This window comes from Alligator mississippiensis, chromosome 5 (genome assembly GCF_030867095.1).
Source record: "Alligator mississippiensis isolate rAllMis1 chromosome 5, rAllMis1, whole genome shotgun sequence".
Taxonomy (NCBI): domain Eukaryota; kingdom Metazoa; phylum Chordata; order Crocodylia; family Alligatoridae; genus Alligator; species Alligator mississippiensis.
The window spans coordinates 86,207,089-87,360,521 of record NC_081828.1 but is presented as its reverse complement, the minus strand read 5'-3'; the positions used below and the strand labels follow the sequence as shown (position 1 = coordinate 87,360,521).

The window sequence follows — 1,153,433 nt, the reverse complement described above, 5'->3', positions numbered from 1 at the left end:
GTGTGCGGCGGGGCTGGAAATCTCGGGGGCCACTACTTGGTTACACCCCTGGAGACCCTAGCAGTGCGGGTGGTGACCTCCAAAGTCCTCCCGCAACTGCCAGACTGGGACCTCACCAACACGCTCGAGTGCTATGGTGTCCTCACCAGCCCCTGGCGCAGGCTTACCATGGGGAGCAGGGACCCCAAGCTCAGACAAGTCCTGTTCTTTCGGAGGCAGGCATTCATGTTCCTCACAGGTGGCACCCAGAAACTGCCTCTCTCCATGACCTTTGTGTTAGATGGGAGGTCCTATGTGGTGTATTTCTCCCATGGCTGGAATTCATGCCGCCACTGTGGCAGCAGCTCCCACCTAGCTTCCCAGTGCCCATTAGGGCAGTCAGCCAGGGCATCGGCTGATGCACCCACACAGGAGGATGGTGCATCCACCTCTCGTGTGGTACCCTCACCTTGATCTCTGCCATCTCATCCTGCCTTAGGGCTTTCCTTCAGCCCCTGCAGGGTTGGTCTACCCCTCCCTCAGGCCAATTTTGGGGCTGTTTCACCCCCCTCCCAGTCCCCCAGCGTCAGTCTGAGGGTATTTTTTAAAACCCACCACTTCAATTTAGGGCCCCCATTTCATCTACACACATATCCATCTGAAATAAGCACCATATCTTTGTTGTACAGTCTTGGTAACTCCCTGGAACCCCTGTCATAGTAACATTTTTGTTTGAGTTTGTCAATTTTTTAAAATGTTTTCACATCTTGCTTTTCATGCTGTTGAGCATCATCCACAAGATTTGGTAGCCTGGTTTTGAGTTTCCTGTTAAACAGCATTTCTGCTGGGGACAATCCATGCTCCATGGGTCATGCCCTGTAATTTAGGAATAACAGGTAAGCATCAGTGTGTGAATCTGTAGCTTTTTTCAACAATTTCATTACTATTTGTACTCCATTTTTGAGCAGATTGTGGACTGTAAGTATTTAGGATGTGAAGTGTGACGGAATCCATATTTGTTTCCATACTTTTTAAATTCAAGACAATTGAATGAGGTCTGTTGTCTATTCTCACAATCTGTGGAATCCCATGTCTAGCAAAAATTGATTTGATGCGATTTATGACATGGTTGTGCTTGCAATGCAATTTCAGGATAATGAGAGTAATCCAGCACTAATACATAACTTTTTCCTGCATATAGAGTTTCACCGGGAAGTCCCCTTCAGGGTACAGCCCCGCTGGTTCTCAGTCGGCAACATCCAGCTTCTTCTGGAGAAACCCCCCTGGGTGGCCCCCAGCTATGAAGGCCTCCTCAACTCTTAGACCAGACCAAGGGCCAGAGGAATGTGGCAGAGAGTATCCAGCAATGGTGCCCGGACCCCGCGCAGTTTGTCCACACTGCTAGTGACACAGCGAGGCTCATGCACTGGGACCCGGGCACGCGTCAACATGCCTTCCAGCTTGAGAAGCTGGTGACCCGGGTGAGGGAGGTGTGGGGCCAAGGCAAGCCCGTGAAATAGGGTAGGGCAACGATAGGCCTTCCCCTGTCTCTGCGGTTTTTGCCCAGATCTGTCACTTCTCCCGCCTGTACCCTGCCTATCCTTCCTCTCTATTCTCCTGCTTATGGCGGTTACCACAATTGCCTTGCTAAATACCAACAGCTACAGAGACCTGGTGAAGTGGACAGCCATCCTGGAGGCCTTGCAGCAAAAGTGGCTGGTGATCGCCTTCCTCCAGGAGACGCACAGCGACGTGCACCTTCAAGCTGACTGGCATGCTGCCTGGAGAGGTCACTTTTTTCTGAGCCATGACACCAACCTCAGAGCAGGAGTGGCGACCCTCCTCTCGCCGCAGCTGCAGTATGACTCAGCAGTGGTACGGGAGGTTGTCCCTGGCTGGCTGTTGACTGTCCACATCACCCTGGCACACCAGAGCTTGCTCCCCGTCAACGTCTACACACCCACAGATGGGAGAAAGAGGGTAGCATTCCTAGAGATCCTGGACAACCTCCTGCATGACACCAGTGGGAACGATGACCTGCTCCTCGTGGGCAGAGACTTCAATTGCACCGTCAATATGCTGCTAGAACAGATGGGGCCGGAGCCGCACCTGCCTTTGGCCTGCAAGCTGCGGACCACGCTGGAGGTGGTGGATCTCGTCGACGCCTGGTGGGTCCTCCACGCTGACGTGCACCAATACACCTGGGCAAAGATGAGTGCCAGTGGGATCGCCATGGCCCGCCTCAACCACCTCTACATCAGCCAGCACCATCTGCTATTACTGTGCAGCAGCCGCATCATCCCATCAGGCCTCTCGGACCACGCCCTGGTCTGCTGCGAACTGAGCCTGCCTGGAAGAGCACGCACGCGGACCCCTTACTGGTGCCTCAATATCAGCCTGCTGCAGGACACCCATTTCAGGGACTGCTTCGCCCACCTCTGGAGGAGCTGGGAGTCTGTGTAAGCTGACTACTCCTCCTGGCAGCTGTGGTGGGACATGGGGAAGATCCAGATCCGGACATTCTGCCAGCAGTATTGCCAGCTGGCGGCAAGTGAGATCCGCTGCCGCACTCAAGAGCTGGAGGAGGACATGGCAGAGCTTGAGGCAGCCCTGCTTCACATGAGCAATGACGCGGCACTCCTCGAGAGCCTCCAGTCCCGCAAGAAATGCCTGTGAGAGCTGGCAGAGGACGTGGCCTGTGATGCGCGGGTACATGCCTGCTGCCAGGAGCTGGCAGAGGCCGACGCCCCAACTGGCTTCTTCTTCAGCCTGGAGAGGTGGCAGGCTGCGGCAAAGACACTGGACCATCTCAAGACCCCAGAGGGACAGCTGCTCGTGGACCCAGGTGAAGTGCGGGGGCATGCCGTCGCCTTCTATTGGGATTTGTTTGTGGCTGAGCCCATTTGTCTGCAGGCCACTCAGCAGCTGCATCAGGACCTGCTGCACCTCAGTGCTTCACAGGTCAAGGCCCTGGAGCACGAACTCTCCCTGGCAGAGCTGGAGGCTGCTGTGGGAGGGCTTGCCTTGGGCAGGGCCCCGGGCCTTGATGGACTGCCCGTGGAATTTTACAAAGCCTTCTGGCCCCTCCTTAGGCCCAGCCTCGTCCACGTCTTCCACGAGAGCCTCGTCAACAGGACCCTGTTAACCAGCTGCCACCGGGCAGTGCTCACCTTGCTGCCCAAGAAGGGGGACCTTGGCTGCCTTAAGAACTGGTGGCCCATCTCCCTTCTGTGCACCAACTATAAGATCCTAGCCAAGGCACTGGCGAACCGTCTCCGCACCGTCATGGCCTCCATCATTGGGTCCAAGCAGAGCTACTGTGTCCCAGGCAGGACCATCCAGGACAACCTGTTTCTGCTGTGTGACCTGCTCACGGCTGCAGAGCTTTTTGGCCTGGACGTTAGCTTGGTCTCCCTGGACCAGGAGAAAGCCTTCAATTGCGTGGACCACCGGTACGTGCTCGGCACCCTTGAGGCTTTTGGCTTCGGGCCACTTTTCATCACGGTGCTCCAGGTCCTGTACCACGATGCCTCCAGCCTTCTCAAGGTGAATGGTGTGCTCTGCTCCCCATTCCCGGTGCATCACGGCATACGCCAGGGCTGCCCCCTCTCAGGCATGCTGTACACCCTGGCCATCAAACCGCTGCTGCACGCTCTGCAATGTTGCCTGACCGGCCTAGCCCTGTCACCGGCACCGGGCCCAACCACCAGCCCCCCGATCCAGCTGATGGCGTACGTGGACAACATGACAGTCTTCCTGGGCAGCCAGGAGGATGTGTGGGCCCTGGTGGACTGCCAACACACCTATGAGCTCGCTGCATCGCCCCGCATCAACTGGGGCAAGAGTAACACGCTCCTGCTTGGGACGTGGGCCAACAAACCACCTCCGGACCTGCCAGGAGGCCTTGCCTGGCACCAGGAAGGCCTCAAAGCCCTGGGAGTGTTCCTCGGGCTGCCGGCCTTTTCAGTTTGCAACTGGGAGGACCTGACAGAGGGAGTGGAGGCCCGCCTTCAGCACTGGCACTGGCACTTGCCCACCCTCTCTTACCGTGGCTGGGTCCTCATCACCAACAACCTGGAGGCGGTGACCCTGTGGCACCGCTGCGCAGTGCTGGACCCTCCACCGGAGCTACTTGAGAGACTGCAGCGGCTCCTAGTGGACTTCCTGTGGGACGGACACCACTGGCTCCCACGAGCTGTCCTCTACCTGCCCACCAGTGAGGGGGGCAAGGGCCTGATCGACCTGGCCAGCAGGGTGGCCGCCTACCGGCTGCAAGCCCTTCAGCGGCTTCTGTATGTTGAGCACCACCTCCCGTGGCGGCAGCTGGTGTGCCAATTCCTGCAGCAAGTGGGGGGCCTCGGCTTTGACCAGGAGCTGTTTATGCTGGACCTCACCTTCCTGAACGGGGCGGTCCTTCCCCTGTTCTACCACAGCATGGTGCAGGCCTGGTGGGCTGCCTTCCATCTGTCCCCAGGCCAGGCACCTGCGGTTCCCGCAACTGCTTTGGGAGCCCCTGGTCTACAACCCAGCCCTACAGCATGTGGTGCCGAGCCTGGCCTCTGCCAGCCTCATGGCTGCTCTCATCGAGGTGCACACCACCTGCCTGGGCACCTCCTGTACCCTGCTCAGTCGGACTGACTGTCACCCGAAGCCCTGGTTGCCTGGTGGCACTGCGCTCCGTCTGCACCGTGGGCTGGCTTCTATGGACCATTAGGGCCGCCTTCCCAATGGAAGCAGTGAGTGCCTGGGAAGGCTATCTCCAGGCTCACCAGACCCTCCCCACCGTGGATGCCGCAGGTGAGGCCTTCCCACCACTGCCGGTCATCCCACTGCTGCCCAGCGAGCTGGCTGAGTGGCCCAACACGCTGCTTAGGCTCCCTGTGCCCCCAACCAGCAATACGGCAATACTTTTGCCACACTGCCCCACAAGGGCCTCTACGTGTGGGTGGTGCGCACCCAGTACGCCCAGGTGCTGGCCGGCAGCCCTGACACCATGTGGCAGTGGCGCCTGGCATGGCCCGTGACCCCAGCATGGCACATGCTGTACAAGGCGCCCACCACCAAGAAGACTGGCAACCTCCAATGGCAACTAGTGCACAGTATCCTTCTTCCCAGGGGTGCTGGACAAGGACATTTTCCACGCTTTCCTCGACTGCCCCCGGCTGCAGCCGCTCTTTGCCACCCTCAGAGTGCTGCTTCAGGCACTAGGCTGGGACTTCTTGGACATCTACATCCACTCCTTCCTGTACTGGGTGACCGAGCAGGCCACAGTCAGCCTGCCTAACTTCCTGCTGGGCCAGGCCAAGATGGCCATCCTGAAGAGCTGGCGAAACCGGCTCACCAGAACTAGGATGGTCGATGCCCTGCAGCTTTTCCACCTGCTGGTGCAGACCTGCCTCTTACTTGAGTTCGAGCACACGGTCCTCCAGCGGACAGTGCCCACCTTTGAGGAATGCTTGGCCCTCGAGGGGGCATTGTGCCGAGTCGAGGCAGGATGCCTGCTCCTTGCCCTGTGACACCACCAGCTGCTCAAGGTGCAGAGACGCGTCCGGTGGGCCGAGACCTCGGACGTTGTTCACGTGGGCCAACCCCTGATGCCCTGAGGCCCCCTGGGTGTCCCCACTGGCAGAACTGTATATATGTAAATACTCCTTTTGTTCTTTGTGTTTTTGTCAAAAGTGTACGGGCAGGCCTTGCAGGCCATGAGCCAAGGCCTTGTCCATGAGGCCCAGATCTTCAGGCCAACCTGTACATAATCTGTACTGGCCCCGATTTGTCACCCTCCATGGAATAAATGCCTCTTAAAAGTCAAAGTCTCCTGCCTTTTTTCACCTTTTTAAAGCCCTCTGTCCTGAAGTAGCCCTTTCCCCCTCCCCTTCCCCCTCCCTTTGGGTTTATTTTTTTCTTTCCCCCTCTCACTGCAGCTGCTCTGCTGCTTATTCTTTTCCCTTCTTTTCCCTGCTATTTTGCTCACCTTTCTCCTCTCCCCAGTGTTTGTTTTTTTGTTTGTTTTCCAGTGTCTTTGTTCCCTGCCAACAGAGGGCTCCCCATTCCCCACCCTTATGGTTCCTTAAAGGGTTACCCCTTTTTTTTTGCTGGAATTCCTGCAGTTAGCTCACAGCACCCACTGCTGAGGCTTCTGCCTCTCTAGACCAGAGTTTTGCTCTCCAGCTTCATGCCCCTCCCTCCATTGGAGTGGAGTAGTGCACTGCTACTGTGGGAGTACTGGTAGGCTTCAAAAATGTCCTCTATGCTGCCCAGGTGAATTCAGTCCCCATCATCTTTCTCAGCTCCCCTGCTTTAGTGCATGAGGTTGTGGTAGCAGGTGTGTCTGACAGTTGTGTTTTTTGCCTTGCAACACTCTTAGACACATCAGTCCTTCAGATAGTAGCCTCAAACTTGCCTCCACTTCTCTCAGACAATGACCTCATTAGCCACCTGCACCCTTATGACATGGTTACAGGGCCAGTCTGTAGATTTCTGCTTGGCTGCAAGGTCCCAGAGCTCTGGCATGTCCTGTCCTTTAAAAGGCAGATGTTTATGCTTCTCAACAGGGAGGGTCAGGGTTTGCCCCACTCCATGTCCTTCCTGAATGATGGGCAGCATTACAAGGTCTACCTCACCACTGGGAACACCTCATGCTTTCACTGTGGTAGCAGGTCCCACCTGGATACACAGTGCCAAAGAAGAAGCCAGCTGCCCATTTAGGTGTCTAAAGGCAACATCCATTCCACAGCTCTGTACCTCCCCTACATTGCAGCCCATGCCTTGCAGATTGCATCTTTCACCCCCCTCCAACCGTGGTCCCCTCTCTGGGACCTTTGCCTCCCCATTAGGCCCTGGCTCTGCCTTCAGACCAGTCAGAATCCTGAGCCTCTTGCTCTGGTCATTTCTCACAGTGGGCCCCTGGCCCTCTGACCCCCCTCTGGGTCCTGGCCCCAGTACAGACCAGCCAAGGATAACTATGATATCTTTTATTAGATCAACTGAATTGCTAGTATCTTAGCAAGATTTCAGGTTTAAAAACCCATCTACACTTGGTGTGTCTTCTCTTCCGAGATGGAATGACTAGTAAAGGAGCCAGAGGCTGGGTTGCAGGCAAGAAAGCCAGTCAGTGAACGTGTAAATTGAGGCATCAGGGGGTGAGAGACAGGCTGGGGGTGGAAGGAAAGGGATTGAAGGGGGATGTAGCAGGTAAAAGTGGAGAGGTACCTGGGGAGTCAGAAATTGGGCAGGTTATAGTGCGTCATAAATCCAAAGTCTATATTGAGTCCATTAGCTTCTGTATCTAGGAGCTGATTCATCCTGTATCTAGGATGAAGTAAAGTTCATAGGCCCATCTTTGAAAAGGGGGTTGTAAATTCCCTTTGAGGATCAGGTCTGAGAGATTGGAGACAGAGTGGTTTTCTTGTGAGACATGTGCCCCCATAGGTAGTTGGGTATTCTTGTCTGTAATAGATTTCTGGTGTGCATTCATTCTGGTGCACAGTTGTTGCTTGGTGTCTCCTATGTATTTTCCATCAGGCATTTGGTGCACTGGATGAGATATATAACATTACTGGAGTTGCATCTGCAAGATCCAGAGTGGTAATGGCTCTGTTGTGGGGTGTTGTAATTGTGGGAATACTAGAGATATGTTGGCAGGTTTTGCATTTCTTGTCGTGGCATGGTCTGGATCCATTCGGTGTGTTTTGGGCTTGTAACAGGTATCTGCTCTGGGCCGAGCTAAATGTGGCCTGCACACCTGTTCCTGGGGCAACCGCCCACCTTCTCTCCTGCCATGCCTTGCAGTTAATTGGTTAATTGATGTTAATTAGTGGGAGGCTGCCCTTTTACTGCCCAGATGCCAGGGGACACTATCTGCGGTTCCGTTTCCTCCCCTACATCGCAGACCACGCCTCACCAATAGAATTCACTTTGTTCGGTCTGGGTCTTGTTATAATCTGGCCCCCTTTTTCTCTCTCTGGGCCCTGCGTGGCCCTGTCTTGCTCTGTCCCCTCTCCTGAGGCTTCTTAAAGTGCCGCCCCCTCTCCTGGGACTTCTCAAAGTGCCCCCCTTTCTGAGGCTGGGGTCAGTGCACCCCAAATTCTGTGCCTTGCTGGCACTGGGGTCCCCACACTGCTGTAGGTCCCCTATGAGACCTCCTCCAACCCCTAATAGCCTCACCCAAACCACCAGTATTTAAACAGCAACAAAACACAAGCCCCTGGGCTGTAACATAAATTAACTAAATTTATGCTAAAACACCATTCACGACTACCGGGGAATACTCCATCCCTCCGCAGTGTCAAGTGCTGTTCCTGCAGTCAGGCTTCCCCTATCTTCCTTGAGAGAGCTCCTTCCACCTTGGCCACTGGCAGGGAACTGCCAGCCTGGCCTCAGCCCCTGGGCTTTATATGGGACCCAGGCCCTGCCCCTTCTGGTCAGCTGACCTCCTCTGGTTGCCCTGGCAACCAGCAGCTGTGCTCATTACTCACTGTGACAGGGGGCCTCCTAGGGCCGATCTCCACGGCCCGCCCCCTGTCTGGTGGGCAACCGCCCACCTATCTCGCCTGCCATGTCTTTGATGATAATGGATTCAATTAAGATGTCAATACAGCGAGAGGCTACCCATTGTAATGCCCCGATGCCAGGGGCCGCTCTGCGGCTCCGACTTCCCCTAATACTGCAGCCCAAGCCTCGCAGATGGCATCACGGTGTTCATCTCTCTTCCGGCCCCCCATGCTGGGCCCCAGCATCTTCTAAACAGGACCCCCCTATGATCCCTCCTGATCAGGCGGCCTCTCCGCCTTCATCCGGGCTACTAGCCCCCCCGAAGCCATTTTCCCCTCTCGGGTGTGGTCCCCCCGGGACCTTCAGCTAACTGGCCCTGGCCCACCTCCAGGCCAGTTGGGACCCCAGGCCCCTGGCTCTTGGGCGTCCCTCGCGGTGGGCCCCTGGCCCTTTTGACCCTCTCTGGTGTTGGCCCCAGCATGGGCCAGTCGAGGGTACTATCTTGTTGGGTCAGGTCTCAAGTCCCTCTCTCTCTCTCTCTCTCAGGGTCTGCCCTCTGGGCCCCTCCACAACTCATGGGGTTACCCACCCAGTGGTGGGAGCTAGGGGTTAAGGCGCCCCAACCCGCCTTTCACTGGGGTGATCACTGGCCTGGCATTTCCTGGGGGCTCCCGCACCACTGAGAGCCCCACCAGACCACCCACTCCCGGCAGGGTGCAGTTTCAGGTCATGACCAGGAGCCTCCTTACCATCCCCTTGCAGCTCCCCCTTACCTCCCGGTCATTCACAGCAGCCCTACAGCCAGGCGATGTTGCTGCCTGGCCTCCAGCAGCCAGACTGCCCTGCTTATAAAGGCAGCCCTTCTCTCTAAAATGGCTGCCCTTATCAGGCACCTGGAGGCTGCCAGCTCCAGGCCCTTAAAGTGGCAGGCACACACAGTGCACTGCCACACTCACTACTAGGGCTCTTCCCCTAGCAGTTTTCTCCCTTCTTAGGAGCAGGGCACCTAAGTGCTCTGCAACAGGGCTGTAGGAAGTTTTCTTCTGGTGATGAGGTTAGCAAGGATCAGTGCTCGTTTGAATTTACAAACAACTTTTCAGGAAGGCCCTGTACACATGGGTGATTCTTGTCCACCACGCCTGCATCCTTGCCACTCATTGTGACACGACATGCCAGTGGTACCTAGTGGCACCGACACTCATGCTGACCCAACCTTCATGGCACACACTTTACAAGCTGCCCATTGGCAAAAGGACCAGTGACCTCCACTACCAGTTGCTGCATGAAATACTGGGCAATGGCACCCCCATCCACCATATGGATCCAGCTGCATTGTCGGCTTGCCCCTTTTTCCTTGGGTGCCCTTGGCTGCTGCCACTCTTTGCTATCTTTAGCACTTTGTTCAAGGCACTGGACTTGGACCTCTCAGAGGCTGCATTGTTGTTTTCCTTTCCATACTGGGCAGCTGAGGGTGGTGTCATCTGCCTGGCCAACTTTCTGCTTGGCCAGGCCAAGATGGCCATCCTCAACAGCCACAGGAATTGGCTCACTGGGGCCAGTTCTAGTGATGCCCTGCAGCTCTTTCAGTTCTTGGTCTGAGCATGCCTGTCACTGGAATTCAAACATGCCTTCCCGGTATGTTGGGCCATTCAGGGGTGCTGTGCAGCATCACGGGTGGCCGCTTGGTCCTCGCGTTGTGATACTGCTCACCCCTTCCCTGGGTACCAGCAGGGGTCTTTTAGTGGCTTGATGTCATCCCAGAATGTTTTTGTGTTTAGACTGTGAGGGCAGGCCTTGCAAGCCATATCCCCAGGCTCTGTCTGTTGTACCTGGGTCCCTCTGTGGACCATCCTTTGTTGGACTTTTACTCCTTTTTTTCCTTAATGAAACTGTATAAAAAGTTAAAGTCTGTCTGTCTGTCTTTTTTTCCTTCTTTCCATCCACAGACAAAGATGGGACATGGGCCTCATGGGCAAGGAGCACCATGCTTCTGTGGACAGAAGTGGGGTGGGCTCAGCTAGAGGGGGCAGGTGGCAGCAGCCCAGGAGGGAGACAGGAGGCTTGGGCAGGGTGGTGCTGAGAGGAGTAGCTACAGTGGGGCTTAGGTGAATTTTGGAGTGGCTATAGCTGCCCCCTAGCTCCCCCTCTCCCCCCAGCACCACCCCTGAAGAAATGACAGAAGAGCTTGGAAAATGACCCAGAAGTAGAGACATCTGAACAAGGAAACCAAACAAGACTGAACTAATAAGGATTGAGAATGCAGAGAAACTGAGAAGATCACTTTAGAGCTAAAAAGCCAACACAAAGACTAATAGAGACCTATTAAAATGTGCTTTAAATATGGGTTAAACTAAATTGCCAATTTTATTATTATATGGGGATGTTACATGTAAATTGGGGAAGATGTGTGGATACCTTTAAGAGTGTTATGTATAAGTTGTTCCACTTGCCCAGGGGTTTCAGGAGGGAATAGCAGAACTGTAGGCACAGTATTGCTTTCTGAATGAACAAGCTTTATCATTCTCTAAGCTTAACTCCTTGGTCTTTTGAGAATAATACAGTTGGTGGTATTTCTGAGGGAAGAAGAACCACCTATGTTTCAGGATAAAATATGAGATCTGGTCAATAGGTATCCATTGAAATTAGCTTCTAACATAAAGTAAAGTTGTCTGGGCTGATAACTGACATGAAAGGTTTCCTTGTGGGAAATGTAATTCACATGTATCATAGCCTAATTCTACTGTGCGGGTCTTTAACTGGCTCTTTAACTGAGCTATATCTTTCCAGATGCATCACAGCCACATGGTTTTCATGACATACTGTGGCATTCCAGGGAGAGAGTAGACCATAGTGCATCATTGCTGTGAAGACTAAAGAAGAAAAATTAAAGATAACAAAGGATAAGATGCAGTCCTGTTCTTTTCTTAGCTATCTCAGCTTGAGAAAGCAAGATAAATGCTTTGAAAAGATGAATGGGTAGAAAGAAAATCTGAGTAGATAATCTATATCTTCCTAACCACATTATAACGGCAAGAGAAAGGAGGTCTTTAAAGGACAAGTCCTTTTGCATCCAGTTGCCAGTCAGTAATATATATATAAAAATACTTTGAGGTTCAAAAAATGGCTTTATACTATTTTGGCACTAAGTTAGGAGGGACTTAAAGACAAAAGCATTAAAGAAAGCTGTAGTAAAAAATGTGCAAGAAGCCTGGGAACTTCCAAGCAGATTTACAGTGTGACCACTGTGATAACAAGTTTCACTCCTTCTGCACCCACGTTTGTATATCTACATGGACTGAAGATATAACCCCAGCATTTCATCCAACCCTTGAAGCTGCATTAAACAATAGCGGTTTTCCACAGACTAAGTAGTGGAGAGGAAGATAAATGTAGTTATTCTTTGGTTTAAATGTAGATTTTAGGACTCCAACTCAGCTGTATGAAAACTTTATTTTTTTTTAATTGCTACTTTACCAAAGCCTGAAGGTTCAGATGAAGCCTAAGTTAGATTTTTGCATGTTCTCTTTCAAGATAAAGTATATGAATCTTTTTGAACAATTGGATAAAACCACACTTCATCAAAAATCTGAAAAAGCTTTTACTTTACTATATTGCTGAATAAGAACAATTTTCAAAACCTTGAAAATTGTCACAAAATGGAATCATTGCTTTCTAGCCAGTTTTAATTCCCAAATTTGCTGATTGCAACTGTTTTTTCAGGATGTTAAAGTTCCATGGTGTCCAGTTATCTCTGTAATAGGGTGTGTTCACAAACACTGACACAAAGGATCTCAATGACAAGGAAGTAATTTCCTCTGATGATTAATTTAATTTAATACAGTATAAGCAAACTGAATTAAAGTCTGATTATTCTGAGATTTGTGGTCTAAACATATCCGTAGAGATAGCACTATTTAAAGATCTTCATAAACAGTCATCAGTTTCCAATGTCCCTGAGACAGACAGTGATAAAGAGGAATTTGTTAAAAACTCAGCACTGCACAATATATAATCTAACATCATTTCATGTAAAGAATGAGGGCAAATAAGATCAACATTAGCACAATGTATTTCGAAAAGTAGATGATAATGTATTTTAGCAAAAAAGATAAATGAACAAGAGTTCTGTGCTTTTGTGATGGTTTTGCTATTATTTGTTGTTTGTTGTTTTGTTTTGGTTTGTTTTTTATGTTTAAACAATTATCTTAAAGTGAAGAAATCAGGGAAGAATACATTTTTTTTTGGCATGGAAAAGAAAAATTTAAATCTGACAAATGTGTTCAATTATTTATGCTTATTAAAGAGAGAATGGAAAACAGGCTCACATCATGAAAATAATTATCAAAGTGAAAGAAAAAATAAAACATAAACTGGCAAAGAGCACAAAAGGCACAGATATCTGCCAGCAAGAAGAGAATTAAGAAAACAGTTAATAACAGAAAACCACCACAAATGCTGGATAAATTGACAAGTAAACCAGATCTTGTACTACAAATAACTAAAAACTTTAGTGAAATAAAAAACAGTGCCCTTTTACAATGTATAACTAGTACGGGTAACCTTGAAGAAAGGACTGAGTGCAAGACATATATGGATTGCATTTACATCCAGAAAAGCTGCATCTGGGCAGAAGCACAAGGCCGACACCAGGGCTGGCAGAAGTGCAGAACCCAAGGCAGGAAGGCAGGACTGGTGGGAATGTGGGGCCCACACTGGGGCTGAAGCTGGCGGCAGCTGCCTAAATTTTCCGTGTAACAAGAGAACAGATTAAGAATTACTTAGATAAGCTGGATGCTTTCCAGTCAGCAAGATCAAATGAGATACAGCCTAGAGTACTGATGGAATTGGTTGAGGTAATTTCAAAGGTGATCAGGAACAGCCAACATAGATTCCCTAAGAGAAGTCATCCTTGTTTCCTTCAAAGATGAATTATCTTTATTTCCTTCTATGGATGTGGGAGAGCAGTGGATGTGATAAGCCTGGACTTCAGCAAGGCTTTTGACACTGTCTCTCACACCAGTCTCATTAATAAACTAAGAAAATACAAACTAGATGAAAATACAAACTAGATGCTGTAAGGTAGAGCCCCTCTTTATATACAGGTAAAGGCGTGATAGGATCTGATGTGCAATCCACACAAGTATGCCCCCTGCTATGCCATATGTCCTTGGCAGGAGGTATGACTGTGGAATAGTATATCAGATCCAATCACTGGTGCTAGGGATCATGATCCCCCTGTAGAGGCGAGCAGCAAGTTCCTATGGATAGGAGTCCCGCTGGTGGTACTCACAGCCACAGCAGCACCCCACATGTTACTGCAGCTGGGAGTATCATGTGTTGCCATGACTGCATGCTTCCTCAGCTGTGGGACTCCCAGCCACAATAACCCCAAAGGACTCACAGCCCTGTGCACTGCCGTGGCTGTGAATCTCACAGTTGACAAGGCTCACAGTGGGGCACTTCCATGGCTGTAAGCTGTGGCACTGTCAGCCACAACAGGACATGGTGCACCCCTGTGGTTGGGAGCCCCATCAGCTGGTGAGGCTCCCAGGCACAGAGGATCACCTGGCCACATATTCAATTAACAGCATGATAAAAACAAGCCACAAAGCTATTGCACATTTTTTGTGGAATAACTTTGTGGTTTATTTCTTGTTTAATCATGCCATTAACTGATTGAACGTTTAGCTGAGTCACATCTGGTTAATCACATATTAAATATAATGTGTAGATGAGGCTGTAGATAGGTATTTGATTGGATCATCATGCTCAGTTAGCAGTCAGCGATGACTCAATGTCTAGTTGGGAAGAGGTACCACATGGGGTTCCCCCAGGGTCTGTCCTGGGTCTAGTATTGGTTTACAACTTCCTTAATTATTTAGATAATACGATTGAGTGCAAACTTAGCAAATTTGTATATGACACCAAAATGGGTGGAATTATAGACATTCTAAAAGGTAGCGCTGGGTTGCAGAATGACCTGGGATAAACTAGAGAAATGGTCAAAAATCAATCAAATGAAATTTAACAAGGACAAGTGCAACAGTGAGCCAAAAGTGTGCTCCTGTGACAAAACAACCCAACAGCATATTGGGTTGAATTAATAAGCATCTCTTGCAAATCAAAGGAACTGATTCTGCCTCTCTGTTCAGCACTGGTGAAACTTCACCTGGAGAACTGTATTTAGTTCTGGTCCTCACACTTCAGAAAAGATGTGGACAGATTAGATTGTGTCTAGCAGACTGAGGGGAGATTTGATAACTGCCCTCCAATACCTGAACATGGATTATAAAGAGGATGGAGATGGCCTTTTCTCTGTAGCTGTAGTGGATAGGACTAGGAGTAATAGTCTCAAACTGCAACACAGGAAATTTAGCATGGAGTTTATGAAGAACTATGAGGGTGATTAAGCACTGGAACAGGGTGCCTAGAGAGGCTGTAGAATCTCCATTCCTGGAAATTTTGAAGAGCAGATTAGATTAATTTAACTGTAGATATTTGTTTGGGATGGTTTAGCATGTTTGACCATGGAGCTGCACTAGGTGATCTCATGAGGTCCCTTCCAGCCCTATTTTCTTTTGATCCTACCAATAGCTGAGCAGAGTACTCTTGCAGCATCATATATTATTAATTTTTTTCTTGAGGTACTCTGAAATTAAACTGGTCTTTGACTCAGACCACAAAAGTAAATTATAAATTTACTTGGGCTTTCATTTTATGTTACTGTGGAGCTTTTCAAACATAGCTTTTCTGATTAAGTACTTGATGCTTTTTCTGTATCAAGAGAAAGCCCATTCATTTCATAATGCTATGCATTTATATGATAAAGTAATATGTAAACATGCAGCTATAATAAGGGTTACCAGTGACATCAAGAATTTTCTCTAGTATGCTTTTATATTATTGCAAAATGGAAAAACAATATGTGAATGCAGTGAAATGATGAGACAGACAAGGTTCCTTGGGTGAATTTGATGTCTTTTATTAGACCAACCCAAATAGTTGGAGAATAGTTATTAAGCAAGCTTTCGGGTTCAAAAACCCTTCGTCAGGCTAAGGAAGTTTCAGCAGTTGGTGTGTGCTCTTCCTGGATGGAATGAAAAGTAAAGAAGCCAGCGGCTGGGCTGGGGAGTCAGTTGCAGATTATAATGTATCAAAAATCCAATGTCTATGTTTAGTCCATGATCTCTAGTATCCAGGAGGTTGATGAAATGGAGCTCATAGGCTCATCTCTGGGAAGTGTTGTGTAAGTTTCCCTTGAGGATCAGGACTGAGAGATTGGAGAGAGAGATGCCGTCCTGTGAGAAATGTGCCCCCACCGGTAAATGGGTATTTCTGTCTTTGATAGATTTCCGGTGTGTGTTCGTTCTGGTGCACAGTTGTTGTTTGGTCTCTCCTACATATTTTCCATCAGGGCATTTGGTGCATTGGATGAGGTATGTTACATTTCTGGAGGTGCAGCTGTAAGATCTAAGGATGCTAATGGCTCTGTTGTGGGGTGTAGTAATTGTGGCGGTGGTGGAGATGTGTTGTCAGGTTTTACATTTCTTGAAGGAAAAATGTCTTCACTGTCCAAACCACCAAGGCCTGGAATAGAACACGTCCCCCTCCCCCAAGGTGGTGCAAGCACCTATTCTGGACACTTTCAAGAAACTTTTTGATGCCTATCTTGCTGGGATGCTTTGACCCTACTTGACTTCCTGCCTCTTGGGCAGGGGGCTGGACCCGATGATCTTATGAGGTCCCTTTCAGCCTTAATGTCTATGAAATCTATGAAATAAAAAAGAATAAATTTGCAGACATTTACTTTTTTTTAAATTAACTGTGTTTAATTGCATGGCTAACAATGATCAGGAAATCATAAATTCTCTTCCTAATATTTTATATTCCTAAAGTGCAGAGAGTCCTGGAAATACTTATCTTATCTTTGTGGAATGCCAGATAGCAAACAAGATGGCTGCTACTGTGGGACAGTAATATTGGTCATTTTTACATGTGCTTCGGTGGTGGGTGCTTTAATTAGACCAACTCCAAGAGCCATTCTAATTAAAATGTTCACAGTGTCTCATGTATCAGCATCCCCATGCTTCAGAATGGTTAAGGGGTGTTTTAAGTAAAGCTCACACCATGATTTTAAAGCGTGGAGACACTGATACACAAGATGCAGAGGCTGGCTGGAATTTGCTAATTAGCACGCTTCAACACATTTGATTAATCAAGTCTACAGGCACCCATTGATGTTAAATTAGTTAAGAAGTGTTAAAAGAAGTGTTTAAAAAAAATACATTCTGAATGACAAGCTCTACCACAGAGAGTCTGTGACAATTATACAATATTTTATTCAAAGTGAATTCCATATAACTCCATGATAGTACCAGGAGTCCAAAAAAAGTACCTAATAAGGCTGGTGATTCATAATAACTCATAATACAATATTCATAACACAACAATATCACAGGAAATCCCAGAGCTCTTTACTCAAGTAGAGATTTGGTATAAATACAAATTTTCAGCACTGAGTAGCAAGTCAGATATTAACAGGGTCCTCCAGAGCTGCTGCATATTCAAAAGCAGTGCCTGCCCTTACTACCTGGATACTGGACAGCCAAAGTGAAGGAAAGCAAAGTGAAATCCTCCTGGTGCACTGATAAATAATTATGTATCTTTCCTCTGATAATTAAAAATGTCAGCCAGAAAAAGCAAAAACTGAACTGTTGCAGAAAAAGGGCAAAGCTCTGCAAAGTCTGCACATGTGAGTGAGGTATTCATGGGCTGATTTAAGATTTTGAAAAAGGGGATGCAGATGGTGCAATAAATTATTACATAACATAATACATTTTTCTCCAGTTAAAAAAAAAAACTAGAGGCTTTCCTAAGATGCTAGGAGACTAGGGATATATGATTCAGTTTAAGAAAAAAACAAGTATAACTTTATCGGAATGTGCATTCATTTGCTACATTATATACTGTGTATAAAAAAAAATAACAAACTAGGTAAAACTAATCAAAAGATGTTGTTTCACTAGTCCCAGCATCATTAAAACAAAATATGTATCTCTTTTTCAGACTCATAAAATAAAATATAGACTTCTTGAGCATTTTGACAGTGCATCCAGTACTTCACTGAAAGTTATTTCCACCCTTGAGTCAATGTTCACCTGAGTTAATGTTTTCAGCTAGTTAGAAACAGTCTGCAGACCTGTGAAATAGAAGCTACATTACCAGTAGCATACAGAGAGAAGAATGGATAGATTAGTTAGTGGAATATCAAGATTGTTAAAAAGGAGAGGGAATGAAGACTTTGGAAGGAATGAAGTAGAGCATCATGAGCCATGAAGTCATTTGTCTATCTCACTACTGCCTGAATAGAAATGCTGCTGCCACTGCCAGGTAATTGGTTTTAAACTTTGGACCAGGAATAAAGGGGGGGAGGGGGGAGGGAACAGGGGGCAGCTGCACCCCTCCCTTCCCTCCTCCACTGTATCTGCCCTTGGAGTCATTTAACAGCAGCTGGAATGGAGGGAAGTTGAAATAACTTAACCAACTGCAACAATGTACTGGAAAGACCTTGTGAGAATAATATGGAACTGAAGTAGATAGGATGATATCCCATCTTTAATACCTCTTCAGCACAATGCAACATTCCACACCTTGCAAATCACATTCTTCTAAGAAAGAGAGAATGAAATCAATAGTCTATAGTCAGTGAAACTTTCTCATATTGTCTACCATCTTTTCCCCATGAATACCCAGTAATTTCTCAATTGCTAACCATTATTTCCAAGCTTATAAAATTAAACATGTAGGTGCACCTGTGCTTTACTGGAGCAAAAAACCTGCAAATACCTCTGTACGTGCATCTTCTGCACAAGCTCATATTCAGACAAATTGTAAAATTTCTATTTGCCAATTTTTGTGGGGCAAGGTCTAATACTTGTGTGGGCAGGTACTGGATTATTCAAAGTGTGTGTGTGTGTGTGTGTGTGTGTGTGTGTGTGTGTGTGTGCGCGCGCATGCACACACATACACAAGCAGACATGTTATTTTTTGTGTCAAACAGATGTGAATTTAAACATTTTTTTTATTTTTTAAGGGGAGGTAAGAAGTAGAATACTTTTATAAACTGTACCTACTTTGGAAATATAGAGGTGTCTATATTTTCTGTCTTTTTTTACCATATAACTTATCTGTGCTTCATGCCCTGTTAAGCATATTCCTCTTATTTGTAATTAAACATCAATGGTATTGAATTTATTGTGTAAAAATACACAATAAAACCTGAAACAGCAGTTTAATATATTATTACTTGTAAGCTGAGGCACATAACAAAAATGTATAGGAGTTTTCTCTTAAAACAAATATGCCCATAGCAGCCTGTTCCTTGCAAAATGATTTATTAAACAGAAAAAAAACCCCAAAGACTTAAAATTAAAATATTTTAAAGGGTTTAGAGACCTTGATCAAAATTTAGGTCTTTAAGGTACTAAACACAGAAAAATCCAACTGAAATCAGTGAAGGCCATGAATAGCCACCACCTTTGAAAAATGAAGTCACTCATTCCATGCCCATATATGATTAATATAGAGGTTGGCAACCTTTTGCCACTGTAGGCCACTATTTGCAACCTAACCCCTGCCCTAGGCTGCAGCCCTACACATTTCTAGCAATCAACAGATTCTGAGAAGGGAATAAATAGAAATAAGCAACATTAGAACCCTGGGGATGCCAACTCTGCTGCCCTGGTTAGAACATGCTGCCGATTCCCTGAGCTACTACTGGCTAGATCTAGTCTCTTCATTGTCCAGAACCAGCACACAGGCCATAGGTTGCCAATCTCTGATTTAGTAGTACAACCTCAGAGAGTTCTGTTTGAAGATCTTTTTCTTCTTATTCTGAAACACTTTGCTATCTGTGCAACATTCAAACTATCTGATTTTTCTTATTAACAAATATTATTTGAGTGCTTTAATTCATTAATGTCATGCATCTGCTCTCTGGAGTGACCAGTGGGCACCCCAAGGAGGAACCACCTTTACCAATCCTACCATGCCTTTGGTCTTGCAAAGAAAAAAGAGGGTTCAGTGATGTTATTGAGGGATCCCATAGGAGTTACTCATGTGGTGGTGGGTTGACTTGGGACTCCACCTCTCCTACACCCTGTCCAAACATCAACCGTAAACATTATCAAGGATGAAATTGTTACCTAGTCAATGCCAAAGGCAATTTGAAGATGTTGGTTCTGGAACTGAGCAGATGAAATCCCAACACCAGTGTTGCAGGGCACCTCGGTGCTCTGCTCCTGGAGAAGAGAAACTGCCAGGGAGAGAGCCCTGGCAGTGCCTAATGAGCACAGCTGCAAGTTGCCGGGGCGACTAATCAGAAGCAGCTGGCCAGAAGGGGGCAGGGCCTGGCCTTTGTAAAGCCCAGGGCTGAAGCCAGGCTAGCAGTTTCTCTGCCAGCAGCCTGGGAGGCAGGAGCTCTGGGAGTGAGGATGTGGAAAGGAGCCTAGCAGCAAGTACCATGGTCATACGGAGCAATGTTGTTATGGCCATAGGGCTTCGGGTTTGAGTTATAGCCAGACGGCTTGAGCTTGCATTTGTGTTACAGCCTAGGGGCTTGTGGGTTTGCTTTGACGTTGTGATATTACACCTGGAGGCTTGGGTGAGGCTGTAGGGGTTGGAGGAGGCCTCAATTATAGGGACCCCAGAGAGTGTGGGGGTGCCCTAGAGCCAAAAGGGCGCATTATTTTCATAACGCCAGGGAAGGCGCAGCTTGCACACCAGTACGGGAGTGACTGGCGGTGAGGAGCGCGGCCAGTGGGTCACAGGCACAACCGGTAGGTTGCAGACGGGGGACCGAGACCCCGGATTGCGTGCGGGGTACATAGACCCCAGCCCCAGGGAGAGGGGTGATCTGATTGAGAAGCCCCATGGGGGCACGGCGAGCCCCAAAGAGGGGGAGCGCCATAGTATATGATTGAGAAGCCCCGTGGGGGCACGGCAAGCCCCAAAGAGGGGGAGCGCCATTGTATATGATTGAGAAGCCCCGTGGGGGCATGGCGAGCCCTAGAGGGGCCATATTGAGGAGCCCAAGATGGGCATAGCAAGCCTGGCCACAGGCTAGTGCGGCAACACCCCTCAGACCGAGGCAGGGCGCTGCAGTTGCCCCTGAGAAGACAGGGAGTAGCAGCTCGATGAGCCGGGGTCAGAGAGGGTACCCGTGCAGTTGGCCGGAAAGGCCGGGGCCTGCTAGGGAGTCCCTGAGCAGGACCGCACCATCAGGAGAGTCCCTGTGAGAGGCTGGGTGTGAGAGAGAGAGCCCAGCGTGGGCTACACTTTAGAGGAGGCCCAGGAAGCGGGCGTACAGACCTAACAACGTCTATTACATCTGCGAGGCTTGGGGCGTGGTATTAGGGGCTGGTTGGAGCCACGCACAGCCCATAAGGCTGGGGTGCTTGAGTAGCACCCATCATACGGGGCGACCCACGAGGGGTCCAGGAGCTTACGTGCCCGAGGAAACACAAGGCAGCCTCCCTATTACATATTCCAGCAAGACGTGGCAGGCAAGAATGGAGGGTGCCCTCGGGCCGAAGTAGCGCGGTGAGAGGGCCTCAAGGAGAACACGGCCCTCCTAGAGGACTCCGCCGTGACAACCAGTATTCCATAATTCTAATGAGTCCTCTATCCCTGCTATCAGAATGCCCCACTCCAGGACATCAAAAGAAATTTCCAAGATGAAATTAAACAACAGTATACCCCTGAGGGTAGGATTTTCTTCCTAAATCACCAATAGGCAAGTCCCTAGGTGTATCTAAGATCATCCTCTGGGTCTAAATCTCCCCTCTTGATCAGGATTGCCCCTCTTTACTATGGCACCTTACATACATACTTCAATACAAGGAAATAAAATAGATCCAGTAGGGCAGCTGAACTTAAAATAGAAAACTAGAATACCATGGGGCAGCAGGAAAAACCAAACTGGAACTTTCTGCTGCAGTTCTTTGGCCAGGCTGAAATCCTCAGGCTCTGACATCTAGTCCTTAGGGTTCTGCCTCACAAAACAAACAAACAAACAAACAAACAGTTTACCCTTTCATGGGTCTTCCTCATTTGTGGGGTCCATCATGGAAAAAGGTCTCTGGTTCCCCCTGGGTCTGTGTGCCCTGAGTGCTGCTGGGCTCTTGGAACTTCGGACTTCACCATTTGGTGTCCCCTCTCCTCTGACCAGGTCCATTTCTTCCTATATGCTGCTGGAGCATCACGGCAATTCTGTGTCAGCAGCGGAGCATCCCCAGAGCCATAGGGAGCATTTGCTGATAAAGTGGCACAGTGGCACTGTACACCACTCCTGCCTCTTCAGCCTTGCAGGTAAGTCTGCCTGGTATCCAGCCCTTATTGGGCTATGATCAGTCAGGTTTCAGCCATGAGCTGTATCCCCTGGGGAACTTCCCAGTGGAGTTTGCTTGTCTCCCTGGGTCTCACTGCTACAATTAACAATACCATTACATAATATTTTACATTAAAGCTTAGATGATGCCAACAGATTTCAGAATGTCCTTGATGTATGGATTGTGCCTGGTTCAAGAAGGTGCTGTTTACATCATGATGAAACATCCCATTAGTACAAAGCACAGTCTTATGATATAAATTCCTGAGAATCCTTAAACATGGATGTCACCAGTGACCATCCCAAACATAGTAACAGAAATTCTCAAAATACTGTTACTACTTTTACAGTTTCATAATCAAGGTGAACCAGTACTGATTCTGTTATTTGAGTAAGCATTATTCTATTAATGCTGAACCTTGAATATTATTTGTGCTCACGCAAAATGAATCTTGCACAGGATGAATCACAAAACAAATTGAAATAAGAACTAGGAACCTCAATCAGGTCCAGATCTGGGTGTACAATAGGGGGTAAAGAATACAAAATAATTCTGTTTTTTTCATCATAATACATAGGTATTTCTTTTCAAATGCCATTTACCAACTATTCAAAGAAAACAATGCCCAGGGGCATATCCAAGGGGGTTGTGATGGTGAGCTTGCACTCCCTTTTGTTGCTGGTTTACTGCTGAGAACTGCAGTCTTGGGTGCCACATAACTGCATAGTGAGCACCCTTACCATCATTTCATAGCCCTTTTCACTGTCCTGGATCCACTACTGGTAATGCCTGTACCTCCCAAAAATTCTTTATTTGTCCTCTGTAGTTCCTGCTGTGTAACTTGGATGAATCATTACAACGAAGACAGCATTTCATATACTGATTTGCTCAAGAGATGTGCTAGTTATTTACATAAACATTTGATTTTATTGAAGCTATGAGAATTGTCATTATAGGTACAAAGTCATTTTATTACAAAGTAATTTCGATGATGGACAACACCAAGAAACCATTTTTACATGTTCCCTCAAATTTGGCCATACTGTGAATTGATGACTCTATAATGACATTTGTAAATTAAAAAAGAGGGTGTGCCACATTTAAAAAGATGTCCAAACTCCTTTAAAGAAAAGTACACTCTGTTTCCCTGTTGCTGCACGATGAATCTGTGCAATTCAGCTAATTTTAGCACATATATAAAGGTGAGTATTCCATTAAGTTGCTTGTGTGGCCTCAAGCAATCTATGTCTTTGAAGCCATCGGAATCTTGTCAGAGCAGCAGTATGCATTCCACAAGATCTTGTAACGAACATTTTGGAAAATGTCTGTGCAGTTGTTCCATATATATTGTGGTTTTGTAAACAGCACTAGTCTTAGCAAAATATTTGATTAATAACTAATAGTCCATTACTAAAATAGTTCAAATCATCTAATTTCTTTCAAAGAAATAGATTTAAAAGCATTAATTTAAAAACCAAAAAAATGTGTTTTTTAGGAAAGGATATTAAACCAAGAGTAAGGGACCCAGAATAAGGAACCAAATGCAGCCTCACAGATATGAAAAAGAGGTCATGAATTTTGATGCTATTAAATGCAAAAAAGTGAGGTAAAAACATTCACCACCTCTCTTTCTATTGGTATTTTGTTTTTGGCAGTTTAAAGTCTTTACTATTTTTTTTTATTCTGTCACTTGGCTAGAGGTAAGATCTTCGGTAAAAAACTAAAGGATGCCCGAGATTAAGAAAGATTATTTATATATATAAAATACTTCTGGGTATTTTATAGGATTGTTCAGAAAACTGCCATTTTCTTATTTCCCTGATGACACACTGGCTTGTGTGATCTGTCACAAGGGTTGTGTCTGTCATATTATGTGACATAATATAGCGAAGCTGAGAGAATGTGATATGACAACCCCCCTAATGCACTGAGTCAGTAGGGAAATTTAAAAAGTAGTACATATCATAGAACACAGTTGGCTTCATTTTTTTTAAGTGGCTTCTCTGATAAATGGTTGGGGTCCGCTGTTCATTACCTATATCTGAACAGTAAAGTCCCCTTGTAGACCTGCCTATGCCAAGCAAGTATATACTTACTAGTATGAATAGTGGCAATCAGTTGGTATTCTAGTTCTGCCTGTAATCAAATGAATGATAGACTTTTTTTGGAAGCAGGTAATTACATTCAAAGAAATGAACTACCAATGAAAAAACCAACAAGATATATTTTAAGAAAAAATGAATGTTAATATGAATGCAATGGCAACATATGAACAACAGGAGAGCAGCCCTGAAGCAGAAATAATGAATAATTTCTGGGCAATATTGTGTTGCAAAATCCATAAAGGATGAATTCAGCTTTATCAAGACAGAGATGTTCCTCACTAAAGGAACTTTTGCTCTCTGAATAAAGGATATAAACAGATTCACACTGAGAAAGCCTAAGCCTGCCTATTTGTCAACAGAACTCATCTGCAAGGAAATGAACATCAAGGCACAACCGCCATGGTTTCAGACATGGGGTATAAAAGCCTCCAGCACCAATTAAGTCTAAATATTTCTTTCACTTCAAAAGTGTTCTTGAAATACCTTAAACAGAAGGTCAGGCCCGGTTTGTGGCAGGGGGACATTCTGTGAACATGTTAACTCTATCAAGTAACCTCTACAGATTTTCACTGGAAGAGAGATGAGCTAGAAGGAAATATCTTGAAAAAGAAGTGAAGAGAACTCTTGATTGAAAAGTTACTGAGTACTGGCCATCTGTTTGGGTGGAAACAATTAAGACCTTTAAGGATTCTCTATAAAACAACATGAAGCTGTTCCACAATACCTTTTCCTGAATAAGTCCATGTACTGTACAAACACTCTTATGAATAAAGCATCCATACTTATGAACCTGAAGAAGAATGACCTGCTTTTGAAAGCTTATCTAAATCTATCCCAACCATAGAGTTGGTCCAATAAAAGATATAACACAATAATCCTTGCTTATCCATATACGCAGTTATTTATGAATAGCACACTTAAAAAATTCACATTGTACATTAATTTCAGTTACCAAAATATCTTGTATAAATGCACCCAACTTAAAATACAGCTTTCCCTTGCTTTATGCTGTACATGCATTCCTTGAAAATGGTGCATAACTCAAATTCACATAAAGGGAACCAACTTTACAATGTAACAAATATAGATACATTCCAAGACCTCAACTGTACTGACAATCAGACCCATTTCTACCATGTTTATAAGGCACGTTTGGTACTCACCAACAGCAGACAGTAGGAGATAAGATTCATAGATTGTAGAGTCAGAAGGGACCATGAAGGATCATTGTATCCGACCGCCTGCCCCAGGCAGGAAAGAGGACCAAGGTCAGATGACCCCAGTCAGGTGTCTATCTATCCTCCCTTTAAAGACCTCCAAGTTAGGTGATAGTATCACCTCTCTTGGCAGCCCGTTCCCAATTCCGGCCACCCTTACTGTGAAAAATTTCTTCCTAATGTCTAACCTGAATCTACTCTCCACTAGTTTGTACCCATTATTCCTAGTTACTCCTAGGGGTGCCCTGGTAAATAGTGCATCTCCAATTCTCTGTTATCCTACCTTGATAAACTTATAGGTAGCTACAAGGTCTCCTCTCAGACGTCTCTTGTGAAGGCTGAAGAGATCATGATCCCTCAACCTCCCCTTGTAGGGTCTTACACAGAGGCCACTAATCATATGAGTGGCTCTCCTCTGAATCGTCTCCAGATAAGATTAGGAAATAAGCTAGCAGGACACTTAGAAACCATCATGGAGATGGCAACTACAGAAACACGTGTTGCAGAAAATGAGTGAAGATCAAAGCTCCATACAGGAGACTACAGAAGAGACTGCACGTAACTCCCAAAATGTACCACAGAAAACAGCTGACTGCCAGCTTCCACCACACCAATTGCATAACAGTGAATTTACCTCACATATAATGATTTTTTGGTATAAAAAGGGATATTGCATAAGAGCAAATTCGCTCATACAGAATCCGCATAAAGCAAGGGAAACCAGTATGCAACAGGCTGAATAATTTAAAAAAAAAAATTCTTTGTAGTAAGTAGCTGAGTTAGCTGCAGTAGCAGTAGCAAGAGAGCCAAGACTGCTCATTGTTCTGTTTTTACTTCCACTTTTGTCTGGTAAGCAAAAGAAACTACTCTTACCATATTTCCTTGAACATAATGAGCACCCCAACATCTAGCAGCTGTTTATTGTAATGAAGTTGTGTGTTGTATGTAAGAAAATACATTAACTTTCCAGAATAGATAAACCCTTACACTCAAGCTAGTTAAGCCTTGTGTTTAATCATACCCCAAAAAAGAACAAATTCTTGAAAAAACAGGTTGACTGACCTGTTAGGAATATAAAGCCATACTGAGTATGATTTGTCATTCACTATGATATATATAACTATAAGATATATATATACCTGTAATATATACCTATATATTATTATATACCAATTATATTATTATATATTATTATATTATTAATATATTATTATATTATATTATTATATACCAATATATACCAATTGGTATTATACCAATTATATACCAATATATACCTATATATTATTATATACCAATATATACCTATAAGATACTGTCATAGGAATAATTTAGAACAATAAATATTAAGTGTTCTTTCAGGCTTTTACATTTGAAAACAGTTAACATATTACCCAACTTATTACCCAGCAGATGCATGACGAACAGAACCAAGGAGGTGATAATTCCCCTCTATCGGGCACTGGTCAGACCACAGTTGGAATACTGCGTGCAGTTTTGGGCACTGCACTTCAAGAGGGATGTGGATAACCTGGAGAGGGTCCAGAAAAGGGCCACTCGTATGGTTAAGGGCTTGCAGACCAAACCCTATGAGGAGAGACTAGGGCACCTGGACCTCTTCAGCCTTTGCAAGAGAAGGTTGAGAGGCGACCTTGTGGCTGCCTATAAGTTCATCATGGAGGCACAGAAGGGAATTGGTGAGGCTTTACTCACCAAGGTGCCCCTGGGGGTTACAAGAAACAATGGCCACAAGCTAGCAGAGAGCAGATTTAGACTGGACATTAGGAAGAACTTCTTCATAGTTAGAGTGGCCAAGGTCTGGAATGGGCTCCCAAGGGAGGTGGTGCTCTCCCCTACCCTGGGGGTCTTCAAGAGGGGGTTAGATAGGCATCTAGCTGGGGTCATCTAGACCCAGCACTCTTTCCTGCCTATGCAGGGGGTCGGACTCAATGATCTATTGAGGTCCCTTCCAACCCTAACATCTATGAATCTATGAACTTCTGTCATCTTCCTCAATGCTTCTATTTTTTTCATAATTAGGTAAGTATAAATTGAGAGAGATAATGTATACATTTTATGGATATATGTAAGAATAATCTAAAAGTAGTTGATAAAAAAAATACAACTCAAAACCATGAGTGTTCATTGAAGTAATTTTAACCTATAATGCAACAACTTCAGATTTAAAAGTGTATGTAACAAAGAAACCATTAGGTATTACTGAGCAACACTTAATATGCAGCACATTTTAAGACTTTCAATTTAGCAACGTTATGTTTTTCTTTCTAACTTATTGCAAACCTCAGAACACTCCTGTGAGATAGAATTCATTAATATTTATAAAGACAGTTTCAGCTTTTCATATAAAAGCTGCTACAGAACTATAAAATGGTATTATTATTTTTTGTTGATCTGTGACTTGAGAGATAGCAGACACTCAGGGTTAACTATCAGTGACATTCCACCTCAGGTTGGCCATCTACATGTAACTAGATTCATTGTGCCTGCGCAATTGCAAACAGCATGTAGTCCTGGCAGTATCTGAACATATATGCTTAGCAGAGGAAACAGTTGAGAGATCCTGCAGAGGCTTATTGACTAATGACCAATGTATTATGCTTTGCAATAATGTTAGCTATGTTTTGTGGGCTATTTACTAAAATGTATATAGAAATGTTAACTTTTCTGTAACAATGGAAGACAAGCCATCAAGCACCAGCCAGGATTTTGTCTCCTAAACTTTGGAAATTATTGAATGCATCTAACTGGTGTTCCAATAAGTTTTCTTTCTTACCTCATCATGCAAAATAAAGTATTCTCTGGAAAGAACTGCTTCCTAAATACAGCCCACCCAGAACTTTCATCCGGCCCGCAGCACCAACCAACAAATTGAGCCTCGCTCACCTCTTCCGCCCATGAGGGTAGGAGCAAGGTGCCCACGTGTATACACAGTCCCAAACGTACCCTTTTGCTTCACTCCCACCCTTGTGGGTGAAAGGTCCTGGCTGGCCAGTGTGCAGCTTCTGTGTAGGACTGCTGCTGCCACTGCTGCACCCCCAGAGACCTGCTCCACTCCCCTGGTCTCCTGCTGGCTCCAGCAGCAGGTAGGGAAAAGCAGGGCTGGGGCTGCAGCTGGGCAGTAGCACAGAGCAGGGGCTGGTAGCAGCATGGAGCCCACACCCAGGGGGCAGCAGCAGCATGGAGCTTGGATGGGTAGAGTGTGCATGTCAGGGAGATTGAGGGGTGGGGACCCCCTTACACGTCTCCCATGGTTGCAGCCCCAGCAGGTGGTGTTAGCAGCAGCCCAGGTGCTCAGGGCTCAGGTGCCCAGTGGGGTATGGCTTCAGCCAGCACTGCACATCGCAGCAAGGGGTGCAACCTCCACTGAGCCAATCGCCACTGGGCCACTCGCACACAGCCCCTGCACTCACACACCAAGGGAGGGAAGCTCCAGGTGCTGGAGCCAGCTGCCTTCCCCTCCAGCGCTGTGCAGCACTGGAGAGAAGCCCCAGGCACTGCAGCTGGCCGTCTTCCCTCCTGGGGCTCTGCTTCAGGGGAGGAAATCCCCAGGCACCTTCCTCAGATGGGGGAGGTAGCTGATTCCAGCACTTGGGGCTTCTCTCCTGCGCTGCACAGCCCCTGTGGGGAAGACGGCTGGCTCCAGCATGCGGGGGGGTTCCCTCCCATGCTGTGAGAGTTCAGGGGCTGCGCTTGAGTGGCAGGGACTACTGGCGATACAGATGGCCCAGTGGAGTTTACACCCCTCACTGTGATGTGCAACGCTGGCTGGAGCCATGCCTTGCTGGGCACCTGCTCCCTGAGTGCCCCACCTGCTGCTGCACCATAGAGGGAATGTGAGGGGTCCCTGCTCACCCGCACCCTCCCTCATACACCCACACCCTGCCCCCACAACCCCCCACATATACACAGTGCCCCAATATACCCTACACCTGTTCTACAAACACACAGCCACATCCCCTCACAACCTCCTCACACCTCCCACATCCTACCACACATCCACACCCCCTACACCCCACCATATACAGCCACCATACACGTGCCACATGCACACCACATGCATCACACACACCCCCACCAGACACACACACCACACACACTGCACCCCACCATACACCCCTCACACAATATACAAAACTAAGTATTCATTTTTGAGTTATTATGCAATCACCTCTATATATAGTATGCAAAACACAAATCATGACAAAAATATTTTCTTGTAATAAAAATAAAATATGTTATAGTAGGTGTTTGACGTTTAGCGTATGATTTGTTTTCATTTTGGTTCTAAGATGCCAACCCTCCCCACCCCCCAGGAGTATTTCTGGGGAGGCAAGGGGAGGGACCACCAGTGACAAAGGTCAGAGACTAGGGGTAGGACTTCTGGGCCCAAGATGGCAACAAGGGGGAGGGGCAACTATCAAGGGACAGTGCTACCCTTGTAGCCCTCAACACCTCACTAAAACTCATTAAGCAGCCCTCCACACAAAATAACTGGCCACCCCTGCTATAACAGGACCAATCTGAACCGTAAGAATGGAGTACTCCCACCAAAAAAGGAAAACAAAGCTGTAAGCTATCCTGAGAAATTATTATCCCTTTCTTTATATAAAGATCACCCAGGAGAAATATCGTTTTTGGCCTGAGACCAGCCAAAGGTTACAGTAGCTCTGAGGGTGCTTTAAATTTATGCAAACAAAAGATTACCTTTGAAAATGTTCTATTTCAAAAACAGAAATTTTGATCATTTTTAAATGATTCAAATATTGAATTGATTTGTCCAAATTAAATGTAATAATATTTTTAATGTTTATATTTTTTCCATTGAATGTAAATGTCAAGAGTCAGGTTGAATCCTCTTATTAGTCAGCATGATAAATGCCCCACTCCTTTCTTAGGTTGCTGATTAAATCATCCCCTTTGGCCAGTACCAGGTCCAGCAGTGTCTTGCTTCTTGTCAGCCTATAGACTTCTTGAGACAGGTAGAGCTCTTCCACGCATGGGAGGAAGCTTTGAGACTCACAGGATTTGGCTGAGTGCTCTTCCCTTAAGATGTCCGGGTAGTTGAAATCTCCCATGACAACCAATGCACCACGAGCATGCAGGATTAATTGCTTATCCTTTCAGAGAGTGATCTTCCCTGAGAATTACATGTGGAGTGTAAAAGGACTCATAAATGAGCCTAACACTGGCAGAACACCTAACTGTATTGTGTTCACAGCTACCAGAGGCAAATAACACTTCAGCCTATCTCTAGTGTTTATATGTCAACTGTTGACTTCTGAATGTTTTATTACCTGCAGTACATTTGCTGCAGTAGTTAGATACAAGTAACCAATTAATGTGGTACACTAACAACTTACCCTTGCTTGCTTTTATACACTGCAATGAGTGCATCTACATGTGCACTTTATTGTGGAGTTGGCTAATTAGCCTCACCTAGCCACATGGAGCCTGCCTAGCCAAAAGGCTCTTCAGGTTCTGCACCCTTGTGCCCCAGCCAGCCCCTCTGCTGCACTCTGCCACCACCCAGAGCCTGGGGTGACTTCCCTGAACCTGCTGCTGGCCCAGGGCTACTCCACCCTGGCTCAAAATGTTGGTGTCCCAGGCACACATGTAGATACTTTAGTTAAAGTGCCCCTGCTACCATTTTGAAATGCAAGACACTGAATACACATGATGCTCTGGGTGTTTTAATTAAAGTGGCTTCCAAGAGCTGCTCTAATTAACACCCCACCACACACACACACACACACACACACACACACACACACACACACTCCCTAGAGCACACACAAAAAATAACCCTATGTTTCTATAAACTTTGTTTCTAAGGAATGGTAATTTTCCCCCTTACAAAGAGGACACATGTTTAAAATAATCAGGTGATAGTTAAATTCAAAGCAATTTCTAAACACTTGTGGAAAATAAGGCTTTTGTAGCAAAGAAAAACTGTTGTTATAGCAAAAGTCATGGAAGCCAGCAACCTTTAACCAATCTCCTCGTTAAGTGCCTCAGCATGACTAACGCTATCAGTGTGGTGACCAAACACCAATGAACTGACTCATGGTCCAAGAAACCCCAAAACTGGGCAACATCAAAATGATAGTTTAGGAAGAACTGCTTCTTACATGAGCCTGGTTTGAAGGAATAAAATGAGTCTTTCAAAAATGTAGCTAGTATACAGAGACTTAATACTGTGAGTTAGCTGACTGTGGATGTCTCTACATGTGCAATTAATGCACGTGAATTTATTGCATAGCAAATTGATATGCAATAAAATACTCCTGGGCACAGTATCTACACATGCACCCAGATCAGGAGAAAATTGAGCCTGGGTGAAGCACTTTAGGCCAGAGCTGCTCCTGCCCTGCTCTGTCCTGAGCAGCATCCAGGGGAGCTCAAAGGGCTCATACCTACATAAAATAGACACCACTGGGCTCATGCTGGGGCTATATTACTCCTGCTACATTGGTCAGGTATGTGTTAGGTGAGGTCCATGACCAACATAACAATATTGGCCAGAAATTACTCAGTTATACCAGCTGTACCACCTTATACAGGTATCACTTGCTGTACTTGGTAGCATTGATTTTGCTCCAATGACACAAAGCAACATTTAGCTCAACTAGCAGCATCTGTGCTTAAGTGCTTTTAGTCTAGCACAGTTTGAACAGCAAGGTTCAGCTAGCAGTGTGTGCATCTGATCCAGGCTACAAACTGGAAGATATCAGCTGTTCAAGTGCTTAAAGGCAACATTTTGAAAAGCTCTAAAATTCCCAGAGTCAGGAAGAGCAGCATGAAAATTGTTAAGTTTCAACGGAGTCTTGTTTAGACACCTGGATGCCAGGTCCACTCCACAAAAAGCTGTTCTGTCCCCTGGTCCCTGGCCACACTTCTGTGGGGCCAAGTAGTCTGCAGCCTGCTCACACTACCTTCCAGAATGCTGTCCCAGGAGACTGTAGCCAGTGTGCCATGGATGCTCCTCATCCTCCCACCAGCAGTGGTGACCAGGGTACCATGTCTACAAGGTGCTCATGGACCATCTCCTCCTCTATCCCCTGCAGTAACAAGCCTGGGGAGCCAACCCATAAACCCCAGGCTTGCAACGCAACCCAAAGAACATGTACACTGCAGACAGTTTGCAACAAACCCCAACCTTCCAGAATACAACAACAGACCCCTCCAATCCCAATGCACACCACCAATACGGCATCCTCTTCCACATGAAACTATTTACAAGTGTCTTTTTGCAAGTGTTGGCAGGGGACAGAGGGGGGGAGCAGAAACCGGAGGGAAGAGCCCAGCACCTCAGCCTCTGCCACCACCACCTCAGGTCCAGACACTACAGTCAGCCTGGTGGACCAGGAGCTGGTTCAGGGGTAAGGGCAAGTGCTGTCCAGCTCACTCATCTTGCTCCTTCTCCTCCTCCAGCAGGACCCACATAGGGAGCTGGCCTCAGTACAGCCAGCTTCTGCTAAGAGGCTGCATGGAGGCAGGGTGAGCAGTATGGAAGGCAGGGGGCCTAGCCACCGGGAGGCCAGGTTCTGGAGCAGGAGCTTGGGGCCCTGGCCACTGTGTGTGGTTCTGCACTTCCTGCCACACCCAATATGGGGCCTGATGTAGGCCTGTGAGTTGCTGCCAGTGGTCAGCTGGGACTGGGGCTAGGGCCTGTGCACCAGGTGGCACAAAGAGACTGCCAGGGCCAGCACCATGTCAAGGACATGCTGATCATCCTAAGTGGCTTCCATTGCCTGACACAGAATACCACATTGCTCCTTCTGGCCCTTCACCTGCCTCTCCTGAAGGGTGAAGTGCCTCTGAAGGAGACCAAAGTACACTCGCAAGTTCTGTGAGTTGGACCAAAGTACACCTGATCCAACTTGCAGAACTTGCAGCACCAGACCCAAGTCTCCTTGAGCTGCTCCTCAGAGATAGTAACCAGTTGTTCAAGAAGAGCCATCCAGTTCTGGCTCCAGTGCTGAGAGAACCAGTGCATGTGAAGCATGCCTGCCGAGGGTGGTAGAATCCTTGGGACCTCATCTCCACTGGCAGCAGGTAGATCTCCTCTGTGTCCAGCAGCTGGTTCTGCAGAGTAAGGACAGAGAGGCTGTTTGTGAGGGTTTGCAACATTTCATATATAACATGCACTGTACAGAGGTGATGAGCACTGGCTGCCCTCAGTTCAGGGGTCATGCATGCCCAGGTACCCAGGGATAATGCTAAGTTGCCCAGGTTAGCCTTGCCTGTCTGGTTCCACAGTGCGGGCAGACAGGCCACTTGCTGTTTGCCACAATCAGCCTGCCTTCTCCATATCCTACCCAAGCCAGGCCATGGCTAGCCCCTGCTGGCAGCGACCATGGCAGCTCCCCACCTTCTCTACCTTACAGGACAGACACTCACTCCTGTGCCACCACTCCTGGGCCATGGCACCTGGGTTCTATGGCTGAGGGGCTCCCACCCTGCTGGCATGCATACCTGGTGACATCCACCCCTCCTCCTGGTAGCCCTCACTGGAGAGGCCAGGGCTCCCACCATACAAGGTGTGCCCCAACCATGCCCCTGGTCAGATTCACCTGGGCACACTGCAATTAGATGTTTAAGCACTCCAAGAGGTGCCTGACGCACTAGGCCTGCTGCTGATGATGATCATGATGGTTCCCCAGGCATAGCTGAGAGCTTGGCATGGTGTCCTGAGCTTCAAAGATGCCCCAGGCAGGCCCACATTTCCCTACAATGTGAACTTCTGCCTGGAGAAGTATCTCTGGTATTCATCCTCCTGCATCTACCAGGCCATGCCATGTAAATATGGGCATTGACACTTGTCACCCAGCTAAACTGCTGCCCTATCTCAATGCCTCCCCCAAGATGGTTATGAGGTCTACATATCCTCATCGATCCAATAGGGTCCCCACCCTGTTTGTCAGCAGGTGCAGAGTCTGACATGGCAGCAGCTGTCAAGGGGTTGGGGGGGGGGGGTCAGGCCTGGGTTCTGAGTGGCAGATTTGGAAAAAGGTGCCTGTTGTGTTGAGACACCATGCCTAAGGGGCAGGCTTAGGCTAGCAACGGCCTCACCATGCCAGTCATGAGGTTCAGGTAGTAGCATCAACTACAAGTGCCCACAGCAGTGGGGCATGGTGCCCAGAGGGCAGACTCTAGTTGGCGGGACCATGGGAGGGTCAGGGCCAGGGTCCAGGTGGTAGCTCTGGCAGCATGTGCATGCAGCTGTGGGTCATGGTGCCCAGGGGGTGGTCAGGCATGGTGCCCAGGTGGTAGCATTGGGTGGCTGAGTAGCTGCCTGTACCACATGGCTCCAGAAACTGCTGGAGCAGCAGACCAGGCACATTTTGCTCCCCTGTCACTATGTGTATATTTAAGTGCAGTAATTTAATGCACTGTTTATATAGTACTTGCATCTGATGGAACTATCCAATGGTGTACTACATTAGTCTACTGCACCCTAGATGTCATGCATGTGTAGACAGTGATGCTTTACTGCACAGTAAATTAGTCTACTGCTCAGTAAAGTGCACATGTAGACATGCCCAGTGTGTATAATGTACTTAAAATCCTAAGATCCCTCATGTGGTGTCTAGCCTAGTAGTGGTAAGAATATCACTTTTTTCTTTTAGCAGTACTAATTCAGTCATACTATATTGTATTTTTAGTCCTGATAGCATTTTAATATGTTAGAATCACACTTTTACACTTTTTTTAAAAAATGGGAACCAAACAGAAATGATATGTCTATGCTGCTATGGGCAGCTTTTGGGCAGATCACAGCCAGGGATATTTGGTTTTACTAACAGAATTGACTATTTTTTCTTTTGCTGCTAGCTTTGGCTAAGGACCCAATGTTACGGCCCTTGCCTTTCCTGCATCAGAGCTAGTAGATAACACCACAAGGCTACCCAGGACTTATTAGAAATGCAAAATAAGACAAGTTAAAGAAATAAACTGTCACCTAGCTCTTTGATGGCTTCATGCGGCTCTTCCCCGACTTCACCTTCTGGTCAACTTCTTATCTTTCAGAAGCTTTGAAGACCTGCGAGCAAACAGATGAAAAGCCTTGTCCTCAGCCCCTCCTGGGGGCTGCTTGAACCCTGGTAATCCCAAGCTCCAGGCAGCCTTGCTTCCTGCCGGTGCAGCTGCCCCTGAGGCCGCTTCAGCAACTTTTATTCTCCCCACTTCTGATCCACATGGCTGGCTCTTTCTCATTCACCACACCTGATTTACCTCCCTTGCTGGGAGGCTCTTTGCTGGACCTGGATCCTCAGCATTCAATGAGTTCTTCTGGATGGGTATGGGAAAGTGGTCCCAAGGTGTGGGGCTGTTCAGGCTCCTCCACACCCATAGTAACAAGGCGTGGCCCTGTTACATATACTACATAGAAGGTACACTTGCAACTTTATAGACTAACTAAATCAGAGCTTTCATAAACAGAGGGCTTATTTCATCAGATATTGTTAAACAAAAGGAGTAAAAAAACTGCATCCCTTTTTCATTGTGGTTCGCTGGAATTTTCTCAGTGATAGTAAAATGTATCAGAAATGCTATTTCAGAGGGACAGAAACTATTTACATGTTTAGGTCATATTCAGCAAATAATTTTCACCAAAATATAGAAAAGAGATTTAACTACATTAAAACATTTTGTGTTGACATTTTGAAAATAAACAAAAAAAATTTAATGTTCTAAACAAAACTATTTTGACTTATTCACACATGCAACAGAAAGTTAAATTCTTCTATCATGGTTGATAGAAATTTGGAAATCTGCTCTGGAATGGAGAAGAAGAGCATGTACCCATTCCTCCTCCCCCCCCTATTCCCCAGACCAGGGATCAGGAGAGTAACGAACAGTGTTCCCTGCACTTCCCCAGACCAATGCGAGTCCAGTCTGGGTAAGGCATGGAGAGTCATTCCCCACCACTTTACTACCCTGGGACCAGGAGGAATGGAGCTGCTGCTGCTTCCCACACCTTCCCCAGACTAGGATCATCCCAGTTTGGGAAAGGCACGGAGAGCAAGGGAGAAGGAGAAAATGCTGGCTGGAACACCTGTACTAATCCCTTGCCCAGAAAGATTTCTAGTAGTGGAAATGTCTGCAAATTTCTCAGAAGTGCTCTGAGAACTTCTGAGAAATATATATCAGATATTTAATTTACCCACAAATTTCAGCATGAAAAATAAAAGCCTGTTCATCCCCTCTGTGTACGGGAGGCAAAGTTTGGTTGGAATACCAGAAAGTGCTGCAGGGAGTCAGGAATTCTCTACGTGAGAAAATGTTGTGAAATAACCCATGTTACGATTTTAAAGCAGAGTAACTGAACTATGTTAGCTTGCCCTTTGGAAACATTTATTCTGCAATGAAAGTGCCTCTTTATAGATTATATTAATCCATTTCCAAAATGTATTAACCCAAACCTATACAAAGGATTTCTTCATGCAGAAGAAGACTGACCACATGGGGGGCTAACAAAGAAGAGCTACTCCAGGCTATTATTGCACATAGACAAACCCTCAGAACATTAGAGAGCAAGGAAAACATTCTCTGCAAACTGATAGAAGAGTAAAAAAGAAAGGCCCCATATCCCAGCCACAACAAAAGACAGAAAGGCAGCAACAATGGCAGCCTAACAAAAGAGAGTCATGAGGCAAATCCCAGCTGCAGGCCTAGAGCTAGGCTAACAGAGGTGTTTGAATTGGCACCTGGCATAGATTTTTAAAAAGCCACAAAGATCAAAACACACTCACAGACAACAGTGGTCCCAGTAACAGCTTGGCTAGGAAAGCAAAATCATAAGCCAGGCTACAACTGACATTTCTATGTAGTATAAAGTTTGACTGAGGATATACACAGGACTTTATCCCTAAATGTGCAGCTGTCTTTACAAGGTAATCCCGCTAGGATCCTTGAGTCACTGCTGGAGGCATTCAGGGGCCAGGTGGGGATATAGTCAACAGTGGCCGCATGTACATGTACTCTTTAATGCATAGTAGACTGATGCATTAAAGTATCACACAAGAGCTGTGACATTATGCCAACACACAGTGAACTAGTCTACAGAGCATTAAGCATCACTTAAAAGCATGCAAATGCATTGTACATTAGCTCACATTGGAGGTACTGAATTTAATGTACACTAGAAAATGCACATTAATGCACTTGTACATGTGCTCACTGAGAAAGAGATATTATTTTAACATATGTGGAGCAGTTCTTAGGGGACCTTTCCCAAATTAGTTAAAAAAGCCCCTTGACTACTTCTACTTGCACCAAATGGCCCCTGAGATTGAAAGAAGATAGAGAAGTGCATTAGTAAGAGTCACTTTACTCTTTCTCAGGTGCACCAAGCCAAGAATTCCTAGTGCAGTTTTTTGTCATGGAAGATGAACAAAACAAAAGAATTAAGATGACAAGTCAAAAGAGCAAACTTTGGATGCTTGTTAAATTGGTATCCATAACAGTATATCTTCCATGTTTTTCATAAACAAAAGATTTGTCTAATTCTTAAAGCAAATGGACCCCTAATACCTTTCCTCATTGTATGAAGAAATGAGAAGAAATGGGGTTGTGTGCTTACTATACATTATTATTTAATTGACATAAAAGTTCACCAAAAGTCTTCAGAGGTGGTACCATCCACAACTACAGGAAACCAACATCTGTTTGAATCACAGAACATTAAATAAAAGCAGGAGTACAGAGAATATATTCAATGAACAGCTCAGCAATGCATAGTCACTAAACTGAATGCCACTGCAATTACTTACTGGGTTTCCCTGAGAAGAATTCTACAACCTGTTACCCTGACTTTAAAAAAACATTATAAAAATAAATTAATACTTGTGGAAGATGTTATCAGCCTGAGCGGAGCTGGCCGAGATGTAGATAAGATGCATGTGATTGACAGAGCCAACCCTAGGGGTGTGCAGGGCTTGGGGCATATCAGCCTGTGCGGGGCCTATGCAGGGGTGTGGAGGGGTGGCAAGAGGCTGGAGCACAGAGTGGGGGGGATGACGAGTGACTGGAGTGTGCAGCAGGGGCAGGGGGTGACGAACAGCTGGAATGCAGCAGGGTTGGGGAGTGGCACTGTCTGCAGGGCCTGTACAGCACTGTCTGGGGGGCCCACCAAAGCACAGGCCCTGGGGCAGTCACCCTGATTCACCCCCCAAGAGATGGCTATGGTGACTGCAGTCTTCAGGGTCATTTTTACACATGCTTGGTGGGGGGGGCACTTTAATTAGAGTGGCTCCAAGAGCCGCTCTAATTAAACGGCCTGCAAACTCTCATGTGTCAGCATCCCCATGTTTCAAAATGGCAGCAGGAATGCTTTAACTAAAGCTCATTTGATGAGCTTTATTTAAGGCACTCCTGCTGCCATTTTGAAGTGCGTGGATGCTGATCCATGAGATGCAGAGGCTGCTGGAGCGCACTAATTAGCACACTCCAGCAGATTCTATTAATTGAGTCTGCTCCAATGTGCTATAATTACAGCACATTGCAGCAACCTCCCCACATACTACAGGCACCCCAGGATTCTGAAGAATCTTGAGTGATCATAATGATTAGAGGTCTGGGAGACATGACTTAAAAGGAAAGGCAAAAAAAAATGGGAATTATTTAGTATGCTGAACAGAAGGCTGAAGTGGATTTGATAACAATCTTCAAATACCTGATGGATAATAATAAAGAGATTGTTATAGACTATTCTCTGTGGTAATAAGGAATACCAATCTTAAAGTGCAACAAAGAAAATTTAGATTGGCTATTAGAAAGAACTTTCTTACTATAAAGGTAGTTAAGCATTGGAACAGGGCACCCAAAGATGTTGTGGTGCAGTTTAGGGGTGTGCAAAGTGGGCTGTATTCAATTTGGATTCAGATTCAGCCCAAAGTGGCTGAATCTGAATCTGTGATTCTATTTGTTGATTCAGATCACTGTTCCCAATTTGATTCAGCTGAATCTGAATCTGAAGATTTGATGCTGATTTGGAGAATCAGTGATTCGGCCATAAACACAGCTTTAAATTTTTTTTCTACATACCTCAAGGTATCAGGTGCAGCTCATGAACACTGCAATGCTGGGGTGGATGGAACATCCCACAGGAGCATGGGGGGCCCCCCCGCATGCTTGGAGGTAAACCCGGAAGTGGTGGCATGCAGGGGAGTGCACTGGGGAGACCCCCACACCGCTCCGGTTTGGCAATTGGCTGCAGCGGGACCCTGGGTGCCCCCCCAGACCCAGGAGGCACCAGTCACTGAGCCGGGGAGGGGCATGGGGGGGCTCTGCGTGCTCCTCAGTGGACCCGGATGTGGACCAGAATTGCTTCTGGTCCATTTCTGGGTCGGCTGCCAAGCTCACCAGGGAGCCCCCCACACTCCTGGAGGATGCTCCATTTGCCCCAGCATCACAGCATTCATGAGTCACCTGCTATCTTGAGGTATATAGAAAAAAACATTTAAAACTGTGTCTATGTCTGAATCTCCAAATCTTTCCAAATCTCTCTGAATCAATTTGGAGGGTTCCAATTCAATTCAGAGAGATTAAAGAGTCTCCTGATTTGGTTTGGATTTGGAGATACGGCCACCAAATCATGCTGAATCTCCACCGAACCAGATCAGGGACTGAAGCTTCACACAGCCCTAGTGCAGTTTCATGGAACATTGACCATGTTCTAGAGAAAACACCTGCTTGAAACAAGAAGCTGTTACTCAAAAGACAGAATATCCCTTGTAATCATCAAACTATACCAGACAGATATTGTGATGAGGCCTTTAGACTGCTTTCTATTAATTACTACCTGCTATTCAAAGCTCTCACCTTAGATGTATGTGCCTTACCTTAAAAAAAATGCAAGTCTCAGGATGACACTAAGAACAATTTTCTTTTTAAAAAAGAAATCCCTGCTTAAGTGACTAATATTGGAGGAGGAATGGGGCTTTGAGAAATAAATGAAAGATAACTGATAGAGTATCTCCAAATCCATCACTCAGGTACTATAGATAATGAAAGTTAAAGAGGCAAATCCTCTGACATACATCCTCAGGTTTTGTGTGTTTTTTTTAACCTACTAGTCCTTTCAGAAGGCACAAGAGGCAAATCTACAAATGGTACTGTCCCATAAATTCACTATGGCAGGAATGTAACTCTTTATTGATGATTTATTGATCATTCAGCACCCAAAGAACAGTAGTTAAAATCTTTGCTAATAAACAAACATGCTATGGAAAGAATACAAAAGATACGGGTGCTTAGAGATCTATATTACCTAGCACTGACAGCTCATGTTGCATAAACATAGTGAATTTCCAAAAGAAAAAAAATCAATATTAAAGAACACAGACTTCATATCACTAATACACTTGAATCTTATCAAGACAATAATAAAGAAAAAAAATAATCAGAGATTTTTCAGCAGATAGGTATGTAGCAGAAGTATACCTGATTAAATAAGGCTTATTTAATCAGGTGAGCATCTCCCTCAAAATTTATGCTCAATCCAGAGCAAGTGACATAATCATAACTTGAGAGCTGATGACTCCAACTTGCTCTTGCATGATAAGTGCTATAGTACAGGACATGGCAGTGACAGATGCTTCGCTGTATGGCCTGGAGGCATTTCTTAGCAATTTCAACAAGAAAGAGAGCCAACCAGCTACTTACATTTCCTAAGGCCTAACAGAGGCATAAGAAGGTATGGGGAAGCACTTACGAGCTTGCCAATATGTTTAGTTTTATTGGCTTCATACAAGGTGCAGTAGAACCGACAGAGCATAAATCTAGTTTAACATGTCTTGGATCACAAATATTTTATGACTTTCCAGCCTAGGAAAATAACATCTATTTAATCTAAGACAGGGGTGTCAAAGGTAATGGCCCATGGTCCAGATCCAGCCTGCAGAGCCATATCATCTGGCCCCCAGTGCTGGAAAAAACGTTCTTTGCAAGCTTTCAGGCACGCATTGGGAGACTGCTGTTGTTCTGAGTTCTCCAAGGTAGAAAAGAAGCTAAAAGTGTGACAAGTCTGTGAAAATGTAATTAGGTGGAAGTTTGGAAGACAATGGGTAAAGATAGGAGGGGAGGGGGAAAAGGAAGGGAAAAATGTGTGAAGGAATGTAAATGGTAAGTTTCAGGCCACACTAGAAGAAGACCCAATTCTTAAAGAGATCTTTCCAGAACCACCCATCCTAGCCTTTAAACAAGCACCAAACCCCACTAACCTCATCACCAGAAGCAAACTCCCTATGACGCAAACCACACCAAATGGATCCAGACCATGCCAGGACAAGAAATGTAAAACCTGCCAACAGATCTCCATCACTTCCCACAATAACTACCCCTCACAACACAACCATCACCATTCCTGAATCTTACACCTGCACTTCAAGAAATGTAATACCTCTCATCCAGTGCACTAAATTCCCTGATGTAATATATGTAGAAGAAACCAAAGAACAACTGCGGACCAGAACGAATGCACACCGATAATCCATCAAAAAAAAAAAAATTCCACTTACCTGTGGGTACCCACTTCTTACAAGACAATCACTTACTCTCTGATTTGTCAGTTCTAATCCTTAAAGAGAACTTACAAAACACCTTTCATAGATGAGCCTACGAACTTCACTTCAGAAATCTACTGGATACAAAAAATCATGACCTTAATATAAAGATTGGATTTATGACACATTACAACCTGCCTGACAGCTGTCACCAGGTACCTGCCTGAAATGTACTCTTTGCATTCCTTCACACATTTTCTCTCCCTTTCCCCCCTTGCCTTCTATCTCTACCCATTGTCTTCCAAACTTCCACCTATTTACATTTTCAAAGACTTCTTGTCACACTTTTAGTTTCAATTCTACCTTTGGAGAACTCAAAACAACAGCAGAGTCTCCCAATGCCTGAAGAAGAGTGTTTGTATCCCTAAGCTTGCAAAGAACTTTTCTCAACTATTTAGTTGGTCTAATAAAAGATATCATATCTACCTGAGGAACCTTGCCAGCCTATGTCCATAGACCAACACACCTACAACCAACAACCCTATTAATACATCAAGCAACTCCATGGCGGTTCATGCTCTATGTCCAGCAGAACCAAGTTTAGAACATGGCTGTCCAGTTGGTGGGCTGCAGGCTACATGTGGCCTTTGAGAAGTTAAACTACAACATCATGCACCTGTCTAGCTGTCACCTACCACCATTGTCCACCACTGCTCTGGACAAATGGCAGTCAAAGTCTCTGAGCTATCTATCCTCTTCTGGCTGCCACTTCCAGATCTCACTCAAAGAGGCAGGGCAGCATGGCACCACAGGGACCTGAGAGTAAGCCTAGATGAGATGGTACACTGAGGGGGCTTGAGAGATCCTAGGCATGTGGTGCAGTGGGGTGCTCACAGTGTAGCAGGAAATCACAGGCACATGGTAGGGAGTCACAGAAACATGGTGTACTGGATGGGTAGTGGGCATGTAGTGGGGGGACAGTGTTGGCACTGGCTTTACGAACCAGTCCTGATAACTTGATGCATGCATGGGACATTTCTGAATGACCGACCTTCAATTATTGATAACAGTGATAGCAAATAAGACTAATGCAACCAAAGCAAGCAAAATGACAACACAGTTCTACTTATTTACCAGTCCTAGGGTTTCACAAGGAGATTTTATGTCTGGCTACCTCATGGTTCTTGCATGAATCAATCTCTTGGACATCAGTAACCTTTGAGGTTGGGGGGGTCAATGCCCAAATTGTTGCTTTGAGCATCCCTCCTTTTGTATTCTTTTTCTCCTGATGACTCTTTATCTCCAGGTACCATTGGCTGATTTCCCTGTGATTGCCATGCTTTTCATGTTATCAGCATAAACCTTTGTGTTCCACACCTATCAGGTGCATCTTAATTTGGTCTTTCCTGATCTCATAATTTGACCGTTCCACCAAAACCAGGGATCAGGGACTCATTGAAAGATTACAGCTGGTCATTGTGACCTGATGCTAATGTTGCATGTTCCTATCTTGTTATGGGTTTTAAGGGAACGTAGTGGTTATTTAGCTGCAGCATGTTTCCAATTTCCCAGGATGTATGATCCTATCTGTCTACAAACTTTGGACCCTTGGATGCTAAAAGGCTGAGAATGTGAGTCTCAACCACAAACAAATATTAGAAACCAATTAACCCTTGTCATTCCCCTGGACTACCATTCTAATGCAAGCCAATCTTTAAAAGCAAATTTCTAAATATTATTTTCTAGCCATCACAGAGGGGGTTGCAGATGCATGGTGGGGAAGATCACACGCCCATGATGCAGTGGCAGGAGTGGGACATTAGTGAGGCGTGCACTTTGGGAGTCCCATGGTTCACTCTGGTGTGTCCCACAGGGTGCACAGCCCCTAGAACAAATAGCTTAAAATTGGGAAGCCCTAGTTTATAAAATAATCACACACAAAAAGAAAACAAACACACTTCTGTTTCACAGAACCATATAAAATTAGGGTCGGAAGGGACCTCAGGAGGTCATCTAGTCCAACCCCCTAACCATTTTTGCTATCCTCTGCTGAACTCTCTCCAATTCATCCCCATCCCTTCTGGAGTGGGGGACCCAAACTGAACATAGTACTCCAGATGTGGTCTCATTAGTGCTGAATAGAGGGTAATAATCACTTTCCTCAAACTGCTTGCAATACTCCTAGTAATGCAGCCCAATATGCTGTAAGACTTCTTTGCAACAAGGGCACATTATGTAAACAGTCAGAACAGTCTTACAAAATTATAATTGACAGTTTTTGAACAGAAAGAGAACAAGAGCCAACTACAATCACCTACAGACATAAACAATTGCCTGACATAAGATAAGGAAAGGCATTTGAATACCTAATTCTGAGGTAATCTGGTGAGCCTGTTGCAGAAGTCCAAATTATTTCACCATGAAAAACCAAAGCAGGAAGCTTGCAGAGTACATCTCTGGAAAACCTAAAACCTAAAGCCATTGTTTAGAACAGTTGCTCTAGACCTTTTAAGAATCAAGGTCTCCCTCATTAGACTCAAAACCTGCCTTGGAAAAATCCAGCTCTTCACTATCACTCTTTTTTTGACTGCAGAAAAAACTTGCAAAAAACCATGCAAAAAACTTAGCAAGCTCACAGAAGTGCAGCATGTTTATGACACTTTGAAATATCTTGGTTTATCTTGTTAATCATGTGTGTGCAATTGTGAAGTACCTCATGGCACCCTTTCCAAGGATCTCACATCAATCTAGGATGCCAAAGCAAAACCTACTACATCATACTGGAACAAACAGAAGGCACATTTGAGTTTTTCCAATGAGATGTAATCTGGAATTCATTAAAATATGAAGTTTCATGAGACTGTTCTTGAGAAGTGAAAAATATCAAAACCCTTTGGAAACTAAATGTGAATGCATTAAATTTGATATACCAACTACAGAGTTAAAAATTTGTGGATGACTAAAAATCTGAAGTCAAATATCCTTGTATTGGGTGGAAAGAAACAGAATATGAACAGAATATTTAAAGAGAAACCAGGTAGATTTTGGCTTTTTATTTAAAGGAAAAAGTAAAGCATTTGTGTGTCTCAGTGAAGGTACAGTAGAAAATTGACCTAAGGTTATCAATTCATAATACATAAAGCCAACGTTGTATAGTAGAATGTGGCCGGGGCGGGGTAGATCAACAAATTCTCCCCCTCACCCGCCACACCTTATTTGTTGAGAGAATAGATAAAGATGTTAAACCCTGAGAGAGAATGCAATTAATCACCCTGATGTTAAACAGAATGAAAATTGGTTATATTGTTTCTCAGTTACAATCACCGTCATAGTCATTCCTTTCACGGCTTGTGGCTCCACTTTCCCTCTATCTTATATGGTCGCCAGGAAGATTCTGTCCTGACCTCTCCAGTTTCTTCTTTACAGGCCTCTCCTTTACAGGCCTCTGCTGTCTATCCCAGTCTTTTAAATAATCTCCTCTGTCTGACTCACCAAGTAAGTAATAATTGCATGGCTTCTTGGCATGCGGCGATCGTGCCGCAATTTCTCTCACCCAGCGTGTGAGGCTCCATTGCTCCATCTCCAAGTCCTGTCTGTTCTTGGCAGTGCTAGCCTCTCTCTCATCCGTGTTTCTTTGTGTGCCCCCGGGGGTAATCTGCCACCCCCAAAGTCTTTCCTTTATAGCCCCCTGACTCTAATCTACCGTGCCTGTCTCCCCAGTGTGTGATGAGGCACAGCTAAGCCTCACTCCAGGGTCTGCACTCTTTCTGCGACCCAGATCCCCTCCCCTAGTAGGGCTACTCTCCTGATAAAGAACAGGGTTGAATATTACCCTGTTACATCCCTCCCCCACTAAGTTCCTAATCAAAACAAAAGAACTCAAAATAAATGTCGAAGCTTCCTCTTCACCCCTGGAATCTGAAACAACTTATTCTTGGTCAGCCATCAGGTCTCAACAGAAAATCCAAGTTTCCATTCGCTCATCCTTCTTGGTGTTCAACTGTAAAGACAAAGGGTTGCAAAGCTAAGGACCACCAAGTTAACCAGGCACTGTCTGTTTTAGTGGATTGTAGCCACTTAAGTGGTGCATGGTCCATAATCAGCATGAAACGCCTTCCTAACAAGTAATATCAAAATAATTCAACTCCCCACTGAGTGGCTAGATACTCCCATTCAATTGTAGAATACCAAGTTTCAGCAGTGGACAATTTTTTGCAAGCAATGGGACTTTCTTCCCCTTGTTCTTTTTTAAATAAGATTGCGCCCAGGGAGGTGCCCAAGGCATCCATTTGCAAATAAAAGGACTTTTGGAAATCTGGGGTGTACAATACCAGCTCCTGACAGAGGGCCTGCTTGACATCTTCAAATGCCTGGATAGCCATGAGTGTGATGGAGCAGCTTTAGTACTCTGCCACTTTAAGCGCTGGAGCAGGCAGCCACCAGGTGGCTGATTGCAACGGCCATTTTTAAACATAGGCCAGAATGGCAGCAGTTTGGGCTGAGCAATTAAGGAGGCAACATCAGGCTGAGCTGCTCCTGGAACACCTCAGAGGTAAGAGCAAGGCTATGAGAATGGAGGAAGCCCTGTTGGTCCTACGTATGACCTGAAACTGCACCCTGCTGGGGAACGGTGGCCTGGTGGATCTACCTCTTGTTGGCTAGTTCCCCAGAAATGCCAGGCCGGTTACCTCCCCAGTGATAGATGAGGAGGGGTGCCTGAAAACCCCAGTCCCCACATCCCTGGTGGGTTCAATCTGCACAGGGGGAGCCCAGGCTCATTGGAGGCCTGAGGCAGGGCCCAGGTCAGTGGAGGGACCTGGAGCAGCACACAGGCTTCCTGTGAGACTGAGGTTGTACAGGCCCTGAGAGGGGGCCAGGAATAGGTGCAGCCACCTAAGCCTCACAGGGTGTAAGTCCCCAGTGTTAGGGGGCCAGGCATGGCGGCAGCTACCTGATCCCCTTGTGGTGGAAAATCCCAGAGGAGCCTCAGCGAGGGGGCAAAGTAGAGAGGGAACTTGGTGCTGGTAGCCTAGTAGGTGGGGCCAGGGGCTCAGTGTATGTTTGTCTGTCTAAAGGAAGAACCCAGTGCAAACCACTAGAGAAAACATCTGTGAAGGCACTGGAACCTTGATTTCCAGTGGATATCACCCTGTTACATTGAAGAAATGGTGATATGAGGTCTGCATATTATTTATCATTTAATAATTTTGCCTTTCTCATATTATAAAGGATGTGGGGAAAGTTAAAGCTTCATTTGACAAATGTGGAGGAAGAGATTTATAGTACTAATAATTAGAATTTCAAGATATGTGCATATAAGTAAATTTGTCTCTAAAATACGTGGCAATCAGATTAACTGGTAATTTTGTACTGAATTTTTGTTAGAAACTCTGGGGTGAAAAGAACATCAGTAAAGTTCACTGCTATTTAGATTTTGACTTGTACACTCCTCTTTCCTCTTTAATCACAAGAATCTTTTAAGGGATAAACACTAAATCCTATTCTTTGATATTCTTTGTATCAGTCTTTGTAACTGCCAAGAAATACAAGGTTTCAGACCTAAGGAAGAATATATGATGACTGAAAGCTTGTCCAAAAATTCTCCCAACTACATAGCTGGTCTGATAAAAACTATCACAATAAAGCCTTGCCTCAAGAAACACTCACCTGTAACTCTGTTGCATAGCTTAAAATTTATACTAATTTCTCCTGCTGAATAGCAGAAAAATTAAAGTAAGAATTCAGCTTTTCATACCAAAATATTAGAGGACTACTATACAAAACTGGGAGCCAAAATGGGCTAACTGGTCACTGCCTCAGGTATTCAAATTTGAAGATGATTCAGCTTTCTATATTAAATGGAAGTCAAGATTTATAATTCATACTAACTAGATTGAGCAGCTGCAATTTTATATGCATTAGAGCAGGGGTTCTCAACTGAGAGTACAAATACCCCTAGGGGTACTTAGGTCATAGGGGGTACGCACAGGAAGACAGGTGGGTGGGGATGGAGCACACCTCTGGGCACGATGGCAGTGTCTCCCCTGGCTCATTCCCATACTTTGCTTCTTACCCAAAGGAGGGGAAGGGGTGCTCCAGGCACTGCCAGCCCCACAGGCACCTCTCCACCTCAGCTCACTCTCTGTCCCCGCCCCCAGGAACAGGGCTGAGGAGGAGCAGGGGTGTGAGGACAGCACCGCCCCTCTGCGGGCCACACACAGGCTGCCCAGGTGGCTGGACAGGGAGGTGGGGAGGGTTTGCACACGGTGGCTGCTGCCATCACTACCACCCACTGCCCCACACCACTGTCACTGCTGCTGCACCCACACCACTTTCTTACGACCTGTCATATGTGTGGCTTCATGGGCTGCTGATGGACAGCACAAGAGCCTGGCAGCAGCCCGCATAGCCGCACATGCAACAGGCTGTAGGAAAGTGGCATGGATGTGGCAGCAACAGTGGCAGTGTGGGGTGGTGGTAACAGTGGCGGCCACTATGTGGAAGCCCCCCTGCCCTGCCCTGCCCTGCCCTGCCCTGTCTGTCCAGCTAGGTGGTGCATGTGCACCCCACAGAGGGGTGCCGCTGCCCTTGCCCCCCAGCCCTGCTCCTGGGAATGGGCAGACACACACTCCTCACCCTCCTGCCATACCTGATCTGCCGCCCCCGCCCCTTCCCCTGACACACACTTGTGTGATGAGGGGGTTGCATGTGTGTCTGTCTCCATCTGCATGCATGTGTGTCTGCATCTGCGTGCGTGTGTCTGCATCTGCATGCGCGTGTACATGCATGTATGTCTGCATCTGCATGAGAGTATCCCCTACCCTCCCAGCAGCATCAGGCACATGGCATCATGTGGCTTTTGAGACAACAGCAGCGCGGTGCAGAGTCCAGCCTGAAACAGCAGCTGCCTCTGCCCCATGCACAGATCTGCCAGGGTGCACACAGCAGCAGGAGCTGCCCCCACCCTCCCTGTACCCCTGGATGAACCACTCTTACGGCTCGGTCCCACATTCTGTCCCAAGTCTGCAGTGCATGCCTCTGGCCCCAGCCCTCCTCCCTCCCTCAGCACAAGGGCCTCAATCTGCTCTCCTGCCCCACCCCTTAAGAACAAGAAAAAATATAAAGGGGTACATGAGCTGAAACTTTGAGGCAGAAGGGGTACACTTGTTTTAAAAGATTGAAAACCCCTGTATTAGAGAGACAAAGATTAAGCATTTATCAAATGACATGAGTTTTTAAAATTCCCTTTTCCTTTTGTGTTTCTTTGGCATTCAGTAGTGACTGAAGCTTGTTCAATGATTTTCTTTTAATAATGTGTTTGCAGTTTTGCAAATCAAACGCTACAGAAAATGTACAGGTATCTATAGCAGCACAATAACATGTTCCCAGAGATCATTGTTTCTCCGCCTCGTTTTATAAAAACCTTTTTCCCCACAGATTCTTCTGTACACACACACACACACACACACACACACACACGTGTATATTAGGAAGCACAGCAAATATATACATTAGAAAAAATTCTATAAATATATAGAATAAAAAGCAGCCTTTTCTTGTATGATTCCACTGCAGAAAATATAAAAGAACACATTCTGAGCAACAATTGTACAAAACAACATTTGCATGCCAAAAAGGCTGCAACGTAACCTAAACCTATGGGCTAGAATGTTCAAGTGTTGACTATGCATTTCTTCCTAAGCTACAAAAATGTCACTCCAGAGGACTAATATGATTAAATCTGTGTACAGGAATGATAGTCAAAAGGACATGCACATAGCAGGTAGAGATGTTACACTTGGTGCACATGAAGCACACAAAAAGTGCTTACAGCTGTAACACAACAAATGTTCACAGCACATAAAACTCTTTAAAAATGCCAGATCCCACTCTAAGTTAATTCTGGATGGATGCAGTATCAGACTAAAGTGCTTTAGGTTAAGCTGCTTTATCAAACATTTGTACCATATCCCATCCTGAGTCAAGGTAGGTCACATTCTCCCAGCATCCCAGGAGCCCCTCACTAGGTGGCTTATATGCCTCAGCAGAGGCCTGCCTCCTCTAGATGATCACCAGCCTAGTCTTGACCCTGCCCCCAGGAAAGAAAAAGCTGTCTCCTCTCTGCACAACTAGGCAGGAAAGTGGGGGAACAGAGTTCCTATGCTGCATGGAGCCTCCCCAGACTTCTGGGTCAGGTATCAGGGAGCTGGGTGGGGCCATGTCCACACGCCAGGGACCCCCCCTCCTCCCCAGGCCCCAGCCTCTTGAAAGCTGCAGCTAGTAGCTACAGCATAAGACTGCCCAGGCCAGCTTTTGGCCACACCAGAAACTGGAGGGTGGGGGCCACATACCCCCTCCCATCCAAATTACTGGGTCTTGAAGCACTCCCTGTCCTCACCCCCAGCTGGACAGTCTCATGCTGCAGCTACTGGCTGCAGCTATCAAGAGGCTGGGCTGGGTGGGGAGGGAACCCCCCTGCCATGCAGACCTAGCCCAGTTCCCCTCCCACAAGACCTGACCCAGGAATCTGGGGAGAAGCCCACACAGCATGGGAGCTCCCTCCCTTTCCTTTCCTCCCCAGATATTGTTGACAGTCACCAGCTGGCAGGGAGGAAGAGGTGCGGGACATGCAACTTGGAACAGGGGCCACTGCAGCAGCATCCTGGGAGGCATGCAGGAGTGGCCCCTGCCTGCTGGCCTTGGCCAGTCTGGGCAGGCTCTGAGCTCCTCCCAGCAAACAGCAAGCATCTGTTTGGTTCACTCACACTCTAACTTATAGTACTTTAAGTAAAGTGTGATAGAGAATTTCTGCCAGAGACTTTTTGAATATCTATACTTACCCTTTATCTCTGTGTCCCAGGAATGTGCCCTATAGTGCAAGTCAGAATCCAGATCACTCCTAAGCCCATCAAACGTATCCTCTGCATTGGGCTGTCAATGGATCAGACATCTAATTTAGAGACAATTTAGTGAAAGGCCAAAAGATGACCCATTGTTTGTGTGAAGATAGTGACAGAAAGGAGTGATCGAATCCATATATAAATTGTAAACATATAAATCAAAAAGTCTAAAATACTTCATATCTAACTTTAAAATATCTGCTGCTGTTGTGCCTTCAAAGTTTTTGGGGTCCCCCCCCCCCCAGACTTCCTGTCTTGATTTGTCTGCCTCTCAATTGGTTTTGCTTCTTTAAACCACATGTGGTGAAATATTTGTTTTGGACAACAGATGCATACATGGTTTGTTTTAGACCGAAATGCCAGATGTTCCTTATGTTCGGAAAACACTCCCAAATCCTGCCTTTATAGGCCTTATTATAGTGTATTTTATCCTGTGGTAAGTTAGTCCAGGGGAGTAATTATTCCCACTGTGGTTTTCCCCATTTTATAGACGCTTGTTTTCATGCCAGAGGTCACTGATGTTGTTATTACCTGTAGTGACTGAATATCTGGAGAAATAAGCCATATGGCATTCTATAAAACAAAAATAAGAGTGAAAAGCAAACACTGCAGTGATGAAAATGAGGAAGTGAACATTTCTATAGTAGTAGTTGCCTTTCTACTTGTGCAAGTTCTGAAATAAAGTAAATGGGAAAGAGAGAGAAAGAGGAAAGTAGTTTGACTTGAGTGAGACTTGACTCTCCTATAGGCAAGAACAGTTTCCAAGCAACACGGAAAGAAAACAGGCACTTTGTTTTTTCCATCCAAAGTGTCTGATAATCTTCCAAGCTTTCTGTATTTACAGAAATTTGCAAACACAGTATGTCACGAGTACATGGAGAAAAATAAAAAATAATAAAAAAAAACAGATCCACAAACGATTCTCTCCCATTTTAAGGAAATCCTAATCATAGATATCTTGTTGTCCGTAAAGTAATCTTTTTGAAAAAAAAGATCTGCATCCACTTTGCATCTGGATTTTTAGCACCAGTGATGCAGAAGGTTAGTAAATATGGAAAGGAAGATATTCCAGTTTCACAAATTAGACATTCATAAGAATTAGTTCTGCTTTTCCCAGTCTATGCAACAATAGACTTCCTTTAAGAGGGAAATCACCCAACGAAGCTTATCTTCTCCGTTCTTCTTTCACATCTGAGTAACCCAGGCACTTGATGCATTGAGTCCATTTACATAAAGTGAAAACCTGGGTACCTTTTATATAATGTCTGTATTTTTGGTCTTAACAGGTATAAGCCACATATGGAGCCTAGAGGCTCTTTTGGTTAATTGGTCATAAACAGACTGTTCATTTCATGAAACACTTTGGAGCAGCTCCTCAGATAATATTGCTCACTTTAACTTTATTGACTTCAGACCTGATACATAATAGAAATATACAGGATTGTGAGATGTTACGCAGAACTCGATGAAAATTCTCCAGAACCAACACAAAACTCAGTATCTTGAGTTGTGTGAATCCAAAGGAAACTAAAAGGCAAATAAACTGGTTTTTTTTACTTTTATTCATGAAATTTCCAGATTTTGTTTAATGACACAATTTTTAATATTTCTACAACAAATAACTTTATTTCCGATGCAGAGAAGAAATTCTCTATCAAGATCAAACTTCTGAAACTTTGTCAAAATAGTCGATTGCCAAACAAAAATATTTTCAGAAGGATAAATTTGTAGGTGTACTTTGTTCTATCCTGAAATCACACATGCTCATAGAACTGCTGAAAAGTGAAAATCTAACTCTTGACTTAGGACACAGAGTATGGGAGAAGTCTGGTCTTGATTTTTAGTGCTATCTATTGGGAATCATTTGAACCATAGCTAGGAAACATCAAAGATAAAGCTGAACTTTGGAAAACTCAGCTCTATTTATGTATTCATTAAATGTATGAACCAAAGAGGCTTATATTAAAAACTGTATCAATTATAAAGCTAGATAAAATGTTAAATAAAATAATATGCAATAGAAGCAACTCCCAAAACACTGTCCCTAAATTTAACCCCATCTGCTAAAGGCCTGTCCAGACAAAAAGATCTTACACTTCTTCCAGAAGATAACCAGGCTCCAGCTCTGATGGACCACAAGGGGAAGGGAGTTCCAGAGCTGAGCTGACTATTAAGAATGACATCCCTTGTGTTTTCACCAAATAAACTTTGTGCATGATGGCATTTGCATGAAGTTGCTCTCAGCTGAGCTTAGGGGATATGATGGATTATGAGGGAAAAGGAAGTCCCTTAGGTGGATAGAGCTCAGACTCTGCAGGGTCTTATAGGCTAAAACCAGTATCTTGTATTGCATCCAGAAACCTACAAAAGCCTGAGACAACAAGCAATCATCCCTCACCATCCTCTGGGACCTCCCTGCTCCCTGAAACAGTGGAATCAATTAAAAGCAGTTTCACAAATACCCACCAGGTCATTGAAATGTGATATCAACACCTTGTGGTCTGCTTTATCTCAGGCTACTGAAATATCTAACATCAACAGTGCAATTTCTCCTGTCAATCTCCAGGCAAGGACTGGCGATCAAGGCCACAAGAACTTTCTCTGCACTAGACTTAGAATAAAAGCCAGACTGACAGGGATCCATGTACATTGAGCCATCAGATGACAAAAGCTGTTATGTAGGAAAATGGCTGGCTAGAGAGTCAGTATCAAGGTATGACTAGAATCACCTCAAAGGAGGAGTATTCTGCACTGGTCCAGACCTATAGGGAGAGAACCAGGAAAGCCAAGGCTGCAACTGAACTCTAACTGGCCACACATATCAAAGACAATAAAAAGTCCATTTCTAGATATGTGGGGAGCCAGAAAGAAAAACCAGGGTAACATTGGACCCCTGCTAAACCAAATGGGACAACTGACACCCAGGAAAAAACCAACTTGCTTAATGGATATTTTTGTGCCAGTTTTTCACCAGCCCCAAGGGACCGCCCTGCTCAACATGGTATGGGATGGCCAGAGTGAGGGAGAATTGTTACCCTACATCACTGTAGATCATGTAAAGGAACACCTTGAGAGGGTGGACACCTTCAGGTCAGCTGACCTGGACAGTTTACACCCCAGGGTACTTAAGGAGCTGGCAGGCATCATAGATCAGCCACTGGCACAGATCTTTGAGAATGCATGGCGCTGAGGTGAAATGCCCAAAGATTGGAAAAAAGCCAATGTAGTGCCTATTTTCAAGAAAGGGAGGAAAATAGATCCAGGAAACTACAGGCCTATCAGTCTGACCTCTATCCCAGGGAAGATTGTGAAAAAAAAAAAATATTAGTGAGACCATTCTTGACAAACTGGCTGATGGCAACATCCTGAGGGACAGCCAACATGGGTTTGTTGCAGGTAAGTCTTGCCTGACCAATCTCATCTCCTTCTAAGACCAGGTGACATATAAACTGGACAAGGGAGAAGAGATTGATGTCATATATCTTGACTTTAAAAAAGCCTTTGATCTGGTGCCCCATGATCTCATGGAAACATTGGCTAACTGTTGCCTTGGCTACATCCCAGTCCAATGGCTGGGGAATTGGCTCCACGGTTAGACCCAGAGAGTAGTAATCGATGGAAGTAAATCATTGTGGTGCGCTATGACCAGTGGGGTCCCCCAAGGCTCTGTCCTTGGACCTATACTCTTTAACATCTTTATTAACGATTTAGACATTGGTGTCAGAAGCAGACTGGCCAAGTTCACTGATGACACCAAACCTTGGGGTAAAGCATCCACATCTGAGGATAGGCTGGTGATCCAAGCTGATCTCAACAGGCTCAGAAAATGGGCGGATTAAAATCTGATGACATTCAACACCGAAAAATGCAAGATACTTCACCTTGGGAGGAAAAAAAACCCATAGCACATTACTCTTTCTACCACTAAGTATATAAGGATCAGGATCTGGGGGAATTCCTGTTCACCAGAACACCCCAAGGGATGACAAGGTCAGATGGTCACAAGCTCCTCCATGACCATTTCAGGCTGAACATAAGGAAAAACTTCTTTACTGTCTGAGCCCCAAAGGCCTGGAATAGACTGCTTCCAGCCCCTGGGCAGGGGGCTGGACTCAATGATCTTCCGAGGTCCCTTCCAGCACTGTCTATGAAATATGAAATGTTTGTCAGGCCCCTATTTTAAAAAAATCACAGACTAAGAGAAGTCCAGCACCCTGCAGGCATCAACAACCCTCCCCTTCCCCACCCCAACATTGGTCTCAGTGGCCCCTGGCTGGCTTTTACAAGCCAAGGAAGTTAGGTGTCCAGTTCCCAACTGCTTGTGCATATCCCCCTGAGCACATCCTTTGTATCAGTGCATGACAACAACTGAAATTAATCTATACAGACCAAACACGACTGAGTTTCACCATCCTCAAACTCTGACTCCACAGCTAAACTGGTGGTTCCCAGTTAAAATCACCAGCAGTGACACGTGCTTAAGCCAGAGCTTATTTTGACCAATTAGCAAAAATATGATGGCAATACTATGAAACTATGATGTCATTGTCAGATTGGATGAAAGAGAGAGAGAAATGGGCTATAATCATCAAATGTATGCATTGTTTTATACAGTCAGGTATCACCCCACTATGGATCTTTGTATCTGAGATGTAATTTTAATTTAAAACCATGGTAAAGTACACAGATATGTTGAAGGTAGTTTTATCAATATCATACACCTCATTCCAAGATGAATGTCAGCCTGTTATCTAGGTCTACAAGACGCTTTGCTTCTATATTCATTTAATGTAATATATACAACATGTAGGGTTTATTTAAATTAAAGCAAGGCTACAGAATTCTTTCCTTATCTTACTGTGATATAAAACTTAAAGGATAGAGGAGCAAGAGTCTGAAACTTAAATCATAATTTTTTTTACCTGGTATTTTTAAATCAAAATTTTTCTATGTCTCTGTTATGGCTGTTCCAAGTATAGCATAGGAGCGAACAGACAACAAGTTAATCCTGATGTCCTCCTTATCATTTTCCCCACTTTTATGTCCCCTTCTGATAGTCATATTTCTTTGGCTTTTTGTAAGCTAGAGCATAACTTCATTCTTTGGCTTCACAATCACTCTGCTCTCCATGTCTTATTTATCACTCTTCCAAGAGTTGAATATATCTAAAAATTAGGTGCTATATAAAATCAAAGACATATGTGTATATAGATAGGCATCCCTCACCTGCATTTCAATATACATAAAATTACTAGCAGCTAGCACAGCAGATAAGTGTTAGAGTGACAGTATTTGGATCTCGGGGAGCACTGGATTTGCAGCTGAATAAAAGGCTATAACCTGTGGCCTAGCAATGCTGCTAACCACAAGGCAGAATAGTATGTTAAAAGTAACCTTGTAAGATGCTTAGGCAAGCATTTTTCTAACAATATAGTAGTGTTGTAAGATATATATCTCATTATGTAAAAGAAACAGGATGCAAACCACTGGCTATCATTAGGAGATAAAGCAGATTTTGCTTATGAATGCTTATGTTAAGTAACCATCTTAACTGTGTCAACCATTTTCAAGTGAGTCTGTGTAAGTCTGTGTGCTGCGAATGAGGTGAAGTCTTAGGAATGTGGAGATGATACAACATGGGACTGAAAAACAGACTGGAAAGTGAAAGACAACATGTAACAGGTAACAGAATCTGAGATAAAGATATGCGTAAAGGTGAATGTTGATTGGTAAAGAGACCTCCAGAAGCTTCCAGGCTTTGGTCGAAGTCCACCCAAGTGACTGAAGAAGTGGAGTCAGGGCCTTAGGCATACGCTCATAGCAAAAAGACATGTAAATAAGTGAAATACTTAGGTAATTCCATGCTAATGAAGTAAACAGTAAACAGAGGTGGGAAGGACTAAGGGTGGACCAAAGGACGGACAAAGGTGGGGTAAATGTTCATGAGCATAAACCAAGGTGTATAAATGTAGAAGTAACTAATGTTCGTGGCAACTCATCGATTTGTTGGAGCTGGCCTGAAGCTATCTCCATTTTGAACAAAGCTCTTGATGAGCAACGTGTGCAGGTGATGCATGATGGCATCGATCCATTGTTTCCCTAGTCATTGGGCGTCACATGGAGTCAAGGTCTAACAATAAGCACTGAGCCATTACAAATATAAATTATATCACAGGTACATCTTAGCATTTATAGTATTTATACTCTTTTGTTTTACTATTTGAAAAAAAATTATGAATAATTTAATTTTCTTTCAGTGCACTTTGGTTTGTTTGCTGCATAATAAGGCCAGATTGGGTCAGAACATGTGGTTTTCTGAGCTACACATTCACAGTGTAAAGAAAGGAATTATTTGACAGTTATTGTTTAGGTATAGCTCCCCTTGCAAAAGCCAAACAAGTCTTGTCAAACAATCCATCATTATTTTTCATTTGTCCACAGGGTAAAGATTGGTCTTCCTATTGCTCTGTCTCTAGGTCAATAAACATGTCCTTTCCAGTAAAATGACCCAATAAATTGTGGGGACCGGAAGTCATATTTTAAGGACTATAAATTATATTAGTCCTTTGTCCTGTTTTCATGGACATGCACTTTCATTCAATCCTAAAAGGCTTTAAGAGAAATACTGCCATTGGACTAGGTAAACAGTCATTTAATATTTTAAAGTACTGTGACTGGCACATGCATGGTTTGGTTCAAACAAACCTACCACCTTCTTGAATTTGGATTCCTTCTCTTTAACTATCCAACCCAACTCATCCAGCACTAGAAATAATCACTGAGACTCGATTAGCCATGGCCATATTTGGTATATACAAAGTAGCAAACAGCATTCTTTTACTGCTATTTTGCTGAGGATTATTTATGTCACTTCTATCACTTCGAAAAATACTCTATGTCTCAGATTCAGTGTGGCTGGTAAGCCATTTCACATATTATACAAAGGTATCTTCTGCCTGATAATTATAATCAGGAATATTTGATATCTAAGACATCAGTGATAATGGTGTGATATAGCTTTGAACTAGCAAATGACTCTGTTTAATTAGCCTTTCTTGTAACTCCTAGTGGTTTAATATCACATAAATATTGTTCCACTGGGCTGCATGTGAAAATTGGCAAGGCCTGACTGATTAATAGTGGGAGGTTTTATTTGAATTTTAATTAGGTTTAGGAAAATATGTTTCAGTAATTTGAAGTCGCCGAGGGCTAGCATAAGTACAGCACATGATTTGACCTTCAGTGACTCATTTATCAACTAGCTTCATTTGCAACACAGATGTGTATAAATTGAATTGACATGTCCTGCCATAGTTAATTCTGACCAAAGCCATCATGTCCAAAAGTCATGGAACTGCATATTGTTGGGGAACCCCCCCCCCAAAGAAAATCAAAACAAATCTCTTCCAAAGAAAGTGTTTGACCCATGGCAGGGTTGTTGGTTGTAGCCATGTTGGTCTAAGGACATAGGCAGACAAGGTTCTTTCAGTAAATGTGATATCCTTTATTAAACTAACTAAATAGTTGGAGAAATGATTTGCAAGCTTTCAGGCACAAAATGCACTTCTTCAGGCATACCTAGAATTTAATGGTGTTTTTTGTGCTCTTGTGGGTGGAATAGAAGCCAAAATAAAAAATGCAGGTCTGTGAAAATGCAAATGCATGGCAGCAAAGATCAGAAGGAATGGGAGACAATACATACGAGATAGGTAGATGGGGGAGAGAGAGGGAATGTTGAATTGGTAATACAACATAGCTGGTAAAGTGTAGACAGGTTACCTGAAGTTATCAGATGACAGGCAGGTTATAATGTACCATAAATCCAACCTCTATATTTAGTCCATGTGTCACGGCGGGGTCCTCATGGAGGGCCGTGATCTCCTTGAGGCCCTTTCACCACGCTACTCCGGCCCAAGGGCACCCTCCATTCTCGCCCGCCACGTCTTGATGGAATATATGTAATAGGGAGGCTGCCTTGTGTTACCTCGGGCCTGTCAGCTCCTGGACCCCTCGTGGGTCTCCCCGTACAATGGGCGCTACCCAAGCGCCCTAGCCTTATGGGCTATGCATGGCTCCTACCTCCCCTGATACCACGCCCCAAGCCTCGCAGATGTAAAGGACGTTGTCCGGTCTGTCTCTCTACTGTGGCCCACCCTGGGCTCCCTCTCTCATGCCCAGCCTCTTGCTGGGACTCTGATCTAGCCCACTCTGGGCCTCCCCTGCCAATGTGGTTCCGCTTTGGGACTCTCTAGCGGGCCTCCGGTCCTATGGGCCAACAGCACGGACACCCTCCCTGACTCTGGCTCACCGCGCTGCTACTCCCTGTCTTCTCAGGGGCAACCGCAGCGCCCTGCCTTGGTCTGAGGGGGATTGCCGCACTAGCCTGCGGCCGGGCTCGCTATGCCCGTGCGCCCACACTAGGCTACTCAATAATACACAAGGGCGTTGCCCCTCTCTGGGGGCTCGCCGTGCCCACACTAGGCTACTCAATAACGTACAAGGGCGTTCCCCCTCTCTGGGGGCTCACCGCGCCCACACTGGGCTACTCAATAATACACAATGGGATTCCCCCTCTCCGGGGCTCGCCGTGCCCACACAGGGCTACTCAGTAATACCACCCTTTTCCTGGGGCCGGGGGGCTATGTTCCCCTGCACGTAATCCGGGGTCTCGGTCCCCGCCCACAACCTACGGGTTGCGCCCGCGACCCACTGGCCGCACTCCTCGCCGCCAGCTGCTCGCGCAGTGGCATGCGAGCTGCGCCTTCCCTGGCGCTATACAGGGGCTATGTTCCCCCACACGCAATCCGGGGTCTAGGTCCCCGTCCACAACCTACAGGTTGCGCCCGCGACCCACTGGCCGCGCTCCTCGCCGCCAGCTGCTCACGCACTGGCGTGAGAGTAATTGAGGCCTCCTCCAACCCCTACAGCCCCGCCCAAGCCTCCGGGTGTAATAATACAAACACAAAGCAAAACCACAAGCCCCTAGGCTGTAACATAACCACATGGCCATAACTCATTATCATAGCTCAAGCCTCCAGGGCTATCATGAGCAGTACTTGTGACTTAGGCTCCTTCCCATATCTCGGCCGAGGGAGCTCCTGCCTCTCTGGCTGCTGGCAGAGAACTGCCAGCCTGGCTTCAGCCCTGAGCTTTATAAGGGCCAGGCCCTGCCCCCTACAGGCAGCTGGCTCCGCTTGGTTGCTCCGGCAACCTGCAGCTGCGCTCATTACCTGAGCAAGCCTCAGCTGGGCTCGTTATGTCAGGCCAGGGTGCGCTCACTCGCTCCCTGGCAGTTCCTCCTTTCTAGGAGCAGGGGTACTGAGGTGCCCTGCGACACCATGATTTTTTGTATTTTCAATAGATTTAAGTGAAGTTAACAGGCTCGTCTACAAAAGGTGTTTTGTAAGTTTACTATAAGGATTAAAACTGAGAGACTGAAGAGAGAGTGGTCGTCTTGTCAGAAGTGTGAACTCACAGGTAATTGGGTATTTTTGTCCTTAATAGATTTTTGGTGTGCATTCATTCTGGTACCCAGTTGTTGTTTGGTTTCTCTTACATATTTTCCATCAGGATATTTGGTGCACTGAATGAGATGTATTACATTTCTGGAGGTGCTGGTGTAAGATCCAGGAATGGTGATGGTTCTGTTGTGGGATGTGGTTATTGTAAGAGTGTTAAAGATGTGTTGGTGGGTTTTACATTTCTTGTCCCAGCATGGTCTGGATCCATTCATTGTGCTTTGGGCCATAGGACGTTTGCTTCTGGTGATGAGGTTGGCAACGTTTGGTGCTTGTTTAAAGGCTAGGATGGGTGTTTCTGGACAGATCTCTTTAAGAATTTGGTCTTCTTCTAGTATGGGTTGCAATTGTTTGAGGATTTTCCACATAGGTTCCAGGGAGGGATGGTATGTCATAATTAATAGTGTGCGATTTGTGGGGATTTTATTTCTGTACTACATTAATTCTTCGCATGGCATCCAGGTGGCTCTTTCAAAAATGTGATTTCTCTCTCTCTGGTGGAGTGTCCTTGCTAGGTGAAAGCGTTTTGAGATTTATGAGGTGACAATCACGGGTATTCTCCTCAGTGAAAATTCAGTAGTATTGGAAGGCTTGGTTGTATATTACAGCTTTCTTGGTGTGTTTAGAGTGATTGCAGCTTCTGTGCAAATATGTATGTTGGTCTGTGGGTTCCTTGTATATGGTGGTTTGTATTTTACCATTTTGGATATTGATCATAGTGTCTAAAAAGGATATCTTGGTGCTAGAGTATTCAAGAAATAGGTCTAAGGAGGTGAGACGATTATTGAATTTGTGATGGCTATCAATCAGAGACTGCATGTTTTTGCTCCAAATGATTATGTCATCTTAGATATAGCATCTTAGATATAGTATGAGTCTGTGTACCCCCAAGGGTACGCATACCCCTGGTTGACAACCCCTGCTCTAGGTGGATTAGAATTTTGATATAATACTGCCTCTCCACAAAATGCAACGGCATGCAGGGCTGTACAGTAGGCAGTGCATAATACAGTAATTGAAGCGGTGAGACAAGGGTTCCGTTTTTAACTAGTGAACAGTTTTAATCATATTTTTAGATGCATTAGGCCTGCCCCTGGCCTCCTCATGCAAAATACCTCCAGCTGTTCCCAAACAGTCACTTTGTCTCCTTCTTTACTACTATAATATAATTGCCATGCAAAGAGATTATAGCTTTGTATTTTGCTGAAACTCCAGTGTCACTATAGTAATGAAACCATCTGGTAAGAATATTAAACTACATATTTCAAGGGTGATCCATCAAGGAGCTCCTTTTTAGTAGGAATGATGCTGAAAATACTCAATTGAAGATTTAAAAAGATGAGAGAGAGAGAACTGGTTTACAATAGAATTTTTTCTCCATCCCCAAAATACATGGTAAACAAAGAAATGCTAGACATATTGGACAGTTGACAGGAGATTACTTATATATAGCCAGTAAAGCTGTTTCTTTGTGTCACTGAAAACAAGGAACTATACAAAAAGAACACAAGTATAAGCTCCCTAAACCTTTACCTGCTTATAATAGAACATAGGGGTAAAGATTAGTGAGTGAAAAAGAATGCCAACATAAAAGGTGTTTGTGAAGGGAAAACCCAAGAATGAGGACCTTGGGCAAATATTTCTCCAGGTCTTGGGAAGAGAGTCAGGGCCTTACGGGGGGAAAAAGCTACTTCTGAAATTATACAGAAGTATTATCTGTATAATTCTGTACAGAAGTATAGAAATATTATCTTCACAATCCTATCAGTAATACAGAAGGCTTCTGTAGGAGCAGAGATGACCATTGGTATTAAAGGAGCACATGTATGGGAAGAAGAGGGCTGTCAAATCCCAAAGTCAATTTAAAAATTTAGGGGAAAAAATGTGTGTGCACGCACGCATGCACACATACACACACTTATTCTGTTCTGAAATATTGGGTCAATCTAGCCCAATATTCTGTCTCCAGTGGGCAGAAATGGGTACAGTAGAGGGACAGCATTGAACTAGATAGCTCTACAGTGGTCTATCTCCAATTCAAGATCCTCCCTGGTGTCCACCATTATTAGTTTAGAGATACCAGAGTACACATCTCCAACTATTCTGTTCAATATGAACCTGGCTATGCTCTCTGCTTCCATCACCTCCTCTGCCAATAAATTTCACAAGTTAACTACACATTGCATAAAGAAATACATCCTCTTGTTAGTTTTAAATCTGTCACCTAATAATTTCAGTTGGTGCCTCCTAGTTCCAGTATTCTGGGACTTGGTGAAGAACAGTTCCCTATTTACTTGATCCACACCCTATCATATCACCCCCAACAGCCTCCTCCTTTCCAAATTGAAGCGTCTTAGCCTATTAGGCTCTTCTGGAATTGCAGCTGTTTCAGGTCCTTAATCATTTTGCTTGCCCTTCTCTGTACAGTTTCTAATTTGACTACATTCTTTTTGAGGGGACCAGAAATAAAGTTTTCAAGATGTAGACAAAACATGGATTTATATAATGGCATGATGATGTTCTCCATTTTGTTTTCGATTACTTTCTTAATGATGCCTCACATTTTTGGTTTCCACTGCACACTGAGATGATGTTTTATAGAGAACTATTTACAATGACTCCAAGGTCTTTCTCCTAAGTCATAACAGCTGGTTTAAAACCCAGCACTGTGTACATGTAGTTACATTTATTTTTCCCCAGATGCACTTGTCCACATTGGAGTTAAATTTGCCGTTTGTTTGCCCACTCACTTAGCTTGATGAATCTTTCTGCAGCTCTCCTCCATCAGCTTGGGACTTGACTACCCAGACTTCATGCTTATCTATTGTCCCCATGGCACTGTTGCCATGGGGACTGCCATATCTGCAGTATTACAAACTTGTTATCCTGTCTTAATTTGAGAATTGTGAAATGGACTTCCAGGAATTCAGAACAAGTCCTGTATTTTAACCTTTTACAGAAAATAAGGTGAGGTAATAATACCCAACATATGGACAAAAGCAAAGAAAATATGATAACAGTAATGGCACTGCAAGCATTTGAAGCCCTGGCTCCCATGATAGCATATGGGGACATAAGTAACTGACGTACTCCTTTGTGTTAGTCACAAGTTAGTGAGTAGCTGGAGAAATAGGATGATAAAAGCCTGCTATATATTACTCGAAAAGTATGCCCACCTGTCACCATAATCCTGGCTATGGCATCAAATCGATCTGGCAGCAGACTGAGTATAGACCTTGTAGAATCTACTCTATCCTCAAATTAGTAGAAAAAAGGGGAGGAGACTGGGACGTTTAAGTCACTCTCCACTTGAGGGATGATCCTTTGGGGAGGGGGTGTGTTTCTGCACTGATTATTACTGTTTTAACTTGTAAAAAGTTGTGGATGGTGTGTCATTCCTTTTTTGATAGGTTTAAGTGTCCTTCTTGCAACACCCTTAACAACATGGAGATTGAATCCACCTCTCTTTCTCTTAGTAAACAATATAAATCAGGTCATTCTATCTAAAATTAAACATGTCCTGTTTTGGACACTTTTTTGGATCTCACCCACAATATACAGCTCATTATACCTTTGTTCCACCCCTGAAAAGCAAGACCTCATCTTTGCACTGAATGAGGATTTCAGTTTGCAATGATTATGCCTACTCTGCTTATTAAACACTAATGAAAATAAGTAGTAAAAAAGCCAAGTTTGAAGAACTATTCACAAGCAATCACACTTAAAACATTTGATTAACAAAGCATTAGTAATATGTTTACTCTAGAACAGCAGGGGGAAAAAACAGTCAGTCATGGCTCTCTACAATGTCAGCAGTGCAGTCAATGCAACCATATACTAAGTCTAACTTCTATCAATATTTTGAGCATTTCAGATTCAGCAATTGAGCATTTGCAATTCAGTGCTCTAAAAAGCAATTTAAAAAAAAAACAACTTATTTAAATGTCAGGCTGCAAATAAAGATAAATCCCCAGCGACTCCTTACCTGGCAGATTACCTGGCAGACTAAAGGCACTGGAGTGTTAGATGTGATACCACTGTGAAGCATAAAATGCAGAACTTGTTGGTAAGCACAGAGGTTGTACACAGGGAAAGCCATCATGTAGTCTTCCTGTCATGTTATCCATTAGAGGATTAGCTGCAAGTATTTATCTGCAGCTGGATCGGTTTCTCATCTCAAGGTTGTCATGTTTCTCCTCTTGATTTCATGCCCTTTAAGTCTGATTAATGCTACTAACTTGCTTTTTCTGTACATTATCAACTTGCCTCAGAGGTTCACTCAGAGACTTATCCATTTTAATCACAGGGATTGAGTGCGACTGCCTGCCAGCAACTGGCAGAAAGACCAAAGGAATAATCAGCCATACTTTATACTGGGGAGTTTGCTATATAAAGTTGTTCTGTGGGGTTGCAGTGGAAGACTTCTAATACATTCCAGAAAGGTGCGTGGTATTTGCAGTTACAGAGTAGGATGGTACTTTCTGAGCACCTTATTAAGAGGAGGCACTGTTTTCTGTTAAATTTCTATCCTTTTATTTGTATACTTTAAGACCAAAGCAGAGAAGTAAGGCCCACACTGGCCTGCCCTAAGCTGATCAAAGGATAAGGGAAGCTTGTATATTTATGCTTACACACAGCATCAATGTCACCATGCTGATTATCCTCCCACTGCTGCATTTTATGCTTCAGTCAAACCATCAATATTTACAGGGAGAGACAGACCTAGAAATCACTGTACATGATTGCTACTTACAGAGCTTCCTTACAGATTTATGCAAATTCTTGCTAGTATTGGTTTGACTTTAAAGAAGTTAAACATGCTGCATAGTGGGTTTATGTAAACAGCATGGTTTCCTTGATATGTTACTAAGAAAGCCAACTGCATTGACAGAATCTCTCTTCCTCCTACATCTTCTGCATAATGCATTATGAGTGTGTATGAAGAAAGCAATATGGATGCATATACATACTATATATTTATACAATATAAAGGCATTTGTACTAAGTTAAGTCTACATCACACATACATTATTGTTATTGCTTGCATTAAGCAAGAATATATGGCCTTAGCAGAGAACAAGCCCCTACTGTGCAGGAGTAGGGCCCACTGTACAAACACACTAAGAAACTTTCTGCCTTAAAAGTACTCTACAACCTAAATGCACAAGGCAGGCAAATGATGAGAGGGGAACCTGAGGCACAGATTGAAGTGATTTCAGCAGAGAGGAATTCTCCTTGGAGTTCACCACAGGAAGAAGCCAGGGAGCAAGACTGTGTGTGTGTGTGCATGCACACATGTGTGTCCACATGAGTGGGAAAGAGAAAGAGAAATACCACATACTGGGTTTTTTCCTCTTAATTTCTATAACCTAGATATCCTTCAGAGAGGATAGAAGGAAAAAATGGAGCCTGGATTAGCAGTTGCTTCTTGCATGGCATGTGCAACATTCATGTTCCTCCCAGAGGGTCAAGACCATTTCATCTGCACTAAGCACAAGCTGGTGTCCATCTTGGAGGAAAAGACTGAAAAGTTGGAAGCACCAATATCCATACTATGCACTTACAAGAAAAAGAATACTTCTTGCACAAAAGCCATGAGAAGCTGGCACTGGAGAGGCCAAAGGGAAAAGAAGATAAGTGCTAGCATGCAATTTCTAGAAGAAGAATCACCAGAATTCAAGAGGAACAGACTGAAGTCACTAACTGTTTTCAAGCACTCTATTGCAGAATGACATACCTTCTGCTCCAGAACTGACCCTGTCCATCTGGGAACTGCTAATGCTTTTCACCCCGATTGGGCTGGGCTGGGGCCATGCTGCTGCTGAATGCCCCAAATCTGGAGCCAGAGCAGAGCTGCTTCAGAAGTAAGGGTGTGGGGGGGAGGACGGAGTTGTGGGGGAGAAGGGAGCAGGCTGCAAGAGGAAGCCGAGGTTGAGAAGGCAGGGTTTGGACTGGGCGAGGGCAGTGCTGCTGCTGACTGTAATAAATTTATAATATTCTATGTACAGAATCAAATTATTGGGGGTGTCATCTTAAAATTTAAAGTTGGCTTGGATTCAGGTAAATACAATAACAGACATAATGCCATGAAAGGATAGACTGAAGGATAAAGACACCCAGAAGGGCTGAAACTTCTACAGGGCACAGTACTGGAAGCCCAAGAAGCTAATCCAACACAATGGAAATGTAAGAGTAATGCCAACAGAACAACAGGGCTGCACAAGGAGCTTCTAGGATGCCTTAAATGCAAATGGAAAGCATACAGGCAAGGGACGGATGAGCAGATCACCAAGGAAACGTACTGTGAAGTCATCAGAACTTGCAGGGACAAAGTCAGGAAGGCAAAGGTAAAAAATGAACTTTACTTGGCAACTTGCAATTGCAGAGATGCAGGTCTGGCTGAGTGAGGAAGGGTTTTTCCCAGCCCAGCCAGACCCAGGACATGAGTCTGGCTGAGCAGCAGAAGTGGGTCTTTTCCCCACCCAGCCAAAGTAGGAGTGGGGCTGAAAGAAAAAACAGGGCTTTTCCTCACCCAGCCAGACCCACAACTTGGTGGGAAAAGCCTGTCCCCATGCAGTCAGGCCCATGCCCCAGGCCTGGGGAAACTCTTTCACCACTCAGACAGACCTGCACCTCCACAATTGCAGAGGAATGGGTTTGGCTGAGCTAGGAACACACCTTCCCTGCCTCCGGAAAGGCTCCCACTTTCCCCACTCAATCAGATCTGTTCCCGGTGATCACCTGGGATGGATGTGGCTGTACATGGAACGTGTGCAGATCACATTGCCCCTTATCCTGCACCATTAAGGGTGGGACAATGGGAAGTGTGTTTCGCCCATGCTGCAACATATATTTCTAGCCCAGGAGATTTTTTTAAATCCGGTTTTCCACTATTCAGTAGGGCTGCGTGAAATGGCAGCATTCCGACCAGCGTTTCAACATTTCAATGGAACAGCATTTCCTTTTGAATTTTGTTTTGATTCGAAACAGCTGTTCCATTCCGTTCCATCAAAACAGGGTCGAAATGGGCTCACCAGGGCACCCTTGGGGAAAACGAGGAGTAATGGTGTCAAACTCCTGGAAAATAGTTTCAGGCTCAACATTAGGAAAAACTACTTCACAACTAGGGCGTCCAAACTGTGACCGTTACTCCTAGTTTTCCCCAAGGGTGCCCTGGTGAACAGTTGTTCACCGACCCGTAGATGTACACTTCTGATGTAGTGGTAAGCTGCTACCAAGTCCCCTCTCAGCCTTCTCTTTTTCAGGCTGAAGAGTCCCAGGTTCCTCAGCCTTTCCTCATATGGCTTGCTGTGCAAGTCTTGGATCATATGAGTAGCCCTGCTCTGGACTCTCTCAAGCTTTACCACATCCTTGTTAAAGTGCAGAGCCCAGAACTGGATGCATTACTCCAGCTGCAGTCTCACCAATGCCAAGTAGAGCTGAAGAATCACTTCTTTGCAATGGGTTTGCTGGTTTTGATGGAGATGCATGAATTGATGCATTCCAGGGTATTGTTGGCCCTGCTAGCTACAGCATCACACTGCCAGCTCATGTTCATACTATGGTCAATTATTACCCCCAGATCTGTGGTGGCAAGTGATGGGGGATCTTCAGTCCTGCTGCCTGATGAGAGGCAACAGTTGCACAAGATGTCACAAGTTTTGCCTGTCAGCAGCTAGGGGTACAGGGCCCCAGAACCCCTGAAGCTATCTCCTTGAAAGCTGGCAGGCTTTGTGGCCTCTGCAGGGGATAGCATGCCTGCAGTTTTGACCCCTCTGTGGCTTAACACATACATGTGACACAAGTTTTAATTTGAAGACTTTGGGGTGCAATTTCCCCAAATCCCCTGCACCTATCTCCTTGAACCTTGGCAGGCTTCATGCCCTCAGATGGGGCTATCATTCCTTTGTTTCATTCAAATCAGGCCAGAAATGACAAAGTAATATGCTGTTTTGACCTTCCCCATTATAGCCTATGGGCAAAACATCGAAACAGCATTGAAGCGACAAAACGTTTTGACTTGCCTCATTTTGTTTTGAGGCTGTTTTGACCATATCCGTTCCATTTTGATTTTGTTGTTTTGACCTCGAAATGAGTTGAAACAGCCTCAAAACAAAACTGGTGGTGAAATTTCACACAGCTCTACTCCTCAGTATCCTTACATACTTACTGGAGATGTTACACTCCACAGAAGCCAATGGAAATATTTTCATTAACTGTGAAATGCTCTGAATCAGACCCATTCAGAGGTATGAGACTTCCAGGTTTGAGCTTTGAAGGCAAAATTCCAGCCAACAAAACTGTGATTTGGTATTACTGTGACATAATAAACACCCACAGTTTCCAACTTTATATTAAGATCAGACAGCTATCAGGTAGTACTTTAGTACTGATACAACCACAAATAGTGCTGTAGTATTTTCACTTGCCCTACAGTGAAGAAAGATCTGGTAATTGACTGAAGAGCTTATTCAGCATCATAGGTCTTCTGTCAAGTATGTTGTACACTAGAGTCACTGTATTGTGGGGGAAAAAATAATTCCTGGACATAAATAAAAAATAAAAATAAAAAAATCACAAATAGCAACTCACTCCCATTCTGTTTGTAACTAGGTAAGGATTAAACCTGTTCTTAAGGGGAGGTTGAAGGGGCTTCCTTTTCTACTACACTTGTGCAATCATTTCTTATTTGTTCCAACAAACTAAGGCTGGCAATAACCTTTCATGTAGGAAAAATTCTTGTTCTTGTGTATATGAATATGTACTGAGCATACACTCACCCTGTTGTCTAGCCACATGATCTGGCTTTTGCACATTGGAGATCTACTATGGATAGAATGACATAAAATGGAAACCAATAGATTTAACTCCTGCAAAAGGCTGATATCAAGGGCCTTGTTGCATGTAATACTTAGCATACCTTCAATCAGTAAAACCGATGCACAGTGTACTTATATAAAAGTTACGACTTCTTACACAGAGCATCTCCAAATCATATTAAGTAACACGTGTTCAGCTATCATTGGACTGTTCCATGGAGATAATACAAGTAATATGCAGTCCTCACCCAGCTGTGACATTAGCCAGGGGTCCCTCTGCTATACCAAGCCTCTAGGTGAGAAGAGAAAAGCCATACATCAGAAGGAAGCATCCTCAACCTTTCACTTGTCAGGTTCCTCTGGGATCACACTGAAAACTGGGGACCCACAGCTCCAGAGGTTTCAAAGCTGTGACCAACGATCAGTTCTTTGCTGGCCCCAGCCCCAGCACTGCACTGGAATTTGTTAAAGTCTCTGGTTTAGTGCAAGGGGTAGGACCAACAATCAACAAGCTGTATGTTAGAGACTGTAGTCAACATTACCACGCGGCTAATCAGAACATGTTCTAATTTTATATCACACTGATTTAACATGTACTAATTGTTGTGTACAACAAAGCCCTTAAACAGTATGTTGGTCTTTATGGCTTCCTACACATGTGCTCTGACACATACTGATTAGAACACATTAGGGTGGACTCAGCTAAACTTTACTCCAGCATCTCATGTATTCAGAGTCCCATGTTTCAAAATGGCAGTGGGGGTATTTTACCTAAAACTCATTCAGTGAGTATTAGTTAAAGCCCCTCTCCCCTCCCCCACCATTTTGAAATGCAGAATGCTGAATACATGCGATGCTACAGCATTTTAATTAGAGCCTAAGAAACGCTCTAATTGAAATGCCCCCTCTACTCGCAAACCAGAGCATGTGTTTAGGTGTTCCAGAGATTTAAGGAATATGGACTGAGAGAAACAGACACCATCATCAAGCCTCCTGACCAGTGCTCAGGAACTTGGTCAAAGGGAGTAGGAAAAGATCTGCTCATAATCTTCACAAGCTTCAGGATGAACAGCTCATTCATGCACATTTGTAATTACTGTATGTGAACGTGACATAGGAAAAATTAATGTGAAATCTACTAAATAGCTAGCAGTTTGGCTTATCTCTTTATCCCTCAGGCAGGAAACAAACAGCTAGTTTAAAAAGGACGCCAAATAGTGTTCTTTTTCTTGAACAAACAGCAACAATGGGAAAGTCTTAAAATTTACTAAGTTTGCTTGTGTCCATCCTTAAAATCACTCTCTTAGAGAACTACACACTTCAGTGATTTTTTTTTAAACTCCTACTATTTATAAAGGTTAGATCATCTGATCACATAATGGACACTGCACTATTTGATTTAGGTGACCAAGTACAAAGCTGAAATAGTAAACCCATGTGAATAGAACTTGAAATGTTTCACACAATAGCCCATGGACTTAAAATCAGAGGCCTATTGAAGACAGTGACAAAGCTCCCATTTGACTTCACCTGGACCAGGATTTTACCTTCTATGTTGACTGAACTTTCTTGTGTAACAACAAATACTAAACAAATAAGTGAAATTCAAAATATGTTTGCATATAGCATATGAAGAGGAAAAGGCTATATTCAGCAAATAAGTTATATGCAATGAAAAAAACTGATCATTTCTGGCTTACACTTTTCAACTCCTGACAAGTAGAAAATATATGTGTATTTTAGTATTTGCCCATTAGTGCCTTAAAAAGATTTGGTTAATTTCACTGAGTGCTACAAATGGCTCTGTCCATATGCAGCAACAGGGCCAGGTGCAGCTCACATGCCAGTGAATGATTAAGAATAACTCGTGACATGCTTTTTTAATGGGAAGACAGCTTTTCATGACCCATTTAGTTAGTCTGGGCCATATGGAGGAACTTTTTTCTTTAACCACAAAAAAGGAGGAGGAAAGAAAGAAAACAGCAGTACATGGTGTTATACAGAATGCTTTGTTTCCGTCAAAAGAAAAGAAAATCTTTCAAAAGACAGAAATGATGCAGTACAGAAGGCAACTGTTCTGTTTTTCAAACAAGCACAACACAGAAGAGAAAAAAATCTTGAAGTGGAAGGGAAAAAAAGGGGAACTAAGGACAAAACATTCAATATAAACTGAAACTTTTGAGTTACTGAGATGCATTGTTTTTCTCTGAATTCCATTTAAAAACATTTCCCCCTCGTATTTCTTTGTTTTCATTAAGAATTCCAAGAACAAGAGTTATTTTGATACATAACATAGATCCATTCTGATGTTTTAAGCTGCATTACTATTTTATCATATAAAACACTTTAAGGAACAATCCTGTTCCTACTGAAGGCAATGGGTACTTTTTCATTGATTTCAGTTAACATCAGATTGGTCCATGAATGAACTAATGGGCCTAGAAGGTATATTATTAAATGGTCTATTTCAATTGGTGAATTAGCCAATAAACCATAGTGAATCTAATCTCAGTTTCATGAAATTGGTGAAATATCCTTATAAAAATTCACACAAACATTTTCGTCAATTAGTTTCACTTCATTTGAAATCCTCCCAGAAGTCTGAATTTTCATATTTTGCAATCAAGAAGTGAACAAACCCAAAAATCCTTTTCATGCAAAATTTTTACCAACATTGATCTTTATCGATGATTTGGATGTGGGGGGTGAAGAGCTCACTGGCCAAGTTCATGGATGACACCAAGTTATGGGGGGGCATGGTCATGCTTGAAAATAGGCTGCAGATACAGGTGGACCTAGACAGGCTGGCAAGTTGGGCAGATCAGAAGCAGATGAAGTTCAACATTGAGAAGTGTAAAGTGCTCCATCTGGGGATGAACAATCCCCAACATGCTTACAGCCTCAGTGGCGTCAAACTAACTAGCACCACGACCAAAAGGGACCTAGGGTTATAACAGAAAATAATTTGAACATGAGCTGTCAGTGCGATGCTCATGTTCCAGCTCATGTTGTTAGCCAGAAGGGCAAACAATACTCTGGCATGCATCAACCAATGCAGCTCAAGCAAAACCAAGGAAGTGATTCTTCCACTTTACTCAGCATTGGTGAACCTGAAGCTGGAGTACTGCATCCAGTTCTGGGTGCTGCTCTTCAACAAGGACATGGAAAAGCTTGAGAGAATCCAGAAAAGACCCACCTATATGATCAGAGCCTTGCAAGGCAAGCCATATGAGGAAAGGCTGAGTGACTTGGGTCTCTTCAACCTTAAAAAGATAAGGCTAAAAGGGGACTTGGTAGCAGCTTACCACTATATCAGGGAAATGCAGCAAGGGCTTGGCAAACAACTGTGCACCAGGGCACCCTTGGGGAAAACCAGGAGTAATAGCCACAAACTCCTGGAAGACTGTTTCAGGCTCCACAAGAGGAAAAACTTCTTCACAGTCAGGGTGTCCACACTGTGGAAAAAACTCCCTCCAGAGGTGGTGCAATCACCTACCCTGGAAATCTTCAAGAGGAGACTGGATGGTCACCTCACTGGGGACACCTGACCCCAGTTGTATTTCCTATCTAGTACGGAGGGGCTGGACCCAATGATCTTGCAAAGTCTCTTCCAGTCCCTTACAATCTATGAGTCTATAAACAATCTATGAAACAGCAGCACTGCAGATTTTTAAGGAGCCCTGCAAAAAGTGGCAAGTATCATACAACAACAGATAAACACAAGAACTGATGTTCTTCAACAATAAACATTGTTAGTATAAATGAATAACAGTATTATGCCTAATGTTATTTGGTCTCTGATTTATATTAGAACTTCATAACTAGAACCTTTACCAGCCCCTCCAGTCTGGATACACCAGTATCTTCAGCATCTACCACCAATATTTTAACAGTTGCAAACATGGAATTCTAAAAGTATAATCAAACATCTATTACAGGTGGGCCTTAATAAAATTTTGTGCATGCAGATATCACAACTTCCCTAAGGGCAAAACAACATTTTATCCTGATACAAAGGAAAGCCAAAAAGAGTATTAAGATGAAGGACCACCCATGGGGATAACAATTAACTAGTTAATCCAGAGGGTTGTTAATCCTCTATGACCCACAGATAGTCCGGTTCGGGGGCATTAAAGTAAGTTAATTTCATTGAGCATTGATCTACTGCCTGACCCCACTCAGAGTTACAAGAAGTAGCTACACACTACAACACAGGTAGGTTGAGCAATATAAACTGTATTACACAATCAAACCCATGCAACAACTACCTGACGCAATATTCCCATAACACCTGAGGTGCAACACAATAAAATACACCCGACGAGAGAATAACCCGATGCAAATCCCAAACCCAATGTCCCTGGTCGCACAACCAATCAACTACACATTACAAATGAGATTTGATCACTATACAGTTAACTGCTGTGCAACTTCACCGATGACCCAGAATCTAGAAATGGCAGCAAGAACATCCTGGGCCTAGTCAGCAGGAGAACCCCTCTGACAGTTCCTGAGGATTTCTAGCTTTTCCCTGCTTAGGTACTCAGCACCTCAAATAGGGAACGGGTGATACTTTACCCAACTATAGCTTCAACAGCCAAGCCCAAAGGAAAGAGCATGAGACAGGTAAGCCTCAGCAAGCTCAATCCCAATGACTAGGTCACAGCAAGGAACCTGCACTCGACAAACTCCTGCACCCCGAGAGCCCGGAGTCAGAACTGTCCAGCCAGAGTAAGAGCAAGGCCGAGCCTCCAGCACTCTCAGAACACCCAGAGCCCCTTCTGGCTGCTCTGGACAGGATTTATGGCTTTCTAATCACACCACCTGTCACTCACCAAATGGTCTAATCAAATTCAAACCTGGGCAATACTTAAAAGGACCAATCAATTCAAACAATTTCAACTCAATATAAACAATGCCATTATACGCTGCACATGCCCAGACCTCAAAAATAGGTCATGACTTCATCAAGGTTGAGCATTCAAATCCTCTAGAAACTTCTCACCTCTAGTCTTATGCACATGCGTGGACTTTCACTGTTCTACAAAGAGACTAGCCTGGCTGAACAATGAAGTCTTCAATGATTTAAAAAGAATCCCAAAGAAGTGAAAACCTGACTTTATCACTAAGGATTAATTTAAAAGTACACTAAAGATATTTAGTGGAGGAAGGAGGGGAATCAGAAAGGCCAAGACAAAAATTGAAATAAAGCTTGCAAAGAATATAAAAGGCCACAGAAAAAGCATTCAGTAAGTATACTAGAAGCAAGATGAAAATCAAGAAGTATAGGTTCATTACTGAGTCCAATAGTGTATGATGTGGAGAAGAAGCCCAAAGCATTTAATGCCTCTTTTACTTCATTTGTGACAAAACAGGTAAGCTCTTTGATGACAAACACTGGTTAAGGGCAAGGATAGAGGAAGAGCTAATTAACACAGAGTAGGGAAAAACCAAGTTAGAAATTACTTGGAGAAGCTTGATGTTTTTATATCAGCAGGGCTGGATGAGATCTATCTATCACTCAAGGAATTGGCTAGTATCTGGGAAAACTCAGGGATGTCAGGCAAAGTCCTAATTGACTGGAATAGTGGGCATCTGGGGGTTTTTTTCTTTCCTTTTGTTTTGTTTGTTTTGTCAGGCAATTACACAAGTCATTTAATCTCAATACGTTGATACTGGAGCGTGCTGTCAAGGAATCTATTTCTCAGCACCTAGAGGACAAAGTGATCAGAACAGCCAACAAGGATTTGTCAAGAACAAGTCAGGCTTAACCAACCTGATGTCTTCTATGACACGGTGACTCCATTAGTAGGCGAGGGAGAGGAGGAAAGAATAAGGGGTTCCTTGACTTTTGACACAAATCCCCCATATCATTCTCATTAGGTCTGTCCAACTTCAGTGTGGCATGGACCACATCCAAAGATTTCTCTCCCTCTTTCCCCCTCTCCACTCCCTGCACTGTTTGGGCTTTGCTGTGGCATGTGGCCCCTCAACCCACTAAACAGGGGACACTGGTGGCATATGCCTATCTGTTCCTCACCCTGTGGGCTACAAAGGAAGCATTCAGAACCCAGGAGCCTGCCCCACTGCAGGCTGTGGGAAACGTGGCCCATGTGCCCCATGTTAACTGCTTGTAGGCCATCAGTTGGACAGTCCTGAGTGAGAAAAGCCAGGTTTAAATACAGTATTCTAATACATGGAGTACATTATCTGGCACATAAAGATGATAATATTTGATTCTGTGGCCACAGGAGGCCAGAAAAGAAGTAATGATCTTAAATTTAGAGCAGCTTTGAAAATATGGGATCTAATCTTTCTGCACTTTCAATTACCCATTTGTAATATGTGGATACCAATATTAGCTCTAGTTCTGCACAGAGAGTGTTGCAACACCTACATAGGATTTATCTTTAGAAAATGATAATGAAGTATACCATAGCTCATTCTATGAGAAAGGTGGGAATGGGATTTGGAGGTCTGTGCTCTCAGTCTCTGTTCATTCTTCCAAGAAAGAATCTTCCTCCTTGACAAAAATTATAGCTCACAAATATTCAAGTTATTTCTCCAGTCAACCCCCCTTTCCCCCCCCCCCCCCACAACCCGGCCCCCAACCCTGCGTATCCATTTTATGCAAAATGATGGTTCTTCCCCAAATAATGTGAAATAAAATGTTATACAATTAAGGAATGAAAACTGCTTTTACCTAGCTCTATTACAAATTATTAAAAAAAATCAGTGGACTGGATCTATCAAAGAATTAACAAGAACACTCATTTTCTTCACCAAGTTTTATCAGAAAACTGATATCCTTATACATTATCTGCTACTGAATCCTCAAAATTGTCCAATTCCTATCATTAAATGTAGCGTTTTAAATGTCCAAAGCTATTTTCTAATGCTAATTAATAGATAGTGAATTAATGAAAGGTGAATTAGCTGACTGGTACCGGTATCCACATAAGGATATTTTTAATTAACAAATGTACCATTTAAGTAGAAATGTCAATCAGTGGATACTGGTACAAATCTCTCCGAAGTGCCAAGTTCTGTTAAGCACAACAGTAAATGCATATTAAGGATACAGGGATCATTTTAATTATTTTTATACTACTTTTTAAAAAGCAGAATAGCATTGGATACAAAAGGACAAATGCTGCTCTCTGGTTCCACAACCCTTACACCAGAATGACACGCAACTCACCATTTATCCTTACAAGTACCAAAGGAACTCACCTAGGCAACAGCTGCTGGGAAAAATATGGTATACCACTCCACACATATCTTTATGCTTTGTAGCTCTTCCAGGTTTTTTGGCTAGCCACTATCTTATGCTTCTGGAACAACAGAAAAGTGTGAAAAATCAGGAAAAGGTGCAAAAGCAGAGCACAGTTCTGTAATGGGTGAGCGATTATTTGGGCTGGCTGGCCACTTAGGGAGCTTTGATGAGCTATTACAGGCCAGGTCAGGATCCCCTCCCCCAGCCCACAACTGCTCAGGAAAACTTGTCCAAGGACATCAAGCAGAATGGGCAGCCAGAAAGGTGGCCATTGGCAGGCAGGAAATGGTGACTGGGAGCAGGATGGATGGACTAGAGCCGGGGCCAGATCTGGGGCTAAGATTTCAGGGCAGTGACAGTGTGAGGCTGGGGTCCAGGGAAAAGCCATGATCTGCTCCCATGGTCCTGCACTATTTGAAAACAATAACTTTTAAAAGAATCAGTGGTGAGGGGGGACTGTGCTTAATGGGCATTACCATATTTCTTATTCAGATGGGTTGCACCAACCTAACCTTGAGAGTTTCCCATCATCAGCATAGCTTCTCAGCCATCTTTGGCTAAGATAAAGTGTAGAGAGTGCAGCCAGATGAAGGTCTGGTTTACTGCTTGGACTGATGCCAAGAGCACCAGAGGGCTAAGGATGGAGCACCAGGATGGAGGAAGAGGAGGAGTTCTCAGAGAATAGAACAGCATTGGCGGTGGTCTTGGAGAGGAGAGTGACAGTTATGGAAGGGCAAGTGGACCAAGAGATGAGAAGCAAATCAGAGAGTGGAAGCAAAGATCCAAAGTCTGATGGAGATGGGGAAGAAGGAATGAAAGAAGATAGGAAGGAAAGGTGTGGTGGGATCAGCAGTGTTGGAGGGGGCTTGACTGAAGAAAGTAATGAAGGAAGAGTCCACTTGGCAGAAAGGACAGGAGGAGAAGAGGTCAGGAGGGAGAAATAAGGAATGAAACAGTGACTGAAGATTAGTGGGAAGAATAAGCTAAAGAAAAGAGAAAGAAGATGGAAGGAAGCGAGAAACAGACCAGCAGATAATCTATACCTGAGAATAAGAGCAATAGTCAAAAAGGGAAGGAGAACAGAGAAGTCAGATGATGAATAAATATGAATTCATAGAAAAAATACTGTTTAAAGTTTTGGATGTTAAAGAGGAACATTTGAAAACCAAGGTTGTTTCTCCTAACCACATGTCTTGGGAAATTTCATCCTGGAGCCGAGAAAGTTATGAGGCTTTTTGGAAGACATATGCACTAGTAAGTGAGAGAGAACTTAAGAGTATATGTTTTACTGTGGGGAAAAAACACAAGAGAAACTACAATAATTATTCAAATATACATGAACATGTTTGAGATGGGGGAGATAAAGAAATGGTTGGAGAATTATGTACAAAAAGTTATGTATGTTTAGAAGATACATGATAAATACGGCACACGGACAGAATCATGGAGAGCTCAGGTGGTAATGAGGGCAGATGAGAGGAGTCCCAGTTGGAAAATGCACTTACTGCCAGTAATACAAAAAGGGACACAGTGAGTGTTTACAATGCATTTCAGACAGCCTAAAGTCTATGGCAAGTGTGGGCAGGGAGGAGACCTGGTTACATACTGCTTCCTGTGGCCTGGGTGATCTGAACCACCAGGGGACACTGATGCTGAAACCCCAGGGCTGGAACCCACATTGGCGGGGTTCACCTCTCCATAATGTCATGCGTAAAGAGGTGAGAACCTCTATGGCCCTCTAGAATCTAACACACTGTGGTGGGAGGAATCCACTGGCAAGCTGCGAGGCTAAGAAGACTGAGAGACTCAACTAAGTTCCAAGTTGCCTGTTCTATGTTGTTCTTTAGTTCTTCTTACATGCCTGATGCCCCGATAGGGGACTGGTAAAGCCAAGGCGGCCATCATTAGAGGTGGGCTCAAGATCATCATGAGCTTACAACATTGTAGAAAAGGAAGACAGAACTCAGCAAAACACAAGTATGAGATGAATGTTTTAACTCACACTTCTCTTACCACCTCCTTCAATATTACCTGCTTCCTGGAAAACAATGTTGTTTCCCCTAGCACCCCCCGGGATAACAAGGAGTAATGGCCACAAGTTGTTGGAGAGTAGGTTTAGATTAGACATCCGTAAGAACTACTTCACAGTTAGGGCAGCTAGGATCTGGAACCAACTTCCAAGGGAAGTGGTGCTCACTCCTACCCTGGGGGTCTTTAAGCAGCTTGATGCCTACCTGGCTGGGGTCATATGAGCCCAGTTTTCTTCCTGCCTAGGCAGGGGGTTGGACTTGAAGATCTACAAGGTCCCTTCCGACGCTACTTCTATGATTCTATGAACATCTGGGTGGCACATGGACAGTATATAGGGGAGGTAGGAACCACAAAAAGAACCAAGCCCAGTGCATTCAAGTCAATGCAGCAAAGGAACTGAGCACCTCCCGATAAAGTATCATTCAACATGAAGTTGTGGCAGACGAGAACCAGGTAACCCCACAGTGTGGCTAGATCAGGTGAACTCATGTCCCCTAGTCCCAGTCCAGTTGGGCCACCAGGCCCTGTGGCCCTATTCTGTACTACGCTCACAAGAGGTAGGTAACAAATTCTGGTGGGACATTTCAATTGCATTTATCAAGGAGGGGGATAGCAGAGGGAATGGAAGGGAGGTAGAGCTAGATAGCTCATCAAAAGTACTGATTAATATAATAAAAAAGAACATTTAAAGGATGTATGGGCCAGCCAGTAAGAAAGTGATTATGTGGATGGAACTGAGTGGGAGACAGTTGTCAAGGATTGATTTTGTATTAATGTAAAATGGGCTAGCAATTGGAAAGAAGGAGATCTTAGATATGACTTGAAACAATCACTGGATGCTGAGAATGAAATTGAGTTTAGAAAAAAAAGTGAAGGTAGGAGGGAAAGGGACATAGAAGTTAAATGTTTAATTATTACAAGATGAGAAGACCTGTCAAGAATATGTGGATGTGGAAATGTATAGCATGGAGGACTATGAAGAGATATTACAAAAGTATATGGGAGTGGTGGACTCTGATAAGGAGAGTCCTTCATAAATATTGGTCAAAGAGAAGCAAGGAAGAGGGTGAAAGATATAGAAGAACTGCAGGCAAGGAAGCAGGAAATATTGAAGGAGGTGGTAAGAGAAGTGTGCGTGAAAAAAGAAGTAGAAGACAAAGCAATGGATTGAGGAATGGTTGACAAGAAAAACAGATGAGAGAATCTTTGTGACCAGAGTACCTTGAGTGGAGAAGGAGGAAGGATGGTGCAAGTAGTTTTCATTGAAATTGATAAAAAGAACGAAGGAAATTAAAGCAGTGAGAACTGAAGAAGGAAGCCAAATGGACAAGGTGCTAAGGTGCTGGAGTGGCCGCAGAGTTTGATAAAGAGTTGTACAAAAGAAGAGGAGTGGATGGAGGAAAAACAACGGTCAACGGACTGGCTTTCATCAGAAAATAATGTTTGGAGCTGGCAATTTATAAATTGAAATATTGTGTGAATCAAGATGTAGACAAGATGGGAAAGGAGAAGGCAGAAAAAAGATGGAGGAAAGAAGAATGATGTGTTTTCTTTCAAAACAGAAAAAAAGGACAGAGTGAAAGTTGTTGCTTCCTCCTGAGGGTAGCTCATGAAATGTTAGTATGCTAATGCTGAAAAGGGGTGTAAGTACAAGATATGGGGAGGCTGTCAAGTTTGTGTTAATGTAGTTTGTTTAGTTTCTTTATAATTACAAAAAATGTTCCCATCAGCATATTTTCCCAATATGAGCCATGTGTTTTATAGTCACTCTCAGTGTTGGCTGCATTTAATCAACTTCATAGTTGGTGTCTATTGCTGCTTTTGGCTAATAATAGGCAATGTGTATTTAGTCAGATTTCCTTGTAGGTAATTATAAAATGGAGGCTTCTTCCCCCCCCAATGCTAACTGAGGGGAAAACACTGGTCTTGTATTTGAGTAAATAAAGTACTTTTGTATTTCCTTCAACTACCTGCAGAACTCACACTATGCAATTACTTTTTTGTGCTTCTGGAAACCTACTACACTGTAGAGTTATGTAAGCACTGTGAAGTGGGGTATGGCAAGTGGGTTTTGGAAGCTCTCTAGATCCTAGAAAAGGTGCAAGTATAACAACACAGGTTAATGCTTGTCTTGATGGCTTACATAGCCCCAAGAAGCTTTTCAGCACTGTACCCCATTTTGTCATGTTTTCAATTATAGGACAAAGCCTAGGTCTTCCTGCCTTCCCGATGTTGGTAACCTCAAAGATATGATTTTCTCTGTAAAAAACATTTATAGAGGTTAAAAACAATGGAAATTTAAAATGTAATGCAAAATGTGTGTACCAAAAGCACTTAGCCTTACAGTATTTTCCATATTTTTCTCTTTTCCTGTCTTTCACACCCACATCTCCAACACCTATATGTAAAATTAGACAACGGTGTACAATTTTTTTTCTAAATGTAACAAAGTTTCATTCTCCCTCCTCCCTCCCTCTCCTAAACAATGAGGTGTCTAGGATTCAGGTTTATTTCAGACTATTTCCAAGAAAAAAATGTGACCACAGCATTCAGAATTGAAGAAATACCTGCAGAACACATACTTGGTTGGGCTACTGGAAGCCTAGTAAACTGGGAATTTATGAAGCACTATGAAGTGAAGTATGTAAAGGAGACCTCTTGATCCAGTAACCTTCCTTCCCTCTATTCTGATATCATCTGAGTATGCATGCACTGATGACTCCCACCTCATTTTGATGCAATGGATGTGTGTATACTCAAAGCTCAAGTTACCATCACTGAGAGAATCTGGTGTAGGTGAAATATAGTACTAAACCCCAAAAGATGCCTAAACAAGCATTACTACAACATACATAGGATTGAATTTTATATAGTTAATAGATTAGGGCATTTGACAGTCCAGAGTGAACAAAGATACTTTAGCCACTCTCTCCGCTGGCTGCTAAGTGATAAATTTATTTCAGACAGAGTACAACCATGCATTAATGAAGACATTATTGCCTGATAACACACAGCCATTAATATGTCTTAGTACTAATTACCTTTGTCATTAGGAAACAATGGTCTATAGCCATAAGGTTTAACATGAAGATATCATTAGAAATCACTATCATCTTTTGTTAAGCATACCACAACTCTCAAACTAACAAGTGTCTACAGAAATTACTGAAGACATTACTGAAGACTGTAGAATTAGTAGAGAACAGTATGCCTCCTACACAACTAAACCTAAACATACAAAGAGGACTTTATTTCATCCATAAGGCTTTTTCAGAAAGGGCAGTTCATGTAATCGAATAAGGATTTTTAAAGGATATTTTCTTTGCTTTAATATTTGTTCACTTGTCTCTTTTTTGTCCTGTCAGGAACCAATCTAAAGGTAACTCTCACTGGTGGGAGTCCTTCCAATGATTTATGTATGCTTTAGAATGGATTATTCTTTTTTGTTTTTTGGCATTTTTTTTACTCTTACTCCCTTATCACTTAAACAAGACAAGCACATTCAAAATATACTTAAAAATATATATTAAAATAAACTCACGTGTATTTTGTAGCAAATCAATAACATAAATTCACCTTTTTGTAATCAATATTAATGTTATGCATTTTTTAATAAGTAAAAATCAAATTAATACAAAACTTTTCTTAACAATGTCTAAAAACAACCAGCTTAGGCCACTTTAACTGATTAGGTCATTTGTAGATGACACGTGATTGCCCATTTACGCCACCACAACTGCGTTTGTGTTTGCACAAATGGGATTTCCTGCCACTTTAAAAGTCTTTTCGGCATGTTAAACTAACCCGGCTTGGATATGTTTTATTTTGTTGTGCTCCCCACTTAAGTCACTCTATCTATGGATTTGTGTCATTCAAACAGTAAGACTTGTAATTATTTTCCTTTGCCACCGGGTGGCACAGTGGCCAGTAGGTACCACTGCTATTTTCATTTCTTTTTATTTCCTACCCATCCATCCCTCCCTCCCTCTGCTTGCACAGCTGATTGCAGGCAGCCAGGGCATGGTGTGAGGACACAGAATAATTAATAAAGGTAAATGGAGAACTAACCCACTATTTTGCAAGGTTCTGTTACTGTTTACTACCCCCTGGCAGTTTTGTCCCTACCTCCACTAGGGTAGTGTATGTGCTCCCCCTTGGGTCAGCTGAGTCCATGTATGCAAGACAGTTGCACAAAAGACTGGAGGTCACATGAGTCATTCTCTTTTAACAATCCTATGATGATTTTTATTTACCTTTTTTTTTTTTTCTTTTCAATACTAAAATCATGAGTGAGTTGCATTAAATCTGTCTGTGTGGCTTGGGAGTGGGTGGGTGGGTTGGAAGACAGTGATGACCATATCCTTGCCGCCTGCCTCAATGTGGGGATGCTTTGCTTGGGGGCATTTATAGAGTCATGGCATTACTGGAAAGAGTTGCAGGATGTACTGTTTTGGGAGGGCCAATGCTTTTTTTTTTTAACCCCAATCCCAATGTACAGTGATCCTGGCAAGCCTTTTTACAATCCTGCAGCACCTTTTTGCAATCAAGTCATCTCCAAGCCCCTCCCCTCATCCACCCCAGAACCTGACAGACAAGAAGAAAAAGCAGCAAGCAGCAATACTAGGCCAGGCATGCATGGGAGAGACTTCCTTATCATTTGAATGATGGCAACTCTTCTGTGTAGTGGTTTGCTTTTGTCTTTTTCATCCCATGGGCATGAAAAAACACCCTCCCTATGGGCAAAGGCATGTCACTGCCCTCCCCTGCATCACAGGACTACAGTTCCCAGCATCCCCCAGGTGTCCAGGCTTGGTAAAGTTTCCATGGGGACTCCTGATCAACCCATGGATCACTATCCTCTTTGAAATGTAAAAAACTTTTCACACAAAGGCAAGGTTCTTTGGGTAGATGTGATATCTTTTATTAGACCAACTGAGTAGTTGAAAAAAAGTTCTTGGTGAGCTTTTGGGCGCAGTCACCATTCTTTGGGCATAAGAAGTTTCATCTGGTCTATCACTCCAAGAAATGAGAGAAGCTAAAAGTGTGGCAGGATGAAAATGTAAATAGGTAGAAATTAGAAAGACAAAAGGTGAAGCAGAGAGGTAAAAGCGGGGGGGGGGGGGTGAAGGGGAAGAGAGCAGGGGAATAGAAAAAGGCAGAAAGGAAACATTACAATGATAGAATAAAAGGTAGAAAAGAGGCTGTCAGTGAAAAAGAAAATAATTGGAGATCAGGAAAGTGGGATTGAGAGAAGTTAAAAGTGTGAGAAGATGTAGTGAAAAAGGAAAACAAACCCATTCAGTCAGGAAGTGGGGAAGAAGCTGTGTCAGTGACTCAAAGACATTCTTGGCTAGTTTGCCTTTTACTGACCTTAAATGCTTCAAATAATTTGTCTTGCTCCTGTTCAGTCTAAAGGCAAAAAGAGAAGCAAATCTCCTTGTGGTAACAATTGAATAGCTTCTCCTCCCCACCCAACTGAATAGGTATTTTTTTGCTTTTTGTGGAAAGTTTTTACATTTCAAAGAGGACAGTTTGCACCTCCTCTGGCTGAGCTCTGTCTCCTTGGTGAAACTGAGAGGTTTTCTCCCCCACCCCCGGACCCAGAGGCAGGCATTTTCACTCCTTTGCAAAAAAAAGAAAAGAAGAAGGCAGGCAGACAGAGACAGGGGGAGATGCAGTATTATTGCACCTGAGTAACTGGTAAGAGGAACAAACACAAGTACTATTACTGACAACCAGTAGCAGTGTTTGTTCTTCCTTTTGGTTAGGTTACTGTGAAAGTGCTGGAAAACAAATTGAGCCGTGATAGTGGCGGTTCCAGAGTAGCTACTCCCTGCATATAAAAGAGCCCGGCATGGGACCGCATGGCGTGGAGGCGGAGACAGGAGCAAGAGACATCTCCTCCAAGAGGGAGAGTGGAGAGAGGACTGCAGAGTCAGGGAGCTTCTGGGGGTTGGTCCAGCATGCTGGAGAAAGCTGGAGAAACCAAGGAAGCTGGGAGTATGTAAGTGGACTCTAAAAGGATTTCCCATAGAAGAAATAGAAGTGTAGGAAAGAGACAAGCTGTAAGAAGTAGAGGTGGGGCAGATGCTCCAGGAAAAAAAGCAAGAGAGTAAGAAACAAAAAATAAACAAACAAATATGCTGGGAGTTCTTGGTTTTGATTTTTGATCTTGTTGGCATTATTGACTGTTCTTCAAGAGGTTTTTGATTGGAAAACTAGGAAGAACATGGGGGAAAAAAATCAATAAATAAATAAAAAGGGAGGAAAAAGAAACTAAAAGTAAAAACTTCAGGACAATTCAAGAAACAGTTTGAAAGCTAGTTTGATTCTGCTGTATATCAGTAGAGAAGAAATGGCATAAAAGGCGATTACAAAAATAAATAAATAAAAATAAATAAATAAGGGGGGGAAAAGGAAGATATTTGTAAAAATTGTTACAAGTGTGAAAGAACCTAAAAGATAATAAAAATAATTGTTCAGCTACATAAGACTGTGGTTTGAGTAATATTCTTAATTCTTGCATCGGGCAAGAAAGGCATTAGATAGGTGAGCCACCTATAGAAACTGTGAGAGATTTCCAGTAACCTACTGCAGAAATAATACCTCCCTATAATAACATCAAAATTAATAAAGACGTGGCAGGAAAGAGTCAGAACTGACGCAAGAGGTGATAGACAAGGCAGTCAGCGAAGACATCACCATTACAATAAATTATTTTACAATTTACAATATAAAAACATCTTTTTCTGTCTGCAAGGGAAGGTAGCAGATGGGGGTGCGGGGGAGAATGTGGACTGGGGTAGAGGGTTGCTGCCTCAAGGCTGGCAGTGGTTTTGGGGGTGGTGGGGCTCATTACACACTGGTACCCAGACAGCTTCAATTGTGTCCCATGGGTGGAAGGGTTCAGTATACCTCTCATTGGACAGCTGAGGGGGTATGCGGTTGGGGAGCGAGTGAACAGCTTCCAGTTTAGGAGTGTGGTGTGGTGGAGAGGAGGCATATTCCACCCCAAGCCCAAAAGCGACCCACCATTTCAAAAACATTTCACAACACCCATACTCCAGTAAAAGTTCCCAGCTCTGGTTGCAACTAACACCCTGTGAGGAAGACTTAAACAAAACAAAACAAAAAAAAAAAGATATGTATAGTAGTGGGGTGAGGGGTTGGATTTCTTCTAGCCCCATGAGGTAACTAGCAAAGCCCAGAAACATGGGAAATACCTACAGAAAAACATAGGCATAGCTACATCTAGATTATCTCTGACCAGTGGTTGCCCAACCTCTTCTTGAGCACCTCCAATGATGGAGAGAACACAAGTTACCTAGGTAGTCTATTCTAACAGCAAAGCAGTTTTCCCGATATCCAATCTAAACCTACTTTGTTTCAACTTCAAGTCATTGGCCCATGCCATATTCTCTGCAGCAAGACAAAAGTGTGCCTCCTTCAAGCTCTTCTCATATGACTTGCTTTCCAAGACCTGTAACATCGTTGTTGCCCACCTCTGTCTGACTTTTCCAGGTACAGTAAAAGCTCTGTTATCTGGCATCCCCCAAGAACGGGGGATGCCAGATAGCAAAATATGCTGGTTGAGTGACCTAAAGAGGCATCCTTGCCTGTTCGGGCTGCTGCTTCTCCCACCATGTATGGGGCATTGCCACCCCTCCTGTGGAATTGCTGCCCCTCCCATGGGTCCCCTCCAGGGAAAGGGAGGCAGGCCCCATGCAGCCTGTTATGCCCCTGGGCTGTGGGGACTCAGCAGCACAGGCTGCTTTGCCCTGGGCCATGGGGATACAGAGAAACTGGATCTGTGATCTACCTAGGCTCCCAGATCCTTCTCCATAATGTTGCCATCCAGCCAGGAGTCACCTATTTTGGATTTATATTTATGATTCCCAAAGTGTAGCACCTTTTGGTTGTCAGTACAGTTAGTCCTTGACTTACAACATTTCGAGTTACAACGTTTCACACTTACAACTGTCAGGGCAGAGCTTAGTGGTTGAGTGCCTCAGCACAGTGGAACTTTCTAGCACAAGGCACCGTGAGATTTTGTATGAGGGAGTTTCTCGGCACGGTGGAGAACCCCGGCATTCCCGCCACTCATATGCAAATTCACACATTACTATTGGCAGGTTCTAAATTATTCCTATGTGGCGACTAGCAATTGGCTCGCTAACCGTATAAAAGGTTGGAGCAGTTTCCGCCCAAGTTGGAGAACTCTGCATCCATCTCAGAGTAAACGTGGCGGACTGATCAACCGCTGGCGACTCCCCGTCACCGACCAACCCAGACGTACCCCCGTGTTCTGCATGCTCGTGTTTAAAAAGATATCTCATCGAATAAGAGCTCCCCGGTTAAACTGTAACTGAAGTCTGAAGTTTGAAGTTAACTTTCTTCCTACACTGTACATCTCGACAGTGTAAGTAAAGCCATCTTTGTTTGAACCAGTACGCGTTTCTGCCTAATTCTACTCCAGTGGTCGAAAGTACCCATCTGTACGTGCCGGGTTTGTGGCCACAACCCAGCCGACCCTTTCCCGGATCCCCCTCGGCCCCCACATGGCGTCATGATCAGGATCAGGATCAAGATTGGGGACAGGATCAGGATTGCGATTTGGGGAAGACCTGATGGAGTCAGAATTAGTTAGAGGCTGCCCCTGGCATAGTGGGAGACGCCACGTGTCAGACGCCGCAAAACTAGGCGCCCACATCGCCTATCATCAGGCGGGCAGATTAAGTGAAAGGTGCGTCAGCGGCTACCTTTCGCTGAAGGGGGAAGAAGAAGATTCGGAAGAATGGGAAGCACATCTATACCCCGGAGCGTTCGGGTGTGTGATGAGCAACGAGCGGGTCTTGTTTAAGCCCCGGGAGGAAGGGAGCACCGCATCCTTCGCCAGATTCGAACCGAGTGAAGTGAGCCCGACCCTCAGCCAGGAGTTTGCCCGCTGTACGCAACTCGTGCGGGAGGGTGGGGAACCGACGCCGACCGACTGGTTCAGTCACCCAGCCCTAGTGTTTGGGTTGAAGGGCCGCGAGGTTCTTTCCGAGCTTTGCGAAGGTCTAGAGGCGGAGGAACACGCCACAGACAAGGGGAGAATGTTAAGTGTACTGTTCCGCGCCGTAACAACCTTGCTGCGGAAGAATGCAGATTTGGAGACCCAGCTGCTCGCAGCCGGTCAGGCGGCTAAAGAAGCAGCAGTAGAGAAAAGCCCCGAGTCGACGCCACTCCAAGATGGAGCCAAGGAAAGAGCGAGCTGCCCGGAGAACCCAGAAGAGAAAGGTGGAGCTTCAGGAGAATCGGCGGGAATCCGCCCAGCAACCCCGCCCACCGAGGTGACGTCGCTCCTGGCAGCCCTGCCTCCTTACCACGGGGAGGGGGCATCGAGTGGAGGGTTACATCCGCCCGTCCTACCAGATGCAGCAGCAGCTCTGACAGCAGCTTGTTCTGCAGCGACAGTCAGCTGAGTGACTAATGTGCAGGGTACAGTCCGCACCACCTATCACGCCCGCACTTGGACCGAGTTACAGGAGCTGTGTAAAGAATCAAGGATAAAGCCTGAAGAGACTCTAGCCGTGTGGTTAGGACGTCTGGTCGTGGGATTCGGGTCCGACTTGTTAGACTTAGAAGAGGCTAGTTTCCTAACTCGACAAACCTCGTGGAGTGGAGGGCACGCCACCGACATAGACCTAGTGACATGCAATGTTCATTGGCCCATTCCACTTCCAGCGCTTGTCGCGGGCCAGGTCGATCATAAATCCCACGTGTGGCATGATGGCCGTCCATCGAGGGTCAGTGCAGAACAGATTCTACTGGCGATAATAGGAAGCTCATATTGTTCCTGGAACTCCCGAGCGCACCCATTGGGACTGACACCGCCCCAACAGCGAGGACCATGGCCTCACCGCCACCTGCAAAACCCGGGAACTGTTTCGGTAACTTTCAATAGCGTAGAAGCTTGTGTTGAAGTTTATGGAGGAAGAAATGCCACCATCCTTCGAATCCTCCTCAACCCACTAGCTGGCCAACCTGCGAATAATCTTTTGTGACAGCTCCCGAGGTTACAGGCCCTCATGAAGTCAGACACGGGAACCTCCAGCGACTTGGAGCGAACATGGCAACCGCCGCAAAGAACGCCAGAGGAGAGGATCATGTTTGGATTTCTCCTGCATCATTCTAGGCTCACAAAGCAGCAGCTGCGAATCCTGGGAGATGCAGGCCAATGGCAACTGGCCTATGAACTAGGTTTCCAGTACCCAAGGGAGTCAGACGACGACTCCGGGATGTCCTCATCTCACTGAGCATGGACAAGACCACGCAGCGTCTGTGCATGGATCGTCATCCGTGACGGTGCATCTGCGAGTGTGTGAGAGTCGTCCAGAGCTGAGTCGTGTCCGAGCACCTGTATCGTGTGCTTTGGAGAAAGTGGGAAGCCACAAGAAAAATCTGATTGGCTGTTATAGATATTGTAGTATAAGTTAATTAACTGTTCAAAGAATTTTTTCTTTGCAGTGTTTTGTCCGAGGCTCGAGATACGTGTCAGAGGCGGACCGAGAGAGAGAGGTGGAGAAGATGCAGAAGCCTGACTTCGCCATGACACCTATCAAACTCCTCGTGATTGAACTTTTTGTAACCAATGTACTTATGTGTGTTTGTTTTTGTATTGGTTATTATTTGATTCGATCCATTGAGGACGAACTTTTTTCGTTGTATGTTTTTGTGTATAACCAGCTACCTCATGAAACCCCCGAGAGGAGCGACGATTTACGCGACGTGCATGTGCTTAAATTTCCAGCTGTGCCATCGGCAAGGGGGCATGTCAGGGCAGAACTTAGTGGTTGAGTGCCTCAGCACAGTGGAACTTTCTAGCACAAGGCACGGTGAGATTTTGTACGAGGGAGTTCCTCAGCACGGTGGAGAACCCCAGCGTTCCCGCCACTCATATGCAAATTCACACATTACTATTGGCCGGTTCTAAATTATTCCTACATGGCGACTAGCATGAATAATTTTATACTTGCTAGCCGTATAAAAGAGTTGGAGCAGTTTCCGCCCAAGTTGGAGAACTCCTCGTCCATCTCGGAGTTAACGTGGCGGACTGATCAACCGCTGACAACTTCCCGTCGCCAACCGACCCAGACGTACCCCCATGTTCTGCACGCTCGTGTTTAAAAAGATATGTCGTCGAATAACAACTCCCCGGTTAAACTGTAACTGAAGTCTGAAGTTAACTTTCTTCCTACGCTGTACATCTCGACAGTGTAAGTAAAGCCATCTTTGTTTGAACCAGTACACGTTTGTGCCTAATTCTACTCCAGCGGTCGAATTCTACCCAACTACAGATTCTACCCATCTGTATGCGCCAGGTTTGTGGCCACAACCCAGCTGACCCTTTCCCGGATCCCCCTCGGCCCCCACAACAACGTTTATAAATTGACACCCTGTTTCAACTTTCTTACATCAGTTTCACCTTTACAACGCTTGATCTGATGCGACACCATGTCCGCTAATAAGTTTGCTGCATAACCCATCTCCCTGGAGAACATCTGTCCAAACTTCCTTGGACATTTTCTTTAAGAAAGCAGACAAAACTCCAGAAAAATCTGCAGCCAAGACTCCTGAGAAGACTCCAGCCAAGAACCCTTCAAAAATCCAACCAAGAGCCTTTCAAAAAGTCCAGCAAAGTCACATCAAAGAAGTCCTTCCAAATCAATATGATTGCTATTTACAACATAAATACATTAATGTAGCTATATTATTAATCTATAACTGATTGAGTACAAAATTCTGGGGTTTTTTTGGTGAAAATAGGGTATTGGGCCTTGGTTCAGGAACCAATCCCCATTTATAATATTGTTTCCTATGGGAAAAATGGTTCTGAGTTACAATGTTTCGACTTAAGACACAGTTTTCAGGAACCAATTATGTCATAAGTCCAAGGACTGTCTGCATTCAACTTTATCCTGCTAACTGCAGCCCAGCTTTACAATCTGTGCAGATCCTTCAAAATTGCAGGTCCCATCTTCCAATGTGTTTTCATTCCTTCTTAGTTTCACGTCATCTGGAAACTTGCTCAAGCTGCTCTCAATTGCAGTGTCCAAAGCATTAATAAACAATTTGAAAAGCTGTGAGGCTAGGACAGACCCTGTGGGACTCCACATGAAACCTCTTACCATCCTGACATGGATTCATTTCTAATTATTCTTGAGGCTATTGAGTCAGTTGTCTATCCACCTTATAGTAGTTTTTTTCCATCCTGCATTTATCTGACTTATTATAGGGTCATTTGGGACCTTGTCAAAAGCCTTGCTGAAGTCTATATACACTCTATCCATATCATTCCTTTCATCTACCCAAGTAGTTACTTTGTCAAAGAAGATCAAGTTCAGTTTTTTTATGTGATTTTTCTTAGTAAATCCCTTGTGGGTGCTTGTGATCAACCTTTCCTCCTCCAGATGTTTGCAGATGGACTTATTTAGACTATGCTCCAGTAACTTCCTGAGAATTGAGGTGAGCCTAACTAGTCTGTAGTTCCCTGGGTCCTCATTTTTGCCTTTTTTAAAGAGGCACTTTTTTTTACTTTTGTTATAAGCAACTGAAAATGAAAAACTGACTCTTTCTTTGTTACTGCTTTGGAAGACAAGTAAAACCTGAAATAAAAGATTTCCATAGCTACAGTCCAGATCTCTAAAGCATAATATGAATTTAAACCCTGTATTAATTCCCAGCAAGGATACATAAAGGCCTGATTCATGTCAGGAACCAGACCTTATTCAATATGCTTTTGACACACCTCATTAGATTATTTTTCCTACTGATTTGTAGGCTTCTTTTTCTAGGGTTTCCTTGAATTTTTAATTTGTGCAAGAGTTTCAGAGTTCTCATATTTTCCTTCAGATTATCCTTCCAATCTATGTATTATTCCATATATTCTATGAAATGCCAGAAACCTATAGAACCTGACATCCATTCTTTAAGAAACACATAAAAATATGCAGTGAAATACTTCAGCAGTCAGTCCCACAAGTCTGGCTCTGTACTATAGGCATATCTATACCTGTTATTAATGCAATGCAATGTTTCTGGCATAGTTTGTGCTGGAATGTATTGGTCCCAGGTGCAATTGGTCCTGCAGCACAATGAACTGGGGTGGCACAGCCCCAGCTGACAAGGGAGCAGGGGTTGAACCTGCTAGCCCATGGTTACTCCCTATCAGCTCTATGTGCTGCAGAGGAGCTTGCTGGGGCATGAGGGTACTACAGTATGGGGCTAGCCAGCAGGCAGCCCCTGCTCTGTAGCATCCTTGTGCCCCAGCCAGTTCTGTCACAGTCTACACATGCATTGCAGCAGAGTAAATTAGTTTACTCTGACCTAATAGCTCTGCACATGTAAACAGTGATGATTTACTGTGGAACTAATTAGTCAGCTCACAGTGAAGAGTCTCATGTAGATGCAGCTTGTGAGTATGAACATACAAACAATGCATCACAGGGCAAAAAAGGGGTGTGATTTTTTGTGTTTCTGTTGCTCTATGGTAACTGTCTGTGTACATATTCTTAACATATGGTAGGCTAACTCGCAGTAGCCCTCTCTCATGAAGGGCTAAAATAGAATGATTTACTTTTTTCACTTACCACAGGATAACAGCCTATATACAGTTGCTCCTGACCAGCTGACACAGTAAACCCTTGCCCCTTTTTAATTCTTCTATAAGTTATTCATCCTCCTAAGACCAGACTTAAAAATAAAGACTTTCATCCTGCCTACTTATTTCCTAGTTCAGTGTAAAGCAGCCAGTAAGATGCCAGCATCCTGCTTGGTTAGAATATCATGCCCCCTTTATATAGGTATGTCTCAGTCCATGGACAATCAAATCCAATTAGTCTAGGGCCAGATTCTCAAGAGGTCAGGATCAATCAACTGTCCCTTAAATAAGTAGCCAGATTTTTTGAGCTATAGGGGAAAGCTCTCTGGAAAAATTAGCCCCTAGCTCTCTCAGAGCACAATTCTGCAGCTGTCATGGTCTATCGATCTGATTCTGGCAACCAGAAGCAGTTTATACTGCTCACAATGTGAGGAAACTAAGAAAGTAAAATATATATTTTAGAAATGTTGTAGCAATTAATTGTACAAAGGCAGATTTAGGATTATAAATATATCCATTAAACTAAAAGGATCTCCTTAAACCAATAAATAAAAAAAACAATAACCATGAAGCTTCTGGAAATTCCCATTTAATACTTTCTTTAAGTCTATCTCTTATTACTGTCCATCTTCAGTCTTTTGACAGGTGATCCCCAAGAGCTGCCATATGAGAAAGTGTTTTGTTGTACATGACAACAGTTTGACTTTTAATCCTTGGAGATAATGCCTGCATGCCCCTTGTGACTCTCATTAAGATCCTTAATGCCAGAGTATAGGATGTAGATGGGAAATAAATAGAAGAGCAGAATGAATGGGATCTATGTCCTAAATGTATTGTTTGAACAAGGCAAAAGTTAACCAACTTGAATATTGAGGGTAGAGACTCGAACAAATAATCCAAGGTTTAACAAAGAAGATTTCAATCTCCAAACAAGAGGGTGGTGCTTGATGGGGTGAGATGCTATGCAGTCCACAATATGTAAATATTTAATTTTTCAAACCTAAGGTTGCTAGAAGTTCTTAACATGGCAAACATTTTCCACTTGCCTTCAGACACCATTCAACTCCAAAAGCATAACATTTCCCCCCAAAAATGAAGTCTCTCACACACACTGAGTGGGAAATTTCAGTCCAAACCAACTTCACCTGTAGTATATACTTCTACAAGTTCAAAAAGGCTCTCCAGAAAACCTTCAAAAAGGCTCTTTTTCTTTTATATCTGTATATGAGAAGCAAGCACAATGTAACCCCCCAACAATAACTTTTACCTTGTTAATTAAGGTAAGCAACATGGTAGGATGGCACTGGATTGGGAGCCAAGAGACTAGAATCCTATGCCTGGCTCTGCAGCTGACATACCATGAGATGCTGGGCAAGTCATTTCAGCTGTCCATGCTTCACCTCTCTCATCTGCAAGACAGGATTAAACAAAATGCTCTTCTTAATTCAGATCTACAAATGAAAGGTGCTCCAGAGTGTTACATATTTTAATCATCAGCTTTTGTTGCAATTTATATGCTTTCTACTTTTGTTTTTATAAGAATTTAATCCATCTACATAGATATGTGTATTACAGATAGAAATGGTTTGGGCTGGGAGTCTACATGAGGCTGCATTTTGGGGAAAACTTCAGTCAAGTGAGCTTGTAACTTATTTCAAATGTAATACAAAAGTGTATGCAGTTAATGCTCTATGAGTGCTATTTCTATTCCAATTTTATTTTGTATTCTGGGTTTCAATTCTACAGAGACTCTTGATATTATAGCCCCTGAAAGTACAAAACAAAACCTTAATTTAGACTCTTTTAGTTTGCAAAGGTTATCCTGAGGCAAATAGTGTGTTGGAATAATTACGAGAATGACCCCAAGAGGCAAAGAATTAAGACAGGCAATCTGGATAGAATTTTTTATAAAATAACCACAAGTAAATAATATGCCTACACAATAAGGCAAAAACCAGTAATAAGAAAGAGAATGAGCAGTTCCCATGGTTATAAGTGCTGCATGTATTATCAAAAGCAAAAAGTAAACATCAATGTTGGCTGATGGAAGATCAATTGGAAAAATGGGTTCACTGTTCCTGTCTTCCCTAACTTATGGTCCCTGCGGCAGGCCAGTAGGGAGCACTCCTGTGTTGAGCCACCCACCTCACTGCACCCGGCCCCCTTCCAGGCTCTGAGTGCCTCCCTGGGGGAGCGTCACGTCTGGCTGACCCTCTTCCTGGAGCACACCCACTAGCCTGGGGGTTCCACTGCCACCACCCAGAGCTACGCTTGATTCTGGCTCTGTGCACCCTGGGAAACACAGGCCTAGTAGCCCACAAGGGTACTTGATTCACTTCAAGAACTTGGGATGCTTCCCTCGGTCAGAAGCACAAGTAGCGGTCTCCCTTAGTCAGCCAAACCAAGGGGACCCCCAGGCATAATCTAGACCCACTCCCAATAAGTCTTCCACACTAGGTACAAAGGAGAACTTTATTGGTTACAGGGGTAGGGTTAGAATAGGGTACAGGGTAGAGCAATATCAGAGAAATCCCATTGAGCAAACTCCTGTGGCTGGGTAGCCTTTGGTCACGCATCTGAGTTATTGCAAACTATATATCTCATTAGATCTCAGGTAGCTTACTCACAAGTATCATCCAGAGGCAGGTAGAAATTCCCTCTGGAGGCAGGCACTTTCTTGATCATGAGTTTTGAGAGAGAGAGCAAGTTTCAGATGGTTCAGCTCTTCTCCCTCTCTGATTCTTCCCCATGGCTGCTGCCCCTTCCTCCTGGGCAGTCCTTAACTTATATAGCCCTTGTGACCTCATTTACCTGGTCCAATGGAGGCCAGCACCTGCTGGCTGTCAGCCAACCAATTTGAAATACATCACTAGTTGCTGGGAAGACTGGCAGTTCCTAGGGAGCAAGCCCCTCACCCAGGTATATGATGCCAGTCACGTAGGCAGAGGGAACAGGTTTCCCCCCTCCCTCAGGAATGTATCCAGCTCAGGTTACCTAAAGAGATAGGGTAAGGTGTGTATCCTCTGCTGGACCCATCCTAACCAAATTGTCACAGAGCAGAGTTTTTGGGGAGAAACAGAGGTGGCCTTCTGCCACAGTCCCCATATGCCATAGCTTCTTTACACTACAGCAAAATGTAGTTAAATGTCAATCCAACAGGTTGATGAGAATGACTATTTATCTATGAGTGACTCATTATCATTAGTTAGCCATTTTCAAACTTTTCTTAAGATTTATTTTGAATGCTATATCAAGGCACAGTGAAGGATTTTTTTGGCATTTATAAAGAAGAAAAAAATATTATTACAAAAATTCAAAGTGCAAACTGCATGCACACTGGCTCACTATCTGAGAACCGTATACAGATAAATTTTTAATGTACCATTTCTTACTACAGACGTTCAAAATACTCATTATATAAGAATTACATGGGTGCACTGAAGTAAAGTCATCAGAAAATTTTACTTTTCACATGCGCTCCTTACCCAAAAGAGATAATGAATACTAAACAATTAAAAGATGAATCACCTGGCTTATTGAGCCAAGAAAACCAGAGTTTCTAATGCTTTGCAGAGAGAAAGGCAGTAAGCCATGTTAGTCTGAAGTCAGGAAGAAAGCAGAATAGATTTGTGCCATGTACACTAACTAAATCAGAGATATATAACAAAGTTTCATAAGCAGAAGGTTTACTTCATGAGATGCTGTAACGGGACTGCAGCAACCATCGCTTGGTTTGAGAGGTGCTATGGATAGCATAAGTCCCTAGCTTTTATGCCAGCAAATTCACAGAAGCAAATTAGGAGGAACTTTCTGACTATGAGGGCGGTCAATCATTTTACAGGCTACCTGGACACATTGTGCAATCTCCATCCTTGGAAACTTTCAAAAAGAGGTTAGACAGATGCTTGGCTGAGATGATGTAGTTGGGGACAATCTTGTCTTAAGCAGGGGGATGGACTAGTTTATTGAGGGGCTGATTAGCTAATTACTTTGTTATACTAACTAATCGCTTTTACAGCACTACCTCAGTAAAAGTTGGTGAGTTGCTTGCCCTCACTAAGCATAGGCCTGCAGGGTTAGGGTTAGGGTTAACCCTAACCTTAACTCTAACCTATAATCAATTAGAAATAAAATGCCGAGCACATATTCATCTGGGTAATAACAGCAAGTATTACAGCAATAATATAAAGAACAATACAACAATAACAAACAAGGAAGCCAATGTTAAGGATAGGTCTAACAGAGGGAGCCAGAGAGCAATAGCTAGCACTCCCCAGCAGCTAACACTCACTGCATACAGCTCCACTCATGCCAATCCATACAACCCTTGCTGCTCCGCCAGTTACCACAACAGAGATACTGATCCCCAGGGATCTTCACTCTGTGCGCACACACACACACGAGTTCAGCTATTATAGGTCCTCATTCACTCTGTTTGCACTCTGGCTTGATCAGCCACCAATTCCCCTACACTCTCCCTCCCCAGTTACACAACAGAAAGGAGGTATTGATCCCCAGGGATCCTCACTCCCTCCCTCAAAGACAGCATCCCATCATAGGATAGCATCCACCCACAAGGAACTACTCAATCTTCAAGGAAAGCAAGGAGAGCCCAGATCCCTTAGACCTGTCCCCCTTTTATACCCTTACAAATTCTCTCTCTCTCAGGTAGGCCTAGCAACAGTTGTCACTCTCATTTCAGACAATCACACACACGTCACTATACGTTTTGCACCAAGCACACTATCTATCATTAACTCAGTAAGTGTTTCATTTACTTCACATGTTTTCCTGCCCGAATAAAGGCAGTAACATGCACGCCCCAAAATACAGGGTCTTCATAAAGTTCTTATGCACTTTTAAACTTTAATAACTTAGGTTGTGCACAAGGACTTTATGAAGACCCTGTAAAACTGGGTCATAGCTTCATCAAAGTTCAAAAGTTCACCAGTTCCAGTGTCCAGTTCCTCTTTTGGAACTGACCATAACAAAACGATAACAGAAAACCAGGCCAGGGGACACCATGGTTTCCACCATCTACAAGAATACCTTGCAAGGTCCCTTCCAGCCCTACTTTCCCAGCCCAACTTATTATGTTCCCATTGTGATTCAGTGTGCATATATATTTGGAATTAATTAATTATGCTTTAATAGATGATGAATTAGCCAATGCAATGTATATACAATCAATGGGTCTCCATTAGGGATTCAGTGCACCAGTAATGACACTATAGAAATGAGTTATCCTAACGACTAATTCACAAGATTTCACTATACTTCTTTTATTCTCTACTCTACCACAATTGTAGCTATTTATAAGCTTGTTGCCCAAATTTTGACTTCTATGCTCAATTCTAAGGGACCTACAAAACTTCACTGGTTACCTCTAATTATTCAGTAACCATTATTAGTATCTGCTTCACTGGTTGCCATGGCAAATTGCAGTTTTCTGTGGCAGCTGTCCTACTACAATTATCTTTCTCAATTTACTTTTATTCAATTTTTACTTTTCTCAATTTTTACTTCTAAATGTTCAAAACACCTCTCATGCACACAGTTGTCATCTCTCACTTAACATATCTGTCATTTGCTATAAATGAATGAATGAATGAATGTCCTAATTAAAGGTGATTTTTTTTTTTTTGGTCAATCACTCACATCAGCTTAAGCTAAACTAAGTGTCACTCAGACTTCAGACATGTCAAAAATTTTCAGCAGAAATGTACTACTTCTATTAGGCTGAAGAATACTGATAAGAATCAAGTCCTGCACACTCCCCCTGGTTCTACTCATGCTCAAATCCAGCAATTAGACAGAGAACACAGGTAGACAGCCTTGGATTATGGGGCTTGTTTTTCAGACTGAGCAGGAAACAATACAACCAATAGTTTTTAAAAATAGTCCTGAAATGTTCTCTTGTACACCTACTTCTGCATTATTTCTTCCATTTACTTATGGTTTTATTAGTCCTTAAGCTGCAGCACCAATGATAGGAAAACCTATAAACATGTTAGGTTGAGTAAATAGCCAAACATGACCATCTGAATTTCTGACAAATGCTCCTCACCAGAATGAGCTGATTCCAGTCCCACATGATCTCATCCTCCTATTAGGCATCAGATCCCAGTACCTGCTTTATTGTCCCCCTGAAAGAAAGTTTGTAGGATGGATGGGCTATATATACTCTACTCCCACTAAAAGAAGGTCTCATCCCTGGAGATAAGCTAGTTCCGTCTCTCTCTCTGATGTTCTGTAGCACAACTGATTAATATCTTGCAATTATTTACCTAATGGGGTCAAACTGATGTGCTATTATTGCTAATAGACAATTCCTAAGTAATTCCTCTATAAGGGTCTGGCTGCTCTTATCCCATGCAATAAACATGCAATAAAGCCAACTGAGGTTTGGTCTAGTTTATACCAAACTGTGTATTGCTGAAGACTGAAATGTCTTGAATTTCCCCTTCTTTTCTCATTTCACAGTTCTTACTGACCTCCTGAGAAAGAAAGTATTTTGTGAGCATTAAGACTTCATAAACTCATGACATTGAACCAGTCACCCAGGATCGTAGTGCCTGTAATATTTTTACCCGGTAAAGGGTATTGGATTCCCTGTCCATGAGTTAATGGGGCCAACCTCTGAAGATTCAAAGGTTATAACAATCCATATAAATAAGGCTATGGGTGCTTGAGGCAGAGTAGATGTGAATGGAAGGAGTATTTTTTAATTTTTTATTTTTTCAGTTTAGAGGTAGAGCCAGAGCACATGGCAGGATGAAGTAGGTTATTTTATCCTACTGGTTCATCCATCCCAATTTGATAAACAACAATTCCACTGATATGAAACAATCACAATAAAAGAAATATATTCCTATTGAGCATTTAATGTTTATCCTTTCAATGCTTGGAACAGAATGTTCTACTGAGTCTATCAACTAATAGCTCCTTGAATGTTGTTATTTGTTCATGGCCCCAAATGCCTAATGCTTATATTATATGTAAGTCATGAATCAAAATTACCTCTTTCATTTGTATTGCAGAAAATCACTAGAGGTCACTAGGCCTCTGAAAAGCAGCTAGTATTCAGATTTAGATTCAGCTGATTTGGGGGACAGTGATTCGATTCAGTGATTCAAATCACTGTCCCAAATTGATTTGGCTGAATTTGATTTGGAGATTTGGCTGCTGCTGAATTGGCCAAATCTCTGAATAGTCCCCATCCCCCGCCTGCTCTCCCAGCCCTGTCAATAGCTGCCTCGCCTGGCTCCAGCTCCTGGCTCTTTGAAAAAAGAAAAAAAAAACCCAGTCACCTGCTACTGCCTGGGGGGGGGGGGTGATCCCCACTTCCTCCCACTGACCCATGCCATATGGGGGTCTTTGCTACAAGCCCCCACCCACCTCACACTCTCCCAGACCCCCCACTCCCCCGCCCGCATGGCTCCCTGCCTGGTTCCAACTCCCGTCTCTTAAAAAAAAACATTTTTTAAAAGCCCCAACTCACTTGCTCCTGCCAGGCAGGGGGGTGATTCCTGTTGTCCCCACACTGCCCTGTGCTCTGTGTGGGGACTCTGCCATGAGCCCCCAGAAGCCTTGAGGCCACTGCAGCATCTGGTGAGTGCAAGGCTTTTTTTTTTTTTTTTTAAGAGATGGGAGCTAGGGTCAGATGGGGCAGCCATGTGGAGTGGGGGCTGGGAGAACAGGCAAGGGTTGGGAGACACTCAGGGAGTTGAGGGAGCAGGCAGGGGATGGGACCTGGCAGGGGTCCACCCATGGTCCCCTCCCCCACCCCCTACTTACCAGCATGGAGTTCAGGTCCAGCTCCCTGCGGTAGCCAGCAGGGACTGCCCAAATCTCTGAAGCTCTACGAACCTTTTCCAAATCAATTTGGAGAGCTTTGACTAAATTCAGACCTTTTAATTGGGCTCCTGATTCGATTCAGAGGTTCGGCCACTGAATCAGGCCAAATCTCCTCCAAATCAAATCAGCACCTGAAGCTTCACACATCTCTAGTGGTCACTCATTCTATTTTCCCTCACAGATCTTGTAAGCGAGGAACAGATGTTACATTTGTCTCAGGACAAGTTGTGCCTACGCCTACATACATACATTCAGTTTTTTTGCTAGGACAGAGAAATTCTGGGAATGTCTGTACATGTTTTCTTCTGAGAGAAGTCACAGCACAGTTGTCAAGGGTGCTTTGCCCCACATCCCCAAAGAGGCAATGTGTTGCATACTGGACTTTGTTGATTCAGCAAAGCAGGGAGCAGAACATGTCCACTTCACAATCCCACGTTATGTTGCTGGGAGACCAAGTCTGACTCTGAACAGTCTGGATCAGTCAATCAGGGCTGTCCTGTTCCCTGTTTCCATTTGTCTTTGGGCAGACTGAGGGGGCCTGCAGAGTGTAACACTGAGATGTATGCACAGGCTACACAGCATCAGCACCGTAAGCTCTGCTTTTCAAGGGCTCAGTATTCAAATGTATTTTCAGGGATTTTCAGTAAGTTTTTCTACCAGTAAACAAACCCAGGACAATTCTCACAAATCATTTAAACATGTGTACACAGTCTGCATTTGTCCAGAAAAGAAAAGTCCCAGGATTGGCATGTAGGCACATCACCCTTCCAATCAGAGTTTAGTGAATGGCTAAATATGCTGTCACTTTTCTGCTATTGATTCAATAATGCAATCCTGGGACAACCATTTAAACATATTCCACAATGTCCCAGAACAAATGGTTAGCACTGCTTATCCTATGAACCTTTTTAGGGTTTGTCCTGAGATAATACATGTGGATGTCTGAATGACTGATTGTTGTCCCCTGATTAAATGGTTTCTTCCAGGACAAATGCAGTGCTTGTTTGTAGCCATAGAGTACTGACCCTGGTTCCACAGTTGCTTTCAGTTGGAGACAATCTGGCCCTTAATAGTCACATCAATTACTGCTGTTTTTTCCTATTATTAGCATATTAGTCTCAGTTGGGTCTTGCTACTTTGCTTGTCCTAATGGGCAACACATTTTGTCCCACCAGATTTGCAAGTACTCCTACAACCCAGCTGTTGCTTGGTGTGAGTGAGCAAGTGAATTATTGTATTGATAGATGCTTTGTATAAAAAATGTAAAACAAGAACTGATGGCAAACTAACTGAATGTGATTGATTTAATTCAGTCTTTAGTAGGCTATACCAACAAAATCCCACCATAAAACTCAGCTGTTTAAAATGTATTCTGCAAGTTGGCCTTAAAAAAAAAAAATCTTGTCTGGCTGGAAATTGTTTTTTGCAGATCTCTGCAATGTAGGATAGAAGTATATCGATAGTGCAGTCCAAGAATGCCAGCAATGCATCTTCCCGCACCATACCTGGATTGTTGATTCTAATCTCCTGGATGCTCCATCACACAGCTTTTTTGAACACCACTGAATTAATCATCTGCATTTTTCCAAGCATACATGAAACTATTTTTTATCATTACTCTCTTTTCTGGGAGTGGGATGGCTTTTTAACTGCATTATTTGTCCCTCTCAATTTTCTGAAATGATCGAGTCATTGGTAAAGTGCACAGTTTAAAACTACAGCTTTGCTGCTAACATCCATTAGGAAAAGAGCTCCTCTTAAGTACACCAAACAAAAGGATTATGTAAGTGCTCACTTAGGAGGATTCAACTGAAAGGTTTTATTTTAATGGAACAAATGCAATTGTCTTAAACTCAATATCCCAGGTCTCCCAATCAGCACAAAATGAATAGTCAAGTGGGCTCTGAAGAACAGAGCCACACAATTGCCAGCCAGCAACATGGATGCATTAGCCTTTCACACAATAGAATTTGGTTCTGAAGGCAAGAGCTATGGCATTTCACAGAGCAGTGAGAAAGAGTACTGGTCCTGCAATTACTCTGTGTCATGCTGGACTTTGTGTAAATGGACAATCAAGGCTTTCACACTAGTTAGACCTGTAATCTCTCACAGCACAAAAGAAACTGCCTAATCAAAAAAAATGCATATGGAACAGTTTCACGAATGAAAGTAGACCCTGTACAGTTCTTTTATTAGCAAGTGAGAAACAGCTTAATGTCTGAAAAGCTAAACATTCATTATATATCAACCATTAGCAGAAGAAAATATCTTTTGTATCTTTTTCTAAGTTAGATTTAAATTTTCATAAGGCTAAGTAAGATGCTTGAAAAGGAGGAAATTGCCTCTACTGATAAGATTGAGCAGCTAAGGGAAATAAACAACATGATTTTCTAACTATAAAACTGCTATCAGTCCTCATTATTTTTCCTACTGAAAGCATTCTGTTATAAAATTTTAAGTAGCAGCTTCTGTAAAATTTTACAATTTGGATATTGTACTTAGACATAGACTTTATTAAAAATGGGTCCTTTTGCCATTTTGGAGTAATACAACAAGTTTGGAGCTCCACCTACAGGTTTTAAAAATAAGACTTTATTCTTAAAGCTAGCCAAGGCTACTTCATTAAGTGATATGAAGCAATGTTTTCATTCCTCTTTGGAATTAGCCATCCAATTATTCTCTCAGGTTAAAACAATGACTCAATCCTGAATAGATTTACTGTTTAGGATACGTTCATAAGCAAGTGAGACATTGGACCAAATCCAACTCTCGCACTACTGTGAAGACTGAAAAGTTCCACTTACTTCAGTGGGCAACTTGGTATCTGTCAGAATAAGAGAATGAAAGGGGGAAATAACTTCCCCCTTTCCTTACCTCAGGAGACTGAAGAACTGCTGCTGGTGCACTTGCCAAAATGCTGCACTTCTGGAGTAAGTATTCACTGTGGATTGGTCCAGGATGAGCTGCGCTGGGTAGTTCTGGCCGCAATAAGGGGCAGCTCAGGGGAGAGCCCAGCATCACGAAAACATAGGCACCAGGGAATTCCCCTTTTGACATGAGTCTGCAGTGAGTGGAGCTGAAGCAGTGTTGGAGTGAAAGCAAAAGGGGTCAGAGGACCTCCGTCAACAGAGATACTGCAACAGAAGTCTGGAGCAATGGGGTCAGGCCAGAGCAGGACCCTTCACCCGAAAGTAGGTAGTAAAGAGGGAAGGGAGGAGCCAGTGAGATCAGCCCTCTCAGAGGACAGAACTGCTTCTTGGGAGCTAAAAGTAATGGTGTTTGATTTTTCTCTTTCTATTTCCTGGGGGCTTTTTTGAGGATTTCCTTTTTCCTTTTTTTTTTTTTTTGTACCTACCTCGGCTGAGGGCACCCGTTTTTGTTTGGGGGTCTGTACCTACACTTGCCAGCCTAACCCCCAGCAGGGCTAGCTGAAGAACTGGGACCCAGCACCTTGAGTCTGGCAGAGCAAGACATAACCATCCCAGTCAGGAGGAAGCAGTTACTCCAGATGTTTGTTTGCCATGTCAGATTCAACAACTAAGGTGTGGCCAGGTCTGGGTGCAGGGGAAGAAGGAGCCCCATCAATTAGTTTATCCCAAGTGTCCAAGGTGATTCTCCCTTTGAGAAATAACCTCCAAATAATAATCCTAAGAAATATCAAAGACATGGCAGGTGAGAATACAACATCAGGGAAGGGCTGAAGGAGGTAGTTGCTATGCCTCTTTAGCTCGCTAAGAAACAGGGAAGACATCAATGCACCGAGGACCGATGCCCTACAGCACCTATCCTCAATAGTATCTAGTATGAAGAAGAAACTAGATAGTAAACCTGAAACTTTTTCCTTCTGATGGTCTGTGTCTAATGCAGTTATGTGCAAAAATACCACTATTGAACTATTCTCATCCTCGTGTCCTTGATGCCATCAGTAACTTAGCATAGTACCCATGTAGTGCAAGAGCATAAATACATTTAGCTTGCAAAAGAGAAGATTCTGAAGGATACATCCCATATCGTGTCAATAGCAACCCAGAGAAGAGAATTAAAGGAGTTAAATATTAGATACTCAAGGGCTTCTTTATGAGATTCTGGCTTAGTGAGGGTACCTTAAAATGGGAATAAACAGACATCTGAACAGACTTCTGTGTAAGAGAATGTCCTCAGCAGAGAAACTGGAATAAGGACTCTTCACCACCCTGTATCCAAGCAATGGCATTGATTACAGATCAAAGGTACAACTGCATTAATGATGTTGTTCTTCAGATCAGTTAGCTTGCAACTTCTTTGTTTCCATCAAAAGCTACAGGCAGCAGAATTTAATTCAAAGCAACCCAGAGGAACCAAAGACTTTAGTTCAGCTTTGCATGGCTCCAGAATACAGGGAACAAAAAGACAGCAAGTGCTACCTTTGCATCCCCAACCTTGCCTCAAGTGCCTAAACAAAATAACCCCAAAATGTCCTCCAATGAGTAGCCTCTAGAACAGGATGGAAACCATCAGCACAGCTGGACAATGAACAAGCCACAAAACCCTACAGGTTTTTCATTGGGGAAAGACATAAAATACACACACACAAGAGCTCCGAGACTTATCAGTAAAATAAATTATATTTCATTTATTTCACTCTTCACTGCAGACACACTCCAGCAGGCACTGAATTCAACATCTGTATTTTTACTGCTAATGCAGGTCACTTGCATTTGTTAATAGCCAGTGTGATAATGGAACAAACACAGATGGCTAAAAATTAAGTAATCTGAAATAGCTATCACGTTGGATATTTTTATACATCACATCTATAAGCAATACAGATGCAGACTTCATGCCTGTGCTGCCTTTATCTGATATGACAGTTGCTGTTATCCATTTTCTAAGCTCTCTGATGGCATGTTCACCATAGTGAGGCTTGCCAAAAGCATACAGGAGTCCACCATTTGGACTTGGCCAGTTGGTGCATTTTGCACAGTTAGTTGCAAATCCATAGGTCTTCAGATGTCATGGGCCACATGGATATGGAGAAAAGGTATCAGCCATACTGATGGGCTGCTAGTGAACTTTAATTAGAAAGACTGGACAGCTGGTGGGCAGATGCTGCTTTTATAACATTTAATGGACAGTGGCAAGACAAACCTTACTGTCCCCCAGACAAACCATAGATTAGCTCCCCGCCAAAGTCACCCATGAGGTTCAAAATTATTTATAGGGCCTCCTCCTGCTTCCCAGGACATGGTCCCAAACTGCCTAGAATACACAAATGCATGAAACATACTAATTCCTTTCTTCCACCTGATGGCTTTGCTTGGCCATGGTCCACAAATATTGATGCAAAATTGGAAGATTCTGATCATCTAGTTGGACCTCACTTTACTCCTACTACAAGGAATAGTGCCTTTAGAGTGTTGTTTTCTTTTTCTGGTCAGTATTCAGGGTTGACACTGGAGTGAGAGAAAGCGTGGGAAGGAATGATGAGAGTTAGAAAGCAGGAAAAATAAATTTAACAAATGGAAGTAGGAATGAAAGAATGAAGAGGTGTTAAAAAAGGGACAATGAGAAGTATTATCACAGAAGGGGAGCAAAGCTGTACAGCTCCAGGTCAGATGGAGGCAAATCAAGACTGGAAACTCCTCCACTATTTGCATGCCTAATTTTTCAGCTGTGGTGAAGCCCATTTGAATATAAATGGGCAAAACAGTGAGACAATATTCTGTTTTCAAAAGGGGTAGCTTAGGCATCTAACCAGTGGTGAGGATACCAAGCTCTGAATCCTTGTCTCACATAGGTGTCTAACTTAGGGCTCCAGGTACCAATGCCCCAGGAAAGGGAATTTCAGATGTACTCCTCTCTTTGCATCACACAACAAACAGCACACCATTCTGGGGCACATGCATCCATATACACTATAGAGGGAACTTAGGTGCCTAACTCAGCTGTGGTTTCCATTATCAGAGCCACACGCCTGAAAGTTTCACAATGCAAAATTCAGTCTCTCCAGGCCTAAGCTCCTTTGAGGATCAAGCTCTGGTAGTCTGTTTGCTCACAGGAAGTGGCTGATTCATGAGCTTCCCTGTGTGGTCCAGCCACTAGTGAAACATGTCAAGAGCCACTCTGTTAGCTGGGATAACTATTTTTCTTTATGTAACAAGTGAGTTCTCTTCCCCCACTTGTCAGAACTGAAACTTATGTGCTTGCCCAAATCAAGAACAGATGCATTGATGATGCACTGACGGAGAGCAAACTGCAGTGTAACTCTGTTTACCTAAAATGGCTTGTACACAAATTTCAGCTGGGCTGAAGCCTATTTAAAAAAAAAAAAAAAAGCAAGACCAAACAACAACTGCGCACCAGAATGAACGCACACCAGAAATCTATCAAAGACAGAAATACCCAGTTACCTGTGGGGGCACATTTCTCACAAGAAAACCACTCTCTCTCCAATCTCTCAGTCCTGATCCTCAAAGGAAACTTACACAACACTTCCCAGAGACGAGCCTATGAACTCCATTTCATCAACCTCCTGGATACTAAAAATCATGGACTAAATATAGACATTGGATTTTTGACACATTATAATCTGCCAGACAACTGACTCCCCAGCCCAGCCCCTGGCTTCTTTACTTTTCATTCCATCCAGGAAGAGCACACACCAATTGCTGAAACTTCCTTAGCCTGATGAAGGGTTTTTGAACCCAAAAGTTTGCTTAATAACTATTCTCCAACTCTTTGGGTTGGTCTAATAAAAGATATCACATTCACCCAAGGAACCTTGTCGGTATATATGCAGGAAGGCTGTGTGGGGGTGGGTGAGTGTGGGGTTTGTGGGGTTAAGGAAGGGTAAGGGGATATGGGGCCTCCTACCTTTCCCCTCCTATGGTACACAATCCCTGGTGACAGCAGCAGCAGCCAGTGGTGGACCCTCAAGGTGCTTGTAGCCTGCACAAACACAGCCACCAGGCAGCATGCAGCTCCAACCAGTTCCAGGAACTGCATATGGTGGCAGGAAGCGCAGCCAGGCTGGCTTGCCTCGATCACGCAGGGCTCACATGCAGTTCCCAGGACTTGTGTGCCACTGGGGAAACCCCACATGATGGTACCAGCAGCCTGGCCTCACTCTCTGCTGCCCCATACAGCTCACAAAACTCTGCCAGGAAGCAGGGCTCCCTACCACTTGTGGTGGAGTCCTGTAAGCTGTACATGGCAGCAGCTGCAGAAGTGGCCCCACATTCAGAAGCTGAATGTATTGGCTGGAGCCAGGGCCCTCCTATGTAGGAGTTTGCAGAGACTGGGCAAGGTGTAATTAATTAATTGGTGGGAGCCCATGAGCCACATGAAAATCCCTGGCAGACCAGATGCAGTCTGTGGGCCATGTTTTGCCCACCCCTGATCTACAGTTAGAGAAGGTAGCAACAGAATGTGATAGGTGGGAAATAACAGCTATGTGGAAGACAGATAAAGAACTGCAGAAGTAACAAACTGGAAGTGGCAAGAAAGAGAGACATGATCTAACAGGCTTGAAAGGTGACTCCATCAGAGAAAATAAAAAGCCAAGGAACAGAAGAGACAGATGGCCAGTTTTAAGTAAGAGCCAAAAAAAAGATGAAGCATTAAAAAGACAGCCAGTAGTGAGCAGGATAGAGAGACTAGGCACTCCATAGGGAAGCAGGAGAAAGGGATAGGGCAAGAGAACAAAGTGAAAGGGCTGAGGAAAGATGTTTTTAGTACAGAAGTGACTATGACCAGGCAGATCAAGATCGTCTTCATCTTTAAAATTTGCATTAAACATGTTAATACTTGGAGGTAACATTCTTCTTGCTTACAATGGCATTGAGAAGCAAAAACAGGTACCCTCCCACAAGCAACTCTCTGTTTTGCTAAGCTTTCATCAAATCAGCAGAACTGAGAACAAAATAAGATACATCAGGTTAAGGGTTTATTCTCTCCAGTGTTTGAATCTTCTTTTTAGCATCCAATACAAAGTACAAGTGGGAGGGCATTTCATTTCATCCCAATTAATTGTCACAATTGCTTTCTAAATTACTGCACGTGCACCTTGCTGACAGAAACTCAGTAACTATTGTGATATTTAGCTAACTGACTGAGAAAAACTTATCAGTTAAAATCAAAATTTATTTGTCATTAGCTTAAAAGAAAGTCTCCTTCTCAAATTCCAGTCAATGGGATGCTTGTTTCAGAAAAAACAAATAATGTTCTGCAGACATGCTGAAAGCCCTGGCCAGTGTTTTAGGGGGCACTGACATCTTGCCTGTCCATTTTGCAAGCTCGAATTATGGAATGCAGTTTGCCTTCATATTTGTCTGGTGTTTTGGGCATAATATTCAGCATTGCTACTAAAAATGTACACTTTTTCTTGCTTTGCAGGTGAGCCACAACACAGTGAACAAGCTTATGGTTGCCTTTGTAAACTGAGCAGGGACAAATTTATCTTTTCCCATTTAAAAAGCTAATTGTAAGGCTTATACACACGCGCGTGCACAGAGTCTTCAATAATACTGTGATACTTACATACACGTTCATTTCTGTTGGCTTTTACTTCACGTTAAACATTTTTATTATTATATACATTGATATGGGGGACTACATGCATATACTTTCTTGTCACTTGTGGTCTGGTGTTGATAGTTCTTTAGAGCTGGCAGTCCTATCCTATTAAACTTAACCTGGCACCACACTGTATCCAGAATAATCAAGCAGCAGCTCTCTCCTACAAAAAAAAATCATGTTATATAAAATGCCAACCTTAAAATATGCTTTATTGAACAGATGAGCATTTTCTTTTGAAATCTATGTAGAATCTTCCTACCTGCTGTGCTTCATTACAGCATCCAATGTTATCATTGAAACAAACCAAAAAACAGGTTGCTTTTTCATCTGGGCAGAAGCTTTCAACAAAAATTGCAAAGCTACTTTTAGGGAAGAAAAATGTTCCCCATCCTCTCCCACTGCAAATTTCTAATCTGGCAAAAATCTTATGCAGTACCACCAGTGCAATATTTGAAAAGTACATACTCTTCATAAGACTTGAAAGTTTCTCAACAGACAAATAATAAATTTGTGGCAAATCGCTATAGGTTATACTAAACAAATGTAGCAGATCTTGCCAAGGGGTAAACTACTCCATCTGGGTTTAGCATTCCAGTCCAGCTTGGTTTAACAGATGCTCTCTGCTGGATTCTCTGGAAGCAATATCACCCTCCATGTACCAGTTAAAGCCAACAGCAGACACATCATCTCCCTCCCTCCAAGCACTTGACATTCCTAGTACAACACAGAAGTCAACTGCAGTTGTTCCATACAAATCTGGGCTCCTATTAAGGCAAAAAAAATATCTCCAAAATTGGCAGGTGCATAATAGCAGAATGCAAATTTACCCTGAATGGGAACCAGAGATGCCAAAGAGATGATCAAGTTACTGCTTCAGCTGAGAAGACTTGCCTGTTGAGAATGGGGTGGAGGAGGAGCGTTAGACTTTACACCCAAATACTATCACACCTCCAATAACTGTAAGAGTCTTCAAGCTGCAACACAGTTTCATTCCTCATTGCTACTTCACATGCACATTCAGAGACTATGTGCCCACTTCAACTCCAACACATACAACTTCCCTTTTGAGAGGAATCTCATGCCAATGAGTTCTGGTTCTATCTGACTATCAGAAGTACGTGCCAGCAAACTTGCTACAATAGCAAAAGAGCCTTTAAGTTATACATCCTAAGAAATGGGAGAGTCACCTTTAAAATAACAGTCAGAAGGAATATATTACTTTAGAGAAGCCAGTTTATTTTATGATTTCCTTTTACTTTGGCTTGATAAGATGGTATTTGAATGGTGCACCTTGGTGAAACAGCAATCTAAATGCAAAAGCTTCACTGAGACTGTCCACTTGAATCACATTAATTGTTCATGAATTTTTTAGAAGCATACTGTTTCTAGGCCACGTAACCCAGTGCTGTTGTGGGTGTGAAGGGTCGGAAGTAGGAAATACTTTTATCAACAGGTATGACTCTAAGCAGAAAACAGGAAGTGAAATAGAAGCAGGAACTAGAAATAGACACACACATAATTTTAAACTTCCAAATAACAGTGCCTTTTAAGTACATACCCATAGTAGATTAGATTCACAGTACATCTATGCTTACATTATCTGACAATAACCAGGACCAGCTATTCCAGAAGAAGAGGAACACAAACAGTAGGAAGCCAATTTAGGCCTTCAAGATCCAGCAGCTTAATTCCTTGCTGTTCCACCCTAGGCCACTCAACCAATCTAGAATAATCCTCTACCAGGCATGCCCCAAGAGAACTCCTCCTAGCAGTTTGGCTTAGAGCTTGGCTTACACCCTGATGCATATTTACCATATCACTTCCAGAAGGCTCTTTTAGTTTGTTAGAACCTTGGACACTCTTATTATCTATACGAGTTTACATTTCCCCCTAAATCTTGTTAATTTCTTTGCTTCAAGAAAATCCCATGACAAGAAGCTCTAGTCTCTGCCAAAAACCATCACCTTTGAATTTGGTGATGGTTTTTGGCACACAAAAACCACAAAAATCACAGCTCAGCATAATTAACCATCTCCTTATTGTGAAATGAAAGAGAAGGAACAGAAGGCCCTGCTCTCTTTTCTATGTATAGGGGAATTTAGTCCCTCAACCTCTCCCTCAATGGCTATTCGAGGCCACTTAGGCCCTCAAGACATCAGTCTCCTGAGCTTCTGTCCTATGTGTCATACCTTGTAGCTGTTTGTTATGGCTCATCTACCCACCTTCTACAATTTCCTGGTTTATTCCATGGATATCCTTTTGCCAGAATATTTTAAATGAGCTTTTTTGAGGCTTCCACAGCCTCTCTGACAGCAACCTCACCCCGCCTGGACTGCAGGCTGTTATCACTGTTGCTATCACTCAGTTGCTCACTACAGCTGGAGAAACAGCTCTTCCAGGCATTGACACATTCATGGCCTTTACAGCCTAGGGCTTATGCAACCTATCACACTGTACCAGTCCTTGTATATATTCTTGGCCTCAGGTTTATGTCACATACCTCTTATTCATCTCTTACATAAAACAAACAATCCCAGTCTTTCTTGAACTCTCTTCACAAGAGCACCTCCAAAACCTTAAATATTTTCATCACTCACTGCAAATGCCACTCTATAATGCATGTGCGGGTGACCACTAATGTACAGTCATAATCCAGATGAGGCCAACTTTGCATTTATACCATAATGTTATATATTTCTTATATACTGTATTTCATGATATACAAGTCCAAGTTTGAAGCCAAATATTTATCCTTAAATTTCCACCTCAACTTCTACACCATATAAATACTTTGAACTAAAAAAATATTGTTTCAAAGTTGGTTGAAACAGGCCTGAGGGACAGTCACACTAATTACATGAAACTTCTGATATAAACTGAAATTTAAACTTTTGATGATCAAATTAAGCATTTGGATGACTGGATAGAACTGTTCGGGGCTCACACTTCTGAAGATGAAAATGACAGGGATTTTAAATTGTGTTCATGAAATTTTTCATTATGTAACCCATAGCTTGTGGTAGTTAGCATAACCATCATCAGAAACAATAATGGCGACAATTGTTCATCCTGAATTCTTCCTGCTACAAGAGAAGACTTAACGTACATGGAATTTTTTACAAATGGATCATTATAAAATGTGGGTCTATTTATACATCAGATCTATGAAAATCCTAACTTTTTTATCAGAAATATGGGGCACATACAGCATGAAATATGGTATTTATACACAATTAATATACGCCATCCTTCTGACACTTCCATTTGTTATTCTCCTATGTATTTTCTGTGCTTTTTGACTATGTGTACCTACTGAGAAGAAGACTTCAATGAGCAGCCCACACCAATGCTCAGGCCCCTTTCCTGAGTTGATGCTGTTAATTTTGAAGGCAGTAAGGCAACGAAGTATTTAACTTCGCCTTCCACTGTACATTACATTACACTTATCAACATATTGAATTAAAGCTCACCAACTCTGCACTCTTGAGCAGATGCATAATGACAGGGTAGAGAGCATTCATACATGACCACTCGGGGCAAAGCAACATCTTGGTAAGTACACATTTACTTTACAATTATGAGTTTGCTATAGAGAGATATCGAAATACTTCACGTGCTAATTGTACTAAATTATCCTGTGATTATACAGGTAAATTGACATCTGCTATGTTCCCATAATGCCAGGCAAGCCCAATAGCAATGTATTGTGTAAATTCACATTTTAGCAGCGTGCGGTATACTCCTGTAGTTCTGCTATTCATTTATTGCTCTTGATGAAGTTTTCAGCATTATTATTTGGTGCAATTCAATTGTTTGTAACTGTTAACATTGCAGTATTGTCTCCTTCTAAAAGCAAGAAAAAATTAATACATACAATTGCATTTTCACATAATTAATAGGGGTGTGTGAAGTGGGCCCTATTCAATTCAGATTCGGCCCAAATCAGGGACAGTGATTCAATTAGTTGATTTGGATCACTGTCCCTGATTCAGATTCGGCTGAATCTGAATCTGAAGATTCAATGCTGATTCAGAGAACCAGCAATTTGGACATAGGCACAGCTTTAAAAGTTTTTTCTACATACCTTGCAAAGCTCATGAATGCTGGTACATAGAGTATCCCACTCCATGTGCTTGGCAGCAAACCCGGAAGTGGACGGGAAGTACTTCCAGGTCTGCCGGGGAGCACACTGCCCCCCCAGCTTGATAATTGGCCGCAGGGGACCCCGGGTATCCCCCAGACCCAGGAGGCACCAGTCACTGGGCTTGAAGGGCATGGGGGGGTCCCCCCCCACACACTACCCGGCAGACCTGAAAGCGGACTGGAAGTGCTTCTGGTCTACTTCCAGATCTGCTGTCGAGCATGCTGGGGAGCCCCCTATGCTCCTATGGGACACTCTACGTGCCCCAGCATCACAGCACTCATGAACCCCCTGCCACCTAGAGGTATGTAGAAAAAACATTTAAAGCTGTCTCTATGACTGAATCTCCAAATCTTTCCGAAGCTCTATGAATTGATTCAGAGGGTTCCAATTCGATTCAGAGAGATTAAAAGGTCCTCTGATTCAATTTGAATTCGGAGATTTGGCCACTGAATCGGACTGAATCTCTGCTGAATTGAATTAGGGACTAAAGCTTTGCACAGCACTAGTAATTACACCCCAGAATGTTTAAACCATACACACTATTCAACTAAACTTTCCTCCATTGTCTCAATTAAACATTACATCCTCATAAGTATGTTCTTGCTGTCTTTGTATCTGTGCCCACCTCCTGTCTATTGTATGTTCCCACACTGCCTTCACCCGAACAGCTGATCTAGCTTGCCAGGGACCTACGTGCAGACACCAGAGGGCACCTCGGCTGTCTTCAGGGTGACCCCCGAACTCGCCTGCCACGAGTTTGAATAGTTCTTCAGTGGAGGGGGTCCCCTTTGAGGGTGCCTCCAGAGCCATCACGCATCTCGGTGGACGTTCACGGGGCTCCAACCTCCCCAACACCCTGACCATGCGCCACCCTTTGAGACAGGCCTCCGAGTCTTTTTGTGGCTACCCCCTACTGGTATATTTCCTGATCTCCGCATTGCCTCTCAACAACGACCACCCAGGGCCCTGGCCAAACCCCAGTAAAAAGGTCTGGAGACCCTCAGCTTTTGGGCTTGTCTTCTCCAATGCCCTTAGCCTTCTGCGTCTGTTGGCAGTAGCCCCCGGCACATTCTTGCGTGACTCCTCTCTACCCCTTTGACAGGGTCCCAGCCACCCTTGCCTGGTGCTAAGGACTCCACTTATCTACCCTCACAAAGGGGACCAAAATAGATGAGCCCTAAAGGGGAACACTATCAATGTCTTGACCCTAAACCTCTTTGCCCTAAAACACCCAACGTGAAACAAAAATGAACAAAACCAACACTGTGACTACCAGAGAGGTACTACAGAAAAGAACAAAAAAGGGAGAGAGAATGCCGAAGGAAATGGAGCACCCTCAGTGAGAGCTCCATAAACCCTTAGCCCCCAACGTCCCTAGGCTAGGCACCCTTTGGGTCGGGACCCGTGCTTTCACCCCAGCCGGGGTCTCTCTCTCCTCCTCCGAGCTCCACCTCTGACCGGGAGCTGCAGCCCCCGTTGCCTCTAATCAGAGCTGCCGCTACCGTTGCCGTTGCCAGCCTCCCTGCCGGCCTCTTCGATACCCACCAGTCTCCTCCGGCTCGGGGATCCTTTGCAGCTTCTTCTGCCTCCACTTTCACTGCCGCTGCTGTCACTGCTGCTGCCAGCTGCAGCGGCTGGATGCCTTCTGCCTGATGGTTCCCAGCCAGTCCTCCAGTCCTCAGTGTCCTCCCAGTGCCTTCAGGGCCACTCTTTATCTCTGCCGAGTGGTGTCTCCTTGTGACGTCACCCAGTTCCAGCTGGATATGAGCGCAGCTGATGAACTGTGCGGGTGGTTTCCCACCACGCATTTCCTTGCTCCTCCCAGCCCCTACAACAGGTACGTTGTTGTTTTCTTTTCTTTTTACTTTTGTCTGGGGTTTGCCTATGAACATGGCTTCCCCCTCTCCTGGTCCTGTGCCCTTGGGACAGTATCCCTTCTGTTTTTTCCCTTTTTATAAATAACACCTCTTGTGTAATTTTACATACAATTTTACCCATCATTTTCATAATACAAATAAGTAGATTAAAGTCACAATTATTGTTAATGAGATTCCTTTGCACTTCCATAATTCCTTCCATTAAAAAATCTCAAAGACCTGGATATGCAAAAATGAATATTTTATCCATATTTTTCTGATGGGGAAAATTGAAGTTCAAAAAAGCTAAACATTAAACTGTAAGGCCCCAATCTAGCCTCAGAGTCTACTAACACAGATCCAAACCTGAAGCCTCTGCATGGCTCTCTGGTTTCAGTCAGAGCAAGGCATAAGAAAGTAAACATACAGATAACAGTTATAGCAAAATATGGCTGAACAGAACCCTTAGGAGATCATCCAGTCATCTAGTCCAATCCCTTGCTAAAAGCAGGACCATCCACAATTGTTCAAAATGGTCAAGTTTAATTATTTTAAATGCATGTTACTTTTATTGCAAAACTTTGGAAAGTGGCCTCTGCCCCCAAAAGCTTATAGTCTTGGGCCTGGAGCAACATGCACATATCCTTAAATTTATGTATTGTGAGCACCTCCATTGCAAAGTCAAAATGTAGGTCTTGTACAATTTACTGGTCATGGAGGCATGATAGACCCCATGCAGCGTCCCAGTGAAGTTAATAAGATTTTGTCCAGGTGCTAAAATCCAACCACACATCTGTTTTATGGATCTATCCTTAATTAGACCAGGCACAGAAAGAGAGGAATAAGGAAAATATTGTATATATTAATGTTTTAGCAATTTATTTAGTCAGCCCTTCAGCCCTTGCAAAAAGTTACCTTGTTAGTTATGATTATGCTTAACTTTTAGAGGTTAAACAAGTTTTTGAATACATAATACTTTATGAAAAATGCTGTCAGCAGAAGAATGTTGGAAGTCATTTAATAATTCAATAATTCATCCCCCCTCTCCCCCATTTCTATTTCTCCAGCTTTTGAGAGGTCAGGAAGATGCCAGTATTTGGTTAATCCCTCTCTGTTTGAGAAGTGGATACAGATATTATTTAGTTAAGTCACTGTCTGTACATAATGCCTACTTACCCTTGAAAAAAGAAGTTTAACACAGCAAGAACACAAGCAAGGCTTATCCACAGATAACCCTACTTCAAATGTGGAAAAACATAGGTCCATGTTCAAAATCTTCAGGCAAATTGGTTTTAGGACACAGTTCAGTAATGTTGTCTTTCAGCCTGCATCCCAACAGGTCATAGCACTCTCATGTTTAACCTACCAGTTAGTGTCAATTGGTTTATTGGACAATTTATGACCTCTGTCACAAAGGGGTTATAACAATTGTCCCCATAATTTTAAACCAAGTCAGTCCATCACTGTGCTTTTGCAGTGTTTGAAGGACCAGAAGACATCCATGACATTACTGAGATATGAAAAAGAAGGGTGGCATGATCATTCCTTCCTGCTTACTCTAGAAGACCAGGTAAACATCACATCTCCATGGTCCAGTAGTTCTTTGTTGACCCTGGTTAAAGGAGAGCCTTGCTACCGTTTGGAGATATTCAGAGATCTGATGCTCTTTACTGCAAAAAAGTAGGGATTATTACTTTACATTACATGGCTTCCTATTCCATTTGAAAAAATACTGTTGTGTATCTGCAGCAGATATAAGATGAACAGGACAAAGTATACATGCATGGCGGGCTATTCTACACAGGCATGGCAGGAGGCACAATTGTGGGATTTGGGACCAGATCACAATTGTGCCATGATGCCAGTACAGGGGAACCCTGGGATCATGATCCCAAGCTGCCCATTGCACTGGGAAGTAGCAAGCTTAGCTCTAATGCACTCCCATGGCTAGAAGCCTTGGTCAGCTGACAAGTGCTCCCTACCTTGTGGAGTGCACTGGAGTCTTGAAAGATTGTGATGTGCTCCTGAAACTGAGAGCACTGGCCACACATTCACTTTAAGAAGTGATGGGAACCAGCCACAATGTTAGTAAACCTATTTTGTGTAATAACTTTGTGGCTTATTCCCTGTTTTATCACACCATTAATTGAATGAACATGTGAATGAACTTAAGGCATGATTAACCAGTTATTCACATATTTAGTGTATCACCTGTCAGAAACCTAAGGATGTCACATCAAGAATGGATGAGATTGTGAAACTATAACAACAAAATCAGAGCTGTCCAAATGAACTATTTTTAATAATCTGGGTCATTCAAACACTATACATTGTTTTTATTATTGTGACAAGCCAAAGACAGTAACAGTTTATATACTACATGACATAAATTTTCAATCACTGTGTACTCAACAATTGTTAACGATAAATGCACTTGTCCTTTGAAAGTGGCATTTCTTTAAGCTTACATAGGACCTATACCTATACCGATTTGTGTGACGATCTCCAGAAATAAGCCAAGCAGTGCTTGGCTATATCTGAGCTTGGATAGGAGACTTTAAAACTTGCAGGCACTACAGAAACTGCATATTCTATGGGTTTTGTGATACACTTTCCTCTGAGTCTCTACTGTTTCAATGCTCAGTGATGTTCTCCTCTTACTACATTTCAGATGCTAACTCTGCACAATGAGATTAAATTGAAAAGGGAAAAAGAGATGCTTCTTGCCAGGTAGGTATTAGACTGTGGAAGTCCCACTTAATGAAATATTTGGAAAAAAATCATGGACAAGCCACTAGAAAAATGAAGTACAAGAATTAACTAAATACTCTACTAAAGTCATCTTCATCCCTTTTAGTGAATATGTACTGTGACTTAGAGTGTGTGAAGAAGGAAAAAAAATCTCTCTCTTTTCTGAAGTTAGTGTTAACATGGAACTGTCTATGTACATATTAAACAAAAATATAATATTTTGAATGTTGCTGAATAGCTAAGAGTTGAGAAAATTCCAGAAAAGTAGATAAAATATCATAACAGATAACTGTCTTTGTCTAGTTTCCTGTATTGTACTGTTGGCCAATATATTCAATGTCATATAACATAAATGATGTCAATTTGCCTTATTCTTGATATGCTTCTTCATTCATTTTTGTCTTTCACCTTGAGCAGCACTGAGGCATATTAATATTTGATTACTTTAATGGACATTTAGCATTTAAAGTTTTTAGTGCAACATATTATTTTAATAGACCATTCTGCCAGCTAATTCTAAAATATCATTAACCTTAGTGCTATATGTCTGTGAATTTGTTCCACTGGGAGTGAAGTCTGTGTTATTGGGTATTGGGGAGGATTATTCTGTTACTACTTTGCTTTGGTAAATGGAGTTCATTTAATGTAATCTATCCATACTGATGTGAATAAATAACTAGATAATGACATACAACTTATGCTATACTGTTGCATTTTCCCAGATTAATTTAAAAATAAAGAATTTAAAAGTAAAAGTAATCAGCAGACTGAGGAATATACTTTTTATTTAGTAACTTGGTTTAAATGATAGAGGTCTTTATCTCCCTATGTACTCACATTTTATTTCTGAGTCATGGCTGAATCCAAACCTCATTTCTTCCAAACAAATTATTCTTAACTACATTTACAAGAAATGTACCTCCAAAAAAAACCTGTTCAACAACCACCCAGTTCATAATTGCTATAATAATGCATGGCACACGTCTCCTTGACATAATTTAAATAAAACTAATATTCAACATTAGTTGCTGAATATTCACCAAATCCATGAATATGGGAAGGCCACTCCACACTCAGGTTCCCCCATCTCACTGACATTATTACCCTTTCAAAGGGTATTCAAGGCACAGAACTTCTCTCAACGTATGGTTTTGGTTTTTGTTTAAAAAAACAACTGTTGATCTTTAAACCTTTATTATACTAACGTGGTAAAAGCAATAAAGAGTGTAACCCCACAAGGGGCTGAGGGGAAAGTTTTGTGCCACAGAGAAACCCAAAAGAAAATACTTCTCACTCTCTTTTCATTTAACTGAGTCTTACAGTCTGAGTCCAAAATAATGGAAGCACATTAAGGTTGCCCAGTCAAAGACTCAGTGAACTACGTGCTTCCACAGGCAGCATTGCATCACCCTCCAGTCATGTAAGGCAACCCATCTCCAGAACAGAACAGGTATGGATCTCCACAATATAGAACAGGACCAGCCTCTGGTGATGACCTAGGCTGAAAACATCTCTCTGATCAGAATAGCACAGTTGCAAAGCAAAATACACACTAATATTTCCACAAAGGAAAATGCAAAAATGGTATGATGTCTTGTAGTTGTGTCAAGGTTGATTGTGTAGTTTTGCTAATAGGTTAGACAATGAGTTTGTATTGGATGGTTTGGATATGGATGAGCCTGCCTCAAGCAGGGGTTGGACTCATGGAGGTCCCTTCCAACCCTACTTTCCTATCAAGAGTGCAGTAGTATTATTATTGTAAAAACTTTGCAAGTTTATAGTAATTACAAATATGGTGTGCATTCAGGACATGTCTACACAACCTACTACACCAGGTAGTGGCTTTCACAAACACACTGTTCTGCTCATGTAAGATAACCTCCTGATCAAGAAGCAACATGCAGCTTCAATTGCTTTGTATTGTGGACTGGTTAATTAGCACTACTAATTAATCTGCCTGCATGCTAATATCAGTTTGCCCACAACAACAGGCAATCATGGATATACTGCTTCCAGTTCTGAAGGTAACAAACTGGGCAAGTGTCGCGGCGCACCTCGCTGCTCCTGCTCCTAGAGAGGAGAAACTGCCAGGGAGAGAGCACTGGCAGAACATAATGAGCACAGCTGTGAGTTGCCGGGGCAACTAATAAGATTCAGCTGGCCAGAAGGGGGCAGGGCCTGGCCCTCATAAAGGCTGAGGCCAGGCTGAGGCCTGGCTAGCAGTTCCCTACCAGCAGCCAGAGGGGCAGGAGCTCCTGCAGTTAAGATGGGAGAAAAAGTTTAACAGCAAATATAGCTCGCAAGAGCTCCAGAGGCTGGAGCAATGATATTGGGTTACAGCCAGGAGGCTTATGTTGTTATGGCCCAGTGCCTTATGTTTGAGTTATAGCCAGGAGGCTTGAGTTTATGTTCAGGCTTTGATACCGGTGGTTTGGGTGAGGCTATAGGGGTTGGAGGAGGCCTCATAGGGACCCCAGAGGTGTGGGGAACCCTAGCGCCAAGAGGGCACATTATCCTCAAAGGGACCAACAGTGGTGTGGGGGCCCTAGCGCCAGTGAGGGGCGCAACTTGCGGGGTGTGTAGACCCCAGCCTAGAGAGGGGCATTTAAAGAGCCCAGCGTGGGCACAGCAAGTCCCAAGAGAAGGGCGATTTTATTAGGAAGCCCAGGCTGGGCATAGAGAGCCCCAAACAGGGGGCGGTATTATTAAGGAGCCCAGCGGGGCCTGGAAGGTCCCAGAGAAGGGGGACCATTGTGAGGCCCAAGAGGGGCAATGTTTGAGAGGCCCAAGAGGGGCCAGATTGAGAAGCCCAGGATGGGCGTAGTGAGCCCAGTAACAGGCTAGCACTACGGAAAAACCCAGGATAGGGGCAGGGTGCTGTGGTGGACCCAGACCAAAGGGGTTAGCAGCACAGCGCCCCAGAGAAGGGCAGTGCTGCGGTGGTCCCCAGGAAAAGGGGATAGCAGCACAGTGCGCCCGGCCAACGAGAGGTTAGTAGTGCGGTGGGCCTAAAAGACCGGTGGCTCGAGAGGACATCCCAAAGTGGACTAGATTATTTTGGAGAAGGCCCAGAGTGGGCCTCAAGAGTCCCAAGAGAGGGGCGGTGTTACTAAGAGTCCCAGTGAGGGACACTGTATTAGAGAGAGCCTGGAGTGGGCCCAGTGAAAGCCTAGAAAGGGGCAATAGTATAGAGAGACATACCAGCGTCTATCCCATCAGCAAGGCTTGGGGCATGGTATTAGGGGTGGTAGGAGCCACGCGTAGCCCATAAGGCTAGGGTGCCTGGGGAGCACCCATCATACCGGGAGACCCCCAGGGTGTCCGGGAACACACAGGGACAGAGGTCCCAGCTATCCATGCCCAGGGAGTCGTAAGGCAGCCTCCCAACATATATTAAACAGCAAAGACGTGGCGGGCGAGATTCGAGGGTGCCCTTGGGCCGAATTGGCACGGAGAGAGGGCCTTAAGGAGATCACGGCCCTCCTATAGGACCCTGCCATGACAGCAAGTCTACACATGCAAATAATCTGAGAGCAGTTTACTCTGGAGTAAAGTACTCTAGAGTAAACTCTCTCAGGCACGCTCCTACACATGCAGGCATTCAGGAGCAGATTTGCTGCCTCTAGCAGCAGACTACTTCTGCTCCCTGCAGCCCTGCCCTGGGCCCCTGCAGCAGCCAGGGGGAGCTCTAGCCCCCCTGGGTACTAGCGCAGGGGCTGGAAGGGAGCACGGGGCCAAGAGATAGTTATCTCCTGGTAGGAGCTGGGACACTGATTCCTGCCCCCAGGAACTGCCAGGGCAGGCTCTGCCACTGAAGCCTGGGTGGGGAGGAGGGAGCTCCCCACCCTACTCTACGATAGTGGGGCCTGGGCTGAGAGATCCTTATGTCCCAGCCCGAGCCCCACAGTCACAGGGTTTGGGCTGGGAGATTCTTCTCTCTCAGCACCAGCTCCATGATCTCTTAGTTCTCCCTGCAATGAGAGGCCTCAGGCTGGGAAATAAGAATCTCCCAACCCCAGCTCTGCAACCATTGAATGGGGACTGGGAGCTCAATGCTGTTGGGGCAGGGTGACATTGTCCTCACCCATGTTCTAGTGGTGGAGCCTGCCCTGGTAGCATGCACCTCCCAGGGGCAGGAAGCAATCTCTCACCCTGTTGCCCAGCTGACTAGAAGCAAATTTGCTCCTGGTCAGGCATCTACACATGCACCACCACGCAATACATAATCGAGAGTTAACTTGCTACTTGCATTTGCAGGTAGCAAATTTATTCATGATTAGAGACAATTACTGCATAATAAACATCTGCATATGTAGACTGTGATGCTTACTATGTAGTAATTAGCTCTAATCTTGAATAAAGCATCTTGTGTAGACGTGCCCTCAGAGGAGCGCTAAGAAATATTACAAGAAAGCTTGTTGTACTAAAATGTGTACTGAAATATTTGACTATTGTGAATTTGGCTTTTAAAAATCATTTTGTTCCAAAATTGTTCCCAGTTCATCCTTAACATAAAAAGTTTGTTATACGTACCCTTTGTCTGATTTTTGCAACACGCATAAAAGTTTTAGACCCTTGTTCAGCTTTACATGTGGGTAGCACAAAGAGGTAACTTGCAGGGCTCCTGTATACAAAAGATGAGAAGGAATGATATAGATGACATGTTCACAGAAAAGCTTTGAAAATGAAAGTTGTAACCAAAGAAGCTCTAACTGGCAGACAACATGCACTTATCTTGTATTATTTCAAAATCTAAGATAAGGCTTTTCATAGTTCCCCACATAAGAAAGGCTGAATGCAATCTATTGAGGTAGTCATGCTAAAACATGGCCAAAGTATGTTCTTTAACCTTAACAGTCAGAAATATTACTGTATCTTCAATTGGTCACAATGCATCAGAATATTAGTTAGAACAATCACGTTTGCCCGTATGGTTTTTAACTCTCAGAACCACATTTCTCTACTCTTAAGGTGCCCAAGCTATAAAGTTCCTATCTAGATTTTGAACACCCTATAACTCAAGGGGATTTGGATTTGTGTCAGTTTGGTAATTGCACATTCAGGCCCAAGCTGAATTTTAGGTTTCAAATATCATTCTTTATCTAGAATTTTAACGGCACCTAAGACGCTAAGCCCACAACAGTGAGAACTAAGTGATAACTGGGTACACAGGTATAAATGTATTAAAATAAAATATTCAATAACTGTTTCTCCTATTCCTAGTTCTAGCGATGCCTATAGTTAAATTCAAACTGATGCTTGAATATTTTTACGCTATTTATTCAGACATTACATCAGCTATATAAAATATATTTATGAAAAATAGTACTATACATGTCAGAAGCCAGTCTTACAACCTACAGCTTAACCATCATTTAACACAGTAAAAACAGAAGCAAGGTATCTTTTCAAATTATGATTTAAAACCCAAGTGAGATTTGTTTTCCTAAATAAATACAACTGAGAAGCCAATTCCATTAGTTGTGAGATGCAAAGGATTCTAAATTGTGTCAGTCAAACCAATAATTCTGTACAAGCAGATGTCAAAGAACAAGTAGTAAGAGATTAAAAACAAGCAAAATAAGAGACTTAATCCACTGTGATTATTTTAATGTCATTTCCTTGGTTCAGAAAAAAAAACACTTAGAGTTGCTTAACTTTAAGCACAGCTGAGTCCCACAGTCTTCAATAGAGCATAACCCTGTACTATGTAAGTGCTTCTCTGAATAGGTACTTTCTTGAATCAGGGTGAAAGCAACCCAGCAGATAAAAACATACCATATTAACTTTAAAAAAAAAATACAAGACTTTTTCCCGAATCAGAATGAGGAAAAAATCCCCTTGTCTTATATTTACACACAAGGGTCATGTCTACATGAGGCATTTACTGTGGAGTTGTCTTATTAGCTCCACAGTAAATGGATTGGCATCTACACATGTAACCCTATTAGACCTCAGGAAACTCATTAACTCTGCAGCAGGTTAGTACTTTTAAATACAAGTAATATCCTGCTGTGGAGTCTCTTTGTGCCTAGCAATGCACGTGTAGATGCCAACTTGGCTGGCTGGGCATGAGAGTGCTTCAGTGCAGGGGCTGCCTGCTGGCTAACCTCACACTTGAGCACCCTTGTGCCCCACCCAGCCTTTCCACAGCATTGAGCTGGCAGCAGGGCTGCTCTGACCTGGCTCAACACACCGGGGAGCAACAAACTCCAGTATGATATACACCAGAGTTTATTGCTCCACATTAGTTGCACATGTAGATGCACCCAAGGAAACCTTATTAAATGAACTTTTTATCATTAAACTGCTACCAAAAGCAGCATGTCAGTAATGGAAACCAACTAAAAAATTGATTAACTGCAGCCAACACTAAGCATGAGTACAAAACATATGGTCCATGTTAGGCAAACATGCTGATGGGAATCTACCACAAAGATAGGTCAGTGTAACCTACCCAAATAAGATATATGATAGTGTCCATTGAGTAGAGTCCCCCTCTGTGCCGATTCTTTTTTCAAGTCGTCATAAGCCAGTACCTTGAATACATTTTGACTTCTTTTCACTCCCACAACCGAGCTGTACCTTTCTTTCCCATTTCCAATCATTCCTGGTTTTTTCCTCGAGCCTTGAGGGCTCTTATACATGTGCAGAGAGGCTGTTCTGATTTGCTGTAATTACAGCATGTAGGAGAAGACTCAATTAATTGAGTCTACTGAAGCACAGTAATTACTGTGCTCCAGCAGACTCCAGTATCACACATATCAGTGTCCCCACACTGAAAAATGGCAGTGGGGCACTTTAAACTAAAGCTCATTGGATAATCTTTAATTCAAAGCACCCTGCCACCATTTTTCAGTGCAGGGACACTAATATACATGACACTCCGGGTGCTTTAATTAGCGAAGCTCTTGGAGTGCTAATCAATTAGTTGCACTAATTATAGTCCACCCCACCCCCCCCCCAGTCTTCAGGATCACATCTATAAACACCCTATATGTCTGGCAAACATCACAAAACAGGGCCTCAAACAGTTCACTTAGAATCTCTCTGCTGCTCTCTCAGTCTGTTGCGTATGATTAATGTAGCCCTGTTCTCTATGAGGTGAAGCTGGACAAGCTCACCCTGTGCCTCATCTGTATATACATTTTTTTTAAATACTAGGACTCGTGACAAGAATTCGCAGTTTCAGCTGTAAGTGGGGGCTAATTAGCAATGGATCTTTTGTGAGAATATCTGGAATATACACACATACTGAACAGTGCTGATCTGTAGCATCACTATGGTTTGCAATACTGTTCACTCTGCTGAGGCCCTGCCCAATAGTTATAAAATGATGAGCCTTTAGGTACAAAAATGCTGCATAAAAGCGTGTTTATGGAGTACCTGTGCTAAAACTTGCAGCAGTTTCAAAAAAGGTAAATTGCATCAATTCTGGATGAACTAAGTCTATAGGTACCCGTAGTAATTTGCCTATATGTGAACTACTACAGGTATGTTTATTTCAAGGTCAATGTTTTTAAATTTGCCCCTCACTTCCACAGGCTTAAGCAGAGCAAGGTCTGACAGTAAGGAGGAGGAGAAGGGGCTGCAGGGGGAATAAGCTGGAGGAGGCAGAAAGCAAGAGGGCCATCTGACCTCCCAGATTTGTATTCTCTGCTGAAGCAGTATGAGGGGGACAAATTCAATGCAGACCTCCAATAATTAGATTCTATACCTGGAAAATTACAACAAATTTATAAATTCTGGGTAGTTGTCTTCTATTCATGTAAATATGGTATTAAACTAGGTATGGATTTTCATTTGCAAATTGTGACATTTTTTAAATGCCAAACAACATGATTTAATAACTTATAACCAATAAAGAATGGAAGTTTAGAAAAACTTCCCTATATACAGGACAGCCTAATATAACATGGCTAATTTTAAGCAGCTTCAAAATACTGTCTTTGCTAAGCATAGATCTAAAGCACACTAGGACATGGTGACAGATGACTGTTGACTAAGCAAAATTCATGGTCTTATAGGCTTTTCCCAATTAAAAGGAAAATCAGTGATGAAATCATATTTGCTGATGCAGTTCTGTTTGTTTACAGAGAACATATAAACCCCACTGCTTCCTCACTGAAGGAATCAAACACCAGCGACAATTTACAGCACTAAACATCTTTCAGACAGAGCTTTAGGGACACACTTTCTCCTGTTTCTTTTTTTTTTTTTTTTTTTTTATCTGAGTCCCACTCCCAGGGCTTGTTCAAATGCTTCCTGGCTTTTTCACTGTTTCTCCTTGCATCTCTCACACTATCCCCCTCTCCTGCCTCTGCAACGTCTCCATACCAAGGCAGTTTAAATTCTGGAATAGATTCAATAACTTTATTTTGGGCTATTATCTTTCACAGCCAGCAGTGCAACTTGCGGGGTGGAGGGTGCATGCACCAGGGTAGCAGCCACTAGCCAGGGCACAAAGCTATCTTGTTACACCTCTGCTTAAAGCTATCTTATTGAAAGACACTGGTTGAAACCTCCTTTCTGGAGGTTTAAGGACAACCTATATTAATATTAACCAAAAGAGAAATTCAAAAACTATTCATAAACAAAAGTTTGACTATTCAAAGGGCATGAAAAACTGATGTACTCCACCAGCACTCCTACTGGAAACAAGCTACCTGAAATACATCGCTTTATAAGAGCCTGTGACTAGAAATACACAAGTCTGGCTCACGTTTCCAATTCTCCAACTGACCTGTCAAGTGAACCCAAGAAAGTCTTTGGCCTACCTACTGGAAGAAGCTGGGAAGTCTTAAGTGAGCAAAGGAATTTTTAATAAATATCTTTTAAAGGATTCTTTCACTCTCTACGCCTTTATCCAATGGTTCTGTAATATGAAATGCATAAACAGTGTTGGCAGTCATGACCAAAACCCAGAATTCCCACCTTACTGAACTTCTAAGCCATGGTCCTGCTTCCTATCTCTTTAGTCTTATGAATCTTGCATTATTAGCTGCACAACAGCCCAACTTCAACAGGAAAGTGCCCTCAGCCAGCCTGCAATTAGGGTCCTCTACTGGGAGGCTGAGAAGTCTATTTGAAGCCTATGGGGCTGAGGTGGACCTAGGACCAAATCTTCCCCCTTCTTGGGTGAATGGTCTAATCACTAAGGCTAGGGACAGACATTACATATAAACTGTAGTATCAGACTTAACTGATTTGGGTCAAACTGATTTATGCAATGTCTGTCCCAGACCCCTTCTTGTTTAAAATTACAATAGAGTCCCCCACCAACAAGATGCTGTCTGCTCCAGAGAACAGGGCTGGGCCCACCCCTCTGTCACCCTAGCCCTAGGCAGAGACTGCAGATACAGCAGGGACTGCCTTGCTTCCCCCTACACCACCCCGTCTCCCTCGCTGTTCAAGCAGGGCTCCCCACTTGCTCCCACCCATCTCTCACAGTATGGACCCCAGCCCCATGGACCCTAGGCATGTGGTATGCTATCTAATGTTGAGAGAGGGGGGTGTGTGTGTGTGTGTGTGTACACATCCAATTTCACTGAGCTAGAAAGACAGAACAGTGTCTTCTTAGGCCATTTTGGAGCTGATCAACAGGTCAGCTGGTAATGTCCCTCCATTCCTTCCTTGGAAAAAGCTGTTTAAGAAGAGCTTGAACTAATGAGAGAGGCTCCTGTTTTTTTGTTGGGCTGATAAACACTGTTATCAGCCCCTTTCTGGTTCCCTCGCCTGTCAGGTTTGCAGACAGTATGAAGAAGCAGGGGGAGGGAGATTGGAAAACTCAGTATCATCAACAGATGCATGCACTGCACACCTGCCCCACCCCACTTTGCCTCAGAATCCTAGCCCAGGGCTGGGGTCTGGCTACACTCCTGCCCCTTGAGCAGCGAGTGAGGAAAAGCCTGGGACAGTGCATGCAAGGTGGGGGTTTACACCCCTCTCTAATCACAGCATCCTGCCAGGGCTTAGCCATGCTCCTCCCCCCCCCCCCAGCTCAACACTGTGGAAAGGAGGGAGGGCTGCTCTAGCACCTGCCAGCTTCTAGCCTGAGCCACTGCAGGCATGTGCCTGCATTTCTTCAGTCCAGAGGGAATATCTGTGCAGTTGCAAACCAGTTCAACCTAGGAAGGTTAGACTAACCTGCAAAGACTGAATAAGTTGAATCTTAAAGCATTAAGATGTAGAAAAGCAGGAAGCAATTTCAGACTGTGAATCCCATGCTCACCCACACACCTAACTCAGGGCTGTAGGTTGATGTCTGACTCTTGGAGAGTCATAATCTCAGATGCATCCCCTCTCTTCAACAAAACATCTCCTATTAACTGGCTTAGGCATTTGAGTCACTTTCCTAGGTAACTAATTTCACCCACATACAGGATAGACAGACCTGTGACTAAGTGGATTTCATAATAACTGGTATTCCACAATATGTAAGAGCATGTCTTGGAAAAAAACACTGAGCAAGTGTCATGAGGCCAATGTTACATCAAAATCCAGATATAATGTTTTACAGGTATATGTTTTTGTGTATGCAGCATTTTTAAAACAACATAGAAAATTGTATTTAACCCAGGATCCTCTAAATTCTAAGTGGCTGGGACTGCAGTCCCTGCAGCCACACACCACACAAACCACATGCTATGCCATACAAGCTACCCCACCACATTACATAGGTCCCCAATGTGCCCCACAAGCCACCCACACCACATGGGCCCCCAATGCACTGCATGGCCCCACCGGCAGACACGCCACACTACACAGAACCTCTACATGAGCAGACATGATGCATCATCCCCTCCACCCACAGCCAGGTGACTCCCGCTATGCGGGGGTTCCTCAATCCCCCTCAAACCCTCTGGCCACAGGATGCCCTAGTTCTGTGGAGCATGTCACTCTACCTGACCCCCTAGGGACAGGGTAATCCATCAGAAAATGGAGGAAGGAAGAAGAACCTAAGAACTCCTGCAGCAGTAGCAAATGAGTGAAGGGGATATCAGTGCTCTGACCAAGAGCCCAGGGCTCACAATTTAACCCCTCATGGACTGCATGTATTAGACAGCTCTTATTTAACTAATCAAAAAAAGTTCATTATCTTTGTTTAGTAGAAATAAGTCCATCTTATAGGAAGTCTTGTAAACAAACCAAAGCAGCAAAGACATCATCGGTTATTTCAGGACTGCTTTGTAAGTTTGGACAACCAGAAAAGCTAATAATAACTGCATGTGACTGCTTCAGGAAGAAAGAAGCTGAAGTTTTATATCCCATTCTTATTCAGTTTCATTGTCAAATGCATTGGACACTTTTGGCAATTTCCTTAATCGCCAACATTTCAGGAATCACAAGTTTGTTAACTTGGAAAATTTCTTCAAAAGTGATACTCACATCAGTGATTGTAGATCATTCTGCATCCATAACAGGTTCCCCAGACCTATTGCCAATATCATCTGTTCTGGATCGGTTGGCAAGCTGAAACATGCCTTCAGGAAGCAATTACCAATAGTGACAGGAGTGACAGAATTCCAATCTGTGTACAGAAATTGAACAGTAATTTTAACAAAAAAATCTCTGGATATATTCTGCTCCATGGCATGCACAACATAACGCATTATTCTCTTAATATTATTATTTGAATGCATTGGTGATGGCCTGGTTGCACAGCTGAAGCATTCATGTATTTGATGGGGCAGCTGAAGCATTCATGTATTTGCTTTGTGGCAGTTAGGTTCTGATTTCAGTATGAGCTGAACAAATGTCAAGAAATAAAAAACTCCCCTTTTCTTTCACTTGAAGTGTTGCAAACAACTTTTCAAACACCCTTGTTCCTCATCACAGTACAACTGTTCACTTTTTCACTTTGCAAGTCACAGAAAGGCTGTTATGTTTTGAGACAATGAGGATTTTTAGATTTTCTTACACTATTTGTGACCATTTTTACTGCCAATCAAATTGGTAGACAACAACTGTCAAACCATCCTGCACTTATCATTGTAACATTTCTCACTTTTTAAATAGAATGCTCCATCAAGAAGGAGTTTGAAGAATCCATCTATATTGACTATGACATCAAGGATGTATTCATTAGGCTGTGCAAAATGGCACCCTTCAGTTTCGCCAGTTTGAAGGAACAGCATTCCGTTTCAAATTTCATTTTGATTCAAAACAGCTGTTTTGTTTTGTTCTGTCTTAACTGAAAGGCTGTTTTGATTCTGTTTCAACATTTCTCTGGAAGTGGGAAGTCAGCCAACTAGGCTGACTTCCCACCCCAAGTAGTAGATCGCACAGGGGGTGGGGAGTAAGCCCGGCTGAGTTGACACCCCATCCCTGCTGCTAGATTGGGCAGGGGAGCGGAGACTCATCCCAGCTTGGTTCACTTCCCCTACCCACCTGCACTGTGATCAGGTGCGGGGGCAGAGTCAGCCCAACTGGGCTCATTTCCCTCCCCCATGCTGCAATTGGATGTGGGGCAGAGAGTCAGCCCAGCTGGGCTCACTTCCCCACCCTCCATGCTGCCATCGGGTGTGGGGGCAGAGTCAGCCCAACTGGCCTCTCGATTGCAGTGCAGGGCAGGGGGGAAGTGAGCCCAGTTGAGCTGACTCTCCCCACCCCTGATCACAGCATGGGGGGGAGTGAGCACAGCTGGGATGACTCTCTGCCCCACAGCCGATCACACCATGGGGTAGGGAAGTGAGCCCAGTTGGGTTGACTCTCCCTCCCGCACCCAATCGCAGCGTGGGGGGGAAGGGGGGAGTGAACCCAGCTGGGATGACTCTCTGCCCTGCACCCAATTGCAGTGCAGGGCAGGAAAGTGAGCCCAGTTGGGCTGACTCTCCCTCCCGCACCCGATCGTGGCATGGGGGGGGAAGGAGTGAGCCCAGTTGGGATGACTCTCTGCCCTGCACCTTATCGCAGCATGGGTAGGGAAGTGAGCCCAGTTGGGCTGACCCTGCCCCATACCCGATCACAGTGTGGGGGGGAGTCAGCCCATATAGGCTGACTCTACACACCCCCCTTACCAGATCACAGCGCTGGGGTGGGGAACTGAGCCCAGGCTCAGTTCCCTTCCCCTGCACTGTTATCAGCTTCCAGCAGTGGGAGACAGAGAAAGCCAGGGCTGTGCACAGCCCTGGTTCTCCCTTGTCTCTCGCAGCTAGCTTCGAATCTCAAAATGTTTCAAAACATTTTGCCTAGCCTCATTTTGTTTTGAGGCTGTTTTAAAGCCCTTCATTTCAATTCAATCTCACTGTTTTGAGCTCGAAATTAGTCGAAACCGTGTTGAATCAAAAAAACCAGCAAAATTTCGCACAGCCCTAGTACTCATCTATGATCATTGGTAACTTTGCAATCTATTTGCCCAACACATTGCAAGCAATGCTAACAGTTTCTTGTGTAGAGGCTTTAACTGTAATATTATGATGTTTCTTCAATTGTTGAAAGTAGATATGGGAATATTTCTAATCCAATAGTCCCACTTCTTCAGCCAGCATCTCTACCATTTCTGATAATAGCATTCCACTTTCTGGAAGAGAAGATAAATGGGTTTACTTAAACCCCTTTCGTAGTGCTTTATTCAAGTCGAGGTAGGGGCTAGTTCTCAGTTGTTTGCAACTCATCACAGCTCATTGCAGAGTTTGAGCAATGGTATTCATTTGTTATCTGTGCTCTTTTGACAACAATTCTTAAACCTTTTAATGAATCTACCCCAAGTTCTCTACAATTTCTTTGCATTTACAGTTATGGTCAATCATTCTCAGAATATCAATTTTTGTATAGAAATCTAAGTTGTTTCAGGTACATTTGTTCACCATGTTGATTAACAATATCACCAGAAGAACACTAGTGCCAGATGATACAATTACTGTACTTCTCCAAGTGCTGGTCTTTTAGTGGACTTGATTTTGAAACAAATTGATAGTAGGAGATAAATTAACCCAATGGAGACCAGTGGAAGTCATTGATATTAAGTATGAATGAAGCATATTCATATTATTATGAATGGAAGTTAACCATTATTGGTTAATGCTGTGATAACAGGCAGAGTGATAAAAGGCAGATATATATATATCTTAACTCATATTTGTGAGTCATGTTCTGAGAAGCATGCAAATAGAAGTGAGGTATAACAACACTGAGCTTTGCTATACCTTTGTTCCTTTTTTAATCTGGCACCACAGTGCCCAAGAGCAGTTATTTTTTCCTTTTCTTTCTAAACTTTATGGAATATTCTAATACAATACACGTGACAGTCAAAATACTGCTGCGTATATTACAAGTCAAATACTTTTACTCTTCTCCTAAGGAAGTTACCACCATTTTAGGTTCAGATTTCTGCCTTATAACGTTTTCTGCCCTCCTTAGATTAAGCATCCCAGTATTAAGTCACAAAATGGGATTCAGGACTAGTGTATAGTGTATTCAATGAATGACAGATAGGCTTTATTTACCGAAAATATTCACTGTTAAATGATCTGAAAGCAAAGCAAAGTCCAGTATAGTTAGCTGTAAAAGTGACAGTATCTCACCAATACAGGCAAAGAGGCAGTTTCGGTCTTGTCAGCTTCAAGGCGTGGATCAGTTCACCAAAACATCAGCTGAGCACAGTAGCAGTTCTTGTCAGAACGATTTCTCATTCTTCAAGCATGCCATTAGCAGTTTCATTCCTCTTTTATATCCTTTAGCTCAGCATCTTCAAAGCATCTTTTTGTGGCTGTGTAAATCAAGAGAATCCCAAGCACTAATTAACAGGAAAATCCTGTTAAACTGTTCATTGTTTGTTATCAGAAAGTCTCAATTTTGATTGAATTACCTTCCTCAGTAACAAGAGTTTACCAATTTCTACTGAGTTGGAACATATCAAGAAATTGATTAACAACCAGGAAAAAACAAAGTTTTCAGGAGTTGTCCTTGGAAGATCAAGGGAACCATTTAGGCAAAACAAGAGTAAATCAGGAGGAGACACCTATCAGAGCCCATATGGAGACTGTCTCTTCCTACACAAAAACACAAGTTAATTGCAAAGAAATATTTACTACACTAATTAATCAAAGATAGACATCTCACACAGTTACACCAGACACATAGAAGCCTCCTCAAAATCATAATAAATATAGTAAGATAAGCTGGAAGTGATGCCTTACTATTTCTTTTCAGAAGGCCAACCACAAACTTACATCCTCTTGCACTATGTAACTGTCATAAATATTTTGAATTTTAACTTTTGTGAGTGGGCCCAGCTCAGCTTGAGTTTCATGGTCATCATCACCCAACTAGCAAGACAGAAAAGAGTGCTATGCTAGTGCGGTAGAATTCTAACACAGCTGGCTGGCTTCTGTAGCATTATCTTGTTAATTCAAGGTCATGTTCTTGTTCAGTCACTGGTAATGTACTCAAGTGACCTAAAAATGCCTTAAATCCTTCATCCTTGCATAACTTTACATTAAACATTGAGAATGCTACCCTGTCTTTTAATACTCTGCATCCAGCTAACAGCATTTTTGGGAAATCACCTTACCTTGTGGATTTATAGTTTGGTGAATATTTACAAAACTATGTCATGTACTACAGAAGCAAAGCAAGCCAAGATATTCCATCACATTTCAGTTTACTGTTTATAGGACACCAGTAGGGAAATCTCATTGGATTATCATTTCCATATTTAAAATTTGTTTGTTTACAGGAAATAATTTTGATTCTTGCTGCTGTTTTGAACACTGAGATTCTGTTCTTTATCCTTGTTCTAGCCCTCTCTCTATGGGCATGCCAAATTTTGCTTTTTCCCTCATGGTCTTTACCTTCCATCTGGCCTTCCATCAATCCCTGGTTTGCATTTCCCCTGTCAAACCAAACCACAGGAACCTAGGCCTGTTTTCAACATTGTCTTGACAAATATAGCTCTCATCTGTCTTAATTATTAAAATAATTATATGCATTTGAGAGACAGATACAAAATAGTACTGCAATGAGTACAAATGCATGAAAGGCTCAGGAGCAGAGCAATGACCATGAGTATAACACCAACACTCCATCTTCCCCTTCTCTTCACAATTTAGAAGATAAAATATGGTGCAGCCTTAAGAAAACCAATAAGAGGGAGTCAGTTGCTGACAAAAGATCTACCAGTTGCAGCAAATCACAGACAGCAACATTAAACAAAGAAATTAATCTTTCAAACATTTCAGCAACAAAAGATTTCATATTCAGGAACTAATCCTGCTAATGACAACATTCATTTAAAGGGAGCAGCATGAAATAGTTTAAGCCTCATGGCTAGAAGTTAGAACTCCATTTTCCATACTTATTGGATTGTTTTCAAATACTGCTGGATTCCTGATGCCACCCAAGTAACTATACATTTCATTTTCCTTGAAAACTGTAAAACAAAGTCAGAGACTTTTTTAAAATCAGATTTCAGATTTTATATTACTGTCTCAAACATCAAGTCAGCTTCAAAAATGATATTGGCTGCGTCTACACAAGCAGACTGCACAGTTGTTACTTATGCATAAGCAAGTACTAAATGACTGTGCCATAACCGGCATACTAGTTGACTGTGCAGTACCATCACCACATGGTTTTTTTCAGACACTACTGCACAGTAGCAATGAGCTACTGCACAGTACCATCACCACACAGTTAGTGCCTGGCAATGCTACTGCACAGTAGCAATGAGCTACTGAGCAGTAGCTCATTCCTACCATGCAGTAGTGTCTTGTGTAGACGTGCCCACTGACATCTAAAATCTGAGTTGACAGTTATCCTAGGTATTTATATATTCATTTTAGATATACATAACATTTATTTTAAATTAGAAAGATTTGTTTCCTGAGCTCCTTACACCAGCCAAGTAATTGTTCAGAACTGTCCCATAATGTACCTGCTTAAGCAGAGACACAGAACTATGCTGCCCAATGAGTTATCTCACACTTTCTCCATCAGCAATCTGTGGAATAAATTGTGCGTCAACATCACCTCCGAGGGGAAACAGAGGGCAAATTAAATTTCCTTCTGAATTTCAGGCTCCAGTTGGCAATCTTAACAGGTTGTTAATTTAAAACACCCTACCCTGCCGATTTCAGCTTTCCTATAGAATCTGAGCCATCTTTTCTCAGCTTTTATTTTATCATAATCATCAGACAGGATTAAGAAAAACCAAGTGAGCTTTCCTTAATGTGACAAAGAACCCAGGCACCCTAGTAGTCATAGGAACACACTAACCCTGAGTACTTGGATTAAGAATATCATGATTAACAGATAAATAAGGCAGAAGAATGGGGTTGGAAGCATTTCAAGCACAGATCAAAATAATAGTCTCAGTGTGATTTTGCAGAAACTTATATTGATGCTTTTGTTTTCCTATTATGTAACCATTCACAGTTAGAACTCATTTAATCTACAGAGAGAGAGCTCAGTGCTTGTAAACATTGGCCTTATTTCTGCTGACGTGGCAATACAAAAGCATGATTTTTCCACCCCCACCCCACAAAAAGAACATACTTTAACCCTTTTCTCAAATGCTTTTTAAAGAATGCAACAGTGCTTCACTGGATATCAAACACTTGAAACAGTGCAATATCAACATCCTCCACATATTTTATGAGAGATTAAATTAGGAATCAAAGGTCATCTTGAATTTTTCTGATCACATAGGCTAAGTACAGATGTTAAAAACCCTGAGGTGGAAGTGCTTGAAGTATCACACTTTACTCAAAGCACCCTAGTTTAGGTCGGGAGCAATCAGAACAGATGTTTCCTATTTCATGGGGAGGGATCAGAAGCTGCCTGCACTGGCCAAGACCCACAGATAGGGTGCATTCTTGTACACCTCCCACATCCCACAGGCTCCCCAAGCTGCCAGAGACTCCAAAGTACAGCCAAATGGGAAACCCACTCCTGATTAGCTACCTGGTGCAGGAGAGCAATCAGCAATAGGCCTCACAGGGAATTGCAGATGAGCAGGAATAGAAGGGACCTCCAGTCCAGGCTAAGGATGCCTGGGGGCTGAGATCCAGGCAGGAGAACCTGTCTGCTGAATGCTGGGGAGGGCAGGCTGGGCGCCAGCATCTCCCCAGCACTGCGATGGGTGCTGGGGGCACCTGTCCCACCTGGCTCTGTCATGGAGGTGCAGGGCAGGATTGCTTGGGACCAGGTTGGACACACGCACGCACGCACACACGGATCTCTCTCTCTCTCTCAAACACATACATGCATGGACTTCAAGCCTTGCTCCCTACAGAGAGCCAGTAGCAGCAGCAGCAAGAATGAAAATGAGAAAGACGGCTGCTGTTGGCTCTACAGGCATATCTTATTTGGATCTTATTTGGTCTAGCTGGCATTGGTAATAAGCTAATTGGGTCATTACTAAATTGGCTACTGGAAGACAGGCCTCAGGATATAAGACAAAAACAGCAAGAGCTTAACAGTAACAGTGTCTCTGAGCACTTCCTAAGCTTGATGATGAATTCCTGTCCTATTCCTAGTGTACTAGGGAGGCTATTGCCCCTGTTACAAAACATAATTTGGGTAGAACTTACCGTAAGTCGGAGATGCGAAGTGCAGGCAGTCATCAAATGGAATTCCACAGCAGGAAATTTGCACCTGGAAAGAAGGCTTTATTAACTGGAAATGGATAGAGAGAGAAAGCACTGAAAAAAGCATCACCCACAAGCTTCTAACCCTGGAAGGGGACAGAGAATGAGAGCAAGCAACCAGGAAGGTTGAGGTAGCCCATGTGGAGTTATATTGTAGTAGTGCACTTGCAGTGCCTGCCACTTTAAGGGCTGAGTCAAGCAGCCAGCAGGTGGTTGATTGTAGCAGCCATTTTAAAACACTGGCTGCCTATATAAACAAAGCAGTTTGCTGCTTGGAAGCCAAGGCAGAAACATCACCTGGCTGAGCTGCATGAAATATCTAGCAGGTAGAAGCTAGAGGCTCTTGGTCCTGGGCACAACCTAAAACTACACCCTGCTGGGGAAGGGTGGCCTGGTGGGGTTCCTGGTGGTACAGAAGTTCCCAGGAAAAACCAGGCCAGTTACCTCCTTGGTGAAAGGGGAGGAGGCGTGCCTTAACCCCAGCCCCATCTTTGGGTGGGATTTGGAGGCAGTAGTGGGGCCAAGCACAGCTGTGGCCACTTGAGCCCATGAGGGGGGTTGTAAGACCCTGGGGAGTGAGTGTACTGGGGCCAGGCATGGCAAATGGAGTGTCACCTGAGCCTATGGTGGTGGTCAACCTGAGGCCTTGAGAGAGAGGGCAGTGTAGTGAGGCCCAAGGGAAGAGGGTTGAGTTGTGTAGCCATGCACAGACTAGGGCTGAATGGGAGTACACCTGAAGGGCAGTCCCAGGGTGCATTGAGTAGGGCCAAACTGGGAGTAAGTCTGAAGAGCAGCACAAGGGCCAGTCCCATGAATAGTTGATTGGGAAGACTATGAGAAGACCCCAGCATGGGGTGTGGTGCAGAGGCCCTAGAGAGGGCATGGTAGGAACATCATGTGAGGGGAGTAGGCTAAGGTTTGTCTTTGGATACCTAAAACTATAGTTTGGGCCAGAGGCCAAGTAAGGTGGCTCAGTCAGAGAGATAGGGGTGAGTCCTGACCCCGGTAAGTCCTCCACCACAAGGAGGCTGAGTGTGGGTTGAAAGTAAGACCTGTAGTTGAGCACAATGACCTGCTGCTCCAGGGAGGGAGTGAGTCCCCATGAGACCCTGGAGCACCAGTCATGGTATGGGTTAAGAACATCATGTGGATGCCAGCTGCAAGACATAGGCTGCAGTGTAGGGGAGGTCAGAGCCACAGATGGCCTTCCCTCTGGCATCGGGGCATGTAATGAGTAGTCTCCCACATTTACCATCTGTTTATAGGAACACCAAAGCTGTGGCAGGAAAGACAGGGCAGATTGCCCCATAGAGACAGGTGGGCTGGCCAGCATAGGATTTGGCCCCTAGCTTGCCCCCTGTCACACACGGAAATGCAGCAGTGACTTGCCAAGACTGTCTACATGTACCTAGAGCAAGGAGGCAACTTACCTGAATGCCTGAGAAGTGAGGCGGCTCTGGTAGAAGAAAGGACCTGGGTCTTAGGAATTACGAGTTAAACTCTAAAATACAGAAAATAAGGAAAGTAAAATAAGAAGATGAGACTAGCTGCCAGCATCTCACAGGCGTAAAGACTGTAAAGAGGTACTTCATTGATTATTGCTTTGTGTGTGCACCTCTCAGGTAACCCTTTTAGAAACATTAAGAAGCACCATATAAAATCAGCTGGGAGATCTGCAATTATTCATCCATCCTCCCATCACAGGTATGGCAGACAAGTGAACAAAGATAACGGTCATATTCCCAGATCCACAAGGGAACCTTTTCGACATTATGGACCTGTAACACCTAGCACTGTCCTACCTCCTACCTCTAATCCCTATCCCAGATCTACCTGGCTTGGTGGGCCCCTGTGTTTATCTTGTCCCCTATTGCTACCCCAGTTCCTGGTTTTTGCCCTAGGCTCTGCGTTCTTGGCTTTCACTTCAGCCCCTGACTCCTGGCTCTTGACATCAGTTCCCGATTCTGACTTTGGCTTGTCTCCAGATTACTAACCGACTTAGCTAACACCAACCCTTATCCCTAGGTTCTATCCCCTAGAAAAGACCATTCACAATATGGTTTCCCATGTCTTTTATGAAAATTATCAGCAATCGGATCATTTTTTGGTTCTTCTTATATAATATAATATCATAAAGCTCTTAATATTTAAGATGGTGTGCGATAGTTCAGTTACCATGGTCTTTCTAGATGGAGCAGACTTGCAATTAATTTGACTAAATAAACTCCAGTATAGTTCATACTGGAGTTTATTGCTCCTGGGCACCACATTTACACATGCACCCAGGATCGCAGCACATTGACCCAGGTCAGAGCAACCCTGTCTGGCAAGGCACCCAGGAGGTCAACCTGCCAGCTAGGGCTACTTCAAGCTGGCTCAACATGCTGTGGAGGGGATGCTGGACCACCAGAGTGCTCCAGTCCAGAGCTTGCTGGCAGGCACCACTCATAATGGGCACCCTCGTCCCTCAGCCAGCCCCATCAGCATCTACACGTGTTGTAGTGCACTAAATAGTGACACTGCAGGATAGTACTTGTGTTTACAAGTACTAACCTATGGCAGTGTTTATTAGTTTACTGCGGGCTGATAATGTAGATGCTGAGATTTTACTGCAGACCTAATTAGGCAGCTCTCCAGTAAATATCTCATGTAGGTGTACCCAGTGAGTAATAAAAATAGAGCTTTGGTAAAACTTCTTAAAACTCTCCAAAACCTCTTCTACCATATAAAATAGTGACATCATAGTGTAGCATACATGTTCCATCTATGTATATTTGTTTCTCCTCTCGTGAGTAATGCTGCCATTTTATACTTGCATCAGCAAAGCTCTGATACTACACAACAATTTAATCCAGATAGGCATATTCAATACAACACATAGGGGAGCAATCAGGGTGGGGGAGAAGAAAAAGAACACACTCTATTTAAATACTTAAGTTAAATGCATTTCAGTGGAAACTCTGGAGGTGAGAAACAATAGGGAAATAGTAGAAGCACAAAACAAAGATAGCTGCATGGATTAAAAGTTTCATGCTCTATATATGCCTAATCATGCAAAACTTTACTTACTTATAGCTTTGACTTATTCACACAAGTAAGAACTTTCAGAATTAGGTATTCTTTGGTTAAAATCTTTTTCCATTGTTCCCCTATTCATTCTAATTGCAAGTTAAATTAGGTCCTGGAACAAGTGCAACATACTTTATCTGTTAATACAGCTAATTAAAATATCAGTATGAGCAGCAATAGCCACCAATGAGGCATTACATTCTTTGTGTTTTCTTCTCATTTTATATTTATTTTTCAAAAAAAAAAAAAAAAAAGACTGCTGCCCCCTCTGAGACTCTCTTTCTCTACTCAAGCACTTTTATTACCTGATTAATTGGTAATTGTATCAAAATATGGCTTTTTACAATTCACATACTTAGGAAAGTGCTAAATCTTAATGGGAAAAACTTTAATTGCTTTGCAACTATTTTAATTTCCAAAAACTAAATCTTAGTAAATAAAGTGGAAGTTGTGAACATGTCATAAGCTTCTGAATGGATATCCCCACTTTATTTTGTCACTTTAAAAATATATAATATCAGTATTATTTTTCTCCTTTAAACACTTTTGTCCTCACTCCAGACATCAGACCAAGCAGGAAAAAATGTTAATTCAAAATTGATCCATGCATGGCTGTGCAGGTGATGTCACCAGCTGGGATTCGGCTTCTTTGACCATGGCATGTTGTTCCAAGAAGAAGGATTGTTAGGAAGAGATTTTGATTCACCTGACGAAGAGAGGGAAGAGCATCTTTGTAAACAGGTTTGCTAACCTAGTGAGGAGGGCTTTAAAACTAGGTTTGCTGAGGGATGGAAACCAAAGCCCTGAGATAAAAAGGGAAGCAGAAAACCCAGAGGAAGCAGAAGCAGGGGGGAGCAACAGGGGAGACCTTATTATTCCTGAGAAAGTAGGGCAATTGGCTAGTCACCTCGGGTGTCTGTACATGAGTGCATGGAGCCTGGGAAACAAGCAGGAAGAAGTGGAAGTCCTCAGACAGTCAAGGAACTGTGTTGTGACTGGAATAACAGGGACTTGGTGGGAGCTCACATGACTGGAGCACTGTCCTGGATAGGTACAAACAGTTCAGGAAGGACAGGCAGGGGTGAAGAGGAGGAGTTGTGCTGTATATAACATTCTATATGACTGCTCAGAGCTCCAGTATAAAATGGGAGACAGGCCTGTTGAAAGTCTTTGGGTTAAGGTTAGAGGGGGCAGCAACAAGGGTGATGTGGTGGGTGTCTGCTATAGACTACCAGACTAGGAAGATGAGGTAGATGAGACTTTCTTCAGACAAGTAGCAGAAGTTTCCAGATCAGAGCACTTGTTTCTTATAGGGGACTTCAAATGGTCTGACATCTGCTGGGAGGGCAGTACAGCAGTGCACAGGGAGTCCAGGAAGTTTTTGGAGAGCGTTGGAGACAACTTCCTGGAGCAAGTGTTGGAGAGACGAAGTAGGGGCCAGGCTTTTCTTGACCTAGTTCTCACAAACAGGGAAGAATTGGTGAGGGATGTAGAAGTAGGTGGCAAGTTGGGCAAAAGTGACCATGAAGTGAATGAGTTCAGGATCCTGACAAAAGGGAAAAAGGAGAGCAGCACAATAAGGACCCTGGACTTCAGAAAAGCAGACTTTGACTCCCTCAGGAAGCTGATGGGCAGGATCCCCTGGGAGGCCAGTCTGAAGGGGAAAGGAGTCCAGGAGAGCTGGATGTATTTTAAACAAACCTTACTGAGGGTGCAGGAACAAACCATCCTGATGTGCAGAAAGAATAGCAAGTGTAGCAAGCAACTAGCTTGGCTTAGCAGAGAACTCTTTGGTGACCTTAAACACAAAAGGAAAGCTTACAAGAAGTGAAAGCTTGGGCAAACAACTTGGGAAGAGTATAAAAGTATTGCTCAGGCATGCAGGGATGAAGTGGAACACAACTCGAGTTGGAGCGCAATTGCAGCTAGCAAGAAACATCAAAATAGTAACAAGAAGGGTTTCAACAAGTATGTTAGCAAGCAGAGGGAGGTCAGGGAAAGTGTGGGTCCCTTACTGAATGGGGGAGGCAACCTGGTGACAGATGATAAGGAAAAGGCTGAAGCACTCAATACCTTTTTTTTTTTAACTCATTCTTCACAGGTAAGGTCAGCTCCCAGACTACTGCACTGGGCAGCCCAGTTTAGGGAGGAGGTCAGCAGCTTTTAGTAGTGAAGGAACAGATTAGGGACTATTTAGAAAAGCTGGACATGTACAAGTCCATGGGGCCTGATGGAATGCATCCAAGGATACTGAGGTAGTTGGCGGATGTGATTCCAGAGCTCCTGGCCATTATCTTTGAAAATTCATGGCAATCAGGGGAGGTCCTGGATGACTGGAAAAGTGCAAATATAGTGCCCATTTTTAAGAAAGGGAAGGAGGAAGATCCAGGGCTCTACAAACCAGTCGGCCTCACCTAAGTCCCCAGAAAAATCATGGAGCAGGTCCTCAAAGAATCCATTTCTAAGCACTTGGAGGAGAAGAAGGTGATTATGAACAGTCAGCATGGATTTACCTGGAGCAAGTCATGCCTGACCAACCTACTTGCCTTCTATGATGAGATAACTGGCTCTGTGGATGCAGGGAAAGCAGTGGACATATTTGCCTGACTTTAGCAAGGTTTTTGATACCATCTCCCACAGCAATCTTCAAACTGACTGGGGAAGTATGGGTTAGATGAATGGACTGTAAGGTGGATAGAAAGCTGGCTGGATTGTCAGACTCAACGGGTTGTAATCAATGGCTCAATGTTTAGCTAACAGCCGGTATCAAGTGGAGTGCCCCAGGGGTCAGTCCTGGTGCTGGTTTTGTTCAATATCTTCATTAATGACCTGGAAGATGGGATGGATTGCAGCCTCAACAAGTTTGCAGATGATACCAAGTTGGGGGGTCTAGTAGATGCACTGGAAGGTAGGGCTAGGATTCAGAGTTACCTAGACAAATTGGAGGATTGAGCCAAAGAACGTTCATGAGATTCAACAATGACAATTGCAAAGTCTTGCACTTGGGCTGGAAGAATCCCATGCACCACTACAGCCTGGGGATTGACTGTCTGGTGAACATGCTTTTTCAGAAAAGGTGGGGATTACAGTGATTACAGTGGACAATAAGCTGGATATGAGTCTGCAGCATGCCCTTGTTGACAAGAAGGCTAACAGCATACTGGACTGCATTAGATTGAGGGAAGTAATTATTCCGCTCTATTCTGCACTGGTGAGGCCACGTCTGGAGTAGTGTGTTCAGTTTTGGGGCCCCCCACTACAGAAGGTACGTGGACAAGTTGAAGAGAGTACAGCAGAGAGCAATGAAAATGGTTAGGGGGTCAGGGCACATAACATCTGAGGAGAGGCTGAGGGAACTGGGCTTATTTAGTCTGAAGAAAAGTAAACTGAGAAGGGACTTGATAGCAGCCTTTAACTACTTGAAGGGTGGTTCCAAAGAGGATGGAGCTACACTGGTCTCAGTGATGACAAATGACAGAACAAGGAGCAATGGTCACAAATTACAGCAAGGGAGGGTTAGGTTGGATATTAGGAAAACCTCTCTCACTAGGAGGGTGGTGAAGCACTGGAACATGTTACTTAGAGAGATGGTAGAATCTCCATCTTTGGAAGTTTTTAATGCCCAGCTTGACAAAACCCTGGCTGGAATGATCTAGTTGGGGATGGTCCTGCTTTGACCAGGGGGTTGGACTAGATGACCTTCTGAGGCCACTTCCAACTCTAATTTCCTATGATTCTAAAACCAGTAGAAATTTCTTGATAGTCCATAGAGAGAGAGCACTTCTCACTGCATCAGAAAACCAATAAACCATTATAAGTTCATGTTGAAAAGACCCAGTGATTCAACTGGGGGAAAAATGTGTACCTGTTCCAAGAGGCCTGCACACTGAAGTTCAATCTGAGCTCTTTTTTATGGTTTGAGTCACAGGTGGCCAACCTGTGGCAGGGATGCCACAAGTAGCACAAACAGCCTGTGGCACATAGCAGATTCAGGAGGGGACAAGCAGCACAGTGGCAGATAGGGCAAGGAGCAGAAAGCAGGGCACCAGATCAAATAGGGAGCACAGGGCAGGAAGCAGGAAGAATTGCAGTATATCAGGTAAGGGGAAGGGATTGGAGTGATACTCAGAGGCCACATCCAGATAAGCAGGAGCAAGTGGTTTTGCTATCGGATTTCCCGGTAGCAAAAAAAAAAAACAAACCAAAAAACTACCAGAAGTAGTAATGTAATGCATGCAAAAAAAGCATGCACCAGCACAGAGGCCAGGTCATCCAGAGCAATCCTCCGGATTGTGGCCTGGCCTCTGTGCTACCCCCACTGCTCCAGCACACCATCAGGACACCAGGTAAGACTTCTGGGGCCAGCACAGGTGCTGTCCTCAGCCTCCAGCTCTCCTTGTCTGAAGGGTGTAGAGGAGCTGGGCCATAGGAGTTTGCCATGTGCACAGGTGTGCACTGAGGCAATCTGTGCCACAGGAAGCATACACCCCTGCTTATCTGAATATGGCCAGGGAGGGCATTCGAGTTAATTTGTGGCATGCCTCACAAAAAGGTTGGCCCCAACCTTTGGATACTTGGGGAGGGGACTAATTCTCACCCATGCTTTTGACTGTGAAGGACTGCTCCTAAAATACACTTCAGTGCTCTGACCAGTTCAGTTATATATTTTTAAATTATTTAAGCATTTTCTATCAAGCATTCTTTTTCAGAAAAATATTCTACAGTTCAATATGCCTCACTGTCTAGAAATTTTCCTTTGATGTTTTTCAGGACTTTATTACTTGGTTTAATTTTTTTAATTTAATTCATCCTACCTAAACCTTGTCAAAAAGTTTTATTTCCCAGACTTCATATTTCACAAATTGTTTTCATAAATATTTCATAAATTTGCCAGAATGGTGGAAATTAAATCTTTCAGTGTGCCCCTTTTCCCACTGCCCCATGCACACCCAGAGGGGAAATGTGTATTCTATTCACTACCAATCTAAACTGCCATGTAAATACAGTCTTATAACTTAGATCAATTCTACCTTGGGCCTTTTTAATGTCTGTACCTGGCCTTAAGGTCCAGGAAGTTTTGATTCGAAGGCTGTACCTCTAACTCCCATGCTCAATAGCTAATTACATCCTTTTCTCCAAAAATTTGTCCAATCCCTTTTTGAATCTGGTTAAACTTCCAGCTTCCAAAACATCTTGTGCCAATGAATTTCACATTTTAATCATACTCTGTGTAAAAAAGAACTTCTTTTATTTATATTTAAATTACTACCTACTAGTTTCATTCTATGACCCCTAATAGGGGGTCATAAAATGTTCTTGTATTGTGAGAGACAGTAAATAATACATGTCTATTTACAAAATACTAAATGGTGAAGAGAAAGCAAACCCTTATTATGTCCCCACACCACCCAGCGTCTTTTCTAAACTGAATAGGCCAAGCCTCTTTTGTCTCGCCTCATATGGAAGCCCCTTCTCTGTACCTTTCCTAGTTCTATATCCTGTCTGAAGTTCAGGGACCACAGCGAGGCACAGTACCCAATGTGTCAACACACCATGGATTTATAAGTGGGCATAATGATACTTTCAGTTTTGTTTACAGTTCCCTTCCTAATAATACCTAAGAGTTTGTTTGCCTTTTTGATGACTGCTGAGCACTGAGCTGATGTTTTTAGTGAACTGTTCACAATAAGGGCACAGGAACAAGCCATCCCAATGAAGTGGAAGAATGGAAAGTGTAATAGCAGACCAGCCTGGCTAGAGAGCAATCTCTTCAAGGAGATGAAACTCAAAAATAAATCCTATAAAAAGTGGAAACTTGGTCATTGATTAGGGATGAGTAATGAATAGGCATGCAAGGAGAAAATTAGGGAGACCAAGGCACAATTTGAGATGCAGCTTGTTATGTCTCAGCTCTGTGTTCTTGGGCAACCCTGGCACAGGATGCAGTCTGTCTGACTCACAAAGGACTCACTCCCCCCTCCCTCCCTCCCCTCCTCTACCTAAATGAAACTGATTAAGATGCAGTGAGAGATGCACCTAAGACCCTCACCAGGTAAGGGTGATAAGAGTGAAACAACTGCCCTAGGTCTCATTTACATTCGAGATGGAACCAGATGACCATTCATTTACATGAGAGATGGAGAACAGAAAGCCTGAACCAGAGACTGCAGTGAATTCTGGGACCAGAGAAGCAGGGGAGCACTGCATGATGGGGAATCTGTGCTTCAAATGTTAATCAACCCATGTTCACACACACCCAGCTCAGCATTTATCAGACCAGTTCTAATCTGGATTTACTAAGGACTTTTTCCCCCCAGACACACACACACAGCTCTAAGTTTAATAGGCATCTCAGGCCGTACATTCCCCGGTCCCACTATGGGAGGCCTATTTAAACTTGATTGACTAAAACTCGGTTGCCGGGTTAGGGAATGCTGAGGCAAGAGACCGAGTCAGAGGGGGTACGGGCAACATTTAAACAATGGTTAAGGGTTCATCACAGCATCCAGCCTGCTGGAGCCCTAATCCCAGGTGTTGTCATATCTTTCCCGAGACGACTGGAGGGAGTCCTCTCCACAAAAAGTTATGAGCACCCCAATAATTGCTTTAAGTCTGTTAAAAGACTATAGTAAGATCTGGAAAAGTCATGCTAAGCTGAGGCTTGTGCACAACAAGTAAAAATCCAAAATCCTGATGCTGCAAGCTATCTATTGTTCCTGAAGAAACCATGAGATATCCCATCAGTATATCTGCCATCCATAGGAATCTCAAGCTGGCTCCCAGGTATTTGGGTTACTCCCTAATCTTAAGTGTTTCCTGATTATCAATCAGTTTCCTGAGATCGTCCAAACCAGATAACCCCTTGTCAATAGAAAAGACAATGATTTACACTACTGAGGGCGCTTTGAAGCAGCTGAACCCAGGGTATAAAAATCTGTAAGTGTGTGTGCTTCAAGAAGAAGTAGAAGTAGGAGGAAAGAAGGAGAAGAAGAAAGAAGAAGAAAACCCCTGTGCTGACACCATCCCCTGTCGTTCTTGGGACGCTGGAAGAACAGATCATCTCTCTCTTCAAGGATTGTGCTACGCCTGTCAGCTTTGCAGCCTGAGTACTGTGGACTAGGTGACAGTCCAACGCTCGCTCTCTCTCTCTCCTCTCCAGGCATAAACTTCTGAACCTGAACTGTATTAGTTAAGCTTGAGCTAAGTTTCCCCAAATACTTAGTGAAACCAGGGTAGTATTGTCATTGTTTGTGTTTGTTTTTCTTTTGCATGTCTATTACTACTAGTACTATTATACATTTCATATGCTTAGCAATAAATAACTTTTATAGTCAAACTGGTAGTAATTGGGTATATTTTTCCTTCTCTGCTTCTCTTTTCCCATGCTCTGCAGCAACGCTTCTTTTACCTATGCTAAAGATCCCTGTGAAGCCCAAAAATATTGTGGGGTCTGCTCATCAAGAGGCCAAAGGTTGGGACGTGCTGAGTTTGAAACACATAAGGGGATCAGCTTGTACAGGCTGATTGACCCAGTTTGACTCAGACGTGCCCTTATGAACTGAATGCTGGCCCATGAGGGTGTCAGCTGGACACCCAGCCGGATTCAGAGGGATTCTGTTTACCTGTGTGCTTGTGTCTGACTGCAGTTTATTGTTGCTCTTATGAACTGATTCTTGGCATATGAGGCTGTCAGCCTGTCCCTGCTGATCAGCCCGGCCAGGTCAGGCATGTCACGTTAATTTGTGTGTGTTTGTGTGTATGACTGATTTGGTGACTGGAGGAACCCAGTCCCATTGAGATTGAGTCCTGCAAGATAGCTCCACTGAGGGTGAGGGCTTGCAGAAGGGAGAAATACAGCTCCGTATAGTAACACAAGCAGCACATTGACAGAATCACCAAGACCCTAGAAACTATCCCTAATAAATGAGCACACCCCAAAGTAATGGGCAAATTTGGTAACAAGCTGGCAAGGGACATAAAAGGCGATAAAAAGCAATTATATAGGTATATCAAAAGTAGGAGGAAGATCAAAGATTCCATAGGTCCCACATGGAAAGTGGAAGGCAATCTAGTCACAGATGATACTGAGAAGGCTGATGTATTTCATGCCCTTTTTACTTCATTTTTTTACAAATAGGCACAGCTACCACCTGATAAGTGCAGTTAGCAACAGAGATAAGAGACAAACAGCCTAGAGCAATAACAGACCAGGTTTGAGAGTGCTTAGAGAAGCCTGATGCTTTCAAGTTGGCAGGGTTGGAGAGCATGCACTCTAGGGCTGTGGTAATTTTGGAGCCATTAGCTATCCTTTCTGAGATTTCGTTGAGCTTGGGTGAGGTTCCAGTTGACTTCAAAGGACAGTCACTGCTCCTGCCTGCCCTTACAGAAGGGTAAAACATTTCAACACGGGGCAACAAAATTGGTTAGGGGCCTGGGAGGCAAGTAGAAAAGGCTGAATGAACTAGGGTTATTTAAACTAGAAAATGAAGAATTGGGGAGGGAGGGCAGCAGCGGGGGGATATGATAACAGTCTTCAAATACCTGAAGAGTGGTTAGAGAGATGATGGAGATGGGCTTTTCTCTATGACTGCAGGTTACAGGCCTAGAAGCAACACCTTCAAACTGCAGCAGAGGAAATTTAGGCTCGAAATTAGGAGGAACTTTCTGACTATGAGAGTAGTCAGACATTGAAACAGGCTACCTAGAGAAATTCTGGATTCTCCATGCTTGGAAACTTCCAAGAGTAGGTAAGACAGATAGTTAGCTTGAATGGTTTAGTCAGGGATGGTCCTGCTGTGAGCAGGGTGCTGGACCAAATGACTTTGTTAGATCCCTTTCAGTTGTAATTTCCTATGATCCTGCTTGAATAGATCTCTTTCCTGTATGGTAACAGTTAGTATAGAATCCATCATAGTGTAGCTATAGTTTGGGTTATTTCTACCCATGTGCATCACATTTTACACTTATCTACATGGAAATTCATCTGCCATTTAGTTGCCCATTCACCTAATAGTGCAAAATCCTTCTGTAGTACCTGACCCACTTGGTCTTTATCACTTTAAATAATTTTGGGTCCTTCAAAAAGGAGGAGGAAGGAGAGGATGCCAGGAGTGGGGGAGACAGGTCAGATTATTACTTGATTTGGGGACTTAAAATCCTCAACAGCTGCTTTCACAGTGTGGTCTTCCTGTCCCAGGGGGCAGGGGAGAGAGCTGAGAGCTGGGGTGTGGCCAGTCACTGCTCCCACACCTGCCTTTACAAAATCCTGGATCCAGCCACAGCATACAGGGTCAGTCCACAGAAGCTATATGGTTCATTGGCCCAGCTACTCTGTGCTGAATCCAGGCACAGAGCAACCCTGCACACCAAACCAGCCGTATGTACCAGATCCAAGTGTGGCCTGGCCCCATGCCCTGGGCTGTGTCATCCAGTCAGCAAACCTCCAGATGGATCCAGAAACATGGAAGTGGGGGCCTGGTGGCAGCATTAATTGCCACAGCTCTAGGTGCCATTAATGCTAGTACTGCTTGCCCACTGCCATGGAGAGCCCTGCAAGCCGGATGACATGGTCAGATTCAACCTGTGACCCATGTCTCTAGTGGGTTATGGAATAGAGAAAATCCCACACAATTTACTGATTCGTTTTGATGCACTGGCTGGGGGAGTAGTTAGTTGATTGCACAATTTCACAATGATTACACACTTAATTCATTCAACACAATTTTATTTTAAAATTCTTTGCTATGCATATAACACTGCTTAGCTTTAAGAAATATCACAAACATTAAGAACACAATAATTACATATATCAGAAACAATGCTCTGAATGCACTTCCTTCCCAAACAATGCTATAAGAATTAGTATTACAAAAACAACTACAATTACAACTAAAAAGTTAAATTTGAATCAATACTGTTTTTTCATAATATACTTACAATCCTAGAATTCCGAGAAGCCAAACACCTAAATATGGTATCATTCCTCAGTAGTACAATTTAATGGGTTGGCCTCAGTAGTACAGTTCAATGGGCTCGCCTCAGCTGTGATAGGACTAAGTCCCCTTTCGAGCGCTCTGCAGCTTCAGCGTGAACTAAGAGATTTGTGTTCATGGAGAGGGTGGTTCAGGTGATCAGTCTGATCCGGTCTACACTTGCGATTCTTCCTTCGCTGTTCTGCAAGTGAAGTTTTCCTCCAAATTGGAAGAGTAGGTCACAGTTTTTATTGAGTGAGTTGCCGTCCTGGGCTCCTCCTACCCAAACCTGTCATTACTCCCAAATTTGGGCTCGGATCTTACTTTACAGATTTTTTTTTGCTTAGTAATCGGTTTCTTTTGTTGATCATTTTAATTACGTTGGGGAACTTCCATACCACTGCAAGTGACCTTTTCTTTCCAATTTTTTCAAAGGCCCTAGGGTTTGATTTCTCGGAACTTGGGATATTTGCTTAAGGGTCATTTTTAGGTTCTCTTTGTTAAAGACCTCTAAAGATAAAATTCAAGAGTTAAGACTTTGAGCAAAGTCAGGACCTTCCGCACGTAGACCAAAACAATGGCCTAGGTAAGGAGATAAATCTTGTCTTCTTCCTAAAACTGGCTAATGGGCAACTATTATAAACATTCAAACTATTTCATTCAATATGACAAGCCAAAGGTTGAGTACTACTACCTTAAATAGGCTTTGCTGCTGTTCTCTACATTCCTCTATCTGGTTGACTTTTTTCACAGGACTTCATTCATTATTCCCCATTGCATCAGCACAACATAGATAAGAACTGTCGAAGCCAATTGGGGGATGCTGGTGTGCATTCAGCAGATGAAATGTGCATTGGTATTTTGTTTAATCAGTCAGTTCAAATTGTTTTGTCCCAAGGTTCCCTCTTCTAGAAAAAAAAAAGATCCCTTTCCATTCTTGGTTGTCCCCTAATTGAACTATGAATACATACAAGCCAGTTAGAAAAACCCTTAGAAAAGGAGGCAAAAAGACGAAAGATGTTACATTTCATGACTTCTGCAGTTTTTCTAGCTGTACTAATATCACAGACTGGCACAAATCTTGTGCCAAGGGCAAACTCACTTTTGCTTTTTCTAACTGACTCTTAATCACAGAACCAGTCCAGACCACAATCATTACCCACTGAATGGTATTAAATAGCTGAAAGCCATAGGTTCTATTTTGTTTTTGATGTTCGAACAAGTGCTATACAATGTTAAGAAGCACAAAGTGTGCACACTGAAGAGAGAAGAGGCCCAATTACATTTGAGGAAAGAGTGGACCTGAAATCCAATATTTTCCTGTAATGCACAAAATGTTCCTGTATAGATTTGATATTTGCTGGAAAACCATTCATAAATTCACCAAAGTTGTGTTTGCTGCTGGTGAGGTAATGTTTGCCCTGTAGGGTCAGGCCAACCCTCAGGATCTCAATATTGTGCTGTTAGACAGGAGGGTGTGACAATTGCACATATACAAACACACAAATCAATTAGGTGCACACACACACACACACAACCAGCTCAGGCACATACACATCCAAACCAGCCTAGGCACATGCATACCTATCACCAATTCAAGCACATACACACTACACACTAAAAATTAGATAAAAATCAACTGTCAATACCCGCACACTCAGTACACATACACAGATCACTAATTCGTATATCATGCACACAATGAGATCTATATCTATATATATATATCTATATCTATATTTATATATAGATACACATATATATACACACACACACACTCACCAGTTCACACACATCCACCCACCTACACATAGGTAAGTTCCTAACTTGAAAGGTACGGTATGTATGTGTGTGCTTGAGGTACCTGGGATACTTGGGGGAAGGTTAAGGTGAGAGAGAAAGAGTTAAAGTGTAGGGAATGAAAGTTGCCAGAACCAGGATTAGAACCGGTGGACTAGAAAGAAGCTGACTGAGGAACTGAGGCTTGGGTTTACGTAAGATCAAGTGACCCCAGGGTTACTCGAGGTCATTGGTGCGGGTGGGAGGGGAAAAAAAAAAGCCTGGTGGCAAGAGGAGACAGCCAGGAAAGAGAGAGAAAACTGGGAATTTGGGGCTGGAAACTGAGGTAGACAGCTGAGAAATTGCACGGGGGTTAGCAGATAAGTGGTGGCAAGGAGGAGACAGCCAGGAAAGAAACTGAGGCAGAAACCTGGTTGCTCAGGGGAAAAGGCAGTGGGGATAAGACAGTGGCAAAGAAAAACAGGGGTTGGAGGCAGAGAGGAGCTCAGGACAGGTGTCGGAGGTGGTGGTGAGCCAGAAGCAGGAGTTGGAGAAATGAGACAGAAGTTAGAGGGGCGAGGAGGAGAGATTGGAGCAGGGCTGAACCATAGTAAAGAAAAACCCAACTTAGGGGTCCAAATAACAGGTTTATTAAACAGACAACACACTACACAGCCCCATGAAGTTATTGGTTCTCACACACACACACACACACACACACACACACACACACACACACACACAGAGGCAGCAGAAGAAAGACTCAGTGGAAGGGTTGGAGTCCGGGTAGGGAAGAGAAGCAGAGTCCAAGTCCTTGGTTGAAGAGGGGGCTGGGTGGTGATAGCTATCTATCCAGGTTGGAAAGGGGTCCTTGTCCAATAGATGTTGTCTAGAGGGGGGTTGCCTGCAGGGCCTCTGGGTGGATAGGTGGTGTGGCATGGTGCTGGTCCAGATGCAGAGGGTATCCCAAGGAGTCAGTCTTCACTACCCCATTTATGGGGCAGACTACCTCTGATCTCCTGTGGGGAGGGCCTGTTCAGGCAAGGTCAGTTCTGTTCCAGAGAGCTCCAGGTGTTCTTACTGAGCATGTGCAGCCTGGCACAATGGTGGGTTGCCTCATCTTTTGTTTCTTGAATGCTGAGGGTGGTTCCAAGGGCTGGGCCATTGGTCCAGGTATTGGTGTTGATGGTTCGGTCATTCAGAGGGAGCTATTTTTAGACCTACTACCATTGTCTCTCAAGCACCCTCATTCATCCCCTTTCATTCAGGAACCAAGTTACATAAGAGGTTTAGGTATGAATCACAGGTTACACAACCGGGCATGGGGATAAGATGGAGGCTTGACATTACAAGATGGAAACTTGACATGACTTATGCTAACTTACATATATAGGCCTAAAACAGTAATCACACAATATAAAAGCAGTAAAAAATAAATAAATCAATAAATCAATACAAAACATAATAGTTATCACTTATAAAACAGTGGATACCTATATCAAAATAGCAGGGCACTTATTTGCAAAGAGGGGAGAGAAAAATAAAACTTACTACCTAAAATAAAATGTTAAAGCTTATCCTACATCTTAGCTTACTTATACTTATCTATAGGGAATAGATAGGGAGAGAATAAGTCAGAAATGGTTGGGGAAGGAGAAGGAATGTATTTTAAAATAAATTTAAAAAAGAAAAACTGGGGGTTTTGCTACAGTAACATTCAGAATATAAAGTTAATTAACTACCCTTTTTCTGAAATTTTCACTGGTATTTCAAAGCACAATACAATTCATATCACCAGTACCTGCAGTTCATTCTTACTCTCCTTATTATGGCTTAGAACAGTAGGTAGATTAGTAATAGATAACACATTAGAACAGAAAACTCTTCAGCTATTAACTGCTTAGGAACCTGTTTTCATTAAGTGTTTTTATAATCCTAACATAAATGGAGTTCCTATGTGCTACCACACAATGCAAATGATAAAGGTATAATATTAATCGAGATGGAGGGAACAAACCTTTCAGATTCTGGTTCAGATGAGTAGTTTGAACCACATTCTAAGTAGTTTCTGTTCCAAAAGTCAGTCTCTTCTACTCAACATAACCCAAGTCAGGTGAACAGTCCCTCCATCTTCATAACAGAAATCTTCTTTACATTTGATAGAGGGATGAAAACTATTTTTATTCATTTATATGAATCTGCAACTAGAAAGGAATCATGCAAAATTACTGTCTGAAGAATTCTTAATACAAATATTTATCTTAACTAAACAAGGCTGAGGTGATCAAAGCTAAACATCCTTTTTACTGTTGATATGACCAATAAACTTTATCATTATATTTGTTTTTTGCTATGTTAATTGTGGACCTACGCACAATATTTTTATAGATTCATGATCTGACATCACCATATTTGTATTTGATTATGTTAATTCTAGGAGTAGGAACAATGTTTTTAAAATGATTGGCCCTGTGTTGTTGTTATATTTTCATTTCTATTATTTTTGTTCAAATATATATTATGGTTGTATGTCTATTATGTTGTTTTTGGGAGCATGGCTTTCAGCCAGAATACTTAATAAATTGAATTGAATTGAAACATCTTTGCTAATAATATCTAGTTGCAGGACATGAACAAATTATTCTGTCTTCTGATCTGGCACGTTTACAATTATCAATGGCACTTAGGATTTTAAATGGAATAATTAACTTTTACTTCCTGCACAATATTTTTATTACTCTAATATTTTATTCATAATTTTCAAGTGAACTCCAGTATTTGATATTATTCATAATAAGCTGTTCAGCATGAAGGTCAATGTTTTCAAACTGGATATATAAATTTAGGCACCCAAATCAATGTTTAGACACCCTAATAGGAAACCCTTTTATTTTCACTTATTGAGCACTGCTAGCTTCCACTGAGGTCCACAGAAACTGCAGGCATTGAATATCTTTAAAAATCAGACAATTTACAACCATAATTTTAGGTGGCAACATTTGAAAAACCTGACTGCAATTATTTTCTCCCTATTTATTCTCAGGGATACAAAAAAAAATAACAGACTTTCTATAACAGACTATGGATTTTACTGTAATATTTTTGCTTTAATTGTGCTCATGTTATAATGTTGCATTTTTACCCATAAAGTTAGTACTTGGGGAAATAACAGGTTAAAGGGACAGTGAAACCAGCATTGCTAGCCTACCCTATTTGGCACAGGAGACATCTGCCTCATCAGCAGCACTCCCTTGATACATAGATGATGGTCTTCCAGTAAATAGGGAAATGATCAAGTCCAGAGAGATGACTGAAGAGGCCAATCCAAGATCTGCATGTTTAACAACTATAATGTACTATTCCAGAAGGACAGAGCGGATCCTGGTGATGTCAAGTCACAGATCTTTCTTTTTGTCTTTCTCATCTATTCACCACCATTTTGAGGTGAGTGTGCTCAAAATGGTTGATGCCTTATCGTACCTCATGATGCCACTTGGGATGATTCAGCGCTTGAGTCTCCCAGGTACTGATGTTAATATCACATTTCTTCAGATTGCCTTTCACAGAGTCCTTGAATCTGTTCTTTGTGCCCTGCCCCTCCTCCCTTTAGAGTGATGACCATTGGCGACTTGGGGGTATAGGACCCGTTTCAGAAGCTGGTTGTCAAGATTCCTTATGGAATGCCCTGTCCAGCAGAACTTGTGCTGTAGAAATATGACTTTGATGCTGGTGGTAGTTACTAGAGACAGAACACTGGCATTAGTTCTTCTGTCCTTCCAATTGATATTCAGGGTTTCCTGAATATGTTGCTGATGGTAACACTTCAAGGCTTTTAAATGTTTCTGATGTGTTGTCCACATCTCACAGCCATACAACAGGCTAGGAATGACAACAACCCAGTAGATGAGACATTTGATTTGGGTGCTGATGTCATGATCAAAGATATTACTTCAGAAATGTCTGAAGGCAGCATTGGAAGATTTTTTTCCAATGTTCAATATCATGATCTATGTTTACTTTTGGGAAAGGTGACAATGCAGGTAGGGGAAATGATCAACATTCTCTAAAGACTTTTATAATTATAATATGTGGGGCAATTAGATGGAAAACTTAGGGTGATTTAAGTATCTTGGTTTTTGTGAAATTGACAGCGAGTCCAAGCATTTCATACACTTCACAGAAGCAAGCAGAAGTGTCCTTGAACTCTTCAGTTGATCGGGTATACGCAACACAATCTTAGTGTACTCCAGTAATCAGTAACAGAGGTATTGGGTATGTTGGATTTAGAATGTAACCAGTTGATAGTACAGAGATTCCTGTCCATGCTGGATTCACAGAAGTTTAGGGCTGGAAGGGGCCTTATGAGATCATCGGGTCCAGCTCCCCTGATCTGGGCAGGAAAGACTACAGAGGTCAAAAACCCCCAACAAGGCATGCATCCAGTCTCCTTTTGAAGATCTCCACAGTAGGTGCCTGCACCACACCTGAGTTGTCAGGAGTAGGATTTAAACTCATGCCTCCATCAGAAACCAGAACACCCACAACCAGGAAAAGACAGACACTTGAGTTTGACCACTCAGCCATCCTGACAGAATTGTGTGTGCTAGATTGGAAACAAAGAAACAACTGAACTCTTTGTAGTGGGGACAGAAAACCTCTGGCTGCATGGCCTTTGCCCCAGTAAAAGCCCTTATTGAAGCAGAGCTGCCTGTTTGCTGCTTGAAACATCAGGTTGCACCTGATTTCAAGCAGCAAAGTACTACATGATGTAAAGTCCCTCTCTCTGGAAGTTAGCTCCTTGGGCATTTATACACATACTTTCTCATTTTGCAATGTGCCAGAGATCTGCCATTTAATTGAATCTGCTCCACATGCGAGCTGCTGTGCACTGAGCTGCACTGTGTGCATTTGTAGAAGTGGTGAAATGGGCATCAGCATGCAGAAAATGGTGACAGTGCACTTTTGAACTAAAGTGCCTCCAATGTGTTTTACTTCACAAGCACACCACTGTCATTTTCTCAGCAGTGAAGTGCCTTTCGCCGCTTACACAATTTCAAGCATTGCAGCACTGGGAACTTTTCAAAGCACCCAGCACTGCAGTGCTTGCATGTGTAAAAATGCCCCTTGAGTCAGGACCATAGAGAACCAGGGGAGAGTGAGGGAGCAAAAGGCCAGAGTCTCAAAGTGGGAAGGAGCCAAATGCTCTAGAAGCCATCTAGGCTGTTTTCAGGGGGAACTCTCGGAGACCAGGCAAGGTTACACTGTCCTAAGCAAGCATCATTAGTGCGGAGGGGGGAGGACTCTTTGACACCATCTCAGTAGTAGTAGTAGCGACAGTGTACCTAAATGTAGACATGAGCTTGCAGAAGTACTCCAAGCCCTTTTTTGTTCTTTTATGTTAAAGTCTATTAAGCATTGGAAAGTAATGGTTTTACATGCCAATCATAGGCATACAGAACAAGTTTGTAAAGTGAGAAACAACAGATAAAAAAAACAAACAAACAAACAAAGAAAAAAGCCTTCCATTGTGTAACAGGTGAAATTAGGGTCTGGTACCACAGTTGCAGTCATAGGGCAGCAGTGTCATACATAATTCATATAGGATTATTTTATTGCAAACTATTGCTAGCCTAGCATCTCAGTCTGGAGGTTGATTTTTTTCTCACCATTGTCCAGAGTTATGCTGACAAAAGCCCTAGAGCAGGGGCAGGCAAAATACTGCCCATGGGCCAGATCCAGCGTGCAGGCAGCCACCAATTAATTGTACCCCGCCCAGCCTATATGCCTCACTCCCATCCATGTGCACAGAAAGGCCCAGCTAGCACATAGCTTCTAGGCAGCTAACCCTCTCAGCCACTAAGAAATTGGTAGCAGCTTTTGGGATTCTCAGCCAATAAATCCTGCAAATTCCTTAACAGATGTAAAAGAGATACACTGAACTTCATCCTTTCTGCTTGTTAGGCCCACAGAAGAGGGAGCCATTCTGGCAGCCAAGAGAAAGCAGCATCTCCATGCTTCTATTCCAGCAAAGAAAAATCACCTTAAGACCTACCGCTTAAGATGTACTCCAATTTTGGAGGCCTAATGTTTGGATGGAAAGGTACATGAACTATGAAAGCTTCTGATAATTGCTATATACTTGGAACAAATTTTCCTGCCACCTACAGGTTCAAGGTATAAATTGCTATTCATTTAGATAGGGGTGGATGGGATAAATCCTCATACTTTAGGGCAATCTGGGTTAAGAATTTGGTAGGGCTTTTGACTAGGGATCAAGCAACAGTAGCCAGAAAGCAGAACCACCCATAAAAGAAGATGCCCTTTCAAACAAGAATCCAAAAAGGGGACTGAGCATTAGGCAGAAGGAGAGTCTGAACAGAGGCAGAAAAGAAAGAACTTTAAAAAACCTAGGGCACCTACACATGTGCCCGACACCTGCTCCAATGAGCACTAATTAGTATGCATCAGAACAGAATCTATTCATTGAGTCTGCTGAAACAAGCTAGTTAACACATTCCAGCAGCCTTGGCGTCATATGTATTCAGTGTCCCTGCACTTCAAAATAGTGGTGGGGGTGCTTTATAAATTCATAGATTGAGAACCTGGAAGGGACTTCAGGGGATCATTGGGTCCAGCCCCCTGCACCAGGCAGGAAAGACAACTGGGGTCAGGTGAGCCCAGCAAGGTCACCGTCCAGTCTCCTCTTGAAGATTTCCAGGCTAGGCGATTGCACCACCTCTAGAGGGAGCCTATTCCACAGTCTGAACACCCTGACTGTGAAGAAGTTATTCACAATGTTAAGCCTGAAATGGTCTTCCAGGACTTTGTGGCCATTACTCCTGGTTATCCCCAAAGGCACCCTGGTGAACAGCTGTTCACCAAGCCCTTCATGTATACCCCTGATGTAGCAGTAAGCCACTATCAAGTCCCCTCTCAGCCTTCTCTTTTTCAGGCTGAAGAGTCCCAGGACCCTTAGCCTTTCCTCATATGGCTTGCCATGCAAGTCTCTGATCATACGGGTGGCCCTTCTCTGGACTCTCTCAAGCTTTACCATATCCTTGTTGAAGTGTGGTGCCCAGTACTGGATGCAGTACTCCTGCTGTGGTCTCACCAATGCTGAGCAGAGAGGAAGAATCACTCCCCTGGTTTTGCTGGAGATGCATCAATTGATGCATGACAGGATATTATTTGCCCTGTTGGCTACAACATCACACCGCTAGCTCATATTCATAGTGTGATCTATTATTACCCCCAGGTCCCTTTCATTTGTGGTGCTGGCCAGTTTGACATTGCCAACCCTGTAAGTGTGTAGGGGAGGAAGCTGTCCCCAGATGGAACACTTTACATTTCTTGACGTTGAACTTCATCTGATTCTGATGCACCCAACTTGCTAGCCTATCTAGGTCCACCTGTATCTGCAGCCTATCTTCAAGCGTGACCAGGCTTCCCTATAACTTGGTGTCATCTGCAAACTTATCCTGTGAGCTCTTCACCCCCCAAATCCAAATCAATAGCAAAGATGTTGAAAAGCACCGGCCTTCTTCCAGTCCTCAGGGACCCCTCCAGACAGCCACAAGTTTTGGAAAAGTTTTGCCAGTGCTCCCACAATGACTTCAGCCAGCACCTTCAGCACCCTTAGATGAAGTTCATCTGGTCCTGCTGATTTATATACGTCTAATTCTTTCATATGATTACATACCACTTCTACAGTAATAGTAGGAAGGCATTCATTCCTACCCTGCTCATTCTGTACACTATCCAACATGATTTTCCCCTTGGCTCGGTGAAAGACTGAAGCAAAGTAGTCATTCAGGAGTTCAATTTTCTCCTGAGTGCCAGTAATCAGCTGTCCTGAGTTGCTGAGCAGTGGCCCCACACACCCATTTGTTTTCCTCCTGTTCCCTACTTACCTAAAGAAGGACTTCTTATTGTCCTTGACTCCTGTTGCTAATTTTAGTTCAGTTGCCAGAACTAGCCTTATCCCTTCAAATATGTTCCCTACAAGTGCAGACCATTGTTGTATAGTCCTCCTTGGGGCATGCCCCAAGCTTCCACTGTTTGTATGCCTCTTTATCTTGGGTTAAGAATTAGGTAGGGCCTAATTCTTACTTAGGACCATGTTATTCCTGTTTAGCCAGGAGGGCTTCCCAGCCCTCTTGTTACCTTTTCTTCTAATGGGAATGGACTTCCTTTGTGATTGAGGATTGCGTCTTTAAGGAACAACCGCTCTGCATGCACTCCTTTCACCTTAGGCCCCAGGTCCCACAGTCCTTTCCCTACTAGTCACCTCCGTTGGTTGAAATTTGCATTTTTGAAGTCCAAAACTTCAGTCCTGCTATCTAATTTGTCTGCCTTGCAACAGACAGTGAACATGTTGATTTCATGGTTGCAGTCACTCAGGCTACCTTCTATTTTTATGTTAGTCACCAGGTCATCCCCCTTGGCCAGGGCCAAGTCTAGAAGAGCGTTACCTCTGGTTGGTTCATGCACTTCCTGCATCAGGAAAAGCTCTTCAATGCAGGTTAGGAAGGAATGCAACTGATCCGACTTTGCTGAGTGTTCCTCCCAAGAGATATCTGGATAATTGAAGTCGCCCATGACAGTCATGTCATGTGCTCATGTGTACTCAAAACTCAAGTTCCTCCCCACCCGGTTTGGTGGTCTGTAGTATATAACTACAATTAGGTTCCTCTCACCATGCACCCGCCGCACCCACCCCCCCGCAGTTTGACCCAGAGGGTTTCAGGCCATCCTTCTTTGGAGCTAATGTCAGCTTCCAAGAAGGTGTACTGCTCGTTCATGTAGAGATCTACACCTCCACCTTTCTTCCCTACTCAGTCCCTTCTGTGCAGGATGTAGCCCTCCATGGCTACACTCCAATCATGTGAGGAGTCTCCCCAGGTCTCCATAATCCCTACTAGATCATAATGCCCACTGGAGAGCAGGAGGGATAACTCATCCTGCTTGTTCCCTATGCTCCTGGCATTAGTGTAGTGGCACCTGAGTCCTCCTTCTGAGGCCCTTGACTTCCTGTCATGCTGAAGGAGAACTATTCCCTCAGTTCCTGCAAGAGTGGCTCTCCTAGTGTCCCTATCTATGGAACCTTCTTGTGTGACAGTCCCTGGGCATGCTTGAATTAGTGTATCCCCATCCCCCAGAAATCTTAGTTTAAAACCTTGTCCAGAAGATTGGCCATCCTGGCCAAGAACAGGGACTTACCTTTCCATGCGAGGTGGATGCCATCCCTTCCCAGGAGTCCTCTCTCCCTCAAGTGCATGCTGTGGTTGAGGAATATGAAGCCCTCTCAGTAGCACCACCACCAGAGTCATCAGTTTACTTCCTCAATACATCATTCCCTCCTAGAACTGTGGCCTGCAACAGGGAGCACAAAAGAAAAAACTACCTGGGCATCTGACCCCTTCAGCCCAGCCTCCAGAGCCCTGTAGTTACTCCTGAACTGGTCTGGATTACTCCTGGCCATGTCATTTGTTCCCACATGGATGAGGAGCTCATCGAACAACCTTTAGTTAAAACACGCCCACCACCATTTTGAAGCGTACGATGCTGAATACATGAGATGCTGCCGGTGTTTTAATTAGAACAGACCACAAGGGTCACTCTAATCAAAGTGCCCCTCACCCCCACCCCAGAGCACATGTAAAGATGCCCCTAATGTCCCAAGATCCTGCAGGAGATGGAAGGGGAGGAGGAAACCCTTGGGCAGGAGGAAACACCACATTCTTCACACTCCAAACAGATCAAGAGATCCAAGAGGACCCAGAGGAGGTGGTGACGAGTGCTCGTCATAGGCGACTCCATCCTGAGAGGTATGGAAGGGCCCATCTGTCGCCAGGACCCCTCAGCACGAGAGGTATGCTGCCTCCCTGGAGCAAAGATTCAGGATATGACGGAGGTAATCCAGGCCAGGATCAAGCCCACCGATTACTACCCCATGGTCCTAGTCCATGTGGGTACTAATGATGTGGCCAGGAGAACCCCCGATCACCTGATGGCAGACTACAGTGCTCTGGGCGGCGTGCTGAAGGAGTTCGGTGCACAGGTGGTATTCTCTTCCATCCTAGCAGTGAACGGATGCGGAAGACGGCATAAGAACTGCATCCGAGAGACCAACTGGCGGCTTCGGCAGTGGTGTCTCGAGGCAGGCTTTGGCTTCCTGGACAACGACCCACACATCACGACGAGGGACATGCTCAGCTGGGATGGGCTTCACCTGTCCCCCAAAGGTAAGCGTGTGTTTTCTTCTAGGTTGGCAGATCTCCTCCGGCGGGCTTTAAACTAGGCTCGTCAGGGGGAGGGGAAGATGAGGGCGGGGAAAGCTGTGGACCACCAAACCATGTGGCACCCACAAGGACAGCCCAGCCTGAAGAAAGAGAGCATTGGGAACCTGAAAGCCATGGGGAGGCCAGCAGTACGGCACAGGTAAGAAATGAGAAGGTAAGAATCAAAGGGCCCCTTGGGACTCGGAGCGGGGGGCAGCAAAGGCACCAGTCGCAGGGCTCATGTGCCTATATACTAATGCTAGGAGCATGGGAAACAAGCAGGATGAACTAGCGCTCCTGCTTTCACTAAACACCTATGACTTAGTGGGGCTAACGGGAACCTGGTGGGATTCATCCCATGACTGGGCGGTACATATTGAGGGCTATAGATTGTACAGAAAGGACAGGGTGGGGAAGAAAGGGGGAGGGGTTGCGCTCTATGTCAGTGAGCAATATACATCAACCCTCATCAAGACGGAATCCAAGGATGAAGAAGTAGAAGGATTGTGGGTTAAGCTACATGGGGGGCAAGGAGAAAGGGATTTGGTGGTAAGGGTCTGCTACAGACCCCCACATCAAGGGGAAGAAAGAGATTCGGGGCTCCTGAGACAAATCTCGGAGACCATAAAAGCTAAAGAGGCGGTAGTCATGGGGGACCTAAACTACCCGGACATCTGCTGGGAGTCACAGACAGCAAAGTCCCACCGCTCACGCAGGAGGTGCTCTCCCCTACCCTGGGGGTCTTCAAGAGGAGGTTAGATGAGCATCTAGCTGGGGTCATCTAGACCCAGCACTCTTTCCTGCCTATGCAGGGGGTCGGACTCGATGATCTATTGAGGTCCTTTCCGACCCTAACATCTATGAAACTATGAAAGAATAAAAAACAACTAAAACTTAGTGGACTAGAGTATCTGGGAAACCCTCCTAAGGAACTCACCAGACAAACTATTTTGAATTAAGTCAAAGACAGAGAAACAAAAGGAGAGCCATGCTTGAAACTTGCCTAGAAACGCTGCTTGGAAAGTCAGTTGGCATAAGGTATGGGCATCAACATGCTGGGATAAAAAGTACTAACTCTGCTTGCTCAGTGTGATTGCTGTTCAGTGTCCCTCCTCAGGACATGTTTCTTATTCACAGCATATTACATTCCTGACACTCAATAGTCCAAAAATAAAATCTTCTAATGTATGTGTTATTTCTGTTTGAACCCCTACAAGCCAATATACCCTCCAAGCAAAACTATGCTTTCTTCTGAATCAGACATCTCTTGAAAAATCTAGGCCAAAATATTACATAATAAATATGATAAACACAGCCAAACTTCCTTTGTTCTTCAGGGAAGTTTTCCTTCTCATAGCTAATTAATAAAAATGTGCTATGTATTATCCATTTCTGACCACTGAAAAATATAGAAGCTCCCTTGGGAATTAGAAGAGCATTGAAAAACCGTTAAGAGAACTTAGTGTGGAATTCAAGGTGATATTTTTCATCCATGCCCTGCAGGGACATTTTACTTTTCAGTGGTCAGTAACGTGTCCAGTATGTATTGAAGAGACAGAAGGGAAAGGTACAAGTTGAGCCTTTATCCTATTATTCCGAGTAGTCTTGTCAATAAAATATTCATTGCTTTCCTAGCAGGATTTCCCAAGCCAATACAATTTATTTATATGGTCCTATTACAAAAATAAATTATTTCATGAAAACTTATGGTCTTTCTTATTTGGAACAACATATTTTCTGTTGATTTTAAGGTCTCACTTGTGGCAAAAAAAAACTTTCAAGTAAGAGGTTTCCACTTGAGGATTCCATTTATGGCAGCTGTGCAATATATCCAAACAAAGTTTTCATTTATCCACAGTTCGAAAAGATCACAGCAGCAGATTTTACTTCAGCAGTTGGCAGGGAGAGAGGGAGATGAAGCACCAAGAATCTGCACCACTAGAATAATTTCAGAAACTTAACAGAAGTCTGCTTCATATCAACATTACACTGAGTGCCAAACATTCTGCAATTCTACAGTTTGCCATATCCAAAGGAAGAACTCATAGTAATTGTGCAGCCCAAAGACAAATTAAACCATTAAACAAACGTAAACAAGATGTCAAAATAAAACAGAGAGAAAATAAAAGACAGAGGGAAATGTTAAAAAGATATAAATAAAGCCACGAGAGAAACAGAGTGCACATTTCATTTCTGGCACTTATGAGCCCTAAGGTATTTCATTCACTAAGCGCTGCTTCCCGATGACATGCTCTCTTCAGGATTTTTATTCCTGTTGTGATGTAACCCCTTAGATACCAATATTCAAACTGTATGAAAGGAACAGAAGAAAAAGTTCTTACTGAGGCTATGAGCAGGATAGCAGCATCTGTAAACTTAAGCAGGAACTATGTCAAAAAACCATGACGGTTCCTTTGCATCAACATGAAGTGATAGTGAATATCATAATTATGTTTTTTTTCCTGGATTGTTTCTTTCAACAGATAGTATAATGGGGAAATCTGCCCTGAAAGAGATCAGATTCCATCTGATGAGATTAGAATAACTGACTGAAGCACAGAGGACACTTGGTTGAATTTGGTATTGGTTTGTTAAACTATGAATCTGAGCATGTTCAAAGTAATATTTGCCTTTTTCCATTTCACTCTTACTAGGTTGTCTCTAGATGGTATTTTCTATTGCAGGTTTTTAAACAAAGTTTCATCCAGTTTGCCAGATTTAATGCTCATATCCACTTTGTTATTTCCTAAAGTATACCATGTCTCTGGCTATAAGTCATTGCCACATCAATACATATTCCCTACAGAAAGAATAATTAATTTCAAGAAACTATTTTTTTTCCCCTGCTCCCTTCCCCCTCCTCTCCCCGCTTTACCTTTTGTCTTTCTTGTCTCTACCTATTTTGCATTTTCACTGACATCTTACCACACTTTTAGCTTCTCTTATTCCTTGGAGTCTCAGACTAGCAGAGACTTCCTATGCCTGATGAAGGGTGACTGCACCTGAAAGCTTGCTAAATACTTTTTTCCAACTACTCAGTTGGTCTAATGAAAGATACACACCTAACCATAGAACTTTTCCTGCCTCTGTCCTTAGACAAACACGGCTACAACCAAACCTCAAGAACTGTATAGAGCAGACAGGATTTGAAGAGAATGTTTGCATCTCTTCTGATCGGACATATACCTTGAATGTAATTAGGGTCACTGAAATATAGCTACAGTACCTGTGGCAAAGTGGGGCTCCCCGCCTAGCCACAGTGCTAGGTTCCCCACTTGCCTTTGGGCATGCCCCCCACCTGACTCTTCTGCCATGCCTTGTTCTTAATTAATGAGGATGCTAATTAGGTGGGAGGCTGCCAATTTTATGCCCTGATGCAAGGGGGCACTATCTGCAGCTCCATACCTCCCCTACACCACAGGCCATGCCTCGCAGATAGCATCCAGATGTTACCGTGCTCCCGGCCTACCACCGGAGCAAGCTTAGGCCACACTGTAAGGCCTCAGTCACACACACATTCATACCGCCCTCCTCTCACTCGGGCCTCACACACTCCACCCTCTCTCACAGGGTCCCTTTCATCCATCAACAACTTATTCTGCCTTGCTCCCTCTTGGAGCGGGCCCCTTAGGCCATAGGCTTGGCTAGTCCGTCCCTTGGGTGGTAGACGTACCATCTTTTGGGCCTCTCCCACAACCCTCCCCAAGGTAGCAGTCAGCCAATTACCTGACTGGGTCTAAGCTTACTCTGGCCCCTTCCGGGGACAACTCTATACATATAAATATACTGGGTACTCAGCCCTCTGGTTTTCCTTCCCCCTCCACTGGGGCTCTTCATCTCTGCCCCTTTCTGGGGCCACCCCTCACCAGAGTGTTCTTATCCCCTCACTCGGGGCTCCACACCACCCCCTTCACTCAGGGATATTCATCTCTGCCCCCTCGCTTCGGGCTACTCACTGCCCCCTCACTTGGGGCTAATCATCCCAGCCCCCTTCACTTAGGGCTCCACACCACCCCCTCCCTGGGGCTCCAGATCTCCACCCCCCTCACCTGGGGCTACCCCCACACTGGGGTCATTTCCACCCCCCTCACTGGGGCTCTATACCACCCCCTCACTTGGGGCCACAGGGCTTCGCTCCCCGGTGGGCTCAGGTGACCATAGCCGTGCCTGTCCCCCACTCTCCCACCTCAGGGTCTCTTGGGATCTTGCACCTCACACAGGGCTCAGGTGGCTGCAGCCGTGCTTGGCCCCCACTCTCCCTCCTTGGGGTCTTGCACCTGACAGGACTCAGGTGGCCACAGCCGTGCATGGCCCCCACTCTCCTTCCTCAGGGTCTTTCACCCCACAGAGCTCAGATAGCCACAGCTGTGCCTGGTCCCAACTGCCTCTGGTGTCACGCAACCCACCCAAAGGTGAGGGCTAGGGTTAAAGCACCCCTATCAGCCTTTCACCAGGGTGATAACAGGCCTGGCATTTCCGGTGGGCTCCCACACCACTGAGATCCCCAGCAGGCCGCCCACTCCCGGCAGGGGGCAGTTTTAGGTCATGACCAGGACCAGGAGCCTCCTAACCATCCCCCACAGCTCCTCCCTTACCTCCAGGATAATACACGGAGCCTCACAGCCAGGCAATGTTACTGCCTTCCCAGCCAGCAGGGAACTGAGCTGTTTATATAGGCAGACAGGGATCTAAAATGGCTGCCTCAGTCAAGCAACTGCTGGCTGCTTGGCTCTGGTCATAAAGTGATAGGTACCCACAGTGCCCTGCCACACATCTTCCCCCTTTAAATGGTACCAAGGGAAGGTTTCTGCAGCTCCTGCTCTAAAACAGACTCCCTTTGGAGCCTGTGAGAGCCCTCAAGTGGCGAGCACCCCCAAAAGGTGCTCTGCCAGACACCTCCCCACTTAGAATGAGATCTGGGGAGCTTCACTTGGCTGCCTTCCCTGCTGGGCTCAGCCCCTGCCTATTGCAGCCCCTACCATGTGGTGAGCACCCTGAAGGTGCTCTGCCACATTACCCTTAACCACAAAAGGAATGGCATTGTTTTTTTGGGTTTTTTTAAGGGAATCTCACTGGAGGGCAAGCTGCCAACACAAAAGGAGGCAGATACATCTAATTAGCTCAAAAAGATGAAGCGTACAAGTGAATGTCATGGGAAATTACAAGTTGGTGTGCTGGCTGGGAAACAGGGAAAAGGTGTGACACTGGAGGCCGATGTAGAAATGGAAGTGAATCTGGCATCCCAAGTTGGCCTATTAGGCCAACACTACATGCTGTCACCAAAGTGTTAGAAGTCCAACAGCAGCAGGCCATACAGCAACAAGAATGGATGAGACAAAATTGGGCATCTTTTTGGATACACAAAATGACGAAAGAAGAGGACACAGAGGCTTACATAGACTCCTTCAAGAGAACAGCAATACAAATGGGGCTAGATAGAATTATGTGGGCTAGTCAGTTGGGATCCCTGTTATTGAGGAAAGTGCAAGCCACATACTGTGCCCTTCCTAGGGACAACACCTACAATTATGACAAATTGAAAGCCATCATATTGCACCATTTAGAATTAACTTTGGAGCATTACCGATGATTGTTGAAGGCCAGAAAAGGTCCTAAATCACTCATTCTTAACCAAGGTTGACAAACCAGGCCCAGGCTTTACCCTCCCTGGAGAATCCCCCATCCCTACGTAAGGAGGTAAGCACTGTTATATAAATTTGTTCTTTAATTGGGTGCCATTCAATTCACAAAAGTTATGGAGGGGTGCCTTGAGTCTAGTGAGGAGTTGCCCAAATCGAAAAAGGTCAACCTTTCTTGTCCTAAGTGTTACATGCTTCTGCCAATAGATAGACCTTGTGTGTTTGTCTCCTGTTGCTGTCTGCTGTTATGCTTGCAGTGCATTCTGTTAGCCTTTTGTTTGTAGAATAAATCTCACTGGTCTGTTGCTCCCTACCTGATTTTGGATAAATGATCCCATGTAATACACAAAACTGGTCATTAGAACAGCATTTCAGTGAGCAGGATGCTGCAGTGCTTCATCCTGAACTGTAAATACCAAATGCTGCAAGAAAGAAAGAGACATACACCACCTGGGGAGCCCAGATCAGGGAATGCCATCCCATCAGGTTCCATGCAGCTAGGGTTTGGGGTTTGTGGCCCTGGGGCTACATGCAAGAGTTTAATGTGGCCAGCATGTTGTCTTGGGATTCCTATACTGACCGGCTCATCTTATACCTGGAAGCCAATCAGATTACTGAAACTAAGCAGTAATGTACCATGCTATTGACTGTCATGACCTCAGAGGCTTTTGACATTCTTCACTCACCTGTGTCCCCAGCCAAACCCTACTATGAAACAAGATCACTTTGCACAGACTACATCTGAAACAATAAGATGGTTCTGTTTCAACCAATGCAATCAGCTGCACTACAACACAGACTGTTTGTGAAGGAAAACTTAGCCATAACTGAAGAAACAGAACTTGCTTACAAGACTACAGCCCTCAATTCAAAGATCTAGGCATGGTCTGTGAAAATTATATCAACTGTGATTCACTAAATGCAATCCAAAGAAAATTCACCATTACAGTGCAAAAAATAAATACATTCTTCATCCCAGGGAAGCTGCTATAGCTGTGGTGGGAGTTGCAGATATGATGCATACTGTTTCCATGATGTTGAATGCTATCATTGGAAGTGGAAGGGTCACATCAAACAAAAAGTTCAAGCCAACTGAAAAGAAGTCAAACAAACAGGGTATGCTTCTAGCTGTCACAAATACTGTTGTTGATCCAAACTGAATTTCAGCCTGTGAAACGCTCACCAATTTCTACAGTCAGATAGGTCAATTATATGGAAACAGTGCCACTGCAGATGAAAACCCAGAGTACAAGGTGTCATGTAGACACTCAGGATCTGAGGTAAAAAGAGACATACAAATTGCTATCACCTCAAATTGTCCTCCTATTTTTTCATGAGAAGCAATATGTTTTTACTACAGTTGCCTTAAAGGGATAATGGTACATCAATTCCCACTATGGGAAGGATTGAGGGGTCTTCTATCTCATAACTGCCAAAGGACAGTGAGCCAGCATGCTAGGTGGAGAACTGTCTGGGCCACTGGGCATTAAGTTAACAGGAGCACACAGCATTGCAACAGACAGCCTTCAAGATGTCCTGAAGGAATTCAGCAAAGTTTTGAAGAAGAGCTAGTTGTATACAATCATTACGTTGGATCTGATGATAGCACTGATTTGACTGAAGCCTTGCTGTGTTACATTCTCCCTCAGTCCAAAGACTGATGCAACAGTTTACTGCCTTGTAGAACAAAGTGTTCTTGAAACCACAAGGTAAGTGTCATACAAAGCCAGAATACTTCACAGAAGACAAGGTAGACTTGTATCTTATGCTATACATTGCTGATTTATTTAGTTTATAAGCAGAAGGCTTACTTCATCAAAAGGCTGGCAGTCCCTTTGCAGCATCTGATGAAGCAAGCTTCCTTTTGAAAGTACTAAAAGATGGCACAGTAACAGCCTGTAATGCGGTGTGCCAGCCATGACCCGTTATTTTTGGCCTCTACTTTGCTGTAGCAATGCACAATAATGAGGGAGTATGTTGCTATAGCAAATGTAGCAACAGCATCCCAGTTTTTGCCAACAGATGCTATGGAGCCATAGCATCTTGTGTAGAAACACCCAGTATTATTTATATGCTTTGCATTCTTGCCATTAAACACAATACAGAATATCCCCACTTATCTCTAGTTACCACCTGCTATTTTGCCTGAAACCATTCAGTTAAGCTTTTGCACAATAAAGATGGTTGCTGTTGCCCCCGTCCGATCTCACTGGGACAAATAAACCCCTACAGTACACAGAATTTTTAATGAGGCTAAACTGCATCACAAGTTGGGACTATTTTATACACAATGTTTTGAGCTGAAGGAGTGCTTGTAGCTATGTTGAAGGGCTCTACCCTGGTTTATATATTTAAATGCCACTGAGCATCCACGTAAGATGGTGATTTTTCTGTACAATATCTAAACATAGGTACCCATACCCCTGCCAATACAGGATTTTAAAGAGGTAGTTAACTGTGTTAGTCTGAAGTCAGGCAGACTACTTCAGGGGCATAAGCTTTTGTAAAATTATTTTTATTACTTCATCAGATAGCATCTTGAGAAAGCTTATGTTTCTCTGAATTAGCCAATAAGGTGCCACTCTGACCTACCTTCCATCAATGTAGGATTTGTAATTTACAAGATACAACACAGACAACTATGTTACATTATATATGGTGCCTATACACTTCTATCCATAAACTCCCATGAACTGCTTCACCCCATGAAGTGTCTCTTTGGATGCCTGCTAGCAGCAGAACCTGATTGACAGCAGCTTGCTAACAAATATTCAAATGAATAGTGAAGGTCCTGTAGTGTGCAAACTAAAATTAACACTGCAAGAACTTTTATCACCATCTTGATGATAGTTTGTAATTATTATTCCTTGCTGTGTGCATTTATAGTCATCATCAAAGAGTTAAAACCTGCAATTGCTTTTGCCCAACCAAAATAGGATTCAGTAAGGGGCAAACTGTGTCAACAACAATGATTTATAAATCTGCAAAAAGAATTGTGCCTTAAAAGATTAGTGGTGTTAAATACCATGACTAATTTCACAGCTGATGTATGCAAGTGCATTGTAAAAGATTTAACCTGCCCCTCCCTGGTTTCTCAAAATAAAATGCATTAGGTGTGCAGCATGTTTAAACAGAAATAAAAAATAACACTCTATAAAATGTTGTTTTGTACCATGCTGATTAGAGAAAATTATAACTAGCTTTTGAGTGACAAGGTGTCATTAGACTCATTATTAACATTGGATTGTTTTATTCAGTAAGAAATATATATAAAACCTTCCTATGAAAGCTAAAGCCTACTGAATGCTCTACTATTCTGCAGATGAGCTATCTGTAATAAATGTACTACTTCTGAAATTCTGGTTATTTAAAAAATAAAACATTGTGGGCAAAGACAGTGCAACCCTCAGTGGGGTAATGTCTCAGGATAAGTGGTATGGAAATAGTCATAGTCATTTCCAAGCCTGCATTAGTATAGCACACTATGGCTGCAGCTGTAGTGGAATGGATGTATGGAAGCAGTACCAGAGTAGTTAAATTTGTAAAACTAGCTGAGGAGTGATAGCCAGTACTCAAGCCACAGTAGCAATGAGCCCCCTAGAACAGGTAATTAAATTTTAATCTGCGCAACCACAGAGGAAGTTTAGAATTTAAGAATTAAGGCAGACATGTTTATTTACCAAGAATACAAATTTAAAATGTGAGAGCTTGAAATAATGCATGCATACAAGAGAACCACAGAGTTCGGCAATGTCAAAGATTTTATTACATTGAAAGTTGCCACCAGGGCTCCTGTTATGGGAGAACCTGTGATCTCTCTTCATGACCCTGTAGTAGGGTCTTGTTACACACAGATTTTGGGTGGATCCTGAAACTCTTAACCCCTGGATTATGTACACATTAACACCTTTAAGTGTCTTAAATTACTCATTATGCAGCTCAAAGTGACAACACTCCATTGCAGAATCATCTCTGATCCGCACTACTCAGCTCCTGTTCCATTGAAGTGTGGCCTCACAGATATGCTGCTCAAGTAGAAGTCCTCCAGTACCCCAAGATGAGATGGCCCCTCCTCCACCGTCCTATTCTGTGGGCTCTCACACTCCCAGCTGCTTAGTGGAGTGGCCAGGGACTGGAGCCACACATTTTCTATTTCCCTCAGCCTCCAGCCCGCAAGTCCAGGAACGACAACCTTTCCCATCAGCATACAGCCTGTCTGGGTAGGTGGCCACTGTTGGACCCTGTGCCCCCTCTCTCCCCACCCTGCCACCAAACCCTGGGGAGCAGAAGAGAGCATGGCCAGCCCCAAGAAGGCCCCAGACTTTGGCTAGGCTCTGGCAAGCCCCAAGCTCCAACCCTGTGGCTCCAGGAACACCTTGCTCCCTGCACCCAATCCACATGCCACCCAGCAAAAGCTGACGGCAGCTGCTGTGGAGTGTATGCGGCTGGGAAAGCCACTACTTCAGAGTTGGGTGGCAGTGAGTAGATGCAGGCTGCAGATGCACAGCTCTGCCACTGCCCACGTGGACACAGGAACTGGCTGCAAGTGGATTCCGCTCCCAGATGTAGATTGAAGCCAACATGCAAGGGAGCTGGCTGCACCAGCTGCTGCCATGGCCACAGGCCCCAGCCCTGTGCCCACTGCCGTCACCACCACCAGCTTCCTGTGGCCACTGCCTGGGCCTTCCCCAACCCCAGGGGCTAGGGGTGTCTGTCTACTTGCTCCGTGCACTGCTGGGCTGTCCCCACCAGACCTGGGAGCACCAAGGAGAGGCGGGTGTGAGGCAGAGATGAGTTGGAACAGTCTGAGGGACTTGTCTGGCTAGGAGACATGCCCAGATGTGTGACAGTGAGCTTGAAGCATATAGGCACTGGAAGCCAGGAGCAGGTGTGCAGCAACCTCCCTGTGGAGCCCATCATGAGGGACCCTGCCACCTCACTCCCCTCCCCACAGTCTAGAATATTGCTGCTGTGGCAGGCAACGGACAGGCAAAGCATAAAGAATCACAGAGAAGTAAGGCTGGAAGGGACCTCCTTATGCAACAGGCTTGTGGTGGCAATTCATAGCTGCACAAGTGGGGACAGTCAGAGGAGTTTTCTGGACTGCTAGGTGTGACTGCTCCAAACTCCCAACTATCATTAAGCCAATCAACATTTGTGTGGCTCAAAGTACAATGTGTAGCAAGGCCCCCAGTCCAAAGTGGTGTAAAGTTCCTCTTTATTGCGGATAAGTGGCAAAGAGGCAGAGAACATCCTCTGCAATATTGCTGCTACTTTTCACATGCTTTTGGAAGGGAAGCAGGTAATCAATGGCAAAGAATCCAGCTGGACCAAGAAGGTAGATTGAGCAGTCTGTGGCAGGTACAGATTTAGTTAGTTAAACCTCACACCAACTTCTCTGAACTCTGGACCAGACAGTGAAATAGTATACATCTCCTGATCAGCTATGAGCTGTCCTTGTGAACATGTCTACTTAAAAGGCTGGTTAGTCAATACACAGGTCTCCACCAGACTAACATACTCAATTGACTTATACCTGTCCCTATACCTAAAACAATGCACTTAAAACAATGCAATTTTCACAGTGCAGTTAACTTTTGACTTATTTGTTTTTTTCTTAAAGCCCCAGTTCTCAGTCATTCTAGAATTCCTGAGTGCAGGGAAAAGCTTGAACAAGCTAAATAAGGGTTCAGAAACCAGGAAAAAGAGGCTCTAGGTCCCACAATATTTAGAGGCCTATCACATTTTCTTTTTTCTTTTTTTATGTTCAGCATTTACAATACCAATTCAGCAATACCAAAGGTTAAGTTTATTCCTGTAATTTACCAATTCCTTGCCAGCTTCAGGAGAAATGGCAGGAACAACATAAGCTTCTCTACATGATCTTTGACCTCACAAAAGCTTTCAACACTCAGCTGAGAAGTGCTGTGGAGGATCCTTCTAAAGTACAGATGCCCACCAAAATTTGTCACCATTCTCTGCCTGCTCCATGATAGTATGCAAGCAGTGATTCTCAGCATCTATCACAGATCCCTTTGAGGTTAAAGCAGGAGTTAAGTAAGGCTGCATCATCGCTCCAATACTCTTCTCAATATTTCTTGCCACAATGCTACATCTGACCACCAACAAGCTTCTAGCTGAAGTGGACCAAAACTGCCAAATGGATGGTACACTGTTTAACCTCAGCTGACTCCAAGCCAAAACCAAAACCACTTCAACCTCAATCATTGAGCTCCAGTACACTGATGATGCTGTAGTGTGTGTGCTCACTTGGAAGCAGACCTTCAGGCAATTGTTGACGTCTTTACCGAGACATACAAGAAAATGGGACTGATGCTTAACATTCTGAAGACTAAGGTTCCTCCACCAACAAACTCCTAATGAACAGTCCCTGGCTCTGCTCATCCAGATCCATGGTAAGACTCTGGAGAACATTGAGTATTTCCATGCCTCAGAAGCCATCTCTTACAGAAGGCTGACATCAACAAAGAAATCCAACACTGCCTGAAAAGTGCAAGTGCAGCATTTGGATGCTTGAAGAAACTGGTGTTCAAAGAGCGTGACATCATCTCTGAAACCAAGTTCATGGTTTATCAAGCAGTCATGATCTTCACTTTGCTGTATGGAGCTGAGACATGGATAATGCACGAGACAGCTACAGTTGTTGGTGAAATACCATTAATGCTGCCTGTGGAAAATCCTCCGAGTCCAGTAGAAAGGAAGACTCACCAACATTAGCATCCTCCTGCAAGCAAACACCACAAGTATTGAGGCGATGATCATCCAATATCAACTTTGCTGAGTTGGCCATGCCATCCAGATGTCCAACTCCAGACTCCCAAAGCAAGTTTTATTCTCCCAGCTCAGCCAAGCTGTACGCTTAAGAGAAGGGCAGAGAAAGCACTTCAGGGACGTCCTCAAGGCCAACTTCAAAAATGCAAAATCTACTATTGCCCAGGACCACTGTAAATGGAGGAAGAGTCTGCTGCAGGGTTCTCAGTAGTTTGAAACCTCACTACAACAACAGGAGATGGAAAAGCAAGGAGTGGCAGAAACAGCATGTTGCAGACCAAATCAAGAATCCAATGCCATCCACCCCACACAAAAACACATGTCCAAGCTGCAGTAGTGTCTGTCAACCACAGATAGGCCTCATCAGCCATACAGATAGGACAATCATGGAAGACAATCATCCTCGACTGTGAGTGGTTGCCGAAGAAGAAGAAAGAAGCCTTCAGATTCACAGAAAATCTGTGGACACAACATATTTATACTAATACAATCAACTTTTACAGCACTCTAGTCATGGCATGGAAATATGATGTGCAGCCCTATACCGCTGTAAATCACTCTACTTTCTGGTATAGTTATGCTTTTTGGAAAGTCACGGGTAACAATGCACCAGCACAAACACAGCATCAATGTGGTCAGTTTCTTTAGCTATTTGTTCAATGCAAACAGAATACTACCCTGTATCCCTTCCCTTAGCAGTGAAGCAGATACCTTGGAAGAGATGGTCATTTGTTCACTCTGCATATTAGTGGAATTCATATCAATGTATACATTTAAGTAAAAAAATCCCCAAACCAGCATAACTGTATTGTATATCCACACAAACTACTTCTGAATGCCAAGATAACCACATTACATAGTTCAAGCTATTCTCTAAGTATTATATGCATTCACTTAAGCAGATACCATGAACATTTCATTTTCTGCAGTAGTTCTATTCAAACATCTTCAAATGAACTCACTTATGTTCTTCTAAATATTTTTCAGTGCATATTTTATTTTCCTAACTAGGCCTTTTGAAATACGTTTACGTATTATCTCTCCAATACAGTTAGAAAAATGAAGCTAACGAACAATCTGCCTGGAGCTAAGTTATATCAGAAAACTTTTGTCTTAACTTTCTAATTACCCAAGATCAAGGTCAAACTACATTTCTAACCACATTTCCATCAGCATAATCAACAAATATTATGATGTACTCTGAAAGGAGAGTCCATGAAACAGCAGTAAGTTTTTTGTTCTTTGCTGCCAAATGCTAAAATGGGCAGTATGAATTCTGCTCTCACCATTTGGGGAAGGCTCAGCTAAGGTGTCTCCTCTCACTTGGAAGAGGAGGCTGTTCTTCTTGTTATCAAAATCCTTCCCACCAGCCTGACATCTGGAAAACTCAGCAATAGTAATTTCCACTCAGGTTTTGTATTCCTACCTGGGATATTGATCTCCCAGAAATAGAAGGGTGAGTGCACTAAGAACACAAGAGCAATGAGTTATTGATTCCACATGGTAGTTCTAGCAATTGGAGAAATAACACTGAATTTGGAAGGGCTGGGAAGGAGGACACAGATCCTTAGCATTTAGGATTTAAAATGTATTGACTAAAAAAGTCAGTATTCTTTTTTTCCCTTAGATATCCATTTCAGTTGAAGCTGAGCTGGATGTACACTTAAGTATTCTGACACCAACTGGTGTTCAATTTTCACTGCCTAACATTCTATTCAGTGACAGAAAGCTTGCCAAGCACAAGGGCACCTGCATGCACACACAGGTTGGAGACGGAAGTTATATCTAAACTGGTTTAAGTGATGAGAAACTGGTTTATACCTGTAACATAGCATAACTTCAGTGCACATAAACCAGTTTCAAAATGTCTAAAACTGGTTTAAGATAAACCTGGTTGAATGTAGCATCAGACTTAACTGATTTGGGTCAAACCAGTATATGCAGTTTCTGTCCCAGATCCCTTAGTAGTTTAATTTAACCAGAGTCCCCCAGCATCTCCAGATGCTTTTTAGACCTGGGCTGGGCTGGGCCGTCTGCTCTGGAAAACAAAGCTGCGCCCCCTCGCTCCCTAGCTAGAGCTCTGATGGAGATTACAGGCACAGCAGGGCCTGCCTGGCTTCCCTCTGCCCCACCTCCCTTCACTTCCCGCTGCTCAACCAAGGATCCCTCCCTCCCTCCCATGGCCCACAGCATGGACCCCAGCCTCACAGACCCTAGGCACCCATAGCTAATGCTGAGAGGTGTCTGTGTTTGTGTGTCTCCATTTTCACTGGCACAGGCAGACAGAACAGTGTCCACTTAGGGCTTTTTGGAGCTAATCAACAGGTCAGCTGGTAATGTCTCTTCTTCCTTCCTTGGAAAAAGCTGTTTAAGAAGAGCTTGAACTAATGAGAGAGGCTTTTGGTTTGTTGATGGGCTGATAAACACTGTGTTATCAGCTCCCTGCTGTCTCCCTCACCTGTCAGGTTTGCAGACAGTATGAAGAAGCAGGGAGAGGGAAATTGAAAAGCTCAGTATCCTCAACAGATGCATGCACTGCACATACACCTCTTTTCCTCAAAGTGCTAGCTAGGGGCTCAGGTCTAGCAACACTCCCTCCCCTTGAGCAGCAAGCGGGGAAAAGCCTGGGATGGGATGGTCCACCCTAATCAGAGGATCCTGCCATGGCCTGGCCATGCCTCCCCTCAGCTCACCACGGTGGAAGGGAAGGGAGGGCTGCTTTGGTGCCCTCCTGCTTCTAGCCTGAGCCACTGCAGGCATGTACCTACATTTTTCAGTCCAGAGGGAGTGTCTGTACAGTTGCAAACTGGTTCAAGCTAGGCAGGTTAGACTGTCCCTAGCCACATACATTTAGACACAGAACTATTTACAAATTTTTAATAAGAGGTTAAATGATGCTGCTTAATACTCCAAGGAAATGCAAACCTTCCCCTGGTTTGTTTTTATATTTTATTTAAATTATCCATTCAAATTTCCCTCTTACTATCTACTCCCCCATATCCCCATCCCCAGCATATATGCCAAGCAGATTATAGGACCAGATTAGTTATATCTACTGTGAGAGAATCTGTTCAAATCCTTCCTAATTGAATAGTAGAATGACAGCTAGTATTGATTCTAGTTATGGTATTAAGGGTTCCTGAAGTGTACTAAATAAAATAAAATTGCTGTGATAAATGCAGTGTACCTGGATTTTGTGGGAGACCTGGAAAACTAATATGACTCTGTACCTAACATGACTGGAATATTGTGTGTAATAAAAAAAAAAAAATAATCAAGTATCTGGTCAGGAATGTTACTGGAGTATAGGAACAACCTCTGCCATTTTTAAGGGGAATATAGATCAATTTGTTAAAGATTAAAATAATCAATATCCTAAATAACTCACAGGCTTTGAGGCTAGTGTTATTTACAATATAAACCCCACAGGCCTGTGTAGATGAAACAGGGGACCTAAATTGAAGTGGTGGGTTTTAAAAAACACCACTTCAATTTAAGGCTGATTAAACCCCCATGTCATGCACACACCCTGCTGACTTACCTGCCTCTCCAGGGGGGAGAGGAGGGTGAGCTGCTGGTGGGCAGAGTGGTCCCTAGGAGGCGGGGGCTGGCACGTGGAGGCTGGTTCACATACGTCTCTCATTTCATCTACACACAGCCCATGTTGCCAGTGGAATTATGCTGAGAAGAAACATGGCCCTTTGCTGTTGAAAAAAAATCATCATATTGAAGTTTTACCTTAAAAATAAAATGCAATATGAAAATAAATACAGTGAAAACATTATCATGCTTTTTAAAGATCCAAATACATTCTCCCCCACTCCTAGCTCTACTATACTACTAGAAGAGAAATAAAACATGAAACCACCTCAATGCTATTTCAAGATTCACTATTCAAGATGAGTGAAATGTAGCAGGTAAAGAAAGCAACAATAGTGTAAACTTGATTAGAATGCTGAAGTTCTCTCCATTTCAAAAACCTAATTTTTACTACTGTAGCAACATGCCAGAAGGGCATCCCATGAGGCTTATGTTACAGTTTGACCTCTATATTCAAGGGAGGATTGTTTAAATTCCCTGCCTATGATAGGGATCACCCCTTTAGATGCTGCAAAATATCCCTGGCTCAGAGATATAACCAAGGTCTGCACCCTTAAGCAGCAGCAGTGGGGGTAGGGCCTGGATGGGCAATGGCAGTAGCTCCTGTTCATTCACCACCTTTGAGTGCCTGCCTGGGGCTGATGCCCTGGTCACACACTCCTCATTATGCTACTGCCCTGACTCAAAACAATACTTTTGAAAAAGGCAATTATTGTTACTTTATGAATAGACTGAACAGCTTGACAAGCATAGTACAGTGGATTGGGGAAGATTCAGCACAGTCCCTTTGTAAGGACTTCAAGAAGCAAAGCAATGTGAAGCTAAGACATACCAGGTACATCTAAATCAGATGCTTTAGTGTGGAGCTGACTAGTAAGCTCCAAAGTCAAGTGTCACGTTCTACACATGTGGTGCTATTAAGCCAGAGTAAACTAATTAACTCCTCCAGCACAAGTACTATTTTATGGTGGACATACTACTGCCCAACACAAGTATAATCCTATGGTGGTGTTATTTAATGTGTTGCAACACATGTGTAGATGGAAACCGGGGCTGGTTGGGGCACCAGAGTGCTATAATATACATCTGGTCCACTTCCAGATCCACTGCTGAGAGCACGGGGGAGGAGTGGGGGGCTCCCTGCATGCTCCCCGGTGAACCCGGAAGTAGACTGGTAGTGCTTCTGGTCCTCTTGTAGGTCTGCTGCTGAGCACACTGGGGAACCCCCCACACTCCCATGGGAGCAGACAGCACAGCCCATCCCAGGGCTGGACAGCATGCTAGGGTGCTGGGGGACCATGATTTAACTTGAACCAGGAAGGGGTCTGGGACAAAAGTTTCATAAACCGGATTGACCCAAATCAGTTAAGTTTGATACTACAGTCAACCAGGTTTATCTTAAACCAGTTTCAGCCATTTTTAAACTGGTTTATGTGCACTGACCTTCTGTTCAATTACAGGTTTAAACCAGTTTCCGATCACTTAAACCGATTTGTGTGCAACTTCTGTCCCTAGCCTATATCAGTATAATTGCATCCCGGCTACTGGACTGGTAAAACTACATCTGAAGTCCTGCAAGAAACATAGTTGTACTGATACCAAAATTGTATGTTTATACCACACCATAGTATCTGCAAGGGCACCCATGACATTCACTTATATTATGGAAACATTTGCAGTAACACAAGCTGTTGAATCAGAAATTAAATTCTTTAAATCATGGCTGATTCATAAAAAAGGCTCACTCCATTCACTCCCGATATTTCTTTTCTTTACATGGAAAAACTGCAGAATTTATAAGCAAAGGTGTTTTTCTATGCCTCAATAATCACCTCTGTCATCAAACGTAAATCCTTCTGTTATGCACTGGAGTTAGATTTTCTGAAAAAGGTTGTCAAGCAGAAAAGTGACATTTCCAGGCTAAATCTTCAAAAGTTTTATTATGGAAGTTACATTACAGCACCAAGATATTCTATTTTGAAGCATTTAATGGAAGTAACGTGTAGATGAAATCTGATAGTCAATGCAGGCAAATATTAAACCATATTAAGGAGACACCCCCCATGGCTTACAGAATTACACCTCACTATGCTCTGAGAATAATGTAAAGCTGACCAACTGCCTCTTAACTGTACCAGGGAAAAACTGACACCCAGTTCAGCCATCCTCTCTTCTCTGGAAGTAAAGGAATGCATAGCAGTACAAGAAAGCTTGATCTTAAACCGGTCTTCTCACTGTATTTATGTACTCCAATAAGATTTGGAAGTGGTGAAGCTGGGGACAAGTCTTTCTATCTTCATAAAGAAATGAAGCACACCCAAGCAAAGAGCCAGGTGGTGCCAATGCGTTATCACAACCCCGTAGTAATCATGGCATAAGAAGGGGGGGGGGGGCAAGGAAGGGGCAGAGGATGGAAATCTGCATCCATGCATGTGTTTATACATTTTATTCTTCCCTGTATGGGATTTATTCTTCCCTTTATGAATTACTCAGTAGTTTCCCATGTGAAGACAACTATTTACAACTTTTGTTTTGCAGACTCTGCTATAGAAATCCCTGCTACAAGCCAGTCCTGTGAAAGCAAACAGAGCATTTTCTAGTATATGGTACGTCCCAAAAGGGATTTAAAGCAAGTATGTACTTGGTACTTGTGAGATCATGCAGCAGTTTTAATGACTTGACCACAGTGTTTGGCACGCTTGCTTTCTTAATTTATTCATATTGTAATCTAGTACACTCTCCTAGATGCAATAGAAAATTTGCCTGAATAGAGGCAAAATGAAACTCAGAGAGGACTCTCAAATTTGGCTTTATACCCAAACAGTATCCATGTTACAAACACAATGGCATTAACATTCCACATTATTACTGCCCCATATATTCATAGTCAGCAGAATTTGCCATGTTGTCCACTGACTTTTTCATAGGCAATAATACTGCATGAGTGTGAGAATTTTATAATGTTACCTGATAATGGTTCCATTATTTATATTACCAGCATAACTTCATTTATAGCCTCAACACATTCCTTAGTGGGCAAAGTGATAATTAGTTGAAGACAATTTGAGCTCTAAAAAAAGGTTTTTATGTTTTGCTTTTGTATGCTGACAAGAAAATAGGAAGTTATTTCTGCTGTATTTCAGTGTCATCTTATCTTCTGTAACCCTTTGAATGAAGACACCAGGTATGAAATCAAGTTACCCCCATAGGCGTTGCACAACTAGCATAAATCCCTTAAGAAATACCAACCTTTTCAATCTTGCATAAAACTCAAGTTATTTTAAATACTTTGAGGCTCAACAGCAACTGAGAAAGCTGACCTAATTTATGCATGGTAATCAGAAGATGAGCAAACTAAAGAGATACATTTATTAGTATGGCAATTACCTCTAATCTACATACTATATATACACACACATGGTAAAGTAGTAGTCCCAAGGGAAAGCTAATTCAGTAAACAAAGGCACATATCAATTCTAAATAGCATAAATGCATTACATCTAAACTGCAGTTAACCTCCATAACCTTCATAGAAATGCATTCAAATTTATGATTAAATATATGTAGCCATAGTTAGACATGCTACTCTTCTTCTAAAAATAGCTGTTAGGAGACAAGCTAATTAACAGACATTTATCAAGGAAGACCGATGACATTGTCATACACCTGGCCCCATTTACACACCTTTGCTTTCAGTGTGTGGGGACTGAGAACATATTAGGCTTTCTGCATGATTGTAAGGAAGGAGTTACAGGCAATGATAGGAGGCTTTAGGGAAGAAAAAAAGGTTTGGGGCAGCCAATTCATTATGTTTTATTCACCAAAACTTGAACTTTTTAAAGAGCTCATAAAAAAAATCCATTCTACTCTAAGTAGAGACCAAAAGACAAGTATTTTCAAAGTGTGAGAGCCATAACTTTCAAGTACAGGTGCTTTAATGCATGTGTTCTACTTCCTATTTATGGCTTCTATACAAGCAATATGACAAGCTATGTCAATAAGGTTACAGCTCCAGACTTTTAGTGCTTTGTCGCTTAGACATACAAGAGCTCAAAACCTCTGAAAAAGTCAGCCCACATGTATTTACACCCTTCAATATGAGAACAGCGCTGCGTTTATTAAAGACAAAAGCCAGGAGACAAAATTAACAAGTCTTCTTTCATTCATTCACCCATATACACTCATTCACCCTCACTTACATGCACATCCAATCATCTCATACACATAAAGACAGACACATATATAGGTCCTGCAAGTATTAAGATGTTACTAGTCCTTAAGTCGCTCGAGTCAGTTTGGTGGCCAGCCAAGCTAACTACAAGATCAGAGCTGGATGCAGCCGATGGGACCCAATTGCAAGACAGACCCAAAGCCTTCTTTTTCTTGTTCGTCTTTATAGTGGTTGTTCTCTACACAAATCTATGGGTCTTACTGTGTCATGTCCCCTTGATGATGAAATGATCCTCCTCTTCTATTGAGATGTTATGATTGACAGACTCTTCTGGCTTTGTGGTCTGCAATTTCAGCAACTCTTCAGCCACTGGAACAAAACATGATCTTGTATTTTGTAATTCTTGACTGGTGATTTTGGACATTGTTGTAACCTTTGGCTGTTAAATCACAGAAGGCTATTTCTATCCTTCTAGTCTGAGGTGCAAGACAGTCTGTCTCAACATGTGCATTTTCACACATACTGTTCATTCTTTCATAACCTCTTTTCAAACATTCCAGACATACCACAGGCCTTGCATACACACCACTTCTCTTATACTATATTTAACCTACAAAAATCACAAAACAAATTGACTGTTAAATTTATTGTAAAAAAAAAAAAAAAAAAAAAAAAAATGTAAAAATCAAAGTGGAGTCCCAACTAAGGCTAAGTTACACAGTTATTTGAGCAAACTAAAATGGATATTGGTTATGAAATAATAATTGACAAAGCAATAAGAGGTATTATAAATGCAATATCAAAAGTATATAAAGCCAAATTAACTTTAGCTCAACAACATGAAGAGTATTCAGTTCTCCTAAAATCCACTGTATTTTGCCCTGTGGTTGATAGACGTACAATTTTTAATAATGGTCTATTTTACCACAGTCAAAATTCTCCAAGTGGTTTAACTGTAGGGCAACTACATGGGACAATATGAAATCTGAAACACTGCCTGTGCCTATGCTCCCCACCCTGGAGCACGTGTAAAGATGCCCATAGTCACTGTTCTGCCTTATTAATAATGTATTTGCTTACATATAATACGCACTAGAATATAATATTCACTTTGTTTTTGAAAGGCAGAATGAAGGAAAAAAAGACCTTCCTCTGTAGTAAGTAACTGAGTGGCAGCAGCTAGGAAACAGAGCCTTGTTCTGCACATCCTTCCGCTCTCTTAGAGTCATGTGAAGATTTTACTTTCACTTTTGCCCATACCTGCCCTTACCATATTTCTTGCACCTAATGTGCAATACAATTTCCAGCAGCTGTTTTGTGGGAAGGGGTGGAAGTGCTTGTTGTGTTCAAGAAAAATATGGTACAGGACTACAGGTGATCTGCATATGATATAGCTTTCTCCTGGAAAAATTGTCATTGTGTAGTTAGATAAGGTTCCTTGGGTGAATCCGATATCTTTTATTAGACCAACCCAAATGGTTGGAGAATAGTTATTAAGCAAGCTTTCGTGTTCTAAAACCCTTCGTCAGGCTAAGGAAGTTTCAGCAGCTGGTGTGTGTTCTTCCTGGATGGAATGAAAAGTAAAGAAGCCAGTGGCAGGACTGGTATGCATACAAGACAGGTAGTCAGTGAAAATGTAGATTGAGGAGTCAATGGGTGAGAGCGAGAGAGAGAGCAAGAGAGAGAAGGGGGATGAAAGTGGAGAGATACCTGGGGAGTCAGATGTCAGGCAGGTTATAATGTGTCATAAATCCAATGTCTATATTTAGTCCATGATTTTTAGTATCCAGGAGGTTCATAGAATCATAGAAGTAGGGTCGGAAGGGACCTTGTAGATCTTCAAGTCTGACCCCCTGCCTGGGCAGGAGGGAAACTGGGCTCAAGTGACCCCAGCCAGGTAGGCATCGAGCTGCTTCTTAAAGACCCCCAGGGTAGGAGCCAGCACCACTTCCCTTGGAAGTTGGTTCAAGATCCTAGCCGCCCCAACTGTAAAATAGTTCTTACGGAAGTCTAATCTAAACCTACTCTCCAACAACTTGTGCTCATTATTCCTTGTTGCCCCGGGGGGCGCTAGGGGAAACAAGGTCTCCCCCAAACCCTTCTGGTCCCCCCCTAGTGAGTTTATAGACGGTCACAAGGTCCCCCCCTCAGCCTTCTCTTGCAAAGGCTGAACAGGTTCAGGTTCCGTAGCCTCTCATTGTAGGGTCTGCCCTGCTGGCCGCAGATCAGGCGGGTGGCCCTCCTCTGGACCCTCTCAATGTTGTCCACATCCCTCTTGAAGTGGGGTGCCCAAAACTGGACACAGTATTCCAGCTGTGGCCTGACCAGTGTCGCGTAGAGGAGGAGGATCACCTCCTTTGCCCTACTTGAGATGCACCTGTGGATGCACGATAGGGTTCGGTTAGCCCTGCCAACTGTGACCTTGCATTGTCGGCCCATGTTCATCTTGGAGTCAATGACGACTCCAAGATCCCTTTCTGCTTCTGTGCTCTCATAAGATGGGGAAACTCCCTTCTTAAGTGTGCTGCCAGTTACTACTGCCCAAGTGCAGGACCCTGCACTTGTCCGTATTGAAACGCATCCTGTTTTTGTTAGCCCACCCTTGCAACCTATCCAGGTCTTTCTGCAGTCTCTCTCTCCCTACGAGTGTGCCCACCTCACCCCAAATTTTGGTATCATCAGCAAATTTGAACAGGTTGCTTTTCACCCTGTCATCCAAATCGCTGAAAAAGAATTGAACAGTGCGGGCCCAAGGACCGAGCCCTGGGGGACTCCACTGTCCACTTCCCCCAGGTCAAATATGACCTGTCTACCATCACCCTCCAAGTACAACCCTTCGGCCAATTAGCAATCCATCTGACTGTGTAGGCATCGATGCCACAGTCACCTAGTTTTTTTAATGAGGATGATGAAGTGGAGTTCATAGGCTAGTCTCTGGGAAGTGTTTTGTAAGTTTCCATTGAGGATCAGGACTGAGAGATTGGAGAGAGAGTGGTTTTCTTGTGAGAAATGTGCCTCCACCGGTAATTGGGTATTCCTGTTTTTGATAGATTTCCGGTGTGCATTCATTCTGGTGCGCAGTTGTTTAGTCTCTCCTATGTATTTTCCATCAGGGCATTTGGTGCATTGGATGAGATATATTACATTTCTGGTGGTACAGCTGTAAAATCCAGGAATGCTACTGACTCTGTTGTGGGATGTAGTAATAGTGGGGGTGGTGGAGATGTGTTGGCAGGTTTTGCATTTCTTGTTCTGGCACGGTCTGGATCCTTTCAGTGTGTTCTGGGCTTGAGGAAGCTTGCTTCCGGTGAGGAGGTTATTGAGGTTCAGTGCTTGTTTGAAGGCTAGGATGGGTGGCTCTGGGGAGGTCTTTTTAAGAATAGGGTCTCTTTCTAGTATAGGTTGCAGTCGTTTGAGGATTTTCCATACAGGTTCAAGGGAGGGGTGATCTGTCATAACCAGCGGTGTGCGATTTGTGGGGGTTTTCTTCTGTAGTGCAGCAGTTCTTCACGTGGTATCTGGGTGGCTCTTTCAAACGTGCGATCTCTCTCTCTGGAGGAGTGTCCTTGTTGGGTGAAAGCCTTTAAGACTGGTGAGGTGACAATTCTGGGTGTTCTCTTCAGTGCAAATGCAGTGGTATCTGAGGGCTTGGCTGTATATGACAGCTTTTTTGGTGCGTTTAGGGTGACTGCTGGTTCTGTGCAGATATGCACGTTGGTCTATGGGTTTCTTGTATAATGTGGTCTGTATTTTATCATTCTGGATACTGATCATCATGTCTAAAAAGGATATGCTGGTGCTGGAGTATTCTAGAGAAAGTTGGATGGAAGGATGGCAATTGTTGAATTTCTGGTGGAACTCAATCAGTGATTGTAGGTTTTCAGTCCAAATGATGAAGATACTATACTTAAGATATATCGATGACAAGGGTTTGATGGTGCAGTTCTTGAGGAAGTCTTCTTCCAGGTGGCTCATAAAAAGGTTGGCATACTGTGTGGCCATTTTAGTGACCAAAGCTGTTCCCATCATCTGGAGGAAGTGTTGATTATTAAAAGTGAAATTGTTGTGTGTGAGGATGAAGTGTATAAGCTCAGTAATATCTTTGGGTCTGTATTCCGAGTTGTAATCTTGTTCCTGTAGATATGCAAGGCAGGCTTGGATGCCATCCTGGTGTGGGATGTTGGTATATAGGCTGGTAACGTCCATGGTGGCTAGGAGTGTGTTGCTGGGAAGGTGGTCTATGTTTAAGTTTCTGTAGAAAGTCTGTAGTGTCTTGTATAAAAATTTACTCTGAGGGTGACGAGCAGTTTTAGGATTGATTCAACGGAACCTGATTATTTCCTCAGTTAGGGTCCCATGGTTGGATATGATAGGTCTGCCAGGGTTCCCTTGTTTGTGGATTTTAGGGAGCATGTAGAAGAGTCCCCGGGTTAGGTAGTGGAGGGGATCAAGGTCTGTAGTTTTTCTTGCAGTCTTGATGGAAATGATTTGATGGTATTGTTGAGTTTTTTGGTGAAAAGGGGAGTAGGATCTTCTTGTAGTTCTTTGTAGTAGGTGGTGTCAGAAAGCTGTCTGTTGACTTCCTTTATGTAGTCTTCACAGTTTAGGATGACTATGACTCCTCCTTTATCTGCTGGTTTTATTATTATTTAGTGGTTACATCTTAGAGATTCTATGGCCTTTTTCTCTGGTAGAGAGAGGTTGTTATGGTGGCGTGTTTTGCTGATTATTTCATTGTTCATTCTTTCCCTGAAAAAGTCAATGTAGCAGTCAAGGTTAGGGTTTTGTCCACTGTGAGGTGTGGAATCTGATGGTTTTTTGGGCTTTTTGCGTTGATCTTTTCCTGAATGTCGTCAGAGGATGAGTTGTTGTTGGGAGTAGGTTCAGTTCGGTCATGGAAATATTCCTTGGGGCAGAGGCGTCAGAAGAATTATTCTTTTAGTTCTCCACATTGAAGTATTTTATTGGGGTATTTTTCTGGACAGAAATTTAGGCCTTTGGAAAGGACAGATTTTTTCAGATTTGGTAAGCATGTGTGTGGAGAGATTGATAATATTTGTGGGTTGGTTGCTGCTTTCAGTTTTATCAAGTCTGAGGTTAGAATGTTGTAAGGTGTTGGTGTTGTTCCTCTGATGGTTGTTTTGTGGCTGGGGAGCTTGTTCTTGGAGTAATTTGTTCCATTTCATTGTGTAGTTCACACTCTGTGAAACAGCTGGTATAGATTAATAAGGCCAAAGTAGCTACCCACCTGGCATATATAGGGTACAAGTAACATTTCTCAACTAGTCTGATAGGGAGGCAAGTAAATACTTCAGAAAATGGGGAAATTTAGTAAGAAAAATCATTTTGCTGTTTTGGAAAAAAGTATCCCCTATGACTTAAACAGAGGAGTAAGGGGGGAAAACAGAGCTTTCACATAACAGTGCTTTCCTCAGTGCCTGGGCTGCTGTACATCCTTCAGGGGGAACTACCCTACAGTAAACAAAGAAATCCAAGCATGACAAGAACTGGATGACATACCTTCCAATTAAGACTGGTCCAATAGTAAAAGTAAAAATTTTAAAAAGCCAAAATCATGAAGAAAAACACCATAGCTGGTTTGCTACATATATGGACATTTATAGACGTGCTTCAAGAATGTGGGGGAGTGTGGGAAGGCGCTCCAATTAAAGTGCCCAGAGAGTCCCTTGTATCGGCATCCCCGCACTGAAAAAATGGTGCCGGAGGCACTTTAACTAAAGCTCATCAAATGAGCATTAAAGTGCTCCAACTGCCATTTTTCAGCATGGGGATGCTAATTCACATGACATTGGAGTCTGCTGGAGCATAGTAATTACCATGGCAATTCGAGTCTGCTGTAACACACTGTAATTACAGTGCATCTGAGCAGCCTCCCTGCACAAGTATATAAACCTTAAATGTACAATTTGCATAAAGTATCTATGCATGGAAGTGGGCAATGCCTGAAAAAAGATTCAGCATTCCTTTTTGATTCACCCCAAAATTAATTTGATGCATGTTCTTCTTTTAATGTTTCAGACACCTTGCCAGAGTGCATAACCACAGTGACAGCAGATCCTGTGCTACACAAAAACAGTAAGAAAGTAAGCAAGTAGGCACAGATTCAACATTACATATTGCAACTATTGGCAGAATTATTACAGATAGCAAGTACACTCACTAATCAGAATTAGTGCATTCACCGCATGCTAGTCAAAAGGAAGAGAAATTCAAACCAAATAATGTAGATTCTTTGCATCTGTATGTGTGTGCATGCCTGCATGTGCTGGGGCATACATCTTAAACAGTAGCATCTTATGCTATAGTCTGGAGAAAAGAAACCACCATTCACTAAAAGACCAATCAGACAACTTGAAAAGAGAAACAAGAAAGAGGAACCTCTGAGAGAGATCTATTACACAGTATGGATCCTAAGATTCAGCAGATATTACAAAGCCCATAAAGAGGAGAGACATTTGAGAGCAGAATTTGCCAACTTCAGAAAAAAGGCTGGACGCCTGACAGATATATTGGCAAAACTTCAGAGGAGTACATGAGCATTCTTGCCTGCACAGTGAACTGTTGGTTTAGTGTATACTATAAAAACGAGACAAACATTTATCCATTGATAGTGTTATCTCACTGTTTTGTTTACATCATAGTCTATTGATTTGTTTTAAAGTGTACATCATTACCAGGTATACGCAATACCATTTTTTTCATTATTGTTGTGTCTTAAGCTTTCATATACTGTAGGTTTTATGGGGTTTTCTTAACTAAAAATGTTATAGTGGGAAACAGGAATTATGTGCTTGAAAAACATGACAAGAATGTTCTGATCTTTTCTACATTTTGGCTGCTTTTAAATCAACTGAAGTGACTCATTTTAAAAGGCTCCTTTTACAAGTGAAAATTTGCCTTTGGAAAGAGTCCTCAAAATTTCAGCTAGCCACGGAGGGCATGTTTACACATAAAAGTACCCGGCGCTGCATCGCTTGCAGTTGTATACGTGGCAAAATGCATGTCAGTGCTGAGAAAATGGTGGTGGTGCACTTTTGAACTAAAACACATAAGGCATTTTTACACACGCAAGCACTGCAGCACCAGGCACTTTGTAAACTACCTGGCACTGCATTGCTTGCAGTTGTATAAGGAGCAGAATACATGTTAGCCCTGAGAAAATGGCGGTGGCACGCTTTTGAACTAACACACATAGAAGGTGTTTTAGTTCAAAAGTGCACCGCCACCGTTTTCTGCACACTGATGCGTATTTCACTGCTTATACAACTGAATGCAGTGCAGCACAGTTCACATGTGGGGCAGACTTGATTAAATTGAGTCTGCTCCAAAGCAGGGGATCTCTGGCGCACTGCAGAGGTATGCGTATAAATGCCCAGAAACTTTTTGCAAGCAGCCTTGCAAATTTCTCAACTACATACAATGAGATTTAAAGATGAAAAAAAATATATATATTATTTAATACATTTGCCTCCTTTTAAGTCTCTGCAGCATTACATCCTCTTATGAAAAGGGAATTCAGTAGGTACCAAAAGCATTCCTATAAAATACGCTTGGGTAAAGACAGGTTTCTGGGCAGTTCCTGAATTGTCCTTTGGTTCTCTGCCTGTCCCTTGCTAGCATTTAGCATACAGAGTGTGTTTCTGTACACCAACTGTTCACAGCTGTACATGGCTCCTGTAAATCACGGGCCTGCTCCAAATTACACCAGATACTAATGAACTACCTCAAGAACAAACAAAGCAAAGTAACTTAAGACAATGCACTTTTCTTCCAGTAGTTGGAAGAATGCAGTTGTTCAAAGATAGTATAGCATTGGTAGTACACTAACCTGGAAGTAAAAAAATACAACACACAGAACCAGACATTGTTCAACCTGTAAAGGCATTTATAAAGCTTTAGGTCATTAAAATTGTTAAACGTATTTCTAATCCACCCCACACAACCTCTAAAGACACCTGACTCTCTCTCACATCTCCATCTTAGCCTGAAAAGACCCCTATGCAGCTGAGCTGGGCTACTGAGCATATTCTGAAAGGATGTAGAATAGTCATCTAGGCATCTCATTCTGCCTAATTTATACTGATGTTCACATCTGTCAGAAAAAAAATAAATAAATGTACTCCCTGAAGTTTCTGAATATGTAGTCAGAAAAAGGAGGAGAAGGAAGAGGAGGAAGTGGTGGTGGCTGCTGCCACCTTCTTCCCAAAAGTCTAGAAATAGAAGACTGGAATTTCAGGCCCTTATCAGTCTCAGGGGCCCTACATGTCTGACCATCTAGGACAATGCCCTTAACCTTTCCTGTTACAGCTGAATCAATGGGCAGGCAAGAGTTAGATTAATGTGTGCCATCACAGCCCCCAAAACTGGGGCAAGAAACAGGGGGAAAACCTACTTTTATATAGAAAAATCATAGGGTTTAGCAACACAAGCAAACAAGTCAAAGGGAAACAAGAGTTGAAAGATAAAGGAACATCGACAACTGTGGTGACATACACTCAGTAACTTCATTTCACTCCAACACCTCCAAAGATGTTTCAGAACAAAGTTTTAGTCCCAGCAAAGTCAAACAGCAGCAGCCTGCTGCTACCCCCATCCCCTTCAGTTCACACAATCCTAGCTAATGAAGCCCATGGAAGCCCAGTCTCCACTGCACAATCCTCCTATGTAGGGCTGACTAATCTCCGCATGTGAGCACTGCAAACATTTCCCCCTTCTTCTCACCCAGGAAGCAAACTTTCATACCTGCTTGCTTCTTCTTCCTGTTCCCCAACCCCAAGAGGTTTTGGGGAGTTGTAGTACAAATTAGCAGAAGAATCACAGATCAGTAGACTGCAACCTGGATCCCTGCTCTTACAGTCAATACGCATTACACATGGTCCAGAAGGTGAGCCAGCAAGAGCAAGTTCAACTCCATTGCCCAGTGAAGAGTATACTTCTTTAGCAAGTGCCATGGACTAGAGAGTCATGTTCCCTGTGGCTTGCTCCCTTCCTGTCCTCATGGGTTCTGTGGTACTTTCCACCCAGTGGCCCAACCTCAGCAGGAAGGGGAATACTCTCAAACCTGCCAAGTCTACAGTCTATAGTAGCCCACCTAAGAGACTGATGATTTGGGATTGAAAAAAATCTCTTCCTTTTTCTAAAACAGTGCTTGCCATTGTGGAGCTCTGATCTTGGTGGTTTCTTCTAGATGCTATGTTAACATTAGAAAATTAAAATAAATCAGGCTCAAGTTATTAAAATACTGCTTTACATTTACCTGAGCATCCATAGCAAGTACCAAAAATATGTAAATGCAAAGCCACAGCTTAAAATCTCAGAGCATATATATGTACAAACTGCCTACATTGAATAAGATGTAGGTTTTCAGAGTTTTCACCAATGTACTGCAGACTTGGAATGATATAAGGAATTAAGTAAGTATGCTGACAGGCACATTAAAGAAAGAGATGATAGAAAATGCAAAAGTCTTTGCTAGAGTCTATTTCAAAATATCAGCACTAAGTCAGAGAGAAATTGTTTTCTGGAGCATGGACACAACACAGTTATTATGCTTAAACTTAAGAGACAGGGAGAGATGCATGTACAAAACAATATGATAGGAGCATTCCTATTTCCAAAGTTGGGATAGCCAAGATCTCCTTCTCCATTATGGATTAAAAATGGTGGGGAAAAAAAAACTGAATTATGCTACATCTCACCCCTCTCTCTGTGGTGCTGTGAATTAAAGAGTGTTCAAAAACATTGTTTGCTACTCCAGACAGAACAGCTGAACGTTCACTTCACCAGCAAGATTTACAGAAGTTCTATGCACAATAGTGATCAGTCTTTACTTAGTGATGATAGCAGACACCAATCACTAAAGAAATACAAGGGTATACACAGGAGCCAAATGAGTGGCCTCATCTCTCCCAGGTTATCACTCTTCTCACCTGCAAGCCAGTGTCCCATAGTCATCCATTATAAAGATTCATTCTCATCATTTTCTTTTCTCAAACTCCACCCGATTTCTTTTTCTTGCTCTCCATATGACAGAACTGGAAACACAAACTGTCTTCCAAATTCTTGTTTCACCAACCAGAACAGACTTCCTCTCTAATCAAAGTACATAGTTCATACAAACTCTTTAATTCTAGCAGCCAGAAGAAACTGCTGTGATGATCCAATAGGCTTTCCTGTATAACACAGCCCAGAGGATTTCCCTGAATTAATTTCTGTTGAAACAAGAGCATCTCTTTGAGAAAACCAATCTTGATTGAAAATACCTGAAGATAGAGAGTTTCTCTCAGTCTTTGGTTAGTTAGTTAAGTAATAAGCTAAGTTGTGGAACTCCTTGCCACAAGATCTTGTAGAAGTCAACATTTTCAGAAGAAAATTAGACAAGTTGATTCAGGATACATCCATCAGTGGATATTAAATATGATAAGCGCCACACAACCTTCAAAATGATGACTTCCGGAAATCTGAAGGAAGAGAGGTCAGTCAGATACACCTTGCCTAAATATTTTTTATTTTAACATCTGATCTGTGCCCCAAGAAGTGCAGAATAGTGGACTAGATAGATACACCTATGGGGTGATCAAGTATGACATCTCTTGTGTTCTTCTGGTTTTTTTCCAGTAGTTTCACTGTTCAAAACGTGTGCCTTCTCTCTCATCACAGTTTGTCCAGCTTCAGGTTTGAGTCATAGACTCTTACTATAATCTTGGTCTGCTAGATTTAAAGAACCATATATTATCATTTTTTCCCCCCTTAGGTTGGTTTTTATATACTGATCAAGTTACCTTCTAAATATAAACTAAGATAAAAAATAGTGACTGAATACTATAGGAAAATTCTATATTATCCTAATATATAGACGATTTTACAGGTGGGCAGATTATAAAAGTGCATGACTGTCAAATAGTTACAAGCCAAGATATTTCATAACTACCATTTGGAATTGTTTTCCTTGACACAGTGCATTTCAAAGGCCACTTTGTGAAAAAGTGGTCAAGAATTTAAATTATAAGGAAGATAATAAGGTACAATAGAAGTTCTAAAGACCCTGAAGTATTTTCATGCTATTGAATACATTGGATCAGCTTAAAATTTCTTCAGAAAGTATTGCATACGTCATTAAAAATAATATGACTTCTCTATAAAAGCTACTTATGGACTGTTGCCATTTCTGTCAAAGAAACTACATACATTCTTGTTTGTAGACCATATAAATATAGAACAGCATAATACTGAAGGAAAAAAACAAACAAACAAAGAAACACTTCTACTATCTTTCATATACCTAGTACCTCAACCAAGTCCCTTCTGACTTTTCTAAGCAAAATCCTTCAGCATTTTTCCTTGCATGGAAGTTCTGCTATGTATAATCAACTTCCCTTCTCTCTCCTTCCCCCCCCTTAGAATCTTTCAAATCAGGGTTATATATTCAAGGTTAGATAAAATCCACATTTGACAAAATCCACCAACTGACATTAAGATATGTGGTATTATCTATTATCCTTATTTTAAATGCATCTAAGCATTTTATTTAATATCCTTCTACAGCTATGACTTAACTATTTCAACAACTTCAGGGCCTCCTTAGAAGTTTTGGGGAGCATTTGGGTGGAGAAGGGAGGGTTCTTGACCAATGACTTGCATTTACCCATGTTACTTTGCCAACACTGCTCTTATAATCAGTCAAACCAGCCATAGAGCACATCTCAGATCTTAAGCATCAGACTACTTCCATTTAGCTTTGAGTTTTCCCTCAAAGTTATCATAGTTCTTGTAAACCCAAGATACAGAAAGCCTCTTGGAAAATATGGATCAAATCTCAAGTCCCAAAGAAATCCCATAGAATCACAGAAAATTAGGGTTGGAAGGGACCTCAGGAGGTCATCTAGTCTGATCCCCTTCTCAAAGCAGGACCATCCCTAATAACTGGAATCATGAACCCCCAGCAACCATTTTATTCACCATCTTAAATCAGGACCATATTGCCTCAGATCTTTACACAAGTTTCTTGTTTAGCAGCAATACCAGTTAATGTTGTCTATAGCATTGATTCTAAGTCTGCCGAGTTTTGAAATAATTCCAATAACTATCAGAGACCCAACATACTAAGCTAATTGTGCACAGTGGGGGCATATTGAAAGGCTGTGATTAAAAGCAATGCAGCCATTTATTGTACAGCTCTTGTCTCTTTACAAAACTTAAAGTACACTGTTTGGGGTATGAATGTTTTCAGAAATCCCCACGGTTGGCAATTTTGCAGTTTTTGCAAAGTAACTTATAAAAAACAGATACCCCATATTAAAAAGCAGTAACAAACCTAACAGAAAGCAGTATTGATTTCCTAGATCAATACCCACGCTACAGTAAATGCTTTTACAGTTTAAGAATACAACAAATTTTTAGTTCTCGCATGAACAGGCTTCAAATGTCAGTTGAATTCATTGCTTCAGAATCACTGGAGACTTGCAATGCATTTTCTATTTTATTATCCAAACAAATCTGAAGTATTATCATGGCCCCCCCCCCCCTTTTTTTTTTTTTTTTTTTTACGGCCAGGAACTGTCAAGGGAAAAACATCAACTCACTTTCTGATATTACAAAGTAACATAGGACAATGTTTACATTTTGTTTTCTGCTTAAAAATTTGGACTATGTTGCTGTATCTGTAGTGTTCCTGGAAAAAAGACTGCATAGTCCTTCAGCAATATGTACTGAACAAAAAGTCTGCTTTTCAACAATAGGAATGATTGGAATCCTGCAAACCTTAAAAGGCAACAGCTGTCTTGGAGATGGAATAACTAGACATCAAGCTCTCCAATAATCATGTGTTTAATCATGATCAGAGCCCATAAGAGAAAAGATAAATGTTACTTCCCTTTTTGGAATATTATTGTTCTTGGAAGTAAGCTCCTGGTGCTCTGTGATTATTACAAATGGGTTATTCCTCCTCATTTCAGAAGCATGAAGACTCCTTTTAAAAGAAAGGAAGGAACAGCCAACCACTCCAGCTTTACAGTATTATGGAAGATGTTTAGATAATGTTATCATTTACTATAATTCTCTAAGGAAACTCCCCACCTCCCCCAATATAAGAATAAATCTTAAAACAGCAAGAAAACTGAACTAAGGGGAATAACAGGTGAAGCATGTTTCCCTACCTCTTCAGTCTCTGCTCCACAATATATACACAACCCTTATTTCCTTCTGCAAGTGTAAAGTGCCATAATGGAGGAAAACCAAGCCAGTGTGCACAACCTTTATTCCAGAAGTCATATCAGACTAGGACATCATCTTTATTGTAAAGAGTGAGGTAAAGGAGTACACTGAAAACCCAATAGCCAAAATTTATTGAATGAAGCATTAGGAACAGACATTACACGTAAACCACTTTAAGTGATCAGAAACTGATTTAAACCTGTAACAGAAAAGACATTCAGTACACATAAACCAGTTTCAAAATGGCTGAGACTAGTTTGAGAGAAACCTGGTTGAACGTAGAATCAGACTTAACCAATTTGTCTCAAACCAGTTTATGCAATGTCTGTCCCAGACCCCTTGCTGGTTTAAGGTAAGCCAGAGTCCCCCAGCATCCCGGCATGCTCTCTGGGATGGACTCTCTGCTCCAGCCCAGCAGCGCTGGCCCTGCCCCTCTGCTCCCCAGTCAGAGCAGGGACAAGCAGGGACAGGGTCTAGCCAGAGAGGGAGTTTACCCCCCCCCCCATCCCTGTCCCACTGGCAGGGACCCGAGCTGGGTCTGTCGAGTGCTCCCCCTCACTGTAGCAGCAGCGGGCCAGCATGGCCCCTGACGCAGAGCAGGCAGGAAGGGAGGAAGATTATTCTCCCCTCTACCCCTACTGCCCCCAAGGGATTGCAGCTGGGTCTGCCTTCTCCAACCGCTGCCGAGCAGCAGAATAAGCCCCCTCCTGCTCCCTCTGCCAGACACCAGAGAAAGGGGGAATAACCTCCATCCCTGCCCCACCCAAGGGGCCCTGCCAGCCAGTATCTGGCCCTGCTGGGAGTGGGGCAGGGCCAGGCTGGGGAGCAGGCTTCCCTGGCCAGCTCAGAGGGGCCAGCGGGCCCCAGGCCCAGAAGCCACCATCACCGTGCCTCCTGCCCTGTCCAGCACCTGGAACTGCAGCTGCACAAGCAGCTGTGGGCTGGCCGGGCCAGGGAAATGTTCTGTATCCAGCTGCTACTGCCATAGCTATGCTGTGCCACTCTGGGTAGGGGGGATGGGAAGCTTCTGCCAACCACACTGATCTCTGGTTCCAGCTCCCAGATGCCTGGGAATGCAGAAGGTGCCTGGGGGGGGGAAGGCTTCAGTCTGGCAGCTGTAGCCAGAGCTCCATGCATGGGGCAGAAGCCACAGGGCATAAGCTCCCCTCCCTACCCCATGCCACCTCCTGATTGGCTACAGAGCAGCAGGAATGAGAGGTGGAGTAACCACTGTCAGAGAGGGGAAGCTGGCTTGGCCCAGCAGGACTGTTTTTCCTCCCCTGATCTCCAGCTGTGACTTCTGCCACACCGTGCAGCACTGCTCAGGGCTGGAGGATCTTCCTTCAGCCCGGCAGCTTCAGCCCAGCTCAGGTTGAAGCCACCAAGCTGAAGGAAGCTCCCCCAGCTCTGAGTGGCACTGCGCAGTGCGGGCCCAGCCCTGAGCAGTGTGGCAGGAGACACAACTAGAGGAGATGGGAGAAAAACTGCCCTGCCAGGCCAAGTAAGCTTCCTCTTGCCTGCAGTGGTTACACCCCTCAGGCTGCTCCTGAGCCACTCCAATAGGTGGTGGGAGGGATGGAGGAGGGTTCAGCCCTGTGGCTTCTGACCTGTGCATGGAGCTCTGGCTGCAGCCCCTGGACTGAAGCCTTCCACCTTTCAAGGCATCCAGGAGCTGGAGTCAGAGCTCCACGTGTGAGGCAGAAGCTTCCTTCCCCCCTCCACCCCCAAAGCAGTGTGGCATGTTTATGGCAGCAGCAGCTGGGGACAGTTTGTGCAGCTGCAGCCCCAGGTGGTGCACAGGATACAGGGTGTGGCAGTGGTGGCTTCCAGGCTCAGGGGCCACTGGCACCTCCAAACTGGCCAGGGAAGCCCACTCCCCAGCCCACTCCCACCTGGTGGGGCCAGACACCAGTCAGCAGGGTCCCTTGCAGGGGGGCAGAGAAAGGGCTTATTCCCCCTCCCTCTGGCATGTCAGAGGGGACAGGAGGGGACTTATTCTGCCACTTGGCAATGCAGGTGGTGGTTGGAACAGCAGACCCAGCTGTGGTCCCCTGGAGGCAGTGCAGGTAGAGGGGAGAATAAGTCCCCTCCTTGCCCCCTCTGCCTCAAGGGCCATGCTGGGCTCCCACTGCAGCAGTGAGGGGAGAGCGCCCAACAGATCTGGCTTGGGTCCCTGCCATTGGGACAACAAGGTGGGAATTAATCCCCTCTCTGACCAGTTCACCCCAGACTGACCATGCCCTCACAACACCGCTTCCCTGCAGCTGAGGGAACACTCACAGCTCCTGGCCTGAGAAACTGCAGGTATGTGCCTACATATCTGTGCTATTACAAACTGATTCAACCTAAGCAGCTTTAACTAACCTGCAAAGGTTGACTCAATTCAGGCTCCGACTTTTTGAACTTCTGTTCCCAGCCTATGTGGTTGTTCCTAGGAATGGCTGCATGCTTCTTGAGTAAGGCCCTTTCAAGAACTTTGTTAACAACTTATAGGCCTGCCAGACTGAATTTATCCAACTTGAAGTAATGACTAAAGACCTAACAAAGGTCTTTGTCTATTTTAGTCTTTATCAATGACCTGGATGAGGCAGTGGAAAGAGCAATGATTAAGTCTACGGATGACACCAAGTTGTGGAGAAATGTGGGCACCTCTGAGGACAGGGCAAGGATCCAGGATGACCTTGACAGGCTGGTCCTATGGGCTGAACACAATTAGATGAGGTTCAATACGGATGTGCCAGGTCCTTCATCTGGTTAGGAAGTACCTTCACCCCACCTACATGATGGGTGGTGATCCACTCGCTGACCTTGCATCTAAAAGGGACCTGGGGGTGACAATTGACCAGAGGATGAATATGAGCCAACAGTTCAATGAAGTTGCCAACAAGGCAAATAGAACTCTGGCGTGCATCAGCAGATGTGTTGCCAAAAGATCCAAACAGGTGCGCCTCCCCCTCTATTCAGTGTTGCTATGATGACAGCTGGAGTACTGTGTCCAGTTCTGTGCACCACACTTCAAGAAGGATGTGGATAAGCTCAAAAGGGTACAGAGAAGGGCCACCTGCATGTTCAAGGGCCTGGAGGAGAGGGCCTATTTAGAGAAACTCCAGGTACTGGGTTCATTCAGCCTCAGTAAGAGAAGACTAAGAGGTGACCTGATAGCTGCCTACAAATATATTGGGATGAACACCAAGATCTAGGAGAGAAACTCTTCAGAAGGCACCCTTGAAAGGATGAGGTCCAACGGACACAAGCTAGTTGGGAAAAATTTAGGCTGGACATAAGGAAAAACATTTTTTCTGTAAGGGTATCTAGAATCTGGAACACACTCCCAGCAGAGGTGGTGCAGTCACGATCCCTGGAAGTGTCCAGCCTCCTTTTGAACAAGCACCTCATTGAGCTCATTTGAGCCCAATCACCTTCTGCCTATGGTAGGGGACCAGACTCGATGATCTTACAGGTCCTTTCTGGTCCTTCTATTCTATGAAAGGGTGTAAAGTATCTGCTCTCACAACTAGAGGTGCACCGATACATCAGACTGAAATCAGATAAGCACTGATATACGGAAAATTGATTACATCAGAAATCTGCCTGATGTGGCTGATAAAATTTGGCTAATAATTCCCATGCATGCATACAGCTGAAGTGTAGCACACAGGCAGCAAGAGCACAGCGCGGCAGTGTGGAAAGCTGCATGCAGCTGGTAAGTGTGTTCTGGTGGATGGGGGGGGGAAAAAAAGAGGAGGAGTGTGGTGGGGGGCAGATCAATCCCCCCCCTCCCCCCCATGAGGGAGGGAGTGGGACAGGGGCTGGGCCAGGCATTGCCCAGGGGGTGGGGCGGGATGTCAGACAGACCCACACCTCATCTGGGGGATGTAGGGGGGCTATGGCAAAATTTGGGGTGGCTGCAGCCCCCGCCCCTGTAACCCCACTCCCAGTGCCGCTGCTGCCACCCACCCCAAGTGCAGCCCTGGCCCAACCCCCACCATGCACTGGGAAAAGCCCCACACAGCTCCAGCCCACCCCGCCCCCTCCTGTGCAGCTCCAGGGGCACACACCCATCCCCCTGTGCCCTCCCAAGGTGCGCACAATAGTGGGAGCTGCCCCCCACCCCCAAATAAGCTGTGACTGTCTGGTGCCCTGCCCCCCCCCAGGCTGGGCAATACCTGCCCCAGCACCCTCCCTCACCACAGGGGCCTTGATTTGCCCACTCACACCCCTTCCCTCCCCATCCACCACAACAGATTTACCAGCTGCATGCACCTGTATCAGGAATTGGATCATTATCCTCCAGTATGCCTCCTTTAAAATTGGCTATTGGTGTCGGCCCCCCAAAATCTCTACTGGTGCGCCCCTAATGACAGATTCCCCCCCACCCCCCTCCAAGGATACTGGGAGATAAAAAACCTATTTTCACATCTGCCTGCTTTTCTGATGGTTCACTGACATGTCTGGTGGCAATATAGGTTGGAGTATCTGCAATACTAATAAGGGAAAACACCAGCAGATCTGGCAAAATAGCCATCCAGGAAGACCAGACATAAAGGAAGGTCAGATAGAAAATAAAAGATCTATTGGTAGTAATAGCCAAGCAGAATGAGCAAGACCATTCTGCCACAGCTTGTGAAAAACAATTCCACCACACCACAGAATTCAGAATAAAGTGGAAGGTTAGGCTAGGCCACCCTTGAGACAGCCTACAGGATAGAGATTAACCAGCAGCATCAAGTGGCAGTAGCAGCCAAGCCACTTTTCCCACTTTCAGAGAAAAACAATTAAAGGAGTTGTAGAAGAGTGGGAAGCAGTTTGACTTGGGAGCTGAAATAGCTTGTCTGGACTACTTGGCGTGTGATAAAAGCCATGCATCCTGGTGGTGTTGGGTATGTAAATCCTGCTGGTGACCTCAGTCCATAGAAGAGAAGGATCAAAGGGTGAGGAGGAGGTGGTTTCTATTTTACTGTGGTTTTGTTTCAGAGTCTACTGGGGTTAAAGTAGCCCTCCAAGAGAGTGTGGCTTAACATGTTATTGAGGGGGTACAAGTTTAGCCTACAAATTATATTGAAGGCTGGCAAGGGCACTTCCTTTAAGAAATGGGATAATAATACCTGGGCACTGTAGTAATCTAAATCGATTGGTTAGGTCTGTGGAAAGAGTGAGTCAGAGGGGAAAAAGTAACACAGTAGTCTCTAGGACTAGGTACAGACAGTCAAAAAGCCCAAGGCTGAATCAATTCAATCTTTTCAGATTAGTCTAAAATGCACAGATTAAATTGAAACAGAAGTAAACAGACATTTACCTTTGATTCAGAAAATGCAGCCATATGCCTGCAGTGGCTCTGGCCAGAACCCCGGGGGGGGGGGGGGGGGGGAAAGAGCACTAGAGCAGGGCTGTCTGGCCGGGTGTTCACTTCCTCTTCCTGCTGCCCATGAGGTCTCTGGGATTTGCAGTCCAGAATTACAGAAGCAGGACTCTGCAGGGCTACTCATCACTTCCTCTTACTGCTTCCAGATGCCTCTGGGATTTGTAGTTCACAGCTGTAGCTAGCAGTAAGTTTGAGCCAGGGAAGGGGTGTTTAGCCCCACCCTGGCCCCAGAACCCCACTGGGTTTTGCCTGGGGGGGGGCAGCCCCCCACTGCAGACTGGGCTGTATCTTCAGCCAGGCTTGCCTTCCACCCCTTTGTCAGCCAGCCCTCACTGCTCCAGATAGGGAACAGAGAAGCAGAGCCAGCCCAGCTCTCTAGAGCAGACAGCCCAGCCCAGGGCTGCACAGCATGCTGGGATGCTGAGGAACTGTGCTTTAAGTTGAACCATGAAGGGGTCTGGGACAGAAGTTTCAAAAACCAGTTTGACCCAAAACAGTTAAGTTTGATACTACAGTCAACCACATTTATCTTAAACCAGTTTCAGTCATTTTGAAACTAGTTTATGTGCACCGAGTTTCTGTTCTGTTACAGGTTTAAACCAGTTTCTGATCACTTAAGCTGGTTTATGTGTAACTTCTGTCCCTAACCTAGAAGATCTCTGTGGACACCTTATGTCACCCCAGTGTCTGAAAAGTTAAATTAAGATACATTAAAAACCACAATAGCTAGGTATATTTGGCAGTCATTCCCAAAGTATCAGATTGTGCTACTGAATCTTGCCCCAAGCAGTTTAAACACTGACTTTGTGGGTGGAGGTGCAGAGAGCAAGGGAAGGGCAGAAAAGACAGAAGCACTGCATACCTCATGAGTAAGAGCCTCGTTCATTTCAACTGGACTTGCTATGCCTTTTTTTTTTTTTTTGGGGGGGGGGGGGGAGGGGGGGGGTATTTTTTAGTTTCCTGTAGCCTCCTGTTCAGACATCCTCTCTCTGTCAGGGTCCACTGAGAAAAAAAAAGAGAGAGAGAGAGAAGAAATCAGATAATATAATGGAAAAAAGCAACTACCTGGAGCTAGAGCAAGAAGCCTAATAGACTCCCCCTGCCTCTTTGAGCATAAGCAAAACACTGGAGAGTTAGGCAATCAGTTCACTGAAAAGCCTGATTTGCTGTCACTATATCACGAAGCAAGAGAGACTGAAACACATTCACATGTTCACTCTCTCTCTCCTCTACCCCCTCCATGCTTGGAAAATGAAGAAGAATAACCCAAATGCAACTATCACAGCATATCAGATGCCCATGAGGTCAGACATTATCATTTCTAATTTTTTTTTTTTTTTTAAATGTGGACATTTAGAGTTGTTTGTTCCATTTCTACAAGAATGTTATTTCTTTAAGGCCAATTTTAAGGTAATAAAAATATTTTTCCTGCCCTATAGACTTTAAGGAAGGTATGCAGATGTGCATCCTTGGACAGTTCCATGTTCCGACTACTTACTAACTATGGTTCTTTCTCAAGTAAACTGACAGACATCAGAATTCAAAGGCAGGAAAAGAAATTGTTTAATATTGCAAGCATTTAAAAAATAGTTGCAATACAGCTACTGTGTTTCGTAGTGTGCTACCTCCATCTTGTGATGAACTTGGAGGTTGCCTAAAAATCTGTCAATGCCAAGTGGTAATGGTTTATACAAATGTTAGATAACAGCACATTGGAGGGTGAAGCTTTCCCATGTATTTGCATTAAGATAATAGAGTGGGGGTAGCCAGCCTACAGCATGCATGCCAGAAATGGTACAGGCAGCCTCTGTGTGGTGCATGGCAGGAAGAGCAAGGAGGGCGTTGGGAATACAGCAATAGACAGAGCAAGATGCAGAAAGCAGATCAACAGATCAGACAGGGGAAGGTGATTGGAGTGGCACTTCAGGAAGATGCAGGACTTACCTTGTGGCATACCAGCTGAGAAAGAAGTTTGGACCCCACTGATACAGACAGTATCTGTGATGTCTGCCTTTCCCCAGTACAGAAACAGCAATGTGGCACAAGGGAGTAACAGGGTCCCCAAAACCCTTTTGCTCCAGAATGGAGGGTTGGCCACAAGCTGGTCTCATGTGCTTTGCAACCTGAGAAAAAAAAATCCTATCTAACTTAATTGGAGCTTTGCCTGGCCAGAATGGTTCAAGATTGGCCACTATCTATATTATAATAGTCACATCCCCACCAAAATGCGGACAACTTTGGGCTATAAAGACTAATATTAGGATGTGCACTGTATAACTAAGAAGGGAAGGCAGTGGTATAAAGTAAAAGGTTAAAGAAGGGTTTTGGATGACCTGGATGACTTGGGCACATCAGTCAGCTTAAAACATTTCAACCTGGGTGCCTGAAGTGAAAGAACATACAAATAAAAATGGACTGATTTGCCAAGGTGCTATTTGGGGAAGTAGAGATACAGGTGTCAAATGCAAGGCACTCAGATTGAGAACACTGACTTCAATTCTCTTCTAACTGGGGGGGGGGGGGGGGGGGAACCACCTCTATAGGACGTTTTGAGGCTTATTACATTAATATTCATAAAGCTCTATGAGACACTGAAATACAAGTTTCTATATATATTAAATGGATTGTTATTAGTTACTGCATTTTAACGGGTACCAAAAACATCTGATTTTCAGTAAAAAAAAAAAAAAAATTCCTCACATTTTGTGAGCATAAGGAAAAATGAAGCTCTGATAGTTCACTGTGGTATGCTATTCTAAGCCAAGAGTCCTGCATTCTATTGTTGCGCTGAAATGCAATAATCTGCTTTAAGATTGTACGACTGCTATCTCCCCAGAGCCTCCATGAAATTGAAATATGTCTGACATGTCATGATGTTATCCCAATAAATAAAACAAACAGGACCACTGGAAGAGAGATTCAGTCATATTGCATTGCAGGAGTCACATTCAAGTGCTTTTTCCCCATATACAGAATTGTGAGGTTCAGAATAGGGCGTGTGTTTATATAGCAGCGTTGACTACACAGCCCTACTATAAATGGGTTTTTCTATATTTTGAAGTCATTTTTTTCATAAAATAAGTTATTTTCATCTCATGTTAACACTCTCCTTTGATGAATCAGGATGTTTTGAGAAGTTCTACGTTAGTATAAGTTTAGTACATAGCCTCCATCACAGAGAACAACGCCTTTCTTTTGCAACAGCAAAAGCTTCAAAGAAATGTTTACATCTTTTGCACATTTTCAGATATAATCATGAACCATTATTTATGATGAAGCAAAATCATCCTAGGACATTTAAAGTTTAAATTCTGATTTTGTAGCTATAATAAAACACCATCTGCTTATTCAAGCTAGCAAGACTACTAAGGAATGAAGGTGAATATTTTCACATCCAGAGTCACAGAAACATATAGCTAAAAGGTATGTGTAACAGGTCGCCCTTCCTAGCGCCATCTTCCTAGTACTCCACGCCTTGCATGGGGTGCCCTTGGATCCTTCTTTAGGGTTCTTATGTCCCGCCCTATACTCACCTCCCACATCTTGATGGAAATTATGATGATGTTCTTGCTAGCAGGAAACTGCCTATTGTATTGGGTATGTTGGGGCCTTTCCCCTATGTGAGACTGACCCCTGATTTTGTCTAGCTGGGCCTCCCAGTCTAAACCCATTAGACAGGGTTTGACTCTGAGGCTCTAGCCTTTTCTATTGTCTTGAGGCCCATGGCCCCTTTTCCTGCTCCAATCTGTAGCCTGGCCCAGAGGCTCAGGCACCAGCCCCCCAGCTGGAGGGTTGCAAGCCCCAAAACCAGGAGACAACCCCGAGCCCACAGCCTCCCAGGCCAAAAAACAAAGACAAAAAACAAAAAAACAACCCACTACCAACACCAAGCTGCACCACAGGCACACCTGAGATCCCCGGCTTCTTTAAGACCATGCCTCGCTGGCGCCAGGGTCTGCTCCCTTCTCTGGGGCTTCTCAAATGCTGCCCCCTTCTCTGCGGCTCACCATACCTGCACTGGGGCTTCTTGCTGCCCCCTCTTGGGGTCAGTACACTCCAAATGCTGCACCCTTGCCAGCGCTGGGATCTCCACACTGCTGTGTGTCCCCTACAAGGCCTCCTCCCACCCCTAGTAGCTTCACCCAAACCACCAGTTTTTAAGTGGCAACACAACACAAGCCCCTGGGCTATACCATAAACTTGAGCAGCCTGGCTTTAACAACCTTCACCCTACCAGGAAATACTCTGTCCCTCCACAGTGACAGAAGCTGTTCCTGCAGCCAGGCCTCTCCCCTTTGGTTGTTCTAGGAGAGCTCCTTCCCCTTTAGCAGCCAGGAGGGAACTGCCTCCCTGGCTTCAGTCCTGGTGTTTAAATGGGAGCCAGGCCCTCCCCTTCTGGTCAGCTGACTGCTAGCAGGTGTGGGACACTGGCTCCCTCTGGTCGTCCTAGCAACCGGCACCTGAGCAGCTATTCCAGCTCTCCAAGTAGCAAGCACCTTAGTGCCCTGCTACAGTATGCTTTAATAATAATATGGAGCAGATTTGGGTCCAGTCCCACAAATACTGACTACTGTGTCCTTTGTTTGCTAACAGAGTTATTCCTAGTAGTGTTTCAAACACAAACGAATTTTGTTTGTCTGAAAAGTTGTTCATCTAGGTCCTGGTGTTCTTCCTAGACATGTTTCTAGGCAGCTATCATGTCACCTTTCAGCCTTCTTTTGCTCAGGCTGAACAGTCCCAGATCCAAAGTCTCTCCTCATAGGACCTGTCCCCCAGGCCCTTGACCATGCAGGTAGCCTTTCTCTGCACCCTTTCGAGCTTGTCCACATCCTTCTTGAAGTGTGGTACCCAGAACTGGATGCAGTACTCTAGCTGTGGCCTCACAAATGCCGAATAGAGGGGGAGGAGCACCTCTCTGGATATGTTGGCAACACATCTGCTGATACACATCACAGTTCTATTTGCTCTGTTGGTGACTTTGTCACACTGGTGGCTCATATTCATCTTCTGGTCAATTGTCACCCCTAGCTCCCTTTTAGATGAAGTGCCAGCTACTGGACCACCACCCAACATATAGATATGGTGAGGGTTCTTTCTACCCAGATGAAGGACCCAGCATTTGTCCCTGTTGAACCTCATCTGGTTTTGTTAAGCCCATAGGACCAGCCTGTCAAGGTCATCCTGAATCCTTGACCTGTCCTCTGATGAGCCTGCTTGTCCCCACAATTTGGTATCATCCACAAACTTAATCATTGCACTTTTCACTCCCTTGTCCAAGTCATTAATAAAGATATTAAAAAGCATGGGCCCCAGTACTGATCCCTGGGGTACACCACTGGACATGACCTTCCAGGATGAGGCCACCCCATCAATCAAGACTCACTGGGATCAGCTGCTGAGCCAATTACCAACCCACCTCATTGTAGCCTGGTCTAGACCAGAACTCTCCAACTTAATTAAGAGGATTTAATGGGAAACAGTATCAACGGCCTTGATGAAATCTAGGCAGATGATGTCCACCTCGTGTCCCATGTCCATGTGGTTAGTTACCTGGTCATAAAAGGACACCAGGTTTGTTAAGCATGATCTCCCCTCTACAAAGCCATGCTTGGTGCTTCTGATTACCCCACCAAATGTAAGCTTGTGGGTGATGTCCTCCTTGACAATCTTTTCAAAGACCTTGCCCAGGACCCAGGTCAGACTGACCAGTCTATAGTCAGCAGGGTCATCCCTCTTTCCCTTCTTAAAGATGGGTATTACGTTCGCCTTCTTCCAGTCATTAGGGACAACTCCTGAGTTCCATGATTCTTTTGAACAGCCTTACCAGAGGCACCACTATGAGCTTGGCCAGCTCTTTCAGTACTCTCAAGTGAAGGTCGTCTGGATCAGCCGACTTGAAAGCATTCAATTGATCTAAGACTATCTTCACCTGTTCTGGACTGATTTTATGAGGATCACTATCATTGCGGTATTCTCTGCACCCCTGGTCTGGTGACCAGTTCTAACCTGATTTCAGGAATACCTAATGCAAAGTAATTGTTGAGGAGCTCTGCCTTTTCATGGGGGTCAAACGTGGGCTTCTCTGTTCTGTAGGGATGCCACAGTGGAGCTTGATTTTTTCTTGCTCCCTATGAGGGATTTTCTTGCTCCCTTGTTCCTGTAGAAGGATTTTTTGTTGTCTTTAATTCTGGTTGCCAGATTGACTTCCATGGATGCTTTGGCTTTCCTTGTCTCGTGTCTGCAGATCCTGGCTGCATAAGCATACTTTTCCTACCTTTCAATCATATTCCTACCTTTCATTCATGATATCATCTTGGGAGACACTTTTTGTACATACACATTTGTATGCTACTTTGTTGGTAATAAAACAGTCTGGAAGCCTTAAACAGAATTCTAGATGCAGCTACAGCTCCCAGGAAGTGACACTGTCATCTGCCAGATACGTTATCGCTCTGACAGCAGAAGCTCTGTAGACCAACTGGCAGTTGTCCAAAAAACACCAGTTGTCCACAGACTACCATTTGAAAACCACTGGTGTAGATACATAAACAGAGAACATAACAATAGTTCTGCCTTTGCTATCACAAAACATATCTGAAAAACTGTGACTTTGATGTTGAGACTCTTTATCCCAAAATAAACAAACAAACAAATGCAAATTCCCTCTACATCCCTTGGACACAATAAAGACTTGGTCATTTGTGCATGGCAAATTAGAGCTTTAGTCTGAAGTAAAATCATGATGTCAAGTTTGGTTTGTGCTCCTCAGCTATTATATTAGTTTAAGCAGTGCAGTGAAAAGGTATTTCACCTGCTTAGACATTTAGGATATTGTATGAAGATTCATAACTAGAAATAATTTGAAATAAGTACAATGCTTAGAATAAACTGCTTTGCTATGCTGGAAGGCAATAACTAAATGAAGATGATGCATTATAGGCCAGAACTTCAACTACTGTGAATTTTGATTAAGTTAACTGAGCTATTAATTAGATGGGGTGTTGGAATTAAACCTAGTAAGTGAAATCTTGTCTCTACTAGAGTAAGGGGAACTTTGACATGGATTTCAACTTCACCAGAATGTCTCTCTATTACTTTAGGGCCACTGGAAATGTAAGGATGGGAACAACATTCTCTTAAAGACACCATGATGTACAGTGAGCGATAACATCACAAAAGACAGACACTTCATTTAAAAGTGAAAGAACTTCAGAGTACTAAGCATGCTAAAATGTGTATATGTAGATAGAGCAAGTACTTACTGTTAGACAGAAACTCAAATTTAGGAACAGATGCTATAAGAAAGTACTATGAATGCACTGTGTTTGGACAATTCAAAATGCATCTTTTTCCTTACTACAGGATAGCTGGAATTGAATTGATAATATTCTATTGACATAGAATATGCCAGGACTGCTACCATAAAAACAAACAAAACAACAAAAATGCAATTGAATTTGATAAATGAAAAAGGAGCCTACAATAAACAAATACACAGGAATCTTCAGGCTTCAATTGTCTGCAAAATTTTAGAAAGGAAAAAAGGTTTTTTTTCCCCACCCTGGTTTAGACATAAACTCCAGGAAGCCTATGTGCATGGACCCTTTCCCAAAGCTGAGATTTCCACCCCACTGATGCTATTTCCCCTAAAGTTGTTCATATTTCGTAATTTTTAAACAAAATTATGACAGCATTGTTCCCGACCAAAAAAAAGAAATATGACTAAGCCATATATATTCAAGGAGGAAAAGGTGTTATCTTAACTTTTTTGAAATTTTCAGTAGCCCTCAGTACTCTTCCTTTTAATAGCAGAGCATTAGTATATACGTTCAGGTAACACATCCCTTGCCAACAGGTTTGCCTAGGGTTTCTGTAAGAAGACATTGTCATTTTATTTCTGCTGTAACCTTTCAAAATGTAATAGCATAAAAGCCAACATGAAACAGCCAAATGACTTAATCAAAAGAGAACAAAGATCAAAGTCTGTTCATAGCTAAATAGACAATATGACACTCATTCTTAAAAGACACAAGTTAATGGAATATTAGCTATAACCTTGTGTAATGCATTAGCGTCAACTCATCTCCTTTCAGAGAAAGAAATGGAACCTCGGATACAATCCAGGCATTTTTCTTTGCTGAATGTTATACTTCATAAAAGAAGTGCTTGTTTAAAGTATGGAAACAGATAGTAAAAATGTTGCTTTAGTATCAGCACTGTAAAACACCTGCTAAAGAGAAAAAAATAAAAACAACAAGAACTTCAGCAATAATCACTAAAAACTCTAAAAATTTTAGTGATGTGCCCAGGCTATAGATTTATGATGTGTATATAGGTTCTCTCATTGTTTGAGTGGGAGTGGGTTTCACTTAGTTTTTCCAGCTGTGTTTCAATAACTATCCTCCAGTAAGTTCCCATTTTAGCAATGCACTTACATACATATTTAATTTTAAGCATGAGAAGGATAGAAGTCTTTTGTTCATTCAAGAAACTGTATATGCACCTTCAGTATAAGCCCTCCCCACAACAACTAAGTAAATACTGCACACATTCTTCACAGAAATCCACAGGAATTTTAACAAAATTTGCTTTTAATATGTTCCTGCCCTTTCTGCATCTGCCTTCCACATTCTTTGAAATAGCAAGCTGTGAATGAATATTGTAGAAGATACTTTATGTAGAAAGCAAATTTCAAAACCACAAACTTAAAGTAGTGACCTGAGAAACTAGATTCTAAGAATAACAGACTGTAAGGGACCAGAAACAGGCCCTGTGATCTAGGTGTCCAAAACAAGTTAAATAAATGTATATTCTAATATTATAAAAGCCTTAGTCTGTCTGTCCATAATGCTTTATTTGCACTCTGATTGGTTGTCTGAAACAACCAGAGTGTTCCAACACCATTCTGGACAGGAGGCAGCAGCGGTAACACAGTGGAGTGCCACCATGACAGCAGAGAAGTAGCGGCCGCAGTGGGGGGACAAGGCCAGTGGTACTGGCCTCACCCTCCCCCCAGGCCTGCTCCCTGCAGGTAGCAGCAATGAAGCAGCCAGAGTCGGGGGGGAGGGGGGTGCGAGGCCAGCGCTGCTGTTCTTGGCAACCCCCCCCCCACCAACTCTGCTCCCTACAGGCAGCAGGAATGGAGTGGCCAAAGTGGGGGAAGGAGGGGGCAAGGCAAGCAGCGCTGGCCTCTCCCCCCGCCACCTAGCCTTGTTCCCTGCAGGTGGTGGCATGGTTTGCTGGCCAAGGGGGACAAAGGGGATGGCAGGGCAAAGTTCCCCCCCCTGTTCCTGGGAGATGGTGGTGATGCAGGGTGGTGGCTGGTGGCACACCATCCCTGCCCTACCCCCGCCACCCTCGTCATTCTTGACAGGCAATTGGCTAGTATTTATATATCAAGAATGTAAGACAATATTTGCAGCAAACAGCCTACAAACATTTGTCCAGTCATTTCAAAGAAGCCAGAGTTTGCAAAGCATGTTCTATTAATGGATAATTTTCAGAGGGAAAAAAGGGTCAAATTCAGTCTAATTCAAATCCAGTACAAATGCTCCACTAGGATATTAGTGTCAGTTGGGGGTAGGGGGACAACAACTAATAGCCCTGTATCTAAGGAAGATTGTTAGTATTTTATCAACAAGTTCAAAACCCAAACAACATTTTTTCAGCCTGAATTGGCCTTGAGCAGACAAGTGAAAAGACTAGCTAGTATCTGAAGAGTAAATTTGTAGGGGCTATATTACAAATAGCTATATATCTCCCTAGCCTGACACCACTGAGAAGAGAATATATGAACACAGGTATAACTAGGTGTTTCAGCATCCTGGGAAACAGATGTACACAGGACAGAATCAGCACAGCTGCCGCTATTTTTGCACTCCCTGCCAGGGCTGGTGTCCTCATTGCCCCCGCTTCATTACATTACTGACTAAATATAAACACACCACATTAACTGAATATAAACATACCACAATAAGCATGAGTATGTAGCCTGGTAAAACTAGTGCACTCAAATGGAAGAAGGGAGACCAGGGCACTGATCCCTGCCCAGGGAATGTTTTCTTTATTTGCTCTAGGTGCCTGTTAAAAACAAAACACAGGAACAGTCCTGAAGTAGAAATCAAAACCCAAGTGTCCCTCCTCCCACACGTGGACCCTAACCTCCAGGCTAGAAAGTCAGGCTTATTTTTGTATTCTGTGACCCAATTAATCTTGAATTCTTTCCTCCATGTTGACATGGTTTCTATGGGAGAGGTGAAGAGTGCTCCACCCTGAATCATCTACAACCTGTTGGTGGAGGCATGCATGGTGGTAATACAAGTTTGGATTTCAGACAGAGCAGGGGATTGAACCTCCCACTTATTAGCCAAGTGCTCCAAGTACCTGGCTGTTATATAAAAGGTTGTCGCTCCTCTAGTCATTTTTTCTTAAAAAAAAGCTCTTCCTATTTTTATGATTAACCTAATTCAGTAAACACATAATAGATGAGTCACCAATTCTTAAAGAGATCATCCTATAACCACACATCCTAGCCTTCAAACAAGTGCTGAACCTTGCTAACCTGATCACCAGAAGCAAACTTCCTACATCCCAAAACACAACGAATGGATCCAGACCATGCCATGAAAAGAAATGTAAAACCTACCAACACATCTCCACCACCCCCACAATTACTACACCCCACAACAGAACCATCATCATTCCTGGAACTTACAGCTGCACCTCCAGAAATGTAATATCTCTCATCCAATGCACCAAATGCCCTGATAGAAAATATGTAGGAAAGACCAAACAAATGCGCAGCAAAATGAATGCATACTGGAAATCTATTAAGGACAAGAATACCCAGTTACCTGCGAGGGTACATTTCTCACAAGAAAACCACTCTCTCTCTCCAATCTCTCAGTTTTAATCCTCAAAGGGAATTTACAAAACACTTTTCACAGATGAACCTATGAACTTCACTTCATCGACCTCCTGGGTACAAAAAATCATGGACTAAATATAGACATTGGATTTATGACACATTATAACTGCCTAACATCTGACTCCCCAGGTACCTCTCCACTATTTACCAGCTACATTCATTCCCTTTTCCCTCCCCTCCTCCCCGTGCCGGGACTGCCCTGCCTACACCCCTGTAACATAGTCTGAATATAAAAACTTAATGTGACTTTTAACTGTAATAATTGCTCTGACTTCAGCTGTCACTGTAAATGTAAGTATTCCTCAATGAAAGTGGGTGGATTACAAATGAATTTGTTTTGGTGCAAAAAAGGTTTCTCATTTTTGGTTGTAATCATGACCTGAATAAAGCTACAGCAGTATAAGAGCTCTTCAAAGACATGGGAGCCAAAGTTATTTGCAAGCCACAGCACTTATAGTGGTTTGATCTTACAATTCATATTTTTATGTGAGATGGGAGATGTGCTTCTACAGTGTCATTTTTATGATATCCAAATAAATATAACATTTCCTGCCATTAAGTTTCCTCATTAGAAATGAAACTAAATATCAAGGGGATTTTTTCCCTCCTGGAGTAAGCAGCATTTCCTGGCTGCCTGAATAGCAAAATCTTCAGCAAAATCTTTGTTTGCGATTATACTCAAAGGTGTATTTCGGCACATCCCTCCTTTGCCGTAGCCTATAAAACTCAGACCTGAAAACATCTAATAAATTATCTGCAGCACTGCACCTGAGATGTGCTCAGGATTTTTTTTCCCCAGCCACAGCAGGAAATATCATGTATGGAGGCACTTAAGTGCTGAAGAATTCATCAACTATGCAACATTAATGAACCATCAAAATCAAAAATCATTTTTCTGCTCCCCAACAGCATTTAACTAGAGCTGGCTTATGCCAGTCGGGTTTTATATTTGCTTTTCTGAAAAAATATAAAACCCTAACAAGCAAGAAAAACACACTGATGTTTTTTACTAAAGTATATACAGTTGGCTATGAACTCTAGAAAAACCCTGTGCAGCAAAAAGAATGGTAGATAGCAACCTTGATTCAAGCTTTTTGGTTAGCTAGGGAAACATGTCTTCAGGAGCAGAAAGAACATCTGTCCTAAACTGTGTTATCATTGACAAGAGGAAAATTAAGTTTTTACTTTATGTGAAATTCTAATAGAGACTTGGCACCTAGAGTGTTTACCATGACATAGCTAATTAAAGGCAATGTCAGGTAGGGATGCAGTTGACTTTGGCTATGTATATCAATATAAAAACCTGTTTCAAATCTGTTACCTTTCCCAAGATTTTACATCAAATACTTACACATTTTTGCTGTGAAAGCCTAGCCAAAAAACTGACCATTAACAAATCAAAACTTGATGTTGAGATAAAACGTCTAAGGAAACAGACATCAAAGATACTTACTTTAAGCTGAATGATTATAGATTAGGTTCTGCTTAGGTTCATGTTCACTAGTGCCAGGAGCCACACATCTAATTAAGTCAAGAGGGGCAGCTAGCAGGTCCACAAGGGTTGAGGTTATCAAGATCAGGGGGGCTGGTGACTCTGTGAGAGGTCATCTGTCCAGTGGTACGGAGAACTGAGGGTTAAAAAGAGCCAGTCAGGGTGGTGGGGTAGGAAAAGGGCAGCTCCAGGGGCAGAGTGAGCAGCTGGACTTTCCCAGTTTTGAGGCCATACTCCAAACGTGTATATGTTTGGTAGGTCAGGCTAACCCATGCCTGATCTAACTTGATACGCCTCTCAGGTGAGCTGAGTTAGATCAGGCAGGCATTTTTTTGCCCATTCTAACCTGTCCAATCATATGTAGTTTGGCATTTAGATTGACCTAACCCAATTCAAGTCAATCTAAGTGTAACATCTGCAAATACCCTGAGAAAGCAAGACAGCAGTGTCAAGAGCTGGGGCTAGGAAAGTTTAAGTCCTTGTGAAGGTGGGTCAGAAAAGACCAAAAAAACCCGAAAAAAAACCCAAAAAACAAAAAAAAACAGAGATCCAGGTTTCAGGAATACAAGAACAAGGTTTTATAGTAATATAAACTATTCACCAAGAGAAGAGATTCCTTGTCTGCCTCCTGAAGAACCTTCCCAAGTTCCCATTGAGCCAGAAAAATGTGCCCATGAAGATAACAGAAAGGTCAGGCTCCAAAAGAAAGTAAAACCCCAGAGCCCACATAAATTGCCAGCTGCAAGAACAAACCAGGAAAAATTCCAGAGTAAGGCATAAATTAGAATCAAGAGTCTGAGTCTTGATTCCTATGGTTTCATATGCAATTATCTTTCAGAAGGTTGATGTGATGGTAGACAATTATTGTGGTTTTTATTTCATGCAAATGAAGGCAAGGTGACCAATTAATAAACTGTTTGACATCTGCAGTGTAAGTGTGAATGGTGTCTCCTTTTCATAGTCCCTCTGGACAGATGAGGAAGTGAACCATTCAAACAAGTTTTCCTGGCATTTTCCAGAGACATCTGTAATACTTCATTTGGGGGGACAAGGGAGAGGGAATGAAAAGGGATGTGAAATGTGATATTTTTGTTACCTTGTTAATTCTTCATAGTAGAGGTATTGATTGGCAAACCTAATAACTGGCATAAAGGAAACTTCATACCTTACACTTAGGACCCTATCTTGAAATCTTTATGTACTCAAGGTTCTTCTTAAAAATCAATGCTGGTTTTAAATGTATGGTGAGAAATAAGGCTGTGCATTTAATGATGAATATGCTTTTAGGTTTATATTCAATATACAATAACATAATTTTAAAATGGAGGTGGAGGCAGAAATGGCATGCTATAAAACAGGAAGCTGAAGTGAGACATGAAATGTCTATGATTCTACAACTTTTAGAAACATTTTGTTTCTATTTCAAAAATATGAGATGGAATGATTTGTGATCCACAAACTAAACAGGTCCTTGATATTCAAAATTAAACACAATTATAAACTGTTCCTTACTGCGAATTAACATTTAAAGCACCATAATATTCATGAAACAGGATGGGCTGCTCTCAAAGTTGCAGGTTTTGCCTCACCACTCTTCTCCTTATTAAGCGGCTAGTCTTTTACCATTGTTCCAAATTTTGCAGACTAGTCAGAATTACAAGAGCATACAGATAGCTCTCTAGGAAGAATAAATCTTCATTAGATACTTAGTTTTAATAAATACCTATCATCAGGGGAAAAACTCTTAATAGAAGGACATTACAGACTAATCAAGGTGTCCTTGGTTGACTTCCACAGTGGTATTTCATATAATGAGGACTGTGATAAAGTTTGCATTCCAAAACATTTTATGTAATTTTAACCTTGCCACTCGCTAAGGTTAGTGTTAATCATTCCAGTCCAAAGCCATTAAATTTGAAAAGCTGAGACCTAAACAAGTGCACTTTTGAACTGAGCAAACACCAAGAGTCAACAAGAAGGCACTTTAGCAGAATTCATTAGGGTAGTGCTGTACAACACTGGCCTCTCAGGATAATGATGCCATTATAAGGACTTGCACTCTAAAAAGTTTTTCTGCTCTATGAAGCATCCTATTACATAATATGCTGAACATCCATTAAAAGAAGAATTTCAAATCTCAGAAGAAAACTTAAATTTTGTAAAGATCCCTGAATGTAATGACTCACAGAATGTGTAAGGACATAAAAGTCACAAAGCCAGCTTTTTTTATATTGTGTACATTTTGTAATAAAATGTTTGAGAGCTATTTCTTTTGAATTATTTGCCAAGCCAAAGATTCACACCATACTCTACAGATTAGATTAGAGAAAAAGTAGTATTTTGAAATGGGAGTGCCAATCCCACTCCATCCCCTTGTTGTTCCATAATAAAAATTACCTAAGTATAGGGAGTATTGAAGTGATGTAGCTGTGATGGTCCAGGCAATATGTGAGAAGAATACATTGCATTCAAAAGCTTGTCTACCCAGGCAGTGGGTCCAATAAAAGGTATTACCTACAAGAATCCTTGCCTCTAGCTCTTACAGATTATTTCTCATCATCATCAGTAGATCTCAAAGCACTTGATGAAGGAGATGAGTGATACCATGAATGGGAACACTGACATAGCGGAAAATAAATGGCTTACCCAAAGCCACACAGCAGCAGACCCAGAAATGAATCCCAGGCCTATGCCCCCATCTAGTAGTTAACTCACCAGGCCACATTACCTCCCACAAGAACATGTAAAACAGGGATGTCAAAAATAGGGCGCATGAGCTGGATCCAGCCCAAAAAGCCTGCAATATTGTCTGTGAGTCGTGGACCAGCACACTGCATGCACCTGCTGACCCTGGCCCTCAACACTGCAAGAGGCATGCAGGGACCACACAGACTGGCTGGAGCTAGGGCTAGTGCATGTTGCATGCAGCGTGCAGGACCAGTATGGGACATGTGCTGCATGTGATACCAATGCCAGACTGACTGTGCACACTGGATCCAGGGCCAACCTGGATCAAGCCCATAGGATGGCCCCATGTGCTGGAGCCAGCACACAGAGCTAGTCTGGTGCAGGATTCACATGCAGCACACAACCCAGATTGGCCCTGCATGCTGTATGTGGCATGCATGCCAAAGCGGCCCTATGTGCCACACATGAGGCCGGGGCTGGTGCATGCTGCGTGAGGCAGGGCTGGAGCTGGTATGCAAACTGCAATCACTGCATAAGCTGGTTCAGGGTGCACACTGCACATGACACCCACACCAGACCTATGCACTGGATCTAGTGCATACAGCCAGTCTGTGGGCCCAATTTGACTACTGTGCTACCATATGGCCACCTGCCAAGAACTACTTACAAGCACTGGTATAGGGAAAAGACTGTTGAGGACAAGGTGAAAGCTTGCAGCAGAGTTTTCAGGCAGGCTTAGACCAGCCCAAAATGAGGAAGGGGCAAGCTGGCTAAGTAACTCACCCTGCCTACATAATTAGATGTAGTTATATAATGAGGGCTGGCTAATGTCTCTGTGCCAAACTGTGCCCCAGAGCATTGCCAAAATGGAAACATTTATTTAGGGGAAACATGGTTTCCCAGGATGGGAACAAAGTGATGTTATTTCCTAGCAGGAGAGAGAGACACTAAACAAAACAAATATACAGATTGTCCATGTCCACACATGAAGGCACGTGCAGTTCTTGGTGCCAGAAACCACATGTGTTGCATCTTAAACCATGCGTGGCCCTGCTAATTTGCAGAGCAGGGCCAAAATTTGCTACCAGGATTTCCCAGTAGCAAAAAAAAAAACCCTGGAGAAAAAAAGCAGTCCAAAGAATGCCAGAATAGCATGCGCCAGGACAACATTAAGCCCCCACACTGAGACGCACTGCACCCCAGCCAGTGGGGTTGGCTGGGGTGCACTGTGCCTAAAGATAGGGGAGCAGGCAGCTGGCTTGCTCCCCTGTCTCCACATGCCTTGAGGCTCCACTGCAAAGCCCCCTGTGCTGAGGCATGTGGAGACAGGGGAGCAGACAGCAGCCCCTGTCTCCATGAGCTGTGAAGGCTCTGCACTGAGGCACACTGCACCCCAGCCAGCTCCATGTGTCGCTCCCTGATTGGCTGGGGTACAGGATGCCTCATAGTGTAGGCTGCCTGCCAGCTAGCCCCATGCTGGGACACCCTCTACACCACAGCCAGTCCAGTTCCCTCCCCCACAGCACATGGAGCCCAGTCAAAGCAGCACACTGGGAGCCTGAAGGAGCTGAGCACAGGGGCTAAGTACAGACAGTTAATTTAGGCTGAATCAATTCAGGCTCTGAAAGTTAGTCTAAGCTGCTGAGGTTGAACTGGCAAGCACTTAAACAAACATTCACTTTTGACTCAGAAAATGCAAGCACATGCCTTCAGTGGCTCAAGCCAGAAGCTGGGGGGGAGGAGGGTGCTAGAGAAAACCTCCCAACTTGCCAGCTCCAAGTCTTTTCCCCCCCTCCCTGCTTCAGCAAAGTGGGGTGGCCAAGCCCCAGCACAGAGCTAGCTGGAGGGTCTGCCTGTGGGGGGAGGGGGGTAAGGAGACAGCACCTGCCAGGATGAGGAGGAGGTGGGTCAGGATAAAGGCAATGGCACTGAATTCATAAAAGCTAGAACAAGAATAGTCCTTTCTCAGAAGCAAGCATGTATTGGAACAGAAGGGAACAACTCTGTGGAGTCCTGCTGGCTGTGATCATGGACTACATATCCCAGAGGTACCTGGAAGCAGAAAGAGGAAGTACTGAGCAACTCTGCAGAGTCCTGTTAATGTGAGCCTGGACTGTAAATCCCAGAGACCTCAGGGGCAGTCGGAAGACGAAGTAAACACATCACCTATGCTGGAGGACTGTGATTTAACTTGAACCAGGAAAGGGTCTTGGACAGCAGTTTCATAAACCATTTGAACCATATCAGTTAAGTCTGATACTACATTCAACCAGGCTTACCTTAAACCAGTTTCAGTTATTTTGAGACTGGTTTATGTACACTGAGCTTTTGTTCTGTTACTGGTTTAATCCAGTTTCTGAAGATTTAAACCAGTTTGTGTGTAACTTCTGTCCCTAGCCAGGCAGTTTGCCCACAGCAGAAAAATGTAGTGGAAAATTTGTGCTGCTACTATTTGAACCACTGCAAGTGCACGCCCCTGGTCACCTAGACATGGCCATTGGTGTCTCTGATCAGTGCAAACACACTAAAGTGCCTCCATGTTGAGATCCATTTTCCATGCCATGAAAAAAAATTGCCAACTATTAAATAAGAGTCCCACAAGTCAACCAGTCACTTCACAAAAGGATCAAGCCCACACAAGAGAGTCCCTACAAATCATGTAGGCAACAGATCACCTACAAAATTAAGAGGCAGCTAGGGAGACTTCTGAACACAACGTGTCTGATCCCATACCATCTATTAAAAAGTCTCAATGTCTAAGTGCAATTCTGTTCTATGCTGCTCAAGTCCAGGGAAAACAGTTAATACATCTGCCTTCATAACACACTTTCACCTTAGCTTTTAGGTTACTGTTCTCATCATAATAGTATGTATTTTCTCCTTGCTAAGTATCCTCCCAACCAGTGCTCTTTTTATCCATTGCTACATCCTCAATCTGGTTTTCTTCCTTCTGCATATTAAAATCAAAGTATGTGCAGTACCTGAGTCATCCCCACTACCTCCATTTCTCAGCTTGAAGCTCTTTCTGTCAGTCATACATTTTAATCCCAGATGCGGAGATGTGGAGATGAAATCCATTCATCAAGAGCAATCCTTTTCCTACAAATGTCTTCCCATGATCAAGTAGCCCCAAACTGTTTGTTATCTTCATTTTCTTGTCATGTTTTACCTCTTTTGTAGAGACCCAACAAATTCCATTGAAATCACCTAAACCTCCATTTCTTTAAGCAACTTCTTCAAGTCCTCTTTGATCTATTGCAGCAGGTCTGGCAGTGCCAATAGTCTCAATGAAAGATCATAGAAGAAAAGATCTGGAAGGGACCTCAGAATGTCATCTTGACATTCATTCTTGATGAAGGTGGGAACATCTCTGTCTAAACCATCTCAGACAAATGTTTGTCCAACCTGCATTTAAAAGATTCCACAACCCCTCAGTAATCTGGTCAGTGCTTAACAACCCTCAGAATTGAGTTTTTCCTAATGTTCAACCTAAATTTTCTTTCTTTCAGTATAACCACAGAACTTCTTGATCTGTTCTCAATAAGCACAGAGAATGATCAATCACCATCATCTTTGTAACAATTCTTTTCATATTTGAAGGATTGTTATGGTCCCTGATATATGTTACCTCTATTGTGCAATTAGCAGGTTAATTGTACAATACATTTAGACTTACTATACATGCAAAGTAGTTTTCATTTAACATAGTTCATGGTGTATAAGTAGAAGTTTGAAACCCAAATACTGACCCTTAAATTTCCACCTCAACTTACATACCATATCCAGGGCCTAACCCGGCCAGTACACAGCTTCAGGGCACAGCTGCTGCTGCCACTGCTGCATCCAGTGGCTCCTTGTCTCCCTGCTGCAGCGCTTGAAGCATCAGGTAGGGAAGCAGCAGGGATGGGGATCTGCAGCAGAGAGAATGGGGCTGAGGCTGGTGGGAGTGCAAAGCCCATGCTCAGAGGGGGTGGTGGGAGCACAGAGCTCTGCATAAATTCCCTAAGCAGTTTGAGCCCTGCTGCTCGTGCCCCTCCCCCTCTCCACCCATTACCTGGGTCTCCTTTCACCCAGGGGATCCCATCTTTTTCCCAGCACAACTGTGGAGAAAGATGACATCCCCTGCCAACAGCTCTCCAGATCACCTTGCCCGAGAATGTTGGCAGAGCAAGTTCCTAAGTCAATTTTTACCCCTCCAGAGAGTTCACCAGTTGAATGTGGAAGAGGTCACATGGCATGACAGCTCCCATTGAGTGATATTGCCTGCTGCTTGATGAAAGTAATATCTGCCAGGGGCCTATCAGATCACCCCCAGCTTTTCTCTTCTCCCAGCTAAAGAATCCTAGTTATTCTCTTCTAACTTCTCAAAAATGACTTTCTCCTATTCCCATCACAATCTTCTTTAGTCTCAAAGCTATTTCTTGCATCCTTGTTCCTGACAGAGAGCTCTCTAGAGCTACTCTGGTGACAGAATGTATTGATTTTTCTTTGGAGGAGATACCAGTAGTGTTACCTCTTCCTGGTGAGGACATAAAAGCTCCCTGAAGTATTATTTCATATTTTATCTTTAATTCCAGTATTTACATTTGCAAATAAATTCATCACTTGGAATATTAAAGGTGAACTTCTGTATAAAATATGAATACAAAACAATGTGTTTATCACCGAAAGAAAGCCATAAGCAAGATTAATGGGTTAGAGTTCTCTACACATTAAGAGTATGCAGCATTGTGCATGAAATGTTTCTTTTTTTAGTGAGTGCATTGGATCACTGCATTACATCATGCCACTAGATACAGGATTAGAGAACAGTACAGATTCAGTATTCTAGGCTCCCCACTGTGTTTGCTCTATACCTACAACAAACAAGTATCTACAAGAAATATAAATAGATCAGTGTTCAGTATCACCAACACAGTGGGTTTCTACACAAGATGCTTAATGCTCCTTGGATTAATTCTACTGAGCATTAGCACAGCTGGCAAAAAACATGCTAATACACAGTAGATTTAGTCCAATGAGCATTAAGGGACATACAAAAAGCCAGGGACTGCAAACAGGAGAAGCAGTTTGCAGTCAGTTTGCAGGCCAGTTCATAGGTAATAGCATAGCCCATTACCACACAATCGCTCCCGGCCATGGTGGTGACTCATCATACCCACAGGTGTCCCAGTATCACTAAGACCTCCACCCAGACAGAGCCCAGACTGTGGCCTCAGACTGTGAAGGCTGCCTGGCATGGCTGCTGGCAACTGGGCATAGGGGCACCCCCACTTGTGGAGTGTGCTCCCTGGTGGAGTCTCTGGAGGGCCGGGTGCGGGAGCTTGAAAAAGAGATATGTCAGCTGCCCACCATCAGGGCCCACAAAGTCTTCATCAATGTCTACTGCCAGACCCTCCTCCTGAAGAAAGAAGAAGAGAAAGAAATGGGGATGGTGGCCAACATGATAGCTACCAAGAAGACCCACCTAGAGCAACCTGGAAGACAGTCACCTCACACTCCAGAAAATGCAGGGCCAGGGCTGCTCCTCCCTTGGCTCTGCACAACAGGTACACTCCCCTTCCTGCACATGAGGAAGTTCCAATTGTAACACCAGAGGAGAAGGAAGGTAATCAGCTTGCTGCCACCCTAAGAGGAGCCACAAGGTGGGGGGGGGGGGGACTGCCTCCTGTGGGGCTCTGAGGGACCCATCTGCCATCTGGACCCCCTAGGCCATGAGGTCTGCTGCCTCCCAGGGGCTCACATCTGAGATGTAACAGAAAGGATCCCCAGGCTCATCTGGCCCTCTGACTATTCATCCATGTGGGAACTAATGACACGGCCAGGAGTAATCCAAACCAGGTCATGAGCAACTATAGAGATCTGGAGGCTGAGCTCAAGAGGTTGGGGGCCCAGGGAGTCTTTTCTTCTGTGCTCCATGTTGCAGGCCGCAGTCCCAGAAGGAAAGGATGCATTGAGGAAGTGAACTGGCGACTCCAAAGCTAGTGCCACCAAGGAGGCTTTGGATTCCTTGACCATCATGCACACTTCAGGGAGAAGACTCCTGGGAAGGGATGGCATCCACCTCATGAGGAAAAGTAAGTCCCTGTTTGTGGCCAGGATGGCCAATTTGCTGGACAGGGCTTTAAACTAAGACCACTGGGTGTTGGGGATACACAAATTCAAACATGTCCAAGAACCAACATACAAGTAAGCCCGATAGATAGGGACACTGGGAGAGCCACTCTTGTGGGAGCCAAGGGAATAGCTCTCCATCAGCAGGACAGGAAGACAAGGGCCTTAGTAGGAAGACTCAGGTGCCTATATACTAATGCCAAGAGCATGGGGAACAAGCAGGAGGAGCTAGACCTCCTACTCTCCAGTGGGCATTATGATCTAGTAGGGATTATGGAGACCTGGTGGGGCTCCTCACACAACTGGAGCATAGCTATAGAGGGCTAAACCTTGCATAGAAGTGACCGGGTGGGAAAGAAAGGTGGTGGTATTGCTCTCTACATGAAGAATAGTACACCTCCTTGAAGACTGCCATCTGGGTCTGGAGTTCACCCAAGAATTGACTGAGGCTGCACATGCATACAACTTTATCCAAACATCTCCTGGGAGGAACAGTCAGCCAAGTTGGATTGGTCGCAATCCTTTCTGACCTGTGTCAAAGAGCTCTTCCTGATTCAGGAAGCGCATGGGCCAACCAAAGGTGATGCTCTGCTGGACTTGGTCCTGTCCAAAGGAGATGACCTGGTGACCAATTTAAATATAGAGGGAAGTCTGGGCAACAGCAACCATGAAACCATGATGTTCATTGTCCAACACCTGGACGCAGGAGTCGGGGTTGACGTCATTTACTTAGACTTCAAGAAGGCCTTTGATACAGGTGAACAAGTTAAGAGGCTGTGACTTGGATGACTGCATGGTCCAGTGGGTGGCGAATTGGCTAGAGGGCCATACCCAGAGAGTCGTAGTGGATGGGTTAATATCAACATGGAAGGGTGTGGGCAGTGGGGTCCCGCAGGGCTCAGTCCTTGGACTCTTCAATGTCTTCATCAGCGACTTGGACGAGGGAGTGAAGTGTACTCTGTCCAAGTTTGCAGATGACACAAAAATGTGGGGCGAAGTGGACACACCGGAGGGCAGGGAACAACTAAAAGCAGACCTGGACAGGTTGGACAGATGGGCAGAAAACAACAGAATGCAATTCAACAAGGAGAAATACAAAGTGCTGCACCTAGGGAGGAAAAATGTCCAGCATACCTACTGCCTAGGAAATGACCTGCTTGGTGGCATGGAAGCGGAAAGGGATCTTGGAGTCCTAGTGGACTCCAAGATGAACATGAGTCGGCAGTGTGACGAAGTCATCTGGAAAGCTAATGGCACTTTATCGTGCATCAGCACATGCATGACGAACAGAACCAAGGAGGTGATACTTCCCCTCTATCGGGCGCTGGTCAGACCGCAGTTGGAGTACTGCGTGCAATTTTGGGCACCGCACTTCAAGAGGGATATGGATAACCTGGAGAGGGTCCAGAGAAGGGCCACTCATATGGTTAAGGGCTTGCAGGCCAAGCCCTATGAGGAGAGACTAGGGGACCTGGACCTCTTCAGCCTCCGCAAGAGAAGGTTGAGAGGCGACCTTGTGGCTGCCTATAAATTCATCATGGGGGCACAGAAGGGAATTGGTGAGGCTTTATTCACCAAGGCGCCCCTGGGGGTTACAAGAAATAATGGCCACAAGCTAGCAGACAGCAGATTTAGACTAGACATTAGGAAGAACTTCTTCACAGTTAGAGTGGCCAAAGTCTGGAACGGGCTCCCAAGGGAGGTGGTGCTCTCCCCTACCCTGGGGGTCTTCAAGAGAAGGTTAGATAGGCATCTAGCTGGGGTCATCTAAACCCAGCACTCTTTCCTGCCTATGCAGGGGGTCAGACTCGATGATCTATTGAGGTCCCTTCCGACCCTAACATCTATGAATCTATAAGGCAGACTAATCTGATAGCAGGATCAAAGTCTTGGACTTCAAAAATGCAAATTTCAACAAACTTAGGTCACTAGTAGGGGAAGTATTGTGGGACCAGGGACCGAAGATGAAAGGCGTGCATGAAGATTGGTTTTTCCTTAAGGACACAACTCTTGAAGCACAAAGGAAGTCCATTCCCATGCAAAAAAAAACGTAATAGAATGGCTGGGAAGCCCTCTTGGTTAACCAGGGAAATAACAGTCCTCTTAAGAGAGAAGAAAGAGTTTTATAAACAGGGCAGGCCCTAAGGAGGACTATTCCATGATGGCCCACATTTGCAGGGAACAGATAAGAAAGGCTAAAGTGGTGACCAAACTTAGATTAGCAATGGGAATCAAGGACAAGAAGTTCTTCTTTAGGTACATAGGGAACAGAAGGAAAGCAAATGGGAGTGTGGGGCCATTGATCAATAACTCAGGAGAGCTAGTTACTGGCACCCAGGAGAAAGCTGAACTCCTGAATGACTACCTCATCTTGGTCTTTCACTGGACCAAGGGGACAACAACTCCCGGTAGAGTACAGGATGAGCACTGTAGGAATAATTGCTTTCCTACTATTGCTGTAGAATTGGTGTATGACCAATTTAAAAAATTAAATATATACAAGTCAGCGGGACTGGATGATCTTCATCTGAGAGTGCTGAAGCAGCTGGCCAAAGTCATTGTGGAACCCCTGGCGAAACTCTTCCACAACTCGTGCCACTCTGGAGAAGTCCCTGAGGAATGGAAAAAAGCCAATGTTCTGTGCAGGCAGATGTTGCCTTACCAACCTCATCTCCTTCTATGACCAGATAGCTCATCACCTAGACACGAGAGAGCTGGTTGACTTTGTTTACCTAGACTTCCAAAGGGCCTTTTATCTCATATCCCACAATGTCTTCACAAGAGAATTGGAGCACTGTGCGCTTAACTCTGAGACAGTCAGGTGGATGAGAACCTGGCTGCAGGATAGCACCCAGAGAGTCATAGTGAATGGATCTGTGTCATCCTGGCAAGAAGTAGGCAGCGGTGTCCCGCAGGGGTTGGTGCTTGCCCAGTACTTTTCAACATTGTTATTAATGATTTGGATGTGGGGGTGAAGAGCTCCCTGGTCAAGTTCATGGATGACACCAAGTTATGGGGAAGCAAGGTCACACTTGAAGATAGGCTACAGGTAAAAGTGGACCTAGACAGGCTAGCAAATTGTGCGGATTGGAACCTGATTAAGTTCAACGTTGAGAAATTTAATGTGCTCCACGTTGGGACGAGCAACCCCCAACACACCTACAGGCTTGGTGGCACCAAACTGACTAGCACTATGAATGAAAGGGACCGGGGGGTAATAATAGACCACAGTAAGAATATGAGCCGGCAGTACAATGCTGTAGCCAGTAGGGCAAATAATACTCTGGCATGCATCAATCGATGCATCTTCAGCAAAACCAAGGAGGTGATTCTTCCGCACTACTCAGCACCAGTGAGACCACGGCTGGAGTACTGCATCCAGTTCTGGGTACCACACTTTAACAAGGACATGGACAAGCTTGAGAGAGTCCATAGAAGACCCACCCATATGATCAGGCTTACACAGCAAGCCATACAAGAAAAGGCTGAGGAATCTGGGATTCTTCAGTCTGAAGAAAAGAAGGCTGAGAGGGGACCTGGTAGCAGTTTACCACTACACTAGGGAGTATATCAAGGGATCAGTGAGCAACTGTTCACCAGGGCACCTGAGGGGAAAACTAGGAGTAACGGCCACAAACTCCTGGAAAACCAATTCAGGCTCAACATTAGGAAAACATTCCCCACAGTCAGGGTGTTCAGACTGTGGAATAATCTCCCTCCAGAGGTGATGCAATCACCTACCCTAGTAATCTTCAAGAGGAGACTAGACAGTCACCTTGCTGGGGTCACCTGACCCCCAGTTATCTTTCCTGCTTGGTGTAGAGAGTTGGACCTGATGATCTTCCAAGGTCCCTTCTGGCCTTACAGTCTATGAAAATGTGTTCATCTGCGTTAATGCACAGTAGTACTGATTACAGCGCATCAAGTTAGTACCTGTTATTACAACTACTAACTTAATGCGCTGTAATTATGGTGCATCAATGAACACGTAAACATGCCCAGTACATCAAAAAATCATGAGTCATACCTCCAAAAATCAAGTAATCTACTTAAAAATCATAAGATCAAACAATATATGAGGTATTTTATTTTCATTTGGGGATTGGAAGCACTAGGGGGACACTGACTGCCCCTAAAGTACAGAAGAGCTATTAACAATAAAAATCCTATCTTGAAAATTCACAGAAAAAATTGCATCCAGCTACCCAAAAAGGGGATGGAGATCTTCCCTATCATAACTGCAGGACAGGGTGAATGTGCCCCACAGTCCAAGTCTCCACCCGGCAACAAGTATCTCTTTAGTGTCTTTCAGTCTTCATTCCACAACTTTGAGGGCTAAGGTTTATTGAAAGTAATCTACACTAGACTCAAACTTTGTTCTGGATCTTGGTGTCTACCATTTCCCAGGTTCTGATCAGCTACTTCTTTGCAAGGTGCATGGTATGTGGTTCTCTTCTCTCTCCATACAGAATTTAATCAATAAAACATGCTATACGTGGACCATTTTCAATGTAATAAATTATCATTTAGGTTACATGACATCTAGACAGTGTCTTTACTAGATTTGCTTTCAAGGGTCTACATCTGAACTGGCACTCTTAGTAGTGGCACAGACACCAGCAAATTCCTAATCTTCCTGAGAGTCCTCTTGAATTCTCACATAACTAAATTGCCTTTTCTTCCCTAACAAGCTATTTCAGGTAAGAATATACTTTAGTCATATTACAGATTGAATAAGAAAATTATTTACAGTTAAAATGTTTCCCTAACATGAAACCAATAAAATCAGCTTTGTTTGGTTTCCCTACACTATGTAGCAACCCACCCTTCATAGGAAAGTAATTGGTGTAAGAGGCTATATTAGCTGTACAAATAGGCAAAGTTCTTACACACACACAGTCTGATTCCAGTTACATTTTATGTTTTTTTCCTCACATTATCTCATTTAAACTTCAATCAAACTTTCCCATTCACTTAGCATTTCAGCTTCTTCTCATGAAAAGGAAGCAGGAGGTAGGGTTGAGGGGAAGAGGGCAACTTTTTGAAGATTTGCCTCAGGCAAGTTTCATAGTTTGCAAATCTCTCCCACTTAATGAGTTTGAATCTAGGGAACAATAATACATTGCAGCTGCATTTAAAAGGCTGTTTAGTATTATTTGCATAATTACAGTAGCAGAGCTAAGGTGGTTTCCAGCATGGAAGACTAGCCCTCTCACCATGCTTCTTTGTATCAGTCTTCATAATCTATATCCTTTGAAGACCAGCTCTATCCATCATTCTCTCTGCAGCCTAGAGATGCTGTGAAAGGGATACTTCTGTGAGGCTGCTGAAAGCATAATGATGACACATTCATTCTCTTCTACACCTTTGTTCTGTTTATGAGCAGTTTTCAATAATTTTCTTTTCTGGTAGGCAGCAGCTACACATTCTTAACTGTCAGAATGCACCTAAAAACTATTCTGAGAGTGATCATCCTTAAACTGGATTTACTTTTCTAAGCTTGATTTACTTTTGCTGCAGAATATTACTATTGACTAGTAAAGGTCCACACCCCCAACACAGCCTGTTATTTGCAAGCACCTTTGAGTGATTCAGGTAACATTAAACTCATTTTGTACAAGAGGGACTTACTGTCTTAAATTAGCCTTGCTTAGTTAAAAGAAGGAAGCAGTACACTAATCCTAGGTCTGACTATTGTATGTTTGTAGGGGAAGAGATTGTAATGGGGGGAAGGAGGCACAGGGGGAGGAATTTCATTACTTCACTAGGGTCAAGTGGTGATTAACCTCTCTTGAACTAATTTGTGCTCCCGGGCAGTCATCCTCTCATATTCTGCTGTTAGAAAAAACTGGCATGTTGAGAAACCAGAAGATACACTAATGTGTCATTTAAGAAAGATTAAGGACTATTTTAATTAATACATTCTTCATCCATCCTTTTAGCTGTTTTTCTTGCTATGCTTTGCTCTTCCTGTCCCTTGGTACAGAAGTCATAACAACTAAGGGTATGGCTGCATTGTAGCCCAAAGTTATGACTGAAGCTCTGAGCTCACTTTAAACTAGCTCATTTGGTAATGATAGCAGGGTAGATGCAACAGTTCAGGTTAGCCACCTGATTAAATATTTGGTCATGGTCCAGGCTGGGTTTTGATGCCTGAACCAAAACCCATGCTTCTATGGCTGCATTATTATTGTATTTATGCCAGCCAGGTTAAACTGAACAGGAGCATGTTGCATCTTTGGATTGCAGGGCAAGCATCCCATCGGGCTCCCAAAGATCCGAACTCAGTAACCAGGCCTTGTAGGAAGGGAATGATGTGTCTTTGGGACCTAGGTATGTCCTTCCTAGGCTGACAATAGAGTCCTTTAGCCTGCATCCCATTTACAGATGGAGAACATAGGCTTGGAGACGCATGTCAGTGGATGCATCTGCACAGGATGCTTTACTGCACAGTAGACTAATCTAATCTGTACAGTAAAATGTCACTGTCTACACATACACAGCAATTACTGCACAGTAGCTTAGTCTAATGTGCTGTTTTCTAGTACTGGTACCTGTAGAAATTGGTGCATTAGTTTAAGAAGTGCTCCCGGTCACTGGAGGCAGCAGGGGGCTACAGAGGGCAGGGAGAGCTATCCTGCCTTGGCAGAACACTGCCTCCCAGCCATGTGGAGATCAGGAACAACCCCCATGCTCCCTGGCTGCATGGGGACAGAGTAGAGCAGGAGCAGACCTAAGGTGAACTCCGTAAGGAGCAAATTTGCTCCTGATGGGCAAATGCACTGTTGCCCTGTGGGGTCAGACCAACTCTCAGGATCTCAATATTGCACTGTTAGACAGGAAGGTATGACACAATTGCACAGATACAAACACACAAATCAATTAGGTGCATACACACACACACTACCAACTCAGGCACATACACATCCAAACCAGCCTAGGCACATGCATACCTACCACCAATTCAAGCACATACACTCCAAAAGTTAGACACAGATCACTAATTCGTATATCAGGCACACAATGACATATATATATACACACACACACATACACACACACACTCACCTGTTCACACACATACAACCCCCCACCTACACATACACACAGGTAAGTTCCTAACTTGGATGGTACAGTGTGTATGTGTGTGCTCTGGGTACCTGGGATACTTGGGGGAAGGCTAAGGTGAGAGAGTTCAAGTGTAGGGAGTGAAAGTTGCCAGAACCGGAATTAGAACCAGTGAACTGCAGAGAAGCTGGCTGAGGAACGGAGGCTTGGGTTTACTTAAGGTAGACTGGGGCTGGAAACTGAGGAAGACAGCTGAGATATTGGGGGGTGGGGGCAGATAAGTGGTGGCAAGGAGGAGACAGCCAGGAAAGAAACTGAGGCAGAAACCTGGTTGCTCAGGGGAAAAGAAAAAGGCAGTGGGGATAAGACAGTGGAAAAGAAACAGGGGGTTTGGAGGCAGAGAAGAGCTCAGGACAGGTGTTGGAGGTGGCAGTGAGCCGGAAACAAGAGAGGGAGAAATGAGACAGAAGTTAGAGGGGTGAGGAGCAGAGATTGGAGCAGAGCCAAACCAGAGTAATGCAAAACCCAACTTAGGGGTCCAAATAACAGGTTTATTAAACAGACAACACACTACACAGCCCCATGAAGTTATTGGTTCACACACACACACAAGCACTCACAATGGCAGCAGGAGAAAGAGACTCAGTGGAAGGGCCTTTGGGTGGATAGGTGGTGTGGCATAGTGCTGGTCCAGATGGAGAGGGCATCCCAAGGAGTCAGTCTTCACTACCCGTTTTTATGAGGCAGACTACCTCTGATCTCCTATGGGGAGGGCCTGTCCAGGCAAGGTCAGTCCTGTTCCAGAGGACTTCAGGTGTTCTTACTGAGCACGTGCAGCCTTGGCACAATGGTGGGTTGCCTCATCTTTTGTTTCTTGAATGCTGAGGGTGGTTCCAAGGGCTGGGCCATTGGTCCAGGTATTGGTGTTGATGGTTCAGTCATTCAGAGGGAGCTATTTTTGGACCTACTGCCATTGTCTCTCAAGCACCCGCATTCATCCCCATTCACTCAGGAACCAAGTTACATAGGAGGGATAGGTGTGAGTCATAGGTTATACAACTGGGCCTGGGGACAGAATAGAGACTTGACAAACAAAATGGAAACTTGACATGACTTATGCTAACTTACATATGTAGGCCTAAATCATATAGTACCAGTAAAACAGTAATATAGAACAGTAAAAATCAATATAAACATAATAATTATACAATATAAAGAAGGAGAAAAAACAAAACAAATAGAACTTGCTACCAAAATAAAATGCTGAAGCTTATCCTATGTCTTAGCTCACTTGTACTTATCTATAGGGAATAGAGAGGGAAAGAAAAAGTTAAAAATGATTGGGGAAGGGGAGAGAATGCATTTTAAAAGAAATAAAAGAAAAACTGGGGGTTTTGCTTGTGGGAGAGCAGTTTAATGCACCTGAATTTTCTGTGTAGAAAGTTCAGGTTCATTAACTGCATATGTAGATGCACCCAGTGAGTTTTCCTAAGGCTTCTACACAGGCAAGATGCCTCACTCCAATTGCCAACTGGGGCAGGGTCCCCCCAGCGGCTAATCGCTGACCAGTGGCAAAACCAGAAGTGCACTTCCAGTTTTGTGGCTGGCATTTCCAGGTGGTGCATGGACAATCTCAGGGGGTGCACATGCACCCACATGCACACCCTATGCATTGCCAATGGTCTCAAGGTCAGGGCAGGAACTGAACCAATAAGTCCCAAGTTATCATTGAACCATACTTCTTCCTTGAAAGGACAAAAATATCTTAATTTGTCAACTGTAGCAAGTTTGATAGGAACACCTATATGCTGGAGCATGTCTAAAGTGTAAGGCAATAATATATTTTTACACCATACACCCTTATGATATTTCTGCCTACACAAAAATACAATACCATGTCTGGCTGGACTAACAGAGATTAATTTAGCTGCCACCCAAGTCAAGGCAAAGCCCTTCACTGATGTGAACTGGAAGTGAATTTGACTCCTAATAAATAGGGAAGAACAAATGAACACAATTAATTGAGCAACCTATCAATCAAAATTTTCATGCATATATGTATGTACGGTATTCAAGCAATTTGTAACAGCTCAGAAAAATTTAAATCAGCATGCACAAGTATTCTAATAACTTAGGTCTGTTTAAGCATTTCTAAGAAGCAAATGGATGCTATTGAAAATGTGCTTGCCACTGAAAGCTAGATAGAGACTCAGTCTCTCCTCTTTTAGCTGCCTTTTCTCTAGACGGGGCTTTCCTGACATAGGGCATGTGTAGACAAAATGATATTTCCCGCTTACATTGGCGCAACTGCATTTGTGTTTGCATGACCCGGGATTTCCCGCTACTCTAAATTCTATTTAGCACCTTAAACTTACGCTAGTCAGAGATGTGTTCATTTACAGAGCTCTCCAGTTACGCTGCTCCAACTGTGGGTTTGTTCATGCAAACAGCCAAAGACTCCAACAATTTCCAATTAATCCCCTTCGCCATGAGGGGCCACTGTGTTCCAGCCTTTAGCCAGTAGATGCCACTATGTGGTCTTTTTTGCCCTCCTTCACTCCTTACTCCTCCTCACAGCACACAGTTCAGGTCAAGATGGCTCCTCTCAGACCAATTATTATTTTAAAATGGGGGAGACAAATAATCTCTTCATTTTCTACCCTCTCTTAATTCTTCTGTGCGCCCCCACCACCTATAGTGTATGTCCTCCCTCCCCCACCCATATACCCTCCTGTCCTCCTGCCCCCACCCATGTACCCTCCACCCTCAACCTCCACATCCCCCATCGTGTGCTGCCACCGCAGTGGACAAAGCTCCCAATGACAGCTGCAGCATCACCATAATAGTAAGTTTTTTGCAAGTAGTTTGAAACTTTGTTGGAGTGAGTGATTACATGACTTCCTTCAATATTGCAAACCTTCTGAACTTCATCACATTCTATTTCAGAACCACAACCAAAAGTCCAGGGGCAGGATGCAGCCTGCCAGACCTGATGCCCAGGATATCTAGCATCCCAGGTGGTATATAGGTAATATGTCCCACTGACCTTGTGTGTGTGGGGGGCGGGGAGGGGACAAAGGCTGTTTTTTTAAACTGTGCGCCAAACCCCGCTCCTCTTCCACTTCTTCCTTTTTCCCCCTCCTGGCAAAAAAATTTCACAGACAGAACTCACCAGGGGCAGCAACAAGCCCACAGCCCAGTGACAAGGAGAGTAGAGTGAAGGTAGGGAAGAGAAGTAGAGTAGTCGAGCTGGCAACTTGTGAGGTATGCCAGCTGCTTAAGGAGATCACTGCAAACAAAATTATCTGCCTGGCAATCCACAGCAAGTCATAGATGGCTTTAATGAGAAGGGATTCCTGAACTGCATGGGGGCTTTAGACAACACTCTTATCCCAGTCCTGTGCCCTGCAGGGAGGGGGAGGGCTTTCACAAACAGGAAAGGATATGCCTTCATGATCCTGCAAGCTGTGGTGGACCACCAGGGCTAGTTCACAAACATTTATAATGGGTGGGCTGGCAGCACGCATGATGTGCGCGTGTTCAGAAACTCCCCTCTGCCTGACCTCATGAAGAAAGAACACTACATGCCCAGCATGGAAGAAACAGTGATCCTCAGTGTTGTCATTCCCCTGGTTATATTAGTGGACACTGCCTACCGCTAAAGCCCTGGCTCATGAAGCCTTATGGAGGGAACATTACCGACCTGCAAAAGCTGGTTTTTAACTACTGTCTGAGCAGTTGCAGGATGGCCGTGGAATGTGCGTTTGGCTGACTGAAAGGACGACTGAGAGCACTTATGTGCCAGCTCGAGATGGAGCAAGAAAATATCCTGGCCTTTGTAGTGGTAGGCTGCAGGCTGCACAATATCTGTGAGAGCCACAGAGAGGTTTTCAAGGAGTCGTGGGAAGAAGAAGCGTGACAGGTAGTGGCCAGACAACATAAACTTGTCCAGGCAGCTGCAGCAGCACAGGGACCGAGGAGATATCCTCAAGGAGAGGCTGGTCACGTGGCCCTTGTGCATGATTGTCTGGCAGGATATATTGCTGACAACAACACCTAGGAGTGCTTTGTTCTTTCTTTTGGTTATGTTAAAATAAATCCATTTACACTTTAAATCTGAGGTATGCAGTCCCGCTAGAGGAAATGCCTTACTTGACTTGGTGCAGGCCTCAGGGGAGGACTTAGTGGGGGATCTACAGGTACAAGGTAACCTAGGGGATAGTGACCACCAGTTGATAGGATTCACTATCCGGCATAAGGTGGGAAAGACAACTACTAAGGCAGCAGTGCTAGACTTCCAGAGGGCCAACTTCAACGAACTCAGGAGACTGGTTAGGGTGCGACTGAGGGGTAATCATATCTGTGAGATGGGAGTTCAAGAAGGGTGGGAGTTCCTCAAAGGACTGATCCTACAGGCTCAGAGGGACACCATCCCAGCACACATAAAGGGAGGCAAAAGAGCCAAAAAACCTCCTTGGCTGAGCAGGGAAATCCAGGAGAGTCTTCAGGGAAAAAAGCAGCCTACAGTCTGTGGAAGCAGGGGACAGCCACCAAGGAGAAGTATACCTGCTTGGCTCATGCTTTCAGGGAAGCAGTGAGGAAGGCCAAATCAGATACAGAACTCAAGTTGGCAACAAAGATTAAGGACAACAAGAAGTCCTTTTTTAGGTACATAGGGAGCAGGAAGAAAGTGCAGGGTAACATAGGGCCACTACAGAATGGACAAGGGCAACTCATAACTGATAGGATGGAAAAAGCAGAGCTCTTTAATAATTTCTTTGCTTCTGTTTTCCTGGACATGGATACAAATACACCTCCCAGTGAGTCTTTACTCTGGCGTGAGAGTAATACCAATCCACCAATGGTTAGCAGTGATCTAGTGAAGGGGCACTTGGATGTATTCAAGTCAGCGGGCCCAGACAATCTTCACCCAAGGATACTAAAGGAATTGGCCAGTGACATAACAGAACCACTGGCGCAACTGTTTGAGCACTCATGGCATTTGGGACAGGTCCCAGAGGACTGGAAAAGGGCCAACGTGGTCCCTATCTTCAAGAAGGGGAGAAAGGAAGACCCAGGTAATTATAGACCAGTTAGCCTCACCTCTATTCTTGACAAAACCTTAGAAAAAATCATAAAGGATCACATTTGCAGGGGGGCAGTGGGTAACACAATGTTAAGGGGCAACCAGCATGGGTTTATAGCAGGCAGATCCTGCCTGACTAACATGGTCTCTTTTTATGACCAGGTCACAAAGTGCTTAGATGCAGAAATGGAAGTAGATATTATTTACCTGGATTTTAAAAAGGCTTTTGACACAGTGTCACACTCAATTCTTATGAGCAAACTGAGTAGCTGTGATGTGGATTTTTCCACAGTAAGGTGGGTGAAAAACTGGCTCATGGGACACACCCGGAGAGTGGTGGTGGATAGGTCGGTTTCTCCCTGGAGGGATGTGGGCAGTAGTGTCCCCCAAGGCTCTGTCCTTGGACCAGTACTGTTAAATATCTTCATCAGCAATCTGGATGAAGGGGTTGAAAGCACCTTGTCCAAATTTGCAGATGACACTAAACTATGGATTAAGCACACTGGAGGGCAGGGAGCAAATCCAGGCAGATCTGGACAGACTGGGGACGTGGGCGGATCAGAATAGGATGCAATTTAGCAAGGACAAATGGATGGTGCTGCACCTGGGGAGAAAGAATCTCCAACACACCTATAGACTGGGGGGTACCATTCTGAGCACCACAACACTGGAAGGATCTCAGAGTCCTGGTTGACACAAAAATGAACATGAGTCACCAACGTGACGAGATAATAAGCAAGGCTAACCACACTCTTTCTTGCATCAGCAGGTACATGAGTAGGTCTAGGGAAGTGAGAATTCCCTTCTATGCGGCATTGGTGAGGCCACAGATGGAGTACTGCATCCAGTTTTGGGCGCCGCACTTCAAGAGGGACATGGACAACCTTGAGAGGGTTCAGAGGAGGGCTACTTGCATGGTTGAGGGCCTGCAGGTAAGACCCTATGAAGACAGACAGGGGGACCTGAATCTCTTCAGCCTCCACAAGAGAAGGCTGGGAGGTGATCTTGTGCCTGCCTACAAACTAATTGTGGGGGTCAACAGGAAAAAAGGGACACTGTTTACCAGGGTGCCCCTTATGTTACCAGACATAATGGCCACAAGCTGAAGGAGAATACGTTTAGATTAGACATAAGGAAGAAATTCTTTATGGTAAGGGTTGCCAAAATATGGAATAGGCTTCCAAGGGAGGTGGGGCTTTCCCCAACCTTGGAGGTGTTCAAGAGGAGATTAGACAGGCATCTGGCTGGGGTTCCTTAACCCCAGCGCTCTTTCCTGCCTGGCGCAGGGGGGTGGACCCGATGATCTACAAGGTCCCTTCTGATTCTAGAAATCTATGAAATTTATGAAATCTATGAAATCTGTGTCTGTTTACAGGGGGCGTGCAGTTTTGCAGATCGGGGGCAGAAGGGAGGATGGTCAGGGGAAAGGGGAGGGAATCTGGACTGGGCTAGGGGTTTGCTGCTTCCAGACTGTGAGTAGTTTGGGTGAGGGGGGCATTACACACTGTCATCCACATCTGAATGAGCCTCCCCCCACAAGGTGAGAAGGTTAACTATAATAGCTCTTAACGGGCTAGGTGGGTGTGGGACCAAGCCAAACAACAACCCACATTTTAAAAAACATTCATAAAACAATTCACAATACACCTCCAAAAGCCACAAAAAGATTGACGGTGTACCTGGGCAGGGAATGAGAGGGTTCCAATGGGAGCCCCCATTAGAAACTGTACAAAGATCAATGAGTTTGCTAATGCTGGGAAATGTAGTCCAAAAAAGACAGGGGGGAAAAAAGCCAGAAGAGCTCGCCACCACCAACATCGACAGCAATTGCCAGCAACCAGGCATCAACAAACACCCACCCGCTACTCTAAACCCTGAATATTTAATGATATCATAGCAGCTATCATAGCAGCTACAGTAAATGAAAGAAAAAATGCATATATTTGTAACATGGTGGGATGGGAAGGGAAAGGAATGGACGGGGAGGGGAGGATTCAAGCAGCTTGTCTTTGGGATTGGGATAGGGTTTTTGGGATCACATACTGACAGAGAGAGACCAGACCAACCGATCATAGGCAGGTGAAAGTGACAAGGATTTGGGGATGACCATGACTGCGCCCAGGGGAGACTCCCAGTGAGAGTCTGGGGGCAGGGACTGGGGAGCCCAGGTGGTTTACATGTACCTCCTGCTGTAATACATTAGGAAAGACATTACAGGAGGTAAACTGGTATTTGACTCTTCCTACTGAAATCTGCAGGGAATGACATACAAGGCTCAACTTGCTTGAAAGCACCTTTCATGCAAACATGAACTCCGTGTGGTGCAAAGAAAAGTGCATCACAGAAAAAAAAACTGTGTTAAAATTTTCAGCCATTCTACATTAAAGCCTGTGTCATCTACGCATGCCCATAAGCATCAGTGCGAAGAGAACTTAGCATTCTATTTTAGGTCCCTTTCCAGAGCTAAAGTCCATACTGCAGAATGTCAGATACCTGAGCAGCCGCAAAGCATTTAGAGAAAGAATGGGAAAACATCACTGAACTGGTTTCTGCTTTACTCTTTCCAATGGCCACAACCCACAGAGGTGTTGCTTTGTTTTTATTTTTTGAGGAAAGTAGAGAAGATACAAATAAACATTTTGAGAACTGCTACTTTGATATCACAGATAAACTGACTGGGTTATTATACTACTTTCACATTTGCTCTTCAATTTTGAACCACTAATTCCTGCCCCAACCCCAACCCCCATCACATTCTCTTGCTCTTGCATATAAAAATATATTAAGAATTAACCTAGAATGCAGGCAATCAGTTTCCTTCAAACTGGGCTTCAAGACTGTCCTCTTGGTCAAAGGCTATGGGATTTCATTCTCAGCTCAATCAGTTTTTGATCCAGCAAAAGTATGAGACTCTGTATTTAACTTTAAGCTAGGAATAATACATTCATAACCAACAGAGTTACCTCAGGTTTAAAAGTGGAATGAGGCCCTACAAGTCTCTAAAAAAGCTCACCCACCAAACAACTCTACACTTTGTGTAGCCTAATTCAAAGTGCTCAGTAAACTAATTTTCTCTACCTAGTGAGGCAAAATAGTAGCTTCATAGGAGTAATACATACAGGCTGGTCTACGACACCATTGTTAGAGGATGTATCAAATACTCCTTAAGTTAAAGCATTTCTTTATTCTGAAAAGCAATTATTATGTAAAAAATATCATCTCCGACTACACAGATGTACTCTCTTCAAATATTCCACATATTCTCTACTGATCCAAGTGACTAACGGGTTTTTGCCACTAAACTTCTGTTGATGTGGCTAAACAAATCATGCCTATGGGCAAGGAAGACAGAGATGTTCTTCTACTCAAGCACATCAATATATGTGTTGTCACCGTTCTGACTATGCAGGCAAGTTTGTCCTTCCACAAAATCTGTGTAACCCCACTGAAGATAACCGGATGCACCCCTACAACCTCATGAACTGTTATATGGTTGCACAAATGTAAAGGGCATCTTTTCAAAATGGCAGGGGCACATAGTACTAATTTATATGATTATTGTATACAAGCAACCAAAGTCTAGAAGACTTGACAACAATGATTATTTGGATTTAAAATAATAAATGTGACTTCCAAAATTCTATATTCTCAGACTATAGGTTCTTTGGGGCAGGGACCTCCTCTGTTCTGTGTTTGCACAGGGCCTAACCCTCTAAGGTCATGGTCCATGATGAAGGCTCCTAGAAACTACAGGAATATGAGACAACAAATCCAGGGAAATCCCAGTAGCATTCAAGCAATCCTTTTGGCAAGAATAAAACAGACATCCACTGGGGCCCTTTCCTAACATTTCATTACTATAGATAAAACAAATAAAAGCCAACCCCGAGCACAGCATACCTTTTCTGAGACACTTTGCTGAACTCTGCCTCTTTCAATAACTACCTGAAGCCAAGTGGCAACTTCCTAAAAAATGCGAAAGTTGCAGCAGACAAATCATCAACAAATGTTGGCAAATTCAATGCTAAGTTAACAGAGTTGCATTGGTTGAAGACAATGGCAGGGGGATGCATGTTTAGCCACTGATACCTTCCAGTCAGATATTAACGATGAGGCAGGAGTAAGAGATCCAGTTTAATATTCAGGGCCTTGAGGAAGTTTTCAGGGACAGATTTTAGTTTTCTTTTTACTTGAAAATTGAACACATTCACTCCAGAGCTAGTGTGATACAATAAACATGGAACCCTGGAATGCCATTTTCACAGTTTTCATAGTAAATCCTTACTTAACACCAGCTTGCCCTATGTAGGCACAAACCCAACAGCTCTCCTCCCAGCATCAGCAGGCACAGAGCAAAGAATAGTTAGTGGGTGGTTGCAAAATGTTCCATCAGAGATCAAAATGTGTCATTTTAGTTTTAAACAACGTATGTTTGAGGACTGAGAATGTCAAACTTAACCTTAAACTCTTCAGAGTACATGTAAGCAATAGGGATGTGAAAGGTTAAACTTTTAAATGTTTAAATGATAAGTATATTTATATTGTAATGCGTTACCAGTTAATGTTCAGCATGAGGTACAGTATGGCAGAGAAGGGAAACAGTGAGGTGCCTCAGAAACATAAAGGCAGCAGGACAAGGAGGAGGAGTGGGAAGGAATAACATCCATAATGTGGGCTGTGTTGTCTGGCAGGGCTTGCCACTACCTCCTCCCTGCCCTGTCAAAGGCCCCGGGGAAGTGGCTCCCAGCAGCAGCCATGTCCAAGCTGCCACATTATCAGTTAACCATTTAAACCATATAATTAGAGGAGGTTAAACAGATTGTTTTTTAAACAGTATTTACATCCCTAGTATGTAAATGCTTGCCAGATCCAAAGCCTACTGAAGTCACTTTAGAAACTTCCACTGATTTCATTTGGCTTTGAATCAGAAGCTAAATATAAGCAAACATGCCTGGTTTTGGGTTCAACAAACTTCTTGGTGACAGAAAATACCAATTTCCATTTATACACCCAGAATCAGTTGATGCTGACAAGAATGCATAACTCCTCCAGTTTGTTTCAAATGTTACTAATGGGAAATGAAAATATTTCAGAAGGCTCTTTTTTCCTTGTTTAATGTGCATATTGTCATGACACTTCCTACCACTACACCGTAATACAGAAACTAAATAATTGTGACAAAAGATCAAGCAAAGTGTGTGCTTTCCTCTGCATTTTATATTTGTATGCATCATGAAACAGCCATTTTCACATCAGAAAGTCCTAAATAAAATTATTGACTATAACCAAAAAAGGGAATTGGACAATTTTAAAACCTAAAATCTTATTTTTTTTAAATGTATATTCTTAGTCCTTGGCAGGTTTATTCTAGCCATAAGTAGTTTAGACTGAAAAAAGAAAGGGTGGAAAGGGAGTGAGGACAGGGTGATCAGGGAGAGGGAAAGGAGACTCAAATATCATTTTATATACGGAAATAAACCATCCGCTCATCTTTCAAATTAGTTAATTATTGGCGGTGGCGCCAGTTACTACTTGCATTCCACTGAAAAGTTATGAAACCTCAATGGATCAGACAAGTGATTATTAATTGAGGTTTCAAATGAAATACCACTTTAATCTTCCGTTGCATTCTTCTTCAGCAGAAAACTTTACAATGGAGATCAGTATAATTATTCCTGCTATCCAGAATAGAAATGTGAGATATGGAGATGTGAAGGGACTTGTCCAAGGCCATTCAACAGGTCAGTGAAAGAAGGGGAAATAAAAGAGACCAGTCTTGAGCCAGTCAACTAGGTCATTTACCCAGTAACTCACACTGCCTTCCTGAAAATTACTAGAAGCATGCTGAAAATCCCATAGTCCAGTAAGGTTACTGGTGACCTACAGAAAAGCAGATACATCATGAAAGCTGCATTGAAGGATAAAGACTCTTTTTTGCCAGCTTCTTTACCAAGTATCATTACTGATTAGCATCTACACCTAGTCAGAACCAGCACATTGCAAAATTACCATTAGAAAACCTGCTAGTCCTAAAGAAAAGCCACATTATCTCTGGTTTATATTAACAAAATAGTAAGTCAACAATTACACATTAATTGTACTACCCCATTAATTGCCCAGATTACACAATAATGACTTGACTCAATAATGAGACTGTTGTGCTATGAAGTGTGTAATAAATTGTTTAAAAAGGAGAACAGAATAAAGGGATTAAAACGCATGCAAAATATCTAAGATGTCTGAAGGAAGTTCTTCATGATAGATATATGGTTGCCATTAAGGTGTAATTCATCATTTAGTTTAATTATCCCTGGTAATAATTTGGGGGAAAGGGTAGGCTTCCTCAGGAAAGAACGACTTGCATCTTCTTGAGAGCAAAGTTAGAATCCTGGATAGAAGTGAGTCCTCTCTATACAGTGTTACTAGGGACAAAAGAAGATGATTATAGTCTTCTCCCCACTGGCTCCCTGCTCTCCAACAGATTTTCAGCTTTCTCTACTTCAAGCCTGAAGCTGAGCTTAGTGATCAAAGATGGTTCATAGCTAGCCATTATCAAACCCTCTCTCTGCATTGCACCAGTACTCAAAGTGATTGACAGGAAATTCTAACTTCTCACAGTAGGAGTGAAACAACCTAAAATCTGTTATGTGATAGCTCTCAGAGTCCCACAGGATTGCTTGCCATTTGCAAGATGTTTTCCTAGGCTAGACTCTCTTGGTTGCTTCACCAGAGAGAAACATCAGGGCTGCAAACAGTGCAAAAGTTAAAAACGAGATGGAATGTGTTTTCCCCAAAAGACTCCCTTGTACTTTTGCTTGTGTGTTTGTTTCTAAGTTACCTACCTATTTGATTTTCAAACTACATAATAGAGATAATATACCTGTTATGTTTTTCTTCAATACCTATTATTATATATGCAAACAGAACAATCTTAATTTTATCATGTGTTGAATGCCTTTACCTACTATTACAGTACTTTCAGAAGAAACTAAGAATGTTCCCCAACCTTGAAAAAATTAGGCTTCTTAGTTGATCATGCTCCATTCTCCATGCATCTCATGCTCTGTGCAGGCAGTAGGGGTGTACAAAAGGGCCCTATTCAATTCGGATTTGGCCCGAATCAGAGACAATGATTCGATTAATTGATTCAGATCACTGTCCCCGATTTGATTTGACTGAATCTGAGTCTGAAGATTCGATGCTGATTCAGAAAATCAGCTATTTGGCCATGGCATAGATGCAGCTTTACATTTTTTTTCTACGTACTTTGAGGTACTGGGCACAGCTCGTGAACACTGCGATGCTGGGGCAGGTGGAGCGTCCCACAGGAGCACAGGGGGGGCCCACATGCTTGATTGGCTGTGGGAGGACCCGGGTGCCCCCCCAGACCCAAGATGCACCAGTCACTGAGCCGGGAGGGCACGGGGGAGGGCCCCCTATGCACTCCCTGGCAACCCGAAAGTGGACCAGAAGTGCTTCTGGTCCACTTCTGGGTCTGTTGCCGAGCGCACTAGGGAGCCCCCCACACTCCTGTGGGATGCTCCATGCACCTCAGCATCACAGCATTCATGAGCCGCCTTGTACCTTAAGGTATGTAGAAAAAATATTTAAAGTTGTGTCTATACCTGAATCATTGAATCTTTCTGAACCTCTGAGAATCAATTCAGAGGGTTCCAATTCAATTTGGAGAGATTAAAGGATCTCCTGATTCAATTTGGATTTGGAGATTTGGCCACCGAATCAGGGCAAATCTCTGCCAAATCAAATCAGGGACCAAAGCTTTGCACAGCCCTAGCAGATAGTTCATTTGCCATCTCCACAGAGTGAGAAACCATGCTACATTACCAGGGACACAAAGGTCAAGCAGGACTTCCCTGCAATTGTTCCACCCACATAAAAAGATTTTCTAGTCCAAAAATAAGCAAGAAAGTCCTTATGTTGTTTTTCAATGCTCCTTCTGGCTAAATGCAGAAGGAGGAAAAGCATAGGCTGGAGATGGGAGAAGACAGGGATTGGAACTGGGGGGTGGGGAAGGGGAGGAAAAGTGAGAGAGAGTGAAGGAGGAGGAGGGCATGTTGAGGAGGGCAGGGTGCAAGGATCTGTCTCACTATCACTAATAAAGCATACAAATCAAAAGTAAAGTGTACCCATGGACAAACACAACAGTTCATTCAGAGGAAGACATTTTAATCTTGTTATACCTACTCTGCAGACAGATGCTTATAAAACTTCCCTTTAAAAAAAAACAAACCCTAAGCTGGACAAACTGTAAGCAACAATTTGCAGAACAGAATCTCAGTCAGAGCAAGAACTGCACCCCAAATTCTGTTTTTTCAGAGGAAAACAAAATTTCAAACAGAGCCCTATCTGACTCAAAAAAAAAAGAAAAAAGAAGGGGAAAAAAACAAACACCTACCCATTCACTAAGCAGTGTCTACTGTGTGCATTAAATGAAGCAGCAGTCCATGGAAAAAATATTAGTAAGATGTGATCATGTGAATAAAAGTATGTATTATATTACATATGCCCAAAGAGGCTAAATTAAGACTACACAGACAATATTAATTTTCACATTTCTTAACTTTGGAGTCCTTGCTGTGAGAATAAAACATTGTCTCAATTTTTTATTTAATTTATTATATATAGCCCAGTTCACTACTTTGTTATTCAACTTTCATAGCACTGAAATAAATTGAGTTATACTGGTACAAAATTAAAGTAACAGTGGAGAATTGCCCCAAAACCATCCTTCATATTAATTATCTCAAAGTGCAATATTTAGCATTGGCCAGGAAGAATATAGGAAAAGGAATCTTAAGTCTGTTCTTTGCAAGATGATATGCTTTTCTGTTATGCCTCATGCCATTTTCTAGTTTAAGGAAACCTGAGATCTTTCTGTTCCAGTTGGCAAGGTTTCTTAGCTACTTGTATTTTCTAAGATCAAAGAGTGTGACCACTGTTGTTCAGGGAGCCCTCTTGGGCAGGTTGCTTAGCCACAAAGAATTCACTACAGCTTCATTTCACATCAACTAGATCATTCTGTACATCTACTTTAATAATCCCTGGAAGCCACTTTTCCAAATGTCAATTAGTCACAACCCTTTCTCTCCCTCCCTACAATCTGATTTTTTTCCTGCCATGTATTTGCATCCAAAAACTTCACAGCCCTGGGGCTGCCTTTAGATTATTATTTTTTAATAATTATACAGTTACTACCTTTTCCAAATCATACAAGAAATAGTGGAAGAAGAAGAAAAAAAAATGCAGGAACAAAGATGGGAAGAATCAAGATCCATTTGCAAGGTCCTACAAAACTCCATATTTGACCTTTGTGCTTTTAGTACATCTTTGTTCCTATGGGATTGATCCGATTGTAGCAACTACCAGAAAGTAAACAGTGAGCCTCTGAATCATGTTCTATGTTGCCCTCCAAAACATGTCTCATCCTGATTCTAGGTCCATAAGTCCAAGAGTAGGAGAGAACATTCCATCATGCCCATCCTATTTCATGATCATCACACCAACCACATCGGTAAAGAAGAAATATCCCTCAGATTGCCCACCAATACTAAGCAACTAACACACAAGTGATTTTATGGTGTTCTTTCAATATTTCCTTTTCTGTTAATATTCAGAGATGCTTTCTTTTCAGCGGAAGAGGGAGTTTCCCCAATCTCCTAAAAGGAAATGGCATCATTCAAAAGGACTTCATACAAATTCACAATTCACAGATTGCCAGTATATTAAAAACAAAAAGATTAATATTAAATATGAATAAGAGTAGATATATCAACTCCTATGGCAGAGGGCAGATTTAGACTACATATCAGGAGGCGCTACTTCACTGTCAGGGCGGCTAGGATCTGGAACCAATTTCCAAGAGAAGTGGTGCTGGCTCCTACCCTGGGGGTCTTTAAGAGGAGGCTAGATGAACACCTTGCTGGGGATCATTCGACCCCAGTACGCTTTCCTGCCATGGTAGGGGGTCGGACTTGATCTGCTCAGGTCCCTTCTGATCCTATAAACTGTGAAACTATGAATCAAGGACCAAGAAGAGGAAAGGTTGAAGACTTGTCGGGTCCTCTCCTTGTGTAGTGATAAAAGTTATACTTTAAAGACACTCCCTTTCTTAGAAGATTGCAGAAGTCTGGAATTGGGAGATGGTCCCTCAGTTAGGGTAATTAGAAACTGACAAAGGGGTCTGCAGAAGTTGCCTACTGCTCTACAAATAAAGCTCATTGTTGAGTTCTGCTCAATGACATCGGCCCATTACTGAACCAGTGATCACTATACCCTACTAAATATGAAACAGCTACATTAGATTTAATGTTTTAAAATCTAAATCTAATAACCCTTGTGTTATTCCTCTCAGCAAGACTGAGCACTACAATTCTTTTTGCCCTGTGTACAGTTACTTCTCTGTCTTCATAGTTTCATAGTTGGTAGGGTCAGAAGGGACCTGAGCAGATCATCAAGTCCGACCCCCCGTCATGGCAAGAAAAAGTACTGGGGTCAAACGACCCCAGCGAGGTGTTCATCCAACCTCCCCTTAAAGACCCCCAGGGTAGGAGCCAGCACCACTTTGCTTGGAAGTTGGTTCCAGATCCCTGCCACCCTGACAGTGAAGTAGCGCCTCCTGATGTCTAGTCTAAATCTACCCTCTGCCAGCATGTGACCATTATTTCTAGTCACTCCTGGTAGTGCTTGGGAGAACAGGGACTCCCCAATGCCTCCTGGTCCCCTCTGACTGGTTCATAACAGGCCACTAGATCCCCCCTCAGCCTTCTCTTGTGGAGGCTGAACGGGTTCAGGTCCCTTAGCCTCTCCTCATAGGGCCTGCCCTGCTGCCCCCTGATCATGCGGGTGGCCCTCCTCTGAACCCTCTCAATGCTGTCCACATCTCTCCTGAAGTGCAGCACCCAGAACTGGATGCAGTAGTCCAGCTGCAGCCTGACCAGTGCCACATAGAGGGGGACAATCACCTCCTTGGAGCTGCTCGAGATGCATCTGTGGATGCATGACAACATGTGGCTGGCCTTCCTGACCACGTGCCCACACTCAGCCCATGTTCATTTTGGCATCAATAATGATTCCAAGATCCTTTTCTGCCTCTGCACTGACAAGAAGGGAGTTTCCCAGCCTGGAGGTCTGCTGCTGGTTCTTCCTCCCCAGGTGCAGCACCTTGCACTTGTCAGTGTTAAATCCCATCCTGTTCTCATCTGCCCACCCCTGTAACCTGTCTAGGTCCAATTGCAGCCTATTCCTCCCTTCTAGCATGCCCACATCCCCCCATATCTTAGTGTCATCAGCAAATTTGAACAGGGTGCTTTTTACCCCCTCGTCCAAGTCACTGATGAAGATGTTGAGCACCGCGGGTCCGAGGACCAAGCCCTGGGGGACCCCACTGCCCACATGCCTCCAGGTCGAAAATGACCCATCCATCACCACTTTCTGGGTGCAGCCCTCTAGCCAGTCAGTGACCCATTTGACTGTGTAGGTGTCAACACCACAGTCCCCTAGTTTTTTAATGAGACTGGGGTGAGAGACACAGTGTCGAAGGCCTTCCTGAAGTCCAGAAAGACTACGTCTACTGCTAGCCCTGCGTCTAAGGATTTTGTGCCCTGGTCATAGAATGTCACCAAGTTGGTCTGACAGGACCTGCCTCTAATGAACCCATGTTGGTTGCCCCTAAGCATAACCTCCCCTGCTGGCCCCTCATGGACATGTGCCAGGATAATTCTCTCAAAAAGCTTATCCAAGATTGAGGTAAGACTAACTGGCCTATAGTTCCCTAGGTCCTCCTTCCTCCCTTTTTTGAAAATGGGAACCATATTGGCCCTTTTCCAGTCCTCTGGCACCACAGCAGAGCACCACGAGTGCTCGTAAAGCCATGCCAGGGATCCTGCAATGACTTCTGCTAATTCCCTCAGCACTCTGGTGTGGAGGTTGTCGGGACCAGCTGATTTAAATACATCCAGTCCCTCCAGAAGTTCCCTGACTAGATCCTCACTGACCCTAGGCCTTGGTGCACCTCCCCCAGGGCCTGAGGGGGTCCCGGCGGACGGGCTGATCTGGTCCCTGCTCAGGAAAATGGAGGCAAAGAAATTGTTAAATAGGTTAGTCTTGTCATCTGGTGTGATGACCAGATTTCCTAGGGTGTCTTGCAGAGGCCCCACGTTACCTGGTACCTTCTTTTTGCCCCTTATGTATTTAAAACAGGACTTCTTGTTGTCCTTGATTCGGGTAGCTAGTCCCAGTTCCATGTCCACCTTGGCCTTCCTGACTGCCCTCCTGCAGCCCCAAGCAACCGAGGTATAGTCCTCCCTGGTGATGACCTCTCCCTTCCATTGAGTGTACGCCTCCCTTTTAGCTAGGAGATGTTCCCGTATGCTTTTGGTGAGCCATGGGGGCTTTTGCGCCCTCTTGCCCCCTTTGATCCTTGTTGGGATTACCTCCCTTTGGGCACGGAGGATCGTCTCCTTAAGGAACGACCACTCTTCTTGGACACCTGACTCCCCTCCCCTCCAGGGCCTCAGTACTTCCCCAACTATTCTTCTTACCTTATTGAAATCCGCCCTCCTGAAGTCCAGGGCTGCTGCCTTGCTGCAGGCTTTTGCCACCTTGTGCTGGATGGTGAATTCCAGCAGACGATGATTACTTATGCCCAGGTGGTCGAGCACCCACATGAGGTCGTTGCCTGTGGCCAACACCAGATCCAACAAGGCATCTCCTCTGGTGGGGCTGTGCACCTCCTGAGTTAGATGGAGGTCCTGTATCTTGGCTAGGAACCTACGTGAGCAGTCAGAACTGGCTGACTGCTCTTCCCAGCAGATGTCTGGAAAGTTCAGGTCACCCATGATGACCATGTCTTTTGACCTAACTGCCTCTGTGAGCTGACTTAAGAATTCCCGGTCTAGCTCTTCCCCTTGGTATTAACTATACAGTATACTTATAGCAAAACATAATTGGAGTATCTCATCTATTGATTATTTTAATTGGTAATCTCTGTGGGCAAGTCTACACATGCACCTAACTGCATAGTTGTTACTGTACAGTCATTTAGTATTTGCTAAATGACTGTGCAGTAACCGCTGTAACTGTGCAGTCCCAGTAGCACATGGGTCATTTTCAATCCTAGCGTGCACTAGCAACAAGCTACTATGCAACAAGCCACTGCATTTGGCATCACAGTTCACGTCTACCAACACTACGTTGCCATAGCTCATCACCATGTCTCATGTAGATGTGCCCATTATTATTAGCAACAGGTTTGCTCAAAGCAGTCATCCCATACAGCACCCTATACTGGGTCAGAAATAATTTCAACCACTCCAACTTTGGTTTCTGGACAGAATGCAATGGCTTGGTATCTTGATGACTGTTCTCTGACCCAGTTACACATCTGTCCATGTAAGAGGGTGCTCTGTTCCCTTTAGAAGGGTCAGCCAGCCCTGTGAAGAACATTCAGCTGTGGGGCATTCTCCTAATGAGCGAGTGTTCATTCTAAAAAGCTTCCAGAAAAGAAAGTAGAGAGGAGAAAAGGATGCAAGCTGTAAGGCAGCAGCTTGCTGTAAAGAGAAGCCAAGTTTCTGTACTGATGAGAAGCCACAGTGAAAAATGGTTCTTCTCCTAGTGTCTAGAAAAAACAAAGGATTTTGGTTTGTTTTGCTAGAGACTGAGACTTGTGTTGCAGAGAAAAAAGCTACCTTAAGGACTAATGATGTAGTTACCTCTCCAGCAAAAGGCAGCAGGATAAACAACCCACTTAAAAGTCCCACTGTTTCCAGGGTAACAAGGTCTACAAGTATTCACTAAAATAAAATGAATGTAGTTCATGCAAATTATTCTGCTTGCTTCTATGCTTGTCCTAAGTCTCACCATTTCATCAATTCTGCCCTCTTCTTTCAGAGCACTAAGCTCCAGGACTGCCTCCCTGAAATCACTCCACAGATCACTAACTCCATTCATGTAGTTTGCCTCTACCTAGCTTCCATCTGGCTCTCCTACAAAGATAATATTCCAAACCACCCTTTTTTTACAAAATCAGGTAGCTGTTTTTGTAGGCAAGGCAAATGCTGCTCAGATTCTGGTTTAAGCCCTTCATCGATAACATGGCATCTGTACACTCCATCCCATGATCTCTTTGAGAAGTGCAACCTGGACCAGAATCATAGTAAAGCAGAATTATATCTGTAATTCTTGCTTTTATGTGGACATTATAACTTATATGGGTACATATCATTCCAGTTTGGAGGAATAAAATACAGTTATGTTAAATCATCTCCTTCTACTTACTGATCTAAACTTGTCCTTAAGATGGCCTAAAGGGGAGATCACTAGCAACCTACAGCCTGCAAAGGTTGGATCCAGCCTTTGAATTTGGCGAATAGTGGAATTCCCCACACCTTGTAGTGAACTGGGGACTCATGGGGGTAGCAGCCCAGTAGCTCTAGTCCTCTCATCAACCTCATGACCCTCCCCATTGGAGATTATGTTACTGCAGGGGAGCTATCAGCATGGCCAGCAAGGGGGTTAATGCAGCCACCCCCCACACTTCAGTCACTATCTGTCTTGCCACCAAAGTTACCATTACCAATTCATAGATTCATAGATGTTAGGATCAGAAGGGACCTTAATAGATCATCGAGTCCAACCCCCTGCACAGGCAGCAAAGAGTGCTGGGTTCAGATGACCCCAGTCACATGCCTATCTAACCTCCTCTTGAAGACCCCCAGGGTAGGAGAGAGTACCACCTCCCTTGGGAGACCATTCCAGATTTTGGCTACTCTAACTGTGAAGTTCTTCCAAATGTCCAGTCTAAATCTGCTCTCTGCTAGCTTATAGCCATTGTTTCTTGTAACTCCCAGGGGCGCCTTGGTGAATAGAGCCTCACCAATTCCCTTCTGCCCCCCCCCATGATGAATTTATAGGCAGCCACAAGGTCGCCTCTTAACCTTCTCTTGCAGAGGTTGAAGAGGTCCAGGTGCCCTAGCCTCGACTCATAGGGCTTGGCCTTCGAGCCCTTAACCGTTCGAGTGGCCCTTCTCTGAACCCTCTCCAGGTTATCCACATCCCTCTTAAAGTGTGGTGCCCAAAACTGGACTCAGTATTCCAACTGTGGTCTGACCAGTGCCCGATAGAGGGGAAGTATCACCTCCTTGGTTCTGTTTGTCATGCATCTGCTGATGCATGATAAAGTGCAGTTAGCAGTAGTCTCTCTCCCTCTCTCTCAAATTTATATTCATATCCAAATCTGACCGCAGAGATCTATAGCAAACTGCCCTGTAGTAGGTAACCATCAATCCTCTGAATTATTGGTATATGCGTAATAGATCTAGTCAGGTGCCTGATGAATCTGCCTGTACACAGTCTTGCAACCATCATACCAAGACCTTCAACGCATATACCTATGCAAGAGGGTGGAGGAGTGGTATCTCTCCAAGACCTACTGCCCCTCCCCCTTTAGACCACTGAGACAGAATCCAAAAGGCAGACCAAGTCCAGATGTTCAGTGCCTCAATGGTTGTAGCTTCTGCCAGAGAACAACAGGTAAGAACTGCTACTGACTCCCTAATGCCTCAGCGAGGCAGGGTGATGTCCCTTAGCCTTTCTCCAACCAAGGAGTACCACAAGGCAGTGGGGGCTAGGGTTTTGAGGTGCCTTATACTCACCTCACTCTGGAGCTTGCAACAGTGTGGTATTTTATAGGAGCTATCCCGCCATGAGTAACCCCCACCACATTGCCACCAGGCTCTCTAGTCAGATGCAGTTTACAGTTATACCCAGAACCTGGCTATATGACCTGGGCAGGTGAAGCCTCATTCCCGGTAGTGTATCAGGGTGAGGGGATGGAGAATGATGCTCAGCCCCCGCAGAGGCTTTCCAGTGACCCTGCGCTGGAAGTGGAGGCAGCGGGGTGGGGGAGGGGGGGAAGAATGGGATACCAAAAGTGGCCCCTGGAGGGTACATATTGCTGCTTCTCCCTCCCTATGCCTGTGCTACTACAGTAGCAGCTACAATCATAGCAGCTGCCACCCAAGTGAGGAGAAACAGGGCAGGTAATGCTCCACTCCCCCATCCCCTGCTCTCCCGTGTTCAGCATAAATTCACCCATTTTCCCACAACCTCTGCCCTGGGTGCTGAAAGAGCTCACTATGGTTGTGCAGTCAGCATACCTGTTCCAGGCTATTTGTTATCCCCATAAGAGAAAGTTTCACATCCTACATCAAAATCTTAAGATCCTCTGTTTTGTTTACTAAGCTCCTGGAATTTGTATAAAATATTTCAGTCATTATCATACCTTGTTCAGATTACTAGTCCTTCCACTAACTGTGCCACCTAACTGACGGCCTCTCTCATCAACATTAGCAATTTCTTTCCAATATCTGTGAATCCTTCTGCCCTTTGTCCTGGTTCCTCCTTAAACTCTACTCCTCATCTGCCTCCAACTGTTTCCTGTTCTTTCCTTTTAAAAAAAGCAGCTTTTTTCCTAGTCCTTGCTACCATATCTTCTGCTTCTCTTCCTCATTGTCCAGTGCAAACCTAATGCTCACTTTTTCCTCCATTACTTGGTCTCTTCCTATGCCTTGTCCTCAAGGTCATATGTTGCCTTCCACAGGTCACTCTCTTCTTCTAGAAGTCTGTCTTCTGATTAATCTTGTTCAGCAGATGTCTCCAAATTCTCAACTGAATATAAAGTCTCATCTCTCCTGTCTTCTGTCACATCCTCAGAATCCCTCTGAATTCTAGCACTGTCTTCTCCTGCATCTCCAGCTTTGGATCTTTCTCTGCCATGAGTTCCCAGGCAACACTTTACACATATATAATAACTGCAAGTAAGAACCCACTCAAGGTTAACATACACCCAGCATATACCTTAACATATACATTCAGTCATCTTTGTTATCTGTGCTACTCTTCACGTCTCCTCTCTTGTCTTAGAGTTTCCATGACCTTCTTCCTTCTCCTTGCCAAAAAACCTAAAGAATATACTATGCTTCTGCTGGCCACAGGCTGCTTGATTTTTAAAGCTTTTTAAAGCCTAGTGGTGAGATTCAAGTGCATGCACCAATTGGGTTTAACTGTGACCAGAGCTTAGGCCCTGAGCAATAAGGCCTCCATTATACTTACAGTACTACAACAAGCACACTCCCATACAGATGCCATAAACTACACAATGCAAGCAAACTGACCAGTAGATACACACACAAGTTCACCAACTGCCAAAGAAAAGACAGCTTTTCCTTTGCTGGGGACAAGTCCCATACAAGTTCTCTTGTCTGCTTCCGTTTGTTGGCCTTGGCTCTTGTGATCATTCAGTTTACATCATCTCTTTACAGACCTCATGAAAAGAAGATGAAGCCTACAGAGTCCATAGTGTATATATAATAGCCTGCTGTATGATCAGTGTAAAGTAATATGAGGGGTCAGGTTGCCTCATCATTACCAGTGCTATGTCAGTGTAACGTTGTTGAAGTCAGTGAAATAAAACATCTTTTCAAACAAGACAAAACCAATGTAAATCAAAGACTGTTTTCCAAACAAATCCACAATCTATTATTTATGAAGTCCCCAGGAAGATATCAAGAAAGACAGACACACAAGTACTTGAAAGAAAGAGTAAAATGGAACTAGAACAAATAAAGATCTTATGCCAGATACAGGCAATACTTAGAAATGGTCAAATCCTTAGAGTTTGGAAGTGGCCTATAAACACTTTAATATGAAGAAACATTCCAAACACCAGAAATCAATATAATGAGAAAGAGAGACACACACACAGACAGTCCTGATACAGGCAATTATAAATGGATGATAAAGGAATGGATACCAGGATTTCACATAAGCTGCTCTACAGAAACAAGGAAACAATCAATGAAATTCAAAGTCCGTAACTTCAAAACCAGTAAAAGAAGTTACAATTCCCATACAATCCACAGTTAAACTGAAGTACTTGTTCCTACAAGGTATCACTGAGGTAAGAACACTTAGCAAGATTTTAAAAAACATTGCACATTTTTAAGACTATCCAGAACTGTAGCATAAAACAGGTTTAGGAAGGGCGACAGTCTTTCAAGCTTGTGGTACATCCACAAGAAATAGAGACTGCTAAGTCTCCTTCCAGGACCAAGAGGAGCCAATTGGGAGTAAATAAGTAGTTACCCTTAAGTTTTTAAAGATATGTGGAAAAGGTTCGTGCACATATTTGTACAAGCACATAGATCAGCACTAAAGCATTAACCAGCCACATGCTCATGTCAAAGTATACTGAACTGCAAATGTTTACCTTGTTTGCATCCACCTGATGGTTTGCAGGTATAAAAATGTGCCAGTACAAAACAAAGACATCATTCTTGGATTACATCTTAGATTGTCTGCTTCTGTATGTTAATTAATACAAAGGAGCATTAAAGGGAAAAAAGAACGAAGTTCAATTGATCTATAATCAATTGGGACTCGGAGTCCCAATTTTTAAAGCTTTTTAAAGCCTAGTGGTGAGATTCAAGTGCATGCACTAATTGATTTATATTCCCTTGGGACTCGGAGCAGGGGGGCAGCAAAGGCACCAGTCGCAGGGCTCAAGTGCCTATATACTAATGCTAGGAGCATGGGGAACAAGCAGGATGAACTAGCGCTCCTGCTTTCACTAAACACCTATGACTTAGTGGGGCTAACGGAAACCTGGTGGGATTCATCCCATGACTGGGCAGTACATATTGAGGGTTATAGACTGTACAGAAAGGACAGGGTGGGGAAGAAAGGGGGAGGGGTTGCGCTCTATGTCAGTGAGCATTATACATCAACCCTCATCAAGACGGAATCCAAGGATGAGGAAGTAGAAGGATTGTGGGTTAGGCTACATGGGGGGCAAGGAGAAAGGGATTTGGTGGTAAGGGTCTGCTACAGACCCCCACATCAAGGGGAAGAAAGAGATTCGGGGCTCCTGAGACAAATCTCGGAGACCATAAAAGCTAAAGAGGCAGTAGTCATGGGGGACCTAAACTACCCGGACATCTGCTGGGAGTCACAGACAGCAAAGTCCCACCGCTCACGCAGGTTTCTAACCTGTGTACAGGACCTCCACCTGACTCAGGAGGTACACGGTCCCACTAGGGGGAATGCCATACTGGATCTGGTATTGGCAACGGGAGATGACATGGTAGCAGACCTACAGATTGGTAGCCATCTGGGGGACAGTGATCACCTAATAATAGAATTCACCATTAGACGGCGAGTGGGTAAGGTAACTAGTAGGGTGAAAGTGCTAGACTTTAGGAAAGCTGATTTCAATGAACTCAGGCGATTAGTCAAGGACGCACTGCAGAGTAGGAGATTTGAAGAGATGGAAGCCCAAGAAGGGTGGCTGTGCCTTAAGGAAACGATCCTTCGGGCACAAAGCAAGACGATCCCCGAGCGAGGCAAAAGAAGGAAAGGGGCCAGGAGGCTTCCCTGGCTGACTAGAGAAATCCAGAGCAGCCTAAGGGACAAAAGGGGAGCACATAAAAAGTGGAAACAGGGAGAGATCACCAAAGATGAATATACCTCCTCTGCTCGTGCTTGTAGGGAGGCAGTTAGATGGGCCAAAGCTACCATGGAGCTGAGGATGGCAACCCAAGTAAAAGACAACAAGAAATTGTTTTTTTTAGATATATAGGGAGTAAAAGGAAGGCCCAGGGAGGAATAGGACCCCTGCTAAATGGGCAGAAACAATTGGTGATGGACAGGGGGGACAAGGCTGAACTCCTCAACGAGTTCTTTGCCTCAGTGTTCCTAAGTGAGGGGCACGACAAGTCTCTCACTGGGGTTGTAGAGAGGCAGCAGCAAGGCGCCAGACTTCCTTGCGTAGACCCTGAAATGGTGCAGAGTCATTTGGAAGAACTGGATGCCTTTAAGTCGGCAGGCCCGGATGAGCTCCATCCGAGGGTGCTGAAGGCACTGGCCGACATCATTGCAGAGCCACTGGCAGGAATATTTGAAAGCTCGTGGCACACGGGCCAAGTCCCGGAGGACTGGAAAAGGGCCAACGTGGTCCCCATTTTTAAAAAGGGGAGGAAGGAGGACCCGGGCAACTATAGATCTGTCAATCTCACCTCCATCCTTGGCAAAGTCTTTGAAAAAATGATCAAGGCTCACATTTGTGAGAGCCCGGCAGGACAAATTATGCTGAGGGGAAATCAGCACGGGTTCATGGCAGGCAGATCGTGCCTGACCAATCTAGTTTCTTTTTATGACCAGGTTACGAAACGCCTGGACACAGGAGGAGGGGTGGATGTCGTATACTTAGACTTCAGGAAGGCCTTCGATACAGTATCCCACCCCATACTGGTGAACAAGTTAAGAGGCTGTGACTTGGATGACTACACAGTCCGGTGGGTGGCGAATTGGCTGGAGGGTCGCACCCAGAGAGTCGTGGTGGATGGGTCGGTTTCGACCTGGAAGGGTGTGGGCAGTGGGGTCCCGCAGGGCTCGGTCCTTGGACCGATACTCTTTAATGTCTTCATCAGTGACTTGGACGAGGGAGTGAAATGTACTCTGTCCAACTTTGCAGATGACATAAAGCTATGGGGAGATGTGGACACGCCGGAGGGCAGGGAACAGCTGCAAGCAGATCTGGACAGGTTGGACAAGTGGGCAGAAAACAACAGAATGCAGTTCAACAAGGAGAAATGCAAAGTGCTGCACCTAGGGAGGAAGAATGTCCAGCACATCTACAGCCTAGGGAATGACCTGCTGGGTGGCACGGAAATGGAAAGGGATCTTGGAGTCCTAGTGGACTCCAAGATGAACATGAGTCGGCAGTGTGACGAAGCCATCAGAAAAGCCAATGGCACTTTATTGTGCATCAGCAGATGCATGAGGAATAGGTCCAAGGAGGTGATACTTCCCCTCTATCAGGCGCTGGTCAGACCGCAGTTGGAGTACTGCGTGCAATTCTGGGCGCCGCAATTCAAGAGGGATGCGGATAACCTGGAAAGGGTCCAGAGAAGGGCCACTTGTATGGTTAAGGGCCTGCAGACCAAGCCCTACGAGGAGAGACTAGAGAAACTGGATCTTTTCAGCCTCCGCAAGAGAAGGTTGAGAGGCGACCTTGTGGCTGCCTATAAGTTCATCATGGGGGCACAGAAGGGAATTGGTGAGGTTTTATTCACCAAGGCACCCCCGGGGGTTACAAGGAATAATGGCCACAGGCTAGCAGAGAGCAAATTTAGATTGGACATTAGGAAGAACTTCTTCACAGTTAGAGTGGCTAGGGTCTGGAACGGTCTCCCAAGGGAGGTGGTGCTCTCCCCTACCCTGGGGGTCTTCAAGAGGAGGTTAGATGAGCATCTAGCTGGGGTCATCTAGACCCAGCACTCTTTCCTGCTTATGCAGGGGGTCGGACTCGATGATCTATTGAGGTCCCTTCCGACCCTAACATCTATGAATCTATGAATCTATGAATAAAGACCACTTGAGTTAAACCAGAGGAGAATCCAGCCCACATGGTATAGCAGAGAAAGTGAATATCAGAAGTTAGCAAACCTGCTGTAAAACACACATGCACAACAATACCCCATATTTTGCTCCTTCATGAAATACTGCAGTCTTCTTGTCACCACTGTTTGCAGTAGCTCTGCGGTATCGTACGTACTGTTGTCCAAAAGTCTGCACCAACCACTTCCATGCAGAGACAAATGACAGGCTAATGTTTCTCTTACAAATATGATAAATAGGGAGGGGAAAAGGCCAATCTATATTTCCTTTTCTCTTTGTAATCAGCAGTCTTTATATTAAAAACCCAGAAGCAAACTACATGGGAACATTGTTGCAGCTCAGTGGAAAACAATAGCTCAAAGGAGTGTTTGTAGAGTCAGGTATTCACTTGCACAGTCAGTTATGAAGCCACCACAGTAGCAGGCTTGCTTCTACAGTCTACATTCACAGTGATTTCTTCCTTTTAATTGTGCAAAGATTTAATCCCTCCAGCTCAGCCCTAGTAGTTAGGCCCACATTTCCGACAGTGCAAAATCAAAAACCTCCAAAGTAAAACCTGTGAGGATGTGACTCAGCAATGACTGTGGCAGAAACCCTGCAATCATAGTGCACTGCAGCAAAATTTGCTAACTGTAAAGATGTTCCAGTAGGCAGACAAAAAATGGAGTATCTAACAAAACACAGGCCATTATGTGAGGAACTATTTTTTGCAGTATATTCTATCATGGTACTTTCATAACTGGAAATAGCTTTTTTCTTTTTTGACACAGTCTACAGGCCCCATCAGCAGTTAACTTGCTTTAAAGAAGTTTATTTTAATACTATTTACAAAATAAAATACAACTAAAATACTATAGCCAGGATGTACTAGGGTGATCACCTATTTAAAATGGAAAGGGAGGACACATGCCTGCCTCCCCTGGCCCCCTGCAGCAGCACCAAGCAGAGCCTGTGGGGGGTGGGGAAGGATGCAGGCTAGCTGCTGTGGACTCAGGGCCTGAGGGGGTTGCAGGCTAGCCGCTGCCCTGCTGCCTTCCCCCTGAGAACCCCACGCTGGCCATGCTGCCGCCACCCCAGGTGCTGCCAAGCGGCCAGGGGGCACCTCACCACGGCAGCATGGTCAGCACAGGGCTCCTGGCAGCAGCAGTGGCAGCAGCACCAAGCTTCTCCACCCTTCTGCATCGGATCCTGACTAGTGAGTCATGGAGGCCCTGTGGGAAGGACTGCAGGATGGGGAGCCCTTAGCCCACAGCAGACAGCCTGAATCCTATCTCACCTCTTGCACAAATCTGTCAGGGGCATGTGCCCTCACTATTGCTCCCTCCCTGGGAGTGTGCACAGTGAAGGGAAGTCAGCCCTCTTCCCCCCCCTCCCCACCCTACTTTCCTCCAGACAAGTTGCCCATGCTCTGTCCTGCTCCCAGGCTGGGCCACACAGCCACACCTTGGCCCCTTGTACTGCCCTGGCTGGGCAGCACCTCCAGCCCCAGCCCCTGCCTGACTCCCTCCCTCACTATGGGGACCTTAATCTGCCCCTTTACCTCCCCACAGAGTTACCTGCAGGGAGTTGCTCTCCACTGCTGTGTGGGGCTGTATTCCCAGCCATATGCATGTGTACACATGCACAGATGAACGTGGCACCCTTTGCACCCTGCTCCCTCCAGCCCCAAGCAGCCCCTTACAGGCTGGATGTCTGCCAGCCTGCAAACGGAAACCCACATTGCCTGTATTTTTCCGGGGCAAACAGAAAACCCAGGCCCCTGCACGATACAGGGAATCCAGGACAAATGGTGTCTTGGAGTCATTCAGCCCAGGACTGGGACTTAGTGTTCACATTTCAAGACTGTCCTTCCCAATTGGGGAAGGGTGGTCACCCTAGGAAGTATCCAAGGGCCTTCTCAGGGCATATATGCCAAATGCTATATAACCATCTATACTAGGCCCCTGTTCCAGAGAGTTTCCACTCTAACTCAGAGTTGATGACCGGACTTTCTGAATACATTCAGTACCAGAACATTGAACACAGCTTAAAGTCTCATTGAACCCCTTACTGTCAGCTGCAAGAACTGCGTCTCAGATATTTCCAAGAATCTGAAATGCAATCTGGATGCTGTAATTTGCTAAAATGCAAAAAAATATTGATTAAAAAACCCTGCAGATTAAGAGAATATTCCAACAACAGTAAAATTTCCCAGGGCCTAGAAATGCCAAGATCCATTTCAACTTCCAACTCTCCCTAAGGGGCTTGCTGAAACACAGCATGTATTTGAATTATAGTAAAGTGCAACTTGGCTAAGGAGCCTTCAGTGCATGCACTTTAATACAACATAGACAACTGAAACCAGGATGAGCAAGATTCAAAAGTAAACTAGGGTATTCTGGAACTCAGTGAGTGCCTGTACATGTGCGGGATGCCTGTTCTGATGGGCTCCAATAATAATGCTCAATTAATTGAGTCTGCTAGAGCATTCTAATTAGAAAGCTCCAGCAGCCTCACCAGCATGTGTATTCAGTGTCCTAGCATTACAAATGGCAGCAGGAGTGCTTTAAATATAGCTCATCAAATGAGCTAAAGTGCCCCCACTGCCATTTTGAAGCACAGGACACTGAATACACAAAACGCTCCTGAGAACTCCTCTAATAACCCCCAAATACCCCAGAGCACATGTACAGACACCCAATGGACATCTTTACATGTGCTCTGGAGTGGAGGAGGTGCTGTAATTAGAGTGGCTCCAACTGCGGCATTCAATGAACTTTAGTCAAAGTGCCCCCACTGCCATTTTAAAACAAAGGGATGCTGAATACACGATGAGGAGGCTGCTGGAGTATGCTAATTAGCACGCTCCAGCAGACTCAATTGATAGAGCCTGCTCTCATGCGTGCTAATTAGCATGTATTGCAGCAGATGTCTGGCATGTGTGTAAGTGCCCAATGAGACTAAATATATTGTTTTTAAAATATGCCAGATTGATGCCTGTAAATCACGGAGCAATCTCCAATTTTAACATAATTTCCTTTGAAAGCCAACAGAGCTAAGTATGCAGCCTGCATACTGGCATAAATATTCATGAAGTACTGCATATGTTAATCGGATCAATCACAGTTCAAACTAATGGACCACATTAGTCTTGATAAGAAAGAGTCCAATTCTGTTCCTACCAAGTCAATGGGAGTTTTGCCATTGCTTTTAGTAAAGGCAGGAAAGGCATGACATTGTGAAGACTTAGTTTTCCTTCCTATAATCTTAAAGGGCCACTGTTGAATTAAAAATAGCATTTACAGCTATTAAACAATTGCTCTAAATAGTTAAAAGTGACAGTTTTTTTAGATTTTTCTTTAATATAATGTGGAGGGATTGCCGGGCTTTGCCCAGCTCTCTGGACTTAGCAGACCACAAATGCAATTGGTGGGGCAAAACCCAGCAAACACAGACAGGCAGGGAAGGAGCCAGGAGGAGAGTTTGCTCCCCCTCTACTCCAAAGAGGGGGCAGGAGTGGACTTAATTGGGAACTACAGTTGCAGTCCCCGGTAACTGGTTCATTTTCAATCTGGGGCCAGAGCCCCAGAGGGGGATATAAGCAGCTGCATGCCAAGCACGCAGTGGCGTCGGCAAGGGACAAAGAAGAAGGAAGAGGTCCCGGGGCCAGGAAGAGCTGGGAGAGCTGCCCAGCAGGCATATCCGACATCCCAGAAGAGCCCAAAAGATTCCACTGCTGCACAGAAGCTGTGGGCAGTGTGGGCATTGCTGCACAAAGGATCCATGAGGGACCAGGACCCTGGGAGCCACAGCAAGGTGGCTCGGGTCTCCCACCCTGGCACATGGCCAGTCTGCAGTGCAGTCATAGCTACACGGAGGGTCCACGAGCGACTGGGATCCTGGGAGCTACAGCGGGGCGGCTCAGGTTTCCAACCACAGCATGAGGCTGGGCATGGGAGCCAGCGCTACCGCAAGGTGAGTCATTGTGGGGCATAAGGTCCCGGTGAAGGAAAGGCTCGGTGGTCTGGGACCCATTCCCTGAAGTGGGTCTGCAAGGGCCCCAGGAATGAGCGTGGGGAGCTGCATTCAGAGCAGCATGGCCCTGGGTATGCACAAGGCAGCCCAGGCCTGAAACTCCCCCCCAAGAAGGATAAAGCCACTGGGATGCAGAAGCAAGTCACGCTGCTCCCCTGAGGCCTGGACTGAGCCCTCCCTTGGAGAAACATGAGCCAGGCCAGGCAGTTTATGAACACTGCCCCACCCGGCTCCGTCGGACACGTGGGTCAGTTGGGCAGCAGGTCTCCCACCAGGGAGTGACACTCAGTTAAGGTAGCCTCAGTAAAGATGAAGGAGGAAGAGATCCCCTACAAGAGGGAAACCCCTAGAGAACACTTGCATCTCATATTTTGGGGTGTTTATTGATTATTTGATACATGTTGTACATTTTTAAAGTGTTTATTAACTGTTAACTGTATGCCTTGTATTTTAGAGTGTCATTTATTGTTGTACTTACCTGTTCGTATCATAACTGTGTATATAGTTATATGTATTTATAACCGGTAAATACTCACTTGAGTTCACTACCTTTTCATATAAAGCTATATTAAATTTGTACCTGGTTAAGACATCACTTTCTGTCTCTCATCTATTAAGACATGATAGGTGGGAGGGAACTGCGAGTGACTGCAGTTTCCACCCCAGCACGTGTGCCCTGCTGGCTTTCCCCTTCTATTGGTGAGAGGGAACACTCATTTTGGGGACATTTGAGTTACACTAATTTATTTTATTTATACTATATTGGGCAACTGAAATTGGAATGCTGTCTGCTGCCAGGTTTGCTTTCTGCTGCTGCTTTACAAGCAATGAGATTTTTATATTCATCTTATAAATGTCTAGGACCTTCTAGCACAATGCCTTTTACTTCAGTGAGAAATGTCTCAGATGCTTCCCTACTATACTAGGCACTACAAAGTAGTAGTTTGCTATAGGACGTTTTCATTAATTTTTTTTTTAATAATTATTTGTATTACTTTAGTACCCACAGACCAAGATCAATGCTTCTTTGTCTAATGTTATATACAAATACAGAGTAAAACAGTTCCAAATTTAAAAAGCTAAAAATTAAAATTAAAAAAAAAATATGAGCAAGACAGACAGTGAAAAGTATTATCTCATTTTACAGAGGAACTGACACACAGATGTGATCATTTCTGTGCCCCAAGTCAGTCCCAAGTCAGCCAGGAAATGTTTGAACTTTTATTCCTGGCTCTGTCATACATGTGTGGCTGTGCTAAGGCCATTCCTTAGCTGAAAAGAAAAGAAAAACATATATTTCTATTATAGTTTATTTTTTTAATTTACAAAGCTTAAATATTGGCCCCAAACCACAGCATCTGACAGTACCGCCTATTAAATACTTTCTTCCCCATAACTGCTGAAATTTGTATCAGTTTATAACACTGGTGCCATCTTAGTCAGGGGGGGGGGGAACATGCCCCCCCCCCGCAACCAGTCAGCGAAAGTGAGGGGAGGGATGGACAGTTTCCCATGGCCAATCTCTCACTCCCGTGGACCCCCTATGCATCACTACTGGTTTATAACTTCAGTAACAACATTTTCAGTACTGTACTGAACAGGCTACCGACACTTCAGTGAAACTGCTTTCTGCCTGTTGAAAAAACAGCTAAAAATTTGCTTCTGCTAGGTTATTTAATACAGGTATCCAGGAGATCCCTTTTTGTTACAGTTTGAAGAGATTAATTCAAACTGTATACATGAATAGTGCTTATTAATAATTAAAAAATAGTTTTGGTAGAAAGTATATGAAAGAAATGGCTTATTTGCCAAAAATATCATTTATTGGCATTCAAAACTATTCTGTTACTTTTAGCTTTACAAATATTTCATAGATTTCATAGACATTAGGGCTGGAAGGGACCTCGGAAGATCATCGAGTCCAGCCCCCCGCCCAAAGGGCAGGAAGTCAGCTGGGGTCATAGGATCCCAGCAAGATAAGCATCGAGTTTCATCTTGAAGGTGTTCAATGAAGGCGTTTGAACAACCTCCGGTGGCAGGCTGTTCCAGACCTTGGGGGCTCGGACAGTAAAGAAATTCTTCCTTATGTCCAGCCTGAAATGATCTTGTAGTAGTTTGTGACCATTCGACCTCGTCATCCCTTGGGGCGCTCTGGTGAACAAACGTTCCCCCAGATTCTGGTGGTCACCCCTGATAAACTTGTAGGTGGCCATCAGATCACCCCTGAGCCTGCACTTTTCCAGGCTAAAGAGCCCCAGGGCTCTCAGCCTGTCATCGTAGGGTCTGCTTCCCTGACCTCTGATCATGTGCGTGGCTCTTCTCTGGACTCTCTCAAGCTTCTCCACATGCTTTTTGAATTGTGGAGCCCAAAACTGGACACAGTACTACAGCTGCAGCCTCACTAAGGCCGAGTACAGGGGGAGAATGATGTCCCGGGATTTGCTTGACAAGCATCTATGGATGCAAGCCAGCATTTTGGTCACTTTACTAGCCGCAGCATCGCATTGCAGGCTCATGTTCATCTTGGGGTCAATGATGACCCCCAAGTCTCTTTCTTCCATAGTGCTAACCAACATAGCACTGCCGAGCCTATAAGGATGCTGCGGGTTTTTTTTCCCCAAGGTGGAGAACCTTGCATTTATCGGCGTTGAACACCATCAGATTCTCATCCGCCCACTTGCTGAGCCTGTCCAGGTCAGCCTGGATCATCCGCCTGTCTTCTGGTGTGGATGCTTTGCCCCAAAGTTTGGTGTCATCTGCAAACTTGGCCAGTCTGCTTCTGACTCCAGTGTCCACATCATTAATGAAGATGTTGAACAGTATGGGTCCAAGGACAGAGCCCTGGGGGACCCCACTGGTCACAGGACACCACGATGAGTGACTTCCATCAATTACTACCCTCTGGGTCTGACCCCGGAGCCAATTTTCCAGCCAGTGGATCGTGGAGGACCCAAGGCGACAATTGGCCAGTTTCTCCAAGAGACGATCATGGGACACCAGATCGAAGGCTTTTTTGAAGTCAAGATATATGACGTCAATCTCATCTCCCTTGTCCAGGTGATAGGTCACCTGGTCATAGAAGGAAATGAGATTGGTCAAGCAAGACCTACCCGCAACAAACCCGTGCTGGCTATCCCTTAAGATGTTGGCGTCGGCCAGTCCATTAAGGATGGCCTCCTTAATAAACTTTTCTAAGATCTTCCCTGGGATGAAAGTCAGGCTGATGGGCCTATAGTTAGCTGGATCCACTTTCCTCCCTTTCTTGAAGATAGGCACCACATTGGCCTTCTTCCAGTCTTCGGGCACTACACCAGAGCGCCAAGAGTTTTCAAAGATCCGTGCTAGAGGCTGGGCTATGATGCTCGCCAGCTCCTTGAGTACCCTGGGGTGAAGATTGTCAGGGCCGGCTGACTTGAAGGTATCCAGCTTCTCAAGATGTTCCTTCACGAAGTCAGCATTAATGGAGGGCAGGGGATCACCCTCACCCGGACTTCCTGGCCCTGTAGCAGGCATGGGCGTCCCATGGGGCTGATGAAAGACTGACGCAAAGTATCTATTTAATAGGTTGGCTTTTTCCTGGGTGTCAGTTGTCAGTTGCCCCATCTGGTTCAGCAGGGGTCCAACATTGCCCCTGCTTTTCCTCCGGCTCCCCGCATATCTGAAAAAGGACTTTTTATTGTCCTTGATGCTCAAAGCTAGCTGGAGTTTAGTTGCAGCCCTGGCTTTCCTGGTATGCTCCCTGCAGGACCAGACCAGTGCAGAATAATCCTCCTTGGAGGTGACTCCCATCCTCCATCCTTTGTAGGCCTTTCTTTTTAGCCTCAGGAGGTCTGCTAGGTCCCTGGAGAGCCAGGGGGGCTGCTGTGCCCTCTTGCTGCCTTTCCTCCGAGATGGAATAGACTTAGTTTGTGCATTGAGGATCGCTCCCTTGAGGAGCAACCACTCTTCTTGAACTCCCCTCTCCCTGTGGTCACAGTCCCTTAGGGCCTCACTGACAAGCCTCCTGAGCTTGTCAAAGTCGGCTTTCCTGAAGTCAAGGACTTCCGTGTTGCTGACTGACTTGCCAGCTTTTCAGCGGATGGTGAAGGTGATCAGCTCGTGGTCACTGTCACCCAGCTTCCCATCGATCACTAGGTCGCCGACTAGGTCATCCCCAGTAGCCAGTACCAGGTCGAGCAGCGCTTTGCCTCTCGTTGGCCCATAGACTTCTTGAGTCAGGTAGAGGTCATCCACGCACGAGAGGAAGCTCTGCGACTGCTCAGATTTTTCTGAGCGATCCTCCCATGAGATGTCTGGGTAATTGAAGTCACCCATGACAACCATGGTCCTGGAGCAAGCTGCCTCAGCCAGTTCCTGGGCAAACTCCTGGTCAAGCTCAGGACTTTGGGTGGGAGGTCTGTAATAGACTCTCACCATTGTGTCCCCTGTGCCGTGTTCCCCACAGATTTTAACCCAGAGGGTCTCCAGCTGTCCACCCTGGTCGCCAATATCGGCTTGCAGGGACGTGTAGCTTCCCTTAACATAGAGAGCTACACCCCCGCCCCTTTTCTCTACACGATCCATCCTGTACAGGGTATAGCCATCTATCCCCATGCTCCAGTCATGGGTGGAGTCCCACCAGGTCTCTGTTATCCCTATGACATTGTAATTGTTTGCACTGAGCAGGAGGATGAGCTCCTCCTGCTTATTCCCCAAGCTCCTGGCATTAGTGTACAGGCAGGCAAGTGCCCCCTGGGGGGCTCCTTCCTTGCCCACAGATTTTACCAGGGCTGGGGCTGGGGTGGGCTCCCTTGAGTGCTGTGATCCGCTGGCTTTGCAAGGATTGCTCAGCGAGCCAGCAGTGGCGGTAGTCCCCCCGTCCCCCAACGGGCTTAGTTTAAAGCCCGGTGGAGCAGGTCAGCCACAATGGCTGAGAAGAGCCTCCTCCCTAGGGGAGAGAGGTGGAGACCATCTCTTCCCAGCAGCTCGGTGCCTCTCTCGCCAAAGAGCGGGCTCTGGTCACGAAAGCCAAAGCCTTCCTGACAACACCAGCGCCGCAGTCTTTGGTTGACCACATAGATCCTCCTGTCCCTTCTCAGCCCATAGCCTGAGACTGGGAGGATCGACGAGAACACCACCTGTGCCCCCAGACCCTTAAGCCCCGCTCCCAAATCCCTGTAGTGCCTCATGACCTGGCTGGGAGTGCTCCAAGCCGTGTCATTGGTGCCCACATGAATAAGGAGCATGGGATAGTGGTCTGTGGGTTTGAGGAGGTTGGGGATCCTCTCCGCAATGTCCTGGATGCGGGCCCCTGGGAAGCAGCAGACTTGCTGGGCTAAGGGGTCGGGGTGGCATATTGGCCCCTCCGTCCCCCTCAGGAGGGAGTCTCCCACAACAAACACCTTACGTTTTGTCTTGGGGAGAGCAGGGGCGGGAGCTGCAGTTGGGCCCATGTTGCCTGTGGGGGCCAGCAACTCAGCAGACTCTGCTGGGGCAGCAAGAGGTGCGTACCTGTTGCTCAGTTCTGGTGGGGGAGGGGCCTTGGTGCGGCGGGCTTTAGGGCCCTTGACCACCTTGGTCCATGCCCCTGGCTGGACACAGCAGGAGGTCCCAGAGTCCTCCTTTGGCATGGAGGGAGACTGTGATCTACCCTCTGCCTCCCGGGGGAGAAGGGCCTGGCAGTAGGAGTCTATCTCCTGCTCGCAGTCCCTGATGGCACGCAGTGTCTGGACTGTGGCCTGGAGCTCCTCCAGCTGGCGCGCCAGAGACCCCAAAATGGAGCAGACCCCGCAAGGGGAGGTCACCATGCTCCCAGGCCCCAGAGCCTGAAAAAGGGACAGGCAGCCCCCGCAGCCGAGAGCCAGGGGCTCCATCTGCGTGGAGCCCGGAACCAGGGGCTCCGTCTGGGTGGCCGTCTCTGAGGTGCCGGGGGGGGGCCGCAGAGCCCAAGGGGACCCTTGGGGTGCGGCGCATGCCCATCCGTGTCATGCCTCTGGTAGGCTGGCTACGGCTGGGACTGTCTACCCTGGAGGGTGCGCAGGCAGGGTCCGGCGCCCTCCCACACACCCTCCCGCACGAACTCCGCGCTAACTCATGCGCCGGCAGAGAAGCATGCCTGTTTGCGCAGCCTGGTCGCGTGGCTCCCTGGGGTTATATATATATAATATATATATTTCAAATATATATATATTATATATATATATATATATTTGAAATATATATATATTTGTTGGAACAGAGTGAAAAAAAATAAGACAGAATCAGCATGGCCTATGCACTCAATAGTCCCCTTTGCTAAGACAAATCACACACATTTTAAGAAAACTTGATTAAGTACCTCTTCTGCTTAAATAGAACATGAACCAACTTCATCCCCCCTCCCAAATGGTTAATTGAAAAAAAAAACAAACCCTACCTGAAAAGGATTTCTTAATAGTGAATTTCTTTATATTGCACTGTCCCCCTCTCCTGGGCTTGTGAAACCCTTCCATTTCTTTATTTTAATTATAAACACTGGGAATAATGTTCATTACATTTTGTTAGACCCAAAATGAATTTCTTTCCAATTTTTCTTGCCAAGAAAATGCTGAGAATTATATCAGTTGCTCAAGCCAAACTCAGATTTTTAAATGATTTTTCAGCTGACTGGTTAAACCAAAAAAAAAACAAAAAACACACAACTTGAATTCTGTCTTACTGATAGGCCATGTTCTGCATTTCTGAGACACAAATATTTCCTAAATCTAACATCTATAATATTAAGTGATCAAGATGGTTTGCTATTATTGTACTATTCTTTAACTGTGGCCAGATCATTCTCTAAACACAAGAAGACCTTGAAAAAGAACTGGTACTACGCACAAAGAATCACAGATATTCTGCTTGAAAGGAGTACATTTGGAATAAACAAAATGAGTTCTGTAGAGAAAATGGTTTTCAAACAAGAGGAGCTGCACAAAAGTGACAAATTATAGAATAACGAAGACCACAAGAACCAGGTAGGACAAATCCAATGGACCTGGAAGAATCTAAGGATAATGCAACTGAGATGCTATTAAAAAATATGCATTCTCTCACTGAGATCAGGTGCTATATCAGAGAACTGATGCTGATGGCAACTTGAACTTAGGCTAGGTACAGCCATTATACTCATCGCACATTAAGAGTGCAGAAAGCACTCTTTAGATGGAACTGAACAGATGTTCACATAGAGTGCTTTAAAAATGATGGATCCCAGTCTAATTTAACCCTGGATGGATATGATATCAGAGTAAAGCACTTTAGGTTAGAGTGCTTTATCGAACTTCTACACTACATCCCATCACAAGCCAAGGTAGTTCACATCCCCACCCCATCCCAGGGAGCCCTTGCAGGGCAGCACGCTTGCCTTGGCTATGATCATCTGCTGTGGGCAAGCAGTAGCTCAGCTTGGCCCCTGGGCTATCACAGAGAGGGGACAGAAAAGTCTCTGTCTCCTCCCTGCATGGCCAGGCAGGAGCAGGGGATGGAGCCCCACTGCCACATGCCCCTGCCTCCCTTGGTGTCTTGGATCTTGTGGAGGTGGGAGGGGGAAAGTCTGGGTCCATGCAGCAAGGGAGCTTTGTTCCCCCAACCCACTTCAGCCTCCTGACAGCTGCAGCTTGGACCCGAGCATGGCTTTTCACTGCACTGCGAACAAGGGGAGGGCAGGTGGTGGAATGGAGCTCCCCTGTCACGTTAACCTGGCCCAGACCCAAGCCAGCAAGCTAGGGGCGGCACACAGCAGGTGGACTCCATTACCCCACTGCCCCTAGTTCTCAGCGCAGCAAAAAGCCACACATAGCTTCAAGCTGCAACCATCAAGAAGCTGGGGGAGGTGGAGGGGGGCAATGGAGCCCCCCCTCCTATATGCACCCCTTCCTATCTTGGTGGCTCAGGTCCTGGGGTACTGGGTGAGGTAAGCATGGCAGGGGACTCCACTCCCCACTTTCTCACCCATACCTAGTTCTTAGCACAGCAAAAAGCCATGCTGCAGCCATCAGCAGTCTGGTGGGGGTGAGGAACGGACCCCCTGCTGCGCAGCTCTCTCCAGCTTGCTGGCTCAGCCCCTGCTCCATTCACCCACCCCAGTCTCCTGATGGTTGCAGCTCAGAGCCACAAGTGGTCTTTTGCTGCACTGGAAATAAGAGGCAGGTGGGTGAGAGAATGGAGCCTTCCTACCATGCGCCAGGGGTTGAGGGGTCTGGCACTTTAATTAGAGCAGCTCTTGAGCTGCTCTAATTAAAGCACCTGCAGTGTCTTGTGTATTAGTGTATCCACACTTCAAAAGGTGGCAGGGGCATTTTAACTAAAGCTCATTGAATGCGCTTTAATTAAAGTGTCCCCACCACCATTCTGAAGCACAGAGACTGATACACAAGACACAGAGGCTGACTGGAGCACAGTAATTAATCATGTTCCAACAGACTCAAGTAGTCAAGTGCTCCAACACATTGTAACTACAGTGCATCAGAACAGCCTCCGGGCACATCTACAGGCACTTTTAGATTGGTCTAAAAATGGCCGACTATCTCAGAAGTATGGTTAACTTAGCCAGCCAACCTGATCTAAATTAATCCTACTTCTGAGGTAGTCGGCCATTTTAAAACCAATCTAAGGGCCTTATTGCACATTGTACTGTGAACAGCACAAATGTTGATCAACTTAGTGCTAGCTTGCATTCACACCTTCAACTTGAGCATCATATCTGTGGGGAGTGGCCACATCTTAATAGAATAGATGCTGGGTTATGCAGACCAAAAAATAATCCTGCCCTGAAATAGTATAACTTTGAGCTGCATAATGGGTGCTTTGAGCCACTTTAAGGTGTTAATGTGCAAACAATCTAGGGGAGCTTCCCAAAATGAACATGCAACAAGGCTGTAACTGTCCTGAACTTCTATACATTTTACACTTAGATCTACCTAACTACCAATAGTCTGCAGTTGGGCAAACTTAGATCAGATGACTATTGTTAATGTGATCTAACCTCCCTGAATGTCTGTATGCACCCACATACACACACAAGCAAACAGCACACAAACATATTTTAAATCTTTCAGGATTTATTAGGAAATAATAACTTGGATTCTGGGATTCTGTAAGCTATTGTTTTATCCAGGGGAGGATGTCATATCCAGGCTGGGCAGTGAGGAAAATGGTTTCCCACAAAAACTCTCCGGCATACACTTTTGAAAAGTGTTGACTGACGCTGGAGGGAACCATCTCCAATCCTAGTCAGTCAGAAGGAGACTTAATAAAATCAAGTACCTGAGGGAACCACTTTTCCACATGAAAAAGTATGCATTACAAATAACAGTGGCCAAAATTTTCAGAAGTAAGTAGAGGTTTTTAATATCTGGATTTTAAACTGAGGGACTCAAACTCAGACATTTTGGAGGGCTCTGATTATCAGAATATGCTAAAACACACAATCCTCAGGAAGTCAGGCCTCTTTCAAGGACTCTCTAGCTTCACACACAAAAAAATTAAACAACCAAAAATGACTGCTTACTTTTGAAAGATATGGTTGTACACTCACATATTTTTGAAAGGTACAGATATACCTGTGGAGCACTAACAAATATTAATGATACCAGCAAAGGGAAGAATGTACAGGAGTACCTGGTGGTAAGAAACCTAGGTGAAAATTCCCAAACTTTGTAATTCATTCTCTATGGAAGTCTCTCAATGATTTTCTCCAATGTTTTTATCCCTCTGCCGAGTAATCAGGGGGACAGACACTGTTGAAATTAGTCATAAATCTCTTTAAAATCTAAACACAGCTTTTTATTGAGTTTCCACGCCAACAGCAAATAGTAACAGTATTAAACAGAACTATATTTTTTCTTACATGCATTACATGCAAGGATTCTAGTTTTTTGTTTGCTGCAGAAAAATGCAATGAAATGCAGATTTTCTCATTTTAAGGAGAAAAATTAAAATTCTCTTAAGGAGAAAACTGCAGACTTTCTCTTTTAAAAAAGAAAAAACACGGGAACTGTTGGGTTTCCCTTTGCAGGCTGGCAGAGTACCAGCCTACAATGGGCTGGAAGGAGCAGGATAAGGGGGATCAGGCAGGGGATGCCATGTACATATGCACACGCATACGTGCTCCCTGCAGGCAAATTTGGGGTGGGGGAGGGATTGAGGCCCCCATAGTGAGGGACGGAGAGAGGGAGGGAGGGAGTTGGGCAGGACTGGGGGCACTGCCCAGCTGAGGTGGTGTGGGGCCTGCGTCTTGGGGCCTGGGCTTGGAGTGGAAATATATGGCCACAGGGTCATGGTGGGAACTGGGATGGAGCTGCAGGCAGCTTGTCCAAAGGGGTGGCAGGGGGACTGGCCACCATTGCATACACTCTTGGGGGGGGGGCCATGGGGGACATGTACCCCCCAGATTTGTGTATGGAGCAGGGTGGATGCAGGCTGTCCACTGTAAGTTTGGGGCACCCTGCCCTGCTGCCCCACCCCTGGGGCCCTCTTGAGTCCCAGCAGGTAAGACCCAGTGTGAGAGGGCACAGCAGAATAGGGAGGCTTTGTGCCACTACCAGGAGCCCTGCACTGCCACGGCAAAGCACCCCCTGCCCACCCAGAAGCAGCAAGTGTTGTGATGTGGAGTTGTGTTCCTGCTGCTGCTGGGTGAGCAGGGAGTGCCTCACCATAATGGCGTGGGGCTCCCAGCAGCGGCATCAAGCCTCCATGCCTCACTCTTCCTTGCTGCACCAGGTCCCACCCGCTGGGCTGTGGAGGCCCCCAGGGGAAAGGCAGCAGGCCAGGGAGCCCTGAGCCCACAGTGGTCAGCCCACATCTGACCCTCCCCTATGGGTTCCACTCTGGCTGTGCTGCCCATGGGGGTGGGGGAGCTTGGCTCCATGCTCCAATCTGGCCACAGCAGCCGCTGCTTCCCACAGGTGGCAGCTGGGGCTTGGGTGCACACTGGGGGGAGGGCATGGGACTGTGGACCTGGGTCCTTGGCCTTGTAGCTCTGGCAGCTGGGGGTCCCCTCTGGTGGGGGGGCAGGAGGCTGTAGGTGAGGAATGAGGGGCACCTGCAGGGCTGGGAAGCTGTGGATGAGGAGTGAGAGGCAATGGCATGGGCAGGACACTGGCATAGCCAGGCTGCTCAGTGCCATAAAGCACTTGGGAGGTGAAAGGGCAGAAACAGCCACAGCTGGACCCACATCCTGGGGCATATGTAGACAAAACAGGGGCCCTAAATTGAAGCGGTGGGTTTTAAAAAACACTGATTCAATTTAGGGCTGATTAAACCCCCATGTCATGCACACACCCTGCTGACTTGCCTCCTCTGGCAGGGAGGGGAGGGCGAGCTGCCGGCAGGCAGAGCAGTCCCTGGGCTGCAGGGGAGGCTGATGCTTCTCTCGCTGCCCCAGGTGACACCCACCCACAGGCACCCGGCTCAGGCAGTTCTGGGGAGCACTGCAGCGTTGGGGGAAGCACCGGACCCCTGGAAAGCTCAGGCAGGCAGGCAGTTTTCAAGGGGGGACAGGGGGGAAGATCAGGTTCAATGTTTTTCTTGGGCAGAGCCTGCTTTCCTGGGTTGCTGCCAGGCTGCCTGCAGGGCTTCCTGCAGAGCTGTACAGAGCCCAGTGCTTCACTCCGCAGCTCTAGGGGCAGCCAACTAAAACTCCTCAAAGGAGCCAAAGCATTTATATATCTAGATGGGAAGTTAGTACCCAGAAGGGAAACACTTAACTGAGCTAATTAAAGAAACTTCAGATGTTATGTAAGTATATATTTTCACCATGGGACCCACACCCTTATTTAGACAAATGATCCTGAGCCTCCTCCAAGGAGCACCAAATGGTTCAAACCCACCGGGCAAACAAATGGGCAATTGCCTCCAGTAGGGCAGGGTATGCCTATAAGGAATCTGAGCTGACTGCTTGCTCAAAGCTGTCTACCACGAATAAGGTCAAAGTCATGCAAAAATTAAAATCACTATAGGCAGCAGTTCCTAATCAGGATAAAGATAATAGCTGACAGAAAAGGGGAACAGATGCAGGCCACCCAAAGGTCACAAAAGTTGCTGTCATTTCAAAGTTAGAAGCAAACAAGACTAAAAAAGGAGCATGGCAATTGGGTCTCTTCTCAGAGACCAAACCAGACATTCCGACTGACCAGAATGAGAAAGGCAAAAATAACAGAAGTGAATTGTATAAAATTAGCTAAGTGCCTGTATGTTGGTGTCTTTCAGTTACTGATCCACTTGACTATCATGATTAGTTACATCAATAGATAAAGCAATCAAATAGGAAATCTCTTTGCTTAAGAACTCTGAAAACTGCAAGGTTCTGCACCCTGGAAGAAAAACCTGCAGCATCCTTATAGGCTCGGCAGGGCTACGCTGTCTAGCACTACAGATGAAAGAGACTTGGGGGTCATGATTGACCACAAGATGAACGTGAGCCTTCAATGTGATGCTGCAGCTAGTAAAGCAAGTAAAACGCTGACTTGCATCCATAGATGCTTCTCAAGCAAATCCCAGGACATCATTCTCCCGGTGTACTCGGCTTTGGTGAGGCCTCAGCTGGAGTACTGCATCCAGTTTTGGGCTCCACAATTCAAAAAGGATGTGGAGAAGCTTGAGAGAGTCCAGAGAAGAGCCACGAGCATGATCAGAGGTCAGGAAAACAGACCCTTACAACAACAGGCTGAGAGCTATGGGACTCTTCAGCCTGGAAAAATGCAGGCTCAGGGGCGATCTGATGGCCACCTATATGTTTATAAGGGTTATCCACCAGGATCTGGGGGAATGTTTGTTCACCAGAGCGCCCCAAGGGACAACAAGGTCTAATGGTTATAAACTCCTGCAAGACCATTTCAGGCTGGACATAAGGAAGAATTTCTTTACTGTCCAAGTCCCCAAGGTCTGGAATAGCCTGCCATTGGAGGTGGTTCAAGCACCTACTTTGAACACCTTCAAGAGAAAATTTGATGTTTATCCTGCTGGGATCCTGTGACCCCAGCTGACTTCCTGCCCCTGGGGCAGGTGGCTGGACTTGATGATCTTCCAAGGTCCCTTCCAGCCCTAATGTCTATGAAATGAAAATGTACTCCCAAGGGCCTGATAAAATTTCTTCCTTTACAGACTATAGAAAACACAAGTGGGGAGAAGCTACAATGTAGACTGACAAATCTGGGGGAGAATGTCCTCAGGGTCCTCACCCACTATTATGGAACCTATATGTTTAGCTACAATAGGAAAAAAGTATCATGAGAATTCTAAGGCTGCTTGATCCAAATTCAAATTCACAGATGCTACAAGAACCAAATCGTATGAGGAAAATAAAGATGACAAAAGGAGCGGTTATACATCAACAGAAAATATATATTGCACAGACTCAAAAGAAGCAAGAGACAAAAGGCCTACAGTGTTGAAAACATGGGCATTATGACCAGTTATACTGCTGACTTGTGCCTGACATTATAGTAGTTTATTTATATAAGAAAAAACCCACAACAGGTACTCAGATCACTAAAAGGCACATACACCTGATAGCAATATTGTTTTATTTATATTTTACATGAACAAATACAGCTGTAGTCCTACCAACTGAAGTTTTTCCTTCTTTAAAAGTTATCAAAATTCTGCAACGTACTCACTTAGAAGTGTTTACCAGCACTACCTGACTGATGGTTTTGCTTAAGTTCCAATAAAAAAGCTCAGTGCACAAGTATGGTTCAACAAAATGCTTTTCATGTAATTTGTTTTGTTAAATTGATATGATCTAAATAGACTCAAAAATATATTGACTAAAATTAAAAGGGAAAAAAATAGCATATGCTCATAGAAATACCTTGTTTTTTTTAGGCAAAGGCTTTATTTGTTAGTGGAGAAAATTCCCTTTGTTGTTGAACTGCTACAGTAAGAAGCAGATGGCTGTCTAAATCCCAGAATTCCCAGCAGGAGATGTGAACAGATGTCTGTAACCAGGAATAGAATAACCCTTTCTGTAAGACTGTATGCTGGGAACTGAGAAGTTTATGAGATTTATAAAAATCTGTTTGCTTCCAGAAGCTACTGAGCCATTTTATGTCTCTCCCTCTCCCCTCCCCCATCCCCCACACCCCTTCTTCCTCATTTTTAAAAGATTGCACATCTGCAACATGGATGACGGTTCTATAAACCAGGGGGGCAGATCTCATGAGCATAGGAGCAGTTCTTGTAATCTGCTTGATGAGATTGCATGCCTGTCTTGCCAAATAAGCATTCCTACCTGACAATTTATTTTCTCAATTTGCAGATGTCATCAGTACCCAATGTGTAATTTACATGAGAGCGATGGATCACAACATGGGCTATAAAACACTGCTAAAGCCCTAGCCAAACTGAAGAGAAGGGCTTTTTGGATGGTCAGCTGAGGTTTTGTTAACACAGCTCACATTCCATCTCATCTTTGAAAAGCTGGCTTTCCTTTGTTTTCCAGAACCATGTGCATCTGATACACCAGAAGAGAAGAGTGCTGACACTTAATGACACCATTTCGCCTCTCATAATACATAAAACTTAATGTACGAGCATGCAGTGAAAGATCTACAACTGCCATAGGCACTGTTAAGTGTCATGGATCTATAACAAAAGTTCATAGTATCGGAAATGAAAAAAATCAGACATCTGCTATGACAGTCCTTGGAGACTACTGAATGTGAAAGCAGCTAAGCTGTGGTTCTTGGGTCCATAAGGATACATCTTTGATTTTCTCCTACAGCTGACTTTGAGACCTCTTGAAATGAAAGTTGGTATGTATGAGCTTACTCACAAAGGTGCTGATGAATAAAGTCACTTTATTGCTTTATGAACAAGATGTGTACTACAGTACAACCTAGCTACACATCTACTGTCCCACAACTGTGCTCTAGAGAAGCTTCATAGTCTAACTCTATTCCTGTTTTTGAATAGGACTTGCACGTAACAAAAGACCCACAAAAAGTTATCATGCACTACACAGAAAAAATAAACCATATTGCAGAAAAATATTGAAGTAATGTATATGTTACAAGAGACTCTTCACTGTCATTAGGCCCCAGATTTGAGACCTACTTTGGTTTATCTAGGAAAAGAGAGTCACTCTTTTAATATATTTTTTCCAGACACAATGTTTTCTGACCACCTTAAATTAAATATTACCTATTTAGCACAGAAACAATAATAAGGTATAAAATGTGTGTGTGTGTGTGTGTGTGTGTGTTGGGGTGGTGAAAAGGAACTAAGTAGGGAAACAATTCTGTATGTTTCCAGAAGGTATGCTATAAATAATTATTCCAGTAGATACAATAGTTTCTTTAAAATAATGCCAAGGAACAGACTGGAAAAGGCAACATAAAGAAGAAAATAATAAGAAAGAAAAAGCATGTTTTAAAATAATATTTTGTACTGTTATTGCCTAGAAACAATTATGAGAAATGCAAAAGTGTGTGTTATTGTTATGGGGTTCCAACTAAAGACATTAAAATACTTAGAAAATCTGATAAACTGAAGGAAAACACAATTGTAATTTGCAGACTCATGCATATATTCGGAAGAATTTCAGATATTTACACTTGATATCAATGCTCATGGTTAATAGAGAGTAAAAGTTGTGAATCATACAGAACAAAGTTGCTTTGTTTAGTATTGGTTCCTGATAGAAATGTAGGCAACTGATTATCCTTGAGAAGGCTTTGCACACAAAACCAGCCCATGGTTCAATTCAGTGCAATTTACTATCTGTGCCTGCTGTCATTAATGCATCCAAAATGGAATTAGGGTACTTTAACCAGACCAAGGAGAACAACACACCAGGTAGAGCACAGAATGAACAGGGTGGGATTGACACTGTTCCCACCATTGCCGTAGAACTGGTGTATGATCAATTAAAGAAATTAGATTTATATAAATCACCAGGACCAGATGAACTCCACCCAAGAGTGCTGCAAGCGTTGGCCAAAGTAATCTCAGAATCCCTGGCAAAGGTCTTTCAAAAATCATGGGCCTCTGGAGAAATCCTAGAGGACTGGAAGAAGGCCAATGTTGTGCCCATCTTCAAGAAGGGGAAGCATAAGGACACCCAGGAAACTACAGGCCAATTAGCTTAACTTCTGTTTCAGGAAAAATCATAAAAACATTCATCAAAGACAAACTTGCAGAAGACACGATACTGTATGACAGTCAGCATGGCTTTGTCGCAGGCAGATCTTGTCTGACCAACCTAATTTCTTTCCATGATCAGGTGACTCGTCACCTGGATGAGAAAAAAGCAATTGACATCATATACCTCAACTTCCAGAAAGCCTTTGACCTGGTATCCCACGAGGTACTGATCAGAAAACTGGAAGATATCGGGCTCAACTGTGGGGCTGTCAAGTGGATGCAAAACTGGTTGCGGGGCAGGATGCAGAGCATCGAAATAAATGGATAGGTGTCTTCCTGGCAAAATGTGGGCAGCAGCATACCCCAGGGGTCGGTACTTGGCCAGTGCTGTTCAACATCTTCATCAATGACCTTGATGAGGGGCTGAAAAGCCCATTGGCCAAGTTTGCGGACGACACCAAGATATGGGGTTGCACGGATACACCCAGACGAAGTTCAACATAGATAAATGCAAAGTGCTGCATCTGGGAGGGAAGAACCCCCAGCACACCTACAGGCTGGGGATCGCTAACCTGACCAGCACTAGAAATGAAAGAAGTCTGGGGTAACAATAGACCCCAGCATGAATATGAGCCAGCAGTAACCTCTAGGGTCAATAAAACTCTGGCATGCATCAATCAATGCATCTCCAGTAAAACCAAAGAAGTGATTCTCCCACTTTACTCAACATTGGTGTGGCCACAGCTGGAGTATTGTGTCCAGTTCTGGGTGCCTGACTTCAACAAGGACGTGCTAAAGCTTGAGAGGGTCCAGAGAAGAGCCACCCATATGAACGAAGACTTACTTGCATGGCAAGCCATATGAGGAGAGGCTGAGGAATCTCAGTCTCTTCAGACTAAAGAAAAGAAGGCTGAGAGGGGACCCGATTACAGCTTACCATTATATCAGAGGCATACATCAAGAACTTACTGAACAACTGTTCACCAGGGCGCCCTGTGGGAAAACTAGACACAACGGCCACAAACTCCCGGAAGATAGTTTCAGACTGAACATTAGGAAAAACTTTTTCACAACTAGGGTGTCCAGACTATGCAAGAAGCTTCCCCTACAGGTGGTGCAATCACCTAAACTAGAGGTCTTCAAGAGAAGACTGGACAGTGATTCTATGATTCTATTAAAGTGTAAATGACATACTGGAAAAGAAGTTATTTACATTTTGAGCACATTTACTACAGAGGGATATTTAAATGTACCTGGCTCAGTTGCACTGGTTAGTTATGATCAGTTTTCCTTTTAACCATGCCTTATTGCAGATTGGACTGAATTTTGCTTCGGTAAAGATGCACTCTCTTTCTTTCTACAGGAGCAGGAATTCTTACCCTCAACCTCCCTACCCCCTTTAAACTAACTTCTAGAGAAAAAGCAAACATTGAAATCATTACTAAAATCAACAGTGCCTTGCACTTCCATCCAAAGTTCTCAAAGCATTTCACAAATATTGATCTCTTTTGCCCTAACATTAGCTCCTCTGTGAGGTATACAAGTTGGTACTGAACTATGGACAATAAGGTGAATATGAGCCAGCAAGTGTACCATTGTTGTCAAGAAGGCTAATGGCATACTGGGCTGCATTAGTAGGAGTGTTGCCAGCAGATCAAGGAAAGTGATTCTTCCCCTCAGCACTGCTGAGGATACAACTGGAGTACTGTCTAGTTTTGGGTTCCCCACTACAGAAAGGATGTGGGCAAACTGGAGAGAGTCTAGCAGAGGAAAATGAAAATGGTGAGGGCACTGGGGCACATACTTTCTGAGGAGAGGCTGAGGGAACTGGGCTTATTTAGTCTGGAGGGAAAAAAAAGACTGATGGGATATAATAGCAACCTTCAATTACCTGAAGGGTGGTTCCAAAGAGGATGGAGCTAGACTGGGGAAGGCAAAATGCAGCCCGTGGACCAGATGCGGCCCACCAGACCATTCTATCCTGCCTGCAGGGCCCCTAAAAAATTTAGAAAATTCATATTTATCTGCCCCTGGCTGCCTGTCATGCAGCCCTCGTTGGCTTGCCAAAACTCATTAAGTGGCCCTCTGCCCTAAATAATTGTCCTCCCTTGAGCTTGACTGTTCTCAGCAGTGGCAGATAACAGAACAAGGAGTAATGATCTCAAGCTGCAACAAGGGAAGTTCAGGTTAGATGTTAGGAAAAACTCTCTCACTGGGAGGATAGTAAAACACTGGAACAGGTTACCCAGAGAAGTTATGGAATCTCCATCCTTGGAAGTTTTTAAGACCCAGATAGACAAACGCTTGGCTGGGATGATCTAGTTGGGGATGGTCCTGCTTTGAACAGGGGGTTAGACTAGAAGACCTCCTGAGGCCCCTTCCTAACCTAATTTTCTATGATTATATGATCACTCTCTCCATCATTCAAGCAAGCCATTCTGTAAGGAGACCCAACATTATGTGATACACCCAAATTTAAAGTATAACTTTTATCACTGAAAGGATGAATTTAGAGGTGTTCTCTAATTTATAAGAGTAGGAAATTGGGAGATAGTTCCTTAGTTAATAAACTGGGCAGTCTGAAGGACTGTAGTAGCTTGCATACTGCTCCCAATAAAACTTGTTGTTTAGTTCTTCTCATTCATGTCTAGCTGCCTTCGTTGAACCCAGCAGTCACCACAATCCTGACCTCATGTGCTACATTACCTCATTTCATCAAAGGCAAAATATTTACTTGCCAACAACAAAACTATATTCAAGAAAACCCAGGCTTACTAATAATGAGAATGATACAGTCATCTTCATACATCATACCATTGTTGAATAAACGTGCTAGTTTCATCTAAAAGTTTATGATAACTGTCACATGTATTTGTCATGGAGCTTAAGGGCCCCTCTACGTGTCACCTCAAGTCTTGCAGAGGCAGTAACATTCTTCCTGTTGACTCTGTTGCAATCCCTACAGTGACATCAGCTGCAATGCTTACAGCAGTGGCAGCACAGGGGAATGTGGCCCTTGCTGTGAGCTCTGCAGCTGAAGATGTTGCCCCTGCTGCAGCCCCACAGGTGGGGAGGCTTGCAGCAGGGACAGCATTCTCCCTGCTTCAAGCTGTGATCAGTGCAAGCCTTGCAGCTGTGGGGCTGGCAGCAGGTGATGCACCCCTGTAGCTGTGAGCCCCTCAGTTAATGGGGCTCCCAGCCACAGGGGAGCACCTTGGTCACATGTTCAATTAACGACATTATCAGAACAAGCTACAAAGTTATTGTACATTTTTTTGTGGAATAACTTTGTAGCTTATTGCTTGTTTTATCATGCCATTAATTGGTTGAATGTGTAAGCTGGGTCAAAAATTTAAGGCATAATTACCTAATTAACCATGCCTTAAATGTAATGTGTAGAGGGAGCCTAAGGCTACAAAAAGATGCTTCATTTCTCCTGGGAGAAAACATTTTATCCTGGGATAAAGTGCAACTGTTCAGATAAACCCTAAAGGATTCAAAGGATAAGAAGAGCTAACAGTTCATCCCAGGACATCAAGAAGGGCATCTCAATGATTATTCTGTGACTGCATCATTAAATCAATGGAAGAAAAGCAGCAGTGCATATAGCTGGTCACTTCAACCTCACTGGAAGAGTGACGTGTGTATGTGGCAATCCCAGGACTTTTCTGCTCCCAGACAAATGCAATCCTCCGCATGCCTCTCCGAGTGGAGCATCACTGAGCAGTAGCCACTGGCACTCTGAGTTCGAGAGCCGGTGGGCACTGTCCAATGTGCTCGCTCGATGTCCCCCCATGGAGCACTTGTTTCGGCCCTTTGACCTTCAAGTGCACACCCTGTTTTTTCATTTGTTGTCCCCCATAATTTATTGGTTTTAAGGACCTTGGCTGCCCAGCACTGGCAGCCCACATGTTTTTAAATGGGCTAGGCCCACTGGTCTTTTTTATCAAATAGGCTAGACAAATTCAATGCCCAATTCTAGCCTAAGTGACCAAAATACCCAATTTCAAGCATCACGTAGAAGAACAGAATTGTCCTCAGCTTTTGGAACATTCTAACATCGGCTACTATGGATAATGGCTCTCATAATGTGAACTAACTGGTTTAACCTGATAATCTTTCAAGTCATTGCAAGGTTCATCAATTCTATGTTATTTGACATTTGAGGTACCAGGGATTTTGCTGTCAAAGTAAAAAACTGTTTGAATGGGGAAATGATTGGTGGTAGATTAGCTTAAATAGCTACATTGTTAATTTTTTTTTTACATTATGTTTGCATGCCCCGAGCAAATAAATAGTCAATCCTTTCATCTCTTCCACAACTCTGAAATAAAATTTACATACCATCAGGCTAACTGCATTGTCACTCCTATCCAGGATCTTCAAACTTTGGTTAAACATCTGGATTTAAAGGGCCTGACCTTCAGGAGGTACGGAGCACCCAGAGTGACTTAACTTTCAACAGAGTGTCTGGCCTTCTACCTCTGAAAATTAGGCTGTTTTTTGTTTAAATTACTCAATACAGAAGTAGATATGTAACTTCAAGACAATCACATTTGAAAATGTTGGCTTGTGTCCTTAGAACTATGCTGCATTATTCACTACCCTACAAAGTTCAGAACAAGATTAAGTATAGACTTTCACATTCAAGGTTGAATTCAAGATAGAGTTTGAATTCATTTTGGCTACAGTATCGTAAGATCAGTTTAGCTCACAATATGTCACGAACCTGAACTCCCAGCAGTTCTTACTACATAAACAGGATCTTCAGATGAGTTCAAGTTTTATCCAGAAAAACATACCTATTCTGGTTTTGGACCTGATTATATCTTTAAAACATATAGCCAGTTTCAGGTTCAGGAGTGTATATCTTATATTTTGAAGCACAAGTTACCAGTTCAAGGACATTCCAAATAATAGAGGAGTTTTTTGTACGACTTTTTCCTTCAAGTTGTTAGTATTTGTACAAAGAAGTGTTAGTTGTGCTAGAAGGTCTAATTAGAAGTCTGGTATCAGAGAAGTTGGAAGGCCTTATGAAATGTGACTTTGCATGCACTTTACTAACCATTTACTTTCATATCTGCTTGTTACATGCACATGGGGATAGCAATTGCTTTCTTCAAACTATTTCCACTAAAAAACACCATCTTTCCATCATTCTAAATTCTGCTTTTTGGACAACCACTTCTTCACAATGGTGAGGTGAGCAATTCTTTCTGTTGTAGGTGAGAAAAATGAGGTTTAGGTTTTGTACCCCAAGGCTCCTTGTTATACAAGAATGTATATGTCAGCTTATATGAGCAACCTGGGTATTCCTTTGCATCTTACCCACACTGACAGACCTTGCCATAGGTTGTCTACCGCAGAGCCACAAGCCTTTCTTTTTCACATGTTAAGCCATAACTGTTTAAACTGAGTTCCTTTTTCTAATATTTTTTTCACCCATCCCCCTTGACAGAGCATTATCCATAACTATAACAGAAAAGGCATAGATGTACAGAGGTTTGCATTGCTTTTAGAAAACTGGGCCAGTGACACAGAGTGCTTAATTTCTAGAAGTACTGTAATTTCCTGATGCCTGTCTTCCTGTGCTCTTAGTTGTTTTGCCATCTGCTGCTGTGCGTGAAAATTTTCACTTTGCTGATTATCTTGTAAAGATTTGTCAAGCTGCCTGCAATTCTTTGGATAATATGACTAGAACACAAAATAAAAAACTGTCAAAAGAACATTTAACATATTCCATAAACATAGTACAGCTATTTTTTAAAGTTTCTCATGTTTTTAAATATGGCTGTACTGGCATATGCATGATAGAGAAGTGTTCCATCAAGCTATGGATTTAGAGGCTGTGTTCAGCAGTTATGATGGGGCCTTATTACACATTACTTCTTGGGCTGCTCAAATGTTGATCAGTGTTAGTGCTAGCTTGAGTTTGAAGCAGTCATACCTTAAGGCTGAAATCCTTCCCTGACTATCCCCCACCCACACAGCTGTGACTTGCCACTAGAGGGCTGGTGAGCAGGGACCTGACTAGCAGCTTGCGAGTTGCCACCACAAGGCTGGTGAGCCAGGACAGGCTTCTATTCCTGCTCTGGGCGGGGGGGGGGGGGGGGTGCCAGAGGGAGGGTGGAGAGAACATGAAGCTGGGAAGCAGAGTGTTAATGGGATGTGATGAGCAATTAAAATTGGAGGTGGAAAGAAATGGGGATGGGGAACGATGGAAAAATGAAGCAAGTCAGCCACTGAAGGATAAAATAAGAAGTGAAAAAAAATTAAAAAGAAATAAAGAAGTAAATTAAAGGTCTCATGTTTTAATAAATTGGGACTGGACTGTGGGGGGTGCTGGGTGGACTTCCCAGGGTGGCTGGGAGGTGGGAGTGGTGATGGAAGGTGCTTTTAGGGGGATACTGCCCCTGCCAGGAAGCCTCAGTTTATGGCAACCCAATCCCCTACCTTCCCTACCACCCCTCCTAGACCCAACTCTTGGACGTGTCCATATGCTGGCTAGCTGGCATGTGTTCTTCAGGCTGTTTATATTGGGTTGCACCTCTGGGGGATAGGGGAGGTGGACCTGGTTTGGTGCCAAGACCACCTCTTGAGCAGTAGAGTTCAGGGGGTGTGTGGGGATGCTGCTTATGGCCTAGGGTCTTATTCTAGCTCCTCCTTTCTGAGATTGCTCAGTCTTGAACTCCCTAAGGTATATTCTGACTCTCTCCTGCCACGTCTTGATTATTCTTACGATGTTACTAGTCAGGAGGCGTTACTTGTTTTCTACCACAGTTGGATCCCAGCAACCTATGTAGAGGTTTTCTTGGGTTACAACCTCCCCTGTAACTCTTCCAAGCTCCACCCAATGTTTATGTCATGGATTGAAATCACAGTCTTATTTTGGGGTTAAACAATTTTCTTTATTATTCATTTCTCCAATTTTTTTTTTCTACAATCAACCCACAGTTCGACGGACCATTGGTACTCCACACCGGTTCAGGTAAGTCTTAACTTTAACTGTGAAAAGATTCAGCTAGATTCAATCTCTAGGAGTGTATAGTTTAGGATAATCATAACTTAAAAGTCCAAACAAAAAAACCAAGGAATTCTTACTTTGTCCCATCTCTATTTTTTTTTTAAGGTTGCCCTGTCTCCTGACATGTTCTTGCCTCCTCAGAGCTCTCAAGGCACTCTTGTCTGTTTAAGGGCTTAAGTGAGTAGTCATCGCTCAGGCTCTCTCACCCCTCAATCTCTCTGGAGGTCAATTAGCTCTACTCAGAGTTCAACCCCCACAAAAAATACAACAGAACCAGCTTTCATTGTAACCAGAGTAACAGCCACTTTTCTCACCATGCGGCTGTCTCTGCTGTAATGTCCCCCCGCCTCTTGGGTACTGCCTATAGAAGAATTTTTATTGCTGGTGACTCCCAGCTTAATAGGATCCAGTCGAGCTCTCCTTTCCACTTGAACCTGGTCCTAGGGGTCCTTCCTTCTCTCTACAGCCTTCTCGGGCTTCTTTTTTTCCTGCTCTTTGGTCCCTCAGCGGCCCACCTCTCCCCTTCGCTCCCAGGGTTGTTCTACCTTGATCGAGCAGAAGCTCTGGAAGCATCATTTTCCTGCTTTCATCTCTTCTTCCCTCCATTCCGTCTCATTTCCTGCAGTTAGTAGTTGATTTGCAGCCCGTTTCTCTTCACAGCGTGGAAAGTTTGTCCACACAGAGCAAGACGGTGGGGGAGTGGAACATATTATCCTGGGATGCTGGAGGACTGCAACTTGGGCAGCTCATCTGTAGGGAGTGGCCACACATTAAATGGAACACGAACTGGGTAACACAGATCAGATATAAGCCTGCCCTAGACTGGCATAACTTTAAGCCACCTAAAGTGTACTTAAATCTAGTTTCAGGTGTTAAAGGCATAGACAATCCAGAGGTTAAGAGCTCCAGGAGCCACTTAAAATTATTGTATAACAAGGCCCATGATTACACAAGAATGTTACTCCAAATCAATGCATATACTGATTTTTTATGGCCTTTATTCCAAGGATCCTCCCTTGCCCCACCTCAGAAGCCCATTAATGGTTCCAACTGTGACCCCCAAACAGAGTGTCTGGCCTTCTATAACTTTGCTGCTTTAAGCCAAGACGCATCAACACAGCAACCTCATAAACCTGGTGTTAAGCATAAGGAGTACTTCCTTGGTTTGAAGTGCTAATCCTGAAGACTGACGTGCTTGTCAAAATACATAGGAACACACAAACACAGGATTGAGAGAGATCTCCTAGCTCAGTGGCTCCATGGTAGGCCCTGTGTCATATGATCCTTTTCATAAGCATATCGAGTACCATCTTTAAAACTAGATTTTTTTACTCTTACTGCTTGGATTGGAAGGCTAGTCCAGAATAATATTACTGTGCCAATAGTTAGCAGCAGTCAGATAATTTCAATTCTAAATTTATTCATAACCATTTTTTATCCATTTGTTCTTATGCCAACATTGTCTTTTAACAAACTGTTCCTTTTCCTCTTTGGTATGTACCTCCTTCCAGTACCCCCTAGTATATTTAGACAGGCACATTCCCTTTCAGCCTTTGTTTTGCTAGGCAAAATGAGCTGAGCTCTTCTTTTCTTTTCTCATAATATAGGCTTGCCATTCCCTTGATCATCCTAGTAGGCACCTGTTCCAGCTTGACTTCATCTTTCTTAAACATGGGTGATCAGGACTACTCACAGTATTCTACATAAGGGCTCACCAGTGCTTGGCACTAGTTATTTCCCTGTCTCTACTAGAAATACCTCTCTTGACATATTGTTGGATCAATCTGCCTTTTTCCACAGCTGCATCACATTGTTGGCTGATAAGCATCCTATGAACAAGTAGCACATAGAGTAATTTCCACCTGATAAGCTCCCAGTTTACTACAGAAGTTGTTATTATTAATCCCCAGGTTCATGACTTTGCACTTACCATTACTGAATTTTACCCCATTTCTTTACTCCTGAAGGTCACAGAGTTCTTACTCTAGCCTCCTCTGAATTGATGCTTCCTTACCTTGTGAAATCAAGTTTCATCAACACTTGTGCTGTGGTCATGAATTAAAATACTAAACCTGTTTGATCCAAAGGCAGACTTGTCAAGGAACTCTACAAGCAACCCCATTTCAACCTGATACTTGCTTTCCCAACACTATGCATCGCTGTCATACTCTTCTTACAGTTTTTTTCCTTGTCCTCTCAAGCTTCATTAATCATTTATCATGTAACAATATCCAAAATGTTTTACAGAAGTAAAGATAGACAAAGTTTACTATATTTTCTTTGTCAAGGAAAAAAAATCAGATTAGCCATATTACCTTTCATAAAACAATATTATATTTTACCCGATTTACTTCCATGACCTTAATTATTATTGTTCTAGTGTTTCACACTATTGAGATCAGACTATCAGGACTTCAGTTAGCCAAATCACTTTGCAAAACCCCTTTTAAATATAAGTGTTGTGTTTGCTATTCTCCTATCATATTCATCAATCATCCCTAATACATTTATTAACAATCCTTGCTACCAGGGCAAGCAATTGCAGGTACCAGTTCCTGCTGATCTCTGGAGTGGAATTTATCCAATGCTTAAATTTGAATGGCTTACTCTCTCTATTTTGCTTCCAGCTCACTTGCTAGGTTCCATACCTTCATTCCTATTAGCCATCCTGCTATAACATACTCAGTATTAATACCATTACTGAAAGTGAAGACAAATTACTCAATTTTGGGGTCCATGCCCAGATTATCTTTAATCTTCACATCCTCCTCAGTGTAACGTGGCACCATTTCATAATGCAGTTATTTTTATTTATGCTAGAGTTACCATACGTCCGAGTTTTCTCGGACACATTCTCTTTTTTGGCCCCCTGTGCTGTGTCTGGGTGGGGGTTTTTTAAATGCAGGCAAAAATGTCCAGGATTTCCTCCCCCAGCCCATTTTCAACATAGCCACTACTAAGTAGAACTACAGTTTCCAGAATACCTAGCGCATGCATGTGCAATCGGGAGCTGAGTTTAGGACCTGAGTTTTCGGTTTATTGTGGAAAAACATAGAAGAGGCAGTACCACTTTGGCAAATGGGGTCAAGGGTCACCATGTTTGTCTGCGCACACATGCAGACATGGACAGCCAAACACAAACACAGACAGCCAGGCAGGGTATGGGAGGTGCCCCAGCTGAACCCCTGGATATAGGTAAGCGGAAGGTAGGTGCATGTGTGTGTGAGCACACGGGGGGGAGGAAGCAGTTAATCAGTCAATTCAGGCTTATCAGACCATTTACAACTGGAAATATGGTAACCCTATTTTCATGGCTACTTAATGATCAAATCAGCAATTGCTGAGAAAGATACGCTCTTACAGAGAAGTATGCACGGGCATCACCGTAAGAAGCACAAGAGAGGACTGACAGCATGTAAAAACGTGCTTTTTTTTTTTTTTTTACATTTATTTTTGTTTCTCATTAAATTTCTGAGGCAATAACACTTGTTATCTACTGTAACCTTAACCCTAACCCCTCCCCCCCTCACTCTGGACAGGTGTCCTCTTTTTTGGAACTGGAAATATGGTCACCCTATTTACGCAGCTGTGGTGGTGAGAAGCTCCCACAGGATCTAAGGGGGCTGGGGGAAACCCCGAGAGCCCCCACAGGGAACAAACAGGCCCCCCACACCCCAGGAAACTTACCTCCTGGAGCGCAGCCAGAGCCACAGCCACGCAAGCCAGCATTACACCAGCTCTTTAAACAGCTGCTCCCAAGGCAGGGGAGCAGTGGGCTAATTGCGGCGGCTGCGGATGCTGCCGTGGGAGATTTAAAAACCCCACCAGAAGCCAGCAGGGGAGGGAGCGAGCCACCAGTGAGCCTGCCAGGCAGGCGGTGACTCCAGAGGCTGGCCGGAGCATAGTGGCTGGCGCTGCACCCGCTCCCAGAGCAGGGGGGAGCAGCGTCCTGTACTGGGCTGGGGAAGATCAGTCCCCGACCACTTGAAATCAAAAGATTAGAGGGGTGTCTCTCTCACTCAAAGACAGAAGGACACCAGACAACGGGAGCCCAGCCCTCTGGCACCAGGGGATGGAGCTCCAGTTGCCTTAACCTCCAGGCAATTGACCATTGCTAAAGCTGATGCCTGACCCCTTAGAAAAGGGGCTTAGAGGAAACAGCAGAACAACAAAACCGAGCGGTTGGCGAGTGGACAGCACGTAGGGGAGGTGGAGCCCCGAGGAATATCGTGGCACAAGCGTGAGTACCCCTGTCACCAGGTCACCCAAGAAGAGGAACACCACTGAACCCCTCCTTTTACCCATTAACAACAAGTTATGGCAGAAAACTTGAGGGTACGCTCCGGTAAAGGGGGATGGTGCGGTACTCACCACACCCACTAGAGACACCACAGCAGCTGAAAAAGCCTTTTGGTATACATTTTACTATCCTTTCTTAGACGATTCTCAATTAGCAGATTTTGTCATCGCTCTCTTTGTGGTTGATTTCTCTGCTTTCCACCAAGCAAACTGTGATGCACAGAGTTTTCACAGATACCATTTTATCAGAGACTTAAGAAACAGCGTTATTTTTAACATCATATTATTTACAGATAAAAGTTTGGAGCACTTTCCAGACACCCAGAGAATTCCAAACTGGCTTGCAATCCACCCACATTTAATATTATGTAAACAGATTATGAATTCTAGATTAAGATTGAGCAAGAAAAAAGCCAATGAGCCACTCCATCTAACATTATCTGTTAGAAATGAAGACATTTAAGTGAAAATGTTAGGAAAAATGTTTAGAGCCACTATCTTCCAAGCCATTTGCAAATGGTATTGTATTTCTCTAAAAGACCATTATGCTATCTGCTTGCAACCATGCATTTAATACAAGCATTTGGAAATGTACCAGAAAGTTGCATTTGTTTCATAGATTTCATAGACATTTGGGCTGTAAGGATCATTGAGTCCAGCCCCCTGACCCAGGGGCAGAAAGTCACCAGGGATCATAGGATCCCAGCAAGATAAGCATCCAAATGCGTCTTGAAGGTGTTCAAAGTGGGTCCTTGAACTGCCTCCGGCGGCAGTCTATTCCAAACCTTGGGGGCTCGGACAGTAAAGTTCTTCCTTATGTCCAGCCTGAAATCGGTCATGGCAGAGTTTGTGACCGTTCGATCTTGTCATCCCTTGGGGCGCTCTGGTGAACAGATGTTCCCCCAGATCCTGATGAGCACCCCTGATAAACTTATAGGTGGTCACCAGATCACCCCTAATCCTGCGTTTTTCTAGGCTGAAGAGTCCCATGGCTCTCAGCCTCTCATCACAAGGTCTGTTTTCCTGACCTCTGATCATGTGCATGGCTCTCCTCTGCACTCTCTCAAGCTTCTCCACAACCTTTCTGTTCTTAGCCTTCTAAAAAGATTTTTTTTGTCATTTTTAAGATTGAAACATGTTATTAAGCCAATGCTTCTTAAACCAGCTTCCCCAACCCACCCTCACAATTTTCAGACATGTTAGATTCTATCTTTCCTTCTTTTCAAGAAGCTGATTCAACTCTGAAGAAAGAGGACAAAATATTCCATTTAACATATAAACCCCCAGGAAAGGTTTTTCTACTATTACCATTTCAGGAGAGTAAGATTCTAGGGGGAAAAAAATTGACTCAAACCTTGGCATTCCCTAGGGATGTGCAAATGCTAGATGTGCACCTTTGGAGCTAAAAGACCAGGTTTCAAGGCCTGTCTGTCTATGCTTTTTCTCCAGTTTTGCCTAAAGTTACTTATGTTGTTGCTGGAAGGATCCCTTCAGTAGGTCATTCATATATGGTTCTCATTGCTAGATTATAATCTCACACACATTCAGGGCTAGGTCTGAAAAAGCACCTGGATTCAACTAATGTTAAATATGAATTGCCTTTCTGCAGGCTGCGATAAGCCCATAACATTGAGCTGTCTAGTCACATGCTGGTATGAATAACTGACCTGAGCATTCTTGAGATCTGAGCTATCACTCCTTCCTGCATATACAAGTTAAGACTAACTGGAATTTTTCTGCTGGCAGCTCTTAGGGTAAAACTCTTTTGGACCAATTCTAAGGGATAAAAGTAAGAATTACTTGTGGTTGGTATTTGGTCACTCATTGAATTTGCATTTGTGCAAAAGAGAAACTTTAAATATCAAAGGCATAAGCATTTCAATTAGAAGTCAGAAAGAAAGGGAAGTATAGATCAATGAAGATGAGGCCAAGCAAACAGATGTCCATACCCTTTCTTGTACAACAAATGCCCAAAGATGGCATTACTTTGTGCTGCTCTTTAGTGGCAGGTATCCGTTTATGCTGCGAGTGCAGGCAGCCCAGAACTGCCTGCACTCTCCAGCTGCTTTGAATAGGGGCTCTGGGGGCTTGAAGGGTCCAATCCTGCATACTAAAGGAATTTCCACGCAGATCAGGCCCCTCAAGCCCGTGCCTGGGAAGTTTCCCACTTATAGAAATGCACCCTCCTACAACCTCTATGGCAAATATCTGTAAGGAGGGAAACCCTGACTTGCCCGCTTAGAGAGATGCCCGGAGATGCCCAGGGGCCCATCTTTAAGCAAGGAGGCCGGACAGACACTCCCAGAGCTTTGGGGCTTGGAGGGACCTGATCCTGCGTAGCAACTCCTGAGGTGTGCAGGACTGGGCCCCTCAATTCCCAAGAGAACGTATCACCTATTGTTCATCAATCATCATTCAACATTATAGGTAGGACAGTGGACGAAGCAGACCAACTGTGCCAGGACTCATCCCAACATGGCTGATCTGCTTCATTTGGTGACAGTTATTTCTAGCTGGAGTTAAACCTTTCAGAACAGACGTGTAAATTTGGGGATTGTGACCTCGGTGGGCCTCACGTCCGGTACCACCCTTCGTCTGGTAGCCCCTCCCCCTCGTCCCACCTGCCACGACTTGGATGTTAAGTGATTCAAAGGAGGGGTTCAATGGAGATCTTCTGCCAGAGGGGCTTGCCCGACGTGAAGGGGGGTACTCACGGTTGGGTCCTCAGATGTTCCACGGGGCTCCGCCACCCCTACACCCCGTCCACTCACCAACCGGTCACTTGTTGATGAGATGGTCATCCACCACTACTCGCAGCCCTTCTTAGTGGCAGGCCTCCCCGAGGCCAACAGTCGTCCTCAGGCAGCCTGGCTCTGCCTCCACCTGACCCGGCTGCTAGCTCAGGTCCTTTCCTTTCTTCTCTCCCCTGCTCTCAAAAATACTGCTCCTCAGGAATGGGAGAACTTCCTGAGTTGCTGCTCTGCTCCCAGCAACCCCTGGGAGTCACTCCTCTTGTCCCCACCGGGGCTTCTGGCTCTCGCCTCAGCTGCTGGGCTGATGCCCAGTTGCCTGCCTGAGGCTCTGCCTTTGGGGAAGTGGCAGCGACGTGCTGCATGCCTCCTCTCCCCTCCTCTGGCTTCCCCCCTTACCACGGGGTTTGTCGGGGCTTTTAAACTTCCCGCGGCAGCCGCAGCAGCTGCCGCAATTGGCTCAGCTGCTCCCCTTGTTGGGAACAGCTGTTTAAACAGCTGGCGCAGTGCTGGCTCACGCGGCCGTAATGGCGGCCGCGTCTGCTGCTGCGGTCCCAGCTCCAACGCCGCCGTCCCTCCCGGGGGTGAGTAGCCTGGCCCGTGGCCTTCTTGAGGGGGTGTTGTTGCCCCCCTATCCTGCCTATCCTCCACCTGCACCCATGACGGTGGCCCGTCGCCATCACAGGGATCTATATGAATTTGTCATTAAAAAAATGAAAATCACACAGTGTAGTATTGTGCAAAATGCTTTATATGCAAAGGTTATTGAGGAACCTCTTGAATGTGTTATGGACATATGTCAAGGATAAAAAGTGACAGTAAGAGAAATAAAAGCATGGGGGTAAATCAGAAAGCATGGCAAACTTATGGGTGAACCAGTAAACATGACTGAAAAGAGTTATGCTGTCAATAAAAACTTGCAGCCAAAAGAAAGAGCGGAGTCAGAGACAGGATGTTTTAGAACACTGTTCTAGCCGTGATGTAGCAAATTGTGCTGCAAATTAATAAGGGTGCTGCAGATGTGCAAAATACATTTTGCCAAAATGTGCAGCTGGGGGGGAGGGGCAAAGCAAACAGATTCTAACCTTACAGAAACAGATGAGCAGTAACAAGTTCTGTAGCCTAGTGTATTGAACCACAAGCCTTCTAAGGATAAGTAAAAGAAGTTCTGATCACAAAAACAGAAGGTTGTAAATAGAGAGGCACAAGCCAGTATGATACCTGTAAAGTTATACATACATATAGCAGGGGTTTGGGTTGTAGCCGTGTTGGTCTAAGGACATAGGCAGACAAGGTTCCTTGGGTGAATTTGATATCTTTTATTAGACCAACCCAAATGATTTTTGAACCCAAAAGCTTGCTTAATAACTGTTCTCCAACCATTTGGGTTGGTCTAATAAAAGATATTAAATTCACCCAAGGAACCTTGTCTGCCTACATACACACACACACACACACACACACACACACACACACACACACACACACATTATATATATATATATTAGAGGATTATGCACTTTACAACTCTAGTAGGTTAACAAAGTTAAGGGGAAAAAATGCTGCTATGCTGTAAATGTACAGTAGACCATGTGCACCAGAATAATAAAACTTTGCTAGAATTTGATTTGTAGTGAACACTCCAATTTCCATCTGTGACTGGTTTAAATTTATTGGAAGTTTCATCAGTGAAAGGAAAGAAACAGAGGACAACTTAGACCTATTTCTAGATTATCGTGATATATATGAAGGCTTAAGTCGCATGCCAGGTGAACATGCACCTTATGGATAGATTCTCAAGCACCTATAATATTTTCACTTCGTAAAAATCCCATGGCATTACGAGATAAAGAAAGAGAGATAAATGAATCATTTGAAAGAGTTGCAAGTTGTAACAGAAATGTAAGAATCTACAGATTGGGTCAATCAATAGTATAGTCACTGTAGAAATTTACCAAAAGACCTGCAACTAAACACAAACAAAAAGTGGCTCTGACAGACATTAAATGTTTAGAACATTACCTGTCTAAAAGAGGTCAAAAACATTCTAACTCTGCAGCCAGACATTAATTTTTCAGCAGGAATGCAGCAAAATGTATATGGAAGACACAAACCAAAGTCCTATGAATAAAAAGCTTCATTTCAGCAGGTCTCTGCTTAGCCCTATTGAGTGACTCATTTAGCTCTGAGTAATAAAACCATAAGTGGTGAACACATGGTTAAGATAGCTTAGTGGAGTGCGCACATGCATATAATGGAGGTATTTTTCAATACCAGAAGTTTGGGGAATGTAAGGGTATTAACCACTGCAAAGTTCTAATTCTATTTCAATCACTTCCATAGCAGGAGGTAGTTATGTAACTGCTAATAAACAAATGGTGTTACAAGTAGATGATCTATTAGGTGTGTACTCTGTAATTAGGGAAGTGAGGAAATGCAAAAATTAATGATGTTTTGTGGTGTAAAGGCTATAGCAAGGGTATCCTGAGATGCCAAGAGTAGATAAGAGCTCAGGAAACACTTGATATCCTGACCATGCACCTGTCCCAGAAGCTTTCCAGAAGATGCAGAAATAGATAATAGAGCAGGCATTGCTCATTATTGCCTTGCTGCCCTTTAGATTGCAATTTGTTGTTCTAATATTATGCTGGTATTTCCAATAAAGGTCTGCATTCCAGGAGTCCTCAAGGGCTACCTTTGTTTGCAGCTATAAACATAATATTTTTGTAGCAACTGGAGCCTAACCTACTGAAATGCAAGAATCTTGGGTTTAATTCTACATCAGGCTACAACTCAAAAATTGCTGCAGTAACTGAAATGGCCACACAAAACTGTAAGATTGCCAAATTGCAGTCAATCCTCCAAAGGGTCACTTACCTGAGTGAATTTATTCTTTTTTGTGTCTGGTCAACAACAGCTCCTTTAAGGGTCAACAATTTTTTTCCCCAAGTATAAACTGGCATTGAATCATCGACAATCACAGGATTGAAAAGGACCTTAAAGGTTACTTGGTTCAAGACCTTGTTTGAATGGAGGAACATTATTTCTAAATCATTCCCATCCAAAGCTTATCTGGCCTTCTCTTATAAATCTCCAATGAAGATTTCACAACTTTTCTGGGCAGTCCAATCCACTGCCTCTAACATCAAGTTTTTCCTTACTGTTCTCAATCTAAATAAAATGATCTAATTTAAATATACTTTGCTGCAACTTAAAGCCATTTTTTTCCACATCTTACCCCTTGCACCATGGAAAACCAGCTGCTTTCCCTCTCCTTTATGGAAGCTCTTCAGGTATTTGAAGGCTGCCCAATTGCCTTTTCTCCAAGCTAGATATATTGGGTACCATCCAGATGAGCATACACATGCATTTCCCTGGGGACAAACAGCAACGAGTCATAGTTGTGCTGCTGCTATTTGTCCCTGGGGAATGCTTGTGCATGTGCGCTCTGGCATACAGCAAGTTACCCTGGGTGGGGTAGGGGAAGATGGAGCCAGCTGCCTTACCTTGGGTCCTGGGGGCTTCCCAGGACTCCAGCAGTGGCAATCCAGCACATGGAGTATGGCTTCTGCCAATCAGGCTCTCATTTTGGGTAGCATGTGCTGCCACCACATGTGCTGCCCCATCTTTCTCAGGTTGGGGGGAGGGTTTGACACCCGGATTTCCCAGTGTCAAAAAACCCCCACTGTGCTGCAAAGTGGTGAATGCCTACATGTGTGGCATGTGGGGTTTGCAGCACCACAGATGGGTCTGCAGCACTGCATACTGCATGTGTGCGCTCATCTGGATGAGCCCATGTAGTTTTCTTAGCCTTTCCTGGTACAGCTTGCCTTTCAGCCTCTTTATCGTTTTTGTCACTCAACTCTGAACCCTCTCCAAATTCTCCACATTCTTCTTAAAATACAGAGCACAGAAAGGTACAATGTACTCAAGATAAGGCCAGAGAGCGGCACTCTCACTGTCACTTCACATATCTTGCATGTAATACTCTTGTTGATTCAGCCCAAATTTACAATAGCATTTTTTTGGCAACTGAATCATATTTCTGACTGATGTCAAGTGTGGGATAAACCTAAACTCCAAGATCCTTCTCAGCAGTGCTGCCACCCAGTTAGTTCTCTCATATTCTATATTTGTGCTTTTTGATTATTCTTCCCCAGGTGCAGTACCTTGCATTTGTCTGCACTGAACTTCATCCTGTTGTCTCAAGACCAGCTTTCCAATATATCTTAAAGGCTTTCTAAATATTATTTCCATTGGCTCTGGTATCATTTCTGCCAGTTCCTTCAGCAGCCTAGGAGAACTGCTTACAAGGGCAGTTACTGTGTTAATGGATTAGGAGCCATAGCACTGCATAAAAGGGTTCCAGTTGTTTATACCTCTAATGCTCTGATGACACAACAGAATAATGTCCAAGCAGAAAAAAAGAAATGCTAGCATAATCATGGTTGAATTTATCCCATTTCATCATTAAACTTTAGTAAGCAGAGAACAGTTGCTTTGAGATAAGCAGCCCAGATATTTGGTTGCCTTCAGGCTTTTCTCTGTGTTAGTGACTTGGGGTACTTATTGGTGCTAGAGTGTTTGCTTAGTGCCTGGTGTGGGTAGGTGGGGGTCTGGTTCTTTTTCCCCTGTAATGTGCTTGCTTTTTTTCCTCTCTCTCTCTGTTTCTCCCCATCTCTTTTCTTTTCTTAAGCCTTCTGGAGTGACTGGGTGACAGGGTTTGCTGTGAATGGGGTTGATTTAGTTAGTTGAGGGGTGGAGCTAGGCTAGGCAGACTTATAAAAAGACAGCCCCCAGAGAACCATGGGAGCAGAGGGCAGCAAATAGAGAGGGAGTTTGCCTGAGGAAGAAGCCAGAGAGAAGGACACTGTGCAAGTGTGTTAACTTGCCCTGGTGTAGGTGTCTGGTGTGCAGGTTTTTGTGGTGTGTCTTTTCTTCCCCTCCCTCCCTTTCTTTTTTCTCCTTATAGTATATGTGTTCTCCAGGAAGCAAAGGAAGCACAAATGGAGTGTGAGGCAGGTGTTGTTATCTACATGGGATATGCTATCTTCACTGGCCTCTCAGAGGCTCAGGAACACTTCATCTGCACCAAGCATAAACTGGTGCCTGCCCTGGAGAAGAAGATTCACAGATTGCAACCTTGGTTATCCACACTGCATTGCATCAGGAACCAGAAAGATTACTTGGACAAGAGTTACAAAAAGCTGGTACTGGAGAGGCCAAAGGATAATGAGAAGTGGCAGCATGTGACTACTGGAAGATAAAGGGCCCCTAGGACTGAAGAGCAGTGGATTGAAGTCAACAACTACTTTCAAGCATTCTGAGGTAGAACTGATGAGGAAAAGGCAGAGGAAAAGACATCTGCAGGCATAAGGCAGAGGAAGCAGCAACCAAACAGCAGGAAGTGCAAGGCCCAAGGACAGGGGCTCCAGGACCACTGTATCAAGAAGGAAGAAAAGAGTGGTGGTAGCTCGTGACACCCTTCTGTGGATGAGAGGCACCAATTTGTCATCCAGATTTGGGAGGTGTGCTGTGTACCTGGAGCCACTAACAATATGCCTATGAGTCATCCAGCCACTGCACCATCAAAGACTGTTTCCCATAGTCACAGCAGAAGTTATGGCTCAAAGCAGCAGACTGCAAGCTAGAGGTGGTCTGTAGAACTGCGTCATGTCACCTGCATAGATTGTAGAGGGACCAAGGCAAGCATAGGCTATGGCTCTTCACCAAAATCCAAAGCAAAGATCCCCACCAGCAATGTGTGTCAGTAGCAGGAGGACCAGCAATGGCTGTGTGAGCTTCTGCTACTACCATATCCAAATCCAACCTGTAAAAAATCTTGTAGCTCAGATCAGGGGGAGGACAGGAAAGGGGGAGGCAAGGAGGGTGCCTCCGAGCTTGAAGCCTCTGGCTTAAAAAGAATTCTTGATCCCAGACAGGAGGGTCTTTGAGTAATACAACAGACATGACCTCTTTGTCCTTCACCTCTGATTCTCAATATCCATTAACTAGATATTTTCCTTTGATGAGGAATAAAGATAAACATGTGGTAAAAATATAGCATAATCTATACATCCTGCTTTTATAATTGCTTTTGCATATTACCACAATTGCTTTTGCTAAGGCATGTAGGCTAATGATAGATTTACGAGTAGCACTACACTTCTACAGACAGAGCCAGGAACAGAGGCAATAAATAACTCCTTACGAGAGATAAGAGAAGAGGGGCAGGGAAAGATGCTGATGTGGAGAGACCAGACCCTGACCGAAAGATGACCGGGAGGGGGCTTAAGAACTGCCCCTGGGAGGGGATTTAAGATGTAAATGAGACATGTATGTAAACCGTCATAGAACATGTAACTGCTAGACATACGATGCAAAACATAATGCTAAGTCTGCCAATAATTGCACGATACGTTGAAGTCTATTGTTTACCTTGGCTATAAAAAGAAGTTGCAAACACAATTTGTGGTCGACTCTGATTTGCGCTCAGCTCCTGGGTCGATCTGTTTGCAAACAATAAATCTGAAATTGGACCTAGCCTGTGTGTGCGACTCTCTCCTGGGGTGGATTGGACAAGCCTCCAGGGGCATGAAACTAGCCGTTTGTGCAACAATTTGGTGAGCCAGCCAGGAGAGGCCCTTGGCCTACCCCGGGGTAAATCACGGAAGCGGTGAAGGTGTCTGTGAAGTGCGCACCAGACTGCTGTTGGAGTCTGTCACGGTCACTGGGAACGTGAGTCGGGACACCCGGGAGGTTAAAAGGCTCTCCACTGAATAAGTCACCCAGGCTGAGCAGGGTCTGAAGAGACGGCGCCAGGGTGTTGACAGGAGTAAGTATTCGCTTTCTTTGTGTCACTTGAGTAGTCTTTCAGGGATTTTTGGAATTTTGGATATTGGTTTTAGTGTTCAGCATAGAAGTCTGAACATTAACCCCGGGGACTTTGTTCATTTAGAAACATGAGCCGCTGACCAGGTCTGGGACTAAAGTTGAGTCTAGCCACCCCGATTCTGCCTGACAAGGTAGTGTCGAACGCAAGGGGGCTCAGCTGGAACCTCGTGACCCAGTGGACAGGGATCTGAGTGATTTTGTATATTGGTTGACACAATGGGTTCGGGTAGCTCCCGGGAAGAAAGCTCTACAACCCCATTAGGATGCATGCTAAGAAACTTTAGTAAGTTCAAAGGAAATTACAGAATAGAGATGTCAAAGGACAGATTGATTACTTTCTGTCAATTGGAATGGCCGTCGTTTGAAGTGGGGTGGCCGGATGTCGGTTCTTTTGATGTGAAGTTGGCTAATGCAGTGTTAGGTGTGATAACAAGGGACGGTCATTGGAATAAGTATCTGTATATAGATTGCTGGGTGAGTGCTGTGATGAATCCCATTCCCCCATGGATTCAGAAGTGTAAAGGAAAAATGTGTAAGATGTTATTGGCAAAAGACGCTGGGAGAAAGCCCCGAGTCCTCTCTGATTCTGGTAGTGAGGGAGATCTGGCTCAGGAACTAAGGCACAGGAACGAAGCCCGGTCACCGGCCAGTACAAGCACCGGAGATCAGAAACCATCACTGTCACAAGAATCTGGCCCTAGTGCTCCGGAAAAAAGAGACTCAAAGAGCACCCCAGAATTGGCACCCCCATATGAATGTGAAGGGAAAGGTGACTCACCCCTGCAAGGGCCCAACCCGGCTCAGCCCTGGCTAAGAGGCCACTGGTCCCCAGCATGGTGTTCGCCCCTCTTGAATGGATGGGCACCAGATAAACCCCCTCGTTCATCCCGTAACCCAGCCTCCAACTATCAGTGTCCCATGAGAGAGGTATTAATAGGGGAAAGGGACACCTTCTTTGTTTATGTGCCTTTCAATACGTCAGATTTGTTCAAAAAGCAAAAAATCAGAATCCCTCTTTCAGAGAGGATCCCAAGAAAATGCAAAACTTGTTTCGGTCAGTAGGGCAGACTCACCGCCCCACCTGGGCTGATGTTCAGATGATGTTGCATACCCTTCTGACCTCAGAGGAAAGGCGCTTAGTGCTAGGAACAGCAGATCGAATAGCCGAAGAGCGCCTAGAAGGAGTGGGAGGAAATATACGGAACATATGCCCCATTGAGAGTCCTGATTGGAATAACAGTTCAGCAGACAGGAGACAGCGTAATCATGATTATTTAGGAATTATAGTGGAAGCTCTGGGCAAGGCAGTGCCACGGGTAACTAATCTCTCTAAATTGTATGAAGTCCACCAGGGGAAGGATGAATCTCCCTCGGTTTTCCTGGAACGTTTGTTCGATGCCTTTAAGAAATTTAGTGACTTGAACCCTGAGGCCCAAGAAAATCAGCGCATGGTGAATCTGATGTTTATTGGGCAGGCAGCCCCAGATATAAGGAAGAAGTTGCAAAAGACTGAGGGGGCAGCAGGTAAACCACTTTCAGAACTTGTAGAGATTGCATATAAAGTTTATGGGAATCGTGATCAGGTGGCAGAGAGGAGAGAAGAAAAGCGTGGACAAAAACAGATGGCCCTGCTGGCAGCTGCCTTGGGCAAAAGCGCAAACATTGGCGGGGGATGGAAGGAGAAACCTGAGGGGGGGGCAGAAGAAAGGAAAAGGCCAACCTAAGCCTGACGAATGTGCATATTGCCGAGAGAAAGGTCACTGGAAGAGGGATTGCCCTAAGCTGAAAGACAAACAGAGGGAAACTCAGCAGGGGGGCCGCCAGATGCGGGCAGAATCCTCAGGGGAAGATACTAGCTGAAGGAGACCGGGGTCCAAGGCCATCACCCTACGGGCAAGCACTTGGAAGGATCCCACGGTGAAAATAAGGGTAGGTGGCAAAAACTATGAGGCTCTAGTAGATACTGGAGCTACTTTTTCTATGCTTCCAATAAAACCTCTTCTAGCTAAAGAAAGCGGAAAGCATGTGACTGTAGAAGGTATAGAGGGAAGACTAACTAGATTGCCTGTATGTAAGCCCCTCCTCACAAAAATTGGGAATAATATGTTAGAGCATGCTTTTATAGTTTCCCATGCCTGTCCTGTAGCTCTCTTGGGGCGAGATCTACTAACAAAACTCCAAGCTGAAATCTTCTTCCATGAGGATCAAATTGTGATGCAGCTACCCGTGAAGCAGGGCTCAAATTACCAAATGGCCCTCCGGGCAGCTGAGACTGTGTCAGAAGCCAAAGGAATTGAGATTTTGGAGAATGTTGATTAATGTGTGTGGGCAGATGAAACTCCTGCCCGGGCAAAATACATAAATCCAGTCAAGATTCCTTTAAAGGAGGGAGAGGGTCCTGTGTGTGTGAGACAGTATTCTCTGAAAAAATCCACCCACGCAGGTTTGAAGGCGCTGATTGAAAAATTCAAGCAGTATGGGTGGTCAATAGAGGGATCATCCCCCTTTAATACCCCGATCCTGGGTGTGCCCAAAGCAGATGGTGCCTCCTTCAGGTTAGTGCAAAACTTGAGAGCTGTAAACAAAAAGGTTTTAGTGAATCATCCTATGGTCCCAAATCCACACACCATTCTAACCCAAGTTCCAGCAGATGCCAAGGTGTTTTCTATGTTAGATTTAAAAGATGCTTTCTTCTCTATCCCGCTACATAAAGATAGTCAGAAATTGTTTGCCTTTGAATGGGAAGACCCGGACACGTATCATAAAACTCAATTGTTATGGACAGTGTTGCCCCAGGGATTTGTCTCATCCCCCCATATCTTTGAAACAGCATTGCAAAAAGACTTGGAGCACTGGAAAGAGAGACACCCTGAAGTGGCGCTGCTGCAGTATGTTAATGATTTATTGATAGCAAGCCCTGATGTGCAGATGGGAAAAAGAGCAACAAAATCCTTGCTGAATACCCTGGGAAAAAAAGGTTATAAAGTGTTACGGGAAAAGGCTCAAATTTGTCAGCCAAAGGTCACCTTTTTGGGTTATGAGATTGAGGAGGGGGCTCGGACTTTGAGTAGAGATCGAATTCAAGCAATACAGGATATGCCTGCCCCCCAAAATCCCAAAGAGCTGCGAGCTTTCCTGGGCCTAACCGGGTTTTGTAAACTGTGGATTCCTGATTATGGGGGAAAAGCCAAACCCCTATATGAGTCCCTCACAAAAGAGGGTCTCACAAATTGGAAATGGACTAAGGAAAACCAACATGCATTTGAGTTATTGAAAGCTGCCCTCTTGCGACCCCCAGCATTGATGATTCCAAATGGGCGCAAGCCCTATAAACTGTATGTGCATGAGAATAAAGGGGTGGCCTCAGGGGTCTTAACTCAACCAGTAGGCCCAACTTGGAAGCCCATGGGCTACTACTCCAAGGTCCTAGACCCGGTAGCGAAGGGATGGCCTGCATGTTTAAGGGCTGTCGCTGCCACAGCTACTCTTGTGGAAGAGGCCCAAAAGATTGTTATGGGAGTGGATATGGAAATACATACACCCCATGGGGTTCCCCAGATCCTCAGAGGAGAGAGAGGGAAATTTTTAAACCCCTCCAGACAATCCAGATATGAAATCTTTCTCCTATCTAATCCAAGCCTCACCTTCAAGCACACCACTGCTTTGAACCCAGCCACCCTAATACCAGAACTGGAACCTCCGTGCCATGATTGCTTAGAGGTATTAACTCAGACAGTACTAATTCGTCCTGACTTGACAGATGACCCACTCGAGGACCCAGAGGAGGAGTTCTTCGTAGATGGTTCAAGCAGTGTAATACATGGCGTGCGGCATACGGGGTGTGCTGTGGTAACCTTAACTGAGACTGTATGGAAAGAAAAACTCCCTGCAAACTGGTCAGCAAAGGCAGCGGAGCTTACTGCCTTAACATGTGCATTGGTATTAGGAAAAGACAGAAGAGTGAACATTTTTACAGATTCGCGCTATGCCTTTGCCACTGTACATGCCCCTGGGTTGTTGTGGAAAGAACGTGGGTTCATCACGGCCTCTGGACAAACGATTGCAAATGGGCCACAGATTGTAATGCTATTGGAAGCCCTCCGGCTACCGAAAGAGGTGGCCGTGGTGCATGTTAAAGCCCATGGCAAGGCTGCAGATGAGCGCCAGAGAAGGGGAAATGCGAAGGCTGACGTAGCAGCCAAAGAGGCAGCACAGATGGGAGGAGAGGCAGTGTTTCAGGGCTCGGCCCATGAGGTGCCCTTTTACTTAGAAGATTGTAAAGCAAAGTATGGCCCAGGATCAGATAAGCTAGCCGCAGAGCTCAAGGCTATTAAAAACCCTCAGGGATGGTGGATTGTACCCGGAGGGAAAGTATTAATACCTCGATGCTTATTGGAAGAGATACTCCACCGGTTACATTATTCCACTCACATGGGAGGCACTGCGATGGGAGACTTGTTAACTCGTCAAATGGTGGCTCCAGGATTTTATTTGGAAGCCCAGAGAGTGGTCTCTCAGTGCCCGACTTGTCAAAAGGTAAACCCAAAACCTACAAAACCACCAGCCCCCATGGGAGGAAGACCATGGGCCCATTATCCCTGACAAGCTTGGCAGATTGACTTCGCTGAACTTCCAAAGTCTGGTCATTACCGTTATCTGCTAGTATTGGTTGATCAACTAACTGAATGGGTGGAAGCGTACCCCACAAGAACGGCTACCGCATCCACAGTGACACAAGTACTACTCCATGAGATAATACCCCGATTTCTGTTGCCTGAATCCATTGAGTCAGATCAAGGAAGTCATTTTGTGGGGAAAATAGTACAGGAAGTGTCCAAAGCTTTACATATCAAATGGAAACTCCATACTCCACGGAGACCCCAGAGTTCAGGTCAGGTGGAGCGCATGAATAGAACACTGAAGGCTATGCTAACAAAAATCTGTATTGAAACTCATTTGAAATGGCCGCAGGCACTCCCACTGGCTTTAACTCGTATTCGTAGCACACCACGTAGAGGAATTAAATTGTCACCTTTTAAATTAATGTTTGGTATGCCTCCCAGAGTCTTGCCAGCGGGGTGGAGGGAACAGGTTACTGTGGATTTGGGGAAATCTGAAATTTGGAAACATGTTATCGCCTTGCAGTCTGTTTTGTCTTCCCTACACAGGTTTGCTACACCCTTCCAGAGCCTCCTGCTTGATGCAACGATCCACAACTTTAAACCAGGTGACCAGGTCCTGGTACAGAAATGGAGAAAGAATCCCCTCGCGGAAAGGTGGGAGGGACCCTACCAGGTGCTGCTGACTACACACACAGCTGTTCGCTTATCAAACAGCGATAAGTGGACCCATTGCTCGAGAGTGAAGCCTTTTCATCAGGAGAACACCAACTCCCAGGGTGTGGTCACTCCGGAAGCTGATAACACCAGGGAACAAGAAGCCAACAAATGGAAAAGTGAACCTGCTGGAGATTTAAAGTTACGCTTGCAAAGATGTGGGCCCTAGTCTATTTGTTGAAGGTCTTGTCCCTTTTAGGTATATCAAACCCAGCTATTATGCCCACCTGTTGTAAGTGTCCCCAAAATGGGGGTGGAACCCTCACTAAGGCTAACTAAAAACTTTCAAAGTCTACAATACTTAATGCCCTCCTGCACCCCATTTCCCGGTGCTGCCCGCGTCGAGAAATTATAATTCAATCTGGCGATACAACACCGCTGTGTGTAAAGCCAGACCCAGAAATCTGGTCTGCAATCCTCAAAGATTGGCGTTCAAGCCTTCAACCTGTCAATAATATATGGGAACCTAAAGGCCCACCTACAAATACATGGGTGGGAAATTCATGGGTGACCCTTCTCAAAAACTCAGCCCGGGCTCTAACTAACCAAAGTTGTCTTTTGTGTGCGCTTACTCCTGTTTCTAGTGATGAGGGAGTCCCTTTCTTGCCTATCCCCCTTAATAGGACTGGTATAGTCTCAGATTGGGGTTTTAACCGGAATTTCTCTTTGCGATATAATGGTTCTGGGAGAATTATGGTGGCAAAAGTTACTGGATCTATTTGCATTTCCCAACACGGAAGTGGATTTAAAGTGGGACAGTCAAGGTGCAAGGAAACATGGATTTCTAAGGAAATCGCCCCGTGGGAGGGTGCATGAACATGCGCAAATGTCTCATATAACAAGTTTGACAATTGTAGCTGCCTATTGAGTAAGGAGTGGATTTCAGTTTGGGGCATTAATTGTACCCACTATCAAAATGGTACCAAGGTGAGTGGGAGTTCAAGAAAAAGAAGCTCACTAACTCTAACTTTAATGAGCTCTTGTTCCACCATCACAAATGAAGCCTGTGGGCTATGGTGGATTTGTGGGCGATGGGCATATAGACAGCTTCCCGCCAATTGGGCTGGGACTTGTTATTTGGAGGCTTTAATTCTGGGTGTTTGGATAACACAACCCAAAACTCATCGAGCCAAACGAAATACTGATGTTTCTTTTGAGGGCATTGCAGCAGGGGGAGGCCAAAAGTGGAAAAATGATGAGTGGCCGGCAGAGAGGATCATTCAGTACTATGGTCCAGCAACTTGGGAGCCAAACGTGGTTGGGAGAGAGCCCACATATTTGACAAATCGAATTATTAAACTCCAGGCCGTAGTAGAAATTGTTACCAATAAAACTGCCGCAGCCCTGTGTCTGATTGGCAACCAGCTCTCTCAACTACGTACTACGGTACTGAAAAACCGATTAGCTCTTGACTACTTACTTGCAAGTGAAGGAGGGGTGGGCAGGAAGTTGAATTTATCAAATTGTTGTGTTGAAATTGATGATAATGGTAAATTGATAAAGGCCTTAGCGGATAAAATAGAGGAGGTAGCACGTGTCCCAGTCCAAACATGGAACGGGTGGAATTTTGATTGGTTTACATCCTGGCTCCCTAATTTTGGATGGTTAAGGGGAGCATTCTTAATCTTTTGTCTGCTAATGTTGATACTTTGTTTGATTCCCTGTATTATACCCTGCATCATGGCTCTTGTGAGACGAACAGTACAGTCGGTCGTCAACCGAGAGATGTTTGTGCATTATCAGAAGTTAGCCATAGCTGAAAATTATTAAAATTAGAGTTAGAAAGCATCTTGAGGGGGGAATAATTGTGGTAAAAATATAGCATAATCTATACATCCTGCTTTTATCATTCCTTTTGCATATTATCACAATTGCTTTTGCTAAGGCATGTAGGCTAATGATAGATTTACGAGTAGCACTACACTTCTACAGACAGAGCCAGGAACAGAGGCAATAAATAACTCCTTACAAGAGATAAGAGAAGAGGGGCAGGGAAAGATGCTGATGTGGAGAGACCAGACCCTGACCGAAGGATGACCGGGAGGGGGCTTAAGAACTGCCCCTGGGAGGGGATTTAAGATGTAAATGAGACATGTATGTAAACCTTCATAGAACATGTAACTGCTAGACATACGATGCAAAACGTAATGCTAAGTCTGCCAATAATTGCACGATACGTTGAAGTCTATTGTTTACCTTGGCTATAAAAAGAAGTTGCAAACACAATTTGTGGTCGACTCTGATTTGAGCTCAGCTCCTGGGTCGATCTGTTTGCAAACAATAAATCTGAAATTGGACCTAGCCTGTGTGTGTGACTCTCTCCTGGGGTGGATTGGACAAGCCTCCAGGGGCACGAAACTAGCCGTTTGTGCAACAACACAATGACTATTTTAAACTGCAAAATATTATATTCACTATTTTATAATAGGCATGCATGGTATCTTGAAGCGAGCGTGCTCCTATATAATTTTATGCACTCCCGGCCTGAGTAACATGCAAGTGTTCAAAGAAACTGAATTAAGACAAAAGCACTTGTCATGTTCAAAATGTTTACATGTTGTTTCCATTAAGTATTAGTATTTAACATGTGTAACAGCTGCCTGGCTGTGGAGGCAGGAGGCTGGGCAGGGAAGCAATGCTACAGCCTTTGCAGAAAAGGCAGGAAGGGGCTTGCATGCAGGAGCTCTAAAAAGGTGCAAGCCTAAAAGTATGCATGCAGCTGATTAGATTGCCAGCACAATGGAGGGGTCTGGTTGGCTGCATCCAGAATATAAATACAGCAGATGGCAGGAAAGAGAAAGGAGGGAGAGAATTGGGGCAGTCTTCTCCATCCAGGGAGGGACTGAAAGCCTGCTCCGGAGAGCCAACACACCAGGAAAGACGGACAGCCTGCGGTGCTCATTAAGGAGCTGAGTCCCTTATCTTGGAGAGGAGCTATGCAAACTCAGGACTCAGCTGCCCCAGGAAAGGGGAGGGGGGAATCTGTGTTTGCAGCTGGGTTGGAGCCACAGGACAGTTTAGGCTGTAGGAACATAGGACCTGCTAGTAAAGGGAGGCAGTCTCTATTAAGCAGCCCTAATTTCACAAGGAAAGGGAACGTGGGGAGGCATTCAACCTCGTAGTGCTTGTAAGAAGTTTGTTTGCAGAGAAGGAATTATCCTGCTGCCATCCGGCAGAGGTTTCTGTTTGAAAGAAACACTGGGACCGTGCACCCTACTCCATGAGATGCCTGTAGGAGCCACACACTGGCATCTGATGACCATTCATAGCAACAGCTGTGTTTCCATTTATTTTTATTAGGAGTGAACTGAATTCCTAGTGAAACTGAGGTTTAGAGTCTATGATCTGTGAATGGACAGATATTGATAGGGCTGTTGTATGTGGGATCACTTGTTGGATGCACTATTTACTAATGTTGGGTTTATAGATAATATTTTGATTCTGGGTTTTAATGGGTGTTGTTGAACCTATGTAATGCATATATGTATATATTATATTTGTTATTAATGTTTTCTCTTCTTTTCTATAAATAGTTATAGCTAAAATAAAGAACCCTATTTGTTACTTAGGCTGAAGTGGATTCTTGGGAAGATAAGAGTGAGGAGCACACCTTTCTTTTTGGTGAGACATCTCAGCCAGCTGAGCTGCCTGAAGAATAGGCCAAAACTATTGACACCCTGAGGATCTTTAATTTGGTATAGCACCTGGCCCTGGTGCTGAGGGAGGCTTCTACATGTTACACCTGACAATACAACCTCAAGAGCAAACACTCACAGAACTTTCCTGATCATCAAGGATCCTGGTTTTCTCCGATTTAAAAATATCCCCATTTTTCAGATTAAAAGAAGTAACCCAACCCTATATATATATATATATATATATAAAATCATGGGAAAATGTGGATTTTGGGTTACTTTTTTTATTTTGAAAATTGGGGATTTTTTAAAATCAGAGAAAACCAGGATCCTTGCTGATCATGACCTGCTTATGCATATTCTCCATCTAGAAAGATATTAAACTTCATCTTAAATTATTTCTTGGGAATTATCATCTAATCTCCAAGAAGTGTTAGCACTTATTCTGCAGACACTTATGCATATAATTTTACTCAGGTGCATAGCCCCACCTACTACTACTGTTTAATAGGACTGCTAACCTGAGCATGCAAAAATGCTTGTGCATTTTCAAGATTTGACAGCTAATGCCACCTGTTGCTGAGTTTAACCAAAGCCGAAAACATTGAAATTCATTGGAAGCTCACAGTTAATCCTCACTAAGTATGTTTCTGTTTAGGTTTTAGCTTCAAACAGACACTGAGTACAAGTCTTAGCTGCATTTTCTTCCATACAGGGTGAGTCTACAAATGCGCCCCACTAACATTTGTACTGCGCAATCATTTAGTACTTGCTTTAACAAGTACTAGACGACTGCACAGTATTTGCTGGTACTGAGCAGTCCCAGCAGCGTGTGGGTCATTTCCAACCCTACCGTGCAGAAATGGTGGCATCATGGTTAGTGCCCACTGACACAACATGTAGCATCTCTTGTAGAAGTGCACACAGTTTCACAAGCAGTAAAGTCACACTAAGCCACACAAAGTAACCCTGGTTTTCCCCAGAGCACTCTGCCGGACTTGTAGGCCAGGTACAGACATTGCACTTTTACCAGTATAAGGGATCAGAAAGTAATCTATGCCAGTAACAGAACAGAAGTTCAGCGCACAAAACTGGCTTTGATATGGCAGAACAATGGACTAAGATTTGCCGCCTGTCACCAAAGGACAAATGTGTGTTCTGTTTGCTACCCATCTAAACTATGCTACTTAGAGAAAGCTGCATAAAACTTAGATCAATTCCACCTCAGGCTTTTTGAATGTCTGTACCTAGCCCTAATGAACACAGTCCCTGTGTGAATGAGTCACCCCCTCCCCCCGCTTTAAAGTGTTGGGATTAAATAGCTCAGTTATATCTACTTATTTTCCAGTACACTGAACCTTGGCTGGAAATTATTCCTGAAACTACAAGCTATTACCTGATATTGCAGGCTCCCCTAAGGAAATAACTAGAGTCAGCTGTAGACTCCAGAAAGTCAAACTATTCAGTTTTATAAATGTAATGCAAGCCTGTAAAATCAGCCCTTCAAGCAGCTGTATATGAATGGACTCCTGTTTGCCTCAAGCCCACAGACTTAAGTCGGGTTGCTGGTAGGCTTTAGGGTCTGCCCTTGTAGAGTTCTGTAAAGAAATCACAGACTTTGTTAGAAAACATACATTCAATAAATAATAAAAACTTGAGCAGTTCTAGATGTGTGAGCTTTTCTAGATCTAATCTAAGATACATAGGGAACAACTGATGAAAGATTCTTGAAAAAAAAATCACAAGATCTGGTTCTCATGGAGGACTTTCATTATCAGGACATCGGCTGCAAGGGACACACAGCAGTGCACAAGCAGTCCAGCAAATGCTTGGAGTGTATTAGGGATACCTTTTTAATATGGGTGGTAGATGAGCCAGCTATGGAGGAAGCTTGTCCTGAACTGCTGCTTGCACAGAGAGGAATTGGTTGGGAATGTGAACATGGAAAGTGACTTGGGTGACAGTGACCATGAATGATAGAGTTCAAGATCCTAAGAAGAGGAAGGAAGGAGAGCAGCAAAATAAGGCCAGTAGACTGTGGAAAAGCAGACTTCAACAAACTCAGGGAACTAGTGAACAGAATCCCTTGAGAAAGAAGTCTGATGGGGGAAAAAATGAGTCCAGGAGAGCTGGCTGTATTTTAAGGAGACCCTCTTAAGGGCACAGGAAAGCCATCCCAATGCAACAGAAGAATGAGATGTTCAAGGAGACCAGCCTGGCTAGACATCACTCTCTCAAAATGAGAAAAATAAAGGTGACAGACTCTGTGGAAGAGGGGTTGGGGGAATGGATGTGATGTACCTTGACTCTAGCAAGGCTTTTCACATGGTCTGCCACTACATTTCTCATTAACAAGCTAAGGAAACACAGACTATGTGGAAGGATTGTAAAGTGGATAGACAACTGGTTGGGTCGCCATGCTCAACAAGTAATCTCAATGTCTAGTTGGAAGGAGGTATCAAGTGGGGTTCCCTGGGGTCTGTCCTGGGTTTGGTATTGCTCAACATCTTCATTAATGATTTCAACAATGGGACTGAGTGCACATTTAGCAGATTTGCAGATGATACCAAGCTAAGTCGAATGGCAGACATTCTGGAAAGCAGGGCTAGGATCTAGAATGACCTAGATCAACTGGAAAAAAATGGTCTACAAACAACCAGATGAAATTCAACAAGTACAAGTGCCAAGTGCTGCCCTTGGGACAAAATAATTGCATGCATAAATACAGACTGGGCAATGATTGGTTAGACTGCAGTGCTGCAGAGAAGGACCTGGGGGTTATGTGGACTATAAGCTGAATATAAGCCAACAGTGAGCTCTTGTTGCCAAAACAGACCAACAGGGTATGGGGTTGTATTAACAGGAGTCTCATTTGCACATCAAGAGAAGTAATTCTTCCACTCTGTTCAGCACTAGTGAGGCCTCACCTGGAATACTGTGACCAGTTTTGGGCACCACACTTCAAGAAGGATGAGGACAGTTTGGAGAGATTTAACTGCAGAGTGACAAAAATGATCAGGGGCCTGGGAAGCACGACTTATGAGGAAGGAATGAAAGATCTAGGTTTAGTTAGTCTGGTGAAGAGAAGACTGAAGTAAAATTTGACAACAGTCTTCAAATACTTGAAGGGAGATTACAAAGAGAATGGAGATGTCTTCTCTGTGGCCATCAGGGACAGGACTAAGAACAATGGCCTCAAGCTCCAGCAAGGGAAATGTAGGCTGCTAATTAGAAGGAACTTTCTGACTGAAGATGGCGAAGCACGGGCTACCTTGAAAGTTGTGGAATCTCCACCCTTGCAAGCTTTCAAGAGCAGGTTGGACAAACACTTGGCTGGGATGCTTTATTTGGAGATGATGGGGGCTGGACTAGATGACCTCATGATGTCCCTTCCAACCTTACTTTCCTACGATGATCCTATGAATGTAGCTCCAATTAGTATTCCATTCTGTCCATCTATAATGTTTCCAACAGAAGGAACAACAGGCTTAGTTTTTAAAAAGAATGAAATGTCCACATGTTTGTGGAGAGGAAAATATGTAGGTTATTATATTTAAAAATTAGAAAAAGGCCTCTTTTGAATAGCTGCTCAATACGGGATTCCAGTGCTTGAATTCTGAAGAAGCTTCCAAAAAATCTACAAGAGTAACTTCCTTGGAACTTTATGGTACATTGCTATTTGTGGTTTACAATATGCAATATTCATTTCATGTTTGGACCTCCCTGTGTTTTGCTCCAAATAACAAGCATCTCATAATTGGAGGGAAAGCAGATAAGCTCAGTAATGACTTCCTCCCATGCTTCATGAATACAGCCAGGCTATTGCTGGCTGCAGCTCAGCACAGTTAGTATACTGATGGGGATTTAGGAAGTGTAGAACAAAGAATAAGGTCACGAACTGGACATGTTTTGGCCTGACCAGTTTTTCCTTCTAGGTCCCTATAGCAAGTTGCTGCACTGTTGACCCATTCTCTTTGGCAGCAATGTCCTGGGTCAGGACAATCAAACCCTCTCTTTCATTTTTATTTTCTCCCTTTGGATGACAGCTGCTATGAAAGGATCACCCTCTTGACCTCAACCCATCATCTTTCACTATGGCTCTTCATCCCTGTATCTGCTAATTGAAGCAACAGTGACACAAGAGCACTACTCTCCATAGTTTAGTCCCTAATCATCTGAAGTCTGCATCCCAGCAAGGAATTTATGTATTCTGATAATTATGACTGACATTGCCTATTAAGGTGGGATATAAAAATCTCATCACAGTGTAGGCTTTTTAGCCTTTTTAAAAATGGTCTTGCAACCTCTCTGCATCTGGATTAATGTTTTTTTACACAAATATCTTGACCTTTAGAGAGAAAAAAAATGAAGATGTTCTGAGCTTTAAATGATTCCCATTTGTAACTCTGTGAATGGCACATTTGGTCCAATTTCCCATCTCTGGCATTTCTAAGCTGTCATGCTACAAACAGTCAGTGGGCTATAAACTTTCCCCCAGAGGGGAAGAATGAAATCAAATTAACACCCCAGCCAGCAAGTCAGCTTTGCAGCATTATCAGAAACTTGGACTCTCAGATTGCATAAGAATTGCCTGAACCTCATGCAAGTCCATTAGCATGGAGTTAGCACAGTAGACCCAATTCTCCACTGCTTTGCATAGTTTGTTGACATGGAAGCAAAGCCAGTTTAGAATACATGGGAATGCTATGGCAAATTGAGATTCTAGGACACCAAACTTAGTGGTGTGCTAATGGAAATAAGCATACCAGATGCAAGAGGTTGGGGGGGAGGGGAGGGCAGCGGGAGGAGTGAGGAGAACAAAGGCAAAAAAAGATCCTCCGACTGGCATTCCTTTCTGTTGTTTTTTTTTTTCCAAATAAAAAAATTCAGCATTTGGTGTTTGCTGCAATTAAAAAAAAAAAAAAATCACAGAAAAAGGTGAGGATGTTCCCTGAAAAGCTGATTAAAGAGATGTCATTCTTCAAGAATGGTGGCCAATGAAATCTTGAGACTAACATTCAGAAAGGCATAAGTTTTAAGGGGTGACAGCCTACTTCACAGCACCTGAGGAAGTAGGCTGTCATCTATAAAAGCTTGTCTTTTGAATAAGTTACTTTCTACAGTGCCACCCTGCCCTGCATTCTGCCTGACTTAAGGCTAACATGGCTCACTCTACTGATGTAAATAAGAAAAAAAAGTTTCCTACTCCCACTGCCCCTAATGTGGTTGGAGGTTGTAAGAGGCAAATATAATCGTTTACTAGAGATGTGGAGGCATTATAAATCCATTCTCTCCTTTTCCTTAAAAGTCTCTTCAAATGGCAGATGCCAAATGCTGAATTACATTCAGACTGATATGCAACTGTGTGTTCCCCACTTAACTGCTTGTGCCCTGGCCAGGAAGCTCCCTTGCAATTACAGGACACACTATTTACCATGTTTTCTTGAACAACATATTTGTTTTCCCCCAAAACCAGTTGGGGAGAAACTGGTGTGTACATTATATACAAGAAGTAACGATCCCCAAGGATTCAGAAATTTGGTGACAAGGAGCAGTGGCAATGTGAACTGTCACAGCTTCACAAGTGACTCTGGAAGCCATGGCAATGCTGCCATTGCTCCCCCACCACTGCATTCCCAGATACCTGGAAAGCACGCCCCCCCCCCCCCGAGGATATTGCCCCATGCAATGGGTCAGGCCCCACACCCAGCCTGAGACCCAGTGGTGGCAATAGGCTCAGCTCCCTAGCTGCTGCTACCTTGTACTATGGGTGAGTGAGAACTTTTTCCTCTTTGTATGTTCCTTTCAAGAACACAGTGCATATTATATGCAGAGGCACGCTAAATTTGAAAAACTGTGGTATTTATATTTAGGACGAGGATCCGGAAGGGTACCCTCCTTCACTCTTTTCCAAGTCCTCTACTCCGTTCATCTGGCATAACCAGCTATCCCCCAGGTATGGGAGGCTTCTGGCTGAGAGAAAACTTCTGTGCTCTGGAATTCCTCTGCTTCAGGAATAAAGGACCCTTGGAGTCAGATCCACTGTTGAAGCACCCCAAGGCTCCATAAAGATTTCCACCATGAACTGAAGTACCAATAGCATGTGGCCAGACCAGCAATTAGAGAGCCATATGCAGTTTATAGCAGTACTGCATGCAGCCAGAAGGGGCATTAGTATTTCATAGCCAGCACCCACAGCAAACACTGCAAGCAACCATGAGGTATGGAAGAAAGAAAAATATATATACACACTATTACATCACATAAAATAATAATTTTATAGACACTCAATTGTGAGTGTGTGCATGCACATCTCAATTATATTGTAGGAGATGCACTGTGTTGTGTTATAATTATTATATACTATGTACTGTATTATGAGATACAGACTGTTCTGTTAAATATTAGAATACAATAACAATGGTAAGTGTATAAATGTACATATATAATATGCACATTTTCAGAGCATCCAACGCTTGTCTATATATAAGATACATATTAATTAGAGACAAAAAGGCTGGGTGCTCCAGAAGCAAGCACCACTACTACTAAAGAAGATGCACAAAGAAGCAGGCACAGTCAAATATCATTGCTGTTGCATAAAGGTTATTATGATGCCTAATAATGGAGAAATCATTCCTCTAGTAACAGTTGAAAGACCCTTACATAGCTCGTGCACTTGACTCTGCACAATGCATGCTCAGCAAATCAGCCCATAATCCAGGTAGTATAATCAGCTGTGGTCAATCACATCATTCCTTGGCCAACACAAATATGGCCGTGACACATACAATCTGGAAAATATACCTTAGACTCGTGGTCCTGTGACAGAGCAGCTGATATGTATGCTTGAAAAGGACAATCAAGTTTGTAGGATCAGAGTCACTACATACTATTATAATTCACAACCTGGGTGTTCCCTGAATCCCTATGGCACTGGAACACCAGTACCCAGGGCGTAAGGACATACTCTTGTCACAGTATTTGCACAGCAACTTACAAAATGCTTTTCTGCACCCTCAAAACACTCTGAGATCAATTTAACCTAGCGCTATTCACTGCCACAACCTAGCCTTGTTGGTACTAACCTTGCCCAGAGACAAGCTCTGTCTCCTGTTATTTTATTACTCTTGTGGAAATTTCCAGCATTTTCTGCTTCCTCCTTTTCAAGCAGATTTTGTTGCAAGGGGAGAAGTTAACCAACACATATTTAAAGGCAGAATATTGACTAGGCATTAGTGAATTCATTTTAATAAAGCATCAACCTGAAACAGCTAATGTCAGAAAAACATTTTTGTTAATTTTTAAGGATAAAAATCCCACATTTTGTGCACGCATTAACATCTGTGCCGTTTCAGCTGAAACCAAAAAGAGTGGCTATTTAAATCCTTTGATTGACACGAGAAAGCAATACTTACATTAAAAAAAAAAAAATGCTATTAGGACCAGTCAAACCACTCATCTAGCTGCTGTGGAAGATATGTGAGAAGGGGGGAAAGGGACAAAAAAAAATAGTTTGAAATACAGAGCACCATCTGACAGAATAGTGTAAAATGAATACCTGGCCTTCTCTCTATAGCTCATTTCAGCACTATATGAGTAATTCTTAATAAGAATTAGCCATCATTTTCTTCTTATTTTATTCCTATCTTCTTCTGAGACCACGTAATTCTCATATTATAAAAACCTACGCCTGTCTGTCTGTCTGTAACACTTTATTTGCGCTCTGATTGGCTCATGGAAACAGCTCATCAGAGTGCTCCAAGCATGGGGCAACGCCACCATGATTTCGATGCTGCACCGAGGACCAGACAGGGGGTGGGAGAGCCAAGGCCAGCAGAGGCAGAACAGTGGCAGCATGGGGCATTAAGTGGCAGCACTCCATCCCAGCCTCCCCGGATCATTCTTGATGGGCAATTGACTAGTTTTAGATAAATGAACCAAAGATTCCAGGTTTCTATGAACTGAAACAGTTGTGCTTTCCCCAATACAGGTGAAGCTAAAAAAATTATAAAAATGTATTCTTTCTAAACAGTATGTTCAAATAACCTTTGCACTCACAAAGGTGAAGCTGAGAGTTTGAATGCAATAAAACATTACTAGAAGGCTGTATATTTCAAGGGGAAGTAGCAAAGAGACATAAAAGTGCAGACAGTGGGACACCGGATTAAATCATATTCCACCCAAGTAAACACGGTAATTCCATTAAAATCAGTAGATTTACACTAGTATGAATCTGGTGAGTGGATAGAATTAGCCTCATTACCCCAACCACAAGCAAAAAAGCTAACCACTGTCAAAAAAAAGGAAAGTGTGTGCTTAAATAGCTGGAATCACATTTTTTAAAAATTAACTGAATTTTTTGAGAAAACAAAACGTGCCTTTTTTGAGAAAACAAAGTGCCTTTGTTTTGTTTCTATATCTGAAGACAAATAATACAAAAGTAATTACATGGTAACTCAGATGAGCTGGAGGGAACGAATTAAGCAATCTGCCTCAAGCATCTCAAAGGGCAAGAAGTGTTGCTAGGAGGTAATGCTTTGTAGTGTCTATTCTTGTCTCATTTCAGGTGACTTCTCTCAAACTTATAGAAAGGGTTTTTCCTTTTCAATTGATCCCATTAGACTTTATACCTTCCAATTGGTATCAATTGCTTCTGTAAAAGTAGCAGATGAATACCCTAGACACACAACACCACAGCCCTTTGGAAAATATGCCACTCAGCACATTGCTGGCCTAGGTTTATGGGCATGAAGTAAAAAAACTCCTGTTTTACAAAAAGCAGTGTATGTTCAAAACTTACTTCTATAGGGACTGTGCTAGGAAGCCAGCTTTGTTTTATGCTGGCATCTAGAGCCTTGTATAAAAGGATAAGCTTATAATTGAGATGCACTGGGAACATTATCTACAGCAGGTGGCAAAAAGACACTTTTCTTCCAGATGACACAAGATGCTAATTACCTTCAGATTAAAAGTTGAAAACACAGATTTGCATTTACTGTTGTATATTGAAAAGCATTTCTTTTTATCACTAGTTCTCCAGCTACTGGCTACAGGGCTGAGCATACTGCTTCCATATACTGCAGTGTTTTTATTAATAGTAATGGGATGGAATGTAGCAGTATTACCAGAGCTCAGCCACCACCTGTCCTGGGCCCAGGTGGCTTGTGCAATGGAGGAGAGGGCTTGCGGGGGCAGAGGGAGAGGAAATCACAGAGTAGGGAGGGAGTACCCAGCGGAGACCCATGCTGCTTAGGAGGGACTGCAGGGGAGCCTCCCCCATACAACCTATCCCCACTGCCATATATGCCTCCCCCCTCCCCTCGCCCATTACCACCACCACTTACCTCCAGCTCTGGCTCCATTCTGACCCCGATCCAGAGCTGCTGCTTTTCCCTGGCTGGGCTGGGCTGCTCTGGAGCTGGAGCTGGAGCCGGAGCCAGAGGTAGACAATAAGCAGAAGGTAAGCACAGGTGGCAGAGGGCAGCATCTAGGGAGGGTAAGAACTGGGGGTCTGGCCCCTCATCCCCTGCCTCTGTTTTTACTGCCATGGCAGGGGAGTTAAGATGGCCCTCCAATAATTAGATTCCATACATGGAAAATTATAACAAATTGATACATTTCCATGTATAGAGTCTAATTATTGTGGGGGAAGGGTCAACTTACATTCAATCATTTTGGATTCTGGTAAATATGATAAAATTGGTCCCAGGAAACAGGGGTTTAATTCCAGCCAAGGCTTTCCTTTCCCTTGCACACAAGCCCTATATGAAGAGCTGTCTGAGAGAAAACAAGAAAAATGCCTTCAAACGCACAGAGAAGCCCCACCGTGAAGCATTATGGAAGAAGTATCAAGAGCTATGTTTACGGAAAGGGAATTAGTCATTTAACAGAATAAAATCACTAGTTTTGAGAACTTTACCAGTCTGTTAGATATTGAACTTAAGATCTATTTGCTATTATTTAAAGGACAGCTACATTTCTGAGAAACAGCTTTAATGTATGCCTTAGAAATAACAGAATAGAATAGAATAGAATAGAATAGAATAGAATAGAATAACCTTGCAAATCTTCTTAGGCTGATTTTTTTCATGAAGGAAGTACTTGGGATTTGAAAAAAATGCTTTGGTAGCTGCATGCATACAAAAGAAGTTACTACATGTGGACTTTTTAACTATACTCATTAGACAATGAATGTGTCATCATTCTATCATTTTGTCACCCACCAAAACATAGACAGACAAATTTTAACCCCCAAATCAACAGAAACTGTTGAAAGGTTGGAAAATAAATAGAGTAAATAGAGTGAATAGAGCAATAGAGTGAACTGTTCTAAAGCATTTCCTGAAAGTACTTTCTGTGCGCCAAGTTCACTTAGCCAAAAACTTGTGGGAAGTTACTCTCAGTTGTTGCTCCTCAGCTCTGGAAATTCCACCCACTTGAGGCTTCCAGAGCCCAAACCTGATTGTCTTTTCAAGGCAGTGTAAAGCTTGTTATTTATTTGGGCAGGTGGTTAGCAGGTGGGGTAAGTTGCAGGTATTCTTTGGGGTACCGTTTTATAGTAAGCCACTTTGAAGAGAATGGCAAAAAATAAAACAAACAAGGTAAAGTAAACGTTAAGCAAAAAGCAAAATTGTCCACAGGTAGCATATTTTGATAGTCAATCAGGAAGATGCTGATGAATTTGACAGGGGTGCCAAACTCATACAGCCCCATGGGCTGACTTAATGGTATAGGGCTAATCTCTGGGCCAGAACAGGCCCATGGACCCCCTTCCACATCCTGTTTCCCAGCATACCTGATCCAGCAGCCATTCCAGTCAATCGGGGACCTGGGCTGCATGCAGCACAAATCCTGGAGCATCTGGAATCAGTACCATGTGCAGTGCAATCGAGCTGGAGCGGAGACTATACTCTGTGGCAGCCACCCCAGCAGCCTTGGGACTGTGCTACATGGCGCTGGCTCCAGCTCGTCCAGGACTTCCACTGCACATGTGCCCATGAGCACCACATGGATCCTAGACTGGCTGGGACAGGCACTGTATGTGGAACAGTCTCAGAGCATGCAACTCAGTCTGGCCAAGGAGGTTGCACAGCTGCCACCCTGGCCAGACTGCACTGTATGTAGTGCCAATTCTGGCCACTTCAGGATCCATGCTGAATGGTTGGAGCAGACACTGGTTTATGTATACTGGGGGAGTCTTTGGTCCCAATCCTGCCCATACCATGGGTGCACACTGTGCTCCATGTGATCTGATCAGACCCAGGGACAGCGCCAGGGGACAGACTGCAGGGCTCTTCAGGCTGGACCTGGCCCATAGAATGAATTTGACACCCCATATTTAAGAGAATCAGTACTTAATCAGTACTTAGGGTGGAGGGGAAAGAGCAGAAATAAAGTAAATAAATAATTCTTTATTTTTAAAATATTTAAATAAAAACAAGTTGAAAAACATGTGGCCCTCCTGGGGGACAAGAATGAGACACTTCTTGGTAATGCAAACCCACATATCACCAGAGATGGAAACTCCCTTACCCCAGCAACCTTCATGGGATTTCACTTTTCGGATTAGCTGTCTGTCTTCCACCTTGCACTGTTTCCCCTCGGTGACTCAGCATGACACAAACTGGTCCACATTTTGTTGCAAGGTGAAGTGTCCAAACAGAAACTTAATGTGCACCCAGACCAAGAAACAGAAGATTTGAAGGTATCAGAGCCAGCCCCTGTGGGTCACCATTTTTGCCTGGTTCAGCAGGAAATTAGCCAGGCAGATCACGCTCCCATTAATACAGAAGCAATAAAATGTCTTTTGTGACAGAGCAAGTCCTTCTGAACCCATGAAGTGTCCATGAAGTATTAACTCCCAGGAGATAGCCAGCAGACACTTCTGGGTGGCAGAACAGAAGCAGGGCAGCCAATGTTATCTCTTACTTTAACTAGTTGTATGCAATTTCTGTACATGTAAAAAGTTGTTCCACATAAAAAAACCCTCCAGATATTACAGTGGTAATCACTACACCCCAGAAACTTCAAAAATAGATTAAATAAGAATAAAAAGGTTTTTGTCCAGGTGCAAGATTATCCTTTGTTTGCTTGTTCTAAGTTTGAGATTATTCATTTAAGTTTTAACAATGGTTTTACCATTTTTTCCTCCTTATTTATCCCTTCACTTCTTGATGAGAGCAAGACATCATCCCAGTAAAATTTTCAGAAGCACCCAGGTGATTTGGGGTCAACCAAGTGACGTGATTAATCTACACTTAAAACTTCTACTACTCTAAGTAGGTCAGTACAGGGTGTGATTAACATTTTTCCCCTGACATAGTGATGCCTATAAAAGCCTTTGCGTAGACTTGTTCACACAGTTCTGACAGTGCCTTCAACTTGTTTCATTGCCCATTTGTAATAAGCTGTCCAAATGCAAGCACTTTGTATAATGACATCCACAGTGTGAAGGAGGGATGCGACTATAATGGTACAGGTAAAGTACCAAAATATTTTAAGAATAAACAAGCTCTTAAGCTTTAGCCAAATATACCAGCAATGTGGAAAAAAAGTAAAAGTTTACCAAAGTTAGCAACTATTCAAAAGAACTGTCACCATTAATTTAGTTGGTTCTTGAAGACAATAAGAATTATATAGAGGTTTGCATTTAAAGAATATATGCAGACATGAATGTACAAGATAAAGCGAGACCAAAACCTCTCTAAAATCTCAGCACAACCTTAGGAGGCCCTAAAAGCTTTTTGACTAAAGTGACCCTTTGTCTCAGCAAGGAAAGCACAGACAGGTATTTGTGTTTCATATAGAGCTTTTATATTGTTTTGATGCTGCTCCAGGACATGTTTGGCCAACATAGCAAATATACTTTCAAACTTAATATAAAAAAGGAACAGTGGAATAATACCTAAAAGAATGCTGAAGGATAGGAACAGGAAGGGCTGAATGGAATACAGTTATATTGATTTGAAAACAGAGAAGAGGTTAGTGAAAGAAGAGATTTCTTAAATTTAGTGCTAGATCCACAAATGACTTGGGAGGATTTTGCACATAGATTTTCAAAGGCCCATTTCTTCCACACACACCCATCCCACCCAGCCTTTTCTCATTTCTGGTCTAGATTTCCAGCCTAATAAGAATTTTAAAAATGCAAGGAAAAGTTTATTTCTGATGTGGGCATTCAGTCATAAATCCACAGATAGTAGTTTTGCCCTATTGACTTCCTTCTCAGCCAAGCACATATATGCAAGACTGCCATCTCTTTTCTTTTGAGTATGGTCACTGTTGCATCAACTGTCATCATAATGATTATGAAATCCTCCTATACAACTAATATCTATGCTTCAGGCCTTGACTTGAGTAATGAGCTCAGGCGCCTGGCAGCTGTGCATGGGAGAAAGAAATCTGCCTAGTCAGGGCATGTAGTAATTACTGAGCCACTGAACAGAGGTTATTTTAGGCTGGGATACCTGCATATACCCCAGTTCCTGTATATTGGTGCTGCACAGAGACATCATTGAGGTAGGGGGCTTGAGCTTCCAGCCACACAGAACAGAATGGGGGCAGGATGCTGCTGTGAGAGGCATTAATACCATGGTTCAAATTAAGGGAAAGCTCAGGGGGAAGGGGGGAAGAAGGGGATATTAAGCCACTCATAAGAGACAAGAGCCCCCTGTAAGTTTGAAAATCATAACCTGGGGGATCTCTGATTTTATTAGGACATAGTGATAGGCAGCCCCCATTTTATTTTTATTTTTTTTTTGGGGGGGGGGGGGGTTTGCAGACCCTCCTCTTTCCCCTCCCCCTGCAAAAGTCAAAGTGTGATTTGAACCCTGGACACTACAAAGAACCAGGTTAGCCCTTCCCAGGTGCCACAAACACTGCAGTTTTATAGATAGAGTGAGGAACCAAAGCTCTGTATCATTGCAGCTGCAGGGCCAGAGAAGGATTAGCCTGGCTCTTGATGGTTATACCTGACACCTCTTTCCCACTAACATCTTGTCCCCACTTTGCTCCATGCAGCCAGAGCCTCAAGTCCCTCTGGCTCCATTATGGTCCTTCCCTTTACTGAACACCCCAGGCTCATACCCCATGCACAGCAGTTGTCTGTGCTACTTGTGGCATGGGTTGGCCATTCCTGCACTAGGACTATACAAAAGTCTTCCCAGCAAAACAGAGGTAGCACATGATTACCCACCAGGCATATAACCATATTCAAACTAGATTACCACAGGGCAACGTCTTGAATCAATCAGTCACAGAACAACCAGGTCTATTTCCAATCTGTACATTATGGAGGTGGAGGGCATAGAAGAAGCGTACCAAATGGCCAAATAATATCCAGCTATTCCCCACAGGTGGTTGTTCAAATAGTTCATCCAAGATCCAATCATCCCAGTGTGAACACAGCATCCCAACCTGCACAAATAGTTATTTTAAAAGCCTTAGTTATGTTAGCTCCATTGCTCCTGAGCGCACACAGACATTATTCATGGCAAAATGCCACTTACTGATTATCTTCAGAGAGATATCTGAAGTGACAGCTCCACACAATTGCCACTGAAAGCTCCCAGGGCAACTTGCCTGCTCTGCACATGAACTATATGTAGCAAACTCTTAATCTCAAGCCTGATGCTTGGTGCATGTCTACACTAAATGTAGCACATCGTTGGTTTAGTCAAACTTGTCATCTCCTGGTGAAGGAGCTATCATTCCTTAGAAGTATCCTATGAAAAACCTTTTTTGGTTAAGACTGGGGGTGTTCACAAATATTACAAACCAAAGTGACAGAAATACCCACTTTGCATTGAAAAATGAAAGTAGAACAACTGGGAAAAAATACTGATTTGAAATCACCAGCACAATGCCTCCTGGAGATTGTAGTCTGGGTTATTCATGCTAGTTTTCCTTCCCAGAATACAGGAGATGTCCCCATCAGATCATTTCTTCTTAGCAGTTAATTCCATAGGTCAAATTAAAGTGACAAGACAATAGGGATGTGTTGCTGGTAGGTGTTGTGCGGCTTAAGACCTTTCTTGCCTTACACTACCTCCTTGCAACATCAGGGTGATATCTGAAGAATGGTATTACCTGCATGTCCTTTAAATTGTTTCGTTCTCCTGCCATGTCTTGACGTCCTTGTTGGGAGACAGTACCTGCAGGATCTTCATGAGATCTCACTCGTTGACTTCTTCGTCAGGCTCCAACCTCTTCCTTTACCCCACCCTTACCACATCTAGGGCCTGACCAGGCACCATTGTCTTAGGGCTCTCTTTTTGCAGGTGATCTCTTCTCACCCATGCCTCCCACTGCCCAGGAAGAGACACACTCTCCAGTAATCAGCTATTCCTCAGCCGTTAACTGTTTCAGTGCAACATCCTCGTGACTAATCTCATCACAGCATAGAGTCAAAAGAGTTCTTTAAATACTAACTTGGAAGAATCAACATAATATTCTAATATTCCCCCTCAAGCGGGATATCCTCGTAGATAATGAATTCTTATCCAGCCCAAACTCTAGGGCTAGCCTACATATTGCTGTCCCCTTTTATCCCAATATGGTCCTCATGCAGGTCCCTTCCCTTCATGGCCACCGCAAACCCTGGCCTCGATGTTATCTGGGACTTCATGCCCCATCTTAACTACAGACCTTGACGCTTCACAGGGATTAATCCCTGCTAGCTGACTTGCTTCCCAGCCCTGATCTGCTGCAGAACTGTGGGGTTTCTCCCTGTCAGGGTTCATGTTGCCTCCCGACTTCCGTCCCCACTCTTCCGAGGGGTGCCTCAGTCCCAATGTTGCCCTCTGGCAAGCCACCTTGAGTCTCCACTCCCCAGTTCATCTCTCTCTGCAGTGTTCTCTCACCACTTCTCAGCTCTTCCTCTCCCAATGCACACAGTGTTGCTCTTCCCATTGCCTGCTGCTCTCTTGGGCTTCACCACCTTCCCTCAATCTGCAGGCTCAGGCAGCTGCAGAACTGCTGTGCCAGAGCCCCATCCTGCCCATGCTTTTTCACCTGTTGGGGGAGGGGAAGTCGAGGAAAAACACCGGTTTCCATCTCCTCCCCTTCACAGGTTGGTTTGTGGGTAAATTGATACATTAGATATTACCAATCCCTAGAATCAAACAACATTTATCCAATGCTGAACTCAGATGTGGAACTGTAAAACTGTTGACAGTATTTGGTAACCTATTGTTACAACACAGCCTCTGTGCCAGAAGACTGGTGGGCTGACAACCCATCCTCAACAGGAGCTCCGGTGATGATCTGAGACTTACAGACCAGTGAGTCTCAACATCTCTCTCTGGCAAAATAACAGAATGTATAAGAAAGGTAAAAGTAGGAGTCACATGGATATGATGTGTTGAGGAAGAGTCAGCATGAGTTTTGAAAACTGAAATCTTGTCTCAATCTGCTGGTATTCTTTGAGAGTGTCAACTAATATATTGACAAAGGGATCCAGTTGAAAAAATATATTTGAATTTTCAAAGTTTTTGACATGGTCCTTCACCAAAGGCTCTTAAAAAACAAACTGATTTGCCCATGGATTGAAAGCTGGTTAAAAAGATAGGAAACAGTAGGGTTACAAGGTCATTAGTAAGGTTCCCAAGGGACCTGTACTTGGCCCAGTTTAGTGCAACATTTTCATAAATTACCTGGAAAAAAAAATGCATAACGAAATTGCAAAGTACACCATCAATATTCAGTTACTGGTATTCTTGGTAGCCCCAAGGTAATAGTGAAGGGCTGAAGAAAAATCTCACAGAACTGAGTGGGCAATAAAATGGCCAATGAACTTCAACACTGGTAAGTGCAAAATACAATGAGGAAAAATAACCTCAACTATATAACACATAATGCTGGGCTGTGAACTAGTACTTGTTGACTTGACACACACCAGAACAACGCCATTCTATCTGGCCCACAGGGCCCCTAAAAAATTTAGAAAATGAATACGTATCTGCCCCTGGCTGCTTGTCTTGTGGCCCTCAATGGCTTCCCAAAACTCAGTAAGTAACCCTCTGCCCAAAATAATTGCCTGCCCCTGATCTATAAGGAATAGAGGGCAGAGAGAAAGTCAGAAACAGTTGGGCAAGGGGAGGGAATGTATTTTTAAGTAAAAGAAAAAAAGAAAAACTGGGGGTTTTGCTACAGTTATGACTCAGAGAAGAGACCATGGAGTCTTTGTAAATACCGGCAGTCCTCGGACTTATGACACAATTGGTTCCTGAAAACCACACCTTAAGTTGAAACATTGTAACTTGGAACCAATTTTCTCATGAGAAACAATGTTATAAACGGGGGATTGGTTCCTGACCCAAGGCCCGATACCCTATTTCCACCATGAATACCCCAGAATTTTGTACTTGATCAATTATAGATGAACAACATAGCTACGTTAATATATTTATGTTGTAAATAGCAATCATAGTGATTTGGAAGGACATCTTTGAGGTGACTTTGCTGGACTTTCTGAAGGGTTCTTGGCTGGAGTCTTCTCAGGAGTCTTGGCTGTAGGCTTTTCTAGAGTCTTGTCTCCTTTCTTAAAGAAAGTGTCCAAAGAAGTTTGGACAGTTGTTCTCCAAGGATACGGGTGACACAGCAAACTTGTTCATTGCCATGGCTTCACATTGGATCAAACGTTGTAAAGTCGAAACTGACGTATAAAGTTGAAACAGGGTGTCAATTTATAAATGTTGTCAGTGTGAAATGTTGTAACTCGAAATGTTGCAAGTCGAGGACTGCCTGTAGTTCTCTAAAAACATTGGTTCAGTGTGCAGTGATGACTGTCACAACCCAAGTTGTGAGTTTTTGTTTTGTGTGCTTCGGTACAGCTAAATTGCTCCCCGCTAAATTGTTCCCGCCAAATTGCAGCTTCTTTGCACGGTGGAGTTTTCTGCTGCAACAGAGAACCTCAGGTGCAAAAGAAGTTCCCGCCAATTCGTAGCTTTCTTTGCAGTGTGCATTTCTAAGTTGCAGCACGGTGATGCACATTGCAAAGAGTTCCCGCCATTTGTATTCTAATTCAAGCCCCATTATTGGTTTACGTTAAATTATTCACATGTGGCAGCTAGCGATTGGCCTGCTAGCCTTATAAAAGGCTTGTGTGGTTTCCGCCCTAGTTGGAGAACTCCACAAACACCAGGAGAAGGAGACTTCGCACTGTGTGAAGATCTCTAAGTGCTGCGGATCCTCACAGACCCAACGCATTCTAAGCAGGCAACAGAGGTCTGATCAGCCTCTAGCCTCTCCCCGTCGCCGTACAATCCTAGACGTATCCTTCCCTGCGCGCCAAAGAGACGGATCCACGGAGCCTAGCAAACTTCGTGTGAGTGAGTCTATTCAGAGCTCTTTACCGGACGGACTTTCTCCGGTTGGTCTGACAGGCTCGCGGTTTAGAGCCTCCAACCGGATGGGCTAGAAGAGTGTTCCCGGAGGAACTCTAGTCCGCCTCTCTTCTTTTCTATCCGCAACTGTAACTCAAGCAAGTTTTTCAGCCTGCACCGCGACCATCTCGGTGTAAGTAAACAATCTTAAAATCAACCATTACGCGTCTGTGCCTAATTCTAGCTCGGCGACCTCCCTCTCCGACCCGGCCTGCCGGCCACAGCCCGCGTGCAGAGTGACGAAAGTGACCCGGGGTCAGACCCGGCGTGCACAATGACCAAAAACCTCAGTAAAATATTGGGCATCATTACAAAGGGAACTGAAAACAGGCACTTCACCAGAGAGATGGAGTGCACTTTAAAAGAGCCACCTAGTTACCACGTGACGAATTACTGCAATACAAAAAGAAAATCCCCACAAACTGCACGCCCTTAGTTTTGACATACCATCCTTCGATGGAACCTACATGGAAAATCCTCAAACAATTGCAACCCATACTAGAAGAAAATTCAGTTCTTAAAGAGATCTTCCCAGAACCACCCATCCTAACAAGCACCAAACCTCACCAACCTCATCACCAGAAGCAAGCTTCCTGGCTAGGGACAGACATTACACAAACCGGTTTAAGTGATGCAAAACTGGTTCAAACCTGTAAACAGAACAGATGTTCAGTGCACATAAACCAGTTTCAAAATGGTCAAAACCAGTTTGAAATAAAGCTGGTTAAATGTAGTATCAGACTTAACTGATTGAGCTCAAACTGGTTTATGCAATGTCTGTTCCCAGGCCTCTTCCTGGTTTAACTTAAAAACAGAATCCCCCAGCATCCTGGCATGCTCTCTGGGCTAGTCTCTCTGCTCCAGCTGAGCAGGGCTGTCCCCACCCCTCTGCTTCCCAGCTAAGCAAGGACGGGCAGGGGTCTGGCTAGATGCTGGCCCCAGAAGGGAGCAAGGAAGAAGTTTATTCCCCACCCACCCCCCCCTCGCCTGTTCCACCGGGACAGACCTGCACTACTCCATGCTGGCTGTTTGAGTACCAGGGATATGGCCAGCCCTGGCAGTAATCTTGGCTGAACTGGCCAGTGAGGCGTTTAGTTCCCCCCTCACTGTCCCACTAACAGGGACCTGAGCTGGGTCTGCTGGGTGCTCCCCCATCACTGCTGCAGCAACAGGGCCAGGCACAGCCAAATGCTAGATGGCATGGCCCCTGAGGCATAGGGGGCAGGGATGAGGGTTAATTCCCCCCTCTACACCCACTCCCCCAGGGGACTGCAGCATGGTCTTCCCACCCCAACTTCCACCCTCACTCGCTCCGTGCTTGGGGCAAGCAGGGTAATAACCCCTGCCCCCCGACCAAGGGGCCCTGCCAGCCAGCATCTGGCCATGCCTGGCCCCACTGCTGCAGCAGTGAGGGGACATAGCTCTTGATGGGGGCAGCAGCCCCTGTCAGTGTCAGGGAGTGTGAGCCCCACTGCAGGGTCAGCAGAGCTGCAGCGGGCTGTGTATGGCAGCATCGGAGCTCGGAGGGGGCCAGAGCCTCCCGTAGCACTGCTGCCACAGCCAGCAGCATCTTTCCTCAGCCCACAGTGTAACCCACCCACCAAGGAGGGGCTCATACTCAGGGAAACTATGACAGGGACTGCTACCCCTGTCATGGTTGCTCCCCATTCACCATTCCAGCAGCCAAGTGGGGGCAAGGCCAGATCCTGGCCAGCAGGACCCCTTAGACAGAGGCAGGGAGCTGGGTTATTCCCTCCTCGGCCCCCAGGGCACTGAAGCAGGGTCTGCCCACCCCAGCGGGCACTGTTTGCTCTGTGAGCAGGGCAAGCAGCAGAATAAGCCCCCTTCTGCCCCCCTCTGCCAGATGCCCCAAGCACAGGGCCCCTTAGACAGGGAGCAGGGATAGGGGTTATTCCCCTCCCTCCAGTATCTGGCAGAGGGGGCAGTAGGGGGCTTATTCTGCTGCTTGCCCCAAGCAGAGAGTGAGCAGTGGTGGTCGGGGTGGGCAGACCGCCCGGCAGATCCAGCTCAGGGTCCTGTCACTAGGACAGGGAGGGGGGGAATTGAGCCCCTTTTTGGTGAGTTCAGTCCAAGCTAATGCCTGAACTGGTCATGCCCCACCCCCTGGCACAGCTTCCCTGTAGCCGAGGACATGCTCTAGTGTCCCTGGGCTCCTGCCCCGAGCAACTCCAGGCATGTGTCCGCATTTCTTCAGTCCACAAGGAATGTCTGTGCTTTTGCAAAATCAGTTCAACCTAGGCAGGTTAGACTAACCTGCAAAGATTGAACAATTCAGGCTCCAGATTTCTGAATGTCTGTCCCTAACCCCTATGGCCCAAAACACACAAATGGATCCAGACCATACTAGGACAAAAAACGTAAAACCTGCCAGCGTAACTACGCCCCACAACAGAACCATTACCATTCCTGGATCTTACAGCCTATGAACTTCACTTCATAAATTTACTGGGTACAAAAAATCATGAACTAAATACAGACATTGGATTTATGGCACGTTATAACTTGCCTGCCATCCAATAACCACAGGTAACCTCTCTACATTACCAGCTACATTCTATCACCAGGCCAACATTCCCCTGTCCTGGTCCCCGTTTCCCACCTCCCTGTCTCTCGTGTATTTTCTCCCATGGCTTCTGAGCCTCATTGCCACATATTTGCATTTTCACAAACTGCATTTTGCATACTGGCCTATTCCATCTGGGAAAACACAAAACAGCAGACTCTCCCTATGCCTGAAAAAGGGTGTTTGTGCCTGAAAGCTTGCAAAGAACAAGTTTTCCAACTATTTAGTTGGTCTAATAAAAGATATCACATTTACCCAAAGAACTTTGTCTGTCATGCCACTGTATTAATTCATGAGGCAAATATTATATATGTAATTTTGTTCCCCCTCCCCGTCTCAAAAATAGTGGAGTGAAATACAGAAAGAACACAGAGAAGCAACAAAAATGATCAGAAGCATAGAGCAGCTGCCCTACAGGAATGACTAAAAAGGCTAAGGCTCTTCAGTTTGGCAAGGAGAAGGCTCAGGGAAGGCTATGATAAGAGCCTAGAAAATCATGAAGAGTATGGATAAAAAGGAATAGAGAACTGCTACTCACCAAATCCCAGAATAAAAAAATTAGCAAGTACCCATGGAAATTATGAGGAGATATAATATTATATATCTATCTATATTACTATATTATAATAGTAATCAATAATATAATATAATATACACAATGCATAACATGTATCTATTACATACAATTATTTTACTTATGTATTTAATAATTATATACAACATAATTATAATGTATATATTATATATAATCTAATACTTATATTTAAATATCATTTATTATAGTTATTACTGTGATAATTGTTATATATTATATAGTATATATACTATTATATACTTATTTAATTATTATATATGATTGTATAATTATTATATATACTATTTTTTTTTCAAACGGTGCATAAACCTGTAGGACTCATTGCCACAGGAAATTATATGAGCAAGTAACATAACCAAGTTTAAAAAGGGCTTACACCAGCCCATTGAGAGCTATTTAACAGAGCAGACAGGAATGCATTCTCTGAAATCTCCAAAGCAATGATGGTTGCTATCAGGGAGGGTACAACAAGGAATGCATTACTGTAGACATGCCCAGTTCACAAACTCTCCCATTAAAGCATCTATGACTTGCCAGTGTTGGAGATAGTGGGTCAGATAGACCACTAGCTTGACCCAGCATGGCTCTGGTGATCTTCTGTTCCATGGACCTGGCTTGCCCAATAGACTACACCTCCCAGAATGCATCATGTTTAGAGATGACTCATTGTGATTGCTCAGCAAGAATGAAGATTTAGTACTTTAACAGTCGGGGAAGGCAGTCAGTACATAAACCAGCGCTGTCCAACCTCTGTTGTGTGCAGCCCTGGGCTACTCTGATTGCAGGCCCCAAGCCAAACCCTATATGGGTTCCTTGCCGCAGACTTCATAGACTCCCTGGGCCTCTCCCCAACCTGTGTGTGTAGCCCCTCTGCCATGCAAGCAGCCGCTGCTATGGGTGACTAGTGCCGCCTTAGTCAGGGGGGGCACATCCCCCCCCCCGACCCCACGACCAATCTCACCAACCAAGGTCCCCCACGGAAAAACTTACCAACCAGCAAGCAGCCGCACTGCTCCCAAATGCAGCTGCGGCCTATATTCAGCACTTGCACTCCCCCCGGCCGGTGCTCATGGGGGGGGGGGGGGGCACCGGCGCTCCCACCTGTCTCCCCTGCCCATCACTTGAGCGGGGAGCACAGCCTAACAGGAGGTGCACCAGCACTCTCAGGGGATGCACATGCACCCCTACATGTCGCCACTGGCCACTGCTACAACCACCACATGGGGAAACCCCGCTTCCTAGGGCACTACCACCCCACCACCATGCAGCCACACACAGCACAAGCCCCCTCTACCCCACTTACATGGCAGAAACAGGTAGGGTGGAGATTGCTCATGTGGCAGTGAGTAACAAGAGCCCCCTCCAGCAGAGTCACATGGGCAGAAAACTTGCTGGGCTTCCCAATATGCTCTTCTTCCCCAGAGACCCTGGCTGCTGCTGCTGCTGCTGCTGCAGTTAAAGCAATGGGTGGAATAACAGCTCACAGCCTGTATGTTTACTTCTTGTGGGCCAAATGCAGCCTAGAAGCCATCAGTGAGACAGCCCTGACACAAACAGCCATCAGAGCAGCGACTTGAACTTACCCCTTTCCCCTCCAAGAGGCCAGAACCTAGCCTAACCTTATCTAGCAGGGTACAGGTAATCTCTCTCCCCAGTTCCTCTCCCCCTGCCCCAGATAGGAGAGTGCTCCAACCACCAGGCTGAAAGATGTAAATTTGATTCCCATTAGAAATAATGGAATTAAATCCAGGTCTCTCCCACCCCGAATGAGTCCTTAGCCAATAATATTAGAAGTCAGAAGGTCACCACTATCTGCAATACAGAGCATAACCTGTTTGGGATATGCCAAGCATCCCAACAGAATCAGATTCCTCACATAACATAAGGAACACTCAGTTATGAGTCCTTGGCAAACCTGAGGAAGGACTTGCTCGAAACTGTCCAGACTGACATGCTGCTAGGCATGGGTGACTGGTGCCTCCTGAGTCTGGGGGTGCACCTGCAGGTGCCACCAGCAGCCCAGTCTCGGGGGGCATGTGCCCCCCTGGGTCCCCGTACACATTTCCTATGCTTCTAGGAATGTTTAGAGGCAAAACCTTAAGGCGCCCAAGGCATTTTAAGTGTCCAAAACAGAAGTGCCTTCTGGGCTACACAGCAACTGAACAGGTGGTTTTGAGGACCTAAGACTAATGTCCAATTTGTTTGCTAGGTCAAGCCCGTTTTCTTGGGGAAAAACATATAGATTTACAAGTCCTTCACAAAATTGCATGTTTTCTGACCTATGCTTAATTGAGGCCAAAGGCTATTCTGAGGGCATGCTATTTCCCGGCATGTAGCAAAGCCAGCATTACATTCAATGATACGGAATACAACCCTGTTTTGGGTCTAGTTACACAAAACGATTTACCTAGTAATGACTTCAGAGTGCTACTTTTGCTCTGGTCATGTCATGTTACTTATTTACTTGAGATCAGGGTGTCCTTGGATTTGTGTCAAAAACAAGTCAGGACCAAAATTAGGAACCAAAAAGCAAGCCAAAGGTGATGAGAACAACTCAGGGACCAGCCAAATGGTATGGAAATCTGATAGAATCAATAGCTTTGAAAGTTGGCCATGCCAAACGCTATTGCCCAGTGTTCCCATTTACCTGGGTTGCTTTTTCCAGTACCCATTCCCAAAAGCCATTTTTTATCCAGCTAGTATTCCATTACCCCTGCTGATGCAGACTCCAGCCTAGGGGTTTTGACTCTCCAGAAACACAAAGCAAGATGCTACCCCTGCCCTACAGCATTTACTTACTAAATAAACCAGACAAAGGGCAGCAGGGGGCATTCAATTAATATCCTCACCTGCATTCTTTAGGAACAGAGAGACCTTCTGTGTCCTTGGACAAATCACCTCAAAAGTCCAGTCTGTAAAAGGACTAGGAGTCTCAATCTCAGGTCCTCATCCTGAGCTGTTAACTGCTTTACCTTAAAATTTACTAGTCTCTAAAAGAGCTAAAGCTGCAACAGATCAGAAGGAAATGGTTGCACCTGCTGCCTCTTTCCCACTATCATCTTGTCCCCAGTTTGGCTACATTACAGCCCTTCCCTTTACTGAACACCCCAGGTTCATACCCCATGTATAGCAGTTATCTGTGCTACTTGTGGCATGGGTTGGCCATTCCTGCACTAGGACTATACAAAAAAGTCTTCCCAGCAAAACACAGCATAGCACATGATTTCCCACCAGGCATATAACCATATTCAAACTGGATTACTACAGGGCAACATCTTGAATCAGTCAGTCACAGAACAGCCAAGCCTATTTCCAATCCGGACATTGTGGAGATGGAGGGCATGGAAGGAGTGCCCGTATTCTTCACTTTGCTTATTGTGTATATTTGGCCAATAATTTGTCTTGCTCTTTCTGTATCTAGTCAGTTTTGTCTTTTATTTATATAGCTGCTTCACATTGTAACAAGGAAGACACTTTCAAAATGAAAGAGAAGAACAGGTTAACTCATTTCTTAATCAATTGAATAGACTGTGAGTGGATTGGGCCCTTTACATTTTCTGGTTTTGCTTAGAGACCATCCAGGTCTAAAAATCCTTTCTTTCTGTGTTTATCATTCCCTTTCTTATGAAATGTAGGATATAAATGAAGACAATCAAGGTCAGCTCTAAATGTAAAAACTCCCTACAAATCCATAGGATGATGAGGAAAAAAAGGAGAGAAATTAACCTCAAATGAAAGCTGGTAATAGCCTTGCCTTCTGACTGCAAAATAGGTTTTTCTTACCCTTACCCCTCCTTCAGAAAAGGAATTCCCAGACAGAAAGAAAAAAACATGGAATAGAGTTTCTTAGGAAACAGTGCCATCTACAGCTGTTCAAAGACTGTGTTTGCTTTTCCTAACTGCTTGTTTTCACTTCTTGGCACATCAAGAAAATGGTTAAAAAAAAAAGAGGGAGAAACCCCCCACACATGAACACACATACACAAGCTAATGTGAGTGCACACTGCTGTAAGTCTTTAATGAAATACAAATGAAATACTAGTTAAATACAAATCCTGTTTCAAAATATAATTTTTACCTGATCCCTTTTCATTACTACAGACCACACAAAGACTCCAGATTTGATTCAACTTCACAACTGGAACACATTTTCATTTTGGGAAGTGTAGCAAGTTTAGCACTCCCTCAACCTAGAGCTGGCAAATAAACCATTTCATTGGATAAATTAACCATTTTACTTGTTTTTCTTGGGGGGGGGGGGGGCAGGGGGGAAGGGAGGAAGAAGAAAGAAGATAGGGGAACACTGCTTTTTTTGTGGTTGTAAAATTCATATTTAGACCAGGAATAAATAATGTAAAATAATGTACTATCCTGTAGTAGGATGCTATCACAAGACACAGCTCTCATAACACAGGATGACCTTGCCTTCATCCACCTCTCAATTTTCTCCTAAAAACATAAATCCCAGAGCATCCCCCTTCCTGTGGTTTAAATTTACTTACAAAGTTCAGAAGATCCCCAAGTCCTTATTTTTACCCATACCTAGAATTTTCTCTAGACCTCCTGGGGGAAACTCCCTGAGGTAGCCAGCAACTAGAACTTAATTATTCTGATCAAGAAGTAATTCTCTGAATCATACTTCATACCCATGTTTCACCTTGCCTGCTGTTCTTTCAAAGGTAATCTTCCGTAAATGAGATCTTACCATGGAGAAGGGAGGGGTCTGGCATCAAGTTACTCTTTTCCTTAAAGATTGCAGACTACTCCATTACACAAACAAATACATTTGCACTAGGGTGACTCTTAATATATCTACAGATATGCATATTAAGTAAAAGCTTCACGAGTATCTAAGTCAGGGGTGTCAAACTCATCTGGCACAGAGCTGGTCCATATATTGGATTAGGCCCATGGACCCCCCACCTCTAGCCCCACCCCCACCATGCCTGATCCTGTGCACATGGCACTGCACCTCAGGACACCAGCCCCAGCTCTACTTTCTGGCCTCTATGTATGGGGCGAGCTCAGCACAGCACCAGGACTACATTATGGGTCTCTACATGGACCCCTGGACCATGTTTGACAACCCCTTACCCAAGTGAATTGGGAGTCGAAACCTTATTGGCTCCAGTGAAGAGTATTTGTGGCACTAAAACTGAGTATATATTTAATCACTTGCAAGAGCAAAGCCTATGTGCCTACATCAAATTTGGAAATGAGACTGAGACATCTCTAAGATGAAGTGCAATTTACAGGTTTATATACATTAATTTTGGTCATGTACATTATTTACCAGTAGCAAGGTCACAAGTTAATAAGAACTGTTCTTACCATATCCAGTATACCAGTCAGATGACAAGTAATTTGGCAGAAACTGCAACAAGAATGTTTCCTCCATGGGTTTCACAGCAGGAGACTAAATGATTTGCTCAAGGTCACACAGGCAGAGACATGAACCCAAGTCATCCAGATTCCAGTCCAGCACCTTTAACACAGGCCGTTTTCCTTCTTAATTAGGTCCTTATTATAGAAATGTCAGACATTGGTCATGCAAACAAAAGCTTCTGCTTGTTTTCATTCTGACACAGCTTGTTTTTAAAACTCAGTATACCTAGAAGTGTTTTCGGATCAGATGCTCAGACTATATTATTAGCTTCTATTCCTCCTTTACTGTTTGTGTTCCTCTAAGTATTAATCCATTAAGGTGTTGTACAAACAAATACATATACATATATACACATACACATGCACATGCATAGTGGAGAACTTGGAGGGGGGGAAAAATAAAACCCAACACCTTTTTTATAGCTTTCAAATAAGTAAAAATAGCTTAAAGTCTGCCTACTCATCTCAGCTATAGCTAGAACCAAGTAGTAGTTCCCATTAATGAGATGGAATTTTCCTTCTCGGAGGCATAAAGCATATCTGGCCCTACAAGGACTTGAAGTATTGTTTTTTAGACTTGTGAAACTTTAAATTTTGAAAATACGTCTGTCTAATCCAAGACTGAATCTTCATACTTTGAAGCCTCTGGGAGAGGTATATTTGGAGTTTTAAGAAATTTGCATTATTTGGAAAAAAACAAAGAAAATATTTGTGATTTATTCATACCTTTTGGGATTCAGTAAAGCTAAGCATGGAGGACCTACAGCTTGGAAGTCTTAGGGATACAGTCTTCAAAGGAAGAAGTCTTGAGTACACTAGACTAGACCTAGCATAAATAGGCTTGGGATGAGTAGATAAGCAAGATGTGAATATTGTTGCATTGTTTTGGGGGATTATGTGCTATAGTGGTAAACAAGTAACCATAAACATTAATAATAGGCAAGTCTGGGGTATGTTAGGAAAAATTTTAGGAATTGAAAAAGGTTAAATTCACAAAAGCTAATTACATGGGTGCCATTGTAACCCAGAGCACAAATTGAGAGATAAGTGTTCACGTATCAGATGGAAGAATCTCTAATCCTACCTAGACAGTTTCAGAGTTCTTTGTGAAAATTGTGGGTAGTGCTACATACTTGCTTACTTAGTCCTTAGTTCCTTGTCTCTTCCATCTGGGTTTTTTTTTTTTTTTTATTGGCTTTAGTCATAAATTTGTGCGTATGATGTAGTTGTACGATGCAATTGCCTACCGCTGGTTCTTCATTATCTGTGTAAATCAACCCTAGGCTACAGCTGAAAGTCTGGGGGAACTTAGACAAGCTACTCATTTATCCATTAGGTTGAATAAAAAATTAAGTAGTAGGTTACTCAAACCACTTTGAGGTCAGGAAGGTTAGATGAAGTTCATAAGATGAACAAGTGGATAAAAAACAGGTGAGGAGGTAATAGGTGGTGGATCTATTTATTTACCAGACAGCTTTGCCATTTATTACATTACCTTTTTGTATTGAGATAATCAGGACAGCTTATATAGTTACATACCATTATTGCGTGGATTCATGACTTTCTCAGCACAAAGAATTTGTTCCCTGCTCAAGAGGTCAGAGAATCTCTTGGCAAAAAGGATCATTTGAGCATGAAACTCACTGAAAAATATAGTTACTTGTGACTGAGTAGGTATTCAGGAAAATTATATATATTTTAACACCACCAACAACCATCTAACTAATGAGTGAAATTAAACAGACTAATTCAAACTAGTTGAAGGCTTATTAGACTATGAAAAGGCTTAAGTGGCTTCAGACTTGGAGTAAAGCTTGATAAGATTTCGTAAAATACCTTGCAAGACCTGTAGTGAATCCTTTTATTCTCAAAACCATCAGAACCTTCTAAGAGCAGCAATAAATGCACACAGCAAGACGTTGCATTTTTTTATACTTAGTTGGCAAATACAGTATTAATAAACAATTGCATGGGTGTTGTTCCCTCTTGTTCTCAGTGTTGTGTAAAGAATAGAGGAGATTAAGTGATAGAAAAAGAGTAACTGCCATGTTAGAATACCAGGATTCCAATCTGACCTCATTACAGCTTGTCCCTTGAAACAAAGTGTTTTATTATTTGGAACAGCTACCTTAATTCTTTCTATGACCATCATGGTTTGAGCTTTTTAACATCATGCATTGTCATTAATAGTTCTTTTGAACATACTTTCCACTACTTTATACAGCTTAAGTCACAGAGTATCATACCTGAAATGGGTCTGCACGTACTTAAAGTTGTGTTTGGGGGCAGACAGACATAACACTTGAACTGTCCACGAATGTCACTTACAAGAAACCAATTCACAATTGTCCTGAGTCAGAGGTATCCACATGTACAGTGCCAAGGTTCTTAAATAGAATGGGCACCTTTAGACACTGCAGTGCTGTTGAACTACCACCAGGTGCGCATAGGGCAAGGGCTGCCTGAACCTTTGCCTCTGGGTTCTCAGCAGGTGGGTGCTCCAAAGCTGCCAGAGTTCTTGTGGCTTTTAAAGAACACTTTCTCCCAAACTACTCAGTTTACTTCAATTCCTAGAAGTTCATCAGGGTTTGGTGCCTTGTAGGCTGAGGATGGACAGGGGGTCTGCCTAGACCAGTGTTTTTCTTTGTCTTAGGGCTAGGGACTCGGGGAGGTGGCTTTCTGTCACTTTTAAGGAGCAGGTCAATTTCTTTCTGTTGGTAAAGTGGTGTCTTTGGGCAGTCCCTATAGCCTCCAGGCACATACAGACAGGGAGCCAGGCAGCCCTCCCCCAATCTGGCTACCTTCTGTCCCCTAAGTCTTGTATGCAAGGAATCTAGTCAATTGCTGCCAATGGAAGGTAATTGACCAGGTCCATTTTGTCTGTCTAAAACCTTTTTTAAAGGTATTTTGAAGAACTGGAGCCACAGATCCAATCTAGTGCAGTATTTAAGAATGTGCATTTAACTTTAAGCCCATATCGATTCTCATTTATTTCAGTGCAACTATTAATGATTTCAAAATTAAGCATATACTTCAATGCTTTATAAACTAAAGTTTAATCAGGATCTCCAAAACTCCTAACAAAAGTAAAAAGGTTCCTTGAACTGATGTCCTAAAAAACTACTAAGGTAAGCCTCCCCTATCCTTGTTTTCTTTCAAACATTCATTATGAATTTTATTAAACCTAATGTTTTCCTTCATGGAGTTTCACGCAGGTAACCCTGGGTGTGACACTACCTGCACCTTCTCATGAATAGTGGGATCCTGGGGTAGCCAGTGGCCCTGCTCAGCTCCTTGAGCAGTTGCTGCAGGGTCCCCGAGCAGAGAGCCTCCCCTAACAATCAAACAATCTTGCAGACCGTTATAAAACCTATTCACAGAATTTAATTATTTACAAAATAATATATAGTGAATATAATAAAAATCAATAATGTTACACAAACATAACCCAGTGATGGTGGCTTAAGTGCTTCCCTGATACACCTCACACCAGGGGAATGCATACAAATCACCCATGATAAATAAGGAGCCAATAAATAAATACATTGATACACCAACTAATAATCTATGTATTTAAATAAACTTATTTACACACTCAGCCTATAACTGGTATACTCGAGGGTAACTATGAGGACCATGAACGCTGCGTACCCCAGAGGCTGTGGGGGGCATGGTGAGCTCCCACAGGCAGCGGTGGCTCTGTTGGTGGTGGGAGTGTGGCCGTAGCAAGCAGGGAACTCCCACAGGTGGCCACAGTACTGTTGGGGGAGGCGGGGAGTGGCAAGCACCAACTGGTGGTCAGCAACCAGCCACAGATGCCACCAGCAGCGGCAGCAGGGGGGGGAGGGGGTGACTGCCCGCATTGCCTGTGTGCAGGGGGTGCATGGCCATGCTCAGGGGGTGTGCACCTCCATGCACCCCCTACACCTCGCCAGTGATGAGGACCCTGTGTGCACTGCCCCTGGCTTGCTCTCTCAGAGAGCAGGGCTGCATCTGTGCCCCTGCACAGGAGCCATGGGTGGTCCCCACTGCTGACATCCCTCTCCGAGCTCCAGGGGTCTCAGTGCAGCAGGCGGTGGCTCCTCCCCTGCAGTCCCATCAAGAGAGCTGATTCCTACCCTGGCACAGCAGGGAGTGGTTTCCCCTGCCTAGCACAGCCTCGCAGCACCTAGCAAATGCAGCCTCTCCCAGGGCCCTGCCTGCCCTGGGGCTTCTGGTGGCTGGAGCAGCCTCTGCCCCTCTAGCCCAGGGCTCCCTCCAGCACCTGATCCTGTCCCTCCCCACTGTCTTCTCACTCACAGAGAAACCAGGGCAGTCTCCAGCAATTTCCCCCTGGCCCTGCATCCCCTTCCTCTGCTGTGCTCACACAGGGTCTGAAGCAGGGTCTCCTCACAAGCAGTTCTTGTGCCTGCTTTTTCCTAGGGGCTCAGAGAGCCCCTGGCAGAGCCCTGCAGAAGTAGCAGCAAGAGGCTGCACTGGAGAGAAGTAGTGCATCCTTTCTTCCTCTTCCTCCCCTTGGAGCCCTGCCAGGGGCTCTCTGAGGCACAACCCTGACACAATCCTTTCCCTAACCCCAACCTGCCTCTCCCAGCAGGGAAAACTGCTCCCCACATTTAAACAAGCCCCTTCAGCCAATTCCAGGCCAGGGCTCTTCCCCTGCTTTTGCTAACTTCCTCATCCAAACCCTGCTGGGGTTACATCACTCCTCCCACTTCTAAGAGGGCTACCTCCAGAGCAGCTTCACTTGCCCTCAGGGCAGATGGTGTCCCTACCGGGACAAACTCTCTCTTCACACCGTCCCTCTGCTGGGCAGCCCTTCCTATCCCTTCAGGTAAGTACAATTTTAATGCCATTACACACAGCTATGTACCACTGCATTTTGTGCAATTTTGCAAATATTGTTTTCCAGAATTTGTTTTACAAAACACCATTTCTGCACTGAAAATATTGAAAAATATTAACTTAATCCACAGTAAATTTATATTTGCTTAAAAATGAGTAAAATTTCCTAGGAAAATGAGTCAGAAATACAAAACAGCTAAGCTAATTGATGCCACTTGAGGATTTGCTCCTATACTTTTCAAACCGGTCCTCACAAGAAAGTGATTGAAAATGAATGAATGAATGAATGAATGAATGAATGAATGAATGGTAAGACTCTTCCCTTAGGCTAAAAGCCAGGAGCCACAATTCTGTACCTTTAGCTAATTGGGCTCTGCACCATGTTTTCAATATTGCTTTTTAGCTGACTAGACTACAAGGGTAATCAGAATGTCTACTGAATGTGTAAAGTGAATGCCAGGATTTAAAATAAAAGGAGTCTGGTGAATTAACAAGGATATTAATAAATCAACTGCAGTGGAAACTAAGGATGTGGATTGAGGTGGATGGCAAAGTGAACAAATTTAGAAACTAAGGTTTATTAATTCCAGTACATGATAAAAATGTATTGAACTTAATTTCTATTATCCATTGTTTTCTGTTATCATTTAGCTTTTCTTACACAAGTAGATTTCCCACCACAAGGACTCGAACTACCCACTTACTTGTCTGCCTCTTTCTTTATCAGGCTGAGCTTGCTGGATTTAGTGCCACAGCATTTATGCATCCTACATTCATTTGACATCCTAACACTTCAAATATATGACCAGACTCAGAGGCCAGGAGTGGGAAGGATCATTTTAAAATGTCCTTTCATCCTCCCCCCCCCCTCCCCCCGCCACTTGAATAATATAACAAAATGTATTCAAGGAAGTGAGACAAAGCCAATGCAGAATATGTCTATCTAATGGTGAGTGACAATAGACATTTCAACAGCAAGGCAAAAGGAGCCTTCTTGAACTTAGCAGCTGCAGTTTGTTCTTATAAAATAAAATTCATTTTGAGTCCTTTGGTATTATACTCTCCCTTCAGAAATTTGTCCTACTGACTCCAGCAGCAAATGAATGGTTTTGCTGAAAAGAAGTGAAATAATAAGTGAATTTAATCCTACAATACCGCCTGCTTTCTTTCCTTTGTCCTTGAACACGGACAAGATACCTGGAAAACTTTAAATGACATTATCTCCTACTCAAGTTGGCAGTAAATATAAAGAAATTGCTTAGAGCAATTTCTAAATGCCTCATCATAATAATGCAACTTGAACTATTGAAGTTGTGTACATTGGCTCCCTCTCTTGCACACAAAGCAATACTGCACATCCCTGCCTAGCTTCCAGAGTCACTCGTAGAACAACAGTTGCTCTGTTTATCCACATCATTGATTTTGTATGGAAAGCTGCTGCAGAAGTTTCTCTACTTCACCTTAACAATATGTCTAAATCCTAACTTGAAATACAGAGTCCTCATTCCACCTCCATTCCACTGAAACTTAGTTTGCAGTATCTTGGATATGGGCACGTGGGCACTGAGCATCACAATGAAACCAAATTTTTTTCTCACTGGCTGTCGAATAGTAATGCTTATTTCAAATCTAATGCAGGCTGGATTTTGAATGGTGAATTTAGTGGATAGCCTAGAAATAAAAAGGTTCTCTCTCATTCCAATCTCTTGAGCCACTCACTTTCAGAGATGATATATTTAAGAAAACTGTTCATTGTATTGCTGGCACCAGCACTGGCAAGGACCTGCTTTAAGGAGGGAACCAGGGAAGGCAGGACTTAAAACCATCCTCCCGATAGCAAACCTATTCAAACAAGACATGGCAGAAAAAAGCCCCTGGGGACTGTCCAAGACATCTGACCAAATGACAAGCTATCGACCATTAAGGAGATGGTGGCGCTCGAAAAACAGTAAAAGCAAAATGTGCTAGCATGCAGCACGGGAGGTTACACACAGGTACTATCCAACAGCAGAGTAAATTACTGTGCTTAAATGCATGTGTAGACAGTGGTGTCAGAATTAGTTTACTCCAACTCAAATTGTGCCAGAGTTTATTCAGTCACGTTAATTGCACATGTGGACACACTCAGAGTTCTTGATTTTGAGATTTTATTCTTCCTGAAATTTTCACAGAGAAAAGATACCTTTTTGAGGTCTTAGGCACAGCTATTTACATGTCAACCAGGCCATTTTGTTTATCTTAATGCAGCTGGAGTGATTTTAATGGTAATTCATGCAACTGAATTTAATACTGAAGCTGTAAAGAAGTCAGCAGTGAAAAAATTTGGAAGCTCAACTCACAGCTAGTGCTTTTCCTGATGAAGTAACATATATAACTTGTATAAAATGCAAAGGCTAGAAAGTAATGGAGCTTATCCCCAACACTCCATTTCATCCTCTGCACAGAATACTACATCATACTATTTTTATCTGAAATAATACACTATGTACTCTGTGTCAGAGCCTATTCACCTAACTTTGCTAATCCCTCTTTTGGAGTTAGATGAATAAAACTGGAACTTCTGTATTTGGTATTGTGACCTTGGGAATAGCCAAAACTCTACAGCCATATCTAGTTCATTTAATATTTATCCACACATACAATACTTACTCTACATTTGCTGTAGAAGGCATGCCTTTCATATACTATATTTTCTTCTCTACCCTGTATCTGTGTTAACAGACTATAAGCAATTTGCGTAGGGTCCATTTGCTACTTTGTGCTTGTACAATATTTACTGCAAAGAGACCCCTTTCCCAATTAATCCTTTTTTTTAATTATGGTGGAGTCTACAGATTATTAGTCACATTAATAGATAGCATAAGGAAATAGGGTCTGTTTAACACTGTCATTCCAGATGTGACTCCACTGGTTTATAAAGGTGTGGCTAATTCACAATTAGCCGTGTTCACTTTGTGCCTCTTTTTGTCAGTAGACTACTATTGCATAGCAAGTAACTGAGGGTGAAGCAAACTGAAACAAGTTCTGAGATGTGTAGTGTGGATGCTAGAGGAAAGTTAACTGGAGTGCTGCAGGACCTGCTATGGAAAGGCACAACCATGGATCTTGACAATGACTTAAACAATTTATCTGTACCCCAAGACTGAATTACTAATCACTGTTCAGTCTTGCTTTATCCATTAAACTATTGTATTTTCTGCAGGTTTTGAAGAAAGTGACAGGAGCTCTGAAATTAATTCTGGGAACAATGTCATCATAATCAAAGGTAGAAGCCTAAAAAAGCTTCCACTGAAAGAAGTTGTATCTAAGTAAGCTTGCAAGTCAGGTGTGAAATTTGTCATTTACCTAGCAATATCATTTTGTTGATACAAAGATGATACGTACAGATAAGAGAAAGCTGACGCTAACAGGCAGTAGAAAACATTATCAGCAAGTAGCAGAAGATTGTCTCATGACAGAAGACTGGCTTCCCTCCTTCTGTCAGTCAAGTAACTTAATAGAGCAACATCAACAACTGTTTACATGGAAACTTAGATAAGAAAGTATTTCAGGCACTTTAATTCAATTTAGTGACAGGAAATGAGCAGGGCAACCATCACCATCTGACCTGCTAGTTCTTCACAGACCATCAGCAAATGCTCTGTGAATCATGGAAGTGCTATTTCACAATCATGTGCCTCAGGACGGGGGTAGGCAACTATCTGGCCCCACAAGCCGCATAGGGAGATTTGCTGAGCTGTTGCAGGTCTGATCAACACCCTCCGACAGCACAACAGCTCACCAAAACTCCCTATGTGGGATGGGGCCATGAAAGGGAAGGGAGCAGTGATCAGGAGCAGGATGGGTAGGTGAGTCTGAGATCATGGGGCGGGGTTGCATGGCAGTAACAGTGCAGGCCTGAGGCAGAGCTGCAATATGCTCCCTGCACCTCCCTGCCTGCAGAAGTGGGGCTCTGCCCTGGCCCTGCACTGTCACCACTGTGCAGTGCTGGGATCTCCATGGAGACTGGCCAGGAGCTGCGTGGGCAGGGCACATGGCCAGGCGGATGGGATGGGGCTGTGGGCAGGCAAGGAGTTGTGTCCGGGGCTCAGTCTGGGATGTTGGGACAGTGACAGTGCAAGGCCAGGGCCAGTCCAAGATCTGCTCCCTACATGCCCCTGCCCATGGAATCTGCACCTGTTACATGGGCATGTGGGCAGCAGATTGCAGCTCTGCCCCAGCCCCGGCCCTGCGCTGTGACTGCCTCAAGATCTAAGGGTCTCCCTGGCCCCACCGACCATCTCACTCCCAAATGCTGCAGCCGTGAGACATCCTAGCCACCTGGCTGAGCGCTCTGCTCACCCAGGTCAGAAGCCACTGGAAATTTGTCATCAAATTTACCTTTAGTAAACTAAAATGAACATGATGGGCAGGCTTTGAAGCAAGTGACAGGAGCTCACAAATGAATTCTAGAAACTGTCATCATGATTTCTTCCCTAAAGTACAAAATTCATGAAAAGAATAAATATTGGGCAATGTGCCAGTGATATACCTACATCATATACCATAATGCTAAACTTATACTAAGGAAATTATTCTCTCTATAACTAAAGAACTATAACAACAGATATTTTTATTAGAAAAATGAAACAGGACTGTGCATTTATTCCAAAGAAAATAGCTTTAAAGAGTAATGTCAGATTAAATTTTTCAGTTTACATCCAGAATGGCAAATACAGAGACAAGTGAACATTGTCATTTGTTTTTCCTTTATTACCAGTACTGCATGTGATGGATGTTACTAAGGTTAGAAGCTGACAAATTGTGTGTAGTGCTGCAGGTCCCAGCTGGCTATTAAGTGAGCTACATATGACTTGGTGCCATCTTGTGACCCCTGAAGTTATCTAACAGGAAGCAAGATGGGGAGAGGCTCAAAGATAGTCCAAGTTTTGATTAAGATACTGATTACAGTTTATTTTACTATGTGGTTTATGCAGTTGTTGAACAAAAACATTTCACAAAAGCCAAAACTCCTTGAACATACAACACTCAAGATGCTATCTTACCCACGACCAACTGTTAGTCTTAATATTGAAATTTTACAATCTTTGCACTCTCTTATGCCCGAGGAAGGATATGTGTACCCAAAAGCTTGCAAATCAAGATTTTTTTGCAACTATCTCATTGGTTTAATAAAAGATATCACCTCCCTCCCCCCAGGAGTTCTGATTACTTTTGCCTGTAGACCAACACAGCTACAACCTGTATCCTTGAGTCTTAATACTGAACAAATTTATCTCGTTCTGGAGCATGAACGCCACGTGCCCCCGAAGGCTGGGGGGGGCACAGCGAGCTCTCGCAGGCAGCGGCAGCACTGTCAGTGGCAGGAGCACGGTGGCAGCAAGCGGGGAGCTACTCCAGGCAGCCACAGCACTGTCAGCAGCCACCGACCAGCAGTCAGCGACCACCCACAGATGCCACCGGCAGTGTCAGCAGCAGGGGAGGAGGTGGCAAGCATCAACTGCTGGCAGGCACCACCGGCAGTGTCAGCAGCGCCTTTTCACAGGGGTGCACCACCACACGCAGGGGGTGCATGCACATCCACGTGCATCCCCATGCGTCGCCAATGGTCTGGAGGTAGATATTCAAGAGACCTTCACTCCCCATGATATTCCTGCAAAATGTCACTAGATACAAAGCTATTATACCTCTTATAACATTCAAATTCCAAAGACCCGGCAATGTTAAAAAAAACTCTAGCAGTTCAGTTATAGAATATAATTAATGTGAAGGTACTGACCCTGTTCTAGCAACTAGCTTATCATTTACATTTAAAATTTAGTTCTAGAGAGTTATGGGTCAGACAAACTAAAAATTGTAAATTAATGTTTACATCAGTGTTATTGTACTGATTGACAGCTAGACCTGCTTTCTCCCATATGAGGAACAGATTGAAAGAGCCAAAAGGGGAAAGTTAAACAAGAAAAATGTGAATTTTTTAAAGATAAGCTTTAAAAAATTTTAAGTATGGAGAAAAGTACATTTAGTGCATACCTGGTAGTTTATGACTTGTTAAGGTTCAGCTAATAAACATACCTAAGGAAAGATATAACATGAATATAATAGTTAATAATATTTTATGTATGGTTAAATACATTATATATTATACATTATAATGTATGGTTAAATACATTGCAGGTTCTGACCCTACAAACTATGAAACTATGTATACAAATTATATTAATAAGTAAACTAAGCTACTAGTATTTTGTAATCACACTTATTTTGCCCAATGGTTTGCATACATTTTCTATAGACTTGCATACTGAGTTCAGTAAATCCAAAAGCACTTTTATTATTGATCAGTAACATGGTATAAGTAATATCTCATTGACATGCTGGAACTTCAGATCCTAAGGGTACATATCTAAATTGATATTTTAATTCTTAACTTGAGTGAATTCATTACTGCCTAACTTGAATTCATGAACACAATTATAGATACAAATCTAGATACTCAATAAAAAATGTTCCTGGAACCAAATGTTTAGTTGTTATCCTAGGGTTCAGACTGTCCGGGAATAAAAGCTTTGTGGCATGTCTAGACTGGCATTTGCAGTTCAGGTTGTTAACTTGAGTTAATTGGTAATCAGTTAACTTGAGGAAAGACAGGCCCACAAACTCTGTTCTGAGCATATTCATAGTAGTCCTGCAGCAACAGCATTAGAATGCTGTAGGCTGATTGTGTGGTCCACATCCCTTCCTTTTAAATAAATTATATATTGACATGTGTTCACTGCAAGAGGTCAATAACAATAATTTTGTATAGAACAGTTCTCCATTTACCTTTAGTGAAATGTGTTTTCTAGGGTGCGTGCAGGCATTCATGACACCAAGTCTACGTTCGCTTACTTTAAGCCACAGGAATGTAGACTGGGAGTGACATATACAGCCATTTGCTGGTGCCAGGAGCAGCACAGGGAATCCAGTGTAAGTAACTCATTGTGGTGGGAGGGGTAGGCAGGATCAGAGAGGGAAGGAGGTCAAGCAGATCCATGGAGGAGGTTGGCAGGATGGAGGGGCTGGGATTGGAGTGAGTGGGGAGGGCTGGCAGGTCTGCTGGGGGGTGGGGGGTGAGTCTGCAGGGGGATAAAAATAGTCTGGTCAGGATCAGGGGGCAGAAAGAGCACAACCCTGGGGCCAGAATGAGCAGCTGTATTTTCCCAGCCCCCAGACTGCATTCTAACATTCAATAGATTGGGTTAACACATTCCACAGGCCTGCCATTTTTGCCTAATTTAATCCCTCTGAACACATGCATAGATAGGCATTTAGATCAATCTAACCCTAATCTGCTTGATGTAATGTTTGTACTTACCCCCAGTAACTACTTCTGCCATTTATAATGCTCCCAAATTTAGTAACACTAAGTTATTATGTTTATTTATGTATTTGACATGTGGCTCCCCTTTGCAAAAAACTATCAGAGCAGTTTTAACAGTTCACATCTTCTCCCATTCCGGGTGCCATGCTGCCTTGCTCTACTCTAACCCACCCTTGTCCCCAGGTGTCCCTGCTTATCTCACCTGCCACATCTTAATCTTATTCAGTATAGCATGCCCTGTACAGAAGGAGAGTCTAATTAACAGGATATGTGGTTTTACCGGACCTCCTGATATGTTGCATTTTCAGTTGGGAATTTCCTCTGCCTGGTAAGTCCTCTGTTTTTTCTTCCGCAGGCCAGTCCCTTCCTATGTAAGGCTTCAGAGTGCTTCCAAACAGCCCCAGCACCAAGCTGGCCCTCTTTACAGTTTATTAAGCCTCCCTTAATTTTCCCTAGGCTTGCCCCGGTTAGTTCCCCTATGGCTGCTCTTCTTCTACTCCAGGCAGAGGTCTTGCCTTTTCCTTAGTCACAGTCTTTCTATCCCCCTAGCCCAGGGGTGGACAAAATACAGCCCGCTGGCTGCATCTGGCCTGCGAGGCCATTCTATCCAGCCCATGGGGCTCCTAAAAAAATGTAGAAGATGAATATTTCTCTGCCTTTGGTTCCTGTCAAAAATGACAGGAACCAAGGACAGTAGGACCCAGGGGAAGCCCAGTGGGCTCCAACAACAGTGGGGCCCACCCGGCCCCACCCCCCAGCCAGAAGCCCCAGCCACAGTTTCTGGGCTGGGAGTACATGGCTGCCTCGGTGCAGGAAGCTCAGGTGAGTGGTGGGGAGACCCCAGGCAAGGAAGGAGCATGGGGGGAGGAAGTGGCCCCTCCCTGCCCACGTCTGGTGCCCTGCATTGCAGCTGCTTGCAGCCCACGTGGGGCTGCCTGTGCCCGCTCTGGACAGCCCCGTGAGGACTAAGAGCACCTGCAGTGTGAGGCACCAGGCATGGGGTGGAGGAGGAGCTGCTTCCCCCCCCCCCCACACTCAGCTTTTCCCTGGGCTCCTTCCCTGCATAGGGAAAAGCGGCCCCTTGCCCACCCCATGGCTGGTGCCCCGTGCTGCAGGTGCTCTCAGCCTGCGTGGGGCTGTCCGGAGCAGGCATAGGAAGCCCCAGGCAGGCTGCAAGCAGCTGCAGTGTGGAGTGCTGGGAATGCGGCGGTGAGGGGCTGCTTTCTTCTTCCCACCCCCAAGCTGGCAGTGGGGTGGGTTACAAGCTGATGCTGACTGCAGGGAAAAGTGGCCCCTTGCCCACCCCATAGCCAGCACCCCACGCTGCAGCCACCTGCAGCCCACATGAGGCTGCCTGTGCCTGCTCCAGACAGCCCCACACAGGCTGTGAGTGCCTGCAATGCAGGGCGCTGGCTATTGGGCAAGTAAGGGGCCGCTTTTCCCCACACTCAGCACCAGCTTCTTCCCTGCTGGTGAGCAGGGGGTTGGAGCTGTACGCTGCCCCCCGCCTGTACCATGGGGCTGGGAGAAATTGGGTGTGAGTGGGCGGGGAGCCATTGGGAGCACAGGGCCAGCACCAGTGTCCCAGGGCCAGTGCCAGCGGGGACCAGAGCAGGGTGGCAGGAATGTGGGGTCCCAGCTAGCAGGGGCTCTATGGACCTGGGCCAGTTCCCCTCTCCCTGCTGGTGTAGCCCAGCCCAGCTCCACAGACACTTGTTGGCCTGGGCCCCACTGGTGCTGGCCCTGGGACATTGGTCCCAAGATGGTGAACAGGGGGCGGGACACCTGTCAAGGGGTGGAGCTACCCATGCAGACTTCAACAGCCTGCCAAAACCCTCTGCCCAAAATAATTGTCCACCCCTGCCCTAGCCTCTAGGGCTCTTCCTTTCTATTGCTGTAGGAGGCATGGCCTCCAGCCTGTCTGGTTTTCCTTAAAGGGTCCAACCCTTTTAACCTGTGATCAGGATTGAAGGGGCTCCATTACAGACTTCTAATAAAAACAAGATAAGGTATAGAATGTTTCATCTACAGCAGATGTATGATCACTGTAAAATAGGTACCATATTTACCCAAATTCAATATGAGTTTTTTTTCCCCAGCCAGCATGGGTGGAAAAAAAAGCCTTGATTTAGATTCAAGTACTGGCCTGTGGCAGGTGGTGCCTCAGCTTCAGCTTTGGTCCTTGGCTACAATGGCTCATTTGGCAGGAGAGTGGCTGCAGCAAGCAGGCACAGGCATGGAAGGGTATGGTACAAGGGGGCATATGGTGAGCAGGCATAAAACAGAGGGGCCAGGCATAGGCACAGGAAGGACAAGGGGCAAGAAGGCAATGGGTGGGGGTCTGGCCCCTCACCCCCTGCCACAGCTTTTCCTGCCACAGCAATGCAGGGGGAAGGGGATGACAAATTTTAAATGACCTTCCACTATTAAATTTTATACATGGAAAATTATAACAAACTAGTGAATTACCCATCAAGAATGATGGATGAATTAATATTTTTTCTATATATAGACTCTAATTATTGGGGGATCATCTTATAATCAGGACTAAATTCTATTTGAGTATATAAGGTATTTATATAAATAAAACAACTTATGCTTTGAGATTACAACCAACTTTGTAAAGACAAACAATTATATAGAAAATTTACTGGGATAATTTTCTTTGCTGCTGAAATGCAACCAGCTGTAGAGTGAATCATAGCAACTGTTTTTGTCATGCAACACTCAAGAAAATTTGAAACTGTACATGAAAGATTCATAGGGAACTCTAAAAGAATGAAGGCACTGAAAGAGAATATAAAGCAGTATACTTTAAATCAGTTACATTTATAGGCAATGTCAAGAGGGTGACTCAGACTGTGATCATAGCTATTGGGCATAGGCAAGTGGTGCCTCCTGAATCAGGGGGGCACTTGCCCCCCCCCCCAAGCAGACAGTCAGTGACCAAAGGGGAGGGCCCATGACCGATCCTGCTGATGGGGGGGGAGGGGCCCTCAGCCAATTCCGCAGACCGGCTGGGGGAGTGAGGGGATGCTGGCACTTCTGGGTGAGTGTGATCAGCCGTGGGGAAACCGCTTCTCCTGGAGCCCCTACTCCCCGGCCGGTGCTCTCAGGGGAGCACCAGTGCTTTCACCTGTCCCCCCTGCCCAGGAACACTGGCTGACAGGGGGTGCACTAGCGCTCTCAGGGGGTGCACATGCACTGCCAGTGTGTCACCACTGCTATAGGGGAAATATTTTCTCTTGCTTTCACTTACATGAAAAATTAAAACACAGTGTAATCATGTCAGTGAGCTTATTTTATCTTTCATCTATACTTGATTAATAAAGATTAACTTATAGAAAACACTAGATGGTCCTCATCTCAAATAATATTATACATTATTAACAATAATGCCTTCATTCTCTTTCCTAAAGATGCAGCTACTTGCCCAGCATTCATTTTAATATTACTACAATTTCCCAAATCCAAGATTACTTCAAATTGAAGATAACCCTCCCAATAATTAAAGTTTATATATGGAAAATTATAAATTATTCTAATATAATAAAGGGCTTTATCTGTCTGTCTGCCTGCCTGCCTGCCTGTCTGTGACGCTCTTGGAGCACTCCGATTGGTTACTGAAACAACCAGTTAGAGTACTCTAAAAGTGTTATGGACAGGAGGCGGCAGTGGCATGGTGAAGCGTGGCCAGGAGCACTGGCCTCGCCCCCCTCCTCACCACTCCTCAGAAGCAGGGACGGACTGGGGGAGCAGGGATGCAGCAGTAGGGCAAGAGGACCCAGAGTCCACTGCAGGGACCATGACCGACCATGGTGAGACAGGTAGGGAGACCCAGATGCAGGAGTCTGCCCAGACCATGCACCAGCAACCCTGCTGGCAGCCCAAGAAGGTGACTGACCCCCCTGGCCATTTGGAACCAGGAGGCCACACTGCAATAGCTCACCCAGGGATGGCACAATGAGCACATCTATCAAACGGGAACACAACAAAACATGACATCCAGCCCCCATGTTGGGGGCTGGATATCCAGAAGGAGCTGGGCAAAGACGGTTTGCTCAAAGCAGCATAATTCGTCCCTCAGTTGAATGCACCTTCAGGCTCATGCGCTCAGGCACAAATCACCAGCACAAATTTGCAAGCATACACCCCTGCATGTGTAGACATGCCCACTGTGTTGCCAATTCTTGGGCTTGGGCTTAGAGTAGATATAAGCCCAAGCCCTGAGAGAAACCCAGCAGCATGGATGACTAGTGCCTCCTGACTGGGGGGCATAATTTGTGGGCAGGCCCAGGGGCAGGCCAAAAGCCCCATATCCATTCCTATACTTCTGTGACAATAAATTAAGTAACAGCAACATATCAAAGCATTCACATAAGTCATCGTATCTGCATGGGGCAAAGATTTGTGTGTTGGGGTGGGTGAATGCAGGTACAAAATGGCTGCCACTATGCATGAAAGCATAGCTCTGAGGGAGCTTTTGGGCCATGTGGGCAGGGGGGGGCAGGGGAGGCACCAGCCTGCATGGCCCAAAAGCTCTCTTGAGGACCAGAAGGGCCCGGCCTCACGTGCCACGGATTAGCCCCCTCCACCCCCTGCAACATACTGCCAGCCCACACGGCAAAGAAACTGCTTCAGGACAAACTGGGGGGAGGGGATGGCACAGCATACCACTCCCTCCCACTGCTCCCTGGGCCACCCCTCTGCCCCCCACAAGAGCCCCAGGCTGACCTTTCTCCCAGCAGCAGGAACAGCACCTCTACTGGAGGATCGGAGCATGCTCTTTACTAGTAAGGAGGGGGAGGGAGGGGCTACATGGGGGAGGGAGGCAGGGCAGTTCTCTGGTTAGCCGAAGTGCTCTCTGATGCTCTGGGCTCCAGAGTGCTGTCATGGAGGACAGGGCTATGTAGAGAAGCAGAGCGCCATCCCTGGCTGTATGATTGGGCCGGCGGGGATCTGCTCCATGCCTGGCCCTGTCCTGAGACATGTTGAGTTGGGATGCATCAACAGGCCCCCTAGAAATTTTAGGCGCCAATCTTGGGGGGGGCAGGTGCTCCCCCCCCGTGCCTGCCCTACCAGTTACCTGTGCCCAGCAGTAAGATCTGGAGCCTGCTGAGAAAACACCACCTAAGCGGAAGGACTGCAGCTCTGGAATACCAGCACAGAGAGGACAGCTGAAGCTGTCTGGAGGTTTGGGTGGGAACTAAGGGGCTGGAGGAGGTTCCTAGGGACCCAGGCTAGAGTCTGGGTGAGCCTAGAGCAAGGGGCTCAGTACATAAGACCTATTGTGGGGTCCAGGTGAATCCCAAGGAGTGGGGCTTAATGCAGGAGACCTGTAAAGGGGCCTGGAAGAGCAGACCCAAGAGTGAGCGTGGGCTCATAGGCTGGAAAGCTGACCTCAATAGAATCTCACTGGCCTGTTAACAGGGTCAGAGCTCAAAGAGAGGCCAAAGGCTGCAGACAGACACAGCAGGAAACTGCCAGAGCCAGAAAGGGGCCCAGAGTTTTCAAGTGGCCAAGGTGGGACCAGGGCCTAGGAGCAAGAGGAAGAGGTCAGAGAAACTGAGGTCCAGATAGAGGATGGTTGGAACAGGGCCACTGGATGCAGGGGAGGGTCTGAGATAACACTGAGACCAAAGGTCCTGGGGGTAGGGCATCCAGAGCCAGAGGTAGCCTAGAGGAAAGAGTGGCCTGAGCCCAGAAGGGGGTTGAATGAGATCCAGTAACACCAGGGATTGAGAAAGAAAGAGCAAAAGCTGGGGCCAAAGGCGCCTGGAGCGGTGACATTAGTAAGAGGCCAAGGAGCCTGTAGTCCTGGAAAACCCAGGATTGGTAGAGAGGGACAGCATAGCCCTGGGGACAGAGGTCAGGGCCTAACCTGGTATAACCAAAAATTGCACCCTACTGGCTGTGGGGTCACTGTGGTAGGACTGCTTGTGGTGGAGCATCCCCTAGAAAGTGCCAGTAGGGCCAAACCCAGGGAAGGGTGAGTCTGGGGTGCCCAAAAATCTAGCTTCATCTGCCTTGAGGGTTACCCTTTGGTGGGGAAATGCTAGGAGAGCTGATCCCGAAATAAAAGCAAAGGAACAACCAGATGGGTCCAAAGGCCCTGGCAGGGACCAAGGAAAAGCAGGACCAGATTGGTTCAGAGACCCAGACGGGGCTGAAGATGAATTACACCACAAGGGCCCCAAGGCCCAGGCAGGGGCTGAGACAGAGTGACAATAGGAGAGGAGAGTCCCAGGCCCAAAGAGAGACTGGGAGAGAGTGGGCCCAGGTGGGTCCAGTGACTCAGAATGGGACCATGAAGAGTGAGACTGGAAGGGTCTACAGGCCCAGATAGGGGCCAGGAAGGGTCCAGTGGCCCAGAGAGGGGGTGGGAAAGGAGTGGGACCAGAAGGGTCAAGGAGGAAACCAAAGGTGTCTGGCAGCCCAGAGAGGGGCTGGGTGAGAGACCAAAGGGCCTGGTAGCTCAGGGAGGGGTTGTGCAAGAGAACAAGGGGTCTGAAGGCCCAGAGGGGGACTGGATGGGAGACTCAGGGGTCTGGCAACCTGGAATGGGGCTGTGTGAAGCCAAGAGCTCTGAGGGCCTGGAAAAGAGCTGTGAAAGTGAGGAGTTTACTTTAAATGATGCCTTGTCGTATGCCTTGTCATACATCACATCACAGTGCCATTGGGAGTGACTCAGTGGGGTGGGTGAGACAGGGTGGTGGTGTGTCTTCTGCCCATGGTAGCCTTGGATTCCCCTCTTGGGGACCCTTTGCTGCTCTGAAATCCCTCATTTTGAATCCTTTTTCTCCTCTGATGATTCTTCATTCCTGGGCATTGTTGATTGGTTTCACTGTGGTTGTTATACTGTCCATGTTCTGTCTTCCTCTTTTGATCTCCTTACCAAAACCAGAAATCCCAAGGGTTCTGCAGTTGGGCACTATGACCTGGTACCAATGCTGCAGAGTCCCTTATCTCTGGACACACTATTCATGTTATGTCACAAACAGGCTTTTAGAAATCAATTAAACCTTGCCATCCCCCTGGACCATTGCTCTAATGCAATATCTACTTTACCTACAAGCCAATTCCCAAAAGCAAACCTTTAAATATCATTTTCTAGTAATCAGAGCTTTGCAATTGAATGGGCACACATGACACAATTAGCAGCATATTGAACATGAGTAATGGAGGTTATCATAGATTTGGAACATAAGCAGTTGATATTAAAGAGATTTCTGTCCATGCAATACTGGAGTCTGACTCAGCACTGAAAAGTGGAATATCATATCAAAAAGGTTATGCAGCCTTATTCAGACAACAGCCTTTAACTAACTCCAAAACAAAAGCTACGTGCTGTCAAATCCTAAGCTTTTCAATGTGGCCAGCACTTGGCTCTAAAACTATTTCTCTTGTTAGGTGTACAAGCAGATGACACTGATGGGGTTGCTCCTGTAAAAATGTAGAAAAAGGATTACAATGATTTTGCTATGAAAGAATGTGTGGATGGAATCTTCAATCCATCCTGTGTTTCAGATCTATGACTGGCTATTACTTGCCATAGGGTAAGTGAATTAAAGATACAAACTACTGCTGTCCTCCTATGTTGACTGTGTTTTGTATGTATTCATATCCCCTACTTTGGGTGCATCTACACATAAACTTTGCTGCACATTAGGCTAACCTAATGCATAGTAAGGCGTCACCATGTACACATGTGGAGCAATCACTGCTCGGTAGATTAATGCAAAGTGCTGTTTGTTAGTACCAAAAGATACCGATACTAGCAAACAGCACTTTACAATAATGAACCTGAACAAACCTGTAGATGCTGACCCAGGCACAAATTGCTTTTGATCAGCCCAGGCAGCAGGGGTCCACAACTGCTACTCAGCTTAGCCTGAAGCTCCAGGAGGTGGGGGGAGCTATCTCTGGCTATGGGTGCAGCTCCAAGTGGCAGGGAGCTCAGACCCAGGTGGGCAGAAAAGTGACAGCTCAGAGTCCTGAGCTGATGATGGGGAGCTATGCCCCCTGCTCTGTGCCTCTGGGGGGCTTGCCTGTGCACTGCCTGAGGTACCTTGAAGCATCATAGCAGAGGAAGGGGGTGTTGGGAGGGAAGTGGGTTGTAGGCAACCAGTGCAAAGGGAGGATGGAAGTTTGCCTAGCTTTCCATGCTCAATTCCCAGGAGCCTGCAACTGCCAGTGAGGGGTCTCCAACTCTGCCCAGCTGTTTCCTCCCATTCTGCACCCCTGGGGTGGCACTGGGGGGCACTGCTTATCCCGTAGCTCGGGGAGGAGGAAGGGGAGGCAGGGAAGGCGAGAGGATCCTGGGGAAGGCCTAACTAGTGAAGGCAAACACGGCTTCTGACAGGCTGAGGCAGAGGATGCATCCCCATGCAATAGAACTGGCTTTGGAGGGATGCATCCCATGCAATGGAGCTGCCTGAAGGAGGCACAGGCTGGGGGGGGGGGGTGCCCTACTTTCTCCTGCATTTAGAGGTTCCCTGATCTGTGTGCAGCATCACAGCAGCCAATGCCTGTGGGACACATGGCTGTGGGGGGAAGCAGGGTACACCCCCCTAGCCTGCACCCCCCAGAAGTCTCCATCACATAGGGGTGCATCACTCCTAAGGTGGCTCTGTTGCATGAGGTGCATCCCACACCCCTGCAGAAAATTCAAACATATTAACTGCACATGTAAATGTGTCCTCTGTGTTACAAAAATGAAGCAGTCATAAAGGTCTTCTGTACAGCATACAGGATTGTGACCATCTTCTGAAACAATCATGGAAAGTTAGGTTTGGAAGGGACCTCAGGAGGTTATCTAGTTCAGCCTCTCCTGAAAGCAAAGTAGTTGGGGATCTACCATCCCCAACTAGATCATCCCAGCCAAAGCTTTGTCTATCAGGGTTTTGAAAACCTCCAAGGATGGAGCTTCCACAACCTCTCAGGATAATCTGTTCCAGTGTTTTACTACCCTCCTAGTGAAAAAATTCTTCCTAATATCTACCCTAAACTTCCCTTTCTGCAACTTGAGACCATTGTTCCTTGTTGTCATCTGCCACGACTGAAAGCAGTCTAGCTCCATCCTCTTTTGAACCCCGCTTCAGGTACTTTAAGACTGCTATGAAGTCCCCTCTCAGTCTCCTCTTCTCTAGACTAAATAAGCCCAGTTCCCTCAGTCTTTCCTCATAAGCCATGTTCCCCAGCCCCCACACCATTTTTGTCGCTCTCCACTGAACTCTCTCCAATATTTCCACATCCTTTCTGTAGTGGGGTTTCCAAAACAGAACACAGTACTCCAGATGTGGCCTCACCAACGCTGAATAGAGGGAAATAATAACTCCCCTTGAACTACTGGCAACACATCAACAAATGTAGCCCAGTATGCTGTTAGCCTTCTTGGCAACTAGGGTACAATGCTGGCCCATGTTCAACTTATTGTCCACTGTAACCCTCAGGTCCTTTTCTGCAGAGTTGCTGCTCAGCCAGTCAGTCCCTAGCCTATACTGAAGTATGTGGTTGTTCTGTCCTAAGTGCAGAACTTTGTACTTGTCCTTGTTGAACTTCATAAGATTCCTTTTGGATCAATTCTCCAGCATCAAATCAATGAACACCTCATGGCAGAGGATGCTTCAGAGCCTTGCCACATCATCCTGTAGTTCTCTTACCTTTTCCCTGAGAGACACCACCAGGAGGCACCACTCACATCGCAGGCACTCCCTGACCTGGCCATCACTGGAAGGAACCTGCAAGCCACAGTCTCCACAGCACCAAACCTGGATCTGGGTGGAAGTATGATGGTGAGCAGTCCTGCCTAGACAGAAACCACACAGGTGCAAGCAGAGGCACTGGCTCTGGCATTGTGATGTCCTTGCAGCCATTTGCAGGCAGCTAGCAGGCAAATTTTTCTGCTTGGCATGAGGAAGCAGGAAAAAAGGAACCCTTTGGGGCCAATAAACAGGACTGTTTCCAGGCAAGTTTACTAGGGAATGTCTACTTAGAAGAAGAGCAGTAAGAGAAAGACCTGAGGAAATGATTCATAGATACAGGGTCAGAGAGGACCTGAGCAGATCATCAAGTCCGACCCCCTGCCCTGGGCAGGAATGAATACTGGGCTCATATGCCCCCCACTAAGTTAAGCTCATATGACCCCAGTTAGGCAGTTATCAAGCCTCCTTTTAAAGACCCCTAAGGTAGGAGCCAGCACCACTTCCCTTGGAAGCTGGTTCCAGATCCTGGCCACCCTGACTGTGAAGTAGTGCTTCCTGAACCTACTCTCAATCAACTTGTGGCCGTTATTCCTTGTTACTCTGGGAGGCTCTCAGGGGAACAGGGTCTCTCCCATTCCCCGCTGGTCCCCCCTGGTAAGTTTATACACAGCCCCCAGGTCCCCTCTCAGCCTTCTCTTGTGAAGGCTGAACAGGTTCAGGTCCCCTAGCTTCTCCTCATAGGGCCTGCCCTGCTGCCCTCTGATCATGTGAGTGGCCCTCCTCTGGACCCTCTTGATGCTGGCCTCATCACTCCCGAAGTGCGATGCCCAGAACTGGACACAGTACTCCAACTGTGGCCTGACTAGTGTCACATAGAGGGGGAGGATCACCTCCTTGGACCTGCTTATGATGCACCTGTGGATACATGACAAGGTGTGGTTAGCCTTGCTGACCACATCCTCACATTGGCGGCCCATGTTCATTTTAGAATCAATAATGACTTCAAAATCTCTTTCTGCCACTGTGCTTTCGAGAAGGGAGTTCCCCAGCCTACAGGTATGCTGCTGGTTCTTCCTGCCCAAGTGCAGTACTCTGCACTTGTTAGAATTGAATCCCATCCTATTCACATTCTCCCACCCCTGTAACCTGTCCAGGTCCAGTTGTATCCTGTCCCGCCCTTCTAGCATGCCCATCTCACCCCAAATCTTGGTGTCGTCAGCGAATTTGAACAGGTTGTTTTTCAATCTGCGAGGAAAAAGAGGGAAAGGGGCCAGGAGGCTTCCTTAGCTGACCAGAGAAATCCAGGGCAGCCTAAGGGTCAAAAGGGGAGCACATAAAAGTGGAAACAGGGAGAGATCACCAAAGACGAATATACCTCCTCTGCTCGCGCTTGTAGGGAGGCAGTTAGATGAGCCAAAGCTACCATGGAGCTGAGGATGGCATCCCAAGTAAAGGACAACAAGAAATTGTTCTTTAGATATATAGGGAGTAAAAGGAAGGCCCAGGGAGGAATAGGACCCCTGCTAAATGGGCAGAAGCAATTGGTGACGGACAGGGGGGACAAGGCTGAACTCCTCAACGAGTTCTTTGCCTCAGTGTTCCTAAGTGAGGGACAGTACAAGGCTCTCACTGGGATTGTAGAGAGGCAGCAGCAAGGCGCCAGACTACCATGCATAGACCCTGAGATGGTGCAGAGTCTCTTGGAAGAACTGGATGCCTTTAAGTCAGCAGGCCCAGATGAGCTCCATCAAAGGGTACTGAAGGCACTGGCCGACATCATTGCACAGCCACTGGCGGGAATATTTGAACGCTCATGGTGCATGGGCCAAGTCCCGGAGGACTGCAAAAGGACCAATGTGGTCCCCATCTTCAAGAAGGGGAGGAAGGAGGACCCGGGCAACTATAGGCCAGTCAGTCTCACCTCCATCCTTGGCAAAGTCTTTGAAAAAATTATCAAGGCTCACATATGCAAGAGCCCAGCATGACAAATTATGCTGAGGGGAAACCAGCACAGGTTCGTAGCAGGCAGATCGTGCCTGACTGATCTAGTCTCTTTTTATGACCAGGTTACGAAATGCCTGGACACAGGAGGAGGGGTGGATGTCGTATACTTAGACTTCAGGAAGGCCTTCGATACAGTATCCCACCCCATACAAGTTAAGAGGCTGTGACTTGGATGACTACACAGTCCGGTAGCGGACTCCAAGATGAACATGAGTCGGCAGTGTGACGAAGCCATCAGAAAAGCCAATGGCACTTTATCATGCATCAGCAGATGCATGACGAATAGATCCAAAGAGGTGATACTTCCCCTCTATCGGGCGCTGGTCAGACCGCAGTTGGAGTACTGCGTGCAATTCTGGGCACCGCACTTCAAGAGGGATGCGGATAACCTGGAGAGGATCCACAGAAGGGCCACTCATATGGTTAAGGGCCTGCAGACCAAGCCCTACGAGGAGAGACTAGGGCACCTGGACCTCTTCAGCCTCCGCAAGAGAAGGTTGAGAGGTGACCTTGTGGCTGCCTATAAGTTCATCACAGGGGCACAGAAGAGAATTGGTGAGGATTTATTCACCAAGGCACCCCCGGTGGTTACAAGAAGTAATGGCCACAAGCTAGCAGAGAGCAGATTTAGACTGGACATTAGGAAGAACTTCTTCACAGTTCGAGTGGCCAAGGTCTGGAATGGGCTCCCAAGGGAGGTGGTGCTCTCCCCTACCCTGGGGGTCTTCAAGAGGAGGTTGGATATGCATCTAGCTGGGGTCATCTAGACCCAGGACTCTTTCCTGCCTATGCAGGGGGTCGGACTCGATGATCTTTTGAGGTCCCTTCTGACCCTAACATCTATGAATCTATGAATCTACGAATCCGTCGTCCAAGTCGCTGATAAAGAAATTGAACAGTGCGGGCCTGAGGACCGAGTCCTGGGGGATTCCACTGCCCACATCCTTCCAGGTCGAATATGTGTTCTTTCTTAACTGTAAAGGACCTGAGGATAGATTGCTTGCTATGTAAGCAATGGTGTTAACTAAGGGCAAATTTAGATAGAGAGACTGTTTGTTGAATACAGTGGATATCCCAAATTGAGCATAGCAAAACTTTGAGTCTTTAGGCATAGTTTTAAATGCAGTCAACCATAAAAGAGGTTTATTTCTTTTCCTTGGTTTGTAATTTAGAAACTGCTGATTTTAAACAGGTTTTTTGGGGGGTTGTTTTTTGGGTTTTTTTTACTTTTTAGAAACAGCAGATGGAGCTAGCATATGATAAAGGAATAATTTGGAAATCATGAAACATACAGTACTCTGGCTCAGAAAATTAATCACTGTATATGCAGTCTAACTTTTACATCATTAAATGACATTATACACATAATTAAAATGTGTAACGTGGTTTGATATAATAAAGAGACTAGTGAAGTTACCAAGTTTGTAGAAATGTTGATTCCCCTCCCCCCACTTTGGAATGTAGTTTGCTCCCAAAAACCCCCTGAGAATTGTGACTTCAATTACATTAAGATTGGTCCTCAAGAAAGTGTAATAAATGTATTTCCCATTCCAGAACTACAAAACCACACTGTTTTAGGTCTTCCATTTGTACCTAGAAATAATATAATTAGACTGGGGAGCCCCTTCTAATCCTATTCTTACTGCTAAAACTCAGATGAACTAACCAATTGCATTTGAATCTGAGCATAGAAATGACACTCCCAATATAAAAGCTACATGTATGAAAAAGTGACTTTTTATAAAAAGATAAACCTATATATTAAGTGCTGTACATGAAACCATCAAGGGTCCACAAAAAGGAAAAGTGTGTCCTTATTCACTTGTACCAGTATATTTGCTCTAGTGGTCAGCCTTGTAATTTTTACTGTTATGCTAATATTTGGTTTATAGTGCATGACATTTTCTCTCTCCTGGGTGATTTTGGCATACTCACACATTTTACTATTTCTCTATAAAGGAACACACAACTTAACCTTGAGAGAGAGAGAAGATTAAGGGCACGGACAGAAGTGACATTTGTTGTATAATCAGCCCTTTGAAAGAGCTCTACAGTCATCCCTTAACAGAAGTGCATGGCGGCAGAGTGCTTTAACAGTGCCCAATTGTGCGACAAATTAATCCTCATGGAACAAAGGTTCAGATGAAGGTGCTCCAAAGTGGAGCGCCTTCATTAACTTCTGTCTGTCCCTACATGCAATCAGGACTGGTCTGATGCAGCCCAGACCCACCCCCGGTGCTGTTTACAGGATGGGAGCAGGGAGAAGGGAGAGGAGGGATCTTTGAACTGGGGTTTGCCTAGCTGGCACTGGAGGAAGGGCAAGTGGACTGGAGATATCCTGCAGACAGCACTGGAGCTGGGAGTGGTGGACAGGGCTAAGGGAGAGAGACTGCATATGTGCAGCTCCTCCTGAATTGGCTTTGAAGTGGAACTTAAGTTCTCCTTCCCCCCATGACCCAACAGCAAAGATCTGTTGGGTCAGGGGGCTGCTGTAACTTACGGCATTTTCTGTGCTAAAGAAGGAAACTGCCTGTCAGTACAGTAGCCTCTATCTCCATATACATCTGTGACCACTACTGCCACAAGAGAAAAGGTACCTCTAGTCAGTAGAATAGCTGCAATATCCACTATCACTTGCTGATGAACAGTGCCTTAAGTGCAACTAGTACGTGCCAACTGTAACAAGTAACAAAGCCGTAAGTGCCAGCACTTGCAGTGTTCTATGGTGTTGCAGTCAGACAGATTCCCCTTCTGCTCTTGAGCTCTCTTATTGTTCCCTAGTCTAGATCTGTGGCAGCCTAGCCTAGTTTAATTGCTCCATGGGCCACACCATGCCTGCCTGAGGCTTTAATTGGCAGCTCTAACCTAGTTAAGGGCTCCAGCTGGCCACTGTTTGGTCATTCAGATTGGTTGCTGGGAAAGCAGCTTCTCCATTTAGTTCCAGCTGTGGCAGCAGACTTTAGGCCAGCCAACATTTCTGACTAAAGTCTGCTTTGGTAAGCCTATGTTCCTGTGCTTTCTGGTTTTTCTGACCCTTTTTTGGTTCTCTTTTCAGATTCCAGCTTGTAGATCTTCTCTAGAATCTGGTAATTCAGCTCCCAGACCCTGAACCTTGCCTTGTTTTGGACTCTGCCTCTGGATTTTCCTTTGGATCTGGTAACTTGGTTTTCAAACCCTGGCTTAGCCTATGTTTTACACTATGCCCATGGCCCCTGCCTTCCTTCAGTAGCCTAAACTTTAGGCCAAACCACCTATAACCCAGTCTCTTGCAGGTTTTGAAGTGGGTTCCTGATTTCTTTTTTCCTAGTGTGGAGGCTGTAAAACAGAAAATATTTGTCATAGAGCAGGAGATGAGCCTGGTCACTGGTCTTACATAGGCATTGTTCTCCACTTCACTTCATTGAGCCCTAAGCCAGAAGGAACTCAGTCAGGACACTACTAGAGTTGGGCATTAAACTAACAGTCCTGCCCCTCATTCCTGAGTTGTGATGGCCATTTAACTGAGGTAAAGTAACCCTCTGCTGGATAGTTTAACATCAGTTTGTACAGTAGGGAAGAAGCTATTGGCAAGAAGTATCTCTGTTGTGACATCTCAGACCAGCAAGCAGATAGCAGCATTTTGATAGCTGACGTAAAATCAATAAAAGCTGTTTCTTTTCAGGAGGAGGGAGGATAATTCTCATTGCATCTTTCTGAAATATCATCATCATCATCATCATCATCACCACAGTACCTCTGTAGGGTTGCCTGAGAGATCAAAGCTTGCTTCCATTCAGATAGCAAGGTTACCTCCAAAAGAATAGAAGTGTTTGGCTACTTCATTTTATTTCCTCATTTTAAGTTTGAAAAGAGGAAACAGTAATCAGCTGCAAAAGGGATGGTAGAGTTACTTGAACTGGCAGTTCTACTTCTATACACAAATATTCAGAGAACTTCTTATGAATCCTACTGTACAAACTTTTGTGGCCTTAGCTGAACTATACTGGGAGTTTAAATCACAAGGTGTTGTTTCTGTAATATAGAAACAAATCAACCGCTTCAAGTCCCTTGGCTGGTATAAGTTGGCTTAGCTGACAGCAACAGACTTCCTGTCATGTTCATCTGTCACAGAGGCCAATGCTATTGTACCTATTGGGTGTCCAGGTATAATGGATATGACTCAGACTTGGAGGAAAGGAGGAGGCAGGGAGGATCAGGGTTCAGGAGCTGAGCATCAACAGTACTGGAAGTCCAGAAGCTGAGGGGCATGGTATCTAGTGTCCATCCAAGTCTGAGTGTCATGCAGGTCTGTAGTCAGGGCCAGACCAAAAGTCAGGAGCCAGAAAGCTCAGAACACAATAGAGTAAGCAGAAACAAAGCACTGGGGGAGGCAAAGCAGGAAAAAGCACAAGGGTCAACAGTTAGAGTGAGGATGACAGGAGGATCCCTAGCAGGGCTATAAACACTGTTGCCAGAGCAAGGCCCTCAGTGAAGTGAGAGAGTTTTTATAGTCCTCTCAGCAAGGGCTTGTGGCTTCTATTGGTTCCTTTGGGTCACATAGTCCACCGAACTGGGAACCTCAATGGAGAGCCCAAGCTGAACTGGCTCCAGCACACAGCCAACTGCTTAGTGGCACTGCAACCCAGGCCTTTTCCTACAAGCCTGGAAGACCTGGGTTTGAACCCCAAGGTCTGGACACTAGGTAAACAGACTCCTAAATACAGTTCAGTTCCACCCTGTTCCAAGTCCTGAAAATTCCTATCTACTTTTGTAACACATTATCATTTTACTCATAAAACTGAGTCACAAAAAAGCAAGTAGGAGGAAAACCCACCCACCTGCTGCGTTAATTGGTTTTTAGAGATTCAAGATGGATAGAATAGAATCATACATAGGTGCTTAAGTCCACTTATGCTTTTACTAGGTGCCCCATTGTGTTCACATTTACTTTGTCCAAAGGAAACAAGAGAGCTCAAGCAACAAACTATGATGCCAAAAAATAGTCCAGTATAGGTACATAGTCAATAATGCAGGACAAAGTGAAGGAAAAGCATATACTGGCCAAAAAGAGAGTATGACTCCACTCCCATCTGAGATTTCAGCTATGCTCAGCCATTCACCAAAAGGCCAAAACTCAGAATGGCCTCTAGGAGTTCAATACATTTTTACTGCTCCCACTGGCAGAGAGGTATCACTGGATTTTATTTTTGCTGAAGTACGCAAGCATTTATGGTAGAATTTATGTGCCTGCTGACTTACACAAGAGAGGCAATGCAAGCAGTTTCTATTAAATTATCCAGAAAACTTCAAGTATACAACATGTACCCACTGTATATTGGACAAAATTCAGTGTGCATCTGCTATATTTATATACTACATGGTAAATTAAAAGCATCAGCCCAGGGAGTAGACTTTGATATTAATAGGACAGCAAAATGAAGTCTCTGCATCAAAAAACAAATGAGTTAAGATGCATTGGAATGTGGTGGAGACAAATATCAGAAATACTGGCATTACATAAATCATGCTTGTTCCCATGTTTGTAATATTATGGCCACTTTTAATAACCCCTATCCTAAAAATTAATATAATACAAGCAGAAGAATGTGATAAATGGGAAAAATATGAAAAAAACTTCTATGTTTATGTTACAGAGAAGACAAACAAATGAGAACATGATAACAGTATTCAAAATAAATACTCTAGAGATAAGGAATTATAGTGTATTTGTAAATTTCTCATAATATATTTAGTAAAAGAAAAGGAAAAAGGGGACATTCCAAAGTGATAAAAGGAATTTCTTTTTCTTATACAATGTATAACTAGCCTATGTAACTCTCTGCTACAAGACCTATGTTTTCATGCTTCTGGCCTTAAGTAGCTTGGAACATAAATATGAATTTTTCCTTTTGGGCAGGTTACCCCATAACTGCTTGCCTCCTCATATTTTTTCATTTCCAGTGAAGCAAGTGCAAGTGGTACTGGCCATTAACAGAATGAGAATAGTGCAAAAGATGTTTCACTGGCTAAGTCAACCTAAAAGAAAATGCGATACCCCCTGGTGGCCATGTAATTCCTGCTCTGGGCTCTAACTCTAGGAGCCCTCACCTCCTTTACTCACCTGCCATGCCTTTGATGTTATTGTTTGGAAAGAAAGGAGGCTGCCTCAGGGTCTTAGAGTGAACCTACCGTTGTTCCAGTGTCGGGCTTTGGCCTTCTTGGCCTCCACCCATTTTTTGCTATTGCTGATCCCTCTAGCTCTAGTCCACTGAGCAAACCAAGCTTTGGGGTTTCCAGCTCCTTGTTTGCCTTTGAAGGCCTTACCTCTACCTTCTCTTGGGGTGCTGAGCCTCCCTGGACTTTCTTCATCTCTCTGGTCCTAGGCCCATCTTATGGCCTCTCTCAGGCTGCTGAACCTCCCTAGGCTCTCTGGGGTTGCCACTCATGGGTAGGCCCCCCCGAGAAAATCATGAATTGCTTGTCAAAAATTCATGGCACATGCATGGGAAAAGTATACTTTTCATGGAATATCCATGGAACTACCGTTGATCTTGGCAAATGGGTCCCAGTAGTTCCATGAATATTCTGTGAAAAATGATACTTTACCTGTGCACATGCAGCAGGCAAGCACACACAATAGGCAGTGGAAGGCTGGGGTTAATGGGGCTTAGCACCCACCAAAGGATGTGTAGAAGCTCAAGAAGGATTTGGAGAAGCTCAAGAGAGTACAAAGGAGGGCCACACACATGATTAGAGACCTGGAGACCAAGAAGCAGGAGGAGAGGCTGAGGGACTTAGGATTGTTCAGCCTGGAGAAGAGAAGACTCAGGGGGAACTTGGTTGCTGCCTGTAGTATATCAGGGGTGTGCGTCAGGGTTTGGGGGAGCATCTATTCACCAGGCCCTCCAGGGGAGGACAAGAAATAAAGGGCACAAGCCAAATGAAGATCACTTCGGCTAGACATAAGCCAAAACTTCTTTACAAGCCAAGTGCCGAGGGTTTGGAGCAGGCTCCCCCAGAGGTGGTATAGTCCACCCTGGTGATCTTCAAAAAATGCCTTGATGCCCATCGTGCTGGGATTGTTTGATCTCAGCAGCCTTTCCTACCCATGTGCAGGGGGCTGGACCTGATGATAAATTAAGGTCCCTTCCAGCCCCTAACAACTGTGAAACTATAACTATGAAACACAGGGCAGCACAGAGGATCACAGAGCAGCCTAGGTATGGGCTCCGGGCAGCTGAAGTGGGGGAGGGAGGAGGGACACACACAGAAACAAAGCTGCAGGCATCTGGGAAGCAGCCAGATGGTATGTGGAGCACTGCCCACCACAGCAGGTAAATTGGGGAAAGGGTGTGGGGGGGGCGGCAAATCGATGCTCCCAAAGTGAGGGAGGGAGTCTAGCAAAGGCAGGGGCAAGACAGAACAGGGGCAATCCACCCCCCACCCCCACCCCTGGATGAGCTGTCCGGGCTCTGAGCATCCCACGATCCACCCCAGGGCCCCATTAACCCCAGTCCCTGCCTCTGCCCCACTCCCTCCCTCCCTCACTATGGGGGCCTCAAACTGCCCCTCCATGCCCTTCCCCGCCTTACCTGCTGTGGTGCGCAGCTCTCTGCACACTGTCTGGCTGCAATCCCCAGCCAACTGCGGGCTCTGTCTGTCCCTCCCCCACCCCAGCTGAAGCTGCCTGGAGTCCACGCATGGGATGCCCTGCAGCCCTCTGCACTGCCCTTCATTTGCAGTGGTTAAGCCCCATTAGACCTGGCCTTCTGTCACCTATGCTCACAACCCTTTAAAAAATAGTGCAGTGTGGGGTGAATTTCATGGTTTTCATGCAGTCCACGAAATCACAATTTTCTCGGGGCCCTACTCATGGGGTCTGTGTGATCGGCCCTCTGTGCGTGCTCAGTGCACCCGTCACAAGCGCTGAAAGATTGCCCCTCTCAGACACTATGGGATTTCTGCACACCCACTGCAGGCACAATGTGACCTCTAAACCACTTCTCATGGTCCCCCCAGACCACTGGGTTCTTCACTCGGTATCTAGTCCATGCTGGTCTCACCCAAGCACCAGACCAAATTGAAACCAAAACACAAACACAAGCCCTTCTGGCTATAGCCAAAACTGCTACCCATAACTGCTATTCCATGAAGAGGACTGCTGGTCCTCTTTTTCAGTTACTAACCCTCAGCTTCCCCCTCTGTCTCTGGGCATAGCAAACTCACAGGCTGCTTCTAAGTCAGAGAAGCCTCTACAGAGCTCTTCCCTGCTCAGTATCCATGGCCAGACAGCCTGCCCTGGCTCTGGTCCTGCCTTATCTCTCCCACAGGGCCCTACCCCTTCCAGTTAGGTGACTCCCCTGGGTTGCCTGCAGGTGCCTGCTCATTAATCTCCTTTGCTAGTCTCTGTAGCAACCCAGTTCCAGCTATACCCTGCTTGTCCTGCAGTGCTCTGCCTGGGCTGCTTCCCTCCTAAAGTGACAAGCCTAAAAACTAGGCTGCTTCCCTCCTAAAGCCCCAGGCTCTCTGTCACATACTAAATTACCTAGAGTTATTTAACAATTTTATAATAGCTAGACACTCCTTTAAAATTAAAATTAGTTGTTCTTCATTCTAGTCTGGAATAAGCAACATGTTAGAATTGCCCATGATAGCTTTGAGAAAACACATTAAGTACTTTGCTGTAATTGGCAGCCAGTTAACTCAAGCTACATACATCTACTGATAAAGACAAAAACAAAAAAGAGATAGAAACTCATTCAATTCTAACAAAATAATGTTATTAAAGTAAGTGTTCAATCATCTTTCTTCCACTACCTCCCACAAGGATTTGACAATTTTAAAATGTTTACTTTAACTTGCATAGTTTCAAGCCCAATTTCTGCATGGGTACAATGCATAATACAAAGTGGAAATCAATTATTACATTTTAAGCTGTTTATCTTCCCTGAAGTTCAATTTAAAACATGTTACTAAGGAAAGTTTATGTACTATTATGGTTGTCAAGGAAATAATGTTATGTGATAGCAAGGTTTATTAATGCAGTAAATTAGTTTTAATGATAAAATATGAATTACAGAGAATTTCAGATACTTAAATTTCAAGCCAACACTGGCTAATTTTACAAGAGAAGCCTATTTTGCTTATAGTAAAATTCACTTTAAAAGCAAAGTTTGACATTAAACAATTCCAGAACTTCTTAAATATACAGCATAGAAGCAAATGGCTACCATACCCCTGTTTTTCTTAAAGTCCTCCTTGATTTGTACAATTTGGCTTCTATTTATTCTCCTGTTTGAACAGAAAATCAAAAGGAAACATCCGTTAAAGCATTTTTTATGCTGTTTTATTTGTATTTTCTTCACCATGTTTTGTTGTTCAATATTTAATGATAGCAACTGTCTGCGTAAAATAGTGTGAATAATTAGTCCTTTGATTTAAAAAAAAAATCTTAAAGGAAGTTAAAACAGTGGAAGGCTAAACAATCTTTGAAAAAATGGTTAAGGAGGCATTAATTACAAGCTCACAACTGGTGGGGAATTAAGCAACCAGTAGGGCTTTGTTCAGGGTAGGTCTTGCCTAACAAATCTGGTGTCCTTTTATGAACAGGTAACTAACCAGCTGGACTAGGAACATGAGGTTGACATAATTTTTTTTACTTGGACTTCAGGAAAGCCTTTCATTCTGTTTCCCATGAGATTTTCTCCATTAAACTGGAGGTTACTAGCCTACACCAGTCTACAGTGAGGTGGGTAGACAACTGTCTCAGGGCCTGATCCCAGAAAGTTGTAATTGATGAGATGGCCTCATCCTGGAAGGCCATCTGCAGTGGTGTCCCCCAGGGATCAGTGCTTGGGCCTGTGCTGTTTAATATCTTTCTCAATGACTTGGATGAGTGGGTGGAAAGTGCAATGATTAAGTTTATGGATAACACCAAGCTGTGGGGAAATGCAGGCACATCTGATAATAGGGTAAGGATCCAGGATGACCTTGATAGACTTGTCCTATAGGCTGAATGGAATCAGATGAGGTCCAATAGGGAAAAGTGCCAGATCCTTCATCTGGGTAGGAAGAACCTTCACCATAATTATACAATGGGTGGTGGTCCACTGGCTGGCATTGCATTTGAATGGGATCTGGGTGTGACAATCAACCAGAAGATGAACATGAGCCAACAGTGCAATGAAGTCATCAGCAGGGCAAATAGAACTCTGGTGTGCATCAGCCAATGTGTTGCGAATAGATCCAGAGAGGTGCTCCTTCCTCTCTATTCGGTGTTGGTGAGGCCACAGCTGGAGTACTGTGTCCAGTTCTGGGCACCACACTTCAGAAAGGATGTAGATAAGCTCAAGAGGGTACAGAGAATGGCCACCCATATGATTAGGGGCCTAGAGGTCAGGCCTTATGAGGAGAGACTCCAGGAACTGGGTCTGTTCAGTCTGTGTAAGAAAAGACTGAGAAGTGACTTGATTGCTGCCTGCAAGTATGTCAGGGGTGAACACCAAGATCTAGGAGAGCAACTCTTCATGAAGGCACCCCTTGGGAGGATGAGGACCAATGGGCACAAGTTAATTGAGGAAAAAATTAGGCTGGGCATAAGGAAAAACTTTTTTTCCATAAGAGTAACTATAATATGGAACACTCCCAACAGAGGTGATACAGTTGCCATCCTTGGAGGTTTCATAGATTCATAGACACTAGGGCTTGAAGGGACATTGGAAGATCATCAAGTTCAGCCCCCTGCCCCAGGGACAGGAAGTCAACAGGGATCATAGGATACCAGCAAGATAAAAATCCAAATATCTCTTGAAGGCGTTCAAAGTAGATGCTTGAACCACCTCCGGCAGCAGTCCATTCCAAACCTTGGGGGCTCGGACAGTAGAGAAGTTCTTCCTTATGTCCAGCCTGAAGCAGGCATGGAGAAGTTTGTGACTGTTTAACCTTGTCATCCCTTGGGGTGCTCTGGTGAACAAATGTTCCCACAGATCCTGGTGAGCACCCCAATAAACTTATAGATGGCCACCAGAACACCCCTGAGCCTTCACTTTTCCAGGCAGAAGAGTCCCATGGCTCTCAGCCTCTCATCATAAGGTCTGTTTTACTGACCTCTGATCATGCACGTGGCTCTCCTCTGCACTTTCTCAAGCTTCCCTGCATCCTTTTTGAATTATGGAGACTAAAACTGGATGCAGTACTCCAGCTGTGGCCTCACCAAGGCTGAGTACAATGGGAGAATGACATCCTGGGATTTCCTTGAGAAGCATCTATGGATGCAGGCCAGTGTTTTCCTCGCTTTACTAGCCGCAGAATCACACTGAAGGCTCATGTCCATCTTGTGGCCAATCATGACCCCCAAGTCTTTTTCTTCCGTAGTGCTAACCAGTGTAACACTTCTGAGCCTATAAGCATGCTGCAGGTTTTTCCTCCCAAGGTGGAGAACCTTGTATTTTTCGGTGTTAACCACCATCAGGTTCTTGTCCACTCATTTCCTGAGCCTCTCAAGGTCTGCCTGGATCACCCTTCTGTCCTCAGGTGTCGTTGGCCAGTGCGCTTCTGACACCAATGTCTACATCATTAATGAAGATGTTAAATAGTATAGGCCCAAGGACAGAGCCTTGAGGGACCCCACTGGTCACAGCGCACCATGATGATTGACTTCCATCAACCACCACCTTCTGGGTCCTACCACGGAGCCAATTCCCCAGCCAGTAGATCTTGGTGGGGTCAAGGATGCCGTTAGCCAGTTTTGCCAAGAGGTGATCATGGGATACCAGATCAAAGGCTTTTTTAAAGTCAGGATATATGACATCAATCTCTTCTCCCTTGTCCAGGTGATAGGTCACCTGGTCGTAGAAGGAAATGAGATTGGTCAAGCAAGACCTACCTGCAACAAACCCGAGCTGGCTATCCCTCAGTATGTTGCCATCAGTCAGTCTGTTAAGGATGGCCTCTTTGCTAATCTTTTCCAAGACCTTCCCTGGGATTGATGTCAGGCTGATGGGCCTGTAGTTTGCTGGATCCACTTTTCTCCCTTTCTTGAAGATAGGCACCACATTGGACTTCTTCCAATCTTCGGGCACTTTGCCAGAGCACCAGTAGTTCTCAAAGATCTGTGCCAGGGGCTGGGCTATGATGTTTGCTAGCTCCTTGAGTACCCTTGCATGTAAACTGTCAAGGCCAGCTGACTTGAAGGTATCCAGCCTCTCAAGGTGTTCCTTTATGAGGTCAGCATTGATGGAAGGTAAGGAATCTCCCTCACCCAGGCCTCTCTGTCCCATAGTGGGCAGGGGCGTCCCATGGGACGGGTGAAAAACTGATGCAAAGTACCCATTTAGGAAGTTTTCTTTTTCCTGGGTGTCAGTTGTCCCATCTAGTTTAGCAGGGGTCCAATGTTGACCTTGCTTTTCCTCTGGCTCCCCACATACCTAAAAAAGGACTTTTTATTGTCCTTGATATTTGTAGCTAGCTGGAGTTCCGTTGCAGCCTTGGCTTTCCTGGTTCGTTCTCTGCAGGTCCGGACCAGTGCAGAGTATTCCTCCTTGGTGGTGGATCCAGTCCTCCATCCTTTGTAGGTCTGGCTTTTAAGACGCAGGAGGTCAGCTAGTTCCCTGGAGAGCCAAGGGGACTGCTGTGCCCTTTTGCTGCCTTTCCTCTGAGATGGGATAGACTTTGCTTGTGCATCCAGGATTGCTCCCTTGAGGAGCAACCACTCATTCTGGACTCCCATCCCCTTTGGGTTGTGGCCCTTTAGGGCCTCACTGACAAACCTCCTTAGCTTGTCGAAGTCAGCTTTCCTGAAGTTGAGGACTTCTGTATTACTGACTGGCTTGCCAGCTTTACGGCGGATGGTGGTGATCAGCTCATGGTCACTGTCATCCAGCTTCCCTTCCATTGTTAGGTCACTGATTAGCAGGGAACCTGGTTTTCTGTGATTAAAAAAAAATCCCGAATTTTTGGATTTAAAAAAATAACACAAAATCCACATTTTTCTGGGATAAAAATGAAATGCTACCAATATATAGATATATATAATGATGTTTTGTTTTAATCACAGAAAAATATAGATTTTGGGTTACCTTTTTTAATCTGAAAATTGATGATTTTTTTATCACAAAAAACCAGGATCCCTGCTGATTAGGTCATCCCCGATTGCCAGTACCAGGTCAAGCAGCGCTTTACCTCTTGTTGGCCCGTAGACTTCTTGAGTCAGATAGAGCTCACCCACACACAAGAGAAAGCTTTGCGACCATTCAGATTTGACCAAGCGCTCTTCCCACGAGATGTCTGGGTAGTTGAGGTCTCCCATGACAGCCATGCAATGAGAGCATGCAGCCTCGGTGAACTCCTGGTCAAGGTCTTGATCCTGGGTAGGGCGTCTGTAGTAGACTTCCACCGTAGTGTCCCCTGTGCCATGTTCCCCATGCATTTTAACCCAGAGGATCTCAAGTTATCCACCCTGGGCACCAATGTCAACTTGCAGGGATGCGTAGCTTTCTTTGACATAGAGACATATACCCCCGCTCCTTTGGTCTTCAAGAGCAGGCTGAACAAGCACCTCGTTGAGATCGTTTGAACCCAATAACCTCCTGCCCATGGCAGGGGACCGGACTTGATGATCTTACAGGTCCCTTCCAGTCCATTGATTCTATGATTCTATAAGTTCTCTTGAAAAATATTATTTAGTTGCATAATATAGTGAGACTTGATAACGCTCTGTCCACCCCAGAATACATGCATCAAAATTAGCACTCTCTTCCCATTATCTAGGAAAGACTGAAAGTAGGGCTGAGTTCCCATAGTGATGACTCATGTTAGGAAGCTTTAATTACCTTTTACAAACAGTCTGTACTGTATGTACTGCTGTATGTTATGTAGTATCAAGCTGTCATGAGCAAAATGCAGATGTCAACATAAAAGTGCATCATTTACTCACTTCACAAAATCAGTGATATACACGGGAAGATTGGAGAAGTCTTGCCACATAGTGTTTCATAGTTTTGAAAAAGAATGTGTTATGTTATACGCCCCACTAAGCCTCAAGTTTTAGGCTCTGCTGTTAAGGCTACATATTCAACCTTGATTCTGCTTTCAGCCAACTGTTGGTACTGATCTTGAGTACAAGTATATGTATGCTGCAGCCTTGGCGCCTGTGAAGCTCTCGCTGAAGAGTACAGCCCCACACACCAAGTCCCATTCACATACACCAAACATAGGAAATGCAACAGTGAAAATGCTCCAAAGACCCTCCCTCACTCACCCCCTTTCCCCCATCTGGCTTGCTCAAGAGTGGTGGCATTGCTGCATTTCCACTTTGGTGGATGTGAGTGGGGGCAGGTGAGCAGAGCTGAACTCATTGATTATAGCTTCAAGAACACTGGGAACAGCATAGATATAACCTAAGACATTTGAGTCATCACAGGACTTGACAGAAATCAGATAATTAGTCCTTCATAATTGTCACATCGCCTCTAAAAATAGCTAATACCTGATGTTGCAAATGAAGATAAAACACCCACAAACTGCAAGCATGACCTCCTACAATGATGTACAGTGTAGAGCACAGAAGAGGGAGGGAAAGGAGGATACATTCCTTTCTTTCAACTGTAATAAATTGAAAGTGCAGCTCTGTTTATTATAAGTTTCTACATATATTGTTTCTTCATGATGTTTTGATCAAACACTCTTAGTTTATAACTAAAGGGCTTTTTTTAATGGCCAGTTCTACAGAGTCAAACTTTGTTCCAAGGATTCATCACACGTATCATTGAGTAATAAATGATTTTTCGGGCTAAAACGGGGCCTGAGTGATGCCTAGAGAACCCTTGTGTCTCAGAATGATGCTCTCGGAGTTACTAATTGGAACTGAATAAAAACCAATTTGTATTGATTCTGCAGTGTTAAATGCATTAGAAGTTTTAATCATCCAGAATGGCTTTTAATATCATATTCCTTCAAATAGAGTGACACCTCAAATATAAACAAAAAACAAATAAAAAAACAAATATTTCTTCAAAAACTGGTCTGCAACATTAATTCAGTAAAAAAAAATGGTGCAAAGCTCTTATATACACTCAGACTCATAGCCAGGCTTCTGCCCCATGCAAGTCATATGCAGAGTACTGCCCTATGTGCTGATATATAATTACTTCCATTTAATTTGGTGCTCCCGATGTGAAGGCTTGTGGTGCCAGTGTCCCATCTGGCACTACCCTTGCTACAGTACTGTATGCCTCCCAGAGGTTTTTACTTTATGAAAGTGTCTTTACTTGAGGTTTTATTTTCTTAAGCTGAGTATCAGAAAATATAGGCATGTCTTAAATTTAAGGCCACTTTATATTTGAAAGAATATGGTATAAATATGTGCTTCCTCCTGATAGTAATTGCTTTCAAGTAAAACCTCACTTTAAAACATAAAAAATAAAATGTACATGTTTCTTTTGTGTTCCAGAAGAGAAGCTCTGGGAAGAACATTATGTTCTATTTACAGCTCTATAAGCTTAGTATCAGAGGTAGCAGCTGATACTACTATAAAGGCGTTTAAGTAAAGGGATTTCTGCTATTCAGTGTCCTTATGGAACCTGAGGGAGAAAATACTTGCTGTACAAAACATTCTAGACTGCAAAATATGCCATCAGTCACAAAATCAGCATTCAAATCATAGAAAGTCAGGGCTGGAAGGGACCTCAAGAGATCATCTAAGCCCAACTCCCTGCTCAAAGCAGGACCATCCCCAACTAGATCATCCCAGCCAAGCTTTGGTCTATCTGGGTCTTAAAAACCTCCAAGGATGGAGAGTCCACAACTTCTCTGGGAAACCTGTTCCAGTGTTTTACTACCCTTCTACTGATAAAATTCTTCCTAATATCTAACCTAAACTTCCCTTGCTTCAACTTGAGACCATTGCTCCTTGTTCTGTCATCTGACACCACCGAGAACAGTCTAGCTCCATCCTCTTTTCAACCCCACTTCAGGTACTTGAAGGCTGTTATTAAATCCCCTCCTAGTCCTCTCTTCTCCCAGTTCCTTCAGCCCCTCCTCAGAAGTCATTTACCTCAGTCTACTCACCACTTTTATTGCCCTCCTCTGGAATCTCTCCAGTTTGTCCACATCCTTTCTGTAGTGGGGGGCCCAAAAATGGACGCAGTACACCAGATGTGGCCTCACCAGTGCTGAATAGAGGGGAATGATCACTTCCCTTGCCATGCTGGCAACACTCCTACTGATGCAGCCCATTATGCCATTAGCCTTCTTGGCAACAAGAGCACACAGTTGGCTCATATTCAGCTTATTGTCCACTGGAACCCCCAGGTCCTTTTCTAAAGACCTGGTGTCCAGGGACTCAGTCCCCAGGTTGTAGTGGTGCATGGGATAGTTCTATCCTAAGTGCAGGACTTAGCACTTGTCCTTATTGAACTTCATGAGATTTCTTTTGGCCCAATTCTCCAATTTGTCTATGTCACTCTGAATCTTAGCCCTACCCTCCAGCATATCTACTACGCCCCGCCCCCTCCCCTCCCCCCCAGCTTCATGTCATCTGCAGACTTGCTGAGGGAGCATTCTTTGATATCTTCCAGGTTGTTGACAAAGACATTGAACAAAACCAGCCTCAGAACTAACCCCTGGGGAACTCCAATTGAGACTGGCTGACAACTAGACATCAAGCCATTGATTATTATACTGTGAGCACGATGCTCCAGCCAGTGTTCTATCCACCTTACAGTCCATTCATCCAGTCCATAATTCCTTAGCTTGCCTGCAAGAATATTGTGGAAGACTGTATCAAAAGCTTCGCTAAAATCAAGTTATACCACATCCACTGGTCTCCCTGCATCCAGAGTCAGTCATCTCCCGCTGGGGGACGGGGGGACTACTGCCACTGCTGGCCTGCTGAGCAATCCTTGAAAAGCCAGTGGGACAAGGCACTTAAGGGATCCCACCCCTGCCCCAGCCCTGGTAAAATCTGTGGGCAAGGAAGGAGCCACCCAGGGGACACTTGCCTGCCTGTACACAAATGCCAGGAGCTTGGGGAATAAGCAGGAGGAGCTCATCTTCCTGCTCAATGCAAATAATTATGATGTCATAGGGATAACGGAAACCTGGTGGGACTCCACCCATGACTGGACCATGGGTATAGATGGCTATACCCTGTACAGGAGGGATCGTGTAGATAAAAGGGGTGGGGGTGTAGCTCTCTATGTTAAGGAAAGCTACACATCCCTGCAAACCGATATTGGCGACCAAGGTAGATGACTGGAGACCCTCTGGGTTAAAATCTGTGGGGAACACGGCACAGGGGACACAATGGTGGGAGTCTACTACAGACCTCCCACCCAAAGTCCTGAGCTTGGTCAGGAGTTTGCCCAGGAACTGGCTGAGGCCGCATGCTCCAGGACCATGGTTCTCATGGGTGACTTCAATTACCCGGACATCTCATGGGAGGATCGCTCAGCAAAATCTGAGCGGTCGCAAAGCTTCCTCTCGTGCATGGGTGACCTCTACCTGACTCAAGAAGTCTATGGGCCAACGAGAGGCAAAGCGCTGCTCGACCTGGTACTGGCTACTGGGGGTGACCTAGTAATCGATGGGAAGCTGGGTGACAGCGACCATGAGCTGATCACCTTCACCATCCGCCGAAAAGCTGATAAGTCAGTCAGCAACACGGAAGTCCTTGACTTCAGGAAAGGCGACTTTGACAAGCTCAGGAGGCTTGTCAGTGAGGCCCTAAGGGATCATGACCCCAGGGAGAGGGGAGTTCAAGAAGAGTGGTTGCTCCTCAAGGGAGCAATCCTCAATACACAAGCTAAGTCTGTTCCATCTCGGAAGAAAGGCAGCAAGAGGGCACAGCAGCTCCCCTGGCTCTCCAGGGACCTAGCAGACCTCCTGAGGCTAAAAAGAAAGGCCTACAAAGGATGGAGGATGGGAGTCACCTCCAAGGAGGATTATTCTGCACTGGTTCGGTCCTGCAGGGAGCATACCAGGAAAGCCAAGGCTGTAACTGAACTCCAACTAGCTTCAAGCATCAAGGACAATAAAAAGTCCTTTTTCAGATATGTGGGGAGCTGGAGGAAAAGCAAGGGCAACGTTGGACCCCTGCTGAACCAGAAGGGGCAACTGACAACTGACGCCCAGGAAAAAGCCAACCTATTAAATGGGTACTTTGCATCGGTCTTTCATCAGTCCCATGGGACGCCCATGCCCGCTACGGGACAGGGAAGTCCGGGTGAGGGTGATCCCCTGCCCTCCATTAATGCTGACCTCGTGAAGGAACATCTTGAGAAGCTGGATACCTTCAAGTCAGCCAGCCCTGACAATCTACACCCCAGGGTACTCAAGGAGCTGGCGAGCATCATAGCCCAGCCTCTAGCACGGATTTTTGAAAACTCTTGGCACTCTGGTGTAGTGCCCGAAAACTGGAAGAAGACCAATGTGGTGCCTGTCTTCAAGAAAGGGAGGAAAGTGGATCTGGCTAACTATAGGCCCATCAGCCTGACTTCTATCCTGGGGAAGATCTTAGAAAAGTTTATTAAAGAGGCCATCCTTAATGGACTGGCCGACGCCAACATCTTAAGGGATAGCCAGCACGGGTTTGTTGCGGGTAGGTCTTGCTTGACCTATCTCATTTCCTTCTACGACCAGGTGACCTATCACCTGGACAAGGGAGAAGAGATTGATGTCATATATCTTGACTTCAAAAAAGCCTTCCATCTGGTATCCCATGATCACCTCTTGGTGAAACTGGCCAGTTGTCACCTTGAGTCCACCACAATCCACTGGCTGGAAAATTGGCTCCGTGGTCGGACCCAGAGGGTAGTAATTGATGGAAGTCAATTGTCATGGTGCCCTGTGACCAGTGGGTTCCCCCAAGGCTCTGTCCTTGGACCCATACTGTTCAACATCTTCATTAATGATGTGGACACTGGAGTCAGAAGCGGACTGGCCAAGTTCGCCGATGACACCAAACTTTGGGGCAAAGCATCCACACCAGAAGACAGGCGGGTGATCCAGGCTGACCTGGACAGGCTCAGCAAGTGCGCGGATGAGAATCTGATGGTGTTCAATGCCGATAAATGCAAGGTTCTTCACCTTGTGAAGAAAAACCCACAGCATCCTTATAGGCTCAGCAGTGCTATGCTGGCTAGCACTATGGAAGAAAGAGACTTGGGGGTCATCATTGATCCCAAGATGAACATGAGCCTGCAATGCGATGCTGCGGCTAGTAACGCAACCAAAACGCTGGCTTGCATCCACAGATGCTTCTCAAGCAAATCCCGGGACGTCATTCTTCCCTTGTACTCGGCCTTGGTGAGGCCGCAGCTGGAGTACTGCGTCCAGTTTTGGGCTCCACAATTCAAAAGGGATGTGGAGAAGCTTGAGAGAGTCCAGAGAAGAGCCATGCACGTGATCAGAGGTCAGGGAAGCAGACCCTACGATGACAGGCTGAGAGCCATGGGGCTCTTCAGCTTGGAAAAGCGCAGGCTCAGGGGTGATCTGATGGCCACCTATAAGTTTATGAGAGGTGACCACCAGTATCTGGGGGAACGTTTGTTCACCAGAGCGCCCCAAGGGATGACGACTAGGTCGAACGGTCATAAACTACTACAAGACCGTTTCAGGCTGGACATGAGGAAGGATTTCTTTACTGTCCAAGCCCCCAAGGTCTGGAACAGCCTGCCACCGGAGGTGGTTCAAGCGCCTACATTGAACACCTTCAAGATGAAACTGGATGCTTATCTTGCTGGGATCCTATGACCCCAGCTGACTTCCTGCCCTTTGGGCAGGGGGCTGGACTCGATGATCTTCCGAGGTCCCTTCCAGCCCTTATGTCTATGAAATCTAATGTCTATGAAATCTCATCAGAGAAAGCAGTCACATTGCTCAGTCATGACTTGCCCTTGGTGAATCCATGCTGACTGTTCCTAATCACCTTCTTCTCCTCCAAGTGCTTAGAACTAGATTCCTTGAGGATATGCTCCATGATTTTTCCAGGGACTGAGGTGAGGCTGACTGGTCTGTAGTTCCCTGGTCCTCCTTTTTCCATTTCTTAAATATGGGCACTATGTTGCCCTTTTCCAATCATCTGGGACCTCTTCCGATAGCTATGAGTTTTCAAAGATGCTGGCTAGTGGGTCTGAAATCACATCAGCCAACTCCCTCAGGTGCATCCTATCTGGCCCCATGGACTTCTATGTATCCAGCTTTTCTAAATAGTCCCTATCCTGTTCTTTCACCATGGTTGGCTGCTCACCTCCTTCCCAAACGGTTGCCAGGTGCAGTAGTCTGGGAGCTGGCCTTGCCTGTGATGACTGAGGTGAAAAGGGCATTGAGCACTTCAGCCTTTTTTTTCATCCTCTGTCACTAGGTTGCCTCCCCTGTTCAGTAAGGGACCCACCCTTTCCCTGATCTTCCTCATATGTTACTGACATACTTGTAGAAACCCTTCTTGTTACCTTTCATGTTCCTTGCTAGCTGCAACTCCAAGTGCACTTTGGCCTTCCTGACTTCATCCCTGCATGCCTGAGCAATACTTTTATATTCCTCCCTAATTTTTTTTCAAGTTTCTACTTCTTATAAGCTACATTTTTGTGTTTTAGTTTACTGAAGAGTTCCCTGCTAAGCCATGCTGGTCTTCTGCCATACTTGCTAGTCTTCCTACGCATCAAGATGGTTTGTTCCTGCAGGCAGCTCTCCTGGACTCCTTTCCCCCTCAGACAGGCTTCCCAGGGGATCCTGCCCGTGAGTTCTCTGAGTGAGATGAAGTCTTCTTTTCTGAAGTCCAGGGTCCTTACTCTGCTGCTCTTCATTTGTCCTTTCCTCAGGATCTGGAACTCAATCATCTCGTGGTCATTGCTGCCCAAGCTGCCATCTACTAGTACATTTCCCACCAATTCTTCCCTGTTTGAGAGCAGTGGTGTGACCAGGTCATCTTCAACGCCCTTCTCTTTAATGACATCTCAGTGGTTATACATAGTCAAGTCTACACAGCACAGTCACTGTCTGCCCATCAGAAGGTTAGGGCATCCCGGTCCACACTATCTTGCCCACTACGTCTTTGGTATAATACAAATTAGGGAGGTGATGATTCCTCTCAGGATTATCCCATCTTCTTAAGAGGGGAGGACTACTGGCTATATCAGATATTGGGCCTCAGTGGCCAAACTGGAAGCTTCTCCACTCTCTACACTCCCGCCCCAACCTTTGTGTGGATATGATTGCATAGACACTCAGTCCTTATCCATAGTCACAGTCAATTTATCTTGCATAGATTCTCACACATGCCCAGCTCTGTTGTTGAAGGCACTGGGTTTTGCCCCAGGGAGATCTAGCAGACCGTTTCAAATTAGTACAGGGAAAGCTGAGAATCTCTACTGTTCCTCACCAGTCTGTCACTCTGCATATGCTGCTGTCTGTGTCCCTCCATATCTCAACTACTGAGGTTTCTTAAGGAGTATATCTGATCTCTGCTGCCAATCTGGTTCCAGCTTTGCCACACAGCTGTAGCTCATGTTACCTGTGGATTTAACAACTTTTCTTGCAGCAGCCGGCTTGCTGCTTGTCACCAGGGGAGCCGTGCCTGGACTGATCTGCCTCAACACAAGAATCTGGCTTGCCCCAGCCCTGTCCCTGGTTCCTGGCTGGGCTGCTGTCCCTGGTGCAGCCAGAAGTGAGACCCAGCTCCAAACTGACCAGCCCTGCTCCCAGGTTCCCACGCCTTCCCAGAAGATCCCAGACCCCTTCTAAGTGAGGGGGAGGGTGCGTGCAGGGTTTTTTTCCTTTCACTCCTGGACACTGTCACAAGCAGGTCAAGAAGAGCATTGCCCCTAGTTTGCCACTCCAACACTTTCACCAGGAGGTTGTCCTCAACACTCTCCAAAAACTTCCTGGATTATCTGTGCACTGTTGTATTGCCCTCCCACTACATGTCAGGCTGATTGACGTCTCCCATGAGAACCAGAGCCTGTGATTGGAAAACTTCCTCTAGCTGTTTGAAGAAAGCTTCATCCACCACTTCCTCCTGATCTGGTGGTCTATAGTAGCCCCCCACCATGACATCACCCTTGTTGTTCTTTCCTCTGACTCTAACCTAAAGACTTTTGACAGGACTATCTCCAGTTTCATACTGGAGCTCTAAGCAATCATATGGTTCTTTTACATAAAGTGCAACTCCTCTTCTTCCCTGCCTGTCCTGCCTTGAGAGTTTTTTACCATCCATGACAGTGCTGCAGTCATGTGAGCTATCCCACCAAGTCCCTGTTATTCCAATCACACCATAGTTCCATGACTGTCTGAGGACTTCCAATTCTTCCTGCTTGTTTCCCAGGGTTTGTGCATTCACGTACAGGCACCTAAGGTAACTAGTCAATTGCCCTGTGTCGTTGGTAGGTATTATATGGCTTTGACACCTTCTTGGCTGGCCCCTTCTGCCCCAGTGACATCAGGGTCACCCTAGGGCCACCTAGATGGTTCTGAGGCACTGCTCCTACTCTTCTGCCACGACTTTGATGTTGATGGATGGGGAGGCAGTTCCTGTTGGTGGGCCCAGTGGGGTCACCACCCTGGATCTTTCTTCGTGGGGCCCCAAACCTCCCCTTTACCCCACCCTTACCACATCCATGGCCTGGAGGGTCCAGACTCCTTGGACCTTTTCCCCGGGGTGATCTCTCTTAACCCCCCCCCCCACCAGAGCCTGCCCTGAGCAGGGTAGGGTGTCCATGCCTCAAAATCTCCATGGGGCTGGTCCTTAATTTTCAGGACAACCCGTGGACTAACTAAACATGCCCCAGTCTGGGTTAACAATCATTCCACAAGGCCCTTCACTCCCTGTGAAGGCACCAGTTGTCTGTCATCAAAATATAGGGGAATCTGGTTTCCTGGACCCTTCTGCCTCCCTGAGGAGCAGAGAAGACTCAACGTCAATTCCTCTGCTTACTCTCTTCAAAAGGGGGAGTGGAGGCGCTGACTTCAGGAGCTAATCACTCCTGTACCCACCACCACATGGTAGTCACGCCTTCCCTGCCACGTCCTGGACCAGCTGCTGCTCGGCTCTTTTTCCTTGCCCGGCTACCTGCCAAGTCTTGGCGTTGCTCATCACCCTTCCCTACCAGGGTTCCTGGCTGCTTCCGCAGGGCTTGACCTTCTCCCGCGATGGTGGGGACCACCTCTGTCTCCCTACTGTGCCTACCATGCCTCCCCTCCCACACCCTGTTTTCTCAGGAAGAATGAGAACACCTCCCTTGTTGCCCCCTCCTGCTTGCCCTTCCTCCAGGTCACCCACTTCCTCTCTTTCCTCAGGGCTTTGGTCTCCATCCCCTGGTGAACCTAGTTTAAAGCCCTCCTTACTAGGTTAGCATGCCTGTCTGTGAAGATGCTCTCCCCTTTCTTTGTCAAGTGGATCCCAGCAATCCTTCTTGGAAGAACATGCCATGGTCAAAGAAGCCAAAGTCTTGCTGGCAACACCACCTGTGCAGCCAGGTGTTGATCTGCACAATGCACCTGCTCCTGTCCAGGCCCTTTCCCATTATCGAAAGGATTGACAAGTACACAACCTGAATCCCAGACCCCCTCACCCTAAGCCCTAAGCCCTGTAGCCACTTTTGATATGCTCCAGCTCACCTTTTACCTGAGGAAGCAACCTATGGGATTTCACAGGAGCTACCCTGCCACAGGTAGTCCCCCCCACTTTTAGCTAACCTCGGTACTGCGTTATTCAAGGCCTTGTCCCAGACCAGTCAAGATGTTGTCTCGAAATTTACAGGCGTCTCTGACAACTCCTTCTCTGATAACTGGTTCAAAACCTGGTAATCCCTTAATCTCACAGGTCTTTTCTTGGCCTTCCCCCTTGAATCTGGACCATTGAGACTCTTTTGAGAGTTTGGTCTCCTGATCTCTCTCACTCCCTTGTCCTTGTTCCAGGGTTTCCCTTGCCTCTAGAGGACCTCTTCCAGATTCCCTCTTGTCTTCAACCAGTACTTCTGCTCTGCCAGCAGAGACCTTCTCTTTCTCCCCAATCCAATTGTACCAGGTAGTTGTATATCCCTGCTTTCCTGGATGCTTACCTGTGACTTCTTGCCTGCTTATGCCCTTCTACAAGATCAACAACATTCCCTCAAGTAGTGTAGTTTTTGCATCAATCAGTGCTACTGACTGTACTTATGGGGAGAAACAAGCAGCATTCTTTTTCAAGTGACATTTTGCAGCCACTAGTTATGCATTACCATGAACCTTATCACCATTCTCTCAGACTTTCAGTTGCCCTATTCCTAACCTTCCCAGAGTGTTGAGTGTCAAGAAACTGTCTGCTTGGTGCCCAGACGAGCCTCATCTGGCTCTACTTATTATGAGTATTATAGCTTCAGTGGGACTGGCCAAACCATGGGAGTGCAGATAAACAGTAGCTCTTGCAGCGCTTTGTAGGCTTTCATCAAGCTAGGCTCCCCTTTGTCTTGTCCCAGTGTTCCTGATTCCTGGTCTGTTCCATGATCCTTGGCTCCCTGTTTTCCCTGCTTGTATCTGCCTGAACCATTTCCCAGCCTGCATCCTCAGTCTTCTTCCTGCCTGCTTTCTCTGCCTTGAACCTTCATCTCTAGACTAATTTTTGACCCCTTGGCTTTGGACTTCCAGCTTGGGACCCTTCATCTTTGGACTCCTGCCTTGTTATCATGTATAGCACTGTGCTTCCAACCCCTCCCCAACCCCCTTTTCCAGGTTGCACCCATGACACTGAGTATCCTGGATAAAGTGACCAGACTACATCCATCATACACAGGGGTGCAGAAGGCTGACAGCTTCACAGGTGTGTCTTACACTGGGTGTGTTTAGGCTTGAAGTGTTTTCTGCCATATAAATGATCCAGAAGATTGGAACATGCATACTACCATATTAAGAGTTATAGGGAGGACCAATAGTGTTACCTTGGTTTGTTAACAAGGATGCTTTCCATTTCCTATTGTAAGATGTTGTTTTCAGATGGATGCCTAAATGTTTTACAACTTTAATCATTTGGCCTGAATGGTTCAAAGGAAAAATGTTGATTGAGGCAAGAAGTCTGAAGAGACAGGAGCTGGACAAGGATATGGGACTGGGTTAGATGGACAGCAGATTTGGACTGGCTGGGCAAGAAGACTGACCGAGTACGACATTATAGTTACTGTTATTGTGGTAATCTGAAGCTACCCTTGTTAAATTTGAGGTTGAACCTATACCACCCAGTCCTCTACTTGATCTCCTTCATGCTCTCCTGCCACACCTTTGATGTTAAGAAAAAATAACAGAAGAGAAAGTAAATATTGGAAAGTGTGATCTTTCCCATTCTGAACCAGGCAGCGACTTCCAATCTCTTCACAGGGCTCTTCCACCCCCACACCCTGCCCGTACCACATCACAGATAGTTACTGGTGAAATACTTAAGGGTCTTCCCCCTCCTCACCCCAGTGTGCCGATATACCTTCCAAAAGGGATTTCCAGTTTGACCAGTTTCCAGTTTGACCATTTGACCGGTCACAGAGACATCAATTGCAGATCTGGTTTGAATAAAATATAACAATCTCCCATACTCATGCCCCCATGCCTAGTAAGTCAGTATTTAGCCTTCAAGCCTAACAGTCCACTCCCTGCATAGGATCTTTGCCACAGCTCCTTCCCGCAGCCATTACCTAGCTAAGAGCCTTTGTTTATTAATCCACTACTAATAATGCCTATTCCTATCCAACACAGCGGGAAGCTTTGCCAATTTTAAAAGGGTCCCTTGGCTCAGTTCTCTGTCTGCTCAATATTGATAGAAATTGTCCACGCCAGATTATCTCTACTAGGGCTTATATGATTCTCCTCCCTCGAGGTAATTAACTGGCAGCTGCCACACTCACTGGGATGTCACATTCCCTCCACATTCAGTGCTTCTGTTCTGAATCTTCTCTCAAGGCAAGTTTCTCCTCTCTTCTTTTTTCCAATTAGGTCCAGCTAATTCCCAGGCTGGGAACACAAGCCTGAGCTCCTGTGTATATCCATTTTTCAGGGCAACTGACCCTTTGGACCCTCTGGGGTTTTAACTTCTAGCTGGCATCAATAGGGACAGGCTCTATTCCTGTGCAGGCTTGTGCTACTGTTGACTTGACAAGCAAGACAAATGCTCAGGATCAGCAATATCAGGTTTATTAGACAAGGATATAACTATGCAAACATAAAACAAATACAAGAAACTAAAACAGGCACAAGAAACTGTTGGTCCACACAATCACACTCACACATGCGCACACACATAGGTAATTGGAGACTGAAATTGGTGGTGTGCAGTCCTAGGGGAAGAGAGGGAGAGAGATATGAAGGAACAGACTTCTGCAGCACACAGGTGTCTGTCAAGGGAGGAGAAAGAAAGAGAGACAGACAGACAGACTTCTGCAACACACAGCTGTAGTGCCTGTTGGGAGTGAGGGGGAAGGAGAGAGAGGCACAGACCTTTGTAGCACAAAGCTGTCTATCAGAGGGGAGAGAGAGAGAGAGAGACAGACTTCTGCAGCACACAGTTTGTCTGTTAGGGGAAAGAGAGAAACAGGCTGAAGGGAGTGGCTGGGAAGCACCGAGATGGTATTTACCTATCCAGGTGCCATGGGTTGATGATCGACGGCCAGTCAATGTTGTCCTGAGGCTGAGGTCCAGAGCAGGGTCCTCTGGTGGATGGTTGGTGCAGGTTATGTGGTGGGGTGCTGGTCGGGATAGGGGAGGCGTCCACCAGGGTCACTTTGCCCTGCCTTTTTATCAGGCAATTCCCTTGTGATCCCTGTGGGTTCAAAGCCCAGATGGAAGAGGGGCTAACAGCTGTCATTTTCTCATTGATGAGAGTCCCACCTGGTGGGACGTGTAGTTTCAAAATGTCCATTCCTCTGACTGTTTTGGGTAGGGGGCTTCTTCATTGAATTCACAGTGAGGGTGGTGCTGGGTTACTGGAAATCCTTACTGTTCCTGATTGCTTCCTGGAATCTTATTTCCCATTGAATGCAGGGCTATTCCTGTGTATTGTTGTGTTGATGGGTCCATCGTTTCCACCTTTGTCACTATCATACACACACACTCACAGTTTCCATTCACTTGGGGACCAACGCTTCATATAGGCACAATTGACATTACAATGGGGTTACAACATGTCTTGACGAGCAAGGGGAGAAGCAGGTTACAACATAACAAAATGGAATCTTGACATTACAAAATGGGGCTTGACATTACTTTGGTTAACTATGAAAGCAGCCCTGAAGTATACAGTAAAAGTACAGTGAAGCAAAAATAGCACAAAATAGCAAAAATTTGAATATAAAACAGTACAAGATAGCAAAATTAGTGATACATAACCTAAAAGAGACATATATATATATATATATATATATATATATATAGTAACACATTGCAATGCACAGACTCATTTCCTTAGCTTAACTCACAAAAGATTTATCCTAGACCTTATTTCATAAAAGAAGGTGGGGGGGCAGGGTGTGGTGGAGAGGGGAAAGGGAAAGATAGATATGGATAAATGGATGGGGGAAGGGAAGGAAGTGTGGGGTCTTTCTGCTACACCACAAACGTCTGGCGTTACTTAAATGATGTTTGGCTAGATCATCTGCACTACTTTTGTTTAATGTCTCAACCTGGCACAGGTATTTTCCCGCTCCTCAACAACAGTCTATACAAGCTCTTTATAGTGCAGCAGGGCTTACTAGGCGCCCTATGTTGTTATGTATTATGTTCTATGATCTGTATGTGTTCTGCGTGTCTGCCAGTAGGTGATGCCATTCTCTGTTGCTGTTTTGCTTGGAAGCCTTCAGTAAAGCCTTCTACTCATAAAATAAAAATTGGCTTCCCCTTTTCCTCCCTGTCTGATCTCACTGGCACAAACCGACCCCTTTACTACACTAAATTGATGACAAAGACATGTTCCCTGTGAGCAGAAAATGCTGCTGTTTTTTTTTTCTGAACTATAAGTGCCAAGTGTTGTAAGGGAGCTGAGGAACCTTTGCTAACTGGGAAACCCAGGGGTTCCCTCCTGTTCATGGAGTGTTCCATGCATCCATATGGAAGACTTACACTACAATGATGCTGCAAAGTGTTACATGTTTTACAGAGGTAGACTCAGAATACCAGTTTGCCTTAATTTCAGCAAGATGTATGAATTGCTATGGCCTCAAAACCATTTGTCTATTGTCCCATGTGGAACAAGACATATTGATTACAATAAACAAGCAGTTGACTTAGAAGGAAAATGTTATGTCAACTGCCATTACAGGAAAACTTGAAGGGTCTTCCTTATTATTGCTAAAGACAGCAAGCCATCTTGCTAGATGGAGAATGCTTCAAGGTATGGAGCATCAAATTAAGACCACAGAGTGTTGCAACAACCAGAATTCAAGGAATCCTACACAGTTTCAGATAAATTTTTAAGGACAGGCTAGGTGTAAAGGCCCACCTATTTTATTTATGCTGGAGCTGACCATGGCACCAATTTGAAGGAAACATCAGTGTATTACATTTGCCCTTCATCCAAAGACTGATGCAGAAATTGATTAGGTTGTAGAACAAGGTATAGAAGCAGTAGTAAATCTGTCATCATCTGCTCTCATTACAAGAAACTGAATATGTGCTGACTACGTATGTGTTGTGTTTTGAGTGTCTGTAAGTTCTGCGCTCTAACAGCAGAGGGTACTACCCAAACTGCATTATCTTTTGTTGCTATGTGCTGTTCTGCTTCGGTGTTAAGGAGTTTTTAGTTATTATTTATAAAAGATGGTTCCCCTGTTCTTCTCTGTATCATCTCTCCAGGACAAGAAATCCATATATATACAACCCCATAACAAGTCATACCATGAGACACTTGGATTGCTAAAAACAAAATTACTTTGCACCAACCTCATCCGAAATCATTCACCTGTTGCATTTCAACCACTGAAATTAATTACCAAAGGAATTGCTGCATGCATGGCAGACTTGTGTTGATTGTCTGAGAACTGTAATTTTGGCAACAGTCTTGAGTCTCTTCTTAGGAATTGTCTTCTGTTTGGGGTTTGAGAAAACACCTACAACACAGACTTCTTGCAAAGCATAAATTAGAAAAAAAAAATCAGAAAAGCCAATGGCACTTCATCGTGCATCAGCAGATGCATGACAAATAGGTCCAAGGAGGTGATACTTCCCCTCTATCGGGCGCTGGTCAGACCGCAGTTGGAGTACTGCGTGCAATTCTGGGCGCCACAATTCAAGAGGGACGCGGATAACCTGGAGAGGGTCCAGAGAAGGGCCACTCGTATGGTTAAGGGCCTGCAGTCCAAGCCCTACGAGGAGAGACTAGAGAAACTGGACCTTTTCAGCCTCTGCAAGAGAAGGTTGAAAGGCGACCTTGTGGCCACCTATAAGTTCATCACAGGGGCACAGAAGGGAATTGGTGAGTATTTATTCACCAAGGCGCCCCCGGGGGTTACAAGAAATAATGGCCACAAGCTAGCAGAGAGCAGATTTAGATTAGACATTAGGAAGAACTTCTTCACAGTTCGAGTGGCCAGGATCTGGAACGGGCTCCCAAGGGAGGTGGTGCTCTCCCCTACCCTGGGGGTCTTCAAGAGGACGTTAGATGAGCATCTAGCTGGGGTCATCTAGACCCAGCATTCTTTCCTGCTTATGCAGGGGGTCGGACTCGATGATCTATTGAGGTTCCTTCCGATCCTAACATCTATGAATCTATGAATCTATTAACATTTGCCATGGTTGAAGAAGAAGCCCTTGCATATGACGTTGCTTCACTCCATTCAAGGGAAATCCAAGTGTCCGTACCAAAACTGATATCAGCTGAGACATACAAAGTGCATTCAGTGGAGGAATCTCCAAGGAAGTCACCATCCCTACACAAGAATACAGCTCCTTCTCAAGGAAGCTGCTATAGCTTTGGGGAAATTATAGATGTGCTATGTGCCATTTCTGTGACGTCAGCTGCCACCAATGCCAGCACAAGAGTCACACTGAATGCAGGTGTCATCAGAAGTCCAAGACATTTGGAAAGAAGGTGACCAAAGGGAATGCACCTCCAGTTACCACCAATACTATTGCTGATTTGAATGAAATTTCAGCATGTGAACTGTCCCTGATGCCTACATCACTGCATTTGTTAGAGCACCATAGAAGAAGACCTATATAATGGTGTTTCTCCAAGGTGCTCCCTGTGCTATGGAAGTTGATTCAGGATCCAAGTTTACTTTAATTTCAGAAAAAACATACAATTCACTATGGCCTAGAAATCATCCACCTATTGTGCAATGCAAAGCTAAGCTTGTAGATCATAACAAACAAACAATGGTTTGAAGGGTGAATGTTATGTTGAAGTCCACTATGGGCAGGACCAAGAAGTCCTCTGCCTAATAAATGCCAAGGGTCAGAAAGCAGACTTACAAGGAGGAAAATGGTTCAAACCATTGAGTATCAAATTAACAGGAGTGCACAGCCTCATGAGAGACACCTTACAAAATGTCCTAAAGGATTTCAGTGAATTCTGTGATGAACAGGTTGGTCCCCATAATGGCCAGCCTGTGTTTTTTTACATTGGATCCAACTGTGGCTCCAATTCAAATGAAGCCTCATCATGTTGCCTTCATCCTTTATTCAAAAATCGATGCAGAGATTGATGGTCTTGGTTAACAAGGTGTCCTAGAAGGAAATTTAAATCTAACATGGGCCACTTCAATCGTATTCATTATGAAGCCAAAGGAAGATATTTGATTATGTGTTGACTACAAGTGTACCATTAATAAAGCATTACAGAAATACCCATACCAGATTTTAGCAGCAAACCAGCTCCTTGCCCCTCTTGCTGAAGGGAAGGTTTTTGCTAAATTATACTTGGACCAAGTGTGGTGGCTTGCCAGCTCAGAAAGGCTGCGAGTGATTGGTGGGATGTGACAGCCAGAACCAGAGAGATTAATAAGCAATAATATGTGCTTCTTGGAGGCATTTGGTATTTTGCCTAAACAGGTAATATTAGTTAATATAAGCTTGTAAGTTTGTAAACTGCAAATGTAACTTGTCTGTCATAAGTTTAACCAAAATGATAAATTAACTGTTCATGGAACTGACTGGGCCCCATGGGCAAAGCTGTAGCTGTGAGATTAGCTGGCGTAACGGTTTTTTGCTCAGGGTTCAGCCTTAGCGATAAAAACTGGATCTAACTGCTTGGCACACCCAACACTTTCCAGGAAAGCATATCCCAAGAAAGCATATTCAAATGAAGCCTAAAAGGGGTTGGGAGTTAGGTAGAACTATGTCAATTTCAAACCTAAAGGTGCTGCATCATAATTTGCTTATTGGATAAACACGAATCTGGGTGGTAACTTTTTATGATAATTTTAACACCTTTCAATCCCATAGGGTAACAGCTATAGGGCAACATTGTGAGTGGCCCTGAGGCCAACAGATTAACATAAGACTAGGTATAAAAAGCACATGCATCAGGTAACCAGCAGGAAGGAGGGAACAGAACGGTCATTTCTGTTCCACGCCCAGACCCTGGACTTCTGGTGTGAGTGAGGATCAGATCCTGATCAAGGCACCTTCCCCGGTAATCCCTCTGACAGCGTCAATCATTGGGGATGCCTGACTTCACTGGAATCACTTGGCACACACCTGGCATTGAGGGACTATCAATAAATTGCCAACCCATGTCTGTCTATTTGTTGTTTTGAACAGCCCAGTGTGGCTAATACCCTCGCAGTGCCCAGTTGGCCTGTGACAGATTGATCTATCTATCTATCTATCTATCTATCTATCTATCTATCTATCTATCTATCTATCTGTTGTAATTATCTGTTGTTATTATTTACTATTAGCTTTTTTATACTGCATTATCTGCTTATCGCATTTATCTTTCTGTTAACTGTTGTGTGTATGTAAGCTATAATAAATTTGCCTTTATTCCACTCCCAACTTTGCCTCCTCGATCCCAAACTGAATCAAACAGTCCAGTTGACCTGTGATAAAACTGATACACTCACAGGGCCCAGCTGGCCTGTGACAAGCCCCCAGCCATGGGAGACTGAGTTGAAACTTGCCCAGGGAGCAGGCATTGGGATCGGGGAGAGTCTATGTCATCCCATGAGAAGCTGATTTCCCACTCAGTTTGAAGCTGTGCAACTAGGGACACAAATGCCAGGGAAAGAGTCGGGAGGGTTTGGTAAGCAAGGCTGGTAGGCTTGCTGGAGCTGGGGGAAGCTGCAGGGCTAGAGACCTGCAGAGGAAATCTCCTGCATGAGCTGGGAAGGCTGGAGCTGCAGAATCAGAGACTTGCAGAGGGAAACTCTTGTCTGCAGGTGGATGTACTGGGAGGGGGAGACAACCCTGAGAGGGAGTGGGCTAAGAGAAAACAAGCCAACATGGGTGTGTGAGGGGACACACAACCACTAGTGTTTTCAGGAAGTATATTTCCAGAAGGAAACAAAAGGGAGCCTATTGCCTGCTGCAACTGTTCAGAGACTGTTTTACTTTGTTACCAGGTAGGAGACCATTTTCCCCAGAGCAGCAGAAGCATCACCTCCACCATCTAGTGGTGGATCATAGTTATAGCTGTGTTGCTGTTTATTGTTACGAGAAGTGGATTGTGACCAGATTGAAATCAATTGGGTTATTGGGAAGAGAAGGAGAGGGAACTGTTGTAAAGGGTTATAACAAGGTGAATGTATTTACTGAGGTTGTTTAACACAAGTGGGACCACCCAGGGTGTTGGAATTATCCACTTAATGTTGTAGTTGTAAATGTTATCTAAATTGTTACTTTTATTAACTATTGTTATTTTTGTTTGTTTTTTTCTGTGTATAAATTGGTTATGTATAATAAAGAATAATGTGTTCATCAGGTTCAGAGTGAATTCCTGGGTGGTGAGGATAAAGCACACACCTTTGCATGGGACACCTCAGTCTGTAGTCCACCTGAGGGGCTCCCAGGGCTACTGGCACCCTGAGGACCCAAAATCCAGCACATCACCTGGCCTTAGCATGCTGGCATAGTTTACAAAAGCTTTCAAAGATTTGAAATGATTGTTGTCATCTGACAACATAGTAGTTCATTATGACATGGAGAAGCCACTTCTGCTTACTCGCGTTGCTTCACTATATGGAATGTAGGCTGTCCTCAGTTACCTTGTTTCTCAAAGTGGCTGAAAGTTTTTTCCATTGCATCAAAGACTTCATGCACTGTAATTTGAGTTTCATGGCAGCTGTTTGCAATTCATGGTCTTCCAGATACCATTGTGCCCAACAGTGCTTCACAATTCACTTCTGAAGAATTTACAAAGTTTATGGGGAGTAATCTTATCCATCACACCACAGTCACACTAGTCCATCTGTCATCAAATGGCCACACCAAGAGGATGGTCCAAACTAATAAAATGTATTGAAGTGAATCATTGAAGTTTATTGGAAGCAACAATTAGCTAATTTCTTACTACAGCAACACAGAACTCCATACACTGTTACAGGTCACAGTCCTGCAGAACTACTAATGAACTGCCAACTGAAAACTTGTTCGGACTGGCTCTATCCAGATATGGTATCTGAATACCAGATAAGACAAGAAATCCAGTTCTCCAAGAAACAGGATGTTTCACCTGTATAAACCTTTGAATCAGATGAACTTGGGTACATCCAAAACTATACAACTGGGCAGTAGTGGAGAAAGGCAGTATCATATAAGATCCAGACTCCATTCAGAAAGATACTTTGCAGGCACATTGACCAGATGCAGAGTTGAGCCTCGGACAATGTGAACTCTGCAACACCTAATAGCACCAGTTTTGATGGTTCCTGAAGTTGCTGCAGCTACTCTAGAAGAGCCAAAGGAGCCTACTTCTGTTACCAGGGAAAAGTCTGTTACCTGTGAAGTGGGATGCAGGAGATGAGTCTATGTTATCTAGGGAGTAGATGTGTTGTATATGGAGCGTCTATGTGTATGTTCTGCACTCTTTCAGCAGAGGGTACTGCCTGAACTGCATTATATTGTGTTCCTGTTTCACCCAACTAGTAGAAAAGTAGAAGTAATTAGTGGAGTTCCAATACCCAAGAACAAACAAGAAATGCAAGCATTCCTGAGATTGCTTAATTTCCAGCATTCCTTTTTTAAAAGCTAAGACCACATGCTTTCAATTAAGGCACCTTGTCATGCTCCATGTGACAAGGGTGTCACATGGAAATGGACTAAATGTCATGACAAAACCTTCAAAGATGTGAAGTGATCTTTGCCATCTGACAGCATACCAATTCATCATGACATGAAGAAAGCACTTCTACTTACCTGTGATGCTTTACCATGTGGCATTGGGGCTGTCCTGAGTCATCTGCAGAACAATGGACATGAAACTCCAATGACCTACTACTACTGCTGAACTTTTGAGTGTGACTGAGAGGATATATGCCTGAAACAACAAGGATGTTCTTGTAGTTGTTTTTGGAGTAAAGAAAGTCCGTGATTGTGTACATGGCTGTAAATTCACAGTTGTGACAGACCACAAGACACTACTGGTTGTGTTCTCCAAAAATAGACCCATACTCCAAATCATTTCACCATACATGTTCTGTGGGTCCTTACCCTCACCACATATGACTGTGATATTGAACACCACCCTGGAAAGCTGATAGCTAATCTGGATACACTGAGCTGAGTACTGTTAATCCTTCTTGAATCCACTGTTCCTCCAGTAGCTAAAGTTCTAATGCTAGAATCAACATCTGATCCAGCTCTTCAAGCAGAGGACATTGCTCGCATGATTAGTGTTGGCTCTATTGTTGAACTGGGCATGGAAGGGGTGGCCTAAGGCAAAGCTAGAAGATGAATTCAGGCCACTCTCTACATGCCAAGATATACTTTCTGCTTATAAGTGATGGCTCCAATGGGATAACAGTGGTTATCCACAGCAAAGGGGAGTATCTCCACAAGTTCTTGATGCTTTCCATGTTGGACCTCCATGAATCATTTGCTTGAAAGCACTTGCCATAAGCTATGTTTGCTGGCCAAACGTGAGTGCTGACATTGAGCAAACCATAAAGGAATGCAAGCTGCTTGCTATGTGCCACCAAAGGCTCCAGTTGACCTGTGAGAGGTGACTAAGATTAACGTGTTCACATCTGCATATAGATTTTTTACTGGACCATTCCATGGCTAGATATTTTTCATTATTGTTGATTGCTTCTGAAAGTGGTTGGAAGTTGTTTCTTTTGTGTCAATGATGCCATGCACCTTAATATATGTGTTATGAAAACTGTTTGTTCCATATGGTCTTCCAGATATTATGCTTACAAGGCCAAGATTCCAGATGGCAAGACACTTCTAAGACATGTTGATTTGAGTTGAATTGTCATCTACTCATTCAGGAGACATACCTCCTCTCATAGGACCAGTTGTTACAAGCCATCAATTATTTTACCAGACCCTTCAAAACTTCCAGCTGCAGAAACAACTCACAAAGAGCCAATTGAAGTGCATTGTCTTGAGTTGAATCACCCTCCAGCCGGAGTACTTAAGGCTACCTTATTTGGGTGTTGGGGGGAGGTGTCAGGTCTCCCAGATTCTGGCTTCCCAGTACTTGGATTAAGTGCACTTCTTCTGATCCAAATTGCTCCCCCAGGCCCTGGGTGACTCTCAGACCTCCCCCACTCCCAACATGACAGAGCGGTGTTATATACTGAATATTATGTATATGCATACTGCTGTTAGGTAGCACTAGTCTGCATGGTGTTTATCTGTTGTTTTGCTTGAAACTTTCAGTGAAGCCTTTTGTTAATATATTAGAAATGATTGCCTTGTTCTTCCCTGTCTGATCTCACTAGGTCAAACAAGTCCCTTCAGTATACTGTAGCAGTGAATCTCAACTAGGATACCTAGAGATGCTTTCAAGGATGCTGTAGGGTGCCACACTGTGGTAGCACTGTTAGATTTGCAAACCTGATTCACAAGATAAACCCAGAGATTTCAAATAAGAATTGATAGTGTCAAAAACAGTCTGACCTCCTGTGGTCTTTCTGAGTTCTTTGCATCAGAAGAAAATGCTTAATTTTTTTCTGTAGTCAGAAAATGAGTAAAAGCTAAGAGCTAGCATTTTATGAGGGGTGCCTTGAGTCTGAAAAGGTTGACACTGGTGTATTAAGAGAAATAGGGAGTGGGCAGAGCCAAATGGCTGAGGGAGGAACACTTAGGTTGGACAAGGAGCTGAAGCATGGTAGTAGAGTCAGGTGGGTAAGGTGACTAAATCTAAGTAATAGAGATTTAGATTGGGTGGTCAAGGATAATGGGACCAGAAGGAGCCTAGTGCAGGGAAAATACAGGACTGAAACAGGGTGGAGGGACACATTCTGACCAAGGTTCAGAGAAGCCTGCAGTAAAAATCTGTGGAGTTTGGAACAGAACTCAAGGCTGAGCTGAAGTCTCAGCATTTCTCTGCTGTCAGCTAATGCCTGTGAAACCCAGTGATAAAATGTGAGTCTCATTCCATTCCAGCCGTCACTCACAGACTTACCTTTGCTAGGAATGACTCCATTAGTTAAAATAAGAAAGGCCTCTGCTTTCAATTAAGGCACCTAAAGCTTTCCCACCTATTGATGAATGATGCCATATGCTAGAATTTCTGATTTTTCCAGTTTGCTTTATTCCAAACCTAGGAAAAAGAACAAGGATCTATGTTAAAGAGATGATATAGATGTGTGTTATGATACTATCTTTAACTACATGATCACATACTAATTTTTGTCTGAAAAATCCCTGCTCCTTTCAGCACACAAGAATAGATCAAGTATGAATCAAGGTTGTGCAGTCTTCTTCTCATGTCCTTGTCATAAACTATGTTTTTTCCAGAACTGTGCTCTTTCCATTGCTGCAGTGAGGTCCTTCATACAGGTTTCACCAAGGTGTTGGCAAACGAGCATTTGCTCCGTTGTCTGCATTACATGCACATATATTCATGTAATTAGAGTAGCCCCATTTGATCACATTTGCTTTTGATCTTCCAGTTTGCATGCAGTGAAGGAGGTAGTTGTCTGTAGGATTCTTACTATGTCCTCTAACTTCTGAAACAAGTAAATGAATCAGGGAACTGCAGGGACACAAAAGAGTCTCTCATGGTTAAGGTTGTTGAATGCTGCCCTAGAGAATTAGATTATACCTCTGCCTCTCCCACAGCATTCCTGTGGGATGCTAAGCAAGTTGCATACAACAGGGTTTTCAGAGGTTTACATTGTGTGTTCTTCTCTTTCTGGGTGCCCAGATTAAGTCCCGTTGTGTGATTTGCAGAATTGCTAAGTGCTTCCAAAAGCAATCTGAAGTCAATGATAGCTGTGCTTTGATCAGATAAGATGTTATCTAGTACTTAGACATTGAAAACCTTGGTCCTAAGCATCTCAGAATTAATGAGTGCTTTAACTTTGCTTCAGCACTGCACGGGATAATACCACTTCCTCAGTGGTTTTCTGTAGCTAAATTAATTCATGTTTGTTAAGCACTTGGATGCTATAATGTTGAATACCATAGAAAATTCCTAAAATAAATTAATCATGCCTTCAAAGTAGAACTTAACTGGTGTGCAACAGACAAAACAGGGGGCCTTGAACAATGAGAATAAAACAAAATTTTGAATAGGTGCTTGTTTATTGAGTACTGTCGCCAACTGAATAAGGAAGGAGTTCTGAGAAAAATGTTGTAAAAATCATGTAATTAAAACTATCATAATGCATGATACAAGGAAACCTTGATTCTGGTATTTCATTACTTTTAGATGCCTGACTTTTGCAATGTTCTTTACATTTAATTATCACATTGCAGTATTAAGACTTTATCTCTAGGAAAGACAGGGCTAGCATAAAAAGAAAAAATGCTCATGCTAATGAAAGGTTGTTGACTACATGTAGCAAATCTCAGTTTTTCAGCTGTTATTCAGGCAGCAGTGTTTTCTGTAATTGGTCACTCTCTGAAAAGAACCTGCAAAGAAGAAAGGAAACTGTAGGGGTTTTTTTCTTTGGTGGTAGGGGGTGGGGGCAGGAGGAGAGGCAGTTTCCAACAGCTTATTTCCTCAGGGAATGCATCTACACATGAAATTAATGCGGTTGAATAAACTCCGGAACAGTTGCACACAGGACCAAAGCACTTTTTTCTGGGGCAGAGCAGGCCCAGCAGGCATGGGGTCCTGGGGGTCAGCCTGTCAGCTCATGGCTGTTCCAACCCATCTCATTGTCATGTGGAGGGACTGGCTGGAGCACAAGGGTACTACAGTGTGGGGCTAGCTGGCAGGCAGCCCTGCGCTGTAGAACCCTCATGCCCCAGACAGCCCTAGTCAGCATCTACACGTGACTTGCAGCAGAGTAAATAATTCTGCCATAAGAATGTACTTGTATTAAGCAGTACTAACCTACAGCAGGATTAATTAGTTTACTCCAGCCTAATAGCACCACATGTGTAGATGGAGATTGTAACAGGAGGGAGGCCAGGGTTGTCATGCTCTCCCCTGCCACCTCCTTTACCATGCCAAGCTGCCATCTTGCACCCTCCAATTCTCGCCCACCACGACTTTGATTTTATATATTTTTATAGGGAGGCTGCCTTCCGTCTTCTTGGCCACGGTTCTTCTGTCTCAGGTGTTCCGTACACCCCAGCCTTATGGGCTATGTGTGGCTCCTACCACCCCTGTACCACGCCCCAAGCCTCACAGGTGTAATGGATGTTGTTCTGTCCCTCTCTCTGTCTCCATGCCCTCTCTGGTGCTTGGGCTCTCCTCAGCCCTGTCTCTCTCCGTGCCCTCTCTCTCCAGGGCCTCCTCAGTAATGCTGCCCCCCCTCCGGGGCCTCCTCAGTAATGCCGCCCCCCCTCCGGGGCCTTCTCAAGTGCTGTCCCCTTTTCCGGGGCTCATCACGCCCACACTGGGGCTTCTCAACTGCCCCTCTCTGGGGCTGGGGTCTGTGCACCCCGAATGCTGCGCCCTCACTGGTGCTGGGGTCCCCACTCTGCTGTGAGTCCCCTATGAGTCCTCCTCCATCCCCTGATAGCCTCACCCAAACCACCGGTGTAACAAATAGCAACACAAACACAAGCCCCTGGGCTATAACAGAAACAGAAGCCGCCCAGCTATAATCGCGTTCAAGTCTACTGGGGTTTCTTCATCCCACAGCAGTGCCAGATGTTGCTCGTGTCTCAGGCTTCTCCGCTCTTTCATGACCGAGAGCTCTTTCCTCCTTGGCTGCTGGAAGGGAACTGCCTCCTGCCTGTGATTTATATAGGAGCCAGGCCCTGCCCCTTCTTGTCAGCTGGCTCGACAGGTGTGGATCATTAGTTCCCCTTGGTTGCCTCAGCAACCGGCACCTGCAGGGTTATCTCGGCTCTCCAAGTTATCTCTACAGAGATAATTAGGCAACTCTGCAGTAAGTGTCTCATATAGATGCAGTCAGGTAGTATGATTTTTGTTTCAAGGAACAAATACAAAGTCTCTCTCCTCACAAGTTTGTAGATTCTTCAGGATCCATAGAGAACTCTAGCAATGTATTGGTATCCAGTTCAAATTTTTATGGTGAATTTGGCATCATTATTATATGTGAAGAACTAGATTAGGACTGCAAAATAGCAAACATAATAAATTGACTGATCACTGATTTGAATCAGGAGCAGAGGTGAAAAGGGCTTGAACTGGACCACTGGCAATCCCCTGAGTCATTTAATATTTTTGCAGGCAGATGGTCATTTTTTGGTTAGAGGTATGACAGTCAGAAGGGAAGACCTATTCTAATTCTTCCATGCATTTCTGTGAGCAAGTCCTAGTAATACCCACCTCATTCACTAACAAGATCATTGACTGTCACTGAATTTAGGCCCTCAACTGTTCCTCAGTTGATTGTACATAAAATGGGAATAATCATGCTATATTAACTGATGATTGCAAGGTGTTCGAGATGCCTAAATGGAAAGTGCGAAATGAATGCAAAATAATTATTCTTGATTTTTTGACTGACTGGATTTCATTGATAATTCATACTTTGAAAAATTGAGTGTTTTATTTATTTGTGCATTGTACATGAATAATAATGATAAATCGTTTTCCTCACTTTACTAAAAAAAGACTCAGGGCGTTTGTACATGTGACAATGTTACTATGTATATGTGACAAAAATTTCCCTTTGCGTAGCTTAATGGCATCATTCTTTACACACACGTGAGTTTTGGGGGTTTTAAATGAGTTTACATTATCACAAACTAAACCACATCCTGATGTAGTTGAGTTTGCAATGTTGCAACTTGGAACATTGCAGCCATTAATCTATCAGCTTACCCTGGCTGCAGAAGCAAGCTGACAGCAGGCTCCAACAATAAAAAAAGGATTGTGCCCCTCACTTCCTCTGCCTTCAGCAGGCACCTGTGGCCTCCATGACACCTGGGGCTACCCAGGAATGGGCTGGCTTCACCCTGGGGCAGTGTGGAGAGGTGGCAGGAGGGCAGTTGGGTGTGCTGGCAGCAAGAGAAGGCAGTGGGGATGATGCACAGGGCATTGGAAGCTTGGGTGGGCTCAGGGAAGAGTTCGATCAGACACCTCCAAGCTGAGGCAGCACCCGACTTGCTAGCAGCCTGCCTGGCCAGGCCTAGGAGGTGCCACTACTGTGGAGAGAAGGACCAAGGCCCGCTGTAGCTCAGAGATTGCTTGGTGCACCTGCAGCTTACCCCACATCCACAAGAGAGGTGAGCAGGCTCTGCCAGGAAAAAAAAAAGGATTGGGTCCCTCACTGCTTCTGCCTTCAGCAGGTGCCTGGGGCTGCCAAGATAGTGATATGTATAGGTGACCTTCACCATTCGTGGGGGATACATTCTTGAGATCCCCGCGAATAGTGAAATCCAGAAATACGGCACTACATTCATGAAGGTCATGAACGCAGTGCCCCCAGTGGCTGGGGGCATGGGGCATGGCTGCACTGGCAATGGCAGGAGCCCGGCAGCAGCAGCAGGAACCCAGCAGCAGTGAGCGCGGAGCTCCCGAGAAGCTCCTGTAAGTGTATTTAAGATGCAGGTTCAGCATTCATGAATATTTGAAACTGTGAATGCCAAACCCGCGAATTGTGAGGGTTTTCTGTATACAGTGACAGAAAAATAAAACCCACCATTTCAATTTAGGGGACATAAAATATAACCCTGAAGGACTAAACCCCTCTTGTGTAGAAGCACCCTTGAGTTTTATTTACAGACTAGCAAATTGCCTGTCAAGAATGACGGTGGGGGGCAGGTGGGGACAGAACACTGCCACCCACCACACTGCACTGCCGCCAACTCCCAGGAGCTGTGGGGGGAGAAGCTTGACTTCTCTCTGCCTGAGCTGGCAGCAGTGGTGACTCCCTCCACACTACCCTCCCACCCACCTCCACCTCCTCCTGTAGAGCAGTGGGGCTTCCCTCCACCTGAGGAGGCAGTGGCGGCTCCTCCTTCCATCCCACCCACCTGCTGCCATTTGCTCCCATGGTGCAGTGGGGCTTCCCTCCACCTGAGGTGGTGGCAGCTCCCATTCTCCCCACCTGCCTGCATGCCTCCGCCACCTCCCATGGAGCAGCGGGGCTTCTCTCTGCCTGAGGCGGCAGGGGCAGTGGCAGCTCCTCCCCCATCCTCCCACCTGCCTCCGCCTCCTCCCACGGAGCAGCAGGGCTTCCCTTCACCTGCAGCACCCTCCCTCCCCACCTCACTGCCTGCCTCTGTCTCCTCTCATGGAGCAGAGGTGCTGTCCTCCACCTGAGGTGCCAGTGGCTGAGGTGGCTCCCTCCCTCCTGCCTGCCTCCCCCTTCTCCCGCAGAGCAGAGGGACTTCCCTCCATCTGAGGAAGTGGCAGTGGTGGTGGCTCCCTCCCCCCAGCTCACCTGCCATCACCTCTGCCTCCTCTCTCAGAGCAGCAAGACTTCCCTCTGCCTGAGGTGGTGCAGTGGCTCCCTGCCCCCACACCTGCCCACCTGCCTGCCCACCTCTGCCTCCTCCTGTGGAGCAGTGGGACTTCACCTGAGGAGGGGGTGGTGGTGGTGGCAGCTCCCTCCCCCTCCACCTGCCCACCTACCTTTGCCTCCTTCTGTGGAGTGGTGGGGCTTCCCTCCACCTGAGGTTGTGGCAGCAGCTCCTCCCTCTCTCGGCCCACCCACCTCCACCTCTGCCTCCTCCCACAGACCAGTGGGGTTCCTGTTTCCCTGCCTGAGGCAGTGGTGGCAGCTCCCTCCCTGACTGAGGAGTCGGAGCCCCTTAGCCAATCACCACTGGCCCTCTGGGTGGTGCATGCATAGTTGCCCAAAAGCATTATGGAGAGACACACAGACAGACAGACAAAGACCTATACTTTTCTCCTTACTATTATAATGTATAGACTAACTCCTTTATATTGCTTTATTTTCAGTGGTTGCTAAATCCATTTTCTTAACAATATTAATGTTAAGTGAATAAATCAGAGAAGTCCTGGGTCACTTTTGTTTTCTTATAGCTAAAATTTGTTTCAACTTGGAAAACGAAATTTTGGATAGCAGTTTGTCTTTAATTTGTCCAATTATTTTGGTATGAATAAAGATGGAGATAAAGAAGTTAAAAAATGGCCACTTTACATGCTTAAACTACTTCAGGAAAACTGGCATTTAACTGACAATGCATTCTAGATATGGATGGATGTGATATACCGAAAAAACTAGTATTTCTATGGAGATGGGCCAATTGCTAAGATACCTAATATCATTTTTATAAAATGCTTAAATACATATTTATGTGGAGTCCAGGTGGTCCTTTGGTTAGAGAATATGCTTTTAATAACTTTCCATCAAACATATATTTTTTATATTTTTAATAAAAAAGAGGAAATTAAAGACAAAAAACTGTGTTATTTTAACATTCAGGTTTCAACAATAATGAAATTCAAAGTTAAGCTTGACACACCATCCTTACTTGCTCAATAATGCATTTTTTCCCCAGATGTCCACAATGGGATGAGCCTTAAATAGAAATTCTTAAGTTTCATGACTAAAATATGTGGGATTTTGTTGATTTTATTTTTTTTAGTAAGAGCTTGGAAGCTTGAAATTGAGAACTGGAATTTTTCTTGATCATGTGAAATGTTTGTTTTTTGGCAAGGGGGAAGACTGGGTATTGATTTCATTAGGCTTTCTTAAAAAAACAGTATCCAGTTTCTCTCTCATTAGGTGTGTAGTGTGATCTTAGAATGGTTGGGACAAGAGAGAGTGAGACTACTTCATTTCTGATTGTGAAGTGGCTTGTGAGCAGTTGTCTATTTGTGTTCCTTGTTGTGTAGAATGCATAACATTATGTTCTGTAGTTGCATGTCCTCACTTGAAAAGAACTATTTTAGGAGCTTTGTTTTGTCATATGTACCAGTCTTCCCTGCAATACCAGGAAGTTTTGTTAGAGTTAGTTGCACATAACACGTCATCTCCTTGTCACTGTGACTGCAGTACATGGGTAGATTTCTTAATGTCAGGCCATAGAGATACCAAGCATTGTGTTTACTCCTGTGATTTTATTTTCACGTATTAGGAACGGGACGGCAGATATTAACTTTTAGACATAAAACATTGGATTCTGTATCCTGTTTAATGTAAGGCTCAGCCAACGAGGTGTCTATGACCCTGTGACAAGATACATAATATGGTTTGTGAACTTTATTTAATATTGATAGCCTTAATAATCACTTATTAAAAATGAATGTTTGGATTCTGAATATAAAGGGATATTGTCTAGGGAAGGGCTGATTCTGCAAGTTTTTACTCCAGTGAATAATACAAGTGATTTAAATGAACATAGGTAAGTGAGCAAGGATAAGATGAAGGGCTCAGTTTCACAAAACCTACCTTGGACATAAAATAAAATAATGAACTAATCCATAGTTTTCAGAATAGATTTTTTCACAATAACAAAAAGTCCATTCAAATTATTAAATTACCTGCTTGGCAGTGACTTGCTTATTTTTCACCATATGTGGTGACAGAAATGCACAATGTAAATAAGAGTATAAACAGGAGAAAATAGTAAACTGAATTCTTATCATTCTTTTATTGTCAGTGGACTAATTTATCAAAAATTAAACAGGTGAAGAAATATGTTAATTTATATCACACAAATTGTGTGTTAACTTTGCTCCTTCTAGAAGGGGGAGTCATGCGGTTTAGTTTTCAAGCCTAGACTGTGTTTAATTACAGTCTTACATAACTTAACATGATCATTTAATATTATATTAATAGTTACATTATTTAACTATTAATATAATATTAAATAATCATGTTAAGTTATGTTAAATAATCATGTTAAGTTACAAGTCAATATTAATAATCATGTTATAATCATGATATGATTAGTTAAATAGTTAAAAAATCCAAACAGGATTTGTTTCTATGTAACCACCAACCTGCCAGATTTGAAATAAAAAAAGTGCAGCAAGTAACATGAGAGTCAGAGTGAAACTGACTAGAACTTGAAGATAAAGTAACTATGTCTCTTTTCCTTACTGCAGCTGAGTAAGATGCAAGAAATGGGCAAAAAAATCCATACAAATCGTGAAATGTTACATTGAGCTTTAGAATTTTTCTGACTTGAATAATGTTTTAATCAGATGCTATGTCCCTCAGTGTGTACACACATGAGTAAACATGAACGGATCATGAAAATTTATCCACAAGAGTCATTGAAAACAAATGAATTTTTTTTTTCTGCCTCAGGATTGCCAGGCATCTCTCATGACAGCATTTACACAAGGATAGCATGGTATTTAGCTGCCATGCTCTCCTGTGAATATTTTTTTAAGCTCAAAACTACTTGCAGCATTACTTCACAATGCTTCTCTTCTACCCTCTGCCAAAAGGTAGAAGATTTCAGATGCCGTCATGAAAAAGAGGAGCATGTCTAGGAAGCTGACTGTGTTGCCAGAAAGACCATGGAACAGCATGAAAGAGTGGCCAATAACCATGCAACAGGATGTGCCATTTCCTGCTAATGCTGCCTCTCCTGGTCATAAGAATGAAGTTTTGCACAAATCTACCCTGACAGGTATGCCGGTGTGTTTTCTTTAGAAAAGGAAAGTATAGGCCTCAACTATTATTATGAAAGAAGTAAGGTGATATGTGAAAGAGCCCTATTGATTTTATTTTCTGTTTTGGTGATCAAACTGCATTTCTTTATGTTGTTTTCCATTTCTGTGGAGAGAGGAAGTGTTAATCAGAAGCTAGGCAGAAGGTAGGGAAGTGCGGTACTTTATAGATCAGTGGTTCTCAACCTTTTTTGTACCAGGACCCATTTGTAAACATCAATGGCCAATCACAACCCAGTGCCCTTCACTTCCAACCTGCTGCCCCCTAACCCCAGGCCCCAGCCCCCGGTGTGTGGGGCAGACAGTGGGTGTGTGGGGCAGAAAGGCCCCAAGCAGCCCTGTGCAGGCTGGAACTCTGCCAGCCTGCAAGGGAAAACCCACAGTTTCCCACGTTTTTCTCCTTTAAAGGAGAATCCATTTTTAAAGTCTCTTCATCCATTTTTAAAGTTTGTTCACAACCCTTTCATATATTCTTGTGACCCACTTTTGGGTTGCAACCCACAAGTTGGGGATTGCTGTTATAGACTAAGTGATTCAGAGAGGCATGAGTTTCCTAAGCTATAGATTACTTTGTCAGATGCTATGAATGGACTCCATCTGACAAACTGAGTTGTAACCTACAAAAGCCCATACCTCTGTGAATGAGTTTGTATGAGGCTCTCTAAATCTGACACATGTGGTGACTGCACACACCACAGGTAGCAAGCTGAGGGAGCAGACCCCCTAGGATGCTCTCCCACCACCTTGTGGGCTCTGCCTGCAGCATCCCCCTGCCCTCTGCTCAGGGTCGGCCCGTTCTATCCTGCAGAACCTGCGCCTGCAGGGGGCCCCACAGCTAAGGGGCTGTGCCCTGCTCGCCCCTCACCACTTGAGCCATGTTTAAAGGGCTCAATGCAGGCAGGGAAATTCTTCCTGGCTGAGCTGGGGAGGAGTTCCCAGCTCTGCTCCCGCCTCGGCCCCCAGGAGGGAACCCAGGCGTCCCCAGTATGTGCTGCCCCCACCCCATGCCCCCCGCAGTGCAGCCCACATGCATGCAGCCCAGTCTCAACTATTTTATTTCAGTGAGTTTATACTGCAATTAACTGCAATTTTGATTTTTTGATGGATCAGGGGCCCCCAAAACCATATCTTGTAGGAGGCCCAAAAAATTGTGGGCCAGCCCTGCCTCTGCTGAGCAGGCTGCATTGTTGGCACTTGATACCCTCTTCTTCCCTCTTTGTGGGCTGCACTGCCAGCACATTTCTCCCCCAACACCCATGGGTGCTTGCCACTTTAAGGGCTGGAGCAGGCAGCAGCCAGGTGCTTGATTGCAGAGGCACCCATTTGGAGAATCAGGATATATATAGGGTGACGCAGCAGTGTGATGCTGGCCACCTCAGCTGGCTGAGCTGAGGTTCACAACATCCTGGAGGTAAGGGCAGGAGCTAGGGGGATGGATTGGAGGCTCCTGGTCCTGGGCAAGACCTAAAACTGCACCCTGCCAAGGAAGAGGCCTGGTAGGACTGCCAGTGGCACAGCAGCCCCACTTAAATACCAGGACCATTCACCTCCCTGGTGAAAGGTGGGTTAGGGTACCTCAATAACCCAGAGCCCCCACAACGCCGTGGGTATAAGAGGGCCAGGCATAACTATGACCACATGAGCCCCCACAGGGGAATGAGACCCCAGAGGCCCCAGGGAGGGGATTGTTGTGTAGCCCCAGAGAGGGGGTGGTAGTGAGGGCCCTGATGTGGGTTGTGTAGGGCTGAGGGTCAGTCTGAAGGGCAGCACATGGGCCAACCACCCGAAGAATAAGTTGCTGGATATGAGAAGTCCGGTGAGGGGCTAGGGTGGAGTTAGCCCTGTGTGTGGTGAATCGGCTAGCCACTACCCAGGTGAAGGTTGCGGGAGAGGCCCAACAGACTGTATGTCACCACCCGAGGTGTGATCCAGATAAAGCCCTAAGGCCTATGGGAGCTGCTCCAAGGGGGAGCAGGCTGGAACAAGTTCTCCATGTGAGAAAGAGACCCTGTGAAAGGGGGTGGAGTGCAAGAGGTCCCAGTGAGAGGGGGGAGGGGGGGAGGGCAGTACGCATGTGTGTATGAATGAGGCCTGACAAAGGACTAAGTTGGTTCAGCTTTAGGCCCAGGAGCATAATGTCATCCTGGATACCATCTGCAAGGCATGGGCTGCAATGTAGGGAAGGTTCGGAGCTGCGGATAGCGCCCTCTGGCATTGGGGAATGTAATGAGTAGTCTCCCACATTTACCACCAGTTATGGGAATAGCAAAGTCATGGCAAGTGAGACTGGGTGGACTGCCGCATAGACAGGTGGGTGGGCTGACTTCAGAATGGGCCCCAAGCTTGCCGCTTGTCACAACCAGCAGCATGCAGACCCCATCCACAGAGACTGCATAAATGGCACTCAGACCCCTGGGCCCTCCTGTGTTGCATGGCAGTGGAAGAGACAGCTGTCAGGGCTCATATGTTGCATGTTAACTGCTTGCCGGCTGCTCCCGGCCTGCAGACAACACATTGGCCCCTTGCAGGCTGCCAGACAGCCCTGAGTTAGTCAGTAGAGTGCCACACTTCTCTGCCTTCTGCCTGTTTCTTTAGAGCAGGTGTTATTTAAGCTGACTTTGGTATTAATAAGTACTTGACTAAAGATTTTATCAGGGAACCCTGGTCAGCTGAGGCAGCAGGACATTGCTCAGTGGGAACATGGGTGTTGGGGCTTGTTTTGCAGTAACAGGGCCCATGGCTGGCCTGCTGTGTCCAGGCCAGTGACTGCCTTGTTCTCATACCAGACATGAGGGGAACAGGGTCAGGCCTTTTGATATGCCATTGGGAAAGTGTGGGCCTAGACCCACCAAGTAAACACTATGAGTCCTGCTTGGTACTTGGGACAAATAAAAACAAAACAGGGTTGAGAGTGAGGGTTATATGTTTATAAGGACTGCACTGTGGGGGGACACTGAGCAGAGCAATCCAGACAGTGCCCACTGCCTCTCAAACGAGTCCAAGGAGCCACAGGACGCTGCCCAGTGAAACTGCCCAGAGATGTGAACGAAGCAGAGACAGGAAAGCAGCCCCACAGTCAGCAGGGGTCTTTCTGGCTAGAGCCTCCTTCCTGGTCAGATAAATTACAAGCTTAGCCTGGGCCAGGAGGAGAGGTTGACCAGGCCTATTTGTCACCTTAAAGGGCGAGGGCTTAGCCCCATCAAGTAACTTATTGGGCTCCTTCAGGTGGGGAGGCTACAGGAAAGGTGACAAGTGATTACTTGGGACAAGTGATAATGAAAACAGGGACAGGAGTGGAGCTCAAAGGCTCATAACAAGAGTGTCACAGGGGGACAATGAGCAGAGCACACCAGACAGTGCCCAATGGCCCTCAAATGAGACCAAGGAGCCAACGGACATTGCCCAATGATGTTCTGCTCCGAAAGCAGCCCTGCAGTCCCTGGGGAGCCGCCTGGCCAGTCTCTATCCTGGTCAGATACTTCGCCAGGGCCAGGAGGAGGTTGACCAGGAGGTCCTGGGACATGGTGAGGTGGAAGGGCAGGATCCCTTTGAGTCCCCTGAAGCATCCTTTCTCCTTTTCCCTGAGGGCTATGGTTCCTCTCCCTTTGGGCTTCCTGCTCTCGAACTTAGTGGCTGAAGCATTGCTCTTTGGCTCGCGGGGCGGGGGGTGTTCATTTTTGGAGGGAGAGGAGGAATTGTTTCTCTCTCTCCTCGCGGGGGTGGGGAGGGAGGGATTGGTGACTTTAGCTTTGTCTATTTCCGGGGGGCAGAGGTAGGGGGTGGGTGGATGGGTGTGTAGCGAGGGGTAGGTAGGTAGGGGGTGTGTATGTGTGCGTGTGTGTAGGTAGTGCCGTGCGTGTGTGAGACTAGGTAGGTAGGGGGTGTGTGAGAGACAGATTCCGCCCCCCCGCTCGCGTGCCGGGCATCCTGTGCCGCGCGCGCCCGCCGGGGGGCGCCGGCCGCCGTGCTGCAGGCCCGGGCTGTCCGCAGGCCGGAGGGGGCCGCCGCCGCCGGAGCTGGCTGAGCATGGGGACAGCGGCGCGGCGCTCCGCTCCTCCTCGCGCGGCCTGAGGGGCGGCCGCTGCCGGGCGGGGAAGGCGGCGATGCTCTGCCCGCCCGCCTAGGGCTGGGCGCATCTCGCTGCAGCAGCCGCCGGGGCTGCCCTCCCTCGCTTTCCGCCCGCAGAGCAGTGCGGGGGGCGCCGACCTGCTGCGGCTGCTGCTCCCCCGTCCGCAGCTGGGCTGCCTGGGGGGCGTCCCCGCCAGCCCCCCGCCGCTGCCGCCTCGTGCATGGCCGCAGCATGGCCACGCTGCTCTGCCGGGTGCAGTTCCTGGACGACACCGACCCCTTCACCAGCACCAGCTTCCCCGAGCCCACCCGCCCGCCGCTGTACGCCTTCCGCGAGGACCTGCCGCTCAGCACCCAGCTGCCCGCCGTGCACCGCCTGCTGCGAGCCCCGCACAAGGTGGGCTGCGGCCGGGGGGGACCCTCTGCCGGGGATCCGGCGGTTCGGGGCCGGGGTGGCAGGGCTGGCCCGAGGGTTTTATGTTGGGTGGGAAGGGGCAGGCATGGGAATCCATCTCCCCCTGCCTTCTGGAGGAAGGCTGCTCTTAAAAGCTCAGCCGTGCTGTTTGAGGGTAGAAGCTCGGGAGGGGGGCTCCCCAGGAGAAGTGATGGCATGGCAGGGTTCAGGCCCCCGTCTTTATAGCCATTCCCCCCCAGTGATGCTGAACTCTAGCAAAGGGACAGCTCTGCTGCTGTTGCTGCTGCTTGGGATGGAGGTATGTATGTGGTGCATCCCTGCCTCAGAGGGGCACAGACTGCCAGGGAGAGGGGTTGGCTGGGACCACGCAGGAAGAGCTTTGGGAATTGGAAACTTAGAAGTTGTAGGAAGAGAAAAATACCAAGCATCTTTCTCTGTCTCTCTCTAGCGTATCCCTGATGTGATTACCAATTTGCGGCCCTACTCTGCACATCTTGCAGCCGCTTTGCCTTGTGCTGGATTTAGAAAGCATTCCACTTGAGCAGGAGATAACCCAAACCAATATGCCGCAGCTATCCCGGATGTCTAGGAAGGGTACTTGAGAGTAACCGTCCTAAACATTCCTTTGTGATTATAGAATTGTAGAAAATGAGGGTTGGAAGGGACCTCGGGAGGTCATCTAGTCCAACAGCCATCCTCAACTAGATCACCTCAGCCGAAGCTTTGTCTAGCCAGCTCTTAAAAATCTCCATCCTTGGAAGTTTATGCGTTGAAATATGGACAGATTTTTCTGGGGTGCATCTGGGATCTAGGAACCTGACCCCCATGGAAACTCAGTGGGGTTAGATGCCAACCTATCCTTTGAAAATCCCTCCCGGAACATGAAAGGCCAAGTATGCCCAGCCTTTTTTCATTAGTTTTATTCTGCATGGTCTATATAAGGTCACCTCTAAACCTTTCTCAAGTATAGAAGATGTTTGAGAGCCTGTGGACTTTGGTAGAAGCATTGTTCTCCCATGAGATTGTGTCAGAGTTTACTCTTAATAAGTAATCCCTTGAGAGAAAGAAGAGGTTTGTGTAGATTATTGCAATTCAGTGTGGGTCTCTCCTGAATAGTGCACACTTGCATCTCTGCAAGTCAGTGTGTCTATGAAAGTATGTTAGTGGCTTTGTGAATAATTGAGTCATGTTACTTTACTCTCATATGTCAGTTTTACTTTCCAATAACACCCTTAAGGCACAGTCATGTTCGATGCATTTAGTTGTAACCATTGCATTTCTGAAGTATTTAAAGCAGACTAGAAACTAATTTGACATGTTGCCCCCCCACCCCACCGTTTTCTGGCAACCTCTTCATAGTATCATGGTATATAGAAAAAGCATGTATTATTTAGGAAGGTTGGTTAAACTGGGAAGAGCATGTTCATGCAGAGCAGGGTTTAAGCTGTTACTGCTGGAAGGTTTTATGAGCTAAACACAGCAAGGGCTTTGGTAAAAATAGCAGTAAGTCTGCTGTCCTTGAAACAATTGACACTCATTATTCACCGTTGAGAAGAGCTAAGGTATGTTACCAACACAGACCTTTGTGAAACCTTGCATATTCTTACACACTTATTTTAATGCATTTGCTGATTAATGTAGCCCTCTGCACTTCACATGTGCACCCAGATATGGGTTTCCTTTTAATTGTAAGTTTTTCTTAACGATATCACTGTTTGGTATGAGAATAGTTCCCTTTATTCTTTATCCTCTTATTCTCCAACAATGCCTCTGGTTTGTGTATTAACTCAGCAAAGTGGATGGGGGTGGGTAAGAAAAACAATATAAATGTTTTTCTGAAGAAAACAAAGTAGGAAAAGACCATTTAAGCTACTCTGGCATTGCGTGGGAGGGGGGGTGTTCTCTTATCCTCATTTGTTTCCTAGCATGCACTCAGGAGGTTGTTGGATGATGGCAAAAGCTATGTGTGCTCTTAGCTTTAAGGGTGCCTGCAGATCAATACAACAACAAAAAAGGAATTCAAAGAGAATCCTTTCAGCACAAGTATTACATCTGCAGAACATTTTCTTATGTAACAGTTGTCAAGGTTACAGCAACTAGAGTTCTGCATAATGCAAAAAATCAAAGGGACTTGGTGTAGTGGTGTTCAAACTTCCTAAAGTCATGGAACCCTTTCATATCCCTTCTGTTGCAGAACATCTCTGCTTGGCTCCGTGGGCTGTGTGAACTGACATGGGTCAGGTGGCCCAGCCCAGCAGTAGCAGCGTGTTGCCTCTTGGTGTACTCCACCATTACCCCCTGTCTCTGCAGAACACCTGATGACCTATTGTGGAACCCTAGGGTTCAACAGAACACAGTTTGAAAAGTTAGCATTGGATCATACTCTTTTTCACAGCATAGCGGGCAGATTCTGATACCTTACTCTTGTTGAATACTTTCTTATTCTTCAAGCAATCACATTGCTTTCTGTGGGGCTATTTGTAAAGTAAGGATCTATTCAATGGGAGTAAGATCAGAGCTAGGTCAGTAACATGGGGCGCCTGAACACATGCTCAAAACCTGCTCTGATGCATTGTAATTACATTGTGTTGGAGCAGACTCGATTTAAGCAAGTCAGCTGGTGCATGGTAATTACTATGCGCCAGCAGACTCCAGCGTCACATACATCAGCATCCCCGTGCTGACGACTGGTGGCTAGGGTGCTTTAAAGTTCGTTTGATAAGCTTTAGTTAAAACACCCCCGCTGCCACATTTGAGCATGGGGATGCTGATACATGTGATGCTCTGGGCACTTTAATTAGGGCAGTTCTTGGAGCTGTTCTAATTGAAGTGTCATGGTTTCATAGTTGGTAGGGTCGAAAGGGACCTGAGTAGATCATCAAGTCCGACCCCCTGCCATGGGCAGGAAAGAATGCTGGGGTCAGACGACCCCGGCTAGGTGATTATCCAGCCTCCTTTTGAAGACCCCCAGGGTAGGAGCGAGCACCACTTCCCTTGGAAGTTGGTTCCAGATCCTAGCCTCCCTGACAGTGAAGTAGTGCCTTCTAACGTCTAGACTGAATCTGCTGTCAGTCAACTTATGGCTATTATTTCTCATTACTCCCGGTAGTGCTCCTGCCCCCACGCACCCCCTACTCCCCCAACATGTTTATAAATGCCTGTGACTACCAGGTTATGTAACTGGCTTGACTTGACTGTGGGATTGCTTTATGACTTACACAAGATGGCCTAAGTTTCAGAAGTGACCAGTGACTTAGGGTGGCTTCATTTTTTGTTTCTTTTTTGGGAAGCCAGACTTGGGATTCCTTGGATGTGATGCTAGATGTCTCCTGCTTCTCTAATGACCAGGGACTCCAGTCAGACATGTGCTTGCTCAGCACTTCTGAAAATCAGGCCCAGGGTGTCTCAGACCTGTTTTATATTTTGTAAGACCCTTAAAATCAGTATCCACCTCTGAACATTTTTTACTTTCATCCTGTCTCATATTTTACCCCCTTTTTTTCCTAACATGTAAACTATCTCACTGAAGTTTCATAAGACTTTAGAAAAATTAGAAGTTAAGGAGAAAAGCAGTTTGAGAAGTTGAAAACAGAGGTTAAGTTTATCTCAAAGAAGTTTGTTAATGTTTGTAAAATAGATGTGGTGATTTTGGACACAAGATGTTATGAAAGTCCATGGGTGGTAAAGGAAAACACACATTGAAATTCAGCTCCTGTCCTAGAGATTTATAGTGTAAGGACTTTAGCCTGTGAACATTTATGCAGCTGCTGTTTTAATTATGTGAGTAGGTCCCGTGGACTAAGCAAGGCTAATTACATGCACAGACATATTTGTGTCTTTCCAAAATTATCCGAAGAGTCAACAAGTCAGATTATTCTTGTAGTAAAGAGCTGAAAGAGTATTAGGAAATGTAACTGTAAAATATCAGGATCAGGTCGATCCTGCAATTTAGTTCTTTCTTCCAGCATGTTTACTACCTCTTCAATTTTGGTGTCAACAGCATTTAATCATGGTTCAGTGTATCTCTATATACATTTTAGAACCCTGGTGAGCAGTCCTCTCAAAGTTCATGAGCTCATTCTTGTTCACCAAGTAAATAATGTTGAAATATATCATTAAGCTTGCAGCAAAGACTAAGCTTTAAAAAATGCACAAAATCATGCCATGGAACCAGCAAGAACTGAAACTTTTCAAAGGGCAGGTGCCACAAGGAGGTCACATGTGAGTAGGCCTTTACCTTTATATCTTGTTCTGTGCATCTCTTAGCCCTCCTCTACACGTTACATCTGTTGTGCAATTACCTGATTAATTGCACAATTAATTTGCACCTTTAGCAAATAAATTAATATTTTAATGTATAAAATTATAGATTAATTATGGTGCCTTAAAGGGCCAACCAGCTATAAAGTTACTGCAGGAAAATGTGTAATAACTTTATAGATGGTTTCTATCCAACTAATTTGCATGTGTAGCCTGTCTCCTGGCTGGGAGACAGCTGCTACTGCGATCTTGCTTGCTATTTGCTACTGCAGGAGGAGCTTGGAATGGTGCATGGCATGGCAAGGAGGCCTGATTTGCACAGTAGGGCAAATAATACTCTGGCATGCATCAACTGATGCATCTCCAGCAAAACCAAGCAGGTGATTCTTCCACTATACTCAGCACTGGTGAAACTACAGTTGGTGTACTGTGTCCAGTTGTGGGGACTACACTTTAACAAGGACATGGACAAGCTTGAGAGAGTCCAAAGACGAGCCACCCATATGATCAGAGTCTTACACGGCAAGCCATACAAGGAAAGGCTGAGGGATCTGGGATTCTTCAGTCTGAGGAAAAGAAGGCTGAGAGGGGACCTGGTAGCAGCTTACCACTACACTAGGGGAGTATATCAAGAGCTCGGTGAACAACTGTTCACCAGGGCACCTGAGGGGAAAACCAGGAGTAATGGCCACAAACTCTTGGAAGACTGATTCAGGCTCAACATTAGGAAAAAATTCCTCACAGTCAGGATGTCCAAACTGTGGAATAAGCTCCCTCTAGAGGTGGTGCAATCACCTACCCTAGTGGAGACTAGACGGTCACCTTGCTGGAGTCACCTGACCCCCAGTTGTCTTTCCTACTTGGTGCAGGGGGCCGGACCTGATCTTCTGAGGTCGCTTCTGGCCTTACAATCCATGAATTGTATGAATCACACATTAGATCCCATTGCGTCTTTACCTGCACATGTAGAGGGGGGCTTATAACTTCATGAAACATTCTCAAATAGTCATTTACTGAATTGTATTACCAATGTTTCTATTTTGTAGTACTTCTTTGAATTTAAAATAAATCCATTTGAAAACAAATATGAATTAAGTAGTTTCTGATCCTCTCCTATTTCCTAAATCTCCTTGCCAATGTTTGTGTTTTCAGAATTAAGAGTTATGAACTTCCTAATGAAAAGGTTTTTGCAATCTCTTCCATTTTACTGTAAGAGTTGCTCTATAACAGGCAGGTACTAGATATCTTGTCTGTTTAGCTGGTCCTTCTATTTCTGATTAATGGTTCCTGAAATGGAGACCTTTTTCTGTCTTCTTGAAGGGAATTGTTTTTAAAATATTTATAAAATGTTTATAAAAAACAAAATTCTGGACCTGGTTTCCACCCTTACATCTCGTAAAAGAAAAGCCATCCCCCTTACTGGAGAATTTTAGAAGGGCTCAACCAGAACAGGAAATGTGAATTTTAAAAGAAAATTGCATATTTATAAGTGAAATTAATATTCACGGTAGTGATTCAGGTGTAATCCAGAATATGTCCTAACCTTGATTGGCAACATTTACTTGCATGCTTATCACTTTGATTTGACCATTTTGGCACATTTATTTGTCTGCTTTTACATCTGCATATCGAACCGGTATCTCAACACACTCCATGTAAGTTGATAGCAGTAGTGATGTCATGTAGATTACATGGAGCCTCTACACTGCTCCAATTTTGGAGTCATAACTTTGCTTGGGGTAGGGTTGTTTGTGTGTTTTAAGTAGTATAGATTTTGGAAACTATTTGTTGTTTTTGTGGAAAGACTTCCTCAAACACGACTGGAATCACTTTAATCTCTACTTGAATGTTTCACTGCTAGATCTCTGACTGAAAAGCCTTGTTTTCAGTTCTCTCTCAATCTGTTTTGGGCTGTGTGATCTTTGTAGTCCCAGACAAATGCAGCTGTCAGTGTGGTTCACAGTTTGAAATGTGGTCTTCATGTAGGGGCTACTTCAAATTAATTAACAGCCAGTTAATTAATTTGAAAATTAATGTTCTACCTATTTCAGTATTCTAACAATGAAGGGACACAATACTCCATATGAAACTTTTGAAGGATAAAGGTTTGTAGTCCAAGTAATTTTTTTTATTTAATCTGATTATAGCTGTGACTGCTATAATTGGTCATGTAAATGTCTAAGCCTTTTCTGAAACATTCTGAACTGTTGGCCCTGATACTTGTCAGTGAGTTGCACAGGCTAATTATGAGTAATACTTTTGTTTCATCAGTTATCACTTTGTAATCTTTTAATTTGAATGGGTCCCCCCTTGTGCTCTAAAAGGACTGGAGTTCCTGATTGGCCTTCTTCATAAAATTTCTTATTTTATATACTTTTCTATAAATTGCACACTTCCTTATGCTTCTGAACCCAACACTTGCAGAGGAGTGGAAGGAATCTCATTGACTACAGGATGTTGAATTAACTGTTATCGAGCAGAAGCTTCCAGTAATAGTATTATGCAGTCGCATTATAATAGATGTTGGCAACAACATTCTCTTAACTTTTAATCAAAAAGTAGTTTTTATTGACTTGTGATTCATTAGTGCAGGATTTGGTCTTAAATTGATGTTATTAAAATTATCTCTTTTTTGAACCTACAGATGCTACAGTTTGACTCTAAACCTCAGTAACATTATGGTTGATCTAAATCGTGGAAATAAAAACAGGAACTCGGAGCCAGATTCACAAAGGGACTTAGATGCCCAGTTTCTAAAGAAGATGTCACAAACCTGAGTTGGGCAACTAAATTTCCTATAAAATGCATGGGGAGAATTAGGCAAACAGGCATGGAGTTCTCCCCATGCTCACTCAGGGGATGGTTAGGCCAGACAGTAGAAAATGCTGAAGGGAGGGGGCATGTCTGACACATTGTCTCTGAGACATCTAACTCCTTGTCTTGGTTAAGTGCCTTTATAAGACTGGGATTCACAGCCTCAACTCTCCTCTTGGACTTATACCCAAAAGGATTACTTAGGTGTGTGGATAACTCTTCCACTGTTCTAGGAAATGGCTGTTGTAGAGAAGAGGTGATGGTGGTGGTGCTAGGGATTGATAAACTAGGTTTATGATTACGACACTCCCCAGGAAGTGGAAGACTTGTGTTCCAGGCCATTTTCATCTTAAAGATGTTTAAATCCCGTATCTCTCATCTCACGGAGGGTGCTCTAACTATCTGTCTTGAGGCACTCTGCACATAAGAGGCACTCTGCACCCCTTCTCTTGAAGGTATGCCCCTGCATAGAAAAGAACACAAGATTTTTAGGCACAGAGAGAGAGAAAGATAAGACAAGGAAGAGAAACACCTCAGTTTTGGTCTCTTTAGTGACCAATATTTAGAGGCCCAGGGACTCCTAAGGCACGTCTATACATTGCCCTACAGCATCGTAGTGATGCACTACGTTGCTGTATGGCGTGCTACGTGTCTACTTGTGATCTCCAGCTGTGTTGTCATAGTGGTGTGCTCCCCAGATATAGCATGCCAATATGGTGACGTAGTAACTAAATTTAACTGTGCGCTGCACACATGGCACAGTAACCACCTGTACTGAACCATGCTTTAGTACTTCCAAAATGGCAACATGCAGATGCACCCCTGGGTTCCTAAGGATTAGGTAGAAGTTTTGTGGATTGATCAGTTGGGATGCCTAAACTTTGCTTAAGACTCCTAAGTGGTGGCGGTGGTTGTTTTTGTTTTGAAGGTTTATTTCTTTTTGATCTAGCCTTTAGTGTTTTTGCTCTAAATATCTCCGTATGTAACCTTAATGGATTTTTACATTGCTTTCCATCTCTGATCTGTTAAAAGAAGATGGATTCACTTCACAACCCTCTTCCATATTCCCTTGACCCTTGGGAACATTTGTATTTGGATCTAAATTTTGAGTCAGGCTCAGCATTAATAGTGTTCCTTGAATCTAACTTGGTACTGTGGAGTGGTTGGTTTTGAATTGCTTTAAGTCACTGGATACTCTAACTTGCTGACCTCAAGTCATTCAGGAGGGTGAATATATATATACAGAGCCAGTGTCGGATGGCATACTTTTTTTAGTGATCTCCTTTACTTATGTGATTACAACATACCACGTTTTACCTTATTCTTTGTGTTTATGATTTATTTTATGTTTCTACAACTTTATTGATTACATTATTATACAGTATGTACGAAGTTACAGCTTTCTCTTTCAATCAATTGTTGTCCCTAAATTAAAAATATGATAGTGATTTGTTTTCTAATAAGGAAAACCCCAGGTGGAGGGGAGGGGGAGCAGGAGGGTCTCAAAGATAAGCTCACTCTCTTTCTTGAGTCAATGTTCAAATCTGTTCCAGAACCTTTATCAGTAAAGGCAGCAACAGTGTCATTCAAAGAAACTGCTAATTAGAGGACAAGGACATAAATCAGGTACTAAACAAAGGGACTACTGCATCAGAAAGTACACTCCAATTACTGTACAAATATAAGTACCGCCTCCTCTTTTGGCACAGGTAAATACCTCTTTCTCTTTGGGCAGTGACTGATTCTTGAGCGCAGTGTGGTGTAGATTTGTAGTGGCTGTACAGGCAGGCTACTTACTCGGCCTCTACCCTAGCACTGAGTTCATACTGTAAGCCATTTGTGTCCCTAGTGCAGCAGCAGCAGTAGCATGCTCTGTCTTCTGTAGATACAAATCCATTCTATAACATGGAGCAACCCTGGTAGTAGGGCTAGCCAGTTGCAACCTGACAGTAGGCCTGGATTTTGCAGCATGATCTTGCAGTATGGGAAAAGAGAAGGGCCACCTTGCAGTATATTGAAGATGGATGCAAAACAAAGGCATATGACACACTGGAAAAAACAGTATATACTGCAACCCATGGGATAAAGAAAACTATAATGGGTGCAAGTAGCTATTGTAGTACTAAACTAACAGCAATAAAACTCTGTGCCACTAAAATCTGAGCTGGGCAGATCTATTCTCCTGGTTGTTTTTTTTTTGTTTTTGTTTTTTAATCCACTAAAGAGAGAGAGAGCAGAGCTCAGACCTTTTGATGGAGTAACGGGTAACAACTTCCAACCTGATAGGAGCTTCTGCTTACAGCGTTGCCACTGCACTGCTCACTCTTTCAGGGAAGAGAAGATTCTGGTCTCTTTTCCAGTAGCTCCATCCTTCTGGGATGTCTTAAGAAGTGGAAGAGAAGACATAATCCCTGTTGGTAAAGAGGTTGATCCTGAAGCCAGGGAGAAGGGAGTAAACGTGTTGGCAGAACAAACCCATGTCTTAAACTGACTTTCATTAAGCATCTTCTGTATAGGAAGCTTACCTACGTTTATGTCTCCTTTGCCCTCTACTGAATAAACTCTTCCCTCCCCATTCTTCTGGGACAGCAAGTAGGCTTGCTGCACTACTGGAGCAGCTTGGTACACTGACCTTGTGGGACTCTGCTCTGCACAGGCTAGGCTAGAGTCTGCACAGAATTTTCCCTCAGCCCACATACAATATGAAATCTCTGCTGAAACTGTCTATGTATTGGGACTGGAAAGAGTGTATTCTTTTGATCCTGCTACTTCTGGATGAGGAGCAAGCAGGACATGGGATCTTAAAGGTACAAGTTTTGGTTTGGTCATTGGGACTCTGTAATAGTCTCCCAAAAAGGAAAGTGAGGCATGGACTAGCCTATCAAATGCAGAAAATGATTTAAAAGGGAAGGTGGTTACTCTCTTCAGAACCATCCTTGATAAGGGCAGGGGCAGGGCCTACTGAGGGATATGCATCTGGTTTGCGGCTAATGAGGTACTGGAATCTATACTATTCTCTACGCAAGAAACTTTCTCCTCCTAAGAGCTTTGGGCTGGGAAGGTAATTGGGCAGAGGTTTTCAAGGTGTTTTGGGTTTCACAAAGTAATTCCAGAGGCTAATGGCCTCCAAACTCCAAGAAGTTCACCCATCCCTTAATACAAATAACATGATATTTTTATTACCTTTGGCAGTGGCCCTGTTTGTTTGGATTTTGAAGAAAAGCTATTTATATTAGCTTTTATATTAGAAGACAGGCGGGTGATCCAGGCTGACCTGGACAGGCTCAGCAAGTGGGCGGACGAGAATCTGATGGTGTTCAACGCTGATAAATGCAAGGTTCTCCACCTTGGGAAGAAAAACCTGCAGCATCCTTATAGGCTTGGCAGTGCTATGTTGGCCAACACTATGCAAGAAAGAGACTTGGGGGTCATCATTGACCACAAGATGAACATGAGCCTGCAGTGCGATGCTGCGGCTAGTAAAGCGACCAAAACGCTGGCTTGCATCCATAGATGCTTCTCAAGCAAATCCCGGGACGTCATTCTCCCGGCCTTAGTGAGGCCGCAGCTGGAGTACTGCCTCCAGTTTTGGGCTCCACAATTCAAAAAGGATGTGGAGAAGCTTGAGAGAGTCCAGAGAAGTGCCATGCGCATGATCAGAGGTCAGGGAAGCAGACCCTACGATGACAGGCTGAGAGCCATGGGGCTCTTCAGCTTGGAAAAGCGCAGGCTCAGGGGTGATCTGATGGCCACCTATAAGTTTATGAGAGGTGACCACCAGTATCTGGGGGAACGTTTGTTCACCAGAGCGCCCCAAGTGGTGACGACTAGGTCGAACGGTCATAAACTACTACAAGACCGTTTCAGGCTGGACATAAGGAAGAATTTCTTTACTGTCCGAGCCCCCAAGGTCTGGAACAGCCTGCCACCGGAGTTGGTTCAAGCGCCCACATTGAACACCTTCAAGAGCAAACTGGATGCTTATCTTGCTGGGATCCTATGACCCCAGCTGACTTCCTGCCCTTTGGGCAGGGGGCTGGACTCGATGATCTTCCGAGGTCCCTTCCAGCCCTAATGTCTATGAAATCTATATTAAATTGAAGAGAGATATTGTGATTTATCAGTTGTCTGTGTCTTTGTGCCATGACCTTTTTTACATATTTAGTAGCTGTGCACACTAAGCTGAAAATGGAAATGCTGTCAGTGGAGTTAGTTGGTCTGGGCTTACCTTAGCACAAAAGAGAGCAGAACCTGGCCCTAGATCCAGATTAAAAAATGAGTCACAGCAAGGATCAGCATGAAATGTGCTTTCCAGAAAGTAAATGAAGAGGTCATAAGAGGGACAACTGTCTAAGGGTATTAATTTTAAGGCAGCTGATTAGCTCTTGCAGTACAAGAGTGTGGCCTTCTAGGTCCCGGCAAGATGGATAAGAAATGGGGAGTGAATTCTGGGACTTCAATGCAAATAAGCATGACCTTTGAGCTGCTCAGAAGCAGTGGCCCTCTGTTACAGAAATTTTGCTTGTCTCTCATGACCTAAAAATACAAATAATTCCTCTTCAAGAGCTGAAGTAGCAGACCTACACTTGGAAAGTCTCTAAACACATAGGTACAGAAAACAGTTAGTATATTCATTGTTTCTATCTTGGCGTACCACATGTTTTAAAGGTTCCCTCAATTGGGAAACTTGACATCTTCTAAAGTCTGACTCTTCTTGTGTTTTCCTGCCTTATCCCAGCAGATTGCATTTTACACATCTGCCTAACGGATATGTAGGCTATTAATAGGCCTTCTGGCCTTATTTATTCATTTTATTTTTATTTTATTCAATTTATATGCCACCCTTCCCAACAAAGGCTCAGAGCAACTTATTTTTATAAGAAGACAGAATAATTTATAAAACAGGAGATGGAACAAGAGAACAAAACACCTTAACAGGGGAAGAAGGAGCATCAACATAAAGCAGAAACTCCCTGTCACAGGGTACTAAGATGTGCCTGCTCCTTTAAGGGCAGAAACTGCCTAGAGAGAGGGCCCTAGGAGCTGGGCAGAACCCCGCACGTGCATGTTGATGTGGCAGCAGGCTAATGAGGGAATTAGCCTGCCTGTACCTGGTCAGGTGACTAGAAGGATGCAGGGCCCTGGGCACATATAAGCCCCAGGGCTGAGGCCAGCAGGAGTTAGTTCTCTGGCAGCCGCCAGGGGAAGGATCTCCTGCAGAGAAGAACTGGCCAGAGATGCTTTGGCTGCCTGATATGCTGCTTACAGGACTAATAGGGCTCTAGGAGCTCCTCAGATACCCTGGGCTGGAAGACACTTAATGCTTGGGGAGAAGTTTGCCTCTTTTAAAGAGACAGAGTGCACCCTGCACTGTTTGTATTACATTATAGCCCAGGAGCTCATATTTTGGTGGTTGTTATTGGTTTGGTGGGTTGCACTCCAGTGGACCCTGGCCTGAGGCATTGCAGCACACTACTGTGTAGAGCCCCAGTACCAGAGAGGGCACTGCTACAAGGGGTGTAGAGACCCCAGCGCCAGAGGGAGCAACTACAAGGGCCCAGGGCCTAGTGACAACAGGAGGCCAGGCTAGATGGAGGCCTCATAAAAAGGGACAATGTTTAATTACCACCTATGGGGCATGGTAAAGGGGAGGTTTTGGAGCCACGTATCTAGCTCATAAGGCTTGGAGTGTCCCATGAGTCACCTACCAAGAGCAGGGCCCATCAAGGGGTCCAATAACCTGCAGGGTTTAGGGACAGTCCATCAGGACCATGATGGAGCTGTAACTTGAGGGCAGCCTCCCTATTTATTACTTTTACCAGCAAGACTTGGCAAACGAGATTAGAAGGAGCCTGTGGGGTAGAGCCAGCACAGTCACGGAGCCCTAGGGACATCACGGCCATCCCTGGGGACCCCGCATCGTGGCACTCCCTAACCAGTATCCCAGCCTAGTGTTATTTTTTAAATACTTGCCCAAATAGGAAGTCTTATTGAGCTTCTGTAAGATGTTTGGGCTTGGACTCTGGACTTCAGGGCAGTTCCAGAGCTATGGAGTGACAACTGAGAATGACCTCCCACATGCGCAGGAGCAACCAGCATGGGTTTATTAGGGGCTCAGAAACCTATTGGGAGCCAGTGCAGACTCTGGAGTGCTTGGTTATGTGCTCTTTGTGACCCATTCCAGTCAGAAGGTGAGTTGCCGTGTTCTGCATAAGCTGCAGTTTCCAGACAGTCTTCAAGGGCAGCTCTGCATAGAGCGCATTGCATCAGCTTAGCCCTGAGGTGAGAAAGGCATACATGATGGTGGTCAGATCTAAATCTGAAAGAAAGGGTTGCAGCCTTATCACCAGAGGGAGCTGGTGAAAAGGCACTCTTAGTCACTGCTGCCACTGAAGATCCAGATGCAGCAAAGGATCTAGGAGCACCTTAATGCTGTGAACCTAGTAGCAAGGAAAGTCAAAAACCCCATCAATAATGGGTGTTGACCAAGGCCATGAGTGTAATCTCTGTGTTGTTTCCAGGATTAAAACCAGACTGACAAGAGCCTAGGAATCTGATGGCATCCAGATGGCTTGGAGCTGATGGGTGACCACTTATTCAGTGATTTTCCCTAGAAAGGGGAGGTTGAAGACAGGCAAATCGTGCTGGGGAATAAGCATCAAGCGATAGTTTCTTGCACAGGGGCTGGACTGTTGTGGAATTAGGGACATCTGGCACCATGCTGTCCTGAAGGGAGGCATTGACAACCCCTGCCAGCAGTGGCCCCAGTCTTTCTCATCTGGTTTTACAAGTCGGGATGGGCATGAATCCACTTTACAGCTGGTCACCCTCATTTTTCCGCACACCTTCTGCACCAGTGGGTGACAGAAATGTAAAACTTTTCAATATATGTGAGGCAAGACCAAACTTCCTCAACTCCTAACTCTTGACTCTGCAGCAAAAGTGGTGGTCCCCAAGCCACAATTTCTTTTTTTTCTGAACTTGTCCATTTTAGTTTCTTAAAATCTGTAGTTTCTCTGATGCAGGAAGTTTGATTATCCCTCTCTGTTTCCATCTTGGTATATAAGCTTGAGTAAATTATCAGGAATAAATTTTCAGTAATTTCCCTTAATATGCAATTTTGTTTTGTCATCTTCTTAGTTTGGCCATTACTTTAACCCTTAATAAATCTTTAGAGTCCTTGAAAAACCTGGCTTTAAGAAGGATGAAAAAGATATATATTTAAATAACAGTAAATATTCAAATAGTAGGTACCATGCGTACCACGTGGATGTGGCCCTTCAGCTCCTATTGCTATAAATATGCAATAGTATGAAACTAAGGTGATTATAAAGAAAAAGAATCTGATCCTTGAAGTTATAATTCCTCTCATATGTATCTTCTTTCATCCAGACTCCTCTAAAAGTACTTTCTGTATATTATTGAGGGCTCAACTGTAATGTTACAGTCTGCCTTTAGTAACAGATTTTCTCCAGGAGCAAACCAGAGAATCAACTGGGAATCAGAGCATTACGTTTAGGCCTCCTGTATATGTGCAGGAAAAGGCATGATGGGATCTAATGTGCGATCCACACAGTTGTGCCTCCTGCCATGCCACCCGCGATCCCATCGTGCCTTGTTGCTGGCACATGGGGAGCCCAACCGTCAGTTCCTCCTGCATTGGCAAGAAGCAGATTCCCGTGACTGGGAGCCCCGCCTCTGCTGATGGGGCTCTCAGCTGTAGGGACCACATGCAGCTGGGGCTGAAAGTCCTGCACCTGACGGGACTCTTGTTATCAGGCGTAGGACTCTGGGCCTTGTGGTGCATGTGGTGCAGCCAGGACCAAGAGTCCTGTTGGCTGCAGGACTGAGCCCCAGCAATCTTCTAGCCCTGAGGGTGTGTGGGGTGCCTCACAACTTGGAGGTCACAGCAGCTGCCATCTCCCAATCATAGGGGTGTGTGGAGTACCCTGTGACAAGATCACAATAGCTGGGCAATCACAGCAGCTGCAGACTGCCTACAATACAAATTAAACCTGGATAGAAACCAGCTATAAAGTTATTACTCAGGTTTGAGCAATAACTTTATAGCTGGTTTGACCTTCTTAAGGACCTGTAGTTAACTTGCACATGTAGCCAGTCTAAATTTATTGTGCAATTGACAAGGTAATGGCATAATAGATACAATGTGTAGAGGGGGCCTTAATGTCTGCTTTCCCTTTGATCTGGAGAGGGGTATGTTTCCTCAAGCATTTTACTGAAGCAACTTTTTCCAGCTCTGTGCCTAGCTAATGAATAGGGATGCATTTGAATGGTAACTTGTTTTCTTTTCCATCCCATCCTATCCCAGAACAAGTTGATAAGAGCTAGCCAGCACAGATGCATCAATAGTAGGTTATACTTAAGCAACACAGTGTCCTTCTATGACAAGGTGATGGCCTTTGTGAATGACTAGGGTATGGATGTGATGCACCTGCACTTTGGTAGAGCTTGTGATACCATCTCATTCTGATATTTTCATAGGTAAGATTAGGAAATCTAGGTTAGATGAAGTTATATGAGGTAATCATTTATTTTGTTGTATTATTGTAGATAAGAGTAGCTGTCAATGACTGTCATTTTTCTGTAATTCCATGATCCTCTCCCACTTGTTTGCAAGGAGGAACCTCAGGAGAACAGGTTCTTCCTTCTACTTTATCACCAGTCACAATCTGTCCAGGGCTGATCAAGAGAACTCTGGATGCCTTACTCCTGGCAAACTCCTTCACAGCCAAAAGACTGATTTCACTGTGCAGTAGAATGGCAAACAGCCGTGTTACATGGGGCTGACTGCTGTCCAGTTATGAACATGTGTACTTGATTGGTAACTCTGGGGTGTAATTGTTGCAGGCACATGGTCTGTAGTGATGCAGGGGTAGCAAAGCCCTTCCAGCTTTAATCCTGACTGCTCTGAGTGATATTTAGCACATTTTTATCACACAAGAGCAACTGATGTGCACTCCTGATTGGTAGCTCTCTTTCCCCTTTATGAAGCAGTTAAAAGCACTGTCCCTATCCAGTAATTGTATTTTAAAGTACTTTGTTGACATCTAAGGACATTCAGGGAGGTTTTTTTTTCCAGGCTGTTGCAAATAGATACATTTCTTCATCAAAAAAGGAAAAAGCATTCTTTACATAGCTTTGACAGAGTGAAAGAAACTCTAGTGAAGAAGTAACATGTCGTTGATTGGAGTGCAGTTGTTTGTTTTATGCACCCCTCTATGCACCAATGATCTGCTTGAACCTCTGCAGCATTTGTGCAAAAGTCCAGACAAACAATAAATAGCCTCTTATGATGCATTTGAAACTACGTGGAGAAACTCTGGTCAGCAGCCTGTAATTACACGTGCTGGAATATAGCAATGTCAGCCTGTCTTGGCCACGCCTTTAAAATGTACCATGAGATTTTTAGTGACCACTTGTTTGAAAAAACAGCACCACAGTAGCTCCTAATGCTGCCCCAAGATATTAGTTTATTACCTACTGGGTGGAAGGAGTGCCACCTACTGAATCACCATCATATCCTTTCACACCTGGATTGTATTATACTGACATTAACCTTGTTCTTTGTTACAGTTTATTAATAACATGGCTAGGAATGCTGTTGAATATGCTGTGGAGGAATAGGTTTGGACAAAAGTAGCAGTAAGTTCTTTAATGGGTCCTCAGCTACTCAAAAACATCTGCAAATATCTGGCTTGAGATATTATTAAAGTGAGGATGAATGAGACTTTGTACATGTCATCACCATAACACGTTTTATAGAGTCAAAAATACATTTTAGTTTCCAGTTGTAGCTATTAAAAATGATAGAATTAAAAAATGCTTTTAGAACTGCTGTTGTCTATATCCTCAACTTACGTGACTGTTGGACCAGCCACTGACCCTCAGACTCTGCTTAGTGGGGTATTTATTTCAATTATAAAGTCTTGAGCAACAGCTGATTTTGATCCTCAGTGTCTGGTTGTCATTGCTAAACTGGGGCAATGTCATAATATTAAAGTAAATCACTTGGTCACATCAGTCACCATCATGTCACATATGACAGTGAGATTGGCAAAGAGTGGATGACTGAACAAGTAATTTAATCTGTTCATGGTCAGTCTTTTATAAGTATTTTCAGTACTATCTTAAGGTTGAGCAACTGAATGTTATTTGTTTTGCAGGAGGTTGCAATTGAGTTTTTTGCCTCTCAAAGGAAAAAACACACATGCACACACACGCACTTCCAAAAATAAATGGGATACACATCTGATACTCAATAGGGAGATAGGCTGGGCTTTAATAAAGAGGTCCAAGGACAAAAAGTACAGATTATGTACTGCCTTATAGATAGCATGATCTACATATAACAGTTGTATTGTTTTTACTGCCTTTTGTGTACAACTGTACCATCTCTTGAATGCACGTGATTAGTGTCTGTATAGAATGTGCTTATAGTTATGTTACATATTTTTGCATGGGAAAAGGGAAGAAATTAAACTTTCATAGCTGCTGCTACTTTAGAGTTGTTTCAGTATAACTACATTGGTTTAAAAAAACCCAAACCAAGAAAAAAAAATTATATCCTTAACTGACATACTTATACCTGTATGTAGACCAGGCCTTAAAATCTGAGATCCCCTCCTCAAGGGTGTGAAGCCATTAGCTACAGCTTGTTGTCACAGGTTGATTGCCGGAGACTGAGGTTTTAAAATGCAGCCCTAGGAATGGCATTAGGAAAAAAATTGGAGCTCGACTGTAAGTCAGTTTTTAAACTGATGACTAGCCACATTGCTTTGCGGGGGGCAGGGTTGAGACTCCAGCTTGTTTTGGGAGTTGCACTGCTGTGAGCCAGGTGAGCACTGACCAATGACTCTCCCTTCCCTGATGCATCTACCTGCTCAGCAGTTCCCTTGTGGGGAAAGAAGGATCAGTTTCTCTGGTTGCTTTTCAGGGGAGGAAAGAAGGATCAGTGTCTCTGGTTGGGGAAGGATCTAAGAGAATGTGGATTTTTCTTCCTACACAGGCACCCAGGGGATGGAAAGAAGAAGCTGAGAATTATCAGCCAGTTCCAGCCTCTGAATCCCTGTCTTATCCTGGTGCAGCTAACAGTAGCTTGAGTTCCTAGCTAACTGGCAGCAACTGGCATAGGTCATCCAAGGAATATATGCCAGCTGAGGATACCTGGAACAGCAGTGCATTCCCCTCCCGGGATGCTTTTCTGCATTAGTCATTGTGGGAAGCGACATAGGAGCTGACTTCAGTGGTAGTTAACCAACTGGGGGCTTCCTGATACTAGTGGAATGCTCAGCAGCTGCTTTCCACTCCCTTTGTGCCACAAAGGAAGCAGAACATGGGAGAGAATGTGCTCCAAAGCACTGATTATGGCCACATGACCTTTTAGAATACGTTCCACTGCTGAGCTAAAAAAGCCTGGGCACCACTCTTGTAAAGAGCCTTTTAAGACTAAGAAATTGTTGACATGTCATGCCAAGTTAAAAATTAAAGTGGCCTTAAATATACACCCTTGGTCTATTATCGTACTGCAACTGGTGCTCTTGTACCGTGACCTCTGGCTCCATGCAGAAAGGGAGTCTCTTCTCCCCCGCTTGCAGAAGTGAGAAGCAGCAGGGTAGCCAAAATTTAGTCCTCCGTCCCTTCCATACGAAGTCTTGGGACCTACAAAACTTCTAGTTTCTTTCTGACAAACTTTCTTCCTCTCTTTCATGCTTCCTCCTGAGAATATAATCAATACCTGGAGGGTATAATCAAGTCCTCTTTATGGAAGAAGAAAAGATCTGGTAATTACTGTTTTATTGGAAAATTGACATGTTTTTCAAACTGCATTTTGTGTATTAGAAATAAATGGCAGTGTGGGTAAAATATTGAAGGAAACATGCTCACAAAAGAGAGAGAGGGCAAATTAAACTGCTCTTTGTCTATTACTGCCTCTACTTATGTTATTTCCTTGCTTACATCACATTCCTATTCCCCTTCAAGTGCAGTATGTCATGCTACCAATTAAAGAAGCAGAATCAAATTTCTCTTACAAATGAAAGACCCATGGCTCTCCAGTGACCACAGTTGAGATATGTGGCTTTTATTCTCAAGAGAAAAGCAGGTCATGAGTGAAAGAAAGATGGTGTTACATTTCAACCAGCTATATTTGGGTTAACTTGCTTAAATAATCCAAATGCTACATCAGTCATAACAATACAGTCCATACAGGAGGGAAGGACCATTTTATTTTATTTTAATTAAAATGTCATTTTTGTTTATAGTACTCAATTTTATTTTTTATTATAATATCCAGTTTTGTATTTATATTAATATGTTTTTACACCTTGGAAAAAGTAATAGGTAGCTCTCAACTAGAATTATTTCAGCTAGAAGTGCATAGACATTTTTTTTGTTTATTTTAATTATTACTGGAATGTCTGAAGATAGCTCAATAGCTAAGCAATACCCAGCTACTGATCTAACAGTTTAACGGTTTATCTGTTACGTTTTTCAGCTATGGTGCTTCATTTCTCCTTGTTTTTATTTTGTTTATTTGTTGGATATTTGCCTTCTGTGTGGTCAGCTCTTTAAAATCAGGAAGCCACTTTTAGATTGTTCCTTGGATCAAGAGGGTAGGTGGAGCTGGGCTTTTTTTTTTCTTTCTTTCTTGATGCCATGAAGTGTAGAGAGAATTTCCAGTTCAGACCTCAGGACCGTTGGGGAGGGCTGGCAGAGCAGTCAAACGTGATTGCAGTTGGTGCTGCTATCATCAGGCCATGTTCATGCCAAACCCATTATTGAACTGTTGTGGGGTTTTGAAATGGGAAACAGATTGCTTTTGAAAGTGGGGCAGGGGAAACAGATTGCTGAACATGTTCATATCAGACTTAAATTATATCAATGCCTTCAGTTTTCTAAATTTGACAGTTTTGAGTAGTTGAGTCAACTTTTCCCACACAATTTTATACAATATAGCTGTTACTTTAATTCATTTTGCTATGGAGGAACAATCAACACTTAAAATGCTGTCTTAAAAGAAAAAAAGGCTAATTTTTGCTTCGGGTTGATGAAGTCATGGGAATGGAACCTCCCCTCCCCCCCCTCCCCCCCCGCCATCAAGTGCAGTCCCCTGCATTTGCAGGCAGGCATTTTCCCTGAAGGTTCACAATATCATCCAGCTCTGGTCTCACACCACAGACTTAAACCTTATAACACGTCACAAGGAAAGGTAAGTGTGTCAGTAATGCCTTAACGATTGCAGTAGCATGGAATTAGACAAGTAAAATGTACTCAGATGATCCACAGAAGACCATGCCCCAGGAATAGCAGGAAGATGGAATAATAATAATCATAATAATAATAATTGAATTTGCCTTTGCTTGCAGATCTGGCCAACTTATAAGTTCTCAAACGTTTTTCTTTGCTTGTTTTCTTGGCGGAAGGAGGGATGATTTATGCTCACTTTTTATGAGGGCCCAGTTTTACCCTGAACTTTTACTAATATTCTTCAGTACTTGGAAGGGAACTTAAGCTTATAATGGGGGCAGGTCACATTCACCCTTTAGACTAGTTTTTTAGAACAAATGTGCATTAATCACCTGAAAGAGAGAAATTACCTGTTTAATTGAAAAAACGAGGCAGAAAGAGACTCCGAGGCTTTGCAGGCTGGCTATAAGATGCACTACTCCACTTCAGTGGTTGGAATCCAGGCCCAGTTCTGGTCACATCAAGTCATTACTATTTGATGACTGGTTGATGATGCATGTAAAGTGAGTAGGAGCTCACTAGCTGGCTGACTGTCCTGCAGTGTTGCTAACACTCCTTGTTGTATTGCGAATGTCTCTATTGCTGGTATTCATAAAGCCTGTACTTCTGGAACTTTCTGGTCATGCTCCTTAGCTTTTGGTTAAAAACGTATCTCTGGCTACAGAAAAAAGATTGAAGGCATGACCCCTAAAGGCTCAAAGATCAAAGTGACAATTAAAAGAAGCTAAAATTAAACAAAAATCAAAGCAAAAATACTCATGATTTTAAAATCAATCTAATGATTATTGTGAGGAGAGAAACTTAATTAATTTTTTAAAAAATAACCTTTATGTTCTGTGGCACTAGAAACAATTATAACCTGTGGCTATTGGCAGTCCCTGTTGGCTTTACACAGCCTCCCTATTTGTAAGTCTCATGAGCTTAGAGTAGGGGTGGGCAAAATACAGCCCCGGGTCCAGATCTGGACTGCCAAAGGATTTTATCTGGCCTGTGCTGGATCCTTGGCCCCACTTGGGCCATGGCGCATGTGGCTGGTCATGCTGCCTCCAGGGTGGCTGGGGCAGTGTGACAGCTGGACTCCAATTCCCAACCACCCTGGTGGCAGCAGTTCCTTCTGGCTCCTGTTACCAGTCAGCCCCACTGCTTGGACACCCCAGCGCATCCATCCTTCACCCACCACTGCGGGCTCTGGACAGAGTGGGTGGATGGGGTCTCCGTGGAGACCAGCTCAGGTCCCATGTGATCAAGGCACACTTGGCTAGGCAGATGGGATGGGACTGTGGGTGAGTAGGGAGAAGCATCTGGGAGCAGGGCAGGTGGGCGGAGCTGGAACTGGGGCTGGGAACACAGGGTGGAATTGCTGGGCAGGGCCTGGGGCAAAGCCACAATCTGCTCCCTGCACATCCATATGATGGGTGCTGGTTCCGTGGGCAGGGGTTTGCCAGGATCAGGTTGTGGCTCTGCCCCAGGCCATGGCCCTATGCTGTCAATGCCTTGTGATCCCACCCCGTGATCTTGGCCCTAGCCCTGGCCCTGCCTACCTGTCCCACTCCTGGATGCTGCTTCTCACCCGGTCGCATCCCTATCCCATCCAACTGGCCAAGTGCGCCTTGCCCACGTGTGTCTCGGGCCGGTCTCCAAGGAGATCCCAGGGCCTGGGCTCAGGATTGCTGGGGGTGACAGCATGGGGCCGGGCCCTGGGGCAGAGCCACATAAGGAGTTTTGGTGAGCTGTTGCAGGGCGGAGGGGAAAGGGGAGGGAAAAAGGGGGGCGGTGCTGACCCAACCCACAACAGCTTACCAAAACTCCCTTAGTGGTCTTCTGGCCCAAATGCCAATCCCTGGTGTACTGGCTGGATTACCCTGACAGTCCTAGAGGTAGTCCTTATAGGCAAATTTGTAGTCTGCTGCTGCAGTACTGTTAAGACATTTACTTTATTATTGTCCTACGTTATACCTCTTCACTGTATAAAAGGAGGATTTCAGCTGACAAGGCTGCCTGTATGACTTCTCACAAGTACTAAAGCCATATAAGAAGGAGTAGAAGCAAAACTGCTTTAACATTTTGTTCACCAAGGGGGAGATATGAGGGTTGCACACACTTTTTATTAATAAGTTAATCTGCCTAGAAATGGCTTTTGAAGTGTTTTTCTTTACCATGTGTGCAATGTAAGATAAGGGTATAATCACATTTTCTCGACATGTTTTAACATGTAATTGCATGTTGTATTTGGCTTATATACAACAACTTGGCTGTCTCATCACTTTAATCCTAGCCATTGTAAGTGTGCTGACTGAATACAGGGTAAAAATAGCTTTCACTCAGACATGTTATGTGGTAAGAGTTGCTTGGGGAGATTGTTGGTAATGACATAATTAAAAGTTGACAAAGGTAGTAGACAGGATGCCCTTCTGTGACATTATGCATGTAGAAATAAATGTTATTGTGGTGAAGTTTGGGTAATAGGATTATACTTCAAATCTGTGGCCATCTTTATTAAATTCTTTACTAGTTCTGGTAGTGTAGTAGAAGAATATTCCCTGTCTTAAAACAATTCTTTGCATTAATGTTGCTTCTAGGTGAAAAACACTGCAGGCCATTGTCAATAATTCTTGAGAATTAAAGGTAATTATTGCTTCATGTTACCTGAGTGACAAAACATATAGGGTAAAAATGTTTAATTTAATATAAGTAAAGTAGTAAATTTGCTTGCTTCGCATTGTTTTAGTTAAGTTACATTGGTTACTATTGTTGCAAATAAGGTCAAAGTATAGTAGCTCTTCTGTCCTTGCAAAATGCAACTGAAAGCTTGTCAGCCAGCAGTATCCTTGGAAGTCTCAAAGGAGAGAGTAATGTTAATATAAGATGACTTAAAGCCATGGTATCTGTTCTTCATCCAACAAATAAAATCCCTTGAAATGGAAATAGTAGTCTAAATCTCTGATTTGTACTGTGATAAATATGTGCTTAATAGTCTCTTAGCTATATTTTCATTTAATTTAAACCTTCGAGAAAAGCTTTACTACAGTGACTAATGCTGAAAGAAGTGGCACAATTTGTGAACTATCATCTAGTTAGGATTTGTCTTTGCTAGATTTCAAGAAATGGAAAGTGAATTCCAAAGGATAATTAATGTAAAAAGATCACTGTTTCAGGCAGCAGGTATATTTGTATGTAAAATTAAAGCAGAATTATAACTACTTCAGCTTTCCCTCATTACTTTTTTTTTTTTTTTTTACCACTTCTTCCAAATGAGCCAAGTCAGTATTGAAATTTACCCCCTTGACAAATCATGTAAGATTAACATTGGAATCAAAGTTGTTCCTGCGTGTTATGTTTTAACAGACTGTGAGTTTAACTCTTTCTCCCCTTAAAAAAAAAAAAAAAGTAACCGATAGAAACCTGCCTCTCTCTGATGTAATTACTAATGGAGCAGTATTTAGTTTGGGTTTCTGATGTAGCTAAGATTCCTGAATAGAACTGAGGGTCAGCTGGACCTGGGGCGAAATGTAGGGGAGGAACAAAGGGGAAAGGTCTATAACATTTTATTGGCATGGAAAATGGGAATATAGTCATGAGCTGATTGTTAGCCAAGTTCAGCAGCACTGAAGCCTGCAGTTTATCAGCCCTGACTTCATGAATAAGTGTCAATGGGAATTTGCATCAAGAGATTCAGTTCATGGGGGAATCTGTTCTGGCAAGCAAAAACCTTACTATATTTGCAAATATCTCTTCTAAATATTACTGTGATTTGTCTTGAGAGATTTTAATTGGCTGTTGGGGAAATGTGCATCTTTGCCAGCTCACTTGCACTCAGTGCAGCTAATAACAGCCAAACAGTATAACCTTGTGCTCCTGTTATCAGAATATTTGTTTTAACCGGGACTAAAGCACTGTGGATTAGATTGTGTGGTCATTACTCGTAATGTCAAGTCCTGACTCACTCAAGTAGCACTCGCATAGATGCTGGTGAGAGAGGGCTCTGCAAGTTGGCCCTTGGTTTGCAACTTCAGTGCAAAACAATATATTTATTCAAGCAACATTTAAACTAATTACTTGGTTTATTTTTTGTTTGTTTGTTTAGGAGAGCACAGGGGAATAGAAATCTCCAGCCACTGGGTGTTTACTCAACACATCAAGGAGCCCAGGCAACAATTGAGGACTTGGTTTTGGTAGCAGAACAGTGTTCATGTCAGTTTGATTTTCATTTGTTTTTTATATTGCAACACACAGTAGAGCGGAAGAATCCAGCTCAAGTTACAAGTGAAGCTAGTTAGTTGGGCAGCCTATGTCAGTCTCCTCCAGGAAACAGATGGATTTTGCCATTAATGATACCTATGTGAACAGTTATTGCTGACCCATGAACTCATTGATGGATACTGGTTGCAATGGGACATAAATCTCTGGTAACCAATGCCAGTCACTTTGTGGTCACAGTAGGTAATCTGTAGAAGCATGACTGGACAGCTCTTCAGTGTGTGCAGCCCTAGGCTAGTGAAACAGAGCAGATGTTTTGCCAAAGAGCCTAGTAAAACGTAATATTAATTGCTAGCTTTAGGCAGTGTGTTCTAAGCTTAATGCTGAAGGACAGTTAAATGCAGGGGCAGATGTCCTTGCCAAGGAGCACATAGTGCTAGTTGTGGAAGTGGGGTAGGGGGGTTGTGAAACCTCTCCCCTGATTGTGGTGGACTAGTGTCTACAGAGGGCCACGTTTGTAGTTTGCCAAAACTGAACCTCTCCAGTTTTTTTGCACTGTACAGGTTGGTGGTATGTATACACTGTTGCAGGAAACCCAGGTAGACAAGGGCTGACTTGCTCCAAGTCATATGGGTAAATTAGAGAGAGCAGAATGAATCTTCCATCTCCTAGTTCATTTGCATTAACCACCAGGCAGTAGTTTATCCAGTAGTAGTTTATTTTGATGGGGATATCAGAAGTTTTGGGAGGTGTGTAGTGGAAAGTTGAGGCTTTTAATACTTTAGGAGGACTTAGGAGGAGTTTGGAGTTCTGGGATAAGTGATATGTAAGTGGATCTTTCTTCTATAGCAAAATATGTCACCTTTAAATACCAACCTTGCTTACTGTCGTAAGGTCTGAGCAAACGTTCCATTTTACTTTACACTACTTGTGCTGGCATCTGAGAGCTTTCTAGAAGCAAATTAAACTGTATGCTCTCATTTGTGATAAGCGGTGTAATAAACTGTAATAATCTTCAGTCCTTTCCCAGGGGTAAAAATAGTTTTGTAGTTGGTCTTTTGACTGGTTCATTTTACGTATTTGTTTGGAACTACAGCCTGTGTAAATACTGGCCAGCCTGAAGAAGCATACTTTGAAACTGGCCAGGGAAGTTGTGAGACTTCAGTAAAACAATGTTATTTTTAACATGTATCGTATTAAAATCCTAAACTAATAAAAAGTCATGTTTTTAACTTGTTTACCTTGTCTAGCTAACATGTTGCAAGTAGATCTAGGTAAAATGTTTTTCAATGAATTGCATGTTTGTCAAAAATTGTGGTTTTGGTTGTCTCAAGACTAGTCAATGAATTCAGTTGGATATCAACAAATAGATTTTGTAGGAACGCACTCCCCCCCCCCCCACATTATTTAAGTTAAGCTTCATAAAACTGCTACTGGTGGTTCATTTTAAGTAATCACTTTGGAGTTCGAGAACTTACTTCAGCTGTGGTAGATGCAAGTTAATTTTCATTCTGTGCTTAAGAAGAGTACTGTAACCATCAGACTATAGGATATTCTTACTTGGTGGCACAGGTGAGGGTGGTGGGTGTCTCAGTCCATTTTTTTAATGCTATTCTGGCTTTTCATATGAGAAAATATTCAATGGAGCGTGGACTGCAACCTCAGCACCCTACCTCTAAGATAAAATCTTAATCACATGTCCAGAAAATCATTTTCACCCTTTTGCTGTCTTTCTCATTTAATATTTAATTACTTTTTATGAAAAGGAGTCTTTAAAACAGGTGGAATTAAGTGAGACCAATTATTGGAACTCTAAACTTGTATTTACATCCTTAAATATAAGATTTTCACAAATAGCTAAGTGGCTTAGACATATGCATCTTATTAATGACAGCTAGTCTGTAGTCTGAGGGTGCATATATTGGCTGAAGCATTTTTAGTTTTCTGTTTTGGGAAAGTTCCATTTATTAGAAGGTGACAGTGGGAAACCCATTGTGTCAGTGGCATTGTCTGGGAAGCTGGATTTGAGGTGTCTGAGAACAAGGATGGATCCTTTCAATTAGTCTGAATTTGAGCTTGCAGGAAAATTAAGGATTCAAGAGCCAGTAGAACGAGTCTCTGTCCCCATCTGAAATAGGTCCAAGGCCAGCCTTGATGGCTTTAAGATCTGAAATTCCTGAACTATGGGAGGAGAATGTGAGAGAAGAGCATGGACCTTAAGGTGCCACAATGTTCTACTGTTGCCTCAATGAAAGTGTATTTCATTGTTTTTCTGAGCAAAATGCAGCGATCTACAGGATCTGTCAAAACTAGTGAGTCAAAAACAGACAACGTGAGTTTCTGGACCTGAGAAGGCCCAAAAGCAAATGGGAAAACAGACTGCAGAGAGCAAGGGAATCTTTGTTCCACTCTATGACAACCAGAAAATTAATACTGTGCGACTCTGTGTGTTCTGTGAATGTTCTCACTGTGCCAAGTCAGTGAACATTGAATGAACATAAAACAGAAGAGGCATGTAGCTTGATATATGAGCTAGTGTTTACATTAGTTTCAGAGTGCACACTCTTAATTTTGAGACTGCATATTTGATGTCTGTTTAAATGCTTGTTAGTAGCAGTCACAATGAAGATAAAAGAGGGCACCACTGAAATATTAGAGAGATTCTGTCTTTAATTTTTTTCATAGGTAGAAGTTATGATATGCATTCACATTTGCTTTCCTTGCAACTACTGTTGAATTCCTTATGATGATGGCAAAGGCTGCAATTGTTTGTTGTTTGAAAATGTGCCTTTTTGAAAAGATTATGGAAAATATTTATATTTTTGCATGTTTGCTAGAGATGAACTAGGAATATCCATAATAAATAAACTAGTTGAAAAGGAGTGACTTGAGCTGTAGATGTTGGGTTCTAGTTTCAAACTGGGGCTGTGGTTTTTCTTTAATTATGTGATGTCACATGTTTGGCATCGATGTTTAGGAACAGTTTTTTTTTTTTTGCTTTTTAATTGATGTATTGTGAGTGCTTTATCAGTATCTACAGAAATAGAATTGCAGATTGTGAGACTATGTTTGCTGATGGTAGTTCTTTCAACTGCATTTGATGGTAATTTTAGCTGTTATTCAATTCTTCTTGCACAGACTGGTAGTAATACCCACCACCAACATTATGGATGCATTCTAGAAGGTGTAAACCTTATCTGTAGGAGAAAACAGTGGAGATAAGGTTTATAGCAGCTCAACACCATCTTTGGCAGTTTAGATAGCAGCTAAAGATTATTTTTAGCAGTGTTTATAACACTTAAATGACCAAAAGAAGCTATAGTAACAAAAGAAACTTTTTGGTCGTATAATTGTGTCAAAATGTTTGAGAGATCAGCATCATATAAAAGTCTGTAGATATTGTAGCTTGTGCTGGGTTTCTTTGTTTTGTTCTGTTGTCTGCTGTTTGTTATTTGTGGTGTGCAATTGATATGGCTGCCAAAGATACTTCCTGACTAATTTTAATAACTTAATGTTTGTTTTCCATTGCTCTGCTCTATCTGAAAACTGTTATACTTTCAACACTTACTAGAAAGTACATCTTTACTTCTTATTGAAATAGTTGTTTTGCAAGGAGCCATAATTTAGTGTTGGGCTGTACTGCTGCCAACCAATAACCACTAAGGCTTTAAATGGGGCTCGTTGCATGTTTCATATCGTTCTAGGCTTTTCAGGCAACAGATCTGCTGTTCTCTGTGAGGTGTCAGAAGTTACTAGAGGCTATGTGGCTGAGTGAAGCTAAAGCTTTCAAGAGTAACTCAGCAAAATGGATTTGTAAACCAGACATATTCCCAACACAGGTTTAAACACATCCAGCAATGAATATAGATTCCTTCCACTCGTCAGCCTTTTCGTGTTTCAACATCTTCTCTTGTTTTCACAGCAAAAGCACGGATCAGTTTCCAGTCCTCAGAGCCTTTTGTTGCCTTGTTTAGCTGGTGAGGCTATACCTTCAGAACTGGAAATAACTTAATTATTTTAAGATCCTAGTTTGGATGATAGAGACCTTTGAGATGTGATGTGAATGAACCGGGAAAGGAACCTCTGGGGGCGAGGGCTGTGAATTGTACAGGATTCTATTAACTGTAAAAAAAAATCTGTGGCAAAGCCCTGGTATTTGGAGACTCGCATGCAAGCCCCTGTCTGAGCTTCTGAACTTTATATGTTTTGGAAGCCTTTTTATATGCAATTACAAAACTGTCAAGCTGTTATTGGACAAATTACACTACCTTTTATCAGAAGCCTGAGGCAGGGTGTTGTGATACCTGAAAACTTGCCAATGGCTATACCAGCCATATAGTTGATCCAGTAAAAGACAGCACGCACAATAACTGTTGCCTCTTACACTACATTTTAGAGAAAGTATCTCATTAAATTCAGTAATTAAGCCTGATTATGGCTTTCTTCATTTTATGGTCCTGCTCCCTTCAGTTGTGGGTTTACACAGGAGTTTGATACACAGATATGTCTAAACAACTGGGACTTGCTCCTGAATTAGTATCACAGATGTTAATAGGACTTCAAAGAGTAAGATGCTGTCCAGTAAGTGAAATCCTACCTCCACTGAGGTCAATGTCAAAATTTTCACTGACTCCACTCCAGTCTAGACTTCAGTCTTTATAAATGAGAGTGGCATAATCTGGCCTATAAGTGTGTAATGTTATCCACTAGCTTTTATATCTGCTGTATTGCTCTGTAATTCTTATGGAGCACATGAAGGTTTTAACTGAAGCTAAAAGAAAAGGTGTGTATTATGTGAAGGTGGGCGTTATGCGGGCAAAAGACATGGTATAATATCCCTGCTGGTTTCTGGGGCAGCAGTTATTTTTGTTTCCCTATAGTAGCTAAGCATCAGAGTACAGGAAATCAAAGACTACTACAGCTAACGGAGAGCCTCAAGTTAATGTTAAGAAATACTGATTACACACAAGCAGGAGAAGATTTATTTTTAGAAGCTATTCCTATTGTATCATTCTCAGGTGCATTAGGCATAGCTGCTTTTTTGTATGCAGCAATAATTCCCTCCTCCTCCCCCCCCCCTTGCAAGGGTTAACAGTAAATATAAAACTTATTTAAAAATAGAGAAAGCATTGATCAGGTGTCTACACTTTGTACTTTTTGTACTTTAATAATGCCTGGGGGAAGAAGTAAAAATAGGGATTAGCAACCAATAATTTAGGAGGGCATTTGGGACAAAGAGACTTTATTGATTTTGTTGGTTTGTTTGTTTTTTGCCAGTGCATAGGGCTTTTGCACATATAAATCCAATTACATGCTAACGGACTTTTTAAAACTACAAACACCGCTCATTCTTTAATAATATACCATTAATGACAGCAAATGTAATAGCAGAACAAAAACCAAAAGCCATCAAAACACAACTCCCCCTCCTAAAGTTAGCTCATAGATGTTAATTGTTTTAATTTTACAGCATTGAGCATTATATGCTGCTCATATATACATGTAGCAGCATATAATGCACATATGGGGTGTGTATATATGTGAAAAATATGCCCTTGCCAGAGAGGTAGACACTCAACTCCTATGAAAGATACTGGGATTTTGCAGCACGTGTATGTTCATGTGCATGTTCTGTCTTCCCCATCCCATTTCCTCTTCCCCTGATATCTATATATCTGTATATCTGTAAATAAGACTATAGAATGTTTTTTTTTTTAATGCAGAGTTCAGGCCAAATCCAGTAAAATTAATAGTAGTAGTAGTAGTTAAAACTTTCCCTAGAGAGTAAGATTAGAGTCTAACAGATGGCCACATAGTACTGCCTGAAAGTGTGGGAGCCAATAGGACAGAGAACAAATTTTTGAAACAAGCAGAATAGAATGCTACAAGCAAATCATCCTGTGTTACATTATTAGAGGCCCCATTATTCTTTCTGAGACATCTAAGCAGTTTCTGTTTCAAACCAGATCGTTTGTGCAGGTCTAAGGATATTATTGGGCTGTTAAGTTATTTTTTTCTCCTTCTCAGTCAGAAGTGTTCAGTTTATCTTGTCACATTCCTCTTGCCCTCCCTCAGCTGTCCTTCCAGTTTAAGAAACATAAATGCAGAAACCTGGCTAGCCCTGCAGACATGCATGCAAAATTTTAATATCTTTCATAGGAGTTGAATGCTTTCATCTCTAGCAGGGCCACCCTGATTGGAACATAAATATGCTAAATAAATTTGTGGACTTTTGTCAAGTCTTAAAGCGAGTCACCTAGGACGGCCAATAGACTTCATTTCCATTTAAAAACAATTGGTACTGATTTCACTGTCCAGTGTTGCCCAGTTAGTTTTCTTACTGGTATCTGAAGAGTTTTCTTTCAAAGTAGGGACTTGTGGATTTTGCTTGTATTAAAATACCAGTCCTTGTTTCTAGCTGTTGCATTCATTGCACATATGGTATCATATAATTCTGAATAAAATGTCCCTACCTTCCATGCTTTAACTCATAATGTCCTTAAAAAATGCATAGATGACTAACAGAGGCAATCATTACCTTCTCTGTTCAGTGATCACAAATCCAGCTCAGGCAGTTTATGCCCATAAACCATATTACACCTATAGGACTTCATATGCAATATACCAAAAGGGATAAGGTGAAGTGTTTGTTGTGATTATGAAAGAGATGTAAACTGCGAGTCACGTATACGAAAAGACATTTGGTAGGGCAATGACTTTCTTTGGTGAAAGCATTCACATCAAAACAGCTGGAATTGTTTATTCCTTTGTTCAATACCAAACAATCTTAAACTGTTTGAAGCATGCATTTAAGCATATTTAAAAGCTAAAGGGGTGTTAACTGTGGTAATGTTATTAATGTCAGTGAAGAGTATAGGTGTGAGTATTTAAATGCTTGTTCTAAAAGGAAAAAAAGTGAAGCCCCTGCCAGCACCTATTTTCAGTGTATGCAATGTTCTAAGTGATTTCTAAATTGAATTGTAGCCATCTGCAGTGCAATATATTTTTTCTATATTTTTGTTTAGGAAAATGACTTCCCACAAAGTCCATCCCCTCAAAACTTGTACCTTTTAAGTGCGTGATTAGCAGTGATCCTGGTTTTCTTTGAATTAAAAAAAAATCCCCAATTTCTGGTTTAAGGAAAAGTAACCCCAAATCCACATTTTTCTGTGATTTAAATAAAATGTCACTAATATATATATATATATAGTGGTGTTTCATTTTAATAATGGAAAAATGTGGATTTGGGGTTACCTTTTTTTAACCAAAAATTGGGGATTTTTTTAAATTGGAGAGAACTAGGATCCCCGATGATTAGAAGGGTACGTCCTGTTATTCTGTTCCCTTTTTTGTGTTTACAGGTTGCTTCCTGAGTTGGCCAGTCATGATGATCAGGTCAGATCTTCCTTGTCTGGCCGGGGCAAACCACCTTCTTTTTTTTTTTTTTTTTATTTACTAAACTGGACAAAGGTTTTCCAGTCCCCAGAAAATGTCCCACTGTTTGAATTATCCCAGATTCCCAAAACACTTTTTGAACTTGTTAATTTTGGCTCCTATTTAAGCTCTCACTGTTTTTCTGCTTTTTGTTATTGGAAGTACAAGCTTGACTAAAGCAGTGAGAGGCATCCCAAGTGCTTGTCTCCATGGTTACAGTAGTGCTTCCTTATGCCCACAGTTGGCATGGTTATTATGTATCACGCAAATGCAACAGGAAAGTGCCTGGGGAGAACTGGAAAACTTTCTTGTCAGTGAGTTTTTTTTTAATGCAACCCCAATATTCATCCTTCTTTCTTTTAAAAATAAAATAAAGTGACTCTTTTATCAATAAGAGGGTCAGAGCTCTGTGAACAAAAGGAAAGCTTTGGGCCTTATTGTACATTCAAAGGTCCTGATTCTTATTTCATTTGAACTCCACTGAAAATAGTTAATGTTATCCCAGTGGATTCAATGAAGTTCTGCCAGTAAAAGGATGGTGTGAGAAAAGAATCAGGCACAGATAGACAGGTGCTTGGCAGGCAGATTTGTTTACTGTTTCTAAATATTTACCCTGAATCTGTCATTTTGTTTAATATTGTGCATATACAAACAGATAGCGATGCTCTCTGGCTAGACTTCTAAAATTTCTTCTAAATTAATTATTATTCAGAATATATTGTAAAACTGGGTTTTCAGTTTTTGGTATAGCTATAATTATATCCAGAAATTCTTATCAGATGTAGCACTAGAGTGGGGTCCTTTCTCACTTTGATGTGTTGTTGTTTTCAACCCTGTCCCTTAATACTATGATGTAACTTGGTAAAGTAAGAATGGGAAGTGATGGGTTAAGATAGCCGTATATCTAGCTATCTCTTTCCTGTTTCCCACTTATAATACAAAGTATTCTATGTTTTGTATTTGTATGTAAAAACTCATATGATGGGCCCAACCACTGGCCTATATACCCCAATATGCTATCTCCCACATTGGCAAATAGTGGATAATTTACATCAGAAGTGTCAAATGTAAAGCAAACAGGCCATATCTGGTCTGAGAAACCATATTGTCTGGCTTATCGGGCTCCCAGAGGAACTGGAAATTCGGGAATTGGGCCCACCACCAAAATCTGAGGTACAGAGCCTGACAGGGGCCTCATATTAGAGATGGAAGCTGCCACCACAGCTCACCATGCTGCTGCATCCAGATCTGTCTCTGAGGAAGGAGTGGGTGTGTTTGACACCTCTCCCTTACAGGAAGAGGATAAGAAAAAAGAGTATATGCAGACTGATGTGTTCCCCATCAGACCCTCTTAGTATCTCTTCAGGGATAGTCTGAGCCTATTTTACATCCCTGATTGTTGCATCTAAAAGCCCCTAATCACCTAGCTTCTATTAATTGATCTAAGCCCTTTTTGAGTTGTGTTATGCTGTTGGCTTCCCCAGCATCCTGTGGCAATGAGTTCCATGTCTCAATTATGCATTGTGTCAAAGTATAATTCCTTTTATTTGTTTAAACCTGTCTCCTGATAACTTCATCATGCCTCTTAGTTCTTGTATAATGAGACAGTAAATAAAATTTCTTTCTTCGTTTTTTCTATGCTCTTCATGGTTTTATAGACCTTTATCATATCCTTCCTCAGTCACCTTTTTCCAGTTATGTTTTTAAAGATATTTTTCTTTAAACATACACTGCTATAAAAATATGCTTAGGTTGTCTGCAGATTTGCTTTGTGTGATTATAAAACTATTTAATGTAAAGGATGGGTGCCCTTGTTTTATAAGCATAAACTGCATCAGAACATATTTATTTTCAATTTACTAAGGAAAGGAAGCAGATGTTATTTCGTTTCCAGGTTTTTATCTTTAAGAATGCAGCATGTACCTAATTGAATACTTTTAAAAGTAGGATGAAATTATAAGATACTGGTCTAGGACACTGGACAACTGGGTTCTGTTCCTGGATGTGCCCAAGGCATGCTGTATGTATATAGGTGGGTAAGTTTGGCCTTCATCTTGAACTCAGTGAGATTACCCCCAGCTAAAGTTAGTAGTCGCACTGCAAGAATTAAGTCCAGGCTTGAACAACTTGCTGCTGTGGGATCAGAATTATCTGTGTAGGACCAAGCCCTTCATTTTTCTGTGTCTTTGTTCCCTGCCTTTAATACTGTAAGTTGAAGTGACCTTCTTAATACTAACAGTCCATCCCCATTACAAATATGACCATGTTCTTGCAGACACTCCATAACACTCTCATTTGGCTCAGTTTTAAGTCCACTTTAATGATGTTTTTACCGCAGCATATCTTAAATCATGGCCATATCTCAACTATGTCCGGAGGTCTCCAGGTACTGCACTGCATAAGTGTGTTATTTCTGTACCTTCTGGGAATATCTGAGAAATTATTCCAGATGGCCCCTGCAGAAGGATGTGTACATGGAGCAAAACCATCTAGAACAGGGTTTCCCAAAGTTTTTATGCTGCAACCCAGCAAACCGCGGCCCAGGACAGTCACAGCTGACCGTGGCCAGGTGGGGGGAAGGGGGGGAGGTGGGCCAAACCCTGTGCTGCCATGGGCTCTGCAGAAGGAGCTGTGGCCTCTCTGCCTGGCTCTGGGGGGGGGGCCGCAGTTTGCCACTCCGTGGCCACTTCCGGTCCAGCAGCCAACCATGCTGAGGACTGGCAGCCGACCTGCTGCAGCCTGACACCGGGCTGTGGCCTGGGGATTGAGAACCCCTTCTCTAGAATGCCTTGCTGCACGACAGTTGGGAAGGAGGAGACCCAACTATATCTTTAACAGGAGCAGTTAAAGGCTCTCATCTAGCACAAAAATATTCTGGCAGACAGGCTGAGGACTACATGCAAACTCTGCTGGCAATGTGAGTACAGTAATGTCACAATTACTAACTGCCCATTGGCTACATGGCATGCAAAAAAACAATGGAAGAAGGGCAGGGAATGTTTCTGACTGGTGACAAACTTGTTTAAAATACTGTGTAGCAGGTGTTTAGTTCCCAGTTATTGATACAAATGCAGTGTCAGTGCTCCAAACTTTGCATTCTTTATGGCTTCAGCACTTGAATGTCTGTACGTGCAATTGTGGTACGTTTCTCTACCTGGAGAGCAGACCTGCAAGAATTCTCCTACATGATTTGAATGTATGTACATGTGTGCACATAGCCACAATCATTCAAAGGGCTTGGTGTGTGAGAATTGTCCTTAACTATGTTACTCCAAGGTGGGGAGAGTTTCTGATGCACTAACTTGAGTTCCAGGCTAGATGTGGAAACAGAATTCCCTGGGTACCCAGTATCCAGAACCTGTTGTCAGATGCCCCAGAAAAAGCTATAAGAAATCCCACAGTGGGCAATTATGAATAAGAGAAGTAGTTGGTTGATGTCCTAAGCGTGAGTGTTTATGTTCTTTTTTAATTAAAAATAAAAACTGTTGAATTGAATGATGCGTTTCTCATTATCCATATAAATGCCTAATTTTTTCTTGTTCCCTCCAAGCTTTTTATCTTAACAATGAACTTTACATGTTAATTTTTACACTGTGTGAAAATAATTCCTGTTACTGGTTTCATATTTGCTTCCTTTCAATTTAATTTAATGTTTCCTTGTTTTATGTTATAACAGAGACCAAATAGAACATGAATTACTTTCCCTATAGCATTTAGTTTTTAAAATGCCATCAGTCTAGCCTTCTTATTCATCTGCTTCCTAAACTATCATAGTCTTTTTATTCTCTCTTAGGGCTCATGTCCAAGATATAGAATTTTTTTATGTCTCCAGCTATATTTTGTCCAATCGCTGGAGTTGCTCAATTTCTACTACATGATTTGTGTTATAGCATAATTAGAATGGAACAGATGGAGATGAAACATAACTGATCATATGAATAATATTCTAATATTTATCCCTTCTTTTGGGTATTGTAGTTGCATGATTTAGCTCATAATCAACTCAGCAAAGAACAGCAGAGTAGACTTGGAGTATAGATGAGGCCGTCAGGACACAGAAGTTCTCTTGGCTATTCTAGTGCAGATCCTTTTTTTAAAGATGCACAGGGCCTTACTCACTGTTTTCTCTGAGGTAGCTGTAAATTAGCGGTATGTTGTCTGGCTCTTTAAAATAGTTTTTAAAAAATTTTTGTGGCTGTGCATCCAGAAATCAACAATAAAATAAATTCAGCCACCATAACTTATGCATTTACTGAATATCTTTTGTACTTTTAACTGCTCAAATGGAATGACAGCTTGAAGGTGTTGCCTGTTAAGGGAAATATGAGACTGAGGAATATGTGCTGAGAAGGAAAGGTTGCAAATTATCAATTTGTTCCACATCACTTCAGAAAATATTTCTAAATGAAAACACCTTATAGTTATCATAAACTGAAAAATAAACCAGGAAAAACCTCCACATGGAATAATATTTCCAAACCTAATGTGATTTTCACTTTCCTGAGTTTTGTATGATCTTTAAAAACACAATTTTGGTGGTTTATGCCAGTGATTTTCCTACAGTTAAAAACTAAGAGGTTGAGAACAAAAGATTCTTCAGTTGATAAACTCCACTGAACCTAATCCTTCCTCCCATTTGCTTTTTTGGCCTGTCTCCTTAGAGGACACAGCTTCTACTGCCTAGATACCTTCACAGTAATTCCTACAAAATGGTAATGAGAGCATGTCAGCTGTAGGCATCCTTTGTGCATCAGCCAGGAAGCTAGATATAATTTCAGATAAAGGTTTCAGTTTTTATAGCCATCTTCCTATCTGATCAGCTCAAAGATGTATGTGCATCTAAGTCCAATTTTTAGTAAAGAAAAACTAGATGGACGTGAGAAATGTACAGGTTATAGTCAGGAAGTAGAAAAAAATGTGCAAGCAGGTACTACTTGCCTTTTCATCCTTTTTAAGTGCTGAAAATATATGCAGCGATTAGTATTAGGAGACTAGAGAACACATCTGTTTCACCTGGTAGCGTTTTTGAATTTTGACCTGCACGATTTGGGCTGCCTGGACTTAGTCTGAGGGGTTGCAATAAAACCCAAAGAGCAAAACCTTTAGTTTTTTTTTCTGTCTCACGTTAAAACCATGAGGGACTCCACCCCACCAACAGTTAGTGATGACCTAGTGAAGGGGCATTTGCAGGGGCTGGACGTTTTTAAGTCAGCAGGCCCTAATGATCTTTTTCTAAGGGTGCTAAAGGAATTGGCCAGTGTCATAGAACCACTGGTGCAGTTGTTCGAGTACTCATAGTGCTCAGGACGGGTCCCAGAGGACTGGAAAAGGACCAATGTGGTCCCTATTGTCAAGAAGGGAAGAAAGGATGATTTGGGTAACTATAGGCTGGTTAGCCTCACCTCTATCCTTGGGAAAACTTTTGAAAAAATCATTAAGGATCACATTTGTGGGAGTCCTGTAGGAAAAATAACGCTGAAGGGCAACCAGCATGGCTTCATAGCAGGTACATCCTGCCTGACTAACCTTGGGGTTTTTTTTTTAACAACCAGGTCACAAAATGCTTAGATTCAGGAGTTGAGGTAGATGACATCTACTTGGATTTTAAAAAGGCCTTTGATACAGTGTCACATCCTATTCTTACAAAGAAATTAAGTGGTTGTGACATAGATTATTTACACGGTCAGGTGGGTGGAGAATTGGCTTATGGGATGCACCCAGACAGTGGTGGTGGATGGGTGGTTTTTGACCTGGAAAAATGTGGGCAGTATTGTTCCCCAAGGTTCAGTTCTTAGACCAGTGCTGTTCAATATCTTCATCAGTGACTTGGATGAGGGCATGGAAAAACACTCTCTCCAAATTTGTGGATGATGCCAAATTATGGGGTAAAGTAAACACACTGGAGGGCAGGGAGCGGATTCAGGTGGATTTGGACTGAGTGGATTAGGAAAGTGGGCAAAACAAAATAGGATGCAGTCTAACAAAGATAAATGCGAAGTGCTGCATCTAGGGAGAAAGAGTCATCAACACATCTACAGACTGGGAGGTGACTTTCTAAGTAGCACTGAAGCAGAAAGGGATCTCGGTGTCATAGTCGACTCCATAATGAACATGAGTCATCAATGTAACAAAGTGATAAGTAAAACCAACCGCACTCTTTCATGATTAGAAGGTACATCATGAACAGATCTAAGGAGGTGATAATTCACCTCTATGAGGCATTGGTAAGACCGCAGCTGGAGTAGTATGTCCAGTTCTGGGCACTGCACTTCAAGAGGGATGTGGATAATCTTGAGAGGGTCCAGAGGAGGACTACTGGTATGGCTAGGGGTCTGCAGGTAAAATCCTATGAGGAGAGATTGAGGGAACTGAATCTCTTCAGCCTCGGCACAAGAAGACTGAAAGGGGATCTTGTGGCCCTCAACAAATTCATCTGGGGGGGTGGGAGCAGCAAGGAATAGGGGATACTCTGTTTAGCAGGGTGCCCCTTGGGGTTACTAGAAACAACGGCCATAAACTGATGGAGATCAGATTTAGATTAGACATTAGAAAAACTTTCTTTATGGTGAGGGTTGCCAAAATTTGGAATGGGCTTCCAAGGGAGGTGGTGTTCTTCCCTACCTTGGAGGTCTTTAAGAGGAGATTCAACAAGCACCCAACTGGGGTCATCTGCCCCCAGCACTCTTTCCTGCCCAGGGCAGGGGGTCGGACTCGATCTCCAGAGGTCCCTTCCAATGCTAAAAATTGATGAAAACTGTATGAAACAAGCCATTTTGCATAGTTTTGATGCAAAATTCAAATTGTCCCAGTAAAAGCCCCTGATGATCACGTAAGCTTTTTTTGATTATTTATATTCTGTCTCATTTCCATTCTTCAGAATATACTCATAGTCATAAATGTTTTTGTGAATGCTACTGAAAATCCTGAGAAAAATACTCCTACAGATAGATCCTAAACTGCAGTCAGTAGCACATTTGATCTGTGGAAGAAACTTTTAGACAAACATACTGAATTGTTGCAGAAAGTGGTGGTTTGGGCAGTTTATCAGAAAGGGGTCCTTCACAAAGTGGTCTAGGAAACTGGAGTTCTGGACAATCATTAAGCTACTCCATTGAGTCTAAGAATTATAGCAGATACATTTTGCATATCCTTAATCATTATTTAATACCTGGAGATTTTGGAGATTCCTGAAATAGCAAGATTCAGCAAAGGATAGCAAGGTTTGACAATTCGTTATGTCAATGACAGTAAATTAATCGCATATTTTTACTGGCATTGTATTGTGCCAATGACACTTGTGGAATTAACATCATATTAGTGTTATGATTTATACTGTCATGGTGATTCATTTTATAGGGTCTAGGAGCTAGGGTTGTTGTCTGAAATTGGAGTGTGGGACCTGCTGGGCACGTAGAGCTGTGTTCAGAATGCAGCTCCCTTCTCATGATAGCAGCATGTTCACTTAATTTAACTACTTATGCTCCAGTCCCTTAGGCCCAATCCTTCATATAGTTTAGTTTATACTTAACTTTACATTCCTTGTGTAATTCCAGAGACATCAGTGGAACTGTTCACAATGTATAAGGTTAAGCCTATAAGCAAGTTGAAGGCTTTGATCCTACAAAGTATTTAAAGCACTTTGAGAATAACAGCAGCTATAATACATGCTAACCATTTACAATAAATTCTGTTAGCATTAGGTGCTAATAATATTTAATCGTAAAAAATTTAGTAGCCAGCTGCTGATGTGTAGTTAAAGTATGAAAGAAACTATTGTGCCTTCTCTGTTTTTTTTTCATAATTTTTTGGCCCAGCCACTTAGATTCCTCCCATTCTCAGTGTGTAGGATCCCTTCTTCTCTAAATGTAGCCCCTGATTGTAAATTGAGGATTGTGAGGATGGAGGGCTGTACTTAGTGGTGCTATGTGGGCACAGGTACTCATTCATTTGAAGCCCACTTCTGGATCCAGGCCATCATTTTTAGCCTTGTAGTAACATTCTTTCTTAAATTTGCTTTAAAAACAAAACCAAAAAGCTCTAAAGATTCCAAGTTAGAAGTGGATCTTTAAAAAGAAAAAAAAGTGATTTTTGAAATATATTCTTGTTCAAAGAAAATAAATTAAAATCAAACACCTTACCTTCCCAGTTGCTTAGTCAGTGGCATGCTGTGTTATGCTGTGGAAATGGGATTGCTGTCAGACCTACAAATAACAGAGATTTTTAAGGAATACAGAATCTTTGGCAGTAGTACTTGATCTGAGTGCATATTTTCTTCTAGCTAGCATATTTACTGAGAATCACCAACAGTAATAATAATCTCTTGCATGTGTGAAAAGTCAAGTCACAAACAACTGTAGAACACCTGAAGAATTATAAAAATGTTTCACAAAGCTTATTGATAAACACAGTATTTTCTGAACGCAGCACAGAATAACTGTTGTCAGTAGTTTGTTCTAACCCTTTCATGATGACCGTGTTGACCTTAGGAGTTCATGATGGCTACCTGATATAGAAAGGGATTAAATGTAGAATTGCACCAGTGTTATTAAAATACTACTAGTAACTTGTACTATGGGTCACCTGTTTTCAGTTTGCAGAATGCTTGTATACATGTGAACTCAAAGTTGTTGGATTTTACTGTGTTGTTCCTCCAGTTTCTCCTCAAATAATGGATTTAGTGTGAAAAAAAAAAAAATTAAATAAAGAGAAGAGATGACTTTTTACAAAACCCAGTAACAGGATTGTCATTCCACAGCAGAGAACAGCTGAAGCAGAAAGAGGCATGTTTAGAAGCTCTTTAGTGGGAGTGTGCAAATGTGACAGGCTTGTAACATACACAATGAAACACGGCTTTTGGCTTTTATAGGAAGACCCAGTAATAAAGCAATTTAGGTTAGCCTGTGTTAGTCAACCGCTTTCCCTGCTGTGAAAACCACTCTTTAGATTAATAAAATGTACGCCATAATTCATGTCAGTAATTACCACCAAATCATGGTTTAAATTAGGGATGAGCAGAGACATTAGAATAAGCTAAGGCTTGCTTAGAACTTTGCCAAAAACTAGAATTTAGTATGAGCTAAACATTTTCAGAAGCTGGGAAATATCAGGTAACTTTAAAAAAAATCCTCCATTCCTAGCTTTTTCAACATTTTTGTTCTTTTCAGGTTTCTCTGAGACTGGAAATGAAAAAGTACAGCAGGCGGCATTGTCCTAACAGTAGATCTAGGAAGAAATGTTAGAAATGTAATGAGAGACTTGATTGTGCTATTTTCACCTCTGTTTTGAAGATGCCAAATAATTTTATAAACGAATTTATCCCTGTCATAATTCTCTAAACACTGGTAGACTAACACATAGTTTGAATTTGAATTCTGGGCCTTCTGTGATATCTGAACTGAATCTTTGGTTGTTGTTCAACACTTGCTGAAATGGAAGGTAGAACATTGAAAAGTATCAGAAATGGTTCCATCCATCTGTTCTCCCACTGGCCATTGGCTTGCGTTTGACTTTGGAGTGTGAAGGACAGTCATTGGAGATGCAAACAATTTAAAATAGGCCTCTGATGAAAAATCATTGCTTAGATTGTTTCTTGCACTACACCACCTCCAGTTCTTTCCGTAGGTGAAAAACAAAAAAAAAAAAGGAGGGGGAATAGAAGAAAAAAATAGTGAGTGCAAGAGGACCTTTGTAATACTTTAGGGCTCTAGTCTACTAAAAATAAATAAATAAAGAGGAACCTCCTGGAATATAGCCCCTTGCCTTTTGCCAAGCCATTTGTATCCTTGGAAGAGAAGCCATAACAAACCAAGGAAAGTCCACTTCAGACCTGGGCTTTATAACCTCGCAAAACCTTCTGGAGGAAAAAGAAAACAGCCTCCCTAAAGTTTCTGTTGGCGCAGTTGTAAGTGTGTTGGCATGGCAATGAGCATGTTGCTTTTACATTGATTTACTTACCCTTTAGGCTTTTGGAGTAAGGAGATTGGTGTGTGCGCCTGTGGGGGAGGGGCAGGGCGTGCTCCCCAGTGTTTGGTTTGCAAACATGTGGCCAACATGTGTTGGAAAGGCAAGTGGTCTGACCTGCACCAAGCATTTCTTTCCTGGCTATTGCTCTTGGACAGTAAGGAGCTAAAAAGAGTAATAGCAAAAAACAACTGAGCTAAGACTTAAGTTTTATACATAGCAGGCAAAAGATTCACCGTGTGGTTTTTGGAAGTGGGTAGTGGGCATTTAATTGTCTCCAGGTAGTTATCCTGCTTTCTTTCCTATTGTAAATTTTACCTTCTTGTTCCGTGTTTCTTTCAGTACTGCTTTTAGAAAGAGCTGCAAATTTAAGGAAACTCAAAGCTTTCCTGTTGCTTAGCAACATGATGTTGACAGTGAGGAGAAATGGGGCATAACTTGCTTGTTTTGCTTTTTTTTTTTTTTTTAAAGACTGATAGAGAAATCCTTGCTGCCTTTGTGCTGATGCAAAACAAACCCTGTTGATGGGTCCTGTTGAGCTCAACATCCTTGCAGGAAAAATCATTTTAGCACCACAGGTTGGGAAACCACCAAAAACTAATTCTGATTGCAAACGGCTGCAAAGGAAATTCAGATGTTGGGATTCTATCCCACTTCCTTTGTTTCTTTGAAATCAGTTAAGAAGACTCAGAAGGATTTGTTTTTGTGTTTTATTATCTGCCCCATTTTTTTCATTCAAAATTCAAGTCTGGTCTATATGCTGGTAGCTGGAGAACTAGGGAAGAGATGGCATTAAGAGACATTGTGATTCCTGAGCAGCTTGGCTCAAACATGGCAGATTGTTCCTTTAGTTTACATTTGAGCCAAAGCCATCTTTGCCTTTCCAGGGCAACGATGGGTTGAGCAACAAAGATGTTAAAAAGCATTCAGAGTTATATTTTAGAACAGTGGGGGCCAATCATTATGGCAGTCATGCCATAAATTAGCCCTGCACCCTCCCCAAGTGCCACTCCAATCCCTTTCCCCTGCTTGATGTGCTGCTCTGCTTTCTGCTTCCAGCTCTGTGCTCCGTATCTGATTTGCTGATTTGTTTTCTGCTCCTTGCCCTATCTGCCATTGTGCATCCTGTCCCTTCCCAGATCTGTTGTGTGCCTGTGCCACAGGTTGACCGCTCCTGTTTTAAACATACTGCTACATTTATTTTAACTGACTAGATTGAATGCCATTAGTTCCCATGATCTTGTCTGTATAAAATGTGAAAAATCATAATGTAATTTATAAAGATATTCATGTTGGATTTTTAAATGCTTTTCTTACTCTTTCTGTCTTTGTCTGAAGTGATAATTATTAGGCCTGTGCAAAGTGGCTAATATTCACTTTGGATTCGGCCAATTTTGTGGGGCGGTGATTCCATTTATGATTTGAATCACTGTCCTGAATCCATTTGGCTGCTGGCGAATCAGCTGAATCCAAATCAAACAGGCTCCATCCCCACTCACTCTCCCAGCCCATCAAAAAAAAAGAAGCCCTGCACTTAGCATCTCCTGCTGGGGGCAGGGGGTGTGGTCAGCAATGCTCACTGTCTCCCACTGCCTTGTGCTGCATGACAGGCCTCTGCCACGAGCTCCCAGAAGCCCTGACGGCCGCTGCAACAGCTGGTGAGTGCGTGGTGGCTTCTTTTTTTCTTTTTTAAGAGCCAGGGCACTGGGGCGGGGCAGGGCAGCCATTATGGGGCTGGGAGAGCAATTGGGCTGTGCTCGGGGGGCTGGGGGAGCAGGCAGGGAGTGGAGCCTGGTAGGGGCCCCCCCAATCCCCTCCCAGCCCCCTACTTACTGGCACAGAGCCCAGGTCCAGCTCCCTGTGGCAGCAAGTGGGGGCTGCACTAATTGCTGATTTTTTTTCTCCAAATCTTTTTCCGAATTAATTCAGAGGCTTCGAATCGATTTGGACCTTTTTATTGTCTCCTGATTTGATTTGGATTTGGAGATTCGGCCACCGAACTGGGCCGAATCTCCTTCAAATCAAGTCAGCACTGGAAGCTTCATACAGCCCTAATAATTATGTTTGAAGAGAGTTTAGATGAAGTCCTGTCATTTTTGGTAGTGTGCTATGGACCTAAAGCCCGGGTGTCAAAGATGAGACTGAATCCAGCCCAAGGTATCCCTTCTCCTGACCCATGGAGATCCTAAAAGGGCAGAGAAGTGGGAGGTGGGGTGAGTAAGGGCAAAGGACACTGCACTGTTTGTGGGTATGAAGCCTCATTGGGGATGTTCATTGGCGACCAGGGGGCATAGAGGAAGGGTTGTTGTTTTAACTTCTGTCTCACCACTAAGCCTGCTGATGCCAGATCTGGATCTAGCTCAAGGCTCCTTGTGGTCTGGATCCAGCTCGTGAGGAGCTTTGCAATCCATGTCTGGCCCAAGGGGCTGCTTGAGATTGACACCCCTGACCTAATGCAGTGTTAGTGGAATGATTGGTTTTCTTATATTTGGATTATGAATAATTTTTTTATGGTAAGATCCACAGTTCTAACAGATCCAACTTTCGATCAATATAATTATTATAATCTTAATTAATTAACAGCATCAGTTGGCTATGGAGACACTATTTGCATATCATTTGTCATTACGATGTGATGACAGTTCTGGGGTCATGATCCAGTGATCACTTTCCTGGTCAAGTATGATGTATTGTTCTCTATCCAATTTGTAGAGCAAAGGCAACTCTGTCACAAGACCCAATACTGTCAATATTTGGTACTTAATTAGTATGCTTATTGAGTGGAGACTTGTGGTTGGAAAGTAAATGATTAAATAGGTGTGGAGTCTCTGCTTAGAGTAGATGGCAAGGCATAAATAAAGGTCTAAATAAAGAATTTCAGTTGCTAGAGCTCTCCCTTTGGCAATTTTCACAACTGATTTATTAACCTGCAGGAAATAGATAACTTTAAAAAAAGATATTCTTGGAGACCAGAAACTAGTGTGTTTTGGGGGAGAGAAAGAAGAGGAGGAGGGATACAGGTTGGGAGTTGGGGTGGGATGAACCTCGAACTGAATGGTCAAGGACTGAAATGAAAGCCCTGAGGAATGAGGGCTAGGACTAGGAATAGGAGCCAACATAGAGAAGAGACAGAATTGGGAGAAGAACCTGTAAGAGGGTTCAGGCAGAAGAAGTGATGTATGCACCAATAGGAAAAGAATCTGTACACAGTAGAGCATGTTCTTCTCCAGAGTATGTAGTGGAAATCAGAAATCTTGAGTCCCACCATTCCTGTGTGTTGCAGGTCACTAAGGTGCCTGCTCCTATTAGAGCAGAGGTTGCCTGGGGAGGGAACACAAAGGGCCAGATAAGAGCCTAGGTGCAGGTTGCCATGGCAACTGGCTAATGATGGAATTGGCTGCACCTGCACCTGGTCAGCTGGCCAGAAGAGGCAGGGCCCAAAGCCCATATAAACCCTAGGGCTGGACCAGGCAATTCAGTTCCCTGCCAGCAGCTGAAGGGGAAGGAGCCTTCAGGAATGAAGGGCTCAGAGATGCTACAGCCATTGGATACGCTACCCTTAGGGCTAATAGGGTAGCAGGAGCCCATAAGGTACCCTTGCCTACAGGCACCCAGTATTAGAGAAGGAGTTTTACTCTTTTAAAGGGGCAGAACATGACTTGCACTTTGTTATGTTATAGGCCAGGGGCTTATGTTTGATTGCTGTTGCTTGTTTGCTGTCTGATAACACCGGTGGTTTGGGTGAGGCTATTTGGGGAAGGAGGAGGACTCATTGGGGGCCCACTGCAGTGTGGGGACCCCGGTGCCAGAGAGGATGCAGCATTTGGGGGCAGAGAGCCTGGTGCCAGAGAGGGCGCAGCTTTTTGGGGCACAGATCCTGGTGCCAAGGGGCGCAGAGACCCCAGCGCTAAGGGAAGCAGAGACAAGGGCTGCGGAGAGCCCAGCAAGATAGAGGGTGCCTGTAGGGCAAGACTGGCACAGTTAAGGAGCCTAGGGGTAACACGGCCACTCCTAGGGACCCCACCCTGCTACACTGTGATAAAAGCAAGTACCTATGGAACCTATGGGCAAAGTGTCTCATCCATCTCTAGTGCTAGTCCACACAGAGGATAACAATCTGATACTGCTGTTTGTTACTCTGTATGATGGCTCTCAGGATTATGACCTTGCTGATGACCCATACACACGTGAATATCAATATAATGTCTTTATTGAATTTCTGTTTGTTCAAATTTCCTGTTATCAAAAACCAAGAAGCTTACCCACAAAAAATGTTTAAAGAATAATATTTAGGCTGCAGTGTCAAACACTCAGAATTTAGGTTATGCCAAAATCAGTGTTGCTTGTGCAATTTTAATTTGTCCTGCTTGTGCATATGCGTTAAGATCCAGTCGTTGGGTATATATTGTTTACCCTATTGAGTATACAGGGTCAATCTGCTCTGAAGATATCAAGAATGAGCAATGATGGAGACCCTTGTCCACAGGACCCCTGCCTCAAGTTGCAGGTGTTGGAAACTGTAGCCAATGAAGAGGGGATTTCAGGAAAGGAAAAGACCTGTTCAAGGTATCTGAATGATGGGAACTGGGTTCTAATTCTGTGCCTGCCACAGAGTTGGTATGTGATGTTTGCAAGCCTCAGAGATCATCCTTTAGGTGGTCACTAATTATGGGATACTTATGAGCCTGGGGTGTGATTTTGAATTGCTGAACCATCACAGCTACCATTCAAATCAATAGGAGCTGTATTTTGAACAGAATATTATAATGATAAGATCTCTTAAAACTGAGGTCTTAAGTGTCTCAAATTGGTCAGCCAATGACAGTGGATCATTTTCACCTTAATCATCTTTCACTTTAGCTCCCTTTCTGTAAAATACCCTCCTTCCCTCACAAACAGATATAGGCAATCCTTGACTTGCAACATTTTGAGTTAGTGTTTCACACTTAACAACCTTTATAAATTGACACTGTGGATGACTGAGTGGTGCCTCCTGAATCTGTGGGGGCACCCACAGAAGCCACTGACCTTGTCGGGGGGGGGGCACCAGCCCTACCAACAGCATCAGTGTTGGCCATCAGAGGGGCACTGGCTCTGTCGGGGGGCACATGTGGCCCCATGCACCCCCTACCAGTCTCCTATAATATGACACCCTTTTCAACTTTCTGACGTGAGTTTCAACTTTACAACGCTTGATCCAACACCATGCCACTCCAGCGACCAAGTTTGCTGCATTGCCCATCTCCTTGGAGAACACCTGTCCAAACTTCCTTGGACACTTTCTTTAAGAAAGCAGACAAGACTCTCTTGAGAAGACTTCAGCCAAGAGCCCTTCAAAAAGTCCAGCAAAGTCGCCTCAAAGAACTCCTTCCAAATCAATATGATTGCTATTTATAATATAAATACATTAATGTAGCTATTTTACTCATCTTTAATTGATTGAGTACAAAATTCTGGGTTATTTTTGGTGAAAATTGGGTATTGGGCCTTGGTTCAGGAATCAATCCCCCATTTGTAACATTTTCCTATGAGAAAATCGGTTCCAAGTTACAACATTTTGACTTAAGACGCGGTTGTAAGTCCGAGAACTTACCTGTATAGTACTGGGGTGTTCTCAAGATAAATGAATTAATATTTCTGCTAACATCATAGTAATGGGTGTCATAGGAAAAGCCCACAAGGAAATTTATTATCTTTTGCAAAAGGGACATGAAATAGAACATACTGTTATTATGCCTCCCTCTTCTTTAGCCTATATAATCTTTTATTTTGTACTTTTTATATAGGTTTACCCCTCATATAGATGAAAGAGTAGGGGAAATATCAGTGTGGATTCCAAAAATACAGATCCACCATAGATTTATTATTTTCAATCATAAGTTGTATGATAAAAGATGAGAATATTTTCCAAATATATATAGTTTCCAAAGATTTTAAGAAAACATGGTAATATATTGCAAGATTATCTTTGGGTTGCAGTGAAAGAACTTGAAATCCATAGTAAAATTATTCAGATGGCACAATTTTTGTATTTTTAAAGTAGAGTTTAAGTGAAAAGTGAAATGTGCCCTATTTGACATCGGTATGTGATTAGCAGAGGGAGGTATGACATCTCCAGTACTCTTTCATATGGCTAAAGAAAACATGATATTAATGTGAAAGTCTCAGAATACGGTGAATTGAAATAGGGTACCTTAAGAGTTGGTACAGGCTAAGTGAAACAGAAGATAAAACACAGTTTGGTTATGAATTTTGAGTGCATGCCAAGAAAAATGGGGTGTTTAATGTGAGAGAGTCTTGGATAATCATATCTAGCAGTTGGTGGTATCAACAGATTCAGAAGTGTGAAAATGTAGAACCATTAATTGCTGTCACGGCGGGGTCCTCTAGGAGGGCCATGATCTCCCTGAGGTCCCTCGCTCCGTGTCAAGGCCAGCCCAAGGCACCCTCTTATTCTCGCCCGCCACGTCTTGGATGTTTGTATATGGTTGGGAGGCTGCCTTACTCCTCCCTGGGCACGGCTACTCGGGACCTCTGTCCCCGTGTGTTCCTGGACCCCCTGGGGTCTCCTGGTGTAATGGGTGCTCCCCAGGCACCCTAGCCTTATGGGCTACGCGTGGCTCCTACCACCCCTAATACCACGCTCCAAGCCTCGCAGATGTAATAGACGTTGGTGTGTCTGCACGCCCGCTTCCCGGGCCCTTCTCCTATAATCTAGCCCACTCTTGGGCCTTCTCTACAATAAGCTAGTCCTCTCGATCCACAGGTCTTTTAGGCCCACTGCACCCCTACCCTCTCTGGTACGGGCTCACCGCGCTACTATCCCCTTTTGCCGGGGACAACCACAGAACCTTGCCCTTCCCCTGGGGTGCTGTGCTGCCAACCCCTTTGGTTTGGGTCCACCGCAGCACCCTGCCCCTGTCCTGGGTTTTTCTGCAGTGCTAGCCTTCACCCGGGTTTACTGCGCCTGTCCTGGGCTCCTCAGTAATTGCCCCTCTCGGGCTCCTCAGTAATCGCCCCTCCTTGGGGCTGGGGTCTATGCACCCTGCAAGTGATGCCCTTGCTGGCGTCTGCTACGCCCATCCTGGGCTTCCTAATATGGCACTCCCCCTCTTTGGGGCTCGCCGCGCCCACCTTGGGCTTTTCAATAGTCCAATATGGCGCTCCCCCTCTTTGGGGTTTGCTGTGCCCACCTTGGGCTTCTCAATAGTCCAATATGGCGCTCCCCCTCTTTGGGGCTTGCTGTGCCCACCTTGGGCTTCTCAATGCTGCCCCTCTCCGGGGCTGGGGTCTACGTACCCCACACACAACCCGGGGTCAGTGTCCCCTGTCCGCAACCCACTGGTTGCGCTTCTCACTGCCAGTTGCGCCTGCACTGGCGCGTAAGCTGCGCCTTCACTGGCGCTGTGAGAATACTGCGCCCTCTTAGTGCTAGACTGCGCCCTCACTGGCGCTGGGGCCCCACCCCTCTGGGGTCCCTATGAGGCCTCCTCCAACCCCTACAGCCTCACCCAAGCCTCCGGTGTAATAACAAAGTCTGAGCACAAACATAAACTAGAGCCTCCTGGCTATAACTAAAACCTATGGCACCTAGCCACTATAAAGTAAGCCGCCTGGCTATAACTCAGCACTATTACTCCAACCTTTGGAGCTCTCATGAGCTGTACTGGCCATCGGGCTTCTACTCATCTCTCGGCCGAGGGAGCTCCTGCCTCTCCGGTTGCTGGCAGAGAACTGCCAGCCTGGCCTCAGCCCTCGGCTTTATAAGGGCCAGGCCCTGCCCCCTACAGGCAGCTGGCTCCCCTTAGTTGCTCCGGCAACCCGCAGCTGCGCTTGTTACCCTGGCAACCCGCAGCTGTGCTCATTAGGCTCTGCCAGGGCTCTCTCCCTGGCAGTTTCTCCTCTCTAGGAGCAGGCACTGAGGTGCCCTACGACAATTGCTTATAACAATTTGGTGGCAGAAAATTAAGGCTTAGTTATAGAGCAGGCATGCCTACTCTTTGTCTGCAGAAAGGTTTTTGTGCCAAAAAACTACTGAGATTTGTTTCAGATGCCTATGACTATTATAGTGGATATTAACCTAAGGGTTAAGCTCATTTTTGGGTCAGTAAGAGAGAATATGAGACAGGTTCTGTTCCATCTGTTGCATGACTAAGTGAACTTAAATGCCTAAATGCAATTCTATTTCACCCTGTTCAGGTCCCTGAAAAGCCATGCATCCATTAATGCATCTACTTTTACTTGGTAACACACTGTCATCTTACCTTTTAAGATTAAGTCACAAAAAGTCTGTGAAGAGAAGGACCAATGTTTGCCCAAACCTCTTCTCAGGACCTATCTACATGCACTTAAGACATGATTAACCACGGTTTAAGTGGTCACTCGAGCACACAACCAATTAATGGCATGATAAAAGGAGGAATAAGCCATAAAGTTATTTCACAAAATATGTATAACAACTTTGGCTTGTTCCTATTATTCCATTTATTGAATGTATGGCCAGGGGCACCATGGCTGGGAGCCCACATCAGCTGGAAGCCCATGTAAGTTACGGTCTCCCAGCCACAGGGGTGCCTGGAGTACCCCTGTGGCTGGGAGCTCGTGTCAAGTGTGGGCTTTGGGGACCCCTTGTGATTCCAGGCTCCCTCTGCATCAGCAATAAAGTGTGATGGGATCTGATTCATTACGTGTGGATGGCAGGAGGCGCGATTGTGCAGATCATGCATCAAATCCCATCACACCTTACCTTAATGCTAGAGGAGACCTCGGAGACTTGACTAGGGCATAGATGCCTGGAATGGATAGTGGCCATATGAAGAAGATCTAGTTAGAAGATCTCTAAAGAGCAGTCTCCTGAAAGACTCTCTTTATGGGATTCTATTGAGCAAGTTTTATGGACTCTTGATGTGAATTATCAGTAGCAAATACTATGCCTTTGATAAAATGGTGTGGAAGCAAATTGTGAAGGTGTACACAGTCAGAGAGCAGCAATAGTATTTGTCAGAGCCATATTCAAAGAGTGTGGCATAAGGCTGTTGTAACACGGAGCCAGGGATTCCAGAGGAAGCAGGCTTTTAGAACAACCCCTGTGTGAGTTAACTGACAGTTAGGACAAAGATTACAGGCTGTAGATTAGGCAGCCTTGGGAGAGAGGGGCAATCCATCGACTCAAAAGGCAAACAACTGAGGCTGGGAAATCACCCATAATAACAGCTGGAGCTAGATAAGAGCATGTGCTGAGGCAGGAGAGCAGAGAGGAATTAGAGATTGGCAAGAAGATCAGCAGCTCACTGGGGAATCTCAGCAGTGGAGCTGGACTCATGGAAGCAGTGCAGTGAGGCTAGGGATGGACAGAGCCTGAATTGATTCAATCTTTGTAGGGTAGTCTAACCTGGCTAGGCTGAACCAGTTTGTACTGGTGCCAGCACCAGTTTGTGCTGCACCTCACAGACATCCCCTCTGGACTGAGGAAATGCAGGCACATGCCTGCAGTGGCTCAGACTAGTAGCTGGGGGTGCTAGAGCAGCCCTTGCTCCTTTCCATAGTGCTGAGCTGAGGGAGAGGGTGTGTCCAGGCCCTGGCAGGACACTTTGATTAAGGAGGGGTGTCCCCCCCCTTGTTGATAACAGAGCACTTATCAACTTTGTTCCCAACATGTATCATCCCATCAGAAAACAAAAGCCTCTCATTAGTACAAGCTCTTCTTACATTACTTTTCCTAAGGAAGGAATGGAGGGACTTTACCAGATACCTGTTGATTGGCTCCAAAAAGCCCTAAGCAGACACTGTTCTGTCTGCCTTACACAGACACCTCTCAGCATTCGCTAGCATACCACATGCTGGGGGTGGGGAAATGAGCAGCGAGGGGGGTGTGGCACAGGGGGAGCCAGGCAGATCCTGCTGTCTCTGCTAGAACTCCAGCTAAGAAGTGGGGTGGGGCCAGCCTGTTTCTGGAGCAGAGAGCCCCACCTAAAGTTGCAAAGCATCTGGGATGCTGGTGGACTCTGGATTAAGTTAAACCAGGAAAGGTTTTGGGACAGAAGTTCCAGAAATTGGTTTGACCCAAATCAGTTAAGTCTGATACTACATTCAACCAGCTTTATCTCAAACCTGTTTCAGTCATTTTCAGACTGGTTTATGTGCACTGAATGTCTGTTCTGTTACAGGTTTAAACCAGTTTCTGATCACTTTAAACTGGTTTATGTGTAATGTCTGTCCCTAGCCTGAGGGGACCCCAGAGTGGGGCTGCCCAGAAGAAGGTTCATTTACTCCATTGGGGGAACATAGCTGGGTTACAGTGAAAGCATGGTTTCTTTCAGATGTATGATTGCCTGAGCCAGACTGCTTAAGTTAAAGCGACAGAGTACCTATTTTTGTTTTAGCATTCAAGAGCCCGGGGCAGGTGTATGTTTAGGTTAAGACATGAGTCTGATTAGTTGGTTTTGTGACTGGTGGTTTGGGTTTTGGACTATCAGGGAGGAGGAGGTCCCAGTAGAGCCCTGGAAGGGGCAGAGTGCAGGCCCAGAGCAGGGCAGAGACAGGATTGGAGAGCCCAGAGATGGGCCAGAGAGCCAGAGGAAGTGAGAAAAGGGCTGGAGCTTCAGCTGAATATAGTATTATTCTTTTAGGTTTATCATGGTGGACTGGGGCTAGAAAGCCCTGCTAGAGAAGAGGGGCAGAGGCCAGGGGGCTAAGGCCCCAACAATAGTATAGAGGACTGAGGAAGCCTGATATTGGACTGGGGTTAGGTGCCCACTGAAACAATTAAATGGTAACACCTGTGAGACATGGGCATAGCTATAGGGGAGGTTGGAGGCTGTGAATGAGACATTAAGGTACAGGAGTCTTGAGAGTCCCTGGACACTGCCCATAAGGCACTTAAGACTGGGGCTAGCCAAGAGAGAGGAGTATAGAGGTGGAATAAGTGGTTCTCTGGGATCCTGGGCAGCCTCTTGGCAATTAACTTTTTTTGGAAACATCAAAAGCATGGCAGGTAAAGGAAAGATGAGAGCCCAGGAACTGGTTAGACGGGGGTCCAAAGGTCACCAGGGGGCTCTGCTATGCATCGTGACCTCAGCCTACTAAAGCTGTTTACTGAGCAGAGAGGAGAAAACAAAATCTGAAGTAAACACCTCCCAATTTGTGGGGTTAAAAATGACGTGTGGGGTAATTTCTGTCCCCATAGTTTGGCCTGTGAACAAGGTTGTTTGCAAAAGAAGGAGGGGTCACCTTCATGAGGAAGATCTATCTAATTTTTTTCATAAGGTAGTCTATCACTATATTATATGAGCAGCTGGCCTATTACAGAGGAATTATTTCCCCTCATCTCCCCACTCCCCCCTGTCTTTAAAAAGATTCAGCTTTTTTTGGTAAAATGCATTAGAGTTAACATACTGATCTAAAGATGAACCCTATTACCACAGTTTCAATTCTCAGATACCTTGTACAATGCTTTAGGACACGAAAAAATAATACTACATTCAACTGAAACTATGGAGATGAAATAAGAATAGGTAGAATGTACCATTTTTCTTTATATTGCACATCAGGCATTTCCTGTTTTCATCATAGCCTTTTATAGACTAAAGTCATCAGATGTTAGTAAAGCGTAGTTCCTTTTCCCTAATTATGCAGTATAATTGGAAATTGTGGGCAAATCTCCCAATCTCCATAGTGACAACAGAACATTTATCTAATTAGAAGTTTGCCTTTTGGCATTGCTTTGAATAAATTAGCATTTAATTTGATATGTTGGACTAGTGGGAAAAAGTTTCCCAGAGTAGTGCTTAGCCTCATTTCTCTTTTTTTTTCTTTGAAGAACATAATTTCAAATGTATATAGATTGATATTCCTTTTTAGTCGTAAAGATTCAAGCTTTAATTTTATGGCACGTACAGCTTGTTGTACTTAAAATGTAGTTTTTTTTATCCCTAAGAATTGGGAATAAAAAAGTGCTAATGTGCATCTTTTCATTTAAATGTCTTCTACCCAGGAGAGAGAGGACTTTGGTTCATGAAACGCATGTTTTTTTTCCCCATCAAAGGAAAATGAACAGGAATTAACTTTTCTTCCAATCCATTTATATGTTAGTTCAATTGAACAGTTTACAATTTCAATTACTTTGAAAAAATCAAAAGTTACTTAATATAAGTTGATCAAGTTGCAACATCACTTTTGTTTCTTGATTCAAATGGTTACCCTAACATAAGTTGAAAACATGAGTCTCTGAGGGCTTTAGTTGCAAGTATGAGAGTCTGTGACAGTGAAAGTGTAAATAGCCTCAATATTTCTCCTGGAAGAAAACCTCTTCTCCTGAATCCTACTGAAGTGCCAGTCCATTGTCCTGCTATCTAGTATACTTGTAAAGTATACAAGATAAAATGTGCTAACAGTTTTTCTTGGGATAATGCTGCATATAGCTAAGTTAATCACAGCTCATTCAAGTTAATCACCAGTCATTCCAAGGACAAAGTGGTCAGGCTGTGGGTTTTCCCTGGCCACTGACTGTCTAAGGATTAGCAGTGCAACTCGGAAGAGCTACACATGTAAAGGGCTGTGCTGCTCCTCTTTTGGCCAAGATTTTGACCCGTAGGTGTTCTGTGGTAAGGTGGAAAATGTCATCTCTCAAGCGACTTCTGCAGAAAATTGTGTGTTGATATTGGCCTTCAAGTCAGACTGACTCTTTATCCTGCTTTGTTGAAATGACAGTGGGTGTACTGTGAAGCCCGGTGTTTGGTGGAGAAGTTAAAATAAGTGATTAACTTAGGCCATGTTTCTTCCTCTTCTGGTTTAAAAACATGGGAAAAAATGTGAAGGAAAGGCAGCATTTTAGAGATTATAATCACAAAGAATGTCATGTTTTGAATTTTGTTTTACAGCTTGATGACTGCACTCTTCAATTGTCCCATAATGGTACCTATCTGGATTTAGAATCCACTTTAACGGAACAAAGGGATGAATTGGAAGGCTTCCAAGAAGATGCTGGGTAAGTAAAATTATCAGATTTCAATAGGCAAGCACACTTATCACATAATATTAAGATGATAGAGATGTGGATACATAGTCTAGTGCTTTGAGACAAGATCTGAAATGCGGAAAAGACTAAAAGCTCTCTTTTCCCTTTGTTTACTTATACAGAACTCAAAAGCACCTGCCTCCAGATCCCTTTCCAGGGATAATAAGTTTGTTTGTTCTCTATCGTTGGTGACATTTGTGTCTTCTTTAGAAAGTGCCATTTAGGTGTTTCAAATGTTTCAGGAGGAATATTAAAAAAAAAAAAAAAAAGACATTTCTGTACTTTCTTAGAACTCTATGGTGGGGTCGTGGTATGTGTAATTCAGCGTTATCTATACTCCCTTTGGGAGACAACCTTGGTTACAACATTGTCTACCATCATAACTGCTATATACCTATTACCAGTTCTTTACAGTTTGAGAACACAGAATCTTAGCTATAATCAGCCATAATAATGCATCAATAAATACATAAAGTTTGGCATCAAATTGATTGCCACTGGGCCTTTGGGTAATTGCTTAACAGCTTTCATTAGGGCTTTTTTCTCCCCAGTATTATAATGAACAATCCATGCCAAATATTTTTTTTCTGTACTGCATTTGTGCATCCCTGTTAACTTATTGGATTGGATGTTTGCCATCAAGGGCAGTTTTTTATCTTGATGTGGTACTGTTGATGATAGACATTACCTTTTTTTGGCTACTATTTGTTACTCAGATAAATGAATTGATTACAAACTGGTATAACCTTTCTTGACCATACAAAAAGCAACAAAAGTCAGTTGAAGACTGGAGGTTTTTAATAAACATGGAAGTGTTCTAATCGGTATAACGTGGGGATATTTGATGATCTCATAAGCTGTGAAGTTGTGAGGGTGTGGGAGTAACAGGAAGAATGTGTAGACAGACATGAAAGTGCATATAAAAATGGACATGTATTAAAAGCGCCAGGCCATTTTTGAAAGATAAAGAATTATTAGAAATGAATCAAATTGGGTCATATAACCATACCTTTAAACAAACAGGTTCCCTTTATCATTTTGAGAAAGTGGTCTTATTTTACTTTGATACAGTGTCCTACTATACTAAATGTTCTGCTCTTTTCTACTCTGAATTTCTGTTTCTGTGAAAAAATCAAAATTCACTTAGTTGATGAAGTTGCCAACATCACCCCTATCTTTTTGTTTCTTGATTAATTAAACTAATTAATGTACTTTTGGATGGTATGCCCACTCAACAGTTTGTAGAGAAATGTCAGTCTTGTCAGTCTCTGTGTAAATGACCAATAACAATTTAATTTGAAACTAATTTGGTCTTATTAAGCAGTTCCTTTGGCACCGTTCAAATAATGTAAGACAAATCTGCATGATAAATATGTCGCACTGAAATATAGTGAGCACTAAAAATCATATTGAATTTCTTGTGTGACTGAAAGATACTAGAAAATTAATTTGCTGTTCAAAATCAGGCAAATTTCTTTCTTAGCCTCATTGTACTTTATCCTGCAATAACTGCCTAAACGAAAGGGTTGTAGTTCTACTGCATGTTGGAATTTAATAAAAAACCCCCAACCCCCCACCCTCCTGTTTAAGGAAGAGCATGACATTTTCAGGGTCTCGCAGTAATTGTCATAAGTGTGTGTGAGTTGTGAGGTCAAATTTTCCCAACTTCCTATCCTTAATGTTAACTTCTCTTTTGCATACTTTTAACTCCATTGCTGCTGCTATCTGGCATCAATTTTAGTAGGTTGGCAGTTATAAGGCCTCATAATTGCCTTTTATTCCAAATTTGGGATTGAAAAATAAACTCTATTTCATTTTGCTTCGCTCCTTTTGGGCCAATTAAAACAATGCAATAAATTCCTACTGCATTATGATTTTATTTCTCACAGAAGTGTCTGTATTGCGGGAAACATTCTGAAAAAAGTCCACTGAAGACGTATGTCTGCTATAAACTAGAAATGTAGTCATATTGCAGTAGCTTGTGTTACATAGCTAAATTGTCTATCAATTGCTAGGCACTACAAGGCATCCACTTAACGTTCTATTCTCTGTGTGCTGTACTCCCCAACTTCTGGTAGGCATTGACCTTTTATTACTACTTTCCTTGCTTAGAAAAAGAGATAATACACATCTCCCTCAAAGGAGTATAGAGTCTAAATGAATTTGACTGTGTAAAGCATATTCATGTCCTTGGACAGAAGGCGCCATCTGAATACAAAGTATTATTTATTAGCATTTTAAAGAAAACATTATGGGAATATCCTGCATTCCAGTGAGACTGAAAGTGATTAATTTTTTAGGCTATGATACAATGGGCCAAATGTACAACTGGTTTCAGTGAAGCTATGCTAATTTATACCACCTGAGGCTTGTTTCAGGAACTTCAAAGATCATACTCCAGATCTACAGTGGTGTAAACAGGAGTAGAATTTGACTGACTGGGACTATGCAAGTGATTTTCAGCTCATGTCAGCTCCTGTGAGTGACTTCATCAGGGAGACTGTGATGTGAGAGACAGCTATATCACAGGAGTCTGACTTTGCTCCAAAGGCAGAATTCTGTTTCACCTAGTAAACAAAGTTCAGCTTGCAACCAATTCTGAGTTATCCAACTAACGTGTAGGAACAATTCTGTTACTACCTGTGGGTACCTACATGCCACCATCACAGGAATTAGGAGACATCATCTGTGAATCTCTGAAGGGTGATAAGTGGTAGTGGGTAGGTGCTTTCCCAAGCACAAATCCATTAAAGAGTATCCTAGCATAATTTTTTTTCTTCAAATGCCTGTCCAAATAGGAAGGTTTTGCAGTGCTTCCAAAAGATTCATAGATTCATAGATGTTAGGATCAGAAGGGACCTCAATAGATCATCGAGTCCGACCCCCTGCATAAGCAGGAAAGAGTGCTGGGTCTAGATGACCCCAGCTAGATACTCATCTAACCTCCTCTTGAAGGCCCCCAGGGTAGGGGAGAGTACCACCTCCCTTGGGAGCCCGTTCCAGACCTTGGCCACTCGAACTGTGAAGAAGTTCTTCCTAATGTCCAATCTAGATCTGCTCTCTGCTAGCTTGTGGCCATTATTTCTTGTAACCCCCGGGGGCGCCTTGGTGAATAAATACTCACCAATTCCCTTCTGTGCCCCTGTGATGAACTTATAGGCAGCCACAAGGTCGCCTCTCAACCTTCTCTTGCGGAGGCTGAAAAGGTTCAGTTTCTCTAGTCTCTCCTCATAGGGCTTGGTCTGCAGGCCCTTAACCATATGAGTGGCCCTTCTCTGGACCCTCTCCAGGTTATCCGCATCCTTCTTGAAATGTGGCGCCCAGAATTGCATGCAGTACTCCAACTGCGGTCTGACCAGCGCCCGATAGAGGGGAAGTATCACCTCCTTGGACCTATTCGTCATGCATCTGCTGATGCACGATAAAGTGCCATTGGCTTTTTTGATGGCTTCGTCACACTGCCGACTCATGTTCATCTTGGAGTCCGCTAGGACTCCAAGATCCCTTTCCACTTCCGTGCCACCCAGCAGGTCATTTCCTAGGCTGTAGGTGTGCTGGACATTTTTCCTCCCTAGGTGCAGCACTTTGCATTTCTCCTTGTTGAATTGAATTCTGTTGTTTTCTGCCCACTTGTCCAAACTGTCCAGGTCTGCTTGCAGCTGTTCCCTGCCCTCTGGCGTGTCCACATCTCCCCATAGCTTTGTGTCATCTGCAGACTTGGACAGAGTACATTTCACTCCCTCGTCCAAGTCACTGATGAAGACATTAAAGAGTATCGGTCCAAGGACCGAGCCCTGCGGGACCCCACTGCCCACACCCTTCCAGGTCGAAACCGACCCATCTACCACGACTCTCTGGGTGCGACCCTCTAGCCAATTCGCCACCCACCGGACTGTGTAGTCATCCAAGTCACAGCCTCTTAACTTGTTCACCAGTATCGGGTGGGATACCGTATCGAAGGCCTTCCTGAAGTCTAAGTATACGACAGCAACCCCTACTCCTGCGTCCAGCCGTTTTGTAACCTGGTCATAAAAAGAGACTAGATTAGTCAGGCATGATCTACAGCTTCCACACAGTCTTCAAAAGCAGCCCCACATAGACCATGCTGTAGTAGTTTAGCCTTGAAATGACAAAGGCATAGATGATGGTGGCCAGGTCTAAATCTGATAGAAAGGGTCTCAGCCTTGTATATCACCAGAGGGATTTGGGGAAAGGCACTCTTAGCTGCTTCTGCCACCTGATGATCCAGGTGTGGCAAAGGATCCAGAAGCACCCTAAGGCTGTGAATCTGAGTAATAAGGGAGACAAAATCCCATAAACAATAAGTGTTCCAATCCCCCTTTTTCAGGTAACACAGTCTGCCAACCACCATCACTTCTCTTTTGTCTGGGTTCAGTTTCAGCTTAGGCAACTGGTAGGGGGTGCACGTGCTCCCCCTGACAGTGGCCGGTGCCCCCCTGACAGGTGACACTGATGCTGTTGGTAGGGCTGGTGCCCCCCCTGACAGGGCCGCTGCCATTGGCGGTTTCTGCAGGTGCCCCCCCAGATTCAGGAGGCACCAGACACTCATGAGTTTCAGGTAGTTCACCTTCATTCAGTCCCCAACTGTAGCCAGGTACTTGGAAAGGACTGAGATTGTAGTGACAGATCAGATGAGGAAGAGAGGTAGAGCTGGGTATTATCATAGTGATGGCAGCTCACTCCATATTTCCACACAGTCTCACCCAGCAGCCTCGTATACACTTTGAGCAAGTGGGGTGACAGGTTAGAGCCCTGGAGGACCCCACAGAAAAAGTCACAAGGGAAAGATGAGCACTTGCCAATTACCACCCTCTGGAACTTCCTTGCTAGAAAAGAGCAGAACCAGTAGTCCTTTAATTACCCACCAGGTCACATTAATTATTAAAATAGTCCTCTAAATACCCACCAGGTTATGTAAACACTTTTTCACAGCATCTCACGGTAAACTGTATCAAAGGCTACTGAAAGATGTAGTAAACTCAGTAGGGCACAGTTTCTCATGTCAGCCCTGAGGCAAAGATCATTGATTGCGGTCATGATTGCAGGCTCTGTCCAGGATGGAAGTGAGACTGACAAGGGTCCAGGAACCCAGTGGTATCCAGATATGCCTGGAGCTGTTGGGCAACCTAAGTGCTGTGCAGCAGGCTGGTTAATACACCAACAGAATCCCTAGTCTCTCCTTGGTCTTGAGCACAATGTAGTGCACCCCAAGTTGGGCAGGTTTGGCAGTAGATAACTTCTGTAACTTTTCCTCAAAGGCCATAGCCACTCTGCCCTCATGAGCTCCAGTCCTAGGCTGATGCAACACCAAGTATCCATCTGTAACCACCTGGGCAAACACCATCCTGGAGGACTTATTCAGCGAGTCCTCAGTGATACATGCAAGGTTGACAGCTGCATCTTGAATAAGATTGAAGGTGACTGCAGTTTTACTAGTAACCAATCTAGCATTAGTAGTAGCAGTGATAGCTCAGGGTTTCCACTGGCTGCAACTCCTACTGAGACAGAGGATGGGAAAGGTAGAGCAACAGAGACCAAGTTGCCATCTTTTGTGCCTCTTGGAGTTTTTTTTCCCTCTGCCTTCCATGTGGTCCCAGTAGGCACAGTTTCATTCCCACTTGTTTCTTCCCAGAGCTCACTATCTTCCTGTAACTTGGGGATGTCAAACATACCAACAGGCCATGGGAAGTTGGGGGGCGTGACTGTGGGAATGGCCTGCTGCAGAATCCAGGATCCTTGGGTCCCAGTGTTCATGGCAATCAGCAGCAGGAGGTGAATGAAGCTTGATGTAGCCTCTGGCCACTTCACCTGTTGCCATTTCTGTGTCCCTGTCTCCCCAGCACAGGGCATGTGGCATCAGCAGCTCCATGCTCTGCTGCCAGTGCCACTGTATGCTCCAGGTTGGAGCTGGTGCTGTTGTCACTGCTGCCACTACTGCATGCTTTGCTGTTGCTGCTGCCACCGTCGTGTACTCCAGGTTGAAGCCATGGTTTCAGCGCTGCTGTTTCCTTGTGCCCTAGGCTGGATCTGGCTTTCAAGGAGCTCCACAGTCTTGGTGTGGATTCTACCAGGCCCCTGGGGCCGATAATACGTGATTGCTTTGCTGTAAAGAGCTGATAGTTTGGCCAGTTCACTTCCTGTTGCCTCTGAGGCTTTTAATATGTTGGTTGAATTCCACTTTGGAATCCAAGTCCCATCCTTTTGAAGCACAGTCATATGTGTAATCAGCCTTTGAGTGAGTCCATGTGAATGAGGAACTTCAGGTTTCCCTGAAGGTGAAATATTGATCAAATATGAACATTTCCTTTCAAGTGTGAGGAAACTCTTTGGATTTTGTCTACTATGTCCACTTTTGCACCTCTTTCACACATTGTAGAAAGGTCAAATTTACTGTACAAATATATTCATTGCATGTCTGGCAGCTCTAGCTGAAGAAACCACATTTTACCTTCCACTGATTCCCTGTGGTACTGGTCAGGTTCATTTAAAAATCCTGGTCCTACTCTTCAAAGCCCTTAGTTGACTAATTTAAAGCTACCTCAGGACCCATCTACTAGGGCTATGTGAAACACCATCATTTCGTTTCAACATCCATTTCACCATTTTGAAGGGACAGTGTTTTGTTTCATCATTTTGTTTCATTTCAAAGCACTGCTCTGTACTGTTTCGTCGAAGCTGTTTTGCTGTTTTGATGCATTTTGACGTTTCACCCGTAGGGTATAATGGGGAATCATGAAAATGTCTAAAACATTGTCATTTCTTACCTGATTTGGATGACAATTGCAGGGATGGTAGGGCCTTCTGAGGGCATGAAGCCTGCCAAGTTTCAAGGAGATAGATGCAGAGGTTTCTTGGAAACAGCACCATAAACTTGAAGAAGCGAAACTTAAGACACTTGCCAGCAGCAGCAGCCTCCTGTCATCTGGCTCCCAGATCTGGGGGCCCGCACCCCCTGGAGGGCTGCGGGGCTGTGCTGGACTCGTCTCGTGGGTGCAGGCCCCTGGATCTGCACTGGATGACAGGAAGCTGCTGCCACCGCCTGGGACTGGCACTGGGTGCAGCCCTCACCCAGCACTGGTGAAGACTGATGCTGCCGCTGGCCCCAGGCAGCAGCAGCAGCCTCCTGTCATGTGGCCCAGTGGTGGGAGACAGGGGAGAGCCAGGGCTGCACTCTGAGCGGCTCCACAGCCCCACAGAGCTCAGCCAGGCAGTGGGAGGCAGAGCACAGCCCAGGATCTCTATGCTTCCTGTCACTGGGCTGAGCTCCATGCAGCTGGTGGAGCTGCTCAGAGCACAGCCCTGGCTCTCCCCGCCTCTCACTGCCAGCCTGCGCTCCAAGCGGCTCTGCAGCCCCATGGAGCTCAGCCTGGTGGTGGGAGGCGGGGAGAGCCAGGGCTGTGCTCCACCTCCTGGTGCCGGGCTGAGGTCCATGGGGCTGCAGAGCCACTTTGAGCGCAACCCTGGCTCTCCCCTGCCTCCCACCACCAGGCTGCTTCCAAACTCAAAATGTTTTGAGTGCCCTCGTTTTGTTTCAAAGCTTTTTTTTCCATTTTGATTTTGCTGCTTTTAGCTCTAAATGTGTCGAAACAGCTTTGAAATGAAACACTTGGCAAAATTTTGCGCAGCCCTACTGCCCTGATTTTGTTGTTTTGTTTTGTTTTTGTTTTGTTTTGTTTAGGAACTGGATGTACAGGACATTCTTGATGTGAGCACCTGAGCTATGACCTCCTTACAGATTATGAGCCAGGCTACTTATCTCCCAAGCTCTGTGCAAAACCACAAACCAGCCTTTTTCACCACAGTCAAACTTCCATGAAAAACAAACAAACAAAAAAAATCTTTGAGCTGATGAGAGTGATGACTAGAGGGGATTAAAAAGGCGAGAAAGTAGAGTCTAGTTTTGCAGTTCCGTTTTATGGATTTCTTATTTTGCTTTACTTCAGTTCAGCGTACGGCACTGATTTGGGCTTTCAAAACAAATTAGGTCAGGGTATAGAAAATGGAAAGGCTTATTACTTTTCCCTGAGGGGAAAAAAAGGTAATGAAGTTATATTCAATTAGCTATTGAACTGTGAAGATTTTAATCCATAGTCAACAGTATTTTTTTTTTTTAAACAAATTGTGAAAATGCATACTTAGGGTTTGAAAATAAACCATTTGAATGCACTGAACATAGTAAAAGTCTTTCCTGGGTAAATGCCATCAATTGCTGCACAATCTAAACTTTAATTTAAAAGAATGATTGCCTTGGGCTGTGAAGAAACCCGTGAACCATTTATGAACCCGTGCAGTATTGTCTTTCAGATTCTGCAAATTTTGCTGCTGCTGAAGCTGCTGGTCAGACTTTTTTGCATACGTGTAAATTAAACTGGAGTTAGGCATTTTTCAATGCGTTTCTTCGTGAAATAGTTGTCGTGTAGAACTAGGCACTGGGTCCATCCACTGAAGCAAAGGATCCAAAAGTGGACACTGGTTTAATATATTGTATCCTAAAGACCAGGGCCGTGTCCAGACAGGTGAGCACGTGCCGCAGGTCCAAGGGGGCAGATGCTGTTGCAGGTGGCAGCAGGTCACAGCCAGGCAGCAGTCCTCACTGCCAGACTGCTGCAGTGGGTAGAGGGTGCAGGGGCCACTCAAGGTTAGGGTTGCTTCAGCAATCCAGCTGGGACAAGGGGCTAGCATCCCTAGATACCAAATCAGAGCTGCCTCTGCCCCCTTCATTCACCCGAATGTAGGGCACCGAGTAGCATTGGGCCAGTGCCCCTCACTTCTGATCTGCAGTCCCTGCCTGCCCCCACTAACTCCCTTCTGTCACCAGCTCTGTCCCAGCACCAGGACATGAGTCCAGCTGCAGCTGTCCCACCTCCCACCCACTGCTTTGTGGCTCTGAGCAGTGCCAGCATTTGCTGTGCCAGGCCCCAGTGATCCCTGTGTTGTTGCTGGGAAGCCCTTGACTGGGCTGGGCAAGCCCCTTCCTTTCCAAACCAGCCTCCCCCTGCACAGGCTGCTCTAGAGGAGGGGCAGGGGGGGCTCTCAGCCCAGCTCTGGTGGCCTCTTCCATCCAGAGTGTTCCCTGTCCCTGACCCCCATCTGCTCTCCCTCACATTCACCTCTTCCCCCAGCCATCACACTCCTCAAGTGGTTCCTAGAACCAGGAGTCCCCCCCAGGCTAAGGCCACATGTCTCAGTTCTGCTGTAGGCATGGGGCAGGGCTGCAGTGTGGCAGTTGTCCCTGCAGCTGTGGCTTTTGCCAGCAGGTCTTATTCTGACTGGAGGCTTGGTACACTGGATGTGAGATTTGTTGGGGGGGGGGGGGGGCTGTGCCTGGGGTTTGTGGGGGAGGGCAATTTGGGGATTTTGTGGGTGGGTATAGGGGTGGGTGTGGGATTTATGTGGGTGAGGTTTGTAGGGGGTATGGGGCTTGTGTAGGGGTGTGGGGTTTGTGGGGGGCCTTGGTGGTGTGGGGCATGTAGGTGGAGTGGGGGGTTTGTGGGTAGATTGTGGGAGGGTTTCTTCGTGTGGGTGGACTGTTGGTGTCAGGGGACTGTGTCAGAGGGTTGGGTTCCCCCCCACCCTGCCATGACGCACAGCACCCCCCTGTAGCAGCCAGCAGCATGCTGTCAGGGCACTCGTGGCCTCTTGCTGGCAGAGTCCCTTGTCAGTGCGGTGCAGCCTGAGACCTCCATGTGGTGCATGGACCTGGCCCAGCCAGCTGACATGCACCTTTGAGCTGGATCAAACCAGCCCTTGCTGCCACCCAGGGCTCCTGGTACCACAGGCAGGAGCCATAAACCATAGGGCCAAGCTGGCTCCTGCTTCCATTTGCCCTGGTGGTGCACAGCTCTTGCCTGTGGTGTTGGGAGTCTTGAGTGACAGCAAGAACCACTCGGATTCTGCTTGAAGCCATGCATCAATGGGCCAAGCTCAGGTTTTGGGTGGTACCACGCACTGCCGGGGGGCTCTGCTAGGAGTGGGCCACAAGTGCCCTAATGGGCTGTTGCTGGCTGCTGCTGGGGCAGGGTAGGGGCTGTGTGCTGTGTAGGGGGTGGGTGGGGGACCCAGTCCTCCCACGCAGTCCTCCACCCCCACATCCCTGCTCACCTGGGACAGAGCCTGGATCCAGGCCACTGCTGTCAGCCTTACACTGCTTCTATTTTCTCCAGCATGCTGAGAGTGTGCTGGAGCAACAGGGGCACATAGCAGCAGTAGAGATGGCTCTGGCTTAGTGCTGCAGCATCTCTTTGGAGGACCTAGGATTTGGTTGCTTCAGGACATTTTCGAGGAGTGCACCCTGCACCACTTTTTTCCAGTGTGCCTTTTTTTTTTCTTTTTCTTTTCTTTTTTTTTTTTTATACTGGGATTTCCTGGCATCAAACTTAGAGTCCATGCTGCAGGTATGCAGTGTAGGAAACATTTTTTTTGTTCATGGCATTGAACAAACTGCTTTGAGACGCTGCAACAGGCATATGTTCGCTCATGTGGATGCAGCCATGTAGCCCAGCTGCATGAGGAGACTGGCTCAGCTAGAGAGAATTGTAGTAGTGGACAGGTTGTCTTTGCCTGGACCTGCTCCTGGGCTGGTAGGGAACACTCAGGAGACTGGTACTGAGGGAGAAATGTGCCTGCTGCTGTTCATGTCTGAGTGTGGCTTTGCACAATGTCCATCTGGAGTGGGAAGGAGCAGCTGTAGAGCTCTCCCTGTCCCCAGGACAACTATTGACAGTCACCATATGCAGGGGGAGGGGTGACATGCCACTGATCATGGACAGGAATGGATGGAAGAATTTGTTTTTGCTTTGGAGACTTAAAGTTCCAAGCTGCTGCTTCTGCAGTGTGGTTGACCAAAAGAGATGGGCCTGTGCTACTGTGCTCCTGCCTCTGTCTCTTTCCCTACCCCTACCCCTGCATCTGTTTCTTTATGTGCGTGTGTGAATCAGATATATGAAGAAGAGGAGATGCAAGGTGATATTGGGAGAGAAAAACTAAAGAGACAGAAAACAAAGGAGGAAAAGATTCAACATAATCTGTTTTAGAGAAGAAAAGAGAAAAAGCCTGGCTGGCACTGAAGATAGGGTAGGCTTAGCCATTCAAGCAAAGGCCAGAGAAACACAATACGTTATGTTTCTGAAAATGTTTTGAGACCGCTATATGTTAGAGGTAAATAATCAGTGCCCCTCCTTATTTCATCACACCTCAAGGAATATGGCTTTGAAGAGAACAAATTTGATGGGTCACATATTTGTTCGCTTGGCTAATAGGTTTAGTCTTTGGCCTCTTGAGTGTCAAATACATTTTCATAAGGGTACATGTATGCACACATCTCTTTTTCCATTTCTAAAAGGAGATATTAATGGTCCATGTCTAGCTCATTCCTCTTGCAAGGATATGCATGAGAGATAATGATATTTATCCTTCGGTTTGCAGAAGTCTAAAGGAGTTTATGTATTTAAATTACCATATTGTGCTCCATGTTCTTTTTCTGGACATGTCTCAATGAACTCTAATGATAGCATGCAAAGTACACAAGCTACACCACAGAATACAAAAGCTTCTTCCAATAGTAGCATAAAGATAGTGAAGCATCCCTCAAGGAACAGATTTTTAAAAATTTACTTGAAACCAAAATTGAATTTAGGCATTTGATAAATCAAGGTTCAAGATATTTGTTTCGTACTGAATTCTTGCGACCAAATTGTACTCATAGTTGAAATACATTCAAGCTGAAAATATATGGAGCTCAACTTCTTTATTTAATCAGTGTGAACCTGATCCAAAGTCTTTGATAAGGTAAGAGAATCTTGTAGGAGCTATTGATATGCTTTGATTGCTTTTGGTCCATGATTGTATCCAGATTTTCTTTGATTGCTTTAGTCGAAAAATGAAAACATGAACTTCTTTTCTACTTTCATGCATTGCTGCATGCGTCTTTTTGGGCTTATTAGATGAGTATTTTATTTTTCTCTGTAACATTCAGTGCTGGCCATCTCTGGAAGCAGCATTTCAAATTAGTGGGACTGTTGGTCTGATGCTATATTCCTATGTATTCTAGATCAAGTATACTTGTATTAATTCAGTGATTGAAACTTTTCTTTGGGAAACTGCTCTCCAGTTTTGATTGTGAAGGTATTTTCTGGCCATCTAAGCATGCACAAATTTTGCAGCCATTTTATCAGTGACTTTTGGTTCAGTGTAGCAGCAGCAACAGTAAAATGAGAGGTCAGTGGTGCATGTTTGCAAGGGCAGGAGATGATTACAGATTATTTTAATTTACTAACCTTCCAGATGGTGTAGTCTTTCACACTAGCCCTCTGATCTCACTTAAAATTATTTTTCTAAGCAACTTCAAGATTGGCAGAAGCAGTAGATCAGGGGTGGGCAAAATACTGCCTGTGGGCCAGATTCGGCCCACCACGCCATTCTATCCATCCCACAGGGACCCTAAAAAATTTAGAAAATTTAATATTTATCTGCCTCTGGTTCCTATCAAAGATGACAGAAGCCAGAGCAGTAGGACCCAGGGGAATCCCTGGCAGGCTTCTGCCACAGCAGGACCCACCTGGCCCTGCCTCCTCCCCCCCCCAGCTGGAAGCCTCTACCTAACAGGGGCTTCTGGCCCGGGTCTGTGGGGCTGTTTGTGCCAGTGGAGGAAATTCAGGTAAGGAGGGGGCTGGGGGAAGGCAGGGGATCCCCAGTCCTCTGGGCTGGGCCAGCTTCTGCTGAGCCCCATGATTTGGCCATGCAGCCGGGAGCCGGTTGGGCGGGCGGGAAAGCAACAGTGGGGGCAGGGGGGAGTGGAAGCAAGTGGGAGTGTGGGGCCCTGGGGCCAGCATCAGCAGGGCCCAGAGTAGGGCAGTAGGAGTGTGGGTGTGGGCTGGCAGGGGTCTCTGGAGCCAGGCTGGGCTGCACAAGCAGGGAGAGTGAGGAGCTGACCTGGCTCCATAGAGCCTCTGCCAGCCAGGACCCTTTGCTCCTGCTGCCCTGCTCTGGGCCCTGCTGGTGTTGGCTCCAGGACCCGGGCGCAGGCCCTGTGCTCCTGCCCAGCTGCCACTGGCTCCTGGGAGCAGCTGCAGGCCAGGGCACTGGCCACGGTGGGGAACAGGCTGCTTTTCCCCCATGATGAGCACCAGCTTGTTCCTCGCAGGCAAGTGCGGGGTCAGGGCTGTGCACTGCTCCCTGCCTGTACCGTGGGGCTGGGGTGGGGGCACTGGGACTGAATGGGCACATGGGAGCCAACAGCAGCCAAGCAGGAGCAGTGGGGGTCCAGTGCTTGTGGGACCCAGAGCAGGGTGGCTGTAACGTGGGGTTCCAGCCAGCAGGGACTCTATGGAGCTGGGCCAGCTCCCCGCTCTCCCTGCCGGTGCAGCCCAGCCTGGCTCCACAGACCCCTGCCAGTGTGCAACCCCACGCTCCTACCACCCTGCTCTGGGCCCTGCCGGTGCTGACTCTGGGACATTGGTGCAGGCCCCATGCTTCCGCTTGTTTCCATTTCCCTGCCCCCACTGCCGCTTTCCCCATTTTCCTGCCCACCCACTCCGCACTACATGGCTCCCATACCCACATCCATACCCCTCCCCTCCCCCACACACACGTCCCCACAAAACCCCATGTGCAATATTTCTGCATGTACACCTCAAACACTCACAAATCAGGACAAAAATATATTTTTAAATTAAATTAAAATATATTATTATTATGGGTGTTTGATTTTTTTTTTTTTTTAGTATGTAATTTTTTTTTTTTCCCCCTAAGATGGCAAATCCTCTTCCCGAAAGGAGTACTTCCAGAGGCAAAGCTCAGAGGTTAGGGGCAGGACTCCTGGTCCCAAGATGGTGACCAGGGGGCGGGGCACCTGTCGGCGGGTGGGGGCTACACATGTGGCCCTCGACAGCTTGCCAAAACTTGTTAAACGGCCCTTTGCTCGAAATAATTCCCCGTCCTTGCATAAGGTGAACCACGTTTGGTGATTCTCACTAACAGCATATACTTTCTGAGCATTCCCACTGCTTCCGAACTGTCACTGAACCATTTAGAACATTCTTGTTGAACACATTATTTAATGATGCTTTTATCTCAGTATCTGAGGGGAGAAAACTGGGCCAGCTATCCCATAGTTTCTTAGCAATGGAATAGAGTGCCAAGAGGACATGCACCAGAAACATGTGGGCAATTTATTCTGTGATGTCTGACAACACAAATTCCTGGCCACACAAGTTATCTGACTAGGATTTTTTTGCCAGTTCAGTGGCTTCCAGGTTGAACAAAAGGCATATTTCCTGCCTCTTGCCAAATCAGCCTTGTGATCAGATACCTCAGTGTTGTGGCTGGAAGAGAGCATTAGCACAGAGGCATTCAAGTTAAGGATTTCACACATATGCTTCCTTTATCTGTAGATGATAGATCAGTTGGTTTTATTGAAGTTGGTCACTATATTTGTGACTATGAAGGGATCCTAAACCACTCTATCCTTAATTAGAGAGTCCTGAGATGCCATTAGGAACACTTCCTATTTTTTGGGTTTGCTGTGTATGGCAGGGTAGGCATGTCATTTCCTGCTGGACAGCTGTGGGGCATACTTACAGGTATCACTGTGATGGATATGTCAGTGCCTTTAGAATAATGGCATTGCCATCTCTTGTAACTTTTTTGTTGTCAGTGACAGGAGTTGGCCAGTATGGAGATGATATGAAAACGTCCAGCATGCCTCAGTGAATTTTAGCTCAGTCTCTTTTATTGGTTAACTACCTTATTACCAGAGATCTTGGTTTTCTCTGCTTAAAGGCAACTTCTCTGTTAAAAAAAACTCCAAAAAATCTCTGATTAAAAACCCTAAAAACACACACGCACACAATATAATTATCAGTTGAACGGGATATTTTACTGATATATTTACAATTTTAAAGCAATTTGGAAGCCTACCAGTGCTTCAGTCATTATAATAAAATGGGACTCTGCCAGCCTGCAAGAGGAAACCTGCTGTTTCCATTGTTTTTTTCCTTTTAAAGAAGAAAATCCACATTTTTCCATGGTGAATGGAAAACCTGGATCCCTGCTTATTACCCCTGGGGTAAGACTAGCTGTTCTTTCCTCCTCTTTTTCCTGTGAACAGCAGAGACAAGTTTGTGCTTCTCTCCTCATGTAAACATCTGTTGGAAGGTCTAGCTTGAAAGGGGAGGGGGGTACCCAGCTGCAGCTGCCCCTCCCTCCTGTTCTGGGAGTAGGGATGTAGACCCCCTGGAATAGCAGAGGTGAGGCTGAGGGGGAAGAAGTGCTGGGCTCAGACAGGAGAGTTGTTTGGGAGCTAGTAATCACAGGGTAGTTGTGTGGGCCTGGGGTCTGCACAGCACTTGTGTGTAGAGCAGGGCTGACGTAGAGGCTGGGAGATAGGTTTGATCAGAAAGCTGGTAGTAGGGGTGTACAAAATAGGCCCTATTGGATTCGGATTCGGCCCGTATCGGGGACAGGGATTCAATTCGTTGATTCAGATCACTGTCCCTGATTCGATTCAGCTGAATCCGAATCCAAAGATTCGATGCTGATTCAGAGAATCAGCAATTCAGACATAGACACAGCTTTTATTTTTACATACCTTGAGGTAGCAGGGATGACTCATAATTGCTGCGATGCTGGGGTGCATGGAGCATCCCACAGGAGTGTGGGGGAGCCCTCCATGTGCTTGGTAGTGAACCTGGAAGTGAGCCAGATGTACTTCCAGTCCTCTTCTGGGTCTTCTGGGGACCGTGCTGGGGGGCCCTCTGCACCTCGCTGGGGGGCCCTCTGCACCTCACTGGCTGGCGATCAGCTGTGGGGGGACCCTGGGTGCCCCCCCAGACCCAGGAGGCACCAGTTGCTGAGCTGGGGATGTGTGTGTTGGGGTGGGGGGCAGCACGCTCCCTGGCAGACCCGGAAGTGGACTGGAAATGCTTCTGGTACACTTCTGGGTCTGTTGCCAAGTGCACTAGGGAGCCCCCTGTGCTCCATGCACCCCAGCATTGCAGCATTCACGAACACCCGCTACCTAGAGGTATGTAGAAAAAACATTTAAAGCTGTCTTAATGTCTGAATCTTTCCCAATCTTTCCAAATAGATTCAGAGGGTTCTGATTTGATTTGGAGAGATTAAAGGGTCATCTGATTTGATTCGGATTCGGAGATTTGGCCACTGAATTGGACCGAATCTCTGCTGAATGTAATAGGGGACCGAAGCTTCGCACAGCCCCCCCAGCTGATAGGGATTGAATTGCTTAAGAGAGGATGGACAAATAGGGGAGAGGGGGAGAACTTTGAAATGCTAAAGGGCCAAAACACCCTTTCTCAACAAATTGGGGAGTATGGGCAGCACTAGCTGTCCCCTACCAACATGGGAATGAGCAGGAGAGGGAGAGAAACCGAATGTGTACTGCCACCTTTATAAAACTCATGCTTTTTGATCTCATAAGGTAGGCAACACTGTACCAACTGGTTTTTCCTGTCATAAAAAATATAGTACAAAATCTCATTAATCTGGTCAGAAAAACTAACATGTTGAACAGCTCTCTTTCTTTTTTTTCATTGCTACTTTTCCTGTTTAATGATTGCCAATAGCAGATTAGTTTCCCCTCTTAACTGTACTTTCCACTAATGTCTGTCAGATAATTGGCTTTTATTCAGTATGATTTGCATTGCAAAACAGTCTGAAAAAATATGACTGTACTTAGAAATTTCTCTCCCAGCATATTACACAGTGTAAAACATCGCCAACCCAGAAATGTGAGACTAACACTATCAGTTTTTCTCTAATTTTTTTTTTGAGTGAAGTCAAATTTGGCATTGTGATTTATGTGAGAAAATAGTTTAAAGGCCCTCTATTGAAGGGTGGAGAGTAAAAAAATAATATATATGTTTTTAAAAGGAACTGGATTCTCTGCCAGATACCTTACATTAAGTTTGATAAAATGCTACTAATAGAGAGAGGAATAATGGCTGTGTTCCTACCATATCCTTCTTCCCTGTTGAAGAAACTTTAATTTTGAATATTTGAGTAAACAGCTCCTGATCACTAGAAGCATGTTTCTAAATCCAATTTATGAAAACAGATCTGTTCCTTTTTGCATGAACAAATAATCTGCTGGGCTTCAGACAGGGCCGTCTAGAATATTTGGGAAGATCCTATGTGATGTCAGGGTAAGCTTGGATTGTGTTATGATGTGCAAATATCAATTCAATTTCAAGAATCCAGGCTTCATACCCAGGCTGACGACTACATGCAGGTTGCACTAGTGTAACTCTGGGTATAGACAGATGCTCACTTGGAGCAGTTTCAAAAGGAGAGGGGAGAATTGCTGCTATGTACCATACAGATGTTATATTTTAGCTGCTACATGTGCATGAGCCTGTAGGAATACAAGTGAGCTTGTGTTTATACATTCTGGTAGGTAGGGGGGGAGGGAGGGAGGGAGCTTTAATTAGAGCAGCTTTCCGGAGCATTGGATGTATCAGTGTGCCCATGTTGAAAAATGGCAGTGGGGGGTGCATTAACTCAAGTCTTCCAGTGTTGAGCTTTAGTTAAAGATAATAAAAAGTCCTTTTTCAAATATAGGGAGGATGAAGAAGGCACTGGGAAATGTGGGGCCCCCTGCAAGATGCTCTGAGCAGTCTGGTGGTTGCACCAGAGGAGAAGGCAGACCTCTTTAACAAATTCTTCACCTCCGTTTTCTTGTGCAGGGACCGGGACTCCCCCACCGTGTGTCAAGACGGACTCGAGGGGAACGCCTCAAGACCTAAGGTTGAGGAGGACCCGGTTAGAGTGCTTCTGGAGGGGCTGGACATGTTCAAGTCAGCAGGTCCAGATGCTCTCCACCCCAGGGTGTTGTGGGAGCTAGCAGGGGTTATTGCAGGGCCCTTGGCATGGCTTTACGAGCGCTCGTGGTGCTCGGGCCAGGTGCCAGATGATTGGAAGATAGCCAATGTGGTCCCCATCTTTAAGAAAGGGAGGAGGGAGGACCCGGGCAACTATAGGCCCATCAGTCTTACCTCAATCCTGGGGAAACTCTTTGAGAAGATCATCAAGGAGCACATCTGTGATTGGGCCGGCATCGGGGATGATGCTCAAGGGCAACCAGCACGGTTTCATTAGGGGCAGGTCATGTCAGACATTGATTGCCTTTTATTATCAGGTCACAAAAGCATTGGATGCAGGTGTCGCCGTGGATGTAGTCTTTCTGGACTTCAGCAAGCCCTTTGACACTGTCGACCACCCCATCCTCATTAAAAAAAACTAGGCGACTGTGGCATTGATGCCTACACAGTCAAGTGGATTGCAAATTGGCTGAAGGGTCATACTCAGAGGGTGGTGGTGGATGGGTCATATTAGACCTGGGGGGAAGCGGGCAGCGGAGTCCCCCAGGGCTTGGTCCTTGGGCCCGCACTGTTCAATTTCTTTATCAGCGATTTGGATGACGGGGTGAAAAGCAACCTGTTCAAATTTGCTGATGATACCAAAATTTGGGGTGAGGTGGGCATGTTAGCAGGGAGGGAAAGACTGCAGAAAGACCTGGATAGGTTGCAGGGGTGGGCTAACAAAAACAGGATGCGTTTCAATACTGACAAGTACAGGGTACTGCACTTGGGCAGTAGTAACCAGCAGTGCACTTATAAGATGGGAAACTCCCTTCTTGAGAGCATGGAGGTAGAAAGGGATCTTGGAGTCATTACTGACTCACAGGTGCATCCCAAGTAGGGCCAAGGAGGTGATCCTCCCCCTCTTCGCGACACTGGTCAGGCCACAGCTGGAGTACTGTGTTCAGTTCTGGGCACTGCACTTCAGGAGGGATGTGGACAGCATTGAGAGGGTCCAGAGGAGGGCCACCCACATGATCCTGGGACAGCAGAGCAGACCCTACGAAGAGAGGCTATGGTACCTTAACCTGTTCAGCCTTCGCAAGAGAAGGCTGAGGGGGGACCTGGTGGCCATCTATAAACTCACCAGGGGGACCAGCAGGGTTTGGGGGAGACCTTGTCTCCCCTAGTGCCCCCCGGGATAAAAAGGAATAACGGCCACAAGTTGTTGTAGAGTAGGTTTAGATTAGACATCCGTGGGAACTACTTCACAGTCAGGGTGGCTAGGATCTTTAACCTACTTCCAAGGGAAGTGGTGCTGGCTCCTACCCTGGGGGTCTTTAAGAAGCGGCTCGATGCCTACCTGGCTGGGGTCACTTGAGCCCAGTTTCCCTCCTGCCCAGGCAGGGGGTCAGACTTGAAGATCTACAAGGTCACTTCCGACCCTACTTCTATAATATGATTCTATGAAAGTGCTCCTGCTGCTGTTTTTCAGCGCAGTGATGCTGATACATGTGACACTGGAGTCTGTTGGAGTGCAGTAATTACCATGCTCCAGCAGACTCGATTAATCGAGTTTTCTCCGACGCCGTAATTACAGTGCATCAGAGCAGCCTCAGTGTACTGGTATAGGGCCCAGACATCCCAACTTTGATCCTTGATGAAGCAGGGTTGAAGCAGGAGTGTTTTCATTACAGTGGTACTGCTACAGGCTCCTGGACAGGTCACTATTACAGTGTAACAGGTGCTACATGGACCAACAGTCCCCCACCCCTTTGAAACTGCTCCAAGTGAATGTTCGTCCATGCCCTCTAATTGGTGTTGATATGATTTTAGTTAACCAGTATAAACTCCTCTGGAGAAACTCTTATTCTGGTTTAAAGCTAATTTCAGTTTAGCCTAATAGCTATTTTTAACTTGATTAAGCTAAGCTGATATAGGTTACTCTTCAATTGAAACAGATATTCAGATATCTGTCAGATATAAACAGATATAAGCTTCACTAATAAGTTAAAAAAATGCACCTTCAGTGAAACCAATGCAAATTTATGTTGAGATAAGTCTGTGCACTGTTGAACTTTGTTGCCAGTGAAGCAGGGGAAGAACTAGACTCAGGGCTCCTGAGGCAGCTCTCAGAAACCATTAAAACTAAGGAGGCGGTAGTCATGGGGGACCTAAACTACCCATACATCTGCTGGGAGACACAGACAGCAAAGTCCCACCGTTCACGCAAGTTCCTATCCTGCATACAGGACCTCCACCTGGCGCAGGAGGTACGCGGTTCCACTAGGGGGAATGCCTTACTGGACCTGGTATTGGCAACGGGGGATGATATGGTAGGGGCCCTACAGATTGGTAGTCACCTGGGGGACAGTGATCACCAAATAATAGAATTCACCATAAGACATCGAGTGGGAAAGGTAATTAGTAGGGTGAAAGTGCTAGACTTTAGAAAAGCTGATTTCAATGAACTCAGGCGATTAGTCAAGGATGCACTGGAGAGTAAGAGTTTTGAAGAGATGGGAGCCCAGGAAGGGTGGCTGTACGTTAAGGAAATGATCCTTCAGGCACAGAGGGAGATGATCCCGTTGCGAGGAAAAAGAGGGAAAGGGGCCAGGAGGCTTCCTTGGCTGACCAGAGAAATCCAGGGCAGCCTGCGGACTAAAAGGGGAGCATATAAAAAGTGGAAACAGGCAGAGATTACCAAAGAGGAGTATACCTCCTCTGCTCGCAGGTGTAGGGAGGCAGTTAGACAGGCCAAAGCTACCATGGAGCTGAGGATGGCATCCCAAGTAAAGGGTAACAAAAAATTGTTTTTTAGATATATAGGGAGTAAAAAGAAAGCCCAGGGTGGAATAGGACCCCTACTAAATGGACAGAAGCAATTGGTGACGGAGAGGGGCAACAAGGCTGAACTCCTCAACGAGTTCTTTGCCTCAGTGTTCCTAAGTGAGGGACAGGACAAGGCTCTCACTGGGATTGTAGAGAGGCAGCAGCAAGGCACCAGACTGCCATGTGTAGACCCTGAGATGGTGCAGGGCCACTTGGAGGAACTGGATGCCTTTAAGTCGGCAGGCCCAGATGAGCTCCATCCGAGAGTCTGAAGGCACTGGCTGACATCGTTGCACAGCCACTGGCGGTAATATTTGAACACTCATGGCACACGGGCCGGGTCCTGGAGGACTGGAAAAGGGCCAATGTGGTCCCCATTTTCAAGAAGGGGAGGAAGGAGGACCCAGGCAACTATAGGCCAGTCAGTCTCACCTCCATCCTAGGCAAATTCTTCGAAAAAATTATCAAGGCTCACATTTGCGAGAGCCCGGCAGGAGAAATTATGCTGAGGGGAAACCAGCACGGGTTCGTAGCAGGTAGATCATGCCTGACTAATCTAGTCTCTTTTTATGACCAGGTTACAGAACGCCTGGACGCAGGAATAGGGGTTGATGTCGTATACTTAGACTTTAGGAAGGCCTTCGATACGGTATACCACACCATACTGGTAAACAAGTTAAGAGGCTATGACTTGGATGACTGCACAGTCCGGTGGGTGGCGAATTGGCTAGAGGGTCGCACCCAGAGAGTCATAGTGGATGGGTCGGTATCGACCTGGAAGGGTGTGTGCAGTGGGGTCCCGCAGGGCTCGGTCCTTGGACCGATACTCTTCAATATCTTCATCAGCGACTTGGACGAGGGAGTGAAGTGTACTCTGTCCAAGTTTGCGGATGACACAAAACTGTGGGGAGAAGTGGACATGTCGGAGGGCAGGGAACAACTACAAGCAGACCTGGACAGGTTGGACATATGGGCGGAAAACAACAGAATGCAGTTCAACAAGGAGAAATGCAAAGTGCTGCACCTAGGGAGGAAAAATGTCCAGCATACCTACTGCCTAGGGAATGACCTGCTTGGTGGAACGGAAGCGGAAAGGGATCTTGGAGTCCTAGTGGACTCCAAGATGAACATGAGTCGGCAGTGTGACGAAGCCATCAGAAAAGCTAATGGCACTTTATCGTGCATCAGCAGATACATGACGAACAGATCCAAGGAGGTGATACTTCCCCTCTATTGGGCGCTGGTCAGACCGCAGTTGGAATACTGCGTGCAGTTTTGGGCGCCACACTTCAAGAGGGAAGTGGATAATCTGGAGAGGGTCCAGAGAAGGGCCACTCGTATGGTTAAGGGCTTGCAGGCCAAGCCCTATGAGGAGAGACTGGGGCACCTGGACCTCTTCAGCCTCTGCAAGAGAAAGTGGAGAGGCGACCTTGTGGCTGCCTACAAGTTCATCACGAGAGCACAGAAGGGAATTGGTGTGGTTTTATTCACCAAGGCGCCCCCGGGGGTTACAAGAAATAATGGCCACAAGCTAGCAGAGAGCAGATTTAGACTAGACATTAGGAAGAACTTCTTCACAGTTCGAGTGGCCAAGGTCTGGAACGGGCTCCTAAGGGAGGTGGTGCTCTCCCCTACCCTGGGGGTCTTCAAGAGGAGGTTAGATAAGCATCTAGCTGGGGCCATCTGAACCCAGGACTCTTTCCTGCCTATGCAGGGGGTCGGACTCGATGATCTATTGAGGTCCCTTCTGACCCTAGTATCTATGGATCTATGAATAAGGTTCAATGAAGAATGACCTTGAATCGTAACATCTGCCTATATTCACCAGGATGGATTTGCATAGTTCAGCTCTGAGAAGAAATTTATAGAACAAGACTTTGTGAACACATCTATATTAATTTAATGTTTAACAGTTACTGGTCAGCAGGGATCCTGGTTTTCTCTGTTTAAATTCTCTGATTAAAACCCCAAATTCTGTGATTAAAAAAGCCATGTGTATTCATAATGCAGGTATCAAATTTATGCTCAAATCAGCATAAGTCACCATATTGACTGCACAGTACGGGTGTGCACATGTAGATGCGTGCCCGTGCTGTGCACTAATTTTTGTTACTGTGCAGTAAATGCACGTGTGTAGACGCGTCCAGTATGTGAGTAAATGCTACAGTGATAAATGTGTAAGAAGCAAGGATTTGCTAGGGTGATATCCTTTATTGGACCAACTGGGCATGTCTACACATGCAGTTAATGCGACTGAATAATCTCCAACCCAATTTGATCTAGAATAAACTAATCCCAGTGTCACTGTCTACATGTGCATTTAAGCTCAGTAATTTACTCCACCGTGTGATGGGACTATTCTATGCTATGTCTGATGAGACTATCCTACACTGGAGTAAATTAATGTAGTGCATGCTAATTGTGGCATGCTAATTGCACCATGGTGTAGATGGTGACACTTTACTGTGCAGTCAATTAGTCTGCTTCACAGTAAAGCACATGTGTAGATGCACCCACTATGTACCTGGAGTAAAGTTAGATAAGCTTTCCAAATACAAGACATTCTTCCTCAGGCATTCAAAACCTTGTCCAACTTAATCCCAACTATGTAGTTGGTACAATAAAAGAGATCACCCTAAGAAATTCTTGTTTCTTGCATAATTTCTAGACCTTAATGACTATAACATCTGTCTTACACTATTAGTAATACATAGTAAATTCACTCTCCAAATTAGCCCAGGATGAAGGTGAGACAGCGAGTAGGAAAAAAAAGCATTATTGAGGAGTTCTGTATAGACTACAGCCAGATCCAGACTTGCAGGCATATGTGGTTTGTGGCACCGCAGACCTCTTTGTGGAACCACAGACTGCTCTCCTAGCATGTTAAAATGTGTCCCATGCTGCAGATTTGCAGTGTGGGGGAAAAATTTGCTAATGGGAAATCCTGGTAGCAAAAAAAAAAGCAGTGTGGCACATGCCACAGGAGCATATACTGGCAGATACAGAGGCTTGGTCCTCCAGGGATTCATTCTAGCTGCTGGCCAGAGCATCTCCTCTCCTCTAGTTGTCCCCTGGCTCCTCCAGCACGGCGGGAGCAGGGGAATGGCCATTTTCCCGAAGTGGAGCATTTTGTCCTGCATGAAAACACATGTGCAGGGATGTTCACAGCAGCAAAAAGCAGCGGCACAGCTGGCTTTTTTTTTTGCTGTGGCAAATGCATGTCCCTGCGTGTGGGGATGCATCCAGCATAGCCAAAGTAGATGCATCTTCAAAGATGATGCTGGAAGAAAACTCCCCAAAAAAAACTCAAGAAGCAAAAGAGCACAAAGCAAAAACCTAACATCTCCCCAAAAGGATATTGACAGATGCATGGGACAGTTTTTATGGGACATAGCAATTTTGTTTCATTTAAAATGATAACATTTTTGCTAGAGGTAAAATAGGACAGAACTAGGTGTTCTGGATTAGGTTAAACTGATAATGTTTTTTGTAAGAAAGTAATTGGTTAATTAAACCAATAGGGTCTCTGTGTGAAATATACTGTCTGAAGCTTTGGGGATTTTGTAGTTTTCATCTTAATGCCTATGATATTGTCTGCATAATTGAAAATTACAAAGCTGGAAGTTTCTCCTATGTTTTACAGAAAGATTTCTAGTAGAAAAGAAAAATCTATGAAAAATTAATTTTTTTCATCCTAGTCAACTCAGTTTTCTGGTCATTCAATGATGAAAATGCTGCTGCACCAAGAGGCCTAGGTTAAAAGGTTAAGCATGGAACCTTTGCTTTCATAGTCAGCAGCTGAGGCTACTTTTGAAAGTGTCCCCTTGTCACTGCTTGGTGACTCCAGTGAAAGGTAAGCACTTTACCTGACATTGCTGCAGTTGTAACTATTGAGTCAAGGACATGCATTGTGTAGTGTGCAGAACTAGGCATTTCTCTTTCCCCATGAATTTTGTACCTGGAGAGATGGAAGTGTGATGTTGCTAAATGATGCTCTGTGTATAGCTGATGTTACTAGGGTAGAAGTTTACTTATTTTACTCTTCTAGTTTTTTATGGGTAATGTGGTACCCAATGTGACCTCTGGGCAGAAGTAATTTTCTGGGATTCAAGCAATTGGTTCAGGGCACTAGGAGAAACTTCAAGGAACTTCATAATGGAAATCTGCATGTACTGTAAACTCTGTAATGTTGACTACTGGATAATGCCTAAGCATGGCTGTTGACTGTAATCAGAAAAGTATAATGCTTGAGAGTAGGAAACTTTAAATTAAAACATTTGATTATATATGCTGAAGAAGAATATCAAATTTGTCTAACCGTGTAATAAGTGATGAAGCAAGCTTTTCATTTCCGTTATTTTCTTAGTGGCAGAATAGCTTACTCAAAATAACACCTTTTAAACTCGAGGACTCAAAGTCGTCTTATACACAATTCTCAAAATTTTCTGTTTTCTAAACTGCCAAAACATAGGTTTTTATTTTACATGTGAAAATTATGATTATTATTATTTTTAATTAACAATTGCATGATATGGCAGCAAAACTTTTCTTCAGGAAACAAGAGTTTTCTCTTGCCTTTGCTTATGAAAAGTGCAACTTTTGAAAACCAGTCACTGAGCGATTGTGAAGGCAGTCACCAACCCTTAAATATTCTAGGGGTCTTGAGAAGGCCATTATTTAATGTGGGGAAACTGTGCTATGAACAATATATAGGAATAGACAGCATGGTGATTCAGAAAGCAGGGAGATGGGGTTAATCTTATTCCAAATTTCTGTGGATCATGAAAGAAGTTATAAAGGTTGATCAGTTACTGCATGTAAATGACTTGTGACATTATTCAAAATGCATAGCAAAAAAGTGACTTAATTTATTTTGGCAAAAAATCACCAGTTTGTGGTGAAACTTGAGAGAGACTTCCTTGAACTTTTTATTTAATATTCACCAGAAATACTTCCTTTATTTTTTCCTTTGCAATGTATCATTTATACCTACAATCTACTGATTCTCTCTGAGTTATTTACCTCTTCTCTTCCTAATTATCCTGTTACTTTATCCATGTTGCACACATTTCCAGGGAAGTCATCATTTTTTTTCCTCTTCTGCTCTTGCCTGATGGTTACTGATCCACCAGATGTGTTTGATCTAGGAATGTTGTGTTAAATAACTGCTGCATGAGAATGAGGTACAGATGCATTTAAATTGTTTTTATGGTAAGCTTTTATAAGGTGGAGCTTAGATAAGGAATGAAACCTTATTAAAATCATTTAAAAATGAGGGTATGTTTTTGGTACAGGCTAGGAGCTGAAGACAAAGTGTAGTTGATGCTGAATAGCATCAGCTTGTAACATATTGTGCCTTGGAGTTGAAACATGGCATTTCATAAACTTTTCAAGGTCCTTTGTTTTGTTACTGAACAAAAATGCAAGGAACAAGAAAGAGGCAGCTGGATTGAGAGATGATGAGCTGTAAAGAGCTTCAAAAAGGTTACTTGTTTTGATAAGACTTTCCAGGATGTTTCAGAAAGATATTTAATTCTCCCTCCACCCCCACCTAAAGGCCTGGCTTTCATAAAACAATTTTCTATCAAACATCAGAAGTATTATCACATCTCATGGATTCAGAATTGAGCGGAGAAATGTTATCGTGAAACTTCAGTCAAACCCATGCTTTAACAGCTTCGAAATCAAAGGCTAGGATTATGCTGCCTGATTAATGGCAGGTTAAGGTATGCTTTCCTTTTCTCCTGTGTGCTGGCTTTCAGTTCTCTTGCGAGGAAAACTTGATAGCCTTAAGCATTTGAACTCTGGCAGAAATTCCTATACCTTTAAGATCAACCCAGAATCATTAGTTTTCTCTTGGAGTACCCAAGAGCATGGAGATAATCTGATCCTGAGTGGCTTCGTTTTTGGAATGCAGTATTTTCACTTTAGAAAGTGAAGTACAGTTGAGGAGATGAAGAAAGACTTCTGGATGTAAAGACTGTGATTTTCTAATTAACCCATACATGCTTGCTCCAGAAATTAAATGTCATGAAAGAATGTAGTATAAAGCAAACATCCTTCTATCAGTGCACTTTTACAGCTGTGTTGGGGTTGGGGGGGGAATGTTTCAAATAGTATCTTGTAGTTCATGTTTCTTGCAGAGCGAAATGCTCCCCCTGGGAGCCTGGGTTTCCTTCTGCAGCCTGGGGTTCACCAATAGATGCTGTTTCATTAAGCTCTTTTCATTCAAAACAATAAACATTGTCACAAGAGAAGGGCAATGTATACTAAGAAACCTGAGCACTTTGAAAGGCTCCCATAACAATGTGAAGCACATGCTCTGCATGTGTACTCTGAAAGCTTTTTCCTGAGTGTAGAGTCTGTTTTAGATAGGTTTTCATGGCACTTATATTGTCATACCAGATAATGATGAATGTTGAATTGTGTCGTGAGATGTGTTGTCAGACTAAATTGACTATTCATTCTGGCGTGCAGTAAAAATGTTTTCTCTGCATACCGTATAAGCTATTTAATTTTTAAAAGTTCTCTTTCTAACTGTCCCCCCTTCAAAGTCTTGGGTATGGCCAGTTTATCTAGAAGGACAGCTTGATTCTGAATCCGATCATGTTTCCTTTAGCAGTGGATGTGAAGTATGATGGCAATATTTGATTTTCCCAGTAAAGGTTTGGTCAAACTAAACTGACACCTGGCCAATCTGATACCATTACCTGATTCAGAGCCACCCTGGCTAGGAATAGAAGTTACACCTAAACTGGTTTAAACCTCAGAAGCCCAGTGCATATAAACTAGTTTCAAAATGGCTGAAACTGGTTTAAGATAAACCTGGTTGAATGTAATATCAGGCTTAACTGATTTGGGTCAAATCAGTTTATGAAACTTTCTGGTTCAAGTTAAATTACAGTCCCCCAGCCCTGGGCTGGGCTGGGCAGTGCTGTGCTGCCTGCACCAGGGAGTAGGGCTAGTCCACCCCTCCACTCCCTAGGTGGAGCAGTGAGGCCTGTCTGACAAGGAGGTGGGGGGCAAGCCCAGGTGGGGATGCAGCTCAGTCTACAGCGGGGCAACTGCCCCGCTCCCAAGAAAACCCCGACTGGGGCTTGGGGTTAGGGATGGTGGTTAAACACCCATCCCCCCGCTCAAACATACTTCTGGCTGCAACGGGACTACAAATCTAAGAGGCACCTGGAAGCAGGAAGAGGAAGTGATGAGCAACCCTGTGGAGTCCTGCTGCTGTAATTTTGGATGGCAAATTTCAGAGACCTTTTTGGCAGCAGGAAGAGGAAGTGAATTCACAGCCAGAGAGCTATGCTGTAGCGCCCCTCACCCTGGCTTCTGGCCTGAGTGAGTGTAGGCATGGAGCTGTATTTCCTGAATCAAAGGTAAATGTCTATTCACTTCTGTTTCAATTTAATCTGTGCATTTTAAACTAACCTGCAAAGACTGAATCAGTTCAGCCTTGGGCTTTTTGACTGTCTGTACTTGGCCTCTGAGAGCATAGATTTAATAGATTTCATAGATGTTAGGGCTGGAAGGGAACTTGTGAGATAGTTGAGTCCAGCCTCCTGGCCAAATGAATGGCCTTGAATGACTAGAACAGTGGGAGCCAATCCTTATTAGCAGGAGTGACACAAAGTAGCCCTGCTTCCCTCTGGATACTACGGTGATTCCCCACCAATGCTCAATCTGCTGCTTTGGTTTTAACTCCCTGCCCTGTGCTCCCTTCCCAATTTGCTGATCTGCTTTCTGCTTGTCTTGTGGCCAGTGCTGATCTGCTGCTTGGATTTTTGCTTCCTGCCCTATCTGCTGCTGTGTTGCCTGCCCCCTCCCTGATCTACTGTGTGCTACACACACAGGTTTCCCATACATCTTATGTGCTGGACTAGTTAATCCCAAACCTAACCAAAACAATAACAGCAGTGACAGAGACTGAGCAGAGGGGGGAAAAACAGTGACAGAGATGGTGATAATGACTTAAACTAACAAAAGGCAAAAGTATTGAAAGAGGCTTGCCAGTTGTTAAACCTTACCATCTTTGTTGACTTGGAGAGAAATTTGGATTATTATAAACCCTGATTTAATACCAGCAATAATCTTTGGTTTTGTCTAACACCTCACTTGTAACAGGCACCCTGCATATATTGGCTAATTGTCCTTCACAATACCTCCGCAAGGAAGGTGACTGAGGATTTATCCTCATTTTATAGACAGGAAGAAAAAGGAGGAGGTATCTGTGATTTCCTACTGGTACAACCAAGATTAGATGGCCCAGGGCCCCCTGACTTAATGCTTCAAGTATATTTGCTGCTTTTTTAGCATAAATCAGTTTGTGTGATCTACTTTTCTTTATATATCCAGGCAATTTCACAAGAGTCTATTGGAACCCTGGGGAGCCACTTCCACCTTTGAAAACCCATCCTTTCTCAAATCCCTGCATCATCATCCTTCCTTGGCAATGGGAGAGCTACATAGTTCCTTCTAGAGCCAATTGATGTTGTTTCATGGTTAGCAAAATATGTTGCTCTTAATCTGTATACAGCACTCCTTAGCAGGAACAGGGACCACTCTCATTAGTGATCTTAAGCCCCTGCTTTCTAGGGAAGTGGAAAACTGTAGATCATTAGGATGCCACTGCTGAGTATCACTGTGAGGTTGTGCTTGACATGTTTTTATGAATGTATTACTTTTAAATAATGAAATGGAAAGAACAGACACCAAGATACTCCAGTGACCTAGTTATAGTAAAATAGCTGTTAACATATACAAGCCTTGTTTGGGGGTTTTCCTTTTAAGAGTGCAGTTTTATGAATATATGCAGGGTTGCTAATTGTCCATAAATTTATGGGCGGTCTGTGAGGGGGGAAAGAATGAGGGGGTGGGGGCGGGGCAAAAAATGCCTGTCTGTGAAGTGCATAAAAAACATCTGGAGCCATCCAGAAAAACTAAAAGCAACATTGAACTTGATGGACAGATGAAGCAGAGCACTGCAATGTCACGTATTATCTGAGTCATGCATGGGCGACTGGTGCTGCTTTAGTCAAGGGGGGCACTTGCCCCCCCCCAGCAAGCAGTCAGCGACCAATCTCACTGACAGGGATGGGGGAGACCCCCCATGTCCAATCCCACTGACCAGGGGGCCCCTGATCTTGCTGACTGGGGGGAGGGGGATCTGCCGCGGCTAATCTCGCCAAGCCCCCGCGGCCGATTGTGAGACAGCCAGTCATTGCGGCCAATCGCTGTGGCCTCTTCAGAGAGTGCCACGGCGCTCCAGGTGGGGTACCGGTACTCCTGCCTGCCCATCGCCTAAGTGGCGAGTGCAACCAGTAAGGTGGTGCACCGGCGCTCTCAGGGGGTGCACATGGACCCCCGTGCACCCCCTACACATTGCCACTGAGTTGGAGTGCAACAACCTACAGAGAGATCTTGTCAGTGTTTCGTGTCTCATGGGAGCCTGTGTGGCTTCCTCCCCCCTGCACAGTTGCCACTGTGTCCCTTTGGCCTTCCATTACCTCCTACCATAGGGGCAGGCAATTATTTTTGGATGGAGGCCCACTTAAGTTTTGGTGAGTTGTTGAGAGCTGTAAGGGTAGACCCACCCCTTGATGGGTGCCCCGTCCCCTGGTTACCATCTTGGGACTGGAAATCCCAACTCTAACCCCTGACCTTTGCCACTGGAAGTACTTTTGGGAGGGAGGGTGCTGCTATTTTGAAACCAAAAAGACCCCAAACAAATCATATAGTAAAAAATAAAACATCTACTATAACTTATTTTAATTTTATTAAAAATATTTTTGTCCTGATTTGTGTGCTTGCATAGTGTATCTAGAGGCAATTGCATAATATCTCAAAATACAGTCCTACTCTTGTATATTGTGTGTGGGCGGTAAGGGGGGTAATGTGGAGGGGTGTGGTTGAGGAGTGGGTGTATGTGTGGGGTAGGGTGTGTGGGGTGTGGGTGTGGAGTACGTGGTTGGGCTAGGGCCTGTGGAAGGGTGTGGGGTTATGGTGGGTGGGGTGGGACAGAGAGAGAGAGAGAGAGATGGAGCTGGGTTGCCAGCTCCATTGCGTAGGAATCTCATGCTTTAAGGGCAATCCTCAAGCGATGCAGTCATGCAGGTACTGTGGCCAGGCCTTGCGCTCCTGCCCGCTGCTGCCACCACTCCCACACTGCTTTCCTGCTTTTCCTCCCACATGCCTGCTCACTACTGCTGCCACCACTTCCCAGCCGCCGCTTCCAAGCCCCCGCCACCACTGCCCCTGTCCACCACCATTTCCTGCCACTCCCCTACTCGCCACTCCCCATGCCCACTGTTGCTTTCCACTGCTTCACCCACCTGCTAGCAGTTCCCACCTCTCCCCCTGCCTGCTGCCAGCACTTCCAGATTGCCTGCCATCCACTATGGCTCCAGTCTGCCCCAGCCAGCACCAGGTGGTTCCCAGCTTGCATGGGCTGATTGCAGAATTTTCCCCCTCTCCCTCTGTCCAATCTTATCTGAGTTTCCACTTGGGCAAAGGGAGGGTGGGGAACATCCAAAGGGTCACCAGGCCACAAACTGCAGAGGCTTCCAGTTGGGGCCTGGGTGTGTGGGGGGCCTGGGGTTGGGGTGAAGCTGTGTGGGCTTTCTTGTTCAGTTGCTGGCTCTTGCCACTGGCTCTCCCTGGGTCCTGCTGCCACCGGTGCCGTGTCATCTTTGACAAGCAGGCATGTGCAGATAATTAATTTTCTCTGCCAACACCACCCTTCCTCCTGCCCCTGGTTGACCAGCTGCCGGGGGACCCCTCCTGCTTGTCAGTTGGCTGCCAGGGGACCACCCCCCTTCTGCTTGTCTTGGGGGTACAGTCCAGGAGGGGTACACTCATTAAAAAAGGTTGAAAACCCCTGCCTTATGTTATGAAAACAACATCTGACTTATATTCATTCATGGTGACCTTTTCATGATCTGCCTACCTGTCATAGAGAATATTTGGGGGGGCAGTTGAATAAAAGTATTCTGCTTGTCATATAGAAATGGGGCTGGAAGGGACCTCAAGAGGGCGTCTTGTCCAACCCCCTGCCTGAGGCAAGATCATCTCTTCAAACCATCCCATACAAACCATAATCTAAACTCTATATAAAAAGCTGCCATCAACCCTGACACAACAGAAACCTAACACCGTAGCCTGCCACATTTAAAGCAGGGGAACCACAGCAACCAACTTCTTCTATAAAATGTTGTCAATACAGACTCAACAGATCCAGAGTAGAGGGCCATGCCTCCCACTACAGAAGAAAAGCAAAAACCCCCATAGTCCATACCAGTCCAACCATGTGGTAAACTTCCTTCCTGACCCCAAATATGACAGTCATTGTGACCCTAAGTTGAGGGGCATGACCTTCTAGCCAGGAACCTGTTGCTTTGGTTCCAGGAGGAGCATTGTCTGGTAATTGACTTTACTTCTTGAATATTTGATTGGAACTTTACAGCTCTCCTTGGATTAGACAAAATGGTGTTTTGCTTTCTTTTATCATCTTTGTTGCCAATTTGTTGGGTTATTTATTTGCATTAGTTGCTATACATTCACAGCTAAGCCGGTAGAGAGAACATGAGGTATTTTATTTTTGCTGACGAGGGACTGTTTTCTAAAATTTGAGACATGCTTGTGGAAATGTAAATGACATTCTTCTAATATTGTTGCAGTGGTGACTTTCCTTCACTGTGGGTTGGTCAGAACAAGAACTGTTCTTCATCAGTATTTGGAGAGTGTCTGACAAATGCCCAATGTTGCAATAAATCAATAAATGAGATTAGTGGTCCATCAATCCACCTCTGTTATCAAAGAATTGCATAAAAGTAGACAGAGAGAGCAGGACAGAGGGTGGCTGTGCTGGAACTGACACAAGTACAGTATTTTTTTTGAAGAAGCCCACTCATTCCTGCCCATTCTCGGCTGCTGAAAAGCTAGTTGTTACTCTCCCTTTGTAAAGGACTCTAGCACGGTCATGTGCTCTGTTCAGTTCACCCAAGTGGCAGTCTGACAGCTTAACGGTTGCCTGGAGCTTTCTGTGTAGCAGGAATGAAGGTAACTAGAGTCTTGTTAATTTGCTGCTGCTGCTGCTGCTTTGGAAAGCTGAGGGCAGTAGCAGTGGAGCTAGAGTTTCTCTGCATGTTCAGAAAGACCTCAGTGCCTGCCTACATCTGGGTTCCTCCCACATTTGGAAAGTCAGCTAGGCAACATTAAGGGCTAGCAATGCCACTTCTGATTAAATATGAAAAGTTAAATGCTGCAGAAATCAGCATTATGAAAAACCTATTCTTATCAGAGAAAAATACATACTCACTCCACACATGAATGGGTTTTTAATTCACAGTTTAGCAGGTTTTCACTCCCATTAGTTTTAATGAGAACTGTGCCACCAAAGTCCATTTAATGGTTTGAAAAGTTAGCCCTGGTTAAGTTTATTATTGTTATAATAATATTTAACATTACTACTGTAATAAATTCTATACAATTTGAATCGGTTTTATACTAGTAGAGTGTTAAGGCTTTACAGGATGAAGTCCCTATGAGTTAGATGTTGTACAAACACAGTAAAAAGATGGTCTCTGTCCTGAACAGCTAACAGGCTATTTAAAAGACAGGATGCAAGCAGGTGCGCATAGCAAATAAGAGAGGGTGAGAGAGAGAAGAAAAAGGAATACACTGTTTTACAGAACACACATGCATAATATGAATAGTTTAACATTTTTTGTATTGTAAATCAGTGGCAGATATTTCTGGATAAAGGTGTTGTCTATGCCACTAAGTTTAAAATATCTCCTTGCCTCACTGAAGGCAAATGTTATCATTGTTAATAATGTATCTGTTATTGATTGGCCCAGTTGTGAACAGCTGGCAAAGGACTAAGGGTGCACTGATTTTTTGGGCCGATACCAGTGGCCGATTTTTAATGAACCATATTGGCCAATGTCAATCCGATTCCAATATGGAGCCCCACAGCGTGGTGATCGGTGTCAGGCTGGTAAGTCTGTTGTGGGGGGACGGGGGAGGAAAGGGCATGGGGGGTGCAGATTGAGGCCTTGCGGTGAGGGAGGGAGTGGTGCTGGGGCAGGGGCTGGGGCAGGCGTTGCCCAGCTGGGTGGGGAAGGGCATGGGACAGAGCTGCAGCTCATCCAGGGGATGTGATGGGGGGGGCAGTTCCTGCTGCTGTGCGCACCTTGGGAGGGCATGGGGGGGCGTGTGCCCCTGCATCTGTGTGCAGAGTGAAAGCAGGGTGCACCAGGCTCTTCCTGGCCAGGGGGGCTGGGTTGGGGCTGTGCTTGGGGCACGCGACGTGACGCTGGTGCTGGGAGTGGGGGCTGCAGTGAATTTTGGGGTGGCTGCAACCTCTCCCCAAGCCACCTGCCAATGCTGCTGTCACATGCCCCAAGTGCAGCCCGGCCCAGTTCCCACTGGGAAGAGCCCGGCGCTGCGCCAGCCCTAGCCTGGAGTGGCAGTCCGCCCCTCCCCATGCACAGATCCAGGAGCACATGCCCCCCAAGTCCTCCTGAGGTGCACACAGCAGTGGGAGCCACCACCTCCTGCCCCCCGTGCTCCCCAGATGAGCTGCGGCTTTATCCTGTGCTTCATCCCACCCCAGCTGGGCAGCACCTGCCCCAGCCCCACTCCTTCCCTCACCGCAGGGCCTTGATCTGCGCTCCCCCACAACTTTTTCATCCCCTCCTTGCCCTTCCCTCAAAACAGACTTACCAGCCAGACCCAGCTGCTCTCCATGCTGCTGGGCTGAGCTCCTGGCTGGCTGCGGCTGTGTGCATGCATGAGGCATTTATCAGCCACATTATTGGCTATTCCAGACAAAAAAAGCTGATTGCCCATACTCTCAATTGTCCTCATTGTAGGTGCCAATCCAGTATGGGACCAATGTATTGGTGCACCTCCACAAAGGACAAATACATTCTGCATGAACATGCACAAAATTATATGTTAAACCAAATGGTAAAGGTGGTGGTATTTATATGATTCTTCATGCATGGAAGCAGCCTAGAGGGAAGGGTTATTTAAAATTTCATCTTAAAACCATGGCAGTGAAATCACAGTCTTTTAGTTTTGGGCAGTGACCCTTAAATTCTGCCAGTGTAGAGCTATTCATCAGCATGCAGGGTGGGAGGTTTTATGTAACTGATCCATCTCGAAATGAAACAAAGCACATGTACTTATAAATCATGTTCTGTTAAAAAAAAGATGCAACAGGCATACTGGCCAGAGGTGGAAAATGACTGTGCCTTTTGCTTTAAAAGAAAAAAAAACCTATTATTTTGGTCTTTCAACAAGGAGTGGGTATAAAGAAAATATGTTTTTAATTTGAGGTTTGTTCCCTCCTTCCACCCCAAGATGTACTTTTGAAAATCAGTCAAGCCAGCAATACAAAGCTAGTTATTTTCTGTTTCACAGATTACTAGCTAGCAACAACTGGGCTGATCTCCAGTTCCTGGGTACTTTCAGAACAGCATTAAAATTAGAATTAACCTCTAAAAACAGCCTGTGATATTCAGGCCCCAGTTCAGGAAGTTACTGAAGCACATGCCTTACTGAATTGGGACTCTTACCACACAGCCTGGTGGCTTCCATAATTCCATGAATATAGAATTTACCACATAATCCACCTCTTGCCAAAGCATTGTGCTCCAGTGATTTATTTTTTTTAAATGTTTCTAATCCTCATGGTTATGAAGATAATTTTAAAAATATGATCTGAATATAAATCAGTGCAGTAATTTTCTCCTCTCAGACAGCAAACAGCTAGACACAGTCTGGACATCCTTATTCATCACAACAACACGTTTGAAGCGTAAATATGGCAGTTTCATCGTCAATATTTTACTGGGCACATTCAGCTAATGCACTTTTTTTGCCATCCCACTCTTTTTTTGCCTAACTCTTTGTAGCACTCTTTACTCATGTGCTACAAGTTCTCTGTTTCCTGAATTCAGCTGCCAGAACCTCCAGCTTCTCTTCCAAACTCTGTGATGCAGCTGTGTTGCCAACAGCACATTTTTTTTAAGACTGAAATTATAGGGACAGTATGTGACGTAGTACTTGCTAGACTCCTGTTGTTTCATATACAATTAATTAAAAGTCTTGTTTCAGTTCAAGTAGCTGCAGGATCTGCAGGTTGCAGCCTCAGGGTGCTGCATCCTTATAGAACCTGACAACAGCATTTAGGTCCAACTTCTGATTGTAGTGCATGAGGCCTTGCTCCTAATACCAGCAGATGCTCTTCTTAGTGGGTGTATCTATACATGAATTTAATGCAACACAATAAACTCTGGCACGGTTCACTCCAGGGTAAACTGCTCCTGGGTGCAGTATCTACATGTGCTCCCAGGACAGCAGCAATTTGAGCTGGAGTGGAGCAGGCCGTCAGCAATTTATGCTCCTAGTTAGCATCTGTACATGAGTCTCAGTGCATAAAGTATTCCGCCATAAGATCGTACTGTCCCCAGTAGTACTAGTCTTATGCCAGAGTTAATTAGTTTACTGCAGCTTAATACCAGGCTTTACTGTGGAGCTAATTAGTCTACTCCACAGTAAAGTGCACATGTAGGTGTACTTTTGGCTGTTTGCTTTGTTCTCCAAAACTTCACATACTCAAGAGAAAAAGCAGAGGCACAGAGTTATTTCACAGCTTTTTTAGATAATAGAACATGTCGCTACTTGTAGACTGGCGGTCACGTGTACTCTAACCCCCTGCTCTGAACTCTCCCCTTCCTTTCCCCTCCCCCATACTGTTGGGCGCTCATTTTATCTAACCCCAGAGAGCCAGATGAAACACCATTTCAGGCCCTTTGGGATCCAAAGCAAGGTCCTTTAATGTCAAAGGTCTAATGCTAGGCCCATTGAGCTACTGTAGCCTTTTAATTTCCTTTGTTTTACCTCAGCATAAATTTCAGAAGCCCGGTGCCCAGACTTTTGAACTCTGATCCTCCTAACACTTGCAAACCCTCCAAGACTACTAAAAACAGAAAAGGGAGGAATAGGAAACTTTCTGTTTTTTATTCTCAGACATATCTTTTTGAGAAAATATCATTTGGGTCAGTTAAACTTATGCTTGATAATAAATCTGCATAGTTAATTACATTTCCCTCCCTTCTCCCTAAAAATTCATCTGAAACTAAACTATGTTACTAGTGCCTGAAAATAACATAGCATATGCAATATTAGGTCTGGGATATAGTTTTTAAAACATTCTAAAGAAAGAATTAACCGTAGTAGAGGGTAGGCAACCCCCTGGCTTGCATGCCACAGCATGGGACATGACGTTTTTTTGCCTGGCACATGCGTCTCAGAGCGGATGGCAGGCGAGCTGCAAGGGGCCCAATCCTTGTTGTGGCAGCACAGTCCCAACTCCTTCACCGCTATCTGCCTTGAGGTGCACATGCACCTGCTGCCAGCAACAAGTTGGATTGAGGCTGCATGGACCCCAACACAGATGCCAGCAGCCTCTCCTCCAGCTGCTGTGAGCAGCCTTCTTTGGTGGGTGACAGTGGCTTGCCCAGAGCTTGGGCCAGCTGCGGCGTGCAGCTGGGAGTCTGCAAGCAGCTGTGACAGGGCCCGCAGAGCCCAAGCTTAGCTCGTTGCTGGCAGTGGGTGGACATGCACCTTGGGGTGGATGGCAGGGAAGTGACTGGAGCTGTGCTGCCACAACAAGGTTCGGGCCACTTGTGGATCTCCCACCATCCGTGAACAGCACACCAGTATCTTACAAATAGAGGTTACAGGTGTTATTTTCTCAGTCTGCTGGAAAATATTGTCAACCCCTGCCCTAGAATCTCTTAATTGTCTGATTCGTGTTGTGACCTATCTATTTCTAGAGATCTGCTAGAAGAGATTATGGCAGGTCATGCTAAGTTGCCAGAAAGCCAGTGCATGATGGTAATGCCCTACGAAATAAATGATGAAGAGCTGATAAAATAAATGCCTTTTTCTCTGTGGCTGAGTATGTGAACTGGGTGGAAGTTCATATGGCCTTTTAGAATTAAATAAAATGTATTTCTTTTGCATTTTGGCTGGAATGGGGGTGTAAACCTGTTTAACCATTTTGTATTATTTTATTGGAAATGGGATGTATGAATTAATGCCAGTAAGACTAAAATCCAAATACACTTACACACTTCCCCCTGATCTTTCTCATGAGAATCATGTTCTAGGCTCATTGAAATCAGTTGAAGATGTTGCCCGTGAGCACAGCTCAGTTAAAAAAAATTCCAGAAAACCCACATCTCTGCTTGATAAACACTGAGTTAAAGGTGATAAACATTTCCTGCTGGACAGCTCGGTGGGGGTGGGGAATAATCAGACTATCGTCCAGGGCCTGGCCACATCCCCCCCCCCCCCCCAGCTCTGCCCTGTGGAAGGGAAGGGAGGGCTGCTTTAGTGTCCCCCCCCCGCCAGTCTTCTAGCCTGAGACACTACAGGCATGTCCCTGCATTTCTGGGATGTCTGTCTGGGTTACAAACTGATTTAGCCTGCAAAGATTGAATCAATTCAGGCTCAGGTTTTTTGAATGTCTGTCCCTAGCCTGGATGCCGAGGATGAGCAAAGTCATCACAAGTGTTAAAATTGGCCTCTGACTCCAGCAGGCACCATTATGTGTACTCCTTGATCAGAATTTTGCACAGAGCCCACGTGGATAGTATCATTTTATTCTGTTTTATTCTTTCTGCCTGTGATCTGATTAGCTCAGTTCTCAAATTCTGAATATTTATGGTTCTGCACTCATAATGGAAGCTTATTCTCTAGCTCATGGCAAAATAACCATATGCTCAATAACTATCAACTTCAAGAATCATTATAGCAAGAAATTCTCAACAGCAAAGTTTAATACAGTAGCAGGCAGTGCAGAAGCGCAAGCACTTACTCCATCTCATTTTCTTCCCAATATTCCTAACACGAAGTACCAAAATAAAATTCAACCCTTGAAAATTCTAAACACACGGTTAAAGTCTTAAGACTTCATTTCATATGTAAACATTCAAATATAATTCATAGAAGAGGTGGAGAGGATTTTAGTCATTCTTCTGCCAGGATATGGAATATTTGGCATTTAATTTATGCCCTCTTTCAACTTTTTTTTTTTTTTTTGGTTCATGACAGGCCATTTCTGCCTACCTCCTCAGGGCTATGGTTTTGTACTTTGATAGGATGAAAAAACTAGGGAGAAATAGAATGGAAGTATAAAGTATGTTCATGTCTGCCACTGGTGACTGGTAGGGGGTGCACGTGCTCCCTCTGAGATTGGCCTTCGACTTGGTACCACTCAGGACAGGGCAGTTTTTTTTCCACCTGAGGGCGGGGGGAGGCACTAAGCCGTGGCACAGAAGTATAGGAGTGAATAGGTTGCTCTTGTCCCGCTGTCAGGCCTGCATATAAATTGTGCCTCCCCAAACTCAGGAGGCACCAGTCGCCCCTGACGTCTGGAAATGTGTTTATGGAGCTGCTTTTGTTCTCATTTTAACTCTAGGGCTAGGGATAGAAGTTGCACATAAACTGGTTTAAGTGATCAGAAACTAACGGAACAGACGTTCAGCGCACATAAACGAGTTTGAAAATGGCTGACACTGATTTGAGATAAAGCTGGTTGAATGTAGTATCAGACTTAACTGATTTGGGTCAAACCGGTTTATGTAATGTCTGTCCCAGACTCCTTGCTGGTTTAAGATAAACCAGACTCCCCCAGCATCCCGGTATGCTCTCTGGGCTGGGCAGGGCTCTCTGCTCCACAGTAGTGCCTGGCCCCTCTATTCTGCTCTGTAGCTGGGGCAGTGGTGGTGCATGGCCAGAATTATCCTGCTATGTCTTCTGAGGCAAAGGGGCAGAAAGGGGGTTAATTCCATCCCCTTGGACTGGAGCTGATGTTTGCTAGCCTGGCTGCACCTCTGTGGCTGGCCTGGAGCCAGGCAAGGAGGGAGTTAATTCCTCCCTCTCTGCCCCTGCCCCTGCCCCCCACCCCCAGGGTTTGGCTGCAGTCTCCACAGCTTGCAGCCAGCCAGGCAGTGAGGGGGCTAATTCCACAGTGAGGCTGGGAGAGGGAGGTGGGGTGAGGCATACTGGCAAGGGCTGCTCTGCTGTGCCCACCAGACCCTGGTTGCAGTCTCTGCTGGTGAAACAGGAAAAGGAGGTTGGAATAAACCCCCTCACTGCTTGCGCTTCCAGAGCACCCTGTCCCATAGGCAGATTAACCAAAACCAAAAATTTTTGGCCAAAAATCTAATTGGTCTAATAAAAGATGTCACCTCTACCACAAGCCCTGAATCTCTTTGACTGTAAGGAGACACTGCCCTCAGGATTATGTAAGATTTATGCAAAGCTTTCTCTCGTCTTCCTGGTTTACATTTTAAGTTAGACTAAGTTGTGTATGCTATGTTTTACTGGGCTGTATTTTAGCTTAGGCAAAGATTTTTGGTAGTTCCCTGATGTATGTCTGAGGCTGCAAATTGCTGTGTTCAATACATGCTTGCTTCAGAGAGAGGACTTTTTCCTCACCCCCACTCCTCGGCCTGGCAGCAGCTGCTCACCTCCTCCCCCCCCCCCCGCCCCGTGAGTCTCTGGCTGTGGCCTGGCCATGCCCCCTCTGCTACAGCAGGAAGGAGTGAGAGCCTTGGAGGGCATCCCTCTTCCCTCCCCTTTGACCGTGGCTAGCAGGCGTGCTCTAGCGCCCCCCGGCTTCTGGCTTGGGCCACTGCAGGCATGTGCATAATGTCTGTCCTCTTGCAAACCAGTTCACTCTCTGCAGGTTAGATTAACCTGCAAAGATTGAATCACTTCAGGCTCAGGCTTTTTGAATGTCTGTCCTTAGCCTTGCTGTGATGCAGTCTTGCTTAGCAGGTACCCATCACTTAGACCAGCAGTACCTTTGAAAGGGCTGTGCTTCATAAAGTCCAAGAAGTAGCAGCGTTAAGATCTCCACTTCAAAATTCCCAGGAAAGGAATATGAACAGTTGCTTTTCTACTTGCACTGATTTAATGGTGAGAGAAGCACAAACATTTTATTTGGATAATGAACCACATCACCTGATGGGATTTCATTTTACATGTGTGTAAATTGTTTTTTCTGGATGATGTCCCTTCATTTCACAGGCAGGTGTTACATTATGTTGGGGAGAAAACGTACATTTTAAATTATTCCATTTTAATTATGGTAAGTTCAAGATTTTATGGTATTATACTAAGGGCACCAGAGAGCACACGATCCCACAACACCAACACAGGGAAAAGGCCTGTTGTAGCTTTAAGTGACCCTAGTACCCCTGTGGTACTGGGCAGTTCCAGGGCCTATCTGTTCCTCACTTACACAGATGTCTCAATTATATCACACTCTTGGAGCTGGACTAGTAGCTGCAGCACTGCCTTGAATCTGGAGGACTGCATGCAATGGCCTTCTGCTATCATGCCTTCCCACTCTCAGGAAGACCAGGGCTTGCAAGTGGATCCCTGGATGATGGCCTTAGGGCTGTCTACATTTGTTAGGAAATCCACCCTATGCTTCTAGGGCCCTTTTTACTTAGCATAAAGGGGTTGAAGCTGATTGGAATCTTCTCCCTTGTCTATTTTCCACTGTTTGGCTCAGGATTCACCTTAACCCTGAAACCTCTTCCCCTTCTATCCCTGATTGTGTTCATTTTGTGACCTGTCACTTGCCTATTGGTCATTCAGTACATCCCCATCTTCTAATTTCATTTGTCTTTTGCCAATAGTAGTGTAAAAATTATACCAGAGGATGGGATGCCATTACCATGCTGAAACATGTTCTCTGAAGGTTGTTTTATAGGGTGTTTTTTTTTTGTTTTGTTTTTTTACAGTTTAGTACCTCTGAGGCAAATAGTATGTGTCTACATTAGACTTTCATAGCAAAGTTGCCTATTGTCCAAATAACTGATTATAATGTTGCTTTTGTTATTACACTAGTCTTATAAACACCCTTGATCGAGGTAGATCATCCTTTCATGCAAAGACCCAGATCCAGCAAAAAGCTGAGGTGCATATAGGTTTAAGAATGCCAATAGGGCTAGACCCATCAGAGTCCATTACATTATTCATGCACCTAAAGTTAGGGACATGCTGACAATTGTACATACTTAATTATACCTTTTCTTTTGATGACAAGGTGTTTAGGATTTCTAACACCCCTGAATTGATACTGTTCCATTCACTATTATAGGAAAGGGTTAGCAGTCCTGTTGAATACTTATAGTATCAATTTTCTCTTCCTCAGACCCATGTCTTGCATTGAAAGGGTAATAATACTGTTCATACAAGGTCTGTCCATAAGTCTCAAACCTGAAGAATTTTTCAGTATATTTTCCCTCCTATGGATTCCAGTTGGCATTGGCTGTGAACTGAAGGACTCAGGAGGTCAAAAAGTCTTTAATTATACAGTTGGTCACGGAACAGTGTTGGAAGATCATCCATTATATTTCTTGGCTTCAGATCATGGATGCATATTGGATACAATGCTGCTTTTGTTATTACACTAGTAGCACATGTCCATTAAAAACCAACACCTCAATTATGTTGTTCCTAAAAAAGGAGTGTAGTGTTTAATTTGAGTTGACCCTAATGTGTAAATGAGGGTTAAATGAAACCCCTTTCATGTGTAATTATAACATATTTAGTATGCACTAGGGTTAGTGGAATAAGGTTTCTCATTGGTGCACATTTGAAAGAAAACATTTATGGGAAAAGGAGTTTGGTTTGCTTGTAGTTTTCTGCTTGCCTTTTACTGTTTCTGTAATATACATATACCAAAATATATTTGTTTGTCCTGGATAAAGCCCATATTTCACCTTCTGCTGAGCATTGCAATGTAGTCACTGTCCAGTGTTTATGCAGTTGCTTTTCTGGGGACGTGGTTGTTATTTCAGAACTGAGTTTAATTTTTCCACTGCATGATCCTAGTAGAAGTAAAAAAAAAAAGTTTATGGAGAAATATTCTGTATTTGAACTTGATCATTAATTAGCAAAAGGGTTAAGGAATACTGTCACACAGAGCAGGTAAATGGATATAATTATATATTAGACAATTCTGAAATTGAGTTAAATTTTTCTTACTGTGATAAAATAAGTTAAATTTTTCTTTATGCCACAGCATTATCTTATAACTTCACTATCATTATTTTCATGAGTACATCTTGAAATTTTTCAGCAAGGTAAATGTCATTAATGAACTCTGGTATTTACTCTGTCGTATTTCAGAAGAATGAAGACACAATACAATTCATCAGATGATGATCCATTCACTGAACTGTCTAATTAGCACTAGCTAATTGTTGTAAATGAGGTTATAACTTGAAGTGTAAGTCTTTTTAAAAATTACTTTGGGCATTCTCTCTTTTTTTTGTCTCAGTGACAAACACTCCCCTACTCCTCCCTTCTCCACTTCCTCCCCCCACCCCACCAAAAACAAACAAAAAAAAGACTGCATTGTAATCCTATAACCAGATCTGAAAACTGGGCAGCATTCTATCTGCCTCATGCATTAACACCTTAATAAAGATTCTGTAAGCTATCTTTGCAAACCAAACTAGACTCCATTCATTCTTGTGTCACTGACTTTGTGGATGTAGTGCTACATGTTTAAATTCACATTCAACATTAAATACTTCTCTTTAATAAGATCCCTTTGTTGCATCCTCCCTTTCCTTTAATACCATTATGCTCTGTATTTGTTAAATAGTTGATCCTCTGAGGTAGGTAGGAAAGATGTTGAATAAGTACAGTCTGAGAAGAGCAGAATTGACTGGGAATTGATATCAAGGGACTAATCAGAAGTGAGAGGAAAATGATCAGCTGGCACGAGGGTAGACTATCTGTGCATAGGCAAAAAGTGCCTTTCTTATTTATAATTATTATGTCCAGTATTAGTGGAATGAAGAATGGAATTATTGCTTCCTGTTGAAACAGCAGAAAGCAAATAGCTGTATCTGTGCTGCTGTCACCAATGTGCCTGGAAGCAGCTAAATTAACCTGACAACCCATTTCTTCTCACTACCATTGCATGGCTTCCAGGATAAGGTCAGGACAAGGCAACCAGGATAGCTTATGCTTTTCTTTCCATAGCAATTTACTCTTTTCCATTTTTTTTAACTTTCTCCAATGCGTTAATAATCTCTATTTAAATAGAAAATTTTATTTTAAAAATTATTTTTTGTCAGCTTTATGGCCACTGGTTGCCACATTTCAACCTCTTTATATTGTTTGGGATTGTGTGTACTGGCAGTGAAAGATACTACATCTTAGAGTGGACCTTTTTTTTAAACAGTATATTTCATAGAAAGAAAAGATACCACTTACAGTATAATAATATTCATAAACCACTTCACTGTTTATTATCTGAAATCACTGTTTGTTTGTTTTTACTGCCCTTTTCTGTTTTAGATTCTTATCTACCACCCATTACATTTTCCGAGTGCCTTGCAATCTTTATCCTCATGAGACCAGGAGGTATGGACAGAGGACATGCTTTTATGCCCTTCAGATGGAAAATCTGAGACACAGCAATATGACCTCACGTCCGCAAAGATATTTAGACTTAAGTACCTTTGTAGATCTGACAGTAGGTGACATGTCCAAGGTAACATAGGACATCTGCGATAGTGAGGAAACGAAATTAGGCCCTTTTAGTTGCAAGCAAGCACCCTAAACACTGAACTGTCTTAGTATCTTTTTTTTTGTGGGTTAGTTCTCTCCCACTCCTCCCACCCCTGTTTTGTCAGTGATAGCAATGCAAAAAAATGGAGCTTAGAAGGTGAGTTTTTAAATTTCTAAGATCCATAATCAAGTGCTATAAAAAGAGCACAGCACAGTGATATGAATAAAACATGCCAATAAATGTTACTAATTTAACCATGTATTTGCCATCTTTAATTTCCAGCTGTGCTGAAGCATTTTGCAAATTAGATATTCTGTGAGAGTTATTTTGCCTCTGTGGTAGAAAGGGACAGCTGTACACAATTCACAAGAGACAAAGTGCTGAAGGTTGTTGTGTTCACTGGAAACTGCAGGAGGAATTTAGGTAGGCAGATAGTACTGAAATTGGAACTTCTCCAGAAAAAATGGGTTTAAAATCCTTGCTATATGGAACAGATGTGGGTGAATAGTATGTCAGTGCTTGGCATTTCAAAAGACCTGCAGACCAAAAATAGTCTTAGACGAGTTTTTCTACATTGTAAAATTTAATTGTATACCACTGTAAAATGTGCATGTGATGGGCAATGGAATATAAAGGTTTGATTTAAATCTATGATAAATCATATTACAAGAGTGGCAGTGTACCTTAGCTATGAGTATATAAACAATTCCATTCTAACCTGTCTTCTCAGTTACTTATATATTTCTGATTTTTCCTAGGCCTAGTGGTTCCAGGTCTGTCTGTCTGTCTGTCTGTCTCTATATATGGCCTGTTAAATATATGTATATATATTTACCAGGCAATACTGTGATTCTTCTCTTTGATACAGGGTACTACCATACCTTGTATCAGTTTTGTTTTTTTTTTTAATTCACAGTTCTTTCAGAAAAAAGGGACTTTTACTTATTTTTATAACAAGGAAGGAATTACTCTCTTAGAAATCTGCCAGGAAAAATATTATATATATAATATGTATATGCATGTATACACACACACACACACACACACACACACACACACACGTGTGTGTTTCCTGGCAGACTTTCTAGGAGAGCGATTCCTTCCTTGTTATTAAAAATAAGCAAAACTTGCTCTTTTTCTGAAATAACTGTGGATAAAAAAACCTGATATAAGGTATGGTAGTAGCCTGTGTCAAAGAGAAGAATCACAGTATTCCCTTGTGAAACATGGTTTTGATCTGGTTGAAGTCACGATCCATTGCAAAGTGCCCTGTATTTATATGTAGGCAACTAGGGATAGAAATAGCTCCCTGAGGTCTAGATCCCATTCTCTCTCTTGGATGTCTGAGTGGCACTTTTAGGTACCTATGTCACTAATCACAACCCTGTTCCATTCTGCTCAATAATCACAAAAGCACTAAGACATCCAGACACATTATGGTTCTTCATTTTGACGTGGAATAATACCTAGATGAAATGGGCTTTATCTTGTGGGGGAAAAAGATGAATTTTATTGATATGGCAATAGTAACTGGCCATACAATTAAGCACTTATCAAAATGGGTATGAGAAAGCATGTGGACAGAATTAAGATAATTTAATGTTATCTTTTCCTGAAATGTTTAACAATGAAAGGAATAGTTATGAAATATTTTTATGAAGGTTGAAACACTTCACTGCTTGTAATCTCACATCATTAACGTGAGATTCTTGCATTATCATGTTAAATGACCTTGAGTGTTAAGGGTCTACTCTTCACTGGTCTGAAAGCTTGGCATAAATATTTCCCCTTTTTTTTCCCCTAGGAGGGGTAAGAAGCACAGTATAATTCTGAGGACCCAGCTCTCTGTGAGAGTCCATGCCTGCATTGGTAAGTGACGTTCCACACACTTATCATGATGGATGACCAATAAAAGAGAGAGAGAGAGAAGTCTAGGAAATGAGTTTTACCAGAATATTAATTAAGCTTGTTTTGTTGAAAGCTGGGATAAAGGACCTGTCTTAATGAATTCAGTAGAATCTTGCAAAGTAAAGAAAATTTGGCCTTTTTTAGGGATGGGAAAGTGACAAATGTTGATTTTTTTTCTTTTTCTGTCATGTCAGTTTTCATAATTTATTTATTAAGAAACAATGAAGCTTTTGGCATCTGTCACTGTAAGCTGGGAGTGATGTTAATGATGTGTTGTGAAGACACTTAAAGCAGATGATGTATGCTGAGTCAAGACGGAGACCAGAGAAATTGCTAGTGACTGCAATTTCTGTGTTTTAATAGCACATGATATTTAATGCTCAGAATATTGCAAATCTTGGTCATGTGCATTGTCATTATTATGCCATTGATTTGAAAGGACTTTTGATTAGAATATTGCTGCTGTGAGAAAAGCTAAACAGAACTAATATTAAAATGTAGTTCAGGTGTACCTAAGTGATCTCATGGTGCCAAAATTGCATAAGGGGTGGTTCCTTTGCCATTCCATTTGTTGCAGAGTAGGTGTATTGCAGTGAAGATTTATATCCAGCTGTCTGTACAGCAACTCACTTAGGATCATAGAAAAGTAGGTCTGGAAGGAACCTCACAGGGCCATCTAGTCTAGCGCTCTGCTCAAGGCAACCCCTACCAAGTGTTTATCCAACCTGCTTTTGAAAGAAATTCCACAATGTCTGTACATATCTTGTTCCAATACTTGACCACTCTCATAGTCCAAAAGTTCCTTCTAATTTTGAATGTCAGTTTCCCCTGCTGCAGTTGGAGGTCATTGCTCCTAATCCCTGTCTCCAGTGGCCAAAGAGAAAAGCCCCATCTCCATTCTCTCTGTAATTTTTTTCAGGTATTTGAAGACTGTTATGAAATCCCTCCTCAGTCTTCTCTTATCCAGACTATATGACTCTGGTTCTTTCAGCCTTTCCTCATAAGTATTGCTTCCCAGGCCCTGAAATCATGTTTGTTGCCCTGTGCTGGACTTGCTTCAATCTGTCTACATTCTTCTTGAAGTTTGAGGCCCAAACTGAACACAGCACTCCAAGCGAGGCCTCACAAGTGCTGAATAGAGCTAAATAATCGTTTCCCTTGATTTGCAAGTGACACTCCTGTTAATAGAACCTAATATGCTGTTGGCTTTTTATCACTAACTGCACACTGTTGGCTTATACTCATCTGGTTTATTGTACCCCCAATTTACAAACCTGAGTGGCAGAAGCTACTACAAATGGCTGGAATGTCCTCATGGTGTCATGTGCAAAGACAGTAAAGATGGTGTGAGTCCATAAAAAGAATATACTCCCTAGGTATTTTTTTCTCCTTTAGTTCAGCTCTTCAGTATTTTGGCACTTTAATGTTTGTGCTGGGATTGATTCGGGAGACAGCAGAACTAGGGACATATGTGGTTTAAGGGTCCTCCTTTTTAAAGGTGAATGCTGAGTACAGATTCGTTTTCTTTCTGAGATTTTTAATGTCAGAGAGTTCATGAAGTCAGATTTTGAATACTGCTAAACTTTTTTCTTAATCTTGGGTCACATTTTGAAATAGCCTTTCTGAGAATCTGAACGGAGCACAAACAACCTACAGAATTCCTTAAATGCCTCCTCTTGAGATCTGTCTCGAGGCTGCATGATGCAGAAACAGATTCCCCTAGACTAGTTGACTGAAGAACTACAGTAGACCATTATTAAGCGTATGTGCTTTGCCATTAGAGAAGAAGTAAAGATGCCAAGTCTAGGATGATTGTATAAATATGAACTAAATTAAAAACAGTTTGGAGACAGGCTTGTTCTGGTTAGGTATGGGAATTTCTTCAACAGAGCAGACCATTTGCACAAGAGAATATTTCATATGTTTCTTGGAGTCACATTTTAAAAATATTTTTCATGTAAGGGTTTTAATTTGGCTGGAAAGCACTGGTTTAGGAATCAAAGCATCAGGTTCTGGGCTTGCTTATGCAATTACCTCATTTGCATCTGCTTGCATTTACAGTTACTTGATTGGCATGTTACAAATGTCCCTTGTTTGTATGCATTTAATTATGTACTTGTTAACTGTTTCTATTTGAAAATGTGTCCTAAAGCAGTGGTCATAATGTTCAATTATAAATCATGAATTTAACTTTAAGCAAAAATGGATCCAGGTTGCAAAATTTAGATCCAGATTTCCAATTTCTATGTTTGGAGGTGTTTGAGTATGCATTTTTGGATTAGTTTGTAATAGGCATGAGAGCCAACTGCAAGATTTCAATCAGATTTCAGATCCAACCCCCCTGTAAAAGTTTGGATTTTTTAGATCTGAGCTGTTGATTCAGTCTGTGTCTGATTGTATTGTTGATTTAATAAACTTTTTTGCGACAATGGTGGGAATTTGAAGGCTTTGAGTGTAAGGATCACTCAGGAATGATGTGCCTCTGTTACAGATGTCACTGAAGGGAAGGGGTGTTTCACTGTCCATGATTATTATTTTTCATCTTGTGTATACATCCACATCATCTTCATGTTATGCCTTTTTTTCCAAAATATAAGCATTAGGTTTTACGGTTGAAAGATGTATTACTTTTTCAGGGTAGAGGTCAGGAGCTAAGCAAACTGAGATGGCGTTTGTTGGAATAAGAAACTTCTTTCCTCAGCTATTTTTTTGGGTCCCACCCACCTATGTGCTATAATTACAATAGTCTTTCCTCACAATATACTTGGAAAAGATTGTGGTTAGAATGCAACTGACTGTTCAAAGTCAACACTAGCATGCTATGGATGTTTATCAGAGAGCATTGTGTATTCTTCAACTCTGTTGCCACATAGCTGTGATCAAGATTCCACATCCGATCATCATTTGTGTTAAAGTTTACAGCAAAGAAATTGCTTTCTTCATAGATGTCCCATGCATAAATATCCCTCTCTGTAAAGCTGTTATTTTCCTTTTCCATTTTGAGAAATAGATGGTCAAAATGTCTAAATATATATATATATTTAGACATAATTATATTTCCTGTATTAGGTGATTGTAGTCTCTTAGGAATTCATTGGACTTTATTGTTAAAGGACTTAGTGGCTGCAAGCTGATCTATTGTGAGTTTTACGTACACACATTCTAGGCATGTCTGCACATGCATTGATGTGCTTTTCCTAATTCGCATTACATTTAGTACTTCTAGTATGAGGTACTAAATAAATGTGTATTAGGCTGTAGCACAAGCACATGCTTTTTAGGTGATGCTTAATGCGCAGTAGCATATTCTACTGTGCATTAGCGTATTAACTTGTTTTTTTATGTGCCCTCTATGTCCCAACTAGTCACTAAAGCAACTACTTAAAAGGGAGGTAGAAAGAGGTTATTTTAATCACTGAAATTGTCAGCAAATATAAGATACCAGGCATGTAATTTCAACATATTCTTCCCCTCTCTTTTAATTTAACACCTAATTTTTTTCTTTGATTTTTGGGTCTTATTATATCAAGCTCAAATTAAGGCCTTGCTGGAAGAAAGAACAAATAACTCTTTTTGCCACTACAACTCTTCTGTTCTTTTTCATGTTTTATGTAATTCTGGTTCAAGTCTGTCAAAACAAAGTTTAAGCAAGCTGAAAAGTTCCCAGGCAAGTTGTGATCTTTCCAATAAGTTTTTACATCTAAAGACCTTTTTATTTAAAACATTTTTTTTGTTTAAAAAACATAATTACAATTAGAATTGTGCACTCAGTCTTTCAGACATCAAAGTCGATGTCAAGATTGGCATTGACATGAGTGGTGCAGGATCAGTCCTTAATGTACCTTAATGTTTTAGAGCTGGTTTTTTCTACAAAATCTGTCAAATTTTAGAGCTGGGTTTATGTAATGATATTTACAGTAAGTTATGGTTCTCTAGGCTAAATATTACTGATTTGTACCTTAATAGAATTTTATTGTGGCCATGTATATGTTTACACTTTAGAAGGATTATTTGAGGCCTTTATAAATTCCACTGTAAATAAGGATATGACTTTAAAGAGGAAACATAAACACTGTTAGGAATCCTGTTAAGAAGATTAAGTTCCCAATATTTCTTGGACTAAATTGTAGGCCAGTTTACTTTCCCTAGCAACACCACTGACCTTAGTGTCTGTGAGAAATTAATCAAGTACTCACTGACCAAAATAGGGGGGAAGAGGTCTATATTCCTTGAAAATTTTTTGTAATGATAATGGCAGGACAATTAGTATGTTGTGTCTTCTGCTGATTTCATTATAGTAATTATCTCACTATTACTTTGCGATTCCCACATTTGTTTGTTGTACATATTAATTATCTCGCAATGTGTACTGAGGTGTTACGCTATTTGGTGCATTTTCATTATATGAGCATATTTTAATATAATACCTAGCATGATTGTGTGCCAGGCTCTGACTAGAGCCTCTAGATGTTAACACACATACACACATACTATAATCATGAAGTAATAGATTTATGCCCATTTAGATATCTATATATGTGTATCCACTTATGATATTCAATCAAGCTTTGGTAGTTTTGAATGACCAAAAATCTGTGATTGAAGTGGTGCTAATTCACTAATGTTCCAGTTACAGGTTGATACTGTATACCTAGACTTCTGAAAGGCCTTTGATCTGTTAACTCAAGATGTCCTCACGAGAAAATTGGAGGACTGCGCGCTTAACTCTGAGACAGTCAGGTAGCTGAGAGACTGGCTGCCGGATAGGACCCAGAGAGTCATAGTGAATGTGTCATCCTGGCAAGAAGTGGGCAGCAATGTCTCACAGGGGTCTGTGCTTGGTCCACTACTTTTCAACATCTTTATTAATGATTTGGATGTGGGGCTGATGAGCTCACTGGCCAAGTTCATGGATGACATCAAGTTATAGGGAAGCGTGTTCATGCTTGAAGATAGGCTACAGATACAGGCAGACCTAGACAGGCTAGCAAGTTGGGTGGATCGGAATCTGATGAAGTTCAACGTCAAGAAATGTAAAGTGCTTCACCTCGGGACGAGCAACCCGCAACACACCTACAGGCTGAGAGGGGACCTGGTAGCAGCTTACCACTACACTAGGGGAGTACACCAAGGGATCGGTGAGCAACTGTTCACCAGGGCACCCAAGGGGAAAACCAGGAGTAATGGCCACAAACTCCTGAAAGACTGATTCAGGCTCAACATTAGGAAAAACTTCCTTACAGTCAGGGTGTCCAGACTGTGGAATAAGCTCCCTCCAGAGTTGGTGCAATCACCTACCCTGGAAATCTTCCAATCTCCAAATGAAAATAAAATACCTCATATATTGTTAGATCTTATGATTTTTAAGTAGATTACTTGATTTTTGGAGGTATGACTCATGATTTTTTGATGTACTGGGCATGTTTACGTGTTCATTGATACGCCGTAATTACAGCGCATTAAGTTAATAGCTGTAATAACAGGTACTAACTTGATGCGCTGTAATCAGTACTACTGTGCATTAACGCAGATGAACACATTTTCATAGACTGTAAGGCCAGAAGGGACCTTGGAAGATCATCGGGTCCAGCTCCCTGCACTAAGCAGGAAAGATAACTGGGGGTCAGGTGACCCCAGCAAGGTGACTGTCTAGTCTCCTCTTGAAGATTTCCAGGGTAGGTGATAAGATAACCCCCAGTTATCTTTCTTGCTTGGTGCAGGCGGCTGGACCCAAGGATCTTCCTAGGTTCCCTCCAGCCTTACAATCTATGAATCTATGAAAATGTCAAGAAGCTTAAAATTAATGCAGATTCTTTTGTACAAATGTCGAGTTCCTTTCCTCTTTTGAAATAATCACTTTCAATTATATGAAAGTATTGCTTTTCTTTGCCTATGGAATAAATATAATCATTCTTTATGTTTATTTGGAACTTTATAAACATTAAGTAATTTAATGTCAGAGCACCCCTTTAGGTCAGGGAATACGTTGTAGCAGGAGTAGCAGCAATTTCATGACAATTTCCATTTTGTAAATTGTTCAGTTTTTTGAAAATTCCATTGTCTTGACCTTTGCCACCATTGTGCCATATGAGCAGTTTACTTCCAATCCTGCCCTTACTCCTAAGAACACATTCAAATTTTCTATGTGGCTTATTCTTACTCATGGTATATCCACCCCCAGATAGGTCCATAAATCCCTCTATGACACTCATCTGTATCATGATGCCTGTGGGGAAACTCTAAATGATTAGAGGTTTAAGGAGGGTACTGAGCTATAGCATTGCTAATTATTTTTGTGAAAATGGTTCAGAACCTTGGAGAATTGTCCCTGGAATTCCCAAGCCATAAGGCCTTCCCAGTTCTGCTCAAGGATTAGGATAAAACTGAGCCCCGGTTCCATAATGATATTTGGTACCATCCAACAAAGAAATCACTGTAGATAAACAATAATGAAAAAGGTGTTACATAAAGTTACACAAGTATATTAAAGCATGAAAATGTAGTGTGAGAGCATGTAATATAAGAATGGATCTCCCACTCTTAACAGGGATGAGTTAAGGTCCTGCATTAAACTATACTGTTAGTATTTTCTTTCTTCTGCATGGTTATCCTTGCTGCATTAAAATTCTCTAACTGTTGGTGTGTTTGGCATTTATCAGTTTACACTGCACTGACAGTTGATCTAAAGTAGTTGCAGACTCTATGAAGCACTTCCTGCTGATGTTCAGAAACTGTTCTCTAAATTGTTTCTTAGTTTAGTAAATGGTATTCAGAGAAACTACACCTTGTATTAATTGTAATGGAACCTTCAAAATATGCAGAAAAACATGAATGTCATAAAAAGTCCCTTATTTAGTTCTGTAAATTGTGATTTACTGGCCCAATGAAGGGCTCAGAGCAAAGAGGTTCTTTTGGTTCTTTGAGGGACATTTTACAGATTTCTGTTCAGTGTTGGACATATCTAATAGAAAACATTTTGAGTTTGAAAGACAGAACATGTGGAGAGTATTATCAGCTCAGTAAAACGTGCAACCAATTCGGATTTAATTTAAAGGGAACAAAAGAGGTGCCTTGAGAATTTGTCGGAAGTGCTGTGGTTTAAGTTCATATGCTGATGGTAACAGAACAGCAAGAGAGGTGAGCTGAGAATGCTTTATTAAATATCTTCTCAACCTAGTGGCAAGGGAAAAGATGACAAATTCCACTCTTAATTGGTTGCAATCATGATGCAGAGGGGGATTGCCCATTATTGATTTGCAGTCATGATATACGCCATGGTTCCTGCCATATCTTAGCAAAAGGCATGGTTTAAATGAAGATAATAAATTACATGTTTATTAGATGTAAACTGAGATCGTACAAAAGGAAAGATGAGAAAGGAATGCCAGGGTTTGAGGAGCTCTTCAGCCATTTCTTTTAAATCGCGTAATTTGAGTACTAGTTAGCACAGCACACGCAGTATCTTGGGGCTGTTTCCAGATGTGATTGGAGATATCTGATTCAGATCCTTTTTTAATTTGTGTGAAACATGAAATGGTTACAAAGAGCTACAAGAAAAATACCTTTTTGAGCTTTTCAGGATTGTTTAAATTTACTTTACCTAGGCTGTGAAACACAGATGCTCTAAATCCAGTGGTTTCCAGATTAGATTGCTGCAGAATATAAATCAGTGTAAGTGACTAATGATTTTACTTTAAAACAGTATCTCCTTTTCTTTCTGCTGTTTGATTTTTCCAGTTCAGTTGGATGAGATATCTTTGGTGCAAATTTGCAGGCAATCTACTTCTCTGGATTAACCACAGTGCTTCCTCATAATCTGTTGTTACTCACCAAAGGAACAATGCATTATGGAGTACCATTTTTGACGCCACTCCACCTCTCCCCAGCACCTTTGTTGAGAATAATCCTTCTGATTTAAAATTCTCAAGTTTTTTCTCAAGTCAGATTTATATTAGCTTAGGGAGAATCTTAAAACAAAATGGTGAAATTGCCGGTAGTTATCTTGGGAAATACAATAAAAATCATAATCTTTATAATGCCCTAAGATTTCAACTTCAGTAAAGTAATAAGAAATCGTGGATCACAGAAATCAAAGCCTTGATTAGGAGTCGCCTGTACTATATAGATCCTGTTTCAAGAGGTCTTGTTCCAATTTTGAGAGGACATCTATAGAGAGTACTGGGCTGAAACTTTGACTGAGCATTTGAAAGCTTACCCTAGCTCTCTTGTGAAAGTACAACAGAAGTTAACAGGAATCCTCTGAATCAGGTTATCAGTATTCTGACTCTTTTTGTTTTTAGCTTTTTGCTAATTCTGGATTTCTAGATTGATTTCTTTTTCTCTTGTTACGATTTATAATAGTGGGTTAAAAAAAAATTTCCTTTGACAATTAGCAAATGTGATTGAGCTCTAAACAAAGTTTATAGCTGTGTTTATAGCCGGTTTTGTTTAGCTGTCCCTACAAAATTAAATGTTAAAATAGAGAAATGGGTGTTATGACACTGGCTTTTCCCTAGTGGTAAACTTGTTCTAGCTATTTTTTCATGTGTAAGACACTGTAACATGGAATTAAAAAAAACAAAAACAAATCCCACTGAAGATTGGTTGGTTTTGTTTTTGTAGTGCCTGTAATTACACATTAGCCTCTTTGGAGCTTAAAATACAAAACAAAACACAAAGAAGTGTTAATGTTACACTTTTATACTACCTTCCATCTTGTTTTTTCAAACTTTAATGAATGAAATTTCGTATCATCCTTGAGAGGGCAGGTAAATATTAATTCAGAATGTTTTGTGCTTTCAGTAATTGTGATGTCACATCTGAACAACTGGCATCCCAATTCTGATGTCATTTCAAACTTTGCAGTATGCAAGCTGGATGAAAATTATTTTAAAACTGAGTAGTCATATATATACTGCTTATAACAGGTAAGCGAGTGTGTGCTTCTGTAAATATTTACTAATGAGCTGTAGTGTTTACTCCTGTGAATAAATTATATCCCTCTTCATATAAAAACAATGTATTCTTCCTATTAACTATACAAATATTCAAAAACAAATATTAGTTTTTAATTAGCTGTTTAAAAAGTATTTATTTATAACTGAAACCAGGGTAGAGACTGTCATTTTGTAAGCGTTGTCTTTTCCTAGGATGAGCTATCATTACTGGCTTTATTTTAAAGTCTTACTTTCGTGGAGATTGATGGAGTCCTTTCCTTGGCTTTTACAGGCTTTATGTTTGATTATTAAGTTAGAATGCACTTTGAATGTGAAGCATATTAGTTTGTGGTCTGAGAGGAATTGTGACTAAAGCAAGCTGAGTGGGTCAGATTTTCAGCTGTTGGAAAGCAGGAGAGCTCCACTGACCACAAAGGAGTAGAATAATGTAGGCCAGTCAAAGATAATGTAGGCCACTGCTACACTCTTGAAGTTCATGGCATTGGTTCACAACCTTTTATGTATCACAACCCCTTTGGTGGTCCATAATATTAAGCTGGCAGAGACAGTTCCAGGAGGGTGCACCATCCTTCCACTCCTGCGGATGTTCCCAGCTGACCTGGGCTCAGGGGAAGTCCTAAAACTGCTCCTATCTCAAGGAGGGCCAGGTTTGGCAGGGGACTGATGTGCAGTGGATGGGTTTCTTCTTCCTGCATTTGCTTCCTCCTGTTCCCCTATGTTCTTCACTGGCCAGGAGTAAGCATTGGAAATAGGAACCCATCCCACACTGTTGCTACTGTTTGTCCCCAGCTAATGCAGGGAAGGGGTGGGAGGGTCCCAGAGCTGTTCCTTCCCCACTCCAGCTGCAGGCTACAGGAAACAGGTGAGCAAGATGTCAGGCTTGGCCAGGACCACGGCATCAGTCGCACACAGGTTCTTCCTTTCAGCATCTGCTCCTAGTCAGCAGGGGACACTTGGGTGGGGATGGCCAGCTAAGGGGAGCAGGTGCTGGAAAAAAGAACCAATTTGCTGCCAGTGCTGTCCCTGGCTGAGCCTGGCTCACTGCACAGCTGCTCCCTACAGGCCCTGGCTGGAGCAGAACCGGATCAGTTCTTGGGTCTGCCCCATGTCTGGCTCAGCTCAGGGCAACAGCAGTGGCAGTGGGCAGGCCCCCTCTTCATGTGCCTTCTCCCTTTCTGGCTCCCCTGTGTCCAGCGACCCAGGGGCTCTTGCTACACCTTGCCTCCATCCCCCCATGGTCTGAGGAGAGCTGTGCTGCACACACCTTCAATAAATCTGGGATCTGCCCATGCAAACTGGGAATCAACTTGGGGTGCCTCCGCAGTATGGGTAGGGAAACAGCAGAACCCCTTTTTCAGATGGCTGGGGGCTGTAATCTCCGTGATTTAAAAACTAGGCGGTAGAGAGGTTTGATGCATGTATCCAAATTGATTTGTGCCCTGCAGACTATCTGTGATGACACTGCGTTTTATTTCTCATAAAACTACATTTATTTTCTATAATAAATGAGATGTAAGCTCTTCAAAATCTGGTAGGGTAACTGCAGAAGTGTCAGTGTATAATATTGACCTCTGTAAAAACCATTACAATACCTGGCCATGCAGTAAATATGACTAAGTAGCTCCATTTTAGTTCATATTTACACTTCAAGAAATTTACAGAAAGGCATCCTATATTTAATTAAATGTAGAAATACTTACACTGTAAAAAAAAAAAATACAGCTTTTCATAACCTTCTCTTTTTGCCAATAACTAAACTATACTTCATATAAATTCCTTTTTAATTCTTTCCACTTACAAAGTAGAGTTTCTGTTGCCAAAAGAAAAGTCAGTTTGTGGCTTCTGGGACTAGATTAAGACCAACAAACTCATTTTACTTTACAGTTAACTAGAACTCTACCAAGCCCTAGATGGTGAATAAAAAAGGTTATATTTATATTAAATACCCTCAAATGAATTGGCATTATGTTTAGAATAGAGCTGAGTGTCCAGTCTCTTGCCTGGGTCTGAACATGTTTCATATGCAGAATACATACCACAATAAATGTATTTGATTCAGATTTGTTTACTGAAACCTGACAGCTAGGACTATTTTAAATTTTGCTCTGCCAAACTTGTTAGATTAAATCAGCAAAACAATGATAAGCACCTAGGAGATGCTGTGAAACAGACACTGTGAAAGAGGTTGGTGTGTCATTGGGGTTCCATACCTTGTCACTTAATCCTTTATTACATAAGGAAAATTGAGGCACATTTGTGTAATTTCTCAGTTTGAGTTATGGCAAGCAGAATTGCCAAGAAATGAAACAACAACTCCTCACCAGAATGAACGCACACCAAAAATCTATCCAAGACAAGAATACCCAATTACCTGTGGGGGCACATTTCTCACAAGAAAACCACTCTCTCCCCAGTCTCTCAGTTCTAATCCTCAAAGGGAATTTACAAAATACCTTTCACAGACAAGCCTTTGAACTTCACTTCGTCAGTCTACCGGACACAAAAAATCATGAACTAAATATAGACATTGGATTTATGACACATTAGAACCTGTCTAACATCCGACTCCCCAGGTAAACCCTCCACTTTTTACCAGCTACTCCTATTCCCTTCCCCACCACCCTTCTGTGTCTCATCTTTTGACTACAGCTACATTCATTCCCCCTTACCACCCCCACCTACCTGTCTCTCATCTACTGACCACCTCAATTTACATTTTAACTGACTACATTTCTTGCATACATACTGGCCTCTGGCTGCTTTACTACTGCATCCAGGAAGAGCACAGACCACCTGCAGACCCTTCCTTAGCCTGATGAAGGGTGTTTGTACCTGAAAGCTTGCTAAGAAGAATGTTTCCAGTTATTTGAGTTGGTCTAATAAAAGATATCGGATTTACCCACACAATCTTCCCTGGCTATGTACAGTGTTATTTGTTTTTTTCTACACTTCTCTTGCAGTTGCTTGACTGAAAATATCATATCAGTGGTGGAGCATCCTGAGTGAAAACTGCACTGACTTTCAGGATAGGTTCCTTCACTAAGAGATTGTGGCCTAGGAAGCATGATATGAGTTAGTCTTTCTGATGGTGTTCAACAGGGAGATACCACTATAGTTGTCACAGTCTCTTTTGTACAACTTCTTCATCGAATTGTCTGTATTTTTCTATGTCTTTAGCTTAGCTGATGTTTATCTGAGGACAACTGGAAGTTTTCTACAGTGGATATTTTTTGACATTTGATTCTGACTCTGCAGCAGACTGTGTCAGTGTCACAGGCAGCACTGTAGTAAGATCTCATATGCAGGATTTCTTTCACGTGGTTATGCCTGGTCAGTACTAGATCCAGTTGGTGCCAGTGCCCTGATCTTGGAAGTTTCCACAATGTCTGTCTTGTTATTTTCTCAATGAAGTTGGTGTTGTTAACAGATTTTGATTTGCACAAAGTTCTAACACTTGCTGGCCACTTTCATTCATGTTACCAATTCCATGTTTGCTCAGGATACCAAGCCAGTTCTTAAAACTACATCCAACTCTTGCATTAAAGTTGCCAGGTAGTATAATGGTCTAATTTGTCTTTTCTTTAAGTTGTTGGTAAAAAAAAATATTCTTGTCTTTGTCACTAGCTTGAAGAGTAGGTCCTAAGCGAAGTCACACTAAACGTGATGAAGCCGTTCTGTGTATGAACACTGAGCGTCATGAGTTGAATAGTTACAACAGTGTGGCTTTCACAGAAAAAAAATAGTAAGTTGTTTGTAATAGTAAAACCTAGTCCGTGCTCTCTCCTGTCTCCTGCTGGTTTCCCTGTGCCAGAATATTGTATTATTGTTCTCGTGGATAGAGCCTGTATCTGAAAGCTGAGTTTCTGATGACTCAGAATTGACATTGTTGCATTAATCAATTCATAGTATAGTGGTGCCATTTCTGTAAGTTTGGTAAATGCAATACTATAAAAACATGTTAGAGAAATTTGAATTCCGGTTTCTTTTAAGTTTGTTACATTTTTCAAAGGAAACACAGTCTTTAAAACCCAAATACTCAGCTGTCTGAAAATATCTCCTTTTTATTTTCCAGTCTGGTATTTCTACTTGTGTTGGTGTATGATTGACTCTTGCTACTGCTTTGGAGTTGTGAGTTTGAGTCTTGTTTTGGATGCATGTTTAGGGCTGTACCCAGTCAACCCAGATGTCCGTGGTCAACTAGGATAGGGTGTGAGAGGTGGCCAAACATGATTGCTAGCTACATCTCTCCTTTGGATGTCATTGGCTGTAGAAACTGGTGTGCCTTAACCACACTGGCCCGATGGGCTTTTAGGTTACAGTGAACTTTTGACTTTACTACTTCTATATATGGTGTTATACTAATATTAGATTACACACTGCTAAAATGTTCATTGCCAGTGTGATCACAGGCATTGGTAGTCCTTTTTTCTTTTTTTCCATCCTTTCTCGTGTCTGGCATTTGTAGTTGTAGAACGCATGACATGCTAACAATAGTATCACTCAAGTCTTTTTACTTTGATGCAAGTTGTACCATGTTTGGAATGGAGAGAGGACCAGGTTTTCCACGGTAACGATTCCAGTAGTTAGTACTACAATGCCTTGCCTCGCCATTGTGTGCCTGGGGAGCTGGTAATAGGCTGTTTGAATTAAGCAACCCTAGGATGTGTACAGATGCACAAGACCTAAACCAGGTTAATTAGTACTAGTGTAGTTTTCCCCATGATTTTTTGCATAGGTAATTCTACACCAGATTCAAGTTACAATGGTATAAGCCTATATTTCATTTGTCCATTTCTTTCTTTTCACTGTTATAAAAGGCAGGTTACACAAACTTGACCATGTTGTGTGTCCAGGCCCACGATCTCACATATATATGGACTGTGTGTGTATGTGGGTGGGTGTATGAGATCAAAGAACTGCACAAAAAGACAATTAGCCATATTTAGAAATGATGGTGTCATATCATAAGAGACATTTAGCAATTAAATAATTAAATTTAGTCTGGGGGAAACTTGCACTGTAGAACAATTCTCCCACCCCCCACCCCCCCTTCAAACAAACAAAAACCAATGGCAACCTCAACAGTGGCAAGGCACAATAACTTTTCAGATGTACAGAATATATGTAATCACATCAACCCATCTGATTGTTAAGAGAGTGCCTGGAGTGCCCATTCAAGTTTTGCACTAGAGTGCGAGTTTGATGAAGCTGAAACATGTATTGCTGGATGCATCTGTTGGAAGTTCAAGTGGGAGACATATGGAATGTTGGAATGTGTTATCAGTGATGTTCTAAGCAACACAAGGGATAAGGGAAACTTCCCTTCACTAAATATTTCCCTGCTTTTGAGATTTTTAGTTGGTATTTGACTATACCATTTTTTGTGCATTTAGACATTGGTTACATACTGTTGTTAAAACTAAGATTGTCCCTTTTACCTTTAACCTAATAAATCTAATAAAAATAATTAGCTGCTGATAAAAACACCTCTTAAAACTAAACTCAAGCAGAAGCTACAGAATAAGCTGTGGATTAGTGGTGTGATGCCTCGTGTGCAAAGGAAGCTGGAACTTATAAACCACATCAGTTTATGTAGTGTTTTTTAAGACTTTAGGTTGAATCTGGTACAAGTAAAAACCCTTATCCAAGTTACTTTAAGACACTAAATATTGTCACTGGTGTTTCCTATTAGACCCTGTAGATACATTTTTGCTTACAAACTATTATTCCCACTCATTCCCACCCTACTCTGTTGACAAGAAGTGTAGTATACTTCAACAGTAAAAGTGCATTGTAATTTTGTCTGGTCTAAAACTGGCATATCAAATTAAGTTGATGATACATTGGGAAGGAAAGGATACATACTGGATAATTTCCTTGTTCCTTCCTAAATTTAGGCTCATTGTAAAGCCTGCTTAGCATCAAGAAATGTTTTTGTGAAGCTTGGTCAGTTCAGAGCATGGAAGGCTTCTGGTCTGGTCAGGTGCAGGAGAAATCTAAAAGGTCAGTCTCATCACTGCCCTGTGCCTAGGTTTATCTCAGTCCTTCTGTGACAAGCAGAGCTTATTTTACCAGGATTTGAGGGACAGATGAACTGTTCTAAGAAGATGAGGATGATGATGATCCCAGTAAGACGACAGCCAGGTGTCATTGCTTTTCCATATCTCTTTCTCTCTCTTGTGAATTATAATGTGCTTGAGAGTCATTTGGTTCCTTGTAGCTGTATCAGATATATAGGGAAGGTCCTGTAACTCTTCCTTGGGTGTTGGGCTAATGCGCATGATGCAGAATTCATGAAACACAACAAACTAAAGTAAATATGGTTAAGTTTGCCTGAAGAGAGTCTCTCCAAAATGCCTTGATTAAAACACTTAATAGAAGGATTTGTTTCAGAGACTGTTCACTGGAATGTCTATCAGTTTCCAGATTATTCAAACTCCTTTAGAGCTCATGAGCCTGTATCCTTTAAGATGGAGCTTCAGTACCTCTTCACTTCCTCCTCCAAAGGACAGGTGCATTTTCAGTTTTTTCATCCCTGAGTCCTTTGTATCCTAGCCATGTCTCTGGAATAGATTCATAGATTGTAAGGGCTGGAAGGGACCTTGCAAGATCATTGGGTCCAGCCCACTGCACTAAGTAGGAAAGACAACTGGGGTCAGTTAACCCCAGGGAGGTGACTGTCCAGTCTCCTCTTGAAGATTTCAGGGTAGGTGATTGCACTAACTCTGGAGGGAGCCTGTTCCACGGTATGGACACCCTAACTGTGAAGAAGTTTTTCCTAGTGTTAAGCCTCAAATGGTCTTCCAGGAGTTTGTGGCCATTACTCCTGGCTTTCCCCAAGGGTGCCCTGGTGAACAGTTTTGCTGAGCCTCTGATGTATTTCCCTGAGGTAGCAGTAAGCTGCTACTAAGTCCCCTCTCAGCCTTCTCTTTTTTAGGCTGAAGAGTCCCAGGTCCCTCAGCCTTTCTTCCTTTGGCTTGCCATGCAAGTCTCTGATCGGACAGGTGGCTCTTCTCTGGACTCTGTCAAGCTTTACTATGTCCTTGTTGAAGTGCGGTGCCCAGAACTGGATGCAGTACTTCAGCTGCAGTCTCACCAATGCTGAGTAAAGTGGAAGAATAATTTCCTTGGTTTTGCTTGAGATGCATTGATTGATGCATGCCAGAGTATTATTTGCCCTGCTGGCTTCAGCGTTGCAATGCTGACTCATTCATACTGTGGTCTGTTATTACCCCAGGTCCCTTTCAGTTGTGGTACTGGTCAGTTTGGCACTGCCGAGCCTGTAGGTATGTTGGGGATTGTTTGTCCCCAGGTGGAGCACTTTACATTTCTCAATGTTGAACTTCATCTGGTTCCGATCCACCCAGCTTGCTAGCCTGTCTAGGTCCACCTGTATCTGCAGCCTATCTTCAAGAGTGACCACGCTTCCCCATAACTTGGTGTCGTTCGTGAACTTGGCCAGTGAACTCTTCACCCCCACACCCAAATCATTGATAAAGATGTTGAAAAGAACTGGACCAAGCACTGACCCCTGAGGGACACCACTGACCACTTATCATCAGGATGAGACGGAGCCGCTCATTAGAACTCTCTAGGCCCTACCTTGCAGCCAACTTCCTACCCACCTGCGAGTTACCTGATTGTAAAAGGGGATGAGGTTGGTAAGACGAGTACTACCTGCGACGAAGCCATGCTGGCTGTCATTTAGAATCCTACCTTCTGCAAGTGTGTTGCACATAGACTCCTTAATGAATTTTTCCAGGATTTTCTCTGGGATAGAAGTTAGGCTAATTGGCCTATAGTTACCCAGGTCTTCTCTCCTCCTCTTCTTGAAGGTGGGCATGCCATTGGCTCTCTTCTAGTCCTCAGTCTCTGGAGTGCCACGAGTTTTGGAAGAGTTTCACCAGGGGTTCCGTGATGACTACAACCAGGTCTTTCAGCACCCTCTGAAGTTCATCTGGTCCTCCTGGCTTATATATGTCTACATTTTTTAAATTGATCATGCACCAGTTCAACATCAATAGTAGGAAGGTGGTCGTTCCCACTATGCCCATTCTGTGCCCTATCTGGCATGATTTTTCCCTTGACCTGGTGGAATACCAAAGCGAAGTAGTCATTTAGGAGTTTAGCAGTTTCCCCCTGCGGTTTGACCCAGAGGGTTTCAAGCTGTTTTTCTTTGGAGCTGATGTCCCTGTTTGGCCAAGAATGAGGAAGGAACAAGTGCCAGGGCCACCACTGAATTATTTAGTACAGGTGACCAGGTCTAGATGGCAGCACACTTGATTCTGCTAAGAGCTGTGATTTGAAAACCTTTCTTCAAACATACCCATGTTGGAACATCCCACACCACATGCCATGAAGCAAACTGAGGAGCTTATTCAGTGATTTGCAACTTATTGGACTTGAGGCACCCCTCATTAGAAGCGAGATACCCCTCCATAACTTTGCAAATTGAGTGGCACCCAATTAAAAAAACTAAGTTATATATTACAATGCTTACCTCCTTGCAGAGGGGCTGGGCAGTAGTGGTGGGGGGTTGTTCAGGCAGGTATGAGCCTGAGCCTTGCTTATCTGCTTATATCTTTATACCTCACACCTCGTGGCACTCTTGAAAGGATCTGGCAGCACCCCAGTGATCAGAGAATCACTGATGTATTCACTGTGCCTTCCAGAGTTCCCCCCAGAGTGGTGCATTGCCAGGTGGCATCTGCATGGGTCTGTGCCTTTCCATTTTGCCCTGTGTTGCTATTATTACATTTGTCATGTGACTGTTTTATTACTTGGTTTTAATATACCCAATCCACAGCTGCTTAATCCCAATATTTATTTGGTCAATAGTAGAAGAGACTTTAGTGGGAATTTTCTTGGTAAGAACTATAGGATTTAATCCTGTGTTTTTATGTAAGGACTGCTATCTCCATCAGAGTTGGCATGTCCCTTTAAGCAGCTGTTAGTACCTTGTGGTGCAAGGCATTATTACAAACAGGCACGAGGAGTAATAATCATGGAGCCTGACCTCCCCTTAAGCCTCAGGAGAGAACGTAAACAATCTAAACACAAAAGACATACAAGCAATTTTTGTAGGAATGTCTCGCCTAAACCCCTTCCTGGGGAATGAACAAACTGGAAAAATGCATAGTACATGCAAGAATGTATTTGTCTAATTACATTTGTTTTAATGTCTGGGATTTGTTGTTTGCTGTACAGAATACAAAAGAGGAAAATTATTTATGTTTTCTAACTCCTTAAGTTTTTGCAGTCTAATGGGGAAAAACAAGGGGGGAAAGAAGGGGGGAAGGCTCAGTGGCAGTTGGGGTGGGAGATCATTACCTTTTCTCATGTGAGCATGAAGTTTAAAGCAGTGGTCCTGATTCTCTTTTCTCATAGGCTGTTTGTTACTGGGGTAACTCCGCTGTCTTCACCTTGGTCTTTTGTGGTTGACTCCAGTATTTTGCTAAGCAGAATTGAATCCCTGTGCATCGATGATACTGCAGAATCTGTGCCCTAAATTATAACATGCTAATTAGTGTCTTTTACTTTCACCTTTATCTTTGTGTAACTGTGATCCAGGATGCCAGTTTGTGTTGGCAGCAGGTTTACAGAAGGAATCCCACTCTTTGCCAGGCTTTGAGAGTGGTTATTTTGCAAAAAACATGGTTTGGGAATTTTTTTTCTTCCAGTGATATTTGTATAGAGAGGGTTAGTTTCTATAATGATGAGATTGCTATATTAAACAGTGATTCCAAAAAGACCTACATACTGTAACTAATTTCACTTAAAAGAAAATACAGCATGAAATAAAGGTCTTTTACCTGCCCTTCTGTTTCCCTCTCAAGTTTTCTGTGTCTGATACCCATGCTGTGTTACATCTTTCATGGACAGATGGGACTAGTAGGATCCTAGATGACAGGTGTGTGCTCCAAAAGGTTTTTGCAATCCAAAACTTCCCAGATGAAATGATATCTTTTGAGAACATTACCCAAGTTAACAAAACAATCTCAATAGACTCTCAGTGTATCGCATTACTCTTTTACCAACATTTTCAACTGGGAGAATTCCTGAATGTGATACTGTCACTTTTAGAGTCAAAAGCCTGTACTGCTGGAGTTAGGGAACTTTTAAGTTTTTCTGCTTAGAAGCCTTATTTCTCTTGGTTTTGTTGTTGCTAATTTATTCTCTATTCAGGGTCAAATCACCATTACAAATCTCAGTTTGGAAATATGCTGTTCTTTCTGGCAGCCATCTTGTTCAGTGTATCTGAAATAATGTGTATATGGTAGAAACCAGAAAATGGGCAGAGAATTACTAGTCTGAATGCTTGTTTCACTTTTGGTCTATTTAATAAAAAATCAGTAATATGTTTGTATGTATTTCTGACCTGGCATTTTGCAGTATCATGGAATCATAGAAAATTAGGATTGGGAGGGATCTCAGGAGGTCATCTAGTCCAACCCTAGTATCTTGTGTGAGGAAGCGTTCACTTCATTATTGTCTTAGAGGGTGTATTGCTCATGTAAAACACAGCAGCTTCTTAGAGGCTTGGCATGTTAATTGATTAAGTTGCTGTGGTATAACTAGCAAATACAGCTTGTATGGTGTAACTGCACTATGGTAATTTACCAACAGGGATCCTGGTTTTCTCTAATAAAAAATAAAAATCCCCAATTTTCAGGTTAAAAAAAGTAACCCAGAATCCGCATTTTTCCATGATCAAAATAAAATATCATTATATAGCTAGCTAGCTAGAAGAATAGAAAGAAAAATATCTATCTGTGCATTAGTGGTGTTTCATTTTAATCAAAGAAAAATAGGGATTTGGGGTTACTTCTTTTAACCCAAAAATTGGGGATTTTTTTTTTATCAGAGCAAACCAGGATACCTGCTTACCAACATTGTTCCACCAGTGTATGCAGGCTGGGCCTACCGATTCAGTATTGTGGTAATGAGTTACTTATGGACTGTATCTCAAAGCTATGTATTTCTATCCTTCATTCAGTGTAGAGGGAAATGTAACATATGTCTGAAAAGGTTGTTCTCCAATATACCATTCCACATTATGGTCTAGTGACCATCAGCTCCTTTCTTCCAGATACCTACCACTCTTGGCGTCAATCAAGAAAGGTGAGTGGCCAGCCAAAGCCGAGGAGGAGTCAGAATTAGGGAACAGCTGCTTTGTGTAATGTGTTCCCCTCTCATACCAGTGCACCAAATGTCATTAATTGCTTTGGAAACTAATGCTGAGTGGAACACAATTTGTTTTACTTGTTCATTCAATTATCTTCTTATTGAATGGAGTTGAGGAATCTTTTCTTTCTTGAGCAAGTCTTGCTGCGGGTGTGAATTGTGTAGCCAGTGGGAGGTATGCTGTTGGTCTAAGTTATTCTAACAATTCTGAATGATAACACTTCACACCCTGTTTGCACTGCTGTAAATGAATGAACCAAAACAGTACTACACGGGTGTTAAACATATTGTCCACAGGATGGAACTGGCTCATGGAGCCATATGCTCCAGCTCGTGAGTCTCTGGATTGATCTTGCACTCTTTGCTGTAGGCATGAACCATACTGCTGCACACAGCACAGCATGCAGGTGCAGGACATGTGCTGTATATGAAATGGTATCCACACCAGACTGGCTTTGCACACTGGCTCTGGGGCTGATCTGGACTGCACTGCTCTGGAGCCACTGCATACAGGGGTGCTACTTGCAGCATGTGTCCTGTGCTGACTCCCTGTGCTGCGTGCAGCACTTGTTGCATGCAGTGCACAAGCTGGACCAGTGCCACAGAGCCTGCCTGCTATACGAGGTCAGTTCTGATCTGGCCCACAGACTGGCCGAGCAATTTTCATCTGGCCTGCGGAGCTAGATGAGTTTGACACCTCTATCTGGCACAACTGGAGGGGGCAGTGGTGAATGGAGCTACTGAAATGGTGTCTTTCAGGTTTTTAGCTTTGCCTTCATTGAAGGTGAATTATAGTGGCAGAACAATAGCTTCCCAGTACATTATCCATATATTTTTTGCTGATGTGTACAATCCTTCTGCATATGATTTAGGTACATGATGTACTTTTCTTTCAGTTTCTTTTTTTGTTCTACTTCACTTCCATTGTATTAAGTCCAGCCTGAGTATTTATTATGAGAGAGAACTTGTTCTGTCTGGGAGGGAATACAATTTTGTGGTTTGGACTAAAAGACCATTCTGTTCCTGTTTCTTCCATTGGCTTGTTAAGTGACCTTGAGCAGTCACTTAAGGCCAGGTTTTAAAATTGTATGCAGACATAATTGTGTATTTACTTTTATGTGCATGGAATAATTGACATGCATGCACTAACTGAGCTTTTTTGTACAAAGGCAGTTAGGTGCCTGAGATGAAAAGGTAGGTTTTAGTTCATTTTATGTGCTTAAATAGCATATATATGTAGTATGTAACTGAAGTGTTTGTGGTGGACGCCTCGGCAGCATTTATGTATCATTTCAGATTCTGTATGTATCTTTTGAAATTATTTTTTCCCAGAGACCTGTCTTAGTCCAGTAGCCTAGCAATAAGGGCATTTGCCTAGGGAGTGGGAGACTCAGATTCTAGTCCTCCCTAGGGTTTGAACTGGCATCTCCTGCTTCCTAAACACCATCCCATAGCTTAGGCACTATCTAGAACCCTCTCCAATGCTTCTCCTGAAGCTGGCCCTCTGGACAGCTAGGAGGAAGTGAGCAAGCCATCATATGTGTGGCTCATTGAGATGGCTGTTGCCCTGGATGGAAAGGAGCCCTACATTCTATCTTGAACCACGGTTCCCAGTGCAGTAGAAACTTCCCCACTGCTACCTATCCATCTTATGTATTCACTGTTAAGTGCAAGGGGGCCAATTTCAAAAAGAGTGCTGGAGAAGTGCCTGGATAATGCCTTTAGGCTGTTTGTTAAACATTTTTTCTGGGAAGCAAGATACACAGGTTTAAGCCACCACTAGGGTGGGCTACTGCCTGAGCAAGTGCCTAGCTACGAGGCTATTAGTCTAAAACAGGCTTGTCCAACATGTGGCCCGCCAACCCATTTTATCTGGCCCACGGCGGCGGTGGTGGGGCAGTGGCGGTGGGGCAGTGGCGAGGCGGGCAGGGCCAGCCCCCGGGCCCCAGTCGGCAGCGAGGGGAGGGGAGCTGCTTACCCCTGTGGGGCATGGCTCATCAGTGAGCCGGGTCCTGCCGCAGCTACCCCGAGGGCTGCATGGAGCGGGGCTGCCCCAGTCGCACCTGATTGGACAAGCTGGGGACAGGCTCTGCCCCTTGCCCCCAGCACATGGCCGGGGGAGCTGCAGCATGGCCTGCGCCCTGCCCGCATGTGCGGTGGACGGGGGCACGAGGTAAGTTCCCTTGCGGAACTGGGGGCACCTCGGGGCCGGCCGGGGTGGTCGAAGACATGGGGTAAGTTGCTGTGTGGACCTTTGGGTGCCTTGGGGCCTGGCTGGATGCAGGCATGGGGTTAGTTCCCATGCGGAGCTGGGGGCGCCTCAGGGCTGGGCCGGGGTGGATGGAGGCACGGGATAAGTTCCTGTGCAGAGCAGACCCATTTCATTGTCACTCCCTGCAACTTCATTGGTGTCAAAGGTCACGTGACATCACTTCCTGATGTGATGTCACTTCCGGTGAGGTCTTTGAATATGGCTCGCCGGCCCACTTGGTGATAAAAAGTTTGTGATCCGGCCCCACATTCAAAAAGGTTGGACACCCCTGGCCTAAAACATAGGAGGTTATTCTTCTCCAATGCTCATGGCCTGCTCATAGTGTTTTTTTCTGTAAATAAAATTTCAGGACTCACCTGGCCTTGCATGCATACCTTGGTGATTCTAGGTGGGTGGGCAGCTGTTTGGTCTGAGTTTAGAACCGGGAGCCTGCTCAGGGTCATATGCACACTTGCATGTAGAGAGCTGAATCCTAGAACACGTGTAAATGCCCCAAATTGCAATTGGTTATATGGTTGTATGTGTGCCTTTTAAATTCATATGGTGTAGAAGGGTTTAGCTTGTTATGCTTACTCCAGTGTAATTGCTTTATACAAAAGTAGTGGATCATGCAAACCTATACTAAAGTAACTGCTGTCTAGTGGAGAATAACCCTTCAAAGAATTATGAGTAATATTCTGTTGGTATAAGTTACACTGATTTAGATTTTGTTTGTCTGCATCCAACTTGGGTTAGCTGTTTGCTAAAGGCAAGCAACTTATTACCTCCTTCCCCAGTGTGTAGTGCTGAGGTGGTGTAACAGCTATCTGCTGTGATCTAACCTGATTCACAGGTCTGAGTACTTTTATCCATGCCCTAACTGGCTATTTGGGGGTATAATACTTGTCTCCTGGGGAGACCCTGAGAGTCCCAGGTAAGGCTTCTGGGGTCAGCACAGGTGCTGGCCTCATCATCCCCTACCCCACTCAGGTCAGTCTGTCACATGTCAAAGTGTGTATGCAGGGGTGTGCCCTGAGACAAAAAACAGCAGCACAAGTATGTGCCACTGGTATTTGTCCCATGGGGAACATGTGCTCCTGGACATGCAGGCTCATTTGGATGTGCCCTTAAAATCAGATCATCTGCTAGTGAAGTTGGCGTAGCTCTTTGACCTTTGAGGAGCTATGCTAGTTTACACCAGTTGAGAGTCTGGCCTATAGAGTTCTCTCTCTTATTGGTCAAATGGGAATGGAAATTTACTGTGTCATTCTGATGTGCATATGAAACACCATGAGATTGTTGTAAAAAACGTGCATTAGGAGAATAAAAATGTTATTCACTGTTTATTAGCTTTTCTTTTTTTGCCTTGGTTTTTCAAACTTTGCATTAACTGTTTCTCTTTTGCTTAATTAGCATTATGGTCCCCTGGTTCATGTCACATTCACAAGACCAGGAAAACAAGAATCATTGAAGAAGATATAGAAAGTTGCTCATTTCCACAATCTCATCGAGTCCCATACCCACCCCTTTGAAGCCAGGAGGTGCATATGAGTGCCATGATTACCATTTACATAAGCATTTAACACTTCAAAGGCAGGGTACTTGCCAGGCACTATTTATGAGTCCATCAAGCAGTGTCTGCTAATGCTTGCTGTTGACACTATTGATGAGAAGGTGGGACATTGCTCCTAGCAGTCAGACCATGAAGCTCTTGCGAATGTGGTTCTTGGCAGGCATGTTAGCTGGCTTAGGCCCTTCCTTAGTGTAAGGGGGCGATGCATGAAAATAAAAGGTAGAAAAATTAAATGTAGATTTGTATCCATTCATCAGTAATAAAGCAAAGAAAAACCATTAAAAGGTACTCCAATTTCTTGGAGGCTGAAACCACTTCCTAATCCTTAATGGCCACGTAAAAAGATGTTAGTTTGGTTTATTTGGCAGACTGGGTTTGTGGATGTGGAAAAATAAACAGGTTATAATTTGATAGGAAATAACTCTGTTTTAGTGCCTTGAGCAAGTACCTTGTCAGAAAGTGTGGCTAAGTTGCCTTGTGATTGTGCTGTAATGAAATACAGAACAGTGAACACATATGGCCAGCAGGTGTACAGCAATTAAGTAGAGTTTACATTATCTTTTATGATCAAAAGAAAAGAGCAAGGTGATTGCTTGATTTTTTTGGAGGTTCCTCCTCCTCCCCCCCCCCCCTTTTAAATAGTGCTTAAAAATATTCCTGGGATATGAATGAATAGTACCATCTGCCCTGCAAAGAGTAGGCATGTATGGAAATCTGTGTTGAGAGTTCAGGAAAATTAGCTAAATTTTGAACTTAATGTGCATTAATCTAAGCCAGGTGTAACTTCATTGATTCCAATACATTTGCTCCAGACTTATGTTGAAATAGATACTGAGACATGAATCTGGCCTTCATTGTCTAATGACTTCTTTGAAATAAATGTAAAGGTTTAACTATTTCAAAGAAAGCATGTTTGCTTTTGGGTTTTTTTTAGCTCCTATTTTTTAGCTTCTATTTTAGCTCCTGTTGTATTACCCTGAACTAATATTGTCGCATTCATCGTAGAAGTGTAGGCTTGTCAGAATTTGGATGTTATTAATCATCAACCCTCTGTTTTCCATTCTCATTCAAATGTAGCCCTTACCTGTGTCTGGTTGTTCATTTTGCTTCATAGTTTTTAGATTTGTGGTAAATAGACTGAGAAAAATAGTCTAGTCAGTAATTTGAACCTCAAATCCTTTTTGAATAATGTGACTTTTTTGGTGAAATATAAGAGGTCTTTATTGTTCTTAATATAGCGGACTAAAGAGAAGCCACAAGAATAATTTTAAATTTGTGTCATTAATATAACAAGAATGATTAGTAAACTTCTATAAATAGGTATAGTAGAACAGTTTCAATAGGAGGAAGTAGGAATGCCCATAGCAGCCTCCAGCCTTGAGAGACTGTCCAGGGTGGTGGAAAATGTGAGTTTGAATCTGCTCATGCAAAAGGGGGAATTAGATCTCTTAACCATGGGGAACTGCTTTGAGTGTTGAACTCTTTATAAAAAGGGCCCCCTGCCTGTGCTTTTTCTGCTGGCCAGAAAAAGCCTGTGAGAAGTCTGATATGGAGCTTCGAGACTGAGTTTTTCATCAGTGTCAAGACTGAAGTGCTTCTGGGCAGGCTTAGAAGCAGAAGTTGAGGCATCTGAAGAACTTACAAGTTGACTTTTGGAGCTTTCTGACTTAGGCAGCAGTTGATTACAGCTGTTGAGAATCATAGTTCTGTACTAAGGTACCTTAAGTGGGGGTTAGGGAGAACCAAGATGCCTAAGTCTTTCTATTTAGGCCCAGATGACTTTCCTAGCACCATACAAATGATCTGTAGCAGAGTTGAAGGACCCCAGAGTTGCCCTGTACATAGTTGAGGAACTACTTTAAAATCTCCCACTCTTTCTATACTCTTACTTCTTGGATGCTATCCAAATTTTCCCAGGCTTTGATTTCCAAAGTTCTTGTTAATTTCTGTTGGAGTTGTGGCTGCTTAACACCACTGAAAACCAGATCCTCAGACTTTCCCACATATTCATATTTGAAAGGTAAATATTTCTGTTCAGTGATTTATTTTGACCTCAGTCAAAATGAATACTGCTTATGCCATGGCTGCACGTGTCAAGATTCTTTCTAACCTTGATAGGTCTACCTGTTATGCTTTCTGCAATTTTTACCTCATTATTCCTTTGACTCTGAAACAAAAAGAGTTTGTTTCTGTATGAAAAGCTTGTGTGTGTGTGTGTGTGTGTGTGTAAATTTGTTCTATGGTCAATTTGCCATAGAGGCCAGCAAACCCCTCCCCCCCACTAGATTTGCTTTATTGTTCATAGTTAGGAAGCTAAACCATGTGTATAGTATAGGCAAATAGACAGTGGGGTATAAAGATGGTCTGCATTAATCCAGAAACTTGTTTTTATATGTTTCTCAGAACCATAGTTAAAATGTGCTATAAATAAAATGTGCTTTTGGGAAAGTGATATTATATGGTACTCTTCTTTATTAAAGTCAGACAGTGCGTATACTACATCATCACTAGTAAAATAAGAACAACAACAATTGTTATTGTTTCCCCATTAAGTCTTTACCTGATAAACACCATGATAGAAAAACCTTTATTATAGGAGTATGGAAATATTTGCACATTTCCAAAGGGAGAACCTTATGGGGACACCCAAGTTAGATAACAGAATTCTTCCTGTACATTAGCTGGGTAATTCAGAGTTGATTACAAGCTATACTTTGGTCATACACTATGATTCTGCCTATTGCGTGTATCACTTTTTGCTTTATACCGCTCACAGGTGATTGGAAAAACTGGTATGTTGAATTTTGTTTAATATGTTAGCTATCTTTTCTAGGTTTGGATTGAAAGTAGTGACAAACTTATATAGTGTGTTTGAAAGAAAGGAATCTACTAAACAGTAGCATGTTCATAATACAACAAGCAAGAGATGAGGGATAATTGGATCTGTTGGTCAAAATTCAGACCACGTACTTATTCAACAAAAATTCTTACTGGGGGTCCTTCAAAATTTGTTTCATGCTGGATATCTATTCATCGTATCTTTTTTTTTTTTAAAGACCTCATATGTAGTAGATGCTACATTAGTGTTGGTCCTTTAAAATATATCCAGGACTTTCTGAAAAAAAACCCAAACAGATAACAAAATGGCTTGCTTAGCTTGAGATTGTTTCTTGATGAGTCTGTGTCATTTATCTTTGACAGAATTATGATAGGAGGGATTGCAACCAGGCCCTACTGTGTCAGAGACCCTGCAAGTTTCTGAAGAGACAGCTATAAAGGCAGTTAAATTCAGCACAGAAACTCAGTGTTGCTTACAGTAGGATATTTGGAATGGAGCATGAAACGTAAGGATTTGGGAATATATTTTGGGGTCCAAGCTTCTACACTGGGTTGATCAACTATTTAGGCTGGTGGGCTGCTTAACGAGTTTTGGTGAGCTGTCGAGGGTTGCATTCAAAACATCTTTCAATAAATATAATTTTAACAAATTATAGATTAACAAAACCAAATATATTAAAAATCAAGCATCTACTCTAATGTATTTTAATTATTTTTCAAAAAATAACTTTTGTCCTGATTTATGGGTTTTTGAGTAGTGTATATAGAGGCAATTGCATAATAGCTCAAAATAAAGTCTGACTCTTGTATATTTTGTGTGGTAAGAGTGAAGAGTGTGTGGGATGTGTATGGGGGGATGTCCACATGTGTGTGGGGGGCTGTCCGTGCACTAAGTCCTGGCCAGGGGGTGGGGGGGAGGTCAGGGAGAAGATGCAGCTGAGCTTACCTGGGCAGTGCAGTGCAGGTGTGGTCTGCTCTGTGCCACAGCTGCCCCCATGGGGCTCTGCATGAGTCCAAGCTCCATCTGTTCCCACCTGGGGCGGCCCGCACTGCACTCCCATCCATGCCCGCTGATGGCCCCAGCCCTGGCCCCATCTAGCACCTGTAGCTTCCTGGTAGGACTGCCTTCCACCCACTTGGCCACCCATAGGTGGTGACTCATTGTGCCGGGTGGTAGAGTGGGTGGCAGGTGGCCTGGAGTTGGAGCTCTGTGCACTGGGGCAGGAGCCTCCCAGCTGTAGCTTCCTTCTGCCTGGCTGGTCATGTAGTGCCCAGCATACATTCCTACAGCCACCACCACTTCCCTCTGCTGTCTGCTGCCTGGAGTGGGGCAGTAGGGGTAGAAGGAGCCACTGGAGGTGTGGGGTGGGAGTGGAGGAGCAGCCCCATCAGGAAGCTATGTGCACTGGCCAGGGGTGGTGCAGCACCATTAGTGGGTGTGGTCTGGAGCGCAGTGCAAGGTGCTCCAGGTGGGGCTCAGCCCCATGCATAGTGCCATGGGGGCAGCTGTGAGCCGGATACAATCAATTGGCAGGTTAGATCTGGCCCTGCAGGCTGTATTTTGCCCACCCCTATACTAGGTTAACAAAAACAAAAAACTAAGGACTCTGCAAAGATGATACATTTTGCATTTTAAAGGAAGGAGCATTACTCATAATCCTGAAGGGAGTTCCTGCTGTCTGAGAAACACACATGCAGATGTGAATACACATTGGAGGGGTCTTGATGTCTGTCACATCTGCATTTTAAATTGAACATCTTTTTTCTACTGGATTAAGAAAGGTTTGACTGTATAACCAGGGAGATAGGATAATGTCTTCTTAGCCATGGTGGACATGACTAAAAACAGACCGATGATACATTAGATTAAATGAATTTAATACACCAATTCAGTATAAACTCAGTATTCAAAGAAGCAGGCCTGTTGAATAAAGGTAGAAAGACTCATACACCCCTCATTCAGTTGCTCCGATAATTGTTAAAACTGGGCTGAACATTAATCTACTCAGTAAAACAAGCATACATTATCAAACGATACTTCTGAATGATGGCCAGGGTGGCTTTGTTGCAGGTAGGTCTCGTTTTACCAATCTTATCTCTTTCTATGACCAGGTCTCTTGCCACCTGGACATGGGAGATGAGGTAGATGTTATATACCTAGACTTCCAAAAGGCTTTTGATCTAGTATCCCATGATATCCTTGTGGGAAAACTGGAAGATTGTGGGCTCAGCTGTTTGACGGTTCAGTGGGTGGGAAACTGGCAACAGGGTAGGAATAGAGTTCTCATGAACGGATCTGTGTTGTCTTGGCGCGAAGTGGCCAGCAGTGTCCCTCAGGGGTCCGTGCTTGGACTAGTGCTTTTCAACATCTTTATCAATGATTTGGATGGGGGAGTGAAAAGCTTGCTGGCCAAGTTTGCGGACAACACCAAGTTATGGGGCAGTGTGGTCATGTCAGAAGATAGGTTGCAGATAAAGGCAGACCCGGACAGACTCATGAGTTGGGCAGACTAGAACTAGACGAAGTTTAACACTCCCAAGTGTAAGGTGCTTCATCTAGGGGCAAATAACCCTCAACATACATACAGGTTCGGTGGTGACAGCTTGACTTCCACCACAGCCGAAAGGGACCTAGGGGTAATGACTGACCATCGCATGAACCGATGATCTGTAAGGTTCCTTCCAGCCCTTAACAATCTATAAATCTATGAAAAACACATTAATAAAACTACAGTCAGTTCTGGATTGCTGCAGGAGTTTGGGCTATAACCTTTAAAGGGAAGTGTGGAAAAGTAAAATAAAGTATTATTTGCTGCAGCGATATATTTGAACTTTAAACTCAGGTTGAAGGCTGCCCCTGTCATTCCAGCTTTAACCTTGTACCTGATTGTTCAATCTGGACATGCATGAGTCACACCCTGGATTTTCTTGGCTACCAAATCAGGCTTTAACACCATGCAAGCCTGATGAACCTTTTAGTCTCAGGAGAACCACAGTTGACTTCACGTTATGGCTATTTTCTGACTATTTATTTATTATACACTGTAAGTTAGGGACTTTCTAGGCACTCATGAATGATGGTCTCTGCTCCAAAAGAGCTCTCATTGTAAGGATAGAAAAGTAAACAGAAGTTGAGGAGAGGAATTACAACAGCCAAGTGTATATACAGAATAACACAGAGAGTGTGTTAAAAGAATATTAAGGTTGGAAAATCAAACCTCAAATGTTGGGAAATTTCAGAATTAAGATTGTGTAGGCAACCCCTTTCACATGCATTATGATAGCCTATAATTAATGGTTGCATATACTGTTTATACATTTTTTTTTGTATAATTCCCTGATTAAAAAAAATAAAACAAAGGAAAAAAAATTGCCAGAAATTCTGTCCTGTACAACCACATTGACCCACAACATGGATCATCCTCTGGGTAAGAACTAGTTACCAATCTACAGCACAGACTTCTGCTACTTGAACTAAGAGTAACGTAGCAGTAACAAGTTGTGTTCCTCTCCGTGGACACACACTTTTTTGTGGAGTTACACAGATATTTGCCAGCAGCAAAGGAATGTTGAAATAAAGTAAGAGTTCATTTCAGATAGTGGAGCGGACTTTGCTGTAGCGCTTTCAGACCTTTTCACACAGATGGAAGCATTAGGGAATTTTGCCTGCATGCTTTTGTTTCAAGGGCTAAAGCATGGTTAAATCAAATTGCTTTCCTCAAATAAACAACAAAAGGCAAAAAGAATACACCACTAGGCTGTTAGATTTCAAGTCCCTGCTCTAAAATGCTAAGTTACTAGAACTTGCTAAATCAGTGATAGGAATGTTTTTTTTTCCTACGCCTAATCTCCGAAACAGCTAAACCAGTGTGCTTAAATTGTCCCTCAACTAAAAAGAGAGGAAAGGAAAAAGCAGGCAAAGCAAAGCAAAGCAAAAATTGAACAACATTGTGAGGTGGGTATCTAACTCCTCTAATATATAATCCAAATTCTTAAAGTTTAGCAAAGTTCTAGACATGAAAAGAAAGGTTTTATGTTGGAAATCTTTCTCTCTGTCTTTCACACACAGTCACACACTGACACACCTCTCACACATGCTCACTTACCCACTCGGACATAGGCTCACATTACCATGCATGCATGGACGTACGCATGCTCCCTGCAGTGAGGCTGAGGCTAGTCTCAGAGCAGGAGCGGGAACATGAGTCTGCCCAGGGCTGTAGCATTTTATTTCATAGTAGCTAGGGTCAGGAGGGACCTGAACAGATCATCTAGCCTGACCCCCTGCCACAGGCAGGAATGAATGCTGGGTTCACAAGACCCCAGACAGGTGATCATCCAACCTCCTTTTGAATTTGCCCAAGGTAGGAGCGAGGACCACTTCCCTGGGAAGCTGGTTCCAGATTTTGACCACCCTAACTGTAAAATATTGCCTTCTGATCTCCAACCTAAACCTCTGCTTCCCCCTCTGTTCCTCTCCACACTGCCAAGCTTGGCTGATCTGGTAGCCAGGACAGGAATGAGGCTGTGTGTCATCCTGCACCAGAAGTGGGGCTGTGGTGTTCACAGCTCCACAGAGCTGGACCTTTGCTCCTTGCCAGGCCAGATATGGCTGATGGCTATATTTTGCTCGCCCCTGCCCTAAAATAAGGCCAGGACCAAGAACTTTTCCAAGTACATATGTTGTGGTATCATGGGATTGTCAGCACTTCTAGCAGGCATTTTATTGCAGGAGATCCATTCTGTTAAATGGGATATGTGCCTACTGCAAAAAACTGGACTTAGAACTGCATTATTTTTATCCACTGGGCCATGGCATCATTGTATTTCTTAAAGTGCCTTTCCAGTTTACCTGGGATAAATACATTTCTGCATTTTTTCCCACAGTATTTCAGACTTGAGTCAAAATCCAGATAATTATTTAAGAGTTTTTTCTTCTTTGATGAATACCTCAAATTAAATATTCTAGAGGCCAATAATAAGCTCCTTCATTTTGTTATGTTGTTAATGACAAGCATACATTTTCAATATTAATATTTATTATCATTTATGCATTTCTAAAGCACCATACTTAAAGAATCAGTACTGTTATGGGAGGGGTAGCCAAAAATTATAAATATTCTATTGCAGTCAAATGGTTGCCGTTATTAGTGACACTCCTTAACTTTAATTCAGTTTTTTAATTCAGCCTGAATCCTGACAAAATCAAATTCCACAACTGAGGCCTTTTCCCCCTACACATGCCCTTCTACAAGCTTCTTCATGTTCAAACCTGGACTCAGTCATAATGTTCCTTTTCGAATACTGTAGCCAGAGCGAATGATGGCCTTTTCATAGTGCTTAGTTCTAGCCCAATGTAGAATTTAAGGGTAGGGGTGATGACTTTGAAATGCTGCTACAATCATATGGGCATCTAGCAGTGTAGATTCGTGCTGTTTAACAGATGAGCTGTTATATGTCGAACCATCTGTGTGCTTTCTGAGACTAGCCAAAGTAGACTTTATGCAGTAATCTGTAAGTGTGCACTGTGTTAATTGGGTCTCTGTCTGAGAGTAAGGGAGATTCTGTAGTCTCCCTCTCAGCTGCAGGTCTCTGCTGTTATCCTGATATCCATGGCTAGTCAAAAACCAGTGAAGAGTTTGGGGTTGTCTTGATAATCTGAGGAAAGACTCTAAGCTTGAAGTAAAGTTTTTTTTTATGTGTGTCCTACTATAAGGGTTTTATAAATGTGTATTAACCTTCCCTGCACCTTCTCCCCCCCCCTGTAATACCCCTCTGAGCTTAAACAGTGCCAGCTTCCCAGACAGACTAAGCATTCTTTAAACAAGAACCACATAGTGCATCTAAATAAGATTTTTAAATGTATCTGTATACAAGAAAATTGCTTTTCAGATTGCTGAGAGTAAATTTAGAACAAATCGGAAATAGTAAGTGCAGCCTTTTCTTTCCTCACCTTAATTGTAATTGATCGTTAGTCAGTAGCCTTCTTTCCCACATGATCCCCAAAGAAAAGAATCCTATAAATCCCCACTGATTTTTGTTTTTAGCTGTACTATATCACTGTTCAGAAATTGACCCTCAAACATAGTATTTGAAACCATCTGGCCATTCTTTCATACAGAAACATTTTTTAAGTAACTCAACAGTGTGGCCAAGACTGTTTTTTGACATGAAAGGTTAAAAGGAAAGCAAAGAATATTATGCTGTTTCATTCAGTAGTCTGAAAGGCATTTATTACGTGTGTAAAGCAGTCAGCAGATATTTGAATAGCACGAACCGTACTGTAACCTTCCAAAGTTTCTCTTTTAGCCACCATAGCTAAAACATATATTCATAGATCATTTCAAGCATGCACAAAAGTAAAGCGCAGAGGTTTTTTTTTCTTCTGTATATAGGCAGTCCTCAGACTTATGATACAATTGGTTCCTGAAAACTGCATCTTATTCAAAATGTTGCAACTCAGAACCAATTTTCTCATAAGAAACAATGTTATAAATGGGGGATTGGTTCCTGATCCAAGGCCTGATACCCTATTTTCACCAAAAGTAGCCCAGAATTTTGTACTCTTCAATTATAGATGAGTAACATAGCTACATTAATGTATTTATATTGTAAATAGCAATCATATTGATTTGGAAGGACATCTTTGAGGTGACTTTGCTGGACTTTTTGAAAGGCTCTTGGTTGGACTTTTTGAAGGGTTCTTGGCTGGAGTCTTCTCAGGAGTCTTGGCTGCAGGTTTTTCTGGAGTCTTGTCTGCTCTCTTAAAGAAAGTGTCCAAGGAAGTTTGGACAGATGTTCTCCAGGGAGATGAGCGACGCAGCAAACTTGTTTGCTGGCGTGACGTTGCATCGGATCAAGCGTTATACAGTCAAAACTGACATCATAAAGTTGAAACACGGTGTCAATTATAAATGTTGTAAGTGCGAAATGTAACTTGAAATGTTGTAAGTTGAGGACTGCCTGTATTTAAGAAAAGCCCCAGGTACTTGTTATGTAAACCTTGGCATTAATGTTATTTGTCATCCAATATGAATATGATTTTCACAGCTAACAAATATTTGCTTTTGCAGTGTCACAAATTAGAAAATGCTATATGTATCCTGAATGTTACTTGAGTCCTTTCATGTGATCAGAAATCTATTCCTCATGTATTTTATCCCTTTAAGATTGTATGTTATTAGATTGGCACAATATCAGTCCTTAGCCAACGGGGGAGTGCTAATGAATATTTTTTAAAAGGCATAAGTATTTTAAAATTGCTGTCTGTCCTTCTAACAGAAATGAAAAACCCTCTGGTAGAAAAAAACCCCCAACCCTGTAACTTCTCTGGGGGTGGGAATGTTAATGGCATTTAGCAAAGAATGAAAGCATTGGTGGTGCTTAGACAACACAATCCCTCCTTAATTTGTATAGTTTTCATGTTTATGATCTGAATCGGGACATTACACACCTTTGGCCACTTTCACATCCTCTAGCCAGTGTGGGCCTGTAGTTTAAGGCTGTTCTGCCTTAGCAAAAGTTATGGTTGCATTGCACAGTTCTAACTTATGCTATGGGTGCAAGTTCCCTCAGAGCCAGTATGACACTGCAGGAGCTGTGCTCAACCATGCCATCATCCCATCTTGTCACTGCAGTGTCACTTCCAGTGACAGCTTGGGGGAGAGAGGGTGGCAGCTGGCACCAGATTTCTACCAGCACAGTGTTCTCTGTGCAAGTAAAATTCTGTCCTGGCTTTCACTACTTACTTCAGGTCTACTTTGCACCTCACCTTGAGCAGACTGGAGAATCTGGGCCATCAGTTTCAGCTTTGAAAGGAACGGTCATATGGGAAAAGAGCAGCTCTATGCACCTGACAGACTAATTTAGTTTTGTAGATGTGCAGGGTCACTTCACCTACTGCTGAAACGGCATTCTCCGGGGTAAGGTGCAGAAGCATTTGCCAAAGTATACAACAACTCTTATTTAAAAGTGGAAGTAAATAACCTTTCTGAATGAATATGCAAGGCTAATTAAGATGGAATGCAGGTAATACATTTGTGATTTGGCCAGGAAGGTGTGCTGTCTCTCGTTGTTCTCCGAAATGATACATTTGGCAATTAATGGTTGATGCAAATACGGACCTAGGGCAGCACTTGGTGGAATTATAGCTCCATTGAAATCAGTGGCGAAACTCATACTGATTCAGGGAGACTCATATTTTGTTGCTTATGTTTGGAGTTCTTCTGTTCTCAGGTTCTAGGATGGTACAGTGGAATTTATTGTATAATTTTTTTGCATCACGGTTTTCCCTCTACTGCAGTGTTTTCTAATTTTCTTATCTGAATGGATTCTGCACATCATAGTCAATCCCTGTATTTGAGTTTAGGCTACTCATATCCTCCTGTAGAGCTGTCTGATTAAAGCTGCCTGCTGTGTTGGGATTTGCATGAAGGCTGCTTACTTCACTTCTGACTGACAACTGAAAACACCCAGTTAAGAGCTGAAGCCAACATTGCCAAGGGCAGCCATTCATTTCTATACTGCGTTTCAGGATATGAAAGAAATCACTATAAAAGCAGATGAGTTGATCTTGCATACAGCAAAGTACCTGTTTAACGTAACTGAAACAGCTTGCCTGGTTTAAAATGTTTTTAGGACTCGAAACTGGTTGAAGTTAAATATATGAACAATTTAGATTTATACAGTGCTGTTAAATTCAAAGATTCCCACAGCACTTAGTAGCTGTTTGTGGACAACCTTCATAAAATACAGCCACCTCTGGCATAAAACGGGTAGCTACCATCTGCACATGGGGGCTAAGTACAGACAGTCAGAAAGCCCGAGGCTGAATTGATTCAGTCTTTGCAGGTTAGTCTAAGATGCACAGATTAAACTGAAACAGAAGTGAACAGACATTTACCCTTGATTCTGGAAATGCAGCCACATGCCTGCTGTGGCTCAGGACAGAAGTGGAGGTACGCTAGAGCATGGCTCTCTGGCTGTGTGTTCACTTCCTCTTCCTGCTGCCCCCGAGTTCTCTGGGATTTGTAGTCCAGAATTACAACTGCAGGACTCTGTAGATTTGCTCATTATTTCCTCTTCCTGTTTCCAGGTGCCTCTTGGATTTGTAGTCCACAGTTGCATCCAGCAGTAAGTTTGGGTGCGGTTAATGGGGTAGTTTCTGCCCTCCTTTTATCAATTCATGAGTAATCTGTGAAATTACAGTCCCTGAATCACAGATGGAATAAATCACAATCCTGCCCCAGTTTGTGCTCAGGTGCAGAGGTGAAGTAGGTTAGCAATAGTAGTGAATGTGGTATCAGGAAATTGCCTTTTAGAATTTTAAAATCTGACTGATACTAGTAAACACTGAGGCAAGCAGTCTCCTGGTCCTTTCCATTTGGGAATGCCATTTCCTTGGAAATCAGATAAATAAAGCACTATCATTTTTTTAGCCTTTATGTTCTGGAAAGAGGCATGTGGGAGGATAAGACTTGCTGGTACAGTAATGACCTATTATTATTTGCTGGAGCAGTATCCATAGTATCATTTACTGAACATTTATACCATCTGTCTAGTAACAAAAAAAGCTCCTTTACTTTTCTGGATTAATCCCCATCTCAGTCCTCTGGCAAATGCAGCACCCTTTAATGGCAGACCATTATTTCCAGTGTTGTGGGAGCAGGTCAGGCTTTCTGATTAGACAGCATGATTCAAAATGTGAATGCAGGAAATTACTTGCTTTACATAAGAACCCGCTTTTTGTTCATGGCTAACGTGACATGAAGAAGGATCCAGAGTACATGTCAGTGCACAAACCCTCTGCAAACCCTTCTCAAGTGAATAATGTAGGCCAGCAAGCATTATAGGATCAAACAGGATTTAAATCAATTGCACACAATCTATTGTATTAGATTGTAGATGAAAACACTGGTCTAATTTGTAGTGTAATGTATGATAGCATTAAGCACTCTGCTACAGCTGCCTTCAATTTTAGCAGTGATTAAGAGCAGTAATGTTAAGTAGCTGCTTTTAGCAACAGTGAAACAGTTTATTCAAGGAATGTGTTCTATTCAATGAATTAGCTTGTCATCTGGTTAATTTTGGCTGTGCCATGAAAGATTCTTGCTTAAGCATGGAATTAAAGTCACCACCTGTTTTAGTTTATTTCATCATGTCTGTTGCTATTCGATTCAACACTTGATTGCAAAACTTTTTTTTTGGTCCATATTCTCTACATTCTAAGTCTCATGAAATTAACTGTGCCTCATACTTTTTCAAAAAAAGTTTACATTTACTCAATGTCCACTCTGCAAGAAATAATGATAAATGCCATTTCTAAGCCAGGAATTTAGAAATGTTTTCCAGTAGTTTTCTTTCACATGCATACATTTCCCATATCTTACCCTATTGATTTGATCTTGTACCTCAAGAGAGAACTCTCAGTGGAAAAGGGAAACTATCACTATGTCCTTTACACTATCAACGCCATTATTGGAAGATTACAAATATTGTGTTTGGGGGGAGATATTTTCTTTTCTTTTTGTATCAGAAAATAGGACCTCATACATGCTAATTATGGTGAATTGTATTGAAGAATAACGCATGTGCCCTAAAAATTAGATGGAATTTTGCTATTTTATACATCAGTCAAATATGATTGTAAATCATCTTCATTGTTGTCACAGTCCAAAAAAAAAATGACACGAGTGCTTAACTTTGAGTTACATGTGAGTAATTCCATTGACTTTAATGGGGCTAATGCGTGCACTCAAATGTGCATGAGTATATCCTTGGATCAGGATTTAAGAAAAGTATGATGATAAAGTGGACTATATTGGGTATTTTATATTAAATGCAGTTAATGCCTTCGAGGAGATATGCACATTTTTGTAACCTGTCCATTTGCAACATAGTACTTGCTAGCATATTTTCTTGCATACTTCATGCTTCCTCCCTTCCCCCAACACAAACCTCATCTTTGGAAGGCAGAGTATAAGGGAAAAAGCATTTTTCCATAGTCATGGCCAATTATGTGACATATGGTAAGTCCTCTTCGGAACATAGAGCATCTAGAAAGTATTCCAGGTGCCTCACCCAGAGCGTCTCCTAGGATGCTACACTTCCTCAACACACTGTGTTTCCAGGAGGACTTACTATCTACTCTTATTCTATAGGCTCCAAACCCTTGCAAGTACTTAGCAAGACTTAGTTCTTTAAAGTAAGTAGTTCTTTATATAAGTCTCTGTAAATATGTATCTGGCCTCTAAATATCTCCAGGGTTCCTTCTTTTCCAGCAATGAAAACAGCTTCCCTGTTTAAAACATGAACCCTAATTTTTAGGAGGGTGTGATTTAGTGGTGGGGGGGAGGTATGTAAGAAAATATGGTATTAAAGTTGTCAACTTCCCCTGATACATGGATTGCAGTAGTATCCGATCATCGTGTTCTTTAGTTAGATGGAGAAGGAAGAAATGGAAAATAACACCATATAATATATGTACAAGGCTCTGGAGAATTCTATTTTGTGTGGTGTTCAGTATTAAAAACAAGATATTTGTGGGTCTGCTACATTAAGGACTTATGTAACTCAAAATTGACAGGGTTCCTGTATGATCAAGTTTTTTTGCTAAGACAAAAATTTCTAGATAGTTCCCAACATATTTGCTGCTGCTCTCTGTGATACTAGTATTTTAAATATATTTCAATGTGTAATTTTTAGGTTGTCCTAGTTTGTATTGGATTATATCTAACATACACAACCACAAATTATATTAAAGTAAAATCAAAGTTATGGCTTAGCTGACCAAGCCCAATGAGTGAGGAGGTCTGATTTTTTTTAAATCACTTCAGGTTTACATTCTTGTAGCTCTGTTTATTTTGGTGGACTTAAATCAGCATAAATTCAGGGCGAGTCAGAAAAGAAGCAAGTTCTTAAACTGTTAATGGAATTGTTGCTAGATATTGTATTGGTTCTGACATTTCAGACATACTATGTTTACTTGAATACAAGATGAGGTCTTTTCCCCCAGTCAGTATGGGAAGAAAAGTCCTCGTCTTACATTCACATTAAATTTGCAGGGGGCAGGTCTACACATGCACTGCACTGCACAGTTGGTACTGCACATTCATTTAGTACTTACTTTAGCAAGTACTAAATGACTGCACTGTACCAGCGGTACACGTGTCGTTTCTGGCCCTACTGTCATTGTTAGTGCCTGTTGACGCTATGGCAAAGTAGCATTTCATGTAGATGTGCCCAGTCTATCATTAAACTCCTACCAGAAACATCATGCACTCATAAACGGACACCACTTATGAAGTTGGTTAAATGCAGCCAACACTGAGAGTGACTGTAAAACACATGGCCCACACTGGGCAAATGTATTGATGGGAACTTATTTTTTGGGTGGCATGCTATGTGTAAACCTTATGCTGGGAAGCCTTGGAATTCAGATGTCCCCTAGTCTTCCTTGCTTTTAGCCAGAATGCCAAGTAGTTGCTACGAGAAAAGCTCAAAAGCAGTCCCCCATTGTCACAAAACTGATGGAAACCTACCACAAGGGTAAGTTAATGCATCCTATTTGAATAAGACTTATGTTAGTGCCCAGTGTCTGTAGTGCCCCTCAGCACTGCCTTTTTTTTTCCAAGTCACGGTGAACAACTACATTGAATACATATCGACTTCCTCTTCACTCCCATAGCTGAGGTGCATCTTTCTTTCCCGTTTCCAATGATTCCTGTTTATTCATATGCTTAAATGTCTGACAACCATCACCAAAAGGTATCCCAAACAGTTCATTCAGAATCCCTCTGTTACCACCACTCTCAGCCTGTCGCATATGATTAGTTTGGCCCCACCATGTATGAGGTGGCCAGATCAGATTGCCTTGCACCCTACCTGCATATAAATTTTTGGAGGATCCCAGGACTTGTGACAAGAGCACCAGGTTCCAATCATGGGGGGTGGGGGGTGCTAATTAGCACATTGATCCTTTGTGGGGTGCATCCGGAGTACACACGCACACTGAGCAGTGCTGAGCTATGGGGTCACTGTGGCTTGAATTATTGTGGACTCTCCCATTAACTATGCTAATATCATGCATAGTTTGTATTATATAGAAATAGGTACAGAGTGCTGCTTAAAAGTATATTTCTGGAGTACTTCTGCTAAAATGTGTAACAGTTTAAATAAAAAAGTAAAATTCATCAATTCTGGATGACTTCAGTCTACAGATGCATGTAATAATGCTATCAAAATTACCATAGGTATGTTTATTTTAAGGTCACTGTTTTCAAATTTGTTCCCTTCCATGTTTTGCTCAAATTTGCTTGTTTCCACGTGGTCCGGGAGAGCAGGGTCATGACAGTAAAGAGGGGAGGAAAGAACTGTAGGGGGGAAGAATTTGGGGGAGCGGAGGGCAACAGGGCCACCTTAGCCCCCTCCCATATTTATTTCCTCTGCTGTAGCACTGGGAGAAGGACAAATTCAAAGCAAACCTCCAGTAATTAGGTTCTATACCTGGAAAGGTATAACAAATAAATTTTCCATATATAGAATCCAGTTATTGGGGAGTTGTCTTATAGTCAGGGTCAGCTTATATTCAAGTAAATACTGTATACCACAATGCCAGTGTAGATTGATGTCCAAGCAGTTGCAGGTGAAGGGTTAATACCCTCTCTGACCTCCACTGCTCAGATTTGCCTCAGCAGGGCTGGTAAGCAGGGACATGGCTAGGAAATGCCAAGCCTGCCCCTATTTGCCAGCTTTTCAGGAGTAAAGCTGAAGCCTTTTCAGGAGTAAAGCCCCCCCCCCCCCCATCCCCCCCATCTCCCTCCCTGCCCCTAGAGCTCACCCCCCTCCAGTACCCAAGAGGGCTATTCCCTGGCTCCTGGCAGCTGCCACTCTGGGGCTGAGTGCAGCCACTGACCTGAGAGCAGCTCCCTGTCTCATCCTGGGCCATTGGGGGGGGGGGGAGGGAGGGGCTGTGCTCAGTCCCAAGGTTGCACACACACATTCTATATATCCCTCCCTCTGGTTAGCACCAGCACTGCTACCCACATGTGCACATGCACACACACATACGTACACACCCTCTGGCTGCTACCACCACTACTCCTGCAACACCCATGCTTCCACCCATCCTTCCTTGGTTCCCCTCTCTCCCTCCTCCTTCCTACTCCCCACTCACCCAGTTCTGCTCAGCTGTTGCTTCAGGGTATAAGTCCAGAAAGATAGCCCACCTGGAAGCGGTCTCCTGGAATACTACAGGACCCCAAATTGATCACTTCATCACAGTGGAGCAGTCTGAAATGAAGAGGTGAGCTATGTAACACAGCTCAAAGGTAATTCTCACCTAAAGTGGTGCATCTTTAAGGTGCTTAGAGGACACTTAGTGCTTGTTAATGAGCTTTAACCTGCAAATGCTCACATTTCAAATGTCTTTCATGTGACTGTAATTTCACTTTTAATTACTAGTCCTGAAATAGTCTATAGTGGTGTTTTGGTAAGAATGCTAATAAGATGTAAAGTGCAGGGATAATCAAGGCTGTCTAAAATTGAACACTGAAACAGATGCAAAAAGTCAATCAGGGAGCCAACATTTGCTGCATTCAAGTGGGACAAAGAATACATGCTCCATGATGCCCTTCTGAAAGCGAAGATGTTGATGTAGATTCATAAAATATAGAACAGATGTGATTACTGTTTAGAAATGAAAACATGGTAAAACTAGTTTGTGACTCAAACTCTTCTGATTTCTCAAAACAGTTGCTTTTATTTTGCTTTCTCCCAGTTTTAATGGCTTAGGACTTGGTTTGGTCCTCAGTGAAGTGAATAGTGGTCTCTTCTATAACAATTTCTGCTTCTGGTATTTTTGTCAATACCATATCATATACCAAATCAATACCAGACTGTCCCTCTCACCTCAGTCCCATTTTATCAATTCTCCTTATAGGATTGGTTAAGGTTACTTTCTGTCATTTATCATGTCCTTAGCATAAAGCTTAAAGAAACCAAATTTAATTAATTGTTAGACTTTGCAACTAAATCTGTTCAATGACTTCATGAAGCCTGTGAAATTCCTGTGTTCAAAGTTTAGTTACAAATGTGAGGCTTCTCTGAATTGCATACAATAGTCTCACTTTTTTATTTGCCCTGTCAAGCAATGCTGCATGTTATAGACTTGAGAGATGGAAAAGAACTTTTAAGTCATCTGGCCTGTAGCCCTGACAATGTAGGATTGTTCCGTTATGTCCCCTTTCTATTATATTTTCACCCTAGTTTTCAAACTCTGCAGCGATGGAATGTCCATCACTTTCTTTATGACACCATCCACATCTTAACCCATTTTCCCTTACTTGGGTTTATTTGATTATCTCCCACCTGAATTTCTCTGAAGTTAAAACTTTCCTGTTTATTTTTGGTGCTTACTCTTTTAAAAAATATGGAGACACTTAACATGTTCCCACCTGAGGGGTGACTTAGCCAATTTATTTTGATATTTCCTGATGACAGTTATTCCCTTGTGCCGCTCTGTTGTCTTTGGCATCTTCTCTGAATTCTTTAAATTGTAATTATCCATCTAGATAGGTGACTAGATAGCTAGGTAAATGATTGAGGCAACAGAGCCATGAAAAGCATATAGCTGTTGACTTGTCTGTGTGAGGCTTTATTTCCATTTTTTCCATGGGATAGTGCTTAGTACTTCAATTATCATTTTTGTTTTTAAATAAATTTGACGACACGGTTTTCCGTGACTTGAAATATGTAGTTGGAACATCCATATGTTTTGTGAAATAAAGCTCAGTAGGGCTCCATTACAAAGATATAAATGCTTTTGAGGATTGTGCTGACATCATTGGACAATTGTTTTCTTCCATTCCCGTTTCCTTCAGAATCTCATGCTGTAATTAGGCTAAGTATGTTGATAATTCGAGATTTATGATCTGTAGCCTCATCTTAGTGAAACGTTTTGTTTCTTGCTAACAAGATAAATTGTTTAAAATTGACAAATACTGTATTTATCATTAATTAACAGTTCATGACTAAATAGCAGGTCAAACATTCTGGCCACTGTTTATTTCCTAGCCCATGTGTACATGTTACCCACTGATGTGTGTTATGGGTGTCCCCGTGTTTCCCATTTGCAGAGGGGTAAAGGTTTCTCCAGTGTTTGCTAAAGAAACAGGGAATTTAGCATATTTGCTTTTTAGATCTGGCAGTCCCAGTAATAGCCACTGTCCCAAGATGGTGGCTATCTCACACTTACATGTTATCTAACCATTTTCTTCAGGATAAATTGCTTTGACTGTTCGTTTGTTCATCAGAGTTACTGCATGCTTTTGTAGGACTTTTCTGGTTGATCTCTGATTTGTTAATATAAAAACAGTCACTGTCACTTTAGACATTCAATAGATAAAATTGAAATTCTGTTCACAATGAAGCTAAGTATTTATCTTGTGCCTTGATACTGGATGGCTGTTTCCAAAGGGTGACATACTAACATTGCTGTATAGTGAACATTTGGAAAACATGATTCACAAATTTTGTAGCAAATATAAGAAAATGTTTATCCCAGCAAATGTAAAGAGATGCTGCTCTTAACAGCTGTGCTTCCAGTATATTTCCAGAGTTGTATACATCTCATAGCCACAGCAGTTTAGAAGAAACAAGGGAGTTTCCATTAGGCTAAGGTGGTCTTGGAGAAGACAACGTGATTTTATCATTTCCATTCTTGAAAGTAAAAATAAATAAATAAATTAAAAAAAAAAAAAGAAGAAAGGTGGTCAGTTTGCCTAGAACCTTCTTCCTTAGGGAATTTATATTGAATACTTGTAATTTTAATCAAGAGTCGTCAGATGTGGATCAATATACTTCCATTGAAGTCAGTGAAACTATTCTGATTGACATCAGCTAAATAAATGGCCCCTACTTCACAGAATTTCAATAAATGAGAGTGACTTAGCTGTGAATGAGTTAATCAAATTACACCGCAGCACATGGTTGGGAGTTGCTTGGCAGTAGAAGCAGAAACAAAGGAGAAAAGCTTGTTTTGGTAAATTAATTTACTTGGTACACTTAGATTTTTAAAGCAAATAAATGTATTGCTTCCTGTGGCCAGAAGGAAATGTGCTTTCTAATGGAGCAGGCGCTTATGGCCCCTCTAGACATGCAGGTAAAGGTACGATTTAATTTTATGTATGATCTACACAATTGCACTTCTTGCCATACTACACATGCATGGAAGGAGGCATGATTGTGAAATCACAAATTAGATCCCATCACACCTTATTGCCTGTGTAGGGGAAGTCTAGGAACATGATCCTGGGCTCTTCAACTTCAAGCATCCCTGTGGCTGGGAGACCGCAGCTGGGAGATGTATCATCTGTGATCTCCCAGCTGCCAGGGGTAGCATTGCTAGGCCATATTGTATTCTAAGCTAATGAAAGTCTCTTACAAGATCAGGCTGACATTCAAAACCCTATAATTTTAGTTCAGAAAAAATGTTTAGTGTAGAGGTGCACTGATATGTCAGTCCCATATCAGATTGGCACAGGTATAAGGAAAATTGACTGCATCAGCAATTGGCTTTTTTTGACTGATGTGGCCAATAATGCCACCCATAAATGCCTTGTGCATGTGCGCAACTTCAGTGTAGCATGCAGGCAGCCAGGAGCACAGCCTGGCAGTGTGGAGAGCATCCGGGTCTGGCTGGTAAGTCTGTGGTGGTGGAAGGGGTGTGAGGAGGGCAGATGGAGGCCCTCATGGTGAGGGAGGGAGTGGGGCTGGGGCAGGGGCAGGGGATGGAACCATAAGCGGCTCTTTCAGGGGCAGTGTGGGGTGGGGGGAGCTCCTGCTGCTGCACACACCCTGGGAGGGCATGGTGGGTGTGTGCCTCCAGATCTACATGTGAGGTAGGGCACACTGAAGCCTGGTGGTACTGGGCTCTTTCCAGCCATGGGCCGGGGCTGCACTCAGGGCAGGTAGCGGTGCTGGGAGGGGGGGGCTACAGCTAATTTTGGGGTGGCTGCAGCCCCCCTCCCAGTGCTGCTGCCACCTGCCCTGAGCTCAGCCCTGGCCCAACCCCCTGCCAGGAAAAGCCCGGAGCCACCCCAGCCTGCACTGGCAACCCGCGCGCAGATCCGGGGGCACACCCCACATGGCCTCCTGAGGTGTGCACAGCAGCAGGAGCCACCCACCCAGGCCCTGCTGGATGAGCCGCTCGTGGCTCTGTCTCCTGCTCTGCCCCAGCTGTGCAGCGCCTGCCCCACTCCCTCCCTCATTGCAGGGGCCTCCATCTGCCCCCCACATGCCCCTTCCCTTGCTCCTTCCCCTACAACAGACTTACCAGCTGGACGCTGCTCTCCAAGCTGCCTGGCTGCACATCCAATTATTATAGGCTGACATGGCTCATTAAAAATTGGCCGTGGGTATTGGCCCAAAAATTCTCTATCAGTGCATTCCTAGTTTAGTGCATGTTTGTAAATGCCAATGGCAGGAGGGAGGGGGAAGTGGAGGTGGGGGAATAATTGTTAGCCATTTTTTTTCAGCAGTAGTTCCTTTCCATAGAAAGAAAATGTTACCTGTAACAAATGAAAATTCATTCAAGAAATACTACTGAAACAACCCTTCAGCACTGTCATGCCTATATGAAAAGAGAGGCACCAGAAGCTCAACTGGAATGTATGTCTGTATACTCCTCTCATAATACAAGGTAAAGAATCTCTAATGGATGTGACAGCCCTCATGACCTACAGCTATGTTATGGAAGAAAACATTTTTACAGTAGTACATTTTTAGTTCTTGGAAGGACTTTGCTAATTCAGATATTACTATTATATTTCTTCATTTAATCTGTAATTTAAAAAAAAAATCTCATGAGTTCTTTGGAAGGCTCTTTACAGAGAGACTGAAACATTTGGGATCTAAACCTTTGATGTCTCCTTGTCCTTGTGAAGTTTGCTTGTCGGTCCGTGCAGAAGGAGGTATGGCCCATTAACCCTGGCTGCTTCTCTGATTTATCAGACTTTATAAGTAATGTTTTCTTTTCTAATTCTGCCACCTGGAAGACAAGCAGAAGCAGAGGAAGGTGCAAGATAGTAAGCGATATATCAGAATAAGTCATTTGTTTTGCATTGGAAATCGCCCAGCAGCACTCCCCGGCTTACAGGGAAAGTGTCATTCTTGGATTTCACATTGGCTCATGTAGTGTCCTTGAACAGTTGACCTTTAGGATTTTATGTCCATACATCTTGTCCACATATGAGCACAGGTTCTAATGAAGAGCTTGATAGTTGAATGCTTCTATGTGGAAAAGTATAACCTACAACTATCCATTTGATTTCACGCTTTGTTACTACTTACTTTAGCATGTCATTGAGTAAATCTGAGTTTTAACTACCAGGCAAATTGAGACATTGCTGACCTTCAATTTCTATGCTTAGAAAACAAATTATAATTTAAAGAATAATAGAAATGAAGTCTACAAATGTTTTCGCTCTTTCTTTCCGTTTAGAAGGTCTCTTCTTCCTTTCTTTTCTTTTGTGCATGCAGGGTGCTTTGTCCTTTTCCTCTTTACTAAAAAACCCTCCAAACCGAAAAAAAGGAGCAGGTAGGCTAGGGAAGAGGTATAATGCATCTGAGAGGAGGTTGATTATGTTGCTATTTTGCAGGACACTATCTCCCTCTTCCTCCCAAAGAATTTCTTGAGCTTCCTTTATCATAGAAACTTGGCTTGACTGTTACTGGTAACTGGCAGTTATATTTCTAGTAAAGGAAAATAATGAATAATAAGTAGTGGATTATAATTACAGAGAAAAAAAGTTTTGGAAATTAAAAAAAAAAATCTAGCACCATTTATGAAGCTCTGCACTTGGCAGCCTGGAACTGTAGACTGAATCTGATGACTTAAATTAAATTTCTAATAAAAATGATCAATTGGCATTTGTGTTACATACCTACAGAAAATATTTTGGATATGTACTTTGTTTGGTTGTCTGGATTCTCCAGGGCTGCATACCTTATTTTTTCTTTTTCCTATAGCTGTTTCCACTTTAGCTACTTAGAGCTTCTTGGCTTCTTGCTTTGTTTCCAAGGTGATTTCTTAATTTTTTTCTTCCATGTACACAGTTACTTTTTATTTTCTTTAACTTGCACAGATCACCTTTATCTAGTTTGTTAACAATATATTACCCTCACCTAATGGACTTATTATTTGGCAGTGATACTACTTTTCAGTATTTAATCATATGACTGAAACCCTAATTCCATTATTGATTACATGCTATTTTCCTGCTTTTTTGCCCTTTCTTATAGTATGTTTCATCACTCAACATATTTGCTAGTTTTATTAATTAACTAGTCTATCTTTTTACATTTAAGATAGAAGTTGTACATGCTCAGGAGTGAAACTGAGGAGATTTGATTTAATTATGAAGAATGTCAAGCTCAGTCTGTCACAGATGGGTAGGGACCTACTGAATTCATGGTACAAGTGAGCTGTGTGGCAACTCCTTTAATCTTGCAGTAGGTCCATACAGATGGGCAATGCTGATAAGGATTCAGATGGCTAGTAATAGCTGTGGCATTCACAGAATAGGTTACTTTCTATGTCTCAACAAATTGATTATTGTAGCGATACTGTTTTATTGCATATTTAATAGAAGTACTATTCTCTCGGAGACCATAAAAGGCAGCTCTCGGAGACCATAAAAACTAGGGAGGCGGTAGTCATGGGGGACTTAAACTACCCAGACATCTGCTGGGAGATGCAGACAGCAAAGTCCCACCATTCACGCAGGTTCCTATCCTGTGTACAGGACCTCCATCTGATGCAGGAGGTACATGGTCCCACTAGGGGGGAATGCTTTCCTGGACCTTGTATTGGCAACGGGGAATGACATGGTAGGAGACCTACAGATTGGTGGTCACCTGGGGGACAGTGATCATCAGATGATAGAATTCACCATAAGACGTCGAGTGGGTAAGGTAACTAGTAGGGTAAAAGTACTAGACTTTAGGAAAGCTGATTTCAATGAACTCAGGTGTTTAGTCAAGGACGCACTGCAGAGTCAGAATTTTAAAGAGTTGGGAGCCCAGGAAGGGTGGCTTTGCCTTAAGGAAATGATCATTTGGGCACAGAGGGAGACGATCCCGATGCGGGGAAAAAGGGGGAAAGGAGCCAAGAGGCTTCCTTGGCTGACCGGAGAAATCCAGAGCAGTCTACGGGCTAAAAGGGGGGCATATAAAAAGTGGAAACGGGGACGGATTACTAAACAGGAGTATACCTCCTCTGCTTGCGCTTGTAGGGAGGCAGTTAGACAGGCCAAAGCTACCATGGAGCTGAGGATGGCATCCCAAGTTAAGGATAACAAAAAACTGTTTTTTTAGCTATATAGGGAGTAAAAGGAAGGCCCAGGGTGGAATAGGACCTCTACTAAATGGGCATAAGCAATTGGTGACGGACAGGGGGGACAAGGCTGAACTCCTCAACGAGTTCTTTGCCTCAGTGTTCCTAAGCGAGGGGCAAGACAAGGCTCTCACTGGGATTGTAGAGAGGCAGCAGCAGGACGCCAGACTACCAAGCGTAGACCCTAAGATGGTGCAGATGCACTTGGAGTAACTGGATGCGTTTAAGTCGGCAGGCCCGGATGAGCTCCATCCGAGGGTACTGAAGGCACTGGCTGACGTCAATGCACAGCCACTGGCGGGAATATTTGAACACTCATGGCACACGGGCCGGGTCCTGGAGGACTGGAAAAGGGCCAATGTGGTCCCCATTTTCAAGAAGGGGAGGAAGGAGGACCCAGGCAACTACAGGCCAGTCAGTCTCACCTCCATCCTAGGCAAAGTCTTCGAAAAAATTATCAAGGCTCACATTTGCGAGAGCCCGGCAGGAGAAATTATGCTGAGGGGAAACCCGCGTGGGTTTGTAGCAGGTAGATCATGCCTGACTAATCTAGTCTCTTTTTATGACCAGGTTACAAAACACCTGGATGCAGGAGTAGGGCTTGACGTCGTTTATTTAGACTTCAGGAAGGCCTTCGATACGGTATCCTACCCCATACTGGTGAACAAGTTAAGAGGCTGCGACTTGGATGACTACACAGTCCAGTGGGTGGCGAATTGGCTAGAGGGTCGTACCCAGAGAGTCATAGTGGATGGGTCGGTATCGACCTGGAAGGGTGTGGGCAGTGGGATCCCGCAGGGCTCGGTTGTTGGACCGATACTCTTCGATATCTTCATCGGCGACTTGGACGAGGGAGTGAAGTGTACTCTGTCCAAGTTTACAGATGACACAAAACTGTGGGGAGAAGCGGACACACCGGAGGGCAGGGAACAACTACAAGCAGACCTGGACAGGTTGGACATATGGGCGGAAAACAACAGAATGCAATTCAACAAGGAGAAATGCAAAGTGCTGCACCTAGGGAGGAAAAATGTCCAGCGTACCTACTGCCTAGGGAATGACCTGCTTGGTGTAACGGAAGCAGAAAGGGATCTTGGAGTCCTAGTGGACTCCAAGATGAACATGAGTTGTCAGTGTGACGAAGTCATTAGAAAAGCTAATGGCACTTTATCGTGCATCAGCAGATGCATGACGAACAGAACCAAGGAGGTGATACTCCCCCTCTATCGGGCGCTGGTCAGACCGGAGTTGGAATACTGCATGCAGTTTTGGGCGCTGTACTTCAAGAGGGATGTGGATAACCTGGAGAGGGTCCAGAGAAGGGCCACTCGTATGGTTAAGGGCTTGCAGGCCAAACCCTACGAGGAGAGACTAGGGGACCTGGACCTCTTCAGCCTCTGCAAGAGAAGGTTGAGAGGCGACCTTGTGGCTGCCTATAAGTTCATCATGGGGGCACAGAAGGGAATTGGTGAGGTTTTACTCACCAAGGTGCCCCTGGGGGTTACAAGAAATAATGGCCACAAGCTAGCAGAGAGCAGATTTAGACTAGACATTAGGAAGAACTTCTTCACAGTTAGAGTGGCCAAGTTCTGGAATGGGCTCCCAAGGGAGGTGGTGCTCTCCCCTACCCTGGGGGTCTTCAAGAGGAGGTTAGATAAGCATCTAGCTGGGGCCATCTGAACCCAGGACTCTTTCCTGCCTATGCAGGGGGTCGGACTCGATGATCTATTGAGGTCCCTTCCCACCCTAACATCTATGAATCTATGATGTTAAGTACCGAGAAAATGGATGTAATCATCAATGATAATAAGTAATGATTTGTAATTACCTATAATAATAATAACCAGGGATCTGGTTTTTCTGTTTGCCACAGAAAAGTGTGGTAAAACCCAGATATTCTCATTTTAAGGAGAAAAAACAGAATTTTCTCATTTCGAGGACAAAAACTTGGATTTTCTCCTTTAAAGGAGAAAAACACAGGAAATGCTGGATTTCCCCATGCAGGCTAGCAGAGTTACAGCCCTGCAAGCGGGTGCAGGGAGCAGGAGGAAGGTGGTCAGGCAGGGGGCACCATGTATATATGTGAATGCACACACATGCACATGGCAGCTAGGCAGCCTGGAGAGCAGCTTCCCTGGAGGTAAGTCTAGTAGGGTGGGAGATTGAGGCTCCTGGAGGGAGAAAGGGAGTTAGGCAGGGCTGGAACTGGGGTTGGTGCTCTGCCTGGGCAGTGCATGGAGCTTTGGGCCCAGGGCTGGAATGTGCAACCACAAGGCCCAAGCAGGGATTAGGATGGGACCACGGGCAGCCCATCCAGGGAATATTGGGTGGTGGGGGAGGCTGGCTCTCTGCTGCTGCATGCACTCCTGGGGGGTGCATGGGTGGCACATGCCCTCTCAGATTTGAGTTCGGGCTAGGAGCAGGTACGGGCTGACTGCTGCAGGTTTGGGGCTTCCCAGTGGGCAGGGCCTGGGCGGCGAAGCTCGATGCTATAGCTGTAAACCCCATGCTGCCATAACAAGGTGCCATAGCAAAGCATCCCGTGCCCAGCACAGAATTGTGCCCCTCTCTCCTGCCAGGCAGGCAGGGAGCAACTTGCCATGGCAGTGTGGAGCTCCCAGCAGTGGCAATGAGCTTCTCCATTTGGCCCCGCTCTGCCCTGCCACATTGGGTTTCATCTGCTGAGCTGTTTATGCCCGGGGGAAGGAAGCAAGGTGGAGAGCTTCTAGCCCGCAGTGGGCAGCCTGTACTCACTCCTACTCCCTGACGGGACTCTACATTGGCTGTGCTGCTTATGGGGGTTGGGGGGAGCTGGGCTCTGTGCTCTGCTCTGCTGCAGCAGCCACTGCCTCCTGTGGATGGCAGTCAGGGCTCAGGCACTGCTGTTGGGGGCAGGGACCTGGGTTCCTGGCTCCATAGCCCTGACAACTCGGGGCTCCCTCCAGCAAGGTTACTGGAGTCTGGGAGGCTGTGGGTGGGGAGTGAGGGGCACCAGCAATAGTGGGGGGCTCTGGGTGAGGAGGGAGGGGCAATGGCATGGGCATGGTATGAACATATTAGGGCTGCTCCGTGCCCCAAATCATGGGGGTTGGGAGGGGGAACAGCCACAACTGGATCAGCTTCCTGGTGAGTGAAAGCGGCAGGGGGAGCTTTGATTTTCCATGATAAAAAACCCAATATCAAATGCCAAAACTTATAGGTGTTTAGAATTTATTTTATTATAGTGATTGAGGCAGTGGTAGTCTTCCACATTGTTTTCAAATTGTAAATATATCAATAAAACATCATGTTCAACTGATATCTATATCTATATCAGTTGAACATGATGTTTTATTGATATATTGAACATGATGTTTTTTATATAGCGACATTTCATTTGAATCGTGGCTTTTTTGGTTTTTAATCGGAGAACTTTCAGATCTTTATTAGAGAATTTGTGATTTTTAAACAGAGAAAGCCAGGATCTCTGAATAACCTACAAAGATCTAATGTGATTGCGAAAATACCCAGTAACCTGGCCTGGATCAACACATTTCAGAATGCCTTTCAGATTTAATTATGTTAGCACAGAAAACAGAATGAGAATAAGACAGAGCCTTAATCTGTTACTGTAACTGGCTGCTTGTGTCCTTGTGGATCTTTGTTGCCCCCTTAGAAATGTTTATGTACCTGTTCTTTTGCACACATTGATTAGTGATTTTTAGGATCCGTTGCATTTGTAGCAAACCCCCCCAGTTTTTCTTTTTTTATTTATTTTAAAATGCATTCCCTCCTCTTCCCCAAGCATTTCTGACTTTTTCTCTCCCTATCTATTCCGTATAGATAAGTATAAGTAAGCTAAAATGTAGGATAAGCATTAACATTTTATTTTAGATAGTAAATTTTATTTTTCTCTCCCCTCTTTGCAAATAAGTTCCCTGCCATTTTGATATCGATACCCACTGTTTTATAAGTGATCATTATTATGTTTGTACTGGTTTTATATTGTGTGATTACTGTTTTAGGCCTATATATATAAGTTAGCATAAGTCATGTCAAGTTTCCATTTTGTTTGTCAAACCTCCATCTCGTGGTGTCCTCTGCTCGGGCATCCCCTGTGTTGCAACTGTATAATTCATGTACCCCTCCCATGTAAATTGGTTCCTGGATGAATGAGAGCGATTGGGAATGATTGAAATACAATGGTAGCAGGCCTCTACTGAATGGCCTGTAATGACCAGGCCATCACCTTGCACAGATTTATCCAGGAACCACGGACCTCACCCAGGAACAGAAACAAGAACCCAGCATTTGAAAGACAAAAGACCCTGCAGAACCAGCAACTCGACCATTGTACCCTACCATTACAGACCCCCAAAGCTGCACATCCCTGCATGGAGCACACACACTCAGTATGCCAGCGGCTGACCCTTGCCTGGGCATGCCTCCTGTCACTAGGGTCACACAAGGTCTGCCCCTATAAAAAGGGGCAGTGAAGACAGACCCAGTGGGATGCCCTCTCCATCTGGACCAGCACCATGCCACACCACCTATCCACCCAGAGGCCCTGCCAGCGACCTCCCTCTGGAGAACAGCTACTGGACAAAGACCCCTTTCCGTCCTGGATAGGTAGCGATTACCCCCCACCCCCTCTGCAACCTAGGACTTGGACTCTGCTTCTCTTCCCTACCTGGACTCCAACCCTTCCTCTGAGCCTCTTTCTCCTGCTGCCATTGAGAGAGAGAGAGAGAGAGAGAGAGAGAGAGAGAGAGAGAGAGAGAGAGTGAGAGTGTGTGTGTGTGTGTGTGTGTGTGTGTGTGTGTGAGAAAGAGAGAGAGAACCCATAACTTCATGGGGCTGTGTAGTGTGTTGTCTGTGTAATAAAACTGTGATTTGGACCCCTAAGTTGGGTTGTGCTTTGCTGTGGTTTGGCCCTGCTCCAATTTCTGCTCCTCGCCCCTCTAACTTCTGTCTCATTTCTCCCTCTCCTGCTTCTGGCTCACTGCCACCTCCAACACCTGTCCTGAGCTCCTCTCTGCCTCCAAATCCCCTGTTTCTTTGCCACTGTCTTATCCCCACTGCCTTTTCCTTTTCCTCTGAGCAACCAGGTTTCTGCCTCAGTTTCTTTACTGGCTGTCTCCTCCTTGCCACCACTTATCTGCCCCACCTCCAATATCTCAGCTGTCTGCCTCAGTTTCCAGCCCCAGTCTACCTTAAGTAAACACAAGCCTCAGTTCCTCAGCCAGCTTCTCTGCAGTTCACTGGTTCTAATCCCGGTTCTGGCAACTTTCACTCCCTACACTTGAACTCTCTCTCTTCCCTTAACCTCCCCCCAAGTATCCTACGTACCCCAAGCGCACACACACACACACTGAACCATACAAGTTAGGAACTTACCTGTGTGTATGTGTGTGAACTGGTGAGTGTGTGTCTGTGTGTGTGTGTGTGTGTATATATATATGTATATATGCCATTGTGTGCATGATATAAGAATTAGTGAACTGTGTCTAACTTTTGGAGTGTATAGTGTATGTGCTTGAATTGGTAATAAGTATGCACGTGCCTAGGCTGGTTTGGATGTGTATGTGCCTGAGCTGGTAGTGTGTGTGTGTGTGATTAGGCAAATCAATGCGTCTAATTGATTTGTGTGTTTGTATATGTGCAATTGTGTCACACCCTCCTGTCTAACAGCGCAATATTGAGATCCTGAGAGTTGGCCTGACCCCTCTTTGCAACACATTGATATTCACCGTGTCATATCAGGGACACTTGTCTCGGTGGTGGGAACAAATAGTATTGGTCCAAGCCTTCTCTTCTCTCTTTATATTGCTATATGGGAATGGACAGGTATCACAGTGTCATCTTGGTACAGGAATGGGCATAAAAGGAGAGACAGTCTGGAGGGAGCATTATAAAATGGATAAATAGTGCATTGTGAAACATAAATATCTAGAAAGATGCTGTTTTTCTTAACTACCATATTGAAATCCCAAAACAAGTTTTTATTTCCTCATTCAATATGGGGAAAAGAAAGCCTCATTTTAGGATTGAGTATCACAGTACTTCAGCTTGGAACTGTGGGGGACAGCTGTGCAGAGAACACAGCATGGCCAGGAGCAGCAGCACGCAGATTCCCCTTTATTGTCTAGTCCCTGTGAAGGAGTAAGATGGGTTTGAGGTGGGATGGGAAGGGGAGCCAGTCAGGTAGCAGAGGGTCAGACTCCCACTTGCTGCGGCAAAGGTGCGGAGCTCCTGCCTTGGGCTAGAAGTAGCCAGCTGTGCAAGTAGCTCAGCTCAGCTGGAGACAGCAGCGGCAGTTCACAGGTTCCATAGATTCATAGATGTTAGGGTCGGAAGGGACCTCAATAGATCATCGAGTCCGACCCCCTGCACAGGCAGGAAAGAGTGCTGGGTTTAGATGACTCCAGCTAGATGCCTATCTAACCTCCTCTTGAAGACCCCCAGGGTAGGGGAGAGCACCACCTCCCTTGGGAGCCCATTCCAGACCTTGGCCACTCGCACTGTGAAGAAGTTCTTCCTAATGTCTGGTCTAAATCTGCTCTCTGTTAGCTTGTGGCCATTATTTCTTGTAACCCCCAGGGGCACCTTGGTGAATAAAACCTCACCAATTTCCTTCTGTGCCCCCGTGATGAACTTATAGGCAGCCACAAGGTCTCCTCTCAACCTTCTCTTGCGGAGGCTAAAAAGGTCCAGGTTCTCTAGTCTCTCCTCGTAGGGCTTGGCCTGCAAGCCCTTAACCATACGAGCGGCCCTTCTCTGGACCCTCTCCAAGTTATCCACATCTATCTTGAAGTGCGGTGCCCAGAATTGCATGCAGAACTCCAACTGCGGTCTGACCAGCGCCCGATAGAGGGGAAGGTTCTTCCTTCTTGCCTCTGTTCTGTGCCAGTGAGGAAGATGAGGGAGGGCAGCTGGACAAGAATCAGACACCAGAAGGAGCAACCTGTACGTATGCTGTCCCCAGCCAATCTGGGTTGCTCACACAGCTGCTCCTTGCAGCATAAGGCCAGAAGCAGGTCAGGACCACCTCCTGTTCCTGGATGAGCCAGAGACAGCACATACAATTATGAGTAAATTCACTTCATATGATATTCACTCCATATATAGACCTCTAAGTCATTTTCAAATGTGTGAAGTAGATACATTGCCTGTTGACTTTTCTGATTTTTGTAGCTGTTCTGAAAATCAGGCCATTTGTAGATATGGATCTAAGATCCTGTGGTCCCCAAGTATAAAAATGTTGGCTTCAAATTGTCCTGCTAATTTGGAGAATGTTTGTTATCAGAGGTTAGACTGGATTTTAAAATCTGCCTAGGAGATAGAAAGTATAGGTTCAATTTGTAAATGTAACACTCCAGCTTTACAAGGGGCCCATACCACCAAATCTCTCGGAGTTGCTCCAGCATATGACTGGAGTGACACAGTGCTGAATCAAGTCGTGTAATTAAAAAGTGACATTTATTGTCATTCTTGAGCCCCATCTGAGAGGGATATATCAGTGTTCTTTTGGGTATTTTCTTATGCTTTTATGTAATTTATTTAATGGGGATTTTGTGGGGTTTTTTTACTTTTTACAAGGATGACATACATTTTTATTTTATAAAACATGTTCAAGGAAAAGCAATGACTGTAGCCTTTCCCTCCCTTTCTCTAGCACTCCCACCAGCACTTTATTTTTTCTAAATTCTTTCAAATAATCCCCCAGCGCATTTTGTGTAGAGATCTCCACATCCTAAAGAGATTAGAGATGTTTTCTGGGAGTAAAATTCCACTGCCAGGCCAGTGAGCCAAGGCTTTTTATTTTCCATCCTTGAGGTGTGATTGAAAGATCTTTGATGTCATTTACATGTAAAACAAGGGCTCAGAGTTCTGAAGCCATAGTGTGAAAGGCCTTTGCCACCACTGTCATAGGGGGTTGTGGGAAAGCAGCAATAGTGGCTGTGTCTTTGTGCTGCTCCCTTTGTTAGTCCAGGAGTCACATCAGTGGTGACCTAACTGTACTAGAAATGAAAAGATATCAACCCAAGAACAATTGCATTGAGATAAGTGTGTAGACCTTCTTTTTTCTTTTTCTTTCTTTTTTTTCCACTAAAGTTAAACTGTCAGTCAAAGCAAAAGGTAACATAAAACTAGTTGAAATAAGTTGTATTACTAAATGCTTATCTGCATTTGGTTGTAGGCCAGGATTTAAGTTTTGCATCCCTTCAGAAATGTATTTAAAAATTGCTTAACAGTATTTTTTTAAAGATGTTGTAGGGGAAAAGTTTATTTATAATTAAATTTTACTATGAAAATATGATAAAGCATGTGCATAGTTTCAGAAGATTATGATTTTTTTTTTGTCTCAGTACATTTTTTGAAAAAGTGCCAGTGATCTTCCACAACCTAACTGTTGGATATTTGACTAGAAAATCTACCTGCAAACATTTACAATGAAGCTGTTTTTAAAATTTGCCCAATAAAGCACTGATTTCTATGTCAGAAATTAAATGTGCATGATTTATACTTCTTTCTCTGGGAAGCTGCCTTGCCTATCATTGACCTATTTCCAGTTAAGATGAAGACATCTGAGTCGACTACAATTTGCGGCAGGAGCTGTTCCTGTGCAAGACATCTTTCATGCTTCCCAAGTCTAAACGTCCTACCATATATTTTAAATTCAGGCTTAAGATACTTTACCTGGCATGCTAAGACGAGCTGTTTAAAATTTACTTTTGTGTTACTTACATTTAAATCAATTCACTTGCACTGTCAAGGTTGTGTTGATCAAGGTGCAGTAGGACTAGGATTGTTTTAAACTGTTATCTAGAGTCCAGAATAACTCACAGTTAGTATGCATTTAGTATGCAAGTGTAATTCAAAAGAAACAAGTGTGACAGATTTACCCAACCGAGCTCCAACGTGTCCCGGGGCTTGAGAATTTTCACTTCTGATTGGTGGGGCCAATCCACTAATCAGAAACAAGCTGGGGAAAGCAGGTGCTGCTCTTTTCCCATGGAGTGGGGGAGAGGAGCTTCCGAACCTGATTGTGAACTACAGCACAGCAGGTCTGCTGGTCTTCAGGGGTGGAGCTCCTGAAGTCTATAAAAGAAGAGCGTGCTTGGCACGCTGGGGAAACACGATGAAGGACTCAGGAAGAGCAGAGCAGAGAAAAGCTGGGGAGAGCTGCCCCAGTGGGCCATAGTCCTAGGCTCCTGTAGGCACCACTGGAGCTTTGGCCCTGGGAGCAGGGAGAGCCTGCTCAGGCTTCACTTGGTGCAGAGTGGTGCATGGGGCCATCCAACCCCCCAGTCACCCATGGTGGCTTGGGTTGGTCAATCTCGGCGTGTGGCCGAGAACCCCAGTGTACAGTGTCCCAAACCCTGTGAGAGGCACCAGGCTGCTGGGTTTGCAACCCCTTCCCCAGTGTGAAGCCGGGCACCTGGGAGGCAGCAGCAGGGTCCAGGTTTCAGGGCCCACACAAGACGGCCTGAGCCCCAGCAGAAGGCAAAAGCCAGACAATGGGACCTTCATGAGGCGGTCCGAACCCCGATGGAGGACAAAAGGCAGGGTCCAGGGAGGCACAACAAGGCACCCGCAACTCCGGGAGACCTCTCCCCACCAGATCCTTAGATTCGTGAGTACCTGGGAAACAGGCCCCTTTCCCCCACCTGCAGGAAGAGGGGAGGTGCCAGATTCTTCATCCTAAGGGAACGCTGAAGGGTCTCTGCCAATAGAGTGTGAGAGAAAAGGGAGGGAAGACTTGCGCCTCCCATGTGGCAAACAGTTATATACACACACACTTCATGTTGTTGTATTGCCCGGCTTTTGCCTTCTGTTGGGGCTCGGGCTGTCTTGTGTGGGTCCTGAAACCCGGACCCCTACATCATGTTGTTATGATGTTAATGTGATTTTGGTTGTATTGTCTAGTTGATGCGTAAACTTATTTTTAGATGTCTGTGTTTGATTGTCTAAGTATATTTATCTGTGGCTATTGTATATATTTATTCATTTATGAACTCTATAGATTTGTAAATATTCATATTGAATTGTATATTACAAGTTATTCTTTTATTTAAGGATTTGGGTAAACAATAATGAATTTGTATATAGTTAAGTGTTTTGTATTGGCCTGGCTCTATAGAGAAAAGAGGGAATTGCTCTCCAATGGCATACCCCTCTCACAGCACTCACCTGACCGCCCCATCCCTTCCAGCTGTGGACAGGGTACACCTCTGGGTGTACCTGGGCTACACAAGATATCACTTCCTGTCTTTCTCTCTCTTTAATTTATGCAACAAACCAACCCCCATGTACTCTACAATTTCTACAAAGCAGCTTCTCGTGTTGAAGATGGTGTATACTATACTACTTTCCATTCTGAAAGTTATTTAGCAGGAATAATTTTAGGTGAGTTACTATAAGCTCAAAAACGAACCTTTTTGAGATTAATTAAATTGGTACACTAAAGCATCTCCAAAGTGATGAGGATTACCCTCCATTAACTCAGAATTGTATTAAATGTCCTGTATTTTAGAACAGATATCTCTTACACCAAACTGTCTAAACTATATGTAAATAAATCCCAGAGGTTTTAGTTCTGCTTTCTACCCCACTACATTCTTTATTCCTGTGTCAGTTCAGATTTTATTTTGTATTCATTGTTCTTACTGAACTGTCTGGTCATGTCTAATAAAGAACGTAATGGCCTCTGCATTCAAGGTCAAAACCGTGTCACTCATAGGTGACACATTGTTACAGTTATAGCCACAGTAAGATTTCCTAGTATTGTATTTTTGGGTTAGCCATTACTTGGACTTTAAAAGGTTCTGTTACTAAATAGGGAGTTTAGAGAGGATAGCTCTGATACTGGCTCTTTCCCAATGAAAATCAAGGTGATAAAATATTATCTGTGATTACAGTCCCTGATGATGGTGTGTTTAATGTGTTTTTGCACAAACGTTTCACTTAGATTTATTTATTGATTAAAAGGTTTTATTTGCAGTTTTGCATAATAAGTTTGCCACTTCATAGAGCAAATCCTGGTCTTGTCTTGACCTCTGTCCTTGGAGTTGTCAGAATTTGGCCCTTGCCATTTTAAGGAGAATCTCATAGATTCATAGATTCATAGATGTTAGGGTTGGAAGGGACCTCAATAGATCATCGAGTCCGACCCCCTGCATAAGCAGGAAAGAGTGCTGGGTCTAGAAGACCCCAGCTAGATACTCATCTAACCTCCTCTTGAAGACCCCCAGGGTAGGGGAGAGCACCACCTCCCTTGGGAGCCCGTTCCAGACCTTGGCCACTCAAACTGTGAAGAAGTTCTTCCTAATGTCCAATCTAAATCTGCTCTCTGCTAGCTTGTGGCCATTGTTTCTTGTAACCCCCGGGGGCGCCTTGGTGAATAAATACTCACCTCATCTCTTCACACTATAGATAAAATAGTACTTTTCAAGACTCTTCCAGAAGTCAAGGGCAATTTAAATCAATTCTTAACACTCTGGGTGGCTTTTATTAAGAGATTCATTTCTAAAGAGTTGCTTCTGCTTATATGATACCAAACATTGAAAATACTTCTCAAGAAGATACAGAGTAAAGTAACAGCAATTACTTGTTTATGGTTTTAAATATTATCTTCTTTATGTATCAAGAGATCACCCGTCTACAGATTAATTTTGATTTTAGGGACAGCAAATGTTTTAGCCATTAATACATGTTAAAAAGTGCTTAGATTAATCTTTAAGGGATTGTGGATAGTTAAACAGAGAGCAAGGATTTATAGGAGAGGAAAAGAAAAAGGCTTCTATAGGCAGAAGGAGAAAGGTGGCATTTTTACAATATTTGTATGAGATTAATGGAAGTTTCTGTCTATTTATATGGAATTAAAAAAAAGAGAGAAGCATGATCTGGACTGGGTCTATAGTTACATGTTAGGATTTGTCATTACACAGATCATTGACATTTCCCTCTCATCACAGCTTCCCAATGGTTTATATAGCTACACTTTGTTTTAAATGAGGGAAAATATTATCCAATTCTTTTTGCATTCTTCACATTTAGTCCAAGACTTGATTTAATTTACTTCATTAGGCTTGTGAAGAGGCCCAATAATTGTAATGTTAAGAATGATTGATAGAGTTGAAACAGAGTTTTTGCATATGAAGGGTTACATTTTGAAGCTACAATGGTAAGATTGGCAAGGAGACCACAGTATCATAGAAGAAAACCACATCATGGTTTTCTTCTATGATGTTGGCTGAAATTCACTTACATGCAGAGGGCTCCCATAAGGCTCATGTACCACTCCAGTCCTATAGAAGCCCTAGCATTCATGTTATGGTTGTAGCATATTAGCAGGCCACAGATCTGTGAAAGCTCTCTACACAGGGACCAGCTTCAGTTATGAGATAAATTTAGATGTGGGATACCCTGAAGAGTGAAGTGCAGATCCTGCTTTAACACTGGTATAAAACAAGACAAATTCATTTGAAGCTCATGAAGTTGCATGCATATAGCACTGAGAACAGGACTGAACCTGGAGTACTGAAGCTTTTGTGATGTAGTTGGAAGCACTAAATACTGTGGTGCTCTCTCATAAACCTTGGCAACATGAGACTTACTATTTTTAATAGTTACATTAAATCTAACATTAAATTGTAATTAGAGACACCTACAGCTTCTCTCCTGGCTTTGATAATTCTGTATGCTCTGTTTCAGCTAATCTACTTTTTCATCATCCACATCTACTTGGGCTGATTTTAAGACACATATTCTGCCATGTCACAGGGGAATGGTGTTTGTTTGAATAATGCTTGCCCAAGAGATAACCATGGCCTATATTCCAGGTTAGGCTTAAAGTGCCTGTTGGATGATATTGAAATGCTGTTGAACCAAAAAAAGAAGCACATGTCTTCCTGTTGTTCCTAAGTTTGCATTCTTGTCAATGTTAAGAAGCTCCCAGTGTATTACTGTCACAGAATTTCTCAGAAAAGCAATAGTGGAAATACCCTGAATGCTACCATATACTGAGTATTTTAAGGAGATATGCATCCATTTGGCATCTTCGCAATCTCATGTGAAGGGAAATTCCATGCCCCATTTATCCAAAGATTAAGGGCAAGCCCAAACATTAGTCACTATAGTGACTGCAGCTTGTATATACATATGAGTTAACTAAGCTCTTTAGCTCAGGTACTGGTCTCAGTGTAGTCATGGTAGCAGAGAGCTCAGTATGACCCAGATACCCAACAGTTTACGTAGGTTTCTGTAGCGGGGAGCAGCATGCATTGAGCTCTGCATGGCTGCAGCCATACTGCTACCAGTATCCAAGTTAGCTAGTTTTAAAATACCATGATTTTCTTTATGTGAGCTGCAGTTAGATATACTTTCTGACTGCTCCAATTTCATTATGGAGATGCCAGACAAACCAGAGTACTTCTTGCTCTCTTACTTGCTATGTGAAGTTTTGAGAGGAAGACACATGAAGCAGAAGTTGAGTACTTCAAGTTACTGAATGATAGAATAAATGAATAGGAGGAAAAAAGAGGTACATTAGACATTTCTGAAATACTGGTACATTAGACATCTCTGAATTCTAATTAACATTTTTTTCATGAGAATACATGAAAGAGTAAAGAGAAAAATGTTAGAAATCCCTCAGCGTGTCTGAAAAGATATCAGCAAATAACTCCAAGATGGACTACATCTCTTTAAGAAACTATTGTTAAAACTTTTTGTAGCAATAGAGTTAGCTAAGGTTTCATGATCATCTAATTCCATTTAAATTCAGCTTCTAAAAAAAGAAGATACATTTAAAACAAACGTTAGCCCATTAAATGAGAATCTGGCTGCATTTGTAAGAACTAAAGCATATTGAAAACATTATGATAACAATGATAGACTATAAGAGCACATTCCCCAAGTATTGTCTGTCAGAACAATAAAAGAAGGAAATGACAGAGCTAGTGAAAACAGGCTCTTTTCTTTGCCTTCAAATGTTTAAAATCTAACAGCTTTAAAGAAAAGTGCATTGCTGACCACAGCTATTGATTCGATGTATGAAAGCAGAAGGCGTTTCCCAGGTAGCAAGTATCCAAATTGTGCAGAGCATTGTAGTTCAGTAGCAACACCTTGTATTACTTGGAGAAATAGGGTTAAAAGTTATTGCTGATGTGTGTCCCTTGTATATCAAACAGATTTTTTCTTTAATATGCACATAATTCAACTTCTCTGGTTTATTTTGTACCAGGTTTAACAGGAGCCCAAACAGGGTGCTCAAAGCACATACAAGCACTTCCCAAGTGGCCTAGGTATCCAAAATTCTGTGAATCAGATAGTTTCAAATGACCTTTGTGGAAGTTCTGGGTCCTGGTATTTGATATCTGGTTTTAGATTTTGGGGTCTAACTTTAGGGTCATGTTTTTTCAAGACAGAGCTATGTATAACAATAAAACTATGAGTACCATTTAGAATTCTGTGAGGTTGTGCAATAATATTCATTCTTTCTTGATCGGTGTGAAGGTGGTGTCTCTTCACAAATGGGTATTGTATAGTCTGCATTGCTGTCTAAATTGCTTGATTTTATTGGAGTGCTGTACTTTAAGTTGAGGCCATTAGCGAATTACCCTAAGAGCTTGCTTCCACGTTATCCATTTAATTTTAGCAGCCTGCTTGCATGTTAAGTTATGCCAGGCATGATACTGAAGAGCGGGTATTATCTTTGGAAACTGTTGACATGACAAAAACATACGGGGTGGGGGTTGTTCTGTAGGCTGATGCTGTCAGCAGTTGAAGTCAACCTTAGAAAAAATGTTCCATCTGTTCCCTGAGTAATTATTTCATTGATAAGTCTTCTGTAGTTATGATAGATTTGGAAAGCAAAACAGGCAAATGATTCCATTATCTCTTTTCTTGTTTCCATCTATCATAATATTCAGCTATAACCAGAATTTATGGGGAGTCAGGTTACAATAGTTTGTATGCTGCAGTCCTGGAATGTGACATGCTACTAATAATTTCTTAATCCCTTCCTCAGTTTGACTATACAGAGATTCCTTGAACTGCAGGAAAGTGAAAACTGGACAAAAAATTCTCTGCTTGAAGAAAGGTATGAAAGGTCAAAAAGATTGATAGCTTGATATTTAAGCAAAAATGCTAAGAGAAGATTTGTGGCAAGCAACAGTAAAATAACTCTAACAACAGATTGAAATCTGCACAAGGATGCTAGAGGCAAAACAGTTTTAAGGAGAGAGGACCCATCTTTCAAAAGGACAATAGTACTGACAATAGGAAGCCACCATGAATTACTCTGACAGGATCTATGATTTAATTGAAATAAGTGTGTGTGTTTTTTTCCATTGTAAAACTGATGTCAGTTACATCAGAAATTGGACTGATTTGGTTAAGTAGTAATGGGTTTTATTTCACAATTTAAGGGCTACTATACTGCTCTGGTAGTTTTTAGGTCCTTTCAAAGCCCCTTTATTTAAGTTATTTAAATGGAATATGCATGCAGTGAGAAGTCTTTTCTTTTCTTTTTTAGCAGGCAAGTTGGAACTTAGAAGGATTAAACATACAGTTCAGTATGGTGATGAAAGAAGAAACCTTTGTTAGAAATACAACTCCAAATGGGATTTAGAAACACACCTTTCTTGCCAAAAACTGGATTGAATTTCATTTTATTCTTCTCATTTCAGAGGAGCGGATTTCTTCTTATACCTTTGGGAATGGTCACACTTTGAAGTTCAACAGCCACTCCTTAAACAAGACCTCTCCTTGGGTATATCACTTTGTAGAACTTGCACGTAGCAAAGCCAGTTTAGTAAAAATCTGGATGCTGTTCATAGTGTTGCATTTCTGCAGGAAGTCCAGATACAGGGTTCCAGTGGAGACACAAGGCTGGTGATTAGGTCTTAAATAGGTGTTTGCTTTTTTAGAAGCAAAAATCTCCTAGGCTAAGTGCAGACAGTCAGAAAGCCTGAGGCTGAATTGATTCAATCTAGGCAGCTTCCTCTAAGCTGTGTAGGTTGAAGCGATAACTAACTGAACTGGCATTCAGTTTTCAATTGGGAAAGGCAGGGGGAGGCCTGCACTGACCCAGGCCAGTAGGCGGCGGGCACTAGAGCACATCTCCCAGCCTGCTGGCCATTGCAAGCCCAGCCAAATGTCCTTAAACCCCTGCTGTCACCCCGCAGGAGGTTAAGACCCCCCCATCCAGGTGCTGCACCACCTGCAGGCTGGCCCAGATCAGCCCCCCAGCACCAGCCCCGGGTGAGGCAGGCAGATGGTGGGGCCATGCCTGCCAGCTCTGGGCATTCCCCCACCCTTGCTGCTGTAGCAGTGAGGGGGGAGTTACCTTGACAGGGGCTGCTCTGCCTGTTCAGGCAGACCCCAGCTGCAGTCCCCGGGGGGAGAGGGATGGGAGGGGGAATAAACCCCTTCCCTGCCCCCTTAGCCTTGGGGGGCCATGCTGGGCTGGCATTTGGCCACACCTGTGCCCCTGCTCCGAATAGAAAGCGGAGGGGTGGGACCAGCCTTGCTGTCTGCAACTAACAGCACAGCCCAGCCCAGCCCAGCCCAGGGCTGGAAAGCATGCCGGAATGCTGGGGGACTCTGGTTTAACTTAAACCAGGAAGGGGTCTTAGAGAGAAGTCCCATAAACCAGTTTGACCCAAATCAATTATGTATGATACTACATTCATCCAGGCTTATCTTAAACCAGTTTGGGCCATTTTATGTCCCTGAACTTATGTTCTTTTATAGGTTTAAACCAGTTTCTGATCATTTAAACTGGTTTATGTGTAACTTCTGTCCCTAGCCACAGAGTTTCTGGCATAACACTACTCTAGTACTGATATGTATTTTTTCCACTAGCCCCAGTACTTATATTTCTTTTGTAAATAAGGGGTCACTTCTTCATTCAGAGGTAAATTCTTGTGAAAGGTCTCTCGCAATAGGCTACTGAGTTAGTTTATATATTTCCTAAAATGTATTCAGAGTGCCTATTAAAGTATAAATTAGCTGGCGGAACCAAGGTCCTTATAAAGACATTCATTTTCTCCTGGCAGAGTCACTGCTCTCCCAGCAGAAACTACAAGTGTACAGATGTTCAAGTTTTTTCTTGCAAAGTAAAAATGGCCTCGTCAGGAGAAGAATAATCTTGGAACAATCAGGGTTAAATTACTCCTAGGAGAGTTTCTCCTGGGATAGCAAATGTCTTCACATGCTGTAAGGTGAACATGGTATTACAATTTCTCTTTGAATTGTGGGACTTTTTTTTCTGGCCCAGTACCATGGTTAGCACACTTCATATGTCTATTTAAGCTTTCCTACCATTTCCCCTATTGTTCGTCATCTCTAGTTAAAATGGAACTTGGAATTTTGCATTTGAAAATGCAAATTGGTTTTCTAAACATGGGTTTGAAAAGGCTCTGCAGGGAGAAGAGTGTAGAACTACAAAGGTGAGGTTTGGTTGCTGTCAGCTGACTTTGTTAATCCGTGAATCAACCTGAAGGACTGCATCTTCTTTTTCTGTCTCAACATTTACAAGAGATAGCTCTGGTGATAGCCATTGGGCTGAGTTTGTACTTGGTTTGGGGTAAATTTGGGGATATGTGACATCTTTTAGTTTTGCATTGCAAACAGCAGCTCCTATTAGGCAGTGGGCTTTGTTTTTGGTTCAGAATTACAGATGTATACTCTGAAAAATAGTGAATGAAGGGATTCTAAGCAATCTATTCTATAGTTTAATGGTTCTCAGGGGAGCTGTTCTTTCAAGGCACTCCTATTGCAGTATTCTGTTGTTGTGAATTTTATAACCTACATATATACAGCTCCTGCCAGCCTGATTCTTAGGATCTGAAATCTTATCTTGATGAAGGAAAAGCCTTTTTAAATAAAGTTTAAAAAGCTCTATACATCCATTTTCTGGAGAAAGGAGTGAAGTCGTTCAGTCATTCAGAGGGGCCAACCCTTGCATTTTTATTACATTGTAATACAAAAGAAGTGTTTTTATGTGTGTTGCTTGTCTTTGTTTTTAAACAAAATGTTATAGAACACTAGTCTAAAATATGTAGTAGTAGCTTTAACAGTTAAGCATAACATGAAATTTTAAACAGATTTTTTTTTTGGTTTAGCAGGTGGTTTGTTTGAAATAGCTAATTTTGCATCCTTTTATCTGCATAAAGCATTTTAGCAGCATCAACCTTAAATAAGAACAGGATGAAGGGTTTTTAAAAAAAGGAAAGTAATTGACACCTTGGAATTTTTTTAGACCACTATTAATATAGACCAGTGCTGCTTACCAAATGGTAAGCCTTCCCATTAAAGCAGCATTAGATTTCTGTCTCTCTTATTCTGTACATCCTCACTTGCATTTTATTTTTAATGAGTCTGAGAGAGAGCTCGTGTTCACACCTTTCTTGGAGAAGGAGGTACTTTTTTTTCACTGGCTTCTATTTTGGTGTCTGTGACAAAATGCCCCATGGCAGCCTTGTGCTTCACATTCCAGTGTTTGGATTGGTCTGAATGGATAATGTTCATATCTTGAAATTTAAATAAAGGAGAATCAGGGGACAGTGGTGAAAAGTTGGGAACTTATTAGCAATGGATGAGAGACTTATTTTTGTGTATTATACACACTATTACAATCTTTTTTTTTAAGCAGTGGCCACTAATATGGTCCCATGCATGGGGTACAAACGTGCCTCTGTGTGCAGTGTCAGAAGGTGGCCTGGCTGACCCTGGTAAAACGGCCTCCACTAGACGCTCTGCAGGCTTCCATGTTTGTTTTGCTTTCAAACAACCTTGCATCTGATTACATTTTAGTGCTACCTCATTCCTTGGTTTTCCTGGCACACATTTAGCGTGCAGGCTCCCTTATGTGCATTCTGGGTTTCAGTTTACTTCTGTAGATACATAGGATGGTGGACGCATATGATGCTCACATTTTGCAAAAATTTCCAACACCTCTTTACTTTTGGTAGCCCAGGAAATAAGACAAGGCATATAACACTTGGATGGCCTCTCCTGCCTTGAGGTCCTCACCACCATTAAGTATTCTTTGGGCTTTGTCAGAGTCACCTAAGAAGGTGATACTTGGTCTCCACCAGTCCTCCTACACATTGGATGTTTCCTAGAATATGGAGTCTCTCTTCTCTCTGTGTCCTGTCCAAGCACTGCTTACAGACTCTCTTTGACACTCCAGCCCTCAGTTCTAAAGCTCGCGGAGGTTACAACCAGTCAACCTTATCAGTTAATAAGTCCTTCACTAGCTGATGTATTGTTCAGTTGCCTTCACTCTGGATTTTAGCCCTGAAATGCTGGATTTCCTGGGTGTGAGATGTACCATTTTTATGTAAAATAATTAGAGATTAATGACCCTTCATCATTAGCCATGTGCCAGGGGGATAAAATTTCCCTCACCACTTATTATAGGGTTTTTTTTTTTCCCCCAATATTGAGACAAGAGACCGCAGAGAAGGAAAAGGCAATCAAACTGGAGTTTGCAGTGTGGCATAGATAGGGAGTCTCCTGTATCAAACAGAATTCATAAGCTGTATAGAGATTGCACAAATCATCCTAGTCAATGACTCCATCACAACTCAGAAAGAGTTTTGTTATGTCCTACTCTCGTTACCTTTATGTTACCTCTACTGCTTATGGGCCTGATCACACAGAAATATTTGTAAGTCTCTATTAACATGGTGGGCATATTTGTATGGCTTCCTGCCCAGCCCAATGCCAGGTCTGCCACTTACAAAATAAACCTCACCAACTTGCTATTGCTGTGGACTCTAGAGACCATCAACTTGGCAGAGTAGATTCTTCATGAACATCTCTGAACAGCTTGGAAAAGACCTGAATAAAGCTACCCCCAGGGCCTCTATGACTAATCACTGTCATTGTTATGGCCAGCAGCAGCAGCAACAGGGATTATTTTCTGTGTTAGATCTTGTAGACATGCCACAAGAGTCTGAATTCGCACAAACTGACAGTGATTGGACATGATGTATTATTAACACAGGCTCCTCCTTAGAGGTTTTGATTTGATTTATGTGTCCAGACGAGCATGGACGTGCAGGAATGTGGCTCCGCAGACCTGTATAATTTGCAGCTTCAGGGTGGAGAACGGGGAACACTGGGGTAACCCCCCCCCAACTAAAAAAAGTGGGGTGACACATGTGGCAGCAGTATACACCATGCAAAGCTGGAGCCTGGCTGGCCGGAGGCACACTCTGGCTGCCAGACAAGTTCCTTGCTGCAGGATTGCCACGGCTGCAGTTCCTTGAGGCCCCCAGGACACAGCACAATTGCTGGCCCCAGGATCCCCTACCCCACCTGGTGTAATTTGCCATGTGCCAGAGCACATCTGACATGGGTGGGTATTTCGCAGGGGAAATGCATGTTTCCACTCTTGGGGATGAACCCCTAGTATCACTGTAGATTATGTGCTTTTCCTGTTAAATATATTGTTTGATGGCATTATTCATATTTTACAAGGACTAACTCTAAGAGCTGATCAGTACCTTATACAAAAGGTATCTATAACATATGCTAGCTAGCAAAACATGTTAATTGGTTCTGTTTGCAATATATTTGTACAAATAAACTCAGAAGCAGAGGAGTTTACTGTAGGTATATCTGCATGTGTTTGTGCAAATGAGTCATGAATAGAAATATATTTCTGCAATTCTGAAGAGGGCAAAACCCACAAGATCTCTATAGAGATCTGAGTCACTTGTGACAAGAATATGACAATATCAAAGAAGGAATTTAGATTCTGAGAAAAAACATTTGAGGATGGGGCAGAGTAGGGTTGGTGTAAGGTGTTCTCTGCTGCTGTGGAGTTAATGCTACCTACTGCATAGTACAATATTGTAACTCCTCTTCATTTATGACACTGAAAATTATAAGGGAAATAATGTTAATATTTACTGGTACTTTCTTTTTAACTGTTTCTAGAAGTCTCCTATCATGCTTCTTTATATATAGCTATATGGAGTATACCTCTAAGATTTGGCATGGGAAGCCATGGCCTGGCCCCTCGGACAGTTCAGTGAAACCGTTTAGAACTAGCATAATACCATAGCTGAGCTGCAAGTGTCATACTCAGAGTGTGGATCAGTTACCAGGATTTTGTATTAAGTAGGGGAAGCAGCTTTTCTTCCTCCTTGCCATTCGACACAAGCATTTGTTACATGCTTAACTGTAACTTATTTTGATAATTAAACCCTGCCCCAATACCTGTCTTTGAGGTAATATGATTCAGATTTCCTATGCATGCCTTGTGTCTGTTCCTGGCCTTCAGTGGATAAACTTGTGTAGTGCTGAGATAATTAAACTGCAAGTAATAAACATCTCATGTCTTTGTTTTCTTATAAGACTGCAAGTAATTTTTCCCATTGCCAGGGGTGAGCAAAATATGGCCCACCAAGGGATTTTATCCAGCCCCACCTGGGCTGTCCCTCAGCTCCAACTGGCCCAGCTACAAGGGGCAGCCTGAGCTGTGGTGCATGCAGCCGGTCCCGCTGCTCCTGGGCACATAGTGGGGCTGGGGCAGTGTGGCGGTCAGACTCCATGTTCCAGTGACAGTGGCTCCTTCCACCTGCCACTGCTAGTGTTGTTGCCACTGCCAGACCTGGTCCTGCTATACAGGCACCTCAGTCCATCTGCCCTGCACCCACCACTGGGGGTGCTGCATGGAGCAGGTGAGTGGGGAGCGACGTCTGGGAGTAGGACAGCTAGGGCGGGGATTTTTGGGCGATGACAGCATGGGGCCCTGGCTTGGGCCTGGGGCAGAGCCAAAATCTGCTGCTCACATCCCTGCAATGGATGCTGGTTCTGTGGGCAGGGGTAGGCTGGGAGCAGATCATGGCTCTGCCCCGGGCCCCAGCCCCGTTTGTCACTGCCCCAAAATCCTGTCCCTGCCCATTCCACTCCCTGCCCACAAGCAGCCCCATCCCATCCACCCAGCTGAGCACTCCTGTGCTTGGGTCCTGGATCAGTCGCCATGGAGATCCCAGGGCTGGGATCCCTGGGTGGTGACAGTGTGTGACTGGGCCCCCCGGGCAGAACCACTTGGGAAGTTTTGGTGAGCTGTTGCAGGGGTGGGGTGCTGTCCTGGCACAGTGCGGGGTGGGGAGGGAGTGCAATGCTGACCCAGCCCACAACAGTTCATCAAAACTCCCTAAGTGGCCTTTCAGTTAAGTAATTTCGTAACCCTGCATTACACTGTCCGCACAAACGTAATTATTTGTTAATGTATGGTTTTTGTATTTATGTAACTTGGCTTTTCCTTATTCTTCTTGTCTTGGTACCAGTCATATGTCAGTATCTTTATTTTACACAAACTTGTTTACCAGTGCCACTTTTGTACTACTTTTTCTCTTGCATTAAATTACCATAAGTATTAAGAAGTGGTCTAAATATGGAAAAGCGGATAATAAGCAGTTTCATGTATAAATGCTGGGAACTCATTCCTTTCTGTTTAGGAGGAAAAATAGGAATGGAGTAAGTGATGAACAAATACATGAACAAAGTGATGAACAAATGATGAAATCAAGAAGGGAGTGTTGACTGAATAAGGTTTAATTTGGAAATGACAAGTTAATGATATTTCAGAAAAAAAAAATTATTTGCATTGGCTCCTGCAATAGATATGGACTAGGGCTAGAGTCAAAACCTATTGCTATTAGCTATGGACAGATTCAAAACCTGTTAATATCAGCTGAACAACTTCCATAGATGCAAATAGTGCTATGGATCAGGCAATAGAAAGTTCTTGAAATATGGCTGAGCGCAGTTTTTATTTCCTTTCTTGAATGGGGTATGGAGCTGAGAAAGTAAAAAAAAAATGAGGCGTTAATTTAATCTGTGTTGAAATTCCAGTGGAGTTGTTCTAAAGATGAGTTTGTTTATATCAACCTTTAGCTAACTATACTTATTATTTATTAAAGATAATAATCCTAGTCCATCGTAAGTATACCCATATAGCCTGGGAAAAAAGAGGGGGGGTGGGAAAGGGAGAGGGTGGAGAGAGAGAGAGAGAGATGACTTGTCTTTTATTGGTGGCTAGTTTTCATTCTTGTGAACTGCAGGCATGAACGATGAACTGAATATGAAGGTGTCTAAAAAATTCAAAGTAAATGGCCCACACTTGCTGTTTTTATTTGTAAATAACATGGATGTAAGTTAGATACATAATCAAGCCCCCACTGATGGATGTGGTTTCATCCAACTGGCCAATGGACTTTGCTCTGATCACTTGCATCTGTCATGGCAGCATTTTGAAAGGGGAGTTGGAATGATTCATATGCTATAGTCAGTTTTGCATTTCCATGAGAAATTTTCAATTTTTTGCTTTCTTCAACACTATTGCTCAGTATCCTCTATGAAATGTTTTGTGACTGGTAAATGTTACTTTTCAATGACACTGACTGATAAAGTAGCCATTGACGTAAAAAGCAGGCTACTCTACTCCTACTATTAGGACAACAGCAGATCTTCAGCATTCCTCATCACTTTTATTAAAGAAGCATTGAACCTCCACAAATCCCTTTCAAGTTGGTCTGAAGTGCAGGTGCTCAGCACATTTAAAAACGTTACTTTTATTCTATTTTATTTTATTTTATTTTATTATTGGGTTGGTCTAATAAAAGATATCAAATTCACCCAAGGAACCTTGTCTTACTTTTATTCTGGTACTTATGTCGGGATTTAAGCACCTAACATTAGGCATCCAGATCTGAAAATGTTCACTTTTTTTTGCCTCTTCATTGTTCCCACAATACCAGCAGTTCTTAAAATACATTTTATCTTTTTTGCCTAAGGGACAGCTCACTTCATTAAAGTCCATTTGTAAGAGCACAAGAAAGAGGCAATATGAAAAACATGGATGAGAAACAGAGGTCATCAAAAATGTCTGTCTCTTTTTTTATGAAGGACATTCATGCCAGGTACATACAAAGCACTGGTTGCTTTATAAAATAAAGCCCCAGCTAAATTAGGAACAGTGATATTAAAAAATTAGAACAGAAGTAGCAAGTCCATTTGTGAAGCTATCCTATAGAAAAAATACATCTGCATTAGTTCTGAATTATCCATACGATAAACTGTATCATCGTGATTGAACCTTTAAAAGTTTGGTGGATGAGTTAAGTTCAGAAGTTTATTTGAAGTCTATCAAAGGTATTCAAGTGTCTTGAATATTTTTTACCAGAAACCTTACAAGACCTTGTTGTAAGATTTCATGTGTCTTATACCTGTTTGTTTTTCAGTGTGTTGGCATTCCCATACAGAACTGGGAAATGCAAAAGTAAATAAAAAAGAATAATGAGGAATGAGAGCAAGTTAAACAAATATTCTTGATTGTCCAAAAAAGTCTGGACTCTGTTTTCAGGTTGAGAGGGAGGAACCTTGCAGTGAGAGGTTATATCTTCCTCATTCTGAGGGTTATCATTGATTCCATTTATCAAAAAGGTGGAAAGGGAAATGAAAGGAGTTGAAGAGAAGCTGGCTATAAGAGTGTCAAGGAAAGTAAAGACTGGCTGAATCAGTGCGGGTATTCCTAGAACTCTTTGACGCTCAGTTATTACATGCAAAATGCGTGGGTTGACAGTGGTTGAAAAATAGCACGCCTCTTGCTAATCGCTACAACTGGACTTCGAGGTAGAAGAGCTGAAGCTTCAGCTGTATAGTAATGATAGAATAGCAAAAAGTGTCCCAAAAGCAGATGATCTCTTTTAGGGGGTTACCCTTTCCATAAGAGAAGCAGATATTTTGGAAGAAAAGAATTCAGCCTTTGAATGAACAAGTCAGTCTTTTAATAAAACACGGCTAGGAACTGCTGAGTATGGATATTTTTGTTAGTTTACCAAATGTACTGATAATGGAGGCCTGCAAAGAATGTTTAAAAGTTGAGCTTGACCCTTTTGTTATGTTTTGTGTAAGTATAGGGAGCCTGAACATATTTTAAAAGGTATTTCCTTCTGTTTTATTACTGAAGAAGTAGTTATAAAAACAAATTCTCTTGGATCTTTTGGGGGGTTACTATCTCCATTATAGCTTGTGCATTGTGCTTGTGCATAATCTTAACTGAAGAAGAGATGAAGGTGCTGAATCTTGAGCAAAAACGTATTTTGTCTAAAATGTTCATTATACATTAGAGCTAGTGTTAAGAAGAACTAGACTTTTGAGCAGCTAGTTAAAATAATTCTTTCTTCAAATCACACATGGCACATTGTATTCAAGACCTGCATTTCTGCTGAAAAAGAGAGAGTAGTAAAACCTATCCCCACCTACTACATTATTTTTGGGCAAGTACTTTGTTAGGATTTTCACACTCCATCTATCTATAATTCAAAAGAAATAAAGACAGAGGCACACTTTCCCCACATTTTTAGTCACATTTATCAAGATAAACTTTCTTTCAAAGGAGGAGACATTTAATTTTAGATTAATGAGAAAGAGTTTGGACAGCCTGGTCATACAAAACAAATATTCTGAGTTACAGTGGCTTGGAAGATTTTTCTCCAGTTCTTCCTACAGTGCCAGAAACTGCGCGGCTGAATAACTGCTCAGTTAGCTGACTGGCAGCATTGGCCTATCTATCAACAATGGCCTGATGCGAAAAAAAATACCTGATGTTAAATGGTCAGTCAGTTGTCTGATGGTTATTTCAAATTACAGTCTTTATTCTTTTATTGAAAAATGTTAGTTCTGCTTTTTATTTAAAAAAAAAACCCAAAAAAGAAAACAAAAACCCTGAACAAATCCCCAATAAGATTAAAAAAAAAAACCAGTGGTTGAATATTATGTTTTAAAGCAAACTTGTTAAAACAGAAAATTTATGAACATGCCATATCTCAGGGATTTGATGCATAATGAATGACTTACATCCTGTTTAGTTTTTTTCTTATCAGTGCATTCATTTACTCTGTTGTAAGGAAGAATTGACCAATATTGTTAGAAAGGGTGAGCATGCCATGTTTGAAACAATAATCACAGCAAGGACATTATGAAGGGCTAAGACAGAGCAGACAGGAGAGGATTCAGAAAGAGAATTCAGGACATATTGTTCCTCCACAGGGAGAAAGTTGGATAGACCTATGAACATCTATATTTTTAGGAAGGATAGTATATATTAAAATGCCATTAACACTTCAACTTTTATTACAGCAAGAGATCCAATATATTGATCCAGTTAAAATCCACTGTCTAAGTTGGTAGTGCTCCTTTTGTAATTAAAACTGAATGTATCTAAAATGAACCTTTGGTTTATTTTTTATGACACATTTATTAGCATAAAAAGTAGTTTCTGGATAAACATGCTACATTTCAGGTGAATATGAAGAATTATATTTTATATCGAAAGAAGAGATGTATATGAGGGAAGTTGTGCCCAATTTACACACAAGTCACTGTGTGGTTAGATAATGCAATAGTTAGTGATCTTGTTCTGTGAATTCAGTGGATGTCAGTCCACTGTTGGCATTTCAGTAATCAATGCCAATGCTGTGTGGAAATGACCTCTTTTTCTTCCAGTCTTGCTCTATGGCGTATATTCTCAAGTGGGAAAGACAGTGGCATAGTTGCACTTGTTGCTAAATACCTGTTCTAAGAATGGCTAAGCAGCTACACACCAGCAACTATTTAGTTCATCTTTGTGCTCATGTGAGTGCTCATGAAATGTTTTCATACAGTGATCTCATCATCTTTGCAAGAACATCAGCATGTTCTGGGTTGTGTTGGCTTAGAAATGGTATTTAAAGGTTTGCTTTTTGGGAATTGGCTTATAGGTATATAGATATATGCAGTAGGAGGGTTTAAGATGGACAGCAGTGGTTAATTGATTTTTAAGAAGCCTGGGTCTCTCTCACACAGTTCCACACAGCCTTCAAAGCAGACAGTCTGTCTAACACAGGCTTGTCCAACATACGGCCCGCGGGCCGCCATGTGGCCCGCCAAGGCATTTTCTGTGGCCCGCAGTGCTGCGACGGGAAATGCCCCTTGTCCCTCTTCCAACCCCTCAGCAGCTTCATAATGACTGCTGAAGGGCTGGGGAAGGGACAAGGTTCCCACATGCACCACGTCAGCTTGACATTGCCGACGCAGCGCATGCGGTAAGAGGAGTGCAGACCCGGTCTGCCTCCTCCTGTCCCTAGCACCATGTGGGGAAGCCACCGCTTCTTGGCCTGAGCGACTCTCCGCTCCCCGCCTGCAGGCAAGAGGCAGCCCAGCTTGGCTGCCCAGCTCCGGGTCGCTGGCAGAAGTGGAGCAGCATGGGCAGATGCCTCCTCCTGCCGGGCTGTCGGCATTGGCTGCGCTGCATGGGGTGGCCCAGGGCTTGGGTGGAGCCTGCGCTCTCTGCACCCTGAGGTGCCTCCCAGCCCTGGCCCCGGCTCTGGCTCCCTCCAGCCCAGCGCGGTGCGGTGTGGTGCGGCACAGCGATGCGGACCTGCGGAGGTGGCACGGCGGCTGGGCTCGCCCTCGTTGTCTGCCTCTGCCGCCTCCTGCCTGGCCGGGGCGCCGCAGGTAGGGCCGGGGCCGGGGTCAGGGCAGGAAGACAGCGCCTCCCCCAGGGCTGGGCCAGTGACTGTGGGCTCCCGGCACCTGTGTGTGTGTGGGGGGGGTCCCTACCTTTCACAGAGGAGGGAAGCTAAGGGCAAGGGTTGTGCCCTGTGTTGCTCCACTCTGCCTCAAAAAATTGCCCACCCCAGTCTAGATCAGTACTTCTCAAACTTTCTTGTACCAGGACCCATTTGTAAACATAGATGGTCAGTCCCGACCCAGTGTCCCTCACTGCTCCTACCTCCAGACCCCAGTGCTCCAGTGTGTGGGGCATGGGGGGGCCCCAAGTAGCCCCTTGCAGGCTGGAACTCTGCCAGCCCACAAGAGAAAAGTCACAGTTATGTTTTTCTCCTTTAAAGGAGAACCCATTCTTAAAGTTTGCTCGTGACCCTTTCATATATTCTTGAGACCTACTTTTGGGTCACAACCCATGTTTTGAGAAACGCTGTGCTAGATCTTGCCCGACTAGTGCTGTCCAACGTCTTTTTGAACATCTCCGATGATGGAGAGTCCACAACTTCCCTAGGCAGTCTGTTCCACTCCCTTGCTGTTCTAACCTCTGTGAACAGAGGGCTGGTACTGGAAATACACTGAGGTTTTCAGGCTCTGTTCTGTGCCTTGTCAGTTAACACATGGGCAAAAAGAAAAGGGGAAGAGGTATTCTCTTTAATTTCTACCTCCTCCCATTGGCAAGAAGCTGTTGGAAATTTCTTCCCAAGGTCTTGTTTGACTGGTGGCAGGATGCCTGCTGCCTCATGGGGTCCAGGTCAGGTACTGTTTTTATTGTTTTTATTTTAGATTTTAAACCACATTTCCAGACCCGTTTCATTGTCACTTACTACAACTTCATTGGTGTCAAAGGTCACGTGACATCACTTCCTGATGTGATACCACTTCCTGTGAGGTCTTTGAATATGGCCTGCCAGCCCACTGAGTGATAAAAAGTTCGTGATCCGGCCCCACATTCAAAAAGGTTGGATGCCCCTGGTCTAACACAATAAGGCCAACAAGGACACACCGCCTGGGAAGGAGGGAGATATGTATTACATTGCCCATAACATAAGATAAAATGACACCAGGTAATAAGGCTCCAGAGCAGGGGTGCCTTAATCCCAGTTTTGGGGGAACACATCAAATTAGGAGAAGGCCTGGAAACACCAAATTAGTAGGTGTGCATGTGATGGGCATGGAATGTGTTGACGTGGATGTGTGACCGCAGAGAGACAACCAACCAGAGATAGCCATGGATCAAGAGTCATAGTCATCAGGAGGGAAGGAGAATACAAAATCAGAGCCTTGATACTAACAAAGGCTCCCTCCTGGTCCCTACCTTTGTCTTGTCCCTCCCTGTCCCACCCAAGTCCCTCCCTCTTCCCTGAGAGGATTCCCATTCCCGTCCCCATCCCCCGGGAAGGGTCCCCAAGCCCACCATGGACAAAGGGCACATAACTAGCCTGTCTCATCTACCCCACTGGAGGTGGGGAGTGGGCCTCGGCATCCCAACTTCAGGCTGCTGACTTCTGGCACCTAAGAAAAAGCCTCAGAGTGGAGACTGCATCCTGGCCAGGTGTACTTTGACTCTGATGACAGCCCTAGGATTTGGTAGATATATAGAATTGCTTGATGGCTTGTATTGCTGCTTTTCTGTTATCACTGTGTATCAATAAATTTGCTTATTATCAAATGGAAAGGGTTGGTCTGAGGGTGAGTCTCCCCCGCCCCCCCCCCCCCGGAACAAGGTCTCTGGGTCTTAAATCCAGAGCCGACAGGTTGGACAAGGTACATTGGTGGAGAACTTCCCAGCTAGACCCGGGCATGTATTTCAGCATGAAAAATGGTCACACCTAGTCACTTTCATGCTTTACAATTTTTTCTGAATTCTAAAGAAAATTATATGCATACTCGAAAAGCAAAATATCCCGCTTTACCTTAGGTGGATGTCACAGGGCACTAAAGTGCCTGCTCTTTTAAGAGCAGAAACTGCCTAGGGAAAGGGCCATACGAGCCAGGCAGAAACCCCACAAGTGTAGGTTATTATGTCAGCAGGCTAATGAGGGAATTAGCCTGCACCTGGTCAGCTGACTGGAAGAAGGCAGGGCCCTGGGCACATAAACCCCAGGGCTGAGGCCAGCAGGAGTTCTCTGGCAGCCAGGGGAACGAGCCTCCAGAGCAGAATGGCCCAGAGACTCTGTGGCCACCTGATATGCTGCCTGTAGGACTAATGGGGTTCCAGGAGATCACCAGGTACCCTGGGCTACAAGGCGCATAATGCTGGGGGGGTTGACTCTTTTAAAGGGACAGCGCGCACCCTGAACTGGTTGTGTTATAGCCCAGGGGCTCATATTTTGGTTATTGTTTATAAACAAGTGGACTGGGCTGAGGCTGTTGGGGAGGAGGAGACCTCATCGAGGGCACATTAGAGTGGGGAGACCTCAGTCCCAGCAGGCCCAGCTCCAGTGTGGGCACAGCAACAGGCCTGCGGAGAGCCCAGTGACGAAGCAAAGGCTGAGCTATAGCAAGGCCTCAAAGGGACAGCGTTTAAATACCATCTGCAAGGCTTGGGATGTGGTAAAGGGGCAGTTTTAGAGTCATGCATCTAGCCCATAAGGCTGAGGATGTCCCGTGAGGCATCCATGTTGAGTGGGACCCAAAAGGGGTCCAAGTACCCACAGGGTTCAATGGGGTCCATCAGGACCATGTCCAAACAAACTCAAAGGAAGCCTCCCTATTTATTATAATTACCAGCAAGACATGGCAGGCAAGGAAAAGGGTGCCTATTGGGCAAGACTGGCATGGTCACGGAGCCCTAGGGGCATTATGGCCATCCTTGGGGACCCCACGCCATAACGGTGAAGAAGAAGACCTACGACCTACGTGAAGAAGACCTAACTATTTATTCTCATTACATTCTGGGATGTTATTTGGAATATATGAGTGTAATTCACTTTAACACTTGTTATGGTGTTATGCCCCTTCCTCTAACACAAATGTGCTGGTTGGGAACATGATTTTTGATCTATATTAAACGTGGTGTTCTCAGTGTAAAGACAGCTGGTGGATTATATTCTTGCCTACCTCACTGAGATTACCTTAAGAAGTAGTTGGTTTTTCTTGGCATGGTGCCTCTTCTGAATGGAGATTTATTTAACTTAAACGTGTTACAGTCTTCTCTTGGCTTGGTTGCATTCTCAGGAGAAACTACACATTTTTTCTTTCCCTGACCACATTTCCTCTTTTCTGCTCACTTTAATGAACATGAGCAGAATTCATTTTGGTAAGCCATGTAGTGGTTCCCCAGCTGCTGCTACAGTAAACAGTTGTTAATTTGCAAGAATAAATATATGCACACGTCCATGTGCGTACGCGCACACACACATACACACACACACACACATTCATATTTAGACATGTTTGCTTTTGATTCAGCCCTCATCTTTCAAGCACTGACACTGTAGCTTGCATAGGTTGCAATATTCCGGTTACATGGAAATAGTAATGTTTCAGAGAATCATTTTTTTTTATTTAACTTCAGCCATCTTCTAAAATGCTGCCTTTATTACTGTGAATTATATCATTTTATATGTCATTATTGTTTGCTTATTATTTTACAATTTTCCATAGCTTTTCTTTTTTTTTCTTTTATTAAAAAAGGAAAATCAAGAACAAAACTTTTAAAATCTAACAAATTCCTAGAAAAGGCACTCTGAATTGAGTTTGAAATTATATTGAACAAACACTGTAATATATGTTTGGAGCCAGGCACTCATGCTCACTTAACATTACACATTATTTCAAAGATGGCTGCTCTGAATCCTTTGAATGGGAACATTTATTGAATAAGTTGCCACTTAGCATGTTGGGATCTGGCATTTAGACATATGCTACATAGTATGGGCTCTATTTTTTCTTACTTTAACTAATGTTTGCTGCAGTGATTCTCAGAGAAAATGTTAATAGCTCCTGCATTGTATTTAAATTCTCCCCATCCAAGGGAAAAATATCCCTACCCTGTTGGCAAGGAATTAGAAAACAAGCAATGTTTATGTATGACCTTCAGTTCCTTGTGCCTTGCCGTTGCATGCAAAACTGAGGGAGTGCAAGTTTTCAAAGAAACCTCAGGCCTGGAAAGCTATGCTGTCATTGTGTTGGTGTTACTAGTGCAATAAACAAGGGAAAGAAGAGAACAGCATGTTAATTTATAACAGAAACTGCAATGGAAAATAATAAAAGGATTGCTTTTGTGAGGAATGATATTTTATTTTTGAGGTTTCAAAAGCATATTCAAGCAGTTTTAAAAAATGCAACTGTAAATAGTACCCAACTTTTACAATTTAAGGCCTCTGATTTTGAAAACTACCCTGTATAGGTTGTCAAAAACTGCCTGCAGGGTAAGAGACTAAGAGTTTCATTTGGGTATGAGACTATGTAAACTGTAACAAAAATTACGCTGCATCCGGACACACAACATATTTATTGTAAAATAATTTGGTTTTACGGCATAGTAAACATGGAGTGGATATATGGCACACAGTGTTATACCAGTGGAAGTCACTCCACTCCCCCTGTAACTATGCACTGGTATAATTTAAAATATACACAGGACGTGTGTCTGCCAACCTCTCAGTTTCATCTCAGGATAACTGTTTTCTTAATGCAAACTGACTGCTTCAGGGCTAGTTTGCCATGGTGTGGCAGTGGGTCTCATCACCAAGGAGCCCAAGCACCTTCTGACAACCCATGTCCAGTGATGCACTCTAGACCCAAAAGTTCACCAGTATGGCTGATCTGGGCTTGTCCTCAGTGGCTGCTCAGGCACACCAGAAACTCAGGCCTCAAGAGCAGGTACAGAAGGAAAAGCCAAGAACAGCCCTTAGGCTAGGGACAGACATTAAAAAAGTTGAGCCTGAATTAATTCAGTCTTTGCAGGTTACTCTAACCTTCAGAGCTTGAACTGATTTGCAAGTGAATAAGCATTCACTTTTGAATCAAGAAATGCAGGCACATGCCTACAGTGGCTCAGGCTAGAAGCTGAGGGGCACTAGAGCAGCCCTCTCTTCCCTTCCATAGTGCTGAGCTGAGTGGTGGGGGCATGGCCAGGCCCCAGCAGAATGCTTTGATTAGGGAGGAGTTTAAACCCCCACCCTGCCTACACAGTCCCTAGCAGGGGTGTGCCTGGAGGGGGAAGGGGAAGCAGCCCTCACCAGGGTTTTCCTTGGTCGCTGCTCAAGGGGAGTGTTTCCAGACCCTGGCCCCTGGCTAGCAATCTGAGGCAAGGTGGGGGAGGGGACTGTGGTGGTGAGGGAGGGAGGACTGGAGCTGAAAACACAAAGTTTATCAGCCCATCAAGAAAACAAAAGCCTCCTTCATTAGTTCAAGTTCTTATACAGTGAGCAGGGCTGGCCTGACCCCTCTCCTACCTAGCCATAGCTCCAGCTGACTGAGAAGCAAGGTGGGAGACTGCAGGCACAGCAGCGTCTTCCTGGCTCCTCCCCCTCACTGCTCAAGCAGGGGTCTGCCACTCCCTCCTTCCCTTCTCCCACAGCACAAACCCCAGCTGCACAGACCCTGTTGATTAGCTCCAAAAAGCCCTAAGCAGACACTGTTCTGTCTGCCTTTGTCCCAGTAAAATTGGAGACATGCATACGTATGCGCGCACACACCTCTCAGCATTAGCTAGCATGAGGGTGGCATGACCATGATCAGATGCTGGCTAGGGTCTGTGCGGCTGGGGTTTGTGCTGTGGGAGAAGGGAAGGAGGGAGGGGTGGATCCCTGCTTGAGCACTGAGTAGGGGAGAGGGACCCAGGCAGATGCTGCTGGCCTGCAGTCCCCCACCCGCCTTCTCAGTCAGCTGGAGCTCCAACTAGAGAGGAGAGGGGTCGGGCCAGCCCCGCTCTCTGGAGCAGATAGCCAAGCCCAGGGCTGAAAAGCATGCTGGGATGCTGGGGAATTCTGATTTAACTTAAACCAGCAACGGGTCTGGGACAGACGTGCATACACTGGTTTGACCCAAATCAGTTAAGTCTGATGCTGCATTCAACCAGGTTTATCTTAAACCAGTTTCGGTCATTTTCAAACTATTTTATGTGCACTGACCTTCTGTTCAGTTACAAGTCTAAACTAGTTCCTGATCACTTAAACCAGTTTATGTGCAACTTCTGTCCCTAGCCTTTGTGGCCAGGCACTATAAAAGCACCTGCTGTGCCAGTTTGGGAAGGTTAGTGGGGTGTCTACTCCTTAGTATAAAATCTGGGGTAAATTACTCTGTTGTAGTTGGGTCATGGTTGGTAGGTGTCTTTATAAATGAATCCTGTAGTAACAAATCAGGAATTCTTTCTTTTTGCCTTTATGGCACGAATAAAAACTATTAGATGGCTTTAATTTATCACTTCTGGGATTATTTGTTCTAACACGCACTGTCTCTGAAGCCAGTTGAGGTCCTGAGTCACTTCTGGTAACTTCAAGAGACCTGAATTGAAAATCTTTCCTTTTTGACACAATTATGTTCTCTAAAAATAGGCAAAGGGTTTGCGTCCATTCAGTGTGGATTGAAAACAAAATGTGTAAGTTTTTGCAAAATAGAATGTTTTTTCTCTATCTATACAGTTCTAATTCTAATATTATCTGAATGTGCACTTTGGTTCATCTCCTTTGTATAAAAACAAAATGGAATAATTAATGGTATGTAGTCTAATTTTTGTTTGTGCTCAGGCTATATAAATAGGGCCCTGAGAATACTGCGGATTTCTTGTTGAAAATTTGTGGTACGTGCACGGGTAAAATATCCTTTGTCACGGAATATTCATGGAACTACCACTGATCTTGGGAGTCATGGTAATTCTGTGAACAGACCATGAAAAATGATATATTACCTGTCCACGTGCAACAGGCAGCCAGGCACACAGTGGAAGGCCAGGGCTAATGGGGTTTAGCCCCTTCAAAAGCAGGGCAGGGCATAGGGCTGCAGGGCAGCCTGGGTGTAGGCTCTGGGCAGCTGCAGTGAGGGGGGAGGGGCTTGTATCGACATAGACACAGAGCCTGCATGCAGCCAGAATTGCAGCCAGGTGGCATATGGAACACTGCCCACCACATCAGGTAAGTCAGGGAAGGGGAAGGAGTGTGAAAGTGGGCAGATCAAGGCTCCCACAGTGAAGGAAATTGGGGCAGGGGCAGGGCTAAGGAAGTGGGGCCCCAGGGTGGGTCGTGGGATGCTTGGAGCCCAGGGAGCATGCCCAGGGTCACAGGGTGGCTCCTGCTGCTGAGCACACTCCAAGGGTGTGCAGAGCAGAAGCGGATTGGACTGTGTGCCCTTCTGCTGCTGCTGCTACCACCTCAGGAGGTGGCTGCTGTGTGTGAAGCCATGTGCCTTCTGATGCCAGCTCATCGGGCAGCAGCACGCAGAAACTAGTCTGCAGCAGCAGCCCACCTCTGCCCCATGCACAGACCTGGGGGCATGTACTCCCTGGGCATCTCCTGAGGTGTACACAGTGGCGGGAGCTCCCCTTCGCCCCTGGACTAGTCACTTGGGCTCTGAGCATCCCATGACCTACCCCAGGGCTCCACTCACCCCAGCCCCTGCCCCAGCCTCTGCCCCACTCTCTCCCTCACTCTGAGGGCCTTGATCTGCCCCTGCCCTTTCCCTTCCCCGATTTACCTGCTGTGATGGTCTGGCTGCAATCCCAGCTGCGTGCAGACTCTGTGTGTGTCTGTGAGCACCCTTCCCCACCACTGCAGCCCCCCAGAGCCCACACCTGGGCTGCCCTGTGGCCCTCTGCACTGCCCCGTTTTTGAGGATGCTAAGCCCCGTTAGCCCCAACCTTCTGTCACCTATGTGTGACAACCCTTAAAAATTGTAGTGCGAGGTGAATTTTGCAGTTTCTGCACAGTCTGCAATGTGATTTTCTCAGGGCCCTGTGTGGTGTGTATGTCTGTCATGCTAATTATTAATTCAGAAGAATTGTGAACATGGCAAAAATCTGTATATTAGGAAATCTCAACAACAGTATTTATCCTACTATAGGTTTCTGTCCTTTACGCAGTACATGCATTCCTGGAAAACGGCGCATAACTTGAATTCACATAAAGGAAGCCCATTTTACAATGTAACAAATTGGGATACGTTCCAAGACCTCAACTGTAGTGACCCCCAGACCAGTTTCTATCACTTTTACAAGACAATTTTGGTACTCGCCAACAGCAGACAGTACACACAAGCACAGGGCACTATCATAATAGGGATGGCAACTACAGAAACATGTATTACAGACAACAAGCGAGGAGCACAGATCCACACAGAAGCTTGTATTTTGGTGTACATCACTGCCACAATGCACTGCACAAAGCAGTTGACTGAGGGCATCCACCACACTGACCGCATAAGAATGAATTTACCTCGCATATAATGAATTTTTGGTATAAAAAGGGTCATCACATAAGAGCGAATTCGCACATACAGAACCTGCATAAAGCAAAGGAAACCTGTACTTAGGGTAATTTACATCCATGTTTATCAAAGACACATTTGCAAGTTGGTTTGGGATATTGAAGTATGAGTTAAACCTTTGCAATTTTGCAAATAAAATGCCAGTTATGGCAGTATTTGCATATAACCCCTTCCTTCCCCTTCCCCCCCCAAATATATAACATTGGAATTTATAATATTCAAAAAGAGAGAGGCCACATCCTCAAATGTTACTAAGTTCTGTACCTCACTCTTTGATCACCCGATGTGCGTTCATTTAATGTAGTAATGAAGAATGCTAAAAGGAAGGACTTCTGATTTGCAATTTCCGGTGTGCTATTGTGTTTCCAAGTCAGTCAGTTAATAATAGATGGAAAAAGAAGCCAAAATAATGAACACCAGAAAAGTCCTAAAGAGTTGGCCAAAGGCATTCAGTAAGTGAATAGCTCAAAGGACTCAGCTTTGTATTGTCAATTTTGATTTTTGTATTCGCAGTTCCACACTCTACTCCCATCCATCATCATTTATAATAAAGACCCTTCTGCTTAATTCCTTGGCTTGTGTCAGTATATCTTCTAGATCCATCTGTTCTTGTGCATCTGCTGAGATATGTTGAACAGCACAAGAAATGAGGAGTTAAAATTGTAAAATTTTAATTTGCTAAGTCTGATCCTATTTTTTTTTTTTCCCCGAAGTTGGAGTATGCATGTATGGATCAATTTCCTGGATGGACTGCTAATTTACAGCTCCGTTATTTTACATTGTGAGAAATATGGAATGCTAAATTTTAACTATATAAAGTATTGTGGTAAAAGGTTTAACAAGCATAGAATGTGAAATTAATATATGTTTTAGTTTATAACTTTAAACATTTCAGATACTTAGGGGCTATGTGTGCATTTCTCTCTTGAATCTTTACCTTATTTTTATATACATATTTTGGAGAAGAGATTATATTTGGGTTCTGTCCTTTTTTGAATGAGAGGTTTTTGGTACATGCATTCAAAGAAAATGGACTCACTATAACACAGACAGTAATAACATTTGTTACAATTTTCCTCTAAACATTTTTAAATACTTTTTTTAGTTACTTATAAGCATTACATAATGTATGAGGATACGTGCAAGCCAGGTATATTGGAATCCAGTACTAGTTGTAGATTTAAATAAAATGTCCCTTCTTTGTTTTATAGTGTGATTCAAATGTAAACATTGTTATTGATCTTTGGAAATAAAGACAATTATCTTACTTGAGGTTATTTATATATTACTAGAGGTTTGCTACATGCACATTTAAATATAAAAAATGAAGCTCCAAAACAACTAATTCAGGAGCAAAATTAAAATATGAAAAAGTATGTGAAATTGTTTTAAGAATAAATACGTTTAATATTTTTGTTCTACATTTCTTCAAGAAGTGATGTTGTAAAATACAAAGGCACATCTGGATGACTTTTTGTGTCCTTTTCCAGTAAAATGTTCACATTTAGTTCTTACAAATGGGACTGCTTGGTGAAAAACAGGGGGAGGGAGAGGGGTAGAGACAGGTAATTATTTGAAGTTGATGCTCAGTTTGCCCCTTAAACTAGAAATAATCTTTGAAGCCTCCTGGTCTTTGCACAATTCATGGTTTGTGGCTTTCAGCCAACTCTATGACTCTATCCAGAAGATGCAGATTTTTATTTAAGATTGCCAGAAACTGTATGCTAAAATGTATATTTGATTCCAGCATAGAAGGATATGTTTCATTAAGGGAAAATAAAGGAATTTACATATAGTTTGCAGAGAATGTAAACCAACATTTTTCAGAAAGTGTGCCTACATATATTACATTGCAACTCAATATGGTACTAACTATGCATTACTGAACAATGACTTTGAGGGATGTTGGGGTCTTGGAAACAGTATGCAGTTATTGAGAATAGTATTTGCTTTTCTGTACACTGGGAAGAAAATTGCCCGAGAGTTTAAAGCTTATGGCTTCACCTACGTGGGTACATTTTTGACCTTGATGAAAGTTGCACTGGTTTAACTTAAGTTGGATTTTAAAATGATTTACTTAAACTGATGCCTTTACCTATGTGGACACTCGGTTTTGGTCAAGGGAACTTTTATCAAGTTTAGTAGTATAAGCGAGTTCCCAATTTACCATAAGCTACGTTGAAAGAAACTGTGCTTACACCAAACTAAGTGTGCTGAAACAGACGTTAATGTTTACTTACATTTCAGCTTCTCTTTCTGTAGACAAGTCCTTGTTGAGGTGGGCTGAAACACATAGGTATTAGTACTAAAGTGTAGGAGCTGTGTGTAGTACTATTAGGTGCCTAAAAATCTGCCAGTAGCATCCCACTTACGTTTCTGTTCTCATTATCTAGGATAGCCAACGTGTCTCCGAAAGTAATACTGAAAAAAGCATAAAACGTAATGGTAATTTAGACTAAGAATTTATTATACTCTCTTACTGCCTTCCTGGCCTAAGTATTTGATGCAAGAGCAGTGAACCTTCTAATTATGTGATTACTTTGCATTACAGCTGCTATATGCCTCTTTAACCCAAATTACTGGGGCAACAGCAAAGGGATCTAAAAAGCCAACAATTATCAATACAAGGCTGCAAAGAAAGATACTACTCATTTCTCAAAATAAAAAAGACAGTAACTGGCAGAAAAAACCCCAAAACTTATAACCATGGCTGCCCAGGACCATGGCTGCAGTCTTTCCAGAGTTGTGCTGTGTGTGTGTTTGACACAAAGAAATATGGTTTTTCCTAGTGGCTTTGAGAGTTGATAAGATTCCCTACTGAAAACAATGGTAATAGGACCCCTGGATAATAGAGATATCAGGTGCGGTATTAAAATATTTTAGGAAGCCTACAAGCTTAAACTGATGCTCATTTGAAAAAGCATCTGTGTACTATTGTGTGATGGATGATGATTTTCATCCCTGAAGACTGAGTTTAGCTTTTTATCCACAGATCAGGCACATAATGCTCCATTGTGGCCTACTCTGCCTAGACAGAGTGTTCTGTCTTGAAGGGGTCACCTTTACAGGATGAAGAGCCTAGCTTTGTTTAAATTCTTGGCATCCTCACTGGATCTCCCAACCAGGGGAGCTGCTGTCTGGGGTTTGTGATACTGCATCTGATGTAAACTGGTTTGACACTAGTACATGCACAGGCTGCAATATATGGGAGTAAGACATGTCCTAAAATCCTGTGTAATGTTATCTCATTTGAGCAGTGCCTAGCTTTTGGTATATTTTCACTCGTTGTGCCATCTTGTCTGGTCTTGGATGACAGGATTTTTGTATAATAAGCAGCTTGCACTATAAAATGAGTCTGCTCAGTCAACATGTGCCTCTACTTTAACCCAAGATCTCAGAAGATTGGAGAGACCAACAATTCCTTCTGCCCAAGCTGCTAAATAGTTATTAGAAAACATGTTTTGTTTGTTGCTTTCCTTGGTGGATTTAAAACAATGACCTGAAAGAGAGTAGCTCAAGTCTTTTGGGTTATACAGCAGTTTCAGTTGGAAATATTATGCCTTGCATTCAGAAACTGAAACAAAATGTACATAATCCATTGTACCGGATGGATTGGGTTGCTTGTGATCCAGTGTTAAGCCAGTTTAACAAGTCTTTTGATTCCAAACCATTGCTACTTTGAGTGACATGACATTGGTCATTGCATCTACTTAGAGAAGGGAACCAGGTGTATGCAGACTAACTGCATAAAGCCAACTCAAATTTCTAGAAAGAAGTAAATTCCTTGTGTTCGGAAAAATATTATCTTTCTCTGTGCAAGTGATATACTGTAAGGCAATGGAATTTAACATGAATAAAAATGGCAGGGTGAAGATGAAAATGTAGAAATAGCTATAAGGAGAGGTACATACGTTGCTAAATGAATTTTGCATAAATCAAACAGTGGTTCAATAGCTCTAATGTCAACTTATCAGTGATGAAGCAGCAGCAACATTATGGTATTTTCTTAATACAGAACAAGAGAAGATTGAACCCACAAGTATAAGAAACAAGTACACAAGCACAAGAAGTGTTAATGCACTCATCAATCACAGAAATTTTAGTAAAATTGTGTTAAAACATAATGTGTTCATCAATTTTTCAGTATAGTTTAATGTGTGAAGTCAATGGATGGCTATCTCAGTCCTAGCCATCTTGCCACAAACAACAAACTAGTGTTCCATGACCTACCATTTGTAAATCACTTTTCTAGGATCTAGGCAGACAAGGTTCCTTGGGTGAATTTGATATCTTTTATTAGACCAACCCAAATGGTTGGAGAATAGTTATTAAGCAAGCTTTCAGGTTCAAAAACCCTTCGTCAGGCTAAGGAAGCTGCGGCAGTTGGTGTGGCATAGGATCTATGCACTTAAGAAGTGAGAATCCAAGGTACACCATATCAAACAAGCAGTACTTATTTTCTTTTCTTCCCATAGTTAGCAGTTTTATATAATTAGATAAGTAGGTTTCTGATACAAGGCTGAACTGGATTTTTGCTAGTTTCATCCATTTTCTTCTTCCTCATCAAGTTAGTGGGCAATATAATTGATTCAAAGGACATGGCTTTTAAAATTACTAATAATCGTAAGTGCTTTAAAAGCAAGTCCCCAATATATGAAACTTTAAATGTCTGGTTTTCAGAATCAAAGAAAATCAGATCCCCTTGTAGGTGTATGTGTGTGGATTGGTGGTGGTATGGACATCCAAAATCTGGAGGTTTCATTGCCACATTTATTGGGCAATAATTCTCTTCCTTATGGATCTGTTTATTCAAGCCATAAGTAAAATTCCACCATTTTTGCACACATTAAATTAACTGTTGCACTGCTTTTTCTTCCCTCCCCCACTCCTTTTTTATATTTAAGGAAATATCTCAGACACTTCCAGTTAATATAGGGCAAACTTTGCATGTTAGGATCAAAGGAATGTAGAACTATAAGGGACCTTACAAGGTCATCTAGATCATATGAACGCTAGGTTTGGGTCAAGAGCACTTTTTTCCAAGTTTAGTATTAGTTCCTAATTTAACATAAGCTACACTAAAAGAAACCATACTTAAACCAAATTAAATGTGCTGAAATAGAGGTTAATCTTAACTTAAATTAGGGGTACTCCTTAGTCCAGTCCCTTGCTCAGGATAGGAGCATTCCTGACTAAAACACTCCAGTCAAGTGTCTGTCTAACCTCCTCTTGAAAACTTTCAAGGATGGAGATTCCACAACTTCTCTAGGTAGCCTGTTCCACTGCTTGACCACCCTCAAATGCAGAAAGTTCCTCCTAATTTCCAACATAAATTTCCCCTGCTGCAGCTTGAGGCCATTGCTCTTAGTCCTGTTCTCTACAGTCTAAGTGTAAAGGCCATTTCCATCCTTTCTGTAATTGCCTTTAAGGTATTTGATGACTTTGTTATCATATCTCCCCTGAGTCATTGGTATAATGTTGGCTTCTATTCAATTTATGGTCTACTAGAACCCCTAGGTCTTTCTCTGCAGTACTTCAGCCTAGCAATTGTTTTTCAGTCTATATTTGTGCATACAATTATTCTGTCCCAAGTGCAGAATACTTGTGTGCATTTCTATTTGTTGAATTTCATCTGAGTAATTGTAACCCATTTCTCCAGCTTACTCATGTCATTCTTAGCCCTACCCTCTGAGTATCTCCAGCTCCACCCAACTTGTTGTCATCCACAGATTTGCTAAGCATGTCCTCAATCCCATCATCCAAATCATTAATGAAGGTAAACAATACTGAACCCAGGATAGACCCTGGGGAACCCTATTAGATACCTCATCCCAACTAGATATTAAGCCATTGATGACTACTCACTGAGCACAGTGATTCAACCAGTTATTTAGCTACCTTAAATTACTTTAATCTAGTCTCTGTTTCCTTAGCTTCTTAATGACAGTGTCATGAAAGTGTGTCAAAAGCTTTGTTAAAGTCAAGGCATATCACATCCACTGTTCTCCCCTCACCTATGAGCCTGTCAACATCACAAAAGGAAATCAGCTTGGTCAGGTATGACTTGCCCTTGGTGAATCCATGTTGGCAGTCTGTGAGATCACTGTCCTCCTCTAGGTGCTTCATAATGGATTCCTTGAAGACCTACTCCATAATCTGTCCAAGTATCAAATTCAGGTTGACTAATTTGTAGTTTTCCAGATCCTCCTCCTTCCCTTTTTAAAAGTTGGGCACTGTATTTGCCCTTTTCTAATCATCCAGGGCCTCACCTCACTTCCATGAGTTTTGAAAGAGCCAATGGCACTGAAATTACTTGAGCCAATTCCGTCATACCCACAGCACCATCTATGCAGCCACATACTGATCTCCAGGATGTGTCTACTCCTAGCTGTGCCTTTACCCTTGACTGAAAATCATGTGGTTTTTGCCAGCTGCTGACTGTCAAGAAAACCTTGCATAATCCTATTAAGATAATAGGTGAAGCTGCTGTTCTGAATGAGCCAGAACTACGTTTTTCCTCATCATATTGCTACTATTGTCTGTGATGAAGAAGCCACATGTAAAATGCTGTGGGGTGATACAAATATTAACCAGATGTTGCAGTTGGTTTTGAATAGTCTTAGCCTGTGTGTGTTTGCAGGAACTGCACAACTTGGAAGTCAGCCCCATTTCATAGCATACTCTTCTGCTGCTGTCTTTGCTTAAGAATAGAAGAATGCCGATGCCATGTTCAGGAGCTCTGTCTCTTTTGGTACTTGCACATATATTTCACATAAAGGGTCCAGTGTTTCCTTCCACTTTAAATTTCTGCTTTACTTTAATGAATAAGCTATCATAAATCATAACAGTGAAAGATTGTTGTCTTGGGGAGGAAAAGCAGTGTTCAAAATGTCTTTATTGAAGAGTCAGTCTTACTCTGTAGAGTATGACTGTAGATCAAAGACTATTGTTTCTGCTGTTCTCTTGTTTAAAGATACTTAAGTGCATGATTTCTCCTTGAATTTCAGAGGAATTTATGAAATGCATTCTGGAAAATTTTGAATAGATGCAGTTATCTTTTATTAGATCTTGGGGCACCCCTCGATGGCTGTTGAGGGCTACTGAGAAAGTTATCTCAAAGAAAAACAGGTGATATTAATGATTCCAAGGTAGTGGCATAATACAAATGTGTTAGATACTTTTGAACTGTAATGTATCCCTCTTGTTACCCAACTCTCCCAAAATCCAATGTTCTCTATGATGACGAAGTACAGCATGAGGTCAAAGGTGTTACAAGAACTGATATTTATTTCAAGATAGTTCACTCTGGGATCACTTCTGGTGAATGTTTGGAAGAATTTTTTTTGGTAATATCTACGGGAATAAAATTAATTTGTTCCAGCTGTGTTGGTGCTCCTTTTGGATAGATCTAGTGGATATGTTAGCTGGTAGGGAAGTTTGAAGTGGTACCTTTTAAGCAAAACTTTGAGAATGTTAGTTAAAGGATAAATTTGTATTAATTGAAAACATGTAATTCTGTGTATTATGCCTTTCCAGCCAGAGAACTGGTCACAGCAGCATCTGAATTGTCAGTTTTGAACAACATAGGGATTTGAAATAACAACCCTTCAATGATAACATCACAATTAGTAGGGCAAACTTGATACACAGTGGCCGCATCTACATGAGTGGCAGACTGCAAGTATTTAAGTATGCAAGTACTAAATGACTGTGCAGTAACCAGCATTACTCTGTCCCAACACTGTTTTCTCCATATGCTACTGCCCAATAGCGTCTCATGTAAACTACCCGGGTATTACTTATGAGGGAAAAAAATATAGGCAGAAGAACAGAAGGAGATAGTGTCGTCTGAATTTTTCTTTCTGAAATGCTAAACTTTGGTTGAAGTAATGAAACAGTGAGAGATGGAGATCTGGTGTTACAGCAGAATCAAATAAGAATGATTAAATAATTAAATGCTTCATAGACTCATTATCAAAGTAAAGTGAAAAATGTACTGTATTGCTACATGATGATTATGGGCATTGCACTGATAATATTAATCTGCCATTTAATGGAATTCTACAAGTTTCAGTGGGAATTTTGCCTGTGCAAAAGGTGTAAGGACCAGTCATTATATGCCTTTTGAAGCACTATTGAAACAAAGGGAAGGCAGATTTTGGTTCAAGGACATTGGGGGAAAAATCCTACTTTTCTCTAGGCATACTTTAAGTGTTTTGTTCAGTTTATCTGTTGCAATTGAGGGGAATTGTAGTACTACAAGGCTTATCTTGGATTTTGTTAACAGTGATATTATTGTGTTGAGTGCTGCAATCATTTACTGTACAAGAACATTAATAATAGTATAAGCACTTTTTTTTACCAGTATAAGTGTATCCATTGTTGGACTGATAGAATTTAAAGGAATATTTTGTGTAGAAAAATCTTTAGAAAAGGAACTGTGAGAACCTCCCACGAGAGCAGACAAAGCCTGTATTAGAATAGGGCTTGAGTAGCATCAGTTGAGAGAGGGTATGTGCAGCTCAGTGTGTCTGTCCTTATAAAATCTGAATTCCATGGTTCAAGGAATTATTTAGACACTACCTCCTCAAACTCATTAAAAAATTGCATTAAAAATATTTGCAATTGATTTGAGAAACTGCAGTTGAAACAGCTCTTAGAATATTACTTTGAAGACCATTTGACTTCTCTGCATGGTAAAAAGGTAGGAGAACACATTACATTATATTATTTCTTTAAAGGATATTTTTTCATGTCAGAATTACACATTTGTTTTCGTGCTGTTTTCTATCACTGCAACTATTTCAAGATTTTCTCACATGAACTGCCAAAGATTAGTCATTAGTCCAGTGACGTCAGAGGCAGCCCTTGTGCTCCCAAGGGCTACAGCTTCCATTCCCATTATACTGTGGTGGTTGTTTGGGTCAGTGCATTTGTTGTGGCTATCTGAAGATGGTTTCCCAGATTTTGGCTGCTGTTTGTAGGAATAGGATATAAAAAGATCCTCAGAGTTCCTGTTGTTGCAAGACGGCAGAAACATCTGCTGAAGGGATGAGGATAATGCTAACCAAGCACATTAGCAGGGAGCTCACAGTTCCTCCTCCTTCTTCCTCGCTTGTGCCTTGCAAAATGGCTGCAATGAAGGGGCTGGTACAACAGCAGAGGTGTTCCAGAGGGGTATGGATCTCCAACCAAGGACCCAAGCAGAAAATGCTCAAACAAAAAATATCAGGTGTCAGAGAAAAGATTGTAAAAGTTCTCCTGGGTAGAAATAAAATTTCATATTTCATAGGATTTCACAGAGGAGTCAATAGATGGAATACTCCTCTGGGCAGTTCTTAGCGGGTAAGGAGTCTCTCAGCTCTTTTGTGAGGCTCTGTGATGGTGCAAATTATGAAGATTTCATTTTAAAAATTGGCTACAATTCAGTATTTTCCATGTGTCGGGTATCCAGGTTGTAGCCGTATTGGTCTAGAAGAAAAAGCTTATTGAATTTTAGCCAATTTTAAAAAATAAAATCTTCATAATTTCCCAAGGAGGAAGCAACTTTGACCACCTGAAACCTGAGATACTGCTCCTGCCTTTGTTCAAAGTATTTTGCAACATAAGAGAGCTGAGAGACTCCTTACCAGCTAAAAACTGCCTGCCTAGAGTAGTATTCCATCTATTGACTCTGCTGTGAAATCCTATGAAATATGACCTTTCATTTCTACCCAAGATTGCAAAAAATCTTGTTGGTCTAATAAAAGATATTATCTGTACCACAAGCCCTGATTGCTTTTTCCTTTAGATCAATATGGCTACAACCTGGATACCTAGTAATCCTTATGGAAGTCAGATCCTGATTAAATTAATGATTATTTATTATTCTTTATTATTGCCAGAAGGCAGGGATTATTTGGGTTGGGTTTTTTTTGCTTCATGATAAATATAGAAGGATAGGGATTTTTTTTTTTCATGAGAAATGTAGAAAGATCCCAATCTTCTAAGTGTAGGGCCAGAACTGCATATAAGAACAAAACAAATATACGTAAGATTAGAAATACTGTAAACAAATACTGGATGCTCTTACTGAGGAGATTAAAAAATTAGGTGAAAGTTTTACATTCCCAGCATCCAACTTAAAGGTCAAATTTTTGGCCTTCCAAGCATCACCACTTCCTTTCAGCTTGCTGATTTGGTAAGTGTTCATTTTTCAGGACCAAATGCTAAAAAATTATGAAAATCCACAGCAGAAACCTAACGGTTGATTTTTCATCCTAAAATTGAAGTTTTCCACATTTAACTATGCCTCATACTCCACTCCACAGAAGCAGTGCCTGGTGTTTCTTCAAAGAAAGAGATCCACTGGCCTGTACCTTGGGCAACCCGTCTCAACTGCATGCAGGTTTTTAGAAGACCTTTGTAAAGCTAAGATCCATACTACAGCAAGGATTATCCAGCCTCCCTCGTTTTTGCCTTTTGCCATTCAGCCATTCAAGAGAACCCACCCTATTTCTATTTTATATCGCCCATGAAGAAAAGGGAAGAATACTTTTATAAATATGCCTTACTAATTACTTTAATACTATTAAATATGCTGTGCTTCACTATGAACTCAGCTTTGGTTTCTTGGAAAGTCACTGACAGTGTACTATCAGCTAAGGAAGTGGTTATGTTCTAACTACTTGCATGATGAATCAAGAGATTATGTTGTCTTTGTACAAACTGCTCCACAACACACTGTCCTGAACCTGTCCTCTCCACCCCTCCTTTGAAATGGTAGTTATTGTAGCTATAGATTTAACTATAGATATAACTGTATGAATGGGAAAGCTTTTTGGATGATCAATGTTTTTAGGCTTACAATTTGAAAAACGAGACAAAATTAGAAATTGCAGTTCTAATTGTCTTATTCTAGAAGTGACACACATTTTGATTTATTTCTGGCATGATGCCTTTTCTAAGAAATGATTTTGGGGCATAAATTAAGGATCAGTTGATGGTTTGTGGGTTTGGGTTTTTTTGGTCTTTTGGATCAGAATCAAAACTGGTTTAAAGTCTGCCTTTTCATGCAAGTTTTAGCATGATACAATCTCAACCTCATTTTTCTAGTAAACTTTCTTCTTGGGGCAGTTGAGTTCTGTTGTCCATGCTTCTTAAGGAGAAATGGCTTGTTACAGATGAAGAAAATTTCAGGGACAGTATTTGTAGAACAGCCTTCCTAATTGTGTCTGCTGGAGACCTGCTGTAGCTGGAATAAAGGCTTAGAGTAAGACTTCTTTGGTCAGGGCAGGTTCTTCTTGACCATTTTGGCAGCAGTTTTCCCATACAGTCTCTTCACTCCTTTCCCCCATTCAGTTTTTTTAAGTGTCAGGTTTTCTGATTATTGTCTTCACCTTTGGTTTCATTTTTGAGTTGAAACTTTCAATTGTCTTAGATACCTTAGTGCGAACATTTAGAACACTTAAACAGATGCCTTTTGCTACTGTGTTCATACATTATAGTAATAATAGAACAAACACTGGTCTGTAGCAAAAACAATATCATCAACAAAAAGAATTTACCCTCACCCATTAAACCATATACTTTAGAACCTTTAACTAACATTCTGTTTATGGCCAGCTACTGGAGAGTGTGGAAGATTAGTGGATACAATTTATTGTTCCCTTGCTTAACTCTATATAACTCTTGGTACCCCTATGTTTCTACCTGGTTGGGCCCACTTATTGTGTTCCAATATATTCCTTGCTTTTTCTTCCCAGATGTTGCACTATGGGAAGCCTCTGCAAATGGCTATGTGGGATGGTGGCCAATTCTCATGATCTTATTTCAAGTTACATCATGGGCAACTGTTGCCTCCTGATCCTGGGGGGGCACCAATGGCTGATCACTGACTGGGGGGGAGGGGGGGACCCAGAGGCTAATTGCTGGTGCTTCTCTCAGCACCTCCACATTTTTGGTGGGGGGGGGGGAGGCTGTTGCCCTCCACTCCTCAGCCAATGAGGGCCAATCTTGGGGGGGCCCTCTACACGTTGCCTATGAGTTGCATGATATTTGGGGGTTATTCCTAAAGACCAGCTCCTGGAGTCAAGTGATTAAATTTTTTTCAGAAAAGGTAGTGTCTAGCCCTTCTTTAATGAAAAAATTAGGAAATGCGAATTGGTTGAGCTCTAGAGTCTCATGGCAAATATTAAGAAACCAAATGTATTATTTAAATGAGTATGGCAATTTTTGTACAATATAATTTGGAGTCCAAGCTTAATTTTCTTTTTTAACATTTAGGGGTTGCCTTTTGGCCTTATCCATGAAAACAAGTAAGCTGACTCAAAATTTGTCCCAGTGTGATGATTAGATACCCAGCTGACTTGTTGGATTCTAAGATGATTTTTGCCCTTTCTACCTCCTCCCTGAGTTACTCAGTAATGGGTACTGTGCCTCCCAGAGTCTTATAAATAAAGAAAACTATTAACATGTTGTAGGATACAAACTGAAAACTTACATACAAACTCTAGATATCTCAGAAATGGTAAGTTGTAAAATAATGTTGCTAGAGTGTCTGCTGTCCTTGAATCTATTTGTTGTTTATATTTTGCAGCATTTTGGCATTGCAGCAATGGGCCAATACATATATTCCAAATGATTTCTACTCTACCTGCCAGGGTGCAAGCAGCGTCAGGAGCTGCCTCCTCCCCCCCCCACCCAAGCTGCAGCTATGGACCTACCCTGTCTGTGCAGCCCCTGCCCCATCCCTCACCATGGTGGGCATTGATCTGCCCCCCCCATACACACCCCTTCCCTCCCTTCTCCCATTCCACCACACTGGACTTACGAGCTGAAGGCAGCTGTATCGGAAATCGGATTGGTATTGGTCGATATGCCTCCTTCAGTATCGGCTGTATATCGGCCCCCAAAATCTCTATTGGTTCACACCTACTTCTCTGAGTGGGAAACTGCACTTAATGCTTTCTTGGTTTTATTTCTTTGAGACTGTCATGTGTTTAGTGTCTAGGTCTCTAAAACCTCATAGAGCATTAGTACTGTGACATGTGGAACAGATTTTAGCTGTGCCTCAGAGGACGCCTCAGCTTTTGACACAGATATCCTTAGTCACCAGAACACCAGGTGGTGGACAAATATAGAGAGTACTAGATCACTTCAGTGTAATGCCAGGCTTTTTCATTTTCTCATTTCAGCAGTTTTTCTTTGGTATCAGTGTTCAGATAGACAAACTAACAAACAAAAAAACTCATGAGCCAAGTCATGTTTAGTAAGTAGGTTAAATTGAAACCTGGCTCATGCTTATAAATGTACTTTATAATGAGCAACACTTTGGTTCAGTAACCAGGATTTTCTTTTAACAAAGCCTTCAGGGTCTCATCGGGCAACATCAGAGCGTACAACTTTTATCTACTCTGTCCTTACTTCTCCTACTGTGAGAAAGGATGACAGCTCATTTTGCCTGCCTCATGAACAAATACAAAAGCTGGCTTTTTTCACAGCTAGATGTGCGCTCTTTTATGGAGAGACACTGATTAATTCCAGCTGCTTTGTTTGAAACTAGGGATGGGTACAAACCAAAATGCTGGATTTGAGCTCCACTGAACTTAACTGGGGAATGGCGAATGGCACTTGAACCCAGGTCTGAATTTTGCAGCTTCCCTACATCCTTTTAATGGACCAATCCAAACTCAGCATTTAAACCCTTGAGTTTAGAGATGTGGGCAATCCAGAAATGAGTTTTGTTTGTGGCTGAAGCCTTTATCTAATGTGTACCACAGTGTCTGCATACAGTCTGGAGTGTATATCTAATCTGTATAGCATGAGTAGACTGTTGTAACTTCTTTCATGACCATTCTGTTTGCTACTGGGTTGGAAAAGAGAAATGATATATCATTCAAAGTTTCAGGCACCAGATGAGTGCTGAACATGCAGTTAAGATTTATACTGTCGATACAAGAGTTGCATTGTGGATCAGGGTGGAGAGCTCTCTCCCTACCCCCAATTTCATCCAAAATACACTGGGGCGGGAAGGCCTTGTATGGGTTGCATTGATGTAGCTAAATACAGCAGTGGGAGAGATTAAAAAGAGCCATTATGGAAAGGGCAGCTCTCCAGACAAACCTGAATTGGTTTATATATCCTCTCCTAAAAGGAAGGAGAAAAATGGCTTTAAAGAGTTACTAAAATAGGTTTTGTGAACCCGATACTATTCAAAGGGAGTAGGGGTGGAGGGAAGAGGATTAAATGTTCGATAAACATTTAGATAACGTAAAGCATATCTGCAAATCTAACCTGAAACTGAATGGGGTATGTGGACTTTACTTTGTTTTTTCACCTAATCTGTATTCCAGATACTTTGCGCTAAATAAATATATTACTTTGAGCGTGAAATTCTTTCTCTCAGCTTTGCTGACAGGTAGTTGTTGATGCTTGTATGGCATGCCGCCAACCAGCCAACATACCTTAGATGGAAAGAGCCAAATCCATGCCTTGTTTAATTTACACCACAGATTCATTTGGCCCAGAGAATTTGACTCAGAGCAATAAGATTCTGTTGCTCCTAAACTAAAACATACAATATAGTGGTTGGCCTCTTTACTGTTACTCTGCGTTCTAGATTTTTTGTGTATTCAAATATAACTTTTTAATACTTTTAATAGTTGAAATGATCCCGTTTCAAAAAAATACTCAAATTAATGTCTGAATCAAGTTAATGGAAGGGACTGAGGTGGTCCATTCATTTGCATGCTAGGTTACTCATTCCAAATTGTTTTCTCCAGAGAACTATTTACTTCTCCTCAAAGATCAATCCATGGTAGGAATTGATAAAGCAAATTCAGTTAACATTTGCCTTCACCTTTAAAAGTGATATGATTTTGGGGAATTCTGCAGTTCCAGTCATCTCCCTTTGAGATTAAATTCAGCACTGAAAAAAATAGAAGTCAATCAACACGTTTCTGTAATGTTAACATTGATGTGTAATATATTTTAGATTCCACAAACCAATATTTCTCCCCACAATTATACTTATTTTCTTTGGTGATCCCTTTTCTCCCATTTTCGTTTTGCAATGATGATAGTGTAGGCTTCACAGAAAAGCTATGTATTTTTTAAAGAAATGTGTTTTGCAATGCAGTAAGTACAGCTGGCATGGAAGGTATTTAGAATCATTGGTTTTATGGACAGCCTGGTTGGTTTGATGTTCCTCATTCTTTTTCTTTTTTTTCCAGTGAGGGCCCTGATTACTCTTTATTTTTGCCCATGATGTTTTAGTCTGATCTGTAATTTCAGTCCTCTGGATAGTGGGCCAGCTGGATTCTTCTTTTAAAGCAATTTGGTCTCTTCTCTTTCTAAACTAATTTTTTGTTTCCCCTGTGTATCTTTGTTGTTGAAGCTAGTGGGACTGCCCACTCCATTTCCCCACCAAATCACTGAAACCTTACGATTTTGAAGTAACTAATTTAAATTCATTGTAACTCCTTATATTTTTTGAGATGTTCCAGACACACTCCTCACTGATTTACTCTGTATCTGTACAGTCTTCAATTGTAGGGTGCCAGGATTTATAAAGGAATATCTCATTGGACAGCCTAACACACATAACTAACTTATGTTATTCTGTGTTTCTTTTCCTCTGTAGCACTTTCTACTGTGCTTCATTGAGTTTTCCCTTAGCTGTCTAGAGCATGTACATCAGGTTATACGCTGAATCACTCATAGTATTCCCACCAACTTCAGTGAGAGCTTTACCACAGAGACTAGTATGTGGCCTGCAGCATGGTACAGAGTAAGGTGGGAGAGCTCTAGAAAGAAAGGAGAGGAGCATACATACCACAGTGAAGAGCTCAGTATAAAGGGCCTTAAATAAGTAATCCCTCTAGAAAAATGACTAAGAAAAAAAAAGAGATTTAAGTATTTTAAGAGTCCCACCTTAGAAGGAAAAGCATAGGTCTGATGAACCCACTGAAGTGGGAAGCTGAAGAAACCAGAGGAAGATGAAAGAGGGAGAAAGCAGAGACCTAAAGAACAAGGAGATGGGTAAGTGACTGTATCTAACAGAGGGAAAGGCATCCAAGAAAAAGGCCAAGGGAATAGAAGAAAACATGTCCAATAGGGAACCTGGAGAACTAGGTTTCAGGTCTTTATTCTGCCATCAGCTTCCTGTTTGACCCTGGGCTCATCACTGAGAGTCTCTGTAATTCATTTCCTATCTGTAGAATGGTAAAAGTAGTACATCTATACCTCTAGGATGTGTTCTGAAGTGAATCTCTCAAAGATTTTGCAGTGCTCAGGTGCCTTAGCCAGACACAAAACAAGAAGGAATTGTTTCTACAATCTGAATAGAAAAATGAAGATTGGTTTGAACTGGATTTACCCAAAAGGATTTCTGCTTGACAACTGGGACTCTTAGGCCACTAATTTGATATTAGTAATGGAAACAAAAGGGAAAACCACATTAACTAAACAAATCCCAAGAAACAGAGGAGATGAGTGAAGAAAAGCAGGAACTGGGAAAGAATACAAAGAAAGAAAACAGGCAGGACAGAGCAATTAGTGAAATGCCATGTATTAACACATCAATGGCTGGTCTTTTTCTTTTCAGTAAAATCAAATCTGTTGGTGAAATCAAAACTTCAGTCAGGAATAACCAGACAATAGCTATCATCTTCTGTTTAGTGAGACATATATGAAGTACAATAAAGGGGGGGGGAGAGGGGGAGTCTTTTTTAATTAACATTTAGTTGAAATAATGTGTTTCTATAAATAGTCTTCCTGGGAGGGGAATGAGATGCACATTGCAGTAAATACATCTGGAACTGTCACATTAACTTGAGAGCAAATTTATTCAGAGATGGCATGGTCATAAAATCAAATATGCAAATAGGGACTTGGTCTGATCCTGTAGACTAATCCAGGACACACTGGGCACGTCTACATAAGGTGCTACTGTGCAGTGGTTACTGCACATTTATTTAGTATTTAATTATACAAGTAGTAAATAAATGCTCAGTAACCAGAGTTAGTGCACAGTCATGCTAGTGAATGCCTTTTTAATTACACTACTGCACAGTAGCCTAATATTGCTGCACAGTAGTACATTAGCACTGTTTGTGCTGTGATGCACTACTGTTCAGTGTTATTCGGCTACTGTGCAGTTAGCATCTTGTGTAGATGTGTGTCTTGTAACTGTAAACATGTCACTAAAACTAACCCTAGCTTTGACACAATCAATGGCAGTTCTTATGTCCCTAAAAGAAGTATATGTATATACTAATCTTATACTAAGATAAGTATATCTTAGAGGTGTAACAGTAAAGATTCTTTTGGCCAATACTGATGGCCAATTATTAACCAGCAATAGCCGATATACAGCCTAGTATAATGGAGAGCAGCAATTGGCCAGTAAGTCTGTGGGGGAGGGGGAAGGGGCATGGGTGGGGGAGATCAAGGCCCCCACAGCGAGGGAGGGAGTGGGGCAGGGGCAGGCGCCACCCAGCTCAGGTGGGGCGGGGCAGGATGGAGCTGCAGGTGCCTCATCTGAGGAGTAAAAAGGGGTGGGGAAGGGGGCATTTCCCTGCCACTGCACATACCGCTCGGGGAAGAGGCTAGCACAGCACCTGGCCCCCAGCCCATAGCGGGCAGCTTGCCCTCACCCTGCACACAAATCCAGGGGGGCGGGCACATGCTCCTCATGCCTCCCTTGGTGGTGCATGCAGCAGCAGGGAGCTGACCCCCCCACCCCCCGACCCTGAGCCTCCTGGGTGAGCTGCCTATGTCTCCGTCCTGTGCCCTGCTCTGCCCCAGCTGGGCAATGCCTGCCCCTGACCCAGGCCCACTCCCTCCCTTACTGTTGGGGGCCTTGTTCTGCCCCCGCCCCCCACATGCCCCTTCCTCTCCCCACCCCCCAAACTTATTGGCTGGATGCTGCTCGCCAAGCTGTTGGGCTGCACTCCTGGCTGCAGTGCATGCTGCGGCTGTGCTCATGCATGCGGCATTTATCGGTGATATTGGTTACACTTATGCCACCACCTTGGTGCCAAAAAAAGCCAATTACCAATAATGTCAATTTTCTTTTTATCAGTGCCAATCTGATATGGACCGATGTATCAGTGCACCTCTAGTATATCTGTACGTGCAATTTGCTACAGAGTTGACTAAATAGCTCTGCAGTAAAACATCACTGTCTATACGTATGCTAGCATTAGGGCTCATTAAATTAATTAACTCCGCTGTAAGATAATACTGTTGGGGACAGTACTGTCTAATGGTGGAGTCATTTACTGTGCAGAAAGCACATGCCCAGTAGCCAGTGACTGGGACTGGGACTACAGCAGTTTGAGTTGGGGTGGAGCAGCCCTGGGCTGCTAGCAGGCTTAGGTGGGGGTGGGGGATGGGGTCAGCCACATGGCTGTACACTTTGAGCACTGTCATGACCCAGCCAGCCCCTCTGCTGCCTGATGCTGCCACCTGGAGCCTGGGGTTGACCCCCCGCTGAGCCTGCTGTCTGCCTGGGGATGCTGTGCCCTGGCTCAAATTGCTACGGTCTTGGACACACATGAAGATGCTATGCCCAGGAGCAGCTGACTTTGGCACGACCTGCACTGGAGTTTATTGAGGTGCACTAATTGTAAGTGTAGATGTGTCCTGTATCTTTTAAAGGAGGCCCTGAGAGAGATCATAACTTCCCTAATGCTTGTAGCATTTGGAAGGGTGGGAGAATGAAGAGAAAAAAATAAAAATAAGTGTTTTTCTTCAGGGTCTTTGTTTATATCTAGAAGTGAAGATTCTCACTTAAAATTACCCAGTATTCTAGTGGCAGTTTAACTATTATGCTGAGGGGAAACCAGCACGGGTTTGTAGCAGGTAGATCATGCCTGACTAATCTAGTCTCTTTTTATGACCAGGTTACAAAACACCTGGATGCAGGAGTAGGGCTTGACATCGTTTACTTAGACTTCAGGAAGGCCTTCGATACGGTATCCCACACCATACTGGTGAACAAGTTAAGAGGCTGTGACTTGGATGACTACACAGTCCAGTGGGTAGCGAATTGGCTAGAGGGTCGCACCCAGAGAGTCGTAGTAGATGGGTCAGTATCGACCTGGACGGGTGTGGGCAGTGGGGTCCCGCAGGGCTTGGTCCTTGGACTGATACTCTTCAATATCTTCATCAGCGACTTGGACGAGAGAGTGAAGTGTACTCTGTCCAAGTTTGCAGATGACACAAAACTGTGGGGAGAAGTGGACACACCGGAGGGCAGGGAACAACTACAAGCAGACCTGGACAGGTTGCACATATGGGCAGAAAACAACAGAATGCAATTCAACAAGGAGAAATGCAAAGTGCTGCACCTAGGGAGGAAAAATGTCCAGCATACCTACTGCCTAGGAAATGACCTGCTTGGTGGCATGGAAGCGGAAAGGGATCTTGGAGTCCTAGTGGACTCCAAGATGAACATGAGTCGTCAGTGTGATGAAGCCATCAGAAAAGCTAATGGCACTTTATTGTGCATCAACAGATGCATGACGAATAGAACCAAGGAGGTGATACTCCCCCTCTATCGGGCGCTGGTCAGACCGCAGTTGGAGTATTGCGTCCAATTCTGGGCACCGCACTTCAAGAGGGAGAGGGTCCAGAGAAGGGTCACTTGTATGGTTAAGGGCTTGTGGGCCAAGCCCTATGAGGGGAGACTAGGGCACCTGGACCTCTTTAGCCTCCACAAGAGAAGGTTGAGAGGCGACCTTGTGGCTGCCTATAAGTTCATCATGGGGGCACAGAAGGGAATTGGTGAGGTTTTATTCACCAAGGCGCCCCCAGGGGTTACAAGAAATAACGGCCACAAGCTAGCAGAGAGCAGATTTAGACTGGACATTAGGAAGAACTTCTTCACAGTTCGAGTGGCCAAGGTCTGGAATGGGCTCCCAAGGGAGGTGGTGCTCTCCCCTACCCTGGGGGTCTTCAAGAGGAGGTTAGATAAGCATCTAGCTGGGGTCATCTGAACCCAGGACTCTTTCCTGCCTATGCAGGGGGTCGGACTCGATGATCTATTGAGGTCCCTTCCGACCCTAGCATCTATGAACGTGTTGCAACAGGAAACAACATTTTGGGTTATGAGCTCTGTTTCTATCATTTTGTGACAGGAAAAAGTTAGGATCCCTCTGAAGGCAGCATGCTCAGCTCCTGACAGTTCTTCCCATTACATTTTTGGCCATCATTAAGGACAGTTAATTCCAAGGAGAGTCCCATTTTGCCCTTATTTGGTCAGCAGGTATGTTGTTTTAACTCAGAGTCTTTTAGGGATGAAAAATCAGAGCATCTGTGGTCAGTTGTAAAGCAGGACTCCGTCCCTTACAGCTAGAGGCATTTAGTGCCTTGCAAGCTTCATCCCTTTGGAGTAGTCCCAGCTATTAGTCTCTACTGCCTAGTCAGTCCAAAGTTGCTGCCAGTCAAAATAGTTCTGGCAAAGAGTCAATGAACACTGTGTTTTATTTCCTTCATGCTTGGCCATTCTTTAATAAAGTCACTATGCTAGCGGGGGTAGAAGGAATGCCGTTCTTCACCACAATAATCTAAATGGAGGCTACGTTCAAAGTTTCCATAAAGCTTTTATCTAAAATAAGGAAGGTAATTGTCTCGGCAAATGTCAATATGAAATGAAACTTTGAACTGTTGAATAAATAAAGGCACCAGGCATGTGCTCTGGGAAGTTTTGTAGAAACCACTGTGAAGTAATCAAAATTGCTATGTCTTCAGGAAATTTGCATTAACTTTTTTCCCCGGGCAAATTATGCAAATAATCAGAGTATGCTAAGAAACAGAAAGGGGAGGATGTAATGAACTAACTAAATTAATGCATACATACATATATGCATACATGAAAATATAAATAAATATTTTTTAAAAGCTAGAGGTGAGTAGCATAACTCCTGATTGTAACATGGTATTGTACTTTAGGTTGCTCCATAAATTTCTCACCAGCTCTTTAAGACCTGCTGCAAAATAAATTGAAAATTGGGATAATTGCTTTTTAATCGCAACTTATGCCCTATTCTGGCCTTACACTTCACCACATACAGGTGAGTAACCAAAAAGAAAATTCCTCCGTTAACAAACCATTTCTCTCTCTCTTAGATCTGCTGCTAAATGAGTGATCTAATATAGTCAATATAATGGTTAATGACAGAAAACGTGTAAAGTGAAACGGGCTTATTTTAAAACAACCAAAGGCCTTACATAATCATTCTTCAGGTTACAAATGTGTTTCATAATTTGAAACATTATGATAAATTTTGTATTGCAAGCAGAAACCTTTTGCCACACAGCTCAGTTTTTGTGTCATTCCATTAATGTACTCTTGTCTATTGTTTTCTAGTTTCAGCTTATATGACAAACCAAAGTATGCTACAATATGACATGCAAATAACCAGGTGAAATTTAATTGAATAGATTATTTGAATTTAATTGAATAGTAAATTCTTTTGAACTATAGGAAAGTATGCAAATAACCAGTAAATGTGCATAAAGTGGAATTCTGCTGTATTTGTATACCCTATTTACTTAATTCTAAGATGACCCCATTTCACCTCATTTAACGTGGGGGAACCCATTGTCTTAGAATTGAGTATGAGAGTTGGGGGGAGGGGGGTGGTAGATGCTGTAGCTCAGCTTCCAGCCCTTACTCGGGGTCTGGTAATAACTGCAGTTGCTGCCTGACCCCTCCACCCTTTCCCTGCTGCCTCTGCAGTCTGCATTTCCCCCTTACAGCCTCTTCCCCACATCTATCCCCTACCCTCAGTCTCAGCTTCCCCACCAGCCCCTCTCCCTCACCCCTACCCTTGCTCTTTGCTGGCAGCTTTTGTCCTCACTGCAGTCTGGGGCACTGAGCACAGCCCCAGCCCGGCCCTGTAGCAGCAGTGCACAGGTCCCACAGGATCTATGGGGGCTAGGCTGGAGCTCTGCTCATTGCTGCAGATTAGAATGGGGATGGAGCCTGCTGGTGTGAAGCAAGGATAAGTGGGGTAGGGAGAAGAGGGAGGTGGTAGCAGAGGCTTGGGTGGGGGTGGCCCAAGGTTTCAGGGGCAGAGATGGCAGGGGATCAGGCATAAGCAGAGAGCAAACTACTTCACCACCCTGTAACACCTATCTCCCCACTGTCTGCTTCCACTGCAGTGGTGAGGGGGATGAATTAAAGATAACCCTCTAATAATTAGATTCTATACATGGACCATTATAACATATATAAATTTTGTATAAAATCTGATTATTAGGAGATTGTCTTAGATTAGAGCAAACATGGTTGACTGTATAAAATTAAGTAAATGGTTAATCTCCATTTTGTGATTATACATGATCTATGTAGAAAATATTCTTATACACACTTTTTGGACAAATCAGTGGGACTCCTGCTCCGTAGCTAGCCCTGTGCCTCTCTACAGATGGCTTTCCTGGTCACAAGCTCTTTGTCTTGTTTTTTCTTGCGTGTTTGTGTATGCGTATTGTGACTAGGGTTCATATACAGCATCTACAATATCATTAAGTACATATTATAGCACATAAGTAGTCTCTGGCACATCAGGAAAACAATTTTTTCACTTTACATAAATCAAGAGGAAAATAAAGGACAGAGCTTTGCATAGCTAATGTACAAGTTGCCAACCATTGCAAGCCAAAGCCTTAGAATTTTGGAAACCTTAATTTATGTGACTTTAATTTATACTTCTCTGATTTTTTTCATTTGGCATCCACTATTTTCAAAAGTATTGTCTGGATTCCAAATAGAGAATAAGTTATTACAGACTCAATATGTGCATCAGGAATATGTCTATATCTTTCTCATCTATGATAGAAATCAATAATGTCATTTTTTTTGCTTAGTGCTTAAAGCTAGATATTTGAATAAGGGTGTGTGTAGACGAAAGGGGGGCCTTAAATTGAAGTGGAGGGTTTTAAAAAAACACCGCTTCAATTTAGGGCCCTTTAAACCCCTGTGTCATGCACATACCCGCATACACTTACCTCCCTCTCCGCCAGTGGGGAGGGGAGGGTGAGATGCTAGCAGGCGGAGCAGTCCCTGGGCTATGGGGAAGCTGGTGTTTCCTTCTGCGGCAGTGGTGGCCCCCCCACCCAGGCAGCACCCAGCTCGGGCAGTCCCGGGGGGGCACCGCAGCTGCAGAGGGAAGCACCGGATCTCCGCACAGCTCAGGCAGGCAGGCAGGCTCTGAGGGACAGGGGGGGGGTAGATCAGCCTTACTGCTTTTCTTGGGCAGAGCCTGACTTCCTGGGTTGCTGCCAGGTTGACTGCAGGGCTTCATGCAGAGCCCCTGAGCTGGACAGAACCCAGTGCTTCGCTCTGCAGCTATAGAGGCAGCAAACTAAAACTCCTTGGAGGAGTTTTAGTTTGCTGCGCCCCAAGTCATTTAAGGTACATTACAGTGCCGAATTTGCCATATAAATTAATACACCACTGATGCATGCACACACTGACACCATTAAAGCGGTGCACAAGTAGATAGCCCGCTTTAAAGTGTTGTGCGCACATGTCCCTCATTTCATCTACACATGCCCTAAGTGACTTGTACTTTTGGAGATTCTTGATGACTTCAGTGGCTCAGCACCTCAAAACGTCAGGTAATGATGTAAAAACCCAACTATGACTTAATCTTAGTCCTCTAGGTTTCACTGTTTTGGCCTAAGTGCTTACAACCTATTCTGCATAATGCACTATAAAGGATAAAGTATATTTGTAGTGTCTCTTTTCTGAGCCGGAAACATATATGCAATGCAAGTATGCATATGGCCCAAAGTAATGAGAGGAGAAACGTAAGTAAGAAGCTGTTGAAGACATTTCTTCTACCCTGATCTATGAGAGTTTTCTTCAAAATTAATTGAAAGACTTTTGATGCATATATTGATTGTCTATCTTGATTCTATCTCTGTCAGTAGCCTGCTTGGATTTCAAGATGTAATGCAGTGTAATCAGTAACCCAGTGACTCTCAAAACATTGTTCCAATTTAGTATTTGTCATGGGATTCTTTGTGTTTTCTTTTCAAAGTCCCTTTGGGTTCAAATAAGTAACTATGGTTCTTTTGGTGTACCACATGTTCCATGGAAAGCTACCGACAAACAACTGCACTGTATATTTGTCTTTAGCCTCCTTAATTATATACATAGCTGTGAGAGTGCCATAATTTGCTATCACACTGAGGGAGGGCTATCTTCCCAAAAAACAAAACATTCACAAAATGGAGTTTTACAGTGACACGTTGTACACTGGGAAAAACAAAGATGCACAAGAAAGAATATCTAAGCTAGGATATACTGAAGCAAGAGATCTGAAACTATGCCAGATCTCTTGCTGTACAGTATGTAAAAAGGAGCAGGCAAGACACAGCCCTGTTGACACAGCAAGAGAACAACTACTTTTTTCTTTCTAGCTTGGACCACAAGGCTTTTTTTTTAGGACTCTCCTTTGTTCGTGTGGTCTTTAGGCAGACCTGTAGACCTCAAATTGTACCTAGGTATTTAGATAGGGTGACCATACATCCCATTTTCTCTAGGACAGTCTCATTTTAAACATGTGTCCTGATGTCCAGTCAGTTTCTTCAAATGTATGCTTACAAAAGCATTCATTTGAAGAAATTGGTGAGATTCCTGGAACAGATGTCTCCCTCTCCCACCCCCACCCAGCCACCAGTATACTTCACTCCCCTCTCCTTCTAGCACACTTCTCTTTGTGTCCCTACCTACCTGATCAACCAATGCACTCTGCTGAAACCAAAGTTTGGAAACAGGTGAGCATCTCAGAGGGAGGTGGAAATGGGGGCCCTTCCTATTTTCAGATCAAAAAAATATGGTCACACTATATTTATTTATATTTAGATCAAAGAAGTAATCCCGAATTGTCACATCTTCTCTCCAAATCATCCCCAAAAGCTCTATCAAAAAAAAAAAAAAAAAAAAAAAAAGGAACTCTCTCTTATATCTCTCCCTCAGTCACGTCAAGTTCTTGACTACTCTGGAGAGTTTAAAATAACAATAATCTGACTGCTAATATTATATAGTAGTATAAAAAATATGAAAGAGGATTTATGATAAATATAAATATTTTATCTGTCTTTGTGTAATTGTTTGTGATCCAGCTAGACCAAACCAAATCTTTCCCATATTTATGTGCCAACTCTTAAGACTTTTCCCTTCTATAGTAAAGCCAATAAGTTGGATGAGCAAACAGAATTGTTTCCTTAAGAGTGTTCTATCTGCATGTAAATCAGTGTAAGTTATGTTAATGGGGCTTTAATGGGGTGAAAATTTGAGCAAAGTAGGCGAAAACAGAACAGGTTATGCAGAGTTAAGTGCATTTATGACAACTTAGGAATTCCAACTTAGTATATTGGTCCAGATCATGACATTTCTCAGATGAAAGGTACTACATAAGAACAAAATATTAATATTAGAAATACAAGTTGTCTACAAACGAATTAATTAAAAACATGAAACAATGTAATAGACACATTTTTCAGGAGGTTGGTAGTAATTCTTTTTTCAAGTCATGTGAAGGCTGGTGGCTAACACATGTTTGTTTTACATATATACAGTTAGGTTTTTATTATTGGTGAAATATTTACTAGCAAGTGATTTCAGTTATGTTTCCCATCAGTCACAAATAATACAACTCTAAATCTATTTCACTCTTCCTTTCCCCCTTAATTTTATGTTTAAATTTTGCCTCTGGTATTTAACAAATTCATATTATGTTCATGGCTTCTATCTGACTGAAGGTTTATTTAGAGCTTGGTCTGCAGAAGAACAAACATGACAACACAATATGGGTGGGTTCAGGATTTGAATGGATGAAGTGACTGGTGCCTCAAGGGTGGCTGTATTCCCTGAGCCTTCACCTCCCCCACTGGAGTAGGCAGACCATGCTGTGAGTGCAGCAGCTTCAGACTTTAAGTCCTCGAATCAGATAAGCATCCGTACCCCCACTCTCTTAGCACCATGCCCCTTCCCCTACATGATCAGTGACACCTCCCCTCCCATTCATCCCCTCATCTGCCCACCACTGCTGCTGTCCTCAGCTGACCCAGGAGCACAGTGGGTTCCAGAGCTGCTCCTGCCACATTCCAGCTGGGTTGTGCAGGGAGCTGGGTTCAGATGGGGACAGCAGCAATGACACTAGCAGCAGACAGGCTTCCCTTCCCTGAGTTTGCTCCTGAGCTGGAGGGAAACAGCTGGGGGGACAAATTCCAGAAGAGCAACCCACTTGCTGTTGCTACCACCCCCACCACTGTCCCAGCTGAATCTGGCACAGCCTGGTTGGAGTGGGGGCAGGAGTACTTCTTGATTGACTTTGGAGCTGCTCTTCCTTTTCCTCCTCCTCCCCATCCCCAGAATAGCCAGAAACAGTGGCAACTGTCGACAGTGGAGGAAACATGCTGCTGAGCATGGAGGAAAAGAGAGGGGCATGGGATTTAAAAGAGAGGTGACTGTGTCATTGTACTCTCTCTGGATCCACTCCTGGGACACAGCTGGGTTTTTTGGTAGTCAGTAGGACATTTAAAGAGACCCCAAACATCTAGGATGCTTCTCTGTAGACCTCTGTGAACCCAATACTTAGGGATTAAGAATACTAAATACATGTTGGAAAATGATGCCACACAATGTACAGTGAAAGTCACAGACTACTTCTGCTATGGTTGGACAATTCTATATAAGTGAATTAAATCTTTTTTTTTTTCAGATACTGACTCTGATGTAATCATACAGTCTTTGTTCATAAGCAATTTGTGCCTTTTTTCTATGCGTAGCTTTTATTTAATGATTTACTTAGTTGACACTACCTGCCTTCTGGCTTTTTGCCATTTAGTTTAATCCCTGATCTTTATTCTATTTTGCCAGTCACTACAGCATAATTACCGGCAAATGTATTAATGCATTTGTGTAAGCAGAGGTTTTAAAAGCTGTCATTAAGTAGGATGAATAGATTAAGACCTTTAAAGCCAGATTCCTTTCTATTTTCTGTGAGCATATATGAGGAATAATAATTCCAATCGCGTGAAAAATTTACTCCAGGTTTACAATGGTGTGAACACGATTGGAATCTGAGTCTTATTTTGTTGGTCTGTAACTGTTTCCTAGGGTTGACTCAAAATTAGGCTAATAACTATCTCATCAGAATTTTGCTCAGATTGTATTTGTGTAAACTGTAAAAAACCCCCAGAAAAATAAGTTAATCTCTAACACTTAACTGATAACCAGGGTCTGGTTTTGGATTTATAATGTACCAACTCTATGAAAGTCAGGGTGAAATCATGGCCACATTCAAGACAATGGCAAAATGCTCGCTCATCTCATGATGGCTTGGATTATACCCTCTATTCCAGGAGTTGTTGCCCTGTGGACAGGTGAAAATAAGATCTTTGTTCTGGATAAGCAGAGTGCTGTGCCTTTACATGTACTACTTCTGTGCTTGGCAGACATTGCTACTCAGCATTGCTACTCATTCTTTTGCATCTCAGAAGCATAATAAACTTTTCTGTCCTACACTGAGAGAAGCACTTTATGCTGTAGACAATTCCCTGGTGTCTTAGCAACTAAAAATATGCTGAAAAGTACTTAGCATAATGTGTGGAAATAATACTTTTGTCAGAAACAGCCAAAATTCACTTGGCACTTCTTGCTTTTCCATTTTTATTCCCACTCTGTTCCCCCTCCCACTCTCCGCTGTTGTCCTCTGTGGAGGAAGCATGTTCCTAAAACTGGAGGAAAAGATGCTGCAGTGTTGCAGAAAGCTTCAAATCTCAGCACTAGTGATATTGGAAAACTGAAACATTCCCCCATTCCCCCCTCACTGACCACCTCGATTTACATTTTAACTGACTGGCTTTCTTGCATAGGTACTGGCCTCTGGCTGCTTTACTACTCCATCCAGGAAGAGCACAGACCATCCGCAGATGCTTCCTCAGCCTGACAAAGGGTATTTGTACCCAAAAGCTTGCAAAGAAGAAAATTTCCAACTATATGGGTTGGTCTAATAAAAGATACCTGATTTACCTAAAGAAACTTGTCTGCCTATGTCCTAAGACCAACATGGCTATAACCTACACCCCAGAAAAGGGCTGGATATTTATATGGTTACCAGGAATATGCAGAGGTACATTAATTATTAGTAGCAGGTTTTGGAGTGGATGTGGAACCACACATACACAATAGTTTAAATTTCTGACTCATCAAGCCCAGCACCATACCTGTATGGGAGGCAGGTTATGCCACACCTGTTCTTGGCAAAGTTCTCACACCTTTCCCTGGAGGTATTGGTGATGGCCATTGTAAGAGGAAGGCCTATTTGTTACAGGGCCTAGATGGTCTTCAGGGCTGATCCAACATAGCAAACCAAATAGGAGCTGGTAAATGTTGCCCGCTGTTGTCAATGCTCAATTTTATTGACAATCTTTGAATATTTGAGGTTAAAACCCCAGCTTTTGGAGACCTTTCATTTTTTAAAAAAAGAGCTGCACTTAAATACATGCTGTACTGTCTTCTGAAGGCTGAAAGACTCAAAGTAAATAAAAACAAGCATATTATTTTAAAGTCTCATAACTTTTAGGACAATATCTTGACATTTGGAGATCTGAATCATTAATTTTGAATGGCTGGCACTGACGCTATTGAGTGACTGGCTTCAAAGATGGTGGTTACCTTCTCCATTGAGTTTTTTAATTTAAATGTTTGTCCTGGACTCTTCTGTTCATGTCACTCATACCAGAATTTAAACTATGACAAAAAAAGGTGGAATTTAAAAAGGATGATTATTGCAATACATCCTGGTATTGCATTTCCAAATAATTGCAGTGCTAGGTGTAGACAGACTGTGTGAATATGTGATGAATCCTGTGCTTTTCAAATGCTGTGAGATGTTTAGTAGGAGATTGGGTGGGGGGCACCTGAGGCCATTTCTGCCTAGCTTAATTACTGATCCTGGCCTAAGAAGTGGTCTACATTTGTTGCCTTGGAGGAAGGAGATAAAAAGGGAACAAAGATACCAGGTGCCTGTCACATCCAAATCTGTTGCTGTAGTTTCAACATAAGTTGCTTATTTCCAAAAGAAACTTAATTTTTCCAGTTGAGAGGTGGCTAAAAGTTCATGAGAAGAACTGATGTAGCGTGATTCTTACCACTTAAAGTTTGCCATGGGATTTTAGTCATGTCAAGTGAAAACCTCAACCTGATTTGGCTTTGCATCCCATCTGGAGATTAGATCTAATCTTGATCCAATCACTAGCTTGTCACACCAGTACCTTTGTTTTATTTCCAAATATGAGCTACAGTCAAGTTCTTTGCTCCTAGGAGCATTTGCAGAGTAGGTAGAAAGTAATTTCAGTTTTTGAAGGTAGTTCATGAAATTTGCCCTCTCTGCAGGGTGTTTCAGTAATCGGGAAAACCTGTTGTGTTGACTGGCTAACTTTTGTTTCTTGATATAGAGTTGGGACAGTGGAGATATACTGCTGCTTCCATTTCCCTTTTTGGAAAATATTTAAATAATAAAATATTATTTAGATGGTAAGGGTTTTTTCTGCTGAAAAATAAAGCAGACTGAAGTAAAATCTGAAATAAGTACAACAAATGTTAAGGCCTAGACTTATTATAATCTCTTGAAATAGTGAAATTAAATATTCTGAATTGTTGACCATGTACAGATGTGCAGGGGTATGATGTGCTTGCAGCAGCAAAAATAGTAGTGGCACAAATTTTTGCTGGTACTTTTTGCCATAGCACATGCCCCTGTACTTGCGCTCTGTTGAGGGTCAAATTGTCCTGCTTCTGGCAAACTGCCCTTACCCAGCTCCTCCTGGCTCCTAGAGTACAAGAGGAGCTGAGGCACAACTGAAGAAGTAGAGATGCTCTGGCCAGCAGCCAGAGCATTTTCGTACAGAACTAACCATCCCTGTTTGCTGGTGCACGCTTCTATTGTGTGCACCACGCTGCATTTTTTCCCACTGCTTTTTGTAGCTATTGGGATTTCCTGGTAGCAAATATTCACCCCGTGCTGCAAATTTGCAGCATGGGGCACATTTTAATGTTCCTTGCGTGCTGTTAGTGGCACCGCAGACAGGTTCATGGTGCCACAAACTGCACACCCCTACTCATCTGGACACAGCCCTTGAGTCTTTCCAAAAACATTGAGTTACAAACTGAGTGCTTTTTTGTATAAAGGAAAAAGCAGGGGATAGCATCTCACCAGTGAGGCCAAGCTTTCATAATAGGACTTCTGGGTGCAAAAAACCCTGTGATCTCAGGCTTCTGGACCTAGTACCTGACCAGAGGACAGATACTATCATATATCTCAGAAGGATTACATTTCAGATAGTATCCTAATAGAGCTCTTTTGAGACCAATCCAAAGCAAAAACTTGATCATCTAATAAGTAATATATCATTTACCATTTTAGCATGCTAAAAATAACAGCTGTATAAGCCAATGAAAAGGTGACATTAGAAAATAACTGGAGTATGCATTGAAAACTTGATTAAAATACATTATTTTAATTGGGGCTTTCTACTTGGTGATCAAAATCAGTCCACTCTAGCAAATAATTAACAATGAATAAACTTTTTTGTTGGGGGGGTTTTTTGCCTAAAACACTATGAACTAGCTAATGGTAAAGTTTTAATCAAAAGCTTTGACCAAACTTAATGTTGCAAATCTGCTCTGCCTGGGGGTACGCTGGCAGCCCGGGCCAGGCAGTGGAACACTGCTCCTGGGGGAGTGGGGTGGGATCCTGGTGCCCTGCCAGGCACTGGTGTGCTGCTGCTGTGGCGGTGGGGAGGTGGAAGGATAGAGAAGGAGGAAACCTTGGTGCCCTTTCCCTGCGGCAGTCCCAGGCAGGCTGCTTGTGCACTGCTGTCTGGCTGGAGATGCTGTGGGTTGGGGTGGAGGAGAAGAGACCCCGGAGCCCTTCCTCTGCAGCCCGTCCTCCCTACCCCCGGCCAAGAAGTAGCATACTGCAGCCCAGCCGGTGGCTGCCAGAAGAAGAACCTTGGATTCCTTGTCCCACAGCCGCCGCCTGCCCCCCTCCTGCCACCAGGCTGCAGCGTGCTGCAGGGCTGGGGTGCGGATAGAAACCACACTTCCCCCCCACCTTGCTGCGTGCAGGGCTGGGATCAGAGGTTCACATACATCCAGGGTTAACCTATTGTGGGATCTGTCATTTTAAAGTGCTTTATGTGCTATGAACATCTGTTCTGTTGCAGCTGTAAAGCACTTCTCTGTGCTTAAAGCAAATTAAGTGTAACATCTGTACCCACCCCATGGGATAAAAGCTGCTAGGACTTCAGTACAAATATTGAGCGTATAAGAAATCCAGGTAAGCAATATGAGAAGACTGCAGATTTAGATGGTACTGCAAAGCTAGGAACCTTGAGGAGTTTGGAATGGGCCCATGGGCAGATCAGGATTTCAGTAACGGGGTGCAGCCATGCCCCCTTCAGCAGTTGTGGTTCATGCACATCAAAAAGAGGTCACTGTGCATGCCTCACTGAGCCAAAGAGATTGTGGCCACACACCTCTCACCAGGATCCTGGATGCCATTGAGCTTCCTGAGCTCACCAGCCTATCAGTGCAGCTCCTGCTTGGAGCTCTGCATGTGTCTTGAGCTTTATGATCCCACCAGCTGGTCAATGCAGGGTCTGCCAGGAATTTCTGCTTTCAAGCATTTCTGGAGCCCAGGTAGCATCTCTGGAGGGCTGCTACTGTTCACCTCTGTCCCTGTCCCCCCACCTTCCCCTGAATTCAGTGGCAGAGAGAAGAGGAGAGTTGGCAAACGGTGGTGCCCAGCCCCTGCTTTCATACAGCTCCCTACCTCACAGGCTGATTCTCATCATTGCTGCTTTCCCCCTCTTTTCTCAAGAATTTAGGAGGGGCAATGCAGGCAGTGGTGCTTTCCCACTGGGCTCCAGAGCTGCATGAAAGCAGGGACTCTGGAGAGACTCCGCACTGACCAGCCATTAGGCTCAGAAGTCACAATACATGCAGAGGTCTGCCACTGACATGTTGGTGACCTCAGAGAGCTAAATATGCCTATGGCACACAGTCAAAGAAGGGGGAGGGGGGGGAGGGGGCATTGTAATGCCCTACTGTCCCTGGATCCACTCCTGCATGGGCCAAGAGACAGAAGGCTGAAGGAAACGCTCGAAATCTGTGATGTCAGGGAAGCATGAGAAAGTTCTCAGATTTTGTAAATAAATCTGAACCCAGGCAGCATCTAAGATTTTTGGTTAGAGGCCAAATCTGAAGATAAAGACCTAAACACAGGCTGGATGGCAGCTACTATTTTCTTCTGCTCATGTACAGATGACATATTTCAGCCATTTTATTAATGATTTCCAAGTTTAATCCCCAGAAATTAATTATATGTTACTTAAATTATTATCAAATACCATAAAGAACTAATAAACCCACAATATGCAACCTATGGGCAGAACAGGCATAAATATAATGTATGTTGTTACTCAGGGACATATGAAAAGCCAGCTCCAAGTTGCCAGATATGCTAACATTAGTAAAAGCAATACTTTTATCCATAATAGATACATCTACAAAAATTAGGTTTTTCTGTTTGGTTACATCTATACAATTTCATTGACATCTGCAGCTATAATGGGATCACAGGGTCATAGGAAATTAGGACTGGAAAGGACCTCATGAGATCATCTAGTCCAGCCATCTGCTCAGGGCAGGATCAACCCTGGCTAAACCATCCCTATCAAGCGTCTGGCTAACTGCTCTTGAAAATTTTCGGGAACTGTTATTCCACAACTTCTCTACGTAGCTTGTTTTAGTGTTAACCATCCTTGTAATCAGAAAGTTCTTTCTAATCTACAACCTAAATTTCCCCTGCTGCAGTTTGAGAACGTTCTTCTTAGTCCTGTCCTTTCATCCTTTTTATAATTGCTCTCCAGGTATTTAAAGTGTGTTATCAAATCTCCAGTTCCATTCTCCACACTGAAAAGTACTAGTTCTTCCATCCTTTCCTAGTAAGTCACGTTTCTCAGGCTTCTAATAATTTTTGCCACTTTCCGCTGTCGTCTTTCCATTCTGTCCATGTCTTTCATGAAGTGTGGGGCCCTGAACTGGACACAGTACTACTGCAGGGGAGGCCTCACCTATACCAAATAGAGTGGAAAAATCACTTCACTTGATTTTGTAAGAGACACTCCTGTTAATACAGCCCAGTATGCTGTTGGCTTGTTTTGCAACAAAAGCACACAGCTGGCTCATTCAGCTTATTATTAGGAAAGATAAAAAGCAATCGCCTGCAACTGGCAAAACATAAGCATAAAACCCAGAGAAGATTTTTTTATTCATGGTGTTTGGATAGTTGGAAGCATGCTAGTTCTTTGTCTTATGAAGTTGTTGGATGCGGAGGCTCCAAAATTGAAACTGGAAGCATTTGAGACTTGCCAATATAATCTAAATTGTAAGATCAATTTTGTGCAATAGTCTCTCCAGCTAGGATTTCTAGGAAACTCATGCTGGAGGCTATTTTTTTTATTCATGTAATCAGAACAGCAAACAACATGCTTTCCCAGTATTGTCAACAATGATGTACTTAATGCAAAATTGAATTCTTATCTATAATTGCTTTAATCCACATTCCTCAGTTTTTACCTGACCACATACTGTGTCTGCAGTAACACACACAGATTTACCGAAGTGCATACCTGTGTTGGCTAGTTTTTCTCTAGTTTTTTGCTATTGCTTTTTAGTGATTTTATCTTTAGACCTCACTTTTATTCATTTCATCAACTCAGCACAAAACCTCTGAATTTCCGTAGAAAATAATGTTAACCTTGATATGTGTAAAACTAATCTCTTTTTAAAGGACATACTGTTAACCTATTTAAAATCCTGCCTTAAAACTCTGTTTAGCTGGAGAACAACCTCTGAAAATAGCACACTTTTATTAATTAAAATTGTGTGATTAAGAAACAAGCAAAACAAAATATGACTATCTATATTTGATTGCCCATCACTGGTTAACTGACATACCCTATTGCTAATACATTTCGACAACAGGAGAATACTGAAATACAAGCAATGAAACACAAATATATACATATGCTCACACACACTCCCTCTGTCACGCACACACAACATATAAACAAATAAAATGTTAAGCTCTGCTAGAAATATAAACATTAAATTATGGATAAAATTAATCATTGGTGTTAATACATAGCACCATCAAAGAATTTGTTTAAGTAATTAGTATAGTAAGAGACAGAATTGCCAGGGAAATAATTTGGAAGAAGAAGGTGTGTACAGAAGTGTTCTGTACACATTTTACAGCTCTGTAATTTAGAGTACTTTTTATAGCACTATAAAGTCACAGTGCTCTTAAGCATGAGAGAAATGCAGTGTTAGCTCTCAGCCTCCTTACACTTTCCATGCTAGGTGGGAGGGGGCTCCACAGCCTCCTGGGACTTTTCCACTGGTTAGAAATTTGACCAGGGTACAGAAGTTATTTAAAGCGTTGTAGGTTGCTAATGTGCTGTAAAATACAGTGCTTCAAATTTAATACCTCCCTTAACAAGGATTAATTTAAAGTGCTGTATCCATTTTAAAGTGCTGTAAAGCCATGCACTTCCGTTATGTCATGGCAATAAAGTGAAAAACAACTGGTGAAAAAACAACTTGATAAATAGCTGAAAGTTGAAATAAATATGTTATTAAAGATAGTCCTCTGGTTTTCAGTACATAATAATGTTTGACAGACCTTGCATTTTTTATCAACCTGGGCAGACCAGATCAATTCTATTAATCATATATTATCCATTTAAATTCCTCCTAAAAAATCTATTCATATATAGTAGTTACTTGCTATAGAACCTTGCTACTGATTTCTAATGTAGAGTGACATAAGTCTCCAGTGGCAACTGAAAAGCTTTAATGCTGAATGAGTGGTGTTACAAGTTTATTTGAGGGTGAAGTTACATGTTATACTTAGATCATACTAAGTCTGTGGAATGTTAGGCGGTGTGTGGGGTAGCACAATTGGGGTGCTCAGCACTTAGTGTGGGCTGCAGCAGGTTGCATAAGTGCCTGCAAGGAGGGCAGCCCAGAGACACCCCTGAATAGACATTTTAAGGGGAAGGGGTATGGTGGAGCACCAGTGCAGGGGCTTGCCACTTAAGAGCTGTTGCAGGCTGTGAGGGAGCCTGCTTTGTAAGCAGCAGGGAAAGCCTCCCCTAGAAACCATTTTAAGGAGGAATGTGGGTGGCAGAGCACCTTTGGTGTCTGCTACTTTAAGGAGGAGAGCAGGCAGCAGACAGGTGCAGGCCAGCCCTGGTGAGGTGGCCATTTTAAGATCCTAGCTTTCAGGGCTGGGGCAGCAGTTTGCTGCCAGCAGACAAGGGAGCAACAACACACAACTGCACTGCTGGTATGGGAATGGCAGGGGACTCCTGGTCCTGGGCATGACCGGAAACTGCACCCTGCCGGGGAAGGGTGGTGTGGCGGGGCTGTCCATGGTGGGACAGTCCCTAAGAAATGTCAGGTCAGTTACCTCCCTGGTGAAAGGTGGGTAGGAGTGCCTGAACCCCCAGCCCCCACCATTTGGTGTGTTAACAAAATCAGAGGGGAGTAGGGCCAGGCACACTCAGGGAGGGGCACCTGAGCCCAGACTGGGTAGTGGGGCCAGGCACACCCATGGGTGGCACCTGAGCCTGTAGGGCTCTAAGACCCCAGGGAGCAGTGGGGCCAGGCACACCCATGAGAGGCACCTAAGCCTGTGGGGGCTGCAAGACCCTGGAGCCCCAGAGAAGGGGGTGAGTGTGTTGAGCCCCAGAGAAGGAGGTGGGTCTGTGGAGCCCCAGTAAGAGGGGGTGAATGTGCTGAGACCCAGTGAGGGGGGTGAGTGTGTTGAGGCCCCAGGGAGGGGGCCAGGGAGTTCAGGCCCTGTGAGGAAGGGGCAGAGAGGTCCACATAAGCCTTCAGGCACCTGAGGCTGCAAGTGGGCCTTAGTATGAGTGAGGTGGCATAGGGAGAGCCACGAGTGAAAGGGGCGAGTCACTGGCCCCAATTAGGAGAGCAGCGAGCTGAGGTACCCAGTGAGGGGCCAGGGGTAGAGTTAGCCCTGCGTTTGGTTAATTGCTCAGCCACCGTGCAGATGAAGGTCGTGGGAGAGGCCCAAAAGGCTGCACCAGGGCTGGCCAAGGAGTACAGAGACAAGCCAGATGGCCTATGTGGTCGCTCAAAGGAGCAGGGCAGAGTGAATGTGGCCCAATAAGGAGCATGAGTGAGAGAGGCCTGGTGAGAACAGGCTGAGTGGTAGAGACGCCAGTGAGAGGGGGGCAGTATGTGTGAGGCCCTGAACAGGGTAGCGTGAGAGAGGCCTAATGCTGTGCTGAGTTGGGCCCAGTCTCAGGCTGGAGTGTAGCACAACTCACAGAAACATCTGTGAGGCATGGGACACGATAAGGGAAGGTCAGAGCCATGTGTTTATCTCCTGTGAACAGCAGGGCTCTCAAAGGGCAGCCTCCCACCTAATTAACATCCTAATTATTTTACAAGGCCTGGTAGGTGAGTAAGGCAGGCGGCTTGTCCAAAGACAGGTGGGCGAGCCAGCACTGTGACCAGGCCTGGGAGTTTGCCCCCTGTCACATGGTGTTAAAGTTAGAATGTAACATGTAACTTTGCCCTGAGTTTCAGTTAATTGACATATGGATTTTGATTTAGTAACTGTTACAGATCAGAGAATACTGCAATGTATCATCCTATTTGGCAGACATACTGTAATGAAAAATCTTGTAGACAGTAACAAATTCTATAAATTATAGTCCACTACAGTTTGGTTTAGAAAGAAAACAATAGCTTTTCCTATTGAAATTACAGAGGTGGTGTTTTGAATACTTATCTCAAGTACCTTATATATAGTATAATCTCATAAAACTGGATATAAAAAATCCCCCCCACTCTGGGACTGCCTGCCACTCCCCCCCAGCCTTCCAGTTGCAGAGGTGGAAGCTTGCATGCAGCAGCTCCTGCCACCATTCACCACCCCACACCGCTGTTCCATGTGCGGCAGCTGCTCCAGGACTGGCTGCTGCTACCCCTCCTCCCCCTCTCTGCGACTGGCCTCTGCGCTAGCTTGAAAAATCTGGCATTTTCAAATTTCAGGCAAGTGCTCGGTCTGGAGCATGCTGGATTTATCAGGTTATGCTATATACTCAAAATATCTCTTGGATGGATTTTGTATCTGATAGTAGCTCCAATCCAAGAGCCAAAAGCAAACATTCATTTTTTTTAACAGTTTTTTTTTTTTGGGGGGGGGGGGGTTGGTTTTTTTACTCATGCTGACTTTTGGGCTCTTTACACTTGTTAAAGAAATAACACTGCCTAATACTTAAAACAGAATATAGGTGAACTGTAATTACACCTCTCTCATTGACTTCCAATATGTACTTGACTTCCTATACCTTTCTGCTTGTGTTTCCTATTCGTAAAATGAAAAGAGTAATTCTTGACTATGTGACCAGTGCTTGATTCTTGGATTATATATATTATATAAATCCAAAACATTGTTTCTTTTTAAAAAAGGGTAGGCACGAATGTGTAGGTAGCAGGACTTTTAAGTTTATTCCATTGCTTTGGGTACCACAGAGCTTCATTGTTGTTGCCACAATTTTCTCTTATGCTAAGCAGAAAGATCTATAGCTACAAAAGGATTTGCTGAGCAAGAGACTTGGGTTTCTTTATTGTTTAGTAATATGATCCTGTATTTTCAGAGTTACAGGAGCAATTGCAAAACCAGCTCCTAGGATAATTGACTGACAAGCTGAGTTAAGTCCTGCCTAAAGTCTCCCCAGGGCAGTGAACTTAGCTTCTTGTTGGAACTGGGGCTGAGTAGCAACTATCACAGTGATGGGAAAGCAGGATTAAGAGTTTGTCCATGTCTGCAATGTCTGCAATGGCAGATAGATAAGGAGAAGGAGAAAGGAGATCCTCTGAGGAAGAGACCAAACCAGACATTCCTACTGACCAGAATGAGAAAGGCAGAAATAACAGAAGTGAATTGTATAAAATTAGCTAAGATGAACATGGACCTTCAATGTGATGCTGCAGCTAGTAAAGCGAGCAAAATGCTGGCTTGCATCCATAGATGCTTCTCAAGCAAATCCCAGGACATCATTCTCCCGGTGTACTCGGCTTTGGTGAGGCCTCAGCTGGAGTACTGCATCCAGTTTTGGGCTCCACAATTCAAAAAGGATGTGGAGAAGCTTGAGAGAGTCCAGAGAAGAGCCACACGCATGATCAGAGGTCAGGAAAACAGACCTTACGACAACAGGCTGAGAGCCATGGGACTCTCCAGCCTGGAAAAGTGCAGGCTCAGGGGCGATCTGATGGCCACCTATATGTTTATAAGGGGTATCCACCAGGATCTGGGGTAACGTTTGTTCACCAGAGCGCCCCAAGGGACAACAAGGTCTAACGGTTATAAACTCCTGCAAGACCGTTTCAGGCTGGACATAAGGAAGAATTTCTTTACTGTCCGAGTCCCCAAGGTCTGGAATAGCCTGCCATTGGAGGTGGTTCAAGCACCTACTTTGAACACCTTCAAGAGAAAATTAGATGTTTATCTTGCTGGGATCCTGTGACCCCAGCTGACTTCCTGCCCCTGGGGCAGGTGGCTGGACTCGATGATTTTCCGAGGTCCCTTCCAGCCCTGATGTCTACGAATTCTATGAAACTTGGCATTTCTATGTTTGAAATGAGACAGCAAGTCTGAGTGGAAATTTCCTAAAGATAAAAATCAAAATCAAAAAAGATAATTACATCTCAAGGAAGTATTAGATCAACATATTGACATACAAGTACTGTGAACTGTTGTAGTCATGTGTTAATTCTCTTCTGGAATATAAGCATTGTTTGTTACCCAGGGCAAATGAAAATCCAAGCATGTGACAGGTTAGTTCCAGCATTAGAATTGATCATAGGGTTAGAAAAGAAGGGTACCAGTACAGTTAGTTTATGGCACTGTAGCTATCAGCATATTTTTGATCTGCGTATAGGAAGGAAAACCAGAACATGTATTTTTTATTAATTAAGGAGCTGGTAAAGTTTTATGCATGAGCATGCATGTATGTATGTATGCACACACATTTGCATGTGGAATTGTTGGGGTGGAAAGGGAAAATGAATGAGATTGTGGTTTTGGGCCATGTGTGACTTTCTAGAGTTCAGAGTACAGTTTCTCAGAATGAGACTAATAATGGTGGTGTGAAACTGGCATATATCACCCAGGGCTCCTTGAAGATAAAAACTGTATTTACCCTAACACAGTCTGAAGTAGTGCTCAACAGAGATCTATTTTGTGCATTTAAATTCAGCAGCCATTCTGGGTTTTACCATGTGATGCAGAGCTGTTAGAATCTCTATTTTTTGTTTCCATTTCTACTATATAGCTGACAAAAACAGCATCCTTCCAGCACCATCCTTCTCAGACCACATAGTCATTAAGGCTAGGGACAGACATTCAAAAAGCCCGAGCCTGAATTGATTCAGTCTTTGCAGGTTAGTTTAACCTGCAGAGAGTGAACCCATTTGCAAGTGGATAGACATTCAGCACATGCCTGTGGTGGCTCAAGCCATAAGCCCAGGGGCACTAGAGCAGCCCTCCCTTCCACACAGAAGCTGAGCTGAGGAGGGAAGGTGTGGCCAGGCCTGGGCAGTCCTGCCCCAGCAGCTCCCTGACAGCCGGGAGGAATCCGGACAGGCAGGGTTTCCCAGACCCAGAGGGGAACTCTTCCCCCTCCTCCCTTCCCCCAGCTACCACAAAGCTGGGAGGAGGGCCCTGTTTGATGCTTGAGGGCCTCTCCTCCCTCCTCCTCCTCGCTCTTGCAGTGGGGTGGAGGGGTGGGGGCAGCTCTGTTAGGCTGCCTGGCCCCAGAGGAGGACTCTTTCCCCTGCTTCTCCCCCATCACTGCAGGATGGGGAGGAGGGCTCTATGGGATGCTGCCCAGCCTGAGGGGGACTCTTGCCCTTCACTCCCCACCCCCCCCGAGGGCAGGGGGAAGCTCTGTTCCATGCTGGGGGAAACTCTTCCCCCTCTTCCTTCCCCCCAGTGGGGCAGCGAGAGCATGGAGCTCGGCTGGACAGGGTGTGGGTGTGGGAGTGGGGGGCCTAGGGATCCCAACACACTTCCCCCATGGCAACAACAGCAGATGAGGTCAGGGTATTCATGTCTGGTGCAGGTGCGGCTCCAGCCAGTGCTGTGTGGGGGGAGGGAGTGGAGCCTGCCTTATCCCTGGGGCTCTGGTTAGCCCTGGGGATAAGTGATCAGAAACTAGTTTAAAACTGTTAGAGAACAGACATTCAGCGCACATAAACCAGTTTGAAAATGGTCGAAACTGGTTTGAGATAAACCTGGTTGAATGTAGTATCAGACTTAACTGATTTGGCCAGAACTGGTTTATGCAATGTGCATCACAGACCCCTTGCTGATTTAAGATGCATCAGACACCCCCGGCATCCCATCATGCTCTCTAGGCTGGGGCAGGGCTCTCTGCTACATCTGCAGGGCTGACCCCACCCTTCTGCTCTCTAGGTAGAGCAGGGACTGGCCCGAGCAGAGACACCAGCTGCCATGGCCCTGTTAAGGCAAAGTGGGCAGGGAGGGAGTTAATTCTTCTATCCTTCCCCTCTTCCCTCACCAGAGCTGAGGTCAGTCTGCTCTTCTTCAATTCTGTGGTTCCTCCTTCTTTAAGTAGTTGTGTTTGTATAGCACAATTGAGAGTCAACAAAGGTGGTGTGTTGGGGTGCCACACAACGTTAACATTTTTAAGTATACAAACTTAATTCATAGAATAAACCCAGAGATTTTAAATAAGAACCGATAGTGTTAAAAACATTCTGACCTGGTGTGATCTTTCTGAGTTAATTGCAACAGAAAAATTGCTCTATCGTTTTTCTCTTGTCAAAATGCAAGTAAAAACTAAGAGCTGGCATTTTCCAAGGGGTGCCTTGAGTCTAAAGTGTTGAAAACCACTGCATATAACGTAGCCTTCTTATTTAAAAGGCAAGGTTATTGCCTTGTTGCTGAACCCCTAACCTGAAGATCTGTGGACTGTTTTTTATGAGGACCATGCTCTTTGACTTGTTGGGCATGGGTGGCTCTACCCAAAGTTAATATTCACACTGTTTGCCAAAGCCCTCCGGGTCACTAGAATACACCAGCTCTCCTACCATGCTACACTCCTCAGCAATTTGCCACATAGATTTAATGGCCTTTTTCAGGTCTCTATTCTTTAGCCTGACCACATTGCATCCCTAGGAGGTTTGGAAAAACCTATAACAAGGAGTGAGGTATTTTTCCCTCTGGTTATAATCCAGCATACACTGACTTTTATGGAAGGACCTGCATTGATTTTAGTCAGAATTGAATTAGACCCATAGGGCAGACCATGACAGTTTGCTTCCCAAACTAAACTAACTACAGCTGGTAATTTTTAATTGTATTATCAGCTTTACAAAGAAGAAATCAAAGAGAGAAATAAAATTGGTTAATTGTTAGTCACAGTGTAGGAGTCTCAGAAGATCCAGCTGAGGAACTAGATAAAATTACATGAAGCATGTGCACCAGATTACAGTAGAAATTTTGTTTCTATAAATCTTGTTTCTTGTAATCCTGTGACTGTTTTCTTTTGGATACCTGGCTTATTTATTTATTGATCTTTAAACGGTTAAGGAAATATTTTTGTAAAACGAAAAAAAAGGAAAATGGAAATTGAGCAAAACTCTGTTTCTAAATGAAAGGCTCCAATATAAATTTACTAACAGTTCAAATGTTTAGTTACCGTGTGGGAAGAGCGGCATCATAAACTTTCATAACTATATAGATTTAGAAAGGAGCTTTTATGTTTTCTGACTTCATGTTTTGGTTAGCATCCTAAACAAAACCCACTGGAACCATAGATCCATAGATTATAGATTCATAGATTCATACATGTTAGGGTTGGAAGGGACCTCAATAGATCATCGAGTCCGACCCCCTGCATAAGCAGGAAAGAGTGCTGGGTCTAGATGACCCCAGCTAGATACTCATCTAACCTCCTCTTGAAGACCCCCAGGGTAGGGGAGAGCACCACCTCCCTTGGGAGACCGTTCCAGACCTTGGCCATTCGAACTGTGAATAAGTTCTTCCTAATGTCCAATCTAAATCTGCTCTCTGCTAGCTTGTGGCCATTGTTTCTTGTAACCCCCGGGGGCGCCTTGGTGAATAAATACTCACCAATTTCCTTCTGTGCCCCCGTGATGAACTTATAGGCAGCCACAAGGTCGCCTCTCAATCTTCTCTTGCGGAGGCTGAAAAGGTCCAGTTTCTCTAGTCTCTCCTCATAGGGCTTGGTCTGCAGGCCCTTAACCATACGAGTGGCCCTTCTCTGGACCCTCTCCAGGTTATCCGCATCGTTTTTGAAGTGTGGCGCCCAGAACTGCACGCAGCACTCCAACTGCAGTCTGACCAGCGCCCGATAGAGGGGAAGTATCACCTCCTTGGACCTATTCATCATGCATCTGCTGATGCACGATAAAGTGCCATTGGCTTTTTTGATGGCTTCGTCACACTGCCGACTCATGTTCATCTTGGAGTCCACTAGGACTCCAAGATCCCTTTCCACCTCTGTGCCACCCAGCAGGTCATTCCCTAGGCTGTAGGTGTGCTGGACATTTTTCCTCCCTAGGTGCAGCACTTTGCATTTCTCCTTGTTGAACTGCATCCTGTTGTTTTCTGCCCACTTGTCCAACCTGTCCAGGTCTGCCTGCAGCTGTTCCCTGCCCTCCGGCGTGTCCACATCTCCCCATAGCTTTGTGTCATCTGCAAACTTGGACAGAGTACATTTCACTCCCTCGTCCAAGTCACTGATGAAGACATTAAAGAGTATCGGTCCAATCCATTAGTGATTGACTCATTTTTATCTCAAGAAAGATCAAAGTCAGCTTGGGACTATATATGTGAAATATATTTGGGACTATACATGTATAACCAAATAGTTGCGATAGAGATAATATATCTGTACTTGGTCACTGATGGTGGTAATTTTTCATGTCAGAACACAGATAAGAGTGTTTTCACAATTGATAAATAAGGGGTTTGAATTACAACTGTGCTTTATAGCATGGGAAAATATGGGAATTGCACCAGTCATGTTTAATATAATGAATGTATTTAATACAGAGCTCCAGCTAGCACTCTGATTAAAAAATGGTCTTCAGCTTTACAATGGAAAAAAAATCTTTCTCTGAACCCACAACTAAAGGTCTTCCTCATTGACATCAAGTATTTCAATATCGAATCATGCCAAGTCCTTCTTCCTGGTCCTCAACATGTCAGTGGCTTATCTGAACTCCTCAGCCCCCTGCCCTGGTCAGTTCCTTGCTGACCTCTAATATGAAACAGAGGTACTTAAGGGAGATTGCCCAACCAAAACATTCTAATTGCACTATATAGACCTATGGTCCAACTTCCAATGGAATGCAGTGTTGCAGTACAGCAGAATGTGTTTTGCAGAATTAGAGGGAGTTAGAGAAAGGAGTGGAAAATGAGTAAGGGAAATCTCTCAAATGGAGAGATTGGCAAGGCTGCATTATTTACCTTTGAGACAAGGCAAATATATAGGGGACATGATAGAAATACATAAGGTGATGAAAGATTCAGAGATAATAGAACATGGGTTTTTTTTCCCTTATAACACAAGAATGGATTTGATTAAAAGGTGTCAAAGTTGCATCTGATGGATGGAAATACTATTTCACAAAACACATAATTAGAGTATGGAACTCAATGCCATTGAACACAAGAACTCAGGAGGATTCAAAAGGGAACTGAACTTTTAGATGTGTAGTGTGAGTATCTGTATTGATCACCATTAATGCTAACAACAAAGTTCAGAAGGGATAGTAAAACAGATTCTGGTTTAAGCCAGTCTTTTATAATTTGGGATGAGGACGAGAAGTAATAGGGGATCATATTATTCCACATTTGCATATTGAAAGATTGTTGCACCTTTCTCTGGATTGAATACATCACTTCCAACATCCTTTTATTCTTGTATTGCCTTCCATTAGGAAGATTTTATTATATAAATGGACAATGATGGGTGAAGTTAAGTATAAAATATATATATTTTTTTTTGGTGCAGACAGATTGGGAAGCCTAATATGGTAGATACAATTTAAAAAAATCAAGGCATTAACATGATAGAGCAATAGCTTGTTACTAGGCAAACTGTGAACCTTAAGACACGTGGAATTTCATGTCTTTGCACTGTCTATTACAAAAGTTCTGGGGGTCGGAGGGTATTTAGTTAAATTGAGGGAGGAGAGAGAGCACTGTGAAGCTGCAGGTTTTAGCCAGGCATATATATTGATGTCAAAATTGACACTGAATCCATAACAGCTTTTTGTTTTGTTTTGTTTTGATTTGTTTTGGCAAATGTGGCTCAATCCAAAAATACAATTGTACGCAGTTGAAAGCATGCCTGTGTTTGATGGAAAGCAGAGCATCTTGTAAGAAACTGAATCAGATTTACAAGCTGGAATGAAGAAAGCAACATGGAAGGGAATGGGGTAGGAATAGGGTAGTCCTAACGTATTCCTGCCACACACTAAAGACAAACCTCTGGTTAATTAAAGCAGTTAACAAGGATTTTGGACCCAGCAGGTTTATGTTCAGTTCAGTAAGAAAAAAAGACCAACCCAAAACTGTATTATTAAGCAAGGATATCAGCTACACAGATGTCTGTAGCTCCTTTGTGATAACCTTGCTCACAATGGGCACATGTACACGTGCAATTAATTCGAAGCAATAAACTTCAGTGCGTATTGCTCCGGAGTTTATTGCTCCTGGGTGTACCACTTGAACACGTGCCTGGTACTGCAGTGCACTGAGCCAGGTTGGAGCTGCCTGGGCTGGCAGGGAGCTTGAGGGGTCAGCCTGCCATCCCAGGGCTGCTCTGACCCAACTCAGTGTCCTGTGGAGAGGCTGGCTGGGGCATGTGGGTGCTGCAGTGTGGGTCCAGCTGGCAGGCAGCCCCGCACTGAAGCATCCTCATGCCCCAGACAGCTGTGTCGGCATGTACATGTGCAGTGTTGTGGAGTAAAAAACTCTGCAGCAGAGTAGTGTTTGTATTTATAAGTACTACCTTGCTGCAGAGTTTATTAGTTTACTTCGATCTAATAGCCCTACACATATAGACATGAGACATTTACCACAGAGTTAATTGGTCTACTCCACAGTAAATTTCTCATGTGGACAAGCCAAATGAGTAGCACTGTACTCCACAAAAACTCCACTAAATTCACTTGACCTGCTTAAGTTGTATGTATATCACAAAAACGAGAGTTAGGCCTGTGATTGGAATAGGGACTTGTGGCTAACCTAATCCTTTCTCCTCCATTTAGAAAATTTAGGAGAGCTATATGAGGAAAACTGGTGCATTTTTTCCATCTTCATGTATAAGCAAACTACAGTCATATTTTAGGGCTGTGAAATAAGATCAGTTTTTGCAAATCCCATCCTGATAAAATGAGAATAATTAATTACAGCTTTTTGACTCATCATGTTTCAAATGTCCCTATTGATATGTGACAAGGGAACAATAATCTTGTGTCTCATCTCAACCACCAGCAAGAAAACGAAAGAAAATCAAAGGCTGCAAGGAAAGCACTGAAAGAGATAGTTCAGGTCAAGTTTAGCATACAAATCCAGCCAAGGATTAAGTTAAAATATTATCATTCAGCTACAAATGACTGGATGTTAAGCAGCAGGTTTGGCCAGACAGACCACACAATGAATTCATCAATGTTTAGACCTACCAGCTTGAGTGAGGGGGGAAGAAACAATCCCTTGTTAAGATAAATTCTTTGTAGAGCAGTTGATATTCTTCAGGTGGTACTATTGGTTTGAAGGTTTTTTCACAGTTCTGCATGAGTAAACAATGTTGATAAAGAAAAATATAACAAAGCCAAGGTGATGCTGTAATATAGGAAGCCACACATCTGAATCCTACTTAGGGGAGAAATTGGTCAGGGTCTTTTTTAAGTTTCCTTAAGCCAAATTTATCCATGCATGCTTCAATTCCTTTGAAGTCAGTGAGATTACACACTGAAATAATTTGGCCCTTTGGTTCTGGAATTTCTCTGTGCTTTGGAAGAGCTGTAAATAAAGGCTGTGCTTGCTGTTTTATAAGTGTATCATTCCAGGATGTTTTATTTCAGTGAAATTCCCAAGATGATGGTATTGGAAAGAAGGAATTCGTATTTTCTCCTTTTTCTTCTCATTAGTTTCTTACCTTCTCTCCATCCAGGTATTAAATAATGATTTGTTAAACTGTTACATATTGTCAGCTTAATTTGTGAATTTTTAAAGTATGCATGGAGATAACTATATTCGGTAACTTGTAGAGAGTCTATAAAACATCAACACTATATGTGGCCTTGCTATTAGATAGCATCAATGTCAAAATTAGGCCTGTGTTTTTGCAACTAGGTATTGTGGAAATATTCAAAGTGGTGTGTTATAGAAGAAAACTGGGTGAATAATATATATTTTCTGTACAAAAGCTAACCCAGATCTTTTACCATGAGGAGAAACCTCGAATTGGTAAGCTACAGCTATTCTGGGACAATCACCCTGTGAAGTGGTACCACACTGAATAAAAGAATTAAAAATTTATTGGGCCCAAGAGTGGGAATATGGTTCTATGGTCTATTGGTCAGGGTACTCTGAAACTCATCCAGACTTTACATTTTATATTAAACAGTCATTGAATAGAACAGAGTCCTTGCAGCAGGGTGCAGAATCCAGGACTCTCCTCTCTCACATAAGTGCAGTTACCACAAGGCTACAGTGTCATGCTCCTCTCTTTGGCCATCTGAATGCAGAATTCTTTAATTCCCTGGTATTGCTTCAGCAGAAGGGCTGAGAGTGTGTCCACTCCAGAACAGCTGGTAGCCTGGTGCTTAGGCTCCAGAGACATCTGGATTTGAAACTCCTCAAGCTGAAGGGAATATCAGGGTTGTTCCAGCCACTGAAATGCTGGACAGAATGCAGTGATTGCCAATGCCTCCTCCTTTAGCTCTCCTTTTGAATTTAATTAGCTGTGGTTGTGGTAGTTTGTGTGAAGCCAGCTTCTGTTGGTGCATTTAGATATGATCTGAGTACACTGACCAGATGGGTGCCTGAGGGGAGATAAGCAACATAACACACTGTCAGGATCCCAAATGGGCTGAGATGTAAAAAGTGGGTGACATCCCCTCCCACCCCCATCCTGGAGCACTTGTATAAACACCCCTAAATTGTGTCCTTTTGGCCTTTGGGGTGTGGTGTCAGAACAATTAAGACATCTTGCTACAGCTCAAGAAATATAATAAATTCCAGTGTTATATATGGGGGGGGGGGGAGGGAGAGTTGAGAGGGGGAAGGACGGAAGTATATGCAATTACTCCTATAACTGGCATTTTATTTGCAAAATTGTAAAGGTTTAACACATACTTTAATATCCCAAAACAACTTGCAAATGTGTCTAGATAAACAAAGATTTTAGAGTGCTTCTGGAGGGGCTGGACGTGTTCAGATCAGCAGGTCCAGATGCTCTCCACCCCAGGGTGTTGAGGGAGCTAGCAGGGGTTATTGCTGGGCGCTTAGCACGGCTTTACGAGCGCTCGTGGTGCTCAGGCCAGGTGCCAGATGATTGGAAGATAGCCAATATGGTCCCCATCTTTAAAAAAGGGAGGAGGGAGGACCTGGGCAACTATAGGCCTGTCAGTCTTACCTCAATCCTGGGGAAACTCTTTGAGAAGATCATCAAGGAGCACATCTGTGATGGGCCGGCATTGGGGATGATGCTCAGGGGGAACCAGCACAGTTTCATTAGGGTCAGTTCATGTCAGACCAACCTGATTGCCTTTTCTGATCAAGTCACAAAAGCATTGGATGTAGGTGTCTCCGTGGATGTAGTCTTTCTGTTCTTCAGCAAGGCCTTTTGACACTGTCTCCCACCCCATCCTCATTAAAAAACTAGGTGACTGTGGCATCGATGCCTACACGGTCAGATGGATTGTGAATTGACTGAAGGGTCGTACTCAGAGGGTGGTGGTGGATGGGTCATATTCGACCTGGGGGGAAGTGGGCAGCAGAGTCCCCCAGGGCTCAGTCCTTGGGTCCGTGCTGTTCAATTTCTTTATTAGTGATTTGGACGATGGGGTGAAAAGCAACCTGTTCAAATTTGCTGATGATACCAAAATTTGGGGTGAAGTGAGCACGTTAGCAGGGAGGGAAAGACTGCAGAGAGACCTGGTTAGGTTGCAGGGGTGGGCTAATAAAAACAGGATGCGTTTCAATACTGACAAGTGCAGGGTACTGCACTTGGGCAGTAGTAACCAGCAGCACACTTATAAGATGGGAAACTCCCTTCTTGAGAGCACGGAGGCAGAAAGGGATCTTGGAGTCATCATTGACTCCAAGATGAACGTGTCCCAACAATGGGAGGTCACGGTCGGCAGGGCTAACCAGACCTTATCATGCATCCACAGGTGCATCTCAAGTAGGTCCAAGGAGGTGATCCTCCCCCTCTACGCAACACTGGTCAGGCCGCAGCTGGAGTACTGTGTCCAGTTCTGGGCACCCCACTTCAAGAGGGATGTGGACAACATTGAGAGGGTCCAGAGGAGGGCCACCCACATGATCCAGGGACAGCAGGGCAGACCCTACAGTGAGAGGCTATGGGACCTGAACCTGTTCAGCCTTCACAAGAGAAGGCTGAGGAGGGACCTGGTGATCATCTATAAACTCACTAGGGGGGGCCAGAAGGGTTTGGGGAAGACCTTGTTTCCCCTAGCGCCCCCCGGGATAACAAGGAATAATGGCCACAAGTTGTTGGAGAGTAGGTTTAGATTAAACATCTGTAGGAATTACTTCACAGTTAGGGTGGCTAGGATCTGGAACCAACTTCCAAGGGAAGTGGTGCTGGCTCCTGCTCTGGGGGTCTTTAAGAAGCAGCTTGATGCCTACCTGGCTGGGGTCATTTGAGCCCAGTTTTCTTCCTGCCCAGGCAGGGGGTCAGACCTGAAGATCTACAAGGTCCCTTCTGACCCTACTTCTATGATTCTGTGACTCTATGATCATCTTAATTACCTTAAGTACAGGTTTCCCTCGCTTTATGCAGGTTCTGTATGTGCGAATTTACTCTTATGTGACAGCCCTTTTAATACCAAAAAATCATTATATGCGAGGTAAATTGACTCTTATGCGATCAATGTGATGGAAGCCCACATTCAGGTGCTTTGTGCAGTCCATTGTGGGAGTGACGCACACCAAAATATAGTCTCTTTTGTGGATCTGTGCTCCTCACTCATTGTCTGCAACACGTGTTTCTGTAGTTGCCATCCCCACTGTGGTAACATTCACCACCACCCTGTGCTTGTGTGTACTGTCTGCTGTTGGTGTGTACCAAAATTGTCTTGTAAAAGTGGTATAAATGGGTCTGAGGGTCAGTACAGTCGAAGCCTTGGAACATATCCCTATTCGTTACATTGTAAAGTGGGTTCCTTTTATGTGAATTCAAGCTATGCGCCATTTTCCAGGAACGCATATACAGCATAAAGTGAGGGAAACCTGTATTTGAGCCTAGCTTTGGAATACTGCCAAACTTCACCCCAGGTCAACCCAGCTGTAAGTGGTATTTGGTCATTCAGGCTTGGGAGCCAAAGGTGGTTGAATGTGATGGAAGTCACATCACTCCTCTATGTTGGTCACAAAAATTGGGTGTGCATCAACTGCATTAACCCAATGGGATGTTAGGCTTGGGTGAAGCTTCTTCTACGTTTTGGCCTTGCTGTAATGTATACTTCCTTTGACATCAGTGGCTCTTCCCAGCATTGGAGTAGGAGCCAACACATGTTGTTCTGTTTACTGAATTGAGCCTAAGTGCCTCATTGACTCATGTAAGCACAGCACTTGGGTCTAATATAATTCTTGGTCACAGATATGTGAAATATCTTTCATTAGCATATGCAGTGCATTTGCACACCTCGTTTTTTATATATGTGCAGCACTAAGTTGAAACAAACTGATGTAAACTGGAAAAAAATATTGGTACTGTTGAATTTCCATTATCATTTACTAATTAAATTCTCTAACAAGTTCTACATATACTAAATTATTGAATAGTAGCAGATCTTGGTTTCCTTCTAAATGTTATTTACAAGCCAAAAGATAATGAGGCAGGGAAGGATAAAAGGATTTCTCAGGTAGTGTTACAGTGTCATTTTTCACTATTGCAAGTATGATTTTTCATGAAACCAAGCAATTCATTGATAATAATTGGTACACCTTTCTGGAAGGAATAAAAACCCTCCACTATCAAGTCCAAAGGACTGACTGCCCCAGATGCACCTTACTTGTCAAGTTATAACCTGATTGAGGCTTTCCAGAACCAGAGCCTAACTCCCTCCTTTCCCTACCCCACCAGTCCTTTAGTACCAGTATTCAGATGATTAAAGTTAACTGTGTGTTTTCAGAATTGGGATCCCATTAACTTGTTGGTAGTCACAATGCTGTAATTTCATCCCTTGGGCTAGGGACAGAAGTTGGACATAAAGCAATTTAAGTGATCAGAAACTGGTTTAAACCTGTAACAGAACAGAAGCTCAGTGCACTTAAACTGCTTTCAAAATGGCTGAAACTGGTTTAAGATAAATCTGGTTGGATATAGTATCAGACTTAACTGATTTAGGTCAAATCAGTTTATGGAACTTCTGTTCCAGATCCTCTGCCAATTCAAGTTAACTCTCAGTCCGCCAGGATCCCAAGATGCTTTGCAGCCCTGGGCTGTGCTGTCTGCTTCAGCAGAGCAGGGTCTGCCCTGCCCTGCCCCTCTTCTCCCTAGCCAGAGCACTGTCACTCCTCGGGCTGGCTGAGGGAGGGTTGGAGGGGACCCCCCCCATGCCTGCACTGGACTCCCCAGTTAGGTACTACCTGCCAGGGTGGGGAGGAAGTCCACAGCGGTAGCTTTCTTCCCTCCCCCTACCTGCTTGTAGCCAGGAACTGGGTGAGTCCCCTAGTCATGCTCCATCGTCAGCCCCTATCAGGCTGAGGAGGGGGTATGGGGAGAAACCCACCTGGCACTGGACGTCAAGCTGGGGTCTCTCCGGCGTGGGGGGAAGAGTGGAGGAAGCTGGGGACTTTCCCTCCCCTTCCCCCCCCCACCTCCCATGCCAGGGTGACCCCAGCTGAGGATTTGGTGCCACATTGGTTGAGAGTTTCATCCCGTGCCCCCTCCTCAGCTTGTTAGGGGCTGAGGAGGGGGCATGGTTAGGACTCGCTCTGCTCCCGGCTCTGGGCAGTGGCTGGGAGGCTGGGAGGCATGCTCTAGTGCCCCGGCTACTGGTATGGGCCACTGCAAGGGTCTGGCTGCCTTTCCAGTTTGAAAAGTGAACCTGAGTTCAATTGCTTATCAGTTTGATCTGTGCAGTTTAGAGAACCCTGCAAAGACTGAATCAATTCAGCTTTGGGCTTTTTGATTGTGTGTACTTAGCCTTGAGGAACAGGAATTACTAACTGCCCTGCAAGTTAGAGTTTGTAGTTTACATAAAGGAAGAATATTTTAAAGCAGGATAGATTGATACTGAAGTATTATTTTTCAAAGTAATCTTTATGGTACTTTAGTTGCTTTGATCAGCAGACAGTTTGTTGGATTGTGAGCCTGCTTGTTTTGCCAGGTTTCTCATGGAGCCTGTATTTCCTCAGTTGTGGGAATGGGCTTTTTCTTTGTGACTCACATTGCAGTAGGTCCTTCACAGCATTAAGAGCTTAAGGCAAAGGAATAATTGTGAAGGTTTACATGAAATGGGTAGGCACTCTCAGTAAACTTAGAAAGTAAAGTTTTCCCATGAAATGTAAAAAGGGTGAGGAGAGAGGAAAGATAAAGCACAAATTAAAAAAGAATAGTCCCAGTACATAGGCCTAAATACTGAAGATACCATCTAGATTTTTAAAGGGAAAAAAGTACTTTCCAGGCAGATATTTAGATTGTGTAAATTTAATTTCAATTTATGGTCTTTGCCAGGCTGGGTCTGCTCTTCTATCAGCTTTCTCTATGCCCCTTCCCCACTTTTTAACATGGCATTCAAAACATGTTATTAAAATAAAACTGATGAAAGTTAATGGTTCAGACTTACTCAGTCAAAGCCTCTCATCTGTAATATAAGCTTAAAGAGTTTTGCATCTCATCTTCTGTCCAGAAACTGCATACTGAATCTTCTCTGTGTTTGCTTTCTATTTTAAAAATATAGTTTTCTTCTTATTTTTATACAGCTCAAGATCCTGTCTTATTCATTTTAATTCTTTCTGTACCTTTTCATATTTACATTGTATTCCCTTTTTTTAGTTAATTTGCAGAAGAAGAAAGATCCAGGGATATAGTAAATGGGAGCCATTACTATCGTACTACTTGATTTACCACTCCCTGAAGTATTTTAGATAGCTGACTTTTAAAAAACCTTTCAATGCAAAACATTGTTGAGTAAAAATGAAGCACAGTTGTGGGATTTCTACACAGTTCAGAATAGGGGAAATAATATAAAGGAAATTATTCTGGCAGTTTATGAATTAAGCCATATATAGAAAAATGAGTTATGATATGATAGGGAAACCAGAACTGATGTTTTTCTATTCCAAATACAATCTGACCAGTCTATTATACAGTGATGGAATAACTTCCTTTAGTGCATTATGTCCAGTATTCTTACAGTATAGTTTGGGCCCCCATAATTACTTCCTTTCTTTCCTCTGTACATTTTTATTACAATAATGATACAAATAAATGCATACAGCTAACACATTTCTTTGTTGCCAGAGAAAAAAGACTTTTGTGTAAGTTACCGCACATAGCATGGAATGCAAGTTGATATTTCAGTTTTTCTTATAACAGGTAAGCTAATGACAAGAAAGAAGGAAGATTAAGATAAGACAAACCAAACATATACATGGGAGAGAAGAAATAAAGGGATTAAAGTACCCAGAAATAATACAATATCAGAACTCAACCATATTCCATGTACTTTTGTGTGGGGTTGTTGTTGTCATTGTTTTTAACAATTATGTAAATCCTGTTTTTACAGTCTTACACAAATGTTTAGCCTTATGCACATGATGGAACTAATCTCAGGCAAACATTTATGTATGGTAATCATTGCAGAACTAGGGGTTCAAAGTAATAAGGCATAGACTCTGTAGCCTGAGAGGAGACCCATTGATAACATATTTATCCAGTTTATCCCTGGTGCTGCAGCTTTCCCCAATCCAGTGGGAAAAGGACACCCTCAATTCAAAGTCTAATCTAGAAATAATAAGAATGAATCCTTGCATCCCTTTAATCATTATAATATTATGATTATTGCAGACTAAACCAGTTCTTTCCTCTTGACTATTAGGGAGGCTTTAGAGCCAGGCTTTCCTAGCTGAAAAAATGTTGTACTCCTCCCCACCCAGACCTCACAATGGTCACTTAATAGTTAATAAAATGTGTCTGGTTTCCTCCACACGGTGTTGGTTTTAGCTGTTATGCTTCTGAAGGATGAGGAGTTGAATTATCCCTAGGGGGGGGTTGGTCAGCTATGCTGTGAGAGGTCTGCTGGTTAAAGTTTGTTTTGCTTATCTGGGCCTTTTCAGTGTTTGTCAGACCCCCTGGTGAGTGAGAGGTGTTTATATGAGTGCTCCCTTATGGCTCAAGTCTCCTGGGACTGGCTTGCTCTGGGCAGTGGACAGTGACACAAAGTGTAACTCCTAGGCTGCTGGTGGCTTTGAATTAATTTAGGGGCCTCGGGGCTGGGTCCTTCAGCTGTAGATAGATTTTCAGCAGAGGTTGACCTTTGGGGATGCACGGATGACTAACTGATTTTTGATACTGATTGGAAGAAGTGGACCCTTTTCTAACAAATGAAAAGATTTTTCTTAGGGCTCTGAGAATCTCTGTCTTAGGCTTCAAGCTTAGTGATCATACAGAGTCAGCATTTGCAGGTGGTCCATTCTTTTTCTTGCTTGGACTGCCTAGGATGCTGTGTTTGTTCTGCTTTTACTCTCCTTTGACTTCCTTTACCATGAGGTAAAGGCATTGTTAAATGCAAAATGCAAGGCAACTTTAGTCAAGGAGAAGAGTAATCTTGATTCTTGGAAAAGCATTAATAACACTCTGGTATCGGACCTCAAGGAAACACCAGTAACCTGTAATCTCTCAAATTTGAGGAGGTGGAGAAGGCAAATACAATGCACTTTGTTTAAGTGAGTAGTCTGGGGAGTGAAAAAGGTTGTGCACTTAGTGGTCAGGGACAAAAATTACACAAACTAGTATAAGTGATTGGAAACGAGTTCAAATCAGTAGTACAACAGAAATTCAGTGCACATAAACCGCTTTCAGAATGGCTGAAACTGGTTTAAGATAAACCTGGTTGGATGTAGTATCAAACTTAATTGATTTAGGTTCGATCGATCCAGATTCCCTCCAGATTCAAGTTAACTCACAAGCCCCCAGGGTCCCAGGATGCTTTGCAGGTTGGGTGAGATAGGCTTGGCCCAAGCTGTCTGCTCCAACTGAGCAGGGAGGTATTCTCTAGCGTTCCCTGGATTCTGGCCTGGGCCAGTGCAGTCGTGTAGCTGCATTTCCACAATCAAAAGCAAATGTCTGCTCACTTGCTTATTGGTTCAATCTACGCAGTTTAGACTAATTTACAAGGATTGAATCAATTCAGCCTCAGACTTCTTCACCATCTGTACTTAGCCTGTGTGAACTAGGCTTGATAGTTAGGGAAACTGTTGAGCTAAGCTTTCTGTACCTCTTTTTCAGGCTCTTTCACATTGTCTCGTCACATTCATAGAACACCCTACGTCTCTAATTGCAGCCTTGAAATTGAGAGAGGCTGGTGACTACAGGACTGCATTAGAATTGATGGTGCTTGTTTTGTAAATGACATTTATATTTATAAGTTTGACTGTGCAGCCACAGATAACCAGTGTAGCATGCAGATAACCAGTGTCCATTATAATACGAGCAATGGGAAAAAAATGAGACCACTTATGTTATGCAGTTAATTAAATTATGAACTTTCCTGATATTCATATAAATGGAATATACTGCAGGTAAAAGCACTCACAGATCTGTTACTTTCCTGAGTGTCTGTGATGTTGTTTAGTGGGTTTACAATACTGGTGGTTACTTTTTAAATATCATTGCTGATGAAAAAGCAGGTAAACAGCAGCAGTTTTTTTAATAATATACATAACTACACAGCATATGTTTAATAGTTTTTTCAAATGGAAACTTGACCAGCTGAAATGAACAGAGAAAATATACTTTTCTTCTATGGCTTTAATTTATGCTATAATCATTAGAAGTTTATTGCAGAGGTGGTAGGAAACATATGCTAGTAGTTTGACACTGACCCACTATCCTGCAGCAAATAGGTGGGGGATACATATGCAGAAAGATGGACTGAAATAGGAAGAATTACTAAATTTCTATTAAAGTGGAAGACTGAAATGAACCAGTTCTTACAAGAACTGTAGAAGTGGAGACAGACATAAAGCATTGACTTTACGGAGAGTTGCAATTGAAACTTACATACATAACATCTGGTATTAAGCCAGACTTTAAAAAGCTGGTTTCATTTTCTCTATTGATTATAAATCTGTGAATTCATAGGTAGAAAGTAAAATAAGTTGTCACAAGATTGTTTTTAATGAATAAGGATAAGTAGTAGGGCTGTGTGAAGCTTTGGTCCCTGATTCAATTCGGCAGAGATTTGGCCCAATTCGGTGGCTGAATCTCCAAATTGCATTGAATCAGGAGACCCTTTAATGTCTCTGAATTGAATTGGCACCCTCCCAATTGATTTGGAAAGATTTGACAATTCAGACATAGACACAGCTTTAAATTTTTTTCTACATATACCTCAAGGTGCCAGGCAGCTCGTGAATGCTGCGATGCTGGGGTGGATGGAGTGTCCCACAGGACTGCGGGGGGCTCCCCAGCGTGCTCAGTAGCAGACCTGGAAGTGGACCAGAAGCACTTCTGGGTTCACCACCAAGTATGCAGGGGCCCCTTCTGCACTCCTGTGGGACGCTCCATCCACCCCACCATCTTAGCGTTCACGAGCCACGCCTGGTACCTCAAGGTATGTAGAAAAACCATTTAAAGCTGTGTCTGTGGCTGAATTGCTGATTCTCTGAATCACCATTGAATCTTCAGATTTGGATTTGGCTGAATCAAATCGGGGACAGTGATGTGAATCAACTGAATGAATCACTGTCCCTGATTTGGGCAGAATCTGAATCAAATACGGCCTGTTATATATACCCCAAATAAGCAGCCTATTTAGACCCAAATTTGGATGCATGCATGAAAGTGGCAAATTTTAATAAGAGAAATCACTACCTTCCTGTGGCCCTTGTGCAGTATGATTCTGCTCCACTTAACTGTTAGGTTCAAACCTACTCAGCTCCTGTTGAGACACCAAACCGGGTGGATTGGTTGTCAAAAGAGATGAGGTTTTTTGAAAAACTCATTCCAATTGGATGTTGAACACACAAAAATGTGGCCCTCAGTGACTAAACTAGGAATTATATGCATTGTGCCTCTTTGGGTCAGACTGTGATTTTTCTGATGAGACCTGAGTTCTGGGATCTTTGTTTCTCCTTAAGGGCGGGTATCATCACTTACACAAACTATGCAGAGAGCTGAATTCCTTACATTGCATGAGACATTCATGACCTCACCAAGTGCTACAAGATAAATACAAAGTGCTGACCTCAAGTCTTGGCAGGTAAAAAATCCCTGAGTTCATCATTACAAATGCCTTAATTATATTAGTTACTAATATAATTACATTAGTAATACCATCCCTTTTTGCATTCAGTTAATAATAGAATCTGAGGTAGTTCTATCTGAAAAATCACGGCTACAACATTACTCTAAAGCTACTTTAAAAATGATGTATTCACTTTCAAAATGTGACAGAATAAGAATTTTTCTTTGATATTTCTGCAAGACTGTCAATGAAGAGATGGAGAAATCTAGTTGATTTCTCAGTCTTCAAAGTTATTTCTATTTAAAAAAAAAAATTGGTTTCCATGCCTCAATGAACTTTGGATACATAAATAAGTATGCAGAAGTGAACGGATCACTAGACCAGCATAATGTAAGAGTGCAACCTTTGCTCTCTTCTCAGACCCAAAGGCATGGGAATAAAGCTTAGAGGGAATTAATGGAATAGATCTTACTAAATCAAGCCCAGGAGTGGGGGCCTGGGACCCATCACATCTGGGTTGTACTGCCAGCTCAGCTTCTAGACTGACCTTGTGAAAAACAGTTTCCCTTTGTGTGTGTCTCTGTTTCGTCATCTTTAAAATGGGAACAGTGAAATTGGCCTCCTTTGAAGAGAGATTTGATATCTACTGATGGGAAATGTGAAATCGGAATTGGATATTATTTTACTACTTGCTGAGTGAATTAGAATTTGGGCTTTTAAAGAGAATAGTCAGGACTATACAGATGAATTTACTAATGGTTTACAGAAGCAATCAGTTTGTTAGCTCTATGTTAGGGATCTTCTGTGTCTAGGGTTGCAGACCGAAATTACACTTGTCACATGATCAGCTCCTTGAAAGCTATCTATAGCCTTTCTCTAACAGAAGAGCATGGCTGCAGAGCACTTTGATCGCGTGACAAATTAACCCTCATTATATGAGGGTTCAAATGAGGGAACTCCAAAGCCAAGCACCTTCATTAACTTCTTTCTGCTTGGGTGGCTTAATCCAGCCCCACAACATGCTGTGCCCCCCTTCCCCCGCAATGCTGTCTGCACAATGGAGGGGGGAATGGGGGGGGGGAAGGGAAGGGAAGGGAGGAAGCTTGGGCTGGGGTTTATCCAGCCTGTGCTGGAGTAGGAGCGGATTGGACCCCTCCTGAGGCAAGGGGGCTCCAATCCACCCATCCCCTTCCAGTGCAGGCAGAGCATACCACTGCCCAAGCTCCACCCCTCCCTTTTTCCCCACCTCACATCAAGCAGGCAGCACTGGAAGTGGGATGGAGGGGATGGGGCTAGAGGCAAGAAGCTTCTTGTCTGCAGTTCCTTGGCTGGATCAGCTCCAAATTGAAACTCAATCCCCCACCCTCCTGACCAAACAGAAAATATCTGTTGGGCCAGAGGTTGGGGGGGAGGTCTAACTCATGGCGCTTTCTCTGAAGCACCATGAGTTAGGCCGTGGCACGCCTGTCAGTGCCTTAGGTGCCAGCTTTTTCTTGTAATACAGTATCATGATAAATTAAAATTAGATTTCTTCAGATATGCTTTTTAAATCTAATTGCAAGCAGTATCTTGATCCTGTTAGCTTGATATGAAACATTAGTTAGTTAGTGAGATCCTTCTCTAAAAGATCTTCATGTCTGATATAATAAAAAAAATATTTGGGGGGCTGTTTCTCTGTTTCTGCCATGTTGCCATATATAGATTGTTTGCATCTATATGCTAGATGGAAATCTCAGAGTATATTTTGAAAGTGACCAAAAAAGGAATGGCTGCTTATCTTTTTGGAACTGATTTGCTGTACTGTAGCTTTGTTCATGTTTTTTGAGAAGCCATTAATCTTCTGACTGCATAATTTTTATTTTGTATATGCACATAATGGTTTACTACAGGCCTAGTTCATCCTTCAGTTGCCAGCATTCAATTCTTGTTGACTTTGTTGTATATTATGTAAGGGAGAAAAGGGACATTGAACCATACAGTGACGTTTATTTATTTATTTATCTATTTATATGATCTTCCTCCTCATTTGTATTGTGTTTTATTATATATCCACCTTCTTCAGTTTCCTACATCAGGTATTACTGATGTGCTGGTTCCTAATAATTTAAACTGCAAAATGCATGGTGTCAGAGAGGATGCACAAACAAATGTGAATGTAGCTCTGTTACACAAGTGTTGGGTAAACTGCCCACACTATCCTTGGAGCAGGGACCCACACATATCTTCTCTTCCCTCTTCCTCCTCTCCAAGACCTTTCGAGTGCTCTCAACTCTGGGCTACAGAGTTATGTATGAATTCTGCCTTCCTCTAATCTGGTAGGTGGGGCATTGTCTTGAGAGTGTTATCAGTTTCAGCCCCATGCCTTACTCTCCTCAAGCAGAATATTTCATTACTAAGGCTAGGGACAGAAGTTACACATAAACCAGTTTAAGTGATCAAAGACTGGTTTAAACCTGTAACAGAACAGGAGCTCAGTGGACATAAACCAGTTTCAAAATGGCCGAAACTGTTTTACTATAAACCTGGTTGAATATAGTTGTAACAGGGTGAAAGACAACCCTGTACTGGAGGGGGTAACCCCGGGTAAGGGGCAGAGAGTGAGGTCAGAACAGGGGCAGAGAATAATTACTAAATGAATCACTCCTGAGGGGATCTGCACACTGGGGAAGTGTTAAACAGCAAGAGGCAGGCTGGAGGGATAATAGCAGAGGCATATGAAGGGGATGTTGCCCTCAGGACACTTGGAGACTGAAGACGCGTGGTGACTGGAAGCCTCGCTCTGACAACTGATTACATGGGTGAGGAAACCCACGGCAAGGGATTAGGAGAAAAAAAGGTGAAGAGAAAAAGTTACTTACCTTCAGGGTCCGATGAAAGCGGGATCGCGGGAAGTGGATGGATGCCTGCTACATCTGAAAGACAAAGGAAGTGGAGGGGAGGTCAGCTCAGAGGGGAAAACCCCTATTAAGCAAGGCAAGAGACAAGGAGGGGGAGGAATAAAGTGTTGGAGTGCCGCGAACTGTGGTGATTGTAAACACTCATGTGGGGAGCACAATAAAACAAAATGTCATTTATCTCATGACTCTCGTGATTAACTACACTATCTCTTGGGGATAATTAATTTTCTTATTCTCCCAACATCTTAAGGTGTGGCAAGAGAGTCCCTGTGAGAGAGTATTTGCTATTTGCCCCTAGACTGGCCACAGTAGTATCAGAATTAACTGATTTGGGTCAAACCAGTTTATGAAACTTCTGTCCCAGACCCCTTCCTGGTTCAAGTTAAATCACAGTCCCCTAGCATCCCAGCATGCTTTCCAGCCCTGGACTGGGATGTGCTGTCTGGTGAAGCAGTGAGGGCTGGCTGACAAGGGGGTAGGAGTGGCAAGCTTGGATGGGGATGCAGTCCAGTCTATGCGGGGGGATGCCCCCCCAGGCAAACCCTGGCTGGGGTCTGGGGCCAGGGAGGGTGTTTAAACACCCCTTCCCCTGCTCAAACTTACTGTTGGCTATGACTGGACTACAAAACACAGAGGCACCTGAAAGCAGGAGGAGGAAGTGATGAGCAACCCTGCAGAGTCCTGCTGCTGTAATTCTGTACTGCAAATCCCAGAGACTTCAGGGGCAGCAGGAAAAGAAAGTGAACACACAGTTAGAGAGCCATGCTCTAGTGTTCCCCGGCTTCTGGCCTGAGCCACTGAAAGCATGTGGCTGCATTTCCTGAATCCAAGGTAAATGTCTCTTCACTTCTGTTTCAATTTGATCTGTGCATTTTAGACTAACTTGCAAAAACTGAATCGATTCAGCCTTGGGCTTTTTGACTGTCTGTACTTAGCCTAGGATTCTGTATGGAGGTGGACAGTGGCACAACCACCCCCAGCTGTGTTTCTGAATGAAATGGGTCTGTGTCTGCTATGTTTTGGATAGATTGGTTTTGTCAATGTGCTTCGATGTGTTCTGAGCGCAGCCACAAAATCAGCCCTTTTAGAGGACTCTCACACTAGGGCACCTCATTTATGGAACTGGAATGCAGTTGAGTGCCAAACTGTTCAGCTTTGTGCAGAAGCAACACTCTAAGTACCTTTAGAAGCTGATTGGTGAAAGCCTTCCTGTGAGCACCTAAGTACATCTGTGGATTTGGCTTTAAAGTTTTTGTGCTTCAGTCCTTGAATCAGAACTTCCTAGACCTTAAGTGCTGGAGTCTTCAAGTGAGAAAGGAACAGTAGAAAAAACCCTGGTCATATCCTGTTCACTCTCCTTTTCAGTATCCACTGTTTGCAACTGTGTGACACAGGATACTGGGCAATGGACCTATGGTCTGGCCCAGTAAATGCCAGTTCTTATATTCTTTCTCTGCTTTAAAAAATCGGAGGGGAAAACATCTCTTCCTATATTCCACCCTGTACCTGGTTTATATTTTTACACTGTGAACTTCATGATTAAGTGCCAGTTTTGGGGGATCAGAGTATGTGTCTGAACAATGCTGCAACCCCAAAGACACTACAGAAATACAGATAATTTTTTAACAAGAGACTCCTCACCCCCATTATAATATGTGGCAGGCTGCTCCAAGCCACTTCACCCTTTCAGTGACAGAATGAGTTGGCTGAGTAGTGTACTGTTATGCCCCTCCCACACTTTGTCTGTGTAGTATGGGTGGAGTTTTGCCCTACATGTACATGGTCTCAGTGTACAGGTTCCTTGAAACAAGGTCATAGATCATGATGAATAAACAGAGGTAAGTTGGAATGAGTGGAGGGAAGTATCCTGGCTTGGGAACCTACAATAGATATTCTCATCTATACTTTCAGTTCCCTCTGAAATAAAATATACAAAATGCAATACGATATACAAAACAGCTTCAGTGACTGAAGTAGATTGTTTTTAACAATATGGATTTCTATTTGAAATCTTTGGTTTTATCTTTTGAATAATGTTAACCTGGTAACAGTGCTAACATCGTGCGCTACCCTTGAAAGGATCGGAAAGCACCTCAAGGTTGAGAATCATTGAGTTAACTAACTCAGAGGCAAAACTGGACACTTGAATGCCCTGGGGAGCAGAGGTACACAGGGCAATGTCAGTGACTGTGCTGCCAGCTACAGCAGTATTGGTTGGGCCTGCAGCACAGCTATTGCTAATTTTGTACCCCCACAAGGTCAGCAGCCAAGGCTGATGTCTCTGGACACCCCCTCTTCTTGACACCACTTCACTATTGCAAACACACTGTGTGCTCCCCACAATATGGAATTCTCTCTGCCTCATCTCTTACATACATTTCTCCTGGCCAGTTATTTCCACATTTCCAGTGACAGTCTATTGAATGGCAGTGTGTGTGGGAGCTGACAAAGTTTCACAGTGCAGCTCAGGGATTGAGAAGCTATGGAAGCCATAGTTCATCTGAGGTCTGGGACAGAATTAGAACCCAGAATTCTAACAGGCCTGAGCTTTGAGCTGGTTGAGGTTGTTAAGCTCTGGTAACCCTGCCTGGAATTATTGCTAAGATATCCTGTAGGATGTGTCGTCATGTTCATATGCTTTCCTTTGGTTTTTGCTTTGATCTTGTCTCTGCGGAGAGTTATGTTGCTTACAAGGAAAGACCATCTTGAACTAAGAAGGATGAAAAGCAGATCAGCTCTCTTCACACATCTGGCTGCAGAGCCTTTGGCCCTTGTAACTAAAACTCTAAAGTTCAGAGTCCCTAAAGGCTTTCAGTGGTGCTAAAACCTTGTGTGCTTTACAAGAGGCATCTCAGGCGCGCACACACCCCTCCAGGAAATATTCCCTCTTAAAGTTTGCACAAAGATGCAGAACTTGACATGTCAGACCTAATTAGCTGGATCCAGTCCATTGGTCTGCATGCCAGTTTGTCTTATTAGGTGTTTGTGCATTTAAGAAAATTCTTTCCTTTTACTAACCTTACCTAAATGTTCAGGCAGGACAAGCAATAAATTAGACCAAAGAGCCATTATTGACTAATGTGATAAGGGTAAGATTTCCTGTACTTGAGAATGTATAAAGTATGATTCAGCCAGAGATGTGAAAGTCTCCCACTGATGTAAAATGTAGCTGCTGCTAACAACAACAAGAAGTCAGGAGGAGAGGCAATTAACAATGGGTAGGTTTTGGTTTATAAAGGTTTCCTTCTATTGAACTGATGTAAATTGGGATTGGAACAGACCTCTGTGCTTGGAAAGTGGCAGTTTAGAGACTGGAAATGACTAGGTATGTTAATCAGAGCAGAAATAACAGAAAGTACTGTTTCTAGCAATTTACCTAGTAGTCACTAACTAACCTAGTAGGCTGGTGTTATCCTCTGGAGATGAGCTGTGAGTTGCCATTATGTTGCACTATATTACCCAGTATTCCTACTTTCTATGAAAAAATCAGCCCTACAGTGTGGTTTTGTGGTCTTTGGACTTGTCTGGATTGTACTGTGATCACTGTGCAGTTCCATTCTCTCAAAATTGCCTGAATCTACCTTGTGTTCAGATAAACACTTGAGAAATTAAAAAAAAAGGCATCAGCACTTCTCCTCCCTGCCACATCATGTACATATCAGTGGTTGGAGATACCAGTTGCTGTAGAATTTATTTTTGCATTTATTCATTGTGATATTTGAGCTTGTTTCACTGAACCTGTACAGTTTACTTCTCCTTGAGCCTATATACATGTAGGCCAAAAACCCATGGTTACTACATAGACAGTGGTACACTACTGACCAGACTCATTCTGGTCCCCCTCTCTTTCCTCATCCAGGGCAGGGATGGAGCCCAGGTGTCCTAGCTTCTAGACACCCCCTTACTCGCCAGCCATCTCGTGGCAAATCAGAGCTGTGTAAGCAAGAAAAAGTATTAACCCTTAATGTGCAACATCTCACAGCAGGTTCTAACTGTAACATCTCCTAACATGTTGTATACTCTAAGTGTAACATGTAACTTCAACCTAAGTCAGGGTTGCACTGGGCCTGGAGGTACTTCAGTATCAGGCCAGCACTCAGAGGCTGGAGCCAGCTCTGACACCCTCTGCTGGTGCCAAAAATGCTGAGGGGAACCTACCACAAGGATTGGTTAGTGCAGTCATCTGACTAAGATATATGGTAGTGCCCACTGACTGTAGTTCCCATCAGTGCCAACTCTTTTTAAGTCATGGTGAGCCACTACACTGAATATATTTTTACTTCCTCTTCACTCTCATAGCTGATCTGTGCCTCTCTTTCCCATTTCCAATGATTCCTGTTTCTTCACTGTCTGTAAATGTCTGGCAAACATTATCAACTGGGGCCCCAAACAGTTCACCCTGTTCACCTGTCACCCCTTCTCTCATCTTGTCACATATGATTAGTGTGGCCCTATACTTCATGAAGTAGAGCCAGACAGGATTGCTCTGTACCTCAATTTATATAAATTTTGGAGGATCTCAGAACATGTGACAAGAACACTTGGTTCCAGTCATGAGTGGGGTGGTTAATTAGTACATGAATCTTTTGTATAGGGTATCTGGATTACACACACATGCTGAGGAGTGCTAAGCTGTGGGGTCACCTTGGGTTAAAAATATATTGGCTCTGTTGGGGACCAGCCCAATGGAATATTTGGTAAATCACGAGCCTCTTGGTTTTGGACTAATATCATGCATAGTTTGTACTATAATTAAGTAGATACAAACAAATGTGCTGCTTAAAAGTGTATTTATGCAGTACCTGGGCTAAAACTTGCAGCAGTTTCAAAAAAGGTAAAATGTACCAGTTCTAGATTAATTAAGTTGTATGGGTACCATATGCAAATTACTACAGGTATGTGTATTTCAAGGCCACTGTTTTCAAATTTGCTTGTCATTTTTATGTGCTCAGGGAGAATATGGTCAGACTATAAGAAGTGGGGATGTAGCTGTAGGGGAAACAAGTTGGGGAGCGATAGAGGGCAAACGGACTACATTATGCCCCAGATTTTCTTCCCTGTTGTAACCGTGGGAGGGGAACAAATGCAAGGCATACCTCCAATGATTAGATTCTGTATCTGATAAGTACTAGATTAGAGTATAGTAAGTACAGTATTAGATATTTGCTTTGGCACAGTATTGCATCTTAGTTCAGGAACTAAAAGCTTAAATGAATTATGTACACAGGAGCTTAACTAGATTCTATGTGCCTGCTGGTTTGTAAGGCTGGGCTTAAAAATAGTTTGCTTTGTCATCTGGTAGCACCTGTGGGCTAGTCTGGTTTTTGTTTGCTGAGCAGTGGAGAGTTGCTGAGTGAGAAATGTGCTAGCTTCTAAACTGGTTGGATTGCTCTTTTAGATTCATTATGTTGTGAAGGTATGTGCATTTGGCTCTGGGGTTCCAGGCTGGTACTTTGAGATTTTTCAGGTATTAGTATGATAAACAAATGATTTCCAGGTTGCTGGACAGAATGGCACCCAGTGTAAAAGTGGTAAGAGGGGAAAAAATGAATATCTCAATATTAGAGGTGCCAATATAAAGAAAATTGACTGTATCAGAAATCAACCTGATGTGGCCAATAATTTGGCCGATAAATGCCCATGAATGCGCACAGTCGCAGCGCTGCATGCAGGCAGCGAGCTGCACAATCCGACAGCTTGGAGAACTGTGTGCAACTGGTAAGTGTGTCGTGGTGGAAGGGGAGGGGGGAGGGAAGGGGTGTAGGGGGGGCAGATCAATGCCCCCCGCAGTGAGGGAGGGAGTGGGGCTGGGGTAGGCACTGGAACCACCCCAAATTTCACCATAGCCCCCTCTCAGCGCTGCCAGTGCCTGCCCTGAGTGCAGTGTGCCCAGCACCTCCTCCGCCAGGAAGAGCCTGGTGCGGCCCTTGGCCCCAACCTGCAGCTGCAGCCTGCCCTGCACAGATGTGGGCACACACGCCCTCCCCCCCCCCTCCAATGCCCTCCCAGGGTGTGTGCAGCAGTGGGAGCTGCTCCCCCTCCGTGCGCACCCTGGACGAGCCACGGCTCCATCCTGCACTCTGCCCCCGCCCCGGCTGGTCCGTGCCTACCCCAGCTCCTGCCCCACTCCCTTCCTCACTGTGGGGGGCGTTGATCTGCCCCACCACATCCCTTCCCTGCCTGCTCCTCATCCAGCACAACATACTTACCAGCTGGACAAAGCTGTATTGGAAATTGGATTAGTATTGGCTGATATGCCTCCTTAAAAATCAGCTGTAATTTCGGCCCCCAAAATCTCTATTAGTGCACCCGTACTCAATACAAGTTTAACAGGGAAAATTAAGGTCTTGCTATAAGGATGCAAGTTCTTACTGTGGGCTCTCTTTGTCTATGACATATTTGCTGACTTATCTTGGCATTAAGAAATTTTGCAATTAGTCACCATTGTTTTGTTTGAATAATAATTAGCATGTCAATGTACACATTTGGACAGCTTCATTCATACATTTTAGCTTGCAGTTCAGTATACCAGTACCTAACTAGCTGCATCACATGAGAAAGATGTTGAGAGTTGTCTGTCTTTGTTTCTCTTCCCCCACACCCCTGTTTTTTTTATTTACTTATTTCCTTATCATCCAATGGGAAAGGTGCAGCCTTTTCTGCTCTTCCAAAAATTGGATTTTTTTAGATCTAGGTTCTTTTTCACTTATTATGTGTTTAAATGAGTTCCTGTTCTGCCCTGCTAGGGTCTGAAAAAGCATTAATGCATAGATGATGGGTTCTCCCCACTTCCACCATTTTTAATAACTTAATCTTAAAGCTAAGATGAAGATATATTGTAATAGTAAATGTATTCAGGAGTTATCTAGGACTCAGACAGGGTAAAATAAGGTCACATATAGACATGTAAGTGGCACAGAGCATAATAAGGCCAGATCCTGTTCCACCTTGATGAACACAAATGACCAGTACTTTGGTTTTATGCATTGTTTGAAGAGCAGTAAGGAGTCAGAACCAGGCTGTGCCATTACTTCAGTTCTGTCCCACTCACTAAAATTGTGGTTCTTGTCTAAACATGTCTTGGATTTCCCCCATGTAACACCAGCCCAGTCAGTCTAAAACAGATGATCTATAAGGTTCACAGCACAAGGTTTTAAATGTTGCAAGGGCTTGGTGGGGTAGAATATAAGCCAAACAAAAATATAAAGAGTCCATTGTGCTCTAAGTGCACATATATGGCTTTTTCTAGGACTGTTTTGCCTTAAGGCTGTTTGGATAAATCCAGAATGCCACAGATCAAATTGTGCCTTGGGGGAAATAGTGGCTAAGCCTCTGGGAATGTAATTTTATAGCACCTGCTACCATTTTTCAGGTTGCAGTTGTGTTGCAACAGTGGTCCAGGTGCCTTTCTCTTCACTGATGAAGGCTTGCCTACACACTGCTTTCCATGGGAGTGTGTGCATAACGCCTGGTCTACAGGCTGAGTATTACCAGCAGTGATATTTCTGTCTTCCCAGGCTGTGACTTTTTTCTTTGTGCAAAGCATTGCTGGAAACTTCACACTAGATAAATGGAGTGTGATAGAAAAAGGAAGCTGGATGCTTTCCAAGATGAATAGTATAGGAGGTATAGAATTTCTGACTTAAATGACACTGAGAGAGTGTGCTTTGTAAAAAGAAGTTTTTGATTGAAATATTTATGTATTGCCATTACAGTGCCTACAGTAAAAGGGAAAGTCCTTTATTTACTTGTGGGGAAAAATTAGTGGGTGTTCTAGTATGGAGGATGTTTTCAGTTGTCAACTTGATAGCGATGTAGCCTTAGGGTAATGAGTTAACAGAGGTTATTTGAAGAATGGAAAACAATGGAAAAAATATCAATAAAGGATGGTTTATTGATCAGTTTCATACTGTTGAGTGATGAGATGGGGGAAATGAGGTGGCAGCCGGGGGGGGGGGGGGGGGGCGGGACAGATTCCAGAACTCTACTCATTTAATTTATATCACCAAAACTAATTCTTGTGTACAATTCAACAGACACTATAGGGTGCTGGGGCTGGGGCAGTGCAGGTGCTAAGGTACACAGTTGATTGCCACTCACAGCACAGCCCTGTCAGATTCCAACAAATCTGCAAATTCTGCAAAATATCTTGTCACACGAGCATGAAAAAGGAAGGCAGACACTAGAGAAGCCATATTAACTTATGTTGCATCTGAAACAGTAGAGGGAAAAGCAAAGTTAACAAAATGTAAAGGTGCAGAAAACTTGTTTAATTTCAAGATAAGGAAGTGTTGCAAGCATGAGGATGTAATTTAAAATCGACAGAATTAAAACATATATATATTCAGCATTTATCCCACAGAGACACAGGAATCTGAGATAGAAAGATGGGTATATTACAGGACTGCTTCATTTCTGACTTGCTATACCCCAGCAAAAGAAAAATTGCTGAATATCTTAGTCAAGAATTGAGGCCACTTTCTAACTTCACTCTGTTTCCCCTCTCAAGTCCAGTTCCTTCAGCAGTGTGCCTACAAGTACAGAAATAGATAGTTCCTGATTCACAGCAGTGAATCTGTGCGTCAGACTTGCAGTCTGGTCTTGAACAGCTTGGGGTTTCTCCTCCTTGACTTTGACCATTACTTAGATACATTTAAATAGGTTGTACTATATTTCAGCAGTTTGTGTGAATGTGACAAGACTCCATCCCTGCTGCCTGCATACTGATCTTTTCTTTCAAGGTAATTAAAGCTTTCTGCCTGTCTTGAAGGAAGTAATTTTTGACTGATGTTCACTCGGTTTTAGTCAACGTAAATTTTGCTGGTTTACATGGTACCAGATAGCAGACCAAAAGAGGCCAGGCCTGAAAATCTAAGTGAATATAATAATGTGCATATTTGTCATATTTGAAGTTGAGTTAGATTCTGTGTTTTTATGGAACTGTAAGTGAAAGAAGTTTTCCAAGGTTTGTTACCATTTTTGTAGTATACGGTAAATACTGAACAACAATGAAACAACACATGTATTTGATGTTTTATTAGAAAAAGCTTATTTTATTACTGGTCCTTAATGATTAAAGTTTCAGTTTATAAAGAGTCTGATCCTGACAGATACATTGAGTTGCAGATACCAAGCATTCGGTGGAGCTGATATTAGAATCTAGCCCAGGGGTTGGAAAAATATTGCCCACAGGCCATATCTGGTCTGCCAGTTGATGCTATCCAGCATGCCAACTGCTACTGAGAGCCTGAGGAGGGAGGGCTGCACCCCACACTACTCTGCCAGAGCCAAGGCTGGGCCAAGTAGCATGCAGACTCCTCTGCTCCCCTGCATCTATTCCCCTGGCTTCCTGTTGGCACTGTGCAGTCCTGGCATCGTGGCTGCTGGCAGCTGGGCCCACATAGGACAGGGCATAATACAGCGGGCCGAGTAGTGGTCCTGTCTGCCCCTCTGCCATGATAAGCCACTGCCACTCATCCGGTGGGCAGGATAGGATGAATTGGCATCTTCCTGCCCTCTTGTCCCCCTTCCCCCCAGCCCTCAACAGCTCACCAAAACTTCTTAAATGGCCCTCCAGTCCAAATAATTGCCCACCCCTGATTTAGCCAAATATTTTAAAATAGAGATTTAATACAACTTTTCAGTTTCTACTATTATTTTTTGTTGTTATTAATAAGATACTATGACAGGGTGGTTTCCATTTATGTGCCAGACAAAAAGGGGTTTTCTGGCTACAGTGGTCACAGTCTGTTTCTACCAAATCTAGTTGAGTCACAGTAGGAAAGAAGAAAGTGTGCACTATCTGCTCTAACAAACTGACACTTCCATGAAGAATTTGAAGTGGACAATCTAGGATCAAGACTAGAGAGTTTTTTTTAAAGCTGAGACTGAATAATCTGCAAGGTGTTTTTTTCTTGTTGGAACTTCATTTAAAATAGTATTTTTAAGGTACTGCATCAGGAAAAATACACAGCATTACCAATAGCTTCACAATGTAAAATATCAGGCTGGCAGTGTTTTGACATTGGAAGATCATTAATAACTATTGTCCAGTTTGGTTTCTGAGGATTGATTTAATTATTTCATAAGTATTTGGATATTTTTGAGGTTTTCTAATTGAAAACTTTAGTACTGAAGCTCACTAGCAAATGAGGCAGGACTATAAAACAATAATGGACTTTTTGTAACTGAGGTTTAGAGATGATCCAGAATAATAGATTGTGAGCACAGAGTAATCATTACAACAAATAATAATATTCATCAGAGGTCTGTGGTTTGCAGTACATTTAGGATTATATTTCAGATTGTTGTGGTAATATAATTAATTCTATTGTTTGAGGATAAAACATTGATTGAGCTTTCACTTTGGAGGTTGTAGCAATGCAGTCTCCAAAACATGCATTTTGCTAGCAATCAAGGAAGTGCTGGTATTGTGAGGGTTAAAACATATGGAAAACATCTGTAGGTAGTTTAAATCTTCCCTTTTGGTAGAAATTAAGTTCAAAAGTATATGTAGCAATGCCTTCCTCTTTATTTTGCCTGAGGGTATAACTTGGATACTGAAGGAGGTTGTCTGATCACTTTGTAAAAGATAGTTTTGGGGGGCTGTCATTTAGATTTCCGTGAAGAATATGAAGACTATACCAGGAGAGAAACACCTTATTCCAAAAGTTATGTCTGATGTTTCAGGGTTCCACCGTATGCCAAACTTTTTATGGCCCACCTAGAAGAAGACTTCCTCAAGAAATGTACCATCAAACCCTTACTATGCCTGAAATATGTAAATGACATCTTCATCACCATCTTCACCTTCACGTCAGCTGGCCCTGACAGTTTACACCCCAGGGTACTCAAGGAGCTAGCTAGCAATCATAGCTCAGGCCCTGGCATGGATCTTCGAGAACTCCTGGCGCTCTGGTGTAGTGCCCGAAGAGTGGAAGAAGGAAGAAGGTCAATGTGGTGCCTATCTTCAAGAAAGGGAGGAAAGTAGATGCGGCAAACTACAGGCTCATCAGCCTGACCCCTATCCTGGGGAAGGTCTTAGAAAAAATCATCAAAGAGGCCATTCTTAACAGACTGGCTGATGGCAACATTCTGTGGGATAACCAGCGCGGGTTTGTTGCGAGTAGGTCTTGATTGACCAGTCTTATTTCCTTTTATGACCAGGTGACCTATCACCTGGACAAGAGAGAAGAGATTGATATCATACTTTGAATGCCTTCAAGAGACAATTGGATGTTTATCTTACTAGGATCCTATGATCCTTGCTGACTTCCTGCCCCTGGGGCAGGGGGCCGGATTCGATCTTCCAAGGTCCCTTCCAGCCTAATGTCTATGAAATCTATGAAATCATTTGGATTGAAACCCTGTACTCTGACTGATTTCCATCAAAAATTCAACAGTCATCACCCCTCCATCAGGCTATTGCTTGAATACTCTAACACCAGCATTTCCTTTTTGAATACCATGATCAATATCCAAGATGGTAAAATTCAAACGCCCATAGATAAGAAACCAACATACATATCTATAGAGAGCCAGCAATCACCCTAAACACACCAAGAAAGCTATAATTTACAGCCAAGCTCTCAGATATCACTGAATTTGCAGTGAGAAGACTACCCGTGATCACCACCTCAAATCTCAAAAGGGCCTTCAGCCAGCAAGGGCACTCTTCCAGAGAGAGAGATCACACTTTTGAAAGAGCCACTTGGATACCATGTGAAAATTTGCTGCAGTACAAAAAGAAAACCCCCACATACACACCATTAGTTATGACATATTACCCTTCCCTGGAACCTACATGGAAAATCCTCAAACAGTTGCAACCCATACTAGAGGAAGACCCCATTCTTAAGGAGATCTTTCCAGAGCCACCCCTCCTAGCCTTTAAACAACACTGAACCTTGCTAACCTCATCACCAGAAGCAAACTCTCTATGACCCAAACCACATCTAATGGATCTAGGCCATGCCAGGAAAGGAAATACAAAACCTGCCAACACATTTACACCACCCCCATAATAACTACACCCCACAACAGAATGATCACCATTCCTGGATCTTACCCATGCGCGGCCAGAAACATTATACATCTCATCCAGTGCACCAAATGCCCCATGGAAAATATGTAAGAGAAACAAAACAACAACTGTGTACCAGAATGAGCGCACAACAAAAATCTATCGAAGACAAGAATATTCAACTACCTGTGGGGTTGCACTTCTCACAGGACGATCACTCCCTATTCAATCTCTCAGTTCTAATCCTCGTAGGGAATTTACAAAACACCTTTCATAGACAAGCCTATGAACTTCACTTCATAAATCTACTCGATACAAAAAATCATGGACTCATTATAGACATTGGATTTATGACACATTACAACCTGCCTGACATCTGATTTACTGGGTATCTGCCTGCCCTGACCTCTTACATTCTTCTTTTCCCCCACCTTTTCTCTCCTTCCCTCTCCTACTTTTCTGCCTTTTCGTTTTCTTGATTTCCAATTATTTCCTTTTTTATTCAGAGCCCCTTTTTTACCTTGAATTATCACTGCAGTATTTCCCTTTGGCCTTTGCCTCCTGCTTTCTTCACCCTCCCTTCCCTGTTTTACCTTTTGTTTTTCTAAGTGCTACTTATTTATATTTTCACTGACATACTGTTACACTTTTAGCTTCTCTCATTCCTGTTTTCCTGATCCCTTAACTATTTCCTTTTTCACAGACAGCCTCTTTTCTACCTTGTATTATATCATTGTTTTCTCCATTTGGCCTTTTTTCCCCTGCTTTCTTCTCCCTCCCTTATCTGCTTTACCTTTTGTCTTTCTAATTTCTGCTTATTTACATTTTCACTGACATCCTGCCACACTTTTAGGTTCTCTCATTCTTTGGAGTCTTAGACCAGTAGAGACTCCCTATGCCTGAAGAAGGGTGACTGCACCCGAAAGCTTGTCTAGGACTTTTTTCCAAGTACTCAGTAGGTCTAATAAAAGATATCACATCTACTCAAAGAACCTTGCCTGCTAATATTTTATTGATATCTTTCTAATTTTAAAGCAACTTGGAAGTCTACCAGTGCTTCAATCATTATAATAAAATGTATAGGTATGGTTTAAGTCTGATTAGAAAGTGGTTTAAATCTGTAACAGAACAGACATTCAGTGTATGTAAACCAGTTTGAAAATGGCCGAAACTGGTTTGAGATAAACCTGGTTGACTGTAGTATCAAACGTAACTGATTTGACTGAAGCCGGTTTATGCAGTGTCTGTCCCAGACCCCTTGCTGGTTTAAGATAAATCAGAGACCCACGGCATCCCGGTATGCTGTCTGGGATGGGCTCTACTCTGCCCCCCCCCCCCCCCCCACTGGCAAACCCTGCAGACCACAGCTAGGTTTTGCCAGCTCCACCCGAACCTCCACAGCTTTCCTGCAGCCAGACAGAGATGGAGTTAATTCTTCCCTCTGTCCAGTTTGCCTACAGCCAGGGAGGTAATTAATTTCACAGCAAGTCCCAGAGCTGTATTTTAGCATAGGTGAAGATTTTTGGGAGTTCCCTGTTGTATGTTTTGCAAATTGCTGTATTCAATACATGCTTGCTTCAGAGAGAGGACTTTTCTCCCATCCCCACTCTTCAATCTGGCAGCAGCTCCCTCCCCCATCAGACTGGTGGCTAGCATCCTGTGTGTCATCCTAGCCCAAACTGGGGCCTGGCCATGCCCCCTCCGCTCCAGCAGGGAGGGGTGAGAGCCCTGGAAGGCACCTCTCTTTCCTCGCCTTTGGCAGTGGCTGGCAGGCATGCTGTAGTGCCCTCTGGCTTCTGGCTTGAGCCACTGCAGGCACGTGCCTGCGTTTCCTGATTTGACAGAGAATGTCTGTCCAGGTATTAATCAATTTAAGATCTGCAGCTTAGACTAACCTGCAAAGATTTAATTACTTTAAGCTCAAGCTTTTTTAATGTCTGCCTCTAGCCTGGCTGAGCTTCATCTGGTTCCAAACAGCTAGATTTTTTTTTTGCTGGATAGTGGATACATTGTTGGTGAAAACCACACAGCCAGTTAGGGTAGGAGAAGTAGGATGTGTCAAATTTTGGAATTCAGTTTCCTCTGACTCAGTCTTTTGAGGTTAATAAGCACTCATGCTGATTTTTGTGGAAGAGTTTTCTAATGCTTTATACTCTGCTATTTGTTGACCACAGGAAACCATTGCCTGGAAATAATAGAAGAAAGAATTTGATTCTGGTTAATTGTAAAGTTACAATGTAGCAAAAAGTTACAGTACATGGTCACACTGATTATATTTTCATATTTTAACAGCTATTTTTTCATTATTGTTTTGTTTATGAAAGAATGACATAAAACAGTCCAGGATTCCTTTTCATTACTGTGGTCTTCTTTTGACAAATAGGACAAGTCTAGAGACTTAGGCTAGAGACAGACATTACACATAAACCAGTTTAAGTGATCAGAAACTGGTTTAAACCTGTAACAGAACAGATATTCAGTGCATATAAACCAGTTTGAAAATCGCTGAAACCTGTTTGAGATAAACCTGGTTGAATGTAGTATCCGACCTAACTGATTTGGCCCAAACTGGTGTATGCAATGTATGTCCCAGACTCCTTGCTGGTTTAAAATAAGCCAGAGACCTCCAGCATCCTAACATGTTCTCTGGGCTGGGCAAGGCTCTCTGCTCCCTCCCAGCCCAAGCAGGGACAGGGAGTGTAGCCACGGGGTGGGCAGACCTGGCTGCCAGTGGGGGAAAAGGGGAGACTAACCCTCTTCTTTACCGCCCTCTGCCTCAGGCTATGGTGCCCCACTGCTGCAGCAGGAGGCGGGGTGGGGGGCCTGGCAGACCTAGCTTGGGTCACTGCCAGTGGGATAGAGAGGGGGAATTAAACTTCTCCCTTCCTAGTGAAGCTGGGACTAGCCACGCCTCCCCTTCCCCACCCCCACCCCATATTCCCTGCAGCCAAGGGCGGCTCCTGGCCTGAGGAACTGCAAGCATGTACCCACATGTCTGCTTTCTTACAAACCGGTTCAACCTAGGCAGATTAGACTAACCTGCAAAGGTTGAATCAATTCAGGTTCCAGCTTTTTGAATATCTGTCCCTAGACTTACAGTTTGCACACTCACAAAATGTATCCATAGAAAGAGGTAAGCACAGCACATTAATGCAGTGTATAGGTAATTAACCATTTAAACATGGTTGAAAACTGGGGGCAATTTCCAAGCCAACAGCAGCTCTCAGTTCTCTGAAATTTAAGTAATTGGGACAGATTCACAGAAGTTTAGGGCTGGAAGGGACCTGCTGAGTCTAACCCACTGCAAATGCAACTGCCTTGGCCTCTCTTTATATGTGCTCATCTTAACCATTTCTGTAATTGATCCTGTGATCAATTCTTCTTCTTCTTATGCCGCAGGGGATTTGTAAGTATAGTTATCCCGGTAATTTTATGGCGATCTATTTCATTTAGGGTCAGACACCACATGATAAAATTGACCAGCATGATAATGTTTTCTAAAGACAGACTTTAAGTGAATGCAAGTGTTTGCATTCTGGGTGCAAATGAAGAGTAGTAGATTATGAAGTGTAAGCCTTTAAAGAAAAGAGAAAGATTTTTTTTTAATTATGTAAGCGACAGCTAAGTCTGCTGTATTATTTTTATAAACCACTAAGAAATAGCAGCTGACTGTCATGTTGAAGTTTCAGTTTGAGATTTGGCTGGCTGTTCTGTTTGGGATGGTGGGAGAATGACTGTTTTATACAGTGAGCTCAAGTTAGTTTACTAAGGGCTTTGGAATGGTCATTTGAACTGAGCAAAATATTCTGCCCCTGAAGCTCTTATCCTAATAACAGTCTGCTAACATATCCTGGTTTCTGAAACATGGAAAGCACACAACTAAAGTGAATGCTGCAATAAAATGTATTATTTACCTTTTTGGGAGTCAAAATAGCCATTAGGTACAGTGTGACCATATTACTTCAAATTTTTTTCTTATGCCTGTTCCTTATTTAGATATGGATTCACTGTTGGAGTCTGCTTTCCCTGGGTCCTGCTTGTTGGTGGTGATTTGTATTAAAAATCTCTTTTCCCCTATCTCCTCCAAAACTGTACATGGAAGGGCACAGATGTGATAATGGGTTTTGTCAGTCTGGTGAGCTCTTCACCCTGGAATCGCTCTTGTATCGCAAGCTATAACTGGCATTGAGTCCAGAATGCTTTTAAAATGTTTTTTCCTCCACTCGTGTGTGGGCAGTTGTTTTGATCTAATTCTGATCTCACAGCTTTTTAGCTGCACCCACATAAACCTTCAGGTGATGTTTTAGGGTGGCTTATTTGATGCACAACACAGCTGGCTTAAGAGGAGCTTTAAAGGAGTTATTCAGTGTCAAGCCAGTTTTCATAGTGCAAAATATTTTATGTTCAAAATGTAAGCTTCTTAGAGAATGCATTTTATACAGCAATAAGCACCTTCAAGTTTATGCATTGCTTCACTTCCAATTTATCATTGTTATATCGGTTTAGGTTGTAGCCGTGTTGGTCTAAGGATTGTTATATCACCACTTATTGCTTCCCCATTGTCTTCCTGATGTAGTTAAAAGTGCTTGATTTCCACAATCCTAATTATATGACAAATGACTGCTCTATAAGAATAGCATTGCTGCACAGAGAGCCCAAGCATTTCCAAACTGTAGCCTAGGGCTCAACCTGACATTCAGTTTTGAGTTGTGGCCCTCAAAAATTATAGTTTCCAGGAAGAAATGCTTCATCTTGATCTAAGTCTCCAGCTAATCAGAAGAAAATTAGAGTGAACTGCATCATGGAACTTTGTGACCTCTGACCTCTCTTATTCAGTTAATGTTGATTTATAATCTATGCCAGTTCACGTGTGGTAGGGACTTAACTCCTGGGTAGTTACTAATATGGCTCTTTTTTGGGTTAAGTTGGTTTTGTTCTTGAGTTATACTTCCCCAGATTCGTAAAGGATCTTAAAGGAGCTTTTGTTCCAAGGGCATCTGAAGTAATGGGCAGCTAGTAATATGAAAGTCATCTGCTTAAATCACTGCAGAAGTTTAGACAAGATTTATCATAAAATACATATTTGTATGAAAATCAGTTATGGCAGCACAAAAGAGAAGGTTCTCAATTGCTCATTGGTGATTAATGGAGAGAGGTACTAAACTGGTAACGTTTTTAGTGCTACAAATAACTGAACATAAGTTATTTTTGAACTGCATAACTGTTTTAACAGGCAAATTTGTATTGAGCTCAGTAAAAAAAACAAACCAAAAAACAAAACTAAAGGAAACAATTAGAATTAGTCTTGTTTTCCTTTTTTTTTTGACTTGCAGCTTATCTTCAAAACTAGTAGAGGCTCAGGAGCCATTGGTGAGCCAGGGGCAATAGACTGTCAGTTTTTCTCTGTTCTATTTTGCAGCACAAATAAAAACAAAACAGAAATATGTTGTTGTTGTTTTTTTTAAATGAAAGAGATTACTTAAGGTTTCATGCCTTTTACTAAAGTATTGTTTTCATTTGAATATTCAAATGCCAGAAAATTACTATAGTTTAATAATAGCTAAAATTCAATTAGAAAATATACAGACATCATGTTCCTTTCATTCTTTTCTTCCTTTTGTAGTCTTCATAGAACATCTGTACTTTAACTCTACATGGATTTTTTTTCTTTATTAGCTGTATTGCCGAAGTCCAAGACCATCAAATGAGGATTTTCACCAAGAAGCATAGAGCTCATTAATACCTTGTCCCATATTTTTTCTGTAAACTTTTTGTTGACATTTACATTTGGCCAAGATCTGTCTTCCACAGTATAATTCCAGGTTACACTTGATTTTGAAGTATTAAAGTCCTTTTATCACATTCATCTCTGCTATGTTTGAGCACCTGAGTAATAACCCTGCTAGTAACATAATAGTATTGCTTTGTATAGTAATGCACACCAACATGCAAAATCAGAGGTGCGGAGGAGAACATGAGAACTGAAGAATGAGTGGTGGATTCAGAAATCAAAAGAAATCCAACATTTTGCTGATATTCGTGACCTTGTGTCTTCTTCAGTGCTACCCAAGCTATCTACAGCCTTGGCACTCAAGGCCTTAATCCTTTAAGATCAAAGGATGGAACAGCACTCTTGAAAGACAGCAAATCCATCAATGCTTACTGGAAAGAACATTTCCAAGACCTTCTGAATCGTGACTCAACTGTCAATGAAAATAAGATCAACAAGTGTCTGCAAAAAACAATCAGAGAAGACCTTGGTTTGCTGCCTACCCTGGCAGAGGTTGGGAGTGCCATCGGGAAAATGAAGAATAACAAGAAAGCCGGTGTTGATCGAATAGCTGCAGAGATTTTCAAAGGAGAAGGAGAACAATTTACATGTCAGATTCATGTTCTCAGCCTTAAAATCTGGAACAAGGAAGAAATCCCAGCCAACCTAAGGGATGCCTTGATTGTTACCATCTTCAAGAAGGGGGACAGAGCTGATTGCGGAAACTACCGAGGCATCCTTGTTGGCCACTGCTGAGAAAGTCATCGCCCGTATCCTCGCTAACTGTCTTCTCCCACTTGTGGAAGAAATTCTTCCAGAATCGCAAAACGGCTTCAAACTGTCTCGAGGACCTGCGGACATGATCTTTACAGCACATCAGATCCAGACGTGTCATGAGCAAAATCGACCTATTTGGCCTTCATCAACCTCTCTAAAGCCTTCAAGTCTGTAAACTGCGAAGCTCTATGGAAAATCCTGTCCAAAATTGGCTGCCCAAACATGTTCTTCAGTGTTCTGAGACTTCTCCACAACATGTCAGCAAGGGTTCTCAGCAACAGGAATCCAGTAGAACCATTTGAGGTGAAACTGGACTGAAGCAAGGTTGCATCATTGCTCCAATTTTGTTTTCCATCTTCATCTCCACCATAATGCACCTCATCGACAGAAAGCTCCCAGCTGGAATTGAAATTGTGTATAGAATGGATGGAAGATTTTTCAACTTCAACAAACTCAAGTCCAAAACAAAGACCATAACAACATCCATAATGGAGCTCAGGTATGCGGATGACAATGCTGTTGTTGCTCAATCTGAAATGGACCTCCAAACCATACTTAATGTGTTCTCGGAAGTCTACAAGAGTATTGGCCTAACTCTAAACATCAGGAAAACTCAAGTCCTTTACCAACCTGCTCCAAATGTAGAAGCAAACCCTGCCTTCGTTCAAATCAATGGAGAATTGCTGGAGAGTGTGGATTACTTTGCCTATCTTGGAAACCATCTTTCTTCAAAGGCAGACCTCCATGAACAATGCATGCCCCTGGTGGTTGGGGGGGCATGGCAGTGGCGGGAGTGCGGCGGCAGTAAGTGGGGGAAGTCCTGTAGATGCTACTGGTGCTGTCAGCAGTGTGTGTGTGGAGGGAGGGGGGGGAGTACTGACCAGGGGTCGGTGACCACCCACAGACTCCACCGGCAGTGTCGGTGATGGTCAGCAGGGATTGCAGACTGCCTGCAGACACCCCCTATGCGTTGTCCCTGCAGACATTGACATGGAAATACAACACCGCTTCAATTATGCAAGCGCAGCCGTTGGACATTCAAGTAAGAGAGAGTCTTCTTAAATCATGACATCCTTGCTGGAACAAAGCTCTTGGTTTATCGAGCCATTGTCATTCCAACTCTTCTGTATGGCTTGGAAACTTGAACCACATACAGAAGACATCTGAAGAGCTTGGAAAAGTACCACCAATGGTGGCTTCACAAAAGTCTTCAGATTAGCTGGGAAGATCGACACACAAACATCAGAATCTTGGCCAAAGCAAATTCAAACAGCATTGAGGCCATGGTCATCCAAAACCAACTTCATTGGACAGGTCATGTTGTTCACATGTCTGACTCCTGCCTTCCAAAGAGAATCTTTTTCTCACAGCTGAAAGAAGGTCAGCAAAGTAGCGGAGGGCAAAGAAAGTGCTTCAAAGACACCTTGAAGGCAAACATGAAGAGGTGTAACATCGACATCAACATTTGGGGGAGATCCTTTCTCAGGACCAACCAAAATGGAAGGCTCTTTGGGAGGGACCTCAACACTTCGAAACAGCTTGCCGACAGGCAGAAGAGGAAAAGAGGAACATGCAAAAAGAACATCCGGACATCCAACATAACAACACAGTGCCCATCCCTCCTGGAAACACCTGTCCGCACTGCGACAAGACATGGATTTAGAATTGGGCTATGGAGCCATCTGCAGACTCACTACTAAGATCCTTGGAAGATAATCTTACTTGTTTGCGAGTGATCGCCCATCATCACTGTTGCTTTAAGGAAACTAAGCTGAGGTGACAGGTCAGCCTTATAGGTTACTCTACGTTTCTCTCTGCTCTAATATAGACTAAATTGCTTGTAAGTCCATCAAATAGACTGGAGCCCAAAGTCATTGGTGCCATTCCCATTACAAAAGGAAGTGCTTATTAGGCAGAGGAAAAGTAAAGCACCTGGGGGAAGGGTGTAGTCAGGATAAAGGGTCTGTGACTTCCAGGATTCTTGATTGCTTTTAATTTTTCTCAAGTCCCTTGACCATCAAAGGACAGCTTATATTTAAGATTTTTATCTTGGATTTTTGGAGTTGTTTCAGGCGCAATCCTTTGTGTCTTAAATGCTTTTTTTTTTCTTTTTTTTTTTGAATGTGTGCAGTAACTAAACAAAATCTAAATCTTCTAGGCCAATCTGTATTTTCTTGTCTTTCAAGGATACTGGCTATTCTGCTATTACCGGTATTCTTGTGCAGTACATCATTGGACTGGCATCTAACACATTAATCCTTGCCCTATTATACGTTTATGGTGATTTATTACTTATAAGTTTCAGCTTAAATGGACTATGATTGTTGCCTGCAGGGTGTAGTGGAAAGGTCTCCTTTTTAAGATTTTCTGAAGTGGTAGAATGTGAATATAGGGACTTGAAAGGACACCAACCAAATCCTCCAAAATGTTCAAGAATAGTGAGTACACAAAGTCAGGGAATGGTATATATGTGCTTTTGCAGAAAAGGACCTGCGGTTATAGTGGACAATAAGCTGAATATGAGTCAACAGTGTGCCCTTGTTGCCAAGAAGGATAATAGTATATACTGGGCTGCATTAGTAGGAGTGTTGCCGGTAGGCCGAGGGAAGCGTTTCTTCCCCTCTATTTGGCACTGGTGAGGCCATATGTGGACTACTGTGTCCAGTTTTGGAACCCCCACTAAAGAAAGGATGTGGACAAGTTAGAGAGAGTCCAGCAGAGGAAAACAAAAATGGTTAGGGGGCCGGGGCACGTGACTTTTGAAGAGAGGCTGAGCAAACTGGATTTATTTAGTCTGCAGAAGGGAAGACTGAAGGGATTTAATAGCAGGCCTTAACTACCTGAAGGGTGGTTCCAAACAGGATGGAGTGAGACTGTTCTCAGTGGTGACAGATGACAGAACAAGGAGCAGTGGTCTCAAGTTGCAGCAATGGGAGCTTAGGTCAGATATTAGGAAAATTTTTCTTACTAGGAGGGTGGTGAAGCACTGGAATTAGGTTACTCAGAGAGGGGGTGGAACTTCTATCCTTGGAGGTTTTAAAGACCCAGCTCAACAAAGTCCTGGCTGGAATGATCAAGTTGGGGATAGTCCTGCTTTAATCAGGGGGTTGGACTAGATGTCCTCCTGATGTCCTTTCCAACCCCAATTTTCTATGAGTCTGTGATTTTACGTAGATTTGTGTATCTTCTGTGCTATCTGAAATAAAGAACAATTACCTTAGAAAGTATTATTCCTTCAATTATTGCATGCCCCTGAAGGGATAAATTAGAAACCTAAGCACATTTTTACACGTACTCTGGGAGATGCAGAGGGGTGCTATAATTAGCTAGTGCTTTTAATTAAAAGTGCCCGAGTGTCATGAGCATCTGCATCCCCCCACTCTGAAAACTGGTGGTGGGGTGCTTTGAACTATAGCTCATCCGACTAACTTTAGTTTAACGCGCCTCGCCCCCATTTTTTGGCATGGGGACGCTAATACATGTGATGCCAGAGTCTGCTGAAGCATGTTCATTTCCAGTTAATTGAGTCTGCTCTGATATGCTGGATTCCCAGCATGTCAGAGCCAGGCCCCTTCACCTGTATAGGAGCCTGAAGTGCCTGTAGGAATGGAACATGGAAACAAACAGTGCACTTAAGATACTGGGTTTGAGGTTCAGGTTAACTGGACCACAGGGTCCCAGTTCCAGAAGCAGCAAAGGACAGGGAGTCTGTAACCAGAAAACATCCAGAGTGAGTGAAACCAGAGCCATTCTAGAGCCTTCCCAAGCCAAGGGAATTGCAGAAAGTGCACACAGCCTGTATGTGGGTACAAACATGTTGATCTGCTGAGAAGAGGAATAATAAGCTCCTTCAGTGCCCTGGGCAGAGGTGGAGGGTGGTTGTGGAAGAACAGGGATATTATGCCGACCATGAGAAAGTGGGAGGCAGAGTCTTACCTGTCACAGTCTTACCAGGCTCTCTGTACTCTGATGATAGCTGCTACCTCTGCAGCCTGCAAACAGGGTCCCTCGATACTGGCTGCAGCAGCAGCCCCACAGTATCAGCTTCTAAGAGGCCACCGGTCTGGTATTCCTTCTAAACTGGCATTGTGACTGGTGCCCTGCTTATCTACCATTAGATATAAACTGCTGATGAGCAGGGATCCTGGTTTTCTCTGATAAAAAAACAAAACAAAACAAACTCCAATTTTCAGATAAAAAAGTAACCCAAAATCCACATTTTTCCGTGATTAGAATGAAACACCACTATATATATATATATAGCTGTATAGCTATATGTTAGTGGCATTTCATTTTAATCATAGAAAAATGTGGATTTAGGGTTACTTTTTTTAATCCAAAAATTGGGAATTTTTTTATTAGCGAAAACCAGGATCCCTGCTGATCAGTGCGTGGCAGGGAGAACTTGACCAAAGCCATGGCAATAACTTTCTCTTCTCTGTCCTGTTTAGCTGCTGTATGAACTAGAATACTAGTTCTATATTTTTGTCAATAGGTTGGGCTTGCAATTTGTATTTATATTTTAACAGAAGGAAAATTTTGTCTAGGAAAAGGATGTATCTGTATTTTTATATAACAACTGAGCTAGAGGTGTTCACACTGAACTACTGAAGTTAGCTTAAAATCTTGTAGCAGAAAAAAAAGCTGTAATTAGTTAAAAGTATGAAGGTGAATCATCAAGTGCTTTTGAGTGCTAGAGGTGGTACACAAGTTCTTAAAGGAAGAAAGCAGAGCAAATTTTTGCTTTTTGATATTTTTTGCATGTCTGAAACATTTCACACAGCTCTTCAATTTCATCAGAAACTATTCAATGTAAGTAAAACTTTTAAATCTATGTAAATTATTAAGGATTCATGATTTTAAATTAGACTCAGGCATCTGTCACTGTTTTGATAATCAGGCTCAGGTTACCAAATTACTTAAGTGCTTTTGGTAGTATTGGAGTGATGCTGTAGCTGTGACGCTCCAGGAAATATGGGAGAGGCAAGGATTTTTGTGAACGATACCTTGTATTGGACCCACTGTGTGGTTGGGATAGATTTGGACAAGCTTTCAAATGCAAAGCTTTCTTTAAGTGTTCTTGAAAATTTTAAACAAAGTCTACACTAGCATTATAATATCATATAATGTCATTACAGTATTGGCATCTGGTAGTTCCTGGCATTTGCAAATCAACTGTCAAAGTTTGGTCTTTGATAAGTAATAGGAACAAGTGTCAGTTTTCCAGAAGTTTCATCCGTAGTATAAGAGAGGTTATCTTACAGTGTAGGGACATCTAATGCTTTTCTGTTTGTTTTTTTAAATATTAGGTCACTGAAGCATTCAAGTGGAGCCACGCTTGACCTGAGTTGTAGGGAATATACACTCTAGGCCTGGGACAAAGTGGGAAGAAAAAATGACAAACTTTAATTCTGAAGCTTCCCATCCTCCTCAAGTTGTTGGTTGTTGTCTCATATTTTTTTCCATTTTGCTACCGCTGAAAAATCAATTTTGTTAGTTTCATTATGGAAGGTGGAAGGGAGGGTTTTTTTTTTCCTCCAGAACGTAGAAAATCCCTTAAAGGAGATGGAAAAACCTAAGAAAATATATCGTGGCACATATTCACGTTTTATTGATACCGTCTCTTTTATTTTGGCACCCTTAGAATGCAGGAGTATGTTTAAAATGCATTCCAGCATGCATTTTTATTTTGTGGATTTTATTGATAGATTTTTTGGTTTATTACATTTCAGTGATGGTCACAGGTCAGAATCCTTAGAAGAGCTAGCATATCACACCACACGTGTTTTTCCAGACTTGTTTTCATGGAATGTGTTCATGCTGCTTTGTTCTGTGAGCTGTGGAGAGGACAAAAATAGTGTGTAATTGAGAGCTCAAAGGAGCAGGTCAGACCTAGAGAGGTCATTGGTTGCTCTCATTAATGTTTTGTGGTTGGGCAGTTTCCAGTAGCACAGGCAGCTTGTTTATCAATGAGTCCATTTCCTGCACTTATATGGCATCCTGCAACTGTCTACAAACTCATTTTGAAACTCATAAAGATACCGTGACTTAAGAGAAGGCCATTGTAGACAAGTAGACCTGAGAACTGAATGGATACAGGTCTCTGAGTCTAGCTGTGATGAGAGCAATTTCCATTCTTAGCAGTAGTATGGAGCTGCCTGAATATTGAGAAATGCCAGATTACATACTAGCACTGTTTTTGATGCATTGTTGTTGTATTGATTCTTTTTGAGACTGTAATTAACACTGAGTCAGATGATTTCAGATCTGGTCACCTACAACATGCCAAAGAGTATCTGCAAATGAAGCACAGCCTAGTGACTTGTATGAAGAAGTCTGTTTTATGTTTTAAAATAGTTTCTTATGAAACAGATAAAGCACTGTGAGCTAGCTATTGTTCTTCATGTAATGATAATTTCAGTTACTGTATTATAGCCAGTACAAAAAATAGCTGAGTTGTATCATTGGGCAGCCAGAAAAAGGCACATGATAGCCACAAAAATGTGTAAGTAGAAACCCATGTTTGAGCTTGATCAGTGTTAGCAGAAGTTCAGACATGGAAACCACACCCACAATCACTCAGATCAGCAGAAATGAAAGGGCAAAATACAGTATACATCTTGCTGCTCTAGTCAAGTTCAGGATCAACTGTAGTGCTCTGGTGTCACTCAGCTCTTCAGAGAGGCAAAACAGCCCTGTGATTGCATAATTCCTATGGTGCAGTTAATTCCACATTAATGTTAACATGAAAAAACCCCAAAATTATTGTGGAAAAAATGATTTTCATTCTGGAAAAGTCACTTTGAAATATTATGTTATTAACCTGAAATAGGGGTCAGCAACTTATGGGCCACAGGCTGGCTCCAGGATGATGCAAGACAGCAGGACACTTAGTGGCAAGGGGACTCTGTTGCATACAGTAGTGGGAGGAAGTAGCAGTAATCAGTGACAGCAGCAGTCTGTTCACAAGTGGTGACTTGTCTTTGGGCCAACCTGCATTAATGCAGCCCACCATTGCTAAAATGTTGCCAACCCCTACTCTGAAACATGTGGAATTTGCAGACCAAATTTTTTCCAAATATAATTTACAGATGTGCATGTGTACATGTACCATTTGTATTACTGGAGAACAATAAAGGTGTTTAACATGCTTAAATGGTTAAATTTAGAAAGCATTTTTTATTCTAAGTAGCAAAACCAAAGACATCTATAGTCATACAGTTTTCCATTGGATCAAAAAGGAAAATAACAGGAAAAATCTGATACATAAATATTTGTTAGTTTCAAAGCCTGTGAAATTTTAACCCTGATTTCAGTTCCCTGTCAAAAGCAGACTTGGAGCCAAATCTGCATGAAGTGATTTGAAAGTTTAGAGTTAGAGTTTTGAGAAACAGTTGCAAGTAAACCCTGATTAACCAACTGTGTCTTGGAACACTTAATCTGTTCTAAATACAGGAAATTTCTCTCTCTATAGAGTTCCAATTCATAAGACATACCAGAATTATAGAAACTACAATTTATGTAAATGAAGTTGGGATAATGAAGTTGGGATTGACCTGCAGTTATGTAAGGTTTCAAGTAAACCACTGGAGTAAACAACAGGTTTCTATTTAGTTAAAGGGCTTGCTTGTGAATAAATTACTTGTAATAGTTTATGGAATTAAATCCAACTACTTAAATCATTAATCCTTAGATATCATAATGTTGATAAGTCATGGAAATTAAATAGCTCCAAAACTGGGTATTTTTTTACTGCGTATGACTACCATTAACATAGACTGGCTATTGAAATAGTTTTTCAACTAATAATGTTTATATACAGTCATTAAAGGGAAAACAAAATTATACTTGGGGAATTTTTGCCTTAGGTGTTGAAATCCTCTCCTTGGGCTGCAACCAGTGAAATAACATCCTTGTTTCCTAGAGAAATGTGGTAGTTGCACAATGGGAATAATGGTTACATTTAAATCTATGGATTCAATAGTCATATGGGGGTTTTTTTCTCCTTCCAAACTTTAGGCATTTGATCTTGTACTTTAATGCCCTGAGGAAACCTTTAAGAAATTGGCATCCTAAATGCACTGCATTTTAAACAACACTTAAACTGCTGTATTCTATTTGGTGCCTAATTATGGATGAATTCAGCATTTTACCAAAGCTGTTAGCACAGCAGTTTTTACTAGTATTTTGCTGGATTTATAAGATGATCTCTTTGACTCTATTTCATGCTCTGTATCTGTGCCATGATATTTTTGTTTTGTTGGCAGCTGTGTTTTGTAGTTTTAAATGGGAGTGGGAAAAGTCTAATTCCTGTAGGGAGTTATACAATGGAGCATTATTGGTTTCATATCCTAAATATGCTGCTCCAGAACCCTTCAGTGTCACTGGCCACTACAGCAGCAGCAATGGTAGTGTACAGATAGTGGATATCTGACTTTGTATATATCAGAAATAGCATCTATCATTCTGTTTCGAATCAGGATATGTCTGCGGTGACAGCGACAGGATTTTTCTAGGTAAGAACCTGCAGACCTTTTGATGTTGTTAGAATACACAGAGTAAGGAAAAGTTAGAAGCTATATCAAGAAGCTACCTGGCACCATAAGAACAGGGAATCTGGGATTACTGTAATTATATGGTACATTTGGGGTCTTGTTTGGATATTGTAAGATGTCTGATTCAGGGAGGTCACAAGGACTGTTTCTATATTAAGCAGAAGTATAGCTTACTGTATTTCCATAGCTGTTTTGCGATCTAAGGAAGAGTGAAATAAATATGCTGAACAGCCAAGTCATGTAAAACAATCAGCATTTCTTTCAAATTCATAGATCCATCATATCTAGAGAGGTGAAATTAAATACGTAGGCTTAAATAGTGTCCCCTTTAAACTAATAAAAACTTTGCTAGGTTCTGATACCTTGTACTTTAGCTGTTCCTTTATGCTTGATTTAAAGGACTGGAAAAATTGAGAAATGCATTCTGCAATTAATAGTGCTTTGAGCTATTGAGCTTCTGATTTTGAGATGACAGTATAAACAATAATGGCCGCTGACAGATGTGACCCCCCCGCTCCACCAAAAGACGCTTTACTTCAAGCTTGACGGGCCTCTGCACCAAGCAGAGTACATATCCAGAATAGGTATTGCATTAGTTGCACGTGCCTCACCCAGTGTCTGTATAGATTGGGCACTTCAGCAGGGCTTTTTGGTGCTTTTATCCAATAGCTGATTGAATTAGTTTTAGATACAACCACCAAAAAACCCTGCTGAAGCGCCCAATCTATACAGACGCTGCAGAGCCGGGTTGAATTAACATGCTGCGTCTTCCGGTAAAACATTTGGGAGGGAGAGGGGTCGGTTTTTTTCTTGTCTGTCAGTGCCCAATGTTCCTTTCCCTTGGAGCCCTTATGAAAAGCTGTCATCCTAATGGCACAATTCATGCAGTCAATACATTTGAACACACTGGGCTGAGGAGAAGGGGAACAAATGCTAGTCATTTATCACCAAGAGAATCAATATGTACTAATATTGTGTCCATTAATATGTTTTAAAGGTTGGGAATGAAGAATGTTCCATTACCACTCATTTACTCTGTCTGCACACCTCTCCTTTTCTTGTGACTCCAAGCATTCATTTTAGTACATTGGTTGGCTGGAATCATTTCCAGGTCAGGGTTAACAATAGAATGTAAAATTCTTTGCCCCTCATATATTCTAAACAATAACTGGGGGGGAGGAATCCATCTTATGCCTCTAGCGACAGCTTGATGGGTAAGACTGAGCCAGTTTAAAAGCTGTAGTCTTTTTTGGCTGTGGGTATAATAGAATGTCAGCTCTCAGTAATATTTTCGTCCCAGGACTCCATCCTGCTAGAACTCTGTTTGAGGAAAGAGGGAATCACTGCTTTCCAATGGGCCAATTGATAGGCCAGTTACTTTATCAACATGGAGCTTAATATTAAATAAGATGTACTTTTCCATTTCTGGACCCCCTCCAAGTTGGGTATCTTGATGTTTTTAGTAATTCAGCTGCTTCATGTTATGCAGATGATTTGCATATACTAGCTTTAGCTAGGATGAGGGTCTAGATACAGTAGATCTGTGCAGGTACTTATGAAGAACAGTCACTTTGTCTCATGCAGGCATACCTGTGACAGCTTTAAATTAGTTGAGTTGTTAAAACAGAGCTGCAATGGTGGCTGGAGAAGCCATGCATGTATTTGGTGAGTAGCCCACTGTGAGCTCTGTGTCGTTGCAAGCACTACCTCAGTTAGCTCGTTTAAAGCTACCTGGGGATGGCAATATGAACTTCTGTATAGGGATACCCTGTGTTGTATTAGAGTGTTTTCCATATTTTATTTCTTCTTTATATTATAGTATACACCAATATGTTAATATGTACTGCAATCTGATGTCCACAGATCTGTCAACAGAGCATTGGGACCAGCATCCATCATGTAGCCTGCAATAGTGTTAGGCCGCAGCCTTGAACCTGTGGCCTTAGCCTTACGAGCACAGGTGCTCATCCCAGCCTCCCTCCCTTTAGCTGTTTGCCCAGGCTAGTCAAAGTTGTCCTGAAGCCTCCAGCAGGGCCTAGCTTCTGCTCACTCATTAGCACTGGAGTGGTTGGCCAGGGTTGGCTCACACTCTTTCCCTTCATATACACCCCAGACGCAGAAGAGGAAGTATTTGGACAACAGGGCTCATTCTGATCTCAGACTGCCTTGCTTTTCCCGCTGGTTTGTGTTGCACATCTGCTTTCAGCTTGATCACCTGGTTTGCTCCCTGACAATGTGGTCTGTCATCCTCTGGCTTCCTGACTTGGGTTGTTCCTAGTTCTCCTGGCTTCCTGATTGGGCCTGTACCTGGATTCCTTGACCCAGGTTGGCACCTTGTTCTCTGAGAGACCCCTCTGACCTGGCTGCCCATGACCTAGCCTGGCAAGTAAGCTGAAATCAGGGACTGGGATACTCTTTTGGTATAGGTCCATTATTATCATGAGTGGTATGGTCTACAGCAAAGATCCTTACCCCTGTTGTTGGTGTTCAGATACCTACATGCTGCACACTATAAAAGAACTTGGATACCAGAACTGAGATTAAGATGTTCTGAGAAGGACGGGGCCTCAAATCCCTTGAATAATTGAAACAGTCAGCTGAAGTTTTCACTCATGGCCTGAACATATAACCTAATATTTCTAATATTAAGCCTACCAACTACATATGATGTTAATATAAATTCTTCAGCATAAAAGAGAAATTAAAAAAAAAAAATCCTCTTGGAATTTAATGAAATAAGTGTTTTATAAAAAATGACTTTCCAGGAAACTGAGAAACACTGATTAACTACTTCAAGTTGGGGAAAATACCTATCAGAGAGTAAGTCCCATGCTCTCCAGAAACGGCATAGAAAGCTGATATGCTGTTTCAAAAGTATTTCCCAGTATGATATTACACTAAGAAGCTGACAGTGTGGGAAACTTGTCATTGGACAGCACAGTGCTGAAGAAGTAGTGAGAGGTGGTGGTCTTTGAATGAGCTGGCTTTTCAATCACATGGAACGTTTTAGACTGATGTGTGCCAGACCTGCCACTTGTACATAAATCCCATGGATTTAAATAAGAGTTCTACATCTGGAACGGTTGTGGAATCACTACTCCAATGCAATAATACAGGAGCTACCACTTCAGTCTGGTGCAGAAACCAAAATAATTTTCCACATCAGAAACGGTGTTTAAGAAGTCTATGTTCTTAGTTAATCTCATTGGGAGTTAAATGCCTCAGTGTTGTGAAAATCCTACTAAATATCTGTCTACATATTTGGGCATCTGAATGCTTTTGAACATCTGTCCATAAATATTTGATAGGAAAACCAGATAGCAAAATGTGCTGCTTGAATTTGAAAGCCCACCTTCTATGACTAGGAAAGGTAATGAAAAGACCTAGGATAATCATCTTCCCTTTGGTGTTTTAATTCCTTGCAACTCTGAGATGCTTCATATTGTAAATGCTTCACTCCTTTGTCTTTTGAAAAAATTCTGTTCCAAGTTTTAGGAAGTAGAGTTTTGAGGACTGGGGAAACATGACATTGTGTGGCTGTGGGCGGGTGGATTAGTCTGCTAAAGCACTTAACATATTTTCTTAGCTTCTGTGGAAGTGAGCTTGTTATTCATTCCTGATTGAACCTATAATATGAAAAAGGAGTTAACTTGAATAATGATTCACAGCGGTCCATTTTGACCTCAAATTCCCTTTATTTATTGCTGGTTGTTGGGATGATACCCACAATGTGGTAGTTCCCTGTCCATTTAGAACGTGAAAACAGTCCAGTCTCAGAAGTGCTCATAGTCTAAAGCAGCAGGCTGTAGAAGAAGGGTAGAGGAAAGGTATTAAACTATTCAGTCAAAGTCTATTATTCAGAATGCAATTTTGAGCATAACCCTGGATGATATTAGTGGCGCAGGAGGGGTACAATGAAGTTGTATTCTTAAACTAGAAATATGAAAAATCTCTTGAAGAATTTCTATCAAAATGGACTCAAGATGAAAAGTTAGTGTCAGGACTGGTTCAGGTTTGGCCTGTTTCTGGATAAAAACCAGCCACATAGTTCATATCCCTATTTTCCATTGTTTGGGAGCATTTAGATTGCTGTGGTTGTGGACATCCTATAGTTTCCATATATATGTTGTCAGAGAAGGACTTGTTTCATCAAGTTACTATTCTTAATTTGCCATATTGGAGTTGCATGGAAATCTTACTTTTTCAAAAATAATTTGAAATTCCAGGACCCAGAACACAGATGCTGGAAACACCTTGCCTTTTTTCCTCTTGTGCTTTAAACTTGCATTGATACCTGCTGAGTAATGAAGTAGTGGGTGGCTCAGTTTTGAATACTCTCTGCATGGGTGTCAAGAAAACTGCCATCCTTGAAGCTGCTTTCTTAACTGAAGTGAATTTGTAATGTGCTTTAATTAGGCTTGATTCAGTGAAATAACTGTGTGGTTCATTTTATATATGTAAGCAGCTCTACTGGGCTTAGATTGGAGTGCTCACATGCTTAAAACTAAATGCATCTTTTATAATTTGTTAGATCTGGACCCATGTTCTTTGCTCAAAGTTGCATAGATAAGCTAGGTAAGACCAGGAGTTAAACTCAGGTGTCTGAGTATTAAGCTAATTAAATCTCCACATCATGAAAATCTTGACTTTTTCCTGAAATGAGGATTTGAAAAAAGAACCTGACACCCTCTTGCTAAAAAGTGAACCTTATAGCTAGAGGGAGGACAGGGTGTGAGGGAAACTATTTTTGAGAGAGCTCAAAGCTTTGCCTCTTGAAATTTAAAAGAATTAAACAGAGACTGCAGAATTGGTTAGCAGGCACCTGGGAAAGTATCTCGCTTGCCATAGCCAAGTAAGTTGCTGCTGCTGCTATTATAGGCCTTTAATAAAACTGAAGTTTATCCATACCAATATACTTAGACGTGTTCCCTGCTGGATTCACAGCCTTACCTGTGGCATTTTTTTTTGTCTGAGAAAGCATGAGATAGATGGGTGATAGGAAAGCTTCAGTGTCTAAGTTTTCAGGTTTTTTATTTCCCCTCTGATGTCACTTAGAACCCACATCAATTCTAGATTGACAGACATTCAAAAAGCCTGAGCCTGAATTGATTCAATCTTTGCAGGTTAGTCTAACCTGGCTAGGCTCAATCAGTTTGCAACTGCACAGACATCTGAGAAATGCAGGCACATGCCTACAGTGGCTCAGGCTAAGAAGCTGCGGGCGCTACAGCAGCACTTCCTTCCCTTCCACAGCACTGAGCTGGGGGGAGGGGCGTGGCCAGGCCCCATAGGACACTCTGATTAGCCCAGCAGAGAATTAATAACAGTGTTTATCAGCCCTAACTTGGAGTTGATCATCCCATTAAGAAAACAATAGAGGGATATTACCAGCTACCTGTTGATTCTGCCTTTGTCCCGTCTGCCACAGCACAGACCGTAGCCAGCATGTGGTCTGCTAGCTAATACACAGACACCTCTCAGCAAGGCAGAGGGGAGAATGGAATTCCTGCTTAGCAGGGAGTGATGAGGGAGGCGGGGGGACCAGCTTGCAGTCTCTGCTAAGCTCTAGCAAGGGAACAGAGGAGAGGAGTGATCTCTGCTATGGAGCAGAGAGCCCCGCCCAGCCCAGAGAGCATGCTGAGATGCTCGGAGTGTCTGTTTTAACTTAAACCAGCACAGGGTCCAGGACAGATATTGCATAACCTGGTTTGACCCAAATCGGTTAAGTCTGATACTACATTCAACCAGGTGTATCTCAAACTGGGTTCAGCCATTTTGAAACTGGTTTACATGCACTGAACATCTGTTCTGTTACAGGTTTAAACCAGTTTCTGATCACTTAAACTGGTTTAAGTGTAATGTTTGTTCCTAGCTCAAGAGACATCTAGTTAAATTTAGCAGCAGGAATACAGTATTTTCTACCTTCTGTGTTACACGCAAACAGCTGTGGTTAGTGATCCCAATAATTTTTCTTATAAAAAGCTAATGGTAGGAGCAAATGTTTACGTTTAAAACTATAAGGTTGCCTCTCAGCTTGGTTTAATGGCTGTCCATTGCACTAGTGAACAGTGGAACTCCACATATTTATGTCAGTGTTCTGAATCTTAAGTATAACAAGATGAGGCTGAAATGAAGTAGAACTTTTTGGATCTTAAATGCAGCCTGGAGAAGTGGACAAGTTATTTCTAAGAGCTTTTGCTGGGGGAGGAAACCATTATTGTCTATTTTTCTTTGCAAATATCTCACTCTCATCAATGAAAAACAAGATACTATTCTGCATCTAAACATCACAAGGGGCACGTCCACACATGCAAACACGTGCGCTTGCAGCAGCTCAAATAGAAGTGGTGCAAATTTGAGCCGGGGCTTTTTGCCTCAGTGCACGTGCTTAGACATGCACTTTGTTGTGGAGCAAATTGTGCAACTTGGGGCAAAATAACCCTGCCTGGCTCCTCCCGGATCTTCAGCCAGGGGGAGCTAGAGCCCTGGGTCAGCACCTGTGCTGTCCCCAGCAGTATAAAAAGCTGCCCTGTTCTGGCCTCACCAGTATAAAAAACTGCCCTGGCAAGTAGCTCTGGGCTACTAGTTCTCAGGAGCTTCTGGGACCCAGTCAATTGGTACCTGGGGACACTACTCCTTGTGGCAACTGGACTGCTGAAGTAGCCCTGAGAGTTCCCTGCACCCTCTACCCACTGCAGCAGTCTGGCAGTGGGGGCTGCTGCCTGGCTGTGACCTGCTGTGCACCTGCCAGACTTGGATGGGGACTGCAGAGCCAGTAGAGGCATCTGCCCCTCTGGGGCAGCTGCCAGTAGACTGCAGTTGCAGGGTTGGCCTTTGTGTGGCACTACTGCCATGTGTGCCCCTGTCTGGCCATCTGGGCAGCTATCACCCGGAAGATGTTCCGGGTGTGGTGGCCTACTTTGAACTGTTAAAGCATATCCTCCTGGCTTCATTTGTCCAGGATGTCAGCCACAGCCAGATGGGTCCAAGGTGCCAGCTCTGAGCAGGCAGGGTCCTGCCACTGGCCTCCCTAGTAGGAATTCTGGTGTTCCCTATAGGGAAACTGAAAAATCCCTGATGAAAAAAAATTCCCAAAGTCACTATCTAAAATACCCACAAATCCATGTTTCTCCACAAGTAAAACAAAAGCCCACTATAAAGAGAGAGAGAGAGAGTGAGATAGAGACAGCGATCAGTTGGGCAATGTTTTATTGATATATCTTACAGTGTTAAAGCAAGTCTCTTATCATAATAATAAAGTGAACTCTAAATACAGGCTTCATGAATTCATGAATACATTTTTTGCTGCCCTTCCATAGGGTGATGGCCCCCACACAAGGGGTTGGTTCCCCACACAAAGGCTATGGCTCCCCAAGTACTCTGTCCAAGTTTGCAGATGACACAAAGCTCTGGGGAGAAGTGGACACGCCGGAGGGCAGGGAACAGCTGCAAGCAGACCTGGACAGGTTAGACAAGTGGGCAGAAAACAACAGAATGCAGTTCAACAAGGAGAAATGCAAAGTGCTGCACCTAGGGAGGAAAAGTGTCCAGCACACCTACAGCCTAGGGAATGACCTGCTGGGTGGCACGGAAGTGGAAAGGGATCTTGGAGTCCTAGTGGACTCCAAGATGAACATGAGTCGGCAGTGTGACGAAGCCATCAGAAAAGCCAATGGCACTTTATCGTGCATCAGCAGATGCATGACGAATAGGTCCAAGGAGGTGATACTTCCCTTCTATCGGGTGCTAGTCAGACCGCACTTGGAGTACTGCGTGCAATTCTGGGTGCCGCAATTCAAGAGGGATGCAGATAACCTGGAGAGGGTCCAGAGAAGGGCCACCCGTATGGTTAAGGGCCTGCAGACCAAGCCCTACGATGAGAGACTGGGGCACCTGGACCTTTTCAGCCTCCGCAAGAGAAGGTTGAGAGGCGACCTTGTGGCTGCCTATAAGTTCATCACGGGGACACAGAAGGGAATTGGTGAGGTTTTATTCACCAAGGCGCCCCCGAGGGTTACAAGAAATAATGGCCACAAGCTAGCAGAGAGCAGATTTAGATTGGACATTAGGAGGAACTTCTTCACAGTTCGAGTGGCCAAGGTCTGGAATGGGCTCCCAAGGGAGGTGGTGCTCTCCACTACCCTGGGGGTCTTCAAGAGGAGGTTAGATGAGCATCTAGCTTGGGGTCATCTAGACCCAGCACTCTTTCCTGCCTATGCAGGGGGTCGGACTCGATGATCTATTGAGGTCCCTTCCAACCCTAACATCTATGAATCTATGAATAGGGGGTTCAGCTCCCACACAAGGGGTTCATCTCCCACACAAGGGCTACACCTCCCCAACAGGGGGTTTGCCCCCACACAAAGGGTACGGCCCCCCAACAGGGGCCAAATGGGCCCTGCAGGGGCTACCACCCTCCCTGTAAGGCCCAGATGCCCTGCTCCAGCCCCTCGATTGCTGCCCCACCAGGCCCTAACCCCCACCAGCTGCTGCAGCCCCTTGCATGGCTTCCCCACCCAGGCCCCCAAGGCTACTCCCACAACCCAGGCACCGTCACGTAAAAAAAGAAAACCCCAGAAAAAGAACAGAAAAAAAAATGGGGAAAAAAAGTCTTTGCTTACCTTAGAAATAGGGGTGGGGGGGCTCTAGGGCCACCTGACAAAGCCCCCCAGGCAGCACAGGACAGCGCAGGAGCAGGAGGGCCTGGGCTAGTGCCGCTGGGGCTGTCAGCCTGCCCTGCACTGTGCAGGTGGGGCCCCAAGCAGCCAGACAGCAGCTTAAACTGCTAGTAAGTGCCAGGGTTGTTTTTTGTTGTTGTTTTTTTAAGCTATAGGGTGGGGGAGCAGGGATGGGGGGGCTTCGGGGGATGAGGCTGGGGGTCTCGGGGGGCCGATAGAGGGAGGGTCCGGCCCCGGCAGGGGTTGGGGGCCTCAGGGGTATGGTGGGGGGAGGGGCTGGCCTAGGCAGGGATCGGAGGCCTCAGGGGGGCTGGCAGGGGGAGGGGCCAGCCCTTGCAGGGGTTGGGGGCCTTGGAGGGGCTGGTGGGGGGGAGGACCAGCCCTGGCAGCGGTTGGGGGCTTTGTGGGGGCTGGCAGGGGGAGGGGCTGGCCACGTCAGTGGTTGGGGGCCTGGGGGGGGCTGGGGGAGTGTGCGGGGCTGGTAGAGGTCCCCCCCACAGTCCCTTCCCCTCTCCTCCAGCCCCCGCAATGGAGCCCTGGTGCTGAAGCATGCGGCTAGGCCGGCTGCGTGTTTCAGCACCAGGGCTAGGGGCCAACCATAGAGACGCTCTGGCAGCCAGAGTGTCGCTAAGGAGGACCCATCCGCCCGTTCCCCACTTTTTATACATCGCTTTTTTTAGACCCCTGGATATCCATTTTTTTGTTCCCACATGTGCCTGTTGCCCCCGCCTCAAAGGGGTTTGAGGCGGGGCAAGAGGCACGTGCGCACTCATGTGGATGCACCGATAGAGTCCATACAGCTACATGGGATATAGCCAAAGGAATACTTCTACTCAAATCTATGCTCAGTTCTCTTCAGACTGCAGCATCTTGAGTGGGAGCCATGCCAATGCGTTCGCTGCAGCATTATGCAAGTGCTAACTACGGATGGAGCAGGTAGGGTTCTGCTTTCCTGATATCTCTCTCTCAGCTTGGATCAGGATGAAAAATATCAGGGAAAATAGCTGGCTTTATTACAGTAAGTGTGCAGTGCAGTCTAGTGATTTGTTTGCTTTTGTTTAATGACAGTTATATTCCTGCTGGTGTTGTGGATTAAAAGGATGCTTTATTTGCTGTTTGTTTTTAGTGACTTTTTTCAACACACATTTTTGTTAAGATGGTGCTATGAAACCTGAGTAATTTACAGCCAAATAATTTATTGTAGTGTGTTTTGCTATGTACCCTGAGGGACACATTGTTAAGGATCAGTGTAACAACTGCAAGAAGCAGCTCTAGACAAGTCAATTGACTCGTCTGGCATTTTGTTTTTTCCATCTGTAGTAACACTTATCTACATCACAGAGGTTTTGGGAGGATTAATAAACAGATATTTGTAAAACACTGTCCATTAATCCATTTAATGTAGGGATTTATCCTAACTTCCTTAATAGCTTTAGTCAGCCCTTGTTCTTATAAATCAGTCTCCTAGAGAAATGTTTCCAGGCATTGTACCTGAGCTGTAAAAGTGCACAGTCAACAGTGCCTGACAGAATTGGCTGGATAAAATACATCCTATTAAATGGCTCAAACCTGTCTCTCCCATCAGCCAGTCTCACTCAGAGGCTCAGCTCTTATTGTGAAAGGTCATAACACACACACACATCCAAATTTAGATTGATTACAGGTGCCTAATGACATCAGAGGTTAATAATGTTGAACTTAGTGTGTAATTTGTTGCTTAAATTTATTTAAATGTCATGATTAAGTACTATTCAGAATAGTACTTAAATAGTAATGTATGCTATAAGTGGTTTATCAACATTATTATTAGTAGCAGTATTTAATTGTAGTCATGCCACAGTTGAGGCTTACGTCCCTGTTGTGCTTTGTTACCAAATTTGCCCATTACTTTGGGGTGTGCTCATTTATTAGGGATAGTTTCTAGGGTCTTGGTGATTCTGTCAATGTGCTGCTTGTGTTACTATACGGAGCTGTATTTCTCCCTTCTGCAAGCCCTCACCCCCAGTGGAGCTATCTTGCAGGACTCAATCTCAATGGGACTGGGTTCCTCCAGTCACCAAATCAGTCATACACACAAACACACACAAATTAACGTGACACGCCTGACCTGGCCGGGCTGATCAGCATGGACAGGATGACACCCTCATATGCCAAAAATCAGTTCATAAGAGCAACAATAAAATGCAGTCAGACACAAGGACACAGGTAAACAGAATCCCTCTGAATCCGGCTGGGTGTCCAGCTGACATCCTCATGGGCCAGCATTCAGTTCATAAGGGCACGTCTGAGTCAAACTGGGTCAATCAGCCTGTACAAGCTGATCCCCTTATGTGTTTCAAACTCAGCACGTCCCAATCTTTGGCCTCTTGATGAGCAGACCCCACAATATTTTTGGGCTTCACAGGGATCTTTAGCTTAGGTAAAAGAAGCGTTGCTGCAGAGCATGGGAGGAAAGAGAAGCAGAGAAGGAAAAATACACCCAATTACTACCAGTTTGACTATAAAAGTTATTTATTGCTAAGCATATGAAATGTATAATAGTACTAGTAGTAATAGACATGCAAAAGAAAAACAAACACAAACAATGACAATACTACCCTGGTTTCACTAAGTATTTGGGGAAACTTAGCTCAAACTTAACTGATACAGTTCAGGTTCAGAAGTTTATGCCTAGAGAGAAGAGAGAGAGCGCTGGGATCTCACCTAGTCCAAGATACTCAGGCTGCAAAGCTGACAGGCACAGTCTGTAGCACAATCTTTGAAGAGAGAGACGATCTGTTCTTCCAGCATCCCAAGAACGACAGGGGATGGTGTCAGCACAGGAGTTTTCTTCTTCTTTCCTTTTCCTCTCCTTCTCCTTTCCTTCTTCTTCTTCTTCTTGAAGCACACACACTTTTTACAGATGTTTATACCCTCAGTTCAGCTGCTTCGAAGCACCCTTAGTAGTGTAAATCATTGTCTTTTCTGTTGACAAGGGGTTATCTGGTTTGGAACATCTCAAGAAATTGATTGATAATCAGGAAACACTTAAGATTAGGGAGTAACCCAAATACTTGGGAGCCAGCTTGAGATTCGTATGGATGGCAGATATACTGATGGGATATCTCATGGTTTCTTCAGGAACAATAGATAGCTTGCAGCATCAGGATTTTGGATTTTTACTTGTTGTGCACAAGCCTCAGCTTAGCATGACTTTTCCAGATTTTACTATAGTCTTTTAACAGACTTAAGACAATTATTGGGGTGCTCATAACCTTTTGTGGAGAGGACTCCCACCAGTCGTCTCGGGAAAAGTATGACAACACCTGTGATTAGGGTTCCAACGGGCTGGACGTTGTGATGAACCCTTAACCACTGTTCAAATGTTGCCCATACCCCCTCTGACTTGGTCTCTTGCCTCAGCATTCCCTAACCCGGCAACCAAGTTTTAGTCAATCAAGTTTAAATAGGCCTCCCATAGTGGGACCGGGGAATGTACGGCCCGAGTTGCCTATTAAACTTAGAGCTGTGTGTGTGTGTCTGCGGGGGGCGAAAGTCCTTAGTAAATCCAGATTAGAACTGGTCTGATAAATGCTGAACTGGGTGTGTGTGAACATGGGTTGATTAACATTTGAAGCACAGATTCCCCATCATGCAGTGCTCCCCTGCTTCTCTGGTCCCAGAATTCACTGCAGTCTCTGCTTCAGGCTTTCTGTTCTCCATCTCTCATGTAAATGAATGGTCAACTGGTTCCATCTCAGATGTAAATGAGACCTAGGGCAGTTGGTTCACTCTTGTCACCCTTATCTGGAGGGTCTTAGGTGTGTCTGTCACTGCATCTTAATCAGTTTTGTTTAGGTAGAGGAGGGGAGGGGGGGGGGTGAGTCCTTTGTGAGTCAGACAGACTGCATCCTGTGCCAGGGTTGCCCAAGAATACAGAGCTGAGGCGTAACAGCTTAGACACTGGAAACAATGAAGATAGTCACTGTTCTTGAGAATTTATAACCTATATACCTGATGGAATACAATAAATGGATAAGATGGACAAACAAGTTGATGGTATTTTGGGGAATGTGGTAAAATTAAAGGACAGAAACCTGCAAGTTAGAGGTTACCACTTGCAGAACTAGTATCAAATGGGAGAGAACTGAAGACATCACAGGGAGTTATCAAAGTGGGACTGGAAATAAAATAGCCTGTTCCTCCCCCCAGCACCTATGTTTTTCTTCTCATATTGTCCATTACGCGAGCAGGTGCTCCCTGACAAGTAAAGTAGCCATACAAATCAGAAGGAGCTTTCATAGTGCCGGGCTGCATTTTCCTTCATGTTCATTCAGAAACATTCAAAATGACAACAAGTGTTTCTGCTTAGAGTGACATAATTTCCCTCTGTGTGGGTGATGGTCTCACCTGAGACCCCATACTAATACAAATAATTATTTTTACCTGGGTTAAGTCCAGACAGTCAAAAAGCCCGAGGCTGAATCAATTCAATCTTCACAGGTTAGTCTAAGTAGCATAGATTGAACCAATAAGCAAGTGAACAGACATTCACTTTGGATTCTGGAAATACAGGCACATACCTGCCATGGCTTAGGCCAGAAGCCAGAGGGTGCTAGAGCATGCCTCCCTACTCAACTGGAGCAGACAGCTTGGGCCAAGGCTAGCCCACCCACCATGTGAGACGGGTTTGCAGGGGAGGTGCAAAGCATCCTGGGATGCTGGAGTTAATTTGAATCTGGAGGGGAAACCTGAGAGTTAACTTGAAACCTGAGAGTTAACTTTAATCTGGAGGGAATCTGGGACCAGAAGTTCAATAATCCAATTTAACTTGAATTAGTTAAGTCTGATACTAGATCCATCCAGTTTTATCTTAAATCAGTTTTGGCCACTTTGAAAGTGGTTTATGTGCACTGAACTTCTTTTTTGTTATATATGTGAATTGGTTCCTGATCACTTATACCAGTTTATGTGTAATTTCTGTCCATAGCCTTCTGTCCTTAGTTGGTTCCCACAGAAATCCTTTGATTATGGGGAGTGAGGCAACATTTGAAAGTGATTCTTCAAAGCTAACTAAGGTTTTAAACTAACTGTGCACAACATCTCGTGTTAAAAACAAGTTTAAAGTGGCTTTTAATGATTGGCCTGATTCAAGCTCTCAGATGTCAATGTAATTTAAAATGCCTTCTAACCAGTGTGATGCATATGGTGTATGTCATGACTAATGCATTATAATGTAGTAGCCACTGTATACTAAGAAACATCCCACATATGGCCATAAACATCTGCTTTTACTATCAAAGCATCTCCAGCCATAATAATTGGCAAAGAGAAGAAATGCTGGTAAAGAAAGATCATTAACATAGTTGGGGGCCCCAAAAGCATATGTGGGGAATATGCTGTGGGGAATAAAAGTGTAAGCAGTCTTTGATTCTCTGGCAAATAAAAAGCAGTGCTGGAATTTCCTAATTTTCTAAGGGAAAAAAAAATGTCATGTCCTAGTATAAGTATATTGATATGTATAAATACATTGGCAGTTCTAGTCAAAATTGGTGTATAGGGCAGGGAAGGTGCTTATAACATACCTAGGATTGTTCTTACTTACTCTCTTAGAATATTGTCAAAGACAGAAGATTTCAGTCCTCCAAATCAAAAAGGCAGAATCATCTACTTCATTCAGAAGAGAATCTATCTTGGGTGCAAATTAATTAAATAACAAGGGAGAAGTTTATTTTCAGTATGCCACTGTCTGACACAGCAATGCAATGGACAGCTGCTGTCCTATTTCCATTGCTGTTCCCTACTGTATGTCAGGAAAGAATGTTCAGAGTCACTGAACTGTTCTCAGGTCTGCATGCCACACCTCTTTAAACATTGAACACAGTTGTATTTGAGGACTGACAACATCCCATCATCAAGCCCAATTTGTTATCTGCTGGTATTTAGTTACCTTTCCTGCCCCCTGACTCCATCTATGGTTTGGCTCTTGCCCTCCCCTGTGGGCTAGGCACCAGTAAGCTAGGCATCTACATGTGGTCCTTGCATTTAGTAAGTGTTGGACACTGGAAGGAAAAGCTCTCCTCAAACAGAGAACAGACAGGCATCAAACCAGAGATGCCTTTATCTATTTGTCCAGTGTATGAGAAATCCAGACACAAATCTAGAATTCATAGATCATGAAAGAATGTAAGTACTTTTAAGAGAACTCGAGGTCCAGAAAATAATAGTTACATTACATCAGCCCACAGCTGTAGTTGTTCATCTGTGGCAGACATAATTCTGAGACTGTTAACAATTTTAGAATCAGATTATTCCATGTAGAATAAAGAACGTAACAATTATGGTATGTTACATATCCATATTGCTATCACAGTGTGTTATGTTTTGGCATATCAACATATAATCACTATTCTGTATGAAAGTGCTTGCTGTTTCAAATTGGGTGAAACAGTAACCAGCTCTTAACGTCTCAAAAAAGCAAATATAGACTATAATGAACCAAAGCTACAGATTAAATCACTTGATAATGAACTTCATTTGCAAAATCTGCTGTTTACCCTGAGAACAAGTGTCTTAGAAGTTGTGGTCCCTGCCAAAAATTGTAATGTGCTGTTTACGGCTATGGAATTGGGATTTCTCCCATTTTGATCATTATGATGCACATTGACAAGAATTGTGTGTTGGATTTTTTTTTAATACATTCACATTTTCTCATTACGTAACCAACAAAACCACTCAGAATAAATAACTGTGAAAACGGCATGAGGAAAACATGGTCTCAGTTTTCCCCACATCATCAACACTGTTTTTCACTATAGAGGTGGTCTCTGTTATATGTAGTTGATTCATTGACACATGGGTGTGCTTTGTATGAAAGAGAAACATGTAATTCATTTTTCTGCCTTGTAATGTTTTTCTCCATTATAAGCTCAGTTGTCTACATCCAAATGATGATTTTTTTGAAGGCTGCAGCAATAGTATCCACAAGCACCTTAAAGAAACTCTTCATATTGTCAGCAACAAAGATTGCTGGGCACGGCATTCTGAAACATCACTGGTATGGTAATATCAACCCCTTTGGCACACCCTCCCCTTCTTGTCTTCATTCTTACTGGACATTTATTTTTTCCCCTAGGGTAAGTCCTGTGAACTGTTTGATAGACAGGGTCTTTGTTTTAAGACAGTGGTGATAATGGGCCCACCCACACTGTGCTGTCTCCATTGCTTTGAAGCTAAGACTGCAGACATGAAATAGCAGTCAAGTGTCTTTGCTTCAGGACTTGCTGTTTGGTATGAAAAAACTTCATTTATTTTGGTCTGTTATCTAACATTTAAGACATTTTCTATCAGATAGTAAAGAAAGAGAGAGCAACCTACATGTGGTGACTATGCAAATTGTGCCTCCATTTGTTATTGGCTTTATTATGCTTGAATGAAAAGAAAAGATGCGGTTCAGGGTTTTTTCACCTTTAGGATTTTTTAGATGGTCCTCATTTATAATATATGAAATCGCAAAGCACTGGAAATGAGTTCAGGAACACAGTAGATCAATCAATGTAAAATTCACCCCTGGGCAAAGATGGGTGGAATTAAGTGACGTACAGCCCTTTGCTGGCTCCCCACACAGGCATGAGTATACCCAGAGTGAAGTCACTTTGTTCTGAAAAACAAAACAAAGCTAAAATTTTAATTCTAAATTTACACATTCTGCAGACTAATTCTATACCTACATATAGAATTCAAGCTTTTAAGACCTGGACAAGTTTCCACTGAAGCCACTGGAAGGCTTTCAGGGCTTCCCTTCTCAATGGGCCCGCATTCTACCATCAGAACATATATGCGTGGAGAGATGGAGGACCCAAAAGGTAGAAGAACTTATGGAATTTCATTCTATAGATTGTGCTGGGCCTGGAGCAGCTCAGCACAGGTTTGTAGATGTTGTGTTAGCATTTAGCATGGAAGGGATTCAGGACCTGTACCAGCAACGGTTTACCCATGGTCTCAAACCGAACTTGTTTGTTTTGCCGAATTGGTGTTTCAGGAATCTGGTGCATGGAAATACAACACTGTGGCCTGTAGATCCATAAATATGCTAGCTTTAAACTCAGTAGTTTTGGGGTGGTACAGTGACCTAGAGGTACAGTAGCAACTGTAGAGCAGCTGGGCAGGAGATTCTATCCACTTGCATAATCCCTCTGTTTAAGATTGACATGAGACGAATTTGAAATAAATTGAGATAACCCTGCACCACAGGGACTAAGTTTGTTAAGTGAGCTAAGTGCTTTCTGCAATTTCAGCCATAGCCAAATTATCACTTCAAAAGCTTTAAGAATCCTCGATGCTCATAGGCTGATCACGAAGTTCTGACTTGTATAAGGTTTTGCATGTGCAACAAGGCTTCAATTTTATAGACAGTAGAGAAAGGGGAGGTAACTACAAGATTCATATCCTAATTTCTCCCAGTTTTGGAGTGAGGGAAGAAATCAAGTCTGCTGGTCTGGTTCAGCCCCATCACCAATAGTAACTCTTACTTTTATTAAATTTATGTTTGCATTTAGTTGAGTTTAGATGGGGGGGAGGGGTTAATGAAGGGGGATGTTGAAGCTACCTGATTTCCTAAAAGTATATTACTATCTTGTTAGATTCATTCAAAGTAGCCAACACTCTTGGGCCTATTTTGTGGTCACAGTATGCTAATCAAATCCAATGTAAATTACACTGGGGTAGGTGAATGTCTATCCACACACTTAGTCCTTTTTCTACTTTTTAATATGTCACCAGGCACATATTTCTATATTGATGTACCAAAATATCTTTGTGAATCTGTGATTTTCACTTATAAAAATCAGTATTGAAATGGCAGAAAGCCCTGTGAAAAGCAGAGTAGGGAACAGAACAGAATTGCATCTTAACTTGAGAAGTAACTTTTAAAATTACATTTCTAGAGTTTCATGCCATCCTTCTTGATTGATTTCTAGATCTGAATGTTTCCAATTACAAGAAAAAAGATGGTTTGTTTTTTTTCTGCCAGTCTTGTAACAAGCTTTCTCGATGCTTACTGAAGTCAGTGCAAGCTGAACATACTTGTGATGTTATCAGTTATTGGATAAGCAGGGCTATTAGAAATCATCTCAGGGGAAAGCAGTCTCTCTTTCTCCCTCTCCCTCATTCTCTCTTCCCATCCCCCCTTCCTGTCAACAAGTTGCTCGTATTTCATACAGAAGAAAAGGCATAGGGTTGAATGAGGATAATATAGAAATTCTGTCTTTCCATAATATTCTTTTATGTCTGGGCGGGGTGGGGGGGGCAGGGGGCGTTATGTAGAATGTATCATTACCCTATGTCACTGACAGGCATCAACGAATAGACCTGAACTTCTGAAATCTGTTGTAGGTTTCTTGCATTTTTTTTTATTTCCACAGTTGAGATGCATTTTAAAGAAAGAGAGAAAACAACTCTATCATGGAAACAAGAAGATCCATGAATGAGAGCATGGTTTATTTAAAATGGTAGGCAACCAGCTGTGTCTGCACTCTGCCTTGGTCAGTGTTTGAACCTTTTCAGTTACCAGATGAGGAAGGCTTCTGTGGCCTCTATTTATGTGTACATATATGCATATCTCACACATGAAATGCCAAGATGCTGGTGAGATGCCATGTCCAAAGTCCTGGATCTTGCCCAGCCACTTTTTTTAGACCAGCATCTGGCATAGATTTGGATATCTTTGTGGATGGACAGTTTCCAATAGACAGTGGGCAAGAATCCAGACTGATACTACTGGAGCTCCCAGCTGCACAGTGGATTATGAATTCAGCTGACTAGTCTTGGAGATCTGGCAGTGGTCAGTGTAAATCCTTTTAGTTGGCTCTGTTTTTCCTGTCATACTGATCTCAAGGCCAGACAGTTGTACTTCATCCATCAGAGATCCCATGTATGAATATCCACAAAGCATCCCATCTAATTTATTATTCAACTGTATGGTGTGTGTATGTTTGCTCACTCTAGGAAAGATAATGAAACAAAACAAATTGCTATCTGTTGGGTGGTGGTCAACTCCACAGTGGTCCCCAAAAGCCCAAAAATTTGGCAGCGGGGGAGTGCAACAAAATTTCCAGACCTGTGGGGATAGTGGCCCTGCCCACTATCAAGTGAGCAGGGCCAGATATAGGTGTACGAGGCCGGGCAGAGGCAGTGCATGGCTGATCCAGGCACACATAGGCTGGGCAGAGGTGGCATGAGGCCCTCTTAAGAGCACATAAAGATCAGTCTTCAGGGGTAGCATTAGTTCTCTGATTCTTAAAATGGTACACAAAAACCACCACCATCTTTGTTTCTTTATTAAAAATTACAACTGCTTACAACATCTATTCTCATTACTAGCTAGCCAGAGGTTGCTTCTCCTCTTGATGTGAACATCACCACTGTGCCCTCTTCATTTACAAGCTCTGGGGTTAACCACTGTAGTTCACCCTTCCTGGGAATGAAAGAGGTGGCCGCAAAGCTCCAGTTGGGTCAATGTGCAATAACTTAAAAAAGCAATCCAGGTTAATGAGAATCTGTCAGTTTATACATTTCCCCTGAATTTACATTTGGGGTTTGGATTGGTTTTGATTGTCAAGGGTTTCACCAAGCAAATAATGAGGACTCTAACCACAAACCCTTGGGAGTAGGAGAGAGAGAGAGTATTCTTGCTAGCTTTTTATAATTTTCTTAAAATGCTCAGGTTAGCATGACGTAAAAAGCATGGCAATTCTTTATCCAATACTATGCCATACTACATAACAGTACTGTACTAGACTAAGAGTAAAATCAAATGAAGGTCAGGCCGTGCTCCTATACTCTTGGGAAACACAGCATAGTAACTATTGATGCCATCCCTGTTTTATTACACTATGCAAAATCTGTCGGTGTCCTGTGTGTGTGTTTTGTGACCATTAAATGTATGAATGTGGGAATAGTTTGCTGAAGGTATTTTATTCCTGTCTTTGGCAAGCTGATCTTTTTAGCTGTAACTTTGCATGCTGATTCTATTCTGAGTGAATTGTTTTTACCAAATTATACTGGAATTTTGGTTCATTCCTTTTTGATATAATAGGATAAGCAAATAAGGTTTTTACTTTGACACTTTCCTACTTTGACACTCTTTCCTATCCTCTGTGACATTCTTACATTGTGACAATCCAATTTTAATTATGGTTGGTAGAGGGGAGGTTCTTTATCAGTCAACAGAAATATGAATCATGCAATGTACATAGAGGGAGGGCCCCTAACATATTGGAATAAGTCACTGCTATATTTAGAAGTGCTAATATGTTGGCTTAGAGTTGTTTTATTTAGTTTATTTAGTGAGGTTAACATATGCTGTCCTGCAAAGTGAGTAAAGTGTTTTGAATAAATAACAAAGTTATTCCCCCGCAGTTCTTACATTCAACCTTTAAAAAGATTCTCAACATTGTTATTGATTTCAACCTTTTTAGATTCAAAATCCCTCTTGGAAAATGAAAGCTCTTAGCTTTCATTTGTTTCTTGACTACAGAAAAAATAGAGCATTTTTTCTGTTGCAGAGAACTCGGAAAGACCACAGCAGGTCAAAATATTTTTGACACTGTGGCATTCTATTTGAAATCTCTGGGTTTATCCTGTGAATCATGTGTATGTGTATGCATACTTAACACCACTAATAATATGCTCAATATCCTTTAAAGCAGGAATGGTCAAAACACAACCTGCGGGCTTAATTCAGCCTGTCAACTGACTGGATCCAGCCCATGGGTGGGCACCCGTCAGTTGATTCTGTCTCGCCCGTAGCTGCCCCTGTCTGAGCCCCTTTCCCTCCCATTCCTGCCAGGGGCAGCCTGCGCTGCACTCCCACCTGCTGCCATTGATGACCCCAACCCTGGCCAGCACACACAGTTTTCTGGCAGGGCTGTTCCCAGTGCAGCTGCAACTGCCTGGGTACTGCTTAGCTACCCTCCCCACCTCCAGCATCTCCTGCTCCTCTTCCTTCTGCCCTTGTTGCACTGTTCCAGGCAGCAGGTAGCACGGGGAAGCGATGGTGGCCATGGGGACACTTGCCAGGCAGGGGGGAAGCTACAACTGGGCAGCTCCTGCCCTAGTGCACGGGCTTCTGACTCCAACTCCAGTTCCAGTTCCCAGCCACCTTCCACCCACTGGGTTGCTGGCAAGTGGCTGCTCATCACCCTCCCACACTCGCACACAACACCCCCGAAAATACAGTATACAAGAACAAGACTTTATTTTGAGCTATTATGCAATCACCTCTATATCCACTACTCAAAAAGGCATAAATGAGGACAAAAATTATTTTTTGAAATAAAATTATAATATGTTGTATTAAATGTTTGATTTTTAGTATATGCTTTGTTTTTTATCTATAATTTGTTAAAATGATAGCTTCTGAAATTTTTTATTTGTGCAGTACTTGACAACTCACCACAATTTGTTAAGTGGCCCGCCAGATGAAATAATTGCCCACCTCTGCTTTAAAGGATCTCACAGCACCCCAGGGTGACACCCTGTTTGACAATCACTGGAGTAAATGTATTAGTATGGGACTCATTCACAGCTTCAGTTAAAGCAGTGGAGTTGTTATTCCTGCTTTTGCCATTATTTCTTAGTGACAGTGACATAACTGAGAGGCGATGGCAGGGCATTGCCTTTGGGTGGTGGGGGAGGACACAAAAATAGCCATGACTGCAGTTGTGTCTGAGCTCACTGCTCTGACTGGCACGGTAGTATCCAGTGGTGCCCCTGGCATTGTGCAGCTGTCGCCAGTGCAGAGCTACCTGGCTACACTTCTGCTTGGCTGTAAAGCCAGGGCAGCACAGAATCACTGAGCAGAGTGCAGGAACGCTCAACATTGTAAGTAGGCTTTCTGAGGCTTGTGTGGTATGCAAACAAGGGGACAGAGAGGGTCAATAAATGTTAAGGAGACAGGTCCAAATCTTAAGAACAGAAGGCCCACTAAGTCAGCAATGAAAAAATGGGAGGAATTTACCACTACTTCAATATTCAGGAGGTTGGACACAGCATACTCTCACCTAGTATGTTGAAGTACTCTGTTCTCAGTTCTCTCAGGTAGTCCCATCATTAAGCAGAGTTGGTGCTAATTAGATCTGTGGGTGCCAACCTGTATATTAAAATGTTTCCTTAATGAGTTTCGTGCTTTAGCACATACTTGTGTAAGTTATACAGTGTTGCATTTTTCCTCTGGAGTGCTGTAACAGTTGCATAAACTATTTGTAATACTCCAATCGATGTTTTGCTAGACTGAGCTAAATTAATCCTGGCAGGGTTTGGGTAGAGTAGGAAGGTGAGTAGGACTCTCCAAATTTTGCAGATGAAGAAATTGAGGCAGGGAGAGGATGATGTGCACACGGTAGTTTCACGTAGCCTCTGTTTTTCCACAGCCCATTGCTTAGGAGGATTGCACTGCTAGCTTCCTCTGTAATTATCAGAATGAGCCTGAATAAGCTAAGGGGCTTTATGGGCTGCAAGTTGTCTGAACTCTTTGACAGCATCAGCCAAAGTATTTAATCATATAAAGCATCTTATTTATGGGAGTTGAAGGGTAGGAAGCAAAGAATCCATGAAGTTCTCTTTGATTCTTGCTTCTTGACAAGTGTTTCTGCAGCGTGGAGTGAAGTTATTGGCTCCGAAAGAAGCAGGCGGTCTCCTCATGTGATTTATGGCATTGAATTAGCTGTTGTCTCCATTAATTAAAACCAACTGTGAAATATTCCAAAGGGAAAGCTGTGTAGTAATTATAGGGGGCTTATGGGTCTTTGCAGGAGTGTAAGAGGCAGACTAGAGAAACATAACTCTGTCTTCTACTGAATAATACTATATGAAAGAATAGAAAGAGGGCTGTAAATATCAGATATGCCTTCTAGAAGCAGCATTTGTAGAGCAAGCCAAGGTTCCCTCCCTTATTTTTTTTCTTATTGAATTGTTTTGTGGGAAATTACAAAAAGGGCTTGAATTGTTTTATTTCTTATTAGGTATGTCTTGAAGGTTGTAAAAACTTGAGCTGGTGTTATTGTACAGGGTCTCATTTAACTGCCAAAACCTTAAAGTCTGTCATAGGAACAGAAGGCATTGCATTTGAGTTAATTTTTTAAACAATTATGAATAACTTAGTGTATTTTAGAAACAATTGATAAACGTACTGAATTGAGGCATTCATGGCTATTTAGTCCTGCAGGGTTCAAGCTGACTCTTGGCATTATATATTTTAATGAAGAATTCAGTAATACCTTTTGTATTTTGAGGAAGAGCATGTCAAAATGTGAGCATGAAAAGTCAGAGGAAAAGCATCCATTGTTCTTTTCAGAGGCGCATTCTTTTCTCTCACCTAGCATGGTCACTGGTTTAGCATAGCTTGCCTAAAATTTTAGATCCCTATTTAAAAGATCCCTGTGAGGCAAGAAGGAAGGGAGTTGGATTTAATTCAGCAGCTTTCATAGTATGGCCAAACGTATTCACTTTGTTAACTTGGTGGACAAATGTGTAACAGCGGAGTCCATAAGGATTCTTATAGAAGAATTCTTCCAGTTGGTGAGAAAAGTCACAGAAGATTATCCTTACTTGAACCTAGTTTATATTATGGAGAAAAAGGAACAGCAGAACTTCTCCTTTCTTACTGCCTGGGTACTATGTTTGCTTACAAAAATCATTTGTACCTATGCATTCTGTAACGACACTCTTATCTTTTATATGAGTCTATCAGTGAGTTAAAGTGTTTGGGCTTTGTGTTCAGATGGCATGGTGCCTGATGCTCTTTAAGATTAGCTGGTAAATGATTTCTGGGCATCTTGCCATCTGGCACTTCTTAGAAAGGGGCTGCTAATAAAATACCGGAAAAAAAATAAAATTGTTCCAGACATGCAAAGGGAGGGAAGGAGAAGTGACGGGATTTTCACACACATGGCACAACATTCTGGGGCACCACTTTAAAACTGTTCTTTAAGGAAATACCATCCCAGCTTTTTTGCAGAAAAGTGCAGGTGATGGAAATGCACAAAAGTACAAAATGTGACCTGATTATTTATTTTCTCCCCTTACACGTTTCAGCCATGTATATAAGTCCTACATTGTGGGAAGCTTTGATTCCAGTTAGGTTTCTTAAAGTTTCCAAGGCTTTCTGTCTTCCTGAAAAACTCTGATGCCCTCTCCAGGAGCACTTTGTCTGGTGATTCCACTCCGGTGCTGCAGAACATGACGTCCTACCAAGAAATGTGGTCTAAGAGTTGGGGTTCCATTCTCCCCCAGTCCTGACTGCAGAACACAGCTACCAGGTATCCAGGCATCCTCTCTGGCCATTTCCAAGGCAGGATTCCAAAAGTGCATCAAAACAAAATAAGTGCATCAAACTTAATGTTTCCAAGTGAACATTTTGGACTCAGGGCAGCAGGGAATAGGAGATTTTTACTAAGGAGTAACTAGGAGCAATGGCCACAAATTGACGGAGAGCAGATTTACGTTGGACATTAGAAAGAACTTCTTCACAGTAAGGGTTGCTAGAATCTGGAATGGGCTTCCAAGGGAGGTGGTGCTCTCCCCTCCCTGGGGGTCTTCAAGCGGAGACCAGACAAGCACCCAGCTGGGGTCATCTGACTCCAGCGCTGTTTTCTGCTAAGGGCAGGGGGTTGGATTCAGTAGCCTACTGAGGTCCCTTCCCGACCCTAACACCTATGAATCTATGGATCTATGACTCTCTGAATTGGCATTTTCTGACACAACTCTGTTTTGTCCAAACCTTTCCAACCAGCTCTACACTTAAATGGCTTGGAACCTGTTTTTATAGGTCTTTCTAGGTCGAGACTATAGATTTTAAAATCAGTCCAGAAATCATCAGGCTGCCAGTGCAAACCATAAGTTACATGGACTCGTGAATTAAAATAAATGCTGGTAGCTGCAATGGGAGAGGAACAGGGGGTAGAAAATAGTAGACATGCCCTGTTTACCCACCCCTTCAACACCTGCACTGCCACTGTGTGATATAGGACACTAGGCTAAAATGGACCTGTGGTCTGACCCAGCAAATGGCAGTTCTTTTATTAAAAGCCAGTTAAGAAACAGGTTGCCAAAAACTGCTTCAGCTTAAGTTTCTGAACAGATTCAAAAGTTAGCCCTGTTTAGAGTGTGCATCCATGGTCTTTAAGCAATATAGTTTACAAATCATGGCTACACTCAATAAACAAGAAATTTTAATTTTAAGTGTTCTCAGATCCAAGAATTAGGAATTTCCTAAGGTACACTGTCTCCTCTTTACTTCACTTTCTTAAGTGGGTCATGGATGGCATTGTAGTTCTTTGGGTTTTTGTAGCATGCCATTCAGACAACCTTGAATAATTGGCTATTCTTGAAAGATGAGATAGAAGACAGTACTAAGATCTTTAGTAGCACTTGCAAGAAACCAGCCTCTGCACACACAGTGCAATTAAATCTGTTCTCTTCTGGTCAGAGCCTCTTGGGTACCTGCTACTAATTATCTTATTTGTTTTGAAATGTCTCTATGTACATATTCTACACAGAGAGAAAAATATATCCATATTTGTTCTCATAGTGCAAAATTTTGGCCCCACTACAATAAATTGACAAAACTCCTACTGATTTTAGTGAGTCCAAAATTTTTCCCTTAATGTCTTATCACCATATCTTTTATTTGGAGATCAGTCCATCTCTAAAAACACCATTTTATATGTTTTAAGTTTGTTTTATTGTAGGAATTATTTCATTTTATTCCACTTATTTCTATATTGCTGGTTCTCAGGCAAATAAGATGCCATCATATAAATTGTTACAGTAGAAAAGCAAGGGAAGAAAAGGAATTAATCTTGCCAGATAAAGGGACTTTAAAGGAATCAAGTCTGAGTAACTCATTCTCCAGAGTACATAGTTAAACTTGCAGCTCAGTCCTGCAAGGAGAAGTCCCTAAAACTGGCATGATTCTGCTTGGGTATGATTCCTGGTGACAATGAATTTGGTGGCTTTCAGCGTTTACTTGATATTTATGCACAACTGCAGGAGTAATTTAAAATTATGATAAACAGTATAAATTCAGTTTCTGGATGCAGATTCAAACTGATCAGCAGGGATCTGTTTTTCTGTTTGCAGTGAAAAAATGCAGTAAAACATGAATTTTCTCATTTTCAGGAGAAAAACACAGATTTTCTCCTTTAAATGTGAAAAACGTGGGAAATGGTGAGTTTTCCCTTGCAGGCTGGCAGAGTTCCAGCCTGCAAGGGGCTGGGGGGAGTGGGAGGAGTGAGATCAGGCAGGGTGCACCATGTGCATATGTATTCGTACACATGCAAGTGGCAGCCAAGCAGTGTAGAGAGCAGGTCCTGCAGCCCCCGCAGGTAAGTCTTCAGGGGTGGTGGGAGGGATTGAGGCCCCCATAGTGAGGGAGGGAGTTGGGCAGACCTGGGGCTTGTAGCACTGCCCACCTGGAGCAATGCGTGAGGCTTGGGGTCTGCGACTGGTGTGGGCATGTGAGACCACAGGGCCCAGCTGGGGAGTGGGATGGAGCCACAGGTGGCTCATCTGGGTGGTGGCTGGCTCTGCCACTGCACCCACTTCCTGGGAGGGCATAGGGAACACGTGCCTCCCAGATTTGTTCACGGGACAGGAGTAAATGAGGGCTGCCCTTGGCTTGGGGCTCCCCACCCTGCTGCCCTCTCCCCCAGAGGCCTCTGCAGCCCAGTGCATGAGACCCAGTGTAGCAGGGCAGAGAAGGGCAGGGAAGCTCTGTGCTGCCACTGGGAGTCCTGCACCACCATGGTGAGGCACCCCCTGCCTGCCTGGCAGGAGTGTGGGAGCAAAACCCCAGGCCCAGAGTGTTGTGGGTCGGGAGTGAGGGTCACTGGGAGGTCTGGGCCCAGAGTGTTGTGGGTCAGGAGTGAGGGTCACTGGGAGGTCTGGGAGTTGGGAGTGAGGGGTAATGGCATGGGCAGGGACAGGGGCAAGGCACCAGTATATCAAGGCTACTTAGCACCACAAAGCAGCCAAAGGGACAGCCACAGCTGGACTCGCATGCTGGTGAGTGAAGGGGGCAGAAGGAGCTCTGATTTTCTATGATAAAAAACCCAAAATCAAACGCCAACATTTATAGGTGTTTAGGATTTATTTTATTATAGAGATTGAAGCACTTGTAGACTTCCAAATTGCTTTACAACTGTAAATATTTCAGTAAAACTTTGTGTTCAACTATCTATATAGTGGGATTTCATTTTAATCACAGAAAAACATGGATTTGGGGGTTTCTAATCAGAGAATTTGCATTTCTTTAAAATCGGAGTATTTGCAGTTTTTAAACAGAGAAAACCAGGATCCCGGCTAATCAATATCCCTGGAAGTGTTTTAAGGATTATACGGCAGCTCCTGTCAAAGTAAAATTACTCTTATTGTAATAAGGGAAAGTTGATATGCAGAACAGTTCAGTAAGGAGGTGATTAGATAGTGCTGAGCAATTTGACAGGTTCTTGGGGGAAAGGGGAGAGAGCAAATTCTTTGCTAAGACTGTAGGATGTGATGGGAGGGGCAAAAGTACTCCTCTAAGGGTTTCTAAATATATCAGCATGTGCTTGTCCACCTGTCTCTCTCTCGTTCAGTGAGAACTTGGGTATTTCTGGAGGCATTTGGCAAACTTCTGCAGAGTATGTGAGAGAAAGGAATGCCAAAGCAGAAGTGAACGGAGACATAGAAATGGAGAAAAAGGAAAAAAGAAAAAAAATGAAAAACTGGTGTATGCTATCTCTTTAGCTTGTTGGCTAGTTTCTAATACAGTTGAAATATCACAAAATGTTATCTTTTTGTTATCCTTTCCACAAAATCGGAGGGGTACTCAGCCATATAAGAAACTAAAAAAGGGGCATGCAACCCAAAAAAAGTTTAAGAACTGTTGCTCTGTTGTCTAGTATTGCTGCAAGTTCCGTAGTTATTTAGCTGAAAAGTACACATTAAAATGAAAATGGAAGTGGTCAGCACCTCTCCCCTGCCCCCAATCAGAGGCCGGGGGGTGGAGGGGTGGTAGGGGGTTGTCCTTTTGAGATCTGCATTTATCAAGTTGAGCTGTAAACTGATATTCTCTTCTAGTCTACAGTATTGCTTTCTAGCAGTGCTTAAAATGAAAGAAAACAACAGTGTATATTTATAGAATTGTATATAACAGTTTGGATTTAATTGGAGAGGGCCTTAAATGCATAAGACGCACCATGTGTACGTGTGTGTTTTTTAAAGATATTTAAGGATGCCGATAGATGCTTACACTTGTGTTTGTAATGCTTTCTGCATTTAAGTCCCACCTTAAGTGCTTACTTAAATTTTGACTTACATGCAAAACAGGGCATGCTGTTTCATAAACAGTGAAAAGGAGATACTGTAGTTCTTCATCAGAATGTGCTCCTGCAGACTGTTTTCTCTCCTACATTCTGGTAGCAAATTATGAATGTCACTTTAGCTTTAGATCTCCCCTTCATGATAAGCGTAACAGTGTAATAATCATAATAGAATTCTTGTATTTAAAATAAATGCTTGGCTACTTTCAGTGGTTAAAAGTAGTTTATTCTGGTACAGTTAAAGTGACTGAATTTGGAACACCCAGTTACAGTAGAAAAATTACCACAGTCCCATTCAAGACAGCTGTAGCATAGTCAGAGACAGAGATGAGCTCTAGAAGCAGCATTTGTTGTTCTGTGCAAGTTTTGAGGATATAAATAGCTGCATGATACATGTTTTTCCCTTTAAAAACCCCTGAAACCTGAAATTACTTTAAATTCTGCAGAAATACTGAGCAGCAAACTTTATCACTTGTTTGAAGAACAGGTTTCACTTGAATTGGTTGGCATATCCTAGGAAATGATTTGCAGAAACCAAATATTTACATTTAAAAATTTACCACGTGGAAAGTAATTTCCCCAGTAGCTTCTGAGGGTTTGGAAAATTGATGTTGCAAAATGAGATACAGATTGCTGGAATCAGGAAATATAAGAAGAATATGCAGGGAATTAAATGGAAATGTAAGATGAATGGGCACTTTTACATGTGCTTTAACATGTTGTTATTACATCTGATTAACAGAATCTGCTGGAGCGTTTTAATTAGAGCACTCCAATGTGCTGTGGCATCTCATGTATTCAGTGTCCCTGTGTTTAAAAATGGTGGCTGGGGCACTTGAACTAAAACATATTGAACAAGCTTTAGTTAAAGCCACCGCCACTGTCATTTTGAAACGCAGAACACTGAATACATGACGTGCTGCTGGCATTGTAATTAAAGCAGTTCCTGAAAGCTGCTCTAATTAAAATGCCTCCCTCCCCTCTTCCCCTGCACCCCCCCCCCCCTGCATACAGGCACCCAGTATGTACATGTAAATATAAGACAGAATATGCAGGGAATTAAAAAAAAACAACCCAAAGGAGAGGGAGAGTGGCCAAGATTGTGTGTAGCTAAAAGTGAGGGAATGATGGTGAAAAAAAGAAAATAGAGGTTAAATGTCAGGAAAACTTTCCTAGCAGTGAGATATATTAGTCCGTGGAATAGTTTACCAAGAAAAATAGAGGAAGTCTTATCATTTTCTGCTGTGCAAGACTGCACAAAATGGTATATGAACACTGAACAGTACATTTTCTGCTGTCAAGAAGATTAGGTAGAACCTTTCAGTGGTTTTCAACCTTTTTTTCATTTGCAGACCCCTAAAACATTTCTAATGGAAGTGCAGACCCCTTTGAATTGTAAATGTGGGTATTCACATACTTTTATATTAATTTTTTGCAGACCCTTTAGACCAGGTATAGGCAACCCCTGACACAGGTGCCAGAGTGTGGCACACACAAGTACTTCGCTTGGTACACATGTGCCTTGGGGCAGACAGAAGGGAAGGAGCTGGGGCTGCACAGCCACAACAAGTATCGAGCTCCTCACAGTTCCCCTACCATCCACCCCTGGAATGCCGACATCTTACAAGTCAAGTTTGTGGGTTTTTTTGGCATTTTGCCCCAAAATATTGCCAACCCCTGTCTTAGAGTCTGTGGGCTCCCAGTGGTCCACAGACCACACGTTGAATACCACCAAAATAACACCTTCCCACTTCTGATCAAGACACCACATTCGTTTGATGTACTTGGTCTGGAAGGACTTTTGGAGCACCTGTTAGCCACAGGTTTGGGGTTTTTTTGCTTGTTTGGGTTTTTTTCCAGTTCTCTCTGAATCTTCCTGTTGTAATTTATTGCATATTACAAGTGTAGCCTGTGAAACCCTGAGGATGCAGGTAACATGGAGAACTTGCATGTTAAGGGCTTAGTCCTGCTTCTTTTAAATTAATAGCAAAACTTCCACTTCAGTAGGAGTGATATAAGTCCTTAAACTGGTGTTTTAAGTGACAAAGTGGATTTTAATTTTAGAAACTTGAGCTCAAACTCTTACCTATGTAAGAAATGGTAGATGGTTTGGGGCATTGGCCTTGTCCCTTACATGTTTCTCTTCTTTCCAAAACTGCTGTAAAATAAGGTGCTGCTGTCCTCTTTGTACAGGCCCAGTACTGGGATAGCTATGATTTACCAAGTCAGGAATGAAATGGAGTGGATTGGAACAGCTCTATTGAAAACCTCTCCTGTTCCTTCCTACACAGAGCCTGGCCCTAGGTAGACAATGGTGACTTGGTTCACATTTCCTTCAGCTTTGTCTTGCACTTTTCTGTGTAACACAGGTTACTGCCAGTAGTTGTTCATCTTGAGAAGTTAAATAGGAAGATAAGCAAAATAAGCAAAATAGGAAGATAAGCAAAATAAGCAATAAAAACATGCAAAATGTGTCTCAAAATCCTTCTCAGTGAGCAGGATGGAGGAACATTAACTGTGTAGGAGTTATTATATATATATAATATTCTAGCCTGGAGTTATTATATATATAATATTTAGCCTGTTGTTGCTGCCCCAGTTATAATGTAAAGGGCACTTCAACGGTTACCTCAAGGATCATGTGGCTTTGTTTTTTCAGTTTTTTTAATTGACTTCAATTGAAATACTATTAACTGTAAGGCAAATACTTTTTTCTACTAAATACTTCATGATAATGAAATACAGGGAGTATTTATTGTATAATAAAATACACAACTGATTAATCATTCAAGAGTTTGGCCTGTGAAGTTGGATGGTCTGCCATAACTCAAGAACCATCATCATCCTATGGCAGAGGTATCCCCACCTTTGGTTTAATGGTGATTGCAGATTTCTGATGGGAACTTTTGTAAATTGATGTAGAGTGGGAGAGGAGAAGCCAAACCTCCTAGAGATTGCATGAGTCCCTCTGGCAAGGCAGAAAAGCAGTGGGAGGAATCCTAGTCAATACCCTTTCATAGCTCTTTAATGCAGTTGATGCCACAGCATAGAATATGGACCTCTGCAGTTGTAGATATCACCCTTGTGCTGCCATAAAAAAAAAATTATGGTTGCACAAGTTGCAAATGAACAGACAGCCCTGCCCTCTGTTGCGCTCCAGTTTCACAAAAAATGTTTATGTGATCAAATCTGGTCACAGTTTGTGATGCCTTACAGGGGAGGATGCCTGTTGACTTGTTGTGCACATCTGTGCCCTGATCCTGCGGGAGCTCTGATTGCATGGGAATCCTCAGGTGCATGTTCCATGCTTTCATGCCCCAACTGTGCAAGGGGATTTCCAGGGTATGCATCGGCAAGCAGAGGAACCCTCATGGGTTTGCATGGGTGTGTCCTGGATTGAGAGAGAGCAGTATAAAACATGAGCTGTTGGTTTGGGGTGTGGCACATGGAGCCATTGTCCCATAGGATCGGGCTCCAGAAGCCCCAGAAATGGCAGGGGCCAGTGGCCCTGGTGATGTCTGTTTCTTTTGATTAGCCAGATCAACTATGCTGCGACACATCCAGCACAGCTGATACCACAACAGATGCAATGCCTATTTGTAACCTACCCTTCTGTGCGATGGGATAAAGTAAGATCACTTGCTGGAGTAGTTCAAGCTTGTGACCTCATAGAATCATAAGATTAGTAAGGACCTCAAGAGTCATTTTGTCCAACCCCCTACACAAATGTAAGTATGAGTTATACCTATATTATCCCAGACTGATGACTATCCAGCCTCTTAGAAATCCCCCATGAAGGAAATTCTGCAACTTCCCTGGGCAGACAGTTCTACTTTCTGACTGTTCCAGCAATTGAGAATTTTTTTGTTCTTGTTTTTTTCTTTAAAAATCTTAAATCTAACTCTGCCTCTGTAATTAACATTGAATTACTTGGTCTAGCCACATATGGTAGGATTAACAATCCCTTCTACTGGACAGAATTAGTATGATCTGACCATAGGGAATCCTCAAGCAAACTGACTTTTTTTTTGGTCTTGTGAACTTGGTAGTTTGTCAGCGAGACTTGACTGACTTATTTCTTGGGCAGGTGAACTGGAAATTTGAGAACAGGTCCGACAAACTATTCTAGCAATTAACCTTTTGTTTTACTACTGATAGGATTTATCCTTTCCCTACATCTGTTCAAGTTATACGTATGGTCCTTACATCTTCTTCTAGTCAGTATTGCAGTGTATGTTGTGTACCCTTGCAATCATATCCTGATTACATGTATGGTATCTTTTGAGTATAGTTGTACAGTAATTCTTTGAGTAATGAAGCTTCTAGAAGGCAGGTCTTAAGTTGCAATAAAAAAACTTCACTGAAAACATAGTATTGCTTCAAATAGTTATAGCTATTAACCTACAGTAGGGTAGATGAAAATTATTCAGTTCCTATAAATTGGACTGAATGACTGGCACTGGTCTGGCCATATGCCTTTTATTTTTACTTGTTGTTTTCCAAGGCAAATAATATATATATTCATCAAGACCACTGCACAGATTGGGTAGATCAGGCTAGGTGAATAATAGCAGGTCAGTTGAATTGCCGATCTAATGCAATCACCTGATATGATGATATAATTCCAAAAGGAATAATTATGCCTTGTCAGCAATTTGAGGGAACAAATAATGAGAAAAACATTGACATATTGAAGACCTAGACACAAATATTCTGTGGCAGTATGTGTCCTGAGGACTGATTTCATAATGGACTTCACAGCCAAACCCAAATCATCATGTCAGGTCTTTGAGAATCCAGATGGTTTGACAATGGAAATTACTTAAGCTGCACCTCTGAGTTAGCAACTCTGAATGACAGAAGAAAAGAGAAATTTATGAGGAGTTAATTGTAGGTTTTACTTTTTCTAATATATTTTATAAAGATTTTGTAAATCTGATACGAGCCTGGGTTCGGTTGTTTTGAAAGCATTAACTCCTGCGTTTCTTATTACCAAAGTGCAGTATGGAATAAAAAATGACAATCTGGACAAATAATATTGAGTTAAAAAAGGCTCTCTTGGGGAGAATCTGGAAACCTGTAGTCAGGCATCCAGTCAGTCGGCTTTACATTGATTATAGTTTTGTTGTGAAGTTTTGAGCTCTGAAATAGCAATCAATATCGAAACATTTGATATCACAATATGAAACCTAAAGAAGGTGGGTGGGAGAAGCACAGCTTTTTATTGAACTATTAAATTAGTTTTAAGTTTCCATTAGAAATCCCAATGCTGAGAGAGAGACCTAAAAAAAGGCCCATAAAGTTCCTAACGACCTTAAAACTAGAAACATCTGCTGTAGTTAGGAGTTACTTCTAAGTCTAGCTGAGGATGTTGCTAGCTCTAGGACTGCTGAAATTCACCATAATAGATCATTTCAGATGTGGGCAGGAAGACTAACCTGAAAAATGTCAAACTAAGTGCCTTTTTGAATGAAAGAAACTAAATGCTTTGCTTGTTGGTTCTTAGAAATAAGAATGCCAACCTTAAGTATTTTTTACATATTTACTGAGACATCTTCTTGAAGGCTCTTACTTGTTTTAGCATGGTTAGGTTTAGAAGTCTTGTGACTGCAGACTGCATGTCCCTTGCACATGTAAACCTCCAGGTCAACAGCAATGTGTGTGAAAGACAAGGAATAATTGAGCAGAAGAAAAACAGAGCATGGGTACAGCAATATATATATATTCCCTATATATATAGGGATCTAGACACTTGTTTCTTAATACTGGATTATTCCCTGTAACCTTCCAAGCTTGTCTATTAATGTGCATCTCCCTTTAGCCCGTACGGGCACATCCACACATGCAGGCACATGTGCATGCCACAGTGCAAATAGCAGTGGCACAAATTTGTGCTGGAGATTTGTGCCTCAGCACTCATGCCTGAACATGCACTTTAGTGTGGGGGAAGTTGTGCCACTTGGGGCAAACTGACTCTGCCCAGCTTGTCTCGGATCTACAGCCAGGGGGAGCTAGAAGCTGGGGCCAGCACCTGTGCTGGCCCCAGCAATATAAAACCTACCCTAGCGAGTAGGTCAGGACTGCTTACCCTCAGGAGCTTCTGAGGTCCAGCCAGTTGGTATCTGGGGACACTAACCCATTGTGCCAGCTGGACTGCTGAAGCAGCCCTAATCTAGAGTGACCCCTGCACCCTCTACCCACTGCACTAGTCTGGCCATGGGGGCTGCTGCCACCTTTGGCAGCATGCGGCCCCTTGGACCCGTGGCCCCATGGCTGAACATCTGCCAGACCCAAGTGGGGACTGCATGGCTGCCTGGGCTGTGGTATGGGCCAGCTGCCAGTGGGCTGTGGCTGCACAGTTGGCTTTTGGGCAGTACAGCTGTCATGTCTTCTGATGACCCTGCTCTGCCGTCTGGGCAGCTATTGCCTAAAAGATGTGCTCCTTGCAGTGGCCCACTTGGAACTGTTGAAGTGTTTCTACCTGGTCCCAAATGGCTAATAGGTCAACCACCTCATCCAGCTGGGTCCCCGGGGCTGGGCTGGGCTGAGCAAGCCCCTTCCCTTCCAGGCTAACTTTTCCCTGAATAGGCTGCTTTAGGGAGGACAGGGGAGCTCTAAGCCCAGCTCTGGCAGATGATCCTACCTGGAGCTCTCCCATCCCTGAACCCCATCTCTCTTTCTCTTACACACACTCCTACTGTCACCTCCAACCCTCCCTCTAGCCCGTCACACATCCAAATGGTTCCCTGGACCAGGAGCACCCCTCCCCCAAGCTGGGGCTGCATGTCCCAGCACTGGTGTGGGCATGGAGCAGGGATTCAGTGTCGCAGTTGCCCCTGCAACTGTGGCTCCATGCTAGCAGGTCCTGTCCCATCCCATCTGGTGGCTGTGAAAACAGGTTGTGAAATTTGTGGCAGGGATGTGGGTTTTGGGGGAAAGTTGGGGGGCAGGGGTTGTTGGGTAGGTATAGGAATGGGTGTAGGGTTTGTGGGGATGAGGTTTTGGGGGCAGTGTGGAGCTTGTGTAGGGTTTGGGGGGTGTGGGGTAGTTTAGGGGTGTGGAGTTTGTGGGTAGATTGTGGGGGAATTTGTGGGTGTGGGGGGACTGTGTGGCTATGGGGGGACTGCTTAGGAGGGGCAAGTCCCCTGCCTGACCCCCACATGACACACAGCCCAAGGGCATGTGCCAGTGGACTGGGCTCGTGCCATATGCAGCCTCTAGGTCTCTAGCCCCTCTCACCTCCATGTCCCTACTTGCCTGGGTCTGAGCCACTGCTGCAGCCTTGTCCCATTCCTATTTGCCAGCAGGGGCACAGGGCAGCCATAGAGATACTCTGGCTGGGTACCAGAGCATCTCTCTGGAGGACCCAGCCTCCAGTTGTTTAAGAGTATGCCCTGTGCTGCTTTTTTCCAGGGTGTTACTTTTTGATACTGGGATTTCCTGGTATCAAATTTAGAGTCCGCACTGCAAATATGTAGCATGTGGAACAGTTTTTCATTTCCAGTGTGCCTCTTGCAGCATCTTGAACTGCTTTGAGGTGCTTGCTCATCTAGACACGGCCTTTTGTCTTAGCTACTTTAATGCCTTTTCCTAGCCAATTCCCATCCTGTAGCTGTAGCTCTGCTGCCTCTCAGGCTTCATAGTCCTTTCATCCTCCTAGATCTACTAGGTACTTTCATTCTTCTTCTTTCCATAAATCTATCACCTTCTCTTTACCTACTTCTCTTGTGTCCTACCAGTCAGGGCTGCCCCTAAGGGGGCACGAATTGGGGCGACTGCCCCAGCCCCCGCACTTGGGGGGGGGGGGCATGGAGCCGGGCGGAGCGGTGCGGCAACTCCGTGCTGCCACTGGCTTCACGTCCAGACATACTTTGTGTAAGCAAACAGAAATACATCTGGGAAACCCCATCTTCCATTCAATTCATCTTTGTATAGTGTTGATTTAAGTTTTTTTTTCCTTTTGGCTTTCCAGGTTCCCACTGAATCCTACAAGTGGTGGTCCATAACTGAGGGAACACCATCCCTGCATATAGTATGATTGGGAGTACCAGCCCCTTAAATACATTTACATGTATTTCATGCCCTCAATAGCTTGTGGTTATACAAGCTCCCTAGTTTTTGTTTCATCTTCCCTTTCACCTTCTTCCAGGCTGCTTTGCCTGTCAGTCACACGTTCAACTCCACTCCTAATATTTTGATTTGGTCCGTTGTGACCTGTAAACCCTAGTTTTCCCATTTCTTTCATCTTCCCCACCACCAGGAACATATTTTTTTGGACATTTAATTTTGCCCCAATGCCTTTTTATATTCATCATTTGTATGTCTTATTGCCCATTCTATGAATACACTGTCTCTTGCTAAGATATTAAATTTGTACAACATACATTCTGCTTGTGTGCCCTTTCCTCTGGGGATTGGCATGCTCTTGATCATGTAATCTATCGTTATCCTCTGCACAAATGGCTTGATGGCACAGATAAATAGGAGTGGCAACAGATTCAGGCTTAGTATGACCCCAAAAGTCTTGTAAAATTCTGTTGGGAGCCCATCATTCCCTAGGGCCTTTCCTGTCGTAAAGGTTTAGGTTCCCTCCCATAGTTCTTCCCATGTCCATGCCTTCTCCAGCTGATGCCTCTCACTTTCTTCCAAGCTTGCCTCTAACCCTGCCAAAAAGGAATCAAGGGCTTTCTGATGTAACACTCTACTAGAGTATAAATTTCAGTATCTCTTCTGTTTTTGTCATCTGCATTCCCCTCTCATCCTGCGCTGCCAATACTTTTTTTCCTCTCCTTTGGGCAAAGTAAGAGGACCATTCTTCTCCTTTCTCTATCTAGGCAGCCTTTGCAAAGAAGGCCCCTTCTGCTTTCCCCATGCTCTTCTTTTCCCCGCATTCTGAAAAAACGCTGTTGTTTTTAAGATCTTCCCAACATCTCACTCTGCTTGTATATATATTCATTGATCCCCTTTCATTGATCCCCATTCTTTATAGTGGCTCGTATACAATCCGCACACTTGTTCGTTTTCCAGTAGTCTCATATTTAGTTTCCACTGCCCTCTGCCTGATATTCCTTTCTCCCTCACTTCCAATGCTATCTTTAGTAGCAGGTGGTTGCAGAAGACTGATATTCTACCGCTGGAAATTTCCAGCCTGCAGACTCCAAAATGAAGTCTATGTGGGTCCATGAGTGGCCCACTGCATCACTATAGTAACCTCCACTCATCTCACTCACCTCCTTATGCCTTTTGGGTCTCCTGTAGTTTATGCTCTGCTACCATCCTTGCTTTCTGGAGTCCATCCTACCACCTCTCCCTGCCTGCATTTCCTTGCCATACTCTCTCCACCTTGTCTTCTTTTGACTGTGTTTGTGAATGATCTGGGGCAGTTCGTTCAGACTCAGATCCTTTGAAGTCACTCGTCATTTTGCATCGAGGTCCGGGCAAAAATCCAAAGGAGCTGAATTCAGTTCAGATCCTTCACGGGCCCTGGATGGAGAGTGAACCCAAAGGAGCTGTATCTGGACTCAGGCCGCGCAGGCGGCAGCGCCTTCAGGCAGGGGTGGAGAGGCGCAATGCTGTGGTGTGGCTCTGTCTATATGAACACACATGTAGGTGGGCCTGGCACTGGTGGAAATCACCTCAGGCTGGGGAAGGACCTGTCGCCAGGCCCAGCCCTGCCAAGATGTTGGGCACAAGTCAGGCTGGGGCTGTCCCCAGAGTTGGGGTAGGCCTGGGACAAGCAGGGAGGCCTCACAGGCTCCATACAGCACCAAGCACCCCTCCCCCAGCCCCTTACAGAGCCAGTGTGATAGGCTTTGTAAGGCTGGAGGCACTGGGTGCTTCCCAGGGGTACTGGGTGCTGGCTGCAGTCAGGCTGCGGATGGGGACTGGACTTGGCCGTGCCAATGCTTCTGCTGGCACTGGTCCTGCAGGATCCTAGCTGGAGGGTCTTGTTCCTCTGCTTAGGGTTAGACCAGTGCTGCCTTGAGGGTAGGAAGGGATTTTACCTCCTGTTTAGATTGGTGCAGACTGGGGTGGGGCTTTGCCTTCCTCTGCAGTGGGGCATGGCTTCTGTCTTGGGTCTCTTGAGCATCTATTCCCCACCTTTGCAGCAGCGGGACAATGGCTGTCTTAGTCCCCCTGCTTTACATGCCAGGGATGATGCCTACTTCTGTGTCAGGGGTGACAGTGTAGTTTCCAGACATGGGATTTGTCTGGGACGGTTTACACAGGGCTGATCCTGCCACAGGCAGGGCTTGGGCTAGGTCCTTGCCAGCCCCCTGGCTCTAGTATGCTATGATTCTATGCCAGGCTGCTTGTCTCCCAGGCAGGTAAAACAGGGGTGCCCTCACTGGGAGGAAGGTGTGGTGCTGGTGGCTGCCTCATGCAGGGCACATTAACATCCTGTTAACATTGGGATTTAGCACCAGCAAACAGTCTGTGCCCTGGACACCCTGCCTACCTTCCCTCCCCCTCCGCCGTACCAGCAGTAGTACGCCACATCTGAAAACTTGTAACAGGTGTGCCATGGAAAATTTTTATTAATGTAAATGTGCCTTGGGCTGCAAAAGGTTACGAAACACTGCCTTACTGAATGGGAAAGGCAGCCTAGTGACAGATGATGAGGAAAAGGCTGAAGTACTCAATGTCTTTTTTAACTTGGTGTTCACAAGTGAGGTCAGCTCCCAGACTACTGCACTGGGTAGCATAGTTTTGGGAGGAGATCAGTAGCCCTCAGTGGTAAAAGAACAGTTTAGGGACTAGTTAGAAAAGCTGGATGTGTACAAGTCCATGGAGCTGGATATGTGATGCCTCCAAGGGTGCTGAGGGAGATGGCTGATGTAATTGCAGAGCTGCTTGCCATTATCTTTGAAAATTTGTGGTGATCAGGGGAGATCCCAGATGATTGGAAAAGGGCAAATACAGTGCCCATCTTTAAGAAAGGGAAGCAGGAGGATCCAGGGAACTACAGACTGGTCAGCCTCACCTCGGTCCCTGGAAAAATCATGAAGCAGGTCCTCAAGAAATCCATTTCTAAGCAATTGGATGAGAAGATGATTAGGAACAGTCAGTATGGATTCAGGGGCCCTCCTGTTCAAGTTGTGCTCTGTTACAGTAACCCCATTGCTTTCTGCTTCCCCTCAACCTTCTTCCCTGGCAGCCCCCCTTCCTTCTCTCCTTACTGCCAGACCCTGCTGTCCCTGAGCACATGGAAGTGAACAGCAAATTTGAAAACAATAACCTCAGAACTAAACATGGCTGTAGCAATTTGTGTATAGTACATGTGCACTTAGTTTATCCAGAATTAATGCATGATACCTTTTTTGAGACTGGTGCAAGTTTTAGCACAGGTGCTCCATAAACACACTTTTGAGCAGCACTTTGGCACCTACTTATATGTATTACTGTGAGCGGTTGTGCCAGTACACGCCGTGCTGTGCTGTTGGGCTATTGGGTTTACATGTGCAAGGGACATGCAGTCTGCAGTCACAAGACTTCTAAGGCATGTGCGCTGTACCCTTGGGATGCCAGCTCTTGGGGCCAGATGGTTCGACCTGTAACAGGTCTCACTCACACATCTCATCCCTCACTTCATTTGCCATGCCTTTATCTTCAGAATTAATGGGAGGGTCTTTGGTCATATGCGCAAATCCATGTGAGCCACATATGTGAATGATGTTTGTGGCTCCTTCTCCCCTTTCACTCCATCCACTCACCAACCAGATCTTAACTGGGTCCATACTATGGCCTGTAGGGCAAGGTGTTCCCAGCATTTAACTCAATGAACGAATGAATTGGTCCATTCAGACCTAGCTGAAGTTCATGAAGTCCTCCCCTCAATAAGCCACATCAGTTCCTCTGAGGAACAAATAGCTCAGATCAATTCAGAAGCAAATTAATCAGTTCAGTCCAGCCTGGCAGCAATTAATTAAATCCTCTAATCAAAAATCAAATCAATTCTTCCAAGGAATAAATAGTTCAAATCAATTCATAAGCAAATTAATCAGATTGATCCAGCATGGTGGCAATTCATTAATTCCTCTAATCAATACACAAATCAACCTTTCTAAGGAATAAATAGTTCATGTAATTTGAAATCAATTCACAAGCAATTTAATCAATTCAATCCAAATCCCAAAATGCCTTTGTGTCACTTGTATGCTTCAGAACTTGCGTGCAGCTATCTCTACTCCCAGGTCCACTGAGCAGAGTGGATCCAGTCCTTTGCTCCTGCCTGGCCCGCCACATTGTCCAAGCCTCGTGGCCCATGCATCCCCTCTTAGGAGACTCGACCCCTAATGCTGAAGGCCCCCATGAGGCCTCGATCTGTAGAGCTGTTTCTTTTACCTGCTTGGGAAGTGCCAGCTGAAATCTTGCCACTGCAGGGCTGTGTAGGCCATTCACATGATCCCCAGTCTCTCTTACTTGCTGGTGCTGGTGCCGGAATATAATGTCAGCCTCAGCGCACCCACCTATGCAAAGCAAGCAAGAACTTACAAAGCAGGGCTGCTGCTGCTGCTCGTGCTGCTCTGCTGCCGCTGCCGTCATCCATGCAGGTGGGTGGAAACCATCTCCAGCCCTTGCCGGGCTAACATTCACTCCCCTGGTGCCTCCCAAGAAGCCTCCTGGGGTCCTAATTGTCCAGTATCGGTCTGCTGAGTATCTCTTGTTACTACAAGTACTAACTATGGGTTTTCTTTTTTATATTTCTCAAGGCCAGATCAATTGCAAATTCAGTTGTGCAAAGCCCAATAGTCAAGTTCCAACATTTGATCGAGCGGAACGCTCAGTTGTCAAGTCTGTGTGGCTCTACCACCAGATAAATACCCTCCTCCCCAGACCCGTTGGTTTAGGGCTTTGGATACTCCCCAAATCCAGGAAGGCATCCTATGTGCAAGCTCCAGGCCTGGAGGCCTTGGGTTTCAGATGCCCCCTATCTTGCTTGATCTTAACTGATTCCCTGATTAAATTCAGTTTGTTTTCTCTATAAGTTCTCTTCTATGAAATATAAATTTACAGACAGCTCATTCCAGCTCGTGATTTCTTTAACATGGACTTCAGTTCTGGGCTGGGTCAGATCAACATAGATACATGGACAAGCCCTAAATGAACCCCCATGATGAGGTGTTTACAGTAAAAGCTGGAGAATACAAACAGCTCTTTAAGGCAAAAAATAATGAAAAATCTACAGAGGGATTCAATTCAAATGAAGCTGTAGATATTTCCACAGCATATATGGAGGTTAAGGAAGGAAGAGATGATATAAAAGCAACATTCTGGGTAAACTGTTTGGGGACCCATTTGATGATGTCTTCCAGACATTTAAGGTTGGTGAAGAAACAGGAATCTTTGGAACTGTGAAAGAAAGGCACAGTTCAGCTGTGAGAGTGAGAAGGAAGTCAAAATGTATTCAGTGTAGTGGCTCACTGTGACTTGCAAAAGAGTTAGCACTGAAGGGGGCTGAGTGCAATGGGCATTACCGTATACCTTATTTAGAAGGGCTGCATTAACTTATCCTTGTGGTAGGTTCCCATCAGTAGATTGTTTCTTAGCCTGTGGGCCCAGATCAGGATAATGGCCTGGTCTGGCTAGAAGGCTTAGGAGGGATCCACAGTGGGTGGAGCAGCACTGGCAGAGATGGCAGCAGTAATGGAATCATAGAAAATTAGGGTTGGAAGGGGCCTCAGGAGGTCATCTAGTCCAACCCCCTGCTCAAAGCAGAACTGTCTCCACCTAGATCATCCCAGGCAAGGCTTTGTCTACTTGGGTCTAAAAAACTCCAAAGATGGAGATTTCATCACCTCTCTGGGTAACCTGTTCCAGTGCTATACTACCCTCCTAGTGAGAAAGTTCTTTCTAATATCTAACCTAAACTTTCCTTGCTGCAACTTGAGATCTTGTTTTGTTATCTGCCACCACTGAGAACAGTCTAGCTCCATCCTCTTTGGAACCACCCCTCAGGTAGTTGAAGGCAGCTACTAAATCCCACCCCCCTCAGTCTTCTCTTCTGTAAACTAAATAAACCCAGTTCCCCCAGCCTTTCCTCAGAAGTCATGTGCCCTAGCCACCTAACCATTTTCGTTGCCTTCTGCTGCATTCTCTCCAATTTGTATACATCCTATCTGGGAGAGGGGGAGACCAAAACTAGGCATAGTACTCCAGATGTAGCCTCACCACTGCTGAATAGAGAGGAACAATCACTTCCCTTGATCTGCTGGCAACACTCCTACTAATGCAGCCCAGTATGGCATTAGGCTTCTTTGCAACAAGGGCAAATTGTTGTCTCTCATTCAGATTATTATCCACTGTAACCCCCACGTCCTTTTCAGCAGAGCTGCTGCTTAGCCACTTGGCCACCATCCTGTACTGGTGCAGTGTCTTGAACAACTCATCTATTCACATCTCTCTCTAACTTAAACTTTGTGGTTCCTATGTAACCTTGCCTTCCCTGCCCTGATACATTTCTCTTGTTCTAACTAAGTTGTATATGATTTCTTCAAAGCAGAATGGCACTTTTAAAAATGAAGCAAATACTGAATGCAAATAGCTGTAAGAATTCTTCAGAAGTATATGAGGTAACTGTTATCCTAATAAAATGCACACTGAGACACTGAAGAGAGATGCCTTCTTTTTCCAGTATTGAGGAAGCTGCTTAGCTAACTCCCTATTTCACTTATTTCAGTTTTAAGGTCTTTGGGGCGGGCACTGGCTTTTTGTTATGGGTTCGTACACCACATAACAAAAAAGAGCCCTAGTTATGGGCCTTGATTTTTTTGACAATACACATAACTAATAATACTTCTTTAGTATTACAGTGGTTCTCCATAGCAGATACATGTACTGTTACACTTGATTTGGGGATTAATACTTCTGCATTGACCTTTAATGCTTAAGAAAATTATAAGCAAGACCTCAAAAAATTAGACTGGTTGAAAAATCACTGGATATCCAAAGGGCAGCACAGTTCTCACTCTGTCGTGTGTGTGTGTGTGTGTGTGTGTGTGTGTGTGTGTGTGTGTGTGTGTATGTGAGAAAAATCGTTAGATATAAAAAAGCAGTACAGTTCTCTCTCTTTCTCTCTGTCTCTCTCTCCTGTGTGTGCTTTCTCGGATGTTAAAGTTCTGTGTGAGGTTCATGTGGGTTGCTGCTACCTGCCACCCAGATGTCTTCTAATGAATTGAATGCTCTGATCCTGGATGTCTGAATTTGGAGCAGCTGATAGTGCTTTGGAGCATACCCAGCCAACTAGGAGGTGATCGATTCTGAGGAATTCAGTCTGGTGTAGTGGTATATTGCTTAAAAAAGAATGAGAGCTTCCTTAGCCTTGGACATAAACTTATTTCTGATGTACTTTGGCACAGCTTATGCAGCAGTAATGCTTCATTTCAGCCTGATTCCAAGAAAAATGTCCAAGTTCTTCCATAAATCCTGAGATCTCTATGCACTCAGGTATTTTACCTCCTGGTAAGCAGAGGTAAAAAGATTGTGACTAAGTCTAGCTGATAAGTGATTTGATTCGTTTGTGTTTTCTTAATGGTAACCTGCTAAAGCCAGCTATCCCAGTTAGCATAACAATATTAATTGGTTTAAATGACACTGTAGTATGTTGGCTGGTGAAATAAGACACTGAAAGGGGGCAGAGGAGAAAGGGATGAGATTTTTAAATTCCCATGACCCAATACACATTGACATATTTTCATCTTACATGTACCAATTCAGTAATTCAGGGACTGAGTGATAAATTGAAACAAACATTAAAGATTTGCCTTGACTTACATATTTTTTTAGATAATTGTATTTTTAGCCACAAATTGGTAACAATAATCTCTAAAGGGAACAATGAGCGCTTCTATATCATTTTCTTTTCTAGCAATTTTCTCTGACTCCATTCTCTTGAATTATATAGCACATGTTTTAGGATAACAACCACCTTCTTACTATATTATTCCCTAGGGAACAATTTTGCATTAGTAGAAGGATGAGGATGATAACCTCCAAAGTCTTTTCCATCACCACTTTCTATAATGCGATGCTACAATATATGTTCTGGTTACTTAAACTACACGCCGCCTCTTCTCTCAAAATGTTTCTTTGACATTTTTCAAAAGAATCATTGTAGCATTTTTATATATTTTAAAAAATATCCTACTTTTAAATTACCAAACAAATGAATCAAGGGCCACTTGAGAATTTTGAGGGCATAATAGTGAGTGAAGAGGGGCTGTAGGAATAGGACATTGCAGAAAGAGTTTCTATCATATGACTAGATACATTCTGGGAATGATCCCTTTAAACAACAGGGCTTCTTCAGTTATTTGTAAATGAGTAGCTTGTTTTCTAATAGCAGCATCCTTTTTCAAGAGCTCTTCTGGCATCTCTTTCTAATGCTGCTTTCTATTCTGGTTACCATGGGGACAGCATCCTAACCAGAAATGCACTACCGTTTCTTTTTGCCAATGTATTAGATTGCTTATTACTGCTAAACAACAAGACTTCCCCCCCCCTCCAAGATTCACCAAAGCCACCCAGCCCCATACCTGACAGTAGTCATTTATGGCTGATAAGAACCTTGTGTTCTAGCTTGCATGGTTACAAAGAGAAAGTGGATGCAGAAAGGGGAAGAGAGATTGGCAATGCAATCAGTATGTGTTGAAGCAGTAAGATTAGAACAAGAATTATCTTCCCTGCTGTTTCTTATTCAGTTGTGCAGAGAAAGTCTCTTTGGTTTTGGCTTTGGCCTTCCAATAACTTCTGAAAGTTTCAGTCCAGTAAAACCAGTTCCATGAAGCTTTTGATCAACAAACAATCCCTGCAGTCTGGTTCTCTTAAGAGACATGGGCACTCCTAACAAGCATTCATTACAGCTAAAATAGCTGAGTCACCCAAGCATCTCAAAGCTGTTGCTGCTGCTGTCTATAATGTCAGTACAACACCCTGTTTTACTAAATTGACTTTAACATTCTGTCCAATTCTAGTTACCTACCCAGTTGAATGCAAATCCTGTTGCTGTAGTACCTGTGTTTGGTCCATTTCCTACCTCTGGTCCTGCTGCCTAGCAATAGCAGGAGTAAACTGAAATGGGCAACTGCAGTATGGAGTAGGCCAGCAGGGAGTAGAAGGACACACAATTTATAGGCAAATACAAAGCCTGGGCTGCTGTAGGAATGCTTTCTTTGGGCCACTCTTGCCTTGTTCTCAGCACTTCTATCAGTTTACATTCCCTTCTTGCTGTTTCCTGTTAGTAGGTAGGACCTCAGTATGCCAAGGTGAATGAAATGGGGTGTGGGGAGGGAGATGGTGAAAGGGAGTTATTACACTGTTAGTTTTGCAAAATTATCCATTATTCACTGCATGGTGCAGGAATAAAGTGTGAAGAGTTCCAGGGCTCCATGTCCTCAACTCCAACATGCCCCATATGGAAGAGAAAGGTTTCCTATTACATTTAAGTATAGAAACATTTACTATGTTTCATCACATCCCTTTTCTGTGAACCTGTAAATCACTAGCATTTATTTGCTTTGGTGTTTAGGGACAGTGTGATAAATGGTTTTCTCCATTAGTTTAACATGCATATAGTGGAGAGGTGTGTGGGAGAGAGGGTTATTTAACAAGCTTTGTGAAGAGGGAGCTTTTATTAATGATTTAGCTCTGACAAATTTAAGCTTGCATGAAGTCAGACAAAAGTCAGAATTGGGTAGAAATAAGTAAGAGGAGGGGTTGATTTGGATTCCCCTTAACCTTCATTATGGGAAGATGATGAAGACAGGAGAACCTCATTTTGGAATTTTGGGAATCTAGGTGACCTCCAGCACACTCCTGTGAAGTTTCTTCCTTCTTTTCTTTCCCACTTTGGACAGAATGATTCACCTCTTCCCTTAGTCCTGCTGTACTCTGTATCCCCAAATTCACTTGCTTAAACAGTCACCTCTTGTTTGTGATTGACATAGTTTTCTGAAGGCATGTATCTCTCTCTCATCCTTTGTTTCCTTTGCTTGATGGCACTCTCATTTATCTTCTGTACTGTTAATCTTCTTCAACCTGAGTGATCTGCCTCCTTATATTCTGGCTTCCTTTCCTTCTGTCATTACTTTCTCTCTTTCTAAGTTTCCGGTCTTCTTTCCCAAATCATTGAATCCTTGCTCGTTCCCCTCACATATTTTTCTATATTTGGGTAGGAACGTGATTAGGTAGTGACCTAGTCTCCCGGAAGGATGATGTGCATTTTGTTGAATTGCAAGTTTCTTTGTATTATGGTTCATAGCTCACAATATCAGAAATGATAGATGGGCACATCTACATGAAATGCTTACTGCACGGTAGCCTAATAACACTGTGCAGTAGTGTGCCTTTCAAAAAACATGCTAATAAGCTACTGCGCACTGTTATTAGGCTACTGTGCAGTAACTGTCATGAAAAAAACATGCGCCATGCTACTGCGCAGTAAATGTAGTTACTGCGCATTTAGTTAGTGTTTCATTAAGGAAGTACTAAACTAAATGTGCAGTAACTACCGCGCATTAATGAATGTGTAGACACGCCACTGTGTCTCAGATGAATAACACCAACAGCTGCTTTTTGCATCTGAAAATGACTTGAAGTAAGTTTTATTCTAATTGTTAGACTGTGTTTCTTGCTTTGTGAAGCTGGCTGGAAATTCTTTGGACTCGGTGCTAACAGTAACGTGGGGTTGATGTTTCACTGCCAAACTTAGTGTAACGTATTTTTGGGCTGTTGCTTTTCATCAGACCATACTTCATTGTCAAAAAATACTTTTTCTTATAAAGGCCAATCATTGTACCCCTGGATCAGAAAGGGAATATAAAGTATAAATTATTGAGCTACACATATTGCAGCAATGAATATGTAATAGACTATTTATATTTACAGAGAGAAAGAGATAGAAAGAGTAGCTTAAACAATCTAAGACTTATTATATGCAAAACAGTGTAATCTCAGGAAAACAGCAATTATGTTAATGTAATATTGGGCAATGTGCCCTTGAATGAATCCCACTCTTGAATTGATGTATTTTGTAGGGGTCTGGGAGTAAAAGGAAAGAACACTGTCTTGCCAACAGATTTATTATTAACTTTTGTGGATAACAACAAAACTAAAATGAAAGCCCCTTTTTGGCATCGCCCCAGGTCCCTTCTTAGAGCACCACATTAATTTGTTTGGCGTGTTATGAAAGATTGGTACGCTGTGCTAATTAGTTTTATATACAGTCATTTTTTTAATCAGGGGCTCTATGTGGACCCAAGGGCCCAAATCAGAAATCAATTGAACTCGGTTGAAGTTTTACTTCAGAATTGAACTTAGGAGCCTGATTCATTGTTGAATTACTCCAGTTTTATACTAGTGTAAATCTATTGATTGAAATGGAATCCCAGTAGCTTAAAACAGGAGTAGCAGACATGAATTGGACCCTAGTACTATGTACTTGACTCTGTAGCAGAAGCAAGAATAAAGGTTTCTCTTGCTGGGGAAAAACAATCTGTGCATTCCCCACTTGCTGGTGGAAAAATTCAATTTTTTTTCTGTCTATTTTTTAATTCTAGTCATAATTTTACTTTCTGCCTGCATTTGTGATGAATGTATGGGGGGGGGGGGAGGGAATCAAATTTCTCATTGCTTTGGGTTGAAAAATATGATCTTTAGTTTCCAAGTGCTAGCCAGATTTTTGGTGTTTATTGGAAACCAGAGGATACTGCTGCTCAGAGCATATGTGGACATTTTACAGAGGAATACCGGGAGATTTTTCAAATGTCCTTTAATTGGGTCAACACTGTGTGCCCTGTAATGGAATAGAATACAGAGTGTAACATGCTGCTTGTATTTTTATAAGGAAAGTCTCTGCATCTTGAAATCAGAGTTTGGCGTAGAGGGGCATGGATGTGAAACATGGGGGTTATTCAGGCAGCAGCAAGTGAAAGAGAGTAACTCACATTTGTGCTCAGCCAGATGTTAGCTTGCCTTTGCCAATAACACAAAAGGCTGATGCTACATAAATTGCTATATCCCAGGGACTAATTTAGTTGATCTGATGGAAGAGGGTGGGATGTAAGGGGGGGTGCCCTTGTGGTCAGAGGTCAAGCATTATGTTTGAGACTCAATCAGCCTGTATTCAGTCCAGATATACATATATGCATCTGTATTTCTAAATTGTAAATTGAATGTGTGATCTTTCCCCCTGCCCCCCATATACTGCCTCCTCTCCCACCTGTATGCAAAAGAAAAGTCAAGATTTTATTAAAGGCAGGGAGGCAAATCTTTATTTGCTAGTTCCTTTACTTTTTCCATAGCAGCAAAAGGAAGAAAAATATTAAACAATGAAACCCTTTCATGCTGCATCAAGCCTTTGAAGGTCTCGCATGAAAATACGTAGGATCCTCCCAAACTATCCAAGTCTCGTAAAATGAAGGAATGACACAGGCTGCTTTCTCAGTAACTGTAAAATATGCCAGTTACAGACTAGCTCACCAGACAAAATTTCACTTGCCCTCATACAGTGATGCATTTGGAAGAAATCCCTATTCATTGGTTTTGGTTCTGATGTAGGGAAGTTGTTTGTAAGAGGACAGATTTTAGGGAGATAATGGTTGACAATTAATAGTTGGCTTCCATGGTGTGCAGCCCCTTAACACATTGGCGCTGAAGATGAGGAAACCAACACCTTTTCAGAGTTGCAGTTATCACAAGTCTTGCAATATTTGATATTCTTCTTACTGCTCCAGTAGTACAGCTAGTTACACAGCTAGATCTTAATCTTCCATATAAAAAGTAAGGTTTTTGGCCCTGATGGCTGCAAAAAACCATAAACATGGTACTCAAGTGCATCCTAGATGTGGGATAAAAAGAACATATAAAAAGAACTCCAAATGTTTGTTTTAATCTTGTAGTGTTGAGGGGCTTGGCTTACGAATTTTTAACATTTAGGGTTGGCATTGGAGCTTTGTGGTCTCTTTATTGTTCTTTGATATCACTCCGTGACATAGAATCTGTTAGAGAAACTCTGGATTCCTAGGTCACCAATGTAGCAGATTAGTATCCTCACTCTGTACCCATTATTAGTAGGGGGAAACTATAGCGAATCAGACAATGTTCCTCTTCTCCCTTAAAAACAATAACTGATGCCCTCTAGTGGTAATAGTTGATTAAAACAAATCACTATAGAATGACATCTTGAAACTTTGGCCTTCTTAACCTACACAAGCTACCTTCTTTCTTCTCTTTTATTTACAGAGGAAATAAAAGAGATTTTACATGTCTCTACTATATACACATAAAAATACAATCTTAGTATTTAAGTGGGTTCAGACCTCTGACTGTATATCTCTTCATGCACAAGGGTGTTTCAGATAGTAATGGTAATTTTGAAATAAAATCATTTTATTTACAGTGTGTGGGAAAACTGCACACCTGTGAGGAATACTGCTGGTGGCAGCGCCAAATATACTCGTGTTTAAGACTGATCCAATAAATCATCACTGCATACAAAATATATTTTCTATTTGCCACCCTAATGATTTGGTGTCATTAGGGTAGCAGAGTATAACAATTTCTTATTCTGTGTTTTGTCTCAGTCATGCACAAGTTTGTAACAAGCACAGTTATAGCTGCTTGACTCTTTAGCTCGAAGTGTAGCAGTTCTTGATTTTAGCTTTAAAGGTCATTAGCTCTGAAGGACATTTCCTGCCACGGCAGGGGGTCGGACTAGATGTTCTCCTCAGGTCCCTTCCGACCCTACCAACTATGAAATTAGGTCAGTCTTGGTTGTCAGGTAAAATTTAGCCCTCATAGAACCACTTGCATTTTCCTGTAAAAACATATAAAATCACTTAATGTTGCCAACCAGCATTGTCTGGTGCTCGTTCTTAACCCTCTGCATTCTTTTAAGGCAGTAGTTCTCAACCTTTTTAGACTCGAGGCACCCCTGGATAGATTCATGGCACTCCTCTGAATGTGCCAGATCTTAGGCCCCAGACAGACATGTAGCTAAAGGCACTGAGATCTGATGCTTGATCCCACAATCATGCCTCTTGCCATGTACGCTGGCATGGCAAGAGGCATGATTGTGGGATCAAGCATCAGATCCCTTCACACCATATTGCTGGTGCAGGGAAAGCCTGGGAGCCTGATCAGACCCATCATCTGATCGGGGCTCCAAGCCGTGGGAGCTTGCTACCGGCTGTTGCCGGGGAGCCCAGGATCTCTCTGCATCAGCAAGTAGCAATCTCCTGCAGCTGGGAACTCCCTCGGCTGATTGGGACTACCAGACCTGGGCACACACCAAGTGCTCCCAGGGCTGGGAGTGGTCACCTGATCTGAGCTCCTGGTTGTGGGGGTGTACCATGCATCCCAGATCAGCTGAGGGCTTGCAGTAGAGCCCTTGACTCAAGGTGTGCCCCAGAAGCTGGGAGCCCAGATCTGCTGCTGCACCCAGCCCCAGAGGCCTGTTGGAGTCAAGGGATCCGATGTGCCCCTGTGGTTGGGAGCAGCAATCAACTGATTGGCGTGCTCAGCCTCAGGAGCCTACAGGAATAGATCTCAATTAGCCTGGTCACACATTCAAATAGAAACCAGCAATAAAGTTATTACATATTTTTTGTGTAGTAACTTTGTGGTTTGTTCCTTGTTTTATCACACCATTACTTGCATTAAGGTGTGTCCACGTAACTACTTAAGATATGATTAACTGGTTAATGCTACCTTAAGTGTACCATGTGCCAGGAGTCTTAGTTTTCACTCTTTTTTTGACTACAGAAAAATAATTGAGCAGTTTTTCTGTTGTAAAGCACTATTGCAGAGAACTTCATAGTTGTATTCTTCCTGTTTAAAATCTCTGTGCTTATCTTGTAAATCATGTTTGTAAACCTAACATTGTGTTGCATCACATGGCACCCTTAAAAGAATCTCAAGGCACCCCAGGGTGCTGTGGAATATTATTTGGTATTGGCAGAGTGAATTCCATGAAAAATGTTGCCTTCTCTTTTGCTCTTAGTTGCTATTTCTCTAGAGCAGTGATTCTCAACCAGGGTGTTGCAGCAGCCTGGGGTGCCTTGCAATCTTTTCAAGGGTGTTGCAAGATGCCACAAAGTGTTAGCACTTTTAGGTCTGCAAACATGATTCATAAAATAAACCCAGAGATTTTTAAATTCTGACCTGTTGTGGTCTTCCTGAGTTCTTTTCAACAGAAGAAATGCTTTGTTATTTTTCTGTAGGAAAAAAAGGAAAATGAAAATTAAGAGCTGGCATTTTCCAAGGAGTGCCTGGAGTCTAAAAATGTTGAGAACCATTGCTATGGGGAGTGGTTTATATAACAGTAAACCATTTACCTTAGAGCAGCCACTGTGACCTCTCAGAAAGTCAAGGCAGTAGCAGAAGTAGAAAATCCTGTTGGTTAGTTTTGTATTGTGTCACTCCAGATACTAGGCTTTTAGAATAAGCACTGAAACATACCCTTGTTGAACTTGCGTTCCTTTGACATTAATGGGATTTCTGTTACCCACTGAAGACTTCTTGTATCCTTAATTGTTTATTTTGTAGATACTTTTTTGGACAGCATTTAAGAGAAGTAAAAAACCTCACAAAAAACCAGAATGAAAATCAAAGCTTCATAAAATGATCTATGGAGTACTTTACCTTATACGGGGTCCTCTGCTCAGGGTGAATTCTACCCTTGTTTCAAGTAGAAGCTCAGCCAAAGTGTTTGCTAATGCAGCATAACTCTTTTAAGAGAGGAGTATTTCACTTACCTTCCGGATTAGGGTTTGTAAAGTTTCTGATGTTTCCTAGCACTATAAGAAACGGTGCCAGGTGTAAAGGAGGCTGTTGGTATATTGCCAACATGTAAGGAGATTACTTAGAATCAACTGTAATGGTTTGAATTCTGTACTTCTGACTCCGCTTGCCAGCTGCTTTGAATGTGCGGACAGACCTGTGAACGTGAATTAGCCTCTTCTGCTCCAGTTTGCTGCATGTTGTTAGTGTTAACTAGCATGTAATGTATCTTGTTGCCCTCTGCTAGATGAATCTAGACCTGCACAATGGTTTGTGATTATGTTTCTCTCTGGCAGCTGGATGCTGAGACTGTAAGACTTAATACTAATAGTGGTAGCTAGTGATGATCTTTACCTCAAGTGATTTCTTTTGGAACTGTAGTTGATTTCTTTTGGAACTGTAGTTACGGGCTTCTGTCCCTGTTGCCACATACGAATAAGAGAGCTGCCTCTGCTCATATGCAGGGATGACGTTACACCATATGTATGAAAAATAAGAACAAGGAAAAAATGTTTGACTTGGTTCTTTTCGGAGAATTCTCAAAAGAGCTGCATGGTCTAGTGAAAATAACTAGTGTTATAGTATGATAACAGTATTTCACAATTACTTTGCTACAGGCAGGGATGACCATTCCTCTTGTGTAAGAAAAGGACCCACAGATGGCATTTGTTAAAATGTTGATATTTATGTGCAACTTTGTGCCTCTCTTCATTCAAATGATACTGTGCAGCCTTGTTTGGAGTGGCTCTGTTTAAAATGATGCCAGTGACTTAAATGAATGGAGGGAAATTAGTTGTAATGAATGCCAGATGGAGATTTCTTTCACAGAAAAGTAGTTGCGTGCTGTAGCACATGAAGTCAACAAACCAGGTCTTAATACTCCTCCTGCCCCATTATTCTTTAAGCTTTCCTGACAAGACTCCTCTTTATCCAGCCAAGAGATGTGCTTGCATGCGCCAGTACATTTTTTTTAAGCTGGAGTAATTAAAGAGTGCATCTCAGTTTATGGTTTTAAGTGAAACCCTGTCCTCCTGTGCTCTGTCAGGAATTCATAAACTGTACAAGTACGAGAACCAAGAGTAATAGTCAAGCCAGATCTACATGTTCTGTCTATGAAAACAAAGCCTGTTAGAGAGGAACAAAATTATTACTCCAGTTTTACTTTCTGATTGGATGAGACTATTGGGGACAAGTGCTTAATCCAGTTAAAAATGTAAATCCTCAAATGCCCATTGTCTTTCTCCTTCTGAGAGAGCTGAAAGAAAATTATGATTTATTTTTGTACAATACTTACAGTACAAAAATAGGTAGGGGAAGTGGGGAGGAAAGGTTTATTTCTGCACATCACAACAGCTGATAGCAAGTTGATTTGTCATGTGGGAACATCCACGTGCTACAGTCACTCTAGCCTCAAACATGTCATCTGACAAGCATCCTTTCCACCCATTCTTTTCAGGCTGGTCCCCTTGGGGCTGCTTATAGGTGAGGCTATGGGATCACAATGGGCCACTGCATTGAGCACTGTTTCCTCTTCTTCATTTGCCTTCAGAATACATTCAGTACTCATAAACCCTTATAACATTTTCTAACTTTTTACTGTTTTCTACAACTGTACATTATTGGGAGAACAAACTACATAATATATAGTAAGACTAGTTGGTGAAAATGTCTCTCCTAAATTTCTTAGAAAGAAACTAAAATACATTTTCCTGAGAGTAAAACCTTGTTTTGACATATGCTGAGAACAAACTGTCTGGCTACTTCTGGCATTGACAGTCATCACATGCACTGCAGTTAGAGAAAGGAATTGCCAGGAAAATAGCAAGTAGGAGATTGAGTGGCCAAGGACTGATGATGGACACTTTTTTTCTTTCCTTTTTTTTTAAATTGCTTCACATGCAGACTGGGATTGGTAGTGAACTCAACTCATTACCAGTTGCTTTTTTCAGTAATTTTTGGAAATGAGACATCTAGGTGAGGTATTTTAATCATCTCCACACTGAAGCTTTCATATATAATATATGTAAACAGTAAGCACTACCTCGGTACACTTATTGCAGAACAGTGGTAAAAGGGTGAATAGGTATGAAAACTAATGTCCATTCTAACTCTGTAAAAATAATCCTTCCAGAACAGGATGAAGGATCATTAATGAAGCAGTGTAGGGAAACTAAGAGTGTAGGTACCGTGGAGTCTTTCCTGAGTGGACAAACAGGGCATGTCCATATGTGAATTAATATACTTTTCCCAATATGCATTAAATTCAGTACCTCCAATGTGAGACACTAAACAAATGTACATTAGGTTGCCTTAACATGCAGTAATGAATGCACACAGTTTTCAAGTGATGCTTAATGCTCAGTAGCCTATTTTACTGTGCAGTAGTGTAATGTCATGGTTTTTTATGTGATGCTTTAATGTGCAGCAAAATAGGCTACTGCACATTAAAGCACACCTGTAGATGCGCCCACAGAGGACTTGAGTCTTCATTCTTGTTAATGCAGTACTGTCCAAGAAAACTGCATCTTTTTTAAATAGGAAAGGAAGTTAGAGATTCCTCAGTTGCACTTGAAAGGTACTCATAATCTTACTTTTCTTCCAACCTTTCCTGAAGTTACAGTAACTCATCATTGGAAATTTCACCAAGGTCATGGACAACTATCTGTCTTGTTTGTGCTGTTTGATAGGCAAGTGCTGTATTTAGGAAGGAAGGATCAGGTTGAATGAAATCTTTTGAAAGTTTTCTTTAGAAAATGGACATTGCTACCCTTCCTCTTAAATTTATCACTCATTAGTCATGCTGGCAGTTCCATTAATATTATTTGCTGTTCTTTATTTCAGAAAAACTCTATAACTCCAATGGACGGGAGCTGAGACGTGCACTTTTCTCTTTGAAACAAATATTTCAGGTAAATGACTACATTACCAACACATCGCCATGCCATTTATCGCTGTGTTATTTTTCCTGAATCAGTATTAGGGGTAAAATGGCAGTGTGTTACAAAAGTAGATGTATTAATGAATTTTTGGGGACTTGAACAGTCTGGACACTTAGGTATGTAAGTCCACTTACGCACCTAATAGGCAGAGTAGAATCTGACATCAGGTGCCCCAGGGCTAAAGTAGTTCAGTCATTTTTGAGAATATTTTGTTCATGTTATATAAATAAAAATTGGTGGCACTTTCTTTTAAAAGTTCCCTGTGTCTTTAAGCTGTAATTTTGAAATTTGGGAACAAGGTGATATTTGTTTTAGGGATACACATTCTTTTGCTGTCTGTCTAAAAATTGACCTTGGTCAAATAATAAACTTTTGAAAAATGTAGTTTGTACACGCTAAGTATAAGCTGCTTAATCTGAGATGGTCCAGTCTGCTCCTAGATGTTAAATGGGCTAGAGGCAGGGAAAGACAATGCCTTTTCAAGTTTCAGCTGTGGAACGCACCACCACAGGAGACTGGCTAACGGAGCAAGATGTTTTCATTGGAAAGAAGGAATACCACTCCCTAAAATTAAAAGGGGGCTTGTTGACAGAGAATTGAGTTTTATTGGAGGAAGTGGTTATCTCTCTAAAACTGAGAGGGAATTTTATTGGGAACATGTTGGTGACTGGGGATGGTCAGTGGGGAACGGACCAGACAAGATGTTTTTTGAAATATGAGGGCCAATCTACATGAAGTGCTGACTGCACAGTAACTTGACTTACTGCATAGACAGTTGTCTTGTTTGTGATGCTACTGCTCAGTAGCCTAATACTCAGTAAGCTAATACTGCACAGTAGCATCACATCACAGTTGTTGCCATGAGGCGCTACTGTGCAGTAGTATAGGGCTACTGTGCAGTTAGTGTCTCATGTAGATGCAGCTGAGAAGTGTGTTTAGTGTGCAAAAATAGAGATCAGTTTGAAGGAGTTCAGAGTGGTTATGAATGATTTGATCCAGAGACCACCTGGACTGAACTAAGTAATTCATCCCCTCATTCAGCCATATCAGGATAGATGGTTCAGGAAGTAGAACCCAGCCCTCAGTGTGTTTGCAGTGTATACAAGCATCAGTGGTGGCAACAGAGATAAATAGACAAGGGAAGACTGGGATTTAATGGGAAGGAAACTAAGAATGAGAGCCATAAGGTTTATTTAAAAAGAGTTAGGGAGGGAGGGAGATGCCTGTAACAAGGAGCCAGGATACAAGAAAAGAAGAACTGAATGGACAAAGAAACTAGAAGGAGAAGCTGGGTTTGGGGTGAGAGGTTCAGATGTGCTGGAGATCCAGAGGATGGATATTGCAGTTGGAAACCAGTGGAAATGTGGCACATTGGTGGAGGGCAGTCTAGAGGGACAGCAAAAAGTTCAGGGTGGCTAGAGATAAATAAATTGGGTGAGGGGGAAGGGAAGGGGGAACTGCTCCTGCATGGCCATGCATACAGGTGACAGGGGGATGGAGCATACTGAAGAAGCTTAGGAATTGTTACTCAAGAAAAGTGGGACTGAAATGAAAAGCATGAGGCATGGGAACTGTAATGGCCTAGAATGGGAGCCAGGAGTGGGAAAGAGGCAAGACCAGGAATGGAACAGATTTTGAGTGGATGGACCACAATGAGTTAGAATTGGGGAAACTGGCTAGAAGAGTCTGTGACCATAAGGACACATTCATGCCTAGAGCTTAAAATGGACCCCAAGATAACAAATTTAATTTTAGCTGACAGCTAACTGCCTGGAGGTCAACATGTGGACAAAGCTCAATGAAAATTTGTTGTTGTTTGGTTGGCTTTCTATCACTTAGGGCCCCTCTAGATGTTCAGGTAAAGGCGCTATAGGATCTGAAGCGTGATCAACACAATCACACCTCCTATCATGCCATTGCTATCCTGGGCTCCCCCTGTACCAGCAACTAAAAAGCTCCTGCAGCCAGAAGTCCTTTAACTGACCGGACTTGTAATTAATGCAGCACCCCACTGTGCCAGGACCAAGAATCCCTCAGCTGTGAGACTCTGTCTCAGTGGTGGTGGCGCCCCACATTGGGTTACTGCTATGATGAAGAGTCCTGCAGTTGCAGGACTCCCAGTCCTGGCTGTGCTGGGAGCCTGCAGATCCTGCTACACATGCAAAGTAAACCTGGAAAGCAACTAGCTATAAAGTTAATACACATTTTTGAGGTTTAACTTTATAGCTGGTTGGGCCTTTTAATGGCATAATAGGTACTTTACGCATGTAGCTGGTCTCAGTTAAGTCCACAATTAACCAGTTAATTGTGCAATACCTGTAAAATGTAGAAGGGGTCTTAGAAATTTACCAAAAAATGAAAACAACATCCTTAAAGCTTCAAAGTTATGCCCTCCCAAGTGAAAAGATGGCTTCTGGCAATAGAACCGGGTGGAGAAAGAGATTCCATTTCTTGAAGGATTTTTATTTTTTGTTCAGGTTCACGACAAAACCTCCAAATTTTTCAGGCTCTCTCAAATGGAATGGAGGTCCAGTTCTGGGGCAGTTTGCCTGGCTGAGTGGCTGTTTCAGAGCCAAAGCTGAGCTAATTTATTTGTCCCCAGGTTGTTGTTCCAAGTGCTTGTCTGCCTTGGACCCACAACCCTAGAAGCCAGTGTTCTGCATGAGCCTGCCAAATGGGATGCTACAGAGTCAGGTGGAAAGCTGAAAGGAAATGAAGGAGGTTCACCATGGCACCACTGTGAAACCATGACTCCTTGAAATGTTATGATTTTCACTTATCTGCAGGTACTTTGAAAAAATATTTTACTTGGAATTTTTCCAACAAGATGACCTGTGCAACCCCTAATTTAGATCTGGCAGACCTATTTACTAGTAAATGGTCATCACTTTTGCAGATTGGACCCTGACATCTCAACATGAACACCCGGAGTGACTTCTTGCTAAAAAGTTTGTTTTTAAGCAACTTGCCAAGCATAAACAGAATCTCTGGCAGAGGAAGGCCTCAACTCTTGTTCTCCAGGATGGTTTTGTTGTCCATCGTGTTACCTACTGTTCACTTCTTTAATCCCCCTACACCATCTTCCAACTTCAACAATAAAGAAAACAGGGTTCCCATAGACTCCTTTATATAATCCCTGATTCAACCCCAGATATTTGGTATATATGTTCTATATACTGAATGTGGCAGGTAGAAAAGCTAGTGATTATGAAGACTTTGTCATGGTCTCTAGGTCTAGGGGCTCAGATACAGGTTACAGAAGTTGTTTTAATACTGGTGTTTTCCTGACTTTTTATACTTTTTGTTGCAAACTTTGACACTTCTTTGTAGTTTAAGACAGGAAGAGATTATCCTATTTTTTTTAATTGATCAAAAGTTAGACTAAGTGTAAGTAGTTAAATCAGAGATTAATTTTGCATTTTGAGTAAGCCAGCCTGATAGTGTAATAAAGTGTTTCAAAGGAGAATTTGGATTTCCTGCTTCCTAATGTATGTGTTCCAAAGAGGAATTTAGGAGCTGTCCATGACACCAGACGATTTATGGGGAATTGCTAAGTGAAGGTGATCTAGGAAGAATCCTCATGTCCTGTACTCTAGGAACTAAATTATAGTTTAAGTTTGTGGCATGTTGGTGGGAGGGCTGAGGGAAAATACAGCTTGACAGAGAGAGGGTACATGTTTGAATATTTGAAGCAGTGTGTCACCAAACTGGAAAATGCAAGGGAAAAGACTTCCCTCGCAATGAATGAAAACAATGATTTTTCCAAGAGCGTCTGTAAAATGTTTTGAGAAGAGGTAAAACATGTTAATGAGGTATTAAAGCTCACGAGCATTGGTAGAATGGGGGTCCAGGAAGGGTGGTTGTTCCTCAAGGAAGTGATCCTATGGGTGCAGAAGGAGACAATCCCATTGTGCATAAAAGGGGGCAAAGGGGCCAAGAAGCCCTCTTGGCTGAACAGGGAAGTCTAGGAAAGCCTAAGGGCAAAGAAAAAGGTATACAGGCTGTGGAAATATGGGGTAGGTACCAAGGAGGAGTATACCTCCCTGGCTCTCACTTGCAGGGAATCATTTAGGAAGGCCAAAGCAGGATTAGAATTTAGGCTGGCAACAAAAATTAAGGACAACAAAAAGACCTTCTTCAGGTATATAGGAAGCAAAAGGAAGGTGCTGGGTAGCATAGGACCCCTAAAGGACAAATTAGGGCAATTGGTGACAGAGAGGGGGGACAAAACTGAGCTCTTCAATGAGTTCTTTGCATTTGTATTCCTAGACACAGACCAAGACAAATCTCCCAGTTGGTTCATAGATAGACACAGGATGGACACCAGCCCACCAACTGTTAGTGCAGACTTAGTGGAGGGGCACTTGGAGGGGCTGGATGTGTTCAAATCAGTGGGCTTGGATGAACTTCATCCAAAGGTGCTAAAGGAATTGACCATTTTCATAGCAGAGCCACTGGCATGGCTGTTCGAGCATTCATGATGCTCTGGTCAGGTCCCAGAGGACTGCATAGAGGAGAAGCATCACATACCTGGACCTGTTTGTCATGCATCTGCTAATGCATGATAAAGTGCAGTTAGCCTCGTTGATCACTTTGTCACATTGACGACTCATGTTCATCTTGGAGTCAACTATTGGCCAATAAGGCCAATGTGGTCCCTATTTTCAAGAAGGGGAGGAGGGAGGAACTGGGAAACTGTAGGCCAGTTAGTCTCACCTCTATCCTTGGGAAAACTCTGGAAAAAATCATTAAGGATCACATTTGTGGGAGCCCAACAGGGGAAATAATGCTGAAAGGAAATCAGCATGGATTCATTGCAGATAGATCCTGCCTGACTAACTAAGTTTCTTTTTATGACCAGGTCACAAAATGCTTACACGTAGGAGTTGAGGTAGATGTCATCTACCTAGACTTTAAGAAGGCCTTCGATGCGGTATCTCATTCTGTTCTCATAAATAAACTGACAGGCTGTGATGCAGATGATTACACAGTCAGGTGGGTGGCAAATTGGCTTAGGGGTCGCACCCAGAAAGTGGTGGTGGACGGGTCAACATCGACCTGGAAAGATGTGGGCAGTGGAGTCCCGCAAGTCTTGGTCCTTGGACCGGTGCTATTCAATGTCTTCATCAGTGACTTGGACGAGGGCGTGGAGAGCTTTCTGTCCAAGTTCATAGATAATACCAAATTATGGGGCAAAGTTAACATACCAGAGGGTAGGGAACAAATCCAGGTGGATCTGGACAGGTTGGAAAAATGGGTAGAATGAAATCGGATGCAGTTCAACAAAACAAGTGCAAAGTGCTGCACCTGGGCAAAAAGAACCACCCAACACCTTTACAAGCTGGGGGATGACCTTCTCAGCAGCACAGGAGTGGAAAGGGATCTTGGAGTCATAGTTGACTCCAAGATGAACATGAGTCATCAATGTGACAAAGTGATCAACAAGGCTAACCACACTTTATCATGCATTAGCAGATGCATGACAAACAGGTCCAGGGATGTGATGCTTCCCCTCTATGCAGCACTGGTCAGGCTGCAGTTGGAGTACTACATCCAGTTTTGGGCATCACACTTCAAGAGGGATGCAGAGAATCTTGAGAGAGTTCAGAGGAGGGCCACTCATATGGTCAGAGCCCTGCAGGCAAGGTGCTATGAGGAGAGTCTGAGGGACCTAAATCTCTTCAGCCTTTGCAAGAGAAGTCTGAGAGGCGATCTTGTGGCTGCCTATAAATTCATCAGGGGAGGGCAGCAGGGAATAGGAGATGTTCTATTTACTAGGGCACCCCCTGGAATAACTAGGAGCAATGGCTACAAATTGACGGAGAGCAGATTTATGTTGGACATTAGAAAGAACTTCTTCACAGTAAGGGTTGCCCAAATCTGGAATGGGCTCCCAAGGGAGGTGGTGCTTTCCCCTACCCAGGGGGTCTTCAAGAGGAGACTGGGCAAGCATCTAGCTGGGGTCATCTGACCCAACACTCTTTCCTGCCTAGGGCAGGGGGGTCGGACTCGATGACCTACTGAGATCCGTTCTGACCCTAACAGCTATGAATCTATAAGAACTAACAAATAGAAGATGCAAGATGTTTTCCTCAACTTCTGTTAAAAAAGAGGAAATGTCTATTTTTAATGAAGAAAAATATGTAAATTAAAATAATTGTATAGAAAAGTTAAGCCTAAATAGAGCTGGAAGATTTTATAGAAACATAATTTTAGTCATAGAAGTCTTTTTGATATACTGTAGCTCTGTAAAGAGATTGAGAGAGGGTCTGCAGCATAAAGTCTTCATTTCAGGATCTTTTTATCTTGTTGGATGTAGTAATAAATGATAGGCTGGGTTCATGAAAAGGATTTAGGAGTGGGAGAGTTATCTTTCTAAAATAATAATATTTATCATTCTTATTCCTCTAAAATGTTGTTGTTGTTGTTTACAGTCCACAAATAAAATCATGATTGGAATACTGTAATTATGATTTATTAGTTCCTTATTTTACAAGTACAGTTGTGTGGTAAATAAAAGCAGTATTCAACAAGAGGAAGAATATGAGAATTTGGCTCTAAATTAATGGATGATTAATGTAGATGTAGAAAATAAAATAATAGGTTTAATCTTGCCACACTTGATTTATGTACATATAGACTTTTCTGTGACTCCTAAGAAGCACTAATGGATTTCATTCATGCCCCAGTGACAAAATGTCCACATATTTAAAGATGAGTATAATCTGGCCTACTAAGTCATTTACCACATAGTGACAAGATGGTTTACAACTATAATTTGAAAATGGAAGAAAAAAGTATTCCATTTAAAATACTGGATTTATTTTAAAAAATTGTGTGTCACATATGTGTGTATACGTACGTATTGAACGTATATAGTTGTCTCTCTCTGAAAGGCAGAAAAAATGCATACAATACGATACCTATGTTGCCTGGTATTAAAGGGATTTTTTTTTAATTTCCAAAATACTACCAAAAAGAAAATATATATACATATAATTTAAGAACTAATAAACAAATATACTTTAGAACCACCAAATTAAAAATGTATTTGATGGTTAGACTGCTGTTTAATATGATACTAATTGCATTATTTCAAAATGTAAATACATCCAACAAAAAGAAAAGAAGAAAATTAAAACAGATACATTTTGTAAATCTCAGTATGTCATTTCTCTAAGGAACCAGCAGCTTTTCCCATCCTCTTATGTGCTTTAATCTTATTAAAAGGGAATGGGGAAGGTACCTTTGTATAAAGTATTAATATGGAATAATGTTTTCCAATAAGAACTGGCCTGCTACAATGGCATTCTGCAAATCTGGGAGATGCCGTACTATCATCCTTTGGGTAATATAGATAATTATTTGATTATGTGATCACAAAATGGGGCAACATAATAAATGGCCAGTTAAAAATCTGCTTTTGTATTTTTTCCTGTTGTCACAACTTCATTAATCATATCACAATGGAGCTTTGTTTAAAATGTTAGAAAATCAGATATCGCAGACTCCTGAAAACATTAACTAGAAGGTGTTCAGAGGCACACAGCCTTATCAGTGAATGAAATAAAGTGTCACACACTTGAGCCTCGAAGGAGTCATCAATCATTCTTAGAAGAGTGGAAGGAGTATTCTCTGTTTGCTTCATTGATCTGAGGAAGGAGGTATGTCAAAGAGACTACTCCTTCTACTCTTCTCAGAATGATTGATGACTCCTTAGGGACTGAAGTGTGTGACATTTGATTTAGGGATCTCTGTCATGGCATGCAACTTGTACTGCCAGCTCTTCCTTTTAAGAACTAAAATGCTTAGCAGGGCTCCTGATTCAAGCATGGCTTCCTAACCTCATAGGCCAGAGTTTGCATATTCATCTTCAGCAAACTTTGGGAGAGACAGGTTTCATTTTTCCATTCAGATATTGCCATTGACTTACAGGTTGTATCACCCCAAGTTTTAGCTAAGTTTAAATCCAGTGTCTGTCTTATGGTTGTCAACTGATACTGATGTTTAGGAAGATCCATCAGATCTCACACTGTAAAAAATTTTCAAATAAGTGGAGCACTTTCTTTTCAACTGATACAAAAACACTGGGGGTAGCACAACCCCCCTACAAGACACTGTTTCTTCTTTATCTGATGTTCATATGTCTTGGAATTGAAACTGTGGCATAGGATGTCTATTTTTGTATGCTATCTACTGAGTTTATATTGTATCTTTTTGGACAGTAATGTGACGCTTTTAAATACTGTATGGTTTGCTGTCCCAGGAATTAACATTCCTTACCAACCTGTGTTTTAAGGGATTCTCTTTTATGCTTTTTGAATGAAATTATTTTGTAGCAACTGTCAGTTTGACAGAAGGAAGAAGTAGGAGTTACAACATAAAGCCAATTGCCCATTCATTTTAAAATACAAGGAGTAGCTCCACTGAAATCAATAAGAAAAAGCCTATTAATTTCAGTGGAGTTGTTCTACAAAAGGAATCAAGTATTGCTCTTAGCATACATATGTTATGGGAATTGTGGTGAACTGCATGTTTGATTTGGCTCACTTTACAATGGCGTAAACACACACTTACCTGTTGTAAGAGCAGGTCACTGAAAAACTCCATTTGAGAAGCTGAAATACCTGGCTACAGTGAATAGATGCTAATCTGTGATCAGTATTAGATATCTTAATTGCTTTCTTCCATTTTAAGATTCTTGGGATTCAAGCCTGCATTCTTTCTCGATGTTTTCATGACTTTTCCATGACATTCATGAAAAATCACTACATTTGCCTCAATTAACAGCTATTAATTTATGGTTCCTTTCAGAATATACAAATGAACAAGAATTGTATTTAGTTCTGCATTTGGTTGACAGGAGATAACCACAATGTTTTATATTTGTTTAAGTGGTATTTCCATAATGCAGTTCAAAAATTGTCCCTGAAACAAGAAACAGTTGTATGTATTCTACGTTCTAAAGGGGGAAACAGATATAGGGGATTAATGGCTATAAATCAAATATTTAACTTTTCAGCAAATTTCAGTGCCCTCTCCCTTATGTGAAGATATGCATACTCAGCCATAGTTTGGTTTAGCTGAAATGCTGTGACTTGGCAATAAAAGATCTGGTCTTTTTTACTTTAATGTCAGAGTGTATCACTGGCTGGCGTTAGAAATGTTCTGAAGATGCTTGAAAGCCTGAGAGAGAAAATTGTTGGCATTACGTGTTTTATACCTAGCCAGATTGGCTCATTGCAGTGAAGTACAAAGGAATTGATGCTATTGGGTAAGATTTTTCTGAATGATTGCTAAGAATGTGGAACACGTCTCCCATTACAGCTGGCTTACCTCTTCTACAAATATAGCACCTGTTTACTTGCAAAGGAAGACATTGGAGGTAAATTATGCTAGATCAAACTTCTGTTTGTCTGCTGCGGCTTCATAGACAAATAAGAAAAAGGGACTGTCATATAAAAAGAAAGTGGCAATAATAAACATGTCATGTTTTAACGTTGTATTTATTATAAGATGAGAAGGGGGGAGAGAGGTGAAGATAATAGAGCTATGAAATAAGAAGAGATAGTAAATGGGTAGGAGGGCACAGAATGCCAAAACCAGTAGCGTGAAGTATTGAGGCTTGCAGAGAGTTATAAGCAGCTGGTCACTTATCAGCAGGGAGTGAATGTCAGCATGTGCCTAGACATCTTCTGTGTCTCATCCTAGTACTGCTGTCTCCATGCCAGTGCCCTTCAGAACCTGACTGAAGTTTAGGCTTGAAGTCTGGTTGTTTTAGTCTGGTTCTTCCTGTAGGGCCAGCTGCTGTGATGGGTCCTATCTGCTGGCAGGCCAGGCAGCCACAGGGGCTAGGGACAGACATTACAAATAACCTGGTTTAAATGATCAGAAATTGGTTTAAACCTGTAACAGAACACATAAACACACATCCGTGCACATAAACCAGTTTCAAATGGCTGAAACCGGTTTGAGATAAACCTGGTTGAATGTAGTATCAGATTTAACTTGTTTGGCTTAAACCATTTTTTGCAATGTCTGTCCCAGACACCTTCCTAGTTTAATTTAAACCAGCCCCCCAGCATCCCGGTTTGCTCTCTGTTCTGGGCTCTCTGCTCCAGCCAAGAAGGGCTGGCCTTGCCCCTCTGCTTCCCAGCTGGAGCAGGGACAGGCAGGGGCAGGGTTCTAGCCAGAGAAAGGTTTAATTTCCCCCTCCCTGTCCCATCTGTAGGGACCCGAGCTGGCTCTGGTGGGCACTCCCACTTCGCTGCTGCAGCAGCAGGCGTCCATAGTCCCTGAAGCAGAGAGGGCAGGGAGGAGGGTTAATCTCCCCTCTACCCCAGGGGACCGCAGCCGGGTCTGCCCACCACGACCTCCATGCCTTGCTGTCACTGCTTCCCTGCAGCTGAAAGCATGCTCTAGCACTCCCTGGTGCCTGGCCTGCACAACTACAGGCATGTACCCACAGCTCCTCAGTTCAGAGGGAACGTCTGTGCTGTTACAAACCAGTTCAATCTAGGCAGGTTAGACTAACCTGCAAAGATTTAATCAATTCAGGCTCCAGCTTTTTGCATGTCTGTCCCTAGTTAGGGTAAGCAGGGCTGTGTATGCACAGCCTTCACTTGCCCTCTTGCCACCAATGCCCACCTCCTAGAACTTTAAAGAATTCTCAGTAGAAGTATTTGTTCTCCATGATGTAGCTTAAAAAGCTACCCAAAACAAAATAAACCAAACAGTGATTGCTTAACTAAATAACATGGAGTATTTCTGGAATAGCACTTACATATTTTAATTACACAAATAATTTTACAATTCAGAGACTGTATCTGCAATTTAAAGCAAGCATAAATAACTATAAATTATAAATTGGTGGTCAATATGTATACTCCCTCAGCCATTTCCTGATCAGACTTGCTCATTTAGAAAGTCAAAATATGATTTTCTAATTATGATTGTTACAAGTTAATAATAATCTAAAAAAATACAGCCTGGTACGTATCCAGTTAAAAAAAGAAGGAGTTAGGGCTCAGAAATTAGCTGGAATTTCTATCTATAATATGAGATACAGAGTAGAACACAATATATATTTCTCTACTTGTTTACTGCTGTGGCAAAGTTGATGGGAGTAATTGTTTTGTTAGCAAATTTAGCAGGTTTGGTACAAAGTGCTTTAGGACCACATATGACCCTTTACAAAGAATCATGCCTGTGCAGACAGTTCTGTCATATATCTTAAAAGATCATGGGCACCATTCTGATCTGTACGGTTGAGAGGTAGGCCAAGGAAATGATTGCCGATTCCCTAATGTCCTTGGCTTAAATCAGAGCAGCATAGAGGTTGTTCTAAACTATGCTGTCTGTCTGTGTACTCAAGGGAGCTCTTCCCCAGCATTTTGGTCATATCTCCTCCTTTGGCTCTCCAAACAGGAGGTCATACAAGAGTCACCAGTGCCAGTTCTATAGCATTGGAGTTCCCCAAAGCCAGAAGTCACAAAAATGGGAGATCCATAATGCTTTCTGTTCCCTTTGTGCCACCCAAAGTGGAAAAGGGAGGCAAAACAGGGCAGAAAATCTGGCCCTATATTATTAGACTAGATCCTGCCAATCTGTCTTTATTTGTATGCTGCTACAGGAGTCTTTCCCCAATAAAATGGACAGTGGTACCTTGTTTTGCTTCAGTATTTCAGTTCTCACATTGAAAATGACAAGAGGCTAGGTACCAAATATTCCTTACTTATCTCTGGGAAGAAAATGTTATTCTTGTAAAAGCCTTAATTTATACTATTTTGTGTACTGTGCTTTCTGGCTTGTGTTTTTCCCCTTCTCGATCAGTATTTTCCTGTCCTCTTAGAACTGACAGTCCATAATGAGAAATTCATAAGCCTCAACTCTTAACTATCCTAAATCTAGCACAATTTTCTGATCCTAGCATGCCTTTGCAGGGCAGGTGGCAAGGAAAACCCATTTTTTTTACCTGGACGCTGATGAATTTTGACCCAAGTGTAACTCATGGAGCACAAACATATGATCTCAGGAAGACCTTTAGGAGGTAAACTTTCAGAGTAGACTCACACTTGTAGAGACCCATCTATGATTTTTAACTATTCCATATATATATTGGGCTAGTGCCAACATCCCTCTGCTGGTCATCTTTTGGCCATCTGTCCCTGACTGCAGTTCACCACCATGAAGGAAAACCGAGACAACAGGATTTTATGCTGGGATTTCTCACAGGCTTCAATGAACAGCCTAGCTAATCCAGCAGATGTCTGATGAGCACCTACAAAACTAGTTTTGATTAACAAGGATAGTGATTATTTTGCATCTGCCCTCAAAAATAGCAGCTGCTGGAGAGTACTGTCTGAAGGCCATTGCTTTGGTGTAGGGCTGTGTATTGATGCATTTCAGAGGGTTTGCAGTAAACGTTTTGCACTGACATATGTCCATGAGTCTGTCTCTTGTCCCCAAATTGTATCAGGTCATATCATGTAACATTGTATGAGGAATGTTAAAAACAATGTGATATTTTGTTAAGGAATAATGGGGATGTATCTGACATTCAGACATAAATGAAGGAATTGAAGATTTTTGTCCTGTAAAAGAGAGGGGGAAGGAGGATTAAAATCTTAATCCTGATCTGTGTTTTACACTTTCATTCAGGTATTGCACAGTCACAGGAAGGGAAAAGCATGGATCTCTTCCCACAGAGATCACATCAACAGTTCTCTCATCAGATGTGCTTTCATCAGCAGAAAGCACATCACATCAGAAATCCATCAGCAGTTAAGGTTTGGGCTACAAATAGAGGTCTGTCCTGTAAAGACTAGTCAAAACTCTGCCCCTGTCCTCCAACTCCAGTTAGTGGTAGGCAAGGAGGTTGCTATCTTTCCTTTCAAATACTGACCTCCACACAGATGCCCATGCCTCTGTCACTTCCAGAATAAATGGTTGCAATATACTCTAGTTGAGTGCTGCCTCCTTATTTAATGTCACATGAAGTACAGGCTAACTGCCCTATGGTTCCTTGTTTACATAATCCAGCCTTATGCAAATGATGAGACACGTAGCTTTGTAATACAATGAGATAAGATGCTTATAAATATAGAAATCTTTAAGGTAATGATAGGATTATGGCAGATATTCCAGCATAAAGAAAAGTATGAAAATCAGTTTCAGTCAGGACAACTCTCAGACAATCATTTTGTAAACTCCCATGAGAGAGAAGCATCTAATACACTGCTGTTAGCTATGTAAAGCAAAACTATGTATGTATGTGCAGATTAGAATATGATTAGTATATAACTAAGTCTGTGTCCCCAATATTCAGAATACCGTTCTTGGTGCTTACTAAAGCCATTTTTAAAATTTCCTGCACTCTGTTTTTCTGGGAGATAGTTTCAAAGAAAAAATCTACCCTTGAATCTAGACCTTTTCTAGGATGAAATAAAATTATAGTTTTTTAAAACATAGAAATACCAGGCTTTGGAAAGGTTTAAGTATAGCAGCTTGTAAATATTTGTATTTTGCATTTTGCTGGCCACTGATTTACCAAGCAAAGTTTTAAACTTGCCAGTTTAAAAATATACAAGGTTCTATTTCATAGCTTATTGGGAGTAATGTTTTATTAAGCAAAGTACATACATTTCTTTTCCTGCCCCCTTTCCCTCCCCCTTCCAAATGCCTCCTTCTTCTAGGGCTTATCTTTCCCAAACTCCTTAATGGGTATTTAAAATACATTTATCTGACAAGGTCACCAGTATCTTTTCATAAAGTCCCTAAGTAGTTGGTCTCTGTGTCACAGCACTATCTTTATGGTGGTAGGAGCTTTAAGAGTGGTTTTATAGAGATTTGACTGCTTTTCTCATCAGTACTTTAATGCCTACTGATTAAGGGGTCATAAATCTTAGCAATATTACTGGAAAACTCCATTTCCTTACCACAAAGCAACTTCCCCTTCCCCCTGTTAGCTGTTATCACACACATGCTGCAGCTACTTGCACACATCATTGTCATGCTTTGGTGGGACTCTATAATCTGTACAATGAGTGTTCTTTTTCAGGAAACCCTGAACCAATTACCAGTGTTAGAATAGCCTTTATTCTTTAGGTCACCAAACTTGGCAAGTCAGTAAGTTAATGGGTCTGAGAAGATTGCCCTAGTACAGAAATGATGTAAACATTCTCCTTTCCATTTAGGATATGTGGATTTGGATTCCTTTCATCTTTCTTTTCACATTCCAGATGTTTGCTTATTTCCTCACATCATATACACATGATGAAACAGATAACGTACAGAGTGCAAATTTATGTCTAGGGTATGATGTGTTTATACTCTGCTTCATTGCACCGTCTTTCTTCCTTTTATTGGATAAAGGAATACCTTAAAAGCCTCTGTTAAAAAATCAAGCTTGTTTATTCAGTGCCTTTCAAAGTAGTCAGGTTAAAGTTTCCTCGTCCCCTTCATTTCCTCTGCAGTTCTAATGTTTTATATCTCACTTCAGTCAAAGTGAATCTACAGTGTAGTCATTTACGAACGCAGCTCTTTAGATAATGTTTGGGGGGGAGGGGGGAACTTTCTTAATTGGATTTTAAAGGGGCTTCTTTTCAGAAAAAACATGCCAAACTATGTTGAAAAGAAAGATAAGTATAGTTTTGCCGTTCTACCATAGCACTGTTTACAGACAATCATGAAACAACAAGTTTGTGTCCATTCTGTTAAAGATTTAGAGTGGGGATAGTAAGTGTATGAGTGGTATTTAATTGTCCAGCCACCACTGAAAGCCAATAGGAGATAGGCTACTAAATGCCTTTTGGGCTACTGAAAATCTTCTCTTCACTTTTTGAGGGCCTGAATTTGGGCTTAATGAATTCACAGAAGTCCCATTGTTTTCAGTACCTTTTGCATCAGATGTTTTGGCATCTCTTGGGTCCTAGCTCTTCTAAAAAAGGGTATTTTAGGTCTTTTAATTATAAAGACAGTCTAGAAACAGTGCATCAGAGTTATTCTATTTTTTCAGTATTTCCAGTTGTGCTGGTCTGTTCACCCAGAATGGCTTTTCTGTCAACCCAAAGTTACTGAAAATCATACTGTTTAGGAAAAGCTTGTTCTAATCAATATTTCTATAAAGGTGTGCATAAAATAATGTTTTAAGCAAAATATATTGATTATTGGAAAAAACAATTATTAGCCAATTTTACTGACTCCAGTTCTAATTCCTGTTAGCAGTAAGAATCTGGTTACTCCGTTCTTTGTATCTATGAGGTCTTGCATTAAATTATAGATCCAAGAAATTGCCATTAAAAAGTCAATTTTTACAAAGAGTTGTTATAAAATAACATTTCATGTCCTAAATATTAACATCATCCTGCCCTGTAAGGGGAATGTTGTCTTCAGGATATCTTTGTAATGTACCTTTTAGGACATGTAAGATGATGATTTTAAATATTTGGTAGTGTTAGTTTCATAGTCACCTTTCATAAGTTATATAAAGCAAAGTTAATAGCACTAAATCAACACCTACTCATAATTGGGCTGCTTTTATTTCACTACCCAGATGTGGATTTAAGTTATTGGGATACATTGTATCTTGTGTCCTTTTTTTTCAGTTGATATAAAAGTGCATGGATTATGGAAGATTTATTTTGGTAGTGTAACAGCTGGTATAAAATTTTGGGTAGGTTTTTTTGGCACTTTGCCCTGGGATGCAGATTTTAGTAATGCCTGTTTAAAACATTGATGTGAAACATTTGATGTAGCATTAACAAGCTCAAGCTTCTTAGGCTAAGTTTCGAATGGCTTCCAAAGGCCCATGACACTGGCTGGGAATTGACAGGCTTCTGCATGCTTTATCCTTGAGCTCCCAAAAACATCTGGAGGGTTCTTCCTTTGTAGGGGTCTGGCCATAGCTGTAGAAGTCCTTGTGCATGGCCTTTGTGTCAGGCAAAGATTTCCCCATGCTTGGGAAATCCTCAGTCACTCCGTTCGGACAATTTTGAGTCCTCTTTTCATTTCTGGAATGGCACAAGGAGAGTTTAATGTGAACCAATATCTCATCTGGCCCAAAAAGTGTGTTGAGGTCCTCATCTTGTATATATAGTCTTTGATCCACTGAGGCAAATTACATTTTCCACAAGCTGAAAAGTTGCCTCTGCATGTGCTTCTTTAAACTCCGACCTCCAGCATTGTGCAATAGAAGTCAGACTATAGTAAAAGTGTTCAGTATACACACAGTGGTACAGTTTTGTGGCTGGTCCTCACCGTCCTAGTACTGCGCAGCAGTAAACATAATGCCAAAGTACTACAATTATACTTTATAAAGATAGAATATCATTCATATATGAAAGAAAAGAATACTTGTATGTCCTCTTTAATAAGTCTGGTGCTTATGGCTATAGTTTAATACTTGAAATTAAGAACCAAATGTAACTGTCTCTGTAGTTTCTGAAATTTAAAATCACACGTTTTTCTTACCACAGCTTTTACTGTTTAAGGAAAAAATAAAATACAGTTATAAGCCACAGAAAAGTAGAATTTGAAGCCAAAGACATTTTCCAATCCATTATTTATTTTTCCAAGCCTTTATGGAACGAACTGGGGGATGAGGGTCTGACTTTTGTTTGCTTCCCCTTTTTATCCTTTTCAATAGGATAAATAATTCTTATCATGTAGTAAAATGTCTTGTTTGATATCTTTCACTTCTTCCTGCATTGCTTAATAACAATTTTTTCCTATTGTTTCCAGCTGCCTCAAGAATAACCATTGCATACATTTTCTCCAAAATATCTTTTCAGCTTGTAGATATTCTACTTACAATGAACAATTAAAATTTATAGAAGTCTGCAGTCTAGTGCAGTGGTTCATAACCCTTTTAGACTCAAGGCACCCCATATTATACTCCAGGCACACACTGGAAAATGCCAGTTCTTACCTTTCATCATTTTTTGACTACAGAAAAATAATAGAGCAACTGTTTTGTTGCAAAACACTCGCAAAGACCACAACAGATCAGAATGCTTATGGATTCCTATTTGACATTTCTGGGTTTATCTTGTGAATCATGTAGGTATTTGCCCACCTAGGAGTGCTAATATTGAACCACACCCTTAAAATGATCTCATGGCACCTGGTTGAGAATCACTGCTCTAGCAAATGTAGAAAATTCAGACTCCTGTAAGTGCCTTGTCAATATAAAAGACACTTCTAAATCTTAGATGGCTTTGCCATTTTTTAAGTCAATGTGGACAGTCAATGATGCAACAAATCAGTCCAAACAAAACTACATATCTATTTTAATTTTAGATTTTGGCACTATTTTCCTGAAGGCAACTGCATTTGTGAAGATAATGATTGCTATCAGTCATCTGTTACTTTGTGAGAACATGTATGAGTATTTGTAATAAATAAATTAATAATCATTGGTAGGTAACACACCATCCGGCGATACTCATTTTTCATTCATTGAGAAGCAAGGTTCTCGTAACAGTTTCACATTTAGTAATGCTCTGCCAGGTAATTGATCTAGTGGTACTCAATTAAGTGTCTAACAGCTTTGGGTATATTTAGGTAAGTAAACTAAAAACTGTCACCTTCTCTTATGTTCTCTATTAAATTCCACATGACTTTTCTATGATGATGTAGGAGAAAAAACAGCAACCCCATTGTTAAATTTAACCTTTTAATTTCCCAGTGAAAGGCTAATGAATTCCACAAATATTGTGATATGAGTTTTATGGCACTCAGTGTATGAACTTCAGTTGAAAACATGCCAAGATTCAGGTGGTCTATTCTATTTGATATTGCTAGGGGGACTTTTGGGATCACAAATGGAGGTCTGTTTATGAGTTTTGATGAGATTGTAGTGTTATGTAGTATGCATGCAGCCCATTAGAAAGGAAACAACCAAAATCAGGAGCCATTGTCATAAAATCTCAATCTTCCTTAATTGGCTCAAAAGTGAATGCCTGCTTTCCCCTGTTTTGCAGGAACACATTTCATTCTGATTAAAATGTCCTGTGTGATGCTGTATGGAGTATGCTTGCTTAATTCATTTGAAAGAAAGTAAAAGCTGCAGGTCACACATTTTTCCTTATATTTCTATGACAGTTCATTTTCTCATCTTTGAGTTGTAATGTTGTATCTCCTTTTTCCCCCCCCCTTTTCCTCTTCTGGCAGGATGACAAGGATTTGGTTCATGAGTTTGTTGTGGCTGAGGGCTTGACTTGCTTGATAAAAGTGGGAGCTGAGGCTGACCAGAACTACCAAAACTACATCCTGAGAGGTACAGTAAATACAAAAGCTGTGTTTTGCTTCACTCAGTGTCACTGGCAGATCTGCTCTGACTTAATTATAATATGCATTTAGACTTCCAAAGATTAGGTGTTTATAATGGTCTCCCAGTTAATTACAGGGGGTTTTTTTATGTGTGTGTGTTTTTGAAGGTAGGTTATTTTAAAGCAGTTGAACATTTTCTAGGCACAATGTACTACCAGGAACTTTAAAAAAAAGAATTGCCATTTGTCACTGCCTGGAGGAGCTAAAGTGTTTAAATGTTCTCTTCCCTCTTTAACTTCTTCCTATTGTCCTATTGACTACTTCCTCAGTGTTTTATAATGATTTGAGAAAGCTTCAGTTACAACCTTGCATCAGACTACAGCAAAATGGAGCAGAACAATATTATTTGTCCTGGGAGTTTGATTGTTAGTGTGGTCTTGAACTAGGTAGATATTGCCATTGATCAGCCCTTGTCTCTGGGATTTGGTTAGATGGAAAGTCTACTGCACAGTTTGTTCAAGTAAGCAGGTAATTAGATGTATAAATTCTGTCTTTTGCATTTGCAAAACTATAAGTGCAAGCCATTGCTGCCAAAGGTTTAAAGATTTAGCCTGTTGAGTCTAGAAACCTTAGGCTTATTTGCTTTGTCATTTCCCTTATCTTGCCCCGAAAAGCAGAAGCTAATCTAAATTGAAAGCTCATGTGGAAAGTACTGGCTATTGCTATGGATTGGTTTTGCTCTACTTGTAGTCCCTGAAAAAGGCTGTTGGGCAAGGACAGCTGTTCCTTTCTTCCTACACAGAAGTACAGAGTGACTAGGAAGACATTTCTTTCACAAGATCTCTACAATGGGAATACTTCCAGTAACAGTACCTCTTGGAGAAAACAAGGAGCAGTCAAGGAGCCTGGTTTGCCCTAATAAAAAAAAAAAAAAATCACAAATTCTCTGATAAAACCCCCAAAATACATGATTAAAGTGAAAGGCCCTGCACTCCTCACCACAACATCCCTGACCCTGCTCATGCCCCTTGCTCCCCACCCACAGCCCTGCTGGTGCCCATCACACTCACCCACAGCCCCCTGCCAACCCCAGCCCTGCCAGGGGGGGGCCCCAGCTGCCAGAGCTATGGGGCCAGGGACCTGGGTCTACAGCCCTCTGCCCCTGGGAGGAGGCGGTGGCTGCTGCAATGGAATGGAGCACAGCCCAACCTCCCCCTACTACTGCAGACTCAGGTGGGGGGGCAGCTCCCTGCTGCTGTGCATACTCCCAGGACCCCCAGATTTGTGGGAGGTGGGCATGGCCTTCTCATTGCAGGCTCAGGCTCCTGTCCTGCTGCCTCCCCTGGGGCCTCTGCAGCCCATCGGGTGCAAACTGGTGCTGCAGGGCACAGAGCAGCCATGCAGGGATCTCCTTGGCATTGTGAGCTCTGCACTGCCCTGGTGATGTATCCCCTGCATGCTCATTGCTGTTGCGCGGGTAGGGGTCGCATTGCCAGGGCAGCATGGAGTTTGCAGCATCAAGGAGATCCCCGTGCAGCCCCACTGTTCCCTGCAATGTTGGGTCACACCCACGGGGCTGTAGAGGACCTGGGGGGGGGGGGGGGGGCAGCAGGGCAGGAGTCTGAGCCTGCAGCAGGCAGCCTGTACCCGCCCCTGCCTCACACCAAATCTGGGGGGCCTGGATCCCCTCTTCCCCCTGGGAGTGCACACAGCTGGCCCCATGCCCCCCAGATGAGCCACCCATAGCTCTGTCCTTCTCCTCACTGGGGCCCTGCGTCTGTGCATTGTGGCCTCAGCCCCAAGCCCCATGCACTGCCTGGCTGGGCAGCAGCACCAGCCCCAGCCCTGCCCAACTCCCTTTCTCCCTATGGGGGCCTCATTCCCTGCCCCTCACCACTTACCTGTGGGAGCTGCTCTCCAGGCTGCCTGGTGGCCATGTACATATAGATGCACATGGCACACCCTTCCTTACCACCCTCCTTCCGCTCCCTCCCAGGCCCTTGCTGGGTGTAGCTCTTTGCCAAATTGCAAAATCCTGTAAAATGAGAAATCCGTATTTGCTTCTGTTAAAGGGTAAAAACTGTAGTTTTCTCCATTTTTCCATGGGAAACAGAAAACCTGGATGCCTGCTCATGAGCACCTCATTCTAGGGTGAATGCACCATTTAAATGCTCTCCGATTGCTGTTCATAGAGTCTTTTAAAGCATCAGCCTCGTGCTTTGGCCTACCTAGAAAACACACTATCTTTCAATGGAGGAGAAAAAGACATCTGCATATATAAACATTGTAGAAGTACCAGGAACTCTTCATCTGCAATTATTTAAGGCATTATACTTGAGTTGAAAGCGACCTTTACTTAAAGTAAGAATGATGTTGTAGCTGGTATGGTTCAGAAATGATGTGAGGGGCAAGGATTTCTTTAGGTGATATCTTTTATTGGACCAAGTATGTCGTTGGGATAAAGTTAGACAAGCTTTTGAATGCAATACATTCTTCCTCAGGTTTCTGATTACAGGGAGCTAGGCACAGCATAGTGAAAAACAGGAGAGGGAAGGGGATGAGAGGAAAGTACTTGCAGAAGAGACCATTATAGATCAGGGTGCTAATATTCTTTTTGAAATAAAACAGGACAAAATATTGTCCTATGTCTGCAACAGTAACAGCACGATATTCCTATGAGGTTAAGTTCTATATATTTAGGTAATCCACTATAAACTACAGTGAGGTTAGACAAGTGCACAGAAAATTGACACATGAAGTGAAATAGGATCTTCTCTTTATAGCTGTGGGAAGTTCTTCAGAAATAATTAGCACTAACTTCAATGGGAGAATTGGAAAAGGAAATAAAAAAATACATTAAGTCTGGATTAGATCCCAGAAGGAATGCTTAATTAAAACATATTTGAGGTACACTAATACGTTTAATTTCTTAATGTGCAGCTTATCTAGTTTCACATAGGAACATTTTGTATGTACACATTTTGCTGTATATATTTTTCCATGGACTTCAATGGACTTTGGACCAGCCGCTTGATATTGGTATTTGCAGCCTGTGTATATGAAGCTTGCCTTTCAGTGATCATGCCAAGAAAATTAATGAACCTGTTCCCTCCTTATCAACAAGGGATCAATTAGTCATTAAAAGTAATGCCAAGGTGTATATAGTGTAGATCAAAATATAAGGTATTTATTAGGGCTGGGTGCCATATAAGTCATGTCTTAGACTAGATATTAGTTGTTTTTAATACTTTGCTGAGCCATCAAGCTGCTGTTTCTCTCTGGGTATCTTAGTATTATTAGGTCTAGTAAGAAAGAATTAGCTGTACAGCTTTTAGCATTTTCCCATGTCTGTGTTTTCTTTAGAAATTGAATTTAAGTCCTGATTGACTTTCAGGATGTCTAGAGTTCGTTATTACTACAAGCCTTTGTCAGCTGTTTTTCAGTTCCAGGAACCAGTGTGTGCTTTCTGAACAGGGCAGTATGTGTAGTGAGATAAAGAGAGGGTTGGAACTACAATGTAGTCAACCCTATCCAAATATATGAGGAGGCTGATGAGAAGAAACACTGAAGTGTACATCATGTAAGAGTAACATATTTCTGACATTATTTTTGGATAGCTGCAGTAAATGATGTAAAGCTTTTTTTTTTCTTCTCCACAGTAACTATGTATAAATCTAATATGGTATTTTTTAAAAAAATACAGCTCTGAAGTGCTGGTTGTGTGTAGTTATTTAGCGATATTTAAAATTGGGTTATGATCAGAACTTAAGAAGCTGAGCCAAGCCCTTTGTGGGATTTGAACACACTCTGCAGTTACAGAAATATGACAACAAGGTGTCCTTGTGTCTGTTAGCCCAAGTGGAGTATACTTTACTACCTTTCATGATCCACAAAAGGATATGATTCCACACAAATTACATAGCCTAAATATATTGTCCTGTAGATTTAACCAAATGTACCCTAATTCTGTCTTTAATGTCCCTACACATTGTGAAAGGTTGCTAGGTACTGCTGTATCACCTGATTTTTCCACATTAAAGCATGCAACCTTAACATATTTATTTTTGAAGAAATAGCATTAGTGTTATTTCTAAGAGATTTATATAGACTTGAATGCCATCGTCCATATTAGGAGTTAGTTTTCCAAAAGTAAGTGTTAGCAGGGTGGTGTTCAACAGTCATACTAACATTATAAGGTAGTTTAATGCCAGTATTTGCTTTCAGAAGCTAAAATGTTTTCATAAAGACAATTTTTGTTTTGTTCCTCCACTCTCCCCAGAAGTCTTATTTCTTGCTTTTCTCTGATGCTCCTTGTTTATGAACGTAGATTTACTTACTGACTTTTAAGATAGAAAATGCTGCCAAAAGAGTGACTAAGTGTGAGTCTCCAGAGTTTCAGTTTCTTTAATTGTCAGACAAATGATAGATAAATGTGCTCTTAATGTCTGTAGAAGAGCAATGAACCAAAGACAACAGTTGTAAAGTGTTACCTTGCTATATCTCTCCTAGTTCACTTAGGAAGCATCACTGTCTGTAAATATTACTTGGAAATTGGGTTTTGTTCTGTTCATTTTTCATAGATTCATAGATGTTAGGGTCGGAAGGGACCTCAATAGATCATCGAGTCCGACCCCCTGCATAAGCAGGAAAGAGTGCTGGGTCTAGATGACCCCAGCTAGATACACATCTAACCTCCTCTTGAAGACCCCCAGGGTAGGGGAGAGCACCACCTCCCTTGGGAGACCGTTCCAGACCTTGGCCACTCTAATTGTGAAGAAGTTCTTCCTAATGTCCAATCTAAATCTGCTCTCTGCTAGCTTGTGGCCATTGTTTCTTGTAACCCCCGGGGGCGCCTTGGTGAATAAATCCTCACCAATTCCCTTCTGTGCCCCCGTGATGAACTTATAGGCAGCCACAAGGTCACCTCTCAACCTTCTCTTGCGGCGGCTGAAAAGGTCCAGTTTCTCTAGTCTCTCCTCGTAGGGCTTGGTCTGCAGGCCCTTAACCATACGAGTTGCCCTTCTCTGGACCCTCTCCAGGTTATCAGCATCCTTCTTGAAACGTGGCGCCCAGAATTGCATGCAGTACTCCAACTGTGGTCTGACCAGCGCCCGATAGAGGGGAAGTATCACCTCCTTGGACCTATTCGTCATGCATCTGCTGATGCACGATAAAGTGCCATTGGCTTTTTTGATGGCTTCGTCACACTGCCGGCTCATGTTCATCTTGGAGTCCACTAGGACTCCAAGATCCCTTTCCACCTCTGTGCCACCCAGCAGGTCATTCCCTAGGCTGTAGGTGTGCTGGACATTTTTCCTCCCTAGGTGCAGCACTTTGCATTTCTCCTTGTTGAACTGCATCCTGTTGTTTTCTGCCCACTTGTCCAACCTATCCAGGTCTGCCTGCAGCTGTTCCCTGCCCTTTTTTGTCTGCCCCATTGCCAGAAGAGGGAGCAATACAACACAGGACCCTGCCTTGTCTTCTGGAGGCCATGAAACAATAATAGTTAATGCTTTTTCCTTTAATTTATTTTGGCCTTGTTGGATATTTAGAAAACAGTGGTTATTTCTCCTTATTTAATAACCATTGTGTCTGAATTTAATTGACAGCTTTCCTTTAAATGAACTGTAAATAGATGTCCAGGAACAGAGAGATTAATTTTAACCCACAAATACTTGATGAAATAAATAGAAAGCTACAGTGGCTCCAAATGACATTTGTATGGAAGATATTATAGAGCTGAAATATGCTCAGAAGTAAGTGACATAAACATTGGCTGAAGGCAGGGCAAGATGGCACCTTAGAGACTGGGTTAGAGAGGCCCTCTTCCTCTATTCTTTGTATTTAAATTCCCTTCTATTTAGAACCTCTGCTTTCTGCAAACCTATTCATAGCATCTGATGAAGTAAGCTGTTGTCCATGAAAGCTCACGCTTTTTTAAACTAGTCTTTAAGGTGCTACTCAGCCTTGCCCTCTGCCTCATTTTATACTAGCATGGCTAACTACCTTTCTCTGACATAAGTACAGAGCAGGTCAAAAGTCTCCTTAAGTCTCCCAAAAGCTTGCTTAATTTTTTTTCCCCAACTATTTATGTTGGTCTAATAAAAGATATCAGATTCACCCAAAGAACCTTGTCTCCTTAAGTCTCCAAAAGTCTCCAATTGGACAGTTATTAGTAAAGGATGTTTCCCTAGTCTCTACTGAATGCCCCTAGCTACTGTATTGATGAACTTGCCAGGTAGAGCCAAACTCTATGTTGTTCCTGCAAAATGTTAATGAAGGACAGCAACAGCAAAGCAAGTGATGTGATGGAGAAATCAGCAATTACTAGGGTTATTTAATTCTGTGAAAATATAAGTCACCCTAGCCATGGTTTCCCTGGCATTTAAACTTCCAGAGTGAAGCTGATCCTTTCTTGGTATTTTTATGTAAAACTCCTTTTCTTACAGCATTGCAATGACTTCTTTTTAACAACAAGAAAATAGAGGGGAATATCCATCATTTATATGGATTAATTGTGCTTTACCCTTCAGTTTTTGGAGTGTTTTATATTTCTTTATGGATAATCTTTCTTTTTGTTCCAAAATACTAGTCAACCAGCTCATAATAGAATTTGAATGCTGTAGCCTTTGTCATTTTCCTTTATGTTGGTTCAATACTTTTGGAGGAAGGAAAGGAAGTCATAACATTGTGCCCTTGCTGTTACTAAAGGTGCAGGTACATGTAAGATGCAAACTGTCACTGTTCCATTAAGCTTAGCAAAGTCTTGATAAGTTTTACCTACTGAAGATTGACCCCTGAGTTAAGAGCGGAGTAAATTTTCACAAGGAAATCTCCCTTTTACCTGGCTTATCTGAGTCCTTGTATCCTTAATTTCCTAATTGTGAATTCAAATCAGTAGCTACAGGTGAAGGTTTTGAGTTGGCACCTGGTTTGTTTGGGGTTTTTTCACACACAAGTAGACACCTAAGATGCATCCCTACTAGGGGGAATGTGTGTTTCACCAGAAAAAAATATCAGTGACACATACTTGTGTCTCTGCTACTTGTCCCCAGGGAAACCCCCTGCACGTATGCTCTGACACAGGGCAAGCTGCCCCAGATGGGGTAGGGGAGGCTAGGGCCAGCACCTGGACTGACCCTAGCAGCCTTACGTGGGGGGCATCCTGGGGCTGCAACAGTGATGATCCAGGCATGCAGAACCTGACTGGCAGCCAGAGCATGGCTCTGTTTGGCCAGGCTCTGGTTTTGGGCGGCACATGCTGCCACCATGTGTACCACCCATCTTTCTTCTGGCACAGTTTTTTTTGACAGTTGGAGATCCTGATGTCAAAAACCACTGCTCTGCAAATTAGCAGTGTGGCGAATGCCTGCATGTGTGGGTTGTGTTGCCTTAAGCTGCAGTTGCATGCTCATGCTCTCCCAGATGGGAAGCTGAGTCTCTGCTTAACTAAAATGCATAATATATGTATGAAGACTAATTACCAAAACTCAATTTTCTTGTCATATATTTCCAGAATACTTTTAATGAAAGCCTGCCAGAATTCTGGACCATAATTTTGTGTTCAAAGTCTGGATGAGAGGGTGAGGGAGAGTGCATGTGGATGAAGTGGGAAGTAGGTTGAAGAGTTCACTTACATTTTGAGAAAATATTAAGCTGTTCATGGGACCTTAAAAGTAGCTTTTTTAAATCTCTTCGTAGGTAAGAGGCAGTGTAGTTCAGTGAATGGGGCACTGGATTAACATTTTAGGGTCCCTTTTTTCTCTCCCCTAGATTCACCCCTGATTTGCTGTCACTTCTGTACACTTTGTTTCTCCACCCAGTCTGGTTGCGTTTTCCATTTATTTAGATAGCTGTTCCAGGCAATCTTACTCTTACAACATGTTTGTATATTTCCTATAGCCCAGTAAGCTGCTTGGTTGAGACTTACTATGACGGAAATAATAATAAGGTGGAATCATCATTTCTTAGTCCAAATTATCGTTCCTGACTAAATATTATTTTTCTATTTTTAGTTGGCAGCAGTAAACTTGAAACTTGAAAATAAACTTGCAGTAAGACTATAAGGCTAGGGACAGACATTACACATAAACCGGTTTAAGTGATCAGAAACTGGTTCAAACCTGTAACAGAACAAACGTTCAATGCACATAAACCAGTCTGAAAATGGCCCAAACTGGGTTGAGATAAACCTATTGAATATAGTATCAGACTTAACTGATTTGGCTCAAACTGGTTTATGCAGTATCTGTCCCAGACCTCTTGCTGTTTTAAGTTAAATCAGACTCCCAGTATCCCGGCATGCTCTCTGAGATGGGCTCTGCTCCAAAGAGCTGAGTTGGCCCCTCCCCTCTGCCCTTTAGCTGGAGCAGGGGTGAAGCATGGCCAGACACTGGCTTGCCATGGCCCCTGAGGCAAATTCCTCCCTCCAGCCCCTCTCCTGCTTGCTAGTAAACCCTGCAGACTGCAGCTGGGTTTTGCCAGCCCCAGCCATACCTCCATGGCTTTTCTGCAGCCAGACAGAGGTGGAATTAATTCCTCCCTGTGTCCAGCTTGCTGGCAGCCAGGGAGGGGATTAATTCCACAGTGACACAGTGGTCCCGGAGTGGTGGGGGAGGGGAGAGGCAAGCGAGTCCCCTGCACCTGTGAGCCCAGAGCTAAGACCTGAAGACCAGACTGAGAGGTGGGAAATATAGGCAGAGACCTGACAATCATCATACATATGTGCTGGAGATGGAGTTAAGGGAAGTTGCAGACAATGTCTGGCTGGAAGTTGCAGACCAAAGAATGCAGAGAGCTACATTTACATTATAAAGCAGAACCTGTAAAACCTAAACAAAGCCTTTGAGTGCCTGGCTGTAAGGAGACACTGCCCTCAGGATTAGTCAGATTTATGCAAGTCTTTCTCTTGTCTTCCTGCTTTACATTTTAAGTTAGACTAAGTTATGTATGCTGTGTTTTACTGAGATTTACCTTAGCTTAGGTGAATATTTTTGGTAGTTCCCTGTTGTAAGTTTTGTAATTTGCTGTGTTCAATACATGCTTGCTTCAGAGAGAGGACTTTTTACACATCCCCACTCCTCAGTCTGGCAGCAGCTCCCCCTGCCCGCAGGCTGGTGGCTGGCATCCTGTGTGTCATGCTAGCCCTGGCTGGTACCTGGCCATGCCCCCTCCGCTCCAGCAGGGAGGGGCGAGAGCCTTGGAAGGTGTCTCTCTTCCCTCCCCTTTGGCAGTCATAGTAGGCATGCTCTAGCGCCCCCCCATCTTTTGGCTTGAGTAACATTTCCTGATTTAACAGAGAATGTCTGTTCAGTTATTAATCAGTTTAAGCTGCACAGCTTAGACTAACCTGCAAAGAGTGAATCAGTTCAGGCTCAGGGTTTTTAAATGTCTGTCCCTAGCCTAAGAATCATTCTCTAGTGAGGGAGAATGATGTAAGATTGCCCTGGAGTGCAGATCTTGACTTTGTCTTTCCATTGTTGTAAATAACCTACAGAGAACTTTTTAGAAACATGGTCAATAAAAAGTACTGGTCCTATTATCCAAATCTAAAGCTGTCTCACATATGATGTATTAACTCTTCATATCTGATTTGGTTATTGAACAGAAGAACTGGATTGCAGCATATTTTCAGTGTGAATTCTGCAAGAGGGACCTACAGCTGATCAAAGTCAATGACTGTCATCTTTTGACTGTAAGTGGGCTTTGGTTCAAGCACTAGGACCTCATGATGTACAGGAGATAAGGAACTAAAATCTTCTGACAGGTTAGTTAATAGGACTACTTTTGAATGAATAGTCTGACTCCCAAAGATAATGAGGCATTTCAAGACTGTTACAGTAGATATTAACATGTCCAGTTTTTTTCTCTTGCTAACTTGGGGCACATTGAAGGTGCTTACTGAATTAACATGGTTAACTCTCATTGTGCTGCTGTGTTTTAGGATTACATTTTATGGTTGTTTCTTCCTCTCTAAAACAAAACAAATCAAAACAAAGCATGAACTAATAAAAACCGTGTTCTAAGACTTTGTAATTACCTATTTTGCTTTTTTCTACTGACTTTGAATGAAATCTAAATCAATTTTACCAGATTAAATGGTTTCAGAATCACTTGGCATTAGTCTTAATTTCAAAAGTCTTGTAGTTTGTGGGTGTGAATAACAATAGGTAAGTAGTGTAAACACAGAACCTGTAGTCAAGCCACGAGCAGTTATGCCGATTTATAAAATGGGCATGTGATACCGCTTTGGCACCATCTTTAGAGCATACATCTCTGCTTGGACATTCTGCGAAATTAGATTCTTGAAACAGGTAAGGGCTTTGGGCATATTGTAAAATGCCATGTGACTGATATCTGTCACAGGCACTCAAAGAAAGGCTGTCTGATGTTTTGCAAACAAAAAACAAAAATGGAAGCAAATGATAAAAAGCCTCATGTTCTAGTATCTAGACACTGAGTTGAGAGTGTTTTCTGCTTCAAACCAAGTTGTGCATGAAATATTTGCTTTTTTAGTGATATACTCTTTCTAGTTGGAATAGAGGAGGTGGAACAAATGGTGTTAGTTGCACCTATGGTGCATACCTCATATAAATATAAATATTCTGATTCAATAAATGAACTGATAAACAACTGTAGAGTACATGTAGGTGTGTCTCACTGAGCAATCGTTATGTGGCTCTGAGTTGACATCACAGCACAACTGGCGAGTTGTAGTTCAAGTGAACTAGTGAAAGTAGAATTAACTGTCAGTTCATCTGAATACCATTGTATTATTTTCCCCCTTCCATGTAAATGAGCATGCTAGAAACTATCCAGCAACTTTAGAATTACCTGCTGAATACCACAATGAAATACTGTAATGGGAACAGTCAACATGTTATTGGACAGAAGCTTAACTGCAGCTCTCATTTTCCAAGGTCTAACATCAAAACTTGCCACTCCTCCTCTGTCAGCCAGCACTGTTCCATTCAATACATAATTATGTAGTTTCCGGATATTTCTGTAAGCATTCAGAGTGCCCATTATGAGAAGTTCTTTGATTTTAAGATCATATGAAATCCTCAGTTAATCTCAAAACAAAAACAGCATGGGCATGGGCCTTTGTTAGCTACTCTATAAAAAATCAGCAATATGCTTCTAAGACGATCATCTCCAAGACTGAGTTGATAGTTCATTCTTTCTGTGCATTCAATTTTTGTTGGTGCCTTTGAGTCTGCTAACAAGAATGACAGTGTTTTAGCAATGTAGATACTTGTCCCCTGGGAGCTAGACAGCAATATCCCTCTTTCATTTTACACAGCCAACCAAACAACAGTCCAGTGAAGCCACCATGAAAAGGTCTTTTATTTATCATGACTTTAAAGTAATTCAGTGCTATCTTCATCATGAAAGCTACAAGTTAATAAAAATACACTGGTGTAACTGAGTTGCTTCATCATGGATTTAATGTACACAAACTCTCTTGGCAAAAAAAAGTCCATTTTCACTCTTGAGCAGGTGTTATAGGTGACATTCTTAGTCTGTCTCAAGGTACACTTAGTATGCTTTGAAGTATATGTATGTGTGTGTACCTACACATGCACAAACATATACCCAGATGTGGTAATAGCTTAGGTTGTATCTACAGTTTAATCTATCGTGTCTTGAATGCCTTTGCATTACAGTAACTTGAATGAAATAAGCATTTTTTTACAGCTGCATGACCTCATTGAATAAGAGGACAATACTTTTAACTACTACCTGATTTTTTAAGAAAACGAATAGATTATATTATCTCTGTGGTTAGTTGCCTGTTCAATGGACTGTATTGGGTCAGTAGCTGGACTGCCTATTGCCTCTGAAAGTCTCTTTAAGGCTAGCTGCATTTGTTTATTTGTACAAAAGCAGTCAGAGACCTTGAAAAGCCTACAATTTTAAAGAAGGAAAGCATCCTCTTCCCATTTTCTCCACACTTACAGCAGATATTTCCTTTCCATAATTCCCACTTGAATTTTGAAGTGACACATTATTAGACTCGTTTATGAATGTTTTCATGAGCATTTCCTTCAAAAATGCACTCTGAAGGTTCCTGTAGTCTGTTACATGATCTCTCCCCCTGTCCTCTTCCTGAACATGACTCTGATCTGTGCTCCATCTTCACACAGTCAGATGATTGTAGCCCAGGCTGCGCAGAGCACAGGTCCTCCCCATCTGGGATAAGAATTCGCATTAAAAAAAAATTCAGTTCAGAAGTTTAACCAGTATATAGTAATTTACGCATCTATAAATAAACGGAACTGTTCTTACTCTGTGCTCAGAATGAGATGGCTTTTTATGTTATGACTGCTGATGAAGAGGATATAAAGTTCTCATAGTCTATATGGAATTCAACAATAACACCACCATAAAATTATGGATTTCCCTTGCTGGAAGGCTTTGGGTTGCTTACTGCCTCATGAAAACGAATCTTCAGTTTCTGTGTAATTTTTATGCGTTGTGAAATTCCCATGAAATTTGACAGTTTGGGCTGTGCAGACCCTGTGAGAAATGAGCAATTGAACTGTGAAAAATGCACATTCTGAACTATTGAGCAAAGCAGAGTTGTCTTGGAAAGTACTCTGTGGAGTCTTTAAGCCATTTTGGAGGCATGATTTAGCTACTCAGACTTTACGAACCAGTTCCCCAAAACAATTTGCTGATGCCAACTAGTAAGAGTGTATTAGAAAGTATTTTCTTTTTGATATAGCATATACCAAGATTGATTCATGAGAGTAGGAATTTCATGAATGAGAAATTGATCTTATGTATGCTCACTCACATACAGAACATTCACTTAGTCAGGGGTATGGTAGATTATAAACTTTTAGTACCTTAAACTGTGGACAATTGCAAATTGTGGGGAAAAAGTGAGATATAATTTCCCCTCCCCTTTTATCTGCAGACTGACTGCTGCAACACCAGTCATTAATTCTGGTCACTGGGAATTATCAAGGCTATGTCCTAATCACAAGAAAGTGAAAGAGTGTAAAAATTTACAAGACTCTTTCTCTGCCCCCCCCCCCCCCCCCCCCAAAAAAAAAAAACCAACAAAAGTTAAAAAGTTAAAATTACCTCAGGACAGTATGTGGTGGCAAAAAACAAAACCAAATGTTGTTAAAATCAGTTTAATCTAATAAGGTACTCTAAGCACATTTTGCACCAATTATATGATCACTGCCCAACATTACTTAAATACAAGATTTAAAGTTATTTTGGCAGTGTGTCTGAATATTTTTTAATATGCCTGGTTTCTTTTATCCTTAACCTTAGCTGTTGAATATATGTGCATGTTCATTTGCATAGGACTTATTGCAGCTGCAGAATTGCAACACTAGATTATAAGAACTTCAGACTTTAGACTCTAGACTTTTGTTTATTTGTTTATTTATTTTCTGTTTTGTTTCTGTTTGTACAACCCTGCACAGTTGGATGACACCCCTCACTAGATTTGCCTGTTGCTACTCTAAGACAAATATTGCTAAGAAATAATGAAAACAAGAGCCTAAAATTTGAGGAACAAAAGTTTGCAGGTCTTTGTAATTTTATTAAAACAGCTATATTGCACATGCATATGCACACACGTCCACATACACACACACAAACACAAATTTGGGTTACTATCTAGTCCGTTTAATATATCAGCATGTATATGCAAGGCAAGGAGCAATGGTCTTAAATTTAGGTTATATATTAGGGAGCCCTTTCTCACTATAAGGATGATTAAGCAGTGGAACAAGCTATCCAGAGAAGTTGTAGAATCATCATCTTTGGCTATTTTTAAGATCAGGTTAGATGGATATTTGTCTAGGTAAGTTTAGTCAGGGATGATGACACCTTGAACAGGTAGTTGAACTAGATGACCTCCTGAGTCCTTACAAGCCCTTCTTTTCCATGGTTCTATGATACAGTCTTTGCACTGAGAAAATATGTATGAGGCTATTAGTTTTCCATTTCCTGAACATAGTATAGTCTTATTCACATATTTTTCTTCAAAAAACAATCTATTTTTAATCTAGATAATCAGCCACATTCCAAATTGCATAAAATCTGCAATGGCTCCAGTGAGGTTTTGAAGTTTTACATTCTGTGGCAGAAGAGAGCAGCACTTACACTTTTATGTGTATGCTTTGGGTCAGATACTTGTAAAGCAGACTCATTAAACATGTCAGTTGCCCATCAGTGCATGATTACAAGGACTAGATGAAAAAATATAGGAAATTTGGGTATATATTTATGGAAACAGAGAGAGCAAGGCTGTATTTATGTGCCAGCTTATTCCACTAGGCAGGCTCCTCATGTTTCAGGAAGGAAAACTGTTCCCATGGTACTGGCTGTATGCAGACTTTAAGCCAGTGGGTGGCACAGGGGTGAGGATTGGACTGAGCGCAACAGACCCAGCATGGACGGGGGGAAAAAGTGGCTATTTGGAAAGGCCAGTTTCCTAGAGCAGTGGTTGTCAACCTATGGTACGCAGACCCCTGGGGGTCTGCAGATTATGTCTAAAGGTTCTGCAAAATCTAGCTATGATCAATCAAAAGTATGTGAATACCCACACTTACAATTCAAAGCGGTCTGCACCTCCATATGAAATTTCCAAAGGGGTCTGCAAATTTAAAAAGGCTGAAAACCACTGGCCTAGAGTTACTTTCCCCATGAAGCAAGTATAGTATAAATAGGGGTGGCAAGCATGGCACTATCACTGGGCAGTAATTTAGAGGAGCCCCAGAATGTCAGCTGCTGGGGAGTCTATATTGCTGCTTTTCAGATGACCTGTGCCAAGACAGCAGTAGCCCCTGTGCAAGGAGGTAAGCGCTTAGCAAACACACAACCATTACCACACTCTCTGGTGCTCAGCAACCCAACTAGGCCCTCTCCCAGGGTGCCAGAGTTCTTATCTACTGGTATATCACTGCGAGTAAGTGATTTATGAGAATGCTGTTGGGGACAGTATCAGAAGTCTTGCTGAATTCAAGTTATATCACAAAATATATAGAAGTAGTCCCTAGATGGGGTGTAGAAATCTTTACTATATCAAGATAAGCCTTTACTCCCAATATTCCCTAATCTTGAAGAAGAATGGGAATGTTTGACCTATTCCAGATTTAAGAAGACTGAGGAAATACATGCTACTTCAGGTTCAGGATGATTACATTTGTCTCCATCATTCCAGCTCTTCAGGTTCAAGGCTGATTTGTGGCTGTTGACTTGTTAGTATGGGTTACTTCATATAGCTGTGTGCCTGTAGCCTTGAGATTTGCAGTGGAACCAAATAATTACAAAGATAAAGAACTGCCATGCAAATGTTTACAACACCAAGAGTCTTCAGAAGATGCCTAACAGAAGTAGGGGTCCACATAGGAAACTAGCCTATCTACACTTACATGGATAATTAGCTCATCAGAAACCAATCCAAGCAGATTAGTAGCAAGTTTGGAATGGGTGTTATTTCTATTTTCCAGTTTTGGTCTTGTAGTGAACTATGAAAAACAGTCACACAGATGGTAGAGTAAATGTGTACCATGATAATCTGTAGCTCAGAAAGTCATATTCAAGGATAAATTCCAGCCAATTCAAGCACTTCTACTCCATTTGAGACAAGAGCTGTCTGTGTCTGTACTACTATCAGGGATGTGCACATCACCACTCAGTATACTAAACATATAGCCTTCAACTCTGGCTCAAGTCCCTGATGAGCAGGGATCTGGGTTTTCTGTTTGCTGTGGAAAAATGCAGAAAAATGGGGATTTTCTCCTCTTAAAGGAGAAAAATGCAGGGAACCATGGTTTTCCCCTTGCAGGCTGGCAGAGTTTCAGCCTACAAAGGGCTGCTTGGGGCTGGGGGGAGTGGGACACAGGGGGCACCATGTGCATGTGTGTGCACACACATGCACGTGGCCAGCAATATAGCCAGGCAGCAGTATAGTGCAGCTCTCCCAGCTTCTTGCAGGTAAGTCTATGTGGGGGGATCATAGGTGACACGTTGTGGAAGAATAGGCAACATGGGTAGGGGGCAGATTGAGGTGGCTACAGCGAGGGAGGGAGTGGATCAGGATTGGCGGCTGGGGCTGGAGGCACTGCCCAGCCAGGGTGGGAATGGAGGGCTGTGGGGCCTGGCTGTGGGAGCAGGATGGATCCACAGCTCATTTTGGCTCATTTTGGGGTGGCAGGGGAGCCAGCTGCCTGCCACTGCATGTAGTCCCGGGGATGGGGGCATAGGGGAGCCATGTCTCCCCCCCCCCCCCCAAGATTTGTATTCAGGGCAGGGGAAGATGCGCATAACTGTGCCACTCCCCCACCCCCCAGCTGCTGCTGGGTGGGCATGGAGCATCTTGTTATGGTGGTGCAGCTGGCTTGGGGCTCCCAGCAGTGGTAGTGGCTGCTGTGGCATTGAGCCTCCCTGCCCCACTCCTTTCTGCCATGCCAGTTCCTGCCCACTGGATTGCAGAGGCCTCCAGAGGAGGACAGCAGGACAAAGAGCCTCAAGCCTCCAGTGGGCAGCCCACATCCTCCGATGCCCCCCACAGGCTCCACTCATCTCTGCTCTGGCCATGCCACCTGTGGGCATGGAGGGGCTCTGCAATCTGCTCCAGCCACAGCAGATGCTAGATCCTGTAATTCTGGCAGCTGGGGGTTCAGGAGACTACCGGTTGAGAGTGAGGGTCACTGGCATGGTTGGGGGGCTGTGAGTTGGGAGTGAGGGGTATTGGCAGGGCCTGGGAACTAGGGATCAGGTGTGAGGGGCACTGGCAGGATCAGCAGGCTGTGGGTTGAGATTGAGGACATTGGCAGGCCATGGGACTGTGGGACAGGAGTGAGGGGCATCAGCAGTGCCAAGGAGCTGCGGGTTAGGAATGAGGGGCACTGGCAAGGCCAGGGTGCAGTGGGTTGGAGTGAGGAGCACCAGCGGGGCTGGGGGGACTGAGAGTCAGGAGTGAGGGGCAACAACATGGGCAGGGTTAGACACTAGCATATCAAGGCTACTCAGTACCACAGAACAGCAGGAGGGACAGCCACAGCTGTACTTGCATCCTGGTAAGCAAAGGGGGCAGGAGGAGCTCTGATTTTCCATGAAAATAAAAATATAAATGCCGAAATGTATAGGTATTTTAGAATTGATTTTATAATGACTGAGGCACCGGTAGGCTTCTGAATTGCTTTAAAATTGTAAATATATCAATAAAACTTTGTTCAACTGATACCTATATACATAGTAGCATTTCATTTTAATTGTGGGAAAATGCAGATTTGGGGTTTTTAAATCTGAGAATTTGGGCTTTTTAAACAGAGAAATGAAACATTGGGCAGTTGGGGATACCTCAATTACTGCAGAATTAATTTGGTAGCTATAGACAGCAAACACCTGAAGAAGAGTAGCTCTTTCAGTCCCATGTCCAACAGAGACTAATTGCAGATTGGATTGGGGAAATAACTTAGACCTGAACATTCCACAGCCTTGATCCCTTTGTGATATGAGATCACATATAAACAACCTGAAATATGGAGTGTTTGGGCTAGCCTGTACTCCAAAACTCATTAGGATTGAATTCATGACATGGTGCCATAAAAACAAGGTGACCCCAGTGGGCCTGCATCTCCTGGGAATCAGCAAGAACTGAGGAAACTTAATGGTTACTATAGAAATGCAGCAGAAATGAGGATACACCGTAATAGTCTTGCTGGCTGTTACTGACAACTCTAAATATTAGAACTCATACTCTAAAGGGGGCTGGAGCTGAATTGAGGCCCCAGCTCTGTCCTTTCTTAATGCCTTTCTACTGATTCCCAGTGATGACCATGATCAAAATCACAGACACTCTCATTACACCATACTGCCTTAGATGGTTTTGGTAGATTGACTTACTATAGATGTTTGCTCAGCCCCTATTTTAATTCTCAGGCCATATGGACTTGCTTTTTCAACATTGTGGTCAGTTGCTCCATCCCAACTTATGTCACTGCACCTGGTGAAATGAATGTTGTTTGGGTGAGTGCCATGGACTCAGATGCCCTGTTGGTCCCAGAAATCCTGGCATAAATCAAAAAATATCTACCAGGGAAAGGTATTGTTCTAGACAGAAAAGACTCTCAACAGAGGCAGTCCAATACAGTGTGCAGGTTCCAGTCAGAAACGTCATGATGACAATTGCCCTTAACATAGGCCAGTCTTTGATTTCAGCCTGTGAAGATCCTTCTTTTAGCAGCTTCAGTTTGCTGTCCACATGTGCAATTGTGTTTAGTCACCTTTTACTCAGTAATATTGAAATTTCCTAAAGAGTTATTTAGATAAAACCTCCTTTTCCCTCAGACCTCATTGTGTAGTCCTCCAGGAACATAAAAGCCTATCTCAGAATGCTTTTTTGAAAAGAGTCTTTCTGGAGGCTTTCATTTTGATTAGAACAGTGAATGAGGTTCAGGCACTTATAGCTTATCACTTTTGATAGTCAATATAGATAAGATGCTGATGTGGCAAACTTTGTTCCAGTTACCAAGGCTCACACCACCAGAAATATATAAATATAGAAATGTATAAGGTGGGAACCTAGAGTAACCATTAACCTCTGTCAATCACTGTGCTCAACCACCTGGGCAACAGCGATCATCGCCTGCTGGAATTCACCATCCAGCGCAAGGTGGCAAAAGCCTGCAGCAAGGCAGCAGCCCTGGACTTCAGGAGGGCAAACTTCAATGAGGTAAGGAGAATAGTTGGGGAGGTACTGAGGTCCCAGAGGGGAGGGGAGTCGGGTGTCCAAGAAGAGTGGTCGTTCCTTAAGGAGACTATCCTCCAAGCCCAAAGGGAGGTAATCCCAACAAGGATCAAAGGGGGCAAGAGGGCACAAAAGCCCCCCTGGCTCACCAAAAGCACACGGGAATGTCTCCTAGCTAAAAGGGAGTCGTACACCCAATGGAAGGGAGGGGCCATCACCAGGGAGGACTATACCTCGGTTGCTTGGGGCTGCAGGAGGGCGGTCAGGAAGGCCAAGGCAGAGATGGAACTGGGACTAGCTACCCAGATCAAGGACAACAAGAAGTCCTTTTTTAAATACATAGGGGGCAAAAAGAAGGTACTGGGTAACGTGGGGCCTCTGCAAGACATTCTAGGAAATCTGGTCATCACACCAGATGACAAAGCTAATCTATTTAACAATTTCTTTGCCTCCATTTTCCTGAGCAGGGACCGGATTAGCCCACCCTCCAGGACCTCAGGCCCCAGGGGAGGCGCACCCATGCCTAGGGTCAGTGAGGATCTAGTCAGGGAACTTCTGGAGGGACTGGAAGTATTTAAATCAGCTGGTCCTGATGATCTCCACCCCAGAGTGCTGAGGGAATTAGCAGAGGTCATTGCGGGACCCCTGGCACAGCTTTACGAGCATTCGTGGTGCTCTGGTGTGGTGCCAGAGGACTGGAAAAGGGCCAGTGTGGTTCCCATTTTCAAAAAAGGGAGGAAGGAGGACCCAGGAAACTATAGGCCAGTTAGTCTTACCTCGATCCTGGGTAAACTTTTTGAGAGAATTATCCTGGTGCACGTGCACGAGGGGCCAGCGGGGGAGGTTATGCTTAGGGGCAACCAACATGGGTTGATTAGAGGCAGGTCCTGTCAAACCAGCCTAGTGGCCTTCTATGACCAGGTCACAACATCCTTAGACGCAGAGGTAACAGTGGATGTAGTCTTTCTGGACTTTAGGAAGGCCTTTGACACTCTCTCCCACCCCATTCTCATTAAAAAACTAGGGGACTGTGGCATCGACACCTACATAGTCTAATGGGTTGCTAACTGGCTGGATGGCCGCAGCCAGACAGTGGTGGTAGATTGGTCATTTTCAACCTGGGGGGATGTGGGCAGTGGGGTCCCCCAGGGCTCGGTCCTCAGACCTGCACTGTTCAATATCTTCATCAGTGACTTGGACTAGTGGGTAAAGAGCACCCTGTTCAAATTTGCTGACGACACTAAGATGTGGGGGGATGTGGGCACGCGAGAAGGTAGAAGTAGGCTGCAGTTGGACGTAGACAGGTTACAGGGGTGGGCGGATAAGAACAGGATGGGTTTCAACACTGACAAGTGCAAGGTGCTGCACCTGGGGAGGAAGAACCAGCAGCATACCTACAGGCTGGGAAACTCCCTTCTCGTCAATACACAGACAGAAAAGGATCTTGGAGTCATTATTGATGCCAAAATGAACATGGGCCGGCAGTGTGGGGACGTGGTTAGGAAGGCCAACCACACCTTGTCATGCATCCACAGATGCATCTCAAGCAGGTCCAAGGAGGTGATCGTCCCCCTCTATGCAGCACTGGTCAGGCCGCAGTTGGAGTACTGCGTCCAATTCTGGGCACCGCAGTTCAGGAGGGATGTGGGACTGGGCACCACACTTCAGGAGGGACAACTTTGGAGTGGGTCCAGAGGAGGGCCACTTGCATGATTAGGGGGCAGCAGGGCAGGCCCTACGAAGAGAGGCTAAGGGACCTGAACCTGTTCAGCCTCCACAAGAGAAGGCCGAGGGGGGATCTAGTGGCCTGCTACAAATTAGTCAGAGGGGACCAGCAGGCATTGGGGGAGTCCCTGTTCCCCCAAGCATTACCAGGAGTGATAAGAAATAACAGTCACAAGCTGGCAGGGGGTAGATTCAGACTGGATATCAGGAGGTGTTATTTCACTGTCAGGGAGGCTAGGATCTGGAACCAACTTCCAAGTGAAGTGGTGCTGGCTCCTACCCTGGGGGTCTTTAAGAGGAGGCTAGACGAACACCTTGCTGGGGTCGTTTGACCCCAGTACTTTTTCCTGCCATGGCAGGGGGTCAGACTTGATGATCTGCTCAGGTCCCTTCTGATCCTACCAACTATGAAACTGTCTAGGACACAGGTGCCAGGTCAGGAGCCAATTCAAGAGAGTAGACTCTTGATCACTGTTCAGTTGATATGATGAAGCTTCTTATTTCTGTCACAACCCAAGGGTGTGATTTTTGTTTTGTGTGTGCTTCGGCACCACTGAATTATTTTCCCACCATTTGAAGCTTTCTTTGCAGTGTGCATTTCTTTGCAGCATAGAAATGCATGTTGCAAGGAGTTCCCGCCATTTGTATTCTAATTCGAGCCCCATTATTGGCTTGCGTTAAATTATTCACACGTGGCGGCTAGCGATTGGCTTGCTAGCCGTATAAGAGGCTTGAGTGGTTTCCCCCCAAGTTGGAGGACTCCGTGACTATCAGGAGGAAGAGAACTTCACGTCTTGTGAAAATCTCTAAGCGCTGCGGAGCCTATTGGACCCAGTGTATTTCAAGAAGGCAACAGGGATCTGATCAGCCTCTAGCCTCTCCCCGTCACTGAGCAGAATCCTCGACGTATCCCTCTTCCCTGCGCGCAAAAAGGATCCACGGAGCCTTGACAACTCCGTGGGAGTGATCCGAATACTGTCTGAGTCTTCAAACGAGGATTTAAGCGGAGCCTTGCCTGGGAAACTGTCCAGCCTACACCGCGACCATCTTCGGTGTAAGTAAACAACCTTGAATCAACCATTACGTGTCCGTGCCTAATTCTAGCGTGTCACCTGCTTTCTCAGACCCAGCGTGCCCGGCGTGAAAAAGGGCCCGGATCGCTCCCGGCCCGCAGAATTTCCATCATCTTAAGAAGATTCTGCTTGCCAGTCACTGGAACTGTGCACATAATGACATGCAGATTGGCACACACTTGAACCGTGGCGAAACTGTGGTTCTTCAAGATGCTTTTGGCATTTGCAATATAAATCCCATGACATATCTTCCATCTCCATGTTTGACTGCTCAACTGCCACAGGCTCTTAATTATAAGGAGGATGGTTGTGGCTAATGGATGGTTGTGGTTCCTAAGTAGGCCTTTGAGAAGCTTTGGCACCATTGGATAAGAAGACAGCAAACATGGCTGTCCATGTGGAATCTGAAATCTGGAATTTGCTGTGACATAGCCCTTAATGGAACTTATGTCCTTACATGGGAGCCAGTGGAGGCACAGGGCACATTCAGAGATTACTTTCTGAGCTGATCATCATCATATCAAGGAAAGAAGAATAAGATAATGTAGGTCCATATACTTCCCAGGTCTCTTCTTTTCCTCTATTGGTAATAAAGCAATTTTTCCACATTAAGCCATGTTATTGTGTAATTGCCTCCCTGTAGTAGGAAATGTAAATTACTGTGATGGCTTCATCTCATCCTCCTCTCATTTTAAAGTTTGGCTTCCTGTGTAAAATGTAGTAAAGGAAAGGAAATCCAGCCATTAAATACCATATTAATGCAGTGAAGTCCTTGCCTTTCTTTACCACCCTTATATCTTGGATCTCTTCTGGAAAATGTTCATTGGTTCTAGGGATGGTCTGCTTGCACTGATTGTTGAAATGAATTGGTGTGCCATATGGGGCCATCTTACTTTTGGGTTATATTAGCTTCGTTCATGGCAGTGCAAGACCCCTAGCAATACAAAAGTGTGCCTCAAGTAAGAACATCAGTGAATATATAACATAATCTCTGGTGTCTGGGGGGCTCTCAGCCACCTAACTGAGTGATACTGGCTGGGGAAAAGAGCGTTATGGGGTGAATGGAGCCATGCTGGGTCAGAGCTGTTCCTAGGCAGCTTCTGCTTGCCTATAAGACCAAAGCAAAGCCTTACCTGCCTACAGTTGTTTCAAAATCATGAGACTGACTTTAAAACCAATGAAATCTGAAGTCATAAATGTTTGAGATCTCTTTATTTGCATTTTGATTTCTGAACCTCTAGGGCAGGGGTTCCCAATGTTTATGTGCCCAAGGACACATTCAAATTTAAAAGAAAAAGCAGCAGACGACAATATGAATATTAAAATTTAGAATTTAGATCCATCCGGTCATCTCATCCATTACTTAAAACTGCATTAGATCCGTAAGTTCAAAATGCAGCTTCCCTTTACTTTGTATTCTTTTGAAGTTTTATCCATGCTGTCTGTGGGCGCCATGTTGGGAATCGCTGCTGTAGGGTGTATTGGGACCAGGTTTCCAAGCATTTATTAATTTATTCATTTGTTTATTTTACAGTTTCTAAAACTAGAAACCTATTGTTGTTGTTTTCATGTTAGTTGCCTCAAATTTTCAGGTGATTTCCCTGCTCTGTTACTTCATATTGGGTGTAGTGGCTTAGCATCACACCCCTTTCAGACCATGCTGTAGGAGTAGCACCCGGGGAATTTTTGAAGTCCTAAAGTGGGTAACAATCCCCAGTCTTGTCACCTCCTCCTTGCCTCCATGCTCATTGGCACCCTCCCTCCTCTAAGGGGAGTTGCAAAGCCACTCCACTTGGGCTGCACATGGACCTGAGCCAAGCCAGGGACAGTAGAGATGGCAGGGGAGTTCCCCTTTCCGGCCTGGTTCCCTTGGATGTTTCCTGCCAGTCTGGGAACAGGTTCAGGGAGGTGAGACCTGCCCTCTGCCACCTCTGCCCTCAGTCGAGCACAACTCCAGTGCAGTACCTCCCCATGGCCCCATATGGAACTAGGACAGTGGCAGGCAGGTCTTCTTCTAAGCCTAGAGGCATAAATAGAGGGGGCTGGGGAGGAAGGCGGGTAAAGGGGAGATACTGCTGAAAAAGGATGGGAAGGGATACAGTGCCAAGAACTGGGGGAGATTTTACCTTACATGAGGACTTAAAAAAGTCCCTGGCTGCTGTTCTCGCATGGGGTCTTTGCACTGGGGAGTTGAAGAGGACGGAGTGGCAAAGTGCAGCTACTCTGAGGTTACTGCTCCTGCACTCCCCATCCCAGATTTGCTTATGATTACATCTCAGTCCAGTTTGTCCACTTTGTCATGGTGATCTATATAGAAGTAGATCATCTTCATGAGAGATATATAAATATAGATGCCAAAATGGGTGAACTTGACCCTATAAATTAGGGAATGTCTCGCTTGTAGAAGATTATACAGTTTTCAGCATCGCAGACTTAGAGAGAGTGGGTCTGATTCCCCTCCCACTTTCCCAGTAGAATCCTAATGACTGCCGTGGAAATTACTTTTTACAACCACTGAGGTAAATGAGAGGGTCTGGTCCAGAGTGGCGCACACAGATACATGTGGCACATTTCTCCTATTATATATATTATATGTGTTTGTTTCTGTATTTAAAGAGATAATAGGAGAATGTTGTATAAAAAAAAAGCACTTCGTTAATAGTAGTTATTGTTGGCTTTAAGCAGCATGGGCACCCTCTAGTCTAAAACATCCCCTAGAAACATCCAGAAACCTCTGTAAAAGAAAACTAAATGGTACAGAGCTCTCTGACTGCCTGTCTTTAACTGAAGTGCCTGTTTTTCAACAATGTTTGTTCTTGTTTGTTTAAACATTTTTTTCTGGAAAAATATCATCAGGTGAAAACTTTCTGCTTTCTGGGATATCCTGTAAGAACCGCAAACACTTTGCTGCTTGCTGTGAAATGCCATTACACATCCCAATATATACTTTAAGAAGAATATAGTTCTGTGGTTTTTCTAAAAATAGTGCTTGCTTTCTGCATGCAACACCCCCCAAACTACAGCATTCCCTATAAGAACCACACTGTGTTTCTTTTAAGGGCTTCTTATATATTCTCCTAGCTTGAAAATACTTTGAATTTTTGGTCTCTTTGATGCTAACAAAGAAATATTATATTTTCTATAGACCTTTTTTTTAGTCAGTTGAACTTGTTGGGAAGATTTAATTCAAAAAGAGGCAATTTCATTTTTTAAATCTCTTCTGTGTTGGGGAACTTTCAACCCCCGAATGCCTCAAAATCTTCTTTATTGCCAAGTGAATTATATTCACCAGAATGGTAAAGGTACCTTTAGATTTACGAAACAGCAATTGCAAAGTGATCAACCTTTTGCATGTCACTTTTTCAGCAGTCCAGTAGTTGTGGCATGTTTGTACAAGTAAATAAATTATTTTCCAATATCTTCACCCCTAGAGAGAGATTGTAACCCCACACAAAAAGTCATGTTGTATCATAACAGTCTGTTCACTTTTACAGTGAATAAATAAACAATGCCTTTTACAAGTCCTCAAGGTCCTGCTTTTATGAGAAAACACCTGAATTTTTCACCGTTGTGAAAATAGAAATGGTATGACATTGTGAATGCACAATTATGTCTCAGTTCATTATCCCTAAGAAACATGTTACTGTTTTCCTGGATGTCACTAGCTCACAGTGTGACCTAATGCAAAGCAGCTCTCCTTGTATCTCAGTTTTCAGTCTGTAAAATGTAGCTTTATTATATTTACCTCCTTTGTAAAGAAGTTTTAGGTTTATGGATAAAAAGCAACATATGAGCTAATCTATGAAATAACATGGTGATACTAAAGAGCCAATATCGATTTAACAGGAGGTTGTCATGCCTAATTATGTTCTATGACAAAGTAGTGGAGTCTGTGGAGAGTGAGGAAGCAATGGATATGCTTTTACTATGCTATAGTCAATGACTGAATTCTAAAGTAAGGTAAGCAAATAGAGTCAGTGGGCCACTAGGATTCATATTTGGTTAGATAATGGGGCTCAAAGACTGCTCAAATTGCTGACTGCCCCGCAGACAGATTGGGAGGTGCGTGCCCCCTGGGCCTGCCCCAGGATGTGCACAGCGGTGGGAGCCACCTCCCACCCCCCGCCACACGCCTCTAGATGAGCTGCCCAGGCTCCAATCATCCCAGCACCCAGCCCAGCCAGGGCCCTCTTCACCCCAACTCTTGTCCCTGCCTGTGCCCTACTCTGTCCCTCACTGTGGGGAGCCTCGATCTGTCCCCACACCCCAGAGGAAGATCTGTCCTCTTCCCCTTCACAGAACCAACTGGTATTTGCCTGCCATGCTGGGCAGCCAGTGATCCAGATACCAGTCTGTGATCCTGGCTGCATGTGTACTCCTCCCCACCCCTGCTGCAGCTGCCCAGAGCCTGCGGCCAGGCTGCCTTGCGGTCCTACCCACTGCCCTGTGTTTGGGGGGGGCTGAACTCTGTTAGCCCTGGCCTTTCTCCACCTATGCTCTGCCCCCTGTTGCCATCTTGGGACTGGAATTCCTGCTCCTAACCTTGATCTTTGCCACCTGAAGTCCCTCCTCTTGCCCGAGAACTGCTCCTGGGTGGGGGAGGGAGGACATGTTGGAACTGGAAAAAACAAAACAAATTGTATACTAAAAAAATCAAACATCTAGTACAGAATATTTTAATTTTATTTCAAAATATATTTATGTCCTGTTTTATGTACGTTTGCATAGTGTATATACAGGTGATTGCATAATAGCTCAAAATATAGCCTTACTCTTGTATATTCTGTGTGTGGGGAGATAAGAGGGGGTATGCATGTGATTGGGGTTTGGTGAGTGGGTGGGTATGTAGGGGGGGTATGGTTGGTGGGGTGTGGGGAAGGGTCAAGGTATGGAGTGGGGTGTATGGGGGAAAGGTGTGGGTATATGTGGGGTTGTTGAGGGGGTGTGGGTCTGGGATATGTGGTTGGTGTGGGAGCGTGGGTTTGGATATGGTGGGGGTGCAGGGTGCAAGTGTGGGGGGGCTGTGGGAGGATGTGGGTAGGGTGGGGGTGGGGGAGTGAGTGGGTGTGTGTAGAGGGGAGGGTCCTTGGAGTCCCCAGAGCTGGATGTGGTGGCAGCGAGCAGGGCCAGCCCCGCCTGGCCGCTTTGCACACAGCTCCACTATCCTACCCAAGTCCCCAGCCACATGTGGTGGCAGGGTGCAGGGTCAGCCCAACCCAGCCCCATAGCACACAGCTCCTGCGCTCCTGTAGCATGCAGGGCCAGGCCCTATAGCATGTGGCTCCCTGCACTCCCAGCCTCCTTTCTGTCAGGTGGGGCCCATACCTGAATTACCAGTCTCCCAGGGAGGAAGTCTGGGAAACAGCCATGGGATCACCAAAAAAAAGTGTCTGCCAGACAGAAGCTTCTTGTCTCCACTGCCCCCTATCTTGGGGCAGGGGGTGGGTCAGGCCTAGCTGGGATAGGGGTTAGATGCTTAGCAATTAGACCTGTACTTTCCTCAGTTGTCTTTGAGACTACTCTTGAATGACTACTTTGCTTCGGTATTTCACCGGACTAAGGGGATAATCATACTAGATAAGATTCAGAATGTGCATGGTGGGTATGACTGCCTTCCTGCTGTTGACGCTGAGTTGATGCATGATCAGTTAAGAAAGTTAGACATTTATAAGTCAGCAGGACCGGATGAACTTCATTCGAGAATGCTGAAGGAGCTGACCGAAGCCATTGTGGGACCTCTGGAGAAACTCTTCCAAAACTTGTGGCGGTCAGGGGAGGGCCCTGAAGACTGGAAGAGGGCCAATGTTGTGCCCATCTTCAAGAAGGGGAGGAGAGTGGACCCGGGCAACTATAGACCAATTAGCCTAACTTCTATCCCAGGGAAGATCCTGGAAAAATTAATCAAGAAGTCTATGTGCAATACTCCTGAGAGGGGTCTTGATAGCAGCTTACCACTGCATCAGGGGAATATATCAAGGGCTTAGCGAACAACTGTTCACCAGGACACCCTTGGGGAAAACCAGGAGTAGTGGCCACAAACTTCTGGAAGACTGTTTCAGGCTTAACACTAGGAAAAACTTCTTCACAGTTAGGGTGTCCTGACTGTGGAATAAGCTCCCCCCAGAGGTGGTGCAGTCGCCTACCCTGGAAATCTTCAAGAGGAGACTGGATGGTTACATTGCTGGGGTCACCAGACCCCCGTTGCCTTTCCTGCCTATGGCAGGGGGGCTGGACCCGATGATCTTGCGAGGTCCCTTCCAGCCCCTTACAATCTATAAATCTATTAAGTAATTCATGATAATTACTGTATCAGCTTCAAAATCCTGTGACACTACTTAGTACACTACTTGAATGCATGTCAGTATTTTTGATGGCCCTGACCTTTAGTGCAGGCAGTCACTGGAATTTCTTTGCTTTGTTTTTGCTACATTTATCCAAGGTGTGGTCACTACAGAGCCCTCATCTGTTTTTTTAATTAATTTGTGTCCTTGGCCCGAAGCATTTCTGTTTCACGGTGTGAGGGAAAATTTAGCCTAGTTCTTTGGCTGAGATTTTATATGGAAGGAGCTGCTTCCTTGAAATGTGTGAAAGTGAAAGTCTGAAGGAGAAAATGTCAGCAAGCTGACAATACTGGGAATCGTCCAAGGGGAAGGGCCCTTCCTTTTTCTCCAGGAAATCTGTTTTCTAATGTATTAGAGATTGGCATAATCAAGATAAATGGGCTACTTAAATGATACTGCTGCTATAAATAACTCACTAAAAAAATACAGAGAGGAAGTACTCGATTTACCTTATTATTAAAGAGTGAACTCAGCCGGTTTATGCTTTTGATGTTCACTTTATTTCATATTGCTTTTTTAGGACATTCAGACAAAAAAGTGAAGTGTAGTAGGTGCGTATTGGTCCAGTCCTTAATTTCAGGATTTTAAATGATCATTTTAGTTAATCAGACGCTAAGCAGCATTGCCTGAAGGGGAAAAAAAATCAAAGAACTTAGTGTATCTAATATATAATTCTGCTGAGGCTATCTAATACATAGTGTGCCACCTGCAAAAATATATATCTTTCCACCAGGCCATGACAAGCATTATTATTAATAATGCTTCTTTCTGCTCTTAAAGTATTGTAATCAGGTATCTTACAGCTTTTAAGTTACTTGTCATTGCAAATATCTTATATTTCTATAAAAAGGTTATTTACTTTAAAAATTGTAGATCTCTTCATCTCTGGTTACTTCAGTTTGAGGCAAATTTTTCTAATTAATCCAGGTGAGGTGGTAGACAATAATCTCATGTTGTTTCATTTCACTTTACAATCATAATTGCTGTTCTGTGCTTTGAAGGCTTGTTTTGTTTTGTTTGATTTTTTTGTAGTGGTTCCTCTTCTAAGACTGAGAAAGTTAATTTTGACTGATTAAATATATAGGTACTTCATTCCTTTAAAAATTAGGCTGAAACTATCTCAAATTAAATACCCAAAAAACAAGGCCACCAGAACTATTGGCCAGATATATTTCAGCCCTCATAGTTACTGTAATCTGAATCACATTAATATATTTGATTCTGTTGAATATAGTTACTTCCAGGGGCAGATCCAGTTGGGGGGGTTGTACCCCCTCTGACTGCATGCCACATATTGGTTGGGCTCTCAGAGCTCACTGGGACTTCACGTGGGTTCTGACCTCTATGAGCTCATGAGCCAGTGACCATGGCACCTGTTTGGACCCCTACTGTTTGCTTCCTGCCCCCCACTCTACCTCCCCAAATTCAGCGGCAGGGGAAATGAGGGGATGAGTGGCAATGGCAGTGATGCCCAGAAGCTGTGTACCATTGTTCATCTCCTCCTTTCCCTTGCTGCTGAATTCAGAAGGGGAGGGGCAAGGTGGTGAAGAGCAAATAGCAGCAGGCTCTGTAGCTGAAACTTGACTTTAGCAAGGCTTTTGATTCAGTCTCCCTCAACATTTTTGAGAGCAAGCTAAAGTAGTCCAGGTTGGATGAATGGATTGTAAGGTGGACAGAAAACTGGCTGGAGCTTCGGCTCAGAGGGTAGTAATCAATGGCTCGGTGTCTAGTTGACAGCCGGTCTCGAATGGAATGTCCCAGGGATCAGTCCTGGTGCCGGTTTTATTCAATATCTTCATTAACGAATGGGTTATGGTTGCACATAGTGATGTAATCGTAAGGTATTTGTGGAAAAATAATGGGATTACCACAGTACAATTGGGGTGAAGCAGCAACCTGAAAGGGCCCTGAAGGACCACATGGAGACTCTCTTACTTATTTTCCACAGTAATTGACTTACTGTTCAGAATACTTTTTCTTCATTATTGGTAATGGGAATTGTAAATTTTAAACACTTAGAAGTATAAGGATTTTAAAAAATTAATCTATGTAAAGGCAAAAAAAAATCTTCAATTACTTCTTGACTGACAGTCTGACATATTCAGTCTTGCTTGAACAATAAAAAGGGTTTGATTATGCCTGACCTGTGGGAGCACAAGGTGGGAGAAAATGTAAGAGCCAGACACAATGGCTGCCCTTCATACACAGACGTTGTTCTGAATTATTTATAGCTACTCATTTCTCTGTGTGGCATTGTACCCTCTGCAGTCTTCCCTTTTTCATTTCCCAGCTCCCAAATGTTCTCAGTATTCTCAATAGCAATGTTTTATGGAAGATGTTATATCATGCTCTCACAAGATTTTTAAAATCACATTTCTATTGATAATTATAAAGCATAAACTAAGATAAAATGGGCTGAGGTAAATTAAAAGAGACAAATGAAGCAGATTTAATTAAAATCTGTCATTTGAGCTCTTGTAGTTATTAAAAGTTTCATAAGCAGACAGTTTTGGCATATGGTGAATTTGAACCTGTGGACATCTCTTTGGGACTGCAGCACATTGCTGTAACTCTGCTTAAAAATTTACTTTACAAGGCTGCAAAGTGTCATGTAGTTAAAACTTCAGAAGGATGGAAGGTAGCTCTTGGGTGTTAGAAGTTTAACCACACTGTTATTTTCCCCTTTTCCCTCGCATTGAACTTTCCAGCGTTTAGAATAGGTTAGGAGAAAAACTAAGTGATGTATGTTATTTAATGGCCGGCACCGAGGCACAGAGTTATTTTGTGGAAAAAAAAAATTGAGTAAGGTATTTGGGGCAGATGGTGAAAGAGCTCACACTGAAACAGTCTCTGTGTTACAGGTGCCACTTCCATGAGGCAACTGCTCTCGATGAGGCATGTGTAGTGGGTGGGGGAAAATCATAGATTTTTTTTCAGTTGGCTCATTTCCTTTAACACTCCTGTACCCCTTCAACTAATGTGAGAGTTTTATTAAGCGTCTCCTTTGGCATCTCATAAAACAGTGTGCATGGGATAGTCTTGGAAAGCTAAGATATTCCTAACAGTTCAAGAAATCCTGACTGTTATTTACTGCTCTTGGGAAAAGCTGGGAAAAGTCCTTTTTGTGTTGCTTTCTATGAAATAAATGAAGCAAATAAATGCTAAAATAAAGTGTCATTCTGTCTGAGTCCTGCCCATCAAAAAATATCAATATTAAAAACTTATGGGAAGGGTAATATTAGAAAAAGTAACCTTTGCCAGGTGTTAAAGTTTTCAGCCAGGCCACCTGAGTTTAGACGCATGGTACTGAGCACAGTTTTGTCAATTTCAGAGCCTGCCTTTGGCGTAAGGGAAGCCAATTTTTTCAGAGGGAGTAACCATAATGGAGAGTGGCTTTATTGCTGCACTAAGTAGGGAAGATCCGCTAAATCCCACTTCCTTGGTCCTAAGGATAGTTCAGGGTTTTAGGATGATAGTATCTCTTCATAGCCTCCTATCCAGAAAGCAATTGGAAGGGAAAAGAACCCAACTAACCAAAGATTTCAAAGGAAATCAAATAGTTTTAGGCCTACCCTACCAAAAGATAATATTGGCAAGAGTTGGAATGTTTTGTGGAATTAAGCCAGGTGATCTTGTTGGGTTCTTTTCACACTGCTTTGATAAGCATCTTGTCTTGAAACCTTTCTGTATAGTAATTTTTAGATGAGATCTCTCAAGATGCAAAATAATTGTTTTTGTTCTCTGGTACCTGCTTGGACAATCTGTTCCTGCTTTGCCCTAAATTTTCTTTGTCCCTGCAGTGACATTCTGTTTTGTGTAAATACAGTTAGTTTGATATGAGAGTATTTTTTTGTATTTTGGTCTACCCTGCCCTTCATTCTTGGAAATAAACTCTAAAGTGATAAAGATGGCAACTATAGCATTTTCCATGACATTTTGTATATGCCAAGAAGTAATCTGGCAGCTTTTAGTTGCACATGAAGTTGACATGTCAGTCTGCAAATGAGGGGAGAAGCTACTGAATTGTAAGCATTTCACAAAAAAAATATATTAAAAACCCCACAGTATCCTGAATACTTAGAGTGCATTCTGAAGGGATAATACAATATGGTGAGGTTTATTGTAGGGGTGCACTGATAGAGATTTTGGGGCCAATACCAATACCCAATTTTTAAGGAGGCATATTGGTCAATACCAATCTGATTTCCGATACCAGTCCGGCAGCTTGAAAAGCAGTGTCCAACTAGTAAGTTTGTGGTGGAGGAAGGGGAGTGGGAAGGGAAGAGGTGTGGGGGTGGAGAAAGACCAAGGCCCCTGCGGTGAGGGAGGGAGTGGGGCTGGGGCTGGGGCAGGCGCTGCCCGGGCAGGGCGCAGGACAAAGTCGCAAGTGGCTCATCTGGGGGGACTGGGGAGGGAGGGGTGGCATGTGGGGGCCATCTGCCCTCGGGTCTGCACATGGTGGAGCAGCTGCTGCTACAATCTAAGACTGAGGCTGGGGCTGTGCCGGGCTCTTCCTGGCTGGGGCTGGGCTGGGCTCAGAGCAGGCGATGGCGGCACTGGGACAGGGCTATGGGGGGGTGGGGCCTGCAGCCACCCCAAAATTCGCTGTAACCCCCCCAAACCCCCTCCCAGTGCCACTGCCTCCCACCCTGGGTACAGTGAGGCCCAGCCCCCTGCCAGGAAGAGCCACCCCCCATGCCCTCCCAGACGAGTGGTAGGAGCAGCAGTGGGAGCCGCTGGGTGAGTGCTGGACAAGCCACCAGACAAGCACCGGACGAGCGGTGCACAGTGGTAGAAGCCCCCCCCCTTGAACCCCCCAGACAAGCCACAGCTCCATATCACGCCTGCCCCACCCCAGCTGCGCAGTGCTTGCCCCAGCCCCACTCCCACCCTCTGTGAGGGGGGTTTGATCTGCCCCCCCCATGCCGTTTCTCTCCCCACTTCCCTTCCATCAGACCAGACTTACCAGCTGTACACAGCTCTCCAAGCTACTGGGCTGTGCTCCTCGCCACTTATGTGCTGCGCTGCAACTGCACACATGCACAGGCCGTTTATTGGCCAAATTATCAGCTATATCAGGCTGATTTCCAATGCAGACATCTTTATTTATATTGTTGTCAATCCAATATTGGACCAATGTATCTCTTTTACACGGTGCACCTCTAGTTTACCGTGTAAATGAGAAAATGTTCGCTTTTTACCAGGCTTTTAAGTATGTATGTGTTTGTGTTTTCACTCTACACCATTCTGAGTCTTTCCTACAAAATGCTAGCCAAGTGGAAAGTAGAATTAATGATTTCTGTCCTGTATAACATCTATTTATTTGCTTCTTGAGCACAAAATATATACTATTGACTTTGAGCTTTTGTTTCAGTCTCATTTCGTGTTACATAAATTGCCTTGGATCAGGTGATGGAACTAAAATTAGCATATTTAGGTTCCAATCGATTTTTGTCGAGTGACAAAAACACATACAAGCGTTTTCTATTTTCTAGTTTTCTCCATGTAAACTCTTCCTAAAGTGAATACTTTCTGGTTTTAGTTATGGGAAAAGAGGAAATTAATCACAAAGGAAAAAGGGACAAAGCACATTCTAGCTTCATTATCATTCATGTAACTAACTAGCCGTGTTTCATGTGATAGTCATTATTGTACTAACCCGTTTGCTCAGTGGGGAGATAGTGACCAAAAGACTTCCAGAGCCAGATAGTTGATAACTAGATCATTTTGCTCAAAATGTAGGTATAGGGATAGCTATCCTAACAGTAAGATCAGAAAAGATTTCTGTTAGCATATGGGATGTGCATATGGTCCTCCTGGCAATGTGGAAGGCTATAGCAGCATGGTTCTGAAATGGTCAGAAGTCTATGTCCAAGTAAAATGTATGCCTCAGTTGGAACTGAGTCCTAGTATTTCTCCACTGTTACAAATATTTGTCAAACCCACTGTCAAAGGGTCTATTTCATCTGACTCTAGGGCTGGTCTACACAAAGCATATCAATTAGATATGCTCCATTAGTTCAAGAGGAGTGTTCTGTATGGTGAGTCTAAAGCAGTAGTTCTCAACCTTTTTAGACTCAGAGCACCCCTCGGAAAACTCTAACTCTTAGCTTTCACCAGTTTTTTGGCTACAGGAAAATAATGGAGCAATATTTTTGTTGCAAAGAACTTAGAAAGACTGCAGCAGGTCAGGATGGTTTTACCACTGTGAATCTCTGTGTGCAAACTCTGGGTTATCTTGTGAATCATCCATAGAATCCTAGAATCATAGAAATAAAGGGGTGGGAGGGACCTTGAAAGATCATTGAGTCCAACCCCCCTGCTCTGGGCAGGAATACAGCTGAGGTCAGATAATCGCAGCAAGATGTCTGTTCAGTCTCCTCTTGAAGACTTCCAAAGTTGGAGACTGTACCACCTCCCTGGGAAGTCTATTTCAGATTCAGGTCACCCTTACCATAAAGAAGTTCTCCCTTACATCCAACCTGAAACCATCCTCTAAACAGTTTATGGCCATTGCTCATTGTCCTCCCCTGGGATGCCCTACTGAACAGTTTTTCTTCTGGCTCCCAATATTCACCCTTTACATGCTTATAGATGGCCAGCAAGTCTCTCCTCAGACTTCTTTTGCCCAGGCTGAACAGTCCCAGATCCCTTAGTCTTTCCTCATAAGGTTTGTCCTCCGGGCCCTTAATCATTCTTGTGGCCCTTAATCTTTCTTGTCTGGACCCTTTCAATGTTCTCCACATCTTTTCTGAAGTGTGGCATGCAGCACTGGATACAGTACTCCAGCTGGAGTCTCACCAGCACCTAGTAGAGAGGAAGTATCACTTCCTTAGCCCTGCTCACAATGCATTGACTAATGCATCCCAGTATGCTATTAGCTCTGTTGACTATAGCGTTGCACTGGCAGCTCATGTTCATCTTGTGATCACCCAAAACCCCAAGATCTCTTTCAACCATTGTGGTGGCGAGGACATCTCGTCCTAGTGTATATTCATGTCATTGGTTACTTCTCCCCAGGTGAAACACACTGATTTTATCCTTATTGAACTGCATCCAGTTCCACTCTGCCCACCTTTCCAATGTGTCCAGGTCTGCTTGGATCCACATCCTATCCCCCTAGCATGACTGCTTTGCCCCATAACTTAGTATCTTCTGCAGACTTGGCCAGCATGCTTTCCACATTCTTGTCTAAATTGTTGATAAAGATGTTGAACAGCACGAGGCCAAGAACTGAACCCTGCGGGACACCACTGGCTACCTCCCACCAAAGTGATACGGACCCATCCACTAACACTCTCTGGGTTCAACCCCTTCACCAGTTTCCAGCCCACCTGACCATGGACTCTGCCAACCCACAATCCCACCGTTTTTTTTAAGAGTATCATGGGAGACCATATTGAAGGCCTTTATCCGTATGTATTTGCATAGCTAACACTTTTTATATTGCACTCACCTCATGGCACCCTTAAAAGGATCTCACAGCACCCCAGGATGTTGCAGTACCCTGCTTGAGAATCACTTATCGAAAGGCTCCAACTGTATTGATGATCCATGTGATGAATAATATGATGCTACCTGCTGGAAGTCCTGTTTATTAGTTTGCATTTGTACAAAGAAAATTACAGACAGAAAAACTATGTTAAAAGCATTTACATTTTAAATTCAAGTATTTAAGAATTTGAAAATACTTGAACTAAGGTTGCCTGTACAAGCTTAAGTTGGTCCTTGTGTTCATGTGCATTCTGATAGTGTATTCATTTAAATATGCAGTATAGGGACTAAAAAAGGATACACACCTACCCAACATATGCGCTTCTCCAAACTTAATCAAAGTAGTGCCCATTAAGTACGCAGCACCATCAGCACTGTAGTATTAAAAGTCCAGAAGAAGACTGCACTATGCTGCATAGGGAGGCACATTTTGCATTTTTTCGTTACGCGTATATGTGGAGCACACTGTGTAGTTGTTATGGTCACATACATGATCAAATGCTATTGTTTTGCAATAATCATATGCCCTCTTTCAGCACATAGGATGGAGCTGTTCTGGATGTGAATCAGGATGGTTCAGTGACACTGACTACCTACCTACCTACCTCCCTCTCATTTGTTGCAGAAGTTGAGGGAAGGGAGGGGGAACATGGTGAAATAGGCGACAAGATTATATGAAGCAAAAGCATGATTTCATAATTGAGGCTATTGAATGCCATCTTGTAGAGCTGGATTCTACCCCTGCCTCTGCCACATAGTTACTTCAAGTAACTTCACCTAAACTTTTTCATAGGTAGGTCACCAACTATGTATTCCCTGTTCTCTGGGCATGTGATTTGAAACCCTAATACCTAGTGTGTAGAAGTCAATCACATCTGAAGTCAGTGAAGGCTGTGCTATGAATCTGTGAAGTCTTACATAATGTTAAATTACTCTGAAAATCAAATCTTAGGCATTACAAATTGGGTACCCCAAAGTATCAGACCCTTTTGACCCTGCCTTTCTTTGCTTTTAGAAAAAATGGGATTTGTATTCATGGGAAGCCTCAGTTCAATGTGAGCATGTTTAAACAAGAGTAGAAAGGAATAATCAAGGGATTAGAAGAGAATTATGGGTAATTTAGAAGGAATCTATGTTCATTATCTGAGGTGAAACAGTAGAAAAGCATTTCAGTAAGAATATTCTGGAAAAGTATGGTACCCCCTACTTGAAAAGGATTTGTAATGATGTCTCTTCTTCCCATGAGAAGTCCAGTCCAAAAATGAGACATGAACTTGTGACATGAGCACATTCTTTACTGGGTGATTTGTAATAAGAGCATATAACCCTAAATTCCACATGGTAGTAGACAGACCTGAAACCAAAAGAGAAATGGTGGGGTGGGGAAAGGGAAGCCTATTGAAAAAAAGTTGTATCAGTTTGCATTCTGGTGTTGATTGTGGATTTGGATAATGCGTAAATAATGGCTTCTTTCATTAATGTGCTATAACAAGCATAAGTTCAGCAGATGAAAGTGAATTCTTTGATGACACATACATTAGTGTAGATGAGGGGTGGAGTCAATGTGAAATGTTAGATGAGCAAATTTGGCTGTAGAGCAGTAAAATATGGAAAATCTGTCCATCAGGAATGTCACATTCAGTTTTGCTTTCAGACAGACTTCAGTTATGATTAAGAAAAATGATAAGAAAAGCCAAGAAAAGAATCTAGTAAATGTATTAATATTATTATTTTTTGCTAATGAGTCTTAATTACTTATTAGTGATGGATACACTATTCTTACAATTAGAGGTCCACTGATACTTTGGTCTGATATCAGATTGGCATGGATATAAAGAAAATTTACTAAATCAGAAATCGGCCATATCAGGCCTGTGGTAGAAGGCCACCTCTGTTTCTCCCCAAAAACTCTGCTCTGTGATAATTTGGTTAGGATGGGCCCAGCAGAGGATACACACCTTACCCTATCTCTTTAGGTAACCTGAGCTGGATACATTCCTGAGGGAGGGGGGAAACCTGCTCCCTGTGCCTATGTGACTGGCATCACATACCTGGGTGAGGGGCTTGCTCCCTGGGGAGGTAGGAACTACCAGTCTGCCCAGCAACTATTGATGCATTTCAAATTGGTTGGCTGACAGCCAACAGGTGCTGGCCTCCATTGGACCAGGTAAATGAGGTCACAAGGGCTATATAAGTTAAGGACTACCCAGGAGGAGGGGGCAGCAGCCATGAGGAAGACTCAGAGAGAGAGAAGAGCCGAACCATCTGAAACTTGCTCTCTCTCTCAAAACTCAGGATCAAGGAACTGCCTGCCTCCAGAGGGAATATCCACCTACCTCTGGATGATACTTGTGAGTAGTCTACCTGAGATCTAACTAGATATATAGCTTGCAGTAACTCAGATGCATGATCAAAGGCTACCCAGCCATGGGAGTTTGCCCTATGGGATTTCTCTGATATTGCTCTACCCTGTTCCCTATTCCAACCCTACCCCTTGTAACCAATAAAGTTCTCCTTTGTATCTAGTGTGGGAGACTTATTGGGAGTGGGTCTAGATTATGCCTGGGGGTCCCCTTGGTTTGGCTGACTAAGGGAGACCACTACTTGTGCTTCTGACTGAGGGAAGCATCCCAAGTTCTTGAAGTGAATCAAGTACCCTTGAGGGCTACTAGGCCTGTGTTTCCCAGGGTGCACAGAGCCAGAATCAAGTGCAGCTCTGGGTGGTGGCAGTGGAACCCCCAGGCTAGTGGGTGTGCTCCAGGAAGGGGGTCGGCCAGAGGGAAGCACTCGGAGCCTGGAAGGTGGTTAGGTGCAGTGAGGTGGTGGCTCAACGTAGGAGCGCCCCCAACTGGCCCACCACATGACCAGTAATTTGGCCAATAAATGGCCAATGCATGAGCACAGCTGCAGCACAGCACAGGCAGCGAGGAGGGCAGCCTGGCAGCTTGGAGAGCTGTCTCCAGCTAGTAAGTCTGGTGTGGTAGAAGGGAAGTCATGTGGGGGGGCAGATCAAGGCCCCCACCATGAGGGAAGCATGGGGCAGTGGCTGGAGCAAGTGCTGCCCAGCTTGGGCAGGCGTGGGACAGCGCCATGGCTCGTCTGGGGGGTGCGAGGAGGGGGGAGGTTGCTTCTGCCACTGTGCACCACTTGGCCGGGAGCTGTTGGTCCGGTGGCTCATCCAGCGCTCGCCCACTTTCCTGGCAGCTCCTGCTGCTGCTCCCACTGCTTGTCCAGGAGGCCGGCGGTGGGCCATGTGCCCGCCGGTCTGCGCAGGATGGGGTGGGGCCAGGGCTGTCAAGCTCTTCCCGGCAGGGCAGGGCGGGGCTGTACTCAGAAGGGGCTATGGCATATTTGTGGCTGCAGCCCCCACCCCTGTAGCTCCTTTCCAGCACAGCCCTGCCCCACTGGGAAGAGCTTGGCGCATTCCTGCCCGCCCTGCACAGATCCGGGGGCACAACCCCCCACCCTCCCGGACGAGCAGTGGGAGCAGTGGTGGGAGCTACCTGATGAATGGGCAAACTCTGGATGAGATGCTGAACCAGCAGCTCCCGCTGAGTGCCGCACAGTGGTGGGAGACATTCCCCCCGGATAAGCCACGGCACCATCCCATGCTGGCCCTGCCCCAGCTGGACAGCACTTGCCCCTGCCCCAGCCCCATGCCTCCCTCACAGTGATCAACTCCCCTCATGCCCCCCACACCAGTTTTACCAGCAGGAAGCAGCTCTCCACACTGCCAGCCTGGGTATCAGAAATCAGATCAGTATCAACTGAAATGCCTCCTTAAAAATTGACTATCATTATCGGCCACAAAAATCTCTATTGGTGCACCCCTACTTACAGTAACTCTTTATTGGCACGCATTCCACAATTCACATAACTGAAGACACTTATTCAGTCAGATTTTCTCTTGATGCCATTCTATTCATCCCTCATTAAGTCCACATTCATGGAGGCAAAAAATTTGGGACACTGTTAGCAGGCCTTATGAACCTGTCCTTCGACAGGTTTGTTGTTGTTTTTTTAAATGTTAGGGTGTGAATCTAGTACAGTAATAAACTGGGCTGCAACAGCATTGCCTGAGTCCAGGTAACATAGAAACTTCTGCAAACAGATCAGCTCACTCACACCTAATCCAAGCAGTCATTGAAGTCTTTCTGTCTTTCTGTTGTTTTCTGTACCCAAGCCCTTAGTGAAGATAAAACAAGGCCATAAAGAAATTGAAGCAGACTCATATGCAGATGATTGTGGAAAGTAGCCTTATATTAGAAACAACTTCAGTGTGGTAATCAGTTGCCTTCAAAGTGGTAAACAAGAAAGATGCAGTCTAGTTTAACAACGTAAGATTAAAAGGCAGGTAACAACTTCTTTACCTGTGTTTATGATGAGTCAAATGTTACTAAATCCAAGCAAATTTTTTAAATCCAAATACTTCAGTTGACTTACATAACAGAAATTCTCTCAGTTAAGATAATGAAAGCAGATTGAACTGTTTCACATTCATTTCTGTTCATATTTCTGGCTGCTTGTAGTGTGATGCCAGTTTTGGTATTTTGGTGGCAAGCAGTGTAAGGTATGTTAAAATTAAAGCTAATTTTAAGAGTCTTAAATATTACTTCAAGATATATTTTACTTCTCTTTTGTAAACGTTTCTTTTGTTAGCCACTCCTTTCTCTTGTTTAAAGTATAGTTAGTGTACCTCAAGAAGTACATATCTTTTTTTTTTTTTACTTCCACTTCCATTGTTTTCCCCAGATGCTGTTTACTTTATCAAATAGGATAAACCATATATTGTGTTTTACACTACCTAACTGCAACTTTTGGCACCTCACCTCTTCCCTTTTCGTCTGGAAAATTGTATTGGGGGAAAATTATGAGAGGTATCAACCAGATATCCTTCCTACTTCACCCATCTTCCTAGTTATAAAGCAGATGAGCAGAATCCAAGATTTCAACTCGCACACAAATATTTCCTCTTACAAGTCAGTGCTGGGCAATTACATACAGTCATCCTGGACACATTCTCACTTTCTGCTTCCAGGACATCTTGGGGGTTTTTTGTTTAGGAGAATTGTAAATATTGAGCAAATGTGTTCTTAAAAAAAAAGAAAAGGAAAAAAATCTGCCAGCATTTGTTCATCTGAAAGCATTAGGTAACTTGGATACAAGGACATAACCATCCTAACAAGACAATGCTACCATGAATTTAAAAAATGTTCAACATATTTTAGATACTTCTTTCTCTCCTTCACCCCTTATTTTATGTGGTGTAACGGTCCATGTGTGTGCTAGGATTCCAACAATGCTATCTTTACTTGTATTTCTTCACTTAACATGTGTGGCCATATAACCCAACATCATTTTTTGTTTTTGTTTTACTACAGTAATTTCTGTAGAAGTACCAGATAGCCATCAATCAGCTTGTTGTTTGTATATAGCAGGGGTTGTTGACTGGGGAAACGCATACCCCTGGGGGTACTTGAGAAGACCCAAGGGGGTATTTGCAGGTGGATGGGAATAGAGTGCCACCACCCACCATCACTTACTGCCGCGCAGGCGCCGCTTGCCCAGCCGGACGTGGGGGACGGGGGAAGCTTGCACGCAGCGGCTGCTGGCGCTCTGCATTCGGCTGTGTGCCATGCTCCCCCCCCAGCTCTGCATGCGGCCACTGGGGGTACACTGATCCAAAAAGGTTGAAACCCCCTGGTATATAGTAACAAATGGACTTATTGACACTCGTGGTTCCGTAGAATTTCTGTGCCCAGATGCAGATACTCACAAAGACTAGCTAACAGTCCAGGAGATTTATTATCTTTGTTGTAACTAGATTTTGATAGACTATTTTTTTTTTTCAAATTGCATATCTAACTTTCCTATGATGTGTGGGTTGACCACTACCTTAAATCTGAAGCAAAGGACTTAGCTGGCTGGAATTTCAAGGAGATATTGGAATTCCAAAGTGACATGCTGTACATAATTGATTGTGATTGATAAAAGACAGCTAACACCTGCAGATCCTTTCTTTGTGCAGCATAAACAGCCTTGTAAGGAGGTCACAGTGAGTTATAGAAATTACGTTTTTTTCCCTTGCAGTAAGGTTTGGTTCGTGTTCCTCTCTTTCTACTTTCAAAGTCAAGATTAGTGTTGTTTACACGGACTGATGGCTTATACGGGGAGGGGGAGGCCTTGAAATCCATCACATTCAGCACATCATTGGACTTAGGCCTCAGTTGGTTGTCAGCTGAGATCACCTAGGCAATCAGCTCTCCTTCCACCTTTACCCTTGACATGTTACTTTGGATGATTGCATAGTAAGATGTTATACACCTGCTGAATGGAAGTTGCTACCAGTTGATGTTGGGAGTATGGCCGTCTTTCCACTGTTCTAATCCTAAATGTGAATTATGTTTGTTTTACTGCTTTCTGTCTGAGTTTAATTATTACTTCTGTGATATAGATGTATTTTCAATTTTCCTGTTGTACTAAAACATTTTAAGATACTTTGGCATGATAAATCTGATACAAAAACCTGAATGTGTAATTGCACCATTGGGAGGAAGGAATTTTCTGTTTGAAAAGCTTAGCTCAGGTTATAGGGTGTGATGATACTGTGCAACGGTGCTAACTCAGACACTTCAGTATGTCATTTGTGGACCACTTCACCTAAATAAGATCCTCTGAAGGCTCTACCTGCCTTCCAGACCTTCATTCCTGATAGACTGCCAAGAAAGACTGTGAATGACCATTTTAAAACCCTTACTGCCCTTGTAAAGCACAAACTGCCTGTGGCCAGAGTGCACCTTGGAACCAGTGCGCCTGTTCTGTATTCTCTTTATCCTTGAACTCAGTGGTTTTGTTTGTTTTTTTCAGTGTCTGAAACATTCGTTTGGATTATATCACGTAGAAATTATGTCTGAATTTAAGCAGAAAAAAAAAGAGAAAAGAAATAGATAAACAACATAATATTCATAAGCATAAAGCATTAAAATGCTTTTCTTATCTAAGCACAGGGTATAAAAAGCCTAGTTGAAATGATGCAACATTTAGGACCACATTTTCAAAAGTTAGGGCTCTGTTTACAATTAGCAAACAATTTGCATTTTTCCACCTGCAGCTGAATTAAGGTGGAGCACAAATTAGTCCCCACTGAGCAGCACATACATAACTTGGAGTAGGTTTGAAGGAAAAAGAGGTGGCACAAATGTCATTGAGATCATAGTTTTAATTTTATACTACCTCAGCTGATAGTGTTGATGTTCAAGAAGAAAAGAATACAGGGTAAGATTATACATTACAATTAGCACATCCTAACACTAAGGAATGTTAGTTGGTGTTTAAGTAAGCATGTGCTGTGTGTAGTCGCACATTAAGGGTTAATACCTTCGCTAGAATGCATTGCTCTGACATGCTGCTAGAGAGCTGGAAAGCAGGGGTATGACTAGAAGCTGCAAGTCTTCTCCCTGCTTGCCCTGCTCTCAGGCTCTATAGCTGTAGTATAGGTAGGAGAAGGGGAGAAGCAACCCCCCACCAACCACTTGAATCAACCCTCATCCCTAGTCTCCCCTTTCCCCCCACAATCAACCCTCTGCTTCTTGATATACCCCCTCTGTTCCCCATCAGCTCCCAAATTGCCCCACTTCCACTGTGACCCCTCCCCCACCACCCAGATTACTGTCCTGTCACCACAATCATCCCCCTCATTCTCCAGTCAGTCCTTCCACTCCCAGATACCACACTGCCACCTCAATCAGCCTAAGAGCAGAGGTGGGGGGAATCATTCACCCTCCCTGCCTGCTCTCAGGCTCTCCGCACCCTATACTTACCCTGCATGTCCACCCCCACCACCCTGCCCCTTCTTCAGCAGTGGGGCCAGGAAGGGGCTGGATCCAAGTGCATGGGAGTGACTCAAACTGTAGGGAGTCTGGGAGCAAACAGGAGGGGTAACCTCCACCTTTCGCTGTCCTTATCACTCACAGGCTGATTGGGGGGGCAGCACAGCACTCTGGGTGGTATGAGGGGATTGGGGCAGCAGAGGGACAATCGGGGTGGAAGAGGTAATTCAAGGGATAGAGGGGGCAATTCAGAGGGCAAAGGGGGAAGCAGCTCAGCAGCTCCCTACCAACTTGTTCTTCCCTGCCCCTACTCCTTTTTCTGTCTTCCCCCTTTCACTACTGCCTCCATGGTCCCCTTTCCCCTCCTTCCCCACTCACCCCTACTCCCACACTTGTTGCCTGACTGTTCCCAGCAGCTGGCCAGGGCTGCAGCCAGAGCCCAGCTGGCAAAGACCCCTTATAGGGGGTTTATTCCCCCCTCCCTCTGGTTTCCAGCAGAGGGAGCAGGAAGGGGCTTATTCCACTGCTTACACTATGCAGGGAGCAAGCGGCGGCGGTGGTTGGGGCGGGCAGATCCTGGCTGCAGTTTCCAAGGGCAGAGGTGCCCGCTCTGCCTCAGGGGCATTGCCAGCTGGCATTTGGTCATGCCTGGCCCTGCCACTGCAGCAGTGAGGGGAGAGTGCTCAGTGGACCCAGTTTTAAGTCCATGCCGGTGGGACAGGGAGGAGGGAATTAAACCCTTCCCTGGGCAGTTCCGCCCAGGCTACTGCTGGGGCTGGCCATGCCCCCACTGCTAGAGCAGCCAGTGAAGTGCAGGCCTGTGCTGGTAGGACAGGGGAGGGAGAGAGGGGAATAAATTTCTTGCCTGCTCACTTGTGGGGCCAGCATCTGGCCAGGCCCCCATCTCTGCCTGTCCCTGCCCTGGCTGGGGAGCAGAGGAGTGGGGCTAGTCCTGCTCAGCTACAGCAGAGATCCCAGCCCAGCTTTTTTGTGCACAAAACAGCCAAGTTTTGTGGAGACAACCAGGGCACCAGAAAATTTCATAATCACTTTATCTGTGGGCCTTTGGAAATGGATGCCTTCATGTGCAACATTGAAATCCAGGGCTTCTGGCAAAAAGCTGAGACATCCCCATATAGGATTTTGTCTGGGTAGTATACCCAAATAATCCAAATTCAGCCACTTCCAATTTATGGACTTCATGCAAACGTGGTCTTGGCTCAGATCAGGTGCATTTCCAAAGCATTTTACTTTTGTTTTAGCTTTTGTTATATGAGTTGTACGTGGCTCCAACAAATGTGTCTGTATTTGCATGGAAGCTGATAGTTGTGCAACCTAACTATGGGTGGTTGAGCCCAATCTATTCGAGTAGGTCGGGGATAAAAGGGTTCGGGCCTTTCCTCCTCCTTCTGTCTTTCCCTCCGTCAACAGAAACACATGTGGGAGGCAGTGAGATAAGAAAAATCGCTTTTACTCACTATTCAGGCAACAATCTTGTACAGCTGTGCCTGGAATCTAGTTCGCCAATTCCTCGGGAGCTCTTGAGCATGCTCGGGTGGTATACCAAATTGTGATGGGACTGTCCAGGTTTTCGTGGATGCAGGACCTCCGGTGAGGGTGATCAGTCCTCTCCGATATTATGCGGGTCCCCCCCGTTGTTTTGGTACACTCCCCTTTTAACCGGGCAGCGTCTGCCCGCCCCCTGCCAATCAGCACGAGCAGGAACACTGCTAACCACGCCAATCACTCCTCCTCCCCATGCTATGAGCACGGCTTGTTCTCACGTTGGTATTTGGTCATATCTTTTCTTATTTCTTTACCACAATAGTCAAAGGTTGAAGACTTAATTATTTATTAATAAAGCACGTCTTTATTGCATAATTCTTTTTAAAGGTAAAGTAATTTTAACATCTGTTTCCATCAAAGAAGTGTATTTATTTGTTAAATATTGGTAATATTTTAAAGCATGTTATGATATTATACATAGGGTAGAAAGGATCCTACATAAAATAACCATATTGCCATCCAAAAGATTTATGATGCATTTGTGAAATTATTGCTACTTGAGTACATTAACAGAAAAAAACTTACACTAGGTTAACTGAGTGTACTGATAGCCTATATTTGTCATATCTTCTGAAAGCAGATACAATGTAGGAAATGTGTGTCACTAGGAAAGTATATAGTGTTTGTTGGGATGACTGTTCCTCTGAAGGATTTATTTGTTAATCACATGGCTTGGCTGTGTGCAGCCACAGGTGTTGCATCATCTGTTACCTTTATTTGTGACTTTAAAAAAAATGTTCCATTCCAGGTGCTTAGGTTTGCTGTACTGTTTGATTAGGTTGAAGATACCTTCAGTGACTTTGAATTAGTGGGATGGGACACATTAGGTGAAGGAGAATACATAGCAAAAGCATTCCTTGGACTTTCTACCAGCTCAGTATTTCAGTGTGGTCTGAGTCTCTCCTATGAGGTGATGAATGGCACTAAGGAAAGGGGGCTTTTGTGTGTAACATGAAATGGTAATTAAAGGTTTTGTAGTTACAGAGGCAGGTAGAAAGGTCAGCTGACAGCCCAGGTACCTTGCTTTAAAAAGAAAAGCAGAGCTGTCCATCAAGTTCTCTACCTACATGGAAGGTCACTAGTTTGGCTTGCAAGTGTTCTGTGATCCCTGCATCTGATTTATTATTGAGGTTTTATAGCAGGAATATTTCCTGGGATTGGAAAATATTTGTCATTTTTTTGTAAATGGAATACTTCTGGGTATTTGCAGTTCAAATAATTGTGTGTGTCAGCAGGGCTTCAAAAGCTTGACACCTTGTTCACAGTCTCTTTGCAGCTTATGCTTCTGTCTGAAGTCTAGAATTGGCAGCCTATTAACCTTCATTTTCATGCAGTAATCAGCAGTGAAAGAGCATTTCTTTGACAGTGGCCCCGTGGGGAATGCCGGGACTGAGGTTATTGTTAAAGGCAGACAATTAGGTGGAACAGAGTAAGAATAACATGGACCTGAAGGTCTCTCTTTTGTGCCAGGAATGTCAGAATTATAAATCTCCTTTCAGTATTTCCTGTGGGCTTTTGTGGCTGATGGAAACTCTGGCTGGCTGGTCTGTACCATTTTAGAACATAGCATTTAGAATGGAGTTTTAGCAGATTCATTTAAATAAATCTTAGCTTACCAATACACTATCTCTTTAAAAACAAACTAATATCAAAACGTGCATTTAGCTATTCGGTAAAGTATATGTGTTTAACAGCAACATATGGCATGTTGTTGCTGTACCCTCTAATATAACCATGGAGAGCAATTAAAATTACAGCATCTGAATGTGCAGCCCAGAGAGGAATTGTGCCGATAGAAGAATAGCATGTTTAGTCTTCTGTTTTGCTTGGAATCATGCAGGAGTGACCTCTGGAAAGCAGCTTCATTTTAACCAGTAGTCATGTGGAAAATCTTAGTAGCCAGTTCCAGTTCCTCAACTGTGTAAGGGTTTCCACTCCCCTCCCCCCCACCTTTTATTTGTTCACCAGCTGCCTGCCTACAGGATCCAACTGTCAGTGTTTTCTTCTTACATCTTTGCATATTTTGCTCTCATGATTAATTGGGAGGATAAGCATTGCATACTGTGCTTTATCTTACATTTTTTCCATATTTTTCTTTATGACAAAATATAAAACTGCAGAGCCCCACAGACCTGACACTGCTTCAGAGTTCAAAGCACAGTTCTTGGTCCAGTGAAAATGAATGCTAAATCTTTAAAACAAAAATTCCAGATGGTACAAAAATTTCTCATGCGCATGAAAAGTATAATCTCTATATATAAAGGGCTTAGTCCATCTGTCTGTGTGTCTGTCTGTAATGCTCCTGGGGGGTGTGGCTCCTGGCAGGGCAGGGCTTCAGCCAGTGTTGCATCAAGAATGCCCATCAAAAATGACAGGCAGAGATGGAGTGCTGCCACCCACCACCCCGCACTACCGCTGCCTCCTGGAAGGGGGGGCAGTGGCAGGGGATGGGACACAGGGTTGCAGGGGGAGTGGCATGGGGCCGGATGCAGAGCAGGAGGTGCAGGGGAGGGTGCTGGCATGGAGCTGGACATGGAAGGGGTGGAGGGGGCTGACACAGGGCCAGATGCAGGGGGTAGAGGGTGGTGCACAGCCAGATGCAGAGGTGGCAGCACAGGGCGGTGGGTGGTGACGGCCACCAGGTAAAAGTTTCCCACCCCCCCACCCCTGCTTCTGGGAAGTGGTGGTGGTGGTGCGGGATTGATGGGTGGCGGTGCTGCATCCCCACCCCCCCTCACCCCCTTCATTCTTGATGGGCAATTCACTTGTATACATATATGGAATAGAACTATCTAGGTAGCTCAAATATGTTGTTCCCTGGAAAGCTGAAGGCCTGTGTAAAAGAACTGCTTATAAAAAGATTCACCAATAGTAAATCTGTTGGTACTATTATATATGTCCACCCCATTTTAATGAATGGATCAAATAATCAGACTTAAATAAACAAAGAGATGAAGTGTAAAAAAAGGCTTTGTTAAGCAACAAAATTGCACATTTCTGGCCCACATTAAATTGGCTTTTAACTTCTTGTATGGTATTGCTAATATCTTTGGCACAGACAAACAATGTGAATATGAGCACAAATAACTGAATTTTTACTGCTGAGAAACCTGACCATATATTTAATAAAAAATTAAAAGAAGATCCTGAAGCTCTGAGCCAATTCAAATCCTGTAGAATACACTAAAATCTCTGCTATCTGCCAGTTAACTAACCAGAAATTCCATTCAGCTGACCGGCCGGACGTGGAGGTGGGGTGGGGGGAAGCTTGCATGCAGCAGTGGCAGCTGCCACCTGCCACCCTGTGCTGCTGCCACTGCTCTGCGTGCAGCTGCTGCCACCCCCACTCTGTGTACAGCCGCCACTGCCACCCACCATCCTGCATTGCCACTGCTCTGTAAGTGCCCTGCCGGGGGTTTTCAGATAACCAGAATTTTTTCATAACCAGCAATCCCCTTACCCCGGGGATGCTAGATAACAGATTTACTGGACTGCATATAGACTGGCCAACTGTTGCTTTAACACAGTCGTTTTTACAAGGGGGAGAATCTGGTTCCAACTTCGTAATTGGTGTATCTGATCTCACTTTTTAAAGATATGGAGTTCCTGGATAATTTTTTCAGTTTTTTTACACATAGTCACATGGTACAAGAGCAGTATGGAACAATGTAGTGTATTTCATTTGGAACAAAACCAGTCTGTGTAATTTGGTAATAGGTACTTTAACTAATTCATGTCTGACTCTAAGTAAATGAGATCAGTGGACTTCTTTTTTAAATATATTTACCTTATTGAAAGTTTAAGCGATTTTATTTTGAAAAAAAAGTGCCCAGTGCTCTTCCATCTAGTAAGCATCTGAATTAATCACATTATATCTTGCTTGAATCCCTGAGAAATTGTTATTCTTGTAACATGCCTTCATTGTAGCCTGAAGGCTAAGTCACAGAAGGAATAAGGAGGATGAGGTCCCATCCACCTTGCTAGTTAATAGTTTTTGAGAGACTCAGGCTGAAAAATGATTTTCACTGGACTAGGATTGCATTTAAACATTTAGGACTAATCCTATTTCCGTGCTAAGATTTACATACAATCTTCTATCCTGATTAAGTCCCTGAAAAAAACATGCCTTTAACATAAACTAAAGTTTAAGCTGTAAGAAGTGTTACAGTGGCTACTCATGCCTCCCCAGAATACAGGATATCCCCTTGGTTAGGAACAGGACCACTGCCCCCCTCAGCCAATCAGTGGTGAGTGCAGGGCTGCCACCCCCTTAACCAATCAGCAGCAACAGTGGGACCATCGAGCCCCTTGGCCAATCAGCAGCAAGGGGCAGGTCCACCACAAAAAGACTAGGAAAATGGCACTGGCCTTGGCTTATTGATGACTGTTACAATAAAATATAAATTCTCTTTTGTTTTTCACTTTTAATGACATTAAATGCAGGCAGTAGCAATTTTGTTCATGAGTACCAAATTAATAAAAAGTCATTATTTTAACTAATTTTTATTATATTTATTAATTTTCATACTATACCAATAAAATAAACAGAAACAATAAAATATAAACCAAGTAAAATACAATAAGAAAACAAAACCATAGCATTACAAATCCATCATTAAACATGCATACTATAAACTTAGTATTGACTAAGACTATTATAACTAATTTAAAAAGAAATTATAATACAACTCAACATAGTAGGCAATACCTTAAAAGCATCTGTAGTTCTGCCCATCCCAGGCCCTTTTCAGAAGTCTTTTGTTCATGAAAAACTCAGATTATATTTCTTTACATTCCCAGGTAAATGTAGGCATATCACACTGTCTACCTCCAGCTTATGCCTTTCATTTTGCCAAGCTGTGATCATCAGAGAGAAAACCCTCTCTGTATGAGCATTTCTGCATGGTATGGAAAAAGATGTAAGAGCTTATTTTCTTCAAGATTTTCTAGTTTCCCTGTGCTTTCTTTAAAAAATTCAGGTACCTGTCTTCACTGGTCTGGCAATTCTGTAACTCAGGAGAAGATATTAAGGTTTCTACAATGCCATATTCTCCATGCAGCTCATCCATGTCCATTTCTTTTATACTGCAAGCTTGAACAGATTCACAAAATTCTCCAAATTTTACAGGGTTTGCAAGAGCTGACTTGGACACTGTTGTGAAGGCTGCCTTCCGAAAAGCGATACCTGTCCCTCAGATACTTGTTTGCTCTTTCATATAATATCAAAAAGTCCTTTTTACACCTTTCCAGCATCATCCTGAGTACATTGCTTCAGTTTACAATTTACTATGTAGCCAAAATACTTGTCCCTAATCCTTCTCTCCAGTTTCATATTCACTCCATTCATGACCTCATACACTGAAAGAACACTAATTGGCTTCTAAAGCCTCAATAGAGTCTGTGAATAGCTTCAGAGCATTGCACAGAAAGAGAAAATATACTTTAGCCATGCTAAAGTCTCCTTATCCCCAAAGCATTTCCAAAGTGCTTTTGGGCACTCTTCCTCTCCTAAACTCTGGAAATAGCTAGTAAGAGGTTTCCAGCATTTCAGTAATCTACTGATTGCTGGCAAAAGAGACATCTACCTGATAGCCACATGTCTCAATAGATTGCACTCTTTTACCTCAACAAAGTCACAAACCTCCTTTAACTGTTATATTCTGCTAGCAGAAATGCTGAAATGGGAATAAACCCTAAGAATTACACTTTCTGCATTGATGTATAGCTTTCCTGCATTGTACTTGTTTGTGTTATGAAGAATGTGTGCCCAACAGCTGGCTGCTATAATGTCTTTTTAGCATCTTTTAGCTTTTGGTAAATGCTGTTATGCTTTCTGTTAAGTCTTTTCTAATATTTCTGTGACAATGGATTGAGAAGTTTCCTATCACTGTAAAAATCCAAGAGAAAGGATTGAATCCCCTTTTCAAAATTAAAATACTTTAAAGCTAATGGAAAACAGTTACTAGGCCTGTGTGAATAGGGAAATATTCAATTCAGATTCAGCCAATTCAGATGCCAGAGATTTGAGTTGGAGATCCAAATCCTTTTTCCAATTTGATTTGGCCGAATCACTTTGGAAGATTTGGATCCAATTTGGAGCTGATTTGGAGATTCAACCATAGGGTATAATGGGGAATCAATGAAATATCTATAACTTCATTGTCTTTTGGCTAATTAAGGTGAAACTTGTAGGTATGGTAGCCTCTGCTAAGAGCTTGACATGTGCCAAGTTACAAGGTGATAGGTGAAGGATTTTCTGGGAAACTGCACCTCAAAGTCCTGAAAGCAAAACTCATGTCACACGCGTGTGTTAAGCCACAGCAGGGTGAAAACTGTAGGGATGGTAGTTCTTGCTGAGGCCACAAAGCCTGCCAGCTATCAAGGAGATAGGTGCAGGGGTTTCTGTGAAACTGCACCTTAAACTGCTGATAAGCAAAATTCATGACATAGGTGACACTGTGTGTGTGTTAAGGCACAGCAAGGTGAAAACGGCAGGGCTGGTAGCCCCTGCTGAGGCCACAAAGCCTGCCAGGTTTCAAGGAGATAGGTGGAGAGGGCTGGGAGAAACTGTACCTCAAGCTGTGGACAAGCAAAACTCATGACATAGGTGGCACTGTGTGTTAAGGCACAGCAGGGTGAAAGCTGCTGGCCTGGTAGCCCCTGATGAGGCCATGAAGCCTGCCAACTATCAAGGAGATAGGTGTAGGGGCTTCTGGGTTCTGGGGCCCTGCAACTCTAGCTGCTGACAGGTAAAACTCGTGACAAGGGTGCTTGTGCAACTGTGTCTGTATTGGGGCACAGAGGGGAGCGGAAACTACTGCAGACCTAGCTGCTAGACCCTGCAGCAGCCTCAGAGCCTGCCAGCTGTCAAGGAGATAGATGCCGGGGGGTTCTGGGGCCCTGCACCCCTAGCTGCTGAGAGGCAAAACTTGTGACATAGGTGCTTGTGCAACTGACTGTCACTGTCTTGGAGCAGAAGCAGTTCCTGGCTCTGTATTGATTCTTTCTTCTCCTTAGTTTGTGGTTTTGTAGGTGTTAATCCTTGCTCATTAACTTGTTATCCTTGTTAGCTATTGTGTATTGAGCTGGTCCCTGAGCGAATCATGACTGATTGGTAACATAGTAGCTTAGTGCACATCAACTTGGCACATGTCATGCTCTCAATAGAGGCTACCATCCCTGCAAGTTTCATCTGAATCAGCCAAAAGACAACAAAGTTATAGATATTTCGTTGATTTCCCATTATACCCAATGACTGAATCTCTGAATCGCTGAATCTTTTCTGAATTGATTCAGAAAGCCTAAAGCTTCCAGTGATTCGATTCGGATTCATAGATTCAGCATCCGAATCATCTCCGAATCTGAATCGTGATCCGAAGCTTTGCACAGCCCTATTAGTTACCTCCCTGTTTGAAGTATAAGTTGCCAAAGAGAAATCCAAATCATTGGACTCAATATATTCTTAGTGTCTCTTAACTGAATACTGTGCTGAAATATTTTTTCTCAATGCTTTTGCCCTAGTTTTCCTGCAAGTCAAATCTATAGGCACAGCCAAGTCATGGTAAATTGTTTTATTAACTTTTACACTACAGTCGATGGTTGTGTAAGACTGGTGATGCCTAACGGCATGATACACTTTTCAAAGTTCAACAACAGTCACATTATCATCATGAGTGGACTTGCTAGATTTAAAGAAAGTATTTATGTTTGAAGATGTACCTGCACTATGGCAGTTCAGCTTCTGCTTTTCAGATGAGATGTGTTGACTCAAATATTGTTTTCCTTGATTGCTGACATCTATATCACATCTACAGAGGCTTCAGCATGCATGGTGCTCTCCTTTCCTACTTTTTGTAACAAAATCATATTCTTTTGACCATTAGGGATTAAATGATGCCTTAAGTTTTGACATGGTTCCCTGATCAAGCACAACACAAGCTAACCTCTTCCTCCTCCTGGTGTTTTGACAAGTACCTGCTATTTGGTCTATGAACCCCACACCAATGAATGCAAGGAACCCTGTGAAATGAGGGAAAGCATGTGCTAGGATCAGCAGCAAATTTGTCAGCCTTTGTAGTTCAGCTAGCAAAGAGCCTCACCTCACTCCCTCTGCATTGTAGTTTTACATATCCCACAGCTCTGCTGTTCTCTCCAAACAGTCCAGCCTTGAGAGAACGTGACACTAGCAGGTGTGAGGCTTGAGCACCAATTCCCTGCACTGGGATCCAGTCTAACTCAAGCCCAGCTGCACACTTGGGAGCCAGGGACACACACTGCACAGGGACCTCACCTCCGCACTATCAGCATTCAGCACAGACACTGGGCACCCAGGAATCTGCCCTGGCCACATACTGGTCAGAGCTGGACTGAGTAGGATTGGTGGGTGTTGGATGCCTGTGGCAGTGCAGTGGCAGGTCTAATTAGCACAGCTCTCTCCAAAGGTGGGTTGCCACCAGAGACATAACTAGTAAGATTTGGGCCAGCGACCTCTTTTACCCTTCTTCCTCCCAAGCTACCTACTGCCACCTAAGCCCTCCCTGCTCTGTGCTGAGGGCTGTTCTCTCTTCCCCACTTCCCTTTACCCTTACCACTAATTGCTGTTGCCATCGACTGCCATCAAGGACCTTGCTTTCCATACTGGATTATATCCTCTTTTCAGTATCCCTGTGTATTTGACATGCCATATTTACTTGAATCCAAGATAAGGTTTTCTTTCCATCTGTCAGCATGTAGGGGCTCATCTTGGATTTGAATACTGGCCTGGAACAGGCACAAGCTCAGCTCTTGCTTTAGCCCTGGACTTGCGGTCAAAGCCAGAACTGAGGCCCTGCCTCATTTGATGGGGGAGGGAGCGCATGGCTGGGAGTAGCACAGCAGAGACTATAGGGTGTGGGGAGAGTCTATACCATACCTTACAGCCCCTCCCACAACTTGCCGCCCATGCCTGTGCCTGCTCCCTCCACGCCGCTCCTCCTCACCTCCTTCTTCGTTCCCCCAGATGCCTCTCCTCCCTTATCTCTGGCTCTGGCTCCTTTACATCCATCCCCAACCCAGCCAGGCCAGAAACAGTGGCTCTTTCTTTTTGGCATAGATGGATTAATTGACAGACCAGCTTGATCCAGGCCCAGGGGCCACTACCAATTCAGGCCCCCGGGACCCTCATCAGGAGGGAAGCAAAAGCCATGGTTTTAAACTTGGCTCTGTTTTTGTCTCCCAGTACAGAGACAAAAATGGCACTAAGTTTAAAACTGTGGCTTTTGCATTTGCTTCCCTGTGATCTGGGAGCAGGACCCCTCCACCATTGGGGCTGAGGGGTGTAGGGCTGGGGCCAGGGCCAGGCTGGGCCAGGAGTGCTGTGCTGGCTGTGCTTCTGCAGGCGGGCAGTGCTGGTGGGGAGGCTGGGGTTTAGGGGGCTATGGCCACCCCAAAATTCATCTTAGCCCCCACCCCCCATAATCACCTCTCCCACCACTGCCGCCTGCCTGCAAAGGCATGGCACAGTGCTCCTGGCTCCACCCGGCCCTACACATCTGTGCAGCTGCATGGATACACCTGGGCTGCAGCTCTCTGCAGGTAAGTCTAGTAGGAGCTGAGGCAGGGAGCTAGACAGAGTAGCAGGCAGCTCGTGGGGAGGGGCAGGGAGCTGCCTTAGACTGATCATGAGTGGAAGAGAGGTGCGGCCTGTGGAGGCGGGGGGGTGTCTGTGGCTGTAGGTGCCTATCTCTCTGTTTCTGTCTTTGCCTTTCTGTGTGTGTGCGTGCGTGCGTGCGTGTGTGTGTGTGTGTGAATTTGTTCCGGAAACTTCTATTGGGGTAGAGCCTGCTTAGTTAAGATCTGAATTTGCCCATCAGCCGTTTGTTTGTTTGTTTTTTAAATAAACATAGTCAGAAGATGTATTAGTCTGATAAATGGTGTTTTGACTCTGAGGAAGTAGGAATAAAATAGCATTGTGCTAACCCCCAGTGCTGCTGTTCCACTGCATAATTTACTCTGGTGGAAATTTGGAGTAGATAGATGTGGCTGCAGGTCAGAGAAGCCTAACACAGTTGAATGCTATGGGCAGGAAACAGCTTTGAAAAGCTTGTAACTGTCGGTGGGAAATTAGATGGCTTTTACTAAAATAAACTTCAGTAAAACCTGGTAAGGATTCTGTGCTAGCTGTTTCTTCATTGGTCAAGTTAACCCTACTTGCATGTAGTCCAAAACATCTCGGTGCCAATATTGGTAGGCTTTTTCAGACATTTGCATAAACCTGTGGTATTTTAGAAATCTGTGAAAATCCTAGCTGATCCATCTTTTCCCATTTTAAGCCTTGCCTAAGAAATCCAACAATATTCCGTTCAAAAGTAAAAGAGCAATGGGTAAATTCATTGACTGTGTTCAAATAAGATTAAGGATTTGACTTAAACTAGCAAAAGCAAAAAAAAATCCAAATTAAGTCTACCCCTGTTTTTAAACCCCCCTCTCTTCACCCTTTATGGCACAATAACAGGTTTTCTTAACGTGAAATGTTGATATACTTCCAAAGGAGAATTCTAGTTAATCCACAGATTGGATTAAAGAGCTTGAAGCTTTTCTAATAGAATAGCACCCGGGTTAGAGGCATGTACAAAGTGAGAGTTTATGTGTGTTGAACCAAATTCAGCCCCAAAGTAACCCCATTGACTTAACAGTCCCTCCCAAGTAAGTTGGTCTCTATAAAGTGAAACTCTGCCCCAATGCATGTATTTCTACATGCCATAATCCAAATACTCAGATCAGCTCTGAGGGAGCTAGCTAGCTAGCTAAGATACTAAAAAGATGTTTTCTCAATTTGTGGTAGGGAAATTATTCCCAGAGGGAATGTTGCTGGTTAGTAGCTCTTGCTGTCAACAGGTGTTACTAGAAAAGTGAATTGGCTTTACCAGCAGATCCAGTTAACAGCAGATCCATTAACTGCTTCCCTAGGGTACTGTGTTCTTCCTTTGGCCTTCTCCACTCTGTTCTTTTCAGGTAGTCCCACTTATTCCTCAACACCACTATGCCATATGGGCAGGCTTTAGCTTATAGGCTAAGTAAAGACAGTCAAAAAACACAACGCTGAATTGGTTCAATCTTTGCACATTAATCTAAGATGCATAGATTGAACCAATAAGCAAGTGAATTTACTTTTGATTCTGGGAATGCAGCTACATGTCTGCGATGGATCAGGCCAGAAGCCAGGGGGCACTAGAGAATGTCTCCCTGCTCTGTTGGGTTGGAGCAGACAGCGTGAGCCATCCTAGGTTTGGGGGGAAGGGGGCGGCTTCTGGGGCAGGTGTAAAGCATCCTGGAATTCTGGGGAACTGCGAGTTGACATGAATCTGGAGGGGGTCTGGGACAGAAGTTCAATAAACTGATTTAACCTAAATCAGTCTGATACTACATCCATCTAGGTTTACCTTATACCAGTTTTGGCCATTTTGATAGTGGTTTATGTGCACTGAACTTCTGTTGTGTTACAAATTTGAACTGGTTTCTGATCACTTATACTAGTTTATGTATAATTTCTGTTCCTAGCGATAGTGTTCTTTGGGAATTGATGCAGTACAGTTCGGAGGAAGCATTGTTATTTCAATTATTTATTTACTTATTTATATCAGTTTTCAGGTATTTTCTAACTGGGATTTAACATGCAGGTATTTTTTAAACTCTTTTTTTTAAGGCAGCAGCTGTGTATACCAATCCAAAAGTCCAGTTGAAGCAATACAGATGCTGCCTCTTTTCAGTATCTTTTCATCCTCAAGAAAGATTCCCCCCACCCCCATCCTAATTTCTTGCCTTTGTTCCTGTGACTTCCCTGTAGTCAGGAAATAACATGCCCTTCAACAATTACAGTATGGAGCTTCATTTTAAGGCCTGGCAGCAACTGATAATTTGATGTGTGACAGATAATCTTTGCAATCACAACTTCTATGCAGTGTGGCACCACTGAAAGCATACCATTTACCTAAAGTGCTCAGCAAGATTGTGTATAGTATTCTTTATATCCTGTAAAACTTTAGTCTGCAATTGTGGGTTGGTTAAACAGCAACAGAAGGTCTAGTAGCTTTTCTTTCATGTGTTTGTAATTTTCCACCAAGTTCCCAAAGAAATTTCTTATAGCAGAAACAGATACCATCAGATCCTTGGGGCAGCATCCGATAACAAAAGAAGAAAAAAAGTTTTGCGGTAGCATATGAAAATTATCAGGAATCTCTTGAATCTTGTTGCGGCTTTTTGTGGGACCTGTTAATGTGCCCTAAACCAGTGTTTTTATGTACGCTTATATTTTAAAATCTGCTAAGTATTGTAGCACAGATTTCACCTAGACACCCAATCAATTTTGAGCATAAGCAGAAAAGTTCTCTTGTTATGTGTGTATGCTTTTGTTTTAAAATCAGACTCCTTGCTGTCTTTGATTTTTTTTTTCTTATTAATTTGGAAAGCATGTGCCAAGAATCAAATTTGTTTTGCATTTGTTTCAGATTCAAATTAAACCCCTTCACCCCAACTAAGGAATTCACTAGAAAGGAATGATTTGGTGACCTTATCATGGGTTTGATCTCATGCTGATCAAAGGCGAAATCTTTTTATACCAAAAAGAAGCGAAAACAAGAATTAAGACCGTTCTCTGATTACTGCTGGATAACTGTGTTCTCCCCTCTCTCTATACCCATCAGAAAATGTTGAAAAGGAGCCTGTTATCCATTCCGTGTAATTTTAATCTCGTTTCATTTACTGGACGTATCTATCACTCACCTTCTGAGACAATTTGAGTTTTAACATATAGATGCTTTATGGTCAGTTACAGCATTTGCAATAGACCATATAGGAGATTTATTACAGGTAATGGCAGTTAGAAACCTAACTCTCAGTTCCAATGCAGTTAAGTGCCTGACTCCTATTGTTTCCCCATGGGCATCTCTCTTCAAATAGAATGGTCAGTAGAACACTATTTTAAACTACAGGATCATTTAAGGCCAGAGATGCAGCTGGTAAGGGACATAAAAATACAATAAAAGGGATTCTACAAGTAGGTCAAGAGGAAGAGGAAGACCTGGGATTCCATAGATCCCTTACGGAATGGAGAAGGCAATCTAGTTGCAGACAATGCTGAGAGAATTTAATGTCCTTTTACTTCAGTTTTCACAAATAGGGGGAGCTACCAGCTGTTAAGTACAGTTGGCAGCAACAATAGGGAAGGAGACAAATAGGCTAGAGTAATGGCAGAATAGGTTAGGGATTACTTAGTGAAGCCAGATGCTTTCAAGTCAGCTGGGTCAGATGGGATGCACTCACAGGTACTGAAGGAATTGGCTGAGTTAGTTTTGGAGCCATTGGCTATTCTTTTTGAGAACTTCTGGAGATTGGGTGAGGTCCCAAATGACTGGGAAAAGCAATATTAGTGCCTGTCTTTCAGAAGGGGAAGAAGAAGGTTCCAAGGAACTGTAGTCCATTCAGTCTGATTTCTTATTCTTACCAAGAAAGATCATAGAGCAGATCCTTAAGGAATCCATTATGAAGCACCTCCATTATTAGGCACCTTGGGAAGAATAAGGTGATCAGAAACAGTTAACATGGATTTACCAAGAGCAAGTCTTTCCTGACCAACCTGATTTCCTTCTATGATAAAATGACAGGATCTGAGGATGAGGGAAGAGCAATGGATGTGAAATGTGTTGATTTTAGCAAGGCTTTTGATATTCTCCCACAACATCCCCATTAGCAAGTTAAGGAGGGTTATAGTAGACTACAAACTAAATGTAAGCCAACAGTGTACTCTTGTTGCCCAAAAAAGCCAGCAACATCCTGAGTTGTATTAACAGGAATGTTTCTTGCAAATCAAGGGAATTAATTCTTCCTCTCTATTCAGCATTGATGAGGCCTCAACTGAAGTACTGTGTCTAGTTTTAGGCCTCACATATCAATAAAGATGTGCACAGTTTGGAAAGAGTCCAGTGTAGCACAGCACCAATTATTAGGGGCCTGAGAGGCAAGACTTATGAGGAAAGGCTGAAAGAGATAGCATTGTTTAGCGTGGAGAAAAGAAGAATGAGGGGGGATTTGATAAGTCTTCAAATTCCTAGAAGATAATTACAGGGAGGATGGAAATGAGCTTTTCTCTGAGGCTGTAGAAGACAGGACTAGGAGCAACAGCCTCAAGATTTAGCAGGGGAAATTTAGGCTGGAGATTAAAAGGAACTCTTTCACTGTGAGACTGGTCAGGCATTGGAACAAGCTAACTAGAAAAGCTGCGGAATCTCCATGCTTGAAAACTTTCAAAATTGGTTAGAAAGACTTGGCTGGAATGGTTCAATTGGGGATGATCGTGTATTGAGCAGGGGGCTGGACTACTTGACCTTGTGAGGTCCCTTCTATCTCTACTTTCCTATGATTCCACGATCCTATGCATAATATAATAATTTTATCCACGCTTATTTGCAAATGTGTTCTAATAGCTTTCAAGGTTCTTTGGGTGACTCTGATATCTTTTATTAGACCAACTTAAATAGTTGGAAAACAATTATTAAGCAAGCTTTCAGGTTCAAAAACCCTTCGTCAGGCTAAGGAAGTTTCAGCAGTTTCACACACCAATTGCTGAAACTTCCTTAGCCTGACGAAGGGTTTTTGAACCCGAAAGCTTGCTTAATAATTGTTTTCCAACTATTTAAGTTGGTTTAATAAAAGATATCAGATTTACCCAAAGAACCTTGTCTGTCTGTGTCCTTAGACCAACACCACTACAACCTACACCCCTAATAGCTTTCGAGTTTTCTTAACTATAGATTACACTGAATATATTACAGTGGCAGGTTTGGGCCCCAGGGCAGTCATGATGTCCTCTGGTGGCCACATAGCTCCTGCCCCACTCTGGCTCTGTGGGTATGGGTACCGTCCCATTTCTCTCTCCTGCCATGCCTTGATGTAATTAGTTAATTTGGAAAAAGGAAGGCTGTCCTAGAGTCCCAGAAGGAGCCCTCATCTGTCCATTGGCCAGAATATCTCTCTTGGACCCTGCCGGCCGCAGTTCCGCCCCTCAAACATTAGGCTGGCCATCCTGGCCCATCCCCAAGGCACCTGTAGCTTTAAGAGCTATTTGTGGTCTCTTTCCACCCGTACAGTTATGCCCATGCCTTGCAGATGTTACCAGTTATACCAGTTATGACTTCAGGCCTCCCCATACCTCCATACCCTTGTTGGGTCTTCTGCCTTCCTGGTTTCAGCCCCTTTTATCTGGCTGGACCCCTCTCAGCCTAAGTCCACTCTGCCAGACTTGACTTCCAGACTTTTGCTCCCTCTTGGGCTGTGGGCCCCTGGTCCCGGTCTCATCTCTCTCAAGCTGTAGCCCCTGGCCCTAATCTCGTCCCCTTCGGGCTGTGGGCCCCTGGCCCTGCAGGCTTTGTCCTTCTCTGCTTTCTGCGTGCCTAGTCTTGAGACCCAGCCCCTCGCAGGACTCTAAAACCACATATGTCCCTCTGGCACCAAGGTGCACTTGGTATAAACCACAGTGCGCCCCTCAGATGCCCCTCCGTGGATTCTTATCACCCTTTATAGCCACATCCTGTTCCCTGGTGTAAAGCTTAAACAAAAACATAAGCCCACTGGCTATACCCCAACACTGGGTCTTACTCCCTGCAAGCTGAAAGCCTCTTACTTGTGGTCCAGAGGGAAGTTCAAGTGCCAGGCAGTCTTTTTCATGTAGGCATTCTGCTCAGGAATTTTTCTCCCTGCTGCCTGCCAGGCCAGACTGACCACTCTTTCTCAGGCCCTGAGTATATGCCTTTCAAGCCCTGTCCCTTCCCTTACGCTGCTTCTCCTTTCAAGTAACAGCTCCGTGGCTCCCTGCTACAGTTGCTTGAAATTGTTCTGTTTCAACCAAGCCTGTATGACTCTTCTGTTCCATTGTGAGAAAATAAGCAGGAAACATTTTGGAGAAGATAACTGAGTTTTACTAATCTACTTTTTACTAAGTGTAGCACTTTATAGTCTGTATGAAAAATATCTGACTTTCTTTATTCTCAACAAATATTTACCAGCTATTTACTATAACAAAATCTCATTAGCTGGACTTTATTAATTTTGCACAGCACAGTGTAGTACAGTATTTTACTCCAATATTATGGAAAATTATCATAAATAGATAAGATAAACAAGAAATACCTTATGATCATTTGTCTTGTTATCTTGTGTTTCTTCACTGGAACTCAACATTTGGTAATTCATAAAATGCCACTGTGAAATGGTAACATTCTTCTGGCAAACACAATGGTCATCCTAAATCACAAAATCTCTTAATCCACCTACATGTATTCCAAACCTATAACTTTCAATACATTTCTTAACAGTTGCAGCCATGAATGCTCCATTGACTCATATTAGCAAGGAGTTGCCCACTTAAAGTAATGGAACTGCTCATATCAAAGCAAAACTACAGTGATTCCAAACACAGTTTGTAGAGCTACTTCAGTTTAACCTCAGCATTATCTGTTCTCTGTCTTTTGCCAATAAAGCTCTATGCACACTTGTGACCTACAGAAACAGTATAATGAATTACAACAGAGCATTGGGATATTAATAAATATTCACTGGGTCTTATTGTATTTTTTGTGTCTCTTCTTTATTATAGCTTTGGGTCAAATTATGCTGTATGTAGATGGGATGAATGGAGTGATAAATCATAATGAAACCATCCAATGGCTCTACACTCTCATTGGTTCAAAGGTAAGAAGCTCTCGAGATATCTTGTTTATACATTTTTCAATATATTATAAATATATTTTATTTCAATGCTTGTGCAGTAACTGTTAAATTTGGTGGTAGGATGGGTTCTCTAGTTAAGTGAGTTGCACCTTAGTATTTGCTTAGGATAAATGCATATAGTTTCTTTTTAAAGAACAAAAGGAATTTAGGAAAAAGAACTGTGTCAAGAATTCAGACCTTGACAACATTTGTGAAGCAAAGTAATTAATCAGCATTTGAAATATGGTCCTTTCTGCTATATTTGGTACTTTCATTTTATCTTTTATGGGTCTTGCTCAGCATCCAGGTTTAATAGATTTGTAAATATTTATGCAAGAAGGAACTTCCTGGGTCATTTAAGATGATCTCCTTTATAATTCAAGCCAAAGATTTCACCCAGTAATTCCTTTGTACAGCCAGCTGTGTTTAGCCGAAAAACTTCTAGTTGAACTAGAGCATATTTTTTACAAAAACATGCAATCCTAACATAAGGACTCCAAGTGAAGGCATCCCTAGACTAAGCTGAAGCAGACTGGAAAATGCAGGTATCTTTCCTGCAACTGCATAGCTAAAAAAAAATGCTCAGACATTTATATGTCTGCCTCCCTAATTTTGATCATGGTCAGATTCATAAAAGTTTTGGCACTGTCCTAACTAGAAGTAGAATCAGACCCCATGTCTGGAGAAAGGACTGTAGATGTGATGTAAAGTGTTTCAGGTAAGGATGATGCAAAGCCTACTGGAGTCAACTTCCCATGTCTATAGGGGATCTGGAAGTTCCTATTGCTGCTGGAGCTGTGAACTAGATTGGCAATGATGGGAAGTTTCCAGGAATTTTCTTTAGATGATGAGCCTACAGGAAAAATTTCCTTTGGAATAACTCTGTAACACAGATGCAAACACCTATGCATGTGAACACGCATACACCTTGAGTCCTAGTAGCCTTTTGAGCCCTGTAAAGCACTAGCAAAATTATCAAGGGGAAAAACTGTCTGGATTTTTATCAGGACTGAATCACTTTGGGATGGCAAATAATATCAGTACTTATGGAAAAAAAAAGATACTTGCTAGGATTGTCGAATATAAGGCTTCATGAAGCCCAAGGTATAACAACAGTTTATGGTTGGGTGGAAGATCAGGAAGGAACTCTTTGTTCCCTGTATATTTTCCCCCAATTTGCTGGATATGTTACATAGCCTCTTAGTTCCTTGAAGTATTAATATTAGTCACAGCTACAGAGATGATGACAGAGTATGTGCAAGGTTTGGATCCTGGTGTCCTATGGAATGCAGGCAGGAAAAAAACAGAAGATACTGCAATGGGGAAAGAGAAATCTTGTTACCTTCTGGATTAAATGAACTGTCTAGATTTTCTTTGCTATAATGAGCCTGCCTTTAAGATTCTCTTCCTCTCCCTGGAGTCAGACAAAATAATTATCTCCATACCCTGGCTCAGTGCCTGCTCCTAGAAAAATGCAGACAATGTGCATTGAAGAGCTTGGTTTCAGGTAGCATCAAAGATACTTTTTTTTTCATTATTATTTGACTGCCTTGGAAGAAGTCTAAGACACTGTGTCTGTGCCAAAAGTTAATAGAAGGTATGACAAGTTCACTAGCAGAATGTGTGATGTGACAGCTGCTTTATGTACTTCAATGTGGATTTGGTTTTGCATGAAAAATGAATCCCATAAGCTTCTGCTTTTTCTGCAGGAAAGTATTATAAAAAACATCCCACCAAACAGTAAGACTGGTAGCATTACTAAAGATTCACTAAAGGTATCAAAACAAACCAAGGAAATAGAAGGTATACAGTGTATTTAGCACAGCATATTAATTGGTGACAGAAGCATACTGTTTCTTGTCTTTAAAGACTCCTTAAGTCCTTCAGGGGAGATGTGTGAACTTGATTATCATTGGAAATCTTTTCTATCAAATTCCATTTTTTAAATTTACGGTTATTTGTTCAGTCGTATTCATTTGTACCCCTAATCTACCTCCATTACTTACTTTGAGTAAGACAAAGATTTCTTAGGGTGGTATCTTTTATTGGACCAACTACATCATTGGGATAGAGTTGGACATGCTTTTAAATATAAGACATTCTTCATCATGCATGCAAAAGCTTGTCCAACTCTATCTCAGTGATACAGTTGGTCCAATAAAATACATCACTGTAAAAAATCTTTGCCTCTTGCATACTTCCTGGCCCATCAAGGCTACACTATCATTCTAACACTACCATCATCTTGAGTAATGCAGGGGCTTTTCTACGCTTGGTTTTTACACTAGGTATTTTCTGTCATTGCTACTGGTATTCCAGTGCCAACTCTCATAGCAAAGGAAACTGGAGCATGTGTTGATGGGTCCCTACACTGCTGGCCTTTTATCACTCCATTGTCTAGACCAATTTTGAACAGAGTTACAGGTCATAAAGGTTAAAATTACCCCGGCCTGTGAGCACTAGCAACTCCCCTGGTGACAGGAAATACAATAGGTAGAAAAAGTTAGTGTTAGGTAACCTGCACAAGTATAAGGAAATAACAGAAGGTATAGCTAAAGCTGACACTACTTTTTCCTGTGTTTCCTGTCAAATGTACCTTTTTCCCCCATCTTATTTTTCTCATGTCTTCCCTGCAGTCTATCCCCCATCATTACACAAGCATGTAAAATAATAGATTTGGAATCTAATAATCTTGAGAACCATTTTAAGTAACTAAAAAGGAAACTGTCCAAACCAAATAGCCAATTAGACACAAATTCCTATAGTTTTACAATGGATGTAGTAATCTATCTGGCCTTTGTACCTTTTGGAAGTCCCCCTACTTGTTGGTTTAAATGTTCTGGACATTCTCAGTTCTGTGCCAGCAGCCCAGTATCTTCCATCTTTATTTGAGTATAATTTCATGCTCTGTGCGGAAATTAAAGACTTGTACATGTACCCAGCAGCTTTGAAGACAACAGGAACGTTGCTGTAATCCTCAAACAGACTCTAGGTTCAGCTGGATTGGAAAAGTTGCTTTAATAGGAACATTGATTTTATTTAGTCTTTTTGAAGAAATTTCAGTATAACCTTGTCACAGACAGAATGATATCGTCGGTTTTTGTCTTAAGTTTTGTGTCATAGTGCAAATTGGTTGTAAAGGGACATAAAACATGTTAGAGATGGAGTAGGATCCCTTTTAGAGCTCTGTGGGGTTTATCACTGAGAAGAGTTCAGTTGCATATTAGATGACATTGGAAACATGTGCTGCCTATACATGAGTGCGGCTGCTGCTCCAACGCGGTGTAATTATAGCACATCAGAGCAGACTCAATTAACCGAGTCTGCTAGAGCATGATTGTACCACGCTTCAGAATGGAGGTGGGGGCACTTTAAAGCTCATCGAATAAGCTTAAGATAAAGTGCCCCTGCAGCCATTTTGAAATGTGGGGATGCTGATACATGAGACACCCTGAGCGCTTTAATTAGAGTGGCTCTTGGAGTTCCTCTAATTAAAGCGTTCCACCCCCCCACACCCCCTCAGCCAGAGCATGTGTATAGGCCAGGAGGCTTGGTGTGTTCCATATTTGGCTAAAAGGTACATATACTAAAGCAGTCATCAGTCCTTGTAATGAAGTTTTTTAATCCTGAAATAAATGCTTACATAAATTGACATATAAAAGAAGCATATAGAGCACTATGGCAACACTTGTTGCAGAAAACTTTACAAAGGTGCCTTTGCTGCATAAATCCACAATTTGTTTCTGTTCACCTCAGACTTTAGATTTCATCTATAAGACAGTATTAAGAGTTCCCAGAACTGTAGCACAGCTTCACTTTCTTCCCATCTGTGAGTATTCCTGATGATACTAAATTTTTCCCATTTGATGATCCAGGTTTCTCTAATTTCCCGCAGGAGATCTGAAAAAAAACCCGGTTTTTGGCATTGTTTTTAATGGAAAGTAATCATTTTCAAAGTGATGCTGAGTAACCTCAGAAGACTGAGTGGAATGCTAGGCCTAGGTTGATATAACAAGGTTAATTAAAGATTTATATCTCACATATTGTTTTAATTTTTGTCCAGTTTGCTTCTGTCTGGGTCCAGTATTGTAAGGATAACTATGAATCTTAGCTATTTGGTATTTCCTATGTTTTATATGAATCTTTTGTTCCATTGATATTAAAAGGCAGCTTTGGTTTGCAATCTGGAGAGATAGCGAGTCTTCAAAGTTCCCCAAAGACTTTGGGCAGGGCTGATTTAAGAAGTATCAGAAGTATCCTACTGATTTTAGAATGGAAGTGCACATAAGCAGAAGGTACCACTAAGGGGCAAATTCAAAGTCATGGAGATTAATGGAAAGACTTAGTTAGATTTGGAGAATGTCCTGAGAGGTGATTTTTTTACTTAGGATCTAGAATATGGAAGGCCAAATATGGTCTGGTTAGAGCAAGAAATCAAGCCTTTGCAGTCCTCTGCTCTGCTTTTGACTAAATTTAAATATAAGCTCATGTGCTTTTCTAAATAGAAATTGATTTAAGTAAGTGCTTAAAAGTAAACTTAATTTTCTCTCTCATACATTATCCTTTTATGAAAATAGGTTTAATATTGTAATAATTACTTCCCCATTTGGGAAGGGGAAGCTTCAATGGAACCGTTTTTTGTTGGAAAATTCAGGTTTGTCAAAATTGAAACACTTTGCCAAACTCATGTCAGTTTTTCCAATCTTTAGTTTTGGAGGGAAAAACAAAACAAAGCTCTGGTGACATTGAAATACCCTGTATTTTGGGTGTATCTGAAACATGTTTTTTTTAAATCCTTTTCAAAGAATGCAGGAGTTTTTAAATGTTGCTCTGATTAAAAAAGAAGCCACATTTTGAAATCTTGAATTCCTTCCTGAAACAGAGTTTTCAGCTCTTACCAAATGCACAGCTTTTACCATCACTATTTTGGTTCTAATCCTCTGTACGTACTATATCCAACAGCTGTCATATTCTTTGAGCTGCATGTCCATGAGCTGCCTCATAATCTATATCTCCATACATTTAATCACTTGCCACTCATTACCAGGGATCCAAGTTTTCTGCTTCCCATGGAAAAATGGAGTAAAACATAGATTTTACCTTTTACCAGAGACAAATGTGGATTTCTCGTTTTACCAGAGAAACCTGCGGATCTTGCAGTTTTGCAGTGAGCTCCCTGCAGGCTGGCAGAGTTCCATCCTGCAGAGAGCTGGGAGGGAGTGGGTGGAAGGTGGTCAGGCAGGGGGCACCATGCACATGGCCCCAGGCAGCCGGGAGAGCAGCTCCCATAGGTAAGTGGGGGGGGGCAAGATTGAGGCCTCTGTAGGGAGAGAGGGAGGGAGAGAGGGAGCTGGGCAGGGCTGGGGCTGCTGCCCAGCCGGGCGGTGCATGGGGCTCGGGACCTGGGGCCACAATGCATGGCTTCAGGGCCCTGGCAAGGAGCATGTTGGGGGTGCGAGTGGCTCATCCAGTGCGGGGGGAAGGGCTGGCTCCTTGCTGCCATGCACACTCCCATGGCACAAGGGAGACCCACACCCTCCAGATCTGTGTGCAGGGTGGGCACAGGCTGCACGCTCAGGCTCCTGTGGGGCCTCTGCAGCCCACTGGGCATGACCCGGTGTGGCAGGGAACAGCGGAGCCTCACAGAGAAGCTGTGAGCTCTACGCTGCCCTGGCAATGCACCCGCTGCGCGTGCCTCTGCTTTGAGAGAAACAACCCCTCACCACTGCTCTCACTACAGCCCCACGCACAGGAGGCATATGCCAGTGCAGCGCGGAGCTCGCAGTGGTGAGCAGCTTCTTTGTATGGCTCTGTTGTTCCTTGCTGTTCTGAGTCACACCTGCTGGACTGCGGAGGTCCCGGGGGAGGGAAGCAAGGCGGGAACCTGATCCCGCAGCCTGCACCTGCTCCGCATACTGGTCTGGGGGGTGCGGGTACCCCTCCCCCCTGGGAGTGTGCACAATGGCACGGAGCCACCCCCTTCCAACCCCACAGTAGGGGGGAGTGGGGGCAGGGGGCTGCAGACCCGGGTTTGTAGCCCTGGCAGCTGGGGGGAGCAGGAGCTGTGGGTGGGGGGCGAGGGGCACCAGGAAGGCTGTGGGGGCTGTGGGATGGGGGAGTGAGAGGCATGAGCAGGGCCAGGGTGCTGTGGCACCAGCAGGGCCAGGAGGGACTGTGGAGGACCCTTAATTTTAATCACAGATTTGGGGGGGGGGGGGGTTATTAGAGCATCTGTGATATTTTTATCAGGGAATTTGTGATTTTTTTTTTTCAGAGAAAACCAGGATCCCACTTACTTCAGCCCTTTTTCACTGATGTCAATGCGATAAATGATTTTGATTTTATTCTATACATTATCTTGTCATCTTGAAATGCACTGACTTCAGCTTATCCAGGATATTTTCCCTTTGTCAAATAGGTTTTTATAGACACCTATACAAATGTACACAGAAAATGATCTGCAGATGTATACTGAACATGGGTTCAAAGTAGTGGAGGAAAGGCATGGAGATGAAATGCAAGGATAACATCATGAATAATAAAATGTAAATTAAGTCTAAATCTCAGAAATAAATTGCCACCCAAAATATGATGTACCTTTTTCGTACAGTTTTTAAGAAAGAAACGCGTTTTGTATCTCAAGTACATACTTAAGTGTGTTCGGTGTGACTACATTTCAGGTAATGCTCCCTGAGTGTTAGGAAATGCATTATTTTGTGTGAAATGCGAGCCTGACTAATTTTTGGTCACCTAAGATTGCCACCCAGAACAATATGCATGAACTCTAATTTAGGCATTAAATATTCTGCAGAATCATTTTTTATTCTGCTCGATCCTTATTTGTTTGTATAGTTAAAATTACTGATCTGTGCAGAATAAGTAAGGCAGGGAAAGTTAGCAGATGTCAGAAAACTATTTTCTTTTTTCTCTGTGCATCTGAATATTTTTCTTGACTCATGGGAATTTGCCTTCATTCAGTTTTAGCTTATATGTCCTTTTGGAGGGACACTCCAGGCTAGTTCTGATGTTTTTTTCCATAATAGTAAAACTGTGTAACTCTTGATTTTACAAGTTACTCAGAATTTGTACCAGAGAAGCTATTGCAAAATGAACTAAGATATTAAATATAAGTGCTGTCATTTGTTTTCCAGTTATTTCCTGGGTGGACAGTTATTTTGCATGAAAAATATTTGGGAAGGTTAGCCTAACCCAGGAGTTGGCAATGTATGGCCTGTGGGCCAGATCTGGCTTACAAGGAGATTTTATCCAGCCCTATCAAGAGCAAGAACACTCTATCTAGTGTCCACTTCTGTCAGCTCTGGCTGAAGACAGGAGAGCCAAACCATGTAGTGAAAGGAGCTCAACCCCTGGCATAAACTTACAAGGTGGACTAAAAAAGTAGGCTCTTGTACGTGCAGAATAGCAGTATTCAAATGAGGAGCTGCTGGAGAAATGCTGTTCTAGATTTTTTCCCTCTGTGTAAATAAATTCTAAGATGAGAATCTAGTCTCATGTCCTTTATAAAGCATTTAGCACTAGTCAATGATGATGCTGTTTAAAACAGTTCAGCTTTAACAAGGTTAGAAAACCTTAAAGCCCTCATATAGTTGTTGTTTGGTTAGGGAGGTCCAGTATCTATTTGTTTCCTTATCCTCTGTTGGTAAGGGGTACATCTGGTGGTTAGCCTGTGCAGCAGTAATGTCTCCTAAGTAGATGCATTTTTGTCTCCTGCTGCTGTTTGTCAGTGAAGGAAGCAGGCCTGGGAGGTGGAAGGGCCATGCCTAAGGGATTGACAACTGAACGGCACATCCAAGAGATAGAGCGCAGAACTTGCAGCTCAGGGAAAGGGAGCTGTGGTAACTTTAATTTTACCGCAGCAGGTCCGAGTGTTACCCAGTATAAATTAAGCTGCTCTGAGAGCTGTTCTAATTTATTATATAATCTTACTCTTCTCACCTGTTCACAGCCTGGAGCAACATTAGATCCTATGGCTTGTACAAGCTATGAAGATGCTCAACTTGTTCCTGATCTGGGCCCTGATATGCACCCCTTCCCACACCACATACCAGCCAGTGCATTTTCACATTCTGTTCCTGAATTTTGCTTTGGCTGGATCTGGTACTTTCAGACCCCTCTATCTCCTTTGTGTATCAAAAGGGATTCAGAGCAGTTGTGGGGGAGGGGTCTCACCTAGAGTTCTAATTTTATAACTTACTGTGTGCAAAAGCTCCTTTGACTTCAGTGGAACTATAGTTATCGATGCCAGCAAAGGACCTGACCCCACATAGAATGTAATATACATTTAACCACCAAACTGCTACTAAAATCCACATTTATGCACACTCTGAACATATTTCTGTCACTGTGGGAACTTTAACTATGACACTTCCTGTCTGTTAAGGGCCTATTGAAGTCAATGGGAGCTTCCTTTTGCCCTTTGCATGAAGCCCTGCATTTGTAATTTTACAGTTATATTAACATAGTTTATTTTGCATTGTATTTAATTAGGGCTTTGAAGATAAGGATCAGGATGTTGCAATAAACTTGGAATTGGAGCAAAGATAGAGTACGTGGTGTGCTCCCATTGGCCTGCCTTACATAGCAGACAGGCAGCATGCTGCTGACTGAACACTGTTGCATTACAGGTGGGCTTCAAAATCAATCCACAGCAAAGCACATCGTCAGTCCAGTCCTACACTGATAAATATCACTGTAGGTAAAACTGTTACATTCCTTAGGGCGGGGAGATACAGAATAGAGCTACCCATTGTATCAATAGCTATTTGTAAGGAAGATTAATTGAGGAGATCCGAATCGGGGTGCTTAACCCCTGGCCTGCAAGCCAGATCCAGCCCATGGAGCCATGCCATCTAGCTCATGGCGCTCCCCACAAGTCTGAAAATATGGCAGTAGGGGAGTGGTTGTAGCATTATTTTGGTAGCAGGAGGCCACTAACTGCTGGACCTGTAGAAAGCCCCCCATGCTGGACAACATGGCCCTTCATGCTAGACCACAGGGTTGGGCCAGCACAGGATCTGGCTGGTGCAGGACCCAATCTGGGTTTGCAAGACTAGAACTAGCTGGTGCAGGGCACAATCTGAGCACACAGGGGTGGATATGATTGGCATCAGGCTTCATCTAGCTAGTGTGGGTCCTGTTCTGGGTACACGGGGCTGCATCCAGTCAGTGCATAACCTGGTCCCAGTGTGCAAGACTGGGTCTGGCTGGTGTGGGGCCCAGTCCTAGCATGTGGATCTGGCCAGTGCACAGCCTAATCCAGGGGTGGGCAAAATACAGGCTCCCCAGGTGATTTCTTCTGGCCTGCAGGCAGGTGCGTACCAATTCACTGTATCTGGCCTGGCTCCAGGCTGCCCCTGTTGCGCTCGCATGGTACCAAGCCCTGCTTACTCCCACAGAGGCAGTGCACGCTGCACTCTCACCCACAAGATGGCCCTGACCCCAGCCCCACAGGTAAAGAAGCAGTGACGGAGGACTGGGGAAGGGCGGTGGGGGGGAATGGTGGTGGGTGGGCGGGAAGCAGAAACAGGTGGGAGCAAGTAGTGGTGGCAGGCAGCAGTGGGTGCAGGGGATAGGCGGAGGTGGGGGTCAGTGTGGCAAAGGGGGCAATGGTTAGGAGCACAGTGGCACGTGGGCAGGAGCATGGGGCCCATGCTGGTGCCCCAGGGCTGGGACCAGTAGAGGCCCAAGGTGGGGTAGCAGGAGCACAGAGCCTGGGCTGGTGGGGGCACCTGGCTCCATTGTGCAGGGCTCGCATGCAGTTCCCAGGTTCTCCGCCCATGCCACACACCTCTGCAGGGAGCCCCATGGAATGCAGCCAGCTGCCTAGCAGGTCATGGAGAATGGCAGGGAGCTCTGTGCTGTAGAGCTGAGCCCGTTCCTCCCCTCTCTCTGCCACCCTGCCAGACCCCATGACCTATACCCTGGCTTCATCATGCGGTGCGGGGCTCAAGTATGTGAGCCCTATGTGATGGAGCCAGCAGCTTGGCCATGTGCAGTCCTGGGACTCACTGGGACTGTGTGTTGCCGGGGAGCTCCACCTGTTGCTACTGGCAGGCAGTGACTGTGCACAATTGGGGGAGGTGTTTGTAAGGGGGTTCCACATATACCCCCTACATGTACCCAACCCCCCCCACACACCACCATAGATATGCACCCACAGCTCCCATGCTCACCTTACACCCACACCCCCTCCACATACTCCACAACCCCCACCACACACCCACAACCACCCACAAACCCCAAACCCCCACCCACATCCCCACATCCCTGTACATCCACTCATTAAGTAGCCCTCAAGCCAAAATAATTGTCCAGCCCTGGCCTAATCTCAGCACCCAGGGCTGGATCTGGTTGGTTTGAGACCCAATCTGAGCTTTGGAGCCAGGCTGTGGACTAACCCCATTCCACTCATCCAACCCTCATGGCCAAAAGGTTTGGGCACCACAGTTCTAAATTAAAGTCTGCAAAGTTTACCCTTGTAATGTTTGTTGAAAGAGAAACTTCATGAACACCTGATTACCTTGAGATAACAGATTAAATCTGTAGTTTATCATAGATCTGAGGAAAGAAATTACATTCAGAACAGCCCAACACAGGTTCTAAATACGTATAGTGTCTCAGAAGTTCATTTGTAGCCTTTCCTTCAGAGTACTCAACATATATACACACATCTACACACACAATTCACTCTGTGTGTATGTAAACATCATATTAGGAATGAGTGAAACAAGTGCAAATATTTGCCAGAAACTATATCCTGTTAAAAAGAAAGAAAGAGCCACAACTAAATAAATGATATTTGTAGAAGATTACAGTGAAAAAAGCTTAAGATCAATATAAGCAAAAACAATCTCTCTGTTTCCTCATTTAAGAAAGTATTTGAACACTGTGTCCCGTATTTCTTGTAGCATGTAGGTTCAGTAAAAAGTATTTCCTAGCTATGTTTTCTGATAAAAATGTAGTTTAGTATCTTTGTATAACAGGTGCCATAGATCCAACTTGTCTGTAAAGTTAGTTTACAGTCACTAAGTCTTGTAGCAGATGTACATTTGGACAGTCAGTAGTTGTGAAACCAATTGCTTGAAAAAGGAAAATTGCAGTGGTGCAGATGTATCAGTTTTGGCAGTTGATATGATGCTTGGTAATGGCAGGTAGAATTATTAGGAAAGTTCCAAAAGGAAAACTTTTAAGAGAAGTAGACAAATGAATGATCACTGGGTGGGATGTTACCAGACTAAAACATGTGGGCTAGATCCTCAGTGGTAGTGAACCGTCCTAGTTCTACTTACTATGGGTGAGTTCTACCATTTTCTTTCAGCTGAGAGTTTATATTGTTTAAACAGATGCATTTTAACAAGCATATGCACAAGCATGCTCGACATTCCAGCCATGTACTTTCTATTTTTCCCCATTTTTTTCCTTTATCATCATCCTGCGTCTGCTGCCTGATACGTTCAGTGATGTCACAATCCAATTTTGTGAAATGCTTGTCACTTCCACCTTAGTAGAAACAGGATGTGAACCATGCAGGCAAATATTTCTGTTTGCTCATAATTATGTACAGGTTGAGCAGAAGCGCGATCATTCTGGAATGGAGGCACTAACCAGTCCTCTTGAGTGTTATCATCCATAACCAATGGTTTATACTGCCAAACTTGACAGCTTCTGGTATTGAAAGATGAACAATAAAGGAGCATGTGAACATATCATCAGTCATTTTCAGGATGAGATAGCCTAGTGCATTGTCAATGTGGTTGCAGTTAAGTCCAGCTGCTACTCCAATCAGTGGGACAATTTATTCTAGTATATACAATTATACTCATCATTTGGGGATTAGATGGGCAACAGAAAACAAAGGTTTGTTGATTTTTGTCTGGACTTACGTCAGTAATTCACGGTGTACTCGATTATCGTATCTCTGAGCCCCATCTTGCTGACCTCACATGCACCATTCCTGCCAGCCACTAGCTAAGCACAGGTTGCTAGTTGTGTCATATGGACAATTAGTAGTTGGATTTCCATGAAATTAGAATCCTTGAATGGCTGAGAAGTGGATTTTTATTTGTCTGATGCTTTTTTGATCATTTTTGGAGGAAAGAACACATGGTAGGTCAAAATGGAGATTGAAAAAAGAAAGAAAAAACTCCAAGCTATCTTGTGCAAGAAGTTTTTCTGCAGTTTGCTACTACTTAGTCCAGAGTCTGCATCAACCCAGTTTAACTCAGCTATTAAAGTAATTCTGCCTTCCCTTTCCCTCACGTGGTGAGCTCTGTATTAAAAAAAATATAATAATAAACTTAGTCTGACCTCAAAGCTTAATCATGTGTGCTGACTTTTAGAAAGAGCTTTTGGCTGTTCCACCAATGGATCTTGCAGGTGTGTCTGACTCCTGCAAGTCACAGGAGAAAGGAAGGCAGTCAGCCCTTGCATTCCTCTCTGTGTAATAAAGGTCTTATTCTTGATAGCTGTTCACAGTTAATTTTGTCTATTCACTCAGGTTTGAAGAATGTGGATAATCTCCTCTCTTGTTCACAAAGTGTTAGAACTGCAGGTTACCCTTATATTTTGCACATAAAGTGCATGAAAAGAGAGGGACCAGTGGCAGAGTTGTTCGGTATTCTGCTGCGTCTCCAGACACGAGCACAAGCCTGGCTCTGGACATAGGCCAAAGGCTGCTTCCACTTGACCCAGTTGTTATGGGCACCCAGTCATTTGTGCTGGATAGTCCAAGATGGCTTGATATAATGATTGCCACATGAATCTGTTGCATGCTGTTGATTACAGAAATTGGTGGTCCTTAACCACACATGCTCAATGAGCCAGTAGGCTCAGGTGAAACCTTGACTTGACATTAAAAGAGACTGACATCCTGAGTATCTAAGTATTTGATGGGACATAGCAAATGTTCTCCACCAATCATACTACACTGCGATTGGCAGAGCACATTTGCTCCTGTCTTTCTAGTAACTAGTTGGCAGTTTAAAATTCATCTCTGTTGCCATCGTATTTCTCCCTCTATTCTGTGCCAGTTGCTGCAGAGTTAATTTGGTTGTTGGGAGTAATTCTTTTTATAAGAAAGCAGTTGTTTTGCAAGAATGAAGATAAAACATTGAGCTTACTAACAGATTTTAAGATGAAGGGGAAAAAATCCCAGCACAAAATGTCAAATCTTGTGTATAAGTAGCTAAAATCAATATTTCAGAAATCTTATATAAATGCAAGGATCCTAAAGCACTTCACAAGTATAAATTAATTTAGCTAATCGCTAAGTTCATTAACTAGTTCCCACAAGGCAATAATATGCATCTTATCCAAAGCTTTCTTGTTTACTTTCTTCCAGTGCTCTCATTTACTTTTTATCAGCAGCAAGCAACATCAACAAGGGCTAGTTTACTTCCTGATTGCCTGTATTTCATTCTCTATTTACTCTTTAAAAAACAAGTTCAGTACCTTAGCTGACTTGGAATCATCTGGTTAATCTCCCTCCCCTTGTATTAAATAAATTCCTTTGAAGTTTCCTTTTATCCTTGATATACTGACAAGACCCTGGAACCCCTTTGACTAATGTTAGGGTATTGCATTTTGCTGTCTTTATGTTTTCCTTGTAAACTTTAATGGACTTTGTGTATTCTTATGCTTTCTACCATCTCTACCCTTCTTACACTATTTTTAGACTCAGCTATTTAAAGCAGTCTCTTTGGAAATCATTTTGGACACTTTTTGTCCATTGCCTTTTACTCTTTTCAGTATAATGGTTGCCAGTAGCACCTTAATTATGCTGGTTTTTATGAAGCTATGCTTTTCCTCCTGACTTGTCCTTGTAATGCTTCCACAATTGCTCTGTCCTTGTGAGGCCTTAGCTTACATGGGCTCACAATAAACCCATAGAACAGGACAAGTGAAGGAGCGCTCTGCAAAAATAATTTAGTGGAGTTGCCCTAAAATAATTCTAAGAGGAAAGGATTTTTTTTTTCTTTATGAATGTATGGTGCCTGTGTACAGGCTGTCCCCCCCCATGCTACCTCTGCCTTACCTGACAGTGTAAGTTCAGTGGGCAAAGCCACTGTAGGTTCTACAAATCTTATTTCCTCTCCCTCCCTCTCCCAAAAACTTTGAAGCACTGTTGGTCCCACTACAGGAAGGATTCTCTTTGGAGGTGGAAACAGGGATATGATTTGCAGCCAGATCCATACTGTGCATCTCTAGACATACTGTATGGGTACATTGACACATGGCTATATGACACCTTTGTTACTGCGCCAACCTTGAGTACTTCCTTTTGGAAGTACTAAAAGACGACACAGTAACAGCCCACGTTGCACCATGCCAGCCGATATTTTTGGCCACTATGTTGCCATAGCAACGTGTTATAACATGGGAGCATGTTGTTACAGCAACGTAGCTGTAGCATCATGGTTTTTGTTAATGGATGCTATGGTGCTGTAGTGCATTGCTATGATGCCATAGTATCTTGTGTAAACATGCCCTATATGTATTACTTTTGATCCAGCTTTTTGGGCTTGTAAAGGTATTTAGTTTGGTTTTTCTTCTAGAATTGCGGTGGCCACCATAGAAAATAGCCCAGAACAGAAATATAATACAGTAAACTGAATGCTGGAATTACCTGGCTACTTCATTTGATACACATGATGGTGGTCTATAGGTTTTTATGCCCTCCCCATACCTCTCACCCATTTTATGTAGCTAGAATTATGAATCCTTTCATCTTCTTTAGCTAAACTGAGAAGACAATTGCTGAACAGATGGACATTAGAAGCATAGCAAATAAAGGCTGTGATATAACCTTACTTTCTTCAGGTCATTAGCTCAACATATAGTAATTTGGGCAGCTGAATCTCAATTTAATCTAGTAAAGTTGTTTATGAAAGTTTTGCCGCCAATAGTAATCTGTAACACTGTCTTATTCTGTACTAATCTGAAGGGGAATGAAGCCACAAAAGTGAAGTTCTGAGATGCCCCCATTGGAAGGGGCAGCTCCCTGTGGATTTTGCAAGGCAGACAGCAGCCTGTCTCATTAGGAAGTGTGATGGAGTTCTGCTTTAGTGGAGGGAAGGAGAAATATTTCACGTTGCTGGACTTTCAGGGTTTACTTAGGTTTTTATTACTTCCATAGCTCCTGCTGCCTAGCCTGGCAATTTTAAGTTTAGATTCCACTTATTAGAACTATTTTGCTTAGGAAATCCTGTGTTTCCAGAACTGCTCTAGCTCCAAAGGAAAGGGGATATATATATGAATTTGGATTCTTTAGAATAGGTATGTGTACCTCCTATTCCCATAAAATGTTCTTCTTTTCTCTCATACCTGCACACACTTATTTATGCACTCACATGCACACCCTTATTTTCAGTAGCAATTTATGAGAAGCACTCTAATCAAAAGACTGTCAGTGTATGTCTCTACTGAAGGCAGAGCAGTAGAATCACCAGCCAGAGTAGACCAGTGCTTATTTTGTGCCATCAAAAAGCAGAGACCTGCAGATATTTGCATAAGGAGGGAAAAATCAGCAAATGAAAAAGGAAAATTGTTTCTTTTTTTTATCTTCTCCATCTCCTCTAGGAAAATCATCCTATAGTGCCACCTAGCAGGCAAAATTGGGTGCAGACATACAGAAAGCAAAATGAGACTGGACAGCATGTAACACTGCAAAAGAGTACACTCTATATGATAACTTTTTTCTTTTTTTGTAACTAGTGCTTGCCAAAAGGCATTTGGGTCAGACTGATAAATGTCCGACCTCCCCGTCCCTCTGTGCAATACCTAGCCTTTCATGTAAGGCACTTAATCCTCACTACCTTATTCAGTGTTATGCATGTGCAGCTCTGTTGTGAGGAATATTTGGTCTTTAGTCTTCATATTTTATTCCCTAAACATCACAAGCCAATATATGTCAAACAGAATATGGTTTGATGAATTTATTTACACCTTGCATGTGTTCTCACATTGGCCCAGTGACATGGTCCATACAGCACTAAATCCAAGTTAAAGAATGACGCTAAAGAGTCTTGCCAGAGAACACATTTTGAAATGTGTGATGTTCCCACCCACCCTAATGGGGATAGGGTATGTGTTTCGAATGCAGCTGGGCTGCAACTGTCAGCTGGTTCTGAATTTAAAAGTTATTGTTACACCCACTTACTTTTCTAGCTTAGAGACTTGAACTCAGTTTCTTTTGCAAGAGTTGATGAGGCCTTTATGTTGTCACACTTCAATAAATTTTAATTCAGGTGCTTTGCTTTGTTTACTTTGTTTACCCTCTTCACAATATAGCATTTCCCCTGGACCAGCAACCTGTCTGTACATTAGTCCAGAAACATACTGACTCCAGGGAGGTTATCCAGCATCAAAAAATGCTAGGAGTAGTGTCATGTACAATTAAAGACCCCATCCTGAAGCATGACCTTTAATCAGATGGGCTGAGCCATGATGTATGTTTCCACTCAGACTGTAAATGCAGAGAACCCACCAAGCTTCCTAGAGAATGTGAAATGTAGTGGTGCTTTCTCCCCTTGCAAAGGGTAGATTTTGCTTGCTTTCAGGGTTGCGGGCTAGTCAGTTCAGTGGTAGCAGAGAGAAGGGTCATCGGAAGAACTAGCATCCAACTTTATGTTTGGTAATTTGCAGGGAGGTTGAGAGAGGTTACATCTTTCCCATGGGGGAAGGACTTTCTGATATAATACTGACTAAAGCAGAAGGCTGGGCATCAGGATTCCTGATTTCTCTATATTTTGGGAAAGTCATTTAAATATGTTTTCAAGTCTTGGAAACTAAACAAATAAAACTATATTTAGTAGGGATGTGCGAAGTTTCAGTTGCTGATTCGATTCGTAGGAGATTTGGCCTGATTCGTTGGCTGAACCTGCAAATCAAATCAGGAGACCCATTAATTTCTCCCAATTGAATGGGAAGCGTCTGATTTGATTCGACGATTCAGACATAGACACAGCTTTGTATTTTTATTTTTTTTTACATACCTCAAGGTACCAGGCAGCTCGTGAATGCTGAGATTCTGGGACGGATGGAGTGTCCCATGGGAGCAAAGGGAAGGTCCCCAGTGCACTTGGTGGTGGACCCGGAAGTGGACCAGAAGCACTTCCAGTCCACTTGCAGGTCCGCCGTGGAGTGCACAGGAAGCTCCACCCCAGGCTCAGCAACTGATGCTTCCTGGATCTGGGGGGGCACCTGGGGTCACCCCCATGGCCAGTCACTGAGCGGGGGGGGGGGGGAGCATGTGTGCTCAGTGACAGACCCAAAAGTGGACCGGAAGTACTTCCAATCCACTTTCAGGTCTGCCACTGAGCACGCAGCCCCCTCCCCCCCCACCCTGGGTGTTCCTGTGGGATGCTCAATCTGCCCCACCATCGCAGCATTCACAGGGTGCACCTGGTACCTCAAGGTATGTAGAAAAAACATTTAAAGCTGTCTATGGCCGAATCAGAATTGAATCTTCAGCCAAATCAAATCGGGACAATGATCTGAATCAGCAAATTGGATCACTGTTCCCTGAATCGGGCCAAATCCGAACTGAATATTACCCGCTTCGCACACCCTTAATATTAAGATTTCCCAAAGTGGCTTGTCTTTGAGATGTGCTGAACTACTGCAGTATTCATGGGACTCTGTCAGAGATGTGCATATTCAGCATCTTGGAAAAATCAAGCCACCTCTCTCTCTCTCTGTATTCCACAAGCTTATCACTGTAACACCTACCATAATATTCCTGTAACACTACTTGCCTACCTTACAGGAGTGCACTGAGTTTTAGTTAAAATACTTCTAATATCTCGGCTTTGAGATCCTTGCGTGGAATGTGAGATAAAAGTAGGAAAAAGGAAATTGCACAATAGGTAGGAGCTCTGGCTGTGTTTAATTTATGATGATTTTGTATATTCAAAATGATGGCATCCTGAGGTGAAAGTGTCAAAGTCCAGTTAAATAAAGTTTGATAGAGTATATAAGGACCTTTCCCATTAAACATTTTGAAACTCACCCTGCACTCTTTGGCTTGGCTTTTGGGAGAGAAGGTTCATTTTCTATAGCAGTTTATTTTATTACTTTCATAAACTGCTGCTCTTCATTAGAGTTTCAGCATATTTACATGGGTTTGACCTGCAATTCTTGACTTGAGAAAAAGCAAGAAGTATAGGCAGTCATCTGTTGTTGTGATGTAGCCATCTGTTGTTATATCAGGAACAGGAAAAGATTATTTCCCCCCATGCTTATACACCACTCCCAAAGAACTGAAACAACAAATCTGGCATGGTCTATGATGTCAGCCAAATCACTACTGATTATGATCTCATGCTTCAGCGCATTCAGCTTTTCTGAATGACCTCCAGCAATTACTTGGCTAAAAATTATACAGGTCCCAGATGCAAAGTAAATCTCAAATAATATATCTCAGGTCTGTTCCATTCTGACAGTAATGAAATGAAAATGTATGTTGAATAATACCGCAATAAAGGTACACCCGGAAGTGCAGCAAGCTGCTCAAGTGTATTTAACTTGCAGGTTTGTGATGAGCGTGGTCATTGAGAATGAGCAAATGGAGAGGCATCTGGGCTCCAGTTCTTTGCTTCTCTAGCAAAGTTTCCCATGTTGTTTACCACTATAGGACAAGCCTTATGTCTTTGCCCTGTGGACTTTTGGAACCCTTTGGATATTAATAAAATTGGCACGGTAGCTTTTTACACACACACGCACACTCAGGAATGCACAAGACCCTTTTCATCATAAGTGGTAGACTCTTACCTTTTGAGTAGCATTTTTTCATTACTGCTTTTTTTTGACATGCAAAGTTTGGCAATGGTGAGTTTCTTTGCATTTTAATATTAAGCACCTGTACGTTCAAAGCGTGTTTAAAGCTTCCGCCTCAAATGTAACTCATTAATCTTTCCAACCTCTTGGCAAGCTAGATAGGAAGCTAAGAATTCTTATCATTGTACACAAAAGGATCTGGAAATTTTTAAGGTTGGCATGGCTGGGACTTGAATGTATTCCTCTGCTTAAACCACTAAACCATTTATACCAGTCTTTCTCTCTTCTGGCTGTATAATCAACCTTAGTGTTCAAAGTTAGTGTCATTTTTTGAATAACAAAATTAACTTGAGGAAGATAGTAAGCTGAATCCATTTTGTGCTGACTGTGACACATGTCTGTAAACAGCCTGATTCTCAGAAGTTGTGATCAGCTGCAGTTTGTATTAGCACAAAGCAGTTCTGAAAGTTAGTGGAGCCCACCAAAATTGATAGATGCAATGGGCATTGATTGATTGATAGGACCACAAGTGACTCAATGTAGATTGGTCTGTTAGTATTCTGTACGCTCTCATGGAAGGGCTGCAGTTAAAAGCCTGAAGATTGACACCTCAAATGTCACGCTGCTATTACTCTCACACTTCTAATATCTCAGATAATTCTCAAGTATGCAAAACTCATTCAGTTCTCCAACCGCTTATAAACATTCACCAAAACTACAGCATCATGGCTATTTACCATGTGTGTTTTGTTCTGATTTACAGACAACCATCCTACCTCAAACAGCATCTCTTCAACAGCAGGCTACCTATCTCCTATTCTCACTGAGGCACCAGACCTTGCAACAATCCAGGTGCAAGGTGTGCTTCATTGTCAATACAGATCACATCATCACTGGACCAAATAACATAGATAATAGCATCCAAGGTTCATTCACATGCACCTTTACCAACATCACATACTCCATCAACTGTTTACCCTGCCCCTCTGCTATATACCTTGGGTAGATGAGGCGATTCCTATATGCAAGAATGAATGGACATCAGTCTGACATCAGTTCCACAAAGAGACACAAGGTTGTGGCAGAACACTTTAACCTCCATGAACATTGCATCTTTAATTTCAGAATAGCTGTCTTAGAAAACAAAACTTTAACAATGAACTTAAATGTGAAATTGTGGAACAAGAAATCATCCACACACTGGATTGTGCTAAGTATGGTCTAAACAGGGACTGTGAATTCTTATCCCATTATCAGGATTAGCTTTTGTGATCCCTCACTCTCTCTATTTAATAACATGCTCTGTGCATGTCCTTTCACAGCATTTGATGAGGTGAGCTCAGGCTCAGAAAAATGTATGCATCTCTCATTTACTTAGTTTATAAAGGGCATCTCTAACCCAACCCTCTGCTTTTTACCTTATTGTGGTGAACTGAAATGTAGGCTTCAGATATTTGCATAATTCTACTGCTGTAGTGTCTGAGGACACACATACATGGTTCTAGTCTGTTATACCAGTTATATATCATCCTAAACTTACACACACAAAAAATGGTAGATCTTCTTACCTCTCCCATGTAGATATTTGTGCGTGACAGAGATAATACGCTGAAGATGATTGACTTGTTTGGAAGGAAAAAAAGTAGTTTCTCCAGTTTTTATTCCCTCTCTTGATGTAGGTCTGATTGTACATGTTCATTTATTTATTTATAGCCTCTCTTTTCTTTCTCTGCTGTGCTGTACCATCTCACACACTTCAGGATGAAAAAAATAGCTGCATTCTTCTTTGTGACCTGTAATTAGGTAATAGAAATTTGCTTTGAGGAGACGGAGGATTCAGATTGCTGGGGTTAGGCACTACAGCCCTGGATGAGAAAAGAGCAAAAGACTATGGTTGACAATGTCTCATTGTGTCCACTATTTTGAACAATAGCAAGTATTTTGTGTCAGTTAGCTCCCCCAGTTCATGTCTGGGAAGTTGTCACCTGGGTAAGTTCTTCATAGAAACACTTCTTCCAGTTTTATTATTGGAACAGGAACTGATGGGTGCTGCTTAACCTGTTTCCCCTGTGTTTGATTTTGAACAAAACATCTGCCTTTCCTGTTTGTTTGCTGCTTTGGTTTACTATGGCAACTGAAAGTGGTTATTGTGGGCCTTGGGGGATGCAAGTTAGCAAGCAGGTGGGTTAGAATAGTAAATTCTATTTTCTCATTCAGAATAGTGATTTAAAACTTTTTCAAAGCCCTTATCTGTGGCTGAGATATAACAGTGCTTTTTGCCTAATAAACAGCATAACAGGAATGACAAAGAAACAGGCTCATGCAAAGATACAGTCCCTTTATTACTCTGCAACTCTATATATTAACATGCCAGTATTTACAAAAGCCAAAAGAAATATTTCTCTCTCTCCATCATAGTTCAGTAGGACATGAACCCTAGCAGGTACTCAGTGAAGGACAGTGTAATCCTTTAGGGTTTCAAATGGATAAATTAGAATATTTAAATTTTTCTGGTATTACATTATTCTAACGGTCCTGTATTTGAGACACAAAAAACTACCACCATTTACATCAGACTAAAGTCCTATAACTTGAAATATGTTTTTGCTTAACTCTGAAACTACAAACAGTAAGTTAGATAATGACTCAAATTAGATTTTTGTTCTCAAACAGAGGTCCTGCTGATTCAAGTGTGTGACCTAAGGTATACTGATGCTATCTCTTATATGTCAAGTTGGCAAACCCTGGTGTTGTTCAGAAGCCTTTATATTTTCATTAGCTGTTCACAGAATTTCCAGAAACCTTCATGTTGCCTCCTGCAGTGAAGATGGGTCTTCAGATTTGACTTGCCCTTTTCTTGATGCTCTTACAGGAAGGAGAGGTTAAAACAATGTGTAGGAGGGGAAGGAGAAAGCCAAAGCTGTGCTCTTAAGGTTTCAGCTCTGTCCCTTGAAACCTCTCCACATCCTTGCTTCCCACATTGTCCCTTCCCCAGATATGCCCAGACTGGTTCTAAATCAGTTCCTTTCTTGAGCACTGGATGGGCAGTGAGATGGGAGATGATACAGGCATGTGCTACCAGTGCCTTCTGTACACAGGGTAATCATCAGCAAAAAAAACTAAAGGTAGCGGAGCGAGGAGCTGGGCTGTGGAATACAGAAGTGGTAAGAAACTTGTTAAATAGCAAATAAATGAACTGCCTAACCATTTCATTAGCCCAGCACCAAAATCTCCTGCTGGTCCCTCAAGAAGTCCCACACCAAGTTCAGCTCCACTTCAACCTCTGAAAGTGTTCTAGAAGAGCATGACTCACTTCAACTCTGTGTTACAAGAGTTTTGGAGCACTCAGTAGTGTTGAACAGCCTTTGATATGGTTATCATGTAGTATGTTACAAAGCTGAATAAAATAGAGTACATAATCTCAATATCCGAACCATTTTTATGAAATATATCCTTTCAATGTTCTTAACATGTGTTGCTCATATAGGAAAATTATTTCTGTCTTTTTCACATTCCTGTTTTCTTGTGCCTTCGTAAATTAGTGAACGTAATTATCACATTCTATATAATCATCACAATTCATAGCTATGAATGTTCCTCTTTAAAATCATGTTAGTCTCAGGATTGATAGATTAGGAGATTTACCTAAAGGTATTATACAAAGACCTTCAGGTTTTTTTTGTTTTTGTTTTTTGTTTTTAACATTTTGAATGTGTTTTAGTTCAAAAGCAAACTGCCGCCATTTTTTGCATGCTGACGTGCATTTTGCTGCTTATACAACTGCGTATGTTGCAGTGCCGGGCGATGCTGTGGCGGATACATGTGTAAAAATGACCTATGAAACTTTGTGCTGTTTCATCAGGCTTTTACCCTCTAGGTTTTATGTGTTCAGTCACTATGTACTCTGTGAATATGGGAGCTAATCTAAAGAAGAATTCTCTTCAAAATAAAGAATGATTTTATTAAAAAATACAAGCATTCAGCTGCTTCTGTAAGGAAGATGTGGAGATGGTTTTTAGGTTAAGTACAGATGTTCAAAAAGACCCTAGCACACTTTACTTAAAGCACCATAAGTTAGAGCGGAAACCAACTGAACAGACATATGCTGTTTGGTCAGGGAGCTCTCCTACATGCTTCTCAGGAGGCTGCTGAAGCAGCCCCTTTCCCAAGCCCCCCCACCCCCCAACCAACTGGCAACTGTCTGCAGCACTTGGGAGAGAAAGTGGGGGAGGGAAGCCCCATGCCACACAGGACAGCCCCCCTCCCTGATTGCTGGGTTGGGTTTTGAGGGGGGCCAGGCTGGGTCCATGCAGCAGGGCAGGCTCCGTCCCCCATCCCCAGTTCCCAGCATGGCCAAAAACTGGGCCAGGCAGTCTTGTGCTGTGGTTGCTTGGTGCAGCTGTCAAGAGGCTAGGCTGGGGGCCTCCCTCCCACACAGCTCCTCCCCTCCCCCTAAGATTGCTGGGTTGAGTCTTTGGGGGCGGGGGGGGGGCAAGCCAGATCCATGCAGCAGGGCTTCCCTTGCCCCACCCCAGCCTTTTGACATCTGCTGCCAGCAGTTGCAGCATGAGACTGCCCATCCTGGCTTTTGGCTGTGCCGGAAACTGGGGGTGGGGGAATAGAGCCCCCCTGCTGTGTGGTCCCAGCCTGCTTCCCTCCCCTCCCCAAGACCTGACCCAGCAATCTGAGGGAGCCTGTGCAGCACGGGGCCTCCATTCCCAAAACCGAGCCTTTTCTGTCTCCTAGCTGTGACAGACCAGGGGCGGTGCTGGGCTGGTGCTAATCCAGAATAAATGTCAACCCATAGCTTTTTAGGAGCATGTAAGTGACTAATTTATATTGCCAGTGTGTTCACAGACCATTTCAAATTTCCCTTAAATATTTTCTATACTTAAAAATTGAAAGTATTTAAAATATACTGAAATATGAATACATTTAAAATATTAACAATTGAATAATATACAATTAATAACATTTAATTGTGCAATAATAATATTGAATAATGTAATATTAAATGCTTTACTTTAAAAAGTATTTTTATACTCATTTGCTGACTGAATACCAACATTCGATCATGAGTTAGGTCTGTACCACTGAAATGTACTTCATTTTTGAGAAAAGAGCACCTACTTTAATCTCCAGAAGTACCTGGACTCTACACAAATTTGGTGCCCTCTCACTTTTATTGATGGAAATTTTTTATATTGGAAATGAAAAAAAATCAAGAATCTGAGGGTATAACTGAAGTAGGGAATCAAGTTGCTTGACATTTTAAGTTTCTTGTATGAATTTGGGGTGCGTCAAGCATTTTGCCTATCACTTGTTTCTTGAGAAATTGATAGGTAACGTCAATTCTTATCATTTAAAAGAAGATACAAGTCTGCAATCAGCTTACTCAACAGGTTTTTTGTGTGTGTTTTTTTATAAACAAGGTCAGGATTGTTTAAAGCCTGTATCCTAAAAATACTTCCACCCAGGCTTCACTTAAGGCTTACATAACATGAAAAGGTATCTGAAAATGCTTGATCCTTTCAAAATTTCTAGATTCGTACATAGATTTTGCTGAGTGTCATTTGAAGCATAAGAAAGTGAATGCTTCTTACGGTCCCTTTTTATACGTGGCACTGTGACATTGATAATGTGATGCTTGGACCTGATATAAAGGAACTCTTGGTGAACATTAGGATCATGCTAGGAAATTTGTGATAAATGATTGGTTCCTGGAAAAATTTCCAGCAACCACTTTCAATGGGAATACAAGATCTTCATGAGCCAGCTTCTTTCATTGACTTCATTTGGCAAGTACTCCAAAGGTAAATAAGAATAGGTCTATTTTTGTAGTCAAGCTATTGTTGCTTGGTTCTTTTGTGATAATGTTCAGGGGTTGAAAGTAGAGGAAAAATTCCAGTGCATATGTACAGTGAAATGCCATTAGCTTCACTGTTTCGGTAATATGTGGAAAATATATCCTTTCCCCAGCTTTCCTTTATTAGTTATTCTTTCAAGAAGGGTTTGTGGTGTTTTTGTTCCATGGTTTTATGCATATGATATTTGTTCTTTCAACAGTTTTATTATTCCAATAGTTCAAACCACTGCTATTTTCCTTTTTAGGGTGCACTGAAAGGTTAACCTCTTAATTATTTGCTTAAGCAAGATCTGCTGCAATAGTGAAATACATTATGGTTTGGAACCTTAGATCCTACACTGCTTTTAACCACTTCCACCCATTTAATATGTTCTGATAGTGTTTAAAAAAGAAGACCTGTTGAAATATGTTGTCTTTGAGACTGCACAGTGTCAAGAGAGGCTTGTCGACCAGAGCTTTAAATTTACTAGGATTTTCAGGTAAAGTTATTTAAACTTCAGTAATAATTTTGGTATTCAGTATAAGTACCTTTTAATGGAACTGTTGAAAGAACAAATTTCATATGCATAAAACCACATAGTAATAACAGAATAGTTTTCCACTATACTTATGGTCTCAAATATTTTCTTTCCCCTAGAGCACTTGAACACAACCTTGACATTATTTAAATAGGACATTGTCAGGTTGCTAAATCTAAAATAGGACCTATCTTTATTGTTGTTCTTTCTACCTTTGAGTTCTTTTTGAGATGTGTACAAGGGAAGGTACTTAGTTTTCTTATTTTTCCCTCCTTTTCTTCCTATTCCTCCTATTTTGCCGATAAACATGTTACGTTGTTAGATACTTTGTTTGATTATTTTTCAGAGAAGGAAAAGCAGGACACAGTTAGTCTATACACTGGTCAAAATGGGAACTTGAGGACATGAGGCACTTCTTCCATGAGTAGTGAAAATGCTCTGCATCCACAGAAAACTTGCTGGTCTCAGAAAAAAGAGATTGAGCTTCATCCATTTAACCCACTATAATGGAGCTCCACCTTATGCAGCTTTTAGATCATTACATGAAAATCAGTATAGAAGACACGGCTAAGTAGAGGGATTTGTTAAAGTGGCACAGTTCAACTGAAAGTCATTGCAAATGGGTTCCAGACACTTCATAAGTGGAATAATTATTTTCTAAGACCATAACTGTGTTTTTCATCTAACATGTATTAGTGTCACGTTTCTTTTTGGGCAGTAAGAACAAGGGAATGGGAAGCAACAATCCTGCTTTTTTAAACTTAGCCATGTGCCTTAAACCCTCTGTTCTCCAGCCTACTCATCTGCAAAATTAATACAGCACTGCCTGCCTCACAGCTGCAAGTGACTTCTGAGATCCTTAAATGAAAGATGCCCTGTCAGTATGAGTATGTCTAATCCCAGTTTAGTTTCAGGGTTTTCTGTTTGTTTTGTTTATTTGTTTATTTGTTTTGAGTAACAAAACAAGTTGTGTTGTGCTGGGTGCCCTCCAAAAATATATGCTATAATGTGGTACAGAATTTTAGGAAAGACAGGCAATAGTCTTTCTGTAAAACAGGCCCAGAAACCTCTCTCTCTTCTTTGTTCTGTGCTTTCTGTTTTACAGCAAAGGAAGTATCAGCCCAATGAAAAAGAATATTTTGAAGCTGTTGTTCTCCTCACACCGCACTTTTTTTACTGTTGCCAAGGGTAAAAACCCAGAAGGCCAACTCAGTGGATTGTCAGGCAGTGTGACATTGGAGTTCAGAGTTGACCTTATATGTCAGTGTAGCGGGAAGGGAGACAGTTGTTCATGCAACAGAGTTTTGAAGGACAAAGGGTGTGAAATGCATTGATCACATCTCTCTCTTAGTTGTGCACTAACATGTATATGTAATTGTATTCAGTGGTTGCATTTAATTCACCAATTCTTCTGTGTATGGAATGTTATATTAAGAGATTTCTATTGTTTTTGATACACTTGTTGATTGTGATATTTTAAAATCTACACAAAGAAAACTGGCTACCAGGTGTTTCTTGTATGGTGTGTCACTAGCATGGTGTTGAGTAACCAAGAGCCTGTTTGTTTTTTTATATGAACCTTTGACTGTCCAAAAAGCAGTACTTTATTTGTAGAAGTATAATTTAATCCTGAAGGTTGTTCTTGTCTAATAGATATCTTGGGGATACAGGCACTGTAAATATCAGAGATCATCAGCTATCAAACTGTGTCCTCTAGGCCATAGATGATGAGTCAGGGACTTGTGAGTGGTCTCTGAAAAGCAGGCTGATGAGATGTCATGGGCTTCTCCCTTATGTGTTTAATTGGATTTAAACTTTATATTTTCCTAATAATTGTTTTACATGTGAGCAATTGTAGTTGCCATAAGTGTGTTGTACGATGATAAAAAGGTTGCCCCAAGAAGGTTTTTTTTTTCCTGTGGTATGGTCCATATTGTGAATGTAAGAATTTTTCTGAGATAAATATGCAGTGTCTTTTGAGAGAGAGAGGATAGAGAAAGATCTTTCTTTACAAATGTCATTTTGCAGCATGCTCTATAAACACAAGTTCTGGCAGAAATTCTACCATATTACTATGCCACCCATCAACCTGTTTGCTTTAGTTAGACTTTACCCAAAATAACATAACCACAATCTTCCCCGTAAAACTGGAGATGTATGTATACATCTTGGCCTCCCTTTGGCTGAAATCTTAGAATACACCAGCCTTTTGAAACGTTACTAAAAGTGTAGATAGATTTCTAAAAATGATTAACTTGCCAGAGTCTGGAGAGAGGAGAAGAAAGAAATGAAAAACCCACGGTGAATATTTACACTGATCCATAACATCTATACTACAATCAAAACTGAGAATTAGAGCTGGTTGGAAATTCTTAATGTTGTCACCCCTCTACCCTCCCCCCTCCCCCCCCCCCATGGAAATCATGGATTAGTTAAAAACCACAAACTCCAGTAAAAACTGAAATTTGGGCACTCCCTCAGACCCTGACTCCAATCTGTGGGGTGCCTGATTTAATCTCCAGACTTCAGCGTTGGTTATCCCATAAATAGCAAACTAATATCTACTGCAGGCCCAGTGATGAATCTGTTATTCAAAGTGGAACAACTCCAATAGGAGAAATTGAGAGAAAAATAAATACTGACTTCGTATTATGTGAGTGTCTCTCTTCCTCCCCTTTGTTAAAACTTTTGAAAGGGTTTGGGTTTCCCTGTTAGGAAAATGTTAACATTTCAAACATTTGTGTGTATTAGGAAAACCATCTACAGCCTATTTCTATTGGCTAGTCACATTTATTTTGGAAGATCATCATCCAGTGTGACAAGAAAAGCAAAAACAACCTTTTTTCATTCCCAGACTGTTACACTGGCCCTTCATTGTCTAGATGATGTAATGATGGATGTGTTTATATCCTGAATAAAAGTAGCATAAAATAGGGCCAAATTGTGCCCTAAAATACTTGTCCACAACTTCCGTTGAAGTTGCACGTAAGTATTCGAGGGCCAAATTGGCCTATAATTTGTTTTGATTTGTTGTGTAAATTGCCTGCTTCCATGTACAGACTGCTTCCTCTGTCTCTCGACCATGATTGATGATGGAAATAATCAGTTCCAGGCATGAAGCATTTTATTTTTATTTTCTGTTGACTACTCACTAATCACTGCTTGCTCATCTTTATGTTCTGGTGGTAAACGAGATAAATTTCTTTTTAATGTGCCTCTTTCTCTGCCCATCAGAAACCTCACCAAGATAAATGAAAACTGTACAGCACATATGTAACAGTGTGCAGACCTTATAGTCTTTGTGCAGGGAATTTGCCAAGTCTGGAAGTATTCAAATTAAAAATGGTAAAATGCATGAATTTCTCTGTCATCCTTTCCATCACAATATTCATGGGGAGCAAAGATAAAAGGGGCATTCTCAGTTCAAAAGCTTTTTCTTAATTAATAATTTTGAAGTCTTTTGCATCTGACAATATCTGTGTTTTCTGAGCATTAAGAATAAATAACATAACATCCATAACATCCTTTGCCTTTCTCTTGCAAATGGCAGCACGGTTTTATGATTCCCACTCCACAGTTGGCATTGAGAGAGAAGGTAACATAGCTAAATAGTCACACACAAAACCACTGCCAGCACTTAGAATCCATTTCACCTGACAGAAATCCATGTGCCTTATTGCTTTCACACATGTATGACTTTAAAAGTCTGCAAGTCGCCCCATTGAGCATACTGTACATGAAAGCTGTACAAACATACACATACATATATATACATATACACACACATACATATACAGATACATATATATATGTGTGTGTGTGTGTGTGTGTATGTATATACACACACACCTCCAAGGGGCATTTTTTTTAATTGTGGAAGAAGATGGATTTGGGGATATGGTAAAGAGTGGCTTTTTTTTTTTTTAATGAGGGTTTTTGCAGTTTTAGTAGGGAACACCAGAATTCCTGCTAGTGAGGCAGGTGGCAGGACCCAGGCAGAGGAGCCTGGTCAGAGCTGGCACCTGGGACCCAACTGTAGGTGGCTGACCTCCTCGCCACTTGGGCCAGGAGGATATGCTTTGACAGTTCAAAGCAAGCCACCACACTGAGAACATCTTCCTGGTGATAGCTGCCAAGGTGGCTGGGCAGTGGCACACATGGCAGTAGTGCCACACAAAGACCAACCAAGCAGCCACAGCCCACTGGCAGCTGGCCCAGAGGAACAGATGCCTTTACTGGCCATGTAGTCCCCATCCGGGTCTGGCAGGCATGCAGCTTTGGGGCCACATGCTGTTGCAGGTGGCAACAGGTCACAGCCATGTAGCAGCCCCCACTGCCAGACTGCTGCAGTGGGTAGAGGGTGCAGGGAACTCTCAGACAGCTGCCACAAGGGGTAGTTTCCCCCAGTACCAATTGGCTGGGCCCCAGAAGCTCCTGGGAGCAAGCAGCTCTGAGCTACTTGCCAGAGCAGCTTTTTATACTGCTGGGGCCAGCACAGGTGCTGGCCTTGGGCTCTAGCTTCCCCTGGCTAGAGATCTGGGAGGAGCCAGGCAGGGTTATGTTGCCCCAAGTGGCATAATGTGCCCTATAGCAAAGTTCATGTCCAGGCACGTGTGCTGAGGCAAAAAGCCCTGGCTCAAATTTGCGCTGCTTCTATTTGAGCTGCTGCAAGTGCACGTGCCTGCATGTGTACATGCGCCCCATGAGTACAGATATTTATTATTTTGTTGAGTGTTGGCAGGTGTCCAGTTGTTTGTTATGTATTTTTGATTCATGGTATTCACCTGGCACTGATTGGATGATTGACATATGTAAGCAAATCAGTTCTGACAGGTAATGCTTCATATTTCACACACGTATTCTAAATATTGTAATTTTTAGCTGTGCTACAATACGTATATCATTGCCAACACAAGGTTATCCGGTTGTTCAGCTTTTCCCTGTAGAGGAGTCTTAGAGATTAGATATTTGACTGAGAACAAGGAAAGGAGTGTTCCAGGTACAATTTTATATTCCATGGAAAGCAAACGAATAAAGAGCTTGACACAATTCTGGGAACTGATATAAAATGTGGACACCTTGTGCCAGAGGACCAGGAAGATAAGATTGCATTGTGCGTTGCAGAACAGGATTGGATCACTAGATGTAGAGCTTTTTTAATACATGGTGAGCAGTTTTTGTTGCCCATATTCAGTAATGCTGAACTTTAAGCACTGAAGCCTCAAGTGCCCTGTAAGCCAGTCTTATGGAGAAAATATGCAAATTGAAGTTACTCAATCTTCTTTTGCAATGAAAGAAATGGGGGAAAAGATGGTTTTAGAAGAATGCTGGGAAAACTGTAGCGATGCATCTGATGGTAAATAAACATTCATTTTGATAGCATTCCCTTAATTAATTAAATTAAAGTTATAGGGATAAAACATCCCACCTAGGGCATGTCCAGATGAGTGCAGTTGTGTGGTATTCTCTGTGCTGCAAGGATATGTTGGCGAAGTGTGTCCTGCACCAGTTTGGGTTTTTTCTGGGGGTTTTTTGTTCCTCGATATGCAAGTGTCAAAAAAAAAACCAAAGTGGCATAACACACGCTCAGGCAGCATGCACTGCTGAAAAATAGAACCGGGCCTCCCGGAGCTGTGCTATGGCTGCTGGCCCCAGCCTCCTCTACCCTACCTGGGGCAACTTGCTGCGTGCCAAAGCCTGCATGGCATAGGTGTTCCCTGGGGACAAGTAGCTACGGCGCAAAGTATGCTGCTGCTAGTTGTCCCCAGGGAACCAAATGTTCACTCACATCTGGACGCACCCTTTGCGTGTATGTAACACTTTCAAAATATTGCTGGAAAGCAGAATTACAATATGGTCTTCAGAGGCTATAGACTTTTCTGTTTTCTGTGCTGAAACAAGCATACCTCTGCTTTGGAAAATACTGGGATGATCATACAGTTTAGAAGATGTAACTGATGCCTAGTTATTCCCCTAGACACTAGAACTTATCTGGTCTGCAGAAAATATTTCCAAATCATAAAATACCAAAAGAAAACAGGTATTTTACAATATGAGCATGCATTTTTAGTGTCTCGTGCAGAGGCACAGCTAAGAAGTTTTGTGCCCTAGGTAAAACCCTGCTGAAGACCTGGGCTGGGGGGAATGGTGAGGGTGCAGGGAGCTAGAAAGTATGGGGTGGTCAGTCTTACCTTCCCCAGGAACTAAAATCCCAGCTGCTGCTGCCTCATTGCTGTCTGCCCACCCCTGGACCATGGTCCCATGTTATACCAACTTTAAGTTTTAAATCCATCCTCTGTAATTTGAGGTTCTCTTAGCTGAAAAATCAATCTAGGTAATAATATTCTAGGTAAAATCCAGGAAGTTTTCTCTAATTTCTTGCAGGGGGATGAAGTCTGGAGATTGAAAAAAAATCTCCAAACAGGGGAACAGAAATCCAGATGTAGAGCTGGGCCTTAAAAACCATAGTGCCTGAGGGTTTCAGAAAAATTAAAGAGTTCACAAAGTCACAAAAATCTTGAGCAGTGGTATAGGGGCATACTCTGTCATAGCAGAAGGACTGTCTTCAACTGTGAGAGTGCCTGAACAAAAAGGAGACTAGCTGCAAAGCAGAAAGGGGTTTCATGATTCTATGGAGAAGTGTTGGAAGGAGACCCTAGACTCCTTAGAGCATGCTCATATGCCTTGAGATGCCTTTAAGGGTGACATGGGGTACTATACAATGTTGTCATTGTTTGGTATGCAAGCATGATTCACAAGATAAACTCATAAGGCACATTCTGATGAGTACACGTGTTTGGTTTATGGCATCTCAAACCTGCTTGAGGCCCCACAAACTGTACACAGCACATGGATACCCATTTGCCTTGATGTCAGAAAAAACTGTGCTAAAAAAAGTGGCACACGTGACCTGGCTCTGGCTGCTGGCCAGGCTCCAAGCAGCTAGCTTGATGACACTGCTGCCCGAGGAGGCCCCCAGGTAAGGTTCCTGGGGGCAGCACATCTGGCCCATGGGAAATGAGCACCCTTGCATGTGCCCGCTCATCTGAATGTGCCCAGAGATTTCAAAGACGAATCTGTAGTGTCAAAAACATTCTGTCCTGGTATGGTCTTCCTGAGTTCTTTGCAACAGAAGAATTGTTCTATTGGTGTTTCTATAGTAAAAAAATGAGTACAAATTAAGAGCTAGCATTTATCAAGCAATGCCTTGAATCTAACAAGGAACACCTTGAGTCTAACACGGTTGAGAACCACTACTTTATAGATTGCTCACTTGAGCGCTCATGAATCTAGGCCTGAACAAACAGAAGGCTAATGAATAAATGCAAAAATTCTCTAGATAAGTGCTCCCTTGCTTTCGGCTTCTCTTTATACCTGCCTTAACAGTTTCATCTTCAATTTTGGTCATAGAGAATGTTTACACAGGTATGGGTCTGCAAATTGCTGTTCTGTAAAGTATGGCAAGGCAAATATTTGTGATATAGCCAGTCACTAATCCATTTTTACATATGCACCCAGAAATAATGAGATCCACCAGTCTCCCTAGAAGCCTAGTGAAACATTACCATTGCTACAAGAAATGTTCACAATGAAATCAAAGAAGATGAAGGTACAAATATAATTTGACTTGATTGTGAAATTAGAAAGTATAATTGTTTTAATGAAACAAAATAGTATTTACCACTACCTACCGTCTTCCAATTATCCATCTATTTGATTTTTCAGACTTTCTTTTATAATAAGCATTTTACTTGCGCTTTTCTCCAAAGCACATAGCCCAAGGCAGGAGTGCCCTATGGATAGCAGTCTTCTGACTCTGTTAAGTTGAGCAGACAAGACCGCTTCTAAGCCACTGGGCCCCAAGCATGCAAAACCACACCATGTTCCAAGATATGGCAAGAAGTACTTAATGCTGGTGCTTGAGGTGTTGTGTATCATATGGGCCTGTAATATATTGGTAGATGTCTTTGAAGAACTTGCCAGCAGATACCAGCAGCCCAACCTGGCTGCTTTTGTGGTTGCATATCCTAATAAAGGGGTTTCACTGGCATGGTCTGTGCTGCTTCCTGGTTCTGCATCTGGTCTCTATCCGTTTGTGGTTCTTCTCAGAAGCTCTTACAAAAGCCACAGAATTATGCCTTGCAAAAGAAAACAGTAACCTGAATATCAATTTATTATTTTATTACTTAGTCTAATGTACTTTAAATCTGCTGTTTTATATTTTATTGCTGTAATAACCATTAAATGACAATAATCCTTTCTTCATCGGACCTATACCACAAGGAATAAGGAGATATCAAATGAAAAGGCAGCCCTATAATGGACATTGCATGTCAGCACATAAGTGGACTTCCTCTAGCTTTAACACAAAGGATTGCTGAGCTGTTGGGTGCCTGTGCACCTACATATTCCAATAACTATGTCTACATCTAATCATCTAAAAGACTATTCAGTAGGGCTGTGCAAAATTTCTTTGGGTGTTGTTTTGAAGCTGTTTTGACACGTTTCAAGCTCTAAACAAAGAAGTCGAAATGAAACAAAAGGCTTTGAAATGAAAGGAGGGCACTCAAAATGTTTTCAAAGTTTCAAAACATTTAGAGTTTCGAAGCCGGACTTGCTTGCAGCTAAACAGAAACTGGGAGGGGGGGGGAAGACTGCTCTGATATTGACTTCTAGCTCCCTGTTCGATTCCCCAGCTCTCTGATCACTTCCCTCAGCTCTCTGATTATTGCCCCAGTCTGGCACAGCCCCACAGCCCTTCTGGGGGGTGCAGGCCCCCATATATGCACGTGGGATGACAGCATGCTGCCGCTGCCAGCTAGGACCACCACCAACACTGGGTTCTTCCCAGAGCAGCCCACACTGAGCAAGAAGAGTCTGGCACAGCCCCACAGCCCTCCTGGGGGCGCAGGCCCCCAGATCTGCATGTGGGATGACAGCAGGCTGCCATTGCCAGCTGGAGCCAGCGGCAGCACCAGTCTTCCTGGCGCTCGGCATGGGGTGTGCCAGTTGCCGGTCCCAGCAGGCAGCGGCAGCCTGCTGTCATCCTGCGTGCAGATCCAGGGCCCTGCATCCCCCCAGGAAGAGTCCTGCACAGCCCCGCAGCCCTCCCGGGAGGCACAGCCCCCCAGATCTGCACATGGGATGACAGCAGACTGCCACTGCCGGCAAGTGATAAGTTTTGCTTTGAACAGTTTGAGGTGCAGTTTCCCAGAAACCCCTGCACCTATCTCCTTGAAACTTGGCTGTCTTCATGCCCTCAGAAGGGGCTACGATCCCTGCAGCGTTCACCTGAATTAGGCAAGAATTGACAACGTTATAGGCATTTTCATGATTCCCCATTATAGGCTACAGATGAAACGTCGAAGTGTGTCGAAACAGCGTTGAAAGAGTGAAACAGTGTCAATGAAATGAAAGGGAACAGTACTTCAAAACAGCAAAACAAAATGCTATCCCTTTGAAACAATGAGACCGAAGGCAAAACAAAATGGTGCTGTTTCGCACAGCCCTATTCAGCTGTCTATATTAAAGTGGAAGGTCTTAAAAGATATTGAACCCAGTTAGCTACAGTTGAAATCAGGGGTAGCTATAAGTATGCCCATATCAGTACAGCACCATTTACCTCATGTCTATTCTTACCTAATGTAATGTGTGGGACTATCAAACTCAAGGATTTTTCTTCTTCATCTTGTCCAGTGCAAACTAGTAGAGCTACATTGAGAGTTAAACTATTTTAACTGAGGCACAACGTGTGTAGTTTTCCCCTTCAACGTTTGGAGAAGGCTATGCTAATTCCTTTCCCCTATTTTAGTGTGAATTGCCAGTTGTATACAACTTATAAGATCTCCTAAATGCAGCATACCCCCAATAAGTACGACTTCCTTTTCTTGTTATTCAGAAGCCATGCAAATGATCTATTGTACAGCCCAAAATGCTTTAACAATCATGGTGGGATTTATTAAAACCAGCTTTGTTAATGACGTACCTTAGCTGCTATTTTCTGCATGTGTTAAGGCTATCTTCTTAAAGCAACTTGCTTAGATTCTAAGCCTTTTGGGACAGGCGTCTTATTCTTCTATAAAGCACTAAGCACATTTTGGGGACTTTGTAAATAATGATAATCACTAAGAGTGCTAAACCCTATAACCTCTCGCGTTCCAAAATTCTATGTATTAAAGATTGGGATTAGAGGTCTAAAACTGTCCTCTGCTGTCTCATACAAAATCTCAACATTGATTAGGTTGCAGAAGTGCTGTGACCACTGCATGTCATACTGATAAGTACCATACCCATGATACCTTGTACTCCCTTTTTGGCATATCTATCATTTTCTTGTTCTCACTTTAGACTTTAAGCTCCTCCGTGTCTCTTTGTTGTATGCTTGCACAAAAATCAGCATTTCTAAATCCTACAACCACATGAATGATCTATCTTTGATCTGACTGCCATTCATTAGTATCAAAGATACTTTCAACTAAAAGTAGATATTTCTGGGTCCTTTATGTACTGATATTATCATACTTGTGTTGATAACAAAGATAACAGACAACCAGTGAAATAATCAGCAAAAATTTATAATATGATGACAATCTTGTATTTTTCTACTTCTAGGTTATACCAGGTATAGAACATTTTGAACCAAAAATATTAGTTCCCCCTTCCTTTGGCCTCATATAACTAAAAGTGGATTTTTTTTTTTTATTTAATAGAATTCAGCTAATAAACTGAGAATGCAATCTAGGATATACTTAATAAAACTCTTAAATGCTGTTTTTAATTGTAAAAGAATTGTCTGTAATACGTAGCTTTGTGCTTGTCTTTTTATTGTACAAACTGCTCTTTGGATGTTAGAGCCTTGGATTTAAAGTTATTCACAGTTATTTTTAAAAACAGTTACAATTGTATATATATATATTTTAATAATATTTTTACAGTGTGTTGTGCACTGGCTAAGAGTTGCCTTTACAGTCCTTAACATGGGCTTACTTTTTACGTATTTCTGACATGGAGTCACCCCTTCAAATCTTATAACCTGTTCTCCTTCACAATACTGTTGAATCAATTCTCTCTCCAGCTCCTCTCACCTCAAGCCCCAGAGCTAATTATGCAATATCTCAGCAGTTTCTTAATAACCTCAGCCCTCCCGCTCAGCCTGGCAATATTCTTATAACTTTTCCTGGTAGAAAGATTTTCAGTGACATCCAGATGCTTTGAACCAGGCCTCAAGTGCTTTTCACTTTACTGAACCCTTTACTAAAATGTGATGACCCAAATTCTTCCTTCAATTACTCTGTTAAGATCCAGAGTAACTACTTTGCACTTACATTGCTATTGGGAGGACTCCTAGGGTGCATCCACACATGCAGGCATGTGCACTTGCAGCACTACAAATAGGAGTAGTACAAATTTCTGCCATGGGAGGTGGTTAGGGGGGCAGGCATCTGGTGGCCCCCTCTGGGGGCCTGGCACCACTCATAGGGACTGTGCATCACGCCAGACCAGGTCCTGCTTCCCAGCCCGACCGACCAGCTCCATGGAGGCAGGACCTGACCTGACACAGCATGTCCCTGCAAGTGGTGCCAGGCCCCCGGTGACAGCCTGAGTAGCCCAGTTCTTCCTGAAGGCACAAGGCCCTGCACCATGCTGGGCCCGTGACAAACAGCACCTTGTCTGAGGCGGCCAGGGCCATACCACGCCATGGGGGACTCTGACTGCCCAATGGCCAGTGCTGCTGGGGGGGGGGTGGGTTATGAGGCCTGCAGGGGACCCATTTCCCCTGACCAGCCCCCCCCCCACCACCACCACACAGCCCCCCCCCCACACCCACAATCCCCCCCACACCCCCAGTCCCTACTTCCCAGGGGCAGCATCTGGGTCATGCTGCAGCCTTGCACCACTCCTGCTTGCTCCCCCACACATGGAGGGAGCTTGCTAGGGCAGCAGGAGCACCATAGAGATGCTCTGGCCCAATGCTAGAGCACCTCTGAAGAACCCAAGTCAGGGCACAGTGCAAGACTGTCCCTTGCCCTGCTTTTTCTCCACAGGGTTTTTTTATCATACGTGGATTTCCATGTATCAAATTTTGAGCCCATGCTGCAAATATGACTCTGCAGTTTGTCCTGGGAAAGCAAATTTCTGTATATTCTCTTCTGAGAGAAACCACAGCAGAAACCTCCATGTAGCATCTACGGATGCTTTGCTCATGCACCTGCTCCCTACCCCCTCCAGAGAGACATTTGTTGATTGCTGGACTCTGCTGCTTCAGGTGAGCAGGGAGCAGAGCACACCTTTGTCACAGTCCCCACATTGTGCTGCAGGGACACAGGCTGACTGATCAGTCTGAATCAGCCAATCAGATTTTCCCTTTGCACTGCTGCCATTTGTCAACAGGCAGACTTGGAAGCCTGCAGAGAATGCTGAGATGTGTGCACAGGTTCCCAGTGGCTGAGCAGTGTCAGCACTGTAAGCTCTTTAATTTTTAAGGGCTTAGCATTCAAATGTCTGTTCAGACATCTCTGGTAAATGTTTCTACCCAGACAACAAACCTATGAGAATTCTCCCAGATTATCTGAATGTGTATGCACAGAGTAAATCTGTTATAGAAAACAAATTTTAATGAACTTTTTCTGCCATTTCCAATGGGGCTTCATTATAAAAAATACTGCCCCCAAAGTTCTTTGATAAATTATTCTGATATTTATTTTGACCAACTTCAGAGCATAGCAAATATTTTTTTAAACTATAGAAAAAGTCTAGGCAACAAAATGATCAAAACATTCATAGAATATCTCTGTATTCAAGTGCCACACATTCAGATATCCAGAGCTCATGCAAACCAGGATACCACTTTTCAGTGACTTGAGAAGAGAGGCAACCAGATATCTTAGGTCGCTAGCAGACTTTATTTTTGTGAAGCAACAGATAATATCACTCAATAGAAATTGTCATGCCATAATCATATCCTCCCTGAGTTGGATACACATTACCTAGAGAGGTGGTAGAATCTCCATCCTTGAAGGTTTTTAAGACCTGACTTGACAAAGCCCTAGCTGGAATGATCTAGCCTGCTTTGAGCAAGGAATTGGACTAGATGACCTCCTGAGGTCCCTTCCAATCCTAATTTTCTATGATTGTATGGCTAGTTCTCAGTGTCCACAGGACCCAGGACAAGAAGTTATGAGAGAGCAAGGAAAATGTAGGTTGGATATTAGAAAGAACTGGCTAACTCTGGGGGGTGATTAAATACTAAAATAAATTATATAGCAAAACTTTGGGAACTGTATTACTGAAAGGTTTTTAATGCATAATAGGATACACTCACCTGAGATAATTCTGCACTGAACAAGAGGTTGCACTAAATGACCTCCTGAAATCCTGTCCAGTCCTATTTTTTAATGGCTCTATTAGTTATTAAACACAGCATTCATATTACAGATACTATTTTATAGTTGCACTTTCCAAATTAGTATGATTGAGAGTTATACTTTAGTAGCCATACCTTGCCAATGCAAAATTCATATGAATACTAAGTACTTAATACACAGTTTTTAAATTTTAAATTAATATGAAGCAACTTTAATGTATTGCTCTGGTTTCACAAAATAAGGCTTGAAAGTAAAAAATGTGGTGCTTTCTCTTCCCACTTATCTAGGTTAGGAGCTGAAAGTATTACTTTTTTTTACAGTGCAGAGATAACCACTAAAATAGCTGAAAAGAAATGCCCTGAACTCTGCAAAAGCTTTAACCATTTCACTAAGATAAGTAAAAATCTTGCTTATTGGGTGATGACATTTAATAATAAATGGGTGAATCTTTGAGTGATAGCTTTGGTATTTTTAAAATGTGAAAATACTAGGGGTGTACCGATAGAGATTTTTTGGACCAATATGAATGGCTGATTTTTAAGGAGCCATGTTGGCCGATACCGATCCGATTCCAATATGCAACCAGGCAGCTTGGAGACCAGCACTGGGCTAGTAAGTCTGGTGTGGGGGAAGGGGTGGGGGGAGGGAAAGGGTGTAACGGAGGGCAGATTGAGGCCCCCAAGGTGAGGGAGGGAGTGTGGCTGGGGCAGGTGCTGCTGATCCGGGGAAGGACAGGGCAAGCGGCTTGTCTGGGGGATGCGGGGGCAGTGCTACCACTGTTGCACACACCCCAGGAGTGTATGGTGGGGGTGGGGGTTGTCCCCGGATCTGTACATGGGGTGGGGCAGGCTGCTGCTGCAGGCTGGAGCTGGGATTGCGATGGGCTCTTCCCAGCCAGGGGCTGAACCAGGCTGTGCTTGGAGTAGGCGGCAGTGGTGGTGCTAGGAGGAGGCTATGGGGGGGGGGGCTGCAGCCACCCCAAAATTCATCGTAGACCCCCGCTCTGTAGCTCCCTCCCAGCATCCCTGCCTGCCTTGAGCACAGCCGAGCCCAGCCCCCCACTGGGAAGAGCCCGGCACATTCCTGGCCCTAGCTGTCAGCGGCAGCCCACCCTGCTCTGCTCAGATCTGGGAGCATGCGCCCCCCATGCCCTCCCAGGGTGCACACAGCGGCAGCAGTTTCATCCCCCTGCAACCTCCAGATGAGCCGCTCACGGCTCCGTCCTGCGCCCTGCCCTGGCTAAGCAGCACATGCCCCAGTCCCATTGGCTCCCTCACCACGGGGTCTCAATCTCCCCCCAATATTCCCCCACACCAGACTTACCAGCCAGATAGTGCTCTCCAAGCTGCAGGGTGCATTCCTGACTGCATGCATGCTGCAGCTGTGCGTAGGTACGGGGCATTTATCAGCCATGTCAGGCAAAAAAAGCCAATATCCAATAATGTGTAGTTTCCCTATATCGGTGCCGATTCAATATGGGACTGATGTATCACTGCACCTCTATAAAATACTCTTATTTCTGTCTGAGATGTCTCCCAGTAATGTAAAGTTGGAATTTTTGCAATGCCTGACTGTTATTTCAAACTTTGTGTGCATATGGGATTCCTGATGGTCTCAGACCTGTGTAGACATCGTGCCAAATAAATTAAGGGGTCATCTGGCACTTCTTTATACTATGATTTTTTATGCTTGTCCTTCCCGAAGCTGTATCACTCAGCAAAAATTAGTGATTTCAGTAATGTCATATGCTATTCATAGTATGTATCTGACCCACAGCCTCTTTCACTTCCCTGGAAATTGGTCTTGGTAACACCAAGAAAACACAGTAACATAAAAGATGGCATACTGGGTTAGACCACAGATTCATCTAGCCTGATATCCTGCCTTCTAAAATGGCAGTATGTGGATGCTAAGGTAAAGGGTTTTTGTGCTATGCATGTCCAAACTGTCCTGTCCCTTACCCCTCTTCCTTTACAGCTTCCAGCATTCAGAGGCCTAGGAACTCCTACCCTAGAGGTTTGCAAGGTACTTTGGGTAGATGTGATATCTTTTATTAGACCAGTTAAATAGTTGGGGAAAAGTTCTTTGCAAGCTTTCAGACACAAACACCCTTCTTCAGGCATTGGGAGACTGCTGTGGTACCCCTAGCAATCGTGTTTAATAACCACTGCTTGACTTATCCTGCATGTATTTGTCCAGTCCTATTATGGATATAGTTAAATTATCAGCCTCTACAACGTTGTATGGCAATGAATTCTACAAGTTAATTGCATGCTTTGTGAAAAGGACTTCCTTTTGTTTGTTTTGGCTAATAATTCCCTTGCAAGTCCTTTGGTTTTAGTATTGTGAGAGATGGTAAATAGTAGTTCCCTATTTACTTTCTTCATGCTATTTATGATTTTATAGATCTCTTTCACATCCCCTTCCATCTTTTATCTCAGCTCAGAAGTCCTAGCCTATGTAGTCTTACCTCATACAGCAGCCTCTCCATGCCCCCAACCATCCTTGTTGTCCTTTTCTTTACCTTTCCTACTTGTACTGCTGTCTTCTGAGGGTGTGGGGGGCCAGAGCTGCATTCTGGTAAAGGGGAAACAGTCATCAATGTCTACAAATGTTTTCCATCAAACGGATTACTGACTAGTGGAAAATGAGTTTTGGCCTGTGGTTTCATACATACCTATTTTCCAACTTTTATTAGTTATTGTGTTTGCTCTTTTATGCTCTTAGGAGACAGATGAACTCAGGAAAAATGCAGTTTTTAAATAACTAAATTAGAAGCATCCTCTTACTGCCAAAATAATATGAATTTATAAGCTGTGTGTCAAAAAGGGATAAAATACCTAGCATGTTCACTTCCTCCAAGACTTGCATCTAGAATGTGCCCACCACTTGTCTAGTGGTCTAGCACTTTGTTAAGCACTATGTGTTGGCATCTGCAGAGAGCACTCAGAAAATCAGACCCTCTGAATCTCAGTAAATCCAAAGGCTAAAATCTTCTTATCCTTAAGCAGCCATGCTGGCCTTAAGCCTTTCTGGGATTTGTATTGTTGCTGATTCAAGTTGAGCAGGAGAATAACTGGGCTTACTAGAGCACTGAGGACAGCCAGGACCAACAGTTGGAATGTAAAGGGATTACAGAATATCCCTCTGTCATTGTGTGGAAAAAAAGATATTTTAAAAGACTAATATCTAATGGCTATTTGTTCAGAAGAAACTGTTGACTCTGCTACCAGATACTACTACCATATTCAAACAGTCAACACTGAAGTGCAAGATTGTTGTAAGATTCTCATGGATCTTTGATTGCAAGCTTTCCAGAAGTGGGACCCTGTTTAAATGTTTATGCAATGCCTAGCTCAGTAAACCCAGTTTGTAAATGAGAAGTGTAACTCCTTCCAGCACCAATAAAGCAGTAGCTATACGGACTACAGGGAAGGCTAGCCAACCAAGGAAGAACCCAGGTATTCTAATAAACTTATACAGCCCACACTGAAGCCGGTGTTACTATGGCTTCACTACAATCAATATGCTAGTGAGATTTGTAATATGTCAGGATTGCAGTGACTGAAGCTTAGTTATTATTAGCAACATGGCCAGTAGTAATCCAGTGTTCAGCTCAGCATGAGTTGCCTGACTTTAAGTTGGGCTTCTACTTTGCTGGTTTGCCCACACTGTCCATTGCACCGTTTGGCTACACTGCTAAAAGTGCCTAAGATAGCTAACTTGGTTAAGACTACACAAGCTGCAGTCACTGCAAGGCAGACATACCCCACAGATAGCTTAGGCTTACCTGCAACTGCTGCTGCCTCACTTCTGATTGCTGTGTAAATGTTCCCCATGTGTACAATGGCACTTCCTTCCCTTGTAGGTATACTGTATTGCTACACAGTAAAGACTGTGAGGCCCTCAAAAACTCAGGTACTGCAAAATGGATAAGCATCACTGACAGACGATCCATATGTCCTTCAAGCAATGGTTTTTGAGACACTATGTCTGAATAGGGAAACATTTTAAGATTTATGGAGCTTTGTTTCCAATACTCTACTGCCTACCAAATTAATGTGATAGAACAGCAGTGTATGGATTATTTTGAGGGAATATGGCCTCAGTGTGAGAACATCTTGAATATTAAGTAGGTAAAACATTTCATTGGATAAGGAGGAAATGACAGTCATGCAATAGCTACCTAAGCAGATGTTCGTCAAGATGGTAAGTAGCTTTGCTGCAGAGAGAGAACACCCGCACTGCTCATTTTCTTTATTAGTGACTTGGACAGCGGGGTAAAAAGCAGCCTGTTTGAATTTGCTGATGATACCAAGATTTGGGGTGAGGTGGGCACGCTAGTAGGGAAGGACAGATTACAGCAGGACATGGATAGGTTACAGGGGTGGGCTAATGAAAATAGGATGGGTTTCAATACTGACAAGTGCAGGGTGCTGCACTTGGGCAGTGGGAACCATCAGCACACTTATAAGATAGGAAACTCCCTTCTCGAGAGCACAGTGAAAGAAAGAGATCTTGGAGTCATTATTGACTCCAAGATGAACATGGGCCGACAATGCGAGGTCACGGTCAGTAGGGCTAACCGTACCTTGTCGTGCATACACAGATGCATCACAATCAGGGCCAAGGAGGTGATCCTTCCCCTCTATGTGACACTGGTCAGGCCACAGCTGGAGTACTGTGTTCTGTTCTGGGTGCCACACTTCAGGAGGGATGCGGACAGCATTGAGAGGGTCCAGAGGAGGGCTACCCGCATGATCCAGGGACAGCAGGGCAGACCCTACGAAGAGAGGCTACAGGACCTTAACCTGTTCAGCCTTCGCAAGAGAAGGCTGAGGGAGGACCTGGTGGCCATCTATAAACTCACCAGGGGGGACCAACAGGGGTTGAGAGAGACCTTGTTTCCCCTAGTGCCCCCAGGGGTAACAAGGAATAACGGCCACAAATTGTTAGAGAGTACGTTTAGACTAGACATCCATAGGAACTACTTCACAGTTAGGGCAGCTAGGATCTGGAGCCAACTTCCAAGGGAAGTGGTGATGGCTCCTACCCTGGGGGTCTTTAATAGGAGGCTTGATGTCTACCTGGCTGGGGTCATTTGAGCCCGGTTTTGCTCTCCTGCCCAGGGCAGTGGGTCGGACTTGATGATCTACAAGGTTTAAATACCTAGTTTTACATAGGCTCAATTTTCTTACTTTGTATTTCTAAGAGCAACTATGAGTCTGTTGCCCTATATTCAGCTTTATTCCTGCTTTTGGAAAACTGAGAATAGAATAGTTTTGTCTCATGAACAGCCATTTGTTATTGTTCCTTCCACCTAGCATATACACTGTCTGCTTAAAAGCCTTTCTGCCCTACAAACACCTTTATATATGAAACTCTGCTAGTCAGTGGAATTTACCTTTCAGGAAAGGGTTTATTAGTAATCAGGTCTGTACAGGTATATATATGTACTTTGAAAAATTATGTGAAAGGCAAAACCTCTTGTCTTACTGTGAAGTCTGTGGATGAAGCCCTCCATTGAAGTCAATTAGAGTTTTGCCATTGGTTTCAGTCAGGTCAGCATTTCTCTATAAAAGTCAAAGCTCTGTCTTTGCCGAACTCTGGCTCCTGGGAGGACTTACTCTGCTCACAAACAGATTATTTTGTTGTTGTTTTTCTCTAATTAGCAGGTTACGGTGTTCCTGTCCAAAAAATCACAAAGGCCCCCTTTTACAATAACAAACTTTGGGGACATCAGGAATTATCCCACTTTCTCCATTTTTCGTATTTAGTGAATTTCAGTAGGTTTAATGCACATAAATAGAAATATTATAGGGAAAGAAAGTGAAAGTAGGGGAAAATTGTATCATGAAATGGTGGGGAATTTAAATTTTATCCATGCTAAGTACTTGCAATTTATGAAAAAAATGTAATTGAATATCACTTTATTATGCATTCAGAAGCCTTATTTTGGGAGCCAGACGAATGACATATAATTGGTAGAGTACTGTTTTACCAAGGAACTTGTAGGTTAACTGGCTGTGCAGATCTTTTATTTAGGCACGTCACTACTTAAATTTATAATATTATTGCCATCCCTTCCCAAAGAACAAAATGTCTCATACAGTTGCACACAGAACATCTGGAAAGGCTCCTAATGACTGAGTGATAAGCCTCTTTCTTTTCTTCCAGTTCCGCTTGGTGGTAAAGACCGCACTGAAGCTACTGTTAGTGTTTGTGGAATACACAGAATCCAACGCACCACTTTTAATCCAGGCAGTGTCCACAGTGGATGACAAGAGAGGTGAGTACCCTGATCATACAGGGTGAAATAATAGGCCACAAAGCCATGGATTTTCATGACAACACAGTTTTTCCTGTAGCATGTATCTGTCAGTTTTTGACTCAAAGAAATCAAGATCTGTGATTCAGTCACACACTGATTTTACAAGATTTCTTGCTTTCTGTGTTAAAAGGTAGATTTTTAGATAGTAATGCAGCACAAAGCTACCTTCTTCTGTGAATATAGATTACAGTAGTACTGTTAGTGGAAGATACTAGGTCTGTGCAAAGCTTCAGTCACTGATTCAATTTGGTGGAGATTTGGCCTGATTCAGCAGCCGAATCTCGGAATCCAAATTGAATCAGGAGACCCTTTAATCTCTCCCAATTGAATTGGAACCCTATGAATTGATTCGGAGAGATTCGATGATTCGGACATAGACGCAGCTTTAAATATTTTTTCTACATTGCTGGGGCAAATGGAGTGTCCCACGGGAGCCCGGGGAGCGGTCCCCAACACACTTGGCGGTGGACCCAGAAGTGGACCAGAAGCACTTCCAGTCCACTTCTGGGTCCACCACGGAGCGCAAGAGGGACCCCCAACCCCTGGCTCAGGGGACTGGTGCCTCCAGGGTCTGGGGGGGACACCCAGGGTTCCCCCACAGCTGATTGCTGAGGGGGGGGATGCGAGAGGAGGGTCCACCACTGAGCACACAGGGGGCCTCCATGTTTCTGTGGGATGCTCCATCCACCCCACTATCTCAGCATTCACAAGCCACGCCTGGTACCTTGAGGTATGTAGAAAAAACATTTAAAGCTGTGTCTATGGCCAAATTGCTGATTCTCTGAGTCAGCATCAAATCTTCAGATTCGGATTTGGCCGAATTGAGACAGTGATCCAAATCAACTAATCTGTCCCCTGATTCGAGCCAAATCTGAAACCGAATAGAATACACCCCCCACCCCCTTGAAGATACTATTCAATATGAATATGCATACCAAAATCTGGCAGGTAGGTGAAATGTACTTGAAACAAACAATCTGGCAAAACCTATCTTAAATGTAAGTAATATTCTCAAGACTCTAAAAGACTCTAAGGAAAATAAAAGTGTGTCAGTTCAGACTGTAAATTAAAAAAAAAAACACTTTTACATTGAAATAAATCCTCCAGAAGACGTTATGTGATGAGATCTGTTACTCTTTAGAACTAGGCAAAAATACTTGGACAAAAAATTCCCATAAATAAGAATAGAATAAAAGTTTTGGTTTTGTCTTCCTCCCCTCTCCCTTCCCCACACCCCTTTCTTTCCTCTTCCCACAAAAATATTGCTAAACTCCCAATACATGCTTTTTTGATTTGAAATGTTCCTTTGACTTTGAGTTGGATATTTGGGACTGCAGACCCATTGTTGTGGTCTTGAACACACAGAAGTTTAAGCAAAGGTCTATGGAATGGTCTCTTTGTGGCCAAACTTCTTAAAACAATTTGATATGACTAAAATAAAACAAATCATTGGGGATGTGGACTTTGGGGGCAGAGTGATGCAGACGAGGAGGGGAAAGTTACCCTGTTTTGCATTTTAACTATCAGAAGGGGCATGTTAAAAAGGCTAAAAGATCTATAAATCATCTGTAGGAAGGTGGTAAGGCAAAGGACTTTTTTAAAAAATGGGCCTGTTCAGATGGATTTTCTGTTTTGAATTAAACCCCATAAACTTGCTGTACAGCAGAAACATAGTTAGCCTGCTTGCATAATTGTGAGTTCTGTGATTTATTTTTATAGCTAATCATAGTATTTCCTCAGCCCTCTGAAGTCACTTATATTCCCAATGTGTTTGAATCACTGCCTGTTCTCATGCTAGAAAACCTCATTAAATTAAAAAAAGGGGCAAAACATGCTACCATGTGTTGTACATCCCCTTTTATATCCTGTAGGATGGTCTCAAGCCTGCATTTCATCCCAGAAAAAGTAATAAAAAACTTCAAAATCAACATAAAATGTCTGAACAAAAGATGCTTTTGGTTAGATGGATCATTGTTAAAAGCAAAGTGTGGGATTATACTAGTAGGTAGGCAGATTTGCCTTCGGGGCTCTTGAATAACTTATCCTTTAACGCTTCAGCATGCTTTTTCAAAATAAGGCCCCCACAATTATTGTAGAAATTCCTCCAGACTTCAGTAAGAAAGAGGAGGAGAGACAGGTATGCTTTATTTTCCTATCTCCTTAGTTCCTTTTTAGATCATCTGTAGAAGAGCATTTCTTTTTTAGTTGGAATGGCGCTGTCTTTTTATTATATTTACTAATGACCAACTTGGGATAGTGGCAACCCGTTTTAAGTGCTCCATTTATCAGTTGGAAATAAAAGGGAATTAAATAAGTTTTGTGTCTTTTTGGATATTTAATCATAAATCTTGCAGCTAATTGATTAAATGCAGTGCTGCTTTGAGAAATGTTCAGTATTTCATGCCACATGTGAGGTGATGAGTTATGACATAATTCCATAGCGTGTGTACCACACATGATTAACAACTCGACCCCCCCAATAATTCAACCCTGCTTCCAAGTGTTCCCATCTGGTTTCCGTGCTAGAATACATCTATGTGAAAACCAAAACTTCAGAGAAGCTCCTGATTTAATAATGGATACAAGCCGATCAGGCCTTAATGTATGTGGAGTAACCTCTTGCTTGAGTTTTTCATTTCAGTTTTTTTCTGCCATCTCTTCTTAGCTGGGATGGAATTCATTGCCCTTTCAATCTAAGACCCTTGGAGTGCTATACTAGGAACTGAAATGTGGTCTCAGAATTCTGCAGCATCTCCAGGGGCATCTTTATTAGACGGATCTTTTTAAATAATATATTTAAGTCTGCCTGAACCGAGCATCGTTACATCCTGTTTGTGTATGTTATTTCTGCTGCATTGGCTGCCATTATGTTATTTGTAAATGGCCTGTATTATCAGCCCAGTGCACTTGTTGAAATATTCAAGTATAGAAGGTGCGGAGGTTTTTCCAAAAATGTGTCAATACTTAGTTCTTTAAGACTGTCAGAGATGTATCCTCTGTATGTGGACAAATCCTCACACAGCTCTACCAGCGGTGCCTCAGTCCTCACCTATGGTATTAGCCTTCTCCTGGGTTTTACATAAGCAAACAATTATTTCCTTGCCCTCATGTTCATTTTTTATTAGATTTAGACAAATTCATACACACATCCTTTAAGAAGAGTAGGAAAAAGAGTCAGTGACTCAAAATAATGTGATATGATATTATAACGTATGCTATTTTACCATGAGCGACTCATTTTATCTTGTGATGGATACCATCCATGGCTGCTTTTTTTTTTTTCTTTTTTTAGAGATAAAGCTCAACTTATTCTACACCGTGGAAAACAAAACAAAACAAAACAAAAAACAAAACAAAAATCCCACCAATCAAGGAACCAACCAAACCACAGCATTTCAACTAAAGGGGAATCCATAGCTATTAAGAGAATGCAAAAAGCCACATTCTCAGCTAGTACATCTTATACTAGGTCCATCAAAGTCACCAGCTGTGGATCTTATACAAAACTTCCATTTTGTATGTTAGGTTCAGACATGGCCTTTTGTAGGCAACAGCCGTCTAATGCCATATGAAAAGAAGATGGATTACTGCTGGACTGGCTTACTGATAACTGTGCCAATTAATAGGTTTTCTAAAAATAATAATATAATCATTATAAAAATGTGTTTCCTGGCAGCAGTAAAGAAACATGGGTGTGGGCTGGATAAGGTTGGACTTTTGTAGGTAATAGCAGGTGTCATGGTTGTATGAAAAGAGAGAAGAGTATGAAAGTCCTCTGCTAGCAGTGAGGAACATAAAGATAACCATGCATAAGAATGTTGTATTTGCATTTAAAAAAACAAACCTTGATTGTTCCAATCACATGAGATCTGTCTGGCTGCAAATAAAAGGCACTTTGCCCTAGAAGGACTTTCACTGAATCATAAGGCATGGATTAAGTCATTAATATGTCATGTTTTTGGCAATTCACTTCCTTACAAATGGCACTGTTATGGGTCAGGCTCATATAATTGGTCCCATTTTGTTTCTCCTCTACCTCCTTCTCTCTCATTTTCTTCATTTATTATTTGTCTTTAAACACCACAGGAAAACATTTTTGTAGCTAGGGTATCATTCCTACTGATCATGTGTCATCTTTGAACCAAGTGAATTTGTTCCACATGTCTTTTGAACATATGCTTTCTGCATAATGTCTGCTTATAGAAACTAGTGAACAGAGGACCTATGGAGCTGGAAAGGCTCAGTAAAGGGCAGTGTTTTAATTAATATGAAAACATAAGTATACTGGGGGAGAAAAAAGGTGTTGAGCGCACATTGTGCAGTGCTGTGAAAGATGGAAACTTCCTGTTCTGTTTTGCAGCAGTGGGTGTTGGAGAATATTGAGATTGAGAAGCCTAGATGAACCGAAAATGAGAAGAATCTGCTGTCTAGATGTTTATTTATAAAAAGCTTTGCACTCTATAATTTCCACTGTTTGAGCTTCCATGTTAGTCAGTGGAAGATGTATGGCAAGATACAAATTAGAGATTTCTCATAACACTGTGATATACGCACATGGTGTATGCGACACTTAGCAAAGGGTTAATTGTTAGGCTACAGCATATTCTCTCAGGATCCTAGGTGAACCAAGAATTAAAGTTTTGGTGAAGAACTGTTTGATTTTCTTTGAGTGTTTTGCTACACCATATCCTGCCAAGTATGTTGTGGGGGTGAATTTCTGTTAAGAATAACCTAATTTTTTTTCTAAGCAGTTTAAAAACTCCTCAAATTTTTCTGTTCCAGTTGAATAAATCTTTCTAACCAAGTAGCTGTTAACTTTCTGATTTGCCTCTGTTACCATAATCTAAATGATGGTCTTTTATTATGATTCAGCCTCGTTTCCTTGATAGATCTGTATAAACCATTTTTGGGTAAATGCATCTGTCTCAGGCTTATCTGAATAAATGTTATGGTTGTATAAATGATCTTACACAAAAGATGTTAGCTTTAGTTTTCTACCCATTTTCCCAAAGGCCTTCCAAATGTTTTTGTTTGGAACAATAGTCCATTAAGCTCTTTGCACATTTGGTAAATAGATGATCGAAAATAGATGTGATTTTTTAACAGACAGGTTTTGGCCTTGCTGGGCAAAATTGAGAGAAACATCTTTGAAGAGTGGAGGGATTCATGGTAGTGTTATTAAAATATTTGAGTAAGCATCAGGACAAAAAATATAACACTTCTCTATTGACTTGGATTTATGTCTTTTATCCAAGATGCATAAACTTCTATACAGTGCTTTTTATTTTATTAAAAAAGATATTTTTTCCTAATACTTTAGAGATTTCTAATGTTATTAGAAACATGGATATGGATACTGATGCATTGAAACATTAGTGTACACATTATTTGTTAAGAAATCTGTGTAACCATTTGCTGTTCTAAAGCTGTGGTACATACTGCCTCAACCAGTCATTGTTCTTGAATGTATAATGAATTAACCATTCGCCAATGGTTTCTACTTTCCTCTTAGGTGCCAAGCCATGGTCCAACATCATGGAAATCCTGGAGGAAAAGGATGGAGTTGATACTGAACTGCTGGTCTATGCAATGACCTTAGTTAACAAGGTTGATTGTTTTAATGAAATAATATCATTATCCATAACAATATAGTTAGTCATGTTACTTTTCCATAATGTCCAAGGGTGGCATAGCCATTTTGCAGTCATATAACAAGGCAAACCTGTGTCCCGTAGCACTTGGTGTGCAAACAGTAATAAGTCTACATCAAAGCCAATATGAATTAACCTTAACTAGAGCACACCACTTATAGTCCTAATGCAATGCCACTAGCTGGATTGCTACCCTATTTTTTAAATGTATTTTTTTTACAAAAGCAGATACCATAGGAAGAGCAGCACTTTATATGTCTTTATTATGTGTAAAATAAATACTCAAATATTGCTTGATGTCAACAAACAAGGGCCATTACATTCAGATCTGAGAGTCTTCTCCCTCCACCTTTAGCTCTTAGAAAGTTACTGTATATCCAGGCTAAGTGTCACTTCGAAATTGGGAGAGCACGGTAATTGAAGAGGAACATATCTGATAGTAGCTCAGTGGGGGAGTTAAGCTGGGGTATTTATTGAGTAGGAGTTGATTATTACTAAGGTTTGGCTGAGGTGAGTAGTTTGGATCAAGTGAGTTATGACTGGGTCAGGAGAGAGCTCAGTCACTGAGAAGAGGGACATTTTTGAAAGCTAAGTTCTGCAGTGATATTAAACTCTGTGAGGCTTTAGGCAGCTTTCAGATAACAAGAGATGAGTATAGAGGTTTGAGGGCATGCAATGAGATGCTCAGCTGAGGGGCCAGGTTGTTAGAGGGCTATGGGAAGGTTTATTTCTTAGACTGGAAGAGGGTGGGCTTAATCACTCGAGGAAGGCAGTTTATGGAGTAGTCCACTCATCTGCAGCCTTCTGAAGGATCACTCAGACTATTATGCCAACCTACAGTGTAAACAAATACAAGGTATTCTTGTCCTTTATTATTTATGTCACGGGAGCACCCAAATAACCACATTCAAGATTAGGCTCTCTTTTCTGGGTGTGGTGCAGACAGAGTTCCTGCCTCAAATTCACACCTGACTTTAATACAAGATTCAACAGCTGAAAGTAACAAACCACTTAAGGAAAGAAAGGTGAACAAGTCCTGGTAAAAAGCTTGGTTACAAAGGCTACCTTTGTGAGGAATATGATATTCCAGAACATTTTTTTTTTCTTATTCACCAAATGTGATGAATTTAACAGGGCTGACTGCTAATGAGACACTTTCTGTTTAAAAAAAAAAGTGGGGGGGAAGGTTTTGTGAGTTTTGCTTCCTCATTTGTAGTTCTCCAGGGCTTTTATTACAGTACTTATTCCACTATAAAATCAAATATTATCTAAAATATGTACATGTGTTTGCAGAAGAATACTTAAAAGCTCATAAAATGAGAAACGAGGTAGGAAAAAAATGTCCTTTAAATGCTAAACAAATCAAATGAGTCAGAACTTTAAAACCGACCTTTTTGAAGAACAAAGAAAACCAAGATGTGTTTAGGCACCAAAATAACACTGCTTTACAATTTTACTTAGTAGGTCAAAATGTTAGTCCCAGTCAAACCTGTTAAATTCATTCTATTCATTCAAGGATTCTGAGTTGTGGTCATAAATCAGGATCCCAGTTAACTCCTACCATTTACCTTCTTCAAGACTACACTAAATGCTTTTGTGGTGAAACGGCTTCTTTATTAATGTTTAATATTGCTCTGATAGGGGCAGTTAGTGCTAGATTCCCTCTCCCAGCTCCCCAGTCACATTATTGATGTCAAGATGGTTCACTTCAAACTAACCCTGGGTCTCACTGGGTGCATCTATATGTGCACCCGACTCATTACTGCTCAGTCATTTAGTACTTGCTGTAGCAAGTTTGTTTGTTTTATTACTTCATTACTTACTGACTTTTATGCAATATGTGAAAGAGCCTATCATCCCTTCTAACTTTTATTTTTTAGGAAAAGTTACATCTTTACATTTTTTTAAAAAGAAAACAGCATTTCATGCTGAAAAGAGCACAGCACATCTGTGCAGAAGAATCAGAGGAGAGGATTCCAAAAATACCTTCCAATAGGAGTAGGGGGGAAAAAGATCCAACTAGTCTGAAGATGTAGCTTTATAAATTTATGAAGGACATTATGTGACAGGGGTTTCTACAATATCAAAGTGTTTTGATCAAGGGACAACTCAAGTCTTTATTTCTTATGTAAGAAATTGTTGTAGCTGCCTCAGGTGCTCATGAGCAGGCAGGAAGGTGGTCTGTGTATTTGCCAGTGGGCAAATACATGACATTCGTAGTGTTGACCACATCTTAATGAGAAGAGAAGTTGATGGTTTTTTTAAGTCTGATGTTAACATCCCACTGCTCATGAGTTTGTTGAGAGCACATATAATCCATTTTCAACCTTGACTTTGCCTAGATAAGACGATCTGTTTGATAGACTTATCTGTTTCATGGGTTCTCCATACCTCATATGGTCAGTCCATTTTCCAAGTAACCCTTCTCTCACCTGTTTGAATTCCTCTTTGTTGAACAGAAGTCACCAGAACCACACACTATTTTCTAGATCGGTTTTTGACAGCTTCTCGTACTACGGCATTAATGCTTACCTATCTGTATGGGGTGTCCTTCTTCTGATATATCCAAGCAATTCCTTCCATTTGCCTTTTTTCACAACTGCATTAAAAGCCCTTGCTGTATGAATATACTGCTTGGGGGCTCCCTGCTGAGAAGATGTAATGTGTTCTAGCAGATCAGCTACAGGAAAGAGGTTAACACAATGTCACCAGCCCACTCTTGTGGACCAGCAGCAAGTGCTCTGTGAATCCAGTTGTCCTCAGAAGAATTGCTGCCTTAGTTCGGAGCTTGATACCACTTCCACCCCGGCACATCATTTTCAGGTGCTTGTGAGGCCACGGCCTTGAATCTGGGGCTTCAGCCTGCCTGGCATGGCCACTCATCCTAGCCTGCCACCTTAGCTGAGCATTGGGGCAGACATAGGTGGTCAGAACCCAATATCTGGGCCTAGCCACCCACCCAGTCCCTGCAACCAGAACCGAGCCAGGATCAGGTGACTCTTTACCTGTTTCTTTAAAAGCCCCTGACCGAGAAGAGGAAGCATCTGGGCAACAAGACTCAATTTCGTATTCAAGGTACCTCACCCTTGGCTTGTGCCTCTACCTTCTCTCTGACAAATTATCTGGCTACCTGCCTTGTCTTGCCCATGGATCTTAAGTTTGGCCTGACTCTGGCTCCCTAACCTGACTTTGATTTGGTCTCCTGGATATGCAGTCTAGCTGGCCTCTGGACCCCTTTCTCTCCCCAACCCTCTAGATCTCCAGTCCCCAAGCAGATCTTCTAGATTCCCTGTACACAAACTCTGCACACTTGCCTCAGATCCTGGCTGCTTATTCTGACCCTGGGTGACCCCCAGACCTGGCTGCCCACGACCAGGCATGCCTGTGCTATTTTTAGGAACGTAAGAATTACTGTACTGCACCATATTGAACTGTTTAGGCCAACATGCAGTTTCTGACTTTGGCCAGCACCAAATGCTTCAGAAATGGCTCACGAGACAAATTTATTTCAAGCTGAAAGCAGTTAAAATTAGTTAATTTTCTCAGACATCTTGACCTACCACTATAATAGATTGGGTAGTACCTCTTCATACAGTTTGTGAGCCATCTAGTGGCTCTCACTGTTTAGACACCAATCCAAGCAGTGTTGAGTGTTGTATATGAAACTAGGCTTTGTGTGTATGTGTATATATATGTGTATGTGTGTATATATATATGTGCGCTTGCGCGTGTGTATATATGTATATATATATAAATGGAAGAATGACACAGACTATGAGGTCTCCAGTCCAGTGTTAACATAGATAGATAGATAGATAGATAGATAGATAGATAGATAGATAGATAGATATGCAAAGCCTAGTTTCATATATATTACACTGTATATATGCACTGTATATATGCACACATATATTACACTGTATATATGCACTGTATACATGCAATATAATATAAATATATATTGCACGTATACAGTGTTGTGTATATGAAACTACGCTTTGCATATCTATCTATCTATGTTAACACTGGACTGGAGACCTCATAGTCTGTGTAGTTCTTCCATATTATTAATGTCTTGTAAATGGCAAAAGACATGACAACAATAAAAATAAAATGAATACTAAGAAAAAAATAAGATGTTTATGCTGGCATCTAGGAGTCTGAATAAGCAATTCCTTATCCTAAAGACAACTACCCTTTCAATAAGTAGCTGGGTTGGAATTAGGTCTAATTTTTTTTTTTAAAGAACAAATAGCTGAATATATATAGTGATGTTAATATTACTAATTTTATATATTTATGGTTTAACAAGATCTATCATCTAAACAATGTTATTTAGAGAGGTTTTCTTTCTTGAGCTCCAGTGAAACAAGCACAGTTTTATTTTGTGTTTGCTTTTACCTTCTTTTCCTTTGGGATTGTTACTATCATAGGCAGCTCAAACTCTAGATGGGACTTGGGGTACAACTATAGGGATATGCCAGGGTTTGGATTTGTTCTGAAAGAGTTGTTCTTGATAACAAAACCAGAAATTATGCTAAATCAGCTATTCTTAAAATGTTGCCACCATTTTCAGGTGAAGCTGCATAGCAGTGTCTTGTGAAGGTGTCAGCTACATCAAATCACAGGCCCTTCTGCAGGTCTAGATTTATCTCAGAACCATCCTATGTAGAAGCACAGAAAGTGATCTGTGGGTTCACCTCCAAGGTTCCTTTGTATACCTACATTTTGAAGAGATTCACTTCAAATTCCACATTTTGGCCCATATCTAGTGACAAGATAACATAGCAAAACAACATAACTACAAACACATACTCCCAATATGTTCTTATGAAATTTTTACAGCCTTATAGACTATAATATAATCTTCCCATGGAACTTTTTTTGTTTTGCGTGGGAACTTAATCTCACTATTATTTTTTTGCTAAATACAGAGCAGATCTTGAAGCTCATGCTCAGTTTTTGCTCAGCTGTAAGTGATGATTGGCAGGTTTTTATGAGCGGATCTAGGATTTACTAAAGGGAGGTGCATTACATTGCACCTCAGACCACAAGGTGGCAATGAAGGCAAGGTATGGCTGGAGCCTCTGGGTCAGCAGGGTACACTGGGAAGCCAGGCAGGGAGAAAATGGATGAAGGAGGAGACCCACCTGCCACTCACTGCTGAGGCTGTCCCCAGCTGACCCAGGAGTTGGGGGAGCCCAAAGCCACTCCAGCAGTGGGCTGTGAGGAGTGCCAGGGCTGTAAGGAGAGCCAGGCACAGCTGGGGGCAGGTTCCTCCTTCTAGCATGTGCTTCCTGCCCAGACACCCTCCACCCAGATATTCTCCGCTGGCTGGGAACAGGTCCTAGAAGAAGGACCCTATATGCTGCTGCCACTGTGTTGTCAAGTCTGTCACCCCATGCCTATGGCTGGAGCAGTGCAGGAGCAGCTCTGGGGCTTCCCCCCCGTGCCTGCATCAGCCAGGGACAGCAGTTGCAGCATGGGGCAGGTTTCTCCTTCCAGCATCTGTTCCTGGCTAGTGCGGGACATGGGGTAGAGCAGCAGAGCACAGATGCAGGAAGAAGCAACCTTTTTTCTGCTGCCACTATTCTCTACCAAGCCTGGTATCCCGTTCAGCTGCAACCCACAGCTGGAGTGGGATAGGAGCAGCTCTGGGGTTTTACTTATAAAAAAGAATAAATTTTATTTATAGCAACAAAAGATATAGTTTACACATATAACAGTTAGTAAAAAGGTTAAGCTAATAAACAGACAACATAACAATACAAATTAAAATTGTCAGTAAAAATAAAACAGATAGAGAAATTAACTAAGGTTACTTGGTTAGTAACTTATCAATAGTCTCTCAGAAACACGTCAAGTTGATTCAACGAAGTCAGGCGTCTCCGATTTACGGTCAGAAGGAGAACTGGAGGAGGTCTCTCAGTCAGGATCTGGTCTTCGTTTACACAGGAAATAAGAGAGCTCTAGGGGACTGGAACAGCAATGCTTCTTCTGTTCTGTCTTTGTTATAACCTGCTCATTAACTCTTCTAGTTCTAGCTATTACAGGCAGCAAAGTTCCCCTTTTGCCCTGGTCTGTAACAGCAGAGATTTCATTTCATTTTCCTTTGTTAGCCTTTTGAGATGAACTGAGGAACTTAAGCACAAATACAGCAACGGAAGAATGATTGAAGAGTATAGGAAATCATAATTGTTCACTCTAATCCACTATGCATGAAGTGGTGATTGGATTTCCACTGCTGGTAGGCTTAAACAGACATCTACCAATAAAGTTTCCTGAAAAGAGCGAGTGGCAAGGATTATATGCAGTATCGTTTCTGGACATACGTATAGTTGGGAGAGATGTTAGACAAGCTTTTGGGTGTTTTACAGAGCTTCTGAAAGAAGCTGGGGAGAAACTGTCAAGAATGAACCCCCATATGTTTTTTCAAAGCAGACTTGCCACATTAATAGTACTTCAAGGGGTTTTACTCTCAGCTCACCTTAGGGATCACAAAGGGGTGAAAGGGAGAAGGTAATTTCTTAAGTATGCAGGGCCCAAACTGTTTTAAAGGTACCTCCAAATTCCAATGCAGTGTTTTCATTTCTTGAATCCACAGGAAACTGTCCCTTATTAGGTTCCGGTTCAGAGAAGAACTGATATGTTTATATTGTATACTTTCAGTGATATAAAGAAAAACTTATCATATTTAGTGGATTAGAAAATGAAGTCTTCCCCCCCCCCCCCCCATATAACTTATATAACTTAGGGAGGAAAAAACCCTCACCTTACAACTGAGCATGAGGAAGCAATAGAGGACGGGGAGGAGGGAGTTTGGTGTGGGGGTCTTGCAGCTGCAGCCTCAAGCCAGGGCTGGAGCTGGAGCCACAGGTGCTGCCTGCTCCCCCCTGTTCCTCTGCATCTGCAGACCTGCCACTCCTCCCCCACAGCCCCCAGTCTCTCCTCCACCATGCTGCTTCTCTCTGTCTCTCTCCTTCTGCTACACTCCTCCTTACCTTTGCTGTGCTGTACCTGTGCTGGAGCTGGTCACTGTTATGGGCCAGGTAGAAGCTATGCTCTGTGCCCTAGGCTACAGCAAGGATGGAGCCTGCCAGTGCAGAGCAAAAGTAAGGTGGGGGTTGAGGGGCAGGTGAGGGGAGAGAAACTTTGGGACAGGGGGTGCGGCGAGGCTGGGGTGGCAGAAGTGGCATGGAGAGAGGAGGAAGGGGGAACGGGAAGGGGGAATTGGGAAAACGTGCGGTTGTGGGAGGGAAGCACAAGGGGGGGGTAAGTTGGGTGGGAGGACTGGCAGCAGGGGGCAAGCTGCCTGCCTCTGTCACTGCCTGCCACACTGCCTGCCCCTCACCTGCCCTACCACATGCTTCCCTACTGTCTGCCCCATTACTGCTCACCTTATCACTTCTTCCCCCCACCACCTGCAGTAGTGAGCAGGGATGAATTTAAGATGATCCTCCAAAAATTAGATTCCATACATGGAAAATGATAATAAATATATTATCATTTTCCATGTACGGAATCTAATTATTAGGGGTTCAACTTACATTCAGGGTCATCTTGTATTTGAGTAAATATGATAAGTCACATGTGGAAGTCACGTTGTCATTAGTGGGACATAATCCTATGTTTAAGCATTGTTGTGAAGAAGAGCACTTTCCTGAATAGGGAGCTTTGTTTTGTAACCGTGACCCTTAAGGTGTTTATATTAGAGATGCACCAATCCATTGGTCCAATATTGGATCAGTACCAATATAAAGAAAATTGTCTATATTGGATATTGGCCCAATGAGGCAAATAATTTGGCTGATAAACGCCCGCTAAATGCATAGAGCAGAGCCTGCAGCATGGAGAGCTGCCTCCACCTGGTAACTCTGAAGGGGAGGAGGAAGGGAAGTGACATAGGGGGGAGGCAGATCAACCCCCCTGTGGTGAGGGAGGGAGGGTGCAGGGACAGGCACAGCCCAGCTGGGGTGGGGCGAGCGCAGGATGGAGGCACAGCTCGTTGGGTAGTGGGGTGGCTCCTGCCGCTGCAGGAGGGCACAGGACAGGCATGTGCCCCACGATCTGATCAGGGCAGGGCAGGCTCCAGCCAGCACTCCATGGGGCTCTTCTCAGCGAGGGGGGGCTCGGAGTGAGCACCTGCAGTGCTGGGAGGTGACTGCAGCCACCGCAGATTTCATCACAGCTCCACTCCCAGCCCCGCACCACCGCCCGCTGCAGGCCTGGTTTTTCCCAGCATGTAGGTGGAAGCAGAGCATTGAGTGAGATGGCTAAATTTACGGTGGCTGCAGCCCCCTCCTAGCACCTTCCCCCACTGAGAAGAGCCCCACACAGCACTGGCTCAAGCCCACAGCTGCAGCCCGCCTGCCCCCCACACGCAGATCTGAGGGCACATGTCCCCCACTGCCCCATCCCGGAGTGCAAGCTGTGATGGGAGCTGCCCCACCATGAGCTGCGGCTTTGTCCCGTGGCCCTCCCCATCCCGTTGGGCAGCACCTGCCTCTGCACCCTCCCTTCTTCGCCTTGGGGACATTGATCTGCTCCCCCATGTCTCTTCCCCCCCTCCCCTTCCACCACACGGGACTTACCAGCTGGAGGCAGCTATATCAGAAATTGGATCAGATTGGCCAATATGCCTCCTTAAATATTGGCTATCGGTATCAGCCCCCAAAATCTCTGTCATTGCACCGCTAGTTTATATTCATGCTGAGCACCCCTAGAATACAGAAGGCTGACTAGACTACACCACAAATATACGATTAACCCTTGATTATTATCTTGTAATGACTGGAGAAGATATTTCTTTTAGAAAAATAAGCAGTGAGAGAGATTCCACTGTCACTCATTCCACTTCAAACCTATTTTCTTGTACTGAAAAAAATGTCATTAGCATTTTCTGTCTCATTATTTAAATGACTCAGATACTAATTCTGCCATTCTGAAATTCATCTATATAGCCCAGAATAGCTATTCTTCACTAGCAATTCATGTAATCCCTTTTATGTCCCACTACACTTTAAAAGTGGGTTAAGCCAAATCACAAACGGGCACTTATACTACATGGTGTTCTTGTGGTGCATAGTGACCAAGTACAAAATAACTCTTGTGCTTTAAGTTCACACCTCAACTGATGTCATGGTAGTGTTTCCATCAACTTGAATTAGTCATGTGTAGGATGATAAGTTGCCCAATACACACAAAAAGGTGCTGCTCAGCATGAGCAAGAGCAACAGAATTATCCTCTTAATCTACTTGGGCCCAGTTCTCTGTTGTTCTTCCCCTGTTCATGATTAACAGCAATGCAAAGTGGGGTAAAACATGGCAGAATCAAAGGATAGGGTTTTACCACTTCTTAATTAATGGTTAATGGCTGCACAAAGTGTTGGGCCACAGAAAGGGAGGGAGTTTGTGCCATTTGTGCTTAAACAAGTCTCTCCCTAGCAGCTCATCTTCCTGCATGTGGTCATGTTGTGCAGCCATAGTAAGGGATTGATCACATACTGCCATCCTCTTTACCAGACTGTAATGGCACAATGCAGTACACAGTGCTCTCAGGCTTTGTTGCAGAGGAGTAATATCTCACTAATTCTCAGTATGCTGGAAACACTGGCAAAACAACTGCAGTGAGAAGCTCTCTTGCTTAAGATGCCTTAACAAATGAAAATGTGAATTTTTCTCCTTAAGAATGAAGAGAAAGGAATCATCAAGGAAACAGCTTTGCTATTTCCTGATTAGTCTTTTTTTTTTCCTCTCTGCTTGATATTCTTGTGCCTGATACCTTAACGCAGTGGGGGCCAACCTTTTTGGCAGGCATGCCACAAAAATTAAAGAATACTGTCACTAAAATATATATGTTAGTGGCTGTGAACACCTTTAATCTTATTGGCAAATGTTTGCTCCACAACTAGAAATGCTTTAGATAAATTGTAATCCTTCAAATAAATCACACTAGTCAAGGTAGATAATAATCCTTTTCGCAGTAAGATGTAGTTAGCCATGTTATTCTGAAGTCAGGCAGAAGGCAAGGTAGAAGTGCAACTTATAGACTGACTGAATCAGAGATCTGATGAAGTAAGCTGTGGCTTATGAAAACTTGAGCACCTCTGATTCAGCTAGTTGATGAGGTGTGCTTCTATGTTAGTCATCCTTTTAGTAAGACAGAAAGGAAAGGGAAAGGTAACAGCTCTGTAAGAACTGAACAGCATGTGCTTTAGTAGAATGAGTTCTACCCAAGGGCTTGAAGACAGAAGACAAATGGCAGGAGATATTTCTTGTTGACCTAGCACCAGTCAGCTTCATGCCCCACCTTCTTAAGGATGAAGAGACAGGAATAGTCAGGAAGACACCTTTGCCAATCTTCATTGAATCTTCTTTTCTCTCTCTGCTGGACATTCTTGGGCCTGATACCTGAACACAGTGGGGGCTAACCTTTTTGGCAGGCATGCCACAAATTAACCCCATGCCCTCCCCAAGTCCTATTCCAATCCCCTTCCCCTGCCTGATCTGCTACTTTGCTTTCTGCTTCCTGCCCTGTCTGCTGCTGGACTACCTGTCTCCTCCCTGACCTTCTGCATGCCACACACGCAGCATGCCTGTGCCACAGGCTTGCCTTGCCTTAATATTCTCTACTCTTGTTTTCTATACTTAAACGGAGCAACAAATTATCCAAATATTTTGTCTCAAAGACCTACTTTTTTGGTCTTTGTGTATGGACTGCTAATACTGATTTATGTTGCCAATTATTCAGATATTTACAAATTGTATCAGGTTATTTGTTAAGATGTATGCCCCTCCATGGTTTTTTTTTTCCTTAGCTATATCTCTCCAATCTCACCCTTTGTTTTCTTGTTTAATCAAAAATCGTACACACTGCCACTTACAAAAACATATAATACCTTTGTTTAATCGTTTTAAAACACAGAGATTGAAATGTTTTTCTTTTGATTCTCAGACACTCTCAGGGTTGCCAGATCAAGACTCTTTCTATGACGTGGTGGACTGTCTGGAAGAGTTAGGCATTGAAGCTATTTCACAGAGACACTTGAACAAGAAAGGAACAGACTTGGACTTAGTTGAACAATTTAACATTTATGAGGTAACATAACATGCCCTGTTTTATGCATCTTACAACTTGTGCAAACTTCAAAGCTGGGGGGTGGGGGGGAACAGCCTAGCCTTGGTTATCTATTTTATTTTAAAAGAAAAATATCTGGTTGCTAGAAGTGTTTTACACATTGGTGTATGTGACCTACTGCAGTACCTGTTTACATACAGGACAGATGCATTTCATACTAGACATGGGTTATTCTTCAAGCTAAAGCAACACATTTACTAGCCTCTTCAGAGGCAATTCTGTCTGCAATTAAGACTGTTACTCAAACTGCTAGTTACACATCTAGCTCCCAAAGTCCGTAAAAGTTCTTTCCATATGCAAAAGTATTCAGTATGATAAAAGTATTCAGTCTAGTTCAGCTCCATGAATACAGCTCTCTTCACAACTGATTGCCCAGTGAGTCTTTGTTTACGAGCTTATACTGGATCCATTCCTACCATTTTGGAGCAATTGGGTAATGAATGACTGACTCCACATGCACTGCATGAGTATAAAATAACCACTTGTGAAATATTTCTGTGCAAAGGTAGGATATGTGGTTTCTTAATAATTAGAGCATTTTCAGATGGCTTTTTCTTAAGGCCAAAAATGATACAAAGTGCATGGGAATTCATATTAGGGTGCAGTGAAATATAGTTTCTTTCTTTACCACAATGTTCAGTTTCAGTGGTGGTAGTCCTGATTCTCTTCTTTCTTAACCATATTTACACTAGTACAACTTGATTATGTGAAACAGAGTTGTTCCTGTTATAGACCAGTGTCAGAAGAGAAGCAGGTAAAAAAGTTGGCAGAAGATGTTCAGCTTCCCACCATTGTTCCACACCCCACTATAGCCTGTGTGGTTTTGTAGAGAATCCAGCCCAGAAGCATGAGCATTTATTTTAATCCCTTGTGAATCCTGCTGGCAGAACACATTTTCTTGCTTTCATAGATATAAAAACAAATCGAGCGCCAAAAAAACCCAGATAGAGATATTAAAGGATTTAGTCACTAAGGACTCCTATATATGTGCAGGGAGCCTGCTGAAACACACTGGAAATCCAGCATGTCAGAGCAGACTCAATTTATCAAGCCTGCTGGTACATGGAAATTAATGCACTTCAGTAGACTAACATCACGTTCATCAATGTCCCTGTGCTAAAAAATAGTGGTGGGGTGCTTTGAACTAAAGCTCGTTCAATAAGTTTTCATTCAAAGTGCCCCACCACCATTTTTCAGCGTGGGAACACTGATACATGTGATGCTTGGGTGCTTTAATTAGCATGGCTTCCTAATTAAAGTGACTCCCATGCCTCCCGAATCACGTGTAAAAATGTCCTAAGTGTGTTCCTTTTGTAACAGCATTAGTAAAGATCTGAAGTAGTACGTGGTATGTAACCTCTCTAATATGCCCTTTATATATCTATATGCCAGAGCAGAAGAAATCAAATGGCATGACTGACTGTGAAGAGATGTGGGTTTTGTTCTCAGTTCTCTTACAAACTTCTTATTGGACTTCTGATCGATTACTTTGTGGTTCAATGTTACCATCTATAAAACGGGTTCCCTATGACATATATTATAGATGGAAGATGATGATAATACCTTCTTGACTTTGTTGGTGATGTGAACATTAATGTCTAGAGACTGAGGGTTTAATCCTGACTCTGTAGAAGTCAATATGAATTTTGTCATTTATTTCTGTGAGGCCACAATTTCACGCAAGGATTTTCAAAGGATTAGGTTCCCAAGTCCTATTGAAATATTGGGAGTTAAGCATCTAATTCCCTTAGGCCCCTTTGGAAACCCCAGATGAAACTTTTGCAAAACCCTTGTCTAGATGAAAGGGCTCTATATATAATGACAATAGTATCACCTAGACAAGTATTTAGCAATGAAAGAGGAACAGTTGTTGGAACAGTGATTGTAAGAGGAATATTATGCATGTCATCAACTTTTCATAACCAAAAGAAACAAGTCATACTTGGAGTGATGAGTGATGGTGGTTAAGGATAAGATGTGGCTGCAGACTAATTTTTAAAATGCAAGGGTATTTCAAACGTGAACATATGAAATGTAAAAAGATGTGTGGAAAGCCTCACTCCTTGCTCCTTTCAGATGACACTGAGGCATGAGGATGGAGATGAGAATGCTGAACCCCCACCCAGTGGCTGCAGGGACAGAAGAAGAGCTAGTCTTGGCTCCAGTGAACGAAGGGGGTTAGAACGGAGAAGAAGCCGGAGACATTCAGTCCAAAATGTCAAGAGCACTTTATCTGCTCCTGCAAGTCCCTGCAGCCAGATGAGTCCAAACTTCATGTTAGACCATGGTCAACACATTGAAGATCTTAGTGAGAAGTAAGTGACTTAGGCAGGAAGGTTTTTCAATTCTTATTGCACCTTTCCGTTGCATTCATTTAACATTATTGATGATGATCATGCTATATTTCTTAGTTATATTGTGTTTTCTCTGTTCTTTTTTTCCTGTTTCTCAGTTTCTCTTGATGAAATGCCTGTTGAGTTGAAAAGCAAAAAACTAGTGGTGATTTAAAAGACAGCTCTGTAGAATACTAGGTGCATGTGTTCTGTCCTTACAGTTATATGCATATGCTTCCTGTGAATTCAAGCAAGGAATACATGCCTGTTAGTGCCATATTTTATTAATCTTCAGAAAAACACAAACCTTCAAAGAAATCTATAAAATGAATACATTCTCACACTCTGTATCATCATTTTCCCCAAGAAATAGATACAAACAACATCAGAAAGAAATTTCAGAGGGTAGAACCCTTTTCTATAGATTTTTTTGTCCACTGTAATACATGGGCAGACTTGTCAGCCGATATATATCCATTTAGTAGAAGATTCCAACTCTATGAGCAGGAAAATTGTAACTCTCAAGATTTCTTTTGTAGTGTTGGTGCAAACATTTTTCAGTGTGTGTTTTGGAATGAGTTTTGCTGTGACATTTTCTTTTTCCAAGCTACATTCTAAAATGAATATTTTCTTTCAAGGATGAACAATTGAAAGCAATGCACCCGATATTATGTTTAATAATTAATGAAAGTGAAATAATGGCCATCTGGGGAAGGGGTTGGTGGCACAGGGTCAGTCAAAGCTAACTGGTCAGTCCTGCCTAGATAATGTTCCACACCAATATTTTTGTACCTTTTACCTCAACCGAAACCAAAAGTGATTTAGGCAATAATTTTTGCACAGATCACAAACTGAAAGTCCTTACTTGTAGAAAAATATAAATATGTAATACAGTAGAGAAGATTGTCTCATTTATAAAGCTTGATTGACCTCAGAAGTTTAAGATGTGTTTCCCATTGATTCTTTATATACAATATTAAAAAAAAGTGTCAGCAACCTTTGTATCGTTAAATGTTGAGAGAGTAATTGACAGACAATTGTTATTTGTTTGCCTGCTTATATGATTTTATTAGATGATAGTAAGTTTATCCTTTAACTTCAGATATCACAATTTCAAAATGAATATTAAACAACTTTCATTTAAGAGGAAAGGTGGATTTTTTTTTAATAAGAAAATAACTTTTTAAAAAATCATTAGTTTTCATCCGTGTTTTTTCGGAGTCTATAGTCCCATCTCTGCTCCCCACACTAAAAAGTACCAGCAGTTTTGTACTCAGGGAGACATGTTACATCTGTAAAAACATATATCAAAAACCTCGTTTGTGTGCTGTTTCCAAAATGGAAGCATCAGCCCCTGAACTCTGCAGACGTAATATTTCCAGCCACTACAGCTTGATGGTGCCTTCTTTTCCTTCCTGTGTAATTCAACTCATGGAAATTACAGGAGGAAAAGGCCTGTGGGACCAGATCCAGTGCCCAGTGGAAAAACTGCCTTTTGATATTCTTTGGCACTAGATCAGGCCAATTATCCATCCCATGACAAGTGCAGGATCGTTATCTACTGTCTATATTTTGGTGTTCTTGGTCTAGTTTAATTATAAAATACCATGAGCTGTGAGGCTTCCACCTCTTCCCTTGGAGACCCTTCCACAACATTTGCTTCACCAATAGAACAAATGTTATCAATATTCAGCTCAACTCTCTAAATCTTAACATTACTGTAACTGTCTTGCTGGTAGTTATCTGTACCTATGGGGCTTGATTCTGGCATCTGGTTTTACAGTGGATTAACTCAGTTGAGCTACTTCTGATTTACACTGTTGGGAAATTGGAATCAGACCCACATACTGTACTATATTTCCTTTTAGGCAATATTCTTCTTGGTTATTTTTGGACTACATTACCAAAATCACTGCAAGCTCCAAGCCCTGAGTTCTCCTTCCCACAGTATTCATGTTTCTTTTCTTTCAAACTCAATCAGATGGTTTGGCAATGACTTTGGCTTTGTTTACCACATCAAATAGGTTGTGCACAGTCATCTGCTTTATGTCAACACATAAGATTTACTGCAATGGTAAGGAAGTAAGTCTTCCAAAAAAACAAAAAACTATGGTAGCCATAAAGCAGAAAATACAATAGTGGCCAAATTCTTTTCTCATTTGCGATAGTCTAAATCCAGAAAGCCTGTCTAAAGCCAGTGAAATTACTCTGCTTTAATAAAGAGCAGGCTGGCTTTAAATTCAGGAAAATTTCACTGTAATTTTCAAGGGCAACCAAATGGAGAACTTGCAGATCTTTTTCAGCATTTTAGGAACAATCTTAAAAGGTAAAAGCTTTTTTATTTGTGGTTCTAAACAAAAATACAGGCCAAAATCTTTTATCTGTTACTGTGATTTTCAAGGAGAACAGAACACAGCTTAAGTATCATTAAGTAAAATTACTGTAAAACTTGAGACTAATGGGATAGCCAGACACTGCTTCATCTCCAGTTCACAAGCTTCTTTCATAGTAGATGTGTCTGCATTATTAGTACAGAAGTGAGATGAACAATGTTTGGGAACCTTTATTCCGATTCAAATAAGACATTTATGATAACTGAATGATGCTATCATATGTGTTTTTTTCTGCCCTAGTCTCAATTCAGTCTTAAAATCTATTTTATTTTTTAAATAATTGACTGCTTTCCAATGTACGTCTCTGTAATATTCATGAAAGTAGCTTTTTCTAACCACACCAACCTGGACTTAAAGGAAAGTTTAAGGAATGGCCTGATTTTGCATAATCATTTCCATTTTCTGTTCTTGCACCAGATTTTTAGTGGGTTGTGATCATGTGACCTTTAAAAAGACAAATAGCTGTTCCCTGGGTTTGCTTCTCATAATGTCAGTTTTTTTGAACTAAAGACATATGGTTGGCAATTCTCAATGTGTTTCTCATGCAACAGGTGCTCTTCATGAACCAATGCATATGCAGCTATAAATCAAAACAGCCCCTCCTTTTCATTTTTTCAAATGATCATGATGATGAGCATCTTCCATAACATGTGACTGTGTGTTTCCCTTTGATCAGTATTACACAAAGAAAATTTCTACCGCAGCAATTTTTATTGCTGAATTCTGTCAGCAAGGCTTAGTGAGAAGCTAGAAGTAGATTTACACGAACAAAATTTATCAGGAGTTTAGCAGAGTCCTGTCAATGTTTTATAGGAGACTTGTATGTGAACTGTTTTAAAATATTCTACTTAGGACTTTTAAAGTGAATATGTGAACATGTACATATGTTACTGAATTTATTAGACTTCCTTTTTATTTTACATTAATTGTTTACTTCTTGGCTGTCATTTTTTAAATTGCCAAAATAGTTATTATGGAACATACTTAGAGCACAATTATATAAGAAAATAATTGTGCCTTCATTAGAACGTTTTGGTCTATAATGATACCATATGAGCTGAGCAGGCAGACAACAATTAGTTACTTTGGGACACTCTGGACACATCTACATGAGATGCTATAGTTATTCCACAGTAGTGAACAACTTTTAAGTGACGCTACTGTGCAGTAGCGAAATAATACTGTGCAGTAGCACATCACAGCACCAACAATGCTAATATGCTACAGCACGGTATTATTAGGTCCTGAGGACTGTGGCTCAAAATCCCCGCTCCCTGTCTCTCTCCAATGATGTTTGTCTCCTCTCTAGTCAGAGAGGTGTGCTTCCCAGAAGTGCTGTAGTCCCTGCAGGTGTCTGCTAGGTCAAGGAAGGAGGAAAGGAGTTGCCACATTAGGTTAGGAACACTTAAAAGGTGTTCACTGGCACTACTGTGGACTAATTCCAGTTACTGTGCATTTATTTAGTATTTGATTATACAAGTACTAAATAAATGAGCAATAATGTCTCACGTAGATGCCCCCTATCAGAGCTAGAACAGCAGGCTTCTATCATGACAGAAGTATTTTATGCTTTAATGGGATGTCTGTTGCCTAAAGAAGAATGCCTGTGTCCTCAGGCATTTCCCCCTGAAGCGTCCTTCTTGCTTCCACATTTTGAAGCTTCCAGGAAGACTGCATCAAGGAGGACAGAAGCAGAGAGACCAAAGAGAATACAATATGCATGGTATGCATGTGATGAGTATAAAATTCTTGTTTCGCCTATAGAATGGGGACCTTATGGAAAAGAAGCACTTTGCTCAGTGAGTGCCCCAGGGGGATGGTTTCTGAGCGGGACAGTAATGTAGATGTGGTTCTGGACCAGCTTTTCAACACACAACTGGGAAGTGCCTTCAATGCTGAGAGTAACGGAGAAAAGTTCCAGGTTTCCTGCCTGTGTAAAAAGAACATCACAGTTGATTTGACTTTAAGAAAGGGTCTTATCGAGAGGCCTAGGAAAAGATTAATTGTTATCTAGAAATGGGACTAGGAACTACAGATGCAAAAGCAGCAGCCTGGTTATGTTTTGCATTTGGAATTCAACGACATTCAGCTGGTGGAAGGGAATATGGCCAGAGACATAGTTCTTGGTTTTCCAGAAAACTATAAATAAAGCTGAAATCCTGAAGATGTTCTGGACTCTGCTGAGTAACTGCAGATCCTTAAGAGGTTTTCTCTGCTTCATTTTGGACTGTGCTGAATTTCTATCTAGTTCAGCTAGAGTATCCCATTAAATATTACTCTCTGCTTCATGTAGAGGCAGACCTGCAGGGATGGTTTGGTCTAAAATACAGCTGAGAGGTTTTACAGGGGTGTTTTAATGACCTGATCATAACTAATTTTTAATTTTTCTAAATGTTTACCATGTAAGCATTTACAGAGTTCTAGTTCTACTTACAGTGTTTAGAGATTAGCTGACTTTCCCTTGCAAGATCTGATATTTCTGAATGCAGTGGAAGAATATGACTCAAAAATCATATTGGCAGAATTGAAATTCCAACTGCAGAGGGCTGTGGTTGTTGTTCATAATACTGTGCCTTAGATCTTTTTGGTGTGACTGACCTTGATATGAAAAAAGAGAGAGGGGAGAAAAGTCAAAAAGGTCACATATAGTACCCAATTGGGCTGTTCTAACAGAGGAGCCATTTTAACATAAATAAATACAGTGTGTGTCATTTAAGAGCCTTGGGACTGAAAAAAGCCTATGAATTTACTTGGCTTATATACTTACTCTGACTCAGTATAAACTAATGGTGTTCAACCTTTTTACACTCAAGGAACCCCTTGTTAGACTCAAGGCACCCCTTGGAAAATGCCAGTCTTCACTTCTTTTTTGGCTACAAAAAATGAGTGGAGAAATTCTTCTTTTGCAAAGGACTCAGAAAGACCACAACAGATCTTAATGTTTTTCTAACACTACGGGGTTCCTACTTGAAATTTCTGGGTTTATCTTGTGAATCATGTTTATCTATATAACAGTGATAACATTGTGTTCTACCTTGTGGAACCCCAAAAAGCTCTCAAAGTACCCCAGTGTGCTGTGGCACCCTGGTTGAGAATCACTGATATAGGCTGTGTATACGCATTCAGATCCTTCAGAAGAACTCTCCCAGGCTTGCTTTCCTGAGAGGAAATTGACCTGTACAGAAGTTCAGGCAGGGAAACAAGGAGCCTGCAGTGCTGACCTAAGGCACACATTTCAAAGAGCTTCCCAGGCTTCTTTCTCTGCCCAGCAACAGTGACATAAGCAAGGACACAAGTCAGCACTGATTGGCTTGCCACCTCTGCTTCCATCCTCCTTGATGCAGTCTTCCTGGAAGCTTCAAAATGTGGAAACAAGAAGGAAGCTTCAGTGGGAAATGCCCCTGAGGACTCTGGCTCAAAATCCCCGCTCCCTGTCTATCTCCAGGGTTGCTATGACAAAGGAGATCCTGAGTTTGTCTCCTCTCTGGTCAAAGAGGTGTGCTTCCCAGAACAAAGTGTTGTAGTCCCTGCAGGTGTCTGCTAGGTCAAGGAAAGAGGAAGGGAGTTGCCACATTAGGTGAGGAAGTAGGTTGGTCTGTGCCTCTCCCATGTACAGAGCTCTCCTCCCTAAACTCTTTGCACTAAAGGCACTGACAGATGTGGTGGTTTGTCACACAATCAGGCACCTGTAGCACTCAACAGTCATACACTGACAAAAGTGGATGGCTGCAGAGTGCTTTAAAAATGCCTGATCCCATGACAGTCTGAACCCTCAGCAGCCCAGCTCCACCCCCAGTGCTGTCTCCTGAATGGGAGGAGGAGAAGGGAGGGGAGGGAGTTCTGTCTGGGGTTTGCCCAGCTTGTGCTGGAGGGTGGAGTGGAGCTCCCTCTGCCCCCTCCCCACCCCACCCCAGTGCCAATCCACCCACCTGACCCACCAGCACAGTTTAGGCGAATGCCAGTCTCAGCTCTCTCCACTTCCTTCCCCCTGGAGCTTGGAAGGGGGAGTGGTGGGGTTAGGGGAGAGTGGCTGCAGTTCTCCAAACTGGAGCTCAATCCCTTAACCCCCCCGGACCCAACAGTCAATGTCTGTTGGGTTGGGGGGAATGCTGTAACTCAGCGGTTCCCAAACTCTGGCACATTGTGCACCATCAGTTTAAAACAATGCAACCTGACGGAGCATCAGTAAATTTTTCAGTTCAATCTTAAGAACCACTAGCAAATTTTTGTCAGATAGCAGATTTATTATAATTCCTTTAACACGTACCACTGACAGGTTGTCTGAGTACCACTGGTGGTATGTGTACCACGGATTGGGAACCGCTAACGTAACTCACGGTGCTTCCTGTGAAGTGCCATGCATTACAGCAGGGCGCTGTACGCCTGTCAGCAACCCTGTGTTCCAGCCCAGCTGCAAGTGTCCGGGGACCTGCACCTCCCAGCACTTAAATGCTGCCAGAGCTGGAGTTACCCAAGTTTGTGGGGGAGGGGTTGGGTAGTCTAGTTCCTATCTGTCCTGAGTGGACCTCACGCCACTGAAAAAGCCTACAGCAGAACACCCCCCCTAAGTGCTTCACACAGGGCTTTTCCAGCCCAAAGCAGTCCCTGTATTGATTCATGGGCAACTGGTGCCACCTTAGGCGGGGCACCTCAGCGACTGGGGGGGGGTCTCCTCGCGGCAAAACTCACTGACCGGGAAGCAGCCGTGCTGCTCCTTGAAGTGACCGTGGCGCTCCTGGAAGAGTTCATGGTGCTACATCCGGCACTCCCACTCCCCGTCCAGCACTCACAGGGGGTTACTGGCACTCCTGCCTGCCCCCCTTGCCAATCGCCTAAGCGGGAAGCGCATGTAAAAGGGTGCACCAGTGCTCTCAGAGGGTGCATGTGCACCCCCATGCTTCCCCTATGCATCACCACTGTTGGGATTCCAGCAGATAGCTCTATGTCTATAGAGATGTTCTTTTTCCTGAGAGATATTCTTCAGGGAACCACTTTACTCAGGTTGCTCCCAAATTATTTGTCTCCCAAAGTGGCCATTTTTATTCTGGGAGAAAAATTACAAACGTCGTATTCTCATGGTTTCTCTTGAGAGAGCTGAGACTCACCCTGGAAAAACTGAACGTCTGTCCAAGCTCATAAACAATGCTTATTAACTACAAGAATAACCTGTGCGTACTTTTCACTATGTTCAAGGCAAACAAGCCATTACTTGACCTCACACTCTAGTGTGAGGCACTGTAAAGTTTGCCTACTTCATATAAGTACCCCTGGGTAAACGCATGCCTATCCTTTCCAGATACCAATGGAATTTATATTACTGTTAAAAGTAGTATAAGTTACACGGGGATTTTGTTCCTCTGTGCAGGACCTATGTTTTCTCCTAGCATCATAATTTGATCAGTTGAAGTTTTGGCAATTTTTCATTGCTTAGCCTTGCACATAAAGCTAATTGAACCTGTTCCATCAGTGAAGGACAAGACCATATTGGAAATCTCTTAAAAGGAGGAAAAGAGAACTCTTTAAAAACTGGAGGTGCTTCGAAGCATTTGTTTGTTTTATAAAGTCTGAAGGCAGTTGACTATGAACTATAGTGTTTAACTTATGAAAGTGGAATTTGAGTAAGAAATTTATGACAATGACAAGCATTCCTGGAAGGAAATAAAATTATACCCACCATGACTTGTAAAGACCTCTCCTTGATGGAACATTTTTCATGTTCTATTTATTCACCTGTAAGGAGTTCAGGAAAGCAGCTTTCCAAGTGCTGTGTGAGAGGGAAAGCAGGACTGATACTTGAAGGGAAAAAATATCGAAAACAAAAGTAAAGTATATGCCTTGAAACCAGCACTAATATTTCATTTTAAAGATAAAGTTGGAATATATAGTACCCACAGTCATAATATCTAATGTTAGGAGACATGGCTTGGAGTCACTTCACTGATATGTAATTAACATTTAAATAGCATAATTTAAAAAAACCGAGATTGAAGAGAACTTTCCTGCTAAATCTTAGGTTTTAAACCTTTGGTTTTTCTCAACAGTTATAACTGTGAATAACACCTTGTAACTTAACTTTGTTTCCCTAGCTTCATCATTCAGTAGTAGACTATGACATAAGACAGCGACCTTAGTATGACTCCACCTTTATTACCACTAATCTAGAGGCCTCATAGCTTGGCTCTCAAAATGTTTCTTTTCTCAGACCATGTGGCCAACAAGGGTCCATCTTTTAAAACTCAGGCTTAAGGCCTGTTCATTGGATCAAGCACGTAGAAATTAGAAGAAAAAGAGTTCAGCTTAAAGTGCCATTTCTCTTAAATGTTATTGATTTTATTTAGAGCTGAATTAGTGCTAAATAAGAGTATAGGCACACTTTTGTAGCCATTTTTAAAAGGGAATGTTTCAAAAGGGCAGCAGCCATTACATTCTAATTACGTTCTGGTTGCTTCAACTTTAACACTAGATGAAGCAATGTGAAGGTTGGATCAGTTTTGGTTCATTTGTACCAATGGCCCTTTGGGAGAAGCAGTTCGTAAACTGTAGGGGGGCGAGGGGGGCTGTGCCTGGCAGGGGCAGGGACCTACCCCTCCTGAGCAACTCCCCATATGCCCTCCCCACACCCACAGTCCCACCACAATCCACCCACAAACCCCACACTCCCAAGTCACCCCCCCAAACGCATCACCCACATAACTGGCCCTGTGGGTCAGGAGTGAGGGGACTGGGGTGGGAGGCAGGCTATGGGTTGAGAGCGAGGGGCACAGGGCAAGGGTAGGGGCACTGTCATGTTTGTTCTGCTCAGTGCTGAACATCCTAGTGAGCGAAGTGGGTAGGGGCGGCTCTGATTTTTCAATGACAAAAAATCCAAAAGTCAATGCCAAACTGTTTAGATATTTGGAATTTGTTTTATTGTGATAATAGAGGCACTGGTAGGCTTCCAAATTGCTTTAAAATAGTAAATATATCAATAAAACATTGTCCAACTGATTTGATCTCCCTATATATACATATGTATGTCTAGTGGTCTTTTGTTTTACTTGTGGAAGAACATGGATTTTGGGGTATTTTAAAGAGTGACTTTGGGATTTTTTTTTTTTTATCAGGGATTTTGCAGTTTTTAAATAGGCAACACCAGAATTCCTGCTAGTGAGGCAAGTGGCAGTACCCAGGCAGAGGAGCCTGCTCAGAGCTGGCATCCGGGACCCAGCTGGAGGTGGCCCCAAGTGACCAGGAGGACATGCTTTGACAGTTCAAAGCAGGCCACCACCTTGAGAACATCTTCCAGGCAATAGCTGCCCAGGTGGCCAGGCAGTAGCACACATGGCAGTAGTGCTGCACAGAGGCTAACTAGGCTGCCACAGCCCACTGGCAGCTGGCCCAGAGAAGCAGATGCCTCCAATGTCAGTTCAGTCTTCATCCAGGTCTGGCAGGCGTGCAGCTTTGGCTCCACATGCTGTTGTAGGTGGCAGCAGGTCAGAGCTAGGCAGCAGCCCCCACTGCCAGACTGCTACAGTGGGTAGAGGGTGCAGGGAACTCTCAGGGCTGTTTCAGCAGTCCAGCTGGCAGAAGAGAGGGGTAGTGTCCCCAGGTACCAGTTGGCTGGGTCCCAGAAGCTCCTGTCTATTTGTAACACTCATACCATGGGCTATAAGGCTCTCCTGGCTAATTAGTTACCCTGTGTAGAGCTAATGAATGAGTGGTACAACTAAATTCTTGGGACAACTAATGAAAAAAACAGGATAGGAGTGTTGTGTGGGTCAAAGGGTCAAAATGTGAAAATAAGTGCACTTGATGGGGACACCAGGCAGAGCCCCCCAGTCTGCACCCACCAGTCCTCAAAGGCATCCAGGGAGCCAGTGGACGCTGCCCAGTGGTGCTGTGCCTGGAAACATGCACAGGCAAGTGATAGGAAAGCAGCACCGCAGTCCCCGGGCACCTTCCCAAGCCTCCTTCCTGGTCAGGTACAGAGCCTGGAGAAGGTTGACTAAGAGGTCCTGGGATTGGTGGGGCCACAGATGGGGTGCCCAAAAATAGAAAGGTGGGGGGTGAAGTTCAACCAAAACCTCAGGCGGATGTTCTGTAGATGGAGGTGAAGGGGCTGCAGCCTGGCGCACTCAAGGGTCATGTGCGCCAGGGTCTCCTTCTGCCTGCAGAACGGGGAGGAGACAGGGTGTCTGTGAAGCTCGCCACATACACACCCACGGCGATGGCTTTATGGAGGAGCCACCAGCTGATGCCCCTAGTGGTTTGTGGGATGATGGTGGAGTACAGGCTCAGCCACTGAGATGCCCCAGCTATGCCCCTAGAAGTTCCTGAGAATGAGTAACCCCGAGCAGCTTACCACGGCATCTTTTTATACTGCTGGGGCCAGCACAGGGCAAGTTTTTATACTGCTGGGGCTCTAGCTCCCCCTGGCTGCAGATCCAGGAGGAGCCAGGCAGGGTTATTTTGCCCCAAGTGGCACAATTTGCCACACATCAAAGTACATTTTCAGTTACGTGCACTGAGGCAAATAGCTCCAGCTCAAATTTGCACCACTTCTGTTTGAGTTGCTGCAAGCTCACGTGCCTGTATGTGTGGATGCTCCCAAAGGAGTCAAACCAACCCAAAGTCAGGCCATAAAAACAGCAATCAGATTTTGAACAAGGATTGTTAGTGATCATTATTTAATGAGACTTATTTTTAAACTTCTCACACAGTGCAAATGATTTGGTGAGGGAGAGGGAGAGTATTATTGTAAAAGCACCTTATTGCCAGTTTCTATAGATCAGATTCTGATAGACCAGAATCCTTACCTTACTTTGAAAAATTCTGTTGTTATCTAGGAAAAGTGAATACTATCCTATGTTGATGATTCTTTTTTGCTGTGGATGTGGGGGAGAGTAGGGAGCATGTGCGTGTGAATGTTTTTAGACTGAAATATTTTCCAAGCTACTTCCTTTAAACTTTTCTTGTGGGGGAAGGGGAGAAAGAGAGAATTTGAGAAGGTCCTGTGTTCCAAACTGCATGTTGGAACATTGTGAGTTTGAGAGATTTATATTTTGACAAGTATAGTTTTTAAATTCTTTACTATAGGAAACAATTTTTTGTGTTGGTGTGGGGGTGGACTAGGTAACCTAATAGATATTATTCATCTTTGAGCTCTAGGATTTTGTGATATAGTACAGGGTACTGTGATGCTTTTAACTCTTGAAAAAGAATTACTCACAATTTTTAAAACAATCAAATACCATGCTTTTAAAGCCTTAACCCAAAACTGTTACTTTCTGTCTGTATTAATATTTCTAATAATGACCGGCTATTTGGCAGATTTAGTTTCCAGGTCTATGGAGCTCTCAGAGGTTTTTCCTAACCAAATTGTAGTCTTTGCAGACACTAGAGTTGGACTACACTAACAAATATTTACAGCTTTGACTTAAAAGGGTTGTGTAAGGGAAATGTCAAGGGGGGTATGTGTGTGCGTGTGTGTGTGTGTGTGTGTGCGTGCACGTGCGTGCATGTATACATGTGTGAGAGAGAGAGGGAGAGAGTTATGGCCCTTACTTAGCTCCTTCTTTGTCTTTACCTCCAAATAAAATTGCAGATTTGCCTCCCAACTCTTACTTTTTCATGAGTTTCTTCTATGCTTTTATCTCTTAAATTATATTTATTTGGGCAGTCATGTAATGTCAGCAGCAGGAACAATCTGACAGATTCAGGTTTTTTTTTTAATTGGAAGAAAGGAAAAGGATAATCTATTATTTTTAAAGCCTCTGCCTAGATTGCTTTTTGATTCCCCTGATGGATTCTGTATAAACTGAACTTTATACCTACACATACCTTAAGGGGGCTGTAAGTACTTTACTATTTAACTTTGGGTTCTTGTCAAGGAAACCAGTGAGCAACAACTCTGCCCTATTATGTGACCATTAGTTTCTGTGACTGCTAATAATCTCTTCAAAGTTTTTTTTTTTTTTCCCTATTGGTGGATAACAGTAATCCATGTTAAAACTGGAAATGTATGCATAATTTATTCTGGAATTTATTTTACTGTCTTTAAAGCACTAATTGCACTCTTTCTAATCTCACACTTATCATGGAACCTAGGCAACCCAATGATGATATTAGTATTGGTTGAACATGTCAAGTTAGTCAGTGTTAATTGCAAAAAGCCATAAAGAATAACCGTTTGCCTTGAACTGAACTAGATAGCTTATCTAGACTGCTGCTGAAAACTATGATGACCTTTGCAACTTAATTTCACTTAAAATTTCTACTGAATCATCTTCTTTTATCTAATTATACTGCTGCATTGTCTATACACACATATATATAATGTTGTAATGTAGTATGTTATGGCTAGTATCTTAAAAGTGAAGCCATCAATTAAGGAGAAAATTTTGACCTCTCAAGCTGTTGCACAATTACTAGATATTTGGGGGGGAAAAGAAGACAGAAATGACCAATAATTTCATTCTTCCATTCATCCTTCTACCACAAAAAATATTGTGCATTCCACCCTTCCACCCCCCTCGCTCTCACCCAACCCCCAAGAAATTATCAAAAACCCCAGGCTCCTCTTTTTTCTCATCCTTTCCTGCTTTGGTGCCTCACAATTCTTGGCACATCTCTAGAATGAAATAAGTAAGAGGAGAGACATGAATGAGATTTTACAAATCTATTTTAAGAATGGGATGAAGGGGGGCAAGCTCACTTACAAGAGCTCCTTGGCCCCTCCTGTGCATAGTTCACTGTATTTCACCACCGTTGTGCTGACTGCCTCCAAGGTTAGTTGAACTATATATATGCTTGTCTAAGGCTAAAATGAAAATTAAGGAAGATATGGAGAGCATGTGTTTACCATATGCATGTGCTTGCTCCTCTGTCCACCTGGCAATGAGTTTAATTTTCTTTTAATATTGCCCCCATTTTGGATATACATACTATAGAGTCAGTAACACTGCAGAAGTCTTTGGTTTGGAAAGATAGGCCAGCTTCCTACAAAATGTGCACCTCTGGATGAATATCCAGTGCATATGTGTTAATAGCTGATTGTAAACTATAAAGAAGGCAAAACAAAGTGAGTTACCACAGGAATTGTCCATGTGTAGATTATTTGAAATGTGATATTTTGAAGCAATAGAAAAATGTCTGCATTATTAGTTACATGCTGGCCAGAGGTATACTTCAAACAGACTTATTAGTTTATGGCACTCCCTGTAGGTGCAAAGAGTGATGACCTTAAGTCCCAGCTAATTATCTGATTTTTAAATGACCTGCCCTGAAGTTGCACAAACTATAGCATGTGAGGAGACTTGCTCTTTACTTTTTCCTACAATACAGTCAAACCCCAGTTTCTGAATGAGATGGAACTGAAAGAAGGCTCAGGGTTTTAGACATTGATTAGTGTCTTGTTTTGCATAAATACAGAGCACCCTACAGCTCTCAGGGACCATGAATTAGGATTCAGAGAAGTCAAAGGGGGTTTTCACATTGATTCCATTGAGAACAGGTTTTCCCTCTTGTTTTGAAATAGTTTGGGAGCCTCACTTTGGGCAGCTTCTTTTGAAAATCCATGATGTTTGAAACTTATGCATAAAACATAAACTTGGTAGTTAGCATAGTAATGTTTTATTCATGTTTCCTTTATGACATGGGTGCCTTGGCATTTTCCTCTTGGATGAGGCTTTGGTAAAATCATCTTAGTAAAGTTGATTGGAGTTAACAGTACAGTGATGACCCAGGTTGTATAGCCCATTACTTTCATAGAATAAGATATGGGTTTTTATATCTGTAATAGGTAGATATGTGATATTAAGGTGGTAGTACCTTGCCTGAACAATGCTGCTAAAAACTTGGTAGTGTAAGAGTGATGTTGCAGCTGTGATGGTCCAGAAATTGTAATCAGGGACCTAACGAAGAATGCCCTGCATTCAAAAGCTTGTCTAACTTTATCCAAACTCCATAGCTGGTCCAATAAAAGACATCACCCTAAGAAATCCTTGCCTCTCACTTAAAACTTGCTAATGTTTATCTTTTATTCAATATTTATTACTTGTCTGACACACAAATATCCTAATTTTAAATGTTGGAAAACCCTTTATCATGTTTGCATTTAAATGAAGAAAAACCCAGGAGCTAAGGAAGTGTGTAGAAGATGAGGACCTTACACAATTTGTGACGTGTATGCTGTTTTATGAAAATGATACTTTCTTGCATATTATGTTAAGTAAATCTTAAGTAAATCAGATGAAGGACTGGATCTACTTCTGTAATTTTTAGGTGACTGTAAAAACACAAAAGAAAATCCTTTTTAAATATTAATTAGATATATTATTTGAGAGAAGTATAATGTAGCTAACAAGTTCTTGTTTGTCTTACATGGTGTATAGTAAGTGTTATACATGACTTTCAATTCTTAGCTGCCAGCCTGCTAGCTGAGTCAAAGCAGTAAATTTTAGGCAATGCTAGCAGCTAACCACTTTCTGTTAATGGTTAGGTCATGTAACAACATCTAAAAACTCAAATCTTGCTATGTGTGAATAGTTCTTTAATGTTTTACAAGTCTGTCTTATTTCTAATTTTGATTGACACCATAATTTTCTGGTAGAGGTCTTAGCTATTAAATAAAAATATTTACATTTTTATATTATGATGTGCAATGCCATCTTGATACCATGTGTATTGTGTTTAACGTCAAAGTGGCAGAACTTAGTGCATTATAATTTGCACTTTGGCATCAACAAGGAAAAATGTTTGTGGGTGTAGCACACCAGCAACTGACTTGTTTCCCAACATTGGTCCATTCAGTAGCTGCCTAGGAAGCCTGCAGAATCCATTTTAATAATGAATAATAATAATAAATGAAAAAGTCAATGTGAATGTCTTTGTCCTGGTTATCTGAATATCTAACCACTACAAGCAGTGCATATAATTTTCTAAAGATCACATTCCTTAGTGGATTTATTTGGAAGTTGATCATTTTCTGTGTAGTACTGTAGCTATTTCCATCTGTTTTTCCTTCCTTTCCAAACTTTATTGACTTGGGTTTTTTGTGGCCATCTCATACCATTTTCTCTTCCGCCTTCTCTCTTTCCTATCCTTTGCATGCCTCTTTCCTGTGTTGATGTCAGAGAGGAGGAAGAGTATGAAGAAGAGGAAGAGGAACAGCCAGTCACAGAACCTAATACTGAGGATGAGGGTGAGGAAGATGCCAATAGGCAGGTTGATGACAGGTACCAGGGTTCAGTGTTGGTCCCCCCACACCTTAACTCCCAATCTCACCTCAAAAAGCTCTAGCATTGATTCACCTCACTGATTTATATATAGTACCTCTCCATCCTTTAACATGTGTTCCTATCTCAGGTGGAACCTTTTGAATCTACAGTGTCACTGTTGTTATTTAAATGAAGCTAATTATAAAAACAACACATTCATTACCCCTCGTTCACCTCAAGTCAAAACTATATTAAAAATCACAACTGACCAATGAAAAGATTCAGTAAAGAGCTTAACAAGGTACTAAACTTTGAGCATGTGCTTAAGTTTATCCCTTCCCACTAAGCAACAGTGACTACTTTGCTTAGTTGGGGCATCTGTGTTTGCTGCTGCTTTGTTAGTTTTTCCAGTGTCCATCATCACAGCCAAAAATGTGCTTATTTCACAATTACATTTATTTATCAATATATTTATTGAAACAAAGAATAATGCCATTTCTGAATGATTGCCTGCTGGTTATTTTGTAATTTTTATTTAACTTTTTTTTAAATGCTCAGGGGCGAATCTGAGAGATGTATATCATTTTATATGTGTGCACATTTGTGTCTGAATGCGTGAATATATAAACAGCCTAGCTATCATATATTTTCTCAAATGTAAAATTTTCCATGAATTTCTGCTGCATATGTGGATTTGGCCAAAGCAACCTTGTCCCAATAAATAAATTGGAAAAAAGAAAATATGCTCTCCCTTCTAGACAGCCATTTGATTTAGGTTAAAATGTTTGGCTCTGCATTTCTGCAAAATGAGATTGGATTTTTTTTCCCCCTCAACCACATTCATACAGACTTCTACAGCATGGAAGAAGGAAAGGAAACAGTTTAATGTGCCAATTCCAAAGAAAATATTGTAAAGTTGTTATTAATGTCTTCCAGTCTGCAAATCTAGCCAATGGCCACCTGAAAATATAAAAATAAGTGATAATTTCCTCAAAGCCAATTCCTAAAGTTACAACTAGTAAGTGAGTTGCTAGCAAATTACCTGAATCTGTGACAACACCATGTACAGAGAAAGAGCTGAGTTTCATAAAGTTTGTGACATGTTTATCTAACTTGTGGGTATGTCTACACATGCATTTATGCTGGCCTAAGTTTACTGTGCAATAAGCAGGAATTGGCCGGCATCTGTACATGGAGGCGTTAAAGTGCATTAACACTGTGTGTTCTCTGACTTGGGACTAAAGTTAGTCAACGTAAGTGTCCATATTTACTGCACAGTACAGGTGTGCACATGTAAATGCACCCTGTAGAAGCACGCTGTATGACCTAAGCAGTGAGAAAATTGTTTCAAACTATTTTGTCAGGAAAAATGGAACTATATTGGTTTAAGGCCAGGCTTTTCTATTAAGCACAGCATGTGAAGTAGGTGAGGTTTCCCCGCTTACCTAGTGCGTTGCTGTTGTGGAAGCATTGGCCTCAAAAATACTAAAGCTTATTCTTCTAGCCCAGTCAAGTTTGGGTCTTCACTATTAATCAACAGCAGATTTAATGTGAAAGAGAGGGATGATATTAGCAAAGCCTGTTGTCCTCTCATGAAGACTCCTGTAATTTAATGATTAGCCACCACATAAAGAACTTCAGTAGTGTATGTTAGTTGCCTTGTAAGTCTACTCCTCCTGCCCACAGCCTGGGTACTCACTCTACATAGTTGGAGTACAAAGGTCTAGGGCAGCTGAAATTAACCTAGTGGTCCAGTATAGGTCATGGTTGCTATTACCATCTACGCCTTCCAAACACAAAAGCTAGCAGATTGGCATGAATGCAGATACCAGGGCTCCTCAAGAGAAGGTCCTGGCTCTTCTCTTTCAGAGTACGGTTGTGGACAGGCACTACATTTGTAGTGCTAGATACACCTGTATAAATGCACTACTAAAACCTAACATGCGTATGTTCAGGGTGGCTGAAATACTACAAAGAAGGCAGATCTACACAAAAAAGTTCTTATTTCGAGCAAAAACGTCTTTGTGGTGCTACATTTTGTAGCCCCACATGTAACACATGGAAATGTCACATGTTAGGGCTCCAAGAGAGAGGGAGGGATACCAGCTGGCTCTCTGATAGCTGGTGAAGAGCAGAGCTGCAGCTCTATTTGCTGTGGTGGCTGACACAGCTACAGCTGTGGTGGGGACTCTGCTATCACCACTGTTGCAGCAGGGGCTGGTGCCTAAGCAGCTGATGCCTGAAGGAGCAATATGAAGAGGTGCTGCTACTGTAGGGGGGCATCAGTAGAGAGGGCAGATTCTTCTGCCACAAACGGTAACAGCTGTCTAACACAACCCCTGCCAATGCCATCTCTAGAGGTGCAGCTGTCCTTGTCCCTGCCATCCCTGGGGATGGCAATAAAGGGCAGGGGTGTCTTTGATAGCTTCTGGGCCCAATCTGAGTCCTAGAGCAGCAGCTGTCAAATATAGACCCCACTGCCTACAGGGGATAGGGCTAGCTGTCACTAATCAGGCTTACTAGCAGGCTCCCCTGGGTGACAGTGGGGGAGGAAAAATTAGCCCCCTATTGCCTCCTGGCTGGAGAGCGCACTGCTGAATGCCTTCTTTGTAACTTTGTACTGCTCTAGGCAGGAGCCTCTGCATGCATGCCTCCTGCATAGAGCTCTGTTTTTATAGCACTACAAAGTTCTGAGGCATTTTGTAGTGCTACAAATGAATGTGTGTCTGCAGCCTAACAATAACCTGGTATAGGTGGATAGATCAGGTCAATGCAAAGAGCTTTTCTATTCCTTTTGTTTTACTGGTATCTCTGCATAAAATAAATTATATAAATGACACCCAAATATAAAAGGAATGAACACTATGGAAGGACTTAAATAAACAAACAGCTGGATGTGTTATTGCTTTTAATGCCAAAATGGGATTTGATAGACTGCTGAATTGGTTCATTTATGTCTGCATCTTTAATAAATGTGCTGATGTAAGTGATGTTATATGAGACTACCAGGTTATAATGACATAAGTGGGCATTACAGGGCATACAGAATAAATACTAAATGATCTGTTCTGTGGGTGAGATGCTCCAGTATAGTATGGTTATTTTGTACTTCTCTGGTGCAAAAACCAGCTTCCCTTGCACTTGCAGATAGCACAGAAAAGAGTAGTGGAAAAGTTGGAAAAGACTAGATTCCAAACTCTGAATTTCTGTAATTAAATCCCTTCCCTTCCTCAGCCAAACCCTTCCATTCTCAGTTTTTCAGATCCCCAGAAAACCCTTAGCTTTATCCTTTAGGATACCAAGCCCTGTGCTTCTTGGCTTTTTAAAGTGATGGTAAAAGGCTACATTTGAGAAGCTTTTTTTTGGCTTGACTCTTTCAGACTCCCTCCCCCCTCCCTCCCACCACCACCTCTAATTATTTGATCTTTTGATGTCCTTTTTACTTGTTTGCTCTGCCTACCCTCTTTTCTTCCTTGCAACACTTTCCCCTACAGCGAGGTTCCAGATGCACAGGAGGTTGCAAGTGAAACCCTTTCACAGAGTTCCGATTCTTCGACTGTCTCGAGTTCTGTTTTCCAAGCTGAGAAGCCTCCCTCACACTCTAAAGCAAAGAGTCCATCTAGCAACTCAGCTTCTCTTGCTGATTCATCTGTCTCATACTGTCATTCTATTTGTTCATCACCATCCTCACCTGCATCAGTTTCTTCAAACTACCAAAATTCATCGGCATCCATTACACCAAAGGCATCTCCAACAGTAGAAAAATTGCCTTATGTACCACACAGTCCTTTTCACCTTTTCTCCTATGACTTTGAAGAATCTCCAGCATCTGGAAAAGAAAAGGAAACAGAGGTGATGAGGGAAAACAGGTAGATTTTACACAGCTGATATTAATTTTTAGATAAATGAAAAATACCTTTCAAGAGCTTTATAGTACTGTATGCTGTGGTGCGTTGTTTCTAGAACATGCTGTATTAGTTTTAGTCATGTGAGCCCATATTTTAACTTGATTGACACTCCCTCTTTGGTCTTTGTTGCCATTATTTCACCCGGTTCCTCTTCAAGATATATAATGCATATTCACACATACTGACACCCACCCTAGCAGGTAAGTGTGTGTGGGGGGAAGGGACGGGGCAGGGCGGGGAAAAGGGAAGGTGCTAGGGGGGTAGATTAAGAAGGGGGGGAGTGTGCCCCTGTGCCCACTCCCAGGAACAGGGACAGGGGGTGAGGACAGGGATGCCACTCTGTGGGCCACACACATGCCGGCCGGCCCGACAGTAGGTTTGCACACGGAGGCCGCCACCACAACTCTGCCATTGCACCCTGCGCTACCATCCCACGGCCACCTACACGGCTTTGTGGGCAAGTGGCACTGAGCACGGCAATGGCAGTGCAGTGGCAACCACTGTGTACAAGCCACATACATGCCGTCCAGCTGGGGGGGGGGGTGAAACGGGGGGCTTGCATGCAGTGGCATGCCCCGCAACTGGCTGCACGGCACCATGGCAGTGCGGGGTGGTGGGTGGTGGCTGTATGCAGGGTGGCAGGGCTTTGCGGGCAAGCACTGCCACTGCTGTGCCATGCCCTTCACCCCTGGATCCTCAAGGTAAGTGGGGCTTGGGGGCTGTGGGGCAGGGCCGGGGAAGATGGTTGGGGGCTGAGTAAGTGGGGTTTCTGCTGGCCCCAGGCAGCACATCGCAGCTGGGAGCAGGGCTAGAGGGTGAGGGCTGGGGTGCCCCTCTGTGGGGGGCACTTTGCAGGTAAGCAATGCAATGCGCAGTGTGGTGGTGCCCGTCATGTGCAGGCCATACACATGCTGCCCAGCTGCCTGCCCAGGGGAGGGGGAGGCTGGCAAGCAGCCAGAGCACAGCATGGCACGGGGTGGTGGTGGGGATGGCTGTGTGCCGCCTGGCCACCACGCCGCCGCTGCTGCCGCCGTCCAGCAGCTGGCCACACAGCTCCAGGCACAGGTACACGGCAGCAGTGGGAGGTTTTGTAGGCAGCAGCTGTCATTGCCATCACGGGCCTCCAGGTAAGCGGCAGCAGCCACCGTGTGCAAGCCCAAGTCCCCCCAACCCGGCACCCCCATCCCTCGCTGTGACTGCAGAGCCGGCCACGGAGCTGTTCTCCGTCCGCATGCCAGCCTCCCTCTCCCCTGGGCAGGTAGCCAGGCAGCATGTGTGCAGCCTGCACATGGCTGGCACCACCACACTGTACCCCGCATTGCTTGCCCTCAAAGCCCCCCCGCTGATGGGCATCCCTGCCCTCACCCCCTGGCCCTGCTCCCAGCTGTGATGTGCTGCCTGGGGCCAGCAACACCCCCCACTCCCTCAGCCCTAACCATCTTCCCCAGCCCTGCCCCACACCCTCACTTACCTCTGTGCTCCAGGGGCAAAGAGCGAGCCTGAGCCTGAGCCTGAGCCCACCCTTGGCTGCCTCAGAGGGTCAGGCCCCACCCTCCCCCCTCTCCCTTCCCCTCCGGGAAGGGCTGGAGTTTCTCTCCCTTTTTGCAATTGGCTCTTGCAGGCTGGAGCTGTGCCAGCCTGCAAGACCTCTTTGCAAAAGCAGAGACTGCGGATTTCTCTGCTAAAAACAGAAATCCACTTTTTCTCCCAGAAAAACAGGGAGTCCGTGGTTTTCTCTGTTTTTCTGTGGAAAATGAAAAACGCAGATCCCTGCTAATCACACATTAAAAATTGAGGTTCCTTTGGAATTGAAATGTTCCTTCTTTCTATTTTCTACTAGGCCTCCTCTACTCCTTGATAGTGATCTTCCTTTGCTGATAACGCACATATGTTTTGCATAGTAGAAAGAACCAGTAGATTAAATAAGCAGGTTCCAACATGTCTCCTGTTGCTTAATAACTCTGCAGTGGAGTTTTACCCTGGCCATCTTCATTTTTCAAATCCTTTTCATGGGATCTGGGGCCTAGTTTAAGGTGGGTTGTCTGGTGTCACTTCCTCATAATGAGAGGCTGGACAGCGTTTTAAGTAGGCCTGAGTCTGCCAAAGTTGCATAACTGAACAAGGAGACTGATTCCTAGAAGTACAGAGGCCAATGAAACAGGGACAGAGGCATTTTACATTGGTGCACCAGGGAGGAAGGGCTAGTGGAGGGGATGGATGAACACTTTCAGGGTGCATGGAAATGATTTCCATGTGTTCAGAGGGTGCTAATCAAGTCAGTTAGCTCCATTAATTCCGCCCCACCCCCCCCACGCGCCCCATACCAGTTCACCTAAATAGTGATCTTTCTGGTATCCACTGCTTTTTATCAATGCAAAGTGTGTTCCCAGGCCCTACCCTACTTCCATCTCTTAATGATACCCCTTTAGCCTTGGCATTCTTTTTCTGAAGAGGGGCTCTGCACTGCTGGGAGTTTCAAGGGGAAGAGGAAGGATAAAATAAAAGTACTAATGAGCTGTTAAAAAGCGAATAACACTGTAATGTGTTTACGTATAACATTGTTGTGCGGGTTAGCTGTGTGAGGATTAATTAGACTGACAGGCAGTGTGAAGACTTAAACCCACAAGCCAGATACTAATTCAAATGAGGTCTCAACTGGAGTGCTGTAAGAACCTGCGGCACTGCCCGTATCTCTGCTGTCAGGAGTCAGGTTGGAAAGTGACAAGTGGCCGTGGAAGCTTCTGCTGTAGCTCTTTCTGGTTTGACTCTGACATATCTCCTGAAAACAGAGGTATGTGGGGCTGTCCACTCCATGGTGGTGGCAGCTTGGAGATAAATGCTGCTGCCATCAGGTAGCACTGCATTGCATGTTTTTAGGAAGCACATTGGAGCCAAACCAGGAAGAGCTGCAGCAGAAATGGTGTGCCCACCTGTGTACTGTAATGCAGACAAGCACACCTTGCTACTGCAACCACTAGTCTGAAAGCAGAGGCATGCAGAACAACTCCATCTACCCTGCATGTCTGCTTCCAGAAGTTTCCATGCAGGGTCGGACCAGGAAGAGCTATGACAAGAGCACATACTGCTGCCACAGTCGCTTCCCAATCTGGCTGTGTAAGCAGTACACAGCAAAGATCCACCTGGCCGTGGCTGTGGTAACAGTGGGGTGAAAATAATATTACAGTGACCTGATTGATTGATAACACATGAATTAATAATAGAATTATAAAGTGTGTAATATGTATAATATATTTCAATTAAGGGCGGTTTAATGGAGTTGCATTAAATTTTGCAAAATTTTGGAGGGGTGCCTAGAGCCTAAAAAGCTTGAGAACCACTTGGGTAGAGGATTGTCTCTAGAGATGCTTTCTTTAACCTTCTGGCTTTGATGGATAGCAGATCAGCCATTAGCCCAATCAGCAAAAAAGACAAGCAGTTCTTTTCTGCCTCTGGGAAAGGCAGAAAAGGGCAGAAAAGAAGGGGCAGACATAAAGAAAACACAAAATACACCAGACAAGTTTGATTGTTAATAATGGGAGAATTTTCAAGATTTGCCTGACTCTGCTTCTCTTGAACTTGGTTGTAAAACTCCTGCTGCATTCTGGGAGTAGAGTCAGGAGTCAATCCAATGCCAAGTGCTTTTGAAAATCTTGCATTTCAGCTTTGAAATTCCTGATTCTCAAAGACTCTTGCCATTAAACTTTTAGCATGGTGCATAGAATAAAATACACACCACAAACACAGGCAGAATGGTATAATAGCAGTTCAGTAGAATTTACATCTTAAACACCTTTTAAACCCATCCTTCCTGCCACTGAAGTCTACTTAATGCTGTAAGTGGAACTTCTCATATGGCATCCAAAAGCCACACCTACTGTGACATTAAAGGCCTGGGAGAATATATTTGACTTGAAGTATCTTGTCAACGTGTAGCATAACTGTATGGACTATGGCAATTGAGGTAGGAAACTAAGGGTTCTTCAGTGAGAATATTTTTCTTGTGTATTGGGGAATGCCTGTTAGCTTGATTGCCTCAGATTAATGTCTCTGCTATAGTGGAAAATAAAGATATGACTCACGTCTCTCAGACCCAGATCCTCAGAGGTATTTAAGCAGTAGTTCAGGGGGTGGAAAAGTGGTATAGCATGCTGCCTGTGTAAATGCAGCTTTATAGGAAAGCAACCATGTTTTGCATTTACTGCAATTGGCTTGTTTGATGGTGTAATTCTATGCAGATCACATCACAGCAATCCAATTTCCAGCTGGTAAAGACATGTATAAATCATGGTATGGTTTATATCTACAGAAAACAAAACCATGCAGCAAAAATTAAGAAACTATTCTGACAAGCATAATTACCTTGAAGTCTCATAAATGAAAAATATTTGTATTTCTTATAAATACCAGGATTTTTGTGTTATTACCTTGCCTAAAGGCATAACATTAGATCAAAGGAATTTATAAAAGAAACCAAGGAGCAAAGGTGAAAAAATGACTTAGAAGAACATCCCAACATACACAACAGCCAGGTTTAGAGCTGTGAAAGGCTGAGTCCTCAGACCAAATACTGTTGCCAAGCCTGAGAACTGGGAACTGTTAGAAGATCAGCACTAGGGAGAGTGAGGAGAGGAAGGCCTGCCAGATGCTACAGACCAGTATTGACTGACTGAGGGCATGTCTGTACAGCTGTGTCAGGTTGTCCCATGGGCCGACAACATTAAAAACCCTCTGCTTACCCCAGCAGCAGTCCAACTGCCTCCAGAAGCTCTCCCAGGTTTAAAGGCCTGAAGTCAAGCCCTACCCTTGCAGCGTGTTCAGAATTCGTTTTGGATTATAGTCACAAGCACAGGGAGTTTGCCAGCATTAGACTTCTTGCTCTACTGAACTGTAACAGAGCCAAACTGGAGGAGGAGAAGTAGCCAGCAGACTTGGTCCTAGAAGGGCTTGGGTGAAGTTCCTCTACAAATCAGTCTGACCATTCATTACTTCTCTTTCCTTCTGTGTTTGGTATGCAACTGCAGTAAAGTGATGTAGATGGGAAGGCATCTCTTTTTCCTGAGGTGTAAGACAAGCTAAGAGTGAGCCTAAGAGTCAGTTCAAACAGCAGCATAGACGTACCCTGGGAATTGGAGAGTTTTTATCCCCTAAAGTCTTACAGGAGGCACTCAAGCTAAATCACATCTATCTAGGGACTTGAGAGGAATACAGATGATCAGTAAGACAGTGTGCATGTAGGTTTGTGGTGCTTTAAATCTGTTTCTTTGATCACTTTTCATCTTTTGGGCTCAGTACAGACAGTCAAAAAGACTGAGACTGAATTGATTCAGTTTTCACAGGTTAGTATAAGCTGCATAGATTGAACCAATAAGTAAGTGAACAAGCATTTACTTTTGATTCTGGAGATGCAGCCACATGCCTGCAGTGGCCCAGGACAGAACCAGGAGGGGGGAGGGGGGACGGCTAGAGCACACCTTCCTGCTCAGCTGGAGCAAGCTGCTTGAGCCAAGGCTAGCCTACCCACCCTGTTGGGAGGGAGGGGGGAGAAGGGGTTGTAGGGAAGGTACAAAGCATCCTGGGATGCTGAAGGACTGTGAGTCGACTTGAATCTGGAGGGGATCTGGGACAGAAGTTGAATAAACTGATTTAACCTGCATCAGTTAAGTCTGATACTACATCCATCTAGGTTTATCTTAAATTGGTTTTGGCCATTTAAAAGTGTTTTTTGTGGACTGAACTTCTGTTGTGTTACAGATTTGAAGTGGTTTCAGACCACTTATACCAGTTTATGCATCATTTCTGTCCCTAACCTTGAAGAAGCTGTCCTGTGTCATTGCTTAGGATGATTAACCATAGGCTGCTAAAGTAAAGCACATCCAGCTGCTGAGCATATTGGGCCTGTTAAATGTGATAGGCTACATACAGGCATTATGTTTCTGCTGGAGAATCCCTGCTTTCCTGGTAGAAACTAGGAGCATACAAGCAGTCATTCAATCTCTCCCAGAGGAAACCTACCCCGTCTCAGGGAAAGAGCTTCCAGCTTGGCACCTGGAAGATCTCCCTTGAAAGACAGTCTCTGAAGAATGAACACTTGTACATTTTGGAGTGGGAGGGGAGGGGAGCAGCAAGGAATAGAATCTCCTTCATCAAGAGCACAGATGTAATTTCTTCCAGTTGGTATCCCATCATAGGGGTATCATCTTGGCCTCATGTGCATTAAATATAAATATTAAAATAGTCTAGAACAAACTGGAAAGAAATGAAAGGGTGGTTTTTATACTTCAAAAGAAAATAACATTTTAAATTAAAGCTTTCAGCTATAAACTTGAATAAGTTTTCTAAAGTTATTTACATAATCATATTTATAAAATATAGTTACAATCATATTTATAAAATAATTGCTTATTAATAACACTCAGAGGTTTAACAGCAAATTAGTAGTTATACTGCCCTTATTGCACATGCTAGCAAGTCCTCATTGCATATGTTTTCAATAGCCATCTGGTAAATATTTTGTATAGACTAAAAATTTATTTTTATTGATTTTTTAATACAAAATAATTTACTGAATTTAACATGCTACGACAAATTTCAACCTGTAATTATTATTTTTAATAAGTAGTTTAATAAGGCTTCTGTAGTTTTGAACCCGCGCCAATGTCATTTATCGCCGACAGACATAGGAACCTTTAATAACTATTAGTTAGTTATTGCAGGCTATATAACCCTAATATGCTTCAAACACAACTGAGCTTTACTATTCCATTGCTTAATACTTGGCCAACATAGAGGGTTCCCTTCCTCAAAGGCTTTTACAAGAATTAATCCTCACAACAGCCTATGAAGTGTTTTTAACTGTTATCTTCACTTCTTAGTTTGAGAAGGAGAGGTATATAAATTGATTGATTTGTTTCTGGCCACAAATTGAATCTATGTCAAAGCAAAGACCAATAGCAACTTCATATGTCTATAACAAAGGAGGACCTGTGCTATGCACGCCCTCCAGGTCTCTGTCCATTTCCCAAGCAGATTCTGGTCCACAGAAACTAATAGAAAGTAAGTTCCCAGATTTTCGTTTTGTATAGAAAGTCTCCATTTAGTTCCTTCTCCTGATGTCTCCTTCTCTATTCAGGGAAATCATCCTGAAGCCGACTCACAGGCTTGAGGAATGAGTTAAAACACGCATGCTGTCATAAAGTAAACAATGTGAGGAAGATGTATTCGTGGTAAAATCCCTTCCTCCCTTATCTTTTAAATTTAACTCTAGCCTTAACTCTGATCATGGTGGTCAGTGCTGCAGATTATATTCCAAAGAATGTTTGGATCTTCATGTGAAGCAAGATTAAATTTAGCTGAAAAAGACACCTAGGTGTTCAGATAAAATGCCTGGATGAAGAGAAGGTACACCATGCTGACATTTTAAGAGGGAAGATGAGGGACAAGATAAACAAGGTCAATTTAATGTAATGAGCTGTTAAGACAAAAGTGACATTGTACTTTTCTTGCCTGGACTTTTATCATTTTGGTGGGTTGACTTTATGGAATAATCCACCTACCAGATGGGATAAAATCCTAATAAGAAAGGTGCCTTTCTCTCTAGTGAAAAGTAAAAAGGAATGCTATAACTTTTCCAAATCCAGAGCCTCTTACACATCCTTGACATGTCATTTAATTATGACAGTGGAGCGGTTAGGAGGCACATAAAAGTAGGGTAGTTGCCTTTTCCACTCAGTAGAAAAGCCAGGAGGAAAACATTGATGCATGGGGCTCTGGGGAGGTGACCATTCCAAGAGTCCTGGAAACAATTTCTCTTTGATCAGTAAGCTCATATTGAAGTTCAAAATTTTTTTTTAATGGAGTGAATGGATGGTAGAAATTCCTAAAGCCGTACTTCCGGAGACATGCCTTTTTAACTGCGGTGATGATTTTTTACAGGCATCATAAGAAATGATGGGGAAATGATCGGGGGTGGGAAAAGAAAATACTGAGTGTTTTAATGTAAATGAATTTGGATGCTTTTCATTTATAGCATAAACATTAGCAAATCATGTGAGTCCGTGTTCTGATGACACATGGGGAATACTGGTGTTTTCCTTTATTTTGCTAGGAATGATACTTCTGATATTGATCTTTTTGGTTCCTTTTCTAATGGTTGATTATCAGATTCTGAACTAGGCAATAAATTTCTGACTAACTGAGCAGTCAATTACATATTCCAACTTGCTGCTGTTTCTTTTAAAGTTGCATTCTAATCTCTTTTAACCTTCATACCAGTAACTCCACATGCAATATTTAAAATGCCCTTGATATGGTTTATATTAAATTCAGCTGATAGGCTACCTTTTTCAAAGTTTGGAACTAAAGACACTGTACTTAGAAACTTAAAAGTTGACAAAGTTCTGGAGTATCCTTTGTTCCCCATTTACGAGTAAAGAGGACTCTCTGCCTCACGTCCACTTGCTGACTGATTATTTTCTGTCTCTTTTCACTTTTCTCTCCCTTCTGCCTCCCACCTCTTGTTTTGGCAACTTAAGATACAGTAGCTATGGCAGCAACTCTTATTCTTCTGCCCGACCTCACTCTGGACTAAGTGCACCTACAACGCCTACTTCTCATTCTGGGGCAGTCCTCTCACCACCACAGGAGACAAAAACTGAAAGGTTTGTAAGAAAGGTCCTCATAATTAAATTTGTATTATGAGTCTGTTCCTACACACAGAGAAAAAAAAAGGAGATAATGGGAATGATGACATATGTTTTTTCTTATCTGAATTTTAAAAAGAATTTCTAGTCAGGTCTGTTCTAAGTTTTGGAAAGATAATTTACCAAGACCTGGAAATGTTTTCTTCTATCACTCACTTTAGATGGATTTCTTGTGGTGCAGTTCTTAGATGCTACATCTAGTTCCACCCTACCTTGCTTCTTCTATTTGCAACAGTTAAAATAGGATTATTTCCAGGTAATACAATCTATAGGCATTAAAAGCTAATTAAAGCTAATTTGTATTTTGCCCCATTTTAATGTCTTACACATTTCAGCTCTAATACAGACCAAGTTAAATCAAGTTGAACTTCTTCAGAGTATGTACTAGCTCAGACTTCCCACGGCATAACTTTAGACCTTCATTTTCTTGAAAAAGTGCCATTCATTTCATATTTTTCAAATTGCAAGCTAACTGTTTCCCACCATATTTGAGAGAACCACATACTAACTTACTAACTAACTCTTTTTAAAAAATGCTGTCTATGAGCAATCAAAATACCGTGATGAATTTATGGTCCACTAAGGCACTTAGAAGAAATATAGAAAGAAAGAATGTTATAGATACACGCAAGAAATTCTATGTGGCTAGAGGTTTTAGACCACCAAAAATTAACTGACTGTTACTGCTTGAAAGTAAATGACAACGCCAAAGGATATCATGCTGGGTTAAAGAGGGAGAGGTAGGAGCTTTTAATTATACTGCTGTCAAGGCTGGTTAACCTTAAATAATTTCCAATAAGGTCTGATGGGCTAAGGTTCACATGTTGCCAAATTGTCCCCTAATTTATCAAAAGCTTTCTGCAAGTTAGCAGCTAATAAGGCCTCCTTTGCCTCAAACCTTAAATTCTAATCTAGGCCATTGACTTGCTTTGTTGTAAGCAAAGCCTCTTGCTCCCTGTGTAAATTGGTTCCTGCTGCCTCTAACCAATCTACCTATACCGAAGTATTTCCTAGAGTCTTTTGCCACTAAAGTTTAATTACCAAATCATCTTTTAATGAGTTTAATTATCCTTGGCATTCTTTTCTCAGGATTTTTTAAATTACTTGCTGCATTCAGTCTTTTCCACAGTTGAGTCTTCTGTTTAGAGCAGTTCATGTCAAATTCTTCAATGTATAAATGTTTCCAACCACAAGGTATTGATTTAATATAGCTTCAAGTGAGTAATTACATTAAATATACCTGTGGTGAAAGATACAATTTTTCATTTGCTCATCTTCCTACACCAACTTGGCTGGATTCATCTTTCCCAATCTGAGTCAAATTATTGTCAAACAAAACCAGAACAAAAGACTCCAAAGCAGCTCCCTGGCTGTCTTGCACCTTAGAAAAAACAGATGCCGACATGCATTCCAGTTCTTTTGAAGCTCTTAGATTATTCATCTATAATTATTGTAAAGAAGAACAGTTGTTTCAAGGCTTTTTGTTGTTTGTAGGTGCTTGTAGAATACAGCTAATTCATTTACAAGAAATTCATTTAAAAGTTAACACTTGCTTGCATATGTAATAGACATCAACATTAGGACTGTGAGGAACTTCTATGTTAAAATCTGAAAGCTAGGGCATCTTTACATGTGCTCTGGGGTGAGAGGGTGCTTTACATATGGGAGGGGCACTTTAATTAGAGCGGTTCTAATTAAAGCATGTGCAGTGTCTCTTGTATTCAGCTTGTTCAACGAGCTTTACTTAAAGTGCATGCTCCAGCAGACTTGATTGATCGAGTCTGTTCTGATGCACTGTCATCAGCTTCTCCGCATGTCTACAGGCACCCTTAAATTAATGTCTACAGGCACCCTTAAATTAAACCCCAGGCACCCTCCACATGTCTACAGGCACCCTTACATTTTAGGGCTTGATGGGAAAGTGAATCTGTGTGTTTCTGTAGGCCATGTCAACAGTGGAAGGATGGAACTGACCATGCCCCAACTCAGCTGGAAGCATACCAGTGAGGCTGCTGGGCTGTGACAACCCCTCTGAGGCCTTGTCTTGCCTAGGCAGAGAAGTCTAGTCCACTTTTGCTTAGATGCCACCTGCTAATTCAGCTTAGCCAAACCTATTCTAGGGAGCTACACTTTCCTAGTGCAGATAGAAAGTATTGTCTTCAACTTGATTTTCATAAGTCAAGTTGTAGCCTAGGTACCAGAGCTGGCCTTATGGATGGATGATGTGGTTGACCACCCAGGGTACCATGGTCAGGGGGCACCACACACACATGAACACGTGCAGTCTGGGGCTCCCTGGGCACCATTGCTGGTGACACCTGAAGCACTGCAGGGACCATGGGGTATGAGCCTGGAGTCGAGTTGCTTTTGACCTGTGGTAAGGAGGGGGAGGCTTCCACTGCAGTGCCCCCGACACCTCCAGCCATATGCTCCAGCCCCCTTCCTCCCCACCCTGCCCTGCTCAACAGCGGTACTAGGGTAACTATCACACAGAGCTGAGGGGATGGGAGGCAGGAGCTAGAAGCACAGTGGGCCCTCCCAGCATGAATCATTCTGTGGCCCCCTCCCTTCCTGGTGCTGCTCTCCTGAGCAGGTTGCCACACACTGTCTCCCTCCTCCTGCCAGCCCCTGAGGAGAGGAAAGAAGGGAAGGGGAATATGGCTTCCTGCGATGCTGCCACTTCCATGCTACACACGTGGTGCCAGCTCTTTCCCACTGCCCACATAGCCCTGCAGCTTCAGGGGTGCTGGTGGCCCAAGGGGGGGCCTGGCACTGAAGGCAGTATTCAGCCAAGCAGGGCTGGGGAATGCAGGGACAGCCTGGCTTAACCCACACTGTACACCTGTAAGCACATCTTATGATATCCAGAGAGGCAGAATCAGATTTTAATTTAATGCAGTACATGGTAGTAAATTACTAATCAACTGGATTTAGATGTGATTAGATGACAACTTTTAACAAGGGGAACAGAGGAACATCACATCATTACTATGCTGTGTATTCTTCCACATGTGTATTTTTCTTGTGTCTACTGTCACAATACATGGGATGCTAAATAGTAAACTTCCTGAACTATGAATTTATCATGGCGATATACTGCAGAAGGGATTCATAGATTTGCAAGTCTCTAAACCATGCTCACTGTTAAGCCAGTAGCTAGCCAAAAACATACACTTTCATGTCTTGTAATGTGTTTAGTTCTAGGTTCCAAACCAGAACAAATTCTGTATCTTGTTTCATTACCATAAGATTTCATTGATTACCAAATTAGTTATCTTGAAGTACAATAACTGTTTCTTTTGTTATTATGAAAGCAGTCATATTAATAACTAGTTTGAAATGCGAATTCAATTTTAGATAGAATTAATTTTTAGAGATGGAAATGAAGAATAATATCAATTTAAGTAGTTCACCAATTAAAAAAAAATACCCATCTGAACAAGTGATTTCTGATCACAGAAATTTTTATGAATATAAGTAATGATGATTCAGGCCCCTACCACATGTTACATATATTGTGTAATTAACTGCTTAATAATGCAATAAATTTAGACCAGCCACATGTGCAATTACCTTTCTTACCAGTAATTTTTGGCTACAGTTAGTTGTCAACTACTCATTTTAATTTTATCTATATTGTATTTTTGGCCTGTCAAATCACATGGTATTTTTACTGCTTTGTGCTTTGAGATTCATAGATTCATAGATGTTGGGGATTCCTGAATAGTTTGTTTTTCAGGTATTCACACACAAAATAATATGATCCCTAAGGCCCTTGCTGTGCTTTTTATGTATTATGCAATTAACTGGGTAATTGCACAATAAATTTAAACCAGCCATATATGCAAAGTCACACCATAAAAATGTCTATCTGGCTATAAAAAGAGACAACCAGCTACATAGTGCTTGAAAATATGTAACAACTTTATAGCTGGTTTCTATCCATCTTTAATTTGAACATGTAGCAGAGTCCTCAGTAATGAAGGACAGGAGCTCAACAAAAAGCTAAAAACAAACAAACAGGAAATGCATTGAACTCAAAAGGACTATAGTGAAATTACTGTTATCCCAATATGGGGGGGGGGAGCGGGGGAAGAGAGGGAGTATATGAAATCTCAAAACACAAGATAGGAATATTGCCAAAATTAAGTGTTTGAGATGAATTGGTCTGCATAGAAAGCATTTAGGATCTTGGGCCAGTACTTAGGACTAGAGTGCTTATGGCCTGGGACGATGAAGCCATAGAATTCACAGATTCATAGATTCCAGCACCACAAAGGGACCATTATAGCCATCTCTTCTGACCTGTAACATTTCTCACCAAAGTTGGATTAAAGCATTCCTTTTACAAAGATAACTGACCTTATTTTAAATGATGGCCCATGCCTTCTTATTGTAAGATATTTGAGTATTAAGCTTCCTGCTAAGAAACTGCATCAGATTTGAAATTAGACAAATTTGAAGCTCCAGCGAGTAGATCTTATTGTACCTTTATCTGCAAGATAGAAAGTCCTGACCCCATCCTCAGCCACTGCCAGATTTCTTCTCCATGTGTAATTACCTAAGCACAATGATCAGTTCCCCTTTCAACTTTCTCTTCACTAAGTTTAAAGAATTGAGCTCTTTCAGCCTCAGTGTGTTAGGTTAATTTTCCAGTCTCTTGGCCTTTGTTGGGCCCTCTCTTCCTGATCTGAGCTATCTTCATTACTTGCACATCTTTGTTTTGCAAAAATAGGTGAATGTGATTATCTCAGGTTTCTAGACTTTATATATGATGGGAATTTGTATGTGGTTCAGAGGTGTGTAAATAATAATAGTAGTAATATTAACAATAGTAGTAATAATAACTATAATGATATTGTTGTTGTTGTCGTCATCATCATCATCATCATTATTATGATTTGTTTGGCCTACAGGATTCACTCCTTTACACAGGCTTATTTTTGAATAGCCCATTTTATTATGAGGTAGTGCTCTCTGGGCACATCTACACAAGGTGTTTACTGCAGAGCTCCCTAATTAGCTCCATGTTAAAGTCTCCACATCTATACGTGGGACCCTATTAAGTCACAGTAAACTTTTAAACTCCACTGTAGGTTAGTACTTGTAAATACAAGCACTGTCTTGCAGCAGTGTTATTTACTGCACTGCAACACACATGTAGACATTGACAGAGCTGGCTGGGGCATGAGGGTGTTTCAGTGCCTGCTTGCTAGCACCACACTAAAGCACCCTCGTGCCCCAGCCAACCCCTCCCCAGCATGCTGAGCTGGGTTGAAGCAGCCCTGGGCTAGCAAGCTGACTCCCCGGCCCCTCTGCCAGCCAGAGATGCTCCAACATGGCTCAACATGCTATGGTTCTGGGCACATATGTTAATGTGGTACCCAGGAGCAATAAACTCTGGTGTGATGCGTGGCAGAGTTTATTGTGTTGCATTAATTTTGCATGTAGATGCACCCACTGATTTTCAGGCTTTGGTATTCCCATCCTATTTTCTATCCAGCCACTTTATCCAGAAGTGCTATCCAGAGCTGCTCTGTTATTCCAGGCATACAGGCAATGTAGCTGTAACTATAGCTGTATTCTGAGAAGGGCAATATTTTATGGAATCCTAAGATTCCATAAAATATTGCAAGTCACATTTGCAAGACACATTTGCAAGTCAAGTAAGGAATCAAAGATGGAATTTTGCTTCTTGCATAGTGGATTGTACTCATCACCAACCAGTAAGTGCAAGGTAACGTGAAACTTTTCATTGGCTTCCATTGGAGGTATTTATGTTAGATTATGCAGATACGGCTTCTTATCTCCTTATTTTTCCTGGCAGTAAAAATTTACACAGGTTCAAGAGAGGAATGCCAGGCAAGAAGCAACTGCAGATGCAAGTTAGATCAACAGTGTGTTTTCATCTTTCATCTTATGATTACCAAGGTGTCCAAGGACAGCATATCTTGTAAAAAGTTCTGAATATCCTCATCTTTTTTCACTTAAAAGAAAATTATCTAAGATGAGCTTCTTATGTGATTTTTCAGTTTGTTTTTTCTGACATTAGAAAATGAAAAAGGAAAGGAAAAAAACATTTAACCCCATACTAAACAGAAGGATTTATGCCATGTTCAGTTAGACTAAGGGACCTTTCAAAACTTTGGCTGTGGCTTGCTTCTGAAAATGAGAGCCTAAACTTGGGTGGAAAGAAGCAGAGGGATTGGCATTTCTGTGTTTAAAACCATTCCTTCCCTACGCTCTATATTGAATCAATGCAATCCTATAATTCAGGGCAGCAGTAACATGATTTGTGTTGTGATTTTTTTTTTATTTTTTTTTTGGTATTTGGGAGTGTAGAGTAGAAGGAAAAGATATTTGAGCATTTCATGGTTCCTGTATTCCTCTGCAGTTCTTGCCAGATCCTTCTTGCAAGCCTGTTACTTGGTCTCATTTCTTTGCCTCTCTTCTGTGGGTAGTCAGGTTTCTGAAGTACCTAATACACCCATGGGAGAATCCTGCTCAAAGAGAGTTTAATCACAGAATGCACTGTTTTGCCATGTTGCCAAAAAGGAAAGGGCATTTATAGTTCTGTATTTTCTTTTATTGTTCTGTGTTGGTGAGTAACTCCAAATACAGAAGACACTGAAGTCTTCTCATTTTAAATTACCGACAGTTTATATTGCTCCCACCTGTCATTTCTCACACCAGCCAGTTCCTTCTTCCCCCAAACCAGAAAGCCTTATCATTCTCAATTTTGTAATCCCATTATTTCTGTCATGAGCAATAGTGTGATAGTGTAACAAAGAAGACAAAATAGAGCTGTGCAAAACAGCACTGTTTCATTTCAACTTCCGTTTTGCCATTTCAAAGGGACAGTGTTTCATTTTGCTGTTTCAAAGCACTGTTCTGTTTCGTTTCATCGAAACTGTTTCACTGTTTCGATGCATTTTGACGTTTTGCCCATAGGCTATAATGGGGGATCATGAAAATACCTATAACTTTATCTTGTCTTGCCTGATTTGGATGGTAGCCCCTTCTAAGGGTATGAAGCATGCCAAGTTTCAAGGAAATAGGTGCAGGGGGTTTTGTGAAACTGCACCTCAAACTGTTCAAAGGAAAACTAGTATCACTTACTGGCAGCAGCAGCCTACTGTCATCCCGCATGCAGATCCTGGGGTTGTGCCCTCCAGGAGGAGTTTGACACAGACCCACAAGCCTCCCAGGGGATGCAGGCCCCCAGATCTGCATTCAGGATGACAGCAGGCTGCTGGTGCCAGCTGGGACCAGCGCCAGCACTGGGCTCTTCCCAGTGCTCGGCATGGGCTGTGCCAGGCACACTCGGATGCTGGCGCTGGCCCCAGCTGGCAGTGGCAGTAGCAGCCTGCTGTCATCCTGCATCATTTGGGGGCCTGCACCCACTGGTAAGAGCTGGGGAAAGCAATCAAAGAGCTGGAGGAAAGGTTGGGGAGCTGGGGAATCAAACCAGGAATTGGGGAGGAATGTTCAGGGACCTGAACATTCCCCCAGTTCCCAGGTCGACTGTTTGATTCCCAGTCCCCCGTTCAATTCCCTAGCTCCCTGTTCGATTCCCTAGCCCTTGGTTCAATTTCCCAGCCCCCAGTTTGATTCCCCAGCTCTCTGATCATTCCCCCAGCTCTTCCTGGGGGGTGTGGGCCCCTGGATCTGCAAGCTGGTTTTCAGCAGGCTGCCACTGCAGGCTGGGGCCGGCAGCAGCACCAAGCAACTAGCGTTGGCCCCAGCCTGCAGCAGCAGTCTGTCAAAACCCTGCACACAGCACAGGGGCCTGCCCCTCCCCCCCCCGGAAGAACTGAGGCAATGATCAGAGAGCTGGGGCAAGCAATCAGAGAGCTGGGGAATTGAACCGGGAGCTAGATGTCAATATCAGAGCAGTCCTTCCCTCCTCTTCCCCCTCCTTCTCCTTAGTTTCTATTTAGCGACAAGCAAGCCAGCTTTGAAACAAAAAACATTTTGAAACTTTCGAAACATTTCAAGTACCCTCGTTTCATTTCAAAGCTGTTTCAAAGGCTTTCAAACTCAAAACAAGTCGAAACAGCTTTGAAACGAAACACCCATCAAAATTTCGCACAGCCCTACAAAGTATTCCCTCTAGACTGTCCAACTTCCCTTCTTGTTTGTGTTCTAAAGCTCTCCTGCATGTCATCTGTTTTTCTTGAGGTCAGGCCAGGCAGGATTTTCCTACTTAAGAGACTGTCTCTTAAAACCTCAGATATTACATGGTCCTAATCTGTTTTATTTCTGGTCACTAGAGACTGAAGCTGGACACAGGTGTATTTATAGGAGTTTTTAGTTTCTCTAAATCATAGGGAACTGGGGTATCAAACCACTCTCTGTCAAATAGAGCTTCTTAGATCTTCCAGTCTATTTCAGGGGTGAGTCAAGTTTGTTGGCCCTCTTGAATGTGGTCAGGATCCAGGTATTCTGCAGTACAGTGGATACAGAAATAAGCCCTTAATTCTTTTACAGTTTTAATTTAGTCTGTATTTATAATCCATAAATTATGCTTTGTTTCCTTATTGCTACCATGGCAGAGCCATACTTCTATGACTAAGATGAGTCTAACATTAAGTAACAATAATTTGTAATGATTAGATGGGGGTTTTTTTAATGTTCCTCAGGCATTCATTCCCAAGTAGTCTTAGTCACAATGCTGTCTAGGCAGCCTGTCTCACAACCTTCTCTTCTCCAGCATGCTGGGGATGGAGAGCTTGGTAGTCAGATTCATTAGCTCAAGCCCTCTCTAGGAAGTCCAGCTGGTCACCATGTCTGTCTGGCTCCACCTGGTCTGGGACTATGAACTGGGCTCCAGCTCTGGCTTGTCTTCTTGCAGCTCTTCCAAGTCTGCTCTAGTCTTGTCATCTGCAAATTTTGCCACCTTGTTTCTCACTCATTTACTGGTCACCAACCAGTGGATCTCGATCCATGGGTACATCTTGGAGACTCTTGCTGTAGATCTCAGAGCCTCTTAGAGTCAATCTGAGGCTGGGGGGCAGGGCTGAGTGCCCACGTGCATGCAGCCCAGCCCAGCAGTTCAGTCCATAGGGGAGGTGAGGGGCAGGGCCCAGATTGAGGCCCCCATGGTGAGAGGCAGTGCCGCAGAGGCAGGAGCAGGGGTAAGTAGAGTGGGGCTTTGGCCAGGTGGGACTTACCTGCTGGGGAGGTGTGCCCCCAAATAAGTTTTTCTCCCTCTGCCTTGATTGGCCCTCCCCCCACCCCTTCCTCCTCACAGACCTGCTGAGGGGTGGGGGGAGTTACGGCAGCACACACTTGGGTTGCTTTTAAATGCCAAAGGTGATCTACTTTAAAAGGTTGGAGACCACTGCCCTAGATAATATAAATAAATCTGTTAAACAGGAACTATATTACAATGGAACTTTGGCCAAACTGCTTTTAACCTTTTGCCTTGAGGCAAATGATCTTATTCTTATTTTTGTTTTTTCTGATCTCTTTCAGTCCTTTGCATTGGCATAGCATATTCTTCCTTCGCTCTCTGAAAGTACAGTTTTTATATTATTGTTCAGTTTGGTGTTCTCATTGACTGATACGTTTGATAGCATGCTGGGATTGAAATGTGCTTGCATGCCCAATTTACCATTCAAATATTGTATTTCTGACACAGGTATCCATAAATATATGATGTAGATATGGTTGGGGGATAGGGGGAGGCAGAAATAATAGTAGGATCTTTCCTTTCTTAAATTTAATAATATTTTAAAGACTGTACCAGAAGCTCCAGCAGAACATGCTACCATAGCTTGTAAATACTTTTCCTTGGAGTTCCCCTTCCCTTCCCTAGTAATTGCAAGAGTGATTTTCTGGCAGTCTGAGTGTCCCTTCAGTCCGTTTCCATGTCTCATAGAAAGGCGTACTTGAGAACATTAAACAGGTTTTGATTTAGCTTTTCTTCTCAAATTAAATGTGTCTGGAATTGACTACACCACCAGGGATGGGCTGCTGCAGGAAGTTTCCTGGCAGGGTCTTAAAGCTCACTTCTTTTGACTAGCCTTCCCCCAAATAATCTGTTTTTTGGTGCTATCTACACCCACTCATGTGCTTGCATATTGAGGAAATATAAGAATATGTGAAACAGAACACTTTATGTGACTGGCATTTCTAATGCTCCCCAAAGCAATCTCTCCTTCCCCTGTTTAACATTCTCTCCCCTTCATCCTTAGTACCTTCCCAGCTCCCCACCATCACTTTGGTCTGCTGCCATCATTCACTGCAAGTGAAACTCAGCCCCTGTGAAGGACATATGCATCATTTAAATCCTTCAAATGAGGCTCATGAGGGTTCTTGGTAGTACATGTAGGCCCTTTTCTGGCCTTCCACCCTGTTTTATGTGTTCAGAACATATGACCAATTCTTCAGAGCCATGACTGTGGTGTTTTGCTTTTTGCTTATAGAGCACCAGTTAAGCTTTTGTGTACTAAACTGGTTAATCTCTAGATAGGACATGATAGTGGGTCACTGTTGATGGTTTTGCCCTCAACCACTTTCAGTAATAAGTTTTTAATAGAAAAAGGGAAAGTAGGAACCATTTGATGACTTCAGATTTGGAACTGAAATGGCCTCTTTGCTCTTGTCTTTGATCTCCATGGCAGGGCTCTTAAACAGGTATTATGTTCTTATAAAGCACAACTCCCACTGGTAGCTTCCTGGTAAGGCAGCATGGTGGTAGTGGTACAGCAGAACAGGCTTAAAGTGATTTGCTGTGTTTGCCACAGAGGAGAATTTGGCCCCTATTTGGAAGCAACACAACAGAAGATTTGGAAACAGCCCATCCCCCAGATAATAGGGGTGAGAGAACTGTGTCTAACCTCAGCAGTATAGGGTTAACCAGGGTTCTGTGGAAACCTTTTTGGTTTCTCTTCACACCCACATGAGTTAAATATCGAGTTTCAGATTTTAAAAACACAAAGATTTGTGAGGAGAAAAACAGAAAAAAGCCAACTTCTGCTTGATTCCGGGTGAAAACCACCAAGCTTTGTCATATTTCCTCTTTAAAAGCATTAATGGACCCTACTTTACTGGAAGCTTTCCCATTCTTTTCCCTTCATGATAATGTATGTCAAGCTATGCTTCAAATATAAGCATAAAGAATGAACAAATATGGGGAGATGTTAAAGGGATTATTTAACCAAATTAAAATAGTTTACAGAAAAAATCTAGTTATTATGGACAATCCAGTAAAATCCAAAATGTGTCCTTACTCCTCATGTTTTGTGACTGACACCAAAAAAAATGGTAGTGCCTTCCCACTGATAAGTAGATTGAATATCCTGGGATCTGAAAAGATGCATCTTGTTAACAAAGGTTTTTCTCTACTTTGTATGGGACAAAGTTATTATCTATCATTAAAATCAATCCAGAGTTTTCAAGAATGTGAACAAAATAATTTTTGAGACCTCAGTTTTGTGTCCATCTCCCTCACAAAATTCAATGGCTTGATCAATGGGACTTTTAAGCACTAGCACAGCTTAGTGAAGTTTTGCTGAAGTTCCTATGTCAAATCTACATTGAGACATCACATGGCTTCTTACAGTGGTTATTCATTGCCTTTGACAGCACCTCTCTGTGCTTCCCAGACATAAATTCTCACTTATGTCTTACTGATATAATATGAGCTATGCATGCATTGAAAGGCAAATATAGCAATTTAATTTAGTCACAGATTTTGCCTTTGTAAATTTTGGGCATCATCTTTAAAGATCAGAAGATCATTCAGTAAGAGGCAACCTTTTTGGCACAAGAACCACAAATAAGCCCTGCATTCTCCCTGGATGCCACTCCAGTCCCCTTCCACCATCTAATCTGCTGCTCTGCTTTCTGCTCCTGACTCTATCTGCCACTGTGCTGCCTGTCCCATCCCCGATCTGCCGCATGCCATACACAGGCTGCCCATATACTAGTGACACTCATGCCAGAGGTTGAACAGACCTGTTTAAAGACATATGTATTTGCTTTATTTTAAGCACAAGAGAACCCCAATTTGAATTGCGTTTAAACCCATGTGTAAGTCAGGATGGATTGGGATCCAAAGTCTATTTTATATCCCAACATTGCCCTATTTAATTATATCCCAACGTGTAAATGCAGTTTTAATGGTATAAATGTGCATGTACTTGTATAACTGATAATGTACAATTTACATATCTTGGTATATACATATCAATAAATGCACTGGTAGGAGAATACCTTATTTATTCACATAACACACTCACCTTGTTTCCTAAAATTAGCCATTTAAAATTGGGGTGTATGTCTTGAACAAGGAAACTGATTCTGAAATGTTTGGTTAAAAGAAAAAATATTTTTTCCTTTCATTTTGCCTTCCCCAGATAAGATGTCTGTTGTGTGTGTGTGTGTGTGTGTGTGTGTGTGTGTGTGTGTGTGTGTGTGTGTGTGTGGTATGTGAGAAAATATGCTAAATAATGATATAAGGTAACTTTATATTGCTGTCACACAGGGGGTGGTAATAGGATAGTTATACTAGTAAAAAAAAAGCATATAATTAAACAGACTTAAAACATTCATAGAGACCCAGTTTTCATGCTGAAAAGTCATAACATTTTGTGTAAAGGCCTTGCACCACTGGAAACCATTGTCCTGTGTACCTGCTGGTTCAGTACTCCTGTACCCCATTTTTGCTTTGGCTTACATTTAGACTTCTAGCTGGCTTGCAAGGTTAACATTAGTCAGTTCTCTTTTTCTCAAAAGAAATATTAATCAGTGGTTTTAACTCTAATTTTTTCTGTATTTTCAAGAGAACTTTTGTACAGATTCCCCATATCATGTTTAGTCTGTTTGCAAATTGTTATATCAACATACTTTTAAATTTGCTCTGTCATGTAAGGAGACATAATACACAAAGAACGTCCTTAACTGTGAGAAACAATATGGCTTTTGGCAGCTCAAGCTCCTCTTTTGTCTCTTTCAAGCCCAGGCAGTGGATTTGCTATGTCAGAGCCAAGAGACATTTAGAATTACTTAAGGTCTATTTTAGACTAGTAGCTGTCTGGTATTATTCTCCCCTCATAATATTTCTATGACTGCAGGATCAGGGATGTTTTGGGAAATGGATAATTAGCGCTTACTTATTAGGATTTTGGATGATCCTGGCTCCAGTTATGTTAAAGAAAATCCTGAATATTAATTTTTTTATCTAAAAGGATTTCTTCCTCTAAATCCTTCTTTTTTTTTTTTAACTTTCCATTATGGATATTATATTACGGACATTTACATAATGTATTCTTTGCAACGATAAAATGAAATCACAGATTTGGATCTATCTGATTAAATTTTAAAATGCCTGCTTTGTTAGCAATGAAGAAAATGTGTCTATTGAGGCTGAATATTTCAGTGATTAAATCTGTAGTGCTAATCCCCACTTTGCTAATTAACAGTACTCAGAAGAAAAAGCCCTGGCTGGGGCTCCTTCATCTCAAGGCACCCTGCGCCCCAGCCAGCTGTGAGTAGCTGGCTAGGGCACAAAGTACCTCAGTGTGGGGTCTCCACAGCACACAGAGATGGGAGAGCGGGCAGCCTTGGGCTGCCCACTCCCCAGTCTCCACGTGCCACTCCCTTGCTGGCCAGGGCACAAGGTACCTTAGTTCAGGGACTGCCACCTTCCCCCACCACCACAGCACAAGGAGTGGCAGAGCCCCTGCACTGAGGCACATAGAGATGGGGGAGCAGGCAGCCCTGAACTGGCTGCCTCACTGTCTCAAAGCACACTGCGCCCCAGCCAGCTGCAAAACAGCTGGCTCGGGTGCAGTGTGCCTCAACACGGGGGCTCCACATGCCTCAGCACAGGGGCTCTGCAGTAGAGCCCCCACACTGAGACATGCAGAGACACCCTGAACCCCAGCCAGTTGGGGAGCAGCTGGCTGGGGCACAAGGTACCTCAGTGCAGGGTCTCAGCAGCATGTGTCTCTGCATTTTTTCCAGCACATGTCACTTTGGCGTGCTTTGTGCTGCTTTTCTTCAGTGGTATTTTTTGGCTACCGGTAAATCCCAGTAGCAAATTTTGCACTGGTGCTGCAAATGACCAGAGCCATGCATGGATTGATGTGCAACTCTTGTGGTTTGTTGTGCCACAAAAAGTTTTGCAGTGCCACAAACTGCACATGCTTACACATCTGGATCTGGCTAAAAAGTTCAAATAAAACCATTTTTTACCATTTTCAAATTCCCCCACTTTTGCAGTGCAGACTACACCCATTAGAAGATGAACTTTAAATAGACTAGGGGAGCTTCTACTCATTAGCATGCATCAGCTGTTATACAATAGCTGTTACCTCTTCATGAACCTATGGTGATACAAATGAGCTAAACTTTGACTCTGGATGAAGTAAAGTTACACCTGAAGCAGCTTTGCTACACTTGTACAGGCTCATACAGATGTAACAGTTACATCATAGCCAGTTAAATAAGTATCCTTTGATGTAGTTGTTACATCTGCCTATACCCTGAGACCCCAGTGCACTTTGAGACTTCAGTGTGTTACCAGAGTATAATTAATAACAACACATTGAGATCTTTTGTTAACTTATCTCAGTCATTAACCATGGTCATGTTAGCCTAAGTTTGTTTGCTAAATTACGTTAGCAAAAGAGATACTATATTGAGTATCACAGGAACTCCATTACAAAATACAAGAAAACTGGCATTTTGATGTGAATCTCATTACAGGCAGTCCTTAGACTTACAATGCAATTGGTTCCAGAAACCCGCATCTTAAGTCGAAACGTTGTAAGTCAGAACCAATTTTTCCATAGGAACAGTGTTATAAATGGGGGATTGGTTCCTTTATGATGCTTGATACAGCTGTGTCCAGCTGGCAAGTCTACTGTGGTGGAAGGGGAGGAGTTAGGGAAGCAGCATGGGGGGGCAGATCAACGCCCCCCCTCAGTGAAGGAGGAACTGGGGCTGGGCTGCAACAAGCACTGCTGAGCCGGGGCTGGGTGGGTGCAGGACTGAGCTGCGACTCATTGGGGGGCATGGGGAGGGAGGGCGGGGTGGCTCCCGCCACTGCACGCTGCTTGTCTAGCAGCTTATCTGGCAGCTCCCACTGCTGCTTCTGCCGCTTGTCCAGGAGGGAATTGGGGGGGGGGGAATGCACCCCCGGATCTGCACAGAGTACAGCGTGCGTGGTTGCGGCTGCACCAGGTTGCACTCCAGGCTAGTAGTGGTGGTGCTGGGAGCAGGGGCTATGCTCTCCCTGCCAGGGCGGGGTGGGCAAGGGACTGGACAAGTAGTGTGCAGTGGTGGGAGCTGCCCCGACCTCCCTGCATCCCCCGGATGAACCATGGCTTCATCTCGCAGCCTCCCTACCCTGTCTGAGTGAGAAGTGAGAGGGTATGGGAGGAGGTGTGTGCCCCTGGATCGGCCTGAGGTGGGTGGTGGAACAGGGGCTATGGGGGGGCTGCAGCCACCCAAAAGTTTGCTGTAGCCCCCGCTGCCCACCCGGAGTTCAGCCTGATGCAGCCCTGGCAGCGGGATCAGCAGCACAAACCGCCAGACTAGCCACTAGACAAGCAGTGTGCAGCGGCAGGAGTCGCCATCCCCTCCACAAGCTGCAGCTCAGTCCCGCACCCATGTGACCCTGGCTGGCCAGCACTTGCCTCAGCCCCAGTCCCTCCCTCACCACAGGGGCCTTGGTCTGCCTCGCCACCCTTCTCTTCCCCCTCCCCTTCCACCACAATACACTTACCAGCTGGACGCAGCTGTATCAACCATCATGAAGTCGAAACCTATGTTGGGGTGGCGAAACAGGGTGTCAATTTATAAACATCGTTAAGTGACATTTGTTGTAACTCAAAAAGTCGTAAGTCAAGGACAGACTGTATTACTGGATGTACATTCCAGATCTTACCGTCTTGTTCCATCTGTTTCTTATGCTGGCTGAGTTCCAGGTGCATACAAGCACAAAAGCTATACCTTCATGTCATGTTGGCACCTACTTTTTCTAAACATCTCTTTGAATGCTACATTTTGTTATATGAGCTTTGCTCTGAAGCATCACCGTTGCATGGAATCAGCATGTCAAGGAAGCCCTCTCTCAGGTTCCAAACAGATAACCTAGCACAAAACTTACTGCTTATAATAGAGTTTGATAGAATTGTCTAGATTCTAAACTAGTATGTTTTAGAGCCCAGGAACCGGAACAACCAAATGTCCATGAACTAAAGCACTCTACATATATGTGACACATGTCAGTTGCGCACACACTTCAGAGTGTGTTTTATGTCTTCACAGGAAATTATAGGGTGATTATTACATCTTATCAAGGAAGACCAATTACTGCATATGGACTGAAGCTTGACAGTAGGGCTGTGTGAAGTTTTGGTTGCTGATTCAATTCAGCAGAGATTCAGCCTGATTCAGCGGCCAAATCTCCAAATTCAAATTGAATCAGGAGAAACTTTCATCTCTACAAATCGATTTGGAGAGATTCAATGATTCGGACATACACACAGCTTCAAATGTTTTTTTCTGTATACCTCAAGGTATCAGGTGGCTCGTGAATGCTGAGATGGTGGGGTGGATGGAGTATCCCACGGGAGTGTGGTGGGGTCCCTGCCTGCTCAGTAGTGGACCCGGAAGTGGACCAGAAGCACTTCTGGCCCAGTTCCGGGTTCACCATGGAGCACGTGAAGGGCCCTCCCCCCAGCTTGACAACTAGTGCCTCCTGGGCCTGGGGGGGCACCCAGGGTCCCCCCACACTCCCCCACACTTGGTGGTGGACCCGGAAGTGGACTGGAAGTACAAAGTTGTCCACAGTTCAGAGATAGGTGAACTGGTGTGTGTATGTGAGGTACTGATTTGTGCCATGTGCCAAGCACTTTGGGAAGCAGACAGGATAAAATAATACTTCTGCGATTTCTACCTTTTTCTTGATCAGCCATAAAATAACTGTCAGACAGTGACATTTTGGGTTAATTGTTGTTGACTTGATCAGATCCGAACCGGGCAGCATACTGTATACCAAGTCGTTACATGCTTGACTCATTCCAGGAATTTAGACAACGTTCTTAGATGTTGTTATTATAACTGTAAAATTGAAACAACTGTTGTGGTTATTAAGTTCAAAAGGCTTCTCATACCAATATAAAGCATGTGATGCCACTATCTCCTGGTGGGTAAAAGAATATTCAGGACAGACATTAGTAACAGTCCCTTGTGAAGGAATGAGTTCCACATCTTCACAGAAGGACCCCTGTTGTTCTTAAGGTATGTTATTATTTATCTTCATGGTAATGTCCGAATGCCATTGTGCAGGGGTCCAATCTGCTGTGTGTTGTACAAACATGTAAAAAAACCCCAAACAAACAACACCCGCTCCTGCCCCCCCAGAAACTAGATCCTGCTCAAAGAGCTTACAGTTTGCCCTTCTCCCTAGGTTTTCTTCAAATGTTACTAAGTCATAGTGCCTAGATTCTGTATCAGGGGCATCAAACATACAGCCCACAGGCCAGATCCAGCAGTAGATCTAGGTCATCCAGCCAAACGCCTTGATGGTGGACCTTCCTGCGGCAGCAGCCAAGCACCTGGGCACGACCCATGACTCTGGAGCCCCAACAACACCACAGGAAGAAGCTCATTATCATTGGTGCTTGGCTGCTGGCAATGAGAGCAAGCCATGGCGCTTGCTTCTTCCTGCGGAACTTCTGGGACTCCAGCATCATTGCCCTGGCCCAGGTTCTTGGCAGCTAAGCTGGTAAGAGCCACAGACCTAGATCCCCAGCAGCACCATGGCTTATTCCCATGTGGGCAGCCATATATTCAGGCAGGGCCTTCAGTCCAGGAGCTACTGAGTCCCAGACCTGTCCAGAGCAGGCACTGGCTCGATCTGGTATGAAGGGTGCAGGTTCTGTGGGCATATGGGGCTTTCCCTATACCATCTATCCAGCCCATAGATTGGTCCTGCACCACTCTTCTGGCCCCCAGGGCCAAATTAGTTTGACACCCCCCCCCTACTGCTTTAAAAGCTAAGAGGGTGTTAAGAAATTGGATGGAACATACATCAGTGCTAACCTGATAGGAAGCAGCCAATGTTCACAGTTTTAACACTCTCTCATTTCACTTTTAAGTGTTTGCATGGGGATACACTGCCCAGTTTTCCTTTCCTAGAGCAGTATACTCCCTAGTCCAGGAGCAATATACTGTGCCCATATTACCACATTAGTTGCCAGAGATCTAGCCTTTTGAATCTTAATATATTGCTGCCAGTATTTCTGCTGACAGCTTTTTCTCTGGCTGTGGGTTGGAAGGTCAGAGTTCAAAATCTGTTTAAAATGCATTCAAGGAAAGATTTACCATGCAGGCGTGACTATCAGGTTAGTCTTTTCATAGTGTTGGGGAATATTGGAGTTTTTTATGGTTTTGACTATGATCCAGCATTGATATTGTAGCTTCAGCGGAGTGCCAAAAACAAGGCTTACAGGATATCAAGTTTTATACCCCCTTATGTAATGTTTATCTGGGTGGGATATGACATATTGAAATTCAATTTATTGAAATTATACTTATGCTGACTCACTGCCAGTGGGGGTGAAACAGCCATCTTCTCTAAGACTCCTGTTTGGATAAACACAGACATGCAAGAAAGACATCCAGCCACAGGTCTCTGCACAGGTCTAGAAATTTGGCATTGAAGGAGCAGTGGCAGCATTAATTGCAGCTCTCTTGCTGTTCAGTTTCTGGACCCTGAAGGCCAGGTGACATGGCCCTATGTAGCAGGCTGCACCAGCACTCAGTGAACCCAGTGCATGGGGTCGCTCTGTGGCCAGATCCAGTACATGGGGATGGGTTGTATGCGGTGTCATACTGGCTTGCAGATAGATCTGGCATGCAGGATTGCATCTGCACTTATTCCACATTTGGGATCTGGCCTGTGGACCAGCCCCATGGCTCTCATCCATCCCATGTAGCCAGTAGGTGATTCAGTATCTGGCCCTTAGAGAGGCATGGTAACTGAAAGAAGACGATCTGAGTTTATAAAACCAGTGTTAGTATCTTCTCTGGTGTATTACTAATTTAGTGATTTTGAATAGTTTGGGCAGCTTTTGCCTGCTTTTTGGAAAAGGGACATTTATTCTTTAGTGAGTGCATCTACACATGCAATTAACATGTAGCAGTAAACTCCAGTGCAGTTTGCCTGGGTAGAGCACACTGAGCCAGGGTGGAACACATTGAGCCGGGGTGGAGCAGCCCCAGGCTGGCAGGGGGTCCAGGGGGTCAACATGCTGCAGAGGGGCTGGCTGGGGCGCAAGGGTGCTACAGTGCAGGGCTAGCCACCAGGCAGCCCCCACATCATAGCAACCCCATGCCCCAGCCAGCCCCAATACCAATCTACATGTGCATTTCAGTGCACATACCTACTCCACTGTAGGACAGTACTTGTCCTGGACAGTACTGTCCTACAGTAGAATTAATTAATTTACTGGACCCTGATACAGGTGTATGTGTAGATGGTGACATTTTACTGTGGAACTAATATATCAGCTCTACAGTAAATCACAAGTGTAGATGCACCCAGTGTGTGCTAAACATTTCATTTTAAAGCTCATGATACAATATTTTTAGGAGATAAATAAGAGCTTGTCAGTGCACAAAAGATGAATCTCTTTAATCGTACCCCTAGTAGAGGTAGAGCAGTACAACCCTACAATGTGGTTTCAGTTATACTTGTATAAAGCTACTTTATACTAGTATAACTTATTCCTTCACGAGAAGTGGATGAGCCATGCCAATGCAAAGCACTTTTGTGTACTAATAATTGAGTTCACACTAGAGGGTATTTACATATAATTAAATCCGTAACCAAGGTCATTATACTGAAACAAAATTTATGTGTAGGCCAGACCGAAGACTAGAGAATCCTCATGTTTTTTCAGTGAGGAGTACTTGTTTAATAGTATTCACAGACTATGGTTACTGTGCTACTTAGCATCAAAGTCAGTATCTGAGAAGCCCTCCAGTGTAGTGACAAACCACTGTTTTTCATTCTTGAGGAAAGGGTCTGTGTTGCTGAGCTAGAGACTTGCTCAACTTTGTTTTTGGATTGCATTTTAAAAGATGTGAAGAAAAACTGTTAGATATACACTACCAGTAGCATAGCTTCTATCTACAGCATATAGTATATTATCCAGCACTCAAGTCCTAAATCTGATATGGCAATGTTAAGCCCTTTTTTGCTTTTTAATGAAGTGGTGGTATAATCAGTAGTATTTTCTCTTATGTATTTGACTGATAAAATCCTGCATTTACCATAAGGGATTCATACTGCTATTGCAGCAAGTGCTTTTGGGAACGTTTTCAGCTAGTAGGCCAGAATGACCAAGCTGTGCTGTAAGGTGAACTGGCACTAGAACCTGGTTACCGCTGCTGCCACCACTGCGTTTCCCCACTTCCTGGCTGCAACACTGGTGAAGCACCCATGTGCAAGATAGGCAAAGCTCTCAGACACAGCATGAGCTAAGCATCCCACTACCCAGCCATGTTAGGGGGAAAGCTCTGCAGCTCCAGGTCAGATCCAGACTCTGAGCCATAGGCAGCCAATCCTTGACTATGACTATAAAATTGTGGTCAGTTGATTTAGCAATATTATGGAAGATATTAATAAGCCTCATCCTGAATGGCAATCAGATTCCAAAATGCATAGTTAGCCATATTATTCTGAAGTTCAGCAGAAGGTAGGGCAGGGTGGCTCCTTAGAGACTTACTGATTCAGAGAAGCAAGAGCAGTCCAGCCCATTCCTAACATCTGACAAAGTATGTTGTTGCTTATGAAAGCTCATGCCTCTGAACCAGGTAGTCTCTAAGGTATAAACCTATACTGCTTTCTGCCAGTTTCTAAAATATAATTCTGGTATCTTCTTTTAGTTTTACTCCACTGTATAAAGGATTCATTAGGCATGTTTGATATATCTGCTTTAAGTATCATTGCATAATATGTATTTGAAAGTGCTAAGAAAGTGTTGCACTTTGGCTGTGATTTCAAAATCCAATTTTCAGGTCAACCTTTTGGTTAGATCTATTATGAAATATACATGTTCTAGGCAATATTTCAGCTGAGATACGTTAAAGTGGATTTGACTTGTGCCTCAGAAGTTTAGCAATTAACATAAATTTTATCACAGTTCACCAAAGTAGCATTTAGCAGGGACATATTATGTCAGTATGTTGATATGTCTTTGTGTGAATATTTCCAAGTTCCTCCATTTATCGGAAGTACATTTCTTGCCTTGTGATTGTTAACAGTTTTTGTCAGTGTAATCAATAAAACTGGCACTGTGAAATGTGATCCTCTTTGGTTTTCAGGCCATCATTGGGTGGTCTCCTTACATCATCTTATCGGCAGCACCAGGAGTCCTTGGCAGCAGAAAGAGAGAGACGACGTCAAGAGAGAGAAGAGAGGTTACAAAGGATAGAGCGTGAAGAGAGAAACAAATTCAAGTAGGAGACCATAATACTTCCTATTTATTTGTTGTCCTAATATAACACATTTCAATCAATTGAGAAATTAAATTACAGAATATTTTGTGCATATAAATATATCTTTCCCCTTAGATTTATGTGTTACTGTAAATGTGTTTAAAGATTAATTTATTTATCAAAGTATTTCTTGGCTAATAAGCTACTGGAATTGCTAGCTATTTGTGTTTCCAGCCAGTTATACTGGCTGGATAGCTGCACAGGCCAGGATTAGCTAGTCAGTCCATTCTCTCTGAAACCCTAATATCTGTAAAGTTTAGGGTGTGAGGAGGGAGATATCTCTCTGTTTTAATTTTTTGAAAAGTAAAATAAGTCACTTTGTGTGAGCATATGGTACTACCTGAAATAGTTTACCTCTGTCTCTAGCTTATTCAGATTTGCATGAAATAGGTACTTCAAAAGTACTGTACAAACAAAATATGAAGTCTGATCCAAGTCCCATTGAAATTGAGGGAAATACTAACATTGATTATAGTAGGCTTTGGATCAGACGCATAAGTTAAAATGTATATAGATCCCTCCTGAGAGGGATCAGACCATTTCTCAAGTAAATAACACATCCAAATCTGAAACTCAATGTACTTAATAGGGGGTTTTCAGAAGTTCTAAAAAGGTTAAATATTTGGGGGTGGGGAGGGGGTTTAAAAATTGTGCATGTTTTCATTGTTCTGTGGTTGATTTAGTCACAACAGAATTTCTTCCCTGTCTCTGGAAATGCTGTATTTTCAGGCTCTGAGAAGTAATTTCACATTCACATTCATAATCAATGGTGAAAGGTAAAGATTTTTTTCAGAAGATAGCTTTTCAGGCTAAAGAGTAAAAAGAATTGTTCTGTCACCATTTTTTTAATCCCTGGAATACACTAGATTTGTTCTGAGATGCAGAACTGTGCATATTGTCATTGTTTTCATAACTACCCATAGTGAAACTGGAAAAGAAGGCACATTCTAAGTGGTTAGAATGAGAAGATAAATTTAGAAGAAAATGAGGGACAAGAAAGGAGTAGGAGTAGAATACAAGAATAGAATCCTTGGTGGCCAAAAGCTGCCCTAGTTGTCCTGAAACAGAAACAATCAAGTTCCAGTTTCAATCTACTTCCAAAATCCCTTGTTCCAGCTGGTATCATATTGCTTCAGTGGAGGAGGGAGGGGGTACGGGTGGCTATCACAAGTCTGCCAATAGCCACTTCCAGAAAGGAAACACCCAGACCCAAAACAGTCACCACAAAGTACTTGACAGCTTTACCTGCTTGAATGAGAGATCTGCCATATCATATCAGAACTGTGTAGTGGTAGTTCTGTCCCAGGGAACCATTGTTAAGGTCAGAAAAATGAGAAGTTGGATAAAAAGAATCTGTCCCATTATCATGTGATGCATACCACTGGTCCATTAAGAACACAATTCTGTGAGGAGCTGAATGCTTCCATTCCCATTGTATAACGCTTCTGTTTTGCAGAGCTGGGATGCCCACCTCCCCTCTTCCCTAAGCTTTGTAGGGCATATTTAAATAAGGGATCCCCAAAGTTATAGACTGAACAGGCAGCAAGGCAGCAACTATGTGTCACTGAACTGTTTGGAAACAAAGCTACCCCAAATGACCAAGGGACATTTCCATGAGTGTCCTTGCAATCATACCATGTTTACTTGAAAGCAAGATGAGTTCCGCCTCCTACCCCCCCCCCCCCCGCCCCAATCAATATGGTAAAAAAGCCCCTTCTCTTGGATTTTACTACAAAAGGGGGAGAGGGGGGGAGCAGAGGCTGCAGCTAAGATAATGTTTTAGTTAACTAAATAAGATTTTTTTCAGTATGTGCAATACTGGGGTTATTTTACATATTATGTAAGCAGTAGAAGGCAAACCCCATGGACATAGGTGAGGAGCAAAGGATTAGCTAGAAGGAATGGACAGGTTTCTCATATGAATCATATTAATCCAGAATCTTAGCTTTTTCATTCACCTAGTGTCATAGCTGAAAATGTGACTTAAGTGTGACCAGTGAAGTGATAACAGCTTGAGTTTTCAGAGAGTTAGAAACAAATTTATTAAGCATTCATTGCTTCCCTGGGTATTATCTCGGGGTATAGACAAACTTACAAATTGCATCATTATCAAAAGATACTCATATAAGCTGTTTATGATGCAACTGACATCTACATGTTTCTGTAGCGATATCAGTGTAGCGTTGCAACTTTTATCTTCAGCCTCTGCCACACAGTATACTTAAGACATGATTAACTAGTTAATCATGTCTTAAGTTGTAACCTAGCCATACATTAAAGCAATTCATGGTGTCATAAAACAAGGAATAAATCTCAAAGTTATGCCACAAAAATATGTAATAACTTTGTGGCCAGTTCCAATCATGCCATTAATTGAAAGTGTGGCCAAGTACACCCCATGGCTGAGAGCCCGGATCAACTGATGGGGCTCCCAGCCATGGAAGCTTACTACTCGCCGGTGTAGGGGGAGCCTGGGATCATGACCCTGGACTCTACCTGCACCAGCAATAAGGTGTGCTGGGATCTGGTGGTTGATCCCACAATCACACCTTATGCCATGCATGTGTGGCATGGCAGGAAGTGTGATGGGGTGGATCACACATCAGATTCCATCGTACCTTTATCTACACATCAGTCATAATCTCAGGGTTAAAGTTCCAGTGATTTAGCTAACTTGTATCACAGTTGAAGCACACAAATATAACTGTTACTTTGGAACAGCTGATGCCCAGGGCAGTTCTTTCCCCACTTTTGAAGTAATTAAAAGGTGCATTTTTCCTTATCCTCAGATGCCAATGATATTATTTTAAATGTCAATGTTGGTGAGGAATTATTTCATCTGCTATGCAGAGGAATAAAAAAAGTAAAGAAATGGGATCAGTAAATGGAAAATTTCTGGCATTGACTATTCTGGTGGTGGGATAGACTAGAAGTAACCTAGTGCCTTTGGTTTTGTCCACTGGAGTTGACCAAACATTAAATAGTGTTCTGCAGGAATCAATTTGCCTTGGCAAGGAGGTAGACGGGATGTTCTAATACAACCTCCAACCTCTAGCATTCTGTTCAACTCTGTGAATTAGTCTTGCTGCAAACAGTATAAAGAACATTTCACCAGTGCAAAAATTTGTGGGTATGATATCACACTCAGGGATTACATGATCCAAGCATCAAGGAAAGTTGATCTGACATAACTAAAAATAAAAAGTTATATGGAGAACTGAGAGAGAGAGAGGAAAACAAACTGGAGGGGAAAGAATAGCAGTAGTCAAGATATTTGAGAACTTGTATCCAGAACTTAGGGCCAGGAAAAATAATAGTATTCCTGGCATATAATTTGCCTATTTTGGGCTTTTAACCTGAAATTCAAAAATTGCCAGTTTTATTTCTTAGATTCATTGCACCTTACATATTTGGTATGATGTATTATACAATTCAACATATTTTGTGCATATCCAGACCTGCTGTTCAGCACTTGTTTAGAAAGCAGAGGCAAATGTCTTTACTGAAGAGTAATCCTTCAGTATCTTTAATGTGCTTATTTTGAGAGATTTCTCTTTCTCCTACTGTGTATTTACTTTTGGTATCATCTGTATTGTTTGATTACTTCTGCCACTTACTGAAATTTTGTTTCTAGCCGAGATTATTTAGACAAAAGAGAAGAGCTAAGACAAGCAAGAGAAGAGAGGTTTGTACCTGTTGCTTTCCACCTAGTACTGTGTCTTTGACTGTGTGGCTGTTGGCTATTTAAGTACATTTTTAACCAGGCATGCCAGAAGCAATTTTATTAAAAGAAATCTATGAAAAGGAAAATCAAGTCCTGCCATGGATCTAGGAATAAATTGTGCAGAAGCAATACAAGCAGGCATAATACCGATCAATCTTTTATTTATTTGAGTGAGAAATAAGACCAAGTATTATATTTACCTGAGAAATTTGTCCAAATTTAGTATGGCCACAAGTCTGTTAAGCCATTATTTCTCAATCAGTGGGTTGCAATTTACTTGCAGGGTCTAAAAATGAGAGGATTGTGAGGTTGGTTGTGAGATGCTGAAAATGTTGATACAGTCTAGAACACTGAAAATCCAAACTAATCCCAACACATTAGAGTTGACTAGTTTCTGTCAATCTCTTGAAGCACAAACAAATAAATTAGGAAACTGAGCATAGTGATCACCCTTACATGTTTTTTTAATATTTATTACCACATAGTGTAAGGGAAGTTATGAATCTTTTTTACTTTACTTAGAAAACATTGTATCCAGCCAGTAGGATCCTATGCCTGTGAAACCATTCCAAGAACTCAAATAACAGACTTTACCTTTCAGTTGTTCACCTCCATTTTCAATATTTGTTTTTACATGCAAAATATGCAAGTAACTAATCAAACAGCAGCCAAAAAATCTCAGAAGCTAGTTCTTCTGTGTATATCATATGCTGTTACAGACTGTTAGACAAATCACCCATGGTGTCTTCTAAAAACTAACATTTCATAATAAAAATGTGAAAAATGACCCTTCCACATACCATTTACTGGCAAATTCTTCTCTGGATACAATCACTTGGGTAGACATTTTTTTCCTTCTACCTTATGAGTTGGACCTACCAGCAATTTTATTGTGGCTAAAGTGGCTGATATTAAAATGATTTTGACAGTTCTAAATTTAAATGGAGGTTGATGTTCTTTCCTCTGGTTTTACAGCCAAAAGATTACAGCCAGTTTAAAGCATCTTGTGAAATGAAACATATCTGACCACATAAACACCAAGCACTCATCTTAGCTGAGTAAAACGTTTTGCAGCAATCCCACTGAGCAGCTGGATTTGAAACAAATTAGAAGTGAATGCTCCAGCACTTTCAAGCTGTAATGGAACATACTAAAGTGAGCCTGAGTATTATTTTGGAAATGTTCACCAGCAGGACATCATTGCTATTGCAATCTGAGCCAGTTTTACTGGTCATTAGTAATGAGTCTTTATGTCCAGGCCTGTTTTGAAATAAAGAGCTACATTCTAAGTTTCTTCTCATAAAGAGAAAAGAAACATCCCTTCTTGACAGTATGTAAATGTCAGAGAAAACATCTACAGCTCAAACCAAACAATAGCTGTCTATTACACTGGCCTTTTCATTCTCTTCATATAGACTTTTCCATCAGCCAGTATCTGAAAGCACACTTTTATGTGTTCTTTTGCAAGTTCACTTCAGCTGTTATTTCAAGACAATGTCTACAGCAAAAGAAAGTTGCGTGTGGCCAATGTGTTAAACTCCACTTTCAAAATATAATCTGGATATAAATTCTGAAAAAATAAGAAGTTTGAGACATGTTATCTTTACAAAGTTTAGACTTTTTTCTAACACTAATAGTGATTAGAAAAAAGCAGTCAGAGGAAAACCTCTCATTAAAACTAATTATATAGAAGCACCTCTATTAAAATGCCCAGTATGTCTACATTTTTTCAAATCTCTTGGAGCAATCTATTAACATCCCATGCTGCATGAGATCCAATATACACTAGGATAATTTAGGGCATGGACCAGACCCCATGGAAGTTCCCCATTGATTTCGGTCGGCTTTTGGATCAAGCTCTTATTAAGAAAGGTAACAGGTTTATGCTGTATTTCTTTGGCTTTGGAAGCATCAATTAGTAATTAAAAAAAAAAAATTTCCATACACATTTTGTGTTTACTGGGGTTCTGCTTGCTGGCATTTAGTTTGCAATGGCCATTTAAAAATGTTCCTGCAATGAAATCCATTGAAGTCTTTCTCATGATATTTCCATTCAAATGGGAATATTCCTGATTTCATTCTGAGTTACAGCTGTTGATGTGGCTGATATCAAAGAGATTATATACAGTTCTCAGGTCAGTGATCTTAAAATTAGAGAACTTGGAATTCTATTTTCATTTTTTTGAAGAGCATAATATTATGTCTACACTATGCAATGAGGTATCTTTAGCTAAGTACACATATGCAAAAAGCCAATGACAAAAGCACCCTATCCTGCTTTACTTAAACCGCTTTAACTTAGAGCACGTTTAAACCAAACAGACATTCATGATTTGTTGGGGGGCTAGCACTACTTGAGGCTAGCAGATAGGGGGAGCTCTTGCACACTTTCCAGCATGTCCCACAGATTCTCCAGGCTGCCAGAGACTCATGAATGCAGCTAAATGGGCAAACTATCCCTGCTTGGCTGCCTGGTGCAGAGGAGTAGAGCTCCCACCTGCTGTTTTCTCAGTGATAGGAACCAGAGAATCACAAAAAAGCAGGCTGGAAGAAACCTCCAGGCTGGGCCAGGGATACCCAGGGAGCAGAATCCAGATGGGGGAGCCCATCTGACGAGCGTCGATGGGGATAGGCTGGGCACTGGCATCTCCCTGGAACCACGATGATGGCTGGAGTTGCCTGTCCACACTGGATCTGCCATGGATCAGGGGAGGGGAAGAGAGGGATGCAAGGCAGGATTGCTCAGAGCAAGGCAGGACACGGGCACAGATGTGGACACACACACACAAAAACACCCCCCGCCCCCCAAGCCCTGCACCTTGCCCTGGAGCACCATGGCCCCACTTGGGCCAGGCTAGAGACCAATGTACACACACACACTCCCCACCAATGCCAGTGGCAGCAGCTCCACTTCCTGCCCCATTGTGCCATGGCCCCTTTCAGGGCCAGGCGCGCGCGCGCACACACACACACACACACACACACACACACACACACACACACTCAGACATTACATGTACACCCAAGCCCCTCTCCCCAGAGCAGTCCTGCTGGAGCATCAGACAGGGCCATGCTGCTTACTGCTGCACCAGGAACTCTGGCAGGGTGGGGTTAGGGGTGGAAAAGGAGCCCATGTGCTGCAGGGGGTGCCTGGCCTGGCCCCCACCAAGACCCAATCTGGGAAACCGGGGGTGGGAGGCACCTGCCAGGGGGGCTTGCAGTGACAGCTGAGGTAGTGGAGCCAGCCTGGTGCTCAGGCAGAGCAGAAGAACTTTGCCTAAGGCGAACACACTGCCTTTCAGTGGGCGCCTGGGATGCCGGTGAATGCAATGTAGCTTAGTACCTGATGGGATGTCAAAAAAGTGATCTAACCTAAAGCACTTTAGTCTGATAGCTCGTCGATCAAGGTTACATTAAAGCATAATCTGCCCTTTTTAAAGCGCTCTATGAACTGTGAATGTCTCTTCTGTTATGGCTGTAGAGCATTTCCTGTGTGCTTATAGCTCAATAGGTGTAATGTCTGGACCTGGCCTCTGTTATTAAAAGCAGTCTCATCCTGGTAGGCTGGAGTTCCATGTAGGCTAATCAATCCTGCCTCTTATTATGTGCTGTACAATGTAAATATACCCTGTGTGGGATTTACTGTTCACAAAACGTACCAAACTGACAGCCCAACATCTGCTGCCCTTTATCCTGAAAAGACATCCGATATGCCAAGATGCTTGGCCTAGAGGAACACGGCATCATGGACAGCAGGCATGCAGCAAACTGGCACTACATGGGGTGACCATACACCCTATTTTTGCTGTGACAGTCCCATTTTAAACACCTGTCCTAGGTGACCCATTGGTTTGGTCAAATGAATACTTTTGTCCTAAGTTGACTAAAGTGCTTTAGGTTAGAGTGCTTTTTGAATATCTGTGCTACATCCCATTGGGCGGTAAGCTAGTAACACTCAGCAGTCAGGAATTTGATAGGGGTTTCTGGTCCTCTGGCATCCCATGACACCCTCCTGTCCCATTCTCCAGTGCATTCAGCTGAGACTAGATCTTGGAGAGACCTGACTTGGAGGCAGGTGGGAGAGCGGAGTGTCCTGTTTTGAGATCCAGAATGTATGGTCACCCAAGCACAGAAAGTACCATATATATAAGAAGAAAGTCAAATTCATTCATTATCCTTATTTAAGCCTGGGTCTGTATCAGACTGCTAGTAGAACTACTAATGTTTTAGTGCTGGAGTTACCTGCACCCTAGAAAGTGGATTAAAGTCACCAATTTGCTTAATACTATTCACTTGATAAATGTAAAATGTTCAAAACTTCAGTTTTAGTCATATCTGTTAGGTATTGGTAAAAAGCTTCATCTAGGTCCTAATAGTGCTCCAAGTTCTCCAGTATCCATGTGAGCCCTAAATCTGAATAGTCTTAGTGTTCTGTATATCATTTGACAATATACCAAATTTGTAAGATGCCAGGAGATCTGCTCTTCTAGGTTTATCTGTACTTTTTATGCAATATGTTATGGCAAAAGATAAATTTTGAGAACACATATTTTGCCAGTCTGCTGTTTTCCTGGTGAATTTGATTGTGCAGCACAAAGCTACAGAAGCTAAAAAGTTAAAGCAGCTGCAAAAGAGCTGAGGACAATAAAAAATTGGAACTCCCCATGTTATAAAGGGATCAGTCTGGATCTCTGCTATAGCATGCTGGCAAATTGCAGAAAACTCCAGTGCAGCCAGCTGTGCTGTACCTGGTTTAGCTAAGCAATCAATTGAATGTCTTTTTATGACTCCTAAGTTCCATCTGCTCAATTTGTGAGGGGGGTAGGAGGGAAGCCATGGTCCCTGACTGACTGCAGTTAGAAGGGCTGGTGTTGTTAAACATGTAATGAAAGACCATGATAACGCCTGCAAAGGGCTTTCCTCCTAGTGAAAAAAAAAAACATCCTTTAGAATTGGCTTCATGCAAGAATTGTAAACAGTTCCTATTTTATACCCATACGAGTATGTAGCTTGTTATATTTTCATCCAAAGTCTGTAGGGGTTCTTTTTCTGCAGAATCTCAGTTCAAAGCCTACTCATACCTCTGGAGGAATAAAAGAAAGCGAGTTTGTTCTTCATTACTGCTGTTTGTAATAATAAAAATTGCATAACAAAACACAATGAGCGCTCTTTGATGATACCTTTGCATGCCACATATTTGTTTTTTGTGAATGTGCATGTGTGTGTGTATGGGGTTACTGTATGTACGGAGCATGTCTGTTGCCACATATGGCTGACTTCTTTACCCTTACTGAATTTAATATACACTTCTACACTAATTCAGCCTGTCAGTGAGACAGGATGGGGGAGGAGGCGTGCTCCTTGTTATGAAATGTTTACAGCAGCGGGTTACTGGAGAATGACCGCATAGTCTTTCAGGGACATAAGCAGTAGTCTTGATTAACCTGTTTAACAGTTCACTTGTGGGTAAGACAAACAGAGTCAGAAGCCTGTTACAGCTGTACTCATGAATTTATTCCTTAGCAAATAATGGTGGATAAAATTAGCAGACATCTGGAAGAGGCACATATTTCAAACTTATTTTGGTCCCAATGTATAAAGCACAGTATGAAGAATATGATTGGTAGCTGGTCTTAATAAACAGTTAGTGAGTTCTGCCTGCCTAAAATGCAAAACAGATGTATCTTTGTTCTTTTAAACTGACTTTGATGAATAAACTATATGTGACGTCAGGTCCAAGCTATTGGATGTCTGAGTCCGGCAGAAAAATTTTTTAGAATAAAAAAAAAGAAAGTTTCCATTGTAGACTCTGGAGAGAACAAAGTGAATTCCAGTGCATTGCTCCTAGAGCAAAGGGAAGCAGGTTCAGAGACTTAGATAGTCTTCAGTCCAAACCTTTATTATTGGCTTTATTTTCAGGGAGATCTGTTTTTGTCTGCTGCACTTGAATCATTTTCCTCTTTCTGAAGCAAGTCTTGGACTTAACTATTTGCATCAGTACTGGGGGCTGAATTTTGGTTTTGGGTTTTGGGTTTTTTTTAATATTTTGGAAAACCAGAGGGGTGTGAAGAGAAGGGCAGACAAATGCTTCCAATGGGAGGAAAGCAGGACTCTGCAGACAGGATACAGTATCCAAGGACTGTTTAATTATACCATTTGGGGGTTTGTTCTGTCATGGCAGATTTAACATTTTTTGGGGTTCATATTCTTTGCCTTGGTGCACAGTTCTTTGGCAGGCTGACCCTATAGTCTGTTCAGTGCAGAACCCCTTGTGTCAGGAAGTCAGCTCATTCTCTGCAGGTGTTTCATCCGTAAACAAGCATCAACCACAGGCTTCTCTTTCTTTACGGAAACCCTTTGGAATTTAACTTTCAGATACAAATACTTGGAGAAGTTGGCAGCTGAGGAGTATGAGAAGGAGCTGAAAAGCCGGAGTATAAACCGAGGCAGAAGTGAGCTGTCCTTGAACCTGGGCTCTCCCTCAGCCCCATCCTCTCCCATTGCCAAGTGCACCAGCCCAGCCTCGCTAGAATCCCAAGAGGAGCTGAACACCCCTTCTACATCCCGGGGGACACCTCAGCCCCCTGAAGGTGAGTGCTAAGGAGGATGGATGGAAAGGAGCTAATTTACCCAAGTGTCTCTCTTTCTTCAGCTGGAGCTTTGTTATGCATGCATACAGGACTGAACCCTTTAGAGTTCCACGACTCATTTCCAGGTCCTTACTTGACAGATTTCTCTTTGCCATCTGTCTGCATTTCTCCTTTCTTTCTCAAATACCTCCAAGTATCTCTGAGCTGTTTGTGCTAGGAATATGTGGTTATTAGTTATCACCATTGTTCGTATTAATCTTGCCTGCTTTAACTGCAATGAAATAACTAGAAAATGCTACATACAGAGAATCTTATTTTAGAACCATGTTCCTTGTATATCAGTAGTTACTGAATACTAAAACAACATACTCCTTCCAGCATATTTTGCTTATGTGGATTCTCTGAAAGAAATACTACAGATGAATGTCAAGATTATAACAACCTTCCAGCATAGCACAGGCTGTCTGGGACAAACAGAAAAGTTACTGAATTTAAGAGGAGGATGCTGTGCTGATTATTTTTAACAATGACCAAAAAAAAAGTAATTGAATTGTAGCAAAACTACTAGCAGATTTCAGAGATCACAGGCAATTAGTAAAAAGAAAAATACAACCAGTGCCTGTCTGAGTGATTTGCTGTCATATAATTTACTGATGTACAGAGCAGTATTTGATGCGGGTGCACATTGGTCCGTCATTTTCAACATGTACCCCTCTTCCAGCCCTCTGAAAAACCAAACCTGTGGCAATTTACCTTCTTCCTATGTGATGTTGCATTAATGTTGGGAGCCTCAGTGCATGTTGAGGACTTACCACCATCATTTACACTGATTTGATTTCCTGCTTCCAGGCTATTGGTGATTAATGCTTCTATAACTTGTGTTAATTGGTTTTATTGGTTGAAGCAGCTTGAAGCACGCTGCAAGTAATGCAACTAAGGAAAATGTTATATAAAGGCTGACTTCGGGAGTATTTTCTCTCCTAGTGCTAAATACTTGGGTCAACATTATTTGTGTTTACATATCTTTTTAATTACATTTCCAATGTATTTGTATCTGTGATCCTCTGTGCATCTCAGTAGAATCATTTTAGCCCAGAAAACAGGACTATTTCTCTTTAACATTTCTCTCAAAACTGCAGGGATCTCAATCTTTCAAACCCAGCATAAGATTTGCAGCAAATAAGCTAGATTTTTCCACTGTCAGGATTTCAGGATTGAGTAGGGAACAAGTATCTTTTTTATGTTAATTGTTTTAACATATTTCACCTGGAAGCATTCTGAAAAATTGCAGCCTAAGATGGAACAGTGTGATACATACAGAGAGTAAATTTAGAACAGGTGCATGGAGGTGCTCTGCGGATATAAAAAGGCTGCCCATAGACAGCAAACAGGTGGATGGGGCATATCAAGCAAAATACCCAACAAAATCAGGAGGTTTACAAGGGCATCATCTGGGCTCCTGGCCCACAGGCAGTGATGGTCCCAGAGCAGGTGGACAGGGCAATACCAGACAAAATCCAGCAGAGGGCTGTCCTCAGAAATCTAGGACAGTGTCAGACTATGGGCCCTGAAATATGTTTGGTTCAGTGGGAATTTTTACCTGAATAAGGACTGCAGTGCAAGGCTTAGAGACAACTAGTGTTCAGAGCAGCAGAAAGTTATCAAGGATTCAGTAAGTGGGGCAAGACAACAAATACCTGACCGTTTCCTGACGATGGGGAAGCTAATCAGGCAGGGAGCAGCTCTGAATAGACAGTACATTTTCAATAGCTTTTTGGTCATGTTCTCTAGCATGATGTCATTGGGTTATTGGATTGGGTGCTTCACCATCCTTACACAGTAAGGAAATATTAGCACCACGTTATAGATCAGAAAAATGAGACACTGATTTGCTTAACGTATGCACACATAAAAAAGCTCAGACTGAGCCAGACACAGCATCCAGTCCTAACCTGTTGCTTTGAACATGGGATTCTCTTCTTTCCTAAGCAGGGATAAAACTACAAGAATGAATACTTTTTAATTCTATGGCCTTTAACACACAGTTCTTCAGAGCATCAGAGTTATTCATTTATGTGTAATGTTGTCTTGCAAAATTCTGAACCTGAATTCTCAGGGTGAATACCTCCCATCAGTAATAAAATAATAGCTGGCTCTAAATTTCTTTTCCAACACTTTTGTTGAAATATCCTATGCACATACAATACCGGTTCCAGGCCTGTGAAGCTTAACCCTTTGGTAGCTTAACCCAACAAAAAAATCTTGAAATGCTGCACTGAGTTATTTTCTAATGTGTAGTTGCTCCCACTGAAGTAATTGGCTCCAGTTAGTTCTACTCTTGACTTCAAAGTTGAACCCATAATCAAGACCACGGGACTCAATTATTTTTCAGAGCTACTGTTTTCAGTTTTGTTAGTTCAGGATAAAATATTTTCTGTCAGTATCTCAGACTGCTCTTTCCTAATGTCAGACCAAAAGGGATTCAGAGGTGTACCCTTCCCTTTGGGAGTACAAACATGCATCTCTGGTGTTTCATACACTGAGCAACGTGTGAGTTATGGGCAGTGGGGCAACTTCTAGGCTAATTAGCACACAAGTGAGACTCAAAACTGGGCAAGGGTGGACGTCCCAGAGGCACCAACGCTGTCTAAATATCCACACTAGCAGAAGTGAATTGACATATGAGAAGTTTCTGGGCAGGAAGGTATTGGTGAGAAAATCCTGGCCCCAGCAGGGACAGGCAAAGTCCAGCCTGCAAGCCAAATCAGGCCCATGCCAGACTCCATTTCCAAGGGGCCCCTGCCTGCGTCACTGAAGCCAATCTCCAGAGACACCAAAGCAGCGATAGGGCTGTAACAGTGCTGCCCCCAGCAGCACTGGCAGGGTGTGTGCCTGGGCACGGAGTTGCTCCAGGGCCAGGATCTTGCAGTAGTGATAGCATGATCTGGAGCTGGGACAGAGCTGTGATTCACTACCCGCATGCCCTAGGCGGGGGTGTGCAGGCAGCGGATCACAGCTCTACCCTGCCTCCAGACCACTCTGTCACCGCCACAAGATCCCAGCCCCGGCCCCAGCCGCAGAGCAGCTCCCCACCTAGCCACGTGCCCTGCCAGCACTGCTGGAGCTGGTCTCTATGGAAACCCTGGCCCTGCGCTGTCACAGCACCGCTGCTGCTGGGATCTCCATGGAAACCAGCTACAGTGATGTGAGCAGGGACTGCTGGGAAATAGAGTCCAGCCACTGGCTAGGTCCACCATTTTGTCCACCCCTGGGTTAAAGGAACTTTTGTGTCAAAAGAAAAGGAGGAACATAAAAAAATAAACAAGAGAAGATGACTTAGGGCAGAGGTGAGAGCAGCTGGCCCCTATGGCAGTCTGCTTTATGTAAACAGTGTTCATCATAAGAAAAATATTCTTCCATTATTTGGATCATAACTAAGGGAGATTTGGAATCTTGCTGACCTTGCAAAAATCAGGGCTCTTTAAGGGAAATTTTACCATGCTCCCACAACTAAAAGGGGAAATGTTTTAAGCAGAGACTCAGGGTCTGCCCAAACATTGGAGCCTGAGTAGGAGTGAGCTTCTGCAGACAGATAATCCATATCCACAGAGACACACGGCTATGGTTCCTCAGCCACAGTCTCCCAGAAAACAGGAGGGAAAGACTGAATCTAGGCGAGCTTATTGAGCTTGTTGCTTTGCCTAGGGATTAGTGACCGATACTTCTATTCTCTTTTGAGCTACAGGACTGGCTTACAACTATAGATAAGGAAGCATGATGGGAGTGGTGAAATGTCATGCTCTGTGGAAGCCTCAGGGTACTGTGAGGAGGACTGGATCTGAAAAGGATGGGTAGAGAGGGATTCCTGCAGCTGACTGTACCCATGCTCTTTACCACAATGGAACCATCTGGGGGCCAGATCAGTCAGTAGGTAGCTGCAGCAGCTTCTTCCATACAAACTTCCCTTTATGAATGGACTAGAGCCATGCAAAAATATAGAAGGGGTAGGACCTTATTGAAAAATAACCCATCTGATGAGAAGATCATTGGGTTTGGGACTCAGCTCTCCTGAGCAGGGAATCCTATGGGAAGCCAAACTTGGACTTAAGCTAGAGCTTATTGAATTCTTTGTATCACCACATCATTTAAAGGCATGAAATGGCTCGTGTGAAACCATTTGATCATTTATATGTCTTCCTGGTGCCTTTCACTTACAATGATGTTGCCTTTCCAGTGCTTAGCTGCTATATAATTTTAACTGGGGTAACTAATGGATATGCCTCAACTCCTATCTGAAGTTTCTCCCTAAAAAGAATCAGAGTGGGAGTTAGTCTCTGTCCTCTTTTAGTCTTTGAGCTCTCTATGATGTGTGCCAGCAAGACTGTGATGCTAGTTTTTCTAGCATGAAAATTGGTCTAGTAGATGCCAAACTGAAATCAACACTTCACTTCATATAGGCCACTAAACAGTCACCCATTAGGAATGAGTTTCTTTCCACATCACCAGATGTTCTTTCTAATATCAACATGGCTGTTGCATTTATCATGTTGTGCAACTTCAAGTGATTAACGTAGGGTGAGCTCAGTGTTTTGTTTTTACCTATAGCATGTTGACATATTTAATATTTTGAGTTGCATGGGTGTGATTAACGTGAGTTACCTGAATTTTAGTAATCTGATGGATTTAGTGCAGTGTTTAAATTGTTTTGTAGCTTTGATCATTTGACATTACAGTAACATTAATTGTCCCAAACCCCAGTTATCCAAATTGTTCAGTTAGGCTGCCAACCCCTACATGGTGTGTGGTATGTGTGAAAGCACTTGTGAGTAAAAGAAAAAACTGTTCTAATGATTGAGAAAAAAAATTAAATAAACTGAATAAAGTGTGTCTATATGTTGTATATATTATATATAAACAAGTTCATTTAATATACGTTTAATTAGCTGAACAGATTTTATAAATGAGTTTTGGACCATTCCAGCTAGAGACTCATAACACTTTCTCAAATGCCTGCGTATCTAAAGGTGCAAACTCAGTTATTTTTACAGGAATACCACGTCAGCAAAAGGTACTTAATTTGTACTGGAGGCACTTTCCGATCTTTCTTATTCAGTGTATCTAAACTAGTAGTAATGTAGCTATACGTTTTCCAATCTCTAATCCCCTCTTCCTAGAACAAGCTTTTTTAAAATTAATGTTGTGTTGGTTGGGGAGGGGGTGGATTTATGTGTTTTGAGGGACAGCCACAGACCCTCTGTAAGCTTGGTGGGAGGATTGGAATAGGGAAAGTGATCTCTCTGTGGTATGAGACAAGGGACTGGGAATAGATGGGCATGGGAGTGGAAAAATATTTCAAGCCTAGATGTGAATGGGCACTGGAGAAGTTGGGAAGCACAGTTGGGATGGGATAGAGGACTTAAGGGAAGCAGGAGTGGGAGGGCTGGCTAGTGTTAAAGTTTTGGGGTGTTGTTTTGGGGTATTGTTGCTTCTCGTATTGTGGTTTGTCTGTCTTTTATTGTAAACTGTCCTGGTGGGGTGGGGTATCTGGATGGGGTGGTTTATAAATCCAAATAATATAATAATGATGATGATTGATCAGTGCTCAGCCATATGACACAGGCTTACTTTCTAAAGGACACACCATGTTGCATTCATGTAGTGCTGAATTCTGCACTTGTCATGGTGTACAATAATAGCATGGTTCAAAGATGAACTATGGCTCAAATTGTGTGCCCAATTAATGAGGCTAGGTCATCTCTGTTTAATATATGATGCTGATCCTTCCTTGGGTAATCCAGTAGCTAGGTGACATTTCGGCCCCAGTGAAGTAGGTAGCAATAAACTTTCTTTACAAGTCCAAAGTTCTTACAGAATAGTGTGAAATAAGAATACTAAAACATGCTGAAAGGATATTTAATTACACTTTTGGATAACCTTTGTTACGTAGAAAGTTAAAAATAGGCTGAATTTAATGTGCAAGTGTTCAGTCTTAGAAATGGTAACCTGATTTTTGTCTCAGGAGATGAAATATCCATACACCTATGAAAGTTTCTTAGATGAATATCTTGCCCCTGACCCTTCTGAGCTTCCACTTTCTTAGGCTGCATCTATTTATGCACCCTTATATTTTCAGGATGTGCTCCTATGAAACACTCTTTTTTCACAAAGATACAGCTCAATTCTTTTCATTTAATTCTCAAAAAAGCAAACAAACTATCATATGCAATAGTTTCCAGAGACCACTTCAGACCCTAAAGTGTATAATACAATATTGCAATGAAAGGTAGGCAAAAATAGGAGGAGAAAAAATCTAATAGTACTAGGGTTATTGTAATTCAGCCATCTTGTAGAAGTTTTAATCTAGAGATGATGTGAGGAATATGCAGAATTAATACGCATGCACATTTTCATCACTTTTGCATGACCTTTTCAATTTTTGGAGAGTTATGGGCTGCTTGATGTGAGTATATATGGATGCTTTCCACTTTCTTCACAGCACACAGAAAATTCTTGCATGTAAAAATCTGCTGGTTTAGCTAAAAACTATAAAGGTGAATGACTGAATTTCACTGTGTCAGTGATAAAGCAAAGAGGAGGAAACCAAGCACACCATCAACAATGTATGCCATCTGCCAACCAATTAAAAGTTAAATTTATGCCATATGCCAACCAATTGGGAGCTAAATTTATGCCATATGCCAAGCAGTTGGAAACTCAGTTCAGTTTTGATGTGGCTATTCTGAAGTAAATATGCATGCAAACACACATGCTTTCTGTCAGCCATATGTATGACTGCCCTATCTAGACTGTGGCATTTACCGTGCTAATAATACTAATGCATCTTTTTGTTGAAGCATTCCACGTCGGGTGAAAAAGAAGTCACTAAAAAATTCCTCCAGAAAGAAAAGGGAACTCAGCTAAGAGGCATAATCTCCAACATATTTTTTTAAAGTTTCTTCTTTGTGGTTCTCAGTGTTAAGCCTTCATTGTTTGAACCTAGACTGTGGAACCATTTTCTGATGAGTTGACTCTTTTTATGACTGCAGTAATCTAACTGCTGAAAAATTTTGTGTAAAAATAATGGATTAGCATCAGATGATAAGCAAACATAAATCAAGCCAAGACTTGCTGAGTCACACTCAAGATCAGTGTCCTCTTCACATAGTGTTCAGCAGTCTCTCGCTCTTAATACTAGACTCACCATGGATAATTAACCAAAAAGTCATGCTTCGTAAGTTTTTCAAATCTCACTTGTTTGGACGGGTGAGTCTTGACAGCCACGAGAAACTGTTGTTAAGTGAATCTTTTTTCTCCATTGTTCTCTCTACCAGCAAGTGCCAGTGAACTTGAACCAGAACCTGAGCCAGAGACAGAACCAGAACCAGAACAGGAGGCTGAGGCAGAGGCCGAGCAGGGAGCGGAAACATCACAGGAAATAGAGGCTTCAGCAGTGGGACCAGAGTGTGAGGTGGAACAAGGACCAGAGAAAGAGCCAGAAGAAAGTGCAATACTCAGTGAAAAAGAGAGGCAGAATGAGGAAGTGAATGAAAAAGACAACTGCTCTGCATCCAGCATATCCTCAGCAAGCAGCACTTTAGAGAGGGAGGAGAGAGAGGACAAGTTAACCAGTGACAATGAAACTGGTAAAGTGAAGCTTTTTTCAATAACAGAGATTTTCCCACGAAGAAAATGTTGTATCAGCAGCTTTGTGTAGCGCTAATCAGCAGACAATCCCTTTGAGTCCTGTTCTGCTCTCCTTCATGGCTCCAATCCTATCTGCTGTGTGTGTGCAGTATCACTGACTTCAGTTGGGACTTTGGTGTACAGAGTGATAATGCAGTCAAGCCTTGGTAAAATGAATTCTGATCAAGACTATTATCTTCCTTCACAAGTACTTTACTAGTTATTTAGAGATCAAAAGAACTACCACTCTGGGGGCTTGGGATGCACTGAATTCAGTTGTTCCACGTGGTGAACGATCATGGAGGAAGCCCCAAAATCATTTGCAACAGGATAAAAAGCTCTACACTTAATATGGGAGTGAGAACTAAAGGTGCTCCATTGAGTGCTGCATTTATTTCTTTTCTTTTATCTTCCCTGTGTTGGGCAATTATCAGAAATGCAGAGAGACTACAAAAGTTGCTGAAGGTAGAGCTAGATAGTGATGTTCCCAGACATGGATAAGAGCAGCATAAGGAACAAATGCATCATTCCAAAACGAACATCTCCCTATTAGCCAATAATGCTGCCATTTGCAGCTTCCCCTTGGGAGCTGTAACCTCACATGGCCATCTACCTGTAGTCTTTAACAAAATGACAGGTCTCAGCCCTTTAGAGATTTGGTTTGGGTACAGCTGTTTACTCCTATATGAGTATCTGTAACATAATTGAAATAGATGCTGTAACTTTACTGGCATAGTGCAGTGGGATGCATTGCTCTAAATGATTCAGGGATGTTAGTTTTAGCCATGTTGGTCTAAAAACATAGGCAAACAAAACTCTTGTGGTAGAGGTAATATCTTTTATTAGGCCCGCTAAATAGTAGCAAAAATCCTTCTTTCTTTGCAGGCTTTCAGGCCCAAATGCCTGTCTCCAGGCAAAGGAGAATTCAAAGACTGTAAAAGCTCTCCCACGTAGAAATGAAACCTCATATTACATAGGGGAGTTAAAAAATGGTAGGGTCCCTGGGTCTAACAGTCCACTTTAAAAAGGTTGCTCTGTGAGTATGCAAAGGAGGCACAGACAATAGGTAGAAGTCAGGTTTGTTATCTGATTGTATCCAGTTGCAGGTAGGATGTTGAATTTTGCTTCTACCTAGTTCTGCTTCTGACTATTGTCTGTGCCTCCTTTGCATACTCACAGAGCAATCTTTTTAAAATGGACTGTTATACCCAGGGGAACCCTACCATCTTTTAACTCCCTTGTGCAAGATTGTTTCATTTCTGCCTGGAAAACTACAATCTTTGAATTCTCCTTTGCCTGAGGATGGGCATTTGGGCCTGAAAACTTGCAAAGAAAGATGTTTTTTTTGCTGCTATTTAGTTGGCCTAATAAAAGATATCAACTCTACCACACACGTTTTGTCTGCCTTGATCTAAATGAAATTTTTTAGATACTAAGCATCCCAAGACTTGGATCTGTATTTTCACTCTTCCCTAATGCAAGAGGAATTGTTTCAAAACATAGGCATCACCTCATGGTGTTAAATTGACAAGTTTCTGCTAATTCATCTTTAAGCCCCATTTTTTTTCCAGAGACATGTTACTTAAATACAACATGTTAATCTGCTTTACTGCTGGAGGCCATCTTCAGTTCTTCTGTAGAGCACAGAACTCTTGGCTTTATGTCAGTGGGAGCATTGCTCAAGGCTAGAACACAACCCTTGAATACCATTGTACTTGTGAAGGAGGTAGATAGATACATATGTATGTAAATAATAATAATAATAATCCAGATGATGAACTAAACAGCAAGAGTTCCAGCAATTCCAGCTGAAAATGGTAAATCTGTTTGCAGGGGAATTTAACTGGATTTATTCCCTAGCCCTCAGACCAGTGGCAGTACTTGTTACATGGGACATGATGAAAAGTGGCTTCTGGGTATGAAAGCATTATTAATGCTTCCAGTGATATCACTTTGTGATCTGTGAAGGGAACAACATAGTGAAAAAATGAGAAAAACTCTCTTTCTCTAATAAGTTAAATCTGTCAGTGCTTTCATTTTAGAATAGATGATGAAAAGCTTTCAGGAGGGTTTTATGCTTTCTTCTGCTCACACCATCTTTTATAGACAAAATTTTGGTAGCTGTCAGTATTACAAATTACTAGGTTAACATTCAGCAAAAATTATGCTGGTTATGAAGCAGGCTGTGCATCTTATCATACTGGGGCATAGTTCAAGTGCGGAGAGAATGGATTATAGTTTTATTCACATAGGGCATATCTACATGAGATGCTACATCGCCGCTGAGATGCTACATCGCCCTAGCGGCGAGCTACGGCAGTGTTGCATCGGCGGGCACTAATTGTGATGCCCCCACTACTGCGCAGTATAAACAAGCTTCTGCACAATAGCTCACTGCTAATGCACAATAGGGTCAGAAATGACCCGTGCAACTTTGGGACCGCGCAGTGCTGGTACTGTGCAGTTATTTAGTACTTGCTTTAGCTCCCTGCTCAGATGGAGCAGTAGAGTCCAGCAAGTGACACAGAGTTTTAGCAAGTACTAAATGACTGCACAGTACCAACTGCGCAGTGGGATGCACATGTAGATGCACCCACAAAGCATGAATCAGTTATTAGTTCTGGCTGCTTCCAACCTGATAAATCTAGACTTCTTGTTCAGACCAAATCTCTCTCTTATACCTGTGCTGATATTTCAGAATCATAATGTAGCTTAATAAAATGGTTACTTTTCAAATCTGATAAGACTTGGCATTATTGTCTTGAAGTATATAGATGTGTTAGTGTGAAGTATTATTTTGGAGACTTGAAGTACTGATGTTCAGGATTTTTCTCCCAGAGCAAAATAACCTAGGAACAACCAGGGTTAAATCACTCCCAGGAAAGTTTGTCCTGGGAGAACAAATTTCTGTACATGTTCTTGTCTGAGAGAAGCCACAGCATAGTCTTCCAGCATCCCAGAGTGCTTTGCTTTCCCCCTCCCCGACACACAGGAAAACACTGTGCCATTTGCTGGACTCTACTGTTCCAGCTGAGCAGGGAGCAGAACATGCCCCCTTCGCAATCCCACATTGTGCTGCATGAAGATACAGGCTGACTTGGAGCAATCTGGGTCAGCCAATCAGGGCTACTCTATGAACTGCTGCCATCTATTGCCAGGCGGACTGGGGAGCCTGCCAAGTACACTGAGATGTGTGTCCAAGACCCACACAGCTATGCAACATCAGTACTGCAAGCTCATTTGTCTTCAGGGGCTCAACATTCAAATTTATGTTCAGGCATCTCTGGGTAAGATTTTCAACTGGGAGAACAAACCTGGGAGAATTTTCCCAGATTATCTGAACGTGTGTACACAGCTCAGTTCAGCAAGATCTAATTTTAATTTGAGAGATTAGCCTATGTTATGGGTGTAGCTACCAATCTAACCTAGGAAGAAAATTACCAAAGTAGAGGAAAGGGACTTAAAGTTATGGAAAGAAAACTAAGTGAACTGATAAAGACATTAAAATTAATATATCAATTTAAATATCCTGAAACATCAGGTAAGAGGAGAAAAAAATTAAATTCTCATTACAAGAGAAAATGCAACCAGAAGATTAATGTGTGTGCATGTGTGTGAACATTATATATACATACACACACATATATACATACACATGTACACACACACACACACACACACACACACCCTGACTAGCGGAGACAAGCTGGAAGGCAAAAATAAATCATAATGATAAATTTAAAAGCTTGTTTAGAAAAAAAATATGTTGACAAAATGCATAAATAACAAAAGAAGGAGATAAAGAAAGAATCAAACCTAGAAGACATGGGAACCACGAAGACTTATTTCTTAGTCTGTTTTTTAATGACCTCAGTTGATGCTCTTTGGAAAATGCATTTCCAAAGTATGTTTCCAGATTGCATCCCAGTTGATTAAATGATATTAAAATAAGGAAAACTGCATCCTAAAATCTATTTTGCTCATTTAATTTTACATTTCTATGGATAGGTGATGCCTGATGCACTCAATAGTAAATTGTATAAACTAGTAAATTCATCATAGTCTAACTTCATCATAGTGTAAAAATAGCAGGGTTTATATAAACTAAGCATATTACTGCTGCATGCTGCAAAGTGGGCAGAGGCCACTATTTTTCTAGTTCTGTTGCAGCTTACCTACAGGGTGCTAGTTATAGTTAGGGAGTAATGTGTTCAGAAACACCTGTGACTTTCAATCAGACTGAGGTTCGCAGGCAGCAAAATCATATTTGAAAATGGGAATTAGACTTCTAGGTCACTTAAGAGCTTTGGAAAATTTTGCTCTGTGTTCATAAATGAGGCTCCTAGTGACCTAGAAGGCTCCTTTGGTGATTATAGCCAAAACACCAAGGAGCTGAGCTAAGAGATTAAAGCTGCCCTACTTTAACCAAAGGTGTTGATGGAGGGAAGTATGGATGTATATTGATGAAAGTCAGGCTGGAAATACAAGTCTTTTTCATGCAAATTTTCCTAAAATAGTTCCTGTGTCCAGTGATGTCACACATACCACAAGAGCAGCTCTGCCCACAATATTTATTTTAATCCTTTTACCTTTGGTCCTAGCACAAAACAGAAAGCATGGAGACACTGGAAAAGGGCAAAAGACAAGAGTCATGTCGGTTTTGGGGGACTTTGGACTCTCCAAGGGTCTCACCATTTTAGTAACTTGTAAAATAACATGGGAGAGCAGACTGAGACAACCATTATCTGAATGCATCCTCATCCTCCCTCCCCCCCCCCCTTTATTTTAATAAAAACAAAAGACTTCCTCAGATAAACATTTTGGTCTGGCTCCTGACATTCACTGAACTTTTCCTGAGACATACTGAGCATCTGCTGCTCTTTTGGGCTACTAAGCCATTGTTAAAGAAGTACTCACCAATGGCAGGATGTATCTATGGCTCTTTCTTATTTAAAAATTTGTCCATAAAATCTTTCTCCAGCTTCATGCTAATTATGCATGTATCACCAACATTGCTTCCAGTATAATCTTTTGCATTCCTGACATGTTCTTATTGTTCAGTTCATAATTGTTTTGTGTGTGCGCATGTATGATTTCAGGTCCATGGTCACAGACCATTCAAGATGCTGGTGTGAATGAGCAGTGCAGCAACATTCTCAACAACAAACGGTTTATGCTGGACATGTTGTATGCCCATAATAAAAAACCTAAAGATGCAGAGGAAAAGGAGTTGGAGGAGAAGGAGGAAAAGACGGAGACGGAGGAAAGTGAAGAGTCAATCACCAGCCTAGCCAGTAGAATTTCAGTCCTGCAGGCCACCAAGCAGGCCAAAGAGGAAAGTGTCAAAAAGATGGAGATTGAAAACCTGGACAACCAAGGCAGCGTGAAAGCTTTTGCAGAAAAATTCAACAACGGTGAGCTGGCCAAGGGGACAGACTTGCCTGAGGATGAGCTGAGTGAAAAAGTTTCAGATAAAACACAAGCACAGCCAAAGAAGGAATCTGACTACATCTGGGATCAGTTGATGGCTAATCCTAGAGAACTAAAAATAAAAGACATGGATTTTACAGACTTGGGGGAAGAGGATGATGTAGATGTGTTGGACATGGATATGGGTCCTGGGGACTCCCTAATTCCCCCTCCCCCTCCTCCACCAGCCTTTTTGGGTTTACCTCCTCCACCACCTCCCCCCCTGTTTGGCTGTCCACCTCCACCCTCTGGTAATTTATTGGCTCCTCCACCACTCTTCAGCACTCCTCAGAGTTTAGGGTCACCCCAGGTCTCCAGGGGTCAGCCAACTTTCATAAAGAAGAAGAAAACCATCCGTCTATTTTGGAACGAGGTACGGCCATTTGAGTGGCAGTGTAAGAACAACAAGCGCTGCAGAGAATTCCTGTGGTCGAAACTGGAACCCATTAAAGTGGACACTTCCAAACTGGAGCACCTCTTTGAGTCTAAATCCAAGGAATTGCCTGTCACAAAGGTATTTCTAACATTTACCTTTTTTTTTTTTAATTAATTTGAAGTTTATTTTTACACTAATTTAGAATTTTTAAACTTACCTTAGTCACACTAAAAATTAATAAACACATTTCTATCTGCACATATACATTAATTATAGTAGGAAGGAAGATATTCAATGGCCTGAAATGAAGACCCAGATTTAGTACAGTATACCTACTTAACTGTGGGCAATGCTACTGTTTTGCTTCAAGATTTTGAAAATGTTGGCCCATGGTTAGCAAAGCTCATCACATACTAAATAAAGGGGATTTATATGTTTATGTCAAATATTAATATGTGACGGCATTATCATTCATGGAGGGAAAGCAAAACTGGGTTCTAGATACTAAAGCAGTAGGTAAAATCACTGTCATATTTTCCCTTTACATGTTCATCTTATAGTAACTCATCATCTTTTTTCCAAATAATCAAATAATATGCAGAAAAGGATCATTTTAAGTTGTGGTTGTTTTGTGGAAAGTTCTATTGGTTTGACAGGTTCCCTGTTTCTCACTGATTTAAACATCAAATATGTTGAGTTAACATATCTTACTGTCAAATCCTGCAAAACTAACCTAGGTTCTAAAAATCAGGTTGAGATATTCTTTTTATACTTAAAAAAAAAAAAAAAAAAAAAAAACTTTCCGCAAGAGAGACCTTGAAAAAGAAATCTTTTTCGCCTTTACCTTAGACAAAGCAAACGTACAATGTTTGTAATGAAAATTAGGCAGAGATAAAATCTTGATTTATTCTGTTCCATAAAAGCACTGTCATAAAGAAAAGACTGGTGAAATATTTATCTGATGTTCAACACAGTAAAATATTGTGAAGTCACTTGAGATAATTTAATAGGACTTGAAAGTTGGTTTTAAAAATGGGTAGTTGAAATGTTTGCATTTCATGACTCAGTAGTCTTTGGTCTGTTAATGTAAGTGCAGTGACTGACAGTGTTCTTTATTAGTTGTCATATTTGGGGCTGTGGTGGTGTCAGGGCAAAGGCCTACAGTTGACAGCCCAGAGGTTGCAAGTATAAGGCCACAGCAGAAGCACTTGTGGCCTGTCAGAATCTGCAAATTCTGCTAAGTACCTTGTTGCTAAATACCTTGTCTCAAGGACATGAAAAAGAAAAGATGTAATACTAATAAGCAGTAATGTAGAGATGAGTGCCTAGGACAAAGTGGAAGTGGAGACTTCTGGTTGCCACTGTGATTGCAAACCTGCAGCAGATGCTTTTTTGTTTGTTTGTTTCCCTCCCCCCACCAATTCAGCACCCTCCCAGGCCCGTTCCCCTCTTCCCCACCCCCATCCCCCGTATCTCACTGCTAATAAAAGATATTCCACAAGACCACATTAAAAAACTACTTGTAGACACTGTTTTACATATGCCTAATTTGCCATATTATACATTTCACTCAGATTTTATAAAATGTATAGTCATTTTAATTGTTCTATATTGTTTCAAAATAGTTAACTATATGTTATAAAAATCTGGGAGAGACAACTATCCCAGGTTAGTGACTTGCTGTTCTTCATGTCAGCGGGCCCGAATGAACTTCATCCAAGGGTGCTGAAGGAACTGGCCAGTGTCATAGCAGAACTGCTGGCACAGCTGTTCAAGCACTCAAGTTGCTCCAGTCAGATTCCAGAGGACTGGAAAGGGACCAATGTGGTCCCAATTTTCAAGAAGGGAAGGAGGGAGGAAGCAGAAAACTATAGGCCAGTTAGTCTCATCTCTATCCTTGGGAAAACTCTGGAGTAAATCATTAAGGATCACATTTGTAGGAGCCCACCAGGGGAAATAATGCTGAAAGGAAATCAGCATGGATTCATTGCAGGTAGATCCTGCCTGACTAACCTTGTTTCTTTTTATGACCAGGTCAAAAAAAGCTTAGATGTAGGAGTCAAGTTAAATGTCATCTACCTAGACTTTAAGAAGCCCTTTGATATGGTATTTGATTCTATTCTTGTAAATAAACTGACAGGCTGTGATGTAGATGATTACACAGTCAGGTGGGTAGCAAATTGGCTTAGGGGTCACACCCAAGGAGTGGTGGTGGATGAGTTGATATCAACCTGGAAAGATGTGGGCATTGGATTCCCGCAAGGCTTGGTCCTTGGACCCATGCTATTCAATGTCTTCATTGGTGACTTGGACGAGGGCACGGAGAGAACCCCGTCCAAGTTCACAGATGATACCAAGTTATGGGGCAGAGTTAACACATCAGAGGGTAGGGAATGGATCCAGGTGGATCTGGACAGGTTGGAAAAATGTGCAGAATAAAATAGGATGCAGTTCAACAAAGACAAGTGAAAAGTGCTGTGCCTGAGCAAAAAAAAACACCAACACACTTACAGACTGGGGGGATGACCTCAGAAGCACAGCAGTGGAAAGGGATCTTGGAGTCATAAGTGAATCCAAGATGAACATGAGTCATCAATGTGACAAAGTGATCAACAAGGCTAACCACACTTTATCACGCATTAGCAGATGCAGGTTGAACAGGTCCAGGGAGGTGATGCTTCCCCTCTCTGCGGCATTGGTCAGGCTGCGGTTGGAGTCCTGCATCCAGTTTTGGGTGCCGTACTTCAAGAGGGATGCTGAGACTCTTGAGAGAGTTCAGAGGAGGGCCATTCATATGGTCAGAGGTCTGCAGGCAAGACCCTACAAGGAGAGCCTGAGGGACCTGGATCTCTTCAGCCTTCTCAAGAGAAGGCTGAGAGGTGATCTTGTGGCTGCCTATAAATTCATCGGGGGGGGTAGCAGGAAATAGGAGATGCTCTGTTTACTAGGGCACCCACTGAGTAACTAGGAACCATGGCCACAAATTGATGGAGAGTAGATTTAGGTTGGACATTAGAAAGGACTTCTTCACAGTAAGGGTTGCCAGAATCTGGAATGGGCTTCCAAAGGAGGTGGTGCTCTCCCCTACCCAGGGGATCTTCAAGAAGAGACTAGAGAAGCACCTGGCTGGGATCACATGACCCCAGCACTTTTCCCTGCCCAGGGCAGGGAGTTGATGACCTACTGAGGTCCCTTCCAACCCAAACATCTATGAATCTATGTCCAAGTCTTATTTAGTCCAAAATATTGACCCAAGTTGTTGACTGATGGTAGTTTGTTAGCTTCCCTTTGTGCTCTCAGTCAACTAGACATATGCTCCAGGGTAGATGGGGAGGACGCTTAAATTGAAGTGTCTCTGAGAGCCACTGTAATTAAAGTGCCCACAACATCACATGAATTCATCATCCCATGCTTCAAAATGGCAGTGGGGACACTTTAATGGAAGCTCATTTGACTAAAGCAGGCTGAATACACATGACATGGAGACTGCTGAAGCATGCTAATTAGCATGCATCACAGCAGACGTCCAACATGGGTATAGGTACCCATTGGGCCAGATTCTATTACATGTATTAGATGTCTGAGTAGACTTAGGTGCCTACATGCAATTCTATTCTACCATATTCAAGTCCCTGAAAATCCATTAATGCATCTACTTTTGTAGCACCCTGTCATTTTACTGTAAGAATGAGTCACAAAAAAGCAGTGATGAGGAAGAGGATACACCCACTTTTTGCATAGACTGTTTTTCATGGACTTGAACAGAGCCTGAATAGAATGAACAGCAATATGCTGAAGGGCACTTACGTGCCTAATAGGTGGAATAGAATCTGACCTATTACAATTTGTATCCTTGTTGGATGGGTCAGCTGGATAAAGTATGTTTTGAGCTAACCATTAGCACACAAAATCTAGAACCACATAGATTCCATTATCATTATGACTTTAAATTGAATATTCTGTGGAAAATAGTTCAAAGATGTCAGCTGATTATAAAACTGAAATGGGTACATTTAAAAATAAATATAATTGACAGTTATTTTGGGACATGTAAATCTTAATTTAATTTCCACTAATTTCTCCACTGTTAAGGAAGAACTGCTAATAATGTTGTGGTATATTAACATGTACTTGTCCTCTTCTTCCTGCTAATATAAATCTATAGATGGCTCATTGTGAGTGTGGACTGAGGAGGAAAGAATGAGGTTGCTGTCTAGGATCCATAAAACAATTCCTTGTAGAGCACAGAATTATGACACTTTACCCTTCTCCAGTGAGTTTGTTGCATTTTATATCATGCCAATGTTTTGATGAATTAGTCTGATTGACATTTAACATTTTGTAATTTCCTTAAATCTTGATAAAAGCTTCAGTCATTGCAATCAATAGATTCATTATCCAAATTATTAACCTACTAGATTCCTTCACCCCTGCACACACCCATACCTGTTACATTCTCACAGGTTCTTCCTCCTCTTTCCCAAATGCTGTGGTAACTGCTTTGATGCAATGTCTGACCTTTGGCTGGGAAGATGGGAGAGCAAAACTCTTTGAAATCACCGTGCAACTGTGAAGAGTGATTTAGAACAGCCACTTTTCTTTTGGAGACTACCAGCTCTCTCTGTATGATAAATAACACATTTAACTTCCATTTTGCCCTTTTGGCAAGACATCACGGAGGTTTCATTTTCTTTCACCAATGAGAGCACTGACTTGAGAATCACTGTAGCGATGGCATACCTTGCATAACCTCTGAAATATGCCTACGTTTTGCTAAACAGTCCACTATCTTTCAGTTCACTCCATTTGGACCTTTTTAAACTTCCCAATTCATCATTTTAACCTAACTCCTATGAGAGGCCTGCCCTGCTGTCCTGATTCTCGCCTCTTCCCCAGAGCTCACTGCCTGAACTCCTGGTGGGGGGGGTCTCTTCTTCTCCTTTTCTGTCTGTGGTTTTCAAATTGCAAATGTCCTGGATCCATCTAAAGTCACAAGTATTGTTGACTTTTGACTTCAGTTCAGGTAAAGTTCTGAGGCTTCCTTATGGATCAGGTGGTATGTCAGCTAATCTTTTAGGTGAGGGAAAGAAGTTGCACATAAACTGGGTTAAGTGATCAGAAACTGGTTTAAACCTGTAAGAGAACGTAAATTCAGTGCATATAAACTAATTTCAGAATGGCTGAAACTGGTTTAAGATAAACCTTGTTGAATGTAGTATTAGACTTAACTGATTTCATAAACCAGTTTATGAAACTTCTGTCCTAGACTCCTTCCTGGTTCAAGTTAAATCAGAGTCCCCCAGCATCCCAGCATGCTTTGCAGCCCTGGTTAGGGCTATGCTGTCTGCTCCAGAGAGCAGAGTTGGCCCTGCCACCCTGCTCCCTAGCTGGAGCAGTTATGGCTGGCTCACTGCCCCCTCTCCCCCTCCTCCACTCAGGCAAACTCTGAATAGGGACTGAGGCCAGGGAGGGGGGTTAAACTCACCTCCCCCCCCCCCCCCGAGTACAGAGCTGCCCTGCTGGCTTAATTAGTGCTGGCTGTAACTGTGGATTACAAATCCCAGAGGCACCTGGAAGCAGGAAGAGAAAAAAAACTCTTCTCATTCTAGCTTTGAATTAATACAATGCCACTACTTCCTCCCCCCCTCCCCACCAGGGAGAGCATAGATTGGGGTCTGGCCATGCCCCCTCCGCTCCAGCAGGGAGGGAGAGAAAGTCATGGAGGGCTTCTGTCTTCCCTCCCCTTTGACAGCGGCTGGCAAGCATGCTCTAGCGCCCCCCAGCTTCTGGCTTGAGCCACTGCAGGCATGTGGCTGCATTTCCCAAATCAAAAATTAATGTGTTCATTTGCTTATTGGTTCAATCTCTGAAGTTTAGGCTAACCTTCAAAGACTGAATCAATTCAGCCTGGGGCTTTTTGACTGTCTGTATTTAGCCTTAGGAGCAGAACAGATCTTAGATCTAGTAGGCCTGGGAATAATTAACAGGACACCTCTAAATCTTTCAGAGACTTGGGTTTGGTTTGAAGTTTACGCTCACATGAGGCCACCTTTTACCTTTTCCAGACTAATTTGCTCAATTCCCATCGTACCGCAACTTCTAGCATCCAGTGATTATGAGCAGGTTTGTTAAACATAAAAACATAAAACATAATTATATCAGACACCAAGGACATGTCCACACAAGCGCACACATGCCTCTTGCAGCATCCCAGACCAGTGTGAGATGCTGCAAGAGACACACTGGGAACAACAACAAAAAAGTGCAGCACGGGCTCAAAAATTGATACTGGTAGATCCAGGTATCAAAAAATACCTTGGGGGGGAAAAAAGCGAGGCACCTAGAGGCTCAGGTCCTCCACAGAGAGGGTCTGGTTGCCAACCAGAGTGTCTCTATGGCTGCCCCTTTACCCAATGCTGCAGTCCACTGTCTACCCATGCAGGGCAAACAGCAGTGCAGGCTGCTGCAAACTGGACCCAGATTATGTTCCCCGGTAAGTAAGGGGGGGGGTGCTGGAGGAGGCGAGGAATTAGTGAGGGTACAGGGGACCATGGGAGGGCAGCTTGGGAGGGGCAGGTCCGCTGCCTGCCCCCCACCTGGCCCCAGACCATCAGCCGCCCCCCACCTGCCCCCCTGCATGCCCCCAGACACCCCCCCCATCCCTGCAGCTCACCAACAGCAGTAGCAGCAATTGGGGTGTTTGGGGCCTCATGGCAAAGCCCCCCTGCCCTGCATGGTGTGGAGCAGTGTGGCTTAGTGCCGGCCACCTGACACCCACACTGCCTTTATCACATCGCGTGGGTGCAGCACCATGTGCTTTCGGGCTGCTTGGGGCCACTGGGGCGGTCATCCATGGCCCTGTGCTGCTCATGGATTCCCCCACATCCACATTCTCCACACAATCTCCCCAACACATACCCACACACCCACCCGCATCCCCCCCACACCCTTTCCCACTCCCCTCCATCACACACCCATCGTGTGATAGAAAAACCAAAAGCAAGCATAAAAATATATAAATATTTAGACTTTATTTTATTATCATGATAGTGACACTCGTAGGCTTCAGATTGCTTTGAAATTTGTAAATATATCAATTTATTGATCAATGTCAACAAAATATTGCCCAACTGATCTCTCTCTCTATATATATAGTGGTCTTTTGTTTTAATTGTGGAATAACATGGATTTGGGAGTATTTTAAAGAGTGATTTTTGGATTTTTTTTAATCAGAGAATTTGCAGTTTTTAAATAGGGAACACCAGGATTCCTGCTAGTGAGGCAAGTGGCAAGACCCAGGTAGAGGAGCCTGCTCAGGACTGGCATCTGGGACCCAGCTGAAAGTGGCTGACCTCCTGGCTACTTGCAGCCAGGAGAACATGCTTTGACAGTTTAAAGCAGGCCACTACTCTGAGAACATTTTCTGAGTGATAGTTGCCCAGATGGCAGGGCAGTGGCACACATGGCAGTACTGCCGCACAAAAGACAGCTGTGCAGCCACAACCCACTGGCAGCTGGCCCAGAGGTGTAGATGCCTCTACTGACCGTGCAGTCCCCATTTGGGTCTGGCAGGTGCACAACCTTGGGGCTACATGCTGTCGGTGGGTGGAAGGTACAGGGAACTCTCAGGGCTGCTTCAGCAGTCCAGCTGGCACAAGAGGTAGTATCCTCAGATACCAATTTCATAGATTTCATAGACATTAGGGCTGGAAGGGACCTCGGAAGATCATCGAGTCCAGCCCCCCATCCAAAGGGCAGGAAGTCAGCTGGGGTCATAGGATCCCAGCAAGATAAGCATCCAGTTTCATTTTGAAGGTGTTCAATGAAGGCGCTTGAACGACCTCCGGTGGCAGGCTGTTCCAGACCTTGGGGGCTCGGACAGTAAAGAAATTCTTCCTTATGTCCAGCCTGAAACGATCTTGTAGTAGTTTGTGACCATTCGACCTCGTCATCCCTTGGGGCGCTCTGGTGAACAAACGTTCCCCCAGATACTGCTGGTCACCCCTGATAAACTTGTAGGTGGCCATCAGATCACCCCTGAGCCTGCGCTTTTCCAGGCTAAAGAGCCCCAGGGCTCTCAGCCTGTCATCGTAGGGTCTGCTTCCCTGACCTCTGATCATGCGCATGGCTCTTCTCTGGACTCTCTCAAGCTTCTCCACATCCTTTTTGAATTGTGGAGCCCAAAACTGGACGCAGTACTCCAGCTGAGGCCTCACTAAGGCCGAGTACAGGGGGAGAATGACGTCCCGGGATTTGCTTGAGAAGCATCTATGGATGCAAGCCAGCGTTTTGGTCGCTTTACTAGCCACAGCATCGCATTGCAGGCTCATGTTCATCTTGTGGTCCATGATGACCCCCAAGTCTCTTTCTTCCATAGTGCTAGCCAACAAAGCACTGCCGAGCCTATAAGGATGCTGCAGGTTTTTTTCCCAAGGTGGAGAACCTTGCATTTATCGGCGTTGAACACCATCAGATTCTCGTCCACCCACTTGCTGAGCCTGTCCAGGTCAGCCTGGATCATCCGCCTGTCTTCTGGTGTGGATGCTTTGCCCCAAAGTTTGGTGTCATTGGCGAACTTGGCCAGTCCGCTTTTGACTCCAGGTTCCACATCATTAATGAAGATGTTGAACAGTATGGGTCCAAGGACAGAGCCCTGGGGGACCCCACTGGTCACCGGACACCATGATGAGTGACTTCCATCAATTACTACCCTCTGGGTCCAACCCCGGAGCCAATTTTCCAGCCAGTGGATCGTGGAGGACACAAGGCAACAATTGGCCAGTTTCTCCAAGAGACGATCATGGGACACCAGATCGAAGGCTTTTTTGAAGTCAAGGTATATGACATCTATCTCAGCTCCCTTGTCCGGGTGATAGGTCACCTGGTCGTAGAAGGAAATGAGATTGGTCAGGCAAGACCTACCCACAACAAACCCATGCTGGCTATCCCTTAAGATGTTGGCATCGGCCAGTCCATTAAGGATGGCCTCTTTAATAAACTTTTCTAAGATCTTCCCCGGGATAGAAGTCAGGCTGATGGGCCTATAGTTAGCCGGATCCACTTTCCTCCCTTTCTTGAAGATAGGCACCACATTGGCCTTCTTCCAGTCTTCGGGCACTACACCAGAGCGCCAAGAGTTTTCAAAGATCCGCGCTAGAGGCTGGGCTATGATGCTCGCCAGCTCCTTGAGTACCCTGGGGTGAAGATTGTCAGGGCCGGCTGACTTGAAGGTATCCAGCTTCTCAAGATGTTCCTTCACGAAGTCAGCATCAATGGAGGGCAGGGGATCACCCTCACCTGGACTTCCCGGCCCTGTAGCGGGCATGGGCGTCTCATGGGGCTGATGAAAGACCGACGCAAAGTACCTATTTAATAGGTTGGCTTTTTCCTGGGCGTCAGTTGTCAGTTGCCCCATCTGGTTCAGCAGGGGTCCAACGTTGCCCCTGTTTTTCCTCCGGCTCTCCACGTATCTGAAAAAGGACTTTTTATTGTCCTTGATGCTCAAAGCTAGCTGGAGTTCAGTTGCAGCCTTGGCTTTCCTGGTCAGCTCCCTACAGGACTGGACCAGTGCAGAATAATCCTCCTTGGAGCTGACTCCCATCCTCCATCCTTTGTAGGCCTTTCTTTTTAGCCTCAGGAGGTCTGCTAGGTCCCTGGAGAGCCAGGGGGGCTGCTGTGCCCTCTTACTGCCTTTCCTCCGAGATGGAATAGACTTAGTTTGTGCATTGAGGATCGCGCCCTTAAGGAGCAACCACTCTTCTTGAACTCCCCTCTCCCTGTGGTCACAGTCCCTTAGGGCCTCACTGACAAGCCTCCTGAGCTTGTCAAAGTCGGCTTTCCTGAAGTCAAGGACTTCCGTGTTGCTGACTGACTTGCCAGCTTTTCGGCGGATGGTGAAGGTGATCAGCTCGTGGTCCCAGAATTGCCCGGGTCCCAGAAGCTCCTGAGAGCAAGTAGCCCTGAGCTGCTTGCCAGGGCAACTTTATACTGCTGGGCCAGCATAGGGTAGATGTGTGCTGGCGACAGTCTCTAGCTCCCCTTGGCTGCAGATCCAGGTGGAGCTGGACAGAGTTATTTTGCCCCAAGTGGCACAACTTGCCCCACACCAACATGCTTGTCCAGGCACGTGTGCTGAGGCAAAAGTCCCTGGCTCAAATTTGTGCTGCTCCTTTTTGAGCTGCTGCAAGCACACATGCATGCATGTGTGGATGCACCCTAAAAAAGTTCTACCATCTAGATTTCAAAGCAGGTGCATGTGAGAGGTATAATGCACAAAGATGAGAGAAAAAACTAAAATTAAGATCAGAAAATTGTTTGGGGTGTGGGGTTTTTGGCTCCATCTTGAGTTCTGTGTTCCTTGATACAGCTGCAAGCAATTTTACTCCTGTTTCTATTCCTTAACTGTGATTTCCACAACCCAGAGCTATAAACAACTTCCTAATGCTGGCTTACAATATGTTTTTCATTAAACACAACAGAGTGCAACAAAATATAATTAAAATAAGACTTTGTATAATTCATGTAATTCCTAGAGATGCTTGTGATTTCTGACTAGAAACCTGTAGTTCTAATGCTTGGTATCAGAACATCCTCTGTTATAGAAGATTTACTTGCTGGACTAGAGAGCAATGACAGCTTGTTCACAAGCATGAAGAAAGAGATCACATTTCCTCTTTGAGCCAGATTAGAAATTTCTTCCCTTATTACACTGCCAAGCAATGCAGGTATTTTAGTAAGTTGTTTTTAAATATTTATTTTCCTGAGGGGAGAGATGAAAAAAGATCACTTCTGCTGTGTTATGTTATCATGCAGCCCAGCAGCTCTCTGCTAACTGCTGTGCATAAATTATAAATTAGGTTTTCACTGGCTTATCTCCTCCAGGACACAACTGAATTTATTGTTCTTGGAGGCTGAGTAACTGGTAAGAAAGAAGATTAAGGGTCATATTTTCCTGTCCATTTACAACCATCCCTCGTACCTGCATGACTTCAGTGAATACTAAAGGGAGTTGTACATGTTAACTGAGGTTAACTGAAGAAATAAGAAGGATGCACAACTCCCAGTCAGATTCAATGGAAGTTGGGTGCCTAATTCCCTTACATTCCTTTTAAAATACCATGGTTGATCCTTGTTAATTGAGATGGAAAGAGACAACTAGCCATAATTGTGTTCTCGCACTCTAATTTGCTCACTACACCATAACTTCCTCCATATGGCTCTTCTGGAAAGGGCAGAGGAAGTGTCTTTTTTTGCACTTGTATGAAAATACTGACTTACCTGGGCATGGGAGAAATTGCCTTAAATTTCATTCTTCCTATAATACTCAGAATAAGAAAAGCAAACAAAAAAATTAAACCTCTCCCCCCCGCCCTCCCCACATCCCAACTTTCTCTAGGCTTCCAAGTTTGACCTGTTGTCTTAGTACTCTACAAAGAACAGGTTATCTTCTGTGGGAACTCTTTGTCATTATTACTGTAGTGTGTGTGCGTCTGTTCAGCAACTATTTTCTATAGGAAAAGCATTTGGGGATAGACAATACACTCAGGCACAGACAGATTGATTTGTACTTTCCCGAGCTTCTAACAATTGGATGGGAAAGGATGATGCTGCTCAAATGTAGTCAATTTGTTTGTCTTCAGTTCATAATTCTGTTCATTTGAGAGATCCCCATTTAATCTGCTTTCCCAAACCAATCTAAAACCTATTCCTCTTTCAGATGCTAGATAGTTGTTTAAAGTACTTGTGTATGTAGCAGGGTACAAGATGCTACCGCACTGTAGTGTCCGTTGGCAAAAACCATGATGCCACTGCTATGTCGCTGTAGCACACTCCCTCACTGTAGCGCATTGCTACAGCAATGTAGTGACCAAAAATAACCGTGCACTGCCAGCATGGTGCAGTCCAGGCTGTTACTGAACAATCTTTTAGTACTTCCAAAAGGAAGTACTAAATGACGGCACAGTAACAATGGCACCATATGGCTGCGTGTAGATGTGCCCACAGAGATATAAAATCCATGTAGATTTTATCTTTCACAATTTTATTGAAAATAAGGAGAATTACTACAATTGAAATGATCCCAGTCACTACCTTTCCTTCTCACTCCAGCGAATACATCTGCATTGTCAGACTCAGTGACTAAAATGCATATGCAGATTGTTTGTGGAAAGCCTAAATTTAACTCAATTTCTTCCAGCCTTTAGCCCTCTTGTAGAAGGTTTTGGGGCTGTGTAATTTTGTACAGTGAAGTATAAGTTCAAAAGTAGCTAAGTGTGGTTGAGACCCAAGAGGAAGTAGAAGTGGTCTTTGATTTTTTATGTGGTCTTGACCACTAACTGTGGTCCTAGAAAATTGACTAATAGCTCTACAACTAAAAATGACTGGTTTAGAGGAAAGAATATATTACAGTATCCGTAAATCAAATCCTAAATAAAGAAAATACCCTGTTGTGTTGCTGAGGGAAAGATCCAGCATAGTTCAGGTGCTTTTACAGATGTCAAGAAGAAAGTAAATCCCACAAAGAAAAACGGTATAAAACTGAGAGAGAGAAGTTCACTTTCAGTCACTTAAATACATGTTCTGTCTAAGTGGTTAAAAAAAATATATTGTAGTTTTGAAGAGCTTGTATACATTTGACCCATAGAACACCTCTGAACTGCCCATCTAAGCAATGTCTCATCTAAAACACATTTTCAGGTGTTATGATCTCCCTCATTGCAGGCCTGCTTAAATTGCTATAACATTGCTTATACCAGTAGAGCTATTCCTGTAGAGGAAGAGGAATATGCTATCCCAGGAAAAGGCACATATATATTGATAAAACTGCATCAACCCCAGAGGTTGTCATACTATAACAATTCCAGTAAAGGAAATAAAACTCACATTTATCCAATACAGTTATGCTAGTACAGCATCTGTGTATAGGTCAGGCTTTAGACAATTTATGGCCCAGTCTTGGCTTTCCCACACTCCCCAAATAAGTAGCAGAGCATAATTCCATTGTTTAGCTGTAAGCCTGGAAACAGGTTGAGACTCAGACACTAAGAATTTCCCTGCCTACCCTTCCTTGACCCACAAAGGAAGTAATGCACCAACACCAGGTTACTCCCCATTCATCATGGCTGTCAGTATTGGTGAGTGGAGCTAAAAGTCTCTTCTCAGATTCTGTCCACTTGCAGAAAATACAGCCCAGCTGAGGCTACTGCTCCCCTGCCTGTGCTGCTAAACATAAGGCAGGTAATAGGGAAAGGAGGGAGGCTACAGTCCCACCCTAAGTGTCTGCACTAGACTTAAAACACATGGTTAAGAACAAGCATAGGCCTAAGTGCTTTGTTAAATTAGGTCCTTGTTACACCTTGCACTATGAGCTACACAGATGTTTATGGGTGCCAGTGCTAGCTCGAGTTTGGGGCGGTCGCACTTCAGGCCAGGAGGGGCCTGGAGGACTGAAAGGTACAAATTCCACCTACCCTCCCATTCCAGGCTTTCTCCCTGCCGCTGGCTCCCCCAGTTTGCTCCCCTCCTCCCTGCCCCGCTTACTTGTGGCTGCCCATGCTGTTTAACCTGGGGATGAGGCAGGGTTCTCACCTTCCTAGGCACTGCTGCTGCTGCTGGTGTGCTGCTCTTCACCAGGCTGAGCCTGCCTTAAGAGCAGCAGTAGTGATGGTGGGGCAGGCAGATTAACCTTTCCCTGCCTGTTCCCTAGGACAGACAACACAGACAGCCACAAATAAGCAGGAAGGGGTTGGGGGCAGTGAGCTGGGATCTGTGGTTCGGGGGGGGCTGATCCCAGCCAGTGGGGGAGAGGGGGTGCAGGTGGGCATTTATACTAAGGTGCAGTCTAGAGTGGTTACAGGGTAGCTACAAGTTGGGTAACAGGAGTCAGAGATAATCCTGCCCAGGAGTGGCATACCATTGATCCTTATAAAAAATGCTTAACGCTAGTTTCAGGTGTTATTGTGGGGATAATCCAGGTGTTAAGAGCTCCAGAACCTGCCCAAAATTACCATGTAACAAGGCCCTTAGTGTTAACTTTTAACCTAAATTCAAGCCAAATCTGGACCTGAAGAACTGCTTCTTAGGCCTTCACTGTATGTTATCAAAGGAGAGAGGACAAAATGAAACACCCACACACTATAAAAAAGACTGAGGAATAGACTCCACTTTAGATAAACTGTATTAATTTCCCAACTCAGGCTGGCCATAAAGACACCTCTAAAGATATGCAATAAAAATAAATAAAGAGCTCAATCCCTCAATTGAAGGCCAAACTTAACTTTTTATGAAGCCCTCAAAATGCTTTGCAAATCAGCTTGCTAAATGGACTTTGCACATGTTCAGTGCTGGATGGAGAGAACTTTTCTTTGCGTTGAACCCTTAAGTGAAATCTATAATATTGATCCTTGCTAATATTTTGCATGTGCTTACTGTTTGTTTGTTCATATATTGTTATTTTGTGTGATAATCTTAAAATCCTTGGCAAGTAAGAATGACCATCTTATGCCTGATTCCATATGGGAATTCCCAAGAGGTAAGAGAACAGAGGAGTTAGATTCACACCCTTGCAGGGATCAGTGAAACTACCATGACCACAAACAAGGGAAGGAGGTTCTTGCCTCACCAGCCAGAGGACCAGCAGGGCAGGTAGTGACTATGGGCTGCACATTCATAAAAGAGGTATGGAAAGTAGGGCTGTGCAAAGCTTCAGTTGCTGATTCAATTCAGACGAGATTTGGCCTGATTCAATGGCCGAATCTCCAAATCCATATCGAATCAGGAGACCCGTTAATCTCTCTGAATCGAATCAGAAGCCTCTGAATCAATTCAGAGAGATTTGATAATTTGGCCATAGACACAGCTTTATATACTTTTTCTACATACCTCAAGGTACCAGGCGTGCCTCATAAATGCTGAGATGGTAGGGCGGATGGAGCATCCCATGGGAGTGTGGGGGGATCCCCGCATGCTCAGTAATGGACCCAGAAGTAGATCAGAAGTACTTTGGGTCCACTTCCAGGTTTGCCGTGGAATGTGCAGGGGGCCCCCTCCGCCACCTGGCTTGGTAACTGGTGCTTCCTAGGTCGGGGGGGGGTCACACGAGGTCCCTCCATGGCCGATTGCTGATCGAATCGAATCACTGTCCCCCAAATCAGGCTGAATCTGAATCGAATACTGTCTGCTTCGCACACCCCTAATAGAAAGCTTCCTCTGAGAGTTCTGTTACTAGTGCCAAGGGGGGCATCACATCTGTTTTCTAATACAAGAGCCCCCCTGAATCAAGCCATAGAAACCCTGCACGGTAGGTAGACATTACTGTTTCCATCTCCCAAATGAGCTAGAGCTATTCCATGGTAAAGCCAGGGTCTGCCATTCATCTGTCATCAGCTAGGAATAGATCACAGGTCCCTACTCTGAACACCAGGCAACACTTCTGCAAGCAGTTTCTGTGAACTCCAGCAATTCCTGGCACCATTTAATTTTTATCAGACAGAGCAAAGTGTCACTTTGTACTGATAACTTCACATTTTTTTAAACATTGTGACTCGGTCCCAAATGACCTGTATTCCCATAGCAAAAAATACATAAATCAAAATAAGATTGATCTCTCCTTCTGGTTTCACCTTTGACAATGCCTGTTGACATCAGTGTAGATTTGTGGTTGTGAGTTACCTTAGGATTTAGCCCGTGTTTGGCAGTTTCAGACACATAAGAGTTATTTTATTTCCATTGTATTTTATTGCATAATTGTATCAGTGTGAATCATGTGAATTTATGCAATATTGTATAAGAAAATTACTGGGAGAATCATTTTTTTGTTTCATTTTCTCTTTGTTTACCAAGAAAACTGCTGCAGATGGAAAGCGACAAGAAATTATTGTGTTGGACTCAAAGCGAAGCAATGCTATCAATATTGGCTTGACAGTATTACCCCCTCCACGGACGATTAAGACTGCTATTTTGAACTTTGATGAATATGCCTTAAATAAGGAAGGAATAGAGGTAAGAAAGAATACTCTAATAACTTTGTGCCTGGGTATAATGTATAATGCATGCCTGGTTCCTCTTGTGATGGAAAAAATGTGCTTTACTTTGATTGTTAAGGCTTGACATTAGTTTTATACAGCTGCCGATTCTTACCTGTAGACCTTGAATACTTAGGACATAAACATTTTTAAAGCGGAGGACTTTTAGATGTGCAGGGTACATCTAACTCTCAATGGTACCCAAAGAAAGCTTTAAGCACTCAGCAAAATATGGATTTCAGTGACTAAATTTTAAGTATCCAAGTTTGAGAATGCTGACCTAAATTCCTATTCAGATTACAATACATCATCATCACTCCATCTCTTTGTATTTCCTCAAAGTTTATTTGCACATTTCTTTCATTGAAATCATTCAAAATTCTAATTATCGATTCAGCTCATTAGGCACTTGTATTAAAAAAAAAAAACTCCAAAACCTGGTAAATGACTATTGACCAGTTATCAAGCCTGAGCAAATTTTAAGTTCTTGGAGCTGATGAAAGTTCCAAGGTTTAATAAAGTCCATGTGTGGTCAGCAATTGGAATTGTTCTAGACAGTATATCAAATGGAAAACAAATACAGTGCCAAGTTGTCCTCAAAATAGCACCTCTGTGCTACTGTTGTCTGAAGTAAAGCAATGATTCTAAAGATGGCAGATGATGTAATTTTTACCATTACATGTTTGACTTTTCTTATTGAGATCCAAGATGGACTCAGTTTCTCATACTTCTATCAAAACATTTTTCTCTATGCAATCTAAAGCAAAATGGCTGTTATTCTGGTTTTCTTTAATTTTTTTAATGTTTTGAATAGGCATGTAATGCAGGCAGAACAGTCTGCATGCTCCCAGAACTTGTGTAAGTCCAGAACTCCATATTTAACGGAATAGATCATTTACAGGTCATGTTTAGTTCAAAATTTCAGTTTTAACGTATCTTGATTTTTTCCCTATGCTCCTCCTCCCCATATTCAAAATAGAAGGAAAACATAAAGAAAAGGCAATACAAAAAGTAAGTTACAATCAGTTCAGTGCAGTAACAAATGAAAATGTAGTATTACATTTTAACCAAAAGGCAGAGTCTGCTCCTTTCCCAGTGGAATTCAAGTACTTCCCAATGATACCTTATTTCTATTCTATCAATATATTACTCATATCCTGCAGATGAAGAATCAGATCTCTAGGAAAGCAATTTTGTAGACTGTGACTCCAGAGCCTAAAAATTTGCTTTGCACATGACAGTAATATTTTTTGCAATGTTTTAAAAGCTAGCCAGCTTTTGCTGAGTTTACCCTGAAGTGCACTGATTTTCAGGTAGCATGGTGTTTCTATCACAATTTGCATATGCAAAGAAGAGCTTAAAGTGCCTATTATCAGAATGCATAATAAAGCTATTAAAAATTGGGTATACCCCTTCTATTTTTAATTGCTAGTTTCTCTTGTGGACTGAAATTCAGTTCCTCTGGACAAAAGTGCTTTTCCAGTCCCACCTACAACTGGGGCTACCCTGGTCCTCTGCCAACCAGCTTGTACCATCTCATTTAAATGTGGATGTCCTTTGCACTCCCCAAATTATGCCAGCAACCCATAATCTTATTTTTAAATATATATATTTTAATATTTTGTGTGTGTGTGTCCGTGTGCATGTTAGTTATAATAGGGAAGATTTCGAAGTAAAGTGCAATCGGGAAATGACAGATTGTTGCCTTCACAAGCTCAAGGCTTTTATCATTTGTGGGCATCATGACACAGCCTTTTATTATATACTGTTCTTTTCCACTAAATTTCTTCCTCATTCTTGGTTACTTCTGCAAGATGCTGAGTTGAGTTCTTTGTCCTCACTTCAGCAAAAGTATAGGCATTAGGTACATCCTTAAATTAAGAACATGAGTCTTCTGTTGATTATGTAACAGGGTGGGCATCCCTAGGGATGGCCGTGATACCCCTAGGGCCCCTTAACCATGCCATCCTTTCTTAACAGGTACCCACTGTCTCGCCCACCATGTCTTGCTGGTACTATTAATATTGGGAGGCTGCCCTTTGATCTTTTATGTTTGGACACGGTCTTGCTGGATCCTACTGGACCCTGAGGTTCATAGACCCCTTGACATCCTGCTTCACGATGGATATCTCCTAAGACCCTCTTGGCCTTCTGGGCTATATGCGTGGCTCCAAACCACTCCTTTACCATGCCCCAAGCCTCACAGATGGTACTGGTGCCTGGGGTCCCCGCCAGCCTGTCTCTGCACCTCACTGGTGCCTGGGGTCCCCGCCAGCCTGTCTCTGTACCTCACTGGCACCTGGGGTCCCCAATGAGGTCTCCTCCTTCCCCAAATAGCCTCACCCAAACCCCCGGTGTTATAAAACAGCAAATGAAAACATGAGCCCCTGGGCTATAACAGAACACCAAAGCTCAGGGTGTGCTCTGCCCATTTAAAAGAGTAAAACTTCTTTCCTGGTACTAAGTGCCTAGTAGGCCAGGGTATCTTGTGGGCTTCTGGAGTCCCATTAGCCCTAAGGGCAATATACCAGATGGCTGCCATGTCTCTGGTCCATTCCTCCCTGAAGGCTCCTTCCCCTTCAGCTGCTGGCAGGGAACTGCCCTGCCTAGCCCTATCTCTAGGGTTTATATGGGCCTGGGGCCCTGCCTCTTCCGACCAGCTGACCAGGTGCAGGTGTGGCCAATTCCCTCCTTAGCTGGTTGTCATGTTAACCTGCACCGGATCTCCTGTCTGACTATTTGGGCTCTCTCCCCATGCATTCACTGCTCTTAGAGGAGCAGACACCTTAGTGCTTTGTGACAGACTACAATGTGAAAATGCTATATGATTTGTTGTATTAGTCAGAGTGCTTCACACCTCACAGGATCCAGTCATCAGCATACAGAATAGGTGACACAACTTCAGTAGCAGTTTTCTCTTCATTTAGAAAAAGTAAGGTCACTTCTGGAGTTTTTTTTTCTTTCCTTCCACCCTCCTGTGCTGAGGGACAGAAAGCACCCCTGTGCTTCCAACCTTGATAAACCACTGCATTGTCTACAAACTTGCCAGATCATTAGAAGCCTGGCAGATGGCTAGTTAGCTTTTAAGATATTGCAAAATCCAGTCAGGTGCAAAGTACATTTTTAATACCTGTATATCTTTAACAAATTATAGGTTACTGAGCCCATATGTAATTGTCAGTCTCGCTTCTAGTCAGACTGTAGTTATCTGCCATTCACACTTACTGTGCTGAGCTGTTCACAAAAAAGCTTTTAAATGGGTAATATGTATCTCATTCTTCTAACTTTGTTCTTGTAAAAAGCTATATTGCATTGGCTCAATCAAAGTGAATAAAAATAAAACTGCTCCCAGATTATGAACAAATTGCCAAATTCTGTCAAGAAAAGTAGAAGACTGAAACCCTTAAAAGCAACTGAAAATGCCCCTTTGATGTGAACAAAATTGAAAATCTTAACTATCAACATTGCTTCATGCTGTGCTTATAATAAAAAGAATTTACTTTCTATTGTATTAATTTTCAAGGCTATAATGGAAGGCAGATCATTCCATTTCTCCATTTGTCCATGGTAGACTGCCATAGGCCTGAAGTAAAAGGAGTATTGGGTATGGGGGATATCTTAGAAAAAAAATACAACGTGCAATAGCGTGGAGTCCAGAGAGGGGCCTGTGGAAGCTGCTACAGCTTAGACAGACTGCCTGGGTTGTGTTTAAGTTTTGCCAGAGTCCCCTCTAGCTACCAGAAAAGGTGAAGATAGGGAAGTACATAGGTCTCAAAAGAGAGCTTTGGCCTCTTCCCTCTGGGTTATGAGTTTTGTGTTCTCCTTTTAAGGGCTTATCTTTACTGTGGCATTAGTATGGCAACTTTGGAGCCTACCTTTAAATTTATATTCCACCAATAAATAGGATGCATTGACAGTGATAGATTGTAACATGACCAGCTGACATAAATATAAACACATCAAGCTATGTCTAAGTTAGGTGTGAAAGGGTGTTTCAAATATTGATCTAAAATAACCCCACTTTTCACAATCTAGACAGGCTCTGAGAAGAAAATTTACCTAAGCAGTGTTTCCTTGGCTATGTGTTTGTTTTCAGTGTAGTCACTGCCATAATAAATTTTAGATATTATTTTTTTAAAACACACAAAGAAAACCATATTTTTTCTATAGTTTCTCTTAACAACAATTATATGTTCAGGTAATTCAACAGAAAGTTGAAGAAGCAAAGCAACAGTTGGCAGTTATTGATTTATTGATATTATTATAAGGTACTTTGGATACAGTCCCTTCTCTTTGGAAACTGGATGGGGTTCTGAGAGTCCAAATAAAATAAAATTAATTCATGTGGCTCTAGGTTAATATACAGTTCTGGATTTCATATTCATTTTGTTTTAAAACTGTTGCATGTAATATACCTTTTGGAACTCAGTTCTATAAAGTAGTGGCTGAAAGTTCAGAAAATACATATTCATTTGTAAAATTAATAACTTCATGAAAGGACTGGGCCCATAGCCTTAAAAAGACCTCAGTGCCTAAACTGGGATTGAGATGGAATTTAGGTACCCAAGTCCAAGAGCGCAATACACAAAACAGCTGAGAAGCATAGATGCCTAAAGTCCGTAAGTATCAAAGTTTTCTCTAGTAATATTCCTGAGGTGCCAAAAGTTCTTAAAGATTTTGAGAGTGCTCAGAACAGGCACTGGCTAGTTAGGGCTGAGCAGCTCAGTTCTTGGCTCATGCCAGAGTTGAGTCAGGATCCTCAAGCTAGACATTCCTTCCTCCAGGTCTCCTGAGAGGTGTGCCTAGAGTATACTTCCCAGACTTAGGGCATCGCTGAAATTCACATAGAATGCTATGACCATACTCTCTTTCATTCAGAAATGACAGAGACAGGTATCACTCCTGTTTTATACAAGTTAATGGCTAGAGCACTGATCTAGGAGAGACCTGGGTTCACCCTCAGGGGGATCATAGCCTACAGTGCTCATCTCTCAGGAGTTACCCAACCCAGTAGGGTGAGTGCTAGTTGTGGGGAGGCAGTCAGGATTCATAGTAGAGATGATATCTTTTATTAGACCAACAAGATCTTTGCAAAAAAAATCTTTAATTGCAAGCTTTCAGGCACAAACACCCTTCATCAGACACTGGAGAAAAGATTGTAAAAGTTCTCCTGGGTAGAAATGAAAGTTCATATTTCATAGGATTTCACAGAGAAGTCAATAGATGGAAAACGCCTCGGGGCAGTCAGTTCATAGCTGGTATGGAGCCTCTCACCTTTTTGTTGTGGGGAGGACATTCTGTCCCTCCTGTTGAAGCTGTCCCGCCAGGGGAAAAAGAGAATTCAAGCTTCAGTGGTCCCCTCCTACGCATAAATCCCAGCAATTGGCAGTGTCCAGAAGAAGGAACTTCTGGGGGGATGGGGGATTCAGTTTTAAAAGCAAAATAATTTGTCTCTATGATGTCATATGAACCAGATTGCCAAAAACAATCTTTTTATCCATAAAAAGACTACTGTACAGATTTTCTCTGAAAATATGCTGTCTGGCAAGGGCAGGGGCATGGAATTACACAATTTACACTGCACTGTGACACTCCAGGAACAGGGACTATATGAACCTGGAGACAACTTTTAGGTGTTGATAAGTTGTTCCTTGCCCTTTGCCTGCTGAATGATGCCTTTCTCAGTGTTAAGAGATAATGATTAAGTTCAAAGCTACTCATGATCTAGTGGTTATGAGTTGTTACGAAGTGCCAGTAGCATTCTGGTCAAACTGTATTTGTATTGTCAACATGTGTAAAAAAAAAAAATAATAATAATAATAATAAAATGGCCAATGGTAGACTCATCATTCTTCAGCCCTGAATAAATGGTTTAAATAAGTCATCAAGTGAAAAATAAAAATAAGAACACTATGGCTTTCTCATGAAGGCACAAAGAAATCACAGAATAAAAATGAATTTGTTCAGGAGTCATGATCCTTGACAGCTTGCATAGCAAATTGGTTTGCCCTAGCTTTATCACATGCTATATTAATTGTCTTGGTGGCATAGAGGCCTTGGACTAAATGCTTTTGTCAGCTGTCGGCCTCTTGTGCTTACATAAAACTCAGGGAGGAGGGGAGTCCCTTGAAAATGAAGTTTACTCTTTCCATATCTAATCATTAGATACTGTACTGTGGCTGGATTTAAATACATGCTGGTAGTGCAAGATGATATTTGCTGGATTAAACCTGGTCCTTCACATAATGGCATAAGAAGGGAACCCCTCTCTTCTCATGCTCGTCAGCAGTAAGCTAGGTGCATATAGATGGGACAAGGCAGAGAGGTCTTCCTTTGGTTCATCACATCAGTTATTGACCACTGCTAGAACAAGATTTTTGATTGGATCGATCAATTGTGTGACCTAGCATGGCAGACCTTGTGGTTCTTTTGTATCCCTATGAAGCCGATTTGGCCATCATGGAAAAACATAACATTCTTTCCAATAAATAAACAAGTCTTGTTGAAAACCTGCTATTCAGTTTCAATAGAACATAGGTCCTGAATTATTTGATGCATTTTGCTTTTCTTTTTTAGGTTTAACATTTACTATGTTAAAGACTTATTAAGAAGTAATATTTTGATATCTTTTTCCGTGGTTTCATAGTTGGTAGGGTCGGAAGGGACCTGAGCAGATCTTCAAGTCCGACCCCCTGCCATGGCAGGAAAGCGTACTGGGGTCAAATGACCCCGGCAAGGGTCATTTAGCCTCCTCTTAAAGACCCCCAGGGTAGGAGCCAGCACCACTTTGCTTGGAAGGTAGTTCCAGATCCTAGCCGCCCTGACAGTGAAGTAGCGCTTCCTGATATCTAGTCTGAATCTACCCTCTGCCAGCTTGTGACCGTTATTTCTAGTCACTCCTGGTAGTGCTCGGGGGAACAGGGACTCCCCCAATGCCTGCTGATGCCCCCTGACTAGTTAACTGCCTACAGTTCATCAAGATTAAAAAAAAATGTTTTTTAATTCTAATTTTAAACAAATGGCATGTGTTCAAGGTTTCCTCATTATAGTTTACTTCCTGTACAGTAGTTCATACCTGAATATGCTCGATTCTGTTCACAGCTTTATTCTCACTTGTTTTGAGTGCCTCTATTTATTTTAGCAGAGTTACCCCAGTGTAAAGCCAGTGTAAATAAAGCAAGTACCAAATGTGTTACTTAATTAACTGAAAAATACTGTCTGTTTCCAATATATATTGTGTAATAGATTCATAAATGTTAGGGTCAGAAGGGACCTCTGTAAGTCATCAAGTGCAACACCCTGCCATGGGCAGGAAAGAGCGCTGGGGTCAGACAACCCCAGCCAGCTGCTTGTCCAGTCTCCTCTTGAAGACCCCCAAGGTAGGGGAAAGCACCACCTCCCTTGGAAGCCCATTCCAGATTCTGGAAATGCTAGTTCTCCCTACCCTTCCTCCTTCAGAATTAAAACAAAATGTTTTGAAATCTCAGTTCTTGTGCTCTTGACTCAGAGTTCTTGTCCTTTGGCTTTGGTCCTAGAAAATTCTAACCATGATTCCTACAGAGGAGGAGAAGCAGAAAATCCAGGAGGCACAGATGGTAAACCCAGACATTCCCCTGGGCAGTGCAGAACAGTTTCTTCTCACGCTTTCTTCTATCAGTGAACTCTCCGCCAGACTCCAGCTCTGGGCTTTCAAAATGGACTATGAGCTAGTGGAAAAGGTGAGCTTCCTTTGAGTGGAAGGAGGAGACCATTTCAGGTTCTTATTTCAACTTCTTCAGTCCTCCTAGTTGGATATATTGTGAGTACGGCTAATGAATTGCTTTTCATGTTTGCTTTGGTGACCAACTGGAAATGAAGTTAAAATGGCCCCTCATTAGCCTTATTTCTTCCTTCCTTAATTAGGTAGTAATAATTTGGGAACAAGGCATAGGGCTAAATCCATACTGCTGTTTATCCAGTCAAAATATTCATAACAGTCGGGTGGAGTTTTGCTTGCATTAAGACTAAGAATAATTTAATTTAATATTTTGGCCAATTTTAGAATATGGTTTTAGGAAATTCCTGACTGGTAACGCACACAAACAAAATGTATCTTGTTTGAATACTTTAAAATCAAAATCATATCCAATGTAACTACTTTACCTACAATAGAATTACTCCAAGAATATGTTTAGCCCTTGATGTCAACTTCTGTTAACTAAGTCATTAAACATCCACATTTTTCCATATTGGATTTAAGGAGATTCTATTGTAAAATGAAATGCAATAAAAAAATACAGAAATATATCTTTCCAAAGACTCATGCAAATGTCTCCTGAATAGGCATAGGAGGAAGAGCACACACCAACTGCTGCAGCTTCCTTAGCCTGACGAAGGGTTTTTGAACCCGAAAGCTTGCGTAATAACTATTCTCCAACCATTTGGGTTGGTCTAATAAAAGATATCATATTCACCCAAGGAACCTTGTCTGCCTCCTGAATAGGTATTTTCCTCACTAAACACACTGTTTGCAAAAGTTGCCTTTACCCCTCCTCAGGGCAGGGTTTAGCATATTCCATATCCTGTAATCTGTTTTGGTTAATTTTTTCCCAAATTTTTAAAGCCATTTTAAACAAACCAAAATTTTGAAAATTCAGAAATGTCAATACATTCTAATAATATTTCTCAATTTATACACACAGTTGTAGGAATGGATAGACCAGAAAGCCTTTACTTCAGGCTTTAAAGAACCACTGAAATGAACATTGTTAAAACATGGTACAAATACTCTGCATATGTTACAGTAATCCTTCCATAGCAGTATAATTGACTAATTGCTGGCACTACTGACATAAGGCCGAGGTCCTCTTGTGGTAGACTTTTATAGAATATCTTGTATCTTTTGCTAAAAGCTCTCCCTTGTCAGAGTATCAGATATGAGCTCCATCTCTGATGATTTTAAGTAAAACAGGAGTAACTTAGAATGAATAATGTTAAAATGTTCAAGAAAAACGTAGGCTCTGTATCATAACATTTTTCTAACAGTAACATTGAGAAAGACAAGTAGGAAAACTTTCTTGAGGGGAGAGATTGAAACCTTGTTTCTTGGATCTTTTAAATTGGATTGTCTGGAGTACCTCAGAAGATATTATAGACAATGAACTTCCATTAGCAGGACTACAGAGTGCATGAACTAATATGTGTTTTTAGGTTTATGGGAACATATTTGAGTGGCTGTGTTAGGTCCCCCTACACATCCAGGTAAAGGCGCAATTGGATCTAATGTATGATCCACACAATTGCACCTCCTGCCATGCTACACATTCAAGGCAGGGGGCCTGATTGTGGGATTGTGCATTAGATCCAACTTGCCTTACTGACAATGCAGGGGAAACCCAGTCCTAGGCATTCCCTGGGCTGGCAAGAAGCAAGCTCCCCGTGGCTAGGAGCCACGGGAGCCACATGCAATCAGGGCAAAGAGCCCCACAATTGACAAGGTTCTTGATCCAGGCTGTGCCTGACACGCAGCCTGGACCAAGAACCCCACAATTGACAGGGCTTCTGTTCCATGCTGCACTTTGCAGGAGGTGCATCTGGGGCTAGGAGCCCCATCAGTTGCGGAGATGGTCTCTTAGTTGGTCTCTTGGTCCCTGTTGTGGGTAAGGAGCTGGACCGAGAGCCCTGTGTGGACTGGGGGTTTCACCCCCCCCCCAGCCTTGGAGATCACAGAAGCTCTGATCCCCCGACCTCAGGGTTTTCATGCTGGGCAAGGTATACCTCTGCAGCTGGAAGCCCTGTCAGTTGATGGGACTCCCAGCCGCAAGGGAGACCCTGCTACATGTGAAAATTAAAGATTGATAGCAACCAGCTATAAAGTTAGTACATATTTTTGAGACCTAAATTTATAGCTGGTTGGAGTTTTCTATCATGTGATATCTACTTTGCATATGTAGCTGGTTTTAAGGTAATTGTGCAATTAACCAGTTAATTGTGCAATACCTGTAGTGTGTAGAGGGGGCCTTAATAACCACTAGAGTTAAAACTTCAATGTGCAACTTCCTAGAAAAGTCCTCCTCCTTCCTCTCAGCCAGGAAGTATTTTATTCTTTATAAAGTTGGAGCAGAAGTGATTCAGCTGTTCTTAACATCTAAAATTATGTTTAAAAATAACAACAACAACTTGTACAATTCTCCATGTGACCAAATTAAAAAGATGTTTTCATGTATATAATGGTTTAACGTGTTAGCATGTTACCATGCAAATAATACATAGGTATTGGAGGAGCAGTAATGTTTCCTTGTATTTTGAAACACTTACTGATTATTCAGGCATAAATTAGTAAAAGAATGCTATTAGTATCTAATAGTTTTTTAAAGCTAAACCATATCTTATGGCACAAACACAAGGAGGTGAAATTCTGTTTTAAGTATCAACCTTAAATCGTCTCTCTCTTTTTTTATTTTTTTTTTGGCTTTTGTTTGCTTTGATTCCTAATGTAAACATTACATGTTAATGCTTGTGCTTTGCTCTGAGGTACATACAATTCAGATACTGTCAAATTATGTACTCTTATTTTTCTTCCCGGGGGGGGTTGACATCGCAAGATAAGTTTGAAGTTAAGAGAAAGTGGCATATATTTTTTGTTGAGCTACTTCTCCTTGATCTGAAGATAAAAGCCTTTACACTAAGCTCAGCATGCGCATATTTATCTTTAATGCTGAAAACTATAAGGATCATAAATGAGTGCAAGCAGGTGTACTAACTTTAGGAGTTAAGCTAGAGAAGACAAGGATTGCCATTCATTGCTGAAAGACTCCAAAGACTGCAAAGTCTGCACAAACTGGAGACCACATGCTATTATACATTAAAGAAATATCATACTTGCACATGAAGTCTAATTTTTTTTAGAGAAAACATTCTGAAATTGCATCCAAACTTTTTGGAAGCTAGAAAGAATTTTTGGAAGCTGGTCCTAACTTGTTATAGTCTTCAGAAAGGAGGGTGTTTAATGCTTACATCTTAACCAATGCATATACAGCAAATTTTGACTACTTAAACTTCCTTTCTGCTGTATTTTCTCACATATCACATGCCCCTGAATAAGACCTTCACCCTGTTATTGAAAAACAGAAAAATCTTTGCTTGAAAATAAGGTATTTTCACATGGGAAAGAAAGCAAAAACCTATGACTCTTCTGGCCCCTAGCTGCAGGATACAGCAGGGCCTGCTGGCTGAGCCAAACTACCCAGCCCCTCTTTTCTTCTTAAGTTGACCTGGAGGGTGTAGCCAGCAGCACTGACCTGAGTCAGCTGAGAACCCATCCAGCTCTATAAAAGGGGCCAGCCAGTTTGGCTCCAGCAGGATAAAGCCCTTAGCTGACTCAGCAAACGCTACTGGCTGCCTGCTCAGCCTGAGAACAGGGGCTAGGTGGTTCAGCTCCCACAGAATCAACTCCTCTGTTCCCTTCATTTCCTCATTTAAGAAATACATACCAGTTTCCAGGAGCTATTTTTTGGGGGGGAGGTGTATGTTGCATTTGAGTAAATGCAATATATTTGTGTTATCCTTTATTTCATCTCTCCTTCTTTTGTCAGTCCATTATGCTAACATCCTGCTAGTTAAACTTTACATCCAAAAATCTCTAATTACAAAAAAAGCAAACTAGCAAAAAAAAAAACAACAACCCACCAACTTCCCTTATTCCCACCAGAAAAATGGGCTGTGTCGCTAATATGAGGTTTAAAAGCCACCATGATGAGTGCTGCAATGCCGTTTCTTACCACATCTCTCTGTCCGCTATTTAGACTATATGTTCTTTGACATTGTGCTATGTGTCAGACTGTATATACAGTAACAATTACAGGGGGTCCTATTCTTGGCTGGTCAGTAGGCACTGCTATAAAAATATATGATGATGATGGTAATAATAATAATAAAAAGAAGAATATATCAGAAAATCTATGTAAGGGTGTATAAACTGGAATATTTTGCGAGTGGCTGAATGAAGGTATACAATAAGCTATAGTATGCTCTACTTATTCCATGCATCACAATCTTACCTGTAAGTTTTTTCCAGTCCTTTTTTCTACTACTTTTATAAAATGTAAGTAAAACCATTTTAGGGCTTGTCTGCATAAGGTTGTTTAGCTAAACCAGAGCAAATGCCTGTGTTTTACAATTTTTTTAGATGAATTTGGCTTACCCCAGTAATTTACCTAAAAAAGGATAGCTATATTAAATAAACTTTTAAACTAATTGAAATGTGTTCATACAGAAGTAAGTACCCATTTAACTAAATTATTTTATAAAACAGTTTTAGTTAAACAGGTATAAGGTCTGCATGAATGCATTTCCCTTTCACTTCTGTTCTGCTATATAAATTGCTTTGACCTTTACTTCTTAGTGTCTTCCAAAGTTCCAATTCTTGTCTTTTCTTTCCACCAACATGGTAATAGTAGTGACTAGTAATGCATTGTTCCATGCATGTGCTTCTAGTAAAATATCTGCACAATCTGAAAATGACTTTTCATGTTTTCTCTGTGACAGAGTTCTGACATTATTTTGCCTCTTGGTCTAAAATGCCGTCACTTAATTTTGATTCTTCAGTACCTAAACACAGTAACAGTTTGGGGGAAGAATGCTGGCCACAGATGGCTAAGATTAAATTTCCTGATAAAGAGAAGTGAGAAGTATATTCATTTTATTCTATATGCAAAGTAAACAGCTCATGACCACACAAAAAACATAAGAATAAGCTCATTCATTTAGATTACTCTGTCTCTCTCTGCCTTTGAACTACATTGTGTAGTTCACTTCCTGAGATAATGAAGCAGAATTTATGGTTCTAAGCCTATCAGTTCATGTAGCAAATTGCAGGCACATTAAAAGTTTTCATGTAAAAACATTAAAACCAGAATCCAGTCTTGTAAAGGTAGACACAGTGAGGCTTTGGGGGTTTTAAAGTGGCATATTAGAGCTTTAAAGTAGCACACAATCCTGTCTGTGACTCAAAGGCAGCCATCACTTGGAAAGAATTTAAGTCAAACTTAAAATTTCAAGCCACCAAAAATAATAGGTGTTATTGTCTTTTGAAAGGTCACAAAAAAGAGAGGAAAGAGATTTCATTACTGTGTTCAGTGTAATGTCCTCTTCCACTTGCAAACACATAACCTCCCCATGACAGGTAATTGCTTGCATGCACAGGCAACATTAGGAAAGAATTTAATTTATTACTTTGCTGTCTTTTCATATGATTTAGTAGCTGGAACAATAAAGAAAGCCAGCTCCACTTGACAAGCCAACTCTTTGTAGGAACACAGTTTAGGAACCTTTACAATAATTAATCTAAACCCCAGAATTGAGCCAGAACTCACTGGAAAACAATTTTTTCTCCTTTACTTATTTATTTTCTTTTCTTTCTTTTTTTTAAATGATAGGAAGTTGCAGAGCCACTTTTAGATCTGAAGGAAGGAATGGACCAGCTGGAACATAATAAAACTTTGGGATTTATCCTTTCTACTTTACTAGCCATTGGGAACTTTCTAAATGGAACCAATGTAAGCTTTTGTCACCCTATCATTTTATTGCCATCTACCATTACAGAGTTGCTTTATCAGCTTCTTCACCTAGTAGTGTGACTATGACCTATTATCTATATTCATAATATATGCCTGTGGTTTGAAGAAGAAAACCTATGTTTTATATTTCTCAAGTGCAAGTTTTTGCCTTTAAAAGAATATGAAAGGGGTTTTGGACTTGGCCTAATTCTCACATCATTGTAATTTGATTATCTTCAGTGGAGCTGCACTTCATTCATAGTATAAGTAAAATATCCTGGGTCTTTTCAGTACAAGTAGAAGCCAGGTACAGACATTCAGTTTTTGCTGGGAGAATTGCAATTCTCCTGGTAGAAACTGAAAATGTACAGGGCTTTTCTTCTGGAGCAAAAATGGAAACAACCAGGGTTAAATAGCTCCCAGGAGCATTTCTCCCAGGAGACTGAACATCTCTACACTTTCCACCATTTTAACTCCTCCTGGAGATTAGGATGAGTGGAGCCAGGAGAAAGGCTCCCTGCATTCCTGATAATGGGATCACCCCAGTCTTGAGAAAGCACAGGGGGCACCTTCTGCCCCACCCATAGCCTGGGAGGTGAGGGGAGCATCTCCAAGCCCCCACTCCCTGTTTCTTCTGCAAACTAGGCAGTCCCCAGTTTCGGGAAGAGGCAAGGCACTTTGCCAGTTCTCACTGGCCCCCACTGCCCAGCTGTGTGGCAGGGTAGCAATCTGGCAGTCAGTGTCTGGGAGCACAGCTTAGGAACCCGCTTCCAGCAGCTTTTAAGTCTCTTCCCTGCTGCTCATCTGGGCAGCAAATAGAAGCTGGGAAGTTGGGCAGGGAGGCTTTCCATAAACCCTGCACCTGACTGCCATTTTTTAAATTGCTGTCTGACACACTCAACCAGGTGTGCAGCAGCAAAGGGGAGCTGGGCTGAAGAGAGCCTCTGCACAACCTGGCTTTCAGCTCCTTCAGCTTTTAAATCACTGCTCCCACTGCTCAGCTGGTAAGAGGGAGGTGAAGGACTTAAGGGGAAGCTGAAAGGGGTGAGAGCTTGGTGTGTGGAGACTTCTCCTTGCTGCCTGGCTGACTCAGAGCAGTGCAGGATGAGGCAGGTTGCTGTGCCAGGAGCCCTGCCACCACAATGAAATGTCCTTGCCTTGCCCCATACTGCACTGGGTCAGCCCGGAATAGCACAGGGTGAGGCTGGCTGCCATACTCCTGTCTCAAAGCTCTCAGAGCCTTGCCACAGTGGCTGAGTGCTCTGCTTCCCCTTGCATCTCCCCACATCCCTCGCCCCACATGCCTCTGAGTCACCCTGGTGTAGTGCAAAGAGCAGAGCTATTTTCCTGTGGGGGAGAACACGGAGGGTCCCCACCAAGGGGGAATACCCCCCTCCTGCCACTCCAATGATTGGTGGAATGTGGGGGGCATTCTCCCAGGGCAGGAACCCTCCCCAGCTATATGTGGCAGCTACTGTTTTGCAGCAGCTGCCAGCTACCGCTTGACAGCCAGCCCCCTTCTCAGGAATAGAGAGGACAGGCTGCCAGTTAATGGCTTCCCTAAGGGTGGATGTGGACCAGAAAACAGCCCTCTAGTGCTTCCTGGCTGGAGTGCTTGACTGTGAAGCTCTCCAACCATGGGGCTGGAGAAACATCTATGCCTTCCAGCTCCTGGGCCATTTTTCTACTGGAAAAAATGTCTTCTGGTAGAAATAAATATCTGTACACAGTTGTGGTACATTTCTCGGCCTCTTGTGGGCTCAAGTCAAGTGTAGTGCCTGCTCTCTACAACAGCATATAAAATAGTGTATAAATGAGCACTGTATTATTTTATTCTTTTTATTTAAAAGGAGTATTCTCTTCTGTTCATCCTTTTTCACCCATTATTTCTTAATAAATGTTTTCTTTAAGAACTCTGCAGGATTAATTTACTTGTCTTTGTAATTCATAGATTCATAGATGTTAGGGTCAGAAGGGACCTCAATAGATCATCGAGTCTGACCCCCTAATGTCTTTGTTCTTCACAGGCCAAAGCTTTTGAATTGAGCTACCTCGAGAAAGTTCCAGAAGTCAAGGACACAGTGCACAAGCAGTCTCTTCTGCATCATGTCTGCACTATGGTGGTGGAAAAATTCCCAGACAGCACAGATCTTTATTCTGAGATTGGAGCCATCACTAGGTCAGCCAAGGTATGTCTGAGAATGAAGGAAATAAAGGAAAGCTCCTTGGATTTTCTACAGATGTCGGGTCTTTATCAGTTTCTGTGAGAAACTAAACCATTTTAAATGAAACATTAAAGGTTTGCCTTTATTCCTTCCCTTCACAGTGCTACTGATGAGTGTGGATTTGTTATGACATTTGTATGGAATTTTAAAGATACCAAGGCACGTTCCTTCTGGCTGTATCTCTGTCTCTGTCGGATGGTTTCCCCATCAAAGCAGTAGTAGGCAGTCATGCTATTACATATTTCATAAAACTGAAACAAATTCATTGCCTTTGCTTTGAAACAATTATTGTCTTACAAACATTTCATTGTTTGTTTGGCATATACATTTATTAATAGAACTGATTAATTTATCTGTGTGGACTTGTCATTAGCTATTTTCAGGCCTATTATTTTATTTTATTATCAATATATTCTTATATTCTTGTTTTATATAAGCTACATTTTTAGTAGCTTATATAGTATAACATAATTTTAAAATTCACTCAAATCTGGTTGGACACCAAAGGGGCTTTGTCTGTTTGTGATCAAGTTGACTCAAGGGACAGAAATTACACACAAGTGATCAGAAACCAGTTCAGATCTGTAACAACAGAAGTTCAGTGGACAAACCATTTTCAAAATGGCCAAAATCAGTTTAAGATAAACCTGGGTATAGTATCAGACTTAATTGATTTAGGGTAAATTGATTTATTGAACTTCTATCCCAAATCCCCTCTAGATTCAGGTTAACTCAGGTTAAGTCTTCTAGCATCCCAAGATGCTTTGCACCTCTACCATAAACTCTGAGTGAATGGGCCAGCCCTGGCCCAAGCTGTCTGCTCCAGTCAAGCAAGGAGGCTTGCTTTAGCACTCTCCCACCCCCGGTTTCTGGCCTGGGCTACTGCAGCCATGTGACTGCATTTCCAGAATCAAAAGTGAATGTCTGTTCACTTGTTTATTGGTTCAATCTACACAGCTTATACTAACCTGCAAAGATTGAATTGATTCAGTCTCAAGCTTGAAATGTCTTCTGTGAGGATGTGTTGGATAAGAGTGACTTCTAGAACTAAGAGTTCGTTTTCTTCCTGGAAATGTGCTAATTATTACAGTCAGCACCCTAAATTACTTTTATACAGTACCACATCTAATTTTTCATAGAAAAAAATAAAAGAAGGGTTCAAATTCTGGCTTCTGAACAAAGGGTTTTTTTCCTTTACTCTTTGTGAGAGGGAGAGGTATTGGGTCAGGGAAATCCCCGGGGAACCAACCCCTGACCCAAGCCCTCCATCTTCATACTAGCCTCAGAGGAAGAAAGGAACAGCTGGCAGTCTCACATCCGGGGTGCATGCTGGCTCAAGATGAGGCCACACAACATGGAAGGAGGGACTGCCAGCTTAAGCACAGAGAGGAATCCCCTGCTTAGAGCTGGCAAGCGAGAGCTGGACATGGAGGGGCGGGCACACCCAGGAGTCCCTGGTTAGGAGCCAGGAGAGGAGAGCTGGAGGCAGAGGGGCAGGGCACACCCAAAAGTCCCCAGTTCAAAGTTGGAGAAGGAGAGCAGGAAGCAGAGGCATGAGGCACGCCTGAGGGTCCCTGGTAGGAAGCCAGGGGAGGAGAGTGAGATGCTGAGGGGCGGGGCATGACCAGAAGTACTCTGCTTAGAGCCAAGGAGAGAGAGCAGGATGCCGAGGGTTGGGACATGCTTGAAGAGCCCTAGCCCAGAGTCAGGAAGAGTAAGAGAGATGCCGAGACAAAGAGAACAAAGAATTAAGACGTTTTGATGAAGCCACAGTAAAGGCCAGGAGTTGTTTATTCTTATTTTGTTTAACTTTCCTTGAACTCTACATTTTACCCTGAAAGGATTCTCAGGGTTAAGGTGGCATAAGGAAGGGGTGCATGGGATGGTGGAGCCCCATAGTTATAAATAGCCATGTGTTGTGGTGCTGTGCTTGAGAGACAAATAGCCAGGTCGCGTTAGCACATGTGCAGTCATGTTAATGTGCATTAATACAGTGTGTATCCACTGACGCACAACACGTTAGTTTGCATTAGTGTGCCCAAACATGCGCTAATGCGACTTAGTTAATCATGCCTAAATTTAATTTGCCTTAATGCACATTGGTACATCCATGTGTAGACATGCATCTAAATTGCCTTAATGTGCCCTATGTAAAGGTGCATTAAGCTTAGGCATGCTTAAATACACGTGTAGACATGCCCACTGTCTCTTGCATGAGAGGTTTAGGCAGATCACCCACCTTATGCACACCATTTCCTTTACTGGTTTTTTTTTCAGGCCTTATTTTGGTGGAACTTAAGTAATTAGACTGTTTTATGCAGGTATAAAATTTAGGCTCACGTAGTCTTAAATCACCATTTTTAAGGCACATTAAGGGCATGCACATGTAGACCTGTGCTGTTAATGTGCCTTAAAAATGGCAATTTTAGGCTAAGCCCACTTAAAAGAGGCACATGTAGCTATGACCAGTGTGTAAGAAAGACCCCAAAATAGACACGCAAAAATAATAATCATGAAGGTAATTTCTATTCTGTGGGATGCCTGCCTGTGGTGCATATATTTCTATACCTTCATTTTCATGATTCTTTATTGCTTCTATAAATAATTGTGACAATAAAAGTGAGAGGATATCAAATTAGTGCAGGAACTCTGGGCTTAAGAGTCATGCTACATTCCTTTCAAAATGCCTCAAAAGGCTTTCAAAAATGCCTCTTGTCACTGAGCATATAATGCAAAGCCATTGGAGCATTGCATAAATTTCACTGAGGGCAAGCTTTGAAATGTACAAACCTTTGTTACTATTGACAGTATGCCAGATAAAAATGATCCAACTTTCCTCTCAGAACCCAGGTTGAGTTCTCAGGGTTAAACAATAGGTAGAAATAATATCTATTTTACTTGTGTATGACCAAGTACACTTGATATAGAATGAATGAGAGAAAATAAACAGAGGAATCCAGGCTATAATTTTGCAGTTGCTTTTCACACTTATCCTGGAAAAGGTCAGTAGTCTGTCTGGTACAATATCTTCTCTGACAGTGGCAAGTATTTGGCTGCTTCAGACAAAAGAAGTGTCTAGTTGTGATGTAAGGTGAAAAAAATGAACACAGTGTTCCAGATTAAGTGCATTCATGATGTGTTTATACAAATCATCACGTCTTTCCATATTTTCTCCTTCTTTTTCATTGTGCATCTTGATTGATTGGAGGATGTAGCTGTTTGTTCATTTGTTTGTGTTTACTGCTTATGCAGCTCTGATGGTAGTTTTCATTAAATGTCCACAATGATAGCCAGATAACCCAGTAGGATGTATGTGTGGCTTATATTATTTATAAATTTCCACTTTCATTTTGCCTTTTTAAACATTGACTGTTATCTGCTACAATGTTGCCCAATCATCTACATTAACCACTAGGATTTGAAGAGATCTAGGCTTTAAAATCTGAATAATCTCATTTTTGTCTCATCTACAGTTTTTGCCTTCAGTACGGTCTCCCTCTTTTCCAAATAAATTATAAATATATACTATAAAATCTTGGGGCATCCCACTCTTAACCAGTGAAAATTACATGTTTGTCTCTGTCCTTTTTCAGTCTCTGAGCCATGTAGCCAATTTTTTTTTTAATTCTATTAGTAGCTTCCTGTGAGAGGCTCTCTCAAAGGCCCTTTGAAAGTCGAAACTAGTTTTATTTTTCTGTTATTTGCCAATAGTTTTTTTGACATATTCATATATTTCCAATAGACTACTGGGTCATGTTTTTTCTGATACAGAGCCCGTGCCTTGTGGAGTCTATGGCTTGGTACAGACATTCAACAAGCCCAAGGCAGAATCAATTACATCTACACAGTTTTTTCTAAGCTGCGAGCTTGGATCGAGAGCAAACACAACACGCATTTGCCCTTTGCAGGGGCAGAGGCACACAGATGCCTGCACTGGCCAAGACCAGAAGGCAAGGGGTGCTGCTGCATATCTCCCAGTATGCCAGAGACTGCCAAAGGCAGCTGAGCATAGCTGAACTGGGGTTCTCCTGAAAGCCTAGGGCTGGGCATGGGGGAGCATCCACAATGATGGCAGTGGGTTGGTGTCGTGTGCATGGCAGCCAATGAGGGCTGGCCCAGGTCTTCTGTAGAAGAAGTCGTGGTGGATGGGTCGGTCTCGACCTGGAAGGGTGTGGGCAGTGGGGTCCCGCAGGGCTCGGTCCTTGGACCGATACTCTTTAATGTCTTCATCAGTGACTTGGACGAGGGAGTCAAATGTACTCTGTCCAAGTTTGCAGATGACACAAAGCTATGGGGAGAAGTGGACACGCCGGAGGGCAGGGAACAGCTGCAGGCAGACCTGGATAGGTTGGACAAGTGGGCAGAAAACAACAGGATGCAGTTCAACAAGGAGAAATGCAAAGTGCTGCACCTAGGGAGGAAAAATGTCCAGCACACCTACAGCTTAGGGAATGACCTGCTGGGTGGCACAGAGGTGGAAAGGGATCTTGGAGTCCTAGTGGACTCCAAGATGATCATGAGCCGGCAGTGTGACGAAGCCATCAGAAAAGCCAATGGCACTTTATCGTGCATCAGCAGATGCATGACGAATAGGTCCAGGGAGGTGATACTTCCCCTCTATAGGGCGTTGGTCAGACCGCAGTTGGAGTACTGCGTGCAATTCTGGGCGCCACACTTCAAGAAGGATGCGGATAACCTGGAGAGGGTCCAGAGAAGGGCCACTCGTATGGTCAAGGGCCTGCAGACCAAGCCCTACGAGGAGAGACTAGAGAAACTGGACCTTTTCAGCCTCCGCAAGAGAAGGTTGAGAGGCGACCTTGTGGCTGACTATAAGTTCATCACGGGGGCACAGAAGGGAATTGCTGAGTATTTATTCACCAAGGCGCTCCTGGGGGTTACAAGAAACAATGGCTACAAGCTAGCAGAGAGCAGATTTAGATTGGACATTAGGAAGAACTTCTTCACAGTTCGAGTGGCCAAGGTCTGGAACGGGCTCCCAAGGGAGGTGGTGCTCTCCCCTACCCTGGGGGTCTTCAAGAGGAGGTTAGATGAGTATCTAGCTGGGGTCATCTAGACCCAGCACTCTTTCCTGCTTATGCAGGGGGTCGGACTCGATGATCTATTGAGGTCCCTTCCGACCCTAACATCTATGAATCTATGAATCTAAGGAAGGATCAAGCCCCTTGGAGCTCAGCACCAGTGGCAATCAAGGAGCCTAGTCCTTACTTCTGTAGAGTACCTATGTCCCTGCTGCGCAGTACAAGACTCCCAGGCTGTGCCAGGCATGTCCTGCCAGCCAGAAGTAGCTGGTGGGACGTGCTGATGCAGCTGGGGGGGGGGGGGGTGTGCACTAGGTAGCAGGGATAGGGTCACTAGAAGGAAGAATTAAGGTCCTTGGAGCTCAGCACCAGAGGCAACCAGCAGGATGCACTGGTGCAGCCCAGCAGGGATAGAGGTGTTTCATAGAAGTAAGGATCGGGCCCCTCAGCTGTCACTGGTACCAAGCTCCAAAGCACACAATCCTTCCTTCTACAGAGCACCCCCATCCCCCCGGCCCATTGCAAGACCCTGCCCCCCTGAGCAGCCAAGCATTTGCTGACTGCTAGTGCATCTCCATATGAGGAGGGGCTAGTGAAGGGGGCTGCAGAGTACCTGGGATGCAAAGGGAGAGCAACCTAACATGAATTGGTAGAGGTTCTGGCACAGAAGTTTGATAGACTGGTCTAATCTAAAATGATTAAGTCTGATACCTCGACAATCAAGGTCTTAGACTGGGATGTGGCTTTTTTAAACTAGTCTACGTGCCCCAAACTTCTATTCTGTTTTAGGTGTAGACTGGTTTTCAGTCACTGATACTGGTTTATGTGTAATGTCTGTATTTAGCCCATGATTACATGAACTTCCAGGTGTTTTCATTGCCATTTTAGCAATGGATAAGGGATAAGTTGCCCTGCAACTCCATGAATTGATCCTTTGTAAAAGATTAATTATCCTCAGGTATAGTAGTTGATGTTAATGAGAAACGACATCATTTTGCAAACAATTCAGCCACTTCATTTTTAAGTACCTTCCAAAATCTTGGGTATATATTATCTGCTCACAGTATTTGTTGATTTTTAATGTATTGATTTTGTTCTAAAACCTAAAGTTTAGCACTTAAGTCCCTAATAGTACCTCATCTTTATTACCAAAAAGGCACCCTCTCCAAATAGGTATTCTTCCAACATCTCTGTTGTGAAGAGTGAAGAAAAAATCATTTAGCATCTCAATATCTGTTCTTTCCTTATTTTCTCCCTTTAATCCTTGATGACGTAGCAGACCTGCATATTTCTTCCCAGAAATTCTCTTTTCTTCAAATAGCTTCTTTTACCGCAACAATTAACAATGCTCATTTAATTCTTGCTTTTTGTTTCCTTTATTTGTTTAGACGTTAAGCCACAATTTAAACTGTGGGTTAATCATTAAAAGGATGAAGACTGTTGTGGAAGGCATGAGAAGAGCTAATCTTCCAAATTTACAGCAGATTTTTATCTATGGGCACTGAAACAAGATCTCCGACCCACAGTTTGAGAAGTTGAAGAACATCTGATTTAAACACCAACACTTTCTAAAAGTTTCTAAACCCCAGGCAATACAGAACTGAACCCAGCATTTCACTTTGTGGTTTGCTGATCTCTGAGTGGCTCTGCCGAAAGCAGATAATGTTCCAAAAGGCCAAAGTTACATTAGGAGAAATTATAGCCTTTACCATCCCTGGGATGCCTAAGGCCTTCCTCTTTGGGATGGTCCTGTATATAATGTACCAATGATACATTACTTTTACAAGGTTCAGTTCCACTTGGTCTTGGCTGCCACAAATCTGAAAGTTAGGATGTGGTAAGTTTCCAAACTGCCCTCTTGTTTGGGTTGTTCACTGAGAGTATATAAAACCTTGGATAAGTAAAACTGACATCAATGAAGTATAAATATTTAACTGAGTTTTCCACTGAATTCTGTGCTCTGTTTCATCTATAAGCATCCTTTAAAACCCTAAAATTAAATAATTTTCGTCCAGTTGAAAAACAGATTCTCCTTTCCCAGGGACCATTTCTTCTCACTTGGTTTGTAAAAAACAGGCTAGTTCAACCAAAAGGATTTGACAGATGAAATGAATGTATGTACAAAGCATATATATACATATGCAGTCTGTAAAAGCATAAGTATACAATAATGTATATTCAAAATATTGATTTTATGAAAAAAATAACATAATTCTTTAGGCACTAATCTCTAAACCAGGGATGGACAAAATAGCAGATACAGACAGTAGCCCACATGGCTGGGACCACTCTCCCTGGAGACTGCAGCTGCACCTGCCCTGTGATAGTGCAAGGCTGGAGTTGCCACGGAGACCAGCGCCAGCTGTGCTGGCAGGGAGCAACAGGGCAGGGCAGGGCAGGGGGCTGCTCCAGAGTTGTTGGGATCTTGTGGTGGGTGCAACTTGGTCTGGGGCCAGGGCAGAGCTGCAATCTGCAGCCTGCATGCTCCAGGCAGGGGCACTCAAGGCAGTGGATCACAGCTCTGCACCGGCTCGGGACTAGGCTATGACTACTGCAAGGAGCCAGGGCACAGCCATGATCTGCTACCCGCGTACCCCTTCCCAGAGCATGCAGGCTGCAGACCAAAGCTCTGCCCTGGCCCTGGCCCTGGCCCAAGCTGCCCCCACTGCAAGATCCCAGCGGCTCCAGAGCAGCCCCCTGCCCTGCCCTGCTGCACACCCTGCCAGCGCAGCTGGGGCCAATCTCTGTGGCAACCCCAGCTTTGTGCTGTCACAGCACAGGTGCAGTTGGGGTTTCCATGGAAACTGGCCCCCAGCCACGTGGGCAGGGGCTGCTGGGAAATGGAGTCCACTGCTGGCCCATGGGCTGGACTTTGCCTGCCCTAAACCCTTAGAGCCATTGATATACCTTACAACTTGGCTTTTGTTCACTGTTTTAAACATAAAAGTTATATGTCTGTTAACAGTACCACATTATCTTTACATCTAACATAAAGGCAGAACTATAGACCTTTGGATCTGTTTTAGCATCAGTGGTGTTTGTAGCATTTCTTCCTCCCTGCTCAAAAAAGAGTTGTGATGTCTGCGTTGGTATCTCTTTATCAGTTTAATGATGCCAATGAAAAAAAATCCTTATTAAGAGTTCTTTTTTTTTTTGATCCCATGAATGATTTTTCTCATCCATTAAAAGGTCTAGGGCCAACCCTGGAAAGCTAATTTGTAATTGTCCTGTTCTCCCCTTAAGTCATTCATTTATAAAGCACCAAACTTCCTGGCTATGTTTAACTCCTGTAGCAAGATCCCTCAGTTAATTACTGATATGAAACAGGGGGGAAGCAAGCAATTTTAAAAAGAAAAGCATGATGAAACAGTAGCAGCACTGACTAGTGAGCATCAGTTGCTATCAGGAAAGAACTGCTAATCTCACTAACACATACTCAGGGGAACAGGAAGTCTGCAGCTGGCTGCAGCATGAGCCAAATAACTCAGCTTGGATTTGTGGGGAGAAAGGAAGTCAGAGAAACACAAATGCTGTTCTCGCATGTTATGGCTTTGTTTTTATTTGGCCCTAAGTAGAAAGAAGTATTTCCTATAGCGGGGGAAAAATTGCAAGATCATGTTGTGCCCAGTTGTCTTTCAGAATGATTCTGCAACCTTGTCTCAGGGTAAAGTTACGTTACACTCACACTATACTAAATCTGTGGAATGTTAAGTGGTGTTAAAGTTAGAACATGATGTGAGCAGTTGCACGTTAAGGGTTAATACTGTTTCTTGCCTGCACAGCTCTGACTTGCCACTAGAGGGCTGGCAGGTAGGAATGTGACTAAGAGCCAGGACACTTGGGGGAGGAGGGAGTAGAGTTTGGGAGTTTGAAAAATGTGTCTGCGCAACAGGTGTGGTGCATCCTGGGGTGCTGGAGGATTGCAAATTGCTCATTTTATATCCATGGAGCAGACTGAAGTTACCTGAACACGAGCCAAATAGCACAGCCCAGAGTTAACCCTTGCCTAAAGAGTGTAACTGAAATGCTTATAGGGCACTTAGCATGAGTTAATGAGCTTTAACATGCAGACATTCACATTTTAAGTGCCCTTAGTATGGTGTAAGTCAGGGGTTTTCAAGCTTTTTAAATAAGTGTAGCCCTGGCGTCCCTCTTTGTAATAAGTGTACCCCCATGGGGAGGTGGAGTGGCAAGTGGCTGGAAGCAGGTCGTGGGGAGGGGTGACAATCAGAGGCAGTGTGGCATCTGTGCAGCCCTGCTCTCGCACCACTCCGGCCCTGCTCCTATGAGGCACTGGCATGGGGTGGTGGTGCTTCATCCCTGCCCACTCCTGCATACCCTCTGGGACCTTTCAAAGTACCATCAGAGGTACACATACCCCTGGTTGACATCCCCTGGTCTAAGTGTAACATGTAACTTCACCCACAATGCACTAGAGTTATTGGGCACTGAAATTGGGTAATTTCAGTGCCCAATAAAATGTATTTTCTATATGTTGTTTAAGATCAAAAAAGGAGAAAAATTCTCCAAAGGAAATTTGAACCAACTGTGTCTGTGTAGATATAGTGTTAATGTGGCAGTAGTGTCCCTTACGATACCAGTTGCAAACATATAAACAGGTGCTTTGTTTAGTGAAATGGAAAGATAAAGAAAGTTTCCACAACAAAAATTATGTGAGACAGTAAGAGAGAAATGTAGGTGTTTTGACTAACAGATAGCAAATTAGGACTCAGTAACATTGCAATAGATGCCCAGTGATAGTTTATTGATTCACTGAAGGCACAAGTTAAATAAATATAGTATTATTTTCCTTAGTGCCCCTTTAAGCTGGGTTGAACTAGCTTGATGTTCAGTGATAAGAAATTGTTCCTCTTCAGCCTCTGGTCATGGAGGCTTTTGCATAGAGTTTGTGAAGAGATCCTTTAGTTAATTTAGTTTTGAATTTGCAAAGAGAGAACGGAGACAAACACAGTATAAATAAGTAAATGGTCACTGAAGGTCACATACATTATTAATCAGTGACTTGATCCTGCTGTCCAATTTTTCATAATTGGCTTCAGAGAGATTCTGCTTATCACCTTGTACCCGCCTCCGCTCTAGCAGGTGCTCCCTCGCCGCCCTCGCCTGGTCCCTAGATTTTATGGACCCCGGGCTTACAGATGGGCCCCGAAGGCTACCTCTGTTGAGGTCGGGAGGACCCCTGAACTCGCCTGCCATGACTTTGAATGTAATCTCAGTGGGGGGTCCTCCCTTGGGGTAGCCACCAGAGTTGATGCAGTCCCTAGCGGGTGGTCTTGGGGCTCCGTCCTCCCCTACACCCCAGCCACTCGCCACCTGTGGTTTTGTCCTGTTTTGGCCTCACCGCTGCCCTCGGCCCGCCGCTGTCTCACCTCCAACCTGCCCGCTTACGTACAGGTTTCTGGCTCACTATGGCGTCTGCCGGGGTCGCTGCCTCAGACCTTCTCCCTCGGCTCCTCCCTGAATCTGGCCGCTCTTCCCAGCCCTGGTCCTCCTACTCCCGAAGTAGCCAGTTACTCCACCGGCCTTGCCACCCGGGATGCCTCTGGTTCCTTCCCCGGTGCTACTGTTCCAGCTGCCGCTGGTTCCTTCACCGGCGCCGCTACATGTGGCACAGCCAGTTCCTTCACTGGCTCTGCTGCTCCAAATGCCGCCGGCTCCTTTACTAGCTCGGCAGCATTCCCTGCCGTCAATTTCCTCTGGGGGCTTCGGTGCCCCAGATGCCGCCGGCTCCTTCACCGGCTCTATGGCGTGCACCGTCGTCAATTTCACTGCCGGCGTTGTAGCCGGCTCCGCAATCAAGCCTGCTGCCGGTTGCGTTGCTGGCTTCCTTGGAGCCTGCCCTGGCTCCTCCCCTCGCTCTCGGAGCGGCCGAGAGCAGCGGTTGCTCTCCTCCACGCTGGGATTCCCTCTCGGGGTCTCCCCTCAGCAACTGCCCCGCAGTCCCGGCGGAGCTGCTCCTTATTCCCTCCGGGATGCGTCCTCCGCCCCTGCTGCTCAGCCACAGCCGGATAAAGGCCCGGCTGATTGCCCTCGCCGGCGTCTTTGGCGTGCGCGCCTCCCCCGGCTCTTCCGGACCTGCAGGAGGTAAGTAAGCCTCCTTGCTGCCCCGGGATTTCTTTGGCGTCCCAGCTCCCCTGGGAGACACCTTTTATGAGAACTGTCCATATAGAAATGTGTTCACCTCTGAAACCTGGGACCCACATTGCTGTAATTTCATGACTGCCACTTCACAGCTGACTTGATCTTTCCTCTGGATGCACTCCTGTGACTCTCACTGAAGAAAGCTGTGTCAGTATGCCATGGACCTACATTGTCTATTTTTCTACTATATGGGCATACACCCTGGTTATTTTTATGACTATTAGTAACTGTTTATTCATATGCTACCACTGGGAGCAAAATACTCATTTTGCCTTTCCGCTAAAACTTAGACCAAGACTTCTGTCTCCCCTCCTGTGTGCCAGTGAAACCTACTAAATGATGATGATTTCTGTTCCCTGTTGTCTTGTACCAGATTACAGTCAGTGGCTTAAGTGAAAGTGGCATTCCATTCTTGTTATGAAATCCTTGAGTCATCCAACTTTCTCCTTTCCATTGTCCTTAACCAACCAGGGTGTCAGCTCATTCCTTTTCATTCTTTGCTCTGAAACTCAAGTGATATAATTATCCAAACCTGGACTATGGGAATATACAGTGTTATGGTGTCTTTCTTCTGATTTCAGATACTGGTGAAACATTAGATCTAGTTATGCTACATCCGTTTAAACCTAATCAGCATTGACTTCATATAGCCAAAAGATGCTCTTTGTTGCAGAAGTTTTGCGGGATATTTTCAAATGCCCACATGGGAACTAGGCACATAAACATGAAGGATTTTCAGGAAGACTTTGCCCCTTGTGTCCTCAGAAATATTCTCCTAGATTGAATTTGACCAAATTGTGTCCCCAGAAGTTGACGATATATATCTATCTGCTGTTTTTAGTTGAACTATTAACATGTACCGTAATTCAGATCTTTCTGGGGCAACAGACTGTGACAGTCTCATGTTACCTTTCTCATCAGTCATAAGTTGTGTCCTACTTTTGGCTACTGTTACTTATACAACCATGCCTTTTGGGTAAGGAACTTTAATAATATAGGACGTTTTTACATGTGCTGTGGGACATGGCACTAGACATTTTAATTAGCAAGTCACGCTAATTTAAAGTGTCAACGCGTCACATGTATTAGTGTCCCCATGCTGAAAAAATGGCAGCGGGGTGCTTTGAACTAAAGCTCATCGAACGTCTTGTATTTCAAAGCACCCTGCCGCCATTTTTTCAGCATTGAAATGCACCAGGACACTGATACACATGACATGGAAGGTTGCCGGAGCACATTGATTTCTGTGCTCCAGCACACTCAATTAATTGAGCCTGCTCTGACGTGCTGGATTACCAGTGTGTCAGAGCAGGCTCCACGCATGCGTACTAGAGCCCATAGAGTCACAGGGCTCTTTTTCCTCAAAGGAAAACACATGCACTTATTCCTTGTAAAAGAAACTTTATTGTTGGAATTAATCTGCTTGTTTTTCTCCCATGTTGTAGGGTTGTTGGTCTAAGGACATTGGCAGGCAAGGTTCTTTGGGTAGATGTGATATCTTTTATTAGACCAACTAAATGGTTGGAAAAAAAATATTTGCAACTTTTCGGGCACAAACACCCTTCTTCAGAACTCAGAATAAAAGCAGAGTCTCCTGGTGCTTGAAAAAGGGTGTTTGTGCCCAAAAGCTTGCAAAGAACTTTTCCCCAACTATTTAGTTGGTCTAATAAAAGATATCACATCTATCCAAAGAACCTTGCCTGTTTTTCTCCCCCAATTTTACTGCAGGACTCTTGTTTACATTACTAATAAAGCAGAAATCGCAGGCAAAAGCATTTATTTACGTAGTGGTGCCCCTACCTTTTATTTTAGCAAACATAGTCTAATAACTAACTACATCCCACCTTCTTCTTTATTTACTCTTAATTATATGTAGTGAATCCTGTGGTGCATTATATGCAGATTCCTAAGCTACAAAATTCAGAAGGCAATGTTGGTATATTTTGTGGAATAGAATCTTCACAGATGGAAATATAAGCAGGAGGGTAGCTAGCAGAAAAATTGAAGGTGCCTATCATGTACTGCAGTGACATGCTTAAGTAACATTTGGTATAATAATCTGCTTGCTCTGTGAGAGCATTATAGACTCATTTGTGACTCCATCAGTTCTCAGAACTCCCCTGGGCTCTGAGCCAAAGCAGCAAGAAGATAATTCCATGTTCCACATCCAAACTCATCCCTATAATAATGTGGAAATTACCTGTCTAACCTAAACTATAAACATCTCCAACTGTGATCCGCTGTAGAACATAAACTGTCTAAATGAAGAGAGATTCCGTGCGTCTCTGTGTCTGTTCAACTATATGTCATTATTATTGCATTATGAAATTAAAATGAAATATGTCATTTGTACAGGTGCTGATTGTATAGTTAATAACACTGAAAGAAATAGAGGCAAAAATGCAGAGGTTACGGTCTTCTTTAGAAAATGTCTGGAGCCAATATTTTCATTAGTATAACAACAAAGGTTGAAGACCCAGATTGTGGCAATAAATGATAATTGTTAACTATTGGAAAACTATGTAGGGTTACTCAGAACATACACCAGAAGTTATAGTGACCTACAAAAAAGATGCAGGATGTGATTTTGAAAGCTCTTCAGGTATTTGAAGGCTGTTATCGAATTCCCCCTCAGTCTTCTCTTTTCTGGACTAAATAATCCTAGCTCTTTCAACCTTTCCTCATAAATCATGTTTTTGAGGGACTCTAATCATTTTTGTTGTTCTCCACTGGACCCCTTCCAAACTGCCCACATCTTTCTTAAAGTGTGGAGCCCAAAATGTTGATCTCAAGCAAGAAATTGTTCTGATGGCTTGGACTGGAAAATAAAATTGAATGTTAGTTGGTCATTGTATTTTCTGATTTACAGAAGCTGTTGATTAGGGAATTAGGATTTGTGTTAGCTTTGGATTTGTACCAAATGGAATTTATCTTTGGACTCCATTTTGGTGGTGTCCCTCTGGCACTGAGCTATGGTTAGAGTGTCTGAGAAGATTCAGTATTGATGTTTGGCTGAAGGTATAACAAAAACTGTATGAGAATTAGTCTGAGGTATTATCATTTGCTGTGTCTGTGGATGTGGATGAATCTGGCTCAATATAGAAAGTATGCATCAGACCTATATCTGATCTATTGGGATGTTTCTTTTGTTTTAATTGGTTTACAAATAAAAATAAATAGATATTTCACAGTATTCTAATGTGAAATCATCTTATTTTGCTTAACAAGATTTAAAGAGTGTGTTGCTACATTCTTTGGAAAACAGATTCATTTTTAAGCTGGTAGTTTTAGGTGATATTAGGTAGTAGCATCCTGACTTTTGCTTTTCATGTGCATGTCAGTAAAACTGATGCAAAAAGTAAGCTGAACATAAATTTCTATGTTCTTCAAAATCACTGTGGCTGCCCACCCCATACTTCTTTTTGCTATTCAGGGATAGAACTGTAATGGCAATTTAAAATGACCATCTTTCTCATTTCTTTGTTCAGTGCAGCATAATTATAAAACACTTTTATGTTACAGCAGATCTCTCCGAACCTCCTTTTCCTTACTTTTGTGGAACCACAATTTAATGAGAAACCTAGCTAAATGCTTAAATGCTATGTTAGACACTGTGCGGTCTTCCAGCTGGAAGGAGAAATGGTACGTTTCCCTTTAAAAAAAAAAGGAAGAAAAAGAAAAGAAAACCAATCCGCATTCCCTACTATTATGGAACTAATTTTTTTTTTTAAATACAATGTTAAAAAAATCCCAAAGTATTGACAGGGAGAAGGGCCTTCTAAGCCCTGTTTTTCACTCTTAGGAATCTTGTATATGCTGAACTGGACAAAGGAAAGTAGTATGTTGTATTTTGTTTGTTTTATGTAATATAATGAATAATTCTCAGCTATAATATCTTCTGTATCAAACCAATTGAATCTGTTCTTGTTCACTTGGATCCCAAATTGTTGTATGCACCTTTTTGCCTCCTTTATGTAGTATAAAACCTTGTTAACCTCACAAATCAAGCCAATACTAATATTAAAGAAGTATAATGATGCATAGAGCTAATAGACTATATTTGGGCAGAGTAGCCATTGAGTTTCATGTTCAGTAAGTGCCAAGTTGGTTGTAAATCATTCTTTTTCTGACTTAGTATCAATGTATGCCCTCTCTGGCCACGTCCACATTAGCGTGGATGTTTATCTCCCAGGGGACAACTAGCAGCAGGACACTTGTGCCATTTGCCCTCTGTCACATGACAGGTTACCCTAAGTTGGGTAGGGGAGGCTGGGGCCAGCACTGGGCTGGCCCCAGCAGCCTCTGGCCAGCATCTAGAGTATCGCTCTGGCTGTCCAGGTTCCAGTTTTGGGCAGTGTGCTGTCCCTGTGTGTGCTGCCCCACGTTTTTTTGTGCAGGGTTTTTTGACCTTAGGATCTCCCAGGGTGACACCCCCCCGCCTCCCTCCCAATGCTGCTGCATTGCAGCGCAGAGAGCACCTAAATGTGTGGTATGTGGCCCCGCAGACATGTCTGCAGGGCCACATACTACACAGCCATGCTTGTCTGGATGCGGCCTGTTATTTACTTTGCTCTGGTATTAATAACTGCACCATGGAAAGAGCAACTGAGAATTTGGCCCAGTGACTTAGTAAATCCTAATAATGCTGTCAATAAAGACACAAAATAGCTTCTTTGTGTCAATGACTTATTAAACCACTCAGTTAGAGGAAAAACCTCTGAGCCATATGAATCCATTTGGATGCCAGTTTTCAGTGGAACCTGCAGTTTATAATTAAGGAAAATTGGGCTCTGGTGAGCTTTACCTCATGCTATACTTCCCTGCATGTTGAAAGGCCCAAGAAATAAAAGAATTCTCAGGATAGTAATAGGCTTCTTAAGGGTAGAAGAAATACTACATTCCTAGGTAAATCGTTATAATTTAGTTACTGTGCTTTTGATTGTGAAATTATACATTATATAAATGTTACTGTTTAGAATAGTCAAGGAAGCCCCAATAAGTGGCTCAGAATAACATATTGAGTGTTTTATAGATCTTGGGTTTAGCCCAGGGGTGGGCAAACTGCAGCCCATGGGCTGGATGTATCCTTACAGGCCATTGTTTCTAATTGTCTGCCTGCAATGGGGAAATCAACTCCTGTATAGAAAAGGAATCTGAGAGAAATGGTCCGTCAGGCAGAGAAATGCCGGATGTTCCAAGGAAGATCCTAGATATTCATGAGCAATTCAAATAATGCTTATGGGCAGGGGAGGTTGTCCTGGAGATATTATGAGGGCTGTTTGTAAGCTGGGCAGGGTCTTTGGATTTTTCCCAGGCTGGAGAAGGGTCCAAGCCCCCAGCAGCCAGGGCTAGCAGAATCTGCGGGAAGGCTGAATGCAGAATTAGTTGGACTGTGAGACATGCTTAAAGGAAAGAGGTATTTTACTGTGTATCACTTGATGTGTAAAATCATCTTCAGTTAAACCCTTGAGTAGTAGGGTGTGCAGCATGAAACGTACTAAGGAGAGGATACTGGACATGAGAACTATCTCATTTGTGTCCCAGGGGGTATTCATTTGGGGCCTGTGGACTCCCACCTGGTCATCATTCCCCCCACTGCCCCCACAGATGCTGCCAGGGTCCTTGGGCTTGTGGCAGGGCACTGTGTGTGCCTGCCACTTTAAGGGCCTGGAGCTGGCAGCCACGAGGTGCCTGATAAGGGCAGCCATTTTGAGTCAGGGCTGGCTATATAAACAGGGCAGTTTGGCTGCTGGAGGCCAGGCAACAACGTTGCCTGGCCAGAGTGCTGCTGAGATCTACAGCTGGAGGTAAGGGAGGAGCTGTAGGAGATGGTCAGGAGGCTCCTGGTCCTGGGCATGACCTAAAAACTGCACCCTGCTGGGAGTGGGTGGCCAAGGAAATGCCAGGCTAGTTACCACCCCGGTGAAAAGCGGGTTGGGGCGCCTTAACCCCTAGCCCCCACCACCGGGTGGGTAACCCCTGTGTTTGTAGGTCCCAGAGGGCAGACCCCAGGAGAGAGAGAAGGGCTAGAGACTCAACCTGATCAAGAGAGTACCCTTGATTGGCCCATGCTGGGGCCAGGACTAGGATGGTCAAAAGGGCCAGGGGCCCACCCTGAGGGACACCCAAGAGCCGGGGGCCTGGGGTCCTGACTGGCCTGGAGGTAGGCCAGGGCTGGTAGCCAGAGGTCCAGGGGGGACCACACCCGAGAGGGGAAAATAGTTTCAGGGAGCTAGGTAGCCTGAATGAAGGCAGAGAGGCCACCTGAATGGAGGGATCGTGGAGGGGTCCTGTTAGGAGGATTCTGGGGCCCAGTGTGGGCGCCGGTGATAACGAGAACACCTAGATGCCATCTGCGAGGCTTGGGCTGCGGTGTAGCGGAGGAAAGGAGCTGCAGAGAGCACCCCCTGGCATCGGGGCAGCAAAATGGGTAGTCTCCCGCTTAATTGACATCTATTAATTAATCAATCAACATCAAGGCATGGCGGGTGAGAAGGCGGGTGTTTGGCCCAAGAACAGGTGGGCGGGCCACAGACGTCGGCCCCGAGCAGGCCCCCTGTTACAGGGCTCCTCCTCCCTCATCTGGCTTCTGCTTCCTGTCCTGAGGAGTGCAGTGCAGCCTCGCTGTGGGACAGAGTTCATTTAACCTACATGGCAGAAGAGCTCAGGGTGTCTGGACAGCCTACATAGTGGAGGATGGAGTCCTTCCTGGCATGCAGTCTGGGGGGTCTGTGGCCTGCACAGCATACAGCATTTGGCCACTGAGAAGTTGGACACCCTGACTGTACATGAAAGCTCTGCTTATTCCAAGCTTTTACTTGTGCATGAGGGAAACAGTACTTTGAATACAGACTAACATATGCAGTTGTCTCTCAGAACATTTCACTCTTATTCACCCATATTCTACAAATTTTCTGTGTGCATCGTCCTAAAGCACCAGCTAAAAATGACCAACCACACAAGCCACGTTCTGGCAAGCTATTCGCCATGAGGACCTTATATTTTGTAGAGGTATGTCACACTCTACTAGAAGCTGTCCTTTTTACTTTGGCCTGTCATGCACAGAATTTGCAGGCAGTTGCCCTGGTTTGGCTTTCTGGTCTCGCTGGCTGTCAGTCATCAGTAAGTACACCAAGTGGGGGCACCTGTGTTCCAGTGGAGAGTGATGCCAAGCGAAAGCAGGAGGTATTTTTCACTGCTGTGCTCCTCCTGGGATTCCACCAGAGGTTTTAGCCTTAAACTCTCATCAAGGTGCCAGTGCCTCCTTAACTGAGCTGGCTGTATTTTTCTCCCCAGTGAGCACCACCAGTGTTTGTGGCCGCACTGGCTGCTTGTAGGTGTCATTGTAGGAGAAGGTGACAACTCCTTTTTGCTCTTTGTAGCCTTGCTCCCCAGGTGTGTTGTCTTTTGACCTTTACAGGCCTGCTTCTTGGAATAGCTGAGTGATAACTAATAAATCACAGTGATTTAAATGCAAGTTGTGGTGAGATCAGAGGATTAATGGCAATGCCTGCACTAATCAGAAGTTCCCATTCTAGGTTGGAAAATTATTTGCTGAACCATAGAAATGCTTGTTCTTGGATCCAGTTTTCTACTCACAATAATGGTATCTTTGTCTGCCATGTGCACTTTACATTGATGGTATGTAGAGAGCAAGGATATGTTTACCACCAACAGTCAAAATACTGACCTGAAAAGGACTTTAAAAAATAATAGGCATTGGCACACTAACAAAAACATAACTGCACGCACACAGCTCCCTTGCCCACAGAATAAGTCAAAGGATGCTTTTATTTCCTTGCAAAAAGGGAAAAATCATCACTTTTTGAATCAAGGCAACAATAAATCAAATCACTGCCAGGTTATATCAGGAAGTTTTCAGTAATACATTTCTTATGGCTATCCTCATTTCGTGCAGGTCTTAAGCACTAGGTTCTGGATATGGCTGTGAATTTCATATATATGAAATACTGTAATTGGAACTGGGGTCAAGCATGCATTAAATACAAAATCTTGGAATGAGACCCATTTACAGTTTTTTCTTGCATGCCATACCCCCTTTCCCCCTCCTCTCCTCTGCCCCCCCCCCACCCCCCCAATAAGTCACGCACCTTCTTTTTTTGGACAGCAGAATGAAAAAAAAAAATTTTTCCAGTCATGAGTGACTGAAGGAAATCCTGACTACAGCAGCTGTGGCTGTGAGAGGGTTAACAGTGAGGGAGAGACAGGACAGGCATCTTGCAACAAGGTCTTCCCACTTCTAGTCCAATGAAGAAAAATCAGCTTCCTCCCTTAAGGCATACACTCTAATTTCAAAGGGTTGATTTCTGGGATGGGGGGAGTGTATGTGAGTAAACATGCTACATTAGAGAGGACTGAGTTTGGAAGGTTCAGATCCTAATCCCAAACTTAAATTGGGTGTGAAAGGGGAGTGTGTATCCAGGGCCAGTTTCTTTAGGCTAGCTGCAGTAGGCTAATTGCCTTTAGGCTAACAGCAGTATTGTGGTGCTGTACTTTTCCTTCATGACAAAGGCAATTAACAATAAATAATTACACTACCAAGGGATAGATCAGAATAGGAAAAGTTGAAAAGAATACACAACTAGCTGCAGCTTTTTCCTATCCTGCATGCAAAAAGAACCCCTCCCCCGACCCTTGTTAAGCTCTGTTTTTCCCTTTTGCAGTGAAAAATGGACCAAAATACCAGACTCTAGCATCCTCAAACTCTGAGGTGTTTGGAATCTGAGTCTAAATCTGTATTTTATGACTTGGGCTTATTTCTGCTTTGAAGTGGTATTTGCAAATAAATTCCTTTTTCCTGGGGAATGCAAGGAGGATAAGTTGGGCATTTATACATTTTCCATTTGCTGTATGCATTGCTTGTACAGTGGCTGGCCAGTGCTACATACTGCCCTTGTTTTAGTAATGTATCCAAAGTGGCTATGGTAGACCAGAGCAATTCGAACACCTTTTTTGGTTTATGAGTAAATGGCAACCTCCCGCTCACCTTCTTGTGGAATTTATTGGCTTCCCTCCTGATAAATGTTACTGGAGGATGTCATAATTTATCTTAACTGTATTAGCATAGACTTTGAAACCTGTGATGATGATTTTGTTCCTAGCTAATGGTGTTATATAGTATCCCTAGAGATGCAGGTTTGTGCTGGAATAACACTTCCCTAAGATAAAACATATAGTTCTGGCACGTGAACAGACAATTTACTTTAGAACATCACCTTTCAATAAAACCATACATAGAGGAATGGCTATGTCCATGTGCTTTCCAGGTTCAGGAAACTGTGTTTCATGTTGTATGCACTGTTGACTGCAAACAGAAGACTTTACTACATCCCTTTATAGGAGCTGTGCAGAAATTTAAGATATTTTCAATTCTTTTGATAGTAGAGAGCAAATTCTATTCCACCTATTTGGTGTGTAAGTAGATGATTGCACCCTGTTCAAATCCCTGGAAATTGATTAATGCAACAACTTTTGTAATAATAATATCATCTGCCCCATAAGACTGTGTCACAAAAAAGCAGCAAAGAAAACAACCCATCCACCTTTTCTGTTGATAGTTTTTCAGGGACTTTAACAGGGTAGAATAGAATTGCACTTAAGCACCTTAGTCTGCTACCCACCAGGTGCATCTACACATGCAATTAATGCAGCTGAATAAACTACGGAGCATTTTGCTCTGCAGTAAACTACTCCTGGGTGCAGCATCTACACGTGTGTCCAGAACAACAGCAAATTGAGCCAGGGCAGAGCAGTTTAGGCCAGGTCTGCTCCTACCCTGCTCTGCCCCCTGCAGCAGCTGGGGGAGCTCCAGGCTCTGGCTACAGATACCCAGATGCTAGACCCACACTGTCAAAGGTTACCCCATGCTTTGATCCCCAGCCATATGCTTCTGTGACCTCAAGCAGTCTGCAGCTTGCTGACATAGGCCTCCAGAATGCTGTCCTGGGAGACTGTGCCCGGCATGTCATGGATGCTCCTTGTGCTCCCCCTCTGGCAGTGGTGGCCAGGGCACCGTGTCCACAAGGCGGTCATTGACCACTTCCTCCTCCATCCCCTACAATAGGGTGCCTGGGCAACCACCCACAGGCCCCAAGCTCACAGTACAACCCCAAGAACCATAGACCCTGCTCCTTCCCTCCCTCCCAACAACAGACCCCCTTCTTTCCTCCAACCTAACAACAGACTCTCCACCCAACCCCAGTGTGCACCACCAATAAAGCGGTCAGCCATGTGGCTTGGCAGCAGACAGGAGTGTGGCACCCTGCTGCCTGAGCTGACCGGGCACAATTGTGCCCTGTTCTGCATCTACACATACGGTGCTGCAAAGTAAAAAATTCCACAGCAGGATAGTGCTTGTATTTACAAGTACTAACTTGCTGCAGAATTTATTAGTTTGCTGCAGCCTAATAGCTCTGCACATGTAAATGCACAATATTTACTGCAGAGCTAATTAGCTCTGCAGTAAATGTCTCATGTAGACATGCCTAGCATGTGGAACAGGATCTGACTATAGGGTCTGTATAGCAAAAACAAGTACAGTCATTTCTTCTTCACATGCCTACAGGATGGTAGGAAACAGGATATGTGTTAATAATTAAGCAGTACTACCTCAGTCACTTTTTGTATCTTGGCTATACATTTTAGATGCCCAAGGTCAGTGTTGTAAGTTTTGAGGTAAAAATAGCTGAAATTTTCATTTGTTTTCAGGTTGATTTTGAACAACTTCAGGACAACTTATGCCAGATGGAAAGAAGGTGCAAAGCATCATGGGATCATCTCAAGGCCATAGCAAAGCATGAAATGAAGCCAGTGCTGAAGCAAAAAATGTCTGAGTTTCTTAAAGACTGTGCAGAAAGAATCATAATTCTCAAGATTGTTCATAGAAGAATAATTAACAGGTACAGCAGTAGGGCATTGGTGGGAACATCGGTGATTTATTTAAAACTCTCTATAAGACACATTCTCACAAGCGCATTGACCAAGATATCTGTTATGAAGGCTTGATAAGAGATGCTCATTTGTTCCAAATATTTCCTGAATTCTACCAAATATTGAATTTCTGCTGAGTAAAAGCAACAAAATCAGCAATTATTTTCTCTTTGCTTGATTTCTGGGGCACTTATAAATGCCTGGCACTGCATTAGGCCAAGATTTCACAAGTGGAAAATGCTGGGAAGATAATTATGCATTTACTACTTTTTAGCAAATACCTTTTGTGGGGGGAGATTGGCTTGCATTCTTATAGACAAGCATAGGGCAAAATACCTCTGGCAAAATACTGAAGTTTCTATGAAGACAAATCTTTTTCATCTTTAATGAGGCATTTGCCATAGAAAAGGTTGAATAAGGACTTCTATCTTTGGAATAGCTACTGTACATATCTTTGCAATTAATAATGCACAAAGACCTGTACTCTATCCATAAACAGGTGTCTCAAGTTTGCATTCCAAAAGACGCAATCATGCCTTTTCTTTCTTTAAGAATTACTGTTTCATCCCATTTGAATAATTGGCATTACATTCTAGTTAAAGTACTCTAAGATGGCCATGCTAACATAATAATTCTAAATTTAGTTTTATAAGCTGACCCAGATGATACCAACTATATGCAGGTAATGTATTTGTATACTGCATACACATAGAATCTATGGGTTTTAACTCTGCTCTGGAATTTGAACAGTCTTAAACTTGTGAATGAACAAATCAAAGGTGTAGATCCAGCCTATTTTCTTCTTAATGAATTCTTGTCCACCCCTAGGTAAATTGTACCCTAGTTGCAGCTAAGGAATGTTGAAATCACAACTTTCATTTGGATGTATCACATATATTGTAATAAGATAATAGTGGATTCATCCCCATACTTGATATTTTCAATAATATATTTGTAAGTGGGTCACCTCGCCTGTGGGCTTCTCCAAGAAGACTCTTGCTCTCAGAAGATCTCCTCAGCTAGTTCATGCCAATCAGTAGTCTTCAACCAAACAAGAACCTGGTTGTCCTGTCCCGGACACTGGGAGGGTCCCTTTTGGCTCTGGCCCTTGCACAGCAGTAGTTCAGCCCATCTCCCTCTCACATTGTTCTCATGTTACAGTTTGCTATCCCAATGCTCTCATCTCTGGGGTTTTTAAGCTCCCAGTGAGCCACTCCTTTCTCAGTAACCTCCCCATACCCACAGCTACTCACGAGGGCTGGCTGCCCCCTCTTAAGGGGACTGGCCACCCTTTTAAAATATTGCTAGTCCTCTCCAAAATATTTCTTCCATTTAATCACATAGTTCAATTCCACTGTTATGATTATTTTTATTAGCATGAAGGTAGGTACATATTTACATTAGTTGTAAATAATGAGGCACAGAAGAACCAGCAGCAAAGCTGGAAATACTGAAGAAGCAATAGTAAAGCTATGAACTCAGTGTACCCTGAGCTGAAGTATTTGGATATTACAACATTTCTGGTCATTTTGATGAACTAGAAATGCTTTTCTTCCTGTGCTTCTAGTCTGTAAATCTTAATTTGTCTTGTCTAGACTTTCCCCAACATCCTAATAGTCTCTTTGAAGTTGCTTAATACAAACAAGTGGAGTTTAAACATAATAAATATTTTGTTCAATAACTGAAATGAAATTGTTAATTCATATGCCAAATTAGTAACATAAAATGAATAGGATTTTGTAAACATCTTATCTCCTTTATCAGCATGGGAAACTGAGCTGAGATGAAGTTATCATCAGCTAGTCTTTATTTGTGATATGTTTTTAATTATAAACCATGCCAGTAATATTTTAAGGCATCCATGAAAACTTTGCAGCATGGGGAAACAAATGAGAAGAGCTCATAAAACAATAAGGGGATCAAGTTAAATTGATTGTCATGGAAATGTTAAAAGTTGTTTTTATTTCATCATTAGAAACTTTATTAGGAAGCTTTTTCAAAATTTTGATTCATTTTGCTTTCTAGGTTCCACTCATTTTTATTGTTTATGGGCCACCCTCCCTACGCGATCCGTGAAGTCAACATTAATAAATTCTGCAAAATTATTAGTGAATTTGCTCTGGAATATCGCACCACCAGGGAACGAGTTTTGCAGCAGAAACAGAAACGGGCCAACCACAGGGAAAGAAACAAGACCAGAGGGAAAATGATCACAGATGTAAGTGGCAAACTGTATCAACCACAACACGAGTTTGTGAAGCTTTCCTTTTGATAAATGTTAATTTAGCTGCCGTGCTTCATCCACTAACCTTTTATTAGAGTCACTCCACTAGGAATAATGTACCATATCTATTCTTGTGTAAGTGAACATTAGCAGCAGACTGGATTTTGTTTTGGTTGTTCAATTTTTTTTGTTTGCTTGTGGGGGTTGTTTTTTTTGGGGGGGTGGGGGGGTTGTCATTGTCTATAAATGCTTCTGAATCCATACCAACTTGTGAACGCAACAAAATTAAATGTTCGTAATGAATTTTTCTACATTTTGTATGGACAAATTCATATACAACGTCTGATTTCAGCCAAGAACAGAGAAGGAACTGAGTCAGGTTTCCTGAGAAATATTGTCCAAAATTTTAAATATATAGGCCTGCTGAATTAGGCCATGTTTCAAAATATTGGTCACACATTGAAGTGCTAATAAATGGAGTTAGGAATATAACATTAGGCTTCTGTTTTTGAAAACTCTAATCTGTGCTCTTAAATATTACTCTGTGGGTGCATCTACATATGCAATTAACACAACGCGATAAACTTTGGAGCCGTTTGAGCCAGAGGAAACTTCTCCCAGGTCCAGCATCTACACGTGCTTCCAGGACAGCAGCAATTTGAGCCGGGGTGGAGCAGGCCCAGGCTGGCAGGGGACAAGGGGGGAGCCAGCCCTGAGCTCCAGGTGGCAGCGCTGAGTGTCAGAGGAGCTGGCTGTGGCATGAGGGTGCTGAGAGTGTGGAGCTGTGTGGCTAGGCAGCAGGCAGCCCCTGTGCTTTAGCACTCTTGTACCCCAACCAGCCCTGTCACCGTCTACACGTGTTTCAGTGTTACTTACTCTAATGTAAGATAGTACTGTCCCCAACAGTATTACCTTATGGCAGAGTTGATTAGTTTATTGCACTCTAATACTGGCAGGTGTGTGGACAGTGATGCTTTACTGTGTAGCTCATTAGTCTACTCTGCAGTAAAGCACATGTGTAGCTACACCCAGCGTCTGTAAGAAAATTTACATGAGAATAATGTGAGGCCTGTGTCAGGTTCTAACACAGATTACTAATTTAGGTTCTCAGACAAATTTTGCTGACTGTGCTCACGCTGTATTGGTAAAAATATCATTAGTTTTCTCTGAGTGAGCTTTAAAGTCTTTCAGATTTTTTTTATCTTCTTCTAAGCTGATGCAGTTTCACTCAGTCCAAATAAAGTTTTAAGGAGTGCCAGTACTTAATAAAAGTTTCCAGCTGTCTCAAAATCCAAAGCTGGAATCTCGATTAGACATGAGTGGTTCATCACATATGAAGCAACCTCTGATTTGGCCTGGAAAACCCTGAGCTGATTACCATTTTATGGCCAGCTGCTCAGGCAAGTTAGGTCAAGAAAAAAAATATCAGACTCAAATTGGGATTGTATTTAAGTCATTGACTCACAATCATTTGTAGATCTTTCCTGGCAGTATCCTTTGAAATTCTGGATATCTGCCTCCTCTGGAGAGAATGTTAGAGCAGTGCAGAGTACCAAAGAAAGACATGCTCAATTTCAAACTCTGTGTTAGGGATCTGAGGTCTTATTCTGCAATTGTCCTCTGATTTCTTCATAATACTATGAAAGGGATAATCTGTGACACTAGCCGGAGGGACTGACAATTGAATATCTTATCTTACAAGTTGCATCAGTACTTTGTATGTGTTCAGATAGCAGCAAGCAGGGAGGAGCTTCTGTTTTCCCAGGACTGGGAGAAGTGGCAGCAGTAGAACATAAAGGGTGCATCCCCACAGACGGGAACTTGCATTCCCTGGGGACAACTAGCAGTGGCACATAGGAGGTTCAGAAATTATTATGGTTTACATTTATAAAATTTAACCACTTAAAATATTAGGTAATAATAGGTAAAGCGGATTCATGTAGACTTGAAATGTAATTAGTTGTGAATAATGAAGCATAGAATCAGCAGCAAAGCTGCAAATACTGAAGAAGCAATAGTAAAGTTATGAACTCGGTGTACCCTGAGCTGAAGTTTGGCTTTGGTATTATGGCTCATAGTAAAGCCACAGATAAAGTTGCATCAAAAGACTTGCTACAGCTTTCCTCTAATCTTTTCTTGCCCTTACATAGCTACAGAGACATGCTCAACCTCTTCAAAGCCAGTGCTGCCCAAAAAGAAAGTCAGGAATTGTGTCTGATGGGAGGTGACTGGATGTGGGAGAATAATGAAGCAAGTTTCTTGTAGCTTTCAATTTAGCTTTGTTTTGTTGCTACATTTTATTTTAAATTAAATATTTAGATATGTGAAAGACAGAAACAATATATGTCATGTATTCATTGTGAATATGCATCCAGTTATAAAACATTAACAAAAAAAATTTCAGGGCCTTTGGTTTATTTTTTAAAGGAAGTTATTGTAGTCTGATATAATTCTAATATCTACCAGCAGTGACCTGTCAAAGCTATCCAGTGCTGTCAAAAAGGACTGTGTCTAGTTGCTGCCATGAGTTATGGGGATGGAGGTTATGACTTGTATACATCATTCCCTTCCTTGAAATTCTTCCCTACATGTCAGTTGTACGGGTAATAGTGTTCATTTTTTAGAATTTCTTATAGCAGATAAATGATGAATAGCAGAACATTTTCACATTTCCAGACCAAAAAAATATATATTGCATTTTGCATATGTAGCAGCAGCCTACACTAGATGGGACATTTCCAAGTATGCCCCAGCCATCCACTCCTATTTGCATACTCCAAACCCAGAAATATGCCACTAGCCAAATGTATTTCAGAGTTTGGAGACCGAGTGTATTTCAGAGTTCAGAGTGTACCTGTGGATACGTGGGCAGGGTGTTTTTGGGAACAGCCTGGCCAGGACACACTGTTGCCACAATGTAGACAAGCCTTCTATCTCTTCTATAGCCCAGTTCATACAAAACTCTCTCTCTAGCAGCCCTCAGTGAGCATGCTCTTAGTAGCTTCAGCAGCTGCTTACATATGAAGTAGCTCTAGGTCTGAAAAGCAAGCTCTGTTAGGAACATTCCCAATTTTTACACAAACTTTTTCATCTCCAACATCTTCACTTTTATCTTCTTTAGGTGAAAATGTGGTTGGCACTTCCAGTTTAATTCCCTTGTATATTTTCTTTATTAGAGAAGAATAAAAAATATGAAAAAACAGTACATTGCCATTGTTACTCAGAGAACCTTGCCTTCAGCAACACTAACGTTTACACAGAAAACCCATACAAGAAAAATAGAAAAGAAATTGAATTATAGATTTGAGCCTGAGATTTAAAATTAGTTTTAAGAATAGTATGTGATATAAACAGATGTCTCCAAAATTTATGGCACTCTGCTTTTTACCCCACCTTAATGTTTCTATTCCCAAAAGCTGTGCTGAATTTGAACCAGAGATATTAAGAGCCTTAAAAGTCAGCCACCACAGCTGTACAGTCTTGACATCATCCTCCCAGTACAGTTTAATAATACTGACTTTTGTTAATGTTTGTCCAATTCAAAAGCATTTCTCAGTGCATTAAACATAAATGGAAAAATACGTGTATATGTAGCATTGGAGGAAGAGAATTTCCTTTGATTGATCCTTGATCAAGAACATTTGGATAACTCACTTTGCTGCTGTTCTTATCTTCCATAATCACTGGGCTGCATTCTGTCCCAGCTTCTGTCCACTTAAATTACAATAATTACTTTTGCAGCCTTTTCAGACCTCAGGTATGGATATGAGATTCTATGTAGCCACCTACTGCACTCCAGCTGGTGCAGGTAAGATGGACAGTATTTTGAGAGCAGAACAAATATGCTGGAATGAGGGGTGGAGTTTGCATTGGATATAAGTGATCAGCATTACTTCTCACTGTGTTAAGTGGGTAAGCAGAAAGAGACTTGTAGCCATATTTCCTTCTCTGGCAAGCTCCTGCTGTTGCATTTTTATAACATACTGTACAATGCCTGGGTTGCTGGCTGATTCTGGGGAAAGCACTGAGCACCGTCCTCTGCTCTTTTGCCTTTCTTGTGAATGCCCCACAGATTTTTTTTTCTGTTCCTTTTATTATCTAACACTTGTATAGGTTACTGGAATACAAATATGCCCTTGTTTCCTAAACTCCTCCTATAGTTTCCTGTAGCTTATTTATTCCTGAGAAATATACATTGCTGTTTTTCCCTGTGATGAGGAAATTAAACAGTCTTTCAGAATGTAAATAACAAAGTGAACATACCTGCTGAGGTCCTACTGCAAAATATTTGGCTGCATGTCAGGGCCACTATGTTCAAAGGAAAACAAACAGCTCACTCATACCCTTAAAACATACCCTTAAAAAGCAATGTTAATGTTCTTCTCAGCACTGTCCCAGCTAATCTTGTTACAGAGATTGTGCTGAAAGCTAAATGAAAGCCAAAACAAATGAAACTTTAATTTTTAATGATGAATGTGTTTGGAACAGCAAGTATCAATCCCAGAAAAATAATTATTAAACTGGAGAGGAGATCAGGAATCTCTATTAATAGCTTGCAAGAGGGAAGTTAATAGAATGTTATATTTTTACAAACCCACACCCCCAATATCAAAAAACCTAGGAATTTGGCTGCACATTAAAATATTAATTAATACATTTATAGAAATAGAGTTAAAGGAAACTAAGAAACTCCTTGTTTCACTTTGAGAGTACTTCTTATGGGATAGGTATGGCCATGAAAAATTTCACAAAAATTTAACTGATGTTACCTAAAAACCATGAATTTGAGAAAATCTTAAACTTCAAGTGCTACTTCCATCATATTTAGCTACATCCACAAAAGATTTTAGATGTTTGCTGCCATAGGGAGTATTTCCAATACCTGGTGTCAGGGAATTATGACTCCAATCCCTCAAAAAATGTTAAGCCTTTTGGTTGTTCACCTACTTCAACTTAAACATTAACTTGTATGCTTTGTTAAACTAGGGCCTACATTTGAAAGTAGGGAATAAGCAAATGAATAGTTTTTTTTGTTCAAGGATTTACATAGCACCTTAAGATCTCTACGTGGTCTTTACAGATCAGTGCTTTTAACTTCCTAATGCCACTGTGAAGTAAGGTGCTATTGGGAATGGATTTCAGATTGATTAAGAGATGAAGGAACTCCTTAGCAGAGTGAAGCCCAAGATACAGGTCTCCAAAGTGTTGATCCTGTGCAAGAGTCACAATGATGACTCTTTAAAGGGAAAATGAAGTAGGATCTAGTTGCTTAGGTTAAGTAGGTGGCAGGTATATAGTGGCAAAATGGTATTTATGGGCATATCCAGATGAGCGTGCACAATGTGTGGCACCTCAAAGGTGTTTGAGGCACCACAAAGTGTATGCAGCATATATGCACCCATTTGCTGCACTGCTAATTTGCAGCACAGCACCAAAATTTGACACTGGGAGATCCTGGCTGTCCAAAGCCATGCTCTGGCTGCCAGCCAGGCTCTGTGCTGCCAGATCAATGCTGCTGCTGCCCCAGGAGGCCCCCAGGGCCCCAGATAAGGCTGCTGGGGCCAATACAAGTGCTGGCCCCAGCCTCTCCTACTCCACCTGGGACAACTTGTCGTGTGTACAAAGAGACATTCCATGGGGCAAAAAGCAGTACAAATAACTATTTGTGATGCAGGAAATGCACATCCCTGCATGTATGTCCTTATCTGGATGTGTCCTATGTGTATTACATCAAGTATGGCATAGGTAGCTTAGCCTATGCAGACTGAGTTATTAACTTTGAAGATGTGCTGTGTGAAGGCTAACATCTGCCTCAGGTTTTTGGATGGGGAGTCAGCAGAAGAATAAAAGTGGAGATCTCTAGAGGAGTTAATAACTGCATTTTTACAATTTCAAATGATACAGGGCTTCCTTGAAGCATGAATTGCAAATTTTCTGGCTTCCAGATATTTGAGTGTACTGAAGGGAAGAAAGAGAACCAAGCACTACGCAAAAGGACATAGTGGGCCTGTCTACACATGAATTTATGCAAGCCTAAACTTAATGCGCCTTAGCTGAAGGTGCATTAAGGTGATTTTGGCACGCGTCTACACATGCATGTCTTAAGATGCTTTAACATGGCTCACTAGTTGAATGCATTTGCAGCCTGCCCTGGACAGCACCTTGGGCAGCCCCTGCATGCACAGCCATGCCGGGAACTGTGGGTGGCTGATAGGTGCTGCGCTCGGAAAGTGGCCAGGGGCAGTGCAAACAGCGAGCACATTCCTAGTGAGGGAGCGCAGAGAAAGGCGTAGGGTGTGCCCAGGGGCCACAGGGCCTGTTAGCGGCATGTGCAGAGCCAGGGCTGCTGGACCGTAGCCAGAGGTAGCTCAGATTCAATCAAGCAGAGGGTGCACCTGAGCCCCTAGGCCATGTCTAGTGACTCGAAGCAGCTGCACCCAGTGCTCAGCATGGTCACAGGGTACCAAGAGTCCCACTGCTACCCCGAAGCCCGCAGCAGCATAGCTAGGCAGTGTTGGCCAGGGGGGTGGGAGCCTCCAGTCCCCCGGATGTGATCAGCCCAGCCCTGGCCTGGCCACTGCCCTAACCCCCTCCTGTGTTCCTCCCTCCCTGGTATCAGTTGAGAGTGGGCCAGAGCCAAGCCCGTGGGGCTCCACAATACCTCCGAACACTGCCAATAAGAAGAAGAAGCAGGTTCTATTCTCCAAGGTGCAGATGCTGGAGCTGGAGCTGGAGCAGCAGTTCTGGCAGCAGTGGTACCTGTCAGCATGCCAACTGACTTGAGACTAAGTTGCAAACCAGACAGGCACTTCTGGGACTTGGAACTAAGTCCCAAGTCAGTTGGCACACCGACAGGTACCGCTGCTGCTGGAACCGCTGCTCCAGCTCCAGTGTTTACACCTTGAAGAACAGCACTTGCCATTCCTTCTTGGTGGCGCGTGGTGGTAGTGTGGGGCCACACGGGCTTGGCTCCAGCCCACTAGTCAACATACACACTGTTAAGTACCCTTAAGGCCTCTACACGTCCTGAAGGCACCTTAACTATTCACACCTAAATTTGATACCTGCTTCATGCAGGTATCAATTTAGGCATGATTAGCCTAAATCAACATTTTTAAGGTGCATTAGGGATGCGCATGTGTAGACTCATGCCCTTAATGTACCTTAAAAATGGCTAAAGCACCTTAAATTGGCACATGTAGGTGTACCCAGCGACATGCAGTTAGAAGTGTGCAGGAAAAAATAGCCACCAAGAAACCAATTACAATTACAGAAGAAAGAGCATCTGGGCTTCCTCAGCTTCTCTACCTAATATGAACTAAATAGAGGAAAAAGCCCCCAATCATCCTGAATCATGAAGGAGAAACAGCCTCCTTTCCTGTCAGCTGGGAAACAGGGAGAAAATAAGAAATGCTTCTCTTTCACTTGCTGATGGGCTGAGGCGACAAAAGCCAACCAGGCAAACCTGCCTTTTTCATCATTTGGACAGTAAGTTGGAAATTGATGCTGTTTATATACTGCTATAACAAATTTTATGGCAGCACAAAGCAAAAGCAACTAGACATGCATACCCTTTGTCATGCCATAAATGCCTAACTTTTGCCTTTTGTAATCATAGTAATAATAGTAGTAATATTTTGTGCCGCTTTGTTGTGGCAGACATCTGTTTGCCTTATGGCAGGAGAGCATGGGCAGCTTGGAGCTGCCCGCAGTCTCAGCTGTGCCAGGCAGGTGCTTCTGGGGCTTGAGGGGCCCAATCTTGCATGCCCCAGAAATTCCTGCGCAGAATCAGGCCCCACAAGCTCTGGAAGCTCCTGCTTGCAGAGATACACCCCAGAGATTGCCAGGGGTGCACCTCCGTAAGCAAGGAACACATTGCCAATTGTCCCACATGATCAACATGTGGGGACAATTGGCAATGGGGAGATGTGGGGAGCTATGGGCTATGGGGAGATAGAGCTATGGGGAGATGTGGACATGCCGGAGGGCAGGGAACAGCTGCAAGCAGACCTGGGCAGGTTAGATAAGTGGGCAGAAAACAACAGAATGCAGTTCAACAAGGAGAAATGCAAAGCGCTGAACCTAGGGAGGAAAAATGTCCAGCACACCTACAGCCTAGGGAATGACCTGCTGGGTGGCATGAAAGTGGAAAGGGATCTTGGAGTCCTAGTGGACTCCAAGATGAACATGAGTCGGCAGTGTGACGAAGCCATCAGAAAAGCCAATGGCACTTCATTGTGCATCAGCAGATGCATGACAAATAGGTCCAAGGAGGTGATACTTCCCCTCTATCGGGCGCTGGTCAGACCGCAGTTGGAGTACTGCGTGCAATTTTGGGCACTGCACTTCAAGAGGGATGCGGATAACCTGGAGAGGGTCCAGAGAAGGGCCACTCATATGGTTAAGGGCCTGCAGACCAAGCTGTACGAGGAGAGACTAGAGAAACTGGACCTTTTCAGCCTCCGCAAGAGAAGGTTGAAAGGCAACCTTGCGGCTGCCTATAAGTTCATCACGGGGGCACAGAAGGGAATTGGTGAGGATTTATTCACCAAGGCGCCCCCGGGGGTTACAAGAAACAATGGCCACAAGCTAGCAGAGAGCAGATTTAGATTGGACATTAGGAAGAACTTCTTCACAGTTCGAGTGGCCAAGGTCTGGAACGGGCTCCCAAGGGAGGTGGTGCTCTCCCCTACCCTGGGGGTCTTCAAGAGGAGGTTAGATAAGCATCTAACTGGGGTCATCTAGACCCAGCACTCTTTCCTGCTTATGCAGGGGGTCGGACTCGATGATCTATTGAGGTCCCTTCCGACCAACCCTCACATCTATGAATCTATGAATCTATAAACATGTGGGATGACCCATAAGTGTGTTTCACCCAGTGAAGCAGATCAGCATATCCCAGCCCATCTGACCTGCTACATTTTGCAACTTCTGCTTGTAGAGTAAGGAAGATTTTCACCTGTCTTCAGTCAACCAGGGAGAGAGCAACTTTAATGTTCCATGGGACACCATCATATTACAGGAGGATTTGATGGAGGGGCAGGATAGCATGCCATCAGTTTCAGATTTCTCAGGGAGAAATCAGCAGGCATTCTAGTTTTCTCTGATAAAAAACATCACAAATTTTCTGATGGAAAAATGTGGATTTGGGGTTAATTTTTTTATGTGATTGCAATGAAACGCATATATATATATATATATGCGTTTATATATATATATATATATGCGTTTATATATATATATATATATATATGTTTAAACCTCTTAAGTTAAAAACTTTCCCAGTTCAGGTGCTAGTCTGTATTCTCTGTTCATTTGCATTTGGATTTGTACTTCCTTCGCTGCCTTTTTGTTTACATTTATTCTCAACATTATTTTAACAATACTGTGCTTAATTCTGACTCTGTTATGTTTTAACCATACACTCCTTCCTGAACACTGCTCTTTGTCCTTTTCTGCCCTATCCTTTGTCTCCTCTGGCAGACCGATGAAGAGGAGGATGTTGAGGTATGGTTCTTTGAAAGAGCATGCCATTTCCACATCCCCCGTGTGCTGTGACATCTAATTCTAACATGAATAGTTATGGAATGCTTAGCTGGAACTATGTACCATATTTATTTATTCTCATGACTTTTTGGTTCCATCATAAGACTGTATGTTTACATAGTAGCTTTAACCACATGCTTTCCTAAATATCCTGATTTGGGTCCCTTATTACCCAAAACATATTTTAATCCCTTCCCTCATATCTGTTGTTTAAAGTGAAAAATCTTTTAACTAGCCTAAGCTTCAGTAACTGGAATTGTCAAAGGGGACATTGAACATGGCTGGAGAAACAGATTTACGTCACATCTGCATAATCAATGCTTTACAAAGTACAAGTTGCACTATTTTAAAAGCTGTTCAAACCTCCCGAGATAGGGGCATTACAAGACAGTGACTTTCTCCCCAGTCTGTGAATTGTGAATAAGGCATAGTTTGATCCCAAACAGCTTCACTGTAGGATCATTTATGAATTTCTTATTAGTGCTCCTGAAACGTGTCTCTGAAAATGAATAAATAAATGTAGTAATAGAATAAATAAATAATATATTCCTAAATGTAATAGTGGAATAAACGAATAAATATTTTAAATAAATGTACTAAGTAACTTATTTGTTGTATTCACAATTAAGCATCTCACTCTGCAGGACATTGTTTTTTCACAATAATCACATTGGTCATGTTTGGGTAATCAAGCAATTTGATTGGGTGAATGCTAAGTGTTTTGTAATAAGTCATTTGCACAGGTGGCTAAGCTGTTGGGAATAATTTACATCTGGGACCTCATCCTTCTAGTGATGATTTAAACCAATTAGATAGAACAGTATATGTCATTATACTAGTGTGTGTGAAGATTTGACTAATGTGCATATCCCAACTAATAGTTATGTGATGATTATACCTTTTTTGGTGGCATTTTTATCTGTTAACTAGAAACTAATTAGTTTAAAATAGTATCTTATAGGCTTAAGAATTGCATGCACTGTAGAAGTGTCTCACTTATATTTTTAACCATTTGACCATTTAATCATTTTCATAAATGAGAAATGATGAGAAAGTACATGCACATTTTCTGATTTCAGATGTTTCAGGCTGATTTTTTTTTAATTCTAGGCTTGTGCCATCAGAACTAAATCTCAAATAAGTACATTTAGACGTGTGCCATCAGAAATAAATTATCAAATAAGTTTATTTATATCAGTGCCTTGTAAGGATTCTGGTGTTGGTATTCAGTTAACTTGCTATTTCAGCTATTCTGAAAAGTCATACTATTAAAATAGAATCATTTTGTTAGTAAATTCCAACTCAGATGTTTTCAAGTAAAAACTTGCTCTTTTTTTCTGGAGCCATACAAACTTAACCCTGGTTCTAGGAGTAGAACTAGACTCTTTCTTTATAATGTAGCATACCAAAATATAAATGTGCAGTGGATTTCTCTCCATTTAAATGATTGGCATTGTAATACAATACTAGTTAACAATCTGTTTTTTGATGCAAAAGAAGGAATGAAATTCAGCATGCTTTTCCATATCTACAGGGCTAACAGATGTTGAAAAGGAAACAAAATAATTTTAACTGTTGTTTAGACACAGTGGCCTTATCCAGACATGCAGGAGCATGCAGTTTGTGGCACCGCAAACCTCCTTGTGGTACCACAAACCATACGTGGCAAATGTTAAAATGTGTCTCATACTGCAAATTTGCAGTACAGGGGCAAAATTTGCTAGCAGGATTTCCCAGTAACAGAACCCTCCCCCACCCCCCAAAAATAACTGACACAAAAAGCAGTGCAATGCATGCACAACTCATGGGTGCCAGCAAACACAGAGGCTGGGCTGTACAGAGCAATGCCCTGGCTGCTGGCCAAGCCTCAGTGCTGCCTGACCTGTGCCCCTGCTGCTCCCTGCCACCAGATAAGACAGCTGGGGCCATCACCAGTAGTGGCCCCAGCTTCCAGCTCTTCCTGACTGAAAAGCCAGGAGGAGCTGGGCAAAGGCAGTTTGCCCTTTATGGGACAGTTTGGCCTGCAATGAAGTGCATGTGCAGGGATGTGAACAGTGGCAATTTGTGCCACTGCAAGCACATGCCCCTGCATGTCTGGACATGGCCAGTGATTGTAATTATACTGACAGGAAAGATCTGTTGAGTAATGTTACCATTTCTATGTAGTCAGTCTTCAAAACAGAACCACATTTTAAAAATCTTTCTGCCAATAAGAACGATGAAAGTAAATGGCAGATTGCAACCACAGGCTAAAATAGAAATGGAATAGGATTCTGCTTCTGTCATGCTGTTTTAAAAAGTTTTGCTCTGCAAAATTTCTCCTTAGGAATTTGGTCCTGCTAGAAGTCAGCTGGCAACTATCGTCAATGGGTTTCTTTGCTAATTAATGAAATTTCAGCATACTGTTGTATTAATTGGTGTTGCATATAGGCAGCGAATTTCAAAACTGCTTTTAATGTTGTCTTGGTGACAAAGAAATCATATACAGACAGGGTGAGCAAAGAGCAGGTTCCAAAATCTGTTTAAGGTTTTGTTTATTCTTCTTACTTCTAGCCATGAAATAGTTTGGCTGAGAATTTTTTGTTTCAGCACTATTAATATATTTGAACTGTAATTTACATAGTTTCTATTATAGCAACTGGACTATTGTCCATAATTATGCTGGGTGGAAGGACACAATAGGAAAATGTCTATTTTTGAAGACAGTGAAACTACTCCTGTTCCACCAAGTTATCATGAGTTGATGCTACAAAATTAACTTACCTATTACTCAGTTTTTATCCTGTGTCCTGTGCCATTGTAGTATCAGGACCCCAAGTGCAGACCCTGCCCCAAAATCACACAACAGATCTTTTGGTTCATGCTCAGCATTCTGATATAGAAAGTTACAAAAATTATCTATATTTGTGCCTTATTTTTTCTAGAATTGTTCTGCCCCTGGATATTGCTTTGTCTGTAAACTTTTTGGGGGGGGAGAGGGGAGGTAGGGGCGGAGAAGGGTGTCCATTCTTTTGGAGAAATGTAAATAATGTCTTGGTTTTTTAGAGTACTGTAATTGGGCCAAGGAAACATGGATATCTGATTTTTCTGTTTGCTTCTAAGTGATCTGAAACCCATGGCATACTTGCTTTACTTTTTTCCCATTTTTTGGAATACATAGCCTAGGTCATGTCAATTAAACAACAAATGCACTTTCCTCCTGCAGTCTGGAAAGTTTTCCAGCAACTCCACTCCATCTCAGAGCCAGCCACAAGGCCTGGAATATGCTGAAGATGCAGCTGAGCATGAGCACATGAAGGCCGTCCTGAAGACCTCCTCTCTGGGTGGAGAAAGCACCACTGTGCTAGGAGTCCGCACCCGAAGCAGAGCCAGTAGAGGTAAAGAGAGCACTTTGATTTTCCTCAATGCTCCTCTCCCCTGACCAGTGATTTTGTTTTTGGCTTATTACTTGTGTCATGATAATACCTAGAGGCCTCAGCCAAGGTCACAGCCCTGCTGAATGGTGTTTACAAACTAACTAGTCCAGTTAACAAAAAAAACAAAGGTTCTTTATCTGAGGGGGGAACTGAGGCACAGGCATGGTGATTCTCTGGAGCTTACAAAGGTGGTCTAGGGCCAAGGCAGTAGGGAGGCAATGATGAAATAATAACCTCTTCCTATATAAGCCTGGTTGCCATTTAGATTCCTATTTACATTCCTCTGATAGTGCAACCTAAATGGGACCTTCTTAATTGTTTTTTTCCCCAAATGGAAGCCTGTTGAATGTACCCACTGGGCCAGGAACTGTTGCTAAATGAACATCCAAGCTCCTGGTTCATGGTTGTGGGGGAGGAGAAGGATAGGTCGGAATAAGCCAGAAAAGCTTCTAAGAAATAAGGATGGTTAAATGTATAAACCTTTTTCTACTATTCTAACATATTTTGCTTCAGAGCTGCCTTTCACTGTGGAAATATGAATGTAAATCCTATACACAATCTCTGTTGTCTTTGTAAGATAGATTTTGAAAAATGAAATGGGAAATGAAGGGTCAGTTGTGCTAATTACATGAGTGTGTCCTACTGCCTACCTTAGGAGTCTGTGAGTAAGGCATAATATATACTCATAATTTATATCAGTTCCAGATGCATGTACATACTGATGTTATTCGGTGGTATATTAAAGACAGGGACATCAGCTGAGTAAAAGCAGGCAAGATTTGTAACAGGCCATAAGCTACTAGAGAAATCCCTGGAATTGATTCACCACCTAGCAACTTTGCGGCAAGTAGGGATTTATTGTTGTCAAATGTCAGCATTATTGACTTCTGAAAACCAAAACCTAGGACACGCAGTGTTGATCTGCAGTGTTAAGATTCAGCATTCTGACACTAGTGTTCGCTGACCATCACTGACAATAAAATATCTGGATTCCATGTCCAAGTCATAATTCAGAGGGACACTTGTTCTCTAAGGCTAGGGACAGACATTCAAAAAGCTTGAGCCTGAATTGATTCAATCTTTGCAGGTTAGTTTAACCTGGCTAGGCTAAACCGGTTTGTAACCATACAGACATCCCCTCTGGACTGAAGAAATACAGGCATATGCCTGCAGTGGCTCAGGCTAGAAGCTGGGGGGTACTAGAGCAGCCCTTCCTCCCCTTCCACAATGCTGCACTGAGTGGGGTGTGGCCAGGCCCCTACAGGGCACTCAGATTAGGAAAGGTTCCCTGCCACCTCGCTGCTCCTCTGACCAGAGCAGGGAGTTGCACAGCATTTACTTACACAGCAGGGAGTTGCACAGTGTTTTTTAGCCGAACAACAAAACAAAAGGCTCTCTCATTAGTTCAAGCTCTTCTTAAACAACTTTTTCCAAGGAAGGAATGGAGGGACATTACTAGCTACCTGTTGATTAGCTCCAAAAAGCCCTTAGCCGACACTGTCCTGTCTGCTTTTGTCTTGTCACCCACAGCTTGGACCATAGCCAGCATGTGGTACGCTAGCTAATGCTGAGAGGTGCCCGTATAAGGCAGAGAGGAGGGGGGAATCCCTGCTTGAGCAGGAAATGGTGAGGGGAGTGGGGGGAGCAGGAGGAAGCCAGGCAGTCTCTGCTGGAGCTGGAGCCAGGGAGCAGAGGGGAGGGGCCAGCCCTGCTGGTCTGGAGCAATTCCCCACCCAGAATTGCAAAGCAACTGGGATGCTGGGGGACCCTGATTTAACTTACACCAACAAGGAGTCTGGGACAAATTGCAAAAATCAGTTTGACCCAATTTAGTTAAGTCTGATACTACATTCAACCAGGTTTATCTCAAACCAGTTTCAACCATCTTCAAACTGGTTTATGTGCACTGAACATCTGTTCTGTTCCAGGTTTAAACCAATTTCTTATCACTTAAACTGGCTTATGTGTAATGTCTGTCCCTAGCGTAAAAGAGAAGAAGAGTAGCTAACAAGCCAATTCTTTGCTTTCTGATCGTTTCACAGATACTGCTCATTAATTTATTTTCCTTTCATGTTTCTCTTTTTCTTTTTACTTCTGCTTTTTTTTTTTTTTCAAGTGATGGTCACAAGTTATTTATGGAGGACAGGTCATGCACCAGAACTTAAGCTATTCATTCTTTGCTTGTCGAAGAACCTGGTCTATCTGGTATCCCTTTCCCTCATGTATGGGAATCTCATCCATCCCTGATTAATTTCTGGTGTAAATGTAATCACTGATACCACATTTAGACCCTTTGCTGATAGTAAAAACTTTTCTGGTATTTTACAAAATCTTTGGATGCTTGGTTTACTCCAGTTTGACAGCTTGGAAAGATCCAAATTTAAATGCAAGCTGAATAGCTAAGATACACAGGAGAAATAACTTGTACTACTCTGCCACAAGCTAAAGAGCTCAAGTAATTCATTAAGTGCTAGAGAGCAGTGTGTCCTGGTAATAAGAATCAGTGCCTGTTGGCTTAAGGAAGAGACAGAGAGAGAGAGAGTGAACCAGACAGAAGCCTGTTAGGAACACTATCATAATAGAACCACAGTTGACAGGAGCCAGGAAAAAATCAGCAGGACACACTGTTATTTACTGCCATCAGGGAAGTGCCACAGGATGGTCTCATTAGTGATTTTCTAGCTGGTTGCATTTCTTAAACCAGCCTGTTTGGAAAGCTCATTTTCATTTTTTCTGCTTACTAGCTAAAAATCAACAAGTATACAGTATCCAATGGAAGAACCAACAGTTGTGTTTATAGCACAGCTCAAGGTAACAGGGAGGGTCTGAGTGCCATGGGTCTCTGGGGTTCAGAGGCGTGTGTTCACTGTTTGTGTTTCTAACCGGAATTGCTTATTTAGCTTTATTTGGTCTGCCAGCTACTTTTGCTTTGCCTGCTGGTTACAGAATGTATGTGGTTGTGCCCAGATATGCCCAACCTTTTAAAAGGACACCTTGAACTAGACTCTTTTCCCTAGTACATCTCACTTGAGCTATTTTGGTGGCACAAAAGCTTGGAAGCAGACCATTTCTCCCTAGCAAGCACACTGGTGGCATTTCAGCCTCTGTAGTACCTCTTCTAGTCCTAGTTTAAAGGAGCAGAAAGAATCTGGCCAAAGCAAGCTGCACTTAAAATCCCCAGCTGGTAAACAGATCCTGGGGGACTCTTGCCAGTGACAAAGCCAAGAACAGAACTCTGAGGTTAAAGCCAATGTACAGTTCACCAGTGGTTTTAGGGAGGTATAATTCCCCTCTAGTTCCACTCTCTTTGCTGATGCAGCAGAGAAACTAGGGTAATAATTTTAAATGTTCTATAAAGGGTAAAGGCTTTGACGCTGACAAGTTTGATACAAGAATCACAGACCTACATCACACTGCCTTGATTTTGCAGTTGGATATTTGCAGTGGAGGGTAATTTTTTTTTCATTATTTCTAAGAAAACATTTGTTTGTCATTCTCCAGGGCGAATTGGTTCATGGAATGCTGGTAATGATGATTCACCTAACGCTACTGATGACGCAGCTGATGAGATCATGGATCGCATTGTGAAGTCTGCTACCCAAGTGCCAAGTCAGCGAGCGGTGCCTAGAGAAAGGAAGCGGTCACGAGCTAACAGGAAGTCGTGTGAGTATGCCTAACACACTTGTGGGAATATAGAAGAAAGATACCTATCAATCTGTCTGTCTGCATATATGAGTAAAGTTGTAGGGCCTGTTCCTTATCTGATATAAATCAACCTACCCTCCAGCAATGTTGCTGAAGTCAGTCTTCTTGCTATTTCTGTCTTCACTGGAAGGGCCCTGTGACTATCTCTCTATCCATGTGTTAGCATTTCCAGGAAGTTGCAAGAAAGATTCAGGAGCAGCAAATGGAAGATCAAGCAGACATAGGTTTTGTGAACATGTACATTAATATCGTGGGTGATTTTGTTTAGGAAGTGCTTGGTTTCTATTAGTTAGCATAGGCTGAAGGCACAATCGCTCCCCAGAGTTCTAAGAGGAGGCAGCAATTTCCTGGGAGGATTTAGAAACAACATTGATATTCTTAATGACTGGGCAAGCCTTACAGCAAAAAAACCACGTTGATGCCAGATTCTTTCTCTCACTTTCTGTGGCAGCTTTTCACAGCATAATCCCTGCCACCACCTACTTTTTCAATATGTGCTTGTGATCTCCATATGTGCTTATTGCTGTCAGTGATTTGCATATATCATACAGACCCCCTGTATGTTTGCATAGTTCTGTAGTTTACCCCATGGTGAAGTACTTCCTCTGTTCTTGACCCTTTACACACATGCACACGCACACACCCATACACACACAATGTGTGCATATGTACAAAGCATATGTTCTGTTTCTTTGCGGGGCACCTTCATGCTATGGCTAAAAAAAACCAAGGAATGATAAAAGTACCTTATATTTTTCTGTAGAGCCAACTTGCATTTCTATTTAGTGAAAAGATCACTGGGGATTAAAAACTCAGTAAATGTTTAGGCTGAGACTGATTTTCAGTGTAATTTTTCATGATGGATGCCATCTCTCTCACTTGTTTGCTCTTCAAGGTCTTGGCTAGACTTTTATGTGGAATAAGAGATATTTCAAAATAAACTTCAAGTCCAGTAGTTTGGGGATGAGAGAAAAATATAGTGAACAGAACTTTGTGTAGTAGTAGCTGATATACCTGGATAATGAATGAATAAAATCAGTGGGCTTTAAAAAACACTTAGCTGTACTGATAACAGGGCACCTGAACTTCTTCCCCAAGAAACTCAGCAAGCTCAGCCAATACTAATGCAGAATTACAGATAGGAGAATAGGAGAGACTGTTCTGAGATAGCCTTTCCTTTTTTGTGTCAAGGTACTTAGCAGAATTTGCTGGAATCTGTCTGGCCACGCAGTAAATGCCTCTGCTATTGCCTTGAACTTGCAGCCTCTGGGCTGTCAACCAAGCGACTTAGCACCTGCACCACCCCAGCCTGTTCTAAGCTATGAAGCAAAGAGTTTGTGGAAAAATAGCACAGACCATGTATGAATATAGTGGAGCGTATGCCTGTTTTCATGGTCTAGCTTTGCTGGGTTGTGGGTCATAGTGATCTAAGGAGCAAAAAATGCAACAGTTGTGGGTTTTTGTCTACAAGTTGTTGACCATACACATCTTTCTGGATTTCAGTGTGACTTCAGTGTCCAGTCTAACTCTAATGTCACTGTAGAATTCATTAAAAAAAACCCAGCTATTACTGTGTTTTTTGTCAGAAGCCATGCAAAGCGATATATTGGTCAGAGTTTTAGTGCAGTCATACATCTACATAGAGTAACTTAAAACTTTGCAGATGTTTTAGATGAATTTGGATTGAGTTGTGTGTTTTTAGTAAAATCAAGAGGCCAGTGAGCTATGGAGGACTATGCTGTAAACATTTCATGTGGCTTTATGGGGATACCTTTCACAGGCAATGATTCTGAGGATACAAAAACTAGAGGTAAGAAATGAGTAATGTTCAGTAATCTGGAGTCAGGAGAAAAATAGAAATGGATATCTGCAAAAAAAGACAAATCTAAAGATAGAAATATATATTTTGACATATTTATTAAATTAAAGCATACTGCCTTCTGCAAAATGGAATGAAATGAATTGCTGGGCAGTGTGATTACACCTAGTATGTGGGCATCATGTATTCAAGCAAAAGGAATAGTTTGTGAATTTAGAGCCATTGAAAGAATCATTAAACTGTAAGAGAGTACAGGGTCATCAAGATCCCAGTAATAAATGAGTGGAAACTATCATGTCTACCATATTACCCTTTAAAACATTGAGTGTTTTTAATAAATGATGGCCTGACAGAGTTGCTGAACTTGGAACTAGGAATTTGCTCAGTAGAAACTGAAATGGAGACAGAAGTTGCATAGACTGAGAAAAACTGAACTAAGATGAACTGTAAGTCCATGAGTCTATGTTGAGAAAAACTTTCTGAATTAGTTAGACCCTGATACTATAGAGGCTTAATAAGATAAAATCTTTATGTTTGGTAATAACAAGAAGTCATTACTACATGAGGTGTGTTTGATGATCTACATAATATATGTATTAGACTCGGGTATATATAAGAACACAGTGTCAGAAGTTGCATTGTCAGTCATCACAGCAAGCTGTAAGTTTGAATGAACTGCCAAAATTGAATTGCTTTGCTGCTCTTACAGGGGTCCTTCCAAGTTAGTGCTGAGGCAAGCTTCCATGAGAAGAAAGACTCCAGTTTCTAGGACTGAGAGTCCAGTGTGCTTCAACCAGCATCAACTACCACTGGAAATGGGAGAGTGGAAGGGAAGAACTGAAAGGTGTTGTTTCCATGCTCTGAAACTGACAGCAGTTTTTCTGCATGAAAGGTTTTTATAACATTGCACAGAGCTGTCAACTCAGCAAGGAAATATAAAATATAACAAGGATTGTCTCCTTCTCCCCTAAGGTTGAGATGAACTTCCCAAATGATGCCATAATAAACAATGTCTGTGAAGGAAAATTGGAAAGGGTGAAGTTTTTAAGAGTCACTCTGATAGTTCAAGTTCCAGTGAACAGAGCCTGGTTTGTTAAGGAGGACCACCAATCCACCGATTACTGGTTTAGGAATTTCTAGTTGTTAAGATCTGCAAAAACTAGAAATGGGGGTATTTTTATAGAATTAATTGTATGAAATAGGAACATAAGAAGGAAGATACATGTTTGCTCTGTATTGGAAGTCAATGAGGCACTAACATTATGATGACTCAAAGACTGCCTGCTTCAAGCTGAAAAGAAGATATAACCATCAAACCATTCACTTGGAACCACTGTTGTCAGATCACAGAGAGCTTATGGAAACTGGTGGTAAATAGGGATGACATAAAAACTTGTTATCAATGATAGTGAAAAAAAAAAATCACAGTAGAAAAACTGAACTGGAGGGCTATGAGTCCATACCAGTGTACTGGTGATAGCAAGGAATCCTAAGCAGAGTGCAAAGGAATTTATAGCACTTCTGCCCTCACCAAATAGAGAATGAACCATGGGGCATCTAACAAGATTGTCTCGTTTGTTATCAATTCGCTTAGCAATAGACTGCATAGACTGCAAATTGGATTTGCAGACTGGAGCATAGACTGCAAATTGGATTTACAAGTACCTCAGTTCTGGATTATTAATAATGGGCACAGTTGGTGATCATACCTGCGAATAAGTTCCTTGACTTACTGAAAATCAGTGTAGTGGGCAAATAACAGGTACCACTGTCATAAGCAAAAATCTCACTGATGGCTGTGCTCTGTGTTGAGGAGCAGCAAGCAACTACAAACAGTGTATGCTGAAGCTCATCTGGTATAAAGATGGTGAAGGCATGAGGGATGTGCCAGGCCTGCTTTTCCAGCTCATCTTTCCCCATAAACTTTCCCAGTTAAAGTAAAAACAATCAGAAAGCCATTCAAAGGCTCCTTGAAGCATCTTTTGTTCCACAGAATTTTTAAGTGAATATTCACCACCAGGGTAAATCTTTAAAGAGGAAAACATATGGCATTTGTAATGCACATCTTTCTCTGTCTCCACTCCAATTCTCAGTTCAGGGCCCCATGATAAGTAGCACCTATCTTCTAGGTAGTTGCATCCACCTCTACTTCACAGGAGTAAGAGCTGCAGAGTTATTACAGTTCACACCCAGTGCTTGCTTTCACTGAATTAAGTCTATAACAAAGCCTTTTTTCCCCCATGTCGTAGTATGTGTACATGTGTTTAAATTAAAAATCCCCTATGGATTTAGGACAGGGAAGCCAGTTTGGATCAGAAAAAAAAGAACTCAAATCTAAGCCTAATGTTTAAATCAAACTACTTACCCCAAACTGGTTTTGAGTTTAAAAAATGCTATGAGAATGCCCCTATCATCAGGTTTTAGAGTTATTGAGGTTTTCTCATGATATATTCCACCTGTGCCATTGAGTGTATACCTCTTGTCACTGTCTTATACAAAGGTGCCCAGCTCCTAGAAGAGCAGGAACTGCCTGGGGGGAGCCCAGGGAGCCAGACAGGAGCCCAGGTGAAGGTTGCCCTGGCAACTAGCTAATGTGGAAATTAGTCAGCACCTGCACCTGATCAGCTGGTAGGAATGGGCAGGGCCTTGGGCCCATATAAACCGCAGGCAGTTCTCTGCTAGTGGCCAAGGGGAGGGAGCCCTGTTAGAATGAAAAGGGAAAGAGACCTGACTAACCTCTGCTTCGAGTAATGGTAAAGGGGCAGAGCACACCTTTGCTAGCTTATGTTCAGTTATTGCCCAGGGGCTTATGTTTTGTTTCTAGTTTTATAAGACCGGTGGTTTGGGTGAGGCTATTTGGGGAAGGAGGAGGCCTCATTGGGGCCCACTATAGAGTGGAGACCCCAGCGCTACAGGGGGCGCGGCATTCGGGGTGCAGAGATCCCAGTGAGGACAAGGGGCCGAATTATAATGAGGCTGAGGCAAGACAGCACCAGTACCATCTGTGAGGCTTGGGGCGTGGTAAAGGGGCAGTTGGAGCCACACATATAGCCCATAAGGCTAGGGTGCCCCAAAACACCCATTCTGAAACGAGACCCACAGGGGGTCTGGAAACCCATGGGGGTCAGTAAGTCCATCAAACCGTGTCCGAGAAGACTTAATGGCAGCCTCCCTATTTCTATATTTTATCCATCAAAGACGTGGCAGGTGAGAACTGAGGGTGCCCATCGGGCCCAATTGGCATGGTCAAGGGGCCTTAGGAGAACACGGCCATCCTTAAGGACTCCATCCCATGACACACATCACAAACATCCTTGTGAGACATAAAAAAGTCTTACTCTCTTCATTTCACTGCTAGAGAACTGGAATACCACTCACTATGCTGGTAGTGAGATCTACCACTCTCTCTGCTCCACAGGCAATACCACCCAACTTGAAAGCAGAGTGCCCTCCTTATTATGGTACTTCGGGCAAGCTATCTAACTCTCAACAGGCCCAAACAGCCAGGCTCAAGGACATGTGAACACCATCACATATATTGCTTTATGTTGAGGAAGGAATGGGCACAGAACAGTGTGGTGTGTTTCAACACAGTTCTGTCTGGCATGGTGAATGAGTGATATGAAGTAGAGATGTGAAATTACTTGCCAGAGCTTGGACAGAAATACTCCAGGTATACCTCCTTCAACTCCATCCTGAATATAAATGAAATAGAGACTAGCACAGCTGCCATATAAATCTAGGATAGGGGAAAGAATCTTGTGGAGGGGCAGGCCTGAAGAGGAGACTTAAAAGACGCCATGCATTATTACTTTGGAATCACAAGTTGTTAATAAACCCAAATACTGGGTGGTGTGACTCGCTGGCTCTACAGGTGTGTGGTTTTTGTTTGGAACCGACACCAACTTACACTTCAGTTAACTTTTTTTTGTGCATTTCTGTGCTTACTTTTTCTGGCCAGGACCAGATACAGAAATGCCAAAATACCACGAGAGAGAGAGACTGTTCTGGTATTTATGGCATGACTAAAAACAGGAATTAATGGAAATTATGCATTTTTTATAACAAGAAGAAAGTCTGCATAAAATGCTTACAAATCCCAGGCAACTTTGGAAATTGCTATTAAATCCACAGTTATTATGCTCAGTTAGTCAGAAGGGAATTTTGGAGAGGAGAAGACAAACTAATCAGTCAAGTGAATTATTCACACTTGGCAACAATTACAGTAGTTACAGTTAGCATAATTAATGTTTCACAGATGTGACATACTATCAAAGGCTCTCGTTTCTAGCATAAAATACTAAACATAATTCATTCACTTATATCAAATTAGTAAAAGCTTAATTACTGAAGGCAAAATAAACTATCAAACAATACATTTACAATCTGGAGGATGGAAGAAGGTCTTCCTCAGATTAATACCTTTCAGAAGTATAATGAAGCCTCATTCACTTCTTATTTTAGACAAGAAACTACCTATACTGAATTCATTCAGCTGGAGCTAGGGCACTTCCAGTAATTAACAGGTGAAATACTATGATCTGTGATACAGCAAGTTAAAACAGAGGATGGGAACATATGAAATGCCCTTCTGGGTCAGACCAGATCCAGTAATTTGTTCTTACAGTGACCTGTATCAGATGCTTCAGAGGAAACTATCTGAAGCTTGTAATACTCAGAAGTGGAATAACCTCTCTCCTGTACCAGTCTTCTCCAAATCTCTGATAGTAAGAAATTGGCTTAAGGGTTTAAGTATGAAGTGTTACATTCCATTCAAAATGTGTGGTGCTAATTATGATAACTCTGGAGATTCTTTTTATCTGTATAAATATTCAGGCCAAAAATATTAGCCTTAAAATCTGTGAATAAGTAGTACAATATTATTTTGAAAAGTTTTCCTTTTAAATTTATTCTCAGATTAGCAAGGTAGAATATAAATGAGTTGCCCCAATAGGCATATATTTTACTTAATAATTGATCAGATTTATGTTGACTGCATATGTGAAACTTTATTTAAAAACAACTGTCCATTATCATCTCCTCCATAAGTGAAATAATTGTCATTTAATTCAGTACGGATATTCTTTCCCCTAAAACAAGAGGTTTTCTGAAAGCCTGGTTCTGAAGTCTAATAAAACCGTTACTGAGGACATTAACTGAAATTACTTTTCTAACCAAGTTTCAGAATATCCCACATCCAGGTACAGTTTAAGTACAGTGAACTTCTTTGCTGATGCAAAATGTTTATTTATTGTGCTCATCTCCATAACTTCAAACTTTCAATGTCAAACAGGGTTTCTCTTTTATTCAGTTAGTGAGTCAGCTCTGTCTTTACTTCAGGTTTGGCACTGTCCTTGTTTCAGCACTTTCCTGCTCTCTTATATCTGACTCTATGTTGATATTTAGTGATATTATAGCATCTGATGTTAATTCAGAATTAAATCTCATTCATTTAATGTAGCAGCTGGAAAAAGAAGTAGAAGAGAAGTCACTTTCCTAAGCAAAGTCAGGATCTCCAGAAATAACCTTAGACACGCCGGAGGGCAGGGAACAGCTCCAAGCAGATCTGGACAGGTTGGACAAGTGGGCAGAAAACAACAGGATGCAGTTCAACAAGGAGAAATGCAAAGTGCTGCACCTAGGGAGGAAAAATGTCCAGCACACCTACAGCCTAGGGAATGACCTGCTGGGTGGCACAGAGGTGGAAAGGGATCTTGGAGTCCTAGTGGACTCCAAGATGAACATGAGTCGGCAGTGTGACGAGGCCAACAAAAAAGCCAATGGCACTTTATCGTGCATCAGCAGATGCATGACGAATAGGTCCAAGGAGGTGATACTTCCCCTCTATCGGGCGCTGGTCAGACCACTGTTGGAGTACTGCGTGCAATTCTGGGCGCCGCAATTCAAGAGGGATGCGGATAACCTGGAGAGGGTCCAGAGAAGGGCCACTCGTATGGTTAAGGGCCTGCAGACCAAGCTGTACGAGGAGAGACTAGAGAAACTGGATCTTTTCAGCCTCCGCAAGAGAAGGTTAAGAGGCGACATTGTGGCCGCCTATAAGTTCATCACGGGGGCACAGAAGGGAATTGGTGAGTATTTATTCACCGAGGAGCCCCTGGGGGTTACAAGAAATAATGGCCACAAGCTAGCAGAGAGCAGATTTAGATTGGACATTAGAAGGAACTTCTTCACAGTTAGAGTGGCCAGGGTCTGGAACGGGCTCCCAAGGGAGGTGGTGCTCTCCCCTACCCTGGGGGTCTTCAAGAGGAGGTTGGATGAGCATCTAGCTGGGGTCATCTAGACCCAGCACTCTTTCCTGCCTATGCAGGGGGTCAGACTCGATGATCTATTGAGGTCCCTTCCGACCCTAACATCTATGAATCTATGAACCTATGGCAGCCATCATTGTTACTTTCAGGCCATGGAAAGAAGACAGGGAAGAATTGAACAACACATTCACACACTCCTGTAGAGCAGATGCCAGCGTAGAGGATTATACAAGGAGAGATATTTTCCCAGGAAGTAATTCAGAAATTAGTAGCACCTGTGATCCCAAAATCTCATTGTTTTGGGGATGTTATCATTTAGTATGACCAACTATGGTCTGTTGCCCACATGTCCCAGGCAGGGGTGTGTATGTCATGGATTGCAGCTCTGCCTCGGCTCCACACCACACTGTCACCATCACAAGATCCCAGGCCTGGCCCCAGAGCAGCTCCCTACCCAGCTGCATGGCCTGCCAGCACTTCTGGGGCCAGTCTCCATGGAAAACTTGGCCCCATGCTGTCATGGCCCCGCCACTGCTGGGGTCTCCATGGAAACCAGCTTCAGTGACATGGGCAGGGCTGCTGGGAAATGGAGTCAAGCTGCAGGCCAGATCCACCATTTTGCCCACCCGTGGTCTAGAGAACACTCTTCAGTGCTGGAACAGCCTGTCCTTCTCCCTCGAGAGATTCAGGTTAGCAATAGGTAAAGAACAAATTGAAGATTACATGAGGGGAAATTGGGTTTTGACAAGAGTAAGGTGTACGCTGAATGTTATCTCGACTGGGGTTTGTGAAACTGCAGCTCTTTCAACAAATGTAGGGTATGTAATCTATTTAAACTTCTTCTTGGCTGGGAGAGCTTAGACAGGGATGATCCTGTCTTGAGCAGGTGATTGGACTAGATAACATCCTGTATTTTTTCCAGCCCTATTGTTCTTTTATTCTAAGTAGGTTGGCTTCGCCTCTTGTTACAAAATAATGGTCGAAGGAAAATACCCAATGAGCAATTCATAACAAGAGTTGATTTAACATTATTAAGTTTTCCAAGAGATACAAATAGTTGTATCATTGTTGCCAGTTTTTTGTTTTTTTTCTCAGTGAGCAAGGCTGAAGTCATTTCACTCATGATAGCCTCCATTTTCTTTTTTTTAGTTTGACATATTTTAAAAGTCTAAAGGTTTTCATTAGAATTCCTGGCACAGGATTTCAAAATCCTAATGGATATATCTTTGTATATTTGACAAATAATGTATTGTCTGGTTGCACTTACTGGCCTTAAACATGTACAATACATGTTTGCTTTGGTTTCAGTCTATCTTAATATGGCCTTCAGGCTTACACTAGGTCAGCACTACACTATCACATTCTTCCTTTCTTTATATAAGATGCTTTTCTTCCAGCATCTGAGAAAAATGAGAAGCAGCGTGTTGTTGATTTACAAGCTCAAACTGTTCTTGAGGAAAGGGCTTCATTTGAGAACCAGGAGAGATAAGGAAGTATAATGTTGCTTTTCAGTTTGCCATATGAAAGAAAACATCCAGTAACAAAAATGCACTCTGGCACGACCTTGCAAAAGAGCAAAATGATACCATAGTTGCCAAAGAGAGCCCTCTGCTGCCCTGAAGAATTTTCACATGTCAATTTGTGAGGGTGGGAATTCTGATCATGTTTGTGGTGCTAACATTGCTTTTGAAGGAAGGATTTGTTTGTAGACACAAAGACAGGTTCTTGCAGCAGTTGCTTTAATTTTTTTTTTGATTCAGAGCAGTGCAGCAAAGAGAGGAGGAAGCCTAATACTGTTCTTGCAGAGAACTACCCTTTGCCATGGAAGACAAAAGTTAAATGGCTCTGAATTCTTTGACACAGAATATGCCTGAAATAACTAGTTATGCTATAAGATGTCATTTTAATCTTAACTGACTTAAACTGTTCTTCTTATTTATAGACCTACATTTTAATCTCCTATCCTCTTAAAAATCATTCCTAGTAGACAAATTCTGTCATTATTGGCTTTAGATTCCACAGGACTTTTCCAATTTTTTTTTTACTTTAGAGTGTGTTTGCATACCCCTGACTATTCAACAGCCTGCTTTGCTATGGATGCTATCTAAATGCTGAAACCTATAAAAATTTAGCCAGAGATACAAACCAGTTCTAGTTAGTAAAATTTAAACAACTAAATATTACACAGCAACAAATATGCCTTTCCATTATCAAAATTCTCCAAAATAAAGCATATCTTGTTGTTCTGTAGAATGCAACACAATTTAAAGAGCATACACATATTTAGTTTCTCGTATAGAGACACATTGGAAACTCTTAAGTTTCCTACTTGTATCATAGGACTTCAAATACTACAGTGAGGATGGCACTCTTTGTTAGAAAATATTGGCTCTGTGTCTGAAATGTTGGGACTCAAGGAAAATCTAGAAGACAGTAATACACTTTCTGCACCGCTGGCCCTGACGGAAAGCATATTTCAGTTGGCTGTACATTTTCAGCATGGTATTTGATGAGATCCAGGAATTCACCCATAAATCCTATTAAGAAAACTCTCCACAACATACATGCCACTTTGACAATTTATTTCTATTTGAGCTAAACAATGCTGTCTGTCTCAACTTAATTCAAGACAGCAGACAATGACATGAAAAATAGATCATCCAAGAAAACATTGGAAGAGGATAAAAAAGACAGTTTCTGGTCTGAGCTTTCACGTCACCAGACTGCCATAGCTTGACTGACTGGAGCAAAATGACTGAAATGGAAGTACATTCTGCATGGGCTTAAAATGAACCAAAAAAAAAAAAAAAAAAAAGGTGAGAGTAAGTTAACCAGTGGGGGACACAAAATATGACAAAAAGAGTATAATATAAAACAAGATGTATAGTCCCTTACTTTCTTGTAAACTACCTTTCCTAGTATCATTGCTATCTCACCTGTAGGTAATTGATAGGTCATTGAACTTGCTTTCTAACCAACTGATGTCACAGTGGAACTTGGCCCAGAAACTTCCATGGGACTTGCATCCATTTGCACTAGGTCTGCATGTAGTTTGTGTTGGTTTTTGTCCCTGTTTACTGACTTGCTTCATTTGTGCTATTTGTTGGGAGTCACACTATTCCTGTAATTCTCTTGGAGCTGACAAAATGATCATATGTATGCAAAGGAAACCGTTGCGGTTCAGCTGGGGCTGACACGGAAATGCTGGAGATTCATGTGCCAAAAGCCGTCGAAACAAGTACAATATGTGGCGCCAGTCATGATTTTTTACTGTTCCTCACTTGTTTAAAAAAACTGAAATCAGGTCTGCTAGCTGCCCTTTTAAAAACCAACCTCTGGTTACAGTAAGTATGCACTAAGAGAAACCTATACTTAGGGGATTCTGCTTGTATTTAAAATGTTCCCAGTTCTTTGAAGCTGCATATCTGTTTCATTGTGTTTGACCCAGCATGCTCAGTTGAATTCACCAATTTCATCATAGGCATGCTACATTCTGCCAGAATACCGAATTAAGTTCTACATTTCCTGATTAGCAAAGAATATCATACCCTCTGACCTCCTAAAAACAACATTTGGTTTCTTGGTTATGGGATCTCAGCAGGCCTTGCTTGTGACGAGAACAAAAGTTATTTTCCTCTTATGTTATGTTTCTTTAGCAAATGTTTTAAAGATTGCTTAAAGAGTATAAAAGGTCATTAGAAAGCTTTATTTTTATTGTCACTGCCTCCAAAATGCGTTCCATAACTTAGTTTAATGTGATCTGCAGCAGACCAAGCATTTTACAAGCCAAGATACTATGTCTAGTCAAGTTAGAGATATGACATAGAGTTCAGGAAAGAGGGAAGAATAAAGATCTAGTCTGAGAAGTGCAATGCTATATATAGGTAATGCATAGCTTGTTAATGGAAGATACACCAGGACTCCAACCTGTAGTGCAAATATTATTCCACATCTTTATAGAGTGCAGTTTACAGTCTTCTTTGGACCAGTTCCTTTCCATGAGGCAGTGTAGACAGACCAGGGGGAAGGTAGGCCCAAGCTGTGGCCTCACCTTTCTACCTCACCACTTATCTAGAGATGTCTAAAGAGACAGCTCTGTGATTCCATAGGTGCAAAGGCTTTTAAACAAGGTCTCCTTGAACTCCATGGTCCCCACTACACACACACACATAAAAAGCAAAAAATGGGCTCAGGTGAATCTATAACTAGAATTTTTAACAGAGAAAAGGATATGATAGCTTACCACAAGGAATCTAAAACAGCCCAAGTCCCCTTGCAGAAATAAATCATGTTCTCCTGCTCAGCAGTAAATCTGCTCAACACTAAACCGTCCAACCATCATAGGCTTGTCAGGCACTAATGCAGAGAAAACCGCAGTTTAAATTTACAGTAAACATACTCAATGAGTTTGGATGTTCCAGTAGATGCTTCAGGGGGCTACGGTGGCATAGGTACGGGCTCTAAGGCATATGGGTGATAGCTCAGAGGCTGCAAGTTCAAAGCCATAGCAGAAGAGCTTATGGCATGGTCTACTCAGATTCCACTGAATCTGCAAATTCTGCTAAATGCCTTGTTATAAAGACACAAAAGAAGGAAGAAAGTAGATGCTCCTAGTAAAATTTGTAAATGCTTCAAGGAGTTAGGAATTGCATATAAAATCTGTTACCTATTCATATCCAGCCCAGCTCAGTAGTAACTAAACATGGCTACCCTCAAGAGTAGTACTATTTGATGACCTCTAAGCAATCAGGCAGGTGCTGACAATCTTGTTTCTAGTAGACAGGTATTGATATCACAAGAAACATTGTCATAATGGACACTAAATTGATCCCATTTTTAACAGCCTCAAGGACTGAATGGGTTTAGAGAATAACCTGATTTCTCATCCTTAAACACTGTCCTTCCAAAAGGCACAGTGGGATAGTGTGAGAGACTTTACATTGCTGTTGTCTCTACCCTTCAGCCACCTGGGTGAACAGACATCAGTCCATCTTCAAGGCCACTGTGTCAGTCCTGCAATTTTCATGTACACTAAGGTCACCTTTTAAAACATGGAAAACGAAAAGTAAGATAAGGATTTTGGCCAATATTTTCAAGTGTAACTGGTGGTATGGGGCAGCTCTGTTTTTGGATGGCAAACTTAAGACACCTAAAAGGGGAGTGATTTCCAGAAGTGGATGCTCAGCACTTTACGAAAATAATCACTTTTAAAGATGCTAGAAAATTGGACACCTTAAAGATGAGGCATCTAAAAAGCAGAGCTCTAGTGCACTGTAGTACTTACAAGCATGTGCATAACTCTGAGATCAGAATAATCCTACTGAAGTCAAAATTATTTATTTTATTAAGTGCTAGACTAGAGTGATGTTATTGAAAATTACTAATTAAAAGAATGCCCGGGCTCTTTCCATGAGCTGCAACTTCCTTATAGTTACAGGCCTCAAAGCATAAGGGTATTTAAAATACTTTTGTAGGAAATCTGCTAAAAATCCCAACTACAAATGTGTGATATGCAAGAAAGCAAAAGTTTGAACTGCTACTAGAAATTCAGTCCAGGTGGCCTAATTCAATTAAGCATCATCTGGCAGTTGTGGAAGAAGAGTGTTAATGTTATTTCTATTACTATTGAAAGTGCATAACACATAACAGTTGAATGACACTGGGTAGCTTTTCCATTGGCTTTATGAGTAGCTTTCCTTCCCCTTCCCCCTTGTTTTAGGGAGGGGGTGGTAGGAAGGGAAAGGAAGGAAGATTATTCAGTTTATTGACTCCTCTGAGCAATTGCAATGACAAAAAAGTCCCCAATCACCACAAAACTTGGGATTTCACCGGAAAAGAAAGTAGGTCAAAATAAGAACATTTAAATTAAAATAAAAAGCATTTTCAGTGCTTGCTTACAAGGCTTATCTGTTGAGTCACTCTTTAGGCCTGATTCTATTCCCACCAAAGACAATAGCAGTGCTTTTCATTAGATTTCCAGATTAGGAAATACACTTTCATTAAGCCTGGCCCATCAGATAAATCTTTCAGCTACGGACAGACATTACACATAAACTGGTTTAAGTGATCAGAAACTGGTTTAAACCTGTAACAGAACAGATGTTCAGTGCACATAAACCGGTCCCCCTCCCTCCCCCCATCTCCTTGCAACAAAATGTGGACCAGTTTATGTTGTGCTGGGCCATCAAGGGGAACTCTGCAAGGTGGAAAATGGGCAGCTAGTCCTAAATTTGTAACTCCTTGAAAGGTGTTGTGAGAAAGCAGATTTCAAGCTCTGTGATATAGCTGTTTTGTTACTGACACGTCCGTAGGTGGGGTGGGCACACAATTTTGTACTTTCACTTTTTGTTTTTAACTTTTTTTTCATAACCATGTTTTTAAAAGGCAAAAAGGCTCTCACACACACACTCATTCAACTCTAGTTTTTCCTTTGTACTACTAGTGCAGAGATTTACACACTGAAGTATGAGCAGAAGTACTCCCTTAGGGTACTCAGTCACTATGGATAGTTTTAATCTTGGAAATAGTCATAGAATGTCTGTGAATTTGGCCCAGATGCTTATCTTGCATTAGCTAAGGGAAGGGGAAGGAAGACCTTTACCATAAGTGACTGGTAGGGGGGGCACATGCCCCTCCTGACAGGGCTGTCCCCACTGCCACCACTGCCGATGGCTTCTGCGGGTGCTCATCAGCTCTGTCCCTGCTGCTGCCACCAGCTTCTGCAGGTGCCCCCCCAGACTCAGGAGACACCAGTCACCCATGATCTTTACATCTCTTCTTTTTCCACCATTAACCATCTTCTTGATGAGAGCATGGTGTCTGCCAAAGCCTTGCTTGATTTGGCGTTGCTTCCTCCTGGTTAGCTGCTGAAACTGAAAGTTCCAGCCATTGGGATGTCTTAAACATGAGTTATCTTTCTGTACATTCATGCAGAGAAGTCCTATAAGAATGTGCAAGGAAAGCCTTTTTGCTCACTCAGTTCTTCACCTATCCAAGCTAAGTGAATGGTGGTGGTGACAGTGGTTGGTGGAACCTTTAAGCCCCAGCCAGGGCTGGATCCCCATCATGCTCTTTAAATTGGTTTTCACAGTGAAGTCATCTGAATGAAATAGGAATAGGAGTAGCTTCTGTTTTGTGTTCAGTGTAAAAGAAAGGAACATTTTTTATTAGATTGCTAGGCTAGATTCTGTTTTCAGTTCATCAGATGTATAAAAGAAAAAGTAAATGTATGGATTTCTGAGGAGTTAATGCAGATTTATATTGCTATAAAGTAGAGCAGAATTTTCTCTTTCAGCAATTTTTATATGAATAAATATGGCTGTCATTAACATATTAGTGCCGGCTAAGTATTTACAATGATAAATAAGAGTTGTGGTTTTTCTTCCTCATGTATTCCATCTCCTCCACCCTAAACTCCCTTCTGTCTAATTATTCTTTTGTGAAAAATAGCTTAGTTTAAAATGTCTCTTACACATGTTTGTAACTATAAATAGATATATTTCTTGTGTATGCCTGTGGTCATATGTCTATCTATAGCAGGGGTAGCAATTATTTTCGGCGGAGGGCTGCTTACCGAGTTTTGGCAAGCTGTTGAGGGCCACATGGGTAGCCCCACCCCTTGACAGGTGTGGGACCCCCTGGTCACCATCTTGGGACTGGAAGCCCTGCCCCTAACCTCTGACCTTTGCCACCAGAAGTCCCTCCCCTTGCCCTTAGAAGTACTCCTTTGGGGAAGAGGGTTTGCCATCTTAGAACGGGGGAAAAAACAAATTATATACTAAAAATCAAATACCCATAATAATATATTTTAATATAATTTTTTAAAAATATTTTTGTCTTGATTTGTGTTTTTGTGTTGTATATGTAGAAGTAGTGGCATAATAGCTCAAAATGCAGTCTTACTCTTGTATAGTGTGTGCGGTGTGCAGGGGTGTCAGGGGTATGAGTATGTGTATGCATGTGTGGGTACAGTATTTGTGGGGTGTGTGATTGTGTGGGGAAGGGTGTGGCTGTGGGGCTTGCGGGAAAGGTTTGAGGGTATGTCGGGTGTGCATGGGAGCCCCCTGTGTGCACCCCTCTGAGCCGGTCAGCACCCACCCCCACCCTGCAACAGCCCAGAGCCCAAGCACCCTATGGTGCCACCTCACCACTGCCAACAGTGAGCAGCTCCAGCGCACCCTGCACCCACTCTGCACTGCCTAGCTGCATGCAGCGGTAGTGGTGGGGACAAACTGCTGCTCAGGACGGGGGAAAAATGGCCTCTCCCCCTCCCACTGCCGGTGCTTCCTGGTGCAGCTGCTTGGAGCCTGCACTGGGCTGCCCTGTGTCTGCTCTGCACTGCCGCTGCTGCCCTACGGGGCAGCCCAGAGGTGATGGTGACACGGTGGAGACGCAGGACAGCCGTGCATGGACTCCAAGAGACTGCAACAGGAAGCGCTGGCCATGGAGAGGGGGAGGGAACAATTTTCCCCCACACTGAGCAGCAGTTTGTCCCACGCCACCATTGCTCAGCCCAGATGGGTGAGCACAGGTCACATGGGGTCGGGGCTGCGCGCATTGGTCTCCACCTGTACCGCAGGGCTAGGGTGGGGGGGAGCGGGAGTGAGTCGGCACGTAGAAGTGCAGCAACAGCCAAATGGGAATGTGGGGCCCACGCCAGTGCCTTAGGACCAGTGCCAGCAGGGTCCACAGTGAGGCAACAGGAACACAGGGCTCTGGCTGGCAGGAGCTCTATGGAGTCAGGCCAGCTCCCCCTCTCTCCCTGCTGGCACAGCCCAGTCTGGCTCCATAGATTCCTGCCAGCCCATGCCCTGCACTTCTGCTGCCCCGCTCTGTGCCCTGTCAGTGATGGTCCCATGGCACTGGCGTGTACCTCGCACACCTGTTGACTTCCACTCCCTCCATCCCCCGCTGCCACTTTCCCCATTTTCCTGCTCACCTGCCAGCTGCTCTACACCACGTGGCTCCTGGCTACATGGCCATGATGGCAGGACTCAGCAGCAGCTGGCCTGGCCCCAAGGACTGGGCAATCCCCCACCGCCCTCCCCTGCCTCCCTGTCCCTCTCCGCCCCCACTTCTTCTTACCTGAATTTCTCACTCCCATTCAGGGAGGCACAAACAGCCCCATGGTCCTAGGCGAGAAGCCTATGCTAGGCAGGGGCTTCTGGCTGAGGAGAGCAGGGCCAAGCAGGCCTTGCTGTTGCAGGGTCCTGCTGTGGCTTCCCCTTGATCCTACTGCTCTGGCTCCTGTCATCTTTGACAGGCATCCAGGGGAAGATAAATATTAATTTTCTAAATTTTTTAGAGGCCTTGTGGGCTGGATAAAATGGCCTGGCAGGCCAGGTCTGTCCCGCAGGCCATATTTTGCCCACCCCTGAATCTATGGTGACACTTCTGAAGAAACTCTCTATTGAAAGAATGTTTGCGTTCTGTCCTGAGAGTGGGATGCTCTGTGGTTCTTGCCTCTGGTGGGAGTTCCACAGTCTAGACGCAATTCCTGTGAAAGTTCTGACTTCTGTGATCATGCGCCTCCCGTGATGATTAACAGTTTCATTGCTTGAGGAGAATACAGCAGTTTTTGGAGTTTGTGGTCACAGAGAAAAGTATCTTAGGCAGATACTCCAGTCCATTATGGACCCTGAATACAGGGGCAAAGACTTTTTAAACTGGAAACTGTATTCAGTAGGGTTGCCAGTAGAGAGACCAAAGCAGTATATGATCTGTTGACAGCAACTTAAGCTACCAAGCAGGTAGAATTTTATATCTGAATTTTATACAGCTTTTCAGCTTGGATAATCAAGCCTAGAAGTAAAAAATATGGCATTCACAGTGACCAGTCTCTTTCTGCTAAGCTTGAATGCAACATTCCTGTAGTTCAACAGATGGATGTGAATAGTTTTGTCTCCATGAATATGTGGGTACCTAGTGGTATTGAAAAAATCCCAAAAGACCCTAAAGCTAGGTATGGAGGCTTTAAGGTCCCTAGACAATGGGGAATTGTCTTTCAAACATTTACCTGGTGAAGAGTTGTATATCATGCCACACATCACATCCTCCCAATGGCTTTTACTCAGATGCCAAATGATACCAGATAGATGCTTGTCTATATAGATATTTGTCTATATGACACGCTCCATTCACTTAATTGTTTCAGATTGCTGAGGAGAGAAATTTGGCTGTTAAATATAGATCACACTTTCCCCACATGCATGACACAATCTGTGTTCCTTGACATTATTGTCTTATCCCTTGTTTCATTGTTTTCCATAACAATCCATTCAGTACTTTCACTCCTGCTAGACCGTAGTCTGTGACCACCCAGTTTCAGTTACTTGGAGGAAATCTCCAATAAATCAGAGCTCTTAATTGTGCTGCATAATAACAATGCTTGAAGCCAAGAAGTTCTTAACCACTTTCCATAATTGGTTTCTTTAGAGGCTGCATGTCTTCTTCTGCCCCCCTTTCTTGCTGTGGAGCTGTGAATAATTTTGCTCAACATAAAGTCATTGTTTAGATGTTAGATTTGCAATAAATTTGTAAGTGCCCATTCTGCATTTTTGCCAAGTCAAACTAATGGACATCAAATTCATGGAATAAGCAGAGACTCCATGAACTGCCCAATTTCTGCCCTGAATTCAAGTGCCTTCAATCGCATATCATGCTGACAAAAATACTAGGAAAGTAGCAGTGTCGACTGGAAAAATTAATTAAAAAGACTCTTCTCTGCATGTGTGAAGCAAAAATAAGTTTCAAGTGAAAGTTTTGTGCATCTAACTACAATTACTTTTATTGTTGTTGATATTATGGCAACAACTGTGTTCAAGGCACTTCATAAAAAACTAATACCCAAGGTCTTAGTCCTATAATGCTTACAATGTAAATAGACTTATAAGCAAGAGCTTAATTCATAGATTCATAGATGTTAGGGTCAGAAGGGACCTCAATAGATCATCAAGTCCGACCCCCTGCATAAGCAGGAAAGAGTGCTGGGTCTAAATGACCCCAGCTAGATACTCGTCTAACCTCCTCTTGAAGACCCCCAGGGTAGGGGAGAGCACCACCTCCCTTGGGAGCCCGTTCCAGACCTTGGCCACTCGAACTGTGAAGAAGTTCTTCCTAATGTCCAGTCTAAATCTGCTCTCTGCTAGCTTGTGGCCATTGTTTCTTGTAACCCCCGGGGGCGCCTTGGTGAATAAATCCTCACCAATTCCCTTCTGTGCCCCCGTGATGAACTTATAGGCAGCCACAAGGTCGCCTCTCAACCTTCTCTTGCGGAGGCTGAAAAGGTCCAGTTTCTCTAGTCTCTCCTCGTAGGGCTTGGTCTGCAGGCCCTTGACCATACGAGTTGCCCTTCGCTGTACCCTCTCCAGGTTATCCGCATCCTTCTTGAAGTGTGGCGCCCAGAATTGCACGCAGTACTCCAACTGCGGTCTGACCAACGCCCTATAGAGGGGAAGTATCACCTCCCTGGACCTATTTGTCATGCATCTGCTGATGCACGATAAAGTGCCATTGGCTTTTCTGATGGCTTCGTCACACTGCCGGCTCATGTTCATCTTGGAGTCCACTAGGACTCCAAGATCCCTTTCCACCTCCGTGCCACCCAGCAGGTCATTCCCTAGGCTGTAGGTGTGCTGGACATTTTTCCTCCCTAGGTGCAGCACTTTGCATTTCTCCTTGTTGAACTGCATCCTGTTGTTTTCTGCCCACTTGTCCAACCTATCCAGGTCTGCCTGCAGCTGTTCCCTGCCCTCCGGCGTGTCCACTTCTCCCCATAGCTTTGTGTCATCTGCAAACTTGGACAGAGTACATTTCACTCCCACTTCCAAGTCGCTGATGAAGACATTAAAGAGTATCGGTCCAAGGACCGAACCCTGCGGGACCCCACTGCCCACACCCTTCCAGGTTGAGACCGACCCATCTACCACGACTCTTTGGGTGCGACCCTCTAGCCAATTCGCCACCCACTGGACTGTGCAGTCATCCACATCACAGCCTCTTAATTTGTTCACCAGTATGGGGTGGGATACCGTATCGAAGGCCTTCCTGAAGTCCAGGTATACGACATCCACCCCTCCTCCTGTGTCCAGGCGTTTCGTAACCTGGTCATAGAAAGAGACTAGGTTGGTCAGGCACGATCTGCCCGCCACAAACCCATGCTGGTTTCCCCTCAGCATAATTTGTCCTGCCGGGCTCTCACAAATGTGAGCCTTGATAATTTTTTCAAATACTTTACCAAGGATGGAGGTGAGACTGACCGGCCTATAGTTGCCCGGGTCCTCCTTCCTCCCCTTTTTGAAAATGGGGACCACGTTAGCCCTTTTCCAGTCCTCCGGGACTTGGCCTGTGCGCCACGAGCATTCGAATATTCCCGCCAGTGGCTTTGCAATGACGTCGGCCAGTGCCTTCAGCACCCTGGGATGGAGCCCATCCGGGCCTGCCGACTTAAAGGCATCCAGTTCTTCCAAGTGACTCTGCACCACCTCAGGATCTACGCATGGAAGTCTGGCGCCTTGCTGCTGCCTCTCTACAACCCCAGTGAGAGACTTGTCGTGCCCCTCGCTTAGGAACACTGAGGCAAAGAACTCGTTGAGGAGTTCAGCCTTGTCCCCTCTATCTGTCACCAATTGCTTCTGCCCATTTAGCAGGGGTCCTATTCCTCCCTGGGCCTTCCTTTTACTCCCTATGTATCTAAAAAACAATTTCTTGTTGTCCTTTACTTGGGTTGCCATCCTCAGCTCCATGGTAGCTTTGGCCCGCCTAACTGCCTCCCTACAAGCACGAGCAGAGGAGGTATATTCATCTTTAGTGATCTCACCCTGTTTCCACTTTTTATGTGCTCCCCTTTTGGCCCTTAGGCTGCCCTGGATTTCTCTGGTCAGCCATGGAAGCCTCCTGGCCCCTTTCCCTCTTTTGCCTCGCTCGGGGATCGTCTTGCTTTGTGCCCAAAGGATCGTTTCCTTTAGGCACAGCCACCCTTCTTGGGCACCCATCCCATCAAAACTCCTACTCTGCAGTGCTTCCTTGACTAATCGCCTGAGTGCAATGAGATCAGCTTTCCTAAAGTCTAGCACTTTCACCCTACTAGTTACCTTACCCACTCGCCGTCTTATGTTGAATTCTATCATAAGGTGATCACTGTCTCCCAGATAGAATTATAGTAGATGATGTGGATATGGGGCAGTAAGACGACACATGACAAAACCTTGGGAAAAGGAGGTCTGGCCTTAGAGCATTTTTACAAGGATTCTGATTTTTGTGTGATGCTGTGGTTCAATTTGGTTCTTTTTCCCTTTTCTTATAAATGTATTAGAGTATTGGAAAAATGGCAATGTAAACATTATGTGGAAAAACCACATAGAATTTAACAGGGCTGAAACCAGTAGGGTTCTATAGAAGCTATAAAGGGTCTTGAAGAAGGTCTCTAAAAACCTAACTAAAGTAACTGAGAAAGATAATTCTTTTTATAGAGTATATACCAATTATTATGGCCTTATTGAGATTTAATTTTCTTAAATATGTAGGATTTATCCTTCAGTGATGATTACCTGGAAATTTGTAAGTGTTGAAGCTATGGGTATAGAGATAGACATTATTGGCCTGATTATTCAAAGATGCTGGGTATGCAAAATTCCCACTAATCACTAGATTGAAGTACTCAGATGTTCTGAAGCTGGGGACCCTAGCATAGCTGCTTTGTGTTTGATTTCCACTTTCTCATTAGAATGTATCTTTCAGCTAACAGTCCTAAGTATTACTCCTAATTGTTGCTGGTCTTTTTTTCCCCCTCGCCTTTGGACTTTGTGACTGTACAGTAAGAAGAACACTAAAGAGTGGACTGACACCAGAAGAAGCCAAAGCACTGGGCCTGATCAGCACCTCTGAGATGCAGGTATGAAGATGCTGGAGATGACTGCAAGCAGAACCATCGTTGGTAACATGCGGGCTGACAACCGTTCAGTGTAGCATTGTCTTGCCAGCCTCATCTGCTACTCCTGACATCCTCCGTCCTCTATTAGTTTAATTTTGGTAAAATGAAAAAAACAAGAAAAAAGCAACAAAAAACCCCAGAAACAATCAAAAAAGTAAGAAAGAAACCACAAAAAGGGCTAAAGGGTGTGTTATAACTCAGCACTAAAACTTGATGGTTCCAAAAAAGAGTGTTCGAGTATGTGTAGGTGAAAGATTATAGTTTGTTTTCTCATGATGCATTGACATGGTTAATAGGGGCTCTCTTCAAGTGATCTTGTATTGTGTGAGCTATGTTTACGTTGGCTTTCCTTGTGGCCTGTTTTAGTAATCATAAAATATGGCATTTTGTCAATGCAAGGAATAGTCCTTAAAAAGGCAAAATACCTTCTGTTACACTTACTATGATCTTCCTTAGACAGTTTTTTTGGTCAAACATACACAATTGTACAACCCCATTTTTATCTTGCCACCAAAGAATGTAAAAATGTATGTGCACTTACGTATATGTACAGAATAGATTTGTGTGCATGTATCTTCATATACACATATTGTCCTAGGGTGAATTCCTACCTTATTGACGCCAGTGGAATGTAGGTTTCACCCTTGAGGCCTTAAAATTCCACCTATTCTACAGGATAGGGTTGTCTTTTTACAGGAACGCAATGTTATCCAATGAAATTCATTGTGGGGCAGGAGGTCATCTTCAGGGCAAGTGGAATGTTTAAGACCCAGGACTAAATATGTATTAATGCGCACACACTGTACACAAAACTGCACACACACAGAGATAGCACAGGATACCTCCTTTTGCTGAGCTCTAGGTTGACTGTGTTAGTTAAAATTTCAGATGTTTCTCCCAACTCTTTACATGTTAGACTAGATCAAGAAGTTTTGTTCACCTGCCTGGCCCTTCATGCTGCTTTTCTCTGTTGTGATGTAGCTTGGTGGGGATTTTGTTTCAAACTCACTGAACCAAGTACAGAACAGCCTTGCTAAAATTCTCCTGTATTTTTCTTTTAATTGTTAACATGAAAATTAAATGAAGAAAGTACCATAGTGAACTCATTTCTTTCCACACAAGGAAATTGTCTTCATTATTTGCCCTCATCATACTAGTTTGTAACTAACTTATCTAAGTCATCCCCAGTGTATGTGTGAGGTTTTATAATGTCCTGTTGTGGTATGGCCCAGCATAATTTATCACAGTCCATTGTCAGAACTGGACAGGGTACCCTGTAATCAGCGCATTTGTCTTTGTGTAGTACATCTGTTTTAGCAAATTTGAACAGAATGCATTTATCCCTGAGTCTTACTGAAGCATTTTCATGAGAACTGCATTGTAATGCTGACAACATAAAAAGGAATATTTTAACCAAAGCATGTCAGTGATAAGATGGTACAGAAAAAGGCAATGAAAGGCACTAACAGATTAACTTTTTCAGTTAGTCTGGGTTGAGAATATGTGTGCACTGCAGTCATACCTGAGGTACTTTTAAAATAGGTTGCTCAGGAACTTCAGCATGGACTGCAAAACCTGCCAGTGAAGCACGATAAATTAGCCCATGGTTGTTTGACTGGTGGCCCATATTGGCCTATGAGGGGTTAACAGGAAGTAAAAATTTGACCACCAGATCCCTGAAAATTGCCTAGTGCACAGATACCAAAGATAGAACTCGAATCACATATAAAACTGTGTTGGCCAGCGCATCTGAGTGATTAGAGAGCTAATCAACTGGCAATATTAAATGGAATATGGTGAAAAATCCCACCTGTTTGATTCTAACAGTCAGATGCTGGATATTAGTTCTTATTTGGGGGTCTTCATCTCTCTGGTGCGGGGGTAAATGTCCCTGCTATGAGTTCTGGTCCTTTATGAATGTGTTTTCCCTCCATTTTAGCATCTCATTTTAGTTTAACAAGTGGGTTTTGCAGGCAAACAGAAACTATTCTTTAGTTACCTAGTAAAAAAGGTAGCATGCTGCGAAGTTCTGCATAGGAAGGTTTAGAACACTGAAGGAAATGCCATTTATTATTATCATAGTCCATTACAATGAGATATTAACACTTATGAGCATCAGGGTTTTGGTGAGTATCTCTAGGTGCTGCTGGGATGGCTATTCAGTATGTTTCCTTAACTTCTTGCTCAAGATTGTGTAGAATGCATGGACGGAGGTCATGGAGATTCGTGCAGGTTGTTGAGTTCTGGGTACAAGAATTATGTTGGATTTCTAAGGTATGAAAGGGAGAAGAGAGGCCCAAATGCAGCCTTTATTGCAGTAGGATGTAGCTGATGCCTGATGACCTGTATTTTAATGCAACAGGGGAAAACACACATTATTTGAGTGAATAACTATTTGAATTAATTAAAAAACTAATTGAATTACACAAACTAAAATGCACTGTACAAACATTGTAATAGACATTGTTGACCAGGTGCTGACTGGCCACGGGGATGCATTTCATGTAGACATAGTACATCGTCTGTGTCTGGCAAATAAAATATTTGGTAAATTATTTTTTAAAATGGAATATAAATATTTGTTCGTGGTACAGTAGTAGAGCAAAACTTCAAGATGTTTAATACTGTACTAGTGAAGAATTAAAATTAAACTTGTGGTTTTTTTAGAACAAGTCCAGATTTCCCGGGGTCTGACATATTTTGTATTTGTAAATTTTTGCCTTGTAAATTATTTCAACCCTAATATTTCTCACATTTTTTCTGTGCTTCTGCCCAGCCCTCTTTTACAGTGGACTCTTACCATCTCCTAAATTCTCTTTCAAGTTTTTATAAAAGTCCATTCCCAAACAAGTTTTATTGACTTGTTTTCAACTTGGTCAATTGATAACATGCTATTGGTTAGTATAATTCTTTTTGTATTGATTATCTATTGTGGCAAGTTGATACAACACATAAAATATGCAGTTACTATAGAAAATGTTAACATTTAAGTTAATAACAATAATTGACAATTGTTTAGTATGGTCGTGCTTTGAAGAGGCAGCATCTCCCACTGTATCTCTTGTATTTAATGCTTTTGAAAATAAAATTTGTTTCCCTTTATCTAATCTGGAGGTTCTAGTTTGATGGGGAAGAGTTGGCTAAATCTTGCATTTGTCTGCATATAATCTTGTCATAGCACATATGGATTCAGGGTCAGTCCTTCATCAAAATAGGTCTTTATTAGTGTCCAACAGATAGTTAAGCTTTATGTGTAACATTCTAGTGATAAGTATAAAGATATATGGGGGGGAATCAGTTTCTGTTAGCTGAGAATCTTACCCCAAGAGTTTAAAATCTCCAGTAAGCTCCCAGGACCACTGGTGGTGGTCATTTCAGGAGCCACTGCTGTGTGTAATTGGGACACTTCTGTACCAGCATAATGCCATCCTCATTTTTAATGCTGCTGTGAACTTCAGCATTTCAAATTACTGCCAAAAGGAGGATTATCCCAATCTCCTTTTCTATTCCCTGGTCCTTAATTGTGGACTACATACAAACAGCTCACAAAAGATCCCTGGATGAAAAAAAAATGTTTTTCATTCATCATCTCTTGGAATTCTGTTCACCAGAATCACAAATTCCAAGTGTTTTCGCACTTAATGCATTTCCCCAATGATTTCTACCTGCAAAGGGGGGGGGGGGGTTATAAACTCTGCCCTAGTAAAATCAACAAATTGTAGCCCAGTCTTCTGCAAAGGTGTCTATTTTATTCTGACAGGTACTGAAAAAAGAATTAAAAGCACTTTTTTTTCATTTGAACTTATTTTAAATCTTTGCACTTTCTATTGAACTGTGCATTGGCAAAAGCTGGAAGCAAGTGATTTTTTTTTCCTTTTTTAAAAAGCTGCATGGTTCAGCTTTATTTTATATTGGTGGGGGGGGGAAAACTGTGGTAAATAGCGATAAACAGGAGGTGTTGAGTATGGCACTGTAGCTAAGTATACATCAGAGTCCATGTTCCGGCTAGCAGGAGCTCAGAGTCTGAGTCCTGGCCTGACAGGGAGGACTTCCTGCAAGGTGCCCTTCTCCTCCTATTCAAAGCATCTGACACTTGGCAGGGTTGAGCCTTAAGCTCCCAGTATGCCATACTGTAAATTTACCCCAAGAATACAGAGGAAGGAAAGCAACAACACAGAAAGTCAGAAAGTGCCAGAAAGTGCTGCTTGTGGGGGCTATACCACACTGATATCCCTTCCGTGTCATTAAATCCAGTCTGTCTCAATGAACCTGTATATCCAAATCCTTTAGAACATCCTATTAATGTGAATTTGGAAATCAGGGGCAGAAAGATGAGTCACTTAGTAAAGTGTCAGGCACGATTAAAATTAGCTTACGCTGGGCATTCAAGATGAGAGAAGATAGCAGTTTACCAATTTTACGTCCCGCATCCCTATACATGTAGACATTCCTTTAACTTCAAAGTGGGTTTTGGTTTAGAAGTCCAAGATTTACCAATATATTAGTTCATCATTTAGAACCCTTTCTTTTTTTAGACTCTTTGGTAACGGGACTAAGAAAGCATGATAAGAAGCAGCACCCCAAAGGGCGATTCCTGATCTCTTACACATACCCCCAGCTCCCACTGATATCTTTAAGGTGAATGGTAGGTGGATAGAGAAGGATTGATCCTAACTTTGCTTAACGTTCAGATTATTCTGACTTCCAAAATCTGGAGTCAAGAAGTATTCTCTAAACTGCAAGGGCTATGAATATTGAAGTTTCTCTAGAAGGAAAACTGCCAGGGACACAGAGGGTGGGGTAGAGGTAAGGAAGAAAACCTGCAGTAATTTCCTAACAAAGAAAATTTATTAGGAAACATTAAAACTAATTTGAAAACAAATAAATCCATATAAGAGCCTGTTTTCTTTTCCTTCTTGGTGCAACCTGTGATTGAGTTGGTATTTTAGATGCAATAGAAAGAGGTTTCTGGCAACCAGTTTAATAGTTCAAACAGCAAGCCATTCAAAGGAGCTTTGGCAGGGTCTTATAGTTTTATGTTTATGCAAAAAAAAATGTGTTTAAAATATTTCTGTACACTTCTTACTCTATAGTTTCACACTGAGTGGCAAATAGAGGTATACTGTGTCTAACCTTTATCTAACCCGGAAGCTCCTTTGAAAGAAAAGTTTATTTGTAGCATATGCTGCATTTCTCCCTTTTAAAGACTGTCTTTGCTCATATGTCTTCTTATTTTTTGTGAGCTGGGAATTGTAAAAAAAATGTAAAGTAGAAAAGGACATGTGTCTTAGGTGAAGGACAAATACTGTAAAATTGTGTAAATGTTACTACTCATTTTTTTGTGTTGTGTGTAGCATAGTGTAAAATAGGCTTTTCAGCAGTGTTATTCTGTGAATTGTAATTTAAAAAAAAAAGCCACGCATGGTCAAAAATATTATCTACTGGTCCTCCTCTGTTTGGGGGTTTTTTTGTTGTTGTCATTTTTTCTCATTTTAGATAAAGATGTTTTGTTTATGATAAATTTAATTGTCTACAAACCTGCTCTTTATTTCTCAGTTTTACTACATAAAGAACTTGAATTCCTGTTTAAAAATTACTACACACAAGCACACTTACAATTTGTACCCATCTTTAGGAGGCTTTGTCACTACATTAAGTATAACCCTCATTAACAAACCCTCCTCTGGTCCTCCAATTTCTTCCCCATCTCACTGTCTAGAAAAGTACAGTCTTTCTTTTGTGTGTGTGTGTGTGTGTGTGTGTGTGTGTGTGTGCCATGCAGGGTCAACATGGAAAACCAACCACAGACCTGTGTCCAAAATTTCTTGATATAAGTAGTTACAAAGCTCACCTCTACAGCGTTATGTAAACACATCTTGCAATAAAGCTTTACAAAGCACTGTCTGAATCGGCTACTGATTTTGTTGATTATTCTAATCACTGGGAGTCTTTGGGTGGGGGTGTGTTTGGTTGTTTTGGGGTGAGTGCATAGGGTTTGTCAGTGCACTTTAATTTAATTTTCTCTATGTATCCATGAAGCCATCAGCCAGGCAGTGAGTTCATCATCTTAAAAGAGCTGGATGGTCTGATAATGAAAGACTAGTTTTTACCCTTATTTTCATAAGGGAAACCTGATGCTTGATCCAGAGTGAAGTCAATGTAAGTATATCTCTGTTCAGTTCTCAGGGATTGTAGTAGTCTCACACCATATATCCCTACTGAACATGATGTGGTGCTCTGTGCTACCACTGGATGGCCATTGATCTCTGCCTTTAAACTATTCTATACAGCCAAAGACCTGTGCAAATGTCATGAAGCTTAGAAATACAGATGATGAGATAATGAACAAGTGCTTGTGCCCAAGGGAAAATTCAGAATTGTTACGAATTATGGAATTCCTGAAACTTCTGTCAGGTTTTTTAGCCATTAAGGTGAACATCATGGGAGTACAAAAGGGACCCATGCTTTAAGTAATGGAAATATCTTTAATGCATCACCAGTGAAATTAATTTTTAACTGACTAGTGAGCCTAGGAGAATGGCATTCTCACAGCTGATCCAATTCATGGTGGTTTCAGTCTATAATGCAGGAGCAGAATATTTTGGAGGGGTTGTGTTAAAAGAAGTGTGATATATTTGCCTCTATTAAACAGGGAGAGCAGTTTCACTGCTTCTGTAAGTGCTGTCCTCTGGTGAGGTCAGAGGATGTCATAGAAACATGAAAAAATATAACTGGAAGGAACCTCAAGAGATCATCTACTCCAATCTCCTGCTCTAACGGGACTATGTTTTATTTATCTAATCAGCACTTAAAACTTACAAAGACTGAGACTCCACAACCTCTCTAGGCAATCTGTTCCAGTCCTTAACAATCCTCAGAGTGAGACAGTTTTTCCACCTACCTAATGTAAATTTCTCTTGCTGAAATTTAAGGAAGTTACTTCTTGTCCTGTTCCCTGCAGACACAGACAACAATAAATTGCCTCCTTATGCAACCATTTAAGTAACTGAAGGCTGTTATCAAATCCTGCCTCAATTCTATTTTCTCTTGATTAGATAATCCCAGCTTTTACATCCTTTCCTCACATATTTTATAGAGCTCAACCACTTTCTTGAAACAGGATGGCTAAGCCTGGATTCAGTACTATACCTGAGGCTTTGGCAATGCTAAAAAAAGTGAAAAGAATCACTTCCAATCGCTTGCACAAGACACTCTATGGCTAACGCCATACTGGCCACTATAACCTGCAGATCTTTATACTGCATGCTAGCCTGACGTTGTATTTTACATTTGATTATTTTGCCTTCAGCACAGTACTTTGCACTTGCCTCATTGAATTTCATCTTTTTTTTAGGACCATTTTTCCAATTGATTAAAGTCATTTTGAATCCCAATCATGTCTGCTGCAGATTTACAAGGTATACATTCAATTCCATCCTCCAAATTATTAATGAAGATATTGAACAAAATCAGACCAATAGAACCCCTGGGGAACGCTCCTTGACACCAAATCCCAATTTGACATTGATCACAATGATCCAAACAATCATTCATACATTAATGGTATTTTCATTTAGACATATTGCTGCCTTTTCTTGTAGCTAATTTATTATGCAAAAACTTGAACTTCTTTCATTTCCTGGGCTATTAGTATAATCTCCAAATATTTATCCACTGTCAGTACATGGTATGGTGAGCTCAGGTTATGGAGTTCAAAGATTTTCATGGAGGCACCCTATATTATTAGATGCACTGAACATAAGTTTAATAGCTGATTTTCAAACATCACCATACCCTTTGGGATGACAGGAACCAGTAGAAGTTACCAGCTACAAAACGTCCCCAAGGGAAATAACAACGTGCTCCTTTTTAACTGTTTTTTTTTAATTATTTAAAATAAAGAGGTACTTTGTTTCATGTATATATATATCTTTTTCTCTCTTAAAGAGTTGCTTCACATTCCAATTGCACTGGGTTAAAATCTAGAGGGTGAGAAGGCCACTAGCCAGAAATATGGTAATGCTTTTTAAAATAAATATATAAAATAAGTTTATTGGCCAGACACTTTTTCTCTTCTATCGAAGTATGTCCATTAGCCATTCAAAATTCCAGATGTGCAGTGACAATGCACACATTTTTCAGATACTAATATCAAGTGAAAATGCATTTTTTGTCGCAGGGAAGTGAGATTAAATGAGCCTACAGATTACCCACTGCACAGCTGTTAACTCTAGTTTATAACCTGCACCATAATAGTTCAACCCTGAAAGTGAACCAAAAAAGAAAGGAAAAAATTCATCCTTCCATCCCCCCATGAAACACGTCCAAGATTTCTGATGGGAATGTAGTTTAGAAAAGAGAGCTTTTTCAGTTCTTAAAAACCTTTACCTGTTGTGAATTTCTTCAGAGGAAATGAAGAATGACAGCTGTATCATATAGCACTGTACTGTGATGAGACAAACCTCTGTGGGGAATTCCTTCATAGAACAAGTACACCAGACGTATTGTGCCAAGGAAGACCTCTGCTCCCAGCTTTTCCAAAATGGTGGCTGGACAGATGCATAGTCTATTTGCAGACGAATACATTACTGCTTTGTGAACATAACTACCCTACTTCAGCATTCTGATGGGGATCCTTTTTTTCCTCCTTGGCATCCAAATACCATTCTCCCCATGCTATTCTTGTTAAGATGGGATTTTCTCCTTTATTCTTTTTGGTACTCAACTTTGAAACAATTTACAATTTTTGGAGGATGAGCACTAGCATTTTTCATGGTTGAACCTATGCCTAGGTAGTAGAGAGAATTACTCATCTACTTTTTGATATTTATAAATACAATTTCTTCATACCCTTTATGTCAAGTGATCCAAATTTAGGGTAATAGAAGCAGAATAATTACAAAGATTTTTCTTTCAGTCTGAAATCTGAAAACAGATGGGCAGAAAATGAAAGCAAAAGTGAGTTCAGAACCATTTCATAGCACAACATAATATTATATAGTATCTGACTTAAACTACAGTAAGCAACACTAGTCCTGCCTGTCCTTAAAGGCCTTCGTTACTTCTGTTTAATAATAATTATTTGAAAACTAATGATTTTGAGATTTTGAAATAGTCCCAGCAGAGGGTGCTCAGTGGGCAGCATGCAGGCCCTGAAGTTAACAGTATAAAGTTTAATGTTATCCCATGGTTCTGGATTTGATTCCTCAAAGCAAGAGGGATGTATTCTACAGTTATCATAACTGCATATCAGCTATACGTTAAAACCTGTAGTAATCTGTGAAAACAGATCATATGCAAGCATCCAAAAACTACTTCAGGTTGAAAATTCTCTTTTTAAATAAAACGATAAAGCATTCAATGCGATTTCTAAATGAGACCTCCAAAAACAGAATCCTCCCATGCCTGTCCAACCTTCCTATAAATGTGCAATGAGAGGCTTAAATAATCTTGGCAAAATACTGCAAAGGAAAATGATTGTTAAAAAGAGGCCCTGGATATCATTTCAACAAACTTTTTCCCCACATAAAATTGTGGAAAATTATTGACCTCATAGCACAGTCAAAAAGAAAAAAAAGAACTATTCTTGTTAAATTCCAAGGTATTGTATCAACAATGGACTAGAAACTAGACTGTCCTCACATGGTATTTAAAGTCTGTTTGTCTGGAATACTTCAAGTGTGCTGTATTAAGTACAGGGGCAATACAGTTATTTAAGATAATAAGTAAAAATGTAAATGAATAAGCTGCTAACTGTAATGATCTATATGTATTTAGCTGCACGTAGAATTGATAAGGGAGGTGTAGCAAGTATGATGCAATCGCAGTGGAAGCCACACTAGAAAGGACCTGATGGAACAGGAATTTCTAGCAATGGAAAGTCCTCCCACTGGCTTCCATTGCTGTTGGATCAAGTGACAAGATAACTCCTATTCTTGGCTATGACAAAATTAACTTGATGATGAATTGGAAAGATTTCCCTAACTGACCATTCAGTCAGTTTTGAAATTGGTTTTAAATTCCATTGATTTCAGTGGGAAGGTTCTTTGTAAGAAATGGATGGCCCTTAAAACCACCACCGGAACCTTGTTCCTAAACAAACCACCTGCTAAAAAAAAGAGGCCAGATGAAAAGTGCATTTAATGAATTTCTGCCAACACCCTAAAAAATTATTGTACTATATGTAAATTCTGCACCTTTAAAAAAAACCCAAGTATTAGAAAGTCTATGAACAAAACCAGTTATGGAACGCCATTGTTATACAATCTTTCATAATACACAACTAGGCATTTCAACCCATGTTGTTCACCCAACCTTAACTCTGTTCTCTTGTTTGGTCATATGATGTAAATGTGTTGTTGGCTGTATTTGATTAATTAATCCATTTGATTTATTAATACATAACACATTTGCAAAGGCAATCCTATGGTTTATGCAGGTTTGTTCTATATTTTTTTAGACCATGTGAGGTACTGGTAGAGTAGGAAAATTGGAGTTGGGAGAATTGATCAATTTGATGGTAAGAAATATTTGATTACTTTGTGGAGTACTTTATGGCACTGCATGTATATGCTGGCAGTTTGTATTTTTAATATTTTACATAGCTACTAAGGTAAGCTATTTGTGGTGAGTATATCTGTAATGTTTCAGTGTTGCAATGTGTTAGAAATGGATCCTTTAAATAAGGAAGTAGATTCTATAGTTGCCTAGTAATGTGTTATTTTGACTTTTGCATTTATTTTCACAGATTGTTAGGGCAAAGTTGAAATCATGTGAGTGTTAAAATGGAGGTGACGTGATTATGAGCAAAGGAGACTTATAGACAAAAAGAATACTTTATTTGTTCCCTGGAGTGTTTACAGTCTAAAAGACAAAAACCAGATGAGAGGCAGAGCCTAGGGATAGAATACGCAAAGAAATTAATCCAGTGAAAAATTGGCATGGATTTACTTTTGTGTTGGGCTTTCTTGCTTTTTGGAATAGAGGTGGGATAAGGAAGAATTATAGAAATAAAGAAGTCAGAGTAAAGGAGGAAGAGGAACAGTTACAAGTCATCATCACTCATCTACCTATGATCACTTTGATGATTTTTGTAGGTGTCTTGGCAGAGGTAAGTTATAAGGAGGAAGCTGAAGGAGGATAAAGAAGTAGTAGCTCTGATTTGATTAGAGAGATTTTTTCCATGCTGAAAAGGCAGTATAGGAGAAGAAAGTAACTGCTTAGTGAGTGACAGGCTGGGAATTCTAGTTACATAGAGAAAGGAGTTACCCAGAGATTACTAAATTAGCGTGGTACAGAAGAACCTTAGTGGTAAGGAAAATCAGTGCATATGTATGTGGAGATGATGTAGAAACCTGAGGAGAAAAGAGGGAAGGTGTTGTAGGTCACAGCAACGAGCATGGGATACTATTTTAGCAGCAGCATTTTGAATGGATTTGAGTGGAGCAAAGCTGCAGTAATGGAGGAGGTGCCTTTCCATATTCAAAATGATTATGGCTTGCAAGAGGGCTGTAACTACCTACAAAGTGAAGAGGCTGGATCTGAGACATGGTGGAATAAAAAGCAGCAAGATTTGGACTTGGCCCTAAAACATGGGTCTACAGAAAGGATTAAAAGCAACATAACAGCTTAGGCCTGAGTGATGTTGTTCACAATGATAGGGAAATGGACACCAAAAGTATAAATCAGATAAGTATCCAAGGTTGTGGGTGGGCTTCTTCAGACTTTACTTAGTGCACTGGAGGAAGTGTGCTTGTATATGTTAGAGGACTTGCCTAGGGTGGGATAAAAGGCTCAAGGAAATGACCTAGAATAGAGTACATGAACTCAGTTGTTATGTAGGGGCTGAGCCTGTCATCCTTTCCACCAAGGTTAATGAGGTCTTTTTACCTCTATGGTAAATTAATCTCTGGGTGGACTTGGGACTATGTATCCTCCTTACCTGAACAGGGTACTCCTGGGGTCTTGTTTCTCCTGCTCCTGATATTTTTATAAAGGGGACACACACCTACACATACACACACACAAATAGCTGATGTCTGGTCGCTATATAACCAGTACTCCTGCTGGGTGGTTGCAACAGAAATAATGCCCGTTCAAAAAAATGCAGCGTTTATATACCTAACTAGAGGAAAAGTTGCGACCACTGACCTTCTGTGTAGCATTGATAGGAAAAGAAAAGGCCAATAAAACAAGACAAAAATTATAAGAACAGGTTCTACTATGGCCAATGGCCTCAAAACACTGTAACCTGAGCAAAGCGTTTGAGGAACTATGACCTAAGGAAATCATACAGGGGAGGGAGGCTACCCAAGATCTCATTTTGTACAGGGCTTCTGAACAAGTAGTCACTGCAATCCTGACTTGTGCCAATTTTGAGTGCCTTTTCGATGGACATGCTGTAAAATTACACAGACGCAAATGGGAACTGCAGGCAGTTATTGATACCATATGAACTGAATGACTGCAAGAGAAAGTTGGTTATTCCCCTTGTGTAAGGGAACTTCACAACAATGCTGGTTTACACATGGGATCTCTTTCTGACTTGTAAGTCATTCCTTGTCTCCACTGATTAAGATAATCTGTGTTAATGAACTGTTTGGTACAGCAGAAGTAGTCTAAGCCTAATACAGTTCTACAACTACTAGAGCATCCCAGGGTGGTAGGATGATGGGAATCAATTAGTTGTGTAGTCTCAACAACCTCACTATCAGCAGATTGGTTTTCTCCTTACTAATGAAAAGGGTACAGAGAGGAAACCGTTCGTTACAAGGCAGAGTTTAACCAGGACTTTATTTTTCCCCTCATATACTGTCTGACCAAAAGTCACAATTTTCATGAAGGCTTTAAAGATGCTGGCCAAGCTTTGAATTATACTAAGCTCTTGATCTCAATCAAATCTTGAGTTCCAGTTGTTCCATCATGCATTGCAAAATACGTACATCCCTTTACCCGCTCTGGTAACTGAGAACTAGCACTAAGATCCCATTTAAAAGTTACCCCAAAGCAGTCACCATTATAAGCTCTGTGTTTCCTAACCAGTAGTATCTGAGATAATAAGATGCCTTTGTGACTAAGAAATAGCTACGGTATATAAATGACCATTTTGCTGGAAATGTGGACTTTGTAGTGGTGAACACTATGATGAGGAAAACGTTCAAACTACTCAAGAAAAAATTCTCCCTTCCTTCCCCTCCATATTCAGTGGCATGCTCTTTCCCCTTCCCTTCCCTCCTCCCTCCCTCCTTTCCCCTTGCCCACTGCTGCTATGGTGCCAGCCATGCTGGGGGTGCAGGTGGGAGTGCTACAGAGCCACTTGTGTCTGCTTTAGCCTGGAACTTGTTCATGGAACTGGGTGTGCAGGGACAATGGCAGTGGCAGGCAGGTCCCCCTGGTGTCCCCTGACAGCCTGGAAGCAGGTGCTCAGGAAGGGTGTCTGCTACCATCACTGTCCTTTGCTGAGCCCAGCTCTTCATGCAGCTGAGCTGGAGGTGGCAAGAGCAGCTCTAGAAACTTCCCCCGACCAGCTGAGAGTGGCAGCAGCAATGGACAGAAAAAGGAGGAATGGGAAGAGAGGGGAGGAAACGAAATGTTCTGCCAAGCACAGAGGGGAAGGGAATGGGGTGGGGGGAAGACTGACCTGCAGCATGGTCTGATTGTGCTGATACTGGGGGAGGAAGACTGGGAGCTGGGATGCAGCCAGCCCTGCAGTACAGGTCACTGCTCCTGCACCCCCTCTTCCAAAATCTTGAATTTGCCCATGAATATCTTAGCATGGGGGATTTGGGCTTCAGCCCTCACTGAGAAACCTGGGAAAATTTCACCTTTGCTGGGGGTCCTCAAAGAATAACTTCCCCACTTGCAAGGGTATTGACAGTATATAAAAGTTTATTCAGTGGGAAAAGTAGAATAATTTAACTTAATCAAACATAACAATTATAAAATGCTCCTGCTACTTAATACCCCCAAAATGCCAAATAACACCCCAAACAATAGAAGGAAACCCTCAAATAACAAACTCCAGCCTTGGTTTTCAGGTAGCACTTTCTTTCTGGGAGCTTCCCCCACCTGGGGGGTTGCTACCTTGCCCAGCAAAAAGCAGGGAAGAAGAGTCTCTCTTCAGTTCACTGGGGAAGGTCTCAACCCACCAGCTTCTGCTTGCAATCGCTGCTTTTGGGGCTGGCACTGAAGCATACTGGGGTAAGCTACGGGTGTGCCACCTCTCCTGCCAGGAGACTGCCTGAAGAATGCTGAAGTACACTGCCTGCCACCTTTTGAAGTCACTGTTCTGCTGCTTTTTGATGCCAGGCTCACTGCTGCCCCATCTGTCAGCACTTTTGAAGTTGGTTGAGATGGGCTACCTGCCACTCAGGGTTGCTGCTGAAGGAATCTTAGATTCCAGTGTGGAGTTTTCCTAGTGAGACAGCTCTTTCTACCTCTCACCAGCATGGGTTTACCAGCCTCTGCAAGAACCATGTAGGTTCTTGCACATGTGGGTTCTTGCACATCTTGTACCATGTGGGGACTTGCCAACCCCATGTGTTTCTCCTGAGGCTCTGATCTCACCAGCATCATCGCTAACAGGGCTCATGAGTCACTGGAGAGAGGCTTCCCCTTGGTCCTTCCTGAGGCCAGAAGCATGGAGCCAGACCAAACTGGAAAGATGGAATAGCTCGTCCTAGTGCACAAGCCCCCGCTCCTGGGGAGGGGAAGGCTGCAGGCTTCATGCTACAATGACGCCACTGGGAGTTCTCTGCCTCAGCCAAGTCTGTGAGAATCGTCCCCTTCCTACCACCCAAGCCTAGATTTCATAGATTTCATAGACATTAGGGATGGAAGGGACCTCAGAAAATCATCGAGTCCAGCCCCCTGCCCCAGGGGCAGGAAGTCAGCAGGGGGTCACAGGATCCCAGCAAGATAAACATCCAATTTTCTCTTGAAGGCATTCAGAGTAGGTGCTGGAACCACCTCCGATGGCAGGCTATTCCAGACCTTGGGGGCTCAGACAGTAAAGAAATGTTTCCTTATGTCCAGCCTGAAACGGTCTTGCAGGAGTTTATAACCATTCAACCTTGTCATCTCTTGGGGGGCTCTGGTGAACAACTGTTCCCCCAGATCCTGGTGAACACCCCTGATAAACTTATAGGTGGCCTATAAATCAGATCGCCCCTGAGTCTGCGCTTTTCCAGGCTGAAGAGTCCCATAGCTCTCAGCCTCTCATCATAAGGTCTGTTTTCCTGACCTCTGATCATGTGCGTGGTTCTTCTCTGGACTCTCTCAAGCTTCTCCACATCCTTTTTGAATTGTGGAGCCCAAAACTGGACACAGTGCTCCAGCTGCAGCTTCACCAAGGCCGAGTACAAGGGGAGAATGACGTCCTGGGATTTGCTTGAGAAGCATCTATGGATGCAAGGCAGCGTTTTGCTCACTTTACTAGCTGCAGCATCACATTGAAGGCTTATGTTCATCTTGTGGTCAGTCATGACCCCCAAGTCCCTTTCATCCATAGTGCTAGGCAGCATAGCATTGCAGAGCTAATAAGGATGCTGCAGGTTTTTCCTCCCAAGAACCTTGCATTTTTCGGTGTTAACCACCATCAGGTTTTCATCCACCCATTTACTTAGCCTGTAAAGGTCAGCCTGGATCACCCTTTTGTCCTCAGGTGTGGATGCTTTACCCCAAAGTTTGGTATCTTCGGCAAACTTGGCCAGTCTGCTTCTGACTCCAATGTCCACATCATTAATGAAGATGTTGAACAATATAGGCCTAAGGACAGAGCCCTGGGGGACCCCACTGGTCACAGGGCATGATGACGATTGACTTTCATCAACCACCATGCTCTGGGTCTGACCACAGAGCCAATTCCCCAGCCAGCAGATTGTGGTGGATCCGAGGCTGCAGTTGACCACTTTTGCCAGGAGGTGATCATGGGATACTGGATCAAAGCCTTTTTTGAAGTCAAGATATACGACATCAATCTCCTCGCCCTTGCCCAGGTGATAGGTCACCCGGTCGTAAAAGGAAATAAGATTGGTTAAGCAAGACCTACCCGCATGGTGCTGGCTATCCCTCAGGATAGCCTCTTTGATGATTTTTTCTAAGACCTTCCCCAGGATAGAGGTCAGGCTGATGGGCCTGTAGTTTGCTGGATCCACTTTCCTCTCTTTCTTGAAGATAGGCACCACATTGGCCTTCTTCCAATCTTTGGGCACTTCAGAGCACCAGAAGTTCTTGAAGATCCATGCCAGGGGCTGGGCTATGATGCTAGCCAGCTCCTTGAGTACCCTGTGGTGTAAACCATCAGAGCTGGCTGACTTGAAGGTGTCCAGGCTCTCAACGTGTTCCTTCACAAGGTCAGCATTGATGGAGGGCAAGGAATCTCCCTCACCCAGGCCTCCCTGTCCCATAATGGGCAGGGGCGTCCCATGGGATTGATGAAAGACAGACGCAAAGTACCCATTTAGTAGGTTGGCTTTTTCCTGGGTGTCGCTTGTCAGTTGTCCCTTCTGGTTTAGCAGGGGTCCAATGTTGCCCTTGCTTTTCCTCCGGCTCACACACATCTAAAAAAATGACTTTTTATTATCCTTGATATTTGTAGCTAGCTGGAGTTCAGTCGCAGCCTTGGCTTTCCTTGTTCGCTCCCTGCAGGTCCAGACCATTGCGGAATATTCCTCCTTGGAAGTGGATCCCATCCTCCATCCTTTGTAGGTCTTTCTTTTTAGCCTCAGGAGGTCTGCTAGTTCCCTGGAGAGCCAAGGGGGCTGCTATGCCTTCTTGCTGCCTTTCCTCCAAGATGGAATAGCATTAGCTTGTGCATCAAGGATCACTCCCTTGAGGAGCAACCACTCTTCCAGAACTCCCCTCCTCTTTGGGTCATGGTCCCTTAGGGCCTCACCAACAAGCCTTCTGAGCTTGTCAAAGTCAGCTTTCCTGAAGTTCAGGACTTCTGTATTGCTGACTGTCTTGCCAGCTATATGGCAGATGTTGAAGGTGATCAGCTCATGGCTGCTGTCACCCAGCTTCCCATTGATTGTTAGGTCGCCGATTAGGTCATCCCTGGTTGCCAGTACCAGGTCAATCAGTGCTTTACCTCTCATTGGCTCATAGACTTCTTGTATCAGATAGAGGTCATCCACACATGAGAGGAAGCTTTGCAACTGCTTGGATTTAGCCAAGCACTCTTCCCACGAGATGTCTGGGTAGTTGAAGTCTCCCATGACAACCATGGACCAGAAGCATGCGGCCTCAGCCAATTCCCTGGTGAATTTCTGGTCAAGCTCCTGACTTTGGGTGAAAATCTGAAAGCAGGGAGATCACAGAGCCTGGCTAGCATGGGACCAGCAAGAGCGGCTGTGTTGCATCTCTGCCTGTCCACTGCTCCCAGGCAGAAGCGTCCCCACTTCACCATGCCCCTAGACAGCTCTGGCCCCTGCCCTTGCAGCCAAGGCAGGGAGCTCCGAGCAACACGTCTGTAGCATAGAGCCCACAGCCTTCTCCTCCCTGGGAAGAGGGGCTTATGCACTAGACCAAGCTACCCCACCTCTGCCAGTCCAGCCTGGCTCCAAACTCCTGGCCTCAGGAGGGACCAAAGCAAAGACTCTCTCCAGTGACTCCCAAGCCCCACCCAAAATGGTGCTGGTGCAGTTGGAGCCTTGAGAAAGATGTTCAGGACTGGCAAGTCACCACACAGCACTGCCCTCCCCCACTTCCCCAGGTGCCTTATCTTCCTCTGCCAGTGGGGAGATGTGGATTCCCCCTGATCGCAGTGCTGCTCAGCTCCTGCCTCCCTCTGGCACTGGGCAGGAGCTAGGGCATGGGCTGGAGGAATCCCAGCTCATTGCTGTCCCACTCTAGCAGATTGCCTTGGAAGGCAGAGTAACTCTGAGGCACAGAAGCCCCAAGCTGTTGCTACTGAGCCAGGCTGTGTTTGTGATCTCTGAATGGCTGGGAGTTGTTCCTTGCTCCAGACAGCTCCACCAGCTCCGTGGAACTTGGCATCTCTGGCCCCCTGCTGGCTGGGCTGACCAGGACCAAATTGTTCCTGTTCAGCATCTACACATGCAGTATAGCACATTAAACTAATGCGCCTTTTCTAGTACTTGTCTCTGTCAGTACTAGCAAATGGCATATTAGACTAATTTAATGCACAGTAAGTGCTGTGCATGTGTAGATACTAATGCTTTACTGTGCATTAAATTAGTCTAATGTACAGTAAAGCATCTCCTATAGATGCACCCATAGTGGCAGAGAGTGGATGCTGAAAGGGAGAGTGAACTGGGTATGACCAGAGTTTTTTCCACTGTTCCTCTCTCACTTGCAGCCTCCAGCATCTACGTCTAGAATTGGATCTTTATTTCTTTATAAACTTTACTTTTGGAAAAATGTAAAAGAACAAAATTAGGATATTTCCACTAGTGAATCTAGCTGATGAATTAGAAGTGGAAAGGTGTCATTAAAGGTAGTTGGGAATTTCTTAATGACATATCTTTTCACTGAAAAATATCAGTTTATCACAGCTGAAACTTATAACTAAATAGGGCCAACTTCAATTATTCTCCTTCTGGGGGATTATTTTAGGGGAAAAATATTTTAGGGAAAAAGACAAGGAAACCATTAATTAACACAATGACCCATTTCAACATTTTAAAACCAGAAGTATTCAGATTTCCAAAGTTAGCAAAAGTGTTAGGATTTTGACTTTGTGTCCCACTAAGGACCTGAAAGCTTTTTATCATGTTGAAAACTTTCATGCATCAGAGAGTCATTTGCTACATAGCTCTAGATGTGACCAGCTGGAAAACAAACATAAAAAATCCACGGGTAAGGATACAGAGCCACTGGAGTATAAAGAAAAACAAAAAGCAATATTGCAAGACTGGGTGCATGCTCACATCTACATTTTACTATGTCTACAGTTAAAATTCAACAGTAGCTCTATCCCTGAAAAGATGGACTTTTATATAAGATCAACTTAACAAATTGCTCTGACACTTCCCTTTGGTAGCTAGCAAATGGATGTCTAATGGATGTGTTTTTTGAAAATGGAGACAGCTAACTACATCTATTAAGCCTCACTGACTTCAAAGTGTGGTAACCAAATTTGGGCAGTAAATCTCTATTCCATTATTCTGACATGGTTATATTTTCTTACAGTCTCATAAACTACTGGATGAAATTTAAATTTAACCTGGCACCAGAAAGTAAGAGAGAAGAGGATTCTTTTCTACTGATTTGAGTTATGTTAGACCATTTTCCAATTTCTGTTTTGGAACTAAAACATATTTTGGAGTGAACATGTTACCATCAGATGCATAAATGTTTATATAAGGCTTAGTCATGGTAATGTATGTAGAGCCTGACCCTGAATAAGCCTCAAGGCTAGGGCACAGGGACAATATGTAAAAATGTGACCGCATGACAATGAGTGCTTCTCTGGGATGAGTGCAGACTTGTGAAGACTTTTGACTTGCCTAGAGTAGACATTAAGATAAGAATTTGTTGTGAAATCTCATGATGAATGGCTCTTTTAAAACATTTGATGCTTAAGAAGAGTTCTGTCAACATTTCAAACTTTGTAGTCTAGAAGTTCCAGTCTGCTGACTGGGAGCACTGTGGCTATAGGATAACTGCCTCGTGGCATAAGTTTTCTAAGTCTTTACTTATACTTGGCAGCAACATCACCATCCACCGCTTCAGAAAGAACTTTTGGCAATAGTTTCTGGCTATGAAAACTTCATGAATATATTTATGCCGAGAGGGCAATTGAAATTGAAATAAGACCATAAACCTTTGAAGACTTTCTTGTTGTTTATTTTTATTTTAAATAATCTTTTGTATTCATCACCTCTGTGTTGCAAAGTTTATGTATGGGCTTGCAAAATTTAACTACAAGTCATATTTGCTGCTGGTTAAATATGAGGTTAGTAAATGATAATGGACTGATTATTGCTGATCTTTTACTTGGAGTTGTCACACCTAATATTATTTTTCCTTTGAGTGAGAACAAGATTTTTAAATTTTTAATTTTATGCCAATTGCATTACAATATACCAACAAACAGGGATGACATGAAGCAAGCAATGCTATCTCACAGCAACATTTGCAAATAAAAGTGGCCAGAAAGAAATTCTCTCATTACAGATGATGTCCTGCCACAGTATTGCCACACGTACAATTATCTGTATATGCAGACAGTGTGATTTACATTACACTGAAAAATTATCACAACCTTCATCAGTATCAGATGATCTTAAATGATTTGCAATGACCACCTCAATAAAGCACCCTGAAGAAACTGCATTGAGCAAAACTGTAGGCTGATGTAAAAGCCTTCTTTGAAAGAACGGTGATGCCAGTTTATTCCGACCAAGAATCTGTCCCCAGGATCTTCTGCCCAGATGTAGGCAGGTGGCTGACTTCTGCCTTCCAGTACACATTAGCAGTTTCTCAGTGGAAACAGATTTTGTGAGCCTCCAGGGAGAATTTGACTCATGGCCTTTGAAAGTGATGAGGGCAATATAATCCATATTGTGTTAAAGAGTCCCTTATTCCTAAAGAACTGGACTATCCTTGGTTCATTTACCGTAAGAGCTGATTTTTTGCAGTACTAGGTGATAAGGATTTATTTCAATATAATTGTTATTTAGGAAATTAGCATGTTGGAAATGGATTTCTATCCATGGCCTGGAGTGAATTTAAAATAGTCCTTTTTGCCTATTTTCATCCTAAGGCCTGATGGATGATGGCTTATTTGTATTAGTGCCCCTGTGAGGCATCATAATCAAGGATTAAGGCCTCATTGGGCTTGGCACAGTTCAGATGAGTAAAGCACAGACTGCTACTGCCCGAACCTCACAAATGTTGAGTTGTGTCATAAGGCATACTGCCAAAAACAACAAGTCACTTTAACTGTTCAAAATGTGCCCTAATGGCCTAGGAATGAAGTGCTTAGAGTACTTTCTTGTTATTGTGAAAGAAAATTTAGGCATGACATCATAGAAAGCAAATTAACAAAGAAAGGCAGGCCAGTAATTGAATTCAGTGATTCGATGCCTTATTCCAGCTGGAGGCTCTGGCTGTGTCCTCATTTATCACAGTAGGGAATATCAAAAAGGCCATGAATACAGTGGGTGCATCTACCTGAGACTTTTACAGCAGAGCTGCCTAATTACCTCTGCAGTAAACATCTCAGTGTCTACTTGTGCTGCCCTATTAGGTCGCAGTAAACTAATAAACTCCACCACAGGTTAGTACTTGTAAATTTAAGAGTTTTTTTTTAGTGCACAGCAGCACACGTGTAGATGCTGATGGGGCTGGCTGGGGCACAAGGGCATAGGCACTGACTTATTTTTGCAGGGAGCCTGGAGACGAGAGCACTAAGATGATGGACATGTGGAAAGTTTGACATATTTCAGGTGACAGCCTTCTTCCTGAGGGTTGCCAGGGCCCTCAGGCCCCCACATACTCAGCACCTAGGCACAAGGGTGTTTCAGTGCAGGGGCTGCCTCCTGGCAAGCCCCACACTGGAGCACCCTCGTGCCTCAACCAGCCCCTCTGCAGCACACTGAACCATGTTGGAGCAGCCCCAGGCTGGCAGGCTGACTCTCTGGGGCCCCTGCCAGCCAGGGCTACTTTGACCTGGCTCAACATGCTGCAGTCCTGGGCACACATTCAAACGCGGCACCCAGGAGCAATTAACTATGATGTGCCATAGTTTATTGGTGCACATTAATAGCACATGTAGATATGGCCAATGTCTAAAATAATGAATCCTGCATAAATCACAGGGGCAGCTAGTCGCCCCACTAGTTATTGCTTTATTTTTCTGTTAGACCTGTGCATCTCCTCTCAGCAGCCACTCAGACTTCCTAATCCCATATAAGCAAGTTTAAGCTCCATAACCCATGTGTAGTTGAAACAACGGTCTGTTACACCAGACATAGATAGCGCTTACTCCATTTCTCCATTTCTCCATGGTCTATTAATATTGCGTAGTATCAAAGTTTTAATCAAAAAGTTGTGTGGTCACATATCTTACAAAATTCTAATGATGGATTTTCTGAACACTATTCAGTTATCCAAATGCAAGATATGCCACCAACCTGCTTGATGTGTAGAACAAGTGAGAGATGGTGACTAAAAGAGAAATACCAGAAGCTGTTATAATAATTGGGGGGGAGGGGGGATGGGGGGGATGAGATAAAAAACAAACTGAAATTAGGCAAATCTGTACCCAAAGGCACTGGAGTATATTTGCTTAATATATGTTTCATGAATCAAACAATCTGATTCATGAGCAGGTTTTGGTCTCAGTTAGTTTAAATAATGCTCAGAGTTGTTTGATCAAGCATACATTCTATGTTGAATGTCATTAGTTATATTCCTATAATTAATGTTTGATCAGTTGAATGCTAAGGAAATTTTTCCATTATTTTGCCTGGTAATGATGTCAGGCTAATCACCTATTGTCATCCTGTTTGCTCTTTTAAAAATCCATTAATTTAACAGTTACAATCTTCTGCAATTTCCCTGGTTTTCCAAGGTTTATCAAGAGTTAAAATTATTGAGCCAAAGATCTCCTTAGACAACTATTTTAGGACTCTTGGCTGCAAATTATTTAGGCCTGATGATTTAATAATGGTTGTCCTTACTGAATGTTGCTTAATGTCCTTGGTTGTCACTGGACTGGAAAGCATTTTATTATCCTCCTAGTAATACGAGTACCTCATCCTGCTTCTTTCCAAATACAGAACATTTTTTAAGCACCTTTACATTTTCTGCATAATTTTTTCCTGATAGACAATTTGATCATAAAGTCATGGGCCTATCCCATTGCTAGAATTTCTTTTTTTCCTAATATATGTGGATTTCTTTTTGTTGCTTTTTGCCTAGTGAGTACAGGTGTTTCTCTATCAATTTTATACACTTGTTAACTTTAGTTTATATCTGTTGCAAGTGAGTTCCCTTCTTCCAATGATTATATATTGCATGTTTGTTTCATATTTGGTTGGTGCCTTCAATTTGACACTAACCAGGATACAGTTGTTCCTTTTTCTAACCGTGAAATTATGATATTTTGGTCAGCTAATAGACTCTTTCTAAAAAACCTTTGATTTAGTTACATATTTACTGTCTAAAAACTTCCTCCCAGTTATATGTGGACCAAGTATGCATATTCATAAATACACATACAAATGTGTTGCCCATACTGTGGGGAATCAGGTTACAATCTTATAGGTACGTAGGCAACCACCAATTTCCAGTCCAGTGATCTTTGTCTGCCATATGGAAGTCCCAAATAAAGTTAATTCATATTCTTTGCATCCCTTTTAGGTTGTTAAATTTTAGGGGGAAGTAGGAATTGATGTACTGTGATCACCAGTTAAACATTAAAGTTCACCGATATAAATTATGATCGTGACTATTCTATATGAGGTAATACCTGTGTTAATTTGATAGGTCCATCCTAGGCAGCAAGACTAAATCAGGCAGATTCCCAGTGGTGTCAGAAGCAAATGACACCAGGAACTGATTAACAAGCGTTTAGTGAAATTTCTACCTGAGAGAGAAGAGGAAGGCTTGCTTGCTTCAGGCAAGGGTTTAATACTTGTGAGTGGGGGGGTCTGCTTGGTTTAAACTTTCCTGTGTGGGATTTGCTGCTATCTTGCAGTGTTGTTTGTAACAATACCATGTTCACAGCTGCTGGGCTCTCTGGGGCAACAAGGCTCAGCCAGTCAGACTCCCAGAAATACCAGGAACATACCTGGAAGAATTCTGGAGCATATGATCAAACCAACTATTTCTAAGGACAATGAGAATAACAAAGTGATACGTAACAGCAACATGGATTTGTCAAGTCAAAACCTTATTTCTTTCTATGGCAAGGTGATAGGCTTTGTGGATGGGGGAAGAGCAGTGGATATAATATGTCTTAAGTTGATCAAGGCTTTTGACATTGATTCCCATAGCATTCTCATTAATAAGAGATAATACCGTCTAGATGGAAGTACTTTATGGTGAACACACAAATGGATGAAAAATGCCTGAAGAGTGGTCATCAGTAGCTCAATGTTAACTGGCAGATTGTATCAAATGGTAACTCCCAGTGGTCTGTCTTGTGTTCAATACTGTTTCATCTTAATTAATACCTGATAATACCTGATTTTTAGATATATAGGGAGTAAAAGGAAGGCCCAGGGAGGAATAGGAACCCTGCTAAATGGGCAGAAACAATTGGTGATGGACAGGGGGGACAAGGCTGAACTCCTCAACGAGTTCTTTGCCTCAGTGTTCCTAAGCAAGGGGCACGACAAGTCTCTCACTGGGGTTGTAGAGAGGCAGCAGCAAGGCACCAGACTTCCATGCGTAGACCCTGAGATGGTGCAGAGTCACTTGGAAGAACTGGATGCCTTTAAGTCGGCAGGCCCGGATGAGCTCCATCCGAGGGTGCTGAAGGCACTGGCCGACATCATTTCACAGCCACTGGCGGGAATATTTGAAAGCTCGTGGTGCATGGGCCAAGTCCCAGAGGACTGGAAAAGGGCCAATGTGGTCCCCATTTTCAAGAAGGGGAGGAAGGAGGACCCGGACAACTATAGGCCAGTCAGTCTCACCTCCATCCTTGGCAAAATCTTTGAAAAAATTATCAAGGCTCACATTTGCGAGAGCCCAGCAGGACAAATTATGCTGAGGGGAAACCAGCACGGGTTCATAGCAGGCAGATCGTGCCTGACTAATCTAGTCTCTTTTTATGAGCAGGTTACGAAATGCCTGGACACAGGAGGAGGGGTGGATGTCGTATACTTAGACTTCAGGAAGGCCTTCGATACGGTATCCCACCCCATACTGGTGAACAAGTTAAGAAGCTGTGACTTGGATGACTACACAGTCCGGTGGGTGGCGAATTGGCTAGAGGGTCGCACCCAAAGAGTCATGGTGGATGGGTCGGTTTCGACCTGGAAGGGTGTGTGCAGTGGGGTCCTGCAAGGCTCGGTCCTTGGACCGATACTCTTTAATGTCGTCATCAGCGACTTGGACGAGGGAGTGAAATGTACTCTGTCCAAGTTTGCAGATGACACAAAGCTATGGGGAGAAGTGGACATGCCGGAGGGCAGGGAACAGCTGCAAGCAGACCTGGACAGGTTGGACAAGTGGGCAGAAAACAACAGAATGCAGTTCAACAAGGAGAAATGCAAAGTGCTGCACCTAGGGAGGAAAAATGTCCACCACACCTACTGCCTAGGAAATGACCTGCTGGGTGGCACGGAAGTGGAAAGGGATCTTGGAGTCCTAGTCCTAGTGGACTCCAAGATGAACATGAGTCGGCAGTTCATCACGGGGGAACAGAAGGGAATTGGTGAGGTTTTATTCACCAAGGCGCCTCTGGGGGTTACAAGAAATAATGGCCACAAGCTAGCAGAGAGCAGATTTAGATTGGACATTAGGAAGAACTTCTTCACAGTTAGAGTGGCCAAGGTCTGGAACGGGCTCCCAAGGGAGGTGGTGCTCTCCCCTACCCTGGAGGTCTTCAAGAGGAGGTTAGATAAACATCTAGCTGGGGTCATCTGGACCCAGCACTCTTTCCTGCCTATGCAGGGGGTCGGACTCGATGATCTATTGAGGTCCCTTCCAACCCTAACATCTATGAATCTATGATAAGGTGAACTTGCAGATGTCACCAAGCTGGGTGGGGTAAAAGGCACTTTAGAAAAAAGGACTAGGATTCAAAATGTTCCCGATCGATTGGAAATCTAATGCTCTGAAATAAGGAGTATGAAATGCAACGAGAGCAAATGCAAAGTGCAGTACTTATGAACGAACAACCAGATATACAAAAATAACATGAGAAATGACTGAATAACCTGCAGAAAGGATTTGGTGTAACAGGGGACCAAAGACTCCTGTTACTTAAAGTGGAATGGACAGCAGACTAGCCTTGCTGTCCAGGCAAGAAGCTGAGCCAAGGCTAGCTGCACCAGGGTGAGCCAGATGAATGATACAGATTTACAGGCAGCCAAAAGAGAAAAGCTTCAACCAGTTGGGATAAGCTGCAGCAGGGAGGGGCAGACTGCCCTTTAGGTAAAGGGAGAAACCCTTGTGCTTGACTAGGGAGTCACCTGACCAAAAGGGGCAGGGCCCCAGGGCATATAAACCCAGTGCCTGGAGGGCAGTCTTCCCCAATGGATCTGGCCCAGAGCTCCTGGGAGAGAGGGGCTGCAGGAAACATCCTGGCGGGCCCCAAACAACTCTGAAAGCTGGGAGCTCTAAGGGAAGAAGAGCTAGCAAGATGTCTTTTACTCAGAGTGGGGGAGGTTTTTGTTCAAAAGCAGTTGCTTGTACCTTTTGTTGCAGTTAAGTTTATTACCAGAGGACTGAGTTACGGCTATGGCGGAGGTGTGGAGACCACAGAGTGGTGCCTGGTAGGGCACTCAGCCTGGTTCAGGAACCCTGAAGGCTGGCCCAGAGCCATGAGACAAGGGCCCAGAGTGCAAAAGAGCAGGATGACACTGGGACTGAGGGGCCAAGCCAGTACATGTAGGCCCAGGTTTAGGATTCTAGAGCTAGAGTAACTGGAGAGCCAAGGCCAAGAGGGCCAAAGCCTATACAAGCCAGTGTAAGAAAATCTGGAGCGACATCTATGAGGCATAGGCATGTCTAAGGGGATGGACAAAGGTCATGAACTTCCAGTGCACTATAAGGCATCTGGTGTCCTATGATACCAATAGGGCCAGAAGGGCCACAACTGATTATTCAAGTGGCAAGTTTGCTGTGGACTAGTAGGCAAAAGCCATAACATATTTACTTGAACACAGGATGAGCTTTCTTTCTCCAGTTGGCATAGGGGAAACAAGCCCCTTATCTTACAATTGCATACAAGGAAATCTCACTATATACATTGTCTTTCATTAAACTGTTGTTGAAAGCAACCTGTGCTCAGCAATGGAAACCAACTATGAAGCTGATTAAATGCAACCAACACTGAGCATAGAACATGTGGCCCACATTGGGCAAACATGCTGATAGGAACCTTCCATAAGGCTAGATTAGTTTAGTCCAGCTGAATAAAATATATGGCGGTTTTCATCAAGCACAGTCCTCCTCACTGCCAACTCTTTTTCAGGTCATGGTGAGCCACTACATTTCATACATTGCAACTTTCTTTTTACTCCCACAGATAAGCTATGCTTTCCTTTCCCATTTCTAATGATTTCTGTTTCTTCACCAGCCTTAAATGTCTGGCAAACATCACAAAACAGTATCCCAAGCAATTCACCCAGAATCCCTCTGTCATCCCTTCTCTCAGCCTGGCAAATATGATTAGTGCAGCCTCATCCTCCATGAGGTGAAGCCGGATCAGGCCTTCTCAGGTTTGGAGCATCCCAGGACTTGTGACAAGAACATCCAGTTCCAGTCATGAGTGGCGGGTGGGGAGTAATTAGCACATGAATCCTTTGTGGGGAGTATCTGGATAGCATACACATACTGAACAATGTGGGGCTGTGCAGTCAACATGGCTTGAAATGCTGTTGACTCTGGTGGGCCCAGCTCAATGAACTGTGGTAAATCAGAAGCCTTTGGCTTTGGACTAGTACTACATACAGGTAGGTACCAAAATGCTGTTTAAAGGTATGTTTATGGACTACCTGTACTAAAATGTGTAGCAATTTAAACAAAAAATGGCAACATGCATCACTTCTGGATGAACTTAGCGTGTGGATACTATGTGCAAATTGTTACAGCCATGTTCAATTTCAAGGTTGGTGCTTTTAAATTCACTCCTCACTTCTTTGTGCTTATAGAGAGCAGGGTCTGAGAATCAGGAAAAGAAGAGGGCACCATCAGGGGGAAAAGTTGAGAGGAAGCAGAGAGCAAAGAGGCTACTTGAGCCTCCAGATTTATTTTCCCTGCAGTAGCAGTGGGAAGGGTACAAATTCAAGGCAATGCTTCCATAATTAGATTACATACCAAATTATAACAAATTTATAAATTTTCCACTTATATTTTCCAGTCTAACTTTTGGGGGGAGAGAGGGAAGTCATCGTATAATTAGGATCATCTTCTATGTGAATAAATACGGTAATTGTAATAAGTTTAATTGTGACCACTGTATATTTTTCTGAATATGTCCCTTAATATCTAAAGAATATAAGACCTGGCCTAACTATCTCTTTTTCAGCTTATTCAACTTACCCATTAGGAGCAAAATTACACCCATATTTACATCGTCTGTGATTCCATTGACTTAATGAGGATTCATAAAGTATAACCAAATGCAGAATTTGGGCCTAATGCTCAAAAAATAGATGGAAAAAGAATCCTTAATCCATGGACAAATTTATTAAGGTGGAATTTGGGTTTAATTATTATCAATAGTTGTCACTAATTACCACTATCATTAATTACCATATCCTCTCACATATAATGCACCTCCAAATATAACATGCACCTTGTTTTTGAAAGGCAGTTCTTTCCCCAGACTTATGGCTGCAGAGGACAAGAACAGAGCCTAATATTCAATTGACTCTCCCTCCCTTTTCTGTGTAACTCAATGCTGAAGACTGGTTAGACCTCTGATCTTGGAAAGAGCTGTAAAATAAAAGAAGACACCAGAAGCCCTAACAGACAGCAAAACTCCCTCAAAGATGGATTAACATTATTATTGGAATGTCAAGACCACTAAAAAACAGAAATAACTTTAACACCTGTGAAGTGAAGAACAAAGGGCCATTGACTCCTTCAGCTGCCTAAAGAGCTGTTATACTGTGCAGCAGGGATCAAAGCAGGGTGCTTCTATCTTGGGCAAAGAATCAGCTTCCTTGCTTAATACATGCACCCTGATTATTTTTGGGGGGGGGAGGGAGCTGATTTTGGGGGGAAAGGTGTGTGCTGTATGCAAGAAAATATGGTATCATTAGCTACATTGTTTAAAATCTTACCTAGCAAAAACCAGTGGCCATTTGTGATAAAGTACTTGCAATTGCTCCTGCTGAGTGCAAGTATACATTGTGCATCCATTATATCCATCAGTAAGCTGTCTACAATGACTTTTACAATATTCATAGCAACAAATAGTTGAGTGTTTAGCTGGCAGACCAGGGTTGAAAACGTTTTCTCTGATTTTCTTTGATGTTTTAAAAGCCTGGAAGGAATTTCACAGCTTTTTGACTACAGTTGGCTGTAGGTAAAGAATTTAAAAGCTTGTTGAAGTGCCAATTAGAACCAATTATAATTTGACTCATTTGCTTTGGCAGGAAAATGCCATAATATGGCTATCCAGATCTTTTTTTTATTTAATAAAGCTCACTGTCTCAGCATAGCTCACATAGTAATTCATCACTTCATATTTTACTTCAATAAAAAAAAAACAAATTAAACAAGCACTAAATTGTAGGAAGTTCCTGATCTAAAACCTTCTAAGTCATCTCTAATTCTCCCACCTTTCACCTGATAGCTCTGGGAATGTTTAAATCCTGAGGCCTTAATTCTGTCATAGAATCTGTGTCATGGTTTAGCCAAGCATCTCCCCCAAATGTATGGAAACCTCTGTTTCTAAGCCTAAATGGGTTTTGTGTTTATCCATTGGCTGATAACAGCAAACAGTATTGTTTGGCAATATTACCTTATTTGTAGCAGCATATTACTTGTAGCAGCATATTACTTCCTCCTCTATAAAAGGAACAAGACCTTAAAAGTTTTCTTTACACAGTTCAGAACAGAATTTTATTATCAGTATATTAATTGACAAGTGACAGTTTGCCACCTTCTTTGCCAACAAAATTCCTTGTATCCAGAACAGGTTGGAGACCACCAGTTTGGCTGCAGGGTCCATGTCCAGCGCTGGGGAAGATCAGTTGTGTGCAGTTCATGTGGATCACTTTTTGTTGTTGTCATGTAGAGAATATGTTTAGGGAGATGTGGGAGACCAGTTGTGAACTGGATCCTTGTAAAAGTCAGCTGAAGGAGACTGTGGCCATTATTGATGGGGGTTGTCAGTGTTTCTTTTCTGTAGGGCCAGGTGCCAGATGTTCTTAAGTCTACAATTGTCCAGCCCCTACTCAGAAAACTCTCTTGATACTGACTCCCCAGCCAGCTACCACCCTACCTCCAACTTTTGCTTTTTGGGGAAAGTCCTTGAACATGTGGTTGTGTGGCAGCTCCAGACACCTCTGGATACTACCATATTCCTCAACCCCTGTCAGTCTGGCTTTCATCTTTGGTATAGTATGAAGATGGGACTTGTAACCTTAGTCAATGATCTTCATTTGGAGATTAACAGGGGAAATTGTACCTTATTGATGCTATTAGATCTTTCAGCAACCTTTGATACAGTTGACCATGAGATGTTCATAACACATTTGTGGAACCGCTCTTAATTGGTTCCAATCTTTCTTAGCAAGATGGTACAAGAGTATGGTGATGGGTGAGTGCTTATCATCCCCTTGGACTCTTTCTTGTGAGGTTCCTTAGGGTTCCATCTTGTCACCCCTCTGAGGCCACTGGGCTAGGGTTACCGTAAGTCCGGGTTTTCCCAGACATGCCCTCTTTTTGGGTCATCCCATCTCCGTGTGGGCAATTTTTTTACTATATGAACAAATATCCAGGATTTTGTCTCTGCCTCTTCTCAGCATCAAAGTTTTTCCCGGTACTTTCTTGCTTGTCTTAGCAAGGAGCTACTTAGGGCTGGAGGGAACAGAGGGAAAGTGATTGGAGATGGGGGGAAATCACCTGCAGCTGCATGTGCACACACATGTATATGGCTGGCATACAACCAGGCAGGGTGGTGGGAGCAGCCCCAGCAGCTGGGTGCAGGTAAGTCTATGAGAGGCGGGGGTTGGAGGGCCAGGGCTTGGGGACTGTCTAGGGGGACTGTGTGTGGGGGTGTGTGTGGAGGGGATGGGTGTGTGAGGGGGATGGGTATCTGCTGGCACTGGAGGAAGCTGTCTGGGTGCTGGGGCTACAGCAAGGCCAAGGAGGCACTTGCCCCTCCAGCGAGGGAAGAGGGTGGGGGGACTCTTTGAAAGCAGAAAGGAGCTACATGGCCAGACTGGCAGCACCAGGGCCAGTGCCTGTGCTTGCAGTGGAGGACAGCTGGGAGACACTGCAGGGCCATTGAGAGCAGGGGGTTGTGGGTCAGGAATGAGGGGCACCAGTAGGGCTAAGGGGGCTGTGGCTTGGGAGTGAGGGGCACTGAAGGGGAGGGCGACTGTGTGTTGGGAGTGTAGGACACAGGCAGTGCCAGGGGGGCTGAAGGGTATCAGCAGGGATGGGGTGGGAGGCTGTGGGGTGAGAGTGAGGGGCATCAGCATGGTCTGAGGGGGGTGAACTACTGTGGGTTGGGAGTGAGAGGCAGCAGCAGGCATGGAGGAGCTGTGGTTTGGGAGTGAGGGGCAGGGGCAGGGCAGGGGTATATCACTGCCCCCTCCACAATTTTATTACCCCTCCCCCTCCCTGAAAGGTATCCTCTTTTTTGAAACTTGAAGTACGGCAACCCCACATGGACAGGATGGTGCAGAGATTTGGAGTGAGGTGCCATCAGTATTCTGATAACATCAAGCTCTCTCTTTCTCATCTGACCTAGGTCCCACATTGTTGATCCTTATCCAGTGTCTGGCTACAGTTGCAGATTAAATGCAGGTGGAAACAATTGAAACTGAATCTAGACAAGACAGAAGTGATAGCAGTATGCAGACCTTATGACTTTAAAGCTGAGCAGAATAGAGACCCTTATTATTGATGGGGATCAGCATCCCCTTGTCACTCTGGTCCACACCCTTGGGTTACTCCTCGATCCTTTGCTGCACTTGGATTTTCAGGTTGCAGCAGTAGCTAGGAGTGCCTTGCACTGACTTTACCTGGTGAGAAGATTGTGGCCCTTTCTTTCAGGTTCAGATCTGACCACCATCATCCATGCCTTAGGCTAGACTCCTGTGATGCATTTTATATGAGGGTGCCCTTGAGGACTGTCCACAAACTAAAGCTGGTGCAGACACAGCAGAGTGCTTTCTAAGGGGGTGGGTCACCTTGAGTACATTTCTTCAGTGTTGAACTGGCTTCCAATAACCTTCTGAATGCATTTCAAGATGCTGATTTTGACTTATAAGGTTGAAAATGGCCTGGCCCTACATATCTAAGGAATAATCTCCTCCCTTATGTTCCATCATATACCCCAAGGTAAGATGAGAGCAACACCATGCATGTACCATCCGTGTGCCAACTCCATTTGATGAAAACATGGAAGGTCATTCTTGGTAGTCATGCCTCAGTTCTGGAATTTCCTTATAGCCCATCAGAGCTTGAGCACGGGCACCTGTAGGAAACACTGTAAGACCTTTTAATACGGACAGGCTTTTTGCAGGAGGAGCTACATTTTGGGGCCATGGAATTTGTTGTTTATTACATACTATTCTATTTTACTATTTTTTCTGTTTTTACAGTTTACCCTGTTTTTTTTATTGCAAGCCTTGTCCCAGGAAAGTGGCACAGAAATCTAATAAATAAATGTATAAATAGGCTACCTTAAAATAATATATCAAACGTCTTTGTTTTTCTAGCAACTGATAACTTAATAGACTAAAGACCTAATGCCAGTGGCTTCATAGAACCTTTAGCGAAGACTATACAGCCAGGAATGCCTCAGCAATGTAAAACTGTGGTGAGGAACATCCTTCCACAGCAGATGGCTCTTGATTACTGCTGTAGCTACAAACTTTGCTGACAAGGTTCCCACCTTTCTTCAATTAAATGCAAATCAGACAGGGCTTCATGCTTCAAAAGCCCAAAACAAGTAGTTTGAATCTGGACCTGCATGCCTCAGTTGAGCTATAGCTTTGGAGAACAGCAGGCTCGCACACTAGCAGCCAGAATGCATTGAGGTCACTATGCTTTCCAAAGGCATATCTTTCATTATCTAAGTTAACCCAAATTTCTCCTCCCCATGATCTATTCCTATTTCCCTCATATGGTCCTTATTCTTTCCTTTCACTTGGCAGATGTTGCTGATGTGTTTTGCCTTCAACTGGAACAGAAAAAGCAGCTTCTTCCAGCACTGATGTCAGTTCAACAGGTGGGAAGCATATAGAGGAACCCAGCCAATTCACACACGCACTGCTCCTGAGGGGTTAGGGAAGGAGAATGAGGGAAGGATTGGAATTTATTAATGTTCCTGTTGGTCCATGAGCTACCTCTTGACAGTGCTGCGTAGATGGATTTGCAAGTTCCCCAAGTTGTGGTACAGTGGCAGGCCTTCTGGCCTCCAAGATGCTAGGTTCAGGGTACTCTTTGGCCTTGGCTATATTTCAGTTCTGGCCAGCAATGGCTTTGTAGTTTTTAATTTATTTTTCCTTGTTTCCATAGGCAATACCCATTATGGAGTCCATGGAAAGGGCTCATGACATCAGGCCCCAGCTTATGTCCCCATGTTGCTTAGGCCCTCACCTATGGGCTTGCTAGCAGGAAGTTGTGAGCTGTGAATATGCTGGTACTAGAATGAAAGGTTTGCCCTCCTGCTTCTACTGCTTTGCTTATGTTATAGCCCAGGGGCTTATGTTACGTTACAGTTTTTCCTAGTGGATCAGGATGAGGCTATAAGGGGAAAAAGGGGCCTCATTAGTGCCCAGCGAGAGCACAGCATCAGAGGGACCAGTGGCCAGCTGCCGGCGAGGGTGCAGCCACAGAGGGGTCAGGGGCCCAGCGACTGGAAGGGACAAGTGAAGCTAGTGCCTCCAAGCCAAGTCCAACTCAGTGGGCCTAGGCTAGAAGGCCTAGCTAGATTAAAGGGGTAGAAGCCAAGGAGGCTGAAGCCCCAACAGAGGGAAAACATATTGGTAACACCTGTGAGGCACAGGGCATGGTAAATGGGAGGTTTTGGAGCCATACAATTAGCCCATAAGGCTCTGGGTGCCCAGCTGGGCACAGTTGATTACAGAGGCTTAGCCAGGGGTCTGGGACCACTGGGACTGAGGCCCAGTGAAGGTCCCTTGGCAGCCTCCCTCTTTTATTTCCATCAAGGTGAGGCAGAAAAGATAGAGGGGGCACCCTAGATGCGGAGCAGGGCACAGTTGCAGAGCCACTAGGGGGCATCACGGCCACTCCTGGGACTCTGATGTGTTACAGACTTCTTGAGGAAAACCAGATTTCTCACCTTTCTGATACAACATGCTGTATGACCATGTTTGGCAATACAGGCTGCTTCTAACTTTGGGTGAGGGATGGATAGACCACCTCATTTATTCTAATACCTTTGTACTTTATTACTAATAATTACATCCCCAAGAAGAAACCTAATGTTAAATAAATATCTCTTTTCAACAGTGGACCAGGGATCCCACTACCCATAACAACTTTCCAGAATTTATTCAGCTTTCCGAAACTGAGAGCAAAAGGCAGGGTAGATTTGCACCTTATAGACTAACTAAGATAGGGACATATAGAGTGAGCTGTAGCTCACTTTGTCAGATGCTGTGAAAGGTGCTGGGACATGCACAGAGCAGTGCATAGAATGAAGGGAAGGGGAGGGGGAGGAGGGAAAACTGGGAGGCATACAAGCAAAGAACACATAGGAACAAAGGGGTCATGAAAGCTAATCCAGGTAATGGGATAAGAATCCCTAGCCCCACTTTAAATCACACAACACAATCCAGTCTGTGGATGATTTCTTGATCCACTATTTCACATTCAAATCTGTTTTTAACAGTTTGCTGCCTAAGAAAAGCTACCCTAAGGTCAGCAATGGAGTGTCCAGGGAAGTTAAAGTGTTCTGCCACCCAGAGCTGACCTTAGGGGTGGGCAAAGTGGTCAGGGGGCACCACGCACGCACACACGCACGCACATATGCATAGTCCAGGGGTCCCTGGGCCCAATCTATGGTGACACCTACAGCTGTGTAGGGAGAGCGGGGTGTGAGCCTGCAGTTGAGTTGCTTTTGACTTGTGGGGGGGGGAGCCTTCCACTACAGTGCCCCCCCACCACCTGTATGCTGCCAGTCCCCTCCCTCCCTCCTTTCCCATCCCACCCCACCCCACCCCACCCCTACCCCACCCCTCCCTGCCCAGCAGCAGCACAAAGGTGATATTACATAGAGCTGGTGAGTGCATGAGACAGGAGCACCATGGGCTCTCACAGCACAAATTATTCCATGGCTCCTCTCCCTTCCTGGCACTGTTTTCCTGGGAAGGTCTGCAAGTGCTGTCTCCCTTCTCCCACCAGCCCCTAAGGGGTGGGGAGGAGAAGGGAAAGGGACTGTGGCTTCCGGTTATGCCACCAGCTCCATGCCAGCCAACTATTTCCCATTACCCACAGAGTCCTGCAGCTGTGGGGATGCCGCTGGTTTGGGGGGAGCCTGGTGCTGAAGGCAGCCTCTGGCCAAGTGGGGCCGGGGCACACAGGTAGCAGGGCAGCACGGTGCAAGGCTTAGCCCATGCTGGGTGCTGCCTGCCTGGCCCTCTGGGTCAAGCCCAGCTGTGGGGACAGCTCATCTACTTCTGAAGTGGAAAGGTCATCTACTTCTGCCTTTGTGGGCACTTTGTGCATCTTTACATGTGCTCCAAGGTGGGGAGGGGAGAAGGAGCCCTTTAATTAGAGTGGTTTTTGGAAGCCGCTGTAATTAAAACACCTGTAAGTTCTCATGTGTTCAATATCCTGCACTTCAAAATGGCAGTGGAGGCACTTTAACTAAATGCTTTAACTAACCATTTTGAGGCACAGGGAGGTTGAATACATAAGGCACCAAGGCTACTGGAGCTTGCCAATTACCACACTAGCAAACTCAGTGAATTAGCATTTTGTACTAATTAGCATGCATTGGAGCGGTCATTGGGCATGTGTATAGGTGCCCATAAACACTGGGATTAGATGCCTTAAAGCCTACTGGGCTGGGAAAACTTAATTCTTGCACAGAAAAGAAGAAACACACCACAGGCATGTGACATCTCAGTATCAAACATACACCTGTATAGAGAAGAATATGCATGAAAAGGAGATGGAAGGGTTAGCTGGATTTCTGCCAGCTGAAACTGAATAATATGTTTCTAGGTGGAGTGAGAGAGTGACTGATTAGGTAGGCTGCTCCTACCTACCCATGACTATGACAGCCTCAGATAAGTTCTTAATTTCCTGAGCTGAACATTACCTGGGTATTACTCAGATAATTCCACTCATGATTTGTGTGATTTAATGTGTTTATTGATGATTTGCCTGCCCCTTAGGTCGGATGGTCTGCATTTACAGGTCCTTCCTTGTTTACACTAGAAGAAGCAGTAGCACAAGCTGTGGGTATTCTGATGTGACTACTTGTTATATTAAAATTGTACCTCAGGCATTGCCACTGATCTACCATTTATAACTTTACATTATTAACTGGAGACTTCATAATCCTCCACTTTTCTCTTCCCATTCAAATATTACCTATTTGATGGCCCACTTATGGTGCATATATGTAAGGATGCCCAAGCCTGTGTGGTCTCTGGGGACTGAACATAGGGTCTACAGCTACGTCTCTATTGCCAGACTTGCTCTGTTGCTTGAAGGCAGTCGAAGTCCCATCAAAGCCAAGTGCTCCCTGGGCATTTGTGGTTAAGGCATAGCAGTCTTTGTAGTCAATGACATACAAAGCAATGATGTGGCTGGTATCACATCCACCCATATTTGATTCCTCACCTGGAATGACATGGTGTCCACATACACCTGGGTTAATGGGACAGCTAAGTTTAGAACAGGGCTTGAGCTCATACTGCCAGAGTTCTAGCAGGACACCTGAGTTTGAATGCACTAGCAGGTTCATAAATCTCTATTAGCTGTCTAATTACTAAAAGGAAAAAAAAGAGTAACCCAACAAGCCTGTATTGTGGGTTATTGGGTTACACGCAAGTAATAAATCTGTATGTATTTTGTATACAAATGCAGTTTTTCACAAAATTTAAAAAAAGTAGATTCCATGAATGAACCTAAAAATGTGCAATAAAACAACCATCTACAAAGTAGTTCCAAGTACCTCTAAAAGGTGTTCTCCCTGCTCCTTTTTTCACTTCCCTGACATCTTTTTTTGCAGGGTAAATGTCACCCTTCCAGACACCTGATGAGAAATGAGCTCTTTTGAGAAGAGTCAGCATCCACCTCATGTCAAAGGGGAATAAGCTTTTCTCGGCCAGAATGGCAGACCTCCTGGACAGAGTTTTAAACTGAGATTGCCAGGGGATGGGCCATCAACTGCCAACATAAGCCAGAGAAATGGCAACCTTGAAATCAGCATCCCAGAGTACAAAAGGAAGCTTTCTCTGACACCAGCCAATGGACACGGTATTCCACTGCTTACCAGAAAGCCTAGGGTCTCCATTGGCAAGCTTAGTTGCTGGTACACTAATGCCAGAAGCATGGGAAACAAGCAGAAGGAACTGACCCTCATACTAACCAACAAGCAATACGATCTTATAGGGATCACAGAAACTTGGTGGGGCTCCACCTATGACTGGACCACAGGCATAGGGGGATACACCCTGTATAGGTGGGATCATATTGGGAAGGAGGGTGGAGGAGTTGCTCTCTATGTAAAGGAATGTTATACCTCCCTTGATATGAAGATTGAACACAAAGAAGGGCAACTTGAGACCTTCTGGGTCAAGATATGGAGAGAACACAGGGAAGGGAATTTGACCATAGGAGTCTACTACAGACCTCCAAACCAAGAGGAACAGTTCAACCAAGAAGTCTCTAGAGAACTGGCAGATGCTGCACACTTGTGGAGCAAGGTCATCATAGGTGACTTCAACTACCCAGACATCTCATGGGATGAGCACTCAGCTAGATCTGATTGCTCACAAAGCTTCCTCACTTGCATCAAGAAGCAATATCTAACTCAGGAAGTCTACGAGCCAATCACGGGGAAGGTGCTCCTAGACTTGGTTCTGGCCAAAAGGGACGATATAGTGAGCAACCTGTGGATTGAAGGGGAACTGGGTGACAGTGATCATGAGATGATCACTTTCTCCATCCATTGCAAGTCAAGGAAATCAGCTAGTAGGGTATAAATCTCTATTTTAGGAAAGCTGATTTCCACAAACTCAGGAGGTTGGTTGGTGAGGACCTGCAGGACCCCAGTCCAATGAGGAAGGGAGCACAAGAAAAGTGGTCATTGCTCAAGAAATCAATCCTAAAAGCTCAAAGAAAGTCCATTCTCTTTCAAAAGAAAGTCAGAAAAAGAGCTGGAAGACCCCCTTGGCTCAACAGGGAAGTCATGGGCTTCCTGAAATTAAAGTGAGAAGCCTACAAGGGATGGATGCCAGGAACAACTACCAAAAAAGAGTACTCAGCATCAGCCCACACCTGTAGGGAGCAGATCAGGACAGCAAAAGCACTAACTGAATATAAATTGGCAACAGCAATCAAGGGCAACAGCAATTCCTTCTTTAGATATGTAGGAAATCAGAAAAGGAACAAGGGAAGCATAAGGCCCCTGATAAATTAAATTGGAACTTCTGTTAACCGACACTCAGGACAAAACTGAACTGAATGAATACTTTACATTGGTATTTCACCAGTCCAAGGGTATTAGCCTGCTTGACAGGATACAGGATGACCATGGTGGGTGTGACCACCCTCCCATAGTTGGCATAGGTCTTGTGGAGATAGTACCTAGAAAGGCTAAATATCTATAAGTCAGCAGGACCAGATGAACTACACCCGAGAGTGCTAAAAGAACTGGCTGATGTCATTGCACAACTAATGGTGAAGTTATTTGAAGACTCGTGGCACTCGGGAGAGATCCCAAAAGACTGGAAAAAGCCAATGTGGTACCTATCTTTACGAAAGGGAGAAGGGAGGACCCAGGAAACTACAGACCAATCAGTTGGATCTCAATCCCTGGTAAAATCCTGGTGACAATTATCAAAGAAAACATCAGACACAGGCTAACTGAAGGCAGTATTCTGAAGGATAGCCAAAATGGCTTTGGTACAGGCGGGTCATGCCAGACCAACCTCATTTCCTTTTACGATCTGGTTACTCACCACCTAGATAGGGGGAATGAGATTGATGTCATATACTTGGACTTCAAAAAGGCCTTTGACCTTATACATGGCTCCGACCTTCCCTATACCATGTCCCATGCCTCACAGATGGCATCCAAAGTTGGTAACTGCTTTGGCCCAAGGCTGGGCCAAACTCTTCCCCTTGCTGGGCCTCTGGCACTCTACCATGACACTTTGCCCTTCCCAGGGCCTCAAACATACTGCCTGCTTCTGGGCTTCATTCATACCACCCCTTACTGGGTCACTCTCAACTCACCCTACTCCGTGCAGCCCCTTCAGGTCCCCCTTGGGCCTTACTCTACACGGCCCTTCAGGTTTTCCTACTCACACTCTGGCCGGCTCAGATACAGCCCTTTAGGCCACCCTCACACACACCCTACTCTATGTGGCCACTGGCCTTATGCCTCACACTGGGCTGAACTCATCCTCTAGCCCCTCTCTGGGCCACTCTCTCATGTTGTCACTCTTGTGGGATTTGGCCCATATGCTGCCCTTCAGGCCACCCCTACAACCCTACTCAGCACACCCCCGGTGCAGCCCTTCAGGCCCACCTCAGCAAACCCTACTCTACACCCCCTCATACACAGACCTTCAGGCCACCACTGCACACCCTACTCTGTGCAGGTCTTCACACATACTTCTGCCCCTTCAGTAGGCCATTCTCTCTCTCTCCTCCCTGTCTCTGGGGCCTCCAGGGTCTTACACCCCATGGGGCTCAGGCATCCATAGACATGCCTGGCCCCTGTTCCTGTCCCTACATCTGGGTAACCCACCAGAATGTGGCGGTTGGGGCCATAAGGCACCCCTTACTCACCTTTCACTAGGGAGGCAACTGGTGTGGCATTTCCTGGGACCACCATTCCATGGGTGGACCCACCACACCATCCTACCCTAGCAGGATGTAGTTTTCGGTCATTCTCCAGGACCAAGGAGCCTCCTGCCATCCCCATAGCTCCTGCCTTTACTTCCAAGATGTTGTGAGCAGCAGCTCCACCTTGGTGGTATTCTCTCCCCAAATGCAGCCAACAGACGGGTGGCTCCCCTGCTTAGGCCTGCTCTTATGCCAGCAGCTGATCACTCTTCCCCAATCAGGAAGTCCCCTGCTGTCCATATGACTCCTGATTGGGGACTGCAGCCACCTACAGGCTGTTCTGCTGCTATCTCTAATCCCTTAAAGTGGCAGGCACCAAAGGTGCTCTGCCACTAACCTGGTTTCCCATGATGTCCTCTGGTCAAACTGGGAAAATGTGGTCTTGACTACTTTATGGTCCAGTGCCTAGGTAACTGGCTCTGTGGTAGGACCCAAAGGGTATTGATTGATGGAACTGAGCACCACAACTGAACAAGACCTGGGTCTCATGATTGAAAACAAAATGAACATGAGCCACCAATGCAATATTGTAGCTGGCAGAGCTTACCAAACACTAGCATGCATCCACCGAAGCATCTTGAGCAAGGCAAAGGATATCATCCTCCTGCTCTACTCAGCCTTAGTGAGACCACAACTGGAGTACTACCTCCAGTTCTGTCTCCACACTTCAAGAAGGATGTGGAAAAGCTTGAGAGAGTCCAGAGGAGGGCCACATGCATGACTAGGCCTGGAGACCAAGGCATATGAGGAGAGGCTGAGGGACTTGGGATTGCTCAGCCTGGAGAAGGGAAGACTCAGGAGGGACTTGGTGGCAGCCTATAAGTTTACCAGGAGCATAAATCAGGGCTTGGGGGAGCATCTGTTCACCAAGGCTCCCAAGGGGAGGACAAGAAATAATGGGCACAAACTGATTGAAGATCACTTCAGGCTTGACATAAGGAAAAACTTCTTTACAAGCTGAGTGCTGAGGGTTTGGAATAGGCTCCCCCCCCAGAGGTGGTACAGTCATCCACCCTGACACACATCTTGCTGGGGTCATTTGATCCCAGCAGTCTTTCCTGCCCGTGTGCAGGAGGGCTGAACCCGATGGTCTGTAAGGTCCCTTCCAGCCCCTAACAACTATGAAATTATGAAATGGCGAGGTCTTTGGCAAGAGCATGGGATCAAAAAAGTGGGATACAAGAGCCTATTTTAAAGTCTTTTTTTTTTTTTTGTCTTGGTTGTCTTTGTTATATTACAGATGTGTTGGGAGAAATACCTGATCATATTTTACAGCTATAACTCTGAAATTAATAATTTAAGGTTCCTTTCTAAAAGATAAGCTCTAGCTCTGGGGTTGTCAACTGGGGGTACACATACCCCTGGGGGTACTTTGAAGGGTCCCAGGAGGTACACAGGGGCAGGGACAGAGCGCCACCACCCCGCACCACTGCCTCACAGGAGCAGATGCACAGACACTGCGCTGTCGCTGCTCCACCACTCATCATACTTCTGCTCAGTGTCTGGTCCCTTACTAACCCTCTTCCCACTCTGTGTCTGGCTGCTCGCTACTCCCCCCCTGGGCAACACTTACTAAAAAGGGGGCCGCCAAGGGTTCACTTATTTTAAAAGGTTGAAAACCCCTGCTCTTACCTCCAAGAAGAAATGAGCCTGTTGTGAGAATTATGTGGTTGAGGTTCTATGGCTTGTATTATGATGGAGGTCAGAGTCAGTGATCTTTGGGGACAAAGGTGGATGCAATGACATATAGGTATCATATGCTGATCTGTGTACTGGGAGCTTTTTTCAATATATCAATTTACCAGTAGTTCAATAAAAGGCCGCAAGGAAATGGAAGTAGGAAGCAAACAATGGTGCAAGACAATCCACCTTCTGTAAGTACTTGAGAATTGTTGTAGACCACTAAAAGAACAATTGGCTCTAAGCAATCTGGCATGACCTTCTGCTGAGATTGTTATATTGCATAGTTTTCTCCAGAAGAAGAAAAACTCAGGGACTGACAAAATCAAAGGACACCATACATACAGTAGTGTTTGCATATATTTTCAAACATGGTGGTGTGGAAGGTCTGGTAAATAAATGTATCTTTTTATGCAATAAGAAGTCAATTTATTATTTCTTATGAATATAAAAACAATAAAAACAGTCAAAAGAAAATGAAATAATCCTCCCAACAAAACCAATATTCTTTCTGAGAGGCTGTTATGAGATGTCATGGATTATTTTTCATATAACCAACCATAACTGTTGAAGCGTTCTGTAAGGGAATTCAATTTTTCTCATCCAAGAATTTTATGTTGTCTGACTGGGCACTCATTATGCCATGCCACTAAAAACTATAAACTGTATCCCTTTTATAAAAACTGTAATAATAGTCAATGATTCTAGTAAGTTCAGAAACAGCAGAACACCATTTAGGGCTAGGGCAGGCAATTATTTTGGGCAAAGGGCCACTTACTGAGTTTTGGCAAATGACAGGCAGCCAGGGGCAGATAAATATTAATTTTCAAATTTTTTTAGGGGCCCTCCAGACTGGATAGAATGATCTGGCAGGATGCATCCGGCCTGCAGGCTGCATTTTGCCCACCCTTGATTTAGGGTCTGATTCTGATTTTTAGATAAAAATGAGCCCTGCACAGTAAACATTAGGTTTATCCACTTGCATCAACAGTAAAAGACTTTAAACATTTTTTGCCAAATTCAAAGCTACACCTTAAATGGAGAAAAAAAATACTTCCTTTCTTTCTCACTCTTATTAGATTCTTTCCAAGTTAGAAGAGCAAATACCTCTATGTCCAAGCAGTTGCAGCTGCTCATATGCCAGTATCTCTCACCTCACAAGTTATTTGCAGAGCCTCAGAGAACCTGTAGTTTCTCCTGTGAGTAATACAATACAAAGGAAATTGTCAGGCTGCAAGTCTGATGTGACCCTCAGAAGTTATATGTTTGGTGTCTGAGGAGAAAAAGAATGTTTAGTTAAGGACAAAAAGCTAATTGAAATGTATATTTTTCTGTACTCTGAGAATTAGCTTTAAAATCCCAATTTTATTTCTTTTAAAAGAAGACAAAAGAAAAAGAGAAAATAATAAAATCTGGAAGTGGCCATCTGCACATTCCTTTCACTGACAGGTGTACACCACAATAGCTAACCAGGCACTTAGCTTGTTTAATGTCTGTGTTTAGGTTCACACCAGTACAGTCAAGAACATATCTAATATGAATACAAAGTATGCAATGTTCAAATGGGTGTATCCTCATTTAATGAAAACTATTTTTCCTGAATCAAGCAAAGGTAAATTTAATTACATTATATGTGCATGAATTTTCAAGTTTCCAGTCTTTTTTTTTTTTTTTCCTCTTAAAACCTTGTATAGAGTTCTCTAAAATAGAAAGTGGCATTTGTTTTCTTTTTAATATTTTGCTTTCTCTGAATTCTCTGAGGGAATGTCTCTGAACCATTTCCCCCACACCTCAAAATATTCACTTTTGGCCCAGATGAAGTATGGCTATTTTCATCTCAAAGGGTGAATGCTTCTGAAAGTCTTTTGTGGCTTTAACCAGAGGAGGCTCTTTCAAGCACCTGCAATAATAAATTAAATAATGAGATCAGATACCAGCTCTGTTAAAAGTAAAGGATCACTTAAAAGAAAATAAAGAGGCCAGATTTAGCCTGTTAATCTCCCACGCTGCCATCCAAGTCATTGCCAACAATTTAAGAGTTGAAAAGAATGTGATTCAGAGAGGTATGAAAATGCATGTGACCGCAGAGGTTTTCAGAAAACATCTCTTGGCTTCTTTTAGATATAAAGAAGAGCCTTAGTCTCAAAATGAGGAATCACATGCAATGCATTCTCTTTCAGTTGACTTACTGGATCAGTTTCAAAGTAGAGATGTTTCTATAACCCATTATGAAGTCCAGACATGAACGACAGGTTTGCAACATGCATATATCAAAATCTGTGGTGTTTGGACATAGTGTTTTGATTTCGACTCCGGTCTGTTTATATACTTGATGCATAATTTATTCTGAAAGACCTTTTTTGGTAGTGGTAGTAGACAAAATTAGAAGATCCTAGTTGGCCTCTCAGACTACAGAGAACGGTAAAAATTAGGCCTGTGTGAAGTGGCTAGTATTTGGATTTGGCCAATTCAAGGGACAGTGATTCGATTTGGTGATTCAAATCACTGTCTCAAATCAATTCAGCCGAATCTGATTTGGAGATTTGGCCACTGTCAGATCAGCTGAATCTCTGAATCAAACAGACCCCATCCTGCACCCACTCTCCCAGCCCCGTCCATGGCTGCCCTGCCTGGCCCCAGCATACCAGCTCTTAAAAAGAAGAAAGAAAAAAAAAGCCCCACTTTCACTGCCTAGTGCTGGGGGGGAGGAGGGGGCAATCCCTGCTGCCCCCCACTACCCTATGCTGTGTGGGGGACTCTTCCATGAGCCCCCAGAAGCCCCAATGACCACTGTAGCATCTGGAGAGTTTGGGGCTTTTTTTTTTAAAGAACCAGGAACTGGGGCTGGGCAGGGCAGCCACTGACATGACTGGGAGAGCAGGTGGGAGTTGGGGGTCACTCAGGGGAGCTGGGGGAGCAGGCAGGGGTTGGGGCCTGGTGGGGGTCCTCCCATCTCCAGCCACGCCCCCAACCCCTAGTTACTGGCACGAAGTCTGGGTCCAGCTCCTTGCGGCAGTGAGTGGGGACTGCCCAAATCTCCGAAGCTCCCTGAATCTTTTCTGAATTGATTCAGAGAGCTTCAAATCAATTTGGACCTTTTTACTTGTCTCATGATTCGATTCGGATTTGGAAGTTTGGCCACCAAATCAGGTCAAATCTCCTCTGAATTGAATCAGCACCCAAAGCTTCACACAGCCCTAGTAAAAAAATTTTTATTAAGCAAATATGATGTGGAAGCCACTGAGAGATAAATAATGGCATTTTGGGATCCCATGTTTATTTTTCTATTCAAGAGAGAAAATCAGTTGAAAAGCTCCTTTTGGCTTTGATGGGTTCATCTACACATCGCCTTACGGAGACATAGTAACATGCTATGTAGCCGTACAGCGCGCTACGGCAATGTAACAATCATGTGGGTCTGCACATGATTGGCAGTTGTATTGCCATACAGTGCTCTACTGTGGTATAGTGTACTGCTAGGGCAACGTAGTAGCAAAATCTAACTATGCACGCAGTGCAGGAGTGCATTAACCACTCATACTGCACTGTGTAAATGTGCCCAATGGCAGCTAAAACTGGGTGTGGAAATGAAACAGGCAAAAGACACATAGGAGGCATGTCAACAGTCATGAGGACTCTTATAATAATGAAATAAGATTCTTGAGTATAATATACCTTTTGGGGGACTCATCAAATGACTACAAAGGTATAGGGTATATTGGCTAGCCTGACCTTGAGGACTATTTGACTATAATTTATCCTACATTTGCTTAACATCACTACCAACAGTTAATTTTCATCAAACTTCACTCCTTTTTCTCTAGTGCTACTGATTAAAGTTAGTTGGAAGGAGTTAAATGTTGGGGAAACAAGTAAAAGTCAGTGCACATGTCAGTGCACAGTCAGTGAACATGCACTTCAACATCCCTCTTATCAAATGGTTGTTTTGGTAAATGTGCATCAGGCATGCACACACACTGCCCTGTCCACTGCAGCTGATATTGAATAATTAATGCTTCCATAGTGGTGGTGTTAGCATTGGTGAGGACACTGACATTTGTGTGATGATCCTCCCACTTCATGCCAAGGATCTTCTGGGGGTAGCACTGGTGATGGTGTTCCATGCTTTTCAGGTGGTCCCTATAAGTCATCCAAACTTCACAGCCATAGAGAAGAGTTGGGATTACCACAGCCTTATACAGTAGGTGCTTTGTTTGAGTCCTGATATCATGACTGTTGAACACAGTTATTCAGTCCTCCAAAGGCAGAGCTGGCACATTGAATCCTATACTGGATCTCCTCATCGATGCTGACTTTCTTTGAGAGATGGCTGCCGAGATATGCAAAGTGCTCAGCAGCTCCTGTTCATCAATGAGAAGATTGGCCTGGAGAAGGCTGGTGAAGCACCTTTGCTTTTCCGATGTTAAGGGTCCATCCCAAGAGAAGCAATTAATAGGGCTGTGTAAAATTTCACCATCAGTTTTGTTTTGATTCTGTTTCAACCTGTTTCGAGGTTGAAACAGCAAAATCGAAATGAAACAGATATGGTTGAAACAACCTCGAAATGTTTCACCATTTCACTGCAAGTTTAATCCCAAACTGGCCAGAAATTGCAAAGTTATAGCCTGTTTCAACCTTCCCCATTATATCCTATGAGCAAAATGTCGAAACAGCATTGAAACAGCAAAATGTTTTGATGGAATGAAACGGAACAGCCATTTCAACTCAAAACAAAAGTCAAAATAAAACACTGTTCTGTCGAAACGCTGGTCGAAATGAAACGCTGCCATTTTGCACAGCCCTAGCAATTAAGGGTCATTTGTAGGTCCTCCTGTGTATGTGCAATGACAGTGCAATCATTGGCATACTGAAGTTCCACAATCAAGGCAGAAGTAATTTTGGTTTTGGTGTAGAAGTAGGAAAGATTGAAAAGGTTCCTGTCCATCCTGTACCTAATGCTGATGCCAAGTGGCAGACAGTGATGGATGAGCATCTTCATGACCAGAAGAAAGATGGAAAACAGAATTGGTGCAAACATGCGGCCATGCTTGATGCCATCTTGAATGGTAAAGGGCTCCATAGTAGAGCCACTGCATAGAAAGGAGGCAATCACCTGCTCATGACGGAATCTTAGACTGGTTATGTTTCCCTGGGCAGCCAGACTTTGATAAGATCTTCCATAGAGCCTCATGGTTAACAGAGGCCAAATCAATAAAGGCCATATGCAGTTCCTGGTGGGGTTGTTGGCATTTTTCCTGGATTTGTTGGGCCACAAAAATCATGTCCATTGTGCTTCTCGATGGTCTGAAGCTGCATTGAGACTCAGGAAGGATTTCCTCAGCAAGATGGAGCAGTCAGTTCTGCAGAATTTAAGTGAGGATCTTCCCAGTGATGGAGAAGAGGGCAATACCTTGATAGTTTTTACAGTCAGACTTATCTCCCTTTTTTTAAATGGTGACATTTTGGCATTCCTTAGGTCAGTGGGAATGTCCTTCGTGTTTCAGATTTTGAGAAGCAGTGAGTGGAGCTTATTGGTCATAGTTTCTCTACTAACTTTGAAGATCTCAGCTGGTATGAGATCAGAGCCATCCAGATGCTTTATTGTTATTCATCTGTCTTATTGCCTGGTGGACTTCTTCAAAGGTTGGTAGACTGGCAATTGCTTCCCTTACTAGATGTTGATTTTTTCAATATCTTGGCATTAGCTCCTGGGGGATGTATCATTGTATCTTGGAATGTACATATGAACATGCTTTGAAAAATGGTCTCAAAATGTCTCACTGAGGATGGAACCTCCCTGTGTAACATATGCAGTGGGTAAACAGAAGGATCTCCTCCTCATCAGAGAAGTAAGCGTTTTTTGTTGCTTATATTGAATCAATGGTATTTTGCTGGAGAAGGGCATTTTCTGCCCAAAGGCTTGTCTAACATCTCTCTGAACTATACAGTTGGTCTAATAAAAGATATCATCAAAAAAACTTCCTTTACTTTTCTCATATTTTCTGGACCACCCCAGCTACAACAATATTCCTCCTAGTTTTGCAGATATAGCCTAGTTTTCTGAAATGGAATTGCCTGTATTAAACCACAACTACCTACTCTGACAATGTATGGTGTTACATTGACTTCTTCATCAACCAGGATCACTCACCATTTTTTCTGGATATGATACAAACTAATGACCAAATTCTACTCATTTATGCCAGTATAGCCCCATTGGCTGCAGTAGCATCATCAGAAAGTGGTTTGCAAGCTGAATTTGAGATTTGAGTTATGATTCAGTGCAGCATACCTAGGATAATACATGGAGATGCAGAGCTTTGAGGTAATTCACCCTGATGCAAGATGAGACAATAATCAATACTTCACATAAACTCTGTTAATTATTATTTTTTATTCAGGTGGCACATAACTTTCAGAAAAATTGGAAAATCCTGAAATCTTCAAGTCCTTACACTATCTCTACTGGCATAAAATGGACCTGTGTACAAAATAAGATGCAAATGTAAAAATGAGCTGGTTTTGCCCATGGCAGGGTCTACATGGCCTTCTGAGTTTAGTTCATGATTTTCTCTTGCTTTTTATAGTTACTTTAATCTAAATTAAATTTTCTTTTGGGTGGTAAACCCCCCCCAGTTATGATATGTTATTTCCTAGTGCACGTTATTTCCTTGACAAGACTATGGGCACCTATACATGAGCAGTGAGGCTGCTCTGACACGCTATAATTACAGTGCATTGAAGCAGCCTCCATTAATTGAGTCTGTTGGAGCGTGGTAATTACCACACTACAGCAGACTCCAGTGTATCGTATATCAGCATCCCCATGCTGAAAAATGGTGATGGGGGCATTTTAACTAAGCTTATTCAATGAGTTTTAGTTAAAGTGCCTCCACTGCCATTTTTCAGTGCAGGGACGCGGCACGAGATACTCTGGTTGCTTTAATTAGAGCGGCTCTCAGAGCCACTCTAATTGAAGCAGCTCCCCCCCCATGACTCCTGTAGCACATGTATAAACACCCTATATGTCCAATATGCTTTTCCTGTCTCATTTTCAACATCCAGCTCTGGTGTTGTAAGCAGGGAGTGGCCTGTTAGGTTCCTGCTCTAAACAAGAAAAGTTAAGTGCATGCACATCCACATGCACACATGTGTGCATAAAAGTACTTTCCAAGTGCACGTCAGTGCAATCAATTGTTGACCCAGCATCATTCCAGTGGAATGAATATTACAGTTTTGTGCTGCCAGGCTTCCTCCTCATTGCTGCCATGAGCAAATCTGGCCTTATGTCTGTCACTCTAACATAGATTTTTATATAGTGCCTATAACTATGGTCAGGGTTGGTCTGCTCCTCCTTCCTAAAATATCCAAAAGAAAACCAAAAGCCTATATGTATGTGCCCCTGATAACATCTGCCTTCCAATAGTTCTTTGAGGTACTTATCCTGTGGCCAAGCACAAGCCTTCACCTCCCTACCACTTCCTTTTTTTCTTTCTTTAGATTTATAAAAATCTAAAAAATTGCCTGCCCTAGGTTGTGCTTAATTAATTTTCACAGTAAAATGAAAGTTGGCTGATCATCCCACCTAATTAATATTCTTTAAACAAAATAGAATACAATAGAACCTATAGTCTTCACAGGGAGCACATCTATATGATACATTTACTGCAGAGTTGCTTAATTAGCTCTGCAATAAAGTCTCAGCATCTACCCAAGGGGCCCTATTAGGCCACAGTAAACTAATAAATGCCACTGTAGGTTAGTACTTGTAAACTTAAGTACTATTCTGTGGTGGCTTTATTTAGTGCGCTGCAATGCAGATGTAGATGTTGATGGGGTTGGCTAAGGCACAAGGGTGCTTCAGTGCAAGGGCTTCCTGCTAGCTAGCCCATGCTGAAGCACCTTTGTGCTGCAGCCAACCCCTCTGCAGTACATTAAAATGGGTCAGAGCAGCTCTGGGCTGGCAGGCTGAGCCCCCGGGCTGACCCGGCTCAATGTGCTGCAGTCCCAGATGCACATGTAAATCCAGCAATAAACTCCGGTGCAAACTGCGCCCAAGTTTATTCAGTCAAATTAATTGCACTTGTAGATATGCCTAGGATTAGGATCCTTACCTTCTACCCAACCCACTTCTTCCCACCCTGGGTGGAGGAACACAGTTTGCAATTAGACAGAGCTGGGAATGCTTCTCTCATACCACCCCTTTACAAAATCCTGTATCTGCCCAGGCTTGCTATAGTTTCCCTTATTTATAATAAGGGGGCTTCTGCTCATATGCTCTGCTGATCTCAACCACTGGAGTGCAAGACAGGGTGATGGACTCTCCAGCAACTGTCTTAAGGCTATGTAGGATAGATAGCCTCTACTTGGGAGAGAGGTTTGGTTCACAACCAGTGCTTCCAGGAGTCTGACACAGATTTAAATTCTTTGAGCTCTTTTAGGCCATCCATACCAAGGATTCCACTTATAATGTAAAAATTAAGGGGTAGCATGCAGCACAGTATTTCCATATTTCCTTTTGGACACTTTAGGAGTTTAAAATTCAACCATCTGGCAGCCATGACTAACCATGCCAGACTACAGTGGTCCCTAACCCAGAAAAAAAGTCCAAAAGAAAGGTATGACTGATATAGTAGACCTATCAGACTTCGTGAAGTAAGACTTTTTTCATTCCTCAAGGAATCATGTTTTTCACTGACCAGCCAATCTTTTAGAAATTTCCAGAAGGTCCATAATATGCCCACGACCAGTACCATGATATCACCAGTCCAGGCCCTGTTTGTTCTTTGGCATCTCCTTTTGTATTTACTAACCTTATCCCATAATTCACTGATGCAGGATACCCTTGTCTCAACCCCTTAACTAAGATGGAGAGGGAAGGGAAACTTCCAGAAACTTTTCACCTCCTGAGATGTAACAAGGGTCTCATTTCACTGGGGATGTCTGTACCAAATTATTCATCTAAGTTTAATCTTAACAAAACAAGATTTATTAAAAATTGAGTAAAAAACTTTTGTCCATCAAACCTAAATATGCCCTTCTCATAAACTGAACTTAAAAAGTCTCTTTCGGCTTTGGCCCAGAGAAAGAATGAAATAGTAAATAGCTTCCATTTCTGGAAATCATCTCTCTGACCACTTTTCTTAGCCTCTCATTTTTCTTTGGTGGGTATACTTACTGCTCACTATACCAAAAAAATGGGCAGGGGGGCAGGAAAAGAGAATCCTTTTCTTACATATAGACCAAAAATGAACTAAATATGCAAATATAGAACATTTTCCATTACCCACAAGAAAAGACATTTTAGGAGAGGCAGATGATACCAAATATTTTTCAGTGGTTGCTATGTCAGCAAGGTTCTTAGAAAAATTCTCTGTCAGCAGGTGCAGTTCGAAAATGAAATATGCATTTTTGATCATTTACAACTTGTGGGAGATGCTGTTGCCATGGACTGCCATTTGGGTTATACTTAGCACTGTGACATTTCATAAACAATATACAACAGATTTTCAGTGCCATAGGGTGCCTACAGCTGTTCACTACACCTAGTCTACTTTCACATGGCTTACTTTAAATTTTATGAACGTAGACCAGAAGCAGCATGTATAGCCATTTGCTGGTGCCAGGAGCTGAGCAGGGAACCCAGTAACTTTGAGTGAGGGGAGAGGTGGGAAGTATTAGTGGGGCTACTAGGTCTGCGGGCAGGGTAGTGGGTGCACGGGAGGGGTTGTCCATCTGGGTACTGGGACCAGGGGGCTAAAAATAGCCCAGTCAAGGTCAGGGAGAAAGGAAGAGTAGAGTTCTGGGGCTGTGGGGAGTGGTTGTTTTTTTCCCAGCCCTGGGGCTGTGCTCCAAACATTTATAGGCATTTGATATACAGCATTAAGCCATTCCTGATCTAAGTTAGTTCTAGATCTTCAAGTGAATTTATATCAGGCCTGCCAGTTTTGCCCAGTTTAACTCCTCTGAACACCTCACAGATGGGCTTTAACATTAGCCTAACTAAAGTTAGGTCAATCTAACTGCTGTATGCGCCCATTGAGGCTACTAAGGTGTACAAGGATGACATTTTGATTTCAGTCTAAAGAGCACAAGATCAAAGCCACAAGGTCTGAACAGCTTTAGAGAGAGACAAAGCTAAGCCATAAATATAACCATAAATGTAAATTATGTGTAAAATATGAAAAGTATATAAATAAAATACCTGGGATAAAAATAGCACAGCAAAGGGTACAGGTAAACCACAATAATGCCAAATCCAACACCAACCTGCCTGTCATAGATTTATAGAAGATTAGTATTGGAAGGGACCTCAGGAGGTCATCTAGTCCACCCCCCTGCTCAAAGCAGGACCATCCCCAACTAGATCATCCCAGCCAAGGCTTTAAAAACCTCCAAGGATGAAGATTCCACAACTTCTCTGACTACAACCTGTTTCAGTGCTTTACTACCCCACTAGTAAAAAAGGTTTTCTAGTATCTAACTTAAACTCCCCTTGCTGCAGCTTGAGACCATTGCTCCTTATTCTGTTATTTGCCATCACTGAGAATAGTCTAGCTCCATCCTCTTCGAAACCATGCTTCATGTAGTTGAAGGTTGCTATTAAATCACCTCTCAGTCTTCTTTTCTCCAAACTAAATAAGCTCATCTCCTTCAGCCTCTTCTCATAAATCATGTTCTCCAGACCCCTATTCATTTTAGTCACCCTCCAGTAGACTATCTCCAATTTGTACACATCCTTTCTGCAGTGGGACCCCAAAGCTGGACACTGTAGCCTAACCAGAGCTGTATAGAGGGGAAGATCTGCTGCCAATGTCCTACTAATAGAGCCCAGTATACCATTAGTCTTCTTCTCAACAAGGGCCACTGTTGGCTCATATTCAGTTTATGGTAACCCCCAGGTCCTTTTCTGCAGAGCTGTTGCTTAGCTAGTTGGTCCCTAGCCTATACTGGTGAATGGGATTCTTCTATCCTAAGTGCAGGACTTTGCACTTGTCCTTACTGAACCTCAGAAGATTTTTTTCAGTCTAATCCTCCAGTGTGTTAAAGTCTCTCAGAATCCTAGCCTTATCCTCCAGTGTATTTCTTTTTTTCCCCAGCTTGGTGTCATCTGCAAACTTGCTGCAGGTACATTCCATCCCATCTTCCAGGTTGTTGATGAAGATATTGAACAAAACTTGCTCCAGGACCTAGCTCTGAAGCACTCCACTTGATACCAGGAGCCAACAGACATTGAGCCATTGATTACTACTCTTTGAGCTCTGCAATCTGGTCAGTGTTCTATCCATCATACAGTCCATTCATCCAACCTTGTACGGTCTTAGCTTGCTTGCAAGAATGTTGTGGAAGACCATATCAAAAGCCTTACTAAAGTCCAGGTATATCATGTTCGCTGCCCTCATCATAGCCACAGAACCAGTCATCTCATCATAGAAGGCAATCAGGTTGGTCAGGCATGACTTGCCCTTGGTGAATCCACACTGACTGTTCCTAATCACCTTCTTCTCCTCTAAGTGCTAAGAAATGAATTCCTTGAGAATCTGCTCCATGATTTTTCAGAGACTAAGGTGAGGCTTACTGGTATGTAGTTCCCCGGATCTTTCTTCTTCCTTTTTTTTAAAGATGAGCACTATGTTTCCCCTATTCCAATAATCTAGGACCTCCCTTGAATGCCATGAGTTTTCAGAGATAATAGGCAGCAGCTCTGTAATCACATCACTCAACTACCTCAGTACCCTTGGGTGCATTGCGTCCAACCCATGGACTTATGCAAGCCCAGCTTGTTTAAATAGTCCCTGAGCTGCTCTTTCACCACTGTTGACTACTTACCTTCTCTCCAAACAGTGCTGCCAGGTGCAGTAAGTAGTGTGGGAGCTGACCTTGCCTGTGAAGACTGAGGTAAAAATGCATTGAGTACTTCAGCATTGTCCTGACAGCCAAGTAAGATTATTTGGAATGATTATTTTAGACAGTGTTGAAGTGATGTTGTAGCCATGATGGTCCAGCAATTATTCAAGAGGCAAGGGTTTTTGTGGGCAGTATCTTTTATTAGACCAACTGCATCTTTGGGCTAAAATTAGACAACCTCTTGAATACAAGGCATTCTTCATCAGGTCTGGGGAAGGAAGCAACTACAGCAGTCATTAAGAACAGTGGGTAGTGGGTAGAGCTATGAAATTGGAGTGGGGAGACATTTCCAGGGGTAACAGGCAAACAATTAGCAGAAGAAAGAATGGGACCTGATGAAGAATGCTGTATATTCAAAAGTTTGCCTTACTTTATCCTAAACATGCAGTTGGTCTAATAAAAAATATCACTGGATAAAATCCTGGCTTGACTTATTTAGGGAAATTTTTACCTAATATACCTGATTAAATCAGTAACCTGAAAGTGAAGCTGTGAAAAGATGCCCAATGGACAGGCAGCAAATCTTAATAAAGTTTAAAAAGAGGAAATCTTTAATTAAAAATACCCGATACAACAATGTGGTCAAAACTAGAGAGTAGTACCCAATGTGTCACGAAGGTTAATAAAAGCTGGGTTCCTGTAGGAGGTTTTGCCCTTTGTTCATGGGGGGAGGACATGTTTTTATTTATGGGAGGCCAATGATGTTTGAAGCTCACCATAAAACACTTATTAGTGTGGCCAAAAGAGACCTGGTAATAGTGAGATTTTTTTATCAGCTGCAAATATATGATTTCCAAATTGAAAAAAAACCTGAGAGAACAGACCTTCTCTCAGGAATATTTGCTAATAGTGCAGTGGAGGAAATTCCAGCCCCAAATTATACGCATGTCAATCTGATTTAAAGCATTGTGTTGCTCATAAAAAATATAGACTGCAATTGCCAGAGTTACTGCTGAAGATTAGATCTTTCAAAACATTAATTAAAGCTTTTAGGCTGGCATAATTAGGACAGCTTTTATGATTCATTTAAAGGATGGGGGGAGGGGCTTAAATGGGATTTTGTTTAAAGGCAGCAGGACATTGATTCCTTATGGTGCTGTAGAAAAATATCTTAAGAAGGAATACATGAAAGCATTAAGAGACTGAAAAATCTGAGAGACAGACCAGGGATCTTTTATAGATGAACAGAAAAAAGCTGTTAACACTTATTGCACATGCCAAAAATATAAACAACTCAAGCAAAAGAACTGGTGGTGCACAAAAAAACTGGTTCTTGGAACAAAATAGTCTTGGATTTGTTTTTACTGGTGGGAAAAATCGGTATATTTGTCCTAAATAATTATTCCCATTGGCATGAAACAATCTTACAAGAACACGCAGGTTAACATGATCACACATATCATATATATATCAAATCTGTTTTGCTAGATATAGCAACTCTGACATACTAATGTCTAGCTGTGGTTTAAGTGAGCATGAGTTTACGTGATTTTCAATTAAATAAGGATTCAGAAGTGTAACCGCTAGTCCCCATTATCTTCAATCCAAAAGACTGGTGGAAAATGTTGTCAAAATGGTGAGAGGAACGTGTGGTCCTAACTTCCTTTATGCTAGTAGGGATTATATGTTTTCAAGCATGTTTCCTGACTGACTAATTGGGTTGGTCAGATTTTTGTCAGTGGAAAATTGGGAAAGGAGTGTTGACTGAAACCAAACTTATCAACAGTGTGTTCTATTTGACAGTTTTCCATTTTTCATTTACAACAATTTTTTCCAGTTTTAGGCCATTTTTATATTTTTGCATTGTCCCAGGGGAGCGGGGGCACCGGGAGACCCCCGTGGTGGCCAAGGGGTCTGCTTACCTCCCGCAGGGCCGGAAGACCCGAAGAAACTCCACACGCCGGCGCTGCCGGCGCGGGCCATCAGCCAGGCGTTTATCCGGCTGCGGCTGAGCGGCGGGGGCAGGGCACGCCAGCCGGGAGGAACAAAAGGCGGCCCCGCCGAAGCAGCGGGGCGGCTGGAGGGAGAGAGCAGGAGCGCGGAGCTCCAGCGAGCAGGGGATCAGCCGCCACCCGCGGAGTGCGGGACGCCGCCAGATAGAGGCGGAGCAGGCTACGAGCAGCGCAGCTGAGAGCCCAGAGGGGCAGAGACAGGGGGAGAAGTCACCCCTAGAGGCGGGGCAGCAGCCAGCGAGGAACCCAACACCCGAGGCAGCGTGAGGCGTAGCAGCTACCCTGAGAGCAGGGCCAGCTGTAGCCGGTATTGCGGAGCCGCCGGAGTGGGTAACGGCGGCCGAGACTATTGGGGGAGGCAGAGAGGACGGCTGCCTCCCAAGAAAGGAGGGATCAGGGCAGCACCCTCCAACTGGGTGAGGCATACCCGGCCCGAAGACAGCCTGTAGGGGCTAGGGTGCCCGAGCCGAGAGAGAGGACGAGACGAGGATGGGTGAGAGGCCAGGACAGGAAGACCTGAGGTGGCGTATGGCCAGGGTGTAGGGGAGGACGGAGCCCCGAGAGTACCTGCGAAGAGGCGTGCCGGCACCAGGGGATACCCCAAGGGAAGACCCCCCACTGAGAGAGTCATCAAAGTCGTGGCAGGCGAGTTCTGGGGTCCCCCTTAATACCAGCCGGGGTAAACCCTGGGGCGTACCAACGAAGCTCGGGGGCACAAGATCCCAAGCCCGGGCTAAGGCGGCACGCGAGCTCCTAATCGAACGGAGGCGGGTACATGCATGTTTGGGGCAAATCTTTTTTTTTTTTCCTTTTATTTATACAAAGCCAATTTTTTCACTGAAAATATGACTAAATTATTTTTTATTGTAATTATATGTAAAAAGAAAAAGCCAACAATTTTTAACCAGTTTTACACATCAGTTCAATTTCCACATAGACTGGTCAGAAAAGTCCACTAGCAATGCTGCAGAAACATCTCCCTACTCTGTACATTATGACTTTTTTAAAGGAACTTTCCCTAAATGGGACATTGAAATGAATTAATATTTTATTCCTCCTATTCACTTAGAAGGTGGCCAGGATCTCCCAACACACGTGTGTAAAGAGGCTCAGAAAAGCAAACAGTAAACTCAGGATAAACTGGACTATTAATATTCAATGCAAACACAGTGAAGACTTGCTTCTATGCATGCAGTTACCGTGACTCCATATGTGGATTTGTTATTGTAGGCATGTGCATAGATGGTAAGTTATGTATCTGACAGGCTATTTGCCTACAAAAATACCTGATTTGTATATATGATCTTGCTAATGACATGAGCAAATTAGGTATGTAATTATGGCCAAATTTCCATGGTTTTGATAAATCAGACCCCAAATTTGGCATTTGTAATGGACAAAGAAGTCTGGGGGAGGCAACATTTCAAACTGTCTTATTGTACAACAACACAAAAGGTTGATAATTTGGTAAATTCAATACCCAGTAAATAAAGCACTTCAAAGTAGCTCCTCCTTTACAAGTGCAAAGTTTTATAACTGAAGAAGGTCTTCTGGCTGGAAATATAAAACAGATAAGTGAGTGCCAAGTCTTCCAGTCTAGAGCTCATAATATACTAACTAGATAGTCATCTGTTGTATACAAGAAATTTCAGTAAAGCACTGTCAATAATAACAAAACACCTGTGTTGTAAAGGGAAGAAATTTCCTGAAGAGAGAAAATTGGAGGAGGAAGCAGGAAAAAAATATAAAAAGAGGTAATAACAATGGCAGAATGACAAGATAGATTCAGATCATAGGGCAGAGACATTTTGTATGGGATTTAGGGTTGAGACTTAAGTGCTGGGAGACCTTAAAACAAGACAGCCTCTTAATTTGGCAGAAGGTGAGCCCAAAGCACTTCTTATCCTCCAAAATACAACTTGTGCCCCTTGCAGACATGCAAATAAAGGTACCATGGGATGTGATGCACAATCCCCACAATCCCACTTTCTGCCATACCACACGTGTATGGCAGGAGCTGTGATTGTGGGATGAAGCATCAGATCTCATCACGCCTTATTGCCAGTGCAGAGGGCAGCAAGCAGGCTGGGCACACCATCAGCTGATCCATTAGTATTCCTTGTTTTGGAACTCAGCACAGGGATCTCTTTCACTCACTTAAAACTGCAGGAATACTTCTTTGGCAATACCTTGCAGTCAGAGATGATTGTCTTCCATGGTTGACTTATCTGTGTGTCTGAAGATGACTGATGAGGCCTTTCTGGGATTGACAGACTTTACTACAGCTCTAACATGTGTTTCCATGTGGGGTAGGTGGTGCTAGATTTTTTATTTGGTCCATGACACACTGTTTCTGCCCTCCTGCTTTTCCATCTCCTGTCATTGTCATGAGGTTTCAAAGAACTGACACCGCTGTGGCAAACTCTTCCTCCACTTGGGGTAGTACTGGGCGATAGTCTCCCATGAGTTGACATTGACGTTGCATTTTTTTTTTAAGTTGACCTTGAGGACATCCCTGAAATGCTTTCTCTGCCCTCCTCTTGAGCATACACCTTGACTGAGCTGGGAGAATAACATTTTCTTTGGGAGTCTGGAGTCAGGCATCCAGATGACATGGCTGGCCCAACAAAGTTAATGTTGGATGATCATTGCCTCAATACTTCTGGTGTTTGCTTACAGGAGGACACTAATGTTGGTGTGTGTCTCTTCCCACCAGATTCAGAGGATCTTCCACAGGCAGAATTGATGGTACTTCTCCAACAACTTTAGATGTCTCCTGTACATTATCCAGATCTCAGCTCCACACAGCAAGGTGGAGATCATGACTGAATGATAAACCATGAGCTTGGTTTTGGATCTGATGTTGCAGTCTTTGAACACCCATTTATTCAGGCATCCTAAGGCGTCACTTGCACATTTGAGGCGATGTTGGATTTCTTTGTTGATGTCAGCCTTCTGTGAGAGGTGGCTTCTGATGTATGGGAAATACTCAGTGTTCTCCAGAACCTTACTGTGGATCTGGAGCTGTTCTTTAGGAGTTTGTCGGTGGAGGACCTTAGTTTTCTGAATGTTAAGTGTCAATCTCATTTTTGTGTATGCCTTGGTAAAGACATTGCCAGTTGCCTGAAGATGTTTCTGAGGGAGCACACACTACAGCATCATCAGCGTACTGGAGCTCAATGATTATGGTCGGGGTGGTCTTAGTTTTGGCTCAGAGTCAGTTGAAATTAAACAGTTTACCATCCATTCAATAGTTTAGCTCTGCTCAGGTTGACAGCTTGTTGGTGGTCAGATGTAACATTGCTGCAAGGTATATTGAGTAGGATGCTGAAGTGATGATGCAACCTTGCTTAACTCCCTTTTTAACCTCAAAGAAATCTGCAATAGATCCATTACTGTAAACCACCACTCACATACCATCATGGAGCAAGCAGAGAATGGTGACAAATTTTGGTGGGCATTCATACTTCAGAAGGATCCCCCACAAAACTTCTCAGCTGACAGAGTTGAAAGCTTTTGTGAGGTCAAAGAAGGCCATGTAGAGAGGCTTATGTTGTTCCCAACATTTCTCCTTTAGCTGGTGAGCTGGAAGATCATGTCAGTTGTGCCTCTTGATGCTCTAAACCCACACTGTGATTCCAGGAGGAGCCCTTCAGCAAATGGAAAGAGATGGATCAGAATGGTTCTCACAATGATCTTTCCTGTGGTGGACAGCAAGGCAACCCCTCTGTAGTTTCCACCATCAGGCTTGTCGCCTTTCTTGAAGATTGTCACAATCATGACATCCTTGAAGTCATCTGGGATTTTCTCATCATTCCAGATCCTTAAAATGAGGGCATGAAGCTGTGATGTGAACTCCTCTCCTCTCACTTTTAAGAATTCAAAGGAGATTCCATTCACTTGAGAAGCCTTGTTGTTCTTCATTTGCTTGGGGGCTTTCCTCACCTTGTCAAGGTTTGAAGGGATTTCAGGATAATCTCTGACTGGGTGTTGCAGCAGAATCTTGACCGAGAAGGTCTTCAACATGCTCCTTTCAATAGGCATTGATGGCTCCCCTTTCCTTGATCATACCTCTTCCATCTTTAGGTCTCAAGGGGTTTGGTCCCTGAGTGCTTGGACTGTAGATGGCTTTGCTGGGACTGAAGGAGCCATGCATATCATGGATATCAGCTAGATGTAGGCTTTTCTTCCCACCATTTGGAGGAATAGCTCTTCACATAAAGGAACAACCTCAAAGGAAGCCAGTTTTGCAAGCATAATATTTTGCTTTTTGCCATCCCAGTTTATCAACCAGCAGGGATCTGGACTACAGTATGGCTAGAGGATGAGGGAAGCACAAAGATCCACACAAGGTTTGGGTGCTTCAGTTCTGAGCATTGCAGCTCCTAACACTAAGGTGCATTGTGACCTAATGGAACCCACAGCCCTAAGTCTGGTGCCTAAACAACCTATACAGGTGCCTAAGAATGGGGTCTACAAAATCTGGTACAGTGAGTGGGAAGCTGATTTGATTAGTTAGAAGGTAATGCCAACAATGTGGTATCACTTAAATTCATCCTTCAACAAGATTTAAAACAAACTCCAGGCTTCAGGAAAATGCTTCCCTTGACTATGGCTTCACAGCCCTGAGTGCTTTCCTGCAAGTTGATACCTAAATCAGGTCCTTTATACAAAATACAGCTGAAGAGGTGTCATTTTACCAAATTCCTACTGGTTATATATGTCCCTGGGATATGTGAGACCCAGGTTTAATATCCTCTTTGTAAAATGACTTGAAGCCACAGCTCACACTTCCAAGAGTTTTCCAGGAGAAAACTCTAAACCAAAGGTACAGTGTATCTTACGGTAATGTTGTCCCCATCCCTCATGCTGAAGGGATTCCACTTTTCAAAATCTAATTATTTATTAGGGTCAGACACCAGGGCAGCAAACAGGCTAACTAGCCCTAGCTGGTCCCACTTAACTGTATGGGCATGGCTGTCTGCATATTAGCAGGAGCCCCGTTAGTACTTCAGAGGATACTCAACTGCACAGATGCTCCTTCTCCCTTCATCTCCCACCTCTCCTCCCCTCAGGTAGCTGTTGTGTATCTAGCCATACTCTAGTCCAGGGTTCCTGTGTTCTGACTCTTGGATCCTTGGCTTGTGACTACTTAGTGTTAGGCCCTGACTGCCCAGATCCTGGTCGTACCCCTGACAGTAAGTGTGGAGGGAGTAAAAGAGAATGAGAATCACTCTCTGTCTCTCAAATAAAAAATTTCCTGCTCAGCTCTTTTCACTTCTGACTGGTAAAGATGCTTTTTTACCTATCAAACTTGACAAAAAGCCACTTGTCAAATTGAAGGGACACTACTAGGCAATGGGATTTTCACTTTGGAGTTCAATGAGCAGTGTCAGGCCAGTGCTGGGTAATTTTGGAAGCCCCCTCTTCCCATAAAGTGAAAGTCTATCTCAACACCAATTTAGTTCCTAATATCCCAGTGAGGGCACTAATTCATGTGGAGGAACACTGAAATAACAAAACAGACCTATCCTGAAAGTCCAGATGTCAAGAGCAGACCTGTGGGGGAGCTCTAGTATGAACTTTGTAGACCAGATCCATCTCTAAATGAAAATGAACTTGATCAGTAGGACAGCCTTGCTATGACTGAACATAGTTTCTTCATTAACATTTTTGGAACGCTTGATGACTTTCTGGAATCTCTGTAGAAAGTTACAAATAATCCATGAAGTGAGAGGAATATTCCTGGCCAGCACACTCAGAGGGCACGTCCAGATGAGCACACATGTGCCTCTTGCAGCGTCTCAAAGCCCTTTGAGATGCTGCAAGAGGCACGTGCAGGAACAAAAAATGTTCAGTGCAGGGGCAAAATTAAACCCCTGGATATCCAGGGGTCAAAAAATACCCTGGGCAAAAAAAGCAGGGCAGAGCAACCGGAGACTCAGGCCCTCCAGAGGGATGCTCTGGTAGCCAGCCAGGGCATCTGTATGTTTCATAGTTTCATAGTAGCTAGGGTCAGGAGGGACCTGAACAGATCATCTAGCCTGACCCCCTGCCACAGGCAGGAATGAATGCTGGGTTCACAAGATCCCAGACAAGTGATCATCCAACCTCCTCTTGAATTTGCCCAAGGTAGGGGCAAGGACCACTTCCCTGGGAAGATGGTTCCAGATTTTGGCCACCCTAACTGTAAAATATTGCCTTCTGATCTCCAACCTAAACCTATTCTCCATCAGCTTATTACCATTGTTCCTCATCACCCCAGGTGGTGCTGGGGAGAAAAAGGTTCTACCTATTTGCTGTTGATCTCCCCTGATGAGATTGTAGGCAGCCACCAGGTCCCACCTCAGCCTCCTCTTGCTGAGGCTGAACAGGTTCAGGTCCCTCAATCTTTCCTCATAGGGCCTGTCCTGCTGCCCTCTAACCAAGTGGGTGGCCCTCCTCTGAACTATCTCCAGGCTGGCCACATCCCTTTTGAAGTGCAGTGCCCAGTACTGGATGAAGTACTCCAACTGCGGCCTGAACAAAGTCGTATAGAGTGGGACCTCTCTGGACTGGCTTGAGATGCACCTTTGGATGCATGACAAGGTATGGCTAGCCTTGCTGGCTGTGGTCTGGCATTGGAGGCTCATGTTCATCTTGGAGTTGATAATGACTTCGAGATCCCTTTCTGCCTCTGTGCTTTCAAGAAGGGAACTCCCCAGCCTGTATGTATGCTGTGGATTCCTTCTCCCAAAGTGCAGCACCCTGCATTTGTCCACGTTGAACTCCATCCTATTCTCATCTGCCCACTTTTGTAGTCTGTCTAAATCTAGTTGAAGCCTCTCTCTCCCTTCAAGTGTGTCCACCTCGCCCCACATCTTCGTGTCATCAGCAAATTTGGACAGCGTGCTTTCCACCCCCTCTTTCAAGTCGCTGATGAAGATGTTAAACAGTACGGGCTCGAGGACTGAGCCCGGGGGTACCCCACTGCTCACATCTCACCAGGTTGAGTACAACCCGTCCACCACTACTCTCTGGGTGTGCCCCATCAGCCAATTTTTTACCCATCCAACTGTGCAGGCATCAATGCCACAGTCATTTAATTTATTGATGAGGATGGGGTGAGAGACAGTGTCAAAGGCCTTCTTAAAGTCTAGAAAGACTATGTCCATGGCAACAGCATCATCCAAGGATTTAGTTACTTGGTCGTAAAAGGCAATCGGGTTGGTCTGGCAGGACCTGCCTTTGGTGAACCCATGCTGATTGCCCCTGAGCATGATCTCCCCTGCTGCCTTCCCACAGATGTGCTCCTTGATGATTCTCTCCAAGATCTTCCCAAGCACCGAGGTGATGCTTACAGGCTTATGGTTGGCACTCACCCCAGTGCTGAAGCATGCTGCCTGCCTATGCAGGGCAAGCAGTGATGCAGGCTGCAGGGAGCTGGACCCAGCTTCATGCCAGGTAAGTTAGGGGTGAGGGGGGCTGGAGGAGTGGGGAGGGGACCATAGTGAGCCAGCCCCCACTCACCCCCCCCACGCCCAGCCTTTACTCCTTTATTGCCCCCATCCACTCAGTCCTGGCTCCCCAATCACCCTCCCACCTGGCCCCCACTCCCCAAATACCACTCCCCACCTAGACACCCCCAGCCCCTGCTCCCTGATCGCCCCCTTGCCCAGCCCCTGCTCCCTGATTGCCCACCCTGCCTGGCCTTACCCTGATTGCCCCCGACTCGTTCCCCTGATCGACCCTGCCCCAATGCTGCCCCCCCCAACCCAGCCCCAGCAGTCCCGGACTAAAACAAACAAACAAAAACAAACCCTGCACTCATCATCATCAGCAGCAGCAGCAGCTGGTGGGGCCACTGGGGCCTCCTGGCAGATCTCGCCTGCAGAGCACAGGGCAGCAGGGGGCAGTGGGGACCGGCCCCATCTGCCTGGCACCCACACTGCCACTGTTCCATTGCGTGCGTGTGGCCCAAGTTGGCAGGGCACGGTGCTGTCAGACAACTGGGGCCACTTGGTTGGGTCCCTGCTGCCCCCCAGTGCCCTGTGCTGGGGGATGTTCAGGGATGGGGCCAGGTAGGGAGGGCAATTGGGGAGCAGTGACTGTGTGTGGAGGGGCTCTGCTAGGAGGCCCCAGTGGCCCCAGCAGCCCACTGCTACAGCTGGTGAGTGCAGGGTTGTTGTGGGGGGCTGTGGCCCTGTGGGAGGGCTGTAGCCCCTCTGGGGCGGGGGCTGTAGTCCCTGTTGTAGGATCTGTAGTCCATGTAGAGGGGCTATGGTCCCAGCTGAGGGGCCTGTAGCCCAGTTGTATGGCCTGTGGCCCCATGGGGAGGCTGTATCTCTTGGGGGCATGTGGACCATGTGGTGGGTGGTAGCCCCTGTGGGGTGGCTGTGGCCCCTATGGGGGATGTAGCCCCTCTTGGGGGGGCCTATAGCCCATTTGGTGGGTTGTGGCCCTGTGGGGTGGCTGTAGCCCATGGGGGGGCTTGTTGCACCTGTGGGGGGTGGTAGTCCCTGTTGGGGAGGCTGTAGTCCATGTGGGGGGGCTGTAGCCCCTGTCTACAGCCCCTGTTGGGGGGCTGTGGCCCTGTGGGGGGTGGCTGTGGCCCCTGTGGGGGGTGGCTGTGGCCTCTGTTGGGGGGCTGTAGTCCTTGTGGGAGACTTTAGCCCCTGTTGGGAGGGTGGCCCCTGTGGGAGTGGTAGCCCCTGTGTGGGGACAGTCAATGAGCTGTGCAGCGGGGCTGCACCCTGCAGGGAGGCAGGGGACTCATCCCTCCTGAGCAGCCACCCACCCCACAGTCCCCCCATAATCCACCCACACCTCCCCACACACCTCCATGACCCCCCACATCCCTCCCCAGCCATCCCCAAACCCACTTCCTACCTCCGTCCTGCAAACCCCACATCCCCCCAGCACACATCCTGTGTGCCCAGCTACCAGACAGGATGACACCTGTTTGCAGGAGTTGTGGCTGCAGGGCCAGCTGTCCCCACATCCTGGTTAGCGAAGGGGTCAGGGGGAGCTCTAACTGCTCTATGATAAGAAAACCAAAGGCAAACAGCAAAACATATAGGTATTTAGAATTCATTTTATTATTATGATGGAGACACCGGTAGGCTTCCAAATTGCTTTAACACTGTAGATATATCAATAAAACATTGTTCAACTGATTGCGCACTCTCTCTCTCTCCCTCCCTCCCCCCCTTCTTTCCTCCCTCTCTTGAGCCTGCTCAGAATGGGCACCTGGGGTCCAGCTGGAGGTGGCTGACCTCCGGCCACTTGGGGCCAGAAGGGCATGCTTTGAAAGTTCAAAGCAGGCCACCACACTGAGAACATCTTCTGGGTGATGGCTGCCCAGATGGCCAGGCAGGGGCACACATGGCAATAGTACCACACAAAGGTCAACACTGCAGCCACATCCCACTGGCAGCTGGCTCACAGAGGCAGATACCTCTAATGGACATGGGGGCAGATACAGCTAATGGCCATGCAGTCCCCACCCAGATCTGGCAGGTGTGCAGCCTTGGGGCTACATGCTGTCGCAGGTGGCAGCAGGTCACAGCCAGGCAGCAGCCCCCACTGCCAGACTGCTGCAGCAGGTAGAGGGTGCAGGGAACTCTCAAGTCTGCTTTAACAGTCAAGCTGGCACAAGGGGTAGTGGCCCCAGGTACCAATTGGCCAGGCCACAGAAGCTCCTGAGAGCAAGTGGCCCTGAGCTTACTTGCCAGGGCAGCTTTTTGTACTTCTGGGGCCAGCACAGGTGCTGGACCCAGCCTCTAGCTTCCCCTGGCTGTAGATCTGGGATGAACCAGGCAGAGTGATTTTGCCCCAGGTGACACAATGTGCCCCACACCAAAGTGCATGTCTGGGCACGTGTGCTGAGGCAAAAACCCCTAGCTCAAATGAGCCCCAGAAGAGCCTGAAGTCAGCAAAACAAGGCTGGAGCAACAGCAAGATGGCAGAGACTGAGGCGCTGCTCCAAGGGCTAGCAGCTTTAGGGAGACAAAGCAAGATGACACCTGTCAAATCCAGACAGTGCTGTCAGCATATCCTTTGTTTGTTATAAGGGAGGGAATTGTAGCCCCAGAGAAGCCTTCCTTGGGTGCTCACTGCCTGCCTATGTGGAGGCAGTGGGGAGAGTCACCCATCCCAATTAGGGGAGAGTGACCCCATTGAATTCTGAGCACTAGAGAGAGATATTGCAGGTGGGGATCACAACACCCTAGGTTTTCACCAAGATGAGGAACAGGACATAAACCCTTCTCAGGGGTGCAGGAGTCAGGTAGTAAACAGCACCGTGTTTGTCAGAGCCCCTGCTGAGGGGGAGGAGAAGGGTTCTGGCTACACAAGGTTGGCTCCACTCACCCCACAGGAGGGGTGATTGGTACAAGACTGATCCAGGGAGGATCTATGACTGCTACACTCAAGAGAATTAGACCCTGAAGGGGCTTACCCATATGGGTGAGTCAGAACTTTGCTGCCTCTCCTGTTGGGGGTAGAGAGCATGTATAACAGACTGAGATGTTACTTGCATCCAGGACCAGTGTGACATTCATCGCTGGGAGTTGTACAATGTCATTACAAGCAACATAGGGTGATCTAGGAACCAACCTGAGAGTTGAATGTAAAGGGCTCTCACTGATTCCCCACCCCTTCCCAGAGATGGCTCCCAAAGTTCCAGAAAAAGAGATGGTTTGGGGTTTCATACTGTTGTAGCATATGCATAATAGTAATTAATATATAATAGTGATTAGTACCTTTTTTATTGTATATATTTATTTTTATGGTCTTTTCTACCTCCCCTTTTCTCCCTATGTAAATTATATATAGTTAAGTATTGAGTGTTGTCTGATCGAAGGTTTTAGGCTCTAACTGTCCTTCTGTAGGGAGACTCTTCACACTCTAGGAAGGAGGGCTCCAAGGCAGAGACTCCAGGGATCCATAATTGGCTGCAGCTGGTGGGTAGCTCCACCTCCTGGGTTGCAAGTGGAACTGGAGAAAGAGAGAGAGAGAGAGATTGAAGCAAACTGTTCTGGTACATAAAACTTTTTCAAATTAATTAATAGAATTCTAGAAAATCTATTATCTGATTTAGGTTCCTCTCGGTACCCCACCTCATAAACAAGACCTTTTTTGTTTCATTCCCAGAGACATGGGCTTGTCTACCCTTGGAAATGTACCGAGATCTAGAATAATTATTCTGGATTAACATTTTTTTTAGTTTAAGTCCACATGTGAACATACCGACACTTCAAAAAATTAACATTCTAAGATAATGTAGAGATTTTAGGCCTTACTCCTTACTCCACTCATGGTGCTCTGGTGTGGTGCCAGAGGACTAGAAAAGGGCCAATGTGGTTCCCATTTTCGAAAAACAGAGGAAGGAGGACCCAGGAAACTATAGGCCAGTTAGTCTTACCTCGATCCTGGGGAAGCTTTTTGAGAGAATTATCCTGGCACATGTCCGCGAGGGGCCAGCAGGGGAGGTTATGCTTAGGGGCAACCAACACGGGTTCATTAGAGGCAGGTCCTGTCAGACCAACCTGGTGGCCTTCTATGACCGGGTCACAAAATCCTCAGATGTAGGGGTAGCAGTGGAAATAGTCGTTCTGGACTTCAGGAAGGCCTTCGACACTGTCTCTCACCCCATTCTCATTAAAAAAACTAGGGGACTGTGGTGTTGACACCTACACAGTCAAATGGGTCACTAATTGGCTGGAAGGCCACACCCAGAGAGTGATGGTGGGCAGGTCATTTTCAACTTGGAGGGATGTGGGCAGTGGGGTCCCCCAGGGCTCAGTCCCCAGACCCACGCTGTTCAACGTCTTCATCAGTGACTTGGACGAGGGGGTAAAAAGCACCCTATTCAAATTTGCTGATGACACTAAGATGTGGGGGGATGTGGGCATGCTAGAAGGGAGGAATAGGCTGCAATTGGACCTAGACAGGCTACAGGGGTGGGCAGATGAGAACAGGATGGGTTTTAACACTGACAAGTGCAAGGTGCTGCACCTGGGGAGGAAGAACCAGCAGCATACCTACAGGCTGGGGCACTCCCTTCTTCTCAGTGCAGAGGCAGGAAAGGATCTTGGAGTCATTATTGATGCCAAAAGAAACATGGGCCGACAGTGTGGGGAACGCGGTCAGGAAGGCCAACCACACCTTGTCATGCATCCACAGATGCATCTCGAGCACGTCCAAGGAGGTGATCCTCCCCCTCTACGCGGCACTGGTCAGGCTGCAGTTGGAGTACTGCGTCCAGTTCTGGGTGCCACACTTCAGGAGGGATGTGGACAGCATTGAGAGGGTCCAGAGGTGGGTCACCTGCATGATCAGGGGGCAGCAGAGCAGGCCCTACGAGGAGAGGCTAAGGGACCTGAACCTGTTCAGCCTCCACAAGAGAAGGCTGAGGGAGGATCTAGTGGCCTATTACAAACTAGTCAGAGGGGACCAGCAGGCATTGGGGGAGTCCCTATTCCCCCGAGCGGTACCAGGGGTGACTAGAAATAACGGTCACAAGCTGGCAGAGGGTAGATTTAGACTAGACATCAGGAGGCGCTACTTCATTGTCAGGGCGGCTAGGATCTGGAACCAACTTCCAAGAGAGGTGGTGCTGTCTCCTACCCTGGGGGTCTTTAAAAGGAGACTGGATGAACACCTTGCTGGGGTTGTTTGACCGCAGTGCTCTTTCCTGCCATGGCAGGGGTTTGGACTTGATGATCTGTCAAGGTCCCTTCCAACCCCACAAACTATGAATCTATGAAATGTGGTTTGGTGAAACGTCCTTTTCCCCTCACTTGCCAGTGCTAATCTAAGGGCAAATCTTAATTCTTCTGACAAGAAGCAAATCTCTACTTCATTCAGGATGATTTGTCCTTTTTCTTGTACCTCTTTCTAGAGGGTAGCACAACATTAAGCAATATATGCTATTTTATAAGCAAGCATTCAAGTTCTCCATTTGCTGTGAAAAAGCATTGATCTTCTCCTTTAAAGGAGAAAAGCATGGAAAACTGTGGGTTTCCCCATGCAAGCTGGCAGAGTCCCTGCCTGCAAGAGACTGCTTGGGACTGGGGAAAGCAGGACACAGGGGGTGCCACATGCATGTATTCATGTGCACAGGCAGCCAGGCAGCAGTGGACAGCAGCTCCTGCTGCTCTCTCCAGGTAAATCTATGAGCCGGGGGGGGGGGGGAAGGGAGTGATGGGCACTGGCAGGGCCAGGGGGCTGTGGGCCCAGATTGAGGGGCACCAGCTGAGCCAGGGGGATTTGGGTTGCTTGTGAGGGGCAGCAGCAGAGCTGTGGGGGGCGGGTTGTAGGTTGGGAGTGAGGGGCAATGGCATAGACAGGCACAGGATACCAGTATATCAGGGCTGCTCAGTGCCACAAAGCAGTGGAAGACACAGCCGCAGCTGGACCCATGTCCTGGTGATCAAAGGGGGTGGGGGGGGGTGGAGGGGGGGCTCTGAATTTTCATGATTAAAAAATATATATCTATATCTCATAAGTCAAAATATATAGTTATTTAGAATGTATTTTATTAAAATGATTGAGGTAGTGGTAGGTTTTCAAACTGCTTTCAATTTGCTTTAAAATATATCAATTAAACATTATGTTCAACTGATACATTATATATATAGTGACGTTTTATTTTAATCAAGGAAAAACATGGACTTTGGGTTTTTTAATCAGAGAATTTGGGGTTTTTTATCAGAGAACTAGTGAATTGCCCATAAAGAATGATGTGGGGGGAAACAGGGCGTTGCCACCCACCACCCTGCGCTGCCACCTCCTCCCAGGCGCGGGGGTGATGGGGGAGCTTGCCCTGCTGTCCCCTCAGTCCCCCTCTACCAACACCCTGTGCTGCCACCAACTCCAGGGCTGCTGGCCTCAGCCCCTGCCCCGGCCCTGCTCCTCAGAGGCAGTGGAGCACAGCCAAGATGGTGGGGATGGAGTGGGAGGGGCAAGGCCAGAGCCACTGGCCTCACCCCTCTGCTCTGTCCCCGTCATCATGGTGGCACTCCACACTCTGATTGGTTGTTTCACTAACCAATCACAGTGCTCCACGGACATTATAGACAGACAGACAGATGGACTGAGCCCTTTATTATATAACAATTTGGGATTTTTAAACAGAGAAACCAGGATCCCCAATGATAAAGTTTATCTCTAGAAGCTACCATTGTCACTTTACTATTGGTTTGTTATAGGAAGGAAGGAAAACAGGCTGGTGGAGTTGGGTGTCTGAGCCTATCCAAGCCTATCATAAAGTTGCTGAACTATTGCATACTCAGTGTTAATAAATAGATAATATTCTTTAAAAATTAACTTAATTGGGAATTTAGAAATACCCCTAAATAAGTATTTTGTAATAAATCAAATTTTATCTTGGAGCATTAAAAATTCTAAAACTGCAACTGGCAAGATCAGATTAAAAGCAGAAACTATTTTATGGTGGTATATCTTTAGGAAGGCACAGCTGGACCTTTCAAGCATACACCATGATATTAAAAGTTGTGTTACATGACAGTTTGTTATTTTAATGCAAACAGAAATACACTAAAATAAGCATTTTGGCTGGAGATGGAAATACAGAGAGCACACCTGGAATATGTCACCACTGAATCATACCACCTTGGTCTGGTAGCTTTCAAAAGAGTTTGTTTTCAAGGAATATATTCAGGCTCTGGCAAACATCTATTGTCTTTACAAGTCAACATTACATCAGAAGCTAAGTAACACTTCATATCAAATGTTCATATAGGGCCTCATTCAAAACCCACTGAAATGGATGGAAAAACTCCAGCAGATTACCTCACCCTGCTGTATACCTCCAAAGATATCCTGCTTGATTTGAATCCAGTCCTTGCCTGGGCTCACCTGTGACCAGTTTATGCTACTGCTACTATTCAACTTTTTAAGTTATAGGCATGAGTAGTAGCACCACCTGTTTATACAATTGCCTGATACTTTCCATTATGAAGGCTTTATACTTGCTTATAACGTTGCCAAACTTTTCACAGGCTGGAATTTTTTCATGCTAGGGGTCTGCTTCAGGCTGAATATTTCAAGAAAGGCTCAGCCATTTCTGAGAATGAGGCAGAGGAAAATCCTGTGAGAAAAATTCAAATGTCTTATTCGCTAAGAGATTTTAATGCTTTTGAACAATGCCTTGGCATCTGCTGAGGAGCTGCCCCTGCATCAGGGATGTTTCTCCTGCCATTCCTGTGACAATCCCCTGATATTTGATCAAATTCTTTTAACTCTTTTGGAAGTTTCAGTTTATACATGCTCATTAGAGGCTTCAGAAAGAGTTGCAGCTTAATTCTTTAAAGAATTAGTGAACACTGAACATGATCCACAAGCCAGACTTTCTCTAATATTGTTCCTTCTAGCTCCAGTGGGCTGGAGTAACCCTTGGCTGAGAACTAAGGACTGAGAGGCTGTCTGAGCTCTATCCCGCCTGACTGCTGCTTGGTATCCAGGCAGTAGAAGGGAAGCTGTTTAACTTGAATGATGAGTTAAGACGGATCACTAAGGTGTCGTACATCAAGTAGGGTCAGGCTGTACATAAAAGTGGGATTTTTACCACAGATTTGCCTAATACTCTTGATAGCTTTCCATTAATAAATAATATTAATAATATTTGCCTGATTGCTAACATGGTATGGCATGAGGGCTACTCACAGACAGTGCCAAAGGACAGGTGATAATGTACCACACTTCAGTATGATGCCAGCCTACTCAAAACTAATACGAGGGACATCCATGTGTTCTAAACATGTTCTGATGAAAGTCTTCAGAGGTATCCAGTTGTTTGTGAAAGAAACTGGATTTCAAAAAGTCCCTCCTTGCTCTCAAAATACCTACTAGTAAAAACCAGGGCACCCCACTGAAACATTTACCTTTGCTTCATTTTACTGTATGGTCTCTGGGAACTCCCTGGCCAGGCAAACCTGGATGCGCTGAAGATATGTATAGACTTCAATCTGTCCAATAAATTTGTCCTTTATAATCTTCAATTATAAACATCCAATACTGGATCTTATATATTTTCACACCCAGCTACCACCGAACTCAGCCAGCTATTACCCACTCTGGAACTTGCCACCTGCCCAACCAAGAAAGATGAGGAGTGAGACCTCCTAACTGACCTCCTGAAAAACTAGGAGGTACAAAACTAACAATCTGATTTGTTAAAACTGCTTTAATCTTCTGTCTCCCAAACCAATCTCATGATTTTTGCTACCTGAAGGCTTGGAGTTGGGATTATTAAGCTCAGTGGATTCTGTTTCATGCACAAAATTCAGTAATGGGACAAGTATGCAGAGCATCAAAATATGACATTCTGAGGATTGGTAATCTTTTTTTTCATTTTAGCCTTCTTAGGATAAGGAGGGTATTAAAACCTGCATATGTGGGGGAGTGGTAGTCTGCTAAAAATTTCTTGGACCTTTAACACTGGTGGTGTTAGTAAATTAGGCAATGCATTCTCTGTCACTGTAGCTCTCAGACTATAGTTCTCATTCCCTCTGGGTGCATCTACATGTGCTATTAAGGTGATGTGATAAACTCCAGTACAGTTTCCGCCAGAATCTGCTGCCCTCAGGCGCGGCCTCAGCTTTTAGCACCCTCATGCACCAGCCAGCCCCAATCACTGTCTTTATGTGTATCCCTGGCAGTACTATCCTACAGCAGAGTTATTTAATTTATTGTGCCCTAGTATGGGTGCACATGTAGACAGTGATACTTTACTGTGGAGCTAATTAGTCAACTCTGCAGTAAAGTGCACATGTAGATGCACCCCCTTTGTTTTACCAGTACGGTCAGGAATGTATACTTGCTCCGTTAATCCTACCTAAAATGATCAATGTAAAGGGAACAATATAACTTTTTAAAATATTCTGGGCTTGGGCCTGGGCCTATACTGTTGACAATCATGGGAGCTTTATTATTGAGATAATTGGACAAGGTGAAGTGTACTGTTTATCCCTAAATGGGGTAGTCATTAAGGTTTAAATGTCAGTAACTTTTCTAAACAATTGCAATTGTCTTATAGAATTTAGTGGGAAATTTTATCCATTATATAGAATTCAATAGGCCTGTTTAAAAAAATCTATAGACAAGATATAAATTTCCATTGCATTCTTAGATTTTATAGTAATGTCCATAGAGCCCTCTTGGATTTTTTACCACTAAATCCCTTCTATAAGGGTTTTCCTTAAGGGGTGAATATTCTCCTTTTCCACAAAAATAGTTGGAATTTAATCATGTCAATGAAAAATGTGTCAGCTGAGATGTGCATAAAACATGCTACCATTGCAAAGCTATACTATTACAAAAAATGTAATTCTGCTTTTCATTGATAGAAAAGACCAGTTTTCAAACGCTATGGCATATAAAATTCAGTGTATCATCTATGACATTTTTTATGATTGGTAATAAGTTGTCATAAATCTGCTTTAAGTCATTCCACATTCTGATATGCAGATGACCTATATGTCTGCAGTATTTTCCACTGAGATTTAGTAATAAAATATCCTTCGTATTAAAAATACATATACATAATTTTTTTCATGAAGATTTTATTTTTTAATGTTCTAGTCAGAAATTGGTGGAATCACAGGATAATTTCCATACATTATGTTTCAAATTTCATGGTTATAATATAACATGCAAGGAGTCTAATAATATTTATTTGAAAATAGTAAGCCTATACAACACGTATATGAGTATTTTCACATGTGTTTATACATACATATGTATTTTTCCATAAGACGTATTTTTTTAAGATTGAGAAGTTATAGTAAAAATTAAATAGTTTAAATAGATCTCAAACTGGTAGCACATTTTCTTCTTTTTTTGGTGGCTGGAAATAAAGAAATATAACTACCTATAAAATATGTATAGCTGAAGAACATCTGGTGAACAGCTGCATTCACAAGACCCCGGTTATTAAAATAATCTCCACCAAATAGTTTTACTGGCTGGCTAGCAACAAACGGGAGAATTGACCTCAGAGTGGTCTATCTTTACTTAGAACAAACACACCCAAAAATGGAGGGATTTCAAGGGATTTCACCAGCCTTCTCATCATAATCATTTATAAACCTTATGCCTAGCAAAAATTTCTCTGAGATATTTGCAAAATCACTTTTCATTAAGGGCAGTTGTGACAAGGAGCCAGAGGCTCCTGTCACCTTAAGTAGAGAGTGCACCAGGCCAATCCTACTGTGTGGGATTCCAGCAGAGAAGCACAGACCGGCCATTAGGCAAAGAGGAAACCTCTGTAGCTGGCTGGAAAGCCATATGACCAGAAGGGTGGGGTTTAAAGGTATATATACTCAGGGCCTGAGGCTATGGGGATAGTCTGGCCCTTCAGGCGGCAGGGGGAAGAGCTCCTGGAGAAGATGGCTACAGGAGACAGACTGCCAGGTACCCAAGTTGCCCTGTAATGTTGAAAGAAGGAAACTAAGATGGACTTATAACCTGTGCTTAGGCAAGGACCCAGAAAAGGGTGGATTTCAGTTGTGAAGCAGGTCACTTGCATTTACATTGTGATTAAGTTGGGTATTGGAGGACCAGATTGTAGCTGTAGTGGGGGAGGAGGTTACTGAGAAGGGTATCTTGGGCATCCTGGGTCCTAAACCCTTCAAAAGCAGGTATGTACCATAAGTAGGCTAAGACTGAGCATGCCAAAGATTAGCAACGAGCCCTGGAAAGCTTGGAGGCCACAACCAGTGCCTGGGGGGAGTGCTGTTATTGACTGAAGGACGGTAGCATGCAGCAGAAAAGCCCAGAGCCTGCAAGTGGCAAGACCAGGGCTTAGGGATCCAGAGCCTGCAAAGGGTGAGGCTGGAGCTGGTTTCTAAGAGTCTAGAGTCCTGGAACAGTGGACCTCAGGTGGGGGAGTCCAGCCAAATTAAAGTGGGCCGTGGCCAGGGAGGCACAGCTCAGACAAAGATCTAGGACCTGAAGCAAAACCACCTGACTTCTAGGGGCAGCCTCCCAGTCCAATTATAACACCAAGGCATGGTAGCTGAGACAATAGGGTGAGACCTTAATGTCCAGAAGGAAGAGAGTAAGGGGAAGTCTAGGTGGCCACTAGGGGGTGACTTGGCTGCCCCAGGGCCTGACTTTTTAGAGCAGTATATTCTCTTTGGTAACTTCATAGATTCATAGATTCATAGATGTTAGGGTGGGAAGGGACCTCAATAGATCATCAAGTCCGACCCCCTGCATAGGCAGGAAAGAGTGCTGGGTCTAGATGACCCCAGCTAGATGCATATCCAACCTCCTCTTGAAGAACCCCAGAGTAGGGGAGAGCACCACCTCCCTTGGGAGTCCGTTCCAGACCTTGGCCACTCTAACTGTGAAGAAGTTCTTCCTAATGTCCAATCTAAATCTGCTCTCTGCTAGCTTGTGGTCATTATTTCTTGTAACCCCCGGGGGCGCCTTGGTGAATAAAACCTCACCAATTCCCTTCTGTGCCCCCATGATGAACTTATAGGCAGCCACAAGTTCACCTCTCAACCTTCTCTTGCGGAGGCTGAAAAGGTCCAGGTTCTCTAGTCTCTCCTCGTAGGGCTTGGTCTTCAGGCCCTTAACCATACGAGTGGCCCTTCTCTGGACCCTCTCCAGGTTATCCACATCCCTCTTGAAGTGCGGTGCCCAGAATTGCATGCAGTACTCCAACTGCGGTCTGACCAGTGCCCGATAGAGGGAAAGTATCACCTCTTTGGATCTATTCATCATGCATCTGCTGATGCATGATAAAGTGCCATTAGCTTTTCTGATGGCTTCGTCACACTGCCGACTCATGTTCATCTTGGAGTCCACTAGGACTCCAAGATCCCTTTCCACTTCCGTGCCACCCAGCAGGTCATTTCCTAGGCAGTAGGTGTGCTGGACATTTTTCCTCCCTAGGTGCAGCACTTTGCATTTCTCCTTGTTGAACTGCATTCTGTTGTTTTCTGCCCACTTGTCCAACCTGTCCAGGTCTGCTTGCAGCTGTTCCCTGCCCTCCAGCGTGTCCACTTCTCCCCATAGCTTTGTGTCATCCGCAAACGTAGACAGAGTACACTTCACTCCCTCATCCAAGTCGCTGATGAAGACATTGAAGAGTATCGGTCCAAGGACCGAGCCCTGCGGGACCCCACTGCCCACAACCTTCCAGGTCGAAACCGACCCATCCACCATGACTCTCTGGGTGCAACCCTCTAGCCAATTTGCCACCCACCGGACTGTGTAGTCATCCAAGTCACAGCCTCTTAACTTGTTCACCAGTATGGGGTGGGATACCGTATCGAAGGCCTTCCTAAAGTCTAAGTATACGGCATCCACCCCTACTCCTGTGTCCACGTGTTTCGTAACTTGGTCATAAAAAGAGACTAGATTAGTCAGGCATGATCTGCCTTCTACGAACCCATGCTGGTTTCCCCTCAGCATAATTTCTCCTGCCGGGCTCTCTCAAATGTGAGCCTTGATAATTTTTTCAAAGATTTTGCCAAGGATGGAGATGAGACTGACTGGTCTATAGTTGCCCGGGTCCTCCTTCCTCCCCTTCTTGAAAATGGGGACCACATTGGCTCTTTTCCAGTCCTCCGGGACTTGGCCCATGCACCACGAGCGTTCAAATACTCCTGCCAGTGGCTGTGCAATGACATCAGCCAGTGCCTTCAGTACCCTCGGATGGAGCTCATCCGGGCCTGCCGACTTAAAGGCATGCAGTTCTTCCAAGTGAGTCTGCACCATCTCAGGGTCTACGCATGGAAGTCTGGTGCCTTGCTGCTGCCTCTCTACAACCCCAGTGAGAGACTTATCTTGCCCCTCTCTTAGGAACACTGAGGCAAAGAACTCGTTGAGGAGTTCAGCTTTGTCCCCCCTGTCTGTCACCAATTGCTTCTGCCCATTTAGCAGGGGTCCTATTCCTCCTTGGGCCTTCCTTTTACTCCCTATATATCTAAAAAAACAATTTCTTGTTATCCTTTACTTGGGATGCCATCCTCAGCTCTATGGTAGCTTTGGTGCGTCTAACTGCCTCCCTACAAGCGCGAGCAGAGGAGGTATACTCCTCTTTGGTGATCTCTCCCTGTTTCCACTTTTTATGTGCTCCCCTTTTGGCCCGTAGACTGCTCTGGATTTCTCTGGTCAGCCGAGGAAGCCTCCTGGCCCCTTTCCCTCTTTTTCTTCGCATTGGGATAGTCTCCCTTTGTGCCCGAAGGATCATTTCCTTAAGGCACAGCCACCCTTCTCGGGCTCCCATCACTTCAAAATTCCTACTCTGCAGTGCGTGCTTGACTAATCGCCTGAGTTCATTGAAATCAGCTTTCCTAAATTCTAGCACTTTCACCCTACTAGTTACCTTACCCTCTCGACGTCTTATGAAGAATTCTATTATTAGGTGATCACTGTCCCCCAGATGGCTATCGATCTGTAGGTCCCCTACCATGTCATCCCCCATTGCCAATACCAGATCCAGTAAGGCATTCCCCCTAGTGGGACCGTGTACCTCCTGTGTCAGGTGGAGGTCCTGTACACAGGTTAGGAACCTGCATGAACAGTGGGACTTTGCCGTCTGCGTCTCCCAGCAGATGTCTGGGTAGTTTAGGTCCCCCATGACTACCACCTCCTTAGCTTTTATGGTCTCCGAGAGCTGCCTCAGGAGCCCCGAATCTAGTTCTTTCCCTTGGTGTGGGGGTCTGTAGAAGACCCCTACCACCAAATCCCTTTTTCCTTGCCCCCCATGTAACCTAACTCACAAGCCTTCTACTCCCTCATCCTTCGATTCCGTCATGATGAGGATCGATGTATATTGCTCATTGACATAGAGCACAACCCCTCCCCCTTTCTTCCCCACCCTGTCCTTTCTGTACAGCCTATAACCCTCAATATGTACAGCCCAGTCGTGGGACGAATCCCACCAGGTTTCCGTTAGCCCTACTAACAGGTGTTTTCTGCAAGCAGGAGTGCTAGTTCATCCTGCTTGTTCCCCATGCTCCTAGCATTAGTATATAGGCACTTGAGCCCTGTGACTAGTGCCTTTGCTGCCACCCCCGCTTCGAATCCCAAGGGGTCCCTTATTTCTTACCTGATTATTGCTTACCTGTGCTGTACTGCTGGCCGCCCCATGGCTTGCAGGTTCCCAATGTTCTCCTTCTTCAGGCTGGGCTGTCCTTGTGGGTGCCACATGGTTTGGTGGTCCACAGCTTCCCCCGCCCTCATCTTCCCCTCCCCCCGACGAGCCTAGTTCAAAGCCTGCCGGAGGAGATCCTCCAACCTAGAAGAAAACACACGCATACCTTTGGGGGACAGGTGAAGCCCATCCCAACTGAGCATGTCCCTCTTCATAATATGTGGGTCATTGTCCAGGAAGCCAAAGCCTGCCTTGAGAAACCATTGCTGAAGCTGCCCATTGGTCTCTCTAATGCAGTTCTCATGCCGTCTTCTGCGTCCGTTCACTGGTAGGATGGAAGAGAAAACCACCTGTGCTCCGAACTCCCTCAGCACGCCGCCCAGAGCACTGTAGTCCGTCATCAGGTGATCGGGGGTTCTCCTGGCCGCATCATTAGTACCCACATGGACTAGGACCATGGGGTACTAATTGGTGGGCTTAATGCTGGCCTGGATTACTTCCGTCATGTCCCGAATCTTTGCTCCGGGCAGACAGTAGACCTCTCGTGTTGAGGGGTCCTGGCGACAGATGGGCCCTTCCATACCTCTCAGGATGGAGTCGCCTATGAAGAGCACTCGTCGCCTCCTCCTCTGGGTCCGCTTGGATCTCTTGACCTGTTCGGAGCGTGGAGAATGTGGTGTTGCTTCCTGCCCAGGGGTTTCCTCTCCTTCCATCTCCTGCAGGGTCGCCAGGGCCGTGTACCTGTTCTCCAGTCCAACTGGAGGAACTGGTACCAGTTCGCTGCGAGCAGCTCTGGTCCTGGATGTGACTGTCTGCCACTCTGCTGTGGAGGGCACTCCCCGGGATGCTTCTTTCTTAGGTGCCTGGTCCTGCAGGGAAAAGAAATAGCTGTCAATGTCATCCTCTGCCTCCCTGATCCCCCTCAGCCTGCTAACCTGCTCCCGGAGCTCTCTTACCTGCGCCTCCAGAGCCCTAAGACGGGCTTCTGCCAGACAGGTGTGGGGGCCCCCAATCTCTGCCCCCCCGACCCTGCTGGGGATCCCCCACAGGCCAGGAGGTAGGGGGACATCAGCTCCCCCATGGGCTCATTCTGGGTGGAGGCCTCAGACCAGCCCCGGGTGGGCTTGGCCCCCTGGGCAGAGGCCCTAGCAGAACTCCTTGTCGACACCATTCTATAAGCTGCTGTTTGTAGATCTGTGTGGTGTCTACACCCTACCCTGACAGGAGTCTCTCTCCTGGCCCTTCCTGCCCGCCCGCCGGCACGAACACCTGCGCAAACACCAGCGCGCTCTGTAAGAGCTGCGCGGCTCAGGAGCGCGGCTCCCTACCGGCTCAGCTATATGGGACCCGGGGGGCTTCCCCTTCGGATCCAGCTCAGCTGTGCCGGGTCCCTCCGCCCGACTTACCTTCGGGGGATCAGCTGTTGCTGCCCCCTCTGCTGATTCCTCTGCTGCTGCTGCTGCTGCTGCTTCCACCTCCGGTCAGCGAGTTAGTAAGGGGGCACATGTGCGTGCGGGACACACGTGTGCCTGGATCCTCTCCTTCCCACTGCTGGTTCCCAAGGAGAGAGCAGAAGGGCATAAGTTATGCTTCCCATGAGAAGAGAGCAGAAGGGCATAAGTTATGGATAAAATGGTAGCAGCCTGCCAGCAAATTTAATAAATGCTCCCATGCCCTGGAGCCAGTAGTCCCTAGAACCCTGCTAGGCACCTGCACACCATACCTCCAGCAATTCCCAGGAAAAACATGTCTGTGCTCAGATGCATAGTTTTTTCTCTCAAAGTGGCATCTTAAGATACAACTGACAGAAACTGCCAAATAGGAGCATCAGTACAGGAACATGGTTCTGCCCAGGTCATCAAGTTCAGTTCTTTGAACTCTTAGCTAAATATGTTATATATATGAAGTCCAAAAAGTTCCATAAGAATATCCACTTTGGTTCCATGTACAAACTACAAATTCCAAGCTACCCACTAAGAATATAACCAAACTTTAATACAAAGTACAAAGAGCCTGAAGGGCCTTGTGCTAAAGGGATCTTTAGTACAAAGACCCTTAAGGGCCTCAAAAGCTACAATAGACCTCAGGAAGAGAGACAGGGCATCACTGGTACTCTGGGTCCTTACAGTGGCAAAAAAATTGTTAGGTATGTTACAGAAAATTGCTGTCTTCACAGACAATGGACTCCTATAGACATGTGGGGAGCCTGCTCTGATGTGCTGGAAATCCAGCACATCGGGGCAGACTCGATTAATCAAGTCTGCTGAAGCACAGAAATTGACACACTCTGGCAGCCTTCCATGTCATGTGTATCAGCATCCCTGTGCTGAAAAAGGGGTTTCATAGTGGGTAGGGTCGGAAGGGACCTGAGCAGATCATCAAGTCCGACCCCCTGCCATGTCAGGAAAAAGTACTGGGGTCAAACGACCCCAGCAAGGTGTTCATCTAACCTCCTCTTAAAGACTCCCAGGTTAGGAGCCACCACCACTTCGCTTGGAAGTTGGTTCCAGATCCTAGCCTCCCTGACTGTGAAGTAGTGCCTCCTGATGTCTAGTTTGAATCTTCCCTCTGCCAGCTTGCGACCATTATTTCTTGCAACTCCTGGTAGTGCTCGGGGGAACAGGGACTCCCCCAATGCCTGCTGGTCCCCTCTGTATAGTTTGTAACAGGCCACTAGATCCCCCCTCAGCCTTCTCTTGTGGAGGCTGAACAGGTTCATGTCCCTTAGCCTCTCCTTGTAGGGCCTGCTCTGCTGCCCCCTGATCATGCGAGTGGCCCTCCTCTGGACCCTCTCCATATTGGCCACATCCCTCCTGAAGTGCGGCGCCCAGAACTGGATGCAGTACTCCAACTGCGGCCTGACCAGTGCCGCATAGAGGGGGAGGATCACCTCCTTGGACCTGCTTGAGATGCATCTGTGGATGCATGATAAGGTGCAGTTGGCCTTCCTGACTGCGTTCCCCACACTGTCGGCCCATGTTCATTTTGGCATCAATAATGATTCCAAGATCCTTTCCTGCCTCTGCACTGAGAAGAAGGGAGTGCCCCAGCCTGTAGGTATGCTGCTGGTTCTTCCTCCCCAGGTGCAGCACCTTGCACTTGTCAGTGTTGAAACTCATCCTGTTCTCATCTGCCCACCCCTGTAGCCTGTCTAGGTCCAATTGCAGCCTATTCCTCCGTTCTAGCATGCCCACATCCCCCCACATCTTAGTATCGTCAGCAAATTTGAATAGGGTGCTTTTTACCCCCTCGTCCAAGTCACTGATGAAGATGTTGAACAGCACAGGTCCAAGGACCAAGCCCTGGGGGACCCCACTGCCCACATCCCTCCAAGTGAAAAATGACCCAGCCACCACCACTCCCTGGATGCGGCCCTCCAGCCAATTAGTGACCCATTTGACTGTGTAGGTGTGAATGCCACAGTCCCCTAGTTTTTTAATGAGAATGGGGTGAGAGACAGTGACGAAGGCCTTCCTGAAGTACAGAAAGACTACGTCCACTGCTAGCCCTGCGTCTAAGGATTTTGTGACCTGGTCATAGAAGGCCACCAGGTTGGTCTGACAGGACCTGCCTCTAATGAACCCAAGTTGGTTGCCCCTAAGCATAACCTCCCCTGCTGGCCCCTCATGGACATGTGCCAGGATAATTCTCTCAAAAAGCTTATCCAAGATTGAGGTAAGACTAACTGGCCTATAGTTCCCTAGGTCCTCCTTCCTCCCTTTTTTGAAAATGGGAACCATATTGGCCCTTTTCCAGTCCTCTGGCACCACACCAGAGCACCACGAGTGCTCCTAAAGCCGTGCCGGGGTCCTGCAATGACTTCTGCTAATTCCCTCAGCACTCTGGTGTGGAGGTTGTTGGGACCAGCTGATTTAAATACATCCAGTCCCTCCAGAAGTTCCCTGACTAGTTCCTCACTGACCCTAGGCCTCGGTGTGCCTCCCCCAGGGCCTGAGGGGGTCCCGGCGGACGGGCTGATCTGGTCCCTGCTCAGGAAAATGGAGGCAAAGAAATTGTTAAGTAGGTTAGCTTTGTCATCTGGTGAGATGACCAGATTTCCTAGCATGTCTTACAGAGGCCCCACGTTACCTGGTACCTTCTTTTTGCCCCCTATGTATTTAAAAAAGGACTTCTTGTTGTCCTTGATCTGGGTAGCTAATCCCAGTTCCATGTCCACCTTGGCCTTCCTGACTGCCCTCCTGCAGCCCCAAGCAACCGAGGTATAGTCCTCCCTGGTGATGGCCCCTCCCCTCCATTGGGTGTACGCCTCCCTTTTAGCTAGGAGACATTCCCATATGCTTTTGATGAGCCATGGGGGCTTTTGCGCCTTCTTGACCCCTTTGATCCTTGTTGGGATTACCTCCCTTTGGGCATGGAGGATCGTCTCCTTAAGGAACGACCACTCTTCTTGGACACCCGACTCCCCTCCCCTCTGGGACCTCAGTACCTCCCCAACTATTCTTCTTACCTCATTGAAATCTACCCTCCTGAAGTCCAGGGCTGATGCCTTGCTGCAGGCTTCTACCACCTTGTGCTGGATGGTGAATTCCAGGAGGCAATGATCGCTGTCACTCAGGTGGTCGAGCACCCGCATCCCTCTCACAAAGTCATCGCCTGTGGCCAGCACCAGATCCAACAAGGCATCTCCTCTGGTGGGGCTATGCACCTCCTGGGTTGGATGGAGGCCCTATATCTTGGCTAGGAACCTACGTGAGTGCTCAGACCTGGCTGACTGCTCTTCCCAGCAGATGTCAGGAAAGTTCAGGTCACCCATGATGACCACGTCCTTTGACCTAACTACCTCTGTAAGCTGACTTAAGAATTCCCAGTCTAGCTCTTCCCCTTGGTTGGGTGGTCTAGTAGACCCCCACCGTTAAGTCCCTTTCCCCTTGACTTCCTTGTATTCTAACCCAGAGCACTTCAGTGTGCCCCTCATCTGACCTTGTGCTACTAGATCAGGGTGCGTATTCCTCCTTGATGTAGAGCGCCACACCCCCACCTTTCCTCCCTGTCCTGTCCCTCCTGTACAGCCTATAGCCCTTGATATTCACTGCCCAGTCATGCATTGGGTCCCACCACATTTCTGTGAGCCCCACTATGTCTGGGTTGGTGTCAGGTAGCAGGAGGGTAGGTTCCTCCTGCTTGTTCCCCATACTATGAGCATTTGTGTAGAGGCATTTGAGGTCTCCTGAAGATGTGTGCACTGGCCCCCTAATCTCAGTACTGCCTGGGCCCCAGTTGCTTACCTGGGTATTCATTCTGCTCATCATTGGTCCAGGCTGGGGTGTTCTTGTGGGTGTCACTTGGTTTAGTGGTCCAAGGCTTCCTCCGCCCTCATCTTCCCCACCCCCTGATAAGCCTAGTTTAAAGCCCGCTGGAGGAGATCTGCCAACCTAGAAGAGAACACACGCTTACCTTTGGGGGAAAGGTGAAGCCCATCCCACCCGAGCATGTCTCTCATCGTGATGTATGGGTTGTTTTCTAGGAAGCTGAAGCCTGCCTCGAGACACCATTCCCGAAGCCGCCAGTTGGTCTCTCTGATGCAGGTCTCATGTCATCTTCCACGTCCGCTCACTGGTAGGACAGAGAATACCACCTGTGCTCCTATCTCTCTCAGCACGCCCCCCCAGAGCATGGTAGTCTGTTATCAGGTGATCAGGGCTTCTCCTGGCTGCATCATTAGTACCCACATGGATTAGGACCAGGGGGTAGTAATTAGTGGGCTGGATCATGGTCTGGATCATCCCCGTCACGTCCTGAATCTTTGCTCCGGGGAGGCAGTAGACCTCACGTGTTGAGGGGTCCTGGCATCAGATGGGGCCCTCCGTACCTCTCAGGATGGAGTCGCCTATGATGATCACTTGACGTTTGCTCCTCCAGGTCTGCTTGGCTCCTTCGGCCTGTTCGGAGCATGAAGAGTGGGGAGTTGCCTCCTCTCTGGAGGTTTCCTCCTCTCCTTCCTTCTCCAGCAGTGTTGCCAGGGTCTCGTACCTGTTCTCCAGCCAGACTGGAGGAACTGGTACTGCTTTGCTGCGAGCAGCCCTGGTTCTGGATGTGACCATCTGCCACTCTGCAGTGGAGGGCACCTCCTGGGGTGCTTCTTCCTTGTGTGCATGGTCCTGCAGGGAAAGGAAATAACCATCAATTTCATCCTCCACCTCCCTGATTCCCCTCAGCCTGCTAACCTCCTCCTGGTTAGCAGGGTGCTTTGAAATAAAACACATTGGATAAGTTTTAGTTCAAAGCACCCTGCTGCAATGTTTTCAGTGCAGGGATGATGATGCACATGCCACGCAGGTGATTTTAATTAGCATGGTTTGCTAATTAAAGTGCTGGCACCACATCCCAGAGCACATGTAAAAATACCCAATATGTTTGTTATAGGTAAGTATGGGCTTTAAGGGCTTTCTTCTAAATCTGGAAGCCTAGCAGCTATCTTTGTTTGTCTACTTTACTGCCACGCCTTGATGGGAGAATATGAAAATAATCAAACAAAGAAGATTGTAAATCATATAGCCAAGCTTATATTTTTCCTTCAATGTCCCCTGAGGAAAATACCCAATGTGGTCACATACAAGGAACCATAGTCAGGAAAGTCAATTTCAATATTTCATAGTCTTTACAGCAGATGGACTGCTATCAGCCTGTCTCACCTTAAAATTTATCTTTCTTTGTTTTATTTCCCTTAGGATACAGAACATGGTTTACAGAATTCCAGCCTCCCCTGTTACCAGAGTGGTCTTACCTTTCTCTATCTCAGGTAAGTTGCCTCTGTTTTCTGGGAAAGCCACTCCATGTCTCACAAACTGCTGCTACTGAGATCCTGCGCCTCCACGCAGGCTGCCACAACCTTTCTTGGTTGGTTTTTCTCTGACTCTGTCCCCTTCTGGGGGTTGAAGTATGCTGGCAGCAGTTTTTCAATGCTTCCATCTAATTCCTAATCTGGTCCATAATCAGAATCTCTCTCTTCAGATGTGGGATGCTCTCACCATGGGACGCAGCCAGATGACATCACAGCCCTGTGCTTCGTAGCTCCGGCTCTTCGTAAGTTTACACAAAACATCCCCTGTAACAGGTCCGAACTTGCCTCCCTGTTAGATACCCCCACATTTACTTCCCACCAGCTGTTATATACATTTCTACCTTTAACTCATCTTCTAATAAAAAAAGAAAAAAAGAAAGAAAAAGATAATTTGCTTGGCTTAAATCTCACATTTCCGTCAATGTTTGTCCCAGCTGCCTGTGGAGGGTTTGGGATTGAGAGTATGGTCGAGGGTAGAAAGGTAAGAAAGGTTTATTGACTTAACAAAAACACAGCTATGCATCGTAACAAGACAAACAATGACAGACGAAAGCAATTCATGTCAGCAATTTATTGGCAGTCCCCTCTGATGCCTGATACACAGCAAGTTTCTCTTTCCAGAAAGTTCAGCAAAGTTAGGTGTCCCCAGTCAGTGCTGTCCGAGGGGTACCGGGGAAGGACTTTGGAATGCAGTTCTTGGGCTCCTCGAGGCCCACAGGCCCACTGATCTAGGCAACAGCTAATTAATCTTTTTCACAGAGCTGTATCTTCCTTCTGAATGGTTTCTAGATATTCCAGTTAATTTATAGCTTTTGAACGGTTTTGATAACATAGAACTACTCAGATTCCTTTTACTTTAACAATCTTTAGACTGACTAATAGCAGTACAAGCTTTGCATTCTTTTGATAATGTAATTTTAACTACGCTACAGGGTCTTACTACTTCAAGGCTTTGCTAAATTTTCTAGGCCTTACTTTATACAAGGCCTCACTACATCTTAAACTTTAATTAGGCTTTTAGCAACAACATATAGCTCAATATCTAAACAAATACAAAAAAACACTTGGTCTGATCTTCATAGATCCTTCAGCAAGCACCTTTATCATATAGGTACACTTTCCAGCTGTCATACTCCACCCCTTGCTTGCTTAAGCACTATGATAGCTACTATTGAGATGCTAAAGCCACATGCACTACTTTGGGAAATGGGGAGGGATCTATAAATTTAACTTGCATTGCATGATGTTACCAAATTTGCCCATTACTTTGGGGTGTGCTCATTTATTAGGGATAGTTTCTAGGGTCTTGGTGATTCTGTCAATGTGCTGCTTGTGTTTCTATACGGAGCTGTATTTCTCCCTTCTGCAAGCCCTCACCCCAGTGGAGCTATCTTGCAGGACTCAATCTCAATGGGACTGGGTTCCTCCAGTCACCAAATCAGTCATACACACAAACACACACAAATTAACGTGACACGCCTGACCTGGCCGGGCTGATCAGCATGGACAGGCTGACACCCCCATATGCCAAGAATTAGTTCATAAGAGCAACAATAAAATGCAGTCAGACACAAGCACACAGGTAAACAGAATCCCTCTGAATCCAGCTGGGTGTCCAGCTGACACCCTCATGGGCCAGCATTCAGTTCATAAGGGCACGTCTGAGTCAAACTGGGTCAATCAGCCTGTACAAGCTGATCCCCTTATGTGTTTCAAACTCAGCACGTCCCAATCTTTGGCCTCTTGATAAGCAGACCCCACAATATTTTTGGGCTTCACAGGGATCTTTAGCTTAGGTAAAAGAAGCGTTGCTGCAGAGCACAGGGGGAAAGAGAAACAGAGAAGGGAAAATATACCCAATTACTACCAGTTTGACTATAAAAGTTACTTATTGCTAAGCATATGAAATATATAATGGTACTAGTAGTAATAGACATGCAAAAGAAAAACAAACACAAACAATGACAATACTACCCTGGTTTCACTAAGTATTTGGGGAAACTTACCTCAAGCTTAACTGATACAGTTCAGGTTCAGAAGTTTATGCCTAGAGAGAAGAGAGAGAGCACTGAGGATGGCAACCCAAGTAAAAAAGCTACCATGGAGCTGAGGATAGCAACCCAAGTAAAAAAGCTTTCATGGAGCTGAGGATGGCAACCCAAGTAAAAGACAACAAGAAATTGTTTTTTAGATATATAGGGAGTAAAAGGAAGGCCCAGGGAGGAATAGGACCCCTGCTAAATGGGCAGAAACAATTGGTGACAGACAGGGGGGACAAGGCTGAACTCCTCAATGAGTTCTTTGCCTCAGTGTTCCTAAGTGAGGGGCACGACAAGTCTCTCACTGGGGTTGTAGAGAGGCAGCAGCAAGGTGCCAGACTTCCATGCGTAGACCCTGAGATGGTGCAGAGTCACTTGGAAGAACTGGATGCCTTTAAGTCGGCAGGCCCAGATGAGCTCCATCCGAGGGTACTGAAGGCACTGGCCAACATCATTGCAGAGCCACTGGCGGGAATATTTGAATGCTCGTGGCACACGGGCCAAGTCCCAGAGGACTGGAAAAGGGCCAACGTGGTCCCCATTTTAAAAAAGGGGAGGAAGGAGGACCCGGGCAACTATAGGCCAGTCAGTCTCACCTCCATCATTGGCAAAGTCTTTGAAAAAATTATCAAGGCTCACATTTGTTAGAGCCCAGCAGGACAAATTATGCTGAGGGGAAATCAGCACGGGTTTGTGGCAGGCAGATCATGCCTGATCAATCTAGTTTCTTTTTATGACCAGGTTACGAAATGCCTGGACACAGGAGGAGGGGTGGATGTCATATACTTAGACTTCAGGAAGGCCTTTGATACGATATCCCACCCCATACTGGTGAACAAGTTAAGAGGCTGTGACTTGGATGACTACACAGTCCGGTGGGTGGTGAATTGGCTGGAGGGTTGCACCCAGAGAGTCGTGGTGGATGGGTCAGTTTTGACCTGGAGGGGTGTGGGCAGTGGGGTCCCGCAGGGTTTGGTCCTTGGACCGATACTCTTTAATGTCTTATTCAGTGACTTGGACGAGGGAGTCAAATGTACTCTGTCCAAGTTTGCAGATGACACAAAGCTATGGGGAGAAGTGGACACGCCGGAGGGCAGGGAACAGCTGCAAGCAGACCTGGACAGGTTGGACAAGTGGGCAGAAAACAACAGAATGCAGTTCAACAAGGAGAAATGCAAAGTGCTGCACCTAGGGAGGAAAAATGTCCAGCACACCTACAGCCTAGGGAATGACCTGCTGGGTGGCACAGAGGTGGAAAAGGATCTTGGAGTCCTAGCGGACTCCAAGATGAACATGAGTCAGCAGTGTGACGAAGCCATCAAAAAAGCCAATGGCACTTTATCATGCATCAGCAGATGCATGACGAATAGGTCCAGGGAGGTGATACTTCCCCTCTATCGGGTGCTGGTCAGACCGCAGTTGGAGTACTGCGTGCAATTCTGGGTGCCACAATTCAAGAGGGATGCGGATAACCTGGAGAGGGTCCAGAGAAGGGCCACTCGTATGGTTAAGGGCCTGCAGACCAAGCCCTACGAGGAGAGACTAGAGAAACTGGATCTTTTCAGCCTCCGCAAGAGAAGGTTGAGAGGCGACCTTGTGGCCACCTATAAGTTCATCACGGGGGCACAGAAGGGTGTTAGTGAGTATTTATTCACCAAGGCGCCCCCGGGGGTTACAAGAAATAATGGCCACAAGCTATCAGAGAGCAGATTTAGATTGGACATTAGGAAGAACTTCTTCACAGTTCGAGTGGCCAGGGTCTGGAACAGGCTCCCAAGGGAGGTGGTGCTCTCCCCTACCCTGGGGGTCTTCAAGAGGAGGTTAGATGAGCATCTAGCTGGGGTCATCTAGACCCAGCACTCTTTCCTGCTTATGCAGGGGGTTGGACTCAATGATCTATTGAGGTCCCTTCCGACCCTAACATCTATGAATCTATGAATCTATGAATCTCACCTAGTCCAAGATACTCAGGCTGCAAAGCTGACAGGCACAGTCTGTAGCACAATCCTTGAAGAGAGAGATGATCTGTTCTTCCAGCGTCCCAAGAACGACAGGGGATGGTGTCAGCACAGGAGTTTTCTTCTTCTTTCCTTTTCCTCTCCTCCTCCTTTCCTTCTTCTTCTTTCCTCTTCTTGAAGCACACACACTTTTTACAGATTTTTATACCCTCAGTTCAGCTGCTTCGAAGCACCCTCAGTAGTGTAAATCATTGTCTTTTCTATTGACAAGGGGTTATCTGGTTTGGAACATCTCAAGAAACTGATTGATAATCAGGAAACACTTAAGATTAGGGAGTAACCCAAATACTTGAGAGCCAGCTTGAAATTCCTATGGATGGCAGATATACTGATGGGATATCTCATGGTTTCTTCAGGAACAATAGATAGCTTGCAGCATCAGGATTTTGGATTTTTACTTGTTGTGCACAAGCCTCAGCTTAGCATGACTTTTCCAGATCTTACTATAGTCTTTTAACAGACTTAAAGCAATTATTGGGGTGCTCATAACCTTTTGTGGAGAGGACTCCCACCAGTTGTCTCGGGAAAGGTATGACAACACCTGTGATTAGGGATCCAGCAGGCTGGATGCTGTGATGAACCCTTAACCATTGTTCAAATGTTGCCCATACACCCTCTGACTCGGTCTCTTGCCTCAGCATTCCCTAAACCGGCAACCGAGTTTTAGTCAATCAAGTTTAAATAGGCCTTCCACAGTGGGACCGGGGAATGTACGGCCTGAGATGCCTATTAAACTTAGAGGTGTGTGTGTGTCGGGGGGGGGGGGGGGGGGAAAGTCCTTAGCAAATCCAGATTAGAACTGGTCTGATAAATGCTGAGCTGGGTATGTGTGAACATGGGTTGATTAACATTTGAAGCACAGATTCCCCATCATGCAGTGCTCCCCTGCTTCTCTGGTCCCAGAATTCACTGCAGTCTCTGCTTCAAGCTTTCAGTTCTCCATCTCTCATGTAAATGAATGGTCATCTGGTTCCATCTCGGATGTAAATGAGACCTAGGGCAGTTGGTTCACTCTTGTTACCCTTATCTTGAGGGTCTTAGGTGTGTCTCTCACTGCATCTTAATCAGTTTCATTTAGGTAGAGGAGGGGAGGGAGGGGGGGTGAGTCCTTTGTGAGTCAGACAGACTGCATCCTGTGCCAGGGTTGCCCAAGAATACAGAGCTGAGGCATAACAATGATCAGATTTACAACAACAACGATTAAAACACTATTTAGCTGTTGCCACTAGGGCAATGCAGAATACTATGATACTCAAGAGTGTTAGCTATGTAGTTGAGGTGGCACTTGGTGACACACGAATAGTACAGATTACATCATACTATTTACAAGGCTCAGGCACGTTGACAGCCAGACTGATGATTCGCTCACTCTTTTAAGCAAGGAGAGCTAACTGAGTGCCTTGCCGAGCCTTTGCTTCAAGGCTTTGCAGCTTATTTTTCACTTAATTCTAGTTTTCTAACCGTGGCATGTCTACATCTGATACTCATAAAGTGGGTATCGTAAAGTTGAGAGGTATAGTCTCAGAGGAAATTTCTGGCCATTTTAAGGCAATAGCACGGTTACTTAATTGCAGTAGAGCAACGGCTCCACTTTTAGCTCCTAAGCAACACGAATTGCACAAAGTCTAGGTGGTACCATTTTCATGCAGCAAACAACTTGGCCTTTCTTAACAAACAGGTTGCTCAATTGTTACATATGACACATTAGGTAACTCGTATATGCAGGTCATGTTAGGTGAGCTGAGAGGCTAGCCTCTCCATAAGGTCCTTAATCCAATCAAGGTGCTATGAATTTGAACTAAGGGGGACTGTGCTATATACCGAGGGCCATCGGGGATAACTATTTCTTACATGGGGTGATGCAGATTCCAGTCCCAAAGGCATCCTTCTCCTAGCCCCATGTTTAGCAAATAAGCAGTGGTCCAGTTTCCATCTTTTACTCTCTGCACCAGGAATGAACATTTTCTTTTATCACAGCCTTCCCAAGTGGTAATCCAGGTACTTTGGTAGGGATATCTTTCATTAAATGTTGCAGGCATCTCATGATTCTCATGATTCTCTAAGCTAGGGGTCCATTCTCTATTTTTAACGTTGTTTATTACCTAGGAAAAATGCATATTCAATGATAACTGAACTTGCGCATAAGCAGTACTTCAAGTTTGATTTTTGTCTGCTTTGAAAGCAGTGTTCATCATGACTTGGGCAAGATAGGCTGTCTTTCATCCTACATCAGTTAGCAATTTGTCAGTGTGCTCTAACATTTTTCTTTCAAGCATGCCTCCCCTAGTGAGCAGTCCTACTGCCTGTCGGAGATTGGTTATTCCTTCAGTGTTTTTCTGGGATTTATCTAAGTTCCACACATTCATAGCTGAGTTAAGTCTGTCCCAAAGATAACTTGGAGTATTTCTTCGTTTGTGGGACTTAAGTGCACTTATGGAACAGAAAATGACTGACCATTCCCATCTAAGCAACCCTTCAGCTGCCTGGGCTCTTGCTGAACAGTTTGGAAAAGTAGCTCAAACATACTATTGTTCTGGTTTGAACAATACGCGGGCAGTGAACAATGAAGCATTTAGGAGGGTTGGGATTTTAACTTGTGACCTTCACCAGGGTGTGGAGTTATACACGGGTGGTGTCAGGGCCTCCCGTGGGGAAACAGCCAGAGATAATAGTGAACACCTAATTTTCTCACAGATCACATTTATCTTTCTTTCTTTGGGAGCCTGTAACCATGCTTCACTTCCCAGAGAGCGAAAGAGCTCTCACTGTCGCTCATGGGGATGATGCTATATCAGGTTAATGAAACAGCATTGCCCTGGCAGAATCGTAGCACTAATTTGCTTTAAAAACCCTACCGGTATAAAAGGATGAGGATAAGTGGTGGAGACTTGCGGATACAGTCTCCTTTTAGTTGTATTAAAGTGGGTACCATTCCACCACGCCTCTGTATAGATATGATTCACAAACTATGTAATAACTTTGTTCCAACTTGTAATGCGCTCTCTTACTTGGTGGGCCTCACACCATCATTGGAGAGTGTTGTCAGCAATAGGAATGAGAGAGGCAGATTCTCTCATAAATGCAGTGGCTCGAGAGGCTGAACAGATGCAGAATGCACTATTGGGGACACAAACTCAGGGGTGTTGAGCTCAACAGGGTTTTCTTCAGGAAGTATGTAACAACAAATTCCTAAATGAGCAGAGCTACAACAATCCCCTCCCCTCCCACAGTTAGCTATTCCAGCCTTCAGGTAGGGAATGAACCCAAGATAATAACTGGTGCCACAGGTGCACTGACAGTTACTACCTTGCAAGTCAACTATCCTGTTTCTTTTACTTAGAAACTAGGATTTCACTTGCTCTGGGGTGGCGGGTTTCTTCCAGTGTGGATACTGCAACTGGACCATGTGAAGGCCATCTGAATGCATTTCTGGGGATGCTTTTCAGGGTCAGGCCACTCCTTGAGGTTTTCAGGAGCAAGCTCATTAATATTTGGGTAATAAGAAGGATAGTGGACATGCTCTACCTAGGAAACACAATAAGGCATTAATAAAAAGAGTACATTCATAACAGTACACCACTTCATGGTGCTAATCAATTCAGACTGACAGGTAGCAGAGCAGGACTCGTCTTCAGTGGCAGGCTCAATTAGAAATGGTTATGGTTGCACTTGTGGAAAGATCCAATCTGTAGGAACAAGACAGCAAGGAGCTTGGCTCCCATTAGACAAATCTGACTTAAATGCTTGCTATGTATTATGCATACTTTTTGCTAATAGTGTCCCCTCCCATTTATTTCCTTGAGGATGCCTCACTACTACTTGATCTCCTGCTTGGAGCTTTTTTGGGTCACCACCCCTAGGTCACTTTACTGCCGGCTTGCAGGGACCACTCAATCTAAAGGCCTGTTGCATGGGGCTACCTCCTGGACGGGGTTGGTTATTGGCCCAATTGATAGCTTGATCTAGGTGCAAGTTCCAGTTTTTAAGAGCCAGGCCAGCGGCTAACTGCAAATTGCGTTTGAGGATGCTATTGCCTCACTCAACTAATTTGTTAGACTGTGGATGGTATGGGATGTGATATGTCCATAACATGCTATGTTTTGTGGTCTAGTCATACACAAGATGGTTGTGGAAGTGAGGGCCATTATTGCTTTGTAGTTCTATAGGTCATGGATACAAAGCTAGCAAAGCTTCCAGTGCTGCACAAGTGTCTTGGGCTGTAGCTCTTTCTGAGGCATGGGCAAACATCATTCTTGTGACATCTTCTACAGCTACAAGCACGTACTGTTGCTTTCGGGAAGTTTGAGGGAGGGAGCTTATGAAATCATATTGCCATACGTCCCACGCTACTTTTCTTTCATGTAATGACAATGGGATAGTCGGGCAGGGTTTTAGTCGCATTTTTACCTTACGGTAAGTGATGCATGTATCGACTATTTCTTGTGCTTCTTTCTTAGTTACATGAATGCCCTAAGATGTGGCCAGGCGGGCGGTTCCATCATGCCTGGGGTGTCCATGTTGTTGATGTAGCCATTCTGTGGCTTGTTCCCCAGGTGTACAGTGAGAGGAGGAATTGGGTAACGATGGACTAGCTGCTTTATTTTTTTCTTTAACATACAAGGTTTCAGCACTCTTTTCTCTTGTTAGCTGATCAACTCACCTATTCTACTTTGCCTCTGGGCTTTCTCCTGCCTTATTTCCATGTGCTGCACTCACATGTCAGGTGTGTAGAGGAAGCTTATTTTGAGCTAGCTTCTATAAGGCTTTCCACTCTTCGTGGCTCTAAATGTCTTGTCCTCATTTTTTAAAGTTCTCTTTATTTTATAGGGGTAGCCATTTAGTACATTCTTCTACTACTATCCAGGAGTTGCTATAAATATAGATGGGCCTTCTAGGATGTGGACTTTCTGCTAATTTCTACACAGCCACGCCGAGCACTGCTTGGAGCTTGGCATACTGTGCACTTTTTCAGAGGCCTTGTGATATTACTTGCTTGTCATCTCGAATCCTCAACGTGGCTGCTTTTCAGGCACGATCTCAAGCAGACCTATTTGTGAACTAGACTGCAACAATGGAGACCTCAGCCGATGGGCTGAGGTCTCCATTTCAGGTGAGAAAGGAGGTGCTTCTTTGATGGGTGAAGGTTCACTGCAGCTTGTTTGATCAGGATAAACATTAATTGTACTTTCAGTGACTCTTTCAACTAATGCAGGGTGTCCCTTTGGGGTTACTCGTTGGACTTGGCTCAAAATATAATACATCTACCTTTGGACCATGGTGTCTTGGGCTCTCTCCCTAGGTGGTAACTGGTGGTCTGACAGAGCCATTCCGAGGATAGATATCGGAGTAGTGATAACTGTGGGTAATTCTCCTCTCAGTGCTTCTGTGGTTTCCAGGGCTACTGTTGCTGCACACAACATCTGTTCTAAGAGAGTATAATTTGCTTCCACCCCTCTCCAGCCTCAGCTCCAGAATCCAAGGGGTTTTCTTTCTGCTTCTGAGGACTCCTTCTGTCACAGTCTCCAGTGTGGTCCTCCTTCTGAGACACTTATATATATGTGGAGCCAAAGCTCTCCTTCTGGATGTCGTGCTGCTAGGGAGGCATGAACAGTTACTGCTTCTTTAAGGGCTTGTAAGGCATATTTATGCTCAGGACTTCATACTCATTTAGTTCTCTTCTTACATAGGTTATACAAGGGACGAGCTAATATGCTAAACTCAGGAACATGCATACGCTAAAAATCGAGTGTTTCCAATTGGGCTTGCAGTTCTTTCACATTAGTGGGGGTCGGGGTCTCTGCTATATTTTGCAGCTCCTCAGCTGGTATTGTGGGCCCCCCATTCTGCCATTCTATCCTAGAAATTCACACTGGGGCCCTACCTTTTGGATTTTTTGTTCAGACAGTGTGAATCCAAAGGTAAGCATGTTCATTTTCAATGATTCAAAGGCCTTGATGGCAGCCTCTCTGTCTTGACTGCCAACCATGACATCATCCATATTCTGCCACATGCGTACGTCGGGGTACTTTTCTTGAACTTCATAAAGTATTGTAGCTAAAACCCCATGAGCCAGGGTGGGGCTGTGTATCCACCCCTGGGGCAACACAGTGTAGGTATACTGCTGCCCTATTCACGTGAAAACAAATACTGGCCAGTGGCTCTCCTAGATGGGAATAGCAAAAAACATGTTTTTGATATCAACGGATCCCATCCCTGCAGGTCCATAACACCAGATGCTTTCTGCCAAAGCTGGTAATGATGGGACAGCAGCTGTTAAGGGGTCAGTATTAGCATTCAAAGCTCGAAAGTCAATAGTCAACCACCACCCTCCATTTGGCTTGTGCCCTGGCTACACTGGATTATTATATGGAGGCTGGGTTCAGATAATAGTCTCGTCTTCTAACTGCTGACTTATAATACACTGGATAGGTTGGGTGGCCTTGGGGGGGAGTTCAATACTGGGGTCTGTGTACTCTTTTCATGGGAGGCAGAGTTAGTGGGATCATGCTGCATTGAGTTACAGCTGTTATAGCTGTTTCTTCTGGTTCTCTGTGAGGCACTGCACACTCAAACTGCCAATTCTCTTGTTCAAGGGCAAACTGCTGTCCTCTTAGTACATTAAGTCTTAGTAAACTTGGTCCCCCTCTAAGTATTACTGCTGCCGCTGTTACCTTAGAGCCATTAGGTAATGCAAAGGTTGCTCGGACTAGATGTCTTGGTCATCTGGTGCCTCAGACTCCAATTACTTGATAAGAGTTCCTTTCTCCCCCTTCTAATCTGCAAAATCTAAAATGCAAATCTGGGCATCAGTGTCTAATAGCATATAAATTGACTTTTTACTTTTACTTAATTGAATCTGTACAGGGATCTGAATTAAGGGGCCAATATTAACTTTAGATACCAGTCCTCGGCCTGCTACTACTCCCATTGTGGCTCCTTTCTTTGGGGGGTTGGGCTGGCTGGACTCCCTAGGTCATGTGATCAGGCGGGGTAAAGGCTGGTGGCCCCACATGTGCCTGGGAAAATGTTGACAGTTTTGCTCTCAGGGCAAAGAATCTTTCCAGTGACACTGTTGGTGGCACAAAAGGCTCTGCTTTTGGTCTTGCCCTTTTGGTACAGTGTTTAGCCCTCAGCCCTTGCAAGACATTGATGGGCAGTCTATTGATTTGCACTTCATTGAAACAGGCAGCCAAAAAGTCTTTCCACATTTTTGCTTGCGGAGTCTTGGGCTGGCCTTTCCTGGATTTTCTCAACAATTCAGGGGGGCTAGGGGGGTTATCTTTCACTGAGGCCACTGCCATTGCCTTGGCAGTTTTCATCAGCTTGGGAAGCCTTGGCTTCTGCAAAATGGGTAAAAGCTGCACTAATCACCGGATCACATCTATTACTGGGTGATTCACCACCTCTGGCTCCAAGGCCAATAAGACCAAGGTGCACTCTGTTGGTGCTTGTTGGCAAAACCTTTTCCACAATGGTGCTGTCATGACTTCTGCATCTGGCATGTGAGTCCAAACCGCTGCACGATTTATTTCAATTAGTGATAGTAGTTGCAAGCAGCGGACAGCTTCCTCTAAATTGGCCCATGACCGAGAAGCAGGGTTAAGCTCTTCTTCCATATTACCATAACTGGCTGCGGTGGCTTGGAGCGCAGCAGGAAACAAAGTAACATTTTCATTACTTCTTGCAAACTGGTTTAACTGGAGCTCAGGGCACAGAACTATTTTTGCAGTTTTGGCTCTATTCACTGAAATTGCAAATGCCCATTCACTATACATTTGAACTAGCCAGTTTATTACTGGCTCTCCTGGCTTGGACTTCTGCTGCTTTTGAATATTTTTAATCTCTGCACAGGTAAAGGAATGCAGCTCTGTTCGGGGATTCTCTCCTTATGGCCTTGAATGAGTTATCACCATGGGAAAAACTTGGCTGAGTTTCTCCCTCAGGGTGGGGAAGGCCTGGCTAGGTTCCTCCCTCTGGGCAGGGACATATGGGGGTGATTCAACACCAGGCTCATCATCAGTCTCCTCCTCTCCATGTTCCCAGAGCTCAACTTCTGGTCTCTGTCCATAAGAGACTGTTTGATCTCGTGGGAGGATGGCTCCACAGCCTATGTTAACTGCGCCCTCTTTTGAAGGGAAGTGGCCACGTAAGCAATCATAATTTTTCCCTCCCTTCATTCTAAAGCCTCCAAGTGGCTCTGAGTGGCTTGCACCGCCTCACATGCCACGTTGTTGGAATCTCTCACATTTTCTATCTCCTTACTCAGCCAGGTGACCTTTTCCTGGAGCTGGGCGACTTCTTCAGCTCCTAACCACAGGCATGTTGCTAGCAGCCTGTGGCAGGGCACTGCTTGTGCCTGCCACTTTAAGGGCCTGGAGCTGACAGCCACCAGGTGCCTGATGAGGGCAGCCATTTTGAGTCAGGGCTGTCTATATAAACAGGGCAGTTTGGCTGCTGGAGGGCAGGCAACAACATCGCCTGGCCAGAGGGCTGCTGAGATCATCTGGAGGTAAGGGATGAGCTGTAGGGGATGGTCAGGAGGCTCCTGGTCCTGGACATGACCTAAAACTGCACCCTGCTGGGAGTGGGTGGCCTGGTGGGGCTCTCAGTGGTGCGGGAGTCCCCAGGAAAATGCCAGGCCAGTTACCACCCTGGTGAAAGGCAGGTTGGGGTGCCTTAACCCCTAGCCCCCAGTACCAGGTGGGTAACCCCTGTGTTTGTGTGAAGGGCCCAGAGGGCAAACCCTTGGAAAGAGTGAGGGGCCAGAACCGACCCGAATGAGAGAGTACCCTCTACTGGCCCATGTGGGGCCAGGACCAGGAAGGTCAAAAGGGCCAGGGGCCCACCACAAGGGATGCCCAAGAGCCGGGGGTCTGGGGTCCTGACTGGCCTGGAGGTGAGCCAGGGCTGGTAGCCAGAGGTCCCGGGGGGACCACACCCGAGAGGGGAAAATAGTTTCAGGGGCTAGGTAGCCTGAATGAAGGTGGAGAGGCCGCCTGAATGGAGGGATCATGGAGGGGTCCTGTTAGGAGGCTTCTGGGGCCCAGTGTGGGGGGCTGGTGATTATGTGAACATCAAGATGCCATCTGTGAGGCTTGGGCTGCAGTATAGGGGAGAAAAGGAGCCACAGAGAGCACCCCCTGGCATCGGGGCAGCAAAATGGGCAGCCTCCTGTTTAATTGACATCAATTAATTAATCAATTAACATCAAGGCATGGCGGGCGAGAAGGTGGGTGGTTGGCCCAAGAACAGGTGGGTGGGCCATGGAGATCGGCCCTGAGCAGGCCCCCTGTTACACAGCCATGACAGGCATCCCTTCTTGGTTTTACTCTGGACAGCAGCAGCAAACCTAGCCCAATGATCAGGTACAGTTCCCGGGTCACTCCAGGCAGGTCTCAACCTGTCCTTATCCCAGCCGGGATTCTCCATCCCTGTCACCTCCTTAAGCAAAGCCACTAATGGGACCCACACAACTCCCTCCATTCTGCCCTTTCTCTTCAGACCAGAGCCTCTCAATCCTGTTCGTGATGCCAATTTATGTTCCAGCCACCTGCAGAGGGTTCGGGATCGAGAGTATGGTCAGGGGTAGAAAGGTAAGAAAGGTTTACTGACTTAACAAAAACACAACTACACGTAGTAACAAGACAAACAATGACAGACAAAAGCAATTCACATCAGCAACTTATCGGCAATCCCCTCTGATGCCTGATACACAGCAAGTTTCTCTTTCCACAAAGTTCAGTGAAGTCAGGCGTCCCTAATCAGCACTGTACGAGGGGTACTGGGAAGGATCCTGGAATGCAGTTCTTGGGCTCCTTCTACCAAAATCCAGAGATAAAAGAATGGTCAAACAAAATGTGCCTCAGGTTGTAAAGGCTATAAACATAGACATAGGAAGAACTTCTTCACAGTTCGAGTGGCCAAGGTCTGGAACGGGCTCCCAAGAGAGGTGGTGCTCTCCCCTACCCTGGGGGTCTTCAAGAGGAGGTTAGATGAGTATCTAGCTGGGGTCATCTAGACCCAGCACTCTTTCCTGCTTATGCAGGGGGTCGGACTCGATGATCTATTGAGGTCCCTTCCGACCCTAACATCTATGAATCTATGAATCTATGAAACCTACTCCATATGCCTCATATTTGCTAACAGTTACCATTCAGAGTTATCTGGCATGCTACAATTTGTCCTTTGGTGACACGTAAGGGGTGCATGTGGGTGCACGTGCACCCCTTGAGATTGGCCGTGCAAATCCCTTAAATTGCCAGCCGCAAAATCAGAAGTGCCAGCAGAAGTGCACTTCTGGTTTCACCACTGGCAGTTCCAGGCTCAGCAATCCCCCCGTTGGTGATCTGGTGCCCACCCCAGACTCGGGAGGCACGAGTTGCCCATGAATTTGTCCTTACACTACAAAATAATTAAGAATAATCAAAGTAGTTTAAATAGTGCTGGTAAATGGTACCTTTCTAATTGAGACAACTCTATCTGCATACAAAGATTCTGAAAATTCTATATTTCATGGCCATACACTAGTACTCCGAAGTGAAAAGAGGACACATGAAGCCGTCCTTTTGTCCCCTACTCTTCCTATATAGGAGAACATCCTACTGTTGTTGTAAACATGGAAAGAGAGGAAAAGATCAGCACAGTATAAAGCTTGTCTAACACAGTACAACAGAAAGTGTACTTTGGCAACCATGATGGGTACCAATCAGCTCTCACTGCTAGGGCAGCACTGGGGAAGTCTCTGACTCCTGCACATGTGCTATCGGTCAGCACTGCCCTTCCAGAATCCTTGGAAAGAACCTGCCATCTGCTACCTAACAGTTTAAATCCACCCTTCTCTAACTCAGCTAAGATTGCAGAAGTGAAAATAAAGCCGGCCTCAGCCACATTCTTCACAGTCCCCAGCATGCTCCTATCAAATCTACGTTTCAGTGGATAAATCTAGATTACTCAATACTACAGGACACAGTAACAGTGCCAGCACTGGAAATTTTTATTAATGGTTTTTCCAGTTAGTGTCACAATAACTTGATATAAACACAAGTAGTAGTGCGTGTTTCTTTTCATTAACCATTTCCTAGGCAAAAATGAACATTACATACTTTCTTCTAAAGGCATATACAAAAGTATTGGCATTGTCTCTATAAGATTACCAGAACCAAGGAACTATTTCAAACTGTCTTTATACTTCAGTTCAAACCCAATTTTAGAACTTTGGTACTGTTTTTTTACAACACCTGTCTAAACGACCCCTTGAGCTAATCAGTTCCTCTGACTTCTGCTTACAAACACAGCCTGTCCCTCACTTATTTGGCTCTAGGCCATATTACAGTTTTATAAAAACCATTCTAAAGATTTTTGTCATTTCTGGGGTAATATCTATGAATAATTCTGGAAAAAGGCACATAAATAGTTTGGAAATATACTAGACTTTCTCAATGAAATTAATTAAAGTTACTTGGGGTGATCCTCTGTATCACTTATCAGAGTTATGCCACATAATAAGCAATTTTTCTTGCTCTTGTAAATAAAAAGTTAGAAACCTGTACCATTTTGACATGCATAAAAAATTATTTGGTAGACTACCTATTAAAGTGTAAGCAGTTCACTTGCAACTGCAGGCTTGCGTGAAGTGAATTCCAGGCTTCAAATATTCATCTTTTTAGCAGGATTCCATCACATTTTAAATGCGAACTATTTTTCACCTGGGAAAGAGAATACTTGGCAGGGCCTTCATCATCCATAAGCTTCCAAACATGCCTCTCTCTTCCTCACCAACAGTCTTTGATGCCAATGTTTGCAAAAATTCAGACCTTGACCTCTCACTTTATTGAGGTGAGACCTGACACCTTTAGGAATATCCAGCAAGTCACATATTTATATTTGCAGCCAATATTACTTGCCTGGTACACACCATGTTTACATTCAGCCAAGTAAGTACACATAAGGGAATTGTTACTTTCTGGATTTATATCAACCCTAAAGACTTCTTTAACTATGTACCAGGAAAATGTCACAATGGGAGACTACAGCAGAGAAAGTCAGGAGGAACTGTTTAAAAAAGTGGTCTCAAAATTGAGACAGCCCTTAGGCATATTTTTATGACCAAGTAAAAGGGCCCACTTCAAACTGAAAAAAATATTGTATTTAGACTTCTATGGGTGCATCTACTTATTTAATTTATTAATGTACCTTAGATACTGCACATTTATTTAATAGATTTCATAGACACTAGGGCTGGAAGGGACCTCGAAGATCATCAAGTCCAGCCCCCTGCTCCAGGGTCAGAAAGTCAGCTAGGGTTAAAGGACCCCAGCAAGATAAGCATCCAAGCGTTTCTTGAATAAGTCCAGAGTAGGTGCCTGCACCACATCTGGAGGGTGTTTATTCCAGGTCTTGGGGACTCAGAGAGTAAAGAAACTTTTTGTTATGTCCAGCCGGAACAGTCTTGTAGGAGTTTATGACCATTGGTTCTTGTTTTTCCTTGGGGCACTCTGGTGAACAGACGTTCTCCCAGATTCGGATGAACACCCCTTGTGTACTTATAGGCAGCCACCAGGTCCGCTCTGAGCCTGCACTTTTCCAGATTGAAGAGTCCCATGGCTCTCAGCCTCTCTTCATAGGGCCTATTCTCTTGTCCTCTGATTATATGCGTGGCTTTCCTCTGGACTTTCTCAAGCTTCACTACATTCTTCTTGAATTGCAGAGCCCAGAATTGGGTGCAGTACTCCAGCTGCGGAGAAATAAAGTACTAAATGTGCAGTACCTATAGTTACTCTGCAGTAGTGCTGGTATATGGTTATTTAGTGGCATTTACTGCATATTAGCGTAATAACACTGTGCAGTAGGCTATTAGCACAGTTTTTGCTGTGACACATGGCTGTGCAGTGTTATTAGGCTAATGTGCAGTAACTGTCTTGTGTAGACATGCCCTATTTTTTTATTATTATCATCCATTGTTCTAGTCATTATGGATTGGGTAGTAGAATGTTTCTGAAAAGTCCCCTCAATTTTGAAGAAAGCATTATTCCTAAAGTAGCCATCTTTAGTGTTACTCTGGGCTGACAGAAGATGGGAATAGGACTCTCTGAGTTTAGTTCCAAGAAAATAGTGTAGGTACTAGATGTAGCTGATTGGAAAAGTTCTTGTTTGTTTTATTTAGTTTTTACAGAAAATCTCAAAGAAAATTAAAATTTTAAATGAAATTTTCCACTGAAAATTTTGACTTTTCAGTAAAAAATAAATGTGGTTAGCTAAATCCTAAATATTTTTGGCCAAAAAAATTGCAGCCAAAAAGTAAAATTTCAATATGACAGTATTGCCACTGTGCCTCATGGGACTTATAACTTGGGTGTCTTATGTTCACATTTTTCTTTAGGTGCTAGGCATCCAGCTTGGTATGCCTCACCCATATCAAACCATAGTCTGACCCCTGGCTAAGCTACTGTAGTACAATTAAGTGAGCCCTTGGTTCAGTTTTTAATACAATCCCTTTGACCTCTGTTTCCTTTGCCCCCACTTTCTGATTTCCTCTTCTTTCACTGTTTCATATACGTCTGTGTTTTAGTCTCTATGTATCATCCTGATTCACACCAAAACTACACATTCCCTCTTTCCAAAACAGTGTACCTTCAGACACTGGCAATGTGTAGGGGGTACACGCAGGTAAACATACACCCCCTGAGATCGGCTGTGCATCCCCTGGAAACCCAGCTGTGAAACTGCAGTTGCCAGCTGCTGGCTTGGTGATCAGCTGCTGGGAGACCTCCCCACGCCTTGTTGGTGATCTGGCATCCCCCCAGACTCAGGAGGCACCAGTTGCCCATGCCCTCAGACTTAGGCTTAATTGTATCCTCATAGTTGTCAATAAGAACCACACACTAAGTTAATCCAAAATGTAGTCTGGATAACATTTCTGTCTGTTGAATATGGCTCAATTTCAACTCAGTCAGGTTTGGTTCATCTATCTATGCTCTCTCAACTATGAAGCAGCTCCACCCTCTGTCTCCTGGTCTGAAGGGTATCATGAATCCTGGTTTATCAAGTTATGGTATGTAAGATGAATTGTTGGTTCTGCCTTTCCTCCGGTCCCAGGGAAAGGGAATACAGGTTATTCAAACACAGCTTATTTAGTTAGGCACAAGAAAGTCCATTCTAATCTATCCTTTCTCTGAAATTAATGATTTTGGAAGGAGATGGAAGCAGGAGTGCTGAAATACTGCAAAAGGAGGTTGTACTTATTGTATTATTGGCATCGGCAGAAGTTGGAAAAATCGAGATTGCCAGCCAAAACTTGCAGATTCCATAGGGCTGGATGTTTTGCTAAATTTGAGGAGCCTGTCCCAAATGAACCATGGAATATCTAGGGGAAGAGGAAAAGAAGTTTGTCCCTAACTACTAGAAAATCCATATTCCATCCCCACGTCTCCTCCCATGGGTGACTGGTGCCTCCCAAGTCTGGGGGGGCACCAGCAGGGCACAACCGGGGTGGTCCTCCAGTGGCTAGCTGGTGACCATGGGGGTCCCCCAGCGGCCAACCGGCAACTGGGGGGGGGGGGAATCCCCCACCAGCTAGCTAGCGACTGGAGGGGGGGGGTCCCCTAGCAGCCAGTCACTAAGTGTGTTAGCGGCATGGAGGCAGCAGAAGTGCCAGCATGGTGCCAGAAGTGCTGGTGGAGCTAATTTTAGGGGGGCGCCCAAGTGCTCTCCGTGCCTCACTACCAGCTGGAGCGCTCACTGTCGGGGGGGCACCAGTGCTCTCAGGGCATCCCCCTACATATTGCCTATGTCTCCTCCTTTAAATCTTTTAGCGTCTTTTGCAATAGAAATGTGTATCAGTTTTCAGGGGAGGGGGGGAAACATAAATGGAAAATATGGCAAAAATATGTAAACATAAAGGGTCTGATTCCTTGCTATACTGTTACACTGTTACTGTTACACTTCCAACTGTGTTACACTGTTGGAAGTCCATTGCAATCTACTTTGTTACCACCATAAAGGTGAGGTTGGAATAAAATAATGATGAATTAGGTCCCAACTTTTAATGAATGTTTCGGCAAATGAATGTAATGATTAATATTTTGTATTGAAGGTGATACAAACTTTTTGAAAATATTACCTGTGAAGTAGCTATGGGGGAGAGATTGTCTTTGATCCTGTCATCTAGAGGTGCACCTATGTCGGTCTGATATCAGATTAGTACCAATATAAAGAAAATTGGCTGTATCAGAAATTGGCCCCATGGGGCTGATAATTTGGCCAAAAAATGCCCATGCTGTGTGCAGCTGCAGAACAGCACTCAGGCAGTGAGAGGCAGAGCCAGCAGCATGAAGAGTTTTCTCCAGCTGGTAAGTCTGTTGTGGAGGAATGGAAGGGGGGAGGGAAGGGCCATGGGGGTGGCAGATCAACACCTCCTGGGGTGAGGGAGGGGGCAGGGGCAAAGGCAGGCACTGCCCAGCTGGAGCGGGGTGGGTTCAGGATGGAGGTGTGGCTCATGTCAGGGCCATTCTGGGGCATATGGGGGGGTGCGCCCTTGAATCTGTGTGGGGCGGGGCAGGAGGGCTGCAGCTGCAGACTGGAGCCAGAGCTGTATGGGGCTCTTTTTGCCGGGGGCTGGGATCAGAGTGGACACTGATGGCTCTGGGAGGTTGCTGCAGCCACCCAAAATTCACCTCGGCTCCGCTCCCGGCACTACTGCCACCAGTCTCCTGTTGCACCCCCAGCTCAACACTCCACCTGCACCCACACACCAGGAAGAGCCAGGGCTGCATTGGGTGGCTGGCAGTGGTGGCACTGGGAGTGGAGCTGTGGCAAAATTTGGGGTGTCTGTAGCCCCCTCCCATGCCTGCCGGTGCCCACTCTGAGCCCAGCCACTGACAAGAGCCCCATGCAGCTCCAGCTCCAGTCTGCAGCTGCAGCCTGCCCGCCCTGCCCCACCTCACATAGATCAGGGGGCACACGCCCCCGCCGTACCTTCCTGGGGTGCAAGCAGTGGTGCAAGCCACTCCCCCATGAGCCACAGCTCCATCCCATGCCTGGCCCGCCCCAGCTGGGCAGTACCTGCCCCTGCCCCTGCTCCCTCCCTCACCACGAGGGGTGTTGATCTGTCCCCCACATCCCTTCCCTCCCTCCTCCCCTTCCACCATGCAGACTTATCAGCTGGAGGCAGCTTTATCAGAAATCAGATTGGTATTGGCCAATATTCTCCTTGAATATCAGGTATTGGTATCGGCCCCCAAAATCTCTATCAGTGCACCCCTACTGCCATCACTTCAGTGGGCTAGGAGATCCATATCCTCCATAGATTGAATACAAAGTAAGCCTGCTAACCAGCTTAAACTGAGCACATTAGGGGACACATTACTTACAATAAGTAGTAGGTTATCTTTACAGGGCTCATATGAAAAAATAATCAACTTTTTACCTGTAAATGATAAGGATTTAATCTGGAAGTAGCTGATGGGGAATAATCATGGGATCCCATAATGGCTTCCTATAGGTACTACTTTCACAGTGGATCTATGCTAGCAGTTTTGAAGGTTTCTTCCAACTGTATGTTTTTTTCATGAACACTGATGGAAAGAGGCTTAATCTGACCTCTTTTTGTTATAGGAACAGCTATAAATGGTTAAAGAGGGAAACATTCTTCTGCTCTCTGGCAGTGAAAAACCAATTGTATGCAAAGGAAGTATCATCAGTTCCTCTTGAAGTCAGATGAGCCTGTTGCCTACAAAACAATCTTCTGGTGGCCACCAGCAGGAGCATGTCTCATGTTACTGATGCAGAAGTTGTTGTCACAGGTGGCCACACAGTCTGCACATCTCTTTGAGGGACAGGATTTATTTTTTGCAAGCTTACAGCCTCTTGAGGGTATGTTTACAGCTCAGGATACAGGGACTCAAACCTGCAGCTCCTGCTATTATTAACAATGATTTGGCATCTAATTCCCCCTCTACTCTTTTGACAATTTACAACTTATTGTTTCAAGTTGACAATATACTTGCAGCAATTAAAACTTTGAAGGGGTCAATGTTGAGCAGTTTGCACAAAGATTTCATCACAGAACTCTGGTGAACTTTAATTCAAGTTACATGGCTGACAACCCTGCAAATCTCATTGCAATTTTTCCCGAGAGCTTGTGAATAGTTGTTAATGGCTGTATCTGTTGCACAATACTGGTAAAATGTTTCCTTTGTGCAGATAGATTTTCCAGTAAAAATGTCTCTTTCCTCTTTTACAGGGTCTTTAAAAATGTCTTTTTTTACAAAAGGCAGGCAAGGTTCTTTGGGTAGATGTAATATCTTTTATTAGACCAACTGAGTAGTTGGAAAAAAGTTCTTAGCAAGCTTTCGGGCACAGTCACCCTTCATCAGGCATAGGGAGTCTCTGCTGTTCTGAGATTCCAAGAAGTGAGAGAAGCTAAATGTGTGGCAGGTGTCAGTGAGAATATAAATAGGTAAAAATTAGAAACACAAAAAGTAAAGCAGAGAGGGGAGAGGGAAGAGAGCAGGGGCAAAAAGGCTAAAGGGAGACATTACAGTGATAGAATACAAGGTGGAAAAGAGGCTGCCAGTGAAAAAAGAAAAGAGTTGGAAATCAGAAAAACAGGGACAAAAGAAGCTCAAAGTGTGAGAGAATAAAAAGGTAAAGCAGAGGAGGGAAGGGGAAGAAAGCAGGGGAAAAAAGGCCAAAGGGAAACTTTACGGAGGTAATAATACAGAGTAAGAAAGAGGCTCTCAATAAACAAGGAAATAGTAGGAAATCAGGAAGACAAAGGGCAGAAAAGTAGGGGAGGGGAGGGGAGGGGAGAAAAGGTGGAGGGAAAGAAGAATGTAAGAGGTCAGGTCAGGCAAGTACCTGTTGAATGAGTTGTCAGGCGGGTTGTAATGTGTCATAAAACCATTGTCTATATCGAATCCATGATTTTTTGTATCCAGTAGATTTATGAAGTGATAATTGTAGGCTGGTCCACAGAAGGTGTTTTATAAGTTCCCTTTGAGGATTAAAACTGAGAGATCGGAGAGGGAGTGATTGTCCTGTGAGAAGTGGGCACCCACAGGTAGTTGGTTATTCTTGTCTTTCATAGATTTTCAGTGTGTGTTCCTTCTGGTGCGCAATTGTTGTTTGGTTTTTACAAAATGCAGTAGATATCATATGTGAGTCCGGTAGATGTTTCTTGTTTGAAAACTTTCTTGACGACTCTCAGAAGTCTCTTCTGATATTAAACAGTTCCACTATGGATATAAAGTTTCTGTCTCACATGTTGATATTTAATGCACTATATTTTGCTAAGTATTCTTGCAGTCTAAAAGTTCTGCCAGAAACTTGAACGTAGTTACTGTTGTCCATAAAAGACCCTGAAATTACATTACATGGCCTAGGCAGGTATGGTTTTAATATGTTCGTGCATGTTTTTATTATGCCATCATTAGAGTACTTTATTTTCTTAGCTATAAGGGAAACATCACTGCATACACCTGCAAGTCATACGCAACAAAAATGTGCGCAGGTACCAAAGGAAAGACAAGGGGTTGGCAACCCCCGGCATTCATGCTGAGCATGGCATGCGAGGCCCTTTTCCTAGGCACATTACGGCCAGCCCTGGCTCTGGGTAGCTGCTGCCAGCAATGGAGCCTGGCTGCTCCCAGCAGGGCTTGCAGCATTCCAGCTGCCTGCAGGGAGCAGCTTGGGCTCCTGGCTGGCAGCAGCTACCCAGAGCTGGGGCTGGCTGCAGCCAGGAGGCTACAAACAGCTGTGCCAGGCTCCAGAGCCCAGGCATCAGCTCTGTACCAGCACATGAATGCGCACCTCAGAGCAGGCAGTGGGGGAGGGGCCTGAGGCAGCACAACCCCAGTCTCTCCCCTGCTCTCAGCACAGTCTCTCCCCTGCTCTCAGCACAGAGCTGGTGACTGGGCTCTGGAGCCCAGCACAGATGTTTGTAGTCTGCCTGGGCTCTGGGCAGCTGCAGCAACCAGCGGCCAGGATGCAAATAGCTGTACCAGGCTCCACAGCTCTGGTATCAGCTCCATGCGTGTGCAGTCAACTGGTGTTCCCTATTTGAAAACTGAAAAATCCCTGATAGAAAAAATCCCAAAGGAACTCTGTAAAATACCCCAAAATCCATGTTCCTCCATAACTAAAATAGAAGACCACTATATATATAAATATATACATACAGAGAGAGAGAGAGAGAGAGAGAGAGAGAGAGAGCGATCAGTTGGGCAATGTTTTATTGATATATCTACAGTGTTAAAGCAATTTGGAAGCCTACCAGTGACTCTATCATTATAATAAAGTGAATTCTAAATACCTATATGTTTTGCTGCCCCCCACAGGGGTTACAGCCCCCTCACAGGGGCTGCAGTCCCCCTGAAGGGCCCACATGCCCCACCCCCACTTGCTCCCCCAGCGTCCTGGATTGCTGCTATGCTTGGCCCCATCCCTTGCTGGCTCTTGCAGCCCCCCAATGGCTGTCCCACCCCCTGCACACTTCCCCAGACCCCCCAATGGCTGCCTGGGCCAGCCCCATCCTCTGCTTGCATCCCCAGCCCCCCTGATGGCAGACCCCCACAACCCAGCCTCCAGATTAAAAAAAAAAAAAAAGCCTCTACTCACTGGCAGTAGCAGTGGGGCAGTGGGGGGCAGCGAGGCCTGGGCTGATGCCACTGTGGCTGTCACCCAGACTCACACTGTGCAGGGGGGGTCCCAGTGACCCTGATGGCAGCTGCTAGTGCCGGTGAGTGTGGGGGGGGGCAGTTTGTTGTTTCTTTTTTAATTCTTGGGATGATGGGGCCCTGAGGGGCAGTGATGGGGAGTTTGAGGGGGTGGGGCAGGGATTGAGGGGTCAGGGGGCAAGTGGGGGTGGGGCTGGGCAGGGCAGGGTCCTGGGGAGTGGGTGGAGCTGGTGGGGGTCCTCATGGTCCTCTCCCCCCCCATGGTTCCCTCCCCCTTCCTCCAGCCCCCCTCTACCCCCTACTTACCGGCACTGGAGCCTGGGTCCAGTTCTCTGTGGCTGGCACACTGCTTGCCCTGCACAGGCAGGCAGTGTGCTTGAGCACCAGGGCAAGGGTCAGCCACAGAGACACTCTGGCAGCTACCAGAGCATCTCTGTGGAGAACCCAGCTTCTGGTTGCCTCAGGGCACAGTCTGGGACCATGCCCTGCCCCGCTTTTTTTCTCTGCATTTTTTTTTTTTTACCCCTGGATATCTGGATGTACCCTTAGAGGCTGTCCACTTGCTGCCATCATCATTACCTGTTCTGGTCCTGTCTGTCCCAGCCGCCTGTGGAGGGAGGGTTCGGGATTGAGAGAGTGGTCAGGAGTAAAAGGTAAGAAAGGTTTATTGATCTAACAAACACACAACTATGCGAAGCATAACAATACAACAATAACAGACAGTAAAATTTTGAGTCGGCAACTTATCGGCAGTCCCTTTTGATGCCTGGTATACAACAAGCCTCTCTAGATCCAGCGAAGTCAGGCATCCCCAATCTGCGCTGTCCAAGGGAGTACCAGGAAGGACCCTGTTATTCAGTCTTTGGGCTCCTTAAAATCCACCGGCCCACAGAATGACAATTTTCATGCTGCAAACCTTCCTTATATGATTAACCAATAGCAGTACAAGCCTTTGCGTTTTCCTTATATGATTAATTTTAGCTGCACCATCACTAACAAAGCCGGTCTTAACTAGGTTTTAACTTTAATTAAACTCTTAGCTATGGCACACATTTTATAATGCATCAACAAATTACAGGAAACGCCTGGTCTGAACATCACAGAGCCTCGCAAGCACTTTGCCATAAACAGTTTCCTCTAAACTTTTACCTAAGCTTCTTAGCTGTAAGCAACAGAAACCTGGTTCAACCATCACAGGACGCTTTAGCAAGCATTTCTTTCAAGCAACTCTTCACTGCCAAGAGACACAACCAGGTCACTGCCACACCTGTCTCTTCTCACAAATCTCCTATCAAAGTGCTCCCTCTCTATTTGGCTCTGTGGAGAGGAACTGGGTAAAAATCAGATACTTACCAAGGGGAACAAGACTGAGTGGAGGGGAGAAGAGAAGATGGGGAGAGAGCACCATTTCCGCAGCAGTTGTTTGATAAAAAAAGAGCA

The 1,153,433-nt window shown here is 43.4% G+C and overlaps 1 protein-coding gene and 1 long non-coding RNA gene across 7 annotated transcripts; one reads left to right on the top strand and one right to left on the bottom strand.

Moving 5' to 3' along the window:
- Nucleotides 1-115,194: 115,194 nt before the first annotated feature.
- LOC109281061 (uncharacterized) lies at nucleotides 115,195-176,878 on the bottom strand. Of its 2 annotated transcripts, XR_002087585.2 has the most exons (8): nucleotides 176,720-176,878; nucleotides 159,687-159,839; nucleotides 137,079-137,149; nucleotides 135,592-135,655; nucleotides 131,584-131,768; nucleotides 128,447-128,588; nucleotides 121,592-121,682; nucleotides 115,195-115,977 (listed from the first exon to the last, which is right to left on the bottom strand). It is a non-coding gene; the product is annotated as an uncharacterized LOC109281061 (long non-coding RNA). The 2 variants fall into 2 exon arrangements; XR_002087586.2 differs by lacking the exons at nucleotides 159,687-159,839; nucleotides 176,720-176,878 and adding an exon at nucleotides 152,485-152,664.
- Nucleotides 176,879-404,360: 227,482 nt separating this feature from the next.
- On the top strand, nucleotides 404,361-1,049,817 carry FHOD3 (formin homology 2 domain containing 3). Of its 5 annotated transcripts, XM_019479159.2 has the most exons (25): nucleotides 404,361-404,817; nucleotides 459,645-459,751; nucleotides 505,875-505,939; nucleotides 731,658-731,725; nucleotides 749,927-750,032; nucleotides 811,405-811,499; nucleotides 856,238-856,349; nucleotides 861,904-861,998; nucleotides 872,997-873,140; nucleotides 875,256-875,494; nucleotides 903,541-903,666; nucleotides 925,060-925,194; nucleotides 928,868-928,918; nucleotides 935,333-935,547; nucleotides 942,879-943,190; nucleotides 948,330-949,213; nucleotides 964,916-965,074; nucleotides 972,633-972,815; nucleotides 978,513-978,632; nucleotides 980,660-980,821; nucleotides 1,002,787-1,002,977; nucleotides 1,005,034-1,005,226; nucleotides 1,017,984-1,018,155; nucleotides 1,021,696-1,021,857; nucleotides 1,043,802-1,049,817. In XM_019479159.2, exons 1-25 carry the CDS (start codon nucleotides 404,653-404,655, stop codon nucleotides 1,043,882-1,043,884), a joined length of 4,344 nt encoding a protein of 1,447 aa, XP_019334704.1. In that variant the 5' UTR covers nucleotides 404,361-404,652; the 3' UTR covers nucleotides 1,043,885-1,049,817. The 5 variants fall into 5 exon arrangements, with proteins under 5 accessions (XP_019334704.1, XP_059584567.1, XP_014466903.1 ...); XM_059728584.1 differs by lacking the exon at nucleotides 942,879-943,190; XM_014611417.3 differs by lacking the exon at nucleotides 928,868-928,918 and having other exon boundaries at nucleotides 404,362-404,817.
- Nucleotides 1,049,818-1,153,433: the final 103,616 nt, after the last annotated feature.

Bases quoted from the DNA above. Each gene is read 5' to 3' on its own strand.
- FHOD3 (XM_019479159.2), top strand. From the start codon at position 404,653: ATGGCCACGCTGCTCTGCCGGGTGCAGTTCCTGGACGACACCGACCCC. The intron at 731,726-749,926 runs GTAAATGACTAC...CTCTTCTGGCAG, and splicing joins CTTTGAAACAAATATTTCAG to GATGACAAGGATTTGGTTCA. The intron at 949,214-964,915 runs GTATTTCTAACA...TTGTTTACCAAG, and splicing joins AGGAATTGCCTGTCACAAAG to AAAACTGCTGCAGATGGAAA.